Genomic DNA, 1,153,433 nt, shown 5'->3' with positions numbered 1-1,153,433 from the left:
TGACGATATGCGGCTGGCCCGGATGGGTTGTCAGCAGAACGCTGTGTACTGTATATTTCCGACAATAAAGGTCTTTTTTAAAAAAAAAAAAAATTTACTCCACGAATTCCCTTGGAATAACATTGAACAAGAGTCTAAATATAAAAGCTCACGCCAGTGCGACATTCCAACTCAGAATACTGAAGAAATTGAAACCATTTCTACCACCTTCTGACTTCAAACAAGCAATACAAGCACTTGTGGTCTCCAGACTAGAATATGGCTCGGAGACCCTGTTAGGGCTACCCAAAGCGAGAACAGCTCCACTCCAAACTACTCTTAATGCAGCCACGAGACTGGTAACAAAAACTAGACGCTTCAACCACATCACTCCATCACTTGGCTATCTAAACTGGCTTCTTCTTGAGGCAAGAACTCAACTGAAAATTACATTTCAAAGAACCAAGTTACCTGGCAGAAAAGATTTGAATCTCTGTTGGCAGCTGCAACCTAGAAGTGCTAACTCTCTCAGAGTTGAACCTAGATTCCGAAAACAAAAAACTTACACATGATCCTTCTCTGGGGCAGCGCTACCGATCTGGAACTCCTTACCAACCGAGGTACGCTCAAACCCATCTACTCTCTTGTTAGAAAAAGAGGTAAAAAAGATAGTAATGAATAGGACTTTTGGAGTCCTAGGGCACAAGGGTTGTATGAAGGGCAACTACTTCTAGAAGGGTTCAGCGAGACGTTGCTTATAGGAAAACCCTCGAAAACTCTGCTGCTCTTGGTACCTGGATCCGAAGAGCTTCAGAGCAGCAGCAAATACCCACCACGAAGATGCTAGAACAATTAAGACTAATGGAATATTAATGCACTGACTGTTGTATAATTGTGCTATGTGTTGCAACAGCCCATTTACTTTGATTTATCTGTCAATACCTTTTATCTTGCTCATTCAACCATGTGTACAGCGCTCTGATACCCATGGGTCATGTGTGCGCTTTATAGAACACTCTAAAAAAATACATTAAAAAAAACAGCTTCTTTTATGCTCACCAAAATCCTTACTCTGGGCCTAGCCGCAGTTCTTCTGTCATTTTCGATGCATCTTTTAACGTTTTTCTCCTCCATTTCATTCTTTCAGATTGGCTAACTTGACCAAATGCTTTCGTTTCAAGCCAGGTACGTTATGTTATCGGCCATTTCTGGCAGCTCACCTGTATACCTTTGCCCTATAGACATTGGATTTCATCACAAGAAGAAAGGTCCCTGATCTCCTGCCAGCAGGTTTATTACTGAATTTCATTCATGCCAGTGAGATAGCACATATAATTTTAATTGTATGTGTTTGGTGCACTTTTTGTGTCCTTAGGGACTTTTGCCATTTTTGTCACAAATCGAGTGTCTTCGGTGCCCTAGCGATACAATTTTTCCCTAGAGTGATCTGGTGAAGTCCTACTTTCAATTTGATATTTAATGGTAAATCAACACATTTTTCAATCATTTTTCCTCATTTAAATGTTTACATGTTCTTAGCAATTTCTGAAAACTTGAAGTCCGGGGCTCTTTTAGTTCTTCTTGGTCATTTTGTATCCTAGATGAACACAACACTCACTTTTATGTGTGAGTTCGTCTTCTAAGGTTTTGAACAACCAATAACAAACACAAAAATACGAAGAGCAGGGGCGGCTGGTGACATTTGAAAGTGGTAGGCGCAAAGTGATTTGCATACTGCACCGTAGCGAGCGAGCGAGCCTGAACCCCATAAGAGGGGTTTGGGGGGTTACCCCCCCCCCCAAGAAAATTTTGAAAAAAAAGAAGAGAAATCGTGCATTTTCAAGCAAATTTGAGAAAGCAGGAAGGTTAATAAAGCAATTGTGAAAGTGCAGTTATTATATTAATAGATGGCATAACATAGGTAGCTGCTTATTCAGTATAACCACAGAGCTTCATACATTCCGTCCTATTACGCTCAGGTGCTGAATTCAGACTATAAGACTTTCATGAAAATCTCAGCTCTAAGAGTAGAAGAAGTTGCACAGCAGTCGGCAAACAGCCTTCACAAAGCATTGGGAACCACGCCTTACCTTTACCATTAGAACGCATGTGACTATCATGCATGTCTTTCCACACAAATGATAGTGTTAAGGTGAAACAAAATGTACTTAATATGCCATTTGATCAGTAAAATCTGTGTAGTCTCCAAATAGAACAAACACTACAAAACGTTTAAAAACAGAGATAACAATGCATTTCTGAGTACCTCAATCAGTATTTTTTTTATTCAACAAACAAGTAGCAGCATTCACTTTTTGTAAATGAAATCAGCACGTCTCTCTTTCAGTGTAGCAAACTTGTCAATTACTTTCATGTTGAAGTCCGGTATTTTTTGGACTAGGTTGCTCTCTACAGAGAGCATCGCCAAAGCATTGAGTCTTTCCTCTAGCATGGTGTTCCTGAGGAATGTCTTAATGCGCTTTAAGGCTGAAAAACATCGTTCAGCTTCAGCTGTTGTCATTGGAGTCGTAATCACAATTTTTAGTAAAGTCACTATCTCTGTAAGTGAGTTTTCCATATGCAGTTTATGAATTAAACTCAGCAAAGTCAAGGCGCTTGTGGCCTTCCGGTACACAGGCATTCCGTACAGTACAGTCAACTCAGTTCTCAGCTGCTCTTTTTTGAGCATAGGATATGCTTCCACAGCCTGATTCAGAGCACGCTCAGGGAAGGATTCATCATATTGTGCAAACTCTTTACTTTGCAATAAAGTGGCACTCACCAACTGTTTTGTGAATGAAAAATGTTCTTGTGCCTGCACAATTACAATGTCACATATCTCCTTTCCAATTCGAACCAGAGAGGTGATGTTTTGCCTGCGGTTTGCAAAAATAGAATGCTCCGGCAGTTTGCTCTCTAAATCGTCAACCCCATCTTTCACTTTCCTTATCTTTTGTACAAATGTAGATGTAGTGTTTTTCACAGAGACTGTATCTATGTCTTTTCGTTGTAACCGATCGTATAACACATCAACATCACGCATTATTTCATGAAATAAAAACAGTAAGAACTGAAACTCTTTGTCTTGTAGTGTTCTAATAAAGCCATGGGCATCATTCTGACTTGTGTTATCAAAGTCTTCTCTGGCTTCTATGGCGACAAAACATTTCTCAAGGCCCTCCCTATTTTCAAAGATTAAGTTGACTGTACGAATGTGAAAGTTCCAACGAGTTGAGGATCCCCTTTGTACGCTTTTGTCCACAATCTCATGAAGGGCTTCTGTTCTTTTGGGGGAACGTGTGAATACTGCTGCTATGCCTCCGATATCCTGAAAGAAAACTCGTGTCTCTCTGATCTTTGCATAATAAGATTGAGTTGGTGGGCGTAACAGTGCACAAAATGAGCATTAGGGTACGCATCTCGAATTCGTTTCTGTACTCCACCAAGGCTTCCACTCATTACGGACGCACCATCATAGCTTTGTGCGATAAGTTTTTGTTTTTGAGCCAGGTCCGGGAAAATTAAGTTCAGTTGACACAGTATAGCTTCAGTAATGGTTGCTGCACTAGAGTCTCTTAAATGTGTGAAACCATAGAACCTCTCCACAACGTTTCTGTCACTGTCAAGGTACCGAAACACTAACACGGACTGTGTTTTAGTGGCCAAATCAGTGGTGTCATCACCCTGAATAGCCACAAAGTCTGTGTTTCGCAACTCTTGCACAATATGGCTTCTCATAATTTCGAGCATACACTCAAGGAGTTCATTCTGTATTGTTTTAGAGGTGCCCTTAAAGACTGTAGCACGTGCTAAATGTGTTTCCAAATCCTTGTCTATGGTTGACATTAAATCCACTAGGCCTCGGATGATCCCAGGTTTTGAGGAAGTTTCTGATTCGTCATGGCCTCGCAATGCCAGTTCGAAAGCACCACAAAAATGAATGCAATCAATGATCTTGGATAGAATTTGTCTGTTCTTATCAACGGCTTCATTGTGTTTTTGTATGGTTTTGCGATATGCATCATTTATCTGCTGCTCAATTGGTGCGTCTTCCCCCAACATTCCCAGTCTTGTCAGGTTTCCATATGATTTCTTGTGAACGCATGCTTCTTTATTTTTTCAGATATATGCTTCAAGTCAGTCATTCCTTGACGTGTCCAAGAAAAGTCACCACAAAACAGCAAGCAGGGGAAGCATAACAGAGAATTTTTTATAGGGCACCCTGTAAGCCAATCAGCTTTTGTGTACCAGGCATTTGAGAATGTACGTTTTGACATTTTTCCTCTGTCCTGGGTAGTTTGCTGTAGGTTTATTTCAGGCTGATGAGGTCCTAATTGCTTTATTTGTAGTTTTTGTTCAAGTGGCCGTGCCTGGAATGACCTTGCAGTCAGCTCTTGTACTGTATTCATGATGGTGTGTTGCTGGCCTTACCAATATATATATTTAAAAAACCTGTCAATAATCAAAGTACAACGTATAAGGTGCAGTGCAATAATATCAAATTTCAGTATAAATACATATATCTTGTGCATTATTGTAATACATCTCCAGCAGCTCCCCTTTCCACAAACTGACTGCTAAAAATACAGCCTTACTGCCTCCTGCCTCTCGGTGCCACAGTGGTTGCTGGAGGCACTGAAATAGACACTGCTTGAGGGCCTGGCGAGTGACCACATACATAGCCCTAACTCCCATGTAAAAAAATATAGCATCAGTTTGCTTACCTTTAACACTGGTGTTTGCTGGGTGGTAGCCGGGGTGAAAGAGCAGCAAAGGAGGTTGGGGTCCTCTTGTTGTTTGCTGTGAAATGGCCCCAAAATCCGGTAATGTTTCAGGTTGTCAGGCTTTACCAGGTCCTGAAAATGAAAAGATAACAATTTATTTTTGAAACACTAGGGTAATCAAACAAAGACTGTGGGAAAAGAAACATAACGCTCCAATTTATTCATTTCAGTTTGCATGCAGCTCTTAGATGACCGATATTAGCTCCCAGTTGTATGTTAGGATTTTATCTTCCAAACTGCAAGTAACAAAAGGATCTCTCTGACAAAAGCAGTGACTCACTGACCTACTTACATCATATGCATGTTGTGCTCTCCATCAGGTACATGTTCTTTGCAGCAGGCACATTAACATACACCCTCAATTCAGATAACATTCTAATGGTTTTCATACCCAGAGTGAAAGAAAAACATATGACATTTACATTTGAACGATAGTTTAGATTTAATCAGGCTGTAAAATCTGCAGTGTCAAGGCGAAAGGTAGCTACCCAACTAGAGAAAAAAGAAATATGTGCAGACATGCAATATTTTGTCAACAAATGACATTGTTTTTGTAAGATCAGCGCAGACTCCACCCACTATTTGTATCACCATTTCACAGTGACTTTCCTTGACCAGGGCCAATCACACATGTAAACTAAAATTATTTTGTATACATTTCTCTTGATTTATGTTCCAGAGTCTTATGAGTTTGGCCACAAAGAAATGGTGAGGTGCTCGTGCGGTCATATAGGGTTAGCATTGCCCTAAAACCTCAGGAGTAGTTCATATCTTTCATTTGTCAATGGTTCTACGTTCTTCTTAAATGCTTACAAGGATGCTGTGTCTGCTCTGGGAGACTATCAACAATTCAGCCACCTATTTCGATTAGGGAATAATGGGTTAATCTAGCAAGTTTTTTAGTATGTTCAACTAGTCTTGACTGCTCGAGTGTTGTATGCAGGATTGAATTGGTTGCATATCTGTAGTCCAGAGAACAGTAAATAATATACATAGAGGAGAATTAAGTGGTTGCTTTTCAGATAAAATGTTCTCCAAAGTATGTATGTACCTGGTCTTGATCTCCCTGGCATGGTGGAAGAAGCTAAGTTGTCACATGAAGCGGACAGCGAGGATCGCTGCCAGAAACAATATTGGAGGGACAAGACTAATGATTTTTGATACATTGGCTGATCAAGACAGCCGCTACATAGCCATAGGAATACCTTGAGCTCGAATTCAGGTTTTTCTTGAACTAAAGACAAGGTAAAGGACCCCCTGCGCTTGGTAAATCCTTGTGATGAAGAAAACACATAGGGTCATAATGGTTTTATTAGTTACTGACAATCATCATTTTTCAGAGTGCAAGTGTGCCTGGTCACATTTCCACATCCTGCCTGTCTGTCTCTTGCCGAGTAGACATTTTAATATGCCTGATCTAGACTACTATTGTGCAGGTAGAACCTTATTTTCCCCCAAAAGAGTGGAACCTAAAATACACTTTAAAAAAAATAGTTTCTTTGTTTGAGGCCAGGAAAGTTACTTGTGTCCTGGGTGATGACTCCCTGCTTACAGCATCTGAGGAAGCTGCTAGCTTTCAGTAATGAAGATTATTGTGCCAATTGCATTTGACAAACTGGATTGGAACAGAAAATGGTTGAAATACGACACATTTGTGTAATCCTCGTATCTGCCTTTTCTGACATTCACAATCATCACACACACATCCTTATGCACCGAACAACTCATAAACAAGCAGAATGGCTCAGTGAGTTGAATGTCCACCACCACCACTGAAAGATGCAGAGTCGACGACACAATCACAGCTTTTCATTGCGAAATGTTTTTTTGTGTGTATCCCCAACTCATGTTAAAAATGCATTTCTGGACTGTGGCTCAGAACCCTTTCATGGCAGCACCCGTCTACATTAGGAATGAGCAGTTGAAGGGCAGATGGCCGGCCCAGAACCGATCAGTGGACTACTGCGCCTCCGGTAGGGACAAAAATACACTCATCGCCCACTGGCAACCACCAACACAAATGAATCACTGTCAGGTTTGGTGGAAGAAGTCTCCCTCTGCCCAGCCATGTGACTCATTACACCCTCTCCCCTAACCTTCAGGTGGATGCATCACTTCAGACTGCCCAACAAACTTTTATGACACTGAAGGGGGCAGAACATAAGGAGTTTAAGTTCCAAAACTCTGGAAACACCGAATTCGAGCATGACAATGGAACCTAACAGTGCTTCAGAAAAATCCGACTAATTAAACTGTCCAAAATAGCACTTTACTAGATCACAGACCTAGCGACAGTGTGTGAGTAATGTACAGTGCACATATCCAATACACGACGTCGACTCCTGCACACCACAATTCTCGGCTCCCCGGGCTACACTGTACTAAGTTGCCGATATTGTCATCGCTTTTTACACCAAAGTGCATGATGCTGCAACGCGGCCTGCCTGTCCGGACTGCTCCGAGTCCCGGACCTTCTCCCCTTTGGTGTGGATGTGGATACGGCCACGGCACGATAGGGGCAGGACTAGACCAGAAGAAGAAGCTGCAGGAAAAAAAGCAGCTACATGGGTGTCTAGTCACAGTCGTAAGAGGCGGAAAATATTATCGAGCGGAGGTTTTTGAGAGGACTGCTGCCTGGACCCAGAGACCTCCTCCTGCTCTGCCCCACACTGTGTAGTAGTGTAGTGTAGTAGTGTGTGTGCGCAAAGGGCCCGGCGGCCTTTGCTAGGATGTTTTCCACTTGGCGGGAGGTGTCAGTCCTGAATGAGAGAGACAGACACACACACACACACACACACACACACACACACACACACACACACACACACACACACACACACACACACACACACACACACACACACACACACACACACACACACACACACACACACACACACACACACACACACACACACACACACACACACACACACACACACACACACACACACACACACACACACACACACACACACACACACACACACACACACACACACACACACACACACACACACACACACACACACACACACACACACACACACACACACACACACACCCCCCCCCCCCCCCCCCCCCCCCCCCCCACCCCCCCCCCCCTCCCTCCCTCCCTCCCTCCCTCCCTCCCTCCCCCCCCCCACTGAGGCCTATTCGAATAAGGGGAGCAGCATCATGGCGCTGGCCCCGGTGAACCCCAGCATGGACCGGGGGGCCACAGAGGTTACAGCCCAGGTACCTTTCAGACGCAGCCCCGAGGGTACCCCCACTCCTGCTGATAGAATTTGTCCGCCATGTTGAGTCTTTGAAAGGAGTGACCGGGCCTGTGAAAGATGGACTATGATAGAGCAAGCTTCGCATCGCGACTTGCTCGAGTCATGAACCTCGCCCGTGTGTAATCAATTAATAAAATTTGTACGTCTTACTAATCTTTTATTTTTATATTCGAACGAAGTAGAGGAAGCTTGCGTACGTGTATTTCTAATACAACTAATCCGTGTTCCTAAACATGGCCGCCGCTTGGTAAATGGCTTCTGCGCATGCGTCAGTCACACTCACGTGACCTGACGTAGTTATAAGTTTGGTGGGAATGGGTGCGCATGCGTAATACACAGCTTTCGTGAATAACGTGGTGATGCTCTTGTGAGTGTGTATATGTTGCTAACATTTAAACTGCATAGTATATTTTTATAATGATAAGTTTAAAGTACAAAACCAATGATGTGTTTTTCATACCGTCACTTCTATGTTTTAATTTGTTTTCGCTTACTTTTCATGTATCCTCGACTCGGAGGGGTGCTGGGCTGGGGAGTCCATCTTGGAGGGTATTTCTGCGCAGAATCTAGAAGCTGCCGTGGCATTGAACTCAGGCCAAAGAAGGTTGATGCCAGAGCCATCCTGGGAAAGGGCACCTTCACCCAGCAGAAACATCATGATTATGTTCTATTGTATCGAAATGTAATCTTTTCATTGTATTCTGTGCAACTTTCTCATGGGAACCCCAATCTCGCTAGGCGGTACCCAGAGATGCAAAGTAGGCCTCCAAATAGTCTATTCTGATTGGTGTGTTACCCAGACCCTACCTTAGGACCAATCCAAATTGAGGGATTCTGACATTTTGCAACATTGGGGGGTGGTACACCGCCCCAAAACAGTATATCTCACCTGGGTTCACCTCGGGAAGTCGTCCGACTTGTCTTGTTTAGCTGACCTGTCACTGACCCAACGCACTCAATAGGTGACTGAAGATACAGAGTACTGCGGAGCACTCTGTCCGAAATTGACCATAGACTAAGGTTTTACTAAACCTTAAAGTGCTGGCGGAGCACTTTGCTGGGAGTTCGCTGACCCAATCGGGGTCGTGATCAATAGCTGCAGAGAGGGTGGAGCGCAGGCGTTGCTTCCGAACTGCGGGTGCCGGTCCTGTCCTGAGGGTCCTGTCCGAGAGGTCCTGTCCTGATCCTAATCTGGTCTTCCTGTCCTGTCCGGGGTGTCCATTCTGCACCTGCTGTCCATTGAGGGGTATCCTTCCTTGAGGGGTTCCTGTCCTTAACTGACCCGTGGCCAGGGTTTGGTTTCCACACCAGTCTAGGTAAATATCACTCTGAAAACTCTGAACCTTGCACCTTTCTGAATTTCTGTCTTTTGCTTCAATAAAGACATACCTTTGCATATGTTAATTTTCCATGCTTTCCGCAACCATTGAATCATAAAGTCATTTGCATTTGTTTCATAACGTGTTCCTATGTTACCCTACCTGTTAGAAATTATATTTTGCATTGCAGTTTGTCATTTCCTGATATGGTCTAGAACCTCCTTACTTAAACTGTCTAAAGAACTTTTGCCTTAAAGCATAGCGTGTCTCTCTCCATAGACTTCCCTATAGTTATATGAATGTCCCGAACTCCTGTCTCATTCCCTTGAAATAATTCTAGAATACTAGTCCTAATCAAAGCCTATCCCATCTTTAGTGATTCATCTTAAACGTTCTAATTCCTGATCCTTCATTTAAGTGTGTCCTGGTTCCATTAGTTTATAAATGGTTGCACTGACTTATTTGCTATTCAGCTATGTACTTTCTGTTATTCTGATTATCGATTGCTTAATTACTGTGAATTTGATACTCTCAGAATTTTACTAAATTAGATAAAGACTTTAAAACTTCCAGTTGTCCGTGGTCATTTTACGAAGAGTATTGAATGTTATTTGTGGGGTTTGTATTTTGCTGCCTTTCCTTTTACAGCTAGCTCCCTGATCCATTGTGGTCATAGGTACGGCATCGGTGGATGGTAAGTCGGGTACGCTGAAGAATAACGAAAGGAACTCCCAAATATTTGATAGCAGACCGTGAGGGCATCCGATCAATGTATATGGTGATTTGAAATATATGGGCCCGAAGCCGGAAGTGGCGAAATTATTGGTCGGGTGACCCGCGCGCTCTATCAACTATATGATAACTTGATTAGAGCGGTGACAACTGACGGGGCCCCAACCCAGCGGGCCCTGCTCCAGCCCTTAACCTCTCCCCGGGAGTGACAAATCATGTCGGTTAATGTGAGTGTGAGCCCCCGTCCCGGAATCATACTAATAGCATGATGTCTCGTTAGTGTACGTCAGGGCCTCGTGTCTCTGCGGTGCCAGAGAGGGGATAACACGGGCCCTGATGTACATCTCTGCAGAGAGAGCGAGGGCCGGTACTTCTGGCATTTCATTAAAATAAGAAATAAACATGTTCATTTGGGTCTGCAAAAACGACAACATATACACTGCAGATGTCAGGACTCTGGCGTGTTCACAGCAGAGCGTCCAGGAGTGAAATGCGACAGTTCCACAGCATTGCACATGAATTACAATCAGTTGTGCAAAAGGTTTGGCAAACTTGTGAAATATGAGGTGGTTTAAGATAGGGGCCTTCGAGAAAGTTCTTACTTGTGGCGAAATATAGTTATTCTGGGACCATTTTTATTTCTTTTCCGAGAAAAGGAGTTTTTTAGCTCTAAAAGACTGAACACATTGTCTCTGGTATATAATACTCGCTCCGCTCCCTCTAGTTTGACGACGGTCTAGGGTCAGACAGACTACTCAGACACCCTGAGACGGCCAGGCCACAGCAGACTCACTGACAGACATAATGAAAGATTTAAGGCAGGGCCCCTCCGCGGCCTCCCCCCTTCACTCGGACGGGACTCTGCTCTGCTCCTCCCTCACACTGCCTCATGTCATATGCCTGCCCATTGCCAAGCGACCTGCACACGGCTGCACCTACTATTCGATTCTCTAGTCTCTCTCACTCTCTCTACTCGACTGGACTGATGGACTCTCAAGTGCAGGTAGTGTCGGACCGGTCACCGTGGACGGACGTCTGCTGCTGCCTGTGCGCACGTGGCGAGTGGCGACGACTTGAGACCGAGAGCCCCCGCCCCCTACACTAGATCACAACTCGCGCGTCCAGATGGCCAATCACTGCATGCCTTCACATGCTGAAGTCACACAGTGATTGGCTATTCAGTGCTGAGCCTGAGCCTGTGTGCCACCCACGCGCGGCATCCAATAATGGATTGCCAGCCATTCGGCGCGGTTGACCAGCCAATTCTGGCGCTGCATGCAGTGCCAGGATTGGCTAGGGGGGCACACAGACTCCTTGCCCTGGTGCCTTTCATACCACACGGGGCCCAGGCGGCTAAAGCAGGACCCCTCCCCCGGCCCCTTCATTCCCGTCTGAGCATCTCTGGGAACTACTCTAACGCGCATGCTCGGGCTAGGTGCAGCCCTAAATTCCTCATGCGCACACACTGACAGTACTGCTGCTGGCCTTACGTTGACGTCTGCAGACTCAGACTGTCACTCAGCAGACCAGCCAGCGAGCCCCACCCCCTGCACACTCCCTATTCAATCGGGTGTATCCCGCAACCCGGATTGAAGCGCTGCGCAAATAAAATAAATTCAATTCAATTTTGTGTATGCTGTTGCGACGAGGTGTGTCCAGGCTTAGTGGGGCTACGCCCCTACGCCCTAATGGACGCACCGCTGCTGACGAAGAGTCTAACAGACTTTCCCTACTTAACTATTTACAGTAATTGTATAGTACTTGGGGGTCTGGTGACCTTGATTCTCAAATTCCGTATTTCAGATTGATGCACATGATGGTTGATACGCTGGCTGGATTCTCTAAATTCAGCCGGGGTTGTCCTGCATGGTAAGCATCGAAGCATGCCAAATAAGGGCAGTTTTGTTATAATTTTTTAGTAAAGCGGGATTTTGTGACGGGAACTCTAATTAATAAACATTCACATTTATATTTGTAGAGCTACTGGGATATATAGTGACCCCGTTTGGAGCTTGATTTGGGTAAGTCTTTTTCCCAGTACATGTTCTTTCATTGACACATCACAATGTTGGTGGATTATCATGTTATGTCTGGCTTCTTCCAGTAAAATGAAATCTGATGTCTTTAGACTTCTCTGGTAAGAGACCACCAATGGCATACCCCCTCATATTTGTTAGAAGTAATTATCGGTTTGAGCATCTTCATTTAAGTTTTTAAGTCAAGTTTTCATTTATTTCAAACAGTACAGATGTGAGGAAAGAACCGCTTTATGTGAATTATTTTATACACGCCTGATACTCCATTTATTTTTATGTTATGCCCCCCACCCCCCACTCTTTAGTGTGCAAAGAATACCTTGTCCTGTGGTAGATCCAATCTTAAATTATTGATTGAAACTTTGACTTGCATGTTATTATGGAGCAATTACGTTTTTGAATAACTATGTATTGTTCAGTATTGCAGACAACAGGATTATTGTTAAAGAGTTATTGTATATGTTGTCACCATTCAGTTTCCCACAACTCTAGTGCACTGCACTCTCAGTTTCCTTTGATCATCTTAGTTATTCATTATACTTTTTCCTACCACTCACTAAATTGCCATATAAATTGGCAGTAACATGTTTTCCTAACGCTAACTTGACATATAAATTGTGTGCCATCATGGGACTCTTATCTTTTCTTTACATTTCGTTTTACTTTAAATCCTATGAGCGAATGTATTGATTGACCTTCCAAATAAGTGTTTTTAAACATATGTTGAATGTTTCATGAGGAACTACTGTTGTATTATATTTACTGTTGACCCAGATTCCTCTGCAGGCAGGTTTGCCCATGCGAGATTCTTCCTGTATTACAGACACGGGTACAGACTCAAGAAACCTGTTGAGAGACACACTGACTTCTCCACAAATTAGGTGGCACACTGTTGATCTACCTTCTGTGTGCGCCATTGGGCCCACATAAGAGTGGTTCAAGGGACCCATAGCCACCCCGCAAGCAGGTCCAGTCACACACCTCCCTTGAAAGAAAGGCCATCACTGTCTTCGCGTCTCTGACTGCACCAAATGACGACACATAGGAGGAAAGCACCTGTGTAGCCTCTGTGCTGCTTTGGGTCCATGGACATCAATTATGGATAGCAGGTGCTAACCCTTGGCTTGGCTTTGGTAGCCATGCGACTGCTCATGCCACCCCTGGGCTCAGAGCTCACTGAGGCAGCCGCCTTAACATTAAATATGGCTCTCACAGCCCGGTGTGTCCTCTGCGGATTTCAGTATTTGCCTTACTCAAACCAATCCGCAGCAGAGAGGAAGCCGTTGATGAGAAGAGGGTGGGACAAGTGGTCAATACTGTGATGCCATTGGGAATCAAAGCCATGATGTCACTACTGCTCCTCCTTTCGTTTTGGTAAATTCACATCCACGTGTGGGTTTTTACCCGTTTTAAGGGTGAGGATTATTCGGTGCTCCAAAATACTTATCAACCTAAACTAGTTGCAGGAGCTTCAGCTGACAAAAAGTACAAGAAAATATCATAAACAAGACAGTGTGCTCTGCATATGGCTTATCAGTCTGCCATGGGTGAAATAAATTCTTTTCACTTTGGAATTCACACAAATGCCTGGAAACGGTATAATCTGCGGAGTGTTCTCTATAATTACCCACTCGCTTGCTGCCACAGCAACAAGGAAACCAAGCGAAGAATTTCTAATACTGAAGCCTAGCATGGTCGGGAACAGAGGAAAGCTGAACATAACTGTGACTAAGCAGTTATAAAAATCATGAGTGTAAAAATAGCAAAAACATCCTGCTTTATATCGAAAGCCTTCCCCGAAGGAACACATAGGTATAGCAGACAGCAGTGAGAATTCAGTTCCTGTGTATCCACCCATGTATTCGATGCAATTCCAGATTTACAATTGGTGTAAACCTGGGATTGCGTCAAATCCCTACACCTAGCGTTACAAGGAGATTTTTTTTCTCGTTATTTCCTCTTTTTATACGTGATACATTCTGCATCACACATAGAAAGAGGAAAATGCTCTTTGGATTGTTTTTGTGCAAGAAGGTTCAACACTGATTCTGCCCATAAAGCAGGCATCCTTGCACTATGGTGCAAGGATGCCTGCTTTGGCACAAGCCATCACACATTGCACCAGCCCAAGGAGAGAGCACAAATGCGCCATTTGTTTCTACATATGGAGCATTTCTGCGATTTCCCTTTCACGAAACACAGCGCACCAAGTTCCTTGGCTGTGCCGCGTTGCCCGATATAATAGAAAATGTGCTCCTAAATCCATTCCTATTCACAAACTTCACTTCTTAAGTTACAACAGCTGAAAAGGACCCAAGGCAGTAGTAAATGTGCCCCCGTACAGACTTGAAGTTAGTCCAGCGCCACCTCGCGATCATCTACAAAAACATAATTGACTGCACCACCTCCATGGACTTGGACACCAGCCTCATGGAACACCTCTACTTCATGATATGAATGGTCTACCACGCCGCCCTTAAGGAAACTCTCGCCTACTATATCCCGGACCCCAGAGCGGAATCCTGCAACCTTCATTGCTCCCCTCTCCATTGGACCAACCAACTACATCCTCCTTGAGGGCTTCAATTTCCACTTGAAAGAAACCTCAGACCCTAACTCCACTGTCCTCCACGACAGCCTCAGCAACCTCAAACTCACCCAGCTCATCCAAGGACCAATTAACACAGCATGCCACACCCTTGACCCTATTTTCTTCTCTAATAACAGGATCACCACCAACCATACGACCCTGCTCATGTGGTCCGACCACTACATCATACATTGAAAGATACCCATCCATCAAGCCACCCCACCAAAAATAAACCAAAGTACTGTCAAGCCACTGGAGCAAAATATCTGAAAGAAAATTGGAACAAGACCCTACAGGAACGCCCAAAATCACATCGGGAACCTCGATGTTGACACCAAGCTCTTCAATAAATGGCTCGCCGACTGTGCCAACTGCACCGCTCCCACCAGAAACAAGATCTACAAAAACAACAAATGACCCATCTGGTACACGAACAACCTAAGGGAGCCCAAGTACCACTGCAAACAACTTGAGAGAAAATGGAGACTCGACAAAAAACACAGTGAGGTCCACATACATAGCCACCCTCAACCTCTACCACCAACAACTACGAGATGAAAAGAAAAAGGCCCTCACTCTCAGACTCAAAGCCAGCTCCAACAACGGCAAAGAATTGTTCACCATCGTCAAGGAGCTCTCCAATCCCGCAGCTACCGACATCATCCCATCCCAGGCACTCTACAATGATCTCTCTCCTTTGAACAGAGGATTGCCAAGATCTACAACACATTTGACCCACAGCATATCAATACGAACTTCCCCAACCAGCCGGACATCTCCTTCACTGCCAAACAGCAGCTAAGCAACTGGAAGCCCCTCTCGAACTAAGAAACCACCGACCTGATGAATGCCATCCAATCATGAGCCCCCTTAGACCCATGCTTCCACTTCATATACAATCTTTGAAGAACCAGCATCTCCCCGCACTCACTGCTATCATCAACACCCCCATAACCACTGCTACCTTTCCTTCTTGCTGGAAAAATGCAGAAGACAACGACCTATTGAAGAAACCAACAGCAGACCCCAACAACCATCAGCAGCTACAGACCCATCTTGCTCCTGCCTTCTCCAGCTGAAGTAATTGAGAAAGCCATTAATACCCAACTCACAGACCACCTAGAACCCCATCAACTCCTAGACAGCTCTCAATCAAGTTTTCGCACCAACCACAGCACAAAGACAGCCCTCATTGCGGCCATCACTGACATCTGAAGCATCCTCAATCGAGGAGAAATTGCTGCACTCTTCCTCCTTGGCCTCTCCGCAGATTTCGATGCAGCCTCTCACAAGTCGCTCATCAGAAAGCTTCAGCACTTGGGTATCTGTGGACTGGCCCCAAAGTGGATATTCTCCTTCCTCACAAACAGACCTCGTTGAGTTATAATTCCCACCTACACCTCAAAAGCTTAGAAACTCCTCTACAGAGTCCTTCAAGGATTGTCGTTCAGCCCAACACTCTTCAAAATCTACATGATGCCCCACTCTGACATCGTCAGAGCCCACGGCATCCACATAGTTTCCTACGCCAAAGACACACAGTTCATTCTCTCCCTTATCGACTCAACCAGCAGTGCCAAAGTAAACTTTGCCAACTGCATGAGTAATGTCTCTGCATGGATGAAAAACGACTGCCTCCAGCTCAACACAGAAAAAAACAGTCCTAATCTTCTGCAACAATTACTCCTCCTGGGAAACTTCTTGGTGGCCCTCCGAACTTAGCCCCCATCCACCTTTGTGGACCATGCAAAGAACCTCTGGATCATCCTGGACACCAACCTTTCCATGACCAGATAGATCAACACCATCTCCTCACCATACTTCTACATCCTGGGAGTGCTACGAAGATTTTCAGGTGGATCCCAATTAATATCAGACGAATGGCCACTAAGGCTCATATCAAGTAGACTTTACTATGGAAATGTCCTCGACAAGGAATCCCAGCTCATGTCCTACACCAACTTCAAACCACCCAGAACGCCACAGGCAGACTCATCCTGAACATCCTGTGAAATAATCACACATCTCTCCACACTTCAACAATCTCTACTGGCTCCCAGTCCAGGAAAGCTGTAAGTTCAAGCTACTCGCCCATGCCAACAAAGCTCTCCACAACACCGGTTCACCTTACCTCAACCACTGCCTCATCTTCTACCAACCTACCAGACACCTTCGATATGCTTCCCAGGCAAAAGCACATCTCCCACACATCAAGTAGACCAAAATTAGAGGATGCTCATTCTCATACCTTGCAGCCAAGACCTGGAACGACCGCCCGAAACACCTCAGAACCTGCCCCTCCCTCATGCCTCTCCTACTCAGTGCCTGGATACCTTACGGGTGATTCGCCGTGCTGTACAAATTCACATAACATAACACATGTCCAACCACTTGTACCGTAACACCTTCCCATTTATTATAATGGAGGCACGGATATAAAATAATACCCCGTTGGATCAATTATTCAAATTAATTATTGTATTAAAATTTTCTGACAATATATAAAAATGTAATCAAATGCTATCTATACATATAACTAAGAAAGAACAATTATTTTAATGTAAAATATTGTAATCGTTTAAAATGTTAAAAATACATGTAACTAACTTGTATAACAATAATTACATTAATTTAATGTAATTCTATACAATTTGTTTTTTGCAAAATCATTTTTATTGCCATTTCTTAATTTTCCAAACAGTACATACAGTGAATTTACTTTAGGCTTAGTCCTCTCATACATAGTAATACATGTTGTGTTTCAAAGTCATGTTTCAGTTTTTGATTCTATCAACAGTTATTCCTTAACACAAGCGACATGGGATAGTCTACTGGTGAGAGACTTGAGTCTGCAGGCGATTGCCTATAGTATGTGCTGTGATCTAAGCGCTGGGTGCTAGTACCGTGATCAACATCTGAGTATATGCGTGTTAACTAACGGAACTCTTCAACTGGGGGTGTCTTTAACTGGGGTACACTGTAAATGGGACATTGTCATTTAAGGGGATCTTGAAAGCTGTGCGTTCTATCTAGGCTGGAGACTGTATGTGCAGATGGGGAAAGCGGACAGGGATGTCAATCCAGTGTGCTATAAGTGCTGCCTACTCGAGCATCAAGCCGTATTTAATGTAATTCTATACATACCTTTTAAAGATTTTCATTACATAATAAATAAGTATAAACATTTTAGGTTAAGTAATTTAATTAAAATTAATATATTTAATTAAATATTTAATTTAACTTTAAGTTAATAATGCTGAGGGTTGAACATTTAAAATAAATATATGAAATTAATTTACATTAATATTTAACAAACTATTTTTTGTAATTATTTTAAAAGTCAGTAAACTAATTTTTTCTCTAAATATTTTAATATTTTAAAAGGTTATAAACTTTTTTAACTTTTCAACTCTTCCTTAGGGAGATTTCTGCTATTAAGAAAAGTAGAAATTAGGCTCCATCCCCTGGTTTCTGGGATTGGAGAAATGTAAACCTACATTTTATAGGAAATGTACTCTCCTAAATGGTGAATAGCGTACATGCCAACAAACATGATTCAGGCAGAAGCCTCACAATTTTTAAAGCCAAAATTGGCTTTATTCGAGCTATCTAATGCTTACATTTGCTTTTGTTTCAATGTTAGTCAATGGGGAAAATAAATTCCCCTGATTGGTTTTTCACTATCTCCCTCTTTCATGTTTCGAAATGTTGGCATATATGGAGTAACCAAAAGTAGAACATTTACTACAAAGTATAAGAGTAAACCTATATTTTTAGATTTATTCACCAGTAAGTTCACATTATGAATAGCCCTCAATAGTTGTTAAATGAACCAAAGGAAGAAAAATAAATGAAAACGTAAAATTAATATACAGAATAATTTACCAAAGAAATAATGAGAACAATTAAATACATCTTGAATGTTTGCCCCCAGAAAGCATTCGAAAGAGTTATATATTTGTAAAGAATCAGTTCTTGTTGGGGGAGAGAAAACACATGTTAAGTTTTGGGCAGGGTGAATTATCCTAATCCTCAAAACATCATATCAAAGTTGACTGAACTTGAGGATGTTATACAAATATGTCATGGCATAAATCCCACACCCCTACCCTACATTATGATCAGATATGCTCCATGTGACTTAAACCTTCCCAAACTCGTGTCCAAGATTGTAAGGGAAGGGTATTCAATCTAAGGTTCCTGAGATATCCAAGCAGTTTATGGTCCATTAGGTTGGAGAGATGTGGTTGCTTTGGATTGAAGATCTTATGTAAGAGCTATAACTATGTTTATCATGAAGAAACTATACTTCTCCAGTGCAGTCTTGACAAGTTTCTTAGCTTATATTTGGGAGGCATATTACGTCATGTTTCAAGTTCCTTTGTATGATGTAAACACCTGCTGTATTAGAGGGGATTTCTGCACAGATTCATTCACGTTGGCTCTTAGGCCTTGCATGGTGCAGTCGAACTAATGCAACACACATCTGTACTGCAAGCTTGAAGATATGCAAGTAACAGCATGATACAGATCACTGGAAACTGAAATGCATCAGTGACTCCCCAAGAAGCCAACAAAATAACTTTTCTTGTAAGGCTGTTTTCAGTTTTTCTGATTGCATTGCTGAGCTTCAAATGTTTGATTATTTTTGTCGTTCATGTCATACCCTTTTAACACCTTAACTTTTGAAGTGTCTGGTCTCACCTGCCACCGTGCTTATACCCCCCTTCTTTCCTCAACTCCTGTCTTCAAAAGCGTTCCCACACTGTGCGCCATAGACTCAGGGGCATATTTACATAGACTCAGGGGCATATTTACATGAAAATGGTGCAGTGTTAAGCCGCAAACAATTTTGATGCACTGAGCGGTGTCAATTTTGAAACATAGGGATGTGCTGTATTAACAAGAATGCCACACATCCCTATGCTCACTCCTGCGCTATAAAACCTACCTAGCGCCAACTAGGGCACCCTTGCACCTTGGTGCAAGTGTGCCTGCGTTGCAGAGATGATGGTGTTTGTGCAGGAAAGGACACCTTCCTGCACGTAAACAATCATTAAAGGTATTTTGCTCCTTCTATTTGTGGTGCTGAATGCAACACACATTGAAAAAGTAAAAATGAGGACAAATAAAAGTATTTCTCTTTGTTGCGGGACATTAACGCCTCCATTTGAAAAGTGTTCATTTTTGGCGCTGCATAAATCTGGAGAAGTGTCAAAAGCCATGGGTGTTTCTGGGAACGCCCACAACAACACCCATTGCACAGTCCTTTCATACAGAAAACTGCATTGCTGAGGGCCATATTTACAAGGCTGTGTTAAGCCACGCAAAGTGCCTTAGTGCAGCCTTGTAAATATGAGCTTGCATACAGCTCTACAGGAGTGTCAAAAAAGTGACAATCTGGTGGCGCTAGGTGCTTGTAAATATGCCCCTCCGTTTCCCTGGCGGATATGACTGCATCCTGTTTCTGCCCAATGCTCACTGCCTGTGACTCCTTGTGCAACAACTTCAAATTATTATCTCGTTTCCACGTATTTTGTGTGCAAGGATTAGCCGATCTCTTTATGTTTCTAAGGATTTTTGATCACTTGTGCTTCTCACGCTGTAATAATGTGGGAAAGAAATGTATTTCTGTTTACGGAGTATTCCAGTAGGTCACTGCTGCACATAGCAACTTAATTGGGTGACTGAAAAGACCGTGGGAGGCCCCCATTCAACCAAAAGCCTATAAACATCTGTGGGTTAAGGGAGTTTTGGGCGCCCCTCGCCACATTCTTCAGGCGGGCCCGGTCGTCTTGCCTGTGTCCCAGGAAAGATGCATAACAGTCCTGCACTCCTAGCAGCCGAAAAGAGTTGGTCACTGAAGTCCTCCTTTAGACGAAACGATAGCTTAGGCAGGGCTTTCAATGGAAATTTGGAAGTGTAATTATTCTCTATCACAGAGTCCTTGTTTAAAGTTTGGAAATGGGGGTACTCACTTATTAAAAGTATTGTACCCCTGCTAAAAAGTGCTTGTAGTCCCCCTTTCATATTTAAGAATTGCAGGTACTTAGTACCGGTCAGCACCTGCCAATTTAAAGCACTGACCTTAAGCATATAACTCATAACTCCCATCAGATCCGTACTCGTGCTGAAGGTGAGCGTTGGCCTGACAATGGCCACCATAAGCCCTAAAGGTACTTGCGGCACAGTGAACTGATTGGAACCCAATGCACAATATTTATAATCAGAGAACCCACAGACCGGTTGTTAAAGTTCTTACTCCCTTACAGCCAAACGCCCTTAGAAGCTGCCCAATCAGGGGGTTTGAGGGCGGTGCAGTGTCCTCCGGCGGGGTAGCGGTGCAGTCTACCCGTGCTCGGAGGGCTCACGCTAGTGCGGGCGCATGTCGTCACGGGCTGGCTATATAAATAAAGGGGCGTGGCGCGGCTCAGGCAGTCGGGACCACGCAGTTAATTGAACAAGCCATGTCCTATGCACATTGCGGCCACAGCGCTGACTACAGACACGCGTGCGTCGCATATCACACTGGCGACGAGGCGGTAACAAGCCCAATTACAGCAATTAGTGGTCTTTGATCTCTGGCGTGGCTTAGCGCCTTTGATCTAGGCCGTGAAACCACGTGAGAGACATCAGCCCAGCGCAGGCCTGCTGTGTGCCCCAGGCAAGTCAGCGGCCTCCAGTGAGGGCCCTGCAGCCCCTGAGAGTGCCTGGAAAGAAGAGTGGCTCTCTCTGCACACCCTGTCAGAGCCCATGCACGTGTATGCCCCCAGCACCCTGGAAGAGGAGGACACCACAGTGAGGCCTAGCACCCACAGGCCACAGAAGGGGAACACGACTGCGCATTTGTCACCCTCGGCCAGGCAGCTACTACCACGCCCGGGAGGTAGGCAGTGCACATGCCGCGAGGTGTACCTGCGTCTGCGCCAGGATGGCGTCAATCCCCGCCATTGAGCCCTTTGTGGTGGACGGCGCTCCCTCATCCCTTGCCCCACGATGGAGGGACTGGACTGTCCGTCTCCAGATTTACTTTGATGGGGCGGGTATAGCCCGGGACAGGCGCAGAGCCCTACTCCTCCATCTAGGAGGCAAAGACCTACACTGCATTTACAATACCTTGGTGGAAGCCACACCCAAAACGTATGTGACGCTCCTCAACGCCCTAAATGCACACTTTGAGCCGATGGGGAACAGGGACTACAAAAGACTCATTTTTCGCCAAGCCAAGCAAGAAGCGGAGGAGTCGTTCAACGCATTCCACGGACGTTTGAAGGAACTAGCCAGCACGTGCGGATTTTAAGATGAACAGGAAGAAATCCAAGGTCAGATAATACAAGGGTGCTACTTGTCCAAGCTCAGAGTGAACATCCTTCAGGAGTCAGGCAAGTCTCTAGTGGACATCCTCACCCTGGGCCGGTCAAAAGAACTGTTGCAAGCCAGGGCATCCCATATGGAGGCTGCCCTCCACCGACCCATCAACACGGAACAAGTCAACGCAGTGGAAAAGGCGAACGTGGTAAGGCCCAAAGCGCGCCAAAACTCAGGGAGAAGACAGCAAGACAAGAAAAAGGAATGTGGCTACTGTGGAGGCGCACCCCATCACATGCAAGACTGCCCAGCGATAGGGAAAAGGTGCACTGCTTGCGGAACCATTTCGCAGCAGTATGCTGGTCCTTAAAGACACGGAAAGAAGCAGCACAGACAGTGGCCAAAGCACCCGACAGTGAAGACATGGATGATGACACGGGAGAGTACCCGGTCCACTATGTGTTTGCAGTAGACCAACCACAACGGAAGAGACAACGACTTCCTAGGTGCAGAATCAAGATACACCACCAGGATGTGAGATCCACTATAGACACAGGGGCCTCGATCGAACTAATGGCTGCCAATGTGTACAATCAACTAAGTCCACGCCCGCCCTTACGCAAAGCAAGGATCAGGGTATTTGCATACGGACAGAAGACACCCATTGCGCTCCTGGGATGTTTCTAGACGGAGCTTAGGCACCAGGACCTCAAAATCCCCACCATGGTGTATGTGACTAAGGACGGAAGTGGAATGCTGATAAGCGGACAATCAGCAGAAGAACTGAGGCTGTACTCATTCGCCATGGCGGTACAAGAGGAGGAACTGGATGCCATCATGGAGGAGTTCGAAGACATCTTCAAATGCCTGAAAAGGAAAGAAGTCTCTCTCCACATTGACCCGTTAGTCCAACCGGTGGCGCTGATGCACCGGCGCATTGCGTTCCACTTGCGGAAAAAGGTCGAAGAAGAGCTAGAAGCCCTGGAGAAGCAAGGGATTAAGGAGAAGGTCAGTGGACCCACCCCATGGGTGTCCCCGATCGTAGTGGCACCGAAACCGAAACAGTCAGGGCAGGTCCGCATCTGCGTTGACATGCGCCTCCCAAACGCCGCGGTGAAAAGGGAACATCACCTAACCCCCACCATCGACAATATCTTGGGAGAACTGAACGGCGCAAAGTGGTTTTCAAAGATAGACCTACGGTCCGGCTATCACCAACTGCCACTATATCTGGACTCTCGATACATCACCACATTCTCTATGCACATTGGTCTCAGGAGATATCGACACCTCAATTTCTGGATCTCGAGTTCCGCGGAGGTGTTCCAAAACACCATCCGTGAAGTCCTCAGCGGGCTCCCGGGGGTCTTGAATGTGAGCGATGACCTGCTAATATACGCATCGTCGATGGAAGATCACCACCGTAGACTTAGCGGGGTTCTCCAGAGGATCAAAGAGTCCGGACTGACCCTACACAAAGAAAAGTGCCAGTTCTTAAAGAACAAGATCAACTTCCTCGTCTACACGTTCTCCGACAAAGGAGTGGCCCCAGACCCCGACTAGGTGCGAGACGTCCAGGAAGCCCCAGCACCCTCTAACATCTTGGAAATAAGGAGCTTCCTAGGGATGGTAAACTTCTGCGAGCGGTTCGCCCCAGACTTATCCAACCTCATAAATCCCCTCAGGGAACTGACGAAGTCAACCACCACTTGGCAGTGGGGCCCCGACCAGGAACAAGCCTTCATGGACACCAAAGCAGCCCTGTCGGCAGACACTACACTGTCGTACTTCGACCCAGCCCGATCCACTAACGTCGCTGTTGACGCCAGCCCATATGGGCTAGGAGCAGTGCTCACGCAGTTACAAGGAAATGGAGAGTGGGCCCCGATCGCATACGCGAGCCACTCCCTGACAGACACAGAACAGAGATACTCGCAGATAGAACGAGAAGCGAGCGCCATCCACTGGGCCTGTCGGCACTTCCACGTCTATGTGTACGGCCATCCATTCACAGTGTCCACCGACCATAAACCTCTCATCCCCCTATTTCAAGGGTCAGCATCTAAGCCTCCCCGAGGATCAAAAAATGGATCCTTCAGCTGCAGGGGTATGACTATCGAGTAGAATACAAGCCAGGCTCATCCAATCCTGCGGACTACCTTTCGAGACATCCTAGGGTCGCCACCAAAGCAGAAGAAGAGGATGCCGAAGACACAAAAGAATATGTCCAGCTCGTACCGGAAAGATCCCGATCACTTCCCATGAGTCTTGAAACAATTGTAGAAGCCACCCGGACCGATGAAGGCCTGCAATTGGCCATAACAGCGGTTGAAGCGAATGACTGGTGCCCCATTTAGTCCACTATGACCAGACGGACGCCGCAAGCAAAGACCGTCCTGGAGTCAATTGTTCGCGTCAAGGACGAACTTTCGGTCGACAGTGGCGGCTGCCTACTCGGAGGCCTGCAACTGGTGATCCCATCATCGAGATTGTCAGAAAGCCATGGAAGTGATTACAAAACTCGAGAAAACCATTGCAACCCATGGAATATTTGAGGTGGTGAAAACAGACAACGGCCCACCTTTCCAGGGACAAGAATTTGCAGACTATCTCAAGGCCTGAGGAATTCAACAGTGGAAAGTGACCCCGCGCTGGCCCCAAGCAAATGGGGAAGTATAGAGGTTCATGCGCACTCTCCACAAGGTAATACGCATTGCGCACGCTGACGGAGCACCCCGAGAGAGAGCAGTATACAGCTTCCTGAGAGAATACCTGTTGACGCTCCATCTCACGAAGAAGGCAGCTCCGGGGCCACCAAGCATGGGTTGAGTAGTGCGAGACACCATCCCGCATCACCCTAGCTGGACCCCGTCTCAGATTGAAGCCACAAAGGTCCTAGCCAACAGGACCAGTTCCAATGACCAAGCCAGCACCGACCGACGAGCCAGAATGTCGGCCATTCAAGGGACAGAGTATATGTCAAGGACAGGTACCTCGGGAGTAAGTTCCGTTTGAACATCAGCCATGGACAGTCATCCGCCGAACAGGCACAATGATAACAGCCAGAAGAGGAACCAAGGAAATCACACGCAACATATCCTTTTTCAAAAAGGTACACGCCGGAACTTCGGACCAGCGGCTATCGGACAACCTAGACGCCAGACCATGTCAACAGCGAAGACACAAAAGAATATGTCCGGCTCGTATCGGAAAGATCCCGATCACTTCCCATGAGTCTTGAAACCATTGTAGAAGCCACCCCGACCGATGAATGCCGTCAATTGGCCATAACAGCGGGTGAAGCGAATGACTGGTGCCCATTTAGTCCACTATGACCAGACGGACGCCTCAAGCAAAGACCGTCCTGGAGTCAATTGTGCGGGTCACGGACGAACTTTCGGTCGACAGTAGCGGCTGCCTACTCGGAAGCCCGCAACTGGTGTTCCCATCAATCGAGATTGTAGGAAGTCAGACAGCCATGGAAGTGATTACGAAACTCGGGAAGACCATTGCAACCCATGGAATATTTGAGGTGGTGAAAACAGACAACGGCCCACCTTTCCAGGGACAAGAATTTGCAGACTATCTCAAGGCCTGGGGAATTCAACATCGGAAAGTGACCCCGCGCTGGCCCCAAGCAAATGGGAAGTAGAGAGGTTCATGCGCACTCTCAACAAGGTAATACGCATTGTGCACGCTGACTGAGGACCCCTCGAGAGAGCGGTATACAGCTTCCTGAGAGAATACCTGTTGACGCCCCATCTCACGACGAAGGCGGCTCCGGGGCCAGCAAGTATGGGTCGAGTAGTGCGAGACACCATCCCGCATCACCCTAGCTGGACCCCGTCTGAGATCGACGCCACAAAGGTCCTAGCCAACAGGACCAGTTCCAATGACCAAGCCAGCACCGACCGACGAGCCAGAATGTCGGCCATTCAAGGGACAGAGTATACGTCAAGGACAGGTACCCCAGGAGTAAGTTCCATTTGAACATCAGCCATGGACAGTCATCCGCCGAACAGGCACAATGATAACAGCCAGGAGAGGAACCAAGGAAATCACACGCAACATATCCTTTTTCAAAAAGGTACACGCCGGAACTTCGGACCAGCCGCTATCGGCCGACCTGGACGCCAGACCACGTCAACAGCCAGAGGAGGAAGGAACGGATGGTGACCAAGGGATGATCCCCGCAGAAGATCTGAACAGATCTGACCAAGGCACCCCTTCGCTATTTGGAACACCAGACAGATCACTGCCAAGTCCCCAGCGCGATCTCCAGAGGGTGGGGTCTCGCTGGAAATTACCCCGTCATTGTCATCCTCCCAGGGAGAACACTCCAGATATGGCCTGAGAAGCAATCCGCCTCCATCCTCCCGCCTAGCAGGGTTCATGGTATGATGAACCAAGGACTGGAATCTCATAGTGACTGGTAACAGATTTACGTATTCAATGTTTTGTTCGTTGTTTAATAAAGGTTGGAAGGAATGTAGTGTCCTCCGGCAGGATAGCGGTGCAGTCTACCCGCTCTTGGAGGCCTCACGCTAGAGCTGGCACGTGTCGTCACGCGCGACTATATAAATAAAGGGGCGTGGCCCGACTCAGGCAGTCGGGACCACGCGGTTAACTGAACAAGCCATGTCCCTTGCTCATTGCGGCCGCAGCGCTGATTACAGACACACGCATGTCGTATATCACAGGCAGGGAGTACGAAAAAAAGCATGTGAGCTGGCAGTGCGTGTTCTCTTGTACACTATGCTTGCTGTGTTCATTGCGGCTCTCAGAATCCTGTGTTGGCATTTAGCACAGAAGCTAGCACCAAAATATAAGGCCTGCAACACATTTCCTTTTAAAGCCAGGAAGAAAAGGCACACAATAGGGCTGTTTGAGTTCCACTGTTCTTAAAGTGGCCAGAGATTGATAGGAAAGACTGAGTGAACACCCCCACAGAGTTTGCACTCTTGAGGGGAAGTGGCAGTTCCTTGGCAGGATTTTTACATCCTGAAGGGATAACGCTGCCAGTCTGCCACCCACAATCACAACTCTCTTGCCCAGTGACTCACTAACTGTATTTTTGAGGAGGACAGCAGTAGAGCCAAGAACATATGCAGAGTTTTTGGAATGCGACATGTAGCAATAGCAGTAACAGCAGCAGAGTAAGACAGTCGGAAAATGAGCAATTCTGGTGCAGAATTCAACCACTTCTATCCCCCTTGAGCCAAGCTCACTTGTGCAGTGCACCTTGAAGGTTTAAAGAAACACCCCAGTGATGGTGGCAAGTTAAAAGAGGTGATGGCCAGCAAAGAATGAAGTTTACTGAGTATGCATATTGGAAAAAAGGAGATTGAGACCACCAAGTGTCAGATTTACTAACATTTTGCACTGAGCTTGCATCACAAAATTAATGCGCACAGCACAAAATGTTTATTTGGGGTTTACTTTCAGCACAAAGCTTTTTCGCTGGGAAGCTGCCTCTAAGTAATGCTATAGAAAGAGTCAATGGGGTAACCCTGTGTCCCTCAGAACCTGGGCAAGCATACGATAAACTACAAATGGTTCTGTCTGTTAGAACAATGGCTTTGAAATTGTCTGGTATTAATCATGCAAAAACAAATCTATTACATTTCCTTTGTATATTTCAGGATGGAACATCAATGACAAGAAATATTTGACATAAAAGTAATTTTTTCTTTTTTTTTCTTTTCTGTATATCATCATATATGGCTGTCACAATTCAATAGGTAGCAAATGACATCAGTGACAAAAAGTTGAGTGAATAAAGTGACATAGTATTGTGTATAAAGTTGTATGTCTTGTATCACTTATGTATAAACCTCACCCAGTCACCTACGTCACTTTATTTTCTTTTTGCATCCATGCTGCACTGTACAGCACACATTCAAAGAGGGAAAAGTTTAAAAGGTTGTCTGAGCATAGTATTTTGTACTGGAACCTTTGCTATACATCAAGCTGACACATTTCCACTATGGTCCAAAGGTGTGTGCATGGCTCTAGGCAGCTTGATGGTACGCCAGCACTAAGGAAGAGTGCAGGAGCAACATATCTTAGTAGACACAGCACTGTTCTGCTCTCTTCCTATCATGCAATGCAGTGCTGCAATTGTGGTTGTTGCGCTGCATTGTGTGACAACATTGCAATTCTGCCCCCAGGTTTGAAAAGATCCCCTATCTGAAGCATAAGTGAATGTTGCACGTTGCTGCCCTTAAAACGATTTCTTGGTCCTGCCTTGACCTTCCGGGTTTTCTCCTGGGTTGAAGGGGAGGAGGGGCACCCATGTGTTCTACCTGTAATGTATTTGTTTACCTCATGGACACATTTTAAGGAAATTCCACTTCCCACTGCTTGCGATTTTGCTTCCCAGTTTTTCCTCCCACACATCTCCTTCCCTGATCAAACCTGGGGCTTCCATTTCATCAGTCACTTACACGTGTATGAGAAAATTGGACATGGTTACACCCTCACCCAACTGGACATTAACTTCACCTTCAGCAATTCAACTGTATCTCGCATCTGGAAGCGCTCTGAAGTTTCCGAACAGTAACACGCAGCACAATACAAAACTTTTCAATAAATGAACAAATAAGACATAAATCTTCATAACGAATTGCAGACACAAATAGTTTATGGTAAGACACCGAGCTAGTGACCGAGTATCTCTAGAGATAAGGTTATCATTAGAGATACAAACTGCATTGTTGTGATTGCATTATCTCTCTCAGATTTAAAATGGCGGGCACATGAATTGGTTCTCCGGGATTAGACCATGTTCTGCACTCACAGGGATGAGGGGATTTCAGTTATTTTGTAGACTCACAGCAAGGTCTCATGAAGGTAAAGCTTGGATGCAGTAGCTTTAAACCTTTCAATGTGGTCCTCTGTCATCTTCGATTTATTTGCCTGGCTGTGATTGCCATCCAGCCATTTTAAAAGGGGGGTGGCGAGGATAGTGTTTTCAAATCCAGAAAGCCAATGATTTAACATGAAAATTGTATAGTTCTAGTTTTGGTCAAGTATGGCCAAACCTCAGTGCTCATAGCAGTAGTTTAAATGTCTATTATATGTTAGTTCTTATACAAAATGTGGTATGAAATAATTTATAATATGTAAACAATTATTTTAACTGCTTTGGCTCCGTCATGCAGTGAAAGCAGGGCTTTTACTTGTGATTCAAATTATAATATACCATAGTCAGAATGGCCAGGATTACCTACTACAATTACCTTAGGGCAATTCCTCAAGAGCGCTAGTTATTCAGAATTTTTTAATTGTGCTAAGGGTTAATTCTCATTTCTGTGTATCAACACCAAAGATAACTTTACTTTATTTTTATCAATTATTATATTTATTTTATCATAGTTGGGTTTAGTCTCTGAATAGGCAAGACATATGTTATCCACCTCTGAGAGGGTAGAAAAATTGTTAGTTTGGGTGTCATTTAGACAATTTGAGATAACTTATATGTACAGACAGTATGTTGTTTGCATTATTATATTTTAAACTCATGTGATCACAGAGGCTCCTTGCACATGCTTAAATCTCAAATTCTCTGCCAGCATTTATTTCTTCAGTATTAGGGTGTCATGTTGGGGGCCCTTCATGACCGGGTACACACCCACAAAATGTACAAGGTTCTCAAAAAAACACAGAAGTGTTGTATGACCCTTTATATTGAAAGACGGTAATTACAGAAATAAACTGCAATGGGCAGACATGAGGACTTGGAGTAACTCACAGTAACGTCACTGACAGTATCAGACATCCGCCATTAGAAATTTTCGCATAAACATCTGTAAACATGAAAATGTGCAAATATAAGTAAGCTGAAAACTTGCCAGTCGCTGTCTGACCTCATGGACTCCCGTCAAACCAGATGTCAGTGATAGGCAATGCACGCTGCAACCAAACCGAGGTCCTTACGCTTGCTTCCCTCTGCCATCCCTTGGGCCTATTATCACTCAGCTGACTGGTCTGGAGGGCTGCGTCGTAGTCTGCATGATGACAGGGCTGGCACGTGCTGCATCTCAGCGCCGGTGGATAGCAGTCGTAGTCAGAATGGTACCCAGGTTTCAAATGAGTTTCTTATGGTTCAAGTTTAAGTTTATATGTTATACGTTACGGTTTTCTGCCATGGTGGGTCTCAAGTGTCTCTCGCAGCTGTGCGCTGCCTATGTACGCCGTTTATCAAAGAGAGAGAGAGGACTAGGTAGCAAGTCCGTATCCCCAGGTATTATATGTTGACCAAAAAGGACTAGCCTATTGTGAAACGTTACAGGACTGTATGACAAAGTGTAAACCATTAAGTTTATTCATGAAGCCCTCACCCACCAACCTAGTTGGTGGCATGCTTCATCATCGGGCCCACCCAGTGACACCGAATGTGTCTCGGGTGTGCTTCTACGCATGGATACACATGAGCAGGTATGTAGCTGAGTGTGCAGTGTGGTGACGTGAAGAGTGAGAATTAAAAAGCTATACAGCGGTCCCAGTACCCGAGGGATAATTAATCTTTAATAACTGGGCCTCTGTAAGCAGGCTTCTTTTGCAGGTCGCTAACAGTCTATGGCCCCCTCCTTTCATTTAATTTTTTAGGGTCAACACCTCTGCCGGATTTCTCCCTGGGGCATTTGCGGCAAAACGCCAATGTGAGGATACTTTCCTAATTGTCTTCACCACTCATTTGTGTGTGAGCTTAGGTTTTCCGAGTCCACCACAAAAATGCATATCCCGCTAAAATTCACCTTAACTGCACCACCAGTACGGTTACACTTTTGCCGGATTTTATCGTCTACACTGCACTTTACAAACCGGCAAATATGTTTAATTGTGATCCTAAGCAACCATGCTAAGACTCTCCTCTGTATGTTCGTTCGTCATACATGTTGTATGTCCAGTTATGCTTGGAGTGGGAATCCCCCTCCCACACATATAGCACCTTAGTGAATGCTTCACATTTTTACAATCAACACACTCACTTAAATATAAATTGCACCGTCACTTATTTAATGGTCCTGATGAAAGCCAGTTTTACTACAAAGGCCTGGCTGAAACATGTAGACCACACCTGGATGTAGGAGGTCTTAATACATACTCCTATAACATCCACTTGCCTTTTTTTAAATGCTAACAGAGGCCCAGTTATTAAAGATTAATTATGTATGTAAATGTAAATGTATTGCGACTTATATAGCGCACGTATCACCCGAAGGCATCAAGGCGCTTGCCTTGGGAACCCGTCCTGGCTTTTTCCCTGTAAGATAACCCCTACTGGGTATCCATAGGGTGAAAGCCAGGCATCCCTCAGCGGGGTGGGCCGCCGTAGTGGAGATTAAGCAACTATTGCCCAGAGTTGCAGCGTGGGACCCCATGATTAGAATAGGCACAGAGGCGAGAATTATCGAGTCCGTGGACATTTTTGGGCTCAGGACCCTGCCGCGTCGGGAATTGAACCCTGGTCCCAGGCCAGACATCTGCATCAGAGTCTGCCGCTCTAATCAGTGAGCCACACTCCTCCACTATCCCTCGGGTACTGAGACCACTGTATAGCTTTTTAATTCTCACTCTTCACGTCACCACATTGCACACTCAGCTACATACCTGCTCCACTGTATCCAGGCGTAGAAGCACACCCGGGACACATCGGTGTCACTGGGTGGGCCCGATGATGAAGCGTGCCACCAACTAGGTTGGTGGGTGAGGGCTTCATGACGAAACCTAATGGTTTACACTTTGTCATACAGTCCTGAGTCCTGTAACGTTTCACAATAGGCTAGTTCTTTTTGATCAACATATAATACCTGGGGATACGGACTAGCTACCTAGTCCTCTCTCTCTCTTTGATAAACGGCGGGCAGGTCTAAAATGATTACATCATCTGCATACATCATGGTGTGAATTTTGTGAAGAGCAATTTTAGGTGGAAAATAGCAGATCTAGTTAAAACATTCAGGAATATCGCTGAGATATAGGGAAAACAATAAGGGAGCAAGAAGGCATCCTTGTCTAAGGCCATTTGGGGTCAGAAATGGGCTTGTGAGATCCGCCTCCCTCTCCATTTGGACCCGACACCAAGTCCCAGAATATAGTGTAGTTATTACATGGAGTTAGTGATCTGGGATACCCATTTTGCTACGTTTTCTCCAAAGTGTTCCTCTATCTTCCCTATCGAATGCGGTGTTAAAGTCGACAATAGCAGCATACACAAGCTGAGATTATGAGGACACATATTTGTCTAATATGGTTTGCAGCACAGCGATGTTATCGGTGACCGAGTGCTTTGGTCTGAATCCGGCTTGATATAAAGCAATTAGACCCGATCAAAAAACCAATATTTAAGGTGGTCTAATACTGCTGCTGCAAAAATCTTTCCTGTTGCGTCCAGGAGGGCTATCTGCCTGTATTTGCCGGGAAGCAGCCTTGAGCCCTTCTTGTGTATTGGGATTATAATACACATGTAGTGAGATATTGGTAGATAAATGCCAAGAGACAAGAATACCTCAGGAAGAAGGTTTATTGGTCACAGCTGCAGCAGTCCCCAAGTAACTGTGAAACATAGAATCCTTGTACCACGCATTACATATAACATTCTAGATCCTGATGACAAGGAGTAATGATGTAATGAAACAGATCACCACAACATCTCCCTTCTTTACACGAAAGTAAGAAACTTAAACTTAAATAAATAATTGGATAAATAAATATAGAAACAATGAAATATCACATAACATGAATACCTAAAACCACATGGAAGGAAAATGCACTTAACTAAAAACCTTAATCCCAAAACCTTAAGGGTCTGACTATATTCCATTTTCCGGTTCTACGTTCAGATAAAGGATGTGAATTACACTTTGATTCACCAAGATGGATATCAGGAGAGGAAATTACAGGAGGAACAGTATGCAAAGGCGACTTGGTTGAAACACTGGAATCGTGGGAAGGAACATCATGAGTATGCACCTTGACCGCTCTTCCATTATTCCACCATTCATTTCTACTAGTTCTCACTGCATTCTTTGTCACCATCTCAATTCTGACCGGAGGTTTAAATTTCGACAACCCTTTGGGAACATGATTAGGATCCTTAATGCGAACCCAGTCACCTACATTTAGTTGTTTTTCCACAGGTTTGACCCTGTGGATAGCATCATAATGATTTTTTATCTTATTTTGAAATGTTTCTACTATAGGTCTCACAACCTTGTCCATGTTTAGCATATGATCATTTTTATGTTGACATTCTCTCAACCAAGCAGGACATAGTCTTGAGGCAGGTGGCCGTCCTCGTAAAACCTCAAATGGTGAAATACCAGAGACCACAGTTGGACAGCATCTATGAGACCACAACATTTCTTCAACGGACCTGCAAATATCAAATTTGTTTTGGATCGCCCATTGAATACACTCGACTAATGTGCAATTCATTTTTTCTACTAGGCCATTGGCCTGAGGGTGATATAGAGCCACACACTTGTGTTTAATCGCATTATTGTCAAGAAAACTCTTCATCTCTTTAGACACACACTGGACACCATTATCCGAAACAATCTCTTTAGGAAAGCCTTCTCTTATAAATAAGTTTTTCAAAAACTTAATGACACTAAAAGTATTGGGTTCTTCAACAAATTTTACCTCCCACCATTTGCTGTAATAATCAACCACTACAATAGCGAACCTTAGTTTCCTTGGGAGAGTGCCAAAGGGACCAGTAAAATCTATAGCTAACTTTGACCAAACAGTACTTGGCAACTCAACAGGCTGTAAAGGAACTGCTTCAGTTTTTAGACCTTTGTCACTTGTTGCACAAACGACACAACTGCGGACACTGGCGACAATAGCGGAATCCATTCCGGGCCACCAAGAACTATCCCTGATTTTTCTCTTAGTTATGGTTTGACCCAAATGTCCCTCATGACCATACATGATAATTCTCTCTCTCAAAGAAACAGGTGGAATGAATTTGTCTCCACGTACCAACATCCCTTTCCCTTCAATAGACAACTCATCAGCTATCTTAAAATAAGCTTGCAAATTTTGAGGAAGTGTTTTTTCTTTTGGCCAACCAGACATAACGTACTCTCTTACATTTTCCAATTCTGTATCTTTCAAGGATTCAGAAAACCATTCTTGTTCACTGAAAGTGGTGTCATGGCAAATGTCAACACTTGCAGTCAAACATTCTTTATCATTTTCATCACCGTTTTCATGATAATCTGTAAAATTTAGAGGAGAAGGAGATAAATAAACTGCCCATATATTCCTACCACCTGGTATGTACTCAATGGTTAAGTTATATTGCAGTAATTTTGAACTCAAACGTGCAATCCTTGGAGTAAGGTCTTTTATAGTGATACCACTCAAAATGTTTACTAAAGGTTTGTGGTCAGTCTTAAGCACAAACTTTCTCCCCCAAATGAAGCACTTAAACCTTTCGACTGCCCAACAACAGCTCAAAAGTTCTTTTTCAATAACTGAAAAGATTTTTTCATTTGCTCTTAGGGACCTCGAAGCAAACCCAATGGTTGCTTCATTTTTTCCTTTCATTTGAGCAATAGTAGCCCCAAGACCGTCATTACTTGCATCTAGAGTAATAATGCACTCCCGAGTTGGTTCAAAAGGTGCGAGAACACGAGCTGAACTAATTTCTTTTTTCAACCCATCAAACTCCTCCTGACAATTTTTTTCCCACACACATTTTTTGTCTTTCTTCAGCAATTCTCTTAATGTTACTGTTTTTGCAGAAAAATTGTGAATACATTTCGAATAAAATTCACAGAGTCCTAAAAATGAAGCCACATTCTCTTTAGTTTAAGGTGTAGGAGCCTTAGATATGGCATCAATCAAACCTGGTCTAGGTTCAACCCCTTGTTTTGAGATCACATGACCCTTATACTCTATTGAATCGTTTGCAAATTCACATTTTTCACAGTTTGCAGCAACACCAAATGTTTGCAATCTCTCTAAAAGAGTAAACATGCGTTTATCATGAATAAATTGATTCTCACCTGCAACTAAGATATCGTCTTGGTAGGTTACTACCCCATCAACCCATTCTAATACATTTTCCAAAACACGTTGGAAAACAGATGCCGCTGATGACAGCCCAAAAGGCATCCGTTTAAATTGATATGAGCACATGGGAAAAACAAATGCCGTGAGGTGTCATGAAGATTCATCAAGTACAACCTGATGATAGGCAGATGCTAAGTCGATTTTTGAAAAGACACTAGCGCCTGAAAATGTACTGATGATGTCATCAATCCTAGGTAATGGATGTGAGTCAACCGAAATTACCTTGTTAAAACTCCTTAGGTCAACACACACACTCAATTTACCATTTTTTTTCTTGCAATAACTAATGGACTTAACCATAAGGACGAGTCGATGGGTTAAATTACTCCATCATCACACATTTTTTTAAGGATGTCTGCTAGATCTTGACGTACACTAAAAGGTACATTTCTTAACTTGTGTTTAATGGGTGTCACACTATCCTGCACTTTAATTTTATGCTTAAATTCTTTTATTTTCCCTAACTTATCTTCAAAAACCTCAGGGAACTTTTGAAACCATTTACTGCTATTATCATGTTTCACAACAGTATCACTGTTCACAAATTTCTCAACAGTATCCCCACTTTCCTGATCATCGGTTACCAAAGACACTTGTACTTTTCTCCCAGGTCTAAGAGTCATGCCAAATAGGCCCTGATGATGCCTGCCAAGTATATTTAATCCTTTTTTTGCAACATAGACCTTCCCAAAAATTGAACGCCCCTTAAATTTGAGTTCACATTCAAAATATCCTGACAATTAAATTTTTCTTCCATCATAAGTAACAGGATTTCTGTCTGGAGGAAAAAGACTACGTTTACCCCAAACTTCATCAAACTGTTCATCAGTTATCATTGTCATTCTGGCACCAGAATTCATGAGTAGTCTCAAATTTTTTCCATCAGTTTCTATAAACTCATAAGGGTCTACACAGTCAGATTCATCACCCTGAACCACGACAATCATGTCTCTAATGCCTCTAGAACAAGACTGTTCTTCCTCCGAACTGTCACTTTGATCACCTTCAGTGACAGAATTTATTTTATCTTTGGGTGTCTGGCAAACTTTTGCAAAATGCCCAATTTTGTTACACAAATTGCACTTCACACTTCTCGCAGGACAGGGTCTACCATTAGGTGCATGCTTTGAATTTCCATACCTAAAACAAATGTTTTTCTGTGAGAAAAAACTATTTCTGTTATCTTTTTTTTTTACAACTTTCTTTGAGTTATTCATTTGCCTTGAGATTGAACTCTCATTTACTACAGACACACCACTATTTTCTTTTCGATTGAGTTCTTTGCGTGCCTCAATTCCCTTCACTATATCAATTGTTTCAGCAAGATTAGGATTTCTCAAAGTTAGCAATTTCTCTTGAACTTTTTCATCATAACAACGCACAACAATTTGATCACGAATAAGTTGATCGGTAAAATTTCCAATTCACATTCTGCCGCCAACATTCTTAAAACTACAACATAAGTGACAATGGATTCATCTTGCATCTGCTGCCTTGTGAAAAACTTGTGTATGTTAACAATTAAACTAGGTTGAACATCAAATTTTTTCTCTAATTTCTTGACAGCCTGTTCAAATTCATCTAAATATCCTTGATCTTGAGGGACAATATAGGGTGTTAGGTGCTCGTAAATAGATTGGCCTTCGAACCCTAAATTGTGTTCTAATAAAAATCTCTTTCTTTCAAGCCGATATCTATTACCACCAATTGCTCCTAAATATTTAGTGAAAGCCCTGTACCAATTACGCCAAGGCACTGGGGGGGTCACCAGGAGTCTGAAGAAAAGGAGGAGGAGCACCAACATTTTGCATAGCGGCCATAACACTCAATAGTATAGTAAAAGGTATATAAAAAAAATCTTAAAAAGTATTTTCGAAAGACACTTTTCAATGTTACATGTAAAGTTCAATCTCCATAAAAATAAAAAAAACCCTGTTAACAAATTTTAACACCTTTTAACGTGTGCATATTAAGGATATGCATTGAAAGCAGGACATGTTACCCCTTTTGATGGGTGCATATCAAATACATGCATTGAAACAAAGAACTAAATGAATCTATTTTTCCTTAAGCCCAATGAATACATTTGAGTTACTTGGGTTTGCGTGTGCACATCACGGATATGCTATTTCTATAAAAAAAAAATTGTAAAGGAATACATTCCCAACATGAAATACTTTGTGAAATTATTTTTGTTGAGAAAGTCAGCGTTCTAGTTTTGTTTTTTTTTAACACTTGCTGTAGTCCTTCTTTAGTTGTCACTCTTTTGGCCTTTAGGAAACAACTAGCTGTAGTCCTTCTTTAGTTGTCACTCCTTTAATCTTTAGTCCTTCTTTAGTTGTCACTCTTTAAGTCTCTTCTGGTAACAACTTGATAACAGGAGACTGACAGAAGTACTGGGTGAGTTTTCTGGCTTTGTTTAAACTAAACCTTCTTTTGAAATGAAAGTCTTTGAGCGCATATTCCTTATTGAGCACATTTTTATTTTTTCATTTAGAGAGACAGGAACAGATGAATTTGTTCGTAGAAAGCAGGGTGTTCAAAATCTCACTTTTAATAATAGTGCGTAACCGATGGTGTTTATTTGCAGTAAATCACCACTCTCTGTAACAGCGCGAAAAAGATCGTGTAGATTTATGACAATTTAAGCAGTAAACAACCTCGGGCTTCCTTAGAGGTTAACGGCACATGTGAAAAGCCTTGAAAGTTTTAACTCTTCGCTCGCGCTTAACACCTCGCGCATGAATGGATGCTGTTACTTTCAAATGGCTTGAATGTTGCCTCTCGCTCAGTTCCTCGCACATGAATGGATGAAGACACTTTCAAATAGCATGAATGCAGCCTCGCGCTCAGCTCCTCGCGCACCAAAGAACGTGTTTCTAATTAAAAGTTTCACTGCTCCCACGCATTCTGCTCCACGCGCACAGATGACAGATTTACTTTTAAATAGTTTAGATGCACCACAAAAGACAGATTTGCTTTTAAATAGTTACAATGCTGCCTCCACACATAAAAATGATTGAAATGACTTAGAGCTTGTTAAACGATTTCCGTGCTGAGGTCATACCAAGAAATCATCCAAAGTCATGTTAAAAAAATTGTGCTCGCTTTCACACATTAAAAATTTATAACTCGCCTTTACTTTCTTTAAATTTAAGTTCAATAAGGAGTTTGACAGGCAATTATTCCCGCACACAACCAGCTTTCGAATTTCAGGCTTCAACGGTACTTTGTCATGCACGATTCAACCCAATGTTATCTCAGAACATCAGTCATTAATAACACGGATGCCGGCTTGAAGAATTAGTTATCCAGCGCTTTGAATCGGTATAAATTAAAAGTATACAGGCCTGTTTACTTCCGAAAAGGCAGAGTTTTTCCTTTTTGTCGTGAAAATGCTTTTTTCCTTAATTTTCAATCCTTGTTTACTAAAAATGTTTCTTAGCTGCGTGGATTCTTTGCTGTGACCAAAACGTCGCCAAATTGTAGTGAGATATTGGTAGATAAATGCCAGGAGACAAGAATACCTCAGGAAGAAGGTTTATTGGTCACAGCTGCAGCAATCCCCAAGTAACTGTGAAACATAGAATCCTTGTACCAGGCATAACATATAACATTCTAGATCCTGATGACAAGGAGTAATGATGACAGATCACCACAATACCCTTACAAGATTTAGGGATTTTCCCTATTGCGAAAATATAGCAAAAGAGGGGAGATAAGAACTTGCTCCATGCTTTGGGATTGCTTTGGAGGACCTTGATCAGGATTCGGTCCAGACCCGTTGCTCCCAACGTTCTTGCCTTTTTTATGTATAACTCAATTAAAAAGGGACTGGGTGCTCCGATATCCAATGTATTTACTCCCTGAGTTCTAGCCGGACTATTAATCGTTTCTGAAGTGGTATTTATTGTGTAAAGATTGGCTAGGTATGATTCCCATTCTGCCGGGGGGACCAAGATAGATTGTAATGCTTTTTTTGTGCCTATTTCTTTGGCAATTATATTCCAATATGCACATTGATTATTCTGTTTTGCTGCTTCCTGGATGTCAACCCAGTTTTTATCCTGGGTTTTTTCCTTGTTTTTTCCTTTTTCTCTCCTGCGCTGGTTTTTAAATTTTTGATTTCTAGTTGTTTTGATGTAGAGTATTCAAGAAACTGCGACCTTATCAGTTTATTTAATTGCTTTCTGTAAGAGTCTGAGTTCTGTTTTTTGCTTCGGTTCTTTATTTGGCTCGCTGTTTTAGTGTTTCCTGTAGTTTTTGCACCATTTTTTTGATGGCTATTTCGAAGTTTTTTATCCGAATTGTAGAGTGAGTTGTCTTTAATGGTTGTGTTGTATCAATTACCTTAATAATTTTGTTGAGTGTCAATGAATTCCACTGAATCCACCCTTGAGCCTGATTCACCATAACTGTACTAGGAGCGTACATGATATGACCTGGTGATGCAAGTTGTATTTTCCACTCTGTTTCTGCTTGTAGGATTGCATGATTGCTTCCACTTGCAAAGTTAACCTTGAGTTGTGAAACAGTGCCAAACAAGTCCAAGCTACAGACCATGCAGTCCAGGATTGAAGAGCTGCAGTTCCCTTGCCTTGTGGGTGATGCGGGAATATCTCCTTCTACATTGCCGTTTAGTATTACTCCGTTTAACATCGGGAGTAAGGCTAATAGGATTTCCTCTCTTTTGTCAGCTTTGTTTTCATTGGGAAATAGAGGAGTGGAAATTGCCAGAGTTTCTTCTTTGTCCCAATTTGTCCATTTTTCAAGTAACTCATTTGATATTTTTCCATTGAAGTCGCCTGTGATAAAGAGTTGAAACAAATATATTTTCCCTATAGGGATTTGTAGGATTATTTGTGGCGTTGAGCTTTTGATTTGTTTGCTGAGTTTTTAGAGATTCTTCTGATATTTCCGACTTTTGAATTTCGCGATTTTGTACTGGCGTTAAATCATAGCCGTATTTGTGGAGAGTTTTGCTTGCCTTTAATATTATTCCTGGTATTACTGGAGACCAGAATTCTACAATCACTGTCGTGGTTTTAGGTTTTTCAGGGAACGTTACTAGTTTTATTTCATTACTAGTTAAGGAATGTAACAGCTGTATCTTTTGTAGTGAATTAATGATTCGATCGTGATTGAGCGGAGTGTCGACTGAGGGGAATAGGTGTGCGATTTCCAGACGGCTTGACGTGATCTTCTCTGCTTGTGTGTACATCTTCCCGTGTAGGTTCCTTGTGGGATATTCTTTAGTGCCGGCATCTTTGTTCCATGATCTACTACTGAGAAACTTGTCACCTTTGGGTTAAGTTGGTTAGAGTTTACCCTTTGTATTTTGGCTGGTGATTTCTACTCTTTCACCTTCGGGTTCTGCGCCATTTCTGATCTTTCCTCTTTTTCTGATCGTCGAGTCGGAGTGGGGGAAATAATCCGGAACCTTGTTTTCCGGACTTTCTTTTTCTCAATCCTTCTGGACACCCTTCTTCTTTTCCTTTTCGGTTTGGTCTTTTTTTGTTTACTCTTTGTTTAGAGTTACTGAGGCCTTGGAGACAGCGGTAAGTAATCTAGTGGTATCTACTGCTTTTCGATGTGGTATTACTGAGATACTAAAATTTTATTGGGATTTAGTTTTTATTTTAGTGAAAATTGGATAATATGCTATGGGCGGTTGAAGAATGACCGGCTTGTTATTCTCCTTGAAAAGTTTTCTGAGGGAATAGAACTGGTTGAGATCTTGTTTATCCTTTTTTTCTTTAGGTGGATTCCGACCAGTTTGAGTTGCGAATTCTTTCTTCAGTGGAGAGAGCTCTTTTGTAATTTGACCTTTTGGTTTAAGGAAGTTTTCGTTGTTACGTTTTTCACAGACATCTGCTGTTGATGTTGATTTTAGTTGGTCTTTCTTCCTTTTTTTACTCCACTAGGTATTTTAACATTCCTAATTGAGTATCAAGCATCTGATCGGAGTTTTCCAATATATTCCCTAGATGAGTAAGGACTGATTCCAAGATACGTTGTAAGGTGAACAAAGATTTGGATACCGGGGTATATTCGCTAGAAAGTCCAGTAATTTTGAGGAGTGAAAAATCTGGTGATTGATCAAGAGAACCATTTGGGTCCTTTAACTTTTGTGGAGTACTGTTCTGAATATTCTGTAGCTCCTTTTGAGCTTCCATGAAGGAGATCAGGTCCTTGATGTTGATGTCTGGGCAAGTGATGTTGTAATCTTGAGTTTGCTGTAATTGTAGTGACTTCGGTATTGTTGAATACGATATTGTGAAGTTAGAGGTTGGTTCGTTCAGGTTTCTTAGGGTATTTTTTTAGGTGCCTCTGGTGTTTTTTTATTTTGATTTTGAGTTTTGTCGTTGGTTTGTGCTCCTTTCTTTTCAACTTCGTTATTCCCCTTATTTTGATGTTCTTTATGTTGATCTTTCTTGTGTTTGCCCCTGTTCGTCTGTATCTGGTTTTATGAAGTATTTTGCAATTCCGGGGATCGATGAAGACATTCCTGATTGAAACGACTTTCCAGCGCTCTTTCTAGTTGCCTGTTCCATTCCCATTCTTTTCATAAAGATAGTTCTTGATCTTAATTTTTTGTAAGCCATTTGATTGTTCGGGAGATGACTTTGTATGTTGTAATCAGTTACAGAGGTTTCTTTCATCTCCAGTCGGGAGGTGGCGGATGCTGGGAAAATGATAAAAAGTTTGCCACTAGTGCGTGGAATCGGACAGGTGGCTGTAGTCTGGATGTGGCGCTCGCCGATTATTGAACACTGGGGATAATCACGCGCTACATCCAAACTGGCAGTCCTTGTCTGCGGGCTTGTCTGGGTGCTGCCTCTCTCGCTGGGTTAGAGACTATCCCTGCAGTTTCTTTTTCTTAATAACTGGGTGTGTCGTGCTGACTTAGTCCCCTTGATGGTTCTTCCACTCCTAAGGTTGATTTCCACTACGCCCTTGCTGGCTAAATCCGTCCGTGTCCCTCCACTTGAACAGAGAGGGATGTTTGGTGGAGATGTCGGACTGTTCCCAGCACTAAGATTGCTAAGATGTGGCTTGGGCGGTTTTTGCTGACAACAGTCAACAGTCTGCTGTGCTAGTTGTGCTGGGTGGATGCTTCCTGATGGTTCTAAGCCAGCTGCACACTTGGCCCTTCTGTTCCTCTGCTTTATTGATCCTGCGAGGTCATGGCATTAAGTGGTAATATGCTCCTTGCTGGGCCGGTGACATCCGCTATGTCAACCTCCGTTGGGTACCGGGCGGCTGATGTTTGATGGCCCTAGCCGGCGGGGGGAGGGGGGTCGTTGGGCCCTCCTCCCTCCCCCCTCTGGTGCTCTATGGGGGAGGTGGGGGGCACAGATGTTGTGCTCCACTGGGGCTCGATGGGAGTCGGTGGTGGCACGCTTACCCCTTTGAGAGCAGTAGGGGCTCTGGACAGGTGCTGGCAGGCGCGTGGCTGGTCAGTGTTAGGCATGAGGCTACCTTTCACTCACCTCTAGCTCCCGCAGCTCCTGCTGATAATCTCACTCTCGGCGGTCCTGCTCCCTGCTCTGAGCTCTTTTTCTTTTTTTCTGCAGCTCCTTGCCTCACACGCCGCCAGATCAGCTCTGCGCAAACCATGTTGTCTCGCTTCCGGTGGAGCTGCTGGAGCCGCTCTGGTCCCGTGCCGCTGCTGCCTGCTCCGTGAAGGTGTGTGTACGCCCGTCAGACCTGCTCAATCGAGTTTCTTATGGCATAACAAATGGGTCATGCTTGTGAGTGGCCTATCAGGCATACTGCGGGAAGGGGTGGGTGTGTCTGGCAGCCTGCTCCAGATGGCGCGATCAAAGCAACGACAAGAAACACAAGACATCAACGCAGAGGAGACTGTTGCGTGCCGCTTTTCTAAATTATGGTACTGCACAGCTTCATTCAGGAAATAAAGGCACGCTCTACACGTGTGCTTTACGACCATGAGGGCACGCCCCTGGCCTGTTTATTTTATATCTGATCCCTACATCATGACCGTCGCCATTCGGATCCGTCCGGAAGAGTTTAGTTACACAACACCCCTCCTGGGGTTGGCATAGTGGGCTCAACCCCCAAACGTCAACATAACATTCCTCCTTTACCAACAAACAAAAAAACATGCAGAAAGAAAAAAAAAGAAATAGAGAGAACGTAACAGCATCAAAGTCAGGTATTCAATGCAACAGAAAAACAAGATGATCTCCCCGGGTGAGGTCGAAGATGATATCTCTCTGTCCCATGGTGCCTGGCATCTCCGCTTTTCTCATTTGGCACAACAGGCGATGGTGAGGTGCTGAGAGCAGACAGCCCAGGTGAGCACAGTTCTGGGAGGCAACTCCTCCCAGCCTCAGGGAGCGAGGACACCGACCCTGGTGACTCGAGTGGGGCAGGATGGCTAATTGGCAACTTTTCCTTCAGTGGCATTTCCACTTCAAACGGAGCATCCGTATCCATCATGGGCATGTTCACAGGAGTGTGATAAATCTTGAAAAACGAGACATTCCTGGTGATGGTCTCACCAGCTCGTTGCGCCTTGATCATGGTTCCTTTCACTGTTTGCACCTTCCACGGACCAAGCTCAAAAGGTAGCGTGAACTTTCCCCGGAAATGACTATTCTTTACCATCACCAGGTCAACCACTTTGATGGAACTCTGGTTCTGCGAGTTTGTGACATGTGTTGATTCCTTACTCAGCAACTCTGTAATCTGTCCACACCTGTTCTTGCCTTGCTGACGGACCTTCCAGGTGCGGAATGACATCACCAATGGTGCAATTCATGCACAGAGAACTGGGACTGACCTGAGTTGCAGAGTGAGGAGTCAAACAATACTCCCACCGAAAAACATAGAGGGCGCAGCCCACTATCTGTCCATTGGCCAAAGCGATTCTAAGTACCTTATTTAGAGTGCACATGAAGCACTCCGCTTCTCCATTTGCTTGCGGCCAATGGGTTGTAACCTTCCTGTGGCGGACACCCCGGGATTGTAAGTATTCTGTGAACTATTGGGTCGAGAACTGAGGTCCAGTTCCTTTAGTAATCTGTGGGTGGCCACGATCTTTTCCAGACGAGGTATGGTCGGCCTGGCAGTGGTAGATTCCATGATTTCAAACTTGGGATATTTTGAAAAGTCATCAATGATGGCCAGCCTTTGTCGGCCTTTAGGGAGGCTCCCAAAATCTGCACGGGCCCTCAGCCAGGGGAATTGCGGGATGGTTTCAGTGATAATGGTGGGTCCGCAAGACATGCAGCTTGGCATTGGGGGCACTGGAGAACAGTCTGCTCTACAAGGTTATCCAGATTGGGAAACTAAACCTTGCAACTCAGTCGAGACTTCGTCTTGACGACCCCTTGATGTGCCAGATGGGCAAGCTCAACCACTCACTATTGGAAAGTCCCAGGAACCACCAGACATGACCCTCTCATGAGACCCGCCTTCCGGGGAGACACCAGCCCCTCACGAACACTGTGTAGGGAGCCAGACATCAGCATTGTGTCATCCATGCGATATGTAATTTTATCAAGCAAAGTACACCATCTTCCGGACCGCACGGCAGAGATGCTCAACTGGATGCACTTGTCGGTGTCAGTGGCTTCGATGATCTCCTCAAGGGAGATATGGAGTGGCCTGGAGCCTTCAACAATGTAACAAATGTATTCCTCCATCTCTTCCACGTCAAGCTCTTTGCTCTCTGTGGCAGGACTGGCATGTCTGGACAGGTAGTTCGCAGGGTTCCCAATTCCCAGACGAAAAACAACTATAAAATGATATATCTGCAACTGCAGAATCCTTTTTTCGAATCGCCACGGGGGCTTGGATAATGACCCCATGAACAATGGGATGAGGGGTTTGTGATCAGATTGGACAACAAAAGGTTGGTCCTAAAGATATAGATGAAAATGACGGCATTCTTAATGTATGGCAATGGCCTCCTTTCCAATATGGGAATACCACTGCTCCGTCTCAGTTAGCGTTCGGCTGACATATGCCACTTGAGCCCATCACCCGTTACTTTAATTTTGAGACAACACCGCTTCGAGGCCAGTGGGGCTGGCATCAACTGACAGTTTGAATTCTTTGGCAGGATCGAAGTAGACTAAGGTTGTGTCGAATGACAGTGGCAGCTTCATGGCCTGGAAAGCCTTCTCATGATCAGGACCCCACTTCTCAATGGAGCTGTAAGGTCAGTGAGATTACGAATGAACCGGCCACAATACGTGACCATGCCCAGGAAACTTCACGCTCCGGTCACATTGGTGGTTGCTGGGGCAGACTGGATGGCCTGAACTTTGACGGGATCAGATGACACCTCATCTTGGGAAAAACAATATCTTAAAAAGGCAGTCTCCTGCGGTAGAAAGGAACACTTTTGAAGCGTTAATCTATTTTCTTTGAGGCATTGAAAGACGGCCCTCAAACTATCAAAATGTTCCTCCAGCGTGCAAGCGTGAACTAAAATGTTGTCACTGACATTGAGGACTCCCTCTAGGCCGGCAAGTACACTTCTGATGGTGTCCTGGAGGACCTGAACGCTGCCAGAGATTCCAAAGCTCAGACGCTTATACATCCTCAGGGCCACGTGGGTGGAAAAAGCAGTCATCACTTGGGATTTAGGGTCCAACAGCAGTTTGTGATAACCAACTTGTAAGTCCATTTTTAAGAACAAGTTTGAGCCCCTCACTTCTGACACAATATCATCCATAGTGGGTGTCAGATGCTGCTCCCGTTTGATGGCCAGATTAGGTTGGCGCATTGCCACTCATATTCTAACTTCTCCGGGTTGCTTAGGTTTACATGCTACAACAATTGGGAACACTCAGGTAGTTGGGCCATCAACCTTCTCAATGATATCTGCCTGTTTCAGCTCTATTAGTTCCTCTTCCACTTTTGGTCTGAGGTGGAACGCCAGTCGTTGATGCTTCAGAGCTACTGGCTGGATGAGTCATCAATATAAAGGCGTATCAAATGGTCCTTTAGGCACCCTATAACCTTAAACAGAAGCGCAAACTGAGTTAACAAGTCATCCACGTTTTTTTGGTGTATGATTAGGGCAAAAGCGACTAGTGGAAGGCGCTCTGCTGTTCGGCAGCTCAGCAACATCCCGGTGCCTCCTTTGGTGACAGACCTCAGCCCAAGTCGAGATTCATGGGTAATCTCGGGCTTGAATACTCCGGCTAAAGGAAGTGGATTGGTAGACCCGTAGGCGAATACGTTTGTGGTGGTGGATCTCAGGGTAGGTGGCAAAGGCAGTGTAAGCATCATGGATTGGGCCATGATGTTCTTGGAAGCTCCAGTGTCAATCAGTGCCTGCACTTGATGACCCCCCAGGGAAATATTGCACTTTGGGATGTGTTTTCATGGGCATCCTTCTGACTGCATGGCATGTATCACATGGACCACCCCTCAACTTCATCACTTTCCATGTCTCCTTCATCTGCTGGAATGTCTGATGCAAGTAAGGCATTGACCGGTTTGGCCATTGGCATTTTGGGGGCGCTGAGGAACGACATACCTTTGTGAAGTGAATTTATTTGTTGCATGCTGAGCATCGCTTTCCCTGTGCTGGGCATAGTCCCTGGTGGGGGTAAAGCCCTCCACATCCATAGCATGTCTTAAGCACAGACATTAGTTTATTCCATGCCATCCTCTTGTCCGGGGTTTTAACAGCAACCTTATTAACTGGTTCCATATTGATCGGGTGCTGTAATGCTGCCTTCATGTGTGCGGCTCACACCTTGGACAGTTCTTTTGACCGACCTCTGGTCAGCATGTCCGCCATGGGCATTCCTGGAACTTGGAGAAAGTTCTCTCGTAATTTAATTGAGGAACAACCCTAAATGAACTGAGCTCGTATTTCTTCGTTTGCATCCGATAGTGTACAGGTGCTAGCTAACTCTCTCAAGCAGGTGTAGAAAGTGTCAATAGATTCATCTGGTAATTGCCTGGCCTGACGCAGCAAAAAGCGTTCGTAGTCAGGGTTTGCAAGTGGTTCGAAATGGGTGTTCGCTTCAGCAAGCCATACATGAAAAGTGGTCCAACTTCTGCGACTGACTTTCCCAACTTGTGTATAGCTGGCCCTACTAAATGTAAGAGCATGGGGAGTTGTCTGTCAACATCTAGGTCTATAGCCGCAAAAGTAGGTCTTCAAACACTTAACCCAGTCCTTCCATTTTGTACCCTGTGCCGATGGAGGGCCACCAACCAGGAATGGCTCCACTAGGGGTATGGCTGTCATGGTGGTCGTTCAGGGTAGCAAAACGTGGTGTTCTGTAGATGATATGTCTAGTTCACTCCTCCCTTTGATATCAACAAAAGAAACAATCCTGGCACAGCCACTTCCCCAGACAGGCTGCAGCGATGTAGGCAGAGAGCACAGTCAACAGGCCCCGCATCCAAAGCCAAACACAGTTGTGCAGCTGTACAGAGCAAGGAGGGACGTTGTCCACCAACCTGGGGCTGCTGGGAGTCACACTGTGCAGGTTACAGCAGACAGGACCTCACATTGTGCTGCCTTGGAGGCATGAAGGATGAAAAACCCACCTTGTGGTTCAGAAGAGCAAAAGCCATGCACCCTCAGCATCCCATGGCAGGCAGGTGATCCGCTGAGCTTCCACACCCTGCACAGTGGGCCAGGACACCCACACAGGGATCTGTGCGGCAGGACCCAGGCTCTGCTGCAGAATCCTTCACCCCGAACACACCAGGATGGGCACGGTGACGCACCGGAGTGATGTGTCAGCAGGGCGGGGATGAGGAACAGCAGAGCCCTCAGCCCCTCGGCGCAGCATCCAGCAAACTGCGTGCCACTGAAGAGAAGACTACTTGGCCCAGGAGGGTCATCACGGCGGGGCGCTCGAGGTAGGGTGACCAACCGTCCGTAAATTTCACGGACAGTCCGTAATTTCGGCCGTCTGTCCGTTGTCCGTGAAGGATTCTTTAACGGACGCCATTTGTCCGTAATTTTAACCGGGCACAGGTCTCACCACCCTAACGCCAGCACAGCTTGCCGCCACCTCCCTTCTTGACTCCGATGCTGCACCAAAGCTCCTCAGCTACCCGGCAGCACTGGAGAGGCACAGCAGGATGACAACACTCACACCTTCAGCCCTTGATGACCTGTTAAGAGGTGCTCGAAGGTGACTGAGAGGGAGGGGCTGCAGGTTCAGGAGCGGCGACATCTATTCACATGCAACCAGCCCTGAATGCTTCAAGTCTCTGCTATTTAGAGGGGCTCACAGATTCCATTTCTACCCAGGGCCCCAAACATCCTAGACTCGGCCAGATTACACCCCTGATTACACCGAGGCAGCACATGCTTCTCTTCACCGAGCTTAATTACTGTCACTACATTGTAAGCAAACCTCGGTTCTTCAAACATGCAGTCTATAATGTAATAAAATAAAGAAATGGCACAATCGCACCCACACTGATTAACAAATTATGGAGGACAATCAGTTAAACCAGTTCTCTTAGAGTATCTCCTGTAAGTACTGTACATCACAGTGGGGGATGGCATTTTGGACAGAGAGCCTGTCTTCTCGTTGTCTTGTGCAGGAGGGGGCGAGGAGCCCAAGTTGATACTAGAATACTGCATGCCCACCCCTGTGTCCACCCTGGTGGATCCTGTTTCCCCTCCTGTGATGGCTCCTGTCCCCCCTCCCCTCCGCCTGTAATGGCTCCTGTCCCCCCCTGTGAATGCTTCTGTCCCCCCACTGTGGTGGATCCTGTCTCCGCCCTGGGTGGCTTCTGTCCCAGTCCTGGAACGGCTCCTGCAGCGAGGGTGAAGTTCCTGATGGGCCTCTTCTCAAAAGGGCTCAGCTCAAAATTAATATGGAAAGGTGGGCGAGTAAGTAAGTGAAGGGATGGGTGAATGGCTGGATGAATTCGTGAAAGGGTGAATGGATGAATGAAAGATTGAATAAATGGATAATGAGAGAGGATGGATGGATTGATGAGTGAGGGGAAGGATGGAGGGAAAATGTAAATAGCTGGATGTATGGGTGGAAGGGTAGCTGGATGATGGATGAGGGGAAAGATGGATGAGGGGAAGGATGGATGGATGAGGGGGAAGGATAAATGGATGGGAAGGATGGATGGGTGAGGGGAAGGATGGATGGTGGATGAAAGGAAGGATGGATGGATGGATGGATGAGGGGAAGGATGGATGGATGAGGGGATGGATGGATGAGGGGAAGGATGGATGAGGGGAAGGAAGGATGGATGGATGAGGGGAATGATGGATGGATGATGAGTGGGTGGGTAGAAGGATGGATGGATGGATGGATGGTGAGGGAAAAGGATGGATGGATGATGAGGGGAAGGACAGATGGATGGATGGATGGATGATGGGTGGGTGAAAGGATGGTTGGATGGATGATGAGGGAATGGATGGATGATGAGGGGGTGGGTGAAAGGATGGATGGATGATGAGGGGAAGGATGGATGGATGATGAGGGGAAGGATGGATGGATGATGAGGGGAAGGATGGATGGATGATGAGTGGGTGGGTATAAGGATGGATGGATGATGAGGGGAAGGACGGGTGGATGGATGGATGATGGGTGGGTGAAAGGATGGATGGATGGAGAGTGGGTGGGTGAAAGGATGGATGGATGGATGATAAGTGGGTGGGTGAAAGGATGGATGGATGGATGAGTGGGTGGGTGGCTGGTGGGTGGGTGAAAGGATGCATGGATGATGAGTGGGTGGGTGAAAGGATGGATGAGTGGGTGGGTGGATGGTGGGTCGGTGAAAGGATGGATGAGTGGATTTGATGGTGGGTGGGTGAAAGGATGGATGAGTGGGTGGGTGGATGGTGGGTGTGTGGATGAGTGAAATGATTGATGGATTGATGGATTGATAAGTGCAAGGGTGAATGAATGGACGTATGAGTGAAAGGGTGGATGTAAGGATGGATGAGTGAGTTAAAGGGCGGGTAGATGGACAAAAGGATGAATAGATGTGTGAAGGAGTGAAATGAGATGGATGAGTGATAGGGTCAATGGATGGATTCATGAGTGGATGAGTAGATGGATGGATCGATGGATGGGTGGATGGATGGATGGATGGAAGGAAGGATGGCTAAGTGAAAGGGTTGATGGAGTGAGAAAGGGAGGATGGATGGATGACTAAAAGAGAGGATGGGTGGAAGGATTAGTAAGTGAAAGGATGGCTGGATTGGTGAAAGGGTAAATGGCTGGATGGATGAGTGAATGGATGGATGGGATGAAGAGTGGATGGATAAGTGTACAGATGGATAGGGTGAAAGGGTGGATGGATGGATAATGGAGGATGAGTGAAAGGATGGATGAGGGGATGGATGAAGGGATGGATGAGTGAAATGATAGATGGAAGGATACATGATGGATAGGTTTGCAAATGGTTGAATATGTTTGGAAATGGCTGGGCTTACTTATATACCATTGCGCGACCTCTGATGTGTCTGTAAAACGTACCTATTGTCCTGAAGTTTTGTCCTGAATTTTGACCTCCTGTCCTGAATTTGTGTCCTGAATTTTGACCCTTTGTCCTGAATTTTTACACTCACCGTCCTGAATTTGCACCAATGCCAGTTGGTCACCCTAGCTCGAGGCAGGTGAAGTCGAGAAGGACGAAGACAAGCTAGGTGGCGGGTCCAGACCACCTCGTTGCCAGTTGTTGCGTGCCGCGTTTGCACAGATGCCTGGCTCTAAATTATGGAACTGTACAGATTCATTCATGAAATAAGACACAATCTACACACGTGCGCTTTACGACCGTGAGGTCATGCCCAGGCCCGTTTATTTTTTATCTTCTCCGTACGTCATTGCCGTGACCATTCAGATCCGACTAGAAGGGTTAACTTACACAACACCCTTCCTGGGGTTCGCAAAGTGGGCTCAACCCACGAACATGAACACAACAGAGACCATCCTCAGGCTGCTGCCCCTCTTGCCCATCAGCGACCATCTTGCCCTCTCATTGCTACAGCCTGGCAGTTTCATGACACCCCTTACTCTCGGGGGATGATGCTGAAGTGCGCAGCTTGGAGGTTCTTTTCCTACTTGGGCACCTGCAGCCTGTCTCCAGAACCAGTCTCTGTGAGAGCTGGTTCGGGGAATTCCAGAGCAATGGGGGGATTAGCGGCCCTCCATTGTAAAATTTGAGGTAACATTGGACTCTGATGTCCTAGGCATCTGTACTATGGGCCCAAATTGAAGCCTTGTACACTCCTTACACACTTGACCATCAGAACAGCAAGGCAGAGCAGTTCAAAGCTTACTCGGGTAGGGGATGTGGGCCAGACACTCAGAGTTCTATGGGCACGGTAATAATACTACCAGTTGAGTCAGTGCTTTTAGGCTGAATAATTATAAGTGCTTGAATTCACGCACAGCTAAGTACTATGCATAAAAGTACCAGTGTACCCGATGAACACAGGGCCATTTTGGTTCCTCTTGTGCCAGAGGTGCGGGTAGACAAATCTTCACAAATACTGACAATGCAAAAAGCCTTCCTTTTGCACTTGTCACATGGTTTGCACAATGTGGAAGCCCGTGCCTAGTTACAACAGGTTTTACACACCACAAAAGCCCTTGCCTATAGTGTTTAACACGGGGCTTACGCAGTGCGAATGCTCTTGCCTAGTGTAATTGCCATAGGGTGTACACAATACAAAACCTCCTTTCTATTTGTTTGTCACAGGGGCTACAAAATTCAGACTCTTCCTTTTTGTTTTTCACAAAAACTTCCCAACAACAAACCCCTGCCTATTGAATTTGTCAATTTATTCAATCTAAAACCCCATCCTGTGGGGTTTGATCCATGGTTAACCTGGCCAGTGCCAGGCATCTTCCTGCTGTGTCTAGCCAATGTTTTACTACAGCCCAGAGGTATCCCACGGGTCTTGCAAGCATTAAGGCCTTTGCAGTGGCGGCTCCTCCGCTAAGGTGGAGGAGCGTTGCACCACTGCTCTGCAGCAGTAAAAGAAAGGAAAAAATAAAGCAATAATAACGTAATGGTATTATCATTTTGTTTTTTCCTCTTGCTTCGACAGCTTTGTGTGTGGGGCAAGGCTGCAGAGCAGGGGAGGAGTGGTTTGCCCACTCCTAAGTCCACACTGACCGTTTTGGGTGCCCCAAGAGGGCCGCCCAAAACAGTCATGCACACTTTCCCGGTTATCCATGCAGGCTGCATTACAGCCTGCTTGGAGAACATGCCCACCCATCCATCCCCTGGCTGAGCACTGTGTCACTGCAAGGCAGCGTTGTGATTGGTCAGGGGAGCCTGACCTGTGCGCCCTAATAAGCCCTGAGGGGCTGTTTCTGTGCGATGCTATAAGAGTGTCAAGAGTACAAATGAAGCTTCGAGATTTATTTTGCGGCTTCTATCAAACCTAACTGGAATCCAACAAGACTGCCATCGAATCCAGAGCTTCAGAACCCATGCCCACAGCAGTGTTTATCCTTGGACAGACACAGTGAAGGGGGAATGAGGGCACAGTCACAAGAGTCTGTTGGGGTCACTGCAACAGTGGCATGCATTTGGATGTGGTGGACCTCAATCAACTTGGCTCATCCAGTTTAAGTACCCCTCCCACACACCCCCAAGACAAAAAAGGAGGCTCAAGGCAGATTCAAGGTCCAGTTGGGGGCACACTGGGTGAGGGACAAATGGGGCTCATTAATCACCACGCCCACTTGAAATGGAAAAGCAGCAGAGGCACTGAAAGCAGACATTGAATCATAAGCAAACATGCTCTGCGCCATGTTTGGAAAGATCTGGGAAGAGGAAAAGGTTTCATCAGACTTCAAGGAGGGATATCTCATCAAGATTCCCAAAAAAGGTGACCTCAGGAACTGTTCAAACTACAGAGGAATAACTCTTCTATCAACCTCCGGCAAAGTGTTACAAAGGCATCCTGAACAGAATGAAGAAACATGTTGACGCTCAGATGTGAGACCAGCAAGCTGGCTTCCACAACGATAGATCCTGGACAGACCAGATTGAAACACCGCACATCATCATTTAGCAGTCAATGGAATGGAACTCTCCCCTCTATGTCAACTTAATTGACTATGAGAAGACATTTAACAGCGTGGTCAGAGAGACCATTTGGAAAATCTGCCGCCACTACGGTGTGCCAGATAAACTTGTAAGAATCATCTGGAACTCTTACCAGAGAATGACCTGCAAGATAGTCCATGGAAGACAACCCATGGAAGACTTCCAAGTGAGGACTGAAGTCCACCAGGGTTTTTGCTCTCCCCTTTTCTCTTCCTGCTTGCCACAGATTGGATCATGAAGACATCCACAGCAAGGAGAAGAAATGGGATCCAGTGGACACCTTGGACACAGCTCGGCGACCCAGACTTTGCAGATGACCTAGCCCTACTCTCCCATATCTATCTGTAGATGCAGAAGTAGACTGAGAATGTGGCTGCCGCATCAGCACTTCTTGACCTCAACATCCAAATGGGGAAACCCAAGATCCTGAAGACTAACATGGCCAGCACAGCTGCCAACACAACTGCAGTCAATCTTGCAGGCAATGCACTGGAAGAGGTTGAGGCCTTCACCTACCTGGGCAGTGTCTTAGACAAGCAGGGCGGCACAAATGCAGAGGTCAAGGCAAGAATCTGCTAAGCAAGGGCTGCCTTCATTCAGCTAAAGAAGATCTGGATCTCCAAGAACCTAATGCTGCAAGCATTAGGTCCTTAGTCCTTTTTAACATCAACCAAAAAATCAGTCTTTTTGTATGGAGCAGAAACTTGGAGGACAACGGTGACCACCACCGACAAAGTGCAATCCTTCATCAACACCTGTCTGAGAAAAATCTTCCAAATCCGCTGGCCAAACACTAACAGCAACAATGAACTAAAGCAGCACACTTTCCAACTCCCTGCTCATGAAAAACTATGAAAAGACGCTGGGCTGGAGAGGTCACACCTTCCACAAGCCTGCATCAAAAACCACCAGGCAAACCCTGACCTGGAACCCTCAAGGGAAAAGGAAAAGAGGAAGGCCAAGAAACACCTGGCTTGGAGGTTGACTGCAAGGTGATGACCTATATCCCTGGTGGGCTATTAGGCGTCAAGACAAGACCTTTGAATATAAGCTGGAGCACATTCCAGCTCATTTGAGGAACTGCAGCAATGCCAACCTGCATGGACTCTTATGTGAATGTTCCCAAATGTGGAGCTGTGTGCTGACGGTTTCCTAACAATAGGATTTAGGCTGATGCAGTGCTGAAGTTCTGCTGTACTACCCTGCTGCCACATGGAAGCTTCCCAGTCCAAGGAGTCCAGAGGCATGAGCACAGCGTGCTGACCAAGAACCATTTGTCTTCAAATGCAGGTGAGCTGAGTGATAACTCTGTCTGGCGAGTCACTTCCACCTTCAACCAACATTTGAATTTCCCTTCATTCATCATGCAAGGACCTTGCCCTTGCCTCGGAACATTTAGTCATTGCTCTTCACATGGCACAGTAGGAGCAAGGGCTTAAAAAGCACTAAGTGCCCTAGTTGCCAGAAGGAGTATCCTGGCAGACTTTGACATGAATGAATGAAAGTCATTTAATATAGCGCACAGCTACTTGAAAGGAGTGTCCCGGCACTGACAGAGCATGTGGTGGGGTACTTGATACGCTGCTAAATTTAAAAAAAGCCAAGTTTTAAGATGTTTCTTGAAAATTGATAGTTCTGTATTGCCTCCCAGTGTATTGGTTAATCTGTCTCATGCCATGCATGCCAGCACCTTGTTGTATCCAATAAACCCCAAAAAGTCCGGTATGATTCAGTTGTTGGTTTCTGTGCCTCTGGGTTCACACCGTAGAAACAGACTATTGTCTTTCACAAGGCGAATGTAACAAACATCAGTACAATCAATTGGGATGGGGTTGCCTTTTTATGAAAGATGTATCTGAAAGAAACAAATAGTGATAGATTCCTTACCTTAGAAATGCCCCCCAGCGTCAGACTTGATCCGTAAAGTTTTCGTCAGCAGTACCCCTCCATGTCAGTAGGTGGCGTTGTGCGGCTTCGCATCCGTCGCTGGAATCGTGGTCTCCGAGATGATGTCGCGGGTGCCACTTAGACGCCGCCCACGTGCGCTGATGTCAGTTCTTTCTTTTTCCTCGCCAGCAAGCGCAGATCCGGGAAGAGCAGGAACCCCCAGTCAATTTTTGACTGACTTTTTGAGGCATTTTGTCTCCATTTTTTCATCCAGTCTTCGACTCCTGGTGCATTTAGGATGCCCGGTTTTAAGTTCTGCGAGGATTGTCACCGTATGATGTCGATGATGGACCCGCGCCGAGTGTGTCTTTTCTGCCTGCGGCGCGACCACGACCCCGACCCCAAGTCGTGCCCCGACTGCCGGGCCTTGGCGCCGAAAACTTTACGGGAGCGGTCCTGAAAGTTGCTGGAAGCCCGGCAGTCGGGTCCATACCAATGGAGGTCCTGGTCCCATGGGAGGTCGAGGGACCGTGCGCGGAGCCATCACCATCGATCTTCGGGATCAAAGTCTTCGCACTCTGGGTCAGGTAAGACGAAGCACAAGAAGTGGAAGAAACAAGATCGTTTTCTGACATACCCTCACCTGTTGCGTGACGTGGCTGAGGGTGCGGGTGGTGCCTCCCCACGGCTCCGGCGGAGCCTACGCAGGCGCCGCCGGCCTACCCGCCCTTTCCGGGTTCATCGGCGTATCTGACCCAGATACAGGAATTCCTGTCGGCCATGGCTCGCCTCTTTACAAAACTTCTCAGTTATCACTTTAAAGAGGCAGTGCCAGAACTTCTCTCCTGCACAGCTTTACTTTTCATTTGTCCCACTAAACATTTGTTTTTATTAAGGATGTTCAAAGACGAGGGGCTCTCAGTACAAAGCAAATACCCCACTAAGCCAGTAAGAGTCTAAGAAAAGTACAGTTGCTCAAAATGTACTAACAATATTAAGCTCCTGAGTAAGAGAGGTGTGGCGCCGCGGCCAGGGCGACTGACGCTGGAATCTGGGGACCACGGTTCGATCCCCGGCTCCGGCGGCAGGTTAGCCCAGCACCATGTGACTCTGGGCAATAGCTCGCTTAATCTTCCCGACGGCCCCCAGCGCCTAGAGACCCTTACGGGTGATTGTGCGCTTTACAAATGTGGACTTTTTACTTTCTATGCTGTAAACTGAGCCATCTTTCCTCCAGGCTTCTTTTCCATACCAAAAATGTAGACTCCTCTGTCCTGGTTAAGAGCCTTCCCAGCCTTCCATCCTCAGCAGATACGAGAGAATGCATTTGGTTAAAGTTTTAGCAATTTGCGCAACAAATGTTTACCAAATGCATTGACATTTTGAGAACTGACTGATGCACTAATAGCTTGGATCGCAAAATACAGAATCATAGTGAGTTACAATTCGACCAACCTCCTAAATATTAATGAGGTAGGTAGCCAGTTGTGACCCAGTACCCTTCGCTGCCATCAAAAGAATGGTGGTCTACTGGGGTCAGCAGACCACCTTGTCTGTAACTGCTTTTAAATAAAGCAATCATTTTTTTTACGTACATCACTAATAGAAAAGGGAGATGCGAAAGAAAATTACAACTTTTACAAATATTCCCATGGGCCACTGCCTGCTCCTACAAATGTTTTTATTCATATTCACAAAGGGGAAGGAATCCCCAGGGGTGCTTTTCAGTTTGCAAATGTGTTACCACCTCCCTTGAGGCGGTGGTAAAATATATTATATAATATAAAATACATACCATAAGGAATTCATATTTAGAAAGGGGGAGGTACGCCCTCAACACACCCCTTCCAAATACCGATTCCTAACGTGTCTCATTAACCACAGGCATAGGCTAAGTCGGTGCCCAGTGCCCCATTAACTCCTGATGTTATGCCTTTGGCCTCGGCCAGCACCCCCTGGTCCGAGATTGTTAAAGTGATTGGCAAAATCATGAATATGTTACCATGTGCATCGCTCCTCATGCTACAGGGCTATATTCTTGATGTCCCTTGTCCCAGGAGGCGATTGGTAGTCCTGTTGTTGCTGCTCACCGGGTGCCGACTGGCCAGAATGTTGTTAAAATGTCCTATCCTTAAACATAAAGACTGGTTAAAAGACATTACTTTTGTAAGAAATAGACAGACACATATGCATCTTTACAAGCCCCGAAGGTGAGGCCTAGAGATACATGGGGACTCAATTGGGAATTTTTGTTACAGCTAACAGAAACTGATGAGCTTCCTTCTGTCCCACCCTTAATTTGTCACCTCCCTCTGAGAAAGGGTCAATTTTATGCAATGTCTAGTCACTAATGGTTCCGCAACACTATTTTCATTAATTGTTGCCAAGTTTCCCAACCAATTTCCTAGGCTTCCCTATATGGTCGTTGCATTGGTGTTTGTTTTCTTTTGTGTATTTTAGGTTTTGTTTGGATTTGCAATAACAGCGACAAACTCAATAAAAAGATTTCAAAATTAAACTAAATACCAATTCCTTATGGTCTCCTATACCCATTTAACGTTTCGAAAAACATTTGCCGAAGCATTTACTGGGCGTAATACATATCAGAATGGTTTTAGCATTTGCAATCCCTCTGATTTATTGAGTCAGAGGGACTGCGAGTGCAAAAACCCTTTGTACATGAAGCCCAAAGACCTTTAAACATGGTCGGATAGGAAAGGGCTAGTTCACTCTGTAACATGTAGTCAATAGCCCCTTTAAAGGTTCAACAAATCTCAATCCTTCAACTGCAATATTTTATTAATTATTTATATTATTTATTTATGAGTTTCGTACATCACGACCATGATCTGAAGATATCATAGCGCTTTACAGACTTAACACAACAACAATAGCATGAGGTACCTAGAGAGTAGATAAAAATCTATAGTAACAGTAAAAGGAGTAAACGGTATACAGTTGGATATGTAAACAAAATAGCAACAAGTATCTGATTTAAATAATGCGTAGAAAAAAATACATAGCAAGATTATCAAAAAGAAGAATCCAATAGACAGTAGGATATGTGAACGCAACAGTTCTGAGGTAGGGAGATGTGAGGGAAGGGAGAATAGATACATAGTTTTCCACTGAGGTAGAGAACAAACCTGGCATCTTGGGGCTTACGTTCATGACAACTTAGTGGTTTACAGAGTATGCACTACAGCAGTAGCATGAGGTACATAGAGAGTAGATAGAAATATATAGTAACTGTAAAAAGAAAAACCGAAATTCATTGGGATATGTACACAGAATAGCAGCAAGTATCTGAGTTACATAGAGTGTAAATAAAAATATATAGCAACAATAAATCGAAGAATATGATAGACAATTTACTGAGGTAGTTGTTGTAGGGAGGAGCGTAGGTGGAGAGAGTAGATGCACAATTTTCCCCATAGCAGTGATGCTTAGATTTATGTGAGGGGTGTAGTGTAACATGGCCCAAGACTCAGACATGTAACTGAGGGACAAGAGGCAGAGGACAAAAGGAGGTTGGGGTCTAGACAGGAAACGTGGCATGGCTAAGTCCTCAGTAAGAGAGGAATTTGTTGGATGGATAGATGGATTTTTTTTACTTCTTTCCTGAAGAGGGATGTGGATGGGTTGCATCTGATTTAAGAAGAGAGAGACTTCCAAATATTGGGGCCATTCCAGAAAAGAATCGGTTGTAGGTTTCCTTTTTCTTGAATTTTTGTGGCTTAAAAAGAAAGGAGCTCATACTTCTGGAAGGTCTGTTTCCACCCGAAAGTGTCAGTTTCTGGGACAGGTAGGAAGGAGTATTATGGTGCAGCACTTTATGAGTCATGCAAGCAATTTTGAAGTGCATCCTGGCCTTGAATGGTAGGCAATCCAGAGCTCGAAGGTCATGTTTTTTTTAGATCCTGTGATGAGCCTAGCTGCTGCATTAAGTGTAGCCTTCAGAGCAGCAAGTGAGGCTTTCGGGAGGCCCACAAGGGTAGTGCTATTGTAGTCCAGTTTCTGAAGCAAAAGTGCATGAGTCGCAGTTGTGAGGTCAGCCGCGGGGAAGAAAAGTTTTAGTTTCTTAAAGATATGCAGCTGATGGTCAGCTCCTCTAGTGATGGCGCTGATGTGTTTTTGCATGGAGATGTCTGTTTAAAGTAATACCTAGGTATTTGCCGGAATAGATTATGTGTGTGGTGCAGTTCAAGGCATAGAGAAGGGGGAGGCAGTATTTGACGTTAGAAGTGGTAGTGGGAGGTGAGATTAGTAAGAATTCAGTTTAAAGGGCATTGAGTTTGAGGGGATTGCAAGTAAGCCATTGTTGTGTTATTGTTAGGGTGTTATTGAGGGCGTGGATGTCATCAAGGGAGGTGGGTGTCATCAGCATACATATAGTAGGAGATGTGGGAGCTAGTTAGGGGCTCCATGTAAAGGCTGAACAATGTCGGGGAGAGGATAGGGCCTTGGGGTCACCCATATATAGTGGATCCTGCTTGGATAGTGTGTGATTAAGTGGGATTCGCTGCAACCTGTTGTGTAGAAAGGAGGAGGACCATTTATACTGTGCCAGAGAGACCTATCCTATGTTCTAGAAGGTCGAGCAGGGTAGCATTGTTGATGGTGTCAAAGGCTGCTGACAGATCCAGTAGGATCAAGAGGCAAGGTTCATTCAGGTTAAGTGAGCGAAGGGCATCGTTGACAATATGGACCACGGCAGTTTCGGTGCTGTGACCAGATCGGAAGCCAGATTGCAATGGTCTAGGAGTTTGACCTGTTCAATATGATTGTGGAGCTGTAGGTGCACTCATATTTCTAGGAGTTTGGCCAGAGTAGGGATGTTGGAGATGGAGCAGTAGTTGGGGTCGGACTCGTTGGAGTAGTTTATTTTTAGGATAGTGGTAACCTGACCAAGTTTGAGGCAGTAAGGTTAGGGAGCCTTGAGTGAGAGAGGCGTTGATTAGGTTTGTCTACAGTGGGAGAAGAAGGTGAAAGGACTAATTTAGGAGTTTGGAGGGGATCAATGAAGTGGTTAGAATATTTCAAGGCAGTCAAAAGATTTAGGGCCCGATGTAGGTGGCAAATACCGGTCAGAAACGGCCGAATTCGGCCGTTTCCGACCGGTATTTGGCATCTTGAGATGTAGGGGGCCAGATTTTACAGATTCTGTATATTTACCGAATCGGTAAATTTACAGAATCTGTAAAATACCGAATCGGTATTTTTACCGATTCGGTACCTTCCAGATGTAGGTGGGACTCTTCTGAGTCCCAAAGGCACTACAAATTCGGTATTTTAACACACAATCCAATTGGGTGTTAAAATACCGAATTCAGGTGTGCATGCACATGTGTGCATGCACACCTAGCCATGTGACAGACAGACATGCCCTTAGGGCATGTCTGTGTGCCACATGGCGCACATGCCTATTTTTGGGGTGCCAGAGGGTGTCAAAGTGACACCCCCTGCACCCTTGCCAAATTCGGTATTTACCGATTCTGTAATTACAGAATCGGTATTGCCCATTGATTCCTATGGGCTTCAAGGTCCATAGGAATCAATGGGCAATACCGATTCGGTATTTACAGATTCGGTAAATACCGAATCTTAACGATTCAGTATTTACAGAATATGTAATACCTACATCTCCCCCCTTCATATTTACCGACTCTTAAATACCGAATCGGTAAAATTCGGTATTTAAGAGTCGGTAAATATGAATTACCTACATCTGGCCCTTAGAGTGCCAATCTCATCACAGGTTATGAAGCTATCCGGGGGGGGGCATTTTTGCGAGAGATGAGGCGGTTATACAGGCGAAGTGCATTGTGGAAGGGAGAAGGAGGGGTTGGGGTGGAAGACGATTAAGAGCAGTCTGGATGTTGTTAGTAATTAACAACATTTGCTCAGTAAATAAAAAGGAGGCAGATTTCACAATTAGAGGGTGCTTTGTTTGTGGAAACAAGATCACTCTTGCAGGTAGATTGAGTTCTGATAATTTCGAACAGTTTCTTAGCTCTATTAGTAGAAGTGTCTGGTTCATTTTTAAAGAAAGCTGCTTTGCAATTCCTAATGTGTCTATTGTAGGCGCAGCATCTTTGACGTAGGAGTTTGAAGTTGCTCAAGGAGGGGGTGTGTCCATGCTCTTCGTTAAGATAATTGATGAACCAGGGGTTGGAACGTTTGGAATGGATTCTTTTTAGTTGTTTAGAGGCTATGATGTCCATGAATTTTGACATGGAATTGAAATAGTGATCAGTGAAGTCTTGGGCATCGGTCATGGTGGAAGGCAAGAGCAAGGTTTCGTAACTAACATTAGATTTAGAAAGTGAGTTAATGTTACGGGTGTCGCGGATCCAGTATTTGGCTTTCCTCGTTTGGCCCTTGGAGGTGATTGCTTTTATATTTAGGAAGGAGGTGAATAGAGTCAACTTGTAGGGTGTTCATGTTGGCAGTGATTAGGTCCAGGGTGGCATATTTCTTATGGGTTGGACTGTTGTAGGCTTGGATTAGTTGAGTTCCTGGAGGAAGGCTTTGAAACTGTTCATGAGCGGATCATTGGTATTGTTCCAATGGTTTTTAAAAGTCACCAAGGAAGATATGGTTGGTATGATCGTCAATGCTGGAGGAAATAATCCCAATGACCTGTTCAATGAAAGTGCATTTATCCCCGGGTGGGTGTTGGAACATGTGGAGGGAACACTTTGAGTTACTGTAGGTGGAGATGTCATCAGAAGAGGGCAGAGATGAGGTGTGAGATTGTGTCACAGAGAGTGATGCTCCTCAGCTATACGACTTTCCAAAGTTTCTAATGCCAATGTGTTAAAGTCGGAGGCTCATGCTTTTTCAAGCCACCGCAATACACTGTTTTGTGCCCATCAAGCATTACACTTATTTGATCTAGTATTACCTGGTTTGAGGGAGCCAGCACAGCACAGGTACCCTCAAACGTCACAGTACCAAGTCAGGGATTAATGGAACATAGTACACCAGTTTGGCTTTTATTGCACTAAATACGTGTCTCCTAAATATAGTTAGTCTGGGTACTGGTTTACTTTTAATCGAACAGTACCAGTGCTTCCCAGCAGGAACAGTAACTACTCAGCAGGGTCTTTCTTATACTTCTAATGAAAATGACTTCCACATGCCAGCAGCTCTGCCGCTCCTAAAAGAACTATTTGCTGCATGCATTTCATCAATTTTGGGTTTATTAAGGTTTTTCCTATTGCATTTGTGTTTACTTGAAACATTTTCTTTTCAGATTGCTCTGCGTTTTATAGTTTACTCATATTAACGATGACACTGTTATGGTTTAATTCAGTTTAATCTGAATAAAATTAATTTTGAGTTTTAATAGGCCTTCTCAGTAGTGCTACTTTACATTTAACGACAAAATAAGCGTTTATTGACAGTCACGGGCACTGAATCGATATTGTCTAAAATTACCTCTCACACTACATCTGATACAAACCAGTCTGCACCAGCAAAGTAGTGTACTCCTGTGCTGAGATCAAGTAAAGGTACTCTTGCTCAAGCATTTTTTTGTTTTAGGTCTCGACTGAGACTGCTTATCCACTGTCACTTGTGAGACATTTTGTAAGCATACAGTGGGCTTAGAGCCTACCCATTGGTTGGCTTCATCTTCACTCTCATTTCCTTTCTTCTCTTTGGTCAGTGTGTGCCGGCTTCACTTCCTCTTCTTGTGTTTGTCTCTCCCTTGGAGCATGGCCCAAGCACTTGTGTCCTTCCACTGCTTGTTGGAGCTACTTTATTCTTTTAGTTGATGCACTCCATAAGAGTGCTTGTTTGCAGGCCTTTTCTCTCAAGTGCTTCTCTCTCCTCATTGTTCTGTGTCACTGTCTTACCTGTGTGCTTTTATTCCCCTCCATGTTGTAGATTGCGTCCCACACCATCCTCCATTGTGATCTGTGATGTTGTTTGCTTCCCATCCCACTCCTTGTTGTTGTTTGCCCCCAGCCAGCCTTCCGCCCTGTGCTGTTACTTTCCTTCGCCCACCTGCCTGTCCTGCTCCATGTTGTTGGAACTGCTGTACAACATGCCCAAAAGATTTTTAACAAAGTCACTAGCTCTCGCAGGCGAGACCTATTGTATTTGCCAGTGTTTGTTTTACTTCTCCCATGCCTTATACATACGTGACTGGCACTGTACAAGCATACCTGGCATTTAATGTGCCATTTTCTATTAGACAACCCTCCAGCTATCTATACGAAATGATCCTTCCATTATACGGTCGGCTGGGTCACAATCAGTCAAACGTCAGGTACACATTTCCATATTACTGACACTGCTCCAGAATAGAACCTTTTCCATAGGCACTAGTTCTTGAAATATAGCTTAGTGATTAAGGGCCAGATGTAGGTAGGCTTTTACCAGTCGGTAACGGCTGATTTCGACCGTTACCAACCGGTAAATGGATTTTGAGATGTAGGGGGCAGAATCGGTAAATTTACCGATCGGTAAATTTACCGATTCTGTAAATTACCGAATCAGTATTTTTACCGATTCGGTAATTTTGAGATGTAGGTGGGACTCTAGTCCCACAAGCCTTTCCGAATCGGTATTTTACCATCAAATTCAATTTGATGGTAAAATACCGATTCCGGTGTGCATGCACATGTGTGCATGCACACCTGTGCCATATGACAGGCAGACCTGCCCTTAGGACATGTATGCCTGCCACATGGCACACAAACCAGTTTTGGGGGTGCTAGAGGGTGTCAAAGTGACACCCCCTGCACCCTTGTGAAATTCGGTATTTACCGATTCGGTAAATTCTGAATCGGTAATGCCCATTCATTCCTATGGGCTTCAAAGCCCATAGGAATGAATGGGCATTACCGGTCAGTATTTACCGAATCGGTAAATACCGAATATTACCGATTCGGTAAATGCACATCTGTATTTACCTACATATCAGTACTTCTATTTTACCGAGTCATAAATACCGAATCGGTAAAATTCGGTATTTATGAGTCGGTAAAATAGATTTACCTACATCTGGCCCTTATGTGCAAACTGCAAAAAATATTAATTAGTTTGCAGAATCCGGGTTTGATCTTGGTGAAGTAGTTTGGTGGGTTCATGTGCATGCTGCAGAGAGATGCATGCATCCTGAACGTTCGGGTCAAATCACAGCTGACTTTAATTTTTCAGAGGGGCTCGCTAAACTTTAACTACGATAGCAAAAACACCTCATCATTTAAAGGCACAGTACCAACACGGATAATCTACGCAGCTAAATGCATCATGGAAAATACCAGCACCTTATATCAGGTGATATATATTTTTAAATGGAGAGTACTGACACATCCCAGAAGCGCTGCTCAAGTTGTAGTCATGTAATACCAGTTTTTCTCAGCGGAGTATACCCTTGTTATGAAATGGCGAAACACGTCAGCGAGGATGCTATACTTTAGTGGAACAACCCCAAAACATCTCTGCAGAGCTGAATTTAAATGGGAAATTACAGGCATGTTTTAGCAGGAGATGACACACTTTTAGTGGGAAAGTATTTAAACTTCCCCACTAGGGTGTTTTGTAATTGTTAAAGCACCAGCTGTTCTCATGGACGCACTATGGATCTGACACGGGTACTCCGGAGGGCATGTTTTATTTTTAATGAGCGCATTTAGGACTTCTGAGTATGGCTGATGTGTTTTAACATGGCAGTAAGAGCACTTTTCGGCAAGACTGTCATCATTCTAATTAAAATACTCTGTTCTGCATGGTTGGGCATGTTTGCTGCAATAAGTAACACTGGATAAATAACATCACTTTTGGATAAACAGAAAGTAAAATGCTTGGGTGTGTTCCTAAACAAAGGACCTGTTCTGGATGAAGAGATAATATATAGTGGAATCTATTTCTGTGAGGATCATCACTTCAGGATCAAGAGGTGCTGCACATCTGGATTAGTCCCTGTCCAAAGCATCTCTCCTGGATGACAGGACACCTAGTTAAATCTGTCTGTGCTAGTGATGCTGCATTGAATACCTTTCCTGGTTAAAGAGGAGCTGTATAGTAAGATTTGTCTCTGCAGGCCATTGTTCTATTAGATATAGAGATGCAACATAATTGGATTTGTCACAACCATAGTTTGTTGTGGTTGCACTCAGAGGAGGGACATATATATGGTTATTAGGGCCAGACTGAGAGTAGCGGGCACCAGGCGTTTTCCCGGTGGTCCTGGAAGGGTGGGGTCGGTTTTGGACCAGTGGTGGCCGGTTTTGTTACTGGGGGCAGTTTTTGCAGCAGGTTCTGCAGTATCGGCCCCCTGTAACAAAAGCAACAGCAGTGTTTCCAGTGGCGTAACAAACCTTGAGGGGGCCCCCCTGCAGGGTAAGTGAAGGGGCCCCCTCCAGACTCAATCTAGAGGTCCCCAGCAGAAGTGCGGTGCTGCCGGGGCCCCCTGGAGGGTGAGGGTCCCCCCGCACCGCGGGGGGGCAGCAGGGGCCTGTGTTACGCCCCTGAGTGTTTCCCACCAGTGAATCTCCCCCCAGCCCCCACCAGGCCGGTCAGACTTCATTGCCAGGGCCGGTTTGCGTTCTCAGTCCGACCCCGATTGTTACTGCATCAGATATTAGATCAGTGCTTATTTTGTGCCGATGTTTGCTGGTACTCTGCACCAGCACTTTGGGCCAGATTTGCTAACATTCCAAGCACTGCAATGCAACCAAGCAACTTGCTGTGCTGCGTGAAAGGGAGAGGGTTGAAATGCACCATATCTACTACGATATGATGCACATCTGCTTTCTTATAGCACTGGTGTACTTTAGGCAGCCTGGTACCAATGTAGGCACACTTGCACCATGGTGCAAGAGTGCCAGTCTTAACAGGCAGAATAGTTTTAGTGCAGGAAGGTATACCTTCCTCCATAGAAAGAATCCTTAGAGGCATATTCCTCTTTCTATGCTTGCTGCTGAATGCAATGAAAAAATTAAGATATAGTTCCTCTTTGTGCGAGTCTCGGGTAGGCACACCATGGTTTACTGCCTTTAGTAAATCAGGGTTTGTGTCAAAATCAATGTGTGGATACCTGGGAATTCCCATGCTTCACCACTGGAATGCCTCCTAAACGTAAAGGAATGCAAGGCAGTGCTGTGAGCTGCATTGCATTTTTTTTTTTTTTTTTTTACTATGTCACGTGGTTTGCGTGGCTTGGTAAATCCAGAAATACATTTTGAGTCAGAGCTGCATTAAAAAGGGACTCACCCCCAACACAAAATGTTAGTAAATCTGTGCCTTTATTCTTAACATTAGCAGTTATTTATGACAGTCTACCACATGATGGTCCTGTCTATTTTGGAGCAGACTGCTCAACCTAATAGCTTAACAATTGAAGAAAGCTTAACCCCTTCACTGCGGGGGGAGGGGCCACGCGCAGCGCCCCCATGCTGGTGACGAGCTGAGCTCGTCATGAGGCAAAGCGGAGCTGCCCTCATGACGAGCTGAGCTCGTCACGGCCGCACCCGTTTTTAGAACGTTCAGCACAGAGGGGAAATTAGCCCCGCGTGCGAACGTTCCAACGGCCGTGACGAGCTCAGCTCGTCATGAGTGGAGCTCAACTGTACTCCATGACGAGCTCAGCTCGTCACCAGCATGGATGAGGTTAAAAAACAGTTGCACAAGTGTGTTCAGGCCATTCTTACAGCTGTAGGTGACGTGTATTACTCCAAATTGTCACAGTTCTAGAAATGTAATGGTTAGTAGGTATGATTGGTTTTGGCAATTAGTAGTGCCAGAAGGGTCAGTGAGTGGTGCAAGCTGTAATGGCTTCCTGAGAAATAACTTGGCACTGACACCTGTTTCTTATTTTTAATTAAGCACTGCACCAGATAAATAACGATGATTGTCCTCATGTTGCCAGACTTTTAAAATATATAAATATTAGTAATCTTTTAACTCAATGTTTACGAATAGAGTACATTTCCATAACATATCCAAAATTCATACCAGTGGCCAGGATAGTTTTTGAAAAGAACACCAGTGTAAAGTTTTGACCAAGCCAGTGTTCCATCAAATTATTATGATATATGTTTTTGTCGCCTGTCATGTCCTCTGCAAATATTTTCTACTCTCCATCAATCACTCTGGCCTCAAAGTGCTAGAGCAAATTTCATAAAGACTTAAAACAAAAAGTGATAGAATTACAGCTAGAGTGTAGTGAGTAAAGCGAGGAGTGAGAGTGGAAGTGTGAAGTAGATGAAGCAAAGAGCTAGAGTGAAGTAGAACAGCCGTACTGGCAGTGGAGGTCTGACCGCCTTATTATACTGGTGGTGGTAGGACCACCACAAGACCACCGCCAGGATCCAGGATCCCGTGGCGGTTTAGAAAGCAGGCGGGAAGCGCTGCGGTGCTGATGCCTGCACCCCCGCCGAGCAGATTCCAACCTGCCTTTCCACCAAACATTTCATTGCAGGGACCCCACCATGAGATGCTTGATGGAAAGTGGCCCTCAGGCAAATCTGCCAATGGGGATCATGTGGGAGGCACATCTCTGCATGCTCTTTGCAGCATGCACAACATGGTGCATGCCACACCTTGCTCTAACATGCTATAGGAACTGTCAGGTGGCGGTATGCTGTTTAGGCTCTCCTATGAGCCTAACATACCCACTGCCGTGACACCGCCACTGCATCACCCGCCTCTCCTGGGTTCAACTCTGAATCTGGAGAATGGGTTCACCACAGGCTTGGCGGTCTTCCTGGGACCTACAGGAAGACCACCAAACTCATAATAAGGCCCTAAGTCAGAAGGTAAAGTCGTTGACCAGGACGAAGATGGTTGATGTACCTGACCCGTGCTCCATCGCTGTCAGCCTCAAGTTGCGCCTAATTACCAGTCTACTGCAACCACTGATTATTATTGGCACTTTGTGCTTTTTGATGCTATTTCTAATAAAAACGTAAAAAATGTGTATCTTTGGTTGCCCTTATTCGATTTGTCATTTCTATGGGTTCTTGTTATTACGTTTTGCTCTACTGTTTTGGTGCTGCATACATACTTTACATATTGCTCTAAGTTAGTCTGGTCTGTGCCATAGCTATCAATGGGAGAAGTTCAGGTCAATTTAGTGACTTTTAGCGTTCACCGTGACAAAGGTTGTAACTATTCAGTAGAGTGGGCAGTTGTCCACCCCAAACAATAATCCATTTTCTTACAAAGAGAAATTAGAAGTGAGTGAAAGAACAATAAAAATATGAAGGACAAGAAAGAAAGACACAGGAGGGGCATTTACCAACACTTTGCATTGTGTCAGCATTATAAAAGTGACGCAAACCATGTGCAAAGTGTTGTAATGAGTTTTACTTTCCAACGCACATCCTGATAAGCGATGGAGAATAGACTCAAGCAGCACAAAGTAGCGATATGGTGTACAGGTGTGTGCGTTGGCGCCAAGCAGACTTAAGTGCACAAGCGCAGATTAGAGAGAAACAGAGAAAGAGAGACTGTGAAATTGCAAGAATTCTTTAAATAGCTGAACAATCAGATAAATTAAGCCATCATGAACGAAGTAGTTCCCTTCAGTGCCAAGGACGTCTATAGCCATGTGTGCTTTTTGAGGCCAAAAATTATTTTTTCTGTTAGCCAATGTTTTTTTAAAAAATATTATTTAGGAGGCCGGGAGCTTTCCAATAACAAAGCTACATAAAAAACATAACAAAACAAGCATTGACAAAGCCAAAATGCTGATCTAACCTATTTGCTTTGTCAGCGTTTGTTATTATGCTTTTCAACTTTACAATTGTATGTAGCACACCACGTGTTGAGGTTATTTTCTGTTTCATGAATTGTAGGTATACATTCATGTCAATGAATATATGCCCCCTTGAAGGAGGGCAACCCCTTAAATGCTTTGGGCAACTTGGCAAACTTTTCAAATGTCATGATATAATGGATTTTGAGCTATAAAAATAAAGCAACACAATTATATTTATGAATAAAGAGACTAACGTGATAATGATTCTGCAGATACGAGAAGGGATAAATTGAATAATGCTGTGCGGCACATATAAAGCTGAGCAGCGGGATACAGAGTCCAGGATTTGACTGCTGTTTCACTACACTACATCAGGACACATTATATATGTTGAGTTATTTAACATGTTCTAAATTCCCGGTATTTGCTGTCGACATTGTGCGCTGAATGCATTTTGTGTTTTTTGTCACACTGGACCGTGTAGCACACGTATCCCTTCTTTTCCTGTTTTTCGTTTGGGTGATATTTGTGTGTGTCTCGTAAATTTTGCAGCTTGTGGTGTGTCTGTGAGCTTCAGTGTTAGTATGTGCCGTGTGTGGGATATGTGAATTTTCCGTGATTCTGGCTTATTGCCTGTATGCTCTGTACAGGTGCGTTTTCATAAATCAATGATGCGTTGATGCTTCCTTTCTGCCTTTCTGATAATGTATTGATATTTTTGAGTACTGAATGTAAAACTGCTTGTAGTTGAAATGTTATTTTAAAAAAAGACTGCAAAGTAAATAGTGATATCACAATTTTATTTTTAATTTGTCCATTTACAGTTACCCCTGACGAAGGGCTGTATTTTAGCCCGAAATGCATTGGGATTTGAAATGAAATAAAAGAATGCTGCTCTGTATCAATCAGTGTATTAGGATCTTATTTCCAAAAGAAGTCTGGATGGACGCATGGAAATATGAGAAGTTTCTGAAGTGCAGAATGTCAAATATGTGGATATGATGAATATGATGACATAAAAATAACGAACATCAATGAAGAAATTGTATAAATCATGAAAAAGGTCGAATGGTTGAAATTGAGTTGGATATGGCATCCGCATAAAAAAAGCAGTGCACCTGGAGTGGAGCGTGTAACTGCGCGCTCCCCAATTGTCTTTACTTAGTATTGGTGCATTTGGGCTTGCACAATCTAGGGACGCACGCGACTGGACAAAAATGTTTTCTGATTAAATAAAGTGGAATAATAGATGAAAGGGAGTGCAGACCACCTACATAATGTTTCTGATAATGTAGCCATTGATTGGTCAATTGGTCTTATGCTAACATCTTGAAGTTCCCATGTGTGCTAATGCTAGATATGGAGGTGTGTTTTATGAAGATGTGTAAGTGGGGATTACGTGTTTAGGCATGTGACTCAATGGGCATCATGTCTTTCTTCCAAAGGTGCCATTTTATGATTATATTTTTTGGCTCCTAGATCTGTGTGCCTGCGGCTGATTACAGATATTGTCAATGGGATTCAAGGCATTCAAGCAGGAGATTGATAAGCAATCGACAACTTCTACAAAAACAAAAACAAAAATTGTGCTTGTAATTCCCCCAACCCAACACCTAAACACAATGTGCGCGCGCACACACACACACACATACTCACACACATACAATGAAGCCAGACTTTATAGGCAGCACAATCAATATTTTTCTTATGTATTTATTGAATTTTTAATACACGAAAAGCCACATCAGCAACAACATAACATCAAGTAAAGCACATCATGCAGCGTTACAGCAAGAGTGAGTCAGAGTGTATGACATGCCGTCAAAAATATGAGACAGTTCGGGGTATAACAAACATAGGTACATTATTTTAAGGAATTGAGATGAAAGAATACTGTTATATCTCAAGTGGGGGGCAAGAGAACATGACATGGTATGAAAGGGATCGGTTGGTGCGATGTGTAGGATAATAATATTGATCAATCCAGGGTGTCAGGGTCTAGAGTGAGGGGATAGTCCCTAAAGGGCTGGCAAAAATGTTTAGGCCGAGATGTGAGTGGCTATAGCTGTGCATAGTCCCCACTGACGTTGCCGCAATGGGTCATCCTTGTGAGCCATGTCGTGGCAGAAGGGACTCAGCTGATGCCCAAATGAATCGCAATTTCACACTTGACAAGCAGAAGCGCCATTGACATGAGCCGGCGAGCAGACTTAGGGACATTGCTGGTGTATCCTAAAAGTACCAAAAGGGGTTCCGGCACAGCTGCTACCTCAGTCATGGCAGAGATATGGAACAAGATGGAGGTCCAGTAAAGACCAATCTGGGGCCATGTCCATGTCAGGTGTGCGGTCTGCATTCCGGAGAGCATTTGGGGCACTGTCAGAGCGTGTGGTATCAAATTATGCAATGTCTCAAGGGGAAAGATATGCCAGGTGGGGAATTTAAACTGTAGCAGTTTATGCCGATGGTTGACTGATTTGCGTTGGGTCTGGGAGCAGCAATAAGACCACACCCTATCTGTAAGAGAGGAGTCCAGGTCCGCAGCCCACGCCTCTCTAACTCGAGCTGTGGTGTTCGGTTTCATGGTGATGCAAATTTAGTATAGCCTGGAAACCAGGCGGTCTCCGTCAGCGTCCAAAACAACAAGTGTCAGTGGGGTAAAGTTATCAGGTGCCAAGTGGTAGGAAGATATAAGGGAGCGCAGTGTGTTACGTAGTCATTGAAGCACGAGATGATCCATGTGTGAGGTGTTTTGAAAGCGACAGTTGTCAGCATGCGTCAGGACGTGTCCATCTGGTAAGATGTCTCCCATGGTATGGAGGCCAGCACTATCAATTATAAATGCTCTACAAGTCACAATTAGTCTCCATACGTCAAAATAGGATCTTTAAAGTTACATTACTACATTTTTAGGCCAGGAGATCCATGAACTTAGATACCTGCAGCATACTGTACAGATCAGTCCATTTTCAAAATTTAAATTTAGAATGTCTTTGCTTATTTCAAATGGGCATTATAAATGAGCTAGCTGTGTCATGCAGTGCTGTCATTTTCATCATACAGAGGGTTTACAAAAAACATTCCGGTCTGTGTAAGAGGAATTCCCTTCAGCGCCTCTTCACCAGAGTACAAGCCTTGCGGATCCTACAGAGAGACAAAATAATATAAATTAATGTTTCCAAAAGCAAACATGGTATTGAAAGGAACCTTCACTCTAGGCTGGGTGAAAAAATGCTGCATGTGCTATGATCTGTGCGGTGTACTTTTCGCTGACTAATCACCAAAGGCTGAGATTAATACAAGCATCCCACACATCACTCTTCTCTTTTTCTAAGTGAGACACTAAAAGTGCAAAGATGATTCGGGTCCTGTGCTCGCTGTGCATAGGAATCAAGCTGCCCCTCACTGATGAGGCATGAAAAGGCAAACACTGGTTTGGGGTAGCTTGTGTTCCTATCCAGAAATGTACCTTGCCTGGCAGTTCAGGATGGACTTTCCCTTCTCGAGCAAGACCATGGCTGATTTGGACATAGCTGGCCTCTGTCTGAAGTGGGCAAAAAATAGTGGACTGGAATGCTATCCAAGAAATTACCAGTGGCTGAGATTAATTCAAGCATACCAACCATTACTTTTTCCTTTTTCTAAGTCAAATGTATTAACAAAACTTCATTTTATATGCTAGAAAAAATTATTTGTGACCTCTCCCACAGGAAGATGCTTTAAGAAGCTTAACTGCACTACCAGTGCATGTACTTTTTGGTTCCTTCACCAGCTTTGCTCCTATGTGCACATGCTAAAGGCTGCTGTAGAAATTCTCTTGGGACTGCACAAAGACTGTGGAATAAGCCCATGGTTCTGATTTATTTTAATGAAAAATGCTGTTAACAAAGCGATCAGTGCCTTGGCTCCACATTTGTGATTCAGTACCTTCCATCACATCACACAGCCCGTATATGCTTGCACCCTTTCCATGGACTACCTGGTGAACATATATAAAGTAAAAAATAGAGGGGGCGATTCACAAAAGCATTTATGAGATCTGGAAAAAGTACGACATAAGTACTTTAAGTACTCTCTTATGCCTTTCTGACTCAGCCAAGAAACAGCCAACTCCCTATTAGTAAAAGAGCAAAGAGAGCACATTCTTTTATATTTGTACTAATTGTATATGTATATATGACCCGAATATTCCCATTTTGTTCTTTTTAGATGTTTTGGGGTTCATTCACAAACACATTCCATTACATTCCTTTGTGAATCAGACCAATGGACCTAAAAAATGATTGGTATGCAATAGCTTCCAACAAAACATAATGACATGGAGCTGGTTGGTTTAACATCTGGTGCCGACTAGACAATTTTTTTATTTTTTTCACAATGTGTGAACTTACATTCTACACTCTAAAACGCTGCCCAGAAAACAAAGTTCCACAGCTTCAATATAGGTTTGTTCTGCTATTGAAAAATTAGTTCTATTTCTCTTTTCTTCATTTGAGAAAGTGTTTCCGTTGGACGTCCAGTCCATGTGCAACACAACATATTTTTACCATAACTGCTGATTATGAATTTCACTGTCTTTTAGTCTCTTATAGGTAATCATATCTCATATGGCCATCCTACAAATATACCTTGTATCACCCCTTCTCTGGGGCTAAGCTGGGCAAGCTTGATGTTACTAAACTAACTGTCATGCACTGGACCCAAATATGCTAGGACCAAGTTTGAATAAAGTGTGAATTTAGTTTGGGGCTTAAGAACATTCATCATGTCAACTTTTTTGTAAGTAGATGTTCTCTGGTCGATATCTCTGCCATACACATTTGGTTAGTCTCTGTTATTACAGTTTTTACTTTTGAAGTGAGTATTTTTGTATAAAGAATTCCCCAGCTCCCCCAAGGCAAAGCCTCTGGGAGTTTGCAGTCAAAATATTGACCAATGAGCGAGAGAATATATCAGAGGTGTTAGATAAGAAGAAACCCTTCTCTGCAAGATGAGCTTTTTCAAGTCATTTTAGATGTGAGATGGAGACATATCTTTTTGAGAAGTCACATTTTCAAAGATATTTTGAAATAATCATGGTATAAATATTGCTGCTGTGCCAGCAGTAGACTGTTTCATATTTGTAGACTGTATCCGACACGGTTGTTCCCTCCTTCTTTCATAGTTAATTTTATGAATGTGTGAAGCTCAACGAGTCTGTGGATCATGACCATTGTCTAAGAGTGGCTGCTGAAAAATTGTCCATAATAATAGGTCCTGTAAAACAGAGTCTCCAACAGCCTCGAAAAGAATCAGCCCAAGCGGAGTAGACCGAAACACAGACTACAGCCTGCCTTATGACTGCCCCGTTAAAATCCTCGTTATTTCCTCACCCCAGAATTACAGTTATTAGGAGTCCCAATAATTCCATGGTTAGGACAACAATGGGGATTACATGTTGTTTTTGGGATTCAATTAATAACATGTGGGGATCTGTGTTTCCTTGCTGGTTCCTATATGTGTTATCTCCAGTGTTTGACTCAGAGATTAATTGACATGTGAAACACACATCTGGTAACCCCAGCATGGCAGTGGGAGGTTCTCTCGCCAGGAAGGGCATGTGTGAGCCTTGTCTTTAACCAGCCATATTCATTTTTAGTGCCACTGTTATATATTCCCCCTGCAAGCCTCATCAGAAAGTCTTAATTTGACTTCTCGATACGTTTTGTAAGAATTGTGACGGATCAGTTCCTCTTTTGTCATATTCATTTATGTTAATAGAGCTGTTATGACCAGGAATGTTTATTTTACAAATACAGTGGTCATGTATTCCTCTGATATTGCAACGATCAGTCACAAATGTTAAGAGGTTTTCAAACAATATGCAACACTATCGATGGAACATACACAATAATACATACCTGAGTTGCATGCGTCTCTACATCAAATATAGGGTTGTCAAATCCTTTATCCGTTGGGCCTGAGATATGTTCCAGATCATCAGAAGCTGTCTTCCAGAATCGGGGCCAACGCCAGGTTTGAAACCTGCGGGTAAAGACTTTGTATAAAGTACATACAGCAACAGTTTACCAAAGCCTCCATATTTTGGCAAAGGGCAAAGCAAGAGAGTTTTACTTAGTATAATACAGTAATAAATCAGTTCAACAGCAAAAGAGTGGCATATGCTGGAGCAGTTCTTGATACTATGTTAGTCTTGACAATAACTTTCAAGGGTTCAGAAAACTGGTCGTTGCAAATGTGTATCTATCTAGAGTTGATCTACAGCACCATCACAAGCGTATTAGATAAGAGTGCAAAATGTATAGCAATCAAGGTGCTGTTGGTTCTCCAGGCGTGGCTGTAGTTAATAAATGTAGGACTGTGTTTTCAATGCACGCACATACGGCTTACAGGATCTTACCACCCTCAATTCATCGTTAGGGCATGATTGACAAGATAAACCTCTTGCTTGCAAAGGCATGCACGTGCAACACAGTCACCCATACAACCCCATTGCTAATTTAATGAGAGGTGTAATACATAATTTAGGAGGCCTAATTTATAAAGACATAAACCGTCTTGTAACTGGGCAAAAGTAAAAGGGGAACATTAAAAGCAGGGTGCAGCCTCTCACCAATGAAAAAATGTCCACCATGGATCGACCCGATAGGGTTCACTCTGAACTTTTTTGTAGGTTCCAAGGATAGTAGACAATCCATAAGGCTAACAAATGTCTCTTCCGGCCTGAACAGTAGCACCTCAGCGTAAAGTAGAAGGGCTAGTGTTGATTTTTATTCAAACTTTGAGTGATGTTAAAGCCCCCCCACCTTTGTAAGTTATGAGCAGTCAGTCTCTCACTTAGTGGCTTACTTTTTGATGGTTTTTATGACATAATCTGCTCTGGCGGAGCCTGCACCACAATGTCGGGTTATCTTTCTGGGACGCTTGGTAGAACCTCACAAACTTTCCATCTGTAGCCAATGGGGGACTCCCCATCAACCCCTTGCTGCAGGTGCTTTTACTTAAACTATGACAACAACATGTTTTGACTAATTAATTAGCATATCTGACGTCTGTGTAAGTTAGTCTTATGTATGCGTACAACATGATAAGTGCAAAAGTAAAATACCACGTGAGCCAAAGCGAGGTCTTTTGTTACTTAGATGGGAGCAATACCGAGCACATGAGATCAGCAGCAGCCATTGTACACTGTAGGCCTGACATAAGCGTTGACATTTAAAGTATACTTGTTCTTGTATTTGCAGCACTAAATTTGGTGCCAGGTAATTCTGACGACTTAATTCGTTCTAAAAGTAAGGGGCAGCTGCAAAGTGTTCACCTTTAGAGCAAATCGTGGATTGTATCAACTTGTATGTTATGTTTGAAAGAGTAATATGGGCTTAAAAGCTACATTGCCAATGATTCTGTAGCAATTTAAACTTGGTAAATTTGTGCAGTCAAAAGCCTACTAAGTTATAATCTTGGCTTACACAACAGTCACACCATACCATGATTAGTCAACATGCGTTTTTATATTAAATGCCACAATAATTATTTTATATAAGATTGCTGCTTTCCTTCCTTCAACGAACCCCAATTTAAGCCACAAGCCTGTGATCTCTTGCCCTGACTGGGCTCGGTGCAGAGCCATAGTATTTAGTTTCTATTACACATTCTCCCAGCCCAGAGTTTACATCAGAAATAAGGCTTCATAAGACCAGAAGACTTCTTGGGCTTCAGCCCCCTCCTGTTTGATCAACATCTCTCAAAAGTAGATTTCTTTTCATCAAAACTCTGCTCAAAGACTTGAAAACTTGGCAATGCCTTCTGTTGACTCTCCTGTCCAGCAGTGATGAAAGGACCGCCCCCCAAAACTAGCATCCTCCCTTCTGTTGTGGCCACTAGCCATTTAAAGAGAACCACCACAATGAATGCCATGAATTGCTTTAAAGGCTATAGGGTCAACCAGTCTCCCAGCAGGCTTACTCCCTGGAATGATGTCACGTCTGTGCCAAGAGCTTCCTGAAGGCTGTCAGGAGAGAGGGGAAATGGTATCCCTATTACGCAATAAGGCAGCATGTCGTTGGATGTCAAGGTCAGCACCTGCCTAGTCATCTGTGTAGGCGTGACAGCACTGACAGTTCTGCAGTCTCTACCACCTACATCGGTGGTCTGCTATCAGCTGGAAGTATTGGGCGGGTCCACAAAAACAGACGCAGAGCCATGGAGCCTGCAGTAATACTGCACGCAAAGAAATCGAAATACAATTTTTTTTCTCTCATTATTATGAAAACATGAAACCTACATCCATACATCTGTCCTTATGTCGTTCTCTTTATTCCTCTCCGCCCCTCTCTGTGTGCCTTCTTGTGTGATGTCTGAATGCATCTGTTTTGTGTGGCAATGTATGTGGCCTATATGTTTTGTCTTTGTCTATTACCTTCTATTCGTCAGTTTGAGGACAAGGGCTCCTGCTTCTCTCTAACTTTTTCTGACATTTTTGTAACAGCCTATCATTCTCAACGCCATCAACCCCAAATCTACACACTATCTGGCACTCCTCTTGATTTACTTCTTCTACCTTTTCCCGCTTATGCCTGCCTTCTCTTGCGGCCAATCTTCCTCTGCTGCCTCCTTCCTGCCAACTAAGTGGATAGGTTTGACTGCCCTCTATATTTCCTTTTTTGGGGAACATCATTCCATTCTCAAGACTGAATCCTCATTCTTTCTCTCCTTTCCATTCTCCTGTCAGACCTACAACTTTCAAATGAACAAAGAGTGGCATAAAGTACTATAATCAATCAGGGGTTTGTAAAGCATGGTTACTCACCCGTAGGGGTCTGAAGGTGCTGGTGGGGGTGGGGGTGAGTTGGGTGGTGGGTGGGAGGGGGCTGCTGATCAGTCTGGGTGCAGGGGTTCAGTCGAAGAGCCAGGTCTTGCGATCCTTCCTGATTTGGGTCAGTGACGGGGATTGACTGAGGTGGCGAGGCAGGGTGTTCCAGGTCTTTGCGGCAAGGTAGGAGAAGGATTTTCCTCTGGCTCTGGTCTTGTGGATCCGTGGGACAGTGGCGAGGGCTAATAAGTAGAAGTGCAGATGTCTGGTGGGTACGTGGAATGAGAGGCAGTGTTTCAGATATGCTGGTCCTGTGTCGTGGAGGGCTTAGTAGGCATGTGTGAGGCGCATGAAGGGGATTCTTTTGCTGACTGGGAGCTAGTGTAGTTCTTGAAGATGTTCGGTGATGTGGCTGTAGCAGGGGATGTTGAGGACCAGTTTGGCTGTGGCGTTTTCAATGTTCTGTAGTTTCCTGAGGAGCATCAGGGTGGTGAAGACGTAGAGTACATTGTCGTAGTCTAGTCTGCTGGTTATGAGTGCGTGGGTAGCTATTTTTCTAGATTTGGAGGGGATCCATCTAAATGTCTTTTGAAACAGGCAGAGCATGTGGAAGCATGATAAATTTGATCTGGCAGTTCATTGTGAGCGATGAGTCCAGTATGATCCAGAGGTTGCGGGCGTGGTTCATGGGTTGGTGCTCAATGCGGAGGGCCACCAGGAATCGTCTCAAGCTGAGGGCGTGGGTCCTAAGATTAGCACTTTGGTCTTCTCTGAGTTGAGTTTGAGGCAGCTTTCTTTCATTCAGGTGGCGACAGCCTTCATCCTGTTGTGGAAGCTGATCCTGGAGGCTGTGGGTGCTTAGGTGAGGGAGCTGGGTGTTGTCAGCTAAAGAGACTATGTTGAGCCCGTGGTTCCTGATGATGGTCGTGGGGGGGCCATCTAGACAGTGAAGAGGGTGGGGCTCAAGGAGGAGCCCTGGGGCACTCCAAACCTGATTACTGTGGGCTCTGAGAGGAGCGGAGGTATTCTGACACGCTGTGTTCGGCCAGTGAGGAGGCAGTGGATCCAGTCCAGGATGCGTAGTGGAGTCTCTCGATAAGGGTGCTGTGGGAGACGGTGTCGAGGGCGGCTGAGAGTTCCAGCAGGATGAGGGCGACCGTTTTGCCTCAGTCAAGGAGGGAGCTGGTGTCTTCGTTGACAGCAAGGACTACTAAAATAGAATAACAAATCTCTTGTCCTTGCTGCATGAGTGTTTGTATGTTAGGTGATTTATGTGTCTGTGCGCATATGTGCGTTAGTATATCTATAGGTGTTAGTATGTGAAGTTCTATATGCATATTGCATGCATGTGTCATCTATGTCAGTGTGTCTTCTTAGGATGCCCACTTTATCCGTGTCATAACAGTCACTAGGGCATATCTACAATGAAATGGCGTAGCTTGCCGCTTCTGCAAAGTTTGCAGGGCCTCACTGTGTCATTTCAAAAACGCAGGGATGCGGGTCACAGCTGTGTTTTCCCTAGCTGTCTAGCGCAAATACAGACACCCTTGCGCCTTAGTGAATGATTGTTTATGTGCGGGAAGGTGTAACTTTCTGCACATTTTCAGTATTGGCGATTTGCTACTTCTGTGTGTGCTGTATTCTGCAGCACACATAAGAGCTGCAAATACCATTATTTAATGATTGATTTTGTGCAGGAAAGGACACCTCCCTGCACATAAACAATCATTAAAGGCATTTTGTTCCTTCTAAGTGTGATGCAGAATGCAGCACACATAGAAAAGGTAAAAATGAGTAGAAATTAAAGTATTTCTCCAATGTAACACCTACTTTTGCATAGGGTTAGTTTTTGGCCCTGCCTCAGATTTACAGATCCTTATAAATCTGGGGCAGTGTCAAAAAGCAATGGGTGTTGTGGTGGAAAGCCCACAGCAACACCCGTTGCACTCCCCTTTCATGTAGAAAACTGCATGATAGGGTACTATATTTACAAAGCGGTGCTAAGCCAAGCAAAGTGGCTTAACACCACTTTGTAATTATCGTGCAGGGCATTGCGCCACCAGAACATCGTAGAAAGTGACATTTCGGTGGCGCAATTCCCTTGTAGATATGCCCCACTGTTTCCAGGTCTGGTGATTTAAACTACTCATTACTAGTATGTGTCCTACTCTATATTATCTCAATAGAGTGTCCACATTAATTATTCTCGATGCATGCCTGCTTACACAAAAGTTAAATCTTGTAGTTTTGGCACTGTTTGTGTTTCTAGTACTTGCTACCAACATTTGTTATGCAGGAGGGTTGTAAATGAGTTGATACTATCTGCCACCTCAATGTTATTTTATTTTTAAAGGTTTGTAAAGTTCTCCAGTAACTCATTAGAGCATACCATGGATGTTTATAGTGCGTTGAATATCACTTTGCTGAAAACGACAGCACTAGCTGGCAATAAATACCTCCTTTTAACAGCTCTGAAGTTTCTGATGTAATACATAATGCTTCACCAGCAATGCGAATGTAACTCCTTTGGTTTTTCTGTCTCTGCTGTTACAGTTTGTCACTTCTTAAGGTAAACACCCCAGTCCAAGTCACCTTTCATTGCACAGCAAGTACATCAGGCATAAGCATGCAGTTCTCTTTAACTTTAATTAAAGCCTTGGGTTGAGTGTCCTAAGCTTCTACTGTTCCCAAAGAGCCCATTGTTAAAACATTAAGAAATATTCCACTGGGTATTCTAATTGAGACCATTGCCCTTCAAGTTCTCAACAACCTCGCCTTGGAGGCACATCATTTGGGTGAGGATCATCTTATTATAATGCCATGATGAGCATTTAGAAAAGTGCAACTAGTGCTAGAACAGGGGTGCAAAAATACACCGATGAAAGATCATGCAGCAAGAATTTCCAAAGAACAGAAATCACCACAAAGATGTCTCCATGTACCACTAGTACATCAGAGTTCAGTGACTAATCTCAAGTTAGACATAGGAATGTTAGCATAAATTTAGCAACCAGAAAGTGGGGACCAAGTTGTGCTGTGGTTAATGTATGGTAGGAAGAGATGTAATTTGAATTTGCTTACAGATGGCCAACCAGGCCTACTGCCAGAAGTAAGTGACATGCTCAAGTGCTGGCACAAAGCCAGGCTCCCGCATTCTGCTATTCCTACAAACACTGGATCAAAGATTCAGGAGTATAAAGGTACAAACGGTACCCCTAGACACTATGAGTTCTGAACGCAGATCCTGTGATATTTGGAGTCAGAAGATTCATTATTCCACAAAATGGCTTGGCAGTACTTTGAATTTTTTCAACCGTTGGATTTAAGTTGACAGTTCATCTTTGGAGATTACTGTAGTGGGTTTGTAATGAAGGGTGTATGGGGTGGGACTGTGTAATCATGAGTATTGCAGGGTAAGAGTGTTGGGTATGGTAGGAGGGATTATCAGGCAGTGGGGTGGGTGCCTTTCTGTGTGCTACTACTTAACCGCATGCGCGCTAGCGGTTTTCCCGCTGCGCGCTGCGTTTTTAAAAAAACCGCGTTACATGGCGAGCTCAGCTCGTCATGAGCGTACGAGCGTCGTCACTCATGACGAGCTGAGCTCGTCATGAGCGCGGAAGGGGTTAAAAAAACAAGGAGCGGCCTTTGCAGGTAAGAGCGGTGGGGCCGGGTTTGGGGAGGATTCGACAGACAACCACGAGGGAAAATTAAATAAATAATTAATGTTCACTCGTAGTCGTCTGTCGAAATCCTCCCCCCACTTGGCCCCATCACTCTTACCTGCACGGGCCACTGCTGAAATAAATGTGTTATACTTGTATGCTTGGAAAATTCTTGTCCTTTACATTGCAACTTCTACAGTTATATATTGAGAATTCATTAAATATGGGTTGTGACCCTCCCCTCCACACAAGGTGAAATCAGTAAAATATTAAGTGCCAGATGTACTAACGTTTTTTGTTTGCGCAAATGGGTTTTAGACCTGTTTGCATCCGCAAAAAACGTGTGGCCCATGTACTAATCCTATTTTGCGATGTGCAAAATAAGTTTAGCGACTCGCTATTAGGAAGGGGCGTTCCAAGTGCGTCCTTCCTAATTTCGACTATGTATGACTGTGTATGACTGTTTTGCGCAAAACAGTCACAGTTTACCACCCTTCACAGAAGGGTGGTAAACCACTCGCAAGTGGGAATGGGTCCTCAGGGAAACCCTTCTCTTTGTGAGTGTCTCTGAAAATATTTTTAAGGACAGGCTGTGGTCCCAGGGACCACTGCTTGCCCTTATAAAATTAAACTGAAAAGTTTAATTTTTTATTTTTTAAATGCATCCTGTTTTCCTTTAAGGAAAACGTGCTGCATTTAACAAAAAAAAAAAACAGTTTTATTTAAAAGCAGTCTCAGGCATGCTGGTCTGCTGACCCCAGCAGACCACCATCCCTGGGAGTGCCAGTCATTCCCAATGGGGTCGCAAATTGCGGCAGCCTCATTAATATGCATGAGGCATGCAATGTGCGACCCCATTGGGAAGTGCAAACAGTGTCTTAGACTGTTATGTATCCCAATTTGCCAGTCGCAAATGCGACGCAATGTGCGACTCGCAAATTGGTGGGTCGTACATCTGACTCTTTGGCCCTTGGTAACTAATGTTTTGCACATGTGCTGTCGCAACGCAAAATGCATCAATTTACCAAAGTTTGTAAAGACTGGCGTGCATAGTACTGAATTACGGTACATCTAGCCAGTCCCAGTGGATCCTTTCATAAATAAAGGTCTGAATGTTTAGGTGCCTCCTCTTACCTAAGACTGCCCTTCCTGTAAAGGAGCAGAAGTACGCCGGTCAACATGATCACAATCAGAACAGCAACAACTGAGACTGCCGTGGACCAGGAAGCAGCTGTGTCCCCTCCATGACCACTGGCATTGCTCCCAGTGGCTGACTGCATTGTTGCCTTCAGAATCCCAAACGATGGACCTGAGTATTGAAAACAACATAAAAAGGGCATAAATTAGTTTACTACTGCTAATTTACATCTGTGGGAATTTTGGAACTCCTCTCTTCCCCCCCACACTCATCCCCATATGTAGATATTCCCATGAGACGCCTATATAGTTCTAAAGGTGGCTGAATGTGTAATTTTCTACTGCAGCCAGAACATGTGCCACGCACTGGAGGACTGGCGACTCTGTTTACCAATCAGTGAAGCTGTGATGGCTAAAAAAACTTGTCTGACTTGGGGTGGTGTGGAATGCAAAAAAACGATGGATTTAGGCCCAGATCTCTGTACTGGGGTGAATGTATGACATTGTTCTGCATTCTGTCCATCAATTGTTGTTTTTGCATTTGTCACCCCGAGTGGGATGGGTATGCTCAGACGTGAGTCCCATGCTCTCCACACCACTGGAGTCAAGCTATCCAGGCTGATGACGGCTTATAGCCAGAAACCGGTCCTTGGATGCTTGATTCCGGTCCAGGAAAGACATGGCTTGGCAGTTCAAGCTGGACTGTTCCCATGAGGCACAAGGTCAAGGCTGATTTGCATATGGCCATGTCTGACCTGGGGTGGTGTGGAGTGCAAAAAACGATGTATTTAGGCCCAGATCTCTGTACTGGGGTGAATGTATGACATTGTTCTGCATTCTGTCCATCAATTGTTGTTTTTGCATTTGGCTAATACAAAATGGCATTGGCCCTTATTTAGAGTTTCATGGACTGTATACTCCTTACAAAACGCAGCAGGCTGTATTACAAGTACATCATAGTCAATGGCATGCTCTAAATGCTGCAGACATCTGCCAAGTTACAGAGTACCCTGTCCCCAAACAATAAACAAGAAAGTCCATATACTATTGATTGGACTCTTGTCAGATAACTTCAGAGGACAGGAAACTATGCGACTATTCGAAATCTACTCTAAAGCAAGGGAATGTAACATATCTATTGAAGGTGACCTTAAGTAAAACTCAAGGACACTCAGGCTCTAACTCGTTGATGTTTATGTCTTCAAATGCCCAGAAATCCCTGTACTTTCAGCAACTATTAGATTTCAAACGTTTTAGAAAAGTGATGGATTGAACAATCTAAAGGAAGATTCCCCGTTACAGTTCTATTTCAATATCACCTCTGGATCTTCAAGCTTGTTGAAGAAAAATATATATGATACAAAACTGCAACAACAGAACTTCAGATTAACTAGATCGCACCTAACGTTCCTCATCCTCTTCTCCCACCCACCCCTTCTGAAAATGTGTCATTGTCCTTTAGCGGAGTTAAAAACTGTGGCGCATATTTACAAGCCCCTATCGCCACCAGAGCGTCACTTTTTTTGGCACGCGATTTTCAATATTTACAAGGTGGTGCCAAGCCACTTAGCATGGCTTAATGCCACCTTGTAAATATGTCCCTTTCTGTTGCAGTCCTCTGTGGTAACGGGGCATGCAATGGGTGTTGCTGTGGGTATTCCACCGCAACACCCATTGCTTTTTTACTCTGCCCCAGATTTACAAGGAGGTGTAAATCTGTGGTAGAGCCAAAAACTAATGTCATGCAAGAGCACGCATTAGAATGGCGCATGAGGAGAAATGCTTTTATTTCTCCTTGTTTTTGCATTTTCTCTGTGTGCTTCATTCTGCAGTACAGATAGAAAGAGCAAAAAGTCATTAATGATTGTTTATGTGCATGAGGGTGTCCCTTCCTGCACATAAACAATCATTAAATAATGACGAGTTGCTATTTCTATGTGTCCTGCAGAATGCAGCACACATAAAAGTAACAAATAGCCAATATTGATTGTTTATGTGTCTGAAGGGACACCTTCCTGAACATAAACAATCATTCCCTGTAAGGCAGGCACCCATGCACTGTGGTGCAAGGGTGCATGCGTTGGCTCCAGGCTGTCAAGTTCTAGCGCCAGAGCTAGCGAAAACATAGGGGTATGCTGTATTGTTGTAAATACAGTGCATCCCAGCGTTTTGAAAATGTTGGAGCGCAGGGTTGCCAAATTTGGCACAGCTTCGTACTCCGACATTTTCTAGTAAATATGCCCCTGCTTCCTTCATCCTGGGTACTTAATCACTGAAACTGGAGTCACCTGTGGTTGGGGAACCTCGCCTGACTGTCCAGAGTAGGCTTTTGCCAACTAGCGTGAACCCCCACACTCTTCATGAGGTTCTGGCCCGCAGATGGTAACCTGAGCTCTAACTAGCCTTTGATCAACAAAATCCCCTGACCAGTTCTGACTGGTCGGACTTTCCTGTGTTCGATACACATGAAAACGAAGAAATTAAAGGAAGATGAACATCTCTCACATTGGAGAATGACTTCTAGTTCTGAAAAAGGCGGCTCACGCTTCCCGCCCTCACCAATAAAGTGGGATAAATACGTCTCCCCTTAAACTTTGTGAGGGCTTCCAGGGCACACAGCAGTAGCCCTGAGCAAATTGTCATTAACAGGAACTGAAACTCTGCTGGACTACGGATTATCTACACAGGATGGAGACAGAGCCTGTCCTCTTGGTGATGTGTACGGGAAACAACCTTTACAACACAGTCATTACATCGCACTACCTTTACATAGCAGTCATTGGAGTCATGGAGAAGCGTGGCTCAGTGGTTAGAGGTGGCAGACCCGGAAGCTGAGATCAACCGTGGACCAGGGTTCGATTCCCCGCCTCGGCGGGTCTCGGGCTCAAAAATTCCACGGACTTGACAATTCTCGCTCTGGTGCCTACTCAACTCACGGGGTCACACTCTGCGACTCTGGGCAATAGCTTGCTTAATCTCCACAACGGCCCCTCGCGGCGGGATGCCTGGCTTTCACCTTGTGGACACCCTGCTGGGGTTTCTCACAGGGGAATACCAGGACGGGTTCCCTAAGCAAGCGCCGGGACGCTCACGGGCAGCTGTGCGCTTTACAAGTCCAACACATTTACATTTACATTTACATTACATCGCAACATCCTTTACATTGCATATCATTACAACGCATGTCATTAGAATGCATGTCACTACAAAACAAGGCATTACTTCACAAGTCATTACAACGCACACCATTACAAGGCATAGTACCCTTACACTATCCAACACTTTAACTACTGTTGTACTCACTGGAGTTAGAATAGTAATTATTACCCCTACACTATCCAACACTTACCCTACTGTTGCACTCACTGGAGTTAGAATAAAAAATTTTACCCCTACACTATCCAATACCTACCCTACTGTTGCACTCACTCACTGGAGTTAGAATAGTAATTATCACCTCTATTCTACCCAATACTTACCTTAAATGCAACGTAATGGAATGCATTGTAATGGTATGCGTTGTAAAGGTATAATGTGATGCAATGGAATGCGTTGTAAAGGTAGTTTCTGAAAATGCGATGTAATAGCATGCTATGTAAAAGAATGCTTTGTAAAGGATGTTGCGATGTAAAAACTGCATTGTAAAGGCATGCATTGTAACGTCATACATTCATGTGTACCTGCCTTCACATCATTGAAAAACACAGACATGATGCATGGAATGCTGAATTAATCTTAAACACTGGCGATGTCTGGGTATCATACTATTCCATATTTTTTCCTTACTGTGACATTACAGAGGGTCAACCATATGCAGACAGTAGCAGTTCTCATGCACTGTCCTGTTGTTGTAATGTTTGCATTCTTGTAAAAAGGCTCACACAGCTCCATTTTTAGGCAAGAGCGTAGCCTGAAATGATCTCACACGACACTAGGCTGTGCTGCAAGGCCGCAAGGCCCGTGGCCTTTTGCCACGATGCTAGATGTCTCCTCTCTGCCATCATGCTGAGTTCAAGTACAGATGTGTACGAGTGGCTTAGCTCTTGATCCGGATGGTCGGGCCCCTATATTTTAATGTCTCATCTGTTTGAGCCAAACTGTGCTGAGATAAAGAATCAGTGGTAGGTAGGGGCAGATATTGCCGCCCCCTGGTCTCTATGTGAGTGCTGGGTTTCCTCACCCACCCTATCTCGAAGCCACTCTTTATTGTTAATAGAAGCATTGCCATCATTGGTGACGTAGGACAGGCAGTGGGAGACTGGTTGGAAGCAACATTGCAGGTCTGTGCGTGCACTCAATGTAACAAGCAGTGCGCATGGCCGTAAACAATATCACACTAGATCTTTATTTTAAAGCCAACCAGTCAACGATCGTGTTTTGCTGCATCCTTATGCTCGGCTTTCTTTCGGAAACATATGGTTGTATGACATTACAACGCATGTTAATAGATCGCATGCCATTACATCGTGGTTTTTACAACGCAACCAACTTGCGTCGGAGGGCGCTGGACTTAAGAGTAGTATAATTTACTATTCCAACTCCAGTCTACATACAGTAGGGAAGGTGTTGGATAGTAAATGATACTATTCCTTGTCCTTGAGCGCCATCCAGCGCAAGTCGTTGTAGCAACTTGCGTTCTAAAAACCGCGATGTAATGGCATCGCGATGTAACGACCGCGTTGTAAACGACGTTTCCCGAAACATATACCAGTAATATGCAGCAGCCAAATAAGGTTGTAGAAGTGCTGAAGATGCTTCAGCAGGAAGGTGGGGAGGACCTTCTGAAGCCAGGCGTATTAGGACAGGCTTGAGTGGGGGATTAGGCGCCCTCGCAGTGAGCAGCTGTGGTAGTTTTTGCTTGTACACCATCGAGGGGGAAGAGCGGGACTCTAGTAAGTATGAGGAGGGATGTAAACATGATTATACCTGCAGTTGGTCAGTTAGGTGGTATTGGAGGAGGCAGGTGCCAATCAGCAATATAGGGCAGAATGGTAAAAGCATCTTACCTGAGGTAGCCGAGGAGATGACCGAGTTAGGTGCCAGCTTGGTTGGTGAAGTAGCTGGGTGGGACCACACAGGTGGGCGAAGTGCTTCCTTGGGCTCTGATATTCAGCACCTGGGCAAGAATTGGCTACCGTGGTAATAACCTTGCAGAAAGCAATGGCAGTAATGCAAGTAGCCATTAGTAAGAAGGCTGCCTGCCAACATTGGGGTTGGGAATCTGTTTAATGTGAGTGGAGGAGGCAGTGGGCCAAGGTACCAAGGTACCAAAGGTGTCTAAAGATGGGGGAGGTATGCGAGCAGAAGTGCATGGATCACCTGAAGGCTGGCGTAGCAAAGGTAGGAAGATGTCTATAGATTGAGGAAGACTAGGGTGGGGAAAAGCCAAAAGCAGCTGGTAGGGCCTCCAGCTACGAATAGCCTACCTGGCTGGGTGACCTGATGTGTAAAGTTCACACAATTCCAGTGAAAGAGGCCGGTGGCAGCTTGTGAACACCAGCCTGAAGTGAAAGAGTGATTTGGGACTGCCTCCCAGGCAGCTGGCCCTGCAAACAGTACTGAATTTATCGATGTTAACATGGTTGAGCATGGGGGACAGACCCACTAGTAGAGTAGTGCACAACATGTATGTATGTATGTATAGACGTTCTTATAAAGCGCTATTACTGTCACCCACCGGGCATCCTGGCGCTAAGACTATTTCTGACACCGAGCAAGATTTTACCAACTTCTGATCTTACTACATTGTACTGGGGAACAGGTAGGTTTTTAGCTCCTTTTTGAAAATAGAGAGTACTTCCATGCTCCTAAGTCTCAGCGGTAAGGAGTTCCACAGTCGTGCCGCAGCAGTTCTGAAGGAGCGTCCGCCCATCCGAGTCCTCCGAAACTTGGGTACCACCACCAAGTATGCCGATGTTGATCGGAGTGTTCTTACGGGAGTGTACCAAGAGAAGAGATCCTGTAAAGGGACCGGGCCATGACTGTGCAGAGCTTTAAAAACAATACACAGAGCCTTAAAATTCACCCGTTGAGGAATTGGGAGCCAGTGAAGATCCCTGAGCGCCTTAGTGGAAGAGTCCGAGCGGCGTCGCGAAAGTGCCAATTTAGCGGCACAATTCTGAATCCGCTGGAGTTTACCAAGCACGGTAGATGGAGCCCCCAGAAGCAGTGCGTTGCAATAGTCAAGACGACTGAGAATTATGCTCCTCACTACTTCTGGTCTTACCGGTGCCGGGAGCAGAGGTAGAATCTTTCTCAGGGATCCGAGTAAAGCCATGCACGTAGCCACTGTCTTGTTTACTGCGGTGTCCAGTTGTAAATCGGAGCTAAACATGACCCCCAGATTCCGAACTGAGTCAGCAGGCAGATTAGAGCCCAGGAAGTCAGGAGGCCAAAAACCCTGAGGAAGGGGTCTGGAGATCCGATCCAAGGAGCAGTGTAATACCTCGGTTTTCGAGCTGTTAAATTGAAGGGAATTATTCCCTAGCCATTCTGCCGTGGCCCTCATGCATTGATGGAACACCTCTTGTGACACCCCACCCTTACCCTCAAATGAGAAGATAAGCTGGGTGTCGTCAGCGTAATTGGTAACTGTAATGCCAAACGACCTGATCAGTGCGATCAGAGGGCGGAGGTACAGGTTAAAGAGGATAGGGCTGATGGCCGAGCCCTGGGGAACTCCCTGTCCCACCCTCTTGATGTTAGATTGGTAGGGCGGTAGTGCAACTACCTGATGTCTTTGCCCAAGATAAGACACCAACCATTCAAGGGCCAAGCCTGACACCCCCGCCTCCGAAAATCTCCTGATCAGAGTAGCATGGTTGACCGTATCGAACGCGGCCGACATGTCAAGCAGCACCAGAAAAGCTGCCTGACCCATGTCGGCCCACATCCGAAGATCATCAAGCACAGTCACCAAAGCTGACTCTGTCCCGTGTGCCGGTCGGAACCCAAACTGAGCCACGTCCAAACAGTCGTTCTTCTCAAGAAAGTTGGATAGATGTTTTGTGGCCAGTTTCTCTAGGATCTTGATGGGAAATGGCAGGAGGGAGATGGGCCTAAAATTAGCTGGGCATGTGGGATCCAGATTTTCCTTTTTAAGCAATGGGGAAACCACCGCCAGCTTCCAGCAGTCTGGCACCCGAGCCGAGGTGAGGGACTGACAGCAAGTGAGAAACAATGGTGGAAACAGCTCTTCATGACAGAGTTTCCAGAATCTGGGTGGTAGCGGGTCAAAAGGTGACCCAGAGGACACCCCGTCAGCCATAGAACAGAAGTCCTCAAAAGATGGTAGAGGGAACGTGCTTAGCTCCACAGGATTAATGCGCTCCTTCCCATGGGTAAGATGGATGAATGCAAGGATGATGAGGCATTGTATTCAGTGGCGGTTCCCCCGCTATGGCGGAGGAGCGTCGCCTCACTGCTTTGAAGTAGTGAAAGAAAGGAAAAATAAAATGATAATAAGTTGATGTTATTATCATTTAATTTTGTCCTGCTGCTGCATCTTGGCTGGGTGGTGCAAGGTGAGGTGCTCTGCTCACAGAGCAGGGCATGGAGAGGAGTGGTAGGCACACTAAAGTTCACATGGCACTTTGGCCGGCCCGATAGGGCTGGCTAAAGAGTCATGCGCACTTAGCATGTTATCCACCCAGGCCGGGTGGAGAACATGCCCAGGCCCCCAGTCCCAGTCTGAGCACCGCACTACGGCCCTCAGACCAATCACAATGCAGCATTGCAGCGTTGTGATTGGCTCAGGGGAACCTGGATGTGCTTCCTGTTCTACAACTTCAGCCCGACGCCGAGGAGAGATGAGGTGGGAGAGACGCGGTAGGAGGAAAGTCTATTTTTCTTTTTAGACCAACTCAGGCCCCACCACCCCTGATCCATGCTGGCCTCAACTGATTGTATTATGAATAGGAGATTTTGGATAAAGATGCATGGAAGCGTAGATTTTAGGGCGCAGGACAAGCAAACCGATGAGCAGTAATGTGCCAAGAGAGCAAAAGAGAAGGCAAAGTCTGAGATTGAGAGGTCGAAAGTCACTAGAGGTAACATTAGAGCAGGTATGGCCGAGTAGTGGGCTTCTTGGGGTGTGGTGGGGATCAGAAGGAACCAAAGATTTTAAGGATGGAGTCTATGGGGGTCAGGGACCATATGGAGAGGGAGAAGGGGAAGGCGTCAAAAGTTGGGAAGGAAGCTGGCAGGAGGGTTCCTGGAGGGAAAGGGGAGCAAAAGTCAAAAGGGCTAAGTGAGTGCCAGAGTTTCAGACGAGAACTTGCAAGCACGAAGAAATCAAGAGGGGAGGTAGGCAGAAGTGACAGGAGGAAAAACCCGATGATTTAGAGAAGAATGTAGGAAAAGTAAGAAGTTGCCATGTATGGAGAGTAACATGCCTTAGTGGGTTCATCTTCAGAGTGCAACACGGGATAAGATATAGAAGGAAGAATTCACTGATGTTTTTAAACTCTGTTAGGAATCTTTGGCAAATGAAGGGTCAATGTCAGAGGAATGGGAGCTGGCCAGGCGTCTGAAAGTCCCCTTGACTATTTGGACCTTTTTTCTATATATGCCAGCATCTATTACAAACCCAACGTTATTTTGCCTACCATGCCACCTCAGTTTGGATCCAGCCATACACCTGACTGATGAGCCCTAATCAGGGCTAAGCTGGTCTTGGGTTGCTTATTTTTCGGTTCGGGAGGACCTGGCCTGGCAGTTTGGACTAGACTGTTCCTAATAGAGAAGGGTCAAGACTGGTTTGCATATGGCTGGGCTCAAACTTAGGTAGCATGGTGAGCAAAAGAACAATGGGTTGGAATGCTACTCAGAATAATTGCCAGTGGTTAGACAAATTGCAAGCATTCCTCTAATGACCTTTTGTGGGTTACTGTGGTGCCTCTGGGTGCTTACTTCCATGTGTCAGCATTCCATTCAACGCATATATTCCCTTTTCATTCTGGTGCCTGTGGCTGATGTTTTAGAACGGGATGGACATAACAATCATTACCAGTCTGGTAATGAAAAGACAAACTGAATGAGATACTCACTTATGAAACTGGTAAACTTGAAAAAAAGATACTATGGGGCAACAAGACCAGCTTGTGGACATTGGGTAAGTACTTGTCACTCGTCTTAAAACATTTGGCCTCTGCCTGAGAATAATTCAAAGCGGTACAAAAGGGGGTGGTGATGGACGGAGCATCTGAACCAATCAAACACTCACACCCAGTCAACAGATCTGGGTTTAATCCATCACTGTTCTTTAGCCCACTCTGCCACCCCAGTTCAGACATGGCCATATGCAAATCAGTCTGACCCTGTGCCTCATGGGAACAGTCCAGCCCGAACTGCCAAGCCAAGCCATGCCTTCCCTGGACCGGAATCAAGCTTCCTAGGACCGATTTCTGGCATTTCAGTCGACTTCAGCCAGGCTTGCTTGAATCCAGTGGCAAAGTGAGCAAGGGACTCACGTCTGAGCATACCCTGCCAACTTATGGCGAACAAAGCGGTACAAAAGGGGGTGGTGATGGACGGAGCATCTGAATAATTCAAAGGCACAGAAATCAGGAACTGGGATCTCTCTTCCAAATAGTCAGTCGCATATTATTTTTGTCTCTAGGCAGATATGGTTCTGGTAGCTTAAAGGAGGCCTCTTAGCACCTTCTTGTAGGTTCCAATGGGGTCTACAGTCACCCACGCCTCACGTCAGTTGGTATGTAAAAAACACCGGTGCCTACTACCTGTGTAAATACCACTACTTAGTAAGCAAGTAAATGCCTGCTGTAATCCTGGGCAGAGGTTGCTTTGTCACTTCCGGCGGTATGATGACAATTTCAGGGTTGTGAATTCCTTTTCATAGGATGCTCCAGCAGTGATGAATGTGTTTTCAGGTTTTCAGAGAGTTATGGAATTTTGGAAGCTTACTGCTGGAAGAAGAGGAAGTGAGTTCCACAGCAAAGGGGCCAAGACTGAAGCTCCGGGCTCCAGATCACCGTCTTTTGTAGCAAGGACTTTTAAGGAGAGACTTACTGTGGGACCAGGGTGATCCTACGTGTAGATCGAAAACATATATGACACAGCCACAGGACACGTCTTATAAGGTTAACAGAGTGTGAAAAATCAAGAAATATTAGCGCTAAATTTGTAAAATCACCGGAGTCTTTTATTACTAATTCACTTACCGTGATCGGCAACATCGGCCATGATGTCACTGGCCAGAAGCTTTGCAACAGACCCAGTTTCTGACCCATTTTTATCATCAATTAAAAGGATCTGTATTTCAGGGACTGCTTGACGAGGGAAGATTCTCAGGAAAGTCTGTGGCCTGTACACCTTAGAAATAGCCATCTTTGTACCAGCATACTTTGCCTTTTAAAAATCACAAAAGGGATTAAAGTTATGTGCTGCAGACTACTTGTGTTTTGCAATTAGTTACAATTCTTGCAAAACTGTAATGCCTTGCAAGTAAAGCCTTTCAATTTTTTTCTTAACGAAAATTGAAATTGTCTAGACAGGGAAGCATATGTAAGCAGAATCATCAAGGTTTCTACACACATTTGGAGATTGTAAAACTTTCAAACCTGCAGTTTACATAGGTATACATCCTATCTATATATATTCCAATCCGATCTAGTATAGGACAAGTGAGATAATGGTAAAACACAGTATATGTACTGGGATTTAAAGGTAGAATTTAAGAGCACGGACAGTACCAACATAGGCAAATTTCAACTTGTGTATGAGGCAAACCCTATTCTCCCACTGCTTACTTAGGAATTAACCTTCATTATGACCTGTTTACAACTGTAATGCTAAGTCCATTTCAAGCAGAAACCCTGTTTGCGCTAAAGCAGGATTCCAAGTTGGGCAATATATGCCCATGTTCTAATTGCATTTGTATGTTTTGCCCATGTGCATATTGTCCGCCTCACATACAGTGTAAGGCAGGTAAAATCTGGAGAGAACAGTTTAGCCAAATAGTATGAAATTAAGAAATGGGCACCGTAGAAGGCATCCTAGGGTGCTCAAATAGTCAAGATTAGTGCCCAATGTGGAGAAAAAAGGATGTATGCATTTCAACACCTACAGTAAATGGGTCTTCTTCAGGTGGTCCATTGGTACAAAGTAGGGAAAACATTATTCACCATAAGTTTTTAAAAATACAGAGAATGTAGCACCCAGGGCGAAGTGAGCCTTAGTCTAAGAGTGGCTGTGTCAGATTGTATTGGGGTGGCCACAGGGCAGACATCACCTACTGAGCCCCACCGTGATGGATGAGGTCATTTGCCTCTGTTGCCATGTTATGTTATGTTAACAAATGATTTATAAAGCGCGCTAACACCAATTGGTTTCTTGGCGCTAACAGACAGAAGAAGGACGACTACTTGAGCAAGGAATCGACGGAAATCTATTGGAATGCTTGATTGAAGAGCCATGTTTCTAATGCTTTCCTGAATGTAAGCAGGTCCTGACAGGACCGAATTTCCAAGGGAAGGGTGTTCCACAGACGGGGAGCCAGAGTGCCAAATCTGCAGCCTCCAGACCGTTTACGGCTGAACGATGGTATCTGCAAGAGACCCAGGTGGGCAGAACGCAAATTCCGCGATGGGACATACTTGATGATTAGATTGTCTATAAACCTTGGGCTCTTACAGTGTAGAGATTTGAAAATTAGGCACCCTGTCTTGAAAGTGCATCGCTGAGCCACAGGGAGCCAGTGGAGTTGCCTCAGTAGAGGGGAGGCAGATATCCAGCTGGGACGATTTAAAATCAGTCTCGGCGCATAATTCTGTACCAACTGAAGACGTTTCAAAAGAAAAAGCGGGAGGCCCAGATAGACAGAGTTTGCATAATCTAGATGGGAGATCACGGTCGCGATTACTACCTGAGTAATGGCTTCTGATGTTAGAAGACGTCGCACTTTCCGGATTTTCCGCAATTGGAAAAAACACTTGGAGACCACCTGACCTACTTGTGTTCTTAGTGAGAGATCACTATTCAGGGTGACTCCAAGTGTCCTTGCCGAGGAGGAGGGGATAGGGGCTTGACCTAGGTCAGGCGGCCAGTAGTGCGGGCCCCAATGCCTGGTACTGTCTCCAGTGAGCACCAGCTCGGTTTTTCCTGGATTCAGTTTTAGATGATTCTGGTCCATCCATGTTTGGATGAATCTCATTGTAGATTGGAAGGTGGAGATTGATGCTTCAGAATTGTCGATAGGGAAAATCAACTGCAAATCATCTGCATAGTTGAACACTGTTGTTTGTTGGTTTCTCAGTGCCTGGATCAGGGGGAATATGTAAATGTTAAACAAGTGTGGTGACAGGGAAGATCCCTGTGGGACCCCACATGTAATAGTTTGTTTGGTGCCAACTAATTCTCCAAGTCGGACTGCCTGTGAGCAGTTTTCCAGGAAGGATTTCAGCCAGCTGGCTGCAGACCCCTGGATGCCGGCCTGTGTGACACGATCGATCAAGATGGAATGGTCGACCGTGTCAAAAGCGGCCGACAAATCCAGGAGTACCAGGGCCTGGGGAAGACACTTGTCTACACCATCTCGGAGGGTGTCCAATACTGCCGTCACAACCGCCTCTGTTGAATGAGCGGGGCGAAACCCCGCCTGATGGGAGTCGAGGCGGTTGGATTCCTCCAAGAAGTTAGACAGGCACTTGGCCACATGTGCCTCCATTACTTTTGCCAGAAAAGGAAGTAGGGAGATCGGGCGGTAGTTTGCCTTACAAGTGGGGTCTGCCCCAGGTTTTTTGAGGAGTGGAATCACAGTGGCTTCCTTAAAGGCACGGGGCACCGAGCCAGATGATAATGAGTGGTTAAGGAGAGTAAGGGCAGGGGTGGGAAAGACAGAAAGGCATTCTTTTAAGATGTAGGGGGGACATTTGTCTGATGGAGCTCCGGATTTAATTCTTCCTAGAAGTTGCTGGAACTGTTCCGGGACGATCGGAGGGAACCTGCCTAGGGTGCTAAGGTTGTCAGAGTTGTTGGGGGTGGCTGATGTTAGTGGCGCCACCGCACTCAGGGGTTGAGCAATGCTGGCTTTTATGTCTGCTATCTTTTCAATAAAATAGGTATTGAGCGAATCACAGAAGGTTTGTGTCGAATCTACCCTTGGACGTATACTATCCAAATTTGTCAACTCATTAAAAATGGAAAAGATGTCTTTCGATCTATCAGTTGAGTTGAGAATACGGGCAGAAAAATAAGCGGTTTTGGAGGAAAGGATGGACTTCATATAGTCCTTCCTAGCCACAATAAATTTGCTCTTTGCGTCTGGAGCATAGTCGCAGCGCCATTGTCGCTCCAATTGGCGCAGGGCCAATTTCATTGCTTTTAGCTCAGGAGTGAACCATTTTTGAGCATCTGCTCGCCGGGCCAGTTTGATTGGCTTATACGGAGCGTGGATATCGCTGGCAGCTTGTAGCCAGCCCGAGAGTTTAGCTTCATGAATATTAATATCAGAGTGAGATAAGGGGGTAGTAGAGGCCAATGTCTCACAGAAAGCTGATCTGTCCAAGGAATTTCATCTCCTTGCTTGTCCACCTGCTTTTGTGATGGTAGGTCATGATTGAATTTAAGCAGGAAGTGATCAGACCATAGGCAGGGGGTGATAGTTGGGGTTGTAGTTATTGAGGTATTGGTCCAGATCTGGTCTAAGATATGACCTTTACAATGGGTGGGTGCTAGCACTCGTTGTGTAAAATTCAAGTTTGTGAGGAGCTCTGTGAGTTCAATCGAATGGGGGCCTTCCTGAGGGTCATTGAACCAATAATTAAAATCCCCTACCAGAACAATCCTAGCATGGTCCATGGCCAGATTAGCAATTTGCTCACTCAGTGCAAGAGGAAAGGATGGCATGGGGGCTGGGGGTTTGTACAAGAGAACACAGGTCACCATAGTGTGAGAAGTATCAAATTTTAACACCAGGTTTTCTGTGTCTGAGAGCTGTAAACAAGTCAGACTTGTGACTGTCAGCTTTCGACGAATAATAGCCGCTACCCCTCCGCCGGATTTACCTGAGTTACGGTCGGCATGGATAATGTAGTAGTCATAAGGGAGTGCCGCTATTATATCAGGGGCGGAATTCAGAGTCAACCAGGTCTCGGTAAGCAAAAGAATGTCTGGTTTTTCAGACTCTAATAATAAGTAAATGTCCATCTGGTGTTTTACCAGAGAGCGAGTATTGAGGTAAATTGTTGATAGGGAATATGTGGGGGATGGGGGAGCAGGGGTCCGTATGTATGCCCGCACTCAGTTTGTTAGATAGAGATATGGGGGGAGTACCGTTGGCTAGGATCCCGTGCTTCCTGACCCTATGGACCGCATCTCTAGACATGTGGCCCTGACCTTTGTTATATTTGAGCAGGTCAATGCTGGAATAGGAAAGTATTTGAGTAGCATGTCTGGTCCCAGGGTCCGTTTGGGCGCGGACGGGTGCAGACGGGCTTGCCTTTGGCGCGCCCGCTGCGCCCGTTCGCTGCGCTTCCTTGGAAGAGGAGCCATTTTATACCTTCGGGAAGGGGAGGGGCCGAGCGCTGCTCCACTTGCCAGCTCCTCAAGCAAGATGGTGACCGCAAGGAGATCGAGCCCGGGCAGCGCTAAATCGGCTGCAAAGGGGCTCTGAAAGCAGAGACCGATAATCGGGTCCCCGCTGGGCAAGTAAGTGCAATGTAGCGAATTTAGCAGTCAAATTCCCTAGATTCTGTTTACACACTACTTAAAAATACAAATAAAAAACACAAGTGCAGGTATCAGTAATTATTAAAATATTGGGTCACGGCAATTCAAACACGCAAATCCCGGCTTCCGCCTCAGGATAGAGCACAAGCACACTGTCAATCGGTGCTTGTGTGATCAGGGTCTTTGTACCTTCGGGAAGGGGAGGGGCCGAGCGCTGCTCCACTCGCCAGCTCCTCAAGCAAGATGGTGACCGCAAGGAGATCGAGCCCGGGCAGCGCTAAATCGGCTGCGAAGGGGCTCTGAAAGCAGAGACCGATAATCGGGTCCCCGCTGGGCAAGTAAGTGCAATGTAGCGAATTTAGCAGTCAAATTCCCTAGATTCTGTTTACACACTATTTAAAAATACAAATAAAAAACACAAGTGCAGGTATCAGTAATTATTAAAATATTGGGTCACGGCAATTCAAACACGCAAATCCCGGCTTCCGCCTCAGGATAGAGCACAAGCACACTGTCAATCGGTGCTTGTGTGATCAGGGTCTTTGTACCTTCGGGAAGGGGAGGGGCCGAGCGCTGCTCCACTCGCCAGCTCCTCAAGCAAGATGGTGACCGCAAGGAGATCGAGCCCGGGCAGCGCTAAATCGGCTGCGAAGGGGCTCTGAAAGCAGAGACCGATAATCGGGTCCCCGCTGGGCAAGTAAGTGCAATGTAGCGAATTTAGCAGTCAAATTCCCTAGATTCTGTTTACACACTACTTAAAAATACAAATAAAAAACACAAGTGCAGGTATCAGTAATTATTAAAATATTGGGTCACGGCAATTCAAACACGCAAATCCCGGCTTCCGCCTCAGGATAGAGCACAAGCACACTGTCAATCGGTGCTTGTGTGATCAGGGTCTTTGTACCTTCGGGAAGGGGAGGGGCCGAGCGCTGCTCCACTCGCCAGCTCCTCAAGCAAGATGGTGACCGCAAGGAGATCGAGCCCGGGCAGCGCTAAATCGGCTGCGAAGGGGCTCTGAAAGCAGAGACCGATAATCGGGTCCCCACTGGGCAAGTAAGTGCAATGTAGCGAATTTAGCAGTCAAATTCCCTAGATTCTGTTTACACACTACTTAAAAATACAAATAAAAAACACAAGTGCAGGTATCAGTAATTATTAAAATATTGGGTCACGGCAATTCAAACACGCAAATCCCGGCTTCCGCCTCAGGATAGAGCACAAGCACACTGTCAATCGGTGCTTGTGTGATCAGGGTCTTTGTACCTTCGGGAAGGGGAGGGGCCGAGCGCTGCTCCACTCGCCAGCTCCTCAAGCAAGATGGTGACCGCAAGGAGATCGAGCTCGGGCAGCGCTAAATCGGCTGCGAAGGGGCTCTGAAAGCAGAGACCGATAATCGGGTCCCCGCTGGGCAAGTAAGTGCAATGTAGCGAATTTAGCAGTCAAATTCCCTAGATTCTGTTTACACACTACTTGAAAATACAAATAAAAAACACAAGTGCAGGTATCAGTAATTATTAAAATATTGGGTCACGGCAATTCAAACACGCAAATCCCGGCTTCCGCCTCAGGATAGAGCACAAGCACACTGTCATGGGGTCTGTAATAGTTGGCTCTGCAAACTAGGCCACGTACACCGTTTCCTCCCTCGACTCCCCAGGGTACAGTGTGCCCAGTCAGAGGCTTCTTGAGAGGTGGTAAAGAAGTAAGAGTTCGGAGCTCAACAGGCAACCAACAAACACAATAAAATATTGTGCAGTCCAGTGCTTATATCTTAGTAAAAAGAATTCTTAGCAAAACAAACAACTAAACAGAGCAATTAGGGTTCTCAGCTATAGGGTTGAACTCCTCTTTGAGATGTTCAGTAAGGCACTCCACCCCTTCAATAACCTCTCCCCACTTTCAGAGCTTTCTAGTGTCTACAACCCCTGCTGTATGGCACAAAAGCTTAGACAAGGATTAGGCACAGGTGCACTTCACTCAAATGTACTGCAGGGTTTAGATGTGCAAAGCAGTTCAGTTCACTTTCACCGATTCAAGCTCTCCTAGTGAAAGTCTTAAGTTCACTCTGCAGAATTCTATTTCGTCAGTCTCTCATTCCACTCAGAGTTAGGCCTTTTGGTTACCTGTTTTTTTGTAGATAAAGCTATGGTGGTGTAGGGCATATGTTCAGCAGTCCCACTCCTGTGGCGGCAACTCTAGTACTTCAAAGACCATAGCAGCGACCTCTCTTGGAACTTGACCACTAGGTCAGATCAGCATTACTGGCTCACACAGCAGTACTCGCCTTCAGCAGTCTCCTAGTGTACACATGATTAGATGTGCCAGGTGCAGCCAGTCAACAGCAGGTGGGTGACTTCAGCAGTTTTGACCTCCAAGCCGATCACGGCTTTCGCGTCAACAGGAAGGATACCCAACTTCAACATTGGCCGCACCAGTCTCTTGGACACAAAGTAGGATGCCAATAACACAACAATGCTTGGCACTTCAAAGACTTGGTACAGTTCACTACAAGAACTGCTCAGGGAGACCAAGAGACCCCTTCACACACAGATTGCTCCATTTGCTACATTTTAGTCATCTGCTTCCTCTTTTTATTCCTGAAACTAGGACCTGGCTGGGCTTCTTCTCCTGGACAGTCTCTACTCCAGTAGCAACAGGCACACTCCTTCCCTTTCTCAGCAGGCAAATAGGTTTACAGTCTCTAGGTAGACCCTGAGAGCCTTCAGCAGAAACTGCAACCCCTCACCTCTGAGAGACTGACTGTCATGCAGACATCAAACCTGGCCACACAGCAGTCCTTTGACTATTTTGAAGAGCACTTCCTTCCTTGGAACTGTAACAAATTGAGGACGTTTGAATCCCACTTCTTTTCCTAATTTTCCAAACATGGGATGTGGATCTGATAGAGCGCGCGAGGCCACCCGACCAACAGTTTTCGCCGTTTCCGGCTTCAGGGCCCATATACTTTTCAAATCACCATATACATCGATCAGGTGACTTCACGAGCTCTATCAAGTTGGTGTGTGTGTGTTCCCTGCTACCAAATTTCGGTGCACCCGACTTACCATCCACCGATGCGGGTGCCTAATGACCACAATGAATCAGGGGCCTAGCTGTAAAAGGAAAGGCAGCAAAATGCAATTTCAAATGACATTCAATATTGTTTAAATGACCACGGACAACTGGAAGTTTTAAAATGTTTATCTAAAGTTCAATATTTTCTTGCATGAGATACAGTAAAATAAGGCAATCAATAACCAAGATAACGTAAATCACATAGGCAGAAAGAAATAATGACAAAGTAATCATCAAAGTATCAATGAAAATGTAACGAGAAAAGATACTATGCAAAGTCAGTATTAACTAAACAGTGATAGACTAAGTGTGTGTGACTATAGAAGAACTTATAATGAATAACACGCTTCACTTAAGGTGAATGGGCCTTTGAACAACCTAGGCAACGAAGTTCTAGACCATATCAGGAAATGACACACTGCTATGCAAAATATAATTTCTAACAAATGAGAAGGCATAGGAATAACTTTGCAAAATTATAAATGACTTTCAATAGTTGCGGAAAGGCATGGAAAATATCACATATGCAATGTTTAACTTTATTGAAGCAAAAGTTAGAAATTCAGAAGGTGCGAGATTTTCAAGAGGTTCATGGTAATATTTACCTAGAAAAGGTGTGGAAACCAAACCCTGGCCACGGGTCAGTTAAGGACAGGAAACCCTCAAGGAAGGATACCCCTCAATGGACAGCAGGTGCAGAATGGACACCCAGGACAGGACAGGATACCCTCAGAAAAGGAATCAGGACAGGACCCTCAGGACAGGACAGCAAACCCTCAGGACAGGACCCTCTTCAGGACAGGACCAAAATCCACAGTTCGGAAGCAACGCCTGCGCTCCACCCGCTCTGCAGCTATCGATCAAGACCCCGATTGGGTCAGCGAACTCCCAGCTAAGTGCCTTGCCAGCACTTTAAGGTTCAGTAAAACCTTAGTCTATGGTCAAATTCGGACAGAGTGCTCCGCAGCTCTCTGTATCTTCAGTCACCTATTGAGTGCGTTGGGTCAGTGACAGGTCAGCTAAACCAGACAAGTCGGACGGTTCACTGGGTGAACCCAGGGTAGATATACAGTTTGGGACAGTGTACCACCCCCCAAATGTTGCAAAGTGTCAGAATTCCCCAATTTCGATTGGTCCTAAGGTAGGGTTTGGGTAACACACCAATCACAATACACAATTTGAAGCCTTCATTAACATATTTGGGTACCGCCTAGCAGATTTTGGGTTCCCATGAGCTAACAGTAGCGCAAAAATACAATGTAACATATAAGAAGCCACATTCGCTGTTCTCGCAGGGCAGAGGTGACTTTCTCAGGAGCATCTCGCCCATTACTGCCAGCTGGCTATGTTCCATCAGCCAAGGTCCCTCGTGCTGCCGAAAGTCGCACAGGCGCAGAAGGGACCTCCAATATGGCTCTCCTCTCACTCAGACCCCCATTGCCCGCGGTACATGAAAAGTAAGCGAAAACAAATTAATACATAATAATGTCATTATGAAAAACACATCACAGGGTTTGTACTTTTAACTCATCATCAAGAAATAAATTTATGCAATTAAATGTTAGCTACATTTAGACGAAACACAAGAGCAGTGGCACAAGCAGTACCACATGATAAGCACAGCTATGAATTACGCATGCGCATAACTTTCCCTCCACTTCTGCAGACGCGTCAGGACACGTGAGTGTGGCTGACGCATGCGCAGTAACTAAATTACAAGCGACGGCCATTTTTAAAAGGACATGGATTAATTTCATTAGAAATACACATAGGCAAGCGTCTTAAACTTTACTCAAACTTAATATAAACGTTAGTAAAACATACACGGGTTACCTTATTACACATAAATGAGGTTCTTGATTTCGGCAAGCCGCAAAATATGCGAAGCTTTGCTTCATCAATCCCCTCTTTGATGATATCTACTATCATCACAAATTATAATGGAACCAGATGCCAACTTTCTTTCACACTTTATAAAGTTCTATTTCTTCCAGCAACCGTTCTAGCTTTTCTCTTTCAGTTTTAGCAGGGTGAGAAGTCTTCACCTTTTTGTATATTTGATCATTCACTTCCTCTAATTCCATCTCATCCACACTTCGTTTCACTCCTCTTGCATTAACCTCGTGCTTTCTGGTGCGCTTGCGGTATTTACAGCATAAGAAAATGGAAAGTATAATAAGACCTATAATACCAATTGGCATCAGAATTTTGAATAATAAGCTTTTACCTATGCCAGCAAGCCAATGACCTACATTTGAGAGACCATCTACCAGTCTCTTCCAGGCACTATCAACCTCGAGTGGTTTGAGTTCCTTTGCCAAATTAGTAATGTTTTTCACATATCTTTTGATCTGTACACTTTTATCCGGAATATAAGTGCAACAATGTTGCGCCTTCAACATCCGGCAGACTCCGCCCTCTTTCGCTAATAAGGTGTCAAGAGCAAGCCGATTTTGTAAAACCATTGATCTGATCGCAACCATTTCAGTGTTGACCAGCAGAAATCCATGAGCTGTTTCAGTAGACAGCACATCTACTATAGTAGACAATTTGCAAATTCTGTGAGTGTTCAGAACCACTCCCACTCCAGGTATCAGTGCACTGAAAATACTACCCATAATTTCACCTATACTTTCTCTTTTACTACGCACTAAGCCATTAGTATCTTCATTGCTTCCAGCTTTTCCATTCACATGGTATATTTTCGGGAAAACAATGCCAAAGTAGCAGCTTCCATACCAGTGATCCGGCAATTTGAAATAAGCCTTGTCCCCACAAATATAATAAATTCCAGGAAACACAGGCTCTGACCCATTTTTGAAACCCCAACCTCCAATTACCTTGTAATTATGTTCGCATTCACTGGAACCAATGAAAACATTGTTATAATAGCTAGTCTTCTCGCGGTGAAGACATAGCTTGCCTTTCTTTTCAAAATCCAGCAACAGAGCAGGACCCGCTCCACCAGATGAGGTGCCTTCCATGTTTTCTGCCCATTTTGGCTTTTTCTGACTTTCGTCATTAGCCTTCTTCTGAATTTTAATTCTCCTTTTCTCTGCCATGTTCAGGAACATCTTTTCCTGCTCACGCAAAGAACAAGTCAAGTTATCTCTGTGTGCGTCTGCTATGTCAATGTTCCCTATGGTCAGAAAGTAGTCTCCCATATATCTTATGGTGTCAGTTTTGGTATGTACAGGATTCAGGTTCCCACGTATAGGAAGTTCAGAAAAGATCACGTCATTGTTAGAGTAATAATACTGTAACGGTCCCCTTTTGTAAAATAAACTAGCTAAAATGCTACAGGAAATTCCATATGTTAATGGCAGATGATGGTATGTCACGCCTTCAGCCACCGAAGTAGGTAGCTTCATGCAGACATAGCAATCTTCAATTTCCATAGTCTCTACATAGTGTATTAACAAGTTTGCAAAAACATTTAAATGTGTCCTGTTCTTCATGCCATGATAATGTAGTCCTTTCTCATCTGATGCTTCTAAGTCTCGTTTAGTTTGTCTCAATGCTCTCTCATGTCTTTCTACACTCTGTGTTGTCAGCTCCTCATTGTCAGTATTTACAACTTCAGTAGGGACAATGTTAGTATCTTTACTTACAGCAAAGGGAATGAAAATTGTTAATCCTATCCAGATAACTATCAGTACTACTATACTACATATACACACCTTGCAACACGTCTTAAAACGGCTGCAACTAGGTCTACCATTCACTGTTGAATCAGACATTTTTGCTTAGAAGAAGTCTCCTGAACCCCTCTTTGTGGCTTTACACAATTAGCTTACTTTGTGCAAATTCACGGTGGCTCGTCTTCTTCTTCAGCTGAGTACTCTGGGACAGGTTCTCCGTCACTCACGTCAGTTATATCAAGATCTTCAAGCTCCTCCAATACCAGTGTCCATTCAGGAGACTTGTACTTTTTGTTTTGTCTTTTTAATCGCTCACTCCTTCTTTTGGAAGAGTCTTCTTCCTGCTCTGCTATTCGAGCACTTCTTCTTGCTTCTGCACGTTTTTCTTCCACTGTCTTTATTCTTAGTCTCAGTCTTTTTACAAACCTAGGCTCAAGGTTGTTTCTTTTCTTTAGTCTCTTAGTTGGTACTTGGACTTCACTTTCTTTTCTTCTTCTCTTGTTCTCTTTATCTTGTGGTAATTCTTCTCCACTTTCTTCTCCTACTTCCCTTATCTGACTAGTTCCAGGGCTAGCATCAAATTCTTCTGCCTGGTTGCTAATCTGGCCTTGTTCAGGAATATTTTGTTTTTGGCTTTCAATTGTCTCTGTTTCTGTTTCTGTTTCCTGAACCCGTTTTTCTAACCCTATCTGATCCTGTTCAAGCACTTCGATCTCTTGATTTTCTTCTGCTCGAACTATTACTTTATGTCTAGTCTGTCCCTTATCCACATCAGGAGTTAATGGAGGGGTATCGAACACTTGCTCTGTATCCTGCACTTGTTCAGTATCAGGTACTTGTTCAGTCTCAGGTACTTGTTCAGTATCGGATATTTGTTCAGTCTTATTCACTGGATCTATATCAATCACGTGCTCTGTCCCTGTCTGACCTTCTCCTTCCTCAGTTTTGATTTGAATCTCAAGTGGCTGAGGTTCTTCGCCTGTGCCTTGCTTTTCCTGACTAGTCCACTCTCTACCTTCACTAAGTCGTTCTCTTGTTCTGATAGGATCTTCGGTCAGATCAATCATCGGTATCCATTCCTCTGGCCATATGCTTGGCAGCTCGTCTTCAGCTACTCCTGGCTCAGTTTCCTGGACCTCTTCAGCAGGCTGGTTTCTTGGCAGTTCGCAGTCAACTACTCCTGGGCCAACGTCTGCTGTTCCTGCAACCTGACTGGTGCTGGGCTGCTCGTTGTCAGTTGCTACTGGTCTGGCTTCTTCAGGGTCCTCTGCTGGTTGCCCTGGTTCTTCAAATCCTTTGTCTGGCAATACCTTCTGGGTGTGTCCGGCGTGGATCCACTGGGGAACACCTGCGACTTTCACTGCAGTGGTTGTTACCAGGATTACTTGGCGCTTCTTTCCCCACCTGGGTGCCAGACAGCTTGATCGAGTGTGCTTCTTTATTTTGACCCAGTCTCCTGGAACCAAGTTGTGGAGAGGAGTCGTTGGATTAAGGATGCCGTCGTCTCCAATCTGGCGAGAGATAGAACGCACTTGGTCACCCAATCTTCTGCAGTATTCAAGCACCAAATCATCAGTAATACTCAACAGTTTGCTTCCTGGCACCCATGCTTGTCTCATCACTCTTCCCATAATGATTTCATGGGGACTTAGGCCTGTCTTGCGGTCTGGAACACTTCTCAGTCCCATCAGGACCAGGGGCAGGGCCTTCACCCAGTTCATGCCAGTAGCATCTGTCAGCTTTGCTAGTCTGTTTTTGATAGTTCCATTTACTTGTTCCACTATTCCAGAAGCCTCTGGATGGTATGCACAATGAAGTTTCTGCCTTATCCCAAAGGCCTTACACAGTTCAGCCATTATTTCATTGTGGAAATGTCCACCCTGGTCTGATTCAATAATGTATGGTATTCCGAACCTAGGTATCAGTTCTTTTAGTAAACACTTCGCTACTGTCAGTGCGTCACTTTTGGGAGTAGGGTAAGCTTCTACCCATTTCGAAAATACGCACACAATGACAAGGACATATCGTTTCCCTTCACAACGGGGCATAGTGATGAAATCAATCTGTATTTTTATAAAGGGACCCCCTGACCTCCCAATCTTGCTCAGTTCAACCATTGTCCTCTTGCCTGGGTTCATCTGTTGACATGACAGGCACCTCTGGCAGAGGGACTCTGCTACCTTCCTGAATTTCTTGCTGTACCAAGTCTGTTGAAATACCAGAATCATGGCATCCCTACCAATGTGTGATCCTTCATGTATTAATCTTGCCATAGTGCCAAGCAAGTGTCGGGGTAACACAGGCATACCAGTTGGACCTATGATGACACCATCCACACGTCTCGGTCTACATCCATCCTCTTTCCATTTTTCTCTTTCTTGCCAAGGAGCCGACTCCTGCCACTCTCTCACCTCATCCCATGTAGGCACTTCCTCAAACACCTGAAGCTGGCAGCTGGTTCCTGGCCCCCCTCGTTTTGGATTTATAACATATCGATCTTTGGCACACCATTGAGCCACTCGATCAGCATAATCGTTTCCCAGTGATACTCTGTCCATGCTCCTTTGATGAGCAGCACATTTTACCACTGCCAGTTCTTTGGGCAACTGGATGGCCTCTAAAAGGTCATGAACAACTTTTGCATTCCGAATGGGAGTACCTGAGGAAGTCATGAATTCCCTCTGCATCCATAATTGGCCAAAGTCATGCACAACGCCATAACAGTACTGACTGTCAGTATACACTGTTATGCGTAAGTCCTTCCCAATTTTGCAAGCCATTATCATGGCTATCAATTCGGCTACTTGTGCAGACTTGATGTTATATAGGTAACCTGCTCGTTCAATCTTTTCGAAAGACACTACTGCATAAGCAGCACTCAAGCCTCCTAATTCATGTCTTAGGCAGGAACCATCCACAAATAGTTCTTTATCATGCTCAGGCAATGGCACTTCTTTTATGTCTGGGCGTGGCTTGGTACTGAACTCTGTCAGATCAATACAATCATGTTCATCATCATCCCTACCTTCCATTTCCGAGGGGTCGGGGAGTAAGGTGGCAGGGTTCAGAATACCGCACCTAACAATGCTTACATTTGCTGCACCCACAAGAATCCTCTCGTATTTAGTCAGCCGACTAGGGGTGAGATACTGTGTTTTAGTTCTGGTCAATAGAATTACCACTCCATGTGAAACATAAACAGTCACAGGATGTCCCATGACAATGGACTCACTCTGTTCCAAACTTGCACAGGTAGCAGCTACTGCTTTTAGACAGCCTGGTAACCCAGCAGCTACTGGGTCCAGTGTGGCAGAGAAATAGGCCACAGGCCTCCTGGTTGTGCCATGTTCTTGAGTCAGGACTGACAATGCGCAATTATCGCGAGTGTCACAGAAAAGGGCAAACTCTTTTGAATAATCTGGCATTCCCAACGCAGGGGCTGTACACAGACAGTTTTTCAATCTTGTGAAAGCCATTAGACTTTCATCGTCCCACTGTACAACATCTGGCATTCCTCTCGTGGTCATTTTTATCAAGGGCCTGGCTAAGGCTGCAAATCCCAGAATCCACTGCCTGCAGTACCCTAATACACCCAGGAACATTCTGACTTCCTTTTGAGTACGGGGCAACTGCATCTTTTGAATTATTCTTACTCTTTCTGAAGTGACTTTTCTGACACCCTTTTCTATCTGGTGTCCTAGGTATTTCACTGATTTTGCACAGAACTGTAGTTTGTCAGGGGACACTTTATGCCCTTTCTCACACAGGTGATTTAGGAGGGCAATGGTGTCAACTACACAGTCCCTGTGACTTTTAGACGCCAATAGAAGGTCGTCTATGTACTGCACTAATACAGAGTTCCCAGGTAAGGTCAAAGTCTCTAGACATTTCTTCAAGATCTGATTAAAGATAGAGGGGCTCTCTGTATACCCTTGAGGGACCCGGTTCCAACAATACACGTGACCCTCGAAGGCAAATGAGAAAAGAAATTTGCTGTCGGGGTGCAGGGGTATCGAAAAGAATGCATGACACAAATCAATCACAGTGAACCACTCAGCATCCCAAGGAATCTGGTACAGAATTACTGCAGGGTTTGGGACAATAGGGCAGCAAGGAACTACAATTTTGTTAACCTTTCTCAGGTCCTGCACTACCCTATACTTGCCACTAGGCTTTTTGATGCCCATAATCGGTGAGTTGCATGGGCTGCTCATCACTTCCTGTATGATGTTTCCTTCCAATAATTTTTGTATTTCCAGAGTGACACCTGCTTTCACCTCAGCATTCATTCGGTAGGGCCTAGTGTTAGGATATACTGCATTGTCCTTGATGGCTATTTGTATGGGGTCCACATCTTTCATCAGCCCCACATCCTTTCCAGTGAAATCCCACACCTCTGGCTTTACAGCTTCCTGTAGTTCTTGGGGCAAGTCCTGCAGGGTCAATCTTTTAAGTTCTGAGTCAGGTCTAAGCAACAATAATTTATAAATGCCGTCTTCATCTGGGGTCTGTATTTCAACACCTTTTGGTGTGCAAAAGATGGTACAGTTCATTTTGCACAGCAAATCACGTCCCAGTAAATTTACTGGACTGGTGTCACAGACGACAAATCTATGCATCTGTTTAAAATTTCCAATTGAAATCTCCATTGGTTCGGTAACAGGAGTACTAATCAATTGATTAGATACACCCACTACTTGGATATTTTCTCCCGAGAGGGGTAGGTTTGGAACGTCCACTGTTCTCACAGTAGAACGGGTAGCGCCAGTGTCCAACAGAAAGGTGACATCATTTCCGTCAACCTTTCCTTCAATATATGGTCCAGACTGGTCTACCGGCAAGGAAGCGCCAAGTACGCACTCCTCGTCCTCCCCTCTCAGGCCCCGTCAGTCCTGATCATTACAAAGGAAGGTATCATTCAGCAGATACTGCGAAGTTGCTGTATTTCTGTTCTCCCCGCTTTCCCAAACCTCTATCTCTTCATTTTCTGCCTGTCTTCCCCTGTATACCTGCTTGGGTGCTCGAGGCACCTGAACTGTTTTTACCTGGGGTTGAGTCTTTCTTGGTCTTTCTTTCTGCGTCTGTGGAATTAAATCAGGAGTTTTCTCATTAACATCGACTAATTGGGGACACTCGTTTCGCCAGTGTCCAATTTCGCCGCACTGATGGCAGGGAAATTTTTTCATAGCCTCTTCCCTGCTAAATTTGGGCCGGGGCTTTCCTCCACCCCCTCCCCCAGGACTTTTGTTCTCAGCATTTTTAACCATGTTACTCAATTGTTTTTCCTGTTGTTCTGCGAGCTTCACCTGAGCCCACATAACCTTCTCCTTAAGGGCCTTTTTCTTTTCTGCCATCTCGTCCTCGCAGTACTTAGCGTACCGCAGGACCTCATCCATTTTCTTAGTATGCCAACAGATTTTATTGTCTTTTATCCACTGACAAATTTCAGGTCTTAAACCATTTACAAACCTGTAAATAAAGTGTGTCATATCCTTCAGGTCGATGTTGTCAATACCACTGTATGTTTTAAATACCTGCAATAACCTCTCATAGAAGGAGTGCACTGTCTCGTCCCTTTCCTGTGTTGTTCTATCTATTTTTGTCCAATCAGTTTCCTTAGCGGGCACCTTTTCTTTCAAGTGCTGAATTACCTGCTCATATTTTCGCATGACTTCCTTTGATGGCTCCCCTGTTTCCTTGTTTCTGGGATACTCTTCACTGGGCCAATTTATGTTTATTTTACACTGGGTCCATAAATCTACTGGAACCACAATGTCGAAAAACCCATCCAGGTCTTTCCACAGACATTTCTGTACCTTCACGAACCTCTCCACCTGCCGGTACCAGTCAACTGGTTTCTCTCTTAATTTTGGAAAATCGTTCGTGAAGGACACAATATCCTGCCTAGACCAAGGGACATGCACATATTTCCCTCCCGGAACTTCGCGCATGGGGCATAACTGCTCAGGTTTTTCTACCTCTCTTAAAGCAAACTCGGGAGTCACTTGTCGGGAGCGAACCTCTTCCCTCTTTTTCGCCCACCTGCTTCTCCATTTTTCCACATCTCCCCATTTCTGCAGTACCCCCATTAATTCTTTAATCTGCAACTTCTTTCCCGCCACATTCAGGTGTTCTATATCTTTGTCTGAGAAGTCTGCTCTGTACGGTTTCTGTAAGGGCTTGGATTTTGAGATATCTACCCCCATACTAACTGCTGTTTCGGTCAGTTTTTCATGGAGCACTCTGGTGTTCCTTGTAAAGCTTTTACATATGAACGACAATTCTTCTTCAGAGTAGGTATTCAATCGATCCAACCCCACATTTCCTGCCATTAATTCCTCTATTTCAACCCTCAGCTTGTAAAGGTCTAAAGGCTTTGTTTGCGGAGTCTGCTTCTCTAATTCACGACTCCAACTCTCAATTTCATCCGGAGTTACCAGAGAGACATTCCTAGTACCTGTTGCTGTCTCTAATTTAATTTCTTTTGTATTAAAAGGATTATACCTCTGCTGCAATCCCTTTCCGGTCGGTTTGTTTGGCAAGTCCAAGAACGCCACTTCAGACTCGCATTCACTGGACTGATCATCTATGATGATTGGTTCCTGTCTCGGGGTTGCTATGACTGGGGTCATGACTGGAGTAATCGAATTTCCCTGACCATTTCCGTATAATGGGACCACCGGTCCAATAGTTACTGGAATAGTCAATGCCTCAGGACTGGTATTTATCTGAGAAATTTTCTGAATTATTTCTGTTCTTTGTCTAGCTAGAGCCTCTTGCTCCTTTTCCACTAGTACCCTTCTTAGAGTTGTGTCATGTAATATCTGTGGGGTCAATGGAGGAGTAAAACTCGGGGCAGTAGGATGCGTTTCACTTGGTCCTCCACCATAATTTGGTTTCGGGAATAAAGTTCCAGTATTAAAGGACCTGCTCTCTTCCCTATAGGGAGGTTGAACAAAAGGCAGTCCTGAATTCGAGGGTTTCTCTTCGCTTTCATACAAGGATCTGGGAAAAAAGGGTTTTGTACGTGGATAATTTTCTTCCTGACTTGCGGGCACTTTGGGATATATATCCCTTGTTTCCGCCAGTTCGGGTTTCTCAGGATAGGGTAATACTTGACCACCCCCTCCCAGTCCCAGGGACCTGTCTTCTTCCTTTAGGAAGTGGCGTCGGGGAACATCTCCTACACTGGAAGGTCGGGTTCCCTCATTGTAAGGTGGCGGACTTCTGGTACAGATGTCATCTATTAGTTCATCATCTGAATCCCCCAGGGCCCCCCAATGCTTACATTTTTCAGTACTTTTCTCACCCGCTCCAACGTTACGACATGCCGGCATCATGGGAAACAGACCCTCAACAATCATGCTCTGCCTCCACTGTTTCATCCTTTTATCCCTGGACTCCTGTTTCAGCCTGGGGTACCACTTGGTCAAACCCTTGTCCATTCGGGGTCTTTCTCTTTCAAAAGCCTCAATCTCCCATTCCTCTAATGCCTCATACTGCGTTAGTCTCGGTCTGGGATGCAGTTCATTCATTCGGGTTCTTAAATTAAATAAGATCCTACCATTGAAAGTACCATCTAACGGAAAAGCCAATACTCCGTCATCTTTTGTGTACTTCACCCAATTCTCCAGCCACACACAGGTATTGTACCCTCGGTCAAACATCATGAATGAGGCGGGAGTATTGGGTGCTGGGACAAGAACACCTTCCCTTGATTTAATCGGTTTGTCCGTTTTAAAATAATTTTTCACCTTATTTACAAGGGACATTTTTCTCTTGGTTCCGTACATGATATCGTATCTGTTAGCCTTCCACTGATCCCTTTCAAACCCTTGGTTTCTTGGATCGGGTCTAGTCTCTGGACTATACGAGTGCCACATACGTTTTCTGCGTTAACTTTGTTTACAAACTACCTCCAATCAGAATGCGCTTCAGAAAATTCGTGCAACCAATGGGTGCGCGACACAAAATAAGCTCCGCCAATGGGTGCGCGGCCCCTTCGTGAGACAGTTCCCACGCTCCGGCGCTCACCCCTCCTTTACAATTTCAGCTCCGCTACCCGCCCGCTGTGTCCACCAATCCCAGCGCGGCACAGAGTGATGTCAGAGGCGCTTCGCGACTGACTCCCTCCCTTCACAAGGTAACGGAAACTTTCTTTCTTTTAAAGTGCTCAGTGCTTGGTTAATTTACCACAAATACACATTCGCCACAGTGCTCAAGTGTCTAGACAGAGAAAGAGTTCTTTTACTGCAAGTAAACTACTTCCATTTACTTTTCACGCGCTGCGGGCAGATCTCTTCCGCCTACCCTTCACTCTAGCATCGGTGAACCTGTTATTCCCCTAAACTCATCCACTTCTTTCCGGGATATGTTCCGAGTTTAAGATTTCTCAGCGGACCCCTCTGCTTTCACGCTAGCTCCGAGGAACCTGCTACTCTTCCGATGTGACCCTTACTAGGTTACGCCACTATGGGAATTTTGCCAATGAACCCCGTCACTGTCGTTTATTCACACATGTATTCAGAAAACCCTAGTTAGTGCTTCCCGGTTATCCTAACCTGCACCTAACTTTCCTCGAACCTGTGACCTCAGGACAATGGATTCTATTCACCACTTGCCCTTTCAATTCCCCGGGGAGTTCCAGACGACATATAACAATTACGAACGCATGGGTTAATACATATATCAATATAACAGTAAAAAAACAGTTTAAAACATTTCATGAATTTTTAAAGCAAACATTTCAAGTGGGTGATCAATCCTCCCGAAGTGCCTACTCTTGTAGCAGCATCGATATACTAGCAGCTTCCGACTTAACTAGCCTAACTAGTCCCTGCCTTACTCTCAACTAGTCCCTAACCATCCTCTGATCTACCAGAAAACTGATAGAGCGCGCGAGGCCACCCGACCAACAGTTTTCGCCGTTTCCGGCTTCAGGGCCCATATACTTTTCAAATCACCATATACATCGATCAGGTGACTTCACGAGCTCTATCAAGTTGGTGTGTGTGTGTTCCCTGCTACCAAATTTCGGTGCACCCGACTTACCATCCACCGATGCGGGTGCCTAATGACCACAATGAATCAGGGGCCTAGCTGTAAAAGGAAAGGCAGCAAAATGCAATTTCAAATGACATTCAATATTGTTTAAATGACCACGGACAACTGGAAGTTTTAAAATGTTTATCTAAAGTTCAATATTTTCTTGCATGAGATACAGTAAAATAAGGCAATCAATAACCAAGATAACGTAAATCACATAGGCAGAAAGAAATAATGACAAAGTAATCATCAAAGTATCAATGAAAATGTAACGAGAAAAGATACTATGCAAAGTCAGTATTAACTAAACAGTGATAGACTAAGTGTGTGTGACTATAGAAGAACTTATAATGAATAACACGCTTCACTTAAGGTGAATGGGCCTTTGAACAACCTAGGCAACGAAGTTCTAGACCATATCAGGAAATGACACACTGCTATGCAAAATATAATTTCTAACAAATGAGAAGGCATAGGAATAACTTTGCAAAATTATAAATGACTTTCAATAGTTGCGGAAAGGCATGGAAAATATCACATATGCAATGTTTAACTTTATTGAAGCAAAAGTTAGAAATTCAGAAGGTGCGAGATTTTCAAGAGGTTCATGGTAATATTTACCTAGAAAAGGTGTGGAAACCAAACCCTGGCCACGGGTCAGTTAAGGACAGGAAACCCTCAAGGAAGGATACCCCTCAATGGACAGCAGGTGCAGAATGGACACCCAGGACAGGACAGGATACCCTCAGAAAAGGAATCAGGACAGGACCCTCAGGACAGGACAGCAAACCCTCAGGACAGGACCCTCTTCAGGACAGGACCAAAATCCACAGTTCGGAAGCAACGCCTGCGCTCCACCCGCTCTGCAGCTATCGATCAAGACCCCGATTGGGTCAGCGAACTCCCAGCTAAGTGCCTTGCCAGCACTTTAAGGTTCAGTAAAACCTTAGTCTATGGTCAAATTCGGACAGAGTGCTCCGCAGCTCTCTGTATCTTCAGTCACCTATTGAGTGCGTTGGGTCAGTGACAGGTCAGCTAAACCAGACAAGTCGGACGGTTCACTGGGTGAACCCAGGGTAGATATACAGTTTGGGACAGTGTACCACCCCCCAAATGTTGCAAAGTGTCAGAATTCCCCAATTTCGATTGGTCCTAAGGTAGGGTTTGGGTAACACACCAATCACAATACACAATTTGAAGCCTTCATTAACATATTTGGGTACCGCCTAGCAGATTTTGGGTTCCCATGAGCTAACAGTAGCGCAAAAATACAATGTAACATATAAGAAGCCACATTCGCTGTTCTCGCAGGGCAGAGGTGACTTTCTCAGGAGCATCTCGCCCATTACTGCCAGCTGGCTATGTTCCATCAGCCAAGGTCCCTCGTGCTGCCGAAAGTCGCACAGGCGCAGAAGGGACCTCCAATATGGCTCTCCTCTCACTCAGACCCCCATTGCCCGCGGTACATGAAAAGTAAGCGAAAACAAATTAATACATAATAATGTCATTATGAAAAACACATCACAGGGTTTGTACTTTTAACTCATCATCAAGAAATAAATTTATGCAATTAAATGTTAGCTACATTTAGACGAAACACAAGAGCAGTGGCACAAGCAGTACCACATGATAAGCACAGCTATGAATTACGCATGCGCATAACTTTCCCTCCACTTCTGCAGACGCGTCAGGACACGTGAGTGTGGCTGACGCATGCGCAGTAACTAAATTACAAGCGACGGCCATTTTTAAAAGGACATGGATTAATTTCATTAGAAATACACATAGGCAAGCGTCTTAAACTTTACTCAAACTTAATATAAACGTTAGTAAAACATACACGGGTTACCTTATTACACATAAATGAGGTTCTTGATTTCGGCAAGCCGCAAAATATGCGAAGCTTTGCTTCATCAGATCAACTGTCTAAGGTTTCAGAACTGGTTTTAGTTTGTTCTCCTCAAAATGGTTTTTTTTGGTTGCTCCTCCGAAATAGACTTTGTGCACAGTGATGGCTAACACAGCAGATAGCAATGATGATGTCTCCAAGCAGGAGTATCCAAAACAAGGGCACAATGAAGAGTGAGATCTATACACCTGGCTGTCTTCAGTCTTCCTGCAGCAATAATCAATGACAGACACATGGGAAGTCCTTGCCTAGAAACGTCCTCACCATAAATAACCAAAACTGGAGTTCCAAACCTCTTCCCTACCATCTGCCAAATGGCAGTTCCCAGGAAGAACTAATCAGCAGCTTTTGGCTATCAAGGCCCGCAATGGATTTCCAAGTGTAGCCCTGTCTCTATCCTCCCTCACTTCAGTGTCTGAGTCTCCACCCTACAGCCAGAAAAATGCACTCAGAACTCTTCCACTGTCTGGGCAAGCTATATCCAGCCTCTATCTTAAGCAGGGCTGAAACAGGGGCCAACCAAAATGGATCTCACTCAGCCCACTACTCAGATTGTCAACACACACAGAGACATACTTCCGTACAAGAGCTGCATATGCACCTCATTTATGCACACACTCGACATGCATAGGAAATGTCAGCACCAGGCTCTGGGGTTCACATAACATTGAAACCTTACATAAGAAGGGTCAGTAGTCCACACTCTCTTTGCCACACACAAAACTGACTGGTTACACTAATGATACAAAAAAACGAGGTACACTTCTCCTTTTAATGACTTACCCAGGGCACGTATAGTAGTCAACGACCTGCTAGGAGGGTACTCTTCATGCACCCCTTCAAGCCCCAAAAGAGGTTCTGGACCACGCATTACCAAGCGACAGGCTCAGACTCTGTGCGCATGCTAGATTAGTATGGGGCCAGGGCCAAACAGAAAGTTAGGATATCAGTTTCACATGCAGTCAGGTACTCAAGGCATAGGTATATACCACTTTACATGCAGGGAACATTTCTATCCCATCAGCCTGCAAGCATGCTATATTTAAATTTCACTGTTCATAATTCACAGATAACATTGAAGAATTGAAGGAGAGACAAGGCATATTAAAAGGAGAATGCTTTGTGGTCAAGGGATTCCTCCAATCCCACTCATTATGAACCAGCTCTCATGTCTATCCATACTGAGACAACCACCTTGCTTTCAGAACATTTTTATGTTCAGTGATCAACTCCTATAAGGGCTTTACAGTGGTTGTGTTACATTAACATATTTATTTACTCCTTTCAATGAAGTTGATGCTATCACTTCATTTAAGGGCGTGCTTCAAACTACATGAGCTGGGCACCCTGGAGAAGTGTGGCTCAGTGGTTAGAGGCGGCAGACCCGGAAGCTGAGATCAGCCGTGGACCAGGGTTCGATTCCCCGCCTCGGCGGGTCTCGGGCTCAAAATTTCCACGGACTCGACAATTCTCGCTCCGGTGCCTACTCGACTCACGGGGTCACACTCTGCGACTCTGGGCAATAGCTTGCTTAATCTCCACTACGGCCCCTCGCGGCGGGATGCCTGGCTTTCACCTTGTGAATACCCTGCCGGGGTATCTCACAGGGGAATACTAGGACGGGTTCCCTAAGCAAGCGCCTTGAGACCCCTGGGTGATTCGTGCGCTATATAAATCGAAATACATTTACATTTACATTTACCCTGTCCTAAATGGCAAATATTCAGCCCTTCCACTAAGCCAGCCTCAGAGTTCTCGTATCGGCATCTCATGCATAAGAAAGGAGTCACCCCACACTATACAGGTTTTAAAGTGTATTTCTATTAAGGACATGTAGCGCCACATCTCTACCGACTACTACTTCAGAGTCTGTTCATTTTAATTGGGGAATGAAGAGAAAGAGGGCTAAGGAAGACTTTTCTGTGACTGATAAGGAGGGTCCTAGACTCAGCATGCCACCATTTCTATTTTCCATTGTCTTTTTTTTTGTATGTTATGCTAGGATTTCAAATATATTATGGATGTACAGAGTTGTGTTAGACAGAGTAACTAATTCTGAATAGAAGGGTTTACATTTTTTCTGTAATTTACTCTGTATGAGCTCCTAACAAATATGTAGCATCATTTTAAATCTATTATTTTTCCAGTACATTTAATTAATTTCTCACTCATTTAATTTCTTCAACTGATTGTTTTTGCTTGTGCATTTAACTTTTTTATTTTATAGACCCACCTTTTCAGTTTTAATATACTATGAACATAGAGGGCACATTGTAAGAAAAATGAATGCAGGAAGTGGAGTTGAAGGAATGAAGGCGTAACAAGTTAATGTTTTCATTAATCACGAAAGGATGGTCAGAGGAAATACGATTGCATATCCTCCGAAATACAACATGCTAACAGAAAAAGTTGCAATGATAAAGTTTGATACACCTTATTCAGGTATAAATCCGAACCGTTGGTAATGGCTGTAAGGCTCCATTTAGGCTAACACTGGAACAGTGACAAACCTGGATATGCCATGCATACTGAACGAGAAAGCCTCACCCACATCTTGTGGCATGCTTTATCCTCGGCAACCTCATCCCATTCTGGTAAGATGATAGTAACAGAATGGACTCAACTCCAATTAGAAGGAGTTCCTTCAGGGTCGGATTGGGATTGAAAATCAGCCCGGGCACACAAAAATAAAATCGGCCCCATGTGCAGAATGCCTTTCCTCAAATCACTGCTTCAGCGTAATTACATTAAAAAGAAGGAGGGGGGGCCTTAAAAAATGTACGCATTAGTTTACACTAGTGAAACACACCTGAAAACAAGTGAGGCCACTTCTACTGAGGCCCCCTGCCCCGCTCAGTATGTGCATACATTAAGGGGCCGGCCAGCGAGACAAAGGGAGTGATACCTCTGCCTATTGCTAAACCGGGGGTGTGGGACCGGCGGTGTTGGGGACGGGGGAGAGGGGGTATTAATGAGCGCCCAACTGCCTGCAGAAAGGCCACTCAGCCACCCACTAGGCCGCTGGCTGTATGCTGAAAATAGAGACACTGCCCAAATCGGCCCCAGCCTGCTCAGAAAAGCAGCCCACAGCAGGAACTCAGACACCGGCCCCTCGGGCATTGCCCGATTGCCCGCGTTACCAATCCGAGGCTGAGTTCCTTATACGAAGTGTAACGAAGAGATCCAGATGATTAAAAAATATCTTGAGGTAAACCTGAGGGTCCACGTGTGCCCTGCCAAATCTTACCTGGCACTACCAGAGTATATCATTTTCAGACACAGGTAGGGGAATAAAGAAAGGAAAGAAAAGAGATCAAAGTGCCACCAAGCAAACACACAGATACACTACAGGAGATCTCCCCCCATAAAGAGCCAACCCTTGGAACAAGCAAATCCTAGCCACCACACCAAACATAACCCTCAACCTAGTTGGGAAAGTCCTCACTGATGCACAAAATAGTGTGCTAAACAAAGGGCTAGGTTTTGTACCCACACCTAAGGAGAATCTATTAAGATTGAAAACAGAAATATATGAATTTCTACGGAAAAATAGTCTGAGAGTCCTTTTTTATCAGAGGAAATTACCCATAACATTGAGACAGAAGTCTACGTTCAACTCCCTCCATTTGAAATGTGACCTGAGGTACTCACCTACGAGCAGGCTGTCAACTGTGAGGTATACTTTAAATAGCCAAGTGAAATGTGTGCCATAAACATTTTGGGACTTTTGTTCCATGGTTATGCACAAACAAATATCATTAGTGAAAATCAGACATTTTGGGACCACCATTATAAATTTTGATTTGTTTGAAGAATCTGCACCAAGTTAGGCACACTAAATGATTTCCCACCGATCGCCTGTTCCTGCAACTTTGATGTATTGTTATTAAGGGTACAAAATGTGATAGATAGCTATAAATAGCATACAATACCAGATTAAGAAAGCCATGAAGCAGCCTGTTCCGATATGCCTCAATGTCGAAATTTGGTGAGTAATCTACTGATATTGTGGCCCCTAGTGGAAAGAGGAGAAGGAAAATAATTAGTTCCACACATAAAAATAAAAGCACAGTACTTTTTTAATGTGCAAACATGTGCATGCATGCTTTAAAACAAGCAGTAAACAGGGATCCACACTAAGAGGAAAGAAGGTCTAAGTATTTCTATACTGCTACGATTCCCTGAAGGACTGAATTGAAGTATCTTGAGTCACAGGAGACTACTGCACGTCCCAAACATTTTATATGAAAGCCAGTCTTCTACCTCTTTCTATTTGACAGACATGGATGAACATTAGTGGTCTGTAATACCGAAGATATAAATTTAAGCAATTTGCAAGAAACAATGAATCGCCAGTCAGAATCAATGTTCAGGGTAGACTGGGAACTAGGTGCAATTTCTGGCCAATCGTGATGAGGGGGTTGAGGTACAAGGAGGTGGAGGTGGAGGGTCTAGGAGTCATGTAAGGGTAAAAGGTCACTCCAGTCAAAGAGTTATCTTGAGACCATGCTACTTTCTTGGTTCTGAAAATCCTTCAGTGGGACAGGACAGGCTCCTAAAGTCAGTAACAGTTCCTCAAAGACAGATACAATCATTATTGAGCTCCGGCTGATGCCTTAATTTTAGTGCCAAATGAACAAAGCGGCACAAAGTCAGTCTTTGTAGCCAGTGATGAAGTTTCACCTCTGGGCAGGGTAGCCACCTGACTGGTTTTCTACCGGCTCTGCAAGCAGCAGGAGCTTAATTTGGCTGGTGTGAGATATCTCCCCAATTTAAATCAAGTTGAATTATTGGAGGAACATATCCTTATGTTCAAGTTTTGTGGAAACATTGACCCACACAGATGACACATAATCCTGCACATTATCATTGATTTAATGCAAGATTTTTTTCAGGATTTGTACACCCGCGGGTGGACAGACCAATCTAGCCTCGTAGACTTTGCTATTGTATATGAGGAGGAGACTCGTCCAGACTAAGATAAGGACAGATTGGAAAGTATGATTTCCCCATATTGTTTCACCAAAGGATAAGGTGTTGATTGTGTGGTCCTGATGAAGGTGGCTTGATAGGACCTGTTTCCACCGAAACGTGCGTTGACTGTATGTTCGGGAAACTTCAGTTCACAACAACAAAAGAAATTGGAGAACTTTTCCCAATTGTAATTCAAGGTGTATATGACATAAGGCTGGGGGATGAATGAGTGGTTGAAGTTAGAATGTGTTTGTTTGGTGATTGAAGTAGTGAGTGAATTGAGTTATGGGGGAATGTACAAACATCTATAAAACTGTATGTGCAAATGTAGTGACCATTTTCAAATGTGCGTTCTGCAAATAATAATGCACTACCACACAGAGCTTTATTACATTATTAAATCGTCTACTTCATGTCCACTAAAGCTAGGTGGGTCGCAAATGTTTTGCATATTAAACAGTGGGTCGTGGTTCTAAACAGTCTGATAAGCACTGATCTAGATCTTCAGAGGAGGAGGGTGTCTAACTGCCTTTCATGTCCCTGCAGCAGTAAAGAAAAAGACATCCAAATGACCCTTAGAGAGCAGTTCCATTCTTCTTTTACCAGTTGTTAGGAATAATCTTCTTCCTTCAGGTGTTCTTTCAGGTCCAGGAATATTCTGAGGAGGTGTCGGTGAGATGCTACTGTTACTCAGTTTACTAGCCACTCATTGCAGAACTCCCTCTAGTCCATGCTGGCAAGTTTCCCACTATAACACAGTTCCCTTTTTCAGTATTTTCTCACCCTAATTTAAACCTTCCCAATGTCCCTAATTCAAAAATGGCTCAAGCATTATTTCTCTTGCAGGAGCCTGATTTCCCCTATTAGTCCCACCTCAATAAAAATGGCGGGAGACCCTTTCCCTGTACTTAGAACGCTTTCTCTCTTTGTGAGAGCAAAGACGAATGTCAGGGAGATTCCTGGGGCTGAACAGATTTCTATTACTTGGATCTCATTTGGGATTTCCAATTGAACAAGAAGACTTTTATTTGTGGTACCATCTGTTCCAGTACCATCCAGGAGACTCATACCTATTAAGTTGCCAAGTGCTGACCCTACAACATTCTTCCTGCCCTTAGATGTGGCTGATTTTCCCTCTGCACTGAAAGGAAGACAGTCAAACTGTTTTTAATTCCAGATTCTCTAAGGTAGCACAAAGTATACTTTTAACGTTACTTTCACCACTGAATTAGAATCTGATGAAATGTAAAAAAATAACTTTTAAGCAGGTTTCTATATTTTTCCACATACAGTTATAAAAATTAACTTTTGTTTACCTTCAGCCTGTGCTTGTAAAATGTAACTTGGCCTTTACAGTGACAGATGTTTGGCCACTTTTCGGGCATATTGTTCTTTAATGTTTGGTAGGGGGGATGGCCGAGCCGGCCAAGATGGCGGCAGCACTTCCCTAGCGCTCCCCTCGGCAGCCCGCAATATTGACATTAAAATATGCCCAAACCGGACAACAATTCGCCACAAATGCCACCACAGCCACATCACATGTGAGGAGCACCCGATGAACCCGAGAGGACAACAGAGCCGATACCCCTGAAGACGACGGGGCCCCGGCGGGATCGCGGCCACGATCATAAAATGGCGTTGCACGGCGGACAATGAGCGCTCCCGCGGCTGAATGAAGTCCTGGAGACGGGCCGGGGGATTGCCGACTTCTAGACTGTGCGGCAATTATCCTTCACGATCGGGCAGCCCCCAAGCGGGGAAACACATCAGAACAGCACAGGTGAGAGCGCTGCGGCGGTTGACCGCGGGCCCCTACACATGGCAAATCCCATGCAAGAGGGGGTTCCCACCTGAAAAGATCCCTAATACAGACCTAAAGATCATTACGTCAAATGTCAGGGGCATGCACACAGCAAACAAATGAAACACGATTTACGCCTACATTAAACAACAACAAGCATAAATTGCTCTCCTACAGGAGACTCACCTGACGGCGACAGAGGTGGATCGCCCACGTAAGAAATGGCGAGGTATTATCTGTGCCACAACATACTCCGCGTTCGCCAGGGGAGCCCTGATTTGGGTTAGACCGGGGGTTCCCTTCAGAGAACAATCCTGAATGCTAAACAAAGAAGGCAGATACTCCCTGCTAGCGGGACTCCTCGAGGGTAAGGAAATACTGGTCGGAAGTATTTATGCCCCAAAGGATCAGGATCAATATTGGGCCCGCCTTACTGGAGTGTTAGCGCAATATACAGTGCTGCCTTGGCTGTTGGGAGGGGATTATAACTGCACACTAGACATCAGCTTAGATAGGTCTCACCCCCCTTCGACACAGTCCCCGCACTGAAACAGACAGAGCAATTTAAAAACTGGGTTACCCACTGGACATTAGTAGACGCCTGGCAAGAGAAGAACCCAAACATAAAAGTGTATCCTTTTACTCCGCCCCACACAACCTCAGGGTGAGACTAGACAGATTTCTTTGCTCCACAGCGCTGCTCCCCCAAAAACAGCATGCAGACTATCTAGGCTGAGTACTCTCTGATCACGACGCACATTCAGTGATCCTCAGATGGAGGCCGCCCCGCCCCGCTGTGCCCACCTGGAAATTGCCCCAGGAGTGCCTCACTGTTCAGGTGTTCTGCCACACTCACGGCGACCACATACAGGAATACTTCACACTAAACACTGGCACAGCCTCATCCAGATCAATAGAATGTGACGCATTTAAGGTCGAGGCTAGAAGCCACTGCATTCAACACATAGTGGGAGTGCGAAAAACACTAGAGCAATCACTACAAACAGCGGAATCAAATTTGGTGGACTTAACAAAAAGCATGGATAAAGGGGAAGCTACCCCGGAGCAAGTGGCGACAGCAAAAACAATGTATGCGGAAACTATGAGTGACCTACGTAAATACAATTTTAGGACATATGCGGCCAGGGTACATCGGGAGGGAAATAGGGTGGGAACACTCCTAGCCTGGCTAGCAAAACAAGACACAAACATACAACAGATAACAGAATTGATAGATGCGACGGGGGCCCCTAAACAGTCACAAGTAGATATACAGCGCATTTTCCACGACTATTATACAGGAATCTATCAGGCTCCGCCACAGTCATCACGACTGGCATTGCCCCCAATTCTTCCTCTCACTGCCTCTACCAAGCATCCCGTAGGCAGATGGGAAGGCTTTAGAGACAAAGATAAAATCCCCGGACGTGACCCATGCAATTAGGGCACTGGCGTGGCGCAAGGCCCCGGGAATGGACGGCTTTCCCCTAGAATATTATACCATCTTCCCAGGTCACCTGACCCCACGGCTCGTATCCATGTATGAAGATGCATTACAGAGAGTTGAACTTCCTGGTTCACTCAGGGACTCTACCCAGGTAACATTCCTCAAACCACATAGGGATCCCACTCTCCCGTCCTCATACAGGCCTATAGCCCTACTCAACGCGGACTGTAAAATTTGAGGGAAAATTTTAGTGGACCGGTACATTCAAGTCCTCCCACAATTGATCCATCCAAACCAAAACATTTTTTCCCCAGACGTAGCGTCTCACAGACTATACGTAGACTCTTCTATATACAAGACAGAGCGAAAGATCACTTCCCACGTGCCGCATGCCTAATTCTAGACCTTGAAAAGGCCTTCGATACACTACTATGGCCATACCTATTCGCAGTCCTCCGTAAGGTACGAGTCGGCCCACCCTGCTGGCATACATGCAGCTCCTCTACAGGGACCTCACGACTAGGGTGAGAGTTGGGAGGTACCTCTCAGCTCCATTCCCAGTAGATCGGGGGACGAGGCAGGGATGCCCCTTGTCTCCCCTCCTTTTTGCCCTGGCAGTGGAACCCCTGGCCATTCGTTTGCATCGGGGGGGGGGTGAGACGTGGGGCATTCCAATCGCGGACACAGTGCATAATGTATCACTCTACGACGATGATCTCCTGATCTATGTGTGGGATATCACAAGCGACCATACGCCGATATGGACTATACTGCAGGACTTTGCAGAGGTCATCGGACTCAAAGTTAATTTGGAAAAATCGACAATCTTTCTGCTAAGCCCCCACCTAGCCCCGTCTGAGTTAGCGGTTGGGCCCCAGATACTTGGTTGGAATGCTGCAGCACCCCGATACCTGGGAGTGAGGCTGTATCACTCGCTCGAGAGTCTCTATGAAGGAAATCATCGCAAGACATTGAATGGACTACGTACGGCAGTCGCCTTCTGGAAACCTCTGCCTCTGGCCCCAATAGGAAGGGTAGCTTTAGCGAAGATGATTATGGTACCCAGGCTACTCTACTCTTTTACTAATCTCCCAGTGATACCACCTCGCTTCTTTTTTCAAGAACTAGACACACTACTCACAACTTTAATATGGGGGGGTGGTAGACACAGGGTAGCTCTACAAACTCTGTATTTGCCCACGACACAGGGGGGTCTGGGAGCCCCCTCCTTTGAAGCTTACTTCCTAGCAGCCCAACTAAAGTGGCTGTCACATTGGACGGCAGAGCGCCACATTGAGGAGACATTCTCCAGCGATGGCCGGATACCTCTCCCGGCCCTCCGGAGATTACTGATGCCGGGCACCAAACTCACGTGTACTCATCCCCTGCAGGTCGTGTTAGCCCGTAAATGCATGATGCGCATATACCGTATGTCAAGGGGTCAGCCCCTCTACTCCCCAATTCTCCCATTAGTGAGATTCCCTCAGCGGGAGAAATATTACACCTCCAGCGCCCTCCGGATATGGACTGAGCATGAGGTGACAGAGGTCAAGTCCCTGTTTGAGGATGGACAGCTAAAAACCTATGCCCAAATGAGGGAAAGCTACGATCTCCCCCCGGGAAGTTCCTGGTCCATAGACGGTTAATAGATAGCGCCCAACAATGCTGGGATCTCACTGGGGGAGAACCACCGATGCACCTGGTGCTGCACACAATTCTGCGTATGGGCACGGGGAGGCACTTAGTCACTTGGCATTACAAAGCGATACAGGAACTGCTCACAACCCTTCTACAAGCCCTGCGCCAGAAATGGGAGGATGAAATAGGACGGGCGCTCCACTTCTAAGAATGGGAAAGGCACTAGAGTACCCAAAAAAGGTTTCTAGAAATGCACATTTCAAAAACATCCAATTCAACATTTTACATCGCGCATACTTAACACCTCACCGGCTCCACCGATTTTACCCGGATACGCATTTCGCATGCCTCAGATGCCAAACACCTGAGGCGACTTTTAAACACAAGTTTTGGGCCTGTCCCACACTCCTACAGTATCGGAATAGGGTACATCAGACCCTAAGGGCGACAGTCAACCTCATGCATATTTCCATGTGGGAGGTGAGCGCCCTGGGCAGAAGACAGAAAAGGTGCAATGCAGTTTCGCTTTCCAAGCTATTCTCTTAGCTAAACACAGAATAGCCATGCATTGGAGGGCCCCGGCAGGACTCCCAGAAGCAGCCTGGATAGGTGCCGTTAAAAAATTGGGGGCAGCAGAGGAAGATGCATTAAGAGATGAGGAGGTGAAAGGGATTCGTAAGCATCCCATTTTCATGGAATGGGCTCAGCTCCTGTTCCAATTTGTTCAAGAAACAACACTAGAGGACTCACCCCCGGCCTCACAATCCCAATCCCAAACTCCACACTTGTCCCCCACAGCGCCAGCGAACACCAGCACGTAACAGGCATACGATATGAAGGGCCGAATGTGTGCTAAGGCCCCATTGGAATACCACCCCATTCCATGATAGGAGACACAACCTCCCCAGAGCCCCCCCGCTCGCCACTGACACCACGGCTCTGTTACGAGCAAACCAGAATCAGCCACAAACTAAGCAAATACCACAATACAATCTGCAAGCTCCATGACCCCCCCCCTTCCCCTCCACTTCCCTCCTTCGTAAACGGTTATTTGTTTCCCCCCCCCCCCCGACGCCTAACTAGGCGGCTTCTCCGAGTTGGAAACACATTAATGGACAATACCAAAGAGGGTGCACGGGGTTAGAGCTGGGGACTGAATATCAACCTACATCCCGGGGAAATCTACATAGGCAGACACCAGACAATCTACCACTATCCACAATAGTTTAGCTGAAATGTACTCTACGTTTCATTTTACTGTTTCTTATATCTGATGTAACATTTATGAGGGGATGGTTGTTTCGGGACACAATGATATCATTCAACGGTCTGCATGCACCTGTCTTCATGTTTGAATAAAAATATGTAACTCTGTACCATGAAAAGTGAACCTCCCAATAAAGAAATTTAAACAAAAATTGTTCTTTAATATTTGGTACTAGACACTTTTATTCATTAAGCACCCACTTGTGTGTGCTTTCATGGTCAAGGGAAAGCGACTTATTAAATGTAGAAAACTTGTGTTTCTGCATTGCAAAATACTATATCTTCCCATGTGCATTGTACTGATTTCAAACTATAGCCGAGCAATAAATCAATGGTGTTCCATGGAGCGACACACTTCTGTCATATATGTGGGTAGTATAAATATACACTGCAACCCACATTAAGTTGTTTACCTTCCATGCCACTTGTGCATTTCTTTCACCAACTCATGTGGGCTACTGGAAAGTTAAATAGCCCAATTATGTATAACCAATTTCACACTACTTGTTCAGGGGAACAGCGTACAAGCTGTGGGACTAAACAGCAGTCTAATAACACAAAGAATCGTAATAACTGCAAAACAAATGGAAAAATAGTAGGACCGCTACAAATATGATGTTATTCCTTATAAGTGCTAATATGCAGGTTTTTTGTTTCTCTAAAGGCCACGTAACTTGCTTATGGAACAATATACCTATACATTTGACCTATACACCAGTTGACAACTGCTAACCTTGTTATTATTTGAATGACCTGACAGGCAACATGCCTTTTTTTGGTCCATTTGCCCATTTCAAATGTTATATCACAGGAAACCAAGAAGCGTGTAGGCAAATGTGCACTACACCAAGTAAATACACATATACATATCAATAATGTTTAAGAAATTAAAAGTGTGATTTACCGCATATTTCACAGCAGTGTCCAATTGCTTTTAGGGGGTCCTTGCACACTACTCCCGGGCACTGATTCTCAGTACGTTGCTTCACGGCGGAGCAAATATTTAGAAGTTCCTATAAATAGAAAAATGTATCTGAGCAATTACTGTGAATGTATACCATGAAGACCAACTTAAAGGTACGCAGGCCTTACCTGGCAGACAGACAGGCTTAGCTAAACAGGAGTTCTCTGCTTCCCCCCACCCCACGACTTATTTACTGCCAAAGATAAGTCTTGTGGCATTTTTAGTTATTATTTAGATGTTGGGGTGTAGGTAGTGTTTCAATGGCAATAGAGAGTGATGCAAAGCAGTGGTTTTTAAAAAAAGGAGCCAAAGTAAGTTGCAAGAATATCACCTTTGCTTTGAATATAGCACTTTAGAATAGTTCTGTGTCATTCAGCACTGTAAATAACAGGTGCTACTAAACCCAGTTTAAAGGCATTTATGGTACAGATTGCAGGGATGAACACCCTCACGTATTGTTGCCAAACTATTGACAACTATGAAATTGTGACGATAAGTATATATAGATTTACTATTCTTAACCTCACATCCACATACCATGATAATATATACATATGCTACCATTACCTCTCACTAAGAGCCAGTAGCATAAACATCAGATCTACATCGGGTTATTTACCGCTATGAAGTATGGACAGTGGGTAAATAAAAATTGTTACACATTGTTACCCATCTATAGTTCTATGCATTGCCAAGGTATATATATGTATTTAACAGCACAATTTCACTATCAAGCATATTAAATATTGCAGACGTGTAGAGACAGCCAAAAGCTGGCATTTGTACATCAACCGGTTTCAACGCGGTTTAATGTCTGTTACCAACCAGAAAATGTTAATATCAGAACAGTAGTGTTTTTGCACTTGTGTTTCATATTATTTTGTCTGACTGTGCCATCCTTGGATCCCAAGTTAAGTCCCCAAATCAGAAATTATTAGTTATACATGAATGGGTATTTATGGGGAAATCATTTCTTTGGACTCGATTGATCTAGTGGGCTAATTTTCTATGACCTTCCCAAAGTCAGCTATGGCCTAGTACAAGTCCTTCAATATTCAACTACTCCTTAATTCGGACATTGGTCTTTTTTGCTCCATTTTCTATTGACCAGTATCCCCAAAGCCTTCATCATCAGCAGCTCTTCATTTATTTCTACACTTGTGTCTATCTTTCCTTTCCTTAAGAGGCTTTGTCTTCCATAGACTATCTAACCCTCTTTACTATTCAAAAGGGCAACCTGTGCTACTTTACTATTGCAAACAAGACTGAGCAAATGTTCTTACCTTCCTTCATCTGTAAGTGGCCTAGCCCCTGCAAGGCTGCTAGGACTCTAGCATGCACTACTATGAGAGCGGTATTCCTCTTGAAACATTTTAATTCATGTATTCACTGTGTTATATCATTTCAATATTTCAACATTTGTTTTACAGTACAATTCATCATTTCATAGTACAGTAGAAGAGATTTTCATTTCACATAATACATTGCATTTATATTTGAATCAACCCAATGCATTTCGGGACTATTTTGTCCCTTCGTCAGGGGTTCTGTCAAAGAAAAAGCAAAAAGGAAACTTATTACATACGATGCTTTGCAATTTTCATCAGTTTAATTTTTTCATATCATGTTGCTAAAACTTCTTGAGACTTAATCTATGATGCATAAGTCTATTATGAATAACTGATACATTTAAGTTCTTTAGAGAACATGTAACTACAATTATTGTATTATGTTTTAAATTAGACTCTATTGATGACTCATGATGAGGGATATTTTTGTAACCTTGTCTTACCTCATATTATGAGGCTGAGATTCGAGAATGGCGCTGATGGCCGATTTTAAAGGGACCTTGGTTCAATCTAAATAAAGACTTTTGGCGTTTGAACGTTAACATCTGAAGAACTAGTAACCTTGTTTAATGAATGAAAGAAGAAAGAATTTTACCTACTTCGAAACTTTTGCGAACTGCAATGCCTGTAAATTGAAATTAAAAGAGCTTCTGTTCAAATGTCAAGTTATAATTTGGACATTTATATCGAACATTATTCAATGCTAGACATCCCTCACCTGCGAGAAAAGTGGAGTTATATTTCCTCGCTTATGATAATAACTGCCGAACTGTAAAAAATAAATAGCTTAACGTGAATTATTTCAAATACCGAGCCAAAATCTAAATACCGTAATAAGGTATCAATAAATCCTCACCTGTGAGTAGAATGAGAATATATATCCTCGCTTTTTGATAGTGGCTGCCAATAAACTGTGGGAGATTAAACAATGTTGCGAGGTAAGTCTTTACCGCATTTCATAAATGCCGGATGAAAATTATGTCCATGAAATAAAAGTTAAAAGCTTACCATCTGTCAACTGTCGACTTAAACGGCGGCTGATTCTGTGGAGAATCAAATATTCAGGGGTTAAGTCTAAGCGTTGTCGTCTCGTTTCAAAAAATGCCGAACAATATTTTGGGGGATGTTAGCATCGTATGAGCTTACCGGCAGTCGACTATTTGCTTGAGTGGCGGTGGAGTCTGTGTTTGGGCGCGTAAACAAAGTCTCACTACGCGATCAACAGGATGCGGAATTCGACTTCACAAGCCTTAATATAAAACACTAAGAAAGGACTTGCGTTTTCCAAAGCGTGTAGAGCTAGTCGTCATCGAAAAAGGACTACGGGTTTTAGAACGTGTTGAATTGCTTTCGAGTGTTCTAACTTTATTGTTCACACGCATTAATACCTAGCGATTATACTTTCTGAGCTCGGAGTTAGCTTGTTGTTTTTAAACATAGGGTGACTAATTTTTCGTATTATTTAAAGGATTTAGTGGGCACTTTAAATTATCTACATGTGCTTAAACTGATGCATTAAGTTATTAATTTCATTAATGTTCTACATAAACGTAAAAAATACCATCAACTGATTATACACAATATTATGAAATCTGGTCGCATAAGTGAATTACATTTGATTACATCGTCTGTTCATATTCATATTCAGGGTGACAATATAGAAAATAAATATCTGAATTAATAAATGTCGCTATTCTCAAGTGTATCTCCTTTGTGTTTTATGCTCATATGTGTGCTGTGGAAATTATCCTATTGTTGATTATCATGAATCATGCTTTTGAGTCTAATCGAAACTTCTAGAGTTTAGTGTCTTTAGTTACTATATTCTTCGTGGAGAGGCTCTTGTGTGCCTCTGGCTATGCTATATATTTGGCTTTACAGGAAGCATATCATTTCCATTTTGTCGTTGAGACCGTAGGGCATTAGCGTTTGTAACTTTTTCATCCAAAAGGCTTCCCTTTGGAGGAGGATCTTTGAGTTGTCCATTCCTAGTCTTTGTGGTATCTGTTCTATGATTTGGAATTTGAGTTGCGCAATTGAGTGGCGAAATTCTACCCAATGTAATGCCAATGGTGAGGTAGTATTTTTATTTTGAATCCTGCTTTTGTGCTTAGAGAGTCTTATTTTCATTTTCCTGTCGGTCTTCCCTACGTATAGCAGTCCACATGGGCATTTAATCATGTATACTTTATGCTCCGAATTACAATCCGTTGTGTGTTTTAGCTGAATTCTCTATCCTGTGCGTGGATGTAATAAAACATTTCCTGTTATTGCGTTATTACAATTTTTACAGTTCCAGCATTTAGTTCTTCCTTTGTGGATGTCTTGGTTCGAAATATTTGATTGTCTAGTGTGTTTGGTTAACAGTTCTTTCAAATTTTGTGCCCGTTTATAGGCAAATAAAGGTTTCTCCTTGAAGAGTGTTCCGAAATCATTTTCGGTTTCTAAAATTCCCCATCTCTTAATGATTATCTTCTTTATATCTCTTGATGAAGATGAAAATGTAGACACAAAAACCATTCTCGTGTTTGGTTTTCTTGCTTTCTTTTCTAGTAGCTGTGATCTTGGCATTGCGTTGACTTTTGCTATTTGTGTCTCCAGTTGCTGTGGAGGATAACCTCGTACTATATATCTTTGTTTCTGTTCTTCCAGTGCCTTATCACATGCCCTTTGTTCGGATGAAATCCGTTTTATTCTCACGAATTGAGATAAAGGTAAATTGTCAATGAGGTTTGCAGGGTGAAAACTTTCATGCAGCAATGCTGTGTTTCTGTCAGTGGGTTTCTTGAATAAGCTTGTGCAAATTTGATTTCCCTTGAGTTCAACCATGACATCTAAGAATGGTAAAGCAATTTTATTGATTTGAAGAGTGAATTGGATCCTGGGTCAGCCAAATTAAGACTCTGTATGTTGTTAATCAGGGCTGCTTGTGTGTTCTTCCAAATAATGAATATATCATCGATATATCGTTTGTAATATATCAGACCATCTTGCCATGTTTGATCACTCATTATGTAGTCTTTTTCAAATGTAGCCATAAATGTATTGGCGTATACACATGCTCCCGGAAAGCCCATAGCTGTACCATTTAGTTGAGTATAAAATTGACCTTGCCATGAAAAATAGCTATTTTCTAAGCAAAATTCCAAGAGTTGCATAATCATGTATTTCAATGTTTCTGGTTTATCTTCTTGCAGTAAAGCCCATTCTATTGCTTCAAGGCCAGAAGCATGTGGAATTGATGTATACAATGCTACTACGTCGATAGAGCATAAAATCCAGTTCTCCATAGACTCTGTATCTATTGTCATAATGCTTCTCAAAAAGTCTGATATATCCTCTAGATAACTAGGCCATCTTTGAATGAAAGGCTGCATGTGACTGTCGATAAATCTTCCTAAGTTTTCAAAGATTGACTCGCATTCAGATACTATTGGTCTTAAAGGGGGGTCATTCAAATTTTTGTGAACTTTAGGAAGAAAATAGATTTTAGGTCTTCTTGGATATGTTTGCCATAGATAACGTTTGGTATTATTGTTTATCCAGCCCAATTTTTCAGCTTTGTCTAAAATCATACTGAGTGTGTTGGCAATATCCGTGGTTGGGTCTTTGTCTAATTTGGCATATGTCGTTTGGTCCATTACATGTTCTGTGCCTTTGTTAATGTAAAATTCAGTGTCCATTATTACTAATCCTCCTCCTTTGTCTGCCCTTTGAATAGTGATAGCTTCATTTTTTGCTAGTGACTGTAAAGCACTGTATTCTGCTCGTGTTAAGTTCTTAAGGTTTCTCTTATAGCGTATTTCACTTAAATCCGCTTTGACCAATGTTTCAAAAGTATCCAAACTTTAGTAAGATATTGGAGCAGGAAAAGTACTTTTTGGTATAAATTTCGTCTTGGAGTTGTCATTAGACTCAATGGGGTTGACAAATGTGAAAAAAAAATTTAGAAGTAGAATTCTCATAAACTTGAAAAGTGCGACTTCTGTTTCCAAATCTGTGGTATGGTAAGTACTTACAAAGGAAGTTCCTTTGTTTAGTAGGCGTTCTTCAAATTTTGTTAGATGTTGATTAGAGATGTTTATTATGAGATTTTCCCTTTAAAACACACAATGGATTTTAATTCGGAGCATATAGTATACATGATTAAATGCCCATGTGGACTGCTATACGTAGGGAAGACCGACAGGAAAATGAAAATAAGACTCTTTGAGCACAAAAGCAGGATTCGAAATAAAAATACTACCTCACCATTGGCATTACATTGGATAGAATTTCGCCACTCAATTGCGCAACTCAAATTCCAAATCATAGAACAGATACCACAAAGACTAGGAATGGGCAACTCAAAGATCCTCCTCCAAAGGGAAGCCTTTTGGATGAAAAAGTTACCAACACTAATGCCCTACGGTCTCAACGACAAAATGGAAATGATATGCTTCCTGTAAAGCCAAATATATAGCATAGCCAGAGGCACACAAGAGCCTCTCCACGAAGAATATAGTAACTAAAGACACTAAACTCTAGAAGTTTCGATTAGACTCAAAAGCATGATTCATGATAATCAACAATAGGATAATTTCCACAGCACACATATCAGCATAAAACACAAAGGAGATACACTTGAGAATAGCGACATTTATTAATTCAGATATTTATTTTCTATATTGTCACATTGAATATGAATATGAACAGACAATGTCATCAAATGTAATTCACTTATGCGACCAGATTTCATAATATTGTGTATAATCAGTTGATGGTATTTTTTATGTTTATGTAGAACATTAATGAAATTAATAACTTAATGCATTAGTTTAAGCACATGTAGATAATTTAAAGTGCCCACTAAATTCTTTAAATAATACGAAAAATGAGTCGCCCTATGTTTAAAAACAACAAGCTAGGTTCGAGCTCAGAAAGTATAATCGCTAGGTATTAATGCGTGTGAACAATAAAGTTAGAACACTCGAAAGCAATTCAACACGTTCTAAAACCCGTAGTCCTTTTTCGATGACGACTAGCTCTACCTGCTTTGGAAAACGCAAATCCTTTCTTAGTGTTTTATATTAAGGCTCGTGAAGTCAAATTCCGCATCCTGTTGATCGCGTAGTGAGACTTCGTTTACGCGCCCAAACACAGACTCCACCGCCACTCAAGCAAATAGTCGACTGCCAGTAAGCTCATACGATGCTAAAATCCCCCAAAATATTGTTCGGCATTTTTTTAAATGAGACGACAACGCTTAGACTTAACCCCTGAATATTTGATTCTCCACAGAATCAGCCGCCGTTTAAGTCGACAGTTGACAGCTGGTAAGCTTTTAACTTTTATTTCATGGACATAATTTTCGTCCGACATTTATGAAATGCGGTAAAGACTTACCTCGCAACATTGTTTAATCTCCCACAGTTTATTGGCAGCCACTATCAAAAAACGAGGATATATATTCTCATTCTACTCACAGGTGAGGATTTATAGATACCCTATTACGGTATTTAGATTTTGGCTCGGTATTTGAAATGATTCACCTTACGCTATTTATTTTTTACAATTCGGCAGTTATTATCATAAGCGAGGAAATATAACTCCACTTTTCTCGCAGGTGAGGGTTGTCTAGCATTGAATAATGTTTGATATAAATGTCCAAATTATAACTTGACATTTGAACAGAAGCTCTTTTAATTTCAATTTACAGACATTGCGGTTCGCAAAAGTTTCGAAGTATGTAAAATTCCTCCTTCTTTCATTCATTAAACAAGGGTACTAGCTCTTCAGATGTTAACGTTCAAACGCTATATGTCTTTATTTAGATTGAATCAAGGTCCCTTTAAAATCGTCCATCAGCGCCATTCTCGAATCTCAGCCTCATAATATGAGGTAAGACAAGATTACAAAAATATCCCTCCTCATGAGTCATCAATAGAGTCTAATTTAAAACATACCACCATAATTGTAGTTACATGTTCTTTAAAGAACTTAAATGTATCAGTTATTCATAATAGACTTATGCATTATAGATTAAGTCTCAAGAAGTTTTAGCAACATGATATGAAAAAATGAAACTGATGAAAATTGCAAAGCATCGTATGTAATAAGTTTCCTTTTTGCTTTTTCTTTGACAGAACCCCTGACGAAGGGACAAAATAGTCCCGAAATGCATTGGGTTGATTCAAATATAAATGCAATGTATTATGTGAAATGAAAATCTCTTCTACTGTACTATGAAATGATGAATTGTACTGTAAAACAAATGTTGAAATACTGAAATGATATAACACAGTGAATACATGAATTAAAATGTTTCAAGAGGAATACCGCTCTCATAGTAGTGCATGCTAGAGTCCTAGCAGCCTTGCAGGGGCTAGGCCACTTACAGATTTATTCCCCAATGCTAGCAGACATTGATCTGGCATTGCACACATATCATTCAAGTAGTTCAAATCAGAATACAGCACTCAGCAGAAGAAATAGCTGCCCCCAGGACCTACGAGAACTTAAAAAACTTCTACGTAAGGCTCTCGTAGCAAAGAAAAGAGGGGGCAGCAAAATAGAGGGGCCACCGATACCCGCATTACGGACCTTCATAAGGAAGAAGCAATGGGAACTCAAAAAAGCCGACACGGAAAGTAAATGGCTTAAAGTTGTTACCCTTCTGAAACAAAAGAACTCTGCACGACTTTGGAAATACATCAACCAACTGAGCAACCGAGGACCAACGAGAGAAAACGGGGTGGCAGAAAAAGAGTGGACTCAACATGTGAAACAGCTATATGCAACAGTCTCCAGTAACAAAGTCCCTTCGTTGGTCAAGGCAGAGTCGACTGAGGAAGCCCCACAGACTAGTACATATCCAGAAGCCGTGACTTCGAGCCCAGCTAATATCCCAAGGGGTAACAGCTCCCCGGCCGATGCTGACGATACCTCATCAACCTGGACCAACATCCGACAGGTCATTAAAACCATCAAGCGCATGAGGAATGACGGCGCTCCGGGGCCCAATGGGATTCCAGCACCGGCTTTCAAACAGGCACCTGAGTTCTGGGCTGCACTCTTAACTCCGCTCTTCAATTACACCTACTTGACCGCCACAACCCCCGATTCCTGGAGGGGATCAATACTATTTCCAATCTTCAAAAAAGGTGACCGTCTACAGCCGTCAAACTACAGGCTCATTGCCCTGCTTGATCTAGAGGCCAAGGCCTACGCACGCCTGCTACTCAACGACCTAGAAAAATGGGTAGAAGAGGAAAATATAATACCCACGTACCAGACTGGCTTTAGGTCTAAGGCATCTACTATGGATAACGTTCTGGCGCTATCATATCTCTCCGCCCAGGCAATCTCGAAGAATCATCCCCCACTATTCTGCTGCTTTGTAGACTATAGCACAGCATTCGACAAAGTAGACAGAAAACGCCTATGGTGGAAATTAGGAAAGTGGGGGATACCACCGAAACTTCTTAAGGCAATCATGTCACTATACGAGGCTACCTGGGTGCGGGTGAAAACAAGCGCTCGGACAGTTTCCTCCAAAATAGACACAGTAAATGGGCTGAAACAAGGGTGTGTCCTGGCTCCCACCCTTTTTAATTTATACACTGCGGACCTGGGAGAGTCCCTAAAAGGTGCCAGCCTAGTAGCCCCCAGATTAGGAAGAGTGAGGCTACCGGTTCTACAGTACGCCGATGACACGGCTATAATGGATCATACGAAGATTGGCCTACAAAGAGCATTAACGGCCCTAAACAGTTTTAACACGCCAACAGCTTAACAGTCAACCAAGGAAAAACAAAGGTTATCATCTTCGGGTCCTACCATCGGAAACGGCACGCACAGTGGCAGCTGGGAAATGCCCAAATACACTTGGTGGCCTCATATAACTACCTAGGAGTCTGGTTCTCGGAACGGGCAAAAGCCAACGTACACCTAAATCAGCAGGCCTCGAAAGCCAACAACGTAACACATCTCTTAAGACAACTAAGTCAGAACATGATCAGTCCATCTGCTAATCCAATTCTGATAGCCCTAAAAGCAAAACTCCTTCCATCAATCTCTTATGGTCACCTTGCCTTCCCCGGGAAGCTGGACGCCCTTCTCATCTCTGCCCAAGCTAAGGCCTACAAGTCGGTGCTACACATACCCAGAACGGCAAGAAGAACCAGGCTGAGACTGGAACTTGGTCTAGCAAGGCCAGACGTGATCGGCCAGGGGGAGCTGATCAAGCTGTACCTAAGGATATTAAAGGCCCCGGCTAATTCTCTAAAATATCATTTGAGAACCATCTTTGAAGACTCCGCTTCGACATGGCACACCAGGCTGGGCAACGCAATCAAAGTTTTTATGATATCGGAAGAAAACCTCTCTCGGCAGGACATCCCACTGACTGTCTGGAAGAGAGTCATCAACAAACAAGTGCACGAAATCTCTTTCGAAGTCGATTATAAAATCCTACGCCGCAGCCCCCAATTGGAACCGCTAAACAACTCATATACTGTGGGAAAAGCACAACCCTATTTAAGCGAGGCCGTCACAACACAGGTTTGAAGTAAAATTCTATTTATGAGGCTGACCACGCTTGGAATAGCAGATTTCATACCGCGTGGGCTTATAGAGGGGACTCCAAAATCTGCAGGCTGTGTACCTACACAAGGGAATCCTGGCTGCATCTTCTCTGCTGCTGTCCTCATCTCAACAACGAACGCCGACGATTGCTGCATCCGATTTGCCTCAATCAGAACATAACAACATGTCTGGAAGCATCCGCCTTGTTCTTGTCAACCACCAATATAATGACTTTAGCAAGATCGGCGAAATTTGTTCATCAAATCAGGCTAGCCTTAAAAGCCAACAATGAGAGCATTCTAATACTTGGGAAGCCCACTCCAAAGGCCATTGATCGAAGCTGAAGCGATCTCATTAGGTAGTATCATCGATAGTGCCATTTGCATGTCCCCCAAAGAACTAAACACCGGCGGCAAAATAGACTCCTAGCTTATGAGGCTGGGAAAAGCCCAGTTCAATGGGCCCTAGCAAGGGGCCGCATGATATTTTTATTGCATCTCTTTTAAACTGTTCTTAATCAGTACTGGACAATACACTTTTACAAGTAAAGAAGTTTACAAATTATTGTTCTATGTACTTTTACCTTTTACTGTAAAGATTTTAATTAATTGTACAGTTAATAAAACTTCAAACTTAAAAAAAAAGTAGTTCAAATCAGAATACATAGTGCAACTGCCGCATACATTCATTGCTTACCTTCCTTCAGTCCTGATTTATTGAAATTAGACATCACATATACCTATCGTTCGGTCCCTCTCTCCCTCAACATTGCCATTTTATTTGACCTCTCTATTACAACTACACCATCCAACTTTAAATCACTGTAACACAATTTTAAATTTCCATCCACATTTCGACCATAACCAGCACACAGGCAGTTCAAAAGTGTTCCTCCCTGCTGCATTCTGTGGGCCCACAGACCTGCCTACTTCCACTCCCTTTTAAAACCCCACCCCTTCTAAATAGGCCTCCATCATTTCATTCATCACTCTTGAGCACTGCTTTTTTTACAGTTTTTGACCAGGCTCTAGCTGTCCAGCCTACAGTCACAACTGAACAAATACCACAACTGTGCACCCAGCCAAAGTTCTTACCTCAGTGTTGCCACACACACATCCTGTTTTGTCGACACATCTTGAGTTTGTAACTTTGATGGTGCCCAGCCCATGGAATTGCATCTTTGCAGTGTTTGTGTTCAGGTATGCAGCAAAATCTTCATGTCTGTCAAATCTCTAGTGTGGCAGGAAAGATACATTTTACTGGAACTGAACAATTATTAATATGATGAATGGCATTTGGACTTGCTTAATCCCTTAGTCTATGAACACAAACAGCGAGGCATAGTTATGAATATTGGCCATAAGAAAAACATATGTTTTGCTTTCAAATGTCTTACTTAAAGGCAGCAGCGGTGCGTCCATTGGGGCGTAGGGGCGTAGCCCCTCCAGCCACCATGGACGCATCGTGGCCGCCGGCCGCAATAAAATAAATTGAGAATACTAGCAATCAGCCGCCGGCGGGAATTGTGTAGGGGGGTGGCCTGCTGCAGCTTGAGTGACTGTCCACACTCAGGCTGCAGCAGACAGTAGGGCACAGTTTCGTTGGGGAACTTATAGTGCGCATGCTTGGGAAAGTTGAAAACTTTCACAAGCATGCGCACTGTAAGTTCCCCAGCGGGACCCAGGGGTGCTTGTTCGGTGCCACAGCCCGGGTTTTCTAAGGGCGACAGGGCGAGCAGCAAATGCGCCTCGCTAGCAGGGGCGGTGGGTGACATTTCAAAGTCGTGAGGCGCAAAGTGATTAGCATACAGCACCGTAGCGAGCGAGCGCAGCGTGCGAGCCCGAACCCCAAAAGGGGGGTTTGGGGCGATAACCCCCCCCCAAGAAAAATTTGAAAAAAAAGAAGAAAAATAGAGCATTTTCAAGCAAATTTGAGAAAGCAGGAAGGTTAATAAAGCAATTGTGAAAGTGCAGTTATTACATTAATCGATGGCATAACATAGGTAGCTGCTTATTCAGTATAACCACAGAATGACCATGCACGGTTCTACAGCATATTCTAAAGCAGAACAAAACAAGTGGAACTACCCCTCCCTTAAACCATACAAAAGAGGATGAATGAACTAGTCAAATAACAAAAAACAGGGGAGGAATAGGAAACATACATGGGCAAAAAAGGGAAATGACAGAGCAAAATTTACAGCGTGATAAACCAGTAAAATTAATAAAATATCAGATATACATGTAATAGCAACCCAGCAGTAGGCTGCTCTCCCTCCTAGAGAGGGTAGAAGAACTACAAGGGCTGGCTACAGAGCCGTGAACACAGTTGGACGGCTCTCCGGAAGAACCAGTGCACAAATCTGGGGGAGACCCAAAGATTATGTGGTTTTAATGCATTCACCGCCATGTATCTGCAGCAGAAATGCTCTGGGTCTGAGAGAAGCACTGGCTTTTGAGAGATTTTGTTGCTGCCGTCTCTTGCTCAGGAATGTGTGTGTTCTCTTGCTCTCTCCTCTGTGTGCTGCTTCCCCTTTAGTTTCCCCCACCTCGTCACTTTCATTGTTGCTTCCCTCTACTCGTCCATAGCTTCCTCCGCTCGTCCCCATCCCGCTCAACTTATTATAAAATATTTCACCTTTTCCCCATTAGCCCCTAGCCATTTGTTGCCTGGCACACCTTCCCATGCCTTCTAACCCTTTCCCAACACTCCTCTTTAATTTTTTTCAAACCTTTCAGTGCCTCCTGCACTATCTCTGAGTTTTTTTTATTTTTTATTTCCATTTCGAGGTTGCTGTGTGCGGGTGTGCTTGCACAACCAGGAGCCGGGGGCAGTTAGGAATACTTTGGTAATACTTTAGCATATCCCATTAAAAGCGTACATCCATCCATCCCATTAAAAACCACATCCACTTTGGGAACTGATGCTTGTCACACAAGTCCTTTCAGCCAGTGAGAGATCAGTGGTTGTTCAATACTCAAGAGGCAAACTTGAGGCAAAGTTGGCAGGGTATGCTCAGACGTGAGTCCCTTGCTCACTTTGCCACTGGAGACATGGAAGGTGTACTTTCTTAAAGAATGTGACTGGGCTGCAGATGGCTACTAATTTCAAGAGACCTGTAATTTTCAATATACACATGATTGTGTTTTACCTCCTTTGGATCGTCTTACTCTCAAAAATAGCCAACAACTTTCAAAAGCAAGATCAAAGTCCTGAAATACTCTCCTAGACTGCAGTGGTTCTAAAATATCACTTCCAGCTGTGGGCCTCAGAAATATTCTTAAACCTTCTGGTTGATGTTTTATTACTGAGTCACCTGCTTTACTTCCTATGCCCTTATGGGACTCTAACAAGTCCAAGAGGCAGTCTGGCTCTCCACTCAGATCTCAGGCGTATGAAACGTAGAGTTGAGTGATTGCAAGCGGCATCCTGCACAGTTATTGCCTTACACTGACTTTTATCACAACAGCTAACATTTTACACACTGAAGTAGTCAGACTTTCAAAAACTAGGCTCCCTTCCAATTTCAGTCTTAGCATTTTTCTCACAAACTGATTAATTCTGGAACTATGTTAGAAAACAGGTACAGCTGTCAATGACATCAAAAGAGTAATTATTGAATGTATGGATATTCTCTCCAGGGCCACTTCAAAGGAATTTATACATGTTACTAATATGATGTGATCATTCAGTACAGCGAAATTGCAAAGGACTATTGTGGACGTGGTAAATATCAAGATGTACAGGCAACATGTCAACATTAATTGGAGACCCGTCGTTTTGTTTGGCAAAAAATAATGATAGTCTAGATTTTACTGTCTTAAAACTTTCTTCATGTCAGTGAAAGTTAATTTGTAAAAATACCTTTCCCATTATCCCAATCTCTAAATTCACAATTCCAGATTCTGGCAAACACAGATCACAGCCTACATTTAGAGATATCAGCTTGCCCCATGTCAGTGAGTAGGCCTTGCCTTTGATTTGAGTTTTAGTAGTTGTAACCTTGCACTTATAAATGTAAGATAACTAAAATTACATTCAAGTGTTTCAAAATGCAAAGTGAAGTAAACAGCCTTTCCTTGGTTTTTAATGTGCTCGCAAATCTATTGTGTTGCATTTATCCAGTTCATACCAAAATACCAAATACCAAATCTGGGATCCGATTTAGAAACATTGTGGTTCTTGTCAAGCAGCATGTTAATCTAATTCTATTGTAATACAACGAGAATTTGCATAACTTCACATATGATCAGGCAGGTAAGCCAGAACTACATGCTCTACATTTATATTCCATTGCCACCTTCCTATTTTTTCTAACTATAAATCGACAACTCACTGGATATATTTCATAAATTTAACTGTAACAGCTCATTCTTGATTGACAATAATTCATCTTTATTTCAGTTCTGTGACATTATTTTATATAACTGAAGCAAATTGTGGTTTTGATTTTCAAATGGTTTTTCTCTTCGCACTTTTCAAATGCAAAGCTCTCAGACAGCCTTTGGGCTAACTTCGGCGCTATACAAAAAAAAAAAAATTATAAACTGGGGTCTGGAGGTTCTTTAATCAGCACCATGGGCACTACTCACCGAGACCTCACGTTGTCACGATTGGTAACAGCAATTGTGTTTTCTTTGCATTCTGACACTTGCAGGAATGTAAAGAAAAAACACCGATCTGAAGGAGCTACACAGGCCTGATAAGGGAGAACTTGAGACGGCTGCAGCCTTAAATGCCCAAATCAGATTAACAATGCTAACGGTTTAACAGCGCAGGAATACGTGATCCGAGGTCTAGCTATTAAATGGGAAAATGACCCACTGAAATGACAGTCATCCGTTACTCACCACAGCAGAACAACACGTGCATTATGCAGTTTTCTATTACAGGAAAGCAGTTCAAGGCTTACTGGCAAATTTGGGATTGGGGGGGGGGCTGGGAGTGGAGAGGAAAACAATCCTCATTCACGAGTCTTGTTCCGACTTTCATTTTTACATTTGCTTCCCAAAAATGTGCTTCCTCAGGCCACAGCTAGGAATTTATCGGTGGTCTGTTTGAACTTTTTGATTTTTTTAAGTTAACAGATGAAAAAGCAGACAACTAAGAGCAGGAGCGTGTGATCTGTGGCACCTGGCTGTGAGCACGGCGTCAGCAGAGCCCTGTGTGATCTGTGGCACCTGGCTGTGAGCACGGCAGCGCTGTGTGATCTGTGTCGTGACTGGAGTATTAGAGATACTTTACTATGACCCAAATACAGCACTAAACAAATAGGCAGAGATGGCCAACCGCAGCACTCCCTTACTCTGCCAACAACAGTGACACAGGGAGGTGTGAGGGAGGCACAGTGCCCTTTTGAAAGTAGGCTCTGTGCACTGGGAATGCAGTGAGGGTGCGTGTGCCTTTTTGAGTGGAGGCACTGTGGAAAAGCAGGAATTGTACAGTGTGGAGTAGAGGGGATTTGCCCTTTGGCGGGGCAAGGTGGGTCTGTGTCCTGTTGGAAGGGGCCATCTGCTGCGCTTGTGTGTGAAATCAAGCCAGTGCCTTGGGTGGGGATTGACTTGTGTGCAGCTTGATCCCAGTCTGTTTGCAGCCACCCAGGTCAGGAACCCCCACACCGTGCACACCCCGCAGGGCCTCGAGGGTAATGCTAATGATACTTTGGGTTTTTTATGATTTTTCTCATGGAGATGAACAAGAAATTATCAGCATTAGGTAGATGGTCGGACAAAGGCGGTGTCAAATAAATACATCCCCAACCCCTCTGGTTTCGGGCGCATATTGCAGTTGGAGGTGACAATCCCAGGAGTGCTGGGATTGTTACAACAAGGGCCAAAAATGGCAGAGATCAAGGGGATAGGGTGATTTTCACAGCTGCAGATGCAGGTGGGGTGTGCTCCTACTTTTAGCCTCCTGTGCACATGTCCACAGAGCCACACCTACAAAACCTTACAGCCACATGGGATTTAAAGCAGACCACTCCATCAGTGGGTACATAAGAAGTAAGAGTGTCCCTAAGTGTGCATTGGACCTACACGGGGAACTTCCTAGGATAACACAGCTCCCTCTGACCTCAGACATGCACTGAATGCTGAGCCCGAGCTCTGACTTGATTCTTGGAGCAGCAACAGCGCTATCTTATTAGAACCCAGCTACCATCATTAGTTGCAGGGCACTTTAACAGCACCCTAAGAAGTCTGATCACACACACTGCATGCACACTTCCCTCCCCAGGACCTGAGGGAATGTTTGTGGGGCTCACCCTCCTACAATGGTCTGTCTCTTACTGCAGTGAGGGGGAGAGTGTGCTGACAAGCAAAGGGCAGTGCACTTTATTGCATGGGTCACTCTGCTTTGGGTCCTGCAACATTAGCCTAGGACTTCTCACTCCTCTCTAGCCTTCTCTTCGTCCACTTAGTTCTCCACCCCCCCCACCCCAGCCCAGTTCCCCATGGTCTTTCTCCATGAAATCCTCATTATCCTCCTGATCCTGCTGCACTCACTCCTGGGACCTTCATTCTCACATGGACTCAATTGCACTGTTCCCTAGGCCCTTCGCTCTCACCTGCGTCCTGCTATGTCCTCCACCTCGGCACACTCCACTGGGACCTGTACTAGCGCTTGATACCTTCGGGACGCGTTCGCTACTTGGCGCTATATAAAGCTGCAAATTACTGTAAAGACCCCACATCACCCACGCCTTCGTTATCTGTCCCCAGAGTTCATGAAGGGTATTACTGCCCAGCCCCAGCCTCAATAGAATTAATTATTTTTCGTTTGGCAGCGTGTCGTCTCAAACGCTGGTGCTTTCATGCAAAGAACGCTCCAAACTTCAGATTTAAAATTGGCTAAAGCGTAGGGTGGGGCGATTCACTGGGATCATGATGAGGGTACTTACGAGGCGCTGAATGGGCTTTTCAGCACAGGAAATGGGGCCCCATTGAGGGTACAGGTTGTGTCGGCTCCCCATGAGGGGGCGATGAGCCAAATGGGAAGGCGCTGACACCGGATCTTAACGACTAACGCCTTCGAGGGTGCGTGTTTATTATTTCAGGCATCACCATATGTCTTAGTAAAAACACTTGCACGTCACGTTTTAGGCAAACTGTATTGTAAATGCATTTAGATAGCGCTTGCGACCCCTGACGAGGCAAACCCTTTTTTCTATTAACCGTGTCCAATAAAGGTTTAAATAGCCGAAGAAATGAATTCGCAACCCAAAAAATGAAAAAAACCTGATTATTTCGGCACTTAAAACAGGAAGCAGAGTTGTTTTTTTTTAACTTATTTGCTACTCACCACACTTATCCCCGCAGTCAGGTCTGGCGAGATTCCGTGAGTGCTGTGCAACAACCAGCCAGGCAAACGTCACAGCGCACATCCAGAATGACCAATCACTGCATGGCTTCACAGTGAAGTCACACAGTGATTGGCCATGCAGTGCTGAGCCTGAGCCAGTGTGCCACCAGCCAATCTTGCGAGCACATTAAAAACCAAGGAAAGGCTGTTTACTTCACTTTGCATTTTGAAACACTTGAATGTAATTTTAGTTATCTTACATTTATAAGTGCAAGGTTACAACTACTAAAACTCAAATCAAGGCAAGGCCTACTCACTGACATGTGGCAAGCTGATATCTCTAAATGTAGGCTGTGATCTGTGTTTGCCAGAATCTGGAATTGTGAATTTAGAGATTGGGATAATGGGAAAGGTATTTTTACAAATTAACTTTCACTGACATGAAGAAAGTTTTAAGACTATCATTATTTTTTGCCAAACAAAACGACGGGTCTCCAATTAATGTTGACATGTTGCCTGTACATCTTGATATTTACCACGTCCACAACAGTCCTTTGCAATTTCGCTGTACTGAATGATCACATCATATTAGTAACATGTATAAATTCCTTTGAAGTGGCCCTGGAGAGAATATCCATACATTCAATAATTACTCTTTTGATGTCATTGACAGCTGTACCTGTTTTCTAACATAGTTCCAGAAGTAATCAGTTTGTGAGAAAAATGCTAAGACTGAAATTGGAAGGGAGCCTAGTTTTTGAAAGTCTGACTACTTCAGTGTGTAAAATGTTAGCTGTTGTGATAAAAGTCAGTGTAAGGCAATAACTGTGCAGGATGCCGCTTGCAATCACTCAACTCTACGTTTCATACGCCTGAGATCTGAGTGGAGAGCCAGACTGCCTCTTGGACTTGTTAGAGTCCCATAAGGGCATAGGAAGTAAAGCAGGTGACTCAGTAATAAAACATCAACCAGCAGGTTTAAGAATATTTCTGAGGCCCACAGCTGGAAGTGATATTTTAGAACCACTGCAGTCTAGGAGAGTATTTCAGGACTTTGATCTTGCTTTTGAAAGTTGTTGGCTATTTTTGAGAGTAAGACGATCCAAAGGAGGTAAAACACAATCATGTGTATATTGAAAATTACAGGTCTCTTGAAATTAGTAGCCATCTGCAGCCCAGTCACATTCTTTAAGAAAGTACACCTTCCATGGCTCCAGTGGCAAAGTGAGCAAGGGACTCACGTCTGAGCATACCCTGCCAACTTTGCCTCAAGTTTGCCTCTTGAGTATTGAACGACCACTGATCTCTCACTGGCTGAAAGGACTTGTGTGACAAGCATCAGTTCCCAAAGTGGATGTGGTTTTTAATGGGATGGATGGATGTACGCTTTTAATGGGATATGCTAAAGTATTACCAAAGTATTCCTAACTGCCCCCGGCTCCTGGTTGTGCAAGCACACCCGCACACAGCAACCTCGAAATGGAAATAAAAAATAAAAAAAACTCAGAGATAGTGCAGGAGGCACTGAAAGGTTTGAAAAAAATTAAAGAGGAGTGTTGGGAAAGGGTTAGAAGGCATGGGAAGGTGTGCCAGGCAACAAATGGCTAGGGGCTAATGGGGAAAAGGTGAAATATTTTATAATACGTTGAGCGGGATGGGGACGAGCGGAGGAAGCTATGGACGAGTAGAGGGAAGCAACAATGAAAGTGACGAGGTGGGGGAAACTAAAGGGGAAGCAGCACACAGAGGAGAGAGCAGGAGAACACACACATTCCTGAGCAAGAGACGGCAGCAACAAAATCTCTCAAAAGCCAGTGCTTCTCTCAGACCCAGAGCATTTCTGGTGCAGATACATGGCGGTGAATGCATTAAAACCACATAATCTTTAGGTCTCCCCCAGATTTGTGCACTGGTTCTTCCGGAGAGCCGTCCGACTGTGTTCACGGCTCTGTAGCCAGCCCTTGTAGTTCTTCTACCCTCTCTAGGAGGGAGAGCAGCCTACTGCTGGGTTGCTATTACATGTATATCTGATATTTTATTAATTTTACTGGTTTATCACGCTGTAAATTTTGCTCTGTCATTTCCCTTTTTTGCCCATGTATGTTTCCTATTCCTCCCCTGTTTTTTGTTATTTGACTAGTTTATTCATCCTCTTTTGTATGGTTTAAGGGAGGGGTAGTTCCACTTGTTTTGTTCTGCTTTAGAATATGCTGTAGAACCGTGCATGGTCATTCTGTGGTTATACTGAATAAGCAGCTACCTATGTTATGCCATCGATTAATGTAATAACTGCACTTTCACAATTGCTTTATTAACCTTCCTGCTTTCTCAAATTTGCTTGAAAATGCTCGATTTTTCTTCTTTTTTTTCAAATTTTTCTTGGGGGGGGGGGTTATCGCCCCAAACCCCCCTTTTGGGGTTCGGGCTCGCACGCTGCGCTCGCTCGCTACGGTGCTGTATGCTAATCACTTTGCGCCCCACCACTTTGAAATGTCACCCACCGCCCCTGCTTAAAGGCAGGGTCGGATAGGCCTACAGGGAAGTCTGGCAGTGCGCTGTATTTTTTGGCTGTTTGTGGGCCTGTTTTATGGTTTGGTGGGCTGGTTTTTAACAGTTGATTCCCCTATTACCACAAACACTGCCTACAGCAAGCTCAAATCCATGGAGTCTCCCCTACCTTACCTACACAGCATGTCTTTACAATTTGAAAAGTGCCCACATTTGTAAAGGTGTGCCACTTTTTTTACCTATCTAATTTGCTAATCAGGGCCACTTTTGTTTGGGTAGCAGTGCCAAGGTCTATTTTCTGTTCCAGTCCAACACTGCCTAAAGGTTAGTAAAAGCCATACAGAAAGCATTTCGGATTCCCCCATTTACCTCTTCTGGGAGTCAATTCAGGGAAAGGTTAGCTTACTTTAAGGCACTCGTTAACAGATGAAGGCCATTTTCAGAAAATAAAATATTTGTCTTAAGCAGGATCATTGCCACAAGTTCGAAAGCACAAATAACATTTTTAAATGTGCGATATGATGTATTAAAAAATAGTGATGTAATATGTGAGTTCATAAGCAGTGCATTGCTGTGGCGTGAGTTATAGTTAGGTCAGCTAACTTTAACTGCTGAATTTCTCTAGTTTTGTACAAGTGAAACCTGAGCCAAACAATAATGTCTCTGGAACCTTTGTTTTTTTCAGTGAATTTCGATTTTTTTTTATTCCATTTCCTAACTATAAGGTCACTGTAACCGGTAACTGTAAAAAAATTTTGGTTTTTCAACTAGTAGTCGCATTTGCAGAGTGGTGGGAAAAGGGGGCTGGTCCTCCGACCAGCTCTCAAGAATCCCACTGTGTAGTACTTACAGAAGGTACCAGGAGGGCTTCTTGGCCTCCAAGGTCCCTCAGGAGTAAAGTGGACTTCATCCCCCAACTAGCAGCAGTGCACCACGAGCTACGTTTGCAGAGCGGTGGAGAAGCATGGCCTCTGAAGACTTCTTACCAATCCTGCTGTATGGGACTTATTGGAGATAACAGAAGGGGTAGTTGCCCCTTAAGGACGCCCTTGGGGGCCAACTACCCCTCCTGTTACCACCAGTAAGTCCCACACAGCAAGACTGGTGAAACCTGATGGAATGCCATGCCCTCTTTCGCCACCACTCTGCAAACACACCTCCTGGTGCACTACTAGTAGAGGGATAAAGTCCCCATGGATATTGAGGGTCATTGGGGGACACCTACCCCTCCTGTTACCTTCAGGTAGGAATAAAAATGTGGATTTCTTTTAATTTATTGTAAAATAACTGGAAGGATTTACACCATATAACAAAAAGCACTATCTGCGTACCAAAGGGTAGCTTTCTTCCGAACCTGGTGTAATTCCGTTCAGCGGTCTAGGTTGCAGTTGTGTCTAAAGCTCCTATGGGAATTCACATGGAAAACGCATAACCCCCCTTTTTCTCAGCCCTCGCTCGACGGGTCACCCCGAAACTTTCCATGCACAACAGACTCACTATGACACTTTTTGGGGAAAATTTTGGAAAGTTTTGTCAAACGACGCCAAAGATATAGGCAAGTCAATCAGTCAAATAATCTTAGCTCGGCTAACTTGCAGCCATATAAGAGTACATGCAAGATTTAAAAACATTTAAAATATAATACAAACAATATATAATAGACTTCATGACAAAAGAAAGTAGCAAGTCAATAAATGCTGTTTCTATGGAAACATTATCCTAACTATAACTGCCTGCTATATATATATATACATATAGTATAGAATGATTTTAAAATAAAATAATCTTTTTATTTCACACACACACATATATATGTGTATATATATAACACAACACAATACTGAGATATCCACAAAAGCAACAATTTACAACAAGTCTTGATTGGTTTCTTTAATTGTGTTTATTCTTTCATTAAGTTTTATTCTCCATGTCAATAAATCTAAAAATAGTCTTAAATACAGTAAGCAGTCAGACAAAAGCCAACACGTGTTTCGCGGTACACTGTGCTTCTTCAGGGCTGTCACAAATTAATTAATCACGGGCTACTGCTGGGATGTAACCATCAATTCAATGTCATGAGATCGGACCAATATACAGAATATGTGTAAAGATATGAAGGGAGAGCTGGAAGCTAATGTACTCTCTGTAGCCCTGACAAGCTTTTGAGTAAAAACGGTGTTATTAATTCTACAAGTGTGTTGTTAAATAGATTGATTATGTTTTAGATTATTTGATATTATGTTGAAGAAATCGGAACTCCTTCTTAGGGGTCTCACTGATACTTAGTCCATTCAAACCAATAATAAAGAATTTGGGCATGAAGCTGAAATATAAAAGAACATTTTTATTAACAGGCAGTCTCCTAGAATGGTCTTACTTCACGTCTTATATACTCTTTATCCTGCCCCAGGCATGTAAGGGAGTTGAACCAATTACATTCCTAAACAAATGGAAAATCTGGAGGGTCAGCAGGAGAGTAGCCTTTGGGGTTTTAGCAGGATATTGGCAAAACATTATAATTACATAGTTCACAAAGGTTAATCTGATTTAGATGACACTGCAAGGCATGGCATGATTACATGTACAGTATCCCAACCCAAAAGTTAATCATTAGGAATGTCCCAAATTCAATCTCCAAAAGCCGGACAAACCTATAATTGAAAGCATAACCCATGTAATGAAGAAACATAAAAAAGAAACAGTAACAGATGATGAACAAGATAAGGCATATGCAAGGAAACTAAAAGTTAACGATGTCCTGAACATTGATTGGCAATCTCAGACAAAGATCGATCAGGGAAATTGGCTTTGCGAGGTCAGTTTCAGGTGAAGAGGTCAGTTTCTTACAGTTCATTCCAGAGTCAGAAAGAAACCTAGTTAATGTATACATGGACTAAGAAGGCCAGGCCACTTTGTTCGCCAGGCTACCTTCACAGGCCTACGTGAGGGCAACACAAAATGGTGGCACAATATAAAATGGAGTCAGTCTCGAGAATTACAGAACCTCAATGTTTAGATTTTAATTTATATCATTCTATGTTTGTGACAGCCCTGAAGAAGCGCAGTGGAGCGCAAAGCATGTGTTCACTTGTGTCTGACTTCTTACAGTATTTAAGACTGTTTTGGGATTTATTGACATGGAGAATAAAACTTAAAGAAAGAATAAACACAACTGAAGAAACCATTCAAGAAGACTTGTTGTGAATTGTTGCTTTTGAATATCTCAGTATTGTGTTGTATTATATGATTGGAAAACAATACTGAGTGGGACCATTAACTGGGATACTTAGCGCCGGGCAAAAAGTCTGTTACCCATATTGTTTATTATAAATATATATATGTGTGTGTGTGTTATTTTAAAATCTTTTAAGAAGTTTTATTAATTTAAAAATAAATGCAACTTAATTTTTTAAGAATGAAACTCATTACAATGAATTCTATACATAACTTTAAATACATTTTCCTATAATAATGAATGCATATACACATTTTAATTAAGGGTTAATAAAAAGGATTTATTTTAAATTAATATATTTAAAATAATTACATATTTTATAAGTTACTAGTGCGGTCTCGTATTTAGATTTCTTTTACATTTACAATAAATATATTAAACTAATTCACATTCATATTTAACATTAGAAAAAGCAGTCTTTTTCTATTTAATAAACTGTTAAGATCTCTGCTATATGTGAAAAGTGACAAGTAGAAACATTACCATCATAAATTAGGCTCCAGCCCTGGCTCCAGGGTGGAGACATGTAAGTCATACTCTTTCTAGTAAATATACACTTTGAGAATAGCCACAAATAGTATTTACTACAAATTGTAAGAGTAAATTTACATGCATAGATTTACTCACATATATGTTTACCTTTGTTGAAGAGACCCCTGAGGTTTTTTTCTCCACTGCCTGCCACTGCCTGCTGGTATTTACTTACCCATCTAGATGTGAAATATTCACCTGCTACCTAAATGTAAACTGCATATTGCTTTATGAAAATATGTAACGTTTCTTGATATGTCAAATGAATAAATAAATAAATAGTTCCCTTGTTCCATTTCAATTGCATTTATGAAGCACTAACACTTAAGAATAGTCTTGTCTTCAAACGTCGACTTTTTTAGTGTACAACAAAAGAACTGACCTCAATAGAAAAGTGGTAAGTAATGATTTTTGAGCGATAAAAACATAACGAACACTTCATGGTAGATTTCCGCATTGTAATGTTTCGCTTTTTTTTATCATTACTTTACTGTACTTTTGTTTACTGAATTTCTAAGTGTTCTAATTACATAGGCAGCTGCTGCCAATCTGAGGTGGGGGGCGGAAAAAAATTAGGTAATAATAAAAATAAAAACTTACCTTTCCAGCCGGCCACCGTGATCTTCTGCTCCCACGCCATGCCTCACTGCTCCTCTGCTCCCGTCCCGGCACTACAATCCTCGAGAGCACAGGCTCCCAAAACCCAGCAATCCCAGAGCTTCTCCCATGCTATTACTCCCAGCATGAGAGAAGCACTGGGATTGTGCGGAGCTGGCCAGTTTTGCGCTCCACCAGTGTCTGGGAGCATGTACCCCTGAGCACTAGGATATCTCCAAGGAACAGCCTGGAAATATCCAAGTGCGCATGTAGGTTTGGCTGGCCCTAGACGTCAGGCCAGACCGACATGCGCACTTGCAGTGCCTACCACCACTCATGGCCCTGCCTGCCCTAGACTAGGCGGACCTAGACGTCAGCCCAAACCGACATGCGCACTTGCAGTGCCTACCGCCACTCAGGGCCCTGCCTGCCCTAGACTAGAAAATGAAAATAAAATAGTTGTATTTTCATTTCAGCAGTGGGGTGACGCTCCTCCGCCACAGCCGAGGAGCTGCCCCTGTCTATCTGCCAGAAAAGGCGTGTGCAAAATCGACTATGTTGCACCATAGGTCCCACTAAGACTTGTCTGAGAATATTATGTATTACACATTGACTAAGATTGAACACTTGTTTAATGATCTCCTGAACCTCTTGTCTTAATGTCTTAATGTATGGGGTATGCTGCTCATTACATTTGGATCTGGTTTAATACAAATTGGTTAGATCTTTTCATTTGATTTTATTTCTTTAATTGGATTGTTCTTTGATTTTGCTACACAAAATGTCTCGTGCACATCTCGCAGAAGGTTTGCCTTGCTGCTCGTGCCAAACCACTTAAGGTGAGTCACAACCATCATTAGAGAAATCTGTTTTACCCATTGGTGTCCTTCAGTGTAGCCTGTGTGGGAGCTCAGTCACAGCTCCCATAAGGACTACAACCTCTCTACCTACAACTTATCTATCAGATGTTCTACACAGCCTCATAATCAGAATCTACTGTTCTTGGTTGGAAGAACAGATTGAAATCACTTCTTCTAGGAGCACATGTGCATCTACCTACTGGAAATCTAGAACATGGCGGGGCTTTTACCTGCCAATGTTATGTAAAGATTAAGAATCCACAGAGCTTGCTGTACAAAACGGACAGTAAAACCGTACTGTGCGCTCAGGCATAGATCATTTTACCCGAGGAAAACAAGTGGTCATTTATTTATACAATGCAAAATTATGCCCTGTAACATACTGGATATATGCTTTTTAAGAATACATATACCACTTAATATAGAAAAAACTCTAAACAACTTATTAGTATTCAATAGACTTCTAGTTAGCATCCCCAATGCCCCTTTGTTCCACTAGACAAGTTTGCAACAAAAAAAAACTATATAATCTACCAGAGTATACCCCCTAAACAGCTTTGTAACTGCCTTCTTCAAATATCAGATTTCTTTTTCAAAGTAGCAAATGGTCTTGGCCCACACTACCTCGCTGACGTATTATACCTACACATCCACACTTGAAAGCTACAATACCCTGGTTTTAACCTTCTATCTACACTTAATCCATGTGTGTCACCTCGAAGTTCCAGTCTTTTTCGTCTGCAGTGGATGATTCTAGCATTAGACATTAGAAGTTGTAAACCACCTCTCTCTCTCTTTTTTTCGCTTTGCTATTCTTAGTTGAACTACCCATGACCAATGCTTGGTAGAGGTCATAGAGTGGGCATTGGTTATTTTCGGCTGGACCATGCCCAAAATTGTACACCATCACTATCCCACAGTAGGCATAACAATGGTGTAATTTCTCTTTTCAAAGTAACATGAGATATCAATGTAAAGAGGTTGTGAGTAAAGGTCAGTATTTTAAAAGTAATATGTACTTTGTAAGTAGCCAATAGAGTTGCTGAAGCATCTCGGTCAAAGGCATCCTTCTGGATGTCTTCATAATAATCCTGTCAGCGTGTTTGTGGATCATATGGAGGTGGTGTAAGGAGTCTTGAGAAAAAGTATTATAATGCGCATTACAGTAATCAACAAACTGCTGCTTTTGATTCCACTTACCACCATCGCCATGTACTTTGTGGAACAGATAATGCTGGGAAACACTCCCTCCCCCAAACCAACAACGTGGAAAGAAAAGGAAGACAGCACCGGTGGACCTCCATATGTAAGTTAAAGTATATAAAATACTAGGTTTATGTTGACCCAGATTAAATCCAAGCCACATTTGCGAAGCAATACTTCTAAAAGTATACACATAACCAATTAGCATTCTGCAATTTTTTTAATGTTAATTTTGATTGATGTAATGCCAAATCTTCTGACAAAAGTGTAAAAACCCGAAATGGTGGAACATTCACTTGGTTACATGCAATTCCTGGCTTTCCAGCAAAATATTCTGCAAACTACTCACCCAACAAGCACAGCTGTGCCAATAAACTTGAAGCCCAACTTTTAGAATAATACAGACTTGTATGAAACAATAAAACCATTTGGATATTGCTCTGACCTTGCCCAATATGGAGATACTTTTGACAGCAATGGATCCCTCAGCTGAATTGAGGTTTACACGGAAGGAGGTTTCAGGCTGAAAAATTACATCATCATATTGGCAAGGGACTCGTTCCTCGTCCACTGAAAATAGATATTTTCCATTTTCAAGGTCATCTCTGGACAAAGTTGCATGCCACAAGTCAGGATCCATCCAACTGTATGACTCTGCATCTTTAAATGTGACATCTGATCCTACAAACAGATAAAATAATGAGGCCGAGATTACAAGAAAACTGAAGCAGATTTTAAAGTTTGCAAACTGATTTTAATATTTTGTTTATGTTCAATACAGATACAGACTGGAATCTGGGTGAGCCTTATGTTATTGACTCTACCCAAGGCCTAGGTACACTCCATGAAAAGTTGAGGAATACGTGCACTGAGCCACAGAACATGCCCGATTTCAGTTGGAACTCCTAATCACTGCTGACCTTTTAAAGCAGTGCATAATGTGCCCTACGGTACAAAAAGTAACAACACCTCATCAACACCTGTGTGTTATGTTCCAGATTGCTGCCACCTGTCGCAGTTCATATAGGAGAATAGAAGGAGACACACGGCCAAATTTATCAAAACTTTGTTCCTATGCTAAGTCATCAAAAGTGAATCAATCAATCAATATTCTTTATTCGATGTAAAAAAAATTGAAATCATAAAAGTCAGACACAGTAAAAAACAATTCATGAATGTCGACATCAGCAAAAGTTACATTTGGATTGCTTTAAGATCCCAGAAAGATAATATGATTAAAAAATAGAATACTGTAGGTGTAGTTAAAAACAAAAAGCAGGTCTCACCTGGTTGAAATTCATGGGTTTCAGAAGTGGACGTCTGAATTTAAAATGCAGGTAGTTTTATTTTGGACAGGTCAAAACTATATGTAGAGTATCATTAACAGATACATTATCACAATTTCCCAAAGACAGCATTGAATCTTTAAAGCAGCCATAATATGAAGGCAGTAGCTGCGGAAATAAATTAAGCCTGAAGAACGTCAATCAACATTGCTGGTGGTGAGATATATTCCAAGTAAGATAAGGCTCTAGTCAACTAACAGTTTTCACAAGTGTAGAATGACGTATTAAGTGTTTATTTAATGCCATAGCCCCAAGGTCTGTTGCCACCTTGTCTCTAAACTCTTCTTTAACCCATCTATGATCAGTTTTAGATATATAACTTGGATCAGTATAAAGTTCTGGTCTTGCTAAGGTTATGTTAGAGGAAACATAAGCCAACCAGGGGATCAAGGAAGAGTTGTCCAGGTTCATGCAATCTTGCATGATCAGTCTATTGAGACCTAACTCCATCTTTGTCCAAAACGAAAGCCAGTGCTTCCAGGGGCAGAGCCGAATATAATCAATAACACATCCCATACCCAGCTCTTCATGCTCAACCTCAGAGGGTATACTTTGTGCAAACACTAGGAGACCCCTGAGGAACTAGTTTTCAGCTATTTAAATTGGAGCGACAAATCCTATTCCCCAGATACCACATCCATAACTGGCCATTGGAATGCACTTATCCTTGAATATGTCCAACACAGTTTTTATATGGGTGCACTCTAGCCGACAGGAAAAGTTTCCTATACTAAACGTAGCTCCGTTGAAGCTGTCACGTTATAAGTTATTAGAGAGTGCCAAGTAAGACCAGAGTCCAGTTGAACACCCACATACCAACATTTATCAATGTGGCTATTATGGTGGCGTTCTCCTAAAAATGTCATGGTTTTTGTTTTTGGGTGGGCCAAACTACATTACGTGTGACTTAGAAAAATTTGTGGACAAATCAAGGCTGTTCATAAAATCAATAAAAAGATCAAAGAGTCTCTGTAACCCGTTGGCAGTTTGGGCAATTATTACAGTGTCATCTGTGTAAAGCAGGGCAGGAATTAGGATACCACCAACTTTAGGGACATCCAAAAGGGGGTCAACCAGTGCTAATTCTAATTGATTGCTATGGAGAATAAATACAAAAGGTGCTAAAATGCAGGCCTGGTGAACCCCGCATTTCAGTTAAAAGAGTTGAGTGCATTCACCATTAGGAACATATCTGACAGATGACGAGAGGTCCTTGTGCAAATCATGCAAAAAAAGAACTAATCTGTGGTCTATTCCCATCTGGACCATCGTGGACCAGAGCTTGGAGCAGTTAACTTTATCAAAGGCTGAACTGAGGTCCATGAAGCCTAGATGGATTGCCCCCCTCTTAATCTTAGTGTATTTACAGATCAGCAGATAGAGATTCAAATTTTGCTCAATGGTGCCTCGCCCCGACCTAAATCCATGTTGCAGGTTACACAAAATACTATGCTCCTCGGTCCAGCAAGACCCGAACAATAATTTTCACCTCCGCGTCAATGAGGGACATGGGCCTATAACAAGCTGGGTCTGACCTATTACCCATTTTAAAAATTGGGACTATCAAGGGATGTTTTGGAAGATTGTCTTGCTCTGGATAATGTTTGTGCAATCCTCTGGCTTAACTATATTATGTCAGGATTCTCAGAGCTAAACCTGTCGGAACAGACTAGGAATGTTGTGAATACAAATGCGAAGGTCATACTTCAGGTGAAGAAGGCTTTTCAGGACAGGCAGGATAGATTCCATCAGGCAAATTTTGACACACTGCATGCCAGTTACAATGGAACCAAACTGTGATAAGGGTGTGAGCCCTATCTTTACTGGTTTTACATCTTGAATCTGAGCTTTTACTTAACAAAATTTCAATCAACCTGCTGCACTTTTTGGTTGCATTTCCAAGGAAAGCAGCTTGGGGTTCGGTGTTGCAGTGGTGTCCCTGTGACAATGTTGCTCAACAAAAGTACAATGCACTTTACTTTATTTTGTCATTTATATTCCTCTACAAGAAAGCTATATTTGATTCAAATCTTACGCTCCTCTAAGCTTAGAACTCCTAAGGAGTTTTTGCAAATGTTGGATAATATGGAGCTTTGTGTTGCTGTGGTAAACTATGTCCAGCTCACCCTGAGAATCAGAACTAGATATTGATCAGTGTAATGATTCAGGGACTTGGAGATGCACCCATGTTATTAACATATACCTTGACATTGATTTTATCTCTCCCAGGGTCTTATTGAATTATTTGAATGGATTTTACCATGTAATGGGTCTCATTTTTAAGATGTTTTAGTTATTTTTCATATTGCTGTCTGTTTTTTATGATGATGTATCGATGTTAAATTTATACAAACGTATTCTTTTTCTTGTACATTCATGGCTTAAATCAGGCCAAATAAAGATTGACTGACTGACTCACGCTGGCATAAAGTATTGATTTGGGATTTCATTTCCAGTACAAAATCCCTAATTTAATCAAATTAGCCTCTGTGCTGCTTTCTGATATTTATTACTAGGGGGCTTCCCATTGGTGGCGCATGGGCATTCCCTTGCTACCACCCATGGTTTTCTCACAGAGCTGTATCTTCTAAAAGGGCTTTGCACCAAAAATGTACACCTCACTAAGGCAGGCACACGGTAGGAGAAAGATTTTCTAAACTGTTTCAACTTTCCTTGACAAAGTCCTTCACTTATTTACCCAATTGTAAAAAATCGGCTTTCTGGATGACAGAGGTATGCAAGTTGTCCAAGCAGGAAACACGATCCTAGTCAGGGTAAATCAGATACCCACCCTAAATTACCTGTGCTGACCCCTGAAAGCTTGGCACAGAGCAGTCAGGCTTAACTCAAGAGGCAACAAGTAAACTATTTGTGCAACACTTCAAGCAGTAAAGGAGTGAAAACACCACACAAAAAGATACCTAGTTGGGACAATAGAGCTTAATTTAATGAACGCAAGACCAAAATGACAAAAATCCAACAAGTTCAACCAGAGCTATGAATTTTGAAAGAATATCTTGAAATATAGTGTTTTAAAGCATTAAGCACCAACCCGGACTATCTGGTTGCGCTAGACCGGGTCAAATCCAAAAGTTCCGTCCAACTGTGAAGGAGCACGGGTCCGATACAGGGCCTACCCTTGGCCCGCTAAAAATAGTATCTAGGTTCGAGGCTGAATTGAGAACAAGATGTGAGGAACAGCCGGAGGCGATGCGTCGCGTCGATCCTCAGGATGCGTTGATTTCGAGCCATGCCAGTCGGAGATGCATCGTCGTCAAACATCTCTGATGTAGGCGATGTGTTTTCATTGAGCTGCGTTGTCATCGAAGTGTTCTTCTTGATCCTGGCAGCAGTTGGGATGCGTAGCTGTTGATGGAGATGTGCCGGTTCCGAATGGCACAACGCGTCAATGCATGGATATCTGCAGGAACAACAGTTTCTACTCACTTCCAAGGGTCCCGGATTGGATTGGCACCACTTGGCAGGACAAGACTCAAAGTCCAGGTGCTTGTTTTGGAGTGGATTGAAGTCTTTGAAGTCGCTGAGACTTTCAACCGGAGGCAAGCAGAAAAGCCCTTTGAGCAACTCTGGGTTCAAGTGGTGCACATCCAGTCCTTCTCACACAGACAAGGACAGCAACAGGCAGGTTAGCACAGCAGAAAAGCAGTCCAGCAGAGTGGCAGTCACTCAGAAAACCAGCAGTCCTTCTTCCTGGTAGAGTATCCACAGGTCCAATAATGTACAGAGTTGGTAGGGTCAGAAGTCCAGTTTTTATACCCAATTGTGCCTTTGTAGTGGAGAGAGACTTCAGAGAGGGGCTTTGAAGTACACATAGATCCTCCCTTCCTGCCTTGAGTCCAGACTCACTACAGGGGGTTAAGCAGTCCTTTGTGGGGTGACAGGTCACAGCCTATTCCGGTGTAAGTGTGAGGCTGTGTCCAGCTCCTCCCTCTCATCCTGCCCAGGATGGCCCTTCAGGATGTGGAGGGCCCAATAGTCACACTGAAGCTCCCTTTGTGTGTAGCTGTGTAGAGGGAATGCACAAGGGCCAGCAGTCACACACCAAAATGTGTATTGGACTCAGGCATCTGGCAAACAGGGCTAGCAACAGAAAAATGGCAACTTTCTAAAATGTGACCTTACCATTAAAGGGAGGGGTAGGCCTCACAGTAGTGTAAAATGATTTGGGGTGTTTTCCACTACCAGGACATGTAAAACTTAAAAGTATATGTCCTGCCTTTTAATTATACAGCACCCTTCCTTATGGGCTACCTAGGGCATATCTTATGGGTGACTTATATGTTATAAAAGGGGAGTTTAATGCTTGGCAAGGGGTTGTGTAAACTGCACACACATGCTATGCAGTGGCAGGTCTGAGACATGTTTTAAAGGATTACTTAAGTGGGTGGAACAATCAGTGCTGCAAGCCCACTAGTAGCATTTAATGTGGGCCCTGGGCACATAAAGTGCACTTTAATAGGGACTTATAAGTAAATTAAATATGCCAATTGTGGATAAACCAATGTTACATGTTTAGGTGGAAAGCACATGCACATTAGAACTGGTTAGCAGGGGTAAAGTGCCCAGAGTCCTAAGGCCAACAAAAAACAGAAGAGCAAAAAAGTGTGGAAAACAGGCAAAACGTTTGGGGGAAGACCACTCCCAAGGCTGACAGGCCTAACACCCACCATATCTGGGTGTGATCTATTCCTACTGCCATCCTTAAAGTGGACCTACTCCAGAACTTGGATAAAGTAAAACGCCAACCCTTTTCAGGTTAGTAAATTGTCAAAACAGAGTATGAGACCGCTCCCAAACTTACAAAGCTAACCCTGCCTTATTGTCCCACTTCCCACGTCTTGTACGCGACTTAATACTCTGTTTTTTTCTGCCCTCTTAGGGGGTGCGGGGGGGTGGGAGGGGGAATCAAAATACTTTTGTGAATTCCTGGTGGGTGGGCGTAAAAACAAACCCTTCCGAACATATATGTTTACTGCGGAAAATATCTTAGTGAATTGGCCACTAGATGAATGGATACTGTGTGCGCCAACATTTTTCTAGTCTTGTCTTTAAGAAATCACTACACAGTAGGTCGGTTTACATGTGATTTGAAAGTTGAATGTTTTAAAGCTGTGACTTCAATGGATAGCACAGATCTATTCAGAAGAAACAATCGTCCTAGAAAACAAGTTAATCGCTTTGGAAGAATATGGTTGTATGTCACAATATGGACTCCCAAAATACTGTCCTACAGGTATATTGTAACCATAATGCCCACTCTGGAGATACCATCAAGGTAAGTACTGAATATTATTATTTACCCAGCTGTGACAATATTTCAGAAGTTGATATTAGTCATCTTATAAGTGTAGGTTGATATTTCAATCTTGATATTGTCGTACAACTCTAAAACTATAGGGAAAAACATGTTTTGAAAATAAATTGTAGTTATCACTGGATCGTTTTACAAGCTTTATGCAATTCACACAGTTGAAACCATTCATCCATAGATCACCTGTAATCATTTGTATGTCACTGGGGAATGTCAGGCCTGAAGCATGATGAACCTACAAGGAGAAGCAAGTCTTTGAAAGGCGGCCAGGTGGAGCACTAATACAGTTGGTGGTAATTTCCCACACTCTCTGTAAATTAAACACACCATACCTTGTTCACATCCTGTATTTTGCATCTCTGTGCCAATAGCAAATCCTGCACCCGGTGCCAAAATGAATTCTCCATTCCATGGAATATCCTATTTAAAGTGGCAAAATATATAAAAACAATAAACATGCGAAGGTTAAAAATTACATAATCACAGAAAAGTATAAAATACATAGTCTAATTGCATTTCTCAGTAAGTTGCACCTTACAAACAAATACTCTATATCTCATTCTCTTGTTCTGTTTACTTGCATGCACATAAGACATGTCCCACAGACCAGAGGACACAAGCCAAAGAAAAATCACATATCTTTTTTTATGATGTCACTGATGTGCGTAAATCTCCAGTATGTGAGATCCATGACGTCAACTTTAAAGATGGGGATGTGGTTTAAATTGTTTTAACTGTTAAGAACACACATATACAGAGAAAAAAAATCCTTCACAAGGTGTGGTGCGACAATAAATAAAAGAGTTAAACAATGAACAGACAAATGTACTTAAGCACCAGACTACATCTGTATAGAGTTCTCTGCTGGCGTCAGTTGCAATGTGTTTCTTTTAATCTATTGAGTTATACTAAAGGGACCTGTATGAGAATGCGTAAGGAGACCAGGTTTTGTGTTTGGATGTCACAGCAGTGCTGCAGCAGGTCCTTTGGATCTGTCATGCATGAGGTACCCAATAAGCTGGGAGGAACAGGTTATCTCTGTGAGGAAGAGAGGATGCGTCTTAGTGTGCCTGGATGAAGAGCAATGCCTGCAAGTGGGCAGCTGGTTGAGACCATTCAGATGAGTAGTTAATTATAAGCAGTGCTTAATTTGTAAACAAAAATAGGTGCCAGGGCCCTCATTAGGAGGCCATTGCATCTTGTGCCACCCATTGCCACTCCCAACTCTGCCAATGACAGTACCAGCACAGATACTAACCATCACACTCCTAAAGTGTAACAGTCCAGACTATTCCAGGCCCCACAAGCTATAGGAATGGCTTGGCCATGAGGTAGTCGTTCTTTTCATGTATATTGAATTAATATACAACTTTTGTTCTGCTCATCTGAAATTTAAACAAACAGTGCCGCCATTTGGCAGCTCTCATTAGTGCCAGTGTTGACAATTAAGTGCAGGTGCCGAGCACCGGAAACCACTGGTTCAAAATAAGCACTGATTGTAAGAGAAGGGCAGGTTGTGGAAAATTTCAGACCAGATCTGAGACGGAGAGTTTGGAGCCAATCCGCCAGCGTGGCAGCCAACTTGAGCTCTAGCTCTTCACCTTTAGCATGGCTGGCAGGGTAAAAAGATAGGCTTTGGGAATGTATGAATGAATACGAAAGTTTGTAAAGTGCTCATATGAGTGTGCCGGTGATGACGGCTAGTAGTAGAAAGACAGCTATACTAAAACAATTAACCAGGTTTTAGGCTTTTTCCTGAAACCTCTTCAGACCTTAAGGCACATAGCTCAAGCGAGAGCTGATTCCATGCCTACGCAGCCAAATAAGAGACTGAGCAACCACCCCTTCTGACATGCCTAACCCCTCAGGACCACAGCAAGAATTGACTGAGAGGAGCGTTAAACTCTAGCCACAGAGTAGCAGTGCAGTCTATTTGCATTCCTGACTACTTCTATGTTCTGAACATGCCTTGGTCAACATGCAATCAAAGTGGAGCTTAGTCCCAAAATCACCACGATGGCTGAGAAGGATGAAATAATAAGGTTGAGAAATATTACTTAAATACAGGTGCACAGCTTGGTTAACCAGTTCTCCACCTGACTTGTGGAAAATGATGAATGGTGGGAAAATCATAGTCTCAACAAAGTGGCATGAAAACAAAAATTAAAATCCAAACAAACCTACAGAGCAAATGGTCCTTCCAAGGGCAAGATGCAATCAAATGGAGAGACAAGACCGATAGAGGATATTGTGCAGGAGGGAGAGCTGAGCAGATGCTGGAGATGGGGGCCACAAGTCTCTAGTGTGCCTTGCGCAAGACCGTGTGACCCACAACGCTCCTCAGTCTACGATTACACCAGGCCCCTCATTCGACTGCCAGCACGAGCTGATCTAGGCCTCCCCACGGACGCACGTGTGTGTGTGCGCCTGTGCGTGTATGAAAAATTATGTTCACATTTGCATGTGCTTGTGCATGTCAGTGCGTGTGATGGTGTTGACATGTATTTGGGTGTTTATGTATTAAAGCATGTGCTTCTATGTGTGCTTGTGTTTGTGCGCGCAGATGTTTCTGTATGTGTGCTTAGTCGGTGCGTGTGATGGTGTGTGCATGTATTTGAGTATTTTTGTACTAGAGCATGGGATTGTATGTGTGCTTGTGCGTGTGGATGTTTCTGTTTGTGCACCCTCTGTTCGCATATGAGAGTGTGTGCGCACATTTGTTGTATGCTTGTGCATGTCTGTGAGTGTGATGGTGTGTGTGCATGTATTTGTGTGTACTTCCTTGGGTATTTTTGTTCTGGAACATGTGATTGTATGTGTGCTTGTGTTTTATTGATAGTTTCTGTATGTGCGTGTCTGCGTGTATATGAGAGTGAGCGTATTTGTGTGTGCTTGTGCATTTCTGTGCATGTGATGGTGTTTGCGTGTGCATGTATTTGGGTGTTTTTGTATTAGAGCATGGGATTTTATGTGTGCTTGTGTTCTTGGATGTTTCTGGCTATGTGCTTGTCTGCGTGCGTCAGTGCGCATATGAGAGTATGTGCTCACATTGGTGTGTGCTTGTGCATGTCTGTGCGTGTGATGGTGTATGCACGCTGTATTTGTTATTTTCTGGCGGCCGCTGTCCTGGATATTGACTTTAACTGCCTGATGCCTAACCTTAGGATGGCCACCAGTGAACCAGTGTACAGTACAGTCCCCTGCCTGACCCCAAGATGGCTTCCATAGTGGTCCCCTACACGTTGTTTTACTTCCCTGGGACTGTAATTGGACATTGACCAGACCTTGAACCTATCCCCTAACCTGCCTTCACATCGAACCGGCAGAACTTACCCCAGACTGTGGAGACCTAGCAATTTGGCTGATGCCCGGTGGAGCTACCATATAGCTAAAGAGAAGATGGGTTGTGGACTCCCCCTCCCTGCCGTCCCCTACCCAGCCGGACCTTGGGCAGATTTTCCCCTCGTCTCTACGTCCTATCTTCCACCTATTCACCCTATCCCCTTACCCTTCTTGCTCCATTCACCTTGTCCTCTATGTTCTTTAAATGCTTTTCTTGATACTTATGGACTTTTAACTGATGTAATTTGCAACATTATTGTCCCTCATGTAAAGCGCTCTGATTCCATTGGGTCTAGCCAGCGCTATATAATAACTTATTAATTAAAATTGCTCCCATTTAGTACTCTTTCTCCCTTCGTCTACCTTCCTAGCTCCTAGCTCCTATCCACTCTCCCCTGAATCTCTCACCTTGCCTGCTAGTCTGCCTAGCCCCCTGTCCTTTGTGCCCTTTGACTAAGCACTCCTTCTCCCCTTGTTGGGGAAAGATCCAATATTTATACTCGGGAGTCTCAGCGTACCCGCTGAGAGAGTCCACTGCGCCAAGGTGGCCACTCACAGCTGAGGTATGGTATGGCACCCCTTGCCAAAGCACTCCCTCTCCCCTTTTTGGGGAAGGATCCAGTATGTAGTCCTTGGAGTCTCAGAGACCCCTCTGAGAGAGTCCACTGCGTAAAAGGAGCCTCTCGCAACAGATATGGGGAAGTGATACCACTTCCCCGGGGATCACAGCTTACTGGGCTTTGGACGTTGCTTTGACTCGTCTACAGGTTTGTGTCCCCGTCGCCCTTCTCCTCCTCTTTCCATGCGATGTCCTTCACCCTCCCCTCCTCTTTCCCGCCTTCATTACCTGTCTACTTCCCCAGCTCCTTCCCCCTCCCCTGAATCTTTCCCCTTGCCTGCTTTTCCCCTTACATATGTGTGCTTATTGTTTATCTTGACCTTACAAGTAACTATGTTGCATTGCTCTAATAACTGTGTAACCTTTGTAACGATGTAACCTGTAACTATGATCTGATGCTCATGTAAAGCGCTATGATACCTCCGGGTCGAGTCAGCACTATATAAAACCTTTAAAATAAATAAATAAAAAATACGATGCCAAGCCTCTGGTAGATCACCAAGTGTTTCATATAGAAATATCTGTGGAAGTAGCAATCTTCAGAAGATCAGTCAGTAATAAAAAACTGGCAACAAGCCTCAGTAGTCAGACGATTTTCGCTCAGTCACTGGCACGGAAGAGATCAAAACTCATAGAGGCCATATCACCAAGGAAATGCCCAAATATTATAACCAAGAATATTGGTATCCCACTCTGCAACTCTGATGGCTGGATTGAAACCCTAATGGAAGCCCTAGTCAACGTAAGCTCACAGTATACACAATTTCTTCCTAAATTAACCACACTGATTAATAAATCCTGAATGACAAGGACCCTGTTTTACACAAAACACAAAGATGCCAGCATGGGAAAGATGTGATTTTTGCATGTCACATGTTAGAAGTAAAAGACAAGATGAGATTAGAAGGAATAAAAAATAAACACAATCTAATCTCCATGAATGGCTCTAAAACACAAGATACAAACTCTGGGAGGAGCCCCGCCCAGCAATACCTTAGCTTCACTTATGGAAAACATTGGGCTAAGTTTGGTCTAGGTCTCCGAGTGGGAGCAAACAAACATGTATATTATCATAGGGTGGTGGGAACTGAAACCTGCAGGACACTCTATTGAGCAGTAAGGTACTGAGAAAGGAAACCTTAACAGAAAACCTACTCAAAGTGCCATAGGCAACAATGCACTTGTAATAACATGGACTTGATATCCACCACATTTGTGACAGAGTATCCTGTCTGCCAAACTCTAACTTAGGCCCTAAATAAGACATAATACCAAAACGAATCTATTTATAAGTAGGCCATTTTTGCAAAGAAAGTTATGTAAGTTGTTTCTATTAACGGCACATTCATTCAAATCAGTTTACCTAATTCGGATGAGGTGTGAAGTGTATTTAACAACTTTGAGATGGAAAGTATATGAATAAAGTTGAATTTATATATACATTTAGTTATACTGATGAGCACCAGTTCTAAATATTTTATTTAATGATAATGGCAAAAGCAATGGTCACATATTATTATTATTATTGTTATATTTAAGTTTATAGAGCGCACAGCTACCCGGAGGTTTCCCGGCGCTAGGAACCGGAAGAGGGGAGTGTACCAGCAGAATAGTGACTCAGGATAAGGGATGCCTTATTGGTTAAATAACCATGTTTTCACATCCCTGCGGAACTTAAGGTAACTAGGTTCAGTGCGCAGGGAAAGAGGAAGAGAATTCCATAGGGAGGGGGGCAAAAAAGCAAAAGAGCGGCCACCCATTCTGGCTCTCTTGATCCTAGGGACCTGAAACCTGTGCTGGTTGGACGAGCGGAGGGTGCGAGAGGGGCAGTATTGATGAACTAAGGTTCTAAGATAATGTGGGGCCCTACCTGCGTTGATTCTATGCATAAAGCAGAGGGCCTTGAACTTAGTACGACTTTCAATACGGAGCCAATGAAGGCTTCGTAGAGAAGTGGATGTGGAGGACTTGTTAGGTAATTTGCAGAGTAGACGGACAGCCATGTTATGCAGTCTGTAGTTTCCGAGTCACCTCCTTGCAAGCCCCCAGGAAAAGAACGTTGTCATAGTCCAGTCTGGATGTAATTAAAGCCTGGACCACGGTTTTCTGTGTTTCCTGAGGTAGCATCCAGATGATCTTTATAAGCCACTTAATGATAGTGATACAAGTGGAGGAGATTTTGACCACATGTTGCTTCATGGACAACTGGTCGTCAAAGATGACGCCAAGGTTGCGTGCTGTTTTGGAGGGGACAGGGAGGGTACCCATTTGTAGCGGCCAGTGATGGGGCCCCCATAAGGTGGTATTGTGGCCAAACAGAAGGAGTTCTGTTTTTCCACCATTCAGTTTTAATTTATTGACATGCATCCAGGTGGCAATGTTGTTAAGTCCTGCGCAAAGGGATGATGGAGTGGAGTAATGGCCCATGGAAAGTGAGTAGATGATCTGAGTGTTATCAGCATATGAGTAAATGGTGAGCCCAGCTTGCTCAGCGATGGTGGCTAGCGGTCTAACATATAAATTAAAAAGTAGGGGGCTCAGGATGGAGCCCTGGGGTACGCCCTATGCAGATTTATTGATTTTGGAGGAAGATGAAGAGGAAAAAACTTGGAAGGTACGATCAGAGAGGAAGCTGGCGAGCCACTTGAGGGCTGAGCCAGTGATGCCGGATGACTTAAGAGCGTCAAGAAGGATGGGATGGGAAACCGTATCAAATGCGGCACTTAAATCAAGCAATATAAGTGCCACGGTTTCCCCATTGTCCACCCGGCAACGAATGGTCTCAGAAACCCCCAGTAGTGTTGATTCTGTCGAAAAACCTGACCTAAAGCCCGATTGGGATTGATGTAAAATATTCCTAGATTCAACATGTTTGGTCAGTTGAGTATTGATGTGTTTTTCCAGAATCTTAGAGCAAACTGGAAGGAGTGAGACGGGACGGAAATTGGATGGGTTGTTGGGGTCAGCATTAGCCTTTTTCAGTAGGGGCACTATCATGGCGTGTTTCCATGCATTGGGGACCTTGGCTTCTCTGAGGGAGGTGTTAAGCAGTTCTAGAATTAGATTAAGGGAAGGAGAATCTAGGGTTTGTAGTATTTGTGGAGGGATAGGGTCCATTGGAGAGCCAGATTTAATATTGCAGATGATATCATGGAGTGTAGTGATATTGAGAGGGTCCCAGGCAAAGATCTGCTGCGAGGGAGAGGGGTGTATATGCTCAGGTGCCACAGGTCCGCAAGAGATGGCTGGCGTCGGCTGCTCAGAAGATGGGTGGATGGGGTTTGGGACTATAGATAGTGTCAATTTTGGAGATGAAAAATTCTGCCAAAGTATTGCATTGTATTGCATCAAGACATGGGGCTTTGGGCTGGCAGGAGGCACCTGAAAGTTCCTGTACAACCTTGAAAAGCGCCTTAGGGCGATTTTGTGCATTTAGTATGGCCAGGTTGACATATTCTGCTTTGGCTGTATTGCAGAGTGAGTGATACTTGGCTAAGGCCGTTTTGTACAGCTGCTTGGAGCAAAGGTCATAGTGGATGCGCCACTTCCGCTCTAGGTTTTTACAGATGGTTTTTTCCCTTTTCAGCAGGTCTGTAAACCAAGGGGCGGGAGGGTGGTGCAGATTGTACTTCTGCTTACGCGGAGGTAGACACATGTTGACGGCAGAGGCGAGCCAGCTGTGGATGATAGCCTCCTCCTCGATATGGGTAACCTTGGTGAGGGGCCTAGTGTTCTCGAGACAGGAGTTAAATTGATTGGAATCCAGATTCTTCCAGTTTCTGGTTAACCTTGGTTCAGTGGGGATTGCTGGGGTTTTAGAGGATCGATCGATAGTAATGGAAAAATCTACCATATAATGGTCAGACCAGGGGATGGGTAGGGGAGGCCTACATGTTATAGTATCTAAATTGGAGAAGATAGGATCCAGTAGGTTCCCTGCCTTATGGGTTGGGCCTGAGTTGTGTACGGTGATATTCAACGCTGCTAGGTCCAGCAAAAGATTGGTGCTGGTGGGGCAGGATGTGTCGTTGAAGTGTATGTTTAGGTCTCCAATGATCAAGAAGTTGGTGGCGTTAATAAGTATGGGTGCTATATGCTCTGGGAGGGCAGCAGCCCATGAGCTGGCAGGGCCTGGGGGACGGTAGATGAGAACTCCGGAGAGGGTGTAGTTAGGAGATATCAGTAGTTTAAACAGGCCGGCTTCGCTGTTCGGTATATAAAGGTCCTCCCATTTGCATGAGTATGTTCTTTTAAAGACGATAGCTATCCCTCCACCCTCTTTCCCCACTCTGTTTTTTCCTATGTAGGTGTAGTTGTCAGGGAGGGCAGATGCTATGTCGGGCCAGAGCTATCATTTAACCAAGTCTCTGTGAGAAGTAGGGCAGCTGGTTGGGAGGAGGTGAGTAGGTCGAAGATGTCTCTCTTGTGTTTGGGTAATGACCTGCAGTTCAAGCTGATAAAACTGAATTCTTGGGAGGAATCTTTTTGTTGGTGCTTTGACTGATGCTGCGGAAAGTTGAATGTAGCTGTGTTGAGCATAGAGGGAAGGGATGAGAGGGATAGGTTACAGTACGAGCAGGTCATTGGGGCTTGATGACAGCACAAGGGAATGCTCTGCGGGCAATGAGATGACCTGAGACTCAAGAGAGCGTCTCTAGAGTATATGAGAGTTACAGTAGGACGTTTAGCGGCAGGGGGACTGGCCCCTTGCCCCGGTAGGTCGCGGACGGGCGCAGACGGGCTGGACTTTGGCGCGACTTCGGCGCGCCATCGTCGTGCCTGCTGCGCGTCGGCCAACACCGGTTATGAAGGGAGGCGGCGGTATGGAAACTAGACCGCTCCCCCCTTCCGCCGGAATTGAGGAAAGTGATAGCAAGGAACTTCCTCCACAACCACGAGCTCGGCTTGGTGGTGGAACGGGGAGTGGGAAACAGGCACAGTAAACATGGTGACTAGTAAGTGAAGTTTAGCACAAAGTGAGGTTTAAAATAAAGCGCAGTGCAAGCACCTGAAATCGTGCACCCTGCTCTCTCACAGCAGCAGCGCCCATAGACAGGAACAATTATACGCTGAGGAAACAAGTTTAAAATTACACCGCAGTGCGAGCACCTAACTCGTGCCCCCTGCAATGGCAGCTAACAGTTTTTAAAATACATCGCAAGGCGAGCACCTAACTCGTGCCCCCTGCAAAGGCAGCTAACAGTTTTTAAAATACACCGCAGTGCGAGCACCTAACTCGAGCCCCCTGCAACGGAAAAGCAAGCGCAATAATGAGGAATTAGTTTCTATAGCAGAGCAGCAGCACTCGTACCCTCAAACCGGTAGATCATATGTATACTTAAATGCAAAGTATTTATAACGTTTGCTCAGAGTTATAAATAGTTATATGCATATGTTGACTGTAGAGAAATGGCATTGTCTATTCACTTTAAATTACTAAGCAGAGAAAAGGTAGAGATTTTCTAATGGGATTTTACTGTTTCCTAGGAGGGTTTTAATGTCTGAGCATCTGAATATTATCTGCAATCATTACACAAATCTGACGATAGTGACGTACTGTCTTTCTGTTTTCTTTTGTCTCATTTCCCTTTTCCCCACTTATATGACTGGCCTTCATATTGTGGAGTATGTAGTCACTGGTGGGAGCAGCCAGAAATGGAAAGAACATCACTTTCACTCGATCATGTACACAAGATTAGAACAAACTTCACTGATTGCCTACTACACGCTTTCATCCAGCCAGAGCAACGAATTGAGAAACCATCTGAAACAGATCTTGGAAGTCATAACAAAATGACAACAGGAAATGCTGGATATCCCTAATTGTGTGTTTTGAGCCAATTGACAATGAGATGCGTCTTCCCCACCCACAGCGATGAACACCAGCCTATGTGGCGAATCATTTTGGCCGTGTCCAGTTGAACTGCCCTTACTATAAGACATCTATCTCTGCCCTGTGCCCCGGTAATTGTGAAGACTGCATCCGCTCCCTCTCTTCTTATTCCTCCCACCTGTGATTTTAAGGTCTCGCCTGGCGTTAGCAGCGCGCATGCGCTGCTCTCGAGGATGCTAGGGTTTTTTGGAATCAATACAGATTCCAAGCTAGATGCGTACGCGGACGGACAGAAGATGTGCACGCGGGGATTGGATGCTTCACTGGCAGCTTGTTACACTCTGGTGACATTTTTTTAAAACTTTTCTTTGGGCTCGGCAAACTACTTTTCAATATTTGATGCTTTTAATAAGCAGCACGGCATGCTGTGCTGCTTACTAAAAGCATCAAATATTGAAAAAAAGAGTCAGCAATCTAATTTTGGCATGCTTGTATGAGGCAGTTTTAAGACAATCACTGCTGTGTTTTGTCTCCTTGAGTGCAGAGGGACTTCTGCTTTTAGAGAGGGGTATTTTTTATTTTATGGGCTTTTAAATCAATTGTCATGCAGCGTGCCCCTTGTATTTCGGCCTTTGGCGGTAGTGTGTTTAATAAAGATCCACATTCATTTCCTGCTGGCGGGGCCGGCTCTCACTGAATGGTCTGGGCATTCACTCAGCCCAAGGCCAGCAGAAGTGGCGCCCATGCCTGGTGCGTTCAGTGAGAACCAACCCATGTGCATGTGAGCAGGATGCGATGCACAGAGATCAAAATTGCGCATGCGGGGTGCCGCCTTTCAAACATGAAAATATGTGCGGGCACTATAATGCTTATGGATATAATGCGCACACTGCACCACCATTCTTAAAGATCAGTTCACTGATATTTATACCTTCGAAATAAACCATGCACCGCATTTCTAATGGAATGGAATGTGTTTGATGTGTTGCTATTATCTGTCTCACTGAAACGTGTGGGATGCATCACTGTTCCTTGAAATAAGATTTGTGCAGTGCATCACCAGGCCTACACAACGAAATATGTACAGTGCGCTGTTTTAGCAATGACATGTCTGCACTTGTAATTGTATTAATATGGCGCTTACTACCCCTGACGAGGCTTTGAAATGCACCACTATCACCAATAAAAAGTGTAATGCCCTGAAATTAACACTAATAAAAATGAGTGCAACAAATACCTTATTCCCAAAAAAATAAACTGTGTGCTTTGCAACACTACCCACGCCAAGGACTTGTAAAATGACACGTTTCCTAAAATGACATATGTTGAAATGATTGGCGTACGCTGCTAGTCCCATAAAAGAACTGTGCGCAATGGGCCTTTATTCTTATCAATGACGTGCACAAAGCAATGCAGATATGAGTGAAACGTGCAGTGCACGGCTACTCCAACAAATGAAATATGTTCAGAAGGCGCAGAGATTCATAAAACATGAAATGTGTGTAGCGCACCATCGGGCTTTAAAGTGAGCCACGCACTGCTGCTGACATTAATAACATGTGTTCTTTGCACGGTGATTCACAGCAGTGAAATGCTTCCCAGACACTATTGATCACATTACTTGTGTGAGCAGGGTTTTCTAAATTCCTTGTGCACAACGTCTCACTATTTATTGCAATCCGATTAGGGCAGTGCACCACTATGCGTAACAATAAAACTTGGCACTATCCTTTCTAAAACGGAAGTACGTGCAACGCACCACGGTTAACTGCAATGCAATATCCATCAAGCAGCACTTTTAAAATAATAAAAATATGTTGAATGCATCACGATTCATAAAAAAGAAAACGGGTTCAGAGCACCCCAGTCGTATTGATGAAATGTGTGCAATGCACCACGAGTCATCAAATGAAAAGTATCCAATGCACGACCATGTAAATTAATTGAATGGGATCCTTGCACCACTATTCCTCCAAATAAAATGTGTTCAATCGACTTAAAATGAAATTTATGCATTGGACTGCTATTTCTAAAACTGCAATAAGTGCAATATATCACTATTCAAGTAAGTTGAATATATCCAGTACACCACTAATACTAAAATAGTAATAGTGCACTACTATTACTAACAAGCATTGGCCTCGATTTGGGACCTGCTGCATAACTAAATACTTATAGGGTCCAAAAGGCGAGACCTATTGGCTATGCCAATGCTTGTTCGTTTTTACAAGCATCACGTACACATGACCCAGTAAATCATTCTTGTCTCTGCTCTTGTTTAAACCAACCTGACAATACAAAATGAAAGAAGCAAATGATGACCCACACATCTCCCTCAGTTTACCTGGAGCTAATCCTCATCAGGCATGTAACAGCAGCAGAGATAGTCAGACATATTTACCTATTGTTGTTGTGAGTAATGGCAGCATTTCGGCACATGTACACACACACACGGAATCCACACTTTTATGTATAAAAGGCTTTTCTCAAGCCAGGATTAGTGCAGAATAAATTACACAAGAAATTGCAGAAATCAGCATCGTAGGACGGCATAAGCAAAAATGTAAATACTCTGAAACCAGGAAACATATTATATACGGTGCATTTTTAAGACTCCCTTCATGCCTCATCTTTAAGAAGCAAAAGTATTGCCATAACGAGGATCAGTATTTTGTAGAGTCAACAAATATATTTGTATCTGAAGTCTATAAATCTTTCAAATGTGTAAGGCTGTTTGTGAACGAAGGCTTTGTTATGCCTCAATGGTGCAGTATATCAAGAGACAAACAACCCGAATCACCCTGGATGGCTCCACTCGGAGCCGTGCTGCTGTGCTTTCTGGAATATCAAATACCCAATCGCTCTCTCTCTTGGAGAGGGCCGTGAACAGCTATTAGTTACCATTCGAGGTGTTTATTTTGAGAAAAATCAATCTGGTGATGTTAAGTGAGAGAAATAATTCCCTTGCACACATATGTCAAAGTCTAAAGCCATTATGCTTTCTCCCAGGCACCATCTAGTCAAATGAATATTTGAGCAAAACATACAATAAATGCAATCCAAGTTTTGCACATGTTGCTCCATAATGAAAACTTTATTCTTGGATTTAGACAGGCAGATTATGGCCCAACACCACATATCAGTGCACTCAAAAACCCTGCTGCAGGTGTTGCAGCAACACGACTTGATATATGGTGCATGAGCTATCCCATCACACACGACTTCACGTATTACTCAGCATTACATGGCACCTCCTCCTGGATTGATTTCTGCTTGGCAAGAAGGGATGAGTAGTAGAGGAGACACATGTGGCAAACACTCTTTCAGACTAACCATATATACAATAAAAGGAGCGTATAAGTCATATACCATAATCATAAATCAATTATTCAACATTATTCTTTCTAACTTCATCCACAGGCCAATAATCTCCAAATTCTTTTCGATGTTGAAAAAATGTTATTCAAGAAAGTTCATTAAGTCCTTTCCATATTCTTTCAAAAATGTTCAAATAAATCCATCAATTCTTTACTGTCATGAATTCTTAACAGCCACAGCCTACGCGTTTCGTCCTCACAAAGGACTTCATCAGGGCTGTGAAAAAAACTAAATAAATGCACTCATCAATATACTATTCATGTTTGCTTAAGAACAACTTGCTTTGTGTGGCAGCTCGGCTTCATCCATAGCGCTGCGTGGGTAGCGCGCTGAGATATTTTAAACTTCCCTTTCGGACTATTTAATTTTTATTATTTTCCTTATCCCTTGGTCTTAATTGTGTTTGCTGGCCCCTTACCTGCATTTAAAAAGATACTTGCACCGCTGCTTTGGCGGGTCCGGTTCTGGGGGCGCAGTTTCGGTTGCCGAGGTCGGGCGCCATCTTGGGAGGGGCTATTGACGCTCTTCGGGCGCCATCTTGTGTGTCCTTGTGGTGGCGGCTCACACGTGGGGGCCCTATTTAAACCTGCACTTTACTGCGCAGCGGTTTCGCGCAGCGGGCGTGCCTTCGCTGTGCCTGAGTCGTGCCAGAGTCCTGCCCGTCTGCGCCCGTCAGCGTCTCGGAGGTGGCCGGGGCGAGACGGCAGGGCTATCTTCGTCGTTACCGCTGCTCTAGTAAGTATGCTCTCCTATTCCTCGGAGGACCTCCTTTCTCTACATGGCGTTCGTGGCTCTTGTCACCACGTTTTTCCGGGTGGTCGGGCTCTCAGGAAGGGTTGTACGGAGTGCGGTTGGCGTCTTCCAGCTCTGCGGGGGCCCTCGTCAGACATTCCTCCGTTCTACTACCACTGTCTTCTTCTCAATACCACATCATTGAGTTGTCACTCCCTCAACATTTGGAATTTCTTGAGGGAATCGAACACATCTTGCTTATTCCTCACTGAGACCTGGTTGGGGGAAGGCTCTGCCCCGGATTTGGCTTACGCCTTACCTCCTAATTATAATATCTTTAGGAGGGACAGAGTGACTGGTAGAGGAGGAGGTGTGGCTTTGATCGTGGACAATCGCTTCCTCTGCACGACCTTTCCTGTAAACAACATTCAGGGCTGTGAGTCCCTAGGTTTTACCCTTCACTTTTCTTCCTCTCAAGCCTGTACTGGGATTCTTCTCTATAGCACGCCGGGACCCCTTGGGTCTTTTTTTGATGACCTGCAAGCGGCACTTTCTGTGCCTTGCCTCAGATCAGAGCAGTGTATCCTATTAGGTGATCTTAATTTGCACATGGACAACAATTTAGACCCAGAGGTTCTAAAACTTGTCGATATTACGGCTCCGTTAGGGCTGGTACCTTTTGTTCAGGGGCCGACTCATAACAAAGGTCACACTTTGGACCAGGTCTTTTCTACAAGACCACTAAATGTGTCTCCTCCGCAGCCTGTCCTGTGGTCTGACCACTTTTTAATTAACTTTGCCCTGCTCTCTACTGCTACATCTCGGATGAGGCCTCTAAAAGATACTGTGAGGACCTCTCGGCCTTTTCACTTGATCTCTGCTGACATGCTATCTGAAGCCCTCCTCAGTTTCCCCTGCCAACTTTCCGGCAATCTAGAAGAGAATCTTGTTCTCTTCCAGAATTGGTTTACGGGCAGATTGGAGGTGCTGGCTCCCGAGAAGAGGACTAAATCCACTGAGAGACGTAGTTCCGCCCCATGGTTTACTCCGCATCTGAAGGCCTTACGTCAGGAGTGTAAGAAGGCGGAAAGGGCCTGGCGACGAGCCTATGATCCAGCCGAGAGATTGCAATATAGAGGGGTGACAAGATCATACCACAGGCAAATCTGGGTGGGGAAAAAGGCGTATTTGGAGCGCAGAATAGATTAGGCCGACAACGCTAGTAGAGAGATTTTTAGAATCGTAAAGGATTTTATTTCTCCTTCCCTAAACACACCCTCTCACACGCACTCAGAGGCTTGGATAAAGCAACTAGCCGAGTTCTTTGTTGATAAAATTAAATCCATTCAGGATTCCTTCCCTCTTACCTGCCCCTTGTTGGACGTTAGTTGTCTGTCGTCCCTGCCTCCTTTGGATGGCAATGGTCCTTTTTTTTTGTGAATTCCCTCCCATGTCCCTCACTACCTCTTTTGACCTCCTGTCCCGACTGAATTCTGGCTCGCCGCTGGACCCTTGTCCGGCGAAGTGTCTGGGGAGAGTGGCGTCAGTTCTTAACACCTTACTGAACCCACTTCTTAATTCCTCTTTGTCCACTGGTGTGGTCCCTCAGGCCTGGAAATGCGCTTTGATCCTACCGTTGATCAAAAAGCCAAACCTTGACCCTCTCATTCATGCAAACTACAGGCCGATCTCTCTCCTCCCGGCGCTGGCGAAAGTAACCGAGAAGCATGTACACCGGTCGATCTCCAATTTTATCGAGGAGAACGACCTTTTTCACATGTCTCAATCTGGCTTCCGTGCTAATTTTAGCACGGAGACTGCCCTTCTCGGGGTTACCGACGCCATCAGGGAGGTTTTAGATTCTGGAGGTAAGGCCATGTTGGTCATGCTTGATTTGTCGGCGACGTTCGACACCGTGCCCCACGAAGGCCTCCTTTTAAGACTCTGGGAAATTGGCCTACGGGGGACGGTGTTGAGCTGGTTTAAATCTTTTCTGACTGGCCGCCGGCGAATGATCTGGGCGCCTCCTTATTCTGCTGATATGTCGCCGCTAGAGGTGGGGGTGCCCCAGGGTTCCATTCTCAGCCCCATGCTGTTTAACATCTTTATGGCCCCTCTGGCGGTGGTTGCGGAATCCTTCGGTGCCCAGATCATATCCTATGCTGATGAAACCCAGCTTCTGTTCACATGTGGCAGAGGTGGGGCTTTCGACGGCATATGGATTACGGACTGTCTCGATGCTGTCTTCGAGTGGTTCCGGTGTCAGGGTCTTAAATGCAACTCCGATAAGTCGGAGTTGCTTTTTTTTGGCTGTACTCCCGATCCTAGCTGGAAGGCCTGGTGGCCACAGGATATGTTTCCCCCGGACAATGCCTCTGTCAAGGCGAAAAACCTTGGAATTCTGATTGACTGTGACCTATCCTTTAGGCCCCATATCATCGGGCTTTCAGGGAAATGCTTTGGCATTCTCAGGATGCTTAGGAAATTTCTTCCTTTGCTGTCACTTCACCACAAAAAAAACATCGTGCAGGTTCTAATAGGGTCGCGTTTGGATTATGCGAACGCCCTCTATTTGGGTCTACCTAAATATCTTTTGACCCGCCTGCAAGTGGTGCAGAATTCTGCGGCTCGAGCCATTTTTGGACTCCCGAGACGGGCCAATGCCGCTGAGTTACTCAAAGCTTTGCATTGGTTGCCCATCTCTAAGAGAATCCTATTTAAAAGCCTAACTTTGGTTTTTAAAGCCCTTCACGGTATTGGCACTAAGTATATTGGGAAACACTTCTCTTTTTACCTGCCTAGCAGGGCTCTGCGATCTGCTTCTTTGGCTAAAGTGGCTGTGCCTGCCATTAAGCGTTCCAGAACTGGAGGCTGGGCTTTCCGGTATCTGGCTTTGCGGGGCTGGAATGAGCTACCTTTGGTTTTACGAAGGGCAAATAACCTTCTTGCTTTTAGGAAGGAATTAAAAACTTGGCTCTTTTCTGCATAGGGGTTTGTTTGGTTTTTTTCAGTTTTAGTTGTTGTGTTGTCACTCTGTATCAAGTTCTCTTCGCCAAAGCGCCGGGATGCTCTTCGGAGTAGCCGTGCGCTATAGAAGAAAATAAATAACATAACATAACATAACATAACATAACATGTACATTGTATGAATTATATGTACAATACTGTCAACTCAAATCATCTTATCTGGCCTGCCTATCTCCATCCTAAGTCATGTTGACAACATAACAGGATGGAAAGCACATTTCAACAAAGTATATCTCAACATATTATATCTACATTTAATATACATATTGTTGTTTGGAATAGACGGTATTGGTTTATATACAATACTAGGATGTGGTTAATCAGGAGAATGTTTTGTACAGTAAATGTAGATATAATATGCTGAGATATACTTTGTTGAAATGTGCTTTCCATCCTGTTATGTTTATGGAAAGGACTTAATGAACTTTCATGAATAAGAAAAATTCAACATCGAAAGGAATTTGGAGATTATTGGCCTGTGGATGACTTCGCGCAACTTTTTCTGCCATTAAGAGATATTGTCTGTTTTAATTTGCTAGCTACTGACAGGACTATTTTGTTGACTGTACTAAATGCTACCCAGGTCCTGAGGTTCACTTTATCACCCCATTAGATTGTAATGGTATCCCCCTTCGAGGGTGCATTGCATGACTTGGAGACTCATCTGGCAGACAGTACTGTACGATGGTATATATGCTATAGTATATGTTATTTACAACAAGGGGTGGTGATGGACAGAGTCTCTGAATTAAGCAGAGTACTCTCACCCAGTCAAGAGATCAGGGCTAGATCCAACACCGTTTTTTAGCTCATTGCACCATCCCAGTTTCAGAACCTGGCTGTATGCAAATTAGTCTGTCCCTGGCCCAGTGCATCATGGGAACAGGGCAGACCAGACTACAAAAGCCAATTCTTACACTGGGAAGGAAACAAGCTTCCGGGGACCGGTTTCTGGCATTACAGCCGTCTTCGGCCCGGCTTGCTTGAATCCTGATGGTGCAATGAGCAAGGGACTCACATCTGAGTATACCCTTCCACGCTTAGGGTGGACAAAATTATTTACAACAAGGGGTGGTGATGGACAGAGTCTCTGAATTAAGCAGAGTACTCTCACCCAGTCAAGAGATCAGGGCTAGATCCAACACCGTTTTTTAGCTCATTGCACCATCCCAGTTTCAGAACCTGGCTGTATGCAAATTAGTCTGTCCCTGGCCCAGTGCATCATGGGAACAGGGCAGACCAGACTACAAAAGCCAATTCTTACACTGGGAAGGAAACAAGCTTCCGGGGACCGGTTTCTGGCATTACAGCCGTCTTCGGCCCGGCTTGCTTGAATCCTGATGGTGCAATGAGCAAGGGACTCACATCTGAGTATACCCTTCCACGCTTAGGGTGGACAAAATTAGGCAGGGCATACTCAGACATGAGTCCCTTTCTCACTGCTCCATCAGGATTCAAGCAAGCCGGGCCGAAGAGGCTGAAATGCCAGAAACCGGTCCCCGGTAGCTTGTCTCCTTTCTGGTGAAGAATTGGCTTGGTAGTTTGGTCTGCCCTGTTCCCATGATGCACTGGGCCAGGGACAGACTAATTTGCATATAGCCAGGTTCTGAGCTGGGATGGGGCAGTGAGATAAATAACGGTGATGGATCAAGCCCTGATCTTTGGACTGGGTAAGAGTGGTCTGCTTAATTCAGACACTCTGTTCATCACCACCCCCTTTTCTGAATCGTTTTTGGCCACTATAGGTGTGGCAGGGTATACTCAGACATGAGTCCCTTTCTCACTGCTCCATCAGGATTCAAGCAAGCCGGGCCGAAGAGGCTGAAATGCCAGAAACCGGTCCCCGGTAGCTTGTCTCCTTTCTGGTGAAGAATTGGCTTGGTAGTTTGGTCTGCCCTGTCCTGTTCCCATGATGCACTGGGCCAGGGACAGACTAATTTGCATATAGCCAGGTTCTGAGCTGGGATGGGGCAGTGAGATAAATAAAGGTGATGGATCAAGCCCTGATCTTTGGACTGGGTAAGAGTGGTCTGCTTAATTCAGACACTCTGTTCATCACCACCCCCTTTTCTGAATCGTTTTTGGCCACTATAGGTGTGGCAGGGTATACTCAGACATGAGTCCCTTTCTCACTGCTCCATCAGGATTCAAGCAAGCCGGGCCGAAGAGGCTGAAATGCCAGAAACCGGTCCCCGGTAGCTTGTCTCCTTTCTGGTGAAGAATTGGCTTGGTAGTTTGGTCTGCCCTGTTCCCATGATGCACTGGGCCAGGGACAGACTAATTTGCATATAGCCAGGTTCTGAGCTGGGATGGGGCAGTGAGATAAATAACGGTGATGGATCAAGCCCTGATCTTTGGACTGGGTAAGAGTGGTCTGCTTAATTCAGACACTCTGTTCATCACCACCCCCTTTTCTGAATCGTTTTTGGCCACTATAGGTGTGGCAGGGTATACTCAGACATGAGTCCCTTTCTCACTGCTCCATCAGGATTCAAGCAAGCCGGGCCGAAGAGGCTGAAATGCCAGAAACCGGTCCCCGGTAGCTTGTCTCCTTTCTGGTGAAGAATTGGCTTGGTAGTTTGGTCTGCCCTGTTCCCATGATGCACTGGGCCAGGGACAGACAAATTTGCATATAGCCAGGTTCTGAGCTGGGATGGGGCAGTGAGATAAATAACGGTGATGGATCAAGCCCTGATCTTTGGACTGGGTAAGAGTGGTCTGCTTAATTCAGACACTCTGTTCATCACCACCCCCTTTTCTGAATCGTTTTTGGCCACTATAGGTGTGGCAGGGTATACTCAGACATGAGTCCCTTTCTCACTGCTCCATCAGGATTCAAGCAAGCCGGGCCGAAGAGGCTGAAATGCCAGAAACCGGTCCCCGGTAGCTTGTCTCCTTTCTGGTGAAGAATTGGCTTGGTAGTTTGGTCTGCCCTGTTCCCATGATGCACTGGGCCAGGGACAGACTAATTTGCATATAGCCAGGTTCTGAGCTGGGATGGGGCAGTGAGATAAATAACGGTGATGGATCAAGCCCTGATCTTTGGACTGGGTAAGAGTGGTCTGCTTAATTCAGACACTCTGTTCATCACCACCCCCTTTTCTGAATCGTTTTTGGCCACTATAGGTGTGGCAGGGTATACTCAGACATGAGTCCCTTTCTCACTGCTCCATCAGGATTCAAGCAAGCCGGGCCGAAGAGGCTGAAATGCCAGAAACCGGTCCCCGGTAGCTTGTCTCCTTTCTGGTGAAGAATTGGCTTGGTAGTTTGGTCTGCCCTGTTCCCATGATGCACTGGGCCAGGGACAGACTAATTTGCATATAGCCAGGTTCTGAGCTGGGATGGGGCAGTGAGATAAATAACGGTGATGGATCAAGCCCTGATCTTTGGACTGGGTAAGAGTGGTCTGCTTAATTCAGACACTCTGTTCATCACCACCCCCTTTTCTGAATCGTTTTTGGCCACTATAGGTGTGGCAGGGTATACTCAGACATGAGTCCCTTTCTCACTGCTCCATCAGGATTCAAGCAAGCCGGGCCGAAGAGGCTGAAATGCCAGATACCGGTCCCCGGTAGCTTGTCTCCTTTCTGGTGAAGAATTGGCTTGGTAGTTTGGTCTGCCCTGTTCCCATGATGCACTGGGCCAGGGACAGACTGATTTGCATATAGCCAGGTTCTGAGCTGGGATGGGGCAGTGAGATAAATAACGGTGATGGATCAAGCCCTGATCTTTGGACTGGGTAAGAGTGGTCTGCTTAATTCAGACACTCTGTTCATCACCACCCCCTTTTCTGAATAGTATATGTTAGGCTGCAATTATTGCCCTATTGCTGTTGACCAAAAGTTCAAGTAAAGAATAAGAAAAGACAAAAAAGAACATTCGCTACAGGTGAGGAAGAGAGTATGTTTAAAAGCTGTGACATATTCAAACAAATTTTGTTTGGAAATGCCCTGTGTTTTCTGGCTGTTACGCTCTTGTCCAGGTGTTCAGTTTAACTAAGCAAAATCATTTGTTTGTTTCCCAAATTAGATTAGCAGAAATGGGTGCCAAGCCTTTCTTAGCAGCTGTGGCAAATTTTGGAACAGCTTAGCTTCCCTGCTGCAAGGAGAGGAAAAATACTTTCAGTTCCACAGAAAATCTGAATGCTTCGCTCTCTAATTTCCAGATGCATTGAGCAAAACATGTTGTGTTGCTACATGTCCTGTACCCCACGAAGCTTAGTGCATGTGCCTTATATAAATACAATTTAACCTATAATAACTTTAGATGAATTATGCAGCAGGCATCATCAACACAGAAGTATTTCTCTTTGTAGATTTCTGCTAATGGATGGGGTGTTTTTCAGTAATGGGCGCATATAATTGTGAATATCTTTCAAACGCAGGCGCAAGCAATTATAAATAGTGGCATGAATAGTCCTACTATAATACGACTTCGATTTTAGAACAGATGTAGAAATAATTTCCAGGTGAAATTATCATTAGCTTTACATAATAATAAGAATCATTGATCCTGGCAATACGATTCTTCTATACTGAGTCAAACACAACGAAAATGACATCCCTGCTCTCTAACCCACAAATGGGTAATAATTTGATATTCCGAATAGAGATGTAGGAAAAAAGAGCTTGCCATTTTTTAATATTGTTCTGAATAGCGCAGAACAAAATCTTAGAGATTGATTAAAGTTAGATAGTAATGGCCAACTTTCTGATTTCTCGAGAAAGTAGTGAATTTGGGGGAGGATCCGTTGGTACAACTTCCTACACCCTACTATGCCCGGGGTAGAGGTAAAGGTGATTACTACTGTGAGTGCAGCCAGTAGTTAGATATCTATGCATTAATATATTAGAAGGGCCTTTGTGTCTTATGTTTGAACATCGGCAGTTTAGTAAATCTGGTGTCCACTCCCTACATCCTCTCAGAAGCACAAAGTCCATGCTAATGGGTTGGAAGCCTCAAGGTGACAGCACTTAGAGAGAAAGGTTAATGGACAGTGGGAAGGAGACCAAGAGGTGGGAGAGGCAGTGAATTAGGGGGGGGGGGGAGAGAGTGTGTGTGTGTGTGGGTGGGTGTGTGTGTGTGTAAAAGAGAGACAGAGAAAGACATTTACTGAGGCCTCGAATGTGCAGCTCTCTAATAATTGAACATATGCAAGAGACACAAAAACACTTGCTAAAAAGGAGTTTGTGCACACTTGTGTCTGTGAGCAAGAAATCGGACGTGTGTGTGTGTAGGAGAGAGGGAATAAATCGAGGACAGGAGCTAGAGAGATAACAGAGACAGAAAGGTGGGAATAAGAAAGGGAGACGGGTAGGAACAGAGCAGATGAGCACTGGCAAAGCCAATAGATCTGCCAGTGACTGGCAGCTTTTTGACTTTGTCAGTGCTTGTTTTATTTCGTCGTCGTTTTTTAAAACGTTGTAGTTGGGCGAGTTGCCAGGCCCTTGTTAATATGAAAAAAAATGGCTAAAAGCAGAATTATGTTTAGATCTCAAACAGCACACATAACCATAGGAGTCACAGGCCTTGAAGGGAACGACCTTTTTTCAGAGGTGCTCCTTGTGAAAGACCAGAATGTCAACACTCATAGTGAAATTAACCAATGGCTGAAGTGAGCTGGCCCACTGCCACATGGTGTAGTTGGAGGGAAAGAAGTGTGAATTACACAACAACAGACCAGTGGGTGAAGAGGACTGGCCGACAGCCCCTATAAATAATTGACAGCTTAACCTTGTATTCTCTTAGGGCGGGTTCTCTTACTGATTCCTTTCTAGAGTTTAAAGCGGTTTATTAATCAGAACCATATCTGGATGAGATCGAACCTCTCCATGTTAAGTCTTTATATTTTAAATTGCGCTTGGGAATTTTGCCCATTTGCATCTTCACCGCCAAATGGAATTGTTACACTAGCAATACTGACAGGTTCTGCCCACAGGTGGCTGAAATGGTTGAGCATATAACTTTTTTTCTGCCCAAAATAACAAGGCATTAGAAGGAAGTGGGTTTTATCAGTTTTTCATAATCCGGGAACTAGGAATTTTAGGACTGCAGCTAGAATTTTAAGAAGTGATACCAGTCAACGCATTGTGTTTCCTGTCTCTCGATATTTAATGTGTATGTGGAGGCTTAGACAGAACAAAATTTCAAGTTAACGGTCTAAGTTTTACCCAGAGCTGCTTCCTTTTAACCAACTTTTTAGCTGACACTGTTTTTAATGTTATTAATTTGGTTTGTGATGTAATGTTTTGTGTCTGACTAGCTTCATAGTTTTTATGAATCGAAGAATGTAAAGCACTATGTCAAGTTCAGCTTGACTAATCTATGAAATTGAGTTTTTGTACTAATGTTTTAACTGTTTTATTTTTTTACATAAATGTATGTATTGTGTTCTTTGGGCCAAAATAAGGAAAGATTCATCATCAATGATCTATATAATTTTAGTAAAATCAAAAGGCCTTGGCTAACGCCAGAACTAATAAAGGTAAGAGCCAAGGATGCAGAAGGAGCAGAAGAAACACACATATAAGTCGATACCAAAAGAAGCATACATACATCCAAGTAGTTGAGTATGTGCTCTATGTTGTGTTTGGACGTTGGTCTGATATGTGTCAGTTTCAGAAGCATGCTTTGACCTCTGTGATGCACATATGTTTTGTACATGTATATTCATTAATTTAGCAATTACCTGCACGCACACTTGCATACACATTACTCACAGATAAATGTGCACACAATTATTAGTCTTTTGAATGCTTTGCAATGCTAAACCATGCCAGACTGTGCTTCAAGCAAATGCTGATAATATAACATAATCTACCAGAGTTTACAGTGACAACAAACAGATATTGATGAACATGAGTGATTCCACCTCCAATGATGTGGACACTGCATGCAGCACCTTGCAGGGATTCTCATTCGCCACAATGCCTTGTGTGAGACACCATGAGCTGATGCAATTTAACTCTATCAACCGCACTACCAGCCTTACACTAACACTACCCCACTTTATGGGCACCTAAAAAGGGCCGTAGTTACCCTTCCTACACAACATCAACTCCAATAACAGAATGCAGGAAGACCATCTAACGATGATTGCATAATCATTATTTGTCCTTCAAAGGCTCATAAATATTTATGCTTAATACAGGCTTGCTTAATCAGCAGGCATCCCTTAATCATGAGATCACCACTTCGGAAATAGATAGCATTATTAAAAGTTTACAAAACGGGAAAGCTTCAGGTCCTGATAGCCTACCCAATGAAGTGTACAAAACTCTGAAGAAGGAACTTACCCCCTTCTTAAGAAAGTTATTGAATAATATATATAAATATCATGCACTCCCCCGCTTCCTTGGAATGAGGCAGTGATACTCAAACATGAGAGAGACCCTAAAAAATGCGAATCCTACCGACCAATTTCCTTGCTTAACGCAGATTATAAAATGTATACAAAGATTCTTGCTAAAAGGTTGGACAAGGTTTTGGGAGATACTATAGATGTAAACCAGAAGGGGTTTATGAAGGGAAGGCAGCTGTCAGACTTAACTCAGGATCTGGTGTGCGCAATAGATGTGGCTACTGTTATGGGTGTTCTTTTGTCCGTGATAATGATAGATGCAGCCAAAGCCATCAATAGAGTCAGTTACCCTTACATTTATGAATTAATAGAACAGAATGGTGTTGGGTGGCAATGTTCTATTAGCAATCCAAAGTATATACTCTGCCACCACAGCGAGGATATTTGTCAATGGCTCGTTAACTTCAAGCTTTCTGATAAACCGGGGAACTCGTCAGGGTTGTCCTCTTTCGCCGCTATTGTTTAATCTGTATATAGAGCCTCTAGCGAGAAAAATTAGAGCGGCCCAAAGAATTCCTCCATTTCGGCATTGGTATAAAAAAGAGGCTCTATATGCATATGATTCAATAGTGTACACAAGCAATATTGGGGTCTCACTGCCGGTTATCATGGAAATAGCAGAAGGTTTCAGGAAAATCTCGGGTTACCTAGTAAATGAAGATAAAACAGACTATGACGTGGACCAGACCTACCCTTAATCACCTCAAGCATCTGGATAAAACAGAAATTAGATGTCTAGGAATCCGAGTTACGAAGGACTTGGTAAAAATGGCATTCATTAACTTTAATAGACTCATGCAGGAGTCTAAAAAACTCTTGCAAAGTTGGGCCTCCCTTCCGAATTCTATCTTAGGAAGGGCCAATTTAGTCAAAATGGCGAATCTTCCAAACTTCCCAATTATTTTCAATGCTCTCCTCATACATTTTAAACAAGCTTGGTTTAAAAAACTACATGGTCAACTTAGCACTTTCATATGGAGGAGCACGAGAATCTCGTGGAAAAAACTCAGGAAGAAAAAGATGGAGGGTGGAATAGCACTTCCTGATTTCCAGCTTTATTATTGGGCTTTCTTCTTGAAAAATGCTAGACGACTGTTGATAGATGTCCATGACATGCCATTATGATATAGAGCCTAAACAAGAGACCTAGCGCGAGAAGGCAAGCACTTCTTATTTAAATTCGGTCTCCCGAAATATAAAATTAAATAAAAAAATGTAAGACTCTAATTGCAGCATGTAAAGTTTGGTCTCAAACTAGGAGAATACTAGGGAGCCCATATTATAATATTATGGCACCAATTTGGAGATCCCCAGGGACCCCACTCTGCTTGAAAGATAGTTTGGCGACCTCATCGCTAAATGCCAGACTTTTAAGGTGGGGTCAACTCACCGAGCAAGGTGTCTTGGCACCGTGGCTCTCTCTATCCCAAACCACAAACAATAATGTATCCAGATTCAAGTATTATCATTTGGCTTGCTGGTCACAAACTCAGATGAGCCTGGGGATGGAAACTGAAATCTAAAAGGAACTACAAAACACTCAATATTATAGACAGGAAGTCTCGAAGTGGTATTTAGCACTGGTACAAGCAGACAATGGACACTCGTCACCACCGGAAGAGATCTGGAAGCTGGACATGCCAGGCTGCGATTTTCTCCACTTATGGCAACTATTTGTTACTACACTATGGTCGTCAGTAAAATCTGCACCAATCAGGAGGAACCATTTATTTACACTATATAAGGCTTACTGGTCCCCCAAGAAACTTGCGAAGATGGGAGGAAGCAAGAAGAGATGCTGCCCGAAGTGTGATCTGGATAACGTGGACGAGATACATCTTTTTTGGCAATGTCCAGCTATCCAGGCCTTCTGGCAAGACGTGGGTGAAGTATTGAATACCATTTTGGTGGCCAATATTAAGCTCATCCTTAATTATCTTTGGGGTGCTGAAGGAAGACAAACCTTTTTTGGGAAAAATGAGTTCCTTTTTTCTCTTCATATTAATATTGCACATAGAGAAATCTGTATAAAATGGGTCTTCCAAACTACCGCCTTCCTCTGCGGGTTGACTAAGTTTTTCTAGACATGTTGCTAGATTAGATTGTCAATTAGGCTTGCTCAAGAAAGAAAAAATGTGGGCTGCTTTTTTACAGTGTTTCCCATAATTTGATCACTTATGCTACCATAAGAGGGTTGGGACAATAAAACATCTTGGTCTCACTACAACTAAGTCCAACGATTAAGACAAAGATCAACAGGTTGAGGAGGTTAGTGGTGGCTACTATTTGAATCCTTCTTGACCATCAGTTGAAGAAGGCTGCTCAATGGACGTCGGGATTATGGAGGTTATGCGGCGCCAAGATACTAGACCTCCTCTTAGATCTTGGTCCAAGTCTTTGACATATATGTTGTTCAACAGCAACAAGCACTGCTAAGAACATTTGGTGAAAAGTAACATTTTATATGTAAGGATTGGGAATCAGATCCGAGGAAATAAGTTCTGCTAGCAAATTTGGGATACATGAAGACCTGATTAAACGACGCCTAAAGATCAAAAAACAAATAGTAATAAAGCAAAGCTGCAAAAGGCTAAACCAAACACTATATTCACATTGTAGAAGCCTCATCAGGTTCAAGTGAGTTTTAAAGTGGGTGATGGGTAACGTCAAAGGAAGGAGGGTCAGTTTTAGGGGAGAAGAGTTGGCCTAACGGCTAGGGCGGTCGTCCTCGAATCTGGGGAACTGGGTTCGAGTCTCGGCAATGACACTGAACATCCTGTGATTCTGGGCAAATCACTTAATCTCCCCGTGCCTAACAACAACAAAAAAATGAATGTGTCCTCATGTAATGCAACTGGTGCTAAGTAGAGCGCTCTGATAACGGATTCAGGTAAAGTTCGTGCTATATAAAACTCTGTATAATAAAAAATAAATAAAAATTAAATAAATGTGGGCAGTGTGGGAGGCGAGCCACAATGGATAAGACAGGAGGCCATTTCCCTACAGCCCACAAGATCAAAAGACAGGTCCTTGCTGGGTGTGATCCATTTCAGCAGGGCTACACTGCACACAAAGAAACCTGGAAAAATGATGAAATTCCCTGTTCAAATTTACAGCACAAGTTAAACCCTCAAGGGTTTGAACTTTATTTTTCTACAAAGCAAGTAGTACAAATTCTGGATTCAGAGTTCCCCAGCTACTAAAAATTCTTGTCACTCCTGAGGTAAAGCATGTGCCTGTTTCAGAGTATGATGTACATATACCAGTTAGGGTAATAACAAACCAGGGCTGACAACATACCAGTACAGGTCTGGCACATCACCTTGATTTGACCTTGACTTCATTATGTACACCACTCTAAAGCAGTCCTGTTTTCAGAGGATGAGACACGTTGGCTGATCACCTTTGGTCCAATCCCTTTTTGTAGCTGACTGAAATTATGGGACTCAAGAAAAAAAAGAAAAAAAAAAGTTAGGAAGTTGTAAGAAGAATCATCTACTTGTTTTGAAACATTATTCTGATGTATCAGTGACTGTGTGGATTGGCCACAGTGCTACTCTATTCTTAATAATCAAAATGTATATCCAGACAAGAATCAACAGGGTTTCCATATGGAAAGCACTATAACCACCTCAGTGTTCACAATGTCTCAGTATTCAAATTAGCACAGCCAGGCTGGTTTTCACGATGCTGCAGTATGCAAAGCACCATAGTCAGTCCAGTTTTCATCTCACCCCTGTTTGGAGTCAATCAATCAATCAAAGCATTTATATATAGCGCACTACTCACCCGGAGGGTCTCAAGGCGCTGGGGGGAGGGGGTCTGCTACTGCTCGAACAGCCAGGTCTTGAGCTGCTTCCTGAAGGCGAGGTGGTCTTGGGTCAGGCGGAGGTGGGTCGGAAGGGAGTTCCAAGTCTTGGCGGCCAGGTAGGAGAAGGACCTTCCTCCTGTGGTGGCTCTTCGGATGCGGGGGACGGCGGCGAGGGCGTGGCTGGTCGATCGAAGCTGGCGTTTGGGAGCGTAGAAGTTGAGGCGGCTGTTGAGGTATCCTGGGCCTTGGTTGTGTAGGGCTTTGTGTGCGTGGGTGAGGAGCCGGAAGGTGATTCTCTTGTTGACCGGGAGCCAGTGCAGGTCTCTCAGGTGTCCGGAGATGTGGCTGCGGCGGGGGATGTCCAGGATGAGTCGTGCTGAGGTGTTCTGGATCCGCTGGAGTCTCTTCTGGAGTTTGGGGGTGGTTCTGGCGTAGAGGGAGTTGCCGTAGTCCAGACGGCTGGTGACGAGGGCCTGGGTGACCGTCTTCCTTGTCTCGGAGGGGATCCATCGGAAGATCTTGCGTAGCATGCGTAGGATGTTGAAGCACGACGAGGAGACGGCGTTGACTTGTCTGGTCATGGAGAGGGAGGAGTCCAGGATGAAGCCCAGGTTGCGTGCGTGGTCTGTTGGTTTGGGTGCGCTGCCCAGGGCGGGGGGCCACCAGGAGTCGTCCCAGGCGGAGGGTGAGGATCCTAGGATGAGGACTTCCGTCTTGTCCGAGTTCAGTTTCAGGCGGCTGTTCGAGATCCATTTGGCTACGTCTGTCATCCCTTCGTGCAGGTTGGCTCTGGCGGTGGTGGGGTCGTTGGTGAGGGAGAGGATCAGCTGGGTGTCGTCGGCGTAGGAGATGATGTTGAGGTTGTGCTGGCGTGCGATGGCTGCGAGGGGGCTCATGTGGACGTTGAAGAGTGTTGGGCTGAGCGAGGAGCCTTGAGGAACGCCGCAGATGACTTCGGTGGCCTCCGATCTGAACGGGGGGAGGCGGACTCTCTGTGTCCTTCCGGCGAGGAAGGAGATGATCCACTCCAGTGCCTTCTCCTGGATTCCGACGTTGCTGAGGCGCTGTACTAGGATACGGTGGCAGACAGTGTCGAAGGCCGCGGAGAGGTCCAGGAGGATGAGGGCCGCTGTTTCTCCCTTGTCGAGCAGGGCTCGGATGTCATCGGTAGCTGCGATCAGGGCGGTCTCGGTGCTGTGGTTGGCCCAGAAGCCAGACTGCGAGAGGTCGAGGGAACCGTTCGTCTCGAGGAAGGCGGCCAGTTGATTGTTGAGTCAAATCGTTTCCACTGGGCCTCAACATGGAAAGCATCACAGCCACCCCATGGATGCCTGAGTAGTAATACACGAGAGACATGCCAATAACCACATCGCCCAAAGATGTAAAACATGAAAGTCAGACCGATTGTGCGCTACATCCTAAAGTCCTATGGTCAGCAATGACCCCCTGCCTATATGCGTGTGCCAATATCCCGGGACAAAAAAGGGTCACGATTTTTCAGATTTCAAAACTACTGCTTAGAATAGTGGTAATACTGACCAATTACAACACATCAGTTGTGTTGCAGTGAGCTGAGACCAAGTTTCCATTAAAACATGGTCGGGGTACCAGGTGTGGCCTTTTGAAGTGACTAAGCAGTGATGCAAAAAAAACTAAGATTGTTGTCTTATTTATAGATCTTTCTTGTAATTAATCCATTCTTTCGATTTGGCCTTGTGACTGGGACACTTTAGACATTTAAAGATGCCTGAACGACCTAGGTCTCCATTAAAGCCATAGCTGTTACTTGAGGGAGTCAATTCATCCAGTTTATGTTAAGTAGTTACATTAAATGAAAGCAGATAATGGAGTTGTATGTATTGGTCCAAGACCACTGATATCTTCCCAGAGGTTGCCTGACTCACTAGGTCTAGATACAAAATTGAATTGTTAACGTTTTGTAAAGGTTTCATTGTGCTATTGACATCAGATGATGATAATTTTGTGATATTTCAATAACTATCTAAATTAATGTAGGATCTAGAGACGCCGGACAGGTGGCACAGCATGATTGCATAAAATGCTACTTTGATCCTGGTTAATGCAAGAGCAGCATATCCCAGCGACGTGAGACATACCAGGAACTCATATTTTTCTATTAAATTATTATAATTACTGCTACTTATTCTTCATTACTGTTATATTGCACACACAGGTAGTTCCTTTGGTAGTGAGTTTAAAAAAAGATGTGCATGATTTAACTCCATAAACAGTTTGAGCAATACAGGGGGATGCACTCCTGCCACAAGAAACCCTTCGCAACAATTGGGAACGAGGCCATGAGATTCCTATCCCCAAGGGTGACTGGGCAACAATAGTAGACAGAATACCGAAAGTGTCCAGGAACGCTAGATTCAAATTCATTCATTTTTATGTAATTGAAAGGGCCAGTCTCACTCCTGACCACATTAATAGATACTTCAGTGTGAATGATGCAGCCTGCCCGAGATGTGGGGAGATCGGAGCAGAACTCATGCGCATGCTACGGCACGTCTAACAATGCAGTTATTGGGAGGAAGTAACAATAGCCACTGCGGAGGTCATAGAGAAGGAAGTTCCCTAATCCCCAGGTCATTGCTTGCTAAGCTGGTTCCCCCATACATCCAAAAGGAAGGTCAGAAGTAGATCCCAGGATTTAGCATTTATATCAGCAAGGAGGGAAATTACCTGATGCTGGAAGTCCCTAGTGGGCCCCAGAGTAACCACTTGGCGAAAGGAGCTAGAGAAACGTGCTAGTTATGTAGGGGAGGTGCTACGGAGAGAAGCTAGGAAGGGCTTAGGCTCGATCGACACATGCAGAGCCTGGGAGGCACAGGTGGACTGTTGAAAGAATCCAGATTCCCAGTCACGGGTTCCGCCCCCGGGGGTTCCCCTGCCCCACCATCCCCATTAAGAAGGAAGGGTAATGAATGAGAAGACTCCCAAACTCGTGCATCCCCCATACCTCAGTGCCACATGAAGAAAGAAGCCCTCTAAATATCCTTTGCAACAACTGAGGTGACTTTCCTGGAACAAACCTACCTACCTGGAATATACAATGAACGAAGGCGCAACTCAGGAAAGGGGAGTGGGGGAGGCTCAAGCTTGGAAATTGTTTTGTATGCGGTTACCTCGAGTATGATGCAGCTTTCAGGTCCTCTATGGGCTAATAATTGGTGTTACCGGATGATGTATTGTGTTCACCTGGAAATCTAAAAAAATCTGTTAAAAAGAATAAAATAAATAGTTCGAACAAACAATGTGACCCATGATGGGTTCTTTAGAGGCTTTGTGGAGAGAAGTCAGGAGTGTGAAGGAGTACTACGATAAAAATTGGTACAAATGAAGCTTCACGTAGATTACCTAATTTATTCAGTTCACCCACCCCAACACTCTATATGTCATTTTTATTAGGATTTGAACTTTCATTCATTTTATTTAATTCATTACGCTCATGAAGGTCGGGGGAGATATTCGGTGTTCCTTTGTTTGTCTAGGTTGTTGAAAGACTTCATAATCAATTTCACAATTTTCTCATTAAGAACCACCATTATGAGGAGGAGCCAAGCTGGCGACCAAGATGGCCGCTTAGGCTCCCGGCTCTGTAGACCTCCTCATCCTGCTACAAGATCCTGCTAGATATCCTGTGCCTATGCAACGCTCCCGTATAGACGAATCAAAACTACGCCGCACCGTGAGATCCCGAAAGTTCTATCACCATCGAGAACGGAGAAACGTCGTCCCGAAGTTTGCGGCCTACATCAGCCCTGAAGCCGGGACCTCGAGTAGAAATCTAGCCGGCACCTAATTGAACAACATCGGACACAGGAGTTTGGGAGGGGCCGGTCCACCGGAAGGGAAGTGAAGTTTTTGTCCGATCTTCGCTTGGAACATCCGAACAGATTAGCGCTGTGCAGGACCGCCCTACAGACACTGCGGACGCAAGTTGGGTATTAACTAACGGAGCCAGTGCCGTGAATGGCTTGGAAATAGTCAGAAAGGTGACCCGGCGGCTGCGGCCAAGTCCTGAAAACGACCTCGAACTATCCTGTACGCGATTGGGGCGGTTGTCCTCATCTTTAACTCGAGTTGGTCGGTCCTTATGGGCCCGAGGGACTGACCATGTTAGAAATGTATGACATGACACCCAATATCGACCTGCGTAGGATTCGGACCCAACCCTCTAAGGGGTCCATGAAACGGCGTACGGATATCTTGGGACGGCATATCCTAACCAAGGGGTTTTCGACATCGGACCGGTCTGTCACCAATGAAGGGGAACAATCAGTGTCGGCCAGGAGTGAACCCACGCTCGCAACTCTAATGGCGGCTGTCGGTGGTCTTCACCTTTCCCTGAACCGAAGAGTCCGAGCACTGGAACTTAAATTGGATGCCGTTATTTTTGAGATGGGGCATGAGAAAGAGACCTGTGTCCAACTATGTGACAGTGTGAAAATCGCAGCGTCCACAGCAACTGGTTTACTTGACGCCAACAACCCAGTGCAGCGAGAAGGGAGTGAGACTCTGATCCGCAACTAAGCTAACGGTGATGTGTCGGATGTCCCTGTTGTGTTGGCATGTTCAGTGTTGCAATTGACGGAGAGAGAATCGCGCCGTAAAATACATCTGAGGGCTCATGCAATGACTCAGGAGTGGCTTGACAAGGTACCCATCTTGCTTTTTTCGAACTCAGTTAAATGTGACTGGCAACAATATCAGGAGTTCCTGACGCAGCGGATGGGACCCAATGACAATGTGCTTCACTGTTCCGTGATGTTTCTGGCTCGCTCCTGTGTTCAGCACTCTTCCATGATGGCGACTGTTTGGGTGAAGTACACTCGTGTACCTGATCGAACTGGCCAGGGCTGAGACCGGCTTATTCTTCGGAACTTTTGTTCGTCTAGTGGCTTTGTGGGACTCACTTTATAATGTTGATACTGGGAGGCGATGTAGGCGAGTAATGAATCCCCCAATCTTAGCTCGATTGTGTAACTGTTGAATATCCTTACCTAGGGGGAGGCTTAGAGTTAGTGGGAGGGGAGAGGCCGGGAGCCTGTACGAAGGCCCTCCTCCATTCCTTTTAAGGGTTTTAGTTTAGATGGCGCAACAGGCACACTGCTAGTTGGGGTTTGGCGTAAGCTGCATGCAGGGGTGCAGGGTGAGGGGTGGGGTGTTTAAGCGCTTTGCGTTTTCCTTTTGGTTTATTCTCTTTTCCTTTTCTTATATTTTTAATTATCCTGACCCCCCTTTTTCAGTATTATGGTGCTAATGCGAGCATTGCTGTTTGATCTGGTGTATCTTCTGCATACAAGGGCTGCAATGTATCCTGTTCATGATCAAAGTATAAAGTGATTTTGTGACCGGCGGGGCCGAGTGCCAGCACCCTACGATAGAGCGAACCCTGTTAATTTCATAATCCTGACTGAATAGGAGTGTTGAGTCCCGGTATCCTGTGTCTTATGTCGCTACTATCCTGGCTTTTCTATGATTCGATACTTGTATGTATGTTATTGCATTGCACCTGATACATTTTCATTGTTATTACCTTTTTAAAATCAATAAAAAGAAATATAAAAAAAAAAAGAACCACCATTATATTAAAGGAACAGGTCATATAAATGATTAGCTGTTCGAAGATAAGGTTGTCAATGGGCTTTTGAGTATAGTGTAGTTTAATGCAACATCTGCATTGTTTTTTTAGAATATTTCCCTCATGAGAAAGGAGGGACACTAACCTTGATGAAGGGTTAGCATAAGTTTGAATGTCAGTAACTTAGCTTCTTAGGTATATATACAAAGTATTGTATTCCTAAGAACTTAATGCAGAGCAATCTAAATTATTTGTTTAGAAATGAATTCGGGGGCATTGGCCACGTAGGTTTATTGCTGTATTGATATTATGAAGTTGTGGCTTGTGACTGGGAGATGGAATTTGCTATTATTATGCATTTATAATGTATTTCTTTTTGCATTCTCATTTTGGCACATATATATAGGTTGAATCAGTCATTAGATTTGACTCACCCTTCTTTGGGGACTTTTCCTTTAGTTTCTTCTTGGTTTAGAGAGGGTACGTTTTCGGTCTTTATTCTTTATAATTTGGTTTAACTGTAAATCTTGTTCAATGTATATTTTTTTCTTAGTGTGTATACTGTTCTAATGTTCTTATTAACAATGTTTTTATTTGTGTCATTTGTTTTCCCTCTCGTTATCTTTATGCTCATGCTTCTTCCTTTTGTTGTGTTTCTGTTATGACATTTGGCTCGTTTCTACTTTCAATTAGATTTTGGCGTTGATAAAGCGACATATATAATTGTACAAGTCGCGAAACATGTGTTGGCCTGTTGTGTTCAAAAAGAATTTATGAAGAAAGAATAAACTAAATATAAAAAAAGACATCAAGAGTCTAATGGATGTTTAATTATTTTTTTGTCTTTGAAATACATCTACAGTAGACCTCGAAACAACCTGTCCTTAATCTTCGCCCATCTTCTGTCAATACAGTTTTGTTCACATTGCATCCCTAAAAAACAACGCTTATTGAAAAGAGGATCGGGGCATGAAGGGTTAGTGGCACCCAGTCTACCAGTTAATAAATCAAGGGGTCTCCCCTATTTTCCCCATTTTCAACCCACCGGTAAAACCTGAAATAAAACACAACAAGAAAAGTAAGGCCCCCGCTGGCTCAATGGTCACCAGCGAACAGCACGGGTCATCAACCCTGGGGAGCTACGGGACCACAAGAGCCTCAGAAGTGCATACCTCAAATACAGTAAATGTATTACTGCCAAACAAATCTATAGGAACAAGTACCAAAGACTACAGCGCTGGGAATCAGAACAACCCCGCACAGCTCACTGTAGCAATAATGGAAGACCGGAATAGTCCACCTCAATCCCATGGAATGGCAGAAATCACGAACACGGTTCTTCACAGCCCAATAGTGGGCATTGCCACCGACTGTAGTGCGCCCCATCAATCAGAAGACTTAACTAAAGCCTGCTGTGACCTCCACCTACAGCCGCAAAGGTACTTTTTGCCTCAAGTGCCACAGGCCTCGGGTATGACAAGCCAATCGGAGAGGTCTGTTTACCCACCTGAAGCTTGCTTCCAACTTCAGATGGCGACAGCTCCTTTACCTGGTACAGCCAGGAGCCCGGAAAAGAGAGCAGAACTAGTATTTTATCCACACTACGAGCACAAGGGCCCACGTGATATTCTTAACAGACGCAGCCTCCTCCGCCTGTTCAACGGCATTCCAGCACTGGCCGGGCTTACCTCCTCAGACCTTACGTCAGTCAAGTTCTCCACAATACCAGGGAGAGGGGACTTAGAGGCCACCATTACAACGTGGTCCCAGGAATCCATTAGGAATGCAATTTTTAAGGAAGCCAACCAATTTGAAAACTGGGGCATCGAAACGTGGGTCCCCACCCAACAAAAATATCCCCACGTCCTTCTTCCACAGGCCCCTGCGAAACAGCTTACCAGCGTACTGAAGGGGTCCCGGGGCGCAACCCATGCCTGGCTTCCAGAAGCGTCGAAAGCGGATAATCTCCTAAACATTGCATGCCATAAAAACCAACGTACGATAAGCTGTAAATTGAAATGCCCTGTCCCCCTTGTCAACGACATGCGCTACGGAGACTCAGTCCCAGAGTCATCAATCAACTTTGCCCAGCAACAGCGATCCTCCTAATAAGATCACCAACTGGCCCGATTCCAAACTAACTATCACAACTCGGAACACGAGCGGGCTAAAGTCAACCCTAGCTTCAAAATCAGCCGTTGAATTCCTGAACAAAAGCGACATAATCTGCTTTCAGGAGACCTGGTCTCTATCCCCCTCGCCTCTCCTTGACTATCATGAACGTTTCCAATCGGCGGCGAAAGTCAACTCTTATGGAAGACCCTCAGGGGGCCTCTCCATTTTCATTAGCCACAGGTGCAAGTTAACGGCCACACCCATCACTCGGAACCTGACGGCAGGGCAGACGGTTCTGATTACCGGTCTGTCTTTTTCAGGCAGGGCACGCTCTATCCTCCTAATTAACATTTATCATAATACAGCAAAAACCGCAAAATCATCTGCAACGGACCTGATGATAAAACAACTGGAAGACCTTCTAGCGGAATTTGCATCCATGGAGGTACTGCTACTAGGAGACTTCAACATCAAAGACCTCGCATCCAACGGCCTCTTAGCTAGGAAAAACAAAGAGCAAGAAGCGATGATCACTTTTCTAACAACCCATAACTTCCGCTCGGCTCAGCAAATTTCGCTGGAACTGCTCCCGGATGCTCATTTCTTGCCAACATTTAGGAGAATCTCTACCATTGATTACATCTTTCTTTCCCCGCTTCTGGGTAATCGTCTGGCCAGGTTGGAAATCCCCCACCGCTTGGAGAGTGACCATAACCCCATAGTGGCCACACTGGACCTGCAAGTGCAAGTTGCTCTCGAAACGGCAGAGGTGGGGCATTCAACGCGAGCTGATTTGCACACTATGGTTAGGAGAATCAAATGGGACTCACAGGGATCCGCCAAGGTGGGAACCTGGCTCAAGGACGAAACTCTCAACTTCAATCACATTGCTCCGATAGAATCACACCACCGGAGGGATAACTCCATCGCTAAGCTACAGGATCTCCAGGCAGGGCCCGCGCTCCATCATAGAACATTCGGGCCACACCCGAGGCAAACCCACAACCCACTGCTAGCCTTCCAAAGAAAGACCCTCAGGAAGGCCGTCCGACTGCACAATCTAATTGGAACTGTGCTCTCCGCCAAAAAGGTGGCATCGCTGCGGACGGCCTACAAGAAATCCTTATGGGAGACCAAGAGACTCAAAGAACAGTCTGAGTGGGTAAAAATCTTTGCCCTTCTCAAGAACAAAAGTCAGTCCCAGTTCTGGAACTATATGAACAAACTCCGCTCCACCAACAAGACGAGAGGAAATGCAGTCTGTGAAGAAGCCTGGGCCCTGCACGTGTCCGATCTATATCGCAGCGACTCCGGCGACCCCGCGGAGATAGTACTAAGAGATCGTGCTGCTTCCACTCAAATAGAAACCTTCGAGCTGACCACTGCAGTCGAGGTCACCAAGTATCTGCGAGCCATGAAAAAAGACGGAGCTCCAGGGCCCAATGGTCTACCAGCTGGGATATTTAAATGCGCCCCGGAAGAGTGGGCTGACCTTCTGACTCCGCTATTTAACAACGCTTTCGCGACAGGCCAGCTCCCAGACTCTTGGTTAGGTTCGACTCTATGCCCCATATTCAAGAAAGGTGACCCTGCGTCACCGGCTAACTACCGCCTCATTGCCCTTTTAGACCTGGAGGCAAAGGCATACGCTCGATGTCTCCTTCGGTTGCTGGAAAAATGGGTTGAAGAAAACAATATACTACCATACTACCAAACTGGGTTCCGGGCATCGGCCTCCACAATAGACAACATCATTACTCTAGCCGCTCTGAGTCAAAAAGCTGCACAAAAAAAACATCTTCCACTCTATTGCTGCTTTATAGACTACAGCGCGGCTTTTGATAAAGTGTCTCGGAACATCTTGTGGAGGAAGCTGAACAAATGGGGGATTCCGCATGACCTACTAGACGCACTAATTGCTCTGCATAAGAACACGTGGGTGCGAATCAAAACCAGCCCAAGGACACTTTCCTCAAGAATTGCCGTAGAAGACGGGCTAAAGCAAGGCTGTGTTCTCGCCCCACTGCTGTTCAATCTCTACACAGCCGACCTCGGAACATTCTTGGAGAATAGTTATCTTCTCCCGCCAAAATTGGGTCCTGCCAAAAAGCCTCTTCACATATTACAATATGCCGATGATATTGTAATAATGGACCAAGCAAAATCGGGTCTCCAACGGGCATTAATTATGCTCCATACATATAACTCCGCCAATGCCCTGAAAATCAACCAGGCAAAGACGAAGGTACTGGTATTTGGCAGATGTAAGAACAAGAAAAGGCTGGCATGGAACATCGGACCCGCCAGGATTAATACAACAGTAAAATATAATTACTTGGCAGTCTGGTTCAACGAGGCGTCCAGGCCTACAGCTCCACCTAGCCGCTCTGCAAAAGAGAGCAGGCGCAATTACATACTCCCTGACCCGGCTGAACCAAACTCTGAGCAGCCCCTCTGCAGAAGCCATCCTGAAGGTGGCTAAAGCCACTCTACTTCCTGCATTAACTTATGGACACCAGGCCTTTCCTGGAGCGTGCTCCTCCAGTCTTGAGCTCGCCCAAATCTCCACCTATAAAAAACTTTTCCATCTGCCAAGTTTTATTCAGCGGGCAAGACTACGACTGGAGCTGGGCCTACAAAGACAATCTCTTTACTGCGAGGCCGACACCCTGAAATACTTTATTAGGACCCTAAAAGCAGGTGATAACACTCTTAAATTCCAGCTAAAAGGAATCCTGTCTAGCCCCGGCAATCCCTGGAACACCCAGATTATAAAGGCCATAAGAGTGTTAGAGATTGACGAGTCATCTCTCCCCTCAGCCACTATTCCATACTCGGCCTGGAAAAGCACCATCAATAAGCAAGTCAAACTTATTTCTCAGTCTATGGATCTGCAGGCTCTAAAGGCATCAACCATTCTGCTCCCTTTGAACTCTTCGTATCTTCTTGGGCGTCCACAAGCATACTGCCAGGAAAACTTAGGCAAAGTGGCTAGGGAGAACATAATGTTTATGCGACTTTTAGGCCTGCGCTCGACGGCCTTTAATAAATGGGCCCCAACAAGCGAGGGGGGAGCATGTAGGCTGTGCAAATACCACTCCGAATCATGGCTGCATCTCCTGTGCTGCTGCCCGGCACTAGCAGCCCCCAGGAGGTCCCTTTTGAAACCCTTGTTCCTAAAATGGGGCGCCAGGACGTGCTGGGAGGCCTCTGCCTTGTGCTTTACATCCACTGACATTCAAGCACTTGCTAGGTTTGGAAAATTTGTGAGACTTTTGGACAAGCTTTTATTACCCCCCTTGGTTGACATGCTTCCTCCCCCTCCCCCTCAAAGACTCATTACAGACTTTTTCCGTCCCTTGGCCCAGTACCCTCTGTATTAACTATTTTATCCGGCCAAGTATAGCAAAACGTTCACATAGGCAACCATAATACTGCTTCTCAATAAGCACATTGGCCACTTAGCCTTGTAAATTGCTTTTTAGCCTTGTTCTTATTTGATAAATGTGCTAAAAACTAAATGTTATATTCATGCGAAAGTAGACTTTGTACAGCAATAGTTTTAAGCAACTGTGCTAAACTAATAAACTTGAAACTTGAAGCATCCCTAAGTATGACTAACCTGGCTTTTGGTAGGATATTTAATGCACCCAATAAAATCAAAATACTCTGGCCAGAATTTATCTGGGACATATTACGAATTTTGGTGAAGGAACATAAAGATGTTGATGTTTACCTCGCAAAAATAAGCATGATCTGGTAATTACCAGCTTTTTTCAAATGTTAAATTCTTCCAAGTTTGACTGTTTCAATTTAACCTTGTAGTTCAAACTTTAGCAAAACCAAAGAGGATGATGGACGGAGTATTGAACAATGCAAGCACTCACCCCCAGTCAACTGATATGGGTTTAATCCATCATCATTCTTTAGCTCACTCCACCACCCAGTTCAGACATGGCCATATGCACATCAGCCTGACCCTGTGCCTCATGGGAACAGTCCAGCCCGAACTGCCAAGCCATGTCTTCCCTGGCCCGGAAACAAGCATCCTGGGACCAGTTTCAAGCTAATCAGCCGTCATCAGCCAGGCTAGCTTGAATCCAGTGGCAAAGCGAGCAAGGGATCCACGTCTGGGCATACCCTGCCAACTTAGAGCGAACAAAGCAAAACCAAAGGGGATGATGGACGGAGTGTTGAAGAATGCAAGCGCCAGTCAACTGATCTGGGTTTAATCCATCATCATTTTTTAGCTCACTCCGCCACCCAGTTCAGACATGGCCATAGGCAAATCAGTCTGACCCTGTGACTCATGGGAACAATCAAGCCCAAACTGCTAAGCCATGTCTTCCCTGGACCGGAAACAAGCATCTTGGGACCGGTTACTGGCTAATCAGCCATCACCAGCCAGGCTAGCTTGAATCCAGTGGCAAAGGGAGCAAGGGACCCACGTCTGGGCATACTCTGCCAACTTAGGGCGAACAAAGCAAAACCAAAGGGGATGATGGACGGAGTGTTGAACATTGCAAGCACTCACCCCAGTCAACTGATCTGGGTTTAGTCCATCATCATTCTTTAGCTCACTCCGCCACCCAGTTCAGACATGGCCATATTCAAATCAGTCTGACCCTGTGCCTCATGCGAACAGTCCAGCCCGAACTGCCATGCCATGTTCAAACTTTAGCCCATCCCACCCAGTAATTAGTGGATGAGATAAAGTCTAACTTAAAATGCCAGACCCTGCACATACAGTAGTTATGCAGGGTTAGGATTTCACGGGCCAATCCTAATGAGGGTCTAGCCCCTAATTCAGAGTTTGGTGTATGGTTACTCCATTACAATCATGATGGAGGAGATCCTGTCCGTCGTTTTTCAACTGCCATGCAATATAATGGACTTATGATACAGTAAGCGGGATATTCGTGAAGTTTGTGACAGAGTAACCCTTCCACCGAACTCTAAATTAGGCCCTTTGTGTAATGGCTTTCCATACAGTTGTCTCGTTAGCTTCTGATGCAAATAACCATTTATGGAGATGAGAAAAATATTCCATCGAAATATTTGCTATTCTGTTCTTGGCCCATTATGGACTATAATAATGCTATGATGGTAAATTATATTACATGGCTTGATGGCGAAATGGCAGGATGAAATGACTGTGTGGCCTCTAAGTCTCGGTACATGAAGAGAAATGGCATGATCCATCTTAAAGACAGCTTTAAAGTAATGATTATCTGGGAAGCCTAATCCTGATTTTATCCTCATTGCAGTCCAAACAAGCTTTGTCACAGCCAATAGGTCTCGCCTTTGAGGCCAGTTGGTTTTGCCAAAGGTTTTGGGATGGCTAATACAAAGAGAGAAACAAGAGCCGAAGTCGCCAGCTTCACCATTTTGTAGGTGCGTAAGCCAACCATATTTGTGAATCCAAAATTATGCAAGAGTTTTTTCTTTTCATTTACCGATCAAAATGGAATGCAATTTGACTAATCTTGAGGTTCCATGTTGTTGTATTGGCATGCATTTTAAAACTCAAACAGAAAATGTGAACACTGTAATAAAACAAGTATATGTACTGGGGAAAATGAACACAATATTAATCATTGTGCAATGCGAGCAGTTCAGACGTGAATATTATGAAAAACATCTGGTCATGTAAGAGGATCAACATATAACAAATCTGCTTGATAATCAAGATCACCAAATGCAGTTTAAGTGAGTACAAGAAAGACATTTCTGGTGCAAAGCGCGAGTCATCCTGACTCTTCTTCCTTCCTACATGGCCCACACTCCAATCATCAGTGCTTTGCTAGCATGCTTATTTAGAAGTGTGCACCCCACTCTGTGAATAAACATATACCAGATGGGTGTCCGGGCCTTTCACAACACTTATAGCTCGCTTGAGCTGGTGAGTGGGGCTGAAAAGGGGAGGGGTTCAAGCAAGGTACAGCAAGATATGGAGTGAACGCATAAGGATGCACCTGAGTGAGACGATCTGCTGGTGGTAGCGCGGACCAGGCAGAGGTGCTAGGAGGAAAAGCAGCTCACTTATGGCTGCATTCTGAGATGTGATGTGAAAAAACGATGATATCTGTACTGGGGTGAATGTATGACATTGTTCTGCATTCTGCCCATCAATTGTTCTTTTTGCATTTGTCACCCCGAGTGGGATGGGTATGCACAGACGTGGGTCCCATGCTCTCCATGCCACTGGAGTCAAGCTATACTGGCTGATGAGGGCTGAAAGCCCAAAACCGGTCCTAGGATGCTTGTTTCCAGTCCAGGGAGGACCTGGCCTGGCAGTTCGGGCTGGACTGTTCTCATTGGGCGCAGGGTCAAGACTGATTTGCATATGGCTGGGTCCAAGCTGGAATGACACGATGGATTTAGGCCCATATATCTGTACTGGGGTGAATGTATTACATTGTTCTGCATTCTGTCCATCAATTGTTCTTTTTGCATTCTGAGATGTGATCGACAGCCCATCAACCTAAAATCAGGTTGAACTGTTGCGCGCCAGGGAATCCCAAGTGTCCGAGCTGACCATTCCAGGACTGAGAGAAGTAAGGAGATGATCCTCGAAGGCTGTCATTGTTCACTCTGCTCTGTGCCGGCCTTCACAATGGAGATCGAAGTGACAGGTTATTAGTGGGACACCTCCTAAGGGAGACCACTTACCTTCTAGGCTACTGCATGGTACACAGGGTCCGCCCCGGCTTAAGAATGAGCAGCACCCATCTTACAATTTCCAGCTTGTCCAGGGATTGCACCCACCCCTCCAAGCAGAAAAAAGGAAGAGGGGAGAAGATATTTAAACCCTAGTCTTTCTCCGGAAGCCTCTGTTCGGATCCCGATCGGCAGTGCTAATGCCACCCTTCCCAGCGTGGACTGGAAAGGCCCATTGAGAAAAGCACTTAATAACTATTACAGCATGAACTTACTTCTATTTTGGTGCAGCAGCTGCTGCACACAACTCAAAAGTCGATCCACTGCAGTAACAAGGTCAGCCGCCCACCCAGGAGGAAGAGGTGGTACCTAGGAAACCCAGCTATACATTAAGTTACAGGGACACCGCCATGTGAAGAATGCAGAAGGTAGGGGGGTGGATCAACTTTGCCAGTGAACGTTCAGCTGTAAGGTCATGCATGCCTAAGGAGTGGTATGGCCAATGGTAGGCCCGATTGAAGTAAATTCGAGTGAATTCAGCAAGGCCGCTGGAAAGGGAGGTCCACCCAGAGCTCCTGAGTGACTACTAAAGAACGGCTTGCCTGATTGCTCGCAGGTGAGTGAAACATAGGTGCTTTAGGGTTGATTATGAGTAAGCTTAGTGAGGACAACTCAACGGTACGGCCCCAACAGCATGGTCATATAGCTTGTTGGATTGTGGCATGCTACATGTGACGTTCACCGGGACAGGGAGACCAATAGAAAGCTGTCACTTTAAATGTAGAGCACAAAGTGATACTATGACCGATAGTTTGTAAGTGAAATCAGCTATTAAAATACAAACTTTACTCTTCAATCAATCAATCAATCAATCATAACATTTGTATAGCGCACTACTCACCCGGAAGGGTCTCAAGGCGCTTGGGGGAAGGGGTCCGCTATTGCTCGAACAGCCAGGTCTTGAGTTGTCTCCTGAAGGCGAGATGGTCCTGGGTCAGCCGAAGGTGGGTGGGGAGGGAGTTCCATGTCTTGGCCGCCAGGTAGGAGAAGGATCTTCCTCCGGCGGTGGCTCTTCGGATGCGTGGTACATCGGCGAGGGCGAGGCTTGTAGAACATAGCTGGCGGGTGGGCGTGTAGAAGGTCAGGCGGTCGTTGAGGTACTTGGGGCCCAGGTCGTGGAGAGACTTGTGTGCGTGGGTGAGGAGTCTGAACGTGAGTCTCTTGCTGACGGGGAGCCAGTGCAGGTCCCTCAGGTGGCCGGAGATGTGGCGGCGTCGGGGGATGTCCAGGATGAGCCGGGCGGAGGCGTTCTGGATGCGTTGGAGTCTTTTCTGTAGCTTGGCTGTGGTGTAGTGTAGCTCCTATTTTCCCAATAGGCTCTGCGCATTGGAATAGTACCTACAGCAGTAAAGGCCTAGGCCAGACGTTAACTAGGTCTACTACTGTCGATACTAGACTTAATTTTTGGGTTTGCCAGCTAAGCTCAGAGTTCGCTAGAAACTTTCTCGAATGTTCAAGGAAGGATTAACTTCCCTGATTAGACAAGAAGGGATTTAGTTTCTGACAACCATGGAACATGACAACTTTGCTCTCCCCTAATCAAGAGTCAATCTCAAGAGTCGTGTGAGCACAAGGCAATTATTTTACTCAGTCAGTACGTGCATTCTTAGTCTCATCAGAATGTAGAGAAAAGGAAGAGACGGGCGTGTTCAATAAAAAGGTGTTATTTATTGATCAGTCTCTTTTCTCGTACAAGAGAAATGGATCGATATTATTGCAATACTTATAGTTAAGTAAAGTACATACATTAAAAGCAATAGTATAAAATAATACTGTAAAAACATTGATATGGTTTCTGAGCCATATGATGTTTAAAATGATTAAAATATATTTACATACACATATACATTTGACTAAACGTACTCAACTGGTGTTTCTAAATACGCCTACCCCGTGTACCTGACCTAAGTCTAATGCGTGGGCGGGAATAGAAAGTTACAGTTTAAGTTAAGTTTGTTTTTGCCAAGTGAATAACTAAAGAATTCTCTGTGAGGGGTTATTCAGTTCTGTACCTGGAAGTTAGGATGAATGAGGAATGGTATCTCTTTCTCTGCTCTCGATATTCCAGGCTGCCTGCGAGGGCTGCCCAGAAGCGCCGGTGCTGGGTCTCTCGGCTTGAGATAGCAGCGCGTCTCTCAGCGCGTCAGGAAGGCGGGGCTGCTGCCAGCGGGGTCTGCTTCTGCTCTCGGCTTCGGCAAGTATGGCTGCTCCGTCTTGTCACCACGCGTGTGTTTGCATAGGGCAAGGTCGGCAATATTTATACCTTATAGGTGCCGAGATTGACGTAAGGATGGACATAGATACGTCAATAAAGATGTCATACGACTTGCTCGTTAGCACATTCTTTACTAAAGTTCTCTGTGAAATCAAAACAATGGCCGCACGGATTTTCCAGGTTGTCATAGGTTTGATTTGTTATGAGAACGTCGTATGCCTTATCAGGGGCTGGAGGAATGTCGCTTGTCTAATTAGATCTCAAGCGTTATGACCTAATCAGATAACACGTTCCTGTGCCGGAGTGTGACTGCGTCAGATAACGGTATCTGCATCATGGGGGTTTTCTTGCCTCATGGGCTGACTGTTAGTTAACTTGATAGTTAGTTTAACCAGAATAGGGTCAGGAATAGGGGGACTGATTCAGAACCTATAGAAATACACGACACCCACTCCACGCTAACTATGGTCATATCTACTAATCTATGCATAGTATAACATAGTACAACATACTATAGAGTATAGTGTATACCTTACCACCCCAAAATACATAAATGCATTTCGAAATTTTCAAATATACTGAAAAATTGTAGTCATATATATTGTATGCACTTAAGCTATGAATTAAATGCAAAAGTAAACACGCATTTTTATGCATTATTGCTTATCGGTATATGAGAAATACACATGAAATGGCTCTTAATATGGCTATACAGAAAGGAAGTCCGAGACCATTTCATCACATAATAAAATATTTGTGAACCTACCAGCGGGCAGCTAAAGTCTATAAAGTATCTAAAAATAGAAATTTTAGTTCTCTAGGAATAGTTTCTTACTTTAAGCAGAAGATCAGTGTCCCGGGAAAAAATATGTAGAAAAATATTTTAAGGGGCATGCTGAAAAAATTGCTGTCCGTGAACTGGAGTGAAATTGTTCATGTGACTTTATTTTTAAAGTTGAAGGCCGAATTCAGGGAACGCCGTGTGCGAGTTTACTCAAAAGTCTCTATTTCTGTTCTGGAGAGAACATCATATCATTCAGGCTTTCGAAAAAACTGTCAACAGCTTCATGGGAAAGTTCCACTAAGTCGGAAATAGGTGTAACCATGCATTCGTGCGCATGATTGTCTCCATTGACATTCTGATTCGCATTGCTGACAGAAGGTCGTACCTGTTCGATGCTGCTTTCATCTTGAACTTCACTACTCTTCAATCGTAGTGGTGAAGTTTCCAGGAATGCCGTCATCAGGATTGGCAGCCTTTGAGGGCAGCACAAAGCGTGAACCTTGGTAGGAACCAACAGTGTATCTGCATCCACCGGCGCATCCGATTGTAGCGTCAGACAGGTGTCTAACACGCATTCTTCTCCGCATAGCAGACACCTTAGTACAGGTAAAACACACCTTTGCCACATTGGTCGAAATGATAGAAACCAAGTCATGTTCAGGTCTCTAAGCCGGGAGAGTCCCAGGATTTTTGATATCCGGTCCCGGTATCCAATGGCTAGGATCGTATCTTCCATTGTCGCGAGAGTTTGATCTGTGACATGGGTTGCCATAACGAAAAATAAGGACTAGGAATAGGATTCCTGCAATTAGTCCCAGGATCAGGGGAAGTCCGCCAAAAATCGAATGGACGAAATCTGGAAAAATACCCAGTATGGCTTTGAATGGTGTTAATGCCATCGAAAATACTGTCTTAAATACCTTTGAGACCCCAGTGGTATCAGAAATATTTAAGATTTCGCTTAGGATTTCCGCGAAATGTACGGGGGAATTAGTTGATAATAATGTATGTATCTCTGCAGTCGTCCTTGCGACTTGTAGATCATACGTTTCTTTTGATGACGTGAGCCTTGTAGGCGTCTGAAGAAGCACTGTTTTCATTCTGCTTAAAGTGTCTATTCGAATAGAAGTAATTTTCAAACTGGGCCATGCCCTTGCCTCCCTGTCTGGAAAGGAGCTGGGGAACAAAGAACGTCCACAGCACTTGACCTTCGCCGTTGTAGTTACTAGATAAGGAGTCCCGGGCATAAGACTGCAACATCTGCGGTCTACAATAAGAATGTAACTCCCATTATAGAGTCTTTGAAAGAATGGTTCTATTTCAGTTGCAGGTGCGCCTTGCTGGTGACATGAAAGGTTGTATGAATTCCCTTCACAGGCTCCATGCAAACTAATTCCGTTACACAGAAGCGTGCCGCTTAGTGACATAGCACAATTGTTGCCACTAAGAAACACTTTCTGTCCTTTATTACTGACACATGCATGTGAATAGGGCAGGTTCCAAGTTGTTTTAAGGTACCCCTTTCCCAATTTCTCGTACATGCCAGCCTGTATATATTTTTGGCAGTATTGAAACCTGAAGGTTGAGATTGGAATATTTATGATTCCGTGGATTATCCATTCACTGACAGGTCGTTCTGACATTGTCAACGGTAATCTTTCTAGTTTTTCAATGCTCAAGATTGTATAATCAGCACCCTTTTGCGCCATACCGATTTGTCTATCAGTAAGGTTAAAGATTTGGAATAGTGACGTTGTGTTGATTAAACGCCAAGGCACATAGCCTGAACGCAGATTTTGTAACGTCCAGCCAAGCTGTACAATGGAACGCAATTGTGACTGACCATGTTGTAATAACAGTAAGTCTTGCGATAATATATCGATTGCTGAAGACACAATGCTGTCCAATGAAAAAATTCTGGAGGACAGAGTCATTAACCCATTGTCCACTACAGAAAGTGATTTTTCCAAATTAATACGGTCAATTTCCCGTATTCTTTCTGCTGTCTCAATTTGAGTAACCTTCCAGGCCTCATTGTATGCTGCATATACAGAGGCTGCTATGAAACGCTTTTGACGCTGTTTGCGTGGTCCCATTATGAAATCACGCAAGTCAGCACCATCAGTAAGTAAAGTTAGGTGTTGCTTAATTTCAGGCAGTGTGGAAGTCTGTAGCCATTGAAGGCATAATTTGCCCACACTGTAGGTTGTTATTATCCCTGGGTGATGTCTTTGGGGATATCTAGGGTCTGGCCTGGTCATTTTAAAACCCTGTGTTTTATTCAGGAATCTATCTTGACAGTTATTTGTATCTGTGGGCCAGATCAACCATTGTTTCCAATCTGGATGTGTTCTGTTTTTGTTTAATATATGGTTTACGTCTATCTCTTCATCTGTATCAGAGTTATTGCTAAACATTGTTGGCTTTGGAATAGACGGATTATTTAAATCTTTGATTTTGGCTAAGCCAAGACAGGTGGTTTGTTGAACAGTGTCATTTAAAAATATCATTTGTTCTGGGATCATGCAGGCTCTAAACAAAGCTTCTAAACCCTGTACTTGCCATTCTTTTGTACCCCAAACACTTTTTAAATCAACATTTTTGTCCCAATAATCAAATCCAAAAGTATTCATTTTTTCAAAGAATGAATCTGAATATATCAATTTTGTGTTGGTTATCATGGTTTTCATCCCTGTCTTGTTTGACAATTTAAAATAAAATGTTTCAGCATTACTTATGTTAAAGCCTGAAAAATATGAATATTTGTCATACACGGTTCTAGAGCTCCCTTTTGGAGGTGTAGCGCAATGTTCCCATTGATTATAATTTAAAACATTTCTAGGTTGTGCAGATTTATGCAAAAAATGGTTACCATAATGGTTATAGCAATACATACTATCATAATTTGTAGAACCTTGCAAATAATCATGTTTTGTAAATTTAGCAGACATTACTAAGTCAGACATCATGTTGTTAATACTCTCGAAGTCCCAATCATCAGCAATTGAGTTTGGTTTTGCAAAGTCACTCAAAGAGATCTTGATTTGGTGTGGATATTTCAGGATCTCGACCGGACCATAAATTTCATAGTCAGTGTTGTCCCAGGCTACCCCACCAGGTATAGGATTGGCTGTGAAGTTGGCTGAAGAAAGTTCTGAAGAAAGTTCTCTTTTCTCGACGTGTGAAGATGTGTGTGGTTTGAGGACCAAGTTGATGTTCTGACTTGCTGTGTCCATTTTAGCATATTTTCCCTCAATGAAGCGTCCCAAAGTAAATACCATGATGAGCCAAAGTATGAGGATAAATGCACCAAAACCCACCCAAAATTCAATCCATGGAGAAACCAGATATGTTTCTTTCAGATGTTTCAAAAGTTCCTTAGCTTTGTCTTTAAAGGATTTTGATGATGGCTGTGTCTTTGATTCACTGAAGCCGTCAGAGGAATCATCGAAGTTGATGAAGTACCCGGATGCAGTTCTGTCTATTGTTCCAATTGCTTCAGGATTTTTGTTCCTTGCATTTTCACTTGGTACTTCAGTATAGATTGGTGTGTCTCTGCTAAATGTCTTTATTTGGGTTTTCAGAGGTCTTAGTTCTATTGCATTGTTGCATAGTCCTTCTTGTTCTTCTGCAGGCGTTTCGAATGTGATGAGCCTTTTTGATAGGACCTCTGTGCTGGTAGCAAACCTTGGTGTTCTGCTACTTATTGGGAGTCCACTTGGCCTACTGTTTGTTATCGGCCACATGTTGTGGTTTTTACCAGGTCGATGGATACAACTCGGTTCTCCTTTTTTCCAGCAAGTGGCGGTAGTACAACTGATCTTGTCCCGTTGACAGACAAGACAGGAACTGCTTTTCTGTAAGAAGGACCAAATTCCTTCTTTACCGCGATCTTCTCCCTGACTAGATCCCCGACTTTTGGAATCCAGACAGGTCTTGCTGGGACAGGTGGTGATTCTTCAGTGGTTGTTGGCTGTTGTTTCAACTGTATGTTGCTCAGGTCTTTTCTTGTTTTGTTTAAGTCCTGCAAAATAGCCAAACGGTCTTTGACATCAAAGCTTTTTTCTATTACCACTGAAGTCTGACTATCAAGGTCAGAGATCAACATCCTAGTTCCGAATAATAATTCGTACGGACTGAATCCCTTCAGAGAATTTCTTGGCAAGTTATTTAGACTACGTTGGACACTTATTAGATGTTTGACCCACCCAGCTCCCGAACCTAATATCCTTTCTATTATAGATTGCTTTCTGCCTTGGTTTTTTCTTTACACCATCCCGTACCCTCAGGAAGGAAGTGAGAAGATTCCCGCTGGACTGTGCTCATTTGGCCATGTTTCCCCCCAGGCTGGTTTGCCTGAGTGAAAACAATGGTCAAACGTAACATGCTCTTAGCGTATATGCCAATTTGACTCGCAAATCTTGTATAATAGTCCGGACGTCAGCCGAGTGCTGGTGATCTACATTATAAGTGGAAACTAGCCTGTATATGTTAATCGCAAGCCATTCTTTTTACTGGTGATGTTATCTGCAGTCAGATTCCACCGTATTTTATTTTTTCTCTCCCCACTGCGATTTCTGTTGCAGTTTGGGCAGTTTTTTACAAACATGGTATGATGTAGGCTCATGCCTGGCCACCAGTACCGTGATTGTAAATCTTCCAGAGAATCTTTTAGTTTGAGGTGTCTGAGACCCTCGCCCATGTGTGCGTTTGCGATTAACAAGCTTCTCCTGTCCATGTTTGGAATCACTCTATCCCCCACTCCAGGGATTCGAGCAAAAGGGACGGAGTTTGCATCGATTATGTATGTTTAATTGAGTGGATAGTTGATCGGTAACGCTGAGCAGTCGCCTTTTGATGACGTTTTCACCGCCAGCATTGTTTCACCGTCAATGTATTTTAATGTACGCTTTTTTCGATCTACGGGAGCCGATTTAGTGGCTGCCGCTGCGGCTGTTTCAGCCAATGAATTCCCTACAACGTGAACGCCATCACGTTGATGACTCAGTGAGTGAGTCACGTGAGTCTTTGGTAGTTCTTTTTTCAAAAGAGCTGCTTGTTCCCAGAGCAGTCTCTGCTTTATTGGTGCATCTGTGTCATCTTTGTAACCGTTCTGAATCCATGTCTGCAAATCCTTGTTATATGCTTTGACGCAGTAATATGAATCTGACACTATAAGTGTCGGGAATTCGCGATCCGCATTATCCAGCGCCATTTTTAATGCTATTATTTCAGTTTGTAGTTCTGAATTAGTTTCTACTGAGTGTGATTTTGTTAATAGAGGTTTTAATATACCTCCGCGCCACACTTCTTTTGTAATCTCACATGTGTGGTTGTATGCATGTTCTCCCCAAACGGAGGGTTGAGCATGTCCGTCTGTATAGATTACACAGGCGTAATGTCGTAGAGGCAGAATGTCGATTGGCAGAGGATACGTCTTTTCATATTTTAGATTTTTTAATTCTTCTAGTTCTGGATCAAAGTAGTAGTATACTTTGTCCGTTGTGATTGAATTCACCCATTGTATCCATTCCGGATTCAATGTTGTTGTTGGTAAATTACACGGTGCTGTTAGTGCCTCAAAGGCTGATTCTGCTGTTCTGACTGTGATATGTCTACCGTCAGCTATGTCTTTTTCTCTAGCTATTGCGGTTTGAACTGCACGAATGATTTTTTCTGTATTACTGAATTTCTGTTCAGCTTCTGTGTACATGTGTGATTTGAATGCAATTGGTACCATTACTCCCTCATTAGAGGTCAGGTATGTGAATCCGCATCTCCCTGGGATGACTCGGATCACAAGGTTGCGTGTGTTATCACGTGTTTCTAATTTTGTTTTAATTAGCATGTCTGTTTGTAAGGATCTCAAAATTTCTGTGTGTGTTTGAGTCCAACTGGATCTTTTAAAGTCTGGTTTAATTAGATCATAAAGGGGTTTGACCCTTTCTGCGTAATTTGCAATGTATGTTCTTCCGAAATTTAGGAAGCCTAGAATTGACTGTAGGTTTTTTAGTGTTTTAGGAGCTTGGATTACGGCACATTTCTCTAGGAAATTGTCTGCCAGGCTTTTACCTTCACTTGATAACTCGTATCCTAAGAATAGGACCGTCAGATGGGCAATTCTGGACTTTTTGAAGTTGAATTTGTAACCCTCTGCAGCGAACCCAAGTATTATGGTGTTCACTCTTTTCAAGTGAGTCTCCAAGTCATCATCTGTTAGGTAAATGTCATCAACATAAGATAATGCTTCATCATCATATAGTTGTAGTAATTCTGTTACTCTCGCTGAGAATACCCCCGGGCTGTTCTTGTACCCCTGGGCTAACCGACAGAATTGTTTTTGAGTGCCATTTACTGAGAATGCAGTTAAATATCTGCTCTCCGGTGCTATGTTTTGACAAAAGAATCCATTGGAGATGTCCAAGGTTGGTTTGTATTTTTTGCGCACTATGTTATTCATTAGTGCAGCACTGTGTGAGTTTTGCACTGCAAAGGTTTTGCAACATGTGTTAAGGTGTCGGTAATCCAAAACTAGACGGTACGAATTGTCTGGTTTGGAGACCGGAAACAAAGGATTGTTCATTTGTGAGGTGCAAGTTTCAATCACCCCCTGGTATTCTAGCTGATCTAGTATTTCATTTACTTGTTTTTTAGCTTCTTGCTTAATTGGGTACTGCCTTTGTGCAGTTGGTTGTGATTTTAACTGGATTTTGTGAGGAGGAGAATCCTCATCCCATCCTACATGATTTTTATATAAAGCAGGTGCTAAGGCCACTGCCCACTTTCTAGCAAGTGTGTATTTTTTATGAATCGGTATTTGATTCGAGAAGGCAGGCATAATTACTTCTTCGCCATGAGGGCACTCCCTGACAAACTCTGGTGGCCAGTCTTTTTCAGCTAGAAGGATGTCATAGCCTTTGGAGAGGTTATCCCAAAATAGTCCCCTTATTTTCCTAGTCTTATCTCCCTCTATACGTAATGTTATCTCGTATATCTTGTGGGGCTTGCTAACTCTGGTGTCTGCAGTTTCCACTTGAAGGTATTCATTCGTGTCCACTGTCTCCAGATGATTCATAAGGACTTTGCGAGCTATGCTCACCTCTGCTGCGCTGTCTAGCATTGTCTGAGCCCACTCTCCGTTTTTCAGTTGTGTCCTCAGTATTCTCGGCATTGGTAACTACCTTGATACTGGCTACCTTCTTTTTTGGAAATTGTAATTTCTTTTTTAGCTGAGCAGGTTCCTTGTCTTTGGACTTGGCGTGCTCTTCTGATCGTCCTCTTCTTTCCGATTTCTGCGAGGAATTCTGAAAAGATTGAGAGGGACGTGTATCAATGTCTTGATATCTATCAGGTTTTTTAATATTATCCCTATTTCTAAGGTTATATCTATTCCCAGAGGGGTCACTCTGTGGTGACCTCTGTCTTTGGTTTGGAGATTTCTCTCTTCGCCTCGGAGACCTTCCTCTGGACTGGAATTTCTTTTCTTTAGGATTGGATTGTTTATTTCCATCCCAGTTCTTTTTTGGTGAATTATTATTATTAAAAAATATTTTTTCTGGACTTGTAGTCAGTTGCGGTTTTACTGGTATTCCACCTAGACTATCTCTGCCTAGTTCTTCATAGGATTTTTCTATGATTCTGGCAATTTCAGCTGGTTGGTCTGCTATATCTGTCTCTTTTAACCTCTGGCGGATCGCCACGTTTGCTGCTTCACCTTTTATGTTGGCTAATAATATAGCCGAGACCTGCTTGAAGTCTTTTAGTAATTTCATACCAAGAGTTAAAGCAGGTTCTGGACCGTATTCATCTTGAATTTGTTTTAGCACATCTGGTATTACCGAAATGGATGGAACACCGTGCGTTTTTGTGTAGATGGAAGCAAAGACTGTACCCCAAGTGTCACAGTCCTCAATGTGTGGTGCGATTCCCATTGGGAGACATATAGTCAGAATCCTGTGTTTTTCCAGCGGGGTGGTGTCAGGAAACACCGCCTCTATTTGGGTGATTTTCTGTGCCAACCAGAATGGTATTTGTTCCCGTTTAGCTGGAACTTTACCTAGGCAGGATTGGATGTTCTGTGGTGTAATTTTATTTGTGTTCCCCTGGTGAGGGGTCAGCTGTGGAAGTTTAATCGCTGGCTGAATTGTTGAAGTCCGCATTACATACTGAACTAATTGCCTATGAATTTTTAGTAGTTGTTTTAGCTGTATTAATAGCTCTGCTGCAGGCATTCTTTCGATGTCTGGATGTGGTGTGTATCCGGCTAAGACCGGCCACGTTGCTCCTGGTCTTCCTAAAGGACCGAGCCTTGTAATGTGATTATTATGTTTTAGGGCGCCATCAAATAAGAGCAAATGCTCTTGGAATTTGAGTGGTACTTCCACCTCCTCGAAAGGAGTGTACGTTTCAGGAGGTTCCTCTACTTTGTAATAGTGGAAGTACTTTGTTACAGCATTTGCTGCCGGAAAATGTATCCATGAATAGTATACCTCTGTCTGCCGATATTCGTGTGCCTCAATTACGAATATGACTGTGCCACCTCTAGGTGTCAGTCCATTTTCTATAAGTTTTAAGGTTATAGATCTCCTTTTAATGACCGGAATGAGTGTTATATTCGGGTCTGCTGCTTGCATGGTTGCATCAGCATCTGCGAGTTCAGTTGCTAATCTAACTGCCTCTCTTTCATCATCACTCTCTGCCATTTTACAGACAGGATGGTATTATGTTTGTTTGCAGATCAGGTTTCTTTATGGAAACAGAGATTAGATGCACAATATTTTGGAACTGTTTATCCTTCAACGTTGACTATACCAAGAACCTTACATAGGAGTTCCCTCCTGCGAGGTTTTGGAGGATATAACCTTTCACCCACTCCAGACGTCTTTGGAGTATAATGGGAAAAGGGGTCTGAGTGAGAAAGCACGACTGAGTTACTCTAAATGTCTTACGTTAGTTTTATCGCCCTTTCCAAACGCGTTGGGCGCCATGTAGTGTAGCTCCTATTTTCCCAATAGGCTCTGCGCATTGGAATAGTACCTACAGCAGTAAAGGCCTAGGCCAGACGTTAACTAGGTCTACTACTGTCGATACTAGACTTAATTTTTGGGTTTGCCAGCTAAGCTCAGAGTTCGCTAGAAACTTTCTCGAATGTTCAAGGAAGGATTAACTTCCCTGATTAGACAAGAAGGGATTTAGTTTCTGACAACCATGGAACATGACAACTTTGCTCTCCCCTAATCAAGAGTCAATCTCAAGAGTCGTGTGAGCACAAGGCAATTATTTTACTCAGTCAGTACGTGCATTCTTAGTCTCATCAGAATGTAGAGAAAAGGAAGAGACGGGCGTGTTCAATAAAAAGGTGTTATTTATTGATCAGTCTCTTTTCTCGTACAAGAGAAATGGATCGATATTATTGCAATACTTATAGTTAAGTAAAGTGCATACATTAAAAGCAATAGTATAAAATAATACTGTAAAAACATTGATATGGTTTCTGAGCCATATGATGTTTAAAATGATTAAAATATATTTACATACACATATACATTTGACTAAACGTACTCAACTGGTGTTTCTAAATACGCCTACCCCGTGTACCTGACCTAAGTCTAATGCGTGGGCGGGAATAGAAAGTTACAGTTTAAGTTAAGTTTGTTTTTGCCAAGTGAATAACTAAAGAATTCTCTGTGAGGGGTTATTCAGTTCTGTACCTGGAAGTTAGGATGAATGAGGAATGGTATCTCTTTCTCTGCTCTCGATATTCCAGGCTGCCTGCGAGGGCTGCCCAGAAGCGCCGGTGCTGGGTCTCTCGGCTTGAGATAGCAGCGCGTCTCTCAGCGCGTCAGGAAGGCGGGGCTGCTGCCAGCGGGGTCTGCTTCTGCTCTCGGCTTCGGCAAGTATGGCTGCTCCGTCTTGTCACCACGCGTGTGTTTGCATAGGGCAAGGTCGGCAATATTTATACCTTAAAGGTGCCGAGATTGACGTAAGGATGGACATAGATACGTCAATAAAGATGTCATACGACTTGCTCGTTAGCACATTCTTTACTAAAGTTCTCTGTGAAATCAAAACAATGGCCGCACGGATTTTCCAGGTTGTCATAGGTTTGATTTGTTATGAGAACGTCGTATGCCTTATCAGGGGCTGGAGGAATGTCGCTTGTCTAATTAGATCTCAAGCGTTATGACCTAATCAGATAACACGTTCCTGTGCCGGAGTGTGACTGCGTCAGATAACGGTATCTGCATCATGGGGGTTTTCTTGCCTCATGGGCTGACTGTTAGTTAACTTGATAGTTAGTTTAACCAGAATAGGGTCAGGAATAGGGGGACTGATTCAGAACCTATAGAAATACACGACAGTGGTTCCGGCGTAGAGGGTGTTCCCGTAGTCCAGTCGGCTTGTGACGAGTACCTGGGTGACCGTCTTCCTGGTTTCGGTCTAGATCCATCGGATTTCGGTCGGGATCCATCCAATCTAATGAGTGTGGCATTCATTATTGGGATCTGATGGGGGGCACTACCACTAAGTGCCTTTATCCTGACCATTTGCATCATGCTTCTACCACAGCCTGATATATAGTTGGTCAGTACTTAAGAGGAAGCTCTGTGATAGGCCAGTTTACAGGGAGGCATGGAATTCCAATAACCTAGGAGGTGGGTTTTGTCATCCAGCAGTGAACGGTGAGATGCTCCGCGCAGAACGCGCTGGGGCATTACTCTTCAAGTCACCATGAGCCATGGAGGCTACATGACATAGTTATCTAGAGTAGGGTATTATTGTTTGACCAATACTTTGTTTACTCTGTTGAGTCATTTGGGAGTAAACATGTTAAGTTATCTCACCAAACTGCAGTTTCATTTGCCCGATACAGTATATGAGGATTGTTTGCTTCGTTTTAAATGTTTTAAATAAAGTAATTTGGTTTCTTTAAGCTGGCATAATGCACAAGCTTCCTTCTGTAAATAGGTTTCCTTGTTTATACTTGGTGTAGGCTTCACATAAAACAGCAAGATGGAAGCACAACTGTATTGTGCTACATCACACCCAAGGGATAATGGGGAGGAACTTCACAGCTCATCACTGTTTACACAAAGAATTCTGCAAAGCAGCATAGCAATATCGAAGACTAGATAAAGAATCAACTTTTTCACCAGACGCAAGGTCAACTTAATAAGGGAGTTGCCATCATTATGTTTCTAAACTTTTATTGTCAATCAATGAATGACAGCACATTATGGCCCACATGCATCAAGCATTTTTGTAGTCGCAAACGGTGCGATTCCTTAAAATCGGCCGTTTGCGAATGCAAAAGTGCTTTTTGGGATGCATGAAGCAATTTTAGAATTCGTAACATTTTTGCGAGTTCTAAAATTGCGGGTGCTTTTAAGAAGTCGCAGATGTGCGATTTCTTAAAAGCAATGCATCATTACTTTTAGAAGTGCAAATTCGCAATTAGGGTGCCAAATTTACCGAGTGGTTGAACCACTCGGTAAATTTGGAAAAAGTGTTTAAAATGCTGAAAATGTATTTTTTTCAACATTCATGTTTCACACACACATGTCCTTAGGACATGTGTGTGTGAAACATGATGCGAAAAATACATTTCAGGGGTGCATGGGGGGGTCCTTTGGACCCTGCACCCATGAAATTTTCAAAGTGCCACTCGCAATTTGCTGATGCCTTCCCATTCACTCCTATGGGCCTTTTGGCCCATAGGAATCAATGGGAATTGCGAAAATTAACTTAAGAATTCGGTATTCATTTGGGATTCGGTAAAAATTGCGATTTTTACCGAATCACAAATGAATACCGAAAATAATTATGCATAGCATTTTGCACTTCTTAATTTGCGATTCCTTATTTTTCGCAAATTAGGAAGTGCAAAATGTAACAATGATGCATGTGGGCCAAAATACATAATTCCTGAATGGGCAAATTTCTGCCATTTTTCATTTTTTTAAGCTTTTTTATCCATTAAGAGTCACATAACTCACCTTGTTCTCGACGGTGCTTCAGGGGATACCCATGCATGTTACTGAACACCTCAATATAACATGATGTGTTTACATTTTTGTACAAAACAACTTCGGAAATGCTCATGGGCGTATTCCACCCCCAGTAAAACAGTTATCCGCTGAGCTTGCAAACGTATAAATAGAATTAAATGGAAATCTTTTTTAAAGCGTGATAACATCGAAACAGGGCGTTAGTTTAAAAAAGGGTACTGATATTAAAGAATGAATTAACCCGAAATGAAACAGGTTTCAATGTTTTACAGAAGGTCATATGATTGGGGTCAATATAAATTTTAAAGGTCAGAGTGTTCTAGCTCTTGGCAGCCAAGACAGAGAAACAAATAGGCCTCCTGAGCACGCCTTTCTGATAGAGCTGATGGAGGAAGATTGGACCCATTCTGTCGAGTGCCTGATGGCAAACACAAAATGCTTTAAAAATAGTTCACTTGGGCAAAGGGACCTACTGACGGCGCCAAGATGAGTAGTAACAGGAGAACGGGATGGCAGCCCCAGAGTAAGCTGGCAGTCAATAGCGCAAACTCGGCCAAAAGACAACGGAGTAATTTATATGAGAACCAGTTTAAATTACAAAAAATATGATAATTTTTACAGGGAGATATAGGGAAAGATTTACAAATGTTTCACGCAACGCTGATCAGCAGGCACAGGAAGGGATACCATCCTGCACAAAAAAAGTCCTTAGTGGCATACTTCTCTTGCTATGTATGCTGCAGAATGCAAAGGATGTAATAAGGAGAAATAAAGATATTGCTCCTTGTTAAGCCTTCTTCAGGGAGGCGTAGCTTTTTGATACATTCACAGGTTTACTAGCTTTAGTAAATCTGGAAATTCACCAAAATCCATGGGTGGATGCGTCGGAATGCTCATGTTCCATGTATGGAACGCCTTCCCAGCAAAAGGTATCTGAAGGCAGAGCTATGCCTGCGTTGCGTTACTTTGTATTTACTAAACCACGCAAAGCCACCAGAATGGCTCTGCAAGGTTTAGTAAATACCAAACATGATTTTGTGCCATAAAAGTGACGCGACCCAGAAGCAAAATCTTACTATATCTTCCCTCAAATGACCAAAGCTGCTGAGCAGTAAGGAGAACGAGACAGGGAAATTATATGTCTCCGCGCAAGAGGCCAGGATTCAGAGTGGTGACATTATTACTTTTCCTTGTTAAAAATTGTGTTGTTCACCAGATGACAGTGATCTATTCAATAAATAGGTAATTTACATGAAAGGGTGGCTTTTTAGGAGGATGCTGCATCCTTCGCAGAGGTCCATAGGGTGATGATGGACATGGATTACCGGCAGGCTCCTGACCCCATCATGGACTCTGGATTCCTTTCCTATCACCCCTCTCACTCCATGAAAGGCGCAGATAAAAGGGGCCTACCTACTGTACTGGAGAGGAATCCATGCACTTCATACTATATTCTCTATCTACAGGGATTGGATCACACTCATCTGCAAGAAAGCTCACTTGGGCCCTCATTACGAGTCTGTAAAAACGCCATTATTATCCTACAACCTACCCCCTGACAGATTTAACGTTACAGAAAGTCTGGGTAATATTGGAAGGGGGGAAATAATGGGGACTAGGAGTTTTTGGGGGAACCAAATGCGCATTTATTGTGTCAATTTCTAAAATGTTTTCCACCAGTATTATACCCAGAAACTTCGCCTGCTTGAAGCGGGTTAAATCTTTGTGTACACTGAGCAGCGGTGCTCCAGCTGAATTCATTATTCCAGTGGGCCCAGGAACTGTCATTTCTAGGCCCATCAGAATTAACAGGAGTCTTATAACAAGGGTCTTGATGGGCTATAGCGCATGAAACGCTCTGCTTCACAGAAGATCCAGGATCCAACAGCCTACACCTGGAACTGTCCCTGGACACCAAACATGAACATGCTATTTGCTCTTAATTGGCATCTTCTATCGGGTGGACTAGTGACGTCACAAAATTCTCCCAGAACAGAGGAGTTGGGTGATCTGCTGATCTCACTGAAAGGAATGAGAGCTCTGAGGCTAGGCTGAAACCCATATTAGAGTGCAACGACTTGCTTTCCCTGGTACTCGCTGCATCTTCTGACAGATGTCACAGAAGAGGGGAACATATATTAGAAACCCAGCAGCCAGGCGGACTCTCTTTTCTCCTACAGATGCACCTTGAATTGTAGACTGAAGAGAGCTGTTGCTGCATTTTCAGCAGCTAGATTCCAAGGCATGTAGAGGCACAGATGGCTTGAGGAGTGACCTCAGGAGGGTGGGCCTTTTGGGGGGCCCCATTTCTCCATGCACTCATGACAAATCAGTGCTGGGAATACACTTTCACCTGCCATAATTATGGTGAAGACATGTATCAAAAAATCAAAAATTATGGCAAAACCCAGAGGAAATCTATTCTTGTTAAAGAGCTAGACACATATTTAAAAAAGCAAGGAAAGTATTTTGGGACAACATTTGATGTCACTGAGACAGAGGATAAACTGCCAATAGCCAAGAAGCTCTAGACTCTTGTGTCATAAAATTAATACCAACAATATGTGTTCAAGTACAGCTGTGACAAGTTCCAGAATGTTGTGTGAACTAAATGTCAATGAGCCATTGTGCATCAAAGCACTGCACGGATACTGAACAACTGGAATCTGGGTACCTCTGCAAAAGAATAAACCAAGATCATATATTGTGGGTCTTGAAGGTACTCTATGACAATGTGTGGATCTGCCACTCCATGAATATCTAGCTTCACAAGACTACTTTGGGTAGACTACACACAGTTAAGAAGAATCCCCAGAGCACAAGGGCATACTTTACTAAACAGTGTTTCTGTTCAATCTCTGCATCTGCACCTGTATGAGGGGCATATCCACATGCACATAAAGACACAGCCCCTGGGCAGCCCCTATTCTCTTCCTTCCTATTTGTCAGTGGTGTGTCTAGCTGACGCTGATGTGTAGGGAGTTGCTCTCGAGGGCCACTAACATGCTCTCTGGCTCTAAGGCTGAATGAACAGTCCTCTAGGGCTACTGGATGTTTTCACTAGGCTATTGATATGCCCCGGGAGCCTGGAGATATATACATGATTCGTCAAACATACACAACCTAAGACTACCTGCTGTCAAGGGCTTGAGGGAACAAGAGGGAAATATTGGTTAATAGGAAATACCTTAATTCTTTTAAGAAAGCAACAAGAAGGTTAAAAAATGAGATGATGCCTAGGATTATTCCTGCAAGGTCACATATGGCCATGGAAGGTTCTGCCCACCCCGCATGAAAGCAGGCACCACAATTAAGGAGTCATATCAAACTCACCACTATAAACACCACTCCTAAACCAGGTTCCTTTGGTCTCCAGGCTAGGAGGGATGTCCTGTGGGCAGGTGATGGGGATGATGTTTCATTGCACCGCACACAACTGTGTGAGTCAGCATTATAATTTGTCTAGTGATAGCATATGTCAATGCACCAGATGCCCTACATCATACATTATCACATTTTTGGACTGCTTTATTTGCCCTGATGATGATCCCTACTTAAGGGTCGGTTACAATTCCATTCGGAAGGGCTCCGAATCTGATTCAGGTTTGCCAAATCCAATCCGGAACCCTGGTTTCCGACCGAATTGTACGCAGTTCCCAACGACCGATTACACTGCCTGGAAACTGTTAGGGCTGTCCGAATCGGTTCCGAAAGGCATTCGGACAGGTCGAGTCTTTCGGAGCCGAATTATACATCTCTATGGACTAAGTTTCCGAGCGATCGATTACGATGACCAGTTCAGACAGCCGTTCCGATTCGGTTTGCCCGAAACTAAAAGGATGTCAGAATCTGTCTTTGTGGGCACCTAGCAAGCCCCTCCTTCACCTGGGGCCTTCTGAATCAGGCCCGTGGGGGTACCCAAGGGGCCCCCCTTTCCAACCATGCACAGTGTGGCAGGCACCATGGGGTGCCTGCCACAGGGTGCACAAAATTCCCCAGCCACCCCATTCCTCAATGGGAGCCTGGGTTCTCGTTCGGAATCCAGGCTCCTATTGAAGTCAATGGGAGTCCAACCGAGTCGTATCCGGAAGCATCTGGATGCATCGAAATCGCTCCCCCGATCCGAGTCGTTTGGAAAGCATTCCGGAAGTGAATCGGTTGGTATGCTTAGCGGACGAGAAAGTAATCAGCCCCACAGTGTGTCAGCCTTAGTGGCACTGAACACTGTAAGTCAATGACTCAACATTAGGGGTGGGTGCAACTCGCGTAATTTTCTTTAGCGTAATTACGTGGAATTACTGCAAAATTAAGCAAGATTCCACAGTTAAGTAAGAAGAGTAATTCATCATTCTGCACTATTTTCTTTAGGCAAAAGTGCCTCTTCGTGTCCCAAATGGACAAAAAAATGCATTTTGGGCTCAGAAATAGTGCTAAATGCAGCATAACGCAAAAAGAGGCATGATTTTCCCCCAACTTACTCTCGGCATCTAGCACTATTTTCTTAGCGCAAAATGCACCCTAGCATCCAGAATGGATGCAAGGATGCATTTTGCACTAAGAAAATAGTCGTCATTGCAAAACAACACGAACAGCAGTGGGAGCAGCTACTTGTGCTTGATAAATTAAATTTTTCTGTACTAACTTCCCCCCCCCAAATTGCTATTAATGACGTGAGCAGTGTAATCGTGTAATTAATGGTAATTCCGTGTCAAAGAGAAATGTGGAATTACCTAAATTACTCCGGTCACTCTGGCATAATTACAATCATTCCCAATGCTATGCAACATTCCTTTATACAGTGTTTCACTCAGCAGTATTGTGTGTTTGTCACAACCAGGGGAAGGGAGTATAGTACCGGAGGCAGTACCAGTATTGTTCATTACAGACCAGCCTAAATATAGGCCCATTTCGCTACTCCTCACCCTTTCAAAAGTGCTGAAAAAACCTGTTAATCAACAGCTATCCAGGTATCTGGAAAGCAATGACTTGCTGCATCCTAGTCAATCCGGGTTTCGCCCCAGTTGTAGGACAGAAACAACACTGGTGGAAGTGGTTGATTTCATCAGGTGTATCCTTGATGATGGTAGCAAAGCTGTGCTGATTATGCTGGGTTTGTCAGCAGCATTTAAAACAATCCCCCACTTCACTCTACTGACCTGTTTCCAGTCTGTAGGGATTGGAGGACAGGCGTGGACATGGCTTGCCTCTTTCCTTGAAGATAGGGGTCAAGAGGTGTGGTGTCCTCTGTTTTCTGTAGGACCACTGGCCCTTAAGGTGGGAGTGCCTTAGGACTTGGCCATGAGCCCTACACTATTTAACATATATCTTGCCCCGGCATGCTTGGCAGAGACCTTGGGAGCTAAAGTAGTCTCTAATGCTGAAGACACCTGTAGGAAGCTGGGATTCTGTTGCAGTAACCCCTACCTTTTTTTGCCAGACTACTAATGCACTTTGACTTGACGTGCCCTGGGTCCATGCCAATCAGGTTTCCAGGGTCTGTGTCCTTTGCCCAAAACTGTACCTTGTACCCCCAACTGATACCTCTCTGGCCACATGTCAGTCCTTTGTAAAAGGTACCATGGGTACCAAGGGCACTGTGGCCAGGGAAGGCCTCTAAGGGCTGCAGCACTTATTGTGCCACCCTTAGAGTCCCTGTACATTTACACACACACTGCCATTGCAGGCTGCGTGTTTTGGTGCAGAACAAAGTGAAGAGTCAACATGGCACACATCCCTGTGTGCCATACCTACAGTCCACTGCCCTGGCATAGGTCAGCCACCCCTCTAGCTGGGTGCACTATACCAGTTTGAGTGGCCCAGCACCAAGAGGAGGTCTCTCCAGCAATCCTGACCCGAGATCCAGTGATTCCTGACCTGCCTCAAGCCTCCAGCTGATGCCCACAGCCTCAACTCGGAGGGTCCCCCAACCGCGACCAGGAGCTGGTAAGAAGATCTGACCTTAAAAGACACCCCGGCACACGACGCCCCACGGCCTTGGGTGGTCCAACCAATGGTATCTAGCCAACCCCCAGCATCCCAACTTACCTCCCCAAGTGGTGGTCGCTCCCAGAAGACTTTCGCCCGAGCCTGCAGTGTGTTTGCAAACTGAAGAATCCCCATTTAAAGTAACAGGGCGCCCGATGACAAAATAGCACCCTGCACCTGGCCGCCCTAGTGCAGCTGCGGGTGTACCTTTGGTGCTAACTTGAACCCCCATTTGCCCTGAGCTAAAGTCCAGGAGCTTTGCTCCCACAACCTTGTGGTCTGCTCTTGAGCAGTCTCCAACTGGAGGCCTACTATCCCCCATTGGATAACATTGGGCCTCAGCACTCTGCACCCAGCCACCCTAGTGCAGCTGAGGGTGGTTTGAGAGTGCATCTTTGACGCTGGGGGACCCCCTGAGTCTAACCCCAGAAAACCAATTCCCACAATAAAGTAGCTACCAGTGAACCGATAACTCTATTTCCTCCTTTCCTCCCATAAGATAACACTGACTGTTTTCTAAGAAAAGATTTCTAAGTGTGGAGTTGGAAAATCTATCAAAGTCTGTTCCAGAAGAAGGTAAAAACATGGCTTTTCTCTAAAAGTTAATTCTGTTCCTTTTCGCCTCTCATTTTCTCCAATATCTGTGCAGAGTGCCAGGGAACTCTTCGGAGTAACAGTTGCGCTGTAGAAATTCCCTTTGCATACATTAAATTGTCAGCCATGAACACCATTTTAAAAGGAATTGGGTGGGACCAAGGGGTAAGTTCTGTCGCAGTTCTAAGATCCACGTAGCAGTGAAGACAACTGGGAGGGACATTCTGGTGACAAGAGTGCATTAAATCTAGAGGCAAGTATCAGAAGCAACAAACAGTTGAGGGTCTGGTCATGTAGGCTGCAAAAATCCAAGCCCTATCTAATGAGGGTTAACCCTGGAGGTATCTTCACTTAAAGGCCGGGCAGCAATAGACATGGCTAAAGGACTGTCCCATGTGAGAAACTCCCCAGTTGTCAGTGAGGAAAACATAACATTGGTACAGTGCATTTAGATCATTTCCAAAACTGCCATGGATCTTTTATTTATATTTGTCTTAATTATTTTTAAAATCATAAAGCCCGATTTACAAAGCCAGGAACATTTGTAAACCTAAGTTAACAGCCCAAAAAGTCTCCTTTTATGTTTATCAGGTGTCCACAAATTGATATCTAGCGGACGTAAGTGGTTTTAACACTGCGTAAATGTACGTCACAACTGCGTAAATTCACTCAACAGCAAATCTCAAAACTAGTAAGGAATCAAGGGATAAAGGCATAATTTGGCTTGAGAAAAACTCACAAACCTGTGAGTTTGTTAGCAATTGCAATTTCCTCCTTGAACCTTTCGCACTATGTAAATGCCATGAAATTACTGTAGCAATAGGTTAGAGTAACTCCCCATCCAGGGTGAGAAGGGAGAGAGAATACCTCAAAGCTAAACAGGGATCTTTCTCCACGTGGAAAAATATGGATTTGCAGAGTAGGCTGAATTTTCACTCAGCGCAGAGTTGCACCGAGTGGCAAAAGGTAGATGTCACATGACATTCAACTTCTGCTGCTTTCCATGCAGAGTACTGCGATTTCCCACTCGTCAACCATTTACACCTATGTGTTGGAGTGCATACGAGGGTGCAGTGTACAACTTGCCTTGTCAATTGGGTTGAAACAATTCATGGAAAATGAACACTTTACTAACTTAACTGTCTACAAATTAGCTAGAATGCATCTTACCATACTTTTCAAGGAGTGTGTTGATTGGACAAAGACAGATACATTCTGCAAGAAAACGAGAAATGTGTGTTAAATAAAAACATCAAAAACATATTATGAGCAGAGGGCAATTGTGTTGATCATATACTATACCTAATACACTTTATGTGCGGTAAAAAAAGAGTAAATTATGTTTTATATTTCTTGTTTGGCTAATATTAGACAGTGAACAATGGGATCTGGGTTTAGCTAGGAGAGGACCATTCTGCTAAGATGGGAGGGGTGGAGCTGCTGTCCACCACACTTACATTTCAAAGGAGCTGCCTCAGCACATTCACAAAGAACTGGACACCAGGCTTTTGTCACCCAGCTATCTTGGTGCCTGGGCAGGAAAGGAAATTCCAGAAGCATCTGTGGGGGGGAAACTGAGATGTTTCTTCCACTTCAAAGCTGGCATCAGGTATAAAAATAGGACCCTAAGACCCAGTTTTTAGTACACTCCTGAACCTGTGGCTATTACAGAAGAAGGGCTGACTAACTTCTTCCCCAGGGGGCTACCCAGCGGCTTGAGGCATGCCTTGTTCTATAGAGACTGCCCTGCTGCTTGAGGCCTGCCCAGATCTCTGAGAAGGAAGACCAGTGTGACCAGATACCCATAGTTAGTGCTTTCTGCTTCTTGGCGCTATTTTTACTTAAACCTTTAAAAATGCATATCTGTGGTTCTACTAATAGGAATTCTGTTGTTTGAGTCTTATTTTATTTATTAAAGTTTACTCTATTTTTCAAAACTGGTGTGGGATATCTTTTGTGTTGTGTTTTCACTTTGTTACGGTTTGTGTGTTGAATAAACACTTAACACAAAGCCTCTAGGTTATGCCTGAATGCTTTTGTGCCAAGCCATCAGAGAGTTATGCACAGGTTAATTTAGTGACTTTTGTGGTTCAACTTGACAAGGATTGTGGTTGTTTCTTGAGAAGGGTTTTCCCCATCTCAATCAAAAACTACATTTCTTACAGTTGTTTTAAGATGGAAATGTAGCCTTCAAAGGCCTCTTGAACTCTTTGAGGGGCTTGGGCAAGCATCCAAAGTCCAGCTCAAAATATGTGAAGTGAAGGTTGAGACTAAGGTCACAATGTAATATGTTAATAGCTCACTGACTAATTTACAAACTGTGGGACTTATTTACAAGCCCCTTGCGCAGCCAATACATCACTTTTTCCCATTTTAAAAGTGACGCACTGGTGGCACAAGGGGCTTGTAAATAAGCCCCAGTGTGTCTGCTAGGGATGGCTTGCCCTTTAAGAAAAGCGACAGGCAGTCTGTGTTAACCCCTTCCCTGCTCATGACAGAACCACGCTGTCATGAGCCATGGGCGGCGTGTGCTCATGACGGCGTGGCTCCGTCATGCTGTGCCCGCTTCGCCCACGCGGCACTGATTCCCCGCCTGTGCGGGCGAATTAGTGAGTGGGCGGAGTTGTGACGGAACCACGCCGTCATAAGGACAGCCCACCTGTGGCTCATGACGGCGTGGTTCCGTCACGAGCATGGCGGTGCCGTGCTACCCCCTCCTCCCCCCCAGCGCCGCAGCGGAATTACCGCCACGGCCAAGGGGTTAAAGGAACCAAACAGTGATCCAGGGAACCACTGCACACGCCATGTTCACCTCCCATACACCCTCACACCCCAACCACCCTCACCAATGTCTTGCATGGGTGTCAGTACTTTTTCAGGTCTGGCCATAGAGCAAAGCTGCCTCCCGACCTATGTGATCAATGGAAATAGAGCTTTCAGAAGTAATCCTGAGATAGGTGCTAAGGCTCCATCCACACTTTAGTTTCCCTAAGTACAGCATTTGAGTACAGCATATTACTGGGTAGAAGTTGTGTACTTCCCCTGTAAACGAGTATATGTAGTATACTTGTTGCATTCTGGGAAAGCTTAGGCTCAATACAGAATGGATTGTTACTGTACTGTGTTAAAGCCTTCAAACACATATTATATTACTTGACATCTCACAAGTGCTGTCATTCACCGGGCAATAAAGCCAACGGCTGAAGCATTCTGCCTCAATCGTGATAGCATGCAGAATGGGTCCGTTCATTTCTATGGCCACTACTGCCCTGTGAATGACAGCATTTGTCTGATTACACAAAAATCTGGTCCATTCCATTAGCGTTCCATTTTTCATTTTCTTATTTCATGTGTCTCGCCTTTCATTTACTTCTCTCGCCTCATTTTATTTCTTCTATTTTTAGCACATACTACAGCTCCCAGGGAATGAGTGCAAGAATGAGTGACAGAGTGCATATATGGTAGCCTTTGGAGTACCTAACCCCATCAATGACTGAAGAAGCACTTTCATCATCCTGACCTATTGGTATTGCCAATTCTGGTTTTAAAAAGCAATAACTGTCCTTTTAGGCACATGGCTGCATTAACAAAAAGTTTCTGTATCAGGGGATAGAAACAAGGGGTGTGGGTCTGCTGTGTCTTGCAGACTTCTGCCCCTTTGTTCACAGCCATTTGTAGGGGGGTCACAACATATCTTCTGTCTCATTATTATTATTGAGGCAGGACCTCTTGCAACCTTATATGACTATACATTTTCCAATGCAACTGATGAGTGCATCAGTCGCATCGCAAAAAGAAGCCCTCCTCACAAATTAGTCAATTAGCACAAACTGGTTTGCGAACAGGTACATCAGGGCCATATACAGGTGTCTGTGACTGATCAACTGTTTACAACTATAATTGTGGACACATTGATACATTGCGTTCCACATTAGAAACAGAAATAGAAGTTCCCTCACCCCTCCTCCCAGCCTAGATTCGAAATGGATTGCAAAGGTTATTTTGCCAATCAGAAAGACTTTTGTGACTCACACAAAGGCTTTTTGTACAGGATCTGTGACCACAAGAGGTTTGTATAGTTGGCATTCATACAGTACATCACAACTGAGTTGTTACTTAGTTAATGAAAGAACTTTTCAATTACACCTCAATATACAAACAGTAAAAATAAATCACATCACACTATAAATCACACTTCACGAAGGCCACATGAAATATCAACAATGGAAAAAAGTATAACAACTGGGAAAACAAGTTACAGTCAAATTATGCTGTTTATTATATGATCAAGAACACCCTTTATTTCAGAGTCATGTCTTATTAAACTACTTGGATTGCTATCTTCTCAGAAAGTAAACACATATTAATATTATTGAAAGGGAAAGGATGTGCCTGCAGAGCATCCCTCCAAATGCTACTAGTCCGAACCAAGGGGGATATGGCCTTTTACTCCTGATGTCCCAGGGGCCCAACCTACTATGGATCCTGAGCAACTGGGTCAAGTACCCTTTCTTCACTTGACTCTCAGTAGTAACTTGGTTCAGCAGTTCAAGGCTGCCACAGGGAAGAGACAGATACAGGGATCACAACTCAAAATACACGCAGCAGCAGCAATAAATCATTGTCCAGCCAAATACTCACTTTTATAAAAAAAGAGAAATATTTTACTAAGACAAATGAAAAGTAGGTCTTTCACAAGCACTTACACAGTTGAAGTTGGGGCTCTAGTGTGCCTTTGGCTGGTCTCTGTGCTACTCCCTCCTCGCACTAGTGATAGTGTTAATTTCCTATCCACTATTGGTAACAATGCAGGGTATGCCCCACTAGTAGTCGGAGTCTCACAAGTCCACCTTGACTCCTATTTAAAGTCAACAGTTTTCCAACTTCACCGCGATAACTAGCTGCAAGCTCCTCCGGGGCTGACAGGCCCAAAATCTGTCTTTCCTGCACTCAGTGAGTTTACAGTTCCTCACACATGGTCGATCCCCTAAATCGACCAGAGGTTCTTAGCAGCTCCTCATGCAGGGTATGTAATCGATCCGTCTCCTGGTGGGAGTTGTTGTAATAATTCTGATGCAGGTCTTTTGCCTGGATGATGGTGTGCAGGTGCTCCCACAGTGGCCACGCTTTTCCGGCGGGTGCTGCAGATCAGGTTGGAGTTCTTGATGCTCCTGGTGACGCTTCATGCTCCCGGCATGCAGGGTTACCGTATCCTCACAGTACACTGGCTGTAGCCCGATCAGCATAGTGAAGTCCTTGGCAGAGAGCCCTCCTAACATATGGGGCCGAAGCCCACTATGGCACAAGGCTACGTCCCTTACTGCACAATAGTTTTCTCATGGTGGCTCCTCCATGAATATAGGTTCACCGGCTTGGTACTATACACGGGCTCAGGCCAGATTGACGTAGTGTGACATATGGCCTAATTCACAGCAGCCCTCAAACCTGATTAATACAGCAGCCGTCTTCTCACACCTTGCAAAGGTAGTCCTCTCGACAGGGCTCCCCATTGGGCCTTGCTCCCACCAACACTTTCCTCTTCCTCAGTGGTCTTGATAAGCAGTCAGGTGCTGGTGCTCAAGGCTCCAGGGCAGGTGGTCTTGGATTGCCTCGGTGATGTCTCCTCACCAAGCAGGAAGAACAGCCCTTGGCCCTCAGTCCTGGTCACAGGCACACGTCTTGCAGAGTATCTCCTCCTCACTGGCTGCTTGGCAGATGGCAATTTAATGGGTCTCAAACCCCCTTCTTATACCCCCTTTCCACTCACCAAATGTGATTTAGGGTCTGAGTCTCTAAAGTTCTATGTTGGGAGCCTGCTTCTTTTGAAGTGGTCACTCCTCTGGTCTCTCTTCCTCTGAAAAGCAGTCTGTCACTGCAGGAACGACTCAAAATCTGATATCTCCGTAACAAAGTCCACAGGAGTAACTAGAGTTCACATCTGGATGTCAGCCACAGTGAAATGTGTGTCAAAAGGTTAGGCCAGTGCCCCAACCCTACCCTTTGTGATTTTCTAATCAACCCCATCTCCTTACTTAGATGTGCCCAGGCCCTTTGCTTTTGACCTCTCACTGTAGTAAAGATCACCCTTTGAAGTGTAAAGGGGAAGCCTGGCTCTCCCCTCTCCAGTGTGTGTCAAATCCAGCTTACAGGAATGCAGCAATACACAAACCGGACTGGGGGGGATTTGTCTGCCTCCTCTCCATGTTTGCACCATGCAGGCCTGGGTTCTCCCTAAATTGAACCCAGGGTCCTCCATGTATTGCACCATCACAAGCAAACATACACTCAGTGCGTGATTACAATCTGCACACACTGTACAGCACTGTATCCTCCATGTACTGTACCATTCATAGACACACATACATCCAGCACATACATTTAACATGCATGCACTACATCCTTCATGTATTATACCACTCACAGGTACACACTAATGCAGCGCATGCGTTTAACCTGCACACTCTTCACAGCACTGCATCCTTCTTGTATTGCAGCACTCACAGGCATGCTTACAGCCAACACATGCATCCATCATACATGCGGCGCAGAGTACTGCATTATCCCTGTATTGCACCACTCAGAGATACACCTACAGCCTGGGACGATACACCACTCATGCAGCAATAAACACCAATCCGCTGTAGGCTAAGGGTGAGTTAAGCACACAGAAGCAGAATTTTAAAATGTGTGAGCCTGTAGGACTCAATACAATAACACAGGTTAAAAAAGGTCCTGTTCACTCCTACTGATCACTATACGGTATGTTGCTACTACCTCGCTTGTGGTACTTAACTCCTGGTGAAGACAGTATCATCTCACCACTATGAGGGTAGCGCGTTGGGCGCCCCTCCCAATCTAACAAGACCACAGTCCGTGAGACAGGCCTATGTCATAGAGCACACACATGATCCGTGTTTGACTATGGCAACAAAAATCCGCATGAGGGATCCAGACATCAGTACAGTTGAGCACTCAGGGCAAAGATGAATGTCCATTACCATGCAAAGGACTTTTCCATCCCACCAATAATGATGAAATTAAACATTAATTAATAAGATATATTGACAGAATCAATTAAATCCTTTTTATGCCATCTATATAATTGCAATTCTGTTTTAAGGAGCTGGGAAACACAAAATGCTCTTAACAGAGGAGATATGGATACATTTGCCATGTTTTATTAAGGAACTGTATAAAGCAATTCTCTCTCAGGTGGTAGATTGGGCACCTGCCATTGATACAATCTCAGTCCACCTCTTTTGAGCAGGTATTTGGATATCAAATCCCTTTCTGTTGTAATAAATAACCACAGTATTTTCAAGTAGACCTATACCACAATCCTGTTGATAAGCAGACACTGTATTGATTTATATGAGGATGAGCACAGTTGCCAAAGGAATTTTGAATCAATATCTCTTAAACACAACACAGCTACAATCTCTAAGAAATGTACTCCAAAATCAACTGCAATTATGTTCCAATTAAATTTTGGGGGGAGGAATTGCCAATAGTTACATGTAATGTGGATAGCTGAAGAGAGCCTTTGTTTATCCCTGTTAAAAGAGATTTAAAAAAGGCGTTGTCAAAAATGAACAGAGAATGAGTTGTGGTACTGTTACCATCCTTTCCCCACAGATGATGCAATACTACTTTCCTGAAGAAACAAGTCCCTCTGTAAAGCGGTTAGATTTTGAGTACTATTATGGGTTCAAACAATTGCTTATAAATTCTAAAAACATAAATGGTGCTGGGCATGGGCACAAAGAAAAAATATGTGGAAATAGATATTGTGATTAAAAATATCAACCTCTACTTATAGCGACTTCCAACATATCATCCCAGAAAGCATGCACAGGAATAACTTTTTTTTTAAAACTTGTCTTCGCTCCATATCTGCTTATCTTGACAATATACTGGTAGTCAATATTGTGCAGCTGTAGAACAATATCAAAAACTTTACATTTGGAAAACACCATGTAAGAAATTGGGTTATTGGTTGAGGCGAGTGGAAGACCCACTCAGCCAACAACCACAATCCTTGTGAGGTGAACCACAGAAGTCACTAAATTAACATGTGCTCTTTGGTACCTTGGCACAAAGTAGTCAGGCTTAATTTAGAAGTAATGTGTAAAAATATTTATGCAGCACACAAACAGTAATAAAGTGAAAACACAACACAAGAAAACTATCAAACCAATTTTAATAAATGAAATAATATCAAAATGACAAACATCCAATCAGCATTGTATTTCAAAGTTTTAAAAACACTAAGTGCCACTCGCAGTCAAATGGTCATGCTAGACTGGAGAAAAGTCACAAGTTCAGGCTGACCATGATGGAGCGTGGGATAAATACAGGGACAAGGTTAGTGCAAATGAAAAAGTCACCTCCTCATCTCTTCCGCAAAGAGTCCAGTTCGTTGTGGAGGAGGCCATAAGAGAACGCTGTGGATGGTCAAAGCTGTAGCGCAAAGATTAGGCCAGGCATTGTGGACTGTCGCCATCTTAGCATGAAGACATAGTCAGGCGTCTCAGAGAGCTTGCATTGGTGGTCACCACGTGCTGTTGTTGCTTTAGCGCGAAGTGTAGATCGCGTGATGCCAGTCATCGCTAGCCGCTGCTGTAGTGCAAAGAAACGGGAATACCTGAACTTCGTGTTGGCGGTCGTCACGGGCGACACGGCCCTGGCGCAAATGGGCCTGTTCGCGAAGAGACCAAAACTTCAGGATTTTCACGATTTCTCCTTTTCTTTAGGATGCCAGCAAAGGGTCTAAGATTTGGGAAGGCACCTTTTGGGGATTAGGGACTCACTTCTAGCAGAGTCAAGCAGGGCTCAGGCAGATCCACTTGCTGGTCCAGCAGGTCCAGTTGCAGCAGGTCAGTTAGGAAGGTGCATGGAAACCTTTGGAGCTTGTTGTATCTCTAGAACTAGTAGCTCAGAACAGATCAGCCAACTGGCCCATGCATGGAGTCACTCAGGTTAGCTTGGGTGTAGGGAGCAGGTCCAGACTTTCTTCTCAGAGAGCAGGACAGGCCTCAAGCATCAGGGCAGTCCTCTGGTGAACAAGGCAGTCCTTCTTCTGTAATGTCCACAGGTTCAGGTGTGTACTGAACAGTGTCTCAGAAAGTCCAATATTTATACCCGGTGCCAGCTTTTGAAGTGTGAGTACATCATGGTCACACACACATATTTGGTTCTGGAAAGTTCTTCCCTTCTCCTGCCAAGGCTCTACGAAGTCTGGGGTGACAAAAGGCTTGTGTCAGATTCCTTGGTGGGTGAGCTGGAGGCACCCCTCTGAACTGTAATTGGGGCAGGGAACAGCTCTGCTCCAAGCCATCCTGGTAGGACGGCCCATCCTGCCAAACATCCTGTCCCCCTGTGTCTCGTTGTCGAGGAAGAATACACAAATCCCAACAGCCAAGCTATTCACAGTCATATGACCCATGCCATAGGCAGAGGGGACCAAATGGTTAGAATAAAACAAATATCAACTTTCTAAAAGTGGGGGGGCATGACTTAGCCGGACACCGTAATGGCCGCTCGGCATTAGCGCTCTCCCGGCTGAAGTGGCTATGCAGCATTTCCCAGCGTCTCCAGCAGCCTGGCACACATGCTGAAGCCGGATTCCTGAAGCGGACCGGCCCGGATACATTTGGGACAGTCCGATGCCCTGCTGAATAACGGAGCTGGCGAAATCGGCGGTCATGCCCGCCGGAGGAATGCAGCACGAGATAGCAGCGGGTGGAAGGTCGTAGGACCGGCGGCTGTGGCGAGGTGGGTGCGGGGTGCGGACGGACCAGCGGCAGTGCCGTAAGTCGCGGGCCGCCCCTTGCCGACTGCACTGCTTAGCCCTAGTTTGTTGTGCCCTTGCTGGTGCAGGCGTTCCATTTGGCCCCCCGCTGGATGGAGGCGGCAAGCCCTGAGAAGACGCGACTGGCACGTGCATGGACAGGCCCTGCTCGCGCCCCTTACTATGGGCTTGTTCGTGCCATCGGGTGTCTGCGCTGGCCCCTCGCTGTTGGGGGCTCATTTGAATTTGAATTTTGAATTTACAAGAATGTATATAGCGCACGTATACCTGGCGGTTTCATGGCGCTGAATGATGCTTAACCCAGAGGCTAGAACGGAGGCATTACTGGGGTGGAAATGCATGTGAAAAAAGAAAAGTCTTAAGAGCCCTGCGGAATTCAAGGTAGGAGGGAAGCGATCTGATGTACAGGAGGAGGGAATTCCAGAAGGTAGGGGCTAGGACAGCAAATTTCAAACCTCCTGATCTGCTTTTTTTAAATCGGGGAACAGAAAGAAAGAATTTGGTAGAGGAGCGGAGTTCTCTGTTGGGACGATAAACATTGATGGCAGATGAAATGAACGCTGGGGCAGTCCCCACCATAGCCTGAAAGGTAGTGCAGCCCAACTTAAAGAGGGCCCGTTCTTTGATTGGCAACCAATGTAGAGATTTAAGTAGGGGGGTGGTATGGTGAAATCTAGGCAGCCCATAAATCAGGCGGGCAGCCTGATTTTGGACTAGCTGAAGGCGGCGGAGGGCATATGCGGGGGCGCCATTATACACTATATTCCCGTAGTCCAGCCGGGAAAGGACCATTGCCATTAAGATCAGTTTTAGGGCAGGGAAAGAAAAGAACCGGGAGATTTTCCTAATAGTGTGGAGGGCAAAAACACAGGAAGAAACAACTGAGCTGATCTGAGAATGGGGAGTGAGGTGTTTATTAAGTGAGATCCCAAGTGTTTTGACTGAAGAAGAGGGCGTGGGCGGAGTGCCCAGGGAGGGAGGCCAAAAGTTGGGGGACCAAGGACTGGGAGTGCTACCAGTGACGACAAGTTCAGTCTTGTCCGGATTTAATTTAAGATGGTTGCAGTTCATCCAATCACTGATGAACAGCATAACAAATTGAAAGTTGTGGATACGAACATGGGAGTGTGAAAGATGAAAAATAAGTTGGAGGTCATCGGCATAGTTATACACGGTGACCTCCATTTGCTGTAGAGCAAGAATGAGTGGAAAGATGTAAAGATTAAATAATAAGGGAGAAAGAGAAGAACCCTGAGGGACACCACACTGGACCGGATGAGGAAGGGCAGAGAATTCGGCGAGATGAACGGCCTGGGTACGATCTCCTAAAAAGGAGCTGATCCAGGTCAAGGCTGGGCCCCCGATGCCCGCCGCCTTGGCACGGGTGAGAAGGATGGAATGATCAACCGTGTCGAAGGCGGCGGAAAGATCTAAAAGAACGAGGGCCTGGGGGGTGTTGGAATCAAACCCCTCTCTAAGCTCGTCCATAACGGAGATGACAACCTTCTCGGTGGAGTGCCGGGGTCGGAAGCCTGCCTGACGGGAAGCCAGACCCCCACTCTCTTCCACAAAGGCACCAAGAACCTGGGTGACATGGGCCTCAAGGACTTTGGCCAAAAAGGGGAGAAGGGAAATAGGGCGATAGTTAGAGGGGGAGGCGGGGTCAGCCCCGGGTTTTTTAAAATGGGGATAATGATAGCTGCTTTGTGGGCGACCGGTACGGCGCCCTGTTCAAGAGAGTCATTCAAAAAGGTAAGGGGGAGAGGTGACAGTTAGTAAAAATCTTACAGAGGACATACGCCGGGGCGATGTCCGCAGGGGATCCAGATTTGACGCGGGTCAATAAGGAGAGAAAAGTTTCTCTTGTCAAGAGGGGTAAATGGGTCAGGCTGGACGTGGTAGAGGGAGGCTGGGGATCACAAAAGGTAGGGGAGGGCAGCGGAATCTTGGCCTTGATGAGTGCAACTTTCTCGATAAAAAAGTCATTGAGAGAGTTGCACAGGGGTTGGGAAGGGGGAATCTTGGGGGAGGCCCTATCAGAAGAGGCCAACTCTCGAACTGTAGCAAATATTTATTTTGACTGGTTCTCTGCAGTGAGGATTCTCCCTGAAAAGTAGGATGTCTTGGCGAGGAGAATGTCCCTTTTATATTCGTTGAGAGTGGAAGCATAGCGTAGTTTGGAGAGAGGGCAGTAGGCGCGCCTCCAAGCTCGCTCTGCTTGACGCACTGCTAGTTTTTTTGCCTTAAGGGCAGGAGATAACCATTTATTTGCATCATGGGCGCGTTTGACCGTGACGCTCTTCAAAGGGGCCACTCGATCACAGGCCCTCAGAAGCCAGCTGTTCAAGGCATCCAGTTGCCTAGGTGGCGCAAGGCTAACCAGGTCAGGGTCAGAAGCTGATAAAGAAGAGCAGAGGGCAGGGATGTCCACTCTGCTCCAATTTCTCGCCCAAGTGTGTTTGGGGATGGGAGGGTTAGTTTCAATACTGAGATCCCAAAAAAAAGAAATCAAAAAATGGTCCGACCATGTGTAAGGCTGGACGATAGGGGCAGAAACAGAGGTATTAAGGGTCCAAATTTGATCTAGGGTGTGACCGCAAATATGAGTGGGAGAGTGGACCTGGGAGACGAAATTCAAGCTAAGGAGGAGCTCGGTAAAATCGCGGGATGTGGCATCTTCGGCTAGATCGTTGGGCCAGAAGTTGAAGTCCCCAAGGAGCAAGACCGAAGAGTTGTTAATTGCAAGGGTTCCTAAAAGGTCCAAAATGGCGGGGAGGAAGCGTGGGTAGGGCTGGGGAGGACGATAAACAAGAAAACACGTTAGGGGAACCTGAAAGGAAGAAGAGCGTATGACCAGGCAATCTGCCGCAGGTATAGGGGGGGAAGGAAGCACTTGGAAATGGAGGCCCGCGCGGGCGATCAAGGCAACCCCACCTCCTGTTCGGCCCTCCGGCCGGTCGGCCCTGAGGACAAAGTAGGGAGGGGGGAGGGCTGCTAACACACTAGGGAGAGAGTCAGTGTGGAACCATGTCTCTGTCAGGAATAAAAGATCCGGCTTGACAGAATCCAGAAAGTCAAACAGTTCTAGCTGATGTTTGACGGCAGACCTAGTGTTAAGTAAAAAGGCTGATAAATGTGGTGGCGGGGGGACGGATGAGAGGTGGGAAGGGACCGGGGAGGGAATGGGGAGAGAGGGGGAGGAGAAGGCACAGAGGCGGGGAGGGTAGGGGAAGGGGATGGTCGGGCCAGGCCAAGTTCATTAATCCGTGCACAAATGGCCGCTTGAAGGGGCCAATGGTCCTGGAGTGCAAGTAATTGTGCAGCGGAGTAAAAATGAAAATGGGCATAGTGAGGGGCCCCTAGCCCTGGCAGGCCGCGGACGGGTGCAGACGGGCTTGCCTTTGGCGCGCCTTCAGCGCGCCGCCGGCGCGCCCGCTGCGCGTTCGCATGGGGCGTTGCTTTTCAAGGGCTGAGAGCACGATGACTGGTGCGCTAGCCTTGAACTCACCACTGCCCCTCCTAATATGGCGCCCGCTACCCCGTCAGCCCTCCGGAACAATCGGCACTCAGCCATGCTGGACCGGGGCTAGGGGAGCGGGAAAGGAGCAAGGAGGGCAGGCAGCAGCAAGGTAAGAGCAAGAAATTGCAATTTTAAAAAAATTGTGAAGATTAAAAAATAGCAAGCCAAGCCCACACGCGACCGCAGCAGCCTCGAACCCACTGCCACTGGGTATCTGGCATCCGCTGCGCGTTCGCATGGGGCGTCGCTTTTCAAGGGCTGAGAGCGCGATGACTGGTGCGCTAGCCTTGATCTTACCACTGCCCCTTCTAATATGGCGCCTGCTACCCCGTCAGCCCTCCGGAACAATCGGCACTGAGCCGTGCCGGACCGGGGCTAGGGGAGCGGGAAAGGAGCAAGGAGGGCAGGCAGCAGCAAGGTAAGAGCAAGAAATTGCAATTTTTTAAAAAGTGTGAAGATTAAAAAATAGCGAGCCAAGCCCACACGCGACCGCAGCAGCCTCGAACCCACTGCCACTGGGTATCTGGCATCCCAGATCATTTGTTTGCGCTGTTTGCCGGCTTTGGGGCGGTCTGTGCTGCACGTGTCTCCCCCGCACTCCCCAGGACTGACTGCACACTGCTACGCGCCCCCCCTTTTACTGGGACACTACTGGAGGGGGGCTCTCCTCCTTGGTCCTGTCTGGCCTGATCCCTACTGCTGCACTGCCCCTCCATTCACTCCATGAGGAGGGTCTGCCTTTACCTGCAACTACCAGCACAATACTCACCACGGACATACCAGGTATTTCCTCCAGCTAAGCCTCCACATAGCTTCAGATGGGCTTTCCTGGTCACAGTCTGTTCCACTGATGCCCTGCCTCTGTGGGTACCGCGGTCTCTGACCAGAGGGCCTGCGGGTCCACCCCTGAACGTGCTTTCCATCGCTGCTGCGGCATGGGTCGCAATGACCCAAAAGAGCGCCTACTTCCCTTCGAGAAAGTCTCTAAGACCGCCACTGATTCCTCCACTGATATGGCAGAAGGTGGCCAGTCATCCACCCCCTCTGGCGAAAACGTCAAGCAATTGAGCCCACTGCTACAGGAAATGAGGGCGGGCTTCAAAGCTATGGATGTCAGATTTGACACCTTGGACAAGCATATAGCAGACCTGGGTTCCAAGATTACGGTACATGATAGGTGCCTCGATGTAGTAAAATCCCGCACATTGGATCTGGAGGAAGGAATGGCTCATTCCTTGTAGAGGCTTGACCGCATGGAACGTATTCTCAAGGAGGTTGCAGTCAAAAGCAAAGATTTGGAAGCGCGCCGTCGGCGCAATAACGTTCGCCTACTGGGAGTGCCTGCATCCACGGCTGCGGGTCGAATGGACACCTTAGTGGAGACGATTCTAACTGACCTATTTGGGAGGGGAACATTCACAGTGGGCTTTGCCATGGAGCGAGCCCATAGGTCGCTCTGCCCCCGGCCCAATCCAGGTTGCCCGCCCAGGCCCATCATCGCCAGAGTTATGAACTATAGGGACAGGGACACTACACTGAGACTGACGCGAGAGCGGGGTGAAACAATCTGGCAGGGCTCCAAAATTTCTCTGTACCCAGACTTCACTGCTATGGTTCAGGAGGCTAGGAGTAAATACACAGGAGTCAAGGCGACACTCAAGAACCTGGGTTTGAAATACGGCATACTTTATCCGGCATGGTTGCTAGTGGAGATTGACGGCAGGGCCCGAGTTTTTGAGAATCCTACCGCAGTACAGGAGTTCTTCCATACTTATACAGCTCACTCCAAACGCTCCACAGAAAGGGACAAACCTTCACCTCCGCACAGTGGTTCGGACGCCAGCATGGACCTGTTTTCAGGTTCCGGACATGGTTGACATTGCAAATCTGATCTGTCCCTTTTTTCTTTTTTTTGTTGTTTTTGCAGGGCTAGGCTGCCCCGAGTAGATTCTGAAGTTCATGTTGGGAAATGGTTTATAGTGTTCAATATTCTACATATGTCACTTCACAGTTGACGAGTTCTCGCCCCCTGTTTGGTGTTCACCAACTACTATTGGTTACAGGGACGAAATGTACTCAAGATGCCTGTTTTTCATGTTGCTACAGTTATTATTGGTACTATGTGAAGGGTTGTTGCGATTGGTATTTCCTCTCCGGATGGGCTTGAAGGCTGGGTGGGGGAGGTGGGTGGGCCTTGGTTCTTGTTGTTTGGCATTGACACAAAAGTTGACATGTACGTAGAAATAATTGTCGGCAACGCTCGATTCTTGTTCAACAGCTCAGGCCCGTTAGCAGTTCTATGGCACAGATAGGTTTTAACTATGGCCCTTCGAGCCTCACCTTTGCCACTTGGAATGTGAGGGGTTTGAATAACACGCACAAGCGGAGACAAGTAGTTCATTACTTACTCCGGCACGGGATTGATATTGCCTTTATACAGGAGACACATCTCCCCACACGACACCTCCCGTTTTGCTGTAAGCTGGGGCACGAATAGGTTCTTTGCGAATTATAGCAGGGGGTACGGCCGTACTGGTACACAAGCGCATCCCCTTTAAATGTCTCTCTGTGACATGTGATGAAGAGGGCAGGTTTGTGATACTCGTGGGGATACTCATGGGCCACAGGGTAGCACTGATAAGTATCTATGGCCCAAACGCAGACTCTCCTGACTTTTACTATTCGCTACTCTTTAAATTGATGCATTTGGGCCCCATGCCAATGGTAATGACTTTAACATATCCCTCAACCGGATGGTGGACAGCACTTGGACTGCCCAGGACCCCAAGCCCCGAGCACGTAGAGCCCTGGAGCCCCTGTGTGAGCAGTTTTCCCTGCTAGATCTAGGCCGCTCATGAGATCCGGGCAACACAACCTACACCCATTACACCAGCCCCCATAACACCTGGACAAGGATTGATTATTGGCTAGTGACCCCCGAGATTTCCCATTGGTTCCAAGGTATTAAGACTCTCCCTAGGACCTATTCTGATCAATCCCCTGTCTTATTAACTTTGAGGGTCCCCCGCCCTGAGGGCTTTGAAAGACAATGGCGTTTCCCCAACCGCGCGCTAGAGAATGAACTGTTTAGGCATGAAGTACAGGAGGCAAATGAGGAATATTTCAGCTTAAAAGCAGGGAAGGTTCTCCCGTAGTAGCAGGGCCAATCCACCTGCGTGCCTCTCCCTGTCTCCGACCTTCCTTTGGCCCTGAAAAGCGCTTTGGATCTCCTCCTGAGGCCACATACAGCGCGAAACATGTTGACCGTTACATATGTCCATTAGGGACATATACCCAGCTACAGAGGGACATACTATCCCCTAGAGCAGCACCACACTCTTTGCTTTAACAATGACAGAGGGATCACCCTAATAAGTAGTTCCCACTCTCCCACGAGTCATTTTTTAACACACCACTTTAGACTTCACAGCCTCTTACACCCAGGCATACAAAAGGCTTCTCATCAAAAGATCTCCGATAAAGAGACCCATTGGGGGATCCGTAGGGCATTGCAGCGCCAGCCCGACGAGGAGCAAAGCCCAAATGATGAAGCATGACATCCTTCGGGGTGTGTGAGGGCATTATGATGAGGACACACTGTCCCCCACAGATGGGGTAGAAGAAGTGCCAGTAGGAATATTGAAAACCACCCTGGCTGTCGTGTTTTATACTACCTGTAGTTTGGCTACCAGCGTCTCATTTGCTGCCGCCAGAAGAGCATTACCGTAGTCTAAACTGCTTACTACCAGGGCTCGTACTAGCGTTCTTCTGGCAGAAGTAGGAAGATATGGACATATTCTGTGCAGAAGAAGCATATTCTGATAGCAATATCAAGTGGTAGTCAAAATATGATATTTCATCTTGAGGGCTTTGTTGGTTTTTATAGCAAAGTTCTTCATAGACTGTTTGGGCACAGGGATTGACCCTAGTTGGAGAGGCCACCACTCATCGGGCCAGATAGGGGTGGCCTTGCCAAGCAGCACAATCTCCGTCTTATCTACATTCAGTTGTAGATAATTATCATTCATCTAGTTAGAGATGGCTAACATACCCATTGAAAGCGCTTTTTAGTAGTGGCCAGGTCTGATTCAAATGTGAACATCAACTGGGTGTCATCAGCATAACAGATTATTTCAAAGTCATAAGGCTCTACAGTCTTAGCAAGTTGTGCCACATAAATGTTAAATAGCGAAGGGCTCAAACAAGAGCCCCTGTGGGACACCCCTGTCCAGTCACATTTTTCACAAAGTACAGGGGCTGAGGGTAACAGTTTAGTATCTATTGTTCAAGAAATGGTACCGCCATTTAAGTGTGGTGCCTTGTATCCCAATCTCTCACAGCCTCTCCAGCATCCTGATATGGAAAACCATGTCAAAGGCTGCAAAGAGATCTAATAGCACAAGCATGACAGGACTCCCTGCATCAAGTGCAAGTCGCAGAGAGTCGGTAACTGCCAGGAGTGCTGTTTCCGTGCTGTGGCTTGATCAAAATCTGGATTGCGATGGGTCCAGGATTTGATTTTATTCTAGATAGGATGTTAATTGTTTATTAATTAAGCCTTCAAGCAGTTTACCCAAAAAGGGTAACAAAGATATAGGGTGATAGTTAGCTAAATATTGTGGTCTAGATTAGTATTTTTTTAAGATAGGTAGAACGCAAGTGGCTTTCCATTCAGAAGGGATGGTGCCTGTTTCCACCATAAGACTGAGTATCACTAAGATTGCCGGAGCAAGACAATTGGATAGAGCTGACATTACTATAGGAGGGCACATGTCCGGAGGAGAACCCGATTTTGCTACCTCCAGGGATCTTCGAATATCCTCTAGAGTAAAGGATTCAAATCTATATAGGATGGAAGTCCTGTCTGCTATCAGATCGTCTTTACTGGTGGAGTCACCATTAATAATAGAGAATGGAATGTTACATTTTAAATAGATATGAAAGATTTTCTCCTGAATAAAATCGGTAATGGAATTGCAGAGTTCCTTGAACCCTATGGAGAGTTGGGCACATGCCCGAGGGCTGGTAAAGTCTTGGATGATTTTAAAAAAGCACTTTAGGAGCATTGCCTGCCTGTTCAATTTGATTGGTGATAACATTTCATCGCAAGATTTTGATGTTTAGGTGACATCGGGATAATGCTAGTTTATAGGAGTCTTTGTCATGTGGCTTTTTAGTTATGCACCATCTTCTCTCTAAGTTCTTATACATCGATGTTTCCATTTTTAGCTCAGAATTATACCTAACGGCAGACGGTTGCAATTTGGTAGAGCTTCATTTTTTGTGGGGTACAGTAAAGTCCAGAGCCTCTGTTAAAGTAGTGTTAAAGGTGTCTAAAATGTCATTGACCTCAAAGTTATTTACTGGCAAACTGAAGTGAAATGCTTTGCTGCAAGCTTCTGGAAAAAGTAAGTGCCAAGGTCTGCTTGATGTTTTTGCAGTTCTACAATTATCCTTCAAGTTGAGTGGTTGAAAAGATTGGACATAGAAGGGAATCATAAAGTGGTCAGTCCATGTTAGAGGCATAGGTGACTCACATACAATATGCTCAGAGTTCGAGTATATAAATCAAGCGAGTGGCCAGCTTGATGAGTAGGGCCTCTGATTGGTTGAGACAAACCAAGCATCTCCAAGTCTGCTATACGCTTCGCCACTTCATAGGTAGTGTGATCCTCCCATGATAATTAAAGTCACCCAGGAGAAGAAATGTTTTATTGGCTAATGCATGGGTGGCTATTTCTTCCACCAACCATTGGCTGAAACCTGCCTCAGTTCCAGGAGGACGATAAATGAAGGCTCCTTTCCGTGGCCGATAAAATTATTTTAAAAATACCTAGTTCTATCGAGTTAGTGTTAATAGTCGTAATCCATGTGACATTGAGAGTATTTTTAAATGCTATAGCAATGCCCCCTCCTGATTTCGGGCCTCTATCTAGCTTTATTAATTTATACTTATCAGGAATGGCTAACGTGATGGTGGGAGATTAGAGGCATTCAGCCATGTTTCCGTCAAAAAACAGATGTCAGGTGACTGAGCAGTAATTAAGTCCCATACTTTGGTTGCATGCTTGGCTAATGACCTGACATTACAAAGAAAACTTTTAATGCCTTTATTAATGGAATTAGAACTGGAGTCAGTACAAAAGGTGCTACCTAACTACAAGGAGTTTTAAAAGTGGCATTGACGACGGGTCCTCTAAGATAGAAGGAAAGCTATTGGTGCAATAAAGTTGACATGGAGCACTTTGTTTACCAGGTGTCTTTAGCCGGTGGAGAGAGGCAGATGAATAAAAAACCTGAGTATCATCCTTGGTGTAGTTTTTAAAACTCCTACCAGGACCTTCCCCACGTTGGCGAGGCTCACCACCTTGTCAGGGGTATCTCCAATCACTCCCCTGTGTGCGCAACCTACGGCTTGACGGACCGTAGGAACAGACGAAGGGTGGTGCTTAATCCCTGGTATCTCAAGATACCTTGCATTTGGGCGGGCTTATGTGAGACTACAGAGCACTACTTTGGTGACAACAAGGGTTTCATAGACTCTGCACAGAAATTGTTAGAAGCATATAAGACTGCCATAAGAGGTCAGGGCATAGAATTGATAGTGGGGCTTAAAAAGAAAAGAGAGCCCGGCTAGAACACCATGCGAGGGAAATCCAGGAGTTGGAATCCCAACTCCCTGCGGATGACCAGGGAAACGTGCATCACAATTTATGCTTGAAGCAGAAGTAGTACAGCAATGGAGCGACAGAGGCCACAAGGGCTCGCCATCTCCCCATTCAGCACTGCCTCTATCAGGTGAGTGATAGGGCTGGTAGGTTTCAGGCTAGGCTGGATAAAAGAAAAGGCATCTCAGTGGGTTCTGGAGATTCTACATGATAGGGGCAATTGTGTTAGGGATAGACAGATCGTGTCCGATGCCTTTGCTGACTCCTACACTCGCCTATATTGCCAGACGTCCACAGTCGAAGACTCTCAAGAGTTGTTTTCTGATGTCTAAATGCAGGGACTCTCGCAGTCACATAAGTCTAGGTTACACAAGCTATCATGTTTTGACATCAGGACAAACGGTGGGCCCCAATGGCCTTACTATAGAACTCTGCAATCTTACAGCATCGAAAATCAGCCCTCCACTCCTACGGATGTTTCTGGAGTGTCGCAATGCATTTGTACTTCCCAAAGATCAAAGGTTAGTAAACATAGTTGTTATCCATAAGGAGAGTAAACCACCAGACAAATGGGCCTCCTATAGGACAATATCTTTCTTGAATGCGTAAGTTAAAATTCTGGTGAAACTCTTGGTTACACGATTGGTTAGGGTGATTTGATCATTGGTCCATTGGAATCAATCCAGCTTTATGCCGGGAAGGAGTACAGCGCTCAACTTCCAATGGGGCCGTGGGGGACTAAGACTTGGGCGTTCAACGAGAATCTGTGAGGAAGCTCTTGTGTGTTCTCTTGATGCACTGATGGCTTTCGACATGGTGGAGAGGCCCTTCATGTATGCGGTTTTAAAAAAGTTGGGATTCAGCCCACGCTTTGTCTCCTGCATCTGACTCCTAAAGTCAGACCCCCCTTGCTGGGGTGATGGCGAATGAAGGCACGCCTGCACTATTTCACCTCCAACGAGGTTGGCTTGTCCACTTTCTCCCCTCATTTCCACTTTAATCTTGGAATCACTTGCAGCCTGGATCTGAAGCGATCCCTTGGTCGGAGGGCTGCAATGGACCGCAGATTGAAAAGATAGGATCTCCCTTTATGCATACTGCTTTGCATAGCGGACCCATCTGCCACTTTCGACATGGTAATGCACATATTCATACTTTATCACCAATACTCAGGTTACACCAATAATTGGAACCAGTCCTTGATCTATGTAATTCGCGGTACTACACCACGCCTGACAACTGTGGGGCTAGGGTGGTCACAGGGGATTTCCGCTACCCGGGAACCTTCATCACAATGGATCCCAAAGCATTTTATGTGCTCAATCTCACGCCGCCACTTGCGGAGGGATGTTCAGTATTGGAGGTCCAAAAGTATTATTGGGTATCCCAACTAATTGTCGTTAATCACTAGGTTCATCTCTCGGAGAACGAGCCATCCTATAGGATGGATAGGAGAAACATGCAACCTGGGGGTTACATAAGAGCCATCTATAGGGGAACACACCTTGCACCCCTACAAAGCCCTACGGCTGTCACAATTAACCTTTAGCAAACTGACTGCTATGGGTTGACGGGGTTAGATCACACAGGCCACCCCCTTGTTGGACAACGTGCAGTTGGGCACCCTGGACATACAACGGGGCTTTGATAGGTGGAACCTCACTAGCCTGTCTCGGTGGTTGGCTCGTGGAGGAGTGGGGAGGTGCTCACATTCGCAGAGTTACAAATGGCACCCACTGAGACCTGCCGATATCTGCAAATCTGCATAAAGTGCTTCTGAGAGGTGGTGACCTCCCTGAATACTCCCCGCTTGAGTATAGATTGTTAGACAAACACATGACCAAAAAGGCAATCTCACTTACCTACCAAAAATTAATAAATAACTCCCATACATTCCAAAATCCTCCATAGATGTTACTATGCAGCTACGACGTTAGTCAAAATGGGTAAAACTGATATGGCACTCTGGCTCTTGAAATGTGTTCAGGAGTGTACATTTTATCATATGATATGGAGTTGTCCATCACTCCAGAGGTTTTGGATTGCTGTGGTTGATTGCCTCAACAGTGTTTGTGAGAGTGACATGGAAATATCGGCGAAATGGTGCCTCCTGAATGCTTGGGGCAAAACTGATCTTACTCGTATGGACTTCTTCTGGTTTACACTGGGGTTGATGGTAACTAAACGCAATCTAGCACAACTGTGGGGAGCGGAATCACCACCATAACTAAGTGAATGGAAGAAATCTGGACTAGTGTATACAGGTGGAGAGAGCGATCTACGAAGGCAAGGGTTGTCCGAACAAATGGCGCAATATATAGGGGAAGCGGAATGTTAGAAATGGGGTTCTCGAGTTGGCAAGGGTTTGCAGCTTTGTCCAAGTAGGGACTCTTCCTTCTAGTCAGGATAAGGGAGTTACACTCCTAAAATAACCAGTGCTCACCCCCTTGGTAGCTTGGCATGAGCAGTCAGGATAATCTTAGAGGCCCAAGAGAGGAAGACCGAGGTCCTATTTTTGATACTCCGAGGAAGGGAATTCTTCCAGTGCAGTGTGATATTGCATTTTGCTAGAAGAAGAGCTAGGTCGAGCAACTGGGTAGAGGCTTTCTCGAGCATGGGCGAGGAAACACGCTCAAAAGTAGCACTTCTGGGGTATTCGTTAGTACACAGCCTGTAGTGGTTGACAGTATCTCGAAGACTCTCTGACAGTAAGAAAAGCAGGATGGAGAGAGCCAAAGATTATGAAGCAGGTCGGCACCTACTTGCAGACAGCGAGGACATTCAACTGTGGCTCCCAGGTATATTTTTTAATTTGGGCAGGTGTGAGGTAGGTATTATTTTGGATATTAAATTGGATATACTCCCAGGTTTTCGGGAGATGTATATACCTAAATATTGGAAGCTTAACCTCCTTATGGATATAGAGGTCTGCCATGTGGTAGCTTCCCCATCCCAACAAGAGGGATCAGCAGGGATTTACTTAGATTTACTCGGAGGCCTGAGACCTTTAGCAGTTGGAGGCACCAGAAGAGGCTGTAGTGTGCGGATTAGCAAGGAAAAGAAGAACATTATTTGTTAAGGCGCTTTTTTCTTCTCATCTGGGTCCTCCCATCTCCATCCCTGTATTTGGACGGCCGATCTCACCAATCTGGCTAGGGGTTCTACGGCCAAAGTAAAGAGAACTTTGACAGTGGGCAACCTTGTCTAGTTCCTCTCCAGATGGGAAATGGGTCAGACATCACATCGTTCATAAGGACACATACATGCCTGTGATTCAAAATTTAACATTTTAACATAGTGTTGGAGCCGAGGACCCAGTCCTGTATGCTCACGCAATGTGTGCAGAAAGGATCAGTCCACTGAGTTAAACACTTCCTCAAAATCTATTAACAGGAGGGTATGGAGGTCTTGTGAAGAGCTGAAGTGGGCTCAGGCGACATACATGTGTCTTATACAGTGGTGGTCGCCTTGATTGGGTATGTAGCCACACTTATATCAGTGGACAATGGTGTCCAGGACTCACTGCAGGCAATTACCTACCATTTTTGCAAATATTTTGATTTGTGTTAATTAAGGATATAGGCCTGTCTGAGGCAAATTGGTTTGTGGGATAAACTGGCATGGGTTCACCACTACAGTAGCCATATCTAGTTCCAATTGAAAGCTACCCTTCTTGCCCACCTCAATGTATAATTTAGGTAGTTGAGGGGAAATAAATTGCAGAAACTTGCGGTAATGTAGATGGAAGCCGTTTGGTCCAGATGCCTTACCGGGATTTAGTCCCTGAATACCCTCATCAATCTCCTCTATGACGATGGATCAATCTTAGTCATTTCTAGTCGAGACTGAAATGAAGAAGAGTGGGACTATCTGCAAGGATGGAGTTATTTTATTCTTGCAGAGACCTCTATTGGCGCATATATAGCTTTTAGTAGTGTTCGTCAAAAACTGCTGCGATTTCTGATGATTGCATTTTGTGGAGGGGGCCCAATGGGTCCAGAATTTCTAGGACCAATCTGGAAACCAGCTCTCTTTCCAATCAAATTTCAATGTTCATATATACGCTGCACAGAGAGAGACCCTCCAGCATTGGCAGGCCTCTTGTGGGGAGATTTTAGAAAGCAAGGCTCTAGCTAGTGTAAGTTAGCGATGGAGTGTCTGATTCCCGCCTTAGGCATTTTCTCTTTAGATGTATAAAGAAAGGTGCATTTCTTGACTGTGTCCTTAGAAGCATGTATGTTACTATTGGGCTATTTGGTGCTGAACCATGAGGAACGTAAATCCCTATAGTGTGAATTAAGTATTAAAGTCATAGCGCACTGCATATCTGTGGGGAAATTTAGATTGGAGAAGGAAGCTAGAATCCACTGTTGGCAACCGTCATTGTCCCTGTGGCAAAATGTTTTTGGGAAAAGTAACCGACTTTTTACGATTGTTTGCATACTCATTGGTTGTAAACAGTGTTAAAACAAAAACCCACATTTAATGTAGAGGCTGATCTTCACTTTATTAGCAGAATAGGCAATATGACACGCCAATATTCATGAGCGCAATTGCTCTTGAGAACCTGAATGATTAGGTGAAAAATTAACTACCCGATTGGTTGAAAAGTTTTTAGATCTCTCTGGGCTTTCTTAGATTTTATGCACATTCATTTGAGTTATTCGGCTTAAATAGTATTTAGGTTTAATGAATTCAAAACATTTTAATTGTGCAAAAATAAATGTGTCTGTAAATCAGACTTGTAATTTAAACTTCATGGAATACCGAAATCCCAAAATTGGGATTGGGCACCCCTCACCATGTGTAGTATATTTTATTTTTATTATATTGTTTACAAGATAATGACACACTTTTTTTTTTATTTATGATGGTATTACTTTCTTTTCTGGTTTATGTTATGGCTCAATTAATAGATCCGCTGTTATAAAATATTTCCATATTTTCTTTTTAAACCAAAGTAATATGTAAGTGTCTTGTTGGTCCATTCACAATACAGTTAACGGTCTAGGTCCGTGCTGCGGCACAGGCAAACAGAAAAATCTGATGTCCACGTGGAGCAAATACAAACGTGTTCGCTCAACCAAGAAAACAATCAAGTAGCAAATGTTGTGTGGGCACGTAAAGGGCAAAGTCAATAGCTCTGGCTTGCACTTTGATTCCGGAGTAAAACATTAAAGAAGTGAAAAAAACTAAAGAGCAAACAATTGCTCTGATATATTTTGTGTTTACAGTGCACCTATAAGCTAAATATTTGAAAGAATGATGATTAAGTGTACTTCTGAGACGTAAAATAGTCCCTCGTGGATTGCAAAACAAGCACTTAGACGGTCGAATGAACACCAAACAAACAACAGCATGAGGTGAGAGAGTAATTCTCCTCTCGGCTCCCTCTAGGTCAGGGGTCTCCAACCTTTTCTGTAATAAGAGCTAATTATGTTCAATGAAAGTCTCCCAAGCTACTAACATTATTCAATATGTAATAGTAACCACATAAGACAAGGTTAAATTAGTGTCCACCATATGGAATATTACCAGCAGTAATATAAGAAAATGCTTTCTCAATGTTGAATGCCTTTATATGGATAACACATAACAACCACTGCTGCAATACCACTAGAACCAAGTTAATAATATTAGTAAAAAGTGTTCCCCAACACCTTTTGATTTTTACAACTCAAATATCAGCTTAAAGTATATATTGCAAATTCAGTAGTTTTCCCACAAATCACTAACTTATGAGCTTTGAAAATACACACATTTTCATCTTGAATAAATGCTTCAGTTTTAGTATACCTATATTAATTTAACCAAGCAGAAGTTTATAATTTAGTTCATTGGGCTGCACACAGGAGAGAGAACTACTTACAGGTACCTGGAGAGCTACCAGTAGCTCACGGGCTACTTGTTAGAGAAGCCTGCTCTAGGTGGAGTCAAGTTCAAATCTACGTATATTTTAAAGAATTGCTAACAAAAAATCTGTAAACAGCTGTGTTGCCATGCCAGCCCTAAAACGTGAATAAAATTGTTCACAGAAGTGAAGCAAGTGAAAGAGGAAAAAGCAGAGGGGAGAGGATGGCGGTACCAGTGGAATGAAGCAAAATTGTTGGCCCTGTAATTTTGGATTAAGTGCAATATTGAGTCTATAACAAGAATCTAGGTAATATTATTGAATGTCACTGAAGGGTTCTGTGATGTCATTAAGCAGTAAATTCTAACACTTATAATATAGAAAACAGGAGCGGCTCCTCCGCTATGGCAGAGGTGTGTTGCCCCCCTTGCCAGCAAAAATAAAACAATAATAAAAACGGGTTTAAATCCCATTTTATTATCTTTTCTTTTTCTTGTGCGGGGTCTTGGTGATGGGGCCAGGGTGATGATAGATTGGAGGGGGAGTGGTGGGCACTGCCATCACTGCACATGTGGGTTGGCTGGCCAAAGCCACATGCACAGTGAAGCTCTCGCCAATCCCAGCTGCATTGCTGGGTTGGAGAAAGAAAGCACAGGCTTCCAGTCTGTACTGGAGCGCAAATCATCGGCGCTCAGGCCAATCCTGAAGGGGAGACGACCTTTACTACGCGGGAGTTTCACTGCGGTAGGTTTACAACTCTGGTTTTACAACGCAAGTCGTTTCAACGACTTGCGCTGGAGGGGGCTGTAAGCTAAGGAATAGTACGATTTACTATCCAACACCTTCCCTACTGTACGTAGACTGGTGTTGGAATAGTAAATCGTACTGTCCGTAAGTTCAGCGCCCTCCAGCGCAAGCCGTTGAAACGACTTGCTTTGTAAAACCCACGTTGTAAGATACCGCGATCAACATGATCGCGTACTATCATCATACATTCATCCTGAAGCTGCTTTCATTCATGAGAGCAGCTTCTGGATTGGCCGCAGTGCAGTCTGGGAGCCTGTGCCTGCCTGCAGTGGAGAGGACAGGAGCAGAAGAGCGCGACACAATGCTGAAGGGCGGCAGCAGCAGGTAAGTTCTTTTTTATTTTTTGTATTTCTCTCCCTCGTCCCACATCTACCCCCCCCAACCCACCTCCTTTCCCTGACGCCAGCCTCTCTTGATAGAAAAACATTTGCACATACCTTGTTTCTCTCGAAGTGTACTGCATCCTGTGCACATGGGATTCGGTTCCCATGCCAATTTAACACATTTTCAAAATTTGTGTTAGGAATCCATTGCTTGTATATAGCAGCTGAAATATCTAGGAAAAGGGGTAGCAAGTAGAACAAAATATGGTTTACTCAATATAAACAGATAAACCTCCTGGCTATCAATGGCAAGCAGATGCCCATGCCTACATCCAACACAAATATGATACACAAAATAACAACAAAAGTCCATCTGGCTTAGCTTGAAAGCGTAAGAACATATTAGATCAATGAGGCCAGCTGGAGAACTGGCTGTAGTGCAAACCGTGATTGTGCTCGTTTTCCAACTGCATCTGTTTAGAATGAGAGGGTGATTGCACTCATGTTCTGTGCTAACTGCTACCACCAGCCTTTCACTGGTGTGAACAGCGAGCACAACATTAATATAAAATGAGGTAGGAAATCTCACTCAATGGCAGCAAACCTCTGTGGGCGTATTATTCTCCAGGTTTTGCTCTGATTGTTAAGTCAGGTGCAAAATATTGAAAGCACCTGGGACTAATGCTACAGCAAAAGGCACCTGTGGTGCAAAATCAGCAGGATGGCAGCATAGGCATAGAGATAGCAGGGCACCGGAGAGTGCCCAACAGCGAAAACACAGGAGGGGGCTAGCGAAAGTCCAAATAATGAACGAGGCTGCAAAAAAACACAGACTTTGGTATTGAATCATCTTTATCCCAGCAGAGACCCCAGGAGCATTGGATTTTTGTTCTGCAAGGGGCCCCTGGGGACTGAGTCTAATTTATGTTGTTTAATTGTTCATTTTTAGGTCTCAGCTACAAACAGTTCTAGCTTCAGGGAGGCCTACTGATTCCAGTGTATAACATATACTAAGAATAGGCTTCGAGTCAGCATCTTGCTCATGGTTGGATGGCTTTGTTGTTTGTCTCAGTCGTATGCTACTGATTTCATGGCTTTCCTCCCTGTTCTTGTGTTTGTCCCACCCAAGAACGGTTCACTCTCACAGTGTTCTGACTGAATGAGTTGTATCCTTCCATAGCATACCTGAGGGGAATTTTTGTTTTTGTTATTGAGCAGTCTTTGGAAGTACATATATTTCCTTGTTTTCTCCCCCTTTTCCAAGATTTTTAGCCATGTGTGCACATGAGCCATGACTTGTGCGTTCATTTGCAAGTGTCAACAAGCATTGGTAAAGCTTTGGTAAAGCCAATAGCGCTGCCTTTTTAAAGTCAGGGGCTATTGCCTTTGGCAACTCTTATTTATTATTGTTGCCATTTTGTGTGCCAGGGTGGGCCTTTGAGAGTTGGTGAGGAGACTTAGGCTGGGCACACAATGAGAATGTGTACTGCGTTCTGACATGAACAGGTGACCGGTTTTCTGTAAACTTGCAGGCTTCAAGCCTAACCTGGAAGTAACAAGTAAATTAGTATACCACTTGCAACTTCATTACACCAAGGACTTTAAGCACAATGATGAAACTCAAAAGTACAATGCAATGACTTTAGACTGGAGCCAAATGCTCAGATGCATACTTTATCACTCCTGCCTCCATCTAGAGCCAATTACCAAAATACAAATAAGTTACATGTCATAAGGGTAACTTTCTAAATAAATCCAAGTTGATTAGATTAAGTAGTACACAGCATTAAGTGGTCCAGCTGTCATTATATTAAAAAAAATTCACAATATTTAGAGCTTACCAATGTTTCAAGTGTATTATCATGGAATATTATTAAGCATAACATCAGTTTCCTGTTTTTCAGTCTATGGTAGGCACTAAACCATCTAAAAAGCAGAACCCAATACACAAGCTGATGTCATAAAACAAGGAAAGATCATCCGCTGGTCAAATGAATTATTGGAACCCCATCACAGAGTTGGACTGCCCAGACCTGTAAAAGAAAAGATGGAGGTTGGGGGCTGCTTTTAAGCATAGATGGGCTGAGAAATTCCCCTGCCTATTCATCCTGTCAGTCATTGCTTAATTTGTGCTGGTGGCTGAGGGTGGGGCCCACCAGCACTCATTTTTGGGTACTAGCACTTATTTTTCCTCATCAGGCTTTGAACTAGAGCAGGACAGAGAAAAAACAAAATGGGAAAAGAAGCAGGATGCAAAAAAAGGAAATTCAGTGGCAAAGGACTGTTGAGAGGTGGTTTGGGTATCCCTGACCTTTTCCGTTACTACACGGCATCGCACCTGCAACATGTGACACTCCGGTTTGCTAATGTAGACAACTGTGAACAAACCTCCTGGGGGAACTGGTACATTGGGCGCCTTGCCTCATATCATGTTTAGAAGTGATGTACCTAAAGATTGCTTTCGTTTCATCAAACAAGCACGTACGATATGGAAAACAGAAGTAACCACTACACCCCCTTTAATCCCCGATATCCCTCTTTGTCCCTATGGCCTTTAGAGTTATTAACAGAGACATGCCCATGGTTAAATGGAGAGAGGTCAGTTGCCAAAAAGTGGGGCATTTCTATCTTTTATATCTTAATGACAAATGTTGTGGGGGGGATAAGGAAATGTATGGGACTGGCCTGGACAGTTCCTACATCACTCAGGCCTGGCATGTATCACTAGGGGGCTTTGGAACACCTACCCTGAGACACCCCCCACCCCACAGAAAAGTTATGAGAAATATCCTTGCCCTGGTAGGTGACTGATCACTAACCTATACTAGCCTTAGTGCATAATAGAGGGAGGGACATAAAGTCAACGGGGGAGACGTGGTCACGGGAGTGCTCTGTACCGCTAAAGGTCTATGGGTGGAACAAAGCGTGGGAGCAGGTCGAATACATATCACTTACTGCATGCTACAAGTTGACAGTTTCATTACTTACACAACACCCACATTACACCTAGCAATGTGGCGAAGACCTACACAGGTAGAAAGTCTGCCAGTAGCAGATGTGGAGTAAGGGAAGCATATTTCTAACATATGGTGTGACGATGCCACAAAATAGCTTTACAAACAAGTGGTTAACTGTAATGCTCGCTGCCTGTTAAAAGTATTTAACAATCCTTTTGGGTATTTTCCCACAATAAAATGAAAAACAAAATAGAATCACTGGGTACTAGCCTTGCTAAATGACACCGAGAGATCAATGTCTCAAATCCTAAAGACCGCAAGATAGACCTATGGATATGTGATTTACTTGAGTGGGCGCCTGCTGATGAACAGCATATGAAGGCCACGAGGAAATTGACGGAAGGCCCAGCAGAATGGTCAGCAATGCTGGTCAAGCTAGAAGACCCTCCCAATAATCGACCTCCATGAGAACTGATAAGTTTGCACTAGCTCACTGACTTGAATGTCTTTGATTATAAAAAAGAACCTTGATTGCGGTTGAATTACCTGTGAACTGTGCCTCAAAAAGAGATGATATTGTGGGCAAGGTGACACTGTGGGCTTATTATTGTATTGCACCTGGAATTTGCTGTTATGGTAAAAATTCAATAACAATTCAATAAATAGAATGTAAAAAAAACATTGCCAGACAAAGAAAGCAGGGATGAAAAAGAAGTTGAAAGAGTGAGATACGGGGCAGGAGTTTCTGTTAGTGGATAAAAAAGGTGTGAGTTGCAAACAAGACTGTGGTGTATTTGTATTCGGCGCCCCTGACAGATAGCGCCAGCCGTGGGCTGCAGAGCAAACACTTGGGCTGGGGCACTTGTTCTTTTACACATTAACCACTCAGCAGCACATCCGGCCTCAGGGAGAACCAAACAGTTTTCGTATAGCAAATATATGATTAGCTGCTGTGGAGTTGTGAAGCACCTAAATACAGTGCCAGGTTGCGAATTCTTAGGTTATTTTCAGAACCGTCTGTGAAGCCTCAGGCTTTCAAATGACTTATTTTCGAAAATTATCCTGAAATATAGAACTATTTGTAACTTTTTTTTTATTCTCGAAACGAAAATCCCTCTTTCTCTCTAGGTAGCCCGGTGCAATACTGGAGTGATATCAAATGTTTCGGAAGGCTGCGTTTAGCCTCCGGTCGAGGCCTGTATGATTGACAATTACAATAATGATTTCTAGTGCTTTTCATCTCCAGTGCTGAAATGAAGCGAGAATACCGTGGTGCTTCACGGCGGTGCTCGCGGGATTTGGGCTGCCAGAACATTTTACTCTTTTCATCACGTCAATATCCTCAGCCTGGCTACTTACTGAAGAGCTGCAGCAGGAGCAGAAGCCGCGCGGGCTCCATTCTCAGCGGCCGCGCAGAGCTCAGCATCCCCGGCGTCGCCTCCTGGCCTGGTCCGACGCTGTGGACTTTCTTCCGAGAGCCTGCACCACGTGATCAGTGGGTTCAAAAGTCACCAAGGAGGCTAGATAAAACATTAAGCACGTCCAACACGATTCATTTACAGGAGACACAAAAAGTGCTTTTCTCTTAGAATTAAAGACGCACAGACGAAAAGGGAATGGTTTTTCTCTCGTTGACTTTCCAGGCAAACGGAATCTCGACTGATTTATTTAACAGGAAGCAATACGTCATTTTAGAAAAGTGTGATATTGTTTAAAGGTGGGATGCAAGGACTTGAGATACAAAAAAAAGTCAAACTGAGGAAGGGTGCTGAGTGATGAAGAGAATTACCCTTGTAAGTGTCTGCAGTGCCTTTAGCCTGTCTGCCTTTAGCCAGCGGTGTGTAACTCAAAGGGAAGCCCCCCCTGCAGGATGGGGCATCCATATTACAGTGATGGTCATAGGCCTTTGCCTGAATGGGGACGGGGGATGGCCTATTGATGTGGAAGGGGGTCCCAGAAGTGCTGGGTGTCCCTCTGAATAGCAAGGCTGCAGGGCCCTTTCTTTAGCCCCTGCCTTTAGCTAGAGTTAGGATATTTTCTTTTATATTGTGTTTGTTTGCCATATAGATTCAGCCATTGGCACCATGGTTGCCATCATTGTCAGAGACAAATACCAGCCATGCTGGTAAAATACTGGCAGGTGTAGGAAGCTGGCTCTGCATATACTATACCTAGTAAGGTATAGTGTGCAGAGTCCAGTGGATCCCCAGAGGCTTACGGGGCTTAAGTCGATTATACTAAAAGCTCTATTTGTGGTAGTGTGGTCGAGCAGTCAGGCTTATCAGAGGGCAGTGTTAAGCACTTGTTGTACACATCCAGGCGAGAAATTTTTACACACACTCAAAGACTGAATCTAAGACTAATTATTTAGGATACAAAGCTATTACTTTGGTATTTTATTTGAGAACCAAGAGGAACTTAGTTGCGCGCAATAGTTTCAAAGATAGCAATACTTTTCAAATACAGTAGGTATTGTGTTGTAAAAGCCTCGAAGTACTTTACATGAGTATTAAAAATACTTTGGCAATGTCAATCAAACACTAGCAACGTACTAAAGGTAGGAGATAGACATTTACAGCCTGATTCATGAAGCTAAATTGCGGGCGCAATAGCTGCGAAAATGGCATTGCGCCCGCAATTACCCAAATCGGCATTCATGACGAAAATAACCAAAGCGCTAAACACAGATTGCGAATTCGCTAATAATTTGCGCCAAAGCACGGAATTAGAGAATAAAGTTAGCGAATTCGCAATACTAGCGCAATCGGAATTCATGAAAATTCTCTAATAGCGAAAAACCTCAAAATCTCCATTAGCGCCGCGCAAATTAAGGACAACCCAAAGCAGGTGGTAACCATAAAAGTGATTTGCGAAAATTTTGAAAAACTGTTGGCCAATCAGGAACAGGGACAGGGCTGACCAAACACACATAAGGAGACACAGCAGCAGCAGTTGGTGTCTCACAATGCCAGGAATGTACATGGTGGTCAGGCGGCGAAGGCTACAGCGAGCAGCACGGAGGAGACGCAGAATACAGGAGAGGATATTCCGCCAGCGGATCACCCTGCTGGGACAAACCAGGGAGCAGATCTATGCGAAGTACCGGTTGAATGGGGCCATGATAATTCAACTCATACACGACCTTGACCCCCTGATGCAGCACCCAACAAGGCGGACCAATGCTGTGCCTACACATGTACAGGTATTGTGTAGCCTGCACCTCTTGGCCTCTGGTAGCTTCCAGGGGATAGTAGCCGCAGCAGGGGGGATATCCCAGCCCACCATGTCACGCTGCCTCCGGAGTTTTGTTGACGCAATGCTCACACAGCTACACCGACACATCAGATTCCCCACCAGCCAACAGGAACTGGACTTGACAAAGTTACACTTCTACAATGTGGCCCATTTCCCATCTGTGATAGGATGCATAGACTGCACCCACATTGCCATCTGCCCCCCAGCTGCGACGGAGTACATGTACCGGAATCGGAAGTCATACCACTCCCTCAACATACAGATGGTCTGCAATGCCAAGACTATCATAACTGACATCGTGGCCCAGTACCCAGGGAGTACCCATGACTCTTTTATATTCCGGCACAGCGGCCTCCACACACGACTGGCCAGGGGAGAATTTGGGGAAGGACACCTACTTGGTAAGTACACATTGTCAACAATTACACATTGCAATGATGTAGCTGCGCAGCTCAGGCACTCACCCTCTGCTCCTCACATGCAGGTGACAGCGGCTACGCCCTCCGGGAATACCTCCTCACCCCATACCTCAACCCGGCTACACCACAGCAACGGCGGTACAATGTTTCTCACATACGGACAAGGAATTGTATAGAACGGACATTCGGCCTACTCAAGAGCCGGTTCCGCATACTGCACAAGACAGGTGGGGCCATGTACTACAGTCCTGATGTGTGCTGCCGCATTGTGGCTGTCTGCGCAATGTTACACAACATTGCAACCAAGCGCCGGATACCAGTCGAGATCTCTGGCAGTGAGTCTGAAGGGGACGACCGTCCACCAGCACATGTGCGGCATGCACGCGGGGAGAACCCTGCTGAAGGACACAGACGGCGCAACCACATCACTATGAACAGTTTCTGAAGGCCACAATCCACTCACCCAACATTCACTCCTGCATGGCAATGTAAAAAATGACAGGAGGCCCATGTATGTAGCATGAATAAATATTATTGTTAAATCCACAATAATAACGTTAAGTATACATTCATAATATTGCAGCAGTATTGCGCCATACTGCTCCTAACTAGCCACTGGACATGCTTGTATCATCAGCATTATCTAGGCAACTTGCAAGGAACTCAATTGCGCCTCCGCCGCGCAGCCCCCAAACGACGCTCTGGCTCTTCCTCTGGGACGGCACGTGTCCCTGCAGTGGGCCTGGTGCTGCGGCGTAACACGCCAACCATTGAGGCAGACAAGCTGCTGGCACTGGAGGCGCACTCACTGGTGTCGTCCCTCCCCACATTGCCTTCACCAGTAGGATGGAGTGCCAGTACGGCAGTGGTGACCTGCTCCAGCACCCGTCCAACATCCTCGACACATTGTATCAGCTGCTGCTGCTGCGCCAGGCACCGTCGTGATAGCTGGGAGGTGGCATTCCCCATTATGTAATTTGAGCGGGTGTAGGCTGTCAGGCGCGTTAGGAGCTGCCGGTGGCGTCGGCGGGCGGAGGTGCGCTGCGATATAACTGCAGCAGTGTTGGCCTCCATGGCCGCCGCCATGCGCTCAACACTATCACCCACATTGGCCACATTGCGGCCAATTTTATGTAGTTGCAGCTGGATGGCCGCTTGCCGTCGTGCCTGCTGTTGGTGAATGCGTAGCATCCGGCGCTCAGTGCTCATGCCTGGCTTGTGATGGAGCGGGATAGAAAACAAAAATTTGTTTAAATCCGTGAAGTCACACTTCCATAAATAAATTAATAATGCTAACAATTTGTGCTGTGTGTATAATAATTCAACCTAGTTTTAAGTTGCATTTTCACAAAACACGCGGGAAACTAATATGTGTGCTCATAAATGTGCATTATGTTGCATTCTCATGTATGTGGAAAATAATAAATTAATTTTGTCTATTGTCATGTCATAACTAATAGCAGCTGTTTTTAAAATAATGGCATGTGCTTATTTTGCTTCCCTTGTCTATGTGATGTCATTTCTACTATTCTAGGTGCACATAAGGTTTTATGGATTAATGAAGACAGGTAGATATAAAATGCTGCTTTATTTGTGCTTTACTGCTAGGTAATTTAGACTAATGGGTTAATTATTAGCAAAGATGGGAGGCAACAGAACAAACTGTATTTCTTTCATTAATTATTCTTTGTGTTTGTTTATATAACAGTTTTACAAGTGAAGCTTAGAGATGGCTGCAGGAAAAATAGTACCCTTTTAAAAGTGACGCAGGGACGGTGGCGCAGAAAATTGACGCTTTCTGAAAGAGGCCTAATGATGAAAATGGCTCAAGTGAAAATAATTCTGAAAGGATGGAAAAGGCCTCTGAGCTTTTATTTTGAAAGGTTTTGGATTGAACTGCTAAAAAGATGACTTTTTGGAGAAATTTGCTAACGTTTGCTAACGTGCCATGGGAGTTCAGAGCTGACAAGCTCAAGGTTAAAAAGGAAGCTGTCGCTACAAAATGTAGCAGTCTAAGGAGAGCTGCCAAGACTTCTAAATGAACAATGGACTAGTGAATTTGCCCGGGCATGCAAGAAAGAGGTGTCACAGTTTACTGTGGTACGAGGTGGCTCAGCCAATGGAGAGCTAGAATTCGTCTGCTGGAATGTGAAAAATAGTTAGCTCAGCTAAAATTAGGGTATAAGAATAGGTTCAGAGAACACATAGTTGGCTTACGCTCGAGAATTCTGGAGGACGATGTTATGCTGATGGACTTTACACGTGAGGACAGGAGTTTTTATTAATTACTTTATTACTAGGTGATGAGGGTAGAGACAGAGATATAGTTAGGATTTTGGAAAATGCTTAATTTTACTTATTCCTGCTAATGAATAATAATTCTTGATTTATGCTTTATAAACAGGTGAGAGCCCTGTACGGATAACGGTGTTATTTTGCTAACGGTGCATGATTTCTATAAACAGGTGAGAGTCCTGTACGGATTTCATGTGTGACTGAAGTTAGGGAATTTTCAGTGTGAAAGTGCGTGATTGTTTTGTAAGGTATGTTCAAGTGGAACTCTTAGAACTTTCACTTCGCGGTGGGTTCAGAGGAAAATGAGTTCATATTCTTACGTGTTAGAAGGGTAGAGTAAGAGTTGCTCTACTGACAAATGGAAATTATCCTTAGTGTGAATAGCGCCGACTATTCCGAAGTGTGGATACTTGAATGTATGTAAACTATCCTAATTAGAGAAGCAGACAGATGTGTTTTGTTTTATATATTCACTAAAATGTACCAAAAGTAATTCTAAGGTACTTAGGAAAGTTCAGGATAAAGTCTGTACCATTCTAAGACTTTCTAAAAGTATTGTGCAGTGTTTAAATATATTTAAAGGCTCTGCATGCTAATAAATTCGATTCAAAAGTATTCAGCATAGTTGAAAAGTATAAAAAGGTGAACTGTGCTAATTTAAAACATTCAGGAGCATTTTAGAATGTTTTGTGTTAATTAGGCAATAATTAAGGTATTCCACGTTATTAAACTCGTTAAAATAAGTAAAAAGCGATTAGTATTAATTTTATAAACATTCCACGCTTTAAAATTAGTATTATATTGTTCTCCGTAGTTTAAAAACATTAAAATGTGCCCCGATCGAAATTTGTAAGGGAGGGGCTGTTTTAGGAGTGAGAACGTGTGGGGAGAGAGACTGAAGCTGCAGCAGCTGCCTACGTCAGAGCTTGCCGCGCTCTGATTGGCTCAAGTGTCTGGAGCACCATAGCAAGGCAGCGTTATGATTCGCTGTGATGTTTTAGAATAGTCGCGCGTGATTGGCTAGTGCGCGTCTTCACTTCATGCCAGGTTACTCTCTTTGGTTAGATTGTCACAGAATAAAAACAAGGCCTTGCGCTAATTGGCTGGAGCGCAGTGCTGTAATTAGCTTGAGTACGTTGTTGGTATCTTGTATTCCGTGAGAGTGCCTAAGTATGAAGTGAGCAGTGGATTAAATAAGCTGCTTTGAGTTTCGTTAAAATTTGTATTGTCCTAGGTGAATGCGGAGCATTTTGTGAAGGAGGGGGGCTGTTAAAACGCGAGTACGAAAGAGAGCTGTCTGCAGCAGCTCCCTACGTCAGCCGCTGTACACCCATTGGTCCAGAGGCCGACGCGTCATAGAAGAGCCGCGCTCCTATTGGGCGAGGCTCCGTGAGCCCCGCTCTGATTGGGCGAGGCTCTCCCTATGCTCGAAGTACATTATGGGCTCATTAAGTTGTGATTGAGAATATCCCCGTGTTGCTAGATGCACTCTAATGCTTTAAAATATAGTTAACGTGTGTCCCAAGCATTTTGTGAAGGAGGGGCTGCTGCCTCGGGAGAGCTGTCAGCTGCAGCGGCTGCTTGCGTCAGCCGCCGCGCTCCCATTCGTTAAAACGCCGTCGCGTCATAGCAAGGCCGCGCACCCATTGGAAATCGATGCGCAGCGTCATAGCAAGGCCGCCCCTTGATTGGTCTAGACATCGTAGCGTCATAGACAGAGCCGCGCTCCTATTGGGCGAGGCTCCGTGAGCCCCGCTCTGATTGGGCAAGGCTCTCCCATTTAATAATACATGATCTAGAGTGTCGACCAAGAAGCGATCGTTTTGGTTGAGGTACAATTAATATTGAAATAATTATTTCAAAAAGTGTTCCCCGTTTAATTTTTCCTTTCTTTTGTAATTTGCGCTATTTTAAAAAGCTTGAACCCCATTTCTATGAGATACTCTCTTGGCAGGCTTCGTGAATAAGTGAGCCCCTAAGGAATACACCTGACTGTTCAAGCTAATAGTTTGTTTTCAGCCGAGTAATTTAGTAAAGGAGGGGGAAGCTGCCAAGAAGCGAGGGAGAGGGAAGAGAGAACAGCTGCAGCGCCTACCGCCGCGCTGCCATTGGTTAGAATCCCGTCGCGTCATGGACAGAGCCGCGCGCTGATTGGGCGAGGCTCTTTCAGCCGCGCTCTGATTGGGCGAGGCTTTTCCAATGAATATTCTTTGATTCTGACTCCAGTGAATGACCGTGAAGTCGCCCTGTAATTAATTGAATATAATCAACAGCGCTAAAATTATCTGAGGCGAGTTATCGTCTAAAACAAATATTAGAATACTCTACAGCTGTCACAACTTATTCATTATTGTAAGAAACTGTCAGCAAGGGTTGTGGCTGTGTTTTCATTGGGCAAAGCCTGCCTTTGTACACATTGAGATTGTTAAGGTTTGGTGCTAGCGCGTGAGAGAAATGCGCTTCTAATTGTGGGGGGTCCACATATTATTAGATTGTGTTACTGAGAAGCTACGCACTGATTATAATTAAGTGCTGCAGTGTGTCACAGGAAGAGCTGTGACCTTTTGGTCAAAGAGAAGAATTTTGCTCTGATTAGTTAAAACGCCACAGCGTCACTCAAGGGCTGCGACCTCATTGGTTGAGGCTTCGCGAGCTGAACTCTGATTGGGAGAGGTTTCCCATTGCAGGTCTCAAGTGTCACGGAGGAGCTGACTGTGAAGTGTAGTCACGTGTGAGGAGCCGCGACCTAATTGGTCAGAGCTTCGTGTTTTGTTGAGCGCTGGATTTAGTGATGGGTACTAGCTCTGAAGTGATGGTAAAATCGCGCTACGAATCATGAATTTAAAATTCCATTAGGAGGCTTGGTTGAGGGAGGTTTGTTTGCTGTTGCTAGAGAAGAACAGTATTATGATTGGCTCAGAGGACGCAGTGTCATAGAGAGGCCACGACCGGATTGGTCAAGACTTGGTGGGCATTCTGGTTGGCTGAACACTGTGCAGCCACATGCTGATTGGACTAAACACTCGTATTGATATATATTGTTTACTTTTTGTCAAGGATTTAAATTTTCCACGCTATTAATGCCCAAAACTTCGTTTTTATTAATTTCTTGATATTTACCACAACACATTTTGCTATCAATTAATAAGTAATACAGGGGATATAAGTTGTCAATAAAGCATTTGCAGCTGACATTAGTAATACAAGTATAGTTGTAGAGCCCATCAAAGAAAAAAACAAGATTGGGCAATATTAGCAACATTGTATCAAATTTGGTGATTTTTGATTTACAAGTCAAATTAAATTATTGGTTTAAATAAATTAATAAGAAGGGGTAAAGGTTATTTACAAGCAAAACAATTTTATGTAAATTTAAAAGCAAATAGATTAGGTTTTCTTTTTCCACAGGTATATGTTGCAGAAGGTATGTAAGTGAAAAATAAGTACATTTAAAACACGTGATTATATGTTGATATTTACTGTTATAAAATAAAATTTTGCATTGCTACTATTTTTGCAAATTGATATTTTTCTTTCCAGGTTAATTAAATTTAGTGATACAGGTAAATTAGGAGAAATATTAAATTGACCAAGTTATAAGAATTTTCTACATCCAATAGTGTTAAATTAATTAATTAATTGATCAGCAAACGCTGCAAGACAAATTTAGAGAATACATTTACCAAATTAATTAAATAAAATGTCTTCCTTGTATAAGAAAATGAAAAAGGTTGTTGCTAAATGTGAGAATAAATTAAAGATTCCAAAATTAGTGAAAATAAATAATAAAGGTGTCAGAGTAGAAAATAGAGATCAGTGTAAAATCGATGTTGTAAATATGGATCAGAACAGAAATTCACGAAGACCCCCAGAACAGATTAATGCAACGCCAAAAGTGTCAGATCAGATTGATAAAGTGCCAGTTCAGAATTTTACTAAAATTAATGCAATTGAAAAACATGATGAAATGATTGGTACATCTGGAATTAATATTCCTGATCATGTAAATTCATCAAATGATTTAAAGGAGTCCATGAAAATTTTGGAAAAAGAGATAGTGCCTGTACTTAGAAAAGATGAAATTAATTCCGCAGTTTTAAAAGTCCCATTAATTGAAAAGGTTTATTGTATTGTACTTGAGATTGAATTAGTAGGGATTGCAACAGAGCAAGGAACAGAGATGACTTCAGTTCTGGTAAGTGAGAAATCTGACATTGACCTGATTAAATTGATACAGCCTGATGAGTCAAAATTATGCTCAAAGAAAAAGGAGATTGAGATAAATGAGCTGAATGAACAGTTACAAATACAGCGACAGGTAATGACTCAACAGATTGAGATGGCTTCATTGCCATTGCAAAATTTTATTAATGAACAGTCAGAGAAAACAGATACAGGATTAAATAAAGAACAGGAAAACAGTCCAAAAAGAACAAAAGCACTTCCAGAATGTTGGAATAAAAATAATGTTCTTTTGAGTGAAGACATCAAAGTAAAGGACGCAATTGATCAACAGATTAAAACATTGACTTTTACAGGTTCACTTATCAGAAATACAAACTTAATTAAAAGATTGATTGATGATATTCAATTGGCAGAAAGGTTTGCTGTCGTGATATGTGCAGCATACAAAATGAATGATGAACATGCTTTGAGTTCACAAATACTAACAGCTATAGTTGAAATATGGCAGGTAGTCAAAGGCTTACGAGATGATGCAACTCATGAGGAGAAAAACACATGGTTGAGAAACACATGGTTAAGAGCAGAATTTAAACAGCGAGATGAGGATGAGATTTTGTCACACAAAGATGGTAGAGTAGTTTTACCAAATAGCATGATTACTGACATAGACAATATGTACCATAAAATTGCAGAATTTCTTTACCAGAGGTGTCTGACATATCAGCAAGTGAACACAATCAAGAAAACAATTGTGAGATTGGGAACGGAATTACAGGAGAGTGGTTCATTGACTAGATTACAAATGGATTTTTGTGAGATGGCACTACATGACAAACTGTGCTACATTTTTGTGATTATTTGTTTTATTACAAAATGGATTGAAACATTTCAGATGCGACATGATGATGAATTTACGATTACAAAGTTATCAGATAACAGAAAACATATCGAAAACAGATTGCTCCATTGTACAGATAGAACAGAAATTTCAGGTGTTGAGGAGCATGAGAATATTACTATAAAAGACAGAGATGCAAAAATGTGCCTAGCTGCAGGTACAAAGTGGACAGATATCCTTCCACTTGTTTTGATGTTTCTGAGAAATACTACTGATAAAAAGACAGATTTAAATCCACGTGAGATTAAGATGGACAAGGTCATGAGACAGACATTCATACCAGAGAAGAGAATGATGACTATCAATGATAGCATCAAATTGGAGAATTTCAGGAATTTATCAGATGAAATGATTTCTGTGTTTGATGAAGATGAAACTGAAGTGCAAACAAGAGAAAAAGAGCAAGTGTTTGATCTGTTACCAGGTAAAAGGATCAGGAAAAAAGTTCGTCTAAAAAGAAATTATCTAGTGCCAAGGTGGCAGAAAAGGAGGTCAGTCAGTCTTGTCACGACAAATACAGAGAAGTGCAAAAGACTGAAGAGGTGGATTGACACTGGCCATACTTTTCGTGTATCTACACCTGAAAATCCTGATGAGGATAGTGTCACAATTGATGATTCAGATTCTGAAGAAGAACCTGAAGAGAATCCAGATCTTGAAGATCGACAAGTTGGTCGATATCTGGAGAACATAAATAGAAAACAAGCCTTGATTGAAGAAGACTTGCAAGTTGTGACTGAAGACTCAGAAAATGATGGAAATCTGCCAGAAAAAGAAGCAGAAGAAGAATGTGATCAGATTGTGATTCAAGACCAGGAGAGTATTGAAAAGCAGAAAAGTAGCTCTGAAAGCAGGAACAGGAATTCTGAAACTGGGAAGTTGAAGGTAATTGAAGAAGAAGATGAATTGCCAAGTACCAGCTACAAAGATGACGTTCCTAACGGAGTGAAGCTGCTGAGTAAAGAAGTACCTGAGTCCAGAATGAAAATATCTGACACTGAAACTGATGAAAGTGATGAAGATTCTGAAATAAGAAAATTCAGAAAAGGAGCTTGGAGAACAGAATGTAATGTGACCAAGCAAAAGAAGAAATTACTAAGAAAAAGTGATAACTGGCAAGGAGAAAATGAAGGCCTAAAATTCAAATTGAGATACAGATCAAAGGAACAGATTGATGAGTTATCAAGTCAAAAAGATTCTGAAAAGAAAAGTGAGGCAGGAAAGAAAATAGAAGTGATACCTGTAATGGATTGCAATCAGGAAAAGATTGAAAACAAAAGTGACAATGATTGAAGTACATACCTGTTAAATTTTAGGTTTCTGTTTTTGGCATAAGGCTGAAGAAATCTTGTTAGATGACACAAGGTCGAAGAAATCCTGTTAGCTGAAAAATTAATTTGTGACATTAGGTCGAAGAAAAACTGTTAGAAGGTTTAAAGAGTATATAAAAAAAAAAAAAAAAAAAAAAAAAAATTGAAAAAGGGGGGTGTTAGAAATTTTTAGAAAATTTAGGTAAAATTTTTAAAATTTTTGATTTTTGTTTTATTTTTCTTTGCAAGCTTAATGAAATTATAATTCTGCTTTGGTTAATTTAGGTTATTGTTCTTTTAGAAATTAACAAGGAGAAGTTTTAGGTTAATATGACAAGCAAGATACTGACATTTTATTAGTTATAGTTTTTGCAACACTTTTAATGAAGCTTAGTTGTATGTTACACAAGAAAAAGAAATAGAACTAGAGGGGTTTCTTAAAACTCAATATGAGAATTGTAGATAAACTGATGAGATAAGTCTTTAGAAATACTAACACAGGTGAAATTGAATCATGTTCATCTTAGATAAAATCTTTGCTAAAATTTTGGGTGCTGGTGTGGTGATTTGTTAATCACCAGATGAGGGAGTTGATGGAGCGGGATAGAAAACAAAAATTTGTTTAAATCCGTGAAGTCACACTTCCATAAATAAATTAATAATGCTAACAATTTGTGCTGTGTGTATAATAATTCAACCTAGTTTTAAGTTGCATTTTCACAAAACACGCGGGAAACTAATATGTGTGCTCATAAATGTGCATTATGTTGCATTCTCATGTATGTGGAAAATAATAAATTAATTTTGTCTATTGTCATGTCATAACTAATAGCAGCTGTTTTTAAAATAATGGCATGTGCTTATTTTGCTTCCCTTGTCTATGTGATGTCATTTCTACTATTCTAGGTGCACATAAGGTTTTATGGATTAATGAAGACAGGTAGATATAAAATGCTGCTTTATTTGTGCTTTACTGCTAGGTAATTTAGACTAATGGGTTAATTATTAGCAAAGATGGGAGGCAACAGAACAAACTGTATTTCTTTCATTAATTATTCTTTGTGTTTGTTTATATAACAGTTTTACAAGTGAAGCTTAGAGATGGCTGCAGGAAAAATAGTACCCTTTTAAAAGTGACGCAGGGACGGTGGCGCAGAAAATTGACGCTTTCTGAAAGAGGCCTAATGATGAAAATGGCTCAAGTGAAAATAATTCTGAAAGGATGGAAAAGGCCTCTGAGCTTTTATTTTGAAAGGTTTTGGATTGAACTGCTAAAAAGATGACTTTTTGGAGAAATTTGCTAACGTTTGCTAACGTGCCATGGGAGTTCAGAGCTGACAAGCTCAAGGTTAAAAAGGAAGCTGTCGCTACAAAATGTAGCAGTCTAAGGAGAGCTGCCAAGACTTCTAAATGAACAATGGACTAGTGAATTTGCCCGGGCATGCAAGAAAGAGGTGTCACAGTTTACTGTGGTACGAGGTGGCTCAGCCAATGGAGAGCTAGAATTCGTCTGCTGGAATGTGAAAAATAGTTAGCTCAGCTAAAATTAGGGTATAAGAATAGGTTCAGAGAACACATAGTTGGCTTACGCTCGAGAATTCTGGAGGACGATGTTATGCTGATGGACTTTACACGTGAGGACAGGAGTTTTTATTAATTACTTTATTACTAGGTGATGAGGGTAGAGACAGAGATATAGTTAGGATTTTGGAAAATGCTTAATTTTACTTATTCCTGCTAATGAATAATAATTCTTGATTTATGCTCTTTTTATTAATACTGAATAAATCTTTCTTTATGACATTTTCTAATGCTTGTTTAATAAAATACCAAAACCTAAGTTTTTCTAGATGTGTTAAAATAAACTTTCTAAAATGACAAGCTGGTCTTGATTATTGCAGATGGTTTAAACAACTATATTTAGATCTTATCGCCTCATGATTCAAGCGCTCTATTGTTGTTATGGGCCTAGTGTTGTAGTGTAAGTTTTGTGGTAGTAGATAGTGTCATTTGTGCAATATTTTGGTGAGAGCGCTGGATCACTTGCGCACAGCCATCCCCCTCCTGCTGCTGTGTGATGTGTCATGGTGGGAAGCCCTGACATGGCTGCTCTGCTGGCTGTCCACAGTGGGTGTGTGCACAGTCACCGCAGTTGATGCACCAGAAGTAGTTGGTGCCACGGGTGGTGGAGTTGTGCTTGGCAAAGGTGCAGCACCTGATGGTGCTGAAGCTGTTGGTCTGGCCCTGCCTGCAGGGTTAGGTGCAGCACCTGATGGTGCTGAAGCTGTTGGTCTGGCCCTGGCTGCAGGGTTAGGTGCAGCGCCGGATGTTGCTGGCGCTGTAGGTCTGGCCCTGGCTGCAGGGTTAGGTGCAGCACCTGATGGTGCTGAAGCTGTTGGTCTGGCCCTGGCTGCAGGGTTAGGTGCAGCGCCGGATGTTGCTGGCGCTGTATGTCTTGCCCTGGCTGCAGGGATTGGTGCTGCCAATGATGGTGCTGGACCTGTTGGTGTTGGCCTGGCTGCGGTGTGTGGGGCTACGCCTGATGGTGCATGAGGTGTTGGTGTTGGCACCTCCTCCGCATCCTCTTCTGACTCAGCGATCTGCAGCATGTCGCTGTCGCTGCTGTAGTCGCCGCCACCTGTGAGGGGAATTGGACTTACATTAATGCCATGTATCTGTCACACGTACAGCTTAGCGATAGCTCATTTTGGGTTACGTCTGGCTGCTTTGGGGTTATTTTACATTGTTTTTTTTACATTATGGGCAGTGTACATGTCCGACATTGCTTGTGGCCATGATCTCATGTGCATTGTTTGTATGACTTGGAATGCATATGGGAGGCTATAGGGCCATGGCCATTGGTAGGGGACAGGGTCGCAGTCGCATGCCACTTACCTTGGCTGTCTTGGCTGGGTCGGGATGAGTCCAGGTTGGTGACACCTATGCATGCCTCTGTCTCGAGGGTGTCCTCCACGCGGTCCTCCATGGGGGTATTGGGAGGGACAGTAGGGTCTCCGCCCCCAGTACCAGATGTCTCGCCCAGCCTCTCTGCCACCCTTTCCTTGGCACGACCTCGGAGGTCGTACCACCTCTTCTTTAATTCGTCCAGTGACCTGTGTGTCACGCCCACAGCGTTCACTTTGGCAGAAATTCCTAGCCAGATGCGACGTCTCTCCATCTCTGGCACCCTCCGGGAGTCCTTTCCGAAGAGTTTAGCGTGGTTTTCAACCACTCCCTCGATGAGGTGCTCCAACTCCGGCTCGGTAAACTTGAGCTTTCTCTTGCGCCCGCTGTCACTGGGCCCGGGTGCAGACTCCTCGGACATTGCTACTGTCGCTAAAGGGTGACTAGCGCTACTTTGGAGGTGTCCCGGTAGGAGCTCTCAGTTTCGCTGCAGACTCGCGGTCAGCCTCGCAGTTCAGAATGGGTGTGGCAACTGGCTGCTTCCTGGTTGCGACGTCATCACGGCGCTCGTAAAGCGACTTCCCGTTGGTGAGTTCTCGCTACTGGCGAGATGTCGCAAATGTGGATTTGCGTGGCGCTAAATAGAGACGGAATATCTGGGTTTTTGCGACTTTTTCGGCGATTTCATTTTCTCGCTATCGATTTTAGCGCCCGTGTGCGAATCGCTTAGATTACTCGCTATCTATGATGAATTCCGATCTGCGCCTTTCCATTTGCGATTCGCTGTGATTCGCTAGTTGAGAGTCGCTGTTTCCTTTCTTGATGAATCAGGCTGTTAGTGCATTAGGCAGAAATGCAATGCAATCCTATGAGAAGAAAACAGATGCATTTACAGGTAAGTACTTGAATTACACATTTAGTCTTCAAGGGTTTGGACCAACTCTCCGCAAGGGTCAGATCACAGTAGCTAAAGCACCACCAGCGGCACTGGGGCGGCCGGGTGAAGAGGTCACTGGGCCCAATGTTAGTTATGGAGACTCGGGGAACCCGCAAGAAGTGTGGTTTGCAGGTAAGTACCTGTGGTTTCAGGGCACAGGCTTCGGGGGTTAAAGCAAGCACAGGGGGCACAAAGCAGCACCAGTCGTACACCACAAGTGGCACAGGGGCGGTCTGGTGCAAATCTGCGACGGGTGCACAATGCAAGTAAAAGGGGATCCCAGTCACACAAAGAGGCTGCATGCTCGGACCAAGAGGCTGGACGAAAGTGACCACCAGCTGGGCACATTAGTTGAGATGTCAGAGAAGGCCTGGGCACCGTCTACTGGGCTCCCCAAAGTCAGGGAGCTGAGGATGCAGGGACGACTTTAGATGTCAGATTTTCTTTACCAGAGCCGATCGCATCAGGGGGATCCTTTGTGAAGAGGCTGCAGGCATCTTCGTGGAGTCCAGGAGAGGTCATCTACTGATGGAGTCGAGGTCATGATCACTGGGGAGACATCACTGGACAGGTGAGTGTTAGAAGCTGGCTCTTTATATACTATACCAAAGTAAGGTATAGTGTGCACAGAGTCCAGCGACTACTAACAGCTCTTTTTGTGGTAGTGTGGGCGTGCAGTTAGACTTATCAGGAGGGTATGTTAAGCATTTATTATATTCACTCAATCAAAGATTGATTACACACACTCAGAGACAGAATCCAGACCAATTAGCTAAGTATAAAAAAGGTATACTTCGGTTTTATTTCAAGAACCAAGCAGGACTTGGTACAGATAGGTATAATGTGCTTGCAGTTTTAAAACTTTACAAGGTAATGCAATTCTGAATGGATTTGCAATCATTACAGGTTTGTATATGCTTTAAAAACGTTTAAATTACATAGAAAATACTGTTAATTACTTTTGCGTTTCTTTTGGATTACATCAACTACTCAGGGTGTTATGTATAGATAGCACACTGTGGATTCTACAATACAAGGTAAGAAACAATTTTCCAGATTTGCAATATGGTTACTTTTCTTTCATATAAAAGTTCAGCTCAACATCGAACATTTTTAGGAACAAACATTGTGGCAATGGTTCCAATGGGAGAAAAAGGATGAACGGTTCTCAGGTAAGTAAACAACTTACGAGGGGGAATTTTGGGGGTTAGGACCAAGGTTCCCCAAGGTCCCGTTGGGCGCTTAAGTTGCACCACCGGCGGCACTGGGGTGGCCGGGTGTAGAGTGCAGGGGCCAATGTTAGCCAATAGGGCTAGGGGGCCTTTGGTCAGGGACTGCTTGCGAGCAGGCCACTTAGCTGGGGGAGAAAAGCTCCTCGGGTTAGGATCAGCACTGCAGGGTCCAAAAATCAGCACAGGAGCTGCAGCACTAGCCGCACAGGGGTACTGTGGGAAGGCGACGTTGGGGACCCTGCGGATTCCAGTGGAGATCTTTGGTTTGGCAAATATGCTGCAGGCTCAGGTAGGGAGGCTGCCTGAAGGGGACCACTAGCTGAAAAGATAAGTTGGGATCTTGGGGGATGCCTGGACTCCATCGGTTGGGTCACCCAAGGGCCTGGGGTAGGGTGCAGATGTGTCTTTTGGCATTAGGTTCTTATGCGGTCGCAGTCGGGGGGACCCTTCAAGTTGAGGCTGCAGGCGTCAGCTTGAAGCTTGTGGTGGAGGGCCAATTAAATTTGGGCCATGGGCGTCAGGTGCAGAACCCCAGAGCCGCCTGGATCCAGGCTCTGTGTTTGAAGACTTGGCTGAGAAAGTCCGGTACTCAAGGGAGTCAGTCTTTCATATGAGTGCAGGGCAGGTCCTCGAGGCTCTGGTGGGCTGCTGGACACACCGGGGTTTCTGCTGTAGGCAGGCCAGAGTAGAGACAGGCCAGTAGGGCTGTGGCCAAAGCAGTTGGTGTCCTCTTCTTCCTGGGTCAGCATGGCTCTTCGGTCCTTCTTCTTCCTTCCTCGACTCTGAGGAGGCAAGGTTCAGGGTTGCCCCCAAATACTAAATTTAGGGGCGTTTACAGGGGTGTGCAGGTCGGAACCAATGGGTCCCTTCCTTTGGGTGAGTACACCCCCTAATATGCCATCCTCCAGTGTGAGGGGGCATGAGCTTCTTCCTAATTGGCTGAATCCCCTCATCTTCAAGATGGAAGGGACTGAGATGTGTGCTTTACCTTGCCTTCCCTACATGAGAGGTGGGGTTGGCAAAAGTGGGCACATCTCTCCTCCTAACTCAGTTTCCCCGCCAATTCTCCTGCCCAAAGTGGGGTCAGAACCATTGGGAGCCAGGTGCTGGAGGCAGCAAAAGTCAGGGACAGCTTACAAAGTTGGCAGGCCTTTGAAGCTTCCCTTCGTGGACCCAGCCCTTCCTGGGGAAGGAGACATGACACCTCTGCACAGGGTAGGATTTGTTTCTAGGCCTAGAGAGCGGGGGCCCTCTACACAGGGGTCCAGAAACGTGTCTGGCAGTGGAAAATGGTGGGCAGCCATTCAGGAACCACACCAGGGATGGTCGTTTTTCAGTGGGCATCTCTAAGATGCCCTCTGAGTGCATTTTACATTAAATTCCATACTGGCCACAGTGTGCGTTTAATGTGCTGAGAAATTTGCTACCAAACTTTCCAGGTTTAAGCGAAGCCATTAAGGAGCTGTGGAGTTCATATGCACTCCCAGATCATATACTCTTTATGACTTTACTACACTTACAGTGGCTAAGAATGGACTTAGACACTCTAGGTGTACAGGGCTCTTGCCACTGTACCCTAACCTCAGGGCTAGTGCACTCTGCTAGAGGGATGACATACCTAGGCCCCAGGCAGTGAGATGCAGGCATGGCACACAGGTATGTGTTTCACATATAGGTGGGAAGCACACCTTTTTTAAACACACAATTTCTCCTTTGTTAAATTGATACTTTTTTCACATTCGGCGTGCTCACTTAATTGTGCCAAGCCCAAACAGCACGTGCTTAAGACTAAACTCCAATATTTTGGGGCTTCTTTTTACCCCAAAAAACAGTGGCGACAACCTCTTCTTACTGCGCATTTGCTTTCAGTATTTTTAAATTTAAGTGTCTTTTTTTTCTTTTTCAATTACTTCTGTTCTGACACATCCATATCCGTTTTCTCCAGTTTGAATCGCCATGCAAGGTAATTTTGCCAATTTTCATAGTTTCTCATATTCAAGTCGGCCTTCCGAACCTTTTCTTCCAAGAATACGCACAAAAAGCACCATTCACTAAAAGCAGTTTATTTTAATCCAATGCATTTCGGACCTCCTTGGGGTCCTTCGTCAGGGAAAACTGAAATAACAACAACAACATTTTTAGACTCGTGTTCCACCTCTTATCTACCTACAAACTCTTATAGTTTAGAAAAACACCATTAATTGCACATGCTTAACATTGCCCGATAGCCCAGTGAAAAACACCCCTCTCTGCGCTCCCATTTTCCATAACCCACTTCTTCCACCCTTCTACTCTTTCTCCTCCGTCTTCAGCAAATCTCCCTCATTTTATGAAACTGCTACTCGTTTTCACAACATTTCTTTAATGCCCGATTCTATTCAATAAATCAATAAACATGAGTCCTTCATCCTCATCATTATTAAAACATAGAGTCTTGGTGTAAATGTTTTTTTAATAATGATGAGGATGAAGGACTCATGTTTATTGATTTATTGATTAGATGAGAAAGCAATTGCACTATGGGAAATGGAGTTTTAAAGGAATGCTCAGGTGTTTTTTCAGCCACTGGATAGAGAGGGAGGGTTTAGAGTAAGAGGCGGGAAGGAGAAGGTTTAATGGAAAGTAGTCTCAACGAACAAAGCAGATTTCAATTGCTCGCTCGATATGCGAGAATGACCCATTACAGCAGGTATGCACAGATAATAGAATCGGGCATTAAAGAAATGTTGTGAAAACGAGTAGCAGTTTCATAAAATGAGGGAGATTTGCTGAAGACGGAGGAGAAAGAGTAGAAGGGTGGAAGAAGTGGGTTATGGAAAATGGGAGCGCAGAGAGGGGTGTTTTTCACTGGGCTATCGGGCAATGTTAAGCATGTGCAATTAATGGTGTTTTTCTAAACTATAAGAGTTTGTAGGTAGATAAGAGGTGGAACACGAGTCTAAAAATGTTGTTGTTGTTATTTCAGTTTTTCCTGACGAAGGACCCCAAGGAGGTCCGAAATGCATTGGATTAAAATAAACTGCTTTTAGTGAATGGTGCTTTTTGTGCGTATTCTTGGAAGAAAAGGTTCGGAAGGCCGACTTGAATATGAGAAACTATGAAAATTGGCAAAATTACCTTGCATGGCGATTCAAACTGGAGAAAACGGATATGGATGTGTCAGAACAGAAGTAATTGAAAAAGAAAAAAAGACACTTAAATTTAAAAATACTGAAAGCAAATGCGCAGTAAGAAGAGGTTGTCGCCACTGTTTTTTGGGGTAAAAAGAAGCCCCAAAATATTGGAGTTTAGACACAGGTATGTGTGCCATGTCAGCTCTTCACTTTTCTCTGCACCAAAACACACAGCCTGTAATGAATGAATGAATGAATGAACTGTGATTTATAACCGCGCAACTTAGCCCAGTGGGCGTCAAGGCGCCTAGCTCAATATCTGGCTGAGTCATCGGAATGGAGGGAACTTACTGGTAGGCTTTAATGAAACACCAGGTTTTAAGAGCTTTCCTGCAGAGATCCAGTGAGGGCTGAGTTTTAATCTCCAAAGGAAGTGTGTTCCATAATTGGGGTGCCAGGATGGAGAATGCCCTACTCCCCCATCTGACCTTCCTGGAGCGAGGGACTATCAGTTGATTCAGCTCTAGAGAGCGAAGACATCTGCTGGGTACATAGCGGGTAAGCAGAGACACAAGAGCATCAGAAGGGCCTGCCATGAGGGCACTATAAGCAAGGCAAAGGAGTTTAAAAGACACCCTAGAGGAGATAGGGAGCCAATGGAGGCTCTTCCTTGCCATAGTAGCAGATGCAAGCCATGGAAGGGCCAGCACAAATCGCGCAGCAGCGTTCTGCACCACCTGCAAACGCTGTAGAAGACACTTGTTGGCCCCAGCGTAGAGTGAATTACAGTAATCTAGCCTAGAGCCAACAAGAGCAGTCACAATCTGCTTGCGTGCCTGGGGTGAAAGGTAGTGAAGGATTCTTTTCAGGGTCCTGATAACACCCCAACAGGTGGCAACTGTCCTGTTTACCTGAAGCTCCATGGAGAGCGAGGTGTCGAAGATGACGCCGAGATTCCTGGCAGATTGGGTGGGAGTGGGGCAGATGCCAAGAGATGAGGGCCACCACTCGCCCGACCACATGTCCTGGTCCTTACCAAAGACCAGGACCTCTGTTTTGTCGCCGTTCAACTTTAGGGAGTTAAGGATCATCCACTCTGATCATCCATGGCTGTGCGTGGTTGTTAAGGTACATGGTCTCTAAGGGTAGCACAATAGGTGCTGCAGCCCTTAGAGGCCGTCCCTGGTCACAGTGCCCCTGTTACACATGGTACCTTTTACAAGGGCCTTACCTGTGGCTAGGGATGTGCCAATTGTGGGTACAAAGGTACAGTTTTGGGAAACAACGCAGGCCCTGGGTACCTGATTGGCAGGGACCCAGGGCACACCAAGTCAAAGGAAATCAGGTGCCAGGCAAAAAGTGGGGGTAACCATGTAAAAAGGGGCACTTTCCCACAGTGATCCACTCAGACACGGGCTGTGGGTGTCGGGAGCAGAGTAGGCAGGAATTGCGCTTCCAGCTGGATCTGGAGTCCATGTAGTTGGGTTCCTCTGGACAGGGCCGCTGTCCTCCAGATATCTGGTCTTTGTTGAAGAGTGGGTAGTCTTCCTCTAGTTTCTATAAGTCACTGGCCACAGGACAGATGTAGAGTTATAAAAAAGGTGGTCGATTACAAAACAATTATAAATTCCATTACTCAAATATAAAGGTACACACACAAGTCAAGTATCATTTGGACTGAATTTAATTCAGCTTTGTGCAATGATTTCCGGTAGTCTCACAAGTATTATATTTCATATTCATACAATACATGGCAATTATGTACAGTTCTTCAATCAGTGCTCGGTGATTGTCAGAGAAGAAGGGTTTTTTTTTTAGTAGGGTAGGGTGTGATTGGAAAAGAATAAGGGGCCTACATGTACAGGCGTTTGGGTGATGTCCCTTCTGAATTAAGACTCGTGCCCGTTGGGTTATTCTATAGGGGAAATAAATTTATTTCCCCTATAGAATAACCCACCGTGCTTGTGGGACATTGAGTGTTGCCCTGTTTACCAAATTTTTAAGTAATCCTATTGAGTGATACACATCTCTGTTTCCCTAGGTGCTCAATGTCACTGTTTTTAAATGTCCTGATGAAGACCCCAAACTGAGGATTTACCCGCCCTTACCTTGGGGGTCGAAACGTCGACAACACTATCAACACATACACGCCGTATTGAAATTTGCCATACTGGGCCCCCGTGTATAGTGTGTTTCTAGGGAACAACGTTGATCTGTCATGGACTAGAAATGGTCTCTGAATGAGACAGAATTGTTTACAGGACACAATTCCTTTTCTTTGTCCCTTATTCTTTTCCAATCACACCCTACCCTACTAAAAAAAAAACCTTCTTCTCTGACAATCACCGAGCACTGATTGAAGAACTGTACATAATTGCCATGTATTGTATGAATATGAAATATAATACTTGTGAGACTACAGGAAATCATTGCACAAAGCTGAATTAAATTCAGTCCAAATGATACTTGACTTGTGTGTGTACCTTTATATTTGAGTAATGGAATTTATAATTGTTTTGTAATCGACCACCTTTTTTATAACTCTGTACTGACCCAGGTCGATGAGGTAAGGGTTTACCCCATTATTACCTACCACAGTGTGGAAAAGTAAATTTTGCCATGTTCTGTGTCCCTACGTGTCCCCCATCTTATGTTATATGTGCATGATTAATATGCATATGTATTCCCCATGATCGATTAAAGACGCAATTACAGTTGTGTCCATCTCTAGTATGCCAGTTTCCAGTTCTCGTGAATACTACGAATATTAGGCCTATGTAAAGTTACGTTGCCACGTTTCTCAGTGTGCACGTTATTCCATTGTAAAGTCCCCGTTTCTAGGCCTCAAAAGGGCCCGGACACCAGATTCAGCTCCTGTCTCCTGAGCCCTCGCTGAGGAGCGATACAGCCCCCACCTGTGTTCCTGACCCTTCACTTACTTCCTGCCTCACAGTGCCCGGTTCAGCCTGGCTCTGCCTACGAGTCTGCCAAGAGTATGTTATGATTCTAGTTATCAGTCCAGCCCTCCTTCTCTGCATTCCTAAGCTACTGAATCGCATCAATAGTTTCCGTCATCGTCTAGCCCTTACGTCTCCATGTAAGAGAAATACTGTATTAATGGTCATTTAATATTCTTCATCACGCACTACATGTAGAATAATGCATGCACCAGTCTTAGAGTCTGTTAGCCTTTACCCCGATAACTTTTGGATTCTATCGACATGTTCTCTAAACATCAGATACTAGATAGTGTTTAGGCACATGTCGCCCTGACTCTCCAGACTTCAGTCTCTGCTCCTAGCGCAGAAGTCATAGCCCCCAGCTTCTCCTAGTAACACGTCATTGTCAGTTTGCGCGCACCACTAGGTTAGAGGTCCCGGCTCCTTAGGTAGCCCCCTCCATGTTTCCGCCCCATTTATGACATATTCTGTTACGTTTACATCACATGTCTATGTATACGCCTCCTGTTACACCTCTTTTCACCCTTATCTTTCGCGACTGCTATTGACCACACCCACTGCTCCGCCTATTGTATGTATTGCAATGCAACTGTTTTTAGTATATATGCTTGTGCACTGTTATTAAATGTTACGCCGATCCTTTTTCCCTTAGCGCGCTCATCCCAGATCCAGCCCCGGCAGCTGCCGGGCTCTGCCATCCCATTCCTGTGCAGGTTGTCCTGTTCCTGTCCTTTATGCTGTATTAAACCTGCAAACTCCTACTACCTCGAATCTTGACTCTTATTTATTGAGCTATCTGTTATTGCTATGTCCAGTCAAACCTAGATCCGGTATTATTTATTTATATACCACATAATGGCGCCCGAACAGGGACTTGCCCTTTCCCCACGCGCCGGTGAAGCCACGTATGCCCCCTGACCCTCTGCAGCCGTGACGGAACCATACCGGCCACGTGCAGATATTTCTGCTTCAAGTATCCCTCAGGCCCACGGAGGAGACGGAGGTTGCGGTCCAGCATCCAGACGAGGCGGTGGAGGAACGCGGCGAGTCCCGACCAGAGCCCAAGCCGAGAGTCCAAGGTCCGAGGTATCCGGAGGCCCACCCGTAACAGAAGTCCGAAGTTCGTCCGTCCGGCGTCAAAGCAGTCCAGTCCAGTCCGAGGCCTTCCGTTCTTGCTGCCCGGTGAGTACCGTTGCTAGGGTAGTATCTAGACAGGGTCAATCTAATTGTCTCTGGTCCGTGGGGTTTGGTGGTACACAGATCCCAAAACGAAGTTTCCACTTCGGTGGATGCGGGTCCTGACGTGTCTCTTTATGAGACCGGTAAGTTTCGTACTGTTTCAGCAGTGCATCTAGTCTCTGTTCTAGTCAGTTCTGTTCTCGAGAAAATTCATGTATTCTGTTTTCCGTATTCCAGGTAGTATTCTGTTCGAACTGTTATTTCAAATGTTCTTCATGTATTTTAATGTCGTGGTATGAGAGTGGTGTAATTATCGTGTTCATTTTGTATTGTATTGTGTCTAGATTACAGTTCAGTCATGCCGTTATTTTCCAGACTACGTCAGTTAAGAACTAGAAAAGGTCTGTTAGAAGAAGCAGTTCCTGTCCCGCCTAGGGACAGTCCAGGTCATTTTATGTATCAGAAGCATGGCATAAGTGCCATATTGTATCTAGATTTATGGGTAGAGTATACCAAACAGTTAGAAGAAAAGTATAGATGGCCCGTATCGGGTACATGGGATGCCGAGTGCATCATGCGAGTAGAAGAAGCATTATGGAAAAAGAAAGCCAGACAGTCACAGAAAGATGCCATCGAGTTATGGCGCAAAGAATCTCATAAAAGAACCGAAAAAGAAATCAGAAAGTCAGAATTAAGTAGAGAATCCTTAGAACGAGCCCAAGAAAGGGAATTAATCGAGATAGGTGAACGAGTTAAAACCGAACAGTCAGACAGACAGAGGAATGCCCTCATTAAGGGTATGTATCCTCTTCTTGCCGAGGGCTTGCCAAAAGCGACCCCGGAGGCATCCAGTAATTTTCCGCCACCATTAGTTCCGACCAAGCTACGTCACAAACCGACCGCAGCCGATATTTTCATCTCGTCCTACTTGGACGACACGGTTCCAGAATATGCAAATCCTGTTCCGCCAGTCCCTGTAAATCATGTAATTCTTGCTCCTCCAGACACCGGAGTACCTGCTACGGTACCCCCGGTCCAGCCTACATTACAATTTCCCGCCGCGCCAGTACGAAGAGTATCAGTCGACGATTCCAGTTTAGGGGCCGCAGGAGGAGGTCCTCCTGGTACCCCGCCACCACACCAACGAGTAACGTTAGTCGAGTTACATGAATGTGCGTTACAGCGTACGCCCAAATATAAGTCCGTTGCAGATATCCGACGAGCTCTTACTGAATGCCGCTATGATCCAGTCGCAGGTGATGATAGTACGGTTATATATTCCATACGTGTAAGACGGGTGACCGGGTATTTGGACACCCTACCAGACATGAAAGAAGATCTAGACAGAATATATCGTTTCATCCGTACAGGGGATGATCCAGAAAGTATTGGCGAAGCTATGTCTCAAAGGAAAGCTGAGATCCAGCTCATGCTATTAAAGTTTCTGATTAATTGTTTAATAAGGGAACAAGATTATCCGTCCAAAGATCCGAGCGAAATGAGAATCCTGACAAGGTGGAGTGATAATATAGCCGAGGGTAAGCACAGAACTATCAGTAGTATAGAGAGTATGTACAAGAAAATTCGTAAGGAAATAATAAAGTTACACGAACAACGTAAAGCAGCACAAGTAAGCGAGAAAGAGAATGACTCTTCTACTGAAGAGGTAGAGGACGAGAATCCCGCCAGAATAGCGTATGTAGGTAAATCTAGATTTCCAGACCGCCATTTACGCCTAGAACACAAGTCAGTTTTTCATCGTCCGGCACCAGAACAAGGTTCTCTAGAACAAGTATTTCAAGCTACCGATCAAATTCTGAAATCACGAATCGGTTATAGTGAATTAAGTACTATGCATGAACAAGAACTAGCCCGATCAGCAGTCCGATGGATTACTGATTCTACCACTTTTCCAGACGAAATAGTGGCACAAATGTTTCTGAAATTGCCCCCAGCCGAGCAACGACTGGTGGGTATGTATATGATCCAGCACCTCATTACATTGTATGAGGGTCAACATTCTGATCCAGGTCCGTTACATGATGTCCTGAACGAGTTACTCCAGTATAAATGGAAAGGTTTAGGTACCGATTTAATTAGTGTCATTCTAGAACAGCGTCACAAATATAGTATGTTTTTGAACCCGCATTTTGTTCATGTTTCACCTCCAGAAAGTAAACCGTTTTACATAGATAGACAGAATCCGTTACGAGAAGTACACCCAGTCAGGACAGCAGATGGTGAAATGCAAAGAGTATTTGTTTACACCCCGATTACAAAGATGGAACTCTTAGAGATGAAGAAATTAATTCCCTGTCATGACAAAGATCCAGCAGGGTTCCACCGAGAATTAAAAGACATGCTCCGTATGGGAGAATATACGTATCCAGATATTATTAAAATGCTAAAGGTCCTGTTGCCCGCAGGGGTATACGAGAAACTCAAGGAAAAAGATTGGGAGGTGGGAGAGAAAAAGATCGATTGGGCAGTTCTAGAAGCTGAAGATAAGATACGAGTACCAGGTACCGGTCTTGGAGAGAAATGTAAAGAATTACCAGAACTGTTAATACAAGTTTTGCCCAGATTATTAGCAACTAAAAAGGAAGACTGGGATGCAATCTCAGCATGTAAACAGAAACAAGACGAAGACACTAGTGATTTTTATTCTAGATTTGAAAAATGTTTTATTATAAACAGTGGCTTGAAGACAAGTAGTGAGTCGTACCCTCATCTTTTTGTTACTAAATTAGTTGAGAATTCTAGTCCACAAGTTAAGAATCGAGTTTTGAAAGTCGAAAGTACATGGCAAGCTAGTACCCCGTCCCAGATGTTACAGATGCTCCAGTACCACCAGAATAGAATCAGAGAAGAGCAAGATCATGAAAGGAAACGTATGAAAGACACGAAAATGAAAGTACTAGTTGCACAATCTGTTCCACAAGACAGTCAGAAGAGGGGTCCGAATCAAGCCAGTCATCCTGCAGCTCCCGTTAAAGGGACATGCAATTATTGTAAACAGCCAGGTCATTTCATAAACGAGTGTGCAGTCCTGAAACACAATATAGCTACTGGTAAAACTAAAGAAAGACCACGTCCGCCTAGACAAGAACAAGTTTCACAGACTTCTCAGCCACAGAATGCACAACAGACAGTTCCAGCACCGCAGCCTATTGCTGCAACACAGCATGTTACACAGCAGATGTACCAGTATGCACAGTCCGAGTATCCAGAGTACCAACAGTACTCATGAAACAGCCTAGAGAGGGAGGTAGGCTTGCCTCTCATCGAGATTCCTGTAGATCAAGAAGGTCCCTATGTTCATAGTCAAGTACTAGGGAAAGACAGAAAGTTTCTGATTGATACAGGGGCAAGTAGGACGACCATCAGTCACGCCGAAGTTCCAGGGGCTCCGCTCTCAGGCTCTAGAAATGTTTCCCTTGGATTTTCAGGAAAGCCTATTGTAAACGAGATATCTAAGCCAGTTACTCTAGAAGTAGGTCCATTGTCCCGCACTACTGATCTGCTACTTACGAAGTCATGTCCAGAAAATCTGTTAGGCATTAAGACACTGAAAGAATTAGGTGCAGTTATTTGCTGCTCCCCAGAGGGAATACGATTGTTTTTACGTGACTTCAAGGGTCACTATGTATTACGAGATTTTGATCCGAGATTGTCCAATGTTCCGCAGCATCTATGGGCGCAAGGTCCAACTGATGTAGGTTATATGCAAATCACACCCCATCGTGTGACTCTCAAGCCAGGTGTAGTGTTACCACGAATCAGACAGTACAGATTGCCACCTGAGGCTGTAGCAGCCTTATCCAAAATTATTGACGAGCTCATGGCTCAAGGAGTAGTTGTAGAAACTGACTCCAATGTATGTAATTCTCCGATCATTCCAGTCATGAAACGTACTGATCCAAATGCACCCCCAGTATATCGATTAGTGATTGACCTTCGAGAACTCAATAAATGTATTATTCCCCAGTATCCAGTTGTTCCAGATATTTCTTCCCTATTGACAGCCATTGATTCCGAAGCTTCATTTTTCACAGTCATAGACCTCAAGAACGCGTTTTTCAGTGTCCCCATTCATCCAGACAGCCAGTTTCTTTTCGGATTTTGTTTAAATGGAAGGAGCTATATGTTCACATGAGCTCCTCAAGGTTTCACAGAAAGTCCTAGCATTTACAGTCAAGCACTTAAGAGACAACTAGACAACATTCACATGCCAACTAACACCGCCCTGCTCCAGTATGTCGATGATCTACTGATCACAGCCCGTTCTGAACGTGCTTGCGAGCGAGCATCACTTACAGTCTTGTATTCCCTTGCCGAGATGGGGCACAAGGTGTCCCCTTCGAAGCTTCAATTCTGTGTACAGCAAGTGATCTACTTAGGCCACTTACTGTCCAAGTGGGGTAGGCAGTTGACACCAGACCGTATCCAGTTAATAGCGAGTCTTCCTCAGCCCAAGACACAGAAGGAGGTACGTGCTTTTATCGGCCTTACTTCTTATTACAGACAATGGATTCCTCAGTATGCATTTCTAGCCAAACCACTGATACAGTTAACGACACAGGAGGCAGCCGTATCGACTGTCCTCCCTTGGACATCTGAACATACACTTAGTTTCAATGAGTTAAAGAAAGCTTTATGCCAAGCTCCAGTTCTAGCTACACCGAACTACAGTAAGCCTTTTACACTTTTCGTCACTGAACGTGAAGGTACAGCATTATCTGTTCTCACACAAGATCCAGCAGGACAATACAAGCCCTGTGCTTATTTTTAGAGCACATTAGATCCTGTAGCCCAGGCTCTGCCTGCGTGCCTCAAGTCAGTTGCAGCCACAGCACTAGCTATCAGACAAAGTGATTCCATAGTATTAGGACACTCCTTGACAGTACAAGTTCCACACTCCGTGGAAGTTCTTTTAAATCGAACACAGACTCAGCACTTGACAATTGCACGTTTAACAGGTTATGAACTGACACTGTTCCAGCCACACATAGAAATCAGACGCTGCAACGTTCTAAATCCTGCTACACTGTTACCGTCAGTTAATTCAAATCCTGCCACACACGACTGTGTGGAAGTAGTTAACATTATGACTAAGCCAAGACAAGATCTGACAGATATTCCATTACCATATCCCGACCTGACACTTTATGTGGATGGTTCATGTATGAGAACAAGTACAGGAGAACTAGTAGCCGCGTATGCAGTGACTACTGACACTGAAGTTCTAGAAACACACCGTATTGACACCCTGTCTGCTCAAGCAGCAGAGCTAGTTGCTCTGACACAAGCCTGCATACACGCCAAGAACCTGAAAGTTAATGTTTATACAGATTCACGCTACGCATTCGGAGTTGTACACGACTTCGGAGTGCTCTGGCAGGAGAGAGGTTTCATGACTTCTCATGGAACCAAGATTCAGCATGGTCTCCTTATTCAAGCTCTGTTAGATGCCATACACTTACCGACATCTATTGCTATCATGAAGTGCAAAGCACATACGAAAGTTACTGACATTATTTCCCAAGGTAATGATCTAGCGGACCGCACAGCCAAGCTTACAGCACAGACTCCAGACATTTCAGTTAATCCGACACAGACACATACTCCAGCTCCGACTACCTGTATGACAATTAAGGACCCTACTCAAGATGTCATAGAAATCCAGTTACATGCTACTCCCGATGAAATCAAGAAATGGTCCGAACAAGGAGGGGTCCAGACAGATCAGGGATGGGTAACGAAGGGTAAAGCCACATGGTTTCTCCCCGACTCTATGGTTCAAGTCATTATCAATACCGCACATAGTCCAGCACATTTAGGAGAAAAAGCTATGTTAGACAGTATCCAGAACATTTGGTTCAACAAGCATTTACGAGCTGCAGCCAAGCAGAAAGTCCGTACCTGTATGATATGTTGCCAGTTCAATCCAGGTAAAAGTGTCCCGGTGGAACAAGGTGGATTCCAACCTCCTGACCACCCTTTTGAAGTCCTCCAGATGGATTATATTCAGATGGAGCGATGTCGAGGTTTCAAGTATGTCCTTGTAGTTGTATGCGCTTTGTCCAGGTGGACAGAGGCATATCCAGTTCCAGATTACACAGCCGCGACCACTGCCAAGCAGTTGGTTCGTGAATTCTTCCCCCGTTACGGACTCCCTAGAGTCGTATATTCTGATAACGGCCAGCCATTCTCATCTGAGCTCATGAAACACATCTCCCTGTTGTTAGGGTACCGGTGGAAGTTCCATTGTGTACGCCATCCTGAAGCAGCCGGTCTAGTAGAGAGACATAACCAGACCCTGAAAATCCGCATTGCCAAAATATGTAAAGAGAAAGGTGTAGACTGGTTAGTAGCTCTGCCAGTCGCTCTGTTTTATATGTGCATGGTCGCACATTCCAGATCAGGTCTGTCCCCGTACGAGGTCGTATTCGGCCGCCCCCCTAACATGTGGGGTACACCTAGACCCCGAAGTATTACCGATGTTTCAAGTAATATGCTGACAGATTACCTAGCTTCCTTGATGTCTGCCCTACACTCTTGTCGTTCACAGGTTGCCGCCGCATTTCCAGACAATACCGAGGTGGCACCGCATGAGATCGTTCCCGGAAATCTGGTTCTTGTGAGGAACTTTGATCGTTCAAGTCCGCTGGAGCCTCGCTGGAAGGAGCCAAAACAGGTCCTCCTGGCCACCCGTACTGCCGTCAAGCTGGAAGGCAGGAAGGGCTGGGTCCACCTGTCACATGTGAAAAAGTTTTATGGATTAAAGACTGTTTCCAAGAACATTTCCCAGGATTTGAAAGACTGCCAAAGTACTATTCTTAAGGACTGTCCCGCAAAAGACAATGATACTAAACCCTCCCTGTTAGAGAAAACTCCGCAACAGGAGTATAAGCTAAAATTAAGGTCTAGTAAAATAAGTCAGCCAGTTTGATTGTCTAAGTCCTCCCCTAGGTGAAACGGTTAGACCGGTTTCTGACATGTATAAAATAGACCCCCATAGTGAGAGAGTTAGTCAAAACTCAATCCGATGTATCGTTTTTCTAAGTTTCATATTGTTTTTCAGCCTTATGACTACCTGCACAGGTTATGCATTTTATTTGTGTTTTCCAGTTTCTCATGTAAAGAAGTCTTCTAATGCTACAGTAGAGCACACGTTTAGTGATCTGCCTCCTCATGAACTATCTTATCGTCTTGCTATGCGTAATAATTCCTTTATCCGCATGTTACATTATTCACACCAGACCAGCAATGCCACTAATTGTTGGGTGTGTGGTCGACTCCCCCCTTTCCAGACACCGAAGGGAGTTCTGCCACTGTTTCCTTATCCATTTTCACATAACGGTTCGTGTGGAGCATGGTCCACGTTAACGTCATCCTCAACAGATATGTATTTTCTTAACAGTACATGTTTTCCAGACAAGCAAGGTCTTCCCCACAGAACAGGGTTAGATCTAGAAAATGAAGTTTATAATTTAGGTAATTATTCTTCGAATTTCATGGTCCTGAATGTTCAGTCTGATACTACTCCGGACTTACCTGCTATGTCAGTACTACCAGTTAAAGGCGAATTATGTGTCCGAAAGAATGGTTCCGTACATGTAGGACATAGTGATTGTACTACTATTGTCAAGTATAGTGACAGTAGGAAATCTATTTTTAAAGCTTCACGTCATTCTTATTTTGTTTGTGGTCAGACCGCATATGTTCGTCTGCCCCTCGATTGGGAGGGAACCTGTTACATTGCCTTCCTACTGCCACCAGTTTTTCTAGCCCCACCTGACTACCATAGGAATTCCCACCTAGTACATACTAGACACAAAAGAGACCTCCCGATTGTCGATTATACTGAAACTGCTCTAGAACAATACATAGATATCAATAAAGGTGTCTTTCCCTATTTAGGTACTGTTGTGAATAGTAAACTGATACGTAGATTAACCAGAACACTCGAAGCAGTAGTGATTGAGACTACTTCTGCTCTAGGTAATTTAACCGAAGAGCAATCCTTTATGAGAATTGTCATGCTCCAGAATCGTCTCGTCCTTGACGTCATACTGGCCGATAGGGGCGGGGCTTGTAGAGTCATCGGATCTAGTTGCTGCATTTTCATTCCTAATAACGCGCCGTCTGTTTATTCAGCTATAACCAGACTCCATAAAATAGCCCATATGTTACACCAAGATCCAGGCACCTGGACATGGTCCGGTTGGTTCTGGAATATAATTTCCGCCTGGGGATGGAAAGTATTGTCTTTTCTAGGTATTGCAGTAGCGATCATATTCAGTTGCTGCCTATGTATACAATGTGGCCCTGCGATTTGTGGCATTTGTGCTACCTCTTGTATTCCTAGTCCCAAATCCCGTTCTAAATCCCGTTCCAAGAAAATCCGAGACGAGCAAATGATACTGTATGAAATGATAGATGGTATCATGAATATTGATGTTTCCTGATGGAAACGTAGTGACAAGGAGGGAATGTGGAAAAGTAAATTTTGCCATGTTCTGTGTCCCTACGTGTCCCCCATCTTATGTTATATGTGCATGATTAATATGCATATGTATTCCCCATGATCGATTAAAGACGCAATTACAGTTGTGTCCATCTCTAGTATGCCAGTTTCCAGTTCTCGTGAATACTACGAATATTAGGCCTATGTAAAGTTACGTTGCCACGTTTCTCAGTGTGCACGTTATTCCATTGTAAAGTCCCCGTTTCTAGGCCTCAAAAGGGCCCGGACACCAGATTCAGCTCCTGTCTCCTGAGCCCTCGCTGAGGAGCGATACAGCCCCCACCTGTGTTCCTGACCCTTCACTTACTTCCTGCCTCACAGTGCCCGGTTCAGCCTGGCTCTGCCTACGAGTCTGCCAAGAGTATGTTATGATTCTAGTTATCAGTCCAGCCCTCCTTCTCTGCATTCCTAAGCTACTGAATCGCATCAATAGTTTCCGTCATCGTCTAGCCCTTACGTCTCCATGTAAGAGAAATACTGTATTAATGGTCATTTAATATTCTTCATCACGCACTACATGTAGAATAATGCATGCACCAGCCTTAGAGTCTGTTAGCCTTTACCCCGATAACTTTTGGATTCTATCGACATGTTCTCTAAACATCAGATACTAGATAGTGTTTAGGCACATGTCGCCCTGACTCTCCAGACTTCAGTCTCTGCTCCTAGCGCAGAAGTCATAGCCCCCAGCTTCTCCTAGTAACACGTCATTGTCAGTTTGCGCGCACCACTAGGTTAGAGGTCCCGGCTCCTTAGGTAGCCCCCTCCATGTTTCCGCCCCATTTATGACATATTCTGTTACGTTTACATCACATGTCTATGTATACGCCTCCTGTTACACCTCTTTTCACCCTTATCTTTCGCGACTGCTATTGACCACACCCACTGCTCCGCCTATTGTATGTATTGCAATGCAACTGTTTTTAGTATATATGCTTGTGCACTGTTATTAAATGTTACGCCGATCCTTTTTCCCTTAGCGCGCTCATCCCAGATCCAGCCCCGGCAGCTGCCGGGCTCTGCCATCCCATTCCTGTGCAGGTTGTCCTGTTCCTGTCCTTTATGCTGTATTAAACCTGCAAACTCCTACTACCTCGAATCTTGACTCTTATTTATTGAGCTATCTGTTATTGCTATGTCCAGTCAAACCTAGATCCGGTATTATTTATTTATATATATATTTAGTAGGGTAGGGTGTGATTGGAAAAGAATAAGGGGCCTACATGTACAGGCGTTTGGGTGATGTCCCTTCTGAATTAAGACTCGTGCCCGTTGGATTATTCTATAGGGGAAATACATTTATTTCCCCTATAGAATAACCCACCGTGCTTGTGGGACATTGAGTGTTGCCCTGTTTACCAAATTTTTAAGTAATCCTATTGAGTGATACACATCTCTGTTTCCCTAGGTGCTCAATGTCACTGTTTTTAAATGTCCTGATGAAGACCCCAAACTGAGGATTTACCCGCCCTTACCTTGGGGGTCGAAACGTCGACAACACCATCAACACATACACGCCGTATTGAAATTTGCCATACTGGGCCCCCGTGTATAGTGTGTTTCTAGGGAACAACGTTGATCTGTCATGGACTAGAAATGGTCTCTGAATGAGACAGAATTGTTTACAGGACACAATTCCTTTTCTTTGTCCCTTATTCTTTTCCAATCACACCCTACCCTACTAAAAAAAAAACCCTTCTTCTCTGACAATCACCGAGCACTGATTGAAGAACTGTACATAATTGCCATGTATTGTATGAATATGAAATATAATACTTGTGAGACTACAGGAAATCATTGCACAAAGCTGAATTAAATTCAGTCCAAATGATACTTGACTTGTGTGTGTACCTTTATATTTGAGTAATGGAATTTATAATTGTTTTGTAATCGACCACCTTTTTTATAACTCTGTACTGACCCAGGTCGATGAGGTAAGGGTTTACCCCATTATTACCTACCACAGGACAGATGTAGCCCTTGCAGGTTCTTTAAGCTGGAGACAGGTCGGTAGGGCTGGGGCCTAGTCAGTAGTCATCTTCAGGCATTTCTGCATGGCGTCTTCTTCGTCCTTTGTAGGTTGCAGGAATCTGAGGATCAAGGTTCAGGCGTGCCCCTAAATACTGAATTTAGGGGTGTTACAGGTACTGGCAGATGGTGGCCTATGGACTACTTGCCTTTAATGTGTCTACACCCTTTTCTATGTTCCCTCCTTTTGGAGAGGGGCCATCCCGTAACCTGATTGGCTAGAATCCTTCCATTCAAGATGGAGGATTTTCTAAGGAGTGGGTCACCTCGGACCAGGGCACCTTAGGGGTGGTCCGGCAGAGGGGGACACAACTTTCTTGACTACTAATTTTCCAGCCGACGTTATTACCAAAAGTGGGGCTTGGTCAGGGGGAGGCGGGCAGGCATCTCCACTAGCTGGAGAGGCCCTGGCTAACATATCAAAGGGCAGGAAGCCAATGAGGTACACCATCATCAATGCTATTCCTGCTTGAGGGTAGGTGTGAAGCACCTCCAACCCAAGCAGCCTTTGTCCCTGACCCACAAGAGCACAAGGGCTCCCACCTCAGGGGATTAGAAACATGTCTGTGTGTGGCAGACTGGTGCAGACCAGCAGTAGCGGCTGTTACCGGACGGGAGTGGTGGGGTGGGGGGTAATAAATAAATAAATAAACACCTTAGAATGGCCGGCAGCCTCTTCTTTCTTACTCCGCAGTGCGGCCAGCAGCCTGGTAGGAACATGTAAAGTGTGCATGAACTGTTTGGTTGACCCAAGAGGGCCGGCCAAACAGTTCATGATCACTTTGGGAGTGCAAACCACTCCTCCACTGCTCTGGCCAGCCCTGCCCCACACTTCACAGGGCTGCATGCAATAGGAAAAAGAAAACGACAATAACAATACGTTATTGTAATTTTATTTCTCCTCTTTGTGCAGAGGGGCACGCTCCTCCGCCTTAGCGGAGGAGCCACCACTGCAGACCAGTCACATAGACACGAGGGAGTTGGTCGTTTTACAGGGGGCTTCTCTAAGATGACCTCTGAGTGCATTTTGTAGTAAATCCAGAACTGGCATCAGTGTGGGTTAATTATGCTGAGAGGTTTGATTCCAAGCTTCTTAGCATTCAGTAAAGCCATCATAGAGCTGTGGAGTTCGTAATGACAAACTCCCAGACCATGTTTTCAATATGGCTTTGCAGCAATTATAATGTCCAGGAATGTACTTAGACACTGTAGGGGAATATTGCTCATGCTGCTAAGCCATCACCTGTGGTATAGTGTACCCTGGCCTAGGGCTTTGAGTCCTGCTAGAGGGGTTACTTACCTACACCACAGGCAGTGTTTGTGGGCATGGAACACAGGGATGCGTGCCATGTTGACTTCTAACCTTTGTGTGCACCAATATACACAGTCTTCAATGGCAGTGTGTACGTGTTAGGTGAGGGGTCTAAGAGTGTTGCATAATACATGCTAAAGCCCTTAGAGACCCTCTCTGGTCACCAGGCACTTAGTACCCAGGGTACCCTTTATGAGGGACTTATATGTGGGCTAGAGGTGTGCTAATTGTGGAAACAAAGGTACAGTTTTTGGGAAAGAACACAGGCACCGGTAATTTGATTAGGAGGGACCCAGTGCACATTCAAAGTGCATCAGATATCGTCAGAAAGTGTAGGGGGTAGCCATGCAAAAAAGGGGCACTTTCACACCGGGCTGGACTTCTGCGGGGGACGCTCCACAGCAGGGAGGAAGGCGAGAGGCATCAGCGGTAGGAAGGCGGGCTGACCACTGACCTGGGACTTCAACAGCCAGCACTCCCAGTAGTGGCGCCCTTCCTGCTGCATCACCAGTAGGCGCCCGGCCCCTTTAAGTTTCTCCTCTGACTCCCGCAGCGCGGGATGCGCAGGAGGAAACCCTCTTTCTAATTTCGGAGCTTTTTGTGGTTTGGTACTGGATTTCTGCGGGGGACGCTCCACGGCAGGGAGGAAGGCGAGAGGCATCAGCGGTAGGAAGGCGGGCTGACCACTGACCTTGGACTTCAACAACCAGCACGCCCAGTAGTGGGGCCCTTCCTGCTGCATCACCAGTAGGAGCCCGGCCCCTTAAGTTTCTCCTCTGACTCCCACAGCGCGGGACGCGCAGGAGGAAACCATCTTTCTAATTTCGGAGCTTTTTGTGGTTTGGTGCTGGACTTCTGCGGGGGACGCTCCACAGCAGGGAGGAAGGCGATAGGCATCAGCGGTAGGAAGGCGGGCTGACCACTGACCTGCGACTTCAACAACCAGCACTCCCAGTAGTGGCGCCCTTCCTGCTGCATCACCAGTAGGCGCCCGGCCCCTTTAAGTTTCTCCTCGGACTCCCGCAGCGCAGGACGCGAGCGGGCGAAGCCCGGGCCAAGGGCGGGGCCGTCTGCGGCGGTCGTGGGCCGGAAGAGGCTGGGCTGGGCCCCCCTCTAAGAACTGTCCCCCGAACATTATTGACTGGATTTATATTGTGAGTACTTTCTCCTTGAAGTATATCACTTAAAAAGTTGTAACTGCCACTGTTCCATGATGTCAAAACGCAAATTAAGTAACGAAATATCCTGTCAGCAGGCAGCAGGGCATCAATCACTCCTAACATACCTCACTGGGGCTATGGGGGCCATAGAAGAACAAATACACAGGGTAGAGGAAACACTAACACAGGGGGGGCAGAAGGAGAGGTGGGAGGGAAAGGGGACACCGCTGGTCGTATTGCAAAACAAAAGGACGGCAAACCCAAAAACATGGAGAATGGATGCATACAGGTTGGGGATGATGAAATAATCCTAAGCGACCATAGCGAGACGGGAGAGGATTCACACCAACCCACCAAACGTAGTAAGTTAGCAGTACGGAGGGAGGAACCCAAGGTAAATGAAGCAGCTAATTTAAAACTGCTAAATGGCCAAAAAGATAAAGCTGGGAAAAGATAAAAACAACCAAAAAACAAGCTACACGGAAACCACGCATGAAGAAAAACCAAAATAACGTTGGCAATTTCCCTATTTCAGACATATTGGATGGTCAAAATGGGATAAAAGCTATTCTTCATAATACCATGGAGTCTTTAAAATCTGACGTTCTAAGGGCTTTGGGGGCATTATAAGATAGGGTGACCAACATAGAAACTACTTTACGGGGTACTACATGCAATTGCATAGAGCGAATATACAGGAACCCTGGGGGGGCCCTTGATCATAAATCAAATACTTCCACTGAGAGAATAAACACCACAACGGTGGTTAGGAACTGTGAAGACACAACTCCAGTGCAAACACTGTGTAGTGTGGATGAACAAAGGAAACATGCTAGGCATCAAATGAAGCAGACTTACACTAACACAGGCCCAGATGTGCTTTCACATCGAGGAGTTCTAAGCCACAATCAAGTAAAGAAAGGGCAAACTTCTTTGGATTTACCTCCAGCAGCCACCCCTTATGTGGTCATCTTAGCGAATGTCCCAGAAATAGTACCACCCGCTCAGGAATCATGGAGTGAGATGCGTAATAAATCACTACCTTGGTTAGGAAAGCGAACTTGCCTAGGTGATCTTTTATTCAAATATTTTAAAATGGCCAGACAAGTATCATGGGTAGGGAAAGGGCGAAAAGAGCTTAAAGGTGATTGTATTGTCCTGACCTTCAGTGATCCCAGTTTAATTAGGGACATTCTGAATAGGGCAGGGAGTAACTATCATGTTCACCTTAGTATTAATGTATTGCCTCTGGGGTTTTTCTATCCACCATCCCAGATAAACCAAAATGTTGATCTGTCCTATCCTGTAACTGCACCCTTTGGGATAGGCTCGGTGAGGAACTCCCAATTCACACATTCTACAGGGAAAAACTGGACACATCCAAACCGTTTTGATCTCTTGTCACAGCTGAATGACCAAGATTGACAGCCTGAAACCCCCGTGAGGGAGGAAACCCAGGGGAACTTGATGATGCTCCTAGGGGTGAATGAGAATATAGGAAATCCCAAGAGGAATAGCTGTAATAGCTAGGGTGCCTACGATAATAACCCACCAAGTGTGGAAATTAACTATCAGCCTGAGGCTGCTCCCATAGATCGATGTCTAAGTGATGGGGAAAGGATGGATGTCAGCAGACAAATAAGCACTATACAGGGAAAGCCTGATAGATTTAAAAAGGGGGAGGGTGTTTATAAACTCTTGAGCTGGAACATCGCAGACCTAACCGCGAAAGTACATGACCCTGAATGGATACTATTCGTAGATGAGTATGACATCCTATGCTGCCAAGAAACATGGTCAGAAGAAGCAATCCACATTCAGGGATTCATGACATTCCATACTCCCGCAACCGTCACTGATCACGGCTGCAATAAGGGGGGCTTGTCTGCCTACATGTCTGTAGAGGCCGGGATACTAAATGTTAAGATTCATTCTTGGTCTGCGTTCTATCAAATTTTGATTATCAAGTTAAGAGGCAACAAGGAGGTGGTCATAGTTAATTTTTACAACAATGTCCCATTAAATCAAAAAAGAGACAGTTATGAGGGTATTGGTCAGCGAACTAAAAACTGTGGAGGAGTATAGGGCAGAAGACATGCCTCTAATATGGGTAGGAGATTTTAACTGCTCTCTCTGTGCCCGTAGTAAACATGGCATTTGTGGCCTAGACGATGATAGCAAGGGAACATCCTCACACTTTAGTCATAATAAAAATGGAGACTTGCTTAATGACATACTCCATCAATTCGATCTGGGTTTTGCAAACGAGCTGGGTGAAAATTGTACACGTTTCAAGCCAACCTTTAACGGGAGAGGTTGTAACACCATCATTTATTTCATTATATTATCCAAGAGATATGCTTCTAGTGTCCTGGAGTGTAACACAGAAGCAAATTCAATGAGTGACCACTACCCAATTAGCCTACAGCTCATGGTCGCGAAAAATCATAAAAACAAGAATAGACCTACTCCCTATGAATTCGAGGTCCAACTCGCTGCTACAAATGGATATTCCCTAAAATGGGATAGAGTTGATTCTTAGGTCTTTTTGCATAATTTAATTGCCAAAACCCAGACAGAAATAGATACATGCCTCAGCCAGGGGAGTGCAACTGAGGATATCTATTATGCCTTCCTTAAGATAACAGAGGAGGCTTATAGACTCCTAAGGAGGGAAAATAACAGGGGAAGATCAAATCAGAATGGATGGTTTGATAGAGAGTGTTCCAGAGCCCACACGCATCTTAAAAATATCCTGCACACCACACCGAAATGTAAGGAAGACATTAGCCAGGCGAGGATTGCGTATCGCCTCGCCCTAAAAAAGCGGAAAAAACAGCTAAAGCAGGAATCCTGGGAAACCTTACATCAAGCTTGCATTATGAAGGATAACAAAAGCTTTTGGAAAGCTGTAAATGCCCCCTTTTACCAAGACAAACAGGTAGACATCATAGATGTGGCCATTTCGGGAGAAAAGTGGGTAGAATATTTTGGGGACCTATATAAAGCAAAGAGAGCAGTGACTGATATGACCGATGTACAACCAGAAAGCGAATAGGGAATCTTCCCCCTTGATTTGAATATTACCTTAGAGGAGGTGATACGGGCCATTAGAGAGAGCGCGGCAGGCAAAGCACCAGGCCCAGACGGGATCCCAGTGGATGTATACAGATCGAATATAGATCTGTGGGCCCCGTTGCTAACAATGGTATTAAATAGCACCTGTAATTTTAAACGTATTCCCACCTGGTCAGATGCGATACTCATACCTATCTGCAAGAAGGGAAACAGGAACGACCCTAGCTGCTACCGGCCTATTTCTCTTCTTGATGCCCTTATGAAAATTGTGGGGAGAATTATTTTAAATAGACTTCAAACCTGGGCATCTGAGGAAGACTTTTTAACAAAACTACAATTTGGCTTCTGGTCAGGTATGGGAACCATAGAGCAGGGATTGAACCTGGCTCTAATTATAGACAAATATACAAGGGCCAAAGGGGGGAAACTCTTTCTGACCTTTGTAGACTTAAGCTCAGCGTTCGACTGCGTTGACCACAGCACATTATGGGCTACATTAGAAGATCTTAAGGTGGACCCGGTTTTATTATTGCTCATGAAGGAAATGTACAGAAATGCAGGAGCAAGGGTGAGCTTTGGAAAAGAGGGGGGAGTGCTCGGCCACATTTTCTATCGAAAAGGGTGTCAGACAGAGGTGCATACTGGCCCCTTTTCTTTTTATACTTTAAACTAAATAGCCTGGGCCAATACCTAAGTAGAGACCAAAATGATTACCCGACCGTAGGGGGGCGCCCCCGTTCCCCTCTTACTATATGCCGTCGATGCAGTGATCATGTCAAGAACACAACAGGGCCTTCAAAGGGCAGTGACTAGCTTCGCCACCTATATGAAAGAGAAGGGGGTTAAGAGTGAATATATCCAAGAATTTCACAATGGGTTGTGGCAATAAGAAAAGCACACCGTGTAACATCTTTATTGATAATAGAAAAATAGAAAACACTGACATCTTCTGCTATCTAGGCATTACCTTTGATATGAGAGGCACCTGGAAATCAGCGATCAAGGCTAGGAAGCTAGGCTTAAGACCTGTGAAAGAATTGATGGAAGTTTATAAAACAAAATGTGTATCCACCGGGACATTTGGGGCAGGTCTATGGGGCGTTGAAGGGCCAGATGTAATACAATCTTGTGAAAATGGTTTTATCCGCTTTCTTCTGGGCGTTCCAGCTTCCTCCGCTACCTATAGCTGCCATCAGGAATTAGGCATCTCTTACATATTAGATACCATCAAGGTAGCCCCGTTGCTATTATGGCACAAGATATGGGTAACGGACGAAACGGGGTTTAACAGGGAGGGTAATATGGGATTGCCGTAAACTAGATGGGGCCAGAGAAATGGTGTGGCTTAATTATATAAAATGGCTAACGAATGCCATTGGGTATCCCAAATACTTTACTGATCCCAGGAGACTTGAAGATATTTCTAGGAAAGATCTGAAGGCTTGCTGCCTGAAATACCTTGACGAGCAAAGATGGGTTAAAGAGAGGGAAAAACAAACGGTTATGGCACACCAATTGATTGTGAGTGGTGAGGGCACTCAGCAATATCTTCTGATGGTGCCGAGCAGCTTTAACTGCATGATATTGGCCCGTTTTCGTTTTCGTTCTTTCTTTAGAATGGTCTTATTTCCTGTGATAAACGTCTGGTCATTTGACAAACTTGCATGCCCCTGTGATGATGTATCCCCACAATCCACTTTGCACTGTACTTTATTTTGCTAATATTTTACGGTACCCACGAAAAAATATCTTAAACCGATACTCAGACGCTGGAACATCAGATATTGCAGGGCAGCATTGCTTAGACTACAGATGTTAGAATCAACAGTGATTATTCTGGCTGTATCTTCATACCTGAAGGCGATAATTAGGTCACGGTCAACAATGTAACATATTATTTATATTCTATAGTATGATCTTTTTGCCTAATCTAACTGCGAGGTCCTTGTGAATATTGATTGTCAAGTTTTTTATCTTCTTATTAGACATATTTTCTAAAATGTTACCTAAATGTTTCTTTTTAATCAAAAGATCGGTACCATTGCAAATGAATTTTGCCCCATGTGATGTAATACTTATTTTAAATTGCTGTCACACATGTATGGACATATTTATTTTTTACTCCTTGTGCTTTTATGATTTCTTATGTAATGAAATCGAATAAAGCTTTATACACACCGGGTGGCAACCCTTATTGGCAACCATGAGCAAAACTGCTGTTTTCAGGTACCGTGTAAAGAACCCAGCATTCATGTGTACTGCCAGCGTAGCTGGGTACAACATTTCTGGATGAGATGTTTTCTTACTACTTATAAATAAACAAATAGTGTGCCCTGGATTGTCACTTGGACTCCTGCAGCCCCCTGTGGTGAAGGGGGTCCAACCGCTAGCAAGAGGCCATGTTGAGCCACCAGTCTTTGTATGCCTGCTCCGTGTATGGTTGCCACCTGGTCACTTTTTCACTGGCCTGCCTGTATATTTAAAGGCCGGGAAAATATTAGGAAAAGCATGAAATATGTTTTTTCCCCTCCTGAAACCGAGGGATAATTGCCATGCTAAAAAAGAATCCTGACAATTTTGCATGAATTCCTTTTAAACTACCAGCCCTTGACTGTCCAGAATAGAAAAATATCAGTAAATGGTCACCATTTTGTAATTAAGAAAGGTTATAGCCCTAGATCTGTGGCATGGTGAGTGCTCATTGCTGCCACTGGACGATTGGACCATGGGTGATGGGAATCACAGGAACACCTTACCACACTTTGCAGTGGTCTCCTGTCCTTTTTGTAGGTTTTTAATAACCTCTGATACATATATTCACTGCTAACTGTATTGGTTGTTGAACCACGATGTACATGTCTAGCAGGACTCCAACATGTTGTTTAATAATGTATTCTCATGAACCATTTTAGGGAAACCACATGAATTTCCAAACTTTCAAGAAGATCCTCTTTTTCTAAAGAGACATATGTGAGGCCATTTTTCTAGCACTTATGCCAGTCAGTGATTATAGTTCAATGTGCATGGCGATGAACACTGGTGTCCTATAGCTCTTCATAATATACTACAGCTGGATAACCAAGTTAATCCTTTTGTTCTCTGAATTCTGAAAGACTAGTTCCAGGGCTGGTAATGAGCTTGGAGTTTGGAATTCAGACACAATAATTACACACAATAAATGTAATGTTCAGTCATTGTGATGTATTTTAACTGCTGTAGTGCGGATAAAATGAACAACACATCCTTGCACCAAGGCACCAAGGCGAGGAACTCCTTGGTTGCTTACACCAGAGGGATTCCCCTTCCATGCACCCTTCCCAGACTGTAAGGGAAATGTTGCCGCATAAGATCTATTTTCTTAGTTGCAGGGGCACACAGCATGCCATGCCCTCTGGTGTCACTTAAACTGAAACTGAAAGTAGTATCCAGAACGTAAAGGCTCTGGCTCCTTTCATTTGGATGGGTGCTCAAGGGCACAGCTGAACCCCCTGAGCACTGATCTGAATGGAAGAGGTACCACTCACCAGTAGTACCTTTCCCTGGTAGATTTCTGATCAAGGATCACTGCTGGAGGATGACTCTACGCTGGAAGTAGATTTGTACTCCTAACTTTTTCCCAGATAGGTTGTAGGAAAGGAACCTGAGAAAGGGGAAAAAGGTGCAGAACTTTAATTTTGTCCATCAGTCACTTTGTTCTTACTGTGGACACCATCTGTGCAGATGGTGGTGGGCAAGGGAGGAAGGGAGTGGGAGGGGCAGGTCACAGTGAAGGAAGTCAGGTTCCCTGGTGGTACTCGGCTCCTGCTCAATGCATTGTGAGACTTGTATATCTGTTTTTAGGTGGAAGCCTACCAGGCAGCACAGCTGTCTGGATGCAAAAAGACTTCTTGTGAGCATTCTGAAAGCTTACGTGGGGAAGCATACCACCCTTTGCTTACCATCAGTTTTGTGGTTTGTAACTCACATTTTCTAGCTTTCTACTTGATGGCTTAATTTGCTTTAAGCTGTCCAGCTTCTCTTTGTCTATCTCTTTGAGCACAGCTTGTTCACTTTTGCTCCATGTATTCTTCAACAAGTCCTCTTTCTGTCAACAAGTGTAGGAAACTGGGTTTTCGTTGCAGTGCCCCCAACCACTTTTTTCCTGGTATCTGGTGAAACTTTGACTAAAGGTTTGCTGGGTTCCTGCTAACCAGGTCTCAACCACTAGTGTTCCTTCCCTACACTGTACAATTGCTCAACAATTGGCAACCACTCTAGGCCCCTTGTAGGTCTCTTGTAAGTGGAACCCCGGGTACCTAGGGCATTGGACCTAAACAGGGTCCCTAAGGCATGCAGCATGAATTGTGCCATCCTAAGGGACCCCAAACCAAGCTCATGCAAACTGCCATTGCAGCGTGCGTGTCTTGGTGCATAGAAAACCCTGTGTGCCATGCCTACCAATATTACATGTGGTATAGATAAGTCCCCCAAGGCAGGCCTTATAGCCCCAAGGCAAGGTGCATGTGAGTTCTCCGAGTCTATGATGGCTTCACTGTACCCGCAAGTTGTTTGGTACCAAACACTTAGTCTAATAAACTCACACTGATGTCAGTGCTGTATTTATTAATAAATGCGCCCAGAGGGCACCTTAGAGGTGCCCTTGAAAGCCTACCAACTACTAGTGTGTTGACTGACTGGTCTCGACCAGCCAGCCATCATAGACAGGTTTCTCAGGTGGCGAGAGCCTTAGCTCTCGGAGGACAGAAACAACCATTTCCAAGCCGAATGGACATTTCAGGGCGGAAAGCTTCAGATGCCATGCAGCCTTTGAAATGTGACCCAGACCTCTCCAGCTAGTGGAAGGTGTCAACCTCCCTGTCCTATGCCTACTTTTTGATGGGAGGATAGGCTGGAATCTTAGTTAGATTAGTCATGCCCACACCTTGCCAGTAACACCCCTAAGGTGGGGCAGCTGATGTGAATCCCACTTTTCTAGAATACTCCATCTTGTGTTGGAGAAAATTAGCCTAATAGGGTCAGAATTATGCACACTTCCCACAGGAAGTGGTCATATAGGGGGTGTAGTCACCCTAAAGGTAGACAGCCCACAGGTTGCTACCTAGTACTCCCCTTAACACCCCTAAATTGAGTATTTATGTGGCATCCCTCGACGCAGAACTTCAGATTGGAGGGACTTAAAGATAAAGAGGACAAAGAAGAGCTTCTACCTGCTACTTATGTTGGCGCAAACCCCTGCCAGCCGCTTCAAGACTCGACAATCGAGGTGAACTGTCTCGTCCTGCTGCTGTTCTAAGAACCCCAGAGGACTACCAGCATTTGCAAACTGCCTAAGAACTCCCTTGGAGTAGAGGAGCCACTCCCCTGAAGACCGCAGAGTCCGGTCCACCTACTTGCAGCTCCCCGGCTCGACCGCCACAGCAACCAATCAAGAAGAGGTACTTGTGCTCTGGATGGTCAGTTCTATCTCCCCACCAAGTGTGGAGATACCAGGACTGACGGGAGCCATGCAGTCACAATCCCCGGGGCACCGGATGCGCTTTAACCAAGACCGACATCGAAGAGTCCATTCTGGACTCCAACTGCACCAGAGCCCAGCAGCCACCAAGGGACAACAAGACCCCTGAGACCCACTTCAAAAGTGGCCCAGCAGTCCTAAATTTGCCTCTTCCAGCTGTTGGCCCCTGACCGCGAGGAGCACCTTTAAGCACAAGGACTGGCCAACCTACCTGCTCTGCACCCAGCCCACCTGGCAAGGGTGGGGCAAACCAGCTGTGCTCCCTTGTCCCTAAGGCCCCTGCGACCCTAGCCCCCGTTTGGGAGCTCTCTGGCTTGCCGGCAAGTCCCCTTGTGCAGCCTGTCTTCAGAAGGCCCCCCACCCCATAGAGCACTAACTACCAACTCTCTGCTCTCAGTGGAATTTGGGACGCACCCGACAAACTGTTGGTAGAACATTTTACCTTGGCGTCCTGCCGCTCTAAACCTAGAAGGTGAACCCCTACAACTGTCTGTGCTGTGTGCTTTACCTACCTTCTTTTTCCTCCCATAGGAATGCATGGTTTGTAATTGCACACAACTGTAAACTATATGCTTATATTTAAAACTTCATAAGAAGTACAGCACCTACCTTTTAATGTAGTTCTTGGTTCGAAAATATAGATAAAAAGAATTGTGTTTTTCCTAAACTGGTCTCGGATTTATTCTTTGAGTGTGTGTCTCATTTAATGCCTCTGTGAGCACACCAAATGCTTAGCACTACCCTCAGATAAGCCTAACTGCTCACCCACACTACCACAAAAGAGAGTGTTAGTATTGTCTACTTTAGCCTCTGTCAACCAATTGGGGAAACACGGGACTCTCTAAACAGTGTACTTCGTTTTAGTACTTTATATAGAGAACAATCTTCGTACAACAAGCCTTTACATTTTGTTCCTATCTTGTCACATTTGCTGTGCATTCAAAGACAGAGGTCAAATATTGGGCTCTGTCTTCCGAAGGAACTTGGGGATTACTTTTCTTTTTCTGACTTCAAAGTGAGAAGATTTATGTGACAATCTTGCTGGGTACTGGGAAAGAAAATGTTTATTTTTCTAGTACACAACAAAATGTAAATGTTTGTAGATAAACTGTGCAAATATTTCAGACTATATCAGAATTAGGAAAGCACAAATGAAGCACATTTATTTGGAATTCGCAGGTGTGGTTGAAACAAATATTTGAATATGATTGAAACAAATTAGTACTCTAGGTGATGTCATTTCCACCCGTTATCATGTGAGCGCTTTGTAGTTTTATCAGTAAAACTGCATGTGCAAATGTAATGGTGATTTCAATTGAAAATGTGTTGTACATAATGGCAGTGTGTTGCCGCACCGTGCATACTCCACCCTGCGTCACTCCAATCTGCAACACTCTATGCTGCTCCTCTCTAAACCGCTCCACTTTAAGCCACTCCACTCTATGACACTCTACTTCAGGACACTACACTCCACCAAACTGCACTCCACTCTATGCCTTCACTCTAAACCACTCTATGAAACTTCATGCCACTCCACTCTTCAACACTCCATGCCACATTAGTCCACTTTACACAAATCTACGCTACTCCACTCTACAACACTTTACACCACTCCAATCTATAACACTCTATTTTACTTCACTCAATGACACTTTATACCACTCCACTCTACTCTACTCCTTCCTGCTTCACTGTAGGCCACCATACAGCTTTCCACTCCACTCTACCACTCTACTCTACTCTATGCCACTCCACTCTATGGCTCTACTTCACTCTACAGTACTCCACACCACTCTCCTCTATGCCACTGTACTTTGCAGCACTCCACTCTGACACTTTATTCCAATGTACGTCACTCTACTCCACTCCACTCCTCTTTACAACACTCTACTCCACTCTTCACCACTCCATGCTAGGCCACTCCACTCCTTACACAACTCCACTCTTCGCGACTAACTTTTAGCCATGCTGAACAGCAGCCACACTGGTGTACAACATGGCTAAAACACATTGGGAAAGCCAATAGCTCTTGCATAAGCGAGATCTATTGGCTTTGCCAATGGTTGTTTCAAACTGCTCTTGGTTACTACACCAGCCTTGTGGAAGCCATAACCATCTGAAAATAATTATATATGAAGATAATGAAAAGCGTGAAAAATATTAGCTTTCAATACTACCACAACAAAACAATCCCACCCAAAATAGTAAGAGTTCTTAGTAGTAATTTATGTATTTTGTCTGTAAAAACGCTGTTTCAAAAATCAGTTACAAATGGTGTGGTGCGTTTGATTTTGAGACCACTAAGGTCCCATCTTGAGATTTCAGTTGAGCAGAAATTCCGAAATGAAGAGCCCAAAAAGGCCATTTATTCCTGGCACCTTCTGCTGTTCTCACCAGGCGCTGAAGACTCCACAGTAAAGATCCCCTTGTGAACTGTTACCTGCACAAATTCTTACCTGGAATGGATCATGAACGCTGATTAGTGAAGAACTAACATGCAGGGTCGTGACCCAGGCCCCTACAGCACCTGCAGAGCATGGCCTCCCTCCCCAACCCTTCAAGGGCCCCCATTCATCTCAAGGCCAATGATCATCTGTGAGATATGAGAGCCTCAGCGACCCCACTTCACATTCTGCATGGGCGACCCATCATTTTCCATTATGCCACTGCTAAAATGTAATTCCTGTAACCATGGAACATTTTGTGAGCCCCTTTGCAAATGTACCATGCTGAAAAGGTAAGTTATAAATCCAATGTCTATAACATAATTAGGGGCCTTTGTAAAAGTGTATTACTGTACCAGCCTATTAGATGTCTCTATCTCATCCTGCTGCAGATTGAGGCCAGGCACATGCTTATCAAGTACCCTCGCAAAATTAGATGGAAAGGTTGCAACAAAGAAAGCAAGTTTTACTACACCTGATGCTGGATAGTATGTCTATAAGAAAAACCTTTTTCAAAAGCAGTCCAAAACTGATGTGGAAAAAATGTGTTGTCCAGCAAGAAAGTGTTTATTTGTGTGAATGTCTTACGACACTTTCCAAGTTGGAATGAGGGTCCTGCTTCAGCAGAGTTTTAAGTAAGTTAAAATGAGTAGGTGGCGGCTCAAAAAGTGGAGTAACCAAAGAAGCACAGCCATGAAACCTTATTATGAGCCTTATATATGTAATTAAAGGCGAGGTTTGAAACATGTAAACTAACATTTTGTCCCTCAAACATCATGCCAACTCTAGTATTTGAGTGCTTCTCTCAATCAATCAATCAATCAGTCATTAGTAGAGCGCACAAATCACCCGCAAGGGTCTCAAGGCGCTGAGGGGGGGAATGCAGCTACTGCTAGAACAGCCAGGTCTTGAGAAGTCTCCTGAAAGTCAGCAGGTCATGGGTCTTGTCACCGCTGTGTGGTGAGGGTGTTCCATGTCTTGGCGGCGAGGTATGAGAAGGATCTGCTGCCGGTGGAGGACCTGTGGATGCTTGGGACGGAGGCGAGGGCAGTGGAGCAAAGCTGGCGGTTCGGGGTGTAGAAGGAGAAACATTTGTTGAGGTATGCTGGTCCGGCTTTGTGAGCGTGGGTGAGGAGCTTGGAGGTGATCCTCTTGTTGACTGGGAGCCAGTGCAGGTATTTCAGGTGGGCAGTAAATGTAAATGTAAATGTAGCTGTACTTGTAAAGCGCACTGATACTCCTGAGTGTCCTGGCGCTGTACTCATACCGCTAGGGAACCCTTCCTGGTTTTTCCCCGTGAAATGTCCACTCCTGGGCATCCCCAGGGTGCAACCAGGCATCCCTAGCGCTGTAGGGGGCCGTTGTGGAGACTAAGCAAGCTATTGCCCAGAGTTGCAGCGTGGGACCCATGCTTAGAGTAGGCACCGAGGCGAGAAATCAGTTCCAAGGAATTATGAGCCCAAGATCCGCCGAGACCAGTCAAGGCAGGAATTGAACCCTGGTCCTGGGCCAGACCTCTGCATCAGGGTCTGCCGCTCTAACCATTGAGCCACACTTCTCCACTGTCCTTCTGGTTCCAGAGGGGATCCATCTGTAGATCTTGCGGAGGGTGTTGAAGCAGGAGGAGGAGACGTCGTTGACCTGCTGTGTCATTGAGAGCGATGAGTCCAGGATGAACCTCAGGTTGTGTGCGTGGTTGGTGGGTGTGGATGCGGCTCCCAGGGCGGCTGGCCCCCAAGAGTCGTTCGAGGCGGAGAGGGTGGAGCCGAATTAAGTTTCAGGCGGCTGGTCTGCATCCAGCTGGCGACGACCTTCATTCCTTCATAGAGGTTGGTTTTGGCGGTGGCGGGGTTCTTGGTGAGTGAGAGGATCAGTTGAGTGTCGTCGACGTAGGAGACGATGTTGAGGTTGTGCGAGTGGATGATGTTTGGCGAGCGGTGCCATGTAGTTGTTGAAAAGGTTGGGGCTGAGGGATGATCCTTGGGGCACGCTGCAGATGATATTGGTGGCTTCAGAACGGAATGGGGGAGGTGGACCCTTTGGGTTCTGTCGGTGAGGAAGGAGGTGGCCCAGTTCAGGGCGTATTCCTGCTTCGTGTAGGCGTGTGGTATTTGAGTGCCTCTCTGTGATCCTTCTGTTATTGCATCCAGGCATGACACAATAATGGTAATTTGGCATGAACAGAAAGCAATCTGGACCTATTGGCTTTACCAATCCTTGTTAACAGCATCAGATAAATGACTAACAATACAACTGTTTTGATTAATTTCAATTCTTAAAGTATGGGCCTTTGAATTGAACTTTACTAAGTAGTGTGGAATGGTAGTGGTCTGCGGAGTTCCTCAAACACTGATCTTCCCTTTTCACCACTTTCCTCTGCAGTCTTTCAATGACAGACACACCCTTTTTCTGCTCAGATCTTTCTGAAATCCTCCATCTGCAAATTTCACACCTCATATCCTTCTGCACCCGTTTCTCACTCTTTCCTTCTGCAAGCAGTTCCTTTCATCACCCTCAACTTCCCTCCCCACACAGCACACCCATTCCCTGTAAGCACTGCAGTGTCTTTTAGTTTTGCCCCATCAATATTACAACAGCTTTGCACACTTTTGCATAGGCTCAAAATTACATTTGCCACATGTGACATTGCACTGTGCAATATGCAGAGGCTAAGGATTGGGTAAGCATGGATTCTGCACAACTTTATGAGCCATTGACAGGCACTATGAAAAACCCAGACTGCCTTTAGCTTCAACTCCAAAGGTCACACTCATGTCCCACTATAAAACCCACAACCTGAACTCACACAGACACATGGCGGCGACTTAGTTCACAGTACCACAGTACAAGAGTAATAAGCTACAAGAAAAAAATACAGAAAAACAACATTCTTGAAAAAAACACCCTTAGGGAATACAAGATTAAGTAAAACAAGAACATCACTGATATGGATTGCTTTATTGTTTTTTACAGTCACTGTTGAAAATATTGATGTTGAGAAATTGATCTTTTTTGTTGTAAAGTTAAACATGTAACAATAGGGTCCAATAGGGACCCGTTTCAAAGTCAGTTTTTAATTACTGCCACTGCCAAGTCCCAGGTGTGCCTGCCCTACTTAAAACCCTGAAAAATGAAAGAAAGTCTAAATTATCTGTGCGCTGTCAGTAAAGCACATCAGAAAATGTAATATCCATTCCAGGGTATGAACTGCAGCATGGACACAAGGACATAAGACCACAAAGTTGCTCACATCCTGATTGTGTCCCTTGTCACACACTTTTGCATGAACAATATTACGGGGGGTGTGGCCACAACCACCGCCAAGATGGGCGCAATCTTATGAGGCTCTGGCGGTAGCGGCCTTCAAATCTACAGAATCTTCATTATCATTGCCACCTGCACATAGGATATGCCCTGTTGCTGCTCCTAAGGGCTGGAGCTGTTGTGGGAGCCGGCTCAAGGAGCAGTTTGTGCCCGCAAGCTGTCAGTCCTTATACTAGCGGCCTACGTGGCACAGCACCGCATCGAATGTCCCATGGGTGAGCCTGAGGCCGAGACTATCTGGTGTCAATGGTGCCGTACGCCACCCCTGGACCCCCGCCAGACCCTTGTGTGGGCGAGACAAGTGGTGGGGGCCGCCACCTGCTTTGAGCCCCTTGATTGTCGTGGGCTTGGCGGTGCTGGTACCGATTCCGATCCAAACCTCTTCTGGGAGCAGCATGGCCTGCGGTGGCTGGGATCTGCTTTTACCTTTAAGGCCTCCCTGGTGGGGCCTCCTGGTAACGCGTGCCCTTTGCGCTCATCTGTGTTGCAGGGGCGGTGGCTGGAGCTTTCTTCTCCCTGCTGATGCCATGGTCAGCAGATACACCTGCCATCTTGGTTGCAGGTTGACACCACGGATTCCTGTGGTGCCCGGTGATGGCCCCGCTCCATACATCGGCGTGTGGGGAAATTAGCTTACGCCTCCCCCTGGGGGACTGTTACTCCACCATCACACAATTGCAGTTTCCTGCCAACTATGCATTGGGCCTTGAGCCCTCTCCAGACCTGTCGCATTACCTGTCTTCCTCTGCACTGGTGCGCTGGGTTTATTGCTTACCTGGGTGACGCTCCCTTAACCTCTTGAATTCCTATTCAACACTGTGCAGCCATTGTTAATTGGCATCACGCTGACATCCTTACATGTGGAAAGTGGGCACAGCTGCACCAGTGTCTGTCCATCACTTGCTTTGACTACTAGGGGTTTCACAAAACTACACCAGCATGACATTTCTTACACTTATATCTATTAAGCCACTTCACTTGCTCACCCACCCTCCCTATTTATTTCTGGACCCTTGCGCTGAGGGTTTCCTTTGCCTCTTTTGGGCTGGCTGAACACATCGTTATCCCTCTTGGAGAAATCTTGTCGCTTCTGAACCTGCTCCCCCCATTTACGCCTTCATCCCCCCTACTATGCCTGCCCTGCCTGGGGACACATCTCGGAGCTAACTTTTAATGCCATCTTCATCACTACAGTACAACACTATTTCTTTAAACTGATGCAGCCCACCCTCCTGCATAAATGGGTCAGACAGATCCTAAACAGTGTAGGCTAATGTTGAACTGGCGAAGCTTACCAAGAATCATGAGTCTCATTCTGACATAGATGAGACCACAGATCGTGAACTAGGCACTGCCACCACTAGCGACAGGAACGCCCTTATGGCGGAACTCAAGGCGGGTTTCCACTCCATGGCCGCACATTTTGATACCTTTGCAGGCCGTATAGACAAAATGGGGCACGTCTGGACCATCAGGGAACGTAGATTGACGGCATTGAAGAGAGGATATCAGGATTGGAGGTTGCCATCTCCTGTATGCAGAAACGCCTTGATGAGATGGAATTTATCCTGAAACAAGTCTCAATTTAGAATGAAGACCTAGAAACCAGTTCCCGGAGAAATAACATATGCATTTCCGGCATTGCGGAAACTACCATCATGGTAAAGCTGGATGCATTTGTGGAACAGCTCCTTACTGATCTCTTCAATCATTCCAGTTTCTTCTAGAACATTCCTTTGGCCCCGACCTCCAGATGGTACTACACCCCGGAATCTCATAGCACGTCTCCTTAATTACAAGGACAGGGACACAGCCCTCCGCTTGGCCCAGCAGGGGGGATCCATTTTGCTACCAGGGCGCCAACATTTCATTTTATCAGAACTGCAGCCCCATGGTACAGGAGGCCCATTGGAAATTTAGTGATGTTAAGAACTCTCTTGGCAAATTGGGCCTCCGTAATGCAATGCTTTACCCAGCCCATCTATGTGTGGAGCTCAATGGGAAAATCTGCATCTTTTATACTGCAGCAAGTGTAACTGCCTTTTGTAAAAAGATGCCCCAAAGACTCCCTAGCCCTGACAGGCAACATCAGAGCGGACTGGTTCCACTACTTCTCCACAGTCGTCAACACCACATAATACTGGGCTGTAGTGACTGTTCTATATTTTTTTGTGATTACATTGGCTTGGAAAGGGTTATTTACTTGGAAGGGGCGCACTGCTTAACATTTGACGCAATGGATTCAGCTAATTCACTGCTGGATGTGAGCTGCAAAAGGGGCTGAGGGGAAAACCCTATACCCCTCCAAGAAGTGTCAACCTGGGTTAACACTGTGTACAGAGAAACTGGAATACCCCTGCACACTCTTAGCAATTTTTTACAGTCAAAAAGTGTTGACTACTGGTGAGCACAGACAAAACTTAGCAATTGAACAATTAATAATTGATAAATCTTCAAGTCTTTCGGTGATGGGTGGTGTCTTTAATGTTCATAACAAATATCCCAGCCGACACGTGTTTCGTCGCGTTATGGGATAATCTTCCCGCAACTCCTCAGGGCTACGAAAGCTGTGGGCGAGAATAGGAAGTCGCTCTATCGGTGATAATTCCAACCCAACAGGGCTCTGGACTTATGGGTGGAGGTAGTCTAGTCGAATGTAAATTATAGTATTGATGGTGCGGATGAGCACGTTTGGTGGTGAGCGATCCCAGGTAAAGGGAATACTCAAGGATGTTCCTTATTTTCTTTGGACGTGTGTATCCCTAGTTTTCTTTTCCTCTGTGTACCAGGTACACAGAGGAAAAGAAAACTCACCGCTCACCTCCAAACGTGCTCATCCGCACGTTTATGTTTACTTGCTGCAACACATCACAAGACCTACACACCGTCACCTATTTTTCAAGAGCTAGTACAACCAAACGCCCTCAAATGCCGGATCTGTTATGCCACCATGTCAGATAGAAAAGATTCTCTTCAATCAAATACAAAAATCAAAATACAAGGAGCAACTAACAAAAAAGAATCTAGTAGCAATCATAGTGCAGCAAAATCACAGTAATCAGTCATAATATCATTACCAAAACGCATATATAGACATCCCTCTTTAAAGTGAGTCATTTATCGTGCACCTATTCTATGGTAGTACTGATGGCTTCGTACTGCCGGTGTGAGTGTTTACCCATCGTAGTCGTCGTCTAAGGAGTGGACTCGCAAATAAGCCTTAAGTGGTTGCCAAATATCGCAGGGGCGTGAAGTGATAGGCAGAAGTGTGGCATATGTGTCACTCATGGTATCACAGTAAGTGAGGGTCTCGAAGCCATGCCCACATTGATGGTGTCTGCGCCCTACCCCAATGCAATGACACCTGCCTTTTAGCTATTAATAAAGCTATAGCAGAGAATCGTCCAATGCTTCTTCTGAGTGGCTTAACATATCCCAAAAGGGCCATAAGCTGGCTGGGCTGTATAGTATGTTCAACCACAAGGGACAGCTGATGAAAGATATCTTCCCAGTAGGTGTGTACAGGTGAACAGTTCCATGCTAGGTGCGAGAAATCTGCTTCCGGAGTACCACATCTCATACACGTGTTTGATACAGATGTATTCATTTTGGATAGCAATTTCGGAGCTACATATACTCTATGAAGATATTTGAAATGTAATAACTTGTGTCTGTAATTGTTGTAGACGTAACGCGTCTGTGTACAACAGTACCGCCATACATCATCTGTAATAATGATATTAAAATCCTGTTCTCAGTCTAGGCGAGCTTTAGTACCCACAAACGGAAGAAGGGTGAGCGGCAGGTGGCAAAGGCGTGACACTAGATGAGTGTTATCCGGAAAATTTATGACAAGTGTGAGTGAGGGAAAATCATCAAGTTCAGATGCGACTTCTGCCAAAGTTTTCAAGAGAGAGCCACGAAGTCTATCCAGCAAAAAATTAGCCTGGTAGGAGCGGTTCTGCAAGCAGCTCAGTCAGCAGTCGAGCAGGGGCTAGAGTCGCGAAACAGATCCCCCACTTTCAGGAGTCTATGTTTAAGTAGTGTTTTTTTTTGGTGAGCGTTTCCAAGGTGGGGGGAAACCATGGGTTCTCTGCCAGTGGTAAGTGTGGTGAGTAGAGGGACTTGAACTGCAGGTACCTCCATAGTTTAGTCCATGCCCAACAGGTCGTGGGCACTGTTTGGATTTCTGTGGGGCACTGCGAAAGGCCCTGAGGCAGGACCATCAACAGGGGCTGGGGATAAATCTGCGATCTGTCGGCCTTGAGGTATTGCAGTCGGGCATCTGGGTGGTACCAGTAGTACGTGAAGTGCACTTGGGCCACCAGGTAGTAGAGGTAGAAGTCAGGGACTCCAGAGCCCCCCCTTTCAAATGGCATTGTTAATGTAGCCCAGTTTACTCGAGGTTGTTTACCTGCCCACACTAGTCATATCAGAAGTGATCGGAGTGTACTAAAGAAGGTCACCTTGAGCGGTATGGGGATGTTTAAAAAAGGTATAAAAATCGTGGTAGCACCACCATTTTTTTAATAGCAATCTTACAAGCAATGGAAATAGGGAGTTTCGTCCATTTATTGATTTGAGTCTCAAGGCGATCGACAGCAGGCCCACAATTTAAACGGATGATCTCAGGGGCACTGCTATGCAAACAGATGCCCAGGTACTTAGGAGGAGTCACATCGTCACCTATAATGTAACCCTTCTCATTCCCCTTGCTCCTCTGCTAAGCCATCCTCTGACATAAACAAAACAATTGACCTCTCCCTTCTCACTTGGAATTTGCATGGAATCAACAATCCACGTAAGGGGAAACAGGTATTGTCCTATCTGAATAGGCATGGCATACAAATTGCCTTCCTCCAGGAGGAGCACCGTCCCCCTAGTACTGACTTCACTTACGCGAAATCCTAGGGAACGCATCGCTATTTCTCCTGTTACAGTATGTATTCCCGGGGTCCTTGCATTCTCATACTAAAAGTCTCCAATTTATTCTCCAAACTAACCATTCAGACCTGAATGCCCGATATGTCCTCCTCCAGTGTAACCTTGCAGACAAACATGTCTTATTGCTAAATATCTACGCCCCCGATGTGGACGACCCTGATTCTTTTCAGGAACTCTTTGCCTATATGGAACGTCTGGATGCCTACCACGTGATAGTGGGTGGTGACCTCAATATCCTACTATGCTCCTACACCGACTTCACTATCTCACAACCCAGTGGTAAGCCTCTCTGGACGTATTGCGACATATTACAGATACTTATACACTCTGTGATGTCTGACGCGCCAGCTACCCATCCACCTCTGGTTTTACTTTTTATTCCGCTTCCCATTCCGTCTAGATACGGATGGATTACTTGTTCCTCTCGGCTAATGTGCACCTTTCGTTGTCGGAAGTCACTGTAGTGTTGTGGACATTGCCTGATCACAGCCCGGCCCTCCTCAAGCTGCAAGTCCCATATGGCTGCGGTGTGGAGTGCACCTGGCGGTTCCACAGTGGAACTCTTCATGGCCTAGTGTTCCGCAGTGAAGTTCTTGCTTCTATGACTGAATATTTCGAATTGAATACAGGAACTGTTTCAACACAGGCCACCCTATGCGAAGCCTTCAAAGCCTTTATATGCATTTCCAAACACACTGGAATCGTTCTAGACATCCGTGCACAATTACAACGTATTGAGACACACTTGCTAGATTTAGACACTGCCGCTTCTGCTGGCGGAGATCCTTTTTATTTTTTTAATGTTTTATAGAGCGCGAACTTGACCCGTGAGGGTATCAGAGCACTTTACACAGTTACATGGTAAATAAGGCAAGTACAGAAATATACAAAGTTTGGGGAGGGGTAGGGTAGCTGAGGAGCATAGAGATAAAGGGGGCACAAATGAATGGTTACGGTTATAATGGGATCAGTAAAAACAGAACAGAAGCCCCACAATTACTTATCAGGGTGAGTTGGTAATCTGAGGAGGAAGCAATAGTTAAGGATTCGACAGACACACTGTGGTAGATGCGAGCATGCCTTTAGCCTAGGAATTTACCCATGAGGAAAGTTTTGGTCTCCTTCTTGAAACGTGATAGAGAAGGGATTTTTCGGATGTCAGGCAGGAGAGAGTTACAAATTCTTGGTGCTGCTCCGGAGAATGCCCTATTGTAGGTTCTTTTTTTCTGAAAGCAGGCAGGTTGGAGCAGGAGGTTTCTAGCGGACCGGGAGTTCCTAGTTCCTCCAGATATCACAAGTTTCTGTGCCAGATAGGCAAGGGAGTTTGTGTAAAGGGCCTTGTGAGTAATGCAGGCAATTTTCAGCTGTATTCTAGCCTCCATAGGTAGCCAGTTTAGTGCTTTCATATGTGGAGAGATGTGGTCAAATTTCCTAGTGCCTGTGAGTAATCTCGCAGCCGCAATGAGGCAGGTTTTTAGAGGAGCCAGAGAAATTTTGGGTAAACCCTTGAGGGTGGAGCACTCATATTCCTGTCTCGAGATGACTAGTGCTTGGACTGCCATTTTTAAGTCTGGAGCATTGATGAAGGGTTTCAGCGTCCACAGGTAGCTCAGGTGGAACCTGGCTGATTTATCCATTGAGTTAATGTGGTCTTGCATGTTCAAGTTACTGTCGAGGAGTATGCCCAAGGATTTGGCAGAGTCCACAATGGTCGGCGGGCAGTTTAAGGCTGTGATGGCTTTGATCCATGTCTTGATCTCCGGGTTGGCTTTTGAGGGAGAGATCAGGAGGAATCTCTGCATTAAGTTTCAGTTGGTTAGCGGCTAGCCATTGGACAGTTCGTTTCAGGGTCTCGTTCAGGGTAATGATCTCCTCAAGTGATGTAATATTGATGTATATTTGGGTGTTGTCCACGTACATGTGGTAGGAGATGTTGGAGGTATGAAGAACTTCAGTGAGTGGCTCTAAGTAAAGATTAAAGAGGGTGGGTGATAAGGTTGAACCTTGGGGGACTCCAACTATGACTGGGGTGGGAGCTGATATGAGGAATCTCTGAGATCAGTTATGGAGGAAGGACCTAAACCATTCTAGGACAACACCATCAAGCCCCATCCTGAGTTTAAGACGTTCAAGTAGTTTTTCATGGTTGACCATATCGAAAGCAGAGGATAGATCTAGGAGGATTAGAAGGCAGGTTTTGCCTTGGTCCAGGGCTTGGAGGGCATCGTCCACGATGTGCAGCATAGTAGTTTCCGTGCGGTGCCCCGGTCTGAAACCAGATTGAAAGTCATCCAGTAGGTGGAAGTTATTGATGTACTGACTTAGTTACTATTGTACACACTTCTCTAACACTTTAGCTAACAGAGGAATATTGGAGATATGTCTGAAATTGTCTCGGGAGGAGGGATCCAGCGATGGCTTTTTTAAGATAGGAAGAACTTGGCCGGCTTTCAAGGGGTCCGGGATCGAACCCTGCTGAAGTGAGGCGTTGATTATTGTAGTCCAGCAAGGAATGATGGCTTGGGAGGCAGCGGCGAGGCAGTTAGATGGTAGAGGGTCATTGAAGTGGTGATTGGGGTTCAAATTAGAGAGGATTTTTGAGATGGAGTCTTCGTCATAGTATTCAAAGTCAGTCCAGTGAGCTTGGTTTTTAGATGGGACCAGTGAGGGTAGTGCAGAAAAGGGGGGGAGGTCAGGAAGGGGTTGAGAGTAAGCGGCGGTATTGAGTTCAATTTCTAGTGCCATGGTTTTATCAGTAAAGAAAGAGGAGAATTCCTCCGAGGATATTAGAGATGTAGGGGATTCTTTCTGAGATTTAGCCAGTTTATTAGATTGGTGTTTGACCAGTTCAAAGAGCTTGCGGGGTCTGTTCTTGGCATTCCCCAATTCCGATCTGAAGTTTAAGGTGCTCAGCGGATGGTGCTGTCTCCAGATTCTTTCAGATTGTCTTAGGGATCTCCTCTCCAGGTTGAGGGAATCAGAGAACCAGGGGTTTCTGTCTTTGATTTGTAACCTTTTTAGTTTTAGAGGGGCCAGATCATCCAGGATGTTCGATATGGATGCTGAGTAATGATCATTGAAGTCAATGACCACAGTTATATGCGAGGGGGGGGGATCAGAATTGCAGCGTGCTTCCAGTTTGATACGGTCAATGTTTTAGTGTCTCTGATCCAGCGTTTGGGAATCCCCGATTGCGGTGTCTTTGTCTTGCGGGTCCCAGGTAAAACGAAGGAGATGGTGTGGTGGTCGGACCAGTCACATGGGTGTATGGAGACAAGTGTGACTGAGGATTCCTTAGAGATGATCCAGTCAAGGGTGTCCCCTTATGAGTGAGTAGGCAGAGAGCAGACTTGGGACACGGCTTGATCAGTTAGGAGGTCTTTGATAGCATTGACGTACGGATCTTTAGGGTCATTTCAATGCAGTTTGAAGTCACCAAGGAAGATCTCTTTGGTATTAGAGGGAATCTTGGTTGTGATGATATCCAGGAGGAGATCAGTGAAAGAGTCGTTAGAGCCAGGGGGGTGGTACAAGATGTGCAAGTTGCAAAGATGTAATGAGTTGCTGGAAATGGAGAGGGCGAGGTATTCGCAGGAGTCAATGGAGTCCGCTAGGTGTTCCGTGACCAAGATGGAGGATCGGTAGATGCAGGCGATGCCTCCACCTTTCTTGTTGGAGAGCCTGTCTAGTCTAGCACAGTTATAGTTAGGAGGGACTAATAAGTCAAGGCAAGGCGAAGAGTATTCATTGAGCCAGGATTCGGTTAGTATAGTTAGGTCTACGTTTTTGTTCAGGATGAGGTTAGCAATATCCGAGGCATGTTTAACTGCCGATCGGCAATTGATTAAGAGGCCAGATAGTGGGGAGTCTGGGGGAGTGTCAGGGGTCTGGGCGGATAGGAGTACAGGCGCAAGGATGCTTTTACCCACACTTCTGTTGTGAAGCGTAGCTGCTCTGTTGGGGTTGATGGACAACGCATCTGCACCTTGGAGCAGGGGTGGAGACGAAAATGGTCTACATAAAATATAATTTCAACAAATGAAACACCAAAGTAACATTCATTAAAGGCCAAATAAATTCATTGATAAGTTCAAAGAAAAAACTCTTCAACACTTAAAATCCAAACTTCTGTTTCTTCTAAAGATGATCAAATCCCTGAATGCTGCTCTGAAATAATAAACTTCTTTGGCAACAAGATCCTAACTGTCTGTAATGCAACTGTCTCTAAAATAACTAATTCTGAGCCTATACGTGTATATAAAACCAGTTAATAACCTTTGATAGCTGGAACTACATCAAGCTAATCACCTCTAAATCTTTCCCAAAAAGTGTGCCTGCCATGAAACCATTCAGTGACCCCTCTTGATGCAAAACTAGCTGCCCTATCCACAGCTGTTTGCTCCTCTTTACTGCCACTATGGAAACATATCATTAACACATCCCTCAGCCAGGGCCATATCCACTTATTATTAAAGAAATACATCATAATATACTTTTTTTTTTTAAACTAAAGCTGACTCTGATAGTAATAAAATTATCACCCCGTCAGGGGCGTACCCTTTATTGCGAAGATTATGAAACAATATGCAGAAAATAACCGACCTAATATGTTGACACCGATTGACTGCTGGACAGTTTTCCATCAGATTTCAGGTCAGGGAATAGCTCAAAAGTGGCTACCCTTAACATATTGACGACTCTTATCAAACACTGAACAAAGTGAAAACATGTCTTCTGACCCCACTGGATTGTTAGTGGTGTTTCACATAGTTGACTATGACTTACTACTTAGCACTTTGGCATCTTGCTTCGGTACTGGGGAAACAGTGCTCAATGGTTCAATTTTTGTAACCAAAACCAAGTTGTGAAAATTTACATCTTCTCATTCCAACGAAGAACATATATTGGCTGAATCCCCGAAACATTTTTGAGTATGTAAGGCAGTACTCCAGTAGTACTTCTCAAAAATCCTATTCACTAATCTACGGCATAAGATCTCTGCCTACATTTGCCCTATCTTTTAATCAATGTTGGTATAGCTTTTTGGTGAGATTCAATGCTGCTAATGGTCTAATTCATGTGAAGAAGATTCCCCGTAGATGACGGTTGCTGTGAAAGTGACCCTTCCAGAACGCATTATTTGCTATGTGACCTGGAGGTAAAAGGAGTGGACAAACCGGTGTGTATTTGTGGCTCAACTCATACAGTCTATATGTACGTAGACAGCACTGTGGTACTGCCAGGAAAAATTTGGAAGTAGCTGTTTTGAGGCAACCACTCTCCCCTGGATGCCTCTCAACAATCCATCGTCATTTTACAGTCCTGCTTTAACCAAAGACTCTTTCCTGCATCAATGGGTACATTCCTGTAACTAAGCAAGATCTATTAAAGTATGCATGAGTGGTTCAGGAGCATGAAATGCGTAGAAAGTAACTTAAAAATTAGGGGATAAAGCAGCCTTTTCTAAGTCCAGCACCACACACGGCCAACCATAGGCATTGCAACACCCTCTCATAGAAAATAACAGATTTAGGAACTAAAAATAGAACCCAGTAAGAAATAATGTTAAATAAAATTACATTATTTAATATAGCAATTTAGCTAAAACCATTAATAACTATAATTTAATGTTAAAGCAATTATCTGAAATGAAAACATTTATTTTATTTTAACATATCTTAATAACCTTTTTTAATTAAAATAATTTAACATTCATTTTTATTAAAACATAATTTTTTTGTTTTATATAATTCTATTCCTCATGACACTGCAATACCCTCCCATGGAAAATAATGGAGGTAGCAACTTAAAATTAACAGCATAAGAAATAATGTTTATTTAAAATACATTGTTAAAAATATAAATATAATTTTGTAAAGAAATGTTCTAAAAAATAAAACATACATTTTATTTTAATTTAACATATTTGAATAACCTTTTTAATAACATAACATTAATTTTCATTAAAATATAATTATATTAAATTTTATACATTCTATACATATGTGAGAGGATATCCGAAATGTGTTCTGAAAAAAGCAGTCTCCAAAGTTTCGGAAATCGAAAGAGCAGACACCCTTAAACCCAAAGTGAAAAACAGCGAAGGGGACGAGGAAGGGAGTACCAGGATAATAACCACATTTAATCAGGGATCTGATAAAATTCGCAAAATACTAACAGACAATTGGCCCATTCTTAAGTAAGATAACATCATAGGCCCACAAATTGGGGAAAGACCACGCATTACATATAGGAGAGGGCGGAACCTACGTGATATCCTGGTTAAAGGGGATATCACGGACAATAAAAAACAACATATACAAGGTCTGAAAGGGTTCTATCCCTGCAGACATTGTCGAGCCTGTAAAGCTAGTTTCATGGTCAAACAAGTGGAAATACCAGGAAATCCAAAACCTAGAGAGATCAAACAGTTTCTGACCTGCAACTCAACATACGTTGTGTATGTCTTGGAATGTCCTTGCCACAAGAAATATGTGGGAAGTACAATCTGTATGGCAAAGAAAAGAGTACAAGAACACCTTAGAGCTATTACCCATACATGTGTTTGATATCCCATTGCAAGACATTTTCAAGAGTGCCACCAATCGAATAACTTCCTGTTGAGATTCTTTGTAGTAGAACAAGTAAACATCGGGAAAAGAGGGGGGAATCGATTACTGGCACTCAGGAAACGGGAATCTAGGTGGCTTTTAGACCTCGAGACAAGATTTCCGGGAGGTCACAACCTCAATGAGGAACTGGCAACCCACTTACATGAATAAATCAGGAGGTACAGGGTAACAAAATGAAATGTAAAAGTGTACATATAAAGGTGTAATGTGTATATGCAAAAAGAAAAATGATAACAAATTACAATGTGATTGATATGGTGATGTATCCTGCAATTCTATTGGTCTAAATGTGATCACTGCATATTTTAGTGCAATAAGATTTTAACATTATATTGTATTATTGTTTTTTTAGGACACGAGAGGGACTTCCTAATCACTATCCTGGGCACAACACTGGTTTTCCTATTTTTTGAATTCGCTCTCTTTTAATCTATGGGGGATTGAAGACACTCTTGTAAGTTTAAACTCTGCACTTTTTCAATTACTAGTCTTCGGAAGGAATTCGGCATATGAGGCACTACATAGAAATAGAAGGAGGGTTTGCCTTAGACAATGTTGGTATAATTACATTTTGAAGTAATAGTATATCCATATGTGTCGATACATGTTTTCGATTACTCTATCTCAAGATACAACCAGTTTCTTTTGCAAACTCCTGGGAAGATTCTACTGTATTTATAGGTACTATACCGAATGAAATGTGATTTACTAGAAAATGTAAAATCATATGATATGAGGTGTATACTCCGGGTTGCTGAAAATAATTAAGAAAATAATTAATTAAGAGAGTCGCAACATGTTTTGATACAAACTGAACTTGAATGTTTATTGATTATTGTTTCAATATATATGCTAAACTGAAGGACTTTATGTCTTCTAAATAAAGCATAATTATATGAGTTGATGTAATCAGATATGTAGTTCACCTTCTTTTATACCACTTAGCAATGGCGGATCCATTCACGCGTGTGATCATGTGACTTTCACATACAAACATGCCTTTGTCTCTGTTGTTGGTCTCTCTTAAATATGCTGTAAACATCGAAGCAATTCGTGTGAGCAAGACACAGCATTGTGTTGAAACGCGTAGCGTAATTTGGGAATAAACACCCTTTTTCTTCAGACATCTGTCTCTGAGTGCGTATTTGCTGGACTTAGCAACTTGGTAAATTGATATGTATGTATTTGTACACATACATTTTTTATAATTATGTAATAGTTTTTTTTAATTCTAGGTGGAGTTTTCCTAATGTAAACTTAAGATAATTGTAATTTAACGTAATGCATTAAAACTAATTAAATTATAAATGTAAATAAAGGTAATATTGCAACCTTCTGTTTTCATCCACATTTAAAATATATATTAAAAATAATTTACATCAATATTTAACACAAATATTTTCGAGCTCTATAATATCTACCTCCATTATTTTCTATGGAAAGTTGTGCAGAATCAGTGGTTGGCCATGTGTGATAAGGGACTTACTCATTTTTGCCAGTAGTAACTTTACACTCGTAAATGTTTTCTCCCTCCCATTTCCAGGGATGGAGACATGTAGGTCTACACTAAGAGCATCATTACACTCGGATTTTGTGAATGACTAAAAGTAGTAAAGTTGTTCAAAAGTGTAAGAGGAAATTTACTAATAGTAAAACTAGACGTGTAGACTGAAACTTTAGGCCGCTTCATGTTGGAAAGACTGGTGAGCAGTATATTTAACCAAAGCAATTTTAGAAGGCAATTGAAGAGCACTAAGCAACGTGTTTACATTGGATTTTTGTTTTATAGGGAGCCCAGCAGAGTTGAGGAATTCCTGTTGCATTCAGGGAAGCCCAGAAGCATACCTTGAATCAGTAAAAACAGTTTAAGTTTCCTGAGCAGCTTATTATACAAAGGCATCTGTGAGAGCAATCATTTTAGCCACCAGTACACAATAGACATTTGGTTCACAAAGAACACATAGCAAACCCTGCAACCATGATACCTTTATAATTTCTCAGCCATGAACCTTCGACATAATACACAAGATTACAGTTTGACAAAAGTGCATTGGTGAGATCAACATAAGGATTAGTTAGGTGGGCTGTGGTAAGTGCCCAGTCATGGGGTTCCCCATAAACAGCGGTGGGGGAAAGAGGGCAGCACACGTGTAATATCAGATGTGGACAATAACAGAATTTCTTACCTTGACAGTCATGACTTAGAAATGCTCCTGAGTTCTTCGGCCACATGTACGACCACCAGATTTTGCTAGTTCCAAATTGAAAATATTTGCGGCTCGCAATTAAGAAGTCGCAAACTGCAATGCATCAATGTGTCTCAGACACATTTAGCGATTCCTAATGGGGTCCCAGTTGACCTACCTCATCAATATTTATGGGGTAGGTCGCAATTTGCAACCCATTGGGAATCGCTAAAAGCACAGGGATGGTGGCCTGCTTGGGACAGCAAACCACCGTGTCTGTGCTTGCCTTTAAATAAAGCAACTTTTGTTTTTAAATGCAGCCCATTTTTTTTCTTAAAAGAAAACAGGATGTGTTTCAATAAGAAAAATTAAACGTTTCAGTTTAATTTTTTTTAAGTGTATGAGGTGGTCCATGGAACCGCTGCCTGCTCTTAAAAGCATTTTTGCTACCATTCTCAAAGGGGCAGGGGGTCCCCTGGAGACCCCTTCCTGTTCGCCACTGGCTTACCACCTACATGCAGTAGGCGGTAAACTGTGAATGTTTTGCGACCACATTTCGGTAGCAAAACATTTATACACCCCCTGCGACTTGCTATTAGGAAGGGATGCCCTTAACATGCCCCTTCCAATTACTAACTCGCAAACCCTATTTTGCAAGTCACTAATAAGTAACTGACTCACAAAATAGGCCTAGTCCATGTCTAAAGGCTCTTTAGCGGTCGCAAACGGCCTGATTCTTCATTTGAGACTGCTAAAACCTGTTGTACATGTGGCCCATAGTGCTCAGGAACAAGGCTGCTACATTAAGAGGTACAACAACAGGAGTAGGGCTACTAACACCAGATTCTCAGTAGCTTCAACTAAGTGGACAGCCTTAGCAACCACACCAGACATGGAGGAATTCCAGCCGCAACAGCATGACAGGCAAAGGAATAGAGGGTGATCATTTTTTTTATCACCACGATCTTGAACTAGAACCCTGAAGCAAAACTTTCTTTTTCATTGCAAAACAATGTTAAAGGTTTGCAGTACTCAGGTAACTCAATGCTGATGCAGAAGACAAGGCTTGTCTCAAAGACAGAAATACTTGTTTTGCCTGCTCCAAGGCAAGGTTTTGGCTGTATCTTTTCGTACATAATCTTACAATAGTCTGACAATTTTAGCATAATCGAAAACCCATTGTCGGCAGTAGCCTGTCCTCCCCCAAAGAGTGCATACATGGGAGCCAGCAATGGGTCTGGGTAGCTTACGGATAGCCTCGATTTGGTCTGCCGACAGGTGCCCCTTCCCCACTGAGATATTGTGACTTAAATATCGAACACAAGGTAAGCAAAATTGTAATCAATCTTTAGAAGCTTGTGCCCTGTCTTTGCTAGTCATTGAGCAGGAACAGGGAGCCAGCCTTTCATTGTTTCCGTGAGCTAGAAGTAATCAACAAATCATCAACATACTGAAGAAGTATGGATCCATCTGGAAAGACAAGGTGTTCAAATCCTTCTTAAGCGCTTGTTAGAAAATAGGTGACTCTACGTACTCCTGGGAAAGGCAGGACCAGATGGTTTGGCCCCTAGAGAATGTGAAGACGATGATGTATTGACTTTCCGGATATATTGGGATAAAGACAGCTGAACACACGTCTGCTACTGTAAACTCTGCATATATATTTTTCAAAAGTGATTCTGCCGGGAAGAAGTATTATTAATAGAAATGGGGTAACCCAATAGGTCCCGGACCTGGGTATCTTACAGTATTAAACAACAATGGTCCAAAGTACTAATATTTCTTCTCAGTGTCACATTAAGTCAACATTTTATAATTCACATAATGTGTTAATTTTTCAAAGCAACAAACCCAAATAAACCAGTATCAGTGGTTATTTATTTTCCACTTATACACAATATAAATGTTTTTATTATATATACAATACAAGGTCATACCAGTTGCCCCAAAAAAGAGAGCGTGCAAAAAGAAAAAAGGAAAGTAAATTGGATTTAGTGATAAAGAGAAAGGGGGAATTTTTTTTAAAGAGTGTGACATAAAACCAATCCAACAATTCAGCAAAAGGATCAATAATCATCCTAACATAAAGACCTGACCCTACAGCAATTCAAAACTCTATTTTTCATTTTATCAAAACCTATAATTGGTTTAATCAATTTGCACAAGAGACGGGAAATTATATAGGTCCAGGTCGGGGGATTTTTGTTAAGCGTCGACGTTTCGACTCGACTTATGGCCACCGGTGGATTACGCCTGGGCCGGGCGAGTCTTCATCAGGACTACAGCGGGCAACCTTGTGTCATGTGGAGTGACCCCTAACGTTGATGGATTCCCTCTGATGATTTTTCTTTTTTATATATATATTTATTTTCAATTAATGAAAAAACGAAGAAACGTCCTCCTGCATGGTTATGTGTCCTCAGGAAGTATCAGAGATGGTGAAACTGTGTCATTCCTGTTTGTTTACTCCATTTTTGAAAATTCCATATATATTAGAAGCACCTGCTTCAGAACCGATGGATGTGTATTAGTACTTCCACCCGATATAGCGCGGTTATTTAGTAATCTTCTCCCACGTTTTTAACTTGCTTCTCTCAGGGAAGCTGACTGCAAATCGTTTGTTTTATCACAGCGCGTCTTCTTACTCGAACCGGTAGTAGTAAGAAGACGCGCTGTAGTCCTGATGAAGACTCGCCCGGCCCAGGCGTAATCCACCGGTGGCCATAAGTCGAGTCGAAACGTCGACGCTTAACAAAAATCCCCCGACATGGACCTATATAATTTCCCGTCTCTTGTGCAAATTGATTAAACCAATTATAGGTTTTGATAAAATGAAAAATAGAGTTTTGAATTGCTGTAGGGTCAGGTCTTTATGTTAGGATGATTATTGATCCTTTTGTTGAATTGTTGGATTGGTTTTATGTCACACTCTTTAAAAAAAAATCCCCCTTTCTCTTTATCACTAAATCCAATTTACTTTCCTTTTTTCTTTTTGCACGCTCTCTTTTTTGGGGCAACTGGTATGACCTTGTATTGTATATATAATAAAAACATTTATATTGTGTATAAGTGGAAAATAAATAACCACTGATACTGGTTTATTTGGGTTTGTTGCTTTGAAAAATTAACACATTATGTGAATTATAAAATGTTGACTTAATGTGACACTGAGAAGAAATATTAGTCCTTTGGACCATTGTTGTTTAATACGGGAAGAAGTATTAAACAACAAAAATATTTTTTACAGAAAGTTAGTGATAAGGAGTCCAAATGTCTTCCTTGGTAGGGTGTATAGTGACTTACAGCAACACACCACCTAGCTAATACATACTATATTTAAGACCTGTAAGACAAAAACATTATATCTAGGTATTCCACAAGGGGAAATCGGTGCAGTGCTCGTGAAAGTGAACACATTTACAACATATATTACATTAAACAGTGCTTTCGAGGTAGGGTGTTGCTGTAGGCTGTGTGTTCTCTCAGTTCCTCTTGCCCAATGTCCTCGGGCCTTTCTTAAACTATCCTGGGGATAGTTGAGCTGCAAACCTGGCTGCTCCAATATTGCTTAAGATAGTGCGGTGCAGAGCAAGTCTGCATTTAAGTGAGCAAGCTACCCTTATCAGCCTCGCACCAGTCCTGCAGTCGGCTGCTGCACTCACCGTGTTTACTGCACCTAAATTACTTGAGCCCCACTTGTCAGCCCATTAGCCAGCTTTGCTCCACCTCTGGATGTATCTTCTGACACAACCCCAGGATATTCTGCTGGCATGGAAAAATGTATAACACAACCTCCTTATTTTAGTCTATAGCTTCTGAATTCTCACTAGCTATTTCTGGAAACATGTAAGGAGAAGGTGTTGAGGTGGGGGCACAACACGTTACCCTGTCCCTCAAATCACTAATTTGGCATCTCACTTTCTTTTGGGTGTCTTTCATATCCTTTACCTGAGATACCTGTCTATTGTTTTCACTTTTTCATAGCAATTTAAGGGGAAACAACCTTTACAACGCAACTTTTACAACGCACTACCATTACAACAAAACTTTTACAACGCAACAGCCATTACAACGCATGCAATTACAACGCAACCATTACAACGCATGACACTACAACGCACACCACTACAACGCATGTCATTACAACTCAGTCATTACAACGCATACCATTACAACGCATACCATTACAATGCATAATATTACCATCTAACACTTACCCTACTGTTGCACCCCCTGGAGTTAGAATAGTAATTTTTACCCCTACACTATCCAACACTTACCCTACTGTTGCACCCCCTGGAGTTAGAATAGTAATTTTTACCCCTGCACTATCCAACACTTACCCTACTGTTGCACCCCCTGGTGTTAGAATAGTAATTTTTACCCCTACACTATCCAATACTTACCAAACATGCAATGTAATGTTATGCGTTGTAATGGTATGCGTTGTAAAGGTATTATGCATTGTAATGGAATGCGTTGTAAATGTACTTTTTAAAATTTTGTTGTAATGGCATGCGTTGTAATGGAATGCGTTGTAATGGATGTTGCGTTGTAAAAAATGCGTTGTAAAGGTATGCGTTGTAAAAGTGTGCGTTGTAACGTCATACATCCCAATTTAAGACATCTGCCTAATGGTTTGGGCCTAGTTGTACTTAGTATATTTCAATATTTTCTTTGGGTTATTTATGTGTTCAATATATATGGAAGGATGAGGGCAGGTTTAACATTTCTGCCTGTCTGTTCTTGTGTAGGGAGTTAGGAAAGCTCTTTCACAATTATACACTGACATCCTTGCATTCGGAAATCCCCAGCTGCAGCCTTTTGGGGCTGACAGAGGCTCTTAGACACCTAGAGCAGTGTGCCTCTTTCAGTCATGCATTAATCCTCTAATGTCAGTGCTAAGGGCTCTAGTCACTCCTTGACCTCCCTTTCCACATCCTTCTAGTATTTCCTGTTCTTTCTGCTGCATTACTCTCATGCTTCTAACTTCTAGTATTCCAGCACTGCCCTCATACCACCCCAAAATCGGTTTATTTTGTCATCCCCTATCCAGATGACAATTTCAACTTGTCATTTTTAGGGCCTGATCTATTATTTGCGGGAGGAGTAGTCATTGTGCCACCCTGACATACTACTGTCTACCATATTTCAAGATCACCACCAGCAGTGAACAGCCATCACACTGGAACTCATACTGTCCACCCTAAGTTGGCAGCAGTGTAATGCCATTCTTCTCAGGGTCCCTACTCCATCAGTTCATCAGAGGATTCTTTCTGTGGGCAAAGCCCTAATTGGCTCTGTTGACAGACAGATGGCAGTCCTTCCGACCCTCAATAGGAGAAGGGGACCATTGATTTGGCAGATAGGGTACTCCACCAGGTTTGTGATGGAGAGCCCTGTTCATTACCTCTAGATCAGGCTAGTAATCTTTATTAGAACAGTGGAATGTTGGGATTTCAATTGAAAACAATGGAGTGCTCCAGGCTCTTAATAGCTGGTAGAAGCCCGGAGCTCCAACATTCTAATGTTTGTTCACGGCTGTTGCTGTGAACAAAGAAAAAAAGTCTCATGAAGCCACAGATATTTCAATCCCGTCAGGCCTAGTGATGCCGTTGTTTTACAAATTAGAACATTGTGCCCTCTATGGGTGGAATGTTCTAATAGCCTTAGAGACCTCAGTAGTGGGCTTTTGGCTCAGGCCTTTAACTCTAGAACGGGCCTTTAATGGCTATATAATTCAATATTCATACTCATGCTTCATAATTTGTAAATTCTGATGTGCTCTTGTACTGTCTGATCTGCTAGGCGAGTGAAGCACTGGAAGGTCCTCCACTTAAGAACACTAGTAGAATCCTCTTTCCTTTGGCGCCTGGTGCTGTTGTGTAGAGTCTGGTTCAGCTGAGCTCCCCGCCGCCAGCAAGCGCGAGAGGGTCAACAACGCACCAGGTCTGTCAAGAAACCCTTCCACCGCCCAATTTAAGTCTTAAACTGTTCATTATCAAAAGTAACAGGCAGAGGAGATCGCCATTATGCCACGCCACCTTTCGGACCATGCACCCTTGCAGTTTATTTTTTAGAGTAAAGGGTTGCAGGTTCAGCCAAGATGGACATTAAAGAGGGCTATGCTCCTTGACTCTGAAGTAATTGAGACCATGAAGGTCTTTACTTTAGAATTTTTCCCGTTAAATATAGGTTCTTCAACAATGGATTTTATCAGGGACGCATATAAGGCATGTCTAAGGGGGAGATTACATGGTAATATTTGCTATAAGAACAGGGCAGAGGCTGCGGTACTGGAAAATATCGAGGAAAGAATAAGCCAGTTAGAGAAGGATAGAAATGGCTTACATAATGGGGGCTCAGGACATCTTATGCGAGTCTTACAAGACCTAGATGAGGCCCGACAGGAGTACAGGGGGAAGCTGGACGCAAGAGGTAGAGCGCAATGGGACACTAGAAATATGCAAAATTTCGAGTACGGGGAAAAAGCAGGAGCTTTACTGGACTGGAAAGCTAGAGGTAACCGTACTAGAAATGATATTAAAGAGCTGATTATTAATGGTAACGGGGAGACTTCAAGTAAAAACGAGGATATGCAATCTTGCCTCTTTTCGATGTTTTCAGAGCTCTATAAAGAGGACCAGTCTCCATCCCCTTGTTCCATTCGCTCGTGGCTGAGTAACAAACTATTGCCTATATTGACCGAGGAGGGCAGGAAGAGGTTAGATGCTCCTATCACATCGGAGGAAATCATAGAGCAGATTAAGAAATCAAAGAATAAAAAAGCTGCTGGCTCTGATTCTCTTCCTAGTGAAGTATATAAGCATCTGGCAGAAGAGCTGTCTCCCATTTTGGGCACTTTTTTAAATTCAGTATATAGCCCTGCTGGTAGAGTACCCAATTTGTGGAAGGAGGCAATAATTGTTCTAATCTTAAAGCCAGGTAAGGACCCCCTGAGAGCTGATTCATATCGACCAATCTCCCTGCTAAATGCAGACTATAAAATCTTTATGGGTGTTTTGGCAGGGAGATTGGCAAAACTGGTACCAAAGCTGATACATATGGACCAGAAGGGGTTCGTGGCTGGAAGGCAAATTCAGGAGCAGACACATCTATTGATTGGCAATATAGACCTGCCGTCCAAAGATCTGATCCCTTAGCCGTTGTCACATTAGACGCGGCCAAGGCGTTTGATAGAGTCTGCTGGGTATACCTATGGGAGGTTTTGAAGGTAATGGGGTTTAGCCCCATTTTTATCCAAACTCTACAGAATTGCTATCAGGGAGCCTCAGTGTGGATCCTTTTAAATGGCCTATTAACATCAAGCATAAACATCCAGCGAGGAACTAGACAGGGGTGCCCCATCTCTCCCCTATTATTTAATATCTACATTGAACCCTTAGTGCAAGCTATAAGGCTGAAGCAACAAATTCCCCCGTATAGGTCTGAACTTTATAGCTCCAAATTAGCCCTCAATGCAGACGACCTGATATTATATACAAGTGACCCAGAAAGGGCGATCCCTCGGGTTGAGGAGTTATTGGTTGAATTTGGGACCCTGTCAGGCTATGCAGCGAATAGTTCAAAAACAGAGGTTATGTGTTGGAATTTGGAGCAGTGGAGGGGACCAGTGAGTACAGAGTTCAGATATCTGGGGATTTATATTGTGAAAGATCTGGAAAAAATCCCTCAGATTAATTTAAGCAGAGTGACCAAAGAAATAGATCGTCTGTTTGGTAGATGGAGGAATCTTCCTTTAACCATTTATGGAAAAATCTAATTTGGTAAAGATGGTCATTCTTCCTAAACTTTCCTATTTATTGTCTGCCTTACCACTTACCTTCTCGAAAGAGAGTATCAGTAAGATACAGAGTAAGATTGGGAGCTTTGTCTGGGGAGATAAGGGGGTCAGATTGACATCGAAAAAAATTAAGACGCAGATTAGTCAAAGGAGGGCTGGCTCTTTCTGACATTGGCCTCTATGCAGTAGCATTCCAGTTTAAGAGCATTCGGATGTTACTGGTGAAACCTGATGAGTCAGCTTGGGGTATACTACTGGGAGAGATGGTGAGAGCTGAAGGAGGAGGAGGAGAGGCCTTTTTTTACAAGTTTGGGTCGCCCAGATTCTTCAAGCGGGTACGCCTGAAGGTCCTGAGGGCATCTCTGGAGTGTGGCACAGGGCGAGACGTAGCTGGGGGATAGGTTACTATTCGGACCTGTCTCCAGTCTGGTAATTGCCTGGAACTCCGGAGTGCCTGAAAGACAGTTTAGCGTTACCAACAAAGAGGGCAGGAATCAACACCTGGGAAGAGCTGGCGGACACAGATGGGATTCATCCTTGGGAATACTTGAGAGTCAAGATTGGTACAGGACTATCGAGATTTAAATATTTACAACTGGTGTCTTGGTATGAAGTCGAAAGGGAGGAGGTAAGGGGCAATGGAGAGATTGAGAGGCTGGGTCAATCCGCTCTACCAATTAAAAAGGAAATCTCGATATGGTACAATTACTTACTAGAGGCGGTATGGAACCGAACCCCAATAGAACCCTCAGTAGATTCCCTTTTCAAGCCGTCATTAAAGACACTATATAAGTTCATAAAACCTGCCTGTCTGAAGAAGAATCATTTTTTTGTTATTAATAGGCTCTATTACTCCCCAGCTAAGATAGCAAAGTTTGCCCCAGCATCTACACACAAATGTCCAAGATGTCAAACACCTTTAGCTAATGACCTTCATGTCTTCTTTGAGTGTTTAGAACTGAAACCCTTTTGGTATGAGGTGGGGGATTTACTTGGGACATTTTTAAAACCAGGGTAGATGTGAATCTTTCTTTAGTCATATTTGGAGATGATGGTGCCTTTTGTCAAACAGCATCACAGCGAGATAGAGGTCTCTTATTATATATGATTTTGTTGGCGCGGAGAGAGATCTGTCAATCAATCAATCATGCCATTTGTATAGCGCACTACTCACCCGGGAGGGTCTCAAGGCGCTTGGGGAGAGGGGTATGCTACTGCTCGAACAGCCAGGTCTTGAGTTGTTTCCTGAAGGCGAGATGGCCCTGGGTCAGCCGAAGGTGGATGGGGAGGGAGTTCCAAGTCTTGGCAGCCAGGTAAGAGAAGGATCTTCCTCCGGCGGTGGCTCTTCGGATGCGTGGTACGGCTGCGAGGGCAAGGCTGGTGGACCGTAGCTGGCGGGTGGGCGTGTAGAAGGTCAGGCGGTCGTTGAGGTACTTGGGGCCCAGGTCGTGGAGAGACTTGTGTGCGTGGGTGAGGAGCCGGAACGTGATCCTCTTGTCGACGGGGAGCCAGTGCAGGTTCCTCAGGTGGCTGGAGATGTGGCTGCGTCGGGGGACATCCAGGATGAGTCGGGCGGAGGCGTTCTGGATGCGCTGGAGTCTTTTCTGTAGCTTGGCTGTGGTTCCGGCGTAGAGGGCGTTTCCGTAGTCCAGTCGGCTGGTGACGAGTGCCTGGGTGACAGTCTTCCTGGTCTCGGTCGGGATCCAGCGGAAGATCTTGCGAAGCATACGCAGGGTGTTGAAGCACGATGAGGAGACGGCGTTGACTTGTCTGGTCATCGAGAGGGAGGGGTCCAGGATGAAGCCCAGGTTGCGTGCGTGGTCGGTTGGCTTGGGTGCGGTGCCCAGGGCTGGGGGCCACCAGGAGTCGTCCCAGGCGGAGGGCGAAGATCCCAGGATGAGGACTTCCGTCTTGTCCGAGTTCAGTTTCAGGCGGCTGTCCTTCATCCACTCAGTGACGTCTTTCATCCCTTCGTGTAGGCAGGTTCTGGTGGTGTCGGGGTCTCTGGTGAGGGAGAGGATCAGCTGGGTGTCGTCGGCGTAAGAGATGATGTTGAGGTTGTGCTGGCGTGCGATGGCTGCGAGAGGTTTCATGTAGATGTTGAAGAGGGTGGGGCTGAGTGAAGATCCTTGCGGGACGCCGCAGATGACTTTGGTGGTCTCGGAGCGAAACGGGGGGAGGCGGACTCTTTGTGTTCTTCCGGCGAGGAACGAGATGATCCACTCCAGTGCCTTCTCTTGGATACCGATGTTGCTGAGGCGCTGGACTAGGGTGCGGTGGCAGACCGTGTCGAACGCAGCGGAGAGGTCCAGGAGGATGAGGGCCACTGTTTCCCCCTTGTCGAGCAGGGTCCGGATGTCGTCGGTGGCTGCGATGAGGGCGGTCTCGGTGCTGTGGTTGGCTCTGAAGCCGGACTGCGAGGGGTCGAGGGATCCGTTCGTCTCGAGGAAGGCGGTCAACTGTCTGTTGACGATCTTCTCGATGACTTTAGCAGGAAAAGGGAGGAGCGAGATGGGGCGGAAGTTTTTGAGATCGGTGGGGTCCGCTGTAGGTTTCTTCAGGAGGGCGCTGATCTCGGCGTGCTTCCAGCTCTCCGGGAAGGTGGCGGTGTTGAAGGAGGCGTTGATGATGCTCCGGAGTTGGGGTGCGATGGTGGAGTCGGCCTTGTTGAAGACGTGGTGTGGGCAGGCGTCGGTCGGTGATCCGGAGTGGATGGTGTTCATCGTGCGGGCTGTGTCTTCGGTGGTCACCGTGGTCCAGGTGCGAAGGGTGGCGGTGGGGGGCATTGGTTCGACGGTTGGGTGCGTGGGTGGGGCGCCGAAGCTGTTGTGGATGTCGGCGATCTTGCGGTGGAAGAACGAGGCGAGGGAGTCGCAGAGGTCTTGTGACGGAGTGATGTCGTTGGTGCCGGTGCTGGGGTTGGAGAACTCCTTGACGATAGTGAAGAGCTCTTTGCTGTCGTGGGCGTTGTTGTCCAGTCATTCCTTCAGGGATTTCTTCTTGGTGGTGCGGATGAGCTGGTGGTGCTTGCGGGTAGCGTGTTTGAGGGCGGTCATGTTGTCGGTGGTCCGGTCGAGGAGCCAGGCTTTCTCGAGGGTGAGGCAGGTCTTCTTGGAGTCCTTGAGGTGGTCGGTGAACCAGGATGCCTTCTTGCTTCTGGTTCTGCTGGGAGGGTTCTTTAGTGGCGCGAGGTCATCGGCGCAGGCGGTCAGCCACTGTGTGAAGTTGCGGGCTGCTTCGTTGGGGTCCGTTGTGTTGGCGGGTGGGCTCTGGCTGAGGGAGGTGGTGAGCTGGTCTGTAAGAAATGGAAAGATCTCCTCCCACCAAAAAGAGAGGACTGGCTTAAAGCCTTGTTCGCTATGGCCCGACTAGAATATGAAGGTGTGGAGGATAAGTCGATAAACATCTGGCACCCTCTTATGAGGTGGGGACAAGGCCTTAGATTAATTTAGCTAGTCCTATGATTACACCAAGTCCCGTACAAAAGGGGACGGGACGGGAGACCCAAGCGTGTGCAGTAAGTCAAGAGGCCCCCAGTTGTATGTATGTATTTAGGATTTGTATAGTGCGCAACTCACCCTTGGGCATCATGGTGCTGGCTAGAGACTGGACAACTGCTGTCGGAAGATTATTAGTAAGTAAGAACAGCTTCATAAGACCCGCAGAGGCTTAAATGGTGAGATGAGGACTAAAATAAATAAATAAATAAATAAAGTAACAAGCATTTGCAATGCAATAGGTCTTGCATTTGCAAGAGGTTGTGCTATTGGCATTGTAAATGATAATGCCTTTTATTTATGTGTTTAAAAAACCTGCAAGCGCTGCGTGAACACCCCTTGCAGGTTTAGTAAACACACAAATAAAAGGCATTATCATTTACAATGACAATAGCTCAAACCTTTGCAAATCCTAGACCTATTGCATTGCAAATGCTTGTACAAGTGTGCCTACTCGTCCCCCACTTAAAAAAAAAAAAAATTCTGCCCCATGTCTTTCCTTCCAATGTTTTTTTCCTCGTATGCAGTACTTTTGTTACACTTTAAATTTTTGTATAGTTCTTGATGTGCGTCATGTCGCGCTGTTGAAAGAAAAAAACATTTTTTAAGTTAATTTATGTGAGATTTATTAATGCGAGGCATGGCGCGCTGTTGGAAAATAAAAAAAGAAAGATTTACAAGCTAATTTCTGCGGAATTTAAAAATGTATAAAGTTCGGACATTTTTTAGAGCTTACCTCCTGCCATTGAAGGAGCCCACGCGATCTCTGTTCCTTGTCCCGGTTTGTGAAAACAAGGCGAAGAGGGTTGTCTGTAAGGAGAAGGGAGGTGTCTTGGGGGAGGTGGCAGGTGTCTGCGAAAATAATGGGATGTTTGCAAAGCGAATGGGGTGTCTGCAAGAAGAAGGTGTCTGAGAAGAAAAGGTATGTGTGCACAACTCGCTGTTTACAAATAGGCAAAACTCATTAAACAAATGAATCAAGTGAAATGACCCCCCCCCCCCCGTACTGGCAGAGTGGTGCCCGCAGCAGGTGTGAGGTCCCTGCCATCCACGGCCTGCTTCACACGTGCACATAGAACTGATTACATGTGAACACATGCACTCCACACTGGCAGGACCCAAGGTACAGAAGTCTGGCTTGCATTGGTGCAGCATGTGCAGCGGCACCGGGCCCTGCGGCCTGAGGGGGCACTGAATCCAGATGATTGCTGCCTTTTATCATTCAAACAGTAGCCGGATCAATGTAGGCTCGAAACACACGTGTATAAGAAACAGAAATAGCAATTTATTGTCCGACAAAGGACACGAAGCATCAAGCAGATGGTGCCCCGTCCTCCGGCCCTACTACACAGAACGTGGAGTCAATCCTGCTTCGGCCGGGACAGTCCACACTCAACATCACCAACAGCAAAGACGCTGCTCGGGGTACATGTAGGGATCGCTCCAAGCCTATCAATGTATCTGCCCCAGCCTCCAGGAGGGGCACCATCCACCCCGCCTTTCAATCCTGACCCCACCCCCGCCCTACTGCCCTCCCATATTCCTTAACACCCCCTGATTCCTGGCACAGGGGTTGTTTCTTCCTGTGCAGGGCGGCGTGACACTAAATGTACCCCCTCCCGAGGACGGGGCATCAGAGCAGGGGGTGGAAGGAAAGGGTGGGGTAAGAGCCAGGGATAGGTTCAGTGCGCCTCGAAGTGCCAAGAAGTTTTGTGCTTAGAACAGGGGGAGCTGCAGGGTACGGGAGAAGGTCTGGTAGCAGGGAACGGAAAAGGGAGCAGTGATGTAAGCAGGGTATACAGCAGGTTTCAGGGAGGGCTGCAGGGCACGTGAATACGGTCTGACCATATGGGAGGGGAGCAGGGTACAAAGCAGGGCGTGGCTGCTGGGCAGGAGTACGGTCGGGCAGCAGGGGATAGAGAAAGAAGAAGGGCAGAGGAGTTGGGCATAAAGCAGGGTGCGCAATCTTCTAGCCTGTGCTCCCTCATGGTCCCCCTCTTTTCTCTCCGCTGGACACTGCTGGGATTTCACCTTCACGCTTTGGAAAAATGCTGACATCACCGGGCGCAGCCATCTCCAGCAGCCTTCAGCGCTGAGAGTATGGTGAAAGTGCGCCGAAGTGTTTTGCCCACGTGGAGGCATCAGACAGAAAACGGAGTGTAAATTTTAAGAAAACACAAGGCAGCAGCCTTCGGCATCAATGTACCAAGGACCTGGAACAATAGCCACTGGATCGTCCAACGCGTCTCCAATGTAGGAAAGAGTTAGGGAAGACCCCTTTTAAAGAACACTACATCACAAAACAGAAACAGTACATTTCTGCTCCCAGAGCCCAGCTACTACTCCTAGACACTCGTTGACACTGTGCTTGCCTTCGACCACGTACATACAGGTACTTACTTTCAAGAGGATGTGTCCTCCGTGGACCACTTTGGCTACCCCATCAACCTTAAAAATGTTTTGTTTCTATAACTATCTCCACTGCACAGTCAGGCTCAGCAACGTTTACATCGTGCTGCGTCAAGGGGTATTTAACTTTGATTTGTGTGCACTGAAAAAACACCAAGGCCAAGCAAATAAAGACAAAATCGCCGTCACTAATAAATGCCACTGCAACTACAACGACAAAAGGGACTTTGTAAATCTTTACCTCGGAGCAGAAGGAGGCGACCCATTGCTCGGCGTCCACACACAGCTCTGCCAGTCTGTCTGTCCGGCTTCCCGTCCTCTCCTGGACTGTGCCCATAGCAGACCGTCTAAGGCAGCCTTCCTTTCTCTTGGCAGGAGGCTTTTAAGAAAACTTGTTTTTTTCGTGACAGAAGACTCTTTCAAGTCGAAGTTTAACAATCTCATGCTATACTGGTGAGGGGAACAGACCGCATACAAAGCAGACGTGCAGTCTCGTGGCTCAATAGGGACATATATTTGAATCACAAAAGTCCAGAAAAAGTTTGAAGTTTCTATGTTCAAAAGTGCCCGTAATTGTCACATTTGTTTTCTCCAAGAAAACCTCAGTAACAGAATCTCTTTATTCTGAGCACGGCACCAAAGAAGCCAGGGAGCCTCACCGCAAACAGGAGTCCAGGCACGTGTACATGCCCTGTCTGGGCAGGCACGCCGAAGGAAGACAGGGAGGGAACCAAACAGGCTTCCCTCCCAATGGAAAGCGGGGATTTACAGGGCGCAAGCAGAGGTAAAGCGCGTGCATATGTTTAAGTGGCAGCAGTGAAACTGAAAGCTAAATCAAGCCTGCCGTGAGAGCGTTTGAAAGCTAACATCGCTAGGGAGGAGACGCTAGAGAGGAGACGCCATGCGGGCGCACATCGCCTGTCCGGGCCCTCACATGTTTTGTCCCCTTCACGAACCAAACCGACAACAATAGTCTCGCCAAGGCGAAGCAGCGCATATGCACTGCGTCGCTAGGCGAGACCTAAAAATGGACATTTGTGAATCACAGAATTGACTACCAAGGAAGACCCTGCAACTGTAAAATGAGCTCTGCTTGGCAAAAGTGCGACATAAATATACAATTTTTTGCAAACATGCTTTCAATGAGAAATCACATGGTTTTGAGAAAACAAAAGAAGCGCACATGTGGTGGAGACTGAGATCATAAAAAAGCAAGTAAGAAGAAAGCATTCCAAAGATACAAAAATGTGAACTTTTTTTGGGTGTGCAAGTTAATCATCACTTTCTCATCTCGAGTACCAAGATCTGAAAGAGATGCTCTAAACGCCCTAGACGGACACATCTCTTAGGCACAGCTAGCATGAGTAAGAAAACATAGCTGCAGTGGTGAAAGTTATTCTACAGCATTGGTTCAAGTTACCACTCTGGGACTGCACGGCGTCCTGCGCTTGTGTTGGGTAAGGTATCCTTGTCAGGTTCATCGTTCACAGAAGCTGAAAGAAAGATGCATTATTATTATTAACCTTCATATTACAGTCTCTGTGTATTCCTAAAACTGACAGATTATGTATTTTTGTGATCACTATATAACATATATATTATCATATATAAGGAATAAATTTCCTTCTTAGTTTTGGTTAGTTAGTGAATATTATATTAATTAAAAAATGCAACATTACATCTTACCAGTGTTTCTCATGGATGCTTCCTTTGTTGGACAGATCTTTAGCCGTCTTCTGCTCAACCTGGCTCCTTGAAGTTGATAAACGTTCCTAAACCCAGCAACCATTGTTAAATAAAAATCTGAAAAAAGCAAATTATTAATAGTGGGACTGAGTTTAATAGTGTTTTTAGGCTACTGTTCTGAAGACAGTAAAAAGGTTTATAGAAATAGTTATTTTTCTTTGTTTTCAAATTTATATATGCAATACATTAGAACACAAAATCAGAGTAAATTTATTACAGCGTCCCCCCTCCCACCTCCCCAACCCCCTTGATACAACCAATGAGTAATACAAGCAATGGAGGTTCTAATATAAAACAAGGAGAAAAACAGTTTGACCATACATTAGCATTAATTCCTTCGTTCAAAAAAGAAAAGAAAAGACATATCTGGCTAATCAAATCTTAGCTTAGAAGATCCAGATATGAGAGCAGAAAACAGAAAAAGCACATAAAAAAGAACAGAGAAAAAAAAGAAAAAACAGAGAGAGAAAGAAAAACAAGCATTTGCAGTGCAATAGGTCTTGCATTATTAAAGTTTGAGCTATTGGCATTGCTAAAGAATGCAACACCAATAGCTCACACTTTAATAATGCGAGACCTATTGCATTGTAAATGCTTGTTATTATTAACTTAGCAACATGGAGCATAAAATCAGTTTCCATTTTAGTGCCCCTTGACTCAATTATGTTAAGAGTAACCTTCAATACAATTTTTTATAGAATCACTGCTACAAAAAAAATGAAGCCTCCATCTTTTTTGTTTATTAATAACAGATGTTGATTATAGACTGCAAGTTGAAAACTTGTTGCCGTATATGAAAACCATGTTTAGCATATGAAATAAAGAGCATATATAATACCACCCAAAAGCAAGCTTACTTTAATAACTCCATATTTCCCTGCTCCGTATCCTTCCTCATATGCAGAAAAAGTTTTGAATAATGGTACATCTGCTGCTGGGAAGAAGAAAAAAGATCTTCGCAGCATGTACGCAACCCACTGAGCTATCTCGCAGCTCGACTGGTGGGATCCTCCTTACACCCCATAAGAGCCCCTCTGGGTGCACAACTGGGGACATTTCAACGGGCAGGGCAGCTGCACCTGCGCTCAGACTCCTCTGATCGTGGGCTGAACTAGCAGCACCGCTGAGAGGGCCAGAGTACGGGGGCCAAACTAGGAGCACCGCTGAGGGGGCCCGAGCACTGTGCAGCACAAGGGCTGTCTGGGTTGCACCTTTTTTTTTTTTTTTTACAAACTTGAACGGTTTGAAATTAAGCAGATAAGCTACTTCGGGGCTGCATCAGTGGGAATGTTCTGTTCCTTAATTCGGATTTGCGATGTTTTTGCGCAAAGATGTGAGGCAGTTCAAGTCAGTGGTACCGTCTGAGTGGCATTGTGTTCGTACTCGCCATGTCCCAGGCCGGGAGTGAATAGTAATTGCAGCTCAGTGTTCTTGTGCTGGCCCTTCTTGGTGCGCGCGCACCACAGAGGAACGGGGGCAAAGGCACGCCCATTCCCACTTGTGGCCAGCACGCGCGCTGCTGCGCGTGCTAGCCACCGGTGGGAATGGGCGGAGCAAAGGTGGGACATGCTCCCTGCCTTTGCCCAATCGCGTGCCGTTTAAAGAAACTGCAACGCTAGCCACGAGACCTAAAAAGAGAGAGAGAAAAAAAACCAGATCTTCCTCAAGGACAGGGGTGCGGGCACCCACAGAGACCAGCCTCACGACGAGGGAGGGGTGCAGCGGTCCAGGAGGGGCTTCACCTACCCCGGGACCCTCTGGTATGGGGCTGGGAACAGCGCCGAGAACGACGAGCAACTAGGCAAGGATCCGTATCTGACCGCTTTACAGTGCCTAGAAGTAGGGTCAAGCGCCCACTGCACAGGATGCCAAACTTTTCACCCCAAACCTCTCCAATCACTCTCTCTTTCTGGCAGAAACAGTCTGCGCTGCTTGTACTTTACAGCTGTTTCGTGAGAACGAAATTTGTGTCGCTCACAACTGACAGGAATATGAATGACTGACGGGGTTTCTTAAAATGCTGTCTCTCTCGCTCTCAATCTCGCGGTCTCTCTGCACTGTTGTGTTCTTAAACTCCTTATCTCTCTTTCTCGCCCCTACGCTCTCTCAGAATTGAGTGCCCCCCCTTCGCCAGACGCCAGAGACTGCACTTCTCTCAGAACCCAATGTTCCCCCTCCCTCCTTCCAAAACACAGCCCGCCGTGAAATGGATCCAAAAAGCCCGCGAGTGGTGCGCGTGCGCGCGCCACTGCGAGCATATGTTTTGAATTATCGCGGCTGTCAAGCTGCGATAATTCAAAACATATGGCCTCTGGTGCGCGTAACAGACACCAGTAGGCCATAGGCGGAGCTACGCGACCGCCTATGGCCTATTGCGTGTTCTGTTAAAAAACAGCACAAACGCGAAGGTCAATGAAAATGAACCTTGGAAATAACACGCATGAACTGCCTGGAATTTCCAGGTCCATTTTCAATTCCCCGGGAAAAGGACTCTCGCTGCACGACACTGCATGCGCAGTGTACGGCAGGCCCGAGCCCTAAAAAGAGGGAAGAGGAGAAGGGAGAGTGGTGCAAGGATAGGAGAAGCACCGTTAATGCTCTTCTAAATGTCCTGTGCATTCATAGTGAAATTGTTATTTTTCTATTAAGTCAGAGAAATTCATTAGTGGATGTACATTCAGTAGAAACGACAAAGGGTAAAAAAGTTAGCTATTTTGATAATAGCACATATATTGATGTAGGAGAGGTACCTGACTGACAAGGAGCAGAGAACCCAATTGCAGCTTGAAGGATGTCCCCTGATGTCTGGTGAGTGATACATTAGTGTTGCCACCTGGGGCTGTTGGACCAGTAATGCGGTGAAGATAAAAATATGCAAAGCTAATGGGACTAATCAGTTATTACTAGGTCCACATAGACATAAGAGTAGGAGATATAAAATATAAGCAAAGTGGAGATGTGTATCAAGACAGGGTCATGTGGGAAACAGAAATATAATTACCAATAAATCTGAAAAATTGAAGGACGCATTTAGTGACAAAAAGGGAGGAAAGTAGTGAAGAAAAGCAAGATTACAAAAAAGTATACATTCAATTTCGCAAATAAAACATGTAGAACAAGGGATTTATAATATAAAAAATATATAATATATCCAGACTTTAACGGCGAGAGATATATGGTTGAAAATTAGATTGCTGAAGACATACCTGTTAACTTCCATCTGTCTGTTGCCAGTGGCCAGTGCACATATCGACGCCCTAGTTGGAGCAGAGTAGGAGGAGATGGGAGCTGGCATATGGGCAGCCAACACAGGATTTTCAAGCATTATATGACACGATATGAAGAGCACATTAGCTGCCCAGGGATTAACAATATAAGTATATCTTGAGTACATTTTTATTACATATAAATCATATCTTGAGTACATTTTTATTACATATATATTATAAAGATAAGTCATCGCCAGATAACCTGGCATTATTGTATAAAAGTGTTATTCCCCAGCTAGAGCGCCTCAATATACTGTATGAAGACGCTTACAACTTTGATAAAGATGTCAAATTTTTAATTTTACATAAAGAATTAATGTTGACCTTAGCGGCTAGTTTTTCTAAACCGGCAAAACAGATTAAACGACAAGTAGGTGGCACAAATCCCTGGTACAACCAGTCTTGTAGGAAGGCAAAGTCCACTCTCATTTCCGCCATTAAATTAGGCCACAGAGCAACCATTATGGCTGCAAGGAACGCTTACAAGAGTCTCCTTTCTCACGCAAAATCAGAATGGGAAACTGAGAAATGGAAGGCCATTAAAAAGGCACTAATAGCAAAAGATGCTCGAACCTTTTGGAATTTGGTTCACACTGGGAAGCCAGAAGGAAAGGTAAAGATCGATCCTAACATTGCCGAGGAAGTTTGGTGTGCCTACTTTGGTGATCTCTACTCTAGCACTACTCCCTCTAATAATGTATTATCGATAAAGCCTTTGAGATCGGGCCTAGAATGCTTGCCCTCCCCCTTTACTATCTCGGAAGTTACACTTGCAGTCCAAGGGTTAAAATGTAACAAGGCCCCTGGGCTGGATAAGATCCCTGGTGATCTTTTCAGAGATGAGCCAAAGATTTGGGTCCCCTACTTGACCGTCATATTTAACGCTATTCTTGAGGGCCAAGAACTGCCAAGTACTTGGCTGGGGGCCGAAATCATTCCGATTTATAAAAAGGGATCTCCGTTGGCCCGTCAAATTATAGACCAATCAGTCTTATTGACGTTACTCAAAAGATCTATGCCAAACTGCTCTTGCAACGCTTGCAAGATTGGATTAGCGAGAATAACATCCTCTCCCACCTGCAAGCAGGGTTCCGTGCTAAAACATCGACCATCGACCAATTACTACGGCTCCAGGTTCTTTACTGGAAGCATGTGGTGATGGAAGGGGGGAGTCTTTACCTGACATTTGTGGACCTCAAATCCGCATTTGACATGGTGGATAGAAACCAACTTTGGAGCATACTATCATTGGGGATTGCACCCTATTTATGTCTCCAATTTAAAAGACTCCATGAAGGAACCTATGCAAAGGTTCGCTATGGCAAAAATGGCCAGCTAACCAGAGATTTTCCCATTGAGAAGGGAGTTAGGCAGGGATGCGTACTGGCCCCTACGCTATTTTCCCTTTTTTTAAACGGCCTTGTTGATGACCTATTTGGCGTACCTAACAGTGACGCCCCTAATTTAGCGGGTGGTAAATTTCCTGCACTCATGTTTGCAGATGACACCCTGCTGCTCTCAAAAACACCTATGGGGATGCAGCGGGTGTTAGACCAGTTTACCAAGTTCTGTAGGGACAGGAATTTGGTAATTAACATAGACAAAACAAAGTACATGGTGTTTAATGGCACTGCAACTAATTGCCCTCGCCCGACCATGGACGGACGAGCCCTGGAAAGGGTAAATAACTTCACCTATCTAGGCCTGACCTTAAACGATAAAATGAGTTGGGAAACCCAAATGACAAAGGCTAATTTAACCCTTTCCCAGTCTATGGGGGGTATTCTTAAAGTCCAGAAATCCTGCGTCCATAAGCTAGTCAGTGTACCCCTAGAAATATATAAGGTTCAAACCAGATCATCCACCCTTTATGGGGCGGAACTCTGGGGCCACTGTTCAGCTAACGAGATTAGTATAACCGAGAACAAATTTATTAGACAGCTGCTCTCCTTACCCACCAATACTCCCTTAGTTCCACTAAGGTTGGATATAAACTTGAGGCCTATTGCAGAAGTAATTGCCTCACGCCCACTTCTCTACTGGCGTAGATTGTGGAGTGTCCCGGAGCTTGAGTGCTATAGAGAAGAACTAAAGATCGTGATGGCACGCCCGGGTGTAGGGAGGATAAAGTGGTTATCTTTTATAAGGGGGCAGGCGTCTAGGATCGGCATGGAGAATCTCTGGTCCAACCCGGAGGACACATGTAAATCCATCTCGAAGAGAACTCTGGCTGAGTCTATAAAACATTTTAATTTAGAAGAGGTTCTTCGAACAGCCAGACCTTCTAGTCTCACCAACAGCTTTTTGGATTTTAAGAATGTCTATAGTTTTGAGAAAGAATTAGACATTATAGAACCTGTCTTAGCAAAAAAACTGTTTTTACAGTTCAGATATGGTACACTACCCCTCCATTCTTACACTGACAAATGGAAATTGGGTTTAGCTCGTCCTTGCCCAGGTTGCAATGATCCAAATGAAACCCTAATCCATGTGATCTTGTTTTGTCCTGTCTATTCTGTTATCAGAAAAAAATGGATCATACAGTTATGTGTGAACCTAGGAGTCAGGAATTATATAGATTATTTTAGAATTTTAAAAACTGATACCAATGCACTGATAGTCACTGCTATTTCCAAATTTTTGTTTTCAATGTGGTTAATTAGACGAAGACTGATTCGTTTGTAGTATCCTACTATTGTAAGTAGACTGCTCTGTTTCAGCAACAATTAGTTTTCTTAATGTGTTTTAAACTTGCTATTTTCTTGGATTTTCTTGTTTTAGTGCTTTTATCGTCATATTATAAACCGCACGACAACTGATTTATTGTAAATACCTAAATTGTGATGTAACTGTGCATTGGTTGAACTGATAATGTTTTTTGTATTCTCGATGTACTTTTATGGTTCATTAACAAACCGAAATAAAGTTAAATGAATGAATGAATGAATTAATTATAAAGATAAAATCATTTGGGTACAGAGGTATGTAAAAGTGTGTGGTAGTATCATAGATATTAATATGGCATACCTCTGTGTTTGTTTGGGATGTGTATAGACACATGCCTTGGTTGTCACTATGCCACAGTAGATAGTACTTCTGCTGCTACCAATGCACTTGAAATGGGGACTGTATAAAACACTTAATTAAGATGACTCTAATCATTATAAAGTTACAAAATGGGGTAAAGCTATGGGTGACTAAGCAGGAAATTATCTTTGTCTATTTAGGAGAGGGATTGAGGGTGCGACGTGAGTGGAGAGCAGAATTGTAATATAGAGGGGCCTTGTTTCTTTCCTGGTCTTAAATTGAGATTCCCCAGAATAGATGACCATAGCAGGTCCGGGTGCATTGTGGAGAGGATAGGTACATCAATGGGTTACAGGTCCCCCTCCATGAAGAGCTTTTGCCACCTCCATCCTGGAGGACTTTTTCACTCACCTCCTCATGTCCAGACACTTTTTTCTGGTCCCCCCACAATGTATACTTTCATGCTGAGTATATTGACAGAGTCTGACAACCTCGGGCCACCTTCTCCGCTCCACAGAGGACGTATGGAGGCAGACAATGTAGTTCCCTGTAATGATCAACTAAATATGTAACTACAAAGTCTGTCTCCACCTCAAATATGTTCCTTTTCTGCTTGAAGGCTGGAGCTGTAGTACAGTGTCCTGAAAGTCATGGTGTCCAAGGGGGAGGTAGGCGAGCTAGGGTGTGAGCTGGATATGTGTTTGGTGGAATAATGTCAGTCAGTTCTGTGTGTGATTGTTGTTTCCCAATACTTTTTCACTACGAGTTTTTCATAGCAGAGGTGGGGATCTCCACCTCTGCTGCCAAGATCTCTGCTTATTGATCAGAATTGATCAGAAATCCAGCCATAAAGTTACTTGCTGTAGCTTTATGGTCATATTTCTGTTATAAAATTAGGGGGTGGATTCTTTTTAATCTCACTATTGGTTGGAAATTTTAACTCTGAATTGGTGCATACTATCTGGGCAGTGATCCCCGCCCAGTTGCAGGCAGATTAATACATGTGTGGAGCAGTGGCGTAACGGACCTTGAGGGGGCCCCCATCCAGGGTATGTGAAGGGGCCCCCTCCGGACTCAATCCAGAGCTCCCCAGCAGAAGTGCGGTGCTGATGGGGCCCCCTGGAGGGTGAGGGCCCCCTCGCACCAAGGGGGCTGCAGGGGCCTGTGTTACGCCCCTGGTGTGGAGATCTCCTCAAGTAGATTTCACTAAATGAACAGAGCCCTTAATACCCCTAGTGTTCAATAATTCAGCCATTTATGAACTTGTACCTGAAACCATCAAGGGATTTGGTATACATCACTGGCATTCTATATAACTAATACTTTGCCATAGATTCATGTAAAAATCATTTACAACGTATGCATTAACTACATTAAAGTCTGCAAATCTAAAAATGCACAACCTACAGCTTGAAATAAAACAGAGTTGTTCATTATCAGCCATGACCCAAACCATAGCATTGCAAAAACTGTCAACCAAAACTGTTTCTTGAAGGTGATAGCCTCCGAATACTTCACAATGTGAATTAACAGGATATAAAACTCAACAACAAATTTGGATACATAACAAACTAATGTATACAATCAATAAATAATGAGTTTTATACTTTTGGAGGAGCTGAAACTGGTAGTACAAATGTTAGTTATGTCACTGCAACTAGCAATGCCTTCTAAAGGTATTCTCAACAATGCTGTGAGATTGATTTCTGACACACATAAATATGAACACATTACATAAATTCAAATTAAACTTAAATGGCTCCCTGTCAAAGCTTGCTGTACTTCAAGGGCAGTCTGAATCATTTTCAAAGAATGTAACACACCCCACTACCTAAAGAACATATTTACATTTTCATGGAAATGAAAACATCTTCGTAGAACTAATTATTTCCTCATTGAAACTAAAGGATGCAATAAAACCTCTACATTGTCTTGCCCCTGCCCAGATTTAGCTCCCAAGATATGGAACAGTATCCTTATTGAAATAAGACTGAACCGCTCCTTTAACCTGATTCAAACCTTAAGTGAAAAATCACCTGCACATGACCTCGTTTTGTACCTCAACTGAATGTTGTGTGACCATTGTTACATAACTGGCTCTAGCACAGCAGAAAGAGGGAAAAAGTGACGCCTTTAGGTCTAGCCGGTAACTGAGGAAAGGCAGATATGATGGACAGACAGAAAGATGATCACTATCTGGTGTACTCAACTGCACAGTGCCCCACATGTACACAACCGTTCACTTAGATACCATAAAAACATACATAAGACTTGCATTAACCATATCCTTTGAGAGGTTGGATACATAATTTATTGAACACTAGACAGACCTTTTACAATAAGAATGACTTTAGGTACAGCCCATACCTAACAATGCGACACTACTACATGCGATTCAGTAGTCGAGAGAAGTGCAGGAGGGCAAGATTGGAGAGGTGCGATCGGAGGTCTTTCTGCTGCACCAGGACATATGCAAGGTCTCAGAGAGGGTGGCAGTGGCAGAGACCAGGATTTCAGAAGTTGAAGATGTGGTACAAGACTGGCAGAAAAGTGTAGAAGGGCTCCAAACTACAAATAAAGACATACAGTGGTGCCTAGATGATGCAGAAAACCGTGCACATAGAAACAATCTACGCTTCGTCTGGTTCCCCAAAGGGGTGGAGGACACCAAGAATAATCTGTTTTTAACAAACTGGTTGAAGGACACTCTCCCCTCCAATCAATTCTACACATGCTTTGTGGTAGAATGGGCCCACAGAGCCCTGGGGAGGGGGAGACCACCCCCAGTAGCCTCACCTAGACCCATTATAGCGAGGTACCTCAGCTTCTTAGACCGAGACACTATTCTTCGAGAAACACGTCGCAAAGGAGTAGCGTGATATGACAAGTCAAAAATCATGGTGTTCCCTGACTATACACAAGATGTACAGCATTAACGTCACACATTTGACTCTGTAAGGCAAAACTGAGAGTCCTCCTATTCCAATACATACTGTTGTTACCAGCAAAGTTAAAAAGGTTATGTATCGGGAAAAATCCACCTTCTTTCAAATGCCAGAAGAAGCCTGGGCCTGGCTGGAGGATCGACCCCTACTCAAACCACAAGTGAGACAACAATCAGGACAGCCACCCTCCTGGGACACGGGGGCCAGACCCAAACTCAGCCACAGAGCCAAAGGAAGGAGGGCCCCACATTGAGGCAACGAAACAGCGGGACTGCATAACTGACCAAGGGTTCAGGTCATGCAAGGGGGCTGTCATCAGACATAAAGGGAGAACACGGGCAGACCCTAAGTAGGGCGAAGAGATATGAACTACTAAGAACATCTGCATGAGGAAGATCTCTCTTCAGACACGGAAGGACTGCACCTGCTCGCAGAAAGAATAACGGTCCTAGAACAAGACATGAATAGTTAGGGACCACAGTCGCAGACCAGCGCGCTAGACGCAGGGCAACAAAGGCCTTGAGAAGGCACGTATAAGCCAAAGACCAAAGAGATGGACACACATTTGCGGCCCATGCCATCCCTGGGAGATACTGCTTGAATATAGTAGTTAGAAGTGTGTTTTTGCACTTAAAGTTTTCCTATGTATTTTGTAACCCGTTTTTCTCTTTTAATATACAGGTATAGGTTTGATTGATTAACAATAATTTTGAGTGAGTGATTAACAGGGTGGGAGTTTAAATGATGTATGGGAGAGGGACAGACCTCTCAGGCCTGACCTTTGACACAGTTGTCATGTTGACATATTGTGAGAAGAGCACAGGCGTAAGAGGAGATGTAGAGGGGGGAGGGAAGGTCAAACTAAGGGATTCTGGATTTGGGTTGGAGGAGAAACGAGTTCAGGCACATGGAGTGGAACTGATAAACACGCAGACACAGCACTGGAGATGATACCACAGGAAGATCAGATACTCCCGCTAACTGAAATGGGAGGGGTAGATGTACAAGAAGGTAACCCCTTTTCTATACTGACCAGGAACATGAATGGGCTGGGTAATAAAATAAAACTAGGACTTGTCGCCGCCTACATCAGGAGACTGAAACCAGAATTGGTAATCTTGCAAGAGACATATTTTTGAGGCACCCAATGAGATTTCTGAACAGGAGAGCCTATGTCACACTGATACACGCCGGGTTCACTTCAGACTCCCGTGGGGTTGCCATTCTAATAAGGAAAACATCCCCTTTCCACATAGAAAAATCCTGGGTAGGCACCAACGGGATGTACGCCGCTGTTACAGGCATGTGGCGACAGAGAAGTGTAACTCTTGTCAACCTTCCGGCACTTTGAGATTGCAAAAATAAATCATGGAGAAAGTAGCCGAAATATTGCTAGAAACTGGCTCCTCTCTACATTTAGTTGGGAGGGGACATTAATGATGCACTTAGCCCAGAGTTAGATCGTTCAGGCCCAACCCCAACGAACACAAAAGAAATGCCTTTGGTAGGGTTTGTGAAAACCCTGGGTATGTCTGACCTTTGGCATCACTGTCATCCAGAGGGCCGTCACTACTCCAAATTTTTGGGGACTCACAAGGTATTCTCTAGATTAGATTACATCTTCACCCCGGAGGGGAAGATGGACAAGATGGAAAAGGTGGAATACCTGGCAAGAGGCCTGTCCGAATCATTTACCCCTCTGGATCTCACTTGGTACACGAATTCGTAATCTGTTGACTGGAGAATGAATACATGGCAAGTAAAAGACAAGTCAGTCTCCAAGACGATAAAGACTCAGTAAAGTCAGTGGTTACATTATGGGAGGTCTATAAAGCGGTGCTAAGGGAGAAGGCGCAAAACATCATAGCACATAAACGTAGGAGAGAAGTGAAGGAAATGGAAACACGGGAAAAATGCCTTTTAGAGTTAGAAAGACAACCAGGGTCTGAGACTGATTCCTACATCCTGCGCATGATAGCCATCCTCAGAAAGGAGTAGCAAGCACTAGCCCTTTATGAAGTCAAGGTTCAAATTCTAGCCACACACCATAGCCTATATGAGACAAGGCTGGTCGACTCCTGGCATGGTTGGGGAAAAAAGAGGCAGAGGCAAGATGGGTGTGTACCATATGGGGATACAATAGGGAAAACTATACAACAACACAAGGGATAGCCCTGGAGTTCACAAGATATTATGCAGACGTCTACAAGGCCTGTCCACTGGCTAACAAAACCCCGATAGGGAAATCTTTAGACATGCTGTCTATCCCTACACTAACGCCGGAAGACAGGGGGCTTTGGAAGAGGAATGAACACTGTTGGAGGTAATGTATGCAATTGGTAGACTTAGACAGGGAAAACCCCGGACCCTAATGGAATTCTGGCTGAATTTTTCAAGAAATAGACTGAGCTCCTAAGTCCCTATCTGCTAAGAATGTACATCGGGCGAGAGAGGAGGGAATCCTCCTGCAGGATCTTCATTGTGCCACAATAGTGGTGATCCACAAAGCAGGGCAACCCGCCACTAAATGTAATTCCTACCGCCCATTCAGACGCCTGAATATTGAAACGAAGGTACTAGCAACAATATTGGCCTTGCGGGTAATATCGGTGATAGCTACGCTGGTCCATAAAGGTCGATCTGGCTTTAGGCCAAAGAGGTTGACAAGATCCAATCTATGCAGCCTATAAAGCTGGCTGGAAACAGTACAACAGAGAGAAGATTCACACATATTTTTGTCATTAGATGCACCAAAGGTATTTGATGCGTTCATTGATGCTTTCAGACACAAGTCCTAAATAAGTTTGGATTTGGGCCCAAATTCCTGACCTGGATAGCATTGCTCTACAAAAATCCAGTAACAAACAATACAGTGAACAGGGAGTTATCATCAGAGTTTCCAATAGGGAGAGGCACGAAACAAGGTTGCCAGCTATCCCCTTTACTATTTGCCCTAGTACTGGAGCCACTGGCATGCATAGGCCAGGCCCACCCAGGCATCACAGGCTTCCGGGGCTGAGAAGAAGAGATGGGCGAGGAACGGATCTCCTTATGTGCAGATGATATCCTCCTATATGTCACAATGCCAAGTAAACCCTGCCAGAAGCGTTTAGGGTTTTTGAGCAATATAGGTCAAATGCAGAATATACGATAAATTGTGACGAATCATGCCTGTATCCGATCAGACGAAACCTAGATGAATCAGACCTTCCATGACACCTCCATATAGAGAGGTGTTGCAAAACGTAGGCCTTTACGTGACCTCAGACAGAGAGTGGCCTGAACCACAATATTCAGAGTGTGCAGGCTGTGGAGCGATGGAAGGCTCACATTGTTGGGGAAGGCTGCCATGTACAAAATTATAACCCAACCAAAACTCCTCTATATCCTTCAAAACACCTACCATAACGTTCCGGAAGAGGTCTTTATTAAAATAGACAGGCGTACTACTGGGCAACGCACCTCATAGTGATCAATGATTAGTGCCATGCACCTGGAGACTACCCCACATACGTGCTCGAAAGATCACAATTCCAGACTAGCTCCTACTTACACTACATCTACGGAAGGAGTGGGCCCAGGAAACTGTAAACTGCTACCGGCAACACAGATGACTGTAGACATCTGGACAGGTGGCACAGGTAAATGAGGTGGGACTAAAGGGTCACCCGAGAGACTCTTCTATGTGAAGGTCATTGTTGAAAGGAATAGGGAAACTAAAAGGGTTTCAGACAGAGGACAAGATTGGGATTTCCAAGGTGGGAGACCTGGTGGAGGGTGGGTCTTTGATCTTGTTTGGCTCCTTACAGAAGGCATACCAGTTGAGAAAGACACAATATTTAAATACCTACAACTTAAATATCCATGGGATGGAGAGACTAGACATTGCAGATATCTCAGAATATGCTCCACTAGAGGGGAGGTTGCTTCAAGGAGAAATAGAGGCCAAAGCGATCTCATGGACCTACAAGACAATCAATAACAATGTACCCAAAAAGCTGACAAAATTACGGGCCCGGTGATAAAACAAAGTGGGATAACTTGTTGACACAGAATAAGCATGGTGATGATGCTCCCTAGGGAGGTAGCAATCGAAATCAGGTTAGGCTGATCCAATTTAAGATCCTACATAGGGTATATTACGAATGGGTGGAGCAAAATCGCCTAATTGTCTATGTTGTGGTATAGAGCGAGGTTTCTTCCTACACACCCTATGGGACTGCACTAAAATACAAGCATACTGCACCACCATACTGGGGTAATAATAGGTGTTGAAATGGCAAAATAACGAAATAATACTGTGATAGATTGTGCCACATTATTATACATAACTTGCTTTTTCTTGCAGCATAAGTTTGTCAACCCTGCCACCTAGTTTGGCCCTTCCTTATTGAATAATTCCAAAGGCCCTAACAAACATTTGACATCGACATGCAAAACCATTTAAATCACTTCTACCATTGTAATAGTTCCTATATTTGGCCTATATTTGGCATGAGTCAGGCAACCACAAAAACAAGAATGTATTAACAAAAAACTTGCAAACATAGGATCTGTAAATATACATACTTTATAAGGACTTTCATTGAGTAGATGATTGAATGCCCCTGACAATGGGTATTGTCCTTAACCCTACTGAAATACCCTCTCAAATAAAGAACAATACCCACAGAGTCACTTTGACCAGATGGGTAAATGCGAGGTCAAAACTATCCCTTTTCATATTACACTTGCAGTGGCTGACTGAAGTTTTTTGGCTAGGCGTGGCCGGTACAGGTAAGTGCGGTGGGATGGTGGAGCGAGACGGGGGCGGGGCAGGGCGAGGGGGTGTAGTCAGCGTAGGACGGGATAGGGAAAATAAAATAAATAAATAAAACCACTTACCTTGCGCTCGCCGCATCAGCAATCGGGGGAGCATGAGGTAAGTGGTTTCATGTATGTATTTATTGTTTTTTCCTATCCCGTCAAATATCGACTCACCCCCCTCCCCTCACCACTCTTACCTGTACCGGTCACACCTGGTTTACGCACTTGATTTACCGATTTGGGTTACATCTCATAATAGGAATAATACATGCACAACTTCTTTGCATTAGTTTGCTTCTGTTAATAGCTTATTTTCGTATTAGTCAGGGGCACTTCTCACTTTCTCCAAGTTGGTGGTAAATACTTGGGATTATATCGAACTGGCACAATATGTGCACCTCAGCTAAGGGGGTGTTGGTGTTTCAAGGGATGCAAATTAGGGGGCAGAACTACAAGAAAGTGCTGCAGCGTGGCACCGCAAGCCCTTTGGCTGCGCCACGCTGCGGCACTTTCAGAGCACAGTAATGCGACATATCTACAATGATATGTCGTATTCCTGTGCTCTCCCCAGCGCTGGCGCAGAAAAAGCTGCCATGCGCCGGCTCCCTTGCACCATGGTGCAAGGATACCTGCGCCATGGGGAGATTGCTTTTGTGAAGGAAGGGGCGCCTTCCTGCACAAAAGCAATCACTGCAGGCATTTTCCTCTTTCAATGCGTGCTGTAGAATGCAGCACGCATTGAAAGAGGAAAAAAGCGAGGAGAAATGAAAACATTTCTCCTCGTTGCGCCTCGCTACGCCACCCCTATGGTGGCGCAGTAAACTGACGCATTTCCAGGTTTACGATTTCTCGTAAATCTAGAAATGCATCAGTGGATATGGGTGTTGCGTGGGAACACCCACAGCAACACCCATGTCCGGCCCCTAACACGCAAAGTGCTGCGTGAACACGGGCGATATTTACAAGCACAGGTTAAATCACGCAGGGTGACTTTACCTGTGCTTGTAAATATCCCTTAGCAGGCTGCGCCACCGGTGCATCACGCAACGTGATGCACCGGCGGCACATGGGGCTTGTAAATCTACCCCTAGGTTTTTACTCGTTTTAGTACCAACACATGGTCCTGAATGAATCTTAGGGGTTGTCACTAGCAAATGTTTTACTGCACTGATTTTAAGTTTTTAGAAGTGTCATCGCAAACAAATCAGCAATAAGCAAGCAAGTACTGCTGCTGTCACGTACCTGGCCCTCTACTGGCTTGTACCACCACGCTCATTGTGACCAACACCATCGATACTGCCAAAGTCAGCCAATGTACCTACCAGATCTTGGTTGCAGGATAAGTTAGACAGAGATGCTTGGGATCGAACAATTTGCAACCTGTGGCCTTTGAACTATCAGTGACTGAGTAGCGCAAACTGATAGGGCCACAATGCAAATTGTTCAACCTCAAGCATTCCACAGTCAACTACAAGCATGCCACATTCAACCACACGCATTCCACAGTCAACCACAAGCATGCCACATTCAACTAGAAGCATGCCACATTCAACCACAAGATTGCCACATTCAACCCCAAGCATGCCACATTCAACCACACGCATTCCACAGTCAACCACAAGCATGCCACATTCAACTAGAAGCATTCCACATTCAACCACAAGATTGCCACATTCAACCCCAAGCATGCCACATTCAACCCCAAGCATGCCACAGTCAACCCCAAGCATGTCACATTCAACCCAAAGCATGCCACATTCAAAATTCAACCACAAGCCTGTCACATTCAACACACAAGCATGCCACATTCAACCACAAGCATGCCACATTCAACCACAAGCATGCCACATTCAACCACACGCATTCCATATTCAACCACAAGCATGCCACATTCAACCACAAGCATGCCACATTCAATCACAAGTAGGTCACATTCAACAACAAGCATGCCGCATTCAGCCACAAGCATTCCACATTTATCTAACCAACCTCTTTCCCCCCTCAGTTTTAACAGCAGTGCAGTTCTGGGTTGCTGCCAGTTTTCCTGACAGTGGGGTCCCGATCAGATGCAAGTGTCTGGGGGAGGGTAGCCCTGCTCGGCCTAGGGCGCATGGATGTGAGTTAGACCTTGATTCTGTCCCTTACTGCCTCATTCTGTGCCAAACATTACATTTTTGTGTTTTAACTAAACTTTAGTGTTGCTTGTTGCATCCAGGCAGACTGTTGACATTCTCCAGAACGCCTAGAGATAAGGTAAGCAGGTGTCCAAACAATTCTGACTCACAAAGCATTACTCATCCACAAGAACATTTAATTATCAATTGGCAAGCTTTGCATTTCTCTTGCGTTGGTTTTAAGAGTGATGGCTGTCTTGACGCCTCCTCATCAACCACTAATCTTGAATATTTAGCTTGAACAACAGGGCTCATGTCCTGTGTGTGGAGCAGAAACACTATGAAAACTCTGTTGCACGTAAAACTTTCTTTGAGCCACGTGTGACAGTTTAAGAAATAGGCTAATTATTACCTACAATAATGCACGAGCAGAACATATTAGCCTGTGTGTGCTGATATACATTTTCCAAAATAGTGCAAGGGCATTGTTCCCAAAGTCAAGAGCTTCTGCAACGAAAATGATAACCAACTCGCATGCACCAGCTTACACACCTGTTTTCGATGCAGGTGTGGACCTCGACAGAGCGTGTGCATAAACTGAAACATTTTCCAAATGTGAGTTTTTACATTTCCAAAAAGCTATTGAACTGGGGCTGCAACCGTGCCGTGGGGTTGGGGGTGGTGGTGTGGGGGGGGGGGGGGGGCACTTAATTTTACAGTCCTTACCCTGAAATAAACGCTTGGTTACTTCCCACCCTGGGCCTTGATTGCCCGGTCGTTCAACTTCCCAGCCTTGGCCTTGTTTGTCCCATCATTCACAATCGCATCCGTTCATGAAACACAATTTGGTTAGTCTCGGGACTATTTTTAAGAGAAATGTTAAAGAGGTAAATTAAGCATTTGAAAGGTTGTAGAACCATCTACTTTGGTCAAGACTAAAAGTACTCCAGTTCTGAAAACGAAATACTTACTGGCAGTCGCAACCCCCTGCACAATTTAGTTAGATACCCTCTCCGAACCAACTAGTTCCTGGATTCTGATCATCACATAAATAAGAAATCCAGTTCAAAACAAAGGAGGAGGGGTCAGGTCGGGACTCGCTGGAAATAGACCCTGAAATGATAAAAAAGGAAAAGAGCAGCTCTGAAATTCTTCCTTGCCTTGCACATTTTCAACTTTTACCTGATGGTGTGCACCTTTTGCTTCAAGTCTTCACTGTGCTACTTCTACCATGATCCACTGAGGAGGGTCTCTGTAATAACAGAAAGAGAGAAAAAATGTCTACGAGTCACTTATGGAAAACAAAATCTAACGCTTCCTAAATTGAATACAATTGTGTTCCCTCCCAAGTCTGGTGCTTTACCTGAAAGTTGGTAAGGTAATTGTCGAAAGCTGCCCGTGTCGTGTTGGATTGAGGATCTGTTTTAATTAGAATTGTTAATTTTTAGTTCTCGCTATATTCCATTTGCTGACTGTTTGTAGTCTTTTGAAAAAAAAAACTTACTTCTGGCACCGTACTGGAATCGCTAACGCGAGGCCCGGGTATTTTCTCGGACCCGCCTGAAGATGAGCGTCCCAGTTCCGGTTTTGGCGCTAGCTCCTCCCCATAAATTCACCCATGCAGCGGCCGCGCGCAGCGGGCGCGCCGAAGGCACGAAGGCGCACCTAAGGCAAGCCCGTCTGCGCCCGTCGGTGCCCGGAATGCGCCGTGCGCCAGAACCCCTGGTCATTTTAACAGGATCTTATATTCCCAAAAATGTCTTTTAGAACTAAACACAGGTACGTGCGGCCATCATAAAATCTCTAATCTTGCTGGGTCTTGTTGCTGCAAACTTTGTGATTGGGCAGCCACCGATGGGCATAATTCAATGTCAAAAGGTCATTTCCCACAGAACAGCTGTATAACACACAACAACAAGGTCAATGGGACCGGCAGGGTTATTAACTGCATTCTTCTTAATGTTAGATCAATGGTCAAACATAAATATCAACTGGAATGTTTAATACATACGGAAGACCCTGACGTACTATTTTTAACAGAGACATGGGCTACTGATAGCAGTGACCCAGATTGGAACACAGCTATTCCTTCAGGGTATACGGTTGCAAACGTCAACCATGCTGAAGGAAGGGGTGGAGGTTTAGCTATAATTTATAGATCCTCCCTTACCCTCCTGACCATGGTTGAGATTGTTGAGGGTGCTGAAGCAATGAGATTCACACTTAAATCCAACAATACCTCTTCCTTTTCTGGCCTACTAATCTATAGAGCCCTGAGTGCGAGAACCACTTTCCCAGTTGCTATTCAAACTCATCTGGAGACATGCCTGGAGTATGATTATTAAACTGTTTTAGGAGATTTCAATTTCCATCTTGAGGATAAAAACAACTTGGAGACGGCCAATCTCTTAGATATATTTACTAGTCACAATTTGGAGCAAATTGTCAGAGAACCTTCACATACGGCAGGTCATACTCTGGATGGCATTTGCACCAACCATCCTAATATTGCATTAAGCAAAATAACACCAATTTCATGGTCTGACCATTGCGCAGTGTATTTTTCTATTATACTTAGTACCACCATTCATAGGAGGAGACTTAGGTCTCCTCCCAGGAAATACCGCGCATGGAAGGCAGTCACTAGGTATGACTTGACAGGGGCTCTTGAGGACAGATTAACGGCTTGGACAGATGCAAACCAGGCCGCCATGGCTCTGCAGGATAGCCTCAATAGAGCTGCCAATAAGGTAGCGCCGGAAAGACTATTTAAAGCGTGGCAAAAAAGGGTGTCTTTACCCTGGTATTCAGCAGAATTAAAAACTGCTAAAATCAATTGTAGACAGAAATAGCGTGCCTGGAGATCACATTATGATGTAGCCCACAAGAAGATCTATTGTGCAGCACTTGAGGGATATAAGATCCTAATTATTCAAACTAAAACCATCTACTACTCTAGGAAGATACAGGACGCTGTGCATTCTGGTAGAGAACTGTTTTCAACAGTCAGTTCTCTGCTGAAATGCCCACGAGATGTAAGCTTCAGACCAGACCAAGCATTTGCGGATAAGCTGGCCTCGTATTTTCAAAATAAGGTACAATCTGTTTACAATGACTTGTCAAATGCAGCAAATAGCACAGAGAATAAACAAGGTACGCAAGCTGCTATCAGCAACACTCAGGGGGGGCCTGTCACAATTCTCCCTACTTGATGAGAACACGGTAGCAGATCTGCTGTTAAAAACCTGGTCCGGATCACCCATGGATCCATGCCCGCCCTATGTACTTCATCTGACTCCAACAGAGATTAGTGCATTATTAATGTCGGTTTTTAACCAGGCTCTGATTTCAGGAGTTTTTCCGTTAGTATTGAAAAAGGCATGCATCCGCCCACTGCTAAAAAAGACAAAGCTAGACCCCATTGATGAAAAAACTACCACCCTATCTCTTGCCTGCCTCTGCCAGCCAAACTATTGGAGAAAGCCATGAACTTGGAGTTATCATCTTATCTTGAGACTAACAACGTTCTCGATAATACCCAACATGGCTTCCGTGCAAAACACTCTACGGAAACAGCCTTAATAATGGCTGCAGAGGAGATACGTAAGGGCATGGACGAGGAAGGTAGAGTCATTTTGGTCCTGTTGGACCTAACAGCGGCTTTGACACCGTAAACCATGAGGTACTTACTCAAAGGCTCAGGGACTCTGCTGTCAAGGGCATAGCGCTGGATCTCCTCACCTCCTTTTTGTCAGACTGAGAACAAGTTATCCTCTGGAATGGCTATCAATCAAAAAAATGTACCCTTCCTGGAGGAGTTCCGCAGGGATCTGCTTTGTCGCCCACTCTGTTCAACATTTATGTTGCCCCTCTGGCGAAATTAATTAAAAAGCAAGGCCTTAAGCTAGTGTCATATGCAGATGACACTCAGCTGATAGTGTAAGTCTCTCACTCAGTGGAAGCCAAGGCAGCTGACTTTTCCCTTTGTATGTCTGAGGTTATGTGTTGGATGAATCAGAACTTCTTAAAGCTGAACACTGAAAAAACAGAAGTCCTTGAGTTCGGCCAAAAAGCATCCATCTGGAAACAGCTTTGGTGGCCTAGATCAGCAGGGGCTTGTCCGCTCCCAGTGGCTAAAGTTAGGAACCTCGGCATAGTGTTTGATAAAGACATGTCCTGGCGGCCACAGATTAATCAAGTGGCCTCAGCATGCTTTTTCATGTTAAAAGGGCTGAGAAAGATACTGCTGTTTATCCCTTTCTTCCTCAGGAAAACGGTTATAATTGCCACCATCTTTTCTAGAATTGATTACGGTAATGCCCTTTATTTGGGAGCTGGCACTGCTCAACTGGCCAAGCTGCAATCAGTTCAAAATGCAGCAGCAAGAGTAGTTCTTAACCTGCCTAAGCACCATCCTACCTCCCGCTCTATCAGGCAATTACACTGGCTTCCAGTACAACGGCGGGTGGAGTTCAAAGCATTATGCTTGGTTCATAAGGCATTGTCCGGAGATGTAAATGTAAATGTAAATGTGTTGGACTTGTAAAGCGCACAGCTGCCCGTAAGCGTCCCGGCGCTTGCTTAGGGAACCCGTCCTGGTATTCCCCTGTGAAAAACCCCGGCAGGGTGTCCACAAGGTGAAAGCCAGGCATCCCGCCGCGAGGGGCCGTAGTGGAGATTAAGCAAGCTATTGCCCAGAGTTGCAGAGTGTGACCCCGTGAGTTGAGTAGGCACCAGAGCGAGAATTGTCGAGGCTGTGGAATTTTGGGCCCGAGACCCGCCGAGGCGGGGAATCGAACCCTGGTCCACGGTCGATCTCAGCTTCCGGGTCTGCCGCCTCTAACCACTGAGCCACGCTTCTCCACGATGGGGCTTTGGATCTTCAATCCCTATTCTCCCAATACCAGCCAACCCGTTCCTTGAGGTCTGCTGTGCAGGGTCTGGTCAATGTTTCTAAGATCAAAAGACTACGATGGGGAGGCAAGGGTTTCTCCCATCTGGCCTCAAGGCTATGGAACTCAATCCCGTTACACCTCAGACAGATCACTAACCGGAGGCTGTTTAGGAAGGAAATTAAGACATGGCTTTTCACCCATTGATGCATTGGTTAGTACTTGTTTAGGTACTTTACTTAGCACCAAGACTAAGCATGGGCGTAAAATCCGCTCCGATCGCGGATTTTTCGGATTTTCGGCAAATTCGCAATCCGCGAACGCTCGCGAATTTGTCGAAAATCCGTGAATCCGCTCGCGGCGGATTTTTTGCTTGGTTGCGGCGCGCGGCGTGGTGCACGGCGTTCACTTTCCGTCATTTTAGCGTTTGCCGAGTTGTTTTTCTTTGCGAGTGACGCGCCATTTTAGATCTTGCTGCGTGTTCCCGCGGGAGTTTGTCGCCCGCGAATACGTACTCGCGGCTTGCCACCTTGCACAGCACACCTCGCGAGAGTTCGCAATTGCGAACACGTAGTTGCGGCGGAAAGGAACAATCTCGCACTTGCGAAATAGAGATTTTGCAATTTCGCACAAGAAAATCACCAGCAAACAGGATAAACCTTCAGAAAATTATGATTTTTATCAGAATCACTCCTCAGGTTGACATTTGCATGGCCTTTTTTTTTGCAAGGAGTCCATTTTGGGGGGGGGAGGAAGGAAGTGCCCCACAGTCTCCAACTTCCTGTTCCTGTCCAGCAGGCTCCTCCCAGTGCTTTGTCCATCTCCTGGTCACTTTCATTTGGATCTGGAGCTGGAAGGATTACTTTTTGTGGGTGCTGCTGGATATTTGGATTTGAGGCCTTTTTGACTGTCTTTGGATCACTTTTGGATTAGAAATCAACTTTCACAAGTAAGTTTGTTTGGGGCATTACAGTTGCTGCAAGTACAATTTTGGAACTTTTTCAGAAAATTAAATAAATTATATTGTGGGTAGCCACAGTATCCAGTAGGACCAGGGTTGGTTATGGGTGCATGAAACACCATTGAGGCCATGGATGGGCTGGGATTGTGCAGATTTTATTGTTTTTTGTCGTTTTTTTGGGCCTGCTGGTGTGGCCCTTTGCCCAGGGGTGGTGAGTGTTGCATGGGCCTAGTCTTTCTGTGGGGTGTCTTCTTGAATTTAAACATAATTGAGGCCATGGATGGGCTGGGATTGTGCTTATTTTATTGTTTTTTGTCGTTTTTGGGGGGCTGCTGGTGTGGCCTTTTGCTTGCCCAGGGGTGGTGGTGGTGCATGGACTGAGTGTGCCTGTGGTGTGGTCTCACTCTCTTTGATGTAAACATCATGGATGGCATTGGATTGTGGTGATTTCTGGCTGTTTTTCTGTTTTTTGTGGGTGTACTGTTGATGTGGACTGGCCATGTGGGTGGTGGTGGTGGCCATCTTGAGTGCTGGCTGGTACAGGCAACATGTGCTTGGGGTGTAAGGGGGCCATTTTGAGGAGAGGCAGTGTCTGAGGCCTGCACTTATTTTGCCTACTTTTCATCCCTTATGCCCAGGGGTAGTGAGTGTTGCATGGGCCTAGTGTTTCTGAGGGGTGTCTTCTTGAATTTAAACACCATTGAGGCCATGGATGGGCTGGGATTGTGCAGATTTTATTGTTTTTTGTCGTTTTTTTGGGCCTGCTGGTGTGGCCCTTTGCCCAGGGGTGGTGAGTGTTGCATGGGCCTAGTCTTTCTGTGGGGTGTCTTCTTGAATTTAAACATAATTGAGGCCATGGAAGGGCTGGGATTGTGCTTGTTTTATTGTTTTTTGTCGTTTTTGGGGGGCTGCTGGTGTGGCCTTTTGCTTGCCCAGGGGTGGTGGTGGTGCATGGACTGAGTGTGCCTGTGGTGTGGTCTCACTCTCTTTGATGTAAACATCATGGATGGCATTGGATTGTGGTGATTTCTGGCTGTTTTTCTGTTTTTTGGGGGTGTACTGTTGATGTGGACTGGCCATGTGGGTGGTGGTGGTGGCCATCTTGAGTGCTGGCTGGTACAGGCAACATGTGCTTGGGGTGTAAGGGGGCCATTTTGAGGAGAGGCAGTGTCTGAGGCCTGCACTTATTTTGCCTACTTTTCATCCCTTATGCCCAGGGGTAGTGAGTGTTGCATACCCCTAGTCTTTCTGTGGGGTGTCTTCAATGTAAACATCATGGATGGCATGGGATTGTGCTCATTTTTCTGTGTTTTGTCGATTTTTTGGGGTGTATAACTGAACTGATGTTCCTCTGTCTTCCATTGCTTTTAGGTGCACAAGAAGACTCAATAGAACCACCAGTGCCAGGAAGAAGTCCTGCAGCGGTGTGTGCAGCATAACGTCACGCGACGTCACGTCTGGACACAGAACCCTCTGCAACTCGTGCAACTGCTGCCTGCTGACCTGCTCTGAAGAAGATGGCCCCAAAAAAAGTAACCCGTAGCTCCTCTAGCAAGAAAGGTGCCAGTAAGGAGCAGAAGAAGCAAGTTACCAAGGACACTGGTGTGCCGCCCGCCCCTTTTTTTGGGAGTAAAAAAAAAAGTATGCCTGCAGCAGCTGCAGCGGGATCTGCTGGGGACCAAGCTGGCAGCAGCACCCCCGCTCCATTGGGCTCAGTGCCACCACCACCACCACGCCAACTTAAGTCCAAGCCCTTGAGTGCTGCAGAGGCAGCCAGTATACTTCTTCAATCACCATTGACCAGTGATGTTGGCTCATCGCAAGAAAGCAGCAGCAATGTCCCTCAATCAACACAGGTTGTTGTAGCTCATCTGACGAGTGTTGAACAACCACAGCCGCAACAACAATCACATGTGCAAGTACAAGCCCAAGTACATGTGGAAGGAGAGGCAGCGCAAGGAGATGCGCAAGCAGAGGTGCATGGAGGGTCACAACAAGTGCCCACAATAGTTGTTCCTCCCGAAGTAGGGGCACATCAGGAAATCGACAATCAAGGCGAGGTATCATTTGAGGAAGCCACTCCTCCTGATGATCCTTCATTGTCTTCCACACCCCTAGCAAGGAAGAGATCAAGGGTGGTGTCTACATCCTCTTCAAGCACACCTCCTTCTGATGATACGGATCAAACTTGGGAACAAACAAAGGTAGTTAAGCGTAAAAGGAAGCTCGTCCAAAGTCTCAGAGTTATGGAGTGTGATGAGTCTCAACAAGAAGTGGCGGATACTGCTGCTGATGAAGACTCTGCCAACGACGACCCAGTCATCATAAAGGTCACTGCAGCCCCAGCGGGCATGCAGCAAACAGACATTTTGACCCTAGCCCGAAGAGCTGCTGAGCGTGATGATGATGTTGTCGATGAGGAGGCAGTGGAAACACCACAATCATTGGAGTTAAGTAGTACACCAACTCGTCCCGCTTCCATATTTCTTTCTGGCAAGAAGAGACCTCCGTCAACCTCGACCTTAATTAGTGGCGATGAAAGTGCAAAACGTACAAAAGTTGGGCAATCCACATCCTCCACTTCATCTAGCATTAGCTTCATGACCACCACCACCAGTATCGCCGCCTCCTCCATGTCCCACAGACACTTCAAGTCCCCAGTTTGGGACTTCTTTACTGTTTGTCCAAAAAATCCAAAGTTTGCCATTTGTACCATTTGTAAGCAAGCAGTTAGTCGTGGTAAGCCAGGTACCAACTATGGTACCGGAGGCCAGAGAGGTCATTTTAGGAGACAGCACACTGTCAAATGGTTTGCGCACCTAGATGCGATCAAGAAAGGCCAAATTCAAGGAAACGTTGATGTTTCATCTGATGATGACGAGCAGGAAGAAGACGTGTCAAACACTTCCCTTACACCCAGTACCCCTGTCAGCAGCACACCCAATGTGAGGCACACTAAGAGTGTTGGAGCGAGTGAGACACCAACGCACAAAAGTTCACCAGCGAGCAAAATTGGGTCCACGAAGTCATTATCAGCCCGTAAATGCTTGGTCCAGGGCAACATTAGAACAATGCTTACTTCAGACGTGCCATATGAACGCAACCACCCACTGACGCGTCTGTATAACACTAAGCTGGCTAAAATGCTAGCTGTGGACCTTCTACCTTTTTCTTTTGTAGAAGCGGTAGGTTTTCTTGAATTAGTGGCAACGCTCTGCCCTAAATGGAAGGTTCCGAGCCGGTTCTATTTTGCCAGAGTTGCGGTTCCAGCACTACATGAAGATGTGCTGCAGGCGATTGCGGCAGCTTTGCAGAAGAGTGCTGTTCACACAATACATCTGACAACAGACATGTGGACCAGTGGCGCAGGCGCTGATTACATGTGCATCACTGGACACTGGGTCTCTTTTTCAGGTGTTTTAGCAAAGCTAAACGCAGGTGTTGACCCGGACAAAGTTTTCAAAGCTGCTCGGAAGCATGCAACACTAGCCATGTTTGGCTTGGAGAAAAGTCACACAGCAGAAAACCTTTTGGAAGAGTTTAACAAAAAGGTCTTGAAAATGCTATCCCCCCTAAAACTCAAGATTGGTTATGTTTCCACGGATAATGGCGCCAATGTAGTTAAGGCCATGCAGAAGGGTGACCATGTTAGAGTGCCGTGTTTGGCGCACTGTATCAACCTGGTAGTTCAAAAATTCTTGAGTGATAAAGACAGTACAGCGTTCGAGGTAATGGCCACCTGCCGCAAAATGTGCAACCATTTCAGCCATTCTTTTAAGGCCCGGAAGCATCTGCGGAGACTGCTATTTATACGTGGAATGCCAGTGAAAGCACTCATCCAGGAGGTGGCAACACGTTGGAACTCAACCTTCTACATGCTTGAGCGTCTGTATGAGCAGTATACGGTACTCGATCACTATTTCTTCACAGAGGGTACATCTCAGAAGGAGGACCTGCGGATGAGTGCGGCGCAATGGGACATAGTTAAAAGCCTGACAGACATGCTTCGTCCTTTTGAGTTCTTCACGCGTGCAGTCAGCCAGGAGGACTGTAATTTGGGAAAAGCTATCCCATTGTTGTGCATGCTGGAGCACCAACTGATGGCGGTGTCTTCTGAGTTTGAAAAAGATGAAAAAAAAAAAAGACCATTTCATTTTGTCTGAGAAATTATTAGAGCGCCTACGTGGTGATGAACGTCTTCAAAAGATCAAGTCAGATCAGCATTACATTTGTGCTACTATTCTGGATCCACGCTACAAAAAGGCGCTGGCAGGCGAAGCATTCTTTCCTTTTGCTGATGCAGATGTTCAAAAGTACAAACATTGGTTAGCCTGGTCAGCCAAGAGGTTTGAAAAAGAACGGCAGGTTATTGAAGGAGAAGCCAGTACATCAGCATCAGCATCAGCAGGCCATCCCCAGTCACAAGAATCCACTTCTGCACCTGTGGCTGGGGCACAAGTGACCTCTCAGCCGTTAAAGACACCGGCAACTGGATCCTCTGCACCACACACAACAAAAACAGTGGCTGTTGTAGAGGATTGGCTAAGTTTGCTTGGGTATGGTTCTCGAAAAAATGTCACAGCCACAGCAAAAAGTAAGCAAAGTGGAGGAACCATTGCTGACCTTGAGTCGATGGTGCAGGACTATCTGAATGACTCAACAGTGGTCTTTCTTAATGATGAGCCATTGCAGTATTGGCATGGCAAAAAACAATTGTGGCCACAGCTCTTCAACCTGGCTATAAACTATTTGTCTTGCCCACTCGCAAGTGTGTCTTCTGAACGTGTTTTCAGTGCTGCTGGTGGCATTGTAACTCCCAAACGGAGCCGCCTCTCGCCCAAAAATGTGGAGCGGCTGACAATGATCAAGATGAATCAGCACCTCATACCACCAGATTACAAAGTACGAGAAAGCACGCCGCATGAAGACGAGGAGGACGGCAACGTAGATGAGGGGATTTGTTCTCTGTTCGGTGGCACTGACCTCATCCAGCCTGAATTCGCAGAGTATGATGACGAAATCTTGTTCTTATTCCCTGACACCGAGCCCTGAAAATGAGACAATCAATCAAGAACTTTCTTTTTCGTCCTTATTCACTTTTATTCCTGTGTGCTTTGTGTCTCTCTTTCTTTGTTTTGCACAGTTAATTTAATTCAAACTTTAATCACCTAATCCCAAAAACAAGACCATCATCAGAACTGTCTTCACTTGTTTGCTTATTGATTTGAAGGTGCCGCAGTCTACATTCCTCAGGTTCACAAGTTCTGAAGAACATGCTCCTCTATCCTCCTCCTCCAGACTGCGATTTCCCTCCAAGCAGAGTGCTGGATTACGCCCAATGAAGAAAGACTCAGCACTTGTGGGGGTGTTGTACTTCTTTGCGGGTGAGTTGACGGATTTGGGCCCATTGCTGTGAAGCTCTAATAATGGACAAAAGTGTTTTGGACCAAATATGAGGTGGAAATTTCTTGCCGTTTTTGCTGACTTGCTTGCCTTTGAGGTGCTCTTTGGCGGGGTTCCGGGTGTTTGTGGGTAATTTTTGGTGTCTGTCGAAGCACTGATGCGACATTCTAATCTTGATTGCATTTGCTTTTCAGGAAATCCGTGGTGGAAAACAGGAGTTATGATGATTGATGATGATGACCTAGCTGAACAGCGCCGCATTTGGACCGAAGGCCGAGAGATATTGTAAGTATGAGATTTAGCTTTTTCGCTGTTTGGGGGTGTTGTCGGGTGTTTTTTTGCGGGTGGGTTGGCGGGTCTTGCCTGGGGCATTCCTGGGAAGGTCTAATACCGGATAGAAGTGTTTTGGACAAAATCCATAAGGAACAGCCTTTTTTTTGCTATTTCTTCTGACATCTTGCTCAATGTAGCGTTTTGGGGGGCTTCCTGCTGTTCGTGGGTGGGTTGCGGCCGGGGTCTCTGTCTTGTCGAAGCACTGCTGCGACAGTCTAATCTTGATTGCATTTGCTTTTCAGGAAATCCGTGGTGGAAAACAGGAGTTATGATGATTGATGATGATGATGACCTAGCTGCACAGCGCCGCGTTTGGACCGAAGGCCGAGAGACATTGTAAGTATGAGATTTAGCTTTTTCGCTGTTTGGGGGTGTTGTCGGGTGTTTTTTTGCGGGTGGGTTGGCGGGTCTTGCCTGGGGCATTCCTGGGAAGGTCTAATACCGGATAGAAGTGTTTTGGACAAAATCCATAAGGAACAGCCTTTTTTTTGCTATTTCTTCTGACATCTTGCTCAATGTAGCGTTTTGGGGGGCTTCCTGCTGTTCGTGGGTGGGTTGCGGCCGGGGTCTCTGTCGAAGCACTGCTGCGACAGTCTAATCTTGATTGCATTTGCTTTTCAGGAAATCCGTGGTGGAAAACAGGAGTTATGATGATTGATGATGATGATGACCTAGCTGCACAGCGCCGCGTTTGGACCGAAGGCCGAGAGACATTGTAAGTATGAGATTTAGCTTTTTCGCTGTTTGGGGGTGTTGTCGGGTGTTTTTTTGCGGGTGGGTTGGCGGGTCTTGCCTGGGGCATTCCTGGGAAGGTCTAATACCGGATAGAAGTGTTTTGGACAAAATCCATAAGGAACAGCCTTTTTTTTGCTATTTCTTCTGACATCTTGCTCAATGTAGCGTTTTGGGGGGCTTCCTGCTGTTCGTGGGTGGGTTGCGGCCGGGGTCTCTGTCGAAGCACTGCTGCGACAGTCTAATCTTGATTGCATTTGCTTTTCAGGAAATCCGTGGTGGAAAACAGGAGTTATGATGATTGATGATGATGATGACCTAGCTGCACAGCGCCGCGTTTGGACCGAAGGCCGAGAGACATTGTAAGTATGAGATTTAGCTTTTTCGCTGTTTGGGGGTGTTGTCGGGTGTTTTTTTGCGGGTGGGTTGGCGGGTCTTGCCTGGGGTTTGAATACAATCCACGGTCTGTATTTGGGCCTACTGTTACTTTCAAAGTATGTTTTGTAACCATTTTTCTGCTAGGCATCGTTTTTGGAGATCTGATTGGGGTTCTTCTACATTTATGCGACTGGCTTTAGTAAGGGTCTTGGTGGGAGCATTGCTGGGAAGGTCCGCTATAATATTTTGGCCATACTTATTTATCCTTAAAAAGGTGACTCAGACAGAGCACGCAATTTCAAAAATATTGTACTGTCTATTAGGGAAATCAAAGTGTCACTTTTTGAACCACACAGCGTACATACCTTTTATTTATTTATCAGTGGTATTGTAATAGCACTTCCTGTTTTCCGTTCAATAATTACAGGCCGGGTCTCAGTCAACATCCGCCAGGCAGGCAGTGGACAGGGTGTCTTCTGTCAGTGGTCACCACATTGATGGACGAAGCGTCAGCTGGAATGGAGGAGTGCCGCCAATAAGAGGAATTGTTTGCTGCATGCAACTTACTTACCAAATTCAACAGGACAACTCCAACAACATACGCAATACAGATACAGTATCCATTGTTGTCTTTTATTCTATGAGTGTGACTGCATGTGCTTACCTTTACTTTGTAACCAAAGATTGTCTGTATCTTCAATTATTGTTTGTCCATGCTCTGCTTTTTTTTTCTTCTCTCAACAAAACCTACCCAAAAAGAAACCCCCATTCCCATCCATTTTACAAACCCTAACCCTCTTCCCCCGGGCTGTGTTGTTTTGCTTGATGTCTGACTAAAATGACATCAATAATTCCACACACTTGCTGGGGAGGATAAGGTCATAGCAACAGGCTGGTGAAGGAATACGAGGATATCTTCTAGACTTACTCAGCTTCAGTACTATATCTTCTAGTAGTAGTAGCCAATGTCAAATAAATTCAACGCAAGTACTAGTTATACTTGCAAGCAAATACTTTACCATTTGTTAGGCTACATTATGGCACTGTTCTAGTGTACTGTCACCTGCTATTTTCTCGATCGTACCGTAACCGTTGTAATGCTACAGTAAGGACAAACAAGGTTTCGTTTTCTTTTTTTCCATAGGCATGCAACTGCCACTGTGTCACACCACTAGTACCACCGCAATGAGGAAATGTCACCCGCCCAGGATTGACAAGGTTAATCCCCATTTCACCTGGAGCCAGCCCTGGGCCTAGCCCTAATTTCTAACACAAATTACAGGTAAGATAAGCGTTTGGTGGGTGGTAGTATAATGGAGTATTATTTCGGAGTAGACAAGAGATTGACGGTTGTACTACTAAAGTCCTACGACTGTTCAGGAAAACAAAGTTACTGTTACACCCCCGCCCCCCACCCACCAGACTGAAAAGCAGTAAAAAACAGGTATGGTCAGATAAAGTTTAAAAATATATTTATTTAGCCCTAACAAAATAATCTCCCTCACCCACCCTAACCCCAACGATTGTCTTTGAAACGTCCCAAAACGATCCCAACTCCCAAATCCCACCCCCCAAAAGTCTATAAAAAAAGGGCAAGGGACACTCCACTACTGGAGGGTGCTGGTGCTGGTGCATGATGCGGCATGGGCATCATACTCCTTGCGGAGGGTGGCAAGCTCGGAGCGGAGGCCCTTAACCAAGTTCTTATACTTCAGGACCTCCTGCTCCAGGTTGGACATGCGGACTCGTAGGCGGCGTTGGCGTTCCTTGCAGCTCCTGTGGGGGGCAGCTGGTATTTCGGTTGCTTGGCGGTGGCGGTCGTCTTTCTTAGCCCGGCTCGGTCGCGCTGGCTTAGTCACGGAGGAGGATGCAGTGGTCACAGTCGAGGATGTCGTTGTTGCCCCGCTCGACTGCGTGTCCTCCTCCTCCTCCAGGGCCACCAGCCGCCGATATTCGGCGACAGTGGCCTCCAGCCTCCGTTGCCGGGCCAATCTAGCCTGCTCCCTCCTTGTTGTTGATTTGGAAGGAGCAACTATATGAAGAAAGAAAGACATAGTCTGTAACCAATGCTCCTTATTAATAACACAAAGTGATTGAGCCGAAAGTTGGGTCACAGAGTACAAGTAGCAAATTGAAAGCACAGTACATAACTATTGAGGACAGTATCTATGTAACCTCCCACTTGTGCATCCTTGCTCTAACATGACTTTAGGTGCTTTGCTTAATATTGAGTGAACAGTGATACACCCACACATGAATGACGTACTACAAGTAAACTAAAGTTATTAAGAGAGGTACGGAGTGTCCACCGTAATAACCAGATATATGCTGTGATTGCAAACGCAGTACAAAGTACTGCTACTATTCATGGTAGTATTGGACACATTTACAATTTCTTTTCCTTGCCTTCCCTGCACTGGAACGGACGTGCGGGTGCGGTGGTACATGCTCTTCAAGGTAACACTTACTTTACCTGGCGACCATCTACTCTCTCTAGATACACATGTGCTATCTAAGAGTCAGAGAATACCATGCTCCAGGCATCCATTCAGTCAAAGTATACGCACACATACAGTTTCTGTTTCACCCACCCAGGCTGCTGTCCTTCCACCCATCCTTGCTTCATCATTGACCCAGCCATGCACCATACCATATTCTTTCCTTCCCAGCCACCTCGGGGGCCAAGCAAACACATATCGTTCTTCTTTGCCAGCCATCATACAAGTTCGCGTCCCACTTACTTACACCCTTCTTTCCCTTTTCGTTCATCCCATCCATCACGTTCGTCTAAGAACTTATTGGGATTCTTCTCACCAAAAACTTCACAGCTAAGTCGAAGTACATTTCGAGGAGGCTACTACCTGGTTGATTTGTAATTGTAATACACCCGTGCAGAAAGCACACTATGCAGTCTTCAATCTCAATAAGTAAGGAATATATAGCTTACCTGTTTCCGCCACCACCGTTTGATCCCCCACAGGACCGTCCGCCGGCTCTTGCACCGCCTCCTCCCCAGAGGCCTCCGAGTCCTCGCCCAACACAGCCACCTCCGCGCTGGCCCCGTCACCAGATGTTACACCTACAAAGTACATTTAAGAATGTTAGAATACACCACTCACTACTATATAATATTTGGTCTAGGAGAAATGTTAAAAAAACAGAATACAATGTAATAATTTGTGACTGTCTACTCCATAGTAAAAATGTCCCATTTTCCAGGGAAGGCTGTTGTCTTGCTGCACTTTTATGCACAACTGATGAATGCTTGCTTTTGATTTTTAACACGCACCACTTTTTCTCCTAACAGACAGAAGCTTGACTCCTAAGAACACGACCAGGATCAAGTTCAAACCAGGTGAGAGCTCGGCTCGACCACAAGAAATGTGTCCAATTAATCGTCAGCACTAACCACTTTTCCGTTTTCAGTTAAATAGTTTTATGACAAAGTAGATTTTAATAAATGTGTTTACTTTTAATAAAGCTTTTAAACTTAAATAGACTCTGTGGTTTTTGTTCCTCCAGACTAGAGTGGATGAGCTAAAGGTTTTGGAATTTTTGCAAGCATGAGTGCCTCTGACACTTCTTGACTGTGCTGTGACTCCGTACTTCTCTCTTGTCCTGCGTACGATAATCTAGAGATCATTGGGGATCTATAATCGGTGACTTCGGGAGCTGAATGACTCTGCCACACTATCTAGTCAGTAAGGAGACAGTGCATAGAGCTATTGCTGAATAGAATGGGAGTCCAATGGAATTGCCAAATGTCCAATCTTAGTTAGCTACACAGACAGACTAATAAGAATAGTCTAGTAATACCACAGGGAGTCATATTCGAGGCAGGATAAGAATTTATATCCAGTCTACAAGAAGATCAAAGACGATTTAGAAAAAATCGAATGAGGAACGCTAGGAAAAAATAGGTACTCTTTATTAAAATGTAAACTTACTGGGGCCAGCAAAGGAGCCCTCGCCTGCCCGATCCTGGCCTGCATCCTCCGCACCCTCCTCCTGTGTCCTCCTCTTGCCCTTGGGGGGAGCTGATGTACAACATGAAAGAAAGAAAGACCAGAAAACATGGATGAGATTTTTCAACCAAATCAAACATTTCAAAAGAACAATAACTAAATATTTTGGAGAAATAGCAAATAGATAGACAACTATTCCACGGGATCTATCTCATGTGGTATACTACGTTATTCGTATTGCCTGATTTGCGGAACGTTGACTTAGAAAGTTCCTATGTAACTCAATAAACAGACTACTAAAGAGGTTTGCCTAGGCCTGGCACTGCAGGCAGCAGTCCGCAGCACGCGAAGTGACAGACAAAGTCCATCCTGCTTGCAGATCAGTGAATACTCAAACTATCAATCCACCCACCACCGCCACTATTTCTTCTTATAGCCATGTGTCTAAAGGAAGGACTGGACTTCAGTCTGTTGGGGCTGATTTAGAAGTCCCTTGCGGCTCATTTTCCTCCATTGTTGCGTGCCTTTTGTGACGCAGCGGCAGAACAAAAGACTCGCCATGGTGTTGGTGCGGCGTATATATTAAAAAAAAAACACATATGGGCATATGGGCGATGCATCACGTTGTAAAGCCCTGCGCCATCAGGGGGCGTTCCGGCGCAAGGGAGGGCGTACCTGCGCAGGAACGAATCCTAAAAGTGGCTGAGGGAAATCGACAAGATGTCAATCAGTCACTTTTAGGACAATGATGCATGACTCAAACCCTGCGCGCTTGAAGCCGACGTACGGCTTGATGCAGCATTGGGGAGATAGGGTACCCCAGAGCATTGCTGGAGCTGCGCCATCGTTGGCACGCAACTCCAGCAATGCGCTGCCTTTACGGCACAGATGCGTAAGGCTTCTGTGACGTTTTGGGCCAATGGGTGGTGGTGGCATGGCACACAATTACTGCCGCATCCCTGCTACTTTGCAGGGATGCGCCGGTAATTGAAAATATGACCCTTAGTGTCTAGCATTACGCAGTTCTTATCTTTACACTACACTCATACATAATTTCTCAGGCCAATGAAATGCTTCTGAACACAACATACAAAACAAAGAAGCATAGTAGCAAGCAAGGCTACTGAGAAGGAGAGCAGTGCACCTGAAATGCATAGAAGATTTTGAAATATAATTTACCTCAATGTAATCGGCAGCATTATTGCTCTTGGTAAAGAACAAAGATTTGCAAATAACAGAGCAGGATAAAACAGAGTAGTAAATGTACTACTACTACTACTCACCAAGCCCGGGGACCTCTACGCCGAGCGCGTCCAGCAAGTCCCGCTCCCGGTCCATGACATCGGTCCAGCGGTGGGTGGCCTGGTTATATGTGCGCCGGACCCCAGAGATCTTGTACATGGCCCGGCACACCTTCTCCCACCGCTTGCGACGCTCCCGGATGCCATAGCCAGTCGCGATCTTGCCGCCTCCCAGGATCGTCTTGGGGAGGCGGCGCTGGACGTGGAAGATCAGTGCCGCCACTTCCTCCGTGCTGAAGATCTCCCTCGGGATTACTTGCTCCCCCCTTAAACGCCCGCACGGGAGCCGGGCACGGGGTGCGGGACCCTTCCCCTTCTCAGGGTGCTTCCCGGCTCCCTTTACCATGGTCTGGGCAGAAATAGAGTTAAATGATAAACAAGAAATAGAATAGTGAAGAAGAAAAGAAAAGAGTTTAAAAAAGTAGTTTAAAAGTAACTAAAAGCTGCAGAAAACACAAAAATATAGAGCTAGAAAAATAGAGGGATAGATAATAAGTAAAATTAGATCAAAAAAACTTCAAACAAGCAAAGGATGGCAGAGATTGAGAGAGGATAGAGAAAGCATGCCCAGAATCATAGCAATGAATGAGAAACAAGATGGCCGCGCCCGTTCACGACCGCGTGGGTAAGTTCGCGCGCGATTTTCCTTGCGAGTACGCGCGAAATTGTACTAGCGAGCAGCACACTTTGCGAGATTACACATAGCGGCCGGAAACGGAATTACGTCACGCCAACAAGATGGCCGCGCCCGTGTACAACCGATAGGGTAACTTGGCAAACGTATAGCTAGAAGCGCCTCGCGAACACGCGCAAGATCACGCGAACATACACGTCGCAAAAAAAACACTTTTGTATTCGCACGTATTCGCGGCTTCCGAAATCGATCTCGCACGGATTCGCGCCCCAAAAAACGCGCGAAATTGCAGAAAAAAACGATTTTAGCTAAACTGAAAGCAATGAGCAGGTGCAAAAGTTCAAACTTAACATTAGTAACATTCAAGGTAGTGCTTCCTGATGGGCCCCTCCAGAGTTTGCAACTATTCTATGACCCTGCTATGACCCAAACAGCAGGCTCATAGAATAGCTACAAGTAGACCATAAAGGTCCTGTGAAAAAAATTTTCACTGCAACAAAAAGCAAATTACAGATAAGGAAGGAAGCAGGTGCCAGCCAGACTGGAACTTTCAAAATTACTGACACATTAATGAAACACAAATTAATTGATGGCAGTTGAAGAAGGGCAGGTGTGCTTGCTTTTTTCAACCACCATAATCTACAGTGATAAATAAACCTAATGGGTGGCAGTGAGGATGTACCAGAGGGTGGCATGGGTGTCCCAGAGGGTGGCAGTGGTGAAACAGAGGGTGCTGTGAACCTGTGATGATAAACCAGACGTAGAAACAACATAGTCGCGGCCGTTGCGAGCCGAAAAGTAAGTTCGCAATTGCGAACTTGTCCCAAAATCGGCGCGAACGCGCGCCAACACAAAAAACGGGAAAATCCGCAAATCCGCTAGAGTTCGCGGATCTTCGCGGATTGCGAATCCATAAATCCGCAAGTTCGCGTACGCGAGATCCGCTAGATCCGCGCATGCTTAACCAAGACGCTTCGGCATTAGTGCGCTTTAGAAATACCATCAGTCAGTCAGTCAGTCATCTAGATTTCTACCAAAATATTCACAGGATCATCTCCATTACTGAAGCTGAAAAATGAATACCTTTGTGTACTTGATTGAAGACTAAACATCTTTCAGGCAGTTAAAAGAGACCTATATGCCAGACACGGATCATTAAAGAAATCAGAAATGTTGTACAAAGTCAAGTTGGATAGAGTTAGGTCAGGATTTCTGGGAACAGAACCTACAACTACGTAAAAAAATGGTTCTTAATTTCTCCTGGGTTTTCCCAGGCCAATTTACAATGAAGGGGTTTCGGAGAACAGAACCTGCATCAACAGTAAAGGAAGTTTACTTTTTAACCATAAATAAAACAAATCTTGCAGAACATAAAAAACAGATCCAATCTATCATTTCACCTGCACATATAGCTTGTGATGGTTTCAATGGCTCTCTAGTTCTGGTGAATTATTCCTCTTCACGATTCATTGGGAGGGAAAATAACTTGTTATACAGACAGAAAGAGAAAAAGACACCAGTGCATTATAAGCATACCAGATTCACAGATACATACAATCATGCCCACTCACAAAGATTGGGTTTTTACCTAAAATTATGCAGCCTTTGCCCAACATATTCAGTGGGGCTAGAGTGAACAGAACCTGCAACAACAAATAGTAAAGAAATTCTCCTTTTCACCCATAAACAAAACAAATCTTGTGGAACACAGAAAAACAGATACAGTTTGGCATTGTATTTGCAAGTATAGCTTGTGTGGGTTGCAAACGCTCTATAATTCCGGCTAATGATGCCTTTCTCACAATTCTTCATGAGGGTAGAGAACCGGTTATACAGACAGGAAGATGAAAGACACTGACGCAATATAAGCATGCTAAATTCACAGATATATACATCAGGCCCTTCCCCAAAGTTTGGTCTTTTACCTAAATATATGTAGCTTTTGCCCAACATATCCATGAGGATACAGTGGATTTGAAATTTCTGAGCATCCTTTTCTTTCTCTGCTTAATAGAGGAGACATTGTGGAAAACAGAACCTGCTAAGGCATGTGTATTAAGAAATATTTGATTAGGGCCTACAAAAAGATACTTCACAGGGCGTGGCCTAGGGCATCAAGATGGTGGTCACACTCAGAAAGTGCTTCAGACTCCTTCTTCATCCATCGCCATCAATTAATGATACCAAGCTCGTCTCCCCTTCCGCTGCTGATGATCGCCGCAGCCCGGGGTGGTGGATCTAGCTATTTCTGGGACGAGATGCCCATAGGATGAGGAGTTAGCTGCAAGAGCCCCAGCCGCATTCCAGTTGTGAGCCCGCCGAACACTGATGCTGCTACGAGCTTGCCGTCGCAACTTCCAATTTCTAAAACTGTGGGCAGCTCTGAAGTGAGTGACTGGTCCTGGTGCCTCAGAGGGGCCTGAAGCCTAAAACCTCCACCTCTGCCAGGTGTCAAGAAGCGGCGACTGTGTGGTGCAGGGGTGCTCAGTGCTTCTGCCAGGAGCAGGAGACCTCAGAACGAACCGAGATTGAGGTCGCCAAAGCTGAGGCACTTCCTGATGGCCTTGTGATCCCCGTGGCTGAGCCCTGGGGTGAGAAGGGCCACCGCCGGGTGAAATGGAGAGGAGGGACTGTTAGACAGTGTGGGGAGGCCTTGACTCTCAGCGCTGGCCAGCGGTGCTGTGAACTCTTGGTTGTGCTGGTGGGGCTGCCTGGCTCTTCTGTCAGAATCGGGTGGCCTCCGGGGACCAGCTGAGGGGTTGGAGGCTGCTGCTGCTGAGGCGCCTCCTGATGGTCCTACACTGCCCGAGGTGGAGCCCTGCGATGGGATGGGGCCCCGCCGGGTAGACTGAAGAGGTGATAACCATTGCTATTAGAGGTGGGCTGCTGGGCTGCTAGGCCGTATGGAGCGGCCTTGACTCTCAGCCCTGCGGTGCTGTGGGCTCTTGCTTGTATCCTCAGGGGTGGAGCTGAACAGTGTACCATTCGAGGCTCCCCCAGATACTACTGGCCCCATGGCTCCTATATGCCGTTAGACCCCTTGAGTGCCCTCTGTGGCACCACTCATGGCCTGTTTTTTGGCTTCTCTTTAAGCCCCCGCATATACACTACTAAGCATCACTGCCGACTGTCTATACCTACACTCCCTACAATTTGTGGAGCGGTACTGCCAGGTTGCACTTGCCACCGCTGTGAGGGTCATATTTGGACACTGAAGGCTACATGTACTGCTGAGGGTGATGCATACTATGGGCCACTGCTACTACTAAGTCCATCACGCTGCCCAACATTCTGACTATCTATGGATTACCTTGCTGCTCCCTCCACCTTCCACGGGTACCTAGCTGCTCTTCCTGTGGGAGTCCCTGCGGCAACCATGGTAGGCACCTGGACCGCTACTTCCTGGCGACTATTCCTGCTGTAAATAGGGGGAAAGATTCGACCCCCATTCTCACTCTTCCCTAACTCATTTTGATAAGTATACCACAGGACTGGGAGGTAGCCCTCCGGAGAGGCTTCAGCTGCCTGCTTGCCTGCTGACACTGGAGATCTCACCAAGATCCTCGAGGTCATCCATGCATCTCAGACGGCAGTGAAAACCAAGATTGAGGAGGTCCATGTTGATGTGGAGGTCCGGTGCCAAGACCTATAAAAATGCCACTGGCAGAAGAACAGGGGCTGGTGGGCGACTCTCGACAGCAAAGATTAAGTCTCTGACCTGAAGATCAACGTATCGAGCCTCCTGTCTCAGTCTGCGGAGTTGCACAGGCAGAGAATGTCAAAAACCAATCATGGTGCAAAAATCTAAGATTTATCAGCTTCCCGTAGGGGACGGAGATGCCACATCTTATGAAGTTCCAAGAACAGTGGATTAGGCACTGGATAAGCTATCTGCCTAGTTTGTAGTGGAGTGGACGCACAGAGCTCTAACACCCAAACCGCTTTGGGGACTCCTCATAGGCCCATGATCGTTTGCATTCTTAACTTTCAAGATAGAGATTCCATGCACCGTTAGGCCCGATGTCTTGCAGACATGCATTGTAAAGACTCTAAAATACTGGTGTTCCTGAACTATACTAAGAGGTGCAGGCTAAATGGAGGTCATATGTGGCGTGACATGCTCCTATTCCCTGTGCAGCTGAAGGTGATCTACGAGATTAAAACACATTGTTTTGATACACCAGAGGCCTCATGGGACAGCCCTGGCGAAGAAAAACAGCTCTGTCACCCAGACCGATCTCCTCGATCTACTGAGAGACCTCCATCAGTGAAAAGGCCTGCATCTGCCCATGTGAAACAGAGGGTCCAGACTCTTTCCCGCAAGGGATGCAGTCAAGCAGTGACCGGATCACCCTCCCCCAGCCTCAGACATCTCTGAGTCACAATTGAGGTACTCAGGGCAGACGCCACGGACTGATATTGCATCACTCGAACTTGTCTCAGACACGGTGTTACCAGGAGGATCTGCCCTCCTACACCCCGCTAATGACAATGTAGGGCTGTCCATGAGTCCCACGATCTGATCAGGGGTTGCCAGTAGCCGGCAAAAGGGGAGTCCGATTCACCAAACATTGTTATTTTCTTCTTTATTGGGTATTGGGCAAATGAGATCCTGCTAAAAGGAGGGGTCCACCACTCCACATCCAATATGTAATGTTGTGAGGCTTTGTTGTAGTTCCAAGGGCAACAGATGCTTTCAGGGTAGGAGTATGGGGTGGGAGGGCTGTTTGGGTGGCTTAGGTTTTCTTTAATTTCACTGTGACTATGTTTTGTTATTTGCCAATGTTTCATGTTTTTTTGTCCCACCACACCAGCACACATGACGCTTTCATCACATCAATACACTTTTTATCGGCAGCCCACCGCCAAGTTTCTAAAGTCCCCCATGTGACACTCGCCTCTCCTGTCCTCAGTTTCCTTACATGCCAGCCTACACAGACGTCCAGAATTTTTCATGGAATTTTAATGGGATGATAGACCAAATCAAGTGCTCCACGGTACCTAGCACTAGCTGGGTACTCACTGCCCCATTCTACTTTGTCATGGGTATCATACAGTTTACCATGCTGGATATGTGCAGTGCTCCCAAGGGCTGGCAATTCTCCTTCACTGCTCCTTCCCCCATGGTGATCAAAAATGTTCTCCCTGACCGCCAAGGCTGATACTTTGTTCTTGAGGTCGGAATGGAGGGCCATAATCTGAATCTCCTCTGTGTCTATGCCCCCCCTCAGCAATTGAGTCCTTCCTTCACACGCTCACAAATCCAATCCTGTCACTCCCTCGGAGTACCACAGTGGTGGGAGGAGACTTTAAGGCAATCCTTTATTTATTTTAGAGTTTTATACAGCGCTAGACCTGAAACATCGGGTATCAGAGCGTTTTACATAGCATCAGTTTTGTTACAGAAGGACACATTCATTTTTGTTAGGCACGGGGAGATTGAGTGATTTGCCCAGAATCACAGGATGTTGAGCGTCGTTCCCCAGCTTCGAGGTCCACCGCTCTAGCCTTAAGGCTACATCCTCTTCTCTTGATCCCGCAACTGACTCTACCGGCATCCCCTCTAGACATAGGTGTGGGAGGGCCCATCAGCTTTCCAACTGGGTGAAAAGTCTTGGCCGTGCAACACATGGTGACTGTGGAACTCTAGGCAACAACAATACACACATACCTCGGAAGCTCATCCGGCCCCCACCCTTGCGGCGCACCGGGGGATTGCCCGGTGCCCGCAACGGCCAGTCCGGGCCTGCCCCAAGCACATATGGACCTTATAATTATGCCAGCAACAAACTGCTTGCACATTTTCTGAGATACGGATACTACTTAGAGGAATCTCTGATCACGCCCCTGTGCTCCTATGTCCAGGCTCTAAGGCTACAGCCCAGCTTCCTATGTGGTGGCTTAATGCATGGCACCTCGAAGATAAGGCATACTCCTGGGCTCTAGCTGATGAGCTCCAAGCATATTTCTAATGTAATCATGGGACTGTGAAATCTGCCGCCACCTTAGGGGCGTCCTTTGTGGCTACACTCAGAGGGTACGCTAAGAGTATTCTCAGAGGGAAAGGAAAGATAAACTGCAGCAGGTGACCCAGTTGGAGGCCCATGCCCTCCAGCTGGAGACACCACTTTCTGAAGACCCACAATGGGAGTCCTCCTGAAAGTTTGCGCTTACCTAAACTGAGATTCGCCTTATTTCGCTCAAGGCAGTGCGCCAAGTGTAGCACACCTCAACGGCAGGAGTATATGAGGGGGGTGGCAAGTTATTGTACTGACTGGCTACTCAGCCCATGGCTGCCTGAGTGAGATCCACGAGATATTAGATGCTGCTGGCACCCCTCAGAGCATAGTCAAAGCATTTGCGGATTATTACCGTCATTTATGCACAGCAATTCCGAGACCGCAGGCGGAATTAGACTCCCCTTCTAAATGGCGTTTCACTGCCTCAGGTATCATGGGCTGAAAGGCATACATTGGAACAGCCTATCATGGTTTAGGAAATTGCCAGTGCTATGTCTGCCCTGAGGCCAGGAAGACACCTGGCCCCAACGGGTACTCTACTGAATTTTATAGCAAGTACACGGTGATACTTTCTCTATACCTGCTTGCCCTCTACAATGACGATGCCGAACGTGGTCATTTTCTACAGGCACTTGAGATGGCTAACATTGTAGTCATTCCAAAATCGAGCTGCCCAGTCCAATGTTTGTGCGGCATACCATCTATCTCATTAACGGAGAGATTGAGCTTTTTACCACAGTACTAGACACACACCTGAAAGTGACTCTCAATACTCTCATACACCCAGATCAGTTTCGCATCATGCCAGCTACAGGCACAAAGGCACTGCCTTAGACGCCTTCATGTTGCCTTGGCCTGCCAGCATCTTCTGACACCTTCTGTTGCCCTGTTGTTAATAGACTTTGACCAGGCCTTTGACACGGTGGACTGGACTTACCTGACTCACGTTCTTGCAGAAGGCCTAATTTCTGTGGCTATGTCAGATTGCTTTACTCTAACCCTACTGCGCGAGTGCAGATTAATAGTGTGTGTGTCTGACCAGTTCCCTATTTGTCAGAGCACTAGGCAGGGTTGCACCTGTACCCTTTCCCTTTTGCCCTTGTTATCGAGTCCCTGGCCAGACTCATTTGTAGTGATGCACAGGTACCAGGATGGGTGTGGGATACGGCACATGATGAGCGCATCACACTGCATGCCGACAATGTCCTCCTATTCCTACCTAACCCATAGGAGACAGGCCCACGTTGCCTTGGTTCCTTCAGCTTTATGAAGAAGCCTCTGGTCTGCAGATTAACCATGCAAAGTTGATACTAGTTCTGCTTCATCCCTCTCGAGAGTGTGTTGAGTGGCAGCCCACCTTACCAGTGCAGCATCTGAGCTTCCGCTACTTGGGCATCCATGTTGCACTCCGTCCTGAGCTGGCATGGAAATATTAATTTTACCCCAGTGATCCGAAAGATGAAGGCGGATCTGAAAAGGTGGTAAACCCTCCCGCTCAACGTGAGGGGGAGGATTGCTCTCTATAAAATGATGGTATTTCCAACATTTTTATATCTTTTCAAAACTTTCCACAGTTGATACCCCGACAGTGGCTCAGGGAGATAGACTCCTTGGCAGTGCTTAATTTGTAAAAAAAGAAGTGCAGGTGCTGAAAATTTTGCCAAGGAGGACACCGCTCATGTCTTCCTCCGGTGAGCCCCACTTTCAATACTCTCACTGCCTCAGTCTCCATCTTCTAACCTTGATCTGTTGTCTGTCCTCTAAGTCTTTGCTCTTTGAGTCTATCCTCTCACCTCCCCAATTGTTTACTATCACCTTTGTCACACCCTGTATTTCTGATTTGCCCTCTATTCATTTTAGCCCTGCCCTTTTTTTTCACTTTTAACCATGCTCTGCTCTCTCTCCCCTCGATCTTGGCTCTTTACTATCACTCTCTAGCAGTGATTAGCTGTGTCTCCATTTTATCATTTGTCTGCTTTTTTTCCTTTGTCCTGTCCTCCACATTTTTTTATTCTATCTTCTCTCTTCTTAATGCTCTCTTCTTCACATCATGGCTGCTTTCTATTTGTATCTGATTTGCTCTCCTTCTTTACTTCTACTTTGCTCCATTTTATCTCCCTCCTCTCTTGTTGTTTCTTCTCCTCTTTACTCTTGCTGTCTCTCCTTTCTAATACTGCTGCTGTCTGTGACCCCTGTCGTCATCCTGTACATGTCCCTGCTATTTTGAACTCTGTGTTTTCCTGTTGTCATTCCTAAAGAAGCGGAAGATGATGTGTTTTACTTTCTTACCTACACCGTATGCAAAAACAAAATGTACACCAAATGAAAATGCTTTTTTGCATATATTAATCAGTGGGATATGACTGGGTTTATTGCGGAACAGGCGGTTGCTTGAGCACAGCAGGTCATGTCACTGCTAGTGCTGCCTGTAATTAGTAGGTCCAGGGTCGACGACGGCATCAGCATCCACTGCTCAGCTTGCTGTGATCCTGCCTGCTACAGCACAGGCATTGCCCCCAGCAGTAATGCTGCCAATGCCGGTAAGTATGGCTGTGGTGCCTACTGGACTCACTCACTCTCAGCAATTACCATGTTGGGGTGCAGCACACAGATTCTACTGGTGATGCCAGGGCGCACAAAAGTTGTGTTGGGCCACAGCCGCATCGAGCACATTACTCCGTCATGAGCCAGCCCCCAGCTACAATTATCCAATGGGAGGTTTAGGCTCAAGCTCAGGCAGTGGCAGGGTGCAGCAGACTAGAGGAATAGTATGCAAGCCATAGTTTGTCGATGACTTATTGGATTTGCGATCAGCGTGATGACATCATCACTAACCTGGTGATACACAATCATACCTGCCTGGACAGGCATATGCTGGTCTGCCTATGAATACTTACCAGCCAGTCACCATGCAATGTACGTTATTCTTTTTATTTTGAATTGAACAATTAGGGGGTCATTAGGATGGCGGACGGAAGTGCCTCCGCAGCACCGGAGTATGCGGAACATGCCTATTCTCCGTCCGCCCGTCGCGGACACTCCGTCCGCCAGATCAGGATAGCAAATAGAGGTCAAAATCCGTCCGCTGCGGTAGATGACGGTCCGCCGCACAACCTCACCCAACCACGCAGCGGACGTAACCAATCCAGATACGCCGCCGTACGGACTGACGTCTACGCCCGTCCACCAAATCAAGATAGCGGAAAATACACATAAAAGCGCCGCGGAAAAACAACCTGCCTGAACACAGCGGATTCACCACAGCGACCATACCCACCACGAGCCGCTCGCCGACATGGACCCTGCACTACACGCATACCCGATACTCTACGCGATCCACCACGTCCTAGTCTTGGCCCACCATCGAGGACGACGCAGGTAGGCTACAAACATTTCGCTGCCTGGTGAGGAGTACCTGCAAGGGACGTGACGTAGAGAGGGGGGAGTGACATGTAGCGGAAACGACTGATACGTGTGGAGGGCACCACCTGCAAGGGTCGTCACCCAGGTAGGGGGGAGTGGCATGTAGCGGAAACAACTGATTCTTGTGGAGGGCACCACCTGCAAGGGTCGTCACCCAGGTAGGGGGGAGTCACATGTACCGGAAACCACTGAGTCGTGTGGACGGCAGCACCTGCAAGAGTCGTGACCTAGGTAGGGGGGAGAGACATTTATCCGAACACACTGCCTTGAAGGAAAAACAAATACACACCAGCATCACACACGCAAGAATGACTCCGACAACCCACGACACATGAATGACAACTTTATTTACACATAATCGGGGTAACATCACAGTGTAGGCTCGAGCATGGGCAATGTGGACACCAGAGCAGGTCCATCAGAGGCAGCACATGAGAGGGGCTAAGTGCACCAACAGTCCTTGGCAAGGCACAGGTCCATCAGAGGCAGCACATCACAGGGCATACAGCAGTATGAGAACAGCAACATGGCAGTGTGGACACCAGAGCAGGTACATCAGAGGCAGTACATCACAGGGCATAGAGCAGTATGAGAACAGCAACAGGGCAGTGTGGACACCAGAGCAGGTACATCAGAGGCAGTACATCACAGGGCATAGAGCAGCATGAGAACACCAACAGGGCAGTGTGGACACCAGAGCAGGTACATCAGAGGCAGTACATCACAGGGCATACAGCAGTATGAGAACAGCAACAGGGCAGTGTGGACACCAGAGCAGGTACATCAGAGGCAGTACATCACAGGGCATAGAGCAGTATGAGAACAGCAACAGGGCAGTGTGGACACCAGAGCAGGTACATCAGAGGCAGTACATCACAGGGCATAGAGCAGCATGAGAACACCAACAGGGCAGTGTGGACACCAGAGCAGGTACATCAGAGGCAGTACATCACAGGGCATAGAGCAGTATGAGAACAGCAACAGGGCAGTGTGGACACCAGAGCAGGTACATCAGAGGCAGTACATCACAGGGCATAGAGCAGCATGAGAACACCAACAGGGCAGTGTGGACACCAGAGCAGGTACATCAGAGGCAGTACATCACAGGGCATAGAGCAGTATGAGAACAGCAACAGGGCAGTGTGGACACCAGAGCAGGTACATCAGAGGCAGTACATCACAGGGCATACAGCAGCATGAGAACACCAACAGGGCAGTGTGGACACCAGAGCAGGTACATCAGAGGCAGTACATCACAGGGCATAGAGCAGTGTGAGAACAGCAACAGGGCAGTGTGGACACCAGAGCAGGTACATCAGAGGCAGTACATCACAGGGCATGCAGCAGTATCTGAGGCACCACAAGTACGAATCACCAACAACCCGTAACAAGGTCCACAGCAGTGGAAGACTGTGTACAATGGACAATTCACACACCATGTCCAATTACATGTGAGTGAAGACAACAGCACCTTACATCACACTATCAGGTGGATTGCGTGAAGTTCCCGCATCGGACAGACTGGCAGCACCAGAAACCGTAGTGTGACACACAGCCACAGATGTAGTGACTGACACGTGAGCCACAGACCCAGACAGACTGCCAGCACCTGAAACAGGAGTGTGAGACACAGCCACAGCCCGAGTGACCGACACATGGGCCACAGACCCAGACAGACTGCCAGCACCTGAAACAGGAGTGTGAGACACAGCCACAGCCCGAGTGACCGACACATGGGCCACAGACCCAGACAGACTGCCAGCACCTGAAACAGGAGTGTGAGACACAGCCACAGCCCGAGTGACCGACACATGCGCCACAGACCCAGACACACTGCCAGCACCTGAAACAGGAGTGTGAGACACAGCCACAGCCCGAGTGACCGACACATGCGCCACAGACCCAGACAGACTGCCAGCACCTGAAACAGGAGTGTGAGACACAGCCACAGCCCGAGTGACCGACACATGCGCCACACACCCAGACACACTGCCAGCACCTGATACAGGATGAGGCACAACTGATACAGTGCCACTACATGATGCATGACAGCAAACAACAGACACAGTGCCACTACCTGACACATGCGAGTCAACTGCAGCGGCGCCACTGGGACCACTGAAATGATGAGCCACAGGGCTGTATGGGCCAGGAGGCAGGGTGGCTCTGGGAGCGGGGGATAGTTGCAATTGGCCGACATCGGGTTGGGCATGTGTCAATGGTGTGTGTTTCCGTTTCTTGGTGACATGTGACTGCACCCTGGACAGGACAGGACTGGCAAGTGGGCCTGACTGGGTAGAAATATCACCCACCATGGGAGGTGCATCTGCTGGCGGGGGAATGCACTCTGGGGACGTGCTTGAGCCAGCTTGTCGTTTGCTGTGTGGCTGCCTACTGGCCTCTGCAACATGTGGCATGGGGGATGCTACTACAGGGTCAACCTCCATCTGCTCCTGACGGGCCCTGATGGGAGTGGAGGTAAGGGGTGACTCCACTGCGGAGACATCTGTATTCCGTTTCCCAGAAAACAGCAACCGCAGTGCATCAAGGGGTGATGTATGCCTGTCCTTGACAGCACCACTGTCCATGGGAGATGCCTTTGCCCTTGGATGTCCTATTTCCGTAGGAGGAATGATGTCTGTGGATCTTCCCTGTTCCCTGGATGGTGCCCTGTCCCAGGCAGCAGACTTGTCTTTGGTGTACACATCCCCAGGACACACCTTCTCCCTGTGTGTGTCCCTGCCCCTGGGAGTGTTTGTGCTCTTCTTAGGTGCGTATGTCTTGTGACTGTCCTTGTCTCTGCCCTTGGGAGTGTCTCCGTCCTTCCTAGTCTCCCTGCCCTTGGGAGTGGCTCCTTCCTTCCTAGTCTCCCTGCCCTTGGGAGTGGCTCCTTCCTTCCCAGTCTCCCTGCCCTTGGGAGTGGCTCCTTCCTTCCCAGTCTCCCTGCCCCTGGGAGTGTCCCTGCTCTCATGAGGTGCCTTCCTCTTCTCACTGTCCATGTCCAAGGTAGTGTCAATGGAACTGGGAGTAAGGTTTGCCTTGGGAGTACCTTGTGTGTGGGATGCCTGTGCAGCATGTGTAGCCATTGAACCCAAACCCTCTATTGGATCACGTGTCTGTACTCCACTGTCTCTGACGGTGTCTCTGTGAACAGATTTAGCTGACCTAGGGGATGGTGTCTGAGCCCTCCGAGACTTGGCGTGCTGGCTGACGCTGCTTCTAGTGCAATGACCTGTGTTCGAGTCCTGGTCAGACAATTGACTCCCCCCTGAGACATCCAGTGTTGTAGATGGTGGAACAGAAGTTGCACCCAGTCCCTGCGACTGTACAATGGCAGACGACACACTGTTCCCCAATGACTGCACTGTCCTGTGTAGAGCAGCCAGATCGCCATGCATACCTTCCATGAAAGCTACCACCTGCCCCAACTTCCTATCGTGGTCTTGGAAAGCATTAATCATATTGGTCTGCCCCACACACAGCTGTCGCAGCAGATCAACAGCCTCAGCACAAAGAGCATTTTGGCTCACGGAGGCCGGGGCAGCGGTTCCGGCACCGAACGCTACTCTGCTCCCCCTACTCCTGCGTGCACGAACAGTACATGGTGCAGTTGGCGGCAGGGTGGGCCCTGTGTGCTGTGTCCCGACCAAAGGTGTTGATTGCCCACTCCCAGTCTGTGACAACAGTGCTGACTCACCAACACTGTCGGAAGATGTTGACGATGTTGTCTCCACATGCGAGTCCTCCGGGACGGTCCTGTCCCCCTCTCCGGCGCTGCCCCCTTCTGTGTCAGTCTGCGTGTGCCCGACGTCTGATCCGGATGCATTGGTTTCAAACATCTCCTCGGTCTGTGGCTGAGTGTCCTCTGCCAAAGCTGAAATTCACAGAAAAGAGGTGTAAGTCACGGCCACACTCACGTACAGTACTGGTACGGAATCCCTATTGCCATTGCTGACAATGTACTTCGATCCCCCAACCTGCACACGGGCCACCCCTACCAGTCATCCTCACACGAAATAAGTGGCGTTGTCCGTGCGACATGTACAGCATGCGGACAGGGCATGAGCAACTACATCTGCACACCAGTCTTGCCATGGGGTGACGGAGCACTACAGCATGTGCATCAACACTCAACTGCTTAGCGAGTGCCGTCTCAACATGCCGCACCGGAAAGTGACTTTTAACTGCGCCAATGTCACCAACATGGCATTGCAACGAGACGCACGATTCACGGAAGTCACTAATGTGTCTGGCCAACATAACATGCATTGCACTCACAAGCAACATTCACTGACAGTATGCTTACCGCCACGTTGCTGGTCATCCACACGCAACCGCTCGGACAGGGCAGGATGCGTCACAGCTATGATACGGTGCATGAGAGGGGTCATTGAGCGTCGGGCCAGTCGGGCCGTTCTTGGAATCATCCCTAGTGTCACTTCCGCTACCTTCCTGCTCAGCCTGGAAATGTCGTCCCAGCGTTTGTGGCAGTGTGTATGTCGTCTATTGGACACCCCCACTGCTCGTACATCACGTGCAATGCTCCTCCACACGTCCTTGCGAAGGTGCAGCTTGACCTACCATGATGGGAGACAAAAGGGTGCAAGTTAGTGGACAGTTGGCCAGTCACACAGATTGGGGCAACACGTTACTCTCAGCAGCCATGCACATTGCGAATCATGTGTTGGTCCCACATCACACCGCCAAGATCCCAGAGCCCAGGTGTCATGGTACACCTCATGCACACCAACTTGTCCCCCACTGCACTTACCACCTGTCCGGGTGCGCCGTACAGGCGTCCGTAGTTGCGGAGCACACCGTCCACGAGGACATCCAGCTCCGCGGCGGTGAAGGGACGAAACCGGATCTCTTTTACTCTCGACATGGCAAGGTCACGGAGTAGGGCACTAGAGCGGCAGTCGGTGGTCAGCTCCGCAGCAGCAGCTGGAGGTGATGGTCACAGGCAGCAGTCGGTGGTCAGCTCCGCAGCAGCAGCTGGAGGTGATGGTCACAGGCAGCAGTCGGTGGTCAGCTCCGCAGCAGCAGTTGGAGGTGATGGTCACAGGCAGCAGTCGGTGGTCATCGTGGAATGTGTGGTATTGCACATGACACATTTATAGGGCCCTGTGGCCATGTCAGTGGCATTCGGCGACAGCCATTGGTCAGCCCTAGAAGCGTGTTTGGAAATGGGCCAATGACTGGCCCTGGTGTTGCGCTGCACAGCATACGGTACATGCTATTAGGCACACGCCGCCCTTGTTCGCACCTCCCATTTCTGCACGTGCACAGACCGTCACGCTCACACACCGGCAAGTGCATGTGCAAGGTTCCGGGACGGATGGTCGATTTTCAACAATGTTGTATCACTGGCGCCAACATGGCGGGGCACGTGTTCGGCGGGGGACGTGCAGGCCAACACATCCATTAGCTGATGTCAATGCACATGGCAGGTCATGCCCCCCCTTACAGTGACATTGCATCATCCAGCCTTCACCGGCCGGCCGGCCGGCCCTGCTCTGCCCAGGACCGCCGTGCCGGCCATGCCAACCACCGCCGTTGCACGGCCCTTCCACTACCGCCGTTCCCTGGCGGTGCCCAGGACCGCCGTGCCGGCTATGCCAACCACCGCCGTTGCACGGCCCTTCCACTACCGCCGTTCCCTGGCGGTGCCCAGGACCGCCGTGCCGGCCATGCCAACCACCGCCGTTGCACGGCCCTTCCACTACCGCCGTTCCCTGGTGGTGCCCAGGACCGCCGTGCCGGCCATGCCAACCACCGCCGTTGCACGGCCCTTCCACTACCGCCGTTCCCTGGCGGTGCCCAGGACCGCCGTGCCGGCCATGCCAACCACCGCCGTTGCACGGCCCTTCCACTACCGCCGTTCCCTGGCGGGCCGTGCAACGGCGGTGGTTGGTATGGCCGGCACGGCGGTCCTGGGCACCGCCAGGGAACGGCGGTAGTGGAAGGGCCGTGCAACGGCGGTGGTTGGCATGGCCGGCACGGCGGTCCTGGGCAGGGCAGGGCCGGGCCGGCCGGCCGGCCGGTGAAGGCTGGATGATGCAATGTCACAGTGGAGTGATGTGGCTCACTGGTTAGAGGCGGCAGACCCGTAAGCAGAGGACGGCCCGGGACCAGGGTTCGATTCCCGACGCGGCAGGGTCGTGGACCAGGGTCAGCGGGCTCGATAATTCTCGCCTCGGTGCCTACTCCAGTCAGGGACCACACTCGGCAACTCTGGGCATTAGCTTGCCTCATCTTCACAACGGCCCCCCAGACCGCCGGGGATGCTTGGTCGCACCTTAGAGATACCCATTAGGGACCATCTCTCAGGGTGAGCCAGGACGGGTTCCCCAGCGGTCGAAGCGCGGAGATACTCCTCCGGGAGTTGATTCTAGCGCTATATAAACCCACAATTAATTAATTAAAGGGGGGGCATGACCTGCCATGTGCATTGACATCAGCTAATGGATGTGCTGGCCTGCACGTCCCCCGCCGAACACGTGCCCCGCCATGTTGGCGCCAGTGATACAACATTGTTGCAAATCGACCATCCGTCCCGGAACCTTGCACATGCACTTGCCGGTGTGTGAGCGTGACGGTCTGTGCACGTGCAGACAATGTGAATGTCGAAGGCGGGCCGCGTATGCCCAGACGTAAACAGCGGAAGCAGTGCACCGCCATGGCGGGGTCAATGTTTGAATCTTCGCTGATGATGCACCTTGTACCATTGTCTGCAGCTGCCTGCTGACGGTTGTGTGCGTGATTGCGTGGCTACACATGTCATGCTCTATCCCATGTGTGTCCATACCATGGCCATCGGTGAGCCACAAGTGTCCATCACGTCTGCATGTCCACATCGGGTAGTACCCTACACAAGTTTGTCGTACCTCACATCTACACAGTAGATCCCGTATGTATGGGCACCTGTGAATCAGTTGTCAGTGAGTGGTATGTGTCAGATGATGACTATGGTGGGGGTTCTGTTGTGTACTGTACATGTGTGTTGCCTATTGTGTCCCCATGCATGTGATGTCCGTATGGCCACCATTATTGGTGTTGCCATTGGTGCATCATGAAATGGGGGAGGGGGGGTGTTTATTTTAGTATGTGTGCATGTACTTGCATGTGTGCATGTGATGTTGGGCCTACACATGTGGGTCATGTCACATGTCTGGTTGGCAGTAATGTTGAGGTGAGACACTGTGCATTGCACATGTTGCTAAACATCATGTTGCTAGTGGATGCACATTGTTGCTACGTCAATCCATGTTGTCCTGACAATCAGAGAAGTCACACATATGACAATCATACACTGGATACTACATGTTGGTAGAGGGCGTTGACATGTGAGTGAGTTGCACACACATGCGTTGTATGTGAATTGACTTCCATTCCATCTACTCCCACACAGGAGGGCTCCAAATGTCCATCGCCCATACACTGTGCTGGAGGATATGGTGGACGAGGAGGTGATCCGGAAATTCAGGCTGGATCGCCGTCGATTGTTGGACCTTGTGACCCTATTGTCTCCTCACCTGCTGCGGCGAAGAACCTATCCAGGTTCCATGACACCCACGCAAAAGGTGATGTCGGCACTCCATTTCTTTGCAACAGGCACATTCCAGTACACAGTTGGACATGCCGGGGGAATGTCACAGGCCATGTTCAGCACGGTACTCCGGGATGTACTGACAGCCATGATGCTGTACAAGCATGACTATATACATTTCCCTCAGGCGGCGGAGTTGGCAGCGGTCAAAGCTGACTTCTATGCCCTGGGTCGTATACCACACGTTGTGGGTTCCATTGATGGCACGCATATCGCTATCATTGCACCACGGGCACGTGAGCAGGTGTATAGGAATCGGAAACACTTCCATTCCCTCAACGTGCAGGTGGTGTGCCAGGCCGACAACATCATCTCACATGTGTGTGCAAGATTCCCTGGCTCTGCACATGACGCCCACATCATGCGGAGCAGCATTGTCCCCCAACTGATGGCTAATCTGCGTCCGGCACAAGCGTGGCTTGTTGGTGAGTATGCTGTGGTGACAGGAGTGATATCTGTGTGGCATGGTGTGCCCCACAATGCAGGTTGTGATGTTTCTCTCTCTCTCTCTTCCACCAACACAGGCGACTCGGCTTACCCAAACAGGCCTTGGCTGCTCAGTCCCATACGCAATCCCACTACAGCTGGAGAAATGAGATACAATGATGCCCATGGTAGGACACGTCGAGTGGTAGAACGAACATTTGGCCTGTTCAAGTCTAGGTTTCGGTGCCTGGATAAGACTGGAGGGGCCCTGCCTTACTCACCAGGCAAAGTATGCAAGATCGTGATAGCGTGCTGCATGCTCCACAACCTGGCTGTGCGCAATAACATTGAACTGCTCTTGGACCCTGATGAACTGCAAGTTCCTCGCCCTCCCGACCCACCCATGTCAACTGATGAGGATAGTGGTGAGGAGGAAGGTGTGGACCAGAGGCGCCAGATCATTGATCGCTACTTCCCTTGATTGTGAGTGTGCTCCTCTTGTGCTGCTTGGGTATGCCCTGTGAATGTGTGCTGGTGTTGTGGCATTGTGGTGTGCTTCATCTCTGTGTTCTGCAATGTGATGCATGCATGTGTGTGTGTTAATTTTTGGTCAATGCACGTCTCCATGATGTGTGTCGTCTCATCCATTACTGTTGTGATGCGTGTGGGTTGTTCAATGTTGCACTGCAGTGTGTTCTGATGAGTGTGATCATGTTTCCTGACGTGTCTTTGCGGTTTCTATTTTCCCTAGGTCACTCCCGCAGCGCCATGATTCTGTACCAGTTGGATACCTGTACCTAGTAACATCTGTTTCTGATGCATTCATGTGAATAAACATGGAGGCAACACATGATTGAGTGAGTAAGTGGCATTTATTTACAAATTGTGCATGGGTGTAGGTGCATATTTACAAATGAGTGAAGGGGTGGGGGAGTGAGAGTAGAAGGTTATGGCAGATGAAATGTCCGTGCTGACACCACATAGGGTGGTGTCTGTCTAGTGCAGCAGGCCTGTGGCAGGTGGGACCAGATAGTTGGCAGGGTGAATGGCATGCTCAGGTACTGTTATAGTCATTTTCGGTTCCTCTTGGAGCGTGTGCCACTGCTTCCACACTGCTCTCGCCCACTTCCAGCCTCGGACGGCCCCTCCGTCTTTGTGACGGTACGGAGTCAGCTGGGTGCGCTGGCGCATCAGGTACCACATCCGCCGCAGGTGGCGGTGACGGTGGCATTGTTTGTGGGGTTGTGGGGAGGGTGGTGTTGGCGGATGTACATGGCATCGCATGTTGGTTGTCATGGTAAAAATGTCCACTAGTTGGCCAAGCCGCCTCTCAATGGCCCCCAACATAGCAGTGTTGTCAACAAAGTCCTGGTGGGCCCGGTCTGCCTGTGCCTGACCACGTTGATAGCTTACCTCCACCTTGGCCAGTGCTTCCAATGACTGTTGCACAGCATTGTGTGTGTTGGTATCCTCATGTCGTCTTTGGCCTGTGCTCCTGCCTGCCGGATCTGGCCTTGCATCTCTGCCTTGCCTCACACTCTCCCTGCGTGGCTGGGATGGCGCTGGCACGGCGTTGGCCGGTGGGTTGGGCAGGGTGGCAGGGGCAGAAGTGGTGGTAGTAGTGGTGGTGGTGGTGGAGGTGGTGCTGGTGGTGGCTGTGCAGGTCACAGTGGCCGGTGTTGTGACAATGGCAGAGGCCGTAGTCGTTGGTGCAGGTGTGACCTGGGAGCCAGATGGCCCTGGCTGCCTGCTTGTGCCGGGATCATCCTCTGCCCCGGAGGTGGCTGCCCAATCGTCCCCTGAGACTTCTGTGTGTGGCGAGTCTGGAGGGCGGGTGTTGGTTCCAGCTGTCAGATTAGGATGACCTGCAAAACGATAATGTGAGGATGAGTAATGTGGACTTGACAGGTTGTTTTCATTTTGTTGCCGATTCTGTATGTACTGGTACTCACCCCACCCACCACCACCACCGCCATCCCTATGGACATGGGGGCCTGTTGGGAGTTGTAGTTCCGTCCCCTCACACCCACCACCCACCACCACCACCGCCATCCCTATGGACATGGGGGCCTGTTGGGAGTTGTAGTTCTGTCCCCTCACACCCACCACCCACCACCACCACCGCCATCCCTATGGACATGGGGGCCTGTTGGAGTAATTTCGACGTTGGTGAGTATGTGGACTGCATGCATAGGTTGGGGTCTGGGAGATGTGTCTTCACAGTTGTGTGAGGCACACCATGTAGTTGTGCTCGTGGTGCTTGGTTTGTACTTACCAGCCTCTTCTCCCTCAGCAAGTCCATCAAGGGTCTCAGGGTGGATGATGGTCATCACCTTGTCCTCCCACTCGGTGTAGGGTAAGGGCTCCGGGGGGGTTCCACCGCCTGTGTGATTTGCCCGGAGATAGTTCTTGGCTCGAATGGATTTCACTCGGGTCTTGAGATCATGCCACCGCCTCTGTATATCCTGCTTCGTCCTCGGAACGCTCCAGGAGGCATTCACCCTGGTGACTATCCGGTCCCACATGCTGTTTTTCCTGGCTATGCTGGTCTGCTGCACTAGGGCCCCGAATAAGTGGGGTTCGACACGGATTATCTCATCTACCATAACCTTTAACTCGGTGTCAGTGAATTTTGGTTTTTTTTTGGTGCCATGGTGTGTGGTGCTCGGGGTGTGGGTTTGCGTGAATGGGGAGGTGCAGGTGTGTGGTGTGTAGGAATGGTGTGGTGGGTCTTTGTGTGGTGGGTGTGTTTGGGTGTGGGTTATGTGAATGATATATGTCTTTGCTGTCAGTTGAGTCGTGTATCCTGCTAGCAGCTATGCAGTGATGCAGAGGATTAGTGGAGTGGGTGGAAGTTATTTTATGGTGTGTGTCTTGGCCGTGTCTGAATGGTTATTGGCAGTCAGGTGCTAGGTGGGTGTGTTGCCAGGTGTGCATTGTGTGGTGCTTGGTGGTGGATCATTGTGTGTTGTGATTGGTTTGGATGTTTTCGGTGGGTGGTCGTTCATTTTCGTGTGTTTGGTGATAACTTCCGTCGCAATGTATGGCATTGGTTTGACAGTAGGGATGTTGTTTGTGTTGGCGTTCCGCTGTGGAGCACGGATTCTCGGTGCATTGGTACCGCTGCGGACGTGGATGGCGGTGACTACCGGGATACTTGCGGAGTTATCCTAATTGCGGACACGGACACTGCGCAGGTATCGCGGGGGAAGTGGATGTATTCGCGGTCATGTGCGTACGCGGCGGTCGGTGTTCTTTCTGTTCCGTCCGCCTGCCGCGGACTCAGGTGTACTCCGACCGCCGCGGACGGGGATTGGTGTGCTCCGTACGCCGCGATCGGCGTTTTTAGCATATTTTATCCTAATTGCTGTTGCGGATTTTCCGCGGACAGGTCCGGAGTATCTTGCCACCTTCCGCGGCGGACGGTACACGTTTCCGTCCGCGATCCTAATCGACCCCTTAGTATTGAGACCACCACCTGCAGGTTCAGAAATTGTAGCACCGGCCCTGTGAAAGAAGTGCAGGTGCTGAGCAACTGAAAGCTCCTGCTCAAATTAAGCACTGCTCCTTGGTGACGTACTTTCTCTTGTACAAATCTAGGCCACGACTGAGTCTTGGGAGGTGTCAATGGACTCCTTATGACGGCGGGTTGGGCATGGCTAATCTGTAACTTTACTACTTAGCATCTCAGATCCTGGTTATCAATGATTGACTTATAGGGGATGGTCAGATCCAGCATATAGGGTGGAACTTACTGCGCTGGGGTTGAGGTTATGCTGGGAATGCTTTACAGTGCTCACCTCCCTAAGAACTTGCCAGATGTGACTGAATGGTCTTTCTCAGCTGGCGTGCTGTGCTTCTACATTCCGGTTGGGACCTTATGGAGGGGAGGTGGCTGCATGAAACAGCTGATCTGAAGCGGTTTACTCACTGAGATAGCTTAGGCATTTACCTGCTGGAGGATTTTTGGTCTGACACCCGGATACGTTCCTTTCAGGAACGTCAGTCAACATATTTATTTATTTATTTATTTATTTACTTATTTGGAGTTTTATATAGCGCTGGCTAGACCCGGAGGTATCAGAGCGCTTTACATAAGGGAGAACGTGGACGTTACATAGGTTACAAAAAATAGATACACAACATCAATGTCCAACACTAAAAGTGTAGTTGAGCAAGGGAAAGAACACAATTACACTTAGCAAAGCGGAGAGGGCGATCAGGCATACGACCGAGGAAGGAGGCGGAGGAGGGAGGTAAACACAACGGGGAGACAAGGAAAAACAAAGTCCGATGTCCGACTGGGTAGGTGACGGCCGAGGGGCTGAACCAGAGCCAAACTCCTCTATAGCTGCATAGGACAGCTCCACGGGGCATCAGCCAAGGTTGCGCTGGCTTCTAAGTCTTTATGGATTCCGCCCAGGTGGCATCGTCAAAGTTCCATTTAAAGCCATGCCCTTTCACATACACAATAACATAAGAACCTGCAACTGCAGCGCACACTGAGGGCGCACAATTCCCCGGGCACGACACTCCCTGGATTCAGTACCCTAGAGCCTAAAATCCTGATGGGGCATTATCAAAAAGGGGCATCTCCCAGATCTATTGCTCATTGGTCCTTAACACACCTAAAATGCCAACAATCCTGCGGACTCAATGGGAGGAATGGGTGGGACAGCTGGAAGATGACGATTGGTGTGATGCCACAATGGCCCCCCATATTATCATGATTTTCTTTAGACTATGGCTGGTGCAGAAGTACTGCCTTTACGGTGCCTAACTCACCACCAGCCGCCTCTACAAAGCACAGCTCCTTCAAACCCTGATAGGATTCAGATGTCCATATGCTCCTGCAGATTTGTATCATATGGTCTGGACTTGTCCTATTATTATGAGCTAATGTACTACAGTGGCTAAACAATCGTTGGATGTGCAGGGGTGGGTAGTGTATATCACGCAAAGGTCGCTACTTCTGGGCATTTTTGAGGAAACAGAGGGGACAAGGGCTGATCGGGCACTGATGGGGTGGCCACCTCGGTGGCTAAAACAGACATAGCAGGTAAGATGGAAATCTCCCAGTTCATCCTTATTATTTTAGTGGCAGCATGGGTAGACAAGTGTGCCCAGTAGGAAAAACCGATATATATGTAGCTTGGGGTTGCCCCAAAAAGCATTCTAAGATCTGGAGTGAGCGGTGGGACCACTTTTGGCTGGGCTTGTTACTGTAAGTGTATGAGGGATACGTCCCCTGATTGCTTATTGTTAACTGGTAGCATTTCTTCTTTATGAGTGATGTTATAATTTCCTTTGATGATGACCAGCGAAAGCTGGGAGTTGTGTAGATAACGATTTTGTTGTTAAAACAATAAAGTTGTTTATAAAAATAAAATACTGCAAAAATCCAAAATAAAAAAATCTGGATCCATCACAATGTGTTTTTTTCACCTGAATGTGTGACGCTTTTGTCCAAAATCTTCATTGGACTCTCTGTAAAGCTACAGTGGCTCGAAAACAAAGTCTCTGGCATTCCAGTAAATAATTCCTTTGTGCAACTTCACTGGGAGGGGGGGGGGTCTCCAGAGAACAGAACCTGCAATAATATAAAAAGAAAAGAAATGTCTACATGTTGTCTATGTAAAGTAAACTTTCAAATACATATAATCTAGATCACAAAGTCTGATCTTTGCTTGGAAGTATGCAGATTTTTTCAAAGTATTTCACAGGATTATCTCTGAAGGACTAGATTTGACTTGAAATATCTGTGGATCCTTGTCATGTCCTGATGCACAGGGGTTAAGGGAGAAGTCTAGGAGAAAATCTTATAATGACAGAAAAAATAATTAATACTTGATTGGGACCTACCAAAGGATAACCCCCGCTCCCCCCCAAAAAAAGTTAGCTCAATCCAGAATAATTTGTGATCCTTTACCTAAAAGAACATAACATTTGCGCTGCAGTCCTTATTAAGCTATTTGCACAAGACTACAGTGAATCTAAATTATTGGCTCTGACATGCAGATAGTTCTTTTGTTCAATTCCATGAAACAGGACTATAGAGAACATAATCTGTTCCAAAAGAAAGTCACTCATGAAAGGAAAGCAAATCTTACAAAACAAAGCAACATATAAAAAAATTAGATTCTTGGAAAATATGTAGTCTTTTACCTAAATATCCTCTATTTTTGGACAAACTCTTTATGTGTGAGGTGATGTTTGGGCAGAAGAGCAGTTCTGAAATCCTTGTGGCTTCTCATATCAATTATTCTTGTGATTCTTCTTTTCAATTTAGAACAGAAGAAAAGGCAGTCTGGGATGCAAAAAATGGTGAAAAATGCCTCTGTACAATCGTTCCACAGTCAGCTGTTGATGTTCATATATAAAAATCAAAGTTTTGTTCACATCTGTTTTTGTCATGTTGTCTGGGCCATGGAGAGAGCATTACTCAATCACGAGATTTTGCAGCAATGCATTTTTCTGCAACCATGTCTATAATGCCATCATTTTTCAATTGAGAAAGTATTTTCTGGATTCGGGGTTACATGACCACTTTGGCTTCTATGGCGGTTTTGGCTGTGCTTCAGTATAAAAAAAGGCTCTCACCAGCTACTTGTGTACAGGACAAGGTCAAGACTTACTTTTATGCCAAATACAAATGTTGGCAAGCACTGCTAAAAAGAAGATACTTTTTTCTGGATACAGTAAAAACAGGCAACACAGCCATGACATGTATTGCACATAGTATGTTCAGCATCAGCTTCTTGGTTGAATTCTTCTACTTGCAGTTGTAGGCGTCCATTAGTCTGATCTTCTCTGTCATACCCTTCTGGTAGTGTCCTTTTTGGATTTTCCCATTTGGCAGCAACATCTTGAGGTCATGACTGCAAGGTCTGCATAGTTATGGAGCTACAAGAAGCAAAGTGTCAGAACAGCATTCTCTGAGAGACTCTGATTGAAGTTCTTTCTGTCCAGACATACTATATGTGCCACCAGAGTCAGTTGGTTCTGGTCAGACTTGGAATAGCAATGTTCATTACTATATTATGCTTCCCAATATGGAATTAATATTTAACCAAGGTGATAGGCTAGTGCCCTTTGTTCTTACAGGCATCTTTTTTATGGTACACTCTTCCTTCTGGATTTAACATTTTTACTTCTTGTTCACAATTCCTTTTTTTTTATTATTTCAAGATTTTTTTATTATTGAAAAGTTTACAGATATAATACAAATACAGTACAGTAGTGATGCGGGGGCACATACAGATGAGTTGCTGGATTCTCGTGGATGACAGGCGGCGTTTCGCTTTGTTGCTGATGCTGGTAAGCGTCGTATCTGTAGGCCCCAAGAGTGAAGAGGAGAAGAGAAGAGAAGAGGGAGGGTGGAGAGGCAAATCGCTGCTGACCTTGGCATGTCGTTACAATGGTGTACAGCCTGTCAGTCTAGGGGGGTTTGTCCAATTCTAAATGTTTGTCCAAGGCGCACCACATCTCACTTCTAGCTGTGTGGTTGGTTTAGTATTTTGCTGTGATGTTGTCCGCACCTCTCAGAAAGGTCACCCAGTTTATCCATCTCTTAAAGGTGGCTTTGCTAGTGCATTTCCAGTTCGCTAGGATTGTCTTAACCGCCGCTGTGAGTAGAAGGTCTACCAGTTCCCTGTTGTCCCTGCATTCTAGGTCTGGAGCCATGAATGTGGTGGCTATTCCATCGAGACCGTGTCTTATGGTACCCCCAACTACTGTGTAAATGAAGTTGTTAACTTTGACCCAAAAGAGCTTGACTTTGGGGCACTCATAGAGATGGGCTAGGCCACCCTTTGCTTTATGGCAGTTCCAACATGTATCATTCTCTACGGCGCCTACTGTAGCCAGCCGGGCCGGCGTCCAGAACATTCTGTGCTGTAGCCAGAACTTTGTTTGCGCTAGTTGAGGGGAGACTTTATTCTTGGAGGCCGAGACCCATAGCCTGGCTTTCTCATCTTCGCTAAGCTGTCTGTTGTGCAGTGATTCCCAGAACGACATCGTTCTGGTGTTCAGTGTGGATGTTTGTGGACTTATGAGTTTGTATAGGTGGGCTGTTTGGTGTCCGATCTTGTTTAGGTTGTGCATGTACTCTATGATGGAGGGTTTCTCTTTGTTGAGGTTCGCTTTAGTGATGGCCGTTCTGATCTACAGGAATTCATAGAATTCAATGTTGGGTAGATTGTGTACCTCTTTCAGTGTTTCAAATGTAAGTGATGTACCTTCCTTCCCCAGCTGAGCGGGTGTTGTGATCCCTCTACCGTACCACTCCTTATTTGCGAGTGTCCTACCTCTGTATGTTATTTTTGAGTTGAACCAGATTGACTCCCAGCTAGATCGCCTGATGCTATGTTCCATTTTCTTATCGACTTTCAGGAGTGCTGCCTTGGTGTTTTTGAGCACTGCGTTGGTTGCCTCGGGGTGCTTGTTGGCTGTGAGTATGGCTGCAGGTTCGGCTCCTCCCAGAATGTCTCTCTCCAGCTCGAGCCAAACTGGTTCGTATTCCTGGGTCGGAAAGAGCCAGAATATTCCCTGTTTCGCTAAGCATGCTGTTTGGAAAGCCTTAAAGTCCGTAACGTTTAGTCCCCCTAGTTCTTTCCTCAGTCTCAGTTTTTTTAGGCTAATCCTGGGCTTCTTCCCCTTCCACAAGAACTTGTTAATAATCGTGTCTAGCTTCTTGTGGAAGTCTTCGGTTAGTGTGAGTGGTAGCATGCTTAGCAGGTAGTTCATCATGGGCGTTATCCTCATTTTGATGGTCTCCACCATACCCCACCAGCTGATGAATTTAGGAGACCAGGACTCTAGTTTATTTTTTATTTTCTTTAGGGTCGCTTCTTCATTGTGGTCTAGGGTTGACCTTAGGTCTCTGCCAAATAGGAGGCCGAGATACTTAAGGGGTTTCTTTTGCCAGGTTAGCCCTGATGTCCCCAGGACCGCACTGGTAGTGTGACAGTTCATGGGTTTGCATTTGGATTTCTCTCTATTCAGTTTGTATCCCGAAACTAGGGCATATTCTTCTATCGTGTTCATTAGCGCCGCTATTGAGGTGGCCGGGTTTTTCGTTGTGATCAATATATCATCTGCAAAGGCTGCTAACTTTACTGTGTTGTCTCTGACTCGGACGCCAGTTATGTGTTGGTTGTTTCTGATCATAGCCAACAGTGGTTCCAGGGCTAACAGGAATAATGCCAGGGATTGTGGGCATCCTTGCCTCGTACCTCTTTCTAGGGTAAAGCTTTCTGACGTCCCGCCGTTGACTACGACCCGGGCCCTGGAGTTGTTGTATAGTGACATCACCATGCTCCGATACTTTGTACCCAGGCCAAATTTCCCCATGCATAGGTCTAAGAATGGCCACGAGACTCTGTCAAAGGCCTTCTCAGCGTCTAGAGCGATCATTACCGCCTGGTCTTGACTGTTGGCTGTGAGGTGAATGAGGTGGCATAGGAGTCTGGTGTTATCTTGGGACAACCTGTTTTTGAGGTATCCTACCTGCGAGTTGTGGATTAGATGGGGTAGAATCGTATTTAGTCTCGCCGCCATAATTTTGGCGTATATTTTGCAGTCGACGTTTATGAGGGAGATCGGGCGGTAGTTTTGCGGGTGCTGTGGGTCTTTGCCCTCTTTTCGGTTTACTATGATGTTGGCTTCCGCCATTGAGTCCGTCATTTTACCCTTTTGTGCACAGTACGAAAAAACTTCGACCATGGTGGGTTTTAGCTGCTGTAAGAATTGTTTATAGAACACGGCGGTGTACCCGTCCGGTCCTGGTGCTTTGTTTGTTTTGAGGGATGTGACCGCCTTTTCTACCTCTGCACCAGTGATATCTCCCTCCAGAGATTCTCTTTGCTGTTCTGTCAGTCTAGGTAGGCTTAGTCTCTCCAGTAGACCTGCCCCACCGTCAGGTGCTAGGCCATTATCTGCTGTGTATAGTTCTTTGTAGAAGCTTTTGAACACCTCCAGGATTTTTTTGTTGTCAGTGTGCGTCTTGTTCGTCCTGTCTGTTATCGCTTCTATTGTGTGCTGCCTTTGTTTTGCTTTCAGGTATGCCGCTAGTGTTTTCCCTGCTTTATTGGCTGAGCATAGGTTGATGGATGCGTATTTGTTGATCCATGTACCAGCTCTTTCACTCCGAATTTTATTGAGCTCATACTTCCTCTTAGTCAGGTCTGTCAGAGTGTTTTTGTCTGCTAGGTTTGCGCAGTGGCCTCTCTCTAGATCTTTGATCTGGATTTCCAGATCAGTTATTTTTTGGTCCTGTCTTTATTCATCCTGGATTTGATATTCAGGAGTTTGCCTCTTATTGTGGCCTTTAGGGCTTCCCAAAGGTTTCCCTTGTTGGTCTCCGCGTTGTCATTGAAGGCAAGGTATTCATTGATTGCCACCTCAATTTCTGCTATATTGGCGGGGTTCTCCAGGATGTCGCTATTTAGTCGCCAGCTTCAACTGGGCTTCTCGTTGTGTTTGCCACTGATCGTGAAGGTGACGTGTGCATGATCAGAAATTGTCATTGGCCCAATTTTCGTTGTGTCAATGAGGTGTGTGTGCGTGGCTGACATGAGGATGTAGTCGATTCTGCTGTATGAGTTGTGTGGGTGTGAGTAGAAGGTGTATTCTCTTGCGTCTGGGTTTTGGAGTCTCCACAGGTCTCTTATCTCTAGTTTGGCACATAGGTTTTTAAGGATGTTTTGTTCTTGTGACCTGTGACTGGCTCTGTGTGGGTGTCTGTCTATGGCGTGGTCTAGGGCCTGGTTCATGTCTCCAGCTAGGATTAATAGCTCGCCTTGGGAATGCTACTTAGTCTGGCCTCTACCTCCTCCCAGAATGTTTTGTCTGCCGAGTTGGGCCCGTAGATGTTGGCTACATGTATTCGCTCCTCACCTCTTTTGAGGCTTGTAACTAGTACCCTACCCTTGTTGTCTGTCTGACATTCGTGTAGTGCGAGTTTGGCCTTTTTGCTTATGATTGTAACCACTCCTCCCTTCTTGTGTATAGCCGGTGAGCAGGCTACTTCCCCTATCCATTTCACTTTGAGGTGTTGTGCGTCCTCCTCTGAGATCCTTGTCTCTTGGAGGACGTAAATGTCACCTTTGAGTTTCGCTAGGTAGTCAAGTGTCTTCCGGCGTTTGACTGGGTGGTTGAGGCCCTTTACATTGAGGGATACCACTTTAATGGCAGAGAGTAGCTGGGTGTTAGTAGGTGTACACATGGTTGTTTGCCTCGTTCGCTAACTTTAATGGCAGGTGTTGCTGTGTTCCGCCGTTCGAGAGGCAAACGTTGGCCTAGTGTTGTGTTGGTTTTGCCCACCTGGGTGATCGACAGAAAGGACAGAAAGGGAAGAAAGATAAGGACCGAAAGAACATAGAGATAGTGAAACGCATCTGACTGTACCGTGGAGCTCCCCACCCCTCCCTGCCTCCCCCACCCCCACGCCCCTCCCTCCCGACATTGTACTGTAGGCGTGCGACGGCAAGGGTCCTCCCTCCCTCCATCCCCCCCGAGTTCCTTTTCTCTCATGCCCTTCCCTTGTAAACATGTTGCACTTGGGAGTCAAAGGATATGCGGCTGGTGCGGCTGGTGCTGCTTACTTCTGAGGAACCTGGTGGTGGCTTGGCATAAATGACCCGTTGACTCTGGTGCTGCTTGTGTGGTAGCTTCGTTGTCCGCTAGGTTACGATTCAATGTTCTTGTTCCTGAGGAGTTCTGATTTCGCTTCCAAGTCCGTTATCTTGAGGTAGATCTGTTGTGCTGAGGTGACTCTGGTGCTGCTTGTGTGGTAGCTTCGTTGTCCGCTAGGTTACGATTCAATGTTCTTATTCCTGAGGAGTTCTGATTTTGCTTCCAAGTCTGTTATCTTGAGGTAGATCTGTTGTGCTGAGGTGACTCTGGTGCTGCTTGTGTGGTAGCTTCGTTGTCCGCTAGGTTACGATTCAATGTTCTTGTTCCTGAGGAGTTCTTATTTCGCTTCCAAGTCCGTTATCTTGAGGTAGATCTGTTGTGCTGAGGTAGATTATTCCTGTTTAGCATGTTAGTATAGTCTTATGGCTTCTGCTAACGTCCTCCTTCTGCACCTCCTTCTGAGGTATCTGATGAGGCTCTTCTCTTCGCTGCACCTGGGCTTTGTGCCTCCATTTCTTCAGGGTCTGGACCTTGTAGATATCTCCGCAGCTCGTTGGGTTCATCAAAGACTATTGTGCCTTTCCTGTCTGTGACTCTCATTCTGGCCGGTCCCGCGAAGCTGAATGTTAAGTTTGCTTTCCGGAGTCTGTCCCTTAGTGCCAGGAACCCTTTCCTTGTCTCCACCGTTTGCTTGGAGAAGTCTTGTGTTATGATGATCTTTTGACCCTTCCATTGTACGTTTTGGCTTTTCCTAGCAAAGGAGAAGATGGCTTCCGTGTGGTTTGCTCGCAGTGGTTTGCATATGATAGGCCTCGAGCCCTTTCCCTGTGGTTGTTTTGTTGCTGGCACCCTGTATGCCTTGTCTACCTCGAATGGCCTGTCAAACCTTAAGCCAGTCAGTTTTGGTAGTAGGTCTTCCAGTAGAACTGCGCATGAGCCCGTTGCGTCCTCCTCGCCTTCTGGCACCCCTAGGAGTCGGATCTTCCCTTTCCTACTACGGTCGTCTTGCTCTGCCAGCATCTTTTGTAGGTTGCTGGTTGTTTTTACCACGTAGCCCATGTCTCTGTTTGTTCTGGTTGTGTTGTCTTCTAGGTCGCTTATTCTTTTCTCGGCCATGTCACGTCTGCAGTTCGTCTTGCTTTGGTCGGCTCTTATGGCTGCCAGTTCTAGTTGCATATTGTCTATGGTTTTTTTTTGTGGCTTTTGCAAGGTCGTTCCCTTTGTTTATTTGCTTGAGGAGCGTGTCTAGTGTTGTTTCATTCGCGTGGTTGTTTTTCAGCTTCGTTGGGGATTCGGTTAGATCCTTCCTGACCTTCTTGTTGTCGTTGGCAGTTTTATCGTCTTTTCCCGCCATTTTATCGAAGCCTCTTCACGCTAGGTAGGCACACAGTCTGTCGTCTTTCTGTTGAATGGCCAGGTGAGCTTTGTTGTTGCCTGCGCTTACGGTGTCTTTGTTTTCGGGTGTGCTGTCCAGTCGGAATCTACTTGGTCACCTTATTGTCTTTGTCCTGGTCTTGGCGCCCGCCAGCTCTTTTCTTGGCAGATACCGTGCTTGTTTTTTGCGATGACAGTTTGCCTCCCTGGCCCGTTAGTGCTGGGTTCTTTCCCCTGCTCCCTTCTTGGCTTAGTGTGGCTGGGTTTACTTTTGCCTAGGTTATCTGTCTTTTCGCCTCCCTTGTTTTTTTTCTGGTGGTGCCGTTTTTAGGGCTGGTGTCCGCTTGTGGTGAGCGATCTCTGCTGCGGCTGTTCTGCCACCTCGTAACTCTTGCTTAATCTTGGTGTGCCACCCGTGCTGGTATTAACCTCCCCTGTGAGCCTGTGGAGTGTTCTCTGCTTGGTTCAGCGCGCTCTTTTGGCCTTGTCGGGAGCGTCTTCCTGCTCTAGCTAGCTCCGTTCTATTCCTCCGCAAGATGGCCGCGCTGGCACTAACCCAGTCTCGATTCGGTTACGCCCTCTCTGCAGACCTGCTTGCCAACGTTGCTCAAGGTGGCAGCTGGAGGTCGCTCCCGTTTGGTCTGCGCCCTGCGTCGCTCGGTGATATTATAGTTACGTATGGCTTGCGCGGACCTACCAGGTATTAGCAGCCTGCTGATTTTAGCCAGGGTTGGGCTTGGTGCACCGCTGGGCTTGCTTCAAGGTTAGTTCTGTGTCCTCTTTCGAGCGCGTCGGCCTCTGTACGCCTCCCGCCTCGGGGTTCGTCTGTATGCTTCCTCTGCTTGGCGGAGCGCTACCACTTCTGTGTGTGCCTTTGTCCGACACCGCCCCGCTCCGCCTCAAGATGGCCACTACCAGAGTCTGCTTTCAGTTTCGTTTGCTGTGCCGTTCGCCGTTAGATTCTTTGCGGGTTGTTTGCGCGGACCTACAGGCGGTGCATGGCTTCGCTCGATCGAACACCGTGGCCAGACTTCAGCTCTGCTGTGGATGCCTGCGCTACTTCCTTGCTCCTTTTTCTTGCGGTGTGGTCGGCGTTATTCTTCTTCCTCTCCGTAGTGTGCAGCCATCTTGAGTTCCTCCTGCGCACTCCGCTCCACACGATTTTGGCTTGTTAATTCTGCCTCCTATCTTGGCGGCTCTACTTCTTTCACCTTCTTTTTTTTTTTTTTTTGCAGAGTTTTATATAGCGCGAACTAGAACCGAACCGAATCAGTTATCAGAGCGCTTTACATAGCACCAGTTACGTTACATGAGGACACACTTTCATTTTAGGCACCTTCTTGTGCTTGATATTTCTCACATCTTCTGCTTCGCCTGTGGGTTGTTTCCAGGGCTGTTTCGCTGACTCTTTCGCCGTTCTTTATTTCGGGGTGACGGAGGTCCCGGACTTAGGCGTCTGCCTGCATTGCAAAATAATAATAATGAATGTGTTCATCTGTAACGAAACTGGTGCTCATGTAAAGCGCTCTGATACCCGATGTCTCGGGTCTCGTCGTGCTATATAAAGCCACCCCCCCCTAAAAAATGCAACTGGAAGGTTTCGGTAAAAGTAAATGGACATAGAGGTATAGAGACAGTATAGCGCGGGAGGTGAGATAGAACTAGAAATGAGGTAGATATAGGCGCAGTAGGGACAGGCATAAGGTAAAGAGAGAAGTTCAGGTAGCCAGAAAGAAAGAAAGATGTATAGAGGTAGAAAGAGGACTATGAAAGGAGATGCGATGCCAAAGGGGATGATGGACGGAGCGCATGAGCAAATCAAACACTCACCCCCAGTCAACTGATCTGGGTTTAATCCATCATCATTCTTTAGCTCACTCCACCACCTCAGTTCAGACATGGCCATAATCAGCCTGACCCTATGCCTCATGGGAACAGTCCAGCCCGAACTGCCAAGCCATGTCTTCCCTGGACCGGAAACAAGCATCCTGGGACCGGTTTTGGATTCATAATCCTCATCATCCAGGCCATCTTGAATCCAGTGGCAAAGTGAGCAAGGGACCGACGTCTGGACATACCCTGTCAACTTAGGGCGAACAAAGCGATACCAAAGGCGATGATGGACGGAGCGTTAGAGCACATCAAACACTCACCCCCAGTCAACTGATCTGGGTTTAATCCATCATCATTCTTTAGCTAACTCCACCACACCAGTTCAGACATAGCCATATGCAAATCAGTCTGACCCTGTGCCTCATGGGAACAGTCCAGCCCGAACTGCCAAGCCATGTCTTCCCTGGACCGGAAACAAGCATCCTGGGACCAGTTTCAGATTCATAATCCTCATCAGCCAGGCTACCTTGAATCCAGTGGCAAAGTGAGCAAGGGATCGACGTCTGGGCATACCCTGCCAACTTAGGGCGAACAAAGCGATACCAAAGGGGGTGATGGACGGGGCATTAGAGCAAATCAAACACTCACCTCCAGTCAACTGATCTGGGTTTAATCCATCATCATTCTTTAGCTCACTCCACCACCCCAGTTCAGACATGGCCATATACAAATCAGTCTGAACCTGTGCCTCATGGGTACAATCCAGCCCGAACTGCCAAGCCATGTCTTCCCTGGACCGGAAACAAGCATCCTGGGACCGGTTTCGGGTTCATTATCCTCATCAGCCAGGCTATCTTAAATCCAGTGGCAAAGTGAGCAAGGGATCCACGTCTTGGCATACCCTGCCAACTTAGGGTGAACAAAGCGATACCAAAGGGGATGATGGACGGATCGTTAGAGCAAATCAAACACTCACCCCCAGTCAACTGATCTGGGTTTAATCCATCATCATTCAGGGAAGACATGACTTGGCAGTTCGGGCTGTTCTGTTCTCATGAGGCACAGGGTCAGCCTGATTTGAATATGGCCATGTCTGAACTGGGGTGGTGGAGTGAGCTAAAGAATGGTGATGGATTACGCCCAGATCAGTTGAGTTCTGAGTTTATCTGAAAAGATGCGTAGATCTTTTCTACCTTCCCTACAAAGAAGTCTGCTATCTCATTGCATGACTCTGTCGAGGGGGGGACTTCCCCTGAACTCGCTAGAGGGGCGGAGAGTTCCTTCAAAATCATAAAAAGCTCTTTAGATGTGTTCTCTGAACAGTCAATCCTCTTGTTATAGTAATCTCTTTTCGATTTCCTAATCTGACTGTGATAGGACCTTAAACCGCTCTTATAGACTTCACGTAGTGAGGGAGCATATTCTGCTCTCCATCTACGCTCCAAAGTCTTACATTTAGTTTTGGCGGCACGCAGCTCGGCGGTAAACCACGGAGCGGATTTCGTGCTCCGTGCCATAGCTTTTTGAGTCCAGGGGGCAACTTTATCCAGTGCGCCCCCAACCCAATCATCATACCTCCTGCATGCCTCAACCAAATTGTCGCTGAGCTTTGGGGGTTCCTGTCCTAGGGTTTGACTGAAGACGCCATGACTGAATTTCCTCCAGTCCCTGCGCCTGATGGCGGGGGGTTTCTGTACAGGCACCCTTTTGGGCAGTCTTCCAATTTTAAAAGGGATCAGATAATGATCCAACCACAGGATCTTAATCGGGGCAGATACACTTATATCTTCCCAATTTGCAAAGATTGGGTCCAGCAGATGCCCCGCTTGATGAGTGGCTCTATTATCAGCCAAAACAAACATCAGAGATCTAAGGGAATTAATCATGGATACAGCCTCTCGGCAGTTGACATCATCCAAATGCACGTTGAGGTCTCCTACAATCATGAACTTATTATGGCGTAAAGCAGATTGCGTTAGAGCCTCCAGGAGACTCTCAATGAACGCAGTAGCCTCACCAGGAGGGTGATAGATAAGGTAACCCTTAATGGTGCAGTTACGGTCAACCGAGATGGAAAATAGCCCAGCTTCACAGTTATTAATGGCAGCCCGTTCGTGAGAACATGGCAGCTCGGTTTTATGGACAATAGCTATCCCCCCCCCCCCTCTGGATCCCTCTATTAATTTGGAGAATGTTATAGCCGGAGGGGAGGGCCTCTATAATGTCAGGGAGGGATTGCTCATCCAGCCATGTTTCTGTCAAGAAAACCAAGTAGGGTTGTCATCCGTCAGCATGTCATAAATGTTCATACTATGACATTTTAATGATCGACAGTTCAGTAGTGAGGCAGAGAGTTCATTACCTTCCTTACCCGTCTCTCGGTCTCTGTGAATTGTGTAGCCACAACCCTCACACTTAAAAGGCCATTGCTCCACGTACAGCGTGTGTAAGCATTCCTGCGGAGGCACCTTGCGCAGATGTAATAGCGCCTGCCTCGTATAGGGTACCATCCCACACCGGTCTATGGTGGTCTGACCAGGGGGACGGGCCCCGGGCCGCGTATGGTCGCGGACGGGCGCAGACGGGCTTGCCTTTGGCGTGCCTTCGGCGCGCCCGCTGCGCGGCCGAGATGACTGATTGTATTTATGCATGTTAGTGGGGAGGTTTTGAGGAGGGCTCAGAGCATCCAACAACTGGAGCGCGTCCGTTTCCTCCCCTCAAGATGGCGTCTGAGGGGTGTGTATTTCCGGTGGCAGCCCCTAGATCGGCTGCACCGAGGATGCAAAAAATGTGACTCAGGTCGTTGGCGCGATGCTAATCTCGCCCAACGTGCATGTAAGTACGGCTAAAAATACACCAATAAAATATTTACACCTTTTAAAAATGTGCAGTACTTCGTAATCAAGATTTGCAAATTAGGCGCTCTGAGAGTTAAGCTACATGGCCCCCGGCTTTCCGCCTCAGGGGTAGATTTCAGGGAAAATCACACGAGTGCTCCTTCCCGTCCCTTAAATATGATGGGAGGGCGCAGAGCGTCCAACAACTGGAGCGCTTCCGTTTCCTCCCCTCAAGATGGCGTCTGAGGGGTGTGTATTTCCGGTGGCAGCCCCTAGATCGGCTGCACCGAGGATGCAAAAAATGTGACTCAGGTCGTTGGCGCGATGCTAATCTCGCCCAACGTGCATGTAAGTACGGCTAAAAATACACCAATAAAATATTTACACCTTTTAAAAATGTGCAGTACTTCGTAATCAAGATTTGCAAATTAGGCGCTCTGAGAGTTAAGCTACATGGCCCCCGGCTTTCCGCCTCAGGGGTAGATTTCAGGGAAAATCACACGAGTGCTCCTTCCCGTCCCTTAAATATGATGGGAGGGCGCAGAGCGTCCAACAACTGGAGCGCATCCGTTTCCTCCCCTCAAGATGGCGTCTGAGGGGTGTGTATTTCCGGTGGCAGCCCCTAGAGCGGCTGCACCGAGGATGCAAAAAATGTGACTCAGGTCGTTGGCGCGATGCTAATCTCGCCCAACGTGCATGTAAGTACGGCTAAAAATACACCAATAAAATATTTACACCTTTTAAAAATGTGCAGTACTTCGTAATCAAGATTTGCAAATTAGGCGCTCTGAGAGTTAAGCTACATGGCCCCCGGCTTTCCGCCTCAGGGGTAGATTTCAGGGAAAAAATACCTAACCGGGCCTCCCAGTGAGGCCTTTGCACGCACTCCTCCTCCCAACAAGGGCCCTAATGTGACAGTCCAGGTGGGGAGGTGTCAAGGGAAAGACACAGGGCTGAGGTGAGAATGGGCCAAAGGCGGAGCAACACCTGGCCCGCAGAAAGGCTGCTTCACTGATTCACCCCCTTCCCCAACCACCACAGCCTCCGTGTGAATGCTGAGCAGGGGATGGATCAAGGAAGGAACACAGCTGATCTGCCGGCATACGGGGACCATCACCACCTAGCCCCCAGCGAGGTTGCTGCATTCTCCCCTATTTCCGGCCTTAGTTTGACGGCACGGTGAAGGAGGGAATGGGGAAGAACACTGCTTCTGGGGTCGGAACCGACGCACCCGCCCCAGGGGCAAAGGTGAAGACTGCCCAACCATGTCCACCACAATAGTGAATTTCCAGCAATGCTGCTGAAAGCCATCCATCTCTAAGCACAAGACTGTGTGCCTATAGACTGCCTGCCCATGCTGACCCTGAATGGCAATGGCATGCAAGGGGCTGAAGAAGCCAGTAGGACACTTTGGGCCGGTTGACAGAGGTCCTACAAAATAATCGGTGCACAGCTGGCACCAGTGCTTAATTTGTAAAAGAATAAGTGCCGGAGTCCAAACCTTTGCTCAGAAGCCCACGGCAGGAGCTATCGAAGGTCAAGATGCCAAATACCAAGGCTGTGTTATCTTGATTCCACCTCATGCTTCTTTAATCCACCGCCGTTTCTCTGTTTTTCTCTTCCTCCTTCTTTCGCCCTGTTGTCTCTTTCTCTCTTTTGTCCTAAATGTTCAGGAATGATAAGCCAACCCTGCTCATTTCAGCTTCTGTCTATGTCTTGAAACATGAAGTAGTGTGGGTTTTAAGGATATGCTGAAGTCCATAAAAAAGAATGGAAACTTTGATTTTGCTGCTTGGAGCTCTACAATAATTGGGGGTACTGCCTCCTTGGCTTTTAAATGCAGGTACCTTGTGATGAGGCCAGATAAAATACTCTCTTTAGATCCCCATCTCACTGGACTAGAATGTTGAATTTGCACCTGTTTAATTTGTCAACAATCTGCACTGGTTTCTTCTTCTTTTTCACATCTTGGGGCTATTTTCTGTCGACCTTTATCTGACTTGATAAATTGGGCTGTGTCCCAAGCTAACATCCATCTGCACTAGTCTCTTTTGTCTCGATGTATATTTTGCGGTGCACCCTATTCCAGGTTACCTTATATATTGGTTATGTTTTACTATAAGTGATCACACCGGGACAGACTGTTTACAAGAAAACTCTACTTATAAATAGTAGTGATGTAGAAAATATGTGATAGAATGTATTTTGAATCTTTATATTTCTTCTATAATTTTAGGTGTGTTTGTCCCACACCACTGGTCCATCCTCGCCCTGATGAAGGTGTAGTCCCGGCTGGGGCCGGACACCGAAACTCGTGTTGGCGTTTTATTTCCATCTCTACTCTGTGGATGATTTTTTGAAAGTTTGTCATCCAACCATCATGTGGCAGTTGTACCATCTTGATGTACTTGTTAATGTGATGATAGGTTGATGTGTTGTATTAAGAATTGCTGAATCTGGAATGTATGATAGTATGCTTGTGTAATGTGAATGTGATGTGTGGGACATGGTAATTAAAATAACCTGTTGTTGAGCATTATTTGCGCTATGTAGTAATTCTATTAAAATTTTATAAAATGTCTGTTGAGAATATAAAAATAAAAATGAAAAAACTATCCTGTTTAAATTAATTCACTAATGGACTGCTATGATATGTGCAGCTATCTGCACCGGTGTGTTAATGTAAGTCCTGGACCCTCTTTCTAGGGCCATCTTGAAAATTTGAGGGCAGGTAGTTCCTTCTCCTTGGTTACAGTGAGGTCGCGGTCAGTGAGTGTGTGGGGGGTCAGGGATAAGCTAGAAAGAACAAAGTAATCCTTTACTAGTTTGTAGAACTTTCACTTGCAGGTAATTGCCTATAAAATAAAAATGTACATACTTTATTAAATGCGTGGTTCTGGTAGGAAAACTCAGTTAATGTGATCTCTTCAGATGTCCGTGTGTGTACCGGATGGTCACAAATCTGAATACTGGGGGGTGCACTAGAAAGTGGCATATATTTTTAGTCCTATAAGGTCCCAGCCTGTGACAGAAAACTCTGTAACTATATAAGTCATTAATTAAACAAATGACTAAGTATAAGAAAGCCTGCACACCGTAAAAGATACGCTTCCGGAAAATAAGCAAAAAGATTCGGGGGCCGATTAGGATGGCGGACGGACGCGCGTCCGTCCGCCACCCCTGAGTAGGAGGGACCGTCCGCATGGGCAGCGGCGGTCCCTCCATGGCAATTAGGATGTGACCGCCAGGGTGGCGGTCACATCCTCTATTTTTAACATTGCGGCAGCATTGAAGCTGCACCCGCCGCAATGTTAAAAATGCATGTGTTGCATTTACATGCACAAAGCGGCAGGCACCGCACGGTGCCTGCTGCTTTGTGTACGCAAATGCAGGGGGTACCATAGGTACCCCCCATGTGCACCCCCCACCCCCATTCACCCAGGGAGCCCGCAACGGGCCCCCAAAGTGAATGTCCGTATGCTTTTCCATGGCGGAAAAGCCGCCGTGGAAAAGCATATTTACACAAACATCATAATATGGCGGACGGTGTCTCATAGACACCGCCTGCCATGTTATAGCTTTTCCGCCGCGGTCGGAAGCCGACCGCGGTGGAAAAGAGGCGGACGGAATTCCAGACCCACCAGCCATCCTAATTTGGCGGTGGGTCTTTGGAGTCTCCGCCGCGGTTTTTCCGCATCCTCCAGGCCGGCGGACACTTCCGCCGGCCCGGAGGATGCGGAAAAACCGCCATCCTAATGAGCCCCTCAGTGTTTAAGTGCTTGCAACGCTTTCAAAGGTTACATTTTGAAGTAATACACAATCCGTCTGTACCTAGTGCAAACATTTTAGGTCAATGTTGCAAAAGACCTATTGTCAGCTTACGAAGATCTTTCAGTGGGCTTAAAGCCAACCCATTGCTTACCATTTATAGCTTTACTGTGACTCTCATTTGATATCTTCTTATTCAATAGCTTGCTTTGTCAATTTTGCATTTGGCCATTGCGTGGAGCATAGCCTTTATATTTGTGTCATCCCATCGCTCATTTTTAGTGAATGACTTTTTTTATTTTTGCTTGAGCACTCCAGGAGAGTGCACGTATTTTTCAGTTCTACGTTGCTCTGTCGCTCTCTCTCGTCCATATCAGCCAAAAGCAATTGACAAAGCCAACAGGTTCCAAAGATAAGACTTGTTGGCTCCACCAGTGCTTGTTTTAGTAGACTTTCAATTAAAGGACACAATACAGGACTGGAACCACTCTACCAGTTCCTCTCAAAAAGAATAAGTCTCTGCCACATGAAGCTCCAAACAATTCAATCAATTAAAGTCCATACTGGTTTCGAAAGCACCTTTGGATTTCCTGATTAACCAATTGCACACATTTACATTTCTTCCATGGAGTAGCCAATCTGATGAGAAGACTTATTTCTTCATTAGCTTTCTGTCTCTTTTATCACTTCACAGTAAAGTAGCCCCCTCCTTACCTTATAGCCTTAGGCAATTCAAGGTCAACATTAACCATTTAGATCTTTTTTTATATTAAAAAAGTTTGAGAACTGTTTTTGGTGAAATTCAAACTTTTGAGAACATCGTTCCCAATAGATCCCATCAACATCGACCTCTGGGTCTACGAAAATTAGCCCACATCTGTTTTTGCATCCACTTTCATTACACTTTATAGTTCAAGACTACCAGACAGCATAAGCTGTCTAGTTGCAAAAGACTTATTGAAGACATGCTGGGCTCGGGAATACACTACAGCACCAGAGACAATATTACTGCAAGAACAAAGTGCAAGAGTAAAGAGACGATAGCCATGATATAAGAGAAATGTACATAATGCTCACATGTACTAGTGATATTGTGCTATGAGAGATACATGTAAAGGGCAATAAAGTTTTTTTTTTTATGAGACTGCATGCGTTCTCCAGCTGTCTCCCTCTTGTGCTTCTGCACCACGGGCTCCATGTTGCTCTCACCCTTATGTTTCTCCCTTCGCCACCATGTTGTTTTTTGCTGATGCTGTACAGGCTGAACAGAAGATATTGGAAGAGACAATAGGTCTCAAAGGTGAGACCTGTTGGATTTGCCAAAGCTGGATTTTATTCTACATTTTGAATAACAGTTCAAGTATGAACAAGTTAACACTATTTCTTTTTAGACTATGAAAAGGTGCAACCATTTTGAATATCACGTTTAAGGCGGACTAACATACAAATGACACAAATATGTCAGGTTCTCAATAATGTACACCAAATATTGGAGGGTCATAGTTATATATCCTGAACATGGGTTTACTACCCAATAAAATGTCTTAAACTTTAAGAACGCACATTATTATGCTTGAGCAAAGATCATTATTTAGTTTTTTTTTCAAAACCAGTCCTGCTGAAGGAGAGGATGCTACAGGAATCACAAAATGTTGTTGCAACTTGTGCCACAACTTTTTGCAGAATCCAATGAGATCTTGCAAACTGTCTTATGTGCTATTAGGTCAGTTCGCAAAATCACCATTCAGAATGGGCCACAATCTGACTGACCTCATGAATATTAATGAGGTCGGTCATAAATTGTGACTTACTCTAATTGGACACAAATCACAGGCGCTGGGGTCACCAGACTACTATGTTTGTGATTACATTTTTGCATTTAAATAAAGTTATTTATTCATTGATTTTTAGAAATTCAGACTGCTTTCTATAAAAGAACCTGACTGTGTTTACATTTTTTTTCTTTCCCAAAAGTTAGTTTTACGGTTGGTAGCAGTTAGTGACCAAATCTGAGGTCGCAAACTATTGAAACTTTGCTTTGCGAATCGCCCTATACAAATTGCAATTCATTATGTATTTGTAAGCCCATTTTGTGATTGAGTATCCATATACTGAATTGCAAAATGTTTTTTGTACATAGTAAAAAGCCATTTAGCAGTCCATGCTGTGATTTAGTGACTTGCAGGATTTGTGACCACTAAATGCATAGTAAATCTGGCCTTCAACTCTGTATGGGTTAGATAACAATAAATGTTATTTGAGATGCAAGACAGATAAAAATATGGAATTGTACACAAGCATTCAAGACCATGGAGGCCTCTCATTTAGCTGTCAACAGCTTGTAACTGTCTGAACATACTTAGCATTCAATATGCAACACTTATATCAAAGGGTAATTTACTGTTCTGATTCCCCATCTGTCTGTGCGTTTCTGAAAAGTGCCTCAAAGATACATCAAAACATTTTAATATTACTGTATATAGCCAGCTCAACTATATATTTTTATCATTCACAGGTTGAAACCCTCTTGTGTAAAGTCTCTCACAATGTCCTTAATAATCGATGCAGCCAAAGTCTCCAAAATACCTTTACACCTGTGCTACATCGACTTTAGTGCTGCTTTCGATAACATGGACAGAGGCAGACTGTGGGAGAAACTGGCACAATGGGGAATACCACAGCCCATCCTAAACCTGGTGAAGCTACTACACACAAACACCTGGGTTCAGGTGAAACTAGGAGGAGGCACCCGCGTGTCCACGAAAATACCCACAACAAAAGGCCTAAAACAGGGTTGTGTGCTCGCACTAACCCTTTTTAATCTGTACATGGCCGACCTCCCAAAGGTACTAGATGCCTGCAACTCACACTCACCAAGGATAGGTGGTAAAACACTGACTAATCTTATGTACGCAGATGACGTAGTTCTGCTAAGTCATACTTACGTCGGCCTACAGCATCGACTGACGTCAATGCAGAATTACGCCACAGGAAACAATTAAAAAATAAATCTACAAAAGACACGTACGATGTTAATATACAACAACAAAAAGAAATGTCAGAGAAACTGGTTCCTTGGTGACACAAAAATCGAGTCAGCTGAGGAATACAAGTACCTAGGAGTCACATTCGACAACGGGGGGACGTTCGAATCCCAGATGGAGGAAACAAGAAGAAAGGATGTGTTAATGGCTCTAACAATGAAAAATCTTGCCTACAAACTAACTGGGCCGACTCTGACTCCTCTACTAAAGGTAGTTCAGGCCAAACTACTGCCTTCAATTGCATATGGTAGCGAAGCCATGCGGGGCAGAGATGCAAAGGAATTGGACAACACACAAGTTAAAGCCTACAGACCAATGCTCTGCCTTCCGAATTACACCTCCCCAGCCCAAATAAGGCTGGAGTTTGGGCTTCTACGACAAGATCTTGCAAGGTATGGGGTATATATCATCTGCTGATTTAAGATCAAAAGCACCCCCACTCACTTGCTTAACCATCTGCTGTGGCATGATGTACAGCACAGGGAGATTTCCCAAGCCAGAGATTATCTCCATATAGCCCTGGAACGTACCAAACTCAAGGGGCTATGGGATGCCCAAATTGCCTATCATAACTTAAAAAAACTGGTCTGGAAGACCATCAAACAAATCTCATTGGTGGAAGAAAAGGTAACCTTTTCAAACAGAGCTCATGCATGGATGACTCTCAACACATATAAAGCATTCGGTCCTCAAACATACTTCAATCAGGGGTACCCAAAGGTAATAAAAATGAGATTTATGAGGCACAGACTGGGAATTCTGCCTTGTGCTCAGCGGGAATTCTGCCTTGTGCTCAGCACCTTCCACCATGGCAAAGGCAAGCATCACAAAACACCTGCAGTCTGTGCAACGCTAAATCAGGCGACATACTACATTTAATCTGCCTATGCAAAGGAATGCTTCAAGCACGGTGCAACTTCCTAAAAAAACTATTCAATCAAAAAGGCATTTCGCACCAGGAGGCAAGCTGTGTTAGCCTGTCTAAATCCATAAAATATCCAGCTAAATTATCGTCTAGTAAAATTCCTAACGATAGCCGAACAAAAAATGCTTAAGACCATGTAAGACAAACAAGGCTTAGCCTCCACATTCTACCTATCTCTGGGAATATGTCCCAAAAAAAGACCATCCTCTCGGATTAATCTCTAATCACACTGGGACCATGTATGCTGTATGTAAACGCACTTCAAATTAAACTATTATTAAGATCCAGGTTCTGGCCGATGTGCTATGATGCTAAAGTCACTGCAGGTTACCTCTAAAGAAAATACAATAATTTTAAGACCGACTGTACAGAACCTTTTCAAAACTTTTAATCGCAGGACCTTTTGTACAAACCTAGAAACGCTCCGACAAATGTTAAAAATGCTAAAGGCTTTAGAGCCGGACTGAGATGCTCATAATTTTATCTTTTATATCTTTTATTCTGTGTATTTGACTTGGTTTTACTGTAAGCAATGGTTTTAACTAACTATGCAAAAAATAAAAAATAAACTCTTGTATAAAGTCTGTGCTAGTGGGACAGTGAGCTTTCTTTTTCTTCTGTTCTGTCCCCGTTTTCATTGTTTTAAATTAATTGTACTAACAGCCTTTGCTTGACTGCACTTGCAGTTTTTGGGACATGTACATTTTGGGCTGAAAAGAAACGCTTGTGGCCATTTTATATTAGGACTACTCTTGACTACTCAGCCGTGTTCAGTGCCAGCAGTCTTTTTACAGTGGCAACAAGACACCATTTCTTGATGGTGTTATAGTCGTTTCCCACTGCCATACTACTTTATGATGGCCAGTTTCTGGACATGCCGAATGCCTGCCAAAGGCGCGCCCATCTACGTCCGGCCGGGCATCGCACAGGACCCCTACCCGTTTTAAGACAGTCAGGGTAAGCTATTCATCAGCAGCTCTAATTGACCTTAATAGGTTGCCTGATAAAGCTTGACACCACTCCTTGGATCCAGGCAGCTTACCTTGTGAGTGTCCTCTCTGTAAATGCAAGCTAAATACGGCCAAGATAGAGGCTTCCTGTGTACTATGTATCTCCTCAAACAATAGCAACCAGTTGACGCAAACTCAGCCAATTCAAAGGTGGTACATGTATCTAGTCAACGGCAGATCTCTCCCTAAGCATAACATAGAGCTGTTTACCTTTTAAGAACAAATCCAATCCAGCACTTCCTAACAGAAACTTGCCTCAATGAAGACTTGCGGGCCAGACATAGCAATAGATCTTCCACTAGGGTACACAACTGCCAGATGCGACCGTGCTGGTGAGATTGGGGGAGGGGTTGCTATCATTGTTAAAAATAATTTACACTGTAAATTTACTCCAGTCCTAATTCCAGGTAGTGAAAGCTGGTTATACTCAATAAAGCTCTCCCATACGTTTTCATGGATGCTTGTCTATAGCCTACCAGAATCAGCCACAGAGTTTGTGAAGACTGTGCCAGATAGACTGGCAGTCCACAGTCTCCAGATGTAAACTTTACTTTAATGGGTGACTTAAACATTCATATTGAGAATGCAGCATATACCAAGGCTGCTAATTTTCCACAGGACCTTTTAGAAATTAATTTAGCTCGGCTGTTTACCTACCCAACGTATAATAAGGGTCATATCTTGGACCCAATTTTTACAAATATATCCAACATGGCAGTAAATCCCCCTCTGCCAGCCATTTGGATGGATCATTACTTTATTCCCCTTTCCACTCCTATAGTAGGGGAGCCTACACCTAAAGTTAAAAACTCCAACAAGACATGAGATCTCTACATCCTATTTAGAATTTAAGGAGTGGATTAGCATGACCCTAAATTAACAAATCCCACTAAAAACCAGCAAGAGAACTCAAGCGCAAGATAAAAATAAAGTTAAGACAGCTAAAAATAGAGTGTAAAAAATGCGAAAGAAAGTGGAAAATCAATTATGATGATACCTGCAAACAGGTCTATAAAGCTGCCTTGAAAATACCAGCATGCTATTCGAAGAGCCCGAATGAGTGATTTTCCCGAGAGAATTAAGCAATCCTCGAACTACTAAACAAAAAATGTACTCCATTGTAAATTATTTTTTAAAACCGGATATATCAGAAGCTTACCCCTTCCATCAGAAGCACCGTGTGAAACACTTGCCAACCATTTTCTTAGGAAAGTGAGAAGCATTTATGATGGTCTATCAGGGTCGATAGACCACAATGATGAGACAGATGGAGGGTTCATAATTATTAACATTAAAGCTGAACTATCCACGTTTCCTCAACTGGACAAAGAGAAAGTCCTCGCTGTGGCAAACCCGGTTAAATCAGGCTCACCCTGCCCCAACAGATATTCTACTAAAAGAGGTGATGTGATGCTTTCTGCTTTGACAGAGATTTATATCTCATCCCTGAATAGCTGCATTATTCCGAAGGAATGGAAACATGTGACCACACACCCCTTACTCAAGAAACCCACATTGGACCCAGAGGTGGTAGAAAACTGCAGACCTATATCGTTACTTCCAGGAGTTAGCCAAATCCTGGAGAAGATGATCAATAGGCACAACACAGACTACCTGTAAACTAATCATATCCTCCACCCCCCTCAAACATGATTCTGCACAGGCATCAGTACAGAAACAGCACTCCTAATGGCCAAGGAAGATCTTAAAGATCCTAGATCAAGGGGGATCGGTGACACTGATTCTTCCTGACCTAAGTGCGACATTTGATACGGTTTCCTATCCCACTCTACCGTCTAGAAGAAGTAGGCATTACATGCTGTGCCTTAAAATGACTAGCTTCTTTTTTGCAGAAGCGGAGCTTTCCGGTCATCGAAGGGCTCTTTCTCTCTACAAGCCATCAGTTGAAATGTGGGGTAACACAGGGCGCTTATTTTAGCCCTACACTCTTCAATCTGTGTGTCCGCCCCTTATCGGATATCATCTGCTCTTTTGGTTTTAGGATGGTATCATATGCTGACGATACACAGATTAACATATCTCTATCTCCCGATATAGGATCTACCTCTAACACTTAACAGCTGTCTAGAGAAGGTGTCCAATTGGATGGCAGCCAGCTGCCTAAAACTAAACGGAGATAAAACTGAGGTCATTGTAGTTGGTAATAATCCAACACTTTGGGACCAGATTAACTGTCCTCTTTCCCTAAGAGATCGTCCAACCCCCAAATCGGAAGTCAAGAGTTTAGGGATTACTATGGTCAAACATTTCTCCATGTCATCTCAAGCAAAGAAGGTGCCTGGCCGCTGCTTCTGCCTTCTCATAGCTTTAATGGAAGCGCTGAACTGGCACCCTATGGAGGTCTGAAGGACAGTGATTCAAGGACTCATTCTTTTTCACCTGGATTATGACAACTCACTCTATCTGGGCAGTCCAATGTCTATTATCAAAAAAGTCTAAATCATCCATCCAAAATGTTGCAGCTCGAATACTGTTGGGTTTTCGTGAAACATAGTCAGCACGTATGGCGCTTAAAGCTCTTCACTGGCTGCCTATTAACTGCAGAGTACAATTCAAGGCACTATGCATCACACATTGGCAAAACATGAAGTAGGCCCACATGTCCTCACCAGTTGGTCATCCCCCCATCGGGCCAACAGGGATCTCAGGTCAAACAATCTGGGCCATCTCATAGTCCTCAGATTTAAGAAAGCAAGAAATGGAAGCCGTTCTTTGACATACCTGGCACCCAAACTCTGGAATTCTCTGCCTACCAGTTTGAGATTGGTTGACAATTTAATGAGCTTTAGAAAGCAGTTTGAAACTTATCTTTTTCACTAAATGTCCTCCTCTATTCTTACTCCTGCTAGGACGGACAGCGTTGGGAAGCCCGTCTCAGGTAGCCATGCGCTATACAAGACAGGTAAATAGAATAGAATAGTATTTTAAACAACCAGAAATAAAAGCAAAATAAAAGTATTCTGTGGAATTCCAACCAATGGATCATCTAACCAAAGTGGAAGGAGGCTGAGGCACCCATCACAAAGAGGCACTCATCTTATGAACAAAAGAGTACAGTCCTTCCTAAGAGAGCTGATAAAGCCACTGTATCAGGTTAGTGAGGCCGGACTAAACTGAAGTGGACCTTCAGCAGTAATTAATTGGTAAAAATAATTAAATAGGGGGGGCGTGGCTTAGCCGTCTAACATGGCGGACATGCTTTAGCACAGCGCTGACAGCCTGCCACTAATCCGTTAATTATCCTGCCTCCAAGTGACCATCCTTCTATAGCGAAGCCCGCATGTGGTTGCTGAGCGCAGTTTACAGCTACTGTGTCTTTTTCAGGCCTGTTCGGCCCAGATTGCTGAGTCACTGCGGTGTGACAGCCTGGTGCTTGTGGGCCGCGATGCATTCCCTAACCGGCACCCATACATCAGCCTGTGTGCCCTTCTGCCCAGGACCTTGTGCCCACCTTGAATTCGCCATGGGTGGCAAAGAGAGATCAATAAGGCCTGTCCAACATTGGATCCCGGGCAGAGGCTTGACGATGTGGCGGCTCGGCGGCAGCTGACTGCACCCTTGCCTCGTGGGTGCCTGTGGCTCCAATCTGTGTGGGGCTTGGAGCGGAGATGCTGCGGCTGCTGCGCTCGGTGCTGGAATCTGGTGGCCAGTGGTGGGCGCCGTGGAGGCGGGCCTGGTGCGTCGGGCCATCTCCAACTTGTGCAAGGATAGCTGCTGCGATGAGCCTCCCTGCCTAGGGGCCTCCCGTGCCGGGGTTGCATGGAGGCGGCTGACACCCGCCCGGTGGATCCGTGAGCATTGAAGTCAGAGCCCCCGTCCTGCTGAATGACTTGAGCATTGGGGGACCCAGCCCGCCCTGGCATCATGGCGGCCCTGGTGAGTGACGGCTAGGTGCTGCGGTGGGGTTGCCATCCTGGGCCGTACGGTGGTGCCTATGCAGTCGGAGACTGAGAGACAGGCCGCGAGTGCCCTAGCAAGTCCTTGCCCAGTGGCGGTCTGCGGTGCGGGGAGGGAGCCAGGTTGCCACAGGGGCCCCCGCTGCAAATCCTGTCGTTCAGACTGAACCCAGCTCCAGGTTTGGGAGTGTGGGCCCTGGAGGCCTTTCCTGGTGTACGCCCGGACAGGCATTCTACTCACCTTTGCTTCTGTGACACTGGGGCCACTTGCTGGAGCCTGGATCTGCCTGGAGCTCTTGTACTGCTGCCTGCTGAATAGCCTGCTGTTGTTACCTATATTTAGCGCCTTCTTGTGGATTTACCCGGCTGGTGGCGCCAACTACAGATGCTGTTCTCCCTGGAGCTTCTCCTCAGTAGCCTGTGCGCTGCTTTGCTGCCCTGCCCTGCCCCTGGCAACTGAGGGACATTGGCCTGCGGACCAAACACCGATTGCAGCGTGGATTAGGAGGTGTGCCTGGACATGCTTTAGGGGAGGTTGGGGTGCCTAGCTTGTGGAAGCGGCCAGACGCAGGCCGGGTGCGTCCTGTGGGTACGGATGCCCCGCCTGGTCTGGCCCTCCCTGAGCCCCCTTTGCGGCCGCTATACGTATCTTGTGGCGCCCATGACCCTTGGTGTAAGTAGCGAGACATTAAGCCACCTGATGCGTCCTCACGACAGTGCACTATGGACAAGTTTGCGGGTGCCGCGGCTGTGGGTCCATCGCTGGGAGGCCCAGAGACCCAGATGCCAGATAATGCGGCATTACTAGCGGCAATCACGCAGTCGCGGGAAACTCTGGAACCTAAGATAGGTGCGGTGGGCGCGGATGTCATGCTGCTTTGCCAGGATCTCTGCAATGCTGTGTAGCAGATTACGGAGGTGGAATCCCGATGCAGAGGACACGGTGGGCACGCTAATGACAAAGGTAGCTACTCTTGAATCCCTTACGAATGACCTGGCAGCGCGGGTCGAGGAGGCGGAGGGACGTGCTTATTGCAATAATCTTCGCTTTATTGGGTTTCCGGAGGGCTACGAAGGAAAGGATGCAGTGGAGTTCGTCACCATGTGGCTCAGGAGTTGGCTCGCACCCAAATCACTCTCCCTATGCTTCTTCCTGGAATGCGCTCACTGTGCGCTGTTGCAAAAACAGCCCTCACCCTGTCATCGCCCAGCTCCTTAATCAAAGGGACAGAGATGTCATCCTTTAGCAGGCGAGAGCACAAGACTCTCTTCTCTATCACTCGCAACGCATTCTCATATTCCCGGACTATACCAGATTCGTACAGCAGCGCAGGCAGTCCTTTCTGGAGGGTAAGGCTCGTTTTCGGAGTCTTAAGCTTCCGTACTCCCTACTATATCCGGCTCGCCTACGGGTGGTCTATAACTCACTTCTTTGAGTCTCCGGAGGAGGTGTTTCAGTGGCTCGAGGAGAAGGTCCGGCTTAAGCCTTACACTCCATCCAGGTTTGACTCCGACTCATCCTCTAGCGGACCTGGACGTGGTCCTCTGGGAGAAAATGGCGGACAGCGGCGTCAATCGCGCTCTAAGAAGAGATCCAAAACTTGCAGCAAGCCTAATAAGACACTCCCTCAAGATCAACCAGAGCTCTCAGCGTCCTGAATGATGTGGCTCCGAGAACTGTAACTATATATACGTCATATGTCACTTATCTTGTATTTTTTTATTGCAGGTTTCCATTGTCTCACGGGTCTCTGACCCTCTGTTGTTTTGTTTCTTCATGGTCAAGAGACTCATACGGGGGATCCATTGGCTGCTCCTCGCTATTACCCCCTGTTGGGGTTCTGGCCTGGACCACGCCATGACAGATACGTCTGTGTTTATGAGGTATTGGGGTGGGGGGGTGGTTGGGGTTTCATGTGGGATTGGTTGTTGTTTTCTGTTAATGCCACTGTGCTTTCTGCCATGTGCGGAGTTGTCATTGCCACTTAACTTGCTCTTTTTGTGCTCTTACACCAATGCCAGTCATGCCACCAGAGATAGATGGGATCGGGAGTAGGGCACTCCGAGTCCTTAGTCGGAACACGAATGGCCTGCTGGATAAGATAAAGGGGGGAGCGGTGCTGCTCCAAGCTAAGCGCCATAGGGTGGGCATTCTCTTCCTACAGAAGACCCATCTAGCGGGAACCAAAACACCTTGTTTGGAGAGGTTTGGTTTTACACAGGCTTATCACTCTGGGTTCACTAGAGGAGTTGCAATTCTTATTCATCGTTGTGTTCCCTTTGTTCACAACAGGACATGGTCGGACCCCCAGGGTTAGTTTGTGGTGCTCTGTGGGACTCTATATGGGGAACCCATTGTTCTAGGCAGTGTTTATGCCCTCCCATCTCTCGTGGTCCTTTGTTGTAAAAGCTAACGTCACTCTGGGCTGAACTGCCGTTGGGGTTAACGCTGGTTGGTGGAGATTGGAATGATGTTCTGTCTACAACGTTAGATAGGTGGCGTGCCACGGCACGTATGACAGGGACCCAGGTTTCTAAATTGCTTCCCCTGGTTCAGGGATTGGGATGGATTGACTCATGGAGGACCCTGCACCCCACTGCATGAGCATACATATTTTCCTCCGGCGCCTACAAGTCCTTCCCACGGCTGGACTACCTCTTTCTCTGAGGGGCACACACCCATAGATTGTTTGCGGCCGACATTCTCTCTCGGGACCTCTCGGATCACTCGCCGGTTTTCCTTCTCCTGTTCCTAGATCCCAGGCACTCCCAGTTTCTTTGGCGCTTATCACCATGGCTTTTACCGGACAATGAGTATAGAGCATGTATCCATAACTCCCTCACAGACTACCTTTCATTAAACACAGGCTTGGTGGATTCTCCGGTTATTCTATGGGAGGGGTTGAAACCCACCCTCCAGGGGCGGATATCGCCTTTTGCACGGCGAGGCGCCGACAGCGCCGCAACAAGTTAATGCAATGTGAGGCCCAGCTACTAGACTTAGAATGCGCAAGTAGGGGATCAGAGGGCAGCGCTGCATGCAGACAATTAGTGACTATCCAGCAGACTTATGCCAGAGAACTTCTGGATGAAGCCCACTTGTACTGCCTCGCCACTCGCAGCTGGATATACCAGTGGGGGACAAATCCAGTGCCTTATTGCATCGTCTGTGTCAACAAACGCTGCATCCTCAGACACTCCCATGTATACGCGGCGCCGACAACATCGCTCTTACAGACCGGTCCACCATTGCTGACCGTTTTGCTTCATATTTTATTGAGTTGTATGCTCCTCAGGAAGGTTCTATATGCGTCACTCGTCCATAAGTTTATAGAAGATTTTCCTCCTCGGGCCTTATCTGATGAGGTGAAAGACATGCTAGATGCTCTTCAGTCAATAGAAGAATTGCTGACTGTGCTACTCAGTATGCGAGCATGTAAAGCGCCGGACCCGAGTGGCTTCCCCTGTGATTTTTTCCAGAAATACCACCCAAAACTCCTAAAACCGTACTTAGCTGTTCTTGAGGCTTCCGCGGAGAGTGGTGGTCTCCCACCGGATTGGTGGCATGCCGAAATCGTGTTCTTGAAGCCAGGTCGCCCCCCCGGAACAATTTTCGTCCTATCGCCTGATCTCCCTACTTAATGTGGAGGCCAATCTCTTAGCCAAGGTAATCGCCAATCGCTTGGTCCCACACGGAGTTGGTCCATCCGGACCAGTCAGGCTTAATGCCTGGCCGTGCCAAGCGGCATAATATCAGACAGGCACATATTGCTAAAGCCACGGTTGACAGACTTGGGTGCCCCGCCACGCTCCTACTGGCAGACACAAATAAAGCCTTTGACTACCTTAGTTGGACCAATCTTTTTGCCCTGCTTAGCCATCTAAACATTGCCCCCCGATTACTGAAGCTTATTCGCCTGCTATATAGGGATATAACCACATCGGTCAGAGTGGCCGACTCAGCTTCCAGACATTTTCCTATTGGATGGGGGATGCACCAGGTTGTCCACTCTCCCCTTATCTTTTTGTGCTCGCCATGGAGTCACTGGCGGCCTGGATTCGGGTGGACGCCCAAATGTGCGGTTTTGAATGGGCACCGGGACTTTCCGATCGCATAGCGCTGTATGCGGATGGTGTTCTATTTTTTCTCACAAATCTTGACCGGACCTGTCCACGCCTCCTTCGCATTATGCAAATATTTGGCGAGACCTCTGGTCTGTACATGAACCGGGAAAAATCATTTATGTGGCCGCTGCAGGGCGGGGAATGGCTGGGTGACTGGTCGCGGGAAGTAGGGGTGGTTCAGGATGGTTTCAAGTATCTGGGTGTCTTCCTCTCAGCGTCCCAGTCAGAGGCGTAGAATAAAATCCTTGCCCCCTTGTGGATACAGGTGGGCAACCAGACACGTGTATGGTCTCATATGCCCCTATCTCTTTTTGGAAGATCCGCCATCTTTAAAAAGGGGTATCCTTGCCCCGCCTTCTTTATCAATTACAAAATCACCCCTACCCAATCAAGCAGACATGGTTTCGTCCATTGAACACTATTCTTGCCCGGATTCTCTGGGGGGGAGGTGCCTGCTTCCAATATACCTACTCCGGTGGAGTGGCTACCCCTGAGGTGCATGCGTACTACCTGGCCTCGCACTTTCTCGTCCTTAACGTATGGTGGTATGGCGATCGTGGAGACCCAGCGTACGCCGTGGATCCTTGGCTGCTGGGAGATAATACCTTACACACGGTTCTCTATTCGACGGCGCTTCTTAAGGAACTACCACCTGCCACTGCCATGGTCTTTAAGATTTGGAAGCCTGCGCTCCGTCAGATGGGTTGGTGGGGGAGACTCACTAGGGAAACTCCACTTTGGAATAATGGGCAGTTGCCAGAACTGGCACGACTGCCTGGCCTTTGGGCTGTGGAGACATTGGAATAGACACAGTGGGGACGGTTGTGCGTGGCTGTACCCTCAAGTCCTTTCTCATCTTACAAACAGAATATGATATGCCCACACGCAATTTTATCACTATCTACAATTCAGGCATGATTTTACCCCTTATATTTCCCGCCTCACAGAGATAACCGAGTTTAACCCCGTTGATGCTAAAGTCTTTATGGGGAGTTGGGAGACCATAAGATCACCAAAATATACCGCACGATCATCAATAATACACCTACCACCATGCATAAAACTAGGGAGGTGTGGCAGCAAAACTTGGGTCCCTTAGCGGAGGATAACTGGGTGGAGGCCCTGGAGTCCCCACGCAGTGCAGTAATCACGGCCCGCCTGCGCCTTATCCAGTTTAAATATCTTCATAGAGCTTATTATACAAGGCACAGATTGTGGCGCGCTGAATTCATTGCTTCTACGCATTGTTTGCACTGTGGGTCAATAGAGGTTACGTTCCTTGTGGTAAATAATAATTACCGGGACTATTTTTCTATGCATTAAATGATTATAAGAACAGCTCAATAAATGAGAGGCAGAGTCCGTGGTATCTGAGTCATACGGGCTTTAATTAAGTGGCTCGAGCCAATGGACATCGTGTTCCATCACCTACTAAGGTTCAGGAAGGGACATTCAACATTTCATCAACATCATACAATATATATAGTAGAACTGTACAGTTGCATTGAATACAGTAGGCGTAACAAGTGAAAAAAGAAAGATAAGAACATATGGGCGTAAAAGAAGGCGTGCACAGGGCGTGCACGGAGGTGTGTGATGTAGACGTCACAGAAGTGTCATAGGTGGGTGGACACATGGAGGGGGTTTCATGGGCAGCTGGAACCTTTAACCTACTGGTGCGCGCAAAACATGTCATGACGTGTAACTGGGGAGGGCTGGGGGGCGCTGACTTCTAGCACTAGTAGAGGAGACTGAAGTCTGGGATGTCAGAATGACCTGTACCTATAGCGTATCTGATATCTTGTGTTTGGAGTACATGTTGCTTGATTCCAAAAGCCATCAGGGCAAAAGCTGCTTGTCACTAAAGGCTAGTGTATGCATATTTCTCTTTATGTATTGCGTGGGCTATGGATCTTCTATGGATACTATTTCAGTAAATTACTTGCATGGAGACAGAAAGACTGGACTGTAGACGGATATGTTTATCCTGTTCGTTAGCTAGGAATGTGAATCCGGGGAGCTGAACAGATAACTGTGGGCATAATATATTCTTGGCAAGCAGGCCAAGCCGAGCCGGGCACCGCGTTGTTTGGCAGGAAGTAAGGGAAGGGTCAGGGATGCGGGCGGGACTGCATCTCTCGGAGCGTTTCAGGAGGCTTGAGGCCTGGATCTGGTGTACGGGCCCTGTGGAGCCTTAGAAACGGGTGCATCTCGATGATTTAACGTGCACCATGTAAAGACGTTGGCAACATAGGCCTAAAAGCCTAATTCACGTTGCTTTCACGGAGGACTGGATAACTGACATACTAACGTTGGACGCAACTGCAAATGCGTCTTTATTTTTGGCCATGGAGGGAAAATGCATAGAGATGATGCACATATACTACATGATGGGGAACACGTAGGGGACACATAGCAGGGCAAAATTCAATTTTCCTCATTCCCTCCTTGTTCCCTACGTTCCCTTCAGGAAACATTAATATTCATGAGGCCATCTATCTGTTCATATAGCATCATTTGCTCGTCCTTTTTTATTTGGGTATGAGATTGTGGACGTGGAATACAGGCTGTGGCGCACAAGCCGTAAATCGCTGGGCCACATTGTAAACAGAGACAACAACTGAATATGATCATTACTACTACTCCCAGGAATGACAGTACTCTCCATCCCCATGCAGATATTACACTCCAGAGCCAGCCGGACCAAGTCCAGGTGCCTGGATTCTGGGGCAAACATATATAAGCGGTCTGACCACATAAAACATAGGAATGACGTGAAGCTTTGTATTCGACCACAGTAGTACAATCACTGTGTCCTAGATGTACTGAACCATTCTTTCTAACACATAATTCACCTTTCACTGGTAGAACTGTTATAGAAGGCAAGTCTGAAGTAGTCTCGGACTGAACATTCAAAACCATGAGGTGAAAGGGAAAATTACCTAGATCATATACTTCATTTTCTAGATCTATCCCTGTCCTTTGGGAAAGACCGTCCTTGTCTAGGAGACAGGTACTGTATTCAGAAGGGAAACTGTGAACTTTTCGTCTAAAGATGACGTCAATGTAAACCATGCTCCACACGAACCATTGTGTGAAAACGGATAGGGAAAAGAGTGGCAGAGCTCCCTTCATTGTCTGGTAAGGGGGGAGTCGGCCATATACCCAGCAATTAGTGGCATTGCTGGTCTGATGCGAATAGTGTAACATACGAATAAAAGTATTGTTGCGCATTGCAAGTCGATAGGATAACTCGTGAGGGGGTTGTTCGCTAAATGTGTGCTGTACAGTATCATTAGAGGAAAAGTGTAAATGTGAACCGAGAGGAGGAAAAAATTACATGTAACATACAACTTGTACATGTGATCGTAAGACTCAGAATAAACATAAACAATAATGTAACGATGCATCTGCTTCGGATATTTCTTTTTTTTCAATATTTCGTTTTCTTGAAGTTCCGTCTATCTCTCTCACTATATGGGTCTATCTCATACATGTCAGAAACCTGTCTAACCGATTCACCCGAGGGGGACTTAAACAATTAAACGCAGTCTGACTTACTAGACCTCAGTTTGATTTTATACTCCTGTTGCGGAGTTTTCTCTAACAAGGGAAGTTTAGAGTCAGTATCGGGGCAGTCCTTGCAAAAAGTCTTTGGACACGGTCCATGGAAGCGCTTGATATGACTGGAATGGAGCCAGCCTTTTCTTCCTTCAAGTTTTACGTCGGTCCTTGTAGTCATCAGAACGAGTTTTGGCTCCTTCCAGCGGGGCTCCAGAGGGCTTGAGCGATCAAAATTGCGAACCAGGACTAGGTCTCCAGGAACGACCTCGTGCGGTTTCACCTGGGTGTTGTCCGGGAAGGCAGCCGCGACCTGTGAACGACAAGAGAGTAGCGCAGACATCAAGGAAGCCAGGTAATCTGTCAGCATGTTACTGTCAACATCGGTGATTTTACGAGGCATAGGTGTACCCCACATGTTTGGGGGACGACCGAAAACAATTTCATAGGGTGACAAACCAGATCTAGAGTGGGCGACCATTCGCATATAGAAGAGGGCAACCGGCAGGGCTACCATCCAATCTACACCTTTTTCTGCACAGACCTTCGCTAATCGTGTTTTCAGAGTTTGATTGTGTCGCTCGACGAGGCCAGCTGCCTCGGGGTGTCGTACGCAGTGGAATTTCCACTGGTACCCTAACAGAAGTGATACCTGTTTCATGAGTTCGGACGAGAATGGCTGTCCATTATCTGAATAATCCATCTGGAGGACTTCAAAAGGATGGTCAGGAGGATGAAATCCACCTTGTTCCACGGGAACACCTTTACCTGGATTGAACTGACAACAGATCATGCAGGTACGCACTTTCTGCTTAGCTGCTGCTCGTAAATGCTTGTTAAACCAGAGGTTCTGGATGCTGTCTAACATGGCTTTTTCTCCTAAGTGTGCTGGACTATGTGCTGTATTAATGATAACTTGAACCATAGAGTCGGGGAGAAACCATGTAGCTTTTCCCTTCGTCAACCATCCCTGATCTGTCCGGACCCCTCCTTGTTCAGTCCATTTCCTGATTTCGTCTGGAGTAGCATGTGTCTGTATGTCGAGTACATCTTGTGTAGGATCCTTGACTGTCATGCAAGTCGTCAGGACTGAAACGTCTGTCTTTGTCGTGTCAGCTGGAATGTCTGGAGTCTGAGCTGTAAGCTTGGCTGTTCGATCTGCCAGGTCGTTACCCTGGGAAATGGTGTCAGTGACTCTCGTATGTGCTTTGCACTTCATGATGGCTATAGCTGTAGGTAAATGTATTGCTTCTAACAGAGCTTGAATGAGGGGGCCATGCTGAATCTTGGCTCCATGAGAGGTCATAAAACCTCTTTCTTGCCAAAGGACTCCAAAGTCGTGAACGACTCCGAATGCATAACGTGAATCTGTATATATGTTTACTTTCAGGTTCTTGGCTCGTAGGCAGGCTTGGGTCAGAGCGATGAGCTCTGCTGCTTGGGCAGACAGGGTGTCAATACGATGTGTTTCTATAACTTCAGTTTCAGTAGTCACTGCATATGCTGCCACTAACTCTCCTGTACTTGTTCTCATACATGAACCATCCACATAAAGTGTTAGGTCTGGGTCAGGTAATGCAATGTCCGTCAAATCTTGTCTTGGCCTCGTCATGGTGTTAATAACTTCCACACAGTCATGTGTTGCAGGGTTTGAGGTAATCGAGGGTAACAGTGTAGCAGGGTTTAATACGTTGCAGCGTCTGATCTCTATGTGTGGCTGAAACAGTGTCAGTTCATATCCTGTCAATCGTGCTATGGTCAAGTGCTGAGTCTGTGTTCGGTTTAAAAGAACTTCCACGGAGTGTGGAACCTGTACTGTCAGGGGGTGTCCTAACACTATGGAATCACTTTGTCTGATAGCTAAAGCTGTGGCTGCAACTGATTTGAGGCACGCAGGCAAAGCCTGGGCTACCGGATCTAATGTGCTAGAAAAATAAGCACAAGGCTTGTGTTGTCCTGCTTGATCTTGTGTGAGAACAGATAATGCTGTACCATCGCGTTCAGTGACAAAAAGTGTAAAAGGTTTGCTGTAGCATGGCGTCGCTAAAACAGGTGCTTGACATAAAGCTTTCTTTAATTCGTCGAAAACAAGTGTATGTTCCTGGGTCCAAGGGAGGACAGTGGATGTCGCTGCCTCCTGTGTTGTCAACTGTATCAGTGGCTTGGCTAGATATGCGTACTGAGGGATCCATTGTCTGCAGTAAGAAGTGAGGCCGATAAAAGCTCGTACCTCCTTCTGTGTCTTGGGCTGCGGAGGATGTGCAATTAACTGGATACGGTCAGGTGTCAGCTGTCTACCCCTCTTGGACAGCAAGTGACCAAGGTACACCACTTGCTGGACACAGAATTGCAGTTTCGAAGGGGATACCTTGTGCCCCATTTCTGCCAGAAAATGCAAGACTGTCAGTGACGCACGTTCGCAGTCACGTTCTGTACGGGCTGTAATCAATAGGTCATCAACGTACTGGAGCAGGGCAGTGTCAGTTGGCATGTGAATACTATCTAGTTGTCGTTTCAGTGCTTGACTGTAAATACTAGGACTTTCTGTGAACCCTTGAGGTGCACGTGTAAATTTGTAGCTTCGTCCATTTAAACAGAATCCGAAAAGGAACTGGCTGTCCGGATGGATGGGGACACTAAAAAAGGCGTTCTTGAGATCGATGACAGTAAAGAACGCAGCTTCGGAATCAATGGCAGTCAATAGGGAAGAGATATCTGGAACCACTGGGTACTGGGGTATGATACATTTATTAAGTTCTCGAAGGTCAATCACTAGTCTGTAGACTGGAGGTGCATTTGGGTCAGTACGTTTAAGGATCGGAATGATAGGGGAATTACATACATTGGAGTCAGTTTCTACAACCACTCCTTGAGCAATGAGCTAGTTAATGATTTTCGATAAGGCTGCTACAGCCTCAGGTGGCAACTTATATTGTCGGATTCGCGGTAGTACAATTCCTTGTTTCAGAGTGACACGGTATGGTGTAATGTGCATATAACCTACATCAGTAGGACCTTGCGCCCATAAATGCTGTAGTACATTCAGTAATCTTGGATCAAAATCTCTTAACACATAATGTCCTTTAAAATCACGTAAAAACAATCTCACTCCTTCCGGAGAACAACAAATCACTGCTCCCAGTTCTTTCAATGTTTTAATACCAAGTAAGTTTTCTGGACATGATTTCGTAAGTAACAAGTCTGTAGTTCGGGACAATGGACCAACTTCTAGGGAAACCGGTTTCGATACTTCATTAACAATAGGCTTTCCTGAAAATCCCAGGGAAACATTTCTTGAGCCTGAGAGAGGAGCCCCTGGAACCTCGTCATGACTGATGGTAGTTCTACTTGCCCCTGTATCAATCAGAAATTTTCTGTCTTTCCCTAATACCTGGCTGTGTACATAGGGACCCTCTTGATCTACAGGAATCTCGATAAGAGGCAAGCCAACCTCCCTCTCTAGGCTGTTTCATGAAAACTGCTGGTAATCTGGATAATCCGACTGTGTGTACTGGTACATCTGCTGTGTAACTTGTTGTGTGGCAGCTATAGGCTGCGGTACTGCTACTGTCTGTTGTGCGTTCTGCGGTGGTTGCGTGTTTTGTGGAACATATTCCTGTCTAGGAGGACGCGGTCTTTCTTTCGTCTTACCAGTAGCTATGTTGTGTTTCAGAACGGCACATTCGTTTATATAGTGACCTGGCTGTTTACAGTAATTGCATGTCCATTTTACAGGAGCCGCAGAATGACTGGTCTGAGTCGTACCCCTCTTCTGACTATCCACCGGAACAGACTGTGCAACTAGTACTTTCATTTTCGTGTCTTTCATACGTCTCCTTTCGTGTTCCTGCTCTTCTCTGATTCGGTTCTGGTGATACTGTAACATTTGTAACATTTGGGACGGGGTATTAGCTTGCCAGGTACTCTCAACTTTCAGTACTCGATTTTTAACTTGTGCTAAAGAATTCTCTACTAATTTGGTAACAAAAAGATGTGGATACGATTCACTACTTGTTTTCAAGCCGCTATTAATAATGAAACATTTCTCAAATCTGGAATAAAAATCACTAGTGTCTTCGTCTTGTTTCTGTTTACAGGCTGAGATGGCATCCCAATCTTCCTTTTTCATGGCTAGTAATCTTGGCAAGACTTGTATTAACAACTCGGGCAATGCTTTGGCTTTTTCCCCGAGACCAGTACCAGGAATTCGTGTTTTATCTTCGTTCTCTAATTCGGCCCAGTCAATCTTTTTCTCTCCCACCTCCCATTCTTTTTCTTTCAGTTTTTCATATATGCCCGCAGGCAACAGGACCTTTAACATTTTAATGATATCGGGACACGTGTATTCTCCCATACGGAGCATGTCTTTTAATTCACGGTGGAACCCTGCTGGATCTTTATCGTGACAGGGCACTAACTTTTTCATTTCCAGTAGTTCTATTTTCGTTAAAGGGGTGTAAACAAATACTCGTTCGAGCTCACCTCCCGTTGTCCGAACAGGATGGACTTCTCGCAAGGGATTCTGTCTGTCTATGTAAAACGTCTTCCTTACTGGGGGTGGAACAGGAACGAAATGTGGAGTCAGGAACGTTCTGTATTTGTGGCGTTGTTCTAAAATGACATCAATCAAATCGGTACCTAGGCCTTTCCATCTGTTTAGGAGTAACTCGTCCAATACATTATATAGGGGACCTGGGTCAGAATGCTGACTTTCGTACAGTGTAATGAGATGTTGGATCATGTACATACCCACCAGTCGCTGTTCGTCTGGGGAAAGATTCAGAAACGTTTGGGCCACTACTTCGTCTTTAAATGTGCTGGAATTACTAGTCCATTGAACTGCTGATCGGGCTAGTTCCTGTTCATGCATGGTACTAAGCTCACTGTAACCTATTCGTTGTTTCAAAACTCTATCGGTAGCTTGGAATAAATGCTCAAGAGAACACTGTTCTGGTACGGGAGGAAGAAAGGTTTTCTTACAGTCTAGGCGTGTGGGTCTATCAAAAGGTCTCGCCCTACCTACGTACGCTATTCTATCTGGGTTCTCTGTGTCTGCATCTTCGTCTGAGGTGTCATTCTCTTTCTCGGTTTCTCTCGTTGCTTTCTCCCTTTCGTGTATGCCTAGAATTTCTTTACGAATCTTTCTATACATGGATTCTATACAACCTTGTTTACTATGTTGTCACTCCATTTCATCAGGACTTTCATCTCGTCTTTGTTTTTACCTGGCTGGTCTTGTTCCCTTATTAAACAATTTATCAAAAACTGCAAGATCATATTTTGAGTCTCGACCTTCCTATGTGTCATAGCCTCGTGAATACTTTCTGGTCTTTTCCCTGTTCTGATGAAATGATATATGTTGTCTAAATGTTCCCTCATTTCTGGTAAGATAGTCAAATAGTTTGTAACTCGTCGTAGACGTATGGAATACAATATCATCTGATCTTCGCCTGGCACTGGGTCATATCTACAATCAGTAAGGTATTGTTTGAGGGCTGCGTATGTAGTTACTTTTGGCGTACGTTGTAATGCTGCGTCTCTCAGCGTTATTCGTTTTACTTGAGGCGGGGTGATAGGGATACCTCCCACTGCTCCTCCTGAAATAGGATCATCAACTAATACTGGGTGTGCCGTCGCTGTTGGTAGTGTGACTGGTAAAGTAGGTATACGTAATGTAGGTTGGTCCTGGGTTACTGGCGGATTAAAAGGATTTCCGGGACCAGTGGCTGGAGGAACAGTAATCGCGTTAGTAACAGGGTTGTGAGGTTGAGCAGGCGGAGGAGGATGCGTATTTGCATATTCTGGGACAGTGTCGTCTAAATAGGAAGAAAGGAAAATTTCAGCTGCGGTCGGTTTATGACGTAGCATAGTCGGGATCAATGGTGGCGGTAAATTACAGGGTGCTTCCGGGGTCGCCTTAGGCAGGCCCTCGGCGAGAAGGGGATACATGCCTTTAATAAGGGCATTTCTTTGTCTGTCTAACTGTTCTGCTCTAACTCGTTCACCCTCTTCTAGTAGTTCCCTTTCTTGGGCTTTTTCTGATGCTTCCCTACTTAGTTCTGCTTTCCTGATTTCTTTTTCTGTTCTTTTATGCGATTCTTTACGCCACAATTCTATGGCATCTTTCTGGGATTGTCTGGCTTTCCTTTTCCATAATGCTTCCTCTACTCTCATGATGCACTCAGCATCCCAAGTTCCTGAAACAGGCCATCTATATTTCTCTTCCAGATTTTTGGTATAGGCTACCCATAAGTCTAATTACAGTATGGCATCTAAGCCATGTTTATGATACATGAAATGTCCGGGACTGTCCCTAGGTGGGACGGGAACTGATTCTTCGAGTATCCCTTTTCTGGTTCCTATCTGACGTAACTTTGAAAACAGAGGCATATTTGAACGTACAATGAACACAGTACACAGTAATGAATAGCAAACAAATCATTCACACCACGACATCAAAACACATTAAAAACACATTAAAAACAGTTCGAACAGATACTACCTAGTACATCGAAAACATAATACTGGAAATCTCGAGAGACTATACTAGAAAACAGAATTACTAGATGCACTGCTAAGACAGTACAGAACATACCGGTCTCATAAAGAGACACGTCATACCGTCTCCACCTAGGTGAACACGTCTGGACCGGATCTGTGTACCCAGACCCGTCTTGACCGGGCACAAATTAATGAACCCGTCTAGATGCGTTCCCAGCAATGGTACTCACCGGGAAGCAAAACTGAAGGCCTCGGAAACTCGACACTGGACCGGACTGTTACGACGTCTGGCTACTGCTACGCACTACTCATGCGCTTCGGGCTTCGGAAACAGGTGGGCCTCCGGGTACCTCGGACCTTGCTCTCTCGGCTTGGGCTCTGGTCGGGACTCTCCGCATTCCTCACCGCCTCGTCTGGATGCTGGACCGCAGTCTCCGTCTCCTCCGTGGGCCTGAGGGAGTTTAGCAGGAAAACCCGCAGGTGCGCAGAAGGGGTCCGTCACGGCTGTAGAAGGGGTCAGGGGGCCTGCGTTACATCGCCGGCGCGTGGGGAAGGGGGGGTCCCTATTCGGGCGCCATTATGTGGTAAATAATAATTACCAGGACTATTTTTCTATGCATTAAATGATTATAAGAACAGCTCAATAAATGAGAGGCAGAGTCCGTGGTATCTGAGTCATACGGGCTTTAATTAAGTGGCTCGAGCCAATGGACATTGTGTTCCATCACCTACTAAGGTTCAGGAAGGGACATTCAACATTTCATCAACATCATACAATATATATAGTAGAACTGTACAGTTGCATTGAATAAAGTAGGCGTAACAAGTGAAAAAAGAAAGATAAGAACATATGGGCGTAAAAGAAGGCGTGCACAGGGCGTGCACAGAGGTGTGTGATGTAGACGTCACAGAAGTGTCATAGGTGGGTGGACACATGGAGGGGGTTTCATGGGCAGCTGGAACCTTTAACCTACTGGTGCGCGCAAAACGAGTCATGACGTGTAACTGGGGAGGGCTGGGGGGCGCTGACTTCTAGCACTAGTAGAGGAGACTGAAGTCTGGGATGTCAGAACGACCTGTACCTATAGCGTATCTGATATCTTGTGTTTGGAGTACATGTTGCTTGATTCCAAAAGCCATCAGGGCAAAAGCTGCTTGTCACTAAAGGCTAGTGTATGCATATTTCTCTTTATGTATTGCGTGGGCTATGGATCTTCTATGGATACTAATTCAGTAAATTACTTGCATGGAGACAGAAAGACTGGACTGTAGACGGATATGTTTATCCTGTTCGTTAGCTAGGAATGTGAATCCGGGGAGCTGAACAGATAACTGTGGGCATAATATATTCTTGGCAAGCAGGCCAAGCCGAGCCGGGCACCGCGTTGTTTGGCAGGAAGTAAGGGAAGGGTCAGGGATGCGGGCGGGACTGCATCTCTCGGAGCGTTTCAGGAGGCTTGAGGCCTGGATCTGGTGTCCGGGCCCTGTGGAGCCTTAGAAACGGGTGCATCTCGATGATTTAACGTGCACCATGTAAAGACGTTGGCAACATAGGCCTAAAAGCCTAATTCACGTTGCTTTCACGGAGGACTGGATAACTGACATACTAACCAGACCCCCCAGGATATAGCGGCATGGATTGGCAAATTTAGCGGCACAAAAATGAAAATTTAGCGGCACAAAAATGGAAATTTAGCGGCATTTAGCGGCATTTTATTTTGGGTTTTTCGCAACACCAAACACAGATATCTTACTGTTTGAGTTATTCATTCTTCATAGAAGTGTATTTCTTTTATATGGGGGTGGGTGTTGCATACCTTTAATGATGCCGAGACCATTGCATTGTAAATGCTTGTCCTAAAGTGGATGGCCGCTGAACACAGAAGGTGAGCATCACAGAGCTACATGCTGTAAATAACACACCCCATAGATGTCGGAATGACTGAAAAGACATTGAATGAAAACGATTACTATTAACAGACAGCCCCCTAGCCATGGATTTCGGTTCCTCTTCGCATTGGAATTCGCTTCTGCTCGAGCACAGCATGACAAACCTAAATAAATGTAAGGACGTAATGCATTGTAGTATGACTAAACTGCGATCTGTGGCGAAATTAGATTGCAATGGGCCCTAATACAAACAAAGGAAAATAGGCCGCTAACCCCCGAGTGAGTTGTAAAAGCAAGGGCGCCATATTTGATCTTCAGTGGGCATTCCACAACCTGGGGTCCCGGCACCACTGCACCTGCTGCATCATTTATATCCCTCCACCACCCCTTATTGAGATGTAATAATAAATGGTGCTCAACAGATCTCTATATTTTCCACTAGAGGGGGCACTTGGCTTTCTCAGACTTTCAAGGAAGTTTCATTCTTCCATTTCAGCAGTATTGGTCCCTACAATATTATTGAACTACAGTGTATTTTCTTTTGCTCTCCGTGGCGAGTTCCATTCTGCTGTATACTTTGTAGCTATAAATCATTTGGGTGACGCACACATTGGTTGAGGTTGCACGACGAGCATCGATTACACCAGACGACAGAAGTGCAGCGCCCAGCGCTCCTTCGAAGCCCCGTCTTTTCGGAATGGTCTGTACATTTTAATCTCTATTTCAGCACCTCCCAAATCCCTCCCCTCTATCTGACCTCTCCACGCACTTACTAAGTCAGAAGTGTTTACTCCAGTGATTGTTCGTCTGTATTGGTGAAGAGGTGGACAGATTAGCACCCGAATGAGGGTGTTACCCCCAACACCGACACATCAAATGCGTTTCAGCAACAGTCAGTCAGTGGGGGGCCCGCAGATCACCTCACCACAGGATGGCCGATGAATGACAGAGGGCGTTTCACAAAGGGTCGCGCTCTCACACCTTTTAGCTCGCCCTACAGCTGGGGAATTGAAAATGGGCTGGATTTTAAGGCGGAAACGGCAAATTTCGCGGGCTTTTGCCCAAATATCGCGGCATTTAAACAGATCGGCCGATTTCGCGATTTTTTTGCAAATCGCGAAATCGCGATAAGCTGGAGGGTCTGACTAATGTTGGACGCAACTGCAAATGCGTCTTTATTTTTGGCCATGGAGGGAAAATGCATAGAGATCATGCACATATACTACATGATGGGGAACACGTAGGGGACACATAGCAGGGCAAAATTCAATTTTCCTCATCCTACATACTGTGTGGTCTTGCCCTACCCTGTCGAGGTTCTGGAGGGGATTGTTTGTTTACATGTCTGTCTGAAGTATTGGGGTGGGATGTTTCCTCCTCCTGAGGCTGGCAATGCTACATGTTACTGAGGACCTCGGTGGTAACAGGTACAAGCGTCTCCTTCTTTTGTTAGTCTTGACATTGGCAAAGAGGGACATTGCCTGGGCCTGGAAGGAGGAATTCCCGCTGTTGCATGGGATATGGAAACAAGCCCTGGACTTCTGTATGGGCCTGGAAATCCAGGTCTTTGAAAAAAGTGGGTGCCCTCGGAAACATAAGATCTGGAAGAGGTGGGCCGACTATAAGGGCCTGTATCTGGAGCCTCCTCCCCCCGCCTGATATCGCAGACTCATTGGTGTGAACTTAGTGAATTGGACTATGCGTGGTATACACTATAGATGTGTCTACAGGTGGCACAGACTCTCCGTATCTATGCAACATTTCTCCCTATCAGGTGGAAGCAACGTGGAGCAGTTATTTGTTTTTCTGTTAGTATCTTTCTTTGCGATTGATTTTTTGTATGACCACCGTCATATTTATGCTGAAAATGTTGATGTCGTCTTTGTTATCCTGTATGGATACTGTGGGTGCCGTGTGAGGCATTCTTTCTACCCTGGCTATCAACAATAAAATGATGTTGTGAATTTTTTTTAATAATTAAATAAGTAAATAATAAAAAAAAAGTTCAGGGCTGCGAAGTTTTTTAGGGGCTTTCTGCCAGCATTGTAGGTTGTTTTGTCTAGATGCCTATTTCTTCCATTAACCTCCACTTCATCTCACTTTTGTTTTGTATTGTATTGTAATATTTATATAGCTTAAACTACCCCTATGTGGGCGCTGAAGCGCTTCCTGCACGGATAGCATGCGGTGCTTTGAAGGATCTGTGGTTAGGAGGGTGCTTTCCTGGTTTTGATCCCATGTGGGAAGAGTTTCAATATTACATAATGATTCTTATCCTTCTCTTCCGCCATATTTCTCAATTTTCTGCCATTCTCGCTCATGTTGTAGGTTAGTCTGATGATGAAAAGTAAGCCCAGGTCCCCAAAAATGAGTGCAAGTGCCGACCACTTGCAATTAAGCACTAACCCTGGGGCCACACTGTACACATTAGTTGTGTGGCACTTTGTCCCTCAATGGCATGTACCATTTTTCATTAATACCTTAATCACACAATCTGCCTTATTTTGCCATTGGCATTCTTGCAGCTCAGGCACAACAAATACATTATGGGAAATAACCGACGCTTACTTCTCTCCGTTTATTTCTCATCCTCTGTTTTATAAAATTAAGGTTTTCAGCAAAAAAAAATCAGAAAATGAGTTCACTACATCAGTGAAAAGACAGAGCAATACAATCTCTAAACTCAAGACAGTGGTGACAGATGTGATTCCCCTGCAAATGTGTATCTGAGCATTTAACTGAACTTTGCAGGGTAAAAAGGAAGCTCTCACTGATTGTTATATACTATTTTCTATCAACAGATACAGATTGTTGTACCTTTGAAGTGAATATATTTATGAAAGGGGCTCTCACTGAGATCCAGCGAGGGAACAGCTAGGTACCGAGAGGGTGCAGAGCGTTGCGGGCGGTGTGCTATTGTCGCTCCCACCCCCCTCCTGAGTTCTATGGGGCGTGGTTCACTTCTAGTACAAACTTCTAGGTTCCTCGTAACAGAGGTAATTCCCCAGACTTATTAGTTTGTTTCTTTTAATGCACCTTTTTTATACATAGTGCTATTTTTAACTTTCACCGCCTTTGGCAGGGTGGGCCTTAGCGCGCCCACACCTGTTAAGGTGACACTCACAAACTGGTCCTGAAGAAAGCCCTGTAAAGTCACACATACCACGGGCAGAAACATGTTGACCTCCTTTTAATAGGGAAACACCAGTATATTCTATTTGGTTAGTTCTCCCTACACATAGTTAATTTTTAATATGTCAGGTTGACCAGCCAATAAATGATTTTTTGGTACAACCCTGGACATTTTTAAATTCACTTAACTTTTTTCACACTTTACCCTCACAAGAACCTGCTCCGCAGTCTCCTGGCGTCGCAGCACACCGGGGAGGTATTCGATCTCTCCCGGTGGACCCGATGATGAAGCATGTCACCACTAGGGTGAGTGAGGGTTTCTTGAAAAAATCTTGTATTTTTTCGTGAAATTGGTCTGTGTATCTGACCACTTACAACTGGCCTCGAATCTTACGTGCTACAACGCTTCTCTGAGGGACACTCTTCTTTTGTTTATCTAAAAAGGGATCGGATACTTGATAAGCAGTATGTCCTTAAGAATATTTACTCTTCTTGCCAAGAAAACCATTTTAAACTTTGACCAGAACTTATCTGTAAATATAAAAATTCGTAGAACTCTGAACTTGAATGGAACCAAATATGCCAAAATGGTTACTGTTCTTAAAATTGTTTTGCGCAAACAAACTTTCCTTATTTCGCAAAGACCTACAAAATAAAAATAATCCCAGATTCAGAAGCAATTTGATACTGTGTAAGCTAAACATAAATAATAATATGTCCACATTTGTAAGATTTCTAATTTCTAAAATTATAAGAAGGCTGTCACAAGCTTTTGTGGGGCCTGAGGTACATATAAGGGTCCCTCCTGGCCAGGCAAGAGTGAATATTCGCAACAAAGCAAGTGAGGCGATAGATCCTTCTTTAGCTTGTCTCAGGGCCGAAAATGGGTGAAAAACCACCAAAGGCTGCTCTTTAGGCAAACTACAACAAACTGGGTTGATTTGTTGGCCAAACATAGGAAATTGTTTGTGCTGCCTGTGCCTCCATGGACTGTGAAACGTGGTCCAGGGAGGTGTGCGTTGCCCAGACCAATTCTGATTGGTTGATACTGCAGCCCAATGCAGCTTTGCCACTGCACCCTGCAGCTATCTCTGCAGGACTTCCAGAGGGATGTATGACGTTTCAACGCATGCTTTTACCACGCATGCCTTTACAACGCAGGTTTTACAACGCAAGTCGTTACAACGACTTGCGTTGGGGGGCGCTGGATAGTGAATAGTTTAATTTATTATTCCAACTCCAGTCCCCGTGGATAATAGGTAAGGTGTTGGATAGTAAATTAAACTATTCCCTATCCTAGAGCGCCCCCCAGCGCAATGCGTTGTAATATCTTGCGTTGTAAAAGTTGCGTTGTAATGGTAGTGCGTGGTAAAAGTTGCGTTGTAAAGGATGTTCCCCCTTCCAGAGCGGCCTGGATCTGTGCAGATCTCAACACTCCACTGCTTTGAGATCCAGACCACTTTGCCATTGTCCTTCAGTTCTCAACTGCAACACCCCAGTTTGTTCAAGCTCTGTGAGAATACTACTCTAAAAGTGTACTTCTGCGATTAGAACATGACTCCAGGTCACATAAGCATCCAAGTTCTGAGCCACTTTCACCACTTCACTGCAATCAGCGAATTCCAGCCTGTATTTAATTCGGTTGATCCCACTGGACTACCATACCCGAAAACAATGATTTTTACAAGGAGTCCAGACTAAAAACTGTGGAAGGTTATGCATTTTACTCATGACAGGCAGCAACCCATTGATTTAATTACTCAGTCACGCCCATCGCTGTGTCACCACCACACGTCAGTCTTGAACCTTGACATGCCAGAACCGGGACTCACAAATAGCTTTTTTACTTTAACTCAGATATGGATTTAATTTTTTAATATATAAATGCATCAGAATCCTGGAATTGAATCATAGTTGTACATTATAAACTAATAAAATCCCCTTAGCCGCAGGCTATCCTTGTGTATAATACCTGAACCTTTTATCTTGTATTCTATGCTGTTCTTCCACACTGAAGCTTCAGGGGTATGTGCACCAAGGTCCCAGGATACTTGTGTTTTTGTTTTCCAAATACAGAAGGAAGCTGTCCCATGAAATCTGATGATGCAACAGACTCCAACTTCACCTGTCTGCATGCAAAACCCAACTCCTCACTCTACCCACTTTCCATTTCGATCATGTCACAGCAAGTCATGTTACCTTCTTTATTCAAGTTTTGTTGTTGAGCTGTTGTGAGCGTCAGTTGTGAGCGTCAGTGTGTGTCTCTTGAGCCGGGGTAAATGGCCACGACCTGCCCCTCCTTTGTGGCTGCACTGTTCTTTAGAATCAGAGCCTTGGAGACATGGCTTGCCTTGCCTGGTGCTCGGGAACTCAAGGTCTGAGGCTTGAAAGGTGGCCGCTTTGAAGGACATTCAATACAATCAAGTCTCGAGTAGAAGCTGATGAGGTGCCTGGAGGTGGAGGCGGCAGAGGCATTGAAAGCTTGAGCCTGGCTCGAGCCAGATGCCCGGCTCTGGCTCATCCTGGGGTCCACATGGACCCTCGACCCCAACACAATCATTGTCTGACCCCTCCCCCTTAGTAATGAACTATGGCTCTGAAAACCAACATTGTGAAACACAAGCACAGAAACATTGACTAATGGCATCAGTGACATATATTCCATGCACCTCTGTTGGTGTTTCTTAGAGTTTTAAGACAATGTGGGTTTTTACAGGCTGTGAAAATCTGTATTGTGGTGTTACTGCCGACTTTAGAATTGGGGTACCTGGTTCGGGGAACACGAGACCCGAGTCACCCGACACTGGCTCAACATCCTGTGATCCTGAGCACATCACTTAATCCCCCCCCCCCCCCGTGTCTAAACAAAAAAGAACGTGACTATGTGTAAAGTAACTGGTGCTCATATGAAGTGTTTCAATACATTCGTGTCAGGTTTGCACTATATTAAACTGCAACAGAGGGAGATTAAGGGAAGGAATGGTGCCACTTGTTCGGTTTTTTCCCAGCATTTTAATGTCGCGGCTAGTAGAACATTGAGGAAAAATCACCAAAAGCTGGTATTTTTCTCCATTAACAGTACACACTTTAATCAGAAAATATAAGAAGAAATCACTTTAAAACGTGCTCTAAAGCTGCTGCAATGATCCCTGACTGATGAGTAAAGTTTTAAAAAAAAGAGAGCTGAAAGGTCATGTTACAAAATGAATTTAAATATACGGCTTGGGCCTTTGCAGACTCTTCAGACATGTACTTGTAAAAAGGGGGCCTTGGAAGCCAGTGTCAATGCAGGGGCCCTTTAAATTTTAAATTACCCCCTCGATCTCTACCCTCTCAGGTCTGGACATTGTAATAATTGTCAGTGATTGCCCCCAACAGGGTAATCAGGTTTTCCCTAAAGGGACTTGTAGACCAAAGAAATGCTGGGTGTTGCCCAGCGCTTGGCTCAGCAGAGGGGGTAACATGCCAGCCCTCCCTCGGTTCCACCATCATCACCAGCACATTCACAGCTGCTGGAACTATGCATTTAAGAACCCTATCAAAGGCGCACCTGAATTGGAGGGAAGGAAAGGAGGTAAGGTGGGGGGTACAAGACTGGGACAAAGGGGCACTGAGCTCTGCAGCACTGTCCATTCATCCTTATCCAGAGAGAGAAGAGCACTGCAGTATCACACATCAGCAAGGTAAGTAGACCCTGCCCTCCTCCACCTTTCTGCTAGTTGCTCTCCATTTTAGAACATGTTTTGGCTGCTGCTGATTTTTATTTTGTGGGCTCTGCTTAAACTTGGGCTCTTGGAGCCAAGCAGGACTGCTGGCTCGGCTCTTCTCATGAAATGTCTGGCTGGCCCACCTCTACCTGTACATTAAAAATAGCTCCTTCCAGCATCTGACATTTCTAGAGAAGTATCAGTAGAGGCTGAAATAGAGTATTCTTTCATTGGCGTGCACTGTGTCAGGGCTGTTGTTACTGTGAATGTTGTTCTCAAGAGAGAGGCTAAATACTCGTCCTTTCTGGCTCCTGAGGGAAGCAATGTGCCAAGTGTTATTCATCTGAAGAAAATACCAGATTAACACAAAATAGAGATCGATTCAGTGTTACACTTGTGTTCATTCACGATAATGTTTTGTGACACAAAATAAGGATGCAGGAAGTGAACACCATGGGAAGCAGGTTGAGTGTTTACTTTGGGCTCTGTGGACCCTCCTGTGCTCTGGGGGCTGCAGGTCTTGAGCCCACATCACCTCGGTGAGGGTGTGGGAGGACGAACAGCCTCCATTCTGTCTGGGGAACACACTGTTTCAGTTTCATTTTTAACACAGGCCCCTCCTGTTCCAGTCACAACGATTTTGTAATTGAATTCAAATTAATGGCTGTGGTAGAACTTGCAGAGACATGAGAAAAGTGGAAGGGGGTTTCCAGTATTACAATCTCTGCCTATTAATGATAACCGCTGAGCTGAAATAATAGTGAGACAGGAAGCACTCATGACCGGTGACTCACTGGTGACTTTCTGTCTTACCTCCTGTGCCTAGTTCTTGGCACTAGAGTAAAAGCTCAGGCAAAGCTATTTGCTGGCCTTCAAGTTTCTATTCATCATTCTGCCTTTCTATCAGTCTCTCAGCCCATCCAGGTCCAGACTGACCATAGCTTGTAGGGGGATAGACACAGTGGTATAACAAAACGTGAGGGGCCCCCCTGCAAGGAGCTCTCAGGCCAAGGGCCTGCCACCCATGCACAGTGCCAAATGGGGTCCCTTGGAGCTCAGAGCCACTCCCCGCACTGGAGGGGTTTGCGGGTCAAATGTTACGCCACTGGATATAAACAGTCGTCTATCTAGAGGCTGTGTTGAAGGCCGGCCGGCTGCTGTCCCTCTCCAGCCCTAGGGGTTTGTTGCAGTAGGCCACTGCTGCGCTGTGTAGTGGTTAGGCCTGCCTCTGCACTGTCAGTTAGTTCTTAAGTAGAGTGTCTGATAATGTTTGGATTACTTAAATGGTACATTCCTTGTACCATTACTCACATATGCAGGAATACCAAAGCATTATTCTTTAACTACAAATATTCATAAATGAGAACAATTATTGCTACATATATTTATTTAAAAAATAAACATGAAATTGCCTTATAGCCAACAGTTTTAAGATACATTTGTTAAAAGCGGAATCTTTGTTCCAAACTATGTCGGACCCTTGAGCTAAAGTCAATCTGTAATTTTTCACAAAGTTTGATGGCTTTGCCCAGGTTGCAGCCGAACAGGCTTCTGTCATAGAGGACCCCACCCATTCTGCCCAAGAGGAGGCCTTACTCTGAGTTAATCGTCCCTGAATTACACCAATAAGTTCAAGACCAGCATTTACATATGAGATCGCAATGGTGTCTTAACCCAGCGCCTCAAAGTAGAAAGGGAGGCTTTCTCACCCTTATTGGATTGGCCAAAATCTTTTTCTATAATCAGCCGATCTAGACAAAGAAATCCTGATAACCCTAAACACATCAAAATACTGGTCATTTTACTGCTCATTTTCAGAAGGCAGTGCCAGCAAAATAATCTCATGAGACATGTGAAAAGAGGAATTCACGTTCAGAACAAACTGAAGTCCCAGTCTTAGAAACATGTGATCCTCAACAGCTTTCAGATAAGGAGGACCACACATCAATATTGTTAGTTTACCCAATCCATCTAGCAGTTATGATGGCCACTACTAAAGCAACCTTCAAAGTAAGGAATTTAATAGGAAAGATTTTTGGTCAAAGAGTTTAACACCAATAACAAATTTCAATTACAAAACAGACCCTTTAACCCTGGGCCTTAATACATCAAACCCTTTAAAAAGTCTGTAGTCCAATTTTTGATATTAGAAAAAGAACCTTTTAGGGGGTGAAATGCTTAAGTGGCAGTCCACTGAACCCTCAGGGTGGAGCTAGACTAACCCTTATCAAAATCATCCTACAAAAAGTGCAGTATGGATTCTGGGGAACACACAATCTGAGACAAATCTGTGCAAAGCAACTTTTAGAAAATGGAGACCAACGATGGCTGAATGGTTTTCCAGTGGAATCTTTCCTTTAAGCATTAGAACTGGCTACAGAAGAAGAAAGTCTTAATTTACCAAGCCCCTCACCCTGAATCTCCAAAGCATCAGTCTCAACCCCTGAAGAACTAGGCCTGGATAACTGGGGAGGAGGACCCAAAGAATAAAGCTGAAGTGGTACAAACCACATCAGACCCACCAACATCTCCCCCAGAAGAGAAAACCAGTGTCTCCTTTGCCAGTGTTAATAGACCACAATTACTTCCGCTCTCACTTTCCTGATTTTTGCAAGAAGGCAAGATAATAGAGCAATGGGAGGAAAGCAAATAACAGCTTTTTTGCCATTGATATGATAATGCATCCAATACCAGGGCCATGGGGGTCTTGAAACCTTAAATACATCTGTGGCAGAAGAGCATTGAGACCATCCGCAAAAAGGACTATTTCCGGTTTGCCAAACCCTGACAAATCTCTTTGAAGGTCTACGGGAAAAGTCTCAAACTCTGGGAAAAGAAAAACTTTGCTTAAGGAATCTGCAACATGATTGTCCTTTCCTTTTATATACATTGTTCTAATAGGCAGAAGATTCCTATATGACCAAATCATTTGGTCTAGGAGACCGAAGGATGATGACCCAGGGCAAAACTGACTGTACACATATGACATGGATATTGAGTTGTCTGTCATGATCAATATGTGTCATCACTGTATCTTCACGTGAAAAAAAATATTGAAGAGCTTACTAAATTTACCTAAAATTGTTCCAGTTGGAAGATTGGGCCCTGTGAATAAATGTCCAAGGTCCCTGAGCTGTTACTGAAGCCAGAAATGGCCCCCAGCCCTTTCTGCTGGTGACCGTTGTAAGGCCCGTTGAAGTTAAGAAGACAAAGGAACCTCTCCATCCAGATTGAGAGAGTCCAGCCACCACATCATTTGAAGCTTGATATCTGCTGTTACAGGAATCTTTGCATTAGTCTTTTGAGGCAGGATTCCAAATCTCTAGGACATAAAGAACCAGTGGACCAAGATGGAGCCAGGACCAATGGACCCCAAAGAAGGGGGCAGCCTGGAAGAAAAGAAGGTGAAAGCAGGGTATGAATATAATTTACAATTGCTTAATCCTCTTAGCAAGCTCCTAGACATACTTATCAAATCTCCTTGAACCAGCAAGAATTGTCTTGCTGAGGCAGAATCCTTCAAAGGAGAACATATAGCTTTTGAACAATCTTGACTTTACTTTCTTTATGCAGACAGGCCAAACCGTTCTGTTTGGAAACATGCTCCAGTATAAAGAAGGCCCTGTGAAGACTCTAAAACCAAGTTTTTGTAATTCAGGAGGAACCCACATCTCCTCAATGTCTACTCCGCCTGCTGAATGTTCAATATTAAAGACCTTCTGCAGTGAGGGACACTCAAAACGTCAACCAGATATTGAATGCACTTTTTGTATAGCACTCATAATTGGAGCTAAAAATCTTCGTAAATACTTTGGGAGATGCCATCAACCCAAATAGAATGACTCAGAACTGCCAATTGTTTCTCCCCAGTGCAAACCTCAGAAAGCTCCGATGGTCTTACCTGATTGTCGAGAGTGCTCAGGGGCACCTACCACGAGAGCCGCATACAATGATGAGGAAGGCAAAGAGTCTTGCACAATTGCCACAGTAAACTGGTGGGGAGAACAAGGGGCCCAGAAAATAGAGAGGAAGGAGAAGGACCCTGCACAGGGGCCACAGTAAACTGGTTTAGGGAACAAAAGGCAAAACAACCCCAAACTGATAGCTTCCCCAAGAAAGAACAATTACATTCCTGCACAACTTCCAAATCTTGCAAGAATAGCAGCCATTTTGAGTGTGGCTGGTTACTCACTTGAAGAAAGCAGCATTGGCGCATCTTGGCTTTGTAGCAGCATCCGGACTTCTTTCTGGCCAGCACCTCAACGACAACCTGTAAGAAAGAAAAAGAAAAAGACATCAATAAACAAAAAGCACTCCATACCCTGCAAGGTAATGCAAGTGTGCAGTGGACAATTGGCATACTTACCGTCAGGAAACCTGAGCTAGGGGCTTGGGGTCCTCTCACACTGGAGAAACACCTGAAAAAGAGAACACAGTAGCTAAGCCTATAAACCTTCTTGAGAGCCTAAAATCTGTAAGTAAAGGTTGTACAACGGACTGTGTAAATAAATAAACATGTTTGTTTTTGCTCAATTAATGCTTGGGAAGAAATCTAGCAACTCAAAGAAATTTTCTCAAAGGATACGTTTAATGTTTTGTTACTCAAGAATACTGTGGGACAATTGTTGCGAATCTCTGAACAGAAAACAGAGATGCGGAGGGGTCACTTGCTGCTAACCTCTGCAGAGAAACACAGGTAGCATGTCCAGCTGTGTGACAAGTAAATATAAACACGTGAATGGGTAGCAACATAATGATTTTGTGGATCAGTTTTGTCAGGGTGCAACACAACTTAGACACCAAAAGATATAGACAGTCCATGGGAAAGAGGGAATGATGAAGTAAGGAAGGAAGTCTTTTGAAAATATATGGTGATTGCGAGTAGATTAGAAATGCATAACACAAATTCTCTTACTTTACACATACAGCTGGGCCACCAACAGTGAACCAAGCAGGTGCAAGTGCCACTGCATAAGTGACTGAAGAGGTACACTGTGTACAAGCAGGCCTGGCATACACCTGACTGCCCGCAAATGAAGCCACTTCGCTCTCATCTTATCCCATTCCCCTTTCCCTGGTTGGGCTAGCCCTGCCTTAAAGGGATCATTTGGTATTGAGGTGATGATAGGTTGAAATAGGATTTGGGAGCCAGCCTCTGTGAACTCGGCTCATTTCCCTGTGAACTTGCAACACTCAGGTTAGTGTTAGACATCAATAGGAACATGGAGGTAAGCATCTTGAAGGTCCATGAATGCTAAAAAGTTCAAATTGTATACAGAATGGCATTACCTGTTGTAGGGTATTCATTTTGAAATGACTGATTCTCAAAAACTCATTCAGTTTCTTGAGATCTATTATTAGACGGAATTCTCCAAAGACTTTTTCACTAAGAAGCCTCAACAGTACCAACCCTAACCTTGTTCCCTCTGACGTGCTGGATCTAATGCATCAGGACCAAAACATTCTGATGCAAGGATTCTCTTTTTCCCACTTTTCTTGGAAGAGGAGCCAGAAAAAATGATTACCTGGTAGAAGCTCCACGAACTCCAGAGTATAACCCAAAGTAATGATCACGATGACCCAATTGTCCCCGACTTCCTCTTGCCAATCCCTGTGGAACAACAACAATCTTCCTCCTACATGAAGAAAGGCATACAGGCACTCTGCATAGTCAAGAATGCTGAGAGACATATTGGCTTTGCCAATGCTTGTTCAATGTGCCACTTTTTTGGTATTACAGCCCCAATCTTTTTAATGGATAGACCCGAGACACCATACAAACAAAGTGATACAATGCAGCCCAACCATTGATGCCATGAAGTTTTCGAATTGCGTAAAATCTGGAGGTCTTGTACTCACATCTGACATTGGGAAATTATGCAGGCCTTGCACTGGAGGGCTTCCCCTTTCTTCCCCCACCTGGGCTGGCAGGGCAATCACGTCCGGTACAATCCCAGGGAATTCAGTTTCTTTTCAGGGCCGTGCTGCAGGCAAAGCACACTGATATCAGTGAAGGGTAATGCCAGCAGCTGCCGGAATCATTCGGCACCAGGGGCAATCAGGTCCTGTAGTGCTCAGTGGTACACCTTCCTTTACCAAGAAGAGACTCTCGCCAGACCAGGAATTGACTTTTTCTCCTAATCCCCAGTAAAGTACGGAGAAGCCACCAAGCCCCCCTGAAACGGATTCCCAGATTTTTGACAGGTTTACCAGATACCACAGAATCCTTAACAAATGAAGTTAAAGGCTATCCCATTCCTGCATGGGGCCACACTCAACTTTGTTTTGCAAGATGCCCTTCCAGCCCCGGAGGGCAAAATGGTGGATCTACCCTCAACTTCTCCCCAGGGACGCTGCAAGGCCTACTACACCCAGGCAATTCACATAAACAAATATGGATTAGTGGGCAGACACTCCTGGTATGGGGTGAAGGAGTCCTATATGCCATTTGTGGTACAGGATCACCACTGTTAAACTTGGCCCTTTTTGCAGGGTCATCCCTGAACTTTTTGCCTTCCTCCTGGTAATTTTTCTGACCTGGTGTTGGTGGTTTTAGGACTCTGGGCACTTTATGACTGATGTCCAGTGTTAAAGTGCATGTGCTCTCAATGGTAAACGTGGTAGATTGGTCTACACCTGTTAGGCGTATTTAATTTACCTATCAGTCCCTTGTAAAGTGGTATCTCATATACCCGGGCCAGTAAATGATGGTAGGTTTGCAGCGCTGCTTGCGCCACCCACCAAAGTAGCCCTTCAAATCTGTCTCAGGCCTCTGCCATTGCAGGGCCTGCACGCGCAGTTTACTGCCGTAGTGACATGGCAGACAAAGTGGTTGCCACGTCTGTGACTCCCCTTTTACTACATATCAGTCACCCCTAAGGTAGATCCCAGCTAGCCCTATGGGCAGGGTGCGCTGTGGGTAAAAGGTAGGACATGTGCCTTAACTGTGTGGCATGTCCTAGTAGTGACAAACAATCTTTTTTGTTTCTCACTACTGTGAGGCTGCCCTTTCATAGGAATGCAATGGGGATTCCCTGATATGTGTTTCAGTGATAAATCCTGACCTGAGAGGAGTAGCTTGATCAAATTTGGTATGTTTGGAATAGTGGTAATAAATGCTGCTTAATGGTGTTCGCAGATTTATTATCACTATTTTAGTAATGCCACTTTTAGAAGTGGGCATTTCTGTGTGCTATGTGTCTTTGAGCCTGCCTGTTGTGTATTGCATGTCTGGCTCTGGAGTGACAGAGACTGGGGAGGTGCAGTGGCTCCAGAGGGGCTGGGTGAGTCAGTACTAGGCTGAATAGGCCGATTTGCATTTGGAGGAGTAGCATCTGGACCTGAATAGGACTGTGTCTGCCTTACACAATGCTGGCTCCGCCCCCCTGTGGTGTGTCTGGGGCCAGAGCCTACACTAACAAAGGAAATTGCTGTGCACTGTAAATATGTTTTCAAGTGCCCCCCAGAACTGGTTTAGGTTAGAGAGTCCTGTGCCAGGGGGAGAACAAAGACATTGGCAGTATAAATATTGGGGCTGTGACCCCATGTTTTTGGTTACTTACATGGAGCTGAGGGACGGCTGGGCATTAGGAGGAACCGCCCTGGGACCCAGCTGCTGTCTCCTGGGGTCCCTACGTGCTGGCCTGCCTGTACCCAGCTCTGCCCTGTGTGGCCTGAAGCCTGGAGCTCGGGGAGCACCTTTGCCATGGCTGAGCCCCTCAGCGCTGTGCCACTCATCTAACACGTGTGATCGGTGTGTTTCTGAAATTACTTTTCCTGAGACCGAGGGAGGGGCTCCAACTTTGCCCGTGACGTGAGGCGTGATCAGGAAGCCAGGCGTCCGTTGTCTGGTTGTGGCCGGAGCTCCGGGAAGAAGATGGAAGCCTTGGAGCTAGCACGTGCAGTGCTGCTCGTGCCTGGTGTGGGTCCGCAAAGCGAGAGGAGAGCTAAGGCCAGAAAGTTCTCTCCTTCTCTCTCACATTCCTGAGATCCTCTTGTCTGTCACCATACATTTGGATGAAGTTCCGGCCGGGAAGCGGGACACGGAGTCGCCGGCTGGAGTGAGGAACCCTGCGGGCAGTACTACGCCGGTCGGAGAGACAGGAAGTCAGGCGACTGTTGCCTGTTTGTAGGTGGGGCTCCCATGGTATCAAGGAGAGCCCTGCATACTGCCTGAGTCTGCTAGATGACCAGAAGGAGAAGCCATGAATAACGGCGACTTCGCTCCGTGCAAGCGCGAAGAGATAGTCGTCGCTTTCTGGCCCGAGGCCCGGTGAGGTGCTGCTGCATTGGTGGGTCTCGTGGGCTCCTGCAGTTACACCGCACAGGCGAGGACAGCTACACTTGAGGCTCTACCTTCACTGAGGCCCCTGCTCCTCAGAATGAAAGGGAGTTTTGAGGGCCTGGTCAGAGGCAGTAATTGGGCATTCCGGGTATTATCTGGGCAGATGGCTCAATAGCCTAAGAGGCCGGAGTCCCGTTACCGCATAACATTAGGGAGGAGGCGGCTCCTTTGGGGTGCCTGACTTGACTTTGTAATCCTCACGCTAAGGGCGATATATGTCTACATGAGGCCAAAGTGAGCTGGTGGTGTTCACGATACGTAGACGGTGGCAAAGAAGTACTAAGGTGCACAGATGACTATGGACCTTACATAAGGTACTTATGAGACATACCATTCCTGTGGTGATGCCTAATGCGTTGTGCTAGGAGCCACCCTGCCAGTACTTACTGGTTGCCCCGATAGGTGATGATGATTACACTGGCCCAACTGGCCTTGCAATGTATGTTATCCCCTGATGTTATTATCATATGAATAATAGGCGCTTTCATGAAATGTTGATGATTAGGATGTATGCCTAAGGTGTGTTTGCCAAGTGCAAGATTACCAGTAGCTACTGGTGGTTTTACTAACTGTGAGTTCTAATGGTTATGACAGAGGCCCGATTGGCCCTGTCGTGTATATAATCCCTGTAAAGTCATACCTAGTATCAGGTGGCACAGTATATATATATATATATATATATATATATATATATATATATATATATATATATATATATATATATATATATATATATATATATATATATATATATATATATATATATATATATATATATATATATATATATATATATATATATATATATATATATATATATATATATATATATATATATATATATATATATATATATATATATATATATATCTCCTACTGGCGATAGCCAGTAGGTATATATAGTGAGGACCTAGCTACCATAGGAAATCCGCAACATTCTATTGGGAATAACTTTGGCTCCGGTTGAGGAATTTGCGTGTAATTTTCCAGAATTTTGGCCAGCTCCGCTGCGCTCCTTCCCTGAAAGTTTCGGGGAGATTCGTGAAGTGGGGGCTGAGAAAAAAGGGGGGTCCCAAAACGTGTTTTCCCCATGTTAATTTCCATAGGACGTTCTGACAAGGCTACAGCCCGAACCGCTGAACGGAATTACACCAAACTTGGCAAAATTGTAGGGACTGGTACTCAGAAGTGCCTTTGCTATATTTAGTGAAAATTGCTCCAGTGGTTTTTATGAAAATTAACTTCAAAAACACATATATATCTGGGCGGAGCCTAACCACACATCTCATCGTGAGATCTGATTGGCTGTCAGCACTTCATCCAAGAAGTGTTGGCAGCCATCTTGGGACCAATATACATGATAGCACCTCATTAAAAAGCATTGTAGTTAATAGAGGGTTTTAGGACTTTAGTTACATTATAAATCATTTGTTGATGGTACCATACTCATTTTAGGAATTGTGGTGTGTTCTAAGGTGATTTTACCATGTGAAAAAGCCTTCGGCTGGGATATCATGAATCATGTTTGAAAGAAAACTATTATCTCATGCTTTTCCCACAGTGGATTGGAAGGGGATCTATAAGCTAAACTGAAAGCATATTTTCTGTAAATTCACATTATCTTTCTCGGTCATGTGAGAATGAAGTCTGACATTCTCAGTAAAACATGCACATCCAACAAGGACAGAGACTGTCAGTTGATTCCTTTGTGTTCTACTGCAGCCTCCTAGAGTTTTCTAATGAACAACTAGAGCGCTAACAGTCCTACTTATTACAAAGGTATGGCACACCTGAAGTCATCTTGATTGGAATAAAGTGGTAACTCTTGAAACATTTAATTTAAAAAGGAACAAAATGAGGGGGTATATTTTGCCATAGAAAGTATGATTAGTGCTGCAGAAAGAAAAATTAGGGCACATTTTGAGTGACTTCCCAAATCCTCTTCTATTTCATTAAAAAATTCTGACATGCAGTCTCCCAAGATGGCCACCAGAGACAAAAGAGACCAAATGTAGCCCAAATATCACCCAGATGTAGCCCAAGTATAGCCCAATGACAGAATGTCCCAGAGTGTTCTAAAGAACAACTAGAGCGCTAACAGTCTTACTTATGACAAAAGTATGGCACACCAGAAGCCATCTTGATTGGAATGAAGTGGTAAGTCTGAAAACATTTAATTTAAAAAGGAACAAAATGAGGGGGTTCATTTTGCCATAGAAATAGAAAGTATGATTTGCAGCAGACTTCCCTGGTGAGCAGTAGCTTTACTACAGTGATCTAATGAACAACTAGAGTGCTAACATTAAGAATTTATGGCAAATGTGCGACACATCTGAATGCCTTCTTGATGGAACCAAAGTAAACAAGCATTGAAAATGCAATAGATCTCGCCCTCGTTTAAGTTAAAGCCATTCTGTTTGTAATGAGGTGGCTTTTTAGCTTTGCTTTTATTAGTGTTTTTAAAACTTTCATGTAAATAACATGCATATGTATGCATATATGTATATGTATGCATGCATTTATATTTGTATTTATATAGATATGCAGATTATATATGTTTATATATGAGATGCCAGATTGCTTTTGACCCTGTGTGATCTGGGGGATTCTGGGAATCTAACTACTAAGGATGATGTTGCTCCATCTACGCAACGCGAACTTTACAACATGGACATCTGCCAGAAAGGAGCTGGTGACAGCCCGTTCAAACCGGTAAGCATGTTTTTGCCTGTAATGCCCAAAGATGCGGTAGACATTTACCATGAATGTGTCGTAGAAGATCTTAAAAAATTAAACCGCACAGTGCAGGCTCAAACTTACAAAGACAATGCCAAAGTAAATCAATATAACATATTAATGAAAAAACTAAGTCAGAATCATGAAGTGGTGATCAACAAATCTGACAAAGGTGGGAATATTGTGTTATGGAATAAGGAAGAATACATTGTAGAAGCCATGAGACAATTAAATGACACCTCTTGTTATGATAGATCAAATGGAATGGCATACAAGCGAGCAAAAGATGAAGTAAAAAAGATGCTGATGTCATACAAAAGAAACAATTTGATCTCACAAACTGAGTTTGATTTTTTACACGTTGAATATCCTGTGATACCCATTTTATATCTGATTCCTAAAATACACAAACAGAAAGTTCCAACACCTGGCCGACCTATCATTGCGGCCATCAACAGTGTAGGAGAGAACATTTCTAGTTATATTGATTTCTTTCTACAAGACATTGTAAAAAACTTACCGAGTTATATCAAGGACACAGGGGACTTTTTGATGAAACTGTCCTCCATTACTTGGCAAGAGATTTGGTGTCTACTTACTCTAGACATAGAGTTGTTGTATACGTCAATAGATCATTCTAAAGGTTTAGAAGCAATCAGACATTATCTAGGTCTACGATCATGTGAATACTATGCACACAACAAAATGTTATGTGAATTAATACATTGGTGCTTGCACAATAATTATTTCATGTTTGCTAAAAGCATATGGAAACAAGTCCGGGGTGTGGCGATGGGATCATGCTTCTCCCCCAGCTACGCGTGTCTCCACGTAGGCTGGTGGGAGGAGCGTGGCCTCAGTGCCACACCAGGATTTCAACATGTGCGATACTGGAAACGGTTTATAGATGATGTTTTCTGTATATGGGAAGGGGATGAGGCTAGTGCTCAGGTTTTTGTTGATGCACTCAACAATAATCAAGAAAATCTTTTCTTCACCTCCAATATCAGTAAGGTACAAGCAGACTTTTTAGATGTTCATCTAATCATTGAAAATAATGCTGTGGCCACCTCTCTTTTCCGTAAACCGACAGCTGGAAACAGCATATTACATGCCAGTAGTAACCATCCACAACATGTGATCAATAATGTCCCATATGGAGAATTGGTGCGGGTCAAGCGAATAAGTAGTACCCCTGAAACTTTTGAACGAGAAGCTCGAAATACTCTCGAACGACTTAAAGCCAGAGGGTACAGTGATAAGGTTTTGAATAATGCTTTGAGAAGAAGCCGAGAAAAATCCAGGGAATCATTACTTAGTCCTGAGGCATCAAAACCCACAACTGAGAACAACACTCCTCGCTTGATTCTGACCTATAGCAAACAGGAAAGACAGATTAGGTCTATTGTCAGAAAACATTGGCCTATATTGATGACAGATGGTTTTTATAGTGAGTTATTACAAGTTAGTCCAACGATAACCTATAAAAAATCATACAGCATGCACAACAGTCTAGTGAAAACCAGCCCAGAGTCAGGTAGTGGCAGTACCTGGCTCAAATACAAAGGTTTTTTCAAATGCTCCACATGTAGGGCGTGCAAGTTCGGTGTGAATACTACCCACTACAGCACGCCGTTTTGTCCCATCAGTAAGGCTATGCGGGGTAATTTCAATTGTCACAGTGAGTTTGCAATATACGTCCTGACATGCACCTGTGGTCTGCGTTATGTGGGCAGCACCAAGTTACAGGTGCATGTCAGGATTTTGCAACACTTACGTGCAATAGTAAACAACGATAACACATACCCAGTAGCACGCCACTTCAAATCAACCCATAACAATGATTTGTCACAGTTGACATATTTTGTTATAGATGTGGTGGCTCCTCTTAGTCGGGGAGGTGACAGAGAGGGACTCCTAAGGAGAAAGGAAACAGAGTACATAGTGGAGCTGGATAGTAAATATCCTAATGGGCTGAATACAACTGAAGATTTACATCATTTGTTATAATTATTCACATTATGAGTGTTGTGTTACGCAGTATACAGGAAATGTGTATATACAAACATGAAATAAATCCTTATGTGGATTTTTGTTCATTTTGTTTTTTAAGGGTCTTTTGGATTCAATAATATTTTAAGAAATACAGGAACATGAACTGCATTATGCTGCACCTATTGGGAACTAGCTGTGAAATTACATCTTTCAAGACAATGAAATTGATAATGAACGGATAAAATTGTAAAACTCTCATCCAACAATCATGCATAATTTAGAGAATAGTCACTTTTTTTGTTATTTACTAAACACAAAGGTGTTCTTTATACTTTGTTGTTTTTTTTAACCATCCTATATCACTCAGTATGTGTTGTCACTTAGGGTTAGATTATGGGCTTTAGGGGAACTGTTAATTCATTTAATCCATTAAATATTTGTTTTCGTATATCCACCCTATAGACCAATTTCAATAATAATTTAGAATTCTTCTTTTGGTATAAAAGTCATAAAATTAGTCATACAATTTAGATGTATTTATTTGTAGATGTTGTATTTAGATGTATAGGGATGCATCATATGTAAATACATGTATATAGGAAATATATATATATTTTTCTATGTGTATATATATGGTTTTAACAATCTACATTATTGTTTTTTGGTATGGTTTATAGGAGGCGACAATATTATCTTTGTATGAATTTACAGACAAAGAGTGATATATGAAACTAATTTGGATTTTTGCATTCATGCAGTTATATTTGTTTTCCTTGCCCTTTTGGTTCAATGATGGTGGGTGCGGTGATCAATAACATAGAATAGTATTTTGTCTATGTCTATGCACCACGTGATTCACTCAGGAGGTGGAGCACTGCAAAGAAAAGAATGTATTTAAATGTGTGCTGACCAGGTGTATGGTGTGTGATCAAGAGCACTAGTTGCTCGAAACGCGTCGCCTGAGAGGTGAATAAAATCTACCTTACTGCAGCCTGGGGTCCGTGTCTTCTGTTGCAGGAGTTTTGCGGAATTGAAGACCTGGTTTTCATGTATGTATATATATACACATACATAAATGCATATGCATATATATGCATATATATATATGTGTATATGTGTGCGTGTAGAGAGAGGTAGAGAGGTAGAGGTGTAGAGGTAGAGAGCTAGAGGTAGAGAGGTAGAGGTAGAGAGGTAGAGACTAGCAGAGAAAGAAGTAGAGAGAGGTAGAGAGGTAGAGAGAAGAGAGTGAGTAATAGAGTAGAGAGTGAGTAGGAGAGAGTAGTAGAGAGCAGTAGAGAGAGTAGCAGAGAGTGAGTAGTAGAGAGTAGTAGAGTGAATAGTAGAGTGAGTAGTAGAGAGTAGTAGAGAGCGAGTAGTAGAAAGTGAGTAGTAGAGAGTAGTAGAGAGTAAGTAGTAGAGTAAGTAGTAGAGAGCAGTAGAGAGTGAGTAGTAGAGAGTAGTAAAGAGTGAGTAGTAGGGAGTATTAGAGAATGAGTAGCAGAGAGAGAGAATAGTAGAGAGTGAGTAGTAGAGAGTAGTAGTGAGTGAGTAGTAGAGAGTGAGTAGTAGAGAGTAGTAGAGAGAGAGTAGTAGAGAGTAGTAGAGAGTGAGAAGTAGAGAGTGAGTAGTAGAGAGTAGTAGATAGTGAGTAGTAAAGAGTGAGTAGTAGAGAGAGAGTAGTAGAGAGTGAGTAGTAGAGAGTGAGTAGTAGATAGTGAGTAGTAGGGAGTGAGTAGTAGAGAAAGAGTAGTAGAGAGTAGTAGAGTAGTAGAGAATGAGTAGTATAGAGTGAGTATTAGAGAGTAGTGGAGTAGTAGAGAGTAAGTAGTATAGAGTAGTGGAGAATATTCCAAAGTTTGGCACAGCACCACTTGCACAATAAGTCCAATCAAATCATATCACTTAGAGTCCCTATTGAAGCGCTGAATCTTGGTGTATATTCGAATGCTTTTATTTTCCTTAAGTTTATGTACCACAGCCAGCTGACGCGTTTCGTTCTGTACAACAGAACTTCTTCAGGGCGTTCTTATTTCCTTCAAGTTATGTCGGTATCCTGTTGTCATATAACTAGATATTTCTTCCAAATGTTAGAGGAGACGTAAGTACATTCTTATTCAAAGTGACTAGGTATCAATTTTACCCACACAATTCGGGCAGACTTGAGTAATTTATAGCATCCTCAAAGTCAGTCTTTCAAAAATACCAAAGTATAGGACATGATAATCCAAATCCAAATGTTTCTCAAGAAAAATCATTTTCAATCGTTCGGAATTTCGGCGTTTGGGCAGATATGACCCAGGGACCCCCAGTATGCAAGGGTAATTAGTCCCCCCTCTGCAAACGCGCCAGTGGCCTGCGTTGCAGAGAGGTGTAAAAAGAGGCATAGCCCCCTGGCGCATACTGGAGGTTCCAGGTGGGCTAATTGGCCCCCAGGGACCCCCAGTATGCAAGGGGAATTAGTTCCCCCTCTTCAAACATGCACGGGGGCTGCGTTGCAGAGAGGTGTAAAAAAGGGTGTGGCCTCATTACACCTCTCTGCAATGCAGCCCCCTGGCGCATACTGGAGGCTCCTGGTGGGCTAGTTGGCCCCCAGGGACCCCCAGTATGCAAGGGGAATTAGCTCCCCCTCTGCAAATGCGCCAGGGGGCTGCGTTGCAGAGAGGTGTAACAAGGGGCATAGCCTCATTACACCTCTGCAATGCAGCCCCCTGGCGCATACTGGAGGTTAAAGGTGGGCTAGTTGGCCCCCAGGGGCCCCCAGTATGCAAGGGGAATTAGTTCCCCCTCTTCAAACATGCACGGGGGCTGCGTTGCAGAGAGGTGTAAAAAGAGGCGTGGCTTCATTACACCTCTCTGCAATGCAGTCCCCTGGCGCATACTGGAGATTCCTGGTGGGCTTTCAGGTCTTATATAGTTAGGAATTAGTATTAAAAAAAACTTTGAAATTCACTGAAAAAAACATAGGTTTCAGGCCTTATATAGTTAGGAATTAGCATTTAAAAAACCTTGCAAATTCACTGAAAAAACCATAGGTTTCAGGCCTTATATAGTTAGGAATTAGCATTTAAAAAACCTTTGAAATTCACTGTAAAAAACATAGGTTTCAGGCCTTATATAGTTAGGAATTAGCATTTAAAAACCCTTAAAAATTCACTCATAAACTATAAGTTTTAGGGGTGTTATAGTTAGCTGGGCATTTCACTCATACAAAACCATTGAAATTGCTCCTATATAGTTAGTTGTACTAACTATATTTCGCGCACCCGCAATCCACTGCTGATGATGTCACATATTACATCATTCATGACATGGTCAGTGACATCACTGATGACATCTCAAATGACATCACTGATGACATCACTGATGACATCATCCATGTGACAATCACATACACCTTTTCATACACTAGTAAAATCTTTCATCACTCAGTGATTCATGGATGTATACACACATCTAATCACTTACCTGTAGATTCACTCATACATGCTGTCAATGAACAATAGAACACTATCAAAAATACTTATACACCTAAATCGACATTACACACCAGCACACATCCTATTCACATATGAAGTCATCCTACTCACTTATGCAAACAATGGATCATACTTACATATTTACTTAGCTACACACTTATACAAACACAACTTCATCTATTCATTTAGATAGTAAGTCATACTTAGTGAATTATAAAATCATTATTACAAGTATAAAGTTATCCATACAGTCACTCACACAATCATTGAGTCTTATGTATACTTATTAATATACAACTGACACATACACTGCCTTTTATTTTTCTAGTTTGTTGGACATGTACCATTGAGAAATATATTTGCTCATCACCACACCCATAAAGATATTCACTCACCCAAACAACTGTTGGAACATGTAGTTTTAACTTCATATATCTAGTGAATTAACTATTCACACATCTTTGGGCAGTCACACCCCCCCACCGAACCACACACACATTCACTCTCCCATACAAATACTCAGTTAACTAATCAATAACTAATACAGACTTTCACATAGTTAGTAACCAACTGGAGAACCAGTTTACACAACAACTGACAAAGTGATACAGATATTCAAACAGTTTAGTTACTATCCACTATATTTAGTGAGACACTATAAATTGGTAAAGTAAACAGTCAATTACACTGCTACTAAATCCTCCATCCAAATATTTATTTTTATATATCCACTCATTCTTCAATGCAAATTGCTATATATATAATGCATATTTAAATAACGAAGCAAACCACATTCACTGGATGATGTCATCAGTGATGTCATGTGAGATGTCATCAGTGATGTCACTGACCATGTCATGAATGATGTAATATGTGACATCATCAGCAGTGGATTGCGGGTGCGCGAAATATAGTTAGTACAACTAACTATATAGGAGCAATTTCAATGGTTTTGTATGAGTGAAATGTCCAGCTAACTATAACACCCCTAAAACTTATAGTTTTTTGAGTGAATTTTAAAGGTTTTTTAAATGCTAATTCCTAACTATATAAGGCCTAAAACCTATGGTTTTTTCAGTGAATATATATATATATATATATATATATATATATATATATATATATATATATATATATATATATATATATAATTACGTTCTAATGTGTTTTATGATTAATACAAAGGGTATTTTTGATATAACTTTGAGTGGAGTTTCTTTTGTGGTGTGACTAGTGTGTCGCTGCTGTGCGAGTGTGTTGCACAAACGCTTTACACATTGCCCTGGGATAAACCTGACTGCTCTGCCAAGCTGCCAAGGGAGTGAGCAGGGGTTATCTTTGGTATGTAACTCCCTTGCCTTGACTACAGTGGTGGTTTCTGCCTGGCTTAGGCACGTGCCCTAGCCAACCAGAAATCCCATTTCTAACAACCACATCTTGGGAAACATTCTCCTCATTGTAATCAACATCATTTCCAGGTCTGTAAGCAGACCGCATGCCATACCCTTTGACATCGGGACTCAGGTATCAAATTTTAAATGTAATTGGCTCCCTTGGTACCGTTTTTGACCTGGAAATGACATTGATTACATGGAAGATAATGCTTCCCAATATGTTGTGATACTGTACCACAAATGGCATATATGACTCCTTCACAACATTACTCTTGAGCCCTGATGAAGTTCCTCAGTACCATGGAACAATACGTGTTAGCTGGATTTTAACCTATATTTATTATAGATAAAAGAAGATGTTGGAATAATTAAATTGGATGTGGACTTCTTTTCTGGTGCACCTTCCTTTTGTTGAAAAAGTTCTGGATCTGGTGGTCAGTGGCACTCAACGGTGGTAGGTGCCGGAAGACCTTTGCACAGGACACTCACTTTGATGTATTTGGACTGAGGTGCAACATTTACAGTCCGCCGCTGAAGCTTGTGTTTGTGTACTCCTGGTATGGGCCTATATGTCTCATTTTATTATGCTACAAGCCTTTCCAGCCCTCCTAAGAGGCAGATTGAGGGGTTTACCCCCAAATCTGCCCCCCATGCGGTTTGGAAATAAGAGAATTAACATAACAAATTATGAGGACCAAGAGCTGTGACCCTCCTGGCATAGGGCTGTATTCCCAGAACCTTTTTACGCAATCCTTTCCAGTACACTTGAGTTTGACCCCGATAGAGACTGGGAGGTGCCCTAGTCACCAGCAATCTTGCCTGGAATAACACCCTCATCTCCCTTGACTACAAACCCTCCGCAACCCACGGGGTGGACTGGGGTGGTTCACACAGTTTGCTCCCCCTTCCCACCCAAGCTACTACCCTCCAGGGAATGGAAGGGCCACAAGACATCAGGGAATTCGTTTTATAGAAGGGTAAGCAAATATATAGAGCAGAAGCTCAGGCTCCCTTGACATGTCTTTTTAGGAATAGAAGTGTTTTCAGCCCTTGGGGGGGATTTACCTACAATCTTACCAATCGGTGGTGGCGGGGAGGGGCTGAAATGTCCATTAGACACCAGAGAAATATACATGGATTATAAAAACAAATGAGAAGTGAAGAGTGGGGTTCTGAACTCTAACTACCTGTCCTATCCAGTTTCCCAAGTGCTCAATCCCCTGCAGAGTTACAATACCGTTTAGGCTCACAAATAAAGAAATTCCATTGCTAAAGAGGCTTGGCCAGAGACTAGGTTGATAGCATAGCTGTAACAGAAAATATAATTAGTGGTCTGCTGTTGTTCCTAGAACCCAAACACCATATGTGAAAATGTCTGATGGCAGAGGGGGTACCGGGTACACTGTCTGATACTCTTGATGATTCTGCTCTGAGTGAAAAGTTACTGGTTTTAACAAATCCGTTAAAATGATCCTTTGTTAGCCTCCTATAAATTTGCAGCCTCATCGTAGGTTGGTTCTAGCTACAAATGGTTGCCTTCCCTACATGGCTGACAGTGAGGTATTTAAACAAAGTGGCATATGATGTCAACTTGGATGTACCACATCAACACATAACTACAGATAACATGACAACTTCAGCATGCACCACTAAGGAACGCAACATGATCTGTCGGGAAGTCTTCACATGACTCAGACTGAAGAATATCAGGTTAATTCATGACTCCAGTTTCAAGAGCCCACAGCATAATCCCATGGCACATTCTGCAGGGTAAAGGAATGAAGCCAGATCTGAGGAATGTGATGTCAAAGTTTTACGTTCCAGAAGACATGTCTCCGCTCGCCCCCATCGCCAGAACCCACGGACTCATCATTATTTCATACGCAGATGACACCCAACTCATCCTCTCCCTATCCAACGAAGCCAATGCAGCCAAACACAACTTTCAAGAAGGCATGGAAGCTGTCGCCAAATGGATGAAAAGCAGCTGCCTACAACTCAACACCGACAAAACAGAAGTACTCATCATGGGCCCACAACCCAAAGCCTGGAACGACACCTGGTGGCCCCCCGCCCTCAGAAGCCCACCCACCCCCACGGCCCACGCATGCAACCTTGGAATCATCCTGGACTTTGAGATCAAAATGGACCGCCGGATCAACTCTGTTGCATCCTCCTGCTTCCACACCATCCGCCTCCTACGTAAGACCTTCAAATGGATCCCCCTCGAACACAGAAAGATCGTTACTCACGCCCTTGTCACCAGCAGACTCGACTACGGCAACGCACTCTTCGCCGGAATAAACAAAAACCTCACCCGCAAGCTACAAAACATCCAGAATGCTGCTGCAAGACTGGTCCTCAACCTGCCAAGACACTGCCATATCTCCCAGCACCTGTGCACACTTCACTGGCTCCCCATCAAGACTAGAATCACTTTCAAGATCCTCACCCACACACACAAAGCCCTCCACAACACCGGGCCAGCATACCTGAACAGTCAACTCAAATTCCACGCCCCCTCAAAGGACCCTACGATCAGGCCAGCTCCTACACCATGGTCCCCCGCACCAGAAAGACCAGACCAGGAGGCCGCTCCTTCTCCTTGCTCGTGGCCAGAGCCTGGAACGACCTACCGCTCCACCTCAGACAGACATCACTCCCCATCTTAACGAGAAACCTCAAAACCTGGCTCTTCAACAGACCCCTCCTTGATGGACTGGAACCTGCACCTCCCCTTCTCCCCAGTGCCTTGAGACCCTTACGGGTAAGTAGTTGTGCTTAACAAACATGTGATCGATTGATTTAAGTGACATCTAGTGCTTTCTTATTGTGTTTAGGCATAGTACATTCACAAGGAGTCCCAAGGGGTATCCTGGGTGAGAATTACTATCCAATGATGTCTGGAGCCACTGTGGATAACAGCAAGTAGTTTCCTACTTAAGGCATGCTCGATTACAAGTCCCAGTGCCTACCAGTAGTTTGCCAGAGAAAGGCTTTTAAGTTATGTTCCCATGATGACCTGGGAACATATGCACTTAACAAATTTGGCAGTATTAGTCATATCCAGTAATGGTCCTATCCCACTGCACAGGACAAAGTCTCAATATGTCGACAATGGTGCTTAGCCCCAAATGTTAAACTGCCGGAGATTCCCCTATGTAACACAAAGGAGAAAATAGAGAGAAGCACTCAAGAATATGTATAGTCCTTGGGCACTTTACCCAGATATAATTCATTGAATTTCAAGCAGATTGTGATGCTGTGACAGCATTTTGATTCTTATTGAGCCCATCCAATACAGTCTAATAACAGTTTTTGTAAAAATATGATTTCATTCTTCAACTTTTCGTTGAACTTGTCACAACCAATGTGTCAGCCCAGCCAACACGTTTCGTCCCTAAAAAGGACTTTATCGGGGTTGGCGTGCAGGCTGCTCACTGGTTGCTTCAGATATATCTGACCACTTCAGCTTCCCGTGCTCTTCTGTTTCCAGAAGCTCATATTGAAGTAATGCAAGGCTGGACATTGGGTCTTCTGTGAAGAGTAAGGACATACAAGATTTAGCGTAGGCAGGTTGAATGCACGTCAAGGGAAACACTATTAACGTCACTATCTGCCGAATGTAACTCCCATTAGCTACCTACAGTGAATATTACATCCAATTATCTATCATGCCTATGTCAAAACAAGCCCAAGCATTTATGCAAATTAAAACCCAGAGCTGCTGCCTATAGAGTGAAATTGAACAAACTCTCTAAAATTAAGGAAATACCCAAAGACCATCACTTTTAACAATGATTTTGAGAGTAACTATCCCATTCCCCCATTCCAGGGAAGAGGCTCCAGCAGACAAGATCTTACTCGGGGACTTATTTTTTCTCCATGTGGAATCGGCTGCGTAATGGGGCAATGATCCATCTCCAAGTCTAATTTAGCCTCCTTGAATATTACTGTACTGAAGGGACCCGTAACGTCATACTCACATTATTGAGCTGTATGAACATGTGAGGGTGACACAAAGCTTATGAAGTAAACAAACAAGTAATACGTGGTGTATTGGCCTCTACGGCAAGACACAAGCCTTCTCATGTTAGCCCATGTTCCCCTGTTAATTATCTAAATGAAGATTTATGTGGCTTTGTTGAAAAAACATTAATGGTTGAAAGTCACAAACTAGAATACTACAAGCTACCTTTAAATAGACACCACAACAAAGAGCTGCCAGTACATCAACCATTTATCCATTTAATATAATTAGAATTTACCACAACTCCACTGCATCAGCAGCACATCTACAATCAGGCTAATCCTATACCTGACACTAACGCATTCACTGATCCTCATCTTAACCCTATCCCACAGTCTAACCCAACTACTTACCCATCACCAACCCCAATTCTAACCCTAAACTTATAGACCTATCCTTCAAACTACCCTTAAATCTTACCCTAAACCTAATCTGTAACTTCCATAATCCCTAGCAACAAATCTAACCATAATCATTACTCAAACCCTAACCATAAACCAGCTTACTATAAATGTTCATTCCTGTGGAGCTTGGTAAGGTGCTTGAGATTCTGCATCATAGTACGCAAACAGTGTGTTTTAATACACCAGATTTGATCTAGGCTTGAGTTCTCTTTGATGCTACTCCTGAAACATTTTAGAAATTGTGCTTCGCTCAGTAGTAAAATATTTTATATTTTAAGTATATTTATCCTGGGAGCTGAAACTAAAGGAAAGACAGTAGCCTACTCCATCTGCACCAACAGTACTTCAGAATCCCATCTCTGGTCCCATCTGCCTTGTTGCCCGTGGGAAACTCTACACAAGTGGCTGGATGATGGGCTTATCCTAAGAAGCACAACGAGAAGCTCCCTTTTTATAGAACTCTTCTTGCCCCCAAAAGAGGCCTCCGTCCTTGCAAAACATGCATTTGACAAGTTCTCATACATACGAAAGTTGCTATGTTTTTGTCAACTGTACATGTGATGCTGTGAAATTACACCACTAGCTGTCTACATAGCAAGACACACATCTGTGATTTCATGTTTTCCAACAATATCTGGATGGCTTTGTCTTGGTGCATATCAATGCCTTACTGTAACAGGAGGCCTTTCTTGAGAGATGTTGGGTCTTGTGGGGTTATTTCTGGAACATGTAGGGGAAGTTTTAATGCAAGTTTCTCAGGGAGAAATGTCCTGGGTCGTGTTGTCATGGGTCGAATTTGGCAATTTCATGGTAGGAAAAATGCATGGTTGATGTGAGTGCAATTCATTTCATGTTCAATGGAAAATACTTTTGAGTGCTGACAACATAAGAATCTTAATATTGTTAATTTGGGGCAATAATGCTGGAGATTTAGGGCTAGATGTAGGTAATTGAAATTTACTGATTCGAAAATACCGTATTTTACCGATTCAGTATTTTCGAATCGGTAAATTCTATGGCCAACATGCATCAAGCATTTTTGGATTCGCAAACGATGCGATTCCTTAAAATCGGCCGTTTGCGAATGCAAAAGTGCTGTTTGGGATGCATCATGCTATTTTAGAAAATGCAATTTTTTTGCAAATTCTAAAATAGCGATAGCACATAAGAAATCGCAATTGTGCGATTTCTTAAATGCTATGCATCATTTAAAAAAAAAGTGCGATTTTTCAAATAGGAAGTGCAAATTACCACGAAGTTCAACCTCGTGGTAATTTGCGAAATTGTTTAAAAATGCACAAAAATGTATTTTTTAAACTGTTAAGTTACAGACACACATGTCCTTAGGACATGTGTGTATGTAACTTATACTGAAAAGTACATTTCATGGGTGCAGGGGGGGGTCATTTGCACCCCCCTCTCCACCCTTGAAATGCATTGATGAATTGCGATTTCAAATAGCGAATTCGCAATTCCCATTCATTCCTATGGGCATTTTGGCCCATAGGAATGAATGGGAATTGTGAATTCGCAATTGAAAATGTGCATTTTTTTTGCAAATCGGTAAAAATAGCGATTTTTACCGAATTGCAAAAAAAAAAGCTAAAATATTCATGCATAGACTTTTGCGAATTCTAAATTGCGAATCGTTATTTTTCGCAATGTAGAACTCGCAAAAGCCGATATTGATGCATGTGGGCCTATGTAGATAAAAATTCGGTAAAAAATACCGAATCGTTAAGATTCGGTATTTACCGAATCGGTATTTCCCGCTTCGGTAATTGCCATTCATCCTATGGGCCTGGAGGCCCATAGGAATGAATGGCAATTACCGAATCGGTAAATACCGATTTGGTAAAATTAGGAAAGAGTCAAGGGTGGCAGGGTGTCACTGACACCCTGTTGCACCCCTGAATAGTGCTTGTGTGCACATGTGGCATACATACATGCCCTAAGGGCATGTGTGTCTGCCACATGGCACTGGTGTAAATGCACACATTTGCATTTACAGAGGTATTCCTTATTTACCACCAACTAATAGTTGGTGGTAAAGAACGAATCCTTAAGGCACAGAAGCACTCTTCAAAGTGCTTCCTACATATCATTTACAGATTCGGTAAATACCGAATCCGTAAATGATGATTCGGTAAATACCGAATCGGTAAATTGCACACCTACATCACAAAAGCCTATTACCGGTCGGTAACGGCCGATTTCGGCCGTTACCGACCGGTAATAGCCTTCCTACATCTGGCCCTTAGTCATTTCATGCTATTTTGACACTAATTTACCATGACGTGTGGTCGCACTAAGGTGATGTCATTACTCAAATGTGGCAATTGATTAAGTTTTCTAGGCTTGGGTAGGGATAACTGTATGACTCCATTGCTATTTGATTTGTTTTTATAACTTATGATGAGTTAATTTTAGAGATCATAAGTTTGCAATGCCATTATTTGTTGAGCAGGGTGGGCAAACCTTTATAGCGACAAACGAATATGATAAATTCACATTTTTTCCAGCTCCAGAGTAAAATTGGGATTGCTCTGAACGGAAAGAAAATATAAGATTTATGCTACAGGATATGTCCCGTTGATGTGGCATGGTGTACAAAATAAGCAAAAATGAGAAGAAGCAGATGTTAAAAAAGCCTGATACCACTGATGACCCCAACTGTTAACCAATGCAAAATAAATTAAATGTAGTAACTAAAATTAAAAAAAAGTTCTCGTAACCCTTAAATTATGCAAATTAAAGCATGGAAAAAAAAATATTTTTATATAATCCCGCTTCAAAATGAATATTAAATGAACACGTACCTACCCCTTAATTATTTTGTCGAATTTTGAAATTAAATCAGATACGATTGTACTTACGTTCAATGACAGAAGCTTTGTCAGTAGTGGTAATCTCTGCAGTGGTGACATTGATGTTCCGCCACTGATGTAGCACGGGATGTAGAGGCAGCATTTCTTCAAATCCTTGCAAAAACCACTTGTGACGTTTACTGGATTAATACAGCAGTGGATCCCAAATCTTGCCTCGGCCAGTTTGTACAAAGCATTGCGCAGTGATCCGGCCAGTCAGTACATCTGGTGCGTGGTATTTCAGACTAGTACAGAAAAGGCTCTAGCATCAGAACCCACAGAGGGCGAGGGTGGAAATAATTTCTCAAAGAACTTTGTTAATGGCTGTGGGTGCACCTGTTAGGGGAGGAAGACGCATTATGAAGCTGCAAGATCAGCAGGCAGGGCTCAAGAACATCTTGATCAAGAGGCAGATTCATTTACTGAGGAAGTAAGCTTGCTCCCGGGTTCGATATCCAATTCACAAAGATGATTTAATCACGGAATATTAGGCCACAGTCGAGAGCAAGCATGTGCCTCACAAAGTGCTAACTTAAAATGGATTCATTTCCTCCAAAATGTCCAGTGCACAAATTTAAGACAACCCTCCACGACCTCATTACTAATTTCCCAGGGCAAATCGAAGATGTGCCTATCGAAAGTTTTGCCATGATGGAAGTGCCCTTCCTCAAGCTTGCTTCTTCTTTAAAGACCTGCAACTGTAGAAATGGTAGCCTTCTTGGGCTTTGCATATAACTTCACTAACCACTCCCTGAAAACATTAGTTTCCCTTAGGTTTGTGCAAAGCACATACTTCTGCATATGCAATGGATGTGCCAAAACCATCACATAGAGGGCCTTGTGAGATTACAATCAGTCGTGTCTGGGCCACTGCTCTTAAATTTCATGATACATATTATGTAACCTATTGGCTGAAGCATACTCTAGCATATATTTGTTTTGCAGTAGTGGCATTCATTCTTGACTTCTGAGAATATGACCAATATGTGGAAATTTGCCACCTCCTTTTTTGCTCCTGCTATTGTGGGAACAAACGACAGCTGCCTCTGCTCGGGATGTCTACCATCTCTAGACGGTGACTGAGCAGGCACTGACGGAACCTTTTGAAGATAATGCTGTATCTAAAAGTGTATGGCTTTTTAGGTCCATCACAGTGCATGGTGTTAGATCTATATTTCCAAGCAAACAGCTGAAAAGCAAAATGCAGGTATTTGTCTTTCGCATTTTTATATAACAATATAAAATGTCTGTGTTTCTATGTTTCCGTTGAATAGCATTCATTCATTTCATCTTTATTTCGACATGGAAAATGTCATAAAATAGCGCTTTGAATATATGAAAGTAGTTACATTTGCTATCTAGGAATTAATCTTGTGTTGTAGAAGAATTTTTTTTCAGTTTCATCAATAAGCCTAGTTTTAATTTTGTAAATAAAGTGCACAGTTCTACGTTTGCGATTTGTGCCAAGGTGATTTGCCAATTAAAAGGCATTTTCACTGCAAGTAAGGATTTAACCTGATGGATGTCAAACAAGCAGCTATAGGCACCCAATTTCAATGCCAGGGTTTGCCAGTTTTTCTCATCTGTGTTATAAATGTGAACCAACATGCAGTGCTCAATTTGTAAACAAATAAGCTCTGGGGCCCTCGTCAGGAGGCCACTGCAGCTTGCACCACATTATTGCCGCTGGCAGCGCTGCCAATGACAGCAGCAGAACACAGTGACTTAGCTAGAGCTTTTATAGCCCGCGGAGATCCTTGAGTGTTCCACCCAGTGATGGCCAGTGCAGGTAAGACCCAAGGGGGGGTGGGAGATGGGTTGGGTGCTGGCAACACACAGCGATGAGTGGAAGACGCGACAGATGATGAGGGAGAGTTAAAAAAAATTAAAAGGAAAACTTACCTTGCACGTGCCGCCGCCCCCCAGAAAGTGCTCCCTGGGGTGGACCGCCCCCCTACCCCAGCTATTTATTTTATTTTAAACGTTTTATATAGCGTTGGCTAGACCCGGAGGTATCAGAGCGCTTTACATGAGCATCAGTTCATAGTTACAGGTTACACCGTTACAAAGGTTACACAGTTATTAGAGTATGGCAACATAGTTACTTGTAAGGTCGAGATAAACAATAAGCACAAATACGTAAGGGGAAAAGCAGGCAAGGGGAAAGAATCAGGGGAGGGGGGTAGGAGCTGGGGAAGTAGACAGGTAATGAAGGCGGAAAAGAGAAGGGGAGGGTGAAGGACACAGCATGGAAAGAGGAGGGATGGGGCGACGGGGACACATACCGGTAGACGAGTCAAAGCAATGTCCAAAGTCCAATAAGCTGTGATCTCAGGGGAAGTGGTATCACTTCTCTATCTCTGTTGCGGAAGGCTCCCTTTACGCAGTGGACTCTCTCAGAGGGGTCTCTGAGACTCCAAGGCCTACATACTGGATCCTTCCCCAAAAGGGGAGAGGGAGTGCTTTGGCAAGGGGTGCCATACCATACCTCAGCGGTGAGTGGCTCCCTTGGCGCAGTGGACTCTCTCAGCGGGTTTGCTAAGATTCCAGAGTATAAATATTGGATCTTTCGCCAACAAGGGGAGAAGGAGTGCTTAGTCAAAGGGCACAAAGGACAGGGGGCTAGGCAGACTAGCAGGCAAGGTGAGAGATTCAGGTGAGAGGGGATAGTAGCTAGGGAAGTGACCAAGAGAGAATGAGTACTAAATGGAAACTTATTTATTAAAGAGTTATTATATAGCGCTGGCTAGACCCGAAGGAAACAGAGCGCTTTACATGAGGAACAATAATGTTGCAATTTACATCAGTTAAAAGTTACATAAGTATCAAGAAAAGCATTTAAAGAACATAGGGGACAAGGTGAATGGAGCATGGAAGGGTAAGGGGATAGGGTAAAGGGGTAGGAGGGAGATAGGACGTAGAGACGAGCCACTAGCAACACAACTAGTAACCATCACACTCCTATAATTGTGACAGTTCAGAATATTCTAGACCCCAAAGCTATAATAATGGCTTGAAAGGCAGGTACTAGTCATTGTTAAAGAATATTGAATTATTAATTAATGTTGTTGTGCTAATTTCTCAATTAGACAAACAGTGCCAGCACGTATCATAAGTATCAGTGTTGACAATTAAGTGCTGATACAGAGCACTGGAAACCACAGGCTCAAGTTAAGCACTGCCAACATTTGCAGAAAAGGTGACTGTACCTGGTGCCAACTGACACCTAGTGTGCTGTATCATTTCAGCTTCTTCAAAACTCTGATTTCCATCTGGTATGTTTGGAAAAAAAAAACTAAAATGCAAACCAGATAAGTATATTGAGATTGATTCATACAATGAAGTATGATTAGAGAAGCAGTACTATTTGAGTACTCATTTACATTCTGTTATATGCCTTTATGAATCTGTCCCAAGTGCAAAGAGGGCAGAGTCCTATCTATTTTTACCTATTGTATATCAATATTCCCTTAATATTACAATTTTAGATGTTTTGGGGTCAATTCACATGGGAGTGTAAGAATAAGTAAAATGTACTTTATAACCACTTTATGTACTCCAAAATGCCTTTGTGAATAGGCCCCATAGTTGGTAATTTAATGAGGAACTCAGGGGCGTCTGGTGACATTTGAAAGTGGTGAGGCGTAAAAGTTGTGGCTCAGTGTAGTGTGGCGAGTGAGCGTAGGGAGAGTGTCCGACCGGCATAAGTGTTCGGGGGGATTCTCCCCTGAGCAAACACAGGGAAAGGCCAACACACTCTGCTATTGCTGTTCAGAACTCTCAGCCATTCGCTCTTGGAAGATGTGTATAGGTAACACCCAGCAGGTGGTCAACGTAAACCAATAATGTATTTGCATAAAGATTGTGTTGGTATTTTATAAAGCGTGAACCTAGCTGGCAACATCAAAATGCAGCATTTCTGGGCATCAGGGCGCTAGAATTTGGAGGGGACACGATTTAAGAATGAGGGAGTCATCAATCCCTTGGAAGATAAAGGTGGTGTTGGCCCTTATGTGTACATTATCCTTTCATAGTGTTTTGTGTCAATTGGTAGCCCCACACTGGACTGAATTTCATCGCCTGTTAGCAACAGTGCATTCACTGCCCACTCCAGCTTTTGTAGGCATGTACTCGTAAATCAGTTGACATTAAATCCACAAGAGGTGGAGCATGCAAGGCTTTTGAAAAATACCCCAGTACGTAATGGAAACAGAAACAAGTAGACTAATACACAAAACTCACAGCCCCATACAAAGACACATCCAATTACACACGCTTAAACATACACACACCCTTACGCACACATAAATATACTGTCACATGAAAAAATGCACTGAACACACACAAAAGCCATGTTCAGACACACATTGATACACAAACTCTCAGACACACTTTCCCTCATATGCATCTGTACAAACGGATGACTCTGCTCTGTTAAAAAGCTCTGCTGGTTACCCTGAAGTGCTCGGAAGTTCCCTATGTCGATACGCGGCCCTGATTCAGCTGCAGTGAGCTAGAAAGTTGTCTATTTAGTGACGTGCCGGTCCGGCAGCGGAGGCCTTTAAGCAATTTTATTATTAGATCTTTCTTATTAAATTTCTTTTTTTCCCCCCCTCGTCGCAGGAGCACCAACCCAACGCAGTCCTCAAAACCTTCTTACAATGGTTATAAGTGCACAGGCTGGGGGGCGTGGCTTGCGCCCGTGGGAGATGGCGGCGGCTTCATAGCTCTCCTGAGGAGCAGGGACGAGGACCGGCCCTTCGAGACTTCTTTTCTGCTTGGACCGCCACTAAAATGCGGGATACGACGTCGGAACATCTGGGCTCTCGGCGAACCTGAGTTTGCAAGGCTTTAGCTGACCGGAACACAAGTTTATGGGCAAGTGAGTGTTGCGCGGAATACAAGCGGCCCGCCCGCCATTTTACAGCGAGCGCTGATGGAGCTTCGCTCCTAGCGCCCTCTTCCTATGTGCGCCTGCCGTTCCTCGCACTCTCACGTTGCCGCATTTCCTTCAAGGCTGCTCTCTTTTATTTATGTCATTCCTCGAGAAGTAACCTCATGAATCACCTCTCCCTTGCTGAGGTCTCCCCTGCAGAGTGCCGCATTTCACCTGACGCTGTCATTAATGCTTCCGCCTCAACGCGGTACTTCGCTCTCAAGAGTGGAAAATTGTGTTTCTTTTCAAAATACAGTGGCTCAGCACTGTTCAACTATTTGACCTCCGCATTCTGTGTGCTTTGTTGGGCATTGGTCATATTTAACTTCCTTTCAACCTTCAAATACCTCATACTAAGAGACTTCCTGTAACGCATTTTCAGTTTCCCCTCAACACACATGCCCTTGTCTGCTTGCTTAGCCCTTTGCCTGCAAACTTCCTCATTTAAATGCATTTATTAAATGTATAGTTATGCTACATTGAGGTGTGGTTCTGAAAAATCTGGATTCATATAATAGTACCGGACTCGAGAATAAAAACTTCGTCGAAATAGGACGAATTTGGTGTCAAAAGACCGGGAATGACGAGTACATCAAGTACATGTATTTTCGGCATATTCGAGTGACGATTTCACCTCGAAATCATCATTTACCTTCTAAACCCTTAGCTGCATGTTGCCCTCTACATAGGCCTTAATCCAGTCGAATTTTGATTCCACAAGGACACATACTCCTTAATCGACTTCTTCCTGACCCCAGTACAAGTTAGAACCATTGCCCCAGGCCGAGCTCGTTAGGTCAGTTCCCTCCCAGTGGCCGAGCAAGATAGTATCTAGGCCCAACCGGCCATAAAGCCATTTTAGCACGCACACCTGCCATATCTCGCTCACATCTTTCTCCACTCCTTTTCCTCACTTATTTTATGGTGGGGAGGTGACCATTTTTATTAGGGGTCCAGCGATATCTGATGAAATGTTGGGCCTTGCCGGATGATTTGTTATGGGCAGCACGACGTGAAATATGTACATGTCATCATGACTCTGCTTTCTTTTGTAAAACAGTAACCATAAATGAAATACCACGCACCCAAGGAATGTTTTGCCAAAGGGTGAATATTGTGTATAAGAAGAGAAGCCTAACTTTGTGAAAGTGTGCAGTCTCCTGAATATACTTGTATCGTACTTCTAGGACCCTGTCACCTTGGTTGCAGCCAATAAACGAATCTTTGACTTCACCTGGAAGACTCTGAAGTTTCTGTAGGTCTGACTCAGGAGAACCCGAGGTCTCTGGTGTGTTGATCCCCTGGCACCGCTGGGTTACCGGTTCTGTACCGGTTCTTAAAAACCCAGTACCTCATTTGGCGCCCAGCGTTGGAGCGATTCCAGTGGTACCAATCAGCCTGAAGATCGTGAGGAGCTTCGTGTGAAAATTCCGGAGGAGGGCCCACCACCTCATCGACCCCTGCATGTCGACGTGGTCCGAAGGTCTTTACTGCGAGGTTCCCCGCTTCTCGACGGCTACAAGGACTGCTGCCCTGGCTATCGCCCTGATGTTGGACCCTTGAAATTTTCGGTAGAGCGAAACGCTGAGACGAGTCTTCTGGTGAAGCCATCGATATTTTTCAGTTAAGTATAAGTGGAGCGTCTCCTAGTCCTTAGTTGGACTTACTTTGTGGTATCTTAGAGATACATAAATAAAGGTTTTTATTGGTTCTTGCAAGCACCATAACCGAAGGACTCGTGTTTTCACGAGCAATATCGTAATCGATAACTCCTTTGAAGTTTTGGAACTAGACTAGAGAGAAAGGATGCCTAGTCTTAGACTCGGGAATTGGTTTTGTCTTGGTAATAATAATAGGGACTCCCGATTGGAGGACTCATGTCCGGTTCCTCCAGTTGGAACTCCGACTTACGAGCTGTACGTTAAACATGGGGTAGGCCCCATCGTTTACAACGAGGTATGGATTAAATACACTAGGAAAGACGGTGTTTTAAAATGGCCCCAATATGGTAGCTTTGATTCTGAAATTTTAGACAACCTTGAAGTTAAACTCTTCAAAAAGAAAGCCCGGCTGGCGATGTTTGACTCTTTCCGCATATGGCGCAAAGAAGCCAAACAAAAAGAAATTAAATTAGCTAAGAAAAATAAGAGAGAAGGGGGACTTTCAGTAATGCAAGCTGCCGTGCAGTTTAAGGATAATGAGGAAGAGCAGATAAATGAACAATTGCACAGGCAACGTAAAATGGCAATAGATAAGTGCTATCCAGTTTTGCCGTCTCTTCAGCAAGGGACAGAAAAAGAGCGTGGAAAAGACCAATTAATGTCGCAATTATTAACTTCACCACCGCCCTATGCGCAGAATGCTACAGCACCCCCGCAACCTTTAGTTGCGCAAGCCGCGCCTCTGGCTCTTCCACAGCACCCACCAGCTGTTCTTCAGCTGGCTCCTACTTCTTCGGTGCAGCCTCCTCCAGGCCCACCGACCACTTCTGCTTCATCTATGTCTTCTACGATTTTGCCTACTGTACTTTCTACATCTCCTAATGCCCCCTCTATGATTTTGCCTAGTACCACATCTATTATTCCTCATACCTCTTCTGCCGTCTCTGCACCCGCCTTATCTCACCCCGTTTTTCCATCTGTTTGTTCTTCCGTTTCACCTTCCCTTCGGCAGAAAATGGCCAGTACTGTTACTAATCTTCTTTTACCCCTTTTCGGGTCGCCTGCTACGACCCCTAACATAGGAAGAAGACAGTTGCGAAGTCAACTGCCCGATTATCAGGAGAGGGATTCCCTGAATAGTTTAGCTCGGAAATGGGTCATGGACACTGCAAAATATGATTTACAGTCTGTCATGGAAGTTTTCCATCAATGGGAAACAGCGACACAGAGATATGTGTTCGAACAGATGTGTGTTTTTCTTTGCGAAGATTTAGAAGACAATGATCAGGATTGCCTCCCACAAGAGATGTGTCGTATAAGGTTTAAGTTTAGTCTGGGTATGATTGTAGGTCCCGATGTAGAAGAAGCAGTTGAAATGCTATTATCATATCGAAGTAAGGGAAGTAGTTCTGGGTCACCATCGGAATCTAGTGCATCTAGTAGGAAAAAGGCACGACAATACCCTATGAGAGAAGTTCCCCCGCAGTGGAGAGAGGGTGACGCGACAGCTGTCCCACCTGTCCTGCCCCACTTTCACCGCGTATGGGTACATGTTCCATGGAAGCGAGCCGAAGTTTTAGCACTCAAACAAACACTACCAGATCCGCGTAAAAATCCTGCAGGGTACTATAAAGAATTGTCGCAAACTGCTGGGTCATGTATTATGAATTTGGCCGATATCGATATGTTATTCGGGAACGTTGTTCCACAGCCTTTATGGGGAAAAATTCGTCATGTAGATCATGACCAGGAATTAGGTGACACGTGGGCTAATATTACTGTTGCAGATGCACGACAAGTTGGTGGTGCCAAGCCTGAACCCCTGATAGCGGAACTACCTGGTAGGATAGTAGATTACATGAAGACAATAATGCCTGCGATACGTGTAAATTGGGATAAGTTATCTGCATGCAAGCAAAAGAAAGAAGAAACTGTGTCAGATTTCTTCACCAGATTTGAAGAAACATTCATTGACCACAGCGGTCAAGATATGACCACAGAAGGTGGTCAGAGATTGTTTGTCGATAAATTTGTGCACAATCTACTTCCAGACTTGTGTAGGAAATTAAAAGATTCAGAAAGTTCTTGGGCAGTCTCATCTTCAGCCCAGATATTAGCTACCGCACAGTACTATGAGAATAGAGACAAGGATGAGAAAGATAAAGTAGAGAAGAAAACTAGAGAACTGAAAACAAAGGTTTTGCTACAGCAAGCCTATCCGCCACGTGGTGGTGGTAATAAAAATAATAATGGTCCAAATCACTACCGGAACACTTTTCAGCAGCCTCAGAGAAACTTGCAGAGATTCGATTACAATCAAAACCGCGTAGGTCCCAACCAGTGTTTATACTGCAAACAAGAGGGTCATTACAAATATGACTGTCCTGCCCTGCCACAACGAACAAACAAATTTTCTGGTGTAAGAGGTCGTGGTAGTCAGCAAGCGCCCAGAGGTAGAGGGCGTGGAAACACCCCTCAGGACGCACGTCCCCTTCCACCACAAAACTCTATGAACAGGTTTGACCAGCAAAATAACGTATCTGACAGGACAGCGCAATACTACGTCGATGAGTATTACACAGAAAATGAGCAGTGGGAGAATAACGATTGCTAGGACAGCCTTAGACAAGGAGAGGGAGTTGTTTCAGTTCCAGTAGATCAGAGTGGACCTTACGTTGAGGTGATTACATCGGGTGTGTCAGAACCTTTTCTGTTGGATACTGGTGCTACAAAGAGTTCTATTATGCACTCCAAACTCCCTGGCGCACCTTTGTCTGGCGAAATGAACGTTTCCGTAGGTTTTTCTGGCGCCCCGGTTAGAAATCCGATTTCTGACCCTTTATCTCTTTCTGTTGGTCCTTGTGAATTCGAAGCACCCCTTATTTTGACAACAGGTTGTGGTGAAAATTTGCTAGGATTAGATTTGCTAAAAAGATTGTATGCGACTTTGTACTGTTCTCCCTCAGGAGTACAACTGACTTTAGGTAAGAAAGTGGTATCTCCCATGTATTTGTCGAGAAATACGCTTCCAGCAGAATTGGGACTCCTTCCGGATATTCTTTGGGCTACTGGTCCGAATGATGTAGGTCTTTTAGAAATCCCACCATATGTTGTAACATTGAAGTCGAATGTCAAAATGCCACGAATTCCCCAATACAGAATATCCAATGAGGGCGAAAAAGCTTTGCTAGCGATTGTTTACGAGTTAATTGAGAAAGACGTAATTGAGGAAACACGAGGCAATGTTTGCAATAGTCCTGTTCTGCCTGTTTTAAAACGAACTGACCCTTCTCAGCCACCTGTGTATAGATTCGTGATTGATCTTAGGGAAGTAAATAAGATAGTGGTGCCACAATTCCCAGTTGTCCCCGACATTACGACATTATTGACTATGATTCCAGCATCCGCATCCTGGTTTTCGGTGATTGACCTGAAGAATGCTTTCTTCAGTATCCCGATTGCTGAGGAAAGCAGGGATATTTTTTCCTTTAGTTTAGGTGGTCGCAGTTTCCGCTTTAAACGCGCTCCTCAAGGCTACTGTGAAAGCCCCTCAATATACAGTCAAGCTCTAAAAAGCCAGCTCGACGCAATGGTTTTGCCCGAAGGTTCCACTCTCGTACAGTACGTGGATGATTTGCTCATAGCTGCGGATACTGAGAAAATATGTAAAATGGCCACGTTGGCACTACTGCGTCATCTATGTGATCTACATCACAAGGTGTCACTTTCCAAGCTCCAATATTGCCGACAAGAAGTGACCTACTTAGGTCATCTCTTATCGAAGGAGGGAAGGAAACTGACCCCAGAAAGAATTCAGGCAATAGCAAAATTAAATGTGCCAAGAACGCAGAGAGAAGTACGCGCTTTCTTGGGCATTACATCGTACTGTAGACAGTGGATTCCAAATTTTTCGTTATTAGCCAAACCCTTATTGGCACTAACGTGTACAAATACACCCAATCCCATTCCTTGGTCTGATGAGTGTCAGAAAAGTTTTCTCGAATTACGCACAGCATTATGTTCGGCCCCTGTGTTAGGTAACCCCAACTACAGTAAACCTTTCACATTATATGTCCACGAGAAGGAGGGTTGTGCATTGTCTGTGCTGACTCAGTTATACGGAGATAGACAACGGCCATGCGCCTATTTTTCGTCAACTTTGGATCCGGTAGCACGAGCATTGCCAAGTTGTCTAAGGGCCACAGCAGCAGCAGCTGTTTCTATTCGACAGTCTGCAGGTCTAGTAATGAATAATACACTAATCGTGATGGTCCCGCATGCAGTAGACACATTGTTAAATAGGACCAAGACACAGCACTTAACTAGTGCTCGACTGTCCAGTTAGGAATTGACGCTACTAGCAAGCCATGTGCACATCAAAAGGTGCAGTACCCTGAACATAGCCACATTGTTACCAATTGCTGAGGAATCGGATGCTTCAGAACAGCACGATTGCTTCCTCAGAACGGAGGAAGAGACGAAAGGGAGAGTTGATCTATTCGATACTCCTCTCGCTGAATGTGATGGTACATTATGGGTGGATGGTTCATGCTTTAAACTCCCAAATGGTAACGTGACTACAGCGTATGCTGTCACAACTCTGCACACAATCGTTGAAACTGCGCGAATACCACATGGTTCAGCTCAAGCCGCCGAACTCGTGGCGTTAACGAGAGCATGTGTGTTATCAAAAGGAATGAAAGTGACTGTCTATACCGACAGTCAGTATGCTTTTGGAGTGGCTCACAGTTTTGGACGACTGTGGAGAGAACGTGGGTTCCTGACTTCGCATGGAGCTAAGATTCAGCATGGTCAGTTGGTGAATGAGCTTCTTGAATCACTGACGTTGCCCCTGAAAATAGCGATCGTAAAATGTAGTGCACACAAGAAAGTGATTGATGATGTTGGTCGTGGAAATGCATTTGCTGATGAAACTGCTAAGGAAACGGCAAAGAATGTGATGAGCCGAATGTATGTTGCGAGCCCAGAAAGATGGACTGGTGATGTTGGAATATGTGAAGACACGATAGAAAGTGTGAAGTCCATCCAAGCTGAGGCCACGGAGAAAGAGTTAAGCATGTGGAGAGAAAGTACAGGGAGAACGGATGCAAATGGTTGTTGGATTGAATCGACAGAGCAACAGAGATGGTTGTTACCCGATGCATATGTGCCTGCAGTGGTTACAATGGCTCATGGGATGGCCCATATCAGCGCGAAAGGGATTTGCGAGTTGTTGGCCCCAGTGTGGAAGAATTCAGGGATTTCCAAGTGTGCAGAGAATGTTGTCAAGAATTGCATGGTATGTCTGAAGCACAATCCTGGTAGGGGAACTCCAACTCCAGCTGGTCATTTTGCACCTCCTACGTATCCGTTCGAGGTTTTGCAGCTAGATTTCATACACATGGAGAGGTGCAACAACTTAAAATATGTGCTCGTGGTTGTTTGCGCCTTCTCAAGGTGGGTAGAAGCCTATCCCCTAAGGGACAATACTGCCTTGTCCACAGCGAAAGCCCTTGTGAAAGAGTTCTTCCCCAGGTTCGGAATGCCTAGAATGGTCTGGTCGGACAACGGAAGTGAATTTGTGGGTTGTGTGATGAAACGAGTGTGTGAAGGGCTAGGCATTAGGCAGAAGTTCCACGCTGCAAATCACCCCCAATCAGCTGGATTAGTGGAATGTTACAATGGCACGCTTAAACTTAAATTGGCCAAAATCCAAGCGAGCACGGGTCTTAAATGGCCCGACGCTCTACCCTTGGCACTCCTATCCACCAGAATGACTGTGCATTCGCGAATGAAACTCAGCCCCTATGAAATAGTCTTTGGTCGGCCAGCCAACATATGGGGAGTGCCTAGGCCCACGAAGTTTAGCGAGCTGCAACACCCCATTTTGCTTGACTATTTGTATGAATTGACGGCTAAATTGCGTGTTTTATATCAACAGGTCCACAACACCTTGCCTCCGATCTCTGAGACACCAGGTCACTCCATTGACCCCGGCTCCTGGGTGTTGGTCAAGAATTTCCAGAGGACAAGAAACGACCAGCCCAGATGGACCGGACCTCACCTCGTCCTCCTGTCTACAAGGTCGACCGTTAAAGTGGAGGGGAAGGCCAATTGGGTCCACGGGATCCATTGTAAGAAAATACCTTTCCCTCTGCCACATGACCGATGGGTCCGGACAGGAGGCCCTGACTCAAAGCGCACAACTGATGAACGTGTAAAAGAAGCTAAACGTGATTGTGACAGTGAGAACATTTTTCAAGAAACTACGCCGCCATCAGAACAATTGAACTTTGTGGAACCTGAACTACTATTCCTGGACCAGACAGTACCCGGGAAAAGACGCTACCATTTACGACCGAGAAAAACAGACTAAAGTAAAAGTGATTTATTTTATGATCCGAGAGAAAAACCTGTGGACTAATAAAAAAAATAAGTTTTTTTCCCAAAATGCTATTTTCGAAAGTGCAGATTCTCCCATCTAGGTAACTTGCTTATTATTTTTTTTTTTTCTTGAACCGCCATCCGGGTTCCGCTGCTAGGGTCGCGGTTGATTAAAGACTTTTGGGTGCAGCTGACAACAATAGGTTGCTGGTTCCAGTTGGTCGAAGGGAGCCACCCTAGACTGACGGAAGCATCCTTTAGCAGAAACAACCTACCGCCGCGGGCAGCACCTTAGAGAGGATGGAGTTTCCTGATGTGGAGAGAACTGCCAAACAAATGAACTTTAAGCAGAGAGTTTTGAAAGCAATGAGAAAGAAAATTTTTATAAGGATGTGTATTTTTATGCTATTTAGCGTAATGGTCTTTTTGATAAGCTATGTTTTATTCTCTTTTCATGTGACATTCACGCCCACTACATCACCCATACCTCCCCCTACTGTTTCCTCTCATTCTTTCCACTCTTTGCCTGACCACGAATCAAATAGGAGATTAGAGTTCATTAATAACTCCTTCGTTCAGCTATTACACCAACACCAACTTGTAATGAACACAACCAACTGTTGGGTGTGTGGTCTCATGCCCCACACCACGGATAGAGGTATCCCCTATTTGGTCCTGCCATTTAGTCACAATGGGTCAGTATGGGCATATAGGACAATGTTCATATATGCACGAGAAATCCAACCCCTACGTTCTGTAAAAGACAACCTCAAGACTAGCGCCCTAGTGAAGGGTATAGTTGACATGATCAAGGAAGTGACTTCTTACAAAGATACCCCGGATGATGAGATACTTGCATATGTAGGTTGGAATGTGACCGGATATGGCACTACATTAAGTGAGAAACAGCAAGCCAAGAGATCGTCCCCTATCTGGATCGTACCCCATCAAGGTCACCTGTGTCTGCAAGGTATTGGTAGGAATCCCAGAGCTCAGCTAGGGAAGAGTGTCTGCACAGAAACGTACGTTTTTGGATCTCAGACTTCCCCTGCCTTTTTAGCCGCTAAGGGTACTTATTTTATCTGCCATGATAGAGCCTATACATGGTTGCCCCCTGACTTCTCGGGCTCATGTTTTGTTTCATTCCTGTTACCTCCCACCTACACAGCAGCGGCGGATTACCATCGGACAAGGGTAGTTAGAGGTGTTTTGAGTAAAGAAGACACTGCGGGTCAAGAATTTGGTGACTTTGCAATGGGTGTTCTGCCGTTCTGGGGAGCCATGGTTAACAGTAGAAACATAAGGCAATTGACAAGGGTAGTTGAATCCACCGTGATTGAAACTGCTGGTGCCCTTAGTAACCTGACTGCTGAGCTCCAGTCGGATCGACTGATGACCCTTCAGAACCGGGTCGCTTTGGATATAATACTTGCGGACCGGGGTGGAGTATGCAAATTGATCCAGTCCAGTTGTTGCATTTTTATTCCAGATAATGCTCCAACAGTGTACGGGGCCATCTCCAAACTACATAAGATTTCCGAATCTATTCATGTGGATAAAGGAGATTGGTCATTAATGGGATGGTTCTGGGGACTGATATCTGCCTGGGGATGGAAAATTCTGATGGTCATTGGGATGGTCTTAGCCATTCTTTTCCTGTTCTGTCTATGCATACAGTGTGCTCCTGCAATATGTGGCCTCTGTGCTACATCATGTGTAAGGAAACCTGTGTCAAGACATGAGCTCAGCACTAGAATGATGTTGCAGCAACATCTCAATGACTTTAGGAATATAGATCTGGACTCAGATTAACATGAGGATAGATTAATTGCCTATGTAAGGGCAAAAGGAGGGTCTGTGGTTCTGAAAAATCTGGATTCATATAATAGTACCGGACTCGAGAATAAAAACTTCGTCGAAATAGGACGAATTTGGTGTCAAAAGACCGGGAATGACGAGTACATCAAGTACATGTATTTTCGGCATATTCGAGTGACGATTTCACCTCGAAATCATCATTTACCTTCTAAACCCTTAGCTGCATGTTGCCCTCTACATAGGCCTTAATCCAGTCGAATTTTGATTCCACAAGGACACATACTCCTTAATCGACTTCTTCCTGACCCCAGTACAAGTTAGAACCATTGCCCCAGGCCGAGCTCGTTAGGTCAGTTCCCTCCCAGTGGCCGAGCAAGATAGTATCTAGGCCCAACCGGCCATAAAGCCATTTTAGCACGCACACCTGCCATATCTCGCTCACATCTTTCTCCACTCCTTTTCCTCACTTATTTTATGGTGGGGAGGTGACCATTTTTATTAGGGGTCCAGCGATATCTGATGAAATGTTGGGCCTTGCCGGATGATTTGTTATGGGCAGCACGACGTGAAATATGTACATGTCATCATGACTCTGCTTTCTTTTGTAAAACAGTAACCATAAATGAAATACCACGCACCCAAGGAATGTTTTGCCAAAGGGTGAATATTGTGTATAAGAAGAGAAGCCTAACTTTGTGAAAGTGTGCAGTCTCCTGAATATACTTGTATCGTACTTCTAGGACACTGTCACCTTGGTTGCAGCCAATAAACAAATCTTTGACTTCACCTGGAAGACTCTGAAGTTTCTGTAGGTCTGACTCAGGAGAACCCGAGGTCTCTGGTGTGTTGATCCCCTGGCACCGCTGGGTTACCGGTTCTGTACCGGTTCTTAAAAACCCAGTACCTCAGAGGTTCTGTTTATTTGATGTAATTTCTTCTCATGATTATAGGATTGTGCCTCAGATAACTTTAACATGCTTATGTTGCTTTATTGAGAGTATACAGTCATATGAGTAATTTTCTACTATTATTTACGTCCTTTCTTGACTAAGTTTACACACTTTATTGCTGGAACAGTTGCCATTTTATTGTTTCGGTACCTGCCTTGATTTTATTGAGGTGCTTTTATGATCTGCTGTCATAGGCTTTTATTATTTGGCTTCTCCAAACATCCCTTTTTCAGGTTAATAATTTTCCTGTTTGGTTGCATTATTATCTACTGCTTACTACCTCATGTTTTACTTGGGCATGCATTCTAACTTAACCTCTGACTGTCATTTTATCTAATGCTTTATAGGTAAATGATTATTTCAGCTGATTTATATGAATGTACTCCCTTTCCTGCCCTTTGGTGCTCCTTTTCCATTTTTGATGCCTTGTTTATATTAGGTTTTGTATTATTGCACTCATTGAACGCAAATGTGATTTGGTACTTCTTCCTTGGATTTTATCTATGGGAAAACAACTTAAAGAGAGGATTCTCTCCAACTCTTCTTCACGCAAATTCTTACATTCCACCGGCTCCCGATTTCACTGTTTAGCTATGGAGAACACTGTCAACTCCTCGCCAAAAAGTGCGTCATCAATGGGTAGCACTCCGATTACTCATAGCAATAAAGCGTCAACTAAGAGACTGAAAAAAGACCCACCATCCCCTCCTGCACCAGCTTCTTCTGTCACCATGGAACTATTATTGGAGGAAATTAGGGCCCTGCGTCCTTTTGATGAAGAAACTACCACCACCCTTCAGGTAACAACTTCTACTCTTCAGGAACGTTCTGAGAAGTGGTCTTGTGTGGAAAGTCGTGTCACTACGTTGGAACACAACGTCAAATCCTTAAGTTCTTCTACAGCGAAGGTTGAATCCTTATGTTCTCAAATATCTACCCCTACATAGACAAGTTGAGAATTTGGAAAACAGGAATCGGCGTAATAACCTCTGTATTTATGGCTTGGCTGAAGGGACAGAAGGGTCAGACTTGATTTCCTTCTTTAAGTCTTTCCTACCTAAACTGCTCAAACTTCCAGAGTCCACCACCTTAAACATCCAAAGAGCACATCGCTTAGGTTCCTTGCCACACCATGTTCCCTCCTCCTCAATGAGTAAACCACGTGGAATGATATTGTATTTCCTGGAATATACTGATTTATTAAAGGTTTTGGCTGCAGCTAGAGCTATGAACAGAGTTACATGGTCTGGAAACACACTCTTCTTTGTCCAAGACTACGCTAAACCGATAGCTGATCGCCCGAAAGAATTCCTAGCAATGAGACCCCAGCTGCGCTCGATTGGTGCAAAATATGGTCTCTTTCATCCTTGTCTATTCAAAGTCACTATTAATAATAAGACTACCACTTATGAGGAACCGCTGAAACTTAAGAGCTTCCTCTACTCCTTCCGAAGTGACTCTATGGATACGTCATCCATATCTACTTCTGTTTAGTTTGTTTTGCTCTTTTATTGCTTATGCATATTTCACTCCGTATGCATGCTTTACATAATATTTTGTTTATATATTCTCATATGACTATGTTTTTTCTTTTTTCTATGTTTCAGATGATTGTTTTTTCTATATGCATATAACTTTATTTCTTCTTCCTAACAAGTTTTATGCCCGAGTGTACTCCTCCTCCTTGTGTTTTCTTTGCTTCTCGTTGGTGCTGTCTCCTCCCCGTTTTCCTCTTGTGGGTTTGGATGTCGTCACATCCCTTTATGGCCATCTACCCCTCCAACCCTCGTATGATCAACGGTATATGTAAGTTCTTACTCTTTCTTCTCCTTTCTGCCTCCTGTGTGTTCCGTCATCTCTCCTTCACCTTTCCAATTTACTACCTCTCTTTTATCTCTTCTTCTTCCCTCCTCTTTCCTTCTTATTCTTTTCTTCTCTGTTTCTTCCGATATCATGTACATGTCCTCTATTGTTCCCTCTTTTTCTCTCTACTCTTTCTTCTTAAGCTCTCGCTTCGTAACATTTTTCTTTTTTGGTGTTTTCGCTATGTTCCTAGATTGGTTCTACTGATGTTTTCTTTAAATGTGTTTATCGTTTGGCTTTACAGATGTTTTATTGCATTGTATGCTTTTTATATCGATTTAATATTTTTACCTTGTTACATTCAGAGTTACCTCATGAAATGTTAAAGGGTTGAATAATCCTATTAAAAGACAGCGCGTTTTATCCCACTTAGCTGGGTTGAAAGCGGACATTGCTATGCTACAAGAGACCCATCTTTCAGATATAGAAGCCTCTAAATTAACTAGAATGTGGGTCGGTAATGTTCTCTTTTCCCCAGCTTTAGGGAAGAAAAATGGAGTAGTTATTTTGATTCACAAAAAGTTCATTGTTTCTGTTACCCATCAGGAATTGGACGCTGATGGTCGTTGGGTGCTTACTAAACTGTTAATTGACAATGTGCCTCTAGTTATTTTTAATGTTTACGCTCCAGTCTCTGCTGATAACACTTTTTGGACATCTATTTCAGACAAACTAATTTTACTTGATGACGAATATATAATCTTTGGTGGAGATTGCAATCAAGTTCATGATCCCATACTCGATAGACGATCCCCAGTTAAATTTATACATTCCAGAATGCATAATCAATTTACCTCTGCCATTCGACGTAAATCCCTAGTTGATATCTGGAGGCTTTGTCACCGTGACCTTCAGGAATTTAGTTATTTCTCCCCTCCTCATAAAACGCAATCCCGCATTGATTATCTCTTTCTTAGTAAATCCCTAACCCAATGTGCCTTGGCCTCAGAGATAGGTTCTATCCTTATTTCTGATCACGCTCCAATTAGTGTTGATTTTGACCTAATCCCTTTCTCCCCCTCCTCTGGTAGGTGGCGTTTTAATAATTCCCTCCTTGCTGATCCTAATTTTTCCAGCCAATTTAGTTCTTTTATTGAGGATTTCTTCGTTACAAATTCCACTCCTGATTCTTCTCCATTCATAATCTGGGATTCTTTTAAAGCAACCGCTAGGGGTTTCATAATGAATTACGTTTCTCAGAAAAAGAAACGATTCGAGAAACAATCTTCTCAACTTTTAGCTCAAATTAAGCAATTAGAATATTCCTACTATCATTCCTTCACAGACTCTTCTCTGAAAGATCTTATTACTGCTAAGGTTATGTTCAATAAGTTATCCACTGAGGCAGCAGCTTCGTACCTTCTGAAGAGAGGTACTCGTTATTATGGAGGACAGAATAGAATGGGAAAACTCTTAGCTACTTATTTGAAAACTCGGCAGGATAGAACCCGGATTGCTTCCATAATTGATACTACCGGTAATTCTCTTTTTAAAGATGATGACATCCTACAGGAATTTGTCACTTTTTACAAAACTCTATACACTCCCGAAACCCAGCCTTTTCCCTCGGAACATGCCTCTTACTTCCAGTCCATAGTTTCTCCCTCTTCTTCTCATATTGATTTCACTTCACTCGAATCAGATATCACCTTGGCAGAACTCTCTCATGCGATTTCAGTATTAAGACGTGGTAAAGCACCTGGCCCAGATGGTTTCTCTATTGAATTCTATGATTATTTTTCAAAACTTCTACTCCCCCATATGCTTTTTTTATTCAACTCATTCATTGCTGATGGCTCTTCTAAAGGCACCTTTCAAGAAGCAATGATTTGTCTTATCCCAAAAGAGAATAAAGACCCTTCTCTTTGTAAGAATTATTGCCCCATTTCCCTTTTAAATACTGACTATAAGATCTTTACTAAATTACTTGCTTTACGAATTGACCCTGTTCTCCCTGAACTCATTGGTCCCGAACAATCGGGCTTTGTTAAAGGACATCTGTCCTCTGATAATTCTAGAGTATTCTTTAATGTCCTAAGTAAAGCGTCTTCTTTGCACTATCCTCTTGCGGCCATCACCTTGGATGCCGAAAAGGCGTTTGATAGGATCAGCTGGGACTTTATGTTCCATGCCCTCACTTGGATTTGTTTTCCCCCTAAATTAATTTCTCTTATTTCTCTTTTATATTCTGGCCCCAAAGCTTCTATTTTTGCCAACGGGAAGATTTCAGATTATTTTTCTCTTTCCAGAGGTGTCCGACAAGGATGTCCTTTATCTCCCCTACTGTTTATTGTAGCACTGGAGCCTTTTCTTACGAAGATACCAAGCAATACCCTCAAATTACCGGTTTCAACCCCGGCCCTGGTCAAGTTAAATTGTCCGTATATGCAGACGATATCCTTTTATATTGTTCCAACCCTGACACTACCCTCCCTGCCTTTCTAGATCAAGTTGATGCTTTTTCGCAGGTCTCCGGCTATCGCCTCAACCGCGACAAATGATAAGTCTTACCCTTGAATGTTTTGTTTTGTTTTCTCCTGGCAATCGACTAAAGTGAAATATTTAGGGTTATGGTTCTCTCCTTCTATTTTTGACACTTTGAAAGCTAATTTTGACTATATCACTAAAAAATTAACTGATTCCATCACCAGATGGCATCCCCTGTTTCTTTCGTGGTGGGGTAGGTTAGATTCAATTAAAATGATGTTGGCTCCTATCGTCTTATATTCTCTTTCTATGATACCCGCTCGTATACCTTGTTATTATTTTAAACGTCTGGACTCTCTCTTACTAAAACTTCTCTGGCAGAACAAGCCTTCGCGGATCGCCTTGTCTTCCCTTAAAAAGGATAAAGAATCTGGTGGTCTTAAATTCCCGGACTTCAAATCTTATCACTACTCTTTCATACTCAAACAAGCCTCTCGATGGCTGTCCACAGAATCTCCCACTTACCCTCCTGTCTGGTTATCCTTGGAAAAATCTCTCATTTCACCGTTTGAATTTCCGGACATTCTTGCTTTCTCCGCCAATGTTTCTCTACTGAAATCTCCTGTTCTTGCCCATACTCGCCATCTATTAATTCCCCTTTTACCATCTTCTCATCCCTCTCTCACTTCTTTGTCCCAACAACCCATTTGGCACAACAAGCTGCTTCGCATTAAAAACCGATCTTTTTTCTGGAAATCTTGGAAATCTAAGTGTTTGACATGGATTTCTCAACTTCTACTTAATAACGTTCCCCTAACTTTTGCTGAACTTCAAACTCAATTTCTTCTTCCTAATTCCTTTAAGAAGCAACATGACCTTTTAGTTCCAGTTCTTCACCAATATCTTCGATCTCTCCCCTCATCTTCTGATTTGCCCCTCTCTTGCTCTACTATTTTCCCACTTTTAGATACTTCTCCTTCTGCTTCTTCTATTTACATATGTCTTATAACTCCCTCTGTGCGTCTCAAGACGAAGACTGAATTGGCCTGGGAGCGGGACTTAGCAATACTTTGGCCTGTCTCTTTATGGGATAGGTTGTGGTTGAAGATTCATGAAACGTCCAGAGCGGCTAACACTACCCAGACTCTTTACTTTATATACCAACACCTGCTGTTATCCCCGAAAAAGCTAGCATAGTTTTCCCCAGACCTTTCCCCTAAATGTTGGTCCTGTCCTTCCCAGAATGCGGATTTACTCCACATGCTATTCTTTTGTCCTGCTATTAGTACTTTTTGGCATTCAGTTTGGTCCCGATTAAATGTTATATTTGATATCAAACTCCCCTTCTCCCCCTCCAACGCCCTTTTAGGTTCCCTATCACCAGATTTGCCCCATTCTCCTTCTCATTTTAAGCTGCTTGATTTACTCTCGGCAGTAGCCTTCCATCTAATTACCTCTAATTGGAAGGACTCCACAAAAGTCAGCTTTTCGGCTTGGTGGAATGCTATTTGCTTTCATCATAGGCTTGATACCAATTATGTTACCCCCATTTCGCTTGCCATAAAGAGAGATTTGTTATGGATTCCACTTAATACTTATTTGTCCAAACCTCCCTCCCCGGTTTCCACCACTGTTCTTTCTCATAAAAATTCTTCTGATGATGTTCATAAACCTCCATGATATCTTTTCGCTTGTCTTTTTTCCTGTAACTTTATTATCTTCCTTGGACTAATTGATACTTATTGTATGTTCCTACTATTCATTCCTTTTTATTATTTGCATACAATGTTATACTGTATACTTATGCTATAGTTAAATTATATTCTATTTTCATTATTTCCCCTCTTTTTCTTTTACCCCCCCTCATTTAGATATAGATGTTTATTGATTAAATTCCACTCTCTTCGTCAATTTGCTTTTATATACCTGATTCTTGTAGCCTATGTTCATTGGATGCATTGTTATTATATCTTCTGTTTTCTGTTTTTGATTCAATAAACTCAAACTTAAAAAAAAAAAAGTGCATAGGCTGAAGGACCTGGGAAAAGTTCAAACTGCTGGTGCTACAGTATAAACAATGCCAGTGTAAAGATGAGAAAAACTGCAGTGCTGGGGTGCAGAATCATCGATGTGCAGAGTGTGCATGCGAGTTCATGAAGCAGGGGTGTAATGGAAGGGGAGAACTTGAAAAAATGCACATATAGAAGCCCTGCCTCAAAATATTTTGAATTTGCACTCATTTTGAGTGGTTTGAACAATCGCATCATTAAAATCAAAGGGTGTTTTCACACGTATTTGGTGTTTTAAATAAAGAAGCCTTCTTTTCCTCCTCAAATTGTGCAGCATGCCTTGTGTTATACCCCGGCGTGGTTCTGAGGCAGGAGCTGGGTAACGTGAAAGGAATAATTATCGGGGCCTTATTTCATCAGTGGGCTGATTGAACTACAGAAAGAAAGGAGTCGCGTTTACATAAGCATGAATTTGTTGCTTTTACTGTGCACAAGAGGGAGAGAGGTTGAGAAATAGGTATGCGTGTGTATGTATATATGTGCACCGTCACTGGTGTATACTCTGTTGAAGACAGCGGGTGGTCGAACAGCAGTTTCCTACAATGGAGAAAGCAGAGGCGGAATTGACGTCTACTTTGTGGTACGCAATGTACGCCGAAACACAGCTCTCAGTAATTCTATAGCTCGTGGCTGTCATGTATTCACACAGAGCTGCATTCACTGCACATACATACACGGGGTGCATATTTTTTTATAACAATTTTTGTTTTGTTATATCAAGGCGGTTCGGAATCTCTTCATCTTACCTGTAAGCCCGCTGCCTCTGTCTGCCATTGCCATGCCCCTTTCTTCTCTGTAGGATGAAGTACTGGTTGCCGGCCCTCTCTGCAAACCACAGGCCAATGCCGCGGACGCCGCTGAACATCCTCCGCATGACTCTAAATACAACAGCAAGCAAGGGGCTCGCCGACGCTGGCTAAAAAACGCTGTATGTGCCAAAAAAAGTCACTGGATTCGCAGGCTCAGAGGAAGGGGCCAGGCTGAAAACTAACTTCGCCCGCTCTTTCACGCTCTTGGTCGAACTGCCGCGCAACAGGAAATGCATTGCCAAATCAGAAGACTGGGGGAGGCTACTCTGATGTATCCTTGGCATTTGATAAGGCATGGGGCGACTGTGTGTGGAACTCGTCACCGCCCGAGCAGGACCCTATCTTCCGAGCCTGCACTACACTAGGCTTGCGCAGCATACCTAATGTATTGTGAATGGAGTGGGGAGCTGAAGGTAAAGAGCGCACTTCTCGTACATGCGCAGCCCATCTTCTGGACTCCTGCCCTAGTCTGCCTGCCTGCGCTGTGCGTTGACATGCTCACTTCACCTGTGTAACGAACAGGCCGAAAATGTAAACAGACGAATTGTCAAAGATGTCAATTCGTCTGTTTACATGCCCGAACTTCAGTAAGCAGTTTCTTTTTGTTGTCGATGATGTATAGAGCGCTGCCCCAGCGCCCCTAATGGACCAGCCGCCACTGGCAGGAACTGCACAAGAGTAGTTAAGGAAACTTTGGCCCCCGTAAAATGTTAATTAATGGAATGTGCACAAACTCATTATCAATTTTCCAGATGGAATCCATCTGGATCTATTCCACTGAGGGGGCAAACTGAACTGAAACATTATTTAATTGTCACCTTTTATTGACATATATTTTAGATACTTGCCTTACTAACAGGAGATGGCTAGGAGTTTCTGAAATTTCAATTAAAATATTGCACAGAGGAAATAACATTTTCCCAGCAATGTGGTTTTCCAATGTGTACTTCGTTTAAAAGGTCTAGGAATCTCCAGTATCCAATGATCAGCCCACTACGATGTAAAAAAATGTAATTTATTAACATTAACACATCAAGCACATTGCAAGACCTCAGAACAGAAATAAATACACAGCATGATACACAATTAACACAGTAATGCTTCCGGAAGATATAGACCGATTGTTAATTTTAAATTAACAACGTGCCCACAGCTGAGAAACAAAGGGTGCATTATTGGGATGAACAATGTTCAATTTAGAACATGATAAGATACATAGATAAAAATACAGTCACATGTCAATGTGTCCTTTTATATATTATTATATTTGACAATGCAGTTGACATAAGGAAAGATTACAAAATCTTATACAATAATGTTTATACTATTTGCTTTATTAGCTCACAATAGAAATTCTTTGCTGATGACATAGAAAATACGCAATTCTACTTTTTCCAACAAGATCATTTCATTAGTTAGGTGATGTTTTCACATGTGTTCTTTAGAAATTACTGTAAAGTCTATCAGCACCAATAAGAGAAGCTTCACATCGCAGAGAGAGAGAGAGAGAGAGTACGGCAGTCTGAAATGTTTCCACGTTTCAGTAAGATAGGATAGTCCAAACAAAACATAGTAAATTTGTGGGAGACTGACAGAAGAAAGGAGCAATAGGTATCCAGGTTCTGTAAGCACAAGATTGGCTTGTGGGAAGGATGGAGGCTCTCTTAGAATAGTCCCAGTTGTGTTATTCATTGATGATGAAGAAGACTCAAGGAAAGGAATGACCTCATCAAAGAGGAGCAGTAATAGCATGAAACTAATTCCGTGTGGGGACGTCATTGATCGCAAGCGATTTGAGTTTTGCTTTTACCAATAACCACAGGATATTTTTCATAATTAGATTTCTGAATGATAGTTCAAATGGAATATCTAGTCTTTAAAATGTCCACAGTGTGGTAGATCAATGTGAAACTTTTTAGCACATAAATGGTACAATGGGAAGTCTAGGTGATATGTTTCCGAACACACTTACTCATTAGACTTTTAAATAAATTATTTTATAAATATATATGATTTATAAGAAACGCACAAAATAAAGGATTCTGTTTGAAAAAATATCAATATTTACCATATATATATCTCTGTCTGGTTGTGGGTGTGAATTTCCGTTTAAGTCACAGAGCTGTGGGTCAATGACTGAAAGATTTATAAAGCTCTCTCCTAAAATCTCCCAGGAACCATTGTCTACAGGCTCGACCTTGGAATATGCGGAGCAACACCTTTGATTCACAGGAATTGGGGAAACAGAGAGCAGAAATGTCACAGAGCTTGCTCTTTTGTTGAAAGCCCGTACAATGCGTTGGCCTTCAAGCTGTGACATTGCACTCCTTGTCACAGTGAAGAGTGCCAGTTGGCAGGTAATTGCTAGCAGCAGGAACTAGCTCTTGTTTGCCTTCCGCTAAGTCTACACTGCTCTGGCTTCCACCAAAAAAGCTATGAATCAGTATGAACTGGTCAAGAGAGTACCATTTAAAGGCACTCTGAGCAAAGGCATATGTGTTGTAGGCTAGAAGGCCAGCCGTGAAAAGAAAAGAGACATATAGATAAAATAAAAGGCAACAGCCAGCTAAAAAAGATCAATCCCTATCCGTTCAAGAAAAAGCTGTGCAAGGCCCTTCAATTGTGATATGACAGCAAATAAGAGATTGTTCACTTCAGCTGGCTGAAATACATCCATGGTTGTGTGCTTAAAGGCTAGAGGGTGGCTTTAAGACTACAGAACTGATAAGGACATGCTCAGTTCCCCGTGCAATTTATTAACACTTGGGATTGTGAATATCATGTAGAGGACCTTGCTATAGACCCAAATAAGTTTCTCCAAAGTAAAGAATGATTGAATGTGGCTGGCGACTGCATAAAGTATCCTACTGCACCATGTACCTAAATGTGTAATGTAATGTATATCGCTCAATCTGGTTACGGTCATGATTACAAGAACAGGGGACTTCTAAATTAAAAGGCACAAATAAGTGCAACAGATCTTAGTAAAACTTACCCTGCTTAGGATATTCAAGCCCTGACTAAAATCTACAATGGTTTTAAACACCACACTTTGCGTGGATTAATATAGGCATTTATTGTGTCACTCCTCATTTTATAGTCTTTTAATGAGAAGGGCGAGGAGCTGGTTAGCTTCCACTCACTCAGATAGGCTCTCCCAATCAACATACAGGAGACATGGTTTTGGACAAATCTCCGCCATGATCTATGTAACTCTTCAGGACTGTTCAGAAAAGATAACATGGATGGGTATAATGATTATTAGCACCTTCACAGTATCCAGAGTAGAACTTGTTGCACACCTAGCTACTGTAGTCCATAACTGAATAGAAGAAGAAAGGAAAAATACATTTGTAGACATGTCCATGAGATGGTGGAATCTCAGAAATAAGAAATATTAGGTTTTTGGATACAATGATAATCTTGGACATGTCTTAGATGTGATTTGGTTAGATGGTAGCTCCTCAACTCTGCTCTACTGAAACATGACAAAATGTAAAACTATAAACAAATTACATTTTGGGTACTATCGCTACTCTTTCAAGTCTCAATATTTTTCGATCCTCTCAGTGAAAATGTCTAGATGTTGGTATAAATGAAACTCAGAGAACAGCACTACCTACACTTTGTGTAATGCCTTTTGAGCAACTGGGCCACGAAGATATAATGAAATATTGGACAAAGCTTTTCAAGCGTCCCATCAACTATCTTCTTTGTACTTATCCCCAAACGTCCGCTGTGATACATAAGTCTGGGAGTGTCCTCAAGGAGAGTGAAGACGGAAAACAGGAATGGAAAAGCAACAAAATCTGCACTGAGGAAACATTTCTTGCTGAGTGATGAAGTTAGAATTCAGAAGGGCAGACTGTGGAACGAGGCTGTGCTTTTTTTGTAAATAGTGCTATATAGATATTAATATAATCAGGAAGCTCAAACTATTGGAAAGCACATCTAGTTAAAATGATTTAGCACTAGCCGTCTTTTTCTAGGATATCTCGGGGGCAGAGAAAGAGGCAAATGCATTAAAACTGTGTATCATGTTAAGCAGACTGCTCATAGTTTTTAAGCTATTTTGCCTGAAATCATCACGTCTCATTTTGACTCTCAGAAAAAGTTGCAAACACTTGCCTGGGAGATTAAATTATATTGGCATTGCTGAGGGGAACCTGTTAGATTTGTAATTCTACTCGCTGTTACTTATACAAGTGCATCTCTAGGAAACTTCCTGAAAGTGAACATCGGACTGTCTTTTTTTAAAAAAAAGAATGAGCTTCAGGAGAGCTGAATAAGAGGCTTGCTCAACCCAATTACTGGCTTAAATATCAATAAATCAGATTAAGTAGAAAACTGGGAAGTCCTAGGAGGATGACACAGGAAGGGGTGCTTCTTCATGATAACATGGGTTTTAAGAGGTTTGGCCAGCAATGCAAACCCCCTGCTGCAGTGCTCTAACACGATTATTTCACCAACAGCCTGAAGAGCAATTGTAGGTGTTTGGTAACCCTAACCAGACTAGTTTCTCTTCTGTTGTGGTACTATACTCACTGTGTGACAAAAAAGACGAATCTGCAGTTTAAACAACTTGAGTTCCGGAGACATATCAAATCTATCCCTCATGTGGTCCATGTTCCCACCCCCTACCAACTTGTCCTGTATTACTACCAGTCCTGAAAAGCTGCGATGCAGCAGAAAAAGCATTTAGACCAGGGATCAGCAGAAGATGGAGTGGGAACTATAAATAATGCTACATGCTCGATAAACTAGTAGGACAGATATTATTACAGTAAGCCATAACGTTATCACTATTATGACAAGCCTTCTTCAGCTCCCAATTCTTCAGACCACATTACTGAATAAAAAAATAAAAAAACGGGGAGAGTGGAATTAACAAAGGTCAGTTCAGGCATCAGGAGAATAGGTAAAGCATTAGTGGCTTTCCATATTGAGCACTCAAAGTAGTGTTCAGAGAATCCTTTAGGCATGGTCGAGGTGATTGTACTATTTATGTTTGCAACAAAGAGAGGATTTTGGAAAGCCACTAAAGTTACAGTTGGGTTGGCAAAGGGGCAGGATTTGTTGCATGAAATCTATAATGTTGTAGAAATTGGTTGTGCAGGACAAAATCCATGAGGAAATAGAATCTTGCTTGGCAATTGCACTGTAGTTACAATTTACAGAAATCAAAGCTAGTTAACAGATACAACTTAAAACCTCAGAGAAAACTTGAGGCGTAGGGTATGCAATGGTGCCTTGACTTTAGAGAACTACTAATGAACACGGCTCAAAAACCTCATGGTTGATGAGTATGTATTAAAAGTAGGGAAAGGTCAACAAAGTATTTCACTTTCTCTGTGAAATGACTATGATGAGAGCGCCAAAGTTTAAGTAACAGCGACCATGAGCTTAAAAGGAGATTTAGACACACCGATGAGAACAATATTAAAATGTTGAGGAAATGGATCCCATTTTATGCAGCATCTACAAAAACTCTCCCTGGCAGCAGAAGAAGAGAACTGGAGTAATCTACATATTCTAACCAGGCCACAATGCTACCCTAGCTGTTACAAGTGACAGCTGTGATGGTGGTATTGGCTCAGTGTAACATGAACCACCAAAGAGTACAAAGAGCAACAAGAGGCTTGATGCCCTGAAAACCAGTTCTTCAGGAATAACGCTTTTACCTTCTGAAGTGGAAAAGAAGAGTGGGGGATCTGCTGCTGCTTCTGATATGTGGGGATTGTGTTCCGTGGATGCCAGCGTAAGTTACATCCTGATAAAACTGCAACTTATAAAGTGTTTGTGCAGTTTGGCTACCACTGACTCACTGGATGGAGGTGATGGTTGTTGTGGATCTCTGGGAGGCAGGGATACATATACATATACACCATATCCTTATCCCAAATAAGCTGGAAAGCACAGGGAGTCTGTAGCAGAGGTGAAAGAGAAAAGTTAGAAGCCTGGAACTCTCAAATGGGTAAAATCTTATGGCAATCCAGCTAGTGACTGAGGAATTGTTGGTCTTGAAAGAAGACACTCTACAGATTGCATCAAAAGCTGTGCAGTGGAATATGATTAAAACAGGCTCATCGAAAGTCATAACTCTGTAGGCAGCATGATGAGTGCTACTTATAGCACAGCTATATGCAGAATTCCATGAAAAGGTTTAAATGCACCAACCCACAATCCTAGCACGTCAAATAAACCTACACAACTGACCAGGTACAAGTGACACACTCGAGGCACAATTCTGGCTGTAATGTACAATGGTCCACATTTCAGAACCCCAGTTACACATTCTTTGAAGCCTGTGTGAGTCTACAGAATGAGAAAATCAACATTGCTTCTGTCTTTAGAAAATTTAGTAGGGAGCTGCTTCTTTCACAATATGTGGGGAAAAAAGTGTTTTACTGTATGTCAAACCAGTGTGCCAATGGAACAGTATGTCACCCAATAGCGAATTACGAATGTTGCATTTTTTGGCCAGTAAGAAAATGAGTAGTGCAAGTTAATCAAGAATTAGTGCGACTGCAATCAGTCGCACACAGGAAGTCTGTTCTGCACACAGAGAGAATGGAAGTGGCAATGTTTCGTGACTGTGTTTATCTTCTGGTGAATACTTTAACTATAGTATAAGAAAAGCATACATTCCAAGTGGTACCACCACTTACGAAAAAAACTAGCACTTTTAGAGACCATTACATTTAATGCGGGGGCAACAGGTACATAATAAATCCAAAACTTATGTGAATATCTAGTGTAGAGAATCCTAGAAGACCATCCAGTTCTTGAAGGAAACGGGTAACCCTTAGACAAGAAGTGAATTTTCTAACTTGGTCATAAATGCTTTTCGGCGTTCTCAACAGGTCTCGAATGTCATTGCCTTCATCATCCACCCGATATTTAAGAGAAGCAGAAGCAGTGGCAGTTCCGGCAGAAACGCACACTGAGAGGTAGAATATTTTAAATACGACATAAAATAATTCTTTAAACAAAAAACACTTGTCTGAAAATTAACTAACACAATTTGTTGAAGGATCATTCCAATCCCTGATATTTACCACCCGGTGAAAAGGAGAATGGAATCATTCCTATAAAAAAAGTGTGATACGTGAAGTGAACAGTCCAAGGTGCAGCAGGTGTAACTTTCAGAGCCACCACACACTTCAGGAGCTATCTTTGCAGATAAGCTCAAGGTTGAATGCCCTACTGTAATCTTTAGTCTTCATATCTTCATTAAAATACAACTTACATCTCAATTTTCTATACAATGACGGCATAGTCAATTATGATGTCCCCAAATATCATAGAGGGTATATTTATGTTGCATATTATTGAATATGTCTATAGTATACAGTCCATAAAAACACACTTTTAAGCCTTGGGTATCTATGCATTTTACTTTGAATTATAGTTGGTGTCTGCTAGGAAGTCTAAAGTTTTCAAGTATTCATTAAGATGCAACGTATGCCCTCTTCCTCTGGAATACGTAGGTAGTGGAAATGTGGATATCACCAAAGAAATAAGGTGGGAGAGCCATAAACTTTACTATCAAATTTATTTTTCCTCCTTTGTAATAATTAGGGATTTCAGTGTTGAAGTTCCTAAGTATCAAAGAAGTGAGAGATCTAAATTGTACTTTAGAGAAAGGGTCTAGAATTTTAGTTAGGCAAATGATTGTGAGCGTCCTTTTTCCCTTCTAATTGGGGGTTTTCAGGTCCTTAACATATATTCAACAGTTATTAAACAATTTAAGAACAAGGAGGGAGAATATCAGTATCTTAATCTCTTAAAGTGTTGACAGTGTAGGAAAGGCAGGACTTTCTGTTCTCCCATTTAACTTGCGAGTAAAGTGCGGAAGCCAGAAGAAGAGACTTTGGTTTGATGAGCCCTTAACTGGTGTGCATTTTATGGAATTGAACACAAACATGATCTCACATGTACATTCCATTCTAATATTTTCCAGAATATTAAAAATGATCCCAGAATGTGCGCATAGCATGAGACTAGGGCCGCACATGCAAGGCTTTTGTGAACCCCAGTCTCTGAATTAAGACATTGGCTTTGTCTACTTCCTGAAAAGCAGGCATGGATTTACTACTGGTCATATACACAGTTGATAGGCAAGCATTCTCTTCCCAAACTTTCCACCCACCAACCAACCCCCGCCCGCATCACCTGTGGAATCACCCGTTGCATATTTACGTTGCATGCAGTAGATTCATTTGGTTGCAGAGGGCAGATCTGTGAAAACCAAATGTATTTGACTCAGAACTCCAAAGTTCAACAAATGCCCTAGTTTAGGGTGAAAACAATTTGAAATCTGATAATGATGCACAGCATCGATGAGCTTTTGATTGTTCTTAACAGTGCAGTAGTGTTATTAACTACGACATATATATTTATATTGTTGGTTTACATTTCAAAGAGAAATAACAGCAGGTTAAACAGATTTTTCCTTGTTAACCGGCAATTGCTATTGTGTCTTTCTGCTATGAAATATCAGCCTATTCACTGTCTTAAAAACAAAGATGTATTTAGTAATTCCTCCTAGTAGCATTCTAAATAAAAAAATAAACTATGCTTCTGTTTTTGGGGGGATTTGGATACACAGTTTGTTTCCTCGCATGTCTGATGTACAAGGTATATGAGGCTATGGAAACATACATTTGCTACAACATTGCACTTATTAATTTTATTCTTTTGATTTAAAGGAGTGTTTTTTTTATATGCTAAAATTTCAAAGTTTCCACAGTTCACCATCCGTACCATGTGCTACTGTTCGCGGTGCTTCCTTAAGCCTGCGTTCCAGAAGATCATGTTCTGTGGTGGCTACGTAAAGGTGAAAACAACCTTCTTTGGGTGGCTTGACAATCTTATGTACCCTGTTCTTACTACACTCACAGATAGTAAAATGGGCGTAAAAAAAGAGTAACCGGTTACGCTGAGTTCCACCATACTGCAGCGAAGATATCAGCACCATTTGAAATTTGTTAAATTATTACTCAAACACAACGAGGCACGTTCCCACGTGTGATCGTTCGTATGGTGGAAGCCTGTCACCCTCCCGACATTTGCTTCTTTTCAGTATAAAAAATCCTTTCATGCTTTTTTTTTTAAAGAAAAAAAATTAGCAGCTTTGACTTTTCATTACCAAATAATTGGCCAATTGAACAGAAACGAAAACCATATAAGCTTTAGTTAGTGGGCTCCTTCACCCCAACATTGGTTAAACAAATCCACCGACCTTAAATGTTGCTTGCTCTGTGCTAATCCACCCTCCCTCCCTGTTTTAAGTGAGCACAGAGTATTTTTTTTATTGTTGAACATGTTCCAACCCTCTGCATGGGGTCCTATGCCATTACCCCGTCCGGCTCTCTTCCATTCCACAAGGCGCCTTCTTGTGCGTTCTGGCTCCTCGTTGAAGACTGCATGGTACAAAAACCCGACCTGACGCTTTTTTCTTCTACGCCCCCCACTGTGTCAGGGGTCGGGTAAGTCTGAAGTATCCACTATGACCTTAATAAAAATAGTATCGTCTTTAATGTATGTCCCATTCTCCAGTACTGTTTGGGCCACAAAGACCGGACAACCGGAGGCAATGTTCATTTCTCCGGTAGGTTTCTTAAAACTACTGCTGTTTGGGTCTGGCTTGAAAGCGTCCCCCAAATGACGTCGCGAGGGTCCTTGGTCCATCAACATGAGACTCACTTTCTGTTTGAAGGGCCATGGAAGCAGGGCATCGTACTCTCCACGCATGATCACAAAAAACAGCGACAAATGAGTCCCTTTCCCCATCCCATCTCCATTCAGGTAAACTCTGGCACACATCTTGTAGCCGAAGTAGCCAGTGTAAAATGGCTGACTATACAGAGAGAGAGTCTTTCCCATGACAGCCTCTTGCTTCCGCCGTTTGTAATCTCGGATCTTCCAGATCAGGATCCCATTGTAACTGGCTGTCTCCAGAACTTGGAATCGGAGGTCCATGTCGGCCAGCCGGATATCGTGAACACTGAGCATTTGATCATGTCTGTTTATCTGTGTTTCAAGTACACCTGGACAAAAAGAATAAAAACACTGTTATTCTCCAAAACTGTAAACTAGGATGAAACGTTTAATGAATGAATGAGTATCAAGACTGTGAAAATTAACGACAATGTTTTCAAATCAAACAAAAGGTTACGAATAAAGACAAAAGCTGTGGTAATAATTTTAAAAAAATGTGTCATTTGGGGTTACATACTGTAATCACAGTCTGTTGTTGTATTAAGATATATTTTGAGGCCATTAGAGACTGCATGCAATCCTTCTTCAGACCTTTTGCGCTACTAGCTAAAGATTATTTCAATCTGCAATATTTATGCTTAGTTTTAAATTCTGACAGCCCATTGGCTTTAGAGGCCATGCAGCTTGCCTTTATAACGTGTGAAAGAAGGTGTCTTCTAGAATATAAGCTTTAGTGTATTCTATTCAGAGTTTTTGGGTCAAGCCTAGCGCAGCGCGCATGTCCTGCTCTATGAGAGGCTTCTTGTGAGCTTTCCAAACTTCCCCGAAACTTCTCAGTGTGGATTTGGCAACTCCCACACATTCCATTGGCATTTGCGTGTGTCTTTCAATAATGAAAGCACGCAAATGGCCAAAGGCGGGTGTATGTCCCAACTTTTCTCTTAATGTTCACTCCCATAGCATTTTGGTGTCGGGAGCGAGCAGCAGCACGCTTTGTGGCAGCTGCATTCCTCCCTTGTTGTTGTGGATCATGGTACTAATGAAACACAGCACGGTTGCTTTCACTTTGCGGCCGCGATTGGTTTTCTGTTCTCATGATTTTTGTCCTTGTATTGCAAATGCACATTTCCTGATGTTGGGAATCACATTTTTCTGACCTCTATTCAGTACTAGAAATATCTCAGATAATGAGCCCCCTCAAAAGTCTTAATTCCGGTGTGGAGAAAAAAGCCATTGCTGCAGATACGTTAATGTTTGTATTACAGAAACGTTTCCACTGAATGATGATACTAAAGCAATATTAAGGGTGGCCAAGTAACAGCGTTTTCTCGGAACTCTGTGTTTCAATATTGCACGGGCTGGTTGGAGCGCTCCGCGGGCCCCGCATCTGACCACCCACTGCTGGGCCCTCGTTGGACTGTCTGGAACTGTCGCTGACTTTCTTTGGATGCTGCCTCCTTTCACAACTTCGGATATACAGTAAGCGTGTGCTGGTCGCGGCCTTAACATGGCGGCTGCGACGACCTCTTGACACTGGTGAATGAGAGGCCCAGAGAGCAGCGCATGACATCACCCTGCTCCGTGCCCTACCCCCCTACTCATCGTTTGCAGCTAGTGGACCGCACCAGCTGTGCCCTCACCTTTGGTGGGGCAGTTTGCAGTGTTGGTAGCTGTAGGGGGCACAACAATCGCCCGGCCGATTGGAGGTAGCCACATGACAAAAGGTCGGGGGAACCACCTGAGACTGGCGTTGGGAGCTGGTGTGCATGATACTGAACATGGCTGGTGCCATGCACAGCATATTTACCGGGGTTGCCACAAGCACCTCGACAGAACTGGAACCAGCGCTGTATCAGCTCCATCGGGACCCAGAGGCCTAATGACTTCATCTGGGGCACTGCACGGGCTCCCATCAAGGTACGCCTCCACTTACCAGCACTGGCGCGAACACCTCTGCCATATTTGAAACCCTTGCCTCACAACTTCCCATGCAGGGCTTCTCGTTGGGCGGGCACTGATGCCACACCATCTGCCTCCCCCTGGACACCCTTGGTGCCCCTCACCTGGGGATCTAATGCCATAAGAAACAAGAATTTGTAATGCAATAGGTCTCGCTTTTACGTGAGTTTGAGCTATTGGCATTGTAAAAGACAATGCCTTTTATTTAAGTTTTGGTTTTTAAAACATAAATAAAACGAATTGTCATTTACAATGCAAATAACTTAAAATCATGTAAATGTGAGTTTAAGTTATTGTGAGAAATGCTTGTTTCACTTTTTTTCACCTATGAGCATGGTGCCCCCATTGCCTAGGGCCGTCATAAGCGTTGGTGGCACCCGGTGCTCCAATCTTTTTTGGCGCACCATCCCGAAATGAAAATTCCCAGATTCCTATATTACGCCCTCCAAAGGAGCCCATCATATCTCCTTAGCCCCTCTTTCACATGTTTTATTTGAAAGCGCTGCTTATCCCAATGTGGAGTGTCAGGGCGCTTTACATCACACACATATTTTTCTGAGTTAATGAGGCATACAAGTGTGTAAATAAATGTCTACAAAATGCTACCTAAGACAATCAGGACTATAAAGTGTAGGAGTCACATCATCCATACTGGTAGGCATTATATGTTAAGAGTGCTTGATCTGGATGAACAAAGGAACAGATTTATTAAGTTTTTAAACAGTGTCCTAACCAAAGCTCTTGCTCTATGTTGTCTTAAAAAGGGATTCGATCACAGCAGCACCATATCTACTAATATACAGTGCAGTTGCTCTCTCCTTAGTAATGGCATACCTTGGGCTGCCTTGCGCCAATGCACACACTTCCACCATGGTGCAAGGATGTGTGCGTGATGTCTAGCATAGGTTTTATACTTCAAGGTTACCCTTCCAGCACACAATTCTATGCTTCAACAAAGTTTAAAGCTTTTACAGTTTTGGATGTGTGCTTTACGGTACAGCAAAAATGCAAAGTTAGAAGGGACTGGTGAAAAACATTTAGCTCCAATTTTACACTTGACTCAAGGAGGTGTAATTTTTTGATGCAAATCTCATTCTAACAAAGTTAACAGATAGGGATTATCGTTGAAACCCCATGGGCGGATGAAAGAGAATGTCCATGTCCCACCCATGGTACCACTTCTTGATGCACAGTAGTGCATAGTGCTACTTTGTGCTACTTCAGGACTATTTTCCAAAGCAAGTCAGGATTTTTGCTGGAAAGTAAACCCTAAAACAACACTTTGCACCAGTTTTGCGTCACTTTTTGTGATGTACACCAGGCTTAAAGTGTTGTTAAATCCACCACACAAACCCAAGCTTTGAAACATAGCACAATGATTGGGGGTATCACACTAATAAAACTGTATCATTGCACAAAGAATCCCTTTTTAGCAATCTTACAATAACGAAAGATTGAGGGAAAACAATTTGATTCTAAATTTATGTTTGCAATTTGCATGCAGCGCTTTGATGCGAGTTTATTGCTTAACATGCTATATTAAAAGGTTTGTAACTTATATACTCCAAGTAACAAAAGGATCTCCGCGACAAAAGAAGTAACACACTGAGCTATCTACATAAAATACACATCTGTGATCTGCGTGTTGCATGTTTTGCTTTGGAGTGAAAACATTGACCCTCTATGCTACTTTATCATTAGTCAAACTGTGACTAGACAAATCACAGATATCTCTATCAAGCGCATTAACCACCAGAGTTATCATGCATTTGTTATCATCCCCTGAACAATCTCTGCAGGCTCCTCTTATCTCGTCTCTGCCTGTCGTGCAATGGACGCCCCCTCCAGGTTGGCACTCGGTGTGATGACAATGGTCGCACCACCCTAAAGCCAGCACTGGCTACATGTGTGCCAACATGTGTTCAAACGCATTTTTGCACAAGTGAACTATGTTCATGATACGATCCAAGTATGGGGTTGAACCGTACACTGCACGGACTTCCTGGCTTGCACTATTTGAAGCTTAAGACTTTTCAACTCTTTTCTTAGCACTAGAGGGTGTTGTATGTTTTAAAGAAGTAACTAATCAGAATAGACAAGCAGAAATATTCACTTCAAGGATAACCATGCTAAAGAGAAAGAGAAATCCCATTACTGACCTGAATTGCGGGAAGCAGCGGTTTTACTGACACTTTCTAGCTGCGTCACTCGTATCTGAATAGATTCCACACTGCTTTTCATGTTGTCCGCTTCCTCCCCAGACTGGCGTAAAAGACGGATTTCTTTGTCCAGGTCCTTCAGTTTTTCCGTTTGTCCATCGATTACCCTCTATATGGAATATATGTGGAAAAACACAGGTAATTGTTAACATCAAATTTACAAAATTACAATGGACTATCATAACCGCACCTCACCCTTTACTCTCAGTCTGCCTATTCATCCAACTAACATTAGCTCAAATTACTCCTTCCCATTAACAAATCTTATCTGAACTCTAAAACTGGAGTAAATGCACTAGTTTTGAATGTACAAGAATTAAACTAATTAACCTGCGAAGTACAACTAAAACAACACTAACATTGGGTTCCGGTGTCAGGTGCCCGAGTTAGGCCCGGTAGGAATTAGTATCATTCTTGCATGTACACAAATCCTTTGCTTAAACATCGACCTTGCTGACACAGAACACTTCATGAGAATACAATCACACTGCCTTGGCATTAATGGACGGCCTCTCATGGGCAAAATACAAATGTGTTTATTATTACATCCATATGGCGACACAGCTACCTAACACAAACAATGGTTGCCCAATAACCATCTCGGCCCAAGGCAAGGATGCCATTTTCTAAATATAGCCTTCTGTTTCCTAACGTAATCAGAGGAGACACTTCTGCTGGTCTTGAGGGGTCCCTGCGTGCTGAAGCTTTTGCCAAGTAGCTGACTGACATCTTCGTGAGGGGTGTCCAGTTCGTGATCAAGACGGCGACATATACTCTTACCCACCAGGTAAAGGGTTTAGATCATCCAGAACAGGGTTTTCTTCGCAGACCATATATTTACACCCTTGACATGTAGGTTAGATTTGGGATCGTAGGGGTACGCTTGATTGTTATAATCTTATATATGCATGCATAAAAAACCTGTCTCAACAAGATGGTGGAACTGTTTGTTTTATTCTCAGTGTTGACACTTATGACTTTTATCTGCTTCTGTCTGTTAATCAACGCAGCCCATTTTTTCTACACAATAATCACTATGGTTCAATATATATTGAAAACGCCCCCCCCCCCCATGTATTCTTTGTATATTTCTCTGAGCAAAAGAAAGCATGAGTGACTGAGCGAAAGCTTAAAGTCTGTCATACAGTTCCTGAGGGAACAGTTGTCATGTTCAGTGGTTGACAGAACTGTTTGTTCCCTGTTCAGGTTTAGGGGGGCTAAGGGTGGCACTACAAGCTAGTTGGTCCAAGGGACAACACATCCTATGGGGGTGCATGGAATCAGTCTGGCACCATCCTAAGTTTATGTCATCCGCATAAGCGCAGTTCCTGTTGATTGGTGGAAACTACATGACACCGGGGTAGCTTGCTACTTGAAGCTAAGCTCTTCAACACCTCATTAGGTATAGTAAGTGTTATATGATAAATACGTTCCAAAATCACATTATAGGAAGGAATAAAACCTTCAAAAACCAGCAGCAAAACACTGGTGGCAAATGCGCAGGAACATATGCAAAACCTTGCAGTAATAAGATTACCAGATTTTCCACTGCAAAACTCAATAGCGGTAGGTAATGCCATGTGTATTAGCAATCACGCAGCTGGATTCAAATGTGCAATACTTCATAGCTAAGCATAGCTAAGCATTTAGCCCTGTGTTTTCATTGAACTAGTGCATTTTGTGAACTTGAGATCTAATTAACTTCAAATTAAAAAAGTTAACTAAAGATGCAGTTTACAAGTTGCAATAAGAAAGTTGAGGAATGAGCAATTTTGCCTGGTCCAACACTAGTTGCCCTCATTTGAGAACCACTTAAACAACTTCTTCAGTACATACAGTACTAAAAATACTACAATCTTAAATTCCGGTTAGACCACAATTTTCACCTCAGCTCCAAGAAGTGAACTAGTGCATACACGGGGTATCCCAGAATCCAATGGTGCCTCCAGCAACTGCAAATACTGACTGATAAAGGTCAGCTTCATGTGAAGAATAATGCCTCTGGGTGGCATACTTTTGTTTGCTTGCCCAATTCGTACGCTCCGCCTAATAATATCCAACACCAGCAGGGACAGTGACTGCTCTCCCACCTAAACAACATCCAGTATCTCACAACCGATCCTAATGCCCAGTGGGGCTTTAATCAGACATGAAAAATGTGGGTGACCACTATCTTGGCACCCTAATCCATCCTTTTTGACTTAAGATAGATCTCTGGGTGAATCTGAGTGGTGGGTTTTTGAGTGAACTGATTTTTAGAACATAGTTCGGATTATCAGCAACTTTGCGCCAAACCCATTGAGTTGTCGCTGCTTACACTTAGAAGCATGTAAATATAAGCCATGTAAAAGCAGACTTTATTCACTGCATCATTCTACCTGGATCCTCTGCCCCTTTGACTCAGATTATTTAAAAAAATGCTTTTGTAAATTCTCGAGCTGAGGTTTTACAAGCGGAGTTGAGAATTTCAAAATGCTGAGCCAGATCAACCTTTCAACCCTTAGTCCTCTGCTGTAAATAGCAACGAAAAGGTCTGGTTGTGTGGTCACATCACTTCCCCAAAAGGTGTTAGGACATTCTAGAGTTCTGTGTTGTTCTTTATTTTTAAATGGCTCCTTTCCTATGTGTAAATTAAAGACCCATAAGGTCTTGCATGCCAGAGTTGCTGTCTGCAATCCACTAAAATATACATAAAGTAGACTTTGGTTCCACACAGTGATGTACTACTCTTTTGTGTATCATTCCACCTTTCGAGAAGTGCCTCCATTACAGTGCATGAGGGACTATTTTACATCTGAAAAGTAACCTCAATCATCACTCTGTCACATTCATTCTTCATATCATGTATGCCTACTATAAAGAAAGCAATCATTTTGCTACTTTTTCCCTGTACTGGCAGCCGATAAGGTTGCCTTTAATCTGATAAACAGCATTAGTTCATGCAATACATGTAAACAGCATTTGTGGATACCTTTTACATACATTAAAGGCATACAGATTAACTTTGTCAATGCTTGTTTTTAAAAGCTACAGCTCTGACTGGTCACTGAGTGCAGAGTGCGCAATCACTTCTGTCATTCAGTATCTTGATTGTATACCTTCTTCCAACTCTCGTAATGGATCATCTCTTTGCACTCATTACGTTTGAAGAGTGTATAAGTGTATAATGAAGATATCTTGATTCTCCACTAGGAATGCGTCAGGGTTCCAGATCATGCAACACCAGTGGTGAAAGAGAGTACCCACCACAGATGCTGCTGGCAGTCACTGCCTGGTCCAGGACTCAGGCCTTGCGTCTAGCACGCCAATGGGAAAATCTAGAAATATGAATCTGTCTGTCAAAAGTGGATGAGCTTAAACTGACAAAATAATAACAACTAATTAACATTTTTTTATTTCTAAACTGAACTGACCTTAATAATAGCTTTAAAGATATTTGGATCAAGTCCTTTATTCAGCCACTAGTAAAAAGATAACTTTAACAATTTTGGAAGCTAAAGTGGAATGGTCCATCTGAAATGGCAATTAGATCTCTGTGACTGGTGGGGGAACATTTGTGTTGTTGGTATGCTCAAAAATACTTTAGGGATGAGAAGTGCACTAGAGCGTTTATAACCTTCTGGACAAACTAGGTTGAATTGCTTAATAAATATGAAGCAACTATTAGGGAGACCTTTACTGGCAAACAAGATGATCAAATGCATACAAGGATAAGAAATAAAGACAAGATCCTCTGGGAAACCCCATCTGGTGTAAGATTGAAACTGAGGTGGGTAGCTAGTGCATCTAATATAATGAAGCAAGTAGTGCTGTATGGCTTATACTTTCTCAGTAAAACTGTGGATTTGTTGGACAACATGAACATCAAACTGCAGGGCTGATTCTACGCACACCATCAGGATATGTTGGCCTTAGTCCTGCTAGCTTACAGTGCACCATCTGTACCACTAACCTTGCAAGGTGACAGGTGAAATGTGCAACCTCAGAACATGACAACACTGACTCCCCAAGAAAAGCACAGTAACAGGCCTAGAAGCCTTTTGTTTGGTAACTCATGCATGCCCAAAGAGAAATACATGAAATACACAACATGGCGTTTCAATATGTATTGAAGCATTAGGATTCTTTTGTAAAATACGTGCACTGCAATAATTAATAGAAGGATACAGAATAGTGTGATCAGCATTACGAGAATGGTGACGAAGATAAACAATTCAACCATTATGCTGTTCCAGAGAATATATGCTCTCATATAGGTACTGGTATATTTTGCAGTCCTACCTAGTGCTATTTCTCCTAGTGTGCCAAGGGTGGGCGAATCTGCCAGTTTCCCTGAAGGGTGATATAACTTCCCCGTTACCTGTGGGTAAGTGTGACCAGGGAGCCCTTCTTGGTGGACAGCTGGGCTTCATCCCTCACAGGAGGAAAACAGGAATCAGCTGGGCTGGAATTCCGGCATGGGGTGACCTCACAGTGCCAGCGAAATGCTCCTTTAACTAAACAAAGGAGTGATGTTGTTTATATACTAAACATTACCCATGTTGCCATGCCGAAGTCCCAGTCAGGCTGCCATTATTGGTTCTACCCTGACAGAGCTGTCGCCGAGCAAACAACAATAAACAACATTATTTTGTGCAGTGAACTTTAGCTTTCGTACAGAATGTTCAAGGCTCTGATAATATGCCTACAAAGATGTGTACATTTCATGGAACATGAGCCATACGAGCACACAAGCAAAGAGTGTGTCAAGTTTCAATGTTCAAGCAAAGATAGCAAGTTTAAACGGAAGCATGCAAAATGGCGGGGTTCCTGCCTGGGCCTTAATGTGACCACAAGGCACAGACTTCTTGGACATAAGATGAATAATAATCTTCCTAGAATGTATGCTAAAAATATAGTGTCAATATAAAACTTAAAACCGTAAAGCATTGTGCTTCTTTAATACTAAAAGCTTACAGAAAGACAAATTGCATGTTAAAAAAGTAAATCGAAAAAGTACTAATTAATTAACACTTCATTTCTAAAAGCAATTTTGTGAATTAAACCATAGCTGGATTAAAAAAAAATACTCGACTGCTCGAAACTGCCAGATTGTTTAAATGTTCTGAGGAGTAGACGAAACATCGCTATTCCTAGCATCCATAGATGACTGTTCCCTTGACACCCCTCTTGCTAGTTCAATGGAACAAACATGTTCAAATCCAACCTCCTCAGCAGCCGCTGAAGGAGTGATGGCCAGTAGTGCATCTGGTGAGGACGAGCCAGGATCCATGTCACCAAGAGCTGAAGCATCCCAGGAAGGCTCATAATATGCATTCTGAAGTGAAGGCAATCACACAGGGTATCTATACAGGTGAGTCTTTAGGGGACCCAACAGTAGGGTAATGTCTGTAGATGTAACCAGTTTCATCCCCCAAGCATATATCCAGTAAAGTGAAGGAAATCGAACAGGGCGTCTGTACAGGTGCATCTTTAGGGGACCCACCAGTAGCATAATGTCCATAGATTGGACCGGTTGCACTCCCAAGAATATATCCAGGACACACTTGAAAGTGCACAGCTGACAACGGAATACGGCCTGTACACAGTGTGGCCAGACAGGCCGAAAGGACAAGAACCAGGTGTCATTAAGTTCTTGAAGCAAGGGAACTCCAAAAGTCTGTATCATTCTCTCACGACACTGTAGCACATGTGATAGTGCCATCCCCATTTGGGCGCATGGCGGAAAATCCATTGCGGAGCAAATAGAATAAAATCAGTGTCCCAACAATTAGAAACAGCAAAAGCGGTAAGCCTCTAAAAATGTTCCCCAGCACAGAGTGTATGAAAGACGGACTAACTCCGAAGACTGTCTGGATGTTACTAACCAACCCGGAGCCAATTGACTTTAAAAAAAGTGTGCAGTCCCCGCAGGATTAGAAATGTTAAAAATGCGGTGCACTAACTCCCCAAAATGGGGTGGGAGATTGGTGCAAAGTAGCAACTGCATCTCAGAGGAAGACCTTGCAACTTGAAGATCAAACATCTCCTGTGAAGATGTCAAGGCCACTTCCTTCTGAAACGAAAAGGCTTTCAGTTTCAGTCTGCTTAAAGAATTAAACTTCACATTTGAAATTTGTGTTGAAAGCAAAATTGTCACCTGCCTCGATTTTAAATGCATTTGGAAAGCATCCAGTTTTGGTACATCTGTGCTTAATTGCATAAGGAAAATTTCAATATGCTCCCATTGGGTGTCAAGTGTTACACATTGAAAGCAGCTTAATACAAATCATTAACCTGTAATTGCGGCCTGAACCAAACAGGTGATTTATTGCACCACGCATGCCTGAGACAAAAGTGTAATGAGAAAGGAGAAAAAACGTATGCACAAGTGGTTTAAAAATTGAACAAAAAGGTGTGAAAAGGCATGTGGGTATTTGTAAAAAAAATAACAATTAACATCCAGTAGATGTATGCTGTTGACAAGTCACAGAGGGGAAAATGTTTTCGGAAATTAGACTGTATACATAAAATAAGGATTTCAGAAAAACACTACAAGTCGACTTGGGTTGTTATAAGCAAAATCTCACTAAGATGAACAGTCAAAATACAAATTTGGGGAAAATATCTAGGTAAAGGCACTAGGTGATATGCCTAAAAATAGTATTTGGTTGTAACAGGTGAACTGAGGCAATATTATAACTGTGATGTCGAATGCAGTGTCCATCTTCAGGTTTGCTACAACATCAAAAGCATCACGGTATTGGCAGATACAGAATCAATCAACGGATGCCGAAGGTGGAGCTCCATGCTGTAAAAGGAGAAGTATGGAAGTACCTAAAGCATTTGGAAGAGTGTGAGAAGCAATGCTAAGTCAACCAATGTGCCTGGGTGGATTGAACTCGAGTCACAAAGAGCCGTCAGGCTTGTTGGTGGACCAAACATAAGTTAGGACGGGGTTTATGCGTGTATAGGTTCTAACTTCAAGACAGAGCCAATGGTACACATCATCAGTATTTGAATGTATGAAGAGAGAAGAGGGGCCCGGATACCATCAACAAAATAAGCAGACAGAAACAGATAATGTCCTAACACTAGAAAAGGTTGACACCCATTCATGAGGACGGGATGACATTTTGAGGTTTAAACTTACCAAAAAGTTTAGGAAATTATGTGCAACCATCATTACGTAATGCTAAACTACTGACACTTTATAATGCTTTAAATTGATATATTGTAGCTCTGAAGAATTATTTAAATGTTTCAGAATGTGACAATATGGGATTATTAAAATGTGGAAACTCTGTGATATATTGTAAGGTGTAAATGAGGAAAAATATTTCAAAAAGGCCAATTGTGAGCCTACTGTTAGAGCCAGAAGCCAAGGTCAGGGATATCCCTGAACGTCCCTAATAGTGAAGAAAGTATTCAACATCAGTCCTAAAAAATAAAAATAAATCAATGATTCACAATGAATTTCAGGGGTGAAATGGAGACCTTTCCTTGGTCTCTTTCACAACTTTTCTCCTTTCAACTTTAAAATATAGGGAGCTGTAACCAACAGTCAAATTGAATGGCATGAAAACCGAGGATCTATTGCTAAATCCTCAACAGCAGTTACACTCGAGCGTATAAATCCCTATTAATGTTTCAGATGTATCACCTTCAACAAGTCCAACATGCAGCAAGGTACATCATTCTAAAGGCAAAAAAAGACAAACTGTTTCACATGGCATGTTTGCTCTTTGGAAGGGTCACGGCTTCCAAATTACTAAGTGCATGATTTTAAACTGTTGTGTTCAGTGCCCAAGTATGTCTGAGCCCCTCACTTGTCACTCAGGGAAAGATTTATGCTATACTCCAGTATGCTTCGAGATCTAGAAGTATGTCCCTCGGCCACGTCAGAAAGCCAGCTTTCACCTACCCGACAGGGGCTCAGAGGTTTTCATTCTTGGACCTGTTGATATCAGCTCAAAGTCTTATTTTCTCTCCTTGTATCCGTCAATGAAGGCCTTCCGCGCCAGTGAACGATGTCAGCCTGGTTGATGGGCCGCCATAACTCTTCATCGCAGCAGTTCTTACTCTTGATTTTTTGTGTTACTACATATCACGCCTAGAAGCAGTTAAACAAACAACCCTGACTCATTAGGGCTTGATTAGCTTCCCAACCTATGAATAGCTTCAGCCAAGCAGCTTGGAGGGCAGAACACATGAGTTTTACTCCATTTGATCACTACTTCCTTCCCAAGGCAATGTGATCACAAGGATCATCGTCTTACAACTCTCCTTACTCTGTAGAATTGACCTGCTTGTCCAAACTGATGTTTGAGAGCCCTGGTGATAGCAAGCTTTGACGACTGGAACGTCATTTACACAGGCTCCCAAAGTAATCGGCTGGTAGGATTAGGCTACTATGGCTCCACAATCAGGCCTACACTGTTGAGTGTTACCATATAAAACCAGCTCTGAAAGCACTCTGTTGCCAATCCCAGGAGAATTAAGTTCAAAGTTCTCTGCACTACATATAAGGACTACTGTGGCAAACGAGCAGACTACATGCAGAGACCAACTTCAGAGTTCCCATTTTGACTGTCTTGACTAAGAAGGCAAAAACAGAAAGATAGGTTCATTTTTTGCAAATCGTACACATTTGCAGTCTAATATAGTGACGGAGAGCCATTGATTTATTTCCTTCAATATTTCCTTATGTGTGTAATCCAGGCAGCCAGGTTTGACATCCAATGCAAATTTCCTCTGACTTGACCTGTTTCTTAGTGCGTTGCATGCTCATCATTTAATTTATATGGGGTCTGAAGGCTGCAAGTCTGAATAATTTCCTTCACCATTCATCGCTGCAGTTTACAGATACAGTACTTCAGGGACTGGCTCCGCTGCTTCACAGAAGAAACTGCGCATTACTGTAATTCAATTATTGTTCTATCTAACCGAGCCCCAAGGCAAAGCAAACACTTAAAGCAATAAAACACTCCTTCACAGAAACAAATGGCAAGATTTCATGCAACAGAAATCTGTCCCAAAAAAGTTGGCTGACAAACGTCTACAGGATGCAGGACAGCCTTATAACAGGGCTTCTTCAGAGTGACAGCACTTACAATGAACTCTCCTGCCTAGTGTCACAGGGAGATCACAGCAGGAACCAGGGACAGGTGGTTCAGTGGTTCAGTGTAAGAGAGCCAAGCAAATCTATTGGGTGTCAAACACTTAAGAATGGCCTAAACTAATTTGAATACGAAAATAAATGTTATATTGTTCTTCAGCTTATTGACTGGTATCACTTTCCCTTTCTCATGAACTGGGGAAAACCTTTAGGGTGCTGCGAGCAGAGAGGGAGTAAAGAGACCAGTGATCACCAATCAATCAATTAATCAGGGTTTGGAGAGCACACTACTCACCCGTTAAAGTCTCAAGGCACGTAGGAGTGTATGCAGCTCTGTTGGGGTAATTCAAAGAGCCATGTCTTGAGGTCTTTCCTGAATTGGTGCAGTGTCGGGCTTCGGTGGAGGGGAGGGGAGGCCGTTCCAGGTCTTGGCCGCGAGGTAGGAGTATGACCTTCCACCAGCTCTGTTCCTTTAGAAGCATGGAACAGTGGCTAGGGCAAGGTCAGATGAGCAGAGGTTTCTCTTGTGGGTACAGAAAGAGAGACGGTTGTTGAGGTACTGTGGTCCGATGTTGTGGAGGGCCTTAAAGGCGTGTGTGAACAGCTTGAAAGTTATTCTTCTTTTGACAGGGAGGCAGTGGAGGTCGCAGAGGTGTTGGGTGATGTGGTTGTGCTGTTGGATATGAGGATTAGTCTGGCCGCGGAGTTCTGAACAGTCTGGAGTTTGCAGAGAATTTGTTTGTTGATTCCGGAGTAGAGGGCGTTGCCATAGTCGAGTCTGCTGGTGATGAGGGCGTGAGTGACGGTTTGCCTAGAGTATTGGGTTATCTATTTGAATGTTTTGCGTAGTATGCGGAGGGTGTTGAAGCATGAGGAAGAGACAGCATTGATCTGGCGATTCATAGTGAGCAATGAGTCCAGTAGGATACCGAGTTTACGTGCATGGTCTGTCAGGGTGGGTGGGTGTCTGAGAGTGGGGGGCTACCAGGTGTCATCCCAAGCGGAGGGGGTGGAGCTGAGGATGAGAACCTCTGTTTTCTCTGAGTTCAGTTGGGTGGAAACACAAAGACTATGCCCTACATGGCAAATAATACAATCAATTACAATTCTACATGGTCTGCATGCTATCTTATGCCTTGTTTCAACCTATGCACCGCAGCTTCCTCTTTTAGCATTCTACAAGATGTGATGACACACGAAGGTTACAATATAATTTGTTTTCTACTTAAACTGATTTATATAGCACAGGCCTAGTCATAGTGGAAATGATGTAGTGCACAATTACAAAAAAGAGACATTATTAACAGTTGGACCAAAGATCAACCAGTTCAAGGAATTTATTTTGACTATTGACGGATACCAAGGAGAAGCTAATTTTGAGTACATATTCTCAGATTCTCTAGCTCCAAGCCAAACAAGCCCTCACTTTGTGCTATCCTATCTCTAGCTGCAATTGCATCCTGTGTGTGCCAGGGTGACACTAGAAAGAGCAATGCCGTGGTCCCCTGTCTTCATCCCTCTGCAAACCCTTCCATACTCCACCCACCACGCAGTTCAAGTTTGCTGCTGCACTGCGCTCTCCACTTTAAAAAACTAGGCTTCCGACCTTAATCTAGCACACCCTGTCCTCCAAAAGATCCTTAGACAGAACCCCAAAAGCGTATCCCATGCAACATATATACACCATATTGCTGACAATCACCAAAAACTCACCGCCAACTAAATGCCACACATACATACATGTCTGTTTTTCGGGTAGTAGTCATTTTTACTGACCGACAAGCTTTGTAAGCAAGTAGTTAAGTCCTCCACATTACACCAAAAACATGCGCCCATACCTAAATGAATACAACACACCCATCTAAATCAAGACAGTCCAGAAGATAATTTCTGAAACATACAATCACAAGCTGAAACAGACTCCTATCTGAAAAGGAACTGAGAACTATTTGGAAAGTCAGTGGACATCTATGAGGTCATGCCAAGTGGACTTTGTGAGCTTATCAAATGGCACTTACTTAAATATTGGTTTTCTCTCTTGGGGACCACTGTGGCCTGCGGTTGCTACTGAGTTGGAGGGGAGGCATAAGAAGAGTTGTTATCAACTGGTGTGAGGTCACAACACGGAGTGAAAATCAGTGCATAATCCCTTTAAGTGTATCACATAGCGTCATGTCGTGAACAACATCTTGAGCCATTCCTGGATTTTTAAGTAAAAAGAACTTTGTATTCCAGAATGGTGTTCAATAAATTGAGAAAAAGAAGGGGTACCCTGCAACAAGATGGCTTGCCCAAAGAAGGGATAATATCGATAAATTTCAAAATGAGATCTCAGGCAAGTGGGTGTAAAATCTGGTTGAGGAGGGCACAAACAAATGCAGAGCAATACTGTCTTATTGATGCAAAAATGAGAAAATCTATTTAATCTGTGAAGCACAGTATCACTATGTCTTTAGGGGTAATATTTGACAATGAAAATATATATTATATAAATAACCTACTTTACAATCATCAGACTTACTACTACTCTTACATACATACATTCCTTATCCCTTTCATTTACACTGTGTTGTGGAGGTAAATTGTTTCTCCATTCATTGTTTTAATAACACAAAGTTGAACAGGATATTTCAATGTACTGTTACAACCAAAATCTATACATATTAGTGGCCAGAAAACAGAATTCTGAAGAGATATCATTTTCGATGTTCGATTCCCAGCATGCAAAGTCCTGGTAGCGGAAACAAGCAAGGAAAAGATGAACGTGGCCTGGTGGAATAAGGCCGCGCCATAGCTATGCAAAGTATATACAGGCCCCATTCTGTACTGCACCAGCACAGCTATTGAGCATGTGGTCAAGTTGGGACGGGGTCGAGGGGTGTCAGGAGCCCATTGCCACATCGCTAGGAACAGCCTCGGAACCCACCGACCATGCTCGCAATCTGGGAGTCATCCTCGACTCCGCGCTCTCCATGACCAAGCAAGTCAACGCCGTCTCTGCATCCGGCTTCAACACCCTCCGAATGCTCCACAGGATCTTCAAATGGATCCCCTCCGACACAAGGAAAACCGTCACCTAGGCCCTCGTCACCAGCAGACTGGACTACGGGAACGCCCTCTACGCAGGAACAACAACCAAGCTCCTGAGACGGTTGCAACGCATCCAGAACGTCTCGGCACGACTGATCCTCGACATCCCCCGACGCAGCCACATCACACCCCACCTATGAGGATTACACTGGCTCCCCGTCAACAAGAGGATCACCTTCAAACTCCTCATCCACGCACACAAAGCCATACACAACGCCGGGCCAGCATACCTCAACGACCGACTCCGCTTCTACACTGGCTCTTCGATCAGTAGCAGATCCACCAGTGTTGTACTGCTATGCTGCTGCTTGTTTTTAACACAAAAACAAGTGTAATTCGCATAGCTGAAACTGGTTACATCACGGTTGGGATTGGCTTGAGTCAAAGTCAAAGTCAAATATACTTTATTCGGTTTTTGTGATACAAAACCATAAAAGTTCATAATACATACAAATTACAATCCAGATTATAGTAAAAACACTTTAGGAGACCAAGATACAGTAAGGCAGGGTCCCAGTCATAAAAATTCTATTCCACTCCAAGTATCAGAGGAGTTCGTGGTTAGTCATTGGAGTTCGTGGTTAGTCATTGTTACATGTCCAGGTATTTCCCCAAAAATTCATGATGCATTTTGTGAATCCTGCCACATGGGGTATGATTTCGGAAGAGGAGGAAAACACGGAATTTTGGGATAGAAGTCATTTAAGTCCCATATGGATATTGGGCCGTCTCTTACTTGAGGCGGCCAAGTTTTCAAGTAAGGGACAATATTTCTGTCTCTAAATCTCACAAGTACCAAGTCCCCAGCAACATCTTTAGGACGGGAGCCCAACCAGCCCACCCTTCTGACACTCCTTATTGCTCTGTATAAATTACAAGACAGTGGCCTATTTTTTGACAGCCAGAATTTGGTTTTTATTAACTAAGTCATGTTGTATCTCAGTTTTTCCAGATGGAAGAGCAGGTACCACCCGCAAGGATGCACACGTATGGGGCCGCTTCCGGTGGTAAATGGATAGAATTAGCTTTGTTGTGAACTACTCTAGGTGCGGTCAACTGGGGAAGGGAGATTTTAGCGGGGTATTTAGCTATTTTTTCCCCTGATGCACTAGGGCCAGTTGGTTGAATTTGACACCTTTTATCCTGCACAAATGGTTTAGGGCCTAGGTGAGTAGGAGGTGACTTAGGGCGGTTGGATGTGTCACTACATTTGTCAGCCAGCAGGTTTGACTTGATGGCTTTCTCTAATCCAGAGAGCCTATCCCCTAGCAAGTTTATTTTTTCTAACAACGGAGCTATCAAGGAGCTAACCAGTTGTTCAATAAGGGGTAGTATGTGCAGGTGGGGAGGAGGTGTTATGGCATCTGGGTGCTCAGCAATCGCTGGTGTCATTAAGGAATTAGCAGTGGATGAGTTTAGGCACAATTTTTGGATTTTGGGGTCGTTTCCACCTTGATTGACACCGTTATATTTACTTTTCACAGATGGGACCTGAGGGGGTTCAATACTTTGAGTGTTCGGGCTGCAGGTTTTGTTAAATAATGTGGGGGGATCTAGGAGTTTAGCCTTGTCTAGTAGTGTACTAACACTTTTGGGCGGAGGGGGAGTTTCCAATGTAGCATAGTTGGTTTTAAATAGGCCGTTTAACTCGTCTAACAGGGAGAACATTTGCCCAATGCCTTCTACGCTAGTTGAATGGTCCCCCTTGGAGGTCATGATGATAGAGGGATATAGGGCGGCAATATATGAACAAGTCCACAAATATGGAGACCAATCGGTTAGAGGGGGTCTTTACCTTCCTGATAGTAGACCTTCAATGTGGCAGAAAAAGGGGGTGGCCCGTCCCGTCCTTATCCGGCCTTCAGAGGGCCCGCCCTTTGCCCGGGCTTAGTCCGGCGCCACCCGCGCGCGTCCCGCGCTGCGGGACCCGGATATGGTAATATAGCCCGGTGAGCTGGGGGCGGGCCTCCCCGCAGGTGCAAGCACGCACGGGCTCCTGGTCCCTGGAGTCCCGTGCGGCGCGATCCTGCCGACAATGTCCCCTCAGTGGCGGCTTTGCTGGTGATGAAGGAACCCCTCCCGGGGCGGCGGCAACAGCAGGGAGAAGGTATGGTGCACGACGCGGGACCCGCGCCAGCGGGTCCGGCGAGCAGTTTTCTGCGCCCGGTGAGCTGGGGGCGGGCCTCCCCGCAGGTGCAAGCACGCACGGGCTCCTGGTCCCTGGAGTCCCGTGCGGCGCGATCCTGCCGACAATGTCCCCTCAGTGGCGGCTTTGCTGGTGATGAAGGAACCCCTCCCGGGGAGGCGGCAACAGCAGGGAGAAGGTATGGTGCACGGCTTGAGTCATCGAATAAAAAAATCCAGCAGGGTTTTCTCAATGGCCCATAAGGGTGCAAATAATCTCCAATGAAATTCTTGGGATGGCAGTTTCCTCATGCATATCTTAATTGTGGATACCCAGAAAACCTAAGTGAGTTTTATTCTACAGGGGGTCAAGGGCCCCGGTCATGCTTTTTCGACGTTTGCGGGTGGAAGCGAATAGAAGCACTTGTGTTTTACACAAGCCTGCATTCAGAGTAATAAGTACTTCACGGTTTTCGTCAGGTCGGGTTAAAAAGCCAGGGCTGCGCCATACATGGCACACAGCGAGCACCTGCTACGGTTGTTTTTGAAGGCTCACGTCCGGCTTCCGGCACTTACCGATAATGGAGTCCGGGCCACACACAGCAGCGGGCGGGCATCCGCTGCCTTCAACTCGCTCTTTCCCGCTCACAGATTTTCAGCAAGCAACGGTCAAAGTCTCTGCCAAACAACCACTGACATGACAATTAGCGAGGGTCCAATCAATGTACTATTTTAGTAAAGGAGAGTAACAACAAACACATACAGGGAAATAAGAGCAATTTAAAACTGAATGGAATACTTAGAAAGATGGTTAACTGGACCATCAAAACAATAATTCAAAGCCTAGGGAAATGAATGGCCTTCTGTTTACTTGCGCAATGTAGCCTGGTTGGGTTCATTCACCTGCTGCCTGCAACTCATGTATCAAGTGGGCTCGGTGTTTCATTCTTCCGAGGTCAACAAAATGAGCATCGCAGAGTAGGGACTCTTTTTATGTTAAGCGAGAATAAGGAAGCGAGTGCTTTGAGAAAAAAAAATATATTATTGTACATAAATCTGGAATCTTTGTAAAAGTAACCAGAACAGGAAGCGGACACGCTGAAGCACATGGTTCTTTTAAATATATATATGACGCAGTTATTTACAAATACGTGGTGCGTCCACACGTTTTGTCACTTGCACTATTACCAGGCTGCCAGGTTGTGCCCACGGGTTCATCGGGTGTTACAAGTATACCCCTGACATCATACCCCCGTGACTCACCTCCGGACTATTCCCAGTGCGTCATTGCTAATGACCGAAGCGGTTTGTTGGGGCCATACGATCCATACTTAGCATTACGCAAAACCCCGTTTAGAATTCCCTCTGACTGGACAAGTAAGTGTGCCAAGTCTCCTGGGCCGAAGAAAGGAGACCGCGCCACCGCCGCTACTCCGGTTACCGGGCCACAGAGACTCCCTTTCAAAAATAAAACCTTATTTGCAGCCACAGCTGTGGGGCGACCGGAGGGGCTATTATCGGGCTGATAATCAACGGCTCGCAGGGCTGCAGCGCAGGCGCCAAGGCATGACGTAACCAAGGAACATGTGCCCCATCGAGGAGCAAACAGAACATTTATACACCACCCTCACCTTGAGCCATACCGCTAAAGGTGGTGTGTGAAAGCACGAACCACCCTAGAAAAGTTTCTTCCATCCATCGTTCCTCCTCCACCCTGCATGCTTCTCTCTTTCACTTTTCCCTTCCTTCTGCCACTCTTTTCTTCCTTTTACACCCCATACTTTTCTCCTCTTTCTCCTTCCTTCCTTTCATCTATCCTCGAACCTTCTTTCCGCCATTCTCTCATTTTCCCATCCACCCATTCTTCTTTCCTTACGCCCTTCTTTCATTTCGCACTTTATTCCTTCCTTCTCACGCCTTGCTATCTCGCAGGCTGTTTCTCCCCTTCTCCCTGCGCCCATTATACTTGCCCCCCTGTGCTCTATCCATCCTGTGGCTTTGTTTTGCTGTCTCTGGTACTGATTCACAGTGTCACTTATGAGTTTCAGTCTGTAAATATGCAGACAGAAGAGGCCCGTAAAGAACTAGTGATGGAGCGTAAAAGTTTAATACGGTTGCCTCTATAAATTCTCGCCATTATCTGAAATTACGACAAATAACCTTGGTAAAAATGTGCAAAATGGTTGAAGATGAAAAACATGAGAATCTTTTACTGCATCGTAAAAGCATGCAGAAGTGTTCGGAAACATGATACTGCGAAAAACGTAAATAAAAAGAGAAAAAAACAGTTATTTCTTTAAGCAATGTAAACAAGCGTTTAGGAAATCAAACGTGGGTAACTTAGAAAATGTGCTGCGGATTTCCTAACTTGACACATGGAAAAAATGCTTACCTAATGAAACACTTGAAAACGATGAAAATGTTTAGTTAAAAGATGCTTGATATTTACAAGATTTTCAGTTTTATTTTAATAATATGCGAAAATAAACGTGAATCACAAAGTGACGCATATCTGTTTTGAAAGTGTGAATCGTTTTATTAGTAGTAACTAATATTGACATGTAACTTTTGGAGAAAATAATAATGAGTGAATTTACTAAGAAAAGAGAATTATTCATATTAACACATATATTGATCATAATGTGGTAATGATTTAACAAATTTTCATGTAGCCCTCAAATGTTTCTTTATCCTTGTTCAAAAAGCAGAATCTAGCTGAAGTAGTCATTTCAGACGCTGAGTTTTTTTTCTTGCTTATGAACAATAGGTCCTTCTCTGATTCAGTAACACTTTTGACAGAAATGTATCAATACAACTGCAAACGTAGAGAGAGCATCTGAAAGCGGACAGACAGTGAACAAATGTATTTTCTTCCTTCCGAGGGGAGGATGCAAATTATAAAGTTGTTGGAATTGAGGACTAGTGCAAAAGAAACAATTGATGGATAGAATGCTGGACAATGCAAACATTCACCCCCAGTCACAAGGATCTGGGTTAAATCCATAATTCTTTTGCTCACCACACCACCCTAGTTTGGACCCAGTCATATGCACATTAGTCTTGACCCTATTCCTTGTGGGAACAGTCCAGCCCGAACTGCCAAGCCAGGTCCTCCCTGGACCTGAAACAAGCTTCCTGAGGACTAGGCAAAAGGATTACTTAATGTTTCTGGATTTCTTACTAAGGTATTGATCACAGCATGAGCAGCCCACTGTGGACAACCAATGGAAACCAAAAAGTACGATGGAACGGATACATCGTAGGGGTAAACAGAGAACGTCTGGAAGTGTAATTGCCCCCATGGAGCAGGAGCCAGGGCTGGTCATCATTTACAATTTCCCTGCCTGGCATGCTGTCGGACTGAACTTTGATTTCTTATTTATGTCGAACCAATTTGAACTGAACTTTCTGATCTGACCCAACCTGTACCTTACCGGCTGGTCTAGTGTGCAGGTATAACTCTTCGACTGGAGAGTTGATGGACTCATTCTTGTGATTCCTTACACTTCAACTCTGCATATTTTGGTTTGTATAACCTAAATGCTGAATTTGACTTTTACCTATGTTTTCTCTATCTGTTTTCCCTTAGGTAATCAGCAATTGTCTATTTTATCAAATCTGAATGACATTGTGTAACTGACTAATTGTACTAAATTGTTTCTACAAACAAAACTTAAATGTGATTTGTGTTTCTTGACCATTCAAATTGAGGCTTAGATAAACGATTTACATGAGAAATGTTATCGTATTTGAGTCATTCTTGGTGTGAAACTTTCAGTGGCGGCTCTTCCATGAGGCGTTGGGGTGTTGCCTCACTGCTTTCTCGCAGTGCGAGAAGCAGAAACATACAATGGTAAACCTATCATTTCATGTTTCTGCTTCTCGCACAGCGAAAAAGCAGAAGTGCCTGGTCGGGGGCGGACAGGTAGGCGTTCCTGCTCGAGTGCAGGGGAGGCATGGCTAGCCCATTGTCTTGGGTGCTGACTGTTTGTTCGGCCCCAGGGCCGACCAAACCAGTCATGCCCAGTTGCCACTCTCTCTTTTTCTCTATGTAGGCTGCATGCAGTTTCCATATCCAGCAAGTGCAAGTATGCCTGCATTAATTTATGTATTTTTTGAATTTTTTTTATCATGCAGGAAGACACTTCCCTTTTGAGCCAGTATATTTTGAGGCTGTGTCTGGAGTTTTTTCTTTGCCATCAGAGCTGGGTCTTTAGTTACCGGCATAGGTGGCTTCAAGCCATGCCGGTCAAGCAAGCTGCGACGGAGCAAATAATTGCTTCCTTGGTGAGATGATTGGGCCTCAGCTGTTTGGTCGACCGGTCCATCATTTTGCAGTGGTTTACTATTTGAAGTAGAATTTAAAAAAACGCTTTTTAACGTATTAAAACAATATTTCTGATCCAAAACTGTCAAGTCAGTCCTGGTGGCCTTTTAGTTGCTCCCCTCCACCTTCCTGGCACAAAAGGGAAAATCTTTAGAAGGAAAAAGTGCGATAAAAAAGTGGGACAATAAACCACGCTTTCATCACATTTTTCTCGAACCTCTACGCTAGTCCGGCACATTTTAAGCGCAGTTTTAACACCGTTTCTCCACTGGTTTGGAAATGGTTACATGTGAGAAAAAATTGCGATGCCTGAACACACTTTTTCCTCATGTTTTCCCCCTTTTTACCGCACTACAGCCAAGTATAACGAATTGGAATTTTACTCTAAAACTATGTTGTTTTATTGTGTTTTATTTGTACTTTTATGGCATTTTATTTGCTGACTAAAGATAATAATAAATGAGGCTGAAAGTGTCATATGACATTCAACAACAGTTCTCAGTGGAGGGTGTCACATCTCACCTGGTCCTCATTTCTCGCTGACTTGTAAGCAATACAAAAGGGGGTGGTGATGGACGGAGCATCTGAACCAATCAAACACTCACACCCAGTCAAAAGATCTGAGTTTGATCCATCACTGTTCTTTAGCCCACTCTGCCACCACAGTTCAGACATGGCTATATGCAAATCAGTCTGACCCTGTGCCTCATGGGAACAGTCCAGCCCGAACTGCCAAGCCATGCTTTCCCTGGACCGAAAACAAGCTTCCGAGGACAGGTTTCTGGCATTACAGCCGTCTTCAGCCGCGCTTGCTTGAATCCAGTGGCAAAGTGAGCAAGGGACTCACGTCTGAGCATACCCTGCCACACTTATGGCGGTCAAAGCGGTACAAAAGGGGGTGGTGAAGGACGGAGCATCTGAACCAATCAAACACTCACACCCAGTCAAAAGATCTGGGTTTGATCCATCACCATTCTTTAGCCCACTCTGCCACCACAGTTCAGACATGGCTATATGCAAATCAGTCTGACCCTGTGACTCATGGGAACAGTCCAGCCCGAACTGCCAAGCCATGCCTTCCCTGGGCCGGAAACAAGCTTCCGAGGACCGGTTTCTGGCATTACAGCCGTCTTCAGCCCAGCTTGCTTGAATCCAGTGCAAAGTGAGCAAGTGACTCACGTCTGAGCATACCCTTCCACACTTATGGCGGCCAAAGCGGTAGAAAAGGGGGTGGTGATGGACGGAGCATCTGAACCAATCAAACACTCACACCCAGTCAAAAGATCTGGGTTTGATCCATCACCGTTCTTTAGCCCACTCTGCCACGACAGTTCAGACATGGCTATATGCAAATCAGTCTGACCCTGTGCCTCATGGGAACAGTCCAGCCCGAACTGCCAAGCCATGCCTTCCCTGTACCGGAAACAAGCTTCCGAGGACCGGTTTCTGGCATTACAGCCGTCTTCAGAGCAAGGGACTCACGTCTGTGGGTATGCTCAGACATGAGTCCCTTGCTCACTTTGCCACTGGATTCAAGCAAGCAGGGCTGAAGACGGCTGGAATGCCAGAAACCGGTCCTCGGAAGCTTGTTTCTGGTCCAGGGAAGACATGGCTTGGCAGTTCGGGCTGGACTGTTCCCATGAGGCACAGGGTCAGACTGATTTGCATATAGCCATGTCTGAACTGGGGTGGCAGAGTGGGCTAAAGAACGGTGATGGATTAAACCCAGCTCTTTTTACTGGGTGTGAGTGTTTGATTGATTCAGATGCTCCGTCCATCACCACCCCCTTTTGTATGACTTGTAAGCAATGGCTTGATATTACACTGCCCATTGGTGCAAGCATTCCTGATGGATGTAAAAAGTGAAAAGAGCTGCTAGAAAAGCAATAAATGAAAGACCTTGTAGTATCTCATGATGGCAATTGGCTGAAGTGGTGTGATTTTTTTATTTAGGTGTTTGTATGCAGTCTAGAGTACACAACCCAATGTGGTTTTATGCCAGGAATTTTTTTTTCTTTCAAAGTAAATATATCTGTTTTTTAAGCACTAGAAACGCACAAACGCTCTATTATGCAAATATTGTCATGTATCCCCCAAACAGTATCTGGCTCCCCTTAGTCACCTTGAAAAACTGAGTAAATGAGAAAACAGGAGGGTGGGTTCCCACAGTTTAATTACTCTCATGAGGAACAAGTTAATCATTTTCTGTAATGCTCTTTCTGGTGGATACTCTATGAAACTGCAAATTACTTACCTTATGATTATCCCCCTGTGCCACTCTGGATCTAGAAGTCTTTTTAGCAGTGCTCCCGTGTGCCGCTAGGTGGCTCCTTGCAGCTCTGCACTGACGTTGCAGCGCTCCGAAGGGGCGACGAGAAGTCTCATATTAGTGCCACCCCTGCGCACTGACCTCAGTTTCTTGCTTGAAGAATTCCACACTTGGACGTGTACAACAAAATAGTTATTAGCACAGTGTGCATATTTCTAATTTGGGCCCTTTTGAGATGGTAGAGACCAGTCCACACACCGGGGAGGTGGGAGAGCAGTGAGGAATCTGTGGTTAATTAGAGAATCCACCGGAAAAAGCATTACCAAATGTAAATATCTTGCTCTTCTGAATGATATGTCAAACAGCAGATTCCTCACATTAAGAATAGATTCTAAAGCAGTACCTCCCGGAGGGAGAGTCTGTGGAGAGGGCTCAGCACAAAAAGTCCTGCAGAACCAAACTGACAAAATGCCATTCCCGCCTGACTTGACTATCAAGGCACCGATGCCCTACATCCTGGACTGCCGGATGTCAAGGACCAACATGTAGTGTGCCAATGCACTGGTGGCATCCTTCACCATGGCGGAATGGGCCATCAGGCCTTCTGGAGGTTGGTTTTGGGCCAGTGTCCTGACACATCTTTAGGCAGAGGACTATTCACCTCGACAGAGTCCTTTTCTGCACACCCTGTGCTTTCTTCGCCACAGAGAACCCCACAAAAAGAAGATTGTCCACCCGATTGTTCTTGGTACGATCAAGGTAAAATCTTAAGGCTCTTTTGGGGTCTAGCTGATGGAGTTTCTTTTCCTATTTGGAAGAGTGAGGTGGGTTAAAGAAAGTCGTGAGTGTTATTGATTGCCAAATATGAAAAAGAGTCACAACTTTGGCAAAAAGCAGCCTGGTCCTTAACACTAGTTTTTCCAGAAAAAAGATGGTGAAGGCAGCTGCACTTAGAGAACCTGGAGTTCACTCACTCAATGAGCTGAGGTGATCGCAGTGCAGAAGATGATTTTGAGAGTGAGAAGAGGCAGGGATCAGCTATGCACTGGTTCGAAGGGGGTGCACACATAGAACGTTAGGACCAAATTAAGATCCCAAAGTGGCATCACAAATGGTTTGGGACTGAACATGTGTGTCAAACCTTTAACAAACCTCAGCACAACATGTGGCTTAAAATAGGATAGTTGGATCGGTAAACGCAAAAAGGCTAAAAGGGTAGGCAAATAACCTTTGATAATGCCCACTGAAAGACTTTTTTTGTTTACCCACGCTAACCACAACTCATACAAATTCTACCAATAAATTTGGACTTAACACAAGATCATTAAAGAACAATTACATATCCAAACTAAGGAAACAATGTCACAAGTGATATCATCAATGTCATTTGTGAGGTCATCTGTCACATCATGGGTGAGGTCATGATCACTGCATTTGTGGTGTGAGTTATGGTTTCCATTGTGGGGGCATGAAATATGGTATATTTGGATAAACATAACTAGCTGCGGGGGGGGGGGGCAGTTTTATTTAATAGCCATATTTTAATTTTTACTGTAATTTTAAAGGCATTTCTGTTTTTTTTAAATATGTTAAAAGTTTTCTATGCATAAGAAACAAACTATAACTCATCTCCAACAAAGGTTTTTCAATCAATGAATATACACGCATGCACACACAGAGTGACATGTATACACAAAGTTAACAAAGGAAAAAAGGAAACGGATAAGGTGGCACCTGTCGGAGGCTCCTGGACTGCAACTGCCCCTTCATAACTTTGGAAACGTTTTTCTGGTTGCCATCTTTCTGGAGAGGCCGTCTCCAAATCTTGTCAGTGAGATCAGCTCATTGTGTTACACCATAACAAATCAGTTGCCGAAACATTTCCTTGTACCAGAACAAGCAGATAATATGTTCCCCAAAAAGCAGAAAATTACTGCAGGTCCGTGGAATTCTTACCTGTAATTGATGTATTTTGGATTCATTGTTCCGCAGCATTTCTTTGTGCCTTTCTATTTCTACTTCAAAGCCACACATTTGGTTGTGCAAAATCTGGATGCTTTTGTTCTTTTCCACACTTTCATTCTGCAGCATCGCCACCTGTGAGAAAACAAAACCTGAAATTAGTATGCAGGTCTACAGCACCTGTGTGTTTAGGCCAGCGATAGGATTAATATGCACACTGAGAAAAGGGCCCTGGCCTGGACCACCTGCAGCACAGCAGTGCACTGCGCTATTATAACCAAGTGCTGCTCCCTGTCTTACTTCCTCTCCTCAAATCCAATCGGGGCTCATATGCCGATTAATGAATATTCATCATGAGCTGGCAGCGTTGTAGCATGGATCCCCTTAAGACACATCCAATGCGGAGAAAGAGCATCTATAAGAAGGCAAAAAGGCACACGAAGTCAAGAATACCCATAGAAAGGAGTCAAAGGTCAAGTAGACTGCGCCTAAAAATCGCAGATATCAGTCTAAAAGGGTGAACACCAGCCAGTGGCCAAATGGTTGAGGCCATTTTCCACTGCTCACACCTCATTTTAAAACGACACCAAGACGGTAATATTTGAGGCAGCAAGGGCTGCAGCAGTGGTATATCATACAGTTGTCTGTCCCCTATTAACGTGGCACAAAAGCACCATTGCCTCCCATGAGCAATGAAGTGACTTCTCCAAGTTAGATCCAAGCTTCATGTAGAGAACAAGGAAATGTCAAAGACTGTTTTAGTAAATGCTCCATGCAAACACCCATCAGTATCTCGGGGTGACTTTAACTTTATCCTATTTACACATTTGGCGTTTTGGCCTTTTGTGCAGTGGCGGCTCCTCTGCTGAGGTGGAGGAGCATCGCCCTACTGCTTTTCAGCAGTGTAGGAAAGAAAAAATGATAACAACATTATTATCGTTTATTTGTTACTGCTGCAGCAGCTTTGCGGGGTGGGCTGTTCTGCTCTCAGAGCAGAGGGAGTAGTGGTGGGCGCACTCTAAGTGTGCATGAATCTTTCGCCGGCCAAACATTCATGCACACTTTGCATGTTCTCAACCCAGGCTGTATTGAAGCTTGGGTGGAGAACATGCCCAGGCTCCCACTGGGCATGAAAGCCAAACCACGGTGCTCAGATTAATCACAATGCTGCATTGCAGCGTTCCGATTGGCGATGGGGAGCCGGGGTGTGCTTCCTGTTCTGACTAGATTTAAGGACTACGGAGGACAGACGCTGCGAGAAGGTAAGTTATTTCTATCTTTAAAAAAAATAAAACATTTTACACCCACTTCCCTCCTGTTCCTGCCCTTCCTCCCTTGAACCGTGCCGGCCGCCACTGGTTTTGTGACTTCAAAGGGCAGACATGATTTTAACTTATAAAGTGTTTTATAGGCTATTTTTTTAACAACTATGTCCGAAGGATACAATGTAAATACGCAGGGCTCATGGTCCACACTGCACCTAGCATACATTTTGTCAAATCTCCTAAAACTCTGTTTTACTATATGCACAAACACCACACTTAAACCAACATTCAGAATAATCCAGACATGTAACAACAATGGAATATAATAATTTCTGAGCCTTCTTGATCACATTTTACATTAAACAGCCTAATTTAGACTGCCACAGCATTGGCAAAAATCCTACATTTCGTTATGTCACACACTGCTACCACTATTGGGGTCTTACAGTAATGCATGCAAAACCACATTTATTAATTACTGTGAATGTTTTTTGCCCCCATACACGTGGGAAATTAGGTAGCAACAATCACATTAGCACAAAGCATCTACCTCGTTTATTTCTGCAACACAAAATGGTGAACTTTAAACCAAGCAGTATCACCAAAAAGTGGTGCATGTTCTGTGTGCGTCCAACCAACACCAAAAAAAGGTCTTAGTATGCAGTCATTCATGCTCTCGGTTTTAAAAAAAGGTTTTTAGGGGGAATAAAAGGTACTGAATCTTTCATTGCTCTCACCACCCACACTATTAGCTCTTTAGTTATAGCATCACACTTCATGCATCTAACTGAAAAGAAGGATTTTTATTTCAATGGCCAAGTCATAAAACTGAAGTGTGCTGCATCTGTTGACTGACCCAACAGGTGGCTCACTTTCTCTACTACTTACCTACAGACAAAGAAAAAATAAAGTAAGTAGTGAGCAGGTACATGAGGGTTACTTCACTGAGGAGCAGCATGTAGCCTGAATGCGTAGGAGGATTCTGACTGAGGGATGATGCTCCCTGGTAGAAATTGTCTAAACACGAGCTTAGAAGGGTACATCATCCTGCACTTGCATGAAACATTAGCCGGCCACAGCTCTGGGGATGAGCAAGTTCCCCAGCAACAAGCCTACTCTACCCTCAGGGAAGTCTCCACTCCAGGTCCCACATGCAGAATAGGTGATCTACCTATGAGGGTGAGGAGCAGGGGGGCAGGGGGGACGCCCTAGCATCCTCTCGCAAATGAACACCACAGAAAGTGGTGGCATTCTCCCATTCTGCAGTGTCCAGAATGCTAGGACTTGCAGGGGAACAAACGACCCCTTGAGTGTTTGGTGCTCTATAAATGGCGTCAACCAAGCAACATGCGAACCCACCATGGAATTTCCATTCCATTTTCTGTTTGTGTGTGCGGCGCACTTTATCCGCGCGGAAGCACTCCATAGTCTGAGTAATTTCATCTTTGAGAATGCCACGAGGACCATATTCTGCCAATGGTTCACTTATGAGCTCTTAAAATAGCCATTGCTGCTAGGTAAACAAGCATTTGCAATGCAATAGGTCAAACATTTGGGAGATTTTGAACTATTATCATTGTAAATGACAATGCCTTTTATTTATGTGTTTTGAAAACCTGCAAGCAACGACTATCAGTACAAAGTGCACATAGATAAAAGGCATTGTCATTTACAATGCCAATAGGTAAAAGTTTAGAAAATGCAAGACCTACTGCATTGCAAATGCTTGGGTGCAATGATAAAAGCAGCAAAACAGCAGTTGAGCAGCGCACTATACTAAACACAGATTTTTAGTGCACCAGTTTTTAAGCCACGCCCTTAATTACGTTGGCCACGCCCCATTGAGAGACCCCCCCAACAGTTACTTTATTCCCCCTGTTTAGACGTGTAGAAATGCTGAAGATAAACAAACACTGAGGAGAATCATAACAAGATAAGATTTGAGGGATTGAAAGTGTGGGAAGCCAACACTCTGCAGTAAGGGGAACAGATGTGAGCAGATGTTGAAGGGAATGATATACTGCAGCGCAGTAAGAACTGAAACCTAGGCCGGCGCTCTCCGCCATGGTGCTGAGTTCGGCCTAGGCTCGGGACTCCTGAGGAGCTGCTGCTGCTACAGCGCACGCCGAGCCCAACCCTTCCCCCACCCGCAGCTTCGGCAGAGCACCAGACCTGAGGTCAGAAAAGAGGCGCCTAACAATTACAGGCTACAGGAAAAAGGCTGTAGGACACGGGTTGGACATGTTGGGTGAGGGTGATGAATAATAAAAGCGGGCGCCTGCTAATATATTGGTGGTACAAAAGGGGGTGGTGATGGATGGAGCATCTGAACCAATCAAACACTCACACCCAGTCAACATATCTGGGTTTAATCCATCACCGTTCTTTAGCCCACTCTGCTACCCCAGTTCAGACATGGCCATATGCAAATCAGTCTGACCCTGTGCCTCATGGGAACAGTCCAGCCCGAACTGCCAAGCCATGCCTTCCCTGGACCGGAAACAAGCTCCCGAGGACCGGTTTCTGGCATTTCAGCCGTCTTCAGCCCAGCTTCCTTGAATCCAGTGGCAAAGTGAGCAAAGGACTCACGTCTGAGCATACCCTGCCAACTCATGGCGAACAAAGTGGTACAAAAGGGGGTGGTGAAGGACGGAGCATCTGAACCAATCAAACACTCACACCCAGTCAACAGATCTGGGTTTAATCCATCACCGTTCTTTAGCCCACTCTGCCACCCCAGTTCAGACATGGCCATATGCAAATCAGTCTGACCCTGTGCCTCATGGGAACAGTCCAGCCCGAACTGCCAAGCCATGCCTTCCCTGGACCGGAAACAAGCTCCCGAGGACCGGTTTCTGGCATTTCAGCCGTCTTCAGCCCGGCTTGCTTGAATCCAGTGGCAAAGTGAGCAAGGGACTCACTTCTGAGCATACCCTGCCAACTTATGGCGAACAAAGTGGCACAGGGTCAGACTGATTTGCATATTTGAGATATTTGACCATATCTCTAGAGTATCAACCAGCTACAAGAATAGCATCTTCCTTGGGGACTTCAATTGCTGATGAAAGGCATCCAACAAGAAGGTGACAAGTGCTCTTCAATGGGTTGGCCACTCCAGACACCCCTCAGCTCTCCATCCTGTCTACCTCTCACCGAAAAAACAGATATGGACTTAGTATCCACGTCCATAAGAAACCTCATCTGCCACCAACTAAGTATGTAAGCCATGCTGCCATTATCTTTGAACTGCTAGTCAAATCTTCCACCTATTGAGGTCAGTCAGATCCATCAAAGATGATAACCAGTGGGCAGGTGGATGTGTCAAGGTTGACCCCTTCACGCACTCAAGATTAGCCTGTGGCGGCGAGGTCTAGGCTGGAGCTGCCGGACTTGGGCATAAAGTTGGGAGACGTCAGGCATATTGTATCATTATATGTGGATGACGCTCTGTTTACCACAGCTCCCCCCGGGAATCCCTTGAGATTCTGTTTTGAGCATACTGCACGATTTTGGGCCCTTTCGGGGCTCAGGATCAGTTTTAAGTCCCTGCTGTTTCCTCTTGCTGCACTAGTGGAGAATGTCTGGCAGACTCTCCCAGTGGAGAGTCTGCCAGACATTGGTCTGAGCTAGGAGCTGGAACACTTTCGGTACCTGGGGATTAGGGTTGCGCATTCCAGAGCACAACAAATGCGCCTTTATATGGGGAGGGTGATACGCTCCCACCGTCATTGATGGGCAGAATAGCTATCTCCAAGATGGTGCTCCTACCGCGCTATTTATATGTCATTTAGAATTATATCTGCCCGCCAGGGAGTCCAGACAACTGAACACAATCCTTGTTTCTCTTATCTGGGCTGGGAAATGAAGAAGAGTGGCCCTGGCCCCCCTAATCAAGTGATATACAGAGGGCGAATTGGAAGAACAGCGACTCAAATTTTATTAGTATGCCACTCACATGCAGCATGCTGCTTGCTGGATAGAGACTGGAGACAGTGGGAGAAGTGCATGCTGGCAAGGGTGGTCGAAGCTGAGCAGTTCCTGGCGATATTCACGGAGGGCTTTGGGTCCCGGACAGCCCGCCATAAGTGGTTACTCAGACCGCTCATATCTGGCAGAAGCTAGTCACAGTTGTGCTAAGGCGTGCCCCCTTTCACTGGAAGTTGCCGTTTTGAATTCTGACGTCGGTCTAACAGATGGCTGAAAATATGTCCTTCCAGGCATGGAGAGATGGGGGCTGTGAGTTGCTGGGGAACTTGTACCCCAATCATCACTTTAGTTAGTTCGAAGATGTGCCGGCGGAGTCTGCACTGGGGCTGGGTTTCTTTCTGCATTAAGTTGGCCTGGCTGAGTTGGCCAGGCACACCTGGACCCCCTTTCCGGCGGCATCGTTGGTGTCTGACACTCTGGGGACTCTACTGCCCTACTGGTCAGGTACGCATCTGATATCTTTAATTTATAAAGTTTTGAAAGCAGATGTGGCTGGGAACCGGTTGGAGGTCTGGGTAGCTTGGGAGGAGGACTTGGAGGCACTCATTGAGGATTTGGACTAGGCTCACATCTGTGCCCTCACACAGACTGTATTGAGTAATGCCCACTTTAAGCTGGTCCATTACAACTTTTTAAATCACTTGACTTGACTCTTTGGCGGATATCTCACTTCCGGTCTGACAAATGTCCCCCAATGTGGATGTCAGGGGGCTGACTTCCTTCACCCGGCCAGGGCGTACCACCAGTACAGGATTTTTGGGTTCTGTGGTAGTTTGACTCAAATGTACCACTTCACTGCATGTCATGGTAACCTCACAGTGCGGCTATTTGGGGTATATCAGGAGGCCTGAAGATCGCTAGATGGGCGTATAAATTCCCTGGCGCTGGTTCTTGCTAGACGTAGGGTGGCTATCACTTGGATGGGAGAGTGTGCCCTTGAGATATAACACTGGCACAGAGATGTGGCGAAATGGATGCCACCAGAAGAGATTCATATGAAACTTAGCACGCAGGATGTTAAGGTGGAGCAAGATATCCTTTTGTGGCGGGACCTGGGTGACAGGTTCTTGGCCGCAGATTCTGATCTGAATAATGGTGACAGTGATGGCTTGAAATAGTAGCCCTTTAGTGGGTAGGATCCCCAACGAGGGAGGGGTGGGGGGAATGAGAAATGTATCTTGTCTGCTCAGTTGTGTGACTGTTCCCTCCTGAAGCAATGAATCAAAATGAATGATGCATTGTTGGGTACTGTTCCTTTACTTACCTGCACTGTGGTTACGGTTATTACAGCTGCACAGCTGTTTTATATGAAAATGAAACATAAAGGTTTAAAGAAACACACACACAAACTCCCTAGTTTCCCTCTGACATATGTTCTCAAAGAAAAGACAGCCATTTTTGAACATTTGGCCTGATGTGTGAAAGAACATGATTGCCAATATTTATTAGAAAAAATAATGAATCACGAATTATGATTCAGAATTTGGTATGTGTGACTATATCCAGGTTTTTAAAAAAAATCGGTAATATTTGCATGGCTCTCCCCAACAACTACACCTTTGTGGGGAGAAACCGTGTACTCAAGGATGGCGGTGGTATTGCTGTAATCTTTAAAAGGGAATTTTCTTGCAAATGGGAAGATCTTGATTTTCCCAATTGTGAAGCTGGTCTCTTTAAACTTTTACTTTCTCCTAATTTCACTTTGACTGGAACCCTTATTTATCGTCCCCCTGGCTCGGCCTGTGCATGGACATCTTCCTTCCCAGAGTTCATTGCCCCTTTGATGTTACAATCTACCAACATTTTAATAGTGGGTGATTTAAACATTCATTTTAACAACGCATCCTGTCCCATTAGCACTCGCCTTCTACAGGATTTAGCCGCTTTGGATCTTCACCTGCATAACTCCGGCCCCACCCACAAAGCTGGTAATTTACTAGATCCCATTATTTCCAATCTCAATAGCATTACCTGCCATCCCCCTCTACCTGTTTTTTGGTCCGATCATTTTATCATAAACTTTTCAATTAATATATCTGATTATCACAAATCCTCTACTAGTTTACATCCACATAAAGCCAGCAGGAACTGGAAACGCTTAGACAACGTCAAACTTAACATCTGCCTTGAGAATTCTAGTCCCACGCCTCCCACCATCACTACTAAGGATGTGTCTGCTATCAACTCCTGGCTGATATCAGCCTTAGATTCTTGCCTTCCAGCCCAGAGGAATAAGCCTCATATCCACCATCCACCGGCACCCTGGTTTAATGATACACTTCGCCAGGAAAAATCTCGCTGCAAGAAACTGGAACGCATTTGGCGCTCCAACTATTGCATGGATAATAAAAAAAGATATAAGGCTGCCCTTCATGCATACCATTCTGCCTGCGACACCGCCAGAGCTAATCATGCCAACATTACTATACTCAATGCCCAAAATCGACCTAAGGCTCTGTTCAAAGTTGTAAAAGATCTTTCAGGCATGTCATCTGTACCCAAAGACCCCTGTCTTGACACAGAACAATGTAACTCCCTCGCCAATTTTTTCCTTGAAAAAATAGATAAAATCTACGCTAACTTTAGCGTCCCCTCTTCTGATCTCTCCATCTCTGATCCTCCAACATCCAATTTCTGCTCTATTGAGGCACCTAGTCCAACTCCCTCTGCTCCCCAACTCCACTCCTGGGATCTGATCTCGTTCTCTCTTTTTCAAAAATATTTAAATGAAATAAAAACTGGCTCTCCTCTTGACCCCATGCCTCCGCAAATACTTGGCACCCTGGATTTATCTACACTTCAGATCATCTTAGATCTTCTGAATGCTTCACTGACTGAAGCCATGGTTCCTAAAGAATGGAAGCACGCGATGGTGGTTCCATTGATAAAAAAGGCCAATGCGGACCCAAATAATCCCTCTAACTTCCGGCCTATCTCTCTGCTCTCATGCTACTCTAAAATTCTTGAAAAGCACGTCAATTCTCTTCTCACTTCTTATGTTGAATCCTCTAATTTCCTTCACTGCTCTCAATCCGGTTTCAGGGCCGGCTTCTCCACCGAGACCACTCTTCTTGGAGTGTCAGAGACCATCAGAAGACAGGTGGACAATGGGGAGACAGTGGCACTCATTCTGTTAGATTTGAGTGCCGCATTTGACACTGTCTCCCATTCCATCCTTTTGTCCACCCTGAAATCTGTGGGCATTGACGGCTCTGCCCTGGCCTGGATTGCCAGTTTTCTTTCTGACCGCACTTTTCAAGTTTTCTCCTCAACCTCTGTCTCTTCCATCTATGCTTCCTCTCACGGTGTCCCCCAGGGTTCTATCCTCAGCCCTCTTTTCTTTAAACTTTATGTGAGACCTCTAGCTTTCTTGGTTGAGCAAGCAGGTCTCACGATCTACTCTTATGCTGACCATACTCAAATCGTCTACTCTCTATCAACAAATAAACATTTGCCCACGTCTTCCCTGCAGTCTGGTCTGGAACAAATCTCCAACTGGATGCATAGACATAAATTAAAATTAAACGGTGACAAAACGGAGTTGCTTCTATTTGGTCCAAATCCATCGCTCTGGGGCCCGCAACACTGGCCTCAGCAGATGGGTCCTACTCCTACCCCTTCAGCTTCAGCTCGTAACCTGGGGGTCCTCCTTGACAACCAGTTGTCAATGAAGCAACATGTGGTAAAAGTCTCAGCCACCTGCACTACCATCGTAAGGTGGCTGAGAAAGATCACGTGGATGCTTCCAGCTGACACCCTGAGGACCGTAGTCCAGGCCCTTGTCACTTCACGGATGGACTACGGGAACATTCTTCTTCTGGGTGCCTGCAAGGAGGTCACCAAGAAATTACAGGTGGTTCAGAACATGGCAGCTCGCCTTATCTGTAATCTGCCTGCCAGGTCTTCGGTCACCGTCCATCTGCGCAAGCTGCACTGGCTGCGCATTGAGAGCCGAGTGAAATTTAAAGCTCTCAGCATAATGCATCATATCAAATCTGGTAAAGCCCCGAAATATCTGTCCTCCTTGGTACAGGATTATGTCCTTACCCGCACTCTGAGATCCTCTACGCAAAATAAGTTTCAAATTCCGCGCTTTAATAGAGCCAAAATGGGCGGTCACTCGTTCGCGCTGCTAGCACCTTCCTTATGAAACTCCATGCCACAACCCCTGCGATCCGAAATCTGTTATCTTAAATTCCGCAGGGGAATTAAGACCTGGCTTTTTAATTCTTAAAATGTGTGCCCAATCCGTCTCAGCTTACCTTACCTTTTGTTTGTTCACTAGCGCCGGGAAACCTCCGGGTAGCTGCGCGCTCAATAAATGCAATTATAATAATAATAAATGCAATTATAATAATAATAATCGCAAATCACCAATTTGCTAACATAGATTTGGTAGAAATCGTGGCACTCACAGCCTGTAAGGGTGATGGCATCATAAAAAGCAGGAAGCATACAGAGGGAAGAATCCTAAAGTTCTGGAGTGCAGAAAAGAGCAGGAGAGGAGATCGGCAAAAAACAATTTCCGAGTGACAAGTCAGGAGATACATGGAGGAGATGAATCCACCAGCAAATGGAAGCATACAATAAGTGGCACTGAATTAGGAATTAGGAATTCTAGTAAAAAAGTGTGTCTAAGAACAAGACAAGCTTTTCTTTTGCAGAAAAGCTTTACTTACAGTTCCTGAAGTGACTAAGAAGATAATGTAGACTTGCATTCAACAAAATATTAATGCTGTTGATGTAACTAATTAATGTATCAATGAAATAAGAAAGAGATGGCATGATTTGTGTCTATATACCAAGGGGCGACTGGCCACCAGAAGGCAGGAGGCATCAGCAAAAGGTGGTGGACCAAGCAGAAAAACAGCACCTACGCCCTTGAAGAAATGATAAAATCTACTTTCCAGCTTAGAGCTATAGCTGGTGTCAGCAATATAGACACAGCTGCACCGACTGTCCGAGATTAACATTATGGTTGATGATGAAAAGAATGCCAGAAATGAGGAACAGGTCCTAAAAGACTACAGAGATGTAAAGAGAGACTAGTGTTGCACACATGGCAAGAACACTGGGTATTAACTGTACAGGAGGATGATGGATGTATTGCGAATCATACTGGAAGCACCACTGAGTTGGTGATGGGTAGACGAACAGGACTCGCCACATAGTGACTCTTCACAGAGTCAATGTAATACTGGTAGTTCTTATTTTCACTAGGAAATGGAGACAATATAATGGCGCAGGTCACAACTACCCCGTTTACTGGTACAGGTGGTTGAAGGATGGACCAAATGTCTGGTATTTTCCTTTGGAACTGAAACCATCTACCAGCTAGCTTCAGCTTTAGAGACAGAATCCTGGATTTTTACTATGTTGGGAGAGTCGTCAACAGATCCCTATGTAATTGTGACTCTAACCTTTGCCTGTATGTATAGTTGCATACAAAATAACATTTCATATGGCATATACTTGTTAGAAACACTTAGCAGATTATTCAACGCTCTCTGAGCTTGATATACATTGTGAAATCATGATCCAAAACCCTTAAAGTCAAGTTCTTGTTTAAGCTTGCTATTTGCTTTCTTAACTAGTCTGTTTAACTGTGGGTGAAATGGGTGTGAAAACAGCAGCAGGATTTCCAGAGTAGACATTACATCAGCAAAAGCCTTTGTTTGATTGAAGGGCCTGCATTATTTTTATTCCTACAAGGTCCCAATGTTTTATTTGGTTATCACAAGCATGGTGGCATTATTTTGTGGATACGCCCACAGGAATATAGAGTAGGATCCCAATTAAAATGTATTTGTACTGGTCGTTTGAGATAATTGGCCCAAAATAAAGAGACAGACAATTATTTCTACTAGACAGAGTCCTTCCACTTTTTCGAGAAGCATTGAAATAGAATTAACAAATTCAGAATATTTGATACGTTGACAGATATTACATTCTTGAGCATGTTTCTTATAGGGAAATCAGTATCACTGTTGAAACAAGGATGGCTGCACATGCTGCAGAATATTTCTGCATTGTGTCTACTGTAGGCTGCAGAGAACTGTCAGTGAAAAGTACTGTCTTAAACTCATGCAAAGGCAATCTTTGTAAAATATGTGGTATTCTTCGCTGGATCCAACAAAGGTGCTGGGCTCGAGAAATAGGAAGCTCACTTTAGGAATGGCATGGTGAGCAAAAAAACGATGGATTTAGACCCAGATCTCTGTACTGGGGTGAATGTATGACATTGTTCTGCATTCTGTCCATAAATTGTTCTTTTTGCATTTGTCACCCCGAGTGGGATGGGTATGCCCAGACGTGGTTCTCGTGCTCTCCATGCCACTGGAGTCAAGCTATCCTGGCTGATGAGGGCTGAAAGCCCGAAACCCGTCCTAGGATGCTTGTTTCCAGTCCAGGGAGGACTTGGCCTGGCAGTTCGGGCTGGACTGTTCCCATTGAGTGCCAGGTCAAAACTGATTTGCATATGGCTGGGTCCAAACTGGAATGGCATGGTGAGCAAAAAATCGACGGATGGGGAGGAGCCAAGCTCGCGATCGTAATGGTCGCTCTATAGCTCGGCTCCGTCAGCCTTCCGGCCTGACTCGCATATCCTGCTGCATATCCTGCCCCGAGACGACATACTCGAGAAGAAATAGAAACGTGACGTGTTGCTCCTACTCACCGTCTGACCTGGAGGCTCCTGCGTGCCGCGGTTCCGAAGTTGTGCCCCCGGATGGACCGGGGCCTCCGCGATGATGAGACCGGTGCCTCGCCTATTGGACCCAGCCTGGCGTTGATGTACACGTCGGCCCCTGCCGAGAGGGTGAGCCACTGGCGAGAGGCCATTGTGCGAGCATCCCGGTGGTCCTGATCCGGGCTTGCCTTGGCGACCGTGCGGCTGATGCGGGGCGCGGTGCTCCGAGGACTGATCGTGTGAAGGGGTCCCCCCGCCGCTGCTCCGTCCATCCACCCTAGAGCTTCGCGCCCGGGCTCTGTTCGTCAGACACGCCAGCGATAGTACAGGCGGACCCCCGACTTTGGCAGCCCTCCTTTCTACACCAAGGCTGCCATTAGTGGGACCCCCTTAGTACCTGAGGGGGTCCGCACCTGTGGAACTGATCTGAGAATCGCGGAGGGTGGTGACGAGGCTGAATCGGGGGACCTGGGTTGCTGGACTGCACGGGGGCCCGGCCACGTGTGCGTGAGCCTACAATTGGCGACGTTCTTGACGCATTGCGATCCTTGCATGCGGCCTTGGCCCCCGGTGCCCCTGGGGGATCGGTGCGGTCCGCCGCCATCTTAGATGGACGATTCTTCATGGTCCCCTCTCGTCTCAGTGATGCCACTGCCTCGCCCCCCTCGGTCGCGACGAGGGCTGCTACCGCTGTCCGTCGACAAGTCTGCAGGCCAGTGGCTTTGGAACCTCCTGCGCTTCAATGTTTGGAGTTTGGGGACTTGAATATCATGCTGGGGCCCGATCCTACCCGAGTGCCCGAGAAGCATGGTGGACTGCTGCATATCTTTGCCTTGATGAGGTCGTGTTTCTGTACTGCTGGGGAACCCCCGCTTTTTCGAACGGCGAGACTGAACTCCTGTCTTTTACTGCCTTTGTTAACTTTGTTCGGACGCTTGAACTGCATACCCGGACTTTTGTTCTCTTGCCTATGTATTGACCTCCCTGGCCTACGTTTTTATTGGCTTTTTTTTCATTCGTGTGATTGCCCCGCACCGAGTTGCTCACTTCCCGCTGTCATGTGGTGGGTGGTAATTGTGGCTAAGAAAGGCCTGGGGTGAGATACATTGCTCCCGGTGGATTGCTGGTGTACAGATCCGTGGCGCAATTGCTCGCATACATAGTGCTATGGGTGACCCCCTTGTAAGTTTTATGATGCTCGAGACTGTGTCGTTTTCGTTTAAACGTATTACGATTGTCTGGTTGGGTGGAGGACTGAGGCCGACCGTTTTGTCTCTGCTCCTTTACTCCTCCCTCCTACTTCTTTCTGTCTTTATGTCCTTCTTTTTGTCTCTTTCTTCCTCTTCTCTCTCTTGTTTCTACTACATTTCGGGTTCTGATTTAGGGCGACAGGCACGCTGCTGGGGGGGTAGGCCGTAGCCTTCTGCAGGGGTGCTGGGTGGGATGGGTCTTATCTGCTGTTTTATTTTCCTTGGTTCTATGGCCCTTTTGTGTCTCTTATAGGAGCGCCGCGTCTGTCCCTGCCTCCCGTGGTATGATTGGGGTGGGGTCTGTATCATCGCTGCTCTCCTTCTTGTAGATGTGCTGCATTTCAATTGCGACTCCCATCCCCTCCTCGTTGCTAATAATCCTGCTCTTTTATGTGTCCTTGCTATGGGGTGCTTGTATCGGCGCGACGTTCTTCTTTTTCAGTCTGTATTTTTCTTTTTCCCCTCTTTCTTCCCCTCCCCTCCTCCTTTTTTCTCTCCCAAAGGTTAGTATGACGGGTTAGTTCTAGTGTTGTCAATATTCCGGTTCCTTTGTTCTGTTTCCGATGTACTACTGGGTGGTGGATGTGCATAAGATGAGTCTGATTGAACATTGATTTGTGTTCACCGCATCTGTTTTCATACTGATGTCTACTGTAGTGACACTCCTCCGCAATACTGCCCTTTAGCTTTCTTGTAGCCACTGGTTTGCTTGGAACCCGGATTAATTTATGCTGTAACCGAGCCTGTTATACTCCTTCTCGTAATATCATAAAAATTAACCTTCTTTGTTCCTGTTTGCGGGCTGTCCAGATCCTCCCCCCCCCTCCTCCCCCCCCCCTTTTTTTGGGCTGTATTGATTGTGCTTTATTATGATTGATTCTGTGTATTTTCCTTCTGGATTTCATGACTGCTCTATTGTGTCATGGCCGGCCGGACTGGTTGTAGGCCCAGATTTGTATATCCTTTCTGTACAAATAAAGGTTTATAAAAAAAAAAAAATCAAAAAAAAAAAATCGACGGATTTAGGACCAGATCTCTGTACTGGGGTGAATGTATGACATTGTTCTGCATTCTGTCCATCAATTGTTTTTTTTGCATTTGTCACCCTGAGTGGGATGGGTATGCCCAGACGTGGGTCCCGTGCTCTCCATGCCACTGGAGTCAAGCTATCCTGGCTGATGAGGGCTGAAAGCCCGAAACCGGTCCTAGGATGCTTGTTTCCAGTCCAGGGAGGACTTGGCCTGGCAGTTCGGGCTGGACTGTTCCCATTGGGCGCGGGGTCAAGACTGATTTGCATATGGCTGGGTCCAAACTGGAATGGCATGGTGAGCAAAAAAACAACTGATTTAGGACCAGATCTCTGTACTGGGGTGAATGTATGACATTGTTCTGCATTCTGTCCATCAATTGCTTTTTTTGAATTTGTCACCCCGAGTGGGATGGGTATGCCCAGACGTGGGCCCCGTGCCCTTCATGCCACTGGAGTCAAGCTATCCTGGCTGATGAGGGCTGAGAGCCCGAAACCGGTCCTAGGATGCTTGTTTCCAGTCCAGGGAGGACTTGGCCTGGCAGTTCGGGCTGGACTGTTCCCATTGGGCACGGGGTCAAGACTGATTTGCATATGGCTGGGTCCAAACTGGAATGGCATGGTGAGCAAAAAAACGAGAGATTTAGGACCAGATCTCTGTACTGGGGAGAATGTATGACATTGTTCTGCATTCTGTCCATCAATTGTTCTTTTTGCTTTTGTTTTTGTTCTTTTTGCATGGGTCAAATCATTATGCTCGTCATTTCTTGTGTAATTTAAAAAAAATTAATAATGGCAATCTGGAAAACCACAAGAATGTTCTCAACAGCTGAAAATCTAACTTCCACTACTGAGTACAAATGTGATTTGTAAGCTATGGAAGTAGTCTCGACCTAATTTTTCAATATGAAAGAGTAGCCTGTGGCACTGGGAATAACTTAGATAACCATGGTTAGATTATTATCCCTTATCAGGAGATTTTTGGGTTTCTAATATGTTGATTTAGATACCTCATAAAATAATGGTGTGGGAATCCATCTAATTCTTTTAGGAAAAGTGGGCAAGCCTCAGTTGTGGGTTAATCATTGACTGTGGAATGGAGGGTATAACAACTACATTGCATGCCTGACCTATTGTCTGTAATACATGCAGTCTAAGGGTCTGATTTAGATCTCACCGTACGGGTTACTCCGGCACAACGGTGACAGATATCCCGTTCACCAAAATATAAATCCCATAAAATATAATGGGGTATCCGTCACCATTGTGTTGGAGTAACACGTCTGCCAAGATCTAAATCAGGCCCTAAGTTGTCGATATGTACGTACTAAGTCAGGTATCTTCAAACACAGGAAGAAGTACAAAGTACGGACCTGCTTCATGGGCGTAGCACTCTTACTAGCTAAACGTACACTTACCCTATAGTGGCACCTGCAGGTGGCGGAGTGGCAGGGCTCAGTGCGCAAGTACGGAAAAGCGGAAGGTGAAGCCCTGCGATATGAGGAGGCACGCCACTAGTGCAAGCGCCCAATCTCACACGCATGGTACCACCATATGTCCCCCGATCTCCCCCCATGTGCGAAACTGACCCAAGAGCAGGCTCAAGGGGGTCCTGACAGGCAAAGTTACACAGTAAGTCCCAACGCATAGCCCTCCTCACCCACAGACAGCACAGAACCGATCTGTAGACCTTCCTGTGCAATCTCTAGTAACTCCTATCTTTGTGTCAATTACTCCGCTACAAGCTACACACACTACTTCATACTTGGCTTTGTCTCTGCCCTACTTTGTGCCCCTCCCTGTGTTGTAGACTTAACCCACTGGGTACTTATAAATTGCTGTTGTTACATGTTCAGTATGGCACACATCAATGTACGGCAGGTCTACCTTTGCACCTGTGGGCCGGAGTGGATTAAGCTACGCTCAGGAAACTTTATGTATTATTGTGCTGCACATATATTTCTCAATGTTGTAACTCCCTACCCAGGGATTTCGTTTGTACTGCTGTATTCAAGTTTATTGTTAAACTCCAATAAAAACATTTACAAATAAAAAGAGATGATAACCAGATCCTTCGAGCACTTCCTGACAGATGCTCTCCACTACAGCATGACATGCCTGGTGACCATGTTTGACCCCAACACCAACATCAAAACTGTACTACATGACTGCAACCAGACCAACAAGATTACAGCAAAATGCTCACACCCCACAGAATAGCCAGTCTGCGATTACCAAACCCGTTAAATGAGGCAGTCACAAATTCTCAACAGCAAATGAGCCATGAGATATCAGGTGAAGACGCAACTAACAATGATGCAAGAAGATCTGAGGAACGTGAAGGTCTCTGCACCAATAGCAGAGAGCTCATTACTCAAGTAAAGGTTGCCTTCTATAAGACCACCATCTAAAAATCCTCAAACAAAAGTAGAAAGATGTTCAAGGCAATGTGTGAACCCAGCATGGGATTGCCCATTCAAACACCCAAAGAAGAAACATACAGCAATCAATAATTATTTTTAAAAACAATATTGACAAAATGTGATAGCACATCAACAATGCAGCCACATTGAACATGACCATGATGATCTCACACTGCAGCATACTCAAGTGGGCCATCTCCATCCCCCTCTCCACTGACGCCATGATAATACTCCTCCAGTATCTAAAACCCAACTTGTACAAGGGCAATGTCATTCCAGCACCCCGAGTGCCAGAAATCTCTTCTGAAACCCTGACACCTCTCCCTATTATTGCCAATGCATCGGTGGCCAAGACTCCTTCTCAGATGCTCTCAAGAGAAGAGAGATCCTGCACCTCATGAAGAAGTCAGACATAGACCTCATTGACCACAGAAATGATCATCTCAATACCAATCTACCCTTGTTGGAGAAGGCCACTGAAAAGCTTGAGTTCTAACCCCAATTACATGCAAGGATGGCAGCCATCCAAGCTGCTTATAAAGTGCTACAGATTTTTAACAGTGGGACCCCTCCCTAACTGAACCTCTCACATCCCAAACCAGCTTCTACAGAATCATTCTCTAGTGGTTTCAATCATACCCGGGGAACACAGTCCAGCTTATACATCTGAGTACTTCCAGATCAGATCCCATCCACATGTTCTGTGATGTCACCCCAGGCTAAATAATGTTGTCAGTGATCTTCATCCAGGGAGTCTTGCTCGTGGGCAAGGATGTCACAATAGACCACTACAAAGATTAAACAACTCACCTGTAATTGTAGACCCCATCTAGATTACATTTTGGCTTCTTACCAGTGGCTGATAACATCTGACTGGCTCTCAGTGATAAATCTAGGGGCCTGATGTGCAAACCTATTTTGTGCTCACAAACTCTAAAATTAAAATACACAGGTGCCTTGGTGACCACAAAATAGGCTTGCATTATGTACTAGTCCCATTTTAGTTGGGAGTATGCAAGCTTTTATAGATTCCTAAAATGGGATTGTTAATGGATACTGATTCGTAATTTGTAAGGGGCATGCTGTAGTCTTGCTTTCCAAACCGCTCATCTGTATGTGATGTATCAATGTTTTGACACCCTAAACCGGGTCGCAAAACACTGAAATTCAATTCCTATGGGACAACTTCCTTGTGAAGTAAAAAAAAAAGTTTGTTGGAGAGTAAGCTGGTCAAGGAAACCCCTACCAACTCAAACAATTTTTCTTAAAAGTGCTTTTTATTTTTAAATGCCGACCTTTTTCCTCTAGGGAAAATGGGCTGCATTAAAAAAAAGTCAACCACCATCTCTTCTCCACTTCTGCAAGAAGCAAATCTCTTAAGCAAAATCACATGGTAACAACTTGGATGCAGACTACTGCTGAAAAATTCCAAGTTCCTGTCTATTACCCCACCCCTTCTATGCCACTATCATCACTGCCTGACCCTTCCAACAAGCAACACACCATCAATCTTCCTCTTACCACTGTAAGCCACCACCCTTGGGCTCTGCATCCTTGTTTATCCCTCTCCTAACACTACCGCATGTAGCTTAGTGTTTCACTGCTTTGTAGCTACGTTATGGCTATATACAATCATAACGTGAAAATAAAGAAACCATGAGGAAATTCCATATTTAAATTTTCCACACTAAATCTCGCTGCCCCTTCTTTGATTTGTTTGGTCTAATGTACCTTTGTAAGAGTTGTATTTAGATCTAATATTCTTTTTTTAAAAGATGATATACTTAGTTGTCTGTAAAGCGCGTCGTTGCTCACATAGCTAAGTTTGCACTCTAGAAATACCAAAAACAAAAGCCTTCAAAATAATTAATATGTGACAAACCACAATGAAGGAAGGAAAACCTGAAGAAATACTAAAAACAAACACATTTTAAAATAATGAATATATGACAAACCACAATGAAGGAAGGTAAAACCTAAGAATTAATTTGTTTGAGGTAATATTATGATCCGCAGAAGCAGGCGATACAGACCATTAAAGGCCTGCTCCAGCATTTCGTCTCGGCCCTTTAACAAGGGAGCGGGCCTTTCATGGCCGGTATAGCCCAGCTATGGCTGGCTATAAGGCTATTAGAACATTCCGCCCATAGGGGGCAGAACAACCTAATTATAAAAACAAAAGCATCAGAGCTCAAGGGAGTTGAAATCCCCGAAGCTCCGACACCTTTGATTCACAGCTGTTGCTGCGATTGCTCAACCTCTAACAGCCACGCACATTGTACAATCGCAGCCAGAGATGTGAAAGAGAACTTAAGTCAGCCCCTAATTCTCCCCAGCTTGGTGCCTCGTCTTGTCAGAGGGACGAGACGAGGCACCATTTGGCAATACGGGCGGAACCTAATGTAGGATATGCCCATGAAAGGAGGATCTCACAACAGGAGTTCCTCTGATAATAAGGAGAGCTGGCTCCCTTATGTCATTTTAAGAAAATTGCACCATCGTCCAACAGCGACGAATGACCCTGCCCTGACGAAATTGCCTGAAAGACTAAATGGCAATAAAACATGTCGGCTAAGAAAAGAGGTGGTCTGCATGTATGCAGCCAGTTTTAAATTCCTGAATAAGCGCACAAGGAAAGAATAAAATTGGTAATCTGTGCGTTCTATTTCAGTTTTATTTTTGGGTCTTGTTTTTTGGTAGTCACAAAAGCACATAGGGTGTGTGGTTTTTTTAATCATTTGATCACTTTTTTTGGGGACACATAAGTTTCAGCAAAATGGTTGCCGATGATGATAAAAGTGAGCATAGCTGGTGAGTACCAATCAGCAAGCTCCACTGGTGGTGCGCACATGAGGTGCCATTTTGCTTTTTTCACTATTTTTGAAATATTAAACACATTTATGGGTGTGTTTTTTTGGGTATAAATACCATTATTTCCCATCTTTTAATAATTGATTGGGTATGACTGTCATTTGATAAAAGATACTATTTTTACAAAAAGAAGGCAAACAAAGTGGTGTGACACTACCTTGAAAACAGGAAGGAGTGACTAACCTAGATATAAAAGGAAAAACTCTACATTCACATTTGACATTTGATAAGCCTTAGGGAACAGGTCTTGTGTGTATTTGCTCATCATCAACACCGTCAAATGTCCATAAGGATGACCTGGTTGTCCTCTAAAAAGCCTGTAGGATGCATTCCGCTATGGATATGGATGGCAATGGAGAAGCCCATAGGTCGAGCCACCAAGGCCACCATGTCCAGAACACAGCTGAGAATTTGTTATGCCACATCTGGCCCATGGAGCACAACCTTTGTGAAATGATCACAGAGGTGGCTGGGAAGGTTTGGAATGACTAGCTGTGCCATTTGCCAAAAGGAATGAAGGTAACAGGTCACAAGATAAGTTGCATTAGTAGATCACAGGCAAGGACAACCCAAGGAGAAGACCTTCTCCCCCAAAGCCTCTATTTTCTTAGACTCCTTATCTAGGGAGTGGAGGGGAAAGACTCAGAATTCTGTTTGGTAGAAGAAAGAGGACTGGACCAAAAAGCTCCTGAGAGAGGGTGAGCAGTCAAAAATGTAGGAGCCGCAGGAGCAGGACGATGGCATCGTTAATCTGTCAATTCTTAACAGATGTAGAGACTGGCTTGTGCCATAAAAACAAAAATGGGGTCAAACAAGATATTACTGAATGGAAGCAAATTTCAGTCATATATGAGGCTAGCTGGATAATCTCAGTGAGATTAACCTTGTTCTCAAACACTAACATCAAGGACTTTTATAGTCTTGCGTAGGTCCGGCCACAAGTGAAGCAAATTATTCCATTGCAGGTCCAGCAAGGCAGTCCAAATTCGAAGAAATGTCCAGGCCACTACCATGTTGGAGTGCCACTAAGTCGCCTGCAACAGTAGCCATAAAAAGAAGGAGGTGGCCAGCTGGCACCTGAATAGAAACTGAGTCAGAGCCCAAAATATCATCAAGGCTACAGTAGCACTCGTCGCAAGGTAAGGGCCTGGAATACGCTTATTCAAGCAGCCACTCCACCTGGTGTCTGGAGTTGAGTAGAATGGCCCAGTCTTTGGAAAATGAGTCACATCGTGTGATGGATCTGAAGACAGAGCTGGTGGAGGAGAGTACAGTGCCAGAACGAGCAGTAACCGTCAAGGCTTGCACTAAAATAGCAACACACTTGGCACTGAGGGACCAGCAGAGCTTGGTCGATGGTCACTATGGTCAGAACAGCCAGCAGTGATCCCATCAAGAAGCCTAAAAAGCTTTTTGGGGGCTGCAGCCACTGCAGAGGGAGACACATGGCATTACTTCCTGAAAGTTGCCAGTACCGGTGGGGTGAAGGCCATAATTTCCACGGGGTCAGTCCCAGGGCCACAAAAACACCATAAGTCCATCTTCGGGCTTTGATTGTGCTATCAGGGCAGGAATCTGGTCCTGCTACAACTTCCACTATGTCTGACACCAAGGTGGATACCATGGATGAGTTGCAAACCCCCCATGGACCAGACAACCTACCCCTGGAATGATATTAGTGCTGTGAAGTCAACTGGTCCCTTTGTCTTCTCTGACCGGCCTCCCAGCATGCAGGTGACCAAATTTGTTGCAGAGTTTGGAGTCTTTCCGCATGCTGATACACCAGAAATAGATTTCATGTGGGACCAAGATCAACATCTGCTTACCACAGGATTAGCAACGTTTGCATCTACTACTTTGATGGAGACCTACTCAACAAAACAATGGGCCCGATTCACAAAGGGCCTCTTCACTCGTGGCGGTACCTCCAAACTGCAGTTTCTCATTGCAGCGGTCCCGCCACGAGTGAGGGCCCCTTGCCATGACTGCATGACAGCAGGGCCTCGCCACAAGTGAGGATGCTTTTTGTGGATCTGGCCGAATGTTTTTGAATGTATCAATATTCATTTTCTTTTTTGAACAATTGAAGGGAGCAACTTTGCATCCACATAATAGTTCGTGGAAATAAAAGAAATGACGTCAGTGTGCTGCCTTGTCCGACTCTTTGGTGTCATGTACGGAGTGGTTACAAGAGATAAAACGCAGTTGTCACAATGCCTACTGGTATCGGAGAACTGTTAGAAAGTTTTCTGAACTATTCTAGAACCCTAAGGGGATTTAAGAGGTGAGGAATCTGCAGAGCTTAATTTGTAAGTGAATGATTGCTGGTGCCCAGAAGCCTGCAGCCTGTGCAATTAAATGCCAACGCTCTGACTACTAAAGCTGTGTAATCTTCCATTCACCTCAAGCCTCTTTAATCCACTGTCAGATGCTTCCTCGTCCTTTTATCTCACTCTTGCAGGTTCCTGCTTTTTACTTTGTGACAGATTTTCCGTCTTTCTCTTCCTCTGTCTCTCAGCTTTGTGTTTTTTCCCCTTCTTTTGTTACTGGTAAATGTTTGATGCTAGAAGATAAGTGCCAGTCCATAATAGTAAAGGCTGGTGGCCACCGCCGGCTTAAATTAAGCGCTTGGAATCTGTAGGTAGAAGTATACATCAGAAAGATAGCGACTAGCTTGTTAGGCTGCAGACAGGAATCCTACTCGGCTTAGTATTTTGATCCAAGGAGGAGAGGTGTTATGTAAATGTGAGTTTGAGGGGAAATAGGTTTAGAACAATGGGCCTCCGACTAAACTGAAAGGACCACAGACCGTCTGTGATAAATACAAAAAATTCTCAAGGATTTAGGTCTTACTAATAACATGCATAAAAAATGTAGCCAGTGTTGCCGCCTTCGATGAACATCTAACAAACAATATAAAAGTAACAGTTCATCAAAACCCAGAAATAAAGTACACCTCATAACTTTACCATAATGTGAACACATGCTGACTGATAGCTAATTTATTTTAAAGACATATTCTATTCCTAAAGTGGTTTTAAAAGCGGAAGTATTCTAAACAAAACAGTTAATAAACAAAAGCGATGGTGTTGGAACTGAATTAAGTATATCGGAGTGTCTGATTCACACAGAAACAGTTAGGAACTTTTCATTATGTTTACCACAGAAAATTAATTTGCTGCACAACAAGAGTAAAATGGAAGATAAACGTAGCTTTATAGTTCGAGTTTTTTCTAAATGGCACAGTTTACATCTTAAATATCCTACAATATTGTGGGATGTGCTACGATCACAATAATGCCCTATTTGACATCAAACGCCAAGGGATGGGTAGGTGTAGTGAATTAATACAAATCATTGGGACGCCAGCTGAGCTTTAGTACAGGTTAACACGCACTTTTTCCACATTCAAAATAAACCTGCAATATTTAAGAAGCCTGTTTCCACAATTATTATTCATCTTCTCAAATTGAAACATATTTTCCACTGGCTCCAATCGCAATGTTGAGGGTTCGTATGTACAATATACGTTTCTAATTCTAGCAGAGGGGAGTAACAAAGGTTTCTATGGTGCACTAAAGGGGGTGAATCTGAGTCCTTTGTATATCTATGAAGCAGGGTTGGATTGGGTTCAGAATTCTGCCCGGGCACCCCCATAAAAGTTACCCACATTGCCAGATGACGCCCGTTCATGAAACAGCATTTGGCTAGTCTCATTGGGCTAATTTTTACAGATATGTTTGATAAATTATGTATTTTAAAGCTCATAGCACCCGAAACGTAGGTGAAAACTAGAAGCGAGAAGGTGAAATAAAGTGTCCCAAGGGCCACAACTCCTGATCTGGCTATGTGTGACACCTGCCCATTTTTAGGTCTCGCACCTAGCGTTGCACTGCACAGCAGTGCACGCGCAGCGGGAGGCATTTAGTAGGTGAAAAAAGAGGGTTTCAGCACTGACCTAGGAGTCTCACACGCTCGTGCGTGTGATTTTCCTTTTGTGCTACCTCTTTGGCCTTTGAGTGCGTCTTTCAATGAAAGACTGCCGCAATTGGCCAAAGGCGGGCACATAGCTCCTCCCATGGCCTATTGGTGTCTATTACGCGCACCAAGCGCGTAATAGACACCAATAGGCCATGGGAGGAGCACGTATCGTGCCCAGGCAGGAGGGTGATACTTGAAATCACATGCTTGACTGTGGCGCGTGCGCGCTCACCACTCGCGGGCGTGTTTTTTTTTTTTTTACATTTCACTGCCGCTTGTTTAATGAAGGCTGCATGCAGTCTGTGCCTGGTTTTTAAGGTAAGGGAAAGCCGATCCCCAACCTCTAAGTGCCGTCAAAATGTTTATAATGTAAATATCATTAACTTTAATAAAAGGAATACCGTGATCACACATTATGCCTTGCACCTGAGGTGTGCTGAGACAGCTATGCGAACCCCTACAGTCCTCGTGCACTACTGGCCAGGGTCTCCCTTCACCCCTCTGAGGATTTAGAGCTGTAATTGTAACCTGAACCCCGCTGGCACGTCAGGCGAATATGGCTGCAGAAAGTGCTGCTTGCTGCGCAGAGAAGCCAGTGCTACCCCCGTGCCTATGGGAGAGAAGGAGACGCGGGTGTGTCTGTGAGCTGCGCGACACCGGGGATCCTCATCTTGGAAGCTTGGAGCTTGGGAATCCCTCTGCTAGAGAGCCGTGCGCCCGCCCGCCTGTTGTCGGCGCTGCGGGATGACAGCTCGGCTCTGATCTGTCACACTCTCCTGGCGAGGCTGCGAGATGTCAGGTGCCGCCTGAGAGCTCCCCGGGGACACTGCGCCTGCTGATCATGACAGGTTACATGTTCCTAAGAGCTCCTTTTAGAGCTGGTTAAGTGCTCTCCTTCCATTTTAATTGGCCGGGTAGTTGACATTGGCTCTCCGCCACCAGTCTGCGTGGCTCTGACACACTCCCCCTCCCCCCTATTATAATAGCACAGAAAGGACTTAACTACTCACTGACTGGTGGGAAAGAAATCCTTGCTGTGAGGTGGGAAAGGACTTGTTACCCACAGTGGATGGTCAGTAGGTTTGTGTGCAGCAGATTTCCCGCCAATTTGGGCGAAGGCAGTATTACTTCTCCACAGTAGGCGAACGCACCCATGATACCAACATCGGACGAGTGCCGACACTCCTACCAGCACTCGAAAGGCGAGGCCGTTACTGTATCTGAGGTAACCAAGGCTTTTTTCACAAACCGCCTACTTCTGGAGGTCAGACGTACTTTTACAAAATAAACCGAGCTTAACAGGGAAGGTCTTGTTAGAAGAGTCGGCTGCTGTGTCTCTGTTTTTTTGTTGTTTTTTTACTTTTCAGGGACACTGTGCCCTTTCTTTTTTAAACTTTTACAATGCCAGAGGTTAAAAACTCACAATTGAGAGACCTATAGCATTGTAAATGCTTGTTATTAACTGGCATTACCGGTATTTTAATGTCCTTGCCAGTACGAAAATGAAAAAAATCACCTAAAGGTGGTATTTTCTCCTCTGATCGTTATGCACTTCAAACAGTAAATGTAAGGCGAAAGCAGTTTAAAATGTGGTCTAAAGCTGCTTTAATGATCCCGGACTGATAGTTATAACTAAACAGAGGCAGAAAAACCATGTTAGGAAGGAATATGGACGTTTTTATTACTATATAAAGAATACTCATTTCTTAATATATTCCAGCCTTGCAGACTCTTAAAACATGAGCAAACAGATTATTTTTTTATTATAGTGCTATATAGCTTGTACTCTGCCTAAGAGCCGCAACTATATGAGCACAATTCACATTACAGAAGATCAAATTAATTTATATATTCCCCCCACCTCCCCAGTCAACTATAGCCTCCAGGCGATGGCCTGGCAGAGGAGGGGTGAAGAAAAGCACATAGCTGCTGCTGCTCCAGAAAGCGGAGGTGAAGATGGCCCTACAGCCACACCACCTGCCCAGTGGCGGCTACTAGGGACCAGAAGTGGTTGGGGCAGCGGACAGAGGGAAGGTGGTATCAAAAAGAAAAAAAAAGATCACTCACTTGTATACGGCCACTGCCTCTCCTCCGTCCTCTTCTGTTCCTGACTCCCAGCAGCATACAGGCTCTCAGACTTTCCTAAGCCAATGACGACGCAGCTGTCATGCTGGTAATAGTACCAGTATTACCAGCATGACTGCAGGGTAGTGATTGGTTTGAGCAGCCTGGTTTGCCACTCAGACAGCGCCTGGGACTGTTCTCCATCCAGCAATGCAACACAGCTGGGTGGAGAAATGTTAAGTGTGCCTGACGGTTTGACCATCCTAAGAGGGTCGGCCAAATCATAACGCGCACTTATGGTGCTCACCACTCCTTCTCATCATTGCTGGCTGCTGCTGTCCATCAGGATAGCACAGCCCCGCCCCGCCCTGGCTCAGTACTGAGAAATAAAATTATACCATTGTGTTACTATCATTTTATTTTCCTTTTTGTACTGCTCAGAGAGCAGTGGGGCGATACTCCTCCGCCTTAATGGAGGAGTTGCTGTTGACCCCACCTCAGTTTAACAGCACAGCAGGGGAGGGGGACACGGCTTCTGGGTGTTTGCATTGGACCCACAGGTTGGTGTGGGGGAAGCCAAGCTAAAGTCTGTAGTGGCCAGAAAATCCTGACATAGCGACGCTGCTGAAATGACCTCTTCAGAGCCTATCTACCCATGATGCTGGCCCAAAATTGCAGTGGCCTGGTAGGGAAGACAGTAAGGCTATGTGGGCCGTTGACCGAGCTCCTGACAAAAACCGGCCCACAGGTGACCCTGAGGCACCTGTCAATTGCCTAATCCCCCGACTGCCCGCCTTCCCAATCGGATGCTGCTATGAAGTGGTCTATCTAAATTGCTAGGGCGCCACTTACAAGACAAATTTGACAATGAAGGCCTATGATGGTGTGTCGCACCCCAAAACTGTAAGATGATTGGCTAGACAAGGCCCTTTAAAAGTACACATTAATCATCATTAGGTGTGTTAACGACCTTGAATGAATCCTCTAGAATGAATCAGGAGCCTGAAACAGGAAACAGCTTGCAGAGCATTTTCTTCCTGCCTGTCGTGTAAATTCATCATTACAGTCCTAGATCAATTTATTGAGCGTGTCGTCGCAGCCAGCGAGAGACACACTGCTGACAGCTTGGATGTACCTCAGCCCCCATCCCTGACATATGATGCGGTTAGCTATTTTGGTAATGTCGTCGAGTGTCTTGGGATTCCCGGTGATTCAAAGCAGTCATTCTGAATAGGAAAGGGACTACAAAGTGAAAAGTGGACCGGTGTGATGGAGAAGCGCAAACGCTGGAAACTCAATATCCCTCAGATAAACGTGATCTGGGGTGTGATGAGGTCTCCTTCTAAGGACATACCTGACACTAACAAAGGGTAGAAACGAATGACTACCCGCCATCTACACAGGTGACCATTAAACACAGACAGGGTGCCATCAGCTTATGTAACTAGTCGGTACGAATGTACATTTTTATTAACATATGTGCTCATCAAATAAAGGAAAACCAAGCAACCCTGCAATGCAAGGATGAAGGTCTGCTGTCCCTTACAGGTCACCATCACTGCATTCAAAGCCATTCCAGAGGATCACACATTGCAGTCTGGGTAATGACCATTTATTGGTAAGTCACTGTGCAACTGCATATGAATGCACATTCTGCAACGCCACCTGTTGATACATACGTTGCACTGCAAAAAGACAACCAATTCATAAAAAAATCATGCACCATTTCATTCACTATTTGCGACCTGCCTGAACGTACTTCAGGCACCCATATGCTATGAAGTACCTCTTGACAACTTGTCCTACCTAAGGTATTCACTTCATTTTGATAACTGTAAAGCTTTTATATATGGCATAATCAATTGCAACTTATAAGGTTATATACAGCCAAAGAGGAATTTTGTACACATGAAGGGGCACCAGCTCCTAAGCTAAGTGCCTACAAGGTCACAGACGTCTAAGGAAGCTAGCAATATCCTTTTTATGTATGTGTGGGGTGTTTTATTCCTAACGCTATATTGGTGCCCTTAGTCCTCTCCTTCCATAGCTCCCAAGGGGCAATGTGTCATATTTGATACTTTATACCTGTCCTGTTTTTTCTAAATCGAAAGTAGTTTGCAGGATGGGACTTTTTAGGGCAAATCTTTTATGGTAACAAACTCTCAAATCCCATGTTGTATAAACACCAGCAGTGGCTGAATGCATCCTATATAAAATTAGGCCGTTCCAGAGCTATAGAAATTCAGTTTCCTAGCAAACAAAGCTGCATTCAACCTTAAAAAATTATTTAACAATTCAATAACTACTCTTAAATTCAATCTTCCACCCCTAAACATAGATACTACCTTTTAGGGAAGCATTCCCTTTCTTTCCAACTGCTCCCCTGCTGAGTATTTAATTGTTTAGTCATAGTTTTGACTGGTGTAGACAACAGTATGCTTGCATTTCCTTCACTTCACAGTATGCTGCTGTTTCAAGTCATACCCGGGCATGGCTGTAACAGTAATCTTAGGGAGACCACTGATGTTGCACACCTTTCCTCAGAGAGAGTTAGGAGAGGTGTTGTACTGATAATCAAAGAGAGTCTCTGTATGCTAAACATGGTATGATGTAGTTTTTTCTCCTTGCTTATGGTGCAGGGTATTGGTTCAAGTGGCTGTACACTAACTTTTCTCTAAGAGAAGGTGGTAATCTGCTCTCGGTAGGCTGAAATAAAGGGTACTGTGATGTCACTTCTCGCTTGTAATACATTATTACATACGAGTATTGGCATAGTTTTCGTGTTATAAGTGCACTTTGACTTTATAACGAGCATGTAATAAAATTAAATTCTCTAGTTATTCATGAGTAAAATACTTACGTATATTTTGATCACTATCCTTAAAATTCACAATGTGTGGATTTGGTTTCGCTGATGACATTACATCTGTGGACTCCCCTCTATGTACTAATAATCCAGCTCCACGGATAGACATTTAGTATTGAGAGACAGGAGGGTTTGACAATTGTGAGGACATCAGGTGGGCCCACCAAATGGTTGGTGCACAAAACACAAGACATGCTTAAAACTGAATGGTAGGCTTCTAAATATACTCTGCAAATTAAATAAAACGTGGTAAAGCAGCTCATCATAAGATACAGCATGACACAATGTTTTCAAACCTAGTCTGCCTATCCCTTTCTACTTCTTTAGTTTTCTCGAGACAAAGTGTAGGTGGTGGCAGCACCCGGGCCGCTGGCAGACCTCTATGTTTCATTGTGCTCCTGTGAGATGGCGGAGTCTAAAGCCAGACATTTTGGATGAGGTCAAGCAACAACTTGGAGATATGCTGGTGTCTTTTGGATCACCAGCCCATCTGTGGCCAGAGTAAAATAGTCATCAATTCCATAACGAGGAATGTTAGAAAGGCGATTGATTTAAAGCCCTGACTGAGCTGCAGCAATACAGGAACAATACACAGACAAGAACACCTTCTCAGATTTTCTTGTTTGTCATTGGGTGCACAAAGTGAACCCAATACCATATCTTCTGATAAGGGATTCCTGCGTTTGATTTTCTTCAGTCTGTCGACGATGGTGGTCGCTGTCATTTCAGCAATCTTAAACCAGAACTCCTGATTGAAAAATTCAAGACCAATTTGACGTCCGCTTTTAAGTCTACTCAGATCCAGGGAAACGACCTCTAGATCTATTATTAGCCTTTGCATGTTATTTAATACTGTGAGATTGCACATAGTTAGGGCATACACGTACACAGCCGTAAAACCATTTAGGACTGCCAGATAACCTTTTGAGGTTAACTGAGAGACATATATGGAACTGTGAATCAAGTCTTATGTATATAGGAGAGAAAACCAGGATAATTCCACCAGTTAGAGAAAATTATCAACTCAGATCAATAGACATCATTATACACCACAATTAGGGCCAAGATGAAGTGGAATTATATTCAAGATGAAGTGGAATTATATTCACAAATGTTTGCTCTAGCTCCCAAAACATGTTACCAACTAGAACCAGAACAAACCATTTGTACATGGTCAACTGGAATTCCAAGAGGGAAAGCAAATTTCGAGAGCCTGGTTTAAAATGTACTGAATTTAGCCTGGGGCCGTGCAGTCAATATCTGTAAAACAAAGAGGTCCTTTCCAGAGAAAAAGTGTTCACATGGGTTCCAAGCTCACTATGCCCGAGAGATTAAGCGGCACCTCACAAACGAGTGTAAGAAAGTGGCTCTATATATACACTGGACCAAAGTCAGATACAGCGTGTATAGAGTCCCCAATCCCTAGAGGTATAACAGAGGTTAAAGTCAGATCTGACCTTACTCTCTAAAGTGGTAGCTTGGTCGAGCAGTAAGGCAGTACCAGAGGACAGTGTAAAGCCTTTGTTGTACACACTAAGGGCCATATGTATCAACAACCTGATTTGCGATTCTCAAATAGCGATTTTTTGGAAATCGCTATTTGAGAATCGCAAATAGGGATGTATGTACAAAATCACCATTTTTTTGCGATTTCTTAGTATTCCTTAATTGTGATTTGCAAATTGCGAATCGCAATTAAGGAATACTTTCCCATTCATTTCTATGGGCCAGGAGGCCCATAGGAATGAATGGGAAGTAATTCTCAATTTGCGATTCGCAATTTGAGAATCGCAAATTGAGAATAATTTCAAGGGTGCAGGGGTGTCCAAAGGACACCCTGTTGCACCCCTGAAATAAGCATGGGTGCACATGTGGCACACATACATGCCTTAAGGGCATGTATGTGCTTCACATTGCACTTTGAACTCGAGGCCAATTGTTTTTATATCCACATATATAGTTGTTTTATTTTAGAACCAACAGGTATCAAAATATACTTTTCTCAATATGAGTGACTTTAGGTAATTACTTTGCAGAATGGCAATATACTTGGTAAATACAATAGTTACTGGGGTTGCAATAGGTTACACAATTCTAAACACAATTTAACATTGAGCTCAATGGGTTTTTCTACATAAATGCAGTTGATTACTTTCAGGATTACTTTTCTAGCCACAGGACTGGATCCTGGATTCAATCCCGGGACCTAAGCTGTAAACAGTTAAGTAAAAGCGTTTTGGTTAAAGTTGTAATTTGTAAAGGATATAAATATATTTACAAAGTTGACACTTAGAAACTATTCAAAGAAAAACTAGCAATGTTTTATGGAAGGAAATTCAAGTCACAGATAAAGTAGGTTCTCGTTACTTTTGTAATCCAGTACTGTACTCCTAGGTTCAGCACTGGGACCTCTACCTAAGACAGGTAAGTATTTGCGTTTCAGTAGTTGGTACGATTTTTAAAGAATATTTGTAATTTGCAAAATCGACACTTAGAAGAAATTTCAGAGAAAAACAGTCAATGGTTTCCTGTGGAAGAAAATACAAGTAACTGGTAAGTACAGTTAAGATTACTTTTGCGGTTCAGTACTGAACTAGAAAGTTCAGCACTGGCTTCTCTCCTACTCCCAGGGGAGTATTTCAGAAATCGTTTTTCGGCTGATTTTAGAGGAATATTAAAGTTTTAAAACTCCACACTTAGAAGTAATTTTAGAGAAAACCAGTCAATGTTAGCCCATGGAAGTAAAGTGGGAAATCGGCTTTCAGGTGAGTACTCGACTGGTGAGGTTAAGGTTCTGGGCATAGACTCAGGGGTCTCCCAGGGTCGGATAGGTACAGTTGTTACACCCTTAGCGACACAGGGGCAGCCAGGTGCAGAGAGAGTAGGCCCAATGCAATCCAATGGAGGGTAGGGGGCCTTTGGTTGGTGGCTGCAAGCAGGCAGGCCACGCGGCTGTGGGAGCTAAGCTCCTGGTCACTTACTCAGGGCATGTGGGGAAGTAGAGTAGGGTAGTAGTTGCACTTCCAGCGGCACTCGGGCGGCTGGGTAAAGGGTGCTTTTGAGCCGTCGGGCCCTCAATGATATCCAATGGGAAAGTTACAAAGTGAACAAAGGCTGCAGGCTCGGGGACGGAGATGCCTCAGGTGCGACCACCACTTCGAGAGGTAAGTTGGGTTATTGGTGAAGAGGTGAGCACGCCAAAAGAGGGCACAGGGGGCCGTGGGGCGCCGGGTGCAGGGCTGTCTTTGGGTGTCGGGAAATCTTACCCTCGGCTGGTCGCGGTGGGGGGGGGGGTCCCTGGTTCTGAGGCTGCAGGTGTCGTCTGGGTTGTCAAGGAGGGTTTTTGGGCACTGGACTGTGCTGAGAAGTTTGATATCAAACTTGTCAGTCTTCAGTGCAGCCATTATGGTGCTGTGGAGTTCGTAATGACGACCTCCCAGCACCATATACTCTTAATGGCATCACTGCACTTACAGTGCCCAGGAAGGGCCCTGGGTACTGTAGGGGCACAGGGCTCATGCACCTGTGCCCACACCAGTGGCATAGGGCACCCAGCTAGAGGGGTGACTGAGGTATGCCAGGGCAGTGGGTCTTGTGGGCATGGCACACTGGGATGTGTGCCATGTCGACTCTTTGTTTAGCACTGTACTTAGACACTCACCCTCAAAGGCAGTGTGTGGGTGTCAGGGTACAGGGCCCCTAAGGATGGCACAATAAGTGCTGCAGCCCTTAAGGGTCTTCTCTGGTCACCATGCCCTGGGTACCATCTACTAGGGGCTGACAGGTGGCCAGAGATGCCAATTGGGTTTTAGTTTCAACACAGTTTTAGGGAAGGAAAACAGGCCCTCGGCACCTGGTTGGCAGGAGCTCAGGGCACACTTAGTCAAAGCACATCAGCAGTTCAGCAAAAAAGTGGGGGCATACCGGTGCAAGAAAGATGGCACTTTCTCACAACGAGAAACACAGCAAATACAGAGAAGAGGCTGCATGTGATGTGTACAATGGGGACATGGTATAGAACTGGTCTTCTGGCATGGGATCAAGATTTACTCAGGGTTGGCTCCCTTCTACAAAATCACAGACAATAATTTGCTTAAAAACTAAAAAATTGAATTCTAACTATAGGAGTTTTATATGGTTAGGAAACTAAGACACAAGCTTTTGCCATTGTAGCTATTTTGTCTAATCTTCAATTTAACCATTCTTTAATTGTTTTATATGGTTAGGAAAGAAAGACACAAGCTTTTGCCATTGTTACTATTTTGTCTAATCTTCAATTTAAACATTCTTTAATTGTGTTTCTTAGACTTAGACACCCGATCAATGCAGGATTTTAATGACAGCACCCGACACGGTTAAGGAGATAGATTTGGGTTACTTTCTTGTGTATGTGGCTATGGAGGAACTCTGGCAGTGATCGAGCCCTCCTGGACCTACGGTGAAAACTTCTGATGCAGACCAAGAGGTCTGGATCAGCAGCCTGATTTTTACCAACAGAGTGATGGAATTTCCTCGCCTCCAATTTCAGAACAGCTTTGTTCCAATTTAGCGCCTCCTAAACATATCCTGACATTTGACCCCCTGAGAAAATCAATGCACCTGTAGCGGGAGTCCTTATGGGGTGCGGGAGGGGGGTGCGAGCACTACTGACATAGTGTGCTAAAGCCTAAACTAATGCGTACACCACATGCGAATTTATGTAACACATTTTTCAGAGCTCCCCACCTTACACCTTACCTTAGCACTCAAACAAAAAAATGGAGTACACACTTCTAAAATGTGTGTGCCAAGTGTACAAACCTTCACGCAGAAACTAAACACAAAAGCACAATTGCCCCATTTTACTGACTGGAGAATAAAAGCGGCTTCTGTTTTACCCAGTGTTTTCATTCCATGATTTGTAGTCAGGATACATTACCTTCGTTTCAAGGGAATTACTCCACTCCTTCATTAGGTTAACATGTTGCACTGCTGAGCTTGCTTCGTGTGTTTTAATTTGCTGATTTGTCCCCTGGGAAATGGAAACAAATGAACATTTTTAACCCAGTGAAATACGCTTGGAAAATAAAGAGTGCCCCACTGGAGAAGTAGCCAGCACCGCACATTCGGAGAAAGCAGGATGCATAATGAAAATACTAGGTTTAAATGTACAAGCCCATCACCTAACTTTAGCACGTGCAGATCCAAGCATGTTACAGAGCTCACAAGCATATACAATAGGCTCCTGCAGGACCTGCAATAACCCTTCAGAGCTCCCACTCTACATAAGGGATGTGGATATCTGTGGGATGGAGGAATCACTAACACCCATCAGCACCCATTGTGGGTGTGTGATAGGGTATACACACACACTCACTCACAGCATACACATACATTCATGCACACACATGCATGCACACGACATTCAATAAAGACTCAGCGGCTGAGGCAGTGACATTGGCTGGCAGGAGGGTTTAGGGAGGAAAGGGGTGGGCAGAAGATCCCACTGCCTCCTCTCATTGGCTGACCTTGTTATAGGTCAGCCAATGGGAGGAGGACCATCCCTAACTCGTCACAGAGTGGGAAGCGGTCAATGAGAGTTGCTGACCCCACCCTACCCCACTCTGTGACAACGCGTCACTGATACTAAAACAAGGGGACCCCTGGAGTTAGATAGAGATGGAGACGCAGGGGAAAAGGGCAAATACAATACAAGAAAATGTCTCCACCCAAAATAGATCAAAAGGGCTCTAATAAAGTCACCAAGAATAAGGTCTCCCTCCCAGCAAGGAGCAGTCAATAAGAATTTTTTTTAAACATATTCATAAATAAACGTAAGCAGCCTTCATTTGTATATACAATCGATTGATTTTCATTGATACAATGTCACAGAAGAAAAAATGAAAGAAAAGATACACATCCCCACAACACAATCATTCAGGCATTCAAAACAACACATATTTCTCATTCACTAAGTCTCATTCATCCTGATCCTAGAGGATCCAATCATTCAAACTCAATTTAATTTTTTTTTCTAAGAAAGGCGGAGAACTACAGAACTTAATAGTAGGCCAAAGAGACAAATAGCCTTCCTACATATATATTATATTGACCGGAGGTTTGCACAAAATCAATTTTCAAAAATATAACAAGGGTTATACAATAAAATGTACACAATCCAAATGTCTAACAAAGACTTAGAAAAATAGACAAAAACCATTGGTTATAAAAAATGACAATACGTGGTTAATCCGCAGGATTTTTTCTGTAGTGGTGCCGACGCACGTTTCGGTGTGTGACCTATTACAGGTCTCACCTTCCTCAGGGCACATGTCTCCGTGGAGACAAATGTGGGGGGTATCTGAGTTGCAAATGCTGGTCACAGTAGAATAATGAATACCAGACACGATAAACTAACAGCACAATACGTCGAAAATAGGCGTGCAGAAGGACTGCAAGCAGGGAAATGCAAAATAACAATGGGGATCCTAAGCAATCAGGCAAAGGATGTATAGATATCAAGAGAGGCAAGGCAGCAGAGGGGTCCAGGAGAATGATAGATAGCTGTAGCCTCTAGGGCAAAGCGGCTGGTCACAATGGCCGGGTAGAACTCGGGCAATAATTGGTCGAAGGGTGAGAGCAGCAACGACAATGGATCCCAGAAAGAAACGATTTAGGTACGGGGGCCGGAGGCTCGTGAAGAATACTCCGGTCCTGGGTGCTCGAAGGCATCCAATCAGTTGATGCAGTTTTGGCGTAGGCTGGCGTCCAAAAATACACGGGCGTGGGAGGGAGACCTTATTCTTGGTGACTTTATTAGCACCCTTTTGATCTATTTTGGGTGGAGACATTTTCTTGTATTGTAACGCGTCACTGATAGACAGTCAGCCATGAGCACTTCATGGTTTAAACATGTAGCACACAGGTATAATTCAATAAGTGATGCTCCCTCTCTTCATGAGGGGAAGGACCTCAGACGACTTTGCTGGACTGATGAGGTCATGCCCTCAGGGCTGTGAAATCTTAGGCACTGCAAGCTTTACTCAGGCTGCGAGGCGCCAGCGCATTAGAACATTTGAAGCACTTGGCTGCCTGATCCAAACATAAGTGACCACAGTGCCTTCCACGAGGCCTGGTCACCCCCCCCTGCTGCCACTCGCCTTCCTGTCTGCCTGCCTGCCGCCAGAGCGACCCAGCCGCCGCTGAGCCGCCCGTGATCGCCGATTCCCGCCGCTGCCTCCCTGCGGCCCCGCCCACCTCCATCCCATTGGCCGCCCCGCTCCCGCCTCCCAGCTGACCCGCCCTCCCGGCTACAGATTTAAGGAGGACGCTGCCGGTGCTTCTGGAGTGACCACAGTGCCTTCCACGAGGCCTGGTCACCCCCCCTGCTGCCACTCGCCTTCCTGTCTGCCTGCCTGCCGCCAGAGCGACCCAGCCGCCGCTGAGCCGCCTGTGATCGCCGATCGCCGATTCCCGCCGCTGCCTCCCTGCGGCCCCGCCCACCTCCATCCCATTGGCCGCCCCGCTCCCGCCTCCCAGCTGACCCGCCCTCCCGGCTACAGATTTATGTCACCCCCCGAGCGACCGCGCAGCGGACGCGCGCAGCGGGAGCACCGATTGAGCGCCGAAGGTGCGCCAAAGGTAAGCCCGTCTGCGCCCGTCCGTGCCTGGACCGCGCCCAGTGCCAGGAGCCCTGGCCCCCACCGACGGAAGCCGACCCGACGGACCTACAACGCCACCGAACTCAACGCACTCAACACCGGCCGAATCCCAGGCTGCTACCGAGCCACCCCGAGACGAACCCACGGACCCTTCAGCTGCCACGCCTGCAAGTTCACCTGCATCCGGACCAACCCCGCACCAACACCCGCCAAGCCTAACACCAGCAGCAACCACCTGAAGTGCATCCTCCTCAACACCCGCTCCGTCCACAGACACGCCATCGAACTCTGGAACCTCCTCGACACCACAGACCCAGACGTCGCCTTCCTCACGGAAACCTGGATGAACGACTCCTCAGCGCCCGACATCGCCATCGCCATCCCAGAGGGCTACAAAATCATCCGGAGGGACCGCATCAACAACACAGGAGGAGGCATCGCCATCATCTACAGGGACACCATCCGCATCAAGACCAACACCGACGACACCCTGACAACCGCCGAACACCTGCACTTCCAGATCCACATCAACCCCAGGACCACACTCAGAGGCACCCTCATCTACCGACCCCCGGGACCACGCACACAATTCAGCGAGGACATCGCCGACTTCATCAGCCCGCATGCCCTCCCCTCCGCTGACTACATCCTCCTGGGGGACATCAACTTCCACCTGGAGAACAACAACGACCGCAACACCATCACCCTGCTGGACAACCTCTCCAACCTCGGTCTCAAGCAGCTGGTGTCCACCCCCACCCACCTCGCCGGACACACACTCGACGCCGTCTTCTCATCCAGCAAAGACATCACCTTCAACCACGCCACCGGACTCCACTGGACGGACCACAGCTGCGTCCACTTCACCTTCAAAAGAACGACGATCCACCACCACCAGCAACAGGTTGCGCGAAGAAGCTGGAACAAGATCACAGCCGACCAGCTCGCCGCTTCCCTGAGCCAGCACCCTCCCGCCAGCTCAGCGAACCCCAGCCAGGCCGCCGACAACCTCACGAAGTGGATCACTAACTGCGCGGACGAACTCGCCCCACTGAGGACCCCGCCCAGCAGACCCGGCAGCAAGAAGGCCCCATGGTTCACCGACGAACTCAAGAGCTCCAAGAAGAACTGCAGAGCCCTCGAGAAAGCCTGGAGAAGGGGACCAACACCGGACAACATGACCACCCTCAAGCTTGCCACCCGGAAGCACCACCAACTGATCCGCGCCACCAAGAAAACTGCATTCAAGGACCGGCTGGACATCAACGCACACAACTGCAAGGAACTCTTCAACATCGTGAAAGAGCTCTCCAGCCCCAACGCCGGAAACAACGACATCACCCCGTCGCAAGACCTCTGCAACTCCCTCGCCTCCTACTTCCACAACAAGATCGCGGACATACACAACAGCTTCAGCACTCAACCGACGCACGCCACGACCGAACCACCGCCCCCCACCACCACCCTCCGCGCCTGGACTCCGATCTGCACCGAAGACACCGTGCGCATGATGAACTCCATCCACTCCGGATCCCCATCCGACCCCTGCCCTCACCACGTCTTCAACAAGGCCGACGCTGTCATCGCACCCCACCTGCGGGACATCATCAACACATCCTTCGACACCGTCACCTTCCCGGAGAGCTGGAAGCACGCCGAACTCAGCGCCCTACTCAAGAAACCTACAGCGGACCCCACCGAACTCAAGAATTACCGCCCCATCTCGCTCCTCCCGTTTCCAGCCAAAGTCATCGAGAAGACCGTCAACAAACAGCTGGCCGCCTTCCTCGAGACGAATGGATCCCTCGACCCCTCACAGTCTGGCTTCCGTGCCAACCACAGCACCGAGACCGCCCTCATCGCCGCCACCGATGACATCCGAACCCTGATGGACAACGGAGAAACAGCGGCCCTCATCCTCCTAGACCTCTCCGCGGCATTCGACACTGTCTGCCATCGCACCCTAGTGCAGCGCCTCAGCAACGCCGGAATCCAGGAGAAGGCACTGGAATGGATCATCTCCTTCCTCGACGGAAGAACACAGAGAGTCTGTCTACCACCGTACAAGTCAGAGGCCACCGAAGTCATCTGCGGCGTCCCTCAAGGATCCTCGCTGAGCCCCACCCTCTTCAACGTCTACATGAGCCCCCTCGCGGCCATCGCACGCCAACACAACCTCAACATCATCTCCTACGCCGACGACACCCAGCTGATCCTCTCCATGACCAACGACCCCGCCGCCGCCAGAGCCGACCTCCACGAAGGGATGAAAGAAGTAGCCGAGTGGATGACGACCAGCCGCCTGAAACTGAACTCAGACAAGACGCAAGTCCTCATCCTGGGCTCCTCGCCCTACACCTGGGACGACTCCTGGTGGCCCCCCGCCCTGGGCACCGCACCCAAACCGACAGACCACGCACGCAACCTAGGCTTCATCCTGGACTCCTCCCTCTCCATGACCAGACAAGTCAACGCCGTCTCCGCATCCTGCTTTAACATCCTGCGCATGCTACGGAAGATCTTCCGGTGGATCCCCACCGAGACCAGGAATACGGTCACCCAGGCCCTCGTCACCAGCCGACTGGACTACGGCAACGCCCTCTACGCCGGAACCACCGCCAAGCTCCAGAAGAGACTCCAGCGGATCCAGAACGCCTCAGCCAGACTGATCCTCGACATCCCCCGACGCAGCCACATCTCAGGACATCTGAGAGACCTGCACTGGCTCCCCGTCAACAAGAGAATCACCTTCCGTCTCCTCACCCACGCACACAAAGCCCTACACGACCAAGGCCCGAGCTACCTCAACAACCGCCTCAACTTCTACGCCCCCAAACGCCACCTCCGATCGACCAACCACGCCCTCGCCGCCGTCCCCCGCATCCGAAGAGCGACAACAGGAGGAAGGTCCTTCTCCTACCTGGCCGCCAAGACCTGGAACTCCCTCCCTCCCGACCTGCGCCTGACCCAAGACCACCTCTCCTTCAGGAAGAAGCTCAAGACCTGGCTGTTCGAGCGTTAGCAGCGCCCCCCCCCCCCCCCCCAAGCGCCTTGAGACCCTCCGGGTAAGTAGTGCGCTCTACAAATGTCTTTGATTGATTGATTGATAATGAGTGTCTTTCAGACTTACTTTTGCTCAGTCTTTACAGACACTTTGCATGTGTGCCTGGTGAGGTGTGCTGTGACAAAGTCATTTTCCATTAATGCTAAGGACTGATTATGGATATCGGGGTACACGTGGGTCGTAATAGCACATCTGGTGTTACTGTTTTAATGTATCAGCACCACTTGTTTTCAGCTATAACAGCAATGGATAGCAGCTGGTGCAGTGGTGGAGGACAGAGGTGGAGGGAGCCCCCTGTAATGGCCGATTCCAATTCTCTAAATTACACAAACTCAAGCAGTATGAGGCGTCAAGCTGTACACAGTCCTTTGGGTAATGTCACCCCTCTGCACATTATCTGATGATATCTGACCCTTTGTAAAGCGTGACAGCGAGTGCATGATCCGACTATGCTGTAGCATCTCTGCAAGTGGGATGAGTGAGCAGCTAAGTAATTGGATGTCTGCACTGGAGGCATCCAATCACAAAACTGCTCACTGCATCAGACCTACAAAATTACTCATTAGTTATTGCAGTTACACGTTCTCGTGCTGTCTTTGTGTCTCCCTCCCAGCCTTCGGAAGAAGTGAGGACAAATAGTGGACAGTAAGCACACAGCGCTGCCTATAAAACCGATGATCAACATGGTCGAAAGGCATACCGCACAATCTAACAATTGGTACCAGGTTGAGAGCCACAGAAGCTTGGGAACTTTGCAAGAAAAAAACGTAGGCTGGGCACTACAAAACAGCTATCTAGACAAACTTAAAAAAAAATGTCATTGTGTGCGAAGAGGGGGCAGGACCCATGGTTGAGGGAGGGCTTACCGCCGAGTGCAGCCTGAGGTACTTCTACCCACCCAATTTCCTCCACTAAAAACAAATAAAACAAAAGCTTCTAAGATTTTGTTTTGTCCCAGTATCTTCAAGAGTATTACACCCCATAATGCACATCTGATGTGTTGGGCCTTGAAACACGAGATGGAAACACTTTCTGTGAAGGGGTTTCCAGCTCACCCTTTGTACCAAAGTTTCACAGGGAGACTGTGTGAAGGGGACCAGCACTGTGAGTCACATGGTGCAGGGCTCGAAAAATGGTACTAGTCCTGCAGGTCTAGTACCTTGGAAAATCCCCTCGACCCAACTGCAACCTACTTGACTCTGTCTCTGAAAACGGAGCAAAAGTGACAAGTTAACAAGATTTAAAGGCATCTTTATTGCTCATTCCCTTTGGGCCCAATAAAAATGCCTTTAAATCTTGTTATCTTGTCACTTTTGCTCCGTTTTCAAAGACAGAGGACAAAAGTTAGTTTGTCTAGGACCTAAAAATAGCTCGTCCTCATCAATTCTCCCTCGCAAATGCGAGTGGGCGAGTGGATTTGTCGAGCCCTGTGGTGCACTGTGCAAGTTGGCAGGTCTGATATTTTCATGTAGATTTCTCAGTCCCCTCAGCCCCAAAAAATAAAATATACTTGAGTGCAAAGTTTGCACTGTTTTCCATCTTTCCATGATTAAAGCAGCACAATGTGAAAATCCATATTTTCGAAATCTCACAATAGTCACATATTTTTTAATAGATTAGGTGAAAGCAAGAGCAGGATAACAAAGTTAGATGCAACTAATGCCAGAACAAAACAAGAATAATTTATTGCTAAAAACACAGTGGTTGAAATCAATGACTTGAGCAAAATGCGGACAAAGCCGACCTTGAACGTTGTTTTAAAAATTGACATCAAACCGTTTTCCTTGGGTTTATGTTTTTTTTCTTTTGTAACATTTTTATACATTTTCTTGACATTACAATTCTCACAAACAATTGTTCATAGCGTGTACATTCCACTATAGTAGCAAAAACAAATACTGAACTATTCTACCCGCTCCCACCCCCTTGCAAACTCAACATTACATTGCTATACATGCTTGGTAGCCAGCACTACAGTATAAACAGTTGTACATAAGAACACACTTACATTCCATATCCTTTGTATTATATAATGAGCATTCAACATCCTGGGTCTTGCCCACCATATTTTTGTAGGCGATACCAGTAAGTTTGTTTGGGGCCTTCTATGATGCCTGCACGTCCGTAGCTATAAATTCTTCCAACATTGTATTCCATTCCCGTGAAATGGGTTTCTTATGCAATCCCCTAGGTTCCTCTTACTTAAGTTCAGCACCCTCTGCCCTACCCCATCTAACCATTTTATTATACCAATCTAATACCGATGGTGATTTGGCAGTCTTCCATCTCATAGTAATATTTCTCTTAGCTAATATCACAGCCAGATTTGCGAATTTGCGGACAGGGCTTCCCTTCTTTGGACCCAATCCTCCAATGAGACACTGTTCCTTACCGTGTAACACTATTCTGTGTACTGATGACCAGTAATGGGTTAATCTCAGACAATTCCATAACATATGTAGTAAAGCGGAATTTGAGGAGTGGCATCAGGGTCAAGTATCCAACGTGTCTGGAAACATTAAGTTTAGTTTGTGCGGGGTAAAGTAGGCACAGTGGACAATCATGAGCTGTATGAATTTAAATGTTGGATTCCTGGATACCTTTCTTGGGTATTCCAATAGTGTTCCCCATTCTTTATCATTGAGCACACAACCTACGTCCGTGTTCCATTTGTCCCGAGTGGTCTGGAGTGACACTCCAGTGTGTGTTCGAATAACTTGGTACAACCATTTTGTCAAGTGAATACTGTAGCATATCAAGTATTGCATGTGAGTTAACTCGTGTGTTGGAGGTTCTGTTTCCTCTGGGACCCAAGCAGTTTGGATATATCGAGTGATATTTGCATGGAGCAGAAATAATATGTCCGGCACACACTGTGCTCTCACAAATGTGTTGTGGTTCATCAATGTACCATTCGTAAAAAAACATGCCCACTGTGTTCACACCCATCTCCGCCCAAGCAGATATATGCCTAAGTGTTACCGCCCTTGAGTTTATGTTTAATAAGGTGTGTAGCACTTCTGGACACCTCCAACTTCCAGCCCAGAACCAGGTTATAGAGTTAACCCAGAGGCCAGTGCTTACTGGAGGTTTGGAGATTGCCTGCTTCCATGGCTTTATGACTATCAATGCACCGCTTAGACAGTACTTTGAGGGGGATACTACTATCATGTGTGTTAGGGCTGGACTGGAAACTAAAACTAGCCCCCCTACCTTCCACCCCTTGCTTTATCTCTCTTTTTCCATTCATCATTTCTTTCTTTACTTCTCTCCTCTATCACTCTGCGCTTTCTCTGATCATTTTCTCTCCACCTTCCATCCTCCATCTTTTTCTCTGTCTCTTGAAGGTCTCCTCCCTTATTAGCTGCAATTCAATTCTGGGAGCTGGGGAAGTGATAGAGTTGTCAGCAGCAGCAAAGGGCGTTCAAAACCAAACTCCAATCTCTAGAGCCCCCGCCAAGGAAATGCCCGATGGAATAAAAGGTGAGTCCAGCGGCGGGTGCCGGGACCCCTGCTTGAGTCACGTATTTCCATGATACACGGTGTGAAGTGTCCATGCAGCTAAAGAAGCATCTTATGCAGTTGTTCAAGCCCATCTAGAGAAAGGACACAAGGATTCACAAAAAGTGGTGGTGAAAGAACCCCTGACTACAGAAATGGTGCTGCTGTTGCCATTTCTAGCTGAATTAACTTTATTTATTTGGAGTTTTATATAGCGCTGGCTAGACCCGGAGGTATCAGAGCGCTTTACATAGGGGAGAACGTGGACGTTACATATGTTACGTGAACCTTGGTGAGTGGGCTACTAAAGAGATATAGGAAAATATACAGGACTTATTTATACAAACCTAGACCAATACTTTAGCTTTACTAGCCTGCAGGGCCATCGCATTCTTCCCTATTCAAAGCAACAGAGCTCTTATGTTTTTCCTTGTTAGGTGTCAGCAGCTTATCCAGGCTTTTCATCTCAGTATTCTCACATTTACAGTTTGGCTAGTCCCACTGTACATAGAAGATTAGATTTCCCAGAAGGCAGAGAAATAAACTGAGCGGAGTGAGATAGTCACATCCCATATGGTGCAACTTGAGTATCCTGCAAATTGCTGTTTAACTTTTCAAGAAATGACTAAAAGCGCTCTCCTGAGCCCTAGTAACCCGGAAACCCCAGACTACAATCCGATTGTACCCCAACCCTGCCTTCCCTTCTTCAAGCTGTCCATTCCACACAGAGACTGCTGGACAGGGAAGGAGGTTTTATAAATCCGCTCTGCAAGGTAAAGATACTTCATCTAAGTTTTAAGTAGGTTATTTGGCCCTGTTTTTTCTTAACATTCTACCAGTTCTCTTCTCGTCTTGTATTTTTGCTCTTCCAATCACAAATCCAAGTCTACATGTGCAAGATTCCAAAGAAAAGAAACAGGACTAAGTGAACTACTGATACCTGCCTGGGCACATCTGAGATCCTTTCACTCAATCTGGGAAGCATGTTTCAAAGTCTACAGCACCATTTAATACAGTCAGTATCCTGTAGTCATTAATTTTTCAAAGATCCCGCAAGTTAACAGGATATCTTCATTCTGATTACCAATGATAGGCACCTTGGACAACAAGTGTTTCCTTTGCATGGAATAGCCAGTTGCACAAAAAGATACAGGTTCTGTCATTGTGACAGTGGAAATTGGGCGAATATGTGCTTTACTGCAGCATTGGTAAATGTAAGACATGCAATTTACAGTGGCACTGTGGAAATTTGGCAAATATGTACATTACCCAAGCGTTATGCAGGTGGACCACAATGCTGTTGATATGGTGATCTTGTATTTGAGGATTTGGGAAACTATATGTTAAAGTTTCCAGACGTTAAATATCCTAAACACTAGTGGCATTGGAGGAAATTGTGTGCTAATATTTGGATCTATTATAGTGTGCTGATGGCATTGGGCAAAACGTGGGTAACATAAGGAATACAAAGTTTCAGAATGATTTGTATATTTGGGTCCATTGTGTGCTTTTATCGCACACAGTGTGTCACTGAGAGGAACAAATGTATTAAGTCCAAACCACACTGCTGTCCCCAATGTGCCGAAAACCCATCATTTGTCACACCCCCTAACAATTACTTTGAGGAAAGTTACCAAGCCTAATAAAAAAATGTATTAATTGTTTGAGTTATAACCAGCAACACTGGTCAAACTGACTTTAAATGCACTATTTGCAATACTTCTTTCTTTTAATATGTCTTTCATAGAACCCACCCACTCTCAAGTCCCACTTTCAAATTACTTGCAAACCCTTGCAGGATCATCAGTCTCACTGACCTTTTGTGTTCTAAAATCACTATCTCACACAAGTGTTCTAAAGAAGATATTCTGTATCATAAATTAGCCTCAACTTTTTCTGAAAATTCTTCACTGAAAACACCCATTAAACTCTATATAGAGGTCTGTGAATCATTTAATGTTATTTTAAGTTATAGATCTGATATGCTTTAAACTGCATAATTTGAGAGTTTTTGCAGCAGAAGTTTCTCCAAAGAGGCACCTACTCCCCAAAACCCCCCTGAAGTGGTCTTTATAAGGTATCAAATCGTAAGCAGATTTACAGATTGCAAAAGTTTCTAGAAAATCACTTAGTGGAAAATCTGCCCTGGGGGCAGAGATCGCCATACAATTAAGTGTTGGACTGTTTTAGTAAATGTGGAAGGCCCGGAGGAGTGCTGGGTAAATTGATATAGTTATTACAAAATGGCAGATAATAAGCAAAATTTAAAGTGAGTTTGGGGGGATGCCAATACTAAACACACCTCTAAATAGAAATAAGACAGTTGCTATTCACAAAATGAACTATTTCTATTGCAGCCTTAATAGTGACAAGACACTAAAATGTACCCTAGCCCAACACCCACATGGCCAACCACGGTTTCTACAACTCTCCATGATAGACAATAATGGAGGCAGGCTATAACAGCTGACAGGAAATACTTGTAAAATGAATTAAATGAACTCTGAATTATATACATATATATATATAAAAAAAATGTTTTAGCTAAAAACCTAAGTGTAAACAATGATAGTTTTTTATTTTTTAATACCACAGTTAAATGTATATTAATTACAATTACATTAGTTTTAATAGTCTAAAATGTATTTAAATTAATTAAAAATGTAACTCTGAACCAAGTTTTCAAAAAGATCAATTTAAAATTATGTTAGTGAGAGTGGGTGATTTCAACTTTAAAGTACTTTTTCAAAAAATAATATTGAACTTTTTTTTTTAATTAGTTCATGATTGAATACAAAATTCATTTTAGGAGGTAAAGTGTTTTTTATCATTTTCTATTTTGTTTTACATTTTATATATTGTTTTTTTTTTATAACTTCATCACATTTCCCTTTATTTTCCAATAGCTTGATCTTCACCTAGTTCGAGAGATCTCCACAAATAGGTCTAAAGTTACTAAATGAAAGTTCATACCTGTAAAGTCAGTAATAGCAGTCTCTTTTGAGGGGGTGGGTACTCTTATGTCTACCTAGATGTAAAACTCCACTGGGAAAATGATGAATAGCAAAATAATTCCCAAAGTAACTGGCATGTTTTTTAAGTCAAACTTTATGATCTTTGCATGGTGTGGGGAAGGATGAGTACAACACCAAAACTGTCTTTGGCAGGAGTTATAAAAGTGCACAAAAACATTCAATAGCAGACAGCAAAGGCATACAAAGCCTTGTCTCAAACATGATTGTACCCGCTGTATGCAGTAGTGGCACATTACTCTGCCAGTGTCCACACTTCTTTAATCACATTAGGGATAGTGTACCATGCATTAGTAGTAAGCATGGCACATATTCAAAGCACCACATAAACAAAGACAGAGTTACTGTTTGTGATTTTGTGTTAGAACCTTGGACAGCTCTTTGTTTACAGCATGTCACTACTTATTTTTTAGTTTTCGATGTTACTGCAATGGCAGGCTTCCCTAATGCATTACATGCTGTCTGTGGTCTGGCCGTGACACAATATTGTTCACAGTCTCACTATGAGCTGCTGTTGGGACGTAAAGGTTCTCTACATGATCATAGACGTGCACCCCTGCCCTTAGTGCCCCAACAGTATTGATGACTCAATCTCTAATGATGATTCTTGTGTCATAGACAAACACGGATCATGTGTATGGGCCATGACAAAGGCCTGTCTCACGGACAACGGTCTTGTTGAACTTACAGGGCTGCCCATAGCACTACCCTCATAGTGGTGAGAGGCTACTGCCTTCACCAGGAGTTAAGCAGCACAAGTGCAGTGCTGACATGGCGTAAAAGCTGTACATACCTTACATGACACATAAACCAAGTTTGACAATGAAAAACAAAGGTGCACTTTGCACACGTCTAGAAGAACAACACAGAAACTAAGAAAAAGTTGAAGTACTAGCACCGTTAAACTGTGCTTGATGAAGAAGGAACAGTAGGGAGGAGGAGCTTCACGCGCATCCAAGATGGTCGCGTGAGCACAGGGCTCTCGGACCCCCGCCACCTCCATCGACTATCCTGTACTTTATCCTGGTTCAGACGACGGGTGTTTATTGGCACAGTTCTACTGCTCATTTACTTGCTTCAACGAACTTTTTTGGACTTCGGGGTCCAGAGCTACAGACTGTCGCAGTTTTCTGGCCTGCTCCATGGTGACGCCCCGCGCTATCTTGTCTCGCTTGCCGTTCAGTAAGTGAACAACAACGGACTGCCAGACTTGCGTGGGCTGGCGATCGCTTTCGGTTTCGATTTCTGTCCGGAGCTCAACCTGACTTTGTCGGCTCCGTGGGCGGCCGGACACTCCTACACCCTTGGTCTCTCCGTTCCTACTGCCGATTGTAGCGGTTTCCAGATCTGAGACTGGCACCACCTTCGCCCTTTTGGTCCTACATTTGCCACCGCAGTCACCATTTTTACCCGTCAACAGGCGACCCGTACGGGTCCAGGATCCAAGATGGCCACCAAGCCTGAGGGTGGGAAGCGCGGGCCTAAACCAGGCGTTCGAGGGAGTGCTCTGCAAACTAACATTATGGACCGGTACACTCAAGCTAAGGGATCGCCGGGAGCAGCAGCTAAAACCTCGACGACAATGCCGGAGGACTCATCGATTGAGGACGAGCCCTCGCTGCGAGATCTCATGGGAGCCATCACTGGTATGAAGGCCTCATTGGGGCAACAATATGAGGCCTTGACTCTCAAACTGGATACGGTGGCGATTGACGTCAATCTGATCAGGGCGGACTTGGCGAAGACAAACGAAAAGGTCAAATCCTTGGATCTAACGACCTCTAGCCTGGTCACCGACGTTTCTGATTTGCAGGCTGAAGTCGGGAATCTGAGGAAAGCCAATGATTATTACTCTGGGCGCCTAGAGGACTATGAAAGCCGTGCCAGGCGCAATAACATCCGCCTGATTGGGGTCCCGGAATCATCGACTGCTGCCTCGACGGACCTATTGGTGGAAGACCTGGTGCTGAATCACCTGGCGCCCAAGGGTCTCAGCAAGTTTTTCGCTGTCGAACGTGCACATAGGATCCCCGGCGGCACACCTAAATCGGGTGCTAACCCTCGACCTATCATTGCGAGGATTTTTCATTTCCGGGACAGAGACGCTATCCTGCAGGCTTCGCGGCAGTCAGGTCCCATTGCCTTTGAGAACTCTACTGTCAGCTTCTATCCGGACTTTACACAACAGGTCCAGAAACAGAGGTTGGGGTTTCAGGGGGTCAAGAAGAGACTCCGGGAAAGGTCAATGAAGTATGCCATGCTCTTTCCGGCCCGTCTGCGGGTGGTACATAAGGATCGTACTTTTTTCTTCGACCATCCTGGGGTTGTGAGTGACTGGCTTGACACGCTGCCTATGGATCATGAACCTTTTGAGGACTCTGGCAAGTCGGATCTGGCGGAAGGTGGCCCGACGGAGCAAGAGTAACTGTTGACTTTGACCCCATACCCTTCCCGTTGGCTTTGAACTGTGCTATGCTGTGTTCTTAATGTTTGCAAGTAATAGTAGTCTTTTTTGGGGGTGGGTGGGGGGTGAACGGGTCCTTTCTCCTCCTGGGTTTTCTTTTCGTAGATTAGTTGGGTGGTTGGGCGACAGGCACACTGCGAGTTTATGGGGCTCTTCGGTCTTCAGCAGGGGTGCGGGGTGGGGGGTATAGTTGTTTTGACATTGTTGGGGGGGCTGGGTTGTTTGTTTGAATTTTCTTGTTACTTGCAAGGCGAGGGAAAGGCGCACTCCTGTTTTCTGCAGTTGCTCTGGGTGCGGGGCCGGGGAGGGGCTGGGCACGGGGATGGGGGGTAGGGGACTTCGGTTATTGTGTTGGAACGTGAACGGGTTGGGGGATGGGATTAAGAGGAGGGTGGTGTTACAATTGTTGAAACGTTTGACTCCAGATGTTGTCTTACTGCAGGAGACTCATTTGCTCGGCAACAAGTGCTACGCTTTGAATAGGCGTGGTTATCGCCTTGTGGCGCACTCGGGTTTCACTTCGGGCTCTAGGGGGGCGGGCATTCTGGTTCGGGCCTCCCTCCCCTTGGCCATTGATTGAGACGGTTCGACTCGAGGGGGAGGTCACGGCCCTGGAGGAGGGCTTGGAATCTGGGGTTACCGCTGAGGGGTTACATCTACTGGAGTTGAAACAACATGAATACAGAGCTCTGGTCACTGAAGCTGCTAAGGAAATGGGGAGGGAACAGCAGGGACGCCTGTATGATGTGGGTAATAAGGCTGGGAAACTGCTTGCTTGGTTGGATAAGAGGGAAAGTGCGAGTCGTGTCGTCCCTGTGATTGTTGCGGATAATGGAGAGTGTTGTACGGACCCTGTTGATATTGTCGCATGTTTTGCTGACTATTTCCGCGAGGTGTACTCCCAGGTGTCTGATCGATCGGAGCAGGACTCCCACCTGTTATTGCGTGATATTGCACTTCCCCGATTGTCTGATATTGATAGGGATGCTCTGGATGCTCCGCCTACTGTGGACGAGATTGCCGCTGCTGTCCGTTCGGTCCGATCCGGCAAGGCCTCGGGCCCTAATGGGCTCCCCATTGAGCTATATAAAATGCGCCCGGATTCGCTAGCTCCTCATTTGCGCTCTATGTTTCTTGAGTCTTTGGAGGTGGGGTTTCTCCCGCCAGACCAGAGACTGGCCACTATTGTTGTCATCCACAAGGATGGTAAACCTCGGGATCGCTGCGCCTCTTTTCGACCCATTTCGTTGATTAATGCGGAACCTAAAATCTTGGCCAAGCTGCTGGCGACACGTTTGGCGTCCGTTATTGGGGACCTGGTTCACCCTGATCAATCCGGTTTTTTACCGCATCGTAACACGGCGCTTAACCTCCGAAGGTTGCATGGAGTTCTGGCGCGGGCTGAGACGCTACGTGAGCCCGCCATCTTGGCGTCCTTGGACGCTACGATGGCGTTTGATACAATAGAATGGCCGTATTTGTGGGCGGTTCTTGCTAAGTTTGGTTTCGGTTCGGACTTCGTTCGATGGGTCAAATTGCTCTACGCCGGTCCCATGGCCCAGGTGGCGGTCAATGGTCGGGTCTCTGCGCCCTTTGCACTGAGCAGAGGGACGCGACAGGGCTGTCCCCTGTCCCCCTTGTTGTTTGCTCTTGCCTTGGAACCGCTGGCGGCCTGGTTGCAGTGGGAACCGTCCCTGAAGGGCATTAGATGGAATTCGGAGTTTGAGGACCGTGTATCTCTCTACGCTGATGATATTCTGCATTATCTTACATCACCCCGTAAATCCCTCATTGTGCTGTTTGATGTCTTAACGTCCTTCCGCAAAAACTCAGGTCTTGTCATCAACTGGTCGAAGTCCTGTGTATACGTCCTGTCGGGTACCGCCCCCCTTCTGCCAAGCGGCTGTCCTATCGCGATTGTGGAAGATGGATTTAAATATCTAGGCATTTTTATCTCGCTGAGCCCTGCACTGCGGTTCGACCGTAATTTACTGCCCCCTCTTCAGCGCCTTCGGACAGATGTGGTCGCCTGGGGGAAACTTCCTCTCTCTCCCCTGGGTAGAGCGGCATTGTTTAAGATGATGTCACTGCCCCGATTCCTCTACGCATTGCAAAACACGCTTGACGTTGTCCCGGCTACATATTTCCGTGAGGTCGAGGGTTTACAGAGACGACTGTTGTGGGGGGGTAGGCCCCGGATTGCCATTGCTAAATTGTCGCTCCCGTGGTACGACGGTGGAATTGCTTTGCCTGATATCCGTCGCTATTATTGGGCGTCTCAACTGGGGGCAATAAATCATTGCATGTATGGCCCTTTGCCAAATCCGGCCTTCGCGATGGACAAATGGTTGTTACCGGGGGCGACTACAATAGAGCCCTCTACTCGAAACTCACCCCTCGCAACGTGACGGGCCCCACTAGGACGGCCGTCCAGGTATGGCGACATGCTTCCATGGCGCTTGGATGGACTGATAAATTGACTCGTGCCACCCCCCTGTACGCCTCTGATAGACTTGGCTCACTTTGGCAGTCCCGGGGGTTTGATAGGTGGGACTTGATTGGTATCAGCAGGATTGATGATGTTTGGACTAAGGGGAGAATGAAGACGTTTGAGGAATTGAAAACCGAGTACGCTTTGAGCGATCGCGAATTCTTTCGGTATGCACAGATCCGCCACGCGGTGCTCTCGATCTTCCCTTCGGGTGTGGAGATTCCGGAGTCGTCCCCGCTTGAGGACAGGGTACTGGACGGACATGTTCCTGATAGTACGATTTCGCTTATTTATAAAAAGTTAATCAACTCCAGGTCTGACCTCCTGTCTCGACTTAGAGAGGTCTGGACTGGTGATGGGCTAGAGCTGGACGATGAGGACTGGCAGGCGGCGATCTCCTCCCCTAAAGAGGTGGCCATCCAGGCGCGCCTTAGATTTGTGCAACTTAAAATCCTGCATAGAGTGTATGTCACTGGTCCCAGTCTGGTGCATATGGGCTTCTCTGTGGATGGTTTGTGTCGGCGTGGCTGTGGTCTCCTGGGCACCTTTTTACATATCATCTGGGAGTGCCCTGAGATAGTACGATTCTGGACCCGTGTGCACGAGGTGATGAGTGAGGTTACCGGGGTGCGATCGATGCCGGAAGCTAGGAGATGCCTGCTGAACGTATGGGAACCGAATGATTACTCCGTGTCGCAGCTTCGGTGGGTGACCTTGGGCAACATGATTGCCAAAAGAGACATTGCGCAATTGTGGGGCGCTCAGGGCCCGCCCGGACTTCAGAAATGGAAACAAAACATGGACTGGTGCATGTTCAGAGAAAAAACTGTGTATATTTCTCGTGGTACCCCCCGGAAATGGGGAAAGATATGGTCTCAGTGGAACACTTATCGTGGTGATATATGTGCCCCTCCTCTTCCTGACCCTGATGTTGCACCTATGTTCCCGTAACCCGAGGGTTCCTCCACACACTATTGTATACTGATTGCACTTTGTTTTTTCTGCCCCCCCCCCTCCACTGTGTAACTCTTTCCCAATAGAACGAACGCTCATTGGATTGTCCTTCCCGCTCCAGCACCATGTAATGCAACGTTGTGTATATTGATGTCTCTTTTTCTTCCTCCTTGCAAGTTGTTTGTGTTTGTGTTATAAAACCAATAAAAAGTTTTCACAAAAAAAAGAAGGAACAGTAGGATTAATGAAATAGTAAATTTAAGATTTGTAGTAACTGATTATCTTATATTCTTAACAAAGATGTCATGAAAATTAATGACGAAACTTAGTACTTAAATTGAGTTCATTGTAGAGTGCCATAACAAACTCGACAATCATGCAACTCATGCATGTAATGTGCTATATGATTGAAACTTTCAGTATATGTGCCTAACATTATAAAGATCTTTTAATCATAGAAATTACTTTCATTTAATGATTTCTAGAAATAGTTTGCATATTGCTACCTTTTGAAATAGTGGTAGTAGACCACAATGAGAGTTAACATTTTTTTGTAATAACCACTGACAACCTTACAAAATACTCATATATAATATGTTTGATTTATTTTTTTATGCTTGTATTTAATTAGGAGTTAATTTTACAAAATAAGAAATGTTAACTTTAAAAAGAATTTTAATTGATTTTCTCCTTAGGCTACGTTATTTCATAGCTTGATGTAAATGGATTTTGATGTTTCCTCAAATGTTGCTTTATTTGTTCTTAACAAGTAAGAGACTGTCTTACAGTATTTCTTTGTGTATGAATGGTAGGAACTTGACCTTTGGACTATATCCATGGAAAGCAACAAAGTAAATAAGCTATTTGTCAACTAACCAGTGAGGAAAGAATGGACAGTCATTTCTCATGATGAGCATGGAAACGTATGCTGAAGTATCAATTTGTACCTGGAGAACGGAAGAATGGTCACATGATGATCAGAACATTGTATGGTGGCTACCGATGTCACCAGTGACAATTTGGACTATAAAAAGTGACTTTCCTAGAAGGAGGGGGGGGTCTAGCTACCCCCTTTTCACTTTGCTTGCCTCCAACCTGCCTGTCGGACGTTCTCTATCATGCCCCTTGCCTTTTTGCTCTTGCTGATGAACTTGCCTGTGGGACAATTTGGAGTAGTTTGGTGAGAGACAGACTTGAACTTACCTAATTTATGCTCCATTACCCTTGCCCATGGACTTTTCACTAATGGACTTTAACTTGATCCCTTTGCCCATGCAAAGATAACCTGTGTGAACCATCCTCCTGCCTTTGTTGGTGGTAGAAATCTCTAATGATTGGAACCATCCTTTTATGGTTGCCTGTATTTAGCAATAGATTTACTTTGGCTGGATGTGTGATTTTATATTTCAAGCTGTAAGACTCATGACTGAGCTTCTTAAAATGTTACTTATATGCAGCAGTCACTTGAATCAGCTCCTGCCGCTCCACTGCTCACATAAAGGGCACGCTCAGGAACTCCCGTCGCTCCAATCCTGCGCAGCGCATAGTCAGATCAGTGGGCATGATTACAAGCAGACATGCGAGTGTACTCATGGAATAAGCCATCTCAGTTTAGCTTCCGCATTTACAACGATGGGGGTCTTCTTTCAAAATTAACATGCCTGATGCTGAATTATGCTTTTAAAGTATCAGGGCACTACTAAGGGAGCAGGGTGCAGTACTAGCATAATCTTAGCACATCTTCTTGATCGTAAAAAACCGACAAAACCCCAGTCAAGTCATTATGTGAGGCATATGATAGGGACACGCCTTTTACTGTGTAACGCTGAGACTCACCAGATTATACTATGTCTTGAAGATTGACGGAGGCAATGACTGCGAAAGCCAGTGAGACTGTGAACATGCACACACTCACATGTGCATAGGGGTAAAGGTATGCCCATGTGGGGCTATATCCCGGTAAATATTATGACAACAGAAGAGTGTTTTTTATTAAAAGGATATGTCATTTGCAATTTGGGATCAGGTGCCAACTTATCATGGTACATTGTTTTTACTTGTGTCTCCTGCAGGAACACTAAAATAGACATATACTGGTGCAGGGTGGAGTGATTGACCCACACCTTGAAGAAATTGCCGTGAGGTCGTTTCGCCTCGCAATGAAACATGTCGGTTTTTAATGGGCAGACACACAGCACTGAATAAAATTGAACAGCCAGTGTGATCTAGCTCGGTTTTAACTGGGACGGGCGGAGCCATAGTTTGGATCCCGTAGTCCCAATTTCTGGGTTGACTCTGCCGCACACTATAACTAACTGTCTGGTGCATAGGCAGTATCAGATATCACACCCTAGCACAGTGGTTCCCAAACTTTTTTGACCCACGGCTCCCTTGACCCATTGGCTGTTGGCCGCGGCTCCCCATTATGTTACTTTTTTATTCGGGTGGGTGGATGTAAGCCCAGCCTCAGCTCATTACCTAGAAATGCATTTGGAGAAATGGGTAAAGTGTTCAGGACATCTGAGTGCTCTCACCTAGTCGGTAGGTTGCTGGCTCGAGGGGGGTTCACCCTTCAGGGGTGCCTCTTCTGTGCTCAGTCCCGCGTTGCAGCCTTCTTTGCTCCTGCACATGCCCTTAGCACACAGCCTACACAGAGGCATTCAGGGGCATGAGCCGTTCTCTGCAGCCAATTCTAAGTCCTGCAAAGATAAGGCTGATGAACCTCCGCCGATCAGCGCTGGGACAGTTTTGAAGTCCCAATTCAAGCCCGTTCTCACCGCAGCGCCTGTGGTCCCGCCTAAGTGTGAGTGTATTCAGCCAGTGGGAGAAGGGAGCAGGGTTCCGCACATACGTTGCACTGGTTCTCGGGTTGCAGAGTTACATAGCTGCCAAAGTTTCAGATTGCTTATGTGTGACATTTTCCTAATTTCGGAGTAATTATGAGTGACATTCAACGACTATGAGTGACACTTACTTTCTCCCCAGCAAAATCAAGCAATAAAGATGTGAAAATGGCCTTGGCCCTTGCCCCTCTCAACCATACACTCCTCTGTATCAAACCTTGCAAGGCTCTAATTTTTACCTGCGCCAGACTTGCAATGTGCATATTTAAGTGCTTGCAGTCACATACGGAACATTGGAACAGTGGAATACAAAAGTTGCTATCCACCCTGTGCTAGAAAGGACAAAATGTAGAGATTGTACTGACCAATCGAAAATGTAATGAGATTAATGGAAAAGGATGCTTTTCTAATTTAGTTTGCCAAATTTGCCAGCTATTCAACACTTGAGCTATGTGTTGTTTGGCCAGGCTGGGAAGGAGGGTCACGGGCTGCAGAAGCATGCAGGAATTGAAGTGTGTCTGAGAGAATGCAGGAATTGAAGTGTGTCTGAGCCATGGTCGGACTGGCCTTTAGGGCAGTTAGGTGTTGGTTTTTTGTCTGTTTGTGGCCCTGTTTTGTGTTGTGCCGGTTTTCACTGTTGATTTGCCTGTCATTGAAACAAACATAGCAATTCTCAAATTCATTACATTTTCTATTTCTTGCAAAACACTTGTATGACGTGTCTGCGTTAAACCTTGTACAATTTGCAAGCTTGTCACTTAGTGACGCACTTTTATTCTCGTTCCTGGGCCTAATGTCTTTCTGTTCTAGTCTGACTCTGGTCGAAGTTCACGGAGAGTCACAGGCAGTGTGATCTCTCCTCGCTGGGAAATGTTAATCATCCGGTTTCTGCGGGCCAAGAGATGGACAGTAATTAAGTAGTGACACTCACAGGACCATGTGTGCCCCCTCAAAAACACTCATCCACGGCAATACGACCTCTTCTGAATAGTGGAATAAACAAGACCCTGACCCTAATAGAAGACGCTCAGTTAATTTACACACTTCGCACATTACCTTTTCCACGTTCCCAAGACGTGCGCAGCGCCCTTGGCAAGTTCTAACGGCGCACTGGGGCGTCGCAGCGCACAGTTTGGGTACCAATGCCCTAGCACCTAGTCCTTTCTTTCTTTCACTCAGTTTAACACAGTTTTTTTCGGGTTGGTGGTTGCTAATGATGAGAACCTGAGGAAGCAGGAGAGTACCTTCCTGCTCACTCCCATGGTGTTACTTCCGTGAGGCATCATCAACCCCCTTTCACATTTTTTCCTTCATTCTTACAGTTGCTCTGTGCATCTGTAGCGTGATCGTATCACATGAGGATATGGGTACCACTGTGGGAGACATTGGTCAAAACTAACGCACCAGATACATTTTAAACCCTTTTTTAAAATATGAATGGTGACCCATATCCTAATAGCACAGACGGTATATGACTAATCGCTGGCCCAATAGATTGTCTGAGATACCACAACAGATTGGTTAGGATCTGAGTAGTAGATTCACCACGTGAACAGGTCCTGTGTTGTGAAAGACTGATGTTGGGCCAGTCGGCCACAGGTAAACTTGCTGCTAATTAGCACTGCAGGACTAGAACACTGTGGGCTCTTGAGACTCGGTCTACTAGTGTGACTCACCCTGGGTGTTGCCTATATTGAATAGGGAATAACCACTACCGCTAGAAGCGAGCAGGGAGTGGGACCGGGGAAGTGCCTAAAGAAATGCTAGAGACCCTAACCTCGGAGGCACTGTGTAGTTGTTTGTGAATGTTGTGTTTTTCCTTCGTGTGGATAGCGGTAAAATACTTCTCTTTTTTTATGAAAGTGAATATTTGGCTGTACAATGATTTATTGCTGTGGCTGCACGCATTTTGACTTGTGAACCTGTGTTCAGTCCCCTGCATTCACACCTTCCCCCTAAGTAAGCCTTGGACTGCCTGGACTAAACTAACCCTGAGAGTCAAGTACTGAAAGGGGTACTTGGCCCAGTTGCTCAGAATCCATAGTAGGTTTGGCCCTGGGACGTCAAGAGTAAAAGGCCTCAGCCCCACGATTGGGCCCATTAATACCTGCTTGCCCTATGGCCCTCTACAAGGGATTCTGACAGCTGCCAAAGTGAATTAATTGTGCACTGTTAACATGCTGATGAGCTGCCTGGTTCAGAGGTAATGTTTGCACACACCAACCTATTCAAACTTTTATATTTACCTTTTACATAAAGATGTGCATGACAAGCTACACGGAGACGTTGGGGCGCACACCTGTTTTGCAGTAGTAAGTCAACATCAAGGCAAAAAGAGTCATACCTACATCAATTCTGGTTTGAAACAACATATTCCCTCTTCTCACTTACAGAGATATGTGCAGCTATGCACCTGTGCACGGGCAAGCTGAAACATAAGGCGGCTTCGCCCCCGCCACCTTCGCTCACGGTGAATGCTAGTCTAACGATTCTATAGATATCTTCAGGTTTCAAAGAGTGGTTTCAACGAATTGACACTTCCAGGCATCAAAGCGACAAAAACCTTGCCCAAGTTGTGAAGCCTCAAGCTGTTTCCTGCTGCAGAGTTTCACATTTAGTGCACATTGTTGAGGGTTTACAAGGCCCAGCTTTGTCTCAGATAGTGTTCTCGAGTTGAAGTATCTGAAAGAGTTACAGGTTTGCACGACAGAAGTTGTAATTTGAACATACTGACCTGGAAACTACAACCGTAACGTTTAAAACTGCAGGTACTTGGAGCATTCACACATTCAGCCAAATGGGTATTCAACTGCAACAGAGAAACAGAGGTAAAATGTTAAAAAAGCATAGTTTGGTAGCTTACCAATATAAAATGCGACAAATCATTCCGGTCATACTTGGTATGATATTTATCAAGCTACAGGTGTTCATATGAAGGCTTGACGTACAAAGCTTTCCATGCCTACCTTTTGGTAATGAGTTAGACTAGGGTAGGACCTACAGGAATATACATTAAAAGGGATGGAAAGTTACAATTAAAAAAAAAGATTTCAGACATTGTCAGCCAGAGTACAGTGCATCTCCAGATAAATGCCCTTTCCGGCAAAACTAGTCTCAAAGAATGTCCGAGACGCCCTCTGACAAACGGAGTGGGATTTACTGTACTTACTATAAGTACAGATTTAAGATACTGTTATACTTCTGCACGCATTCTGGGCGAACCAACAGATTTCTTATATAAATCCTGCTTCAGATATGACATTTTAAATTTAATTGTCAATTTGTTCATTTGAGATCCAGAGCGCTTTATTTTGTTCGAAAGCTTCAAGCTACGGGTATTAGAAGCTCGGTATCTGCAATATGTAAATTCAAATACCCGCCTTTCTGCCTTTTTTTGCTATTTTAGAAGTTAGAATAAGTTTCAGAAACAGTTACTCAGACGAGAGCTCCTGGCTGTTGCAGTTTTTGATTGCCACGTAAGAAACGACCTTAGTGCATTTTCCAGATTAAACCCCTTGTTATTGTACACCCCCTACATGACACTTTGAGGATGAAAATCGTTAAATGCCACTTCACCACCAAACGTCAATTTTGCTAATTGGCATCTCAATTGGTGATATTATTTTATTTCGCTGCTGAGAACCTTGAATTAACGTGACGCAACCCTGCCGCACGCACGCACTCTCAAATGCACTATATGTACTTGAAATAGAAATATATTTCATTTCCATCCACCATTGCGAAGAGACTTTTCGAAATGCTTTTATCCACCGCAAGAACGCTCCCAGGCCACAGCTGTTTAGTCTTCAAAAATGTCTTGAGATGGTAGGTTTCCCTAGGTGCCAGCCGAGCCTGGAGCTAAACACCACTTTTACCACATCCCAAGAATGCTTGTAATGTAAAGAAATATTTTTGATGTTTGCACAGAGTATTTTGAGGCATTTTCTGTGACAGTAGATAGGCCGACCCACATAATTGGCATAGTATGTGGAATTTCTCAATCCTTCAATTCCCCACATCCGTGTGGCCACCCGCCCCTATTGAATTATGATTGGGCCCCAGGGGAAGGGGTCCCCAAGACCCAAACCGGCCCAAGAGGGGGACCCCCCTCCCATTCAGTTAACCCCGGGCCCCTGGACATGGGGTCCCTAGGTATAAAATCGCCCCAGGAAGAGGGCTGTATTGGGCCCCACTCCCCTGTGCAGAGAAGGGAAAAACAGAGGGCAGAAAAACAAACAGCGAAGGAAAAAGGAAGGGCAGAAAATCCAGCAGAAAGGGCAAACAGAAGTCAGAAAAAAGAACAAAAAAAGGCAAAAAAAGCAAGCAGAAAGGCAAAACAGTGGGCAGAAAAACGAGCATGAAGGGAAAACAGCAGAAGAGGGCAAAATGGAGGGCAGGAAAACGAACAGACAAAACAGGCAGAAAAACAAGCGGAAAAGGCAAAACGGAGGGCAGAAGAGGGCAAAACAGACAGCACACAGACACTCACTCACAGAATCACGCACCCACTCACTGACCCACTGAGACACTCACACCCACTCAGACACACACCCGCTCACAGACGAAAGCACTCACTCATAGACCCACTCAGAGGCTCACACGATCACAGACCCACTTAGAGACGTTTGCACTATAAGTGTCCAATTGAATTGTAAAGCGGCGAGGCCAATGATCAACTAACTATTTCACCAATCCGTATTCTCCAGGTGACATTTTTTTTACTACAGCAGTGCAGCAAGAAGGGTTTGTATTGGACAAGTTGATAACACAGTGCTGTATATTGAACTATATGATGGGGATGGGGTCCCCGGGACTCAAATCAGCCTGGGGAGGAGGGCCGCGCTGCCACTCTCCCCTATTGAATTATGGCTGGGCCCCAGGGGAAGGGGTCCCCAAGACCCAAATCGGCCCAGGAGTGGACCCCCCTCTCTCATTCATTTAACCCCGGGCCCCTGGACATGGGTCCTCAGGTATAAAATCGTCCCAGGAAGAAGGGCTGTATTGCCCCCCCTCCCCTCTGCAGAGAAGGGAAAAACAGAGGGCAGAAAAACAAGCAGAAAAGGAAAAAGGGAGGGCAGGAAATCCAGCAGAGAGGACAAAACAGAAGGTAGAAAAAAAGAGCAGGAAAGGCAAAACCGAGGGAAGAAAAAAGAGCAAAAAAAGGCAAAACAGAGGCAAGAAAAACAAGCAGAAAAGGCAAACAAGTGGGCGGAAAAACGAGAAGGAAAGGGAAAACAGCAGAAGAGGGCAAAAGTACATAAATACATCACTTGCTAAAAATACTCTCATTAAGAGACTTCTGTAAGTAAAAAAAAAAATGCAATGCAATTACCAGATAGTTAATTTTCATTTATGGTAGAAATAAGTTTTGAAAACACCAGGGATTCATTTAAACCAGTAAAATAAGAATTAAAACATAATGTGCCCCTGGTGGCAGGCTCATTTACAGAAAGGAGGCCTTTCGGTAGCATACGCCTGTAGTTTAGGATTTTAAGACGCCATTTAAGTTAATTTATAAGGTTAGTTTCGCAATATCGCGCGTTTTCGTCCAGTCCAGCATCGCAGGGTTTATCGCAAGTCTACTTGTGAGCAGGAAGCAGGAATGTGTATTATTTTGAAGAAAGATGTTGATTAATTGTTTAGTACTTTGCTGACTACATTCTATATTTAAAGGACTAACAGTTTTCTATTTTGAGGAGAATATCGCCCTTCTAGATGTTCTTGGAAGCAATCGGGTTAACTTCCTTAGGGAATAGCTGCCCTGCAGCAAACTGATTCAGTCTTCGACTCCTGTGCCCCCGTCATCAGGCTTGAATTAGGTGTATTCTTCGTGAGCAGGCTTTTTCGCTTCCATGACACAATGCCCTCAATCAGCTGCAAGGCACAGCTGCAGTCCCTCGTGAAATGCGGGGCTGGGTCACGTGACTCCAGCAGGATGCAGGGTTACATTCTGCACTTTGTACAACACAATTTCTCTTACAGAAGCTTCCCATACCATAACGTCGGACTGCAATTAGTCAGGACTGATAGGGGTTGATACAACTAATCTGGATCCCATTATTTGGCTTTTTATTGTTAACATTATTTTTGAAGTCCATAACTTGTTTATTTTTTGTAATTAACGTTTAAGTCTAGCACCGAAACCAAACAAAACGGTTAAACCTGTTTTCTGAACCCTAAAACACAATATGCCTCTATCTATCTATATATCTCTCTTTGGAGAGATATATAGCTAAATATATACATATGTGTGTGTGTAATTTTTCCTGTATTTTTAATGGGTGGGGGTAAATCCCCATAACCCCCTCTCAAAAAATACGTTGCACCATTCTGAACCCGAAGAAAACTTTTCAACTTTTTGTACTATTCCTAAAAACAACCCTAATAAACCCTTAATACCTAGTTCATTCAACCCCTCCCATCCCATACATAATTACACCTACACTTAGTCATCACTTGAACCATAAAATAGGATGCGTGTGTTTATTTTCACAGGAAAAAAGGTTAAAGTAACATTATAGTTAGGTGAGAATTTCAGTGACAATGTAACCTTTTAAACACACAAAACCAATTAAATTCACCAGTTATAGTTATCTCTGGTAACTATTACTCATTTCCTAAGGTCACTATAACTCGCGCCCTCGCCAGGTACAGTTTCTTAATGTAAAAATCAATAATTTAATTACAGATGTTGCAGTGATATTTTCAATGATATCATAGCCGATGTCATGAGTGATGTAATAGGTGGGGTAATTAGCAGCGCAAGGTAAAGGAGCGAACAGCTATTTCTGCAAGCTCCCGCTGGACGGGAGTAATCTGTGCTTACCTGACCGCAGGAGTGCGGGTAGGGAAACTGAAATCTCATCCCACCCCGCTGGAGCATTTTTAAAGCTTCTCCTGAATGTGTGAACAGATATGCCTTCCCTGCAAGTGCTGCTGCAGGCAGGGAAGGCATGTTTGCTCCCTCCTGGCAGGAGATTTAAAAATGCTCCCACCAAGCAGGAGCAAACATATGTTTCCCTGCACCCACTGATGCAGGCAGGGAAATTACTGTCCCCCAATCTGTGAACCAGCACCAGGGGGTTGGGGTCTTCGAGTCCATAAGCGGCTCAGGTAGAGGGGGTCACGCTGCACCTTCCTTCCTGTTAAGTCTTGTTCGACCTCGGTGGATGGGGTTGTACGGCCCTCCCCTTCATTAAAATATCAGCCCGGGAGACAGGGTCCCCAAGGCGGCTTCGGGCCATGCATTCCCTCTTCCTAAGTGATATGTGGTGCACCGCTCCCCCACGCAAGGGGGGGTTTTAGTGGACGAGAGCCTGAGTTTTTTTTTTTAAACTCACAGCAAATTTGGGCATCGCCCCTGCAAAATTTAAATAAAAAGGTTTTTGGTCCAAGCGGGTTCACTCCGGGACCCCTACACTAGGTCTAGGGAATTAGGGTATCCTTACCCCGTCCCCTTATGCCTTCTTTTCACATCTGGCCGCTGCAAAATTGTCGATGATGTGGTGGCAGCCAATCAGATCTCTCCTTAAGATCCATCAGTTCTGTGGCTCCTCCACGACATAATATGTACAAAAGTTTGTGAGAATTAAAAGCTAAAAAACAACATAACTGATTTACACCAAATCACAAAAAGCACTCTTTCGCGATCAAGATCTAGCTTTCTGCCAAATTTGGTGTAAAACCGTTTCAGCAGTTTGAGCTTTACCTGTGTCTAAAGTTCCTATGGAAAAATTAATGGGGAAAACACGTTTTGGGACCCTCTCTTTTCTTGGCCCTCGCTTGAAACCAGAAACGTTCCAGGAAGGAGCGGAAGTGGGAAAAAAAATTGGGGGGATAGTTCAGTGAAGATTCTTCAAATGGCGCCAAAGAGATAAAAAAAAAAGTGAATTTTCCAAGGAAACACAATTCCATTGATAAAGGCGACTGCCGAAACGCGTCTTTTTCTGAATGTGTAGAGTTCATAATAGACTTTAAGAACTCACTCCCGTGAGTGCCTTCCCTTGTTTTATGAGACAGGGCAACGGATATAGATACGCCGAAACGTGTAGACGCTCTTTTACCAATTGTTTTTCTTGATGGAATAAACAAAATCCTGATTCACGCAAGCCCTGTTGAGTGCCGTTCCTCCCCGGTGGATATTGTGGAGTGGAAGTCTCTGCAATAATTACACTCCCAGGCGTTTTTCGGCACCCCGATGATTTGGCTGCACTTCGCCTAACACGAAGCTGGGAAATGGTGTAACCATAATGCGATGTGCCCCCTACCCTACAAAGACACGAAGGTATGTGCGCTGCGAGGGATCCAGAGGGGTCTCGATCAGACACACAAAACACTGCGTGTGCTACACTAACAGGCGGGAGTCGGCGGTACTTCATGCTGTTAGTTTCAGCGTGTTGAAGCACCGTTTGGGCTGCCAGTGAACTGTATCCTGGGTATTGTAGTTGCAAACGTGTTTCCATCATGGTGGAAGACGAAATAGAACAAAGGTTGAAGCTAGCCGAAGGGCTTTTCAGCGAGTCCAGTATAAGTAGAGGAGAAGCATCAGCGTCAACATCGAAGACCAGTACAGATGCAACATCATTCCAATCTATCACCACCAAATTGGAGAGACTCACCAAAACAGAAATCTCAAAATGGTGGGAGGTACAATCATTAAAGAAATACCTAGAGATTTTGTCTATTGCCCTCCACTACTGGAAGCAGGCTCAGAAATCTGCTAAAGCCCTGAACCCATATGCTCCGAACATCCCCTATGTGGTCTATCTACCAGACATGGTGTATTGTCGGAAGGCCGGGTACGGGACTGGATACGGGCGGGCATCTTCACAGTGGGGAAACTCTTCCTAGATGGTATACTGATGACACATGACGAATGTATCCGCACCAGAGCGGTGCCGGAGACTCTGTTCCTTACACATGCCTCAGTTGTACAGTATGTCCGGAAGTATTGGATAGTGGCACAAACGGAACCTCCTGCGTTTCAATTGTTGCGGTCCCTTCACATCATGGGCCATGGACGTCACTTAGTACGCTGGCTGTATCGCGGACACCAAGAGCACCTACATGTACCACTATTGCCTCTCTGGCAGAAGTGGGAACTAGCACTGGCGAAGGAATTGGAGGATAGGGAGTGGGAGGCTGCCCTGGAGCATCCCAGACGAGTGTCGACTGAAATCAATACAATTACTAATATTATACAGGGCCGATCTTACACCGCAGGCCATTCACAAGAAGTACCCCTTCACTGCTCCACAATGTCCCAGATGTACCCACCATCCTGCCGATTTTACTCATACATTTTGGTCGTGTCCTGTAATGGTGAGGTTTTGGACTGAAGTTACCCTAGGGCTCTCCACACTAATGGAACGCACCCGGTGGGACACCATGGAGGTGTGTCTATTGGGTCTCCTTCCACCCCCGAAGCAGGCGAAACTGTTACAGCACTTTGCAGGGTTAGCTCTGATGCTCGCTAAACGACTAATAACACAGCGGTGGAAGCCTTGCAGGTCACCACGGGAGGGCAAATGGAGAGAAGAGGTCATTCGCTGGGCGATGGCGGAGGGAGAGGCGTTGTCTCATGAGGAATATAGGGGATTAAGGAAAAGGCCAATTGCGCTAGAATGGGCCCAAGTGTTAAAGCAATTTAAGGCAGAAACGGAGGACGAAGTGGTGGTAGCCCTGGACCCCTCTGTTGAGCTAGCCGTGTCTGCCTAATACTGGCTTGGACAGTGATTCTTATGGGAGGGGTGAGCACGCTGGTGGGGGGCCCCCCTCACTCTTCCTCCCCTCTCCCCCACCCCCGGCCACAGAGCCACTCTCCTGGTTACCAATCGGATCCCTTCTTCCCGTCTCCTCCCCCTCATGAGACACACTGGAGCAGCACTGCCCTGGTTGACCCTAGAGGCCTTATCCTGGTGAAACAGGTTGGAATATTGCAGCCAAGTTTATGGTTCACAGTTTTATAGGGTGGGAAAGTTGTGGGTGGGGTGCTGTGGGAGTGTGTGGGGTAAGTAACATATGATATGCATAAATACAAAAATTATTGCTCTGAACGTATTCTTGTGGACTACATTGGGGTCATCGACTGGTAATTCATGTGTCAAGTAATAGTATGTATTAAGATGATGCCCCTTGGATACTTGTTCAACTATGTAAGCAATCGGTCCGCGTAAATATACCAGAATATATAACTGTGTATTGTTTCATAATATCCAATAGAAAATGTTAATAAAATTGGTTTAAAAAAAAAAAAAGAAATACCTAGAAGTTGGCAGGGTGCCAATGGGAATTAGAATCATCACTCCCACCTATGAAAATCCCCATCCGGACCTCATAAAAGAATGGTCTGAATTGAACACAGAAAGCTCTCAGAGGTTGATAACCCTGCTTGTGAAATATGCTGCAATTGACAGAGAGAACATTATACAAAACATCATGAACTCACAGAACAATTACACGATTGGAAGATAAAGACAGAGTATCGAAATTTGAAAAAGAAATTAAAATAAGGATGAAGAATTATGAAAAAATCATCATGGAAAGGAAAGTTCACAAATTTCAACGTGATTGTAATGATTATGAGCAAGGGAGAATCTATAAGTTTTTGAGAAAGTTCGATATCACCAGGCGAGAGAGACTAGAAGTTAGCAATCGAGCAAGATAGGACAAAATCCTAAATGACCTAAGCTCTGACACGAGGTCAGAATCTGATCGATATTACCTCGTAGACAAAAGATGGCCCACAACATCAGTTTACGATGAATTTTATTTTTTAAGGTTGGGCAGACTAACAATCCACAAACTCAAAGGGAAGGAAAAAGAAGAAGAGGAGGCAGAAGCCAAGGAAAAAGACAACGGAAACTCACTGGGAGTATTGACGAGGAGCCACACCAAAAAATAGTGGATTTAAATATGGTAATTAATTTATCAAACGAGACTCTAACTAGTGAAGACAAACAGATACTAGAACTGGGTCTTTCATATTGTTTATACATACCATTTGATTATGTGCGAAGCCGCATTGACCTGTATATGTTCACAAGAAAGTTGAAATTAAGAAAATATTTCAAGGGCAAACACAGACCCAGTATAGGGACATCATTACCTTCTGGTCAAAATGTGTTTACCGTTGCTGATGCAGATCTTTTGAATGATTTGATTGATCTAGACTAAGAAGGTACAAATGAACAGGCAGGAACTAATGAAACTAATGGACCACTGGAATGTTACAGTTGTGAAAGAAGTGTTATCCCCTTTAGATTAAAGTCCTATTTCTATCTCTCAATGCCTCATGACAACTTGAATATCTTTAATGAGAATGTAATTAATGATTTGAAAAAACGTAGACATCAATGTAGTTGAGGAACAAGAGTAAATACTGATTTCAGACAAAAACTTGATAAGGTACTGACTACATGGTCCAAGAAGAATAAATAAATGTTACGTGCCTCTGATAAAGGAGGTAACATAGTGATTTGGCCAAGGGAGATGTATTTGCAAAAAGCTTACAACCAACTAAATGACCAACAATGTTAATGTAAGATCACCAAAAGAGAATATGAGGGGTTGAGAGAAACATTCTATAAAGATCTGAAAGGATGGCGAAGATAATAACCTGATCAGTAAAGAAGAATTTGACTTTCTACATGTAAAACATTCACGGTTGTCAATTTTGTACCTTTTACCGAAGGTGCACAAGAGCAATGTCTGTCCTCCTGGCAGACCAATCATATAAGCTATCAGGAGTTTTGTGGAAAACGTATCCAAATACGTAGACTACTTCCTACAATCCTATGTATGTGTATGTGTTCTACCCTCATAAATACAGGCTAGTACGGATTTCTTAAGACATATTTTTGACATACAGTGGGAACCAGATGTTCAGAGGGTTTGTCTGGATGTAAACTCATTGTACACCAGCACCCGTCACAAAGACGGTATCAATGCCACACGTCATTTCTTAAGAACAAGACCCATTCAACACCTGAAACACAATGAGATGCTTGTTGGTATTAAAGAGTGGTGCTTGAATAGCAATGTATTCTTAAATAACAATGAGATTTTCCAACAGGTACAGGAGACTGCAATGGGCAACTGCCTGGCCCCAGCTATGTGAATTTACAAATGGGCTGGTGAGAGGAGCAGGTGCTCCATAACACAGAAACACATGACTGGTCATCAAACATCGTCATTTGGCTGAGGTATATTGACAACCTCTTCATATTAGAGAGAGGAGACACAACATCAGTTGAGGAATTTGTGAAAGTAATTAATGTGAATGACCTACATTTTCTTTTACCTGTCCCATCAGCAACAAACGCATTGATTTTCTTGACATTAGGTTGGAAGTGATTGGGGACAGAATTTCAACTAGAGTATATAGAAAAGCAACCTCAGGTAACTCAACCCTACACGCCACTAGCACACATCCAGGAGCTAAGAAGGAGCATTCCCTACGGGAGACTGCTAAGAGCCAAGAGAATCTGTTGCACCCAAGAGGCATTCTCAGTAACTGAAAAGGAAATGACAATGAGATTAAGAGCAAGGGGATATGATGAGGTGACCCTAAAACAAGCAAAATACCAGGCTAGAACCAAATCGAGACAGACTTGTTATTTAACACACAGTCCATTCCAAAGTCACGGAGGAAAGAGAGGGCGACTGCAGATGCAGCTAGCAATCCAACTGAGCCATGCAGATTTATCATGACTTTCAGCATGGCACATCATCAAATAAGAAAAATCTTGCACAGACACTGGCATTTGTTAAATCAAGATTCCACAATAGGGGTGGAAATGGAAGATAGAACTGCAATAACTAATAGGAGAACAAAGTCTATCAAAGACAGCATAGTCAAAAACCAGATGCCAGAGAAAACTATTTGTCTTAAACCGGTCAGAAGGTTAACAAAATTTAGTAAATGCAAGGCATGCACACAAGGTATGAATGCCACAACAGTGAACCAAGATTTGGGTGAAAAAATAACCATAAACAAATCCTTGAACTGCAAATCAGAATTTGTAGTATACGTTTTAATTGGCCCAGTGAAAAGAAATATGCAGGCAGCACCATACTACAATTGCACAAGATAGTATTGCAACATCTTCAGGCAATTAAGAATGTAGACGAATCGTATCCTGTGGCTAGGCATTTCAAACAACATCATGGTTGCAATCCAAGCCATTTGCGATACACAGTGATTGATCAAATAGAGAAATCAAAAAGAGGGGTGTCAGAGAGAGAGCACTTAGACAGCTGGACCTAGTTTCCATAGGAAAAGCGTTTTTTGATTTGAGAATTACTTTGGCGCAGGTTAACAAATCTTGGCGAATTTTTCAAAACTAATGGGGCGTCACGTCAGCTGCTGTGTCTTAAAAATTTCAGAGTGATCCATCAAGTGGGGGCCGAGGAAAAGGGGGGGTCCCAAAAAGCTTTTTCTCCATGTTAATTTCCATAGGAATGTTTAGAAACGGCTACAGCCTGAACTGCTGAACATAATTACACCAAATTTGGCAAAAAGGTAGCTCTTGGTTCAGAAAGCACTCTTTTTGTGTCAATCCGTTCAGTAGTTTCTGAGAAATGTAAAGATTATTCAGTTATACAACTGTGGCCGTGGTGGACCAACAAACACCCTCCCGATCTCTTGCCTGAGATCTGATTGACTGCCAACACTTCAAACCAGGAAGAATTGGCAGCCATCTTGTGACTTAGTTGAACCGGGTCACAAGAAAAAAAGGTAAAAAAACAAGAAAAGGGGGCAGGTTAGAAACACCCTGGCCCCCAAGGCCTGTTCATGGTGTCCCACAGGGACCACTAGGGCCAAATACAGCATTTATTTCCCAGCGGATACGTGGTGGATCCGCAAATCCAGCTGAAAATGCCAAAACAAAATGAAGTGCCCAGGGCCAAGAAAAGGAATTGGAAATGCGGTGGGCACGTGGCCCCCACAGCCCCGGGGAATGCCACCTCTCCGGGGCTAATTATGTGAACTGTCGGGGGCACGTCGCCCCTGCAATCCCTTGGACCGCCAGCACCCAGGGCTTTGTTTACAATAATGTGCAGGGACTCCTGCCCCCTCACATAGGCCCGGAGACCACCACCTTCCCAGAGCTATTTCAAGGATGGGAGGGGGGCTGCACGGCCCCCCTCCTGGAGCCATAAGTGGCCCTAGGGACGCCACCCCCACAGGGCCGGCTCCAGCAATGTCCCGGGGCACCCACCCTCCGGGACATTGCAATTTGCTATGGCTTCGCTTCATGGAAGTGAGAGCATTGAAAAATGCTCTTGCTTCCATGAAGCGAAGCAGAATTGCTTTTGGGCTAAGGGGGCTGCATGTTTGCAGCTCCCTCTGCCCAAAAGCAATGCCGGCTCTTGCATGAGGCTGGGTCCCGGCAGAGAACGTGGGGCCTTGAGGCTCCCCGCGGTCCCTAAAGACTTTGCCAAGCCCCGGGGGATGGGTTCCCTGGGCAGAAAATGGCCCCGGGAGGGGAGCCACTATGCTCTACCCCTTTTTTTGGTCGGGCCCCGGGGATGGGGTCCTCGGGGCGGCCCCCCTCCCTTAAAGTAAAATATATATTAAACAAAAGAGGCATGGCCCCAGGGGATGGAGTCCCCAAGGCCGAAAATGGCCTTGGGAGGGCGGCAGCTCAGTCCCCTCTCTCAAATACAATTGGCCGGGCCCCATGGCCCCCTCCCCTTTTGAAAAAAACTATAAACACAGGCCTGGCCCCCAGGGATGGGATACCAGGGGCCGAAATCGGCCTCAGGAGGAGGGGCAGCACGGCCCCCTTCCTTTTTATTTAAATAATTTAAAAAATAGGTGAGGCCCCTGGGGATGGGGTCCCTGGGGCCCAAAAGGGTCAAGGGAAGGCCACACAGCCCCCTTTCTGAAATAAAAAGAAACGAAGCCGGCAACTCGCCAGAGGCCCCGCCTCCTTTCTCCACTATTCTGCAGATGTGCCTCCTGGCGCGTTTTTGGTTGGGGGGTGAAGTCCCCTTTGCTCCTGAGGGTCCTTTGGGGCCAACTAGCCCACCTGTTACATCCAGTAGGCCCTACACAGTGGGATTGCGGAGAGGTGGTCTGAGGCTACACCCCTTTTTCACAACTCTACGAACGCGCCTCTTGGGGCAATGCTGGTGGGGCGATGAGGTCCCCTTGCATCCTGAGGGTCTCAGGAATAAAGTGGACTTCATCCTCCAAGAAGCAGCGCGCCAGAGGAGAGTTTGCAGAGTGGTGGAGAAAGGGGGTGTGGCTTCTGACCACCTCTCAGCAATCCAGGAGGGCTAGTTGGCCCCCAGGGACCATCAATAGGCAAGGGGACTTCATCCAATAATAGTAATGAGCCAGGAGGCACATTTGCAGAGTGATGGAGAAAGGGGGTGTGGCCTCAACCGACATTTAAGCAATCCCACTGTGTGGAGCTTACTGGAGGTAACAGGTGGACTAGTTGGCCCTGAAGAATCCTCAACAGCAAAGGGAACTTAATTCCCCAACCAAGAGCGTGCCAGGAGGCACGTTTGCAGAGTGGTGGAGAAAGGGGGCATGGCCTATCAGAAACCATCAATCTTGCTTTTTGGGGATTACTGGAGATAATAGGAGGGGTAGTTGGCCCACAAGGACCCACCTTGGGGACCAACTACCCCTCCTGTTACCTCCAGGAAGTCCCACACATTGAGATTGCTATGAGGTCTTTGGAGGCCTCACCCCCTTTCTCCACCACTCTGAAAACGCGCATCCTTGCGCTCTACTGTTTGGGGGATGAAGTCCACTTTACTCCTGAGGGACCTTGGGGGCCAAGAAACCCTCTTGGTACCTCCTGTAAGTCCTAAGCAATGGAATTCCTGATAGATGGTCGGAGGCCCAGCCCCCTTTCTCCACCACTCTACAAATGTGACTGCTAATTAAAAAAACTTTAGAAATTCACTAAAAAAACAAAGGTTACAGGAACCTTATAATTAGCAAATAGAATTTAAAAAACCTGAGAAATTCACTACAAAAACAAAGGTTAAAGGGACGTTATAATTAGCAAATAGAATTTAAAAATCCCAGGAATTCACTAAAAAAGCAAAGGTTACAATGACATTATAATTAGCAAATAGAATTAAAAAAACCTTAGAAACTCACAAAAAAACAAAGGTTACAGAGACGTTATGTTAGCAAATAGAATATAAAAACCTTAGAAATTCACTAAAAGAACAAAGGCTACACTGACGTTATAGTTAGCAAATAGAACTTAAAAAAAACTTGGGATTTCACACAAAAAAAACACAAAGGTTACAAGGACGTTATAGTCGGGTCAGATTTTAGTCATAGAAAAACAGAAATTCAGCCGCTATAGTTAGCTGACCTAACTATAACTTGCGCCCCCGCAATGCACCGCTTATGACCTCACATATTACATTACTCATGACATGGTCAGTAACACTGATGACATCAGTGATTACATCATCCACAGAATCTCTGACGCAACCACTCCCACCACTATAGAATCTTTTATACAACCACTGCCACTCCCACACAACATTTCACAAACCCATTCAGAGCCATATCAGTACTTACACACCCACTCACTGATTCATTGATCTGCACACACATTCACTCGCTCACCCATACTGCAACTCATAGACCCGCTCACGCATGAATACAGCCATTGACATATCTACTCATACACTGATACAGGCACTCACACAGAGTACCCCATAGAGCTAACTATACACACCTAGACACCCACCCATAAAGTCAACCACACAGCCGCTTACTCACCCAAACAGTTACACACCCACTCACTTACTCATACAAATAGTAACACATAATCACTAAGCTATAGTGACTCATATACCCTGTCACTCACATATACTGCTTTTCACATAATCAGTTACTCACCCATACCGACACATGCACTTAATCACCGACACAGCCATACAGACACTAACTCAACCATACACATTCTCACAAAGGCAATAGTACCGCATACAGCCACTGACTCACCCACTCACTCATCCATACAGGCAGTCACACACCTAATCACCCACAAACACAGACACCCAGACAAACATAGAGGTAGTCAGACAACCAATCACCCATATAGCCATTCATGTACCCACTAATACACTCATATCCCTACTTAGACATCAACTGACAGACAGACAGATACACATATTCACACAACCAGTCACTCATCCATACATTCACTGAGACATCTAATAACTCACTTATATAGTCAGTCACGCACCCACTGACTCACCCATACAGTCACTCATACACCTACTGTCTCACTAATACACCTTGGTATATATATTTAACACGTGTGGGTACTTGTTCCGATGAGGAGAGGGTACAGAAAACATTAAAGAAAAGGTGTGGTAGGAATATATGGTTCGGGGGGTGGGGGGAATCTTCCTTATTTGGAAGTGTTGCCCTCACACACCCTTGTAGGTGTCATGCTAAAACATTAGGCGTTTTGCTCCTTGTGGGGCCGGCGCTGCAATGCCCAATGGGCCCCGCCAGAGGGCTCTTTGTCAGAGAGCTTTTCTTGTATCAGCCGTGACGGTGCATGCAGGTGTGTTGGGTATAATGTGTAAGGTGGAGAGTGTGATCTTAAAATGACCTAAAGGAGATCACATTTTATTCAGAGACTCTTTGGTAAGAGATTTGCCTCCATTTGGAGACAAAAGATAGGAGACTACAAAAGAACCAAGCAGGATGTTTCTGTGAATGATCTCAGTTCTGATGCAAATTCTGAGGTGGAGCAGGAGGATCAAGCCCGCAAACAGTTTAACAATGGGGCAATACATATCTCAATATCAAATACATGAATTCTTTTCTTAAAGGATGGATCAAAGGAATCTCACAGTCCCAGAGGAGGGGTAAAGAAACCAAACGGAGGAAAAAACAGAGGAAGGGGGGGCAGGGCAAAAGAAAATTGTGGAGAGCAGATCGTGAGGGTAACTCAGAACAGCAGGAAGTAACACCAGCTGTAAGAACTGTATTAAATGTAATGAGTGAAATTCTCTCAACAGCTGAAACACAGATTGTACTATCACATTGCCATGAATCAAGCAGTTTCTGAGCAGCGCCGGAGAGAGACTGAACCATGCTGCCATTTTGATGTGATTTATCACCATCATGGAACTTGCTTCATTCAATGCTCCTTGAGTCCAACCAAAGGTGGACCAATCCCTTAAGACCTTTCCTCTATTAACTCTGGCTGTCCCTGGTATCGCCTTGTCCTGAGGAAGACCCGCCGTGCTTATTAGTAATTCACGCATCTTTTGGGGTCGAAACGTAGACGTACTAGCGATAATCCTGACCCTACTCTCTCCGCCGCACATGAAATGGAAATTTAAAACCCAAGCAGTTAGGAGCTTCATGTACCTAGGGATGGATTTCCTCTGAATGATCATTTTCAACAATTCGTACAGCACTGTATATATATCCTGTTCACATGTAACACCTTTTTTCACCAAAGCACCTGAGCTGTTTGAACAAAGTGTATGTTCATGAACTCTGACAGCCGTCTAATGTCAGTTCCACACCATAAAATGTAAACGAATATATGGATTTTTCCTTAAATACAGACTGTGTTTGATTCAAATTTGGTGTGTCAGTGATTCATGTTCCTTGTCTTTTTTCCTTTTTCATTGATTATTACTGAAAAGTTTGAGTACTGTTGTTTTGCATTGGTTAATATTGAGTATACCAAGAATCAATTCTGTTACCCGACAGAACCAACTTTCTCCACATTCTTGTACACCCAGGTTCTGAGGGACACAGGGCCACCCCATTATACTAGATGTATGCCCAGAGCACGATGGATTTGTATAAATTCATTAGGAAATTTAAGCTAATGAAACTATATGATGAGAAAAGGATTATGAAGAAAACAAGGCAAGGAATCAAGACTAACTAAAGTAATTTATTGATATCAGTTGTTGACCTGATGAAGGTTTGATTGCTTTAGTACAGGAAAGTAGGGGGGTACAAAGTAAGGTATATGAGATTTTTTTGGACTTGACCACGTTGAAAATGAGGACGAAGGCTCAGACTTTAGGGGAAATCAATGTTTGTTCCTCAAACCCCACATGATAATACAGATACCTTTTTAAAGGTCCTGATTAAGAAATAAAAGGCAATATGTTGTAGTTCAACAAGAAAGAAGAAATACTGTATTAATAAAAATAGAGAATACAGATGTACGATTGAGAGGTTACAAAATTGTAACAAAATGGTGGTGAAAAGCTTTGATAAGACTGGAAATGTAGTTCCGTGGTCCAAAGTAATGTACATGTTTGAAGCATATAAACATATTAACCCCTTGGCCGCGGCGTTAATTCTGCCGCGGCCCTAGGGGGGCGCGCGGCGCCGCCATGCTCGTGACGGGACCACTCCGTCACGAGCCACAGTGGCGCTGTGCTTGTGATGGAATGGTTCCGTCACGGCCCCGCCCGCTCAATAGAACACACCGAGCAGGCACAAAATCAGCGCTGCGCAGGCGTGGCGGTCGGGCCGTAACGGAACCATTCCGTCACCTGCACAGCACCATCGTGGCTCATGACGGAATGGTTCCGTCACGAACATGCAAGGGGTTAATGATTTAAACTGCTATAAAAGAATAACCATGGTAGAATACCTGGATAGGTAAAATTAATTTGATTGTCAGTAAAAACAGTGGAGAGATCAATGCCTAATACATTTTGATGAATATTGCATTTTGGAAGCAGGATCACCCTAAACTCGGTCTTTTTTACCTTATTACGAAATATTCATGAGAATGTTCATACTTCCCACAGAACGCCACATTAAAGCAGTGCAAGGAGAAATGTTTGAAAATGGATCTAGTAACATAGACTCCGTGTTAAATCCTTTGGCATCAGGTCTTCCGTCACATGTAAAAGATTTGTCTGATTTTTTAATGGAGAATCTTCTACGTTAATTTTGAAAAGGTTAAGCTGATTATAACACTGGATGCAACATCATTATATACCAGTATATGTCACAAAGATGGTTTGAGAGCAATGAAACATTTTTGAAGGGTGAGACCCAAAAAAACACAGTATGGTGCTTTTGAAGATGCTAAAGTATTGCCTCACTTAGAATATATTTGTGTTTAATGATTAAATATTTGTACAGCTTAGGGGTAGAGCTATGGGCACCTGCTTCGGCCCAGCTATGCAAATTTGTATATGGGCTGGTGGGAGAAGAAGGTGGGCGGGGGGCCCTGAGTTGGAGAAATGGGCAAACAATATTGTACTTTGGGTGCACTTCATAGATTATTTATTCATAATTTGGAATGGAAACCGAGCAGAAGCACTGAAGTCAGTAGAGGTGATTAACCCCTTCGACGCTCATGACGAGCTCAGCTCGTCATGAGGTACACCTCTTGTACACTCATTACGAGCTGAGCTCGTCATGAACCGCGGGTTTTCGTAATCTTCAGCGCACCGCGGTAAATCGTACCGCGGTTAAGGTGTTCATAAGAATGATTTGAATTTGATATTTGCAAGTAAAATCAGTGATAAGGAAATTTAATTTTCAGATGTTTTAGTTATAGTACAAGGAAAGAAATTGACCACTACTCTTTTCAGGAAACCTACAGCAGGAAATATCATTTTATAGGCACAGTGTTTTCTTCCAATACCATTGATCAGGAATATACCATTTGTAGATCTGTATAGAGTCAGTAGGATCTGCAGCAAAACACAGAACATCTGAAAACAGAAAAAGAGATGCTGATGAGAATTAAACAAAGAGGATATACGAGTGAAGTTTTGAAGGGAGTCTCAGACCGAGCAGGAAAGTGTAAAAAAGAAATAGCACTGTTTAGTAAGAAAGCCAGCAAAACACAGGGGACAGAGCTAAGATTCATGATGACATATAAGAGACAACATCAACAAATCAGAGCAGCCCTAAATAAACATTGGCACTTAATTCGAAGTGATCTGAATACATAACAAAATATGCAGAGATGCCCCTTGATTAGCTTTAGAAGAGCAAGATCAATGCAGAACCCTCTAGTAAGGGGTGATGTGAAAGCAGGCAAGGAAACATGGTTGAAACCCTGTGAAAGGTTTTGTGAAATGTAACAAATGTAAGGTTTGCAGGCACAGAGTAAATATCACCTCATTCAGAAAGAATATAGGAATTTGAGGCAGAATAACCTTTAAGAGCAGTTTTGTGGTATACGTGCTCACTTGCCCAAGCCAAAAGAAGTATATAGGTAGTATCCCATTGCCGTAGCACAAGAGGATATTGCAACATGCAAGGGCAATAAGGACCATGACACAAAGTATTCAGTGGTGGAACATTTTGAGAAGGAGCATAATAAAGATGAGACGAAACTGAAATATAGAGAAATAGAACCGATACCCAAAAGTATGAGGTGCAGAAACAGAGATAATGTTTTGAGGAGTGTACACTCAAGTTGATTTTAGAAATGAATTGTAAGGAACCGAATGGGCTGAAAGAAGCTGAAGAATTAAATGTCTTTTTATAATAGAATCTATATAGCTGCTGAATCTCGACATATGATGCAGTTTTTTGTCACAAAATTGCTTGGTTTTAAGAGGTTTTTCTGTTTTTATACAGTTCTTTAAAAATATTTGTCCTGATCCTGGATAAGGAAGGAGTCTAACTGAATGACTGATGTAGCCAGTGGGGGATATTAAAGATAAAGTATAGAACAAATTAGACGGGAGTCAGATAAACACATTGATAATACCACAAGAATATGTATGCTCTAAGGAAGGATTTTGAATTTCACTTTATCAGTGAATCACAGATGCATTTGAATATTAAGTATCGAATGTAACGATGATTTTGCATAGAAAGCATTAATATTCCTGTAAATATTGGGGTAATTTGATACATGAAGAAAGAAAGAAAAAAATTATTTTAAAAAAGAAAATAAAAAGAGAATATTTTTAATGAACTATGTGCATACATATGAAGAAATTGAAGTTAGGAGCATTACATTGAAAAGATAAGACTGATTGAGCGAAATGTGGATAATGCTTTGCAATAATCAACAGAGAGATATGTATATCATAAGATGGCATTCTCTTTTTCAGTTTGCTGTTCTCCTTTGTTTATAGCATTGGTGACGATAAGTGGCAGTATGTATAAAGCATGTTGCCGTCGGAGTGTTGTCCCCTCTTTGAATGCGGGAAGGAGTTTGAATATGTATATATATATTTTGCATTTAATCTAAGCGCTTTCTTTGTGGTCTGTACCTGTATCGACGTTGGCATCCAGGACCGACAGGCAGGAGTTGGAATCGATATATATGTATCCGCCTAATTCTGCTGCTGCACCGCTTTACACGGAGGTGCTGTGATTCATGAAGGGGGATTTTCACATTGTATCAGTTTCTCTAATGACAAAGGTTAGGAGCCGAAACGCGTTTATTGATGTTGTTCTTATATGTAGTGGCTCATTAATATATATATATATATATATATATATATATATATATATACATACACACACACCTGAAACCAAACTAACTTGCTGCAATAGGTGCTCTCACCAAAGTGGATGGGCGCAAGAATCAGTTAATTCACTTAACTCTTAGTGGACAAACCAGTGTACAAGCACTCAGATGCCGCAAGCAACTTTAATGTGCAAGGAGCAGACAATTACTGCTGTCTCCATCCCCCACAATAATGGTTCTGATTTTCAAAGCTCTCTCAATGATATGCGAGTCGCCTGCCAAGTTCTAGGAAAAATATCTAATTAAAATGAAAAAAATGCTAGGGTGTGAATAGTTGGTTTCCTTTGGGCTCTAGTTTCTGCCTGCTATGCTAAAGCTGGCCCTGTTTGTAAGGAAACTAAACCCTGACCTTTATCGAAGTACACCTTTTATTAAAATGCTACCAATACATCCAAGCCTAAGAATGTACTTCATACTGAGGCTGTAGCATTTCGACCAGTGTTAACAGGTACTTGTCTCAGATGAGAACCAGACCGAACTGCAGCAGTAAAGTCAAATTTTTAGTGGTGGAAAAAAAAGAATGCAGAACCAGAAAACAGATATGGCTTGCAGGCTGAAATCAGAAAAGTTTCTTATCTGCCATTCAGAAGGTGATGGGCTGGAATTCTATTAGCAACCATAGACAGCAGGACTCTACTAAGCATAACAATGAAGATCCAAGGATGAGACCACCCATGAATATTTATAACAATAACCTTTTTAAAAATGTGTATTTCGTTTTTATAATATAATTATGACATGGTTTATTAACTAGTAATACATAACGTTTAGATTACAGTTATCATTAGCACTAAGGTGCACCTGATACAGATCATACAAGTATAGCAGAAATGAATCAATTGAAGCAGGCACAGATATAAACACAGGTGAAATTAAAATAATCATCTGCACACCAAAACACATCCGGATTCCCCAGCATTTTGGAGATGGTCTATTTAGACAAAAGTGGTTAATGTTACTACAAAAGAGGAATAAGAAGGAGTAAGAGGTTCTCCAACAGCATGTCTCTACTATATGCACATTGCCAATCTATTCACCCTGTTAAAAGATCTCAAAATGTAATTTAATCTCGTCCCACAGGTTAGCTAGCGGCGTCTTAAGTAGACTCTCCTTTCCTCAGCATGCAAGGCAAGCCTTTCTGATTTGGCCCATTTGCTAAGATCTCATCTTCATCTATCAATGGGCGGAAGAGTCTTACTTTATCAGGCCATCACTATTTGTAGTTTGGACAATAACATTGCCTAGTTTATATACCTGCTGCTTGTGTTTTAATAAATCCATCAATGAAGGATATATAAAGCATGGCAACTCACCGGTGAGGGTATCAAGACGTGGAGTTGCTCACTACGTCGTGGTGTTCTGTTCATTCGGACAGCCCGGCCTTGAGTCCTTGCTTGAATTGCTGGATTGAAGAGGCTGTCCTGAGATTAGGGAAGGTTGTTCCAAGCTTTGGCCATCAGGTGTGAGAAGGAACATCCTATGCTTTGCCTCAGCGGATCCGGGGATGTCTGCGAGGAAGAGGGAGGCGGATCGTAGGTGTCTGGTCAGTTGGTGGAAGGTCCTGCATTTGTTGATGTATGCTGGTCCTTCGTTGTACAGGGCTTTATATTTGTGGGTCAGCATCTTGAACTGGCATCTCTTCTGGATCGGGAGCCAGTGAAGCTTCCTGAGGTGGGATGTGATGTGGTTAGGTTTTAAGAAGAGCCCTAACAGGCAAGCCTCTGCAATGATGTTTAACTTTGAACTGTGCTGTGTCCGCAGAAAATATTTGGGAATTTTGAAATGTGTTGTGACTACAGGATGTGTGCCTTCATTGATGAGTACAAGGGATAAATGTTGTATCAGAGTGTTTTGGGTCTGATGTGCTTGTGTGTCAAGTGCTGGCCTTCCTATTCTAACAGAGAATGTGCAGCATAATTTCCATTTTTTGCAGGCCCAGTTTAGAAAACCTTGTCACATAATGTGTCCCTCCATGCCTCATAATCCTAGTATCCCTGACAATGTTAAAGTTTGGGAGCTATCATTATGATGATAAATTCCGTATTTTAGTGGCAAATGGGAAAAATGTCCAATCAATCACGGTTTCCTGTAAAATATGGGTTTTATACCAATGCATTTCTGCATTTTGTGCAATGTAAATATATAAACAGTATATATATATATATATATATATATATATATATATATATATATATATATATATATATATATATATTATGTTTTTATTGCACAAAATGCACTGGTATAAAACCCACATTTCATAGGGAACCATACATATATATATACACACACACACACACATATATATCAATTATTAAACTTGACACATATCACATATTTATAGATTCTTTATTCCGATTGTAAAGTATTTCTTTTGCATATGCAAATCAAATTATGGACTATGATAGATGGCCTAACTTTGTCAGAATAACAATAATTATCCTTTGTATAATCATGCCGATATTCAAAAGAAAAAAGAAAAAAAGAAATGGGCAGTATCTCATCTGTGCCTATGTACTGAAAAAAGTATTCCTTTGGTGAGTGGATCATATTGCTTAACTTGACAAAGGCTTTGGCTGAAACACGTTATTTTGCACAATAAATGGAATTGCTGCCATCAGGTGTGCCGCTTTTGTGGTTCTTGTATTGGAACTGAATTTGTTTATAAAAATATTAAACGGCAGCTGCCGCCGTTGAGGCAGGATATATGGCGTAAAGAGCAGCAACTTTGGGTGTTTTCTCTCCCCATAAAGCCCAGCCCCTACTAGAGTACATAAAAACGTTTAGGTAAACCTGGTCTCTGAAAATCAAACAAAAATAACCAAACCTCAGAACTAGCAGTAAACATCTCCTTTTTTATTCAAAAGCCTAGGCCTAGATGTTATCCTAGACGTCCCACCATTTCGATTATTTGAGGGTCTCACTTCTTCCCCATTTTATTGACCCCTGACTGACCAAACGATTAACAAATATTTTGCTGTGTCCAACTGTTGTGGTGTCCCAGGATTTATTCCTGAAAGTGAATGGAAAACCACGAGTAACACACGGATAATTCACACCTACTCACGGCAAACTCTTTGGGAATCAGGCTTATTTTGTTTGAATCTTTGCAGCTAAAGTTAATAAACTGAGTCTTTCCCAATATGATTGACCTAGATACACCTGATTTTTCTTTCAAAGCCACGTTTAAGGACACACGATATACCCCCCATGTAAGATTTCCTGCGTTTTTGTTGCTTTCTCCTCTTCCTCTGGAAGGTCATCGTCGAAGTCCCTCATTTACCCGTAAATAAACGGTATTCCTTTAAGGTAGTTAAAGGCACAGCTTTGGCATTCAAGGCCCTTGGTTGTTAGTCCAGGTCAGAGTATTTATTTGAGCTTGACTAGGAAGTCATCAACTCCTGCTGTTTCACTGCACACAACGGTCTATATTCTTTGCATGCTGTGTAATATTTCCTGCCGAAAGTAAGTATGCGACCATTGGCATACTCCAATTTATCCCGCACATTCGCTTCTTTTTTAATTTGATTTCCTCTTCATATTTATTTAACCCTGGTTCCATATTTTTTAGGAACATTTTGATCTCATCCTGGTACTGGTGTGCATCAAGAAATTCCTTGAGTTTTTTTTATTTCATCACAAATCTGATCCAACTCCAGTTTGGCATATTTAGATAAGAGTCCCATCATTGTTTTGCATGTGACCCCCATCAGCTGCGACAATTCCTCCAAGATATTCGGTGTGGGTTCTGGTATGTTGATGTGATCAACATCCTTAAACCCTGTGGGACTCACTTCCCAACAACAATTTATATCTTTTTTGCAAAGTCTCTCATATTGCACCGGATGTTGCTTTAACGTTTTTTCAGTTTTATGCTGCCAGATACATAATCCACATTAGTTCCCAAATTCTCATTTTCATCAAACAGTTTACAAGCTACTTCCAATCTCTTGTTAATTGTACCTGACATGACTGTGCTCTCAGATAACTTCCCAAAAAGTGCAACAAAGTTTTACAAAAACATTCCTTGCCGTCTGATAATGATACGTCCACGGAGGGGGCCCCTACCACTCTCCAAGCACTGTAAAGATCGTGCAGGCGGGAGTTAGCCAACCTGCCATGCCCCTTCTGATACACAGTAGCAGACGATCAACCTGCCACTCATCCGGCTGCTGACAGCAATCAAAGTCATTCAGGTTACTCGTATGCAGCGGTGGGAACTGGATACATCAGGTAACGGCGCTTCTTCTGCCAATACCAGTCCATCCCATCCAGCTAGCGGGGTAGGTGCAAAGCAGTGGGTGCAGAAACCCAAAAATATTCAAAGGAAGTTGGGTCGTGTCCTTTCTCTGGCAACAACTAAACGCTCACACAACAGAATGTGTTTTAGACAAAGCTTTATTTGGTGACGCGTTTTGATATTGCGGTCTTCGTCATGGCCAACAAACCACTTCTCGTGCACTATCACATTTAAAGACGTATTGTAAACCACAGACCTAGGAAACGTACATACTCATGTGGTCTGTCACAACACGTTTTTGGTTTTAACATTTTCTATCATTTGTTTCATTTTCAATGCCAATAAATTAACAATAGGGGGAAACAAAGACATACACGCCAACATTTTAGAAAAGGAAAGTGGGAGATTTACAAAAAAGAATCATGAGACTGTATTCCTCCCATCGACTTATGTTGAGGCCGGAATCGGGTCTATTGCCACATATGGGGCTTGCAACTGTTCTGCTGCAGGATTGGATACTAGAAATGCAAATATACATTTCCCATTGCCTATCAGGAGCACGTATAAAGCGCTATTTATTTATTTGGAGTTTTATATAGCCCTGGCTAGACCCAGAGGTATCAGAGTGCTTTACATGAGGGAGAACGTGGATGTTACATAGGTTATAAAAAATAGATACACAACATCAATGTCCAACACTAAAAGTGCAGTTGAGCAAGGGAAAGAACACAATTACACTTAGCAAAGGAGAGAGGGGTATCAGGAATACGACAGAGGAAGGAGGTGGGGGAGGGAGGGAAACACAACGGGGAGACAAGAAAAACAAAGTCCGATGTCCGGCTGGGTAGGTGACGGCCGAGGGAGTGAACCATAGCCAAACTCCTCTATTGCTTCGTAGGACACCTCCACCGAGCATCTGCCAAGGTTGCTCTGGCTTCAATGTAAGTATTTATGGATTCCGCCCAGGGGGCATCGACACGGTTCCATCTAAAGCCCCGGTGTTACAGGGAAGCGCTGTCCACTTCGTCCTTCAGCTCGCCCCCAGTTCAATAGTGATGAGAGGTAGAAGGGACAGTTCCAGAGTCAGCAGATAATCCCTATTCACAGCAGCAGTAGTGCATTGGGGCAGGATCCCAGTGGAAAGGTGACCCAGGGTGTCTTAGGGGCCAATAGTAATGCCTCAACACGGAACGTGGTAGGCTGTCAATAGAGCCCCCATGCCTCCACCAGGAACCATGGTCTCAGAGCCCCCAGAAGTCGCAGGGAGACAACACAGGCGGAGGCATAGGAAAGGATCCCCTGGAGGTGGATGGTTTGGAATCTCTAACTTCAGAGGAGTGTTTTGAATGTAGTGGGACGGTGCGCGGCTACTGCCAAAGTCTACGTATCTCCCAGTCGTGGGCTCGGTCCCCGATATAGGTCCGAACTCGGGGGATCCCGCAGGTCGGGCACGCGGGCCCCTCCAGCCGCACCTGTGCCTTACAATCAGTGCAGGTAAACGAAATCCACAATGCGGTATTTTTCTCCCCAGTAGGGCCAGCCGGCAACGTTTCGAGGTGCGGGCGGTGTGGGGCATCTTGGCATGTTCACTGGCGGGGATGTCGTGGCTCATTTATCTGCGATGGACTGATGGAGAAGGACGATATTTAGTCTACGGTGATCCGCCGCTCTGGAAGATGAAGTGAGAGTTCGCTACGGAGCTATATCTCCTAGCGGCCATCATGTTCGCTAGCTCCTCCACCAGTTGCTATGGCAGGCAGAGGGGGTGTAACAAAGGAGCAGGTTACTGGCAGTGCACACTCCGAGTCACACAAGACAAGTTCCTGTCGCTAGAAACCTGCGGAGGATTTGGGTTTTTAGATGTAGGGATTGGAAGGCGGGAGACTAGCCTTGAAATCTATAGTCTCCCAAATGAATTGGGAGGGTTGGCATGTATGCAAACAAATACAGATATCGCCTGTTTGTCACCACGTTCAAGGACAACAATAATTTTCAACAAATATATAACAAAATACACCCCAAGTGTCTTTTTCTGTTTTTAAACTCATGTCTAACTCTTGTGGTGCACCAGGGTTTACTCCTAAAATTCATTAGGAAACCATGAGTAACGTACAAATAATTCACATCTACTCACTGCAAACTCTTTGTTATTTTGTTTGAAACTTTGCAGCTAAAGTCATCAAACTGAGGCTCGCTCAATATGATTGATCTGGGTACACCTAAACCCATCTCTGTTTCTTTTTTCTTTCAAAGCCATGTTTAAGGATACAGACGTTTCAACCTCCCAAAACAATAGTGATAGGAGGGAACTCAGATGGGGAAATACCTTAAGCCCATTTCCTCTCCAGCCATGGGCATGCTACTGAGAGCATAGGTCCATTCAGAGGGGGCAGGTCAGTGCAGAAGAGCTGCTCTAAACCTCCTAAAGACAAACAAACATAAGCTTCTAAAACTGCCAGGGAAGTCATAGGCAAGTTGCCAAACCCATAAGGAGATCATCTGTACTCAGTCTCCACACAATGAGTTGGAAACTTGCTGTTTGCGGTTGTTCCTAGCACACATCTTCTACAGTGTGATAACAGCTAGTGAACGGGGGACCATGTGGAAGAAGCAGATATCATTTGACATACCACGTGGCCTTGTGTGAGTTGGCAGGTCTGAAGATTGCTCCAAAATAGAACAGTCATAAAGTTGGCAACATTGTATGGAAAGAACAATTATGGCATTGATTGGAATTAAAGTGAACAAAAATAACCGTACTTTATAAGTATCCATCACTTAATTTACAGCAGGAAAGGCCGAGCATTTATGATACAGCAGCAGGTGCAGGCCCTATTCTGCAAACCTAAATAATTTTTGCCATTAAGAAGTGTCATAATCATAAAAGAAATTGTGCATTTTCACGTTATTCCTGCACATTGAGAAAAAGAACAGATACTGGTCTAAGACTGCACCATTATATTAATCTGATTGAAGTGGCCACCTTACCTTACATAACGAGGGATGTAAGGTATAACGGAGTCCAGCTTTGGCAAGCATATGTATGTCTTTATTACATCATTACTAATCTGGAGCAGCACTTCATTTAAAAAAAGGTATATTTGGCGAGTTGTACAATTAATCAGCTTTTTTACGTCTAGGAGATAAAAGGGAGTCAAAAGAAACGAGACAACCCTTGGAATGTCTCACTGGAGAAGGGCCAGAAACACACTGTGGGCACCTTTGTTGTGGCTTTTTGGTACAAAGTCTTACCTCACTTCTCAAAAGTGTTTTGACACTACATTTATGAGGACAAGCAACAACAACAGACGGACACTCCATTTCTTCATGTTTCTAAGAAGAAAAGAAAAATCTGCATTATTAACAGTTCATGAATAATTCGAGCTAGAGATATCAAAAGTCTACATTTTATAAATATAAACGCATTGAAAATACAAGCATCTGGCCTTATTGCTTTCGATCAATACATTTAAGCGAAATACTATAGTTGTTTGCTTGCACTATGTAAAGCCTAAAGTAGTGGGACTTATTTAAGAAACAATAAGTGCTACCATGGGCTGCTCCTGCAGACCATATCATGTTTCTGTAGCCAATAATAACTCATGAATAAGCACCGAAAAAGCCAGATCTCTCGTCTTGAAACGGCTGAGCTAATGGTTCTGCCAATGCTTGTTTGCATTGGCATTTTAGATTATACATGTATGTATGTATGTATATACGTGTGTATATACACACACATGTACATACATATATATATATACACACATGTACATACATATATATATATATATATATATATATATTTTTTTTTTTTCTTTTTTTTTTTTTTTTTTTTTTTTGGAATGTTTTGGAATGTTGTTGATCACACTTGATGTGGTCAACCTTTATACATGTATTGATCACGAACAGGGTTTGGTTGCCATCAAATGGTTCCTGGATCTTAAACCTGAACAGTTTTTGAACCATAGCTCGATGATATTGTCTATGATTAGATTCTGTTTGTTCAATAATAACTTTTTATTTGATGGGACAATGTACAATCAAAAGAGAGGTACCTCCATGGGTTCGTGTTTCTCCCCCAGCTACGCGAATTTATTCGTGGGCTGGTGGGAGAGGCACGAGGCCTGGAGGGACTCCAACCAAAAATGGACCGAAAAAATCTTGATGTGGACCAGGTACATAGATGACCTGTTCATAATATGGCAGGGTGATCGTCAGTCAGCAGAAGAGTATATTACAATTTTGAACACAAATACTCTCAACCTAAGGTTTACAAGTACCATCAGTGCCACTAGTATTAACTATCTCGATTTGGAGGTGTTTGTACATAATAACATCTTGCAGACCCGCCTGTATAGAAAACCTACGGCGGGGAATGCTGTTCTGCACGCCAACTCTTATCACCCAAAAAGCTTAGTGAAAAATGTACCTTATGGCGAGTTTCTACGTCTAAAGAGAAATTGCTCTCTGGACCGAGACTACAGCCTCGCCATAAGGGAAGCACAAGAGAGGTTTGAGGATAGAGGGTACAACAAGGAACTCCTCAAACAAGCAAAAACAAAAGCCTCTGGGGTTAATAGGAGGGACCTCCTAACTCCGAAGGTGAAAGAGAAGGCACCCGACGAGGTGCGAATGATCACGGAATTCAGCACCAAATCGTCAGAGGTAGTTAACATCTTCCAAAAACACTGGCACATACTAACGGCTGACAAAACGTTGAAAAACAGTCTGCCAAAAAGACCCTTAATAACCTACAGGAGATGTCCTTCGCTGGCAGATCACCTGGTCCACAGTCACTTTAAACCATCGGTCCAACCCATCAAGGTGACAAACATAGTTGGTTTCTTCCCGTGTCTAAAATGTAAGGCCTGCAAATTCAGTAGCAAAGCACAGGATTATCCCAACAGAACAGGGGAGAAAAGACCCAATATCAAAATCAAACAGTTGCTCAATTGCCATTCTGAGTATACTGTATACTGCCTGACCTGTCCCTGCAAGCTGCGATATATCGGCAGCACAATAAAACCGGTAAAACTAAGAATTCTTGAGCACATGCGGGCCATTACAAATAATGATAAGTCTTATCCTGTTGCCCGCCATTTTGCTGAGTACCATCAAAGCAAATGGGAAAAACTTAGTTTTTACTGCATGGATCAGGTTCCCAAATCAGAAAGAGGAGGGGATAGGGAAAAATCCCTCCGAGTACTAGAGTCAAAATACATCATCAGTCTTAAAACCATGACTCCTTGGGGGCTAAACAATAATGAAGAACTTTGGGTGCACCTGTGAGTACGGTACCTTATGTATCTGTAGAAAACCTCCACTTGCTTGGCTAATCTGTATATAGAGAAGAAGTATTCTCAAAAAAAGTGAATTTGTCCTTACGAGATATGTTTTTATTGCTTATGGAATTGCCCATTCAGGGCGTAATGAAGATACTGTTGCACTTTAGTAAATGTGAACAAATCAAAAATGAAAGAAATATATCTTTTTGGTGCTACTGAATCCAATATAGCAAAAAGTGATTCTCGCTGTGTATATAAACTAAATGAATTAATGTACATTGAATGGTTAATCCATATGTTTTTAAACACGCACTATGCACTTTTCACTGCACTCGCCACTTTCAAGCCAACAATGTAAATGCCATTTGCACGTTACAAGATGGCCACTGTAATTTTGCAGAGTTGTTGTCCTTCTTTTAGGTTGATCAATATGTACAGGGCAATTGGCTTTATAAATGGCGACTTTAACCATACACTGTGTTACACTGACGAAGCCTGCGAAGGCGAAACGCGTCTGTAAGGGGTGAGGGGGGTTTGGTGCTATTAAATTTTGTAAATCGGATTCCAGTGTGCCTGCCTTCTTATTTCTGCAACCCATGGGATTGGATACAGAAATGTGTATTTATATATATATATATATATATACACACACACATACATATATGTGCATACACATATTGGAGAGTGTGACCAGGGAGCAACGGACAAATGGGGAGAGGCCGGGTCGCAAATAGAGATTAAGGGTGTGCTTGATACATATTTTAAAAAGTGTCATATAAAAAAGTGAAACAGGATAGCAACGGGAAGTGGAGAAACCCGAAAAAGGAAGTAGCGGGCTGAGGAGGTGAAGAGCAACAAGTGGATGGGGGAGAAAGCAAGGAAAAACATGAACTACACCTGGAGTGTAAAAAGGGAAAGAACAACAGTCCCTCAAGTCAGAAGTGGAACAATACAATTCATCCAATCCAAATCAAGTTAAAGAGTTACTGCTCCAGGGCGGTATAGAGGAGAAAGCCATCCACTAAGGAACAAAGAATTGAGACAGACAGGAAAGCCATCCAGTCATGAGCAAGGGGCTGATCAAAAGCCCACTTAATGTATTGTAGACAATAGTTCTTCAACAACAGACAGCTTTGTAGGCAAAACCTAGAAAACAATCTAATTTAAATGGAATGGTTCAACAATCAAATTACTAAAAAAACTAAGACATAGTTAAAGTAATAGACAAAATATTTGGAAAATAATAAGGGTGAAAGGGAAAAATCAAGTAAAGATTTTGGGGTTGGGAGAGAAAGGACCAGGCGGGAGAGGAAGCAGGGCGCAAAAGACTGGGACTTTGCCTTAATATTTAAAGCACAATGTTTACAGGCAAAACACAGTTCAAACTAATTGTTTTAAAAAAAAAGACATTTTAAATGGAAAAACAAATTTTCCAAACAATTCCTTCCTACCATTCTTTTTTAACTAGATGTTTTCGAACTAAGTGAATTATACTAATTAAATAGCTTTTGTGTGCCCAGCTTGGCTTGCCAGTTGTAATAAGAGTTGCCATTTTCAAACTTTTTTTCAGGGGAGAAACTTGCATGAACTTATTATAAACTTGTTGACAACAAGTCGAAATATAATCTGAATACACGGTAATTTAAGATGCAAAAAAAATCGTATTTATTGAATGTGTTTCAACAAGAAATGCTGTACACAAAGCAATAGGAGCACATTACTTAAATTCATGTACAGACTGGATAGTAAACATATAGAGTTTGATCCAAGTTGTAGGGTTTAAGGATTAGGATATTGAGGCAATATACAAACTACAAATTAAAGTAACCTATATACATATTTACATAAGGACGTGTTAAGGTTAGACTGGGATAAAACTACGGTCTTAACGATCCATTAGAACATAATTAATACAGTACAAGCCCCCAAACAACTAATTCCTTCAGCTGTCTTATAACATTGTATTAAAAAGATCTTACAGAAAGGCATTATTAATAGACAAAGGCACCGAATGGCTTACAAATCTGCATGAAAATCAGATCATGTTTTAGCTCAAAAGGTAAGTTGTTCAAACTCGTCAAAACACATTAAAACAAGCTGCAGTCTTTGCGACGCACTGCAAACATGGCACAGAGGACAAAAGGAACCAACAGGCAGGCAGCGAGACAAAAGAAAGGTTAATGGCTGTGTATAACCCACCCCTCCATATTCTCTGGTGCTCACTCCCCCTTCAGAGCCTGTGAAGGGGGTGTAAGCACCAGAGAATAAGGAGGGGGTGGGTTATACACACGTACACATCCACAGATCAGTTTCAGAAAAAGTGTGATGAGGAAAGGGCAGGATTTTGAGGGTGCACTGTAGGTAAGATGTGATGTTGGTTAGTTCCAACAATAAACTATTTCCGTCCTTTCGACAAAGGAAATAAGTGTGCGTGAGCAAAACTCATCAGTAATGTCAGCACATGCACCTTACAGTGTTGTCACGTACAAGTAGAAATGTATAAAGGTAATTCAATAAATAAAAAAATTAACGAGTACAGGTTCAACCAAAGAAAGCTTACATTTTAACTACACACCCATCAACTTCCCCATTCAAATGCCTATTAAGGCTCTTCCATGCCTATATGCTGAATGCTCCAATAATTTTTTTTTCTTTCATATGAGGTGTTCCTTCGTTTGCCTTAAATATTGGCGAAGAATACATTTTAAATTCACAAACACTACCCTTTCTGTCATCCTCAGAACTCATGTAAATAAAATTCACCGTCTCTACAAATGTCAATGGAGATTAGAAAAACAGACGGATCGAAAGGCATTTCTGCAACAAAACAAAATAAAAGGTCCATAAGTGCTTCCCTAGAATGCTCCTCGAACGTTAAAGGTATTTTTGGCAAGCCATTATCCATCAGTGGTAGTCACTTCAGAGAATTTTATACACTGCCTGCAATGGGGAGGTAGACAGACTGGCAGACAGAGCGGCGACCAGAGAGCAATAACATTACTCCAAAGGGGGCATCCCAGCATGCTGACTCCATTAGGCAAGCACATAGCAATGCCTGGGCTCAGACGAGCCGCACTCCACCCACCTCCAAAATAAATCCCGGCATCCTCCTTTTAGCATGGAGGCCCACACCGAGGGCCCACTGCATACAAGTGGCGGCATCTAACTTTAGGGATGTAATTAGGGGACATCTCCATTGCTGAGGGAGGCAAAAAAAGGGTATGATATGTAGTTACACATCCGCTTCATGCTAAGGGAACACGCTAGGACTTTTAGGTTGTAACAGGAACCTACTTCAAAGCAGTACTTCATCCCAAGCAATGCACTTCCATGGTGTGCTTGTTTGAACCATGGCCGCGAAGCACGTGGAGTGGAGCAGTGATTATGGCAGGGAGTTCCTGGTCTGCCTCACACAGTAGTATGGATGTCAATAAGCCCAATGTCATGCTGATGGCGCTTAACTAGTCTTGTTTTTTCTGCCACCGACACAAAGGACTCATTAAAAGTATCCCGGCAATTGGGTGGGACTACCGCACCTGGCAAACACCAATACTGCAGAGTGAAAAATGTATAACGTAAGGTGCCACCCACCCATTCTGAGCTGTGCAGGCTAAACTGAGGCACAGTTTGCGGCACTCCAATCTGTGCACCCGATTACCACAGGTTTTGCTTCTTTTGTAACATTCTTCTTCAGACAGTTTGCTCAAGGTTTATCCTGCCGAAATGTGCCTGGGAAAAATTGCAGATGTGCTGTAAATGCCAAACAACTCAGAATCCAGATTCAGTCACAAAATCCAGATTTACACAGCACTTGGAATGAAGGCTTATTCATATAGGGACCTTTTATGCCCATACTGCTGACAGAAAACCCAGGACTGGCTTAAAGATACCCTCATGATATGCTACACATTGACTATCATCTTGGGAAAATCATGACATTTGTCTACGTACAATGGCTGGATTGTGTCATACCAGTCTTATTAATAATGCATTATTGCATAACTCACCCCATGATAAATGCATTAAAATAATGAACGGTTATGAGTGTAATGCATATAAAACTATTCGCTTTTAGATATCGCGTTGAGTGCATTCCAGTCCGCCTTTTTATTCACCCTTGCAGAAGGGGAGCAACCATATGCTTGGCTGGTGGCTGGTGGCAGCAGCCTGGCCCTCGCGGAACCCTGCAAATCATTTTGCCGATAGCGCAGTTACTTGGCAGACACTGTCGTTGCTCCAGCGCGATTTAAGCGCCAGCGCGTTTGAAAGTTTTAATCTTCATTTAAATTGATAAAAGCACTGTTTTATTAGCACCTACCGATTGTACTGCTTATTCCTCTGTAGCCCGCCCTGTTCCATCGCGGCTGGTGCCGTTTGCGTGGAGGGTGAGGCGAGCCGCCATCTTGGGTGGAGCTGGACCGGATCTAGCGGTCTAGTTCTCCCGGGAGGCAGGCCATATAAACAATGTGTATTCAGGAGCGCAGCGGGCGCGACGAATGCGCGCCGAAGTTGCGCATAAGTCAAGCCCGTCTGCGCCCGTCCGCGGCAGACCGGGGCCTGGGGCCAGAACCCCTGGCCTTAATTACAAATACTCCTCCTCTTCGCTGCTGTCACTTAGACCCTCTGATAGCGCTGGACTCGCCCCACCTGCTTACACCTTAAAGCGTGCCGCCATTTATGGTATCTTGAAGCCTGAATTCAATCTTGACAAAGCTCCCAAGCCTAAATCCTTGTTTCCCCCTTTGACCCCTCATGACTCTGAAATTACCCTCAAATGTCTATACTTAAATACCAGGTCCATGGTTAAACACTACTTGGATATCTTTCTCCTGCTCCAGGCCGAACAACCAGACTTTTTATTTCTCTCAGAGACCTGGCTTAATGTGGGATCCCTGCCTGACATTTTGGCTGCAGTTCCCTCGAACTATTACATCCTGCATGTCAACAGACCAGCCGGTAAAAGGGGCGGAGGGGTAGCTGCGATTATCCGCAACACCCATAAAGTCTCTTCCTTACCATCCCTTGATTTAATAGGATCAGACAACCTGATTTTTAAAATGGACATGAATACTGGATCACTACTTCTGATCCTCATATACCGCCCCCCTCAAAATATGCCCACTTTCACGGCATCCCTAGCAGAACAACTTGCCCCCTTGATAATTTCCCACAATAAAATCGTGCTGCTGGGAGATTTCAACCTCTGGCTGGACTCGGTTGAGTCTGACTCTCAGGCAGCTATGCTGAAAGAGACCCTCCTAGACATGAACCTCATCCAACATATTCACCTTTCAACGCATGATAAAGGGCATAGCCTAGACCAAATTTGGTCTCAAAACATCTCCCTGGCTATTAAGTCCATCACGCCCTGCATTTGGTCGGATCATTTTCTGATCAACTTCACCATGACCACTGAAAGAAGTAGAAAGCCCCTGCCCCAGCTAGGAGGAAAGACTAGAATGTGGAAGAATGTTGACATCCCCGCTTTTATTGGATCCTTAACCTCCTCCCTTCCTTCACTCGATCAGGGCATCGAAGAAATGGAAGAAGCCTTTTCTGAGTGGCTACTTCAGGCAGCTGATGCTCATGCTCCCTGTACCAACTTTCCCCGCTCTCGCCCCAATGACGCTCATAGGTGGTTTACACCTCATTTGAAAACTCTTAAACTCGAAGTCCGTCAAATGGAGCAAAAGTGGCGAACAGCCTACTCAGAACAAGACAGGGCTAACTACTGTAAGGCTCGTAAGGACTACCAAAAGCTTATTCTGAAACACAAAACTGACTACTTTTCGGAAAAAATTCTCAAGGCTCATAATAAATCAAGAGAATTGTTCAATATTGTGGAAAACCTTAGCACCAGTGACAGAACCTCTCTCCCGATGGTCCCCACCCAGGAGCTCTGCAACTCACTAAACTCCTTCTTTTTCGATAAAATCTGTACCATTAAACAAAGTATCCCTACCACTCAGCCTCCTCTTCTTTTTGCAGACACTTTTCATAATTTTGCTACCCTGGACTCCTATCCCCCTATTGAAAATGCCAATTTATCCAAACTCCTTACAAAGGTCAAATCCGGCTCCCCTGATGACATCTGCCCCCCTCACATTCTGAAAGAAGTGGGCGCCAGTTTCCCCGGGTGCTTACTTTCCATGCTGAATGGATCACTTACTCAGGGTAAAGTTCCAAACAACTTCAAAAAAGCCCTCCTCATCCCCCTTATAAAAAAGGCAGGAGCTAACCCGCTAGATCCGCTCAACTACAGACCCATATCTTTGCTGCCATACTGTGCCAAACTTCTGGAGTCTCACGTCTGTGACAGCATTTCCACATTTCTGGAAAAATCAGAGTATCTTGCACCTAATCAGGCTGGCTTCCGCCCTTGCCATTCTACCGAAGCGGTCATTCTTTCGGTGCAGAATACTCTGAGGCGGAACGCGGATGAAGGGATCCATCAGGCTCTGGTGCTACTGGACCTCTCTGCTGCGTTCGACACGGTCGACCATACCATCTTGGTCGACCGTGTCGAGCAGGCAGGCCTTAGGGGCCCTGCGCTGAGCTGGATCCGCTCATTTATTTCTGGCCGAACTCAATCGGTCAGACTGGGCTCCTTCACGGCTCCTACTATATCCACTATCTGCGGAGTACCTCAAGGCTCCTCGTTATCTCCTCTGCTTTTTAATTTGTACCTACGCCCCCTTTTGTACTCCCTCAGGAAAGCAAAGGTAACCATCTTCAACTATGCTGATGATTTGCAGCTCATCTTCCCTTTGAACACCAAGGACTCTGTGGTAGAATTTCAAAACACCATGTCCCACATTCTGAGTTGGATGAGCTGCAATCATCTGAAACTTAACCCAGGCAAGACCGAACTGGTCCTGCCTGGACAGAGTACACTTAGTTGGAATCCCAGCTTCTGGCCCTCCAGTATGGGCGCCCCCCCATCTAAGTCACTCTCGGTCAAGAGCCTAGGTATCTTCATTAGTGAGGATCTCTCTTTAAAAAAACAGGTGGGAGCAGTTGTGTCCTCCAGCTTCTTTCAGTTGAAGAAAATTAAAAAAATTGCCTGTTTCTTCTCCTCAGCGGCCCTTACACAGATCGTCATCTCCTTGGTTCTGTCCAGATTGGACTTCTCCAACAGTCTCTACCTTGGGCTCCAAACTGGAGAGCTTAAACGCCTCCAGCTGGTTCAGAACCAAGCAGCCAGACTTCTTTTGAACATCCCTAGGAGGCAATCAGTCAGACTTGGCCTGAAGCAGCTACACTGGCTGCCGGTTGAGCAACGCGTGGCCTTCAAAGCCGGGTGCATTCTATTTAAGTCTTTACATGACATTGGCCCCCTATTCATTAGAGACTTATTTAAAAGATATAGTCCTTCCCGCAACCTCCGGTCCACCCATAAATCCCTCCTGGCTGTTCCTCCGTATAAGAGGAAGCGTCTCGGAGGCAGCTGCTTTGACCACCTTGCAGCTGCCTTCTGGAACTCTCTTCCCCTTCATCTAAAACTGAGCAACAACATCCTCAGCTTTAGACATTCCCTGAAGACCTGGCTCTTCTCTCAGGCACATCACTGAACTGCTTCATCTCTACTATTTGACTGTCGCGCCTTGTTCCTCTCTATAGCGCCATGAAGCCTCCGGGCGTACGAGCGCTCAACAAATGCTGATTAACATTAACATTAACATATGCAAACAGCCTCGGTCCTACTACAATAGAAGCAGCCAATCCGAACTGCGAGACCATGATAAATACATCCATTATTATCAAAGGAAGTACATGAGTCCCAACGGTAAATAACCACCAGAAAGAGCGGACAACAGTCTTGGACATGGTCTGTCTAGAATAGACTTTGTTGAAAACCATCTAATACTGCAGAGCCACAAAACAAGTTGGCTAGTAATTACATGAAAGAGTAGCCAACTCTGAAACCACTCCACTGGCACCCAGGGGAAGTCAGGATTCAATTCAATGCCGCCCCGCAAAGCATGAAGCCTTATGCAGCCATGGACCAGGATATCTACAGAAATTATCACTCTACTAAGCACCATCTTTAAACGTCCACTCAACGACTGCACAGCTACAAAACCAACAGAGATTTATGTGAAAATAGAGCGGTAGATCACCAGGAGTCCAAGGTTTAAGGTAATGACATGCCCTAATCCAAGTCTAAAGGCCGAACCAAACCACTTGCAACTCAAAAAATTTATGAAAACTGGATTTTCCCAATTTGACTACAAATAAACGTGAATTAAATTATTTGCAGATCATGAGAGGCCACCGAAGAATATCAAAATTAATTCGAACTTCCCAGATCACACAAACTCTGATACAATACCACAGTGCTTTGAAGTGACAGGAAGGAGATATACAGCACTTTATAAAGCAACAAACGAAATAACTACATGAATGAGCATTGATAAAGTCAATAGGCCAAGCCATTTGTGTTTTTTGTGACAGTTTGAGTTCCTAGCAGAACATTCTTGAATAGGAGGTATCAAGATGTGCTTTATGTGTTGAATGTTTCAGAAATTGACTGCACAAAGTTGTGACTGGAGAAAATGATATTGTTTGAGGCAGCCTCTGCAAAACAGAATTAGAGGGATTGTATGTCTTGTTAATAGCAGTGGTGGTTCCTTAATGTGAGCGGAGGAGTGCCACCCCATCACACTGATGCACAGCAAGTTGGAAAAAATAAAATGGTAATAAAATTATTTTATTACCATTTTATTTTTCCAGCTTTCTGCCGAACGGAGAGTGAGGGCAGGGCGTGGCCAGTGCTTCATTACTGCTGACTGGCAGCCAAGAGGAATGGTCTCTTCATTTTTAAGTGGGCATGTCAATTTGGCCGGCTATGTTGCTACGGCCAGCCCGACATGCGCAATTCAAACTCTCCAACACAACTGTCTTAGACAGCTGGGTTGGAGAGCAGGTACAGACCTCCAGTAACTTCGGAAGAGAGCTGAGCCAGCCTCCTCCAGCCAATTCAAACACTTAACTCATGCTGCACCCATGCTGCTAAACAGCATGAGAGCAGCATCTGGATTGGATAAGGTAGTTTGCTTTAGGTCATCACCTCGCACTCGAAGGAGTTGGAGCTATGGACTGGAGAACATGACGACGTGCTGCAGGCTAAGGTAAGTGAAACTTAAATTTTTTATTTGTTAAATATGGTGCCTCCCTGACTTGCAATATATTTTGATTGCGTGTGTTTTTGTGGCTATTTTTCTGATTGTGACAGTATGTGTGTGTGTGTTTGTGAGCTTGACTGTGTGCCTCACCATTTTTGTATGTCACCAACCGCCACTGGTTAATAGTTGTACCTACAGATAAATATTGTTTTAATTAAAATTGCGACACTGGTTTTTCACAGATATTTAAAGTGTTCCCCCAGTAGAACCCTCCGGTCTTCCTCCAAGAATTTGCTTGTGGTCCCCAAGTTCACAAAGGCAAAGTGGGGAGGCAGAGCTTTTTCTGTTTTAGCTCCTAAACTTTGGAACTCTCTCCCTTTGGAACTCACTAACCAATCCTCTTTAGCGGTCTTCAAAAAACACCTGAACACCTGACTTTTCTCCCAGGCATATTAGGGACTGCGCCTTGTGCTGGCTTCCTTGTTCATCTATCTGGTAATGTGGATCTTTTGTTTGTCTGTCTGGCGCCTTGATGCCCCTTGGGGCTAAGTTTTGCGCGGTATAAAAATGCTATTCATTCATTCAATTCACAAAAGGGGAGTTTGCTTCCAAATGTACTCCTGCTACAGGAGTCATAACATACAAGTAAGGAAAATGAGTTACAAAAGTAAACAGAAGTGCAATTTAGGTGTGCAAGTATGAGCTAAGGGTGAAGTGCAGGTGGTTGCAAGTGGGGATCAAAACATGTTAAACCAAGATAGAGTCTGATCCAGAACAAGAGACAGAAAGGCAGAAAAGGGGGAAAAACTGGGGAAGAGAATGATGTAAAAACAGTGAAAAAGGGAGAAAGCAGGGGTGAGATTTTGCAAATTCTTTTTTATTGAGGCATTTTATCAGTACAGTATAATATGACAAAATGATTAGAACAGTACACGTGACGTAGGATTAAAGAAAAGCAACATGAACTTTACAATCCAGTGGTATATCTGCACTAGCGTGGGAAATAGACAGAAAGTGGTATTTATATCATATGCAGACCCCTGCTAGAGGAGGAAGAGCGTAAGTGAGTTGGAAGGGGTATGTCGTACCATCAGAGTGAGTGCGTCTATGGATACCTCAAAAACAGAGAACTCAGGTGGGGGTAAGGTAGTAGGGCAGAGCGAGGTTAAGGGGATTGGCGTGTGATTATAATATAAATGGGCAGGGATTGTAGGGTGGTGGTTGAAAAAGACAAGAGGTGGAATCAAAACTAGACAGCCTTGGAATTCAGCAACCCCACCTTTTGACAGGCGGCGTGAGCTTCTGAGAAAAAGTTTGGCCACCACCATTTAATACTTAACAAATTAATCACTATACGTGGCACAAAAAAAACCCTGGCACAAACAACATATGTGCCGGGCATCGGTGTGGATCTGAACCCTATTTACACCCCAGTAAACAAAACAGGGATTATCACGCATACTGTTGTGCCTGTTCTGCACATGATACCCACTGCACACTGTTTTGCTTGTGCAGTTACTGAAGACTAAAAGCTAAGTGCCCAGATAAAAGAGAAACAAGTGCCCACTGCGCTCTTCTCTTAATGGTGCTAAAACGGTTGTTAATGCTATTTGTGCCAGTTTTAGCACTTACACGTGGGTCTAAATGACACTGTAACTACTGGAGTCAATGGCATTGCAGCCGGTACAGATGACATGTTATGGAGTTCTTTAAAGCCATCACTAGATTTTCTTATCCATAGATTCGACTGCTCTCCTGCAAAGTTGCAAGCAAATGTGCTCTTAGTAATGGTTTCACATGATGTACATTTAGAACAATTGAGACACAATGCGTCGCGCTGCTGCTGTTTCGTTCTATTAAGCACTTATCCCTTCAAACCTGCATATTTACAGTGCACTTGGATCTCACGCAGGTGCAGAAGAAACACAAAGCGCGACACATCCGACAGAAATATTTAGTTAGCAAAATGAAAGTATTTTTATATTATTGAATTAACACAACGTCATTGTCATAAGAAACTTAAAGTTCTTTCTACTATCTACTGCAAGATCGAAAACACTACCACTAAAATAATTATAAATGAAAGTTCAAATACCCTGAAAGACACCCAACGCCATCAACGACTGATCCTCGAGAGAAGAAGTACTTGTTTCTAAACTTTCCCTCTGATTGCTCTTTAAATCAATGAAAATGGGGCAGTTACTTTGATAGTAAAAGATTTGCCTTGAAATGCTCAGGTTCTCCAGTCACGCATGCCCTTCTCAACCACACTTCTCAAATCCTACATTTAGAGGTTTTAAGTAGGCCGAAGTCCATCCAAAATTTAATTGTATAATTTAAACAAAACTCCTCTGAAACCAGTCAAACTAAGTGATTCAACTCTACCTGTAACTCAATAATTGGAACTTGACACTTGCAGTATTTACACGTCGTCTCGCGATATTTGCAGGTTTTTTCAATGTGGTCTGACAAGTCTTTCCTGAGCACCTTTTCTTTACAGTCTGCGCGAGGACATGAGAGCTCTTCAAACTGGCAGTCACTTTTTAGATGGACCTGTAAGATGAACAATACAACAGGTTAAAACATATATCCTATGCTCTTGTTTCTCCTTTTGGTGACCTGTAACCATTACATCAATAGGGCCATAGTAAACTGGAGGAGTGTCACAAAGGCGGAAGCAAATCAGAAATCCCCGGAAAAAGAAGACCAACAAAGTGAAAAACAGAATTCCAAAAGCTGATTCATAAATCCATATTTAGAGTAGGAAATTGAGGTATGAGTCTCCCGACCTCACAGTGAAAGTGCAAGAGGCCTTTGAGTGAAAATAATTTCAGAAATGGTTAAAGATGACCTGGAAACCTCACCAAAGGAGCAAGCCAAGTACTAATAGCCAAAGCGAAGGGTTCTTAATGTGAGGGCGTGATTGCGCTCAGCTGGTTAACTGGCAAGTTGACTGCCACAGATTATAATGTTATGGTGCTACCAGGTAAAGGGTGACCCTTACAACCCCTTGATTGATATTAGCAGCCTCATGTTGAAGAAGGATACAATTATGAACTAGAAACTTCACCCGGCACTTACCTAGGGCAACACTGATGTGTGGGGTGTTGAAAGGTTATCTGTATATATTTTACCCTTTTCTTATTCACTTCAGTTGCACTAAACCCTTGCACGGTTATGAGAAGCGGAATCTTTTTGTCGAGACGAATTTAGGAAATACAATGAATCGTATAATGTAACATAACATAAGCTCAACCTTGTTTTAAAACCGTACAAATGACAAATGTGTGTAAGAAGTACAAATCAAAATTTTTCTTGTGTTATACAACTACGGTTCATGGAGAAATTTATCTCATGAGTGTACCTTTGACTTATATCGTGATATTGTTTAGGGAACACAACCCCTTTTTTTCGCATGCTCACCCATTCTCTCTTAAGCTTTTAAACTGTAAAATTTGCAAACATGAGATTTGTTGTTTTTTGAGCTCTGTATCCCCAGGGATGTTGTATATCACTGACATTCTGGCTAGAAATAGTCAGTTTTTTGTATTTTGTTTTATCTCCAGCCCTGAAGAGTCAGAGTTTATTGTACTCCGACGAAACAAGTGTCGGCTGGCGTTTTCTAATTGAACATTAAAACAACAAGAACAACACGCATAAACTACTTTTCTTCCAGTCCTACAAACTGTCATATCATATGCTTTATTTCTATGTGGGCACAGGTTTTCGGGAGCAAGCCAAGTGTTGTGGCATAATTATTTAGAAATGTATTCAGCTCACAGGTTGGATGCTTCAAAAACACAATACAGGAAGCTTTCTAGAGCATGAAACATTACAAGTACACAATATTTAACCGTCTGTGACAAAAAGGACAAGAGTTAGGTAATGCAGATCCTAATTGTGCCTCGACATACTAATGTTATATTGTGATATGCATCCTTAATCTTAAACTTTCACACCAACGAGGGGATTGTGGCGCCCACAGGTAATAAAGCGTATGTAAATGTGATCGAAACATATGTATGTACTCAAACAGGTCTTCGACATGCCTGGGAAATGCCATTTATCTGTATTGAAAGTTACCAGATATTTATTTCTGGCTTACACTAATGTTGCTTTCTAGGATATCTGATGGTTTGATTAGAATATCCATGGACTTAAGAGAATTAGATTGCAACACCCGAGTGGAATGGCACCCCTACATGATAATAATGGTATGCAAAAAAAAAAAAGCACAGCGGATCAGTAAATTGGATGTATTGAATACTGAGCAAGAGATGTTAAATTCAATTTCTAATAGATATGGTTTCTTCCACTACACAGAGCTTAGAGAGTTCTACAAATGTTATTAGGTTAGTGAGCAGCATAATTTTCTTTATATAACCGTAGAGAGAATTACATTGAGTACATGGATAACAAGCATCTAAGCCCGCCTGACGAAGGCCACTGGATAGCATGATTTGTAGAAAAGTGCTGCACAAAAGGGATGGTTGCACTGGAGTAGGCGAAACAGTGTGACTGGTGAGAAACTTTCTGTGTTTATGAGGAAAAATAATATGTGGTCTAAGGTTAACCCAGACAGAATGGTCCGGGAAAGAAAGGGATTTAATGTCAAGAAATAAGCATTTGGGAAGAATCAGGAGGGTTAGACAGATTCATAAGACAGGTGTAAAAAGATGAAGGCGAGCTGTGTGAAGATGGGGGGTGGGGATAGAACATGTAATCCTGCCCTTTTAACAAATTATTTGCATCTATAACCTCGAATTAGAGGCTGGTCAACCTTGCCTGCCTCTGACTCAAGCTGTGGACCAGAAGCGCCACAGCATGCGTGCCACAGGCTTAGCTGAAAGCAAAGCCAAAGCAAATGGGCCCCCTTCCTGCTGGACAGCTAGTAAACAGCAATAATAACCAGAGTTTACTGGGAGCCTATGGCCTCATTGGTAGCTACACACCTGTAGACTAGGGTCATGCGACAGCCTATGTAGGAGCCTGCCTAATGCAGGTTACCTCACCCCTGAACAATTTACTCAAGTGTGTGGCTCACTTAAATATCTGCATTTCTGCATTTGTTTTGAGAAGATATGAGTCAAAATCATACAGGTATATATTCTAATCTTGCATTATCCATATGCAGAAAAAAATGATGATAGTACATTCTGCCCATATCACCTGACCCTTGTCCCTTGAAGTAGTCATACACAATTATGCAACACAGTGCAATGACTAAGCTTGTGAAGTGATTCTCCTAGCACTTGATTGTTTATTCTACTTAAAATGAAGGAAAAGAAGATTAGGCTCTTGTATACATATTTAAAGGGCTGTTAAGCACTACAGAGCTTCCTCCAATAGTCGTCATTACTGTATTAAACCCACTAAGCTCACAGAGACTGAAATCTTAAAAGTTGCAAAAAGATGAGGCCTGCTGGCACACCCAAAGCTTCTGTGTGATGAGAAGTACTCGCCATTCATTACTTGATATAAAAGGATGAGGAAGATGTGCCACAAAGGTAAAGTAAAGTACAGCAAGGGTGAAGGGGTGTATTTTGCACCACAAGAGACAACACAGTAAGATGTATGTTAAAAGATTGACGCAAAGCTGGGCTACCAGTCCAACGTGCTGATGAGAACACCTGCAGTGGCAGAAGGCCAGTTTGAAAAGCAAGCCCGTCCCTCCAGGCGGCAGCGAGGCAGTCGCTGGGGGTAGGCTACAGGTTGACAAAATGGACTAATGTTATGTTCCTGATAGTAAACTGGCAGCAAATAATGATGATACAAGAGGAAGACTTAAAAAACTCAGTTCAATGTCAACCTGGAAATGCTTGGGGGTATCAAAGCACCGATGGCCAATCATATTGGTAAAGATTTCACCCTCTTACGCATCCTTGCTTTTATTTTTATTATGCCCTATCATAATTATGGTAGCCATTGCTAATTTCGTGTTAGTGTTCCACATGATACTGAGCTGCGGAGCCTCCAAAATGCAAAGCTTCACACTCATGTCTGGTATTGTAGGTGAGAAATGCCCAAGTAGTTTGATTAGCACTGACAGTTTCCATTTCTATATAATTTCAAAAGTCAAATGTGTACTATCCCCCCGTTTTGCCTCTGCACATGCAGAGCCTCCTTCCTTTCAGTTTCGACATGAGCTCTTCATTGGAGCCTTGTCCATTTCAGTGAATCAGATTGTTTTTCCTTTGGCAAGAAAAATGTTCAGACTTTGTGTAGGTATGTGACCAGATTTCTTCGACACAATGCAATTGTACCAAAAAAGAGGCTTAAGATTAAAACCTCTAAAAATGTACCTACAATTTAAAGTGTGACCAGGGAATTCAATTGAAAGTGGCAGCAGCTCACCTCATTCACTACTTATGTAGGTTAGGTTTTAAGGTTAAAAGCTTTATTCGATATGCAAAAGACATCTTACAAGCATGACACATATTTAAAAAAGCAACATTTACAAAAGATACAATTATGTCATACATTTTTTTTAAAAAAAGATAAGATTTTAGAGATCACCCTGTTATAAATTAACTAAAAAAGAATTAAACCGAGATAGACAGTCTATTGCAACGAATTAACCAAGAACGTTTTAAGAATTTGGAGACGCCACAGACTATGAGAGGAGAGGTATCAGTCAATAAAATTCGGAGAGCCACCGAATGCAAGCGTGTTCCCAGGCGTTTGAAAAGGGGTTTCAACCAGTATCTCCTTGGATGGATATAGTCTGGGCACTCAAAAAGTATATGTGCCACCGTCTCCGACCTGGTTGGGCAGCAAGCACAATAGGGGGATAAATGGGCGTAGGTCTTCCACTTGGATATGGTTCCTCTTAGCGGAAGGGTACCAACTCTAAACTTAAAGTAGAGGGCCCTGTCCGTTGGCATAGTAATTAAGTCCATGTAAGGTTCATATAATGCCACATCCTTTATGGAACGCTGCAGTCGAGTTGCAATGGTGTGGATTCCCATTTAGTTGGCAAGAGACCCAGTCCCAATATAGTTTTTTAAGGACTGCCTTAGGAGGAGCAGATCTCGTAGTCCAACAGTCTCCTAGGCCCAGTTCCCCCAGAAGGGTTTTAGTGTTCCTCAGCCACTTGATCTTGTTCCAGCTCCCCATGTTTATTATTTCTGACAGTCCATCGGCATAGGATTTTAATTCCGGAACCCTCCATATGCGGGACCATAAAAGCAATGGGCGAAGACGGGCCTGGTCTTTGATGCTTTTGCAGCCCAAATCCAAGAGCACTGGGACTGTAGGGGTGCTCGAGGGAAGAGCTAAGAGGTCCTTCAGGAACGTGTTTTCAGTCTTGGATAGGGAGTCCAAATTGCAGTGGCCCCATAGCTCCGCGCCATACAGGGCAGAAGCACCCCCCTTGCCTTGTAGATCTCGATTGCAGGAGCCACTGTAGATCTGGGGGATGCGTGATATTCCTTGAGTAAAGCACCCCCTACCCTTTTGTGACAGAGGACCATCTTATTGATATGTGAAGACCAGCTCATTTTATCATTCAAACGTAGACCCAAGTAATCAAATTCGGTCACTTTCTCCAAAGGGACCGAGTTCAAAATGGGAGGGCGACCTAATTTCCTTGGTGGACGTAGTACCAAGTATTTAGTTTTTTCTACGTTTATCACCAGCCCTCTGGATACACAGAAGTCCTGAAAACGGGTCAACAACTTTTGGAGCCCCTGGGGGGTCTTTGAAATAAGGAGAGTGTCGTCCGCAAACAACAATGTTGGGATCCGTACACCCCCCAGACATGGTGCGTCCGCAGGTTCCTGTAGCAGATGCTCCACCACACCATTTACATACAGGGAAAAGAGTGTGGGAGCTAACACACAACCCTGTCTGACACCCCTACAGACCGGGATCCTATCTGTTGTTTCGCCATTTCTCCCCCAACGGACCTGTGCAAAATTGTTCATATGAAGTTTCCTGAGAAGAAACAAAATGTACAGGGGGAGACCCATTCGATGGAGAACCCTCCAAAGTTCTTCCCTGGGAACTAGGTCGAAGGCAGTCTTCAAATCAATGAAGGCCAAATAAAGACTGCCCTTGCCTAGTTCCACCACCTTCCAGTACAGAAGTAAAAGCCTGAAGACCTGCTCAATTGTGCCTGTACCTGAGCGAAAGCCTGCTTGGAAGTCTGATAGAACCTGATTCTCATCCACGCATTGAAGGATTCTCCCCAGGATGACCTTTCCAGCTACTTTTTGGGTAGAATCAATCAGGCTTATTGGCCTGTAGTTCCCTGGGATGTCTCTACTTCCCTTTTTGTAGATGGGGACTACCACTGCCCCTCTCCATGACTCTGGGGTCGGGCCGTCCTCCAGGATGGCATTCAGGAGGGCCGAGATCATTAGGCCCCAATCAGATGGGTAGCACGCAGCAAATCCCCTGGGAGCCCGTCCGGGCCAGCAGCCTTCAGTGGGACCACGGTCTTGATGGCATTCTCAACCTCCTGTGGTGTGAACAAGTCAAAAGTACTATACTCCATTGAAAAGGAGAATACATCTGGCTCGCTTAGGGGCCCTTCTATCGCTGAATATAAGGCCCCGAAATGATGGAACCAGGCCTGGGGTGAAATGGTGCAAGTTCTCAGAGTATCGTCGGGTCTATTACGAGAGCCTATCAATTTCCAAAAACCCCTAGCATCTTTATCTTTACTTGCAGCGAGCAAGTCCGACCAGAATTTCTCCTCCCATTCCTTCTTTGCTAACTGGATTGACTTGGAGTAAACCTTCCTTGCCTCCCTTATCCCAACTTGGGATTTTGCTTTAACTGCCTCAACTTATGTAGTTTCAGCCCGGTCTTTATGTTGGAGTTTTAAAAGAAACCATTCAATGTATAAATAGCAGAATCGACTTCCCTTTTTCCTTTAAAGGACAATTTGAAAAGGAGCTCAGGCAGATATGGAATTACACTGCTTTGGGCTGGAACCATTCAGTTCTACCAAATATCACGCAACGGGCGTTAGACAAAAACATTTCAGTGTGGTGATCCGCATCCCCGCACTGAAATGCAAAGTCACGCATTGTAGGCATAGCTTCTGCCGACTGTCAAGCCGTAGCGTTGCTAGGCTGACTGTAACTAGCGGCTTGAGTGGCGCGGTTAGGAGCACGCTGTTCCAGGCAGGCTTCGGGGACTGGCTGAAGCGGAGCTTGGATACAGTGTATAAAGTATTCCTGGGCGCGGCCTTATTTTCTGACAGTGACTTGTGTCAGTAGAGGCCGTGCCCAATTGCTGTTTTCCCTTTGCAGGATGTTAGATTACGCTGCCGCCTCCTACGGTGAAAATTGCAAAAAACACAGTTGATGGACAGAATGTAGAACAATGTCAAACATTCACCCCAGTACAAGGATCTGGGCCTAAATCCATCGTTTTTTTGCACTCCACACCACCCTGGGTTAGACACTGGCTATATGCAAATCAGCTCTGGCCCTGTGCCTCATGGGAACAGTCCAGTCCGAACTACCAAGCCATGTCTTTCCCAGACCGGAATCAAGCATCCAAGGACCGGTTTCTGGCTATCAGCCTTCATCAGCCTGGATAGCTTGACTCCAGTGGTGTGGAGAGCCTGGGACTCACGTCTGAGCATACCCAGCACACTCGGGGTGAAAATTGCAAAAAACACAGTTGATGGACAGAATATAGAACAATGTCAAACATTCACCCCAGTACAAGGATCTGGGCCTAAATCCATCGTTTTTTTGCACTCCACACCACCCTGGGTTAGACACTGGCTATATGCAAATCAGCTCTGACCCTGCGCCTCATGGGAACAGTCCAGTCCGAACTACCAAGCCATGTCTTTCCCAGACCGGAATCAAGCATCCAAGGACCGGTTTCTGGCTATCAGCCTTCATCAGCCTGGATAGCTTGACTCCAGTGGTGTGGAGAGCCTGGGACTCACGTCTGAGTATACCCAGCACACTCGGGGTGAAAATTGCAAAAAACACAGTTGATGGACAGAATGTAGAACAATGTCAAACATTCACCCCAGTACAAGGATCTGGGCCTAAATCCATCGTTTTTTTGCACTCCACACCACCCTGGGTTAGACACTGGCTATATGCAAATCAGCTCTGACCCTGTGCCTCATGGGAACAGTCCAGTCCGAACTACCAAGCCATGTCTTTCCCAGACCGGAATCAAGCATCCAAGGACCGGTTTCTGGCTATCAGCCTTCATCAGCCTGGATAGCTTGACTCCAGTGGTGTGGAGAGCCTGGGACTCACGTCTGAGCATACCCAGCACACTCGGGGTGAAAATTGCAAAAAACACAGTTGATGGACAGAATGTAGAACAATGTCAAACATTCACCCCAGTACAAGGATCTGGGCCTAAATCCATCGTTTTTTTGTACTCCACACCACCCTGGGTTAGACACTGGCTATATGCAAATCAGCTCTGACCCTGTGCCTCATGGGAACAGTCCAGTCCGAACTACCAAGCCATGTCTTTCCCAGACCGGAATCAAGCATCCAAGGACCGGTTTCTGGCTATCAGCCTTCATCAGCCTGGATAGCTTGACTCCAGTGGTGTGGAGAGCCTGGGACTCACGTCTGAGCATACCCAGCACACTCGGGGTGAAAATTGCAAAAAACACAGTTGATGGACAGAATGTAGAACAATGTCAAACATTCACCCCAGTACAAGGATCTGGGCCTAAATCCATCATTTTTTTGCCCTCCACACCACCCTGGGTTAGACACTGGCTATATGGAAATCAGCTCTGACCCTGTGCCTCATGGGAACAGTCCAGTCCGAACTACCAAGCCATGTCTTTCCCAGACCGGAATCAAGCATCCAAGGACCGGTTTCTGGCTATCAGCCTTCATCAGCCTGGATAGCTTGACTCCAGTGGTGTGGAGAGCCTGGGACTCACGTCTGAGCATACCCAGCACACTCGGGGTGAAAATTGCAAAAACACAGTTGATGGACAACGGTGGCGGGAGTGAGACTACAGGTTTGGAACTGGAAGCCTGACTGAGCAATTGCGACTCTCACTGCCGCGCAGTGATTGAATCAACGTGACCACAGCTGGAGCGCAGGCACAAGGTACAGTACTGCAGCTGAGCATTGAATACAGCGGGGCTGAGGGAGTGCAGTAGATCGTTGTGGCCTGGAAGACTCACTATGAGGAGGCGGGCAGTCCGGCCTTAAACCACATTTCCCGTCTGCCGTTCACCTAATGTAAGTACGTTTATTTTCGTACAGACTAGTGCAGGTAAAACTTGCGATCTGTAGCGCGGCTCACTGTAACGCGCTTTAAATCATACGACGTTGGCTTACTCAGCTGCCAAACTGTGTGTACGCGCCTCGCAGCCTAGTCCCCGGAATGAATACCCGTACCGGGGCTCTCTGACGTGGCCGCTGGAGGTCGACTGTCAACTGTTTTGGCGCATTAAGGCAACTGACCTGGACCGCTGGCTACACTGTGCTGGGAACATAGCATCGCGCCAACTGGGCCGGGGACCTCTCACTTTGGGTAAGAGTTTGTTGGGGCCTCGCACATGATTGTTAGGGCGGCCTAGTCGTGAAGGCCACTACGTTATTGCCCTTCCATTTGTGGTGCTTTGCAGAAGCTAACTTAAGAGTTTCTCATTGCTCAGAAAGGTGTTATTTATGATATTTGTGTTTCCCTCGTCTTCATTGATTTTGCTTGTGAAATGCGTCACTCCTATTTGTGGTAACGTCACTCATAATTACACTGAATATATGAAAAAAATGTATTTTTTTGTTTCAAAGGTTTTATATAGCGCTGGCTAGACCCGGAGGTATCAGAGCGCTTTACATGAGCATCAGATCATAGTTACAGGTTACATCGCTACAAAGGTTACACAGTTATTAGAGCATGGCAACATAGTTAGTTGTAAGGTCAAGATAAACAATAAGCACAAATACGTAAGGGGAAAAGCAGGCAAAGGGAAAGATTCAGAGGAGGGGGAAGGAGCTGGGGAAGTAGACAGGTAATGAAGGCGGGAAAGAGAAGGGGAGGGTGAAGGACATCGCATGGAAAGAGGAGGGGAAGGGCGACTGGGACACAAACCGGTAGACGAGTCAAAGCAACGTCCAAAGTCCAGTAAGCTGTGATCCCAGGGGAAGTAGTATCACTTCCCTATCTCTGTTGCGAGAGGCTCCCTTTACGCAGTGGACTCTCTCAGAGGGGTCTCTGAGACTCCAAGGCCTACATACTGGATCCTTCCCCAAAAAGGGGAGAGGGAGTGCGTTGGCAAGGGGTGCCATACCATACCTCAGCTGTGAGTGGCTCCCTTGGTGCAGTGGACTCTCTCATTGGGTACGCTGAGACTCCAGAGTATAAATATTGGATCTTTCCCCAAAAAGGGAAGAAGGAGTGCTTAGTCAACGGGCACAAAGGACAGGGGGCTAGGCAGACTAGCAGGCAAGGTGAGAGATTCAGGGGAGAGTGGATAGGAGCAAGGAGCTAGGGAGGTAGACCAAGGGAGAAAGAGTACTAAATGGGAACAAATTTAATTAATGAGTTATTATATAGTGCTGGCTAGACCCGATGGAATCAGAGCGCTTTACATGAGGGACAATAATGTTGCAAATTACATCGGTTAAAAGTAACATAAGTATCAAGAAAAGCATTTAAAGAACATAGGGGACACGGTGAATGGAGCAGGAAGGGTAAGGGGATAGGGTTAAGGGGTAGGAGAAAGACAGGGCGTAGAGACGAGGGGAAAATCTGCCCAAGGTCCGACTGGGTAGGTGACGGCAGGAAGGGGGAGTCCACAACCCATCTTCTCTTTAGCTATATGGTAGCTCCACCGGGCATCAGCCAAATCACTAGGTCTCCACAGTCTGGGGTAAGTTCCGCAGGATCCAAGTCCTGATGTGTAGGCAGGTTAGGGGATAGGTTCAAGATCTGGTCAATGTCCAATTGTTGTCCCAGGGAAGTAAAACAACGTGTAGGGGACCACTATGGAAGCCATCTTGGGGGTCAGGCAGGGGACTGTACTGTACACTGGTGGCCATCCCAAGGTTAGGCATCAGGCAGTTAACCCCTTCGACGCTCATGACGAGCTGGGCTCGTCATGAGGTAGCCTCCTCGCACGCTCATGACGAGCCCAGCTCGTCATGAAACATGCGTTTTTAAAAATCTCAGCACTCGAGCAGAATTCCGCTAGCGCGCATGCGGTTAAAGTCAATATCCAGGACAGCGGCTGCCAGAAAATAACAAATCCAGCATGCACACACCATCACACACACAGGCATGCACAAGCACACACCAATGTGAGCACACACACTCATTTGCGCCCTGACGCACACAGAAAAGCACATAGCCAGAAACATCCAAGAACACAAGCACATATAAAATCCCATGCTCTAATACAAAAAACACCCAAATACAGACACAAGCAAACACCATCACATGCACAAGCACACACAAATGCGCTCACTCTCATATACACGCAGACACGCACAAAGGCACATACAGAAACTATCAAAAAAACACAAGCACACATACAATCACATGCTCCAGAACAAAAATACCCAAAGACGAACACACAAATAAATGCACACACACCATCACACGCACAGACATGCACAAGCACACAACAAATGTGCGCACACACTGAAACAGAGGGCGCACATACAGAAACATCCACACGCACACGCACAAGCACACATACAATCCCATGCTCTAATACAAAAATACTCAAATACATGCACACACCATCACACGCACAGACATAAGCACACATACAGAAACATCTGCGCGCACAAACACAAGCACACATAGAATCAAATGCTCTAATACAAAAACACCCAAATACATGTCAACACCATCACACGCACAGACCTGCACAAACACACACAAATGTGAACATAGTCTTTCATACAAGCACAGACACACAGACACACAGACACTCACACACGAGCGTCCGCGGGGAGGCCTAGATCAGCTCGTGCTGGCAGTCGAATGAGGGGCCTGGTGTAATCATAGACTGAGGAGCGTTGCAGGTCACGCGGTCTTTCGCAAGGCACACTAGAGACTCGTGGCTCCATCTCCAGCATCAGCTCAGCTCTCCCTCCTGCACAGATAGCGAGCCCTCAGACTTTGCCCCCTATCAGCAGCGGGGGCGCTTGGGGAGGAAATCTCGTTGGTCAGATGGGTATTCCCCCAAAGTAAATGCCAGGCAAGCGTGGCAGCCGTTGCTAAGCCGGGTCTCGCCCCAGGCAGGATCGCTAATGGCGGGCAGGCCCCCCCTCACTGGTGACCCAGATGTCCAATGCGGTGCTCACCGGGAGGTCTGCAACTGCGTTAGGCGCGACTCCTGCGCCAGGACAGACAGGCTACTAGTCCGGTTGCTGTCTTGGGCCCTGTGGGAGGCACTCACATGTCCCAAGCCTAGAGGCCTTCAGAGCGTGTGCCCTTCCAGGGTAGCGGAGGAGATAAAATGGCGGGCAAAACTGTAGGCCTCCAGCAGAGCGGTCACTGCATCCCTGCACCGCCCAGGAGGCTATCAATCTCAATCCCTCTTGGCAGCATTCAGTCTGCGCGCTGGTTCAGGGGCTCTTCCTCGTAGCGCTGTTGCGGGCAGCACCCAGGTCCATCTGGGAGCGAGGCCGCGTCCGCTGCAGTTACCGCTCCAGTGGCTGTGCGGTCCGGACAGGCACCGGAGCAGGTAGCGCCGAGGCGGCCGATAGCAACATCCGCACTGGCACCGGAGGAAGCGCGCTTAAATTCCGGTCCCTGTGTGCACATGTGGGGGGATGGGGCAAAAACAAGGCTATGAAGCGGCAGTAGCTCCGTAGTGCACAGCACCGGCCCGCCACCAGTAGTCGTGAAATTATTTCACAATGCACCCGTGGTTTCAGCCGTCTTCGGTATTGCGCCCCTGAATAATCCTTGTGGAATTTATGAACTTCAGCGTTGGAGAAAATATCACCTTTTGTGCAGGTCTAAATTGCTTCCAAAAATACTTGCACACTTTATAGATCAGATAGTCAGGAACTTGATTCTTTACAAAAAAGCATCATGGGCAATTTTCCCCACACATTTAGTTGCAAACAACTAGAGAACTAAAGAAGCTAGAGAACACATGTCTTTCAAAGCAATAGGCAGCCATTGGAAAGCGAGGGGTGGTAATAGGATACATGCTCTTAGACAGCTTAAATTGAGATATATTCTGGAGCTAGATACCAAAGCCCCGAATGGACTGAATACAGACGAAGAAATATATGTACATTTGGGTTACTAATGGGAGCAACTATATGATGGTCATATATTATTTTGCATTCCTTATGAGCCAATGTGAAGTTTTCAATCAGTTTTACTTTCTGCCTTTGTGGATGAGATGTACAGTTTGTAACATTTTTCATGTCATCTAAATATGTTTTTAAAGATGATAGTTTTTTTGTACGTTCTTATTTTTGTACAGAGAGGATTTCAGCATGGTAGGAGAGCTAAGATATCGTTCTCCCTATGTTTGCCCCCTGGGGTCTGACTGTCTTAAGTACCTATGTGTCCTATCTCATAGGTATCGGCATTCCTATCTTATAGATATCTTTTCTTTTTTCCCCTGATCTATGTTGATCCACAGGCGGTTTATTGTTGTCATCAATATTTGTACATATTTAGCATATGGATTTTCAATATGGAATCACTATGGGGCAAATGTCTGATATTTTGCCTACTGTGCTACATCTGATATGCTGGAGTGGTATTATCGCAACAGTATACACACATGGATATCTGTAGTTATGGTAGTTCAGGAGCTATAATAATTTATATATGTTTGTTGATTGTGTTTTGACTATTTCTCTATGAATTTGGAACACTATGGCCCCTTATTTCATTACTCACTAATATAGGTATTCCATTACTAACTATATATATATATATATATATATATATATATATATATATATATATATATATATATATATATATATATACACATATATTTGGGGACAGAAGATAAGATGGCCACCATTTATTTCTGGATTTAAAGTGTCAGTCTCTATCTATGTTATGTTTCACATTTGTTGGTGCTAGTAACACATGACTTACCCGTGACCAAGGCGTTGTGAACACCGAAACTCGTCAGCTTGTTTTTGCTGCATGGTGATATTGTAATGCAATAAACATTTGACAGTTATTGAAGTGGATTTTGTTTTTGCCACACCGGAGTGTGTCTCCTGTCTAGGGGAGTGTATGTGTGTGTGTGCGTATATATATATATATTCACTGAAAAAACCATAGGTTATAGACCATATATAGTTAGGAATTAGCATTTAGAAAACCTTATTTTACTCACACAAAACCATTGAAATTCCATATATAGTTAGTTGCACTAACTATATATCGCGCACCCGCAATCCACTGCTGATGATGTCACATATTACATCATTCATGACATGGTCAGTGACATCACTGATGACATCACTGATGACATCTCAAATGACATCACTGATGACAACATCCAGTGATTATGTGTTTCTGTAAAGTTTAAATATGTTTTACATATTGAAGAATGAGTGGATGTATAAGTGTCTGAATGAAGGTTTTAGTAGGTGCGTGATTGACTGTATGAGTGAGTGATTAAATGCGTCTTACTAAATGCACGGGTTAGTGACTAAACTGTCTGAAAGTGTGCATTAGCATGTCTGTTGTTGTGCAAGCTGCTGCATGTGTTGATCAGTAGCTATATAAGTAGCTATATGGGTTATTGATTGGTTGCACAAGTATTTGTATGGGAGACTGAGTGTGTGTATGGCTGGCTGGGAGGTGTGTGACTCTGTGCAGATCAATGTGTACTTGTATCAGTGATTCTATAAGAGAGTAAGTATGTGTTAGTATATGTTTGAAAATGTAAGGTACTCTATGTTTAACTGTGTAGATTAGAAAATGGAACTGTGATTGATTCTTTACAGGACTGACTAGGTGTGTGAGTAACTCCATGGATGAGTGGCAGAGTGTGAGTGTCTGTATAGGTGTATGAGTGCATATGATAGTGTTGTAAAGATGAGTGATTGTATGTATGAATGATTGTATGGGTGAATGAGTGAATGTGTGTGTAGACGTAGGAATCAGTGAGTGCGTATGTAGTAACTAGTATTGGTGTGTCAATGGTTTCAAAAATTATACTCTGTATTTAACACTGGGTGTAACAGAGGTTATATTAAAGTGTGAGGAGATGCATTGTATTGTCACATTAATGATATCATCATTGATGTGACCATTGATGTCAAATGAGATATCATCAGTGATGTCATTTGAGATGTCATCAGTGATGTCATCAGTGATGTCACTGACCATGTCATGAATGATGTAATATGTGACATCATCAGCAGTGGATTGCGGGTGCGCGATATATAGTTAGTGCAACTAACTATATATGGAATTTCAATGGTTTTGTGTGAGTAAAATAAGGTTTTCTAAATGCTAATTCCTAACTATATATGGTCTATAACCTATGGTTTTTTCAGTGAATTTTCAAGGTTTTGTAAATGCTAATTCCTAACTATATATGGTCTATAACCTATGGTTTTTTCTGTGAATTTCATTGGTTTTTTAACAGCTAATATCTGTAGCTGTAAAATGTATTCTTCTTTAAATCCAAAAATATATTTTATATGTTTATGAATAATTTTTTTTTTAAATATTTTTTTTTCTACGTTCCCGCTTCGCGAATCGGGAAGCTTCCCGTTAGCTGACCTTGATGCCGCGAAATAGACCGCGAGCCGGTAAACGTTTCTTTACCGCAAGTGCCGCGTTAGAAAACAACATCGTGACGCCTCCCGTCCGCATGACGTTCCACGTTGTCGCGTGATACGTCATATGACGTGCTACGTTAGCGAACTGGTACGCGAAGCGAGTCGCAAAGCGCAGGTTTCTGGAAGCAAACCGTGAGGCCCTGCAAAGCGCTTAACGTAAACACAGCAAGTCATGTGACTTGGTAATAACACTTTTCATTGGTTCATTTCACTTTTGGTTTCCTAATGATGTAAGACTAGGTCATATAATCTAAAATGAACACTTTTGATTGGTTGAGAACTCTTGTTTTTCCCAAATGATGAAAATCCCTCCTTCTTTCCTCACTCTGACTTTCATCATTGTGAGAGAAAGACCCTTTGTGATCACTGAGCAATGGCTTCTTTAGTAGCTTCAGCTGGTGCTTCCCCACCACCTCCACCACATCCAAGGAAGAGTGGACCACCTGCTCAAGTTATAATTCAACAAGAAGAGGAAGAAGAGGAACAGGACGACGAGCACGAAGAGAGGCAGTTTTTGCCTGAGCAGCCCAAGACGTCTCACCGGAAAGAAAACTTCATTTGGCAATTTTTTTAAATTCCCAAAGGTCAGAAAAAAGTAAATGCAAGATACGTAACTTGCCTTATATGTCAAGATAGACTGTCCAGAGGAACCGAGAAAAAATACAGTTTCGGAAACTACACAATGCATCGCCATATGACTAGGTGGCATCCTAACAACTACAGTGCTGCACAGTTTCGGAACGACCTAGATAATCTCCCTATTATGGCCAGAAGATCTGTTGTACCGGAAGTAACGGGACCAGAGGGCAGGGAGATGGTGCCAAATATACAAATCAAATTTGGTGAAGTAAAACACACCTGCGTATTTTGCGATGGATTCATTTCCTACGGAGAAAAAAGCATCACTCTGATCAACAGAGCTATTGACTATCATATGCAAGTTTGTACGAAACGCCCAAAATAATAAATACTTCTTTTTTTGTTTTGTTGCTCCTGTTGAGCCCTTTACAATGAATCGTTTTCATTGCCCCCTCCAAGAAAAACCCCAAAAAATATAAAACCTCAGAAAAATTCAAAAAAAGTAAAAAAATGTTCCGAAAAATAATAAAAAAAATATAAAACAACAAAAACAATAAAAAAAAAAGTTCTTTTCAGAACTACCTCCCCGTTATTAAAAAATTGGTACAATATTTGGAACTGTGCCAACCTCTATTTCTCTTAGTTCGCTTCCCAGTTCGCTCGCCGGTACGCGAACTAGAAGCGAACCAAAAACAGTAAGTATAAGGGAAGGAAACAGACACTTATGTTAAAAGAAAGACAGCTATAGGGGAGTAAACTAGAGATACTATTACCCGTAATCCACTGCTGATGATGTCACATATTACATCATTCATGACATGCTCAGTGACATCATCAGCAGAGGATTGCGGGTTTTTTGTCAACGTGCCTTATCCACGGTTTAATAACGCTGCCTTTTGCTTTATATAAGTTTTCAAATTGTATGAAATATATACCAATAGGTCGTTATGAACCTTTAGGTAGTGCTTTTCTTCATGAGGTCTGGTCGCTTCCATACACATACAGATGTTTCAAAGATGATCAAGAAGTTTATCTGAATGGAGAGGAATGCACTGAGACGCCAGATCATTCACTAATGTGTAGGCACATACAGTTACACGGTTCATGCAACAAACACCGACCAAATATGGCTTGCGTGTTGCAAGGCACGCCAGTTCCTGCTATCATCCCCACGTTCAAGTTGTTGGAAAATGGTAGTTATTTGATGCTCAATAATGAAGATTGTTCTGAGTTAATTGAAAAGGGTCTGCACCTCTGTACGGGTGTTCGCTATGTGAAGCACAAAAGTTTCACGGGCCGAACTCAAGGCCACCTCTCTCTGAGACAAAAGAGCTCTTATTCTTGCCATGCCGTTGAAATCTGTCCCAAGGTTGGTATTTGTGGCCAGATTGAAAACTCCCTATGTTCATGTGTGGGAGGAAATAGAACATTTCTGCAGCAAATAACCCGTTCACTTACTGTTACGATAAAAGGAATACTTTTAATTCAGATTTGCCTTTCAATTTCAGCAAGATGGTTCCGACTATCTTTAACGCATCCTCCACAAAGACCCTGGCGCACTTTTTTAAAGTTGTTACCAGTGGTCTCGTGACTTCATTTGAGAAAATCTTTGGAGTCATCCCTGCTTCCTTTCATTCTATTTTCTCCACTCTGGTTCGTGGATTGGCATTTTTACTAGCATTACCAGCGGACGCTCTTGTGCTTTTTTACATTTTTAAATATGGATGTCCCTCCTATGCAACCTCCCACCCTGCAGCTGCTGACACTGTTCCGCAATCGCATGCTAGAATATTATGGCACAATGCCGTTGGCGATATTAAGCACGGCATATGGATTATCTTTTCGATTCTCCTACTTCACCTGTGTCCAGCCTGTATTTCACTGCCTGACCTGTGATTTCGATTGGGCCATTGATTTGTGTCTCTGCGGACCGGTTTCTCCTGACGTCGACTTTAATCAGCTGATGACTCCTATCATTACTCACGAGTTGGTTTGTCCTGGCGAAAGGATTATGGCTGTGGCATTGATGCATGGACTACTTGGTCCCTGGAATTTACTGGCGGCAGCACAGTCTTTCTTGGAACAGAGCTTTCTTGAAAACCCACCGAGCTGTCCTCTGATGGTGATAGAGGATCCGGTGCTGGGAGAGCACGTATGTTCTTTTCCGCTTTTAAATTGGATGGCTGAACTGTTTTCGGATGAAGACGGTGACTTCCTATTGGAGGCTGTTGCAGCTTATTTTGCATACACAGTTATGTCATAGACCTTTTTCATGTTTGATATGCTGAGTACTAGCATTTCATTGACAATTCATTGACTTATTTGTCAAGTTTTTATTATTTACCTTGCCTATTGGCTTAAGACTCGATAAAGTACTTGGCTGTTTTATTTTTCTTTAGCATTAAATTTTCCTAGTTTTTAATGCTTTACCTTGCGGACCGTCCACATATAAACTTGCAATCTACTCTCATGAGATGGCACTTCTATTATCTTATTCAGTTCGTTTCCGGATCATGGGGAGGTGTCATCTAGGTCCTGGATATCTTTACACCGTGTTAAGTTAGCATGGGCTCATTACCGGTTTAAACGCCATTTTTCCTTTTTTGCAACTTCTGCACACGACACTTAGTTGTTGCTTTAGCTTTCCACCTAGTAGTTCATCGTGGTTTACATGAGAATAATATGTTATTGCTCTACTATCTGCTTTGCTTGTTAAACTATATCTGTACAGCGAGTGCTAAAGTTTCAAGAACAACACGATACAGAATTGTTATGAGGTCTGATCTCCACGACTTCATACTCATAACATAAGTGCAACTTCTGCCAATTCTGGGCATGAGGCGGGTTTTATATTGCTTTGCCGAACACACATACACAACAGTTGATGCGGTTCACATGAAGAGAGAGCTGGTGTATGCTGATGTGATTCCTTCAAATCTAAGACACTAAAGTATGGGCACGCCCTAAACCAACACAAAGAGACCTTCTTAGCAAATAATATAATATGTGTATTAGGGAGGGTGAGATATAAGCAGCCGCGGGCCGTGGAGGGAGTTACGGTGAGGCGGGGAGGGGGAGAAGCAGGGTGGAGCCCTCTCTACCTTGCCCCTCCCCCTCCCCGCCTCCCTGCCCCACCGTAACTCCCTCCACGGCCCGCGGCTGCTTATAAGTGTTGCTAACTCTTATTCATTTACAGCATGTTAACATACTGTCACCATTCGCTTTTTATGTACTAGTAACTATGCTGGTAATTTTGCTACTGATAATATGTGTACTTGTATTCTCCACCCTGCTTCTCCCCCTCCCCGCCTCCCTGCCTCACCGTAACTCCCTCCACGGCCCGCGGCTGCTTATAAGTGTTGCTAACTCTTATTCATTTACAGCATGTTAACATACTGTCACCATTCGCTTTTTATGTACTACTGACTATGCTGGTAATTTTGCTACTGATAATATGTGTACTTGTATAATCTAAGATACTACGCCTCAGAAGACGGCATTAGTAAATAAACATTTCAAATACACATGTGTTCTTCTTAACTCCATGTTCTGGTTTCTAAGAAATATATAACGACCGACTGTTCATGAGTTCCACGTATCCTGAGGTACTATAAGTTCATATTCTGGATTGTCTAAACATTGAGAGTTTGTTATATCCAATGTGACACTGTACCTAGCTTGCTAAGGAGTTTTTGATTACTAACGTGAGTTTTGGGACACCCTAATTCGCCGAGGTTCCAATCCTCTGTCCACAGTTCTGTGTGAGAACAGAAACCCTGCGACAGGGGCACCCCCGACCCTTGCTGGAGCTTCATCACACTTGCGATACAACTCCAGCAATGCGCCACCTTTACGGCACAGATACATCACGCATCTGTGCTGTTTTTGCCCCATGATGCGCCGCATTGTAAATGCAGCACACCATAGGTGACGGAACAGCGGCACAGAATGACTAACACATCCCTGGTGATGCGCCAGTCATCATAAATGTATCCCTATGCTTCTTATCTTGTTAGAGATGAACCGCCATATGTATCATCAAAGTTTTTTGCATTTCCTAAATAGCGAACTTTAACCACTTGGCTGCTAAGGGTCCTCGACGAGCTCCATTGACTTTCCATTGAAATCAATGGAAAGTCCATGACGAGTTACCCTTGTCATTAGCGCTGAAGTGGTTAAGGAATAAATAGCGATTCTTTACCATTCCTAGTTTGCGATTAGCTATTTGCTAATTACAAATTACCCATTCATTTCCTTCATTTCCATAGGGCGGTTGGACTCACTTTTAGCTCGAACGGCTGAATGGATTTGCACGAAACTTGGCAAAATTGTAGGGACTGGTAGCCCGATGTGCCTTTGCTATGTCTCAACATATATGCTCCAGTGGTTTTTACGAAAATTAACTTTGAAAAATATATATTGGGCTACATTGGCCTATATATATGTTGGAGCCCAAATGTAGCCCAATGTAGCCCAATGAAGCCCAATGTAGCCCAATGTAGCCCAAAGATGGCCGCCAGACACACAAAAAAACAAATGTAGCCCAAATATCAGCCAGATGTAGCCCAACTATAGCCCAGTGACAGAATGACCAATCCGCTTCGCAAACCTCCGTTACGCGAGGCGGAGCGCTGTTACAGATATATATCTTTTTTTGAACGTTAATTTCTCAAAATCCACTGGAGCACATATATTGAGACCTAGCAAAGGCACATCGGGCTACCAGTCCCTACAATTTTGCCAAGTTTCGTGCAAATCCATTCAGCCGTTCGATTATTATTATTATTATTTTTTTTTGCCCCGCGGGGCCCTTTTAAAACCTCCACATCAAACCTAGGGGGTCAGCGAGGATCTACTATTCCCCCTTATGGTCATTTGCCCCTTCGCTTTGGCCTCCTCTTGTCTCTCGATCCTACCGAGAGACAAGATGGCGGCCGCTACGGACTGTTTGGAATGTTGACAGACGCCAGAGAACCAATCAGCTTCGCTTCACAAAGCTCCGTTGCGCGAAAAGTACGCGTCCTGGGCCGCTGCCCGGTCCGCTGTTACAGATATATATCTTTTTTTAAACGTTAATTTCTCAAAATCCACTGGAGCACATATATTGAGACCTACAAAAGGCACATCGGGCTACCAGTCCCTACAATTTTGCCAAGTTTCGTGCAAATCCATTCAGCCGTTCGGGCTAAAAGTGAGGCCAACCGCCCTATGGAAAACTCAATGTTAAAAACACGTTTTGGGACCCCCCTTTTTTCTCGGCCCCCACTGGACGAACCCCCCCCAAATTTTCAAGGGCTGCTCAGAAACAAAATGTGCCATTTTCCTGAAAATTTCAGCCAATTCCGTCCACAAACGCCAAAGTTATTAGACATAGAATTTTCAAAAAACCCATAGAGAAAAAATCCTAACTATATATACCTACTGGCGACCGCCAGTAGGTAATATATATATATATATATATATATATATATATATACACACACACACACACACACACACACACACACACACACAAAAAGGCTATTATTAAATATGTCTCAAATAAAGAAAATGAATGAATGCCATTTTAAACTCATTAATATTTATAAATGGTTGGTGCAGTTTCCCCAAATCAATGGCATGCTTCAATACAGACCTTATTTACAGTTCACATCTGAAAAGTACATTTAATTATTTGCTATTGAATTATGGACATGGCATGTCTCAATGTTCATACAAACAGATGTTACTCTTCAGAAGTCTACAAAAATAAGCAAAACAATTTGTGAAAATATAATAAAGAAAGAAGCCCAAGTGGGAGACACTTACAGCAAACACTTTCTTTATCGGTATCTCACAATGTATCATACAGGCTGACAATGTCTTTCTTTCTAAACATAATTACCCTGTGGGCTACAAAATATCTTTAACCCGTAGCATCCTCCTACCTGTTTATTTATTTATTTATTCAATCAGGTTTATATATGTATATAAAAGTATATACATAAAAAGCAGGCATGAAAGCCTTTCTTTTTACATGTTGCTAAAACAGTTTAAATACAATACGTTTTTTTAATGCTTATGCAATTACGGTAGTTACCGAATGCTGGAAACAGACGTTCTGTCAAATTTCCAAAATCGTACAGATCACGCTCACCCCCATCCCCTTCAAGAGCTGTTGAGGGCCCCGGACGAAGAGGGTCTTTATCCATTTAATCCCCCTTCAGGTTAACGGATGACTCATTGTTTGGTGGCAGCACACTTGGGGATCATCTTTCACTGGAAAAGACCCAGAAGTCTCTACTATGCAATTACGGTGGGCAAAGATATGGGACATCTTGGCCATGGAGAGCCTGACCGCAAAAGTAAGGGATACTCAGTTGCGTTTTGACAGAATATGACCTAGTTTTCTGACCTTTGCAAAGGATAGTTCTGCAGGCCAGACGCATGCGCGTCCCCAGGGTTTGTAGGGCTGTGATGGTGTGGAGATGGATAGAATTCAGGGGGTGGTGGACAAAGAGTGAATATGTTGGGTGTATGTGGTCATTGATGGAGATTGTCTTGTTGGAGTTCCTTGCTCTTTTTACTGTGAAGCGACTTGTCCGGGGCTCATTTCACGTGCCCAATGTTGTACTGTTGTTTTTATGATTTCTCTATGCTATGTGCTGCTCGCTCCTGGTGAGAACATATTTCGTTTTTGTTCGTGTAATATGTTTGTTTTCTTTCCTGTAAGCTTGAAAAATAAAGTTGTTAAAAATGCATATGCAATTTAAAAGAATTAGATAGGCATTTCAAATCTAAAAATTTGGCTGCAAGTCTACCGATATACATTTCTCTTAGTCGCTTTCTTCAATCCTTCCCTGATTTCAAAGCATTCAGAGATGGTTAGAAAAACACATAAAATTCACTCTTTGAGGCTCTCATTTAATTCAGTGATAATGAAAACCCTTCATGGTCTAGAGGAATAGCAAACTCCAAAGGAGAGTACACTGGTGGAATTTCCTCCACTTTAGGGACTGTATGATTCAAGAAATGCTGCCAGGAGTCTCCTCCAGGTATAGTGTTTTCTACTTAAGTTCGAGAATTTTCCATGACCACTCGACTCTAATACAGCCCCATTGGAGATCTATTTATCACTGTAATTCTAAACTACAAACATAGATGATAGGGAAACTAATTCGATGACAGATAATGCACATGTGTACAATTCCAGAAATAGGAGCAACATTAATTTTAAAATGAACAGGCTGGTACCAACTATAAAAGTCATCAATAGCCCAATGCAGTTCCTCTCCTCTAAAGCAATATATAGCTAAGGGTCAGACAGATTTAAATAATTTGTTTTCAATTAGTAGTTCTTGATTTAAATTATTTAACTATCATAGTATAACTCAGTTTATAAGCATACAATCTACATCACATATACACTACATGACCAAATGTAAAAATGTGGTACAAGTTAAGACAACGTTATAACACTAGATTCTAGTTACTGAAATATGAGTACTTAGTTAATCGAGTAAAATCTGTGGTTTTAATAATTCCACGCTAATTACATATGTGTGCAGGTTTTGAGGGTGTCATTTCAAAATAACTGCTCCTCTCAATGATCAATGCTTGTAAGTTTTATGCATGTAAAAGTGCCATCCCTACCTAACCACCTCATAATGTCTAGTTACAATACATGCTTCCTTGTGAGAAATACTCTCTTGTGTTGCATATCAACTTGCAAATGGTTCTTCCTTTATAAAGTACTCACAGGTACTGGACGATAAGCGGACCGCACTTGTTAGGATCCACTTCACAGTGTCTGAACACACTGCCCACGGAGATCAAACTATTCTGGCTATTCTTCATTGCGTTGGGTAAATATTTATTTCTCCCTTTATTATTTGGATGACACCTAAGGTTGAATTATTCACAAAGAGTTCCGTAAACTTCCAAAGCTTTTAGATACATATGAAGTGGACAGGTGTTTAAAAGAAGTACCTTCTCCAAAAACAAATCTGATGCAACATATACTACTGTGTCACTAGGCAAGAACATTGCTGAGGTAGGTGCCTAGATCATTAATGTGCAATGATCTGCTTTATTTACAGGGAGCGCAGAATAACCTTAAGCAACTGCTCGTGACATAGGATCCCACATAATGCATATCCAAGTTTGTTACGTCGCAAAACCAGTTTGTACTATGCAAAGTGGCCTATTAGAAATGTGTATACATTAAGAAAAATAAAATGAATGATAGCATGGGCTGGTGTCTTCACAGCCCCTCGTACCTCTAAGTCACATTTAAACATGTTCTCTCTGCTTTATTTATTTGTGCGGGAGGTGCCTGCCATCGTGGGAAGCAAAGATGTAATAATGCTAGGTAAGACTGGTAATGAATAGTATCGATGAAAAGACAAAAAGACAAAGTCAAACTTAAACGATGTATAATCCTGATTTGACAGGAAAACTCAGTTTAAGTGCTTCTGAGCTTTGTTTTGTAGTGCACATCTGAGGCGGGAAGGGTTGAGTGTGGGGGAGAAGGAGTGAGTGTGGGGGCGATGGGGTGGCGGGGTTGGGGGGAGCCCGGGAGACATGTTTGCAAAGTAGTGCCACTTATGAGAGAAGGGATTCCCCAACATTTAAAGATCCACCTTCAGGTATGGTGGTTTTTATTTCCCATCTGGGCAGCATACTCATGCACTGAGTTGGTGAGCCGGAATGCAAACAACAGATGAGAAGAAATTGTAGGGGAGGCAAGTTCATGTGAATGCAAACATACTGCAGGATAGAATGCACTTGACTCCTAGGGAAGAGGAGCCACTACGACATCAGACTGCGTAGCACCGGTACCATGGGTCCAAGTGGAGGCAAGGAGAATGGGTTCATTTCCCCAAAACTGGGTAGTTGAAGGTAGCCCCAATTGGGGATAATTAGCATGTGAGAAAGAAGCATCTAGTGCTTTGAGCCCAACACATCCCTGGATCCTAAAACCACTGCATCTGCTGAAAAACTGATAATGATGCTTCTGCTGGGGAGACAGGCAGCGCAGTCTGAGGCACCCTGAGGGTCTTTAGGAGCCACCACCTTATTAATCGACAGTGGGGGCTTAGAAAAATTGCTATCAAGAAGTTACAGATAGTAGTCAGAGTTACCAAGTTTACAGCAATTTTGATCTCAGAGGCAATAGAAGCACACAGAAGCTAGCAGATTCCAGGGACCGACACTTCTGAACCCTATTATCCCAAAGCATCAAGAAGAACTTCTGTCAGCGGCGAAAGCACTTTCCCACATTGCCTGCAATAACAGCAGAGCACAAGCCTAAGGTCAGATTACACGCATGAAGATCGAGAGGTATTAGTGGAAAGTCATGGAGGAGTAAGATGGACCAGCCTGAAGTCAAAAAGTGGTAACCGAACCCGCAAATATTTTCCTAAAAAGAGTGACAGCTCTGAAAAAACAGTGTTGCCACCCTGAAAAACGAAATAGGAGTGTAACTGCAGCTCAGAAGGCGCTCGCAGTGTATCAACAGCCCTCTTGAAGTTCTTGTTTTGGTGATAAGACTGTGCTAGGTAGAAGAACTTTTGGAGAACGTCCTGAGACTTCACAGGAAATATAGGGGATAACAAAACAGGTTACATGGAGATCCACCAATCAGATTATGTGAAACAATATGATCAAAGGAGGCAGATACATATCAAACTGTGACATCAACTTCCTTCAAGGGATGGGAGCAGAGGTGTTACAGTGGAAGGCACAGAAACTGTGTTTTTTAAAGATGCCCAGCAGTGGTATGGTGTTTTAAAAGTGTGAGCATTCAGCAAGTCATCATAAAATCATTATTTAAGTCTTGTAAAAGAAAAAAAAAAGGAGAGCAGTACGATCGGAAGATAGTTGTTATCAGACGTGAAGTTTAAAACATCCTTTACAGACAAAGTCATAAATGTAAAGCTAAGCTAGCACGATCGGAAGATAGTTGTTATCAGACGTGAAGTTTAAAACATCCTTTACAGACAAAGTCATAAATGTAAAGCTAAGCTGGTCACTAAAAATAAGAAAGGGTATACTTGGTGTATGAAGAGGTGATACCATCAATGGGTTTAAGACTGAAACAAAAAGTATGTAAGAGTGTTCCTCACTTATGTACTGACGGTAACAGCACACAAATACTTAAAGGAAATACCAGAAAAATCAAGTATCACTTCGTTTCCAGCTGCGTCAATTGCAGTGAAACATTTTTACTGGTGCATACTGGAAGGTACTGCAAAACAAGTAACTTGTTCGCTCTGTACATTAACCAGCAATTCAATATGAAACTAAAAAAGAGAGGTGATCACCAACTAAAAACTGTTGCCTGAAAACAAAAAAAAACTGACTTTCAAACTACAAAGTAATTGGAGGGTGGCTACAAGAGAAAGTGAATTACAAGCTAAATTCAAGTTCAAGTAAAGTTTAAGTTCCCTATAGCGATTACAAATGAAATGAACTCAAAAAGTTTCACTTTTTCAATTCTGGTAACACTTCCGTTTTTGTATTGGCAGGATGGTTTTCTTCAGTTTTTGCTTTTTACTTTATATGTTCCTTTATTTTGTTGCATTTCACAACTTTGGTTTCCACCACCGTTTAAGGTAGCTATCAATATCAACATACTGAGATGCCCACTTGAGTCTCAAATTCATTGTTCGAAAATGCACTATCTGCAAGATGCATCAACGTTCGATTTTGCGAGTCCTTAATTGCGAAGTTTAAGGATTCGCATTTAGGGACTCGCAAAATCAGATGCATGTAGGATTTGCTAAAATATTAGCAATTCCTAAATATTCCTTATTTGCGACTCGCAGAGTGCGATTCGCAAATAAGGATGACATCTCATTGATTCCTATGGGCCAAGAGGCCCATAGGAATGAATGGGAGGAATTCTCAATTTGCGATTAGCAATTAGCTAATCGCAATTTGAGAATGCGATTTCAAGGGTGATGGGTGTCCAAAGGACACCCTGTTGCACCCCTTAAATTGACCTGGACACTGGTATTGCGCACACACATGTCCCAAGGACATGTGTGTGTGTAACATACAACTTTGAAAGATGCACTTTAGTGCATTTTTCAGTTTTCGCTATTTACCATGAAGTTTGATTTCACGGTAAATAGCGACCCCTATCAGCGAAATAGTAAGCTATTTTACATTCATGCATTGCATTTAAGGAATCTCAATTTGAGATTCCTTAAATACAATTGCAAATAGCGATTTATGCATTTAGGATGATGCATCCCAAATGCATAAATACCGGTCGCAGAGGGACAGATTCTGAGAATCTGCCCCCTTGCGAACGGTATTTCGCTTGATGCATCTAGCTGTAAGACCTTAACTAGAGTTTCCAGTGTCTTCCAGTCATTGACCAAGAGGCTGTACCATGCTGTCTTCCGAGAAGCAATCAGACATTAACTTCACATTGATAAACAACTCAACTCCTGCAGTATTTTTTTTAAATTCAACAACGAAAAATTACATTTCCCAAGAACCACCTCTGAGAGCTTACCATAAGATTACCCAGTGTTATTTGCTCTTTGCAGCCACGGTTTTCATTTCGGCAATACATTTGGAGGGCAAGGACCTCTCGCTTACAACAGTTGTCCTTAAAAACCTGAAACAAAAATCGAGAAAAGGCTTTAACTTTAAAAAAAACATTTTTAATAGAAACATTTTCAAAACTCAGTAAACATGTATTTCCTATAGGAACACTGCGTCAAACTTTCACTTTGATGTGAAAAAGTTAGAAGTATATATAATACATTACTGCAAATTTGTAATACCACATTGTTTTGCTATTTGACTGGCTCAAAAGACCAGAATTGATTAGTTAATTATGAACAGAAAAGTAACACCAATAATTAAGGTGCTCTTTGTAGGATCTTTCAAAGCACCATCTAGTTAAGATTCCAATTCAACAAACACATGTTTCTTTAATTGCTCAAGATTGATAGTGTCTGATCCCACTTGGTCCATTTTGATCATCATGGTTTCACTTATCACTGGTTAATCTTGTCGCACTGGACGTCCCTTCAGGGGCTTCCACTGGGATCCAATCTAAAGGGCTTGAGAAACACTGTTCTAGGCCAAATAAGGGACGAGAATCCTCCTATTCAGTGGTGGCTACTCCGCTAAGGCAGAGGAGCGTCGCACCACTGGTTTCGGCAGTGAAACTAAAGGAAAAATGAAATTTATAATAACTGGTTGTTATTATCATTTTAATTGTTCCTGCTGCGGCTTGGTGTGCGGAGAGGGCGGGTCTGCTCTGCTCTGCTATCCAAGCAGGGAAGGAGTAGTGGCACCCTCCACTTTGCATGTTCTCCATGCAGACTGCATTACTGCCAACATGGAGAACATACCCAGGTCCCCATTCCCTGGCTGAGCACCGAACCACGGCACTCAGACCAATCACAACGCTGCATTGCAGCATTGTGACTGGTCAGGGGAGCCTGAGTGAACTTCCTGGTTCCTGCAGAGCGGAGGGATGGCGAAGAACAGCAAGGAGCTAAGGTAATTTTGTTTCCCCTTTATTCGCCCTCCCTCGATCTGTGAAATCCACTACTGCTCCTAACTAAAAAAAAAGAGGGTGTGGAGAAAAGGAGGGATCACATCGAATTGAATTCATCATTGAACTCTGCATTTTCAAACAAAATCTACAGAAATATATTTGGTGCTCCTTACAAAACTCCAGGTGCAGGAGAAAAAAAGCAATCAAACTATAAAAATTAGATTTAACCAAAATCCCTGACCCGTGTTGTCTTTTTTTAAATGTAAAATATCAGAGTGATTGATTTTCTTTGGAAATAGTAAACAATGCAAATGGACATATTTACAAAGCAACGAGAAATGTGAACGTTAATGAATAAGTTGTAGAAGCTCTTAATGGGCTTATGATAAACCCAATTTATACGCTGGTAAAGGATGGACCTGCCGGGGCATTATCGCGTATACAGAGTACATAAGAACTCTACCTTAGTTCAGAAAAAGTATAGCTTAAGTAATGAAAATCAGAGTACCAAAGTAGAATCAAGAGAGGCAGGATTGGTCTGTAAATCCATCCTGTGTTACTTTGGTGAAGTAACTTGTTTTCACCCTCATGGACAGATCTTTCAAATTTGCAACTAGCTGAGAAAAGATAATCAATCAGATGTAAATGTAGCCGGTGGCAAGGGTGCAAGAGCAAGCCAGGCTATCAGCAAAGAACTCTCTGAATAAGGTATCATCACTGATTTTGGCAATCGAGCAAGCTTCGCTTCAAGGATATGAATCTTTATTAGATTTGTAGTTCCCAAATCTATAACCAGTAACACCGCAATTATGCGATTTTACGGCTGCTGCGTTTTCTGCAAAATTATGTGTTTGCCACATAATCCATCATCTACTGATTAACCTGCACATCCTGGCAAACAAAATGTTGCTATTAGCTCAAACAGATCAAGTTAGCAAAAAACAAAAATGTAGGGACACGATTTGTCACGCAGTGGAAGACCCTTCGCAAAGGTTGACAGTAGCCTTCCTGTTGCTTATTGCTGTATTTGGGTGTTAGACTGGTATTCAGATGAAACCCTTGCACGGAGCTATAGAGTAAAAATAACGAATAATAAAGTCATACTATCATGAAAAGTGCCCCATTTTGCTGCCAAATTTGCCCCTTTGTAGCTGCATATTTTAGTCATCCCCCCGCTGCATAATTTGGCACTCCTGTGCCTTATAATTCCAGTGGCGCTATGACTAATAACCTTGTGTCGAAATTCTGACAAAAGTACATTCTATAAATCACCAGAGACCACTTCCCACCACATCCCCAATAATTGTGTAAAAGCAGACCACATAGCTATAGAACACATAGTGTAAATACAACTTTACAACACAACTTCCTGCTCCGGTGATTTGAAAGTTAAATGCAGTGAGGAGGCAGACAAGACCAGATCTCATGCAGAACTTCAAGAAACATGGGAATTATTCGTTTGAAAACGTCTGTGCCAGCGAAGCTCTTCTGTCACATTTTCTTTCATCGGTTCATCAATCATCTTTTGCAGGTCCTCAATTGTTGTACAGCATTTTTTTTTGCTGCAGCAATCCAGCAGGGTTTCAGCTGAGTCAGAGTCCAAAAACAGCTACTGCATTTCTTTATGGAATAGACTGAATTGTGCTATTGACCCTGTTTCCAAGGTAACCTCAAAGAAATAATATGCAGGAAAAGTCCTACAACGCAAGTTGGCACTTTTATATCAACACGAGAGTGCTATTTTTATAATCCTTTTCTTTTAACAGAACAATCAAATATGGTGCTTTATTGACACCAACATTTCACTCAACGCAACCCACAGTACACCCGCCACCACTGCTGACATCAATACAGTCAATAACTAAAATGGCATCTTTATTAGAGAAACCTTGACCCCCTTGACTATCACTCACATATTCATGTTTGGGTCCCTAAAGACTACTTGGTTTGGAACACTGACCAACCGAATTGTCCTGAAGGAGGTGTTTCTGTTATCATTCGAACATTGTGGACCTGAAAATGTGAACATCAACCTGCATTCATGTCTTTCAAGCTCCTCTTGTATTATTCAACACTGCCGACAATTTCCTTTGAAACTTAAACCTTCTAGGCAACATAGCTACAAAAGCATTAAGGATTACTTCAATATCTGGTAGCCATCACCAACATGGCACCGCTTTTCACATATCCATCCCTGGATAAGGGAAACATAATGGATCTCATTTGAACATGTACACCCAGCATCATATCCAGCCCCTCTGCATTTTGACTGGCAGATCAAGCTATCATCAACTGTGATAAGACCTACACCTCAAAAACTCACTGAATTCAAGCAAAGCCATTCAAAACAAAAAGTGGATCCTTTAGAACTTCCCACAAGGCATTTTCCATATTAGCCTGGCAGTCACATCTGACTCAATACATACGTTGTAATCCTTCTACAACACTACAAAACAGCTCTCCAGACAAAAGCAGATGGCCATACACGGATAAAACCCCACTGCATTAAAGGCAAACCATGTTTCATCTAGTAGGTCAAGAGTACCATCTGACGCCAGAAAAAGAAATGGAGGCATGCATAAATATGAAACATCACAACCTCCTTGAAACAATTCTGGGCCACCAAGAGTCCGCACATCACAGTTGCTAAGGTTGCGTCCCATATAAATTTCATCAGCAAGGCTTCAATAAGGCACAGTGGGTTCTTTAACACCATCAGATGCTACATAAATAAATATTTCAAGTAGACCCCAATTCATCCACTACACAGAGAGGTGGTCAGCCATAAACAACTCCTTCAAAGACAAGATAAACAAGATGCAACAGCACACTGATTGCACAAAAGCTCCCTACATGGTGATTTCACCGTACAACATACCCAAATGGATGATCTGCTACATCCTGTACACAGACCATATGGAATGCCTGCTCCAGTTCCTCAAAGCCGTAACTTACGAAAACAAAAGCATTGCGTCAACAGTCAAGGAGGTGATATCCAGGGAAACGCTGACACTGTTACTAAACATCCTAAATGTGTTCCTCTGCAAGTAAAATCAGATTTTGAATAACCTTGCAAACAATGGTCTAATTATACATCTACTATTACTTGGAAAACATATCGAGAATGACATTGTAAAGACCTTGCAAGGCAGATCAAGAGCAACAGCCTTCTGTAGGGCTTGGAAACTGGCATTAGGCAACATTACAGCATGGACACCGGGATCACTGAAGCTCTTCAGTCAAAGACAATGACAGCCTCTGCCTTCTCTTCCTTCTTGATCACTGCAGTTTTTCACACTGTCCACTATCAAGTTCTGCTAGACACCCTCACTTCCTGAATGGCTTTGGTGGCATCACCCTGCAATGGTTCTAATAGATGAGCTCCTTCAGCTACAACTGAAGAGCTCATCTAGCTACAACACAGCCACCTTAAAAATGGCCCAGCAACAATTCAAGCTAAAGATGAATCTGACCAAGACATTGGGTCTTTATTGCCAATGCCATAATGTAATATCAGATGCAGGAATAGCTTGATGAGAAGAATCTGGACATCTGCACCTTGTCAAAAGTGCCAAATCCCTTACCGTTTATTAATTCACGCCAACTTCAGCTAAAAGATGCACAATGCACACAAGACAGCATGACATTAACAGTCCCAAATTTACAAAGAGAAGGCACACTCAACAGATGACAACATCTTAACAGCTGATAGTGTGCTGGTCTTTGAAGGCACGAACACTCTACTTGTTTGAATCCTCTAGATCCATAAGACACCCTTGAATAAAGTTATTCACACACTCCTCCGCTTTATAAAAGGTCGCCTAAAATTCAATATGATACTAATGCCCTGAGAGTGCTTCACAGTCTCGCACTGCCTGCAAAAATCTCCTTCAAGACTTGTGCATCATAAGTAAGTCAATTAGCAATAGCACCCTATCATTTCTGGCAATCACAATCAAGATGTCTGGTGGCCTTTGTAAGACATGCAGCAGTAACAGAGCCAACTTGTAATCCAGGAGGTGCAAGAAGGCAAAGGCCAGGACTTCTCCTGCTAATCTATGAGGGTTTTGAACTGAAATTCGGAGTTTTCAACTGGAATTCCACCCCAGTTCAAACCTTCCAGGTGCCAGCGCTTTTTTGTTTCAGACAACAGTCACAGTGTACAGGATTTAGCGGATAACGGGGGCACATCTTTGCCCACTGCTACTACCAACCCAGTTTGCTATTCAGTCCCCACCCTTGCTGTCACTCTACTTACAGCCTATACCAAACCCCATGTCCTTCTTACTGTAACCTATTGTCGGGCACAAACCTGTCTCCCCTACCCATTCTTTACACTATGTATGCTCCCCTCTAATGAAAGGCGCTATGCTGGTTTGTACATTGGTTTACACTGCATAACTTAACATAAAGACCTGCATGTTGCTTGGAATACTTAGGGATATTTGTCTAATATTAGCATATACCCACATCTTTATAAGCCAATTAATCACAAACATTTAGGGATCAGTTACTTCACCGTGCTGGAAGCCAGTCTTTTAGAGGGTGTCAGATGTGTGCTGACCAAGGCATCCTCCATCAATGGAGAGAACTGGTCGCTCTTTTGTAAATAAGCCATAATAATTTTCTGGGCAAACTCTCAAGCTTTTTTTTTTACTAATCACTTGTTTTTTTTCAGTTTTCTGGTTTCATTCCTTAAGCATTCTGTTTAGAGGTGAGGAAGGACTTGGGGGAGAATACTCTGAAATCAACAACACCCACATTTTGCAAGGCATGATCATCTAGGATAACTTCAGATTTTCTTGCTCTTTTGGGTGCTTGGCTCATATTTATGTACAACAACGCCCGACTTGTATTCAGGAATCAACTGCTACTTTTCATCAAAGTGAATCAGATTTGATGAATCTCCGAGTAGCCACAAAAATTGGCTCTTTATTAGGCACCTAAGAGAATTTACTCATTAATACTTGACGGGACAGACACTCCACACCGTTTCAGCCCCACGTGGCAGTTGAGCGGGATCGTGCTTCGCCATCTCCTCTCCCTACTGCCATGTACCAGCCCTACAAACACCCCATAGAGGAAATAAATACTAATGGAACGATGCACTGGGCTTGGAGAGGGTTGACTCAAAGGACGAAACTGAAGACCTTATACGCTCCTTCGGTATCATTAGCATACCCATACTGGAGGACAGGGGGGTGGTAGAGATGTTGAGACAAATGGGCATAGTGACATTTGCAGATTTCTACCCGTCCAAAAAATGTATGGCCCCGCCTGATGCACCAGTGGGTATACCTGGGCGTTTTTCTGTGTTATGTGCATACTATCGCATCAGGGATGCCTGTTGACAATCACACAACACTCACACTTTAGGCCCTCAAGCACATATTCACGAACCCATCACCACACAAACTTATCACTAGACTCTATAATATAATGCAGTCCTCTGCGCAGATAAAGAAACTGAGGGCGTTGATGGACTGGAACACGGAGCTACACCCTCAGGTCACAGAGGAACAATGGTAATTTTGCTGTGGACAGCTACAAGCATTATCCCCTAACTACAAATTGTGTTTAATTCATTTTAAATTTCTACAAACATGTTATAGTACGCCAATCGAGCTGCACCGCATGGGACTAAGACCAGATGCCACATGCTGGAGATGTAGGGCTGACACAGCGACTATTTTGCATATGGCTTGGCACTGCCCACTTATAATGAAATACTCGTCTGACATTTTTAGCAGGATTAACACCATATTAGACATTATTATGACCTCCATCAGCCACATTGGGCTTCTTTGGTTATGTCAAAGACACACCGCCTGAGAAAAGGAAACTACACGTACTATTAATTTTATTGGCCAAACGGGAAGTTGCAATACACTGGGGAGATAAACGTGCACCTGCTATTAAAACTTGGACACGAGACATTAGCTTTTGCCAAAATCAGCTATCCACATATTGGGAATTGATACTGACACAGTCAAGACCAAAAGACGTATGGGGACCAGTTCTGACCAGGCTGCGCACAATCTACGCAAACAATAATACTCCCACGAGAGGGATGAAGACCACACATAGCGGAGACACTCCCCTGTTGAGACAACCTCCAATTAGTAATCTGCCTATCGCAACCAGGAAGAGAAACTAGACCTAGTTATATTGTAGAATAGTATAGCACTTCGTGCACTGATAAATATAGTGAGTCTGTACTTAGCAGAGAGGTATCCAGGAAGACATAGTCGATTAGTAATGTACCAATTCAACCTTGAGATCAGAATAGTGATGTTGGTGGTTATCCTCCATAAATATACAGGCGTTGGGTGGGGCTAACATTATCATGAAACTATACTGTGCGCACCTGGGTGTAACATTGACAGATGCGATTATACTGTTGTGCTTTGTATATTATTGTAATTGCTATTCTACCATGCTGACAAGTTTTGGTTGTTAGTTCTTTTTCTTTTTTTAAATGCAAATATGGTAATTGTATGATTGATATATATATATATATATATATATATATATATATGTATGTATATATATATATATATATATATATATATATATATAAATATATGACCCAATTTGTACATCTCAGTATATGTTTATGTATAAATTAACAAATGCCAATAAAAAAGAAATAATAATAATAATTGACGGGGCAGGTGTGGCAGTGTGCCCTTGCTCTCCTACAGAGCGCATCTTGGTACCCATTCTAAAATCAGCTCCAGAGAAGACCTACAGAGGCTCTCAATGCAATCTGACACTTCAGCATCAGTCCCCTCATGTCAACTAATCTTCTGTGATGCCACTACTCACTATTGCTCCTTCTCCTTGATTACAATTTGTCATGTTGAGGTTAGGAGAATCACAGCGAGGACCTGCAACCCACACGGACTACTACAAAGTCCCACCACCCTTGCACATTTCAACCAGACACTCCTTTTCCCAAGGTCAATAAAGCCAAGAATGACATGGACCATGCAGTAACTAATTTGGGGAGATTTATTCACATGGACAAGGAGATATTCTGCACATAAAACACTTAATCCAATTTCCTTCCATGTCAGGAACCGTTTTTCGTGGTTTCCGACTTGAGCAAGCATGAAGGCAACCATCTTGCCTGCAGCTCAGACTAAACCCCTTGAGTTGGGATCCCTAAGGCACCTATACATAATTTAATGCACGCTGCCAATGGGCTTTGTTGCACAATAGAAGCATGATGAATTCTGGAGGACTGTAAGAAAAACTTGAACAAGTAGTTTTTAAATCACAATGTGCTCCTAAGGGCGTTGGAGCTCTAATTTAAATAGTTTTATAAATCAAAATGATGCCTCGAAAACTATGCATTTAGTTTGGGTAACATACTTTGGGGTACTGTTGTCAGAGAACACTCTGCAAGCACATTCATTAAATGTACTGGGAACTCACCCTAGCAGTGCTTTTCAAACCTTAGGTGACATGGACAAGTCTTGCCTTGTCTCTGCCACCACCTCTAATTTCACTCCCAGGAGGCGACCTATCACAGCCTCTGTCAACACCACCAGGGTCCAACCTCAGGGTACTTCACCCCTTCATGCCTCACACTTTTAGGGTGATCAAAAAACAGTGGGCTTGTAGGCCATGTTCAGCCTTACTGCTTGCATAACACACTTTTTTTGATATAACAGTAAATTCCCAATTATGGATTAGCAACATGAAGGGAAAGTACTTGATTTTTGGGGGAATTTAGAGCAATTTGCCACAGGCGTACCAAATGCCCCCTACGATTGAGAGCTTTGTATTTTTTTAATTCGCTTTTGACACGTCTGGAGGTCCAAATTAAATACGAAGAATGGATCTTTAAGAAGGACCCCAACAAATATGATGTCCATGCCAACTGAGACATATAACGTTTTTTGTAAGAACAACGTACATATTGTCTTTCCTTTGGGGTGGAGGAATGGATTCTGTTGAGGGAAGGAATGTGTATATTTTATAAGGTTGACTCCTGCAAACTGTGACCTCCTCATAAGAGCTTATTGTGAAATTGGCCCTCTTGTTTTGTATTAAGTAAATGCTAAACTGATAAACAATGTTTCTGAAAATATATATTCCCATTCATGTCAAACTCTACTGCTTCACATCCATATTTGTATTATTAATTTGTGTATTTTGTGGGGGAAAGGACCTGGGAAGGAAATTGGCTATATTAGTTAAAAGGATTACACAATCAGCAAATTTAGTAAATCCTGACGACCGAATTCCACATTGGCCTCAGCGAGCCTTGTAACTGACCATTTTTGGAACAGTGAAAAGCAAAGGAAATGGTGATGTATTTGCAGCGAGACTAGGAAGAGACACCGGTTCTTCGTGACCTCCGAGCCCCATAATCCCTTTGAGCGGCTCTAGCGAGGATTACCGCCTACCATGCAGCAGTCGTCGTCAGCATGGGATTAGCTGGGTCTCTTTCGAATCCATTCAGCATGCAGCTTCCAGCGCTTGCTCTGTCCTCCTCCAAGATAAAGCACGCCATTGATAAAGGTGTATGGAATCTCATTAAAACTTTGTTTCCAAAGTTTGTCCTTTTATATATTTCCAAGTGTTCATCAATAACTGCACAAAAGTAAGGTTAATGTCAGGTTCACGTAACTGTTAATGCTCTTTGGTGTTATTTAAAGATATAAGTAAACAAGATTTATGCATGCAACTTATACATCCTGCTTTGTGGTGCCCGGATTTTTGTGCGACAATCCACATGCGCCTGTGGGAATCCTCCAGGAGTAAGTGATGACTAGTGGCAGGAAAGGCTGAAGGACAGGTTTCTATTGGGGAGGAGGCGGGCCCTGAAATGTTCTCAGCACCGACAGTCAGATCTTTGCATGGACACTCCCTTACTGCAGTTTTTTCTATGTGTAATACCCACTCCCCCACTCAACATTTAATAGAAGGGGTTTTCACTACACTGGAAAAAAGGATTACAAATATATGGGACACTAAAAATTAAAACAGAAGATTGTCTGCCAGTCGAACATTCACCTAGAATACAGTTCGAGTTAGTAAATTAGCAAGTATAATGTTGGAAGTCTATGAGAGGCATAAATAACCAGGACCTGTGCCTAGGCTTACAATGAATCAGTCTCCGGTTGAAAATCCTGTGCCTCCCCTATGGGGAATGTGACTGCTTTGTCAATCAGTCGGGCCCTCGGTGCTAAATTTGAGCTGATGTTTGCAGCCGGTGGTTTGGGACTTATTTGTTATCATTAGACATTTACACTGAGCAAGAGAGAGAAGGGCAGAAAAGAGAGGAAGAAAACTAAGTAAACAGTGACAAAAGTAGAGAGCAGAGACTGAAATGTACCTGCAAGAGTGAGATAAAGAGAACGCATGTGCATGGTGATGGAAGAAAGAGTCTTGAGGTGGAATCAAGCTTAGCAGAGGCGGCTCCTCCGCTAAGGCAGGGAAGCGTTGCCCCACTGCTTTTTAGCAGTATAGGGAAAGATAACATGATAATAACTCGATGTTATTATAATTTTTATTTCCTGTTGCGGGCGCGGCAGCTTTGCGAGCCAGGGTGCCACTGCCCTGCCGACAGAGCAGGAAAGGAGTGGTTTTCACACCCTAAGTGCGCATGAATGTTTGGCCGGCCATCTTGGGCCAGCCAAACTTTCATGCAGACTTAGCAAGTTCTCTACCCAGGCTGAATTACAGCCTTGGTGGAGAACATGCCCAGGCCCCAGACCCTGTATGAGCGCCGATCCAGGGCGCACCAACCAAATTACAACGCTGCATTGCAGAGATGTGATTGGCTCAGAGGAGCATGGGTGCTTCCTGTTCTGGCAAAGGGACGAGGAGGAGAGACAGGATGAGGCGGACGGGAAGGAAGGAAGTTTACTTTCATTTCTTATTTACCCCCTTTCTTTGCCCCATCCGTGCCGGCCGCCACTGAAGCTTAGGCAGCCTTGGTATTTGGAAACCATGGCTTTAGGCAGTAGTCTCCTTACATACTAAGCCCTGAAGTAAAAACATCTCTTTGTCAGGGTCTAAACTGAGGAAGAATAAAATGTAAATTAACAACAATCAAGCATAAGGCTTTCCAAGTGATCACATTTCCAAAAGGTTACTGTTTTCGATATGGCAATGTCGTCCCTAAAAGCCACTTGCTGTCCTTTTCATTAGTTTTCTCAGGGAACTAGTCAGCTTGCTGACATTATTATACCACAGTGGAAACCCATGTGAGAAAGTGGATTATTATTAAGAATGGTTGTGAGTCCTCACCAAGTAATAATATCACTATTCTGTATCAGGTCCAGTTAGGATAAGTTACTTTAATTTAAACCTTAGCTCAGTTGTGGATATTTAGCACAGAGCAGTCAGGCGTAACTTATAGGAACACGTGTAAAACTATAATCAGTACCAAAACAGTTATTAAATCGAAAACACAATACATTAAAAATCCCACTCCAACTTAAAAAATAAGTATACATTTTAATAAACAAAAACACCAAAATGACAAAAATTGGATTGGGAAACTAGAGATAAGGTTTTTTAGGCGTTTAAGAGTTGTATAGGACCAAAAAGCGCAAAGCACCGACCGCGGGTATCTGTCCGCACTAGACCAGGTCAAAAGTGAACGCCAGCTGCAATCAAGTGCCGGTCAGATACTGGGACCAGGTTGGTTCAAGGTGAAAAGTTTATCTTTTGACTTAGGGCCTGATTTAGATCTTGGCGGGCGGGTTACTCTGTCACAATGGTGACTGATATCCCACCAGCCGAAATATAAATCCCATGGGATATAATGGGATTTAAATTAGAGCAGCCGGGATATCTGTCACAGTTGTGACGGAAAACCCGGCAGCCAAGATAGAAATCAGGCCTATTGTCTCTTTTTGTGGGGAGGATTCTACTCACCAGCAGGGTGGGCTGCCGGCTGAATACGTTGAAGGGCTTGACAACGGCAGGGTGCTGCTCGGCGTCGGTCCCAGTAAAATCCTCCACCATGGGACTTAGAAACTTTTCGGAAAATCAAGCTATTTTCAACAGGGCAAATCAACAAGTTGAATCTGACCGGGGATGCGACAATGTCCACTTCAGCAATCTTGATGGGGAGACACCAGCCAAGGGTCCAGGACCTTTTAAGCCCCACGTGGTGAGTTAGGACTCAGTCTCCCAGAAGCCATCTGCTGGGTCCAGGGCAAAACCAGTTGGAACCGGTCAGCTGGGCTCTCCTTTGTTGCAGGCTCCTTGCAACTTTTGTGTTCCTGGGACTTACAGGAGGCTAGCTAACTAAAGCTCCCCAGTCTACTTCTCTGTCCTGGGTTCAAGTGGGAGTAGGAGTAAGTCCATGCATTGAGTTTCACCCCACAGGTAAAACAGCAGGCGTTGTCCTCCTCCTGAGCTCCAGCCGTTTAATTCAGCAGGTTCAGCATTTCCTCTGTTTTCCATGTGTCCAGCAGTATCCTGAGGAAGGTAGCCAGGGGTGCCGTTGTTAGGCCTGGCACTAGCTTGCGGGTGGTGGTGATTTCCTGACTAATAAGGAATACGTTCCCACTTTCATTTCCTGGGAGTTTGGCACTAAACAATACATCAGTCCAAAATCCAAGTTTTAAGAACCTTTCTTCAGTCAGAGCTATGGGCAAACCCCCGACGTGTGTATAGGGAAATGAGGAACCCCACCCCGCAAATCCAGTTCTGGGGCATATTCACTTGACTTGGTGCCGCTCTGGCTAATTAGACAATAAATGGGACAGGCCTTGGTGTGCGTTACATCTCCCAACTAAGGCCCTTTTGTTCAATTTCCTCTGAGCAATTCACATCTCCAAGGCTTCCAGGGGATTGTTGGGGGTTTATCTCAGAAAGGGCTTCTAGAGGATTTAGGCAGGAAAATGGCAACTTTCTAAAAGTGTCTTTTTCAAAATATGAATTTAAAATCCGACTTCACCATCAGACTGGATTTTAAACGTCTATTCATTTTAGTCATTGAATCATAGGTCTAGCTATTCCCAAACCAAAGTTATATATTATATGGTGTTATAGTGTAGCTGCATGCTTTTCTTTGCGTGAGTCAGCCTTGCCACAGTGAAAAACGACATTGGAGATTTTTCACTGCCAGGACATGTAAAACTCATGTCCAGCCTTTTAGACACCATGAATCCTGCCCTATGTGCCCTTAGAACCTACCTTAGTGGTGACTTACCAGTATTAAAAAATAAGGTTAAGGCCTGACCAAAGATGTATTTTGCCAGGACGAGTTTGTAGTTTTAAAACTGCACAATCAGGCTGCAAAGGCAGGCCTGAAGACATGCTTGGCACTGTCACTTAAGGGGTGGCACAATAGGTGCTGCAGTCCACTAGTGACGTTTAATTTGCAGGCACAGGGTACCACATACTAGAAACTTCTAGGTAAGTTAATTACCAATCAGGTATCAGACAATTGCACATATACTTTAGAGCTCAGAGCACATACACTGGACTCTGAACTTCAGCGCCTCAGTATTCAGAGTCAGTGAGCCAGCACTAAATCTAGCAAAAATGGGGGTCATTATCCAAAAAGGGCCTTTACTCACAAATCTCATAAAATGTATTTTCTTCCTTTGTATCTATCCGTACCAGAAAAGCTAAGCAGAGTCTAGACTTGCCCGGTTCTGAGAGGAAAACTCTTCCATGAGATATTTTAATTCCATCTACTAGCTAGTAGTGAAGGCAAAATATTTTGTGAACTGCAAATGTATTTGCTCAGTAATAAAGCCTATGGGAACCTCTGTACAACCTGGCAAGACTGGGTGCAGCCAGAGGGCAGTCTCTGAGGAGACACCTCTGCTAAAGGAAATTGTCTTTATGCAATCCTAGAACGAAAGGAGTTTGAAAGTGTATCAAGCAAAATAAGTACAAACAAATAATCTTGAGAAGTACTGAAAAAAACGAGGTCTTCACCAAGATCTTTATCTTAAGAAAAGTTGTTTTTTAAATTCAGAGTAGAATGAGTCAGGCAAGAAACTCCTGAAATGAAGGAACAAGGCAAATATGGTTAAAACAAAGTTAAGGAGGGGGGTACTCAGGGTAGGGCAGATCTTTAGATGAGAAGGAGAGAACCAGAAAGAGGTCGAGCCGTTATCTGACCTATTGTCCTCTGGGACAGTTCTCGGCTAGGACCTTGGACTAATCTCTCAAATAACAGATGTGGTGGTGCAATCAGAGTCCCTATGAGTGCCTGTTGCAGCAGCAACAGGGCCATGTATGCTTTCATAAAAGATCAATATGCAGACCAAGGTACAATCGGGAAATATATGGAAAAAGTGATGCTTATTTTGCTATTTGAATTATTGCTATAATGCTTTTTATCTGTCGTTGTCTAATAAAGTCATACACTTAAAGTGCTACTGCCCTCCAGAGCACCTATGGCCGAGGTGTCAAATTTGCTGATTTCATTGAGGAATCAATCAGCCCACCAGCCTCTGCCCCCCAACACTGGACAGGGGTACATCCTCCTAGAGCTTTCTCTTTCTAGCTCTTCAGCTGGCCCTAAATGATGTTTATAATACCAAGGTTAAAAATATATTTTTTTCGAAGAGGGCATTCATTACCTGTTGCTGTACCATCATCGTCAAACTTATTTTTGATCACAGGAATCTTATAAAGTGCAAGGTGCCATACAATATAAAAAACAGAACAAGCAATAGAAGAGATGATTTACAAAGTGCAATATACAACAATAATTAAAACAATGGAAAGTAAAAAAAACATTTTCCATAAAAAGGCCCAAAGTTTGTTGTACAGAGATTAAAAACTACGGTCACAGGTTCAAATCCCGCTGGGTCCACTCAGCCTTTCATCCATCTGAGGTCGATAAAGTGAGTAAAATTGAGTTGGGTAACAATAAACATCTGTTATTGAGCGCCAAGATACCTACGGGTGAACGTGCGGTTTACAAATACACATGTTATGTAATACATTTAGGAAGTTGGATACATAATGCATGCTAAAATTTGGCCAGGCCAAAGACAATCACCCTGCGAGTGTCGGTAACTAAGATTCTCATAACCTCTAGATAATGACCAGGTCCAATCAGTTTACACAACGGCACAATCCATTTGCCCCGCAAGTTTCTATATTGGGGCAAAAGAAAATCAGGTGGACTTTTGATTCTGGGCATGTCTTAAATGCAGGACACTGATCATCTGTGGTGGCCTCGTTACTGCACTTTTCACAAAACAGTTTGGTGGGTAGGGTTTTGAAAACGAAATTGGATAAACAATTTACGTGCCAGTGGTGTTACAATTTCGTCAATTGTTTCCTCGTAAAATGGGGCAAATTTAAAATTGATAAAATCCAGGCTCAAGGTGCCCACCGGTTTGGCCATCTCCTTCACCATAATATTATCCCAATATATCTCTTTGACCCTACGCTTTGGGATAAGACACAATCTTTCAGGAGTGTACCAGTATTCCTCCATCCCAAGGCTCTCGAGTAAACTCTTCAGGGAGCTAAACCACGGGATAGAGTTAACCTGGGGTCGCTTTCAGAGATCAATCGCCTCTCATTTACCGACCACAGGCGGTGCCAAAACATTAACTGCTTATAGGCCAACTTATGGAACAGCAAATTTTGGTCCATGTCCAGGAACATGGGAGCCAAGGGGGTACTAGAGGGAAGGTTTAAAATTGAGCGAAGAAACCCATTCTCTACAACAATGAGTACATTTGTATTTCCAATACCCCATAATTCAACACCATAAAGGGCTCCACCCAATATTTTGGTGTTGTACATTTTTTGTGCTGGGGCCACTTTCCTTGTCACAGTTTTTTTGTGAATTGTGGTTAGGTGGGCCGTTTGTTGTACTAATGATATTTAAGCCTTTTCGATATGTGGCACCTAGTTTAGCTTAGAAGTAAGTGAATACCTAGATAGTCGAAGGCATGGACTTGCTCTAGGGGACTGTTTTCTACATATATTAGTTTTTTAGAGGTTTGGAATTCCCCTTCGAGAAGATCACATATTTTGTTTTTGACTCATTTAGTACCAAGCCATGCTCATTGCAGAATTCCATATAATTATTCGACAGTTGTTGTAGACCATGGGGGGATTTAGAGATTAGTAAGGTGTCATCCGTGAAGAGTATGGCTGGCGCTCTTCTCTCCCCCACCTTTGGTGCGTCGGATCCATTCCTATCTAGATAGTCAATCACCCGATTTATAAAAATAGAGAACAATGTGGGTGCTAGAACACACCCTTGTTGCACTCTACATTCGACAGGAAATAATCAGTAAGTTGATTGTTATCCCCCACTTAACTTGTGCAGTGTTTGAAGAGTGCAGCCAGATTAAAATTTCTAGGAGGTTATGAGGTATACCCATCACTGCCTGCACCCTCCACAACATGGCTCTCCGTACCAGGTCGAATGCAGTGCGTAGGTCCACGAAGGCAACAAAGTTTTCCCCCATGATGCTGACCTCCCTCCAGTAAATACACAAGAAGCGGAAATCCTGATCTAATGTGCTGGTATTAGCACAAAAGCCTGCTTGAAAGTCACTCAGTATGTGGTGCTCTGAGGTCCAATCCCGTACTCGAAGCAACACTTGCTTGCAGAAAATTTTCTGCAATGAGACAATTAGGCTTATAGGCCTGTAACTGGCCGGGATGGCTTTATCACCTTTCTTTAAAATGGGGATTATTTCCGCTATATTCCATGAGGGGGAATATTCATGGCATTTGTGATCATGTTGATGTAATAAGCCCAGAGAGATATGTCCTCTTTGTACAAATCATTTGGGATTCGATCAGGGTCGGGGGCTCTGGCTGCGATACTGGAACATATTGCCACCCGGATTTCTTCCATGGAGAACACCAAGTCCTCCATAGCATCTTTCTGGTTTATCCCCCCTCTCTTCAAGTAGAGCCTCCACATCAACACTACCTAGTGCATATAGCCTCCCAAAATGGGTCACCCATTCCTCAGGCTGAACTGTAAACTCCAGTTTCGGCTTCCTACCATGTAGCCAATAAGCTGCTTGTTTCCAAAAGGTTTTGGAATCCTTAATTGATGATGCCTTTTGGAGGGAGGACTATAATGAGTCTTCCCATCTCTTCTTAACTAGTTCTAGAGCTGTCCTGTAGCTTTTTCTACATGCCACTAGATCAAGGTGTTTGATTTTGCTGCCTGTACAAAGTCGGACTTGGCTTTTCTACATTCTTGGTTGTACCAGACTGCTTGGGGTTCTTGTTTAGTCTGGATCTGGTTATACTCCTGCTTCTGCTTACTACAGGGTTTGGCCAACAGATCCCTTATATCATTAAATGTGATTTCATGCTTGGAGGGCAGCTTCTCAATTATCTGGTCCTTCGGGAGTTTTAACATCTCTACCAGATTTTGGCGTACTATATGTTTCGCTAATTCAAGAGCCTCAGGATGTTGCTCCACCCAGTCATATCTAACTGTTCTCATATTATTCGTAACGGACAGTTCTCCCAAATTCTTCTTTCCCCGGCTACCCAATTCAGCAGTATTATCACCCAAATTTGTTAGGGACAGGATCAGGTCATTGTGGTCACTATCTGAGCGATTGACCACTGCCATATTGTGAACTAGTGGCCAAAGGCTGAGTGCAACCAGAAAATAGTCAATCCTACTGGCATAGCAAGGTCTATTAAACGTTCGCTCCCCTTTTTTGACAGATTTTGTTCTCCCCATTTGTGGCTCTTAGGTCACGTTGCAATGAGAGGGCTAACATCTGACTACCTCTCTTTGTCCACCTAACTAGGAGGAGTTATAGCTGCGGGACCTGCCAAACACTATCCCACTCCTCGGTCAGATCTCTTGGGATCATGGCTAGGGGTTCAAAGGTACAGTTCAAGACCCCTGCAGGGCTGGAGCACTATCAGCAGTTTCGGATAGTACATGGTCTAGAATTCTGATGGTGCTCGTTACGTGTTTTCAGATCTATAGCTAATAAGTCAGGACAATCTATATGTACTGTGTTTATTTTTAGACCACAAGCATTTCTGACCCAAATAGCCAGACCTCCTGCTGGCCTCCCCTTCTCTTTTCTAGTAGCATTTACACCATAGTTTGAGAACCCACTCCTATAGGGTGTATGCAAACTCCATGTTTTTTGGAAGAGTATTACATCATGTGTGTCCGCAAAAAGGGCTCAATCTGGATCTGCCAAATGTTTTGAGATCCCTGCCACATTCCAGACCAAGATTCTTCATTGGTCGTCTTTCTAATAATGGGGACCACCACCCCTTCCTCCCCCCTTCCCTGGGGTATTTGTTGGGAAGCCAACTGCCACTTAGAATACAAATTACTTGCATAGCCATTTTCATGGCAGGCAGGGCAATTTGAGATAGGCCTGGGCCTGGGCAGGGGAATCATCGTGGGTCGCAATAGGGCCATGGTATGTAGGGCTACTGCTATCTATCAGTCCCTGTAAACTCAGAGCCTCCAGGGGCTCGGCTCTTATAAATTGTAGGCAAAAATTTAAGGTCAGCCTCAAGGGCGTGAGGCTTGTCAATCTTGTCCCTCCCAGTTAGATCTTTAACCTACTTCCTTAGAGCAGCTACTTCTTTTCTCAGGGTCTCAATTGTGGTTTTTAGCATCTGGAAAAGGCCGCCCAATGCAATACTTCCATCTTCTTGATTAGCCATCCCCCCGACATTTCACCATTGGTTCTATCTGAAAGGACCTCAAATCTATTATGGCACTCTATTTGAGGTGCAACCGCCTCCACGCTAAGGTCCTGCAGGATGACAGAGGGTGGCAATGGTTTAGTTTAAGGTGCAGGGCCAAAGGGACTACTTTTGGGCCTCTTCCCTTTTTGTGAATTCCTAAACATCGAAGGGATTTATGTGGCCCGTTTGTTAACTAAAGAAGACACAGGGTTAGTATCGGAACAAGTGGGGTTAGTTGATTTAACGAGAGCCAGGGGAGTTTCTAAACTAGCTATCTCATGGCATTCGGTAAGGAGAACCTCAATCCTGTCCATTGACTCATGACAGACAGACAGCACCAGTGCCCCTCTTTTTAGGACGGGGCGCACCCTGGACTTTATCTTGGCCCTTCCTTTTGCCCATAACCATATGGACCTATGGGGGGAACCCCTTAATACAGCAAAAGTATACAAGTAGACAAAAGCCTCAAGTATATGCCCACCCCACTCTGCTCAGTGTGCTATACCACATAACTTCTGTGGCATGTCTCCAACCATACACGAGAATTCAAACCTGCAAGGTATGCAACACAACCTGAGCCAGCTTAGGACAGTATGTGGCATGCTACAAAACCCCAAATAGCAGAACACAATGTTGCAGATACATTTCTAATACAGATAATACAAGAACTGAGTGTGAAAAATTGTACCTTATCTTTAATAATGACTTCCTGACATGCTGTACATTTTGCGATGGGCGAGCTGGCAAGAAAAGGAAAATAACATGTTAGACCAAACTTATTTTTAATCTGTCACGTATTTCTTTTCTAACAATTTCTTAACCAAACAAATGTTTTTATGCTGTTATGGAGGCCTGCTTTTCAGTTAGATACATTCCTTCAACCTGCATCTAGGGTGCCTAAGGTGAAAAGCACGCGCACACACAAACGCACGCACACACACACACACACTTCTAATGTCGCACAACTTTTGTTGCTCAGAGATATAAAAGAGTGAATATTATAAGGTTTCATGCAGAGTGTTTCCCCAATTGTCTTAAATCCCAACCCCTTTGTACAGTTCAAGTAAACACTTTTGAATAGTGGTTGAACCACTTGACCTATTGTTAAAAAAGTGTGCTGCTCAAACCTAAACATCCCCACCAAATGACACTAAATCATACCACATGAGACTGTCACACCTCACATTAACAAGTGTTTTCCAGGAGAGGAGCCTATCAGGTTGGGCCCCATAGTCAAAAACAACTGTAGGTGCAAAACAAAGAGCTGTTCAGAGGTGGGGGGCGAAGAGTGCAAGGCACTTCACTACGAAAGGTTTGCCACTCAGTGTCTATCCTAGCTGAAATCAGGTACACGGGAAAAACAGTCTTCAGTTTGCCCAAAAAAAGGACAACTTGGTCACAGGTATCCAGAGCCTTTACGGAGAATGTGCAGTACAAGGCACAGGCTGTAGATGGGAAGCTGCTTCACATGGATTTTGTTTCTTTTCAAAACTGCCTGAGCAACTTTTTTTCCATGAACCAATTTTAAAAAGAAACAATGACCAGTTGATTCCTATAAGAGTTCAGCAAAAAGTTAGGCAGTTCCATTTGCAAGTTCTGCATTTACCTTAAATGACAAGGGGTTAACACCTCTAATCTGACATGCAAACGATATATCTCTTCTAGTTTATTGTGTATACCTATCAGGCGGATAGGTTCATATATGGCTGTAGCCTACTGCCTGCTGAAATGCTGAAGTAAAAGACCTGCCAGGTTGAGCAATAGAAGTCATAGCGGTGTACAAAACCCTTCTCTCTCTTCACGTAGAAACAAAGGTGGTCAGCCAGTAATTTTGATGTTCATTTACTGTAAATGCAATGTAAAGTTTGTGGGGCCAAACCAGCAACTCCTTGCAAGAGATACCCCGGTTAAAAGCAAGACTGAGTTTCTTGTCTGTGGCGCGGGCATGGACTAGACGTAAGGTACCACTGGAACACAAGGACAGAGGAGCACGCCTCATCCACACTTGGTAGAGTGCCACTATCGGGATACAGGGGGCCATGAAACAAAGTACCCTCAAGAACCTCATGTGCGCAGTTCTGATCCATTTCTTGCACATGTGCAGTCACTGCCCTGATAGGGAAGACTACCTCAAGGTGAAGGATTCTTTAAAGTAGCCCGTAACCTGGGCGACCCAAGTCAAATATAGCCCACTCTGCTCTTTCAATTCTGATCCAATCGCTCGGGCAAGAAAAGATTCGAGTTCTCAAAACTAAGCAATGTTCTACCAATGCAGTCTTCACTTTGGTGAATATTCTTGGTGCAGACTGAAGGCCAAATGATAGGCCCGGTTTCAGTACTGGAGGTCTACAGCACTACAATTTAGGTCCTACTTGTGTGAGTGATAGCTTGGTTAAATGTAAATACATACCCTTCAGATGCACAGACCATTGGACCAAAATGGCTAATCTAAACGCTTGTTTTACTGCTCCTGTCATGTAAAGAACTGGACAGAGTCCAATGCTAAGTTTCATTAAGTTCCAAAGATGCACATGGAAAACAACACTGCATTATAGACCAACACCTCCAACTGCACATCCCCCAGAAGAATGAGAGTCCATTAGTGGAACCTCGTTTTCTGTACAAACAGTAAGATTATGGAACCCACTCCCTACAAAAAGAAGACACTTTCAAGACCACATCCAATTCAAGGAGGAAACACAAATCTGGCTCCTCCATATTTATTTCAAAATCACAGCAATTGCTTTCCCTTGTGAAGGTTGAACATCTACTGAACTCGGCCCCAACAAAGACAAATACCATACAAGCGAAATTAAAATAAAGAATTTACCAGGCTGCCTGTAACCAGTGCACTCCACAGTTACTCCTCTGTGGACCTACTAGAGCATTTGCATGGTAGTCTGTATCCAGCGCACGCTGTGAGATACTCCTCGCTCAATCCTGAGTTAACCCTAAAGGGCTGTATCTTAGCAGTCTGTAACTACTGCATGCCATGAGCTGTCCCTCTGTCGTTCCTGAGTGGACCCAAACAAGCAAAGCATAACATCTGCCTGACTGTGATATTACTAGAATACGAAGGCGTGAGTGTCATTTGTAGGAGCAGAGCATAAGGTCTTAGCCTCCCAGATTTGCGAACTCTCACAGTGGTCAGTATCCTTTTGTGATGCTTTGTTTGTGGGTCTGTACACTACAGACCTAGGAATCTGGTTGTCAGTAAACTGTACGAGCCCTCGGATACCCCCCTATCTCTTTATAGCTTCTAAAGAGCATTTATTTTGGTTAAAGGTGGACCCTATATAGCGTCTTCCACTGGCTGCCTGTTATCCGCGCAGTCTGTGGGTTGCAACTAGGTCACTCTTGAGAAATCTCTAAATCGCAATAATATCATTTAGTTACTCAAGCTCAGACCTATCGACCACCCCCTATAGGTTTTGGATGGACCGGAGAGATTATTCACCATGGAAGCCTGTACCCACTGAAGAGCATTTATTTTGGTTAAAGGTGGACCCTATATAGCGTCTTCCACTGGCTGCCTGTTACCCGCGCAGTCTGTGGGTTGCAACTCGGTCACTCTTGAGAAATCTCTAAATCGCAATAATATCATTTAGTTACTCAAGCCCAGACCTATCGACCACCCCATATAGGTTTTGGATGGACCGGAGAGATTATTCACCATGGAAGCCTGTACCCACTGTATGACTGCAGGCCAGTTCAAGTTGTCCGGTTTGGACTCAATAGAGCTTTACAATGGTTCCATGTAACCTGTGCACTCCGATACTGAATCCGATCCTTACTGATCTGTCGTTGTTGAGTAATCTCTAAAAAGCAGTTGCTATGGATGGATTCCTATGGCGGCCTGTTTACAGTGCATGCCTGCGGGCTCCTCACCTGTTTGCGCTAGGGAAACCGTATAAAGCATCTAGCATAATGACCTACGCTCTATACAAACTACAGAAGGCTCCTGTGTTGCTCTTGGATGGGGTCTACAGAGATCCACTAAACCCAAGCACAATAATAAACAAATGTAAACGGCATGCGTTCCATCCATTACATTTCTTCTCGCCATTACACCCCAATGGAGTGACCCATAACACGATAAGAGCATCAATTTGGTCAATAACGCATGACACCACAACACTTCAATATAAGCAACAATGCACTTCAACGTTCATCCAGCCATGAACTACAAAGCAAATTTGTGCGCTACCTGTGCGCTGCCTGTACTACCTGTTGTGAGTGACTTGCTCGCTAAACCAAATCATCACCTAGAGAGGGTTATACGCCTCTACGTAAATGCTTTCCCTTATCCTTAACACTGCATCAAAGTGGAAGTACCTCCTTTAACAGCATTTACTCTTCCAAAATGGAACAGGTTGAATAGGACATCTACTGCTGTCTGTATAAGGGAATGAGTGCATTCAAGGGCCAAGAAATATGCAGCTCTTTCATTATCAATCGCAGCTGGTAAAGATGATTCCCTTTTAATGGCAGATTTTTTTCTTCTGGGCTTTAGAAGTCAATTTAGATACATTAAGCAAGGTATCTCCTTTCTGCGACACCCCAGCAAATATAACTAGATGAGATAACACTTTTGTCAAACTGTTTCCTGTAGTGTAGCTTTGATGATGGCGAGGGCCATCATTTCAGAAAACCACCATACCTATTTTGGGGTCAGACCAACATAACGTGCTATATCTGTACCGAGAAGGTGTCTACATATGAATTTATTTATGTATATGTTATATACAGCTCTTTGCTTCACTTCAATGCGCTGCACATTTCAGGTTAGAGGCAACTCTCTAGTGACTGGAGGGTAATAGAGGCCCAAATGAATGAGAAGAATGGCCCTTGTAATGTATTCTTCTCTCACTACAAAATCACTAGAGCTTTGTTGAATGACAGTCTGAGCAATTCAGTTTTTAAGAGTTTTCTGAAGCGCTGGTGGTTGAGTTTAGCACTCAAGTCAGTTCAGGGCATTCACCAGCCTGTAGGCCTTGAACTACTCAAGATCTGCCTCTGTGGCTTCCCCTCATAAAGGAGCCTTTTTGGGGGGCAAAGGGAGGTGGAAAATCTTCCGGTGGCAAATGTACACCCTTGTGCATACGCAGACATAGTTTCATTTATAGAATTCAGGTCAAACAAATCATCTACACCTCTGCTCGCTTCAGTCTATCTATTGTCAACTGCCAGCAGCATTACAAGTTTTTGCAACTAAACAGATATGTTATGCTATATTGATTTGTATAGGGCACTAATCACTCAGGAATGTATCCAGACGCTTGGGCAGGTGTGTAGGTGTGAGGTGCCCAAAGTGCTTATACGAAGAGCCAGGTCTTCAGTTTCTTGCGGAACTCCAGAAGTGAGTGAGGAGGAGGCTCTGATGTGTTGAGGGAGGTTGTTCCATGTCTTGAGTGCGATGTAGGAGAATGAGTATACTCCAGTTTTGCTTTTGCAGGTGTAGGGAATGTGTGCCAGTGAGAGTGAGGCAGAGCATAGGTGTCTGGTGGGTGGTCCTCTGTTGTGTAGGGCTTTGTATGTGTGTGTGAAAAGTTTGAATTGGCTATGTTTGTGAATGGGGAGCCAGTGAAGCTTCTTGAGGTGTGGTGTGATGTGGGGGCAGCGTGGGAGATCGAGTATGAGTTTTGCAGCAGTTGTCTGGATGGCCTGGAGGCTGTGTAGGAGTTGCTTGGATATTCCGGCATAGAGAGTGTTGCCGTAGTCCAGCCTGCTGGTGATGAGAGCTTCTGATGGTCTGAGGCAACCATTTAAGGAACTTTCGTAGCATGCGTAGAATGTGCAAGCAGAAGGTGCACACTACATGACTTGAGTCATCATGTTGAGGTTGTTGTCTAGAATGACTCGTGCGTGGTATGTGGGTGTGGGTGTTGGTCCTAGCTCCGACGCCCACCAGGAAGAGTCCCATGGGGAGGTCTTGTAAAGACGAGTAGTTCTGTCTTGTTGGAGTTGAGCTGCAGGTAGTTGGTTTCCATCCAATCTGCTACCATGGTCATTCAGTTGGTCCAGGTGGTGGTTGTCTTGTCCGTCATGAAGAGGATGAGTTGGGTGTCATCGGTGTAGGAGATGACAGTGATGTCTTGTGATCGGATGAAGCTGGCGAGAGGTGTCATGTATATGCTGAAAAGGGTGGGGCTGAGGGACGATCCCTGTGGCACTCTGCATAGCCATCTCTTAGTCTCTGATGTGATGTGAGGGGTTACCCTTTGGGTTATTCAAATGAGGAAGGAACAGATCAATTTGAGAGCAGATCCTTGTATGCCAATCTCGTAGAGTCTTCTGTCGAAGGCCGTGGAAAGGTTGAGCAGGAAGAGGGCTGCTGTTTCTCCTCTGTCCAGGGTCATTAGAATGTCGTCAGTGGCCGCGATGAGTGCTGTGGTTCTTTCTGAATCCTGATTGGGTGTTGCCTAGAACATGGTGAAGTTCGAGATGGGTTGTGAGTTGCTTGTTGATATGAGACAAAGGTCTTCATCTAGGAAAACAGAACAATAAATAGGCTAAAACATTCTGACATTTTGCAACCATTGCCCAAACCAGTGCCTGTTGTTTGGAAATCTTGCATTTTAATTGACAAAATCTGTTGTTCGCACAGAGGTTAATGAGGTAATCAAATCCTCAAATCATACAAGCATCTCAAACTTTTATTTGAGTAGAGTCTTTCCACTTTTACCAGTGTTAAAAAGCAGTTCTTGTTGTGTTCAGTATTTTTTAGGGTGAATCACTAAAATAGTGTTTACCTGACTGTCGTCAAACATTAGCTAGCTCATTTACAGTTGGACAAAAAAATTGCTGCACAGCTAGTTTTGGGTATCAAGCCCAGTACTTAATTTGAGACGGTGGGGGCCACCTGCACTCACTTTTGGGGTCTGGCACTTATTGTTCCACATCAGACATTTATCGAGAGCAAGAGGGGAAAACACACAAAGCAGAAAGATGGAAGAAGAGAAAGACTGAAAACCGTCACCAATGGAGAAAGCAGGCCTCGGCAAGAGTGAGATAACAGGGCTAGAAGTGTATGGTAGTGGATTAAAGAGACATGAGGTTGATTTAAGAATACGGAGCATTGGCATTCGGCGTGCCATTTAATAGCACCGGCTGGAGGCTTCTGAGCTGAGTTTTGAGCAACGGCAATCATTCATTTACAAATTAAGCATTGTTAAATAGCACATTACTTCTGCCCGTAATTTTTTTTATTTACAACTTTATATTGGTTTTTAGACATGACATAGAATACAAGTACATAGCATAGCTCAGCCTTGTTACCATAGCATTCAATCCACATGCTCCAACAGTACAAATAACATTTCAGGTCATGGCATCATTAGTAGGGCAAAGCGCGATCTGCAACGGGGAGGCTAATCACCTCCGGTGCTAATGTGGGGTCAATCAGTTTTCACATGTAACTGCAACTCTCAGGTCACCAGAGTTCTCCATTGAGACTGTAGCGCTGTTCAAACTTAGCGGATGTTATGTGAATGACTGCTGAAGCGTGGTACTAGATGAAAGAGTAAAGCCCATGGCCGCTGGCCTTGGTGAAGTGCAATGGTGAGGGTGAGAGGGGGTTAAACCAGGGTTAAAATCGAACGATTGCCCAACTCGGGTCTCTCCTGCCCACTGCCACTTTCCCCACCGCATACGCGTGCCATTCATTAGTGATACTAGTGCTTTATGACTAAACGTATGCTTCTGGATTATGCATGAGGGGAGGGGGGGCGGGGGGGGGGCAGTGTGATGGCTTGCTTTCCGGGCACGTCTAGTGTGTGACATTACGATGCTGTTTCTGCCGCTTCCGTTTTGTCGGCGGAAGCCAAAGGCTACGCGTCCTAGCGCCGATACCTTTGAAAGCCCTGCAATATGGCATCCCAGCTGGCCGCTATCGGGATTTTACAAAGCCCCAGAGTATCTTCACGGTGCAGCGCAGTGCTTTCAGCCTGAGCCCAGGTAATTATCGAGCGAGTCCATGCTAGCACAGGAGGGGGTTCTGACATTTTCCACCTTTTAGTGAGTAAGCCCTTGGAAGTCAGTAACCCCAGGTTTATAAATCTGGATATCACCTTTTGCCCTTTCGATCTATGGAAGAGCCCCAGGATGCATATTTCCCATGAGCATGCTACCATGCAAGCAGTACACTCAGCCAAATTGGAAGTGACACACTGCCAGTACAGCAAGGGAAGGGCAACCCCATGACATGTGAAGAAGATCTACATCCATGCAACATCTAGGACACTGGGCATTAGTATGCATAAAAATGCCAGTTTATTTTGGCCATCGGTCAGGTAAGTTCTGTGTAGTATCTATAGTATTGTATGAGATGAAAGCGGTTGTTTCTGGGGACACATGTGGGCCCCTCCAGTATGGCAGCCCATTCCGGAAACGTGCATAGGCGGTTCAGATTTGTATCCCAGTGGAGTCGTAGGGGTACAAGCAAATGCGCAGTATGAGAACATAAGGAGCAAACGAACCAATTACTTCTGCCCTTCATAAGTCGCATTGATTGCCTGTGGAAACGAGTCAGTTCTAAGGCTCTGACCATTACGCACACAGCTTTTCACATTGAAGCCCATCATGTATGCAAAAATGTTTCACATATTGCTTCTGAAGCCTGTACTCTTCACTTAGCAACCATTTATTTGTTGTGGTTGGTGAACAAGTAAAGTTTGTGATGCAGATGGTAGAGAATTTCCTATACAAAGGTTTGGAATGTGCCCCAAGAGGAAAACATAGACAACAGAATGTTCTTGTTTTTAGCAAGTTAGCTAAAACCTTTCTTTTTCCTGGCTGGATTACGTACTTCATGAATCCATTAAGGTGTATCACTAGAGGCATTGCGGCACTAGTGTGCTCTAGAAAGTGAATTATGTAACAAATAACAGAATTGCTACATCATACGAAGTAATCAGAATAAAAGTCTGTTTCAATAAATCTCATTAGATGCAAAACGTCCTCGTAGTCCAATTGAGGGTCTTGGCATTTAACATAAATAAAAGAGTAAAGCCAAAACAGCTGATCTCACCTTGAGTGAATATGTAATGCTAGAATAAATTGAGACCCTTGAAATCTTTTGTCATAAGTGTAGAACAAGGTAAAAGCAGACCTAAATGTGGCAACAGGTCTCAAGGATGTCCTACTCTCACACAAAGATAATGATGTAGCATGAATCTTACAATGAAAGTTTATCTGTCATTGTGCATTTACAGAGGGATGACTAAGGAATTTAACATCCTCAACATCAGCAAAAAAAGCTCCCCGAATGTCTAGCTTCTCTGAAAACAAGGTCTGTGTCTGACAGACCAACATCAGAAGGAAAATGATCTCTTGGCCAAAGGGAAAAGATTGCTTGAGTCAGAGAAAGTTTCAGGAGATGCTCCCCTTTCCTCAGATCCATTCACCTTGTCCTTGAGATGCTTGCTGAGGGTGTTCAGAAAACTTCCAACAACCTCAGGATTCATCTCCTGGTCACTCTCTCTAGGTAAGTCCACTGCCATCATGCATGGAAAACTGGGCTTGGAGACAGCCTTATTGCCGAAGAGGTTCCTCTAATGAACAAGAAATAATTCCAGCAATGAACATCTGTATCACCCTCAAGTGCCCGTCTAACGACCTTGACCACCAGGTTTGAGCAGTAACAAGATCGCCCCAACAACCTAAAATATCTGTGGCTTGACTACAGGATGACTCACCTCAATCACCCTATTTGAGCTCTAGAACAGGGACATTTAATCTCTTCAATCCGCCTCTGAATCCCCGTAATGAGGTTAGCGTTAATAGTTAGACTTTGAAGCTGAAATATAGTCTGAGAATAATCAAGCATTCAAAATGACATCCAATCCCAGGAGCAGAAAGTAGCACCAGACGGAGAGAAACCAATGAGAGTTTATTCATTGACTATCTAATAGTGATCGAGGGAAATGGGAAGGCACTCTTAGGGCAAAAACAGAACTCATCTGACTTTCCTAACAAATTAGCACTCCGCAGCAACACTGGTTGATTGATTTAGTGGTCTAGCTTTATAGAGGTCACCATGGCTATATGGAACCCCGGTTACACTGACAGTGGACATAAATATGTTTGACTGTGGGGCTCACTCTCTTATAAGCACTATCTGTAGACTGAGCACTGTCCCCTACATAGATACTTAACTTTTTGAAGCAATCACACCTGGCAAACATTTAGGCAAGAGTGGCACTGGTTTAAAAGGCAGGGACTACATAAGTGCAAACATTCCTCAAACACACATGGTAACAACGAGGAGTATGTTGCATGAAAGAAACCATCTGCACCAGCACCGGATACACAAAAGGGGCCAGAAATGTCAATAATTGTGTAATAAGACCTCCTAAAAGAAGGGTTCATTTTAACGAGACGTGATAAACATACTGAATCAGGTCTGCAGATACTCTGTGGCCTGTCACACGCTCACGCTGAGGGCAAAGTGGGCATCAGTAGTGTTGCTTTATGATGCTATGCCAAAGTTACTGGAGGGAAACAGATTCATGATCATATAAACAATGGGATTTCCAAGACACAGATTTTAGGAGTTGATCATTACAGTTTATACATTTTATTAAACTAGGAGCTTGACTTATAAAAGGTTCTATTGTCGATGCATAAATAATGCTTTATCAGTATCCTTTTACAAGGGGAAAATACTCATATGTGGAATCGGGAGAGAGTGAGAACCAGATCAAGAAAGAAAACATTTTTCTTGATAGAACTATTAACTTCTCAACATGTTCACCGCCTTACAAGTAGCTTTCATACCAGCAGTCAACTTCATAATTGATTCTCTGTCTGATATTCATTAAGTCTGTCTTGACAGAGAAGATGTCAGCGGACGTAATGTAGTCTATTTAAAAAGGTCCTCTAACGAGTTCTACAGAGAGGGGACTTATTGATGCTACGGGTAGATCTTTTGATTGGGCAGAAATATTATGCTTGCACAAAAAGTGTTTCCCCTCCACACAGCAGTAATCATTTTGTTTGCTTACCCAGCTGTCTGAGCCAGCAGCAGTACGGCTGCCGGAGCTTGAATTTTCACGGGCAAACACAACATTGTAATGCTAGGCGGGCACCTCTACAACTTGCTTGCCACTAGCCTGTGGCCTCTAGTTCCTGCTTGTTCCAGACTGATCCAATGACACCACAGCTGCCTGGGTTTTCCGCAGGAGTTTTGCCGGCTGGGTTTTCCCACTCACCGTTCTTCCCACCAACAGAAACCCCACCCACCCTAGGACCTATTTCATGCAGGCCGCAGGGCAACCGCGCCGCTGGTGTACCAAAGGCAAGACCGTCTATGTCTGTATGTGCCTGGACCATGCCAAACACAACAAATCTTGGCTCTCCCGCCTCCCTGAATATACACCATCACTGAGCTCTATACCCTCGACCCTGGATGCTGCAATAACCACTGCCACATGCCGACCAACGCTCCACAATAGGACCTTTCAAATGGATTCACTGTCACTTCATCTGCTACTGCACAAACAGCAGCCCAACGACCAGCCACACCACAAACAACACCTGAACAAAAACACCAACTCGCATGCGCCCTTCACAACAAACGCTCACTATGCAAGCATTCCACTGAATTATGGGACCTCATTGCTACCCTCGCACCCAACATCATCTTCCTCACTGAGACCTAGTTCAACCCCACATCCACCTCAGACATTGCCACAGCGATCCCAGGTGGATATAAAATCACTCACCAGGACCACACCAATAAGCTGGGAAGAGGAACAGTGATCATCCACGAAGAGATCATTCAGTTTACCACCACCACCGACAACACCACCACCACTGAACAGCTCAACTTCAAGCTCCACACGGAAGGCAAGACAATCATCAGAGGCACCCTCGCATATTGACCCACAGGCCTGAGCTCCAGCTTCTGGAACATCATTGCAGACTTCCTTGCGTCCCTAACCTTAAACTCCAAGGACTACATCTTCCTTGGTGACCTAAATCTCCACATTGACGACCCGAAAAACAAAAACACCACACATCTCCTTGACAGTATGAGCAGCCTCGGATTGACCCATATCATCCACGACCCTACACATACCACAGGACACATGCTGGACCCAATTCTCACCTCCAGCAATTGTGTCAAATACAGCCATGTCACAGAACTCACATGTAATGTGAGTTCTGGACCAGCTGGACTAGCTCCATAGCGGTCGCTCCCCCATGCTCCCCGCCATGATCTCCTGGCTGATTGCTCACCTGATTGCTCTCTGTGCAGAGCTCGCCCATACTGCCGCTTGCCTGCCCCAGTTACTGCGCCTGACACCCTGTGCCTGCCTGGGTGAACGCGATCGGTAGCAGCCTGCATATGCTGAGTGCCTAGAAGCGACCATAGCGCCTGGTATCGTTGGTTTTCATTTCTCAGCACACTATATTGCGCTGCATTGCCTGTTTGTGTGTTTATTTGGTCTGCTCCTCTGTGGTCCCAGTTTCGTTTCCTCTCCGTCCATTTTGAGTGTGGTCACTCGTGGACCGTGCCTCCTCCCAGCTGCCCCTCCCACGCTCCGCCCCCTCCACTATCCATTTATGACAGATGACCCAACGCGCAGCGTCCACGCGCTGCGGTCGCGCCGCAAGGTGCGCCAAAGGTAAGCCCGTCTACGCCCATCCGCGCCTGGACCGCGCCCAGAGCCAGACCCCCTGGCCCCCGTACCACCCACCCCACCCGCATTACATACAACGCCTCCACCCTCTTAGCCCTTAACCCCGGCCGACTCCCCAACTGCGCCCAAGCCGCTCCTGGACACACCCATGGACCCTTCACATGCATCTCCTGCAAGTATGACGGCACCAAGACCAACTCCTCATCCACGAACACCAAACATAGATCTGACCCCAACCACCTAAAATGCATCCTGCTCAACACCCGCTCGGTCCACAGACACACCATCGACCTTTGGAATCTACTAGACACCATCTCTCCGGACGTCGCCTTCCTAACAGAAACATGGATGAACGCCTCCTCAGCCCCAGACATCACCATTGCCATCCCGGAAGGCTACAAGATCATCCGAAAAGACCGCTACAAGCAAACAGGAGGAGGCATCGCCATCGTCCATAAGAATTCCATCCGCATCTCAACCAGCTCAGACGCCAACCTCGCTAGCCCCGAACACCTTCACTTCCAGATCCACACCAACCCCAAGACCACACTCAGAGGCACCCTCCTCTACAGACCACCAGGACCCCGTGCACAATTCAGTGAAGACATCACTGACTTTATCACCCCACAAGCGCTCCCCTCCGAGGACTACATTCTACTGGGAAACCTCAATTTTCACCTGGAAAAAAGCTACGACAGAAACACTACCACCCTTCTGGATAATCTTGCCAACCTCGGACTCAAACAACTTGTTAATACCCCCACTCACTACGCAGGTCACACACTCGACCCTATCTTCACCTCCAGCAAACATATCTCCTTCAGTCACACCACAGCTCTCCATTGGACGGACCACAGCTGCGTTCATTTTATCTACAAAAAGACCATAACCCACAACCATCCTCAACCTACTCTACAAAGAAACTGGAACAAAATCACCATCGACCAGATCTCCTCATCGCTTCTTCAAAACCCCCCTACCCACTCTTCGAACGCCAACCAAGCAGCCATCAACCTCACTCAATGGCTAACCAACAGCGCCGACAAACTAGCACCCTTGAAAAAACGTCAAATCAAACTAGGCAGCAAAAACGCCCCCTGGTTCAACGATGATCTTAAGAAATCCAAGAAACTCTGTCGCTCCCTTGTGAAGGCCTGGAAAAAAGACCCAAACACCAGCACCAGGGACGCCTTCAAAAACGCCAACCGCATACACCACCAAATGATCCGAACTGCCAAGAAAGCCGCATTCAAAGACCGACTAGACAACAACGCACACAACAACAAGGAATTATTCAACATCGTCAAAGAGTTTACCAACCCCACTGCCAACTCTAACGACATCACTCCTTCTCAAACCCTCTGCGACTCCCTAGCTTCGTTCTTCCACGACAAAATCGCAGACATCCACAACAGCTTCCACAACCAACCCGGAAACCAACCCACCCAACCTTCTGCCGCTCCTTCACCCCCCTTGAACATCCTTAATGACTGGAACCCAATCTCCACTGAAGACACCATCCGCCTGATGAACTCCATCCACTCAGGATCTCCCACAGACCCATGCCCTCACCACATCTTCAACAAAGTAGACTCCATCATAGCACCACACCTCCAAGACGTCATCAACTGCTCCCTCAACTCCGCCACCTTCCCGGAAAGCTGGAAACACGCCGAACTCAGCGCCCTTCTGAAAAAACCTACAGCAGACCCCACCGAACTCAAAAACTACCGCCCCATCTCGCTCCTTCCATTCCCGGCCAAAGTCATCGAGAAAGCTGTCAACAACCAGCTCGATGCCTTCCTCGAAACAAACAAATCCCTTGACTCCTCACAGTCCGGCTTCTGAGCCAAACACAGCACTGAGACCGCACTCATCGCAGCAACAGACGACATTCGAACTCTACTGGACAATGGAGACACAGTCGCCCTCATCCTCCTCGACCTCTCCACAGCCTTCGACACAGTCTGCCATAGCACCTTATTACAACGCCTCAGAAACATCGGAATCCAAGGAAAAGCACTGGAATGGATCACCTCGTTCCTTGCCGGAAGAACTCAGAAAGTCCGCCTCCGACCATTCAAGTCAGAGACCACTGAAGTCATTTGCGGCGTGCCACAAGGATCTTCACTCAGCCCCACCCTCTTCAACGTATACATGAGCCCCCTCGCGGCCATCGCACGCCAACACAACCTCAACATCATCTCCTACGCTGATGACACTCAACTGATCCTCTCACTCACCAAAGACCCTAACACCGCCAAAACAAACCTACATGAAGGAATGAAAGATGTAGCCGAGTGGATGAAGCACAGCCGTCTGAAACTGAATTCAGACAAAACAGAAGTCCTTATCTTAGGTACCTCCCCCTCCGCCTGGGACGACTCTTGGTGGCCAGAGGCCCTTGGAAAAGCACCCATCCCGACGGACCACGCACGGAACCTAGGCTTCATCCTGGACTCCTCACTATCGATGACCAGACAAGTCAACGCCGTCTCATCATCCTGCTTCAACATTCTCCGCATGCTCAAAAAAACATTTCGCTGGATCCCCACCGAAACTAGAAAAACGGTCACCCACGCACTGGTTACTAGCCGCCTGGACTACGGAAACACCCTATACGCCGGTACCACCGCAAAACTTCAGAAAAACTCCAACGCATCCAGAACGCATCAGCCAGACTCATACTAGACATCCCGTGTAAAGACCACATTTCTGGCCACCTGAAAAACCTCCACTGGCTCCCCGTCAATAAGAGGATAACATTCCGCCTCCTAACCCACGCACACAAAGCACTTTACGAACTTGGAGCCGAATGCCTCAACACACGACTTTCCTTCTACACCCCCTCCCGCCAGCTACGTTCTTCCAACCAAGCCCTTGCTGTTGTACCTCGCATCACCAAAACCACCATGGGAGGAAGATCCTTCTCCTACCTGGCGGCTAAAACCTGGAACTCACTTCCCATTCACCTTCGCCTCACTCAGAACCACCTAGACTTCAGAAAGCAACTTAAAACATGGATATTCGACAAGTAATTCCCCACCCCTCAAGCGCCTTGAGACCCTCTGGGTATGTAGCGCGCTATATAAATGAATTGAATTGAATTGAATTGAACATGAACCAATCACTTTGTTGTCCATTTCAGCATCCCCCACAGCGCCACCCACAAGATGGCCAACACCCCCCACCAGAGGTGTAAGAAAATCTCCTAGACCAGCTGGGCGAATGCCGTCAACACCTCCAACCCATCTACCACCACCAACCTCAAACAGGGAGTGAAAACCTTCAACGCCTGGATCACTAATTGCTCAGACAGCATCGTCCCCATCAAGAGCAGCATCCAGATACAATCCTCCAAAAAGGCCAGCTGGTACACCCAAGAACTCAGAACAGCGAAACGAGACAGCAAACAGTTGGAGAGGAGATAGTACACCAGCAAGTACACCTCGGACAGGGCAGCCTTCAAGACCTCCCTCAACCTCTACCACTGCCTGCTAAGGGCAACAAAAAAGACAGCCCTTGCAGCACGCATTGAAACCAGCACCAACAACACCAAGGAACTTTTCAACACCGTTAAGGAATTCTCCGACCCGGTTGCCAGCAAAAACATCATACCCTCACAGGAGCTGTGCGACAACTTCGCCCACTTCTTCCATGACAAGATCGCAACCATATACAGAAACTTCGAACCTCCACCCACACCTACGGACTTCCTCGACAGATACCCTACCACCATAACCGACATGAACCACACACTGAACACCTGGAATATCCTCTCCACCCAGGACACAACCTCAACCATGAAATCCATTCACTTAGGAGCTCTCGCAGATCCATACACACACCACATCTTCAACCTTAGAAACCAAAGATTTGGCCAGGAACTCACCACCCTACTCAACACCTCTATCACCATCGCAACATTTCCCAACGGCTCGAAACATGCCGAAGTCAGACCACTACTCCAAAAAAAAAAAAACTCAGCCGACCCCACCTAACTCAAAAACTACCGGACAATCTTACTGCTCCCATTCCTCAATGAGGAAGTGGGCGGAACTAACAACGTTTTACTCTGTGGAATGCAGCGAAGTTACATAAAAACTCTGCAAGATTCCGCAGAGTTCCACCCACCCTGCCATTTAGATATACACCTCTGCGTTGCATAAACCAATTGCTGGTAAAAAAAACAGGACATTCAGGAGAACGTCACAGACCAATTATATTGTTTAGCAGTGATAGAGCACAAACATTTATAAACATAATACACAACAAGATGCAGAACAGAGAACATGAATTTGGAAATTACACGTGGCACACAATAGATAGAGATACATGTGAAAGAGACAAGAATAGCAGAAGCACCACAAGAGTGCTTTAAAAAAATATGGAGATACATATGCAAATTTACCGTAATACATATAAAAAGGGTGAGATTTAATGCTATATGTTAAGTGGCCTAATGCTACTGAAATGCTTTTGTGGAGTAGAAACATAGGTGGAATAGCTAGTAAACAATGAAATATTAGCCTGAAACTTTGCAGAATAATACTAGAGATGATATAGTTTATGAAAATGTTGAAACAATGTTTATAGAATTAATTTAGAAAAACTTACACTTATATGAAAACAATGAATTTCTCCACAAATAAGGTGATCTTAACGACAACTAGTGTCTTGTAATAATAGTTTGTGAATATTAAATGTAATTTCTTATGGTTACTATGATTTTTATTTCAAGGTTTTAGAATGAATAAAGCAAAGGAAATGTGAAGTCAACTTAAGGGCTACTTGTTGAGACATATTTCTAGTATTGACCTTTTCCTCAAATTTTAACAACGGCTTAGTGGTTTAGTATATTATTGCATTCTATGTACCGCTATTGTACATTCTTTTGCTTTTCTGAAAACTATTCCCGATGGAATAGCAAGACTGAGAACCGTGATTTCCACTATCCTGTGTTTAGTTATTGTGTTTCTTTTCCCTGTCAATAACTGGTGTGGACTTGTAAATCTGTTCGTTCTCAAAACAAGAATGGGAAACCATGCCGATGTTGTGACGATCTACATGACTTAATGCACTACCTGAACACATGATGGTCTTTCAGTGGTGGTGTGATGCCACATCACTTGGACATTGCATTATTATCTTATTAAAGAAGAAACCCCAAAGGCGGGTCAGAGCGCACAATTCCTTTTTGCTGTGTGCCCATTCAATTATGTTTCCTTTTGTTCTGACTGACTTTAGAGGTATCAAAGCATCCTTTGGTTTTGGACTATCTGTCGAAGCTACATTCAGTAACCGATGTGAACAGTAAAAAACCATCGCATGTTCACTGAGATTTTTTACCGCTTTGCAGAGATTTGCGTAACGCGATTACGCAAATTCCGCCCACCCCTACTGCCAACCCCTAGGGGGAGATGTTTTGCACTTAAATAATTTGTGCCAGAATCTCTTCTTACCTGTCTGCCATGAACTTGTATTAAAAAAACCTTAAACAATACATACACCTATAAATATAAATATAGGTCTATCTAAATTACTAGAGGGCCTTTGCGAGAGTTTTGCTCGCCACTGGCCTGTCTGAGTGTCATTAACATTCTGCTTCCATCCGTGTCAGCTTACTGCATGGGTATTGGTTCAGCCCACATCAGGTAGGTAATGAGTCTATTGACATGTGAATGACAACATTTTCTGATCACGTGTACATCCCCCTGAAACTGCGAACACTTCAATGTCAGGACTGGTTGTTCAGTAGTTTAGTTTTCAACGTTCTCCTTTTATAGTTCCCCTTTCATTTCTTTGCTTCTCCTCTTTTTATGTTAACACTTCTTAAGATGATACTACTGCTCTACAGGCAATGCTACTAGGTCGCTTGTTTGCCGCTCATTTCAACTGCAGCGAGCCGCATCCCACGTGGCCACTTCCTCCATACCCATAAGACCATTATGTAATACTGCTGTCCATAATGTGTCATTGTTTTACCATTCCAAGTTGGCCAAAATTTTGGTTCGAAATATGACGGCCATACTAGGACTTCAAATCAACAACAGACAATTTACGATACCTCTGCAAGACGGACACCCGCTGATATGTTTGGTTTTGCTATTGGTAGCATATACCCGTTGTGTTTAGATAACAGCATTTTTTTATACTTATATTATTTTAATTTATCTTCCGTATGTTTTTGCGGTTCTGTGTTTTACTGCAGCTGAGCCATTGGATGAATGAATGGACACATGAGTGGAAAGATGATTGACAGAATGCATGTTTGAGGACCTAGTGAGAGTTTAAACCCATCAAACACACAAAAGGGACTTTTATTCATAAGCCAGAATTGTTGGCATTGCAGGTGCTCGTTTTCATCATTTTTCAGCTGCACTATTATTTTGCCTTGCAATTCAAACTGAAGCTTGGATCACAGAATTGTATACATTAAAATCATGTATTATTTAAAATACATTAATGCAAGTAGGAACACAGTATACTGTGGGACTAAACACTCAACTTTCTATTGCTTGCATGAATATCAGCCAATTAAACTATTCTGACCGGGTCGTTGCAACCCACTGGTTTCAAGACGTTTGACATTTTATGTTTTAGCTTTAGCATTATTCAAATGTAAACATTAACATAAATCGAAACTACTGCAATGATATTACAAGACTTGGTCTAGGGTTTCAGGAATTTACAACTGTCCTCACATTTTGTTACTCTGTAAAGATAGCTTCCATATTTGTGGCTTATGAAGCACTACACGTAAGTTGCAGGCAGGCACACTAATTCCGTTTAATGCACATCCATGCTTCTCAAGGTATAGGTGTTTTTACCACTTTACTGACCATTAGAGCCTACAAGGCTAACACACTGGAATTCAGTGCCTCAAAGAGTCCCCATTTCACACAAAAATGAAAGTATCAATGTGACCAATGGCCATACAAACATAATCTGTAAAAACAAAAACAAAAACACAAAAAAGTTGCATTTCAAATTTGGCTTTTGCTTACCAATGTCCTAAAAAGTTTCTGTTTCGCTGCCTCTTTTTCTGCATACAACAGTTCAGGAGTGGCTTGTATTGGGTAAAAGGGGCGGGCAGGGGAGGGGCTAGGGAGAGGGGGACGGACCGGGGGAGGGGACAAAGGAGATTAAAAAAATCAAAATTAAACTTACCTGCTGCCACATAGCATTGCGCTCTTCCACTCCTCTTCACAGCTGCAGGAAGGCACAGGCTTCCAGCTTGCTCTGTGGTCATCCTGAAACTGCTCTCACCTGAGAGCAGCTTCGGGATTGGCATGAGCGTCGATATTGTGCGCTCCAGGACAGACTTGGAGTCTGTGCCTGCTTCTCCAGCCCCAGCCATGCAGCTGTGGTTGGAGAGGGCTCACTGCGTATGTGGTTTTCAACCGGCCTGAGACCGTCGGCCCAAAACCATATGCGCAGTGTAGGTAGAGCCCACCACTCCCCCTCCAGTCTATTATAATCCTAGCCCCGCCTCAAGTCTCAGCACTAGCAAAATAAAAGATAATAAAGGGGGGTTTAAACCCTTTTATTTTTACATATTTAAAACTGCTGACAGGGTGTGCAACGCTCCTCCGCCATAGCAGAGGAGCCGCTGCTGCAATAGTTTGGGATAATGCTAACTAAAGGTGGTCTTAAGTGTTTGTAAGAGGACGCTTACTATATGCGTTTGCTCTCTCTCCTTGCTTTTCTTTATTCTCGTGAATAGTCAGTCTGTGTGATCTTGATGTTTTTATTCTGCATACATTTAAGGAGTCACACAGTGCTGCCTTGTCACCACCAAGGAACAACAATCCTAACTACATCAGAGAAGTGGAACACATGGCTGCTCGCCACCACAGCACCGACAGGAGGACTGCCAAGCCCGTAGTGCACCTGCCCGTCAACTTACGAGTGTAATTCATGGTGGGCGGGTGGGTAGGCGGTGCAGCGGTGGTCTCACAGCTGTGGGCAGTTAGGTTCATAGGGGAGCCTAACATGCAGCCTGCCCCCCTGACAGCGCCTACAGCATGTTTCTGCACAGTGTGGCACACATGCCATTCCGTGCAGGATCGGGGGTGCAATTACAGAGGGGCACAACCTGTGCCCCCCGCATGCACCCTCAGGCCCAGATCCAGCAGGGGGCCTTGTTTGGGCCCAATTAGTTGCCTCTCCACCACCCTTTTCATGCCAGGTTCACTTCTATTAAATGGGCGGTGAAAAGGGAACTCGTAATATGCTCGGTGGTGCCATCAGCGGCACGGCCAGCCTATTGAGGCCGGTTTCAGATCGCCGGCCCAGCGGGATCCTTGATCCTTACAGAGCTGGCGGTCTTGTGGTGGTCCACCGTCACACTCAGAATATTACTGGAGAACCAGCAGTGTGGCGGTGGTCGGACCGTCACCATGAGTACGCCGATCCTGAGGACCTTTGTACTCATAATAAGGCTATTACTTATTTATTTAGTATTTTTATGAACATGCGTAAACTGAGGATTCCCTGCGACTGAGTCAGGACAGTGAATGACAGATAGGCAGTCAAACATTCAAGCTATTACTGTCTCTGCGAAATCTCGTGCTGAAAGCCTTGCAACAAGTGGTTGTTATAGCATTCCACAAAGAGTGCACTAGCAGTTCGCAACTTGACCTTACTGTAGACGTCTGTCAACAAGAGTGTGAAGGCGAGTGAGAGATTCCTAAAATTGTCTCCAGTCTTTCTCAATAACCCTTTGACTCCTTTCTTTCAATATCTATTTCCCCGCAGGTCTCAACTTTCTGTCTGCTTCCTCTCTCTGTTGGCTTATCTCTGTCTTCACTTCTGCTGCTTTGCCAAACAAAGATCTGTGCATGAGGAACTTACACTTACTGTGAGGATACAGAAAACCTGTACAGTGCTACTATATTTTTTGTCAATGTTATTTTCTTGGAGAAAATTTAAAAAATAGCCCTAACTAGGCAACTGAAGTCAAGTTGCCTAAACATATACAAGCTCTTTCTTGGCTCAAATAAGGCTAGCATCCACTGGCCAGCCGGCTTATCCTCTGCAACTAAAACACCTAAACACCAATGTACTGCAATACTAGTATAGTTTTGCAACGATCAAATCACAACAGATGGAGCAAACTGAGTGTTCTGATTGTGTAACCAAATAAATATATTCAAAGGTGAGTGACACACGTCATTAACATGTGTTTACCGGCAACCTTCGGGACTAATTTGCTCATTAGAGTCCTGAGCAGGACGGAAAACATTGGCATCGGAACTTTTGTGTTGGAAAGAATTGACTGATAAAAGCACTGGTTTCATAGAATTGATGTCCCTGAAACTATTTGGATCTTTCCAATGCATTCATAAAAATGACACTGCATAGAAGAAGGAAGATGAGTCATGTGAATTCTTTATGTCATGGGTTTTACTTTGTTCTTGTCTAGATCACTTCTGTATTTGGTAGTCCATGTATTGCCTGAGCGTTACATAGCACTGGGGAAAAACTCAAAGGGCAGAGTTTGGTTCCAGGTTTTGAAAACGCTTGTGGTGCAGGAAGGTGCTTGTGGTGGTTGAAAGTGATACTGAAATATGTGATGAGGTAAAGGAGGAGTTGTAAAAATAGCCTTAGCATTTGGAAATAAAATTAAATTCTGACAAATGCAAACAATTGCATTTGAGGTAGAGAACTGAGGGACAAGAGGGAAGGAGGTAAACACAGATTATTACAAGCCATTACCTAAAAATGGTAAACCATGTGATAAGGCATGGAGTTAGAAGAGGATTGTTCAGGTACATAGAGACGGAAACCGCCAGCAGCTAAATCACAATGTGCCTTTGTTACCACTTTACACATCACCAGTGAGATCAAATTTGGAATATTGTGTCCACTTTTGGAGATACTAGCCCGGAAGGCTAAAAGAAGACTAGAAGTAGTCTGGAGATGGGTTCTCAAAACAATGCACAGTTTAAAAACAAAGTCCAATGAGGACAGTGAGAATATTGTAAATAGATATATACAGAACGTACAGAGAGACAGGCATATAAATAGGAAATCAAATTCCAATGCATAACTAACATGACCGAAAAAGCAATACTTTTTCACTGGAGACAAACTCCCAGAACTAGAGGCTACATTACAACTGGATCACCCACACATTCACAACATTTCATTGGCTTTCTCTGTTCACCCACGTCTTCTCCAAAGTCTGCTGGGCAACCTTTACGGAGCAAAACCCAAACACTGCATTCTACAAGAGAAGCAAGATTAAGTTTGCTATACCACACTAAAAGCAGCAAAATGACAGATTTGAGACAAGAAAGAGCAAGAAAGAGAACAAAAGGTGATAGGCCTACTACCAGCAAAACTCAGGATCTGGAACTGTCTTCCAACCCATATCTGACATGATCCATCGCTTGTTCACTTGTGAAGGGAAACACATATCCAGCTATCAGAGAGCACTTGAAGAGATTTGCCTCACCTTGTAAGTGGCTGCCTTGCATGCTTTGCAGCATGGATTGTACTCAGTAATTTCGTTAGATATATAAGACATCAGGCAGCAGGGGCAGGAGTAACATTACAAATATTTTTTAACAGAAAGAGTGACAACACAGGGAGGCCTCCCAGTAAAACTTGTAGTGATAACAACAGTGACTTACAAGAGGCTTAATGTAGACACAGGATGGAAATAATTGAGCAAGTAAAGGCAAGGACACAGACCATGGAGGGTTGTCTCTGTGTTGAAATAAGGTAACAAAATAACCAGTTGTGAAGAATCTGGCTATCCCAACTGGCCTTCAAATTCTACAACTGTGTCTTGAGTTCTTTGGAATTTTGGGATAGGGGAACAAATACAATTCTGTCCCAAACTTTAAATGATAAAAGTTTTTATGAAGCACACAAACTATAACTTGGTTGAGGGACCAACGGCCTGGGCTTCATATGTGCATATGTCTTTCTTTCACTTAAGAACAAGTCAAGTGTTCAAATGAAAAGGTGAAGCTCTGGTGTGCATTCCAAAAGCTTTGTAGCTACAACCAAAGAAGACAATGCCTGTGTTCTCACCTTTTGAAAATGTGCAATTGAAGAGAACCTCTTTTCATTGACTCTTACAATGCAGGCACCTGTAGCACCATTTATTAGCAAGAAAACGTCTACTTGAAAAAGAATGGTTACTATTACAGGAAGCAGCGACTTGGATTTAATTCAGCTGTTTGGTTGGCAAAGAGGGCATGAGAGCCCTGCTGGAACCTGGTTCTAGGTTTCATTTTCTGGGGACCACATGAGCCACCAAGTTCTGAAGCCATTCCAGTCTCTGAGGCTGGTGTTGTTGCATATTCTTGTGCACGTTTTGTTTCTGAAGTCTGAACTATTTTCTTTTTGCTCAGTGATGCTACTTACAGCTTCTACAGCAAGGCCAAGTTGTTTCACTGAAATGAAATGAAATGAAATTGGGTTTTGTAAAGTGCGTTACTACCCGGAGGCCTCGTAGCGCTGTGGGACGATAGGGTTGGGGAGGCTGCTATCTGACTTTAATGGATTTTCCAAAACTTTTGTAGATCAGGGTCGCTGCACAGTGTGGGTGGCAGGGAATTCCAGACTGAGGCAGCGTTCCATGAGAAGGAGCGCCCACCCCACCTAGCCCGTTTGATTTTCACTTCAAGTTACTAATTTACAAAGCAGAGCCATGTTTGAAATGTTCTTCAAGAAAGACAAAAGAACTGAAAATGCTATTTTTTTAAAACGGGTTTATGTTCTCATATTGCTTTTAAATCTCTAAAGAACCAAACGAAAACAGACTACCCATCTGGTTTGGTCTACCTGCTCTCAACCAGGGATTAACATCTCGTTCAAACCTATTTATCAGATAGAAGGAATAATAATCGCACTTTCTCATTGCAAATTGCCCAACACTGCTCAAAGATTGAACAAAAATTATACTTTTTTCCATTTTCGGCAGTCTATGTCTAGCTCAAAGATTGTCCTGACGGATTTGAGCCAGTCTGTTGCCAATGGAGCTCGCTTAGATAAGCATTTGTGTGAAAAAGTCTTTCCTAGTCAACAGCATAAGAAAGAAAAGCAAACTCAGTTCATTTTGTAGGTTTAAGTCAATGTAGAGACTGAACCAAGCCCTAAACAGAGTCCTAGACATAGGAGGAAACGTTTAAAATATAAAAAGTGGGACACCGTGTATTATATAAGCAACAAGCAGTGATAGGACAGCAGGTGTAATAAAATGATTCAAGCAACCGTTGGTACATAGGATGAATGAGCCAGAGAGACAGTGCTTCTCACAATTAAAACTTGAGGCATAAGTACATGCAGATAAAAAATATCACTGTCTTCAGATGTCCGGTAACTGAAAAACAGCATGTTTTGATTGTAGACTCCACCAGTGATACAGGTAAGGAGGTGGCGGCATGAATGAATGGATTGATACACGCTGCAATGTTTGTTACACAGTGATTAGCAGGCTGGCCAGTAGCTAGGAGACCAAAGGGATAGCATGTTCGATTTAATTTTAGCATAACTTCTCTGAATCTGAAAAAACTAGCCTTCGCTGTTGAGAGCTGGATCAATAATGTATGCCTTGATTATGAGTTTGGTGGATTTTGGTGTGGGTGGCATCAAAGTGTCGGAATTCTTAACTCCAGCCAGTATTTCTACACCAAAATCTGAAGAATTTTTCTCACCCCATGGGAAATAAACATACGGAACAATGGATATGGTGATCTTTCCTGTGTGGTTTTCTGTGATTCCAAGGAGGAAACCGCAGACATTTTTCAACTGCTACGAGCAGATAGAAAGTGTAAGGAAAAGTATCAGTGAGGATCAAGGCGGTTCTGGGGGCCGGCGCAGACTTGAGCCTGTCCGAGGAGGGTACGCTTTGCTCTCCCCACACTGCTGAAGGGGTGAGGCAGAGGTTGGGCTATGCTGCTCCTTGCAGTCCTTCCATCTTGTAAAAGGGTCTGGTGTCTCCAGAACTGGAATTATCAGTCCAGTGTTTGCTGAGCTGATAACTCCAGACACTAGAAATTGCAGGTAGCAGAATTTAACCCAACGTTATTGTTGGAGGTAAACTTCCATCACTCTTAAAGAGAGACTTAGAGTTTGTTAATTATGCGAAGAGGACACCAAGTGCCAATTATATAGCGCTGCAGTAAGTGCTTCACAAACACTTTTGAAGTTATGTTAATCCCGGGGGATGCCAGAGAGCCAGGCCCCAAGATGGTCGTCACCCTGTGAGGCTCTGCGGGCAGGAATGCTAATCCAGTATTTATTTGCGCGTACCAGTGCGTCAGTGGCCACTGGATATTGGAAGAGTCTCCTATTGGGCTGAGAAATGTGGGTGGCCACTTGAGGAGCAGCTGTGTCACTAGAGCAGTCAAGGACGTATTGCCGATCCTGGTGAGGAGGGAGGCCTGGTGCATCGCAGCGTATGCCTCATGAGGAGTGCGGGAGAAAGCGGCAGAGGGTAGGCGAGCTGGTGCGGTGCAGACTTGAGGTTCCCGTGTGCTGCGGAAACTGGTGAGCGGTGGTGCCATCCCCGTTCTGGTCGGTAGGAAACTTCCCGCTGCCCTGCTGGAGGAGGCTGGCAGCCGCAACGGTTCAGAAGCTACCGCCGAGAGCTGTGAATGTGCAGAAACCCTACCAGGGGACCAGACCTGAGGAGACAGTGCTGCTCCGCCGTTGGCATTGGTGCAGACAGCTGACTGTGTACACTGCCCTGCTGGCGCTCCCAAGCGGAGCTAAGGGCCTTGGGCGACTGCAGGGTGCGGGCAGCCCCATCTTGCATTGGGAACAAGGTGTAATGGACTGGGATCCACGGACATAATTGTGGACGCCTGGGATCTCGAAGACGGCGGAGGGCATAGGTTGCAATATTGTCGGTTTGGAGCGTGCTTTGGGATAGTGAGCACGCGGCCCTGGGGTGAGCCCTACACAGACTGAAAGGAGTGATGCCGCATAGATGGAGAGCTCCATGGTAATGCAGTGAGAGGAGTGGTTATGCTGAAAACCGTGCTTGGTAAACCAAACTGAAGAGCTGAAGTACCTGATGTATCTTGGCTGGTTCTCGGGTCTGCGTACAGTTACCCACAACTGTTTGCAGCCATAAGGGGAATTTCACTGCCCATTTGAAGCATACTGATACTCAGTTGTGTCTGCTGTAGGTGCACCGCATTGCGGCCTGGGTACGCACGTGTCCCAGAGGAGTCGCCAACTTGTATCTCCTGGCCTTGCTTCGGTCAGGGGTTGGTGGCACTGGCGCCAGAGGTACTATTTTAAATGGGTACCGATAGGACTGCTGCCACACACCGTCCAAGATGGGGAAAAGGGACACTAGATAGTCCAAGCTGCCCTTCGAGCAACAAAGGTTGCTGTGTGGCACGGAGAGCCCCCAGTAGTAATCCTCCCAGGATCAGGTTACAGGCAACGGCACATCCCCGGAGCCTGACATACGAGCAATGTACCTGGACCTCAAGCAATCTCTTATGACTATAGATAGTAAAATAGACCTCATGGCAGATTGATTTGATCGCCCCAAAAAAGGTCGTCAGCCACAATGAACAACTTGGACAACCAGAACAAAGGATGTCGACGATGGAAGATGACCAAAATGCGGCCCAGGAGAAATTACTCCAAATAGAAAAGGTGCTGAAACCAATCCGTAAAAAGAATGAGTATATGGAGGCCAGATCCCGGCAAAATAACATTAGAATTTTGGGAGTGCCGTAGTCCACTGCAATGAAGTACACGGAAGACTATGTGGAGGATTTGCTGAGGGCTTTGTTTGGAGATGCATTATTAGCAGTCTGCACTGCAGAGCGGACACAAATATTATTGGGCCTGAGACCGCTGCTTGGTGCCCCTGCTCGCCCTCTCATCTCTTGACTCCTGAATTACAGGGACAGGGATGCAGTGCTTAAACTGACCCGGGACCGCCAAACCATCTCTTATCAAGCTAATAATATGTCCTTTTATCCAGACTTTACAGTGGCTGTCCAGGCTGCATGACGCGCCTTTCTTCCAGTAAAGCGGTCTCTTCAAAAAACGGATGCTAAGTACTCGCTGTTATACCCAGCAAAGTTATGCATTTTCCGTGCTGGCAAGACTACTTATGGTACTGACCCTAAAGCGGCTACCAAATGTGTCAGGGGGTTCCTGTGAGCTAGCCCCCACCAAAGACCAGACCAAGAGACTGATGAATTTGGCTGCATAAGTGATAACGATTGAACTCTTTGCCATTAATCAGAACGTACAGTTACATGTTGTATGTTGTTGTTTGGTCGGGTGGGGCGGGCTGATGTCCCTAATGGAGGCCCCCATCCATTGATTCTTGTATACTATGGAATGGAAGCCTCCCTTGTTTGGCGGGCGCTAGTGGCCGCCCACTATTCTGTTCCAGCCACGCAGCTGTCGAAGCTGGGTATTGCCGGGTGACTGATGGTTCCCTCCTAGGATGATTCCATTTTGGCTCTGTTCAGCTAGCCCTTTGTGGCTGCGCTTGGGGCAGGATTGCGGTACCTGACCTGTTTGGGGGGCTGGAGTGTGTGTGGGGTGGGAGTGGTTGGTTAAGTTTGAATGGAGACGCCGGCTATCTTTTTTTACTTTTTTCTCAATTTTCACACTCTTTCCTTTCTGCTGACTTTCACCAGACTGCTATACCAGGTTTGCGATATGCGCTGTCCACTAGAACTTTACCGCTGGCTTTTGTGGTTCCGCTATGGGACAACTGAAGTTTATTACCTAGAATATAAGCGGCTTAAATGACAGGCGCAAGGCGAGTCTGATAATGGCATGTTTGCAGAGGCATATCGCAGATACTTGCTTCCTCCAGGAGCTCAATCTGACTGAACACTCTGCTGCACGCTTGCGGGCAGGATGGATTATACGGCCTGCTACTCTAACTATGCTCGTGGAGTGGCTATCCTACTCAGAAAGGGCCTGCCTTGGCACACACGTGTGGGCCTGTGCGACCATCAGGTTGGTATGTGATGGTCGCTAGTACCCTGGGGGGACACCCACTGAGACTATCCATTATGGCCCAAATGTGGATGACCCTGATTTCCTTGCCGAGGTCTGGCGGCTTGTGGACACTTTGAGCCCTTGTGCTGTGATATGGGGAGGGGTCTACAATGTGACACTAGACCCTAAATATGATGGGTCCGGTGTGTCTCGCTGTCCCCATACCCATCAATCAATCAATCAATGCATTTATATAGCGCACTACTCACCCGGAGGGTCTCAAGGCGCTTGGGGAGGGGGGTCCGCTACTGCTCGAACAGCCAGGTCTTGAGCTGCTTCCTGAAGGCGAGGTGGTCTTGGGTCAGGCGTAGGTGGGTCGGGAGGGAGTTCCAAGTCTTGGCGGCCAGGTAGGAGAAGGACCTTCCTCCTGTGGTGGCTCTTCGGATGCGGGGGACGACGGCGAGGGCGTGGCTGGTTGATCGAAGCTGGCGTGTGGGAGTGTAGAAGTTGAGGCGGCTGTTGAGGTATCTTGGGCCTTGGTTGTGTAGGGCTTTGTGTGCGTGGGTGAGGAGACGGAAGGTGATTCTCTTGTTGACCGGGAGCCAGTGCAGGTCTCTCAGGTGTCCGGTGATGTGGCTGTGTCGGGGGATGTCGAGGATGAGTCTTGCTGAGGCGTTCTGGACCTGCTGGAGTCTCTTTTGGAGCTTGGCAGTGGTTCCGGCGTAGAGGGAGTTGCCGTAGTCCAGTCGGCTGGTGATGAGGGCCTGGGTGACCGTCTTCCTGGTCTCGGTGGGGATCCACCGGGAGGTCTTACGTAGCATGCGCAGGATGTTGAAGCACGATGAGGAGACGGCGTTGACTTGTCTGGTCATGGAGAGGGAGGAGTCCAGGATGAAGCCCAGGTTGCGTGCGTGGTCTGTTGGTTTGGGTGCGCTGCCCAGGGCGGGGGGCCACCAGGAGTCGTCCCAGGCGGAGGGTGAAGAGCCCAGGATGAGGACTTCCATCTTGTCTGAGTTCAGTTTCAGGCGGCTGTTCATCATCCACTCGGCTACGTCTGTCATCCCCTCGTGTAGGTTGGCTCTGGCGGTGGCGGGGTCGTTGGTGAGGGAGAGGATCAGCTGGGTGTCGTCGGCGTAAGAGATGATGTTAAGGTTGTGTTGGCGTGCGATGGCCGCAAGGGGGCTCAAGTAGACATTGAAGAGGGTGGGGCTGAGCGAGGAGCCTTGAGGAACGCCGCAGATGACTTCGGTGGCTTCTGATCTGAACGGGGGGAGGCGGACTCTCTGTGTCCTTCCGGCGAGGTCATGTGTCTGCACTTCTCCAGTCCATCATGCTGGATAAAAGCTTGGTAGAAATATGGAGGGATAGACATAAAGACAGCGAGCAGGGCACTTGTGTGTCGTCTGCGGGCTCTTCCTGGTCGCGGAGGCAACCCACCTACCCAGAACTTTATCGGATCACTCTCCCGTACTTCTTGGGCTTCTTTTACCGGAATGCCCTGCTCAATCGTTTTCATGGTGGCTACCGCTGGGGGCCTTGAAGGACCAAATATTTGGTGAAGCTATCTGGGTCACAATAGAAGAGTATTTTGAGCGCAACGTGAGCACAGTGGACACCGTCTCGACATTGGGGAAGCCTTTAAATCAGTAATATGGGGGAGTGCATCGCCAAGCAAGCAGGAATCCTTCGGTCCAGTAGCTAAAACACTTTGAAATGGAGATACTTCACAACTTGCAGTGTGGACCCGTTGGGTCGCATTCGGGGCAAGATAGTTGACTTTGAGGAGGCCGCACCCCGGGAGAGACTTATTATCTCGGAAAAGAAACACGAGCTTGACGATACGGAGAAGTAGACCGGGCGGGCAAAACCTTGGCAGGTCTCCTCTGCAAACCATGGACCAGCGATTATGTCGCTGAACTCTGTACTGCAGGAAAGGAACTGGTTGTGGGTCAAGAGGCAGTGCAGGAGGACATGATTTCATTCTATTCTTCCCTTTACAATTAAAAGCAGTCAAAGGATCCCCTGATCTTAATGCCTTCTTTGAATCGATCCAATTATTATGGCTCAAAGTTGTGCACCATCATTTTTTTTAAACGAGCCTTGCACGGAGGAGGAGGCATCAGGGCACTTCCGGACGATAAGGTCCCCGGCCTCAAGGCCTTACAGATGTTTGATAAGGAATTTGCTGCACTTCTGACCGCACACCTGATTAATTTGTTCAGTGAAGCTTTGGAGAACGGTGAATTGACACTCTCGCTCAGGGAGGCACTCAGTCCTGATCCTAAAACCCGATAAGGACACGCAGTGCTGTGAGTCATACAGGCCATTATCCATTATTAATGTGGATAATAAAATCCTTGCTATAATATATAGCTGCCCAGCTCCTGCGTCTGCTTCCCCTTATAGCTCACCCAGATAAATCGGGGTTTGTGCCAGGGAGAGCCACTACACACAACTTGTACACCTTTTTTGCAATCTTTCAGGTGATCGGGCCTTCGCTGAGTGCTGCTGCAATCTTCCTCAATGCCACAAAGGCACTTGATTCCCTAGAATGCCGTACCTATTTCCATTGCTTGCACAGCTGGGGATTAGCCCTAAATTCCTTAAGTTGATTGGCCTCCTTTACTCCAATCCAACAGCACGGCTCAAGATGAACAAGGAGGTCTCCAGTTCTTTCCCGTTCTTTTCCGGTGTCGCAGAGAATGTGGCAAGGATATCCGCTCTCACCTATCCTTTTTGCCATTGCTATTGAGCCTTTGGCTGCGCGCCTTAGACAGCATCATGCGCACCGAAGCTTGGTTTTTATCCTTCGGGTGGTGCTGGTCTCCATGTACTTGGATGACGTATCATTGTATGTTAAACACCTGAATGAGAATTTAGATCTATTGATCAGGGAATTCACCAGACCGGAGATGTGGAGTTACTGAAGCGCCCAAGCGAAAGCGCTGTCACTCAATTACAGGCTGCGTCTAGTGCACTTTAAATTCCTTCATGGACTGCAGTGGATCCGGGAGTGGCTGCTCAGACTAGGACTAATAGATAAGGCGCGTTGTGTGCGGTGTTCATGCCCCAGTGCGGATTTGATTCATATGGCCTGGGCATGCCCTGGAGTGGAACGATACAGCGCTTGGTCTCTGATGCTGTTGATGAAATTACAGGGTTGCGGATGGAACGTACCTCCCTTGTTGCATTATTGGGATTTGTCCGGAATGTTCCCCCAGAGACAAGGAGGTTAACCTCTATTCTATTTTTAGTGGGCAAACTGTGAGTGGCAATGTGCTGGGGCTGTCGCCCCCTTTTGTGAATTGAGGAATTTCTTTAAGACACTGCATATTGCCAGAATCAACTGTCTGCCTACTGGAAGTTAATGCCAATTAGTTCACAGCCCAATGATATTTGGGTAGCCCTTTCAGACATATCTTCGACTGCAGGAATCGGCTCGGACGTTTCCCCTGTAGATTTAGTGTGGTTGCATTGGGTCTCCCCTTCACATGAGTGAGTAATGGCTTTCAAAGGGCGGATTTGGAGTGACCGATTCTAGATTATAGGTAGCTCATTGCTATTAGGCTTCCAAAAGCTCCCTTGATAAATTCTAGATGTCATTTCTCAAACATGCGGAAGCTCCCCCCTCTTTCCTCTTTCTTCTAACCTTTCTGTTCCCTCTTTTGTGGTCTCCCCTCTTTTTTTTCTCTGGACGTGTTATTGTATAGAATAGTTTATTACACATACATTACCTAGTGTGAAAGCGTAATTGCTATATGTTGTACGGTCCTATTCTAGGATAACTCCCGATAGTGTCTGATTGCCCAAAGGATGGTTATTTTAAACTTTCAATAAAACATTTCTTTTTCAAGAAGTTATGTTAATGCATTAAAAAAAAGGTTAATCTTCAATCAATGAGCAAGTCTTCAATGGATAGCACTCAAAAGGAGCTCCAAGAATGGCCAAAATAAAGGCTGGTGCAGCAGTGAGACTTTCGGACCAAGAAACTGGCACAAAATGTGCGAGAAACAACAGCTTTGTGCAAGAAATGCATTTTGAGAAACAGCAGTTCCGGCTGCATGAATCCAAGAGCTAAACAGATAATTCTTTTAACCTACAGAGAGCTATTTTAAAACTCAAGCGGTAGGAGGTTTCTTTATTAGCTGGGACCAGAACAAATGCCTCATCAACACAACATCTGTCACCTATGAGCTGCATACCCCCTCTATCATTCAGAAAAAGGGCACATGCATCATTTCCACTTAGTCGGTGGCCAGCGTGGGAACATCGCGCTTCCTTTTTTGCAGCTGTCAAATAATTGAATATATTTTCTAGCTAGTTTTCCTGCTCACTTTGCATAAACAGAAGCATCTCTTCCAGCAACAGTGGAGGGATTCTTCCGAGCACCTGATCCTGTGAAAAAACGTGGTCAATGTATGTCTCAAAGTACACATCTGACTTGGACTAAGGTCCCAGTGCTTTGTGTCACTTCAGTGGAAAGTAAAGGATGAAGCCCATGGTTAGTTGTGCAAAAAGACATAGAACTGTCAAGATTTGCAGGAAAGGCTATTAAGAAAATGAGACATCTAGCATCTGCTGGAAACCTTTTATTTATTTATTTTTGGAGTTTTATATAGCACTCACTATGAAGTTTTTTTATGGTTTAAATCTTTTATTAGCATTTTCAAAGGTATCAAACTGGCACAGCTGCACGTTTGAACCTTCAAGGGTAAACAACCCCTGAAGAGGCGATACAGAATATTATATCGTGCTGGAGATGAAATTAATACAAAAAGAATAAAGAAAAACCCTTTCAAAACTCTACCCACCTCCTGCCCTCCCACTCCCAATCACACCCACGTGCGATACAAAAAACATTCTGGGGCAGATTTACAATTACTGGCGCATCCCTGCAAAGTAGCAGGGATGCGCCAGTAATTGTGCGCCGCAGCTCCGCCACCCATGATGCGCCGCATTTACAATGCGGCGCACCATGGGGCCAAAACTGCACAGATGCGTCACGCATCTGTGCCTTAAAAGCAGCGCATTGGGGGGGGGGCTATTCTTTCAATGCTGCCTCAAGCCTTACGCCTGCTTCAAGCAGGTACAGGGTTTTGACGCAGCATTGGCCTAAAGGTGACTGAGTGAAATCTTGTAGATTTCACTCAGCCACTTTTAGGAGGCGTTCCTGCGCAGGAACGCCCCCCGCGCAGGAACGCCTCCTTAAGGCGCAGGGCTTTACAACGTGACGCATCCCCCAGATGCGTCTCGTTGTTAATACCCCGCACCATGGCGCATCTTTTGCGCCACCGCTGCGTCACAATAGTGACGCAACGGCGGCGCAAAATAGGTGCAAGGGGCTTGTAAATCTGCCCCTCTGTATTTGCGGAATTGTTCATGGCTCCGTAGGCTTCTCGGACTGGGGGGCCTCCAGAAGACGCAATAGTCTGAGATATCTAGGACATGTCAATTTGTAGAATTCGTGCGATAGAAGTGACACAAACGGGCCCCATAATTCCACAAATCTAGACCCCTTCCCTGCCAATGACATTGAAATCTTCTCCAGTCCCAGTATGTGCCACATCCTGTGTAACCAATTTGTATGTGTGGGGGTGAGCGCAGTGCCCCAATGAGCTAGAATGGCTTGGGCAGCAGCCCCTTGTGCCATCCCTATTTGCCGGCCTCGGGTGGATCTTAAGGGGTAGTTAGGGAGACCTAATAACACATAGGCTGGGAATCGCGGGAACTGTGTATCTAGATAGTATTGCTAGATCTGAGGACAGTCCCACAGTATATGTGTCAATGACCCTCTGCCTACGCATCCCCACCAGGAGCTGTTGCTTTGTGTGGATTTGATTTTGTGTAACCTGACCGGAGTGTAGTACCAATGTGTCGTGATTTTGGTCAACATCTCTCTAAGTGGCGTGCTATGTGCAGTGTGGCGGGCCCTATAAGCTATGCCTTCCCAGTCTTTAGTGGTCGGGATCCCCTCTAGCTCCTCCTCCCATCTTGCCCATCCTGCATGAAATTTTTGAACATGTGTTAGGAGTAAGATAGTATATAGCTCAGAGATCAAGACCTTGTCCGTCGACTTGGCCAAGAGCCATTTCTCTTAAGTGTTGTTGCGCATTGGCTCAGTTTGAAGGGCGCGTGATCCAATGTTTAAGTTGTAAATAATGGAATCTTTCAGATTCCGGGAGCCCAAAGTCATCTCACATTTGGGGGAAGGAGAGTAAGTCCTACGGTTCGAAGAAATGGCACATGGAGCGGCAGGCCAATAGTTTCCAGGTTGCGAAACCTGTCGCCGTGGTACCTAGAGTGAAGTCTGGGTCCTCGTAAAGGGGTCTCAATGGGGATGGAAAAGTGGTCAGACCCATTTTGGTGCACGAGAGGTCCCAGGCAATCATGGTTATCCGAGTTATCTGGGACAGATATAGATTCCAGGGTCTGTGTGCTTTAGGAAGAAACAGAATCTTACAGAGGGCCGTGCCAGTGATAGCTTTATCCTGGAAAAGCCAATGCTTCTCGGACTCTGGATGGCTCCATTCCACTAAATTTCGTAGTTGCACCGCTTTGAAATAGAGATGTAGGTCTGGGATGCTCAGGCCTCCGGCTTCAGGGGGGAGGTAACTCAGGGATCTTTTCATGCGTGGCTTCCGTCCCTGCCAGATAAAATGCGCTAATTCTGACTGGAGATTAGCGATCATGCCCTGTGGTGGGGAGAGGGGCAGGGTCTGAAAGAGGTACAGTATCTTAGGAAGAACCGTCATCTTGCAAGCCGCTATCCGACCCAGCCAGGAAATTTAGAGACGTTTCACCTCCCTAGATCCTGCTGAATGCAGTGAAAAAGCGCCTTATAGTTACTATCTACTGTTGCTTGGACTGTAGGGGCTAGATTGATTCCCAAATATGGAATTGTCTCGGAGGTCCACTGGATAGGTTATTGGGTCACCAGCTGATCTTCTGTACATTGGGGCACAGAAAGGTTAAGGGCTTGAGACTTATCTATGTTTATTTGGAACCCTGATGCCGCCCCAAAAGACCCCAGTTCCCCCATAAAGGCCGGTAGGGAAGTGGCAGGGTTCACCAGGGATGCAAGGATATCATCCGCGTAAAGGCTGATGGTGTGACAGTCACCTCCGAATGGTACTCCAGTAATTTCTTGATGGTCTCATATCCACTGGGCCATAGTCTCCATGTAGAGAGCGAATAGCAGCGGGGAGAGAGGACAGCCCTGACGGGTGCCCCTATGTATTGGGAAGGTAGTCGAAGTGTATCCATTGAGCCGAACTGTCTCTGTCGGGGCTTGATAGCAATTTATAATGTTCCTCCTGCATCTGTCCCTGGACCTGAAGTATTTTAGAACCTGCTCTGTGAATGGCCAGTGAACCCTGTCAAAGGCTTTCTCTGCATCAACGGCTAAGAACATATACCCCTTGGACCCTACCAGACTTTTCTATGATATGTAGGGCTCGTTTAGTATTGTCGCTGGTCTGTCTGCAGGGGATGAAGTCTGCTTGATCCGGGTCCACTAGGAAGGGAAGATATGTATTAATTCTGTGGGATGTTATGCTACTGTATAATTTTAAGTCTATATTCAAAAGGGAGATGGGCCTGTAAGAGCTGCAGCGAAGTTTATCTTTACCCGGTTTGGGCAGGACAATTATGGAGGCTGTGAGCATCTGGGCAGGGATCGTTCCCGGTTTGGAGAATGAGCTGGCCTCTGCATCTAGAGATTGATAGTTGTATAAGTGGGCATAGAAATCCTTAAAAGCCTTTGTTATGTCTGGACCGTCTGAAACTAGGTCCCCCTGAATAGATCGCTAAAATGCCCTGTTCTTGTCTTTTGGCCCGTAGTGTGTTAGCCAAGCGGCGGCCGCATTTGTCTCCCCCCACGTAGTAAGAGTGGTGCAGGCGAAGGGCTGTGTATTCTGCCCTGTCTGCAACTAGCACTGCCATTTGAACGCGAGTGTTAGTTAGTTGGCGCCAGACCCTAGGGGCCCCCGTACGTTGGTGTATGCGTTCGAGCTCGATCGTCTGTTTGATAAGGTCATCGCTTTTTTCCCTGCAGATCTTATCGTCCGCTGAAGCTATTGCAAGGAGTTCTCCTCGGATAATGGCTTTAAGCGTCTCCCACAAAACCGCGGGTGATGTCTCAGGGGTATCATTGTGTGTGAGACAGTCCTTAAGTGAGCGTGGGATTTGCTTTTTATCCTCTTTGTGGTGTAACATGGAGTCCCGAAAGCGCCAGGACCTAGAGGGAGGACTAGCCGGGGAGACAGACAGCGAAATCTCGACCGCCCCATGGTCTGACAGTGCAGCTGTATGTATATCTACATCTTTCGTGAGTAAAAGGATTTCACAAGTTCTTAAGAAATAATCTAGCCTGACGTATCTTTTGTGTGCATTAGAATAGTATGAGAGTTCCTTGGACTGTGGATGTTTGGCCCTCCATAGATCCACCACTCCTAGCTATTGCAGTCGTGCTTGCCCCTCAGTTGACAGAGCCCCTGACTTGCAATGTCAAATACTAAACTGAGGTCTCTCCCTAAAAGCACTAGGTGGTCCCCAATCCCAGCGCCCTCCCCAAAGCATCATGTATAAACCCCTCTTGTTTCTCATTAGGAGCGTAGATTGAGCTGACCACTAATGACCACCCCGCTAGAGAGAACCGGTGTATGAGAAGTCTGCCCTTGATCTCTTCAACCTTCTGCTCTAACACTCCCCGAAAGGATTTGGCCACCAATATTGCCACTCCTGCTGATATAGAAGGGGCTGAAGAGAAGAACTGCTGTGGAAAGGCCCTTGTTTTCAATCTGTGGCAGTCCCCGACTAAGAATTGAGTTGCTTGTAACAGGCAGATATCTGCCCAAGAAGACTCGAGGTATATGAGTAATGTCCTTCGCTTAATCGGATTGTTAAGACCTCGTACGTTGAGTGTGAGTATTTTAAGTGGACTACCTGTCATACGGGCAGAAAATGAACCCCGGCTTTGATAATCCCAGTCCCGTTCCTCCCCCCTGCTGTGTTGAACTGTGTCACACATTGAACTGGTCTTATGTAACAAAAATAGAGCATCCCCTCTGAGAGTGAGTATGGGCCCAAACAGTACCCTCCCAAAACAATGAAACAACAATAATAAAAATTGAAAGTTTTGTCTTACTGATAGTCCTGTGGCCAGATGTAGCCACATAGTGAATCCAATGGGGGTATAGAAAGGGCCAGTGGTTTGATTCCCCCCGCCCGCCATCCGCCCCCTCCCCTGTCTATAGGTTATAAAAAAATTGGGCCCAGTGGTCAGGATTCTTCATTTTTTGTCAAAGTTGATAGAACTGCTTCCAGGGCGGCCTGTTGGCCCTTAGCGCTCTCCTCCGGGTCAGGTTTAGTGGGGGTTCAAAGTCGACCTACTCTCTGCCAGCCACTTCTTCTCTCTCTTTGAGAGGGAGGGTGGAGGTCTCCCCACCTGCTGCTCCTCCAGGGGCTCCATTTCCAGAACACGGCATATCTCTGTAAGTGAGCGTAGTTGACAGAGTTTTCCTTATCAGCGGAAAATCAGGCGAAAGGGGTGGCCCCTGGAGTAGGAAATTCCATGACTGAAAAGGTGTGTTGTCACTGGGCGGAATTACCAGTGTTTTTGCAAGGTAAGAGCTGCAAGTACTTGAAAAAGGGTTGGGGAGTGGCGCTGAAAAGCAATTGGGTGCATGCTGCGTGCTTTACTCCGATCTCTTCCTTGACTTGGAAGTCATGCACGTAGACAAGGATATCCAGTGGGGTAGAAGTATTCTGCCTGGGAGGACCCACCCGATGGGGTCTGTCCACTTGAATTTGGGACTCTGGTGGACCTCCCAGGATGTGATGAAAAAGGTCACAAACAAAACCAAAGATGTCCTCTCCCTCCGCCTTGGACACCACCCCCCTAATACGCACATTGTTCCTCCAGGAACGGTTCTCTTAGTCTTCGAGATGTCATTGCAAGTCAATGTGCTGTTCCCGGAGACGGAGGACTTCCTGTTGGAGCATCTCGGTCTCCTCTTCATGCCCCCCTTCTCAGTCCTCCAGTTCCGCTACACGCTCCCCCAGAGCCTCCACGTCTCTCCGGGTCTCCTTAATTTCTTGGGAAAATTCGCGTTTTAGCAAGTGAAACTCTTCACGTAGGGACATGAACAGTGCCTCCATAAATGAGCGTGTTACTGGCTCTTCTGAGGATTGTTCAGCTTGGAATCTCAGCGTACCCGACTGCAGATTTGTGTCCTAGGGCATGGTCATCATGGGGCGTGAGAGTAGCTCTTTGATTGAGCGGTCTCTTTTAGGGAGCCTGGACGCCATGCTGTAGGAACTAGCTCCAGCTGCTGCCAATGTTCACCTGGTTCTTAGTGCCCCCTCTCTTCCCAGCGACCGGCGGGGTCCGTGACTGCAATAATGGAGGGGGAGCACCCCCTTTTGGTGAGCTGTGGCTAATTGGTGTGCTGTCGGATGTGGGTCTTAGAGCTCTGTGGGCTGCTAGACCTGTAGACTTCGCGGGGATACTCCCCTGCTTCGGGAGGGCAGGGTCTCCCCTCGTAGTCTCTTGAGGCTGAGGCCCTGGGATCGGGCGTTGTATGCGAACGGGTTTAAGTCTATGTAGGGGACACCGTGCACCCCAGTCCCTCTGTCACCCTATCTAGCTTTCATCACCCAAGTGTGTGATGTTGAAGAGTTACGCTTGTGGGTGAAATTCGGGCCGCACACCTGCGCTAGCTCTCAGCTGCCATTTCCCCTCTTCAGTTGCTGCTAGGCAGTGGGTACTCAGTCGGGCCGATCCGCCCGATGAAGAGGGAGAAACGGGGAACAAGTCCCGGGGGAGGGGGGCCTCCCTGCAGCTCCACTCCATCTCCGCAGGCCACCCTCCTTCACTCACTCGAAAGGCGTACTGGCTGTTCAGAGCCCCGCGCTTATCTTGACTTTCAGGGCCTCGCGCCTTGTCGATCGCTTCAGCTCACCTCTAAGGTTGCTTGGCGGAGGGGGAGCATCTGACTATGAAGTTTTGTGGCAACTCAGCAGTGGATAAATCACAAACTCTCATTGTATCAAGAGCTGAGGAAATGTAGATCATTACGAAAGGTTCCCCTAGTATATTCTGCATGGGTTCCAGATAGAACGAAGACTGCAAACAAGGTTAATTCAGACAACAGATCCTGAAAGGAGAAACGACTTCAGATTAATTAGAAGTAATTATCTTTGACTGAGGAACAGGCCCTGCTAATGCTAGCAATAAAGCAGTGGACAAAGCAAGGTAAGGGATGGCAATCCATTATAGCAGCAAACAGAGGTATAAATACAGCACAAAATCGGTACAAATAACAATGAACTGCGGTAATAGAAGAAACCAATAAGGCATGTTCACATACAAATGACAGCTGGCTCTTCTCTATTTGTGAAGAACAGCACAAGCTGAAACCAACTGATCAACTAATGTATTTTGCATTAACACAACGATACAACAGTAATCTACTGATAATGGCTTCAGAGAGACCCAACTGGTCTTGTGCATCCAATGAATGAGCTATGAATGCATTTATAGTCAACAAGGCAAAATGTAAGAGGAGCCCTGTCTGCAGTGAAAACTATGGGCCAATTATAAACCAGTGGAGTGGTATCTGATTCAGAGCTGACAGTGGCTGGACTCGTACCAGATAACTCCACTTCTCTTTCCGCACAAAAATTATTCTACCTAACTGAAAGCAAGAACAATTTCTGTGCAGAATAGGACCTGGAATCACGACCAAACATGCAAGAAAACATCCAGCAGTTCCGGGACAATGTTAATCCAGTCCAAAACACTTGTAATTGCAGGGGTAGGAATTGAGGCTTCAAAAGACAGATGCTCAAGCCCATAAGTTCTAGGTAGCACACTCCCCCTAGATCAATCCTGTCAGGAGGTTTGCCGTCATCTGGAGGAGGTCTACAACTGACTGTGACGAGCCTGCCTTCAACAGTTGTCCAGGTAGGGAAAAACTGGTATGCTCCACCTCCAAAGAGAGGGGGCAACCACAGCCATCACTTTCATAAACAGATGCGGGGTGTTGGAAAGGCCAAAAGGGAGGACGACAAAAGAATAATGTTCCTGACCGATCCTGAACCACAGGTACGATCTGGGAGACTGTAGAACTGGCACATGAAAGTAGGCATCCTGCAGGTCCAAGATAACCATCTAGTTGCCTTGATCCAGAGCAAACAGAACTAGGTTCAGTGAAAGCAATTTAAATGTATCCTTCCTCAGATCTAAAATAGGTCAAAGGATTCCATCCTTCTTCGGGATGAGGAAATAGTGGGAATAACAACCTGTCCTTGAGGCCAGCATTCTCTCAACTGCACCTTTGGACAGTGTAAGTCACAGCTCTTGAGGTAAGATGATGGCAGATGTCCCTCAGAGAGGCGCTGTAATGTGGGTGGAAGCTGTGGTGGTTGGAAAGAAACAGGAGGGCATAGCCTGGCTGGACAATCTGGAGGACACATCTGTTGGATGTGATGGACTGCCATCAAGGGAGAAAATACAGAATACTGCCTCCTGCCACACGATGGCTGTGTGCCACCAAGTGCATACTAAAGTATCTTGGAGGTGGATACCGCATGGGAGAGGGACTGGGGAGATCGGTGCCTCTGGCGACCTGCACATTGTCCACCAAATCCCCACTTCTGGCCATGAAAGGGCTGAGATGAGGTGCAGTGGGGACATGGGGGTCTGGCATTGTTTATAACCCAAATCCTTGGAATAGCCCCAGAACAACTGATATTTTTGAGGGAATTGTCAAGCAGGGGACACCAGACCCAAAGTGCATACTGTATCCTGGCCAAAAGGGTGGAATCTATCCATAAGCATATGCATGAGGAATGCTTGAACACCTCCAAAAAAGCCTGTGGTTCTGAAGCATCACACTAATGGCAACTGCTCGCCCCAAACAATTGGTAGTGTAAAGGTCAGCCCAAATCAAATATTACACAGCATACTGACCCAAGGAGGCTCTAAAATCTTCTGGACCACAGCAAGATGCCTAATAGGATGCAAAATGCATATTAGGCATTTTGGCATTGACCAATCTCAAGGCCAGGGTGGCAGGAGAGAACATTAGTTTCTCGAATGCTTCAATCCTTTTTGTCTCCCTATCTGGGATGGTCGTGGGAAACTCATTAGGGTTCCCTTTGCTTTGGATCAGCAAACTGTAAAGTGTAGGATGCTGCATAAGAAAATTAGGGTTGGCAGGCGCCTCTCTGTTAAAAATGGGCAAGAGCAAGGCTGAGAGCAAGTGTCTTAAATGGTTTCCGTTAGGGCTTCATTGATCATCCGTAAGGACTGAGAAAAAGATGGCCAAGGCTGAAGAATTTCAGTAGGCGCATTTGTTTCAAAGTCAGCTGAAGGAAGCTGTAAATCCAGGACCTCAGCAGCACGTCTGATAACTACTGCAAAGGAAGCACATCTGTTTGTGGCTCAAGGGGGAATTCAGTCCTGTATAAGGGAAAATATCCAGCCACAGGACTCCTGTAAATCCATATATAAACTTTCATCATCATAATGTTGTGGTAAATCATCCCCATCATCAGTTCCATGTGACGGCAATCTCTTGCAGGATTAGGAACCGAAAAGCTGGTGGAGTAACCGAGAACGGCTCTGTGTTAGGGAGATTGTTTTGTCTGAATCAGGTTGCAAGGGGACAGAGTGTGCTGGAGCGTAGTCAGCACATTACTTCGGCTGGGGCTGAGGCAGATTTGGCCGAGGATCAGACAGCGAAATTGGCAGGGGATCCACCTCCCACTCCACCTCCAAACATCTCCTTTACTCGCCGATTTCAGGAAGGAACTCAAGACCTGGTTTTCAACAAAGGCTAACCGCACCCTAGTGCCTGGATACCTCCTGGGGTGATAAACTGCGCTTAACAAATACTGATTGATTGATTGATTGACCTCTGCCATCTGTACCAGCATTCAATGATAAAGGGACTTGTGCAGATATTTGAGCCACAATGTACAATTACACCAGAGTTGGTGCGGAACCAGAGTCAGGTTCAAGGGGCTTAGATGACAGAGCCACTGTCGATAACCCGACTGGAAGCTCCAGTGGATCCTTGGAGAATGAGGGAGCCGGAAGAGTTCCAAAAAGAAACAGCATGACCTCAATAATGGCCTCTGCCTGCTGCAACGACACCAAAGGCCCTGGCAACTCAGGCGCATCAGGATCATCTGGAGAATCAGCACCTCAATTGGGAGTCAAGTCGAGTGGCACCCTGGCACCCTCTCAACTTCTTTTAGGATAGAGAATGGTGGAATTGTGTAGAGTTCTGCCTTGTCTTTTTTTGTTTTCACTTTGACTTAGTCTTTAGCTTACTGGACTTCCTAGACTGCGAAGAAGATAGGTCTCTAGATAGGGTTTGAGAGTGAGAATGGATCCTCAACATAGAGCAGGAGCAGGACTTGGGTGGCTTTTTTGATGGTTGGCGATGTAGACCTTTGCTTAATGGTCTTAAATTGCTTTCGGGTGCATGAGGGCACATTCCCCACACAACATGGAGTTGCGACCTGAGCCGAAACACCAGAGGCACACCTGGTGCTGGTCCATCATCGACATTTGTTTATGAAAGTCATGGCATGGTTTGAGCCTGTAGTTTTAGGTGACAAAATCGTTCCATTGCTCACTGAAATTCAGTTTGAAAAAAACGTATCAACCAACAAAATAGGTAGCTGAACTTAGGATTCACTTTCAAAGGAGAGGAAAGAAAGGAACTACTTTTTTGGCACAGATGGTGCTTATACATGACTCCACTCCATCATTTCCAGGGTGAAAACTAATCAATGCCGAGCCGCATGTCACCACCTGAAGGCGTATAGGAGCAACATATGTGTGCTTGTGAGTGGGCTCCTAAACGTCTAAATGCTTACATCACTGAGTCTGAAGCTACAGTGGTGCCAAAAAATCTGATTTTACTAAAGGTGGATACTTTCATTGACTTTCAAGTGTGATACCTTTGTATTTGCTACAGAGAACCTTTCACTTAATAAGCAAAAAAAGTAATGGTGAGGACACAAATGAACACTACTGCAAGTTTCATTAACAGGGAGAAGGTGTAAAGGGGTTGTGATCATAAATATTTCTTTGGGAAAAGAGGAGCCTTCTATACTTTCCAGAAGGCTTGAGAGAAATGAATGTGTTCAGGGAAGTCTTTGGTGCTTGTCATGAATTAGATAAGCAAACAGAGCACAGTTTGACAATGCTAATTACATATTATGAAACTGTTTGGATAAAGAGGGTTCTAAATAATGAACCACTAGAATTTTAGAGTGATAGTGGTACATAGGGAATGATCCCTAGGAAAGCAAACCTACGGAATGGAGGGGACCTAGATATCATGAGCACAGTTCACCACCTTGCCATAAGACTATGAGTCAAGTGAAGTAAGTTGTGGTAAAACTTCTCCAAATGTATTATTTTTTTTTTTTTTTTTTTTTTTTTTTTTTTTTTTTTTTTTTGGTCCTCATCTCACCTGACAAGCCTCTGCGGGTCTTATGAAGCCGCCTTCGTTACTGGTCGCCCCTACGGCTTACCGCACTCGCTTGGGTCATCCGACCAGTCCCATTGTTTTGTATGGGACCCTGGTGTAATCATAAGACCAATGATGTTACAATAATCTTAAGTCCTTGCCCCAGCTCACCAAGGGGTGCCAGATATTCAAGATTTTATCTTCCGCTCCATCGTACTCTAGTCGCGCCATAGCAAATGCAGCTTTGAGCCATTCCTCCCTTTGCGGGGGTAGGGCATCCTTCCACCTCTTACACACTTCCCTTCTTGCCAGCAGTATCAAATTCAGTAATAGGCCCCTATCTTTCTGCGAAAGGTTCTGGCTGAGTTGACCATCGTCTCCAAAAAATACCAGTTGTATATTGATCTCAATGTTGGTATTAAATATGCCCAGTAAGTTGTCCCCTACCTCAGCCCAGTATCTTGTGAGTGCTGAGCACTCATAGAAAATATGTAAGTCATTTGCTAAGGGTTCTGCGCATCTAGGGCATTTAGGAACGGGAAAAGGAGCAAACTTTGCAATTTTTGCCGGGGTGTAGTAGAGTCTATTAATAACAAAAAAGTGATGTATTATGGGTAACAGTATGGGCTTCTCAGGAAGCCTGAAGAGTAGTGTATCCCAGAAGGATTTATGATTATAAGCGTGTTTATGTCCAATCTAACCCAGTGTAAATAGTGAATAGGAATGAACCCAACATACAACAAGAGCCATTGGGTCAGCGTACTGAAGCCACTAGCTGATTAGAGGTGCAGATCTGCCTAAAATGAAAATCAGTGTTAATGCTGGAGGGTCAATACTTCACTTTGCCATTGGTTTTTTTCTTTATTCTTTTGTAGTTTTTGTAGTCATCCTTGTATGTGTTTAAACTATGTCTTCAGGTTGCATTAGTTCAAATCCTTTAGTACCTTTTTTGCACCAATAAGAATCGTGTTTTCCTTTGATATGCATTATAACGAAAAAGGGTTTGTAAACCTGCCCCATGCACACCTTCTGCTAGGAAGCAGTTATACTTTTCGGTTAAAATTATATCTGATCATTTATTTTTATTTAAAATTGGCATTGCCAGCACATAAGCTGTCATATTTAGGGGGCGGATGTTTTCTTTTTTTTCTTATATTTTATGGCTTATGCTTGCAATAAAAAAAAATTGCCATGCACTAGCTTTTCAGGGCTAGAACTATTGGCTGTGCCAACTCAGCCATACTAAAACAAAAACATGCTTAACAAACGTCTCTGAAGTGCACTACTCTAAGGAGTGGTTTGATGTAATACCTTGAAATACAGTGAGATATCAAAATTATGATTTTCAAATCTAGTCCATTGCAGGCCTCTGAGCAAAGTAGCTGACAAACTTTGCATAACTTTCGACTTATTTTTAGGCTACAAAATATGTGAGGTTCACAGGAAACAGATACTTCACAGGAATAGAACCTTTTTCACTTCCATCACTAAAGAGCTCTTAAATGTTTTACATTCTACAATGTTTTGCAGTATTAATAATTATTTTGATGGGCACAAACAGTTGTCTAAGTAAAATTTGCACAATGTTGGCCTGACAACAAACAATATAAATAATGGAAACAAACCTCGTACGTCTCTAACAGCAACTGAAAATGAAACCTAGCTGGTCCCATGAGGCAGGGAGGAGCGTAAAGGCCTGGCCACAGGATTTGGGGATTTCCAAGAAACGAAACCAAACATTTCGGAGTTCCACTGGAAAATCTACAATCATAATGTGATCAACTAGTAGCGCCGTGCGATATATGTCCTTCATACAACCTCAGAAATTGTGATATAAAAGCGCAATAATGCACACATTTATTTTATATCATAGGACACGGGTCACTATCGATTATATTAGTCACGAAAAGGTGAACATGTTTCTGGACAACTAGAATATTTTTTCACATTAATTATTAAATCTACATCGACGACTGCCTTACGAGTTTTATTACATACGATTGGCTGCTGTAGAGTTTGACAATCAAAGCACGTCTTTGTAGGAAAAGAATAAGCCTCAGAAGCAAGCAAAGCAACATATAATACCTTAATACTTCAATCATGCAGGTTTCACAGAACCGGTGGCCGCATTCTGTCTGGCGGGGATTGCACAGCACCAGTTGGCACTTCTCACATTTGTACTTGTCCTCCACCGGCTTCAGGAACTTCTCCTTGTATCCACCCTGTTCGGGGACGAATGTGGTGGCTCCAGGGGTGCGTACTGGGTTGGCTTTCTGTTGCAGTGCTTGTGCTGACACAGGGAGTTCTGTCTTTTTCCCAGCATCCATGGTACACGGCTTAGGTTCTGCAGAGGACATAAAAAACACAAAACCAACGTCAGGTGAATGGAAAACCTGGGCTTTAAGTGGGATGCAACAAGTGGGGGGGGGTCTCTAATAGGGCCACGGCCTATATAATTTAGGATGTGGCTTAGACATGTAAACTACATTTCTGCAAATTCCAATAACGTGCCAGCCAACTGGTATTTTGGCTCCTCACTCAGCTTTCTGTTATTGTATTCGAGATATATCTCATAACAACTGACATACACTTAAAACCAGACAGGCCCATTGGCTTTGTCAATGGTTATTAGCCATTTAAAATAAAGTGTAACAACAATGATTTTGCTGTAAACAAATTAATGTTGAAAATGTTTCAATTCGGACATTGGTTGAGAATATGAATTAAAGATTACTGAAACTTTCACACCGGGGCAGTGGCCTCCAGAGTGTCTAAATCGCTCCTGTTATGTTCACTTTATGTTAGACATGCACACCCTTTGTCTCTCCACCTCTCCTCCAACTGCAAATCTAATACCTCACCTCTTTCCTCTTCAGCACCGTCTTTTCACTCTTCTAAATGCTCTTCCTCACATCTCCTTCAATTCACCACCCCCAAACACACAACGCACCCACTCAACTGTAAAAACTGTGTTTTCTTTTTCCTTCGCCATGTCAATATTTTGACAACTATGCACCTCCTATCTCACAAAGACATCTGAAATCTCATTAAAATACAAAAGAAGTGACAAAGTAATGGAATACACAAAAAGAGAGATTGTGTGGGAAAATCAACCTATGAAGATGTTGAAGAACAATGTGCAAGCAGAATTACTCATCAAATTTTGAATTAATTAATTCCGGATTGCTAACAACGGTATCCTTGTGTTAAGTTTCAACCTGCCAGCTCAACTCATGGACTTGTTAGATCGACCATGCGGGTTTTGGATAGGTTTAGAACTCTTTCCAGTCACCACTTAAAACATGAGGTTGGAAAAAAAGAGACTGGCTCCACTAGACACATACCAGGTATCAACTTGCAGGAAACTACCATGACATATAACCCTTGCAGCCCACTCTAAGTCCAGGTGTGCAATGTAAATGGGTTGGGGGATAATATCAAAAGGGGATGGTACTCCCAATTTCTTAAGCGTCACAACCCTGACATTGTACTACTACAGGAGACTCACCTCCTAGGGAACTCGCGTAAAGCCCTGTCGAGTAGTGGGTACACACTGACCGCACACACGGCCTACATTACCGACTCTAGAGGAGTGGGACTTCTACTCAAGAACACAGTCCCATTTATTCAACACAAAACTTGGACCAGTCCCCAGGGGAAATACATGGCTCAGTCGGGCACTTGGGAGTGACTCCCTATTAAATGGCTCGATTTACATCCAACCTCCCCACCAGCGGTTCACACTTCAGGGCTGGGCGACCTCTTACTTTAACTGCCGGACAGCAGCTTGCTCATGGGCGGGGATTTCAATACAATCTTGTTAGAAGACATGGATAAAGACTGTCAGGCTCAATCCACCTGTGGGACTCAACTCTAGCCTCCTTTGTCACACCGCTTGGACTGACTGACATTTGGCGCCTCTGTCCCCCGGGAGAACGCCACGCCTTCCTATCCGGAGTACATTACAGTTTCTCCAGATTGGACTACATGTTCACCCAAGCCACCAACATGACTCGGGTCGCGGACATACGCCACTTAGCTAGGAGAATATCAGACTATTCACCAGTATGGATAGAGCTATGGGGGCAGTCCAACAAACCTAAAGGACCCTTAGCCATTAGTGCCTGGCACCAATCAGGCAAAACACAGATGCACAAATTCAAACAGGCAACTATGTCCTATTTTGAGACTAATCAGGCATTGGTCAGCTGATATAACACTCTAGGAGGCATACAAAACAGTGATCAGGGGCCAAGGGTACGCCCTGATTGCAGGGGGGGTTGGAGGGCTAAACAAGAGAAACTCGAAATGCTAGAGGTGGTGATCACAGCCCTATGGACATGGAAACTGAAAAAAAGGGCTCACACCCTAGGACTCAAACAGAAGGAATATAGGGATCTGGTTGAAGACAATCTAAGGGCATGTCACGTACGGAACCAGAAACGCCTCTATGACGTAGGCAATAAAGCTGGCAAGCCTCTGGCTTTGTTGGAAAAACATGACCAAGCCCGTAGTTGGGTCCTGCAACCAACCATCAAGGGGGGAGAGTCGAGATTGGACCCAATGGGAATAGCCGAAGAGTTTGCAGACTATACTCCGTCAAGACACACTGCACACCCTCTGACATCTAGGTCTTTCTAGCTGACACAACACTCCCCCAACTCACGGAGGAGTATAGACAACCCTTTGACACCGACATACATCCGAACTAGATAGCTCCCTCAACTCCAGCAAAGCAAAGGACCCTAAAGTCCTCCCAATCGAGCTTTATAAGCCTCGCCAACAAGCTAGAGCCCCACACACTAAAGATATGGTTGGAAGCAAAATACATGTGTCTACTCCCTGAAAACCAAGGACAAGCCACAATAGTGGTAATTCACATGGCAGGGAAACCCCCAGACAGGTGTAGCTCTTACCGGCTTATCTCTCTCCTCATTGTGGAGATAAAACTCCCAGCTTACAAACTGTGTCAAGCCCACCCTCTCACACTAGGTGCAGTGGGTGAAGATCCGATGATGATGAAGCATGTCACAGGTGGTACCTGTGGGTGAGGAATCTTTTATGACATCTTGCCTGAGAGTACAATACTTGGAATTCTTCTTCTTCCACTTCCAGAGAATTTCCATCAACTTATTATTCTGTTCGACCCCATCTTTTCTTCCACTTCCATAGAACCTCTACTAAGATGCGAATGCATTTATCTAAATTCATTATGACACTACATGTGTGGTTCTGAATTTTCTTCTAATTTTGTTTCAAAAGTTATTGTGGTGTGGTGGCTTCCATACTTCACGTCATAAAAGACAGTGTTCAACCATGGGCTTTCAAATGACAAGATCATGCAAACTGTATGTTTTATTTATGGTTTAGTTTTATTGAACTATAAACAAATGTACCTGAATCTGTGATTCATATGTGAACCGGCTGGCACTGGAAACTGAAATAGTGAGAAGGTGGCACACCATACACAGGGCACTATGCTTGTTGTGACAGCTTTTTATATTTTATTGAATTTGTACTGCACTCTATTTTAACAGATGATGATCTCTTACGTGTTTCCTACAGTCTAGTTTCAAACTAGAGAACATTAGGTTAAACTTGTAGTAAAAGGTTGGCTAAAATATTTCATACCCTTGGAAGGTATGACATATGGGGAGAGGAGTTGGCCTAACGGCTAGGGCGGTCGACCGCGAATCTGGGGAACCGGGTTCGAGTCTCAGCAATGGCGCTGAACATCCTGTGATTCTGGGCAAATCACTTAACCGCCCCGTGCCTAACAAAAATGAACGTGTCCTCATGTAACGCAGCTGGTGCTATGTAAAGCGCTCTCATACCCGATACCGGGTCAAGTTCGCGCTATATAAAACTCCCCCCCAAAAAATGTAATATAATCTAGGCTCCCACTATTCACCACCCATATCTTTCTGGGCACAAAAAACATAGAAAAGCCCTTTCACCTTAATAGGATATCAATATATATATATGTGCGTGTGTGTGTGTGTGTGTGTAAATATATATATATATATATATATATATATATATATACACACACACATACATACATACATACATACACACACACACACCAACTATATACTGTGGTGGAACAACACTTTTTTGGCTTTGCAGATTCCTTTGTCCAGAGAAAAGTGCTCATTTACGCACTGAAACAAATAGTCAATGATCATGGGCATAAATAATATACTTCTGCATTTCTTTCACCATAATTATATACATGTTACAAATATAAAAATATAAATAATCCTTTTCTTTTTTATTATACTAAATACATACTATACTAAGCAAAATATATCTTCTGTCCTTGTAAACAGAGACATATATATATATATATATATATATATATATATATATATATATATATATATATATAGTCCTCTGATTATTGCGCTTAAAAAGATTACTTCCAAATCAGTTAGTATGAGTATTTGCTATCTCTGTTTCCATATTTCCCTTCTTGTATATCCTGGGAGTGCCCTCCCTGCACCCTTAAGTGGACTTTCATATTTTCTTCAGGACTTGAGGGCGGAGTGCACGGGTCTACTAATGGTTGCCACAACATATTCTCCATTTTGTGACCAGTCAATCGGGATTCACCCATCCACTTGAATGGACCAATCAGAGCATATCTGGACAACGAAGAATCCAGAGATATCTACCTTTTTACCTGTGTTAACCACTTAATGCCACCCAAGCACATTTGTTAAAGCTAATTTCTTTCAGATGGTAGAACAGATAAAAATCAATTAACAAACAGCATGATTTCTTAAATAATGTTATGTTATGTTATCGATATTTGTTATGTGCACAGCTGCTCCAGCGAAGGAGCGTCCTGGCGCAGTGACAAGGTAGGACATAACATAACAGGAACTAAACAGGGAAGACCACTAGGAAGAGAGACTAAAACAAGAAAGTTTTAATAGCTTTCCGGAAAAGCATAAGGTCCTCCAACAGGCGGTTTTTGCCAACTATGGCGTAATTCCTTTCAGACTAAAATATTATCGTGCGCCCTAGTGACAAGGGAGGTAACATTGTATTACAAACTAAATTGGCATATGACAAAGAAGCTTATGCTCAACTAAACAACCGGGAGCATTATGAGCGAATCAATGCAACCTCCACTAAAGCCATGCAAATTGAATACCATCAGAAACTATGGGGATGGCGAAATAAAAAACTGTTATCTGAGGCGGAATTTAAATTTCTATGGAATGATTTCCCAGTGATTCCGAAATTTTACCATATCCCTAAGATACACAAAGACTGTGATAACCCCCCTGGCAGACCCATCATTTCAGCCAGGGGTGGTCTGATGGAAAATACCTCAGTTTATATTGACTATTTTTTGCAAGGCTTTGTAAAAACATTGGACTCATATATCCAAGATACTGGGGATTTTTTATCAAAATTGCGCAATGTAGTATGGCAGGAAGGTGATTGGTTAATGGCGCTAGACGTCTCATCGCTATACACTAGCATTAAACATCAGGATGGTGTGGCAGCAATTAAATACTATTTATCACGCAGGGAAACATTTTTTGAAAAGCACAATGAAATGTTGATAACTATGCTGGAATACAGTTTACACCATAACGTATTCATGTATAATAATTTACTATACAAACAACTCCAGGGAGTAGCCATGGGGGCCAGTTTCTCACCAAGCTACGCATGTTTACACATGGGAGCTTGGGAGGAACTGGTCCTCCTGGTTGAGCATAAAGATATCATGGCTAGTAATGTGACAACATGGTACAGATACATTGATGATCTGTTTGTGATCTGGAGGGGCAGTAAGGTAGACGCACTAGAGTTTGTGACAAAAATCAATGTAAATTCGTGTAATCTTAATTTTACAGCAACTTTGAGTCAGCAGAAAATAGCCTTTTTGGATACAGAAGTATTTGTGAATGGAAATAGCCTTGAAACACGTCAATACAGAAAAAGCACTGCAGGCAATACCACGCTACATGCAGGCAGTGCACATCCGGCCCATTTAATTACAAGCATACCCTATGGGGAAATGATCCAGTTAAGACGACTATGTAGCAATGATCAGGAGCTACATTGGGCACAAGAATCTAGCATGGCCAGATTCTTAGAAAGAGGCTATTCCAAGAAAATTATCAGAAAGGCTATACAAAAATCTATGCTGATTACTCGCCCTCAGTTGCTTAGTAAATACTGTACCGCAGAGGATGTAAATATCCCAGAATCGGAAACTACAACCACCACTACTGTACCAATAGAGCCATTTCGAATTATATTAGGCTTTTGTAATCAACATAGAGAATTGCGAAAAATCATAAATAGAAATTGGCCAACAGTACTGAAGGATGTCATAATTGGAAATTTACTTCCCAGTAAGGCATCTATCACATACAGTCGTGCACCTTCAATGAAAGACAAATTGGTTGATACAAGTCCTGAAGTGTTTAATAAAACCGCTTGGTGGCAGACTAACAAAGGTTTCTTTAAGTGCAAAACTTGCAAGGCCTGTGCACATGGCATCAATAAAAAGACCTTCAGAGATGGTTTTGGCAATAAGGACCGCACAATCAGTAAGGTCCTTACCTGTAAAACAGAATTTGCCATCTACATCCTGGAATGTCCATGCGCCCTACGGTATGTCGGGAGTACTAAACTCCCGGTCCATAAACGTATATTACAGCACCTTAGGGCCATTACAAATCAGGACAACACATATCCTGTAGCCAGGCACTTCAAGGAATTCCACCATAGTAACAGTCATCAGCTACAGTGCTATGTTATTGATTCCATATGTGCAAGTAGAAGGGTTGGCAATAGAGAGGCACAGCTAAGAAAACTTGAGACCAAATACATTCTTCAGCTAGACAGTAAACAACCTAATGGTCTAAATCTTACAGAAGATATGTATACATGTTTACACTGAGGCCTCCAGAATTAGAACTATTGCTACTTAGTCATGTTGGAGTATTATACTGTTGTACTATATGAATTTTAAACGGTTTTTAACTTTTGATAGTTATTTATTGTGTTATGTTTTATATTTCATCAATATTTATGATCTCGAAACAACAATTTGCACATAATATCACTGTACTGTATATGCTGCCATGTAATTAGCACGTAGGTATACGTTTAACTTTACTAAATTCCTCCAATTCCTATTCGAAAACTCTTGCCTTCATAAATTTGTTTAGCAATTGCTATTGATGTAATAACCAGCAGTGAGGTCAGCCCCTCTGTGATCAAGTCTGGGCTCAGTCTGATCCAGAGGAACCAGTCCAGAATGAATTTTAGACTCATGTTTTTTCAATAACACTATGCACTATGCACTTTATTTTATGAGCACTACTTGGGTATACATCACTTTGGATGGTAGTTACACATAGGGATTTATCCCGTTATTGAGTTTACTCTAGACTAGTATTTAAATATTGGTATTTGAAAACCTTGACAATTACATGTTTCCATATGGTTTTTATGGTTACATTTGGCTTCATATTGCACATATATTTTTGCAACATGCAGGGAATTGATACTGTAGATATTAATGTATGTTTTAATTGATTTTAACATATATTTATATCCCCTCAATAAGCCATTCTTTTAATCGTCGTTGCTTAAAAGTATATAATTAATTTTTTTCCACGATGATATACTATGTATTTTACTAGTCTTTTTTCCATGTCCATCCCATGTGATGTAATTAGACAGTGGCACTAGCACTTTGTTGTCATGTGATCAAGGCTCGTTTTGAGCAGAAACGTTATGGCGACAGCACTCGAATAAAACCTGCATCTACTACCTTGTGGTCCGTGTCTGTTCTTGCCCCACGTCTGGGGAAGCGGCAGCGTGTGGGGAACGGAGTTCTTTCATATATATATATACACACATACATACATACATACATACATACATACATACACACACACCAATTATATACTGTGGTGGAACAACACTTTTTTGGCTTCGCAGATTCCTTTGTCCAGAGAAAAGTGCTCATTTACGCACTGAAACAAATAGTCAATGATCATGGGCATAAATAATATACTTCTGCATTTCTTTCACCATACATGTTACAAATATAAAAATATAAATAATCCTTTTCTTTTTTATTATACTAAATACATACTATACTAAGCGAAATATATCTTCTGTCCTTGTAAACGGAGACATATATATATATATATATATAGTCCTCTGATTATTGCGCTTAAAAAGATTACTCCCAAATCAGTTAGTATGAGTATTTGCTATCTCTGTTTCCATATTTTCCTTCTTGTATATCCTGGGAGTGCCCTCCCTGCACCCTTAAGTGGACTTTCATATTTTCTTCAGGACTTGAGGGCGGAGTGCACGGGTCCACTAATGGTTGCCACAACATATTCTCCATTTTGTGACCAGTCAATCGGGATTCACCCATCCACTTGAATGGACCAATCAGAGCATATCTGGACAACGAAGAATCCAGAGATATCTACCTTTTTACCTGTGTTAACCACTTCATGCCACCCAAGCACATTTGTTAAAGCTAATTTCTTTCAGATGGTAGAACAGATAAAAATCAATTAACAAACAGCATGATTTCTTAAATAATGTTATAGGTTTTTGCCAACTATGGCGTAATTCCTTTCAGTTGTTTTTTTTTTGTATGTGACAGCAAACTCTTTTATATGAATTAACATAGGAAATCACAGAAGAGGTTGCATTCTGTGGTGTGCAGCGTCGGCCACAGCATGCCAGCAAAGCAGTCTAGAAGCAGTGTTAAAGTGTGTCTTTTCGACGAAGGGTGCTTTTCTACTCCTAGCATTCCTAAGGTTCCCTCATCTCTTGCCCAGGGCCCCTCTTCTGATATCTTGGATGGATCGGAAGCCTTCAATTATTGATTGCCACTAACAGTCACGAGGAAGCCTTCAACACATGGAACAGCATCCAACTTGCTCTTTCTGACCTCTCCATTCATTATGACCTAAGTAATAACTTGAACTCCTTCAGTCACACAGGGTGAGAAGAGCAGGAAAACTGTTTTTAACAGCACATTACCACATTACAACATAGCTATTAAAAGCTATACACAAGCAAAAAGATTACCACAACATCATATGCAAACATACACACCATTACTATCTACCTCAGAGCAAAATCAACTACCATCCACGTTGGACCACAACACCGTCTGCCTAAAACCTAAAACTCTACAGTGACAGGACAAATGACGACTGTCACCCAAATGGCACAGTTCCTTATCACCCCAGCCCTTCCACATGCTGGACCAGAGTATCTTAGATATAGCATAACTCCCTTGTTGAAGCACAGGGTAACTCAATGCTTCTTCCACTTGCAGAGCTCCAAGACAAACACACACTACCCTCTTCAACATGCAGAACCATGGCAATGATACAGCTACCATCATAATAAAAGTACAAACCAAATGGAGAAGTATATAACAAAAGACACTTATCACTATAAGCAGAAGACACTCCATACCCCCTACAATTGCACAATCAATGTAGCTAAAACATCCCATTCCACGTGAATGTATGTGTGTATGGCTTTATACTTCTTTCTATGAAAACCGATGTATTCCACAGCATGTAAATCTGATTATAGGGAAGGCACCAATAAGAGTATTGCAATATATTTAATATATTTTAATGGAAAAAAAGCTTTGTATACTTAGCCACAAGATACATGTTTATGTCAGACCATGTACAACTTCTATGTACATACGTGTGTGTGTGTAGATATATGTATATATATATATATATATATATATATATATATATATATATATATAGAAGGGTTTATACCTGCTACTAAAATTCTACTAAGTGATGTGTGTGTTCGCGTGGGTGTGTGTGTAGCTGTATGTATGCTTGCATATCACATCACTACGTATTTAGATTTGTGGGTATGTTTCTATACATCTATATGTTAATTTGAGTAATTTGTTAAATTAAAAAAATAAATATATCCCCTTCAACCTTTGTCCTATTCCTCCTCTATCAGATTCATCTCAACTCTTTCTGACTACTATGAACTCCCAAACATCCTCTTCTTTGTTAGACAATTCATCAAAATAACATGTCCACTACACTCAATAACAACCTACAACTTCCCTTTTCGAATCTACTCCCATCTTTCTATGCTAACTCAAAACACTAGTAAACACATGACAACTCAAGAGCACAAACTTACCACAACTAATCCACCAGGAAGGAAGAAAGCACATATTAGTAATGTACTATCTATTTAACTTTATCTCTAATCTTGGGTTCAGGAGCTGCATGATCAAATCTCTTCAACGTGTCAGGGGTAGTAAGCACTATATAAATACAATTTACAATTACATACAAGACCAAGCCAAACCGACTCCTTTCACACACAAGACCATGGTATATCACACAATTCCCCAAATATAGCTAAACACCTTATCACCCAGCAAAAGGACATGTTCCAAGCAACACAGTACTATATATCCCACTCCACACAGAAATACACTAGCAAACCGCAAAAAATCTGTCCGCAGTCAACGGCCACTGCTCATGTTAACCTGGAAACACTAGATTGATGAAATGCCAAACAACTTCACAGTTTCAGGATAACGGGATATTACCAAAACACTCTTGGTTCTCCAACTGCAGATCAGTGAAGCTCACCAAACACAGTGAAAGTACTTATTACTGTGAATGTCCTCAACAGATAGCCATAATAACTTTTTTTTAAGTTGTTAACAATATCCTACGTTCGTTATGGCTTTTGTTAACACACTGATTTCCAAACACAGCCTGTCACTTCACAGACATCATCTTTTAACATGTGATGCCACATAACAGTGTGTGGCATACGGTAAACAATGATGCAGCTTGATGTGCAATCTGTCACTAACAGGCACTGTTTGCTAACACACACACATGCTCAAAAAAATAGAGCAGGCAGGCTTTGAACTTACAAGCACATATCATGCAAAGCACAGGCTGGAACAAATCACAGTGAAGTGGTGGCCGTTCAACAAGCACACCTTCAAGAAGCTGTGGGGACAGACCGGGTCCTCAAATTTGAACAAAACGTGTTGCACAATGTTAAGTTATATAACTCATTGACAGTATGTATTACGTCTGCACAGTGTGCTTAAACTCCAATATGCTGCCACCTACTATTTAAATAGTGTTGTCTTAAAGATTTTGTAAACCCTGGGCAAGACATATTGGAGCACCTGTTCGTAATTTTACTACCCATTTTCTGCAAATTGAAGCATTCATGATGCCAAACAAACTTTCAGAAACAGGGTTCCCCCCAAAAACAGTTGAAATATGTCTTCCCAGGGCCCACACACATCATTAAGATGCCACTAGGCAAAGAGAGACAGAATTAGAGGTAGAGTTAGGCAGAGCAGAGAGAGGTTGCGATATGGAAAAAGACAGAGGTGAGCTACATAGAGAGACAGTTTGCTTGTCCAGGTAGTCCCTGGGAAGTTGGCGGATCTGGGCAATTGCCCACTTTGCCCATGCCTTTAAAACGTCTCTGTATTTAACGCAACATGCGGACAGCAGCTTACAGGCAGGGCGAGGAGGAAAATTCTGAATCAGTTACACAGCTGGCAGGCAGGTTCACAGCAGTAATTTAGCCTTCAAATCACACATCTGACACAGGTTAAACCTTCTACCATACAGTAACCGTGTTACCCATTCAGTCCCCAACAGAGACAGTACACTTATTCCTGTTATCTTTCAAAGGACTGGTTGACAGATGTTGCTGAACAACTGGAGGCTCACAGGAGGATTTCTTCCTTAAAGCAGTAGGCAACTGATGTTTGAACCCGACAAGCAGAACCTCTAGCCGATCACTAGTATTCTGGCAGAGACTCCGAAGATCTGAATGTTGTCCAATGATATGAACGCAAGCGGATATTAAAAGTATCTGAACTTTCTTTGAAGGTGTCACTATTTTAATTAAGGATATATTCAGGGATTCCTTCTTGTCAACAAGACCAGCCCCGGTAAAAAAAAAGGGTACATCACCTTATTGCAACTACTATTGACTGGAAAAAGTGCCAGCCCTGATCATCCCTCTAACCGCTAGCCGACCTCCAGTCTGTTAACTATGATCCATGTAACACAACAACAACCTTCACATAACTAGTGGAAGCAAAGCAGGAAAGGACACTAAAAGGCATCTCACTGAAACATTGGATTTATTGTACATTCTGACATCTTGCGGGCTCGGTAGTCAGATGTGATTGTTCTAGTCTCTCTTGCTGCCTTGCTAACGCTTAAATTCGGGACTCTATCACAGGTGCCATCTTCCTACCCATTCTAGTATTTAAATCAGTGTCTTTTTCTTTTTTTGCCTTTCTCTCCCTCTTCTCTGTTCATGCCATCTCTAACCTCATCTGTAATTGTATTGTATTTGTATTTATATAGCGAATTACTACCCCAGACGAGGAGGCGTCAAATCACTTTTTCAGTGAGTAGCACGCTACTACAGAACCCATAAAGGATTAGTGGTAAGTTAGTACAGTGAAATATGAAAGTAATTTGAGTGGTGGATATGTTAGTCAGTTATTTGGATTGAGAAGGATAGTGGAGGGACAGAAGAGGGAAAAAGGTTTGCATTTATATAGTAATGGTGCTGTGATGTTCTTGCAGCTCCCATGTCCTCTATCTATTTATTTAAGTTGGTTATATCATAGTTAAAAAAAGACAAAACAAGATTTTTATCAGCTTTTTACACATCAAAAACGTTTATGACATTCATAAAATTATAATAATACTCAATCAAAGAGTGGGCTAACAATTTATCAGTACTGTTTATAATCTATGATTCTGTTTTCCTAAATGAATTGAGACATATTTCAATCTAATACGATGCAAAGTTTGCAAAGAAACGTAATGTGCTCAAATGTTTCTAACAATTCCCGGCATTAATGGCTGAAAAATTATGCCAGACCTTCTTGATCTCCTTCAAAGGTATATACCCAGAACTAATCTAAATATAGTTCTTACTTTTCCGGGAGCATCTCAGAGTTACATAAACGGCAATAAGAGTTTCATATTAACTGCGATATACCTCTCGGGCGCAGTAACTTTAAGCCTGCTGCAATTGCAAAGTTTGAACTGCTATTTTTGCTGCGGTCCTGACATGCTTATTGATTTGAAAAGTTATTCTAGGATTTAAATGCTAAATTAGGCCTGGGCGTAGTTGGCGGAGTTCCACTACGCGGAACTCCACGAAGTGGCAAAAAAACGTCGCCAAGCTACACCGAGTTCCACGAGCAGCTGAGTGACCATGTGCCGTTCACACTGATTTTTAGCACCAAGTGTTTGGCCCGCGCTGTGTAAAATCAGTGCGAACTGCATCACACGCAATGCAAGAGGGTGGTGCTTCTTTCTGCCACTCAAGTAGAAGTTCTACTCGAGCAGCAGCTTCCCCACCGCGAACAGAAGGTTTTTCAAAGCGAGCGGTAGTGACTATCCGCGACCGCCCATTTTGAGAAATCTCGCTGGGAAGCGGTCGCACATTGGATTTTACTCACTCGCCAACTTACTGCTAGTGAGCACAAGCTAGGAAAACACTCCGCTATGCGGAGTGGAGTTTTCTGGAATTCTGCAAGCTCCACGGAGCTCAGAGTGCGAAAAACTCTGCAAACTCCGCGAACGGAGCAGAGTTCACCGCCCAGGCCTAATGGTAATTCCAAACCACACAGTGTGAAAGCTCCTATTGGTATTCATCAACAATCACCATTATACAAATAGTTAGGATATTGGGCAATGTTCCTTGCAAAAATACATATAAGAAAGGTGGTGCACCACTCCTGTATAATCCAAAAATGAATTAGGAAAGTAAGTCAATTTAGTGCGTACAAACAGGGTATCGCTCACTGATCTAAAAGCGTAACAAGTGATTAAATAAAAGCACCACCCCAGGGGTAGCGTCCCCTGAATGCACAGCCAGAGGTGGAGTAATCCAACATAAATTAAGAATCGAAACGCTAATCAGTTCTCAATATGAGTTTATTAAATCCTCATGGTTGATTAATCATCAATTCCAGAATTCATCCCATTCTATATCATGACAACAGGAAGACTTGGGTAAATCATGCTTGCGCAGACCCAATGCATATCGGTCAAACAAAGCCCTTCATATGGGGAGTTTGCTCCGCAGCGAGTAAGTCAACGAGGTTTCGGCGACTTAGTCGACGGTTGCAAAAGAAACTTTCGTGCTCTTGGATAGGATTTACTGAATCCAGTCAACTATTAATATAATGAGACCGGATTCCCTTGGCGAATCCTACTGAAAGGTCTAAGAATGCAGGGATTTAGTTAGGTCTGTAAGACACAGCTGATATTAGCCTTGCATTGCATTTAACAAAATGCTGTTTTGGTTAAATAAAAAAAGCAAATAGGCATGAGGCAAACAGAACTGGGAGGAGGGAAGGGGTGCATCCTGCAGAACCCAAATGCCTAAATCGAAATTCATAACGTGGAAGCTGTCAGTCAAGGACAGCTGCCACTTGGCAAATCTAACAGAACCTCCTTTGACGAGTCAGTGTGGTATTAATGGTATGTGAGTGCAATTATGGTAACAAATCATTGTTGTTTGTTAGTCCACAATGTTAATACTTTTTCCAGAGGCTCCCATGAACACATTTTTTTTTCAAAATTAACCTGTCATACAACTATTCACATGGGATCTCTGAATAAGTGGTGTAATTTGTTGGGTATAAAATCATAAAACCAAGGTATGGTGATACCTTCTGGTCTCCCTACTGGTGATGGTGTGTAATGCACTGCACCATCTCAGGGTCGAACTGGCCTGTAGGGAAATAAGGGAGTGCCTGAAGGGCTGGACTCACAAGTCAGTGTGTGGGCAGTTTTTTGGGGTGTTTTTGGGCCTGTTTTACGGTCAGCAAGCCAAAATTAACAACCCTGGGATAGTAAATTTTTCTTTAAAATATTGAAAAAGGTGCAACAGATAAAAACAGTGAGGGCCAGGTTCACAAAGGGCTTCCACACTCGTGGCGGAGTCCCCTCAGGTGTGGGGGAGTCTCCGCACTCTGGGCGGAATCTTTACATTCTCATTGCGGAGATTACGCCCAGAGGGTGGAGACTCCCAAAACCATGGGCTTCCTCTATGAGTGCGGAGGCACTGAGTGAATCAGGTCTATAAAGAGGTAACTGCATTATAGGTGATTTACTCTATTTATCATGTGCCACACAGCACTATTTATTTCATTTTGTGGTGCATACTATTTATTGTATTTATTTAATGATGTGGCGCACAGCACAAATTCAATTTTCTCTAGGTGCCTGAACAGTGAAATAATTTTTAAAAAATGGAAAAACGTGGAAAAAGTAATCCGTGAAGAGCAGAACAGGACTCAGAAAAATTAACCAGAGAACAGGTTTCTAAGTAGATAATCAAAGACGACCACTGGTAACAAATATCACAGTTAAATGATAGAAATGGTTTCAGCAGCAATGTACTTAAATGCAAAGAAATCGTTTTATACGCCTTGTTTGCGGTTGTTCTAAGGCACTTTGTTTAGTAAATTAGCATTCTTCTGTATTGGCAAGCAGATTGATTCTCACAAAGCAGATCTCCCATGTGCTGGTTTGTATTATGATGAGGAAGCAGACAGGCAGGCCAACCTCAAGTATAGTGACGGAAGTAGCTGGATGGAGGCCACAGTCGGTATGTCACACACAGGAGCTGGCAGGGAATTTTGTGCCGCACACACTTTTTGAAACCCTGAAGCTGGCACAGTGCCCGTGCCACAGTGAACTGTAGAGGGAGTTGGCAGAGGCTCAAGCAGCTGGCGGGTGACCAGCCACACTGCATTAGTGCTGATGAATCCTGCGGGAAGTCACAATCCCACCATTCCACGCAGTGGGCCTCTTGCCCATTCGCTTAACAGCTGGTCATCTTCCAGAACTGGTGTGGAGCCCAGGCAACCTGATGGTAAGTACTGGGGTAGCGGAGTGCAGGATAAATGGGTTGCCAGCTCGGTGAAGCAGCTTTGTGCGGTCACCTCCTACTGACATTTCAGTAGCAACACAATGAGTAAATAATAGGATTATTTGCTTTAGCTGACAAAATTAGCTGTGTGCAAGTAAAAAGGGACACCAGCACCCTCCTGCAACAGGAATTGACTGCAAGTTCTGTAAAAGAAAATCAATAATTTACAAATTCAAGTATCTGTCAGGCCAGACCTCAATACCTACCCCAGATAACCGGTACGCTTCTGATGGGCACGGAGGGGTGGGCCTACCCATGTTAGTATTGAGGGTTCTGGATGCTTCAATACGATCTGTTTATGTTTGATTTGCACAGTTTTAAGGTTGCAGTCTGTTAGTGTCCAACATGAGTATCAACCACGAGGTAAACCGGGTGTGGTGGAGTAAAAATAAAGTAGAAGAGGGAAAACATAAGACTAAAATGGCTCACTGTTGTTAGAGGAGATCTGATGTCCCTTGCTGAAAAGGTATCAGCCTCTAACCAGGAACTTTGATATGTCAAACAGCAGTTAGTAGTAAAAAGCTTCATATGGAGTCTGGCAGAGGTAACAGAAGTACTTTGGACAGTTCACCCTGTAAATCCTCTGGAAATGGCCAATCATTCACAAGACTCCCTCAACGCTTGTCTAGGAAATCCAACTGACTTTGCTGCTAAATTGTGGTTTATATTGTTTGCTTATCGTTTTGAAGCGTATAGCTACTAAAACTGAAAAAAACACTATCTGCGAAACACACAGCAGCAATGTATGATGATTACAAATGGATACAGAGATAAATAGTCAGAACATGAAATTATTAGAGTAAGAAAACAAGCTCTGTGGGTGATCTCCAATAACTGAACAGACATTCAAGCTTTCATCTATTCTAAACACCTATACCCCAAAATATCTCCCATGGTCCGCCTATCTCTCCAATAAATTAGTTATCTCTGGTGGATCCAGTGCTTTAAGGAGAAAATCTCATTCACCTTGACAAACTGATGAAAATAATTAGCATCTTGAAACAAGCCTTCTACTGATTTACTCTTTAAATCTAGAACCTATTATTTGAAAATGTTTGCTTTGTGACTCTTTACCCCAGATTCATCAAAGTCCCGTTTTGCGAGTCCTTAATAGCGATTATTAAGGAATCGCTATTAAAGACTCGCAAAACGGGATGCATGTACAAATCGTAAAATTTATAGCGATTTCTACATCTTCCTTATTTGCGATTCGCTAATTGCAAATAAGTCAATCCTTATTTGCGATTAGCAATTAGCGAATCGCAAATAAGGATGCGATTTCAAGGGTGCCACGGGTGTCCAAAGGACACCCTGTAGCACCCCTGAAATGTAAATGTAGACTGATGTTGCGCACACACATGTCCAAAGGACATGTGTGTGTGTAACATCCAACTTAGAAAAATGCACTAAAGTGCATTTTTCTGAGTTTTCGCTATTTACCACGAAGTTACACTTCGCGGTAAATAGTGGCCCAATATTGCGATTTCGCAATTTTTAAAAGGTTCATGAATAGCATTTAAGGAATCTCTAATTGAGATTCCTTAAATGCGATCGCAATTTGAGAAATCGCAATTATTTGCGATTTTTCAAATTGCGAGTTCATGAACCATTGATGAATCTCAAATGCCATGTTTGCGGGCGCAAACGGCCGAATTTTGCGATTCGCACCCTTTGCACAAAAATGCTTGATGAATCTACCTGTTTGTGTCTCAGGAAATTGTTGAAAACTTACTTTTTTAGCCTGCCATGACTCTGATGTTCAGTCCCTGCTCTCATCTTGATCTGGATTTCACAGCTGTTACTGAGAATGCTGTAGCACATAATTTCCATAGGAAATACATTTTTTGGTTTGCTAATATCTTTGCTGCCATATGATGAATGTTATTGAAACTTTCAAAACAAAATTTCATCCACTTCAGATCTTTCCTGGAAAGTTTGAGGGTGATCCATCAAGTGGGAGCAGAGAAAAGGGAGGTTCTAAAATGAGTTTTGCACATGAAATATTCCACAGGAAAATTGAACGGGGAGACAGAAAAAACAGCTGAACGGAATTACACCAAATTTGGCAGAAAGGTAGTTCTTTACCCAGAAAGCGTGCTTTGGTGTAAAATCTTTTAGTTTTTCAGAAATAAAGGTTTAAAATGTATGTATATATAGCAAAACGGAGGATCCGTGGAGCCAACAGATGTAAAGTAAGGCCTAATATTTACATATATATATACACACACATATATATTCACACAAAAAACAAAGGTTACAGGGACGTTACAGTTAGGTTCAGATTTTACATACACAACACCATAAAAATTCAGCAGTTATAGTTAGAGTTATCCCAATAAAATATAACTCGTGCTCTAAGGTAACTATAACGCGTGCCCTTGCCACGCACAGTTTTCTCATTAATAATTTTACAGCAAATGTTGCACTGATATTATTAATGATGTCATAGAAGATTTAATGAGTGATGTAACATGTGGGGTAATTAGCAGTGCATGGCGAGGGCGTGAGTTATAGTTTATTGCGATAATTAACTATAACTGCTGAATTTCGGCAGTGTGCAGCGCGGGGTTGAAAGCAAGGCCTGGCTACATGCCAGGCCCCGTGTCCAACCCCTCTAAGGCAGCCAACCCGAGAGGGGGGCCACAGCCCCCCTCCCTGGGCAGCCCCCCTCCCTTGCCCACCATATACTTTTAGGGAAGGGGATACATGGCCCCCCTCTCCGGGGGCCACATTTATCCCCAGGGACCCCAGCCCTGAGGCCCACCACTTAATTTATGAGGGAAGAGAGGCACCCAGCCCCCCTCCCTAATCCAATTTTGGCCCCAGGGACCAGCCATAATATATATGGGGGGGGGGCATGCAGGCTCCCTCCCTGGGCTGATTTCTGGCATCGGAGACCCCATCTCTTGAGGCCCGGCCATATAATAAAGAGGGAGGTGGGCAAGTAGCCCACCTCCCCAAGCCAATATTGGCCCTGGAGACTCCATCCCGAGGCCTGACTAATTAATAATGGGCAGGAGGACCGTGCAGCTCCCCTCCCTGGGCTTTTTTCGGCCATGGGGATCTCATCCCCCGGGGCCTGGCTAATTAGTTAAGGGCAAGGAGCGCCGCACAGCCCCCTTTTCCCAGGCCTATTTTGGCCCCAGGTACCCCATCCCCTGGGGCCCAACCAATGAAGTGCTGGTGCCCTGGAGCCCCAGCCGGCTTCCCGTCTCCACCAGGAGCCGGCATTGCTTCCGCCCGCATGGAGCAGCTAAAAATGCTGCTCCCTACGGCCTGAGCAATTTTTCATCTGTTTCCCTCCCCAAAACAGATGAAAAGTCAGCTCCCAGCTGGCAGGAGCATTTTCAAAGCTCCAGTTATCTAGGAACAGACTTAGTGTTTGGTCTTGCTTGGTGGGAGCATTAAAATTGCTCCGGCCAAGCAAGAGCAAATGCAGGTTTCAGCAGGCATGGAAACCAATATGTCCCGGCGGGTGGGCACCCAAGGACATAGCAGGAGCAGACCTTGGGGATGGAATCCCCAAGGCCATTAATGGCTCCAGGCGAGGGGTGCGCTGTCCCCTCCCTCTCTAAAATACGACTGGGCCCTGGGGGTTGGGGTCCATGGGTCCAAAAACAGCCCGGGGAGGGGGACCGCGTGTCCCCCTCCCCTTCTTTTGTCACGGCTGGACATCAGGTGGTGGCAGTCCCCAGGTCCGAAATCAGCACGGGAAGGGAGCCACGTACCCCCTCCCACTATACAATAAGGCACCTAGCCCACTTGAAGGTGCTAGTAAGACACAAGCACGGGAAACTGTCCTTGTTTTTTTTTTTTTTTAACACAATCCTCTACAAATTTCCGGGAACATTTAAAAAAACAAAAACATTTTAGGCCACTGGTGGGGTCCCCCATCACTAGACCTAGGTAGTCAGGGTATTCCTACCCTGCCCCCTAATCTAGTTTTCCTTGAGACTCTGCCGAGTTGAAGTGTTTGCTGCCAATCAGATCTCAGGATGAGATCTGTCGGATCCCCGGAGGATTCGCATTCCTAGATATACATAAATCTATTTTCTTTAACAACTCCAAAACAACTGAACGAATTTACACCAAATTACAAAAACCACTCTTTCTGGCCCAAGATCTAGTTTTCTGCTAAATTTGGTACAATTCTATTCAGTGGTTAGGGCTGCAGTCGTGATCAAAATCCCAATGGGAAATTGCATGGGGAAAACACGTTTTGGAACCCCTCCTTTTTTGCAGCCCCTGTTTGACGTATCACCCCAACTGATTGGTATACTAGTTTTGAAACGTTTGTGAAGATTCTTCAAACGGTGCCAAAGTTATTAGCAAAACAAAAACACTTTGTCTATGGAAACTCGGTCCTAACTAGAGCTAATTACTGATGACTTCCAGTAGGTAACATGTATGTGTATATATATCTGCATATACTTCTCACTGAAGAAAAAATATATATATATATATATGACAACCAAGTCCTTGTGAAGCGCAACAGCAGGGCAAAAACTCCATCCAGCGCCTCGAAATCAGGAACGGACCACAGCAAAAGGTAGTTTTCTCAAAGTGCAAATTTATTATCCTCCAACATAATATATATTCAGTGAGAAGGACAGCTATTGCACCAGCTACACCACAGGTAGCCAGGGGAGCAAATCGCCCAGATGGGTGACCAACCATCACTTTGCATGGCCTCTGGTTATGCAAAACGGGGGTTGACTGTAGGTCTTGCACCAAACTCCCCAAGAGGACCCAACTACCACTGCACACAATATTTAGCTGGGCGCCGCAGGGTCCGGCTGCAGAGCCTGGCTTTTTATTTTTTTTAAGAGGTTTATATAGCGCAAACTAGACCCGAGAAATCGGATATCAGAGCTCATTACATGAGCACCAGTTTTGTTATAGTTGGGCACATTAATTTTTGTTAGGCACGGGGAGATTAAGTAATTTGCCTAGAATCACAGGAGGTTGAGTATCGAAGCCGAGACTCGAACCCTGTGCCCCAGCTTTGAGGTTGACCTCTTTAGCCATAAGGCTACATCCTCTCCCCCGAACAGCTGTGAACAGCCAATCCACGATAAGCTCAGCTTTTGACTATGCGCAACAGGGGTTGGGCAGAAGGTCTGCCCTTCAGCCTTGCATCAAGGGTGTTTGCCAAGCAGTTTGGCCTACAACCAAGTCCTGATCCCAACTGGCCATGAGCGGCCAGCTCATGCTATGTATGCACAGCCTTTGCCCACATACAACAGGATTGGTCAGAGGGCCTGGCCTTCAGCCATGCACAGATGGGATTAGCCACAGGGCCTGATCTTCAACAAAATGGTAAAATGATCACTTGCCATTATCAAAATCGACAGTGTGTTCAAATACAGGTACGCAAGTTGGAGGGAACAGCCTCCATAATCTCTCATTCAGAGAACTAACCTCAACTCTTCAATTATACACTGTAACGCAGCACTCCGTAAGGCATACAAATTGAAACAAAAGTATGATACAATATAATTATGTTCAAGTAATATATATACATTTTTTAACTTGTCTCCTTCTTGGGTATAAGAGAATGCAAGATGGTCCGCAGTTCGATTTGCAGTAAGTCATTTATTTATAAGTTCAACTCATTAAACAAATTTCCTTTGGAACTTCTTCACGGCACCTAAAAGTAGTCATCATTCTATCCCTCACAGATATTTTTCTTCCCACATATAAGCACAGTAGTGCATGCATCATTATCATGGTCCTGTGGCGTGTGTCCAGATAGGCATATCTGATGATTTGCTCGAAGAAGGTCATGAGAAGTATTTAAACGGGTAATCCAATTAAGGTACACAGAAAAGTGTCCACACCTGTAGTGAATTGAATTATTTCAAGGCTACAAACCCTGTAGGATGGTGTCATAGTGATTGCATGATGTCATGATGATGTCAGTTCACATGTGATGAGTGCTGTCAAGAGAATAGAAAAAATACAGTTTTGTAACCAGAATCAAAGTAGTGCAATCAGAATGTCTTTTTGCAAACTGTTCTTCGACTGTGCTCATTGAAGTGTTTGTAACCATAATCGCTTTTTCAAGACTCCTCAATAACCCTCTTTATGCTGCATCTCCATCCCAACCTCTTTGGAGTCAGTAAAAACTATGAATAAATTAAAAAGTTCTATAATAAAAAAACGTTGCATGTTGATCAACTCGTACATAGTCAGTTTTGACCAGAAGATATTCAAAGGCAGAAACTGAGCAAAGTTTTATTACAGGAACATCCCACAAATGACTATACCTTGCTCCCGAAACAGCTGGCTGTATAGACGGCAGATTTGAAATGACGAAGTAAAGTGCTAAACTAGCTCACCGAATGTACACTGCGAGATGTTATACCGATGAGTACCGAGTCTGCACTACTCGAAGTCTCTGAGTCAATCAGAGAATGCACGGACAGGGGAGAGGAGGCCATGCTGGTACTCCTCGACCTGTCCGCTGCATTCGATACCATCTCACATGACACACTAATGACTCGCCTGCAAGAGACAGGGATTGGCGGCCCTCCCCTCCTGTGGATAAAATCTTTTTTAAATAACAGAACCCAACAAGTGATGCTAGGATCGTTTCTCTCTGACAAAAAACCACTGACCTGGTGAGTCCCACAGGGCTCTGCCCTGAGCCCTCTCCTCTTCAATGTTTACCTTAAACCTCTAGCAAAAATTGTGGAATCGTGTGGAGTCAAGGTGACTTTTTACGCCGATGACACACAACTGGTGTTCTCCTTTAAAGACCATGATGAAAAATCATTTGACAACTTCCGCAATTGCATGGTAAAAATTGCCTTTTGGATGGCCGAGAACAATTTAAAACTTAATACTGATAAGACGGAAGTCTTATTCTTTAATCAAAAATCTTCTCTACCCCCCAATATCTGGTGGCCATCCGAACTAAACCCTCCCCCGGTGCCGGTCCCAGCGGCCCGAAACCTAGGATTCCAATTCGACACTGCTCTCTCTTGCAAAACCCAAATCAGTAAAGTAACCTCTGCCTGCTTTGGAAAGCTACGCATGTTAAAAAAAATCATTCCCTACCTACCACTTGACTCCCGGAAAACAGTGGTCCATGCCCTGATAACCTCCCACCTGGACTACGCAAATAGCCTGTATTTAGGGGCACCCGCCTATCTCATCAACCAGTTGCAGAGAGTCCAGAATGCAGCAGCCAGATTAATCAACAACATTCCTTATCGACACTCCATCTCCCCCCACCTTATCAAACTCCACTGGCTCCCAATAAAAATGCGTATACAATTCAAAGCCCTGACCCTGGCCTTCAGAGCCCTCAATGACCGTGGCCCTGCATACCTCCGACGTAGACTGAGACTCTCTCATTCACAGCTTAACCTCAGATCTAACAACCTACGTTTAATCACTACCCCCCGTTTCCGCCTCACGCGCACGGGTGGAAGGGCCTTCGCCGTTGTTACCTCTAAACTCTGGAATCAGTTACCCACAGAGTTAAGATTTGCCCCCTCAGAACCCCTTTTCCGAAAAAAACTAAAGACCTGGTTCTTCTCCCAGATCTAAACTCTCGTTCCTCCCCCATTCCATCCTCTGAGATAAGGTCTTCAGCGCCGGGACACCTCCGTCGGAGGTAGCTGTGCGCTCTATAAAACACTAAATAATAATAATAAATAATGTTATCCAAATTCTTCACTTTCCTATGAGGCCTCAAGATCATTATTTATTCTTCCATTAGTTAGGAGTGTATGTGGAGGTGTGGGAGTATGTATTCATTGAAAAATCCAAAGTGTAAGGTGACGTTGGAGATAGGCCTTGAAAAAACATCAAATCTATTGTAACAATCATTTTTTTTTTAAAAACACTGAAAATCACCAGTTAGAATTTATTGAGCTAACTATAAGTTGCACCCCGCCATACACTGCTTATGACTCACATATACACTTGGCATCATGACATGTTAATTGACATCACTGATGACATCTGAAATGACATAATTAAAGACATCAATGAAAATATCCCAATCATGTGCAGCATAAAGTTACTGAGTGTACATATGTGGGTCCAAAAAAAGGTAACAGTTTAAGCCCTGGAGTCAAGCTTGATTGTACAAGTTGAACGATATGTGGTACTCCGTTTACAAATCACTCAAGTTTAGGATTAAAGTATTACTCCCTATTAAACAAGATAAAGGCTGAGCACACCCAATGTGAGTTGCAGAGATATGTTTGAAAGTCAGTTGAGGCTTAAAGCCGAAGGCTATTCCAAAACGCCTGTGAGAAAGGCCAAATCTTCTGTTTGCAGAGGATATTTGGTCTCATATTAAATAGTAGTAAATCACTGCTAAAGTCATATTCTAGTCAGCGAGGATGTTTATATGGTGTGGATGTTTATGTCCAAGACCTTAGTAAAGATTTTGAAGTTTCGGAGATTTTTGGATAACAGAGAATATAATAGTGTCACACTTTAAGGTGGGTTATCTCTCAATGGTGCTCTAACCATGACTCTAAGGTTGTATAACATGGTGCTCATCTCAGGAATGTGTGTAGTGCACCTTACTAAACTATGTAGTGCAGTCTATAGGGCTTGGAATTAAGTGTCTTTACAGGGGCAAATGTATACCTGTCAACCTCTTGACCTAAAATTGCAGGTCATTAGATATATTAAATGGGTAAGCCCATTAAGGTGAGCAGAATATTGTCCACAGCTGTGGTGTGTTGAACTACTTCAAGGACATAAACCCTATAAGACGGTGTCATAATGATTGAATGACGTCATGATAATGTCATCAATGATATCCTCTGAGATGTCAAGAGTGATGTCAATGAAGTCATTTTCGTGATGAGTGCTGTAAAGAGAAGAGGAAAAAGATATTCAGATTGCACTACATTGATTCTGGTTTCAAAACTGTAATTGTTCTGTTCTCTTTACAGCACTATGTGGAATGTTCTGCACTTACTTAATACATTGATAAATAAATATCAAAATAACTAATACATTTGACCGGTGTCTTTTTTTTTTTTTTTTAACTCTTTATTTTGGAAAGTAGCATTGTAATAACAAAGCAATCGTATCATCATGTAGTACATAATACATAAACAGCAAGGAAAAGAGGAGATGCCATTATACATTAAACAAATGAGTAAACAAGTAAAATATAAAGAAAGATATATATTCTTCCTTAATTAATCTATCAGCGGTCACCAAATTTGAAAGAACTTCTTCCATGATCGTATGCCTCTACCCTTGGCTCCAGCCACCTCTCTCTCTAAAATTTCACTGAATGTTGCCCACCACTCAAAAGCTCTAGGCGGGTTTTTAGATATCCAAGCACGGGCATAACAAAGGCGAGCTGTTACTAGCATAATTGATATTAGAGATCTTAGTCTGAGAGGTACATCTGCTTTATAGCCCAGCATAATCTCTTTCTCCGCTAAATAAAAATCAATTTTTAAACGATCAGCAGTAATGTCCCTTATCTCACTCCAGAAGACAACCAGGTTTGGACAGGTGACAAATATATGCAAGTTATCATTCCACACTTGGCACATTTACATTTGTCGTTCGTGTTTATATTACCAGAATCTATCCACTTAACTATTCGTTCTGGTGTATAGTAAAGCATAAACATTGTTTTAAATTGTTGCAAATTTAGGTTGATAAGAGTGGACCGAGCTATTTAAGTTCTCTATTGGTTCTTCTATATCAACTTAACAGCTTGATCCAGTAGCCCAGTCCATTTAAGTGCTATCTTTGGATAATCATTCTCCCAAATTTGGGAAAGTAACTGATATGCCTTGCTGATAGTCCATTTTGAGTCTGAGTGTATATTTTGCAATAGATCTGATCCCATAGGTTGTGTTATCCCCTTGGATCCCTGTAAATAATCTCTTAACTGCAAATATTTATAAAACATATTTTTCGGAAGACCAAATGAAGTCTAGCAGCATTATACAAGTGGCTAAGCTGTCTAATACCAAATCTATCCCAAGATTTAGCTACTGCATCATGGAAGACATCAGGGAACATAGGATACCCCCATAATGGCATGTTAAGATGTATCAGAGGCAAAGAATGATTAGCTGTAACTTCACGCCATATGTAGGCTATATCTTCAAGAGTCTTAAATCGAACTTGCTTAAAATAATTTGGATAATTTATTCTGTATATAAACATATTACTCTCTTTACCGATAGCAATATTATAACAGCTTTGTTTACTCCTAACATCAAGGAGATCTCGCAGACGTCCCATAAAAGAAACCCAAAAATATAATTTAAAGTCTGGTAATTTGAGTCCTCCCTGACAGTAAGGAAGTTTTAAGTATTTTACAGCATGTCTCGGCTGTTTATAGCTCCAGATAATGCTACTAATGGCACCTTCAAATTTATTAAAAAAATAATTTGGGATTCTCAGATATATTTCCCTAAATAAATAAAGAAATTTAGGCAATACAATCATTTTTATAATATTGCAATGCCCTATAATACTATTTGGCAGTTTGTGCCAGACCCTCATTATTATTATTATTAGAAATATATTTTTATTGCAGGAAATGTAAGGAAGTACAACGTTGCCACCTGTATCAGTACGCAATCCAGTGTGGGTGGGGACCACTTGTTCCCTATACACGGCCATTTAGCCCACAACCCGGAGGTCGGGCGGCGTATGTTAGTCCCTTAGAGCGTGGTTCTCTCCAGCCGCATATCAAATCACAGGTATTAAAGTAATTCACATCTGCTTTTATTCAACTGCCTCAAAACTGACCTCCCTCCTCTCGCCCGTCCCCCTAGAGGAAGATGGGATTGTCCATCACCTCTCGTCGTTTCAATGCTGCATAGGATCAGAGACGTCTCACTTCCTCTAGCCCCTCCCCCCCCCCCACTCGTCATCGGTAGGTCAATCTGTGTGTGGTCAACTGAGGATAAAGTGGCCGTGAGTCTGCTGCGGCATCGCCGCGCTAAGTTATTATGGCGATACAGTGGGATCTAGGCCTTCTCCCTCCGTACTGTCTGTGTCAGCATGTGCGCCATGGTCGCGCAGGGTCTGCACTATCGTTTCCCAAGCCTGCGCCGCCTCTAGCGACCGCTCATCTTGTCTTCGCTTCGCCTGCTGGAATCTTAGTGTGCTTTCACTCCCCGCCCATTTAAGCATTTCATTGCGCCATTTATCGCCCGACGGACCAACTCGCGCCTTCCAGTGTCTGGTAATTTCGCGTTTAGCTAACAGCAAGCCCAAATCAATGAACTTACTGGTGATTTTAGTCTTGGGGGTATGCGGAAACCAGTGTAAAAGTCCTACCGCCACGTCCACTCATAGCGATCTACCAGTTACCGCGGTCAGCGTGTCACCCACCATTGACCAAAAGGAGGTCAGCTCAGAGCAGGACCATAGCATATGCAGAAGGTCCGCACCGGGCGCCCCACATCTAGGACAGGCCGCCGTCTCCAGACCAAAATACTGCTGCAGTTTCACCGGGGTCAGATAGGCTCTATGCAGCACATAGAAGTGGACCAACTGGAAGCGTGCATTTCTCGTCCCCTTCCAGGTCCTCCGCAGCAGCTGGGACCACGTGGCCTCTGGAATTTCCCTACCTATGTCTGTCTCCCATCTGGATTTAATGGTCGTCAAGGGGGCCAATCTCCCCTCCACCATTCTGGAGTAGAGGCTCGATACCGCCTTAACTGTCCCCGCAGACATCATTACATATTGACATGTCGTTGACAGTAGTGGTTCCTCGTGACCGGTCCTCCAGTGAGCCTGAATCGCTCTCGTGAGTGCCGCGTGGATCAAGAAATCGCCTCTAGGGATGTCGTAGCGATCCAAAAGGGTCTGGAAGGGCAGCAGCCCCCCATCCTCGTAAAGGTCGCTCATCGTCTGTATCCCCATGTCTTCCCAAACACGGAGACGGGACCAGTCTCCGCCGTGGGGTAATGCATTAAGCATTCCCAGCGGGATCTCCGGGGCATAGGGTCGCGAGCCACCGAGCTTGCGATGTGCACGGTTCCAGCAGGAGCGTATGGTTCGGTCCTCCTGAGTGAGGTGTTTCAGTTCTAATGTCTGTTGCAGCGCAATATATGATAAAACATGCCTGGGTGTGCCACTGCCCCTCAGCTCTTCCGGGCCTCGGAATTCACGCGCGATTTCATGGGTGTAGAACTGTAATTGGGCCGCTAAATAATACGTCTCAAAGTCCTGAGCCGCCCACCCTCCTTCCGCTCTCGGTCGCATCAAAGTTCCGAGCGCCACTCTACGGCGGCCCGCTCCCCATAGGAACGACACTATCATGGAGTCCAGGCCCCGAAAAACAGATCTGGGGATCCACACCGGGAGCGTTCGGAAGTAGTACAGCAATCGGGGCAGCGCCACCCTTTTCAAAAGAGCAACGCGCCCCGCCAGCGACAGGGGCAGGGTAGACCAGAAGGCCATGCTGCCCTTGAGCGCTCGGATGCCCCTGGAGATATTACCCTCCAGGATGTCGATCGGGCGGTGATAAATATGTACCCCTAGGTACTTAAAGCAGGCCGGTTCCCACCTGATTGCTCTGTGAGTATCCGGCTGGAGGACATCTTGGCGCATCGGAAATAGGCAGGTCTTAGCCCAATTCACCAGAAGTCCCGACAACTCCCCAAAAGACGTGAGCACCGAGTCTGCCCCCGTCAGGGCCGCATCAGCGTCTTCGAGGAAGAGCAACAGGTCATCAGCGTACAGGGAAATGTATTGGGGACCCAGCGGAGTCTGTAGTCCCCTATAATAGGCTCCTGTGCGAATTGAGATAGCCAGCGGTTCTACAGCTAGAGCGAACAGCAAAGGGGACAACGAGCAGCCCTGCCTCGTGCCTCTTTCCACCGGGTACTGTTGGGACACCAGCCGGCCCGATTTCACTCTGGCCACCGCCGCGGTATACAGCACTTCGGTCCACTTCAGGAATCCCTCTCCTAATCCAAATCTCTCGAGAACTCTGTGAAGGTAGACCCATTCCAGGCTGTCGAAGGCCTTTTCCAGGTCTATCGAGAGAATCATAGGGTTGGGAGCATTCTCGTGCTCCATCTCTAATAGTCTGAAAAGTCGTCGGATGTTGATTGTCGTGTTGCGTTTGGGGATGAAGCCTGCTTGGTCGGCGTGTACCAGGGAGCTCATGTGTTCCAGTAACCGCTCGGCTAAGACGCTACTCAAGATCTTGTAATCTACCGTGAGCATTGATAGTGGTCTATAAGAGGCCGGGTCCGCGCCTTCACGACCCGGTTTCAGAAGAGGAATCACCAGTGCCTCCCGTAACGAGCCCGGCAATCTTCCCAAGGACTTCGCCTCCCTGTAAACCTGTAGGAGCTTTGGGGCTAGGATATCCGAGTATGTGGAATAAAATTCCACCGGCAGACCGTCTAGGCCGGGTGTTTTGTTACGCGCCATTCTTTTGATCGCCCCCTTGATCTCGCCTAGCTCCACATCGTGTCCCAGGGCCTTCGCCTGAACTGATTCAAGAGTGGGGATAGGCAGGTCCTTCAGGAAAGCATCCGTCGGGGACGTGTCCGGCTGTAACAGACTACGATATAGCCGCTCGTAGTAACTTCGGAAGCAATGAAGGATTTCAAGGTGGAGTGTAAACCTCTCTATTCCCGTCCGACCTCATCGCCACAGTGGGGGAACAGCTTCTAGAAGGGTTAGCAAGCCAAGCTAACAACGCACTTGATTTGTCGCCTTCCGCCATCGATCTAGAGAGGTAGGTCTTATGATCGTAGCTACGTAGTCGCTCAACCTCCACCGCCACTGCCTCTTTAGCCGCTAGGACCTGCTGCTGAAGCTCCAGGCGGCCACGGCGGGAAAGCTCAAGGTCACGGAGGGCCCGGTCAGCTCTGGCTAGGTCTTCCAGAAGTACGCGGCGCACTCCTACCTTTTGCGTTATGCAATAACCTCTCACCACGACCTTAAAGGCATCCCACTCCGTGGCTCGTTCCGTCGTCGTACCCTCGTTAATCGCAAAATAGCTTGCTATCCTATCCTCCAGGTCTCCGCGAAACACCTGATCCTCTAGCAATTCCGGCCGCAATTTCCAGGAAGGCACACAAGGGGCCCCCTGAATCCATCTAAGGTCTATCAACAGTGGGTTGTGGTCAGAGATCGTCCTCGTTAAATATTCAGACCGTACCGCCGTAGTGGCCACCTCCCTAGACCCTAGGAAGCTGTCCAACCTCACATGCAATTCATGCATCCCCGAAAAGTGTGAGTAATCTCGAGTACCCGGGTTATGGGCCCGCCATATATCCGTTAGTCCCCACCCAGTCTGCCAAGTCAGTCTACCCTTTGCCACTCTGTGTGCCGGGGAGTCCGGAAGGGGAGGATGTGATCTATCTAAGTCAACGTCGAGCACCGAGTTAAAGTCCCCACCTATCAGGACAGGTCCCGACAAGTAACGAGCCAGAGAACCGGATAGTGCATTAAAAAAGGCGAGCTGGTCCGTGTTGGGCGCATAAATGCAGCAGATGCTCAAATCCCTGCCCCCAAGTTTCCCTGCTAACGCGACATACCTCCCTTCTGGGTCTATGGTGTGATCAACTACCTGCAAGGGTACTCCCGCCTTTATCCAGATCAGCGCGCCTCTCGCATAAGCCGAGTATGCAGTGCAGTACACCTGTCCCCGCCATCTACGCTGTAGCGCAAGTCCCTCGTTTTTATTGAGATGCGTTTCTTGTAGCAGAGCGATCTGTACTCCCCTACGCACTAAATAAGCATGGACTTTGTGACGCCTGGACATGGTGTGCAGGCCCCGTACGTTCCACGTGACGCATTTCAGGTTTGAGAAATCAGCCATTGTCCCATATCGCATTCATCAGTCTCTCCGCGCACCGCACAGCTAATGGTATATGTCCAACAACAACCTCCCCGATGACGAGTCCCCCCCTCACTAACCGTAACTCAACTTGTAAACATGAACCCCCAACCACCCTCCCCAGAACAGGTTCCAAATAGCAACATCTAGTCCCCATCCAAACTATAGGTTCTAAGACCTCCTCTCCCTCTATCCTTCCGGTAGTCACCGTAGGCGTGCCTTAAGGGCAGTGTGGGGGGCCGAGCGCCGACGCGGGATCCCTCCGCAGGCCGCAGCGCGGCCGAACTCCACAGTATCAAAATGTGTATAAGGGAGTCCCTACAACCCCCTCCCGTAACCATTGACTGCACCATTCATTCTCCTGAGCCCCCTCGCTCCCCGCGCATATCCTCTTCCCCGCAGCCCCCCAACCAGAGCCTCCTCACCCCATAACTTTATTGTTCATCCAGTAGTCCTTCAGCTGTCTTGGGGGTAACCACCGGAAGTCTCACGCTGTCCGTCTCGGAGCCCTCCGTGTCCGAATGGCCCCCACTCACTTCCGGATCTGAAGGAGCTGCTGCGCGCTCCGTCGATGGGCCAGATATAGAAGAAACCATTTCCAATGCTCCACGTCGTTCTGCCGCAGTCTCCAGCGTGGACGCCCAGCAGTCCTACCTCTGCGGTGTCGGAACCTCTTCGATCTCCTCGGTGGTGCAACATCCATCGTAGATTGAGATGAAGCTCCAAAACCATCCTTGCCCGCTCTGTACAGTTCCAACCAACCGCATACCTCCTCCGGGGTGTCAAAGAACTTGGTGGTGCCATCCACGATGATACGAAGTCGTGCCGGGAACAGTAGGGAGTATTGGATGCCTTCATTTCGTAGTTCTCGTTTGACGGCTAGAAAGGATGACCGACGCCTTTGCGTTTCATAGGTGTAGTCCGGGAAAATGTTCACTCGGCTGTTGTCCACCTGATAAGGACCTTTCTGTCTGGCAGCTTGAAGTAGAAGGTCTCTGTCTCGGAAATGGAGCAGCCGCGCCACCACCGGACGGGGGGGTCGGCCCTGTAACGGGGGTCGGGCAGGTACTCTGTGCGCCCGCTCTAATGTGTAGAAAGGGGACAAACCTTCCGGTACCACAGTTGCCCGCAGCCAGTTCTCCAGGTACTCCACCATGTCCCCGCCTTCAATTTTTTCGGGAAGGCCAACCACACGAATGTTATTCCTCCTGTTCCTCCCTTCCGCATCCTCCGCTCGCTTTTCCAGCGCTTCTATGCGGGCCAAGGCATCCTTCATTGATGTGTCCAAAACTTTCTGCGCCGGCTCTAGTTGTCTCACCGACCCCTCAACTTCCTTCACTCGGTCAGAGAGCTTGCCATGATCCGCTCGGAGAAGACCCAATCCCGTCGCCACCTGCGCAATGTCCTCTCGCAAGGCTGATCTGGTCTCCGTTATCGCCTGTAGGATCTTGTCCAGCTGTGTTTGAATAGGGGAGTCCCCCAGGTTGTCCACACGAGACCGTTCCTCGTTGTCCGGCGGCTCTGCGTCCGATGCCGCCTGGGCACCTCCCTTCGGGCCTTTCGGTTTCCCCATGGTTGGAGGTGCACGCCGGCTAGGCGCCTTTGAGTCGGGGTCGATCAAACTGTGCCGCCTCCAGTCCAGTCAGTAGGTCGGCGGATGATGGGCAGGGCGGCGCAAGCTCTCGGGGCGCTGATCGTGGCTGCGCTCGGTCACTGTCCGATCAGAAAGCACGTGTCTGCTGTCGCACAGGAGTCCGGGGGAGGGCAGCAGCAGAAACGCCACCCCCCAGTGGACCGGGGTTGTATCCCTGGGCCTCAGGCCCTCTGAAGGTCCCCGCAGGGCCACGGCATCCTCACCCCTGTTCAGCGTTCAGTGTAGGACTCCCTTCCGCGATTACGGGGGGCAGTGCCAACTCCCCGGGCAGCGTCCTCCAGCGTCTCCCCCAGGCCAGCAATGCTCCACAGACCCCCTCTCGTAGCATCCCGTTATGAAAGGCGGCCTCACCAGTGGGCCCTCCGTCGGCACCTCCTCTCCTCCGTCCTCCGCACCTCAGTGCCTCGTCATGAGGCTTGTTGTCTCGCAGGTAGTTCTGCCAGGGGCTCAGGGGGGTCCCGCTACGGCCCCAGCCGGTCCGCCAGCGTCACTCGGCGAGCTCCGGGTCAGGCGTACACACTGCCCCCGCCGGCGCAAGTTCCAACCTTCTCCCGGCTGCGGTCGGGTCTCGCCGCCCCTCCCCCGCGTCTCTGCCGCTCCTCTGGCCTCAGCCTCCCGGCCTGGAGGTCCCCGGGGTAACAGGCGATTGTCGCTGTGTCGGCGGGGGTGGGGAACGCCCGATGCGGCAGGGCTACCGCACTTCTCGGGGTCTCGGTCGCTCACAATTCAGCGTCGGCGCCATCTTGGGCTCCTCATTGCCGCCGTCGTCCCTCGACTTTTCTCCCCGCTCAGGGGTCCCCGCGGGCCACCAAGGTTGTGGGGGGGCAAGCTGGTCTTCCGGAGTGTGCTGGAGGGGTAATGGTGTCACTAGGGACCCCCCTTGTCAGGATAACTAGGAGCCCGGCCGCGGAGCTGAGACGCTAGGCGACCTCCGCCATCGGCGTCCAAGCCACGCCTCTTCGTGCCAGACCCTCATTTTAGAAATTATTGATTTAAGTAGGGTGTCTGAGGTGAGCTGAACATCTAAATAAGTAGCTGACGTACAAGCACCAGTTATAGGCATTCTTGATTGAAAATTAAGGATAGTCTGAGTTTTACTAACATTAAGCGTATACCCTGAAAAATAGCCAAATAAAACTGCTTTGGTTTGAATTACTTCTATTGCTTTTGATGGATCTGTAGAAAATACAGCAATGTCATTGGCATAAGCCGTGACTTTCAGTTCTTCAGACCCTAGAGTAACAGGTGGAATAGATGGATTGGAAAGCAGAGATTTGATTTATGGTTCCATATATAAAGCAAAATGTAGGGGTGATAAAGGGCACCTTTGCCGAGTACCCCTAAGAACCTCACATGGTATAGACTGGTAAGTTAAATAGATTAACATGGCATTCGGGGACCTATACAGGGCACGAACCCAGTCGTAAAAGCGGCCATTGATATTAAACGCACTGAGTGTGGCCTAAAGACAGTCCCAGGTTACACGATTGAATGCCTTTTCGGCATCGAGCATAATCATTCCTATGTCCAATTTAGTTTTAGAGGCAGCATCAAAGGCAACAATAGCAGTGTTCATGTGTGCCGTTGTATCCTTTCTGGGTATAAATCTGTGTTGTTGTGCAGAAGCAAGTTGTAACATAAAAGGTGCAAGATGCATCGCCAATATCTTTGCAAAGATTGTTAAGTCGGCGTTTATTAATGATATCGGGCGGTATGACCCACACTCTTCACTCGGTTTATTTTTCTTTAAAAAGAAAATAATATTTGTTGTATCCCAGGTCTTAGGTATAGATTTTTCAACAGTGATATGATTAATAACTTTAAGCATTAAAGGGGTTAGACCGGCCTTAAAGATCTTATAAGATGCAGCTGGTAAAGTATCTTCTTTTCCTGGCGGTAAAGCATCAATAGCCGCTGATATCTCTTCCACTGATACTACTGAGTTCAATACATCTGCCTGATCTGTTTCCAAACTGTTGGACGTTTAATTAAAATCACACTTTTCCAAATAGCTGAGAAATCTTCCCTCATCAAACAAATTAGAGTTACTATATAAAGTCTGGCAAATAGCAAGAAAATTGTTCGACAATCTCTTCAGGCTATGTGGCAAGTTGCCCATCATTACCTCTTATACGTTTTATCACCCGCTCTGCACGTTTGTCAGAAAGTTTATGTGCCAGCACTTTTCCAACATGCTCGCCATATTCATACTGTAGAGTTTCATGCTTAATATAATTTGCAGCCGTTCTTTATTTTAGATTTCGATTTAACGCTGCCCGTTTTTCAATTAAAAGAAGATATATTGGAGAGTGTGTAGGAGCTACCAAATGTTGAAAAGTGCATTTCATAATTTCGTCTGCGTGTGATACCTCTAATTGACGAATAGCATCTCTAGTGTCCTTTTTTACCTGATTTTTAAGTCTGTTTTGTCTTAATACAATTGACCCGTGTCTATCAATTAATGATACAAGAACTGCTTTAAAGATCCAAGGGATAAGAATATTTTGTCCTTTTCAAGGATATGCTTTGTGTGCCATCTTTTGTGCCACCTTTCCCAACCGTCACTAGAGAGTTACACAAGCAGGATTTCAAGATTTTATATGGCAAATTGGATAGCAAGCTGTCTCCCACTCATGCTAGTGGATACCAGGAAAAGAGGAGAATGCAGGTTTGAAGGAGTATACTGAGATCTCTTGTGTTTGAGTTACTGCACCTGTGAATTTCAAATACAACCCATTCAAGTCCAAGCGTTTCAGCCTCTTTTTTGTCAAATGGGGCTCCCGAGAAGCTATTCTAACAGCGGCAATTCTCTTTAAAATATGATTTTACTTGCATACCTCGACAATGTTAAAGAATAGGTTAAATAAAGAGACTTTGCCAGAATAAAGGTAACCTCTGGGGGGATTTTTTTGTATCCTATTAGTAAATAAGGTTCACACATATGCGTGTTCGCCCCTGGAAGCAGACTTTTTCATTCATGTAGATGCCATAATAATGCTTCAATTTTATTTCAAATGTCTACAGTCTCAAACTGCTTTATCTCAAAGATGAGTTAAGAAATCAAAGAGTATGACAAACATTAGGATCAAAAAACAACTTCAGAGGCTTTCCTTGATGTGCCTGATGATTGCTACACAAAAGCAATCACATCTTTTTATTATTTATTACACTTATGGTTAAATTAGATCTACTCTGGCTGCATTGAAAATTGGTGAAGATGTTACAGTCCATTAGTAGATCGTGCCTATACGTATCAGGCTTTCCTGAAATAGTATGAATTCTGGGATCATATATTGAGATTTGTGCAAAAACAATCCACATTTACATTAAACGGGGTTAGAAGCCCTCAATATAAGCACAAATTAGTTAACCTCCACATTAGAAACGTTGTTCCAAGTATTTATGACAAAGAAAATCACTCATTTATTGATACAGCAATGAAGAAATACTACTCCACTTATGTTTAATAATAGAGTATCCAAATTATGATCAGTAGCATTCATGAAAGAAGTAGCCGTATGGATGAAAAACAGCCGCCTAAAACTTAACTCAGACAAAACGGAAGTGCTCATCCTAGGCTCATCCCCCTCTGCCTGGGACGACTCATGGTGGCCTTCGGATCTGGGCTCAGCACCCATACCCACAGACCACACACGTAACCTTGGCTTCATCCTTGACTCCTCACTCTCGATGACCAAACAAGTCAACGCCGTCTCATCCTCCTGCTTCAACGTACTTCGTATGCTCAAAAAAATCTTCCACTGGATCCCCACCGAAACAAGAAAGACTGTCACCCACGCACTGGTTACGAGTCGACTTGACTACGGAAACACCCTCTACGCCGGAATTACAGCCAAATTACTGAAAAAACTCCAACGCATCCAAAACGCATCAGCGAGACTCATCTTGGACATCCCTCGCCAAGACCACATTACCGGCCACCTGAAAGACCTCCACTGGCTTCCCGTCAACAAGAGAATAACATTCCGTCTCCTCACCCACGCACACAAGTCCCTCTACAAACTAGGGCCCGAATGCCTCAACACTCGACTATCCTTCTACACACCCACCCGCCAACTAAGATCCTCCAATCAAGGCCTCGCCGATAGGAGGTAGATCCTTCTCCTACTTGCCGGCCAAGACCTGGAACTCACTCCCCACTCACCTCCGCCTTACACAGAACCACATCTCCTTCAGAAAAGAACTTAAAACCTGGCTATTCGATAAATAATAATCCCCCCCCCCCCCACCCCCCCCAAGCGCCTTGAGACCCTCTGGGTGAGTAGTGCGCTATATAAATTCTTGAACTTGAACTAGCATTGAGGGGCGATCCATGGCATCACAGAATAAGCCCCCAGGTGAATGGTTGATTTATGTGGATCCTGAACCAGTCCATGCCACTATCCAAACAGAGTTTACATTTATTGGACCGAATAAGGAAAGTATATGATTTTATTAAGAGCACAGGGAGACTCTGGACTTTTATTAGTGGTTCTATGGGTTGATGTGTTTTCTTTCTTTCACATTGACTTTGGTCTTTCTCAAATAGGTGGTGAGGTTCACACCCGGGTGGTTCACCTAAACCTGTTAGTGGTAGATCAATCTCCCAACGTTCTAGCTAGAAACAGTGGGCTGGCATTTCTGCACAGAGTTGGGGTTAAATGCTATTTCCGCAGACAAGGTGCATGGAGACCACCAGAGAGGAGGTCGTTTGACTGCAGCCATAATAAAAATCGGTGCTGAACAGACGGCGTCTGTTTTTAATGAGGGCTTATAATAAAAAGTTGTTTGAAATAATAGGACTTTACGTTCCGTGGGATTATATAACTAATTAAAAATTCCACAATATCACATGAGTGGTGTAAATAGCCAGCTATGAAAAGAAATGGGGCATATGCAATCTTCTCATGTTCTCAATACATCCTCCTCCCAATATCTTAAATAAATGAATGATTGTTATAAAACAGCAGGTCTCTTTGCAAACTCCTGACAGGGTATGTCACCTCCGTCCTCTATAACCAACCAATTTTTTGCAGAAAAGAAACGCTGTATTAGTTAGGTACATATTATCTTGATTGTTCAATCTCTGTTATTGGTTAAGCAGGCTCTCGAAGGGTTAGGAAGAAATGTCTGAGGTTCCCTTTCAATTCGTTGTACCTGTCGGCTCCCTTTCAGAGTTCTCCTGGTAATTAAGACATGGATGAATGGCACCGCCTAGGGGCACCAGAACGAAGCAATAGTTTGTGACTGTATAATATGAAATGGGCATTGAATGCACATGTGGACAATAAAACCATCTAATTTGCAACTGTTTTTGTGAAATGGACCTAAAGCTCTAAATTGCTAGACTTTGAACAGATTAACTGGATACTTAATTTAGTGGAATTGACCTCGCTCGTCACCCCTCATATAGAAGGTGCCTCTAGATTGGAAATGCCTGGATCTGGAAGCAAGGCTTTAGAAGAATTGTCAGATTAAGGTCGAGGCTGAACCTGAGCAGCAGCTTGTCAGGACCAAGATATGGAGGGAAAGAGACACCATAAATGGTGAGAAGGAAAATCAATGAAAAAGGACTGGAGATCCATTTAGGTGAGCACAAACAGACTTTCCTAGCACGGGTTGCACCGCTGCTTACTCAATTCCCACTTTTATTTTATATATATATATATATATATATATATATATATATATATATATATATACATACATATATATACACACACACACAACTCACACGTATACATATACTGAAAAGCTTGCATAATTCCATGGTCTTCTCGGCCATCATTTTACTTCACTCCACACTTCCTAGCTGCCTTGATTTGCTACCCTTTCTTAGTTAGACATTTACAACTTAATTGCCAATAAAGAATTGAAGCAGAGTCCGTGTTTGTGTAATTTCACTTTAAAATCTAATCTGAGACGCTAGTAAAAAAGAAACTGGAAGTAAGAATCTCCTGGCGAGATGGCATAAACATGCCTTTCATGGCTCCCTTCCAGCATGTGGGAAGCAAGGGGAATACCGAACAAGGAACAATGGGTGAACAGTTCATGCCTTGGCACCACACTTACTGGAGCGCCTCACTGTCTGTGATGTTGCTCGAATGTGTTGAAAAGTAATTGAAGCAATGTTGCAAAATATAATATTCTCTGCACAAAAACCAAGATGAAGAAGATAAGCGAGAAAAGCAGTGCTATTATATCCATAAGACCGGGAAGAAAACGTCTAGCATGTAAAACAAATACTATTTTTCCACTTAACAAAGCATTCATTTTAAATCTCTGTGTGGCACCTGAGAGCCACAGGTCTTTAAGAGGGGTGGGTCGTGCCAGGTCTCAGACCTGGAAGTAATTAAAAACAAAGTCCCTATTTTCATGTAATTAACTGTACATGGAAATACAAAGATCAATTTCTCAACAATGACCAGTTCTGAATAAAGGGAGGCTGGGTCAGGCAAGGTATTTGGTTAGGGCCTCATGCTGAATCTCTACCTCCCCGAGTATGGCTCCAGGAAGCGACAATTAAATGAGATGTAATGGGGAGGGAGGCATTCCAGCTTTATCCTCTTCGATGCTTATGACGAGCACAGCTCATCTTGAGGCACAGTGAAGCTGTGCTCATGACGAGCTCAGCTCGTCATAACTGCCGCGGAACGCCCACGCGGGGCTAATTCCCCTCCTGTGCTGGCGTTCGACAGGAGTGGGCGGAGTTGTGACGAGCTCAGCTCGTCATGAGCACAGCTCCACTGTGCAGCATGACGAGCTGGGCTTGTCACGAGCACCGCGGCGCCGCACGCGGTCCCTCCCCCCCGCACCGCGGGGGAATTAGCCCAGCATGGAAGGGGTTAAAACCAATGGCTTCACAACAAGCACTCGAGTGCACACCAGGAGAAGCCATCTATGTAGTCTAAGCCCAACGGTTTACTAAAAAACAGAATGAAAAAGAAAAAACTCAATAGTAGTGGGGGTATGTCTTTCATAGCACCACTGGCCTCTTATTGACAAAAAACATGTTGATGGTAAATAAGTATACTTCAAAATGTCACTCCACTTTATGAGCCTCCTCGGGCTGATTTTACCTTTCATGATGCCAATTCTCTTCCTTCCTTGGGCATCAATAGCATACTGACATCTCGGTCACTGCTTCCCCTGGTGCCTCATTTTTCTAGCCGACAGGGTTGTTCCGCTTGAGCCACTATTGTGGGGGTTCAGCCCCATCCATGCTCTTTCCGGCACACACGGTCTGTCTACTCTCTGTGACATACTGTTTAGTGCTTACTGACCAACATACATCACACAGTGCAGTGAGTACACCAGTAGTTTAGGTCAGTTGTGCACATATGTTCTTTCACCAACGCACGCTGATTGCTCATGCACTGTGGGGCTCGTCTACTACAACTTCGAACCATCTCTCCTCTTTTTCTTTACCTTAACGCCACAGCCTGTCTCCATTAGGTTGGGTTGGCGTATGTACCTTTGGCTCATAGCCCAGGACAGATGCGGATAATTTCCTAAAATTTGTAGGTGAGTCTCGCATCCTTAAATCACTTGTCATGTGTATATGGTGGTCTGACTACCTTCAGTGATTTAACTGCAGTGGTTGTCTGTTGTGCTGTGGCACAACCATGCGATATGTCTTCTCGTGGAGAAGTGTGGCTCAATGGTTAGAGCAGGCAGACCTTGATGCAGAGCTCTGGCCAGGGACCAGGGTTCAATTCCCACCTCGGCGGGTCTCCGGCTCATTAATTCCCCTGACTGGATATTCTCGCCTCAGTGCTTGTTCTGATCATGGGTCCCACGCTGCAACTCTGGGCAATAGCTTGCTAAGTCTCCATAACGGCCCCAAAAAGCGCTGGGATGCCTGGCAGCACCTGGGGGGCGCCCAGGAGTGGACATTTCCCAGGAAAGCCAGGAAGGGTTCCTAAGCGGTATACGGACAGCGCCGGGACACCTCCGGTGGAGGTAGCTATGCGCTTTACAAATTCCTACATTTACATTTCTCTTGCCATAACATAAATAGTGCAAAACGTTGTCTTTCTGTTTTATCACAGGTTTCATCTGTGAATCTACTAAACTACAGGACCACTGGTTCAGTATTATACACCGCTGTTGTTACTTTCACACCTATTTATTCTTGCCCTTATTCACTGATTGCAGCAGCTATTTTTTGATCCTGATGAAGGGCATGACACTTTGATAGGTCCCAAGGTCAAAACATGTTGATCGCACCCTAATGCACCTTTCGCTAATGTCGGCTGTTACATTACTAGCTATCTGTTTTTAATCCTGTCAACAAGGGAGAAGAATAAAGCTGGTCACATCTAACCTTGTATCCAGTTTTAAGCACATTCACTCTAGCACTGCACCTCACCCACAAAACACCACGCTCACATAGGGTTTTAGCGTAACCCTCCTTACCAATATAAAACCTCCCTGAGCTCCTCCCTCGCAGCGAGGGAGTTATAGCCCGCATCAAGACTAGGGTATTGACGCGAGGAGGTACCCCTATGATGAAGCATGACACCTCTGGTGTGTGAGGGGAACCGTCCTTAAAAGGGATCCCCCTCCCGTGCATGGTTGTTACGGTCCTCATGCCCCTCAGACCTCTGTTCTGGACCAATGCCACATGGATGTCATTTAGAGTTGCCAGAGTCAGCAGTTACTACGCTTGGCTTGTCCATTGACATCACGGTCACTACACTTGCTAACCCTAGTCTCAGGAGTCATGAAGACAGCAGCAGGGACTGAAAGTAAACAAGACTAAAAGCCTTGTTAGCTTTCTGTAATTTCCAGTTTTTGCACTTGCCTGAGCCATTAAACAAAAAAACGGAATCCCTAGAGGCGTACAGGTTTGGACAAGAAGTCAACCATGTAAAGTCATTAAAAGTCAAAGGGCTGTAATGCCAATTCCATTACCTCTGGCATTTTGGTGAATCAATGCCCATCGAAGCACAGCATTTAACCATGCAGAGGTGAATAATGCATACAGTAGAACATGCTGCTGGTATCAAACTTCTGCAATACAAGTGCAGACCACATTCACTGCAATCTGATTGGTTTAAGCGCCTATACAGATTAAGCGGCAGGCATCAAACAAAAAAAAGTCTGTTCAATTTTAAGTTGGTAATGATCTTAAATGAAAAGTTGGAACACTGGAACCAAGCTATACCTGGTTGAAGAGCCCTCATTAGGGCGAAAACGGTTCTGGATTGCTTTAATTCCGGTTAAGGGAGGACCCGGCCTGGCAGTTCCTGCTGGACTGTTCCACTGGAGCAAGGTCAAGATAGATTTGCATATGGTTTGGTGACATGGTGTGCCAAATAATGATGGACTGGGACGTGGACAGAGTAATTACCTATGGCTGAGATTAATTCAAGCATTCTATCCATCTATTTTTGCATGCTTTACTTGGTATCAAGAACCAGCACTACAAGTACAAGCCACAATCAATACAATCTGATTGGTTTACACATCTATTCAGATGAAGCAAAAGGCATCAATTAAATTGTGAGTCTCCTGAGGCGGAAAGCCGGGAGTGAATCTGTACTTTTAAAAACTTTGCTGTGTGATACCTTGTTCTTTTAATCACTTACCCCGTGCACTGAAACAGCGGACTTAGCGCTGCAACGAACACTCCATTTCGCCATCACTGAGGGCGAGGCGCCACGGCGGACACGCCCACCTCAGCTGGCCACGCCCCCTTCTTATCACTATAAAGTGCGCGCAGCTGGAAAGCGCGTCACTTTAAATTGTGAGTCTCCTGAGGCGGAAAGCCGGGAGTGAATCTGTACTTTTAAAAACTTTGCTGTGTGATACCTTGTTCTTTTAATCACTTACCCCGTGCACTGAAACAGCGGACTTAGCGCTGCAACGAACACTCCATTTCGCCATCACTGAGGGCGAGGCGCCACGGCGGACACGCCCACCTCAGCTGGCCACGCCCCCTTCTTATCACTATAAAGTGCGCGCAGCTGGAAAGCGCGTCACTTTAAATTGTGAGTCTCCTGAGGCGGAAAGCCGGGAGTGAATCTGTACTTTTAAAAACTTTGCTGTGTGATACCTTGTTCTTTTAATCACTTACCCCGTGCACTGAAACAGCGGACTTAGCGCTGCAACGAACACTCCATTTCGCCATCACTGAGGGCGAGGCGCCACGGCGGACACGCCCACCTCAGCTGGCCACGCCCCCTTCTTATCACTATAAAGTGCGCGCAGCTGGAAAGCGCGTCACTTTAAATTGTGAGTCTCCTGAGGCGGAAAGCCGGGAGTGAATCTGTACTTTTAAAAACTTTGCTGTGCGATACCTTGTTCTTTTAATCACTTACCCCGTGCACTGAAACAGCGGACTTAGCGCTGCAACGAACACTCCATTTCGCCATCACTGAGGGCGAGGCGCCACGGCGGACACGCCCACCTCAGCTGGCCACGCCCCCTTCTTATCACTATAAAGTGCGCGCAGCTGGAAAGCGCGTCACTTTAAATTGTGAGTCTCCTGAGGCGGAAAGCCGGGAGTGAATCTGTACTTTTAAAAACTTTGCTGTGTGATACCTTGTTCTTTTAATCACTTACCCCGTGCACTGAAACAGCGGACTTAGCGCTGCAACGAACACTCCATTTCGCCATCACTGAGGGCGAGGCGCCACGGCGGACACGCCCACCTCAGCTGGCCACGCCCCCTTCTTATCACTATAAAGTGCGCGCAGCTGGAAAGCGCGTCACTTTAAATTGTGAGTCTCCTGAGGCGGAAAGCCGGGAGTGAATCTGTACTTTTAAAAACTTTGCTGTGTGATACCTTGTTCTTTTAATCACTTACCCCGTGCACTGAAACAGCGGACTTAGCGCTGCAACGAACACTCCATTTCGCCATCACTGAGGGCGAGGCGCCACGGCGGACACGCCCACCTCAGCTGGCCACGCCCCCTTCTTATCACTATAAAGTGCGCGCAGCTGGAAAGCGCGTCACTTTAAATTGTGAGTCTCCTGAGGCGGAAAGCCGGGAGTGAATCTGTACTTTTAAAAACTTTGCTGTGTGATACCTTGTTCTTTTAATCACTTACCCCGTGCACTGAAACAGCGGACTTAGCGCTGCAACGAACACTCCATTTCGCCATCACTGAGGGCGAGGCGCCACGGCGGACACGCCCACCTCAGCTGGCCACGCCCCCTTCTTATCACTATAAAGTGCGCGCAGCTGGAAAGCGCGTCACTTTAAATTGTGAGTCTCCTGAGGCGGAAAGCCGGGAGTGAATCTGTACTTTTAAAAACTTTGCTGTGTGATACCTTGTTCTTTTAATCACTTACCCCGTGCACTGAAACAGCGGACTTAGCGCTGCAACGAACACTCCATTTCGCCATCACTGAGGGCGAGGCGCCACGGCGGACACGCCCACCTCAGCTGGCCACGCCCCCTTCTTATCACTATAAAGTGCGCGCAGCTGGAAAGCGCGTCACTTTAAATTGTGAGTCTCCTGAGGCGGAAAGCCGGGAGTGAATCTGTACTTTTAAAAACTTTGCTGTGTGATACCTTGTTCTTTTAATCACTTACCCCATGCACTGAAACAGCGGACTTAGCGCTGCAACGAACACTCCATTTCGCCATCACTGAGGGCGAGGCGCCACGGCGGACACGCCCACCTCAGCTGGCCACGCCCCCTTCTTATCACTATAAAGTGCGCGCAGCTGGAAAGCGCGTCACTTTAAATTGTGAGTCTCCTGAGGCGGAAAGCCGGGAGTGAATCTGTACTTTTAAAAACTTTGCTGTGTGATACCTTGTTCTTTTAATCACTTACCCCGTGCACTGAAACAGCGGACTTAGCGCTGCAACGAACACTCCATTTCGCCATCACTGAGGGCGAGGCGCCACGGCGGACACGCCCACCTCAGCTGGCCACGCCCCCTTCTTATCACTATAAAGTGCGCGCAGCTGGAAAGCGCGTCACTTTAAATTGTGAGTCTCCTGAGGCGGAAAGCCGGGAGTGAATCTGTACTTTTAAAAACTTTGCTGTGTGATACCTTGTTCTTTTAATCACTTACCCCGTGCACTGAAACAGCGGACTTAGCGCTGCAACGAACACTCCATTTCGCCATCACTGAGGGCGAGGCGCCACGGCGGACACGCCCACCTCAGCTGGCCACGCCCCCTTCTTATCACTATAAAGTGCGCGCAGCTGGAAAGCGCGTCACTTTAAATTGTGAGTCTCCTGAGGCGGAAAGCCGGGAGTGAATCTGTACTTTTAAAAACTTTGCTGTGTGATACCTTGTTCTTTTAATCACTTACCCCGTGCACTGAAACAGCGGACTTAGCGCTGCAACGAACACTCCATTTCGCCATCACTGAGGGCGAGGCGCCACGGCGGACACGCCCACCTCAGCTGGCCACGCCCCCTTCTTATCACTATAAAGTGCGCGCAGCTGGAAAGCGCGTCACTTTAAATTGTGAGTCTCCTGAGGCGGAAAGCCGGGAGTGAATCTGTACTTTTAAAAACTTTGCTGTGTGATACCTTGTTCTTTTAATCACTTACCCCGTGCACTGAAACAGCGGACTTAGCGCTGCAACGAACACTCCATTTCGCCATCACTGAGGGCGAGGCGCCACGGCGGACACGCCCACCTCAGCTGGCCACACCCCCATGACGCCCTTTTCCACAGACATTAAAAATGTGTCTCGCTAGGAAGTGCAGCGGACGGGCGCAGCGGGCGCGCCGTCAGCGCGCCGAAGGCGCGCCAAAGGCAAGCCCGTCTGGGCCCGTCCGGGCCTGGACCGGGCCCAGGGCCAGACCCCCTGCCTCTTCCACTAGCCCCGTCCGTACGTGTTGGACCAATACCCAACTACACCTACTTAATCCTCGCCCTTGCTCGACCAGCACTCGCTGCATCCCAAACCACCTGGAGTCCGCTCATTTCCTTTGCCCACAATGCAAATTCACCCTTCCGCCCTACCAACCTGGTCTCTCTCCTTGTCCCCCGTCACAGCTACCCTTTTCTAATCAGCGTACCCTGAAAGCTGGTTTGATCAATTGCCGCTCTCTCCCCCGTCATGCCAATGACATCTGGATGTCCATCTCCTCAGATGAATGGGATATTCTCTTTCTCACCGAGTCCTGGATCACTGACTCCTCTTCTCCGGATATCTATCTGGCTATTCCCCCAGGATATGATATAAAATGCTTGAACCGGGCTGGCGGTAAATCTGGAGGCGGTCTAGCCGTCATTCTTAAAACCCACCTCCAGCTGACCTTTACCAAACTTACTAATATTGGTATAATTGAAGCCATGTACTTTTCCATATCCGACTCCGCGGCAGTTATCCTGGCTGGCACATTAGTCTACAATCCCCCCACCGCCACCTCCCCTTCTCTCACTGCCCTTTTCCACCAACTGGCTGATTTATCTCTCAAACACCAATATTTCATTGTCCTGGGCGATTTTAACCTCCACGTAGACAACCCGCTCTGCGTGAAGGCAAACAATCTGCTGGAAACTATGGATAGCCTGAATCTCAAACAATTAGTCATAGGTCCCACTCATGTGGCTGGTCACACCCTGGACCTCATATTCGCTAATTTCTCGAATATCACTGTCCTCCCTCCCCTCCCTCTTACCTGGACTGACCATTACCTCATCCCCTTCTCTCTTGCCCTTGGACGAAAAACTGCCCCTCTGGCCCCTAGGAAGGAGTTGGGAAGAAAGTGGCACAAGGTTACATGTGCTACCCTGGACCCGGTATTCCACTTTCAGACAGAGTACCTCTCCTCTGACATAGATGAAAATGTTTCTAGGCTGAATGCTGCCCTCGTCAATGCGATTGACTCCATCGCCCCCCAGAAAATCATCACCTCCACTAGATTGCGACCCTCTGCCCCCTGGTTTACTACCCCCCTCCGTGAGGAGAAAAGCAGATGTAAAGCTCTCGAACGTAAGTGGAGATTAAACTACGACCTCGAAGCCAAACTTTTATACAGATCTGCCCTGAAAAAATTCCTTAAACAAAAAAAAATCGCTATGAAAGATCACTTTGCCTTTCAAATAACCAAGGCCAAAAATTCATCTAAAACCCTCTTTAGCATTGTTAAAGATTTTATTAATCCTCCGGCCAGGGCTCCTCAGAACATCGCGAGTCAGGCTCTTTGCGAAGGACTCGCAGACTACTTCCTCGATAAGATTAATAAACTTTGTGTCTCCTTCCCCACAGGGCTAGCCCCCATGCCTCCCCCCACTAGTCCCCCAGAGTCCCCGTCCTTTCTTTCTTTTAACAAGCTCAACCAGGATGATGCTATCAGGTTACTCACCCATTGCAAATCCGGCGCCCCCTCCGATCCTGTCCCCGCGAAACTCATGGGAGAACTGGCGCCTTCACTAGCCTGCTCCTTCCTCTCCATTTGGAATGCCTCCCTCCACCATGGCTTCTTCCCTACCACCTGGAACGAGGCCTTGGTGATTCCCATCCTAAAAAAAGCGGATGCAGATCCCACTGTTTTTGCTAACTATCGCCCCATTTCCCTCCTCCCTAAACCCGCTAAAGTCCTGGAAAAAGCCGTGCAGCTGCAACTCACGGAATATCTAGAAAACCACTCTCTGCTGCATGGATCACAATCCGGATTTAGAGCCGGATTTAGCACTGAGACGGCTTTGCTGGAAGTATCCGAAACAATTCGGGAGTGCGTGGACAGGGGCGAGGAGGCCATGCTGGTCCTCCTCGACCTGTCCGCAGCTTTCGATACGGTCTCCCACCCTATCCTCCTTGATCGACTTAAACAGATAGGCATTGGTGGCACTGCCTTCAACTGGATCGAGTCCTTCCTCTCGACAAGAAGTCAGAGGGTATTGTTGCGACCCTTCAAGTCAGAGAAAAAACCCCTGTCATGCGGGGTGCCACAGGGTTCTGCCCTCAGCCCCCTGTTCTTCAATGTCTATCTTGCCCCCTTGGCCGACGTTGTGGAGTCCTACGGAGTCAGGGTGGTCTCTTACGCTGACGACACACAGTTGGTGTTTTCTTTCAGGGACCACTCGGACTCCGCATTCGCCAACTTTCGCCAATGCCTCACCAACATCAGTATCTGGATGACCGCTAATCACCTCAGACTGAATGCAGACAAAACGGAGGTACTGTTTTTTAATCAGAGAGCCTCCATCCCCTCCTCTTGGTGGTGGCCCACGGCGCTTGATCCCGCCCCATCCCCCGTTCACTCGGCTCGGAATCTGGGTTTCCAGTTTGACGACTCCCTGTCATGTAAAACTCAGGTCAATAAAGTTACCTCTGCCTGCTTCCTGAAGTTGCGCATGATCAGAAAAATTCTTCCCTATCTCCCCCTGGATTCCCGCCGTACAATTTCCCAAGCCCTCATCACGTCCCACCTGGACTATGCTAACAGCCTCTATGCTGGTGCCCCCCAGTACTTGGTAGGCCGGCTGCAGATTGTCCAGAATGCTGCAGCCAGACTGATTGGTAACATCCCCTACCGCCAATCTGTTTCTGCTTATCGGAGGGAACTCCACTGGCTTCCAGTGGCCAGCCGCATCCAGTTCAAGGTCCTCACCCTCACCTATCGAGCCGTCAACGACCGCGGACCTAACTATCTGAAAAAACGTGTCTCGATATCCCGCTCCACCAGATCCTTGAGATCCAATGACCTTCGCCTCCTGATCTCGCCCCGTTTTAAATTATCTAGAATGGGTGGCAGAGGGTTCAGTGTCATTGCTGCCAAACTGTGGAACTCCCTACCTATCGAGCTGAGATTCTGTCCCTCCGAATCCATCGTCCGAGCCAAACTCAAAACCTGGCTCTTCTCCGGACTTTGAGTCACTCTCCTGCTTCTCCTTGCTCTTTACTCCCTATTCCCCCTGGGAGGCTCAGGATTTTAGCGCCGGGACACCCCTTCGGGGGTAGCTGCGCGCTCTATAAACTACATAAAATAAAAAAATAAAAATAAATCAAGCCATTTTTTTAATCTGTTCAATTTGAAGTTGATGATTATCTTGAATGGAAAGTTGGGACACTGGAACCAAGCTATGCCTGTTTGAAGAGCCCCCACTAGAGCGAAACCAGTTCTGGATCGCTTGTGTTCCAGTGGAGGGAGGACCCGGCCTGGCAGTTCATGCTGGACTGTTCCACTGGCGGAGGTCAAGACAGATCTGCATATGGTTTGGTGGCATTGTGTGCAAAATAACAATGGACTGAGATGCGGCCAAGTAATTAATTACCTGTGGCTGAAATTAATTTAAGCATTCTATCCATCCAGGGCACAAGTCCTAAAAAAAGAAGTGGGGGAGGCTGACGTCACAACTGGAAGTGACGTCACGAAAGGTGGCTTGCATTCAGTTGCAGTTTATAGTTATTGAGCTCCCGGTAAAATAAGTGGGGGGACGCCGTCTACCCGCGTGGTACCCCGACTCGAGCCCTGTATCCATCCTTCTTTTGAATGCTTTAGCTGTTATCATGGACCAGCACTACAAGTGCGAGCCTCACACAATGTCATCTGATTGCTTTTTTTTGTTTTTTTTAAATACATCATCTGATTGCTTTAACCAACTATACAGATAAAGCAGCAGGCATCAAAGAATTACAAAAAAAATCTGTTCAATTTGAAGCTGCTAATTATCTTACATGAAAAGCTGACTTCTGTAACAAAAATTATACCATCCTGATTGACTATTTATTGTTCACAGAATCCAAAATGCCACCGGTAGTACTCTTTAAAGTGAGATAGCGACTGAGCAATCGCAATGCAGCTTTCAAGCATAAAGTGGGAACTGCAATACGTGGAAAGGAAACTATTTGCACATAGTGTCTCTCTCCTACAAATGTCTATAATTTCGTCAAGTCTTTAATTAGGGGTGGTGGCAGTGTAGCACACGGGTTGCGAGGGTACACGTGTCTGAAATAACCACATTACCGCCTTGAAGAGAGATGGAGAGCATGCGGCACGTAGAGTCACCCCGGGGACCTGCAAAAGTGGTCAGGGTGAGGACTCGATACAAAATCATGCTTTATATAGCTGGTGAATACAAAAAAATATATATATATTTTTTTTTGTATTCACGTTATCTGCCCAAGCCCGCAAGGGTTTATTGGCTTACCACCCCTTCTTTCTAATTATATAGCTGGTATCAATTTGGTGTTGCCCTCGGTGGGGACTTTTTGAGAAGCGCATTGTTATGAACGCTTTCGGCGGGAAGCTTGTAAAAAGGCGTTGGGATCGGATTACGAAGACATTACACCGCTCCTGCGAAGAGTCCCACATGCAGTGCCAAAGTTAATACTCTGTAAAATAAGATGCGACTTCACAAAGCTGTCATTCCGAAAGTGAATGCGCCATCTCAACAACCTGTGTATGTTATCACAAGTTAATATTTTAGATTAACTTTGCCTTCGTGGTTTCGGACGATAATTTCAACGCACAATATTTTAAACAGTGGAACTTGAAACAGATACTTGTTACATTGTGCCTACTTTTTACAACATTAAAACTTTTAAACACAAAGACTCTATTTTTAAATTGTCCTTACAAAACAATCTGGGGGTTTGCTATTCGTCAGCTACTTAAAGACCTTCGCCACAAGTAGTTTGAACTTGTTCAAACTCCTCCCTTGCCCTACTCATCTTGTCCTATCGTAATGATGCAGCATCCTTTCTAGCCAGGCACTCCCTCTCCCACAATGCATTGCCACATTGAACACCCTCATCCCCATCACTGTGTCATGGCTGTGCCGAGCACCGTCTTGTTTGCTACTCCTTCTCTGGCTAGGAGCAAGGAACGGCGTCAGTCGTGTTCTCATCACTGGTCCAAAAAGGCATATGAGGGTCTGAGTCACAAGGATGTATGTCACCTGTGAGGGATTGGATCAGAGGACCCTCATGCTCACAGAGGTCACTTACAACTGTGAGGAAATCCACTAGGTTTCCAGATTTTCTGCAGTAGTGAGTGTGGGAAAGGGGGGAAACATTGACGGTTTCGGTAGGAGGTACTGAAAGGGGTCGGGGAACAGCCGTTGCCCTTAGCGAAGATGAGACCATAAAGTCAGAACTTCGTTGGCATCCAAAACTCTTCTGATGAATTTTCTAGCACAATAAAGTGCCTCAAACGACCCCCTTATTTGGAAGAGATGTTGAGCAATGATTTTTAGCCACATGGAAATAAATCATTGTGTGGGCCACAAATGGATAATCACACCCTTAAAAACTGTGGCTCCTCCGTCCTGTGGACAATGTGCAGGTGTTCGATTAAGAGAAACAAGGTCACACTCAAAGCTGATTCTGTGTCCATCCAGACAACAGTCAGCTCACATCGGTGTACAATCAAACCAAAATCAAAAATGTAAAAAAAAACTCAAACACCACTACCCACATAATAAACTTTGATCCAAAATTTTACAAATATGAAGGTCAACGTGGTAGAAAAATATGTTTTAATCCGACAAAAAGATAATACATTTTATACTATATGTATTATCTTTTTATAAGATTAAAAACATGTTTATAGCACTTTTAACTATTATAATACATGAATTATCTTTTCATCGGATTAAAAATGTTTTCTAGCACTTTAGAATTCATATTTGTTACATTTTGGATGAAATTTGTTATTGTGTGGGTGGCGGTGAATAAGTCTATCAATATTTGAGACTTGGGTCTGAATGTACACACAGGGAAGCTGACTGCGGTCTGGTTTAAACAACTGAACCTGGACCCTTGGTTTGAGGGGTTTCTCTCAGTTAATTGCTTGACTCTCTGTCCATCACCTTTATGGGGTATTCTCGTTGCTCTCAGGCCTTATGTTCCCATTCACAGGAGGAACAAATGTAGTAACAATAGGCCCGATTTTACCAGCTGGTGACACGGTCCTGGTCTGGACAGGTGCTACGGGCACATGTGCTGCCCAACTCCCCCCTGCACGGTGCGGGGAGTGTGCAACATTCCTCTAACCGCCCCACAGCTTGCTCTGCTCCCTGCTCCCTGCTCCCATGTATTATCTGCTCAAAGCAGATTGCATATGGGAGTGAAATCAAACCCGTAATGAGGAATCTGGGTGCATAAAGGAACCCAGGAAATAATGTCCTGCACGTGATGCCACATTCTGGGGCAATAACTTGCAATTGCATGGTACAGAGTTGCTCTTACAAGCTGGAATCAGCCTGTAATGGCACCTTTGCAATGTATTACATACTGAAGAGCAAAAATTCACTGTAGGTTTTAAATTAGTAAATCCTTGAAAGTTTATGCAGAGTAGAACGGAAATGACGCTTGGGTCATCAGATCTTGCACATTCTGGCAATAATACAGTCATGTTTTCACAAAGATGGTCAGACAAGACTGGACAACTTCCCTGTCCTGCATATCTATTTTTAACACTCCGCATCAGGAATAATTCACCAGGAACTGGGAACAACAATCCAAAGGTGAAAATGTATAATCTGCTGGATAAAGGAGTACATCCGAGAGTTGGGAGCCAAGGAGCAGCGGTGGGGCTTACAGACTGCTGTGCCTGCACAAGCAGACACCTGTAGCCTCCTCAAAAAAAACTGACAAAGGCTTTAGACGCTGCCCCTGATATCCTTGCGAGGTTAGGAAACCCCAACTGGATGTCAGCTATGAAAAGCCTTCATGCATGAACTGGTAACCCACTCTGTGGAGGGGTTTCCAGTTCACTGTGCCTTGCACCCTGTGATATTGACTAGTCACTAAGCATCAGTGTGATGAGAGTTAATACTGTGCGACATACACTGGCAAAGTGTGAGTAGGCAGGACTACAACAAGTAGGTTTTTAGGAAAAGACTTGGTAACAGAAACTGACTATTCGGTCCTCTGGTGTGACTGCTGACATTCAGTCAGAGCACAAGGGGCTGAGGCATGGAAGAGGTAAGAAGGGGTCCCTGGCGGTGTGCTGGTGGGACTGGGGCCTTGATGTCTACTGCATGAGAAAACTACTGGTTAAAGATGAGAAGGAGCCTTCGACTGTCCGTAGGCAGAAAGAGTCTGGGACAGTAAGCAGGATAAACACAATAGTCTGGGTACAAGGTCTATTGCAGAGAAAGTGCAAGAATGAGTTCGTGAAAAGTTGGTTAAGGTGCAGAAGTTAGAACAGTGTTAGGCTCTTAGCAGGTAAGGGTGAAGAGGAATGCAGTGTCTGACCAACAAGTAGCAAAGGACTCTGTCACAAGGAAGAGGGTTAGGACAACAGGGAGGTAGCAGGCTTGGGAGAAGCGGACCTTCCGGGTGGTATTCCCCATCATGAAAATTTGGGCAGTGATGTTTTTTTGTTGCAGTTTTAAATAGTGCAAACATAGCCCCAGGCCATAGGAGCACTTTACATAAGCACTGGCTTACATAACACAAGGTCAGATTCTTTTTTAAAAGGAACTGTGAGATTGAGTGTTTTCCACAGAATTCCAAGCTGTAGCACTGATGCTGGGGCTCGAACCTGGTACCACAGTTCAAGTTGCAGCTCTGGCTGTTCAATGAGAAACGTCACAACAGCATTGACCAATAGCACCCAAATCCAAATTTACAGACCGCCTGTGGACGAGGAAGTTTTCAAAACAAATTGAGACTGTGTAGAAGAGTAGCATGCTTATTAGGAATATGACAAGCGAGCAACTGAGAGTATGCATGCTCTACATTGGCATGCTAATCCCCTCTAAAGTACTAAGAGGTCACAACATGCTTAAAAAACTAAGCTAACATATTCAAACAAAGAAACATTCCAGATGCTTATTACTGGAAATTGTTAACAATGCAGAACTGGAGAAAAAACACATCTCCTTTCTTCACACTGGATGTCCTCCTTAATTTTAAAGGCATCTAAGAGACTTTTGTTTACTGACAGTTGACTGATATTTTGGATCAGGCACTCCGCTTAGGTGTATTGCACTTCTAACTGCAACTCTATTACTTATCTATACGTACTACATGATTTCTATCTTATTTTTAAATTACTGAGAGTCCAGCTGCAAATTTCCACCTTTTGAATTCTAGAGATTGACTTCAAGGGAACCATAGCCCTGCAGCGAAAGGGTAAACTCTCCATGTTAAATCTCCATGTTAAAACCAATGTTTAGTGGTATCCTTCGCCAAGGGAGACCCTCACCTTCCATTAAGGTGGCTATGACAGTTTCATATCCTCTTATTTTGACCCTTTTATCCTCATAAGTTGAACGAAAATCTCTGCTCACTACATTTTGTTTGTTAATGCAGGGAAGTGGCTTGTTAACAGGGCTTTGTTCCAGGCCTTGTACTTTTTTGAGGGCCCGGACTGTTTCCCTATTGACCTGATTCAAATTATCTGGTAATCAATGGATTGAAAACCAAAGAGGGGCCCGCAAAATGTTTGGTTCCCAGCCCCACAAAAGCTTCTGACGTGAGAGACTTGTATCTAAATCAACACACCAATTCTGTCGCCACAATGTAATTCTTCACTCCATCGACCTTTAAGTGAGACGTTCACTACATCTCAACCTATCCTTGTTATGCACTGGGTAAAACGAGTAGGTGACAACAGACAAATAAATGAGCCTTCGGCGCTTCTGAAACTGTACCACTCTGTTGGGCAGGTGTCTGACCGGCTTGAAAGAAGGTACAAGGATGTTAGGTGGATTGGTCCTACAGTGGATGCCAGCTCGCAGCCCTTCCTCATGGCAAGGTGACAGCTGACTGTGAAGAGCCAGCGTCTAATCAGATCTTCCAGCAGCTAATGGTGTCAGCAGGGTACCCGGGGGGAAAGCAATCCCTGCAAAAGCTTCAAAAGAGTCTGTCTCAAGATGCGCAGTAACCCACACATTAATAAGGTAAATTCTTACAGTTCATAGACCACTCTTCCTTACTCTTGCTTGGAATGCTTTGAAAAAAAGCTTGCAAGGGGAAAAACTAGAAGTAAAACTCTCACACTATCTTCGAAAATCACTAAATACATGTACTCATGTTAAAAATGAGGAATACACTCAATACACAGAAAAATAAACACAACCCAGGTAGTAATATTCAATGAAACGAACAAAAGAAAGAAGATGGGAACATCCCAAGTGTTCTATTCAATGAAACAAACATTTGCAAAATCAATGCTTGTGGACTTGGCAAGTTGTGAAATGAATATTTTAATTTTTTTACTGGAAGCATATGACACAAACCAGAACAAAAATAAACGTAAACGTGGCTGTCACATTATTTCATAAAAATCATTAACTGAAGTGGCCATTGTTCCAGTGACTTTTTAAAATAAGTCCTTCAGCTGTGCCATGCGTTTTATTAATATTGCTATTTGTGGAGGAGATAAGAATAAAACACCACACAACCAACCACTCAAATCGAAGGCAGCTATAATGTTACTTAAACACTTTATGAATGTAAAAAGGAGAAGGAACATACCTCACAATCTAACTGGGCCCCCAAAGAGCAGACAAAATAAATAGCTAGTATTTACAATTAATATACAAAATAAAAACATAAAAAGTGCCCTTAACATTGGCACTAAAGAGAAATTAACTGCTTTAGGTGAAAGTGGGCAATGAGGACAAGCGTTATGCAGTCACTCAAAGTCAACCAAAGTGAAGGGAGTCAGTGGGTAAACTTGGCTGACCCATTACCCCGTGCTGGGTGCTATGATGGGTGGAAACATATCTTGATTGACAATTCAACGGATTAAGTGACCGAGAACTTTGGCCAAAATCCCCTCAAAGTAAGTATATTATGTATGAATTGTTTGGAAAAACAACAGCCTAGTGGTAAGGCTGAAGCTATCTCAAACATCAGTCCTAAAGAGTAAGTCCTAAAGTAAAGAGAGGCTAAAAAAGATACAACTGAAAATACTTGCAAAATGAAGTGAAAAAATCAAATTACAATCCGAAGCATTTGTTAAAGCATTTTGATGGTCTGCTGGGTCAAATATACTCGGCAACCATTCATGCACACGAGAAGCGCTCTTTCTCAGTCGGCGTTCATGCACACGGGGAATGTGCTTTCGGTACGCATTCATGCATACAGGCCGTGCATGTTCTCAGCTGACATTTATGCACACAGGGAGTGCATGTGAACATTATATCTGTTCAAATTATTCCCAATATGGTCAGGGTTCTGCAATAAATTGTGGAGCGTAAGAAGCAGCCTTCATTACATCAGGCTGACTCTTCCTTAACATAGTACAATTAGGACATTCCCATGTCTCTGAAACAACACGGCTGGGGTACTTGCATACCCAAAGCTTTACCTTGAACGCCATGATGGCAGCTCTGACTGGCAAAGTTACAGGCAACGCGCAGAGACGGGTGCTAGCTGTACGGTCTGTAACGAGCAAGTATTTATCTCATCCAACACAGATTGTACTGCTCCCTGCCACCACCCTTCATCTTGACAGCCCTTGTTCCAGTATGATATGCCAAATCAGTGGGCAGGTTTTGACAGACACTGCAGGCCCCATTTTAAGTGCCTGGTACTAAAAAGCAAGACACTATGGCACACTTTAGTACCAATATCGGGCACAAATACAGCAATATGTGCGAGCCATTGTGTGTTTTGAGACCTGGAATGGGAACAACATGGCTTAAGTGTAACTGCACCAATTTTCGCATCCGTTTATCAAATTCTAATCCCATTTTCTAGTCATGGCTTTACAGGCTTTTTGCACTCTGTGCCTGGAAATACCAGCTCACTTGTAATCTGGGATTTCAAGACATTTGCAATGGGGACGTGTAGCAGAATAACCAGATTTAATGCTGCATCGATGACCTGAATCTCACAAAAATGACTAAATAAATGATAGACCACCAAAACGAACATCATATATTCAAAAGCAAAAGAAACCAGGACTCCCCCCACCCCGCCACCCCGACACCTGAAATTATGCATAAAGAAACAGGTGCCTCATAGGTAGTCACTTTACCAAACTCAATCATAGTATGTATGAAGACTTATATACCACACAACAGAGGACTGACTGCCAATGTGCTGAGTGAATCATAATCTGGCCTTACAAGCAGATATACAACAAATAAATGAACCCTGGTAAAAGAGCTCTATTGAGTATAAAGCAGAATTGCATAGTGCTCCTGCTCTTGATGGGCAGCCATAAAAGACATGGAAACAATCACAAGAGCCAAAACAAGTCTCATTGTATAGGTTCATACAGTGGAACTACACTTCCTCTGCAGAAAGGCCCATAAATCCCTAATTCAGTTGAGAAAGAAATATCACTTACTATTAAAAAAAGTGTCTGGGAAAACAGTAACTACTCTTGCAATTGGGTAGCTAGGGATGAAGAAGTGTATCCAGTTCACTGATGTGTGTGGTGGGAAAAAATCTTTACTAACAGACGAGCTTGTCCATCTGCTCATGGACTATGGCTGGATGTGGATGATCCTCATGAAAAGAGGAGGCTCCTTTATACATCCACAGATGCACTGTACCAAAGAGAACAAAAAAGAATCATCTGGGCCCCGTATTACAGACAGGGTGTGCTGCTCTGGTTTGGGCGCCAGGCGCGGGCGAGTCAGTATGAATGTGATACCCCCAGTGCAGTCGTGAACTCACACCCTGTGAGCAGTGCATTAGAGGATGGAGCACCAGTTGTTTGAAGCCACAGGTTCTCTCATTGTGGGAGCAGCAAAATAGCCTGCATTTTAAGGCAGACAGATACCCCTGCAGGCTGATGCAGTAAGTAACTGCACCTTCCTGCAGGGGAGGGTATGAGACCCCAATTTCCCCCTTTTAAGGGGCACCTCTGAGGGGTACACTATTTGTGGCGCACCCCCTTATGGCTCATTTGCCTCTGCGCCAGTGTCTATGATACAGCAATACCTCCAGACAAATGAGGAAGCACCTGGCTGAGATGGTGTTGCTGCTACACGTGCATCTATAATATATAAAAGTGCTACACATATCTGGGGTCACTTCTGTAATATGAAAATGCGCCAGAGTTGCAAAAAGCGGGCACACATGCAAGTTGTGATAATACAGCCATTGGTACTACCCTTCTGATTTATATAACACTTGGACACCTCCCTCCTCACTGTAATGAGGCAACCCACAATACAGGCAAAGGCATGTAAATCAGTATAAAAGCTGACAACTCGCACCACGTATATGGGTGAGCGGCAAACAAGCAGGACTGAAGAATCAGAGATAAAGTTGATGATTGCCTCCAACACCATATTCAGCTGTGAATAGCTCAACTTCCCATCACTTCATGCCGGCATCTTGGCAGAAATACCAGTACAATAGGATGCCTAACAGAGATGTGAACTCCTGAAAAGTTATACCAGTCAAAACAGTGGATTCAGATGTTATCCGGTAAAGGAATAACAGCAGTTCATAAAACTATTGGGGTTATTTGGACATCTCACAAAAAGTTGCAGATGTCCCATCTGCACTAATTTGGGTGTATGCATGGCTATACACTTTAAATTTTTGGTGGTTGTCCCGCATAAGCCAACCTTTAAATAGTCCCCTATGTCCATATACATCACTGAGGCCATCCTGTTTGGCAAACCCACATTAGACGGTAGTTAAAATGAATAAATGAGCGAGTCCAAAGAGTATCCCATTTAGAGAGAAACCTCTTTCCTAAGCCCATGTAGGAAGCTGGGCTCAAGTGGAGGCAGCAGTGTACCATTACAACATGTAAAAGGAAAAACATCTTTGTGGAGTACAACAGCTTTCTCAATCTTCTCTCTCCCGATACAGGCTCATCACACATGCATGTGCCCCACCAACCCTGCCTAACACAGATGCAGCAGGAGATAAAAGGCAGAGGAAGTTGAAAGCCACTGAAAGAGATGGGATCCACAGCAGTGCTTCCTCTACAATGTAGTCATGGCGACCACTCAACAATCCACAGAAAGGCACAGGGTAGGCATGTCTAGGCACTGAGTGAGGGCCCTCTAAATAATTAAGATTAATGGGACCCCGTTCCACTCTTGAGCACAAGATATTAAAAAAGCAGCGGGTAGGCCATTTCTTCAAGCAGCCCTCACTTCGCAGTCACGGCCTAAACGTCAGTATGGAACCTTTATAAATGGGGGAATTCTTGAGAGGTTTCAAGGCCCCAAATATTACGTATTCATAAATTGGGGGCTTCTTGAAATAATACAAGCCCCAATTTACACTTATTAGGACATACACCGGTTATCTCTACAAAGGCAATATTAAATGGTTTCTCAAACATCAATGTAAAACATTAAAAGCACCAGGTCTCTAAATCTTAGTGTAACAGCAGTTACTATTTACCATCACTCTGGTTTACACATGTGCCAATCTGTTGTATTACATCTTTTTGTATGCAGTATCAAATTGCACGCTTAGAACTTCAGCTTTGTGGAAGACATGCCTAGTTAATCTATTAACCCCACCAAATATCTGCATGAATTCATATACCCTCCCCTAATGATCACCCTTAACGCCTGTTATTTTAACCTGCCACAGAGAAACTGAAGTGAATGCATGGAACGGTTTGCTTGAGCACACAAGACTAATCCCAATTACCAACAACACGCTATTAACCACTAACCTTGGGTTTCGAAGCAGTGTGCTGCCCGGCGTAAAGTTCTTCAACCCCTGGTAATGGGTAGTGCTACATAAATGCAATTACAATACATGGAAGTGGTTGGATCCAATCAGTGGTAGGTAACACTAGTAATTGCTGTGCATGTTAGACAAATACTTCCTCTCTTGTGCATGCTGCTAGTTTCACATTGAATTGACGAAGAAAGCACCATCCAGCTAGGCTTGGCAAAAAATTACACATACAGTAAGGCTGCTCTGGAAACAAAACTGTTAAGAGAATGAGTGAGTGTCTAACACATTCTTAGTGATGGCTGGCAATGTTAATACATTAAAAATGCCTTTCCGCATTTCAGACCTGCAAGTTACAAGAACAGCAACATCTTGCATGCACCCACCAGCTAAGAAGGCACAAGCTTGGCGAGCAGACAGCATTACCGCCTATGCAGCATATCAATCACTCAACATATGCTTTTTCTAAAGAAACAAATGTTGACTGACATTGATATAATAATAATGATAATAAGATTAATAATAATCATAATATCTAGTAAAGAAACGCAGGGGTGCAATTCTGGCATCATGGAAGACATACTTACAACTCAATTTATTGCTGCTGTGACATATGATCAAGTTAGCCAACTACTCCTTTCACAGTTCTGAGCAGTGATATGGGAATCTCACAGGTCTGCAGACAAAATGCTAATAAACAACACTGCAAGAGCATATCATGAAAGATGGTTGTGGGCTGTTGCTGGCATGCGCAGTGAAGGAACGGAGGAATAGAAACAATTAAAATAGGGGAAGAAACAGTGAAGGGGCACATGGAAAAACAATGAGTATGAGAGAGAAAGGTACAAAAGGAGTAGTAACGAGCAGAGAAAAATGGTGGATATATATATAGGAAGTGCTAAAAAGAACAGGAAGAAGGAAGAATGACCGGAAGGAAACACGAAAAGAAAGTAGCAAAAAGTTGACATGAAGGAAGGGTGAAAGACTGAATGAATTTATATTCATAGATATATATATATATATCAAAAGGTTACTTAAAAATGGTATCGTTGGATGGTATCGTTGGATGGGGCGGTGGATTGAGGGGTGAAGGGATGGACAGATGATAGATGGGTTAGCAGATGAAGTATGAATGGATTGATAAATGGACGGAAGGATGAAACAAAGAAATTAAGTCATCTAAGGAGGGGAGGGTTACTCACTTTGCAAGTGCAGCGTAATGAGAGATATGTTTCAAGTCGAGGTAGTTCAATTTTTTGGCTGCTACCTTGCTTTTGAGGACCACCCAATGACCAACATTCAATGTGTTACTATGAGTGTGATACTAATTGTTTACTGCCCCGGTCTTTAGCAAAGAGCACATACAATTCTTTTTATGAATAAACATCTGCCACCTCATACCCATTCAACGGAAATTGTGAAGGGAATCCGCCACATACAAGATGCTTGCCCTGTATTAGATGCCACTTGTGGGTAGAGGACTCTTTTACCCTCCAAATTGTCAGAGGGGCGGAGTTTCTGCAGGGCCTGCTGGTGCTACTGCTTCCTTGTAAAGCACGTCCTACCCGTACACGTGACCCGGAAGCTCCATTGTCTCTGTCGGTAGCACGTGCTGCTACTTGCGCCATTGAAGGAGCATTTCTCTCCCACAGAGGCCGCACACTGCTGACAGGAACATAGTGTCTGCAAAGTAGGATTTTCCGTCACGAGCTGGGAGGGCAGACTCATAATCTTGCTGGTCAGTTGCTGCCTGTGACATCCTGACCTCTCGGTCCACACTTTCTTCCGTCTGCGGATGTGCCAGTGAATCCTAGATAAACCGACTAATCCAGTGATCAGCTTCCGGACACCTCAGATAGATTAAGTGCATTGTCCAATGTTTCTTGGATTTGCAGCCAGTTTAAGATTTACATTTTAAAAGAAGTGAATGGCGTCATATTTTTAACCACACTAACATACTATCGGATATGGTTTTTTGTAAAAGTGTTGTTTACCAGACTGCAGCAAAAGACCCATTGAGGCTTAGCAAGAGCTTACAGGGGTTTACTTGATTTATTGTCACACCCAATTTGCTTGCTTAGTCAATGGTTTTTCTTGTTCCCATTTGTCCAACCTGTGTTTGTTCTTCCCAGTGGCCACTGTTCACTTGGAGAACTACTTTTTTGGCTTAGCACTCTGTTGCATGCGTATTTCAGTTCACTCCCTCTTATGCATTTTGCCCCCAAATGTCCCCTCCCCCGAGCTTCTGCGTTCTGCAAACTGTCTTGTGGGCTTCTTCACCTTGACAAACTGCCCTTATGCTTCGTGCTGCTTTCCCCCACATGTGCTCTGACCTCTGTATTGCTTGTCACTCTATACTGATTTTAGATGGCCACCCTCTCCCTCGCTCACTCCTCGTTGATTCCCCCTATCTGTTTGGTTTCTTATATATTTGTGTGTGTGTGTGTGTGTGTGTATATATATATATATATATATATATATATATATATATATATATCCAAAGAAAGGTCGTCCTGATATCTTTCCCAAAGACAACAAGCTGAGGCCCAGATGCATTCACGGTGAATATTTATTTAGCGATCACACCCAACGCGTTTCGCAGCCGCAGCCGCTTGATCAGAGGCCCGCCATTGCAAAGTGGCACGGGCTGATTTCGTCAAAGTGTTTGGATATATTTATATATATATATTTATATATATATATTTATATATATATATAATATATATATATATATATATATATATATATATATATATATATATATATATATATATTCTGTTGGTGAGCAGGGTAAGATTGATGTGTCTCTCAAACAGTACTCTGCACAAATCCTTACCCTCCTTCTAAGTCCTCACCCCTCCGCTTCAGACAGTAATATGCTTCTAGAAGTAGGCTCGTCTGTAGACCTAGAACCATTGTTGAAAACAGTCAAGTTGATGCTTAAGAACAGAAGCCAGAAGCAGACTAATTCAGAGCCTACAACTATTTAATCAGAAGCTTACCAAATCCAAGAGATAATACATCCAAAAGTAAACGTATGGCAGCAAAGGGCAGCCAGAATTGTGTTTTGAAAGCAGCCACATGTCCGGTCATACTCACTGACAAGTCCTCCCTTTTGACCAGGGATGAGCACCAGTGTGCTCCTCTTAGTGGTGATAGGCCCCACCCATAGCTTCCCATGAGTCAGTGACCAAACGTCAACTCCGCCCACATCTCCCCCAGAAAGAAATATAAAACAACTGGTATCCATGCACACTCAGACCAGCCCACATGGAGATATCAAGTCACACAGACCAAGACACACATAACCAAACACACAAATACCAGAGGAAAGCATGCACAAAAAATAAACCATGAACATAGTTATACTCCTAAGACATATCTAGACACATATGTCAGACAACAAACATAAATGGAGAAATGGATGGACAATTAATAGGGGGACATACAAATAACATACCTACAGGTAGTAATGTATGCAAAGATCAATACACATACTGACACTCAAGCACCTCAACTGACATACAGACACCTAAGCTCAAAGACCAAAAGACATGAAGACATCCATGTCTAAATTCAACATATAGACACTCAGCCACACATGCCTACAATTCAACAAACATACAGGAGCCAACAAACACAGAACAAAAGAAAACAATTAAAAATACAAACTGACATACAGTTACTGATGCATAGACAAACAGATATAAGGGCAACAATACATATCGAACAACACACAAACTGGCACTGACACAGATTAACAAACTGTCACCCGTGCATACATGCCAAACAATTTACAGACTCAAAGGCAGAAGACACACTGTAACAAATATAGACATAGGTACACAAACACACACACACAGTAAAACCCAATACACAGTCAGATACGCATGGATGGAGGGCCAGATAGATAGATAGATGCCAACTGGGTAATGGACGCGTAATTGGTGCTGGGTAGATACAATATTAACCTTTAGCCCCACTGCAAATTATATCATATCGGAGGTGATAAAGAAACACTGTTAACATCATTCGATCTGCGCCCTGTACTTGAAGGAATGGCATTGACTGAGTGGTGAACTATTTAGGTTTAAGGTGTTACCTTTTTGTGTTTTTTTGCTCTCTTGTTAAACAAATATAATGTATCTTTTACTTTTGGATATTGCACATCTATAGATGAAAAAAGCAAAACCTATAACTGAATTGTTTTGTAATTTGTTGGTACTTCAGATATTTTCTTTACCTTGTGTTTACATTTCCCTGCTGGCATGGAACACAAGACGTGAGTTGCTGAGCCAAGTTCATTGCATACATGTACAATAAACCAAAAAGAATAACTATATATATATAAAACATAAGGTATGATAAAAGCTGCAATATATAAAATCCAGAGAAACCAAAGATACAGAAACCAGCACTAAAAAGCATTCTAAAAGCAGAGTTTAATACTTATTAAAACATCTCTTGCATTGCTGCAAAGCTGTGGATAAAAATTACATAACGTAAGCTGTGGATACAATTAGATAACGTGTATCTTTTCGCCCACTGTGGCCTTCTTAGCGCTGAATAACAGATGTTTATTGTTAGCCAACTCATTTCAAACCAGTGACCATGTGGTCAAACACAGATTCCTGAAGTGGATGCAGTAGTCCACTGAGCCAATAGACCACCTCTGCTGCGACCAGAAGTACCGATGACATGTCCACTTGGGGAGTAACAGAACTGCATGGCGTCCCCTAAATATTTATGTCAGATAATACAAGTAATACTATATAAAAACAATTGCATCCAATGCCTGATCCCAAAGTCCATTAACAATGCCACTAATTAAAGAAACAGATGCCAAATTAGCATTAATTTTTTTCATTTAGTGTTTTCTATAGCGCGAACATGACCCTGTGTAGGGTATCAGAGCGCTTTACAGATGCATTTTAACAAATAAAACCTTATAAGTTACCAAGTCATCAGTTAATTTACCATGACTAGATCAAAACATTAAGCTTCAAGGAAAACGTATATATAAGTCATCAGTTAAATTACCATGACTAGACTAAAACATTAAGCTACAAGAAAAACATATACACAAGGCTTTAGGAAGCAAGGAAACAGTCATAAGAAGTTTGTAGACAGTAGCTCTGCTATATGGACTTAAGGGAGAAATGTCCTCATATAGAACGATTTTGCTTCCTTTTTGAATGCTGCGATAGATGGGATACTTCTAATGTTAGGGGGGAGTGTGTTCCAGATTCTCGGAGCTACCCCGGAGAACGCTCGGTCATAAGTTCTTTTCTCACAAAAATGCGCATACCTTTCTTGATGTACCCACCTACAGGGCCCCAAACCCTTCTTTGTACCAACAGCACCATTCATCAAGCCAAACCTAAACTGGGAAATCCATGCTGAGAATTGTCTGGATGTAAACTGGACAGCAAGAGAAGGTGTCAATCCAGAGGCATGCAGAACCTGCACCAGGGCTTGGGTTTAATCAAGAACCTAGCTGAAAAAGAAGCAGGATTCTAGGACCAAGGTTGCTGCAGTGTGTTCCCCAACCTGGTGCAATTGCGGTTATTTGGGTGTGGTGGTGGTGTGGGGGGGGGGATATGGAGGGCACACGGTGAAAGGCCTCACATTGAACTGGTGTGGTCATCAGGAACTCCAAGGCCCCATTTATAACTAGGAAGCCGGCATGGCAAGAGCTCATAGCTGGTGCGCCAGGGTATAGTGGGGTGAGTGGACCACAAAGTAGAGACAGACAGGTTGGGGGTCAAGTGCTACCACCCGCACCTTCTCGTGCAAAACTGTGCAACTCCTATAACTTGTGTGTGAACGCCCACCAGTGCAGCGAGCATAGTGAACATTAAATAATCAATTCTTACAGGAAATTCACTTCAATCTCGAACAAAAATATTTTCCTGACAATTCTCACAGGTAAGGTGCAAAAGAATTATAAGCTTTACAGCCAACTCTAAAAACAGAACAGCAACACAGTCATGCAACAGCTGATTTTCCGCCTAGTGTCTGTACAGCATCAACACACCGATTTGTGGCTTTGCCCAAAACATAAATTCTGTATTTTTACAAGTCCAATAAAAGTCAGGTTTCCGTCTTCCACATTACAAGTTAATGCAGACAGAAGCCGTTTTACAATGCATCTGTGGGGCAAGGCAGTTACTTGAAATATAAGTTAAGAACCTTTTAAACACAGCATCGAATCAGTGACTCCTTTTAAACACAGCATCGAATCAGTGACTCCAACAATGTCGAGCACTGTCCTTATTGACCAAAATGGTTACAAAACAGAGATCAAGCGCAATCAAATGCCCCTGAACTCGAGCTGAAATGACATCTCCCATCTAACTACATGCAGAAAAGGCTGGGTTTAGGTGCTTAATTTCTGCCGGTGGTCGCTGGCAACGGGGGGGGGGGGTTGGGTCCAGTGAGAACAGAAGTGAAAGTTAGAAAAACCTGTGACGAAGGTATAAAGAGTGTAGTAGGAATAGTGCAAAAAGAGGCATGGCATGGAATCAAGACTAGGCGCCTTGGAGTTCAGCATCATCATCATCGTAGGTCTTCTACAAAAGTTTAGGGCCCTGCACTTATTATTATTATTTATTTTTTTACAAATCAAAGAGTTCAGACTGATAATGGTAACCCTGAATACCATGTGGTCAAGAAACAGACAGAGTGTGGTTCCAAAGCCTTTTGACACCCAGGTGGGGTATAGTTTGTCATTTCAACCTGGAAATCACAGTCAATTATGCAAAGACTCAATAGATGCAGATATTTAAAGTTCACAGGACCCTTAAAACCATAGAAGACAATGCCGGGCTGCAGGGGTTTCCTCAACTGCACAAGAGGGTTCTGCAACTAGGGCTATTTGTGTTCAGACTTGGGTGAACACTACAAATGTCGAGGAACGATTACTCTTCCTTTAGACTATCACTTGTTTCTTAAGTTGATTGTCTAAACTGTAGGTGGTTTGGCCCTTTCAGTCTCACTTGATGTCTCTGTTGTCAAAACTTCTACTTACAGTGGCTTTTAGGTATAGCACTCTGACTACTGAGGTCAAGTGCACTCTAAAATACATAAATACACACTGAGTTTCAACTTGGTGGCTATTCACCAACATATCGATGGATTTCAAACATTAACGTCACACATAAACACACACTTCGAAAATGTACACAGAAGTAGAGTAGTTATGGTGGAATAGGGCATGAAACATAATCATATGTTGTGTGTAGGCAAAGGGATTTCCCCACATAGAAATATATTTTCCATCTGTTTAAAAAGAAAAAAGACAACCTTAGTACTGTGGATTTTGCACTTGGCGTGCAATCCACAGTCCTAAGCTCATGAATATATGATTTACCAAAACACCCAAACATTTTCTGGCCCTGAAAAAGTTAAAACATTACACAATTTAGGTGTTGGTACAGGGTTTCGGGGTTGGATGCCTTTTTTGTGAACCAGCCTCATATTTACAGACTGCATCAAAAGATTAACAACAGTCTCAGCAAGCATCAAATCTAATCAGGGTCCCTCAAACTGGCACACTACAAGAGACATTCCAAAGCATTGTTATAACAATAGAACGGCACAAGTTTTTAAATTATCTAAAATCAAAATCTGTTGACTTTCTTGAGGATTTTACTATACGCCCAGTTTAAAGCCTGTATTATAAATAGGCTGTGGGGTTTTAGGTTTAAACCTATAATAACTGATAAAACCCCACTGAAAGAAAAATAGCCCTCACCGGTGAAAACATATAAACACTGAAAAAACACCTGCACGACCACAAGCTAAATGCCAATCAAAGAAAGGAAAAAGAGAGTGAAAGAGTCATTTTTTTCTTCCTGAAGAGGTCAATACAATTTAACTTTGTTATTCAAGCTAGCAGTAAGATAGACTGGCTAACATTGTTCTGCTTGAGTTTTGTTCTTTAGGGATGCCACTAAAATATTGTTTCTTCTTCCTTTTACTTTTTCCAGTTTTGTGGCCTTGGGTCTAAAGATGCAGGGTTTAGTTTCATATTTTAGGTGTAGTTTAATTATTTTATAAACTGAAGAGAATCAGGAAATATCAAACTCATATTTGATTTCTTGGCTGCTTTGATTCTTTCACTGATAGGTAAAATGGCTGGTTTCATAAAAACCGTTCCTAATATGTGTCATCACATTTACCCACAGATAATGGGTAAAAACCCTAATGGGTAAAAACCCTTAATACATCAGACCATAGTTTCTAGTGGGTCAGTATTGATAGTAGGTGGAATTGCCAACACCTCAGGCTTTAAACATTCAATGCAAGTTATAGTGACAAGTATATATATCACCAAGCATCTGGAATAGTGGTGAAAAAATGACACCAGCCTTTTGGAAAACATGGAACGCAGTGTCACTGGTAATGCTCTGCAAAAAAGGTTCTTTCCAAGTTCAACAAAGATTGGAGTGATATTGTTAGTATTTGCAGTGATTCAGCTATGTATATAAAAAAGTTGTGTGATGACCTGTCAAATTGATACCCGAGCTGAAGTGATTCACAGTAGGAGATCCTTGCCACTTGTTAGATGGTATGCTGAAAGCATCTTTACAATCTTCAGAGTTAATGAGGGATGCTATTGACTTTTTAGTCCATTCTGGTGCACTGTTTTCTTATGCACAGGAACTAAAACGCAAATATTTATCATTTTGTGCTTTATGTGGCATCAAAGAAAGAGTCATCCCAACTGTGTCCCTTAGCTGATGGTTCTCATCCCAAGGGGCTATGAATGCTGAGAGGGCGTTTTCACAGAATTTTACATAGGAAGGAAGGCGCGAGCGCACATGACCCAAAGACTCACTGAAGAAGTATTGTACGGTGTACTACAAAAAGATTAATTTGCAAAAATCTATTTGGACCTCATATACACTATATGTACACTGTTTATATACCATGTTCTTTCAGTGCAGAAAGCAAGCAATAATAAAAGCAAAACATTCCATAAACACCGGAAAAACACTTTTTCTGTTGTTTTTAGTGGCGCGAAAATGTGTAACCACTGATAACAACTGTTTTTTTAAGATATTGAAAACACTGAAAAAAAAAAACACCAGAATTTACCAAAAATAGAAACTGAAAACCGGAAAGCCTAATTATAAACATCTGAGGACACTGTGCTAGGTTTAAATGTCATGTTTAAATGGGTAAAATAAAGGTGCCTGTGGATGTTGTGCAACAAGGACTGGAGCATTGTGCAGCTATACTAAGAAGCACCACTTCCTGAACACAACATCTTTGTATTAGTCCACAAGCTCACCCATAAATAATAAGCGGAATTTCAAAATATGTATGTAGGTTTTCCAAATGAACGACCAGATGCCAGATATAACGGAAAGACAAAATTGTGATAAGAAAGAACTGATGTGTCAAAAGGATTCAAAGACTAGACTTGTACGGTGAAGAAGTTACCAATGTCTCTGAAAGGGCAGTGTGCAGTAGTCTACTGCATGAGTTCATTATGTACAATAACAGCACAATTGTATGCACACATAGATTGAGGAAAGACCTGTTTGTGGGAGGGTTTCTTCTTTATGTGCAGAGATGATACGCTGGGCAAATAAAATTATCCTTCAGTGGTGGGCCAAATTATGCACCAAGGAATGGCAATTTGTAGTCACTATGCAGCATATTCTCTGGCATTAATAATTTGGATTTTAACACACCTTGATATTAATAGGGATCCTAAACCTATATAGGAAAAAAGACACTTTCCACAGCTCCTATTCAAACTTGCATTTAACAAGAACTAAAGCTTTGTCTCGCGTGAAACCTCAAGTACACACTTCTTGTAGTAAAAGGGGTGCTTCTTTTATTCTGTGTATGACAAATAGGTTTTGAAACTGGTATTCAACTTTAGATGCATTTTGTGTTCACAATACAGGCCTCTAAAAGCACTTCTTTCTATCAAGAAACAACCTCGTACAGCAATATTAGACACGTGTATTATAGAAAAGCTTCGTTACGAGGCACTGCATGATTCAAGACATCAAAACGTACAAGTAGTAAATCGTTTACCTTCAAGCAGAGTGCCCTCTCGCAATGACTGCTGCTTCTCCGTCCACAGCGGGCTCTGTGTGATGTGACCATCTGAGCAGTATCTTACAGGACTCGCTTTCCTGAGCAACCCCAGTCTCGAGAGCAGGCCTTGGAGCCTTCGGGGCTGGACGGCCACACACCATGCCTCTGGACTTATGCTTGGTGTCCTAGACACGGAGCACTTATATTGCAATAGCCCACCCTCCTGCTCGACTCGTTTGACACACTTTGCGAGCCCTGCACCAGAAGACTCTTTGACCCTGCTAGCCTCCTGATGTTTGTGTTTTTTTCCTAACCTTATTTTGTTTCAGGTCTACTACACTGCTGGGAAGGCTTTTTTTTTTGCTGTCCCCATATACGACCCACAAGTGTCTAACTCCCATCGATATTTACCCCACGCCCGTGTCCAGTCAATTACCCGAACTCTTGACATGACCTCACCCCTGACTAACTGTTGACATGGCCTCATCCCTGACTATGCTCTGGTCTATGAGTCGTGTGCAGGAGGTTGATCTTGCTCTGATGGGCTGTTCCTGTGCTCCTTTCCGGTATGTTTTTACATGGATATCCGAGAGCCCCATCACTATCTCTACTCCCTCATACAATCACCACTATACGACCTATCACACTACTCCCAGTTAATGTGAAGGGATTGAACTCCCCTTATAAGAGAAAGTAAATTTGTCGATATCTCCTTTTACAGGACCCTGATGTCATCTTCATCCAGGAGATTCACCTCCTGCAGGAGGATGCCCTTCGTTTGTTGCACCAAAAAGACCCACACCATTTCAGCGTACACGCCCCTACTAAGACAGAGGGAGTGGCCATCCCATCATGTGCAAGCCGGGTTTCTGCAGTCAGATATTGAACACAGCATGCAATGTCAATGGAGGCTATGTGAAACATGCGGATTGGCGGTCTTTCCACCCTCTACTCTGGACCAACAGCGTGGACCGTGGACCAAGAGCGTGGACCAAGAGCGTGGGGTTCCTTGGCCCTGAGGCCGTATCTGTTTCTGGCCTAGGCTTCGACACGGGGCAGACAGATGTTCTCATGCACCCCCTACCCTTCCTCCATGCTCGCGGAAACCAGAGGTTGGGCCTTAGATCAGAGTATCAGCATTACGGCATCGGCCCACAATATTGACTTTATGGCTCCCGTTAGCTCTGCTGAACATCTGAAGACACACATGAAAACTGTGACCCTGTAAAACCGCCCTGCTTTAGATAATGGGGTGGGCCGGTATCAAGGCCTCTAGCTTGCTTGGTGTTTATGAACCGGACTCCGATATTGAAAACAGTACACAATGTCAATGGTCGCTATGTGAAACTTGCAATGCATCGTGGTTCCCGCCTTCTTACACTTTTAAAAGTTTACACCTCTAACCAGTCACATAACCTTTTTCTTAGTGACTTATTACGGGAACAACTATCAGCTGTTAGTGGTGACATAGTCATGGGTGGGGACTTAAATCTAATATAGGACCCCCAGCTTGACCACACTGCCTCCTCTTTTCAGGGCACGGGCGATGTCGTCAGCGCTCAAAAGAGAGCCTACAGACCAGAGTTTGATAGATGCTTGGAGGTACATAAACTCGTCATAATTCGTTCTAATCACATGTACACACATCTTATTCCAGAATAGATCACGTCTTCTTTATCCACACTTTGCTCTGAGAGCTGACATGTCTCCATCCAGGACATGTTGAGGCTGAGTGAGACTGGGGCGAGAACTCGCGACGGGGACCGCCGTGCTGGCGATTCCCTCCAAACCTTCTTAGGGACCCGGTAGATGTTACTGATATTCAAAAGGGGGTTACAGATTATTTTGAGCTCAATTATAATTTGGAGACTTTAGACCACACCCTTTCGAGTGGCCTTAAGGCCATTATTAGGGGAGTCATCTCCTCTATTGCAATAGCCAATGCAAGGGAATCTAGACTAGACAAGATGAGTCTAATATTGGAGATTAAGGCTCTTGAGCGGCTTGATCAATCTGCTCCTTCCCGAAGCAATAGAAGGCAACTGGCCATGTTGCGAGGGCAGCTGCACACCCATGGAAAAAACAAGCAGAACAATCCCTGCTTGCTCTAAACCAGCAATATTATGAGGGGGAAGACAAGGCGGGAGTGCTTCTGGTCAGCAGATTACGCCAGCAACATGTACGTACACATATAGCTAAGATCAGGACCGACACTGACTGCTGGACCACTACTGAACAGGCAAAACAACAGGCATTTCACAGCTTTTAATAAGCCCTCTGTTCAGAGGACAACGCCTAAGGTACACTCAGACTCCTATCTTGACCCGTGCCCAAGGGACCCTATAAACTTGGTCCATGCTGAACTTCTCTAGGCCCCTATCACTGAGCTCCAACTGGCTTTACGGGACATACCTGTTGGTAAAGTGCCTGGCTCTGACAGATTGCCAGTTGCCTTTTACCAAGCCTTTCTTGCTCTCATCCAGGATAGCCTGCCCGGGATTTCAACTAATTCTCCTCCAAATCAGGCCTCACCCAAAAGATGGTGGCGGCAGAGATTGCCCTCATTCCTAAACCTGGCAAGAATCCCTCTCTATGCGCCTCCTCTCGTCCCATTGCACTTTTAAACATGTATGCCAAGATCTACACCAACATCTTGGTGAACTGCTTGAAACCCCATCTGCCTGGTCTGATCAAGCCTGACCAGGTTGGCTTCATCCGTAATCGGCAAGGGGCAGATCACATCCAACGGGTCGCTCATCCTGTGGAGAAGGGACACCGCCACAATATTCCTGCCTGCCTTCTCTCGCTTGACGCAGAGAAAACTTTTAATAGAGTTAGCTGGCCGTACCTCAGAGCAGTGCTTGGGAAGATAGGTGTCGGACCGAACATGATATCTCGAATTATGGCCTCCTGTACAACTCCTACTTGCTACTATTCGGGCCAATGGTCAACTCACACAGCCAATCCACCTAAGGCGAGGCACTCGACAGGGGGTGCCCAATGTTGCTCCTCGTTTTCACGCTAGCGATGAAGTCCCTAGCCATCATTATCCGTCAGACGAAGTCAATCATCCTTCCTTTTGGTGGGTTTGACAATAAATTGAATATATTCGCAGATGAGCTATTTCTTACACTCAGCCGGCCAGCAACATTTTTCCCTGTGGTGGTTCATGCTCGGACTGCTTTTGAATGGGTCTCCAGCTTTAAGGTTAACATGTGCAAATCCCCAGCCCTAAATCTCACGATCCCCAAACTGGATCACCCCACCAGTGGAATCTTGCACCCTTTCTTTTAATGGGCTCTACATACTATCTGATATCTGGGTCCCAATTTGACTTCCACCTTATCGACATAGACAAAAGCTAATTGAGTATCTTATAGCAAATCTGTCCTAGATGATCTTCGTCGCTGGCGGTCCCTGCATATGTCCTGGCTGGTACGACTTAATGATGTCAAGATGTCGATTCTCCCTAAGATCCTCTATCTGTTTCAAACACTGCCAACCTCTATCCCACAGGATGACATTGTATGTCTTCAATGAGACGTTCTTGCCTTTATTGGGGGAGCACACCCCAGGTTCTCAAACTCTGTTTTGATGCTTCCCAGGGAATAGGGGGGGGATTGCTTGCCCCAATCTCCTTGACTACTATTGGGCATCATACGGATGGATCAAGCACTCCTACTCAAGGAACACACCACCCAAGTCACAGGTGCATGTTTCCGTGTGGTAGGGCTGCTTCGGCGCGTCTTCCCACTTCTGCCCGACAACCACAGGAAAACGCTTGTCCAGACCTTGATTATAAGTAGGATGGACTACTGTAATGGCTTATACATCTCGGCCAATGAGGAACAACAACAAAAATTACAAGTGGTCCAAAATACAGCAGCGAGGCTAGTTCTTAATGCCCCTCCCAGAACTCCCTCTCGTCCCCTGCTTCACCAACTTCACTGGCTACCAGTAAAGCAACGCGTCCAATTTAAGATATGCTGTACAATCCATAAGTGTTTGTTTGGAGCTGGACCTAAATATTTAAAGGAAAAGTTTGTCCCATACACCCCTGGACGCACTCTACGTTCCAGCAGCCACCAATTGCTTCAGGTCCCAAGGTGTAGAAGGGTTAGACAGGGAGGCCGGGCCCTTTCTTATAAAGGCCCTGTTCTTTGGAACTCCTTACCCCCAATGCTGAAACAAATTTCTAGCCTTGAGTCCTTTAGGAAACACCTAAAAACCTATCTTTTTACGTTGCTATAGGTAACACATAACTGATAATACAACATATAAATCTGATTGAGTCTAACCAGTAGAAGCATAAGCGCAGAGATATCCCTTCGGGAATTGACTCAGGCGCTATATAAGAAAATAAATAAATAAATAAATAAATCTGAATGGGTAGCTCGGGAGAGCAAGAGGCACTGGTTCCACAAGGATCAGGTTGTTGCCTGAAGACCCATTTGGGGCCTTGCTTGGCTACCTAAGCATGCACATCCGCGAAATGCGTATATTGAAAGCCACACCAGGACTGTCCTTGAGATTTGGGAAAGGATTGCGCACAAGCGCGGATTCACTACCCTAACACTCCCCTGGCCCTAAACCCAGACTTCACCCTGGCTCTGGAACACCACTCCTTCTCCAGTTGGGAGAGGGTGACCGCTACACTCTGAACGACCTGTTTACGGGAACTTCTATTAAAACATTCGAACAATGCAAACAGGAATTCCAAATACCTGCAACGGCTCGGCTGCAATATTGTCAGTTGCGCCACTGGGCACTACACTCCACAAATATTCAAGGGGTGAAAAGACAATTGACTCCTTTTGAAATGTTGGTCAAGGTGTATGACGGCACGAGGAGTTTAATATTGCGTACCTACCAGGCCCTTCAACACTCGGGCTAAGACAGTTAACATACATATTAATCACAGTGGCAAACTGATACCACCTAGGGTATCTCACAGAAGCAGTGAGAGACGCTCTGTCGAGACATCCCTAGGACTTATCGCAGTATACCACAACTCAGTAAGTAAGTAATTTTCTTTATTGTTTGATTATTTAACATCTTACAATATTACCAATATAAAACGTATACTATAATAGATAAAACCATTAAAAAGCAATTACACCATAAAATTCATTACAATTCATTGAACCTCTTCATTTTATATCTTAATCTCCCAATTTTGATTTAGCTAGCAATAAAAACCTTACGAAGGCAGCGTTCATACGTATATCATTAGCGTCTAAACACCTTTTCAGTGCGTGCCTACATGTCCTTATTCCTCGTATATTAAAAGGTAGTTTAAGTAAAGTTTTTCTTTCATTCTGAAGTCCAGGACAAATACATAGCCGGTGGACAATATTCTCCTCTCCATTTTTACACAGTCTGCATAGTGTACAACTCTCCATTTTTTTCCACGGGGGAAGATGACTAAGTCCCGGGAGTATTCCAAATCTCCCTTTAACAAGAACTTGCTTATTTTTTTCCGACCAGGGTGTTCCCAAATATTCTTGTACCTTCTGTTTTGTATATCCATTTATTATTGACCATGCATGTTTTCTTTTTGCCAGCCTATTTTTATCATTTACAAGCGACAGTTGGTTTATTGTTCGATTGACTATTTTTTTAAAAGATGCCTTACTTATCGTGTTATTCCAGATTGGCATAACCGCAAACTCTTCTATCGCTTTTTTAAGATAATTCCATGCAGGTGACTTCACATTATTATTTATTTCTGATCATAATAACTGTGATAGCTGATTTTCATGGTCATTTTTTATCCGATTCCATGTTTTGATAAATTGACCCTTTCTTGCATAGTATTGATTATTCAGACCGAATTCCAGTCTAATTTGTGCAGGTGAGGCATTGTTTGGGAGGTAGAAAAGAGATTTATATGTTTTAGAAAGAGCATTATTTATTATTTCCGTATCTTTCCCAATTAGTGCCTCGCTGCCATATGTGATAGTCGGAAGAAGTTTTGCCGCTATAATCTTCAAGAGGGACCGATATGTGAGGTTACCAAGAGATTTCTGTAGGATCCTGAATGCTGCCGTCAAAGCATTTGCCTTCCTTTGTATGTCCATTTTTTGTGGATGATAATTTCCCTTTTCGTTGAATAATACACCCAGATACCTGTATACTTCGACTTGTTCTAGTTGGGTGTTCTCCATATACCATTTACTAACAACGCAAATCAGCGTAAACTGATGACACAATGGTATTATACACCAACACGCCTTTGCACTATCTATTGCACCACATCCGATTATTGCTGGTGCTCTAACTTGGCCCCTGGTGACTTTCAACACATATGGTGGTCAGGCAATGTCATTTTATCCTATTGGAAAGAAATCCTAGCCCACATTAAGGGCGTTCTGGGCTTCCCCTTCCCAACCTGCTATCTCACAGTGGTCCAGGGCATTCACCCCATTGATCCAGAGGCCATGACACACATGGATTAGTGTCTAGCGAGCCATATGCTGGGTGTTGCCAGGCAACTTTTTGTTTTGCTCTCCACTGGAAGTGTTGCTCTGCTCCTTCTGTGGCCTTATGGTTTACCCGCCTTTGGCATGTTATGGCCATGGAATTTTTATCACATTATTTACTCGCATCTGGCAGCCTTTAATTGACTATTTCACACACCTGGAATACACCTGCTTTAATTCTCCCAAACTTAAAGCACTCCAGCTCTTCAACTGAGTTACACTGACAGGAGGGGCGGGGTCCTGACACCTCTGACAAGCCCTTCATATATTCTCCCGCCTCGCCTGGGCCCCTCCAACAGTTAACGAGATTTATAAACAACTACTCTGTACTGTAGACCAGAGGCCTCCCTGGTAATAGGCTCTTATACATTCTGCCGTCGCGACCTTCTGTATTTTGTTTTCTAAGTTTTACTGTTTTGTATTAGTCGCAAGTTTATACAAAGTTTACAGACTTGATTGCTCTCCCTGCAGTCATCCTGTTGTGTATGGGGAATTTATCATTATACACTCTCTCTGCTTTTTATAGTATTTTATTCCCTGCTGTTCTCAAATGCTTTAACTGCTGTGTTGATTTGTGGAAACATTTTCAATAAAAAGATTTCAAGTAAAAAAAAAAGGAACCCTAGAATATTGTTCCCACTGAAAGGCATTGTAGTCGCAAAAGGGATCACATACGAAGGGCGATAACAGATTTTAATAATTTGTTGGAGACACCATACTAATTTTCGGAATTGGGGTGTGTTCTAACATGATTATACCCTGTGAAAAACGTCTTTCTCTCACAATGTTCTCATTGAGCTTACGGAACGTGCTCGAGAAGCTAAAATGAGAGCACACTTTCGATAAACTCACACTATCTCCACTTGTCGTGTGAGAAAAAAGTCTGATGTTCTTAGTAAAAAATGGACTTTCAACAGCAGGAACCTTTTAGTTGATTCCAAAGTGTTCAACTCAGCTTCACTATTGTGTTATAATGAACAAGTAGTGTGCTAAAATTCTGTATTTATGAAGTATGGCACACATGAACACCATCTTGATGGAATAAAAGCTGTCATACGGAAAGCATATCCTACAGAGGATACTGCTGTAAAACAAAACATAGTTTCTTTTGTCATAGAAATTATGGTTAGTGCTCTAGAAAGCTAAGATCAAGACACATATTCTATGAGTTCTCAATTATCTCTCTCATCTAGGTCAGTAAAACTTTCTGATATGCAGAGTGAAACGTACTGACAACACCATCAGCAGTCTATCAGTAAACTCCCTAATGATCAACTACAGCTTTGCCAAAGAGATCTACTAAATAACTAGAGCGCTTTAGTATTCAAGGCAAAAGTGAGGCCAAATTTGTTGAAATAGGAGCTGCTGAATTTAAAGTCTTTCCTGAGTAGCAGAATGAAGTAAATGAGCATTGAAATGTTAATGCAGGTATGAAACCAGCAAGTTAAAATTTGAGGTGAGGTATAGGTTTTTAGTAATTTGAGGCATAATGCATTTTTAAAGGGGCTAAAATTAATTGGAGCGATGTATTCATATGTACAATATCCCCTTTTCACACCTGTTTACTCACCTAACCCATCTTCACAGTAGCATATATGTTTGTAGACAGACTTTATGCGTTGAAGGTTTAGCCACCCGCACAGGGTCAGGTATTGTACCAATTTATATTAAGATTTTTAAAAAAATGCTGAAAACATGGTCAAAGGGACAGTATAGTTAAGTGATGCACTAAGACCATAACTTACATTAAATAAAAAATAGAAATTCACGGGAAAAAAACGTATAATCTCACATATTACATCTCATCTTAGATTTAAAGAACAACATTGTTCAATTTACTAAGGAGTACAGCCCCCCCCCCCGACAAAAAAATAAATCTAAAGAAAAATAGGCGATGGTGGGTGGGAAATGAGGGAACACAGAGGGTTGGTTAATTACGTCATGAGTGATGTAATATGTGAGGTCATGATCTGTGCAGTGAATAATGATATTCACAGGCTCTTTAAGGTCTCACCTAAATCATCTCTTATGAGCCAGGTGGGTGAAGTGGTCGGAATATACTAGCATCAGCATGAACCTGTCCATTTATCCATTGTGCTCATGGAACCCAATGTATTTTAAAGCAGTGGGCATGCGCATAGAGGGTTAGTCATGAGTTGCACCAGGCTTGGGGCATTCCCTGAAGGGTGTTACTTGTGAATCAGGACCCGCGACCAAAAGAAGTGCACATTTATGTGGGGCATTGTAAATATGCAAGCATTTCTTTGTGAATCCACCTGCCATCTTTTGGCAGTCTGTGCGACTCACGTAACTGGGTGAGCTCGTTTAATCCTGTTTTAATGGTTTCTGTTTGTGCCAAACGCGGATAAAGCCGAACAGGGAGCATCTCTTATTTGAATATTTGCTGGAATGGGTTATTTGAGGATACCTTTATATGCGTCTCTCTCAAGGCAAGTTTTTTGTTGATTTATGACTAATCAAAACAACATTTTTTAATTACATGTTGATGCCAGAGAACACGGTACTGATTTGTGGTATGAACAAGACATCCATGACTAAATCAATATGCAGATTTCTGACCTTCTGAGAGGTTGCAGATACTGATCCAGGTTTGTGGGGCAGATGACTGGTAATGTAGTGGAATATATTCCTATTCACAATCCACCAGTACGAGTATTTCAGGTTAGACTCCATTCAGTCAGTAATGGGCGTGATCTGCACATTTAATGATGTTTGCTTGACACCCTTGATTCTTTTCTAGTCAGGTGTGGATCTGGATGTTTTTGGAGGACTTTTAGATCTGCCCGTCATATTCTCATCATGTCTGCTAACACGGGAGGTAGCCATTGAAAAAAAGGGAAAGGCTGAAAACCTCTGTGTCAGTCTACTTGACATAGTCCTAGAGTATTATACATCAGCTCAATTGGGACAATGCTGGTGTCTGTGCTTAGAGAGTAATAAACACATCTAAGACACTTCTGGATATCACTGCCGACACACAGCCTGGACAACAGAATTTTGTTATTCATCCTGACCTACTCTTCTTTTACACAGGCATGGCATTAAAAAGCTTAGAAATATGGGTTTCCGAAAGTAATAATGACACGAGTCTCCTGCTCATAGTAGGAACATAGTCTGATGTATGCCATACAGAAGTATTTAGACGCTGTCTCTTTGCACCGCCTGGGTAAAGGAGGACAGGGAAAGGCAAAATGCAGCCCCATATTGAGATGCGATGAATCAATAGGAGATGAGTGTTTACATGTCAAGGCCAAGTACAGTACAACTTGAGCAGTTGTTACCCTCAGGGAAGGGCTTTCAAATTCTATCCTAAGTGTGCATGTAGTAGTGAGTCATAGATTAGAGTGGAGTAAAGTGGCATAGAGGGAGTTGCATACAGCATCGTAGAGTGGAGTATATAGTTGTAGAGTGAAGTGGCATAGAGTGGAGTAGAGTTTAGAGCATGATAGAGTGGAGTATCATAGAATGGACTAGAGTGGCCTAGAGTGAAATGTGCAAAGAATAGTAAAGTATAGCGCTGCAGAATAGACTGGCGTACAGTGCATTAGTTTTCAATAAAGTGGTGTAGAATCCACTGGCGTAGACTGCAGTGCCGTAGAATACAGTGGAGCAGAGTGCAGTGGCTAGAGTAGTGTGGTGCAGAGTAGACTGCAGTGGCGCACAGCAGACTGTTTCAGGGTAGAGTGGATTGGTGCAGGTAGAGTGCAGAAGTGTAGAATGGCATAAAGTGCAGTTGCGTGCAGTAGAGTGGTATAGGATGTAGGTATAGGATGTAGTGGCATGGAGTGCAGTGGTATAGAATAGATTAGAGTGGAGTAATGCAGAGTGTAGTGGCAGAGTGCATTGGAGTAGAGTGGCGTAGAGTTGAGCGCAGTGGCATATAGTGCAGTGGTGCAGAGTAGAGTGGTCCAGAGTAGAGTGATGTAGAGTATAGTGACTTAGAGCAATGGTGTAGAGCGCAGTACCATGCTGTGACGTAGAGTGCAGTTGTGCAAAGTAGAGAGGCAGAGAGTTCAGTGGCAGAGAGTGCAGTGGTGCAGAGTAGAATAGAGTGGTGCAGAGAAGATTGGTGCAGAGTAAAGCAGTGAGGAGAGCAGTGGTGTAGAGTATAGTGGTGCGGAGTACAATAGCATAGCATAGAGTGCAGTGACATAGAACGCAAAGGTGTAGAGTGGCATAGAATGTAGAGTACAGTGGTGCAGAGTAGAGTGTTGTAGAGTGCAGTGACACAGAGTAGAATAGAGTAGGTTAGCGTGCAGTGGTGTAGAGTGCTTCAGAGGAGAGTGGCGTAGAATGCTAGAGGGCAGTGGTGCAGAGTATTTGGGATAGAGAGCAGTAGCGTAGAGTGCAATGATTTTGAGTAAAGTCTTGTTTGGTGCATTGGCTTAGAATGCAGAGGTTTAGGGTACAGTGGCATAGAGGACAGTGGTGTAGAGCAGAGTTACCCTATCCCCTGGGGCCAAAGCCAATAAAAAAGGAGAGGAGGCCATCAGTAATGTCACTGACCATGTCAAGAGTGATGTAGTATGTGAGGTCATAAGCAGTGCATTGTGGGGGCGTAAGTAATAGCCAGCGCAGGCAACTATAACTGCTGAATTTCTCTGCTTTTGTACGAGTGAAATCTGAACCCAACTATAAAGTTCTAGTAACGTTTGTTTTTTTCAGTGATTTTCTAAGGTTTTTTTAAATGCTATTTCATAGCTATAACGCCCCTTAAACGTTAGGTTTTTTTCAGTGAAATTCTGTTTTAAAAAAATCAATTTTCTAACCAACTTTCCTGTAACCTTTGTTTTTATAAGTGAATTTCTAAGGTTTTTTGACTTTTATTTTTTAACTGAAACTTCCAACCTTTGATAGTGAGTGAGTGCAGGAGTGTTTCAGTAAGTGTCTGAATGGGTGTGTGAGTGTCTGAGTGGGTCTGGGTGTACCTGCTTAAGTGTCTCACTGGGTGTGTGAGTGGGTGCGGGAGTGTCCGACTGGGTCTGTGAGTGGATGAGTGAGTGTCTGAGTGGGTCTGTGAGTGGGTGTGAGGTCTGTGAGTGGGTGCATGAGCCTCTGAGTGGGTCTGTGAGTGGATGTGTGAGTGTTTGAGTGGCTCTGTGAGTGGCTGTGTCAGTGGCCAAGCCACATTTGAATGGGGCAGGGAGGCTCCGCCGCCCCCCCTACCTGGGCCGATTTTGGCCCCGGGGACCCCATTCCCCAGCCTTAATGCAATAGGAAAGGGGGACTAAGTGGCCCCCCTCCCTGAGCCATTTTCAGCCCCGGGGACCCCATTCCCTGAAGCCCGGCCATAAACAAATGAGGGACAGACACCGCGTGCCCCCCCCTCCCTGGGCAGATTTCGAATAGGGGGCGCGACTCTGGGGGACCCCATCCCTAGAGGCCCAGGGTATGGTTCTCTGGGTGCCCCCCAGTGTGCAAAGGGACCATGGGGGAGACTGAAGGCCCCACAGTCCCTGTTAGCTTCCTGCCTCCCGCAGGAGCTGACATTGCTTTCACACACAGGAATCTGTTGAAAATGCAGCTCCCTGTGTGTGAAATCAATCAGTTTGTCTATTTTCTTGACAGTGGGCAGGGAAGCACACAAAAGCTCTGCTTCCAGCAAGCAAGACCATTTCTCTGCGCTCACTTGCTGGAAGCGGAGTGTTTGGGGTGACTTGGCGGACGCTCCCACCAAGCCACAGCAAACAGCCATGTCCCGGGGTGGCACACTAGCACATAGCAGGAGCCAGCCCTAGGGGGTGGCAGGCTCCAGAGCCATTATTTGCTCCAGGAGGGGGACTATGTGGCCTCCCTCCTTTGTAGTGATTGGGCCAGCCCTAAAAAAAAAGTAGTGATCCCCTGGGCCAGGTAGGGCGGCCAAGTGGCCCTCTCCCACTTTTAAAATGATAATTTGGTCATGGGAATTTGGTGGTCCCCTGGGCCTGGGAGGGTCCGCAAGCCCCCCTTCCCTGATTTACAGTTTAGCCCCTGGGAGGTGGTGGTCACCAGGGGTCCACGAGGCCGCCCCCCAATTTCTTTTTACTTAGCCCCAGGGCAGTGGCAGTTTCTGGGGCACCCGCAGGTCCAGTGGGCCCGCCGCATACATATTTTTAAGTGCACCAGAGAGGTGGCGGTCCCCAGGGCTTTCTTAAGCCCTGGTAGGAGGGCATTGTGTGCACCCCTGTGCAGAAATGTTTTTAAAAGAATGCTTTTTTTGCCCTGTAGGGTCCCTTTGCGACACCTCCTCCCCCAAGAGGCTTAGGGGGAGCAAGGTATTCCTACCCTGTCGCTTTCTCTTTTTTTGAACTTTTATTTTGGGACTTTGCTGAAGCCAAGTCCCAAGATGGCTGACAACACTTCCTGCTTGGACTGTTGGATCCTCAGTGTATCCGCGTCCCTATATATAAAAATTTACATTTTTTAAATATCTTAAATACTACTGAACAATAAAAAAAAAAATCTTCCTGAACCAAGACCTGCCTTTCTGCTATAGTTGGTGTAATTCTGTCAAGTGGTTCGGTCTGTAGTCGCGACTAAAAACTCTATGGGAGTTAACACCCCAAAACTTTCCATGCGCTGCAAGAATCATTGGGGCACTTTTATTTGGAAAATGTTGTGAAGATTCGTCAACCGGTGCCAAAGATATAGGCAAGTCAAAAAATGCTTTTTCTTTTCCTAGGGAAACCAGGTCCTAACTATAACTAAATAAATAAATAAATAAACACACACACACACACGCACACATATATATAGTCACACACACACACATATATATATATGTGCAGTCTATCCACTTCGTGGTCTAACCTCGCTATATCAAGAATTAGTCAATAAAAATATGAACTCCTAAATCACAAGCCAGAGACTTTGGGTCACACAAACGTTGCCACAGGAATAAGTAACTTCATTGTAATGGCACTTTGGGATTCTAGGAGTAGAAAATGTGCGTTATTAAAATGCAATTAACTAGGCAGGTACGGCCAGAAGTGCATGGGAAGAAAACATTAAGCATTAGAGAGGGCGTATCTCTGCATGAGATTTGGAAATAGCGCTGCTGCACACAGCGAAAGCCCATTGTGCGGGTACCAACATGATGCTATTTTCCCCGCATCTCCTGGTGTAACATTGTGGAAGCCTGTACTGGTCAGACTTCACACTGAGCTTTTAGAAGCACGCAGGCCATTTTAAGAGCCTCTAGTGTTTGCTCTCTTGCTGCATGTTATGCACAGCCTTGAAAGGTTAGTGTAGCTACGATATTTATTATTCGGAATCCTGTCCACTTTTTGAGGCCAGATATGGAAAAGTTCACGTAAAGCCCAATGAACTTCAATGTTTTTTTATAGTCTGCTTATTGGAGACCTTCAATGTTCTTACTGTTCAATGTGGCTTAAATAAAGTATTTTAACAGCTAAGGTGTCAAACTACAAAATGCCTGAATACCACGGCATAACTAATTAGTGCATGAAAAATACTGCAAGGGAATATACTGCCAGACTGCTCAATGGAACTGTTAGTAATAGTGCAGTAAAGTATTGTTCAGGAAAATTTCCCATGGTATGTACACTATTGCAAAGACATGCTGAAGTAAGGCGTAGACAACATGGTAAAAAGAATAGGATAAAATATAAAGTAGGAGAAGAAAATAAGTTAATGAAGACCATAGACTATTAAACTGTCAATATTGTACTTTACATTGAGCGACAAAAACACAAAAAAAACACATAAAAGTCTCGGATAATTGACCTAGGTCATCATAACCACTAAAATCCTACCCACTGCATAAGTTACGTCTAAAAATTGCACATCATATAAAAATCTTATGGTCGCCTTCCTTGCTTTTATCCCATTTATATAATTAGTAATGGTTTTAAATATTGCCACTTACACTCCTGGCCAGTTATTGCTATAAATAACAATCTGTAAAACAATGCTGATGGCCCATGTACACTTGACAACCGCACACTCACAGATATATAGACTAGAATAGATATTACAGGCCCTGTACATTGTGGGTGTAAACTTAGAGAAAGGCTACATGGGATCAATGCACTACTGAAGGGTTCTCTATTTTGTCTGCAGGACCTGGGATCGAATGCTTGTGAGATAGTTTATTGGGTTAATATAGGGAAAGCAGAGCTTTTTACGCAATGTCCTTGTCACAGGTTTTAATCAAAGTCAGTTAACGTCATAAATGTACCCAACACTGACATCTGTGTGGATCATGCAGGTGACAGATTTTAATCCCAGAGAGAAGGTTCAATAGGTGAATGCACACACTGCAGAGATTTGTGTATAATGTACTCATCAAAGATTTTAATCTTACTGAGATCAGTTGATAAATGCACCTATTGCAATGATCTTAGTGGTGATCTGTACACCACAGGTCATCCTCCTGAGAAAGTGCTCTTCCAAAAGTGTACCAACTGTCCGCACACTAAATGTGTGCCCCAGGTTTATAGAACAACCTGAATGAAAAACGTATTACTACAGTACAGCAATGACACACCTAAGACCACCTCAAACTCCAGCGGCCGGTAGCCCCACGCTTCATGCATACCAAGGGGTCCCACTTGATCAATACTACAAAGCCTATTGCCTTACATCTGCCGGGGATGGATCGCATAATCTGTCCCCAGAGTGTACCCTCCACTGATTTTTAGAGAATGGGGGAATGCTTTGGACGGAAGAGAGATGAGAAGGAATGATGTGTTACAGGGAGCTCTCTAAGGAACAGACTGAGAAAGATGTAGAGAAGGACAAAGGATAGGATTCAGCGTGAAGCAAAAATGGCTAGGATTAACTGTTGAGTTAAGTGAAGAGGAAATGGGCCGGTGAAGTCAGGGGAAGATGGGAGTGGTTTGAGCGAAGTGGAGTGAAGCACAGCAAAGGAGGTGAAGGCATCTGGGTCATGGTGAGCAGCTAGGGTCGAGGTAAGAGAAATGGGGTAGGTCTGTTGGGTCGGGGGGCAAGGGGTTATGAGGAGCCAAAGGAAGGGGCTCAACACGCACGGCCCAGCACGGCGAAGCCTAAGCGGCATAGTCCCGACCAGCCTTGGAAGACCCTAGCTCCTGCTCCGGAGCTCAGGGATTCTCCGCCGACGCTGCCCGCCTCGCCTGTCCTCAAAATGGCGGCCTCTGAAGACCTCGCCTGACCGAGCCTTCCCCCAGAGTCGCAACTTGCATCATTTGAGGTCGTGAAAGGGCTGAGGGCGCTAAACTTCAGCCCCGACCTCCACTGGCAGGGATTAAATTCCCCAACCGGAGCACAAGGACTCCCAACGCTGCCATCCCTCCGCCTGGCTTAAAAATGGCGGCCAAAGAGGACGTCGCCTGACCGGAGCCTACTCAGTAGACACTGTGAGTACTGGCATTTTTTTTTGGGCACCACCAAGCTTCAGCTCTGACTACCCCACCAAACTAAGCCTGTTACCCAGAGCCCCACGTTTCCACCCACAGCCGGCCTGTGCCTGACTTTAAAATGGCGGCCAAAGAGGACGTCGCCTGACCCACACATAGATACTGGTAGATACTGGGGGCGCCAAACAGAGGGGCAACAGGGATGTCCTGCCTCATCATGCAAAGGGAGCTTCAGGGGCCCTTGCCACATCTCCAGTGTGATCTTTTTCTAGTGAATTCATAACCAGGACACCCCAGAAAAACAAAAGTAGGACTACAACAAGGAGATAAAAAAAAAAAAAAACAAAAAAAAAAACCAACGAAGAGAGCAGTAAAGGAAGGGAAAGAGTGCCTTCCACCTAGGCAGAGGCCCTGAGTCTAACTGCCCTGCCCCCGACCATCAACTGCAATCCGTTGCGCAGAATAGCGAACCAGGAGGGCTTGCAATGCCCCACATGACTTCTAACCACGGGTCCTACTGAACTGCACCTTCAATCTGTCGCCTGCCCTCCGGGCCACTCTAGCGCCACACCCCTACCTAATCTGGCTCCCCTCCCACCACACCCACGATGGCCCGGGACCAGCCCCCCCCTCCACCAGCCCCACTTGCCCACCTTAAACCTCACAGCCGAAACTCCTTCACCATCATTTTCCCCCCCACTCCTCTCTACTAAGCAGCGACGCACCCTCAAGCAGAAACTCATTCGCAATCACAAAGAAACCCTAATCACGGACATCTACCACTCGGCCTCCAACGGACCGACCAAGATGGACCTAATATTCCACACTGAACGACCAGAATACTGGGTCTCCACGATTAGATCGCGGATGTTCATAGCCAAAACAACTTCCACTCTCCACAGCTGCAAACTAACCACGACTCTTCCGTTCAGATCAGCTGGCAGAGGCTACATAACCGTGACCATCTTTACCAATGGCACGGTCCTCATCCAAGCTAACAATAAGAACCTGGAAGCTTTCGACTCCATATTTCCCACACTTAGGTCAGCCCCTCCCACCCTCCCCATCCCCGCCTCTACGCCGCCTCCGACCACGACCACAACTCACAGTGAAGACCGCGATACTCCCTTCCGCAACCCCTACCCAGTCCGTCAGGCCCCCCCTCCCCCAGTAATACCTCACCCTCCATGCTCAGCCACCCAACATCCGCAGGACACTCAATCCCCCTCCTCCTCCCCCTCCTCCAACCTCCTCACCTCCCTTAACACCAAGCTACGACAGCCTCCTACAGCAATCACCCCCACGCCAGCAGGCTGCCTTCAGACAACGAGCCACTTCCCCTCAAGTCTCCCTACATCCCTCAATCCACCCCTGTCCAAGCACCCCCCTGTCCTCCTCCCTTCCTCCCCCCTGTCTAAACCCCCGCCGGACCCTCTCCTGAACACCTCCCCCGTCCTTCACCCTATCTCCCAACCCACCCTGAACACCCCCCCGTCCTTCACCCTGACCCCTATCTCCCAACCCACTCAGAACACCCCCCCGTCCTTCACCCTGACCCCTATCCCCCAACCGACCCTCTCGAACCCTAGCACTCTCGGACCCACCGCGGATGCCTATATCCCCTTCCTTGAGGCCATATCAAAACGGCTCGCAGCCCTGGAAAACCAGGTCAACACTATCACCCATGGTCTTTCAGAAATCATCTCTAACCTTGGAATAGTCTGTAATCCCCACAAACTCTCCCCCCGGACCTCCCCCCACGTCAAAACGTCCTCCATTTCCTCTCCCACTCCAGTGGGCTCAAATCACCCGACCGCCAGGCCCCTTAGATCAAAAACTCCTATGTCAGACAGGGAAGCAGCCTTACTTGCCGCCACTTATGACTCCTCCCCTGCGGAGTCACCCAAATCTAAAATTCAAGTCATCACAGGTCACCGGAAAGACCGACCCATCGTCAATACACAGAGATTACCAGTCCTCACCGCTATACCTATAGAGACTAAAGAGGGAGCCACCAGTAATCAGGAGAAATTCACCAATTGCCTCCTAATCAACTGCAGATCGGCTTCTCTACACGCAACGGACCTAGCCGAAGCCATCCTCACACATGACATTGACGTTGCGTTCCTCACGGAGACTTGGCTTAATAAGACATCCCCTCCCTGCCTAGACATGCTGGTTCCACCTGGCTTCTCCCTCATCTCCAAAGATAGGATTGAACAACGAGGAGGTGGGGTCGCTATCATCCACAAGGACAGCTGGAGCATCACAGAAACCGCCTCCTTCGAGTATGACTCCTTTGAATGCCTATCCACTGTCATCAAGACAAAAGACAATGACTCTCTACTGTGCCACCTACTCTATCACCCCCCGGGCAGAAATAAAGAGTTCGGAGACCAACTATCAAACCTGATTGCACAAGACTCACTGGGCGACTCCAAAAACTTAATTCTTGGCGACCTGAACATCCGGTGGAATGAGACCCACAACCCTCTAATCAAATCGCTATCTAGCCTCCTTGACGAGAACAACCTCACCCAACATTGTACTGAGGAGACTCATTACAAAGGAGCCACACTGGACGCCATCATTGCCCAAAAGAATTCTATCACGGTCAACCACATACTACCAGTTGACTGGTCAGATCACCACATGATCTTATTCCACATCAATCACCCCATCATCTCGCTTAAACCTCCGCAAGTCCCGCCTAAATGGTCGAGAAACCTCTCCCAAGTACCCCAAGACATCTTGGAAGGTCAACTAAGCGCTCTTCTTTCAAATAACACTATGCACCTCTCGACCAACGACCTCGTCGACCACTATAACTCGGGGGTAGTCGCCATACTTGACAATCTAGCTCCTCTAAAGCTCAAAAGAAACCGAACCACTCCATCCAGAACCTGGTTCACTGCGGACCTCAACGCAGAAAGAAGAAACCTAAGAACCAAAGAAAGAAAGTGGAGAAACAACCCAACCGCCATTCTCCGCCTTCAACTAAAATCAGCCCGTAGGAAGTACAACAACCATATCAAAAACAAGAAATCCAGCTTCTTCCGCGAGGCATTGGTCAAATCCAAAAACAGACCCAAAGAACTCTACAACATAATCAGACAACAAACAACAAAGCCCCTGCCCTCAACCCTACAGGCTTCCAAAGAACTCTGTGACAACTTTGCCAACTTCTTCATCGATAAAGTCCAAAAAATCGAACTATCTCTAGACATCAACAACCCACACCTCCAGAAGAGCTACTCGACCTCCCCAGTGGCACTCCCATCCGACTCCTTTCCCTCCCCCTGGCTAAGCTTTCGCCCCGTCCAGGAAACTGAGATAATCGCGCTGATCTCGACCGCCAAACCTTCAGCACACATCTCAGACCCCATCCCCCCATCTTTAATCAAACAAATGAAGCTTACCTTAGCGCCCATCTGGGGAAGAATCATAAACAGCTCCTTACAAAGCGGTGTGGTCCCCGATTGTCTAAAAATGGGACAAGTCACTCCTCTCCTGAAAAAACCCGGTCTCGACTCAACTGACTTGAACAATTTCAGACCAATATCTAACCTCCCTTTACTCTCGAAAACACTTGAACGCTGTGTACTCCTGCAACTGACGCAACACCTGGACAACATCAATCTCCTGGACCCCCTCCAATCTGGCTTCAGACAAGGCCACAGCACTGAAACTGCGATGTTGAACATCATAGACGACATCCATGGATCTCTTGACGCTGACAAGTGCTGCCTCCTCATACTCCTTGATCTCTCAGCAGCGTTCGACACGGTGGACCACAAGCTCCTCATCATGACTCTTCAAGAAAGAGCCGGCCTTGGCGAGGTAGTTCTCAAGTGGTTTTCCTCCTTTTTACACAACCGTTCGCAAGTAATAAAAATCAAGAACTTCACCTCCGATACCCAGCAAGTCAACAAGGGTGTCCCTCAAGGATCGGTGCTCTCCCCCCAGCTCTTTAACATCTACATGGAACCACTCGCTAAGTTACTCAGGAACGCCAACATCAACTTCCACCTCTACGCGGACGACACGCAGATTTACCTGGAAATCTCCTCTCTTAAAGACATCCAGAGACTCAACGATGTCCTAAATGAAGTTCAAGAATGGCTGACAAAGAATCACCTGAAACTCAACCCCGATAAGACAGAAACACTCCTCATCTCAAACAAAGAAGATAACCCTCAAATCACCGAGTGGCTAAAGTCGATCGATGCTCTCAAGGGTAACCTCACGCTAGCCGACTCCGTTAAATCCCTGGGCTTCACCTTAGACCCTAAACTAACCCTGTCAAATCACATTAAGAACTCGGCGAAAAGCGCTTTCTTCAACCTCAGACTTTTGAACAAAATTAAACCTTACATTCCCAACAAGGACCTCAAACTAGCCACGCAATCTCTAGTTCTATCAAGACTGGACTATGGGAACTCAATCCTAACAGGCATCCCCAAATCCCACCTGGCTCCACTAAAAACAACACTTCACGCGGCAGCAAGAATGATCACAGGCTGCAAAAAATATGATCACATCTCCCCGGCTCTCAAAGAACTCGAATGGCTCCCTGTGGAAATGCAAAGTACCTTCAGAACGGCCTGCCTTACCCACAAGGCCCTCCACACCGGCAAACCGGAATACCTGGCTAACAAGCTCAAAAAAGCTGGCCAAGCCAGAAACTTGAGAAGCTCTAATTCCCTGCTGCTCATCCTACCAAAAACCAGAAGGAAGAGAACTGCGGATTGCTCTTTCTCAGGAAATGCCCCCAAAATATGGAACGCCATCCCCCCGCACATCAGAACTCTACCGTCCTATGCAGAATTCAAGAGCCAACTTAAATCCTTGTGCCTGATCCGCTCCCTTGGTTATGGATAACTTGGAGCTGCAAACGTCTCAGAATCCATGCGTTATTGTTGAATCCAGTACTGAGAAGCCCTGCTGTCCGAACTTTTCTTCTTTCCAAATTGTCTGTCGCCGATTGCTTTTATTGGGTTGGTTTCATGTTGTTCTCTTTTTCATGCCCACTACTGTGAAGCGCTCTGATACCTTCGGGTCTTGTTAGCGCTATAGAAAACTTCTAAATAAATAAATAAATAAATAAACACGCATGAAGACAAGGGAAGTGGGAAGAAAACTGTTGGGGAGACAGGGGCAGTGGGAAGGCTGCTATATCTACCCCTTGTCTCCAATGGTTCCATGTCGAGCTTTGACCAATAGTACTGCCTCAGCCAACTTTAAATAGCAATATTTGCCACAACTTTCCTTTCAATCTCTTTGGGAGAGATCACCTGCATGGGAAATTGTCAAATAGGCCACCAGTTACTGGCCAAATGTACTTAAAATTTAACACTTTGCTGGACTTTTTCCTTAACATCCCTAGGAGGGGGCACTTCCACCTGAAAGATTGTATGCAAACCTCTTAGAAAATGCACTATGTGTCACTCTTCTGGCAAATTTTCCATGGGAAAAACATGCATACCCCGAGTCACCTTTAATGGCCTGAACGCCCTGATCATCCCCATCGTGCCTGTAACAATGAGCAGTCCTATTGAACTTTCAAGCAGTAGGGGACAGGATGCCGCAGGGCTTGAGTCCAGGTCAAGCTCGGATCAAAAATGGAGAAAAAGATCGGTGAATTGGTGCAGAACCATCGATGCCCCCATAGTGGACCACAACATTCTGTTATTAGTGTTAATAACCCCATACCTTATGTATCGACGGTCCGGCAGGGTTCAAAGGTAGGGTTCAAAGTTCGGTTGAGCCGAATTCCAATCCATTTTTAATGTGCCCTAAAATCACATAGTTCTCCAAGGCCTACGCTACGTATGGTGGTGCCGGAGATATATATATATATATAGACATCATAATTGCATTTATATAGTGCTGTCTACCGCTGACGTGGCGTCGGCGCGCTTTTTTCGGCGAGTAGCACGCTACTCTATATCCATCGAAGCCAAAACTGTTTTACATGCAACCTTTACTGGCACAACTCTTCCTATCAACAATTATAACATCAAGAACCACAAATGCAAAATGAATAGCAGGAACTAAAGAACAAGAATGCATTTCAGACAAAAAAAAGCGTTGCTTTCCTTTTAAATGGCTCTGGTTATGGGGCCTGTAATTTACGCTTTATCTGCAGGATGATTTAAATGGCAGTGGCAATCAATGGGGAAAAAAATCAAAACACAGCAAACGTGTATGCGTTCTTGCAGCTACCTTTTTCAGCCCAAGTGTTTTCCATGTCATACTGGTGCTCTGGTTGAAGTCTCTCAACTTTCCCGTTAAATGTCTTTGCTGCGTGTCTTTTCCCTGCTTCCGTTGATAATTAGTTTCAGGGCACAGTGTGTCCCCGTCGTCTCATCTCCTGATACGAGCCGCGGCGCAGCTTCCACGTCGGGGAACAAACGATGAACGCCTCGCATTTTGACTTAATGATGAAAACTGTGGATCACCAGTCCGGCTCGGGCAGCATTTTACAAACCTGATTTTCTAATCAAGGTGTCCTCACAGATCATAGGAATTTTTTTGAGATCGGAGTTAGTGATGGAAGTGTGGTAGATGTGATCTTCTCGGCGAAGAACTATTTCCACAAAGGTGAGTGAAAAAAGCTCTTGGGTGAAGCTCTGGCTCCCAACATAAAGACAGCATTGGCGTTTTGCAGACAGGAGGGAATAGCTGAGTAAGTTCCTCTTCTGTTCAAATATCTATTAAATCCTATTCACAGTGGAATTCCAAGCAAATGTATCCACTCTAGGCATCACCAACACTGGCACTCCCCACCCCAAAAGGATTTTAACAATTGTTTTGATGCAGAGTTCCGTTGATATACAGTTCTCCTAACACTTGTCTAAATAGTGAACAATGTACAAGCAGCAGATAAGTATTTCAGCCCACTAGCTCGCATTAACTCATCCGTCGCTCCAACAGTTCAGGAAGGATCTCAAGACCTGGATGTTCAACCACTTGGAACAGGCTGTGGAATCCCGCAACAGGACCCCACAGCGCCTCGAGACCCTCACGGGTGAAGCAGCCGTGCTATACAAATCCTGATTGATTAAGCACTCTTAAAGTACTATTCACGTCAAGCACACCACCGCGTAGTGCGCTTGCCGTGAACGGTTCATAAAGCACACTGCCTAGGGAAATTCTTCCTGGTGCAGGTACTAGAGGGATTTTCTTTTAAATGAAATTGAAAATGTGACGGAAAGGCTTGACTCGAGTCCTGATTTTGGTTTTATTGTGTTACTGCGACTCACAGCGTTTTGATGTGACAGTAACAGACGCGAAAGCAGATGGGCCATTAGGTACAGTCTGCTTACACTTTGATCAGTGCGCAGGGGGCATAATTCTGCCCTTCCAACTACTGATCTGTGCGGGAGAGGTAAAGCTGGTAGGGGGGAATTCCAGAGCATTCCCTTAGAGAAATGTGAGGAAATGTGTGATTTTAGACAAAGTTTTAGGCTTGATCAGTATCCTGTAAAAAAAAACGTCCTCTGTGGCGGCCAAGCCAATGACACCACCCTCGATTCTCCTGCATGTCTAGTTTTCAGAAATGTCAAGATTTGGTAGGTTTCCCTGCGTGCCGGCCATGCTCAGGCCCCACAGGTGTTTGTCTAGGTGGCTATTTCGGGATGAAATTGCCAATATTAGGATGTTTTGAGTTGCAGATAAGTTTTGAAGAAGTAACATATATGCTTGTTGGTTCCCCAAAAACATGCAAAACCCAGAGCCAACAAATAAGCTGAAAATTATAATATTTCATTGTGTACTGACTATGCTTCAATTCATATGGTGAACTCTAAGGAATGAAAAATGGACATGGAGAGAAACATGAACTTTTTGAAGTAGCGGAGTTTGAGACATATACTTTTGACACATATGCATTTCTGTCCATATTCAGACACTGGGGTCTGCTGCCTATAAAATTGCTTCTAAAAGTTATGGGCCAATGATCAGGGCATGATCTGCCAAAGATCTGAGGGATGGTCTCCATACCCAGGCGTTTCCGTCATGTTGGGCAATACTTCTGTCGTTCCGTAGCACCTTTCATAAGAAGTTCCTGATTCTATAATATCCCTGCCATGGGCAAGCATGGGATAGCTACTCTTCTGTTCAATTAAGCTTGGTTTGACATAGCTCAAGCATAGCTTCTTTTCTAATATGTTACCAGGGAGGGTTTTCTTTTAAGAAAAGTCTATTTTTCTTCATAGTTATATAGTTTTCTCATGTCAATCAGGCTTTTCCTGTGAGCCGCCTATGCTTCTGTTTTTCTACAACCATAGCTGAAACAAGAATTCTACTGATTACATCGTAATAAGACACTAATGCGTTCATGTTGCCACACTGACTGTTTGCCACGTGCTGTAAACCCATGAATTGCTCAAGTGTCAGGCGCATGGAGCGTGCAAGATAGTTCTGGTCAGCCAACGTAGTGTTTTGCCTTGTCCACAAACCAATCCAAGTATACCTTCTTGGGGTCGAAATGTCAACATGCTCACAACTTTGGCCTGTCTCATTTTACCCTGGCTAAGGGAACATGAGGGCCTGTAAGCCTATAACTGTTGCTCTCTTCTAATCATTCAAAAAATGCTTGACATTTCTTTTTTATGTGATGCACCTTTTGTCTTTTATCACTATTTATATGTTTAGATCACATAAAGAGAGACATCCTCTTTTCACTATTGTAGCACCGTTTTGGCTAGTAATCTAGGATTCATTATAATACAAATTTGTACTTTTCATTTGTGGCTTCACTGATCTTTGTTCATCCAATGTGTGCTTTTTCCATTAGATGCAATTGCTGAATATCTCAAACTCATTTTGGTACTGACAGGAAATATATTTAGACCCATTGCCGGCGACCTTATTTTTTGTATTGCTGTATATTTGAAGAAGCATGCCCCGGACTAAAAATGTACAACAGATAAAGCAGACAATGCAGAGAAGTGAGCAGCATAGGTGTCAGTGTGTTACGTGTTCCCCATTTACACCTGTTGTAACCTGCAGATCACAGTTTCGAATCCTAGTAAGGGAAACTCAGAATTTCATCTTCATAAGATTCACACCTTGAAGACTTTTGAGCTTGGCAAAAGTAACACGCATTCACACACTTATATAATAACACAACCTGTTTAAGAAAACACCTTAAAAAACAAGTTATTACCATTGGGATTATTGATTCTGGAAGTCTACACAAAGCTTATATAGTAATTTGAGGAATGTGCTACCCGCGTTTTATACTTGTCAACTGCAGTGTTTTAATTCTGACTTATTTTTATATGTAAAGCGCATGATTAGCGGACTGCTTCTTGGCACTAAAAAACAGACCCAACCTGTCGAAGTGTGGTGTCCATCTGGTATACCAGTCATCAGGATCAGAACGTCTATGAATAGTCAAGAGTTTTGGTTTTTTTTGTGGAAAACTACATGGTCTGTCTGCAAAAGGAGGTTAAGGTGCAGGATTTCCAGGGTTGAGTGGGATGGATGAGGAACACCTTTCTGCCCTACAAAAAGTGTGTATCTGTAGCACGACTAAGGAGCAGAGGTTCTGTGCAAGGTTTCAGTGAATGAGCTTGGACGACAAGGACCCTGACCGAAGAGGGAGATATGACTTGTGCATGACTCAAAGGGCCTTGAATTTAACTCGTAGCTCAAGATTTGATTTGATTTTGTATAGCGCTTGAATGCCCGGAGGTGTCTTGGCGCTGCTGCTGTCTTGTGGTTCAGAAAAAACTGAGAAGAGACTAATCTGCTGATGTTACAAACGTGTCAAAAGCCAGGTCTTTATCAATTTCAGAAAGGCCAGGTCATCAGAACATTTCCTTATAGCAATCGGTAGGCCATTCCATATCGAGGCTGCTCTGAGCAGAAAGCTCCTGCCACCCCAGGTGGCACGCTTTGCTCTTGGAAGAGCTAGTAGCATCACATCGGAGGATCTCAAGAGGCACTGCAAACGTGGATCACGCCACTGACCTTTAGTAATCGGTGTAGACGCAGGATTTTGAAGTTAAACAAAATGTGCACAAATGGTCTGAAATGTTAGGCTTTGAATAGGGCTATGAGGATAGTGAGCGTAGAGCTGTCACTATTTCCTAAGTTCAAAATTCCATCTAGGAGGTATCTTAGTGTGCTTTTTTTTTGAGAGGCTTCTTCTATGTAGGAAAGCCCGGCAAAAATTGGCTATCAACTTAACTTCACTACCACACTAAGTGCGAGTGAAGCCAGTGTCAATTCAATGACATGACCAGATGCTAATAGCTTATGCATATTAGTGTGCTTTTAAAGTGTCCGTTCAAAATTATGCTCTGTTGTCCGATTAGTCAAAAAATTATTTATTGTCACAAGATCCTTATACTATAACATCCAAATAGCCAGCAAGTGTTTCGAGGTAACCCTCATTCTCAAGGCCTACCAATGTGTAATGTTTCATGTGTTGGCATTGACCAGGGATTCTAAGTCAATTGCTGTTTATCTCAAATGTTACTCCCCCCACAGGCGTATCAGGAGATGAAGGCCTGCTGGTCAGACGCTGGCTCAGCCAACCTTCTAATACGGTATTATGGACTGAAAACGCTGTGCGCCCAACCTGCAAAATCTGCCCCAGTGGAGGGAGTGGCATCACCATGAGGGTCAGAGTGGACAGTGTTGCTGTGTCAAGAGGCTCACGTAGACTGGTATTTTAACCTACGTTGTTGTGTCTATTTAGCCACCGTATTCTATTTGAAACGCAAAAATAAGTATTTGTATTTCTATATTTAATACCCACGGTTCCAAAAGAAGTGAAAATAATGTATAATGCAGAGGATAAGCGGATCGGAGAGGTTGGGGAGGCAGGATTAGAACTCTTCCATTGCTCAGGTCAGTCTTCATTTTTCTAGGAAAGAGGCGAAAAGTTGCAAAATAGGTTTAAAGTTAACTAGAACACTAGGTCCTCTGTTATTTTGCTGCGGAATAGCCTTTAATTTACCATCTAAATGAAACATGCCACGCTCTATTGAACTACATACAATTCGTTGTTATTGCACTGTACTAAAAAGCTTAACAAATCGTCAAAAATTGTGTACAAAAGTACAAGCAGTTATGACCACAAAAGGCAAAGAAAGGCATACAATCCAGGATGTCAACAAAATATTTCATCTTGGTCTTCCTATCTCAGAGGGAGAATAGCTTCACGTTACATCTGAAAACACAAATATATTGGAACATGTTCTTAGAGTAAAATACAAGACGTCCTATGTAATCAGCCTCACTACAAACGGTATGGTGGTCTTCTGCTTGGCGCTAAATAGGTATAAAAATGGCGCTAAGGAGAGTGGTCTGCCGTGGTTGGGAAATTCACACATACAGCGATCACCGCAAAGACCACCAATGGAAACTACTGAGCAGGTCCACTTTGGCATCGGGAAGTGGAATTGGATGGCACACGCATATCTCCTCTATATCATATAAACCATCCAGGGTTTCTTGAGGGTATCTTTAACTCAGGAAAGGAGACCAGAGAGCCTTCAAACCCAGAGAAGAGGCCACACATCGATGAGCATACGAAGAGTAGAGACATTTCTTTAAAAGGATATAAAAATCACTTTGTAATTCGTAGGGTCACCCTCGCAATATTGCTCAATTTAAAAGTTATCTGCCCTTTTGTCACTTTTAACCAGTGGTTCAAATTCATACATAAACCTAACACAATCACCTATTTTGTCTTTCTCGCCTTTCCCAAGCGCTTTGATGCCTCGTCAGGGGTAGTAAGCACTATATAAATGCAATTGCAATACAATATATCATTCAAATCTCGTCTATAACTCTGACTAACCAGAGTTAACCAGTGTAACATTTCATGCTACGAGTAATTACAGTTCACTAACACGGGCTTGAAAGGATACAGGACTTTGCCACATAATTTGCATTAAACTGTAATCAAAGGGAGGACTAACTGACATCTGATCCCAAAAGAGGGGTGAGACGTAACCTTAGCAGATTTTATTGAAGCGTTGCATCTCTCTGCCACAAACACGTGAATATCCCATTCGCCATATTACAAGTGCCATAGGCAAGTGCCTCCCAAACTTTTTAAAACCATAACCCATTGTTTACAACAACAAACCTTTGCGGCCCATCTTGTTTTACTAGCTATCTGGCAGGCAATTTTTTAATGTAACTAAAGTATCATGCAATAGCGTATTGCCGTTTACAGGCAGCACATTTACCATTGGATGGCCACTAAATTTGCAAAGATATACAGTTTTACTGATAAAACAATATATTGCACGCACATGATGTGAGGAAGTAAATATTTATCATTTGTGCATTAGAAAGTAAAGTTTGTTTTATCCTATTAACATCTCTGTTTTCATGACACTTCAGAATTACAAAAAAGTTCTTTCTTTTTTGGTTTCCTAACTGTTGAATGTGCATTATTCATTGGCAGGTAGTTCCTTTTTGATGTGTGTTACGAAAAACAGCCTTTCATTTCACACAAATCTGACTGCAACCCCAATATTAAAAAGAAGTAATGTGTCAGAAAACATAGCCTGACATTTGACCTCTGTCTTTGAAGCCAGGCAAATGTAACAAGATAAATACAGAATTAAAAGTAATCTTTATTGATTGCTTGGGCTTTTGCAACCCACCAAAACTCAGCTTACAACCCACCAGTGGGTCGCAACCCACACAGTGCTTAATTTGAACCGGTGGTTTCAGGTGCTCATCTCCAGCACTTATGACAGTCTGCCTCATGGTGGTGATGTTCGTCTAATTTAGAGGTGAGCACAACAACAGCAGTTAATGAAGTCGATATACATAAAAAAATTACTAACACCTGCCACCATTCATTCTTAATGCGTTGGGAGCCTGGAAGAGTCTGAATTGTCCCTCTTGTAGGAGTGTGATGGTTAGTACTTATGTTTGTGCTGTCACTGGCAGCGCTGGCAGGGGCAAAGGGTTGTGCAAGCTGCAGTGGCCTCACGAGGAGAGCCTGGCACTTATTTGTTTACAAATTAAGCACAAACACAATCTGGGTAACACTGAACCTGTAATATGGTGGACGGTCTATCAGCCACATTTGTGATGGACTAACTCATCCACTAAACTCTAAATAAGGCCCTTAGTCTTGTCTCCCAGCTAACAAGTCTAGTATGTCCCTTCCCCAATTTCAAAGTCTGAACATAACCAAAGTGTTCCACTTGTATTCCTTTTACAGTTATTCAGTTCCCGCATGAACAATGAATGCCACTCCTTAACTCTGCATGAGCTTTACCACCCAGTCTGATACAAATAACATGCATTGTTTCTTTACAACAGGGCACTGTGGCTTAAATAATATTATTTTGCTGCTACATTTCAAGGCGTTCCTTGCAACTGTGACTGTACAAAAAATGTATCTCACACATGAAAGGAATGCTTGCCAATGTGGCTCCACACATTCCGTTGTTGAGTGAGATGAAGCTAAAATAGTACCTTTCCACTAGCTTTCCGTGTCTCCCTTTCCTAACCCGCAATTCCGCCCCAAACATAAAGGACAGGATATTTTCATAGTGGAAAGCTTTCCTTAAATCTTCAGTGGCCTCTTTTATGTACTTTTGATATTTGCAACCCATACAGCTTTGATGAGGCTACTTCAATTCTCAGTTTATTATATACTGTGGCGTTTACATTATATATCAAGTAATATCTAAAAATGTGTACAGCATGACTATTTGGCTTGCTCCACAACCCACATATCTCACGGCTCCCTTCTCATACTTTACCAATTTCTAAATGTATTTTTATCTTAGTCTCTCAGAAGCACAACTGTACTTCATGCACTGATCTCTTTAACCTCACTGCATGGCTATCTAAAACATGGTTGGTTAGAGAGAGTACTGTGCTGTGGATCTCCTGTTCTCATAAGAAAACAAATTAATGTTGCTAAGCATCCTAGAAGGTCTGTGACATAAAAACATTTTAAAAAACAACAGTGCTACGCTCAGCTTAGTATTAGTCCGTTTTCGATGGGGAGTTTTATCAAAGCCCTTTCTACACTACTTAACTATATTCTGACCCACTTATTTGAACATGGAGCTCTAATACTAGAAAGCAGCCCATACAGCATCCCCAGCTCCTCTATTTTACTCCAGCGAAGTTTAGCAATGGTGGCGCAAAAATCCAGGAAAGTTCACAATAATTGTAATTTCTTTACTACTTTTAGCCATGCGATACAAAGGCCCTCATTACATCTTTTGCGGATTTTGGCGCTGTATACCAGAGGGACGGAATCTATCCTGCAGCAAATTTCAGTGATTATGAGTTTTCCCCTGACTGGAAAATAACTGCTCAGACCTGGTAATAATATCAGGTCCTTTTCTGGGCAGTTTTCCTTAATTCTAGGGGAAAACCCGCTGACATTTTCGCTTTCTCTCAACAGCTGGAAAGTGTCAGTGGGTGGACCAGAGGATAGGGTGGGGGAAGTTGAGACAGGGGTGCAGGGTGGATAATTCCAGAACACAGAGAATTGGAATTGTAAAATGTGGAATGTTACCTGGAGTTAGAAAATCTTTTGGGTCGGGCAAATGGTTGCCCTCCATCCAGTCCCGGCAACTACACCTTCTTACTGTATATTTTAGAAACACTATTATGCTTATCCTACAAGCCCTTTTAATGTACGAGCTTTATAAACCCATGACACAAATCTGAGATTTTGCCTTCATACTCATGATCTGCGGCCTCCAATCAGCCTTTCTTTTCAAAACTATTAATGGGAGCCACACTAGATCTATGAACCATAATGACTTAACTATCTCAAATGATCGTGTACTCATTTTAGGAAAAAGCTTCATCTCATCTTCTACTACTCATACTTTGCATTACTGACTTCACACAAAGATGAAATAATTCCATAAGATTTTAATCTACTGTTCTTTATCCTCTGAAGATTTCTCCTCCTTTTAAATACATTCAAATATGGAAACCCACTGTTATTCATATCCCCTGTTTCTTCATACACAACGATTGGCTGTGGCTTATATATCTCTAGTTGGTATGTATCATTGCAAAGACGATCTATTTACAACTGCTGGATATTACTCGCTATAACTTTATATGTAATAATCTAATAAAAAGAGTTTGAAAAAATATGGAATCCCACCTTTTTCACAATCCTTTCTTAAAGATTATATGCATTTTATATTGGCCATGTGTCTTAATATAATTATTATTTAAAATAAGTTTTCATTATGTGACCACTTCCTTAACAAATCTACTTCTCCATCATACCCAGCCGATGATCCAGGGTTTATTTCAATTCTCTGCAACTGACTACTCCTTACAAATTATTACTCATCTTTTTAGATGTGACTCATGACCGCTGTAATGGCTCAGAACATTTATCTTGATAAACTCTAGTTTCTAGACCATTCTCTGTTAGAGATAACCTATAATGTGCCACCTTCCAATAACTTGGGCTCTTGGGCAACTAAAGCCTCAGATGATCAATCTACATTTGCATAGTGCGTGCTTTTAATAATCTTAGCAATTTGACCTTTGCCCTGTACATTTAGGAGCTACATCTTGAGTAATAAAGGCTACTATCTTTGAATGCATGACTCAAACCATTTGCTAATCTGTGGGCTTTGGTGTGATACTAAAGAGTGAGGCAAAGAATACAACGATTTTCTGATGCACACAAATTATACCAGCTTTCACAACTACAGGTAAATCCTCTCCTTTGCCTTTTGATATCACAAGTATATTCTAAGCGCATGCTCCTTTTGAACTAGATTCCTTAATAACATACTTATTATGCTCTGCATAAAACCTTATGTTTTTCCTCTCTAACAATGTTCAAGTGTTTGTCCTCAATTTTTTAAAATAAATGTTCCATGTTACTGCCACTGTCTTTAAAAAAAGACACTGCAGTTGTATTATATAAACTAGAAGAGACAATTTTACTCATTATTAGACTAATGGAATATTGAGCGCTCTGTCCAGACAATAGATTGGCAGAAGGCTAATAACAACCAGTATTCCAATGCTAGTTTTCTTTTTCACCTAGATTAAATCAGAATCTTTAACCCTCAGTGTATGGAGTGTTGCAATGTTATTAAAGCTCTTCTACTTTGGCTATGCAAATAGTTAAAGGATCCTTCCTTGGAAGAGGGACTTCAACTACCTGATGTAGACCTTGGCAACAGGCTGTATTGGTATACTGTAATTTCGTCACAGACATAGGTGCACATTCGGCAACTTATTAAATACAATTTTCCTATTAATACAAAAGATCTGGGGATACCAGTAGATGCCATTTATGATGCATCAGACCCTCCTACATCTGCACACAAAATATGTTTTGAAGTAAGAAAACAACCACATTTCGAGGCTGATTTACTGCCACTGGCGGGAACATGTCTTTTGCAGCTTTTTTCTAAACTTGTGCAAGTGCAAAATATCTCCTCATCAATCATAAAAAACAATGCAATGGTTCTACTGAAAGAGTTGGAGTAGCACTGTGGGTTTGTTACTAATTTAAAGTAGAAACCCAATATTTCTTTTAATATGACAAAGCAAATGTTGTTGAAAGGAAATGTGAAGGCAAAAAACAAAGATCAAGAAAGGACAAGATCATGATTTGCAAATTGAAGTGGCGGATTTAAGGTGGGCTTAATGAAATGTCTAATAGATTACGTTTTCAAAAATTTGAGAGGGGTCGAGCTGACAGAGTGGGAAGAATAGGGGGAGAAGAATTGCGTACTAGAAGAATTCTGGTTAAACCAGAAACCATTCCTCTCCAGATACTAGTGTTTTTCTTTCTGAAGGCATATATCTAAAACCACTATCAAAGGGCGAGAATTGTGTTCTCGACAGCAAATCAACTAAACTAGGATGAGGTAAAATACAGATGATGGTTCCCATTTGGTGTACTATTTCAAGATAAAGTAATGTTCTAAAACAATGGATAGAATAGAAGAAATCCTCAAGGTAAAAGTAGAAGGAAAAATGCTTATCTAGGGACAGAGATTCCAAATTGCCCCGAACATGTAAGACAAGAAAAGACAGACAAACAGATGGATAAATGGTCCAGTGCTCTTACCAAGGCTGCAGTAGGCAAGTGAGTATATGTGTTGGATATGTGTTTGGTGCTTACAGCTAGGAAGTCAACTGCTATGTCAGGAATCAAAGAAAGGTGGTGTTTAAATGTTATGGAGAAAATAGCTATGGGAGAAAGTGGGCAGAAAATGTAGGATAAATAGTCAAGGATGTGAGGCACATGACAGGGTAGATGGAATTCTAAGGAAGTAGACACATCTAGCCTATGGGTCTTAATCATAAACTGCATTTTGTATTATGTGAAATAGTACTATAGTAGTACTACTTCACATAGTACAAACACTATTCACAAACCTTTGCCCAGAAACTCTGCCTCCCCATTTCACATCTTTTCTCAAAGGAGCTCTCCACACACTTAGGCATATGTTTTCGTAGTTAATGTGAGAGACACTAGGTGGAGTGAGTGACTGCAAAATGGGGAAAACTTACTACTAAATGGGAGGGCTTTGACAAATTTAAAGAGGGGTTAGGGAGTACCTAGCTGCTAATACAAACATTCACATAGGAAAAGGAGCATTACCATTCACAAACTACAATTCAAACGTTACTATAGCCCTGAAGATGTCAAAACAGGCTTAGACCTACCCCAGCCCTGCCTTTGAGTGAATCCAGCACCCACATGACCACCAAACGATGCTGCAAGAAACTCATTGAAAACCATGGAGGCAGTAAAATAAAATAACACCCTAGGGGAACTAATGTTACATTAATTAAATGAGTTCTATATTTAATGTATAAATATTTGTATATGCTTTCTGGCAAAAAAATATTATTTTATAATTTTAGCCATACTTCCGGTATGGTGGTGTTGATAGTGATTCTGGCTACCAAGTTCTGATCGGTCTGCAGCCTTCTGGTGAGTTTTTTGCTGATTCAAGCACAGAGGGTGTTCCCATACTCCAGCCTGCTTGTGACGAGTGTTTGCGTGACGATTTTCCAGGTGCTGACTGGGAGCCATTTAAAAATCTTCCTCAGCACCTTCAGGGTATAGAAGCATGAGGTGGTGATGGCACTGAGTGGGGCGATCTTTTCAGTTTGCTGTAGACAATGCTCTTAAGGTTCTGGGTGTGGATGGAGGGAGTGGCTGTCGGTCCTAGCTCTGTTGGCCACTAGGTGGAATCCCACAGTGAAGTGCTCTTCCTGAAGAACATGATTTCAGTCTTGTCGGGGTTCAGCTTTTGACTGTTGGTCTTCTTCCAGTGGGTGATTTCACTCATGTAGGTATTGAACTTGATTCAGGTAGGAGGCTTAAGAGGAGTTGTTGATGTCCTGAGAGCAGACTATGCTGGCTAGAGGGATTATGTAAACACTGAAGAGGGTTGTGCTAAGGGAGGATCATTGCAGAACACTCTAGATAAGGTCACGGGCGTCCGTGGTGTACAGTGCCAGGTTGACTGACTCGGCCTTTCCAGTCAGGAAGAAGCATATTCATCAGAGTGTGTGTCCTTGGATTCCGATGCCATGTAGGGGTTGGAATAGGTAAGGGTGGGAGACTGTGTCAAACTAACCTCCGGAGTCATGCAGATGCCATATGTGGCAGCAATGAGGGCGGTTTCCGTGCTATGTTTCAAGCTGAAACCAGACTGAGTTGTGTTGAGGAGTTGGTGGTCGTTGAGTTATTCTGTGTGGCAGTTGTTGATGATTTGAGGTATTCTGTGAGGCAGTGGTTGATGATTTTCTCCAAGACCTTGGCTGGGAATTGTGGAAGGGAGATTGGTCTGTAGTTGGCAATGTGGAAGGGTTCGCAGAGAGTTTGTTTAGAAATGGGAGGACAGTTGGTGTTTCCAAGCGTCTAGAAAGGTCGCGGTGGAGGTATTCAGAATGGGTGTGAGCATGTTGCTAATCGGTGGCAGTAATCTGGAGTAGGAGTCATGGTGGGGGTAGGAGACGATGGGTCCTCTGAATTGATGGACTTCATTGGGGCGGCAGATTCTTCTGAGGCGATGATGGGTCTTGAGGTTAGCATTTGTTTTCTGGATAAAATCTGGAGAAGTTGGGTCCTTAGAGTCCAGTTGTGGGTTGAAATTGCTGCAAATTATGGTAATTATGTTGCTGAAGAAATATTGGTATTATATTGTGCAAACCTAGTAGTGGAGCATAAGAGGACTGTACATTCTGGGGGTTTTGGGAGCTGATACAAGATTGTGTACTTAAATTGGGGATTTACATCTTTGAACACCGTAATGACACTACATTTTACATATTTACAATAAAATTGTTAAAATGTTAATTAGGCGCATAAAGATTATGTGATTTGCCCAAAATTAATCCATTTTCATTCGAGTGACAAGGCAGAGATTCACAGCAAGATCTCCAGTTTCCAAAGTCGATAGTTTAGCCGCTCAACCACCTATCTTCCCAATTAAAATGTCTCAATTTTCGAACACTAAATGCAACAACAAACCAGCAATAAAACCTCACAGGCTGATATTAAATATCTGCAGAAGTCACACATTGTGTGCAATCATCAGAAATGTCTTTCAACAACTTTGTACTGGTGTAGCTGATTTAAAAAAAGGGATAGTGCTGACTGAAAAGATTATGCCTTTAAGGAAAGAAGTATATAGCAGAAAACAGGGAAGCTACCCAATGGCTAGACAACCTTGCAGAACGTTGTTTGTGACAATCATGTTCACCTACGCTCTGAACACCAACAACGAGGAGTATAAACTGAAGTGGTAGCTTAAAATTACTCTATCAGCTGAGAGGGAGGGGGAATATTCAGTGTAGCAACCTCAATCTAGTTATGGATGAAAATATTGACAAGTCTCAGAGGAGCAGGGTGGTAAAGGCAGCAGCCATACATGTACTGGACAACTTTAAATGTATTAATTTACAAGACACAAAGTCACATAGTAAGCAAATAACCCTTAGTTATAGATAAGCCACAGTGGGTTACCAAAATGTATGATGACAAACACTGCACAGAAGTAAATGTATACGCTATAAGGAGGTGAGGGGTAGAGATTACTAAAGAGTGCTGGAAATTTTGCTACAACCACACCAATTTGATCTTCTTGAATCACAGGCACAAGGTACTATACTTTAAACATCTACACTGTACATATTACACTACAGCTATCTTAGACAGACATGGCCATACACGTAATCCTGAATACCATTGGGAAGAGCGTCACAAGCCAATTTTATACATCATGCATGGTATTGTCCACAGACAAGGGCATACTGGGGGTAGTAACTGGAGTGATAGCTGAAGAAACACAACAGGCCAAACAGGAATCGCCACTGGTTACCCTGCTGGGATATAGGAGAGACGTCCCCACCCACAGAAGATGGCTAACAGCAGTAATGCTGCAGCTACGTAAGCAAATGGTGGCGCTGAATTGGTCACACACTTCATACCACATAGGCGCAACATAGCTTCTAGAAGTGATTAAATGCCACACCACAGAAGACGGTTAGCTATGCCTCTCTGCACCACGCCTCTGCCAAATCACGAGACATATCAGAGACTACCTCAGCAAACAGGATTCTAGTGATGTGGACAGTCCTGCGGTGAGAGACAGGCTGGATGGGGTGAGCTGGTGGGTAGGTGGGATACTTCGAGCTGCGAGGATGGCACACTTGGCCTTTCCCCGGTCTGCTGGTAAGGAGGTCTAGCGTTACTGGCATCGACCCAGTGAAGTCCCTTTACGGTAGTGCTGATAAATGTGATTGATATACTTGCCCAGTAACCGTATATAAGAATTTGTCATACTATTGTGTTGTGAATGGAGAATGTTTCAAAACCAATAAAATATTAAAACAGAATCAAAAAGAATTAGCTACAGTGGGATTCAGTCGGAATAGCTCTAACACATTCATGAGCCAACGTCTCTTGTATTTTAAAGAACGTTGTGCCACCCTGATATTTGTAGACAGATATGTACATGGCTCACTTGGAAATGTATATTAACTATACACTGCTTCATTTTCGAAACAGCACTCTGGAGGCAATAATAGTCCTCCAACCAGATTGTCATCATTTTTTACCAGAAGCATTACCAATAGGTATGTGCTTCCTTCTAGTAATTTTAATCCCAACCCCGTCTGCTGATCTGAAAAAGCCTTAATTATTTCCGGGTCTATACTTGAGCACTGCATTCCTATCTTTATTGATAAAATAGAATACTGAGTTGGAAAGAGAGGCAATTTATTTTTCAGAAGCACACCTGTGGCGTAGCTGGCCCTGGAACAGAATTAAAATATAGCTCCCACACTCAAGGAGAACAAACTCTGTACAGCAGGGGCCTTGATTATTTGTTCGACAGAAAGAAAAACCTGCATGTGTTTGTTCTTTGTGCAAATCAAAACATGCTGACTGGGCTCTCATGTTAAAGCAACCGGCCCAATTGCACATTTTTGATGCAAGGAACCCTCTGGGTTGTCTTGCAGGGCCTCCCCCACTCTCCAGATAACCCATAATGCTCAAAGCAGCCTGCTTTTCGGGATCTTCCGGAGGTATTGAATGCCTCTAGGGATGGGACTAATCAGGTCCAGTCACTGTAAACTGCACTGTTGAACCAGCTCCTCACAACAACAGGACACATAATCTGGTGTCGTTCTTACTGTTGTCCACCTATCAGGTGTCAGCCTCAGTATAAAGTGCACTTTCTCATCCGCCTGGCAGACACAGTCTTACATCGAGTTACCCCCCAGGCAGCTCATCCGATCACCAATCAGACACATACATTGACCTCTTCGTCAGACCAAGCACGCAGTTTATTCCCTCAACCACACTAACCAATCGTAAACTGAATTACATTTCTGGTCATACCGTCCATCTTATATGAGTGACCTTAGAGGGAAACATGGTGTCTCCCAGTCACCCTCCCTGCTTAATCCATTCTGCTGACTGGAAAGTCCCCAAGCCCTGGACAAAACAAACATGGCTACATATAAAATTTAAGCCCAGATTTACAAACATTTTGCGGTGCAGTTGCATCACAAAAGTGAAGAAAACCAGCGCAAGATTTTTTTTTTTAAATTTCCTTTCCAACACAAAACTTGTTTTGCGCTGGAAAGTTGCCTGAAAAAGAGGCAAAGCTGCACAAAGTGCTGCTCTGCGCTACTCTGCATCAAGAGTGCATTCCATGGGTGGTACATTGGCGTTCCCATGCAAACACCCATGGTTTTTTACTCAAAACCCTATCTAGTAACATTAGTCCACAGAGTTTCGCGCCAAAATATAACACCACTTTGAAACAGATGTTAAAAAAAAGGGCAATGCTTTTATATCACCTAACTTTTCCTACTTTGCATGTGTGCAACACACATACAAAGTATGAAAAACTTTAAAGTTAGTCTAAGCATAGTATTTTGTACAAGAAGGTTACCCTTTCAGTACAAAACCTATGCAAGATGCACGCAGTTACATTTGCACTATGGTGCAAAGGTGTGTGTTTGGTGCTCGACTGCCTGATTGTGCACCGCTGCTAGGGAGAGAGCAGAACAGTGCCATATCTCCATGGATATGGCGGTTCCCTGCTCTCTCCCGGTCACAAAACGCAGCACAGAAAATTTGGGTGCTGCGTTGAGTTCCGTGACATCTTTTTAGATCTGGCCCTTTGTCAATTCACACAGCAAACTGAAACTTTACCACCCATATATACTAAATACAGTTAGCCTTCATAAGGGAACGGCAAAATATGAAGAATGAGCAGGCTGACGCGAGGGTTGAGATTCTCTGTGTAGTTGAAAATTGGTGTGTGGGGACTTAAATGTTTTTGAAACGTATTTTCTTTTAAAACTGTACAATAGCCTTTTTTACCCTCCTTTTCCTTGTGTTTGCCTGCATGACCCGTGGATAGACCAGGGCCGGACTGGCCGTAGCGGGCACCGGGCAATGCCCCGGTGCTCGGCACAGGTGGGGGGTCGGTTTGGGGCCCCTGGGGGCCATTTTTTACAGGGCCGTTTTTGCTGCAAAATCGGCCCTGTAACAAAATCGGCCGAAAACCGGCCCTGGTAAAGAGCTCGGCGGCACCCACAACCCCCCGGGGGGAGGGGGGCCGGCCGAGCTCTTTGCCAGGGCCGGTTTTGGTTCCCAGTCCAGCCCTGGGATAGACTCGAACCCGTGGAACCAGGTTCGAGTCTCGGCAATGGCGCTGAACATCCTTTAATTCAGAGCAAATCCCTTAATCTCCCTGTGCCTAACAAAAATGAATGTGTCCTCATGTAATGCAACTGGTGCTATGTAAAGCGCTCTGATACCCAGCCCACCCCTCTCTCCCCAACTGTGATGAATTTGCTGCCTTCTTCGCCTCTAAGACAGAATGCATGAAATCCGATCTACTCAAGGATCGAATATCCATCTCAGACTAAGAGCCCATCTCTGCCCCTGGCTGGTGCCAGAGCGAATGACCTCCCATTATTTAAACAAAAACACAACGCAACTTGGTCCCACTTCATCACATACTGTGAAGACTCCATATTAAAGACGATAAACACGTTGAAGCCCTCCAATCACTTCACGGACCCGCTACTGGCGAACTACCTAAAATACTTCATTCCCCTCTTACAACCCAGCTGGACCAAGATCATTAATACATCCCTCCTTCAAGGATAAATTCCAGACATCCTGAAAACGGGACAGGTCTCGCCTATCCTAAAGAAAGCCACTGCGGACCCTTCGAACCTAAATAACTACCGTTTGATATCTAACATCCCCATGTTAGCCAAACTCCTTAAAAAATGCGTTAACATACAGCTGAATAATCACATTGATCGATTCAACTTGTTGAACCAATTTCAATCAGTCTTCAGAGCAGGTCACAGCACCGAATCAGCCATGGCACATGTATTAGACGATGCTCTCAAAATCCTAGACCAAAATGAAGCCTGTCTTTTAATCCTACTCGACCTATCATCAGCTTTCGACACGTCAAACACGACAACCTACTGGATTTCCTGAAACACAGAATGGGAATGTCTGGAAATGTATTTAACTGGTTCGCCTCCTTCCTCCAAAATAGATCCCAAAGATTCAAGGTCAACCAACCCCTGTCCAACCCCATGCCAGTCACATTAGAAGTCCCACAAGGCTCCTCCATATCACCCACCTTGTTCAACCTGTTCATGGAACCTCTGACTAATCTTCTCAGCCTCTCCAAGATACACTTCCACATATATGCAGACGACACCCACATTTACATAAAGATACACTCACTAGAAGACATTAAATCGCTCAACACCACTCTACAAAAAACCCAAACGTGGTTGGCCGAAAACCATCTGAAACTTAACTCGCTCAAAACGGAATTCCTCTTAATCGCCCCCCAAACAAAACTCACACTATCCTGGACTGGATGAAGCACCTAACAGCTCCTAATGGACAACCGCTCATAGTCGACTCAGCAAAATCTCTAGGGGTAACACAAGACAATAACTTAAAGATGCAGAAACACATTAGCGCCTCAACAAAGGGAGCCAACTTCCACCTTAAGACCCTGCGAAAACTGAAACCCTTTCTGCCCGCACACGATTTCAAACAGCAGTTCAAGCCCTAGTAATTCCCTGCGTGGAATATGGAGCAGTAACACTATGCGGCCTCCCTAGGTCATCACTGCCCCGCTAAGAGCTACGATCAACTCAGGTGCAAGACTCATCACAGATTCTAAGAGAAACGCTCACATTTACCCAGACCTGAGAGCACTCAACTGGCTTCCGTTTGAAGCCAGAATTCACCTAAAAATCACTTGTATGACACACAAAGCCCTCCACCACAACGCCCCACAATACCTAGCTCAGAAAATGGTGTTCTCCGCGGGCAACAGACCCTCCAGGAGTGCCAAGACTCTTCTCCTACAACCTCAACGATTTTCCAAGAAAAAAACGTATAACCGGTCCTTTTCGGGGGTGGCTCCGAGGTATGGAACGCCTTACCCAATTCAACAAGAATGAACCCTTCCACTGCCTCCTTCAAAAGAGAAGTGAAAGCTATCCTCATGGCTAAATTCACTTGAACTGGGTATATTCACTGTAATTTTTTTTGTGCTGCTCTTTGTACACTTTGTGCCTTCTAATTATGACCTGTAAAGTGCTCTGATACTCGCAAGAGTCTTGTTCGCGCTATATAAAACCTTCAAAACAAACAAATAAATAAATATATATATAAACTCTGTAAAAAAAATATATATACATGGAATACAGCTGGTGTGATTAGGGTGAGAAAGAATTTGGGGGAGAACAGAAAGAGGCCAAAAAGGGATGCAGTTGTGCTTCGGGTAGCCGATTCTCTACCAAAACATTAATCCTGTAACAAATAAAAATAAGCATTGGCAAAGCCAAAAGATCTGGGTCAGTGCTTGTTTTGTTTTTGCAAAACTTTATTGGTGGGGAAGCTTTTGTGTCCTTGTCAATGTATGAAATAAATTGTCTAAAAGAAAAATTATTTTTTGAGGTCCCAAAAAGCATACATAACTATAGTTGTCTCTGGCTCTGAAAGGTGCAACTTTAATTGTGGCTGAGTTCCTTGTGAAAAGGCAGAATGTGTCACTCACAGTGAAGTCAGCCAATGGCAGATAGGGGCTGATCCACTGCCCCATGCTCTACGCTCTGGTGGGTGGAAGACAGATCTGGATGAAAGCACAAGTCAATGGACGCTGAGGGTGGCCTTTAAGCGCTTATAGGACAGAATATTATAGATCTATGACATGAAGTGACCAAATAAAGTGATGCACGGTGACTGACACCATTTAGAAGTGGGAAAAAATGGGTCATATTAAGCGCTGTTCCCCTCACACACTGCAAATGCTGAATAGCACCGAGACCGCCCTCATCGCAGCCACCGACGACATCCGGACCCTGCTCGACAAGGGGGAAACAGTGGCCCTCATCCTCCTGGACCTCTCCGCTGCGTTCGACACGGTCTGCCACCGCACCCTAGTCCAGCGCCTCAGCAACATCGGTATCCAAGAGAAGGCACTGGAGTGGATCATCTCGTTCCTCGCCGGAAGAACACAAAGAGTCCGCCTCCCCCCGTTTCGCTCCGAGGCCACCGAAGTCATCTGCGGCGTCCCGCAAGGATCTTCACTCAGCCCCACCCTCTTCAACATCTACATGAAACCTCTCGCAGCCATCGCACGCCAGCACAACCTCAACATCATCTCTTACGCCGACGACACCCAGCTGATCCTCTCCCTCACCAGAGACCCCGACACCGCCAGAACCTGCCTACACGAAGGGATGAAAGACGTCGCCGAGTGGATGAAGGACAGCCGCCTGAAACTGAACTCGGACAAGACGGAAGTCCTCATCCTGGGATCTTCGCCCTCCGCCTGGGACGACTCCTGGTGGCCCCCAGCCCTGGGCACCGCACCCAAGCCAACCGACCACGCACGCAACCTGGGCTTCATCCTGGACCCCTCCCTCTCGATGACCAGACAAGTCAACGCCGTCTCCTCATCGTGCTTCAACAACCTGCGTATGCTTCGCAAGATCTTCCGCTGGATCCCGACCGAGACCAGGAAGACTGTCACCCAGGCACTCGTCACCAGCCGACTGGACTACGGAAACGCCCTCTACGCCGGAACCACAGCCAAGCTACAGAAAAGACTCCAGCGCATCCAGAACGCCTCCGCCCGACTCATCCTGGATATCCCCCAACGCAGCCACATCTCCAGCCACCTGAGGAACCTGCACTGGCTCCCCGTCGACAAGAGGATCACGTTCCGGCTCCTCACCCACGCACACAAGTCTCTCCACGACCTGGGCCCCAAGTACCTCAACGACCGCCTGACCTTCTACACGCCCACCCGCCAGCTACGGTCCACCAGCCTCGCCCTCGCAGCCGTACCACGCATCCGAAGAGCCACCGCTGGAGGAAGATCCTTCTCTTACCTGGCTGCCAAGACTTGGAACTCCCTCCCCATCCACCTTCGGCTGACCCAGGACCATCTCGCCTTCAGGAAACAACTCAAGACCTGGCTGTTCGAGCAGTAGCATACCCCTCCCCCCAAGCGCCTTGAGACCCTCCCGGGTGAGTAGTGCGCTATACAAATGGCATGATTGATTGAATAGTACGCTGTACTAGTTCTGGACACTTATTTGCAGTTGGCTCCATATTTCCAATGTGTTATTTGTAAAAAAAATAATTTGATGTTTTGATGTATTTTTTCACATGCTGCAGAAAGCAAGAAAGTTACACGGTGTATCCCTGGGGGCTCGGTACATGTTGTCCCTGAAAATAAAAATGGTCTCATTAAAAAGAGAGAATAGTCCATCAAGGCAGCTTATTACAGTAATCATGCCAGAGGCCCACTCTCCTTGACATAAAACGCCGGCGTGGCTAATAACGAGCAACGAGTGAAATTGCCCCCTACTCTTTCAGCGGCACTTCAAGCCCGTGGACGCTGGTGCCGCTGCACCTGCTGCACCAATACGATAATCTCTGGGTTTATTGGCTTAATTTTGCAAGGCTTGCGAGCAGGCAAATATCCAAAGTGCAAGCGTTAAAAAAATATATATGCCACAGGCAGACACTGCAGGAAACGCACCTTCATTTTCATGCGCAGGGGAATCCCACTGCACAAACTGTCTGCAGATATGTGGCCAGATATGCACGCATGACCGGCAGCAGTCTCGGAACAGGGCGTGGGGTGCTTTTCACAATGCCGTCGGACTTTGTGGCACGAGGCACGCGTTGATGAATTCACTCAAAGCCCGCTCGATACGTGTGTGAGGGATAGAAGGGGCCTGTCAGGGCCCACTCTCCCTTCTAATCGCTCGTCCCAATTACTGCATTGCAGTCCTTTTGCCGCCGCCAACCAAGCAAAAACTATGCAGGAAAGATTATAATCCAGACAGATCAAAACACAAAACACACACGGACAAGGCTGTAGTAACCTCCCTTTGCGTGACTTTACTCTGCAATCATTTTTAGGCCTGTGCTACAGACAGCTTTAGATAGAGGCGATCTATGTGTAAGAGTGAGATTTGGTTCAGCCCTTTCTCATGACTGGGTGGCTTTGTTGTCCATCAATCTCAGTTGTCTGCTCTTGATTTGATGGCTGTCCTCCCTACTCTTTCGGTTTCTCATATCAAGGAACAGTTTTTTTTTTTTAACAGAGTGTTATATAGCGCGATCTTGACCCGGAATCGCTTTACACAGTGTTCTGACTGGATGAGTTGTATCTTTCAACAGCATAGTTGAAGGACTCTTTACTTGTTACATGGACATACAACGGGTGTTTTCTTGCTCTCACCCCATTTCCACGATTGCCAATCATGTGTGCGCACGAGTCTTGATGTATGCTTTTGTAGAACAGTGCCAACAAACATTGGCAAAGCCAAAAGCTCAGCTTTTTTTATTCAAATTTTTTTTTAGAGCTGTGGCCTATTGCCTTTGTTTCCTTACTACTTTTTTAAGAGTGCTCCAGTTCTATTTGCTCTCTCCTATCATGTATCAAAACATATATAAGTAGACTTGGGAAATAGGAAAGTTCTCATTTTCCTTATAGCCTAGTCACCCTCTATAAATACTGGAGGGCAGACTAACCCAGAAAACATTGCCTCACCTGCATTCACCAAAAACATTCCTACCTCTATTCCGTCCTGGGACAATAGGTAGAAACTTTCAGGTATATAACATAATTGCCGTCAAAATCGAGTCACTAACAAGTAAAAAATAAAAATGTTAAATAAATCACTGATCAGAAATACTCAACAAAAAAAGAAACAGATAATCACTAAATAAAAATAGTAGAAAACCTTCAAACTAAATTATGTAGATTGCAAGTCCTTGTTCTATTTCAACCACGTAATAAAGGAGTTTTGTGTTTTTTATAAATATTTCATTGAGTTTTTACAACACTTCACAGCAAACCGAGGTGCATACAAACATGAGTGCCGGGAGGCCGAACTCCGAGGCAAGACCACAGGAGTCCGATATCATAATGAAGATACAGTAAGAAGCAATGCTAATAGCCACATACCCAGTAGAGGCAAAAGTAACCCCTTAGGAAGAGCAGCGGAGGCCACAGAAAGAAAAAGGCACAAAATACATAGGCAAAGTCAAGCAAGACCTAATTCCATCAATATACCCACTAGGTGCAGAATCCCCCACATAATATAGAAGAGGAACAGCAGAGCAATGAAGCCAACATAAGAAAGGGCCGCTAAGGAGTGCCAGTCAGTGCTGGACTAAGCGCTCCAGCATCCGAAGCTGGCGCGGAGCCGCCAACAGAGGGCCCATCTGCAAGCACCTGGCCTCTTCGATCCATATGCGGGCAAGCTAACAAGATGGCGTCCTATGTGGGTAAAGTCGGTACCCTTAGCACCTCCTCCACACGAATCATCTCCCTCTCGCAGTCCGCCCACTTCGTCATCTCTAATCACCAGCGGTAAACATCAGGACCTCAGACCGACTTCCAACTCATGGTCAGCTGCCTGCTGGCAAGGACTAATGCCAAATCTGAAAACCGATCACTAGCCTTCCTAGCCGCCGAAAGTTCATGGAGGCCAAGCAAGAATAGTTGAGGACTCAGTGGGAAGTCTCTGTCCGTGCCCCCGTCTCCCCCGAACCACTTCGAGGACCGTTGTCAATTAGGGTAGTAAGATCGGGCAAGGCTAGACCATATGGAAAAAAATCGGCATTCTCAACGACGGACAGGGGGCACTCCGAGGCTGCAACCGGGAACATAGCATGTATACAACAGGGAGTTAAATAGGCCCAATGTAAATAAAAAAATGTATTACAATATGTTTAGAGCTGGCATTTCTAGAAACCTTAGAATAAGACCTCCAGGGATCAGAGCGAGGCGTCCCCAGGTCCACCTCTCAACACAACCGGAGGATCGTGAGAGCAAATTAATAAGGGAGTTGAGTAGAGCTGCAGAGACGGAGAAGGAAAAACTCTTAGCACCATGGCAGGAGAACCAAAAGGCAAAGCAGGGGATGAGTAAACCAAAGAAAATGTATACCAGGAATGGAAATGGTGAACCTGAGAGTAAGAGGGTGGAATTTGGCTAATGTTTTGTTACGTCAGGCAAAGGGGATAAGGGAGCAAGCCAGACTGGAGTGCTGGCATGGTGAGTAGCTGATGAGAAAGGATCAAATAAGTTTTTACATGGCCTGTCACAGTCACCTGACTGTATAAATTTGCTCTGTGTAGTGGAATATGGTCAGACTAGCCCTTGAGAAGTAATGCCCAAGTAGTATGAAAGAAAAGGAGTATCTGGGGAGAGTAATCACCCAATATAAAGAGAGAAATTCCTCACTGAACAAAGCACTAGAGTTGAACGACACTCATGCTTTAGAACAAGTTACACTTCCTACACGGTAAAAGCAGCAACTCAAGGTTATTTGCATTTAGTTATTCACTCATGAATTGTGTAACTTGACATTGTTGTTTTACCAGTTTACACGTAGCTCCACCCAGGGAACATTTATTTTTTACAAGATTTTAGGCCTTATAAATAAGATATAGAACTTAAAAAAATGCTTGAAAAACCCTGTAGAGACCTACCATTTGGTACTTTCAGGACTATTTCATGGTGGGAGCATATTTAGGTATGTGATGGGAGGCAAAAGCACATTCGGCGTTGTGCTCCCAACTCCTCCATAAGTGATAAATAAATGGAGCTGGTGTAAGAGATCAGGGTTGCATCCCCTCCCTCTCCTCTACTCCACACATAATATTATGTATTGTAATTTAATTTATATAGCCCTTACTACCCAACGTGCTACCTGCTCTATGGTGGGTAGCACACTACTCTGGAACCAAAGGTCAGTAGTTAATTCAAAGGTTATTAGTTAGTGCTGGTTATAGGGATTGGGCTTGTGCTCTCAGGAAAATGTTACATGCCTTTCCTCCCTCTTCTTTGTAGGAGATTACGTTATTTTGGGTTGTTTCCAAATGGATTGTGCTGATTTGGTGCTCCCTTCATCTTAGAGGGGACTGTAGGGCACCTCTCTGGTGCCAGCATTTGAGATCACACTTGTTTTTGTGTATAAAATCACATAGATTCTCTGATAGATTAAATTGGGAATAACCATGTTTGAAGCAAAACCAAAGGGGATGATGGACGGAGTGTTGAACATTGCAAGCACTCACTCCCAGTCAACTGATCTGGGTTTAATCCATCATCATTCTTTAGCTCACTCCGCCACCCCAGTTCAGACATGGACATATGGAAATCAGTCTGACCCCGTGCCTCATGGGAACAGTCCAGCCTTAACTGGCAAGCCATGTCTTCCCTGGACCGGCAACAAGCATCCTGGGACCGGTTTCGGGTTCATAACCCTCATCAGCCAGGCTATCTTGAATCCAGTGGGAAAGTGAGCAATAACCATGTTTGACCATTCTTCTGAATTCTTATGCGATTATCAGTGGCTCTGATCTTTGTAGGGAGGGAATCCCATAGTTTCGTGGCTTGAACGAATTAGGTACTCCCACCAACAGCTTTCTTCTAATATGTAGGAATTATTAAGCATGTTGCCCGTTTCGAACATCAGATCCTTGGTTTGGAGTATTTGGTGATCTGTTATTGAAGGAATTTTGGTCCTTTGCGATTTATCCTTACGGGAGTGATGCATTGTAGATTGAAAGAGAATCTTCTTGCAACTTGGAGACAGTGTAGAACCTTTAGGGCTTAAGAGATGCAAGTTTGTATATTTAGATTCAGAAGAAGTCCTGGTGCTGAATTCTGGAGTTTGTACAACCTTCTCATGGTTGAGAGTAAAATGCTGTGGTATAGTTTGTTTCTATAATCAAGTTCAGAGAGGAGGCATGATGTTCTTGCTCGCATTTTTAGGCAATGCCAGATATGAAAAAATGTATCTAAATGTTTTCATTTTGCAGAAAGTTGAATGAGACGGGTTGTCCAATTGAGCATTCTTAGAAAGTGTAAAGTCAACGATAATGCCAGAATCTACTACTTTTTTAGTTATTTTTAGGAGAGGTCCTAGTTCATGTGGCCATAAAGATACAGTATATTAACTTTCCATTCACATCAGGTTGTTTCAGTTTTTGAGTCCTTTACATTGACTCTATGTCATTCATTGTTCTAAGACTATGAGACAGGTGCTGAGTATCGATTTTCCTATGTCCTTAGGGGTTTTCAATGTGAGATTTACCTGCCTGTCATGTATCTATGCATATGGCATTCCTATAGCTCAAAACCAGCCAAAAGGCATCAAAGCACTGTACATGGTCAAGAGAAAGGAAAATGTCAAAGAGGAGAGGAAGCTGGGTTGTGGTTGGTTAATGCATTGTGATGAAGTTTTCTTTAAAGAGGTGAGTCTTCAACTCTACCCTAAATTCGAGCAGGTTTGGGGCAGTCCTGATGAATACAGTGATTTTGTTCCATATCTTGGATGCAAAGACAGAAAAGGACTGCTGTCTTGTTTTTTTTCTTTTTGCACTTCTTAGTCTGCAGTCTGATGGTGTTCTGGCTGCAGGGGTGCCGATATCCACCAGCGCTGGTTAGTTTGTTGGCACCATAAGTGCAGTGCTGGTTATGATAGCTTTGTAAATGATGCAGCTAGTTTTGAAGATGGTGCCCGCCATCAAGGGGAGCCATTAGAATTCCATTAGGATAGGGGTGATGTCCACAAATTTCTTCAGATCCGGGATGAAATGTGCTGCAGCATGTAGGATGTGCCTAAAGGGTGCCAGTGTGGCGTCTGGGAGGCTATGGGATAGGGCATTACCACTATCGAGATATGAGAATATGTTCACTGGAACAGCAGTTCTGAAGTCAGTTTCTAGAAGAAATGGTTTGACTTCCTTTAGAAGAAAGAGCTGGTACCAGGAAGTCTCTTTCCTTTGGCAATGTATTTACTGAGGGTGACGTTGGTATCCAGGATGAATTCAAGTGACATAGCATTCAGTGAAAGTTGGGGTTTGAAGACGTCAAGGTTCTTATTATTGAGCCATGTGTATAATGCATCTTGTTTATTGTTCCTGGCGTTGCTATCCCCTTAGTTGTAGCAGGTGAGTGGAAAACTATTGATAATGTCTAGTAGTGATTTCATGTATGTGTTGAAAAGCAGACGTGAGGTGATAGACCTAGTGTGACTCCTATTTTGATGGAGTAAAGATTTCACGAAAAAGGGGATATATGAATCAGGTAGGACACACTGTTTAGATAACAGAAAATCCAAGTAACAGGGATGTCATCTTGAGTCTAAGAATCATGGTATTACGGTGTTCTGAGTCAAAAGCTACTGAAAGTTCCAGAAGAAGTAATGCAGTTACACCATTTTTGTCAAGTGTATTTTTTAGGTCATTCCAAATTGCAATTAAGGCAGATTTGTTCCCTCATTTTGGCTGGAATACTGTTTTCCTGTCTGAGAGCAGTTGGTTCTTTTCTATGACTTCCAAGATCTGGGAAAATGCTGCTCTCTCCATAAATTTGCTGAGTAAAGGTCCGTAGCAGATTGGTCTGCAGCTAATAGGGTCTTGTTGGTCCAAACTCTGCTTCTTAAGTAATGGGTGTATGTATCATTTCTTCAATGCCTCAAGGAAACATGTGTGCTACATGATTTATTAGTATTATTTTTGCTTGGATTAGCTTTAGATGTTGATAGAAAATGTTTCAAAAAAAATATGGATGGATGGTATCTGAAGCCAGATGGGCTGCTGATATTTACCAGGTCTTCAAATTCAAAGATTGTAATTTCTTGAAAGGATGATATGGATGAAGATTGTACTCCTTCTGTTCTATAGTTGGTTGTATTGTAGAGGAGCAATTGTTTCCCTTGTTTGATGGATAATAATTCAGTATGTCTGCTTTGGTGTGTATCACTTACAACGCAACTTTTACGTCGTAATGCTGTTACAACGCAGCTATTACAACGCAGGATCCATTACATCGGATGCCATTACAACGCATGGCATTACATAGCAGATGGTATTACAACGCATACCATTACATCGTAAGTATTGGTAAGTATATAATTTTTTTTAATTTTATTTAATATTATATAATTGATTTAATTATTATTAATTATAAATAAAAATAAATAAAAATATTTATTTATGTTTTTAAATATTATAAATTAAATTTATTAATTTAAGTAATTTTTTAAATAAGTATGAGTATAGGAGTATATGTTTTGGGGTACTGAGGTATATGTTTTGGGGTGTTTGGGTATTTTTAGGTTTTAGGGCAGGGTTTGGGTTTTGGGGTACAGGGGTGTTTTTAGGTTTTAGGGCAGGGTTTGAGTTTTGGGGTACAGGGGTGTTTTTAGGTTTTAGGGCAGGGTTTGGGTTTTGGGGTACAGGGGTGTTTTTAGGTTTTAGGGCAGGGTTTGGGTTTTGGGGTACAGGGGTGTTTTTAGGTTTTAGGGCAGGGTTTGAGTTTTGGGGTACAGGGGTGTTTTTAGGTTTTAGGGCAGGGTTTGGGTTTTGGGGTACAGGGGTGTTTTTAGGTTTTAGGGCAGGGTTTGGGTTTTGGGGTACAGGGGTGTTTTTAGGTTTTAGGGCAGGGTTTGGGTTTTGGGGTACAGGGGTGTTTTTAGGTTTTAGGGCAGGGTTTGGGTTTTGGGGTACAGGGGTGTTTTTAGGTTTTAGGGCAGGGTTTGGGTTTTGGGGTACAGGGGTGTTTTTAGGTTTTAGGGCAGGGTTTGGGTTTTGGGGTACAGGGGTTTGTGTTTTGGGTTAATTAAATTATATTTACCATTTTTAAATTAATTAAAATATATTTAATAAATTAAATTAATTTTATTTCATTAATTACATTTTTAAATTAAATTAATTAAATTAAATACATTATTTCAATTAATTTAATTTAATATCAATTATAAAAATATGTACATTAAGTTAATTTTATTATTTTAATTAAATTAAATTATTCCCATTCTTTATTAAAATTACATTTATTAAATAGATATTATTTTATTAAATTAAATTAATGGCTTTTTTAAAATGTATTTTATTTAAATTAATTAAATTAAATTAAATTAATTAAATTAACTTAATAACATTTTTTTAAAAAGGTATACTTACCTATACTTACGATGTAATGCCATGCGTTGTAATACCATCTGCTATGTAATGCCATGCGTTGTAATGGCATCCGATGTAATGGATCCCGCGTTGTAAAAATTCCGTTGTAACGGAATGCGATGTAAAAATCCGCGTTGTACTGACACCAATCCGTCTGCTTTGGGTGAGTATTGTGTTGCTAGTTTATTGTGAAGAATGGGTAGAGATTTTACAGTTCTCTGGATTGCAATATTCTAATAGAATTTTGTTGAGCTTTGGCTGGGCATTGGGCATTGTGGATCCTCCGCAGGTAGTGCTTGTTTATGTTTCTATGTGTTCTTTATGTATGTTTTGTACACTTGGTTATGTCTATGTCTGCACATTTTGTCTTCATGGTTCTTGGATTAGAGCCATTCATGTTGAAGTGTTGAGATTTGTCCTTTTACCTTTTTCAATCCTTCATTCATCTTTTTGAGATTTGTATGTCAAAGGCTCATCAGATCACATAGTTTGTTTCGGAGTTTATTGTCTCCATTTGAGAGTTTGGGTCTACGTAAGATTCCAACTCCTGCATGTTCAATTACTTCCATTGTCTGTAAATTGCTGTGGGGTGGAGGGTTTAAGTTGACATCTTATTAAAGATATTATTTGAGAAAAGGATGTGATGATTGGTCCTTGCGACTGGTGTATTTAGATGTATATATGAAGGAGGTGGTGATAGTGTGATCTCCACTCCCAACTATATTTTGTGAGAAAGCAGGAGTAGTGAAGTCGAGAAATTAAGGCATAGATGCATCAAGGTAAAATCTGCTCGCAAAGGGGCAGATTCTCAGAATCTGCCCCTTTGCGACCAGTATTTTTGCATTTGAGATGCATAATCCCAAATGCAAAAAACGCAAATTAAGAAATCGCAAAATTGCGATTGCTTGCATTTGAGATTCCTTAAATGCAATGTATTAAAGTTTAAAAAATAGCGATTTCGCTAATAGGGATCGCAAATTACCATGAAGTTGAACTTCATGGTAATTTGCAAAAACTTTGAAAAATGCACTTTAGTGCATTTTTCAAAGTTTCATGTTGCGCACACCTATGTGCACAGATCAATTTCAGGGGTGCAACAGGGTGTTCTTTGGACACCCCTGCACCCTTGAAATCGCATTCTCAATTTGCGATTCGCTAATTGCGATTCGCAAATTGAGAATGTCTTCCCATTCATTCTTATGGGCCTCTAGGCCCATAGGAATGAATGGGGAGGTATTCCTTAATTGCAACTCGCAATTTGCGAGTCGCAATTAAGGAATTTTAAGAAATCGCTATTTTTTTTGTGATTTCTTCATGCATTGCATTTTGTTATTCCTTAATAGCGAATCGTTATTTTTCGCTATTAAGGAATAGCAAAATGGGTTCTTGATGCATCTGGGGGTAAGAGTGCTATCTCGGTCCTGGGCCCTCAGGAAACATAAAATATATATGGGGTGGGCAAAATGCATTGTTGGGACGAGGCTCCCCTTTCAAAGGCTTATTCACTTTGCTTATAAAAAAAATGTAGGAGGATCGACTAAGTCAACATGTACGTCTCGAGTCCAACAACTGTTATTCCTAACCCACAGAAAGTTAAAAATGCAATAATCAAGACTAATTTTTCACTGGTCCGATCCATTAATTCTTACACTCAGTATTCACTATATTGGAACTCCAATATACAATTCTAGATGGTGGCAGTTTAAGCAATCCATGTAAGGGCTGGTAATTTGGCACAAGGACTGACAAGTAGCAAGGAATGAAGTTGCTGCGAGTTGAGTTTACAGACCGAGTCTGCGGTACCCTTGCCTCTCCAGCAGAGGGCCACCAGCAAAAAAACATATATATATACATGCATGCGTGAGTGAAGCTGTTCGGTCTCTTGATTGTCTTTCCTCAGAGGGGAGTTAGAGAGGAGATTGTGTATAGACATTGCGAGCCCAGGCATGAAGTTCCCCAAACAGAGATGGGGGGGGGGGAGGGGGGCAGATGCCCAACAGGAGGTTGACAGTAACTCAATGGCGCATGTTGAGCCCATGGCAAACCAATACCTTTCTGAAAGTTATGAGCTGGTGTGATAGAACAAGTGTACCTGCTGTTTGAGGAGTAAAAACCCGGGGTAGATGTACCCAGGTATGAGTACCCTGGCGCGAGCAAGGCACTGCACTTGGTGTGGGAAGGCAATTCGTCTGTGAGCACTATTTATCAACCGTGACAGAATGCCCTGAAAAAAGTATGCCTGAAATGCCATAGTAAATGTCCACAGTGATATTTTATCCACTGTACAGTTTTTGTTGTTAAAAAAATAAATCCCATGCAAATAAGTTGTGAAATTTGTTTCTGCAGTTCATTAGTGTTAGTTTCATTTACCTCTCACACAGTGGCCTGTTGAGGACTCCATGGTCGATGCAAATCGTGCATACACTAGAACCCTGCAGGTTTAAACAACTCAACAGGTTGTAGGTCGGGTGCTTTGGTCATTGGGTCGATTTGATTTAACATTACAGCTTTGTGCATTTTCACACGTTTATTCAAAGAGCGACAGACAAATGATTCCTGGAGCCATACAACTGAGTCACATAGTGTAAAACTTTGAAAAGGAAAACATGTCCGGGCAAAAACATGAAGTGGTTGGTGTTTGGCTTACATACTTTTCGTCCGTGACTCCATGCCACACAGCTCCAGATACAAGCAAAGCAGTGGAACTCACTCACGTACCCACAGAAGCTGAACATGAATCGGCAGAGGGCGAGCCTTTCCCAATATAATGGATATTTATGCAACTCTGATTTAATTAACAGAAATAACACCTTCGGTATTTCCCCCGCTTCCGTTTTGGGCCTACATTCGAATTATACGCGAGCGAGAAGATTTACACCAGCTTTACTGCCTTACTAAGTGAGGTTAAGACGCCATAAGTACAGCACACAGTAGGATTTGAACTCTTTCAAGAATCAAGATGCCTGAAAGGCGAAAACATTAATTTAAAAATCTGAGCACAAAAAAAAAACTGTTTCAAAGTTGATGAGATGCGGAATCAATCGGATAATCTGGGTTTTGCAAGCTCAGCAGCAGGGGAACCTGGAACTTTCTAGAAAGCCCACATGCATACGCACCCTTTTAGACTCCTTATGGAGGACTGGAACCCTGAATATGATTTGCGCGCCCTAATTATTCTCATTACCCATTAAGAAACTGACCTCCACTCCGTACTGTGTGGGTACTAGCGTACTGCGGTAGGGTTCCAGACGTCAAGTTTGTCCATGGCCTCATATCTGTACAACGTTCTGCTGCATTCTATCTAAGTTTCTGCTAAATAAATTCCAGCACAATTCAGATCAATACACTAACAGTGGGTAGTAGCCAGTGGAAATTTGTGTCTAAGCAGATTCTATTTGTATTTTAATGCTGGAGAGAAATCCTGCAATTAAGGGGCTTCTTGAGAGCTGTCTTGTTTGTAAATTATAAGGCTGACTATATTATTTCTACAGTGCAGGGAAAAGAAACATGTCTCCTTTAACAGAATAAGGATACTCGAGTGGAAGAGCAGTGACAAAGGCTGGTTTATATGGAGCGGGACAAGACGCCTCAAAGGCTTCCAAGGAGGTGCCATGGTTTGATGGATGTTCAAACGAACCCAAATATTGACAGTTGGTGATCTTTGACAATCATGTATTTATTAAGTGCAGCATTCACTCTTCTTAGCAAGTCTCCATGAAGGTGGATCAAATATCAGATAGACGTCTTCCTTTGATGGCAGGGACTAACTATCTAATATAGACCCCAGGGACTCCAGAATCACCTTGTTGTGATTTCTATAGGTTGCAGGGAGAGCATAATGTAACTCCTCAATAAAATGATGCCAGACAATCCATACTGGTTGTCTGCCTTCCATTAGCATACATCAACGAGAGAATGCATCTCCTGCAGAGAACAGTGTGAAACCTGCAGGTCACAGTTTAAAATCCCAGCAGACCCCACTCAGAGTTTCAAGTGATTTAAGTAATAATGCACCTTAATATTTTTACAGTGACACAAAATAGGTAGATGGGCACCAAGGATTATAATAAACAAATGTGGTTCTCATTTTATTTGTTCTGGGAGGAAATTCTGCCCCTGCTTAATTTGCGGGATTGGACAGGTTATGCACCACCCAATTTCTATCCCCACTCCTCACACCTACTCACTGGAGGCACTTAATGGCTTGTTTGGCAAGGCACACACATATGCAAGCAGGGACAGGGTATAGCCACAGATGAGGCTATCTGGACAGCCATCAGCAAAAAATGCAAGGCACTGAAGGACCACGGTTAGCCATGGGCACAGGCATCTCTACCAATCACAGGAGCGGGTGCCACCTGGAGAGCCAATGGTATCCCCAATATTTTAACTGCAGCAGATCAGACCTCGGTCCGAGGTGGACTCTGTCCTGGGGTGTCCAAGGCTGCGGACCGGAGGGGTTTGCCTAGGTGAGACCGATTGTGGTATCCCGGCAGCAAATCTACCAGGATATTGTACCCCTATCGATTCCATGGGGCACAGTTAAGCCTCTTTTCATGACCACGTGATTAAGTTTGGTTACGTAGGTACCAGATGCATGCCTCATTTATTTGCAGCATTGAATTATTTTTATATTTAATAGCTTATTAGGCTTTGGATAAGGAGTGGCGAACACAGGGCTGGTCCCTGTGTAGCCCTGAGGAAGTGCTAGGGGGACGCACGAAACATGTTGGCAGACAGGAGTTGTTAGGTACACCTAAACCCATTACAATTTAGGTATCCTACCATTTCTACCCAGTTTTTTAGCATTACCACCTGGGAGCCTGAATAAAGTATTTGCAACTCACTAGGCAGGTAATTTTAACTATCACATACACTCCACTCCTTCACATCACATTCCTTGCACCACACATAGTCCTTTGTAAGTGCTCCTATGTAATTCCGCAAGTCGTAGCACGCCCCAGTCCGTAGAGGGCTGGGATGGCCCCTATGATGAAGCATGTCACCGTGGGGCAACCCTGGTGAGTGAGGGGACACCTAAAAAAAAAGGAATATTTCCTTTTTTTTTTTTTCTCTCTCTTGGAATTATTGATACTATTCCAACACCATAGTGTGCTTTGGGAATAAAGCGATAGATTACGGCTTGGCTCTTGATCTCTGTCCTCAGAGATTTTGTGTGACTTATTAATACTAGGAGGGTGAGCCCCAGCCTCTCTCCCTCTACCTCCCTTTTTGTAAATGTAGTGTCCAAGGCTGCACCATGTAAATGTCATAGTGAAGCCCCAAGGTACAAAGGAAAAAAAAAAGAATTCCTCCTCACTTTGCATACTTCAGGGCTCAGCACTAGGTTTCCTCTAAGAGTAACCCTTCCCATGTTAGCAATAAGTCTAATTTCAACGAAGAATGCTCGGCAATTTAAGAGCCGTGAGGAGGTCAACCGCTCTAAGCAGTTTACACAGTCCTGCCAAGCGTCACGCAACAGGTGTGACGCTCACGCATTTCAGTGCGGTGATCCGCCTCACCGCACTGAAATGCGTTGTCACGCATTTTGCCACCTGCTGCCAGGCGAGCCACCAGCAGCGCTGTCACTGTGCCCGGGCTCTCTCTGCAGTTCCGAGAGGTGCGCCTGCTTCCCTCGTTCCTAAACAGTTAATCAGAGACTGCTGCTCTCAGCTCTGTGGCTGAGAGCGCTACAAATGTATCTCTCTACTGCACTTTGCCAGGAGCTGCCTGTTGCCCTGGAAAGAAACAAAATGCGGCAAATTAATGATGAGTGACCCGCTCGGAGCTGCCACTGCTGTGAGCCTCAGTCAGTCTGATGGGGATCACTGGGGGTGCGGCGCACGTTTGCCATTCCTAATGCTGGAGACGAGTGAAAAGTTGCGACCAGACTCTGGGGAGTAACTGAAATTCCGTGGGCCTCTCCTTGCAAGTAAGTGGGAGACCAGAGTGTCAAATGTTCTTTCTAACGCTTGCCAACATGTAAAGTAAATGAGCAAGACAGAGAGGTGCATTGCAGCCATCGAAGTGTCTGTGTGTGTGTTGAATTATTTACATTATAGAAATAATTCCCTTGGGAGCTTCCTGCAGTCAGTCGGTGCCCCGCCGGTGTGATAGAACTTGCTGTAGCTCACTTACAACATCTGCCAGGCTCCGAACAACTCTGTTTTTCTGGCCGTGTTAATATCTTTACCGGTTTATTTCGCAAAAGATCCGTTGATAATTAAAAAGCTAGATTCTGACAGTACTAGCAAAAGACGTTGTTGTATGTAAGAATACTGCGCCGGCCTCAGTCAGCTTGTGAGAGTAATAAATGGTACGAGTCAGCTGAGACTCTGACACTTCGGCAGCTGAGATGCCTGCATCGGTCTGTAACTTCTTCATGTTGGGGCCTAGCACATCCTTCCTGTTGGACCGGTCCCACCTCGACAAGAGAGGCCCTAGAATCCTGATGCTCGCTCCCCTGATTGATTCCGACAGGGAGGAGCCCTGCTCAGTAGGTAGGCAAAGGCTGACTATCTCTTTTAATTTGTTTTTCTGCTGCTCATCTGCCAACACTAGGCACCTGTGAGAATGAAGAGTGTTATTGGGGCCTCATGTCATGTATTCCTATAGGTTCTGAATCGATCCCCCTATTCCTGACCCTATTCTGGTTAAACTAACTATCAAGTTAACTAACAGTCAGCCCATGAGGCAAGAACAGCCCCCATGATGCAGATACCGTTATCTGACGCAGTCACACTACGGCACAGGAACGTGTTATCTGATTAGGTCATAACGCTTGAGATCTAATTAGACAAGCGACATTCCTCCAGCCCCTGATAAGGCATACGACGTTCTCATAACAAATCAAACCTATGACAACCTGGAAAATCCGTGCGGCCATTGTTTTGATTTCACAGAGAACTTCAGTAAAAGAATGTGCTAACGAGCAAGTCGTATGACATCTTTATTGACGTATCTATGTCCATCCTTACGTCAATCTCGGCACCTTTAAGGTATAAATATTGCCGATCTTGCCCTATGCAAACACACGCGTGGTGACAAGACGGAGCAGCCACACTTGCCGAAGCCGAGAGCAGAAGCAGACCCCGCTGGCAGCAGCCCCGCCTTCCTGACGCGCTGAGAGACGCGCTGCTATCTCAAGCCGAGAGACCCAGCACCGGCGTTTCTGGGCAGCCCTCGCAGGCAGCCTGGAATATCGAGAGCAGAGAAAGAGATACCATTCCTCATTCATCCTAACTTCCAGGTACGGAACTGAATAACCCCTCACAGAGAATTCTTTAGTTATTCACTTGGCAAAAACAAACTTAACTTAAACTGTAACTTTCTATTCCCGCCCACGCATTAGACTTAGGTCAGGTACACGGGGTAGGGGTATTTAGAAACACCAGTTGAGTACGTTTAGTCAAATGTATATGTGTATGTAAATATATTTTAATCATTTTAAACATCATATGGCTCAGAAACCATATCAATGTTTTTACAGTATTATTTTATACTATTGCTTTTAATGTATGCACTTTACTTAACTATAAGTATTGCAATAATATCGATCCATTTCTCATGTATGAGAAAAGAGACTGATCAATAAATAACATCTTTTATTGAACACGCCCGTCTCTTCCTTTTCTCTACAATCTGATGAGACTAAGAATGCACGTACTGACTGAGTAAAATAATTGCCTTGTGCTCACACGACTCTCGAGATTGACTCTTGATTAGGGGAGAGCAAAGTTGTCATGTTCTATGGTTGTCAGAAACTAAATCCCTTCTTGTCTAATCAGGGGAGTTAATTCTTTCCTGAACATTCGAGAAAGTTTCTAGCGAACTCTGAGCTACGCTGGCAAACCCAAAAATTAAGTCTAGTATCGACAGTAGTAGACCTAGTTAACGTCTGGTCTAGGCCTTTACTGCTGTAGGTATTATTCCAATGCGCAGAGCCTATTGGGAAAATAGGAGCTACACTACATGGCGCCCAACGTGTTTGGAAAGGGCGATAAAACTAACGTAAGACATTTAGAGTAACTCAGTCGTGCTTTCTCACTCAGACCCCTTTTCCCATTATACTCCAAAGACGTCTGGAGTGGGTGGAAGGTAATATCCTCCAAAACCTCGCAGGAGGGAACTCCTATGTATGGTTCTTGGTATAGTCAACGTTGAAGGATAAAAACATTCCCAAAATATTGTACATCTAATCTCTGTTTCCATAAAGAAACCTGATCTGCAAACAAACATAATACCATCCTGTCTGTAAAATGGCAGAGAGTGATGATGAAAGAGAGGCAGATTAGCAACTGAACTCGCAGATGCTGATGCTACCATGCAAGCAGCAGACCCGAATATAACACTCATTCCGGTCATTAAAAGGAGATCTATAACCTTAAAACTTATAGAAAATGGACTGACACCTAGAGGTGGCACAGTCATATTCGTAATCGAGGCACACGAATATCGGCAGACAGAGGTATACTATTCATGGATACATTTTCCAGCAGCAAATGCTGTAACAAAGTACTTCCACTATTACAAAGTAGAGGAACCTCCTGAAACGTACACTCCTTTCGAGGAGGTGGAAGTACCACTCAAATTCCAAGAGCATTTGCTCTTATTTGATGGCGCCCTAAAACATAACAATCACATTACAAGACTCGGTCCTTTAGGAAGACCAGGAGCAACGTGGCCGGTCTTAGCCGGATACACACCACATCCAGACATCGAAAGAATGCCTGCAGCAGAGCTGTTAATACAGCTAAAACAACTACTAAAAATTCATAGACAATTAGTTCAGTATGTAATGCGGACTTCAACAATTCAGCCAGTGATTAAACTTCCACAGCTGACCCCTCACCAGGGGAACACAAATAAAATTACACCACAGAACATCCAATCCTGCCTAGGTAAAGTTCCAGCTAAACGGAAACAGATACCATTCTGGTTGGCACAGAAAATTACCCAAATAGAGGCGGTGTTTCCTGACACCACCCCATTAGAAAAACACAGGATTCTGACTATATGTCTCCCAATGGGAATCGCACCACACATTGAGGACTGTGACACTTGGGGTACAGTCTTTGCTTCCATCTACACAAAAACGCACGGTGTTCCATCCATTTCGGTAATACCAGATGTGCTAAAACAAATTCAAGATGAATACGGTCCAGAACCTGCTTTAACTCTTGGTATGAAATTACTAAAAGACTTCAAGCAAGTCTCGGCTATATTATTAGCCAACATAAAAGGTGAGGCAGCAAACGTGGCGATCCGCCAGAGGTTAAAAGAGACAGATATAGCAGACCAACCAGCTGAAATTGCCAGAATCATAGAAAAATCCTATGAAGAACTAGGCAGAGATAGTCTAGGTGGAATACCAGTAAAACCGCAACTGACTACAAGTCCAGAAAAAATATTTTTTAATAATAATTCACCAAAAAAGAACTGGGATGGAAACAAACAATCCAATTCTAAAGAAAAGAAATTCCAGTCCCGAGGGTGGTCTCCCAGGCGAAGAGAGAAATCTCCAAACCAAAGACAGAGGTCACCGCAGAGTGACCCCTCTGGGAATAGATATAACCTTAGAAATAGGGATAATATTAAAAAACCTGATAGATATCAAGACATTGATACACGTCCCTCTCAATCTTTTCAGACTTCCTCGCAGAAATCGGAAAGAAGAGGACGATCAGAAGAGCACGCCAAGTCCAAAGACAAGGAACCTGCGCTCAGCTAAAAAAGAAATTACAATTTCCAAAAAAGAAGGTAGCCAGTATCAAGGTAGTTAAAAATGCCGAGAATACTGAGGACACAACTGAACAAGCATTGAAAATGCAATAGGTCTCGCAATAGAAGAGTTTAACTTTTTTCGTTTTGCAAATGGATGAGTGGCGTTGCGTGGATGAGTGGCGTTGCGTGGATGAGTGGCGTTGCGTGGATGAGTGGCGTTGCGTGGATGAGTGGAGTGTGAGTGGCGTTGCGTGTGTGAGTGGCGTTGCGTGTGTGAGTGGCGTTGCGTGTGTGAGTGGCGTTGCGTGTGTGAGTGGCGTTGCGTGTGTGAGTGGCGTTGCGTGGGTGAGTGGGGTTGGAATGCAATAGGTTTCGCATTAGAAAAGTTGTAGTTATTGGTCTTGTAAATGACATAATTTATTTATTTTTTCGTTGTTAAAATTGCTAAATTGATGGCTTTGTCATTTACAATGCCAATAGTTATAACTTTTGCGAATGTGACACCTATAGCATTTGGAATGCAACATGTTTTGTATTTACGTGACTTATATGGCAGCTCTGGTCGTTATGCTACATCTCTAGATAGTTTTATCTTTCGCAAATGTGACACCTATTGTAACACAATATGTGTTGTGAGGGTGAGTGAGGGTGAGGGGTTGAGGGTGAGGGGTTGAGGGTGAGGGGTTGAGGGTGAGGGGTTGAGGGTGAGGGTGAGTGAGGGTGAGGGGTTGAGGGTGGGTGAGGGGTTGAGGGTGAGTGAGGGTGAGGGGTTGAGGGTGAGTGAGGGTGAGGTGTTGAGGGTGAGTGAGGGTGAGGTGTTGAGGGTGAGTGAGGGTGAGGGGTTGAGGGTGGGTGAGGGGTTGAGGGTGAGTGAGGGTGAAGGGTTGAGGGTGAGTGAGGGTGAGGGTGGGTGAGGGTGGGTGAGGGTGGGTGAGGGTGAGGGGTTGAGGGTGAGTGAGGGTGAGTGAGGGTGAGGGGTTGAGGGTGAGTGAGGGTGGGTGAGGGTGAGGGGTTGATGGTGAGTGAGGGTGAGGGTGAGTGAGGGTGAGTGAGGGTGAGTGAGGGTGAGTGAGGGTGAGTGAGTGAGTGAGGGTGAGTGAGTGAGTGAGGGTGAGTGAGGGTGAGTGAGGGTGAGGGGTTGAGGGTGAGTGAGGGTGAGTGAGTGTGAGGGGTTGAGGGTGAGTGAGGGTGAGGGGTTGAGGGTGAGGGGTTGAGGGTGAGTGAGGGTGAGGCTGAGGGGTTGAGGGTGAGTGAGGGTGAGTGAGAGTGAGGGTGAGTGGTGGGTTGAGGGTGAAGGGTTGAGGGTGGGTGAGGGTGAGGGGTTGAGGGTGAGTGAGGGTGAGGGGTTGAGGGTGAGTGAGGGTGAGGGGTTGAGGGTGAGTGAGGGTGACGCACTGTGCACCCAGTAAATGCACATTACAAGGGAGCTCGATCTTGAACCAGTATTACCTTGACGACCAGGATAAGGGCCTAAGGGATCTAATGCCTTACTTACCAACACTTCACTCGCCTATGCCTCATGTACAAACACCTACATAGATAAAAGGGTGCTTGCCCTAAATGTATTTAGTTGTGCCCTGGAGGTTTCAGCGCCGTGTTGCGGCGCCTGCGGGCCTGGTTAGAAAGAAGCTGAAAAGTTGAGCCGCTAACTCCCCTTTTGTTTTTTGGAACAACTTCTGCATTGTTTCATTCCATCTCTTTGTGAGTTGTGCTCTGGTGCGCACGCAGCTCGTGAACAGACTTCATTTAATAAATACTGCGTGACAGTGTTTAATCCAGTCACCTAATAAGGGAGTTTACGGAACACACAGTCTTGCGGAAATTAAACAAGTGTGATAGAAAGTATGATGCAAGCCTCAAGCCCTTGATTCGGCCATGCCCCCTTCCAGATTCCGGTTCCAACCTAGCCATTCTGCCTAGATTTAGCAGATCATGAGGCACAGCGCAGGCTCTCGAAAAGAGAAGACGACAGCCTTTGATGCAGAGCGCAAGTGAAGCTGCTGGCGGCAGATACATTCAGGCCCCTTTGTCCAGCCGAACCACGTGACCGTCTTTAAAGGGTCCGAGGTCGGGATGCTATCAGAGACAGTGTGCCCTGTGAAAAGATGGAGAGATAAGAGGTAGCTGCCCCGCCCAGTCTCTCGGGGGCTGGGAGCCACTGCACACCTTTGATGTCTCCCCTCCCCATACAGATAAAGCAGACCAGAACCAACTGTAAACTGCTGAGTAATGGCGTCACTGCAAATCACTCCAGGCCCGAGGTGTCATGGGATGCCAGCTCCACATACGGTGAACCCGAGCAGAGTCACACACATAGCACTGAGGGCTTAAAAGGTGAAAAACACTGCTCGTTAAAGCGTGTAAAAGAATACCAAAAACTGCCGTGAATGCACCCAGGGACGCTGATGGGAGGATGACGGACACCGGGCTGCAACCTCACACGAACCTTTTGATGGTTAAAGCAAACGATGCAACCTGCTAACGAACATTTTACTAAATGGACATGCCCTGTATGCCAGTTTTAGGAACTCACGTGCTGCTACTTAAAATCTCGTGGAAGGAAACATCTGTGCTGCGTCACCGCAAGTCTTTTAATAAGTGGCATCGTTAGGTTTGGAAGGGCCTGCAGAAAGGCGCATAATACACTGGCAAAAAATGCTTATGATTTATTTCCCTGTCAGGCCTACGCTGATATCTGCGTGTTTTAGGGCGGAATTAAAACAAGAAAAGTAAAATAAAGGGAGACGCTGTGAAAGGACGAGTGACTGGAGAAGGGAGCACAAAAAATGAGGAATAGAGAGAGAAGAGAGGAAGAAAGGAGGGGATTGAGTGCAGAAAATACAGTCCGAGAGAAGGGAAAAAGAAAAGAGGAGCGAAATATTCAGAAGAATTCGATGGTGAGAAGGAAAAAAGCGGAGAAAGGGTAGGTGTGAGAAAGAATGGAGAGAAAAAAGGGACAACGAGGTTGAGCATGAGGGGCGAGAAGGAAAACAAGCTCTCGGCATTGCGTGGCGGGAGGGGGCGGGGGGAGGGTAGCTGTGCACGTCGAGTCCGAACAAAAAACAAGTGAAAGCGGGATGTAATTAGGGGGGAGGAGAAGTCTGGGCAGGCAGGATGACTCAGGGGAGGGGGCGGAGCGGGGCAGAGCGGCATGTGGGTGTGAACAAGCCGGGCCTTTGAAGTGAAGCTAAGCTTCACTTCAAAGGTGTCGGAGGAATGCGGGCGGCTGTGCACGCGCTTTTAAGCTCAATGCACATGCGCATTGAGCTTAAAAGTCACGGGCACTGCAAGGAATCGCCACGATTCCTTGCTTCTTAGTTAAAGCTTGTTTAAGCCGCAATAGGCTCGCAAGCTCGATGCGCATGCGCATCGACAGGCGAGACCTAAAAACGGAGAGTGGGCTCAGACAATGCTAGACAGCGCAGCAGAGGTGAGCATAGCTCGCAAAGTCCTTATGAATCATCTGGAGACAGTGGACACAAATGAATACCTTCAAGTGGAAACTGCAGACACCAGAGTTAGCAAGCCCCACAAGATATACGAGATAACATTACGTATAGAGGGAGATAAGACTAGGAAAATAAGGGGACTATTTTGGGATAACCTCTCAAAGGGTTATGACATCCTTCTAGCTGAAAAAGACTGGCCACCAGAGTTTGTCAGGGAGTGCCCTCATGGCGAAGAAGTAATTATGCCTGCCTTCTCGAATCAAATCCCGATTCATAAAAAATACACACTTGCTAGAAAGTGGGCAGTGGCCTTAGCACCTGCTTTATATAAAAATCATGTAGGATGGGATGAGGACTCCCCTCCTCACAAAATCCAGTTTAAATCACAACCTACTGCACAAAGGCAGTACCCAATTAAGCAAGAAGCTAAAAAACAGGTAAATGAAATACTAGATCAGCTAGAATACCAGGGGGTGATTGAAACTTGCACCTCACAAATGAACAATTCTTTGTTTCCGGTCTCCAAACCAGACAATTCATATCGTCTAGTTTTGGATTACCGACACCTTAACACATGTTGCAAAACCTTTGCAGTGCAAAACTCACACAGTGCTGCACTAATGAATAACATAGTGCGCAAAAAATACAAAACAACCTTGGACATCTCCAATGGATTCTTTTGTCAAAACATAGCACCAGAGAGCAGATCTTTAACTGCATTCTCAGTAAATGGCACTCAAAAGCAATTCTGTCGGTTAGCCCAGGGGTACAAGAACAGCCCGGGGGTATTCTCAGCGAGAGTAACAGAATTACTACAACTATATGATGATGAAGCATTATCTTATGTCGATGACATTTACTTAACAGATGATGACTTGGATACTCACTTGAAAAGAGTGAACACCATAATACTTGGGTTCGCTGCAGAGGGTTACAAATTCAACTTTAAAAAGTCCAGAATTGCCCATCTGACGGTCCTATTCTTAGGATATGAGTTATCAAGTGAAGGCAAAAGCCTGGCTGACAATTTCCTAGAGAAATGTGCCGTAATCCAAGCTCCTAAAACACTAAAAAACCTACAGTCGATTCTAGGTTTCCTAAATTTCGGAAGAACATACATTGCAAATTACGCAGAAAGGGTTAAACCCCTTTATGATCTAATTAAACCAGACTTTAAAAGATCCAGTTGGACTCAAACACACACAGAAATTTTGAGATCCTTACAAACAGACATGCTAATTAAAACAAAATTAGAAACACGTGATAACACACGCAATCTTGTGATTCGAGTCATCCCAGGGAGATGCGGATTCACATACCTGACTTCTAATGAAGGAGAAAAGGTACCAATTGCATTCAAATCACACTTGTACACAGAAGCTGAACAGAAATTCAGTAATACAGAAAAAATCATTCGTGCAGTTCAAACCGCAATAGCTAGAGAAAAAGACATAGCTGACGGTAGACATATCACAGTCAGAACAGCAGAATCAGCCTTTGAGGCATTAACAACACCGTGTAATTTACCAACAACAACATTGAATCCGGAATGGATACAATGGGTGAATTCAATCACAACGGACAAAGTATACTACTACTTTGATCCAGAACTAGAAGAATTAAAAAATCTAAAATATGAAAAGACGTATCCTCTGCCAATCGACATTCTGCCTCTACGACATTACGCCTGTGTAATCTATACAGACGGACATGCTCAACCCTCCGTTTGGGGAGAACATGCATACAATCCCACATGTGAGATTACAAAAGAAGTGTGGCGCGGAGGTAAACTAAGACCTCTATTAACAAAATCACACTCAGTAGAAACTAATTCAGAACTACAAACGGAAATAATAGCATTAAACATGGCGCTGGATAATGCGGATCGCGAATTCCCGACACTTATAGTGTCAGATTCATATTACTGCGTCAAAGCATATAACAAGGATTTGCAGACATGGATTCAGAACGGTTACAAAGATGACACAGATGCACCAATAAAGCAGAAACTGCTCTGGGAACAAGTAGCTCTTTTGAAAAAAGAACTACCAAAGACTCACGTGACACACTCACTGAGTCATCAGCGTGATGGCGTTCACGTTGTGGGGAATTCATTGGCTGAAGCAGCCGCAGCGGCAGCCACTAGACCGGCTCCCGTAGATCGAAAAAAGCGTACATTAAAATACATTGACGGTGAAACGATGCTGGCGGTGAAAACGTCATCAAACGGCGACTGCTCAGCGTTACCGATCAACTATCCACTCAATTATACATACATAATCGATGCAAACTCCGTCCCTTTTGCTCGAATCCCTGGAGTGGGGGATAGAGTGATTCCAAACATGGACAGGAGAAACTTGTTAATCGCAGACGCACACATGGGCGAGGGTCTCAGACACCTTAAATTAAAAGATTCTCTGGAAGAATTACAATCACGGTACTGGTGGCCAGGCATGAGCCTGCATTACACCATGTTTGTAAAAAACTGCCCAAACTGCAACAGAGATCGCAGTGGGGAGAGAAACAGTTTACTACCTCGTCGTATCAAGGCAGATAATATTACCAGCAAAAAGAATGGCTTGCGATTAACATATACAGGCTAGTTTCCACTTATAATGTAGATCACCAGCACTCGGCTGACGTCCGGACTATTATACAAGATTTGCGAGTCTAAATGGCATATACGCTAAGAGCATGTTACGTTCGACCATTGTTTTCACTCAGGCATACCAGCCTGGGGGGAAACATGCCAAATGAGCACAGTCCAGCGGGAATCTTCTCACTTCCTTCCTGAGGGTACGGGATGGTGTAAAGAAAAAACCAAGGCAGAAAGCAATCTATTATGGAAAGGATATTAGGTTCGGGAGCTGGGTGGGTCAAACATCTAATAAGTGTCCAACGTAGTCTAAATAACTTGCCAAGAAATTCTCTGAAGGGATTCAGTCCGTACGAATTATTATTTGGAACTAGGATGTTGAACTCTGACCTTGATAGTCAGACTTCAGTGGTTAAAGAAAAAAGCTTTGATGTCAAAGACCGTTTGGCTATTTTGCAGGACTTAAACAAAACAAGAAAAGACCTGAGCAACATACAGTTGAAACAACAGCCAACGACCACTGAAGAATCACCACCTGTCCCAGCAAGACCTGTCTGGATTCCAAAAGTCGGGGATCTAGTCAGGGAAAAGATCGCGGTAAAGAAGAAATTTGGGCCTTCCTACAGAAAAGCAGTTCCTGTCTTGTCTGTCAACGGGACAAGATCAGTTGTACTACCGCCACTTGCTGGTAAAAAGGAGAACCGAGTTGTATCCATCGACCTGGTAAAACCACAACATGTGGCCGATAACAAACAGTAGGCCAAGTGGACTCCCAATAAGTAGCAGAACACCAAGGTTTGCTACCAGCACAGAGGTCCTAACAAAAAGGCTCATCACATTCGAAACGCCTAAAGAAGAACAAGAAGGACTATGCAACAATGCAATAGAACTCAGACCTCTGAAAACCCAAATAAAGACATTTAGCAGAGACACACCAATCTATACTGAAGTACCAAGTGAAAATGCAAAAAACAGAAATCCTGAACCAATTGGAACAATTGACAGAACTGCATCCGGTTACTTCATCAACTTCGATGATTCCTCTGACGGCTTCAGTGAATCAAAGACACAGCCATCATCAAAATCCTTTAAAGACAAAGCTAAGGAACTTTTGAAACATCTGAAAGAAACATATCTGGTTTCTCCATGGATTGAATTTTGGGTGGGTTTTGGTGCATTTATCCTCATACTTTGGCTCATCATGGTATTTACTTTGGGACGCTTCATTGAGGGAAAATATGCTAAAATGGACACAGCAAGTCAGAACATCAACTTGGTCCTCAAACCACACACATCTTCACACGTCGAGAAAAGAGAACTTTCTTCAGCCAACTTCACAGCCAATCCTATACCTGGTGGGGTAGCCTGGGACAACACTGACTATGAAATTTATGGTCCGGTCGAGATCCTGAAATATCCACACCAAATCAAGATCTCCTTGAGTGACTTTGCAAAACCAAACTCATTTGCTGATGATTGGGACTTCGAAAGTATTAACAACATGATGTCTGACTTAGTAATGTCTGCTAAATTTACAAAACATGATTTGCAAGGTTCTACAAATTATGATAGTATGTATTGCTATAACCATTATGGTAACCATTTTTTACATAAATCTGCACAACCTAGAAATGTTTTAAGTTATAATCAATGGGAACATTGTGCTACACCTCCAAAAGGAAGCTCTAGAACCGTATATGACAAATATTCATATTTTTCAGGTTTTAACATAAGTAATGCTGAAACATTTTATTTTAAATTGTCAAACAAGACAGGGATGAAAACCATGATAACCAACACAAAATTGATATATTCAGATTCATTCTTTGAAAAAATGAATACATTTGGATTTGATTATTGGGACAAAAATGTTGATTTGAAAAGTGTTTGGGGTACAAAAGAATGGCAAGTACAGGGTATAGAAGCTTTGTTTAGAGCCTGCATGATCCCAGAACAAATGATATTTTTAAATGACACTGTTCAACAAACCACCTGTCTTGGCTTAGCCAAAATCAAAGATTTAATTAAACCGTCTATTCCAAAGCCAACAATGTTTAGCAATAGCTCTGATACAGATGAAGAGATAGACGTAAACCATATACTAAACCAAAACAGAACACATCCTGATTGGAAACAATGGTTGATCTGGCCCACAGATACAAATAACTGTCAAGATAGATTCCTGAATAAAACACAGGGTTTCAAAATGACCAGGCCAGACCCTAGATATCCCCAAAGACATCACCCAGGGATAATAACAACCTACAGTGTGGGCAAATTATGCCTTCAATGGCTACAAACTTCCACACTGCCTGAAATTAAGCAACACCTAACTTTACTTACTGATGGTGCTGACTTGCGTGATTTCATAATGGGACCACGCAAACAGCGTCAAAAGCGTTTCATACCAGCCTCTGTATATGCAGCATACAATGAGGCCTGGAAGGTTACTCAAATTGAGACAGCAGAAAGAATACGGGAAATTGACCGTATTAATTTGGAAAAATCACTATCTGTAGTGGACAATGGGTTAATGACTCTGTCCTCCAGAATTTTTTCATTGGACAGCATTGTGTCTTCAGCAATCGATATATTATCGCAAGACTTACTGTTATTACAACATGGTCAGTCACAATTGCGTTCTATTGTACAGCTTGGCTGGACGTTACAAAATCTGCGTTCAGGCTATGTGCCTTGGCGTTTAATCAACACAACGTCACTATTCCAAATCTTTAACCTTACTGATAGACAAATCGGTATGGCGCAAAAGGGTGCTGATTATACAATCTTGAGCATGGAAAAACTAGAAAGATTACCAATGACAATGTCAGAACGACCTGTCAGTGAATGGATAATACACGGAATCATAAATATTCCAATCTCAACCTTCAGGTTTCAATACTGCCAAAAATATATACAGGCTGGCATGTACGAGAAATTGGGAAAGGGGTACCTTAAAACAACTTGGAACCTGCCCTATTCACATGCATGTGTCAGTAATAAAGGACAGAAAGTGTTTCTTAGTGGCAACAATTGTGCTATGTCACTAAGCGGCACGCTTCTGTGTAACGGTATTAGTTTGCACGGAGCCTGTGAAGGGAATTCGTACAACCTTTCATGTCACCAGCAAGGCGCACCTGCAACTGAAATAGAACCATTCTTTCAAAGACTCTATAATGGGAGTTACATTCTTATTGTAGACCGCAGATGTTGTAGTCTTATGCCCGGGACTCCTTATCTAGTCACTACGACGGCGAAGGTCAAGTGCTGTGGACGTTCTTTATTCCCCAGCTCCTTTCCAGACAGGGAGGCAAGGGCATGGCCCAGTTTGAAAATTACTTCTATTCGAATAGATACTTTAAGCAGAATGAAAACAGTGCTTCTTCAGACGCCTACAAGGCTCACGTCATCAAAAGAAACGTATGATCTACAAGTCGCAAGGACGACTGCAGAGATACATACATTATTATCAACTAATTCCCCCGTACATTTCGCGGAAATCCTGAGCGAAATCTTAAATATTTCTGATACCAATGGGATCTCAGGGGTATTTAAGACAGTATTTCCGATGGCATTAACACCATTCAAAGCCATACTGGGTATTTTTCCAGATTTCGTCCATTCGATTTTTGGCGGACTTCCCCTGATCCTGGGACTAATTGCAGGAATCCTATTTTTAGTCCTTATTTTTCGTTATGGCAACCCATGTCACAGATCAAACTCTCGCGACAATGGAAGATACGATCCTAGCCATTGGATACCGGGACCGGATATCAAAAATCCTGGGACTCTCCCGGCTTAGAGACCTAAACATGACTTGGTTTCTATCATTTCGACCAATGTGGCAAAGGTGTGTTTTACCTGTACTAAGGTGTCTGCTATGCGGAGAAGAATGCGTGTTAGACACCTGTCTGACGCTACAATCGGATGCGCCAGTGGATGCAGATACACTGTTGGTTCCTACCAAGGTTCACGCTTTGTGCTGCCCTCAAAGGCTGCCAATCCTGATGACGGCATTCCTGGAATCTTCACCACTGCGATTGAAGAGTAGTGAAGTTCAAGATGAAAGCAGCATCGAACAGGTACGACCTTCTGTCAGCAATGCGAATCAGAATGTCAATGCAGACAATCATGCGCACGAATGCATGGTTACCCCTATTTCCGACTTAGAGGAACTTTCCCATGAAGCTGTTGACAGTTTTTTCGAAAGCCTGAATGATATGATGTTCTCTCCAGAACAGAAATAGAGACTTTTGAGCAAGCTCGCACACGGCGTTCCCTGAATTCGGCCTTCAACTTTAAAAATAAAGTCACATGAACAATTCTTCCCACCAGTTCACGGACAACAATTTTTTAGCAGCCCCAAATTATTTTTCACAAATTTTTCGGGACACTTATCTTCTGCTTAAAGTAAGAAACTATTCCTAGAGAACTAAGATTTCTATTTTTAGATACTTTATAAACTTTAGTTGCCCGCTGGGATGTTCACGAATATTTTATTATGTGATGAAATGGTCTCGCACTTCCTTTCTGTATAGCTATATTAAGAGCCATTTCATGTGTATTTCTCATATACCAAATAAGCAATAATGCATTCAAATGCGTGTTTACTTTAGCATTTCATTCATAGCTTAAGTGCATACAATATATATGACTGCAATTTTTCAGTATATTTGAAAATTTCAAAATGCATTTATGTATTTTGGGGTGGTAAGGTATACACTATACTCTATAGTATGTTGTACTATGTTATACTATGCATAGATTAGTAAATATGTCCATAGTTAGCGTGGAGTGGGTGTCATGTATTCCTATAGGTTCTGAATCGATCCCCCTATTCCTGACCCTATTCTGGTTAAACTAACTATCAAGTTAACTAACAGTCAGCCCAAGAGGCAAGAACAGCCCCCATGATGCAGATACCGTTATCTGACGCAGTCACACTACGGCACAGGAACGTGTTATCTGATTAGGTCATAACGCTTGAGATCTAATTAGACAAGCGACATTCCTCCAGCCCCTGATAAGGCATACGACGTTCTCATAACAAATCAAACCTATGACAACCTGGAAAATCCGTGCGGCCATTGTTTTGATTTCACAGAGAACTTCAGTAAAAGAATGAGCTAACGAGCAAGTCGTATGACATCTTTATTGACGTATCTATGTCCATCCTTACGTCAATCTCGGCACCTTTAAGGTATAAATATTGCCGATCTTGCCCTATGCAAACACACGCGTGGTGACAAGACGGAGCAGCCACACTTGCCGAAGCCGAGAGCAGAAGCAGACCCCGCTGGCAGCAGCCCCGCCTTCCTGACGCGCTGAGAGACGCGCTGCTATCTCAAGCCGAGAGACCCAGCACCGGCGTTTCTGGGCAGCCCTCGCAGGCAGCCTGGAATATCGAGAGCAGAGAAAGAGATACCATTCCTCATTCATCCTAACTTCCAGGTACGGAACTGAATAACCCCTCACAGAGAATTCTTTAGTTATTCACTTGGCAAAAACAAACTTAACTTAAACTGTAACTTTCTATTCCCGCCCACGCATTAGACTTAGGTCAGGTACACGGGGTAGGCGTATTTAGAAACACCAGTTGAGTACGTTTAGTCAAATGTATATTTGTATGTAAATATATTTTAATCATTTTAAACATCATATGGCTCAGAAACCATATCAATGTTTTTACAGTATTATTTTATACTATTGCTTTTAATGTATGCACTTTACTTAACTATAAGTATTGCAATAATATCGATCCATTTCTCATGTATGAGAAAAGAGACTGATCAATAAATAACATCTTTTATTGAACACGCCCGTCTCTTCCTTTTCTCTACAATCTGATGAGACTAAGAATGCACGTACTGACTGAGTAAAATAATTGCCTTGTGCTCACACGACTCTCGAGATTGACTCTTGATTAGGGGAGAGCAAAGTTGTCATGTTCTATGGTTGTCAGAAACTAAATCCCTTCTTGTCTAATCAGGGGAGTTAATTCTTTCCTGAACATTCGAGAAAGTTTCTAGCGAACTCTGAGCTACGCTGGCAAACCCAAAAATTAAGTCTAGTATCGACAGTAGTAGACCTAGTTAACGTCTGGTCTAGGCCTTTACTGCTGTAGGTATTATTCCAATGCGCAGAGCCTATTGGGAAAATAGGAGCTACACTACACTCACATCCTGTTTGGAATTGGCCGGGCTTCACCTGGGACAGAGAGGCTCAGAAGTGATGTTCTAAGCAGCTTCATATAATTGCGAAAGTGGGGTCCGAGGGAGGGGCAGTAAAGGTGAAAAAATTAAAACAGAAGAGGGCAGTTGTCACTGACAGGTCAGGTAGGATTTCAAATATCTGCACAAGGTCACAGGCTGGTCGGCCTATTAAAGAGGTAACACGTGGAGCAGATGTTAATAGGGATTTTTTTTTAAGTACTGTGTTAGTATTTATGTAGCCTGTTCCATATGATAGACCTGAGCCACTTTTGAATTGTGGAGTACTTTGATGCCCCTTCATGTTTGTCCATTATATATCGCTTATATTCACAGCAAGGTTTCTCTGCGCGCTCTGGGTACATGGTTGATAGGGTGTTGGTAGTGGTACTTTGTATGTGCCATTAGGATCGATTGAGGAGCTTTACCAAACTTCAGATGGTTTTGAATCTTTATGAAGTAATAGTAGCAGCTGAGATCCGCTCTTGCACCTCTCAGCTAGTAGATCGGGTGGGCGGTCTTGTTTTCTGCAGAACCCTTTAGTTATTTAAAATTCGGAGGAACTTCTGGCTTTTTTATAGTGATGAAATTAGTAATTTAGGGGCATTGTACAAGAAGGCTATTTCAGGTACAGCAAGTGTAGGGGGGGCACATACTTGTCCTTGTTACAACTTCATGTACTGTGTAAATACTAGTTACTGCTTAGATTTACTTGCTAGAAAGTATCACTCGTTAGGTAGTGAATGCCACTTATACCACATTGAAACCACCAAAATGTAACACATAAGCAAGCAGTCTGAAAACTTGGCAGCTATGCTGGTCAAGATGATATAAGGACTAAACACACTTACTGCAGTGTTTGATTGGGTTATTGTCAATCCAGCCACGTTCTGCTTGCTGCAGAGAAATAAGTGTCACTAGTACCTTCACCAATCCTTATTTAATTTGCTTTTAGCACGTCATGCTCATGAGTATAACTAAACTGGGCTCTAGGTTAGTGGCCTTCCGTTTCTGGTGTTTGGCAGGAGATTTAAGATATTCTTTGAGTTTCTCGTTGCTCAAATGGTTACAATCCTTGATATTTATGTGTTTCCCTCATCTTCATTGCTTTGTTTTGTTCGCGAGAAAGTGTCACTCATACTCGTTGAAATGTCACTCATAATTACTCTTAAAATATGAAAATGTCACACATAGCAATCTGAAACCTTGGCAGCTATGTTTACACACTTTGACAGAAATCAGCAAAATGCCCTTCCAACACAGACTACAGGAAGTGCAGCCCCCTGAACGCATGTGGCTCGGGGCACTCGGTTCCTGGATTCGCATTTTAAAACAGGAGACGTTTTTTCAAAGCAGTTGACATCCATTAAAATGATTGATGCTGCTTCAAAAAACATGTTTCTTATTTCGGAAGACTTCCGGTGATGCGAGCAGGCAGTGGTCCTCTTGACCATTGCAAATTAACTACCGACCCAATGTAGGGGTTGGTAGCTGATCAATCGCTCGTGACTACAGCTGTGATCACAAACCATTGATATGTACGTTTGCCACTCATAAATAGGAAGGGGTTGCCTCTGTCATGCCCCCTCCTATTTGCAATTAGGAAAGGGACACAAACATCCTTTATGTATCCTTTAGGCATCTGAAAAACGTTTCCAACTAGTAAAAAATGCTTTTTATATTGTAAAAAGCACTTTATGTGGCTGAAAACCCTTTGCAAATCGCAACCACAAATGGGCTTTGGAGATCTGGCCTTTAGCCTTGACTGCCACCCTCTCTCTCATCCTGCCTTTTGTGACAGCCATGACCTGATGCAATGAACTAATGTTGCATCATTTTCGGTGAAGTGAAGCACGAGCAATTTATGAACGATTAATTAGTGTGAATAGGAAGCCTCCGTACAACAGAGCAATCAATGAGGTGATAAAATACAAATATTTCAGCGTTATTAACGATAACTCTTTAATACTGCTCCCTCCTGACTAGTATGCAAGCCGTACAATGTAATAGTCAGTTAGGGCCCATACACAGTAAGCATTCCTACTAAGCATTAGAACACAAATCCCTAAAATGAGTACCGCGATGCAAGTCTAAGTTGTAAATAATGAGAAGGCTGGAGTGAGGAAATGAGCACCAAGAAGCACAGCTACTGCAGCAAGGTCACACAGGTCCCTTATTAAATTTGAGCCAAAAGACGTTCCTGTGCAATGGCATGTCACCATGGCCCACAAGGCACCGCTCAGCTGCAGTGCTGCCCACTCACATTAGCCGGCAATGCAGTGGACTATGACAGACATTTCAAATTTCTCAGCATAAACCAGACAGCATGTTCAATGCAAGCAACGCGCACAGGTTTTATAACTGAAATCTGGAAATAGGAGGATGCACTTTACATTTTATAAGAAGCCACCCTTTTAAGAAAAAGCATTACCAATAATGCATCACTATAACATGATTTTTAGCTACATACAAATAACTGTACCCAGATGTACGACCCATTTTTGCATGCGCAAACGGGTTTGCGAACCTGCTTGCACATACATAATTGGCCTTGTGCAAAGCCTATTTAGCGAGTCACAATTTATTTGCGACTCGCTAAATAGGTTTTGCGGCTCACTATTTGGAAGGGGCGTTACCTTCCAAATAGCGAGTCTGAAAACCATGTACTAATGTTTTGCAACTGCAATTGCGGTCGCAAACCACTCGCAATTACCACCTACTTTAAGTAGGTGGATTATACATTCACAAATGGGAAGGGGTCCCCAAGGGACCCCTTCCCCTTTGCAAATGCATGTGAAAATATTTTTTAAGGGCAGGCAGTGGTCCCAGGGAACACTGCCTGCCCTTAAAAAATGAAACAAAATCGTTTCATTTTATCATTTTTTAAATGCATCCCGTTTTTCTTCAAAGAAAACGGGCTGCATTTGAAAAAAAAAACTGCTTTATTTAAAAGCAGTACCAGACATGGTGGTCTGTTGAGCCCAGCAGGCCACCATCCCCAAGAGTGCCTGTCATTCCCAATGGGCTCGCAAATTGCGTGAGGCTCATTAATATTAATATGCCTCGCAATTTACGACCCCGTTGGGATTCGCAAATAGTGTAAAACACACTGTTGTACATTTTATTTTGCGACTCACTCGTAATTTGTCGCAAATTGCGAGGCGCAAAATAAAATGGTCGTACATCTTGCCCACTATGTATTGACCTTTTTTCCTCCTTGTTCTAAATAATGCACTATTCAGTTTCATTGCATAACATTTCAGTGTGTATTTCTTTAAATAATAATAAAAAGTTTATCTTAATAATAACTTAAAGTAGTTATTACATTCGTTTGTAATTTATTTACATATTGATAACCTAATTTCGATTTTCCATTCAACACAATCTGCCTCATTACTACTTTTAGTTTTCATCTTTCATTTTAACAAAAATGCAACCTCGTAATCAAAATGCCTATTTTCACTGCATAAGCAGCATATAAGTTATGCCTGCAGCCATTTAATTCACAGAAAACATTGATGTCTTGTTGTTAGCCCAATTTTAAATATCTTATTAATCGTTTCATTTAAAGCTAAATATTATTCACACTCAGTTTCTTCTAAAAACACTATTGTAGTCCAATACGTTTTTAATTTTGAACTCTCTCTTTATTGCTGAGAGTAACCACGCAGCAAAAACTGTTTTGACTAAATGCGAATAAAGCAAAAACACCTGCTTTTATTTAATGAATGCTACACTTCTGAGCCACCTTAAAACAATCAAATAAGTCATTTGGACGCAAACCGTTATAAGACCTCTGAGATTAGTTATTTTGAACTAAGGCGTTTTGGTGGAAAAGCGAAATAATATGAGCAAGTTGCAAATATCTCAGACCTCAACTTGTCCCTAAATTCTTAAATCACAAAAATGTTAGCAAACTTATGCTGTACAAATCAAAATAAGGCATTAACAATGCAGTTGAGCCATATTAGCATGCAATATAAGGGGCTCTGACACTTTATAAGCAATATTTTTTAGAACACAAATAAACATGGTTGACTAATATTCTTGAAAGGAACAACATACCAAACACAGTTGGATTAGTAAAAATAATATATGTATTTTATATATATTCAAGAAACCATGTTATTTATTTATGCTACTTGCGCAGCCTACTAAGATAAAGATATTCAATTCTAATCAAATGTCAATTTAAGGAAACCAGACATTGAATGAATGTAAAAAATCAAAACAAAACAAAATGCAAACCAATTGTAAGCAAAAGAGAGAAACTATCATGCAAAACATGAAGACAATATCTGAATTGCCAAAAAGAAACAGATTGTAATGAGAGCATTACATGAAAGAAGCAAATAGAAATACTCACCCAGCCATATGCAAATCAGTCTTGACTCTGCTCTTCATGGGAAAAGTCCGGCCCGAAATGCCAAGCCAAGTCCTCCCTGGACCGGAAACAAGCATCTTGGGATCGGCTTGATGCTAGCCTGGCTGATGAGAGGCGTTACCCCGAAACCAGTCTTAGGATGCTTGTTTCCGGTCCAGGGAGGACCTGGCTTGGCAGTTCGGGCTGGACTGTTCCCATGAGGTGCAGGATCAAGACTAATTTGCATATGGGTGGGTGTGAACTGGGGGGGGGGCAAAGTGAGCAAAAGAACGATGATAGATTCAGCCCAGATTTGGGACCGGGGGTGAGCGTCAGTACAGAGTCCATCATCTTGTGTTTGCTCTGCTCAAAAGGAATGCCTATTTGGGTAAAGAAGCAATGAGATATTATCACACCCATGCCACGAAGACGAGTGATATGCACTGGACTTAGTCATAAAGGAAACTGGAAATTTTTCGAGCTCGCACGCTTTATTTGTAGGATCTAAAAAAAATGTCATATTTTAAAAGCTGTATCCACAGTCACTACAATTGACTGGGCATAAGCTTCTTTGTTCGCCCCTGCACAGAACCTTTCATCCTCTCAAGACCACTTTAACACAAGCTTTCACAATCCCGTCCCAGGGCCACAGGACTATTTTCAAACTCTGCTAAAACCAATCAACTGCTGAAACATTTCTAGCTCAGTGAAATCTGTTACTAGTGGAGCAGCTCAATTTAGGCTCCACCCTTATATGTCACAAATATGCAGTTGGTTCATAAATGGTGGAGTAGTGTGGCTCACTGGTTAGAGGCGGCAGACCCGAGAGCAGAGGACGGCCCGGGACCAGGGTTCGATTCCCGACGCGGCAGGTTTCTGGACCAGGGTCAGCGGACTCGATAATTCTCTCGCCTCGGTGCCCACTCTGATCAGCGATCACACTCGGCAACTCTGGGCACTAGCTTGCCTCATCTTCACTAACGGCCCCACCAGACCGCCGGGGATGCCTGGTCTCACCCTGGAGATACCCATTAAGGGACCATCTCTCAGGGAAGCCAGGAAGGGTTTCGCAGCGGTCGAAGCGCAGAGGTACCCCTTCGGGAGTGATTCCAGCGCTATATAAGCACATAATTAATTAATTAATTAATTAATGACATTATATTCAATGTGTGCCTTAATTTTATTAACATTTGTGAAGTATTTAAATGTATTAATGGACTGAAACCATTGAAGTGATTAGAGAATTATATATGTGCACGCTAATGTTTAATTGAAATACGTCAACATACTTTTTATTTAAGTTTTACATTTATTCTTCAAGTTACACGTGTGGATATATAATAATGCATTTAAATTCATATTAAATGCTCAGCTAAACTTAGTCGGATTACAGGCCTCAATTGAAATGCATTTTGAATTGCCAGCATGTTCTCTCTTTCTTTACAGGTGTATCATCATGATTCTCGTTCGTTAGAGAAAGGCTTATTGTTTGCATTTGACTGCTGATAGTGAGGCCTGGAGGAAAGAACTTAGCAGTGAACATGGAGAATTAATGGTTGAAAAGGCCTTGTGTTCATCAAGTACCAAGATGGACAGATGTTCAAGGTTGGGAACTACAGTCCAAGTTTCTATGTGAAAGCAAACTGAAGGGACATTGCAGATGCACGCAAGTAACAATTTGGTTGGTTCCTGGAGATGTGAAAGGAGATAAGGACATTTGTGAATCTCCAGTTAGTTTCACATTGGTGTTCTCCCAGTTGGAAGCAGAGCAAATTTCCTTTAGACTTGGAGATGGACAGACCTCTCTGCTTACCTTTTTCTTACAAGTGTTAAACTTTAGGCTAAACACTTGTTTCCTTTTCCCAGGACTTCTACAGAAGTGTGATCATGCTGACACCTTCTATGCTCCCAAACTAAAAACCCTTGATAGATGAGCCTATATTTGATTTATGTTTAGAAAACAGAACAGAAGTTTCTTTATGGAACACCTGTTTGCTTCGATGTTTCTTTGTTGTTGTTGCTGTCACAATGGTTCTCATTTTATTGCAACATAATCTACTGAGATATTTAATCTTATCCCCTGTATTGCTGTATCTTTTGAACTTATTATTGGTTTGCCTATATACGGGGTTGATCGATAATCTAAAATCAAATAATTTTTACCATAGTTGGTGATTCCTGGTCTTTTCTGCTGAGTCACATTGGCTTCACAAGTTAGAAATGTATTGTTGATGTCTTTTCCCTTACATGGGTTCACGTCAACCGGCAAAGGTCCATACGACCGATGGGGACAATTCTTTAACATCATTACTAAGAGTTTGTGTTGTAAGGCTCAGCGCGTCATCACAAGAGACCCAAATAATAGATGGCATCAAACTCTTCCAACCACCTTGTCTCCTGCATCAGCTTCTGTAGGTGGAAAAGTCCTAGCCAGACCTTGTTTGGACTATAATGATTATTTTGACCTCCTATTTCGCCTCTAGACATCGCTGGATAAAGAGTTGAGATGACAGCATCTAAAAAACTATGGGCTCTGAAAATTCTAATCTAAATTAATCCTATCTAAGGGGCCAGCACCACTCTAATCTAGCTTGCTCACAAGTCGGTCATTTCACCCTACATGTTAAAAAGACCGGCATTAAAACTTTCACTTGCACTTAAACAGATTCTTTTTTTTGATAATCAACTTTATTAGTTTTATAAGAACAAAGAAAATTCATTGGTTGCAGTTCAATAGGCTTAAAAGGAAATATGACAGAGCTGATTGATGACAAAGATAGGGCAAGTCCATCAGAGTCCAACACAGCAGTCCGTACGATATTTACAGTGTGACATAGATGAAAAGGAAGACAGATCATCATGGTGGCAAATATGGCAGAGCTGATTGATGACAAAGATAGGGCAAGTCCATCAGAGTCCAACACAGCAGTCCGTACGATATTTACAGTGTGACAAGATTAAAAGGAAGACAGATCATCATGGTGGCAACATGTTAAACCATTTACCCTACACTTTGTTAAATAAGTCCGGACATCCCGAGCCTCGAATAGGGCCTCCTCCTGGATCCCACACCAGTCCACCCCCCCTCCTCCATCTCCGCACAGTAGGTGCCTCAGCCTGCGACCAATGCGCTGCTATGTCCCGCTTGGCCACCGCCACAGCTGTCCCCAAGAGGCACTTGTCCACCCTAGAGCCATCCAGGTCATCAAAGACCCCCAGCAACATACGCAGTGGGTCGTGTGGAACCTCCCAGCCCAAGGCCTGCGTAAGCTCAAGCTCCACCCCCTTCAAAACGGCGCCAGCACCGGACAACATCATACCATGTGAAAGAAATCGGCAGGGGCTGAGGCACATCGCGGGCATGCTGGAGAGGGCCTCAACCCGGCCTGGAATAGACGTGCAGGGGTGAGGTATGCCGCATGGAGGTAGTAGAATTGGACCAGGCGCAGCTTGGAGGACATGGTCAAGGTTCTGGGTGCCATGAGGGCGTCCCTCCAGTCTGCCTCTTCTAGGGGGTCCAACCAACCCTCCCAGCGGGCCCTGAGCCGGTCTAGGGAAGTGGGACCTTTATTTACCAGGGAGCGATATATGTGGGATACTCCCCCTCTGCCCAGCTTCCTCATCATCACCTGAGCCTCCAATGGGCTGAACTCTGGAAGGGAGACAGGAGGCGAGACATGCGTGTAAAGGGCGTGTCTGAGTTGCAAGTACCGATAGAGTTGGGAGTGAGGGAGAGCGTGGCGCTGCTGCAGGTCTGCGAAGGAATGGATGTGGTCCCCCACCCAAACATCTCCGAGCACTGAAACTCCAATGAGATCCCACCTGTGGAACCCCTGCAGGGGCGAGACCTCCCGCATCCAGGACCCATGCCAGAGTGGCGTCTGTCGAGTGAGTGTCCGGTCCCACCCCACGTGCCGTAGGGCCATGCGCCAGGCCTGAAACACCGTCCTGGTGACTGGGGCCATCACCTGTGGCACTGGACTACCACACAGAAGCACCTGGAATTGTGCAAAGTCCAACGCAGTGAGTTCCACACAATAGGCAGGGTCGGACCAGCCGCCCGCATACCAATTGTGGATGACGATAAGTTTCGTAGCCAGGTAGTAGAGGTGAAGATGAGTCACCCCCATAACTTCGTCCAATGGGGGAATGCGGCAGTGTGCCAGGGATACACGCGGTCTCCCGCCCCCCCAAAGAAATCGGGTGAGGACGCCATCAAGTTCGCAAAACCAGCTACCCGGAAGGTGGACCGTGATGTTCTGCAGTATGTAAAGGAAACGGGGAGGACCATCATTTTGAAGAGCGCACTCCTGCCCAGGGGGTTCAGGGGAAGGGTCTGCAACCTCTTGAGGTCCGCCTTCATCCTGACAGCCAAGGGCGTGACGTTCAGGGCCCACTCAAGCTCCGGTAGAAGAGCTACCCAGACGCTGAGGTATTTGACCGTGTGCCTCCAAAGGGGGATAACCGACTGCCAATCGTAGCAATCTCTGGAGGGATGCAGTGGGACCAGAGTGGACTTTGCCGCGTTTAGACGAAGTCCAGAGACCCTCTCGAAATCCGAGAGGACCTTCAGGCACCTGGGGCCAGAACTTTCGGGGTCCGCCAGCTAGAGCAGCACGTCGTCCGCATAGAGGGCTATTTTGTCCACTTGGCTTGAGTCGCAGGCCCAGCCCCGAATAAGTGGGTCTTGTCGGATGAGTGCCGCCAGGGGCTCCATTGCCAACGCGAATAGGAGTGGCGAGAGAGGGCACCCCTGACGCGTGCCCCTTCGGATCGGGAAGGCCTCGGAGAGCTCTCCGTTAATAAGTACACGAGGTCGGGGGTTGGTGTAGAGAACTTTGATGAGATGGCGGAACGAGGGACCGAAACCCATCCTGTCCAGCACATGTAGGTAGTCCTATTTCACAGTGTCGAAGGCCTTTTCAAAGTCTATGAAAAGGAGGGCTATATATGAGGTTAGCCGATCATGGTGGGCCAGGGCCAGGTGCAGGCGACGAATGCAGTGGCGGGTGCCTCTCGCCGACATGAACCCGCATTGGTCGGGGTGGACCAGGCCCTGCAGGAGAAGCCGGAGTCTCTGAGCCAAGACGGTGGCGAAGAGCTTAAGCTCTGTGTTGATCAACAAGATCGGGCGGTAGTCCGCGCAACTCAGGGACGGCGGCTGCGTCTTCGGAATAACCACTATCATGGCCAAGTCCGACTCAGGTGGGAATGCGCCGGTCTTTGCCACATGGCAGAAGAGATCCATCAGGCGGGGGGCCAAAATATCTCAAAAGGCCGCGCAGTACTCCTGAGGGTACCCGTCGGGACCAGGTGTTTATCCAGGGTGCAGGAGGGAGATGGCATCCTGGACCCCCTCCAAGGTGAAGGGGCTGTCCAGAGTGTCTGCAGCCTCTTGAGAGAGAGAAGGCAGTCGGGTAGCAGCTTCCTTCATCAGAGCGGCCAGAGGAGTGCCCGAGGGTCTGTCAGTGTAGAGGTGCGCATAGAAGGTTGCAAAAGATTGTGCTATAGCCACGGAGGTCACATGGGAGGTCCCATCGTCTGAGCTTCCCTCAGGAATAATACGATTGACCTTGGGATAAGACACAAGGTTGTGGAGTAGCTTGCCCTTCTTATCCCCCCACCCATAAACGCGAGCCACCGACGAGCGCCAGAGCATTTTGGCCGATTCCAGAGAGATTCAGCGAATCTCTTCGCGAACCGCTGCCAACTGCCGGGAAGAATCCTCCAGCCCACCAGAGAGTTGGACAGCTTACAGCCGTGTCGCCCGGGATTCCAACTGTGCGAGTTGGGCCGTCTGTTCCAATCGTTTCGCGTGGACCAATCCTCTGGCCACTCCTCGGACGCCAGCCTTGCCCGCCTCCCACAGCGTCCCCGGAGAGGGAACCGAGCCCGCATTGGTGGAGAAATAGTGATTGAGTTCTTGGCCAAGCGATTCCACTAACTCCGAGTCCTGCAAGAACCAGGCGTTCAACCGCCAGACCGCTCGTGGACCCTTCGGAGAAAACCCCAGCCGGAGGGAGATGGGAGAATGATCTGATATCCCTCTGGGCAGGATCGCGGCGCTGGAGACCAGCCGGCAGTCAGTGGCCGGCATCAGGAGGAGGTCAATGCGGGAGTGAGTATGATGGGACGCTGACGTATGGGTGTACTGATCCGCGCGGGGGTTCCAAACCGGCCACAGAGTCCCAAGGCCGAGGTCCAGCTAGACAGGGATTTGGCGGAGATAGTACGGGCCTCGGACGGAGTCCCTGTCCCTGTCCCTGTCGTATAACGGCATTAAAATCTCCCCCAACCACCGTAAGACCATGCGGGAGGAAGGAAATCACTTGTGTGAGATGGCGGAGTGTTGAGGGCAGGGGGAATGTAAAGGCTCAAGAGGTGTAGGGGACACCCCTCCATAGAACCAGAGACCGACACATAACGGCCCTGTACATCTGTCTCGGCGGCAGCCAGGGTAAAGGGAAGGCCCATCCTAAGTAAGATAGCCACCCCCGGGAGCCCCGTGTGAAGCCGGAGTGCCAGACCCTGTCAAAGCCGTAACGGGCGAGGAAGTTACACTGTGTACCCAGGAGGTGTGTCTCTTGAAGGAAGAGGATGTCTGGTGTGTGGCGGTGGGCAGCGCGGAGGACAGCTGTGCGTTTAATGCGGTCCAAGAGGCCATTGACATTCCAGGAAAGAATGTGGATTGGCCTAGTGAGAGTGTATGTCATCAGAAGGGATAGGATGGGGAGGGACGGGTAACCACAGGGGACCACACCCAGCCGGAGGAGGGTATCGACCCAAATGTAGGCTCAGAGAGTTGGCAGTGGAAATGATGATATGTTCGACAATGGTGAAGGTCCAGGGACAGGAGGGGGGACGACTGCCCGCAGACGTTCCCGAAGGCGGCCCGTAGGCTGACAAAAATAACAAACTGGTGGAGGCAATGAGCTGCGTGTCAGCTATGGACCTGTCCGTGAGAAAAGGCTACTAAGGAGAACTGCAACCAGCGGCCTGTAGGCGGCGCAAACAGCGGCTCGTAGGCGGCTAAAAATAATAAACTGCTGGGAGACAACGGTCCCCCCAACCCTCGCCCCCCAACTCCCCCCACCCTACACTCCTGAAGCGGAAGCATCTGTCGCCCCGTAAAGCCCCAACCGCTAACTACCCCTCTAAAAGGCTAATCACTAACCTAAAATGGTTAGCAAGAAAAACCAAACCAACAGGAGCGTGGCTAAAGAGGACCCCCCTCCATGTCTACGGATGAATGTCCACAGCTGAAAAAACAAAATGCACAAAGCGTTAACATAAGATGAACATGATGAAGCAGCCCGGCACTGCATGGGAAAGGTGGACATCCGATCGGGCCATCCAGTGGAGCCAGGCAGGACCTCGCTCATAAGGTCAAGAGCAGACCCGTTGTGGACAGGCGAGACAAGTGAAATGCAAATCGGCCAGTCTGCAGCGTCTGTTACACTTCCTCCTCACCACCAGAACCACGAGTCCGATAAGTCCTTCCGCAGATTCACACTCGACCCGGGGATACTTCCCATCTCAATCAGAGAGGGGGCCATGGTGGAGGAAGAGGCTCTCAGATTCGTGGGTTGAGTCTGGGCCCGTCGGGACTCCTCCCCGGCGGCTACCCCGTCTGCGAGATCTGGTTTGACGCCTCTGAGCCTTGGGTGCCTTGCGTGCCGGCTGCACCGACGATCTCCTGGCAGGGGAGGGGGCCGCACCAGGCAGGAGTGGGCGTTCCTCCGTGAGCCAGGTCTATGCCGCTTGCGGGGTGTCAAAGAAGAATGTCTTGTCCTGGAAGAACACCTTGAGACGCGCTGGGAAGAGGAGGCCGTTGCGAAGTCCCATAGCCCTGAGTTTTTGCTTGACCTCGTCGTAGGACCAGCGCTGAGTCTGTACCTCTCTGGAGTAATCCAGGAAGACCATGATTTTAGAGTTCTGGAAGAGCAATGGACCCAGCTCCCTGGCCATCCCCAGAATTGCGTCTCTGTCCCGGAAATTGAAGATTCGAAGGATAATGGGACGAGCCGGGGCTCCAGGAGGGGGTTTAGGAGCGAGCAAGAGAGCGGTGAGCCTGTTCCACCGCGAACCAGGGGGAGAGTTTCGCTTTGGGCATCCAGGAGCGGACCCAGGCCTCAATGAAGGTGTCGGTGTGGCCCTTTCTCCACCCCCTCCGGAAACCCAGGAGGCGCAGGTTGTTTCTTCGGGCCCTGTTTTCGGCGTCCTCGGCCCTGCGGTGCAACTCCGAAGTCTGCGTCTGTAGGCGGGCCACCTGGGACTTGAGGGCGCCCACGTCATCCTCCACCGTGGAGATACGGGATTCCGTTTCCGCAATATGCGCTGTGGCGTTCCGGAGGTCTTGCCGAATCAGGGCTACGTCCACCCTCACTTCCCCGATCTTACTTTCCACCGAGGCCTGGGAGGCGCTTATCGCCTGCAGGATAGTGGGGAGGTCTCCCTCGGTGGCCCCAGGGACAGGCGGACCCAGGGACAGGCGGAAGCCTAGCCCCAGGATCTCGGGTGGACATGGTGAATTGGTCCATCTTCGAGGGGACGGGGTCTGCGTATTGCGGTTCCTACCCATGGCTCTGAAGAAGAAGAGAGGGGGGGACCAGCACGCGTACACCACCTGACACGGTGGCAGATATGTCCCCACACCAACCACAGCGTAGCCCCCGGTCCCCAGGCAGCAGGGAAGTGCAGACCGACAAAGCAGCGAGCTCAGGCAGGGCGATGAGCTCCCTTGGCTATGGGAGTCGGCGCGTCACCACGCAGGCGGTGAGGGGGCCACACTGCGCCGGGGTCCCGCAACTCACCCCAGGAACAGCAATACAGCTACGGGTCAGCTGCCCCGCTTAGCCCAGTGGAGGCAGCAGCGCCGCACGCCTCCAGCCCCACGTGCTCCAAGGCACACAACAGTAGGCAAGAGGGCACTCAGCAGGGGGTCCACACAAGTGCGGGGGCGGGGTGTGCAGGCTGCACCCCAGTCCGTGCAGGGCCTCCAATCTCAGGGGGCAGGACAAGAACAGCCACCCGGGGAAGGCGTGGGATCCACCAGGCCGTAGGTCAGATCAAGGAGCCAGGCCATCCACTATCCCCCAAGCAGAGGCCAGGCGTCGCAGCACCATAAGGGAGTCCAGTTCTTTGTCCCGCAGTCATCTCCACATCCACACAGGCTGTCTCCACGCAAGCAAACCCAGGGGGAGTTAGGGGGAGACCCAACGCGGCACCGCCCGCCACCCGACGTGGTAGCAGATCCCCCTCACACTGCCACCAGCACACCGCCTCAATAATTAAGGGCCCCATTCACCGGGTCGCCGTCAAGGGCGTGGGCCGTCTCCAGAGGCCTCCCAGGCCGGGAGCCGGGGCCTCACTCTGCAGGGGGCCCGCAGCGACAACGTCCCAGGCCAGCGTGACTCGAAGCCACGCCCAGTCGCTACCTGCTACCGCCGCCCGATATGATGGCCGCTCCTGTGAGCCCCTCGCAAGTGGGGCCAGTGCGTGGGCAAGCTGAACAGCCTCGGGCATCCCTCCCGGAGCCGCCTGGCACAGCGCGGCTCCGGAGCTCCAAGGATCGCTTCGATACGCCTCCCTTGCCCGGGCCGCCAGACACCGCACACAGGGAAACAGCCGCGCCGCCGGAGAGCCGGGCGCCAGCGGCCGCGTGCGAGCCAGTGAGGAAGCGAACAGCCAGTCCTGCAGCAGGCTGGCCACAGCGGACCCGTGGGGGGTACAGCGTCGAGGAGTCGTTCAGTTCCCGAGGCAGGTGCTGCTTCCAGTGGGGAAGACAAAGATCAAAGAGTGGGGGCCGCCATTACATCCAGGACACACGGCAGGCCGGTCCGCAGCTTCAGGGGTCTCGATGAGGAGATTTACATCTACAGACCCTCCGCCAAGTCACCTCATCAGGTAAGGAGGATGATGCGTTGCCTGATGGGTCGTTGTGGGCTATGATTATGGGCGGATGATGGAGGGGTCCCGGAGCACTTTAGAGTGCGTCCACCATCTTGGCTCGGCTAGCCACGCCCTGCCACTTAAACAGATTCTAATTTCGTTTCTGTGCCTGTATTCTATCTAAGTCAGTTACATTTATTGTTGTAAATTTTGCTTCATTTAGTGTTCCAAAAGGCTCAGTGACGTAGGTTACTAGCGACTTAGAAATTGTATAAATTCATTTTGGGCTTTTCATTCGATCTTCTTTTAGGTTCAGTTCTTTTTACAATAATGCCACCAGCACGTAAAATTAATTAGCATAAGAATACTTTTTTATTTTGAAGTTACATTTTACACATAGGTGAAAAACAATACAACCAGCAACATTATGGGCCTTATTACGAGTACGGCCGCTGTACTCACGGTGGCAGGCTGACCTCTGATGGAGCGAGATAGAAAACAAAATTTTGTTTAAACTCGCAAAGTCATATTTCCATAACATGAATAATAATATTAATGATTTGTGATATGTCGTGCTAATACAACTTAGATTAAACTTTACACGTGGGGGGACTAACATATGTGCTCATAAACGTGCATAAATGTTGCATCTTTTTGTTTGTGCAAAATAATAAAATAATTTATTGTTTTCGTTCTTGTCATTACTAACTGCTGCAAACTTAAAAGAGGCATGTGCTTGTTTTGCTTTTCCTTGTCTGTTTGATATCATTTCTACTATTCTAGGTGCATATGGGTCTCATGAAAAAAAAAAACGGAGACTGGTAAATATAAACGCTGCTTTATTTGTTTGCAATGGCTAGGTAAAATTTGATTAATCGGGTGGGTTAATTAATTAGTAAACCATGGGGTGGATACAGAATCTACATTATTTCTTACATTAATACTTTTCTTGTGTTTGTTTTATATTAGAAATCATAAGTTGCCTGCTTTTGGGCCTAGTCATTTGAACCGCAGAAAAAGAGCTGACATTTAATTCTGCAGAAAGTCACGAGACGCCCATTCTGAATTAAAGCGTTTATTGAAGCTGCATTCACAAAGCAAAAACTGATGAGCTGACATCATTCTGTCGGACATGGCCAAGGTCGAAAGTGAACATTTTGTCAATCCTTAACTTGGCATCCGCGGAAGTATAATGAAAGTCAATGGACGCTGCGAGAATGACTTATTACATTTGTTGCAACATGAGGAAGCTTCTGGCTTCACGTGGAAGGAACAATGGTCTCTATGAAATATGATTTTATGGAACTTTTTGAGAATTGGGTGACATGTCACTTGTCACTCTCAACCAATGGGACGTCGAGGATTTCTGAAAACTTTCCTTTGCTAGTTTAGTTAGCGTAGAAAGGTATAAAAAGTCATGCCCTTAGGGTTGGGCTGGCTGCTGCTTTCTGACTTTCCGATGAGGGTGATGTGCTGCTGGACTTTGCGTGGAGCACGTAAGAATCCTCAAAGAACTTTACTTTAATTTCTATCTATTTAGCTTATTTAGGGACTTAGGTTTTAGAAATGCTAAACTTTAAATATTCACTTTGATTTTTGATTCATTTGCTTAAATTGTATTTTCTCTTAATTCTTTACAATCATGCTTACTTTATTGCTAATAAAATTCATTTATAAAACTTCCAAATTATATACCATAATTTAGTAAATAAAATCTTACTTTTGACAAACAAGCTGGTCTTGGTTATTCAGAAGTGTAGGTTACTATTAGCTAGATCACGTCGCCTATGGTGGTCGTTTAAATGGTTGGGTTTTATTCTAATGACAATATTCTTTCAGCAAATGTATAAATATATATATAGTTTGTAGATAATGTGTATAAAGATTTATTCTGACCACCTGATTCAGTAGGCCCAAAATATATCAGGTTCATAAATGGGTCCATATTTAGTATAGAATTTTGTTTATAGGTTATGAAGTTGGGTAGCGTTGTTTATGATATATTTTCTATAGCCCGCTGGATCAATTCTCTGGTAGCAGAAATTGATGGTTGCTAAGAGGTAACCAAGGTAATATGTTGGTTGCTAAGGGTTGCGTTATGGTATGGAAATAGGATCGATGTTCTAACACATGTTAAGTTCGTTTTTCGTGCCTATCTGTAAGCTATACCGGTATAGATTGTGTGGCGAGAAATTAGTCACGCAAGCCATCTGTTCTGTTTGTAGTGATATCGCCGAGTATCACAAGAGGTATCGCCGTGTACCATAGTGTTGTCGCCGAGCAGCACAGTTTTAGGGCTAGGTCTGAATCTTGTATAGTGAGGGTTTTCTAAGAAATCAAAGCAGCATGAGAATAGGGACAAAGCGCCTTCCATAAAACTCACTGTGATGAGAGTATTAGTTATATTCGAGCTTGAGTGAAGGGTAAATTAACGTCGGTGCATGATTATCTATAAACAGGTTAGAGTCCTGTACGGGTACATGTTTCATATCTATAAACAGGTGAGAGCCCTGTACGGATAACGTCGTTGTTTTGCTAACGGTGCATGATTTCTATAAACAGGTGAGAGTCCTGTACGGATTTCATGTGTGTTTGAAATTAGGGAATTTTCCGTGTGAAAGTGCGAGTTTGAATTGTATTTTATGTTCAAGTGGAACTCTTAGAACTTTCACTTCGCGGTGGGTTCAGAGCAAAGCGAGTTCATAATTATACGTGTTAGAAGGGTGGGGTATGGTTACTCTACTGACAACTGAATATTATCCTTAGTGTGAATAGCGCCGTCTATTCCGAAGTGTGGATACTTGAATGTATGTAAACTATCCTAAATAGTGAAACGAACAGATGTTGTCTTTATAGTCATTGTTAAGAATTAATTTACACTGAAAAGTGTCCTTAAAATGGCGCTGTGAAAAGATTTTGTGAAGGAGGGGTAAGCGCCAGGAGTGAGAAACGAGAAACCGCAGCTGCTGTGTACGTCACAGAGCCGCGCTGGGATTGGGTGACCTACGTCACAAGCTGTATTCTGATTGGCTCTTGAGTTTCTGACAGCCTGTGAGCTGATTGGTAGTTCGGAAAAACTCCAAATTTATTGGTTGAGCAGAAAAGTGACGTAGCTCAACTGTCATTGGCTTGTTGGTGTGTTTCGCGCACGGATTGGTTGTTTTACGGAACATCCCGGAAATATTTTACGAACGATTTTGTGAATTAGATTTAACTTTAAAAATGAGTTATCATTTTAAACATGTTGAGAAAAAGTCAACATTATTTCAGAAATTTAAGAATTTATTTTCACCTGACAAGAAAATCGAAACGCGAGGTGGTAAACTACTTCATAAGTATAAAACACCTGCAGCGTATATGGAAGGTGAATACGGATATCATACTGTCTTATGGTTCGATAATTGGAAACGTTATACTAAAAATGACGGTGTTTTAACTTGGCCTGATGAAGGTTCATTTAATGTAAGAGTCTTAAGAAATTTACGAGAGAAAATGAATGCTCTTGTTCCTAAACCGAGACCAACTCAATTTGAAGCTTTAGTTGAGTGGGAAGATGAGATGTGTCAGTTACAAAGAGAAGCTAGTGGAATTAAAAGACCTTCTAAAAATCCATCTTGGAAAAGAGAAACTCATGAAGATAGATTGCGAATGTGGAGACAGGGAAATATGAGTGAAGGATTGTATTTAATTCATGAAATGGTAATGGGTACTCCTACAGGGAAATCTATGGAAAGTGAATCTGAGGATGCAGTTATGGAAGAAATATATACAACTGCTAGAAAGAATCAGCCTAATCAGCCTTTGAGACCTCCTAGATCATGGTCTACTCCGGTGGTTTCTACTGAAACTTCACCGAGTGCACCTCCAATTAGTGAAGCTCCTAAACTTTATCCAAATAATTGTGAAATCACTGAAACTCCTAGAAGATCAGAATTTGAAAATGTTCGAAATGAAGGTAGACATTTTACAATGACTCCAAGAGCAAGGGAACCTCCAAAAGATTATACAAGAGAGACAAGAAATGTTGAAGATGTTGATTATAATGAATATATAAGATCAAAGGAAGAATTAATAAAAAGAATGACAAAAGGCATGGAAGCTGTCACAGTTCCAGTAACGATTGGTCCTGTTCAACCCGTATTTGAGCAAAGAGAAACAAACAAAACTGGATTAACTATTCCTTTAAATACAGAAATTCAAAAGGCTGCTGAAAGATTTTATTCAGATTTATCTGAAATAAACACTTCTAAATCGAGAATGCCTGATTTAACCTTTAATGAGGATTTATCTCCTAAAACACCAATGGGTGCTGTATCAGATATAGGGAGTCCTGAAGTCAGGGTAACCACACCAAAACTTGACGTGGCCAAATTAAAAGCGAATATCGAAGAATTAATATTTGGAACAATTGGTCCAGATAGTTTAAATTACTATCGAGATGATGAACTACTGTTCATTTGCAAAAGCATTCAGTGGAAAACGAAAAACAAATATGATCAACTAGAGGATCTAGCAGCAGAACTTGAAATCGATGTGAGTAAACAAAAGAATTTTGCAAAACATTACAGATTAGACTTTTCAGAAAGTGACATTGAGAGTTTAAACTCAATGGGAAGAATAGTTCATATTAAAGATTTGATTGTCTATATCAAAAAGCTAGGAGAACTGAATAAATGGAGAGTAAAATGGACGAAAAAGAAGGAAGATGAAAGATTGGATAAATTGTCAAAACAATTTCCAATGAGAGAAGTTGCAGGTGGAGGATATGTTCATATCCCGTGGTCGAGACAAGATATTCTGTTATTTACAAATGATTTTCCAAAATTGAGGGAAAAACCAGTTGAGTGGTACAGGCAAGTTGATAGATTTATCAAAGTGTCAAAAGTTCTGTGGATTGATTTAGATGGATTTTTTGACATTGTTGTTCCATCTGATCTTTGGACAGAATGCAAAATATCGATTAGTTGGCCAAAAGCAGAACCTGAGCGAATTAAAGAAACAGGTGCCCCAAATCCAATTGTAATGGACTTCTATGAAAAAGTAATTGTTTGGATGAAAAACAAAATTCCACCCAAAGAAGTTGATTGGGTTAAAATAGAAAGAACAGAACAGGAAACAAAAGAATCAGTTCATTCCTTTTATGAAAGACTACTGTTAATTTTTAAACAATACAGTGGTTATGAAAAGTTAGATGAAAAAGACATGAGTCATTTTGTCTATAGATTTGTTTATGGATTAAAACCTGAAATTGGAGAAATGATCAGAACTAATATTGTCGGATGGCAATCACTATCTGTAGATGATATTCTAAGAAAAGCAAAGTATTGCAGTGATGAAATAGAAGTAAAACAGAAGAAGCTGAAGGAGAAAGCCATGTGGGCTCAGGTAAAGGTGGCTGAGCAACAGATTGCCAGCATGGGTAATAAGAACACTAATTTTGTTCAAACTGGAAATACAAATCAGATACAAGGAAAGTTTAAAAGTAATAATTTCCCAAAGAAATTTAGCCCAAAGATTGAGGAGTTAAAGCAAAGATTACCTTGTTTTAATTGTGGCGAAATTGGACATTGGAGGGACGAGTGTCCTCATCCTCCTAAAAACTTAAAGAATCCCTTATTGAATCCACAGATGCAGAATGGTGTTGACCTGCAGCGACAGCTACAGATGCAACAGGGGTTAAACGAATTTAATATTCAGCGACAGTTACAGCAACAGCAACAACAACAGGTGAATAATCGTCAAGACCAATTACCACAACCACCTTTTCCGAATTGTGGGGGAGTTCAAAAATATAATCCAAACGTGGGATTTCTGGGAAGTGAACAGGTAATAAAACCACAAAAACAGCAAAAGCAGCAAAGGGTTCAAATGCAAAATGCTTCACAACAATTCTTATTAACAGAAAGTCAAGACAGTGATTCAGATGATTATTGCTGACGGTGCCCGAGAGAGGAGGAAGAGTGTGTTGTTGGAGCCACTCTTGAGGTTGACCAGTCTGGTCCTTATGTAAACGGGAAAGTTAATGATGTAGACATCACTTTTCTAGTGGACACTGGTGCTACCCGTTCTACTGTTAGATCAGTGGAAATTGAAAACCTACCTCTCTCAGGGGATACCATCCAAGTTGTCGGAGTAAGTAATCAACAAATTAAAACTGACTTAACTGATCCAGTACCAGTTGAAATTGGAAACTACAAAGATAAACACAGATTTGTGGTTTGTAATAGTAGTCCAGTAAATCTATTAGGCAGAGACATCCTATGTAAAATGAATTGTAGAATATATTGTTCTCCTGATGGAGTTGAGTTACAAACAATGGAGGAAGATGGTTTATACAGAATGACAATGATGATGATAGAAGCAGAAGAAACAAAATTGTTTCCTGCATTTGAAGAAAAAGATCTACCTGAAGAACTCAAAGGAACAGTGAAATCTGAAATATGGGATTTTACTGGAAATGAAATGGGTCTGATGAAAAATGTAGATCCAGTAAAGATTGCATTGAAACAAGGAATAGAATTTCCAAACACTCCACAGTATAAAATGAAAACAGAAACAATTGAAGGTATTACACCTATAATTGAAAAATTAATCAAGCAAGGTGTATTAAAGGAAATGAAGAGTAGCTCTTGTAATTCACCAATTATGGGAGTTAAAAAGTCTAATGGAACATTTAGAATCGTACAGGATTTGAGAAAGGTTAATCAAATTGTCGTTCCATGTTGTCCTGTGGTTCCAAATCCAGCAGTAATTCTATTTCAGATTCCACATGATGCTGAATGGTATACAGTCATTGACCTTTGCAATGCATTCTTTACTGTTCCCTTACATCCAGACAGTTATGAAATATTTGCTTTCAGATTCCAAGGTAAGACCCTTGGATGGACAAGAATCCCTCAGGGCTATACAGAAAGTCCTTCAATCTTTAACGAACTGTTAAAAAGATCATTAGAAGATTTAGACTTACCAGGTAGGTCTACGCTAGTGCAGTATATTGATGATTTGCTGATAGCTGCAAAGACAAGAGAAAATTGTGTAACAGACACAATAATTCTGTTAAATCGCCTTGCAGAAGAAGGACATAAAGTGTCCCCAGCAAAACTACAGTTTTGCAAACAAGAAGTAAAATATCTTGGTCACAGAATTGCAAAGGGAAAAAGACAAGTAACAATAGAGAGAATAAAAATGATTCAGGCAATGTTACCACCAAGAACACAAAGACAGGTCAGAATGTTCTTGGGAATGGTAGGTTACTGTCGACAATGGATAAGTGGATTTTCAGTAATTGCAAAACCACTACAAAGACTGACCAAATCAGATGTAAAAGATCCAATTATTCTAAATGATGCTGAGATGGAATCTTTTGAAAACCTGAAAAAGAGCTTATGCCAAGCTCCTGCTTTAGGCATGCCAAATTATGAGAAAGATTTTGAACTGTATTGCAGTGAAAGAGAAGGATGTGCATTATCTGTGTTAATTCAGAGACATGGAAATTTAAAGAAACCTATTGCATACTTCTCTGCAGTTCTTGATCCAATTGCAAAAGCATTACCAGGTTGTTTAAAAGCAGTTGCAGCTACAAGTATCAGCCTTGAACAAAGTGAAGGAATCATTATGGGATTTCCTGTGAAAGTTTTTGTGCCTCATTCAGTTGAAATATTATTGACAAGAGGTAAAACTCAACATTTAACAAGTAGCAGATTGACAAAGTATGAGAAAATCATACTGGGAGCAGATAATGTTTCGATTTCAAGATGTTTGAATCTGAATCCTTCTACATTACTGCCTGATTCTGAAATTATTGATGACATTGAGACAGAACATGAATGTTTAGATGTCATGGAATTCTGCACTAAACCAAGAAAAGACATCAAAGACAGACCTTTGTCTGAATCGGATTTTGTCTACTTTGTAGATGGCTCATGCTTAAGATCCGAAGGAGGTGTCTTGAAAGCTTCATACTCAGTTTGTACAGTTGTAGATGTTGAAGAAGCATCATGTCTTGAAGGAGTTCGTTCAGCACAAGTGGCTGAATTGATTGCTTTAATTCGTGCATGTGAAATATCAAAAGATATAAGAGTTACCATCATTACTGATAGTCAGTATGGATACGGAGTTGTGCATGATTATGGACAACTCTGGTCACAGAGAGGATACATGACATCAACAGGATCACCAATTAAAAATGCAGTTTTCATTAGGAGATTAATTGAAGCAATACAATTACCAAAAGAAATTGCCATTGTCAAGTGTGCAGCGCACACTAGAGGAACTGATTATATTTCCAAGGGAAATGCCTTCGCAGACGAAACAGCAAAGTACTGCGCAAGGAAAAATTATTCTTACAATCGGGAGAGGAGTAAAGAAACTGATTCAAATTCATTAATGCTAACAACTGTTGTAGAGACATGGCATGAGATTAGAGATTTACAAAACGAAGCAGAAGATGATGAAAAAGACTTGTGGTTAAGATCAGATTGTAGACCACGTGAAGAAGATGGAGTGTGGGTTTACAAAGATGGCAGAGTAGTTTTACCAAATTGTTTGATTGCTGATATGGCCAGATTATATCATGGTCCAGCACATCTAGGAAGAGATTCTATGGTCAGACTTTTTAGAGAAACATGGTTCAATACCAAGTTTAGAACTATTGCTGAATCTTTTTGTCAAAGGTGTTTGTCATGCCAACAAATGAATCCAAACAGAAAATCAGTGGTGGGGACAGGAATAATTGGTCGAGAAGGTGGTCCCTTTACCAGGTTACAAATGGATTTCATTGAAATGCCCTTACACAATTGTTTGAAATATGTACTTGTAATTGTTTGCTTATTCTCAAGATGGGTAGAGGCTTTCCCTACACGACATTGTGATTCAATTACAGTAGCAAAACTAATGCTAAGAGAAATCATCCCAAGGTACGGTTTTCCAGTCACTATAGAGAGTGATGGAGAAAGCCATTTCGATAACAAACTGATGAAATTAATTTGCGAAGCTTTGAGCATTGAGCAGAAAATACACTGTGCATACAGACCAGAGGCATCAGGTGTAGTTGAACAAATAAATGGAACAATCAAAAACAGAATTGGAAAAATGTGTCTTGAAACAGGAATTAAGTGGACTGATGCTCTTCCACTTGTTTTGATGTCAATAAGAAGTACACCAGATAAAAAGACAGGTTTGAGTCCTCATGAAATTTTAATGGGAAGAGTTATGAGGCAAGCTTTTGTACCTGTAGGTAAACTGTTGAGCATAAATGACAGTGCAATTTTGGATTACTGTAAAAGGTTATCTGATATGGTAACTTCTGTGTCTAATCAGGTGGGAACTGAAGCACAATCAAATGAAAAGGTTTTGACTCATGATCTGAGACCTGGCGATTGGGTCAGAACGAAAGTACATCGGAGGAGGAATTGTCTAGCTCCTAGATGGCAAAAACCTAGGCAGATAATCTTGATCACTACTAATGCTGTAAAGTGCAGAGGATTGAAACGCTGGATTCATCCTAGTCATACTATTCCAGTACCAACTCCTGAGAGTTCTGATGTTGAAAGTGACACCACAGATGATTCGGATTCTGAGGCAGAAGACAAAACAGAAGGTGAAATAATTCCGGATTCTGAAGATCGACAAGAAAGTCGACATCTGGAAACTGTGCCTGTGAATGGAAATGTAACAAGAAAAGACTTAGAAATCATTGAAATAGATTCTGAAGGTGAAGAGAATCTGTTAAAAGGAAAGATAACTGAGGATTCGGTTGTCTCCATTGAAGACAGAGAAGCTGAACAAAAGGAAGTTTCAGACCAGGAGAGTATCGAAAGGCAGAGAACAAACTCTGAAGTAAGGAACAAAAATCCGAAATCTGGGAAGTTAGAGGTAATTGAAGAAGAGGAAGAGAACGAATTACCGAGTACCAGTGATGGAAGACAAAGTGAAGTTCCTGAAGGAGTGAAATTGCCGAATAGAGAAGTTCCTGAGTCAATTGAAATTTCAGACTACGAAACTGAAGAAAGTGACGTGGAAAGTGAAAGTGAAAAGAGAAAGAAAAGGACTTGGAAGTCAGAATCAAATAATTCTGAACCAAAGAAGAAGTACGTGAGAAAAGCAGACTACTGGCCTGGTGGAAGATTGAGAGTCAGATTGATCAAAAAGCCAATAGAACAAGTTGAAGAAATCAGTAGTCAAAAGAGTCCTGGAAAAGAAGTTGGAGTTGGAAGAAAAATTGAAGTGATATCAAGAAAAGGGAAGAGGATAATAAGACCAAATCAAAAATACAAGTCTCCTGAGTGGACTTACTTAGTAATTCCACCTGTTATTGACTAGTGAAGAAGAAAACGCAATCCAAGAAATTAGTGACAATGATTGAAGCACAGAAATATTAAATTGGCAAAAGGCTGAAGAAATCTTGTTAGTTGACACAAGGTCGAAGAAAAACTGTTTTTAGTTAAAAAGAAACTTATGTATGACATAAGGTCGAAGAAATCTTGTTTAGGGTTTTAAGAGAAAGAAAAATATATTTTAAAAGGGGGGTGTAAATATAAATTTAGAAATTTTAAAATTTATTTTATTTCTGAGGCTAAATTTAACCAAAAATGCCTTATGTTAAGGAGAACACTTCAAAATGTTCTGTTTTTAAAAGATGCTGTAAGATGACTCTGGTGTGTCTGCTCATTTTAGTTCTGCTCTGGTTGGTTCTAGCTGTGATTATCCCTTTAGAAATGAATAGAGAATTACACAAAGTTAATTTAACAAGCAAAGCTCTGGTTAGCCAAACTAAACATAGTACATCTACAAAAGTTATTGATCATCAGCCTAACATTCATCAAGATAAATCAATAGGTGATTTTTCAAGTAATACATTCACAAAGCTTTTGAGTGAATATGTCAAGGTAATGGATGCAAAAGACTGTTATGTCTGTGTTAAGTTACCTGCTTCTGTTTCTGAGGGAGTAACATATAATATGCTTCCTCTCACTTATGCTGTAACATGTAGTGTATTAACTAGTTTATTTTATCAAACTGGACGTTTAGAGTATTACTATTCAAATTATGATGAGATTTTTGCTAATGTTAAGATTGATAATGCTTTAAATAAGCATAAGAAAGCAAAACAAATGAGAGAATATTTCCTTGTTACTAACGAACTCACATATGAGTATGCTTACAAGAATAATTTAACATGTAAATTAAGTGCTGAAGGAAAGAAATTTTTGAATATGGTTGAAGAGAGAAGAGCAATTTATAAGAGAAATGAATTAGTCAAGCAGACTAAAACTGCTTTCTGGCAGAAAGAGGATGAGAAGTTAAATGGTAAAATGCTTGAAAATATTGCAATTCACATAGACAAACCTGTTAGTGGAAAACTTTGCATTAGAAGAGATAACACACTTTTTGATAATTATTTTGTAGGTGCAAGTAACTGTGAAGATACTTATCAGATTATGGGAGGTTGGGGATTTAAAGGTGGAAAAGATCCTATTTTTCCTGGGATTTATTTTGTTTGTGGTGACAAAGCCTACTACAACCTTCCAGACCATTGGTATGGAACTTGTTATGTGGGAATTGTTTTTCCTAAAGTGTTTCATGTTGACAGAGATTCAGAAGGATTGTTTAAAATTCATAATTATATAAATAGAGCTAAAAGAGAAACTTTTACTGAAGTTCTTGGAGATATTTTTCAAGCTGTAATTCCTTTTGTTGGTATAACCCTAAATGCAGGGAGAATCAGAAAATTGTCCACTATAGTTGATAGATTATCAACTGACACTGCTGATGGATTTCAATTAGTGAATGTTGAAGTTATTGCAATTAGATCTATGGTAATTCAAGACCGTCTTGCTTTAGACATACTCCTAGCAAAAGAGGGAGGAGTCTGTGGCATTTTACATGTTCAACATTGCTGTACATATATACCTGACGAAAGTAAAAATATTGAAATGTATATTAAGAATATTACACAAATGCATTCAGAGATAATTCCTTTAGAAGAAGAAGATTTTACAGGGAAACTTTCAAAAAGGTTTCAAGCAATTAAAAACTGGTTTCATAATATCGGAAGTTCAATTCTTGGCAAGATACTGGCACCTTTGATTGTAATAGTATTCATTTTTGTTTTGACCAAATTAGGTTGTTTGTTACATAAAAGAAAGAAACAGTTGAAAGAAAAGAAAAGAATCTATAAACTCAGAAAAGAAGAAGAAAGGGAGATCGAATTACAGGAATTACATAGAGAGCGTCATGTTAATTGCAAAGATTATGCAGAAACAGACTTTTAGGTTTACTGATACAAATGAATTTGAATCGATTTCTTATAAATTTAATTTACCAAAATTTTGAGTGCTGGTGTGGTGATTTGTTAATCACCAGATGAGGGAGTTGATGGAGCGAGATAGAAAACAAAATTTTGTTTAAACTCGCAAAGTCATATTTCCATAACATGAATAATAATATTAATGATTTGTGATATGTCGTGCTAATACAACTTAGATTAAACTTTACACGTGGGGGGACTAACATATGTGCTCATAAACGTGCATAAATGTTGCATCTTTTTGTTTGTGCAAAATAATAAAATAATTTATTGTTTTCGTTCTTGTCATTACTAACTGCTGCAAACTTAAAAGAGGCATGTGCTTGTTTTGCTTTTCCTTGTCTGTGTGATGTCATTTCTACTATTCTAGGTGCATATGGGTCTCATGAAAAAAAAAATCGGAGACTGGTAAATATAAACGCTGCTTTATTTGTTTGCAATGGCTAGGTAAAATTTGATTAATCGGGTGGGTTAATTAATTAGTAAACCATGGGGTGGATACAGAATCTACATTATTTCTTACATTAATACTTTTCTTGTGTTTGTTTTATATTAGAAATCATAAGTTGCCTGCTTTTGGGCCTAGTCATTTGAACCGCAGAAAAAGAGCTGACATTTAATTCTGCAGAAAGTCACGAGACGCCCATTCTGAATTAAAGCGTTTATTGAAGCTGCATTCACAAAGCAAAAACTGATGAGCTGACATCATTCTGTCGGACATGGCCAAGGTCGAAAGTGAACATTTTGTCAATCCTTAACTTGGCATCCGCGGAAGTATAATGAAAGTCAATGGACGCTGCGAGAATGACTTATTACATTTGTTGCAACATGAGGAAGCTTCTGGCTTCACGTGGAAGGAACAATGGTCTCTATGAAATATGATTTTATGGAACTTTTTGAGAATTGGGTGACATGTCACTTGTCACTCTCAACCAATGGGACGTCGAGGATTTCTGAAAACTTTCCTTTGCTAGTTTAGTTAGCGTAGAAAGGTATAAAAAGTCATGCCCTTAGGGTTGGGCTGGCTGCTGCTTTCTGACTTTCCGATGAGGGTGATGTGCTGCTGGACTTTGCGTGGAGCACGTAAGAATCCTCAAAGAACTTTACTTTAATTTCTATCTATTTAGCTTATTTAGGGACTTAGGTTTTAGAAATGCTAAACTTTAAATATTCACTTTGATTTTTGATTCATTTGCTTAAATTGTATTTTCTCTTAATTCTTTACAATCATGCTTACTTTATTGCTAATAAAATTCATTTATAAAACTTCCAAATTATATACCATAATTTAGTAAATAAAATCTTACTTTTGACAAACAAGCTGGTCTTGGTTATTCAGAAGTGTAGGTTACTATTAGCTAGATCACGTCGCCTATGGTGGTCGTTTAAATGGTTGGGTTTTATTCTAATGACAATATTCTTTCAGCAAATGTATAAATATATATATAGTTTGTAGATAATGTGTATAAAGATTTATTCTGACCACCTGATTCAGTAGGCCCAAAATATATCAGGTTCATAAATGGGTCCATATTTAGTATAGAATTTTGTTTATAGGTTATGAAGTTGGGTAGCGTTGTTTATGATATATTTTCTATAGCCCGCTGGATCACCTCCACCCCCACTTCGGGTCTGCCAGCAGTATTCAGAGTCTTGATCAATAAAGTAGATTAAATGAAATTAATTCCCAAAAATTATCAGAAGGACATGGTGAACAACCATGCTGAATAAGCGTAGGAGATGGTGATACATCAACGACAAAACACCGCTGTTCCTGAATGAGATCATGTGGGAGGCCAGTGGAAAGACACTGTAGGAAAGTGTAAAGTTCAGCAGAGAGGCCGGTGAATGTAACTGCACCCACTCGGCAGACTGTGCAGCATCAGTCAGCAGTGGGTAACAATCTATCATATCAACAACCCTGCAGCGGTGGGAGGAAGGGACCACGGTACAAAACACAGGGATAGATTAACGCAGAAAGGCTTTTGAAAACGCAGGTGGGATAAGAGGCACCAAAAAGGCATTTCATAGGTCCAAGGCCCGACAGAAGTAGCATTGGTGCTAATACTTGGGGTATAACAACGTGTGTACATTTTTCACCACAAACATGAAGATTTTTTCCAAAGCCTTAAAACTCCACAAATTTTGTGAAGATTATGGAATTCAAAATGCAAGAAAAAAGTTGTGCAAAAATAGGCTTACCGGCTAAGAAATCTCAGCAAAAATCCGCTCTTAGGGAGAGAATTATCTGATGGAAAAAATTTTACTACAGTGAAATTCTCTTGCAAACATCATTTCTCGCTGGAATGCATGTCCGCAGGTTCCGTTTTGGGAAATTGATAAAAACTCACAACCTTTGCAAAGTATGAAAACTTTACAGGCAAAATTTAAATGTAATTGACCCCTAGTTACAACAAAAGCAAAGGAAAAGACCGAGGTCCTCATTTTGAAGAAGACACTTCTGTTTCCAGGATTCGTGAACAGCAGCATCGTCTGTGCCTGCACTTCACTTGTAATTTCCAATTGTGTTGGCATCATTTAAAGGTCAGTGCCCAGTGAACCAATGACATCTGCAGCGATTTTTCCAATAATTTCGGATGTACGTTTTTCAGAATGGTTAAGGCCATTACAGATTCTCTGGTCCTTGGGACCAGCACATCAGAGACCCCACAATAGAGTCTCCTACTAGTTTCTGGTCTACAATCCAAAACAACCCCAGAGGTCTGTCCAGTAACACCGCCTGAATCAAAGCTCATAATCCTCTTAGCAATAGTTCAAGCTTACTCTGGTTCTCTGGAATGAGACTGCAGAAACTACATATTTTGTTTAATTTTTTACTTCCCCCTCCATCAAGTAAAGGAACCTTACAATGCGAGCACCCAATTTGAGAATGTAGACGCTGTATATGGTACTTTGGTGTTCAGGTGAAGAATTACTTAGCAGTCTCCACCAGAAATCAATTTTGTTAACACAGGTGATATTGTGTGTAAAAGTTGCACTTCATTTCCCTTAGTTCCTATTAATTTATGTTTTCTGTTGTGAATGCTGTCACTTAATTAATTCTGAAACTATTGGTCTAAGCAAAACGGTTATCCGACATCTATGTTTGTGGACTGTCCCGGTTTTTGGCTTTCAATATCCAGTCACCCAGAACTAGAGATATCACTTTAAAGCCAGATGTATTGTGGAAAATGTGAGTGAGAAGTGGAACTCGAAGCATCACAGAGCAACAGAGAACACCTGTAAAATGTTTCATGTAGGCCACGAGGCAACAGCAGATCCCTCCAGGTATGCATGCCCCTTCTACTTCCCTTCAATTCTGCCATGCTGTCTCTCTAGCATTGTGCAGCAGCTGCTTCCTGTCACATGGAGTGCTATACAAATGAAATTATAAAGAATACATGAACACCTATCATCACAAGAGACAGGTTGATTTTGTATTTCTTTTATAGGGTACTGACTGTCGCACGTGGCGCGCGTCCTCACTCTGGAAGGAATCAGACCGGATGGCCTGGTGGCAATATGAGAACTTGGAAAGCACTAGGTGAATGTGGTGTAACTGAGAGCAAATGTTCACTCCAACAACACCCTTGCTATCGAATGTAAACTAGGGTATTTGGTGAGGGCTACGACAATGCCCTCCAAACCTATTTTTCGGCCGCCATCCACATTTGTATACCCACCATCCATTACAGAATAATGATATGTGCACAAGGGTACTGCCTAGCAACAATGTCAATGCAATAACATCAATCGCTGAGCGACTACACACACAAGACCACACAAAAGTTAACCCCCACTAAAGAGAGAAAGTATGAAACTACAATGACAAAGTCAACAGATCTCACCTTTATAATGCGAGTGCCGAGCTGTTGGCTCTGCTAAGGTGATTCTGTAACGTATTGTTTAGAAAAAAGTGAAAGAAAAAAACATTTCAAAATACTGGAGGACAAACAAACATATATCTTGTATTATCTCATAACTGTACATGAAATTCAATATGCTCTATGTTTATAAATTTAAGTTTTCTTTTTCAAATACTTTTTACTAAGGGAACTATGAACAGAATTAAAAAAGAATACTGAAGTGTCAGAATGTGATGGGAAACACTTATCACGGCCTAATTTACTCTGCATAGGATTCAGCCGTTTGGTCCTCAGCAGTAGCCCAAGAGGCACGTTTATGGACCTTTAGGAAAAATGTCATTCTAAGTACACCTCCTTCTTCAAAGGCCAGCTGAGTGATCCCAGCAGATGGCACTTCCCCCTGTGGTCATAAAGGTTTTTGTGCACCAAAGCTTGCGCTTTCATGCAGTATGCGCAGGAACACAAAATGTTTGTTCTTCAGCCACACCCCGGCAAAATTATATGTTGCTGTGCTTTTACAGACAAGCTGGAAGGGGTGGGCATCAAGACAGGGTGGGAAAAGGATACTTTTAGGAGGAAAGCAGTACACAAGGGGGAAAGCTCGAAAACACATGCACTCTCATGGAGTTCAGAATGAAAAAAGTTGTTCCCTAAAAGTAGTGAAAGGATACTAGCAAGTCTATCAAAAACAGAGGCTATACTCCAGGGGAGGGACAAACACAAGTAGAAGAAAGCAAGCCATTCAATAAGAAACAAGCAACAATAAAGTGACAATAAAGCCAGCCAATGGTAAGCACTGCGCGGCCAATAGGCCCATCTTAAGTTCACAACATGTTTTTCGCAACCAGTAGGTGAAACTTAAAGACTACTACAAAACATCCTTCTTAGCACAAAACAGAAAAAATACTATTCAGCAAATAAATACATGGAACAAGTGAAAGATAGCTTTGACAGCCACAAGTATATGCAAGTCCATTGCGTATGAGAAAGTAATTTAAAATTATTAGGATTGCTGCCAAAACATTCTGGTATCAAAATGCCAGCAAAGCTCTCTTCAGGGAATTGACATCAGAGTCGGACTCGCTACCAGGCGTTTCTATGGGCTGGCAGTGTGGGGGGCAGCTTTGTTACTAGGGACCTTTCAGGCACATTCCTACTTGCAGCCCTTCTAAATAAACAATGTAAAAACAAATAATTTTAAAGTTCGCTTTAAGCACGCTTTAACACAGAAACTCCCAGTAGCAAGTTCCGCCCTCATTGACATATGGGACATTAGAACCAATGGACTTCACCAGCACCATCAAAAGTTACTCAACTGTTAAATGTTTGTTCTCATGACGACTTTGGGTCCAAATCTAAGAAACGTCATAGTCTCTGATGGCATATGTAAGTCTCAAATGATCTCAAAAACAACAACATCTATGCTACTGCCTATTTCTAAAGGAGGAGGACATGTTGGTCTGCCTTTCTGATCTATGGTACCAAGTATTTTTTAGGTGTAATTTGTGGTCGTATCAGAAGTCAAAGGAAAATACGACACATCATTTCATTACCCATGCTGCCTCAAACAGAGTCTGTAACTTGTCAAGAATGCTGAAGTCTGTGTGCCATTGCACACAAAGTCTACAGACATACTCTCTGGGCGCTACAATGGCTGCTGGAATCTAACAGTATCAAATGTAAAATCACCTTTAATGCAGTCTGCAAGTCTAGGCCTAGATATTTTCAAGGAAATCTCCTGAGTGTACTCTGTGCTCAAATATCACAAGTTTTGTAGACACAAGTATGTTATTGTATTATAAAGGCACTGAAATATTGAAGGCACAAGGCAGAGTGTGTTTCATTGGAGTCAATACCTGTGAGTCGAACAAAAAACATTTTTATGTTTGATGTTAGCCAAGGCCTTTTTGATTTTACAAAAATATTATGCATAATATGCCTAATTATTTTGGGCCTTTCAGACAACTCTTTTCAGCCATTGGTCTGCTGTTATGTTATTCACAAACTTCTGCCCACAGTAGCACACAGCATGGGGCAATGGATCAACCCATTTCAGCCACTAGCTTGTGAGTGAATGGATTCCTCTTTTTCACAAAGAGCACATCCACATCCACACACACAAAGTAGTTACCTTCAGTGCCTGGACTACTGTAGTGATGGGTTCTTTTAGAAAAAAAAAATTTGTTATTGCTTTTAACCAACTTTGTTTTTATATTGGCAAGTGCGAAGCAGCTCTCCCAACAATAAAGTTTTATAAATACCACAATGAGGCAAAACAACGATTGCAAAGCCAAAAGCCTAGCAAACAACATCAGACCTATAGGTTTTGCCAATGTTTGTTGACACTGAGCTGTGTTCTTTTTTTTTTTTTTGCAGAGTTTTATATAGCGCGAACTAGAACTGTTCTGTCCAACAGTCTCATTAAAAATGAGTCTGCTGGTGTAATTGTAAAAAATATCCTTATTTGAATTTCTAAATTCTATCTTATGTTAAATTGAGGCAAACGTATTTAAAATACCGAAGTTTAAAACGTATGGGTTGATAAAGATTTCCCATCCCAAGCTTTTCTATACAGAATATTCTTTAAGTCCGTTTAGGCTAACGGGCGATCGTGTTATTTTTTTTTAACTCTAAGCCTCAATAAGGTTTGTGCCTGGGAGGTCTCTTAGCCGTTAATTGTCAATCTTCCTCGCCGACGTTGCCTAGCAGCTGTTCAGAATATGGTTCTCGCAGTTCTGGTTTTTAACTGCAACGTCCACGTGGAAGAAGGACATGAGGCAAAGAGGACTAGCAAGCAAGCTAAGTCGCTCTTACCCTTCTCCATTTTCTTTTTTTCTTTGCTTTTTAAAACCAAACTTTTACCGTATCAATGTAAACTTCTCCTTTATTTCTGGAATATGGCTCTACCTTGATCTTGGAGCGTGTTTTGTCTAACCTAACCAATTTGAAAAATGCGTCTCATACTGGCCGGGGGGAGGTGAGCTGCAGAGCACCATGCGATTTCTAAATATTCATACAATAGTATTCACAGCCTGGAATCACAATGTAAAGAATGATGTGGTGCAAATACCACACAAATCCGAGTGCACATTCAAAGACGAAAAAAAGCAAATCTACCGAAACACTGAAAGTGAATCGTTCACTAGAAATTACATTTGTTTTTAATAAAGGGGCTTGGTTTCTGGGTTAATAATGTCAGTGCAGGGCAATTTATTTCGTAACCAATAAAAAAAATCATAAACCATTCGTAACAAATATTAAACATTCGTTTGATAATATGCAGCTTTAAGAGTTTACAATATACCGTTGAAATGAACACAATATAAAAGCAAAAAACTCGCTTTCAAAATTACGAAATCTAAAAATTCTCCGTGCCCAAGTGAACGCTGGAAGGGCAGGAAAATAACTGAAAAGAAAAAAAACCGGAAAAAGACACCTGTTGTCTGGGAAACCTCAAAGGCGCTTGCCTGATGAAGGGGTGTTTATTTGAGGACACATGCCAATCCCATACTTAGAGTAAAAGGTCACACACTGTATCAGAAGAGAAAGTGAGCGAAGCGTGCTACCTGTAAAAACAAAATATTGATTTTTCATATATAATTTTATATAAAAGCAAGTTCAACCATTTGTTCCTACCGCGCTTTGGCAAAGTTAAAAACGAAACGTGGCCCCGTCTTGCTCCGGTTATTCATCGATAATTTTGTCTTTCAGCCAAACCCGGGAGACTGACTGCGTTTGTCTATAACTTGTTGTACAGGGGAATTCCTATCAGGTGCTGCGCTTTGAATATTGTCAAACCCTTCCCCTGAGGCCCTGGGCTCATGCTGGGGATTCCCCCAGCACTATATTTACCGGTTGGCAGGAAGCTTTGCAGTGTTTTATGCTAAGCCAACAGTGGGCTATACCGAATTCCGGTGCATTTCTAGGCCTGATAATCTTAGGGGGTGGGGTGGTGGTACTGGCACTGGTTCTGCCATGCATCTATCTATATCCAAATAGCTGGCTCGCTCGCTGTTCGTGCAGTGCCCAGTTGTGCCTCCAGTGGAGGCGGCAAATGAATATTATCAGATGCCACAGTCAGGTAAAGGTGAGATAGAAACTCTGCCAAGGTGATACAGACGGGGATCGTGGAGGCGTCAGTGCTCCTAGTTCTGTACTGGGGTGAATGTATGATATTGTTCTGCATTCTGTCCATCAGCTGTTGTTTTTGCATTTGTCACCCGGAGTGGGACGGATATGCTCAGACGTGAGTCCCGTGCTCTCCACACCACTGGAGTCAAGCTATCCTGGCTGACGAAACCGGTCCTAAAATGCATGTTTCCAGTCCAGGGAGACCTGGCTTGGCAGTTCAGGCTGGACTGTTCCCATGGGTCACAGGGTCAAGACTAATTTGCATATGGCTGGGTTCAAACTGGAATGGAACGGTGAGCAAAAAAATGATGGATTTAGGCCCAGATCTCTGTACTGAGGTGAATGTATGATTGTTCTGCATTCTGTCCATCAGCTGTTGTTTCTGCATTTGTCACCCCGAATGGGGCGGGTATGCTCAGACGTGAGTTCCGTGCTCTCCATGCCACTGGAATCAAGTTATCCTGGCTGATGAGGGATGAAAGCCCGAAACCGGTCCTAGGATGCATGTTTCCAGTCCAGGGAGGACCTGGCTTGGCAGTTCGGGCTGGACTGTTCTCATGGGGCACAGTGTCAAGACTGATTTGCATAGGACCAGGTTCAAACTGGAATGGCATGGTGAGCAAAAAAACAATGGATTTAGGCCCAGATCTCTGTACTGGGGTGAATGTATGACATTGTTCTGCATTCTGTCCATCAGTTGTTGTTTTTGAATTCCTAGTTGAAACATGGCACATGTTAGGGCCGGGACGGTGGAAGAAAAAGTGGAGGGTAGAAGGGGAGGTTTGGTTGCAGGTGGATTGGTGCTACCACATCTAAAAATCTGATTTATGAACAGTACGGATGTACCACAAATTAATTTAAATATGGGGGTGCTGCTTTACCATCTTTTTTTCTCCGACTACATGGTGGTCATGTTACTTACTAGCAACTCCGTTCTCCTTGCAAAAGGATACGCTGTATGTATTCAACCACTTGGTTGATAACTGGTGTCCAATGATTGATCATATTACGGTCACGGTGTGACCCTGGACTACTGCATTCTTACCAAGGTTTGTTGTGTCACCTAGAAGGCTCTTGATCACTCGTTTATTTTTCCAGAAAAGTTACAGACCTTGGCAGCAAAGGATCAGGTGTTGCCTAAATGTATTGAGCGTGAAAACCCAAATTCAGGCCTCTGAATTATCTCAACAAGCTTTACCCACAGCAGAAAATAAGACCTGGAATTCTTTATCTGTTGAAACAACTTCTGCTGCGCCTCTCTACTCTCTACAGCCTAGCAAAAGCCTCAATGATGCACTAAGAAATGTAGTATCTTGTATAAAGAGGAATATGATGAAGCAATCTCCCCTGCTGAATCTACATAACCAGCACATTTAGTAATGAGTGGGCGTTTACGACTAGGATAAACCGCCCATTAGGATGGACATGTACCAGATGGGTAGGACAGATAAACACTTTACCTATATGGGGAGATTGCACTGACCCGCTCCCTTCTTCAACAGAAGCAGTCATTAAGGCATAGAAAACGGGCTACTAGTTCTTAAGTGCTCATTATCCCAAGATACCTCTCTCTTCAAATGTCTCACTTACTTGATCGCATATCTGTGTTTGAAGTCAACAGCCACACCTTGAAGCATACATCAGTTGCTGCAACCAGTTGGGCATGGGCTCAAGTCGCCTGAATTTTAACTGCTTCTATGCGTCTCCTAAATTAATTTTTATGTTTAACAATCAATGTCAGAGTTGGTAATAGGACACTATATCTCTATTGGAAAATGTAAACGAAGTTGTGGTTTAATCTATATCACATGAATAGATATTTAATCTAATCACACCCTCCTCACTTTTCCCTGCTAAATGTGCTGGAATCTCTGTCTGAAGTTAATTTAATGTCAAAAATAGTACAGAGCTTAGAGAAAGCTATTTTTTTCCCATACTCTCTACCTCAATATACGACAGGAGCCTGTTCTGTGTGGTTACTTAAAGGCAGTGGTGTAACAAAACGTGAGGAGGTCTCCCTGCAAAGTACATGGAGGGGCACTCCCACTCAACGGACCTATTCAGGAGCTCTCAGGCCCGCCCGTGCACACTGCCGGAGGGGGCCCCTTGATGCGCGGTGTCCCTCACACCGTGGGGGCTACTGATATGCCACTGCTTCCTGGGTGTAGATAAATCCCCTTTGAAACAGACACCTCTCCTGAAGAAGGGCATCACAACTTCACAGTAGCCCTCCTGTGGCAGTACCCATGCACTGGAAATTTCCATTCCTGCAGTTGAGCCTGGCGGTTAGCCCACAGCCATGGGGTTGTATCGGCATCTACTTTGCCCCTAAAGGAAAGAGATAGCTGTACCCACTGTGACAGGCCCACTGCTTTCTTCAGTCTTCAATTCTAGGCAGCTTGCTGTTCAGACCACAAAAAACTGTCTCTGACAGATATTCCCAGGACAATTCCTTCCCATCCTTCAGCATTCAGTGCAATCAAGTCATAATTTCTGAGCAAGAGACTCCCAGTCCCTTTCTATATGTTCTACAGAATTTCTCTCTCACACAAGAACACTCCTCAAATCACCATCTAATTACTATGCGCACATAACTACTCTTACCAGCAAATACTTTCTGAGAATAAAATATTAATGAATTACAGGTCTGTGGCAAAATTAAAGTGGAGGTTTTGTGCTGGTGTGCAATGGAAAGGGAATTATGTTTCAGAGAAAAAATTACACTTCAACCAGAAGACCAGAATCCACATTAAATGTTCCCAAATGTATGTGATGACAAGCCTGTTTTACGTGTTCCAGGAGTCTTCCTGAAAGGTCTGCTTTTTTCGAACATATGGCTAATAAAAAACGGTTCACTCATCTGCTACATAAATCAGTATTTCGGGATCTTTTCTATTTTGCACCTGCGGATTCTGGTCTGCTGCCTGACGTGTAATTTTTTTCTCTGAAACATAATTCCCCTTAGGAGTTTATTTTGGTTAGCAATATTTAGAACACGCTATTTATGTCAGCTGATATTTCTATGTAAGATATTCCGACAGGCAGGTTTGTCAAAATATGTAGGCTGCTTTGCATATGGAGGTTGGTAGTCACTCACTGGTAATAAGAAACCGACTTCTATCAGATGTTATTAAATGGAAAGCCTCGTTGGTGGCACAAGGCGCTCTCTCTCTCTTATACTGCGTTAACCTTGTAATGCAATTCAACATTTGAACATACTGTCTAAGCACTGCTCAAATAACCATTAAGACTTTCAGGAATAGAAATATTCCTTCATCAAAAGAACACAGAAAAATGCCAATATGTCATTACTTTTTGTTCTTTCTAAGAAATTGGGGCTTATTATGTTATCTATTTTGTACAGTTTCTTCATACTACCTAAAATCTGATGTGTAGGGAAAAATACAGGAAGCATCAAAAACTCATTCAAGTTAAAATAAGCGACTAACTCGATGTAGAAATAACGTGTCTCTGCACAGAAACAATAAATACAATTAACTAGATGGTTAACACAGATATACTGAAATAAGCATGGCTTGAACTTCTGCTTAATCAACACATCAGGGACAACTGTGAAGCATCAACTTAAAAAGTAATCAGAATTCATATTAGTAGATAGGCTTACGTCTACGACAAAACAAAGTACAGACATTAAGACGTGTGACAGTGAACAGGAGGAATCAGGGAACAAGCCCTTCACAAAGTAAAAGAGTTGATTCTTTACAGTGCATTGACTTTGCTAGAAAGCAGAAACAGCAAAATCATGTGCCCCTCCGCAGTTGATGAGCACCCAGAAGTGAGGTGGAGTTTCGTTTTCTTGCAGCAAGAACTTACGGCCAGGGATTTAAAGCCAGTACCTTTGTCCGAAAGAAAGGATTAAAGGGTAAGCGGAAAACTGTAAGTGAGGCTAAAGCTTGTGTGCTGGTTGAGCTTAGCATCTGACACCTTGGAGGGCAAGTCAAAAGGGGCAAACTCCCACTTAGGGCTGGGGCTTATGATATCGAAGAAGTTTTACTTATTCCCGTTTTCACTAGCAGACTTAAAGCTGTTTTGATATTCAATTCATGGGGCATTTATCTGGATGATGGCCCACAGTACTTAATTGAAAAATGGAAGACCTAAAAATTTAAATAAGGGTGGTAGCCTTTAAGCAATTGGGAGTTGAGCCTCATTGAATAATGAAGAGATAAAAAATGAGAGACCCACAAAGATTTATATATTTACATCATCACCAAGAAGATAACATTGCTAATTAAGCATTAAAACTTTTTGGAATTCTGTGCAAGTGCAAACCAGAGCCCGGATATTGTATTGTTATTGCATTTATATAGCGCTTTCTACCCCTAACGAGGCGTCGAAGCGCTTTTTCGGCGGGTCGCACGCTACTCCGGGACCCATAGAGGATTAGTGTTGAATTAGTATAGTGAAACATGCAAGTACATTTTAAGTGGTGGATAGGTTAGTCAGTTATTTTTATTTGGAATGATAGCAGAAGGATAGAGGAGGAAAAAAAGATTTGTATTTACATAGCGCTTGTTACCCCTGATGGGGTGTTGAAACATGACATTCAGGAAGCCCATAAAGGATTAGTGGTGAATTAATGTGGTGAAATATGAATGTAATTTCAGTGGTGGATATTAGTCAGTTATTTGGAGTGAGAAGGATAGCGGAGGGATAGAAAGTGAAGAAAGGTGTGTATTCATATAGCACTCATGACAGACTGAAGGGTTGAGAAGAGCTCAAAGAGCCAGTAAAATCTTCAATGACAAAGGGATATATTACCTGAGCTGGCAAATAAACAGACGGTGAAAAATCAAAGAACCTCACTGAAAATTATAACAGATTTGGAGAATGCCTCTGGAATTCACAGAAATATATTGAACACAAAAGAACACTGAGGGAATTTTTCAGTCTAATAATGCCAACATTAAGTGATTTGGATGATGATTTATTAAAAAGATGGCAAAATGATACCACTGAATGAATGCTCTTACATACTGATGCTAACATCAATCAAACACGCAGAACAGAAATTGGAAAGAGCTGCTGGGAAAAAAAGGAGCTGGAACAAGTACTGGTAAAACATAAAAGGAATGAAGAGATAAAAATGCTCTTGAACTTATGTAAAAAGGTTTAGAAGCATGAAGCGGAGGGTCAAACAAGAAAGGCAAATAATTCATTAGAAAAACATTGGATTATGGCAATGGGAATATTTATACATTTGCCAAATTAATTTACTCTATGAGGAATATAGAATTTATTAATATGCTCTAGGGCAGAAAGAAATGTGGGAAACTGAGGATAACTCAGAAGTCAGCTCAATGGACAAAGGCCCCTTCCTCAAATTTGAATTTTTTGGGGAAAATGAGACTCATATAAATGTGACCCAAACAAAGAGCAAGAGGATGCTTGACCAAAAGAGGCAGAAGTAAAAGAAAACAGAAAACACGAGGAGGAGGGAAACAATAAGCAAAATGAAGTTGATGAATATCAGAGACAATGGGAACCTAGTTATTAGTCTTTCCTCCAAAACCCTTACAGAAGACCACTATAGTATACTTAATAAAGGCAAATCATTTTGTCTAGAGGAGATTTTTGATCTTGCTAATATCAGATTAGACTTGTATAAATTCTCACCGAAATTAAAATTGAAAGAGTACTTTGCGACTCGTATGAGAAAAGTATGGACAAAGAGGAAACATCTATATCGGTTATAACATTTAGGGACATACTGTACTTAAGGACCCTTAGGATCTGGAAGAGGAATCTCATGGGAAGCTTGAAGGGGAACACTGCCATACTCTGTCAGATTTACAACTATGTGAAGTAATGGGCCTAGTTACAGGAAAGGCTGGGGAAAGCAGATGTAAACCACAGTCTACCTTTTGTCTGCAGTTACCTACATGAAATAAAATTGACCAGTTTCAGGATATATTGGTGGAGGAAATTAGTCATAAGGTTAGAAAAAAGCCATCCCATAAAAGGAGTAATACGACCATCAAGAGTGGCAAGCTGTGAGAGACTTACAAGAAGATTAGGAGATTATTATAAACGTTTCTGACAAAGAGAGCAACACAGTGATCCAGGATCATTCAAGTATGTATCAGAGGCTGAAAGACAACTAAAGGTTGAACAACATTATACAAAGTTGAAAAATAATCCAATTAATGAAGTTGCTACAGAATACCACCAAAAACTCATCAAATGGGAGGAAATGGGTTTGATTGATGAAGAGAAATTTAGGTATTTGAAAACAGATCACCCAGTTATACTATTTACTTTTTTACAAAGGTGCACAGAAATATAAAGGACCCTCCTAGAGGCCCAACTGTCAGCTCAACAGGATATTTCCTGGAAAAAACTTCAAGATTAATCTACATTTTTAAATAAGATGTATGACATACATTGGGATGCCAATTATTTTATGGCATCAGTTGATGTGGACTCTCCGTCTACTTCCATTCAACATTCGCATGTACTTTCTCAGGTTTAGGTCTGTGAGTTACATAGAACATTCAAACATGTTGTTAGAAATATTAGATTTCTGACTCAACCACAACATATTAATCTTTAATGGCATCTACTATTTGCAGAAGCAAGGTGTAGCTATTTTGCACCAAAATATGAGGATTTGATGACGGAGTGGTGGGAAGCCGAAGTTGTGTGGGTAGAAAAGAATCAAACTTTGTTAGCACATGTAACATTGTAAACTGTTTTATTGATGATTTATTATTTGGGAGTGTAAAAAGGAGAGCTTAGATTCTTTCATCCTCTCCCTCAATGAAAATGCATGCAAACCGATAGAATTGATTTTCTAGACACAGAAATGTTTATAAAAGATAAAAGCATCTGTAGCACGATTTATCAGAAGGCTACCTCATGTAATAGCATATTGAATGCCAATAGTGGACATCCTAAGGCTCACAAATGGAGCGTGCTATTTGGAGAAATTTAACGTGCTAGAAGCAATTGTTCTGAAATTGATGATTTCAAAGCACAGTCTGGGGAAATAACTGCACGCTTTGAACAGAGAGGTTATCCCCTGGATGTTCTTCAGAATGCCCTGCAAAGAGCTTGTGCAAAAATGCAGGAAGAGCTGCTAGCAATCTGAAGGAAGGCATCTAAAGAGGAAACTGATCTTCGCTTTATAATAGATTTTAATATTCTGCACATTGAACTGAACAAAATCATAAAAAAATTGGAAGATCTTGCAAATGGATGAGCACTTGAAAGGAGTTCTCAATGACCATCCTCAAATCACCTACAGTAAAATAGCTTCCCTGGTGCACTTATTGACCTGTAACCATATGCCACCAACAGCACCAACACAAATATATTGGCTCAATAAAGACCGGAAAGGATTTTGGAAATGCTCAAAATGTAAAGCCTGTGAATATGGGATGAACAAGTCTACGTGTAATTTATACAACAATCAAAAGCAGGAAATCAAGGAATTCATTGAATGCAAAACTAATCATGTCTTCTATGTGCTGTAGTATACGTGCAATAAAAACTATGTGATGACTATAACTAATAAGGTGAACATAAGAATTCTCCAGCACCTACGTGCAATAAAAAACTAAGAGTTCACCTATTCCATAGCCTAGCATTTTTTGGGGAGAACATTAAGGGTAATCCAAAGGAATTAAGATACTATGGGATTCAATTAAAAACGAGAGAGAGGAGGCAATCATGAATTGATTTTAAGAATATCTGAATCAAGGTTAATAATTCTTAGCGGAACGGAGACCCAATGGGTCCTAATTTAGATGCAGAACTAAATGTTCATTTGTAGAAACTGTCCATCATGGGACTGAATTTAAATCTTGGCGATGCTACTAATGAACTGGTTTGCTCTATTATAAACTACAGTTAGCATTCACAAAGATCGTGTATTGAACCATTTATGCACTTTATGATCATAACAGGCAGTTCAAGATAGATATGTAATCCACGACAATGGGGAACATAATATCAGTGTCGGTGAGGTCAAACATAAACAAAATAGTATTATGTGAATATATTTAAGAAGAATTAAGGCTAACAAAGGCTTTGCATCTATTGGATCTATAGCATATATTAACAAGTTACATTTGATAAAGAGATAAGAATGTTGATGGTTCAATGGAAGGGCAAGTTAAACATAAGAGATGGGTAAAGTTAGAGGTTGCAAAAGATAATTTATGGAATTTTTAACTCTTTTCTCTTTTGAATAATTTTAACATATTTAATGAATAGATGCAATATTTCTTTTATTTTATGCACTAGATAACTATACCCAAGACATTTGAGCACCCTCTCCAGATATTAGTGGGGAATATAACAACAACGTTGAATGGATTAGATGTGCAACGACCTGTTAATCGCATTGGTGCATTTAGGATAGGGCTAACCGAGGTGTTCTACTTTATTTAATATGCACTTGTTGTACTAGCTCTTCTTTGGCACAGTCACGAGTTCACCTGCTGGAATTTGACCGCTGAGGCCGCGTCCCACTAACGGAAACTGTAGCCATGTCCGGACGTGTCGTCAGGCGAGGCGTGGTGAGGCGAGGTGGGCGGGGTCGGACAGAGACCGAGCGGCAAGGGTGCGAGCTGCTGTGGCCGGGGAGCCGGGAAGGTTTTTCCCCGGAGTGCCTCGGAGTGCCGTCGGCACCGGGATTGAGACCAGGACCCGGGTCGGAGCGGTGGTGTACCGGTAAGTCGGCAATAAAAACGTGTGGGAGGGAGTGAGGGGTGGAGAGGCGCGAGGCCGTCTGCCGCCCCCTCCGTTGTTTGTGGGCAGGGCATTCGGCTGGGTGAGAACGGTCTTCGCCCCCCGCTCTCCCCCCTCCCCCCTGAACCACATGCTTTCGCATGGTGCCGCCCGCCGAAAATCCCCCTTCCCCGTATTCTCTGGTTTCTCCGGTGCTGCTCTCAAGGGCCCCATAGGGAGCTCCCACTTGCGCTGGTCTACGTCTATCCTCTTGCTGCCTCTACCCACCAGCCCAGCCGGTCGGCCGTGCGGAGCACCCGGTCGCTTTTTCTAGCTCTGGGGCTGCTCCCCCCGCCTCCCCTCTCGAACCTGTCCAGTGACGGCCAGCCTCACTGCCTCCTCGGGCCATTAGTGGTTGAGCCACTTTCGCCCTTCCGCACCACCGCCAGTGTGGCTCCATCCCAATATCTTGACCCCCACTTTATGCTCGAGGGGTGCGGTGTGTGCGGGCTGTTGCAGGTAGGCGGATTGGGCAGGGGGAAATAAAAGAGCGGGGGGTGCCATCTCTTACAGTACCGACGATCACCGAGGAATATTGATAAAGCTACGGTGCACGCCTACAGAAGTGCCAAAAGTACTCCTCAAAAAAGTCAGCTATTAATCAACCTGGCAGTTCCCCGCAGTTCTCTAAAGACAGGACAAATCAAAACCCTGGGACAGTCCGGAGCACAAAAGAACGGTTCAACATTGACCTGTCCGAGTCGGTCAGAGTCGTCGGTGCTGGTAGAGTCTCTAGAGTCTCTAGAGTCATTGGAGCTATCAGAGCCTTCGGAGCCATTGGAGTTTCAAGGACAACAATTTTTTTCTGGTCTCCCAGTCTTCAAACCGTTCCGGGAGAGCCACTGTAGAGCCATCAAAGTCTCAAGGCCACTGCAACCCCCCTAGACCTCTAATTGCTCCGGCAGAGCTCTGCACTGGAAGAGTGTGTCTGCATCAGCTCTAATCAATTAATTGAAGCTATGAGATCTGGGAAAGTAAGAAAGACCACAGTGGCACCAAAACGGAGGAAGTCAAAACAGCCCGCTTCTGAAGAGCAGCTCCACCTGGGTAGCCATAAATCCTCCCGGGCCCGCCAAGAAATAGCAATTGTGGCAAAACCCCCGCCTATCTGTTATGGTAATTCCATCCACAAAGGCAAGAGTATGGACATGCCAAATGCCTTAAAGCCTTCAAGCATGCTGGATTATTTTAAAAAATCACAACTACGACTGACTATCTTCCACAGTCCAAGCCCCAGGAGGCAACAAGTCTCAGAGCCTTGGACCAATCGGCTGAAACAAGTACGTTCCCCCCACAACTGTTATCTCCACAACAGTGGTCAATGAAAACTAAAAAGACGGCTCAACCTCCGGGAGTTTACATCTTCGATCAACACTTAACGATCAGTCCCCGGATTGGCCAGGGGACGCAAGTTTTAATCAAAATCCTCCAGCTAACTATCAAGTACAGCCGCAACCAGGCCAGCAACCCTCACCTACAGTAGCGGACAAAGAAGTAGCATGCCTACTGCAAACCTTGTCGGTGGGCCCACCGCCTAATCCAAGTTCTCTCATAGACTCAACACAGAGACCAGAAATACCAGCAACACCCCCCCAACAAGATCTGGTTGCGCTAAAGGAACCTATAATGGTTCCCCGTTGTCAACTAACCCTTGCGCAAATCCATGTGCAAAACACTCACGAGCGCAAAAATATCTGTCAATCGCCCAACTCACCTCAAACTATAAGTACACCCAAGGAGTACCCAGTCGCGCAAAGTCCCCAGCACATTCTATTTTCACCACCCGCAGCAATAACGACATCACCTCAAAAATTGTCCAAATATCCGATCCAAATGACCAGCTCTTAGCGGATCTGTCATTCTTTTTTAAAAACACTCAAAACTCCCCCAAGCATACGCCAAACACAAAGCCTAATAAAGAAGAGCCCACAGCAACCGGCGTTTGGCAACAACTTCTTCAAACCTTCCAACAAACAGTCAACGCATTAAATTATCACTCGGACAAACTGGAGGCGCAGGTTGACCTTTTAAATACCCTAGTGCTGTTCACGGCAGGGATCGATAGCAAACTTGATAAACTGAACAACTTAATACTAGGAGTGCAAGCCTCCACAAAGCTTATACAGTCGGTTTGTTGCTGCTCCCCAATCATTGACTCTCTTTCTTCGCTTCCAGATTTTCTATCCAGTGTCATAAAGGAAGTCAAGTTGCTGAAGGGAGGTAATCCACTCATAACTCCCTGTCCGCAACTGCAAAACCCGTCAGCCCTGAATCAAGACCTTTCTAAACCGTGGACCACCACAAAAGAAGGGACCAAGTCAAGCGGAGGAACAGTTCCCTGCCCAAACCAGCCAAACGGGCAGCTGAACTTCGGCCAACTTCAAACAATGCCGATGGGTTCTGATTTGACTAAAGTGATGACTGAAAACACCGGGGCCCTAAGTGGGCACACAATTTGCACGGATCACCCAGCAATAGGGCCAATGGCTAGCTCAGTGCCTTTGGCGCCCCCAAAATTGGAAGTGTTGCCAGCCCTCCCTCCACCCTGCAGCAAGAGAGAGCGCAAACGCCAGCGCAAACATAGAAATAAAACAAGGACGAATGTAAATGCTGTTCACCCGGAATTCTTTCCCCTTTTTGTGAAGGCAGCTAACAAAAAACCCCTAAGTGAGACAGGCTCACCATCACCTTCAGCAAATCTTAGCGTCATTAAACCAAAAGGGGAATCACCTGCAACCGCCATCCAACCACCCCCGATGAGTGCCCTAGATTCTAGCGAGATAACCGCGGGAACAGCAACAGATGAGCCCAGCATAGTTACAGAAAACCTAAGGATGAAAACTAATGAGGTAAGCCTAACTGGGTCCATAGTGACACTAGGAAAATCCAACCCAGTGCTGGCCCCAACTTCACCTCGAGTGGACATCGCAATAACAAGAACGAACCTCACAAAAACAATTTACAACCAAAAAACAACTTTGCCCAGTCATAGTCAGTCGACGTCGAAAGCCCCCTATTGCCCGACGCAACGGAAGCAGGAATCAGACGCAGGCCCGTTATCCAACAAAATTAATAAGACGACCCTTAGTTCACTCAATTATGAGAACAAAAACAACTCGCCATATTATTATATCCTACTGGCACCCGAATACAAATCAAAGGGTCGGCAAGACATCCTCAACAGATCGAATATATTAAAACTAGTGGACGGCATCCCGGGGCTTGCAGGGTTGGCATCGGACGACATAGAACCGATTGAATTTCTCCCACCCACAGGCAACCAACCGTCTGAGGTAACCCTGGTGTCATTCAAGTCGGCCAGCTGGGCAGGATTTTTTTGGGATCACACGGCCACCCTGCGGAACTGGGGCATTAGAGTGTATCCATATTTCACTCCAGGCTACCCTACCTCCCTGCTAACCCAGCCAACACCACCTCGAAAAGCTGGAAACATCAGACCGGCGGCCCACTCCAGACCATACTCGATCCTAAAAAACGCATCAGGACCCGAAGATCAACATAAAACCTCCCCAATAGAGGTCTTCAACGTTGACACAAGTCAGGGCTGGGGGTGGCTCTCAGCGATCTTGTCAACCAAAAGCCCAGAATGACATCTCGAGGTAGAGCTCTCGGACTTTAATCACAAACTCCTGGTAAAGTCAATCCCCGTAGCAGCCTCACATATAACCGTAGCTAGTCAACAAGGAGATCCCACCTTCTTAATGTGTTCCTGGAACATCAGCGGCCTTCATCAAACAATTGCGAATCATGACACTTTCTCTTTCCTATGTGAGCATGCAGTAATAGTTCTGCAGGAAACCTGGGCAACAGAAGGATGCTCCGTCATAGGGTACATTGAATTCTGGAAACCAGCGCTCAGGGATAGCCGCTATGGTCATTCTAAAGGTGGCCTGTCAATATATATATCTAACAACTTAAAAGGCTCAATCAAACGACTACTCATTGAAGAAGACTGGCTACTTGGGGTCAAAATCAACCCGTGGCGGAAACAGCGCTCACTTTTCCTCTTAAACTCGTACATTAATTCCAGCACACGTACCAAAAAAGATCATCTGGCTCGCCTAACGGAAATTATGAGCGACATAGCCGCGGAGCACCCTAAGTCAGATTGTATCGTCACGGGGGATTTCAACACCAACCTATTCCAGGGAAAACCAGCAGACACTGAAGGGCCCTTCTTATTTAACATCACCGAGGCCGAGACACAAACCAAACCGCCCAACCAAGCTCATAGCCGACTGGGCGAGCTTTGTGTGATGAGATTCTACAGTGCAGGCTACCTGGTAATGAATGGTAGGTCTGCAGGCGACACCCCGCCAAACTGGTCTTGGACAAATGGTAGCAAACACTCCTACCTGGATTACACCATCTGTAACTCAGACCTACTTCACTACCTGGCCAGCTTTTGTATCCACCCACGAACCGTAAGCGACCATAGGCCACAGGTTATATCCTTCAACACAAAGCCAGTGATTCACAAACCAGCACCCCCAACTTGTCAGGGAACATACACGGAAAATCTAAAGCGTCTCAAGTGGAGTGACGACATCAGCCCGAACATTCTACATGTATGCATGGACTTCATAAAAGGCGGAATCGATCAAGATGCCTCCCCGATTGCGACATGGACGACGCTCTGTTCCCACTTGACCAATTGTTTTCCAGTAAAACAGCAGGCCCAAAGGTTACTTCAGACTCGCAAGTTCGCACTCTCTCTACAGACAAAGTCACTCAAGAAAGCCAGAAACAACGCATTGCGGTTACTTTCAAAATTCCCGGGGAATAGCGAACACTTAAATATTTACCAAGCTGCCCAAAAGTCATTGAGGCTGGCGATCATCAAAGATAAACAGATACATGAAAACCAATTTTGGTGCAAATTGGTGTGGGAGAATAAGAGTAAAAACTCAAGTAAATTTTGGGCCCTTATCAATCACTCGAACCCGAGTTCCTCAAGCTTCGGCTCAGCGAATATCCAAGAAGCAGAATGGGCAACATACCTCACTGACCATTTTAGGTCATCAGAACATCTAGGACCCACAGGATGTGGTCCGCCAAGAGAGACTGAGATCGGCCCCTGTACCAAGCGGAGCACACCCACTGAGTTGTCACACTCGGTCAACGAGGACCTTCAGGTGCCCCAAGACAGGGTCATTACAGCAGTGACAAAAGCAAGATCAGACGAAGCACCGGGCCCAAATGGCCTCCCACAGAGCCTGTTCAAATCTGATATAGCTTTCTAGTCAGGAATGTTAACAAATCTCTTTAATTATGCACTGAGAACTGCAACAATTCCAGACTCATGGCGGGGTGCAATAATTGACCCAATTTACAAATCAGGATCACGCGCTGCCCCCAACAACTACAGACTTATTGCCCTTTTGGATATCGAGGCTAAACATTATGCAGGGCTCCTCTTGGAGGACCTGAGGCAATGGGCAAAGGAACACAATCGGATACCGATGAACCAAACACAGTTTGTTGCCAATTCAGGTACCATGACCAATTTATTAGCGTTGTCAACTATTGTCGACAAAGCACTTTTAACATCTAGGTCAGTGCTTTGCTGCTTTGTCGACTTCAAAGCAGCATTTGACAGGGTCCCTAGGGCGGCTTTATGGGAAAAGTTGAGGAAGTGGGGAATCCCTGACAAATTACTGGAGGCAATCATCCAACTTCATTCACGCACCTGGGTTCGGGTGAAGTTAGGGTCCGGCACGCATCTCTCGCAGAAAATTATGACAACCAGAGGCGTTAAGCAGGGATGCGTGATGGCCCCTCTTCTTTTCAATTTGTTCATAGCAGACCTGTCGAGGACTCTGGACGATATGAATAGTCATCCGCCAAAGGTAGGAGGCACGGCATTAAGTAACCTTCTATATGCCGACGACCTGGTTCTGTTTAGCCTCACCAGGGTCGGGCTGCAAAGGCTTCTTGACACACTGTTTCGATACACGATCATGAACCAACTAGAAGTCAATTTAAAGAAAACCCAAGTTGTCCCTTTTGGGAAGAAACAATATGCCGGTGGCGGATGGTCATTTAACAACACAAGCCTCGCCATAGGTCAGTCGTACAAATATCTAGGTGTCCATTTGGACTCTAGGGGTAATCTTATAAAACACCATAACGAGATTGCAGTTAAAGCCACGACACTTGCGGTGTCACTAACAAAGCTCTCGAAAAACCTCTCAGGTCCAACTCTTTCGCCTCTTTTGGAAGTCCTGAGAGAAAAAAATCGGCCCTACCCTATCGTATGGCATAGAGATATTCAAGGGTAAATTGAACACTGCTTTAAACCATCACACGACCAAAATTTATAAAAAGGTTCTCCAGTTGCCAAGTTCTGCATCCCCAGCACAGATAAGATTAGAGATGGGGTTACCAAACTATGAAGTTTCCAGTATCGGTGCATACCTAAACCTTTGTCACAAGCTGAGACAGGCCGACCCCGGCACATTAGAATCCCTAGTCTGGCAAGAAATCATCAAGAAAAACCCAGGAGGAACGTTTGGTTGCCTCTTTAAGGACTACATCCAACAAATGTCAGCAATCGACCTCTGGGCCCTCAACACTAGCCAGACAGCATTTAAAATCAGTATCAAAAAATGTGTGAGAATGAGATCACTTATCATAGATAAAGCACTCTTCTTGAAACGCAGTCACTCCTGGGCAGTCGTTAATTCCTATAGTCGGCTAACCCTTGCCACTTACTTCTTCTGTACATATTCACTGTATCTAAAACGCAGTCTTATAGCCATTAGAATGGGTGACTGGTGATTTTTCCAAAATTTACCCCCTGGCGACGCACGGTGGAGGACCTAACCTGTAGAGGGTGCGGCAAAGTAGCAGAAACTCTGCTGCACGTGGTTTGCCTCTGCCCGGCCTTCAACCTCCAACGTAGGCGCAAACTTAGGGCCGAATGGAATAGGCTGGGTGTTCGGACTTGCAGGCAAGCCATCATTGTGGCTCTGAGCCCTGAAAATACAGACTTAAATATAAGACTAATAAACTTCATTCAGCAAGTGTATCGTAATTTTAAGCAAAAGAGGTCTGTTAACGCTTCCCCCCTATCTTTTTAATTATATAATGCACTTTACAACATATCCCAAATTTCTAGGGAGGTCGAAACAAATAGAACATGCGCAGTACCCCTAAGAATATTGGTTTGTTTTTATATGTATGAAATTATAGATAGTGGGAGTAACATAAAAGGGGTGAAGAATTTTCCTTTGTCTTTCTTTTTCCTTTTGTGTTTTTACCTCTTTTTTAAAATGCTTAGGATGTGGAAGATGACTATTTATATTACGGCTGTTTAATCGATCGTTTCTGTTGTCCTCATTTTAACAGTTTGTATATAACGTGAACTTGTAATCTTCTTTTAAAGATATTTGTTTTATATCTAAATAAAGATATTTTTGTTTGTTTGTTTAATATGCACAGTCACTTTATTTATAACAATTGGTGACATCCCATCATTATTGGTGGGGATCTGATATTTTATAATTTAGATGATGCAATCAGCAGGAATGATGGTAAATTGAGGTGTTCTATTTATGAGGAATGCATTTTGCTAACACTAGCATTTCATCATATAGTAACATGAAGACAGTATAAGTGAAATTGCTGAAGAATAGATTTCAAACTATTGGTTTGGAATATGAATTTACCCTTGATTCAGCCAAATATTAGCAGGATGTGAACTAAAATGTTCTGATTGCTCCAATGCACTTTAATAGCACTAGAAATTTATCACACTGCAATTAGAAGGCAGTGTGTGCACTAAAGTGCTTTAGAATTAGTTTTGAATTATAAGTTTGGATTATGGATTCTCTATGGAAGTAGTTAAATTATCTTCTTTTCATTTGATGATGATCTGTCTGTGTTTCCATTTTAAATACCTGTAGATACACGATGTATGCAATTAGAGATACAAATATGCTACTCATTTTTTCCATCGAATTTCACTAGGAATTGTAGGAAAGAATATGGATACATGTCTGTCTGTATTATATTGGTCTAATCCCTCCATTTACTGTTTGGAGCCGAAAACGTTTTTGATTAGATTTTTTAGCACAAAATATTTTTGGGAATAGTCTTCTCACTGCAGAAAAATAAGATTCAATTATGTACTTTACAAAAATCGGGTTTTTTTTGGGGGGGGGAGTTGACGTTTCCTTGCAATGATATCTATATATGAAGGTGGTTAATGTAATGAAAAGCTTTCGCATTGCATTAAGTTATTGAATGTGACATGTTAAAAAAGGTAAACATTTTGAAATTACTGTTGTCCATCATGATTGTATCATGAATATGAATTCCTGCTTGTATTGTGAAAACAAGTTTCATAAATGTTCTCAATGACACTTGGAAAAAGAAAGAAAAATGAAAAGTTGTATGCACTATAAACTGATTGGCGTAATGTAGGACAAGTATGGGCCGTTTTTGCCCTCATTTGTAATAGTATAGTTGTTTGATTTAGAAAGTTTGGAAGGACTTTTGACATACTGTCACTTTAAAATGAGAGTTTGGAATAGGACTCTGGTACAGTGGTAGGCAATTCACCGAAACGCCATTCTTTGCACTTTTTGATGGAGATAATATAATAGTATTAAAATTAGTTTTATATGTCACCTCGATCGTAGTGCCGCTTCTCCTTTGACCTGCGAAAGGATTGCATAGAATGGAGAGAGTGAAAGAATATATATATATATCTGAGGAAAAAAATAAGAATGAGGGAAACTTTTTGGATTAATAAACTCCAAACAGTACAATTTGGATTCAATATAGATAGAGCATTACACACAGTGTTATAATTTTGTTTACACAGTCGTAATATTTTCAATTTTGGGGTCAAATCTACACCATATTCCTCCTGTAATACTAGCAGACGCCACAATTATGAGAACTAGAGATGCATATGTAGTCCCCATGAACGTACTGTAGTATAACCTAACTTAAAATATAGAGCATTAACTTTGTCCTACTTAGGACTATGAATTGTTATTTTACAAGGTGCAGGGGCCTAGTGAGGCCATAAGAAACTATGGTGTGAATATGAAAGCTTCAAACTCTTAGGTTAGTTAAGAGTATTATCTTAGTATTGAACTTACATCTTCTTAGACAAATTAATATGTACAATTCTGAATAAGAGTATTGTATATAGAGGATGTCTATTCAGGTGGAAAAAGGAGAATCACAAGGTCAGTAGTGATCAGAATTGTTAGCACAGACAAAGGTTCAAGTTCGCGGCACGGAATCACAACCAGAATATAGAGACTAATTGTCTGCTTCACAATTTTCCTTCCCCCATTTTCAACTCTTTCATTTTAGAGTAAGTTTCAGGAAAAAAGACTAAGTGCATGTTTTTACATGGGTCAAATTAGGATTTGATTTTAACTATACTTAATAACTAATTTTATTTGCACAAGACTCACCACATAGTGGTTTCGAGAACGGCTAAGGATTGTTTGTAACGTAATACCAAGACAAACTAAATAACTCTCACGTTTAATCAGATAGAGTAATTGAATGAATGAAGAAATGTAATTCACTATACAGTACACCATCTCTCACTGCATCCTAATCATGAGACTTCATGATGCCGGCATCCACAACAAAGCCCTGGACGTGATCCGTTCCTTCCTCACTGGTATAACACAGTGAGTCTGACTTCCCTGTTCCTCTCAGAACCCACAAAGATCAGCAGCAGAATGCCTCAGGGCTCCTCCTTGAGCATCACACTTTTCAACATCTACATGCCTGCTCGCAGCCATCGTCAGGCTCAACATAATTTCCTACGTCACTCTCACTTTCATGCTTACTTCATGGCTTGCATTCCCTATTCTGTGTCTCTTCCTCCCCTGGAGCACTTATCATTTAGTTGTCATTTCATTGTTTTCTTTTGGGGGACTGCTTTTTTCATATGTTACACACTTCACAAGAGTGCATACATTTTCAAACTGTCCCCGTGCTGTGCTTCTCTCTCCTCCTCCACGTTCCATGTTGCTCTGTCTCGTCGTTCTACCCTCCCCACCTCTATAACGTGGGTAAAAAAAAAAAAAAATGGCAATTTCCAAGCCCGATTTTCAATCTTGCAGACTTTGCCATCACAATTTTTGTATTAATGTTGTACTAGATGTATTATGTATAATTACCTAAACACTCGTTATACCACACACAAAAAAAGAATCATTCTGGCACTTTTTATTTTATATAAGCGCTCACAAACAGAGATCTGGTGCTTAGCTCCTACCAATTTGTTTATTTCATCACCAAATTGATGGTCTGGAATGGTCTTCTGGATAGCGGTCATGATCTATACGCGGCAGACGCGACATCTCAGCCAAAGTTATGGCATTCGCCTAGCTGGTAAATGCAGATCACTCCCACAACCCTAATATAAATTAAGGCAAAGAAATATGTCCATGCTGAACGCATGAAGGTTCTGTGTTGTACTGAAAAATATAATACCTATATATAACTTACTACGCAAATTGAGCAGAGACCTATAATATTTTTAAAATTATAAAATGGTCGCTTTACATCAACATAAATTTGAGATGCTGTTTATAGATGTAAATGTAAATTGATACTTGTATAGCGCACTACTCACCCGCAAGGGTCTCAAGGCGCTTGTACGAATACCGCTGTGGAACCCATCCTGGCTTTCCCTGTGAGGTGTCCACTCCTGGGAACCCCCAAGGTGGAGGCCAGGCATCCTTAGCGTTGTGGGGGCCGTTGTGGAGATTAAGCAAGCTATTGCCCAGAGTTGCAGAGTGGAACTCCATGATTGGAATAGGCACCGAGGCAAGAATTATCAGGTCCGTGGAATTTTTGAGCCCAAGACCCACCGAGGCGGGGAATTGAACCCTGGTCCCGGGCTAGACCTCTGCATCAGGGTCTGCCGCTCTAACCATTGAGCCACACTTCTCCGCCTACTGTATCAAAATCACAACGAAACAGTAGGAATGAGCGGTAAAGTACATCCAGTTGCATCATTTCTGATGGTACCTTTTGGGAGAACTGACAGTGAGGTGTTACATCTTTAATCTCCGTATACTACCTTCCTTATGCATATATATATATATATATATATATATATATATATATATATATATATATATATACATATATATATATATGAAGGCTCCAAACACACCGGAACCGTGGGTCACTCTTAGTGTTGGGTGCTGTCAGAACGCGGCGGTGTACCGCGTTATTAGATACAAGCTCCAAACTCTATTTCCATACCCAGCCGGGTCGGAAAATCCAGAAAACAGCACTCCCGGGCTCAGAAAGATGCAGCAGTATTTTTTATTTCTTAAGCAAACGCGTTTCGGGACAGCGTCCCTTCGTCAGTGATTCAACATTGTAAGCATTATTTACATTAAGTTTCCACCTTACTTTTTGTGTCCAGACTGATGTTGCTGACAATGCAGCCATGTGTGCTGCAATTGCCGATCCACGGCAAGATCACAAGGCAATATTCCCCTGTTCTTGATATGATTAAACTCATATCCGTCAATTGGTGACGAATAATTTGAAGCTTCTAAGTCTGGCTCAATCGTGAAGGCACCCCGAAAAACACATAAAAACATGAAATCACAACGAGAATCAAGGCCGATACACGGCGTTAATTGGGTCACTTGTTTGAAGCAATAGCATGAAAAAGTAAGGTGGAAACTTAATGTAAATAATGCTTACTATTGTATACTTACTGTGACCACATAGACCATTTCAAAATGGCGTTGCCGTTTGGAATCGAGTTACAAGTCCGTTGTTTATTTCAATAACTGATTGTGGTTTTAAATAATGGCGCTGCGTGAAGCACAATGTTGAATCACTGACGAAGGGACGCTGTCCCGAAACGCGTTTGCTTAAGAAATAAAAAATACTGCTGCATCTTTCTGAGCCCGGGAGTGCTGTTTTCTGGATTTTCCGACCCGGCTGGGTATGGAAATAGAGTTTGGAGCTTGTATATATATATATATATATATATATATATATATATATATATATATATATATATATATATATATATATATATATATATATATATATATATATATATATATATATATATATATATATATATATATATATATATATATATATATATATATATATATATATATATATATATATATATATATATATATATATATATATATATATATATATATATATATATATATATATATATATATATATACAGAAGGAGTAGTTTCTGTTCTGTAACTCCAGTTCTGTAGTAGGGGTATCTCTGTTATAGTCATAATCTAGTGAATAGTCCCGCCCATGTGCGTGGACCCCGGCAATCAAAAATAATCTCTTAAATTGTCAAAAAATTGCAGAACTGCAAAGACACTTAAGAGAAAATTTAAAGACAAATAATGCAGCCTATATCCACAGGCTACACTGTCCAGTACTTCAACTAGAAATTCCACCAAAAATCCACAAACAGCAAAGCCTGTCCAGATTTCCCTTGCTTTTACTGCAAAACCCCTCAGAAATGATAGAGAGGAAGGCCTGGACAGACAAGCCCCATAGGCTGCCATTATGTGGCTTAAACAGGATACTGTGCCTTTAAGGAAACCTTCTAGAACCTTCTCCCAGTATCCCAGAATGCATAGCAGGTCCCACTGACTTCAGTTCTTTTTGAAGGCGTAAAACGCCAGACCTGTAGCATTATTTACATGAACAATTCTCCACCGGGGAGGAGGGCGGGCGCTTATGACTATAACAGAGATACCCCTACTACAGAACTGGAGTTACAGAACAGAAACTACTCCTTCTGTAGTAGGGGATCTCTGTGTATAGTCATAATCTAGTGAATAGAATGGCAAGCCCATCCCCACACCAAAGCGGCGGTGGAGAAAAAACATGATGCCACTACTGTGCGAACAAATTCCGCAGCGAAGCCTGCCCAACCTGAGCGTCTGCCCTGGCATCAGAGTCCAGGCAGTAATGCTTAGCAAAGGTATGAACCGACTTCCAAGTGGCGGCCTTGCAGATTTCTGCAATCGGCACATTACGGAGCAAGGCTGTTGTGGCAGCTTTGCCCCTGGTGGAATGAGCCTTAGGCTTACCTCCTAAGGTCTTATTAGCTTTTTGGTAACACAATTGAATGCAGGACACAATCCACCTAGAAATGGACTGCTTAGAGGTAGCAAGACCCGTCCTGACTGATCCATAATTGACAAACAATTGGTCTGACCTACGAATATCTTTGGTCTTATCCAGATAAAATTTCAACACCCTCCTAACATCCAGGGAATGCAAAGAACGTTCCGCCGGAGAAGAAGGATTCTGAAAAAACGTAGGTAAAGTTATGGTCTGGTTGACATGAAAATCAGAAATAACCTTGGGAAGAAATTTAGGGTGAGTACGCATCACAACCTTAGCAGCATGAAATACAGTATAAGGTTCAGTACAACACAACGCCTGAATTTCACTCACCCTGCGGGCCGATGTAATGGCCACGAGGAACGCCGCCTTCCAGGACAGGTGCTGCAACGAAGCCTTGTGAACGGGTTCAAAAGGCTCCTTCATCAATCTGGACAGCACCACATTCAATTCCCAGGAAGGCGAGGGAAGCCTGACAGGAGGGAACACCTTCTTCAATCCTTCCAGAAAGTCTTTGATCACAGGGATCTGGAAAAAAGAAGTCTGTGAAGGGCATTTCCTGTAGGCAGTCAATGCAGCAAGATGAACCCTAATGGAATGGACATTAAGGCCAGACTGCGCCAAATGTAAAAGGTAAGGAAGGATGACATCTTCCTTGCAGGTTGTAGGGTCATGGTTCCTAGACTGGCACCAGATACAAAACCTCTTCCACTTGTAAGCATATGAAGTCCTAGTGGAAGGTCTCTTAGACTCCTTCAGTATGTCCATGCAATCTTCGGGCAGATTCAGATGTCCATACTGCACTATCTCAGGAGCCATGCCGCCAAACTCAAAGACGAGAGGCCGGGGTGTAACATCCGCCCCCCGAACCTCGTGAGAAGGTCCGGCCTGCACGGCAACCGAATGTGAGGAAGGAGAGAACGGTGAAGCAGGTCCGTGAACCACCACTGCCTGGGCCACTCCGGGGCAATGAGAATCATCCGAGCCCTGGACCGGGCCAGCTTGATGAGTACCGCCGGAATCAGGGGAATGGGTGGAAAAGCGTACAGAAAGCTGTTCGACCAGCTGATCCATAGCGCATTCCCCAGCGACCCCGGCTGGTAGTACCTGGAGGCGAAGTCTCGGCATTTGCTGTTTTCGGCGGTGGCGAACAGATCTACGTCTGGAGTTCCCCACCTTGCGAAGACTTCTCCCAGTACTTCGTCGTTTATGACCCATTCGTGGTTTTCCTGAATGAGTCTGCTGAGTTCGTCCGCCTGAACATTCTGCACACCTGGCAGATGGGTAGCCGTGATCGTCAGTCCCCTGGCCAGGAGCCAGTGCCAGATCGCCTGCGCCTCCTGTGACAGAGTGCGGGATCTCGAGCCTCCCTGCTTGTTGAGGTAGTACATCGTGGTAGTGTTGTCCGTTTGCACAAGCAGGGAGCTGGTCTGGAAGGACGGAAGAAAGGCCTTCAGCGCCAAGTGAACAGCTCTGAGTTCCAGGAAGTTGATGTGATACGTGGCCTCCACTGGTGACCACGTTCCCTGAATCTGTAGAGTCCCGGAGTGCGCTCCCCATCCCAGGAGAGAAGCATCCGTCACGACAGTCTGCGTGGGAATGTCCTTGTGAAAAGGAACCCCTCTGAGGAGATTCTCCGCCGAACACCACCACTTCAGAGACTGAAGAGCATGCAGAGACAGTCGTATCCTGTCGTCCCAGGATCCTGTCCTCTGATCCCACTGGTCCTCCAAGCACTCCTGCAGCGGTCTCATGTGCAGTTGTGCGTGCGGCGTCAGGAAGATACAAGAGGCCATCGAACCCAGTAGAGAAGACACCGTCCTCACTGTTGTAGATGGAGTCGACATAAGAGCCTGAGCCTTCCGAAGGAGAGATAATCGTCGCTCTTCCGAAGGAGACACGCTTGCTGACAGCGTATCGATGGAGGCTCCCAAGTACTGTATGCATTGGACCGGAGTCGGGACCGACTTGGCCATGTTGATGTGCAACCCCAGCTTGTCCAAGAGAACGCACGTCTTCTGGAAGTGTGCTCGCGCTTCCGAGAAGGAGGATGCCTTGATCAACCAATCGTCCAGGTACGGGTAGACAAACACCTTGTTCTTCCGCAGGTGCGCCGCCACCACCGCCATGCACTTCGAGAATGTTCTCGGCGCAGACTTCAGTCCGAATGGGAGTACTGTGTACTGATAATGATTGGTGCCGACTTGGAACCGCAGGAACTTCCTGTGTTTGCGCGCAATGGGCACATGGAAGTATGCATCCTGTAGGTCTATGGCACAGAGCCAGTCCCCTTGTTGCAACTGAGGATAAATCTGATGCAACGACAGCATACGAAACTTTTCCCTGCGAATCCACTTGTTTGCCTGTCGCAAGTCCAGAATGGGCCTGAACTCGTTCTTGTCCTTCTTGCGAACCAGGAAGAACCGGGAGTACAGGCCTCTTCCCCTCTGGGACAGAGGCACGTCTTCTATCGCCCTTTTCCTTAACAGGGTATCGGCCTCCACCTGGAGCTCGAGCAGCTGAAACCGCGAGCTGACCGGAGGAATCGATGGCGGCGGGCTGGTGAACCGAAGACTGTATCCATTGCAAACAATATTCAGCACCCACTTGTCCTGAGTAATTTTTCTCCACTCTGCCGGAAAAAATTGGATGCTTCCCCCTACCGGAGTGGGTAACGGATCCGGGGGAAGTAAGTTCCTAGGGCCTAGACCCAGCCTGGCCCTTGGGCGTTGGAGCCGACTGCTGGCCTCCCCTGCCCCTCTGGCGTTTCTGGAACGGCTTACGGAACTGTTGTTGCTGTTGCGAATGTCCCGAAGCCTGGCCACGTCCACGGCCTTGTCCACCGGACCGCCGTTGGAATGAGCGGTACGGCTTCTTCGTCTCCTTAGGCTTCTCGAGGCCCACCGCCGTGAGCGTCTCGGCCTCCGCCTTCATGCGGGCCATCTCGTCGTCCGCATGCTGTCCAAAAAGAGACTTGCCGGAGAACGGCAGGTTGGCCACCCTCTGCTGTGCGTCCGGTTTCAGGGACGTAAGACGGAGCCAGACGTGGCGCCTCTGGTTGACCCCATGGCAAAACCCATGAGCAGCCAACAGGGAAGAGTCCGCTGCCGCACTGATGATCTGGTTGGCCACCAGCATCCCTTCACTCAGCACTTCCTGCAAATCCTCACGCTGTTCACGAGGCAAGTGCTCCGCAAACCGCTCAAGGGAGTCCCAGAGGGCGCGGGCGTACCGACCCAGCAGAGCCGTGGCACTCGCAGCCTTCATGGAGGTGGCGGCAGTTCCACAGACCTTTCTCCCTGCCGAATCCATCCACCTGGACTCCTTATCCGGGGGAACCGTGGATGACGGAGCGGAGGCATGTTGTTTGCGTGCCGCCGTCACAATGACGGAGTCCGGAGGCGGTTCCGCTCTCAGAAAAGCCGGGTCCGAATCCGGGGCCCGGTACTTCCTCAGCAACCTAGATGGTGCCGCCTTTGTCACCGCTGGGGTGAGGAAAAGGTCCATAGCTGGTTCCTCCAGGCCCGGTACCAGAGGAAGGAGAGGGCGAGACGAGTGTTTTTGGTGCAACGTCTCAAAGATCACGGACGTCTTCGGCGTGGCCACTGTCAGGGGAATGCCCAGCTTCGCCGCGCCCCTCAAGAGGACATCCTGGAACGCCACCAGGTCATCAATTGGGGACACCCTCGTATCCGGTGATCCCGACAGGGTAGGAGAACGATCCCTGGAGCCAGAGGATCCCGTGCGGGAGCGAGACTCGCGCCTCCTATGGCGGCGTCTCGACCGCGAGGACGATCTGTGCCGCGACCTGTCCCGTCTCCCAGAGCGAGAGCGAGAGCGAGACCTGCCAGTCCGTGGCCTCCCCACCGGTTTCCGTGGTGGAGTCTTCCTCGGAGCCTCCTTGGGCGCAGGTTTCGGGGTCCCCTTAGGAGGTACAGGCAAAAACGGCAGCGAAGTGGACCTCGGAGGAGGAACCTCCGGCTGCGGTGCCGGCCCACGCGGAGGGACCGGTGGCGGCGGGTCGTCCGCTGGAAGTGGAGGCAGCGTCGGCGGGTCCTCTTGAGGCAGAGGAGGAGGAGGAGGAGTGACCGCCTTCGGAACAGGTGTATGCGTCGACCGAGGCCGAGAAGGAGTGTACACCGCAGAGTACACCGTGCCCTGTGATCCTTTAGGCGAAGAGGGCTGAGAGCCCGCCCCTTCAGCCGGAGACCGCTTCCTCTTGCGTCCCCCGCTGGAAGCAGTGTGACTCCTGGGACTAGAATCCCTCTTGCGACGCTTTGGAGAGCCCGACCGACTCCTAGACGTCGACCTCCGTCTGCTCGACGTCGAGCGTCGCTTTTCCGGCGTCAAAGGGCGTTTCCTTGACTCCGGCGTCGAACGCCGCCTCCGCGACGTCGACCTCTTCTTCCTCGGCGTCGAACGCCGATCCCTCGACGTCGAGCGCCGATCCCTCGACGTCGACCTCTTTCTTCTCAACGTCGACCTCTTTCTTCTCGACGTCGACCTCTCTCTCCTCGACGTCGCACGCCTCCTCGACGTCGAACGGTCCTTCCTCGACGATGAGCGTCGCCGACGTCGTCTGGATGTTCTCGACGTCGAGGATCCCCTCGACGTCGACCGGCGGTGTCGCCTCGACGGCGAGCTCCGATGTCTACGACGTCGGTATGAAGCCCTCGACGTCGACGCCGAAGACGACGTCGACGGCGGCTTCGTCCGCGGTGGCTTCGACGTCGAGTCGTCCCGATGTCTCGACCCGGATCCCCGGGGAGAAGGGGAGCACACCGCCGTCATCCCTCTCGACGTCGTCGTCGAAGCTATCGACGTCGACGGAGACCGGGATCGCTTGCTGGGCTTCCTGCCTCTGGGGAGCCCCCCAGAGGCCTCAGCAGAGGCAGAGGGAACCTTCCCTGACTGCCCAGACCCACCTGCAGCCTGCAGGCGCCTCTCCTCAAGGCCAGACAGCCTGATCTTCGCCCTTTCCTTCAGAGTGCGAGTTGTAAACTGCTGGCAGATGACACACTCCTCAGGGACATGATCTTCAGGGAGGCAGACGATGCAGACATCATGGGGATCACCTCTGGCCTTCTTCCTCTCACATGCTGGACACTTCACAAAGAGTCCAGGCATTTTAGAGCCCTAAAACACCTGAAGCAGCACACAGAAGAGAAGAGAAAGCCAAGAAAGTAAACTGCAACACTTTTAGAATACAAAAGTGCCAAAACATGCAATAACCCCTTGAAACAAGGGAGAGCTCAATGCCAGGGTCCTGTAAGCAGGAGCCGGAAAAAAGAACTGAAGTCAGTGGGACCTGCTATGCATTCTGGGATACTGGGAGAAGGTTCTAGAAGGTTTCCTTAAAGGCACAGTATCCTGTTTAAGCCACATAATGGCAGCCTATGGGGCTTGTCTGTCCAGGCCTTCCTCTCTATCATTTCTGAGGGGTTTTGCAGTAAAAGCAAGGGAAATCTGGACAGGCTTTGCTGTTTGTGGATTTTTGGTGGAATTTCTAGTTGAAGTACTGGACAGTGTAGCCTGTGGATATAGGCTGCATTATTTGTCTTTAAATTTTCTCTTAAGTGTCTTTGCAGTTCTGCAATTTTTTGACAACTTAAGAGATTATTTTTGATTGCCGGGGTCCACGCACATGGGCGGGACTATTCACTAGATTATGACTATACACAGAGATCCCCTACTACAGAAGTATATATACACATATATATACATATATATATATACATATGTATATTCACTGAAAAAACCATAGGTTATAGACCATATTTAGTTAGGAATTAGCATTTAAAAAACCTTATTTTACTCACACAAAACCATTGAAATTCCATATATAGTTAGTTGCACTAACTATATATCGCGCACCCGCAATCCACTGCTGATGATGTCACATATTACATCATTCATGACATGGTCAGTGACATCACTGATGACATCTCAAATGACATCACTGATGACATCACTGATAACAACATCCAGTGATTTTATGTTTCTGTAAAGTTTAAATATGTCTTACATATTGAAGAATGAGTGGATGTATAAGTGTCTGGACGAAGGATTTAGTAGGTGCATGACTGACTGTATGAGTGAGTGATTAAATGTGTCTCACTGAGTGCATGGGTTAGTGACTAAACTGTCTTAATTTGTGCATCATTATGTCTGTTGTTCTGTAAACTGTTGCATGTGTTGATCAATAGCTATATGAGTAACTATATGGGTTATTGATTGATTGTCCAAGTATTTGTATGGGAGACTGAGTGTGTGTGTGGCTGGCTGGGAGGTGTGTGACTCTGTGCAGATCAATGTGTACTTATATCAATGATTGTATAACAAGGTAAGTATGTGTTAGTATATGTTTGAAAATATAAGGTGCTCTATGTTTAACTGTATAGACAAGAAAATGGAAGTGTGATTGATTCTTTACAGGACTGACTAGGTGTGTGAGTAACTCCATGGATGAGTGGCAGAGTGTGAGTGTCTGTATAGGTGTATGAGTGCATATGATAGTGTTGTAAAGATGAGTGATTGTATGTATGAATGATTGTATGGGTGAATGAGTGAATGTGTGTGTAGACGTAGGAATCAGTGAGTACATATGTAGTAACTAGTATTGGTGTGTCAATGGTTTCAAAAATTATACTCTGTATTTAACACTGGGTGAAACAGAGGTTATATTAAAATATGAGGAGATGCATTGTATTGTCACATGAATGATATCATCAGTGATGTGGTCATTGATGTCAAATGAGATGTCATCAGTGATGTCATCAGTGATGTCATTTGAGATGTCATCAGTGATGTCATCAGTGATGTCACTGACCATGTCATGAATGATGTAATATGTGACATCATCAGCAGTGGATTGCGGGTGCGCGATATATAGTTAGTGCAACTAACTATATATGGAATTTCAATGGTTTTGTGTGAGTAAAATAAGGTTTTTTAAATGCTAATTCCTAACTATATATGGTCTATAACCTATGGTTTTTTCAGTGAATTTTCAAGGTTTTGTAAATGCTAATTCCTAACTATATATGATCTATAACCTATGGTTTTTTCAGTGAATTTCAATGGTTTTTTAATAGCAAATATCATAAGCTGTCGAATGTCAAGTACGTGGTAAGTGAAAACATTTTCGTGTTTATGCACACTGATCTGCTTTGAATGGTGCCCCCCCCCCTCATTTCTATTAGGAGTACTCTCTCTTTGCACATAGTTAAGGGTAGTTAACGCAGGCCTTTGCCCCCGTTGTAATACGTCGTGCCTGCTTCTCTCTCCATTTGATTGATTGTTATCCAAGTATTTACTGTTTTAGAATTGGTTCTCTTTGGTTCATTCTCTATTTACAAACAAACACAGAGTCGCAATACTCTGTTTAGTCTTTGCAGATAACGAAAAATCGTGTAAAAAAAAGAAAGAAAAGGAATCGAGCAAAATCAGTAGGCCACTAACGGGATCTCTTTTTGACCTCGCTAAAATAGAAACATTAGGAACAACCCCTCATGACAAATACAAAACTAGTGAAATGAACTGAACTCCACACAATGATGGCTGCCAAACAGCTCGGCTCCGCCACCCACCCCGCCCAAAATAACGATAAAGAGCGGCTGCCATGATTGGTTGCGGAATGGCCACGACGGAGCTACGAAATGGTACTGCTCTCATGCTAACCCCAGCTTCAGTCTGAAACATCCAGAAACACTGTAGACTACCAATTCGATCAGTTCCGGTAGCGCCCCAATGTAACCCGGTAGAGAAGAACTAGCCCTCCCCTCTTTGACTGATGGTTCTTGTTGCCTGTCCCTTCTGTTGTCATTTAACAGAACTATTTAGCCTGCTGAAAGGGGTTGTGTTCCGACCGCTGGTTGGTGGAGACATTTTGACTATATTCTGGACCTGCGTTGTCGCGTAATGCGTCATATGACGCGCCGCGTTAGCGCATCCGGAAGTCATCCGGGGCGCGCAGCGCGTAACGTAAGCATAACAAGTCATGTGACTTGTTAATAAAACTTTTCATTGGTTCATTTTACTTTTCTTATTCTAATGATGAAAGGCTTGGTCATATGACCTAAAAATTACGCTTTTTATTACTTCCAAACATTATTTTTTCTTAAATATATGTTATAATGTTCCAGGCTAATGTACTTTCCCGGAAAATTTACAACTGTCCTGCAAGTAAAATATATTCTTTTTTCGAGAAAAAGAGCGTTTCTTCGTCCCATGACGGAGCCGTTGAGCAAAAGAGGGTCGACCTGCTGTCTTAGTCGCCGATACGCCTGAATATGAGATTCTTATCGATCACTTTATGTTGCAGGAATAGAAAACACAACAGCCCTTGACCATTTATCTTTACTGCGTTCCTTCGTATTATACCTTTTACCCTTCATGTAATTGGTCTGCTTTATTTCACTTGCCTTTTAATGATTCTAAAACAGTGACTATTATTAAAAACTTTACCAATGTATATACTACTACCATGTTTTCTTTTAAAAACCTTTATTGTGAAAATTTCATTATACAAATACGAGCCTATAACCACGTGGGCCGGCCACGGAGCAAACTGTAATCGTATATGATGAGTAGACATTTACACTGTAGAGGAACGTAACGGGCGGGCCATTAGGTTGCAAGAACTAAGGTGTCTAACAGTTACGGAATCGGTGGACGTACATTTTATAATTAAAATACGACAGGGACAGTTACAATAAAATTATCTAGATATACATTTGTGGGCAAGTACCATGGGTGACGTTAATTCGAACTTTCAATAGTACAGTAATCAATAACACATCAGAACTTAATATCAATAGGGATGTCGAAATATTCAATCAATTCTCGTCCCCGCCCGCCATGTGCTTCAAAACTGCACACGTATCTCGTGATTTCAAGGTTCTGCAACCAGTACACAACAAGGAGTTACGAGTCCCATTTATTCCGGCGCCATTTTGGGCGAGGACGGGCAGGTCCAGGATATAGTCAAAATGTCTCTACCAACCATCGACTATGATGATGTTCATATGCTGTATTTATTAGAGTAACACTCATCTGTCCACATGAAATTAATTTGCCACAATCTAAACATGTCATTTTAATCTTTCCAAAGTTCTTCTAAATATTTGGGACCGTTTCCCTTGCCTCTGATGCTGTCAGTGCCACTTCTTTGATGAATGTACTAGCAGGTCAGGGGTTCTCCTCCAAATCTCTCTTTTATGCAGCACTATAATTAATTGGTGCCACCTCTCCATATGACGATGCATGGTATAGTTACCATAACTATATTTTTTTTCGGTTCCTCTGGAGAGTTCATCGTGGCAGATGAAGCGTGTAACGTACCGGGCATTTACCTTTTTTTGCAAGTACAGGAAAGGAAAAAAAAATCGAGCGTCCGAGTTCTAAGGTGTCCCAGGGCCATTTTAGTGGACCAGGCCCAAATCCAAAGAACAGGCCGCCATTTTGAGAGTCCTGTTGCAGCCGCCTGTCGCTGTAGCATCAAGAGCAGCCGAAACTCAGCTGAATGGCAACTGAAACGGTAAAGGGGCGCCCCACTACAGCAGACGAGCCTCCACCTAGGAAGGCCCGTTCACGCCGCCTCCCCCCCCCCCCTTCGGGCACCCCACGCCGTTATTCGGAGCAGTATTGTAGGATGGCCACACCAGTGCGGCAACTTGCTAGACATCACCTCGGTGGTAACCGAATCTCAACGCCTTGTGGTGTCTTCTATTCAGAAAACATTGTTATGCTGCCTTCGACCTATTCGCCGCAAGTGCGCACACAACTCAACTGCATAGCTTGCTAGACACCACCTCGGTGCCATCCAGATCTTGGAATCTCAGCGCCTTTTGGTGTCTTCTCTTCAGAAAATATTGTTGCGCTGCCTTTGGCCCCATTCGCACATCGGTCCGCTACTGACGCCATCTCACAGGCTAATGGGGCGCCCCACGCCGACTTTCAGCATTGTAGGATGACCACACCAGTACAGCAACTTGCTAGACATCACCTCGGTGCCATCCGGATCTTGGCATCTCAACGCCTAGTGGTATCTTCCATACAGAAAATATTGTTGCGCTGCCTTTGACCGCATTCGCACATCGGTCCGCAACTTAGACATCACCTCGGTGCCATCCGGATCTTGGCATCTCAGCGCCTTGTGGTGTCAGTCAGAAAATATTGTTGCGCTGCCTTTGGCCCCATTCGCACATCAGTCCGCTACTGACACCATCTCACAGGCCAACAGGGCGCCCCACGCCGACTTTTACCATTGTAGGATGGCCACACCAGTGCCACAACTTGCTAGACACCACCTCGGTGCCATCCGGATCTTGGCATCTCAGCGCCTTGTGGTGTCTTCTATTCCGAAAATATTGTTGCGCTGCCTTTGGCCCCATTCGCACATCGGTCCGTTACTGCCGCCATCTCACAGGCCCACGCCGACTTTCTACATTGTAGGATGGCCACACCAGTGCGGCAACTTACTAGACACCACCTCGGTGCCATCCGGATCTTGGCGCGTTGTGCTGCCTTCGGCCTATTCGCACATCGGTCCGCTACTGACGCAAACTCACAGGCCAACGGGGCGCCCCACGCCGACTTTCAGCATTGTAGGATGGCCACACCAGTGCTGCAACTTGCTGGACACCACCTCGGTGCCATCCGGATCTTGGCGCGTTGTATTGCCTTCGGCCTATTCGCACATCGGTCCGCTACTGACGCCGCCTCACGTGCCAACGTATTTTCTCCACATTTTATACCCTATGCCGCATAACAGGTCATGTGACTTGTTTATAAAACTTTTCATTGGTTCATTTTACTTTTGGTTTCCTAATGATGGAAGGCTTGATCATATGACCTAAAAACAACACTTTTCATTGGATGAAAACTTTTTTTTTTCCCAAACGATGAAAGCCCCACCTTGTTTCTGGATGTTTCAGACTGAAGCTGGCTTCAGCATGAGAGCACCACCATCTCGTAGCTCCGTCGTGGTCATTCCGCGAGCAATCATGGCAACCGCTCCCCACCAGAAGCCTACAGGAGTCGGGGGGCCCCCAAAACTTTTGATAAATCCTCAAGGCGGAGGGGACGCTTTCGAGAATGGGGTCCAAGACCTAGCAGACAAGCGTCCGATTTCCAAGGTGTCCCAGGGCCATTTCAGTGGACCAGGCCCAAAAAGGAAAGAGCCTGCCGCCATTTTGAGAGTCCTGTGACAGCCGCCTATCGCTGCACCGCAAGAGTGGGCGCAACTCAGCTGAATTGCGGCTTATGACACAGTGGACCAAAAACGGACGGAATGGCAACTGAAACGGTAAAGGGGTGCCCCACTACAACAGATGACACTCCACCTGGAGAGGCCCGTTCACGCCGCCTCCCCCGGGGCGCCCCACGCCGTTATTCGGAGCAGCATTGTAGGATACCAAAACCAGTGCGGCAACTTACTGGACATCACCTTGGTGCCATCGTTCTGCTGCCTTGGAACTATTCGCACAACAGTTTGCTACTGATGACCCACCCCCCCCCCCGACGCCCCACGCCAGAAATCTGGACGTTGTGCTGCGTTGGGACTATTCGCACAGCCGACCGCTACTTCGTTGTTTTTCCCTAAAAATGTTTATATGTTATTACTGTTTTTGTTTTCTTGTATATATTTATAAGTTATTAAAGTTTTATAATCTTACTACTTTGTTGGAGTGCTATATATTTTTAATGTGACACATAATTGTAAAAACTTTGATGTACAAAGAGTCATCCCTGGAATCTTCCGCTTCAGGCTCGGTCCCCTCCCCAATCACAATACAGGATGGTTTTCAGATAATAGGAACGCGTCTGCTGTGACGGATCTCATCGAGTGTGGGCCTTGATCTACTATAACTCCTTTGAAGAGGGGTGATTCTTTACAGCTGGGGCCATAAACTACATCTGCAGGGCTAGCTGATACCCTAGGACCGGCCTGGACAATCGGACACAGAGGAAAAGGAGTGTCAGAGGGTGCGGTAGTGAATAGGGCGAAAGGGAGGTGTCGGGCGGGCACAGGGTGTGATTCTCAGGGAAGAGCAGCGCAGATGGGGGGTGGTTTATTACCCATGCATAAGACAGAGAGCGGGGGTGACCACTGCCTGGGGGAGATGCTTGCGAGGGTGGGGAGTCATGCTAAGGATCGACAGCGTGCACAGAGTGGGTCTGGTCAAGGCATCTAAAATGACTGCCGTGCACGACAAAAGTGTGGCATTTGAAAAAAGGCAAGATGGCGCAGACAATGTTTTTCAACACTTCCTGATTTCCTTCGAATCGAACGTTAACAGACGTTGGGGCATATTACCAAAGTTAAGCGATATTTATCCCTAACGATGCTTAGCAACGATTTTTTTACCGCTAAGCATCGTCAGAAATTATCGCAGATAAACCTTGCTATTATCAAGGTTTATCGCAAATACGATAAAAAACGACCGCAATGCATTAATATTGCTGAAAACTCAGCGATATTCATGCATTACCGAGCTAATGCTCTTAGCCATGTTATCCACCTCCCATTGGATAACATGCCTTAGAACTGCTCAGGGCAGGTGCTAGCTTTTGGAGATATTCGCGCTTATCGCGAATATTTCCAAAAGTTGATAATAGGAGATAGCGATGTTAGCGACTGTTTCCAGTCGCTAACATCTTGGCATGCCCACTTTGCATGTCATTAGTGATAAATATCACTCACATGCAAAGTGGGGCCCAAGATGGTCGCTATCTCCTACTAGCCGTCGCTAACTGGTGTTAGCAACAGCTAGATAATACAGATATAATTTTATCTCCGCGAAGCGGAGCGCTGTTACAGATATATATCTTTTTTTGAACGTTAATTTCTCAAAATCCACTGGAGCACATATATTGAGACCTAGCAAAGGCACATCGGACTACCAGTCCCTACAATTTTGCCAAGTTTCGTGCAAATCCATTCAGCCGTTCGATTATTATTATTTTTTTTTTTTGCCTCGCGGGGCCCTTTTAAAACCTCCACATCAAACCTAAGAGGTCAAGGAGGATCTACTATGCCCCCTTATGGTCATTTGCCCCTTCGCTTTGGCCTCCTCTTGTCTCTCGATCCTACCGAGAGACAAGATGTCGGCCGCTACGGACTGTTTGCAATGTTTACAGACGCCGGAGAACCAATCAGCTTCGCAAACCTCCGTTACGCGAAGCGGAGCGCTGTTACAGATATATATCTTTTTTTGAACGTTAATTTCTCAAAATCCACTGGAGCACATATATTGAGACCTAGCAAAGGCACATCGGGCTACCAGTCCCTAATATTTTACCAAGTTTCGTGCAAATCCATTCAGCCGTTCGATTATTATTATTATTTTTTTTTTTTGCCCCGCGGGGCCCTTTTAAAACCTCCACATCAAACCTAGGGGGTCAGCGAGGATCTACTATGCCCCCTTATGGTCATTTGCCCCTTCGCTTTGGCCTCCTCTTGTCTCTCGATCCTACCGAGAGACAAGATGGCGGCCGCTACGGACTGTTTGGAATGTTTCCAGTCGCTAACATCTTGGCATGCCCACTTTGCATGTCATTAGTGATAAATATCACTCACATGCAAAGTGAGGCCCAAGATGGTCGCTATCTCCTACTAGCCGTCGCTTACTGGTGTTAGCAACAGCTAGATAATACAGATATAATTTTATCTCCGCGAAGCGGAGCGCTGTTACAGATATATATCTTTTTTTGAACGTTAATTTCTCAAAATCCACTGGAGCACATATATTGAGACCTAGCAAAGGCACATCGGACTACCAGTCCCTACAATTTTGCCAAGTTTCGTGCAAATCCATTCAGCCGTTCGATTATTATTATTATTTTTTTTTTTTTGCCTCGCGGGGCCCTTTTAAAACCTCCACATCAAACCTAAGAGGTCAAGGAGGATCTACTATGCCCCCTTATGGTCATTTGCCCCTTCGCTTTGGCCTCCTCTTGTCTCTCGATCCTACCGAGAGACAAGATGGCGGCCGCTACGGACTGTTTGCAATGTTTACAGACGCCGGAGAACCAATCAGCTTCGCAAACCTCCGTTACGCGAAGCGGAGCGCTGTTACAGATATATATCTTTTTTTGAACGTTAATTTCTCAAAATCCACTGGAGCACATATATTGAGACCTAGCAAAGGCACATCGGGCTACCAGTCCCTAATATTTTACCAAGTTTCGTGCAAATCCATTCAGCCGTTCGAGTATTATTATTATTATTTTTTTTTGCCCCGCGGGGCCCTTTTAAAACCTCCACATCAAACCTAGGGGGTCAGCGAGGATCTACTATGCCCCCTTATGGTCATTTGCCCCTTCGCTTTGGCCTCCTCTTGTCTCTCGATCCTACCGAGAGACAAGATGGCGGCCGCTACGGACTGTTTGGAATGTTTACAGACGCCGGAGAACCAATCAGCTTCGCTTCACAAAGCTCCGTTGCGCGAAAAGTACGCGAACTGGAGCGCTGCCCGGTCCGCTGTTACAGATATATATCTTTTTTTGAACGTTAATTTCTCAAAATCCACTGAAGCACATATATTGAGACCTACAAAAGGCACATCGGGCTACCAGTCCCTACAATTTTGCCAAGTTTCGTGCAAATCCATTCAGCCGTTCGGGCTAAAAGTGAGGCCAACCGCCCTATGGAAAACTCAATGTTAAAAACACGTTTTGGGACCCCCCTTTTTCTCGGCCCCCCCTTGACGAACCCCCCCCCCAAATTTTCAAGGGCTGCTCAGAAACAAAATGTGCCATTTTCCTGAAAATTTCAGCCAATTCCGTCCACAAACGCCAAAGTTATTAGACATAGAATTTTCAAAAATCCCATAGAGAAAAAATCCTAACTATATATACCTACTGGCGACCGCCAGTAGGTAATATACACATATATATACACACACACACATCTTTCATGTACTTATGTATCTATATATTTATTACTTTTCGTCTAATTTCAGCATATCAATGCACTACCCTATTTCTCACCCTATACCGCTCTCAATATAGAGAGATGTCATGCTGGCATGGTGCATTTTAATGTATTTTAGCTATTTATTGTGTTTTACTGTAAAGATTTTAAATAATCGTAAAGTTAATAAAAGAATTCTTCACCTCTCAATATATCCTCCACCTCCACTCTCTCATTTATCCAAAACCCCATACCACTACTATGATCGCCAAAATAACCCTTACTAGACTCTTCCCTCCTCTAATCCTCCTTGCATCATCTCATACCTCTTTTACTATTCAGATCTCCTAAACAAACCTTGCTAAACCCTTACCTCTGACTCTTACCCCTCCACCTACCTTTTACTTATCCCAAACCCCCTCCTACTGTTATGAACTCAAAAAAAAGAGAAAAAAGATTGGAGACCGTTTCCTCTTCTATCCCCTCATTACCTCTTCTATCCCTGCAATGTATCCTTTTCAATCAGAAAAACGAAATGTCCACCACTCAAATTAATTTCATATTTCCCTATATTAAAGCACCTCCACCATCCCTTTACTCGCCCCAACCCTCTCCTATGGCTATAAACTAATTCTAGACTCTTCCCTCTTCCATCTCAATCCAAATAACTGACTAACAAATCCACCACTCAAATTACTTTCATATTTCACTATACTAATTCACCACTAATCTTTTAGGGGTTCCAGAGTAGCATACTACTCTCCAAAAAAAGTGCTTTAACACCTCATCGGGGGTAGCAAGCACTATATAAAGGCAAACCTTTTTCCCCTTTCCTATCTCTCCACTATCCTGCTCAATCCAAAGAACTGACTAACATATCCACCACTCAAAATATTTTCATATTTCACTATACTAATTCACAATTAATCCTTTATGGGATCGGGAGTAGCATGCCACTTGCCGAAAAAGTGCTTCAACTCCTCGTCAGGGGTAGTAAGCAGCATATAAATGCAATTACAATACAATACAATACGCTGATGACAATCAGCAGATTCTCGCCCTGACCACCATCGCCAGAAACAACTTTCACAACGGGATAAAGGCTGTCGCCACCTGGATGAGAGATAGCTGATTCGAGCTCAACTCGGACAAGACCAAAGTCCTCATTCTGGGGCCAAACGCCTCAGCTTGGGAAGACTCCTGATGACCCACCAAGCTAGAAACCTCCCACACCCATTGACCATGCATGAAACCTCTGCATCATACTGGGCTCTTCGCTCACCACGAACCACTAGATCAATGACATCCCTTAATCATGCTTCCACACTCTTCGCCTGCTTCGAAAGACCTTCAGATGGATCCCCACTGAGACCAGGAAGTCGGTCACCCACGCACTCATCAGCAGCAGACTTGACTACCACAACGAACTCTACAAAGGCGCCACCCAGAGACTCCTCAGGAAAGTTCAGAACGCTGCAAAATGATTGGTCCTCAATAACCCTTGCCACAGCCACATCTCTGAACACCTATGAGAAGTCCACTGGCTCCCAGTTAACAGAAGAGTCACTTTCAAGCTCCCCACACACGCCTACAAAGCCCTCCATGATGCCGGACTAACATATCTGAAACACCACTTCTCATTCCACGATCCGCAAGACCAGGACTGGCGGAAGATCCTTATGCTACCTAGCTGCCAAATCCCCAAAAGGCTTGCCTCTCCACCTCAGGCTCTCCCTGTCTCTGACACAATTCAGGAAGGATCTCAAGTCCTGGCTCTTCAAATGAACCACAGCACCCAGTTAGACCTGCAAACCTGCACCCCCCACCCTCCCTCCCTACACCCACTAGTGCCTTGAGAGCCTCACGGATGGAGTAGCCACGTTCAACAAGTACTGATTGATTGATTAATACATACCGACCCATCTCTACAGAGACTTTGTACTAGACTTTTTGTTGATTAGTTGTTGTCACAGCTATAGATTGCTGGTTTGTAAAGACATTACACTTTAATTTCTAAATGATAACCTGCTGTGCGAAAGTAATTCATTTCATAGAAAGTTTTTTTTAAACAGCTAAAGATTTGTAAATAGTCCTGAGCCTCCGAGCTCCCTGCTCTCTAGATTGATCCTTTATTAGGACTAGATTTTGCACAGATATTTCGTTTGACGAATAACTGTATTGAGTTGGATTGGAAATGTTAGTGTTTTCTTAAACACACATTACAATCAAACTTTTATTTCAGTTTTTGCAAGCAGGTTTAATTAGGATGCCCCCCAGGCTGCTTTTCACTGTACTGTAACGTTTTTTGTATATAGCAATTTCAAGGAGCAACTGTCCCAGGCTTCATGACAGAGCAACTGCATTTATTTTATTTACAGCATTGCTTATCAGGGGGATTGACCACTTACTTATAGACCAGACTAGACTCACGCTAAAATGTGACTTTATAAGAAATTGACTCGGGTGAGAATCAAATTTAAGGCGGAACGATGAAAGGGGAGAACAATAAAGAACACTTAATAAGAGCTATTTGATGTTTTCTATAGGAAACTACTCGCTGAAAAAAGCGCTCCGACGCCTCGTCAGAGGTAGTAAGCGCTATACAAATGCAATTACAATACAATACATCATTGCATGGATCATGTGGAAGGTGCAGACTTAATACATAAATAGGATCTAATGGAGAAGGGTTGAGAAATCACCTCCTTGACAAACACAAATAAAGAACTCTTGAAGTTAACCCTGTTCGAACATGCTAAGCTATAGTCATAATATTCTCTATCATTTTAGAGAGGGTGACACTAAAATAGTTATATCACCATTGAAGATCGGAATCAACTTTAAAGATTCAGCTCGAGATTAAACCACAAATATTAACGACTAAGGTAATATCACTTAGTAACATAGCATTCAAATGAATAAGATGGAACTGTAAAGCTCACTACTGCCACTTTTATATTAAACCAGATTGAGAAGAGCAAAAAAGAAAACTATAGGTTCTATATAAGATTTCCCTGGGCTTATGAATAATAAAAAGAACACATTGAGAATTCTTTGCAATCTACAAATTTCGTTTTTTTATTTAATTTTGTACATAATGATTGTGATAAATAATTTGTATGTTTATTATGCATGGAAATGTATGACAATGCATGTTCTTTTTTAATTATGAAAAGTTTGTAACCGTGAAATAGACGTTTTCATGTTTTAAGTGAAGCATTGTTTATAGAGTAATATGTGACGAAACTGTTTTGATTTTTGTAAAAAAAGACACTGATTTGTAATTTCTGTATTCATGACGGCCTTGAAGAAGAGCTAGTGTGTGCAAAAACGTGTTGGCTGTATAAAATGACTCACAGAGAGAATAAGAATAAAGAATGACATAAGAAATCATCACAAGAATATCTAGTTTATTGTTGGCAATTTCTCAATATATATTTATAAATATTTATATATATATATATATATATATATATATATATATATATATATATATATATATATATATATATATATATTTTATTTTTTTTTCTTCAAAAAGTCTAAAATGCTGTACGCTCTCAATAACACGAACGAAAACCAGAGATAATAATAGATAATCCAAGGGTGTTTATTCTTCTGACAACATGTTTCGGCTGTAAAGCCTTGCTCACGTCAGAGGAAATGTGCTCAAAACAAACTAATAAAGCATTCAGCTACTCAATTGCCATGAACATAAACACAAGGCTAGAACCCAACAAGATCGTATGGAGTAATGCGGTGGCCATCTTGTAATTTGCAGTGGGTCAGGATATTGCAACAATTCATAACCCGTTCCCAAATTGTATTGTATTGTGTATTGGCAACAAAGGCATTTGTTTCCAATACACATCTGTTTGCTACGCAATGTGTGTACCTTTTTTGTATTTTCCGTATACCCGCATTTGCCAACACACGTCTTTTAGAATTGTCTGAGACTGAAGTAGGGTTTGGTCTTGACACACTTCAGATCTGTCCAAGCCCAATTGTGAGGTTTAAGAACAGCATAAAGTTTCTCTTTGTTTAATTTATCGATGGATTACTTCCAGTAAGTCCCACACAGCAGGATTGCTGAAAAGTTGTCAGAGGCCATACACCCTTTCTCCACCACTCAGCAAACGTGCCTCCCGGTGCACTACTAGTTGGGGGATAAAGTCCCCTTGGCTATAGATGGACCTTGGGGGCCAAGAAACCCTCCTGGTACCACCTGTAAGTCCTATACAGAGGAATTCCTGAGTGCTGGTCGGAGGCCCAGCCCCCTTTCTACACCACTCTGCAAACCCTAGAAATTCACCAAAAAAAAACCAAAGGTTACAGGGACATTATATTTAGGAATTAGCACTTAAAAAACATTGGAAATTCATTGAAAAAAACAGAGGTTACAAGGACGTTATAGTTAGCAAATAGAATTTTTTTTAAACTCAGAAATGTACTGAAAAAAACAAAAGGTTAAAGTGACATTATAGTTAGGGTCAGATTTTACTCGTACAAAACCACAGAAATTCAGCCATTGTAGTTAGCTGAGTTAACTATAACTCTCGCCCCCACTATGCACTGCTTATGACCTCACATACTACATCACTCATGACATGGTCAGTGGCATCACTGATGACATAATTGATTACATTATCCAGTGACTGTTTTTAAAATGTTTGCGAGTGTTAAAAATATATACCAAGCTGTATTGGTGAATCAATGGGTGTATGAGTGACTGTATGAACGACTGAGTCACTCACAGAGAGAAAGGGAGAGGTGTGGCGCCGCGGCCAGGGCGACTGACGCTGGAATCTGGGGACCACGGTTCGATCCCCGGCTCCAGCGGCAGGTTAGCCCAGCACCATGTGACTCTGGGCAATAGCTCGCTTAATCTTCCCGACGGCCCCCCAGCGCCTAGAGACCCTTACGGGTGATTGTGCGCTTTACAAATGTGGACTTTACTTTACTTTATAAAAAAGTGGGTGCATGACTGACTGTATAAGTGAGTGATTAGGTGTCACAGTGAATGTATGGGTGAGTGACTGGTTGTGTGAATGTATGTATCTGTCTGTCAGTTGATGTCTAAGTGGGTGTATGAGTGTGTTAGTGGGTATGTGAATGGCTATAAATGGTGATTGACTGGTTGTCTGACTACCTCTATGGTTGTCTAGTTGACTGGGTGTCTGTGTGTGTTGGTGAGGAGGTTTGTGACTGCCTGTATGGATGAGTGAGTGGGTGGGTAAGGCAGTGGCTAGATGGGGTACTGTGTGCATGTGTGAGAAGTCATATGTGTGAGTCAGTGTCTGAATGGTTGTGTCGGTGAGTGAGTGCATGTGTCAATATGGGTAACTGGGTATGTGAAAGGAAGTATAGGTGAGTGACGGGGTATATGAGTGACTGTATGTGCGAGTGAATGTGAGAGTGGTAATATGGATGAGTGCTTGCTTCTGTCAGTGACTGTATAGATGAGTGAGCATGTGTTACTATTTGGACGAGTAAGTAAATGGGTGTGTGTGTAATTGTTTGGGGGAATAAGTGGCTGTGTGATTGACTGTATGGGTGAGTGTCTAGGTGTGTGAGTAATTCTATAGGTGACTCACTCAGTGTATGAGTGCTGTATGGGTGCTTGAGTGGATAGGTCAATGGCTATATTAGTGAGTGAGTCGGTGTATGAGTGGCAGTATGGGTGAGCGAGTGGACTTGTGTGGTAGGTCTATGAATCAGTGAGTGGGTGTGTAAGTACTGGTATGGCTCTGTGAATGGCTTTGTAAATGGTTGACTGGGAGTGGCAGTGGGTGTGTAAAAGATTCTATAGTGGTGTGAGTAATTGCGTCAAAGAAGCTGCAGATGATGTAATCACTGTTGTAATCAGTGATATCATTTGAGATGTCATCAGTGATGTCACTGGGCAGGTCATGAGTGATGAAATATGTGAGATCATCAGCAGTGCATTGCTGGGGCATGAGTTATAGTTAACTCAGCTAAATATAATGACAGAATCTCTCTGGTTTTGTATGAGTAAAATCTGACCCTATCTAGAACGTCCCTGTAACCTTTGTGTAAAAATATATATATATTATCCAAGTACATTTTGGAATTGAACAGCAAGACCCCATGGGGCTTAAATTCCACTGAAGATCTATATACTTGCCTGTAGTGGTCTGCTCACTATCCAATTCCGGTTTCTGTATTAAGGGTTGTCAGGATGATTGCATATTGTTAATATACCTCAGTCGGATTTTGCCTCTAATGTGATTTGTTACCCTAAACCCCAAGAAATAACTAAATGAATTTGCAGGAGGTTAGTTTGTATTGGGTTGCAACACAATTTGGTTCTGGGTAGTACATGGTACTTTGACATTGAATAGGTAGGTTGGGATCAGCCTACGTTACCAACATAAAATCGTTTGGATGTTCTTTTTTATTCTTCATAAAAAAGAATTTTAGGCATATTCACATATTCATTTTTATTCTCAATTCACTATTATCACGCATGAAATTGGACATGGTTAATGCAAGCCATTTGTAGGCATTATCTGTATTCATCCAGGTATTCTGATCAATAATGCGGCTGCTTTATTGTATTTATACATTTTTTTAAAAAACGTTTCAAACCTACCAACCATAGGTAGGAAGCGGTGTAATATTCTGTGACAAATTAAGTTGTCATCTATTGCAAATGGGATTATCCGTTTATCGATTCACCATTTTCTTCTGTAAACACTATTCAGAGATTATGTTTTAATACTCCTTGTTTCATGTCGCAAAATGTATATATGATATGAGACCTGTTGAGCTTTAATGGACGATGCACATGTTACTTTAACTCATAATGAGATTGTATTCTGTCTGGGATTATCCCGAGAGAGAATTTGTGTTTAGTCTGTTTTCTATGGTTCACTGCAATACCAGTTTGTGTCCAATCACATGCTTTAAATGTTGAGCACTTGCACTTTAAATTCGGTTCACGCTCTCCTGGCGTCATGTGACCAAGGCCTCTGTGCAGGCCGAAACGTTATGCTGACGAAGGTGCAATAAAGAATCTCACCTGATCCTGGGTCTCGTGTTCTGTACTGCAGCGGTTCCTGAAATTTTGGGCGTCCCTTGGTGTTGAACTTTTGAGAAGATATATATATATATATATATATATATATATATATACATATATATATATATATCCAAATGAAAACGGACAAGCCCAGCCTCTCAGGTCCGGGCCTGTTTGGGAGCGTCAATCCCTGCAAATGCCAAACAGAAAAAATACGTCCTACACCTTCAGGTGACTTGAAAACAAGCCCACCAGCCAATCCTTCCGGATAATTCTTTAATAAAGGCATTGCATCCAGCATAACGCGTTTCAACTTCATGAGTCCTATCATTTGCTAATGTGGGAGTGACCATTCATTAGCTCTTTATACAGCCAATACATCAACAGTGTGGACGGACACACATTATCTTGATGTTTAAAACAAAGGGACTCATGGTGGTAAATATCATCCGACTTTTCAATGAGATTGTTCGATGAAATCAGTGAATGCTTTGCAAACTACATCCATTAAAACAACAATTGCACTTAGATTTTTTTTAATTTCCACTCTTAGTTGCCATTGATCTTAGTTCGATTTTTATATAAAACTAATATGTCCATAATGCTTTGCTGTTGAAAACATAAAATTCTGCCCTTTCGCATCACTCGTTGGCATATTGGAATGTGCAACACATATGACTTCACATTCCCACGTAACCTTTAAAGGATTCAATTCCATGTGTGATCAGGTCATATTTCATCACAGCAATATTCAAGGTAGAGTCACTCCATTCACATAACTGAGATCATTTTCAGTTCCTTACTGCTCAGCCATTCATCAGAGTTCTGTCATCATGGCGTGCACAGTAGAATTCCCCTACATACCCTGGCTCTTTAAAAAGGTTTTCAGTTATGCCAGGCAGGCCTCCGAGGTCCTTCCATGTAACACTCCATCCATTCTCCAAAAACAGCCGGCGGGCATCCTCTTCAATTTTAAATACAAATGAAAACGGACGACAGGGACGCCCAGACTTTCGGGTCGGGACTGTTTGGGAGCATCAATCCCTGCATATTCCAAACACGTCCTACACCTTCAGGTGACCTGAAAAAGCCCACCAATCCTTCCTGACAATTCTTTAAAAAAGGCATTGCATCCAGCATAAGGGAATATCAATATACCAACGAGCGATGTGAAAGGACAGGATTTTATGTTTTCAATAGCAAAGCATTATGGACATTGTGGTTTTATACTAAAAAACAAACTAAGATCAGTGGCAACTAAGAGCGTAATTGAAAAAAATCAAAGTGCAATTGTTGTTTTAATGAATGTAATTTGCAAAGCATTCACTGATTTCATCGAACAATCTCAGTGAAAAATCCACTTGGACGATATTTACCACCATGAGTCTTTCCTTGTTAAACATCAAGATAATGTGTGTCTGTCCTCACTGTTAATGTATTGGCTGTATAAAGAGCTATTGAATGGTCACTCCCACATTAGGATATCATTAAGACTCGTGGAGCTGAAACACGCTATGCAGGATGGAAAGCCTTTTTAAAGAGTTGTCCAGAAGGATTGGCTGGTGGGCTTGTTTTCACATCAACTGAAGGTGTAGGACTTGTTTTCTGTTTATATATATATATATATATACACTAGCAGCCCGTCCCGACCTTGTCCGGGTGCAACAGGCTTCCCCGACCCCCACCCGCCCCGACATTGTGCAGCAGCCCGGGCCCCCGCCCGGCCCGTCCCCCGCCTGCCCCGACCCCCGCCTGCCCCGACATGGGTCCCCTTACCTGAGCCGCCGCTCCTCCCGCCTGTCCGCTGCTCGCACCGCCGCTGGCCTGTCCGCTGCATGTCACCGCTCCTCCCCTGCGCCATGTCCGCCGCTCCCTTACCTCAGCCGCCGCTCCTCCAGCCTGTCCGCTGCTCGCACCGCCGCTGGCCTGTCCGCTGCTCCTCACGTCACCGATCCTCCCCCGCACCATGTCCGCCGCTCCCTTACCTCAGCCGTCACTCCTCCAGCCTGTCCGCTGCTCGCACCGCCGCTGGCCTGTCCGCTGCTCCTCACGTCACCGCTCCTCCCCCGCGCCATGTCCGCCGCTCCTCCCCGCGCTCCTGGACGCCGCTCCTCCCCGCGCTCCTGAAGTGAGCACGCACGTCGCGGCCGGCGCTACCTCGGAGGGACTACTTTTTATTTTTACTGTAAATGTTTAAAATAACGTATTTTTTTTGTAATTTATATAGCCTATAACCATCTACACACCCTGACGATTCCAACGGTGTATCGGGTGTGTGGAATGGCGCTGTGGTTCTCGAGTTTACCCGCCTCAAAGGCTGAAAGTTCTTCCTTTATTATAGTAGTATATAGATATAGATATATATATATATATATATATATATTTTTTTTAGGAGAATGGAGTACATTCTATAGGATTATATACCCATTCAGGGCTAGATTGTTGTAAAACGCCTAAGAGAATGTAGACTCAGGACATCTCCGCATACAGTGTAAATATGTACAGAGTAATGATCTGTAAATATGCAAAACTGTATATACTAATCAAAATTATGTACAAGGTGTCAAATGACAACTCACTGTACATAGTGTAAATATGTGTAAATAATGAATGCGTAGGGGAGTGAATAGTTTGAAATGAATGATCCATATATACATTGTAAGATGGCCCCCGTGGAAACAGTGGGAGAGAGATGATATGCTTACCTCTTTTTGCTTTTCATGACACAAATGAACTGCTTCACTTTTTTCACAGCCATGAACTTTATTATTTAGTTATAAATTAACATGAATTGATTACCTCCCCGACATTGACGAAGGCGTGTAGCCGAAACCCGTCTGTCAGGTGTTTTTTGTTTGCGGAATAAACTTATGAAGAATATTTCCCCTGGTGTGCACCTCAATTTTGATCCAAAGAGGGATTATCGTAAGGGATGGGAGGTGATATAAAAACCACAAGGGAAGTAGGACTCGCCTACCGTGAGAAAGACCCTGTGGGGTCGAAACACGTTGGTGTGACAGGTGGGGTCTACTTAATAAAGGTGTTTGAAAAAGGAGAACATTGAGTATGACGTTCCGTGTACATATATATATATATATATATATATATATATATATATATATATATATATATATATATATATGTGTGTGTGTGTGTGTGTGTGTGTGTGTGAGTATGTGGAGACAAAGCTCCCAGATAAATGATCCCACTGAAGACAGGGTTAAATGTGTTTCGTGATAGAGTGTGCTATGTTACTTTCAAAGTGATATGCATGTGGAATCGTAGTGAAATTCTACCCATCACTAAAAATTCATCTATGCTCTCCCTGGACACGTATAACTCAGAGAGCCGTTGCAAATAATGATACACCTAATGAGATAACTTAACCAGAGGGCATTGAACCTAATGCAGGAGAGCTGAGCTCCACAGCATATTCTGAGTCTGAACTCTCTGAACCTCTCTGTGGTAAGAGGAAGAGAAGCAAAACTCAACAGCAGGCTGGACTCCATCATTTTATCAAAGTAGTTTGCGAACCTAAAGTTTTCCTTCACTGAACGTAGAAATATGTTTTTGTAAACAAAATGTGCATCTTGATAAAAAAAAAAACACTGTGCAATGATCATGTACATCCACAGTGAATGCATAATAAGGGTTTGCAGTTAAGATAAGTCAACTGAGCATTCAAGCAGCTTACACAAGTCACAGTACTGCAAGGAAACGGGCACACTGATGATAAGGCCACTGATGCAGCAGCGGTCCTTGCAGGTAAGCACAGTGGGGTGGGGCGGGAGGGGACGAAGTGGACAGATGACGGATTTAATAAATAAATAATTCTCATTCAGTCGTCTGCCAACATCCCTGCTGCACCGATGCCTCAATCAAGTTGAGGTCGAAAAAGGCATGGTTTGATGTACCATTGTAAATTTAGACATAAGACTTAGATTCCTCAATGCACTGAAATCTGGAACCCACAAGGCAGGCTGCCTGTATATGGACTGATTCAACGGTAGTTGACTTTTCACTTCACTTCTCAGAAATATCTTTTTTTGCTTATAACACATTTAGGCACATTTCAGAAAATTCTTCGTGACAAGGCTATAGAATTATCGGGTATGATATGTGATACCTTAGACGGGAACTGATCAAAGGCAGCAGTCACTTGTTCAACCTCAGAAGAGCGCAAGTGGCTGTTTACTGGATGCAATAGCCTGTACCAGTTTTGTTTTTCCTCTCACGGTCTAAAAAGACATTTTTCAGCTGGGGAAATCTAGCATCAGCGTTGTTACCAAGTGCTACCTAATAAATGCAGTCCAGCTGGGTGTTCTGAAGACTGCTAGAGGGAGCGACATTTTAAACCATGTCACTCAAGGAAAATAAAAGGTAAAACATAGTAAAGCAAAAGCAAATATCTTATTTTATTAGAACATGCGAAATCAAAAGCCAGTAGAAGCAATGTTGAAATTAAATGTGAAGTTTACAAAACTTTTTCTTAAGTCTAATACAACCGAGTCTACACCTGCAGTATAAATCAATGTTCTAAAATCCTGCTCTGACATTGATATTACAAGAACAAACCTACACATAAAACCAACATATGAACCAGGGACTCAGTAATAGTTCATTAAAACGCAGACCTAAAGCGTAAAGAGAACTGAGAGTAGAAGGGAGCTCAGTTGGTGGCTGAAAGCTATAAGGGAAGTATTGCCTCCGAGGGGACTCCCAGGTCAAAATTTAGAGGCCCTGAATAATTTCCAACACCACAAAAAGCCCCATAGAATGTGTCAAAGTAAACGGAGGCAGAACCAGATGTTATCACATCTGAAGTAAAAACATTTCTTGACACGCAGTCTTACCAAGGGTAGAAACAGGATCAACTACTGAAGAGGAGATACTGTACATATTTATTTTTAATTCACAAAGGCTCCCTCTCCAGGGAATCACCGAGGTTTTTATTTCTTGTTCAAAAGCCCAGAAACGGTTAGAAAGTCCCATAAAAGTGATTCTGTACAGGCACTAAACTCGTTGAAACGCTCGGTCAAAATGATCCTGTGTTGAACTTATTCCGTATATCCCCCTCTCTTCCATGTCCCGGCCCACAAAGCAAGAAGTACGAGATCGATGACAGAAATTATGCTGAGTTCAACCTCAAATAATGAAAAAGATAAAGATACCTCGATGGTGGCTTTGTCATTCACGGTCATCAGACTCTTTCTCATTAACAACCTTGTGGGGACTCTGCCACCTAGTAGTGCGTATGAAAATAACTTCCATAATGCTAATTCAGAACTTTGCATGCCAGCGTTGTGCATATACATAAGCTACATATGTGAAACACCCCTATACCCACCCCATGTGGGCCCTCACCAATTTCCGTCTTGAAAAAAAGACAAAAAGTAGCTAACAGCCAGGTTTTTCAGCCCATGGTTGAGGGGTCGTCAAGACCACACTTGAAGGAAATCCACCTTTTTTGCATGGACACCCCATATTTTTCACTTTTTTTACGGACCCTATTTTTGTTGGCCGTAGCACTCTGTGCACATTACCCTTGCTAAACAGGAGTAAAGTGTCAGTGCTTCCCCATTAAACATCCTTACATTAGTTTATCCCTAATTGACTTATTTAACTTGCCTATAAGTCTGTAGTATATGGTATATAAAAAGTACCCAGGCCTGGAAGTTAAATACCACCAATGGACAGAAGTTCCCATTGTGCTATCCACTACAAGTGGTAGTGATACATGGCTTTAGGTCTACCCTGTTTTGCCTGACAGCAGCGATTTGAACTCTGCGGGATAGATCAAAAGCATTTTTTTTTTCAAATAATAAGACACCCCTCAGGGCATTTTGCCCAGCCTTTGTCTGCCTAGCTAGGCTAGCACCAGACCAAGTGGGGGAAAGCTGCCCCAGAACAGATTTTGAGTCGCCACAGAGGAGGAGACTGCACATTGTCCTGGCCAAACCTCTGGGTGGGCACATAGGCTCTCCACAAAAGCAGAAGGGTTTCCTCATCTTGGATTTTAATGGTGAGGGGCACGGTGGGATTGTTTGCAGTAGGGCAAACAGACACTACTGAAAAAGTGGCTAGGGTTGACCCCGGGACCATTTACCCGATTGGTCAGGGAGTGCCAAAGAGTCATCCCCACCCACTAGCTGCTGCAAGGCATACATGTGGTATCCTCATGCACCATTGTTAGAACACTTGCAAAACCTGCAGAAGATCAAAAGAGGACAGGACTTGCTGTTTGTGAGCCTGAGAGGAGCCCAGAACTACTGGACCTGCTCCCTCTTGTACCCAGGACAAAGAAGTGAACTCCATTGGTCAGCTGGATGACCTCCTGTGTGGCAACAGAGACAAAAAGCTGCAAGAGGCCTTTTCCTTGACGTACTCAGCCAACAAGCAGCAACTGAACCTGGACTGGACTTTGCTGTTGGCGTCTGAGAGTCTCCAAGTGCTTCCTGTGAGCTCCTGGGAGCCTTACAAGTATACTCCTGTGGTTATTTGGACACCAGAAGAAAGTCTGGAAACTTTCAAAACTTTAGCTCCAGTGCTCCAGGGCTACAGGGGCCCGCCACGTAATGTCTAACTAACTGACTGGTCCACCGTGTCGGATGAACTTCAACTTCGACCCAGGAAAGACTCCTAGCAACTCCAAAAAAAACTGTATTGAGACAGAACATTTTCAGCGAGAAATCTTCAAAGCTACAGCAGGACCAGCATGCTTTAAGTATTCAGCATTCGGTTCCATGTAAGTGGCTACAATTTTAGCAGCGGTCAGCTGAGGGAAGATTTTTCTTCTCAATAAGTGACAAAGTCCCTTTTTGTGCTGGGGCTAAGAAGAAATTGCAATTCTCTTCTTACAAAAAGTGGCAAAGTCTCTTTCTGAAGTGGGGCTTGGAAACTTTTTCTAAGGTTTTGCTTCATTGGGACCAATACACTTGTTGTATTCACTGACTGAGTCTCTCCTTGCTCCTGCACACAAAACAGTGTTTTGAATAATTACCACTTTGGAAGCAACATTTTATGTTGGGGGACGATGGTGATTTGTCCCACAAAGCACTGACAGAGAGTTTCTTTAAATGCTCCAGTCACCCCAATACTCTGAAGAGTCTGTGAAGAGTTGATGGTGACTATAAGCTGCAACAGAGCATCCTATCAAAAGGATGGGAACATCTGTCCACCATCATAAGGCTGGAACCAGGGATGGCCAAAGTTAGACGAGCTTCGATGGTCGTCAAGCAGTAAGTCCCAATGTACTGCAAGATGGTGCATTAGAACTTGGCAAGTGGTCCATCCCCATCAGGAACCCTACAGCCCCAAATGTGTACCACCAAGTGATCGCTTTCTCGCTGATCCCAAGTGATCCACCATCTGCCAGACATCATCTGCGGTCTCTGGAGGCAGAAGCTTTTGCCAAGCTAGAGGACAGCGATGCAAATATGAACTGAATCCTTTTGGATGTAAATTAAGAGGATTCAAGGTAGTTCAGTGAGCATCCAAAATGTAATAGAGCATTGGGAGGTCAAGCTAGACAGGGCTTTTCCATTCTTCATGCTGCTCAGATGGGATAATTGCCCATGTGCAGATAGCAGTGGACCTTCTGCTACAATAAAAAGCCAAAGATCTTGGTAAAGGCACAGGGATGACACTGAGACTTAATAGCAGTATCCCACCCATAAGGATAATGCTAATTTCTCATACTGAAACCATTCCTCCCAGTGCTCAACATGTGAGAATATTAAGTGCCATCGCTCAGATATTCTTTTATGGCCAGTTTTGAAAGAAGTCACTTTTGTGAACCTGAGGCAGCAAATTAAAACAATTTACTGCATGTCTGGGGGACATAAGCTGGTTCGCTTTGAAAACCTAAAGCTGTTACTAAGAGAATTAAAAATAAAGTTATCTCCAATCGAAAGAAAAGGAGGCCATTCATTCTACGTCTACTGAAGAAAAATAGACCGTTTCTGTGCATTTATGAGCACCTGCCGCCAGTCACTTCCATTTCATCATGCTGCACCGCAGAATTTTAAATGTTTTTATTGACATTTTATAACCAGCATGTTATGCATTCTTCAATTTATGAAATTTGCTTAACATCATGTTCTGAAGTAAAAGTCGTAAATAATATTATTTCAGGAAAGCTCTGCAGTTGGCAATTTATAGCACATTAGTTTCTTACTTTTAACCCATACCTCCCTGTTACCCTTTACAATAATAGATTGGTCTGTTTCTTTAATAAGTTATTTTTTGTATTTGTTGATTCCAATTCCTAGCATAATTTTCTACTGGTGTGTTTTCCCAAGCCACGTTTCGAATTTTATCAGTTGGCCATCTATCAATTCTCTCTGGCAATGTTGGTCAACTCATATGTGATCCGAATTGTGGTGTTTAATTTGCATTACGTACCCCCTTCAGTTAATTACAGAGGTAAGTGATCTCGTTTTGCCACATGTTTCAGCATTGTACCCCATGTCTGTGAATCCTCGTTCCCTACGTATTTTTCTGATTGCATTCATATCCGTCCCTATGCATATCAGTTGGCGGTTTAGGTCATCTCTAGTCCCTCGATAGGCAATCTTTTGTTTGGAGGAATAGAAACCCCCCCATAATAAATGTGCATTCGACTTTAGCTTTTTTTTAGGTCTTGGCATGCCTCAAAGTAGGCATGTTTGCTGGGCTGTAAAAAATGTTCCTACCCACTAGATCAGTTTGTGGTAATTTTTTGCTACTATTCTATCAGTTTGCTTCATGATTATACCATGTGGAAAAAGGATGCCTCCCCCTTCCTGCATCCAGAGCTTGTGTCTGATAAGCCCGGGTTAGGTATGCTTGATAACGGAAACAAATTGATGTATTTAAATCTGCCATTCTTGGACACCATTTGCGGGAAGTCTTTATTATATTATTTCTATGTCAATGTTGTATTCAGTCGCATTTTCCATCTTGATCTAGCCTGGTGCGGGGGGCGGACACACCAGTCTTGAGCATTTTGTATAGCTGGGTTACTGCTTTGTGACCTTTTCCCAGTATAGGTCAGGAACTGCACTGCTGGTAGACCATATTTTTATCTAATGTAATTGAAGTATTTAATATATCCAGCTTGATATAGTTCTCCAGGTTTAGAGACACCTGCCTTTGAGCAGTCTTGACTTAACTAATTTCTGCCAGTTCCTCCAAAATCCACAGCCGGAAATCGTGCGTGTGGTGATACTACACCATAAGCCCTACCAATCATTTTGAATGTTTTCACTACTGTGCTGCCACTTTAGCCCTGGTTCCACCGAGTTTGACAATGTAACAGATTTCAAAATCTCCCATTCTTTATTAATTTACCATTCCCAGACATGTCTTCACTTTTTAGAGAGCTAGGGATTTGAAATCCCCATTTCTTAGTATTTCTGGTAATTTCACACAAAAAAATGACTACTCTTTACAAAAATCTTCTTAAAAACGCTTTGAGTTCAACAGTTCTCATCTTAAAGTAAGCTCATATGCATTTTGCAGATTGCTTCACTGCCTCTAAGTCAATTTGCACACCCTAGTACAGGGTTTATTCCAAAAAAGACCTTAAAATGAAATCTCTATAGTAATTCAGTTATCCTTCATCTGTTCTGCTACCCCATTGGTTTCTGTGGAATCCAGGATAATGTCCTTCGAGAAGGTAGTACAAGATCTGTTGAGTTAAAGTCCGATTTTTTTTTTAATTCAGCTCTTGAATGTCACCGTTGCCCTATTGTTTGCTAAAAAAAAGTGTTTGATTCATCTGAAAGGCCTCTCTTGATGGAGACACTGAACCACGTCTGTACATGGGTCAGTTTTATTAAATTATTGATGCTATTGTACACACAACTAGTGGCTTGGATTTGGAGCAATGACCTCTGATACCTTTTTATTGACTAGGTGCAGCAGGAAGGGCTGTCCGCTTTCACCCTCTATTGTTCATACTGCCCATGGAACCTCTGGTTTGTTACGAATGTCATAATGACCGATGACTATTTTGCTCAGGCCACCTATTGCTCTCCATGTATGCCAACAGAATTTTACTCCTTGTACGACGACAGTCAGCTGCTAACCTTTGTCCCCTGATGAGAGAGGTTATTAGATTTGGTCAATTTTCCAAGCTGTCCATAATTTGGGGGAAGGCAGAACTGTTTACAATCACTCTGAATACATTTACCAGTGACCTGGAGTTTCGACTTAGTGGGTGGTGGATTCAATGAGATATTTAGGGATTATTTTACACATAAACTGCAAGGCAGCATACACTTAAATTACAGGCCGGCAATAGGCAAACTATCCTACCAAATAAATAAATGGATTAGATTAACAAGCTCTCTGGCAAGCCGAATGACACCAATAATTTAAACGGTCAAGTTAAGAACACCACTGTAGGTGATGTGCTCTACTGACTAATTTTGCAGATCTTATAGATAAAGGGCAGAGGTGTATAATTATGCAACCCCCTATTTGTTAGTGGTCATGTAATGACCTCTTAAATAGTATTGTTAGTTGTATGGAGGGGTTACTATTGAGCAGGAAACGTATATTTCTTATATTTGCCGAACATTCTTTAAGTAGAATTGGTGGCAAATTTCGATTTATTGTGGCACTTATATAAATTCTGTGCACATTCATGTTCCATGATACGTATGTAAACTTGTTTTACACCCTTCTGTAAGTTTGTAATGCAAATATAAATTAATAATTTTTTATTTATTTCAGGTCTATAGCTATAAAAACGTTAAATCAACTATTTCACACCACCTATGCCTCACTATGGTTATATTTCTTCCACTTCAGCAGAATGGTTTTAACCACTTCCTTCTGGTTTGGATGTTCAGAGTGCAATCCGAAAAGGAAGTGGTCTTCTAGCTCTTCCTTACTAGGGCAATGCACACAATTTCCAGATAACAATCCTGAAGAGCCCCGTGTTTTGGTGCATTTGGTAAGTGGGAGAATGCCTAAACTTTATTTTAAGGAAATACGTTTTGTATGGGAGCTGGATCAGGTCCAGGTACAACTCCTAGCCTGTTGAGCCCATAAGACTGCAGATAAGTTGAGGCCGCAGGGCTGGATGCAGTCTTCTCTCCCAACAGCCAGTCTGCCTCACCTCACTATGCTGCCATTGTCAAAACCGGAAGCACGAGGTAGTTCACCAAAAATATAATTCAGGGATGCATATTTTCTCCATCAGTAACTAGTGTTTAACAAATACAGGGCACATGTGCTTCCCCTCACCTCTAATGGTTTCCCTGAAAATGACCTACTGAGGGTAACAACAGACACCTCCCCACTGCCACAATCTGCAATCCCTTTAGTCCCAGTTCTCTCAAGAGAGGGGCAGCTGGAGTCCCTTGGGGTATGAAAAGCAAATGTTTCAGAAACAGCCTTTCATTTAGATCCAGCACAATCTTTTTGGATGAACCCCCAAAGCTCCACACCACATAAAGCTTGAGCCCTACATTACAACATTGGGCACATTTACTTCCACCCAGTTGAGCGGTAAGCCTCAGTATCGCTATATACATCAACCACAGACAAGTGTAGATTTCTGATCGTGAAACTTCTAGTTTCCTTTTTCCCAGAACCGAATGCTGCATAAAGTTATTTTAAAGCAAGTCAACCATTACTCAAAGAGAAACGGTGAAAAGACAAAGACTCTGACAGCAAATGGGGAAACGCTTTGCCTACAAACATAGCGGGCTGAACCTACGGGAGATTATTCTCCAGCCGTTGTTTTCTTTCAATGGCATAACATTCTCCACGTTGGTTTGTGGTTCCAATGGTCAATCTGAAAAGCTAGCTCACCAAACCGCAAACTACTCTAGCCGTTCAACATGCCCTATGCAAACAATTCACAAGAAAGACATAAAATATTTTAAGGGTCTGGGAGAAGCAATTCCATTTGACCCCCACCCTAACCTTATCTGCACATTTCTTAGGGTAATCTTGATAGACACAGGACCTTCTGCACAGCTTCCAGTTTGGTTATAGCTTTGCACTTTCATGACCAGGTCAGGTAGGTGACCTACCTGACCTGACTTGGTCAGTCCGGTCGCTCCTCCTGCCGAGTGGCCACCCAGAGTGTGCCCGTTCTCCTCCCGCTGCCGCCGCCGCTGCTGAGCTGAGTCAAGACTGCCCCTGTCTTGGTTTGCCCGTCCCTGTGTTAGCTGTATTTCTGCTGCCGTTTTCTCGCTGTTTGCGCGTTTCCTCATGTTGCCCTGTAACTTGTAAGCTGTCCATGACTGTCCCTGTGCCTGCTTGTTGTCCCTGACTGTCCCTGTGCCTGCTTGGTTCTCGTTGTCTATTTTCTGCCGTTTATCGTTCTCCCTTTGCCCATCGTTGTTCCCTGCCCCACCCCGCTCCCTGCCGCTGCTCCCCCGTGGCCCCACCCCGCTCCCTCCAGCATCCTCGCACGCTCCCCCCCACTCCCCACCCTGCTCCTGCCTCCCAGCTGCTCCTCCCTCGCCCCGCCCCCCCACTCTCCATTTATGGCAGAGTCCGCACGTACGCGCAGCGGGCGCGCCGAATGTGCGCCAAAGGCCCGCCAAAGGCAAGCCCGTCTGCGCCCGTCCACGCCTGGCCCGCGCCCAGCACCAGGACACCTGGCCCCCGCCGATGCAAGACAACCCGACAGACCTACGACGCCGCCGCCCTCAACGCACTCAATGCCGGCCGGAACCCCGCCTGCTGCCGGGCCACCCCGAAACGCATCCACGGACCCTTCACCTGCAAAACCTGCAAGTTCACCTGCCTCCGAACCTGGACCGCACCCACCAAGCCAAACACCAGCAGCAACCACCTCAAGTGCATCCTGCTCAACACCCGCTCCGTCCACAGACACGCTGTGGAACTCTGGAACCTCCTCGACACAACATCACCAGGCATCGCCTTCCTCACGGAAACCTGGATGAACGTCTGCTCAGCCCCCGACATCGCCATCGCCATCGCCATCCCGGACGGGTACAAAATCATCAGGAGGGACCGCGTCAACCAGACCGGAGGAGGCATCGCCATCGTCCACAAGAACACCATCCGCATCACGACCGACTCCAACGACACCTTCTCCGCCGCAGAGCACCTCCACTTCCAGATACACACCGACCCAAAGACGACCCTCAGAGGCACCCTCGTCTACAGACCCCCGGGACCACGCACACAATTCAGCGAAGCAGTCAACAAAAGGAGGTTTTGGGTCCTATCCCTACCAGCCTGGACCTCAACAATCGCCAAACAGAACACAGTGGCTGGTTCCAGTTCGCTTTATGACAACTTGAAGCCCCACCCAGCCTGTAAATGCTACGTGGGCCACAATTAATTTGGAAATTATTTATTTATCATTTTTTGATATTGGTTTCATTGATTTTTTGTACGACAAGGAAGGCACAATTGTCAAGCAGTTGAATCAACAAACAGACATCGGAGTGCACAATATATACAAGTGACAAATTAATTCAAATGACGAAGTAAATCACAGTGGATTATCAAAATTGTGAACACCAAGAACCACGTTACTATATACAATACATATTGAAACATACAAAACATTCCATAGAAGCAACACAGTCCTTTAAATTATATACCAATGGATAGGCGGAAAAGACAGATGGTACGAACTTCCTGCCTATCTCAAAGAACCTGTGAGAAGGTATTTTTAAGGATTGGACGGCTGGGGCAGGGCCAGTGATACTACTTATTCCCCAGCTGCACCCTTCTTCCTTATCACAGGCTGGGAGTCAACGCGTTTCGAACCTACGATGAGTTCAAGGTTCTCCTCAGGACGTGGACTGTAACGGTCCTTTTCTGTAAAACATGGGACTTGGTGTGAGTATTGTGTAACACTATTAAGATGATGACCTCTCTGACTGGTCACAAAACGAACCTGGGGTTACCTGTAATCAGCGCACAGGGGCTGCTGGCTGGGTGGAACGTGAAAAGGGGGCTCGACACAGTGGCGACTTTCTGCAAAAACAAGAGTTGGTTTTAGGATTGCAGAGGGGTGAGGGCTCTTGGGAGCGAGTTATGTCTACATTCACAACGTTGTGGGTCCTACCTGCCAGGGAACTTGAATGCGGGCGGAAGATGAGGGCCCCGACCGGAACTGGGTCCGGGGATCACCAGGGATGTAGATCTCCTTCAAGGAACGCTATGTGAAAAACAAGCGTTGTTACCAGGCGTGTAACTGACCCAAATACAAAACGGGAGGGACAAACATGCTAGAAAGGGGTTATGTCTACATTCGCAACGTTGTAGCTGGAGCGGGTCCTACCTGCCGAGGAACTTGAAGGCGAGCGGAAGACGGGGGGGGCCGGTACTGGGTCCGGGGATCACCAGGGTTGTGGATCTCCTTCAAGAAATGCTGTGTGAAAAACAAGCGTTGTTACCAGGCGTGTGACTGACCGGCGGCTTCCGAATGATGTGTTTTCATTCCTGAATTTAGTGAGTACTCCTCTCTAGCGTGTTTGTTCCTTCCGTATTGTATTGGTGATCCCCGGACCCAGTTCCGGTCGGGGCCCTCGTCTTCCGCCCGCATTCAGTTCCCTGGCAGGTAGGACCCACAACGTTGTGAATGTAGACATAACTCGCTCCCAAGAGCCCTCACCCCTCTGCAATCCTAAAATCAACTCTTGTTTTTGCAGAAAGTCGCCACTGTGTCGAGCCCCCTTTTCACGTTCCACCCGGCCAGCAGCCCCTGTGCGCTGATTACAGGTAACCCCAGGTTCGTTTTGTGACCAGTCAGAGAGGTCATCATCTTAATAGTGTTACACAATACTCACACCAAGTCCCATGTTTTACAGAAAAGGACCGTTACAGTCCACGTCCTGAGGAGAACCTTGAACTCATTGTAGGTTCGAAACGCGTTGATTCCCAGCCTGTGATAAGGAAGAAGGGTGCAGCTGGGGAATAAGTAGTATCACTGGCCCTGCCCCAGCCGTCCAATCCTTAAAAATACCTTCTCACAGGTTCTTTGAGATAGGCAGGAAGTCCGTACCATCTGTCTTTTCCGCCTATCCATTGGTATATAATTTAAAGGACTGTGTTGCTTCTATGGAATGTTTTGTATGTTTCAATATGTATTGTATATAGTAACGTGGTTCTTGGTGTTCACAATTTTGATAATCCACTGTGATTTACTTCGTCATTTGAATTAATTTGTCACTTGTATATATTGTGCACTCCGATGTCTGTTTGTCGATTCAACTGCTTGACAATTGTGCCTTCCTTGTCGTACAAAAAAATCAATGAAACCAATATCAAAAAATGATAAATAAATAATTTCCAAATTAATTGTGGCCCACGTAGCATCTACAGGCTGGGTGGGGCTTCAAGTTGTCATAAAGCGAACCGGACCAGCCACTGTGTTCTGTTTCACAATTCAGCGAAGACATCACGGACTTCATCAGCCCGCACGCCCTCCCCTCCGCCGACTACATCCTCCTAGGGGACCTCAACTTCCACCTGGAGAACAACAAGGACCGCAACACCGCCGCCCTGCTGGAAAACCTCGCCAACCTCGGACTCAAGCAACTGGTCAACACCCCCACCCACTACGCCGGCCACACGCTTGATCCCATCTTCTCATCCAGCAAGCACATCACCTTCAGCCACTCCACCGGACTCCACTGGACCGACCACAGCTGCGTCCACTTCAGCTTCAGAAGAACCACGACCCACCACCACCCGCAACAGGTTCCTCACAGGAGCTGGAGCAAGATCACCGCCGACCAGCTCACCACCTCCCTCAGCCAGAACCCACCCACCGGCACAACGGACCCCAACGAAGCAGCCCGCAACTTCACACAGTGGCTGACCGCCTGCGCCGACGACCTCGCACCACTGAAGAACCCCCCCAGCAGACCCAGCAGCAAGAAGGCCTCCTGGTTCACCGACGAACTCAAGGACTCCAAGAAGACCTGCCGCACCCTCGAGAAAGCATGGCTCCTCGACCAGACCACTGACAACATGACCGCCCTCAAGCACGCCGCCCGCAAGCACCACCAGCTTATCCGCGCCACCAAGAAGAAATCACTGAAGGAACGACTGGACAACAACGCCCACGACAGCAAGGAACTCTTCAGCATCGTTAAGGAGTTCTCCAACCCCAGCACCGGCAACAACGACATCACTCCTTCACAAGATCTCTGCGACTCTCTCGCCTCGTTCTTCCACCGCAAGATCGCCGACATCCACAACAGCTTCGGCACACCATCCACGCACCCAACCGTCGAACCAATGCCCCCCACCGACACCCTCCGCACCTGGACCACAGTGACCACCGAAGACACAGCCCGCACGATGAACACCATCCACTCCGGATCTCCGACCGACCCCTGCCCCCACCACGTCTTCAACAAGGCCAACTCCACCATCGCACCCCAACTCCGGAACATCATCAACACCTCCTTCAACACCGCCACCTTCCCAGAGAGCTGGAAGCATGCCGAGCTCAGCGCCCTACTGAAGAAACCAACAGCGGACCCCACCGACCTCAAGAACTTCCGCCCCATCTCGCTCCTCCCTTTTCCTGCTAAAGTCATCGAGAAGATCGTCAACAGACAGCTGGCCGCCTTCCTCGAGACGAACGGATCCCTCGACTCCTCACAGTCCGGTTTCAGAGCCAACCACAGCACCGAGACCGCCCTCATCGCAGCCACCGACGACATCGGAGCCCTGCTCGACAACGGGGAAACAGCGGCACTCATCCTCCTGGACCTCTCTGCAGCGTTCGACACTGTCTGCCACCGCACCCTAGTTCAACGCCTCAGCAACATCTGCATCCAAGAGAAGGCACTGGAGTGGATAATCTCGTTCCTCGCCGGAAGAACACAGAGAGTCCGCCTCCCCCCGTTTCGATCCGAGGCCACCGAAGTCATCTGCGGCGTACCACAAGGATCATCACTCAGCCCCACCCTCTTCAACGTCTACATGAGACCTCTTGCAGCCATCGCACGCCAACACAACCTCAACATCATCTCCTACGCCGACGACACCCAGCTGATCCTCTCCCTCACCAGAGACCCCGACACCGCCAGAACCAGCCTACACGAAGGGATGAAAGACGTCACCGAGTGGATGAAGAACAGCCGCCTGAAACTGAACTCAGACAAGATGGAAGTCCTCATCCTGGGACCATCGCCCTCCGCCTGGGACGACTCCTGGTGGCCCCCCGCCCTGGGCACCACTCCAAGGCCAACAGACCACGCACGCAACCTGGGCTTCATCCTGGACTCCTCCCTCTCGATGACCAGACAAGTCAACGCCGTCTCCTCATCATGCTTTCATACCCTACGCATGCTCCGCAAGATCTTCCGATGGATCCCGACCGAAACCAGGAAGACGGTCACCCAGGCACTCGTCACCAGCCGACTGGACTACGGAAACACCCTCTACGCCGGAACCACAGCCAAGCTACAGAAAAGACTCCAACGCATCCAGAACGCCTCCGCCCGACTCATCCTTGACATCCCCCAACGCAGCCACATCTCCGGCCACCTGAGGGACCTGCACTGGCTCCCCGTCAACAAGAGGATCACGTTCAGACTCCTCACCCACGCACACAAGTCTCTCCAGGACCTGGGCCCCAAGTACCTCAATGACCGCCTGACCTTCTACATGCCCACCCGCCAGCTACGATCTACTAGCCTCGCCCTCGCCGCCATACCACGCATCCGAAGAGCCACCGCCGGAGGCAGATCCTTCTCCTACCTGGCGGCTAAGACATGGAACTCCCTCCCCATCCACCTTCGGCTGACCCAGGACCATCTCGCCTTCAGGAGACAACTCAAGACCTGGCTGTTCGAGCAGTAGCGGTCCCCTTCCCCCAAGCGCCTTGAGACCCTCCCGGGTGAGTAGCGCGCTATACAAGTATTATGATTGATTGATTGATGTCATTCACAGATTGCTTTAAAACTTTGTTTAAAATTCCAACGTTTCCTTTAGGTTGGTTTCCCTTCGTAGTTGCTAATTCCAGGAGCAGTCTCCCACTGAAAAAGGTTTTTACTTCTACTGTGTTTCTTTACTTTTGGTACATAAATCTGTGTTGTTATTATTATTACTATCGTCATCCTATTACATAATAAAAATACTAAATTACAATAACAACAATATAGTGTTTATTTAGTACTTCTATTGTCATAGGCTTGCAGCGTCAAAGACCTGTTAATTGATAGACCTTTCTATGCCACCTCTTTGTCCTTTGCTCCTGTTAACATAGCGATTAGTACAGCTACAGATCAGATATAAGTTTAAAGCAAAGGACCCTTTTATTGCTCATAAACAGAAAGACACAAGTGTTGGGAGATTAGTTTGGCTTCATATTATATGTTCGTTTGTTTGAAAATAAAGATGAACCGACTCTGCTCTATTTAATTTCCAGTTTTTAACACCTAAGCAAAGGAAGTGCATGTTTTTTATTGATGTTCATATTATCCAAAGAGGGAAAATCCGATTAATTATCAAAAAGACAAAAACATTTTTTTTAGATTAAAGGGAAAGGGTGACACGTGTGCATGTATTACCACGCATGCAAGTGCATATGTGTCATGAGCACTCGCTCCAGGAACGGATGGGGCTTTGTGGCATTTCAGCTCCCTACTAAACCGGACCGAACTCGCTCTTATTACATGCCGGATACTGGTGCTTAACTACTCTGGAGCTACGTGCTCACTTTTAAGTGGACAACACAATATTGACAACCCGGGTCGGAAGTAGAACCGGCAGAGAGGTGAGAGGAACTGAGAGATTGGCAAAGTGTACAGCCCTGAAGAAGTCGCGGGTATTCCACCATCGACCAAACACATGTTGGCTGGACGAAAAGAATTAAAGACGAAGATCTGACAGTAACGCATGGTTCTCAAAGTTTAGAGGGTTAAGGGTAATTCCCCTCACCTTGAGCACTGCAACTGATTGTAACAATTTACCACAAAACTAATACGGTAATATATGAACGCCAGGGATTACCTAGTTTCAATTCACCCCATCAGTACATTAGCAGAGTTATGACGTAAAATGCGTTTGTATCACTAGACATGCGCACACATACGGCACGGCGGGGCAGTCATCATGGTCAGCGACTAGCTGCCGCCTCCCCCCCAATCCGGCACCCAATACCCAGGAACGTGGACACGAGACGTCTTTACTTTTTGGAAGGCGGGCGCTAGTCGCCCGGCCGTATTTATTAAAGTATGAAATTAAAAAAGGTTTTTTAATTGCATAATCAACAATTTATACAAAAATTCAGCAGGACATTTAGGTACATAATCCTTAGCAACAAGTTTGAGAGCCTGACTTTAACAAAACTCTAATACATGTTGTTTTCCTAACTTATACTAAACATCCTCATCTAGAATTTTTGTACATTTCTGGCCATATGGCAGGGTCACTACCGGTGTCAGGTCCTACAAGCTGCGCCTCCCCTCTGGATGTGCGCATGCGCAGTGTTACCCCGGGAATTGCCCGGTCTACGCCCTGAACTCCATTTACCCACTAAAGGAGGGCCCTTACTCTGCGCCGGTGGCGTCGTGAGTCCACGCGCGCGGGGTGGCTACCAGCCTAAGGAAAGCGTGAACTACTCCTACCCGCGCTCCTTTGCTTTGCAGCATCCATTACCTTGCCCCTGGAGTTGTGGGAGTGGCCCGCAGGCCCCTCCCCCTGGGCGGGAACCTCCATAGGATGATGCCCGCCCCCTCAGACCTCAAATATGTGCTCACCGATAATGACCTTACCGCATGCCCCATACCTAATAAATACGACGACCTATGGGAAAAAATTCTAAAGGACAGCTACACTGGCTAATAAAACAGTATCAACGTATAGCTACAAAGGGAAAAAAGGCCTAAAGACACATAGCATTAAATACAGTTCACTTCAAACAGTATCAACGTATAGCTACAAAGGGAAAAAAGGCCTAAAGACACATAGCATTAAATACAGTTCATTCACACATGACTTGCTAAAAGGGGGAAAAAATTCCTAGACAAAAGCATCAACAAAATACACCAACAGTTCATCTCTATTACCCTGTGAGACCCGTGGACCGTACATCCAGAACTTACCATTCAACCAGACATAAGAACTGCTACCAAACTTTTTGTTCCAAGGGATGGTGGGTGGGAAAACAAAGAAGCCCCGAGCGCGGGGCACACCGTTTCGGCGAGGGAGCGTCCAGGGACAAGGGGGTCTCCTGGGCGCTCCCTATCTCTTTATTCCCGAGGGGCCAGGTGGCCCCTCCTCTAGCCCGCCCCCCCTGACCCGGACCCACTTCCCAGGATCCGGGTCAAGGAGGCCGCCAGCCAATCGGCGGTGGGCCGCGCCCCCCAGGGCACGCCCCCACCGCCGAATGGCAACAAAGGAGACAGTGGGGGCGACGGTCGCCGCGCCGCCATGCGTGCGGGGGGGCCGAGGGCCCCCCCTTTTCACATGGTCAGCGACTAGCTGCCGCCTCCCCCCCAATCCGGCACCCAATACCCAGGAACGTGGACACGAGACGTCTTTACTTTTTGGAAGGCGGGCGCTAGTCGCCCGGCCGTATTTATTAAAGTATGAAATTAAAAAAGGTTTTTTAATTGCATAATCAACAATTTATACAAAAATTCAGCAGGACATTTAGGTACATAATCCTTAGCAACAAGTTTGAGAGCCTGACTTTAACAAAACTCTAATACATGTTGTTTTCCTAACTTATACTAAACATCCTCATCTAGAATTTTTGTACATTTCTGGCCATATGGCAGGGTCACTACCGGTGTCAGGTCCTACAAGCTGCGCCTCCCCTCTGGATGTGCGCATGCGCAGTGTTACCCCGGGAATTGCCCGGTCTACGCCCTGAACTCCATTTACCCACTAAAGGAGGGCCCTTACTCTGCGCCGGTGGCGTCGTGAGTCCACGCGCGCGGGGTGGCTACCAGCCTAAGGAAAGCGTGAACTACTCCTACCCGCGCTCCTTTGCTTTGCAGCATCCATTACCTTGCCCCTGGAGTTGTGGGAGTGGCCCGCAGGCCCCTCCCCCTGGGCGGGAACCTCCATAGGATGATGCCCGCCCCCTCAGACCTCAAATATGTGCTCACCGATAATGACCTTACCGCCACAGGCCAGCATTGTTAACCGACGATCTGGCCTCCCCCTGCCTTAACCTACCCTAGCAAAATCTTACTTTAGGGAAAACCTTCCAACCAGGCCCTAACATTACCAGACCCCAGGACCTTCCCTCCCTCCGTCTGGGCAATCCCTCCAACCAGGCCCAGATATTGTCAGACCCCAAGACGTTACGACGTTACCCGCTCCATTCCAGTGCACTCCACCAAGTAATACAGTCCACCCCCGACACGCCCACGAGGTATCGTCTGCAACAGTGGGGGGGGGGGCTCGAAACAGCTTATCCAATTGTGTGTTGATCCTCTTTACCGAGTGATTCAACGCCCTGACCGAATCCCCGCCCGCCACTGACAGTAGAGGTATGAGTTGCAACCATACTACCGTGCAACCCGGGCTGATCCTGGCCCTCCAACCTGCAGTTGAGATAATCCCCTCACTCAGAATGCATCTTCCCAGTTTAGCCACATCATTCTCCCCCCAGGTGAAGTATCACCACAGACGGGGGAACGTGCCAGCGCGCTAACAGCCCTTGGAAGTCATCCCTAAATTGATTGAAACACAAAAACCCCACCTTTCCGACCCACCCGCAGTGGAGATGAGCTCATCACTGAGTATTCGGGTCCCAAGTTTGGCCAAGTCATTCCCCCCTAGGTGAAGTATCACCACTGACGGGAGGGTCGGGCTGCTGCGCTAAGAGTCCCTGAAAGAAGTTCCTGAAGTGACCGAGGCACAGACCCCCAAACCAAATCTTCCCTGTCCCGCGTCCAGCCTGTTGTTTGTGCTGGCTCGTTGTAGCTCCTCCCCTTCCGGTGATGCGCTCCTCCCCTGCGTCACAGGTTTGGGAAAATGCAATAACCAGGGAAAAGAGACCAAGAAAAACCTGTGGGACAATTCCCGCTTCCACCATAGGGAATGGGTAGCACTTACACCTGCCAGCAATACTTGGGCCCTTGGTGTCCTCTTTCTCGATGAATGCTTCCCCTTTGTCGTCCCCCCGCTGCTGATGTTGCGGTGTGGAGCAACCCCTCCGATATCCGCCATGAACCCAGCCATGGCTGACGTAAGCATCCTCTGGGCTGTCCACCTGTTGCAGCTGTTGTGATGTGGAGCACTCCCGGTATCCACCATGGACCCGGCCATACATAAAAATGGAAAGATAAACACACACCATTAGTGTTTCTGGCGATAACTGCTGTCCACGTACTAGTCTTACATTACCCTTAGTTGCTAAGTTTCAGATAAGATTAGCGCCAGATGACTACTCATTAACACGTTGACAGTAAATGTTAAGCATAGCCCCAGTTTGTGCTCCATGTATTGTGATTTAATTAGTGCTACAGAGAGTGCCCTGTAGAACGACCTCTATTAGGAGTAATGTCCCGTGTGCCGTACAGTGTCCTGCGGCAGTGTCACACTATCCCGTGTGCAGTCCAGTGCCCCCAGTGGCATTGCCACGGCACTTTTCTGGCTCCTAAACCGTTCTGCCGTAGACCAGGACATCACCTTCTGTACCTGGCTTCCCACCTATTTTTCACAGGATCTATGTGTGACACAAGACAGTCTACTTACCAGTGCGGCATCGGAAGTCTTTAGCTAAAACAATTAGCACCGCCCTAACTCCGCCAGGCCATAAGCTGGCCCAAGGGCCCTTTTGGCTCGCCACTTTGGCTTCCGGGAAATATCACCCTAGCCAACCGGACATGATCACATGCCTCCCCGGAGCTATGTGATGCCGCAACTATTCCTTCTACAGGCTCTAGGCCCCATCTCTATGCCATTCGTTGTTACCCCTACCACATTATTAATATATGGCTTTGGTACACCCCCAGAGCTCCACGTATATGGTGCTAAATGACTGTATGCTTTTAGCCTCGGAAAGGAACTCAAGGGATGTGTGTGGAACAAATACATATATTTGTTATACCCCTGTTCTTTTTTCATTTGCTCATTCATGAGATTATAGACTGGTAAAACACGCTGCTCTACATTCCCCAGAGCACCACGTATATGATGCTAAATTACTGTGTGCTATATAAGTTTTCATACTGTACTTGTTCGCCTCCAAGCTCATCATAGGCTCCACGTATATTGTGCCAATTTACTTGTGTTTCAAATAAGTTTACTGACTGTAATTTCTTGCTCTTAGCCTCGGACAGGAACTAAAGGGGTGTGTTTAGAACAAATACAGATATTTGTTGTTATACCCCTGTTCTTTCTGCCTTCAATCATTCATGAGATTAAAGACTGGTAAAACAAGCTGGTCCATATTCCTTCAAGACTTAGCCTGAGGCTGCACGCAGTACAGCCAACCCTAGGATAGCTTACTAATGATGTTGACTTTAACCTATCAGCCATGAAAGGTCGTTCGGCCAGGTGCAATGTTTTGACTAGTGCAATTTCCCCCCTTGAATAGTGAACAGCCCTCATATGGTGATTACCTCCCCAATGTAATAAGTCCATTGTTTTGGCTTTCTGTTTCGGTTTGCATAGGAAAATTGGGACCTTGGAAACAGTCTCGTCAAGCCCTACCCCTAGGTGTCGTTACTCCCCAGGATGACCCCCAAGGAAAGGTGGTATACCCTATTCGTGAATGGTTCCGTTATTGTTCTACTATCACCTACAGATACCAATGACAGTCTTCCTAGAGTGTCAAACTTGTTTGACCTATGTCAATGGCTGTTCCTTGCGTAAGAGAAATAATGTAACTCACAACCCACGGTGGCGACCCATCCCATCAGGGAGTTGCGTCTGCCTTGTGAATTCTACCCAAGTACCACCTAAGCATTTTAAAACGCCCAAGCTCCTTGTTGATCGTTCCCCACCCCGCACGTGGACGCGATCCAGTTGATGGTGATCGGTGACTTTGTGTTTCAACGGGTGACAATAAATACCGTGAACACTGCCAGTGTTAGTTTAAGATAGCGTAAGTGCCACTGTTTTGGGGCGACTGAACTCTTAAATGCTCGAAAAGCTGGAAAAAGTGCTATTCTACCCCATTTGTGTTGAAATGGTTACTGGTGAAAGAAACTTTTAAGGTACAAGTCTAATTTCGGCCAGGAAAGGCAGCAGCATGCCCCCTAATATCCTTAACGTAAACAATATAACACAATAATATACCCCAAGTAATATTACCAGATACTTAACATACTACAGGGCACAGCATCCCGAAATAGGCAAAACTGAATCCAACCCAACAGCTATAACCCCAGTGCAGTATTTATTGCAATAATGAAGTACCCACACTACAGACACACCATATAAAAGGCATCTCTTTATTGCTTGTTCCCTTCTGAACTCCAGCAAGATTATTTTGTGAGGGTGCTGCAGTACCCCTACTTTCACCGCCTATTGGTGCGGGGCATCTAAAATTAACAGACACTCTAGGCCTCCTATTGGATGGGTTTTTCTTTCACAGGAATGAGTCATATGCGGGTAGCACATTGAGTGCCAAAGGTTAGAATGCACTTGTAATATGGTGGACATCACATCTGGTGTGTTTGTGATGAAGTATTCCAATCGCTAAACACTAAATCGGGGCCCGAATCTAGAGCTGGCAAAGAACAGCAACGATTTCTGGATTCCTAATGCACCTGCATTATTTTAGATAAGATATTTGAGACCGTGTTATTCATTTGTCAATTGAAATCCCATTTAGGAGAAGCCTTTTTGCTCTTTTGTTTATCTTAATGATTTTGTGACTGCATCTGAAAACAGGGACTCTATATAATATACATTTTTTTTATAGTTCTTAGTGACATAATTTTGAGACTAAGTTGCAGTAGAACTGTTTATACAATTCAGTACTTATTTTATCAGTTTAGCAAAGCTGAAACTTGCCTGTCAAGACTCTAATCTTGGATTTTCTGAATGCACGCATATTTCTATGGTAGGTATGCTGGCTGAACTAGGTTACCTGTGTTTTGCATGGGTTTGACACTGTGCAAGGACTTTCTTGCCTTTACCACAAGAATTTGCACTTTGACACCATTCAAAATGCAGATCTATACTTTACACAGGCCTGTCCTCAAAGCTTTAAAGCAAAGCATGGGTCTGATTGCCCGTGCAATCCCTACACCTCCACTTACACACCTTAAATTATGTGCTCAAGGCCTGTCACTTGCACTATACCACAGATCGCTAGCTTTCCGCAAAGATAGCTACAATGAGTGCTTTGGAGATTAAAGCTTTCAGGGTTCAAAGGATCACTTAGAACACAATTCAGCCGGTAAGTATTGAACTCGGGCTACAGCCCTCAACCAGAAGCATATCCACAGACAATAATAAAGAAAAACACCATTCATAGATTTTTTTAAAAAGTGCATAGATGGATTAGAAATAAGTAACGAATTTGGTACTTATACAATAAAAACTTTGAGTACAATTTATGTAGTCTCAGGAAAAAAGAAAAGATTCACAGGCCAATATATGTGGTTTTTAAATCCTGAATTTCATTGCCCCTTTGAGCAAGATAGTTGTCCTACTTTAAAAGAAGCAATGACATCTGTTTGAGCCTTTTAATGTAGAAGTGCCCCAATAATGGTCAGAAGTTAACAGATTAGTAGATGGTTGACCACGAACACAACAGGGTAGGATAAAGGTAATCCTTTTAGTGACGACAGCAGTAACTATAGCCATTATGGAAAACAAACTTTGGCAAAGACAATAGATCTCGCCTTTGTAACGTATTGGCTTTGCCAATGGTTTTTAGCCACACTGCACAGCATATATGATGGTGTGCAGCATGACTATAGTAAAACCAAACAAAACTCTTACTCCACTTTCTGCATCAATCTCTCGGCGTGTGCACCAAAAAGGTGCAGTCGCTTTTTTTGTTTTAATTGCAAACAAAAAACAAAATGCGCTAAAGCGTCTTTTTATTTTACTGCAGAGTGTTATATAGCGCGAACTAGACTCGAAGAGAACAGACACACATTTTAACGTCGTCACCGAGACTCGAACCCAAATCCCCCGGTGCACTCTAAAACAGCTATCACTGGGCGGGATGCAGCAACCAGTCTATTTCAGTATGCCTCGACCTCCGAACGGCTGCCTATTCAGCCATTACGCAGAAAAGGTGTTCACAACCCAGAGCCTTCCTGCCACGCCAGGGAAAACCCCGCAATTTTAACATCGCATGCCGAGTCCCCCAACACCGCTGCTTGCCCATACGTAACTTACTTGCGCCTAGGTACACTCCGCCACGACCCATCCTCCAATCCGGATCCTTCCTCGGGCAGAAAAACTAGCCCCCCGGTCCTTCTGTCCCTCGTGGGGAGCGTCCATGGACAAGGGCTTTCTTTAGCGTCCCATTCCTCGTGGAGCGTCCTCTTGTCCCGTCCCACGCGGAGCACCGCAGTCCTTCGCCAAACCGCCCCTGTTGACGGACTATTCTCTTCCCAGAGCTGGTCCCACACCGGAAAAAGGTGACCTGGAAGAAAAATGAAAAACAATTACCAAAACAAAGAAGCCCCGAGCGCGGGGCACACCGTTTCGGCGAGGGAGCGTCCAGGGACAAGGGGGTCTCCTGGGCGCTCCCTATCTCTTTATTCCCGAGGGGCCAGGTGGCCCCTCCTCTAGCCCGCCCCCCCTGACCCGGACCCACTTCCCAGGATCCGGGTCAAGGAGGCCGCCAGCCAATCGGCGGTGGGCCGCGCCCCCCAGGGCACGCCCCCACCGCCGAATGGCAACAAAGGAGACAGTGGGGGCGACGGTCGCCGCGCCGCCATGCGTGCGGGGGGGCCGAGGGCCCCCCCTTTTCATTTGCTTTTCTTTTTATTAGCGATCCAAGATGACGGGCAACAATCATAAAGAGGAAATTAAAATAATTTAAATGTGTGCAAAAGCTTAGTTTGAAAAAGATGCAGCATGGCATTAAAGTAGGCACTCTTTAAAAAGAAACAAAACAACTTTTTTTGACATTGAAAAAGTGACGGGGGTGGGTGGGTAGGCACGGGAGATTAAGGGAGGAACTTGAGGAATGGGAAAAATAAATAAAATGAAAAGCAAAAAATGCCTGGCAGGAGGGGTGGTTGAAGAAAGAGAGGAGCTGCAGATCAAAATAGCAGCATGTTACGCTCAAGGAGGTGGCAGTGATTTCTGTATGCCCTCTCATGGAGTGCAGAAAGAAAAACAACAGAGTTGTTGTCTTAATATGAGCAATGTAATGTTAGTAATGATCTAATTGAAAAAAATGGTAAAGAAGGAAGGCTCCCAAAGGGAGAGATAGGCATACAAAAGCAGGCAAATGAGATTGACTGGAGAGTCAAACAGTGGTAAGCAATGGGCTGGTCCAAAGCTCACTGTAAGTAGGGGCATTGTCCACAATTGGTCTATGACAACAGACAGCTGCAGGTTGTCTGTATAGAAGACCTAAAAACGTCTTTAGACAAAGATGTAAATGCAAGCACTCTGCACTCAGGCCACCAAGATGCATAACGAATATCGTCAACTCTTTAGAGTGCAAGTACTGCATTGTAGGGTGATCAGTGAAACACAAACCGGAACAATCAAAAGCAAAATGATGTACCTTAATTCCTCAAATGAACCATCAGTACACCGTCAGTAGAATCTGCAGGTCTTGGATTAACTTAAGGGATTTACGCATTTCATAAAGAGTGGCTCCGCATTTCACAGGGGGCAGCTATGTTTTTCACAGGGGCAGCTCCGCTGAAAAGGTCATATAGGTGCTTATCTCTGCAGGAAGGAAAATGATATACACATACCTTAGAAAATGCCCAACTTCAGCTTGTGTTCGGGGTGGTATAAACCGAAAAACTACACAGGACATATCCTTATGCTTCTAAATTGACGCAATGCTTAGGAAATGGCACAGAAGCAGGATGCTGGAGGAACTGCAGTAAACAGGGCACATTCCCAAGTGCTATGGATAGAGTTAGTAGCAATGTTAGCTGAAATAGCTCATGAAGAAATGGCATTCGTGGCTGAGAAATTTCTTCTAGGTGGGATGAAAGAACTTAAAAGCGACAGAGGCACGCTTAGGCTGAAAGTTGCAATGTGAAGATGAAAGGGCCAATAGTATTATTATTATTATTATTATTAAATTACACTTGTATAGCGCTATCTACCCGGAGGCCTCGTAGCGCTCATGACTGACACTTTATTAGCGCGGGCTCAGGGCAGATCAGCGTGCTTTCGCATACAAGTGTGTTTTAAGGGTTTTCCTGAAGGAAAGATGGTTAGTGGTTTCCCGGAGGGACAAGGGGAGGGCGTTCCAGAGCCTGGCCGCGGTATGTGAAAAAGAGCGGCCGCCCCATCGAGCCTTCTTGACTCTGACGGAGGTGGCCAGCCAATAGGATGTTCAAACGGGTACATGATGTGCTAGAGCTGCACTTGCCAATGTATAAGGTAACAATAAGTCTAATATCCAACAGGTAAAATAATGTTGGGAGACTTTGCACACAAAAAAAGGTTGTAGTAGAAAAATAAAACAATTCTGTAATTCATAGAATGAGGATGAATCTTGGAACTTGAAACAGAATATAAAATGTCCTCCCAGTTTACAGATTGAATACATCCAGAGGTCGAAGTGAGCAGGAACAGAGTCTGGATATTTTTATTGTTCCACCACTTTTCACAAACGTTCTCACTGCTTCTGTGTTTTTCCATTTGCAGTTAATGAATAGTTCTTTTTGCTTCAATGATGCTTAAAACTCTCTTGGAAACTAACGAGCCTGCAAGCAATCCAAGAGAAACACCTTCTCTTAATGCCTCGTCGAATGGCTTTCCGTGCAAATTTTACCAAAAATACTTTCTGCAGTTGGAGCCCCACTATCGCAGGGTAGTGGAGGAGGCCAGGGCCCGGGGGAGAATGCCCAGCGATTGGAGACATGCGGAAGTAGTAGTATTTCACAAGCCTGGTAGACCACCCGAACACCACGCCTCGTATCGTCTTATCTCCCTCCTAAATGTCGAGGCCAAGATATTGTCCAAGGCGTTGGTGAATCGTCTCCCACCCCATATAGCTTCAGACCAGGCCGGGCAACCCGCCATAATATTTGACAGGCGCACGTAGCAGTCGTGACAGTCCAGGGATTGTGGGAACGAGCAGCGCTCCTGCTGGCAGATATTGAGTTTGATTCTTTGAGTTGGGTGTATTTATTTGCACTCCTACGGAGGCTGAACTTCGGACCTCGTTTCATGTCCTATTTAACCCTGTTATATACAGACTTAACGGCGTCGGTGCAAATCGCGGGCTTTGTCTCCTTTACATTCTCTATTGTGCGCAGCACCGGGCAGGGGTGTCCATTATCCCCCTATATCTTTGCTTTAGCAATGGAGCCCCTGGCCGCTTGGGTGCAGACGGACGCTCAGGAGTCCGGTTTTGAATGGGCGCATGGATTGTCTGATCGCATCGCACTATACGCCGACGATGTGCTGCTCTTCCTTACCAACCTGGATAGGACGGGCCCCTGGCGTATTATGCAGATCTTTTGGGAAACCTCGGGTCTATATATGAACCCTTGGAAATCCACCTTATGGGTCTTGGAAGGTGAGGGCGTGCTCGGCTCCTGGGCTTTGTCGGTGCAGGTGGTGCATGGGGTTTTGAAATATTTGGAGGGTATCTGTCTGATTCTCCCACGGCGTGGGAGCGAAACCTCGCATCAGTATGGGATCGTTTGCGTGAGGATAATAAGACCTGGTCCCACATGCCCCTGTCCATTTACGGCCGGTCAGCCATTTTTAGAGATGGTGCCGCTCCTGCGCCTACTGTATCAACTGCAGAATCATCCCTATCCGATTCCCCCGTGGTGGTTTAGTCAGGTGAACTCTGAGTTGGGTCAGTTCCTCTGGGATGGTGGGGCGGTTAGGGTGGCGATCCGGACTGGTTTTCAATCCACGTGTTGCGGGGGGTGGCAACTTCTGACATTTGGTCTTCCTATGTTACATCACATCTGCTCGTTTTAAATGAGTGGTGGTACGGGGACAGGGCAGATCCGGCTTATGCCGTTGAGCGGGGCTGCATGGGCGATCACACTCTACACACTATTCTTTACTCTGCCCCGTTGAGACGCTCCCTACAGTCTGCCACACGGATTGTTTTTCAGATCTGGAGGCAGGCGCTACGGAGGATGGGCTGGTGGAACAGACTAACTTGGGAGACCCCACTATGGCATAATGGCCGCTTATCGCATCTGGCGACTATCTGGGTTCCGCGGCTGGGACAGTATTGTGATCTCTACCTTGGGTGATGTCATGCGGGGTCCGGTTTTAAAATCCTTTCAAGATATCCATAAGGACTTTCAGATGCCGAAGACCCGATTTTTAAAAAACGTACAATTCAGGCACGCGATCTCCCCCAGTCTGGAGGGTCTGGACTCGCTGCCGGAGTTCAGCCCGGTGGAAGCCAAGGTATTTATGGGGACCTCCTTGACCATAAGAGATCTACCAGTCCCTAGTTAGACACTGTTCCCCCTCGCTGCAGCGTTTAAGGTAGGGTGATGTGGGTCAGATGGAAGAGGAAGACTGGACAGAGGCTCTGGCTTCTCCGCGAGGGACGTCTATTGCGATGAGCCTGTGGCTTATTCAATTTAAATACCTCCATAGAGTTTATTATATCAGGGTCAGGCTCTGGAGGGCGGGCTTAGTGGCTTCCCCAGTGTGTCTCCGATGCGAGCATGAGATGGGACCCTGCTGCACACGGTATGGCATTGTAATGCATTAACAAGATTCTGGAGGGAGTGCTGGCCTGTCTTTCTGAAGTGCTGGGGTGGGAGCTCCCCAATTCGCCTAAGCTAGTCCTCTTACATGTGATGGAAGGGATCAGGGGCAATATTTATAAGCGCCATCTCATGCTCCTGGATTTCACTCTGGCGAAGAGGGGCATAGCTAGGGCCTGGAAAGCGGCAGCTGCCCCCTGGGCTTGGCTTGGAAAAACGGTATGGACTTCTGTATGGGCTTGGAGATCCCAATATTTAAGGCCAGGGGGTGTCCCCGGAAGTACTACAAGATCTGCAGCCGCTGGGCGGACTACTGAGGCCTGGAGCTTGAGCAGCCGCGGGGGGACCGGAGCCGAGACCCAGTGTGACTTTCGTATCCCCTACTGCTAGATTCTCCTGCTCTTTGTATCTACCTGTGATCTGTCTGCAATTCCTAGGCAGGAAATTGTTTTGTGGATTATGTGCTCTTATGTTGATCAATGACAGTTTGAGTCAGTAATAAGTTGCTCTAAAATAAGAGGACAGTGCGCCGGGGGGTGGGTGTTAGGGGTGCGGGGGCGGTTGGTTGTTTTGAGGGTTTGATATTACTTGTATTGCCTTTCATATTCTACTGCATTTTCATGAAAAATGGTCAAATTCACTTTTTGTATCTTACATGCGGCAGTTGTCTCTGGGGTACAGAGCTCTGCATCACGTGACATTTTGCCAAATAAAATCTGTTTAAAAAAATATATATATCCTGCTATAATAACACTACTCATTTAAATTAGTTTCTATTCTCAGTTTCAAAAGTGACAGGGCAAAGCAAGACTGTGGCCCTCGCCGAGGTCTTGAAACGGTGAACACGAGAAAAGATCCATTGACGGAACAAGGGCGGGGTGCATCATCGCCGAGCTCTGGGGGATCTGTGGTGAGAGAAGACACTCCAAATGGGTGAAGTAAGTTCCAAAAGCGGAGGTAAGATGGTCCCGATTGCGACGGGGGAAGAGAATCATTGAAGAGAGACATTAACATTTAGAACTTGGCTGGAACCAGGAGAACATGGTGTAAAGGATTGTAACACAAGGCGCCTAAGACATTTATTTACTGTGTAGCAGGGGTGGGGGGACTTGAATGTTATCGGAGTTGTTTGTGGGTCCTGCTTGATTTACCACCCCCCTTTATTTGTTAAGCTAGAATTGTAATGTTTTTCTTGGGATGACAGGCATTCTATGGGGTGGAGAGTTGAGGTTTCCAAAACATTACAAGCAGGGTAGCGGGGGTGGGGGGGAATTGGGATGAGGGGGCATTTAGATTTTTTTAGTTAGTTTAGACATGTACTACAAGAGTAAAAAACGAAAAGTAGCCGGTGCTGAGATCCTTGGTGGCACAATGGGTTTTCTACATGGCTGGAGAGTCAGACATGCACAGTCCTCCTTAAAGATCTGATCTTGGAACATAAATAGGCTTAATGGGAAACTGAAAAGATCAACTGTATTCATTTTTATCAAACGTCACTTGCCCAACATCATCCTCCTGCAAGAAACGCATTTGAGGGGTAATCATTGCATAGCCCTAGACAGGTTCAGATACACCCTCAAGGCACATGCGGGGTACATCTCGGGTTCCAGAGGAGTAAGGATAATAATTAAGCGCACATCTCCTTTCATACATCACAGCGTAGTGACTGATAATCTAGGCAGATACGTAGTGCTGAGTGAGGTGTGAGAGGGGATGAAAGTTAACCTCTGCTCAGTTTACTCGCCTCCAGGGCTACAATCCACAATGTTAGACACACTAGGCTCCATGCCACTACAGTTACCGGAAGGGAGACAGATTTTGGGTGGAGATATGAACAATATAATTTCGACCGAATTAGATGCGCTGAGCAGGAATCAGGTGGACTCGAGTAATCCAAGGCAAGGTGGCCAACTCAAAGGGTTACAGGAGGCATTGGGTTTGGGGGACGTATGAAGGCATCAAAATCCCAAGGCGTAACAGTACACGCATCTCTCGGAGGGAACTGGCAGTCTCTCTAGAATAGATTTCATTATAACACAAGTAGCTGGACTGGGGGAGTTTAGGGAGGCGCCCATATAGCTAGGGGAATATCGGATCACTCTCCAGTGTAAGTAAAATTAGAAGGTCTGAGGAGGGATCACACACTGCCGCCCAGAATAGAACCCTGGCACTTCAAGGATGAGGACTTCCAAGAAGAAATGAGAATCGAAGCAGAGCAGTATTTTGCAGAAAATTTAGGGACGGTCGACTCGGCAGGGACTCTCTGGGAGTCCTTCAAAACGGTTATCAGAGACAGCGTCCAATTTAAAATAGGCGTCAATAGGAAAGAACAGCAGGCCAAGTGTATGGAGCTTGAAACTGAGATAAGTTGTCTAGAGGCAGAGGTAGTGTGTGGCGACCAACAGGCAGATAAAGGGAGATCCTCCTCCGAATCCGACAGAAGGAACTTAGGGACCTACAGGTAGAAAGCGCCAGGGCTCTCGCCAGATCAACACAAAATAGACTATATGACGACAAGTCTAAAAAACTCCTGGCATGGTTAGAAAGAAGACGGATGGGGGGGGGGGGGGTTCCTGGGCTAATCGATGAGACAGGTACACAGAGTGTAACTGGGGATAAGAAAGCAGAGGGTTTCGTCCATTATTATGAAGAGGTATACTCATCCCAATCCACACCCTCAGAAGAAGACTGCGGAGCTTTCCTGAGAGATATTTCCATGCCACGCCTTGGTGAAGAGGATTGTGAAAGCCTGGACCAAGATCTGACAGTTGAGAGGTAGCAGCTAGAGCCCTGCAATCCGGAAAGGAAGCAAGCCCTAATGGTTTACCAGTGGAATTATATAAGGATATGTTAGATTTAATGGTCGATCATATGTTAAAAATGTTTAATCAGGCATTATTGGACGGTAAGCAGCTGGTAGACCAGCGTACAGCGGTAATAACAGTAATATTAAAGCCAGACAAATCACCCACAAACTGCAGGTCCTACAGACCGATTTCCCTGTTAAATTTTGAAGCTAAAGTCTTGGCTAAGCTTTTGGCCACAAGACTGGCAGGAGTGATAGAGACGCTCATACACCCGGACCAATTGGGATTCATGCTGCAACATAGTACCAGGCTGAATCTAAGCCGTCTGTTCAGGATACTCCATGTCACTCAGACAGATACAAAAGAGCAGGCGGCCCTCCTCTCCCTTGATGCGAGCATGGCCTTTGAAAGTGTGGAGTGGAACCATCTTTACACTGTACTGGGGCACTGTGGCTTGGGCCTTACATTTATCGCCTGGGTTAAACTCCTCTATAATCAACCCCTAGCCAGGGTGAGGATTAACGCAATTGTTTCCCGGGTCTTTTCTCTGCAGAGAGGTACCAGACAGGGCTGCCCGCTGTCCCCTATTCTGTTCGCACTTGCCATGGAGCCACTGGGAGGGTCGGGTTCGGCAGGATCCGCTTATATGGGGGATCCTGGTTGGAGAAGAGAGGGAAGATCGTATATATCTTTACGCGGATGCCATCTTGTTATTTGTGACGAGGCTGAGGTAAACAGTCGATCCCATTCTACAGATATTCCGAATATTTGGAGTACTCAGGGTACTGCATCAATTGGGATAAATCATTATTGTTCCCTTTATCGAGAGGGCCTCCAGCCCTAACCTCTAGGTGCTCAGTGCCAATGAATGAGAGAGGCTTCAAGTATCTATGAATTTATATTACGCATGACCGAGGGAGTTCTATACCCAAAACTTAGGGCAACAATTAGACCGGCTCATTACGGATGTCAAACATTGGTGCATGCTGCCACTGACGCTGATGGGATGCGCTGCCCTGTTTAAAATTATGCCACTACCTCGCCTGTTATATATGCTGCAGAACTCCCCATTTGAGGTATCCCCTGGCTTTTTCAAGAGAGTAGAGTCAGAAATCAGGGCACTAATGTGGAGTGGAGCTGCCCCGCCTATTGCTTTGTGTAAACTTCAGAGGGGGGTCTTTGATGGTGGTCTGGCGGTGCCAGATATCTAAGGCTATTGCTGGGCCGCGCAATTGGTAAACGTTAATGGCTGGATGTTTGGGGAACGGTCAGAATCTGCTTATAGGGTAGATAGAGAGGCCATGGGACCACGAGGGCCGCAGACATTGCTCTATAGTAAGCGAGTGGATAGACTCTTTCCAACTAACACGCGGATGGTAGTGAAAGTGTGGACTGCGGCCACAAAATACCTGGGGTGGGATAAGACACTCTCTGGGATGACTCCTCTCTGGGCAGAGGATTTTCGTAAGAATATAGGCAGCTTAACTGGATTCACCAAATGTCAACTACTAGGAATAGAGACACTAGGAGACGTCTAGAGAGGAGGAGCAAGACTACTCGATGGGACAGGGGGAATGGCTCCTATACATGAGATTAGGCCATGCACTTAGGAAACATATCAGGGAAGGAGAAACTATAGTAGAGGTCGGCCCACTAGAGGATCGAGTACTTACAGAGCAGATACGAGACAAGACAATTTCTATATTTTATAAAAACCAATTATCAACAATGCTCCAGATCCCACGACCACACTCAGGCAGACATGTGAACAAGATGTCGGCACATTAGATGGCAAGCAATGGGTGGAAGTACTCCAGAGCCCAAGCGAAGTAGCAATCTGGGCCAGATTCAGACTCATCCAACTTAAGATATTACTAGAGTGTATTACCCTAGGTCAGTACTCTCTAGAATGGGCAGGTGCGAAGATACGAGTTGCCATTGTGGATGTGGGATGGAGGGATCCTTTTATCACATCTCTAGGAGTGCCCGAGCATCCGTGCATTCTGGATAAAGGTTGCTAAGGAGATGTCGGAGGTGGTAGGAGTGGAGGTTCCAGTGGACCCCAAATGGTTCCTTTTGATAACAGAGGATGACAAAGACTGGCCTCGATACGTGAAGATTTGGTTGGGATTGGCAGCAATAGTGGCTAAACGAAATATTGCTAGGAAGTGGGCGGCAATATCCACCCCAAGATTGGAGGAATCGGAAAATGACCTTGACTGGTGCTGGCAAGCCGATTTATAAAAGTAGAGGGTGCCCCAAGAAAGGAGAGAACATTTGGGAAGCATGGCGGGTACACCAGGGACTTTAAGAGGGAGGTAGGGAACAATTGTATTCGCAATAGATTTGTCAATACTAATAGAAAATTAAAATGTAAAATAAGATTGACGCTACAAAATAAATGTTTGTTGTATGTACAATTAAGTGATGGTTTAATAAAAAAAGAGTAAAAAAAAAAGTGACAGGGCCAAGAATAAAACATGGATTTGACATCCCAGTTCCCACACTGTATTACAGAAATTAACTACTAGAATATTAAACTTTTTGGGAAACATAACCCACACAATCAAGATACCCCGGTGGTTATATTTAATTCAGAAAGCCAGATATATCTTAGCAATACAAATAAGCGCCACCAGCCCCCACTACTTAGCGCCATGGCCAGGATCCAGAGCAGTCGGGAAAGGGAAACCCAAGAACCCATTCCATTTAACATACCCCAGGGACCAGGCATCCGGCATCATAAGGATATCAAATTTGGAGATATACTACACCCAGTACTCATACTGTAATTTAGTTTCACACACAGCAATATTCCAACAAACACACTGCATTACAGATTTTACCCTGGTGCAAGAGTCTGAAAGGGGGTAAACGCCTCCCCTGCTTGTTGGACCGGGCATAGTCCCGCTGGCTACCAAAGAGTTGACAGTGGTTATCAAACATTGTCCTCTAGGCCAGATAGAGTGGATCATCTGTTGCTAAGCCTAATGGTGAACTATTCAGTGCATACCTTTCCCGTTCTCGATTCCTGGTAAGTCAGCAGTTTCCCAGATGTTTGCAGGTGCTTGTAAAAGAAACAAAGAGGTACCAAACTAATCGTATCAGACATTAATCCATACTGCCTGCAGGAGAAAATCAAACAATGTGCCAACCTGAGATACCGGCAGTTAATTATGGCACAGTACCTCTTCAGCTGCTTGGATAATGGACCCACCTGCCCAATACTTCTCACCAACAAATATCATTATGTTCAATAAGGGGAAAATCCGAATTCTTGCCCAACCAGAAGCTAACCTTTTTTTTTTAAATTGTGCAGTGGATTTCCTTACTTCAGGCAGCAATGGAGGCACATTGCGATATAGGGGCAACATTCTGGCAGGAGACTGAGTTAAGATTACATGCTGGGTTGGTTATCCCCAGGTCTGCCCCCCTCATGGGCATCTAGCAAGCCTCTGTTATACTCTGGCCCACTACTAATCTCTTTCTGTAGCATCCTGGAACTGCCTTCTTGAGAAACACGAAGAGTAGGCCTAGATGGAGTGACCAGAGCTGCTGGATTTGATGAATTATCCAGGGAAACCAACCCTGTTTCAGAGCCTTCCACTATCTTCGATAAATCACCATAGGTAGATACCCTGCTTACTTTACTGTATTGGACCTATATAGTTGGCCGTCCTTTATCTTAGAAACCAACTTGGAATCTATCAGTTCTCGGGAGCTCAATTTTTCTTTCAAGGGGGCTAAATATGAGTCAACCAAAGTCTTAATCTGCTCCAAAAGAGTGTCCGAGTAGTCTGTGCAACCATTATCATTATTTACGGAAGTGCGCAAACAGGAGAGCTCAACTAGAGCCTCATTATTCTCTCCAAGATTTGCTTCTCTCTTGCTTGTTTCTCCTATAGCTCTCTTTTTACAAGTCCTTTTTGAATTACGCTTTCTTTTTAGTGGTGGACTTTCAGTGCTAGAGGGCAAATTAATAGAGCAGTTTGGCTCCGGTCCTAGCTGAAGAACGTCCTGTACTGCAGAAGTTAGTCCAGGGCTTATTATCTGGTCTGCAGCAGAGTAAAGCACCTCAGACACCCCACTCGGAGTCAGGTTAGCATCGGGTAGAGGTACCTTGCTGATCGCTAAGCTCAAGAGAGAGCTTCCTTTCTCCCAAGTGAATTTCCTTAGCCACCACCCCTATGGCTCTGGCCAACAAAGAGCTTCGGGTCTTGCTAAGAGGTTCCCTCAGTGCCCCCACCTGCAACCTTTACCCTTGCAGATTTATTTTCCCCAACCTGGAGTTCTGGAACTACTGGCCTATCACTGTCTAAGGAAAAACTGAATCCAAGGGGAGTTGGATACAGCCCAAAACATCACTTGAAATGTAGGGCTAACAAAACTCAGAAGCTAATGGCCTCATGATGAGTGTTTATCCAGTTCCGCACTTCACAAGCAAAATAGGGTTCATCCACCAAAATGTCCTGTATTTAGGTACTACGATGGATGGCCCCGGGGCTGACTCCTGTGCACGTCCTGCACAGCAGGATGCCTTTTTGCACTTTGTGTTGCGGTGTGGCTGTGGCCCATGCCTCCAAGGCAGCTGGTGGTCGGAGTTCCTGGGACACGGAGTCCGGATAGCAACTAAAGCGTCTCCCTGTACTTCCTTCACCAACTGGGGGGATTTCCAAACATTAATAGCTGAAAACGCCTTCATATCCACCTGAATAGATGATAAAATCTAGAAATTGACCCTTTTTGACATGGAAAAAGCATGTCTCCAACTTTGCACACAACTTACGCTTTCTCAACTTCCTCAAACGTTTTTAACATAGGCATCACCAGGTATTCAAAGAGACCAAACTTGGTACGGAAGGCAGTCTTCCACTCATCGTTCTCTGCACCAGGTGGTAAGCCCCTCTTATGTCCAATTTACTGAAGATAGAGGCCTTTTTCACTTGATCTGAGAGATCAAATCAAAGGTAAAGGGTACCTGTTCTTAATAGTAACATGATTAAGGGCTCTGTAGTCCATGCAAAGCAGGACCTCTCCTCCCTTTTAAGAGACAAAAAACAACAGAAAAGACACCGGGCAACAGGATGGGCGGATGAACCCAATTTCCAATAGTTTGTCCAAATATTTTCTTAAATGCAGATTATCCCGCTCCATTAGAGCATAAATCTGGCTACATGATAACTGACCCAGGCTGAAGATCAATCCAACAATCAAAAGGTCTGAGCTGGGGTAAACACATTCTCCTTCTTTTTATCAAAGCGTCCTGGAAACTATAGTGGGAACCAAAGAGCCATTGCCTCCCAGCGTTCATTGTGTATGCTCTTGCTCTACAGAAGTTTTCAGAAAGCAATTTTGTTGACAGTGGAGAGAAAGGAAGGTACTGTCCCAGAACAACAATCAATGAAATGATTAGGTTGGTATAACGAAACAACCCCTAAAATAGCTTGAATTTGGGGAGCAGTTACAATATCAAAGCAAATAGACTGCTGATGTCTATCAGCCATTACCAACATCAACAGAATAGCTTGAGAGTCTACAATGCCCGACAAAATCTCTCTCACATATATGTATGAATATTCTCAACCTTATTCCTAGATACAATAGGGATACCCCAGTTTCTTGACAAAATATGAATTAATAAAGTTACCAGTGGCACCAGAATCAACCAATAAGTCTATACAAATGCTATTGTTAATTTCCCACTGAAAACATACGAATATGTGAAAATATCTGATGGGAAGTTCAGAAATACTACTGCCTAAATCTGAAATGACCTTCATATGGAATTTCCCAGTACTATGGTCTATACAATTATCGGGTTTGAGTGTGTCCTGCCTCTTTAGTGGTTGCAGATGCCATTCTAGATCTTTTTCAGGGCTTACTAGTGCCATCTCTAAAAAACTGTTCACATCTTCCACAATATCTGCAAAGTTTCTTATCTCTACACCTTTGTCTTTCATTATTAAAAACTGGATCACTCATTCCCCCTATCTGCATGGGTTCTGTTTCAACTACCACCTTACTCTTGACCTTTTTCTCTTGAACTAAGAATATTCCTGGTTCAACTCTCTCTCAATGAGGCTTCCTTTCCATCATTATGTGATCTAGCCATACAACCAGGTCAATAAGGTCATCACAATCATCTGGAGGATCTGTTCCCCGGTTCAGCAAATTCTTTAAGTCATCATATAATCCTCTATAGAACATAGAGGCTCTCTTCTCCTTAGGCCAATCTGATTTAGCAATAAGAGTATCAAAGGTGATGAAATAAGTGAGGAGATCCTTACTTCCCCGTTTCAAATTCAATAGTTCAGTATCTATGGATTGCATATTTATCAAGCAATTTCCCCATTTCGTTCTTAAAATCTGTGTAATTATATAATATTGGTATTATATATATTTTAAGGCAACAAGGGAACCCAGAAAAGTTGACCGGGGACCTTGGGAATTAATTCTTTTAAACAACAACGGTCCCAGGAATGGGGAATATGCAATCAATACATATAGACTCAGTTGTTACTATATTCAAAGGACATGTCCAGCCGGACAGAGGTCTAATATTTAATTAATAGAGAATGAAAAAGGTTTTCAACCAAACAGTACATAAAATGGGGCACAAGCCTGTGTCCTACTTAACCAATACAAAACAGGGGAGAAAGGAAACAACACAGGAGGCTCAGGCAAAGCTTTACGGTTTGTTGCACATAGGGAACACACAGTGACAAAACGAAAGAACAAATCGCAGAGTACACCTTTACAGTTTCAATGAACACAAGTTTTTCATGTATAAGGTGTTTTACAGTGTCAACGGTGTTTCGATCCAGCAAGTGATTCTGTTACCTCACCGGATATACAAATGATTCTTGTAACCTCTCAGATACAGATAAAGCATGTTAGGGAAATAGCACAAAGCAAAACAATTTTTATCTCTTGCTGTGGAAACTATTTACCCACTGCATGAAAGAGCACAGGCCTTTAAAGTCAACATTTGAGAATCCAACATATCTTCTATTGAAGGATATGAACATAAGAGATTGTTCTTCCTAATGTATTGGTTTGCTGTTTGATTCAAGATCAGATCAAGCTTGATGATAATGGTGTTCATGATTTCCTAGAGTGAGATCCTGTTCATGGATATTAAGGCCTGTGGGAATGCTTAGCCCCTTCACTGCGGGGCTGTTTCCCCCCGCTGTGCTGGGAGGCGGGGGGCGAGCACAGCGCCCCGGTGCTCATGACGAGGTCAGCTCGTCATGAGCCACGGCAATCCGGTGCCCATGACGAGCTGAGCTCTTCACCAAGCTGAGAAACAAGTTAAAACGCAGAGCAGAGAAGAAATCCTAGAAAAGAGCAAAACCAAGGCTAAGCAACAAGATAGTGGAACCTTGCCTTGTAAATGCGCTCATGTACCTTTCCCCCCACCCCTCACCACTTCACTACCACCCTTGTTTTTAAACATCACAACTGCAGACCCCATGACTAGGCAACCATGTTTAACTAAGGTTATTGTCACACAGATGCAATATGTGCTTTACCTTGCGTTGAAATATGTGCCTTGAATATGCCGCTGAACGCGCGACACGCAGGGGAGCATGGGCGGGCAGCGCCCTAGTCCCATACGACGGGCGAGCAGAGCCCTTTGCACATCACCCCTCCCTGAGCCTACCTCCTACGCAAGCAGCCAATAGGGAGGGGTCACCTGGGAGATGGGGGCGTTCCCTATGTTATAAAGAGGCGCAGCAACTATGCTCGGCCTCTCTTTCCCGCCAGGATTCCTAGGCTCTGCGCTGATCCCACCCTGAACCCTGACCCAGCTGCAGAGCGGCGGGGTAAAAGTTGTGAAATTTTAACCGTCATGTTTTGTGTTGCAGGCGGAGTCACAGGGCGATCTGGAAGCAGATGGACAGTAAGGGTACCTCTGCGGCAGAAGGATACAGTCTAGATACCTCTGCCTGGCACAGTAGGGTGCCTGAGCCAAGCACCTGGAGCCGAGGGGGTTCCAGGAAACAGCGTCGGCGCCCCAATAGTCCTTCGGGCGGTCGGGGGGCCTGAACCGACCGGGGGTGTGCCTCATTGCTCCGCCCCGACAGGGGGGGCGGGAGTATAACGAAATGGTAATTTACTGCACCGTCAGAGCATCGTCTCGCCGTGCAAGATGGCTCCTTAGGCATGCGGGTCAGCGAGGGGCTGCCGCATTGGATCGCCTGTAAGATGACCCACCTAACTGCTACCTGTGTTGTATGAAATAAACCTGCAGCACTGCTTTCCCCACAAATATGTCTCATGAGTTTCCTTTGGTATGTAAGTGGATAATGTGTAATGCGGGGCGAGCACTGGCGGTGTGGGCACTATGTCCTAACTCATGTGTTTCCTTTTGTAGGAGAGAGAGATGCAGAACATCATTGAAAAATCACTTAAAAGTTAACAATATGAGCACCGGAGTCCAGGGCTGCCACCCTTTCTACTCCAAGCCACTTTTTAGCCAAACATATCACAATAGGGTACTATACCATCACTGTGAAGCTCTGTGATTAGACAACTAGGCACCTCTCCTTAATCACAAATAAACACACTAAGGGCACTAGATCCACAATACGCACAGAATGAGCACTTACACAAAGTCACTCTTACTGCACAGATCAATGACATTGTAACCTTTTGCCAAGCATTCCAACGTACGTTGTTTACATTACATTTGAAATTCGTAAATACTATTTGCCAAGTCTGCAGTTAATATTTTACCAATGCACCAACACTATTTGGCACCTCTTAGTTTTTTCAAAATGTGACGGAATAACATGTATTAATTATTTTTACTAGGTCTATGATATGTAAATGACACTGCACCTTTAAATAAGTTGTAATGTGGAGGCGGAGGTCATGTGACCAAGACCACGGACGTGGTCGAAACGCATCGTCCCTATCTGCCAGGAAAATAAAGTTTACCTGATGAAATTGACTGTGTGGGCTCGTTGAAATCTGTTTTGCCGGATCTCTATCCTTGGAATATATACATACATACATACACATATATACACACACACACACACACACACATACATACATATACATATACATATATATATATATATATTCCCAAATTTCCAGCTCCACATCACAAACGGACTCTGACATTGCTCAGGTTCACGGTACGTAAGGTTACTGTCACCATGCCAGGCTTTGGAACTTTCTTGCTTATGTCCAGTTTTTAAATCACCCAGCAAACGCAGTTCGGTTCAATTGTCTTTTTCAGTGTAGGTCACAAACTAAGGGCTACCAGCTGTAAGTCTTTAAATACACGTAGGCTGACTCCCATTGGAGGATATTCACTGGCCACAAAAGAAGGACTGGCATGGTGCCTGCCACATAGTACAGGGATGTTTTAAATGTGTACATTTTGTATTGCGGCGTGTGCTGCCGCCCGCAGCACAAGCCGCAATGAAAAATATACACATTGCGACCGCCGTGAAGGCGGTCGCATCATAATGGGGCCAGCGGGAGAACAGACTTCTAGTAGGGTGGTGCTACTTCTGCCACAGAGCCAGTCAGGACAAGACTCCGACAGGCATCGTAATCAGGCCCAAAGTCTTTTCATTTCGCTATGTTTCCCTACTTTCATCCTATTTCCATAAGACTTTACTCAACTGATCCTATTTTGAATGCTATTTTTGAGTTTGCCCTGTGCTCTCGAGTTGGAGACTAGTTTCATGTGTTTAATGCACCTTCCCTGAAGACAAACATCGACCTTGCAATAACCCTGACCACTTCCAGCTCAATAACGCAGGCTCATCTCCTGATTCTGGCACTCTGGATCCAGTAATGTGGCAGAGAGACTTACTATATCTGCTATTGTGCAAACAGGTAGACTTCACCCCTTATGTCATATTGAGTGGCGTTGATGAGAGTAACATTAACAACTGTTCTTCCATAGCTTACTAATTCTGCTATATTTAGTGTTATGTAAGAGCAAGTTTTTAACACAGTATGCTGATTATTATCGGTCACTCATCTCACTTCAAGCATAAAAAAATTAAATATGTGCTTGGCTTTCAGAGAGTGGTGTGCTTCAAAACAATGCCTTTCTGTAACAAGGAATGAGTGGGGGCAGTACCCTTAAAAGACGCCCACTTCAATGGACTCGATGAGGCTAGACTGTGGGCAAAGCTTGACTTCTGGGGAATCCCCCAGCTCTTTCTTTGCTGATAACAGCTCTGTACTCTGACAGTGATGTGAAGGCTTATATGAGTCAAGTGTCATACTGGTCGGGAGGGAAGGTTGTGCTCCTGCCCTTTGATTGTTTAAGCTTTATATTTATGATCGTGAGAGGCACTGGGGACATTTAAATGATTTCTGCTGACATTAAGGTGTAGGACATCCATGCACTTTTTATGCAGATGATAGATACAGCGTTATGCCCCCAAACTGCAGCACGGTTGTAAAAGAGCATTGCAAAATTTGGTAGATACTGCAGTTGAATTCAAAATACTAATTTTCTTCCAGTGCTGTGTCACAAATTTCTACATTTTCATTGCCTTTTCTTATTTGTAACTTGCAGCAGTGGCTATCACGCAGCGGCTATCACGCAGCTGTTTCAGGTCAGCCCAGGGCTAGCTGCTTCTTGCTCTAATTCTTCTAACACAAGTGATCTCTTACTCAAGCATTTGGATCTCACCCATGCATCAGCAATTGCCAAGGATGGACCAGAATTCCTAACATGGGTCTCCAAAGTACGCAACTCCCCTTTCTAATCTTCTGTTCCACAAAACATCCCAGAAGCATACTGACCTGATCAACCTCATTTTATTTTGTTTGCACTGCTTTTCTATTGAGCCGCTTCACCAAGTGGTGCTAAGGAGATGTACACCAAAAGTAAACTGCATATGATATAATTATGGCTAGAATGAACATCAATCATAAACCAAAAAGAGTGTGGAAGCGAGGATAAAGTGAAACCATCCAAGTGTGCAGAGGGAAGGGTTGTGAGGTTAGGGTGGATGGTTATCAGAACAAGTGTGTATTTGAGGGTGAGCAGCCATGACAACGCGGGCATTACCCCACGCTGCCATTACGAAGCCGCTTTTACAACGCAAGTCGTTACAACGACTTGCACTGGAGGGCGGCGTTGGAAAAGGAATAGTTTAATTTTCTATTCCAACACCTTCCCTCCTGTAACGTGGGCTGGAGTTGGAATAGAAAATTAAACTATTCCACTATCCAGCGCAAGTTGTTGTAACGACTTTCGTTGTAAAAGCAGCGTCGTAATGGCAGCGCGGGGTAAAAGCCCGGGTTGTCATGTCATACATCCATATTTGAGAGTTGAGATAAATAGGCTGCGCTCTTACAACCGGGCGAGGCAACTGAGAGAGAATTTGAGTATTTCCAAGAAAAAAAAACGGGGGAGTTAAGTCAGTTCAGTGCAACTTTAATCTCAGTATCTTGTGAAAAGTAAAGTCTTGAGTCTCCTGTGAAAGAATGTCAGGTGTCATTCTTAACTGTTTTGAGAGGGTACACAGATCCAGAAAAATTAACATTTTATAGATTGTGTAGTTTTGCATTTAGAGGACTCTAACATGTTAGAGTCTTTGCTGCAACATTTTCTTGCATAGCCATAGACTTTGTCAGAAATGTATCAGGAGGAGCCGTGTGCAGGGCTTTGAAGGTTAAGCCACAGAGTTTGACTTTAATTTGAGCCTCTAGTCAAAGCCAGTAGAGGTCCTCCAAGATCAGGGAATCTGGCCAAATTTTCCTTTGTCTGTGATCAACCTTGCTGAGGAATGAAGGACTGCTCTTAGAGGTAGTAGGGCGCTAGCTGGGAGGCCGGCAAGGATGGCATTTCCTGTGTCTAATATGAAAATGACTATTGCTTGATCAGTTGTTGAAAATAAGCGGTTTGTTCTTATTTGCTGGCGAGATGTAAGTTTGCAGTGCGTGAAAATGTATCAATATGGGGTTTTAGTGACAGTGTTGCTGTCAAAAGGGACTCAGAGAGAATTTACAGTTGTATAAGGAGAGGGTATATCTCATTGGCATGGACATTGGGTCTTGGTCAATCTTATGCTCTCACAATCACGCCATTAATTCTAAAAGATTGACAGTAATCTCACAGGCATGATCTGCAATATTACTCTTTAGTAAATTCCTGAAATAGACCTACACCCTGCATGGTCTCAGACCCGAGGGCACACTTCTGTGACTGGACTGGGCCTGCATTTTGTTTATGTACAGACGATCATTTATACTCCTTCTCCATGAAACACTATTTAATGATGCCTTCGAGAAATGGCATTTAAAACTGTTCTTAAAATTGCACAATCATTTAACAAAACGGTCTCTAACCTTTGCCCACTCTTTTCACGCTCCGGATATTTTTTGAGTGCATCATATTTTGAAAGCAAGCAAACTGCAAATTAATTTAGAAAAATTGTCTGCAAACTTCATCCATATTTTTTTTAAGTGGCAAATATCTTAGGCATAGATTTTAGTTAGAAAAATATAATTACTAATCTTGTTTCCATTTTTCTGAATGCATTTGCATAAGCTCAAGAAGCATTTTAGGATAGTTATCAATATCCAAAAAATTGTATGTTGAGCCAACTAGACAGCGCATGCGCTGTCAGTTGCAAGACATTTTGGGGTTTGCCAAGAACATACAGGGCTTTGAACCCGCCCATTGCTTAACTATGGTTGGCTTTATTGCCTCTCTCAATTTTGCTGCTTCTTATTTTATTACCACAAAACAGGGGAATCCCGGTAAGCCAGCGGCATCTGGGTAAATCACATACAGTCTAAAGTCTAACGATGCCTCTGGTCTGATTCTCAAAATCTATTTATGAAAGAGCAATATAAATTATCTCCTTCAGCATGCCTTTTAATCATTTCCAAGAAACTAAATTTTGCCTCATTCATATACCCATACCCAGTTCCAACGCAAAACACCAATTTCCAACTTATGCTTTATTTTTTGTATGATTTGAAAAATTAGAACAATTATGTACCACAATGACTTATTAATTTTCCAAACAATATTTCGGTACAATCACAAAAATAAACATATATATACACACAATATTTCTATACAAATATATATATACACACATATATTTTTTCAAAACATGTTAGCCCACCAATTTTTGGAAAAAAGGATGCTATAAACGTGTATGACTAAGCATTCCTATGCATTAAGATCTAACCAGAAATCAACAAAAGAGCAGACACGGTCTATATTCTTTCGACCTATCTTCTTGTTGTACTCTTTTAAGTATATATTTTCACAAAGTAAACTATTTTTAATACTGGTGTCTTTTCATGGGTGTCGACGCGTTTCAGCCCATTCACTACGGGCCTCATCAGGACAAGGGCTAATAATGATCCATCTAAAAAAATATCAAAGAAATAGTGTATAACTACATACCTTCAAATCTGAAAATAGGCTCAGAGAAAGGGATAAATACATATTTACCTATATTACATATTCACATTTTGTATAAATCTTATCTTTCACAGTGGTCAGTTGATACCCCATAGTCCAATCTGGTCTTACATACATGACACCCTGTTGTGAAACAAACAATTACCAAGGCACCGTGCATATTCATAAATATCCATAAATATCTATACCAAATTACCACTATAAGATATAACCCGAGGTGTGTTGCAGAGAAAATAAAAATCATTCATCACCATGTATCTATATTTCCAGGATACTCTAATGTGACTAATAAAATAAAATCACTAAGAGCCAAGAAAACGAGAGGGAATCTGTTACCGTAATGAGTGAACTCCAAACGAAAGGAAGGCCACACACGGCACAGTTCTTTTCTCAGTGCACTGTTCCAGCCTTCTGCAGTCGGGGCAATGAAATAAATCTCTTAACTATGTCGTTCTAAATGGGACCCAAATAGAATTACATCCGGATCTACATAATAAATGCTTACCGAGAAAGCGCGGGGGTAGGGGGCTTCTTTATTCCAGAAAGTATGTCCTGTCCGACTATCCTCTACCGCTGCTATTAAGGCCGCTCCCTATATTGCGAATGGAAACATACATCAGTGTTCCCATTTATATCTACCCACCTAATCCAGTAGACATATGGTCTCGTAATAGGGGTAGGAATTCTTACCTAGTACATGCAGACCTAACTCCAAACGAATCCGAGGGCGCAATCACTTCTATTTTCTATTTTCACGCCGGTTTCTGAATAATAATTTTTTTTACTGTGAGGCACTATATCTCCGTTCACTTTATCACCTACTCAAACTATAGTCACAAAGTGCACTCCCTCTAACTAATGGTCCGCGTGGTACTGCTTACTTAGTTAATCCGTCGCTGCTCATAAATCCAAGCGTTTGTTCGACATCTCCTCAATCCAACGCCATAGACGATCTGTGGCGTGCAACGCCGGTCACATGACGTGAAAGTTAAATCACACTGCCCTGGACATAGAGGAAAGACTGCTCTTAGGGGAATATCCGGACAAATACTACGGACCTACGTTCTCGGTCTCTTCCCCTCATAATACTACGTCTGATTTTAAATGGCAAGCTGCATTCAGACATCAAAATAAATAAAACAAAAAGCAAAAACGCATTAGTACCAAACCTTATCAAGTTTCAAGTGCAAAATAAAAAAGAAAAATAGAGATAGATAAGCCATCACCAACTTCAGCAGGGGCTGCCACTCCTCTTATTAAAAACAAATTCGTTCAAACTCCTTTGAACGTAGTGAGAAATATCACATAATATTAAATGTCAGTGTTACAGTTAAATGGATACAGAACCAGCATAAAAACATGTCAAATTATGTCAATTTGCAGCCAATTCTATATCTTTGATACAGCCTGATGTTTGTGTCACCCATCAAGCACTGTTTTTTTTACAATGTGTTCAATTGCCTGTTCTCTGTCAGGAAACTACTTTTTAGGTATCGCATAGGCAGCGCTTGCGCCATGCTGTTTTCAGAATATGGGCCTGAAGCTTCGCCTACTTTCCACCAATCTTTTTAATTGGCTCCTGTTACTGTCCTTAGTAAATGGTGGCTTTTTATTGGTCAATAGGCTTAGTAGTCCCTTCTTTGTACCGCCTTTTCTCATGTTGTAACTTCCCATGAGGAGTCCTCCCCTCATACATGTGTTGTTACTCGGTATGTTTTATTTACAATCTGTAAGCACTATTTTCTTAAAGACTTTCTGTCCTGCAGTTGCAGGCACAATACGCTCTCCCGCAACTTAACGACGATGCAGCACGCCATGCATGGACTTTAACAATGGCAGCCGCACACCTATTCTGTTGTGCATGGCTCGCCCAACTCTATTTTTGAAACATCGTATGTTTTTTCCCCCCAATGCGGCACGAGGCTAGTGACGGCCACGCTTGTTCGTCTTAAAATGAGCGGCTCGCCCAACTTGCGCCTCACATGAAACTTGTTAATTTACAAAAAAAAATACATATATATCTTTTTTGCAGTGCAACACACTATAAGATTAGCGTCCGTGCACCTTGCTTTTATTCGTTGTAAGCAAGGGGTGGAAACGGTCCCTGGCCACAACCTGAGGAGGAGTCCTCAAAACACACACTAGGACGCCGCTCCCCGCTCTCCTCCAGGGCAGCCGACACTGCCTCACAGCCCCACTTGTGCCCCAGCTGCTTAGCAAGGCATCACCATGCACACTCCACCCACCATACAGCCAGCTCTGGCGGAATTCGTGCCTTGCCCCGAGCCTGAATCCTGGCTGGGTCTGCCTGTTCAATTAAAAGGTAGGCAAACCTATCCTCTTTCTCCCCTTGTCATAGCAGAACTATTTGGTACACAGCAGTTTATGTACGGGCATCTCTTTTTAATAAAGCTTGTAAGTCACACCCGCCTTCTTTGATTCTCTATATGCCTTGCAGTTTTTTGTGTGTGTTGTTTATGTTGAATCAGTTTATAGTGGAAAAGTTTTACAGTGGCCAAACAACTTTTGTTTTGTATTAATGCACTTTTGTAACAATGACGGCAAGTCGTACGGCATGCTGCCATTACAACAAACCCAATAAATATTTTTTTTAAGTAGGTTTGCCCGCTGTGTTACTTTTCCATTTGCAAAGCCAATAGCTCTGCATTGGATGTAGTCTACATTGGATTGTGTGGATTTGGACGCCTTTTGCTTTGATATTATTAAGGCACTTGCCATTACTTTAAGATTTGCAATATGTGCGACATTGTTCCATTCTATAAATATATCAGGGATTGTATATTGATGTTTTTAAGGCACTTGCCATTATATTTAAGATTTACAATTGATCCATATTTCACATGCATCAGGGATTGCATAGTGTGTGAAAGGATATGAGCCCGACAGAAAACAGCATATTGATGTCTAAGATTAGGCTACATGCCCAGTATTGTTGTTTCTTCTCTTCCTGAATTAATTATTAAGTATTATAATTTTATGGTCTACACCCACTTTCTTCATGGTTCATTTTGAATAGATATATTTATCAGTCTACCATGTAGAACACTACTAATATAAGAGACAATGTATTAAGATTGTATTCGGAGCATCAGTACTATATCTTTATTGATGGGTGGGGGTGTGGCTTCGGCGCGAGGCGGAATGGCTGCCTCTTAAGGGCGCTCCGCAAGCTGGACCTCATATCCGATTAATACCATCCTTCCGTGACCGTCTGTGCACCGTAAAACCCTCAGGGGACAGTGCCCCTAAGTAGCGGCAAGCAGCGGTGCGGTTTTCGCCGCCGTACCTACCGGGAAGCTGCCAGTTCACGTCGATCCCATACTAGCGGGACTGGACGAAAGATGGTGCCGGCCTGAAAGACCCTGGTCAGGGTACGCCACTTGTGGCTGGAGGAGGCACGGGTCGGCTCTCTACGGCACTGATATTGGCGTGGTGCACCGGCCGAGGGAGCGAGTGTGGCGGAACAGGGACGTCTGTGCATTCTGCCCGCACTCGATGTGGCGGTGGTGATTGCCGAGATCGGCCGGGACTGAGGGACCTGGATTGCTGTGGCACGGAGCATCCAAGGTGACTGCGGCTGGTGGATGGGCGCCTTGTGGCACTTGGGCTGCTGGCGGTGGTTTGGAGGCGTAGGAACTGCTACTATTAAAGGGTCCCAGAGGCGCTGTGGAGGACAAACGATTGTGCACGTTCACCGTGTCTGGCATGGAGGAGGTGACAAGAGCGAGGCCTACTGGAGAGCCTGGAGCTGCCGTCATGAACTGAGCAGAATTGGTGGTGGAGGAGCAGACGGGACAACTGAGGAGTGCGGGGCTGGCGGCGGCTGCAGTGTGACGCAGTGAGTGGGGAGCAAGTGCGAGCTGGGCCTGGGGTTGATTGGGCGGTGCGGCCTTACCCGGGTGCTACGGCGTAGTGGTGCCTGGTGGGGTTTGGGCTGTTCGACTACCGGGGGCACAGCGACGCGGCGCTCCCTACAACGGGCCCTGGGTGTGTGCAGACCTACTGCTCGGTGGTGAGGAAGGGCTGCCCGGGGGGCTCTGGTATCCCAGCTGACCTGGTTTATTCGGGTTGGCGGTTTCGGAGCGCTGCGGGGGGCCTCTTAGCTGCTGGGGGGATGGTTGTAGCGCCGCTCTGGGTGCGCTGTGGGTCTACCTGTGTCCTATGAGCCTCCTGCGAACCGAGTGGAGATTTACACTTGATGGAAAAGACTGGCTTCGCCTGAGACTGCGCTAAAACGACGCTATAGTGAAAGTTGGGTGGCTTGAACCTGGATGACATCTGTGATCTGCCCTTAGCTGTGATACCCTTACTGGTTTGACTGACCTGCTGCTGGTAGTATTTTGATCTGGACGGTGGGGCGGCCCCCTTGGAGTGTGCCAGCTGCAAAGTTGTTGTGGAGGGACGACACTGACGGACATCACAGGGGTGGAGGCAGCTGAGGCTGAGCGTGTGTGAGGTGGTGCATCAGGGTAACCTGCGTCGATCGGCGGCGCCCATCTCCAGAATGGGGAATTCAGACCCTATACAAGCCTAACTGCAATTTGACAATAAGCGCAGCACGCGTGCCCCGGACGCGATGGGTGAACAAGCTGAGTCGCAAGGCACATCGGGGCTGGTGGAGGGCGCAGAAGATGACACCAGGACCATACTGCTGGAATTACGGGCCGGCATGAAATCAATAGACAGTAAAATAGATGCGCTAGCAAAGAAGAAAGTTGACAAGCACGAACATAGATTAGACGTTCTAGAAAATCGACTGTCTAATACACATGATTCAGAAGCGGAATTGCGGACTCAAATCCTACAGATGGAGAAGATACTGGAAGTCATACGTGCAAAGAATGAGGATTTGGAAGCATGTTTGAGGCGCAATAACCTTCGCATTATTGGTCTGCCGGAATCTACTGCTATTTCTAAAATGGAGACATTTATAGATGGCTTGCTGCATGATCTCTTTGGCTCAGTACTGTCCACAGATGTGATTGTGGAGCGGGCGCATCGCTCACTGGGGCCCAGACCTAAACCTGGTGCACCACCTCGCCCGATAATTGCACGCCTCTTAAATTATGGTGACAGAGACGCTATCCTGAGAGAGGCTAGGGCTAAGGCCCCTGTTGCTTATAACTGAGACACATTGTCCTTTTTTTCCAGATTACACCCCGGTGGTTCAGGCGGCAAGGAGAGAGTTTGTGCCAGTGAAAAAACTGTGACGGGCTGCTTCGGTGCCCTATGCCATGTTCTATCCGGCCAAATTGAAAATAACGGAAGAGGAGCAGGCACACTTCTTCACGGACGCTAAGTCAGCATTGAAGTTCACAAAACATATTTATAAGACCAGACCTCGGCAGGACCCACTGGACGACACGGCTGGGGCATCGGGCCTGGATGAAGCGGACTAGTGCTGGCGCAGTTATGTTGGATCTGTTGGACATTAGCGTGCCTGGTTTCTCCTTCTTTCTTACTGGGTTTAATCGCAAGTGAAAGCCGATTTATTTTTGAGAGCGGAATGGGGGGCGGGCAGGCGTAGACACACTAAAATGGAGTCTTATGTTCCATGGGGGTGCAGACATTTAACACTGACCGGTGTTGTCAGACGCTGGTCGCATATTTACTTAATGTGCACAGATGGGACGCACGGTGACAGTCTGGCGACCGCACCCCGGTGTGTATTCGTTGCCGATCCTCTACCCCTTGCGGGTGTTCCCCGAATGTTGCACTGAATGGTTCCTGGGGATGATGTGGGGTGGGGGGTAGGGCCTGCTCTCGACCTATGTGTTGTTTTTGTTCTATTTTATTATTACATCTATTGCACTACAAACAGACGAAATGAGAGCGGTCGAATGTGTGGGAGTAGTGGAGTATGGAGTGGATGGCGCCCCCCTGAGGCAGCTTATACTGCGACTGGGACAGACGGGAGACGCTTGTGGTTGTGATGGGTGATAGATGCCGGATGTTGACCTGGAATGTCCGAGATCTCAACTCACCTAAAAAAGCACGGCAGGTGCTGGCATATCTGAATCGCCATTCGGTACATATAGCCCTACTGCAGGAAACGCATTTGACAAAGCACACCGAATGTGGCATTACGGGGTGGTGGGCAAGCTTTAAGTTGGCGGCGTCATACTCATCGTACACTAGAGGTGTAATGATTTTGGTTAAAAGCGGTGTAGCATTTCAACCGCTTCGTACGTATGTGGTTGAGGAGGGCAGGTGTGCCATGGTGCATGGTAAATTGAGTGGCAGCTTGGTCACTATCATCAATATGTATGAACCAATTATGGATGATCCAACCTGTTTTTCCATCATGTATGGGGCATTGAGAGACTGGCCAGAGGCTCCGGTATTATGAGGGGGGGATTTGAATACATATTTAAATCCTGAGTTGGATAAGTCCAATCCCATTTCTCATCGCACCCCTAAGGTTGCCAGGAGTGTCGCTTGCGCCATGGAGGAATTTGGGCTCAGTGATGTGTGGTGTGTGAGGAATCCCCTGGTGAAGGAAGGGACGCATGCGACACCTTTGCACAAGAGTTGGTCGCGGTTGGACTACTGGTTGCTGGAAGTGGAGGTCATGGACTGGGTGGAGGGGGTGGCAAATCTACCTCGCAAGCTATCGGATCACATTCCTGTGCAGCTGGACATAGAGATCCCGACAGCCGTACATATTCCCTTTACATGGCGGTTGCGATCTGAGGCGCTGCTTGACCCGATATATGAGAACACAGTGCGGGAGGCTATAGACCAATACTATGCACTCAACAAGGGCACAGTTGATGAGGCCTCGACGCTTTGGGAAGCTTTTAAGATTATGATAAGGGGGGTGTATTAGCACTGCGTGGGTATATTGAGAGACATAAGGACACAACTACAGAATACTGAGGACGCTTTGCGGTAACTGGAACATAGGTATGCCACAGCACCAGAGACAGACACACTGGCTCCCATACATGAATTGCTTAAAGAATATGACGAACTGGCTGACACAGAGATAGAATATCTGTCGCGCAGACACACAGCCCGGCGCTATGGGGAGGGGGAAAGACCAGGGTGCGCACACTGGCGTTTAAGATTAAGAAGCACCTGGATCACTCACACATAGATAAGATCGTGGCCGCGCATGGGGGGAACATCATAATCCAATATTGCCATCACGGAGAGGTTGAGAATTTTATTCGGATCTATATACATCGAGGGGTGATGCTTCGGAGTCAGAATTAGAGGCATATTTGGAGAATGTGGCGTGTGCCTGGCTGTCGGACGCACATAGGGAGTATCTATGTGTGACTATAGATGAACAGGATGTTAAGGCAGCGATTTCAGCGTTATCTAATGGCAAAGCACCCCGGCCTCACGGTGGAATTTTATAAGAAGTATGCAGACCTCCTCGCGCCGTACCTCCTAGAGATGTATGCTGAGGCGCATGTGTCAGTGAAATTGCCACCGTCATTAAGACAAGCATTGATAATTACTTTGATTAACAAAGATAAGCCACCAGACAGGTGTGACTCCTACCATCCGCTGTCGCTGATCAATATAGATGCTAAAATACTGGCCAAGATCTTAGCGACCAGATTGCAACCTTTGATGCAGAGCTTGGTGTTGCCGGGTCATTTGGGTTTTATACCTGAGAGATCTACTTCGCACAATCTACAAACTATTTTCTCCATGTTCCACGAGCCTGTCAGCAGCGGCCATATTATTAGATGCTGCCAAAGCGTTCGACTCGGTGGAATGGAAATACATGCATTTCGTGCTGCGGCGAATGGGCTTTCCACCTTTGTTCCTACAGTGGATAGCGGTGCTCTACACAGAACTGACTGCTAGGGTGCGTGTTGGAGGGCTGACTTCTGAACCGTTTAATATAGAGAGGGGTACACGTCAAGGCTGTCCGCTATCTCCGCTATTGTTTGCAAACTTATTGGAACCATTGGCGTGTGTAATTAGGCAAAGACACAGGAAGACGGCACTCAATTTTTACTACCGTCCAGTAGCCATGTCGCTACATGCGGATGACATGGTACTTTTTGTGCGTGAACCCTCCAGATACCTTGCGCAGTTACTTGAGTACGTTAGGTTTGGTCTTCTGTCAGGCCTTTGTGTCAACTGGGATAAATCCCTTATTATTCCGCTGACTGAGACCACTGTGCAACCGGATATGGAGTTCCCGTAGGTGTGGTCTACAGACCCGGTGAAATATCTGGATTCACCGAGATCCAAACACAGTGGTTCGAGAGAATTATGGGAGAGCGTATACTAGACTAGAGAAACAGGTAGACATGTGGATCTCACTACCGTTGTCACTGGCGGATCGCATTGCACTTATCCAGATGGTGGTCTTGCCACGGTTCCTATATCTCTTTATTAACATCCCGGTGGTACTAACAATGGTGTTCTTCCATAATATTCGCAAGCTCTTGTTGCGATTGTGTGGGGCAGCAAGGGTGCTCGCGTGAAATGGTCAGTTCTCACTAAGGGGTATGAGAAAGGAGGGTTCGGAGCACTGATCTTCTATATTTATTATCTGAGTGCAGAGGCTCAATATGTATTTTATTGGTATAGACCACATGCGTACACCCCACATGTCGCGGTGGAGGAGGGTGATGCTTCTCCGGTTCCGCTGCACAGTGTGCTTACTCACCGGGCGCGTGGCACCACGAAAACGGAAATAAATGCAGTGGATACCACTGTAGCCGCCTGGCAGAGGATAGGGCACCTGGCATGGAAACTGCCGTTGTTTGCGCCGAATATGTATCTGGAGCATCATGCTGCGATGTCGGTATCTCACGAAGCGCCGTCAATGCATTTACTTCATGAGGCAGGCCTCAGGCGAATGCTAGATATATATCCAGGTGGCTTGATTATCACACAGGCCACTCTACAATACATTAGTAATCAGTCATTGCTATTCAGATTTGCAATACATCGACTGCAGCAGTCGGCCAGGGTGCACTACACCACTTACCCACAGGAACGCCCACGTTGTTATCCTTGCAGTTTGCACTTACCACTCCTACTAATAAACAGTTGATATCCAGACTCTACAAGATTATTAAAGATGAAAGCATAAATGAATCGGACGGGAGTTGGGAGAGATGGAATGCTAGTTTACCCAAGCAGATCTCGGAGGCGGATTGGAAATATGTATGTGAATTGATGGGAACTCTCAGCATGAATGGGAATCTACGTATCATACATATTAAATACTTACATCAGGTTTATTACACTCCTGCACGTTTGCATAGGTTCGGGCTGCGAGAGTCTGATAACTGTAGGCGTTGCGGACAGGAGAACGCAGATTTTTTACATCTTGCCTGGGGTTGTAGACGGGTGTATGAGTTTTGGGAAACGGCCGTGAGAAATTTAAAAGACATGGTGAATGTGGAGCTTCAGTGCACTCCGCTTGTCTGTTTGCTTTGCTGCGTACCACACATTAGGGAGTGAGCGGTAGATTTGTGCGACTGGCTTCGTTACTGGCGGCACGGCGAGTGGCGATTTTTTTATTGATGGATGGTAAACGTTATACAGTCTATGAGACGATTGTTGACTGTGTATAATAGAACCACAAGTCCATTTCGAGCCAGCAATGTGCTACATTGTGGTAGCCATTTATGTTTCAGGTTTAGGTAACGGGACTCTTGCTTACGTATTACGGATCAATCTATAAAAACTTTTTTTTTATATATATAGATATCGTTTTTTTGAAACAATCTTTGAACAGCAATGTTGAAATAAGTAAAATGCAATTTGGACATGTTTTATGTGCAGCAAATAATACCACATTGTGATTTACTTCCCATTCTGTAATGGCTGCCAGACTGAGGCTCTCACCTGTATACGCAGTCCTATGTTGATATTTATGCTTACATTTACACATACGTTTACACATCTTGAATATAATGCACAGAGTGTTCTTGGCTTCCGTACGTGTGAGCAAGACTTTACCGCCGAAACGCGTTGTGTTGGAGTGCAATAAACCTCTTTTTGGATATCTTTGGAACGTCTACTGAGAGTGCACTTCTATTGCTGTGGCGTGGAACTGTGGACTTATTTTTCCCGGGGCGTGCACCACCTTCCAAGGGTCTGGATCCTTGGAGTGTTTGTTGCTGAAAATATATATATATATATATATATATATATATATATATATATATATATATATATATATATATATATATATATATATATATATATATATATATATATATATATATATATATATATATTCACATATATGTATATTTTCACCACCACTGGTGGTAGTGGTGGTGAAAATAAAGCAACTCTGAAACCTATCTCTGGAGTGCAGCATCCTTTGTGTTTCTGAATTTAAATATCGGGTAAGGATTCCACCCGTTGCTACCTGCACCAGGTATTGAGCGCCCTGAAATTGGGAATCAATTGGTTGTTATATATATTATATTTATATTTACAGAGATTTCTCAGTGCTGAAAATATGAGACTGTGAAAGAACTATAATGAGTCTCTTTGAAGTTACATGAAAGGCAGTAAAGTGTGGTACTGCTGCAGAATACAAAAAAAAGAATTCCAGCTAGATAGAGATATCTGACTTTTGTCTAGTGGCAGTTTTGACGCCATTAAGTAATGCAAGTAATGCAGAAGGCATGCTGGAAAAGAACACATCTGTATTATGTGGATAGCTATGTGGATTAGTAAAGCCACGCATTAGAAACACTTTGAAACAGATTAAATGTATGTGAGAGAGGGGCTATGGAGATATGAGGGGCATGTTTGCTGGATGGTAGTCAAAGGAGGTCATAGTGTGCAAATGTAAGGCAAACGTTCACCCGTAGGCATCCTGGCGCCGAATAACAGATATTTATTGAAAGTCATGGGAGGGCACCAAAATGATTGTCACACTGGCATCCACCAGCGCTAAAGACTACAATGATGGGTATGCGGCAAGGTAAAGTAATACTGTGTCTTTTTTCTCACTATCTTAGTGTTTTTGGAGAGCGTACGGATTTCGCAAAGGAACGGTAAGGTGACTTTGTCATTACTGACTGTAAAACACTTCACTCATGCACATACCCACCTACACTTTGAAATCAACAGCCTATCTACCTTCTACGTAAGACAGTGTTTTAAAAGGATAATTTTAGGCACTGGTAGAGATGGCGTATCGATTGATGAATGCTGCCCAGGCCCTAAATCTGGTTCTGGAGTCCAGTTCTGAGGCAGGATCAGAGGCTGAGACAGCATCTGAGGGAGAGGACAATGGAGCAGTATCTGGGAGGGATTTTTCAGTCGCGCAGTTCCATCCGATGACTCCTCTTCCAGCGATTCTGAAGGAGACAATGTCAGTCGTGCTGTCCCTTTGCCAGTCTGTGCAGCGGGACACCAGTAGCAGGTTAGAGCAACCCAGAGAGCAGGCACGTGCGGCCACAAGCACAGAAGGAGCGTTATCTTGGCAGCCTCCCAATTTAGTTCAGGCCCAATCGCGCCTTTTACTGGTGACGTTGGATGTAAAGTCGATACGGCAAATTTTTTGCCAGTTGACTACGTTCATCTCTTTTTGGATGTTGACTCCCTTGATGAAATTATGCAGCAAACAAATCTGAGTGCCGAACAATTTCCGAGGGAGCATGGAGGCACTCTTGGGCCTCATTCTAGGGCACACAAGTGGACTCCCACTTCTTTAGGGGAGTTGAAGATATTTTTGGGCCTCACGCTTAAAATGGGGGTAGTGCATAAACCAACCTTACTATCCTACTGGTCTACTCGCATGGTTTAGTTAACCCCCATCTTTGAACCATACATGAGCAGAGATCGTGTTTTGCTACTGCAACGCATGCTGCATTTCAATGACAATTCTGCTGCGGTGCCCCAGGACCATCCAGACAATGACATGTTGTTCAAAATTCGGCCTGTCGTGGAACATTTGTCTGCCAGGTTTCCAGAGGTTTATACTCCTGGATAGAATGTAGCCATTGAAGAGTCCTTGATCTTGTATAAAGGGCAGCTGCTGTTCAGGCAGTATATTCTGCTGTACATGCTGTGTGAGAGCTTGACTGGCTATGTGTACAGCTTGAGAGTGTACACAGGGAAGGACACTGTAGTGTAGTTCCTATATTCCCAATAGGCTCTGCACATTGGAATAATATACCCTGCAGCTTAGACGTAGGACTTATGTCGACTAGGTCTCTGTTGAATATATTAGACTTAATTGTGAGTGCCAGCTAGCTCAGAGGTCACTAGAAACGTTCTCGAATAAACAAGAAGGGATTAGTCTCTGACAACCATATAACATGACAACTTTGTTTCCCCAGAATGAAACGTATCTCTAGAGTCGCGGAAACAATAGACGGCTATTTCACTCAGTCAGATGTGCATGCTTTGTTTCACCAGAGTTGCTTAGAAATAGAGAGACGGGTGTTTTCAATAAAAGTATTTATTGAACAGTCTTATTTCTTAAGCATAAGAAATGCAATGCTCCAATTAAAATGGTAGTTAAGAAGTACAATGCATATAATACGAATAGTATTAGAAAATAGTACTGTAAAAGCATGATATGGTTTCTAAGCCATAAATATAGAATACATAAAATGCAGAAAATACATACAATAATAAAAGAGTGGCTAAAAGTACTCAACTGATGCTTCTAACATACGCCTACCCCGGTGTACCTAACCTAAGCCTAGTACAAAGGAAGAAATAAGTGAGGAGTAGTTTAAGTTTTAGTATTTCTCTGCCAAGAATCTGTTCAAGAATTCTCTAGGGATATAATCAGCTCCGTACCTTGGTTTTAGGATGATAGATGTCTTGTATCTCTCTCTCAGGACTCGATCTCCCAGCAACCCGCAAGGGTAGCTTGGAAACACCGGAGCTGGATTTCTCGGCAGGAGAAATGACAGAGTCTCTCAGTGCGTCAGTTGGAGGGTGGGCTTCCTTCAGGACTTGCAGCAGCAGGGCGTCCGGCAAGTAGTTAGTCGATCTGCTCCTGAACCACCGTGTGTTTGACTGAGCAAATGTAGGCATATTTATACCCCTGAAGGTGCCGAGTCTGACGTAAGATTGGACATAATATCGTCACTAGTGCCTCAGTTCCTTGAAAACTCCCGGATTTCTTGGATAAATTAGTATTCAAGCAGGGGGAAGTTCCTGACTGCTGAAGGCTGGTTTTTACCACTAAATCAATGTGGATTCTAATGCCATATTAGGGCGGCACAGGCTATAACTAAATAAGGTAATGATTCTTTATGCCTATATAAGGACTGGGGGAATTATACCTATATATGGGCATGAATCGGGAGAAATTACACTAGGGTCCTAGATTCCCACATAACAACACAACTATTAACCCCGTAGATTGCCTTCCCACACTAGGGGTCACAAGAAAGATTGTATGCGAGCTTGTCCAGCCACTCTTTCACAAAGGTTATAACCTTTATATGGACAATTTCTATACAGGAGTAGGGCTGTTCAGTGAGCTCTACAAAGCTGGCACCGTGGCTTGCGGTTCAATTTGTTGTCGCCGCAAAGCATTCCTGCAGGTGCTTGTTTGCAAGAAGCTCCAGAAATCCCAGAGCACTGGATTGCGTTCCAACAAACTGCTTGCAGTTAACTTCTCAGATAGGCATGACGTATATGTGCTCACTACAATTCATGCTGAGAGCACTTCCCCTGTCACGGTTTGGGGTCAGATGGCCGAAGTCCACAAGCCCACCTGTGTACTTGATTACAACAAGTACATGGGCGGAATGGACAAGAACGACTAGGTTCTTCAGCCATACAATGCGAGTCGTGAAACTCACACTTGGTAGAAGAAACTGTTTACTCACCTGATCCAGATGTTGTTTATCGTCAGACCACCACAGGAAGACTCATGCCTTTCCTTGACTTTCAGTTGTCTGTGATTGAAAGTCTCACTGCTACAGAAGCAGCAGCCTCCACGTCATGTGTTCTGGAGGAGGTGGCATTGCTGCAGGGGCGACACTTTGCTGATAAAATTCCTGCAACACCCAAAAAGGAGCGACCATGTCGTCGCTGTAAAGTGTGCTTGATGCAGGGAAAGAGGCAGGAGACTCGTGTTTACTGTCCCCAGTACCTAAGTAAGCCTGCCTTCTGTTTCCCTACTTGCTTTATATTGTATCATACTAAAGCAAAATACTGGGAAATTGACTAAGATGGAGCTGCCAATAGGTAAACGTTTCAATTGGTGTGAATGGATACTTACTGTCTGTGGGCAACTCCTTCACTACGCAAGCAGCTGCAGAATATTTGTTCCTCTTCTTCAGGAAATCATGGACTTCTCAACCACTTTACCTGCTTTTAGAAAGTGGTAGTAGTTCTGTTCGCCAATTGGCAAGTGAATTATAGTCCCCACACTGCACATACTGGTGGACAGAACATAATGTCAGGGAGTACCCGTGTTTTACATTCAACCGTTTTTCATAGTTTATGATGTTCTCTTTAGAAAGTTTTAGGAAATTTCCAGCATGTTTGCCTTAGTTTCAAAGGTAGATATGCTCGCTCACTTCAAGATATGGCCTACTGGGATACTCAGACACCCCCCAACTTGCATCCACAAACTGGAAGGAGTTGGATTTAGCACAGTGAGAGCATTGATGGCACGTGACAGAAACGTTTCCTCAAGCTTCAAGTAGGTAGAGATGGAAGGCATTAGTATAGGGTCACTTGACAATTAGACAGGATTAGTCAGGACTTTGATGAGGACAGACACACAAACAGGTTATATCAGCTTATGGTAGGTATGCTTTAAGAGGAATATTGCAAAGGTAAAAGGCAGATAGTAAAGGTAGTACAGATACAAGTTATGACTTCATCTTCCCCCATGGATTCAAATCCATTGCTGCCACTCTCACACTGAATTTACTAAAGTATTTATGGGTCAATGCTGCTTGCCATGTTCATCCTCCATTAGAACTTAGTAGCTTTGCTGTATGATAAGTGCATTGCAGTCACTGCACATAACGGTGGATTGGACATATGCTGTCAAGAACCGCTCCGGTGATCACGCTAGCTGTGTGAGAAACGGAAAGAGAAACACGGGAAAGACTACATTTCCCAAGATTCTCGGCGGTGGCTCGTAACGCGCATCCCTCAGACGCGACGAAAAGGGATTACAAAGCCGGCAGAGGAATCGAGAACGCTGCCGATAATTCCTTTGGTTGCGTGAATGCAACTCTGCTAGTGTATCTGAACCTGGATCTTCGGCAGCGGCAGTTCGTCTTCCTACCGCACCATAGCAAGGACCACAGGTATCGTGGGGCAATACCGGGTCTGCTCTGTTGGATGAGACGCATTTTCAGCGTTCTTGTGCAGAGGAGACTGTGCGCACTTAGTGGCGCTTGGGCAGCGTGATCTCCCTGTTGGAGAGACCCCCAGCTGGTTTCGTGCAGGGAGGTAGGGGCGCCCGGGATTGACCTCATAGAAACGCATTGAGGTTTCTTTCATGGCCCGAGACTTTGTTTTTGATTGAATGCGTGTGCTTAAGAGGCCATTAAGCAACACTTTTGTTTACCTATTGGAACAATGCCTGTTTTGGAGTGCTCAACGAACAGAATATATGCCTAAATAATTGGAACTTATTACATGCTTCATACTCTTGTGGTACTGGATTTTGTCCTGTGACTTTGGTTACTTTAGGAACGTATTACATGCTTCATGCTGGATTTTGTACTGGGACTGTGGTTGCTTTGCTGAAATCAAGGAAAGCTACACATATATTCCTTTTGTATAAACATTGTGATTGAAGGAGAAAAGAGAGCAAGCCAGAATCGAATGGACTCTCTCATCTCTCTTCTATTAGGATTTAAGGAGCAGTTATTTTCCTTTACAGGTATGAGCAATATACATAGGAAAGAGAGAGAATAATAGAGGGAAAGAAAGGCATTTAAAGGCTGGATTGTTTATTGTGTGTTCTTGTTGCCCTTACAGGTCTCCCTCCCCGCAGTTCCCTCCCTTTCCTTTTCCCCCGCTCAATCGCTCCCAAAAGTCTGTGCTCGATTGCAAACCAGACTTGGGTCGATTCAGAGGTGGGCCCCCATTGAGCATCACACAACCCTGAGGGACTGGGATTCAGACGGCCTTGACATATGCTATGTTGTCCCAAACTACCCGCGTTTCACATTCAATCGTTCTTCAAGTTTATGATGCTGTCTTTGGAAAGCTTTTGAAAATTTCCAGCATGTTTGCCTTAGTTTCAAAGGCAGATATGCTTGCTCAGCTCCAGGAATGGCTTTGCGGCATACTCGGGCACCCCCCAACTTGCATTCACAAACTGGAAGGAGTTGGATTTAGCACAGTGAGTGTGTTAAAGGCGCATAAGACATGTCTTCCTGAGCCTCATGTGGCTGTCATGGGAGCCATTAGTAAAGGCTCACTCGGTATACGTTCAGTAACGTAAAGGAAGAAGGAGGCGGAGACTTGACAGGTGGTAAAATTTAGTCAAACTCATTATGTCTTGTGGCGTATAACTGTGATGGGCCCTTGCATGGCAGCAGAATGTGAGTGCAAGTGATCTAGTTGATTGGGCCCGTGGCTGGCTGTACGGAAGTCTTGTGTGTGGTTCGTGAATAGCATGTGAATGGATCATAAAGTGGTTGGTGCCATGAAGTGGCTTTATGGCTCACCGTCAGAAGGCTTGGCTTCAATATTTATATACTTCGATAAGTATTTGTGCTTTGAAGCCAATGTTTCTGGAGGTGCTAAAACCATCCAGTGTAAGTGGTGGATTAACTTTATTAAATTAGTGTCAAAGATTTTTATTTGTGGTGGTTTAAAGGCCTTTTGTAAAACCTTTTTTTGTCAATATGAGTAGCATGGGACTTTCTGCCCTAGCTCAGTCGTCACCTAGGCAAACCTTCACATTTTTGAGTAGTAGACAACGAGGGAAGTACAGGGGTGAATGACTTGTGTGTCTCTCACTGTTTTTTATTTACCCAGCATCCCCTGCAAACCTCAAATTTAGCTTTTATTCCAAATGTCTTCACATTTAAGTGATGGAAAGTTCAGGAATCTGCGTCGACCTACAAACTTCCATCTACCTAGCGTTTCCCCAGGTCTTCCGATAAAAATGGTACCTCACTCAGGTGGGTGGCCCAAGTATCCATGACAGGGAAGGGGCCAAAACGTATTGGGGAAGCATCAAAATGACCTATCACAAACCGACCTGGTTTTGCAAAGGGGGGGGGGTCACCTGGGTTTTTTGCCCCGTGCTCGGCAACCATCTAGGGAAACCTACCAAACCCACACATTTCTGAAAACCAGAGACCCGGGGGAGTCCAATGAGGTATGGCTTGCGTGGATCCCCCAACGTTTCCATACCGAGAATCCCCTGCAAACCTCAAATTTTGCTGAAAAAAATCTATTTTTTTGCATATTTCTTTGTGGAAAAGTTGTGGGATCACCGGACGGAAACACATTATCTACCACCCAGAGTTCCCCCACATCTTCCGATAAAAATGGTACTCCACTTGTGTAGGTAGGCAAAGTGGCTGCAACAGGAAATTGCCCAAATCGTACTGTGGAGAGTTCAACATTACCTATCACAAAACAACCTGTTTTTTTGGGGGCACCTGGTTTTTTGGCCCCAGGCTAGCGACCATCCAGGGAAACCTACCAAACCCACACATTTCTGAAAACTAGACACCCTGGGGTGTCTGATGAGGTACGGCTTGCGTGGATCCCCCAAGATTTCCCTACCCAGAATTCCCTGCAAACCTCAAATTTAGCCGAAACTCCCCCCACTTTTTCCACACAACTTTTGCGTGGGATTGCCGTGCCGGCACAAATGTTCTACCACCCAGCGTTCCCCTTGTTCTCCTGGGTAAAATGATACCTCACTTGTGTGGGTGGGCCAAAGGCCTGTGACTGTGAAGAGCCCAAAACATAGGGATTAAGGGTATAGCAACGAGACTGAGGGGAACACTGTGGGGTAGGACATTCGTGCTGGCACGGTGATTCCACACAAACATAGGTGGAAACTGTTTTGTTCAGCTAATTTTGAGGTTTGCAGGAGATTCTGGGTAGGAAAACATTGGGGGAGCCACACAAGCCATACCTTGCTGGACTCCCCAAGGTGTCTAGTTTTCAGAAATGTGTGGGTTTGGTAGGTTTCCCAAGATGGCCACCAAGCCTGGGGCCAAAAACTCATAGGACCCTCCTTGCAAACCCAGATTGTTTTTGTGATAGGTAATTTTGATATCTCCTCAATACATTTTGGGCCCTTGCCTGTTGCGGGTACTTGACCCACCAACATAAGTGAGGTACCATTTTTCTCGGAAGACTATGGGGAATGCGGGGCGGGTGCAATTTTGTTGATCCACGCAGATTCCAGAACTTTGCACCACAGAAATGTGAGGAAAATGTGTTGTTTATTTTAAAAAGTTTGAGGTTCGCAAGGGATCCTGGGTGAGAGCCAGACAAGTCTCCCCATCCTCGATTCCCCTAGGTATCTAGTATTAAAAAGTGTATAGGTTTGCTAGTTTTCCCTAGGTACCGGCAGAGATAGGGTTCAAAATCTACAGCTAGGCACTTTGCAAAAAAAGAGGCACTTTTCACTGTGAAAATGTGATGTGTCTATGTTGCGTTTTGGGCTGTTTTCTGTTGCGAGCACTAGGCCTACCCACACAAGTGAGGTACCATTTTTCTCGGAAGACTTTGAGGAATGCGGGTGGGTGGAATTTTGTGGACCCACGCAGATTCCAGACCTTTCCACCAAAGAAATGTGAGGAAATTGTGTTTATTTTTTTGACAAATTTTGAGGTTTTCAAGGGATTCTGGGTAACAGAACCTAGTGAGAGCCAGACAAGTCACCCCATCCTGGATTCCCCCTGGTGTCTAGTTTTCAAAAATGTATAGGTTTGCTAGGTTTCCCTAGGGTTCAAAATCTACAACTAGGCACTTTGCAAACAAGCATTGGCATTCTCAATAGGTCTCGCCTTTGGGACCTTATAAGTGTTTAGCCATGCAACAGTTGATGTTGTTGCACCAAGGCTATTGTGCTGCATAACTAAATACCTATAAGGTCCCAAAAGCAAGACCTATTGGCTATGCCAATGCTTGTTGTATATTTGTTCACAGTCAGCTCCATGCAAACCATTGTTTTATATATTATATGCCCCAGTTTCAGATGGTGTAATGGCTGCTCTTGTTATGTGTAGCTTTCTAACAATTGAGAAATGATTGCTTCATAATGGAACCCCATGGCCTCCTGAAATCTCCACAAATGTCGACGGCGCAACTAGACTTTAATTTTTGGGGTATTATAAAAATTCCGGGGGGGATGTAATTCTTCCAGCAATCGGCAGAGTGTAGGTGCAGGGGCTCTAAGAAGGCATGAAAAACAACAAAGCCTCGTTAACAAGTAAATGGTCTTTTAAAGACCTGTGAAGTACTATGGTGCGGCTGTGTGTGTGCCCGGGACACTGTCTCAGCCCGGGCTGACACACAGGAAGGAAGGGGGGCCTTTGAACCCAATGGGCGATGAGCACCTGGCATACGTGCAATACATTTCAGAACACTAACACGAGAAACCAGCAGAATAGTAAGAAGCATTTTTTCCTCACTGTGTCATAGCATGTAGCACGAAAGGACGGGTCAACACAAAATAACGCAGGGTATGTCACATACCGTGTGCTGATGACCGCTGACCACTCTCCGGAACAGCCTAAACGGAGTGAGTTTTGGGAGAGGGGCGCCTCCATCTATCGGAAGTTGCAGGCGGGTTGGCTGGACAGGGAACCCGGCTGCTTCTACGCCCCGCCGTAGAAGAGAGGAACTGCAGTACCCAGAGGCCTGTGCAGCACGTCGCGAGCGCACAGGAAATGACACAGGTTCAGTAGCAGGAGAGGACGGGTCAACACAAAATAACACGGGGTATGTCACATACCGTGTGCTGATGACCGTTGACCACTCTCCGGAATGGCCTAAATGGAGGGAGTTTTGGGAGAGGGGTGCCTCCATCTACCGGAAGTTGCAGGTAGGTTGGCTGGACAGAGAACCCGGCTGCTTCTACGCCCCGTAGAAGAGAGGAACTGCAGTACCCAGAAGCCTGTGCGGCACGTCGCAAGTGCACAGGAAATGACGCGGTTTCAGCCTCCCAGAAGGCTATGTATGCGTCACTGAAGGAGGAAACGCCGCAGATTATCCTGTTTGGGTCGGCTGTGCCAGGACAAAGGAATCCAGTCTTCTAGCAGTGCCCGGTGGGGTGAGGGTGTCTCAGACATCGCCGTTCCAAGTTCCTATTACGCCGAGCCTAGTGGCTGACAGGCCGCTTTCGTGATTTGCTATCAATACCTCAGTTTGTTTAAGTGTTTCAGGAACCAGTTCTTGTTTCAGGCTCGTGTAAGGTCAAAATATTTCTTTTTCTGGAGTTATTGGTTGCAGCAGATACTTGACACTCCATATATACCAGGTGGTATATTATCTACACATCAAAGGCTATAAACGTACTTTAAAAGATTTACAGTTGCATTACCTATATGTTCGGTGTGTTATGTACACGCATTTCAATTGGAAAGATACCCAAGTTAGTCAGCTAACAGTCAAATGAATGTTGAATGTTGTGTGTTTTTCGTTCGTCTTCAAGCAGGGGGACAGTGAGAGGTTGCTGAATTAAGCCTTATCCTTTATCCCTTGTGAAGCTCAATCTCACAGCACTATTGCTGGGTACTATTACTTACAGACAGATGCGTCTCTGGTTTAGTGGTATTTACTAGACATTGCATAATGATATGTTTCTATTGCAGTTTCTAATCACTGAGCTCTGGGTATATGCCACTTCTAAGTACTAGAAGATGCTGTAGCCATTGGAAGGTCCTTGATGAATACCAAATCATCCTTCTAAAAACTGCTACGGCAAGATCTTGTTATTTTGCTTTACAGGTATGTAGGGGTAGAGTAACCATAGTGTGTTTCTTATATATATGTTCCAGGTATTTTCGGAGCAGTGTTTCTATAACTAGCCTTTCTCCTCCACAGGTCTCCCTCCCCGCTGTTACCATCCTTTCCTTCCCCCGATTGAACCCCTTAATCTTATATCCTATAATGGCAAGTCGGAATTGAGGATGTCAATAGGTGGACCTATTTGAGAAACGAACCGATCCTGAGAGGCCTCCGAGGGACACGTGACAGGGTAGCTGCAAGAGGCTCCAAAGTGACTCTAGATGATTTCAGCAGAGAAAGGAGGCACAGCAGACCTGGATACCTTTAAAACAACATCCCTCCTTTTACTATTACTTCCCAGTTTCCAGATTCCTGAAGGAAGTACTACGTGTGACTCACGTAACGATGTGTCAGCCATGTTTGTTAAGCTTGCCCTCGCTAGTCTGTATTTCCAGGGCATTGCATAAGAAAAAGGCCAGGGCTTGAAAACAGAGCCCGATAGCAACATGTTTTGGTGCTCAGTACCGGCAGGATACGACCCACTTAAAGCCTTGGCAAGGAACATCTTGCTTTTGAAAGATCAACATTGCGGTAACATGTGGTACAATCAGCTGTTGCTAAATAGAAGCACACCTGCCACTGCTCTCAGCAAGTGCAGCACCTGCACATAGCCAGCTACTTCCCGAATTCCGCTACTTTCATTTAATGCACCAGTTTTGTAATCTTATAAACCTAATGACTATTTTGGTTTCAAGCTCCAGCCAAATCACAAATAATGTGATTTGTTCAGCAGCACGGGCCTTTCCCTTCAATTTCTGACAAAACTTGCAACGAGCTCAGTCGCCTAGCGTTTTAATGACTGCCCCAAGGTTTGCGCAGTTCATAATGTGTCTAGTGCAGAGTAACCCCCAAGCTCGCCGTGAAGGTACGCAGCCAATCCTCTCTAAAACTTGAAAAGGATACTGGGCGTGCGCCACAGCCTCACGCCTGGGGCTCGTTCCTTAAGAATTCCTGGAACGTGCCCTTTACAAACGTTTGATCGGCGCTTAAAGAACCCAGGAAATAAAACAAACTATTTTTACAGCGCAAGAGGGACTTCTTTGCCCGAGCTGAAAGATACCAAACAATTATCTTAGCCCAGTTGTTCCAGAAAACAACAAATATCTTTCAATTATCTTGTCACAACTAAGACAAGAGAATCAAGCGCGGACACGAAATTGAAAGCAACCGCACTGTTTTTTTTAGTAACACGATCCACAACAACAAGGGAGGAATGCAGCTGCTAGAATGCGCGCCGCTGCTCGCCCCTGACACCAAAACGCTATGGGAGTGAACATTTCAAGAAGATGTGGGACATGCACCCGCCTCTGGCCATTTGGTTGCTTTCATTACTGAAAGACACACGCAAAGGACAATCAGATGGGTGGGAGGAGTCTGACCCACAGTTTGGAGCGATTACATGAAGCTTCCCATAGGCTCGACCTAAAAACACTGTGAAAATGTGGTGTGTCCACGTAGCGTTTTGGGCCGTTTCCTGTCACGGGCACTACACCTACCCACACAAGTGAGGTTCCATTTTTATCGGGAGACTTAGGGGAACACAACATTGTAGACCAACTGTTATTACCTATTGACTTGTAATGCATTTCTACCTTCCAAATGTAAGACAATGTGTACAAAAGAAGTCACTTTGAAAACTGACCTATAATTCACATGCTGGTATGGGTACCCACAATTTTGGAGATGCGCAAATAGCTACTGTTTATAAACTCTGTATTGTGTTCCAATGTCAGAAATACATAAGTGACTTTCATACCGATTTTTCCCCGATTATATTTTTCCAAATGACTTGCTATATACCCGGTACACAATAAAAAACCATTGCAAGACGCTGCTCAGTTATTGGCTCTGGGTTCTTCGCGAACCTACAAGTCCTATATATCCACACAACCAGAAGGGTCCAGCGAATGTAACGGTATATTGCTTTCAAACATCTGTCATACTTAGTAGAAGTTACAAGTGAAAACAGTGGTCCAAATGGCAGCTTTTTTTTTTTACTCATTTTACATTTTTTCTATTTTCAACTGTTAGTTTCGATACGAAAACCTTGAAGGATCTACACAAATGACCCCTTGCTGAATTCAATACTTTTTCTACTTTTCAGAAATGTATAGCTTTCCAGGATCCATCATTGCTTTCATACCCATTTTTACCATTAACTAGAAGGAAGTTGAAAGCACAATAAATAGCAAAAATAGGTTTTATCCCAGAAAAATGCCAAAACTGTGTAAAAAACTTTGTTTTCTGACAAAAGTCTGCTTGTCCCTGAAAGCTGGGAAGATGGTGATTTCAGCACCACAACCCCTTTGCTGATACCATTTGCAGGGGAAAAACAAACACTTTCATCTGTAGCCCTTTTTCCCATTTCCCCCCACCCAAAAAAAAGTTTGCCTGTATTTTGGATAATTTCTGGGTCCCCTCCAGGGAAATCAACAAACCCTGGGTACATTTACAATCCCCATTATGTTCGAAGAAAAGGAACCAAATTTGGCGTGGATACCTTATGTGGTCAAAAAGTTAGAGCGGCCTAAGCGCGAACCATCCCAAATAGCCAAAAAAGGGCTCAGCACCAGGTGGAGGTGGGGGGGGGGGGGGGGGGGGAGGGGACGGAAGGCCCAGCAGTCAAGGGGTTAAGGTTAGCACACATAGCATGATTTTTTAATTCATCTGACCATGTTGATGTATATCTGTGTTTATGTGTTTCACTGTGTACCCGAATGAGAATAGTACAACAATCTGTGGCAAATTTCCTTTTTAGAGATTCACAGCATTATTTTAGAAAAAGAGGTTCAGCTTTGACAAAGCAGGACTCTGTCTGTCCTGACCAATGCCCCAGAGAATGACTAAGAATCGGGGCAGAAACATGTTGACTTCATAACATACATAAAGGGTCCTAACAAACTTTCTCCTTGCTTTTAACATTGTGTTAGAGACATCATACTAAAACTAACTATTTACCAAACACTTCACCATTTTAAGCCATTACAAACCATCCTGTAGAAAAGAAACGTCACCGCCCTACAATAACAACACAAGCAATATTCCTAATGGACGCAAGATAAGCACACCGATACATAACAATCAGATGCGGATCCAACGATGAAGCATGCAAGATTACTTGAGTTGAGCAACCATTTTAATGGAAACGGTCATCAGGTTGATTTATGTGGCAGGTGTATACTGTGGTAGTTAACATCTGTAACCAGTGTTTTGCGAAAATGACATATATGTTGTGTCTTGTTTCACAGAAATCAGACGGATCTTTGTAGATTGGTTTTGATTGTTTTGTTTGTACCATCTGAAGATACATATGCTTTTCAGGTCATATCATACAACGCAATAATTGGTGGTTCAAATATGTATAAGAGTATTTAGAGTGTATGTTTTATGAAATGAATAATTTATCATGCTACAGATGTATTTATAAATGCTTTCTAAATCTGAAATACTGTGAAAAAAAGAAGTAAAATAAAAAGAAAATATTTTTTTTTATATATTAGTCACATTGTTTGCATATTTTGATGTGTGAGTCTAAGTTCTAATTGCTTCACTTAGTGGTATCTAGCACTATGCCCGGTGCAATACATTCTCCCAAAGAGCAGGTGTATACGGATACATGTGCTTCTTCATTTTGAAAATACTAAAAATAATATATCTCTACACAGGACAATTTTTGTTGATTCAAACATTATGCGTTTATCTGAAATGAAGAGATTGACAGTGACATTACTTTCCTACGAGGAATTTGTATATTGTGGTGAACAGTTTTGTTAAATGATGAATCCAAAACATACAATTCTCTGTGCTGATGTAGGTGAATGATTCTTAAATTGGTATAGAGAAGTTGAATCATAGTTTTAATTGCATTTTAAGGATTTTATTTTTTGTAAAAGACATTTAATGCAACATAAACCTTAATTAACTTCATTTTCAAGCTCAACCGCAAGACAAAGGTTTCTCTGATATTGTTTGGCGAGATTACATGGTGTGGCAGGGAGTTTGTGTGATAATAAGACACATTACATGCAAGACCAGCCTTCAATTCGGTATTTATGAGTCGGTAAAATAGAATTACCTACATCTGGCCCTTATTCTTATAACGAAGTCCGCTACATGAGACGGTGACTTCTTTACCGGATCCTCAGAATTGAAATCCCCATGTACGGCGGACCCTCTATGGCAGTCGAGATCAATGTCGGGCTGCGTCCGTTTTCCAAAAGAAAGGGCTCTCGCGAGAAATGCGCATGCACGGTGTCCGCGCATGCGCATTTGGATGGGAGAAGTCAGCGCAAAATAGAAGAGGGAGCCCCGGGACGCCGTGGACCAGGTAAGTGCTTTTAATGTACTTTTACTGTAGTTGTTACTTGAAATTATGTATGTAGAAGAGGGTGGGAGGGAGGCGGGCAGCGCGTAGTGGGGCTACGCGAAGCGTGTGAGAGGGGGTAGCCTCATGCACACTTCACGTAGCTTCGCGGAGCCCCACTACGCATACTATGCCCACCGTTAGTTCCAAACCTACCCTCAAGCACCTGATAGAACTCATGGAAGAATATGATGCTAAGAAAGCAGCTAACCCAGGTCCTACAGGCAATGCAGAAGAGGGTCAGCCCTCAGCAGAGGATTCCCCTGATCACAACCTAGTTGATGACTGTGAAGTAGAGGAGGACTCTGAGGGGGATGACAATGGCCAGGTCCAAGTTTGAGTACTTAGCCAGGCTAACCTAAGCCTACATGGGACTGGAGAGGGCCTAGTACCTTACAGACCCCCAAGCAGGCTTAACACTGACCACAGAAGGAGGAGATCCCTATCCAGGGAATCTCATCACTCTGGTGTCTCCATAGGGTCAGATGCTGTCAGGAGAATGTCTTCCCCTGACAGAAGAGAACATCAGGCCAGAATGGAAGAAGTCAATCTGAGGATTACGTCTATACATCACTACATTTAACATTAGACAATCCGTGTATGCTTATAGGGCCTGGGAAATCATAAAACTCTCAAATAAATAAAAAAACAAAAACTGTTTGAATGGTAATGCTAACAATTGTCTCCTACGTCGCCTTGCATTTAGTTCAGAAACTCCTTGTTGTCTGAAATCGTTCAAGCTACCAGGATAGAGAAGGAAATCGGTCTCAACTTCTCTGGTGCACACATTGTATTCGCAACAGTAGGGAAAGGCGACATTGCAGAAATCCATGTTCGAAGGAAAAAGAAAGTAACATCAACTTCTATGACTTCTTTATGCTCTGCAAAGGGGAATAGTTTGCACAGTTTTGTAGCAACGCAGCACCCAAGCAAGACTAACTGCCTCCTATTTCCATAAGACACTATTTAGCATAAAGGTATCTAAAGTTCTGATACAGGGGCAAGGTTAGACACATGGACCAGTTGCTGAGGTGCAATGCTGAAGGGCTGAATTCCAACTGCTGACCAGATTACAGCATAAGGTATGTGGGGAAACTACACATGGCTTGGCATGTAATACCTCGTGAATTAATACAGCCAATTAGGTTGGATAGTTGAAACCATTAAAGACACACTAGGTAGGAAATACACTAATAGGTTAGGCATGTTTGATGAAATGTGATTGGGGTCTTTTTAACCTTTACCATACTTTGCCTATTATCTTGTTTATAAATATCATGATCATACTGATACATGTGTTGTGTTATGTTGACAAGTACTACATAATAAATAATTATACAATTGCAAAATATCAAGAGAAGGGATTCTCGTGCAGGATTGTCTGACATCTAACACTCCCTGTTTAACAAAGCATAACACACAAGGAGAGGAGTGGTAGACACACGTGCCAGATCTACTTTTATTAAAAAACGGTACATTATCTTTTGGGGCTTAGGCGGTCTACCAGGTGTGACACCAAAAATAATGGAGTGAACAGGACATACTCCTTGAGCAAATATGGAAATGCCAGATGCAGGAGGCCATATTGAAACCATGCATCTCTACTGACACTAGCAAAACGTCACTAGCACTTTAAAGACCACTAACAGTGTGATGTATTCCTATAGGTTCTGTATCGATCCCCCTATTCCTGACCCTATTCTGGTTAACAAACTAACAAGTTAACTAGCAGCCATCCCATGAGGCAGAAAACCCCCATGATGCAGGAACCGTTATCTGATAAAGCCACACTACGGCACAGGAACGTGTTATCTGATTAGGTCATAACGCTTGCCATCTAATTAGACAAGCGATATTCCTCCAGACCCTGATAAGGCATACGGAGTTCTCAAAACAAATCAAACCTATGACAGACCTGGGAAAAACCCTGCGGCCATTGTTTTGATTTCACCGAGAACTTCAGCAAAAGAATGTGCTAACGACCTGGTCGTATGATATCCTTATTGACGTATCTATGTCCATCCTTACGTCAATCTCGGCACCTTAAAGGTATAAATATTACCGATATTGCCCTATGCAAACACACGCGGTGGTGACGAGATCGGAGCAGCCAGACTTGCCGAAGCCCAGAGCAGAGCAGACCCCGCTGGCGCAGCCCCGCCTTTCCTGACGCGCTGAGAACGAGACGCTGCTTTCTCCTGCCGAGAAATCCAGCTCCGGCGCTTCCGGGTAGCCCTCGCAGGCAGCCTGGAATATCGAGACCAGAGACGAGAGATACCATCCCTCATCCATCCTAGATTCCAGGTACAGAACTGAATAACCCCTCACAGAGAATTCTTTAGTCAGTCACTTGGCAAAACAAACTTAACTTAAACTGTAACTTTCTATTCCCGCCCACGCATTAGACTTAGGTCAGGTACACGGGGTAGGCGTAGTTAGAAACACCAGTTGAGTACGATTAGTCAAATGTATATGTGTATGTAATATATCTTATTCATTTTAAACCTTCATATGGCTTAGAAACCATATCAATGTTTTTACAGTATTATTTTATACTTCTGCTTTTAATGTATGCACTTTACTTAACCATAAGTATTGCAATAATATCGATCCATTTCTCTTGTATGAGAAAAGAGACTGATCAATAAATAACATCTTTTATTGAACACGCCCGTCTCTTCCTTTTCTCTACAATCTGATGAGACTAAGAATGCACGTACTGACTGAGTAAAATAAATTGCCTTTTGTTTTCACACGACTCTCGAGATACACTCTTGATTAGGGGAGAGCAAAGTTGTCATGTTCTATGGTTGTCAGAAACTAAATCCCTTCTTGTCTATCCAGGGAGGTTCAACTCCTCCTTGCCTATTCGAGAAAGTTTCTAGTGAACTCTGAGCTAGCTGGCAAACCCAAAACTTTAAGTCTAATATCGACAGTAGTAGACCTAGTTAACGTCTGGTCTAGGCCTATACTATTGAAGGTATTATTCCAATGCGCAGAGCCTATTGGGATAATAGGAACTACACTACATGGCGCCCAACGCGTTTGGAAGGGCGATAAAATTAACGTAAGACAGTTAGAGTAACTCAGTCGTGCTTTCTCACTCAGACCCCTTTTCCCATAATACTCCAAAGACGTCTGGAGTGGGCGAAAGGTAATATCCGCCAAACCTCGCAGGAGGAAACTCCTATGTATGGTACTTGGTATAGTCAACGTTGAAGGATAAACCGTTCCAAAATATTGTGCATCTAATCTTTGTTTCCATAAGAAACCTGATCTGCAAACAAACAAAATAACCTTCTGGACAGTACAATGTCAGACAGTGAAGGAGAAAGAGAGGCAGTTAGATTAGCAACTGAACTCGCAGCAGCTGATGCTGCACTGCAAGACGCAGACTGGAAAGGGGCGACCATTCGGTCCCCCCGAACGTATGGTGGAGTACCACGATCCCCCCGGGAAGCCATCTTGGGCGGGAGGCGAGTCTCGGCTGGTATGCCCGAAGCGGCGTAGCCGGGGCGCGCCTTTTCCCGCCCTGGAGTGGGTTGTCCTAGACACTGACGCACTCGGCCACGCCCTCGGTGGCGGGCGGGGGCGGGTTGACGCCCGCCCCGAAGACGGATAAAAGAAGCAACAAGCCAAGAAACATCCTCTTGTTCCTGTGCTCTGAAGCTGCACCTCCCCACTGCACGTGAGCTCAGGACGGAACGAAGAGCCATTTTTGAGCGTTGTAATCTTTCTTTTTGTCTTACAGATATCCCGTCTGAGAATGCCTAAGAAAGTCGAAAAGCGGGTCAGTACCGATCAGATGCTCCGCATGCTCATGAAGGAGGTAGCCGATTTGAAGAAGCAGATGGCGGCTAAGAACGGGGAGGGAGGACCGAAACGGCCTTTGCCGGGAGTGGTCCCCGGTGGGAGAGGCAAGAGGTCCAGAAAGGGGGCGCTTGGGGGTGAAACTCCGGCTCCTGATACCCCACTTGAGGAGCCAACCCCGGTGCCGAAGGGGGGGAATCCGATCCCCGTGGTGGTCACCCCCGTGACCAGAGAAGATATGCCTCCCGAGTTAGCGGCACAATTGGCAGCGTGGTTGGGAAAAGATAACGAGGGCACCACGGCTGACGACGCCCGGGCAGTAATGAGACAACTGCGGGAATCTAGGGAGGCTGCGAAGATACCAGCTTCTGTTACCCCGCCAGTTACGGCGGCGGAAAATGCAACGGGCCCAGTTTCGACGGCAAATGCAGCTTCTGGTTCAGGTAAGCGGCCATTGCCGATTGCGGGGGAAGGGTCCGTACCTTCACGAAGGGAGAAGGTGGCTCAGCATGTTCCACTGGAAATTAAGGAAAAGATTTGGGCGAATAAGTATGTTAATATTTTTTCTTTGCTTACCGACCATTACGAGATGGAGCATGTTAAGAGCCAAAAGGAGCTCATGCATCCGAGTGTTTGGCGCGCAAAAATGGCCGCCTTTAAGGTTGACGAAAACATTGGTACTTGGGGCAGAGCGTGGGGCATTTTTACCTCCATCATGGGTGAGCGCAGGCCCGAGTTGCTGACCGAGTTGCCTATTTATCAATCGCGTATCATGGAGTACTCCGTAGCGTATGGGGGCAATCAGTGGTTCTGCTATGACAATATTTTTAGAAACGCTAAGGAACATGACCCAGTTTTGACTTGGGATTGTTACGACTCCGTGTCATGGCAAAAAATGGAGAGTACTGGAATGTTAAAAGTACCATTGTCAGGGAGTAGCGGGGGTGAATCTTCCCGCCAATACTGTGGGACATCCTTTCGGACGGGTGCAGGTAGCGAGTACCACTCGAAGACGAGCGGCAACGCAGGTAAAAGGGGGATCTGTTGGAATTTTAACAGAGGTAAATGTACGAGGCCCCAGGGGTCATGCAAGTTCAGACATGAATGTGGGGGGTGTGGGCAGCCATCCCATCCTGAGTCCATGTGCAGAGCCAAAACGGGTGATAGCGGTGGTAAGGGAAGCGCCAAACAGGTCTGAAATAGTCCGAGGGGCGACTTTACCTACTCCGATTGATACCATGGCAATGATTCCTTGGCTCAGTGAATACCCGGATCATGCTTCCGCTGGGGTGTTGCGGAACGGGTTTTCATATGGTTTCCGCATCCCAGTGGGGGATTTTCAGGGTGTAACTAACTGTACGAATCAACTATCGGTCTTACAGCATTCGGCTGTGGTACAGGCAAAGATTGGGAAGGAGGTGACTCAAGGTCGTGTCGCCGGTCCATTTGACTTGCCACCGGTTGATAATTTTGTTTGTTCCCCTCTAGGGGTGGTCCCCAAGAAGGACCCGGGTGAGTTTCGGCTGATACATAACTTGTCAGCCCCACGTGGTCTTTCAGTGAATGATGCGATAGACCCGGAGGTGTGTTCGGTGCGGTACGCATCTTTCGATGAGGCCGTCGCCATGTTGCATCGCCTGGGGCCCGGGGCGCTGATGGCAAAATCAGATATCGAGTCAGCGTTCCGGTTGCTCCCGGTACACCCAGACGATCAGCGTCTCCTTGGTTTTAGGTTTCAGGGTCACTATTACATGGACAGATGTATGCCAATGGGATGTTCTATATCTTGTGCCTATTTTGAAATGTTCAGTTGTTTTTTGCAATGGGTCTTCACAAAGAAGACGGGTTTTCAACATGTTATGCATTATCTCGATGATTTTTTGTTCTTGGGGGCAGCCGGGGAACCAGAATGTGGACAGGCTTTAAACGAATTTTGTGTCTTGATGAACCAATTTGGTGTGCCATTGGCGCCAGGTAAGACCGTGGGTCCCTCGACTTCCCTCGAGTTTCTGGGGATCGAGCTCGACTCGGTAGAGGGTTGTTTCCGACTACCAAGAGAAAAGGTTTTGAAATTCAGGGCATCCCTTGAAACATGTATCAGTGAGACTAAAGTAAAACTGCATCAATTACAACAAGTGGTGGGCCAGTTGAATTTTGCCCTGAGAGTAATGCCGATGGCCCGCCCCTTTTCTCGCTCGATTGCACAAGCCATGGTCGGCCTGAAGGAGGGTCATCACCGCACAAGGCTCTCGGCAGAGGTTCGCCAGGACATGCGCATTTGGTTGGCATTTCTTGCGGATTTCAATGGTCGAATTGTCTGGATCAAACCGGCGGTGTCCTCTGAGGAGCTGGGGCTGTGGACAGATTCGGCGGGGAGTATAGGTTTTGGCGCCATATTCGGCACACAATGGACGGCTCAAAAATGGCCGTCATCGTGGCATGAGTGCGGATTGACGAGGAACATTGCTTTTCTCGAACTTTTCCCTATTTTGGTGGCCCTGAAAACTTGGCCTGAGGGGTTCCGGGATCAGTCTGTGGTGTTTTGGTCTGACAACATGACCGTGGTAGAGTGTATCAATAACCAGGCAGCACGTTGCAAATGGATGCTGAGACTGCTTAAAGAAATTGTGTTATTGTGCATGCAGTTGAATGTGCTCTTTAGGGCAAGACATGTCCCGGGGGTATTGAACCAAGCGGCTGATGCGCTTTCTCGTTTCCATATGCAGGCCTTCTGGGGTTTGATGCCCGCAGCGGACCCGGTGGCAGCACCCTTTCCCGAAGCTCTCTGGTCTCTCGGTGCCCCGAATTACAAAACCTCGTGGGAGAGAGTTTAGCGCTCAGGACAAGGAAGGCATATGAAGGGGCGTTCCGTTCCTATTGGTCCTTTTTGGGTTCTGCTAGGGGGGAGCTTTGGGGCCAGGAGGAGCTTGTCGTTAAATTTTTGCTGTCTTTACATCAGGCAGGCAAATCAGTAGCTACGGCCCAGAGGCATCGGGCCGCCATTTCCTTTATGGCAAGGGCTCATGGGATCCAGGACCCGACAGCGTCTTTCGTAGTCCAGAAAGCGCTACGGGGGTGGCAACGCCTGGAGGGTCGCAAAGCAGATGAGAGGCGCCCGATAGGTCTGGATAGGTTGGCCCTGTTATTTTCCGTACTCCCGGCAACGTGTTCATCACAGTATGAGACAGTGCTATTCCGAGCCGCTTTTGCGCTAGCATTCCATGGGGCTATGCGGGTAAGCGAACTAGTGGCGAGGAACAAGCGGGATACGATGGGGGGACTGTGCCAAGAGCACGTTCAGGTCAAGGGGGAGACGATGACTGTCTCGTTTGTCAGGTCCAAAACCGATCAGGGTGCGTTTGGAGACTGCATAATCATACAGAGGATTCCCGGGTCCCCCATGTGCCCTGTGGTTTGCGTGGAGGAATATTTAGCGCAGAGAGTGGCATCATGGGGGGGGACCTTGTTGAGACACGCTGACACCACCCCACTGACAAGGTTTCAGTTCCAGCGGGTGCTTGCGATGTCGATTTCGGCCGCGGGCTTGAACCCCGGCGAGTTTGGGACCCATTCTTTTCGGATAGGGGCTGCTACAGAGGCTACAGCCAGGGGTCTGAGTGTTGAAGAAGTAAAACGTGTAGGGCGTTGGTCCTCGAACTGTTATAAAAGGTATGTGCGCTTGCACATGTTATGAAGCTGTAATGATGTACTCACGCTTCTTGTTTTGTTTGGTTTTTCAGTTGCGCAAGCCTACGAGGCGGAGCGGACTGTGCAGTCGACCCGACACATGGGGACCAGCGGTCAGACATCACCGGCTGGGAAAAAGGAGGTGTGGGTCGTGGGCCACTCATACGTGAGGCGTGCCGCGGACGTATTCAAAGCAGGTGACATGATTCACGTGGCTGGGGAATACGGGTACAGTGTGTCCTTCTACGGAAAGGGCGGGCTCTGTATTGACCAGTTTCAATCCTTTTTCGAGGGTTTGTTAGGGCGGACAAGGTCACCGCCGTCTATAATCATAGTCCATCTTGGGGGCAACGATTTGGTGGCCACTGGTAGACGACTTCTTCTTGAGGCAATGCTTTCCACAGTAAGTTGGTTAGCAAGGAGAGTTCCAGGGTGCACAGTTGCATGGTCCCACATGATCCCACGAAAAGTGTGGTGGGGGGCTATTTCTGTTTCTGCTCTGAATGATTCAGTAAGGAAAATAAATAACAAAGTGAGTAGATTGTTTCGTTCAAGTTCTCTGCATTCTGTCTCGCATGGTTGTATCAGAGGGGACAGTATGTATTTGGGGGACGGTGTTCATTTGTCCCGGGTGGGGAATGAGTTACTCATAGGAGACCTCATAGCCTGGTTAAAGAGTTTATAACATGACCTTTAGGCAGGAGTTGTTGTGGGGGGTCCGGATAGCCGGTCAACTATCCGGCCTGTGGCGGTAAGGTCATGATCGGTGAGCAGTAATTGGAAGATCCCTATGGGGGGGCATCACCCATTACGGATGGGAGCGCTCGGGGGAGGTGGCCATTGGCCCCTCAACGGGGAGGCGGTCCCGTCTAAGGATAGGCCGCCGGAAGGAAAGGAAAGGTGGTCAAGGCCCCTTCCTGGATAGGAGGGGCTACGGGCCCTCCTGGGGAATTTCCCGGGGCCAGGACATCTGCGACGGCAGATGGGTAAGTTGTGTGGGGTTCGGTAGGGGGTTTACGCTACCTCTTAGACACCTCACACGAGTCCTCGGACGACCGTTAAATGGCGTCGAGTTCATTGGGGCCCCCGTCAAGTCCAAGGGAAATTGGTAGATGCACTTGAGGTACGCCTCTGTGCGGTTGGTCCTCTCACAAGTGAGGGTTGTATTTATGGTTTAGGGATCTGACACAGGTTACGACCTTGCCGTTGGCCCTTAACGTTAGGATGTACAATTTCAAGTCAAATGTTTTGTAGGATGTTGGATCGGCTAGGAGAATCTTTGTATTAGAGATCTGTTTAGGTTAGCCAAACATCGTAATGTGGAAATGAAATTGTACATAATATGAAACTGTTATTTTAATGTTTTGATTTTGTTTCATATTTTAATAAATACGGCCGGGAGGGTCACTCCCTCCCGCCTTCCAAAAGTCCAGAACCGTTTCGGTTTCCCATCCTTGGGGATTGTGTCGAGAGGGGGTGGCGGGTATCTCAGCCATATGGAAAGGGGCGACCATTCGGTCCCCCCGAACGTATGGTGGAGTACCACGATCCCCCCGGGAAGCCATCTTGGGCGGGAGGCGAGTCTCGGCTGGTATGCCCGAAGCGGCGTAGCCGGGGCGCGCCTTTTCCCGCCCTGGAGTGGGTTGTCCTAGACACTGACGCACTCGGCCACGCCCTCGGTGGCGGGCGGGGGCGGGTTGACGCCCGCCCCGAAGACGGATAAAAGAAGCAACAAGCCAAGAAACATCCTCTTGTTCCTGTGCTCTGAAGCTGCACCTCCCCACTGCACGTGAGCTCAGGACGGAACGAAGAGCCATTTTTGACCCACCCACCAGCCCCTGAGGACAGCTAGTTGTTTTGAAATAAAGTTTTGATGTGGTAACCCTATTTTCTTACAGGACTGTGAGGATTGTTGTGATATTATTTTGAGTATGCAATAAAGATGGTCACTTTCAGTATCTTGTGCAATAAGGCAGTAATCATGCTTTTAATAGGCTATAATTCTTTCGTGATTTAGTAATTTAGGTAGATTTGTCGTATTTATTGTCAGGCGGTAAGGTCATGATCGGTGAGCAGTAATTGGAAGATCCCTATGGGGGGGCGTCACCCATTACGGATGGGAGCGCTCGGGGGAGGTGGCCATTGGCCCCTCAACGGGGAGGCGGTCCCGTCTAAGGATAGGCCGCCGGAAGGAAAGGAAAGGTGGTCAAGGCCCCTTCCTGGATAGGAGGGGCTACGGGCCCTCCTGGGGAATTTCCCGGGGCCAGGACATCTGCGACGGCAGATGGGTAAGTTGTGTGGGGTTCGGGAGGGGGTTTACGCTACCTCTTAGACACCTCACACGAGTCCTCGGACGACCGTTAAATGGCGTCGAGTTCATTGGGGCCCCCGTCAAGTCCAAGGGAAATTGGTAGATGCACTTGAGGTACGCCTCTGTGCGGTTGGTCCTCTCACAAGTGAGGGTTGTATTTATGGTTTAGGGATCTGACACCGGTTACGACCTTGCCGTTGGCCCTTAACGTTAGGATGTACAATTTCAAGTCAAATGTTTTGTAGGATGTTGGATCGGCTAGGAGAATCTTTGTATTAGAGATCTGTTTAGGTTAGCCAAACATCGTAATGTGGAAATGAAATTGTACATAATATGAAACTGTTATTTTAATGTTTTGATTTTGTTTCATATTTTAATAAATACGGCCGGGAGGGTCACTCCCTCCCGCCTTCCAAAAGTCCAGAACCGTTTCGGTTTCCCATCCTTGGGGATTGTGTCGAGAGGGGGTGGCGGGTATCTCAGCCATACAGGATATAATACTCATCCCGGTCATTAAAAGGAAATCTATAACCTTAAAACTTATAGAAAATGGACTGACACCTAGAGGTGGTACAGTCATATTCGTAATTGAGGCACACGAATATCGGCAGACAGAGGTATACTATTCATGGATACATTTTCCAGCAGCAAATGCTGTCACAAAGTATTTCCACTATTACAAAACAGAGGAACCTCCTGAAGAGTATACTCCTTTCGAGGAGGTGGAAGTACCACTTAAATTTCAAGAGCACCTGCTCTTATTTAATGGCGCCCTAAAACACAATAATCACATCACCAGGCTCGATCCTTTAGGTAGACCAGGAGCAACGTGGCCGGTCCTAGCCGGATACACACCACATCCAGACATCAATGGGATGTCTGCAGCAGAGCTGTTAACACAGTTAAAACAATTAATAAAATTACATAGACAATTAGTCCAATATGTGATGCGGACTTCAACAATTCAGCCAGCAATTAAAATTCCACAGCTGACCCCTCATCAGGGGAACACAAATAAAATTACACCACAGAACATACAATCCTGCCTAGGTAAAGTACCAGCTAAACGGGAACAAATACCATTCTGGTTAGCACAAAAAATCACCCAAATAGAGGCTGTGTTTCCAGACACCACCCCGTTGGAAAAACACAGGATTCTGACTATCTGTCTTCCAATGGGAATCGCACCACACATTGAGGACTGTGACACTTGGGGTACAGTCTTTGCTTCCATCTACACAAAAACGCATGGTGTTCCATCCATTTCGGTAATACCAGAGGTGCTAAAACAAATTCAAGACGAATATGGTCCAGAGCCCGCTTTAACTCTTGGTATGAAATTACTAAAAGACTTCAAGCAGGTCTCGGCTATATTATTAGCCAACATAAAGGGAGAAGCAGCAAACGTGGCGATCCGCCAGAGGTTAAAGGAGACAGATATAGCAGACCAACCAGCTGAAATTGCCAGAATTATAGAAAAATCCTATGAGGAACTAGGTAGAGATAGTTTAGGTGGAATACCAGTAAAACCACAACTGATTGAAAGTCCTGAAAAAATATTTTTTAATAATAATTCAACATCACAAAAAAAGAGCTGGGATGGAAACAAACAATCCAATCCTAAAGAAAAGAAATTCCAGTCCAGAGGAAGGTCTCCTCGGCGGAGAGAAAAATCTCCGAACCAAAGACACAGGTCACCCCAAAGTGACCCCTTTGGGAAAAGATATAACCTTAGAAATAGGGATAATATAAAGAAGCCTGATAGATATCAAGACATTGATACACGTCCCTCTCAATCTTTTCAGACTTCCTCGCAGAAATTGGAAAGAAGAGGACGATCAGAACAAAGAGAGGAGCACGCCAAGTCCAAAGACAAGGAACCTGCTCAGCTAAAAAAGAAATTACAATTTCCAAAAAAGAAGGTAGCTAGTATCAAGGTAGTCAACAATGCCGAGAATACTGAGGACACAACTGAAAAACGGAGAATGGGCTCAGACAATGCTAGACAGCGCAGCAGAAGTGAGCATAGCTCGCAAAGTCCTTATGAATCATCTGGAGACAGTGGACACGAATGAATATCTTCAAGTGGAAACTGCAGACACCAGAGTTAGCAAACCTCACAAAATATATGAAATAACTTTACGTATAGAGGGGGATAAGACTAGAAAAATAAGGGGACTATTTTGGGATAATCTCTCCAAGGGCTATGACATCCTTCTAGCAGAAAAAGACTGGCCACCAGAGTTTGTCAGGGAGTGCCCTCATGGCGAAGAAATAATTATGCCTGCCTTCTCAAATCACATCCCAATTCATAAAAAATACACACTTGCTAGAAAGTGGGCAGTAGCCCTAGCTCCTGCTTTATATAAAAATCACATAGGATGGGATGAGGACTCTCCTCCTCACAAAATCCAGTTAAAATCACAACCTACTGCACAGAGGCAGTACCCAATTAAGCAAGAAGCTAAGAAACAGGTAAAAGAAATCCTAGATCAGCTAGAATACCAGGGGGTGATTGAAACTTGCACCTCACAAATGAACAACCCTTTGTTTCCGGTCTCCAAACCAGACAATTCACATCGTCTAGTTTTGGATTACCGACACCTTAACTCATGTTGCAAAACTTTTGCAGTGCAAAACTCGCATAGTGCTGCACTAATGAATAACATAGTGCGCAAAAAATACAAAACAACATTAGACATCTCTAATGGATTCTTTTGTCAAAACATAGCACCAGAGAGCAGATATTTGTCTGCATTCTCAATAAATGGCACTCAAAAACAATTCTGTTGGTTAGCCCAGGGGTACAAGAACAGCCCGGGAGTATTCTCAGCGAGAGTAACAGAATTACTACAAACATATGACGACGAAGCATTATCGTATGTCGACGACATATACTTAACAGATGATGACTTGGAGACTCACTTGAAGAGAGTGAACACCATAATACTTGGGTTCGCAGCAGAGGGTTACAAATTCAACTTTAAAAAATCCAGAATTGCCCATCTGACAGTCCTGTTCTTAGGATATGAATTATCAAGTGAAGGCAAAAGCCTGGCTGACAATTTTCTAGAGAAATGTGCCGTACTCCAAGCACCTAGAACACTAAAAAACCTACAGTCAATTCTAGGCTTCCTAAATTTCGGAAGAACATACATTGCAAATTACGCAGAAAGGGTCAAACCCCTTTATGATCTAATAAAACCAGATTTTAAAAGAACCAATCGGACTCAAATACACACAGAAATTTTGAGATCTTTACAAACAGACATGTTAATTAAAACAAAATTAGAAACACGTGATAACACACGCAATCTTGTGATTCGAGTCATCCCAGGAAGATGCGGATTCACATACCTGACCTCTAATGAGGGAGAAAAGGTACCAATTGCATTCAAATCAGACTTGTACACTAAGGCTGAAATGAAATTCAGCCCAACGGAAAAATTTCTAACTGCAACACAGACAGCTATAGCAAAAGAACGAGCCCTGGCACAAGGTAAACGAATAATAATCGTGACACCGATACCAGCCCTAGAGGCGGTAACAAAGGCAAGCATTCCAAATGCTAAAGCGCTCCATCCGAGATGGATACAATGGGCTAATTCTCTTGCTGCAACAGACGTGGCATACGAATTTGATCCTAACTTAAAAACACAAGAATTTCTCCAATATGAATTTGAATGTCCTCCGCCGACCGAAATTCTGCCTCTAGAACATTACGGCTGTATAATATACACAGACGGATCAGCACAACCCGCAGTAGGGGGTAAACAAGCCTACAGTGCTGCGTGCGCGATCGTTAAAGGTCGCTGGCACGAAGGGAAATTTAAACCAGCTATCACTAAAACACAATCTCTAGGAGATTGTACAGCTCAGCGAGCTGAATTACTGGCGTTCAAGATGGCGCTTGAAAATACCGATCGAGAATTCCTCACACTCATAGTGTGCGATTCGTATTATTGCGTTCAATCTTACAATGAATACTTGCAGATCTGGCTTCAGAATGGTTTCAAGGATGCGAAAGGTGGCACAATCAAGCATAAAATGCTCTGGGAACAAGTAGTTCTTTTACAGAAAGAACTACCAAAGACTCACGTGATACATACGCTGAGTCATCAACGTGATGGCGTTCACGTTGCAGGGAATTCATTGGCTGATGAGGCAGCGAAGGCAGCTGTGCAAACGGCTTCCGTAGCTGCCATCACACGGTCAAAAACAAAAATAGACAGCGAAATATTACAGGCTGTCAGCGCTACAGAAAAGGATTCGATAGAAACACTCCCGAAAGGCTTCCCAGTAAAATACTCATACATAACTGATGCAAACAATGTTCCTTTTGCTCAAATCCCTGGAGTGGGGGATAGGGCAATTCCAAACATGGAACATAGGTTAGGACTGATAATAGCGGCACACGAAGGGCTTGCTTCTATACATGCTGGCGTCTCAGCCACAGTATCATTATTAAAACAGAGATACTGGTGGCCACAAATGAGAAGACAAACAAGGAACTATGTTTTAGAATGTGAAATATGTCAAAGAATGAAAGTATCAACGATAAGACGCCCAGCGCAGACGCCCCTTCTAATCTCGGATAAACCATTAGCCTGTGTTTACCTAGACCACTGTGGTCCCTTACAAAGGGATGGTAACTATAAATATATCTTGGTTGCAGTGGACTCATGTACGAGATTCATTTGGATGTGGCCCCAGCGAACGGCTGACGCCAGAACTGTTATAAAAGATTTGCGAGTCTTTATCGGCACATACGCAATTGGCATGCTGCATTCGGACCATGGTCCTGCTTTTAGCTCTAGAGCTTATAAGGAGGCCATGGTCAGCATGGGCGTGACATTGCGGTACTCTTGTCCATTTCACCCTGAGGGGAACGGAATTGTTGAAAGAAAAAACCGTGACATAAAGCAATCTATAACGGCAAAGGTATTAGGTTCGGGAGCTGGGTGTGTCCAACGTAGTCTAAATAACCTGCCAAGAAATTCTCTGAAGGGATTCAGTCCGTACGAATTATTATTTGGAACTAGGATGTTAATCTCTGACCTTGACAGTCAGACTTCAGTGGTAAAGGAAAAAAGCTTTGATATCAAAGATCGTTTGGCTATTTTACAGGACTTAAACGAAACAAGAAAAGACCTGAGCAACATAAAGTTGAAACAGCAGCCAACAACCACTGAAGAACCACCACCTGTCCCAGCAAGACCTGTCTGGATTCCAAAAATCGGGGATCTAGTCAGAGAAAAGATCGCGGTAAAGAAGGAATTTGGGCCTTCTTACAGAAAAGCAGTTCATGTCTTGTCTGTCAACGGGACAAGATCAGTTGTACTACCGCCGCTTGCTGGTAAAAAGGAGAACCGAGTTGTATCCATCGACCTGGTAAAACCACAATCATGTGGCCGATAACAAATAGTAGGCCAAGTGGACTCCCCATAAGTAGCAGAACACCAAGGTTTGCTACCAGTACAGAGGTCCTAACAAAAAGGCTAATCACATTCGAAACGCCTACAGAAGAACAACAAGGACTATGCAACAATGCAATGGAACTTAGACCTCTGAACACCCAAATAAAAACATTTAGCAGAGACACACCAACCTATAATGAAGTAACAAACAACTATGCAAGAAACAGTAATCCTGAAGCTATTGGAACAATTGACAGAACTGCATCCGGCTACTTCATAAACTTCGATGATTCCTCTGAAGGCTTCACTGAATCAAAAACACAGCCATCAACAAAAACCTTTAAAGATAAAGTTAAAGTACTTTTGAAACAACTGAAAGAAACATATCTGATTTCTCCATGGATTGAATTTTGGGTGGGTTTTGGTGCATTTATCCTCATACCTTGGCTCATCATGATACTAACATTGGGACGCTTCATTGAGGGAAAATATGCTAAAATGGACACAGCAAGTCAGAAAATCAACTTGATCCTCAAACCACACACATCTTCACACGTCGAGAAAAGAGAACTTTCTTCAGTCAACTTCACAGCCAATCCTATACCGGGTGGGGTAGCATGGGACAACACTGACTACGAAATTTATGGTCCGGTTGAAATCCTGAAATATCCACACCAAATTAAGATCTCGTTGAGTGACTTCGTAAAACCAAGCACATTTGCTGATGATTGGGACTTTGAAAGTATAAACAATATGATGTCTGACTTAGTGATGTCTGCTAAATTTACCAAACATGATTATTTGCAGGGTTCGACAAATTATGATAGTATGTACTGTTATAACCACTATGGTAACCATTTTTTACATAGATCTGCACAACCTAGAAATGTTTTAAATTATAATCAATGGGAACATTGTGCAACCCCTCCAAAAGGAAGCTCAAGAACCGTTTACGACAAATATTCATACTTTTCAGGTTTTAACACAAGTAATGCCGAAACATTTATTTTAAATTGTCAAATAAGACAGGGACAAAGACCATGATAACTAACACAAAATTGATATATTCAGACTCATTCTTTGAACAAATGAATACTTTTGGTTTTGATTATTGGGACAAAAATGTTGAAGTAAAGAGTGTTTGGGGTACAAAAAAATGGCAAGTACAGGGTATAGAATCTTTGTTTAGAGCCTGCATGATCCCAGAACAAATTATATTTTTAAATGACACTGTTCAACAAACTACCTGTCTTGGCTTAGCCAAAATCAAAGACTTAAATAAACCGTCTATTCCAAAAGAAACATTGAACAGCAATAGCTCTACAGACGAGGAGATAGACGTAAATTATGTATTAAACCAAAACAGAACACATCCTGATAGGAAACAGTGGTTGATCTGGCCCACAGATACTAATAACTGTCAAGACAGATTCCTGAACAAAACACAGGGGTTCAAAATGACCAGGCCAGACCCTATATATTCCCAAAGACAACACCCAGGAATAATAACCACCTACAGTGTGGGCAAATTATGCCTTCAATGGCTACAGACTTCCACACTGGCAGAAATTAAGCAACACCTAACTTTACTTACTGATGGTGCTGACTTGCGTGATTTCATTATGGGACCGCGCAAACAGCGTCAGAAACGTTTCATAGCAGCCTCTGTATATGCAGCATACAATGAGGCCTGGAAGGTTACTCAAATTGAGACAGCAGAAAGAATACGGGAAATTGACCGTATTAATTTGGAAAAATCACTTTCTGTAGTGGACAATGGGTTAATGACTCTGTCCTCCAGAATTTTTTCTCTGGACAGCATTGTGTCTTCAGCAATCGACATAATATCGCAAGACTTACTGTTGTTACAACACGGTCAGTCTCAATTGCGTTCTATTGTACAGCTTGGCTGGACGTTACAAAATCTGCGTTCAGGCTATGTGCCTTGGCGTTTAATCAACACAACGTCACTTTTCAATATCTTTAACCTTACTGATAAACAAATCAGTATGGCCCAGAAGGGTGCTGATTATACAATCCTGAGCATTGAGAAACTCGAAAGATTACCAGTGACAATGTCAGAACGACCTGTCAGTGAATGGATAATACATGGGATAATTAATATTCCAATCTCAACCTTCAGGTTTCAATACTGCCAAAAATATATACAGGCTGGCATGTACGAAAAATTGGGAAAAGGGTACATTAAGACAACATGGAACTTGCCCTATTCACATGCATGTGTCAGTAATAAAGGACAGAAAGTGTTTCTTAGTGGCAATAATTGTGCGATGTCACTAAGCGGTACACTTCTGTGTAATGGAATTAGTTTGCATGGAGCCTGTGAAGGGAACTCAAATAACCTTTCATGTCACCAGCTAGGCACACCTGCTACAGAGATAGAACCATTCTTTCAAAGACTCTATAATGGGAGTTACATTCTAATTGTGGACCGCAGATGCTGTAGTCTTATGCCCGGGACTCCTTATCTCGTAACTACGACTGCGAAGGTCAAGTGCTGTGGACGCTTATTGTTCCCCAGCTCCTTTCCAGACAGGGAGGCAAGGGCATGGCCCAACTTAAAAATTACTTCTATTCGAATAGATACTTTAAGCAGAATGAAAACAGTGCTTCTTCAGACGCCGACAAGGCTCACGTCATCAAAAGAAACGTATGATCTCCTAGTCGCAAGGACGACTGCAGAGATACATTCATTGTTATCGACTAATTCCCCCATACATTTCGCAGAAATCCTGAATGAAATCTTAAATATTTCTGATACCAGTGGAGTCTCAAAAGTATTTAAGACAGTATTTTCGATGGCATTAACACCATTCAAAGCCATACTGGGTATTTTTCCAGATTTCGTCCATTCGATTTTTGGCGGACTTCCCCTCATTTTAGGACTAATTGCAGGAATCCTATTCTTAGTCCTTATATTTCGTTATGGCAAACCATGTCACAGACAAAACACCTGCGACAAGGGAAGAAACAATCCTAGCCATTGGATACCGGGACCGGATATCAAAAATCCTGGGACTACCCCGGCTTAGAGACCTGAACATGACTTGGTTTCTTTCATTTCGACCAATGTGGCATCGATGTGTTTTACCTGTATTAAGGTGCTTGCTATGCGTAGAAGAATGCGTGTTAGACACCTGTCTGACTCTACAATCAGATGCGCCAATGGATGCAGAAACATTGTTGAGTCCAATAAAGGCTCATGCTTTGTGCTGCCCTCAACGGCTACCAATCCTGATGACGGCATTCGTGGAAGCTTCACCACTACGATTAAGGGGTAGTGGAGTTCAAGATGAAAGCAGCATCGATCAGGTACGACCTTCTGTGAGCAATCCAAATCAGAATGTCAATGGAGACAATCATGCGCACTAATGCATGGTTACACCTTTTTCCGAGTTAGTGGAACTCTCCCAGGAAACTGTTGACAACTTTTTCGAGAGTCTAAATGATATGATGTTCTCACCAGAGCAGAAATAGAGACTTTTGAGCAAACTCGTACACGGCGTTCCCTGAATTTGGCCTTCAACTAGAATAGCAAAATACCATGAACAATTTTCCCTCCAGTTCACGGACAGCAACATTTTTTTCAGCAGCCCCAAAATATTTTTGCATATTTTTCGGGACACTATCTTCTGCTTAAAGTAAGAACTATTCTTAGAGAACTAAGATTTCTACTTTTAGATAGCTTATAGACATTAGCTGCCCGCTGGTATGTTCATAATTATTTTATTCTGTGATGGAATGGTCTCGAACTTTTTTCTGTATTAAGAGCCATTTCATGTGTAAAATTCTCATATACCATTTAGCAATAATGTATACAAATGCGTGATTACTTTAGCATTATTTCACAGCTTGAGTGCATACAATACATGTAAATGCTTTTTTTCCGTATATTTGATAATTTCAAAATGCATTTATGTATTTTGGGGTGGTAAGGTATACACGATACTCTACAGTATGTTTTACTATGCATAGATTAGTAAATATGTCCATAGTTAGCGTGGAGTGGGTGTGATGTATTCCTATAGGTTCTGTATCGATCCCCCTATTCCTGACCCTATTCTGGTTAACAAACTAACAAGTTAACTAGCAGCCATCCCATGAGGCAGAAAACCCCCATGATGCAGGAACCGTTATCTGATAAAGCCACACTACGGCACAGGAACGTGTTATCTGATTAGGTCATAACGCTTGCCATCTAATTAGACAAGCGATATTCCTCCAGCCCCTGATAAGGCATACGGAGTTCTCAAAACAAATCAAACCTATGACAGGCCTGGGAAAAACCCTGCGGCCATTGTTTTGATTTCACCGAGAACTTCAGCAAAAGAATGTGCTAACGACCTGGTCGTATGACATCCTTATTGACGTATCTATGTCCATCCTTACGTCAATCTCGGCACCTTAAAGGTATAAATATTACCGATATTGCCCTATGCAAACACACGCGGTGGTGACGAGATCGGAGCAGCCAGACTTGCCGAAGCCCAGAGCAGAGCAGACCCCGCTGGCGCAGCCCCGCCTTTCCTGACGCGCTGAGAACGAGACGCTGCTTTCTCCTGCCGAGAAATCCAGCTCTGGCGCTTCCGGGTAGCCCTCGCAGGCAGCCTGGAATATCGAGACCAGAGACGAGAGATACCATCCCTCATCCATCCTAGATTCCAGGTACAGAACTGAATAACCCCTCACAGAGAATTCTTTAGTCAGTCACTTGGCAAAACAAACTTAACTTAAACTGTAACTTTCTATTCCCGCCCACGCATTAGACTTAGGTCAGGTACACGGGGTAGGCGTAGTTAGAAACACCAGTTGAGTACGATTAGTCAAATGTATATGTGTATGTAATATATCTTATTCATTTTAAACCTTCATATGGCTTAGAAACCATATCAATGTTTTTACATTATTATTTTATACTTCTGCTTTTAATGTATGCACTTTACTTAACCATAAGTATTGCAATAATATCGATCCATTTCTCTTGTATGAGAAAAGAGACTGATCAATAAATAACATCTTTTATTGAACACGCCCGTCTCTTCCTTTTCTCTACAATCTGATGAGACTAAGAATGCACGTACTGACTGAGTAAAATAAATTGCCTTTTGTTTTCACACGACTCTCGAGATACACTCTTGATTAGGGGAGAGCAAAGTTGTCATGTTCTATGGTTGTCAGAAACTAAATCCCTTCTTGTCTATCCAGGGAGGTTCAACTCCTCCTTGCCTATTCGAGAAAGTTTCTAGTGAACTCTGAGCTAGCTGGCAAACCCAAAACTTTAAGTCTAATATCGACAGTAGTAGACCTAGTTAACGTCTGGTCTAGGCCTATACTATTGAAGGTATTATTCCAATGCGCAGAGCCTATTGGGATAATAGGAACTACACTACAACAGCTGCCTACTTAGTTTTTCATATTTTCCACTTGTTCATTTAGAGGTGGTTCATTGATGGGTGAGGAAATTAAAATATTGAATAATCAGTTCATCAAACTATAGATAAGAAAAACACAGAGATAAATGTTTTGATCAATAAGTTAAAAATATTGCATTCATAAATCCAAAGAACAACATAGTTCAGATTTTACAACAGACGCACTAGTGGATTCAACAAACGAGAAGGGTTACGCACAGTAGGATAACGTAATAAATAAAATCGCACTGAAATGACTAGATATGGATACAACATTATGTGTAATGCTTTCTTCCTGCAAATAGGATATATTGGTCCCCCAAGGAGTCTATTTTCCCTTGACCAAAACGTCTGCATGGCAAGATCTCTATTAGTAGGTATGAGTGGTATACAAACAAACCTGATAAGCGACAGACACTGAGTAGCTATGGAGCAAAACAAAGGCCTCAACAGGTTTCAGGAAAACTTAAAAAATGGGGTAATCACTGCTCTTTTTGAGATTTCTGCTTGCATCTCCCGCCTTGTGAAAATATGTAATTTTGGGTTAGCAACTCACAATGATGATGAGTACGAGTGGCGTACAGACTCAACACATGATGGGGCTCTGTTGCCCCCTTTTGGCGTTTTGCTCACAGCAGTAAACACAAAGATAAGAACCTGGGATCTCCAGTCATTCTCAATGTTGTGAACGTACACCCCTGACTTGGCAACTTATTGTAGTGGAAACAGAAGGGGGGATAATCAATTCACTAAAAGAAACTTTGAGAAACGTTGCTCCTGAAAAAACGGATGAACAAAAACAATGGTTTAAGTATGTTTAACTGCGAAGTCATGTATAATACAGTACTGAGCAACTATGATTGGGGCAAAAGTCCATTATTGTTGTTAATGATACTGTTAATTAGCAGTTGTATAACGCACAACCCGCCATTAGTATGGCATTACAGTGTCTTTCTGTAGCCTAAAGTATGACTTTTTCAAACCTTTTGCTGTTTGGGTAAATGTTTTGCCTTAAGTGTGCGATTTCAGGGAGATTTGTGGAGTACCAGCCCTAAAGAAATTAGCAGTATCCCCTGGAGTAAACCCTCTTATTTAGAATATTATGAGGAAACACATAAGGAATCTCTTTAAATCTTAGTTGTCAATATGACTAACAAAAGCAGAAGATATTTGTGGATGTATTAGGAATTTGGACAGTGTACTTCTAACCCTATTGCTCTTGCCTTCTAATAAAATAACATCACAATTGGATAGTTAAAAATACAGGCTCTATCCTTAATGTAAAACTTTTTTTTTAATTCATAAAGCCAGTGTTTGACTCTCCATAATGTAACTGCCTTCCCACAAACTGTGACTACAGGCCTGCCATTGCAGCTTGTGCAAGTTGGTGCTAGCACCACTTACAACAGATATAGGTTTTCTTATATCTGAGGTCACTGCACTTAAATCCTATAAGTCACCCCAAAGTTAGGCCTTTCAATCCTGAAGGCAGGGCGCTAGGTTAGATGTATGAGGGTGCCCAGCACGAGCAGGACACCCCCTACAAACCGGATGTCGTTTCTCCGGGCTTTGTAAGTGCGGTCAGCCATTTTGATACATAAAGTGGCCATGCGTCATTCGCGATGGCTAACTATACATTGGTTGTGCCGAACCTGGGCATGTTCGGTATCAAACATGTTGGAATCAGGGCTGGACTGGGAACCACAACTGGCCCTGGCAAAGTGCTCGGCCGCCCCTTCCCCCCCTCCCCACAGGGGGGGATGTTAGAAGTGCCACCAAGCTCTTTGCCGGGGCTGGTTTTCGGCCGATTTTGGCACAGGGCGGATTTTGCAGCTATGCTGCAAAAACGTCCCTGTGACAAAAACGGCCCCCAGGGGCCCAAAACTGGCCACCACCCGTGCGGCGCACAGGGGGATTGCCCGGTGCCCGCTCTGGCCAGTCCGGCCCTGGTTGGAATCATACCCCAAAAGCGTTACAGATGTTGGAGGTATGATTCCATGCACCAGGGGACTCCTCCGAGGAGGCAAGGCAGGACAAAATGCAAAGGGTGAGAATATTTGAGTGTATTTATGCCACAAGAAACAACCCTTTACTAAATTTCAATGAAGTAGGCAATTGTTCTAAATGTTTGCCACTTTAGATCATCATAGTTCTGTTTTAATCTGCCTTAAAGAGAGGTCCTAGGACCCTGCTTTACTCGTCACCTTGGGAAAATCACACTGTGATTTGTATGAAAAGCACTTTTAACTTAAGGGTAAGGGTTAGTTGTTTTGAGGAACAATTCTTCCCAATTTGAAATAATAAACTGTGAACTAGTCCAGTTGTACCACAGAAAAAAATGTATGTAAAAGAATGATACAGTATTTGCATGTCCTTGTTTTTAGATTCCCTCCTGTGTCCTCTTGGTACAGGCATACAGTGTAAATCAATACTGTCCTGAAGAAGGCGGTATAAAAGAAATGTACATCTACCGTAATGTGCATTGGAAAAAAGAAATCAAACTTGACTGGTGTATGGTGCACGTGGTCTTTCTGGACTGTTTGTGTGTTTGATATTTGGAATATAGAATGAATGGTATGTGAGATGAGAGTATGGTACAGGAGAGGTCATAGTAGGTGCATGTTATATTTTTCTTAAACTTTATTTTTAAATATATATATATATATATATATATACACACACACACACACACACACACATATTACAGTAGCCATATTTACAGTAACATGACACTAATTGCTAGTGGAGAACATCGCAAAGTGTGAAAATACGTTCACAGCAATATTGAGCAGGCAAGTTATAAGAATTCCAGTGGGGTACATCTGGCAGGTACAATGTGCTATTCAAAGGTAAGACATGATGGCTATAAGCGATCACATATCAACGATACAGTCATTGAGCGGTGTTCCTTGGGACGTGCTTACACTTCCTGTAATTTTGTGTGTACCTTACCCGGTCTAACCAACCCCTGTTTTGTCACGTCTTTCCTGTAGCTCCTCATTTTTTTGTAAACAGAATTTATTAATTTGTGGTATAACAAATCAATCAATAGCATCGCAGCAATAATCCAAGTTCACCCACTCTGACATCCATACAACAGCTAGAGGCCAACAACTGAACAAGCCTACATCTTTCCTATCCTGTCTGAAAAAAACTGACCACTCTGAAGCAGAAGTAGGTGTAAACTACGCTCATAAAGCAATAGGTCAATGGCAGTCAGATATGCATTAGTGGCACACACTGCCCTTAACTCTGTTAGTTATTAAGTCTATGGTAATACTGGTGAGTACTTGAAAACAAATTGAGGTCTTTGTTGAAGTTTTTTTAGAACACTAGAGAGACCAGAACAGTATAAGACCCAAGAACAACTGTGAATACCCCGTGTAGGATTACGCATGTATTTTTCTACTGTCAGGATACAAATAGCAAGTGTTCTTCTAATTGCCCTGCATTTTCAGTATCTGGAAGGAAAAGATAGGAATACAGCGTCTCCTTACTGGACTACTAAACAATAAATGTGTATTCATTTATTATTCAAGAACGCAAGCCTATTGACGGCGGTGATGGCGGGACCGAATCACAAGACTCAGACTTCTCTGCGGCAGTAAAGCCGCTGATTCTGTTCCCTTACACCCAGAGCCGCCTACAAAATCTCGCTGGGGCTCCCACTGTGCGGGACGCTAGCCTGTTGACGGTGGGGCACACCACAGGCCCCAGACTTATCTGAAGTAGGAAAGCTGACAACGTTGTTCCCTAGTGTCCGGAGGCGCCTACAAAATCTTGCTGGGGCTCCCGCTGCATGGGACGCATCCGGGCAAAGACCGGGCAGCGAGCTGGCCAGTCTGCGCCAGTCCGCAGCTGAACGAGGCCGGGTTGGGCCATCCCCTTTTCACCTTTGTATTCATCACTTATCCTCATTTACTGTGTCTTCACGGAAATAAGTCCCTGGCAGGGAGAGTGTTTGTATTCTTTGGGTCGGGTATTCCTCTCTTCTTTAGCTAACCATCTAACTTAGTGACTGACACCATGGGGGAAAGAAACTGCCATGGGAGGTCCCAGTCACCTCTGATCTCTCCAAAACCCACCACTATTGATAGAATGTTTCAGAGAGCCATAGGCATAGTGGCTATGGAGATAGAACTAACCAAGAGGTGGCTATCACTGTCCTCGGATCCACATGGTGCTCTGATAGGCCCACAGCATGCTCTGCATGTTCCACTACGCAGCCCAAACCAGCTCGCCTGCGAAAGCCAAACAGCGCAGGTTGCCCAAGAAGGCCAAGAAGACCAGAGAGGGGACTTAACTATTGACCGCACCCAAATCAAAGAAAAGCCTGCTAAACCCACTGCTAAACCTACTGTGGCTGCAAAAAAAGTCGAATTTCAAAGCCCACCAAAAACTCCAATGAACATTGCAGCAATATTTATTGTACCTCGGGCGACACGATCCCAGCAAATGCACATAATGATAGCGGAACTGTATCTCAACCAATATGGGTAGACAGTCTCATAAGGGACATTTTAGGAAAATCAAAACCATCATCCTAGAAGAACTGAGACCACTCACTGTTCGCCTTGATAAACTGAGCTACTGGTGTGGGGAAAACAACATCAAGGTGTATGTGGGGTTAAATGGTAGACTGGATGTGCAGTGCCTAACAGACCATGCTGCGTCCGACAACTTCACATGGGTCACCCTAGCTAATAGTAACAAAAGGGATAAGAATGTTTCTATCAAATGGGCTCTGAAGGGGACAAGGGTATGTGTCAAATGGATCACCCACCAGTAGGCAGTGTATTAAGGAAGGGCGAGGGAGGGGGTCAATCGGACTGAGGCTCGTAAGGCAGATGCTGTGAAACCCCCAATAATCAATCTACCGCCAGTCTCATGCCCATATGTCATGATGCTTGCTGGGGTTCCAGAGATAAAAGCTAACCAGAGAGAATACCAAGAGGATCTAAAACACAAAACTTTGTACTGGCTCTCTAAACATAGACACTATCCACATGACAGAGCAGAAGACATAATCCTAACGCGGAAAGTTAGCTGGATTGGGAAGGGCCCCAAAGACAAGCCTGGGGTCTGTATTGTCATTAATTTTAGGAACCCAAAATTGGTCCATGACCTTATATTAGGTGATTTATCATGCCAGCATCAGAGTTCGCCCACAGTGACCCTTCTGCTTGGATATTTCTACAAACCATCCTTGTGTGAATAGCAACAGCCCTCCCTGTACCCTCCACACTCTACCCATGATCTGGGTTGCTACTCCCACCAGATGTATGGCCACCATTCTTATGCTATCCCAGTATCCAATAGATTTGAGGCACTTGAGGGGGTGGATTGACTCACATTGTCCACTGAGACAAAAGGGTGCCAGACGGCCTGGACAAGGAAGAACGGTTATAATAGCACCCTATCTTCAACTCTCAAATCGAATCCGACATGCTCTTGCAGGCCACCTTCTGGTAATGGTGCTGAGCAGAAAAGAGCAGAAGAGGAGTGCAATTGGATTTACTAGTGGGTAGGGAATGGGATAAAAACAGCTGTCAAGAAGACCCAGATCCCCATCATCCACCCTTAAAATCTTTTTGGCTAGGTATATCGGCCAGGGCTGAAGTCATTAATAAGGAAGGGGGGGACAGGGAGTAGGAGAAACGGGGTGTATTGTAACATGTATGGAACCAGGGAGGCAGGCCCAGGAACCTAAAGGGGAAGAGGACTTACGTGTGGCTATCCTTGATGCTAGAGATATCTCAAAAGCAATCAAAGTGGCTTCCTGGAATGCTGCAGCCCTGAAAAGTAAGTTGGGCTGCAGTGTCTGGGGTCTTACATAGACCAATACAAGGTTATGCTATTTCAGGGAAACGGGAATAGGAAGGAAGCACGGCGGATGGGATTTGCAGCATTTAAAAGGTAGCTACCACAGGCGGGAGTGGGAGACCAGCTGGGAGGCTAACCACAGGGGTTGCTACCCATTTGGGCTGTATGGCCAAGGCGGCTGAAACTGGGTCGGAAGACATACTGTGTGTTGTGTTGAATTTAACCCCTGAAGTGGCCATAACCCTGGTTAAGGTCTATTCGAGACCCACGAGTACAGGACAAGAATCTCCTACAGTTGAGCATCTATTAACTTTCTTGTCCTCTCTCTCAAAGAACTTCTTCAACGTTGTTGGGGGTGACTTCAACTACCAATTTGAGCCCCTGGGCAATGGCCAAGATGATACCCTAGGTGAGAAGAAAGGCTGTGGTTCATTCAGTTTTGACTATTCCCCCTATCAAAAGGTAGTCCTCACTGGCCAGTCAAATCAATACTCCTACTATGAATCATTCCATAAGAGCATGTAATGGACATAACAAATCAGATAGGCAAGAATTGCATACATTTAACCGGGCAGGGGCCTTGTCTCTAATTGACTATATTTTTGTGGATACTAGATTATGGCCAGCGGTCTTAGAGTTTGTCGTCTTGCATAAGTTCGACAGTGATCATAATCTTTTGTCTATAGATCTGGCAATATATGATGAGAGTCATAGATCAACGTGTTATGACCCGCTCGATGATAGACTGTCTTTGTCATCATCACATCCCTGTATCCACTGGGCCACCGTGCAGCTGTCTCCCGATCTACTGAGCACACTGTATGATGCACTGGCTAACTCAATGACAGATATGAGTAATTTTATTGAACATGAGGGAAAAAGTTGTTTCATGGATAGAGTGGAGGAGATACATGTAGTGCTAACGGACACAATGACTGACCTGTTATTCGCTGTAGTGCATACTAGGGGCATTAGATGAACCATCCTCTCATGGTACAATAGTCAATGTAGGAATGCTAAAACAGCCCTAATATTAGCAATAAAAGTCAAAGATAGAGCTTGGATCCAACACGGGAGAGCTACACATGGCAACATCATTTATTTGGCTAAGAAAGAATGGGATCAGGCCAAATAGGACTCTCTCCTTCAGGCACTGACACAAAAAAGACTCAAGGGCCTTCTGGAACATAGTGACCTTTGGGAACAAGGATGGTAGGCCCAATATTGAGCCTAATATAGCGGCCGAAATGTGGAATGGGCATTTTCGGTTCCTTTATGATGTCCAGGGGGGTAGGAGGAATGGGTGAACACTACCACAGGAAACCCCAATAGTGGATTGAGTGGGCTTTATTTGAAGGATTTTCCTTTGATAACTCTCACAGAAGTCCATAGTGCTATTAGAAAAATAGCACCCCATAAGGCGCCTGGCACTGACAAAATACCTGGGGACCTATATCTCCCTGAAACAGATGTTTGAGCCCCATACATGTGGGCGATATTCAACGCCATAATGGGGATTCGGAATGCCCATTTCCACAATCCTGAGTTGGAGCCGAAATAATTCCCGCTTATAAAAAGAATGTCCTCTGTTACCAGAGAATTATAGACCCATCGGCCTGGTTGATGTGATGCAGAAAGTCTTCTCAAGGCTAATCTTGGAACGACTCCATGAATGGATGGAGGATAATAGTAGACTTAGCACACTGCAAGTAGGCTTCAGGAGGCGAACCTCTACCACTGACCAGGTTTTTAGGCTCCAGCTCCTATACTGGAAATCAGTTTTATTGGAGTGTGGTAGCCTTTATTTAACATTCTTAGACTTAAAGTCATCTTTCAACTTAGTTCCAAGAGGAAAACTCTTGTCTGTACTGATTGACATGGGGATTCCCTTCTAACTCTGACTAGAAGACTATACGAGAAGAACTTCGTGCAAGTTCACTGTGGTATACTGGACGAGCTTTCAGAACCATTCCCTGTGAGCAGGGGAGCACCCCCTGGGTTGTGTGCTGGCCCCCACCTTATTTTGTCTCTATATAAATGGCTTGGTGGACTCCTTAATTGGAGTTAGAAATAACGATACTCTCAAGATAAAAAAAAAGATCTGTTTGAGCAATGCTCCAGCACTGATGTTTGCTAACGACACCCTCCTTTTATCTAAATCTCCAATGGGTATGCAAAGTATTTTAGATAGGTTCAGCTCATTTTGTAAGAAGAGGGGGCTAGAAATAAATGTCGGTGAAAATGTATGGTGCTCAAACCTTCGTATTCTACACAGCCAAATCCCTCTCTGAATGGAACCCCTCTTGAGAGGGTTACCACCTTTGTTTACATTGGGCTAACTTTTAATGAACATATGGATTGGACTTTCCATGTTGGCAAACAAAGACTGAAACTTGTACAGATTGCTGGTGGTTTTGGTAGGGTGCACAGTGGGTCGTTTTTTAAGCCTATAAGTCCAACGATCAAGATATATAAAACCCAAGCCTTAGGGGCTATTTGCTACGCAGCAGAACTATGGGGGCACAAATCTGTGAAAGATATAGTGCTGGCGGATAAAAAATTAATCAGACAGCTAGTGAGTGTTACCCCCTAGCACACTGATTGTCCCGCTTCTTCTTGATGTAGGAATCAGGCTCATTTTAGAAGGATGTGGCCTAAGACCTCTCCTTTTCTGGAGAAGAATATGGGTTACGCCAGAGCTGACATCATATAGACTTCCTTTGGAAGGGATTTTAGAACTACTCAGGGCTTAGAGACTGCCATGATTTTCTTATATTGGGGATACACTGACCAGAATTAGTCTTGGGGACTTATGGTCTGACCCTGCAGCAGCATGTTTTTTAATATCGAGGAGGGAACTTGTGAATCGGTACAAGGGGTACAAATTCTCCTCTATGCTGACGGATGCAACCATAGCACTCTGACATAAAGATTCACCCAGGTTAAAGATGTCTATAATCCTGAGGTCATTCTTGATTAGATTCAGCCAGCATTGGCTAGAAAACTCTATATACAGTTTAGGCATGGATCCCTCCCCTTGCATTCTTTTACCAACAACTGGAGAGGGGACCCAATTAAGAAGTGCCCATGTATTTATTTAAAAAGTTTTATATAGTGTTGGCTAGACCCGACTGTATCAGAGCGCTTTACATCAAATTCATCACTGTAATCCTGTGGTGCATCAGAAGAAACTGAGGCACATGCCCTCTTTATCTACCCAGTCTATAAAAAATATAGGTCTAAATGGATAGTGCAGATTTGTAGGAACTTCCAGTTGCCAAATTACCATTAGAATCTTTAAATATGACAGCCACCAGCCCAGAGCTTTTGCTAAATCAAGATACCCGTTTGCCATCTGGTGTGTAAGGAAAAGGTTCATATAAAAAATATATTTTGGGATGACAAATAGTGATCATAGTCACTTGCTGGATGCCCTGTAATATATAAATTGATATGAAGATACGGACGCTAGGATCCCAATGATTTATAATCAATTGTGTGTAAATAATCAGAGGGGGTTGCTCCTTTCTTACCAAGTACTTAATTAATTTGTTTTATCATAACATGAGATGCACATAGTATTGTATTTTAGTAAGATGTATTATTGACTTTTAACTATCATGTATTATTTTAAGGGATATTTATATTGAATTTAACTTGTATTTTGTTGGTTATAAAATGCCCTTTTATGACCGAGTAAAGATGAATGAATTAATGTTATTTAAGAATTGGCAGGTGCTTCAGTGGAATCTCAACTTTTTTGACTGTCGAAAACAAAACATGTGCTGACTAAACACTCCCCTTTTCTAATGCTAGTGGATGGGTGCCTGCCCAGCTTTCATTTCTCGGCACTCGGTATGTTTTGCATACCTGCAATGACAGGAACAGATCTCATTCTTGCTTCAAAGAAATGTGGGGTGATGTTTTGTACTGCAGGCAGAGGAGCAGCAATTCCATGTAGTCTTCTTAAAGCAAACACACATTTTTGGATGGTGCTTGGGTATGTTCGATGATAATTATAATTGCAGTAGTGTCAGTGGCATTCAAAGGGTTGAAGACAAATGGGGAAAGTAACCTAGGGAATTCATAGAAACATGTTCACAAGCTCTCCGTGTGCATGGACGGGAAAGCTGGTGCTGCTAGATTGCTTGTTGAGAAAAGGTGCAACAAGAAGGCTGAGGGAACTTGTGGGAAATCATATAAACACCGACTGTCAAATGCAGCAGCCAGCACTGCAGTGATTTCAACACAGTTGACTGTATTGTGAAATCACTGAGATTAATTCACTGGTAACTGTCTGGCCTTGGATACAACTGGGGTTCCAGAAGCATTTAGATCATATTTAAATACAGAGGTCATCACATAATCGGATTCAAAAGATGTTTCTTAACCCTAATCATAATGTGTAGTGTTATTGAATTAGACATCGAGTTAAAATGATTGAAAGATTGCAACGTACTTAGAATTCCATATCTCCTCCAATCTTGGAGAAATGGATGTATAATAAAGGAAACAAAGACACTAACAAAACCTCACACCTGGGTTTAAGTTCTCTGCAAGCTGTTACACAACAGGAAAATCGTATGTAAATATATTGGCAGACACCCTTGTTGATAATTTACAAGATGTTTTACTTTTCTATGCACCTCAACTGGGAAGCCGGCTTCTAGACCTTGGAAGAGCAAAGACTTAAATGTGAAATTACCCACAGAGAACAATGATCACTTTTCAAATTACTAACTTCATTGGAAGCCTTTCCTGGACCATTAAAACTACTTTGCAGGAGGATTTAATTAGGAAATAGATATATGGGTCTCTGTATTTAAGACAAATGGAAAGATTAAAAAATCCACCAACTACCATTTCAATGCTGACCTCTGGGCAAAACAAATCAAGTTCAATTATACATCTTGTACTGTTGCTTATGCTGGACTCTTATTAAAATTCATAAAAACTACACTTCACCCTTCATTTCGTCCAGAGAGTTTGATACTGGAATAAAGGTTCGGCTAAACTGTTCATTAGGTCGAAAGCATACATCAAGTTGACCTTGCAAACTCTCCGAAGATTTTGAAGCTTCTCATTTACCCATATGACTAAAATGTTAGTGGAAAACTTCATAAATGGTGTGATCTGTTTTCTGCCAAGTGAAAGAGTGCAAGCAAGTCATTAGTATTAGTAGGGTCTAATCCAGACAAGCTTGTGACTGAACAGGATAGAAAAGTATTAAATGCATTTTTACCGAATTTCGTAAACCTTTCCTTTATACTTATATTTTAAATATATGACACTTCTCCAAATTAGATTGCTTGAAAGCTACTCATGCTTAGGCCTCACCAGAGTAGAAATCCTCTTGATGGTAGGCCTAGTCAAGCACAACGTGTTGAAGAAACGAAAATTGAAGTAGTGACACACGACCAGCGTGACAGCCATCATAAGCCTTTGTTGAAGGGTTGGGATCCCGTCCTGATAAATTCTACAGGTTTGAGTTTCCAAAATACTGACATCATGCCATCTGAAAATGTTGTGGTTGTTGCTCTTCACGAAAAGTAAAATCGGTATAATTTTTAAGTTACTATTAAAACCTATTAAAAAGCTTATTATTAATCCCCCAGACAATGTGGATGCTAGCTAGAAATGCAGTTTTGCAGACAAAGTGAGTTTGCTGGTTGCATGCTATGTAACAGACTTAATTGAATGTTTAATTTCCTATGCTTTGCTAAATACCACAAAACCCTTTGTAAACACCCAAGACTTCTGATTTGTAAGCATTGCTGTTTTCAAAATGGAGCTGTTAATTTTCCCACTTGGAAAGAAATAAACTACTTTTTGGGGAACTAATGGCGTAATTTTGTGTCTTAAGTCGCATCAACTATTTAGAAACTAAACTGGACGTTTATCATTGTTGCAGTTATAACATGAATCCCCTGCAAATTTAAAACCCATGCTTATAATGCGAGAGTTGTAGAATGCAAAAAACGTGTGCCTTTGACCCTTTATTTAGATATTACCCTTAGTTAGGGAGAGCTTATTCGTCAAGAGTTCTTTGAAGTTATGTTTTTCCCCATTTTCAATATGAGACTACACATCCCATCATGGTGAGTGTTGTTGGCTAGTTTAACAAATAAAAAGAAAAAAAAACTATAAATGTCTAGAGAGGACCCTGATACTATGGGGTGAGATAGCATCTAGGAAAACATGAGCTATTATGGAATAAAACAACAAGGGTCATATGGAACGCACTGTAAAAGTGGGGTAGAGTTTTTTTTAAACAACTGCCTCGAGGTGGACTACCAGTTGTGTTATTTTCTGCTTCATGACATCTATGGAAATTACTGGAGGTTTGACAGCAAAACCCCACATTTATTAATAATATTCACACATTTTTAAAGCTGCTAAAGGTGTAAGTGAGTAGGAGAAAAATACTGTTTATGTCCAAAAAATATGGTGCATCCTCTAAAGATCACAGCAATGGCCAGGAAACCTTTATACCAATGTACTGTATATGTCAAGTCAAGTCAAGTCAAAAGATTTATTGTTTCCAATTATTTAAAATTATTACAAATATACAGTGGAAAACTATTCATTAAAATGTTCACACACTTTATAATACGTACTGTATATGTCATAATTGTAGTGTTAAAGTACTAAGACAAATGCACACTATAACATGACTTCAATCACAAAGGGGAACGTTTGACACAGCATTAACCTAGATCGTTTTCTAATTACATATAATAATTGGAAATAATTTTCCTGATTCTTAAAATGCGCTTTTAAAAGAAACAATCAATCTACAAGTATGAAAAGTCAAGCTGTTTTCTCCTTTCAGATGTGATATCCAAATTTTTCAATCAAATATATTCGTAGCCTGTGGATTTTTCAAGCTAGGAGAGACCACAAATTTAGCTAGTCACCTTTAAGCAAAACTCTTTAAGCTACTGGTGCTGTTTCAACCCCTTTTCTTCTAAACCATCTGCATCGGATTTCTAGTGCATGCACATTAGTGTTTATTCAAATGCAACATTCAAAAAAATAAATATAATGCAAAAATGTAGAAACTTACACTTCAGGCAATCACTCTCATATCATCAAGGCCTTTGTAATAAAGTCTTTGAAACATATTTGCGGCTGGTTTGAATACAATGGCAAGAAAAGGTTGGCATTTCAAGATGTCATACAGTTATCGGTCACTTCGGATAACAAGGATGGCTCCTGAGCGTATCCAAAAAGAGCTGCACTTCTTAAAATGGATTATCCCTCAAAAGTGGAGTTTAACTTCTCAACTGCGTCCATTTGGAAGATTCTGAACATATCTAAAAGTTAGCCGCTGCAACAGTATCTATGTATGTACGGCTTTCAAGACATGTTTGCGGGGCAATGTGGGTCCCACTGAGTAAGGCTTCCAAGCCCAAGACCTTTAAGTTATACATTTAGTGGGATCCCAAATAAATGTTTTGCGATGGTGCCCTCATTTACGTTAGACCACTATATCTGCTTGTTATTCAAAGGCAGACTCAAACTTTTCATGATAGAACGATTGATTAATAAAGTTACTTCACATACAATTCCCCATCTTATAGGAGGCATTCAGTGAATGATGCTGCACTAGATGCCAAAACTACAGAAAACATCATGAAACAAACCAACATTCTTAAATGCCTATTGCTGATGTTCAGAGGTGCAAAGCTGGGTAAAGAGAGCTCCTTTTTTTCTTTACACTGGGTGGACCAGTTAAAAGATTAGCATTTTTTACTGAATTCACCATGGCCAGACAAGCTGAGCAAAAATGTCCAGAACTTGATGTCATGAGGCTGAAGAAAGGAATGCTAAAGGTGCAGCATCAAGGTACCCGATAAATAAAATCAAGCCACATACCCTTATTAAGATGTTCATTCCTAAAATGAAAAATATCTCTGTAGGGAGGAATTAAGCTTAACACGGCAGGAGGTCAAACACCTATGTACCTACTAGTGGATTTATTTCCGATTTGATCTATGGCATTGTACATCTACATAATTAAAAGCAAACTAAAACCAATGCTATTCTGAATTACTTCACACAACTCCTCCTAAGACTAGCATTAGGAGACAATTTAGTTATATTAAGCACCTTACAAATGTCCTTAATAATAACATCCAAGGAATAGACAATTTGGGCTGTATGGAATGTAGTGGCAGAGCAAAGCAGACCGTATTCTGCATTTAAGTAAATCACACACTAATTTAGAAAGTGGCTGGTTTTGTGAAAGAGTTGTATATTGTGTCAAATATCCACTTTGTAGAATGCATTTCACTAGCATTCCCGTCGTACACGTGTATTTCAGAGGCACGGTTTCCTGCGGAATGTTAACTAACTGGAGTACGTGTTGCTTATAAATGGGATCTAAAATAGAATTAAGTTTAACATGCAAAGAGTCTTGCAGGCTACTGCAGATGTATAATTATGAGTCAGTGTGTGTTTCATCTGCAACAGGTTTGGAAGAATGACTCAGTGCAGACATTTAACAATGCAGTTTGCACCCATGCGAGAGGAAAGTAGGCACCTTCTGTCATTCATTTTATAAGGAATGATGGCGAGGACACTTCAGAACCCGTGTGGTATAGAGATGAAAAAGTACATAATCAAAACACAGAGGGGGCCAGATGATGAAGAAGAAAGGGATATCTCCATAGATGTGATAATTGCCGATGGAAAAGAGGGAGCGCGGGCCTTTTAAACTAGATTAAAGCAATGTTCAGTAGAATTTCAGTGGTTCAAAAGGTCCTTCAAATTATTAGAAAGCGAAATGCACGTCTAATTTCTCAGGAGATGCACTATGGCACGTTTGAATGTACGGAGGAGGGTAAATGCAGACAAAGCACTTTGAAAAGCGAGGTTTGCAAACCGAAAGAGGGACAGGTGGGGATGTATACTGGTTAAAAAAATGTACGTTTATCGGTTGTGGGAAATCAATAGCTCCACTCAATGATGTACAGACTAAAAAAAGACGCTGTCCCTTTAAAAACTCGACCCGCCCACCAGAACGTTGAAGCGACCAAGAAATTAGGCGATTTCAGTCGTAAATTTGAAATTAACAGGCAGCATTTGTAGGACCCCCCCCCCAAGAGGGATGCAGGGAGGCAGACTCGCCTCGGAGCAGTAAGTACTTACAGAGCGGGGAGAGCAGGCAGCCTGGCCCGGTGGGTGCAGGGTTTTTCCAGAGCCGTTTTCAAACCGCCGGGGCTCGTGCAAGCAGCGACTTGTGAGCGAAGTTAAATAAAAAGGCATGTATTTCCAGCCTTATCCAGGACTGATAGCTAAAGCTTGTCAGGGTCCACGGTGCCATTGAGCCGGGAAGAGAAGCGAGTTGCTTGGGCTGCAGAAAGTCCCTCCCCCACCCAGAATGAACTCTAGTCAGGCTTTCGCCAAGCACGCTCTGCGTTTTTTTTTTCTAACTGGAAAGTCCCTTCTGAATTGCAATGCTGTAATTCACACACACTCTTACACACGCACAGGCGGAGAGCGGCACTTCCTCTCTGTGTCCTGGAAATCCCCGGCCTATCCCTTTGAGAGAAGAGCCTGACAGACAGGCCGTGACACCTGATGCAGCGCGGCGGGGAGCAGGGGGGGCAGGTAGGGAGGGGTGTTAAATAAATAAAGGGGGGAAAGCCACCTTTAAACAAAAAGTTATTTTTGAGCGACCTTTCTGTTTTTAAGAACGAGTGGAACATTACGAATGAAATCCGTATTGGGATTTTTTAACTGAATTTTAAATTGATATTGTGGCCCCGAAAAGGCTACACTCGTTCTAATAATAGCACCCTAAACTATATATTTGCTTTCAGAGTGCCATGTGTACTATATTCGATTTGCCAAGTTTTTAACAGTTCCTATTACCCGAACTTGTCAACTTGAAAAAGCTATTTTCAGAAGTATTTTAAGGTAGATTTGAATACTCTGAAGCACTAGCGTAAAAATGCCTTAATTGAACATTTGAGAACTTGTAGCAGACGTGTGTATGATGAGAGGGCAAAAGTGTGAGGCCAGGCCTCACAAAATGTGAACGGTTCAAGGAATTCAGGATTATTTCCCTAGAATCACGTAAGGTGGCAATCATCTCACGATAAATGTGGGATTGAGGAAATAATATCTGTATCTACAGACAGGCACTCTGCTCAAAAACTTAACTTTTCAAAAATATTCCAATGTAGCTTAGGCTTTACCTCACAAACAGTAGGTACACATATATGTTTTCGGCTTACTCATTCTGTTTTTATAAGTCATATTGGTTTGTGTTGGGAAGGTGCACGTTATTTTGATAGGTGGGTTAAGGACTCCCAGTATGAATAGCAGAAGAGATGTGGCAATCCTGATGTGAGGGGAAGTGTTGTTTATCATATATATGTGTATATATATATATATATATATATATATATATATATTCTCCACAGAATCCTCTCTTCTTTCCACAAAAGGAAGACAAGCCACACCAGCCAGGTACGTGTAGATTAGTTTATTCGGGCAAAAAACAGACGCGTTTCGAGCTCACGGGCTCTTGGTCACATGACCACCACATTAGTTCATTGACTGATATAGCAAATGACACCATGGCAAAGGAAGAAAGACTCCGTGTTAAACATTATTCACAAAGAGCTTATCCGTGTGCAAATTATAATGACAACTTAAATCAAATATATATACATATATATATATATATATATTGTCGCTCCAAGGTTGTCCACCTTTGAGTAGCACACGAGCAGCAGCTTGATTTATGTGTAGGTGAGGACGGGGATCCGCTTGTAGATGCCGCTCCGTAATGGATCTGCCCGACGCGTTTCGAAGCTCCATATGCTTCTCTTCAGGGGCTTTAACGGAAGCGGTGTGCGCAACCGCTAACCCACTTCTCCATTTTCCATATGACACACCCACCAATGGGAGGCTCAAATGAGACTGTGTATTATGGGAAGTGTGGTGCAGAAAGCACATAATCAAGTCCTGTGTGGGCCCGTCCTCGATCCCGTGTACGGCTGCATTTGAGCCTCCCATTGGTGGGTGTCTCATATGGAAAATGGTGAAGTGGGTCAGTGGTTGCGCACACCGCTTCCGTTAAAGCCCCTGAAGAGAAGCATATGGAGCTTCGAAACGCGTCAGGCAGATCCATTACGGAGTGGCATCTACAAGTGGATCCCCGTCCTCACCTATACATAAATCAAGCTGCTGCTCGTGTGCTACTCAAAGGTGGACAACCTTGGAGCGACAATTTATACGCGGCCGTCCAGCCGCGGAGTATGCACCACCCCGTCATCCTTGGGGGTCGCAGAAGTGAAACAGCAGCCGTACACGGGATCGAGGACGGGCCCACTTGCGGGGTCCATACAGGACTTGATTATGTGCTTTCCGCACCACACTTCCCATAATACACAGTCTCATTTGAGCCTCCCATTGGTGGGTGTGTCATATGGAAAATGGTGAAGTGGGTCAGTGGTTGCGCACACCGCTTCCGTTAAAGCCCCTGAAGAGAAGCATATGGAGCTTCGAAACGCGTCGGGCAGATCCATTACGGAGCGGCATCTACAAGTGGATCCCCGTCCTCACCTATACATAAATCAAGCTGCTGCTCGTGTGCTACTCAAAGGTGGACAACTTTGGAGCGACTATCTATATATATATATATATATACATATATATATATATATATATATATATATATTACCTACTGGCGGTCGCCAGTAGGTATATATAGTTAGGATTTTTTCTCTATGGGTTTTTTGAAAATTCTATGTCTAATAACTTTGGCGTTTGTGGACGGAATTGGCTGAAATTTTCAGGAAAATGGCACATTTTGTTTCTGAGCAGCCCCTGAAAATTTTGGGGGGGTTCGTCAAGGGGGGGCCGAGAAAAAAGGGGGGTCCCAAAACGCGTTTTTCCCATGTTAATTTCCATAGGGCGGTTGGCCTCACTTTTAGCCCGAACGGCTGAATGGATTTGCACGAAACTTGGCAAAATTGTAGGGACTGGTAGCCCGATGTGCCTTTTGTAGGTCTCAATATATGTGCTCCAGTGGATTTTGAGAAATTAACGTTTAAAAAAAGATATATATCTGTAACAGCGGACCGGGCAGCGCTCTGGTTCGCGGACTTTTCGCGCAACGGAGCTTTGTGAAGCGAAGCTGATTGGTTCTCCGGCGTCTGTCAACATTCCAAACAGTCCGTAGCGGCCGCCATCTTGTCTCTCGGTAGGATCGAGAGACAAGAGGAGGCCAAAGCGAAGGGGCAAATGACCATAAGGGGGCATAGTACATTGTCGCTCACCCCCTAGGTTTGATGTGGAGGTTTTAAAAGGGCCCCGCGGGGCAAAAAAAAATAAAAATAATAATAATCGAACAGCTGAATGGATTTGCACGAAACTTGGCAAAATTGTAGGGACTGGTAGCCCGATGTGCCTTTGCTAGATCTCAATATATGTGCTCCAGTGGATTTTGAGAAATTAACGTTAAAAAAAAAGTATATATCTGTAACAGCGCACCGCTTCGCGTACTTTTCGCGTTACGGAGCTTTGCGAAGCGAAGCTGATTGGCTCTCCGGTGTCTGTAAACATTCCAAACAGTCCGTAGCGGCCGCCATCTTGTCTCTCGGTAGGATCGAACAGCTGAATGGATTTGCACGAAACTTGGAAAAATTGTAGGGACTGGTAGCCCGATGTGCCTTTGCTAGGTCTCAATATATGTGCTTCAGTGCATTTTGAGAAATTAACGTTCAGAAACAAGATATATATCTGTAACAGCGCTCCGCTTCGCGGAGATAAAATTATATCTGTATTACCTAGCTGTTGCTTTTGTTGATTATTTTTTTATTTTTTTTATTTTTTAAGGATTGTTTATTGTGTTTCATAATTTATTAAACTTTCTAACGCGGCGCGTCATATGACGCATTACGCGACAACGCAGGTCCAGAATATAGTCAAAATGTCTCCACCAACCAGCGGACGGCACACAACCCCTTTCAGCAGGCTAAATAGTTCTGTTAAATGACAACAGAAGGGACAGGCAACAAGAACCATCAGTCAAAGAGGGGAGGGCAAGTTCTTCTCTACCGGGTCACGTTGGAGCGCTACCGGAACTGATCGAATTGGTAGTCTACAGTGTTTCTGGATGTTTCAGACTGAAGCTGGCGTTAGCATGAGAGCACCACCATTTCGTAGCTCCGTCGTGGCCATTCCACAAGCAATCATGCTAGGCGCTCCCCACCAGAAGCCTGCGGGAGTCGGGGGCCCCCAAGACTTTTGTAGAATCTTCAAGGATGAGGGGACGCTTTCGAGAATGGAGCCCAAGCTCTAGCAGACAAGCGTCCGAGTTCCAAGGTGTCGCAGGCCCATTTAGTGGACCACGCCCAAATCTGAAGAGATGGCCGCCATTTTGAGAGTCCTGTGGCAGCCGCCTATCGCTGCACCGCAAGAGCGGGAGCAACTCAAGTACATGGTGAGCGAGACGCTGTAGTCGAAAGAGCGGGCGGTAAACAGCTGAATAGCGGAAGAGGCACAGTGTAGCAAAAGCGGGCTGAATGGCAAATGAAACGGAAAAGGGGTGCCCCACTACAGCGTGTCTTTAGGTGAAACGGATTGTGGGACAAGGTGAAGAATGGAAGAGTCACCAAAAGGAAAAAAGTTCCGCTTGACCCCGGGAGCCGGCCACCTATGTCGGGGGCGATCTCAGGCCACACCAGGGCAACACGACTTGGGGAGGGGGCCGGAGCCAAGCGCCCCCTCCGAGTCCGCGACATGACACCGTCCCTCGGGGGCCTCCGTCAAGCGGTTCAGGGTGGCACCGCATCACAACAGCCCCCACTTACTTTAAGAATAGTGAAGATGAAGCAATTGCAAATAGGCTTCAGACAATGTTACAAGCACTCCTCAAAACTTTGAACTTTCAGAGTGCATGAGTTGGGACAGCGAGGGGTGATTTGGTTTCTCGGACTGTTTTTCTGGTCTCTCACCACTGGCATACTTTAACGTTTTCTTGTTTCTAGGACATTAATAGGTTTTATCATTACGTTATGTTATCGTTTCTTTGTTTGTTGTTTAATAAAAGTTCATGTTCATCAGTGGCCTACTGATTTTCGTTTTCCTATTTTTTTCTTTCCAGGTTGTTTCATGGTAAAGTTTCTGTTAACAGGATACAGTGATCACTTCGTTATTATTGCATATGTCCTTTTCACTAGGGGTGCTCTCTGGTCGGGCCAGATGACGTATCTCTAGTAAATGGTCCGGGTGAAAAAGGTGCATCAATCAGTGGGGAGTAGATAGGCATGACAGATTACAACGGGGGAGAAAGGTCCGCATTACGTACCCTTTCACTACTTGCAAAGATTTTCCTACGTTTATTTGCAAACAGGGAATACCTCCAAAAAGAACTAATTCCCAAACAGTCAATGTTCGGACAATCAATCAATCAATGAGGAATGAAATAGGTACGACGTGTTAAAGGCTTGCGTTACCTACCCTTCACTATCTGCAAAGGGAGAGAGAATATTCCTATTCTTCCTCGTTTGCAGGTAGAGAAGATCCTTAAGAGAATTAACTTCGAACAATTCAATGCTCGATTGAAAAAATCAACAAGGGGTACTGTGAACACAAATGAACGCCGCTTATGTACATACGCATTGCTATTTTCAACAGGTTGTTCCTAATGTTTCTATTTTAGCGATGTCAAAAAGAGATCCCATTAGTGGCCTACTGATTTTGCTCGATTCCTTTTGTTTTTTTACACGATTTTTCGCTATCTGCAAAGACTAAACAGAGTATTGCGACTCTGTGCTTGTTTGTAAATAGAGAATGAACCAAAGAGAACAATCAATCAAATGGAGAGAGAAGCAGGCACGACGTATTACAAAGGGGGCAAAGGGCTGCGTTAACTACCCTTCACTATCTGCAAAGAGAGAGTACTCCTAATAGAAATGAGGGGTGGGGGGCAGCATTCAAAGCAGATCAGTGTGCATAAACACAAAAATGTTTTTACTTACCACGTACTTGACATTCGACAGCTTATGATATTTGCTATTAAAAAACCATTGAAATTCACTGAAAAAACCATAGGTTATAGACCATATATAGTTAGGAATTAGCATTTACAAAACCTTGAAAATTCACTGAAAAAACCATAGGTTATAGACCATATATAGTTAGGAATTAGCATTTAAAAAACCTTATTTTACTCACACAAAACCATTGAAATTCCATATATAGTTAGTTGCACTAACTATATATCGCGCACCCGCAATCCACTGCTGATCATGTCACATATTACATCATTCATGACATGGTCAGTGACATCACTGATGACATCACTGATGACATCTCAAATGACATCACTGATGACATCACTGATGACATCTCATTTGACATCATTCTTGTGCTAATACGATAAACCTCTTCAGACTCTAATATAACCTTAGATACACTCAGTGTAAACAGACACTCACACACTGCCACTTATCCATGGAGTTACTCACACACCCAGTCAGTCATGCAAAGAAACAATCTCACCTCCATTTCTTCAACTATACAGTTAAACACACCTTACTTATTGAAACATATACTAACACATATTTACTCTCTTATACAATCCCTGATACAAGTTCACAATGATCGATACAACCACTCACTCATTCAGTGGCTCTCATGCACAGTTATTTATATATGCCAACTCTCACATGTACTGTGTTTTACATATGTACTTACTATGACATGTAGCATTGAGATATCCATTCACTCATCAATACACTCATGCACACAGTCAACTGCCCATGTAGCTGTTTCCACATGCACTCTTGAACTCATACACCTAGTGAATAAACTGCTCACACATCTATGCATAGAGTCACACACCTTCCAGCCACCCCCACACAAACTCAATCTCCCATAGAAATACTTGGGCAACCAATTAATAACACATATAGCCTCTCGTATAGCTAATGATCAACACATGCAGCAGTTTACAGAACAACAGACATAATGATGCACAAATTAAGACAGTTTAGTCACTAACCCATGCATTCAGTGAGACACATTTAATCACTCACTCATACAGTCAGTCATGCACCTACTAAATCCTTCATCCAGACACTTATACATCCACTCAAGACATATTTTAACTTTACAGAAAAATACAGTCACTGGATGTTGTCATCAGTGATGTCATCAGTGATGTCATTTGAGATGTCATCAGTGATGTCATCAGTGATGTCACTGACCATGTCATGAATGATGTAATATGTGACATGATCAGCAGTGGATTGCGGGTGCGCGATATATAGTTAGTGCAACTAACTATATATGGAATTTCAATGGTTTTGTGTGAGTAAAATAAGGTTTTTTAAATGCTAATTCCTAACTATATATGGTCTATAACCTATGGTTTTTTCAGTGAATATATATATATATATATATATACACTAACTAGTCACACCCTTCCTACAACTACAAAAATGTTAAGTGCCTTCTCACCCTTTCACTCTAGGGATCAATCATTTAGTGTTAATTCCTCAGTCATAAATTTCAGCCAAGGGGGCACAACAATGAATCAGAATCACTGTGTAGTTTCCTGGGAGATTATATTTATTCCACAGCCTCAGAGCAAAGAATGAGTTGGCTTGCCTTCTGTTTGTTTCCTTCTTGCCGATTACAAGCTCGAGTCGTGATGCATCGGTTCTCTTGTTGAGATGACCACCAGGGAAAGCCAGTTGCTCTGCTAGTGAAGAGGGTGCGTTACCGACCAAGCTCTAACAGCAAATACACAGGCCCTGGGCATGATGCATGGTTGCTCGGGCTTCAGCGTAGGTACATCAAGATAAGTCTGTTGTGATAATATTTTGTTGTCCCTTGGTGATGTTCACAGCAGCATGTAGGATGTATTTCAAAGGGGCCAGGGTGATGTAGATGTCCAACTCTGGTATGGTTTTACTTTATGGAGTAGGGAAAGCTAATACTATGTTGATTAGATCATCTTGGTGATGTATATCACCTTTTGGCATATTGGTGCATGTTGATTTTTTGACTGGACAGGACGCCTCTTAAGGGAGCAAGGTGGAAGCTTCAAAGAGAATAAATACTTGTGGGACACCACAGTTGGAACTGGCCTTAGATTTATTCTGCTGTCGCTGAAAAATGCTCTAGCACACCCCATCTCATCGCCATGTACCTGTGTGCGTGCACACACAGAAAACGAATCAAAAGTTATTAAAGTCCATTCTTTAAAGTATACACTTTATTTAACACATATGTTTACATGTATTTTACTGAAAAGGCACCTTGGCAACGGTCTACAGATCACTGCTGTGATTTGGATTATTCATTTGGATAAATTGATGTCTATAGCTTAGATGGGATGTAAACTAGCACACGATTTTATGATGGATAATTTTGAAGGCTGCTGAATAACAGAATGGCAAAAGAGGGAAGTGCTTCCGGTCAACTCGCCATAAAACGCACTGAGTTGACGGACATGTTACTTAATTTCAGAAAAGTTTCTGTTCTTACGTGACTTCCAAGGAAGAAGAACACTGTAAAATCATGAGCAGGGTTGCAGTGAGAGAGGAGCCGTGTCATCCATAATCTATACATTTAATGCCTAAACTTTGATTATTAGCCTCCCCGCTCCCGGAAGGACATCTCATCACAGAGAGCAAAGTAAACTGAAGTGGCACTGTTCTTTCAATTCACTGAAGTCTGTATTACCATTTGACTGCAGGGGAAGGAAAACAAGTGATGGTAGTTTAGTAGGGCTGCAGCCAGTGGGCAAGCAGAGCGTCCTTACTGCCCTCATATTAAGGGCCATTTCTCTTCACCAAACTATTCCAGTTCCAGCAAAGCGCCCAAATCTGACATGCATGCTATTCCTGCGTTTTGGAGAAGGTTGTCTTACAGTATGCCTTGAACATAGGAACATTAATAACACTCCCTGAATGGCGTTTCAGGTAGTGAGTTGCCTGAACATCTATACTTCTCACACTGCCTTCAGAGTGATGTCACCAGCTAGCCCTTCTGGACAGGCCAGTCCAAAGGAATTGAAGTGGATCATCAGTGACATGGCACTGCGCAAGCCCAGCGCTTGATCATTGTGCCACCAGGACATGGGCTCAGCATGCTGGTATTTGGTATGACTTTGTTTTATTCTCCTTTTGAAATACATCGAAATTTTGTATTGCAATGCTTATCTGCGCTAGTACTGTACAAACTTATTTTGTGACAGAACTATATATATATATATATATATATATATATATATATATATATATATATATATATATATATGAAACATGACTTCCTCCAAAGAAAAAGGCCGTGACCCAAGGGAGACAATCAGGAGCACTTTATTAAGCAGCTGGCTCAGGCGGATGCATTTCGGCGACATTGGCCTTCCTCAGCGCCCCTCTCCAACTGCTCCTAGCGCTGCGTGGTAAATACAGTCCTTCCACTCTGTTGTTTTGTCCTCTATGCTCCGCCCCCTCAATGCAGTCCATATCCAAATATATCCATATATATATATATCCAACACAGTGAGGGGACCCATTAGGAAGCAGCCACACACGAACTCCGTAGTGAACTCTTTAATTTTCAAGAACCTGCCAGCAGGAATTCAAAGGTGACGATCTTCAAAGTAAATCAGCTGCCAAATGCATTTCGAGAGACGAGCTCTCTTCTTCAGTGGCATATTCGTCATCTGCCAGAACTCTCCCCCTTACATAATCAGTCCCCGCCCTCTGGGCGTTAGCAATCAGTGGCGTTGTGGGATCTGTAGTCCGTGTCAGGTAGGGATTGTTCCTGGCGAAATGGATCCAAATTTCAAACCAAGTGGAAATGAAGGCACATCTCGATTGTTTCCCTGCCTTGCTTCCAGTTCTCAATAGAGTGTTCAAAAGGGCTACCCCTGCAATGTCCTTAAGAACGTTCACGTCCACTTGCCCCCCTGTAGTGAAGAGGGCTGGCTCTGTGACAACAGCGGGCTGCTTCCACGACCGGGCGGCCGTCTATAAATCCAACACAGTGAGGGGACCCATTAGGAAGCAGCCACACACGAACTCCGTAGTGAACTCTTTAATTTTCAAGAACCTGCCAGCAGGAATTCAAAGGTGGGGTAGCCCTTTTGAACACTCTATTGAGAACTGGAAGCAAGGCAGGGAAACAATCGAGATGTGCCTTCATTTCCACTTGGTTTGAAATTTGGATCCATTTCGCCAGGAACAATCCCTACCTGACACGGACTACAGATCCCACAACGCCACTGATTGCTAACGCCCAGAGGGCGGGGACTGATTATGTAAGGGGGAGAGTTCTGGCAGATGACGAATATGCCACTGAAGAAGAGAGCTCGTCTCTCGAAATGCATTTGGCAGCTGATTTACTTTGAAGATCGTCACCTTTGAATTCCTGCTGGCAGGTTCTTGAAAATTAAAGAGTTCACTACGGAGTTCGTGTGTGGCTGCTTCCTAATGGGTCCCCTCACTGTGTTGGATTTATAGACGGCCGCCCGGTCGTGGAAGCAGCCCGCTGTTGTCACAGAGCCAGCCCTCTTCACTACAGGGGGGCAAGTGGACGCGAACGTTCTTAAGGACATTGCAGGGGTAGCCCTTTTGAACACTCTATTGAGAACTGGAAGCAAGGCAGGGAAACAATCGAGATGTGCCTTAATTTCCACTTGGTTTGAAATTTGGATCCATTTCGCCAGGAACAATCCCTACCTGACACGGACTACAGATCCCACAATGCCACTGATTGCTAACGCCCAGAGGGCGGGGACTGATTATGTAAGGGGGAGAGTTCTGGCAGATGATGAATATGCCACTGAAGAAGAGAGCTCGTCTCTCGAAATGCATTTGGCAGCTGATTTACTTTGAAGCTCGTCACCTTTGAATTCCTGCTGGCAGGTTCTTGAAAATTAAAGAGTTCACTACGGAGTTCGTGTGTGGCTGCTTCCTAATAGGTCCCCTCACTGTGTTGGATATATATATATATATATATATATATATATGATGTTCTTTATTCAACCATAAATCAGCACACGACAGATGACGCGTTTCGGGCTCGAGAGCCCTTGATCACATAGAGGCTGGTTTGGTTGTAGCCATTTTTAAACAATATGCCCCATCCCATTCTGGTCACATGGTCAGTAAGTTTAACATGGAAATGGAAAAAAGATTCAATAAATAGCAGCCATTGCAGTCAGGTAATTTCGTATGCTATTATGCAATTTTAAAATCGCTATCTGCAAAGGAAAATATATACATTCAACAGTCTAAAACGGGCTCAATTGCAAATTGCAACTACAAAATTTATAATATTGATTCTGTCACCCGAAGATAGTGACACCTTCCCTTTTAAACCTACAAATATACTTATAGAAAAAGAAGGGATTTATTATATTAGATGCCATATCAATTTTATGTAAATATAGAATCCTGTTAAACTAATAACATTTTTCCAACCACGATTTGCTTTAGAGTCTATTTAGACTATAAAATCTCTGGATAAATCCGCATACAATACATTGTATAAAGAAAATACTATCTGCATAAATGCAAAAAAGAAAACTTACTTCATTTGTGAAAATGATTTAAAGGATGTGCAAATTTGGGCATAGCAGCAATTATCATTATGTGCAAAAAACAGTGCTAAATAGGATCTCAAACGAGATAAAGTTAAAATGCCAAGGCAGACAAATAGATCACAACACGAGATTACAGATATAACATTGAACCAAGAGAATTATCCTCTGTATCAAAATTCATCCATATCTCATATATATAAAAACCATAGTACTCATCCCTGGCATTTGTGCAATATGCGAGGTGTAATGTTACCAACTATCCCTAAATATAGAAAAATGAAACCCAAGTTCCATGAAAAGCAAAACATTTTTAAAATACATAAAGTATACAGAATTGTCGTACTCGGATCGGCATATAGTTTTCAATACATGCAATATTCCGAACAGAAAATCAAAAATATCGACTTTTATAGGCAAGTGTACATGTCTTCCGTGTTATTAAGTCCATTCGGACACTTGCTATCCAACTTGAGAATGGACTTTGTTTCTAAACGTCTGAGCAATGCCTCTCTGTTGCCTCCTCTACGTTGTTTCGGAACTGAGGACACCACAAAATATTGCAAGTTGTTGTCATGTACCAGTTTGAAGTGGCGCGCCACAGGATAAGTGGGATCACTGTGCAAAATTGCACGAAGGTGCTGCAATATTCTCACGTAGCTTAGTACTCCCAATATAATTGAGGCCACAGGTGCACGTGAGAACAGACTGCAAATTCAGTCTTGCAATTATAATTATCCATTATTCTGTTAGGCGTAGGGCAGAAGGGGGGTTGATACTCAGTTTTGTTAACCCCAAATCTACAGGCACGACACGTAGAACATTTAAAAAAAACCGATTTTGGTTTTAACCAGTTAGATTTGGATCGGATTTCAGGACTGGTTGGATCCAACACAGAACCCATGTTCTTTGCTCTACTGAATGTTATAGTAGGACTTGGGGGCAAACTCATTCTCAAGACAGGATCAGTAAGTACTATTGCCCAGTTCTTATTCACAATAGACCTGATTTTCCGCTCATTATCACTAAAAGTTGTTATCAATCTAGGACATTGATCACTACGCTCAATAGCTGAAGTAGCAATGGGTTCAAAAGGGTTATTAGAATCAACCGATTCTACCCTTGATTGTGACAACAAACTTTCTCTCGATCTTAGTGCATTTTTGGCTAGTGCTGTTTTGAGTACTTTGTCCTAATAACCTCGAGTTTTCATCCTCTTTATTGATTCTGCTGCACAGGGATCGAGCTCAGTATCTACACTACATATTCTTTTGAGGCGGAGCAGTTCTCCATAAGAGATACTGGCGATAAGATGCCTAGGATGAGAGCTTGAGGCATGAAGTGTTACATTTCCAGCCGTAGGTTTTCTAAACAAAGTACTCTCTATCCTGTTATTTTTGACGAACAGTTTTACATCTAAAAACTCAACACTTGAGTCATCTATATGGGAGGTAAAGTGGAGATTTAAATTGTTCATATTGATGTTGTTTATGAACGCCATTGCTTTTTGTTTGCTCCCCTCCCATATTATAAAAATGTCGTCAATATATCTTAGGAAATATTTAATATTCCTATTAAAAATTGCTTTGTAGTCCCTCCTAAGAACCTGCTCCTCCCACCAGCCAACGTGCAAGCACGCATAGCTGGGGGAGAAGCAGGCTCCCATTGCCACGCCTCTTAATTGTTTAACTCCTTCCCAAACAGGAAGAAATTATTCTTTAAGCACCAGTCCATCAAACTTATTAAAGCCTTGTTGTGTTGATAATACTCACACGCCTTTGGTCTAAAAATAATTTTACTGCATTAAGACCTGCCTGATGGTCAATGCTAGTATACAAAGACTCTATGTCTAATGTTATGAGATACATTCCTTCTGACCACTCGAGATTTTCCACTTTCCTTAGAAAATCCCCAGTATCTTTAATGTAACTAGGCAGTGACTTGACAAGATCTTGCAGAAAAAAATCGACATATTGACTAACATGTTCAGCTACGCTACCTATAGCAGAAATAATCGGCCTGCCTGGAATGGGGAAAACTCCTTTGTGCACTTTCGGTATTAAATAAAGAACAGGCACAATAGGGTTATCATTGTTCATAAATTTGAATTCATCATTGGACACAAGTCCCTCACTGCGAAATTGCATAAGCTGTTTCTTTAAGGACTCAGTGGCTTTGTTGTAGTTTTTGAAACCAGACAATTCATAACAGTCAGAATTGTTAAGTTGACGTAGTCTTTCTGCCACTAAAAAATAAAATTCCTCACCCATGTTGAGCACAGTTGCTGGTATTTGTCTTTCTCCACTCTCAATGCTGGACTCGCTTGTAACTGATAAGGAATCGCAACTGGAGCTTTCCACATTTGCTCCTTCTATAGCTCTTGTTTTTTGTGCGTTAGAAGATTCCCCTTTATCTTTTTCTTGTTCTCCAATTTTGTTTGCGATTTTCATTATAGTACTTGCAAGCAAATGTAAATATTTGTCCATTGTTATAATCAGACTCCTCTCGGGCAAATTTGTGGGCTTTCCAATGTTTGATTATCTCCTCATGTTTCCGTAATCTCTCATTAATAGCAATTCTTGAAGTCTTAATGAACTCGACTTGTGAAGACTTTTTTAGTTCTTCCTCGATATTTTCAATTTCCTTCAGGATTTCTAAGCGGTCGATAGCCGCATATTTAATGAGGATATGGACAGAGTTCATGGAGGCATCCAAATTATTTTGTGCCCATTCTTTTAGCATTGATGGGTTGGGATTGTCAAAGCTGGGCGCCAGAAGGATCCGAAGGCCCCTTGGAACCCGGCCGACCTCAGCATAGTTCGATAAAGATCTGTGTTCCCACAATTTTGTTATTTCTAGACGCATATTTTTTTCTAGATTTTTAAGTAACATTTTCTCATTGTCTTCAGTTGTTGAATTTATCTTAGTAGTAATTGCAGTATTAGATGCTGTTGCCGATCTCCTGCAAAACAATTCATCAGCTGCTGCTGCTTCGCGCTGGCGTACAGCCTCGTCTGTCATGCTGAAAGATATTCGTTTTCGGTTGTAGTATAACCTGCGTTGGTAACGGCTATACAAAATTATATCGCCTATGATCTCCCCACCTCTGCCACAATGCCTACGTCACTCACCGGGCAATACGTCTGCTTCGAATCAATCCGATTCTTCACGCCGAACTGTATCCCCTGAATATCCTGTGACTTGCGGCGGCACGAGAGGGCTGCTGCCAATGTTTCACCACGAACTTCCAAACCAGTTCCGACTTAATGGCGGCAGCCACTTCCGGGTGACAGGGTTCGCAAAACAGAAGAAAGTCGGAACTTCCGTGAATTTCCAATCGAACACAACACTCCGACCACTTCCACCAAAGCCTCGGCGGCGAAGAAGGAGAAGCGAACCACTTTTGTCTCAGGCAAGATGTTCTTTATTCAACCATAAATCAGCACACGACAGATGACGCGTTTCGGGCTCGAGAGCCCTTGATCACATAGCTGGTTTGGTTGTAGCCATTTTTAAACGATATGCCCCATCCCATTCTGGTCACATGGTCAGTAAGTTTAACGCCCATTGGGCTAAGTTGCGCATCTATAAATTCCATTTCATTAATTCATTCATTCATTCAACATGGAAATGGAAAAAAGACTCAATAAATAGCAGCCATTGCAGTCAGGTAATTTCATATGCTATTATGCAATTTTAAAATCGCTATCTGCAATGGAAAATATATACATTCAACAGTCTAAAACGGGCTCAATATCAAATTGCAAATTGCAACTACAAAATTTATAATATTGATTCTGTCACCCGAAGATAGTGCCACCTTCCCTTTTAAACCTACAAATATACTTATAGAAAAAGAAGGGATTTATTATATTAGATGCCATATCAATTTTATGTAAATATAGAATCCTGTTAAACTAATAACATTTTTCCAACCACGATTTGCTTTAGAGTCTATTTAGACTATAAAATCTCTGGATAAATCCGCATACAATACATTGTATAAAGAAAATACTATATATATACTCATCCGCGCACAAACCCAAACTTCGCTGATGCCAGAATTCAATTTTATTTAGTATAAAGTGCTGGAACAGTGCATGCCTCAAGACGCGTTTCGGACACGGGGTTGTGTCCTTGCTCACTTGACAAACCGGGAAGCATGAAACATCTAATTTAAACACCCTTTTTGGCGCCAAACAACTACGCCCATTGACATCATGGACATAGAAGACATACTTCAGAAGACAGACTGCGTATATAGGTCTTTTTTAAACAATAACTTTATGCCACCTAATGCTCACGTTAATGTCATGAATAGATGTAAAACTGCACAATGTTCATATAATACAGTATGTTCAAAAATACAATACTTATTTTGCACAACACACGTCCAATTAATTGTAATGCTCAAATGCAGATGCGACTCGATATGCGTTAAAAATACCTAAGCTGCCATATTATACTTTTCAATAAACTTAAGTAAAAACGCAGCTAAAGAAACATTAATTATATAAATACATCATTTAAAAATAAATAAATATACATATGCAAATAACTGGAATTTAAAACGTTTTTATATATATATATATATATCATTAGGTAAAATTGTATAACCCAAAGGTCGCAACCAAAAACTGTACAAAATTGCAGAGCTTTGCAAAGTACGCTAGAGTGTAACAAAGTACAGGTGCAATATTTATTGTGCAAATACGCATGGAAAAAAGGCAAAAGAGGCCATCATCCTGGTTCAACCTAATATATACAAAGGCTCTTACTATCGGGTGCAAACTTCTGCTGTGCAAATTTAAATGCAATACTCACTGCAAATACGCAAAAAATACTAAATGCAGAAATAAAGTGCCCCTTTAGAACTAGGTTATATCCCAGGTTCAAAGGCAATGACATGTTGAACTTAAAAAACATGTGGTCAAGTCTGTCTCGAATCGATATATGCCCCAAATGGTGCCTCTCTTGTGAAACAACCTCTAAAAAGAAAATAATACCCATACTGAAGTGCTCAATCAGTGCAAGAGAAAAAAGGATATGTAGTGTAAAGTTTATATTAAAAAAAATGTAAAGGGAAAATAAACAGCGGAAACCCCTTATGTGCACTACGTGTATACATGCACACTAGAGGGGATAACTGCATTCCTTCGCCTTTCATGATCACATGATCCTAAGTTCAATACAACCTTGAATGTGGACCATATCATAATTGTGCGTGATCAGATGTTATATATGAAAGCCTCCGTACAATGAGTAGCTAAGATGTTAAGTTATGCTGCAATCTATAAAGTTCAAATACAGACTATATACAAATTGGAAGAAAGCTACAGTGAACAACAAATCTATCTACATCCTCACTTGGATCGATAGAAATGGAGCTATAAAAACCAAAAGGTACAAAAACGGAACCCAAAAGAAACCTTGTCCAGAACGCAATTCAAACCGCATGTAGGGACACATCAGGGGCTTATGTAGCAAAGATGTAAGTTAGAAAGCTGATATACAATGTGTATACGATTTGTATAAATGTTAGACATTTATAAAAAGTTGTAAAGGTCCTCTCCTAAATTGAGCCCCAATGGTGACTTACAGTCTAAATCGACTATATAACATGACTCCAACTGACGTAATACTCTCTCTCTATTGCCTCCCCTTTTATTGGGTGCTACGGCATAGATAACAAAATATTGTAAACAGTTTAAGTTGTTATCATGGATAGTCTTAAAATGCCGGGCAACAGGGTATGAAGGATCGGAATTCACGATCGCTCTTAAGTGCTGCAAAATCCGAACGTGCGCTTGTAGTTTAGTGCTGCCTACGTACTATAAATTGCAGCTACATTTTAAAACGTATACAGCAAACTCAGTGCGGCAGGTGTAATGGGCTTTAAGAGCGATGGGGTCTTTAGAAAACTAAGTCATATAGGAGGTAGTGTTTACACCAAATTTACAAGCTCGGCATGAGCTGCATTTAAAAAAGCCTTTTCGTGGGGACAACCAGTTACCAGTGGAACTGGATTCTGGACTGTTCCTCACCAGCTCATTCCGCTTAGAATATGCTCTCCTAAAAGTAACTGTGGGAGTGGTGGGGACAACCTCTTTAAGTGTTTGATCAGTGAGAATGATAGGCCATTCCTTTTTATTAATTCTCTTGATCTGATTGGCCTGTCTGCTGTAAACAGTGATCAGTCTGATCTCCCCTTTGCTATTAGAGTATGCCTCAACCATATGTGCATTCCTGCTGGAGTCTAGAAGGGAGGAACGATTGAAGGCATTGGCTTTCCTCATGCCTATTTCCAAAAGGCTAGTAGTATAGCCTCTGGCCCCCAATCTCATCTTGGCCTCCAATTGACAATGCTCTCTATCTTCAATGGTGCTGCATGCTCTTTGTATTCGTACAAACTCACCATACGGAATACTAGCAATGGTGTGTTGGGGATGGAAACTCCCTGCGAGCAATATGGTATTCCCAGATGTGGCCTTCCTATACAGACATGTTTCGATCTTTCCGTCAATAATTTTGACTTGAATGTCAAGGAAGTTGGTAACCATTTCATCAATATTAGCAGTGAAGTGAAGATTTCGTTTTTCATTGATCTTGTTCACAAAACTGGTTGCCTGATCTTTAGTCCCCCGCCTAATAATGAACACATCATTAATATAACGCCAATGCTTTACCACATGTGCAGTCCATAATGCGGCATGCTGTACCTTGAGGACATGTTCCTCCCACCAGCCTACGTGGAGGCCCGCGTAGCTAGGAGAGAAACATGCCCCCATAGCCACTCCTCTCAACTGTTTAAATACTGAGTTGTCAAACATAAAAACATTGTTATGTAGACATCTACTAATCATCTTGATCAACATTTGGTTGTGGTGGTACATATGGATCGGTCTTTTATCTAAGTAAGATTCCACAGGTCTTATACCATCCATATGGGCAATGCATGTGTATAAAGCGGATATGTCCATAGTTAAAAATAGATATTCATCTGACCACTCACAGTTATTCAATAAGTATAAAAACTCCGTAGTGTCCTTGATGTAGTTCTCAAAGGTACTGTTAATGGATGATACGATTGGTCTTCCAGGGACCGGTGTTTCTTTTTGATGTACCTTTTGGTATAAAATATATATTTGGCAAAATAGGAAAATCTTTATTGAGAAACTTGTATTCATCCTTAGTGATAAGTCCTTTCCTTTTCCACTCATTCAAATCATCCTTGTATGTTCTGGAGATTGTTTGCACTGCTGCCATATTGATTTTAGTGTAACATCATTGAGGTGCAGATAGGCCTCTTTTATGTATTCTTTTTTTACCCCAGAGAACCACGTTCCCTCCTTTATCTGATTGATTAATGACGATGGTATTGTTATTTTTAAGTGTATTAATCAGGGTAGAATAATGTTGCATTTGTTGGTTCGGTGGCCTATGCTGTGCTTTAGTTATGTATTGCAATTTTTTTAATTTCTCAATGACTCTGTCATGGTAAATATCGATGGCATCGCGAGGCATATTCGGCACAAAGATAGAAACTGACTTAAAAGGACTTTGACCTGAGCAGGATATGTTCACTCCTTCGCCATCCGCTGCTTCTTGTGTACTGCAGGAACCATCATCCTTGTCTTGTCAGACCATGTAATGTACGCAATAACAATATATCCTTGGCTTGTAAATCATCTGGAGCAATATTGCTACTGCTTACTGCATTCTTTTTCTGCTCGAGGTTATTTTTTATGGCAAAATACTTGCGTAGTTTGATCTTTCTAATAAATTTTAAAACATCAATGCTGGTGCTGCAGTATCCGAAGTTACTCTCGGGGCAAAAGGATAGTCCCAAGGATAAAAGCTGTTTCTCGGCCTGATTCAAAATGGTATCTGTGAGATTGACTATGGTGTTTTCGTCATTTACTTTTTGTTTTTTTCAGTACCGATTTTGTTGCCTCCTTCCTCTTGTTGTGGAAACACCTTCGCCGCTCTCATCACCTTGCGTTCCTCCTCTGTTTATTGAAGCGTTTGATTCCTGTGTTCGGCAACTGCCGAGCGCAACAAGGAGCGGAGAAGGCCGTTTGGCTTGACTTATGATGAACAACGGAGTTGGCGGTGCATCTTTTCCCCCCTTACCCACTTGGGGAACACTGAGGTTATTGGAGGCATATCGGCACCCACGAGGGAATAACATACAATGGACCACAAAGACCAGCATGCTTTTGAGCATACGCCCACTAGGGCGGGACTTTTTCTATCAGTTTAAAGGTGCCACTGTTACTTGCCGATATGTTACTCACCTATGACGTCCGTGAACAAGAGCACAGCCGTGCTCGAAACGCGTTGGACATTGGATTTTAATGGAGGGAGCCTTGGTTGCTGCCACTTTGTCAGTCCGCCATTAAAGGTGTCACAAACTTCTCCGTGAGAGGCGTCTCCTTTTGAGCAAACTTGTGTGGTTGATGTTGTGCGGCTTGCTCGGCCGCGGAGACGCCCCGGCGCTTGAGTGCGGATCCTGTGTTCGGCAACCGCCGAGCGCAACAAGGAGCGGAGAAGGCCGTTTGGCTTGACTTATGATGAACAACGGAGTTGGCGGTGCATCTTTTCCCCCCCTTACCCACTTGGGGAACACTGAGGTTATTGGAGGCATATCGGCACCCACGAGGGAATAACATACAATGGACCACAAAGACCAGCATGCTTTTGGGCATACGCCCACTAGGGCGGGACTTTTTCTATCAGTTTAAAGGTGCTGCCACTATTACTTGCCGATATGTTACTCCCCTATGAAGTCCGTGAACAAGAGCACAGGGAGTCTTGGTTGCTGCCACTTTGTCAGTCCGCCATTAAAGGTGTTACAAACTTCTCCGTGAGAGGCGTCTCCTTTTGAGCAAACTTGTGTGGTTGATATATATAATATGCCCTTGTGACTTGATGTATGTTGCTCAAACAATGCGGATGATTAAACAAAGAATCTGCAACATTGCTGCCTGATATGATGTAACACAGAAGACGCATCATTGGTGAAACCCTTCCTGGAGGCTAAACACAGGGAGGACAATCTGCAGTGGAACATATTTGAAATAGTGAAACCAGACCCACGAGGGGGTACCCGCACAGGTCTACTATCTCTAAAGGAATGTAAGTGGAGGGACCATTTGAAAAGCACGGAAATTGGACAGATTGACATATGGTAACTTAGAGGCATGGCTGCCTCAGTGAACTGCACCAGATTTTTTTCTGAATGAAATACTGTTGTCTCTCGGCAGACAGACCGATACATTCTCTGTCAGTGTCCAGGTGCCATATTTTGGTGTCATCCACTCTGATTTGCATTCATTAGATACACATTTAGAGTTGTTTAGACATTTAGAACCTGTTTCTATACCACAATATGTTTATTGGTGTATGGTCACATACGTGATTTTGTTTGGTAGATCACATACAACTAGGTCATATGGTTTGTTATTGACCTAAAGATCTGTATTGATTCATGTTGGAAATAGGAGTTTTTAGTTGACAGAGGTTTGCACCCTATCTATATAGGGGCCACTACAATAGACCGGCTAAGTCAGATACACACCCTAAATTAACCTGTGCTCACCCTCTGGTAGCTTGGCACTGAGCAGTAAGATGCAAGTGGCAGCTCCTCCCTCCAAATCTACCACAGGAAGGCACATAAGCCTGGTGATGGGCCATCCGGATGCAAATGTCACACCCCAACTCCTGTTGTGTGACTATCTCTAGGGAAGGCAAAAAACCGAGCTGTCACCTAACCCAGATGTGTGTTCAGAGGAAGAGACCGGCAAATAATGGTTAAAGTAAGAAAATGCTAATGTTCTAAAAGTGGCATTTTCAGACCTGCAATTCATGACTAGCTATTGACGTCACCTGCTTTGAATAACCTCTTCAACCCACCGTTCCCCCTTGCCCCCCCCTGTTATACTTTCCTTCCCTACTTTATCCTGATTGTGAATTCTTAAAAAACACGATGGTCACTGGAGTCAATTGGTACCCGGTCTAGCGATATGTGGGATGGGAGAAATAAGCATAGTGGCTCTTCCGCCGTCTTCCATTGTTTGAAAAGTATCGCTGATGGATGGACTTTCAGCATCATGATACCTTATGATCCGGCAATTTGTTTGAGGGTGAATATTTGGAAAGTTTTCACATGGATTATGTGAGGCATGGACATTTCAGAATTGTTTTAATAGAGGGATAGGTTCTCATGATTTTGCAAACGTTTGTGGAATAGTTACAGATCAGCTTTCATCCCTGTTTCCTGGGGAGTACATCAGTATGAGTTTGTACGAATACAGTATTTTACAAACAGTGACTGACTGAGTTTTTACGAACTGTAGACAATATTGTGTATTGGACGGCATGGATTATAAATGCATAACCGCTGTGGCAATTATTTATTAAACAACGAGCATCGCCAGTGAAAAAGCACTTTATAATGGATCAGTGGAAAGGAAGTTGTATGTAAAAAGGCAAAAACAACTGACCGGGGAGCCTCCTAGCTAGCAGCACCTTACCCAATTTACCTACTCCATTATTGGTGTCCCCACTAAATTGGGTGGGAGCTGTGCGCACACTGTTAAATACCCACCGTCACAGTACTGGTCCCAGCGGGAACTAGACAATTTATCAAAAAAGAAAAAAAAGCAAAGGTGCACCACCCTATAAACCTTTGTCAACACAAACAAATTAATTGTCCACATCCAGACAACAGAGAGGTCTTCAGTTTGTTTATTATTTTCATTCTGGATAGAACACAGCATTCAACGCAATGAACAGCCGACACTTTTCATCCCTATATAGGACTTCTTCAGGGCACTAGATTGTGACCCTGAAGAAGTCCTGTATAGGGACGAAACGCGTCGGCTGTTCGTTGCGTTGAATGCTGTGTTCTATCCAGAAAAAGACTGTAGACCTCTCTGTTGTCTGGATATGGACAATTAATTTGTTTGTGTTGATAAAGTTTCCTCGGGGGTGCACCTTTGCTTATTTTTTTCTTTTTAGGAAGTTGTATGTATCTTTGATAGAAGAGGACTGCTACTTTACCTCCCCAACTGCCTAAAATGCAACTCCTTATTATTGATACTGTGTTACTGGCTGTTCTCTGTTCGGTATATTGCTTTTGACTCGCTGCGGTTGATAAGGATCCTGTTATTTTTTCACTGGGTTATAATTATTATTATTATTATTTTTTTTTTTATTGCACAGAAAAAGAAATTTCCAGTCACACAACGTCTGGCCTACATCCCCTCCGGGCCGGCCGCGTCACAGATATTAACATCCAATCCACAACATATAGTACACAGCCTGGAGGTCGACAACCCGGGGGTCCGGCGGCGTGAAGGGGATCTTGAGTGTTCCTTATCGTTTATTGTTCCAACCTGTAGGCAACGTCCAATCTTCCTGTGCGTATTTTTGTAACTTTTCTCCCCCTTGAACAACCCTGTAACTCCCCTTATTGCCCTACCCACCCCCTACCTGTACCCTGAGCCTCACAAAGGTTCCCTGCCGTAGTCCACAATACCCGTTTCTGTACTAGCCCAACCCACATCCAACCCCCCTTCTGAAGCTTCCTTTGACGTTGGAGTTAAGAGGGTCTCGAAGGAATCTCGACCCGTCTCCTAGGTGTTAGTGCGGCGTCCAGAAGTGTCCTCGCGTGGTGTATGGTACTTCGAGTGAATCCCCTCCGGCGCACCTCCCACTCAGTCCTCCCCCTTTCACCCTTAGTGCACCCAACCCCGCCATTTCACTTCAACCTGCACCCGTCACCCCACACTCGCTCCAGGGTTATATCGTGTATGGGTTCTGCCACCAACCCGCTGGAAACGCTGTCTGGGGGACTCGCATCTTCGGGTGGCTGTCCCTGCAAATAGGTCTTGTATAATGTCCAGAAGTTTTTTGGGCGACTTTTTGGGGGTAATAATTCACTGTACGTCTCCGACTGCGTACTACAGTACAGCATGTCTCGAGCCCATCTAGCCTTAGTTGGCAGAGGACCTCGCATCCAGCACTGTGCCACCACTCGCCTGGCCATCAGCATCCCCATATCTGTGAGTCTGCGTATCGCTCCCGGGAGTCCCCTTGAGTTGCCTATAAGTGCTAATCCCGGATCGAAGTCCAAGTCAACCTCCAGTATCTTACTCATCTCAGCAAAGATTTTGCGCCAGAACGTCTGTATACCTGGGCATCCCCATGACAGGTGCAAGAAGTCGGCGTTCTCCGCCCGGCAGCGCTCACAGTGGGCCTCCGGTCGCAGCCCATATCTGTGAAACCGCGCTGGGGTATAATACACCCTTTGGAGGAATTTAAAATGTATGAGCCTATGTTTCCCATTTAGGGAAATACGTTTCGTGCTTTCACAGCAGTAGCGCCACGTCGCGTCGTCTAGCGTGACTCCTAGATCTCTCTGCCACTCCAGCCGCGCTTTCATAAGCTGGTGTCCCCCATGGGATCTAGCTATACTGTAGAGGTTGGTCAAGAGCTTTTTGGGTTCTTTGTGTGAGATCACGTATGATAATTCTGGGACCTCCGGGGGTTCCGCCATTTCCGGTCCCAGGAGTTCGGAGAGGGCACTTCGGGTTCTATGGAAGTGGAACCTCCGTAGCAACGGGGGCTCGACTCCGTCTCTCCGAGTTTGATCCCAGGTTTTGGCGGTGCCGTCTTGGAACAGGTCGCCCGCCTTGCTCAGCCCCAATTTCGTTAGTTCCTGTGTGACTGCTTTGTCCGCCATGGGCGGGAGCCAGCGCATCCACTCTATTGGCATCTCCGGCGAATACATCAATGCCCCGCCCTGTCGAAACAGGAGCGAGTGCCAAGCGTGATTGGTAGAGGATATGGAATCCAATATGCCCGTCCGACGATCCTGCGGTTGGCAGACCGTCGCCGGGAGCGGTAGTGGATGGGCGAATAACCGTTCCATCCTGACATGTGGGATTTGCTTGTCGCCATGCACCCAGGTATGTAGATGAGACGCTTGGGCGGCCCTGTAATATAATTCAAGATCTGGCGCCGCTAGGCCCCCTAAGTTGTACGGGAGGGTGAGCGTTGTCCACTTGATTCTCGGCTGTTTCCCCGCCCATGCCAGTCTAGTCATCATGCTAGTCAGGCGGTGAAAGAAGGCCTTAGAGAGCACAATCGGCAATGCGGTAAATAGGAACAAAAATCTCGGCAGCACCACCATCTTCATTATGGCTATTCGGCCTAGCAGCGTGAGGGGTAGTTTGCACCAGATCTCGATATCATCTTCCAGCTTACTAACCGCTCTCCCGTAATTCTGCCCGATGAGCAGGTCCGGGTCTGTGTGTATCTGGATCCCCAAGTATCTAATCGGGTCTTCCGTCCACTGTATAGGGTACTCCGTCTCCACCCGTGTAGTCACTGGAGTAAGGGGCAGCACTACCGATTTTGCCCAATTAACTTTGAGCCCCGACAGTGCACCAAATCGAACCACCTCTCTCAGGAGTGGGGGAAGCGAGGTAGCGGGGTCATGGGCGTACAGCAACGTATCGTCCGCGTACATAGAGACAACTATCTTGTACGTGGGGAACCGCACTCCCTCGTGTCCATGATACTCTCTTAACGCACAGGCGAGAGGCTCTGCTGCGAGCGCATACAGTAGAGGGGATAAAGGGCATCCCTGACGGGTGCCTCTTCCTATGAATAGAGGGTGAGAGATAGCATTGCCCACACGAACCCTAGCCGAGGGGCCGTCATAGAGAGCGCCGATCATTTGGATGAAGGGTTCGCCAAGTCCCATCCGGCGCAATACCTGAAGAAGGAATGGCCACTCGATGGAGTCGAAAGCTTTCTCCATGTCTAAAAAGAGCGCAACCGCAGGTGTATCCTGCTTAACATGTTGGATGGTACCCAATACTGTCCTTATGTTGAAGGTCAGGTTTCTGGATGGGATGAATCCCGCCTGTTCCGGGGCCACTAACTCAGGGGCCAGTAGTGCAAGTCTAGTCGCCAGCACCTTGGCATATAGTTTGGTGTCAACGTTTAGCAGCGAAATAGGGCGGTATGAGCTACAGTCGTCGTGCGGCTTTCCCGGTTTCAGAATGGTAACTTTCATCGCCTCTCTCATGGAGCTAGGCATGGAGCCTTGCACACTGATGTCCTCCAGCAGAGTGTGGATGTGCGGCAGCAGCTGTTCCTGAAATGCCTTATAGAAGTCGACGGAGAGTCCGGCCATGCCTGGTGCACTGCTCGAACTCATAGAGGCGAGTGCGTCCCTGATTTCGTCCAGTTGTATAGGGCACATCAGGAACTCCCTGTCGGAATTTGGGAGGAACGGGAGTTGTATGTGTTCTAGATAGTCCATAATTTCCGCCGATATGTCACCACTTTTGGAGGAATACAGCTCCGCATAATAGTCTCGAAAGACCGCTGCAATATCCGCCTCATCAGACACTCTATCTCCGCCCGGAGTCCTTAGTTCTGAGAGTAGCGCCTTTCTCTTCCGGCCTTTGATGATGTTAGCTAAGACTGAGCCCGGCCTCTCTCCCTCTCCGTATGTGCGGGCCGTGGCGTACTTGCCTAAGTGCTGTACCTCCCTGTCCGCGGCCTCGTGGTATTCCACCAGTAGGCGCTTAATGGCGGCTTCTGTAGTGGCTTCCGGGTTAGACCGGCTTCTAGCCTCTAACTCTTGCAATCGTCGCTCAGTATCCGCCAAGGTGGCCCTAGTAGCCTTCAGGACACTGGAGTGTTTGGCCATCACTATGCCTCTAATATAAACTTTGAACGCTTCCCACACCGTTTGAAAGTCCTCCACCGACCCCACATTTTTCTCAAAGAACACATCGATCACCTCCGCCAACTCACCGCGGAAGATCGGGTCTAACAAGGAGTATGGCGGGAAGCGCCACGTAAACGGTGCGTATCCCTTCACTGGGGTGTCCAAGGTTAACAGAATGGGGGAGTGGTCCGAAAGTGTGAGCGGGAGCACCCTGCACCGCCTGACCGAGCGGTTGGTAGATGCTGTGACAAACCAGTAGTCTATCCTTGTGTGTATGTCGTGAAATGCGGAGTAGTGTGTGAAACCGCTCCTCCCATCATTTCTGGTCCGCCACACGTCGATCATATCCAGCATTACTAGCTTAGCAGAAAGCGACTGCGCAGCTGCGGAGGGGCGACGGGGGGTCCCGACGATCTGTCAATGTCAGGGTTTAGTGTCAAATTAAAATCCCCACCCCACAGTATGTGTGGATTGTCATGCCTGGCTATCTCAGTGGCTAGGGAATCAAAGAAATCAGGAGAATCATAATTGGGGCCATAGGTGTTAACTACTAACAATACCATCCCCCGTCCCTTACAGGACGCTATGACATACCGTCCCTCCGAGTCGACACCCAAGGTTCGAATCAGAAGTCCCGATTTGGGGTTTACCCAGGTGAGGACCCCCCGTGCGTGTGTGGTGAACCCTGTCGCCGCTATATGCCCCGCCAAACATCTAGTGTGAAGCATATTGCTCGTGAGTGGGAGGTGCGTTTCCTGTAAAAGAGCGATATCTATATTGTGGCGTCTGAGATAACATAACACCTTCCTGAGTTTCCTGTGATCATTAAGCCCCCTCACATTCCATGTGAGGGCATGTATCATTGCGGGTCTCTCCTCAGCCCGCCCACCATTCGCGTCAGCCATGAGGACGTCGCCCAGATTCTAGAATCTAGGTCAGACGTGTAGGGCAGTCCAAAATCCGGGCAATCCCTAGGTTGCAGCATGCACTTTGCGGTCTTTGAGGCCAGGTACATCGATACAAAACAGAACAATCGCAACTTTCCCTCTGTCTCATAGTGGCAACTGTGCCATCACCCCCCCTCCACCCACAGCAGACCAACCCCAACACGGCCTAGCATGGCAAGAAAAACCCCCCCTCCTCCCGTTCCCCCCCCAAACTTGTTCCATAGCGCCCAGCCAGAACCCATTGTGCCATCAGCGCTAGGGCAGAGGTTACCAAAATTAGCTCAAGTAGCATTTGACTTTAACCAACATCAGCCATCCAGCACCCCCCCATCACCCCTTAGTTGTCCTTCCACGGCAATCCATGTCTAAACACCTAGCAGTGAAAAAAACCAACAAAAAAAACCAATGTCCGTCTTTGCCAAGGCTCAGCCCCCACCCGCCCACCGCCCCGCAAATCCCTTGTCCAGAATTTCGAAGAGAAGCAGGGGGCAACCACCAAAGCACACAATCCCACATAGCCCACAAGACGAAAAGGATAAGCAAAGGAGTCTACGGGATCAAACGAGCAACAGTAATTCGGAACAAGCTCACCATGTTTCAGAGTCTGCGTCCGCCTCAGAGGTACAAACCGCTCTCAGCATCGGCACAGTCCGCCGCATCGAAGAGGTCCCCGGTCAGCGCGGCTCACCAACCATCCCACAGCAACGCGACACTGATCAGAATCTATCCGGACGAATCCATGGATGCCGAGTGGTCATTCTTGGTCTTCCAGGCCACTGGTAGGTTCCCGCTCTGCTGAACGCCCTGCAGGGCTGCCACGCCGCTCCTTTGCCCAGGACTTCAGCGCCTGCTGAAGGTCCTTCGGGTCTGTGAAAATGTGGGAGTGACCACCCTGATTTATCCGCAGCTTAGCCGGGTACAGCATCGCGTAGTCCAATCCGAGATCCCGCATCTGTTGTTTATACGGGGCAATGCGTCTCCATTCTTCCTGTACCGTCGCAGTGAAGTCCGGATACAGGGATATGGTAGATCCTTCGAACTGCAGCTGCAGCTGGCCCTTCTCCCTGGCTATTCTCAGTGCTGTGTCCCTGTCTCGATAGTTCAGGAGCTTAGCTATTATAGGTCTGGGAGAGGCTCCCGAGCGCGGTCTAGGACCCAAAGTGCGGTAGGCTCGTTCCACAATGAACATGTTGGAGAATGCGCCTTCCCCCAGCAAAGTGGTCAACAGCTTCTCAACAAACAGCTCCATCTTGCCCGTTGGGGTCGTCTCCGGAACCCCCGTAATTCGAATGTTGGACCTCCTGGATCGGGCTTCCAAATCCTCCGACTTCTGAATAACCTGCAGTAATTTGGCCATGTGTTTGCGGTACTTATCAAGTTCCATCTGCCCCTCCTCCACTTCAGTGATCCGCCTTTCTGTCATGTCGAGGCGCTCCGCGTGTTTATCGACCCTTTCCGACATCCTGTCCATCCGGTAGGTGAGGGCGTCAATCTTTGTCCCAATCGACGTCATGCTCTCCTGCAAGCCCTTTTCCATAGTGACCAACAATTCCTATATACCGGAGTAAATCGAGCTGTCTTGCGCAGCAGAAGACTGCCCGTTATCCGGATCTCCCGAATCCAGGGCCTTAGAACGCCGCTGTTCGAATGGCAGTTTAGACTGCTTCGCATCCCCTTTCCCCATCCTGCAGCGCCGCTGTTCTGCCGGGCCTGTCCGCGCAACGCAACTTCTGGGGGGAGTCAGCCTCGAAGTCAGTCGCGACACAGCTTTCTTGCGGTCTCCCAGGTCGCTCAGCGTGGGCCACTGCGCACCCGCCTCTTCCGCGCAGCAGGGGAGGCAGTCGCGAACTGACCGCCGCAGGACAGGTACACCAGGGCAGTCTCGACTAGCACCTCCAGCAAGTCCTCAACAGGGCGACCCACAGAATACAGTTGAACTGTTCCTCTTTCAACGCTGCTCGGCCTGTCGTCCCGTCAGGAAGGAGAGTGGACCAGGCCTGCTTGGCGTCCTCTCAGAGGCCTCCCCACGACTCCAAGGTGTCTTCTCCTAAGTATGGCAGCAACCACATGTGACCCCCAGGGCCTGGCACTATCCGCAGCTTCGCCGTTGTTGGGTGTAGCGGGCCGTCGCACTACGGAGGAGGGGGGGGAAGATGTACTGCGGCAGGTGGGGGCCGTCTACCGGGAGGATGTTCAGGGTCCCATCAGATGTATGCACTCGCCCCGTGTCACCAGCGCGCCTGGCTGGGCAGATCCGGCTCCCAAACCTAAACGCCGCTTGTAGGCAACCGGGGTCGCAATGGCCCCGCAGCAATGTTGCGGCCCCCCTCCGGGCTCGGCCTCCGTCTCAGTCGCTGTAGACCGGCAGTCGCAAATACCGGTCGGGACGCTCTCCTCCCCTCAAGCGTGCGTGGGCTTAGTGTGCAACATAGGCTATGCTCCGCAACCGGTAACGTGCCCCACTTCTCCCGGGTACCTCCTCTGATGTCTCCCGGAGTTCCGAGTTCCACAGCGGGAGCCAGGCAGCAGACCTCTGACGTCACCCGGGCCCGGGGTGCAACCCGTGCCGCACGTCACGCCACGCACTCCGGGGGCAGGCGCACGCAAGGTCGCGGCTCGGAGGCCCCCGTCCCAGTTCCTTAAAGCGCCGATTTCTCCCTTCACCAGTGTCGTTCAGCTCCCGCCGATGGCCCCGGGGGAGTCGGTGGTATTCAGGGGTGAGGCGCCGACCCCGCCAGACAGGTAGCGCCAAGGAAGAAAAGGATGTGTGCAGGATTATGCTGGTGATGCGGCAGAGCTACGCTTTCAGGCGTCCCCCATGGCTGCTGGCAAGCTCCGCCCCCCTGGGTTATAATTATTATACTCCAGTAGGGACTGGAGATAGTTGGTTTAAAAATGATATATGCAATAATGACAGAACACTGATGGGTTTCCCTTACATAATCTTTTTCAGTCTATGCAGTGATGAGCTATTGATATGGCATGATTACCTGACTTCCTCAGTGTGGTATAGGATTACTGTTGCACACGGTTATGTTGGAAATTATATAGGCATGTTGGAAGACACATTGGTTGGTCCTACAAGGCACTGAATAGCCTTTCTCTACTCTTTTACCCTTTAGGTGATGTGGTCGATGGAATTTGTTGTCCTTAGGAGACCCACTAGAATCAGGGTATGGGTTGAACGTCAACAATGTTGACGGGATTGTCTAAAATAGACTGATTTCAAATTCAAGCAACACATATTCAATTTGACTGTAATATTAGAATAGAGGAACCTCCCTGTTGTTCAATGTATGTATGTGTATGCTATTTTTATTGTTCACACGCTGCACCAATGAGCACTGAGACTCCTGCACCACTTCATATTCTAACACTAACCAAAAGAATATAAATGAATGCGCTATTTTCCATTTTGAAGGGCTTCACTTGTTGCTGTTCTTGAAGCATACATTATTCAACGGTGTTCATTGATCGGTTAATGTCTGCTGTGATATTGAAATAAGATCCACAGAACCTTTTGTTCTTTTTGGACGCTTCACAAAATAGGGTTACAGAACAAAACTCGTCTCTTATCTCTGCAGAACCAAACCACTTTGAAGTCAGAACAAAACACTTCACTTGAGCGCTGCAGGAAAGATTCAAGAAAGTACTATAATTGTGCATCACCACAGCCAGCTGTAATCGGTGCTGCCGTGGATTCAGCTTGTACTCCCCAAGCCTTCGTAATCGAACACCTTTACCATCCGCCTTTCCTTCGACGCTCATGACGAGCTGGGCTCGTCATGGCGTAGCCTCCTCGCACGCTCATGACGAGCCCAGCTCGTCACGTAAAGTGCGGTTTCGCAAAACCCAGCGTACGGGCGGAATTCCGCCCGCACGCATGCGGCTAACCAAAGCAAACTGTAATATCTACTTGTCTCAGATTGGACCAACAGAGACAATAAATACCATATTAGCCCCTCCACCAAGACTTTCTTGCTACAAGCCTTCCAGGAGACCAAGGAAGAAGTAAAGGCAGTTAAAGTTGATCTGCAGTGAAACCCAAAGTTGATCTGCAGTGAAACCCAAAGGAAGTAATTTCTGCATCCGGGAAGTCTAACAAGGCGCTATTTACAAATATGTAACAGACCGATTCAGTGCCACACTGGAAAGATCTGAAAAAGAACCTATGAAACTGGAGAGGACACAAATATTTGCCCCAATGACACTGAACATAAACCTCCACCTGATTTGCTGGTGAGATTCCACTTTTTTTGAATAACATGATTAAGAGGCCATATTGTCAGTGGCTAGAGAGGAGGGACAACAGTGCTTCTCCTTGAAAGAAGCACAATCCACACTTTCATTTACCCAGATGTTGCTGGACCCCGCCATGTGGGAAAGTGTGCACCTTCTGATACCTAAGAAAGTTTGGCACATGGTCTCCTTTTGCAAAAGAAGGTGGCTCCCTGATAAAGGGGAACTTGTATCAAGCAAGGAAGCAGTAATTCGGTATCTATGCATAGCCCGCAGTGACTCGGATACCGGCACTCCTGTCAACTTAGAAAGATACCATGGGCAATTGTGGCATGTGAAAGGCTCTGCTGTGACTTTGCAAGAATTCGAATAAAAGTGGTGGAGTGGCTGTCTCCAGGTCTGGGATGGGCCCAACAGGACAAGTTACCCCTGATTTCTGGTTGTTTCCTCATTGTTTTGACAGCAGCCAGAGGGTGTTGATATGCCTTTTTGTTAGGCTGGTACACTCAGATTTCTGGGAATTAAATAATATGAATTGATTATAAAGTTATAGTTATCTTTGGGAACTTGAGAGAAGGGACGGATGGGGGGGGTGGCCGAGCCGGCGACCAAGATGTCCGCTTCACTCTGTAGCTCCGGAGCAGTCGGTCGTTCGTGGAGCGTCCGCCCGTGTACTAATGCGGAAGACCTGGGGACCTCGTAGCGGAATGCATCGGGGGGACTCTAGCTGCTAAACGAGCTGTCTAAGCCGCCTGGAGGTGCCCGCTGATCCCGAGTCGGCGCGCTGCGCTCCCGGAACTGACGCGGCCCTCGAAGGCCCAGAGACAACAGGCGTCTCGGGTGAACCTGAGGGTGGGGTCTGGAGTCCGCGCAGCGGGACGCGTTTTGGAGCCGGCTCAGTAGCCCTGGAGACACCGGCTGCACTTGCCTACAATTCCATGAGCATGGCTGGACCCCCCTCCTCTGGACAAAGGCGGTGGAGCAGGTTGCCGGAGGTACCCGCGGTCAGAGGTAGGAGAGACCTTGCTGTCTAGCTTCCCCCTACGCTTATGGCATTCCGCTGCCTCCGTGCCTTCATTATAAATGCTGGGCCCAACTGAGTGTTTTTCATGGAGCCCAAACATAAATGTCTGGCATGATTAGAGCTATACTAGACCCATACTGATAGTTCCACTACCACTGGGCCTTTAATTACCGCTGGCTCACCGGAGCCCAATTGTCCATTACCCGTGGCGCACATGACTAGCGACCAGGCTGATGGTGCTTTTGCTGCATGTGAGATACATTCATTTCCGGCTGCGACCCTCTCAGATACCGCTGCTTCTCTTAAAGACGTGTGGAGTGACTTGGCCTCATTAACTGAGAAAAGTGAACTGCGTCCCATTCCAGTGGTGCAGCATATTTCGCCAACGGAGCAATATGGGTTGAACTGACCCTAGGCAACGTCAACTCACCTTTGAGGCTGGGAAAAACCTGAGGCGAGAAGTAGCCGAGGGCCCTAACGATTCAGAGTCCAGCCAATTCGAGGGAACTCCCGCCATAATGGCTGAATTACGAGCCGGTTTTCACGCCATCGACACTCGTCTGGACACTCTCACCACCTGACTGGATGATATTCACGGTCGCCTCGAGGCCCAAGATACTCAAATGAAGGCTGCTGAACAGCGAATCTCAGACTTAGAAGACACGCAGCCAACCGTTCAGAAAAGATTGGAGTGTGCGGAGAACCTACTAAAACAGCTTGCTACTAAGGCTGAAGATTTGGAGGCACGATCACGCTGCAGTAACGTCGGTATTGCTGGTATAGCCGAGTCCACGGACACTGGACCCATGGCCAAATTCGTTGAATCGGTATTATCAGAGGTTTTTGGGAGGGAGGCTTTCTCTACTACTTTTGCTACTTTTGCAGATGAGTGCACGCATCGTACATTAGGACCACGCCCGGTGCCTGGAGAAAACCCTAGAATGATCATTGCTAAGCTCCTGAGTTACCAGGACCGTGATGCCACTCTCTGGCTCTTGAGAGAACGTGGCATACTAACCTACCAGGGATCGAACATCGCAGTCTTCCCAGACTTTACACCCATGGTGCAAGAAGCTCCCCTCCCTCAACCCCCCCCCCCCCCCCCGGATGTTATCCTGCTCTCTTTTTCTCTCTTTTTCATCTATTACTATTGGATTGGGATTTACCGGTTACCTCATTTTTTTGTATCCGATGGGGGGTGGAGGGTGCGTGCGGGAATGGCATTTTTATTTTGATGTTTATTGTTTGGTTTTATGTTGGTAAGGAGCGCAACATACTTATTCTGTACAGTGTGTATTTTTTATAATCCCCTTATTGAAATGATCTGTTTAATGATGCTTAGAAGAACCCTAGAGAAGAGCGTGGCCATTGCTTGCGGCCTCGATGTTTATCCTGGAATGTGCTGGGACTGTCTAATTCCAAGAATAGCCGACAGGTTTTGGCATACTTGGCTAGCCATTCCATTCAGATAGGTTTTCTTCAGGAGACCCATTAGGCACCACTATCTACGCATTGTTTTGCAGCTTCATGAGGCAGCCACCGTTCTTTTGCCAATTATAGTACATATTCCCGGGGGGTGTGTGTTTTGATTCGTTGCTCCCTTCCTTTTCAGGTCTCAGAAGTGATAACCGACGATGAGCGCAGATATATTATTATGTTGGGACTGCTATGGGAGTATTGATTCTACTGGTTAACGTGTATGCACCAAATGTTGATACTTCAGATTTTTTCCCCAAAATCGCTATACATATTGATCGCTTGGGAGCAGACAATATAGTTATGGGTGGTGATTTTAATCACACATTGGACCGCACTCTTGACACCACAGGGCCAGGCTGTATTACGAAGCCACAAGCTACACTGGGCCTTACTGAACTATTGGATTCTCAGTTACTCAAAGACCCATGGCGCACGTCCCACCCGGAGACCCGCAACTATTCCTTTTACTCCGGTCCACATGGCTCATGGTCCCAGATAGATCACTGGTACCTTACCCCACAGTTATTGTTAGAAGTGCAAACAATTGATTATCTCCCCTGCACCCTATCTGATCATTCCCCTGTTTTGCTCTTGGTTGACTTCCCTAAAATTGCAAGACCGTGGCCTCTGTGGAGGTTCCCTCCATCAGCCTTACTTGATCTGGTGTTCCATAAGTGGGTGATGCTATCAAGGAATATTTCTCACATAACAAAGGGACTGAATCTTCGCAGGCGATGTTGTGGGATGCTTTTAAGGCATTTATTTGCGGATCTGCATTTCTAAACACTTAGGGATGCTCCGCTTTATCCGCGGGGAACTGTGGAAAATTGAACAGAAACTAAGGGACATGGATATATCCGCGCAGGCCACCTCCTCAACTGAATCATTGCACGCCCGTGCAGTGCTAATGACTGAATTCACTGATGCTGCTGCCCGGTAGATCACATTTCTGGGCAAATACGCTTGTGCGTGGACATATGGGGAGGGTGAGTGACCCGGCAGGACACTAGCTCGCATTCTAAGGCCCCATTACCAGTCCGCATTTATCAAGCACCTTGACACGGACACTGATGGCACACTGACTAAAGGAACCAACATCACTGCAGCTTTTCTTATTTACTATACCCATTTATACAAGACACATGACCGTCCGTCGGGACAGGCCTTGTAGCACTATCTGCAAGAGGTTGCTATGGTCTGGTTAGAGTCCGGACAGCGCTAGTTTTTGGCTTCCCCGATAGATGTGGTGGAAATTAGGCAAGCAATGGAAGGCTTGGCTGGGAGCCAAACCCCTGGGGCTCACTGCCTAATCGGGGAATTTTAGAAAGCCTACCAACATGAACTAGCTCTGCAATTAATTGATGTGTTTAACGAGGCACTACAGACCGGGGCTCTTCCCCCAACAATGCGCGAGGCTATTATCACGCTACTGCTTAAACCAGGGAAATCACTGTGCCACTGCTCATCGTATAGACCATTGTCCCTACTTAACCATGATTATAAAATTCTCACCAAGATTTTAGCTACCCGCCTATCGTTGCTTATGGATACAACCTTATGCCCTTTAAGCGGGCTTTGTCCCTGGCAGGTCAACTGCGCTCAATTTGCGGGCTGTCTTTTCAGTCATAAACCAAATTGAACCCACATTTGATTAGTTAGAATGGCCCTCTTTATATGTGGTGATGCAGGAACTGGGTGTTCCTATTGGCTTTCTCAATTTAGTGCGCTTAATATACTCTAACCCAGTGGCTCAAATGAAGCTCAGTGGGGAACTTACAGCCCCATTTTGTCTCGCACGGGGCACCAGACAGGGATGCCCTCTTTCGCCTTTATTATTTATTGTGGCCATGGACCCATTGGCGTGACAAATACAGGACCGGCATCGCCATTGTGGCTTACAACTTCACACTGGTCCACTTGTTGCTTCTTTTTATGCCGATGATGTTAGGTTTTTTGTGTGGCAGCTGGCAGAGAACCCCCCCCACCCTGCCCCCGTTTTTGCGTGAGGTGGTTCGATTTGGTGTATATTCAGGATTAGTTATTAATTGGACCAAGTCTAAAATTTTTCCACTGACCCCGGCAGCTTCCCAGGAAGATTTTGAGTTCCCCTTAAAATTGTGTCCACCAAGTATCTGGGGATCTTCTTACATTGTAACAGAGCGGAGGTTATTCGCCTTAATTACAGGCCAATCTCACAACGCAGGTAGATAAATGGATTAAACTTCCTCTTTGTATGGCTGGTCGAATCGAATGGTAGTCCTGCCGCGGTTTCTATATATTTTTTTCTAATATTCCCATTGCATTAACTGCAAAATGTTTTTACACACTCCGGTCTTTACTTATTTGCCTAGTCTGGGCAGGCAAACAGACCTTCATAAGCTGGAATACTTTAATTATGCCATACGAGCGTGGGGGCTTCGGAATCCCCACATTTTTATTTTTATTTATATTACCTTGTGGCCCAAATCCATTTCACGTATTATTGGTACCACCCTGATGCCGACTCCATCTTAAACCTGACCATTCGCAAATATATCCAAACCTGTTATCTGTTTTCTTGCCACAGGGTCTGCTTCGCTGCCCCACTGAGATTCAAACGGTGCCGACAACGTGCTGGGCTTGGACTAAATTGCGGCGGTACCTGCAGAGTGAGGCCCTCTACTCAGCGCACATTCCTTTGGCAGATAACCCGTGTGATACATTGTGACACTATGAGTGAATTGTATGCCACGCTATTACCACCCACCTCACGCACCCGAGAAATTTGCAGCCGCTAGGGACTACCTAAGTACACATCCACTAGGAGGGGACTGCGGAAAACTATACATTGGCTCTGCACATAGGGTCATCTGGGCATTAGGCCAACCAGTATCCAATAGTTGATACAGTTGCTGCAGAATGGTTACTACTGAAATTGCAGGAATAGATATAGCCAGCACACAAGATGTAGATTTGACTACATGTTGTTACCTGCTCCTGTACCTTGTTAACTGTTTGGGGTATTGTTATTAATGTCATAATAACACTCCACTGTGTTGGAGTGTGGCACATTATCCTGCTGAGATAATATCATTACTTGTCTTATTGTTTGTTAAGTTGATCTCAATAAAGAAAAAAAAAGAGAGAGAAGGGACGGATAGGAGTAGGGCAGGGGATTCCCACCAGAAAGGCAACTTTTACTCAAATTATTGCTATACCATCAAGGAACAGCTTGGCCAACCAGTCATGACCAGAGGACAGTTCCACACAGTGCTTGGGACAATGACATTGAGGGCTACTACATTTAATGTTAAGGGCCGAAATAACTCAGTTAACTTGAAAGTTTTCAAGAGTAGTTAGCAAACCAGAAAGCAGACATTTCTTTTCTCTTGGAGACACATCTTCTCCGTACAGACCTGAGTAGAATGCGGTTTGATTTATATGCCAAGCGGTATTTTACCAAACATCTACCAAGACAGCTGAGGTGGGAATTCTGGTAAACTTACATAGGTCTTTTGTGAAATTTGAATCATGACTGGTAAAAATGGGTAAGGTGAAGTGATGGGTTGCAATTAGTAAAAAGTAGGAGGGAGATCCTATATATCATATGCCATTAACCAAAGACAAAAAAAGTTCCTAAAACAGGTTAGTCATAAAACTGTTAAGTTTTCCCCTGGTCTCTTAATTATGAGGGGAGATTTTAACCTAGTAAAGAATGTTCTAAAAGACCAGTTACTTGCCTCCAGTAACACCTTATCTGGTTAAGACATTATCTAGCCAAAGATTCCTTACCTTAGAACTTTCCAGCCGTCCGGCTGGATCTGGAAGATTTTTGATAGCAGTACCCCTACGTGCTGATAGGTGGCGTCCGTCAACGCTATGTAACGTCGTAGCCGTTGGGTTTGTCGTTGTCGTGATGTCCACCTCATCTATATAGGCGCCACCTCAGGGCGCTGACGTCAGTACTTTTCACGACTTTCCACGCCAGAAGCAGAGAGCCATGAAGTGACTAGCCATGGTGTGTTCAAAAACAACTAGAGCCCTGAAGGGGAACAGCCCTGACACCAAAAACTGATACACAGTGCTGGTATGATGGCTGAGTCGATAAGCAATCTGCGGCTAGATCATATCTCCACCAGATAAGGTGTTACCAAAGGTAAGTAACTTGTAAATCTGATAGAGACATCTAGCCACAGATTTCTTACCTTAGAACAGATACCCAAGCAATACCATCCCCAGAGGAGGGACTGCGGAAAACTGTTAGTACCGAACTGCAGAAGAGGCCTCCCCTACGGACCTAATTGTCCACGTAATAATGTTTGGCAAATGTGGCAGAGATGCCCACGTGGCCGCCTGGCAGATGTCAAGGACTGGAACCCCACGCTGAAGAACTGTGGTGGCTGCCGTCGCTCTGTTGGAATGAGCTCTAAAGTCTTCAGCGGGCTGTTTCTTTGCTGAAGCTTAACAGATTTTTATGCAGATGATAACCCAACATGAGATGCTCCTCTTCTGCACAGCACGACCCTGCTTTGCTCCAAGGTACCCCAGAAAGAGTTGGTCATGCACCCGGAACTCTTTAGTGTGAAGGTACAACGATTTTATTTTATTTTTTATTTTATTTAAACAGTTTTATATAGCGCTGGCTAGATCCGTAGGTATCGGAGCGCTTTACATAAGGTCAGCAAAGTTACAACAATAATAACAATTACACGTTACATCAGATATGAGACACATTAACGGGAGAGGAGAGATAGTAGAGAGGAGAGGGGGAGTGAGAAGGGAGAGGACGAGGGGGAAGACAGAATAAGAGACCGAGATAAAGTCAGCCAAAGACCGAATGGGTAGGTGAGGCCAGTCTCCCCTATAGCTCTCAAGGAAGCTCCAATGGGTATCGGTCAGACAGGTGGATGGAAAGGAGACAAGGCAAAAGCAGAGCATTAAAAAATACGATGAGGGGGAGGGTGGGCGAGACAGGGAGAAGGGGAGAAACTGTGCTAAAGGTCCGGCTGGGCAGGTGACGGTCAGGGGGTAAACCCAGTCCGATCTCCTCATTAGCTGAACAGAGCAGCTCCAGATTGTGGAGACGCTCTTCTTCCTTAGAAAGATGCGGAGGAGCATAGAAGGTAGGCAAGGTGACAGATTGCACTAGATGGAAAGTTGTCAACACCGTAGGCAATAAAGAAGTCCTAGTGCAGCGCACTACTTTGTCTGGAAAGACGGTTGGTAAGGAGGCTGAGAGGATAGGGCCCGCAATTCGCTCACCCTCCTGGCAGAAGTTATTGACACGAAGAAGGCTTTTTTTTATAAGAAGGAACTGAAGGGGGCAATTGTGCAGTGGCTCGAAAGGTGCACATATCAAATAGGTGAGAACCAAATTAAGGACCCAATGGGGATGATATATGGTTAGGGGGGAAACATGTGTAAGTCCCTTCATGAATGTATGTAAAATCGGAGAATTAAAAAGTGACCGTTGATCTTGCAACCGTAGAAAAGCAGAAAGGGCTGAAATGTAACCCATCAGAGTGCCCAGAGCAGAGCCCTGCTGGGCTAAAGAAAGAATGAAAAGAAGAATGTCAGAGAGGGATGCAGACAGGGGGGTCAAAAGACCGTTCTGTATAATATTTACAAAATCTTTGCAATCAGCAGGCGTTTACTGACTTGATGGAGGGACGCCAGGCTGCCAGAACAATTTTGCAGACTTCGGGAGAAAGATCAAAGTCTGTCAACTATCACCGCTTAGTTTCCATGCAAGGAGACGGAGAGTGTCAGGTCTGGGTGGAGGACCCTCCCGTGCTTCTGGGACAGAAGATCCTCCCAAAGGGGCAGCCTGATCAGAGGATCGTTGCTCATCTGTAGAAGTTCAGGATACCAAACTCTCCGTGCCCATTCCGCAGCCACAGGATGGCTTGGGCCCGGTCGCTCTTGATCTTCTTGAGCACTCTGGACAGGAGTGGTATGGGCGGAAAGGTGTACAGGAGGCCTGTGCTCCACTCAAGATGAAGAGCGTCGCCGAGCGAGACCCGGCTTGGAAACCCCAACCCCGTGCAAACTGCGGACATTGCGCGTTTTCTTCGGGGCCGAACAGATCTAACCAAGGCTCTCCCCACTATTAAAGAGACCTTTCATGGACTCTGTATGGCGACCCCATCTGTGATCCACTAGACACCGACTTCTATGTTTGTCCGCCCTGGCGTTCAAGGAACCAGTCAGGTGTTGAACTACTAGGGAAAAGCCGTGTTGTTTCAGCCCAGTCCAAAGGCGTAGGGCCTTCTGACAAAGGGTCCATGACACCACCCAACCTTGTTTGTTGCAGTACCACATGGTGGTGGTGGTGGTGGTGTCTGCGAACACCTGAACTAGCCTCCCCTTGAGAGATGGTGAGAAGGCTTTCAGTGACAATCGGAGCGCACAGAGCTCCAACAAGTTGATGTGGAAGCCAGGTTACGCCGGAGACCAGAGTCCTCTGACCTCCACATCTCCCAGATGGCCGCCCCATCCCAGAAGTGGGGCATCTATCACTACTGTGAGAACTGGTTGGAGAGGGGAAAAGGGTCTGCCTCTGACCCAATTGCCTGTTTGTCAACCACCACTACAGATCTTTCGCAGTTCCCTCCGAGATCTCAACCAGGTCGGCGAGATTTCCCTGATGCTGCGCCCATTGGAACTTCAGATCCCACTATCAGAGCCTGCATGTGCCATCTGGCATGATTCACAAGCAAGATGCAAGAGGCCATGAGGCCCAGCAGCCTCCGAGTCACTCTTACCGCAATCCAGGATAGAGGCTGAAACATTGTTATCATAGCCTGAATATCCTGGACTCGCCACTAGGGAGGATAGGCCCGAAACTGCACTGTGTCCAGTACGGCTCCAATGAAAGGGAGCGTCTGAGAGGAAGTCGGGTGTGACTTCGCATGTTTTTTTATTTTTTTTTATTTTTGAAGACCTTTATTACAGTTGCAGAGTTAGAACACAGCCTTGTGCCTACAACCTGATGGAGCAGGCCGGCAGCGATAACATATAGATCATGTTGATGGCGAACCCCAACGAATGCAAGAGGTTCGCCATATTCTGGAGGTGGGAGATGACTGCTTGGGGCGAGCCTGCCTTCAACAACCAGTCGTTGAAATAGGGGAAGACTGGAACCCCTGATCTCCGTAGATAGGTTGCGACCACCGGCATAACCTTTCTGAACACCCGAGAGACACTGGTAAGGCCGAAGGGGAGCACAATAAACTGAAAGTGCTCGTGGCTCACCGTAAACAGCAGGTGTAGGCCCGATGGGCAGGCAGGTCGGGTATATGGCAATAGTCCATTGCTACCATCCAGTCTTCCGGGTCCAGGGCAGATAGGACCTGAGCAAGAGTGAGAATCTTGAACTTTTCTTCTCTGAGGAAGTAATTGAAGGCTCTAAGGTCAAGGATAGGATGAAGGCCTCCATCTTTCTTTGGGACCAGAAAATAGCGGGAATAGCAACCACAGCCTATTTCTGGCCCGGTAATCCTCTCTATAGCTCACTTGACCAAGAGAGTTTTGACTTCCTCACGAAGTATGACAAGGTCATCCTTCGTCAACTGATCGTAAGTTGGAGACATGGAAGGGAGGGGTAGCCCCTTTGGACAATTTGCAAAACCCACCTGTCCGAGGTGATGTCCCGCCAATGGTGGAGGTGATGGCGTATCCTGCTACCAACTGGACGCCCACGAGCGGGGAGGATTAGACTAGGAAGGTTTGGAGGTGGAAGGGGTGGGGTTTGCGGCCTGACCTGACTTCTGGTCTCCAGACCCTCTGGGTCAGAGTGAACCGCGCCCAATGCAGCGCAGAGGTTGTGAAACTTGCTCGGTCTTCTGGCTGGTGTAGGGCTGGCGCGGTTGGAAGCCCCTTCCGTAGCCATAAAAGGAGCAAAAGGTGGACGCAGGCCCAAGGACTAGGCTGTAGCCCAACCCTCCTTCAAGCGCCGTGTCCACCCTGTCCCCGAAGAGACAAGAGTTATGTCCATGACGTTGGCTTGTAATGTGGAAAACGAGGGGTCCCCTGCTACAAGATGACTTGCCCAAGGCAGGAATAGTATCAATAAATTACAAAAAAATCTCGGACAACTATTCACAAACGCAGTCAAGGTACGGGCACATACTTAAACAAATGGAGAGACATGCACATTGGTACAAAAATAAATGGAAATATCACTTTATCTATATACATATATATTTTTTTGCACAGGGATACATGATCATGGTGTTTAATCTCCAATAGAGTCAATGCAATTCATTCATATGACCTACTCATACTAACACATACACATGCATGCATCCACTTCACACATATCTCCTATATAAAATATTAAAGATGAATACATTATAATCATATACTATATGAATACAAAAAAACTAGCAAAAAGTCTTATTCTGATACACCGATGGTCAGTTCACATGTATGGCCTAACCAATGTGAATATTTTTCTACGCGTTTCGGCTTGTCGCCTTCTTCAGTAAGCCACGGAATTAATGAAATGGAATAATATCTGGTAGTGTTTCATATTTTGAGCCCTGATGGTAACAATCATTTGCAATGCAATCGGTCTCTCCTTTGGGACTTTATATGTATTTAGCCATGCAGCACATTAACATGGGTGCTAAAAAATCTACTGTTCTTTAAGATGGTGGGAGAGTAAGCACCAAACTGCGTGACACGCCAGGTATGGGAACACATGGAGAGAAATGTTGCCTTTGAGCAGGAAATGGTATAGTCCAAAGCTCTATTTTTGATGTAAAATCAGGGACTTTGGTGGTCCTATCACTGAAAATACAAGATTTGAAAAAAAATACTATTGTCTACGGGTGCTTGTGGAAGACAGTTTGTATGGACAGGAATCTAGAGAATGCTAAAGTGATTCTGGTATTTTACTGACCTCTGCTGGTTGTTTTCTATCAAGAAAGTTAAATAGAGGCAGTTGCCAGAAAAATTTAAAAAAGAAAGTCCCTCAGCAGAAAGCAATTCTGGTAGTTTACTGACCTCTACTAGTCGTTTTCTATCAAGACAGTTAAATAGAGGCAGTTGCACAGAAAAAAAAGTCCCTAAGCGGAAGCAGACAAGTCCCAGGGCTCCAGAGTCCACAAAGTACATACACATATAAGTACACCTGAGCACAATTATTGTGGGGATTTACTGGTGTTTGCCGCATGCCGTCCTGTCACATGGTCTGCCACTGAAGAGGGTTTTGGCCCGAAACGCGTCTGCCAGGAAAACCGCAAAAGGACTTTGTTCACGGCTCGTGCCCTGGCTTTGGCATAATTTCCTACCTGTAAGTGCATCCCACCTAGGGGCAACTCCTTCTTCTTTTTTACACATATAAGTATTTACTAAAGTGTATATATAAGAGGTCTCGAATGCTCAACCTAAAAATGGCTCAACTTTATTTACCCCATTAGTGTCCAATAAAACTGGTGAATCTAGAAAAGGCTATGCTTCTTCAGTATAATAATGGAAGCCCATCTTTTGATGCTTATATTGACGAAGAATCCGGATGTAGTAGAATGAGTGAGTATCCGACTTAAATTAAGTTTCTACTAAAGTTTGTCCAAAGTCGAAATGCTTTCGTCTCAGCGTTGAGCTTTCTGCTCCAGCATCGCACTGCGTTGCAGAGGAGCTTTTCAGAGCAGCCTGCCAGCGCACTCCTTCACAGCGAGCACCACGAGGTTGGCTTGGACACCACCAGAAAACTCAGACATTCTCAGCCAGACGTGGCGCCTAATGGCCACTTTCAAGGAAATCGCTCTGCCCAATGAGTCTGTCATGTCTAGGTCACAGCGTATGGCAAACTTTGTTGCTGTTCTCCCGTCTGCAACAGCTTGGGAGAGGACCGCCCGGGCCTCCTCTGGTACTTGTGGCAGTACCTGCGCAACCGTATCCCATAGCCAATGAGAGAAGCGGCCCCAGAAGAGGCCAGAAGAAGTCATTACCGACTGCAGTGCGAGGCTGGTGGAAGAGAAGATACTCTTACCAAAGCCGTCCAGCCTTTTGTATTCCCTATCCGAGAGTGTGGAAGGGAACACGCCACAGGAAGTAGAGGCTTGGACCACCAAGTTCTCAGGGGTTGGGTAGTTGGAAAGGAAAGCTGGGTCGCCTGGTACAGAGTGATGACGGTGGGGGATAGTTCTGTTCACAGGTGCCCCTGTGCTGGGCTTGGATCAGGTAGCCAGTAGAACTTCTGTCAAGGCCTCATTAAATGGCAGCAAGGGTTCCGAGGTGGAGACACCAGGCTGCAGGACCTCCGTCAAGACATTGGTCTTGACTGCCACAGTAGGAGGCTGCAGGTCCAAGACCTCTGCAGCCCTAGGCACCACCATTGGGAATGAAGCCCCCCTCCTCCATAGCCAAGTTAGGAGACAGCAAGCCAGGCTCTCGAGAGGTGTCCATGCTGCTGGCATCACCCAGGTCCTCGTACCATTCCAGTTCCTTGTTGACAAGTGAGATTCCTAAGGGATCATGCTGTCCTTCCCAATCCTCATCCAGTCCTAGCCTGTCCGAATAAGGCACAGGATATGGAATGGAGCCCAACGTCTCAGTCAGCACTGGTCTGCATTGGTGGACGCCCAGCCGGCTCCGTGTTGTCAGAATAAGGATGGTGGGAAGTGCTGCCAGTGGGTCTCTGCATCAGATTTAGTGTCGGAGAGGGTAGAGTGGGTACGGCGATGCTGCTCTGGATCTAGGAACAGATCTAAGGCGAGTCCTTGGCGCTGGGCCGAAGCTGATTGTATGGAAGCCAAACTCTTTCTCCTGAGCCTGAAGGCGCACCAGCAGGGTCAGGCTGCCCAAATATGGCGCACATGGTGTCAAAAAGTAAGTGGGTGGGGTTCGATTTCAGCCCCAGGAAAGGAGGGAAACGCTGAGCCGACCCAGGCACCCGCTCCAGGGAGCGGGCCCTCAAATGGCCAGACTTCTTCGTCTCGTCAGGTGATGGACCGGGTGAAGTCGAAGCATGCGTAGACTTTTGTTTCTTGTGGTGCTTCTTACTTGACCTCGACGAGTGAGAGGAGGAAGACTTAGATCCCCCGGAGTGGTGCTTTGACCTTCCTCTCGACTGAGACTGGGAATGGAACGAGATTTTCGGGAGATCTCCGAGGCGCCTGGCGCAGGGCCTCAAGCAGCTTCAGGACTGCTCCCTCACAGCTTTCGGCGCCATGGCCCGGCAGTCGGAGCACGATTTTGTGTCGTGGTCACACTCCAGGCACCAAAGACATACCAGATTGCGATCCGAAACTGACATGGCGCAGTGACAGGTGCTGCATGGTTTGAACCTCGAGGTCTTCTTACTGGCCATACCTACACACCAAAAACGTCAACAAAAAGTCTTGCAAAAATGACAGAGGGTAGCTCTCTTCAACGGATCTGCGCTGGGTGGTGCGGAAAGTAAAGAACTTACGTCAGCGCGTGAGGTGGAGCCTATATAGATGACGCGGACGTCACCACAATGACGAACCCTATGACTATGACGTTATATGGAGTCGACCGACGCCACCTATCAGCACGCAGGGCTGCTGCTATAAAAAATCTTCGGGATCCATCCTGACGCCTGGACGTTCTGAGGTAAGGAATTTGCGGCTCGATGTCTCTATCAGATGCAGGGGTACTCACAAACATTTTGTGAGAAGCCAAAAAGTTCATCGGTGGTGTGACTGAGGGCTGCATTGATGCTAGCATGGTGGCAGTTGGGAGTGGGAGGTGTAAGGTGGGCGTAGAGGAAGCGACGCATGTACATCTAGTGGTTGAATTGCACCTGGGATCAATTCCAGCTTCCGCAAACTGTGTGATCCTAGGCAATTGTTTTATTTCACTTTGCTAGTGTCAGGGGGTCATGTTTGAAAACTGTCACTTAAAAAAACTGTGTGATGCACTTTTATAATCTGATGTACTAAGGTGAAACCCTTCTGCAGGTTAATGAAATACACGTTTTTGAATTTTAAAGGAACTTTATCATATTTCTACACGTTTATTGTGATGAAGCAAAGCTTCGCATTTGCGACTTGCTCTTGTCATGAACCTCGCTCATGTGTAACCAAGTAATAATTTGTACGTCTTACTAACCTTTATTTCATGTTTTGAAACGAGATAAATGAAGCTTGCATATGTGTATTTCTAATACGATTAATTCGAGTCCTTAAAATGGCCGCTGCTTTGAAATAGCTTCTGCGCATGCGTCAGTCACACTCACGTGTCCTGACGTGTTTGCAGGTTTGGAGGGAAATAGTTGCGCATGCGTAATACATAGCTTTGGCAATAACGTGGTACTGCTCGTGCCATTGCTCTTGTGCCTGTGTATATGTAGCTAACATTTAGACTGCATAAGTACATTTTTAGTAATAAGTTGAAAGTACAAAATCAATGATGTGTTTTCATAACGTTATTTCTATGTATTAATTTGTTCTCGCTTACTTTTCATGTACCGCGGGAAATGGGGGTCTGACTGAGCCGAAAGCCATCTTGGAGGTCCTTACTGCGCAGGACCGTCCGCCTGGGGAAAGTCAACCTTGGCTGGTGGAACTCAGCCAGCTGGCAGGGATGGGCAAGATGCTCCTGAGAAGCTGACCTGCGAACTCAGCAGGACGGAGTCATGTGTCCCCATTCTGAAACAATGTTAATTTGTCATTGTATTTCCCTGGACTTTCTCATGACAACCCCAATCTCGCTAGGCGGTACCCAGAGATGCAAAGTAGGCATCGAAATAGTGTGTTCTGATTGGTGTGTTACCCAAATCCTACTTTAGGACCAATCCAAATTGAGGGATTCTGACACTTTGCAACATTGGGGGGTGGTACACCGTCCCCAAACTGTATATCTACCCTGGGTTCACCTAGGGAAATTGTCTGACTTGTCTGGTTTAGCTGACCTGTCACTGACCCAACGCACTCAATAGGTGACTGAAGATACAGAGCACTGTGGAGTACTCTGTCCGAAATTGACCATAGACTAAGGTTCTACTGAACCTTAAAGTGCTGGCGAAGCACTTTGCTGGGAGTTCGCTGACCCAATCGGGGTCTTGACCGATAACTGCAGAGAGGGTGGAGCGCAGGCGTTGCTTCCGAACTGCGGGTGCTGGTCCTGTCCTGAGGGTTTCCTGTCCTGTCCTGAGGTCCTGTCCTGATTCCTAATCTGAGGGTTTCCTGTCCTGTCCTGGGTGTCCATTCTGCACCTGCTGTCCATTGAGGGGTATCCTTCCTTGAGGGTTTTCCTGTCCTTAACTGACCCGTGGCCAGGGTTTGGTTTCCACACCAGTCTAGGTAAATATTGCTCTGAATCTTTCAAAACTTGCACCTTTCTATTTTTCTGTCTTTTGCTTCAATAAAGACACACCTTTTGCGCATGTTAATTTTCCATGCTTTTGCCGCAACCTTTTGAATCGTAAAGTCATTTGCATATTTCATAACGTATTCCCATGTTACCCTACCTGTTAGAAATCATATTTTGCATTGCAGTTTGTCATTTTCTGATATGGTCTAGAACGTCCTTACTTAAACTGTCTAAAGAACTTTTACCCTAAATGCATAGCATTTCCCGTTGCATCTCATATTTGCATTTCAATGATTACCCTGACTTTATTTCTCTATAGTTATGTACTTTTCATTATCTTGATTATCGATTGTCTTATCCTTGTAAATCTAATGCTTACTGAGAACGAACTTTAGATAAAGACTTTTAAACTTCCAGTTGTCCGTGGTCATTTTACAAAGGTATTGAATGTCATTTTGAGTTTGTATTTTGCTGCCTCTCCTTTTACAGCTAGCTCCCTGATCCATTGTGGTCATAGGTACCCGTGTCGGTGGATGGTAAGTCGGGTACGCTGAGGAATAACATTAGGGAATTCACACAAATTGGTAGCAGCCCGTGAAGTCACCCGGTCAATGTATATGGTGAATTGAAATATATGGGCCCGAAGCCGGAAGCGGCGAAATTATTGGTTGGGTGACCTCGCGCGCTCTATCAGTTTTTCTGGTAGCAGAGGTATGGTTAGGGACTAGTTAAAGGTTAGGTAGGACTAGTTAGTCTAGTCAAGTCGGTAGCTGCTAGTATGTTAATGCTGCTACAAGAGCGGCCGTTCCGAGGGACCTGATCATTCTCTTGAGAATACGCTGCTTTGAAATTTATGAATTGTTTTATCATTGTTATTCTTGTTCTTATATTGTTATATGTATTAATCCATGCATTTGTAAACTGTCTCGTTCAATGTTGTCCGAACTCCCCGGGGAATTGAAAAGGCAAGTGGTGAATAGAATCCATTGCCTTGAGGTCGCAGGCTCAAGGAAGGTTAGGTGCAGGTTAGGTACAACCGGGAAGCACTAACTAGCGATTTTTCCTGAATACGTGTGTGAATAAATGTTAGTAACGAGGTTCATTGGCAAAATTCCCATAGTGGCGTAACCTAGTAAGGGTCACATCGGAAGAGTAGCAGGTTCATCGGAGCTTGGGTGAAAGCAGAGGGGTCCGCTGGGAAACCCTAGGCTCGGATATATCCCGGAGAAGTGGATGAGTTTAGGGAAGTAACAGGTTCACTGATGCTAAAGTGAAGGGTAGGCGGAAGAGATCTACCCGCAGCGAGTGAAAAGTAAATGGAAGTAGTTTACTTGCAGTAAAATAACTCTTTCTCTGTCTAGACACTTGAGCACTGTGGCGAATGTGTATTCGTTGTAAAATAACCAAGCACTAGCACTTTAGAAAGAAAGAAAGTTTCCGTTACCTTGTGAAGGGAGGGAGTCAGTCGCGAAGCGTCTCTGACGTCACTCCGTGCCGTGCTGGGATTGGTAGAAACAGCGGGCGGGTAGCGGGGCTGGAATTGTGAAGGAGGGGTGAGCGCCGAAGAGTGAGAACTGTCTCACGAAGGGGCCGCGCACCCATTGGTCGAAACTATTTTGAACGCGTGCACCCCATTGGTCGCACGGAATTGCAAGACGCGTTCTGATTGGAGGGAACTTTGTAAACAAAGTTAAGCGTAGAAATCGTATGTGGCACTCGTATTGTCCAGAGACTAGACCCGATCCAAGAAGCCAAGGGTTTGAAAGGGATCAGTGGAAAGCCAATAGATACGATATTATGTACGGAACTAAGAGAAAAATGTCCCTTGTAAATAGGGTAAAGAATTACTTCAAAACGGACAAACCGATTAAATCCAGAGAGGGCGTTATTGTCCCACCACCCAATACGCCCGCCTCTTTCATGATGTTTGATCGAGGGTACAATACCTGTGTGTGGTTGGAAAATTGGGTGAAATACACAAAAGATGACGGAATATTGGCTTTTCCGTTAGACGGTACTTTCAATGGTAGGATTTTATTTAATTTGAGGACCCGAATGAATGAATTGCATCCCAGACCGAGACTAACGCAGTATGAGGCATTAGAGGAATGGGAGATTGAGGCTTTCGAAAGAGAGAAACCCCGAATGGACAAAGGTCTGACCAAGTGGTACCCGAGGCTGAAACAAGAGACCAGGGATAAAAGGATGAAACAGTGGAGACAGAGCATGATTGTTGAGGGTCTGTTTCCCATGATGCCAGCATGTACCCCTTCTGCGGGAGAGAAAAGGACAGAAAAGAGTAAGCATTGGGGAGCTCTTGGGGAGTCAGACGATGAATTATTAGATGACATTTTTACGCGAAGTCCGCCCCCTTATAATGAGGGAGCCCGACCTTCCAGTACAGGAGAAAATCCCCAGCGTCCATCTATTAAGGAGGAGGACAGATCCCTAAGTAGGGGGGGAGGTTGTCAGATACCGCCCTATTCTGAGAATCCCGGACCCGCGGAGGTAAGAGATATATATCCTAGAGTGCCCGTGAGCCCGGAGGAAAAATATTCCAGCAAGAGAGTCTTTTTCCCCAGACCTCTTTATGAAAACGAAGAAAAACCATTGAGTTCAGGAATGCCCTTTTTACAGCCTCCATATGAGGAAGAGCGCAGGTCATTTGGTACAGGAACTTTGTTCCCAAAACCAAATTATGGTGGAGGACCAAGTGAAACGCATCCTACTGCCCTGAGTTTTACCCCTCACCTGACCCCACAGATGATACCTGACCGAACATTAGGAAGAGTACTAGATGAAAGGGAGCAAGAGGCCCTAGCTAGACAGAGAACAGAAATAATTCAGAAAATCTCCCAGTTAAATAACAGTCCTGAGGCTTTGACTATTCCGGTAACAATTGGACCAGTGGTTCCGTTATATGGGAATAATCAGGGAAGTCCAAACCCTCCAGTTATTAACCCAATCATGGCCCCACCAAGGCAGGAGCCCCTACTCATAGACGATCAGTCCAGTGAGTGCGAGTCTGAAGTTGTGTTCTTGGACCTGCCAAACAAACAGACCGGGAAGGGAATGCAAAAGAGGCATAATCCTTTTAATGCGAAAGAAATTAAATTAGAATCAACGTCAGGTACTAGGAGTGTCTCCCTGGTAACTCCGGAGGAAATTGAAAATTGGAGTCGTGAATTAGAAAAACAGACTCCGCAAACGAAACCTTTAGACCTCTATAAACTGAGGGTAGAAATAGAGGAATTAATGGCAGGAAATGTGGGATTGGACAGATTAAATACCTACTCTGAAGAAGAGTTGCTGTTTATGTGTAAAAGCCTTACCAGAAGTACCAGAGTGCTCCACGAAAAGCTGACAGACACTGCAGCTAGTATGGGGGTAGATATTTCAAGGTCCAAGCTCTTGCAAAAACCTTACAGAGCTGAATTCTCAGACAAAGATATAGAGAACTTGAATGTGTCAGGAAAAAGGTTGCAGATTAAAGAGTTGCTAGCAATTTTGCAAAAATGGGGAGACGTGGAAAAATGGAAAAGCAGGTGGGCACGAAAGAAAGATGAGGCTCGATCCAGACAAGCGACCCCTGAGTTCGCTTTGAGAGAAATAGACAAGCCCGAACAGTTATGCCCCATGCGTGAAGTACCAGGTGGGAGGTATGTGCACGTTCCATGGTCCAGACAGGATATTGTGTCCTTTACTAACGATTTCCCGAAATTGCGCGAAAAGCCAGTTGACTGGTACCGGCAGGTGGAAAGGTTCGTAAAAGTGCAAAAATGCCTGTGGAAAGACCTGGATGGATTTTTCGATATTGTGGTCCCGGTAGATCTATGGACCGAGTGTAAAATAGCCTGGCCTAGTGAGGAGTACCCGAGGGACTCTAACACAGGGGAGCCGTCGATTGAAGTGATGAAAAAATATGAACAAGTAATTCAGCATTTGAAAAATAAGGTGCCCGCAAAGGAAACTGATTGGACCAGGATAGATAGAACGACGCAGGAAAGAGACGAGACAGTACACTCCTATTATGAAAGGCTGTTGCAGGTGTTTAAAACCTACAGTGGTATAGATAACATCGAGATGAAGGATATGACGCATTTCATTTACAGGTTTGTAAACGGTTTAAGACCCGAAATTTGTCAGTGGATAAAGGATAATAAAATCTGTTGGCATACCAAAAAGGTAGACGAGGTCCTACGGTATGCAAAATACTGTGAGGACGAGATGGCAGAAAAGAAAAAGGCTCTCAAGGAGAAGGTTATGTGGGCTCAAGTGAAGCTCGCAGAACAGCAGGAAAAACAATTGAGTAACATGGCCAAAAACACTCAGAACCAAGGTCTTGGGGGTGGGGGAGGAGGTAAGCCCCGGCCCAAAATGAGCAGAGAAGAGGCTATGAAGAAATTTCCCTGTCACCAGTGCGGAGAAATTGGACACTGGCGAAACGAGTGTCCTTATTTGCCTGACGATAACCCCAAAACACCTGATTTAACTCCACAGACGCAGAAAGAAAGACCAAGAAAGACTCAACCACAGGTAAAAACGATTCAGGTGCCCGAGCTCCAAAGCAAGTATATAAGGGAAAATCCACAGAGGGTGATGAGGTAGAAGTCTGGGAACGCAATGAGAACAGAAATGCAGCAACTTCACAGTATTTGTTAAATGATACCTTCCTTTGTGAGGACCAGTACTGACGGGGCCTGAGAGGGGAGGACGAGGAGTGCGTACTTGGCGCCTCCTTGCCGGTAGACCAGTCCGAACCATACATTGAAGGAAAGGTTGACGGAAATGATGTCACTTTTCTGTTGGACACTGGTGCTACCCGTTCTACTGTGAGAACAGTGGACGTTCCAAACCTACCCCTCTCGGGAGAAGCCATCCAAGTAGTGGGTGTATCTAATCAATTGATTAGTACTCCTGTTACCAAACCAATGGAGATATCAATTGGAAACTTTAAGGAAATGCATAGATTTGTCGTTTGTGACACCAGTCCAGTGAACTTACTGGGACGTGATTTGCTGTGCAAAATGAACTGTACCATCTTTTGCACACCAAAGGGAGTTGAAATTCAGACCCCAGATGAAGATGGCATCTATAAATTAATGTTAATCAGACCTGACTCAGAGATTAAACGAATGACTATGCAGGATTTGCCCAAAGAACTCCAAGAAGCAGTGAAGCCAGAAGTATGGGACTTCACTGGGAAGGATGTAGGGTTAATGAAAAACGTGGACCCCATACAGATAGCAATCAAGGACAATGCAGTATACCCCAATACTAAACCCTACAGAATGAATGCAGAAGTGAGAGCAGGTGTTACCCTGGAAATACAGAAATTGCTAGAAGGAAACATCATACAGGAAGTATTGAGTAGCCCATGTAACTCACCGATTATGGGCATCAAGAAGCCTAGTGGCAAGTACAGAGTAGTGCAGGACCTACGAAAAGTAAATAAGATAGTGGTCCCCTGCTGCCCTATTGTCCCGAACCCAGCAGTGATTCTATATCAGATTCCCTGGGATGCTGAGTGGTTCACTGTGATAGACCTATGTCATGCATTCTTTTCCATTCCCTTGCATCCAGATAGCAAATTTATTTTCTCATTTGCCTTCAATGGTCACGTGTATGTCTGGAACAGGGTCCCCCAAGGGTACACAGAGAGCCCCTCTATCTTTAATCAGATCTTGAAAAAATGTTTGGAAACTTTGGTCTTACCTGGAAACTCTGTCCTAGTGCAATACATTGACGACCTCTTGGTGGCGTCTAAAAGTCATAGGGATTGTGTGATTGACACCATTGCCCTACTGAATCACCTGAGTGAGAAGGGACATAAAGTGGCCCCTGAGAAATTACAGTTCTGTACAAATTCAGTGAAATATCTGGGGCACCAGATAGAGAAAGGCGTCAGAAAGGTAACATCAGAAAGAGTGAGAATAATTCAAAAGATGCAGTTACCCCGTACTCAGAAAGAGATCAGAATGTTCCTGGGAGTGATAGGATACTGCAGGCAATGGATTCTGGGATTTGCAGTCCTAGCTAGGCCCCTGATAAAAATGACCAAGAGAGGAACACCGGATATTGTACAATGGGATGATGAAAGCTTAACAGCCTTCACAAAACTACGGGATTGTCTGTGTACAGCCCCTGCGTTGGGAATGCCAGACTACTCCAAGGAATTTGCCCTATTTTGTGACACTCGCGATAATTGCGCGTTGTCAGTCCTAACACAAGAACATGGCACAACCAGAAGGCCTGTGGCATATTTCTCTGCCACCCTGGATCCAGTGGCTGCTGGATTACCAGGATGTCTGAAAGCAGTAGCTGCTACCTGCGCAAGTTTAGAGCAGAGTGAGTCCATTGTCATGGGACATCCTGTAACTGTGTATGTTCCACATGGAGTGGTAATTTTACTGACCAGAACGAAAACTCAGTACCTCACCCCTAGTCGGCTGACTAAATACGAGAGGATTCCTGTGGGTGCTGCAAATGTAAACATTGTTAGGTGCAGTATTCTGAACCCCGCCACTCTGCTCCCCGATCCAATGGATATGAAAGATGGGGTGGATGATGAGCATAATTGTATTGATTTAACAGAATTCAGCACCAAACCACGCCCAGACATTAAAGAAACACCATTGCCTGTGCATGACAAGGAATTATTTGTGGATGGTTCATGTCTAAGACATGAGCAAGGAGGCCTGAGTGCCGCCTATGCGGTAGTCTCCTTAACCAAAATTGAAGAAGCAGGTTATCTATTTGACGTAAAGTCTGCACAAGTAGCCGAATTGATTGCTATGATAAAAGCTTGCAAAATTGGGAAAAACTTACGCATAACAGTGTATACTGACAGTCAGTACTGTTATGGGGTTGTGCATGACTTTGGCCAGTTGTGGCTGCAGAGGGAGTTCCTGACTTCATCGGGTACCCCTATTCGAAATGGAAAAGTGGTTCAAGACCTTTTAGAGGCAATCCAGTTACCAAAGGAACTGGCGGTGGTAAAATGTGTTGCTCATAAGAAGGGCATGGACACTGTATCACTGGGAAATGATTTTGCTGATCGAGTGGCCCAATGGTGCGCCAGAGATCAATATATCATAAATCCAAAACGAGGGGGGCCCGGAACCAGCTGCCAACTTCAAGTGTTTGAAGAAGTGCCTACATGGGATGAAGTGAAAGAGTGGCAGCAGGCGGCACCTTGGCAAGAGAGAGAGAAGTGGAAGGAAGACGGGTGTAGACCAAGACGTGTGGATGGTGTCATCTTGGGCCCAACTGGTATGCCTGTGTTACCTAGACACTTACTTGGCACAATGGCGAGATTGATACATGAAGGATCACACATTGGTAGGGACGCCATGATTCTAGTGTTCCAACAGACTTGGTACAGTAAAAAGTTCAGGAAAGTAGCAGAGTCCCTCTGCCAGAGGTGCCTGCCATGTCAAAGGATGAACGCAGGCAAAAGAACTGCGGTGGAACTGGGGAAAATTGGGAGGTCCGGGGGTCCCTTTGTGAGAATACAAGTTGATTTCATCACCATGCCACGTTGTGAAGGGAAACGATATGTCCTTGTCATGGTCTGCCTATTTTCGAAGTGGGTGGAAGCTTTCCCTACGCCCCAAAATGACGCACTGACAGTAGCTAAGTGTTTACTAAAAGAACTGATACCTAGGTTCGGGGTTCCAGTCACTATTGAATCAGATAGAGGCCGACATTTTCAGAATGATGTAATCGACGAACTCTGTAAGGCCTTTGGAATCACACAAAAGCTTCACTGTGCGTACCGTCCAGAGGCTTCTGGAATAGTGGAACAAATAAATGGGACTATCAAAAACAGACTAGCAAAACTGTGTGATGCATCTGGCATGACCTGGGTGAAGGCCCTGCCCCTGGTCCTGATGGGACTCCGAAGTGTTCCTGACCGCAAGACAGGCCTAAGTCCCCATGAAATCTTGATGGGAAGAGTGATGAGACAAGCATGGGTACCAGGAAGCAAACTGTTGAGTATTACTGATGATTTGGTGCTTGAATACTGCAAGAGATTAGGTGACCAAGTGCGTTCTATCTCTCGCCAGATCGGAGAAGACGCCATCCTCAATCCAATGACCCCTCTCCACAAACTGGTCCCGGGGGACTGGGTCAAGATAAAGAAGCATACTCGGAAGAGCTGCCTGGAGCCAAGGTGGGGAGAGAAGCGTCAGGTGATCCTGGTAACCACCACAGCAGTAAAGTGTGCAGGGGTTCCACATTGGATACACGCCAGCCACACCCAGAAGGTATTACCAGACGAAAAGCCTGAAGAAGAAGGGCGTCCAGCAGAGGACTCTGCAGGAGCCAGACCAGAAGTAGCTGACGACGTACAGCCCAGTACCAGTCAAGCTGCAGGATCAGCAGACGTTGGCCCAGGAATAGTTGATGACGAACTACCCAGAGTCCAGCCTGCTGAAGGGGTCCAAGAAACTGAGCCAGAAGTAGCTGAAGACGAGCTGCCGAGCATATGGCCAGAGGAGTGGATACCATTGATTGATCTCACCGAAGACCCCATTCGAACAAGAGAGCGACTTTGTGAAGGTAGAGAGTGGACTAGAGAGGAAAAGCAAGGCACAGGCGAAGAACCTCAGGATCTTGAGATTCACATCAAAACTGAGGAAGGAGAAGGTCAGACAGGGACAGAACAAGTGATTGATACTCCTCCACTGACTCCTGATGTCGAGAAGGGACAGACTAGACATAGCGTAATAGTTCGAGCAGAAGAAAATCCAGAGATCGAAGTGCTTGAACAGGATCAGATAGGATTAGAAGAACGTGTTCAGGAAACAGAAACAGAGACTTTTGAAAAACAAACGCAAAACTGTCCTGAACAAGGCCAGATTAGTAACCAGGCAGAAGAAATAGATGCTAGCCCTGGAACTGGTCAGATAGAAGGGGAAGAAACTGAAACAGAATTGCCACAAACTAATGAAAACAAGAGGGCAAGAGAAGAAAACGAAGTCTCGGTACCAACTAAAAGACTTAAGAAAAGAAAGCACATTGAGCCTGGATACATAAAGAAATTGAGACTGAGAATAAAAACAGTAGAAGAAAAACGTGCAGAAGAAAGAAGAAGTGCTCGCATAGCAGAACAACCAGAAGATACTTCCAAGAGAAGGAGTGATCGAATAAAAAGACAAAACAAAAAGTACAAGTCTCCTGAATGGACGCTCGTTTTAGAAGAATTTGAAGATCTTGATATAACTGACGAGAGCGACGGAGAACCAGTCGCTGAGTACTCTGCCGAAGAAGAAGACGAGCCACCGTGAATTTGCACAAAGTAAGCTACTGGTGTAAAGACACAAAGAGGGGTCTAGAAAACTTCTTCTGAGCCAAAATGTCTGATTCAAACGTGAATGGTAGACCTAGTTGCAGTCGTTGCAAAACATGCTGCAAGGTATGTGTATTTAGTATAGTTATACTGATATTAATTTGGATAGGACTAACAGTTTTCATTCCTTTTGCGGTGGGCAAAAATACTAATATTGACCCTACTGAGATTGTAAATACTGACAATGAAGAACTGACAACACAAAGTGTAGCAAAACATGAGAGAGCACTCAGACAAACAAAACAAGACCTAGAAGCATCAGATGAGGGAGGACTACATTATCATGGAGTTAAGAATAAGACACATTTAAATGTTTTCGCAAACTTGTTAATACACTATGTAGAGACTATGGAAATTGAAGATTGCTATGTCTGCATGAAGCTACCTACCTCTGTAGCTGAAGGCGTGACATACCATCACCTGCCCCTGACCTATGGAATTTCCTGTAGCATTTTAGCTAGCTTATTTTACAAAAGAGGACTGTTACAGTACTATTACTCAAACAATGACGTGATCTTTTCTGAACTCCCTATACGTGGGAACTTGAATCCTGTACATACTAGAAGTGACGTTACTCGCTATATGGGCGAATAATTTCTGACTATAGGTAATATAGACATAGGTGACGCACACAGAGATAACTTGACCTGTTCTTTGCGTGAGCAGGAAAAGATGTTCCTGAATATGGCAGAGAAGAGGAGAATAAAAATAAAAAGAAAGGCAGATGACGAAACACAGAAAAGGCCAAAATGGGCTGAGAACATGGAGGGCACCTCAAATGGTGGAGCGGGTCCTGCTCTGTTGCTGGATTTTGAAAAGAAAGGAAAGCTATGTCTTCACCGCGAGAAGACTAGCTATTATAATAACATTTTCATTGGTTCCAGTGAATGTGAACATAATTACAAGGTAATTGGAGTTTGGGGTTTCAAAAATGGGTCAGAGCCTGTGTTTCCTGGAATTTATTATATATGTGGGGACAAGGCTTATTTCAAATTGCCGGATCACTGGTATGGAAGCTGCTATTTTGGCATTGTCTTCCCGAAAATATACCATGTGAACAAAGTTGCTGGAAGCAGTGAAAATACTAATGGCTTAGTGCGTAGTAAAAGAGAAAGCATAGGTGAAATAATGGGTAGTATTTTCAGTGCACTGATACCTGGAGTGGGAGTGGTTCTGAACACTCACAGAATTTGCAAATTGTCCACTATAGTGGATGTGTTGTCTACTGACACAGCTCATGGATTCCTGCTGGTCAATACCGAAATGGTTGCGATCAGATCAATGGTTTTGCAGAACAGACTTGCTCTTGATACCTTATTAGCAAAAGAGGGCGGAGTCTGCCGGATGTTGAAGGCGCAACATTGTTGCACTTATATTCCGGACAAAAGTGTGCAGCTCAAAAGATACGTGAAAAACATTACTAATTTGGAAAGAGAACTCAAACCACTCGAGGTTGACAGTGCCTGGAAGAGACTGGTAGATGGTCTCTCAAATGTAGGTCATTGGTTTGCTAGCTTAGGTAAAAGCTTATTGTTTAAGGTACTGATGCCAATTGGAATTATAGGGCTTATCCTATTCTTCATATTTGTTTGTTGCAAATGTCGTAAACACACCGGAAAACATCAAGTGAATGCAAGAGGGGTGAAACGAAGTGTGGATGAGCTTGAATTGGAGGAAATGAATAATCAGATATACAAAAGGGTGAAGAATTCTCACCCTACCAAAAATGAAAGAGAGAAGATGAATAGTTTGCTGGAAGAGATAGAGCTGTATAAGGTGTGAGAAGTTGGCATCTGGTTCCATTCATTTTGTGATGATAGTAAATATCATCAAAGAGGGGATTGATGAAGCAAAGCTTCGCATTTGCGACTTGCTCTTGTCATGAACCTCGCTCATGTGTAACCAAGTAATAATTTGTACGTCTTACTAACCTTTATTTCATGTTTTGAAACTAGATAAATGAAGCTTGCATATGTGTATTTCTAATACGATTAATTCGAGTCCTTAAAATGGCCGCTGCTTTGAAATAGCTTCTGCGCATGCGTCAGTCACACTCACGTGTCCTGACGTGTTTGCAGGTTTGGAGGGAAATAGTTGCGCATGCGTAATACATAGCTTTGGCAATAACGTGGTACTGCTCGTGCCATTGCTCTTGTGCCTGTGTATATGTAGCTAACATTTAGACTGCATAAGTAAATTTTTAGTAATAAGTTGAAAGTACAAAATCAATGATGTGTTTTCATAACGTTATTTCTATGTATTAATTTGTTCTCGCTTACTTTTCATGTACCGCGGGAAATGGGGGTCTGACTGAGCCGAAAGCCATCTTGGAGGTCCTTACTGCGCAGGACCGTCCGCCTGGGGAAAGTCAACCTTGGCTGGTGGAACTCAGCCAGCTGGCAGGGATGGGCAAGATGCTCCTGAGAAGCTGACCTGCGAACTCAGCAGGACGGAGTCATGTGTCCCCATTCTGAAACAATGTTAATTTGTCATTGTATTTCCCTGGACTTTCTCATGAGAACCCCAATCTCGCTAGGCGGTACCCAGAGATGCAAAGTAGGCATCGAAATAGTGTGTTCTGATTGGTGTGTTACCCAAATCCTACTTTAGGACCAATCCAAATTGAGGGATTCTGACACTTTGCAACATTGGGGGGTGGTACACCGTCCCCACACTGTATATCTACCCTGGGTTCACCTAGGGAAATTGTCCGACTTGTCTGGTTTAGCTGACCTGTCACTGACCCAACGCACTCAATAGGTGACTGAAGATACAGAGCACTGTGGAGTACTCTGTCCGAAATTGACCATAGACTAAGGTTCTACTGAACCTTAAAGTGCTGGCGAAGCACTTTGCTGGGAGTTCGCTGACCCAATCGGGGTCTTGACCGATAACTGCAGAGAGGGTGGAGCGCAGGCGTTGCTTCCGAACTGCGGGTGCTGGTCCTGTCCTGAGGGTTTCCTGTCCTGTCCTGAGGTCCTGTCCTGATTCCTAATCTGAGGGTTTCCTGTCCTGTCCTGGGTGTCCATTCTGCACCTGCTGTCCATTGAGGGGTATCCTTCCTTGAGGGTTTTCCTGTCCTTAACTGACCCGTGGCCAGGGTTTGGTTTCCACACCAGTCTAGGTAAATATTGCTCTGAATCTTTCAAAACTTGCACCTTTCTATTTTTCTGTCTTTTGCTTCAATAAAGACACACCTTTTGCGCATGTTAATTTTCCATGCTTTTGCCGCAACCTTTTGAATCGAAAGTCATTTGCATATTTCATAACGTATTCCCATGTTACCCTACCTGTTAGAAATCATATTTTGCATTGCAGTTTGTCATTTTCTGATATGGTCTAGAACGTCCTTACTTAAACTGTCTAAAGAACTCTTACCCTAAATGCATAGCATTTCCCGTTGCATCTCATATTTGCATTTCAATGATTACCCTGACTTTATTTCTCTATAGTTATGTACTTTTCATTATCTTGATTATCGATTGTCTTATCCTTGTAAATCTAATGCTTACTGAGAACGAACTTTAGATAAAGACTTTTAAACTTCCAGTTGTCCGTGGTCATTTTACAAAGGTATTGAATGTCATTTTGAGTTTGTATTTTGCTGCCTCTCCTTTTACAGCTAGCTCCCTGATCCATTGTGGTCATAGGTACCCGTGTCGGTGGATGGTAAGTCGGGTACGCTGAGGAATAACATTAGGGAATTCACACAAATTGGTAGCAGCCCGTGAAGTCACCCGGTCAATGTATATGGTGAAATGAAATATATGGGCCCGAAGCCGGAAGCGGCGAAATTATTGGTTGGGTGACCTCGCGCGCTCTATCAATTGCAAGACGTCTTTCAAAATTAAAGTGCTCTTAAAGTTAAGTAGTGCAGAACAGCTTCTCTGCTGCTTTTTTTTTTTGCTTTTTTTTTTTACTTCAGTTCAACTGCAAACAAATGCTTACCATTTATTTCACATCTTTATGACCATTAGTGCTTTGTAAAGTAAACAGCAACCTAGTGGTATTGTTTAACCTAACCAGGGGCCACATGTAAAGGTCAGGAGAGTCCCGTGCGGTCCACCAGGCCGTACCTTGTGTGTCACTGTTCTAATGGATAGATCCGAACAGTATTTAAGAGAAATACCCAAGATCTCAACATAAGGGAGAGTATAGCTCGAAGACCTGGGTTTAGAGAAGGCCTGGAGCCACCACTATCCCCTGACTGTTGACTATTGTCATTCTAGGCAGCTCATGAGATATATGCAAGAAATTATTTGCTGAAAGAAAAACGCCTATTATATATATATATATATATATATATATTTAAAAACTTTATTTATGCAGTGATCTAATGCACAAACATCACATATTCAAAACTGTAAAGATAAAAAGATAAAAACATGGGTGCAAAAACAAGTTATTAAAGGAAAGGCGTTGTACGTTGCCAGTCTGTACAGGTCAGTGCAATCAAGGAACAATACTTCACATAGGAGATCAAGATCAATCATAGGTCCACACAAGGATAACATTTTAAATAACTCATGTGGCAGAATTATTTCTGACTTGGGAAATGATCTGGAAACTTTTGTGGCCAGGGTGGACCCAAACTATATATTCCTTTGGGTAGAGGATTTTAACACGAGTAAGTGTCAAAATAAAAGTAGTACTGTATATAGTCTTGTTGAATGTTTTGGGGTTGGACAACCCTATTTTACACATGATTCTTATGGGGATGCCGTAAATGAACCTATATACAAGTTAAATCTTGAAATCATAGAACAGGAGCTAGATGGAAACAGCCCGAGCCCTCCAACCTTCTATGGGAATGGCCACATGTCTACTATAGACCATATTCTGGTGCCAGTTAAGAATTTACACTTGATTCATTTTTTTTAAGTTATAAGCACTGTGTTAAGTAGTCATGCTATATTAACTCTTTCATTAAACATTGTCTTTTACAATAATAGTGAGCAAATGGAAGCTGTGACATTGTTAAATACATCAGGGAGAAACGGGTTTACCCTATAATAGGCAGGGGCTAACCAGCCCAAAATACTTGAGGCTATCGTCACAGAGCAATGGAACGAACTCCTTTGCTATCTGCACAGAATCGAGGGCGGACCACAATAGGTTGGCTGACGCGTTACATCACATAACACCAGGAATTACAGCAAACCTACATAGGCCAGTTAAAAGAGGTGGAAATAGAATTGTACAAGGGTGGTTTGATTCCTATTGCACACAATGTAAGTGGGCACTTCGAAGGGCTTTACAAGAATTACCTAGAATCCCTTAGAGATGGGGGGAAATAAAGGATTTAAGGAAGGACTATATGACCACGTTAGACAGAAGAAAGAAGGAATTACAGGATCAGGCCTGGGCAGATTTAGATCAGGCAGCTGATACCGGAAATCATATTCTCTTTTGGAAAACTATATATGCCCCCTTTTTTAAAGAGAGCACTATCCCTACTATGGAATCGTCGGTTTTGTCAAATGCCTGAATTACTCATTTTAGAAGTATTTTTAACCCAGAAAATTTAGTAATTGGTGAACCGGTAAGCTGCCCAAACATAATTAGGTCTGGGCCTCTGGAATGAGTAACCATGGAGGAGTTCAGTGCAGCTTTACAAGCAAGCGCCCACGGAAAAGCACTGGGTGCCCGATGGGGTCCCAGTGGACATTTTTAAGTCCCATTCCTCTCTGTGTGTCCTATTATTGAACCAAATCTTTAATGCAGCACCTTATGGTTAGTTCCCGAAATCATGTAGCGAAAGCGGGATTGTCCCTATATTTAAAAAAGGGGACAGGGTTGACTCTAGGTGTATTTGCCCCATATTCCTCCTGGGGAGGGTGAATTTGGCGAGGCTGGAAGCCTGGGCCTAGGAAAAGAATATAATACGGACTCTCAATTTGGTTTCAGGAAAGAAATAGGGACTGTGGAGCAGGGAATTAACTTACACCTTATTGTCAGTAAGCATACTATGGCCAGGGAAGGCCATGTCTACTTATGTTTTGCTGACTTGTCTAGCGCCTTTGACTTGGTGAATCACGCCAAGTTATGGCAGGTGCTTAAAGACATAGGCGCTCCAATTATATTGTAAGCTATCTCTCTGTTATATGCTTCCCTTAGTGCTTGTGTGCGCTACGGGAACAATAGGGAAAAACAAGTCATTTTCTGGTGACCATGGGGATTAGGCTGAGGTGCGTACTCACTCCATTTTTATTTTCACTGTACAGAAGTGGTGTGGACCACTTTCTGCAAAACATAAATGCAGATGCCCCTAAGGCAGTCCCTACGGATCACCCCAAATCTACTTCATGCGGACGACGCAGTATTGATATCCAGTACGGCAATTGGCCTCCAGCGACTAATAACAAATGTTATCATCGTCACGGAGAGTAGGGATTTAAAACTGAACTTAGCTAAGACCTTTACCATGGTAGGTGGGGAAAAGCTAAAAAAAAAAGGGTATTTAGTCATTATGCTAAGAGCCAATAGCTTGAGGAGATGAAAACTTTTAGCAATCTGGGGATTGTCTTCTCCCAGAAAGGTGATTGGTCACCCAATTTGAAATCGACCAAATTAAAATTCAAAAGAGCTATCTCTGTAATATTTATTTTTGCTGAAAAGTAGGAAATAAACCCCTGAGAGAGATTACTAAACTCTATAGAGCTAAATGTCTCCCAGTGGCTCTTTATGGAACCCCAGTATGTGGCGGAGACACTCCTACAGTTGCAAGAATATATCTAATTACATAGGCTATTGGCGGTGCCCAGTTCAACGCCAGCATTTATTGCTCATAAAGAACTGGGTTTAGAGTTCCTGGAGGATATCATTGATCTTAATACATTATAAAAATGGTATAGTATCTGGTCAAAACAGGGCGTAATGTTCACTAGGGAATCATTAAGGATTGTTTGGGATTGGACTACTCTGGAAAAATACCCTGGCACCAGTATATAAGATCTTTGTTACTAGAGCTGGGTTTACATTTTAACACCCTAGAACACCACAGTATTTTGCAATTTAGCAAAAGAAAAATTAAATTGATCTTGTTGGGGAAAAGTGCAGCCCTTAGGGAATCACAAGAGAAAAAGAAAGCTACAGTGGCTAGATACTGTGTGGGCATAAATCAAGAGGGGATTCAGGAATATTTGACTGAGGTGAAGAAAACGTATGACAGATTTTTGTTAGTGAGACTTCGCCTCGAGATGATCCATCATTTAGTGGTTTTCCTCAAATCACATGCATGGCAGCTGTAATGGACTGGCAAGACAGACATCCACGCACTATATAATGTTTTGCAGATTTTACAATGATATTGGGTCATCGACATTGCACCCCCACTTTTTATCTCAAGGTATTAAAACCTGACAAGTTTATACAGATATTGTTATCCTCGATTATATTAAGAAGGCACTTTGTACACAACATTCTTTAATTTACTTGGATGATCTGCCTTTCGTGAAACCCATGATGATATTTGAGAACCTTTACTACTACATTTTACAGGCAAAAGAAATAGGTTGTTAATCAACGGGATTTTTGGCTACCTTCTGTAGAATTTAATAAAGGGAGATTGACATGCGAGTTGATTCATCCTGCATATTCGTTTTGCCAACCTATATTTACTGATTCGTTTTTGTATGTGTAAACAAGTATGCTTTTAGACAAATAATATGTATTTTATATTTTTATATCATTGAATGTTTTATATGTAATTATGTCTTTTTACTGCTGTTCTTGTATGGATTTGTTCATAAATCTGAATAAAGACATACTGATTGATTCATAGGTCCACACAAGCACAGAGGAATATCGGGTATCTGTAGCAAGAAAGCATAAATGCACCCAACATTAATGTGTCAGTAGTAACGGTTTACCACTTCTCTAATCATCAGTATCAACATCCTCATCACTGCGGCCTCCCCCGGGAGTCAGAAACTGGTTGCACAACTACATCCATGCTTACACATCAGCCTGAAGTTGCTCATCGGTTCTGCTACTCTTCAGAAGTATCTCCTCTGCCAGAGACCAGTCTGCCACACCTCTTCACAGCGATCCGCCAACAGAGCACCTGCCCCATCCATACAATAGTGATGTGCTTCCTGACCAACACCAGCATTAGTTGTAAATACTTATAGGCCGTTTTCTTCCCCTTGGCTCTCATCATAGTACCCAGAAGGCCGAACTGAGGCGTAAGGCCACCCTGCAGTGCCGTACAACTCTGTCCACAACCAGAGTCCAGTAGCCATACACCTACAAGCATCCCCATGTCAAGTGCATAAAATTCTGCGTCTATCACAAAACCGCAGGGAAAGGAAGAAGCACAGTCCGGATATAGGCGGCTCAATGCCAGGGGCGTCATGTAAGTGCAATGAAGAAAGTTAAAATAGATTAGCTTAAACCGCGTATTGCTGGAGACAGTTTTAGTCAAAGTGCAGATTCTTGCCCACACCTCATCTGCCATTGGTTCTCCCAAATCCGTCTCTCTCAAGCCTCGCAAACTCTCAGTGGCCCAAAGGCAACATCAGCCCTCATGGCCTTATATAGCAGCGAAACCAGGTTTCTCCCCATTCCACAGCGCCACATAACCCCTAGGGTGTCTGACATAGTAGGGCTGCTGGGAAGGTCCCCCAAGTCTGTAGAGTAAACTCAGCCAGGCCTGCATAGTGTAGAAAGTGCCCAGGACCGACTCTGAAGGCAAGCTCTGCATCTTCAAAGGAGATCAATAGCTCATCTGGATATTGATCGCTCCAATTATAACAACCCCCTTTCTGCAATGCTTGGTAGGTCAAAGTGGTCCATGTGCCACCTAGGTTCAAGTACCCATACTGGGAATTCTTCATGTAAGGGCTCCTGATGAAGCACCATGTGCACCAACTGCTGCCAAACTCAAGCTGTCTGCCTGACCTCATATGGCATGTCAGCAGACACCTCCGACCCCACCATCAGTAAATCTGAGAAGTCCACCCCCTTCCACAGTCCCCTCTATCGGACACTTTCCCAGTTGCCCCCTTCAGGGCGGCATGTTGCGCTTCTACTGCAAAATAATAGAACTTCAGGCGTTGTACCTCCAACCCTATATCCTTATAGCTTCTCATCAACATAGCCCTTGCCACCCTACTGCGTTTGGTCGCCCCATAACAGTGAAGTAATCTGGGAATCCAATCACCTAAACACCCAAGTGGGCAAAGAGTGCTGTAAGGTATAAAGAAAACTCAGCAGGAGTACAATCTTAAAGAAATCGATCCTGCCAATTAGCAACAGCGGCAGGTTGTTCCAAAACATGACTGACGATCGAAGGGAGTTCATGACCTGGCACAAGTTATATTGCATCTGGGCTTTCTGCGAATGAGCAAGCATGATTCCTATGTAACGGAACCTTTCCAACTCCCACCGGAGACCCAAGTTAGGAAGGTATGCCTGCAGGGTCCCCATCAGTGCCACCATTAGAAACAACTGTGATTTCCTCTTGTTCAAACATAATCTCAAAACCGCTCAAAATTCGTTCAAAATACGCAAGAGCTCTCGAAGTGACTCCCAAGGTGTCTTAAGATAAAACAATCCATCATCTGCGTACAACGACACAAGGTGTCTTGTAGCGACCAATTTGATGCCCCAACGAGTCAGATCTCTTTGAACCCTGATCGCCAGGGTCTCCAAGGCAAAAGCAAACAACAAAGGTGACAGTGGGACACCCTGCTGGGTGCCCCTTCTCAAGTCCAGCAGTCTAGGCAGCTGTTCCCCCACCTTCACTCTTGCACTAGGACTCATAAAGTAGGTGTAGTCATACATGACATTTCAGACTAACACTCAAAACCCACAGGACTTCCAAGACATCTCCCCAATCAATAGTGTCAAATGCCTTTTTGATATCTACCTCCACCAGGACCATTTCCTCCTATGCTCCCCTTACGTCTTGTAGAATATGCGAGAGCCGTCTCAGGTTCTTTTCCATATTAAGGCCTGGGATAAATCCACATTGGTCTTTGTGGAACAACCTGCCCACAACAGGACTCAAGTGGCTAGCTAACATTTTAAAGAGGACCTTCACATAGGTGTTTAGCATAGTGAGAGGGTGGTATGCCACAGGGTCTACCTTTTACCCCTCCAGGTTTAGGCATCATGCAGATTTCTCCTTCCCGCATGGTTGAGGGCAACACACCCTTGTCTCAGGCTTCCAGGAGACGCTCTGTAAGAGTTGATGAGAAAGCCTGGCAGAATTTGGCAGTGAACCTGTGCGCCTGGGTGCTTTATACCTAGGCAGTAACTTCAACGTCACCCTCAACTCTTCTAACATGAGGTCAGATTCCAGCTCGAGACCCACCTCCTTCCCCACATTTGGGAAAGCTAGGCACCCCAAGAATGCCTAAATTCCAGCGTGAGTAATCTCAGAGTCTCTCTTATAAACCCTCTCCAGGTGCTGCCGAAACTTATTCACAACCTCTGCCCGAGTAGCATTCAGCACCCCATCCGCAGCTCTCCGGTGTACAACCGGAGCCACTGCCGCTTCCCTACGTAATATCCTGGCCAGAGGCCTCCCTGATTTATCGCCCTACCTATGTAGACGCTGTTGATACTCCCTTAGAGTGAACTTGTCCAGTCTGTCCCATATATCTACTACATGGCGGCATTTAGCCGCCTCCTCCCTCTGTCTCCCCCTGTCTTCCAGCTCTCCAGACTGCAGGACCGCCAGACCTGACTCTCTATTCCTAAGCTCCCTCCCCAACTGCCGCTTCACCCGGCATGCCATTCATACACTGGTCCCGCAACACAGCCTTCATCGCCCCCTATTCAATGGCCATAGAGGACGCACTACCCCAGTTGTGAGCCACGTAGTCTGTCAGCGATAATGCTAGGGCCTCCCTACCCTCCACGTCGGACAGCATATCCACAGGGAAACGCCACTGCGCTCTTTGCTCCGGCGCAGCCCCCCCACCTACGTTCACAGCTAACGGGGTATGGTCGGATAAAACCAATTTCCCATTCAGCATTAGTAAAGTATTTACGATTTGAACTGATGGTGTATATTCTGTCACTATTATACCAGTATTTACACTTCTGTCCTTCGGATAGTTTGCATCCTAGAATTATGCTTGGTAAAACCTGTAAAACATGCAAAATGTTTAAAGTAAAGAAATGTGTTTGTTTATAATGGGGAAGAACAGTAGAGACTTGTATATTGTTTCATATTCTAGGCCATTTATCTGGTTAGCAGTATCTTCAATAAATGTGATTTACAATCGGTTACCAGATTTTTCATGTTTAATGTCACTTTGGCAAATATTAATGTGGCATATACCTGAGTGTATACTTGATTTATGTATTACTAGAGCATATTTACGGTTATGTTCTAAGATAATTGTGTGATTTACTGTTTTCAGGTTTTAGTGGGCTTCTGATCCATAGTCATAAGGTTTGATTTCTTCAACTTCACTGCATGCTGAGCACGGCATAACTCTAGCATTTTGTTTATTTTTCCATCACTGGTTTGTTTCTGGGTCACGTGTTTTTTTTAATTAATCCCACCTGAGTGCTTAAAAGACCCCAGGACGCATCGATGGCTTGACTCCTTATTGCTAGTCCGCAGGGGAGGTAAATTGCACCCTTTTTTGTCACGATGGAAAATGGGGTTTTTTCACTTGAAGAGTTAGTTTACTTATTTCACTCTTTCACAGCACGTTTTTCATGTATGGGCCGGATGAGCCGTTTCATTTGCAATATGGAAATTACTAAACTGATCATCAGACGGGATAGCGGACTTTTTAAACTAATGAATATTATGTGAGTGCGTTACTTGTTTACCTTGGGGCCAATAGCGGCTGGCGGCTAGTGTCTGGGCCAAGTGGTAGGACGGTGGGAGATGGGGAACATGGGGCTGACGACCCAAAAGTGTAATAATAATAATAAAACTTACCTGTTCGACGCTCCTCTCTGGCTCCATCACCGTGCACTACAGGCACAGGCTCCCAGAATCCCCAGGGCCTATCCTGACGCTGCATGAAAGCAGTGTCAGGTTAGGCCTGATTGCTTATAATCTGAGCTCCCAGGGAGACTGGGAGCCCGTGCCTGCTCTCTCCAACTCAGCAAAGCAACTCGGTTGGAGAAAGCTTCAGTGCGCATGACTGTTTGGCTGGCCTGAGAAGGCCAGCCAAACCATCATGCGCACTGACAACTAGTGCACCTACCACTCCCCATAGCGGAGGAGCCGCCACTGATAGAGGTGTGTTGCTCTTTTCATTACACATAGGGCATGATCACAAATCTCCAAGCGGTATATTTAGCATGACGAGGAAGGCGCATTAAAATAAAATCACTGCGCATCAGTCACTTGGGTTCTTTGTGGTTTAATAGGGGATTATTATCCAATGGGGGCTCTATAGGCATTTAATGTTCTTGGTTGGTTATTTTACAGAGCATCATATTTACAGATCAATCTGGTGAATGACTGTGGAGCAGAGTGACGTTGAGCATTGAAACAGATGAAATCTGATTATTCTTGCTGATTGACAAAATGTTGTTTATTGCTGATGTTGCTATGGTCTCCATATCGCAGTTACTCCTGGCGAAGGGTGTCATCGCGAAATGCATTGGCTTGATGTCCTTATCGCTGTAATGAATTTCCGAAATATCACATGTTGGAGCAACCTTTGTCATGGTTTATGCGAATGTAAAAAATGTAATCCGTATGTTTCTCATAAATATTGACGTTATAAACTTGGATGAGTATCGATTAAATTGGACTCATTTTGTCTAGGTAGTGCACCTAGGGACTGATGCAACATGTGGGCACTAGTTCTTGGTCAATATTTAGCAGGCCTTGGACAGAACATGTTCCAGGGTCACGCAGGTAGGACACAGTCACCCTCTCAGTAACGGGGAGCCCGGCCAACAACACTCTATCCAGCCTACTGTACTGTACTTATTGTGTATGAGGACTGGTGTAGATCAGGCTCTGCGACCGCCATGCATCAACAAGTCCCAGGTTATGCATCACCACCCTTAATGCAGTAGTCATTCAGTGTTCACGCCAGTGCAGAAGCCTGTCCAGTTCAAAACACAGCTCAGAGTTGAAATCTCTCAATCAAATCCGAGGCATATCCTGGCTAACCATCTAAAGCGGGTTCACCCGTGTTGAGCGTGTAAGTATTCAGAAAGAAAACATATCGCACATCCAGCGAGCCCTACTCGAGCACATATCTACCCTCCACATCCGCCTCCAAGTACGTTAGGGAAAACAGCGTCCCATGCGCCACCCAGAACTCCCCTGGCATACGAGGAGTTAGAGGCATGATAAACCTGACACTTCCGATCCTTAGATATTTTGATAGTTTCTGTTTCATGCATGTGTTTCCTGTAGACAAGCTACATTAATTTTGTGTTTCTTCAGAAAGGACAACACCCTGTACCGGTTAGTGTGATTGCCCAGTGAAGTAAGTAGGAAACCAATCTTAGTAGAAGTAATTTATTCACAGGAGGAAACAGCTTGTACAACCACCAATATAGGAAAGCCAGAAAGATCTGAACAACTCCCACATACAGAATGTAGAACGCACAAAGAAACATAACAATTCCAATGATGCAATCTAAAAGGGATACTACACACCTTCCCCCCTAAAAAAAAAAAAAAAAATTAAAAAAAAAATTAATGAATGAAATCACGTAATTTAACAGGAGTGTGTTTGACACGAGAACTTTTCCTTAAGGGAACATCACTAGATTGTACATTCAACTTATCCGCACTGCAGTTGGGGGCACGACCACTAGAAATACATTGTTGAGTGAGATTATCACACACAACATCAGATCCTAAAGACCCTTGCCCGAAGGAGTCTAACAAGTTTGAAAAAATCTCATAATTATTCCTAGTTGAACTTTGTAAATCACCCCCAAATGTGTCCAAAAGATACTATTAGAATCAAATGAAGAGGGTAGAGAACTCATTTTAGAATCAGTAGCCCTGCATAAAGAAACCCTTCGGAAGTTCCACACTTTACCACCTTCAACCCTAACAGCTTTGCTGAAAACTTCTATAACTTTACAAGGATCAGACCATTTGTTCCACCTAGAACCAGAAGCTCTTCCGAATTTGACTCTCACAAAGTCACCAACTTTAATCCTTGATCTATGATCACTTAAACGACCAGAGGAACACCTCATCTTTTCTTGATATTTCAAAACCTTATCTCTAATCTTGGAAGGATCAAAAGAAGACTCACAAGGAAACTTCATCTTCATCCACCAAGGTAAAAGCTTCGAACCAGGTTTCCTACCTTTTAACAATTCAAACGGGGATATACCCGTAACTGAATTAGGAGAAGTGCGGTAAGACAAAAGAGACGCACGAAGAGTTTTCTTCCAATCTAACTTGCTTTTAACAGCAAGTTGAATAGATTCCTTAATGACTCTATTGAAGCGTTCCGTTTGACCATTGGCCTGAGGATTGTAATTAGATACCCTTTTGTGTACTACACCACACCTATCAAGGAAAGAAGAAAACTCGCTACTAATAAATTGTGGACCATTATCCGATACTAACTCAGCCGGAATGCCCTCTCTACAAAATATTTCATCAAGAAACTCAACAACCTGAGAAGAACCAACCTTGTCCACCACTTTCAACTCAGGCCATTTAGAGAAATAGTCAATCAATACCAAAATGAAAACAGTCTTATTATCTGATAAATCAAGAGGACCGATAATATCAATCCCTAATTTCTTCCAAGGACACATAGTAAATTCAATAGGAGAAATATCCATTTTCGCAGCTAAAGGTTTAACTGACTTGTCACTATTGGCACAGGGAGAACATGAATTGACCCATTTGTCAACCATTCTATCAATACCAGGCCACCAGTAGAACTCGCGGATTCTTCTTTTAGTGCTAGACATGCCCATGTGGCCTTCATGTGCCATAAGAATTATTTTTTCTCTCAAATCACAAGGAGGAACTATCTTATCCCCTCTGGTTACAAAACCATGATCAAACATTAGTTCTTCTTTTACTTTACTCAAAGCCAAAACATCACCAGAGAGTTTTCTTTCCTCAGGCCACCCATGTTTCAAAAAGTCCACTACGTTAGATAAGCAAACGTCCTTGCACATGGCATCTATCCAATCAGTTTCTGAGATAACACTGGACAACATGTTACATTTTACTTCATTAACGTCATCAATGGTTAAAATGACATCAAAATCCGAAGAGATATTGGCAATTACACCTGAATCAACACAGGGCAATCTAGACATGCAATCCGCATGAACATTTAGACGGCCAGGCACATATTCTACTATGCATTGAAATTCCTGTAATTTGGCAGCTAAGCGTGCCAAACGTGCTGTCAATGTGCGACCACCACCAGCAGCTAACATGTTTATCAAAGGCTTATGGTCAGTTCGCAAACGAAATTTCGTTCCCCAAAGGAACTGCCTAAAATGTTTGACCGCCCAAGTGCAAGCTAAAAGTTCCTTCTCAATGGTGGAATAATTGAATTCTGCACCACGAAGAGTCCGAGATGCATAGGAAACTACATATTCCTCACCCATATTCTTTTGCATTAGCACAGAACCAAGACCAACATTACTTGCATCAACACACACAATGCATTCTTTACCCAAATCAAAAGGTCTTAAAAAGGGAGCATTTGCAATCTCTTTCTTGAGTAATTCAAAAGCAAACTGTTGTTCATTGTTCCAAACAAATTTTGCGTCTTTTTTTAACAGTAACCTTAGGGAATGAACCTTAGAAGAGTAATCTTGTACAAATTTGCTATAAAATTCCGTAAGACCCAAAAATGACACCAATTGTTCTTTACTACTAGGTGCCGGTGCCTTAACTATGATCTGGATATGATTATGTTTGGGCTTAATGCCCTGAGCAGAAATTTCATGTCCCAAATATTCTACCTTGCTCTGTCTGAATTTACATTTGGAAAATTTCAAAGTCAAACCTTTTTCTTGAACAGATTTCAATACTTTATCCAAGTTCTTGTCATGATCTTCAAAATTCTTCCCATATATTAAAATATCATCTTGGAAGGCAATGGCATTATCACAACCATCCAAAACATCTTTCATAAGTCTTTGAAATACAGACGCCGCACTGGCTAAACCAAATGGCATGCGTCGAAATTGAAACATGCCCTCTGGTGTAATAAAAGTGGTAAGAAATTTGGAATCGTCATGTAGTAGCACTTGGTGATAAGCACTAGCCAAGTCTAAGGTTGAAAAGACACAAGCACCAGAGAGTGTAGCAATCAGTTCATGTATATGGGGTAGCGGATGTCTATCAACCCAAATTTCACTGTTCAAACTGCGGAGATCAACACATAAACGAAGTTCACCATTGCTCTTAAGGGATAAAGCTACTGGAGAAACCCAGGGAGAGGACTCAGTTGGTTCAATAATTCCTCTAGTCACTAGGTCCAACAAAATGGCTTTCAATTTGTCCCGGTATGTTAAAGGTACATTCCTAACTTTATGTCGAACAGGTATCGCTCCTTCCTTTAAAATAATTTTATGTTTGAAATTTACAAATTCCCCAAGGGTATCAGAAAAAATGTTAGGGAATTTGCTTTTAATTTGGATAGTGAACTCATCATCAGCAGGAGGTACTAAATACACTGGTGGAGAAGCATTGGGATCCAATTTAATTCCCAATTCGTGTTGATGTGGCCAACCTAGGATAGAAGCTCCTTTAGATGCAATATAGATTTTGCCTTTAATGTTCCTATCTTTAAATTTAATATCAGCCCACATAAAACCATCCAGATCAATTTTCTGACCAGTATATCCTCCTGGTCGAACATCCGGTGGTAGTAAATTTGAAGAATTCCAGTACTTGTTAAAAATATCTCTACCAATTATATTGTACCAGGCACATGAGTCTATAAGCATAGAAATTTCTATACCATTTATTAATATTTTATCTTTGGGAAAACCTTTGCATTTAGTGTCACCTACGCATAATAAAGTATTGATTTCCTGAATTTCCTCAGAATTTTCATACTCAGAATAAGTTAACAAGTTTACTTTTTGTGGAGATCTACACATTTTACTAAAATGGCCTGGCTTCTTGCATTTTATACAAATTTTATTCCATGCTGGACAACCTCTGTAGTTACCTACATGATCATTTGCTCCACACCTGTAACAAATTACCTGGAATTTCTTGCCCGTGAATTTGTTGTCCCTTCCAAAATACTCTTTTTTAGTTTGAGTGAAAGGAAACTTTTTTTGATTGTGATATCCTTTACTAAAGCAACTTCAGGAATTATTACCTTATTCTTAACATCTTGGCCTCTAATCTCACTAACAAAGAGTTCTGATTGTTCGATGCCTTTAGCGATATTTAATACAGCATTAAGGGAAGATTCTGTCCCCATCCACAAACGTTCTTGTATCTTTTTACTCTTGGTTTTCATCATAATTTGATCTCTTAATACCTGTTCAAAATTAATTGTTTCAAAAGCACAAGACCCTGCTAAAGTACAGAATGCAGCCACATAGTTTTCAATAGACTCATCGTCTTTCTGTGCCCTAGAATAAAACTTAAATCTCTCCATCACTGTGTTGATTTTCCTTCCAAACCTAGTAGCTAATTGTTTTATTACGACCTCAAAGATGTTAAAATCACCTGCACCCTCAATAGGAGGTACATTTTCTAACTCCTTAAGACCTGCACCACATAAACAATTTTTTAATAGTGCTAATTTTCTTTTGGGAGAACACCCATCTTCCTACACTACATCCACATAGGCTAGAAAAGTGGGATACCACAAGTCCCACTCCACCTTAGGATCCCCTGCAGTAGGTAAAAAATGTGGTGGAGAGGCAATGTTATTCGACATTTCAAATAATTAACAGTACAAAACGTAAAGAGTTATACAATAAAGAAGAAATAAAATAATAAGTTAACAAAATAAAAGTAGTCACCATGGTCGATTTCGTTTCTTCAAATAGGTTCTGAAAGTTTGATGCAAAAAAAATAAAAATACAGCAGTTCGTTAGATGCAAACGTTCGTTGTGTGCGGCAATGCTGAGGAGAAATGAAGTCTAACTGTCACAACGCAGCGTATCGTAGCGTCGTGTTCATGGAAAACAGAGAAGAAAGAAAATAAACAAACAAAATGGCAGCTACGTTACGTTGAAGCGTGTGACGCTTTGACCTTTGCGTGATGCTTTGGACGCTTTGACAAACGTCGTGTAGAATGTTGACAGAAAGAACTCTGATGCTCGCTCAGCCATTAACAAGAACTCCGAAGCTCGCTCATCCAAATACAACGGAACTTCTGGATAAGTTCAAAATATGCAGAAAGTCTTAAGGTATGAAAAATAAAGACATTAGGAAGTTTCATGAAAATAGTACTTGCTTCGCTTTTCGAGGAGACAACGCACAAGCTGAGGTTCGTCTTGTGGAAGCGATAAAATTAAGTCTGCCAAAGTACAATACGAATTGGCATACAAAATAATGTCCAGAGAGACAAAATTTAATTAAAACGAAGTAAATACACTCCCGCAGGTGCAATCAAAGCACAGAATTAATTACTGCCGCTGGTGCAATCATTTTACACATAAGGAAATAAAAAAATACCTTTAAAATGCGTGAACGCTGTTTCTCGAGTTTTAAAAAAAATATTTCAGGAGATGAGTCCTTCTTCAAAAGATCCCATCCTTGTCGCCAATTTATGAAGTAAGTAGGAAACCAATCTTGAAGTAGAAGTAATTTATTCACAGGAGAAAACAGCTTGTACAACCACCAATATAGGAAAGCCAGAAAGATCTGAACAACTCCCACATACAGAATGTAGAACGCACAAAGAAACATAACAATTCCAATGATGCAATCTAAAAGGGATACTACACCCAGACCCCGCACATTCCAAGTCAAGATTTTTTACCTATCTCCAATGATTTCTTTAGAATTCGATCAACAACTGCCCCATGACTAGCAAAGCACAACACATCTAAATAAATAAAAAACGTATACATCCCCCCCACCCATGGGCTAGGATAGTGAACAAGTAAACGTATACATGTTCACCCAAATGAACTGCCCGGACCAACACTTATACCCATACCCTGTCCAACAGAGACAGGGCCGTAACACTCAGACCCAAACCGCCCAACCACTCAAAAGAATATGAAAGGACAAAAGAGAGGGGAAGAAAAATATAAAGCAGAATACAAAAGGGGAGTATGTAAAAGAAAAAAAATACTTGGGACCTCCGCACAGACCAGAACCCATTGGCACACATGTTGAAGAAAACCAGTTATGGATACACTTTGTCAGGTGCGGACGCGCCTTCTCCAACACTTCCGTCAGTAGTTATCAGCCAGAGAAATAATGTAATATGCCATTTAGAAGCATAGCCAGCCCGATGCATATGCCGAACACCACTGTTAGGTCGGTTCTTTCTCAAAAAAGTTACTTTGAGTTCTCTGGGGCAGTCATCAATGTTTCTGATAATACGTCATTCACAAGTCGCATGCTGCCATCGGCAAGACCCTGTTACTAAAGGAGGTAGCTCCCCCCAGTGGGCCCCTGCATTCCCCCCAAGTCCATCAAGTGCATTATACCATCTTAATCAATTGTGCCTTTATTTGCGACCCGTCACTCAGCCGCTGCCTGGCCCCCCAGGGGAAGGCCCACTTCAAGGCCCTGTCAAGACCCTGTGGCCGCAATCCCTCTGGCATCCCAGTGAGGCTCCATCCCACAGCTCAAGCCAGTCCCAGACCTCATCCAGGCGCTCAAAGAAATGCACCTTCCCTTGCGATATGACTTTCAGGTTGGAAGGGTGCAAAGGCATATATTTTAATTGCATCGCCCTCCGCTTCTGCTTTACAGCCAGAAAGGATTTTGCTGTTCTCGTACCTTCCTGGTTGAGACCGGATAAATCACAATCTTGTTCTAAAACCATGGGACCTTTTATTCCCTGGTAGTTCCCTGGTAGTTCGCAAAATGCAATCCTTGTACCGATAGTTCAGGGTTTGGGCTATAAAAACCCTTGAGGGGCCCAGGAGGAGGTGGCTGAACCAACACCCTAAGTGCACGTTCTACCACAAAGAACTCTAAGAGCCCCAGGGGTCACAGAAGTCGCACCCAAGCCTCCAAGAAGTCCTCTACAGAAGCCGCTCCGCTCTCTCTGGGAAACCCATACCCTAATGTTACTATGACCTGCTCGACCCTCCGCCTCCTCCACTCTTTGTTCCAGCTCCCGGGTTACAGGCGACATCTTAGCCATTTGCTGCTTGAGCTGCGAGACAACCCCTCTGCACGCTCTGCCTCCGTCACTTCATCAGCCATTTTTCTCAGGTCATCTCTAAGCAGAAAGCCATTGATGGAGACCATTTCAATATTGTGTTCCAATGCCTTGGAGGAACTCTGTATCACTGCCAGCAGGTCCGCACTTAAGAAGTCACAAGCCTTATCCGGTGATGCACTACTAAGCCACTCACCCCCTTTCCAGGTGGTCCACTGGTACGGCTGCGGAATAGTGTTAGTAGCGTTTGAACAAGCAGCCTTGTCCATGGTGCCTAGTACTTCCTCAGATAGGAGGATGCCCCCAAGCCTAAGCTGTTTTTGGTGAAAGGCCTCTAAGGGGCCAAGCCCCAGGCAGCTTCTTCCAGCTCTGGATGTCCCACAGGCAATGTAAGGGCTACCCAGCAGCAGCGCTGAGGCCCCCAATGTTTACACCACCTAGTAAAGCAGACCACTCTAAACCGCCATCATGGAGGTGTGGGACCACCTAACTCGGATTCCCAGGCATCAGACTGGATCCAGAATTTTTTCTTGAACAGTATCTCTGCGCACTGGTAGGTTGCATTGTTCGGCTTCGCATGGCTGCAGCCGTCCCAGAAATGACATGCGTGGTGCCTATATAGGATCCACTCCAGTGCGCTGACGTCAGTTACTTTTCTCAACTTTCCACGCCCAAAGTGCAGAACCACAAACCACAGTGACCACTGGTGTGGAATACTAGGGCCCTGAAAGGGAAAAGCCCCGTTCCTAGAAATCCATTCACAGAGTGAGAAGGATGGGTGGGTCAGCTAGATAGTCTTTCCCAGATAAGGCGCTACCGAAGGTAAGTAACTTGGGGCCAGATGTATGAAGCTCAAATTAGTTCGCAAAGGCCGAAATTCGCGTTTGCGAACTCATTTGAGCAAAATGGTATGTATGTAGCAAATTTCAGTGCAAAATAAGGAATCGCAAATTTGCGATTCCTTATTTTGCGATTGCATTTAAGGAATCGCAAAATTTGCGATTCCTTAAATGCAATGTATGAAGCAAAAAAAATTGCTAATTGTCCCTAATTTGCATTTTTCAAAGTGCCATGTGATGCACACATGCCCTTAGGGCATGTATGTGCACCCATGCTTATTTCAGGGGTGCAACAGGGTGTCCTTTGCACCCTTGAAATTATTCTCAATTTGCGATTAGCAAATTGGGAATCGCAAATTGAGAATAATTTCACATTCATTCCTATGGGCCTCCTGCCCATAGAAATGAATGGGAAATTATTCCTTAATTGCGATTTTAAGAAATCGCTAAAAAATAGCGAATTTCTACATACATACCATTTTCCAATTCTCAAATAGCGATTCTCAAAAAATCGCTATTTGAGAATCGCAAAAGTGTATCTTGATACATCTGGCCCTTGTTCATCTGATTGAGACTTCTAGCTGCAGATTACTTACCTTAGGATAGATACCCAAGCAATACCCCCCGAAGGGGGGCCTGCTGACCAATTTCACACAAGGAAGTCCTGCAGGACTGAACCGGCGAAGGGTCCATCCCTATGGACCTGACTGTCCAGGCAGTAGTGCTTGGCAAACACGTGCAAGGAAGCCCACGGTGCCACCTGGCAGATGTCCAGGACCGAAACACCATGTGCTAACGTAGTGGTTGCAGCTTTAGCTCTTGTGGATTGAGCATACACACACTCTGGGGGGGTTGCTTCAAGCCAATGTGTAGCAGATTTTGATACAGAGCAAGATCCTTATGATGGTCCTCCTTCAGCTCCTTGTTCACCTCAGTTTACCGCCTTCCGAATTTGTACTGTATTCTCTGTACAAGTGTCCCTTGGGCTCACAGAAGGCCACACCCTCCAGGTCCAGATACACAGGTGCTCCTGTTACCCAAAGGCCTTACACCTGAGAGGTGTTGAGAATGTGTCAGGCTCTGCCGCTCCCCTTCTGTGAAGCACACTCCTGAGTGGCAGCGCATCAATCCACTCCACCACAGGCCTCCAGTGTTCTCCCCACCGGGGGGGCTCCAAACATCAGGGGCCTCTGTACACTGTTCTCGGGGAGCCAGCTCACCGTCCACGCCATGCTGAGGTTGGTGCCCTTCTCTGTGTTCGCTGCAATGTCTCACAGACTGTTCCAGGGACAAAGAGACAACCTCCGCCAAACGGACACTCACACGGGCCAGCAGCAACTTTTTCAAGGCAGGATTTTCATCAGGGCTTCCCCATGCTGTTTAAGTAGGGCCTGGACGCCACTTTGGTCACACTTGAGGCTGCCCCAGGACCTTTCCCTGCAGCCCAGGTACCAGTCGATTTCCCCGCAGCCTGTTTCCAGCAGTAGAAGCAATGCAGCTGCAACCCTATCCCACCATGCATCCTCGACAGCTTAGCTGGTCTTCGCACGCATTGGCGCTGCCACCAACAGTCTATGCTGCCACAGGCCCTAGCTCAGTCCATCCCCGGCAGGCCCAAACAAGGTGAATGTGTGAAGGGGCCCTCGGTTGCCGATTCGTGGGAGGTTAGGCCCGGCTCCACAGCCTGCCTACTTGCAACCCTTTCTCAGCTGCCCAGGTGCCTGTTTGATTGGTTCAGATACTCCGTCCATCACCACCCCCTTTTGTACCGCTTTGTTCGCCATAAGTTGGCAGGGTATGCTCAGACGTTGAGTCCCTTGCTCACTTTGCCACTGGATTCAAGCAAGCCGGGCTGAAGACGGCTGAAATGCCAGAAACCGGTCCTTGGAAGCTTGTTTCCGGTCCAGGGAAGGCATGGCTTGGCAGTTCGGGCTGGACTGTTCCCATGAGGCACAGGGTCAGACTGATTTGCATATGGCCATGTCTGAACTGAGGTGGCAGAGTGGGCTAAAGAACGGTGATGGATTATACCCAGATCTGTTGACCTGGGTGTGAGTGTTTGATTGGTTCAGATGCTCCGTCCATCACCACCCCCTTTTGTACCACTTTGTTCGCCATAAGTTGGCAGGGTATGCTCAGACGTGAGTTCCTTGCTCACTTTGCCACTGGATTCAAGCAAGCTGGGCTGAAGACGGCTGAACTGCCAGAAACCGGTCCTCGGAAGCTTGTTTCCGGTCCAGGGAAGGCATGACTTGGCAGTTCGGGCTGGACTGTTCCCTTGAGGCACAGGGTCAGACTGATTTGCATATGGCCATGTCTGAACTGGGGTGGCAGAGTGGGCTAAAGAACGGTGATGGATTAAACCCAGATCTTTTGACTGGGTATGAGTGTTTGATTGGTTCAGATGCTCCGTCCATCACCACCCCCTTTTGTACCACCAGGTGCCTGCCGCGTCCTCTCAGGATAGGCTCTGCTGGGAACCGCACTGTCAAAAGAGGCAGGCACAGTGCCGGATACAGCTGGTAGGCTGACTCAGTGTGCCCTCCAGTTTCTGCCTGCGCCCGACGACGCCGATGTCTTCTGCTGCCACCGTCTGGCCCAACGGAGCCACCCAGCTGGCTCAGACCCAAGTTGCACCACTTCAGGGGTGACCCAGAGTGGGCCCACCTCCGCCCTTCACACTGGCTGCCAGGGGAGACTGTACTCCTCATAGCTCCTCTGCTGTCCTCAGCTCTGTTGCGTCATGGCAAGCTGTTACTGGGCTCCAAAAGAACACCGTTCCTAGGGCCTCCAGTGCCCTCAGCAAACTCTAGGACTACTCTCCTCATTGCTATCAGGTTGTTGTATAAATTGCAGGTCTTTGCTGTCCTTTAGGAACATGAGCTGGACAGAATGTTGAAGGATTAGGCCTGGCGGGACGGCAACTGAGCTCGGCTACATCCTGTCGACCATCTTGCCAGGCCACGCCACGGCACTCTACCTGCCCCTAACACTTCTTTGCAGCCTTTTAAAAGACCTTTGTCTCTCAGCTAGTCCTGCTATTAAAGTGATGTTTTTAATAAGTTGATGGCACCCACAGAGTAATGTGCTCTATGCCAGAAGTTACAATTTTCCAAATTGCTAAACCTGGCGACAATTCCACACTTTGAGCCTTGTTCATCCCATTATCACTGTTAAATATTGAGATTAAAATCTTTACATAAATCTTAGTATGGTATTTCCCCTCCTGGGCCTTCTTTGGTTCTCCCTTGGTTACACGTAGACATACATAATACATTTGTTTGTGTGATACAATCTCAGTTTAGGAAGCTATGCATATTATTTATTATTCAGTGACTTTTCCTGGGAATTAGTCTGAACATTTCGTAGAATGTAATGTACTGTTTTTCTTGTGCTCGGTCAGTATCATTGCTTAACGTTTCTAGACATGACAAAGTAGCTTAGCTGCAGGTCTTCTAACACAACAGTTTCTATCATATAAACTGTCTTGACCCGTTAGAGGGGAGAATTCCAGCAGAAAGACAGGTCTTGGAACTGAGGCAACAGCCTTGAGTAAAGTGAATTTACAGGTCCCGCTGAGGAATAATGAAGGGAGAAGAAGGAAACATGCATAGGCATTTACCATTTTGGTGGAGGCACGCCTGGCTACCAGAATAACACTGTAGACTTTTGGCAGAAGGTTGAAAGCTGTTAACTGTCACCGCTCAATCTTCACGCAATAAGGTGGAGCATTGATAGGTTTGGGTGGAGAACCCTCCCCTGTTGCTGCGACAGAAGATCCTCCCGAAGTAGGAGCCTGATCAGAGTCCGATTGCCATGCTCAACAGCTTGGCATACCAGGCTTTCCGTGTCCAGTCCGTAGCTATAAGGAAGACTTGTGTCTAGTTATACCTGATCTTCTTGAGAACTCAGGGCAGGAGTGGTATGGGCAGAAAGGCGTACAGGAGGCTCGAGTGTCACTCGAAACAAAAAGCTTCTCCAAGCGAGAGCTGCCTTGCAAACTCCAACATGCAGAACTTAACGACAATACGTTACTCGTCAGTGGCGAACAGATCTAACCAAGGCGCTCACCCCTGCTGAAAGAGACCTAGCACCACCTTCGGATGGAGATGCCATTCGTGATCTGGTATGCATCTCCGGCTGAGTTCACTTGGTCTGGCATTCAGAGAGCCCGTCAAATGTTGAACCACCAGGGATATGCCCTGCTGTTCCAGACATGTCCAGAGACTCGGGGCTTCTTGACAAAGGGTCGACAACCCCTGCCTTGTTTGTTGCAGTACCACATGGCGGTGGTGTTATCTGTGAACACTTGGAATAACCTTCACTTGATGGATGGTAGAAAAGCTTTCATTGCCAGCCGGATCGCACATTTCTTCAACAGGTTGATGTGGAGACCATATTCCAGCCGGAGACTAAAAGCCTCTAATCTCCACCTCTCGCAGATGGCCGCCCCATCCCAGAAGTGATGCATATGTCACTACTGTCAGATATGTTTGGGCAAGGAAGAGGGGTCTAGCGCTGACCCAATCGCAATTACTTAACCACACTGCAGACCTGTGGCAGTTTCCTCCAAGATCTATACCATGTCGGAGAGATTCCGCTGATGCTGTTCCCACTGGAACTTCAGGGCCCACTGCAGAGCCCGCATATGACAATAGGCATGTGTCACTAGCAGGAGTCCATGAGGCCCATCAGCCTCAGATTCAGTCTCACTGAAATCCAGGATAGAGGCTGAAACATCGGTATCATAGCCTGAATATACTGGAGTCACCGATTGGGAGGATAGGCCCGAAACTGAACCTTGTCCAGAACAGCTCCAATTAAAGGGAGCATCTGAGAGGGAGTCAGGTGTGACTGGTACGTTGTTGGTGAACCTCAACGAATGCAGGAGGTGCACCGTAGTCTGGAGGTGGGAGACAACAGCCTAGGGCGAACCTACCTTCAACAGCCAGTTGTCGAGATAGGCAGAAGACTGGCACCCCTGATCTTCACAGATGAGCTGCAACTACTGCTATCACCTTCATGAACACTCAAGGGGCACTGGTAAGGCCAAAGGAGACTTGAGCAAGAGTGAGCATTTTGAACTTCTCCTTCTTGAGGAAGTAATTGAGAGAGCGTAGTTCAAGGATAGAAAGAAGGCCTCCTTCCTTTTTGGGCAACAGATACTAACAGGAATAGCAACCATGACCCACTTTTGGCGTTTGCGCTCTCTCTCTTTTTGGCCAAAAGAGCCATCACTTCCTTGTGGAGAAGGGATAGGTGGTCCTCCGTCAGCCAGTAAGTAGGTGGCATGGAGGGAGGGGCAGTCTCGAAGGGGAGGGACTAGCCCCTTCAGAGGATCTGCAAAACCTACCAAATCAATGTTACAGACTACCAGTGGGACAGGTGATGGCGGATCCTGCCCCTCACTAGGTACTCGGTGCCCATGATGGTAAGAGGGCAGACTATAAAGGTTTGGAGGCTGTCGCTGCCCGAGCCGTGGTGAACCTGCCTGAACTCTGGGTGGCCAACCCACAGAGTCTGTGGGTACCATGTCCTCGGCCATGCAGAGTCTGGGAAGCTGTACACCGCGGTGGCTGGGCAAGAGACTGGTCGTAGCCCTGCTATCCTTAAAGCACTCCAACGCTAAATCTGCATTGTCTCTGGAATGACAGGAGCCATCAAAGGGCATGTTGATAAGTGATGTTTGGACATAAATTATCACATCGGACGGCATGCGTTGTCAGGATACTAGAGGGATTCAGGAAGAGTTTCTCTCGCACTATCAACAGCTGTATACTTCTCAACAAACTACCGAGGTAGATCTGGGAGGTTTTCTCGATGACATAGCACTGTGCTGGCTCAGTGATGTGCATAGACAATTCCTTAGTGCACCATTGGAGACCGATGAGATCCGAGATGCAATTATGTCGCTTGCCAATGGAAAGGCGACGGGATCGGATGGACTCCCCGCTGAGTTTTATAAATGTTACATCGATATCATGGCACCGGTTCTTAAGGAAGTTTTCGAGGAGTCGCTGGAAGTTGGGGAATTGCCGGGATCGATGAGGGAGGTGATAATTACCTCCTTGTTGAAACCGGGTAAGGATCCGACGGACATGGACTCATATAGACCATTATCTCTCATAAATTGTGATGCGAAGATCCTTGCCAAGGTCTTGGCGACACGACTTTCGTTGATTATGTCTAAAATAGTTCTGCCGGACCAGGCTGGATTTGTGCCGGGCCGCGCCACCTCCCACAATCTTAGAACGCTGTTCTCATTGATCCAGACGATTGCCCCAGAGTTGCCTGTGGCTGCTGTTTTTTTGGACGCCACGAAAGCGTTTGACTCGATTGAATGGCCGTATCTATTTACTATATTGCATAGGATGGGCTTCCCAAAACTGTTTGTTAACTGGGTCGAGCTGCTGTATACCAGACCCGCTGCCAGAGTGGTAATTAACGGGTTAATGTCGGCTCCAATGTTGAAACGAGAGGCACAAGGCAGGGGTGCCCTCTGTCCCCGCTGCTTTTTGCTATGGCAATCGAGCACTTGGCGTGTCGCATCCGTCAGCTGCACAGAACAAGTGCATTTCGTTGCTTACAGCGCCAAATTGGCATATCGCTGTATGCAGATGATATCACGCTATATGTGAAACATCCTCAAACCAACCTTAATCCCATATTGCGGGAGTTCATTGTCTTTGGTGGGCTGTCGGGAGTGCGTGTGAATTGGAGGAAATCCCAATTTTTCCCGCTGACGGCTGCTGTTACGAAATTTCAGCTGGACTATCCACTAGACTGGTGTGACACAGATCTTAGATACTTGGGTATCGTCGTATCTCTAGACAAAGATGTAACACTCAGATCGAATTATGGAGTGGCCATCACGAAATTAGCTGATAATGTAACTCGCTGGAAGGCCTTGCCGCTGTCGATGACAGGGAGGGCGGCGCTTATAAAGATGGTGGTGCTACCACAATTTCTGTATCTTTTCCAGAATGTGCCATATTTTCCTGGTGCTTTTTTCTTTAAACAGCTACGCTCGGAGCTCTTACGTTTATTTTGGGGAGGCAAACAACCTCGACTAAGCTGGAACATTATTACACAGCCCTATGAGAAGGGAGGTTTTGATGTGCCAGATTTTGAAATCTATTACATCGCTGCCCAGGCGCAATATGCGTATCATTGGGTGAAACCCTCGCCATTCATGCCCCAGATCGCTGCAGAGGACTGGATCGCGAGACCTCTTCCCCTTAATGGCCTCATATTGGGAACAGTCAAAGACATTGAGACGCCGTTCACCACAGTTACATGCACCATTGATGCATGGAATAGGATGGTAAAACTGGTCGGGGCCACGTGTTTATATTCCCCGGTACTTCCTCTTACGTACCACCCTAGACTGTCGCTCTTGCAGGAAACAGGATTTCAATTGATGTGTAGACGTGCGAAACTGGCGGTGTGGGGGGACTTGTTCGTTGACGGACGATTCCGTACCAAGGAACAGCTGTTTCAGGCTGTTACTCCTACACCTCTAGAGGTGTTCTATTATATCTGTCTCCGACAGGGATTGAGGGAAGTGTTGCCCAACTTTCCGGAGGAACCGGAGGTGGTGTTGCCACTACAGACCATGCTGGTGTCGGATGGCCGCCATCTTGTCTCCCGACTTTACACCGCCATGAGAACACAACGCCAAGGGCCGGAGAGCTCAGCGCGGCGACACTGGACTGAAGACTTAGGCAGGGATATTACTGATGATCAATGGAGATACTGCTGTGCTGTCACGGCCAATATTGCATCTAGCAGCAGGCTAAAGATCATTCATTTCAAATTCTTACAGCGTTTCTATTATACACCTGAGAGGAAATTGCGCTTTCACTTGGCGGATACAGATAGATGCGATCGCTGTCATGCAGCGGGGGCGGGATTCCTCCATTTAGCTTGGGAATGCCCAGGAGTGCATGAATTTTGGACTCAGGTGCATACCGCACTACAGGTTATGACATCCGGGGCGGTCGACAGAGACCCGCTGACTATGCTACTGGGATACACACGGGATGTACCTAAGTCGACTCGGAAATTCACAGATATCGCACTATTGCTAGCCAAGAGGCGGGTAGCTTGTCGCTGGGGACGAGGTCGATCTCCTAAGTTTAAGGACTGGATCGAGGATCTGGTTTACTGTCGGGATCAGAATAATATTTATGCAGAGTTGACGCTAGTGCAGAGTAGACCGAGGGATATATGGGGACCACTACAACTTTATCTGTTACGAACCGCGGCTGCAGCTACAGATTCAGAAGTCGACAGTTGACATATATGGCTATACCTGTAAGTTAGATGAGACCCTCATGAGTCACATCTAGAGAGGCACACTGACACACACTAATACTTGATGCCAAAGGTGAATAGACCGCAGGAAGGGAATGGACCTTCCCGGCCCATAGCTGAGGTCAACAGCTGCTTTAGGTTCTGTATATGATGCATGTTTCTTTTTATGCAATAACATCGTATACGTTTGATTTCTTGCAATGCCAGCGGGAGATTGTTCCTTATTGGTTGCTGCTGGTTGCCACTGCCAATGCTCAATGCAGCTCCAACTACAAATGACTGCTTATTGCTATGTATTACTTGCCCCAATGTTCTGCATGCACTCCCTTATGCCACAATTCTCTGCCCGAACTGCCCGCTGGCCCGTGCTTTGATGCCTATATGATGTCCAAATGTTTAAGATGTGTACAAATGTGTATTGTGTGGTTGGCTCTTCTCAGTGCTGTTCAATGACGAAAAATTAATAAATAAAGGTTTTAAAAAAAAAGGTGATGTTTGGACATTCCCCAGTAAAACCAGTAGTTCTCAACCAGGCATGGCACCATAGGGCCATGGTCGATGAAACCTTTTTGCCCAGCGGGTCAGTGGTATCTAGTCCACAGCTAATGGTGAACTTCGCTACATCCCTCCCGTCTGCAACAGCCTGGGAGAGCACGGCCCGCTCCTCCTCCGGAACCATTGGCAGCACCTGCCCAACTGTATCCCACATAGCTTGAGAATAGTGACCCAAAAGGCATGCAGTGTTCACAGACTACAATGCCAGGTTGGTGGAAAAAATCATTTTCCTGCTTAATTTTTCCAGAATCTCGGATTCCTGATCCAGTGGTATGGTTGGGAATGCGCCAGGATTCACGTGGGAAGTTAGTGCTTCGTTAAATGGGAGAAGCGACCCGAAAGGGGAAACTTCCGGCTGAAGCACTTCCATCAAGTCGTTAATCTTGACTGCCACTGAATGCAAGCCAAGGTCCAGGACCTCAGCCGTCCTCTTCACCGCCACTGTGAATGAAGCTTCCTTCTCCGTAGCCACATTAGGGGGAGAAAACATGCCGGTATCTAGAGAAGTTTCCAGTCCACTGGCGTCCGCCAAATCATAACACCATTTCATGTTGGCATCACATGGCTGGCATTCTTCAGGATCCATCGGTTTCCTCCCATTCCTCCCCAAGTCCTAGCACATAAGAAAAGGACTCAGGCTCTGGCCTGAAAGGCATGGCTCCAGTCACTGCCGGAGAATGTGTTGGCTGATGCCCCTCCGGCAGCTCCATGTCGGAGTCTGGAATATAAATTGGGAAGGCGCCGGAGAAGGTTGACATGGCACAACCGATGACGATCCAGATCCACATGTGGATCCCTTGGGCCAGACTGTCGCCGAAGTCACTGACATGGATCCAGTAGGGGCCCCTCCGGAACCCACAGGACCCAAAGGCGTGCATGAGAGAACAGGTTGCCCAAATATGAGGTGCATAGCCTCATAAAGTTCCCTGAATTGGGCTGTGGTCCCTCCCAGAAACTTGAGGAGGTGCAGAGATGGCCCAGGAGCTGGGTCAAATGCAGAGCAAGGCTTCGAGTGACGCTCCCTCATCTCGTTGACCAACGGAAGAGGTTATGCCGAAGCACACTTCAACTACTTCTTCTTGTGGCTGTAATTACCCAAATTACATAACTACTTAGAGTACGACAAGGATCTCTGACTCTCCAACCGCTACCGGGATCTTCCTCTCGACCAGGATCTGGACTGTCATGGCATCGCACACTGAGCCGGTGGGAGTTTGAGGTAGCCCTCCCTCAAGGCCTTTGGGTGCATGGCACGGCAGTTGAAGCAGGCTTTCTGGTCATGGTCGTGCTTGAGGCACCAAAGGCACATAAGGTGCAGGTAAGTCACCGACATTGAGCGGTGGCAGGCGCCACAGTGCTTGCAACCAGCCTTCTTAGATGACATTCCTACCACACTAGGAAGAAAAAAAACTGAAAACTCTTCAACAAAACGTAAAAGAAAATTTGTCAAAAAGAGATTAAGGGTTATTCTTCCAGAATCTCCGCAAACTGGCGCGGAAAGAAAAGAACCAACATCAGCGCTCTGGGGTGGCAGCTATATAGACACAGGCATGTCCCTTTTGGTGCAGATGACGCCATTCAGAGCCGAACAACTCCACCTACCGGCTTGTAGGCGTACGGCTCAAGAAAAATGTCCAGATCCAGCCTGAGTGTGGGGATAGTTCTAAGGTAAGGAATCTGTGGCTAGAAGGCTCTATCAGATAGGTTGGACATGTACTTTTAAGATTTAAATGTCTTAGTAGGGAAAAGCTCCTACATTTGTTTTTCACTACTGTGAGGCCTACCTGTACCAGAGGTTACATTGGGTTGCCTTAGTACATTTAATAAGTGCTAATTTTAGTATCTATGAAATTGTAATTACAAATCTTCTTTAATGATAAAGTTGGATTTTAAATTACAATTTTGTAAATGCCACTTTTAGAAAACGGAACCAGGTTTGAGTCTGGCCTCTAGAGGCTCAAGTATCCTGTGACTCTGGGCAAATCACTTAATCTCCCCATGCCTAAAAATGTATTTATTTATTTATTTATTCTGAAGTATTATATAGCGCTGGCTAGACCCAAGGGTATTGGAGCGCTTTACAACAGTCGAACTGCAAAAATCACAAAATACAGTAATAGTAAAGAACATGGACGGAGACTTTCAGCGGGTTGTGTAACCAAGAGGCAATGAAGACTTGGAATGCCTTCAACGAGTGTCATTGTCTTGGGCAGAGCTCCTCTTCCAGGGAGTAATGTTTTCAGCACTTCTGCGGCTCCTGTACCTTCGCTAGGGAACGGATTTGAGCTGAATTTTGATAAGGAAGGGATAGTTCTGATGGGGGTAATCGAGTTCCAGATTTTGGGCGCATTACCCGCGAAGGACCGGGCTGCGTTTTTTTGTTTGCGAGCTTTCAGCAGGATGAGTAGTAGTGTGTTCGAGCTCCTGAGGGTCCTGATCTGGCTGGCTTTTTGGAGTTTGGAAGCCAGGTATTCAGGTTTGCCAGTGTAAAGGGCTTTGTGCGTGAGGCAGGCTATTCTGAAACTAGCACGCATTTCAACTGGGGGCCTTTTTAGTTCTCTGAGTGCGGATGAGATGTGGTAGAATTTCTTCACTCCTGTGACCATTCTGGCTGCTGCGTTGAGAGTTGTTTTGAGGGGAGCAAGGTGTGACTTTGATGTACCTGAGACGGCTGCTATTCCATAGACTAATCTAGACAACACCAATGCTTAGGTGGCTTGTTTGAGGTCCTTGTATGGGATAAAAATGTTATTTTGTTCAGTAGCTTCAGGTGAAGGAAGGCGCTCCTGGCGGAGTTCTTAATGCGTTTGGTCATGTCCAGGTTTGGGTCTTGAGTGATGCCTAGTGATTTTACAGAGTCCGCCAGGGTGAGGTTGCTGTTGAGCGCATCAATCGCTTTTAGCCATTCCGTAATTTGGGGGTTCTCTTCTTTGTAAGGGATGAAGAGTATTTCAGTTTTGTCCAGATTACGTTTTAGGTGGTTACTTGAAAGCCAGTGTTGGACTTCTCGGAGCGTGTCATTGAGTCTCTGAATGCCCTCAATGGAGGTGGTTTCCAGATAGATCTGTCTGTTGTCTGCACACAGATGGAAGGGGATGTTGGCTTTTTTGAGAAGGGTTGTGAGGGGTTCCATGTAAATATTGAAAAGTTGTGGGGAGAGCACTGAACCTCGGGAGACTCCCCTGTTGACAGGGTGTAGGTTGGTACAAAAGGGGGTGGTGATGGACGGAGCATTCGAACCAATCAAACACTCACACCCAGTCAAAAGATCTGGGTTTGATCCATCACCGTTCTTTAGCCCACTCTGCCACCCCAGTTCAGACATGGCGGCCAAAGCGGTACAAAAGGGGGTGGTGTCCTCGGAAGCTTGCTTCCGGTCCAGGGAAGGCATGGCTTGGCAGTTCGGGCTGGACTGTTCCCATGAGGCACAGGGTCAGACTGATTTGCATATAGCCATGTCTGAACTGGGGTGGCAGAGTGGGCTAAAGAACGGTGATGGATTAAACCCAGATCTTTTGACTGGGTGTGAGTGTTTGATTGGTTCAGATGCTCCGTCCATCACCACCCCCTTTTGTACCAGGGTGTAGGTTGGACACAAAGTTTTTGATTTTTATTCTTTGGGTGTGGTTCAAGTATATTTATTATTAATCAGTGATGTCTAGAATGGTTTAAAGAAAAATAAATTAATTTACAATGCAGGTATGTATATTTTAAAACCTGTATTGAAGGAAATAGATAGTTAATTAAATAACATGGGTTCAGAACATAAATCTCATAGTACATTGACAATGAGTGTTACAATGTCTTTTCCAGGTTTTATAAGCATATGCCGATGAATCTTTATGCCCACAATCTTGCCTACAACTAGAGACTGTTTTAAAAAATACAACAAGACTATTATTAGGTGTTACGTTTCCAATTCCAAACCTCTTCAAGTGCCTACGAGGAATTTCTAATCGGCACAGTCAAAGGCTTTGGCCACATCAAGAGTAACTTCTGCAAGTGGGACCCCCTCATTTTATGGCAAGATCTATTGAGCCTATTAAGGTGTGTGTGAGGTCTTTCATCTGCCTCCCAGATAGGTATGTTATCCTTCTGATCTTCATTCATTGAACTCCCCACTGCCTTGCACAAGAGGATAGCCAGGATGCTTGTTAAGATTTTATTGTTGCAATTCAGCAGCGATATCGGTCGATATGATTGCCACTGAATTAGCTTCTTACACAGATTTAGAATTAACGCGATGACGGCATAATCGCAAGACTCTGGTAAGGAGGAGCCCCTCAATAGCATGGCATTAAATAATTCAAATTTATATTGTTATTGTGCACACTGTGTTCCACTAGATGTGTAATTATTTAACAGGTGGGTGCAACTGCGGGTGTGTATGTTGTCTAACCTACACATGTAGGTCTATCAATCCTGCCAAAGACTGCAAAAGAATTTATCATAAAAACGAAACAAACTTAATCTTGGCTTTCACTTTGTACAAATGTGTATCATCTTCTAGTTCTAAACCATGAAACAAACATGTAATTTGCTCATTCTAATACAGAGACCACTCCTGTAATCTACTTTCATGATCTTGATGCAATCCTAATTGCTAAATATATCATATTACTTCATACAATGCATTGCAAGTTGTTGTGAGTACAATCTTATTAACATTGAATAGCCCAATGCAATTCGGGATGCACTCCCTTTTTCAGGGTCTGGTGATTGTAACTAAAATAAAGACAAACATAAACAATCTTCGAGTGACACTACAGTACTCTATCAATGCAACAAACAGCTTATAAGTGTTACTTTATAAAGTTCCCTTAGTTTCATAAAAAATGAGTTGCTATGTAGACAACTAGTATGACCGTGACCTTTGTTAGGAGGTGTGATTGAACAGAACCTCGTGTTCTTACAGTAAATCTATCAAATACCAAATGTGTACATGCACTTCTCTGCTAATGCCGGGGGAAAAAAATTAATAGTGACTATTACTAAGAAATGTGATTTAAGAAAACTCACATCAATGCTGTGAATCAATAAAAGCTAGATGAAACCATGCTCTCCAAAAAGAAACCACCAGAGAAGCAGAGTATCTTTAAAAACCATATTACAAATGTGTCCTAACTTCTCCCTGTGCCTCGTGTTCATTAAAAAAAATTGTACCTTCGCTGACTTCTCAAGGTTTACATGCCCTGTATGCTGAAAATGGCTGCACAAACGAAAACATAAGGAATGTTATCTGAAACTGTTGCTCGAAGTGTCCCCGTTGTCAAGACTGTAAAACAGTAGTCTATGAACTAGACCTACCCGACTGTATCAACTCAATATCAAATGTAATCTTGGTCCTGCTTGTATCACAGCCTTCTCATTGTAACCACAATTAATGTGTCTCTTGTCAGGATAAATAATCCTCACTATGCCACGATTCATAATGATACTGCGTCTGTAATATTAGAACAGAAACCCACCATGGGGGCATTGCTTGGCAGCCGACAATGGCGGACGTGTGAGCACATAGCTCCACACTGGCCGTCCATTTATTAGGGGCAAAACGCTGTCTCCTGTTCTCGGCCGCGCTCGCTAGCATGACCTGAGTGTTCCTGGTATCCCACTGCCCCCGCTGATGACTTTCTGAGGACTGCGGGACCGGGCCTTCCAGCTGCAACGGAGGTCTGCATGGCTGCCAGACGGGCCCCGTTGAGACGGCAGGCGACTGATCCGGGAGGCTGGGTCGCGTCGCCCAGAGGCCAGAGTGGTGTGATGTGGTCACAGCCCCAGGGCATATATCCAGCACCGCCGGAGACCCGATGTAGCCTGTAATGACGCAGGTGAGCAGTGGAGCGGTGCTGGAGCTGTGTGCACTCGTGACTGGGCAGGCCTCTGAGACGGCCCGCTTGGTTGAAGGAGCAGAGTTCTCCAGGTGCCCCACCGACTGCGACGGACTGAACGTGGTGCATGCGCCCCCAGCCATCTGGCTATTGGGGCCCCTCTGCCATCTGGGCTGGAGCTGTCCATGGTGAGAGCTTGAGAGGTGAGCTGAGCCCGGTCCTACTGCTCCCTCCTCCACCCCTCTTTTGTGACATTGAACTGGCTGGCCAGATTGGAGGAGGCTTGACGGCCATTGGGTGACTGGTGGGCCCTGATGCCTGGGTGCGTGCATTGAGGTGTAGCTGGACACGCCTGAGTTACGTGGGCCTCAGGATACTGGAGAACCCAGGCCCGGACCCCTATAGAGAAGCATTGCCTGGCTCAAACAATCATTTGTAAAGTGCACTACATACCTGTGAGTGTCTCAAGGCGCTGGGGGGGCGCTACTGATCGAACAGCCAGGTCTTGAGTATCCTTCTGAAGGTCAGCAGGTCTTGGGTCTGTCGTAGGCTCAGTGGGAGGGTGTTCCATGTCTTGGCGGCATGGTGGGAGAAGGATCTCCACCGGTGGTTGTTCTTCGGATGCGCTGGACGGTGGCGAGTGAGAGGTCGGCGGAGCGTAGCTGGCGGTTGGGGATGTAGGAGAGCCATCTGTTGAGGTAGGCTGGGCCGGTCTTGTGGAGTGCCTTGTGTGCGTGGGTGAGGAGCTTGAAGGATATCCTCTTGTTGACGGGGAGCCAGTGCAGGTTTCTCGGGTGGGGAGTGATGTGTCGAGGATCAGTCGTGCCGAGGCATTTTGGATCCGTTGTAGTCATTTGATGAGCTTGGTCGGGGCTCCCGCGTAGAGGGCGTTTCCGTAATCGAGTCTGCTGCTGACGAGGGCCTGGGTGACTGTTTTTCTTGTATCTGTCGAGATCCATCTGTAGATTTTGCGGAGCATGCGCAGGGTGTTGAAGCAGGAGGAGGAGACGGCGTTGACTGCATTGGTCATTGAGAGCGTTGTCGAGGATGATTCCCAGGTTGCATGCGTGGTCGGTGGGTGTCGGGTGGCCCCCAGTGCCGTCAGCCACCAGGAGTTGTCCCAGGCTGAAGGGTTGGAGCCGAGGATGAGGACCTCCGTCTTGTCCGAGTTCAGCTTCAGACGACTGGTCTTCATCCAGTTGGCGACGGCCTTCATTCCTTCGTGGAGGTTGGCTTTGGCGGTGATGGGGTCCTTGGTGAGGGAGAGTATCAGCTGAGTGTCGTCGGCGTAGGAGATTATGTTGAGGTCGTGCTGTCGGGCTACGTGTGCGAGCGGGGCCATGTAAATGTTGAACAGCGTCGGGCTGAGGTAGGATCCCTACGGTACACCGCAGATGATCTTGGAGGCTTTGGAACGGAATGGGGGGAGGCGGACGCTCTGGGTTCTGCCCGAGAGGAAGGAGGTGGTCCAATCCAGAGCCTTGTCTCGGATCCCTGCGGCGTGGAGGTGTGCGCGTAGTGTGCGGTGGCAGACGGTGTCGAAGGCGGCAGAGAGGTCTAGGAGGATGAGTGCTGCGGTCTCGCCGTTGTCCAGCAGGGTCCTGATGTCATCGGTGGCAGTGATGAGGGCAGTCTCGGTGCTGCGGTTGCTGCGGAACCCTGACTGGGAAGGGTCCAAGATTCTGTTTTCTTCGAGGTATCGGGTTAGCTGTCTGTTGACGGTTGTCTCGATGACCTTGGCCAGGAAGGGGAGCAGAGAGATGGGCCGGAAGTTCTTGAGGTCTCTTGGGTCTGCCTTAGGTTTTTTGAGTAGGGCGTTGATCTTGGCGTGTTTTCAGATCTCTGGGAAGGTCGCGGTCTTGAGGGAGAGATTGAGGAAGTTGCACTGGTGGGGTGCGATGGAGCTGCTTGCTCTGTTGAAGACGTGGTGCGAGAATGGGTCTGACGGAGAGCCGGAGTGGATTGTGCGCATGGTCTTGATGGTGTCATCGATGCTCACGCTGGCCCAGGCTAGCAGGGGGTCGTGGTTGATGGTGTGCGGAGGGTCCGTTGTGTTGCTGTCTGTTGGGGCTGTCTGGGTGTTGACGCTGTCGTGGATGTCTGCTATCTTGCGGTGGAAGAAGGTGGCGAGGGAGTCGCACAGCGCTTGGGACGGAGGTATGTCGTTGGTGTTGGAGCTGGGGTTGGAGAGTTCTTTCACGATGTTGAAGAGATCCTGGCTATTGTGTGTGTTGCTGTTGAGGCGGACTTTGAAGGAGGTCCTCTTGCCGTCCTGATAAGGTGGTGGTGGTTGCGGATGGCGTCCTTCTGTGCTGCGTGGCTGTCTGGAGTTTGTTCACTGTGCCATTTCTTCTCTAGTTTCCGGCAGGCTTGCTTGCAGGCTAAGAGTTCTGGGGTGAACCAGCTGGCCCTCTTGCTGGTGTCTCTGTGGGGGTTTTCTTCAGTGGGGCGAGGGTGTTGGCACAGTCCTCGATCCAGGGTCTGAGGCTGTGGGCAGCGTCGTCAGTGTTGGAGGGTTCGGTGGGTGGGCTGAGAGCGAGGTTTGCGTGTAGTTGGTCTTCGGTGATTTTGCTCGAGCAGTGGCGGGGGATCTGTTAGGTGCGGTGGTGTGTGGTGGGTTTGTGGAAGGCGAAGTGGATGCAGCAGTGGTCGGTCCAGTGGAGTTCGGTGATGTGGCTGATGGAGACGTGCAGGCTTGAGGAGAAGACGGGGTTGAGCGTGTGGCCAGCGGAGTGGGTAGGAGTTGTGACGAGTTGCTTCAGTCCGAGGTTGGTCGATCAGGGTTGTGGAGTTGTTGTCGTTGTTCTCAAGGTGAAAGCTCAGGTCTCCGAGGAGGATGTACTCGGTGGAAGTCAGTGCGTGTGTTCTGATCAAGTCGGCGATGGAGTCTCTGAACTGGGGGCGGGTTCCGGGGGGGTCGGTAGACGAGGGTGCCTCTGAGGGTTGAGTTAGAGTCTGTGTGGATTTGGAAATGCATGTGTTTGGCGGTGCTGAGCGCGTCGTCGGTGCTAGTCGAGACCCTGATGCTGTTCTTGTGGATGATGGTGATTCCTCCTCCGACTACGTTGGTGCGGTCTCAGCTGGTGATCTTGTAGCCATCTGGGATGCCTATGGTTTTGTCCGGTGTGGAGGAGTCGTTAAACCAGGTCTCTGTGAGGAAGGCGACGTCCGGGGATGTTGTGTCGAGCAGGTCCCAGAGCTCGCGGTATGGTTGCGTGTGGAGCAGGTGTTCAGTAGTATGCATCGGAGGTGGTTGGGTTCTTTCTTGGCGAGTGGTTCGTCGGCTCTGAGGCTCGTGTAGCTGCAGTTCCGGCAGGTGAAGGGGCCATGTGTGCATTTCGGGCGGCCTTGAAGGAGGTGTGGCTCCGTCCGGAGTTGAGCGCGTAGAGTGCTGGCGTCGTTGTGGCGGCGGTCGTCGTGGCGGGTGCGGGGGCCAGGGGTTCTGACGCTGGGCGTGGTCCAGGCTCAGACGGGCTTGCCTTAGCGGCCGGCATATATGGGAAGGTGGGTGGGAGGAGCAGCTGGGAGATGGGGGCAGCAAATGGACAGTGGGCCGTCATGGGGGCGGGTCGTGGGGGGGGGGCGCAACGGCGAGGGCGGTGAGGGACAACGAAGGTAACAGAAGGAAAAAGGGGCACAACATCGAGGATAAAAATGAGTGGCACAGAAGGCAAAAGGGCACATAAAACGAGTGGAACAGAAGGCAAAAGGGGCACAGAAATTAGGGAAAAACAAGTGGCACAGAGGAGAAGGGCACAAAAAAACTAGTGGAACAGAAGGCAAAAGGGGCACAAAAACAAGGAAAAAACAAGTGGCAGAGAAGGCAAAAGGGGCACAAAAACGAGGGAAAAACGAGTGGCACGGAGGGCGGAAGGGCACAAAAAACAAGTGGAACAGAGGGCAGAAGGGTACATAAAACGAGTGGAACAGAAGGCAAGAGGGGCACGAAAACGAGGGGAAAAACGAGTGGCACAGAAGGCAAAAACGAGTGACACAGAAGGCAAAAGGGCACAAATACCGGAAAAACGAGTGGCGCAGAGGCAAAATACAGAACACAAAAATACAGGGGCAGCTAAGAACAGAAGACAGAACGGGCAGAGAGGCACGGGGCAGCGAGGGGAACAGAAGGGAAAACCGGGCAGAGACACAGGGGCAGCGAGGGGTACAGAAGGAAAGACCGGGCAGAGAGAGCACGGGGAACAGAGGGAAGAAAAAGGGGCATGGACCACGTACAGGCAGCAGGGGAAGACTGACAACAGCGGTCACAGACAACCATGAAAATACAGGCAATACAATAAAAGCAATAAAGCGGAGGATGAATAAACCTACCTACGGCCTACCACTGGCCACCAGGTATGAGGCGCAGGTGGTAGCCTGCGGGTGGTGGAGGGCCTTGAACTTCCTCAGCAGCGGCAGCTTGGGCAGGTAGATACCGGCGGTGCTGTGCGGAGGGGGAGCGACCTACCTGGTGGGGGTCAAGGGTCGCTCTCCTCACGGCCAGCCTATTTGGGGAGGTTGGAGGGAGGGGCAGCTGGGAGGCGGGGGCAGTGAATGGGCAGTCAGGGGGGCGGAGCCGAAGGGGACGCAGCGGCGGGGGCGATGAGGGACGATGAGGGCACAGAAGGAAAAGGGGCACAGAAACGAGGGAAAAATGAGTGGCACAGAGGGCAGAAGGGCACAAAACAAGTAGAACAGAGGGCAGAACGGCACAAAAAACGAGTGCAACAGAAGGCAAAAGGGGCATAAAAACAAGTGGCACAGAGGGCACAAGGGCACAAAAAAACAAATGGAGCCGAGGGCAGAAGGGCACAAAAAACGAGTCGAACAAGGCAAAAGGGGCACAAAAACAAGGGGAAAACGAGTGGCACAGAAGGCAGAAGGGCACAAAAAACGAGTGGAACAGAAGGCAAAAAGGGGAAAACGAGTGGCACAGAGTACAGAAGGGCACACAAAAACGAGTGGAGCAGAAGGACACACAAAAAACGATTGGAACAGAAGGCAAAAGGGGCACAAAAACGAGTGGCATGGAAGGCAGACGGGCACAAAAAACGAGTGGAACAGAAGGCAAAAGGGGCACAGAAATACCAGAAAAACAAGTGGCACAGAGGCAAAATACAGAACACAGAAATACAAAGGCAGCTAAGAACAGAAGGCAGAACGGGCAGAGAGGCACGGGGGCAGCGAGGGGAACAGAAGGGAAAACCGGGCAGAGACACGGGGCAGTGAGGGGAACAGAAGGTAAAACCGGGCAGAGACACAGGGGCAGCGAGGGGTAAAGAAGGAAAGACCGGGCAGAGAGAGCACGGGGACAGCGAGGGAACAGAGGAAAGCAAAAGGGGCACAGACCACGTACAGGCAGCGGGGGGAGATAGACAACAGCCGTCACAGACACAACAATGAAAATACAGGCAATGCAATAAAAGCAATAAAGCGGAGGATGAATAAACCTACCTACGGCCTACCACTGGCCACCAGGGATGAGGCGCAGGTGGTAGCCTGCGGGTGGTGGAGGGCCTCAAACTTCCTCAGCAGCGGCAGCTTGTGCAGGGAGACACAGGCGGTGCTGTGAGGAGGGGGAGCGACCTACCTGGTGGGGGTCACGGGTCGCTCTCCTCAAAGCCAGCCTATTTGGGGAGGTTGGAGGGAGGAGCAGCTGGGAGGTGGGGGCAGCGAATGGGCAGTCAGTGGGACGGAGCTGCAGGGGACGCAGCGGCGGGGGCGGTGAGGGACGATGAGGGAACAGAAGGAAAAGGGGCACAAAATCAAGGGAAAAACAAGTGGCACAGAAGGCAAAAGTGGAGGTCCTTGAACTTCCTCAGCAGCGGCAGCTTGGGCAGGGAGACATAGGCGGTGCTGTGCGGAGGGGGAGCGACCTACCTGGTGGGGTCAAGGGTCTGGCTGTGGGAAGCTAGACCCTGGGCCGGTTCTGGAGGTATATAGCGCAGATGTCTGGGGCCTGCGGTGTGGCACCCCACTAGGCTTGTGGAACTAGTGTTGCCAAAAAATGTCTACATGCCCCCGGATAGTGACAAGGTTATCCATGGAGCGGTGGGTGCATGGCACTAAAGTGAACTACGGGCGCGCTGTGAACTCTCAACAGGTAATAGTGTCTTGGGCCCCCAAGGAATGCGTCCCGCACTAGGTGACCCCACTGCGTCCCACAGAGGTTAGGGGTCATATGCCCGGGGATCTTGCCAACTGTTCCCACGGTTCCTGGCTCTGTGGTGTGTGGGCTGAAGGACGTTTGGGACTGCGCTAAGACGTGGACGGCCTTGCATTACAGTCATAGGCAAACCAAGAGGGAAGGCACAGGAGTCTGCCCCGGAGCTGGGAGAGGGTCAGGGGGGGCCAACTCAAACTGCCCCGGAGACATCATGGACAGAAGACCCTGCACAGCAGCAGCTGGCGAAAATCCTGGAGGCAATTTCAGACACTAAGGAGACACTGCACCAAGATATCAGCAAAGTGCCTGTGGGACTGGGCCTCCTGCGTGCTGAGCATCAGAAACTTAGTGACCGAGTGATGGTGGTGGAATCCTCCCTTGGGGAACTGTCTCCGGCCCACCAGGCAACGATTAAGCGTTGGCGGACCTCAACGACAGGGTTAAACTACTTGAGCGTAGAGTGGAGGACAGTGAAGGGTGCAACCGCAGGAACAACATTCGTGTGCTGGGTCTCCCGGAGGGAATTGAAAATGGCGACATGATGTCCTACCTCGAGCCCTGGCTGTGCACAGTTGTAGCTCCGGAGGGACTAACGCAATTCTATACTCTGGAGAGACAGCACCGTGTCCAGGCGAGGCCACCAGTGCCGGGCCGTCCCCAGAGACCCGTGGTGGCCAAATTGCTACACTACAGGGACAGGGACATCCTACTCGAGAGAGCTCGCTCCAATGGTCCGTTTGAAGTGAACAACCGCAAGGTCTCCATATTCCCAGATTATACCCTGGAAGTACAACGGAATCGAGTCTCCTTCCTGGAGGTCAAGAGGGAGTTGAGAGAGGAAGGTCTCCAATATTCTCTTTTCGTCCCTGCCCAGCTTTACATCATCGAGGATGGCAAGACGCACTTTTGCGATACTGCTTCTGCAGCCTGGGATTGGCTGGAAGAATATAAGACTGGGGTGCCGCGGACGGCGCAAGAACAGGTACCGCCTCATCCGACCCAACGATCTGGAAAACGATACAGGAGACGGCCGCAGCGGAACACCCCAAAGCAGCCGAGCCCTTCGCAAACGGAGCGCGAACGGGCGGCGGCACTACAGGCGGTGGCAGAGATGATGCAAGACGACAAGCGGCAGTCTGAGGTGGGCCCACGCTCGCCGGACTCTTCGAATATGGACAGTTTAATCTCACCAGAGGTCACTCCGCGAACAGCAGATGATATAATTTAGAGGGGAATGCCAGGTGGAGTGGACCAGCCTGCGGAGCTTGGGCTTCGGGAGGTGGCGGGACCACACGAGAACAATAAGGTAACATGGTCCAGGTTTGATTATAGAGACAGTCGGTGCTCAGCACGTCCCTTTGGTACACCACCTAAGTACTTGAGACATTTGCCTGGGTCACGACCCCCCCCCTTGTAGGACCATACCATAGGTAGTTTGTGCCTTGACTGACTGTACATGATGCGGAGGGTTTGGGTGGGTGACCGTTGCCATGCTGCTCTGGGGATGGGTAGTTGGTCCATGTTGGGATCTGTTAATTTCTTTTTGCCCTTTACTTGTTTTGCCTTGATTTTGTTTAGGTACAAGACCTGTCTTGCCTATGATGTGGGTGCTGTGTTGCATTTTTGGCTGGGGGTGGGAGGTCGGGGGGAGATACTAAATTGATAAATACCTGCGCAGACGCTGACATTTCTTATGTGGAATATTACGGGGTTGGGATCCATGTCTAAACGCCATAGCATTCATAACTATGTTAAGAGGCGGGGTCCACGTGGCCTTCCTGCAAAAAACCCATTTGCTCCAAAAGGAGGTGGAGAGACTACGTAGACGATGGAGGGGCAAGTGTGTGCCATGTCGTTCTCGGCCTACACCCGGGGGGGCTTTAATTTCGATCCGGGAGGGAGTGTCTTTTGAACTTATAAGATCGGTTATGGATAAGGAGTGCAGGTTTGTCTTCCTATTGGGTAGGCTGTATGGCAGGGAGGTCACCCTGGGTTGTGCGTATGCCCCCAATCAGGACCAATTAGCCTATATGGCTGACATTTCGACTCGTATGGCAAACATGATGGTGGGCCCAGTACTTATAGGTGGTGATTTCAATGGGGTAATTGATGTGAATCTAGATCGCTCACATCCCCCTTTGCCTGGGACCCAGACCCAGACCCAAAGAGTGGCGACTGGTGTGTGTGATTGGATGTCCCATTGGGGGCTGAATGATGTCTGGAGAATGCAGCACAGAGACACAGGAGAATGTTCCTTTTACTCCCCCATGCACCAACTCCGCACCCACTTGGATGCCTTTTGGTGCTCCCCCAGCCTTAGTGACTGTATCACACATACATATATGCATACATATATAACAGATATGCGTTTCTGTACTGTATATGTAGTTGGTTCGCTGTATGTTTTGAAAAAGACACTGACGAACCGTCTGCCGAAAGCTCCCGACTGTTACCAGCACAAGGAGACCCCTCCGCTGTAGAGAGACGGCATAGCTCGATGTTTCCAGTTTGTGACATTGCTGTATTTTCAGTCCTCTCGTCGGGTGACCGTCCTGACCTGGTCAGAAACGGTCGCTCCACCCGCTCCTAGCCGCCCTTGTACCTCATCAACACTCTGTGCCAGACTGTGCCCCTGATCTCGCCTGCATCCTGGGATATATCGTATCTGTGCCCCCGATCTCGCCCTGCTTGGTGTGGTATCGTATTTGCTGCTGTAATTAGTTTCTGTGCCAGACTGTGCTTCGCGTGGTATCGTATTTGCTGCCTTCATTAGTATCTGTGCCAAACTGTGCCCCGATCTCGCCCTGCATTGCCTTGTTGTTGTTTGGTGCCATTTTGTTGTCCCAGCCCGTCTCTCCTACCCGCTCCCTGCCGCTGCTCCCCCGCGGCCCCACCCCCGCTCCCTACAGCATCTACAATCGATCCCCTCCCCACTCGCCACCCCGCTCCCGCCTCCCAGCTGCTCCTCCCTCCCACTGGAACATAAGGATAGACCGGAGCGGTGAAGAGCTGTGACCGTCCTGATCTGGTCAGAAACGGTCGCTCCACCCGCTCCTGGCCGCCCTTGTACCTCATCAACACTCTGTGCCAGACTGTGCTCCTGATCTCGCCTGCATCCTGGGATATATCGTATCTGTGCCCCCGATCTCGCCCTGCTTGGTGTGGTATCGTATTTGCTGCTGTAATTAGTTTCTGTGCCAGACTGTGCTTCGCGTGGTATCATATTTGCTGCCTTCATTAGTATCTGTGCCAGACTGTGCCCCGATCTCGCCCTGGCTTGCCTTGTTGTTGTTTGGTGCCATTTTGTTGTCCCAGCCCGTCTCTCCTCCCCGCTCCGTGCCGCTGCTCCCCCACGGCCCCACCCCTGCTCCCTACAGCATCTACAATCGATCCCCTCCCCACTCGCCACCCCGCTCCCGCCTCCCAGCTGCTCCTCCATCGCTCCGCCCCCTCCACTCTCCACTTATGACAGATACACTTACGCGCAGCGGACGCACCCTATGCGCGCCGAAGGCAAGCCCGTCTACGCCCGTCTGCGCCTGGACCGCACCCAGCGCCAGAACCCCTGGACCCCGCAAAGGCCACCCCTCACGCCGAACTTACGACGCCGACACCCTCACTGCACTCAACACTGGCCGACTCCCCAACTGCCACCAAGCCGCCCCAGGACGCACCCACGGTCCCTCCATCTGCCAATCATGCAAGTTCTGCTGCATCAGGACCCACACTACATCCACAAACGCCAAACAGAGCTCCGACAACAACCACCTGAAGTGCATCCTGCTTAACACCCGCTCCGTCCACAGACACGCCGTAGAACTATGGGACCTACTCGACACCACATCGCCGGACGTCGCCTTTATCACGGAAACCTGGATGAACGCCTCATCAGCACCCGACATCGCCATAGCCAGCCCGGACGGTTACAAGATTATCCGAAAGGACCGCATCAACCAAACAGGAGGAGGCATCGCCATCATCCACAGGAACACCATTCGCATCTCGACCAGCTCCGAAGACACCCTCATAGCCACCGAACACCTCCACTTCCAGATACACACCGATCCCAAGACCACACTCAGAGGCACCCTCATCTACAGACCTCCAGGACCCCGAACACAATTCAGCGAAGACATCGCTGAATTTGTCAGCCCACACCCCCTCCCCTCCAATGACTACTTTCTCCTAGGGGACCTCAACTTCCATCTCGAGAATAACAATGACAACAACAACACCACCACCCTGCTGGACAACCTTGCCAATCTCGGACTCAAACAACTGGTGAATACCCCCACCCACTATGCCGGACACACGCTCGACCCAATCTTCTCCTCCAGCAACCACATCTCATTCAATCACGCCACGGGACTCCACTGGACAGACCACAGATGCGTCCACTTCAGCTTCAGAAAGACCACGAGCCACCACCACCCGCAACAAGCTCACCGCAGAAGCTGGAACAAAATTACCACCGACCAGCTCACCACATCACTGAACCAAAACCCTCCCGCCAGATCAACGGACCCAAATCAAGCAGCCATCAATCTCGCACAGTGGATCACCCACTGCGCTGACGAATTAGCACCCATGAAAAACCATCCCAACAAGCCCGGTAGCAAAAAAGCCTCCAGGTTCACTGACGACCTCAAGAACTCCAAAAAGAACTGCCGCACCCTCGAGAGAACCTGGCGAAGAAACCCAACCACAGACAACATGACCGCCCTCAAGAACCCCACCCGCAAACACCACCAGCTGATCCGCACCACCAAGAAATCAGCATTCAAGGATCGACTAGACAACAACGCCCACAACAACAAGGAACTCTACAGCATTGTCAAAGAACTCACCAATCCCAGCGCCGGCAACAACGACATCACTCCCTCTCAAGACCTCTGCGACTCTCTAGCCTCATTCTTCCACAGCAAGATCGCTGACATACATAACAGCTTCGGCGACCAGTCCACTCCCCTCACCACTGAATTGAAGCCCCCCACCACCACCCTTCGCACCTGGACCCCGATCAGCACCGAAGACACCATCCGCTTGATGAACTCCATCCACTCCGGATCTCCAACCGACCCATGCCCCCATCACATCTTCAACAAGGCCGACTCTGTCATCGCACCCCAACTCCGGGACATCATCAACTGCTCCCTCAACACCGCTACCTTCCCAGAAAGCTGGAAACATGCCGAACTCAGTGCCCTCCTGAAAAAACCTACAGCTAACCCCACCGAACTTAAGAACTACCGCCCCATCTCGCTCCTCCCATTCCCCGCCAAAGTCATAGAAAAGACCATCAACAGTCAGCTCGCCGCCTTTCTCGAGTCTAACGGCTCCCTCGACCCCTCACAGTCCGGCTTCCGAGCCAATCACAGCACCGAGACCGCCCTCATCGCAGCCACATACGACATCCGGACTCTGCTCGACAACGAGGAAACAGCGGCCCTCATCCTCCTGGACCTCTCCGCAGCGTTCGACACGGTCTGCCACCGTACCCTTGTACAACGCCTCAGCAACATTGGAATACAAGATAAAGCATTGGATTGGATCATCTCGTTCCTCGCCGGAAGAAGCCAGAGAGTTCACCTCCCCCCTTTCACATCAAAGGCCACCGAAGTCATCTGCGGCGTAACACAAGGATCCTCGCTCAGCCCCACCCTCTTCAATGTCTACATGAATTCCCTCGCATCCATCGCACGCCAGCACAACCTCAACATCATCTCCTACGCAGACGACACACAGCTGATCCTCTCCCTCACCAAAGACCCAAACACCGCCAAAACCAACCTACACGAAGGGATGAAAGACGTAGCCGAATGGATGAAGAACAGCCGCCTAAAACTGAATTCAGACAAGACGGAAGTCCTCATCCTAGGGTCATTCCCCTCTGCCTGGGACGACTCATGGTGGCCCCCGGCCCTAGGCAGCGCACCCAAACCAACGGACCATGCTCGCAACTTGGGATTCATCCTAGACTCCTCCCTCTCGATGACCAGACAAGTCAACGCCGTCTCATCATCATGTTTTAACATCCTACGCAGGCTCCGAAAAATCTTCCGATGGATCCCCACCGAAACAAGGAAGACGGTCACCCAAGCACTTGTCACAAGCCGACTGGACTACGGAAACACCCTCTACGCCAGAACCACTGCCAAACTGCAGAAAAGACTTCAACGCATTCAGAACGCCTCCGCTCGACTCATCCTAGACGTACCCCGCCACAACCACATATCCGCCCACCTGAGAGACCTACACTGGCTCCCCGTCAACAAGAGCATCACTTTCCCTCTCCTCACCCACGCACACAAGACCCTCCACGACCTAGGACCAAGTTACCTCAACACCCGCCTGACCTTTTACACCCCTACCCGTCAACTACGATCGTCCAACCAAGCCCTCGCCGCGATTCCACGCATCCGGACAGCCACCAGGGGAGGAAGACCCTTCTACTTAGCGGCCAAAACCTGGAACTCCCTCCCCACCCACCTCCGCCTTACACAGAACCACCTCTCCTTCAGAAAGCAACTCAAGACTTGGTGGTTTGATCAGTAATTAACCCCTCTCCCTCAAGCGCCTTGAGACCCTCTGGGTGAGTAGTGCGCTATACAAATTCTTGACTTGACTTGACTACAGAATATCTGGGGCGCACCTTGTATGATCATAGCCCATTGTTGTTGACGTTCCGCCCTCATGGGGACAGACCCCCCCAATACCAACATGGCGCCTCACTCAGGGTCCCTTGAGGATGTTCCCTTTGCTGATGCCCTGCAATCCTTAATTTGTGACTACTTTGTTGATAATGAGCAGTCGGCCTCTACTGCTTTGATAGAGTGGGAAGCGTTTAAAGTGGTGTTGCAGGGACATTGCATGGGACAAACTGTGGGGTTGCATAGGGAGCTACACCGCGAACTGCCAGAGGGGGAAATAAGGGAGTTGGATAATCTCCAGGGACGCGACGCATCAGCTTGTGCGCGCCTACTGGATAAGTGCGAACAATACTCCTCTACAATGGATCGGCTTAAGTTATATGATTACAAGTCTTATATGGATGGGGTACTAGGAGAGGAGGGACGGCTGGTCGCTTGTTGTCCTGGCTGGTCTGGCCCGAGACACAGGCATCCCCGATCATGCGCATACGGAGGTTAGAGGGTGTGACCCTGCACGACCCAAGCGATATCAATGCATTGTTTAGGGATTACTATAAATCCCTGTATGCTGCTCCCTGGGCCCTTCTAGTATAGCTGTTGAAGCTTTCCTGGAGCCACTCGGTCTTCATACATTAGACGAAGAGGCAGGTGCGTTAATTGGAGACGTTTGGGAACTTGTTAGGATTACGAGTCAATAAACGTAAGACATATCTTTTCCCCGTGGCTGGGCCTGTAGCGCGCCCGCTAGGGGTGCCTGCGGACATTAATTAGGCATCAGAAACCTTCCAATATTTTGCTATTCAGATCTTCCATTCTTTGGAGGACCTGAGAGAAGGGAACTTGGGGAAAGCACTGACATCCCTTAAATCTAATGTCCAGTTTTGGGGCACATTGTGTCTCCACATCATGGCCAGAATATCCTTGATCAAAATGATTATGCTCCCTCAAGTGTTATATTATTTCTCCAATATGCCAGTGCTATTGCACACTGGGTGGTTTCGTACCATGGATTCCCTGGTGAGCGACCTGATATGGGGGGATGGTAGGCGCAGAGTGTCACTTTCGATCCTGCAACGCCCTATGGATGCGGGAGGTTTGGGAGTTCCTGACTTCGAGCTGTGCTTGCTTTCCGCCCAGGTGCAATGGCTGTCCCAATGGCTAGAGGGTGTGAATGTTGACGGGACCTTTTTAACAGAACATGGCCAGATACCCAGCCTGTTGTTTGCAAAACTCCTAATGCACAAAACAAGAGTTCCTCACACAACTGTATTACAGATTACGGCCTCATGGCAAACCACAACAGGTTATGACTGCTGAGCAATTGGCCCCTTGGGTGGCGGTTGGACTTGAAACCGTGGGGGACTGTTACCAGGAGAAGATTTTGCTTCCCTTAGCAGAGTTGGGGGAGCGGTGTGGACTACCCGCGGGCCAATTTTTAGTATGCGAAACGCTACAGAGGACGTTTGCTCGGCTATGGGGCTGGAATAGGGAGAAACCAGAAATACATGCTGTGCTGCATTCCTTGATTACCTTGGGCACAGCGAGACACCAAATTAAATAGTTAAATGATTCACTACGCGAGGCCTCACTGATCCCCTTGACCCGGTTGCGTGGGAAATGGGGAAACTCATTTGGAAAGGGACCTCACAGACGTGGAGTGGGGTAGGATGTTGGAAAGAAGCACGAAGCACACGGTTGAAGTACTTGCAATTCAACTATGTGCACATGATATACTTAACAGCACATCTAATTTTTATAATTTTTTGGGAGAACTACGGCGTTGCCTGAGATGCAACTGGGAGGACGCAGATTTCCTCAATATGACCTGGGCATGCGGGGACGCGCGCAGACATTTTGGCACAAAGTACTCCAGGCGCTAAATGATACACTAGACTTGCAATGTGGCGGTCTGCCTGCTGGGACTCTACCCTTGGCCACCCAAATGTAAATCTGGAAATAGATTCATAGACTTGGACCTGGTGCTGGCAAGACGACGCATAGCAATCACATGGAAAGCGCCTGCAGGACCGCAAGTCGCAGTATGGCGAAGGGAGGTAACGACATGGGCTGGGGCAGAGGAGAGAGCGCTACATAGGGAAGAGTTGAGACGGCTGTGACTGCGTCTGATAGCAGATCAATGGAGAGACATAATACATGCATGGGACCAACCCGAAACACCGGGCGCCACAAGCGGAGACAGCGACACCTCTCCGGAGACTGGAGGGAATGACTGAATGGAATAGATTTTTTCACTCACTCTCCCTCCTCTCCCTTTCTTTCTTTCCCCCCTTACAGAGAGAGCTGGGTTTGTTACATGAGAATGACTGGTGGTGCGGGGCGGGGTCTCCTGCCTGCCCCCCTTTTTCTTTCCCGACCCTTCCCCCCCCCCTTTCCCCACCTTACCCTGGCACTAACTGAGATTTATGACACACCACACATGTATAGTACCCTACTACCCACATTACAGGCAGCTACTTTCCCAGTTTTTTTCGAAACCACATTTGATGAGTTTTTTTCATTAATAGGGCCCACGGGTTACGAAGTGGTGGTGACTCCACATGCTCAGACATAAACTTGTTGCATGCTTCAGAGAGTGTATGTTCATATGGGACCAGGGAGCCAGAGGAACAGGTGTTTAAAGTGGGGGTCCCGGAATGTCTGAATGGGGCACCTCTAAATGTTGGTATACATACCTGCTGGCCAAGTCAACTGTGGAAATGGCTTTGTTTGGAGCATTTGGCTACTGTACTGACCTTTGTAATACTTCTTCTCCAAGAAAGATTGTATCATGTATGTACAGGTACTGTATTATGGAGATTATATTAATAATGTATGTGGATTACTGTAAGATAAAATGTTAATAAACACATGTTTAAAAGAAAAAGGGCACAAACACACCATGAATATCACACTAGTAATAATGCTAAGGCTGTTTCTCCTGATTCTAGCTAAGAAACGCCAGTTCAATTCGTACCTTATCAAAAGCAGATTCCTTCCTTAAACTTCTACTCATCTGTGACCCGGGCACTGACCGCATTGCGCTGAGGTTTACGCTCAAAGGAGGAATTTTAAAAGAACAACTAATACATCCTCAGAAAAGAGTATTGTATTGAAAAAAGAAACTGATCCATTGAGTGCTCCGTTAACAAGCATTCAGCACCAGAAAACAACACCAGCGGCACAAAATACAGAGACAGCATCCTACTCTAGTTAGTCTTTTTTGTCCTCGGGACACGACTCAGGTCAACCACCAAATACAACATCATCATTGAAAGCATCAACAAAAGGAAAATACGGAGAGGAAAAACAAAAGCAAAGAAAGTACTTACGGAGTCCAGACAAAGCTTAGTTATCAATATTTCATCAGTAACATTAACAGAAGAACAATTAAAGTACTAGAAAAGGGAACATCGTTTGTGGGCACATATACCAATATGATAGAAAGTGAGGGTTCTCTCTTCAGGTTCATGAGAACATTAAGGTTAAGACCCTTTATTTTGAATGTATTACCTCCTCAGGGCATCTTAAATCAGCGTGAGTTCATGGAATTTAAACCCAGGAGCATGTTTCTAGCACCAACGTCACATACATTACTGGATACTTTCGAGCTATTGGTTAAAAATGATCTGCAGAAACCTGAATTCAGGCCTAAACATGAACCGAATTTGACCAGAAAAGAGAAAAACATACTTCAAACATTGGCGACTAACACAGATCTAGAGTTTCAACCAGCAGATAAAGGTGTGCTCTTGTATTGATGGAACAGTCTTTCTACGTATCAAAGGTGGAGGAACATGTTACTGACACGTTGACATACAAGCAATTGGACAAGGATCCAGTCGGTGATATAAGTCTTGACAGCGTTATTAAACGAAGTTTAGGATTTACGATGGATTTTGTTTTCTCCAAGACCTATCGTAACTACATCTTATCCAAGAAGACCAACAATTATACATGCCCCCTAAAGTCCACAAGAGTTTGCTTAACCCACCATTTACACCCATAGTGTTGGGATGTAATTTGGTATTTGAACCAATAGGCAAGTATCTGGACACTTTTTTACAACCAGTTGTACAAACATGGACCACCCACATCGAGGATACCACATACTATTTAAACAAATTGAGTGAACTATCAACTGAGGACATGGCAGAGTGCATATTGTTAACAATTGACATGACATCGCTGTATAGTTCAATCTCCCATTAGGAAGGTATAGCGGCAGTAGAATGGGCGTTGTTACAACAACCAAATAATAAAGCCCATAAAGTCTTTTTTACTAGAATTGTTGCATTTTTGCCTCTACCATAGTTTTTTAAATGGGAAGATAGATTTTATCTACAACTCAGAGGAACTTAGATGGTATTTGCCGGGGCACCCGCCTAAGCTAACATCTTTATGGCAAAATTTGAAGCAGAGAATATACTTAATGAACTCTTCATAACCATTATATAACCGGTTTATCAATGACATATTCTTAATTTGGAAGGGGAGCTTTG

The 1,153,433-nt window shown here is 44.7% G+C and overlaps 2 protein-coding genes across 4 annotated transcripts; both read right to left on the bottom strand.

Annotated features, from left to right (window-relative positions):
* Positions 1 to 70,470: 70,470 nt before the first annotated feature.
* On the bottom strand, positions 70,471 to 255,206 carry AMN (amnion associated transmembrane protein). Its single transcript, XM_078660223.1, has 12 exons — positions 255,088 to 255,206; positions 250,886 to 251,004; positions 224,962 to 225,006; positions 159,993 to 160,080; positions 153,428 to 153,663; positions 137,844 to 137,981; positions 126,776 to 126,884; positions 118,678 to 118,760; positions 92,566 to 92,752; positions 82,382 to 82,556; positions 74,674 to 74,797; positions 70,471 to 71,917 (listed from the first exon to the last, which is right to left on the bottom strand). The coding sequence occupies exons 1-12, from the start codon at positions 255,152 to 255,154 to the stop codon at positions 71,807 to 71,809; spliced, it is 1,482 nt and encodes a 493-aa protein (XP_078516349.1). The 5' UTR covers positions 255,155 to 255,206; the 3' UTR covers positions 70,471 to 71,806.
* Positions 255,207 to 489,681: 234,475 nt separating this feature from the next.
* TRAF3 (TNF receptor associated factor 3) lies at positions 489,682 to 1,044,130 on the bottom strand. Of its 3 annotated transcripts, none has more exons than XM_078660220.1 (11): positions 1,043,845 to 1,044,130; positions 715,663 to 715,921; positions 670,183 to 670,234; positions 650,841 to 650,945; positions 623,390 to 623,557; positions 609,847 to 609,927; positions 582,599 to 582,673; positions 558,794 to 558,886; positions 525,448 to 525,588; positions 502,525 to 502,693; positions 489,682 to 498,735 (listed from the first exon to the last, which is right to left on the bottom strand). In XM_078660220.1, the coding sequence occupies exons 2-11, from the start codon at positions 715,902 to 715,904 to the stop codon at positions 498,164 to 498,166; spliced, it is 1,698 nt and encodes a 565-aa protein (XP_078516346.1). In that variant the 5' UTR covers positions 715,905 to 715,921; positions 1,043,845 to 1,044,130; the 3' UTR covers positions 489,682 to 498,163. The 3 variants fall into 3 exon arrangements, with proteins under 3 accessions (XP_078516346.1, XP_078516347.1, XP_078516348.1); XM_078660221.1 differs by lacking the exon at positions 1,043,845 to 1,044,130 and adding an exon at positions 891,543 to 891,636; XM_078660222.1 differs by lacking the exon at positions 1,043,845 to 1,044,130 and adding an exon at positions 887,889 to 887,926.
* Positions 1,044,131 to 1,153,433: the final 109,303 nt, after the last annotated feature.

This window comes from Lissotriton helveticus, chromosome 9 (assembly GCF_964261635.1).
Source record: "Lissotriton helveticus chromosome 9, aLisHel1.1, whole genome shotgun sequence".
In the NCBI taxonomy this organism is placed as follows: domain Eukaryota; kingdom Metazoa; phylum Chordata; class Amphibia; order Caudata; family Salamandridae; genus Lissotriton; species Lissotriton helveticus.
This window is presented reverse-complemented; position numbering and strand designations above follow the sequence as displayed.

Coding starts and splice junctions, on each gene's coding strand:
- TRAF3 (XM_078660220.1), bottom strand. CDS start 715,904: ATGGATGCTGGGAAAAAGACAGAACTCCCTGTGTCAGCACAAGCACTG. Junction 650,946..670,182: donor AAGTCATTATTAAAGATAAG/GTACAATTTTTC, acceptor TTTTTGTTTCAG/GTTTTTAAGGACAACTGTTG. Junction 502,694..525,447: donor CCAAAATACATCAATTACAG/GTAAGAATTCCA, acceptor TATTCCATATAG/AGGGTAATCGATGGACAAAC.
- AMN (XM_078660223.1), bottom strand. CDS start 255,154: ATGCTGAGCTCTGCGCGGCCGCTGAGAATGGAGCCCGCGCGGCTTCTG. Junction 92,753..118,677: donor TTCATGGCTTTCTTAATCTG/GTATTGTATGCT, acceptor GATTTTTAAAAG/GCAAAGTATGCTGGTACAAA. Junction 74,798..82,381: donor TACAGGAAGGGCAGTCTTAG/GTAAGAGGAGGC, acceptor CTTTACCCGCAG/GTTTCAAACCTGGCGTTGGC.